General features: G+C 42.5%; 2 protein-coding genes and 6 long non-coding RNA genes across 16 annotated transcripts in view; 2 read left to right on the top strand and 6 right to left on the bottom strand.

Annotated features, from left to right (window-relative positions):
* Positions 1-125,287, bottom strand: part of CNTLN (centlein) — a 351,601-nt gene extending 226,314 nt beyond the window's left edge. The window contains exons 1-8 of one of the 3 annotated variants that reach the window (XM_053300359.1): positions 124,939-125,287; positions 97,044-97,132; positions 73,152-73,236; positions 40,881-41,015; positions 40,098-40,277; positions 30,592-30,725; positions 16,336-16,498; positions 4,391-4,579 (exon numbers count right to left, since the gene is read on the bottom strand). In XM_053300359.1, coding sequence (XP_053156334.1) covers positions 4,391-4,579; positions 16,336-16,498; positions 30,592-30,725; positions 40,098-40,277; positions 40,881-41,015; positions 73,152-73,236; positions 97,044-97,132; positions 124,939-125,043 — 1,080 coding nt within the window. In that variant the 5' untranslated portion in view covers positions 125,044-125,287. Of the gene's footprint in view, positions 1-4,390; positions 4,580-16,335; positions 16,499-30,591; positions 30,726-40,097; positions 40,278-40,880; positions 41,016-47,682; positions 47,779-73,151; positions 73,237-97,043; positions 97,133-113,467; positions 113,489-124,938 lie in introns of those variants that run through there. The other 2 variants (XM_053300360.1, XM_053300361.1) reach the window with 2 other exon arrangements.
* A 31,874-nt stretch (positions 125,288-157,161) lies between these two features.
* LOC128346680 (uncharacterized) lies at positions 157,162-160,816 on the bottom strand. Its single transcript, XR_008317123.1, has 2 exons — positions 160,676-160,816; positions 157,162-159,371 (listed from the first exon to the last, which is right to left on the bottom strand). It is a non-coding gene; the product is annotated as an uncharacterized LOC128346680 (long non-coding RNA).
* A 36,853-nt stretch (positions 160,817-197,669) lies between these two features.
* BNC2 (basonuclin 2) lies at positions 197,670-782,216 on the top strand. Of its 6 annotated transcripts, XR_008316774.1 has the most exons (8): positions 371,132-371,487; positions 372,195-372,395; positions 573,176-573,278; positions 614,170-614,405; positions 746,666-748,632; positions 764,435-764,478; positions 777,368-777,398; positions 779,735-779,866. XR_008316774.1 is itself a non-coding variant. In XM_053298993.1 (7 exons), the coding sequence occupies exons 1-7, from the start codon at positions 371,311-371,313 to the stop codon at positions 779,744-779,746; spliced, it is 2,889 nt and encodes a 962-aa protein (XP_053154968.1). In that variant the 5' UTR covers positions 371,130-371,310; the 3' UTR covers positions 779,747-779,861. The 6 variants fall into 6 exon arrangements, 5 of the variants coding, with proteins under 5 accessions (XP_053154967.1, XP_053154968.1, XP_053154970.1 ...); XM_053298993.1 differs by lacking the exons at positions 764,435-764,478; positions 777,368-777,398 and adding an exon at positions 758,291-758,483 and having other exon boundaries at positions 371,130-371,487; positions 779,735-779,861; XM_053298995.1 differs by lacking the exon at positions 777,368-777,398 and having other exon boundaries at positions 779,735-779,849.
* LOC128346092 (uncharacterized) lies at positions 687,530-701,909 on the bottom strand. The gene is made up of 4 exons (XR_008316775.1): positions 701,731-701,909; positions 700,691-700,861; positions 689,398-689,545; positions 687,530-687,642 (listed from the first exon to the last, which is right to left on the bottom strand). It is a non-coding gene; the product is annotated as an uncharacterized LOC128346092 (long non-coding RNA).
* Positions 782,217-807,745: 25,529 nt separating the features above from the next.
* LOC128348077 (uncharacterized) lies at positions 807,746-828,838 on the bottom strand. The gene is made up of 4 exons (XR_008317910.1): positions 828,698-828,838; positions 814,336-814,478; positions 812,145-812,337; positions 807,746-810,144 (listed from the first exon to the last, which is right to left on the bottom strand). It is a non-coding gene; the product is annotated as an uncharacterized LOC128348077 (long non-coding RNA).
* Positions 828,839-860,109: 31,271 nt separating this feature from the next.
* LOC128348078 (uncharacterized) lies at positions 860,110-903,242 on the bottom strand. The gene is made up of 3 exons (XR_008317911.1): positions 903,175-903,242; positions 899,064-899,109; positions 860,110-860,205 (listed from the first exon to the last, which is right to left on the bottom strand). It is a non-coding gene; the product is annotated as an uncharacterized LOC128348078 (long non-coding RNA).
* Positions 903,243-934,184: 30,942 nt separating this feature from the next.
* Positions 934,185-999,890, bottom strand: LOC128341988 (uncharacterized). 2 transcript variants are annotated; one of them, XR_008314706.1, is made up of 4 exons: positions 999,770-999,890; positions 936,554-936,772; positions 935,763-935,927; positions 934,185-934,590 (listed from the first exon to the last, which is right to left on the bottom strand). It is a non-coding gene; the product is annotated as an uncharacterized LOC128341988 (long non-coding RNA). The 2 variants fall into 2 exon arrangements; XR_008314707.1 differs by lacking the exon at positions 935,763-935,927 and having other exon boundaries at positions 934,185-934,594.
* A 24,716-nt stretch (positions 999,891-1,024,606) lies between these two features.
* On the top strand, positions 1,024,607-1,039,307 carry LOC128347347 (uncharacterized). The gene is made up of 3 exons (XR_008317519.1): positions 1,024,607-1,024,701; positions 1,038,306-1,038,424; positions 1,038,965-1,039,307. It is a non-coding gene; the product is annotated as an uncharacterized LOC128347347 (long non-coding RNA).
* The last annotated feature ends 55,695 nt before the right edge of the window (positions 1,039,308-1,095,002 follow it).

Here is a 1,095,002-nt window from a genome sequence, read left to right as displayed (position 1 = left end):
TTCTTTAGAGCAAGTAGGTAACTAGACTCACTGGCAAACATCCTGACTGAATTTACTTGATGATATCCAGTTGAAGTGAAAAGGACAAGTTAGGCATGCCTTACCTGACCTTTTCATTTCAATGGGGCTTCCTTGAGTAAATTTAGTCAGAATGTCAGCCACTGTTCAAGTTGCTCTGTGGCAGAACATGCACAGGATGAGTAAACAGGAGAGTAATGTTTTTAAAAATGTCACTGTTTTTCAAGTGTTTGGATTCTTTGTGTATAACTTTTCCTCATAATGAATCCCTATAAGGATTCATTGCACACCTTCATTTCTCTGTCATTCAACAGTACCAACTGTTAACTGCCATGTGTCAACTACAATTCACACACACACACACACAGTCAGTTTATTTTTTAGGAATTGTTGAAGTGTTTAGATTCTTTGGTGTCTTCATTACACACCTTTGTTTACTCTGTTCATTTTTACCCTACTGCTTTGCGGGTGGGGGTGGGGAATTAATGGCATCCCATGTGCCAACTACCCCCCCCCCAACCTGCAAGCCACTGGGTACTCGGTTTATATTTTAAGAATTTTTGAGGTGTTTAGACTCTGTGGTGTGTAACGAATCCTCAGAGGGATTCATTATGGGAAAGGTTATTAGACCTTTCTAATGATGAGGATGAGAGATAACAAATTGAAGCTGAATCCAAGCAAGACGGAGGTGCTCATTGTGGGGGATCGAAATTTAAGGGATGAGTTAGATCTCCTTGTGCTGAATGGGGTTACACTCCCCAAGAAGGAACAGCTTGGGAGTGTTCTTGGATCCAGGCCTCAACCTGGTATCTCAGGTGGAGGCTATGGCCAGGAGCGCTTACTATCAACTGCATCTGATTTGACAGCTGCATCCATTCCTTGAAGAGAACGATCTCAAAACAGTGGTGCATCAGCTGGTAACCTCCAGGCTCGACTACTGAAATACACTCTACATGGGGCTGCCTTTGTACGTAGTTCAGAAACTTCATTTAGTTAAAAATGTAGCAGCCAGACTGGTCTCTGGGGTAACCCAGAGATACCATATTATGACTGTCTTAAAACAGTCGTACTGGCTGCCGATATGTTTCCGGGCGAAATGCAAAGTGCTGGTTATTACCTTTAAACCACTGAACAGCTTGGGTCCGGGCTACCTTAGAAAGCTCCTTCTTCGGTATGTTCCCCATCGCTTGTTGAGGTCATCTGGAGAGGTCCATCTCCAGTTACCACCTGTACGTCTGGTGGTGACTCGGAACCGGCTCTTTTCTGTAGCTGCTCCTGGCCTATGGAATGCGCTCCCGGCAGATATCCACAGTTTAGGCTCACTGTCAGCCTTTAAGAGAGCCCTAAAAACTTACTTATTTGGCCTGGCCTTCCAAGGTTTGTAAATTGTTTTTAAAGTATTTTAATTAGTTTTAAATGTTTTTAATTGTTTTTGTTTTTAAATTGTTTTTAGCACTGTATTTTAAATGGTGTGTGTTTTTATGTCTTTTTAAATTTGTTGTACACTGCTCAGAGTCTTTGGATGGGGCGGTTTATAAATGTAATAAATAAATAAACAAACAAACAAACACTTGGGGGGGAAATCCTAGAACATAAACTGGGTAGTACCCCACTGCCTTGGGGGTGTAGTTGGCACATGGCAGTTGACAGTTGACACTGTCCAATGACAGTCAAAATGAACCGAAGAAATGAAGGTGTGCAAAGAATCCTCACAGGGATTCATTATGAGGAAAAGCTATTATACACCAAAGAATCCAAATACTTGAAAAATAGTGACTGCACATTTTGTTCCATAACTCCACTTCTACAAGGGCTAGAGCCATTTCTGGAAGGGCAGTATAGAAATTGAATAAATTGATGATGATGATGATGATGATGATGATAATGTAGCCCGATGCCTTCCATAACTTTCCCCAGCAGGCAGATACCTGTATAATGGCTAGCCCAATCCATATAACTTTCATTGACTGCAACTGATTTTTTTATTTTGGTTTTGCTGGAGAAGGTTGGGGTTCATATAATAATATAATGCAAAAGTTTTGTTTGGTTGTATCTACAATTACTGTTCAACCACTTCTAGCTCTCTGAACACACTCTCAGCACACTCTCTGCTCAGGCATCCACAAATGCTTTTCACAGAATTCCTGTGATAAGCACACTACATTTTCCTGATCTTCATTGCATCATACTGAATGCCTAGGAAATCCTGGAGCAAGACCCAATAACTGCTTTAATAGTAGAGGTATTTGTGTGGATTTTTCAGGCACTAGTATATTAAGCCGCATATTGTCTTTGTAATATTTTATTTTATTTTATTGTCAGGGATGTAGAAGGGACTACCAAAACGAAATGAGGAAAAACAACTCTTTCACAAATACATGCAAGTTACAACACAGATGCTTATGCAGAGGGAAAAACATATATTGATTGCCCAAAAACATTACTCTGAGTATTATTATTTGAATCATCAGCAGACTTCTCATTTGCATTTCTCAAAGGAAATAAATACGTAAATAATTCTCATTTCATGTATTCACAGACTGCTTGGTAAATTTCAATATTCAATTATTTTGTATGGGAAAGTTGTAACAGGAAGAGTACAGGCAAGGAATCTTAGTCGATTAATCAGTAAACTTAAATCAATTAAATTGGCATGCATTCCATATGAAAAACTGATAGTACTGAAGAAAAACAACCCTGTTTTTTTCAGAATATTAAAAACCCATCACTATGTGAAAAACAACAGGAACACACCCACTGAAGCAGGATAAAGATTCTTTTGGCATGGCAAGTCTGCTTATCCTCCAGTACTAAGACGGGAAGAATGGCAGGAACCTCAGCCAACACGGGTGGTGTAAGACAGCCATGCTGAAGCAGCAGTGGTGGCGGAGGCACCTCTGTTCTCTTTGTCTGGGAAATCATTGTGCTGACCCTCATCATGACGACGATAAAGGAAGGAGAGTACTGATGCTGGTTCCGCATCATCTTATGTGGCAACTGCCATCTTAAAAGGATCATCCTCTCCTTTCTGAGAGACAAGAGGAAATGTCTCTGTCACAACGCTGCTGCTGTCCATGATTGGTATATAGATACTTAAAATAAAAACAAAAGGATCTGCTACCCCAATTAATTGTTGTTGTGATGAGGAGGATTTGAGGGAGGACTAGGCCTCAATTAGAACAACTACTGGGAGGGCGGGCCTTTCCTAATAAGGGGAAATGCCCAGGAAAATCAAAACAGGACCAACCCAGAGGACTGGGCAGGAACTACTCTCATAGCCACGAATAGAAGAAGAGAAAGCTGTTTGTTTGTTCTGTGTCCCAAGAGTGCCCTGAGGAAGCAGCTGGCTGGGAAGCTGCTGGGGAAATGGAAGGCCACAGCCTGGAGGCTGGAGACAGCAGTAAGATCCCTGCCTGTGGGTAATAAGATAGGGACCAGTTCAGTTAGATGTGTGGAGGAAGTTATTTTCCTTTATGGTATTGCTTGAATCTGAGTTGCCTGGTTAATGAAAACTTTCTCTCTTACAATCTGCTTCATGAAGAGACGATTGTTCTTATTGCATACTCTTGTTTTTCTTTTAACCTAATAATAAACCCTTGTTAGTGAAGTGTGCTACTCTTCATTTTGGGTCTTTCTTCATCACATGTCTTTAGAGGCTTCCAAATGCTCAGCCCTTCTTGGGAGGGTTTTGCCACTTTACCCCCCACCCCAAATAATCTTACATGGAGAGTAGGTTTTCCAACATCAAAATAAAGTGGATGGTGACAGCCTTCTGTGAATCCCTTATAGTCAAGGATTCACCCAAGTGAAATGCCCACTCTGGTAGGAACTTTGACAATTGGGGACACTTTAATTGTTTAAAAAGTTTTTTATTAAGTGACTTGATTAATCAAATACATGTTGCAGCCCTGTGAACTGAAATTGCTCTTCTATTGGAATATAAAATTTCCTGGCCAATATAACAATTTCTGAGAAATCAAGTTACAGAAAGAACAATAAATGAGATGAGATATAATTTTTAAAGTCAGCTTCAAGAAAGCTTCCATTGCCAGATGTTTACTTGCAAAATGGTAACATGCCAAGGTTTTTACTGGTCTTAATAATCTTACTTGGGCAGTAGATTAATTTAAAGTTAATATAGTGTTTGGCAACTTAAACTTTGTTAGGCAACTGAGCCATTTTTGGAAGGGCAGTATAGAAATCGAATAAATAATGAATTATTATTATTATTATTATTATTATTATTATTATTATTATTATTATTAACAAAAACAACAACTTGGGAAGGACTCGATGTCTGGATAAAACAAACCAGTCAATAACACCTGTCTGACTGTGTAAACAAGAAATAATAACTTAAACTTTCTCTCACCTGTTTCCTTTTTGGATGAGTTCCTTGAGGTGAAGGCACTGAACAGAGAGCCTGCTGAAGTTGCTCTTCCAGCTGCTTTATTTGTTGTTCTTTTTCAAGCAGCTGATTCTTGAGAGAAACCTGACTTTGCCGGAGTTGATTCTCACTTGCTTTGAGGTTCTCAAAAAATATAGTCAACTCATTGTACACCTATTTTAAACAAACACACAGGTTTAAGAAAAATTATCACTATATAGCGCATCAACAAAATCATAGTAAGTAGGGTTTAAATCATGTTCAGCATGTCAAAATGCTGATCCCCTTTAGAACTCTTCAAAAGAGAGGTCTAAGCAGTGCCTAGAACCTTTCCCCTGTATGCCTCCATTTAAAAGTACAGAAAGCCTGTCCCAGTTAGAATATCGCACCCTGATGAAATTCCTACTGCCCACAAATAAGATTCCAGACCAAAATATAATGGCTGAAGGGGAAAACGTGATGTGATGTGGGAAACCACATTTTGTTTATTCATGTATTTGCCTTATTCACAAATAAAATGAGGGGCAGGAGCCTAAATTTTCAAGCAAATACTAAATCCAAATGAAAATACCTGAATTCTCCTCTACCCTCAGACACATTTCTCCCAGCATGATATACTTCATGATGGAAGTAAAGTGCCAGCAATGATGGAGTACAGGAAGGTAAAATGGGGCTTGGTTCACCTCCTCAGCTGTGTGCTTTTTTTAAAAAAAGACAATCTCACCTCATTGCCTGCTTTATATGTGAACAAGGCAGACATTTTATTGATTGATTGATTGATTGATTGATTGTTGCATTTATATACCGCCTTTCGTTAAAAGACAACCCCAAGGCGGTTTGATGCAAATACATGCAAATACAACATATTTGCATGTCTCCCCCCATGTCTAGTTTGGTCATAAACACTTGCACATATGGGTACAGTGTGACAAACTTGCTAAGGATGGAGAGTATTTGTGCATATAAACATTTATTTATTAATTCCTGAATTATAGAAATATATTCAAGTTTCTCAGGTTATTCATTGGGGAAAACATTCAAGTTCCTCAACTTGTTCTCAGTTCAGTTTTGATTATTATGCAACTGAACTGGCTTTTCCAGGTCATTTCATGCACTATATTGTGATCTTTTATTTATTTATTTATTACATTTACTAGTATTTTTAAGCCCGTTTTAATAACGGGCGCTAGCTGTCTTTTCCCCCTTTAAGCTTTCTTCTTATCTTTTGCCCTTTTTTTGTGTGTGTGTCCCTGTCTCTCTTCCTTTCTTTTCTTTCCTTCCTTTTCTTGCTTTCCTTTTCCTTTTTTAAAAAAATATGTTTTATTCTCTACGTTATCTTTTTCTCTCTTCTTTCTATTATGGGCATGTTTGTTGGGGGTTTGTGTGTGTGTGTGTTTTCCTTTTTCTCTTTTTCTATATCCCCCCCCACCTTTTTTCTTCACTTTTACCTCTCTTCTTTTTCCTTCCTCTTTGTTTATTTTGTTCTTTTCTTTCCTATCTCTCTCTTCTCTCTTTTTCCTTCTTTATCTCTTTTCTTTTCTCTATTGTTCTGTCTCCCTCCCGCATTCCTTGTTTTGTCTTTTGCTGTCTGTTTTTCTTGTTGTCTCTCTCTCTGTGTGTCTCTCTCTCTTTTTCTCTCTGTCTTTGTTTTCCTCCACCCTGTTCTAATTTCCCCTTCTCTCTGTGGTTTTTCCCCCCTCTGGGGGATGTTGTTTGGGGGGGGTGCTTGTGTGCGACACAGAATGGCTCTGGGCTCTCCAGAATGGCGACCCCCCCCCCCACATGATTAAGGGCCAAATCGGCCCATGTAAATGCCGCTGCGGCCACCGCCGCCGCCCACCCACCCTCCCAACTGCCGAGTCCTCCTCACCCCCGTGTCCTCATCCCCGGCCCGAGTCAGTCGGGCGATGAAAGTCCTTAATTTGATAGGGAGAGAGGAGCTCGCAAGCAGAGCTCCTCTCTCTGCAAAGACTCTTCCTGAACTGGCGCTTTGGACGCAAAGGACGCAATAGGCGTCCTTTGCGCCCAAAGCGCCAGTTCGGGCAGAGCCTTTGCACAGAGAGGAGCTCTGTTTGCGAGCTCTTCTCTCCCTATCAAATTAAGGACTTTCATCGCCCGACTGACTCGGGCTGGGGTATGGAGGACTCGGCAGTTGGGAGGGCGAGCGGGTGGTCGTCGTCGTCGGCGACCACAGCAGCAATTTCGCCCATGGGGCTGGGAGAGGAGGACTCGGGCAGCTGGGAGGGTGGGCGGGTTAAGGGCAATTTCGCCCTGGTTTTCCATCTTTCTGATGTGCCGCCTCTTCACTCTCGGCGGCTGTCCTGGAGCCGCTGCCGCCTCTGTCTCTCTGCGTCCGCCGCAGCCGCTTGGCAGCTCAGCGGCACGGTAAGGCAATGCCGCCCGCGAGTGTTTTGGTGCCGCCGCCGCCTCTGCCTTCCAGTTTCCCCGCCGGCGCTTCTCCGGCTTCTTCAGGGCGGCCGCTTGTGGCCGTCCAAGATGTCCGCCGGGTGCTGGCGGTCGTGTCTCCCTTGCCCTGTTCTGGGCCTGCGCTTCGCGCAGGCGCAGAACAGGGCAGGGAGGCACGAACACGCGCTTGGTGGCCGTCCACGGACGGACACCAAGAGTTTTATTAGAGAGGATATACCACCCCCATACAAAAAGGTCCATAGGTAGTTCACAATATAAAACCATTAAAACATTAACATAATTATAACAATTTAAAATGCAATAAAAACTCTAAAACCGAAGTTTTAAAACTATAAACTAAAAGCCTGACTAAATAGGTTTGTTTTTAGGTCCTTCTTAAAAATATTCAGAGAAGGAGAAACTCTAATTTCATTAGGAAGTGCACTCCTGTGTCCTGGGGCAACTCTAGAAAAGGCCCGGTTTCAAGTTGCCGCCAACCGAGTTGGTGGCGACTGCAACCGGACCTCCCCAGATGATCTTAACAGGTGGGGAGGTTGATGAAGAAGGCACTCTCTTAAATACCTTGAACCCAAGCTGAGGTATTTAGAACATCTTCCATTGTTAATTACATAATTATGTAATTATTAAATACATACAAGTTGAGATGATCAGTATCCTACAAGACATCAACATAATGGGAAAGGAAGATATTGGGAAGGGGGGATATTTCAGTGATCCAGCAATGTGAATGACTATACATTCTGAGGATATAACAAGTTTATGTCCTCCAAATAACAGAAACCAGATAACAGACTTTACATTCCTCAACAAATAACAAGTAGTTCTAATCTGCCTACATTTCTTTCACTATCCCTACAGTTGGACCAAACTGGTCCAAATTGGTTAGATAGTTCACACATTAGCCCACCTGTGCCTCAAACATTCACGAGTCCACCGTCTTTAACTGGGGTGGATGACATCAAAACAAACTACACCTTTGAGGTGTCCCTTTGTGTCACTCACTACAACTGCACCAAATCTGGTTCAAATCAGTCAGGCAGTTCACAAGTTATCCCACTTGCACCTAAACTATTCACATGCCCACCATCATGTATCAGGGTGGATGACATCATTACAAACTATGCCTTTGAAGCATTCCTATGTGTCCCTACAACTTTAGCAAATCTGGTTCAAATTGGTTGGGCAGTTCACAAATTAGACCACTTGCACCTCAGACATTTACATGTCTGCCATCTTGAATCTAGGTGGATGACATCATCAAAAAACTATGCCACTGAGGTGTCCCTACAACTGTACCCAGTTCGGTTCATACTGATCCAGGCATTGGGAGGTTGATGAGGGGGACACATACATGGATACACAGACGGACACAGACACACAACACATACAGAAAGCTGAGTGATCTCATAAGCTTGCTTTCCTTAAGGAAAGTAGGCAAAAAATGCACTGGTCCAAGCAACTGCTTTTGTTACATTAGTGTGCTGGCTGCAAGAACTAGATAAGGACTTGTCAGCTATTCCATAGGCAAATTCACAAAGGAATAACATTCTGCTTTTCCAAACAACATGGAGACTATCAGCATGTACGTCCTATGATATACTGTCCCTTACAGCAAGATCAATCAACTCTGTTCATGGTCGGATAGCCCACATACTCAGTACATCAGGTCATGAGAATGACAGATTCAAAATTCAACACACCAGCATACCATTTTGGAACTAATGCTCCTTGCATAGGCATTGCAGCTTGCTAGGAAACAGTATCGTATTTTAAAAGCCATTACAAGCTAACTCAAGAGCAATGAGAACTGAGGCATATGGAATGAATAAATAAATATTACACTGACAAACCAAGAAAGGAAACAATTTATTATTATTTTATTTTCTATGTATGCCACTTTGATTTTTTCTTTTGTTCTCAAAAGCAGTATATAAATAAAAGTAATAATGATTGGCAGACTGATGTGTCCATTTTTTTGAAAACCTTTGTTGAAAAGCAGTATATAAATATTTGTCATATTCATATTGCTGGTTACTTCAGAGTGTGGTGCTGAAGGTTTCAATCCCCACCTCAAATCCATTAAAAATTCCCTAACTTTAAAAACCTGAATATTTCAGGAAGAAAGATTCTAGTCTCTTTATCTCAGCACCTTATGAAACATTTGCTCCGCAAAACAGAAAAAATTTGCTCTTTCTTGAAAAATGCACTTGAAAATGGTTGTGAATGATGCCTTCTCCCCCACCACACACACTATTTGGCTTAACTCTTGATGTGGAAATTTGCTGCTGCATTTGTTGCTCAGGCCACATTTGCACGTAACAGGAAACCGGAGATAAAGGGGGCAGAGGTTGGAATTCCATTACATCCAAATGCATGCAACCACAGTTTCATGTGACCTGAGGTTTACCTCATCAAACTCCAAATTGCACCTTCAGTTTGTAGTGAGTTTCACCACCATAACCTGAGGTTTTTTGGTGGCAGCAGTATGTCCAAATGCAGACAGCACCATAGCCATGGTTTTGTTTGCTTTTTCGAGCCACAATCATAGAGATGGCAGCACAGACCTGCACAAGCACTTGCCCCATCTCTCCTGTCTTCAATCCAACAAAGCAGTTGCCCGTCAACAGGGATGCCACCACATCCCATCCCAAGTTTCAAAGCCTGTCAAATGGGCCATTTGACAGAGGCATGCCCTCGTCCCACTCTGCCCCTTGCCCCTCCCCTGGCAATCAGGGGAGAAAGGAGATGAGATGGCAAGACAGGCACTAAATGCTTTGCTCTCTGAAGATGAAGCGACAAAGATGTATGTTCACAGGCACATTCCTTCAAGTTGGCAACACAGGCAGGGCAACCCTATTTAAACATAGGAATTGAAGCATATGGCAGGGTGGCAATACACAGGGTTGAGCTTCAAAGGCAGCCCCAGCCAGGAATTCTTGAATGGCTACGGTCTATTTTTTGTAAAATGATGCCGGAGAAGGGGGACCCAGCCCCTTCCTTTTGGGGGTACCTACGCATCCCCTACGCATCTCCATTACTCATGAGAAGGGCCAGGCAGAAGAATCAGCACTGCCCCAGTGAAAGGAGCAATTTGACATAAGTGATGATGACATATGCTGATCCTGAGTGGACCACTCACTCATCAAAGTGTAAGGCCATGGGGATACCCCTTCACAACTCATGAAAATAACCATCTGTGAGGACAGGGGTGTTGGGCAGAACCTCTAATAATTGTGACGACAATCCCTGTCTCCCGACTGCTCTCTCATTAGAATGTCAGGCCATGGGGGCCGGATGGCAGATGCCACCCAGGTTGCTCTATACAAGCAAGCCACAGGGATGGTTACCCTGGCAAAAGCTCTCCCTGTCTTCACAACTGCCACAAAGAAGCTGTCAAAATGTGCCCTCTGCCAGCCCATCCACCCATATGAACAAGTCCATCTTTAATTTTGCCTGGAACGATGACCCCACTCTCCTGGGGTCGCTGGAAATAGGGTCTCCCCTCTCCCGCAATTCCCCAGTGGCAGATCTACATGCAGCAAAAACTCAGGAATCTCATTTTTGATTGAGAGTAAAGATTTGTCCCCAGTCCTGGTGTTTCCTCGGCCTGCACACCCGGCTACACCTAGACACATGGAGTGTCAAAATCTCATTTGGGTGTGTGAAAAATGTCCCTGCAGAGGAGTGGGTAGCTGTGCAAAAGTTCTATCATTAACCAGAAAGAATGGGGGGCCCACACAAGCAAGGGCCCCTTTGTTGGGTTAGCTCAATTCATGAGTGTGCAGTCTCCAGTAGACTGGCCCTCTCATGAGAGCGCTAATCGCCTAGTGGCAAGCCGCCATGGGGGCAGGAGTGTGGTTTGATCTCCATGGACTGCTTTGCCTGGGTGAGCCTTCGCAAGAGCATCCTTGGTCACAGCAGGCCAGACCCCAGGATCCTTTGCCCTCCCTCATCTACATATCTTTTCCTAGAATGATATCATATTCCCTTTCCTGAGTAACAGGAAAATAGTGCCCCACAAGATCCAACCCCCCACCCCAGAAACTGTGCTTGTGCAAGACAGTTTTGTTTCAGGGCTCTTATGAGGGCAGCGGTGCAATCGCTGTCAGAAGAAGGGCTTGCATGGCATGGCATGGCATGGCATGGCATGGCATGGCATGACCTTTAAAGGGATTTAAATGCCCTCTGCCTGACAAGGGCAGGCGGACCATTCCAAAAAGGCACGATTATGCTCGGCATGCCCCCTTCAGGATCGTAGCCAATGGATGCCATTCTTGACATGAGCACTACAGAGCTTGCTGGGATGTGGCCTCGGCAGACCAGGAAGAGGAAGGGGCTATCCTGCCCTAAAAATGTAGGTTGACAGATTGCAGTTGGACCAATGTCTGCAATGCAATTCAGTTAGAAAAATTAACTGTGGGTTCGTGTTCCATCCTGGTCCCACATCTTTCAATCAGAAGTGCTACCTCGTATTTGTTTTGCTCTTGAATGTAATCAGTAGATGCATCATTACTCTATCCATTATCACCACCAAGTCCAATAGGCAAAACAAATGGTTCTGGCTATAGAATCTTTTTCATTTCTAGAAATTCTATTAATATATTATTTTTAGGTTTGAAATATGTTCTTCTCAAGTGTTTGGCAGAAATTAAAAGCTTGATCCAACTCCCTGAAATTCCTACAACTTCTGACCCCAGTTTTGTCTGAAGTGTGAGCAATTGGTTTTCAAACCGGACAACTTCCTAAGGCTGAACATGCCTCCAGAATCCAGTGCAGATTATCTGAAGACCCAGTGGGGAGAATGCAAGAATGCAAATCTACTGCATGGTGTTGGATGGCACATTATCTCAGAAGCCCATTCGTAGGATGTTGTGGATAGGGACCCAGTGGATCAGGCAGAAATGCATCAGGAGCCTCTGTAGCAAGTTAACTGTGGATGAATTGTGGACCTGCTGACTTTCTGGTTGTACCTTTACTATAGTATGTAGAAATCTGAGGAAACACTGTACTTTATAGGATGCATGAGGCAGAAATTCAGCATCTGAAACTTTAGCAAGTGACTGGGGGAAGCTGCACCTGAGGGATTTCTGCATGTATGCATTCCTCCCCACCTAAGGTAGAGTTGAAAAACCAAGGCAAAGTGTGGGTGCATGGAACCTAATTTATAAACCCAGCATAATATGAGACTGTATAACGCCTTTGCTTACATGGCACAGAAAACAACATAACCACCTTAAATTGCAATCTCTGTTATTTTAGCACATGTTAAAATTGTTAGCACCTTAATTCTCATCCTAAACTGAAATTCTGTATGCATTTTAATGCCCCTGTTTTCTGAAAAGGCTTTATATTATGTCAGTTGTATGGGAGTGTATGTCAAAATTTGAGCTCTCTAATTTTAAGTACTTTAGGATGCTTAAGCCACTACACCTATACTACCTTGTTAAACATGCATAAGATTATGTTCTGCAGCTTAACACAAGTTTAGCAGGAGGTTGTTTGTCAAAATTAAACTAGACCAAAATGGACAAACTGAACTCACCTGTTAGAAAATGGAAAACTCTACCAGCATTAGTACAGCAATTTCTATAACTATGGAATGTTGTTCACTAAGAAATAAACACAGTTCCTACTTCATTCACACTGAACACCTACTTCATGTATTCCTCTGCTCAGAAAAATAAAACTGCAATTTAAAAGATATCAAACTAGTTCAGAGAACTAGTGTCAGATGCATCGCAAATGGCTATCACTGACAATATGCAATAGCAATGTTTAAGAAATAACTAGCAGGGCCGGCGCAGAGCATTTGCACCTCAGGCTGGCCCCTCCACCATTGCTGCCTCCCCACCCACCCGCCAGCCCGCCCAGGTTTCTGGCAAGCCCATTTCTCCCCCTGCCCGCTTCTCTATCCCCACCTCAGCGATTTTTGGCTGGTGAGCCAGCCAGAAAGCTAGCCTGCCACCAGTTCTCACCCGCCAACTGCTGGAAGTGGCCTCCTCCTCCCGCTGGATCCACCGCCACCTCCTGGCCGGGCTGGGCCACTGCTGCCTCCTCCTCCCAGTGACCCGTAGCCACAGCTGCCAGCCAGCATCCCTATTTCCTCCCCGTCCCTGTTACTAGTCCAGCAGCTGAACTCTCACGAGAGCTGCCACGCATGGGATTAGCGACGGGTACGTTTAAGAGAATTATATATAAAGAAGAGTATAAGACATTCCTTCACATTGCTCTTAGGTTGCTAAGCTGGTGCTGTTGTAATAAAGTTGGGACATGTTTTAAACACACTTATTGGTGTCTGTCTCTTTTTCTCCTTGCGTTCTACAAAGTAGCACATTTTAAAAGCTGCCAAGATGACATAGCTCCTAAGCGTACACAGAACCCTTTTCATAAGACCCCATGGTAGGCAAGCTACGAAGAGGCTACCATTTACTGACATATATAGATAACACAGAAAGAAAGACACTGAAGCTATTCCCACGATCACTAGAAACAGGGCTAAGGGAGTCCAACCGGGTTTCCAGTGATTGCCAGAACCACCACGGGCAAGCCCGGTGGTTCCACGGCAGCTAGCCCGCCTAAAAACCCCTCCTGCTAAACAAGGTTAACGGAGTGAGTGCTCCGTTAACCTTGTTCCTTTGATCTTCTGTAAGCCACGGCTGCTCGCTGTGGTGTGCACTCTAAATTTATTACCCTGTTACAATTTGGGACTTCCATGGTTAATAAATCAAAAGTCATTTATGGAAAGCACTGGGAGTGCTGGGAAAGAATCTGGGAAAGAATCTGGGAAAACTATATTTTCCAGATAGCCTTGTGCATCTTCCCAAATCCCCTTCGCTTCTTCCCAGCCAACCCCACTCACCTTCCCAGCTAACCCTGCGGCCTCTGGTTCTGGTGAAAAGCACCCCCACTCATGCCAGATATAGCAGGTACTACACAGGAAGGGCCACAGGGGAAGGACCAGGGGTTGCTACAGATTCATCAGAACTGGATGTTCCAATGCACAGGTCTACTATACTGGCATGACCATACTTGCATAATAAAGGACTTTGAGATGTGTGATGTATGATTATTAATCTCTGACCTGCAGTTTGAATGTGTACAGTCTAGGAACAGATTCAGATCAGCCCACTCACAGTCTGCTTCAGTTCTTATACATACCTGTTGCAAAACTTGTAAGAGCTTATCTATATGTAGCTTCAGAAGGAAAGTTGTCAAAGCTAACAAGTGTTTTTGTAGATCATAATTCTCACAACTATCTCAGGTTGGAAAAACCTATCAGTTCCACACAAATATCCAGTTGGGCTACACAACACCACTTCCCTTTACCCAAAACAAATATTTTAGGTTGGAAGGAAACTGCTTGACATCTATTTTATACTGTACTTATAGCTCTTCTTCTCAAGAAAAGGAATTATTTTCTTAAAATGTACAGCAACTATTTTACTGGTCCCAGACACATGAAGTGCTCCATATCATGCTGGTTTTAATGAGACTCAATAGATTTGTCTTCACCTAAGACTCAAGGTGGTGAATCTTAAATCAATACCAAGGATAATAAGACAAGAAGAGTTTCTCTGTCTCTGGGCTGCCTTATCAGAGCGCTCTGAAATTTACAGTTTAGATGTTTTGTTTCAAAATGCAGCACCTCCCTTCAGTAAGGACTTGGCTATCTAGCTATTTACTAATCAGTTTGATTGAAAATCTCATAAAGAAAATCTGTCTCAGTAGGCTAGAAGTAACACTGTTTGCTCCCGAACAGAAAACTAAGTTTGACTTCTAGAACGTGTTTTGTTCTTTCAGTCAACAGAAATTAGGGACATTAATATTAATAAACAAAGCTTCTTCAGTGGAAGCAAGGCTAGACAATAGGAAAAAGCTGATTATTTAAAGCTTTGCTCAAATGCACTTGTGGTAAGCCTGATGTGAACTTGACCTGCATTCCTAATATCAAACCACATTCACATCCTAAGCTTGATAGGACATCACACTTGTTTACCCTAAACCTAGATGGGAGAACAAGATGGGAGAGCAAAGACAGGAATAAACCCTTCAACTGGATTAAGATCATACATTTTCCAAGGCAGGAGACAAAAGAAAACAAAATCATGAAGTATTAGCAAAAAAGCAATTAGCTTACACAATAATGTGCACTCCGCACCACAGTCCTAAACACATTGGCTGACATTCAGGCTAAGTTACTCAGTAGTGCTACTCAAGAGCTTCTCTAAAGAGCTACTTAATTTCAACAAGACTTCCCTCCAATAATTTAGTCAGGATATCAGCCACTATATGTAGACATATTTCGATACATAATGAGACCATTTCTGGGTTTCAAAAAACGGTTATGACCCAATGATAAAATAAGAAGGACCTGAGCAAAGGTTCATCCTTGGGGTACATAACATATGGCCCGGGAATGCTTGCAGCCTGCCAAGCCATCGTGTGTGGCCCACAAGGACCCCATTGAGTACTGCAACCTGCTTCCCACTGGGGCAAACCAAATCTTTCTGGGAAGACCACAAGCAGGCCATGATGGCAGCATCGTGGGGTGCTCCACTGTTGCCCCACCCAGCAACTGATATTCATTAGCAACCACCTCTGAAAATAGAGGTTTCATAAGGCCATAATGACTAATAACCAGGGATAGACGTGTCCACAACAAATTTGCCTCAACTTCTAGTAAAGACATCTAAGCTAGTGGCCATCCACTTTTTGGCAGTGAAATGCATAAACAGATTATGAACGTTCTTTTGTCTGTCTTCAATCTCTTGCCATTCGATTTCATTGTTGACTCAAAGTTCCCTCTGTTATGAGCAAGAAACCCACTTTCTCCACACCATGAATAATGTTATAAAGCTCTATCATCTAGCTTCATTGTCTTTCTTATAAACTAAGAAATCCAAACACTGCTTAACCTCCCTGTTCATGGGAGGAGAGCTGGTCTTGTGGTAGCAAGCATGACTTGTCCTCTTAGCTAAGCAGGGTCTATCCTGGTTGCATTTGAATGGGAGACTAGATGTGTGAGCACTGTAAGATATTCCCCTCAGGGGATGGAGCCACTCTGGGAAGAGCAAAAGGTTCCAAGTTCCCTCTCTGGCTTCTCCAAGATAGGGCTGAGAGAGATTCCTGTTTGCACTACAACCTTGGAGAAGCCACTGACCGTCTGTGTAGACAATACTGAGTTAGATGGACCCATGGTCTGACTCAGTATATGGCAGTTCCTATATTCCTATTCTGGTTGCCCTTTAGTCAGGCACTCTGAGTATTATGGGAGAGATCTGGCAGCATGTCCTGTCACTGAAAACAAACACGAATTATAAGCCACCAACCCCTCGCTCAAAAAACAGAACAAATGCTCTACTGAACTACTACTTGCCCCCAGCCACCAGCACATTGCATGGCTTACTTATTTTGAAAATTAGTTTCCTACAGAGCATTGTACTTTTATGTAGAAACTATACTTTGAATGTGTGTGCATGTGTGCGTAGAGAAACACTGCATACTTTTTGACAAGATATCGTTTCAGCTGTGTGAGCATCTTCCTGAGTTCTCAGTACTTTTTGCGTCTCCATATTGAGAGCCTGAAGCTGCTGGATCAGCTCTGCCTGCTGTGCTGCATGTTCAGTGTTTTGTTTGTAGAGATTCTGCAGCTCCTGCAACTCCTTCCTGTGCAAAGCAAGCAAGAAATAAAAAACTTGAGCAAAGGAAATACCATGATCATCTCAAAATAAATAGTGGTGTTAGCTTTTTTTAAAAAAAAATTAAATATAAAAGCCTTCTATTTTCATCTATGTTTTCCTCTCAATTTTCCTCCAAGTATCCTAAAGTGAAATGCCAATCTTCATGTTTTTTTAAACTTTAATTCAGTTCAGTGTGTCTAAAAACTGTGTGACAAGTCAAATGTCCTGCAATATTTACTATTTTATTTTGTCTACTCAAGCAATTACTTAATGCCAACAGGCAAAATGTAACAAGTGATACAAGCAGAAGGCGCTCACTGTTGTTACTGATAGCGTTTTTCCCTTCCTGATAAGCTATGGTTCCAGTGAAAATGACTTCAAAGAAAACAGTTTATTGAATTATAGAACACAACTGAAAAATCAAATATCACTTATTTGAAGGATTAGTCAACATAAGAAGAATTGATTTAAAGAGGTGTGAAAAGTATATTTCCCATGAAAACAGGCAATAATACATGTTTAAGCAATTGCGGAAAGGCCAATGAATAGAAAGCTCAAAGGGGTTAATACACTAAGAAATGCCCTCCCAGAACTGCTGCAAGGAAAGGAATTATTTTTCAGATGAGTTGATAAGGGTACAGCCAAAATATTTAGTAAAGGATGCGCGCTGGGAAAGAAAAAAATAAAAATCTTGTGGCACATTAAAGAAAAACATATATCCTTGGGCGTATGTGTGTGTATAATACACACAAAGATATATAGAAAAAGAAACAGTAAACAGATGGGTCAAATGACCATGAAATAAAAAGGTATAGCAGGTTCCTTTTGGTACCTCTTGGGCTCACTTTTTACAATGTTATCTCTAACTCTTACATCTCTTTGCTACTATGGATAACAGCTCATACATCCGATTAGCTGAAATCTGGATCACAAAATTTTATGCCACATTTAATGGGTTACTCTTTAAGATGCCACAAGACTCCTTTGCTCCTTTGCATGCTTGCTTTTCTTTTAAACAACAAATAATCCAAACTTAGTTTTAAATATAGGGGACTTTCCAACTCAACTGGAGAGATCTGTGGATGTAGCTAAAGAGAAGGAAACATTCCCAATATTTGATTGCATACACTTGTGCAGAAATTGGACAGGTTATGACTGGTTTACTTTTTCCTACTGGAAAGGGTGGCTTGTTTCAGCGATACAGGTATATCCTAATTACTGTCTCTTCTGATGTGCTGAGATCTTTGGGGTTTGTGCAACATGGTCTCGCTTGCTCTTCAGACCAAAGCAATTTGATTTCATTGAGTGCTGCCTAGTATCTCCTGGACAGTGTCTCCAAAAGTACAAGCAATACAGGGGAGGATAGGTGAATATTTATAGTTGGTTTAAGGACTTTGGATCCTGCTAACTTTGCACTGTTCTCAGATTTTCCATTAACCTCCTAAGTTAACTGTGTATTGCTACTTCATTGATTTTCTTGTTAAAATATTATTTTAATCATTTCTCACAAACGAAGCATCTGTTCTAGTCCATATAACTCACTCTTCCTGAGGTCAGTATCTGCTCTAAGGTACTACAACAATGTACATTAAATCATTTTCCCAAAGCAGATATCAATGTTAAGTGAAAGAGGAGACCTGGAATGTAATGATGAATGTGTATGATTGCCCTTTCTCCCCATGTCTGTAATTTGCCATGAAGGAGGCATCAAATTGGGGATGGGGTGGGGATTATATGTATGTTATATATATAGCAAGAGCTATAGGTCAGGCAGCTGCTCTGTTCATTCCCACAGCTACTGAAGTCAAAGCCTTCTCCTGCCGAGCAAACATTCATAGAAAGCGTAGTGATTACATTGTAAGAAGAGGTAGAGCAGCCAAGCAGCAGGATACTGCAGTTGATCACAGGATACCTTTCAAAACTAGCAGCTTTAATGGAGCTTCGCAAAGACTAGAAAGGAAGATACCTCAAAGAGCACAATTTCAAACTTCAGATACACATTTATCCACACATCTTGAGGTTAATGCCCTACAAGTCAATGTCTAAATGACAAAGCAGAACAAAGGCCTTGAGCACAGGTGACAGAGTTGCAAGTAGTAGTTAGTTAGTTCGGCTGTAATCTACCTTTGGTACACAACTTTCTAAGTAGTTTGGCACTCATTATTGTAACTGTATACAGGCAGAATAAAATATCTTCCCCCAACATAATGTGAAACAAAAAGAGATCCATTCATCCAAGTTCCAATCATGAAAATGCATAGTTAAGACCTGTTAAAACAGATAACCGCTGTTAACTGGGCAAAAAGGGACCTTGTAAAGTGTTGGCTCTCTTATATTTAGCACAGAGAGAACAAGCATTCATATTCAGCCTAGCCTGAAGTTCCTGCGAATGGCTGCTGGTGGTACCTCCTTTGTGTATTCTTTTAGATAGTGAGCCTCTTAGGGGAAAGGGCTATGAAAACCACTATGTGAACTTTTTTTTTTAATTGAAAAGCAACATCATCATCATCTTTAAGAGAGGCCAGGCAAGGTAACTGTAGACAGTGAGATAATTCTTCCCCTACTATTCTTTGTTTTGGTGTTAAAAAATAAAACTAAGTAAACATGGCTAATTTTGAATTATACCACATACTTTGAGTACAAGATTACCACAACAGAAGTACCTACATTATCAGAGTGAAAACCTTTCATTCTTTTTCCATATCTTGAGGTGAACGCCCAAAGATAATTGACAACAGGTTAGTTATGTCCTAACCTTTACTCATTCTGATCTCATAATGAAGAGATCATGAAGATAATGGTACACCTGTATATTGTTGCCACTCTTTCAGGGCATGCCTACAAGTGATACATGTGGAGCCTACCTACATAAGTGGTTGTAAGACACAATTCATACATTCCTGGTACAATGAGGATACTTTTTCCCACAATGGGATCAGTGTTTCCTCTAAGGTGTTCATGTGTGCACACGCCCACACGTTTTTTGATGTGTACTCAGTTAATTTTAGATCCCACTCAGATTTAATCAGGAAGGTCCCACTCTGAATGCACGTGCACACACACTGCCTTGATACTTCCGCCCAGAACAAAACTCATTCCGCACACAGATGAAAAAAAACTGAGAGAACACTGGATGGGATCCCATGCTGCACCAGTAATGAATGATGGAATCATATTGGAAAGTCAGATCACTCAGGAAGTTCCCATGTCAGCACTACCAGCCTTCAAGGAGTGTGACACCGGATTTCCTGTCATCCAAACATTACCATTATAGTGTACAATCAAGATAGAGAAAAGCACATTATGCCTTGACTTTTGAATCAGGCCTAAGAATGATTGAGGTCCTGCCTGTGCCCCAATCTTGTATACTTTGGCTCTCCCTTCTTTCTCATCAGCAAGTATGATTAGGCCCCTAGAAAATGGAAGGAACAAAATTCGGTTTGAATAAATGAAAGTCAATATTTAACGCAGACTGCAAACTGAAATGCAAAATAGCGAGGAACTAATATCTAATAAGGACAGATAGATTTAAACTCATAAGAGGGGTGAAAAACATAGTGCTGGTGCAGACCTAATCCTGCAAACCTGTCATGCCTCATCACCTTCCAGGCAGGACCAGCCCAGAACTAGCTGAAATTTGCTTGGAGAAGGATCCTGTTGCCAGCCCTAGCACCTCAAGGGAATAAAGGAAAATCAGTGGGTACTAATTAATCACCAATACCACATGGGAAGATGCTCAGATTTGGAGGACCGGACTCACCTTAACTGGTGCCCACCACCCCCTCCAGTGACTCTGCACAATAACATCCAAGTTTTCAGTAGCAGAGGTAGTGGCACACCCGAGCAGAAGCTAAGACCCACGCAATGCCCATCTGGCAACATGAGGTATCCAGTTTCTGAACCATATTCCAGAAGATAAAAACAAAAACAGCACAGGCTCTGGAACAGGTTGCTGCTGATAGTTAAGGAAAGGTGAGGCTGCAGGGCCAGCTATAAAGCTCCACAGTTGGTGTCTAGCAGTTACTCATGCAGCACTTCATCCTGTTTTCAATGACTCCTTAACTCAACCGCTTCCTTGCTGCTATTTAGAAGCCTTATTCTCTAACTTCCTTGACAGCTTCCCAGACTTGCCAGTAAGACAGCACTTTCAGTCAGACAGCAGTGGTGGAAGAAATAGAACAAAACCATGGTTCATATATTATGAGCTAGACTTGGGACATTCGCTCCCCAAACCCACCTCCCATCGGGCATCAAATTCCCCCATCTTGCCTAACTGGCCTTAATATACATCTACACCATTGCTAATTCATCTTATTTATTTGTTGTTTCTCTGTGTAAACCACCCTGAGCCATTTTTGGAAGGGCAGTATAGAAATCGAATATATAAATTATTTATTAATAATAATAATAATTGTTGTTGTTGTTGTTGTTAATTGTTAATTGTTAATGCTAACTAGAGTTATCAACATAGGTAGAGTCTGTAGTGGGTTTGCAAACTGGTTAAGAGGAAACCTTGGTGAACTTAGCCATGACTCACTATTTGCCAGTGTAGCACTGAACTATGGTTAAGGCCAGCAAAGGAAGGGCACTATAAATCTGCATCTGAGGGACAGTGGGGGATGCATTCCAAAGATGGGTTCTCAGTTTGCAAACCACCATACCTGCACTAGATAATAATGGGAAAATGTAGCAGGAAAGGGGCAGAAAATAGGACGATAGCAATAAGGGTTTTTTTTTAAAGACATCAGCATAACTTCCATGGTAGGCAAGCAGGCGACCTAATTTCGATTTTCATACCTGACTGAATGTCAATTCTTGCGCATTTTACTTTTTGCAGCTGAAATGTGGCTCCCCAAAGGCCTACATAAGATAAACAGCAACTGCATTGCTGAACAACAAGCTAGACAGGGCAATCATCAATATTTTGATAATGAAATCTATCATCTTCAGCATTATCTTTGGTGATGCTTTTTAACATTTTTTCATTATTATAGTAATAACCAGTATTGTAGGTCTTCCACCAGCATAGGATTCTGAACTAAAGTGACCTAATATAGATAAAAAGCCATCTTGTGAGGCCACTTGGTTTGAAATGCAGGATATAAAGTTAAGTCTTTTTAATAATAGTCATAAAATAAGTAATAGTAGATGATGTAAAAACAATATTTAGTATTTTATTAATTATTTCAGTGCTACTCCCAAGAGAAGATTCCTTGCCATTTCCTACCCCCACAAGGAATAATATAACATTTTAAACATGTGTGCACTATTGTCATGTCACAAAGGAGGCCAATTCTATGACTACATAAGCGCCTTCGTAACCACATATCACTAAGGCCACTGTGTTGAGGAAACATTGCTTAGAACACAATGCACAATCATTCCAGAGGGTAGCTAGGTAACAGTGTAATCCTATGCATGTTTACCAAGAAGTCGAGTCCCATTGTGTTCATCAGTGGGCTTACACTCACAAAAGTGTACCTAAGATGGTAGTCTTTGTTGCAGGGGAGGGCAGGGGGAGAGAAGGACTCTTGTGGTATCTTTTGTGGACTAGAGCCTACTCCTTAAATATATGACATATGTCCTAAACAGGCTGATTATATATTTTAAAAAAATAATTTTTAAAAACTGGGTACAGAAAAAATATAAGAAGACCAAAAGGCTATGAAATGCAGGATATAAGAATCTGTGACATATTTATGCAAACTTCAGATGTATACAAAATAAGCATGGCCATTTGCAACATCACTTATTTGTTATAACAATCTTCTGAACTTGCTATGCTAATTGAACATAGGAAGCTACTTTATACTGAATCAGATCATTGGTCTACCTAGCTAAGAACTGTCTGACACAGACTGATAGGATCTCTCGTGGATTTCAGACAGGAGTCTTTCCTAGCCCTACTGGGAAATGCCATGGATTGAACCTGGGACCTCCTGAATGCAAAACATGTGCTCTACCGCTGAGCTAAGGCCTCTCCATTTGTTGTGGAAGACAAAACCTTGATCTCAATCGCATCCAGAATCAAATAAACAGAATCAAACTCATTTTTTTAAAACCTGAAGTTCAGCAATTACGTACTAGAGTATGAAATTTAAAATTGAAATTGAAATTCCCTTTAAAATTAAAACCACAGTGACCTTCAGGTCAGCAACAGAGTTCCCAGGCGACTGAAATATTCTCCCATTGGTTTCTGAATTTTGCCACTTTTAGTATCAACAAAACTATTTCACGGTTTTATCAGCACCACCTTATACTAGAAATCCACAGGGTGACAACACGTTCCTACATTCTTACAGCATAACACAGAACCCATTGTTTATAGTCAAGTGCTACAACACAACCTCTTTTGTTTCAGTATATTGGGTAGGAATTCACAACTGAAGGATATATATTAGGCAATCTATAATACCTACCCAATAAAGAGAAGAAACAGATTGACACAGTCAGACCAGTACACATAAATAGCCAATTACAGCACAGGTTTAGAAGTGAAAGTGAGAAAAAGATGACACTTCTTGTTGTCCCCTAAAGCCCCAAGCTGAAACAGTTCCAAGATGTCACCAATTATCTACAGTTCATCCCTGACAATGAGATTTTATGGCTTTTATCGCATATGGCAAGGCCAAGCTTGTGGATGCCATAAGTCCCAGCATTTTCTATATCGCGTGGGCAGTCTGCATCAGTTAAGTTGACAATCACCTGGCCATATGTAATAAAGTGCAGACTCTTTGTTCCAGGAGAAATACTCGCATTGTGATAGAGTTTAGGATTACCCCATCGAAAGCAATAGCCCTGGTTGGTGTCAGTTGGGATTTTTTGAAATTTATCTGCATACCAAAGCCTTTCAGCAGGGATATGGTTGTAGCCACGTGGCGTTACAGCAGCTGTGGCAACAAAGCTGTCCATAACCAGTCATCCAGAAATGAGAAGACACTGATGTTTTGGCAGTGAAGATGGGTGATCACCACAGCCAAGCACTTTGTGAAGACTCTCAGGGCTGTCGAGAGTCTGAAGGGCAAGGCTTTGAATTGAAACCTGTGGGGCCCTACATTGAAATGCAGGAAGATGCAGTGTTGTGGGTGGGTGGAGATGTGGTAATAAGCATCCTTTAGGTCAATTGCTGCAAACCATAACCCAGGAGACAAGAGGAGCACTATTTCCAGAACAGTCACCACGCAGTGTATCTTATAAAGCAGTTCAAGTCTCAAAGGTCCAGGATGGGGCACAAGCCCCCATCCTGTTTCGGAACCACAAAACAGAATAGAAGCCACTGTCCAGGAGAATAGAATACACTGTCACATGTTCTATCACATCCTTTTGTAATAGTTCTTCTATCACCTGTAGGAGTTATGGCGTCACCTGAGTGCATCTGGGTGAGGTAGCAGCCTTTGGACAAATTCAATAGCGTATCCTATCTTGATAATTATTATGACCCAGTGATCGGTGGTTAAGGAGTCTCAAGTTTTCAGACAGGGCTGGAGGCGTGTATTGAGAGTGAGAAGAGATGTCACTGTCACTTGGTGAAGGTGGAGTATTTGGACCTTTGCTATTGTTGAGGCTTTTGAGAAGAGTCGGAGCCAGACTTTCAAAAGGAGCTCTGACGACTAGGCCGAAAGGTAGCCTCATAGGAGTTTGCCTGGGTCACAGGAGCAGGTTGTGGCGGCTGTGGGCAACTCCATCTGCTAATCCTATAGGGTCTGGACTGAGTGGAGGAGAAGCTCATAGAGCAGGCAGTAGTGTGCAACTTATGTACGGGTTCCATAGCATCAACAGTCTTAGTCCCAAAAAGGGCCTCACCTTTGAAAGTAAGGTCTTCAATCTGAGTCCATGCCTCAAATGTCAGACTGGAAGAACAAAGCCAAGCATAGTGACACAATCCCACCAAAGATGCCATTACGTGAGCAGCACAGTCTGCCTGATGGCGTGACGAATGTAGCTGTTTCGCAAGATTCTGTCCTTCCTTTTTCAATGTGTTGGACAGCACCGGGGGCTGCTCTTGCACTTGTGGCCGCGTAGGCTGTGGTGCAGGTAGAGGATCCGAATTGGGAGCTTGAGTGTGAGGGCAGTGGAGCTGCTGGCTTCAGTACCAAGAATTCTTGCGCCAGCCTCAGGGTTGAGGAGGGAGTCAGCGGGGAAGGATGTTCATTGATTTGGTTGAGTGAGGCTGGTATCGTAGAGGCCCAGGCGTCCACGGGCCGCGCCACATCTCAAGGCAGCGATACATTGCCCTCCGTCACAGGGAGAGGCTGTAGGAAGGCCACCGGTTCCATCCCTACCAGCAGCAAGCTCAGTTGGGTTGGTCAGGGGGGTTGTACGAGGCAGGGTTTGGAGAGTGACGGGCTTCACCGACTCTTGTGGCGGGAGTTTTGCGAGTCTGCTTTCTTTTTCTTCTTTTTAAGTGGTGGATCGAAGGGTGCTTTGTGCTTGGGCAGCATGGCCGACGGAACCTTCAGGCAAGGGCGGCCAAGGAAGTTGATGGCACTAAGCCCTCTGGGTGGGATTGTGCCATTTGCGGAGCCTCTTGTGACAGGATTGCCCACGGGACAGGAGAGGTGACCACCACGGTCTCAGTCAGTGCCGGCACCCCCATAAAGGAAGGATCCATATTGGACACAGCCACTTCTGGGGTCGGAGCAGCCTTAATAGGGCAGTGTTCCGAAGCAACCAAAGCTCTCTCACACAGTATAGCTCTGAGGCGGTGGGAGCAGTACTTCCGTGCCCGTTTCCGCAACTGCAGGCAAAAGTTACAAGAGTCTACTTTATGCCCCTCTCCCAGGCACAGAAGACGAGAGTGGCCGTCAGTTGTAGACAATTTAGCTAGGCAGTCCATACAACGCTTAAAAATATGCTTTTTCTTATTTTTCTCCTCCATACACCAAGTGTAAGACGGTTGAACAGTCCAGTGAAGGCTGTGTTGTGAGACCAATATGTAGATATTTGATAAAAAATATAAATGTGGCTGAGGGAAATTCAAAATGAAACTTTTTCTTTTTTTTTGGAGGAGAAAGTAGGTGGGGGGATGAAAAACAAAACACAAACCACACAGAAAAAACTATGGAACCAGAAAGATAAGCTAGAATAAAGGTCATAGCAGGAGGGTGGCATGGCAGCTAATGTTCATAAATTATGGGGCCATGACCAAAGAGCAAAACAGAAACACCACATGACATTCCTTCACATTGTGGATTCTCAAGTGTGCATTCACAGGAACACGTACCCATGGAGCTGAAGGCTTTTACAAAACTCTAGCAGCAGGTACGCAAACACATTCCCATAGAAAGAAAGGCTTTTACAAGTCCATAGTCACAGGGTGGCATGGAGGCACAACGTTGGTAACTAAGCAAGTAAGCAAGCAAATAACAATAACAATTCAGATGTTTTTGTCTCCAAATTTCATACATTCTTTTCTGGGATCCACGTTTCGATGGGTTCAATTTAAAGTAACAAATCATAATTTCTCAATTTTCTGCAACTGTATACTTCCGACGTTGAATTTGTTCTTCCAGTAGCTCTACAATTTCCAGCCTTGGTTGCTCAGCTGAAGATCCTGAGTCCTGTAACCCATTTTTCGACAAGTGCCCTTGTTGACTCGGGCGACGACCGATCCAGTATAGAATTCGTTTTTCTTGTTCTCACCATGGTTATGGGATTAGGCACACTTAGTCTAACTTCTCAGCAGAGGCCTGTCTGGTTTGGGTGGCCCTCCAGCATAGCCCTCTGCATCCTCAAAGCTTGCAAGCCCCTCCACCTCGTCAAGGTAGTGCCCAGAGGAGGGGATACTACTATCCCATCAAATACTACGTTGAATACTACAACGCTTTCTTTAATTTTTCTTTAGTTATCCTAGACCCTTGGACAAGGGCCCAATAATTATTTGGTACTTTAACCAAATCCAGTCAATAACAACAGGAAGACTGTGTGTAAACAGAATAATAATGATAACAAAACAACAACAACATTGACAATAAAATTCAGCCATCCCAGGTCCTTGGGAAGGACTCGATGTCTGTATAAAACAAACCAGTCAATAACACCTGTCTGACTGTGTAAATCAGTGATTCTCAAACTTGGGTCCTCAGGTGTTATTGGACTTCAACTCCCATAATCTCCAACCAAAGGCCACTGAGGCTGGGGATTATGGGAGTTGAAGTCCAATAACACCTGAGGACCCAAGTTTGAGAATCCCTGGTGTAAATAAATAAATAAATAAATAAATAAATAATAAAGCACAGAAGGAGAAACTGCAAGAAACATAGAAACACCAAATAAAGAAGAAACAGTGCAATTCTGGGGGAAATTATGGGACAATCCAATAGATTATAATAAAAAAGCAGGCTGGATGAAAGAGGTCAAAAAATGTAACCAACAATGCAAGATCTAATAATAACACCAGAATTAATAAGTGAAAGAGCAAAGAAAATTAAAAATTGGACTGCACCAGGCGACAATGAACCACAGGGCTTTTGGCTTGAACACTTAACAAGCCTTCATAAACAACTATCAAAACAGTTCAATCACATTTTGCAAGGAGGTGATATTGAACAATGGCTAACAACTGGGAAAACTCATCTCATCATGAAAGAGCCAGCAAAAGGTGCAGTTCCAAGTAATTATAGACCAATAACCTGCCTGCCAACCATGTTCAAATTATTAACTGGAATAATAGCAGATGAAGTGATGCAACACTTATTAACTAACAAACAGCTTCCAGTTGAACAGAAAGGAAATTGCCTGAACACCAGAAACACAAAAGACCAGCTGCAGATTGACTACAAGAAAGCCTTCGACTCATTGCCTCACACATGGACTCTAAAATGTTTAGAAACAACTGGTGTCAGCAAAAACATTCAGATATTTATAAAAAAAGCAATGAGCATGTGGAGTACACAGTAAACAATCAATGGCGAGACACTTGGACAGGTTAGCATTAGAAGAGGCATTTTCCAAGGAGACTCACTATCCCTTCTGTTGTTTGTAATCGCCATGACCCCACTTTCACAAATACTAAACAAAACAGGCCTCGGATACCAAACATCTAAAACATCAAGTCAAATCAACCATCTGCTGTACATGGACGATCTGAAGTTGTATGGAAAGTCTCAGTCAGAAATCGAATTATTGCTAAACACTGTCCCTATATTCAGTAGCGATATAGCAATGGAGTTTGGACTAGACAAGTGTGCTGAATTAATAATGAACAGAGGAAAAATAACAAAAACAGAAGGAATAGAACTGCCCAATGGAAGCAATATCAAGAACCTGGAAGAGAAAAAACATTACAAATACTTGGGCATTCTCCAGGCTGATAATATTGCACACAATGCAGTTAAAAGAAAAATGGGAAGTGAATACATCAGGAGAGTTAGAAAAATCCTCAAGTCCAAACTCAATGGCGGGAACACCATACAAGCCACAAACACCTGAGCTATACAGTGAAGAAGATATTCTTCAAATGGTCAATAACGAGAAACTATTCAACACCAATGAAAGAAAGCAGGCCTACAAGAAAGAACAAGTCAAGAACCGAGCTGAAAAATGGAAAAATAAGCCACTGCATGGTCAATATTTGCACAGTGTAAGTGGAAAATCAAACATTACCAAGACCTGGCAATGGCTTAAGAATGGCAACTAGAAGAAAGAAACAGAGGGTTTAATACTGGCTGCACAAGAACAGGCACTAAATGCAGTAAGAGCAAAAGTAGAAAAATCAATAACAAACAGCAAGTGCCGCCTTTGTAAAGAAGCAGATGAAACAGTGGACCACCTAATCAGCTGTTGTAAAAAGATCGCACAGACTGACTAAAAACAAAGGCATGACAAGGTAGCAGGGATGATACACTGGAACATCTGCAAAAAATACAAGCTACCTGCAGCCAAAAATTGGTGAGACCATAAAATTGAAAAAGGTTGTCGGAAATGAAGATGCAAAAATATTATGGGACTTCCAACTACAAACAGACAAACATCTGCCACACAATACACCAGATATAACTGTAGTTGAGAAGAAAGAAAAACAAGTCAAAATAATCGACATAGCAATACCAGGGGATAGCAGAATAGAAGAAAAAGAAATAGAAAAAATCACCAAATACAAAGATCTACAAATTGAAATTGAAAGGCTGTGACAGAAAAAGACCAAAATAATCTCTGTGGTAATTGGTGCCCTAGGTGCAATTCCAAAACAACTTGAAGAGCATCTCAACACCATAGAGGCCACAGAAGTCACCACCAGCCAATTACAAAAAGCAACTTTACTGGGAACAGCCCATATTCTGTGATGATATCTATAACAACATCAACAACACTGATAATAAAATCCAGCCATCCCAGCTCCTTGGGAAGGACTCGATGTCCGGATAAAACAAATCAGTCAATAACACCTGTCTGACTGTGTAAATAAATAAATAAATAAATGTGTTTGAATCACTGTCTTAATATACTTCAATTTACACTATTCCCACCATTTTTGTCTAGAGCATGCACAAAGCCGGCTGTGGAACCTAGAGAGATAGTGTGCAAAAATTGGAAGGGAGAGTGGGCAGGATATCAGGAAGGGGAGAGAGATCATGAGCACAATACTGGGAGAGGAGGGAAGCCTTGGGGAACCAATAACCACTATCATCATGTGAAGCCAGCATGGTGTAGTGGTTAGAGAGCTGGACTAGACCGGTGAGACCCAAGTTCAAATCCCCATTCAGCCATGATACTTGCTGGGTGACTCTGGGCCAGTCACTTCTCTCTCAGCCTAACCTACTTTACAGGGTTGTAGTGAGGAGAAACTCAAGTATGTAGTACACCGCTCTGGGCTCCTTGGAAGAAGAGCCGAATATAAATGTAATAATAATAATATTAATAATTCATACCTTCCCACCAGATGATCGCTCTGGTTGTCTTCGGCACATGACCTGCACACACACACAACCCACGCTGCTGTAAGCAGCACATATCTCCAGAGGACAGGATGACATGTCCCAGCCTCTGGATATCCCACAATGCACCACAAGACGAGCATGGTGTGCATTGGTAGATACCCTGTTGGACAGATGCTCTAGGCACCCATGTCTGTGTGCCCATCTTAACCTGGCACCCCGGTTAAGCACACACTAATGCCCTTAAGGCTGGGCTTCAGAGTTGGGTTAGGCAGGAAGGCAGCGCTGGATCTGCATGGATCCCGGCACTGCACACGAGCAGCTAGCCTGGGTTTGGCTGCTAGTGAGAACAGTGTGTGTGTGTGTGTGTGTGTGTGTGTGTGTGTGTGTGTGTGTGTGGATGACTCACATTAACTCCACATAGGATTAATTGTGAGAGTCCACTGAATCTCCTGCATTTTACCTCTCTCCATTTTAGACCCTCCAAAGGCTCAGAGTCACTAGGGTGACTGTGGTGGTTATAGTTACAGTGTTGTCCCTTTCCCCCCCGCTGCTAATATGATTACAGTTATTATTTTGCACTGCGGCTGAGAGGGTCCTAACTATTTACATTGCTGTAAGCTTCAGCATACATATAATTGCTACAGCTAATATGTATCTAACAGCCCATATTTCACAAACTTGCTTGTTTCAAGTGGTTTAGCCTAGCCTTGCATTTCCTTCACATTTCATACATGGCATATTAATCCTCATGATTCAACTTAGGTTGGGGGGGGAGGACCCCCTTCAGATAAAGCTGAAATCACAACATTTTAAACCTTTAGCAGCAGACTCCTGCTGACCTGTCAGACTTGACTCTAATTAAAAAGTGAAAGTTAGACTTCAAACTTTTGTCAGTTTCAGGCATTTAGCCTCTCAAATTAATTGCTTATGTTACTAATCATATTGATGTTTTGTGACTTTCAGAACTATCTGACCCAATGCTAATTAAAGATGCTCAGCTTTTAAATAATGTCCGTAATAGAAGCCAAAAGGCACCGAGATAGTCTGCATAAACTGTAGACAGTCTAAACTTTTTCCACAGTGGGCAAAGCAGCCTGGTATTAGGATGAATTGTTCTACAAATCTGAACCATTTGACATTTCCCCACATTTATTATCATGATAATGCTCCCAAATGTCTTATAAAAATGTGGCATACATACCTAACTTTGGCCGCATCCAAATCTTTTTCTGTTAGTTCAGCCTGTTTAACACTTAGCTGGGATACCAAATCGTTGCATCTTCTGTGTAAGACTTCCATTTGACCCCTTGCCTCCGTTAGATCAGCTTCTAAATTCTGGAAAACATATATTTTATACTATAGAAAAAAGTTAAGAAAAAGATGCATCTAATTATAGAGCTATAAATTGGACAAACAGTGGTGTTACAGTTATAAGCACAAACATACGAGATTATTCTAAACACAAGCAAAATGAATCCGTGTCAACCTAAAGTTAAATGTATAAGAAATTTTAGAAAGTAAACTAATATAGTTACAATTAGACAACTTAGTAATATTTATAGCATCCTGTACTAATGGCATGTGATGATTGTGCAATAGAGCTTATTATATCTGGATCTTTGTAATACAGGTAAGAAAAACTGACATTTTTAAAATATATATTTATTCTCTAGTGTCACTTGCAGAACAGACACAAGAAGTATATAATCCATAGAAAAAAGCCTACAATTTTTCAAGGAAACTGTTCATTCACCTTTGTCCGTCTCCAAAATTATTTTGGGACCTGAAAGATGGGGATACTATTAAAAAGGTACAGGAGCCTGAAGAAAATTAATACAAAGGGAAAATAGCAGTAATAAGAGGGCTAGGAAACTGTACTTCCAAAAGGCACAAGAAAGCAAGAGGAAGGCAAGAAAGACTAAGCTTTTGGAGATGGCAAAGATGAATGAATATGATGACAAAGGAAATCACAATGAGCCAAATACATAGAGGGTAGTGTTGAATATTTGTGCAAAGGGTTAAAAAGCGGTCAGCTAATAGATCAGCCCCAGTGTAACATAGAAGTGTTACTCTTTTCACTGTCGGTTGAAGTTCTGGCTACCAATAAACCTTTCTGAAAAGCTGATTAATTCATGGCTAGTCAGCCACTCAATCAGAATGAGACAAATAAAATTATAACTGAAAAAATCCATGTAGATGCCAAAAAAAGAGCTGAAAATTGGAGCATTTTTGTCTAAGACGACAAAAACATGAGCAATGTTGGCTTATGTTGCAAACAGTATGATATTCTGCAATTAAAACAAAATAAAATCCTTGAATAAAATCACATAAGTCTCAGCATATCTTTACCCCAGATGTGATAAAGACCCATGTTTTCTTATCTTCAGAAGTTATTTCCAAAGATGGAGATAAAAGCAGAAGTAGACAAAGTGGTGAAATGCCTTTGTTATTAATTTTACTACTGATCTGATTTTTTGAAATTATTCAGATCTGGTGCCATTTTAATGAACACGAGAATTGTGAGGAACAATGCTGCACTTAAATACAACACAAGAAGAATTAAATACAACACAAGAAGAAGACAATTATGAGACTTTTGATCAGACCAAGTGAGGGAAAGATTAAATCTTACTAATACCATACTAAGAAGGAGATGTCCACAAGAAAACCTTGAAATGAAGCAATAAACATTCTCCTTATATCAGATTAGATAAACAAACATGTATTTGGATGCACCCATGTAGACTGAATTTTATGAGTTGGTGCTGAATGAAATCAAATGCAATGTCAGACAAAAAGAGTTCTGAATGTTTTCCACAGAAAGAAAATTTTTGATTCTGTCAACTTTGGATACCTTCCTATAAGGATAAATAATTGGGATGCTGAAAACAGAGGAGCAGGACTCCTAGGTAAATATGCTCTTATTATTAAAATTTAACTGTACAGGCTAGGTCTTTTTTGACTTTGATTCACCCTTGATAGTCTTTGCCCTTGATTGTCCCTGGAGCTGAGACACTGCAAGAATTACTCCATAAGAATTACAGTCATTCCTCACCAACCAAGAGGGTTCTGTTCCAGGAAAACCTCGCAGTTGGAGAGCCATTAAAATCAATGGCAAAAAGGGAGGTAGAGGGATCGTGGTTGTGAAAAGATGGCAAAATACAGTTAAAAATAGAAAAAACACCCCTCCAAATTGCCATGTCAGTAAGAGGAGTGAAGGAGAACCTCGAAAATCACCCAACCTCCCCAGATCATCCCTAAACCCTGGAAATCGCCGCCTGAGCCCTAGAAATCATGAAAAAACCCCAAATTACCAAGAAATCTCACTCACCAAACCGCAGATACTCGGGTCACAGTTGGCGAGACCTGCCACAATTTCCCAGTCGTGGATACTTTAAAATATTGGGAAACCCACGGTTGACGAGGGATTATTGTACTTGAAAAGCACAGTTTTTGTCATGAGGTGAGGGAGGCTTAAAAGGCCAAGTGGTTAATTCTTAAGGAGAGCAAACATGTTTCAACTTTAGGAACAACTAGATTGTGAGGCTTTTTAGCCCCAAGGCTTCATCTGGAAAGTCCCTGGGGAACTAGAAAGTATCCATGCCCTTCCTTCTTTTAATCTCCCTTTTTTACCACTGGAGCTGTGAATTTTCTATATTCCCAATAACTACATTTGTTGCATTCTGCTCTCAGTCAGTAGAATGCTGTAATGGGCTCTGAAATCAGGGTGTGGCCCTGGGTGTCCAAGAGGGAAAATTTAGGTAAGAAATAGGTAAGTTAGGAAAAGATAAAAGATTAATCCAGACAAGATTTAGAATGAGACTGAAATGGTGCATGATATAAAATGGCAGAAAAGTAGTCCTGTTGACAGTCGAATTGCATACGTAAGCAAAATCACTAAGAGAGATAAGAAGAAACAAGTCAGAAATAGAGATGAAGACACTGTGCAAATGAGACAGAAACAGAAGGTACAGCAGTTAGTACCCCAAAAACAGTAGATCGGTCTAGACATGTGGTAACAAAGATGGTTCCCAACATTCTGAAGAATCAGCAAGAATGAAATAAAGCTGATTTTGACAAAAATGTATTAAGTCAGCAAACTGACAAAGCCTAACAGAGGCAAAAATATATGTATTCAGCAAGCTAGGGTATCAGATTTGGGGAATATAGTGGAAAGGGCGGAAGATGGCCAAAAATCTACCCACAATGCCCAAGTGGGTTGCCCTTTAGATTTGAAGATTAAATAGTTTAAGAAACAAGGAGGAAGAAGGGTTAGCTAGAGATTGATAGTTAGAATGGGATGGTAGTGATTAGAGTTGGAAAGTGTTGGATTTTCATCCTCAACAAGGAGAAGAAGTCTGAAGTCAGCAAAGAGGCAGTGCACTGTCTTGAGAGAAGACAGGTAAGTTACACAAAGCATAAAATGCAGGAATATATGACATCGGAAACCTAGGCATAGAAGTTAAATTTTCACCAATAGAGACTGATTTTATTGTGTTCTGAAAAACATTCTTCTGCTGAAATCTAAACTCTGATCAATAAACATTACAATATTCTGACACATGTTTGCTATCTGGAGCTAATTCTGAATACATATTCAAACACTGTTCACAAATTCTCTCTCTCTCGCTCTCAATGGTGTGGTCTTTGGGGAAATAACCTAGATTTGAAAGAGTGGTGGGAGCTGGGCCTCCTATCCTTCTATACCCCACTGAGGAAAAACTTTTATCCTTTCCAACTGCTCTTAGAGAACTGGTGACCTTGGAGAATACTAAATCAGGGAATCTGTTTGCTCAGGCCTTCCTTAGGTAAGCATTCATTCCTGGATGGAGATCCCAAGTCCTACCTCAGACTCAAAGATGAAGAGAGAGAAGATTTCCTCTTGATTACTATGAATACATGTATCAGTAGTTTGAGAGTGGAATCAATCTGAATCGATTAACTCCTTAGAACTTCTTTAATGAACTTGCTTCCACATAGACAAATTTAAATAACTTTCACAAATAAGCATGTAATAGGCTGACATATTGTGAATATTTTCAGTGATATATATAGTTCAAACAGCTATCTTCTGTTCTGGGAAATATTTCAGTCTTATAAAGTTACAGAAGGTTTCTGACCAAGATCTCTAAACTGTCAAGCTCATACATCAATGTGTGGAGAGTGCTGGAGAAAGCCTTCCAACATGCCATGCAAAAGCAGCAGCTCCTCATCCATTCAAATTTCAAATTGTCATTGCATTATCATGGACCACTGCTAACTCATAACTCAGCAAAGAATCACCATCTAAAGTGGTGACCATTTAGCAGAGGATAGCAATTATCTCTGTTCAAGCCAAAACAATTTCTTCCCAGTGGCTGTTGCTGGTGTTTATCTTGTATTTCTTTTTAGACTGGAAACCCTTTAAGAACAGGAAACCATCTTAATCTTTCTTCTGTGTAAACCACTTTACACAGGAGAAGGAGGAAGGAAGAGCGCCGAGGAGGAAGGCCCAAACGGGCCGAAGAGCTGGTCGAATGGGCTGGTTTGGGCTGCATTGAGGCCGGAGGGAGGGAGAACCTCCACGGACCCACCCCGCCATCTCCAACAACTCCCCCAGAGGGGGTAGGTGCCTTAAAAGAATTTTTTTTTACGAGAAAGAGAGAAAAAGATCGTTAACCCCACCCCCACCCCGCAACCGAAATGAACCGGGGGTGGGGTTCAAGGGGGTGCCGGACCGAACTGGCCCGGTCTGGTTCAAGTCCAAGCCAGCCAGTTCCGTGCACACCTCTATAGGATGCAGATAACTGTTCAAACTGTTCTGCCACTTCTGTGGATAAATGTTTCAAATGAACATTATCATTTTTCAGTAGAATGGAAATATTTGCAGAAATAACAGGGATGTTTTCATACAACCCTAGGCATATCCCCAGAACCTGTTTTCAATTCTATGACTCTAGCCTGGAATATGTGAAACACAAACCACCTTAGATAATGTGCAGATGTCTTTCATTCATAACAGAATAATCGCATCCAGGAATCACACATCTGGGATGACGGGGATGGGTTTCCATGGCAGGAATGGAGCCAACAAACCAATATTATTTCTTGTTTACACAGTCAGACGGGTGTTATTGACTGGTTTGTTTTATCCAGACATCGAGTCCTTCCCAAGGACCTGGGATGGCTGAATTTTATTGTCAATTGTTATAGATATCGTTGCAGAATATAGGCTGTTCCCAGTAAAGCTGCTTTTTCTAATTGGCTGATGGTGATTTCTGTGGCCCCTATGGTGTTGAGGTGCTCTTCAAGGTCTTTTGGAACTGCACCCAGGGCGCCAATTACCACTGGGATTATTTTAGTCTTCTTCTGCCACAGCCTTTCAATTTCAATTTGTAGATCTTTGTATTTGGTGATTTTTTTCTATTTCTTTTTCGTGTATTCTGCTATCCCCTGGTATTGTTATGTCGATTATTTTCACTTGTTTTTCTTTCTTCTCAACTAAAGTTATATCTGGTGTATTGTGTGGCAGATCTTTGTCTGTTTGTAGTCGGAAGTCCCATAATATTTTTACATCTTCATTTTCTTCAACTTTTTCAATGTTATGGTCCCACCCATTTTTGGCTACAGGTAGCTTGTATTTTTTGCAGATGTTCCAGTGTATCATCCCTGCTACTTTGTCATGCCTTTGTTTGTAGTCAGTCTGTGCGAACTTTTAACAACACCTGAATAGGTGGTCCACGGTTTAGCAGTGATTCGATTTCTGACTGGGACTTTCCATACAACTTCAGATCGTCCATGTACAGCAGATGGTTGATTTGACTTGATGTTTTAGATGTTTGGTATCCGAGGCCTGTTTTGTTTAGTATTTGTGTAAGTGGGGTCATGGCGATTACAAACAACAGAGGGGATAGTGAGTCCCCTTGGAATATGCCTCTTCTAATGCTAACCTGTCCAAGTGTCCCGCCATTGATTGTTAACTGTGTACTCCACATGCTCATTGCTTTTTTAAATAAATATCTGAATGTTTTTGCTGACACCAGTTGTTTCTAAACATTTTAGTATCCATGTGTGAGGCAATCAATCAAAGGCTTTCTTGTAGTCAATCCATGCAACACTTAGATTTGTTTTTCTTCTCTTGCAGTTTTCTAAAATCATTTTGTTAATCAGCAGCTGGTCTTATGTGCCTCTGGTGTTCGGGCAATTTCCTTTCTGTTCAACTGGAAGCTGTTTGTTAGTTAATAAGTGTTGCATCACTTCATCTGCTATTATTCCAGTTAATAATTTGAACATGGTTGGCAGGCAGGTTATCAGTCTATAATTACTTGGAACTGCACCTTTTGCTGGGTCTTTCATGATGAGATGAGTTTTCCCAGTTGTTAGCCATTGTTCAATATCACCGCCTTGCAAAATGTGTTTGAACTGTTTTGATAGTTGTTTATGAAGGCTTGTTAAGTGTTTAAGCCAAAAGCCATGCAGTTCATCATCACTTGGTGCAGTCCAATTTTTAATTTTCTTTGCTCTTTCACTTATTAATTCTGGTGTTATTATTAGATCTTGCATTTGTTGGTTACATTTTTGACCTCTTTCATCCAGCCTGCTTTTTTATTATAATCTATTGGATTGTCCCATAATTTCCCCCAGAATTGCACTGTTTCTTCTTTATTTGGTGTTTCTATGTTTCTTGCAGTTTCTCCTTCTATGCTTTGGTAGAAACGTCTCTGATTCGACTGAAATTGGAGATTCTGCCTGTGTTGTGTAGTTCTGGCTTCATATCTGCTAATATTCTTTGACACTGCTGTTATTTGCTGCTTTATTATTTTCAGGACTTCTCTAGTTTTCCTTGAATCTAGGTGGTATTGTTGGATCAGATACTGTTTGGTGTTTTCATTCTTCAGCTTCTTGTCTTTCATATCTTTCAATTTACTAGCATCTGATCTAAGCCTGGAGATTATTTTCTAATCTAATCTTCCATTTAGGTGATGTACTACTTTCTTTTTTTACAGGTCCATTGATCTTATATCCGAGCTCTTGTGTTGTTATTGTTGCTGCACTGTACATTAGTTGGTTTGTTTCTTGCAAATTATTGGTTGTTATTTCTGCAAGTGCAGCACTGACATCTTTTAATAACTGAGCAAGTTGTTTTTGGCAGCTGTTTTTAGAGCTGGAAGTCGAACCCTGGTGGTTGTTTGGTTCATGTGCTCAGTTATTTTTTGCTTTAGTTCTCGTTGCTTTTCTGTTAAACGGCATGTGTTAAACACACATCTGGGATGACTGGGATGGGTTTCCATGGCAGGAATGGAGCCAACAAACTAATATTATTATTATTATTATTATTATTATTATTATTATTATTATTATTAATTCAATTTCTATACCACCCTTCCAAAAATGGCTCAGGGCGGTTTACACAGAGAAATAATAAATAAATAAGATGGATTCTTGTCCCCAAAGGGCTCACAATCTAAAAAGAAACATAAGATAGACACCAGCAACAGTCACTGGAGATATTGTGCTGGGGGTGGATAGGGCCAGTTACTCTCCCCCTGCTAAATAAAGAGAATCACCACGTTAATAGGTGCCTCTTTGTCAAATTAGCAGGGGTCATAATGCTAAAGCATTATGCAATAGTGTGATCTTTTGTTGTATTTGTAAATGTATCTACAAGGCAAACTTAAACAGTTTTATACTTTAACTGCCCCGTTTCCTCCTAAAGGATCCTTTTCTTTCTGACTTAAGCACTGAATCCAACTCAGTAACTTCTCATGACCCCAGGTCCTGAAGCCTCCATTAGACAGCTCAAGGGATGAGTTGAGATGGAAAACTCCAGTAGCACCACATCCTTTCCTTTGCTGCAACTAGAGCAGGAAGCAGATGCAACCAAGGGGAAGCCTCAGTTGCATCTGACCCCAAAGGGGCACCAGGAGGGGGAACCCTGGCTATTTCAGCTCCTTCCCCCACACCCAAGTCCTCGGACTTTTAAGAATCCTCAGATAATTCACCAGGTGAGATGGAGCACCTCAATGCAGCCTATGTCTGCAAAATAGGGCCCAGGCCCTTTAAGCTCACCAGCCCTTTAGAGAGAAGGGCGGGGCAAGGGTCCATTTCCCTAAGATTTAAGATCTTGAGTACAGATCTTTTCTGACATAAGTAGGCTAGAGTAAACTGAGAATGGCGGATTTAGACATCATGACTTATTTCAGTTTACTGTAACCTGCAGCAGAAGTGGGCACTCATGAGGGAATGAAAGGGGGAAGCGTACTCTTGAGGCTCAAAGACATTGCATGGAGCACTAGGAACCATGGTTCGTGTATTGCTTTGGCACCACAGGGAGGAGAGTGGGATCTTTAAAAAGAGAAGAGCAGGTCCTTACCTGCTTCCATGCAGCTTCCTGATGCGGCCATCCCAAGAACCCACACACGGGGTCCATGCATGCATGGGCACCATTTGCGTGGTCAGAATGGTGTTGATGACCACAAAAATGGCACCTATACATGCATGGATGGTATGTGTGTGCCAGTACCACACACGGGTTCTTGGAACGAGGAAGCTGCATGCAGTGATGGAGAACAGGTAAAGGTCTGCTCTCCTCTTTTTTTAAAGGTCCCGCTCCCCACTCCCCTCCCCATGGTGCCAAACCAAAGCACAAACCTCAGTGCACATCTCTATAGAGCACAACTGTATTATTTGTTTACAATTTTTTGTTTGTAAGTTGCCTTGTGAATCCAATGAACCAGAAGGTGGGAGGTAAACACCTTAAATAAACAAAATAGCATTCCCATTCCTTGCCTAGGGCATAGCTACAGGAATTACTTTAACAGTCATTCCTTCTCCACATAGCCCTGGAAATGTAGTTCTATGATGGGGATTAGTGGTTTCTAAGAAACAATTGTAGCCTCTGCAAACTACAATGCCCAGGATCCTTTAGGAGGAAACGGGGCAGTTAAAGTATAAAACTGTTTAAGTTCGCCTTGTAGATACATCTACAAATACAACAAAAGATCACACTATTGTGTAATGATTTAGCACTACACCTTTATGAAAAAAAGCTCAAAATATGTAAGTTGAGACAAGTCTGTATGAAGATAATTCTGGAAAATAAGATAACTATAATAGAATAACTCATCATGAGTAAAGTCCTCTAGAGGAGCATATGAAGCGGATTACAAAGTTTAAGAATTACTATAGCATGCTAAGAATTTTCTTCCTTTCCAGAATAAAATTCTTTAAAGGAAGTCAACACAACAATCCCATGCACCCTTACCTGCCAATAGGTCCCATTGATCTCAGTAGGACACATTTCCAAGTAAACCAGACAATGCTTGTAAAAAGAATATTGCACTAGTTGGATCTCTGGATCATATCCAGCAGGACATAGTCTCATGCACTGAAATTGGGCTGCTAATCTGACTGAGGGGAGAAATCCTGGAGTGACAGGATAATTTTCAACTTTTTTTTTGTTTAAAAACTACATGTTTATATTTGAATGAAATATCTTTTATTATTTAATGATTACATTTTAGGGTGGCTATTTGAAGTCAGTTTCCTGCTTTGCAACATCAATTTTTAAAAAGCTTTGGGTCTTAAGTGAAGGAATGTAAATGAATGTCAGTCCCCATCGGTAGTTATGAATATATAACTTGTTATTTAAAAGAAAATAACATGTAGCATAAAGCCTGTGAGAAGTTGGTTCTGAAATCCTATCTAGAAGCCTGTTCCTTCTCATACCTTTATTTTTCCATCAATGCCAGATTTTTCTATTCTCCATTGTGCCTCCTGCTTCCTCAGTTTCTCCAGGTCATTTAGCAGGTCAGCATAGCGTGTACTTAATCCCTCATTTTCCTCCTCCAGATTTTTTATAACCAGTCTGCTTTGCTCTTCCTTTCTCAGTGCACACTCCTTAGTGTCCTGTAGAACAGTACCACAAGGGCCGATAAACAAAAAAAAAAAAAAAAAGTGAGAACTAATCAGCAAATATAAACTGTGCAGTTTTACCCTCACAGCAGCTTCTTCTATATTTGATGGCCAAGGTCACCTGTGTACTTTTATTGGCCTCTTTCATGCAGGTGGAAGGGTCATATTTTTTAGCTGGATGACAGCTTTGATGAGTACACATTTGCAAAGAGCCCATTAATTGATCAAGCTGCCTTTGATGCTGTCCCCAGCTATTTTTGAGACCCACACAGACATATCCTCCCAGACCTCGGCTTTATCAATTAATAATGCCAGTCCCATCAGAATCTAATTACACGAAGCCACATCTTCACACTCCTACTTTCTTTGCTCCATTTCCATCATTAACTATTTATCTGAAAGTTATAAAGATGGATTCTTCACTTTAAAGAATCTTTCCTTGAGTTTTGCGCGTGAGAGAAAACTGGAAGGTACAGTCTAAGGCCTAAGGCTATATTTCCTCTGAGCTTGTCACTTTCCATGCCACAAAGACTGATGCAGCTCAAAGAGCTACTTCAAAGCTGTGGCCATCTTAGTGCTATGTACAAGTCAATATACCTTAAGTTCCTGGATTTTATCTTTAAATTTCTGTTGCAAGTTGGAGAGTTCATTCTTGAAGACAATATTCTCTTCATCTACAGCAATCTTTCTCTTTACAAGGTTGTTTATCTCTTCTTGTTGCCCAGATGTTCTCTAAAACAGATAAAGCATTTTTTAAAGAGAGATGTACAGAAACAAAGCATTCAAAACAGTTTCAGATTTTCATTTTGCATGTGAGAAATCAATTTGGCAGTCTCACATCATCCTTATCCATTTATTTATTTCTACCTTCAGATCCAATGAGATACCAGTTTGCAGAATCTTGATAAATGCACATATTTTTAAATTATTATTCAAACTTTTTTTTAAATCTAGCATTTAAAAAGTATATAGTAACTTGAAAGTATTGGCAGTACTGGATACAAAGCCCCATAACATTCTAAACTTACATAAATAAGCCAGCTTTCAGTTTTAATTAAGATCAAAGATTGTTGAGACAAATGCCATTTTGGGGAAGGGAAAGGAAATAAAATGCCATTATTTGTATACTAGAACTATAAAAGGCAGTCCAATGAAATCTGTAGTACAAACCTAACACAACATTATGGAAATGCCTTGTGTTAAACTGGGCACCAAATCAAAGATTTCTATATCTAGAAATTTAAAAAATACAGGATCTAGAAAGGAGGGGGGGGATCAGTGAGCCAGGAATAATGACACAGAAAGAGCCAAAACAGTGGATATGGTGGTTGCCCAGGAGATTCCCAGTTTGATTTGGAAGCCTCTATAGTCTCATCCAGGTTGAGGGAAGTCAACAAGAAGCCTTGGAGGCAGGGTTACTCTGCAGTCTAAAGGTAAAGTGTGCTGTCAAGTCAGTTGACTCCTGGCAACCACAGAGCCTGTGGTTGTCTTTGGCAGAATACAGGAGGGTTTACCATTGCCATCTAGAAACCCATTATTGCCCAAGAAACAATCCAACTTGTAGCCCCACAGATCACCACGTGGGGCAGCAGCATGATTCTGTGGGTTTCTGGTTTTAATCCAGGCCAAATATGTGCATTTTGTTTTTGCTATATATTTTTTTTTACTATTTAGTCTAACAAGTCTAATAAGTTTACAGCTTCAAGATTTCAGTTTTCAACATGCATATGACTCTAAAAACCCATACTGTGATCAGAAATTTCTTTAAAACCTTTCTCAAATACAAACATTGCACAAAAGGTGCAACTATTTTCTTATGCCTTGTTAGAAACTTGAAAACATAAACCATTGTCTTGCAAAGTTCACAATACTGGCACGAGTTAGATGTCATGCAGCCTGATCATCTAAATAAGATTAGAACTTAAGAGCATGTTACAGACTCTCAAACCCTTCCCCTTCTACCACTCAGTTTCATGAACTTCTTCCCGATCCCTTTCAGATACATAATTATGGTTATATCCTTTTGATGCAATTATGGAGCCACAGCACTGCATTATAGTTGATGTTAACCAGGCAAGGAGCCTGTTGGGGGGGGAGCACTGGTGACACTCCCAATGCACAACATATTAAGCACAAATTTTGGGAAATTGTTACATTTTGTGGAAAGCTAGATTTAATGTCACAAACCAAAGTACAAATTTAATTTACCTACAATAAACAAAGTCCAAGAGTAAGGAATGTTCAAAAATGCTTTTTAAAACATTTATATCTGAAATCGTAACCATTTCCCACAGTGTGGAATACAGTATTATACAACATGATTTAAATGCATGTACAACTGGAGCAAAAAAGGACAGACTTTTCAAAAATCAGCAGCTACAACTCTCCTGCTAAACAGGGCCCAAAGCAGAGGCTGTTCTTTGCTGTAGAGGATCATTTGGGAACCTGTATATTGCCTATGAGCATCCAATTGATCTTCACTGACCCAACAGATATCAAGGAAAGAGAATATCATCAAGAAATTATTGACAATCAAGCATATTCTTGGAAATGTCAAGGGAACAGATTCTAAATCAAGATGGACATGATATCTGAACTAACCAGTCTTGGCTTATTCTAACCTACTTGCTTCAGAGAACCCAAGATCCAAAACTGAGGGTTGAAGTCAGTTTCAATATCAAGTTCTCGGAAGAAAGTACAGTGGTCCCTCGACTTACGAACTACTCGACATAAGTATTTTTCGAGTTACAAACGGCAGTTTTAGATCCGGTTTTAGATGCGGTTTTTTCGACTTACAAATTTTTAGATGGGGTTTCCTCGACTTACGAATTTTACATGCGGTTTCCTTGACTTGCCTGCCTGTTTACTGCCTGTTTATTCTTGAAAAGAAATGTTCCTGTGCAGTTTGCAAGCCTTACTGGGGGTCTGGGTCTTTTTTCTAGGCTCCGGAACGCATTAATCCATTCCCAATGCATTCCTATGGGAAACCGCTTTTCGACTTACGAACTTTTCGACTTACAAATGTGCATTTGGAACGGATTAATTTCGTAAGTAGAGGGACCACTGTAAATTAGAATAAGCTGAGATTTGTTCATTCAGACATCACGACCAGTCTCGGCTTATCATAACCTAGATATGAAGTAAACGCTTGCACAGGGATGGAAGAGGGGGAACATGCACTCCTAGGGCTGATGGACCCCATGCAGAGCTCAGCTTTAATGGAAGTTCCACATAACATTTGAACCAATCGTAGGTAGTGTCTCACCCTTATCTAATGAATATTATTCAGACTCACTTAAAAAAAATTTTTTTTTACTAACTCAAAAGGGCAACATCACTATTTAATCACAGGAAAACATTTTTGTCAACCATAAATTTTAACCTTCTGTATATTTAATTATTTGAGGCATACCCGTGGCTAATCCTGTGTGAGATTATAAACTCGCGAGAGTTCACAAGCAGAAGCACCTGATTGGGCAGTGGGGATTCCATATGCAGAGAGAGAGGAGGAGCCTGTGAGAGCAGAAGCACCATGGTGAGTGGGTAGTGGGGATTCCATATGCAGCGAGGAGGGAGGAGCCTGTGGCACCATGGTGAATGGGCAGTGGGGATTCCATATGCAGATAGGGAGGAGGAGCATGTGATGGATAAGGTCAGTTGGACTGCGACTGTTACTGGTCGGAAGATGTTATTGATTGTAGAGGAGAGGAATCTATCTATCTCTATAAGGATAGTGGGCAGGGGTCTGCAAAGAGAGGGGTCATGAGGGAGAAAAGATCCCCTTCATGAAAAGAAGACTGTCATTGTGTGATTTAGATTAGGAAACAATGAACAAGATCTGTTAACTCAGGAAGAGAGAAAGAAAGAGAGAGAGAGAGAAGGGAGGGGAAGAAAGAGAGTGGGGAAGAGCAAGTGGAGGAGAGAGAAAGAGAGAAAAAGAAAAGAAGGAAAGAGAAAAAGAAGAAAGGGTGAGGGATGGGCCCAAACCTGTAAGTGACCTGAGGGGAATGAGCAGCCATGGCGGTGCCTACTGGTAGCACGGAAGGGCCCAGTCAATCTCTACTACTGTTTGGGGCTACCGAGGCCATTGGCAGAGGGAGGGAGGGAGGCAGAGGACAGGCCCAGGCCTCTCAGCAGCCTGAGGGAAACGAGTAGCCATGGAGGTGGTGGCAGTGAGGAAGGGCCCGATCAACTGCTGCTGCTGCTCCTGTGGGGAGGAGCAGGAGTGGGACGAGGGTGAGGAGGTCTCTGTGTATAGGAGACTGCAACATGGCCAATAGGCTCCAGCAATGCTACAGCTATGACCAAGAGGGGTGAGAGGGGTGGAATAAAGGAATGGAGGAGTGACCAAGAGGGATGAGGGGGATGGAAGCAATGGGATGAAGGATGATGAGCAGGACTGTGGCTCAGGTGAGGGTGGAGAGATCTCTGAGGTGAGGGGGGCTGTGAGTGAGGGGGGTTCTGGGGTGAGGGGAGCAATCAAGTACTAGCGTGTAGATGCTCTGCATGGGTTAAGCTAGTTTCATTTAAATTCCTGATCATTAGGCACCCCTTTTCTATTCTATTCCTGATCATTAGGCACTCCTCAGACTGTATGTTGTTCTCTCTCTGAACCATTATAGGTCTCTCTGAACAACCTCTCCTCTCTCTTAACACTCCCTCATCCCCCCCCACTCCATAGCACTCTCTCTTTCACTCTCTATACCCCATAGTATCCCCACTGTTCTCATTGTTTTTCCACAACAGGTCTGGGGAGACAGGATACAGATTTATAAAATTAGGCACGGTAGAGAGGAGCTCCAAAAGGATCTCTCCAAACCGGATGAGTGAGCAACAAAATGGCAACTGCAGTTCACTTTACACAAGGGTAAAGTGATGCATATTAGAGCATATTGGGGCAAAAAAATCCAACTTCAGTGACTGACCAGGCGAGAGACCTTGGGGTCATGGTCAACAGCTCGTTGAAAGTGTCGACTTTGGGTACAGCAGCTGTGAACAAAGCAAATTCCATGCTAGGGATCATTAGGAAGGGGACTGAAAATAAGAATGCTAGTATTATAATGCCCTTATTTGGAGTATTCCGTACAGTTCTGGTCACCATATCTTAAGAATGAGATTGTAGAACTGGAAAAGGTGCAGAAGAAGCCAACCAAGATGATAGGGGCTCAGAGCACCTTCCTTATGGAAGAAGGCTATAACATCTGGGGCTCTTTAGTTTGAAAAAGAGGCGACCATGGGGAGACATGATCGAGGTATATAGAATTATGTATGGCGTAGAGAGTGGACAGAGAGAAAAAATTCTCCCTCTCTCACAACACTAAAACCAGAGGCCATCCCATGAAATTGAAGGTCAGGAAATTTAGGACCAACAAAAGGAAGTATTTTTTTCCACACAGCACTTAATCTATGGAATTCTCTGCCATGAAATGTGGTGATGGCTACTAGCTTGGATGCCTTTAAAAGGGGCTTAGACAAATTCATGCAGGACAGGTCTATCAGTGGCTACGTGTCTGGTGTCTATAGGCCACCTTCAGCCACTGAGGCAAGATGCCTCTGAATACAAGTTGCAGGGAAGCAACAGCAGGAGAAAGGGCATGCCCTCACCTCTACCTTGTGGGCTTCCCAGAAGCATCTGGTGGGCCACTTTTTGAGACAGGATTCTGGACTAGACAGGCCTTGGGCCTGATCTAGCAAGGCTGTTCTTATTACAAGAAAAGAAAAACCAGAGTATCCAGTAAGAACAATTGTCTCTTCAAAAAGCAGATTGTAAGAGAGAGAGTTTAACTAACCAGGCAGATGCAAGCAATACAAAAAAAGAAAATAACTTTCCTCACACATCTAACTGCACTGGTCCATATTCTCCTGCTACTCATTGGCAGTGGCCTTCCTGCTGTTTCCAGCCTCCCAGTCCCCCAGCAACTTCTCAGCCTTTCTCAGGGCACTCTTGGAACAGATTAAACAAAGAACAAAGCTTTCTCTTTTTCTCCTGATGGCTTTGTGTGTAGATCCTGTACAGTCCCCTGGATTGGTCCTTCTGTTTGGATTTTCCCAGGCTTTCCCTCTTATTAGGAAAAGCCAACACTCCCAGCAGTTTCTATAAGTGAGGCCTAGTCTGCCCCTAAAGCCTTACTATCACTACATGGTTCCATACAAGGTCACAGATCAGTCTAAATATACAGGCTGCTGACATCCAGACTAATGTGCACTGACACACCAGTGTTTTCTGGCATGCAACGGGAGGAGCACAGGAATTTAGGAACCTACCATCTACCACGTCAGACCATTAGTCCACCTAGCTCAATATTGCCTACACTGGCAGGGTTTCAGGCAGGAATTCTTCTATTATGATTCTCAGGGACACAATTCCAGGAGGAGCAGTATGCTTCAGAAGGAAAGAGAGACTGTCAGATTCTGTGGAGATTTCTTCGATTGTGTGCAGAAAATGCTGGAGCACCAGCACAGCATTAGTCTGGATGACAGCCACTGACTTGATCTGTTATCCCTTTTGCTAGCATGTTTGGTTTTAAAGCTTGTCAACTGCAGGTGCAAGTTCCAATGTATCAAAAACTTTTGAGTAGATGATGTTCCTTATATCTAGGGTATAGTTAAAGTTATTTACTGATGATCCATAGCTAGCAGCTAGCAGTAGCCGTCTAGAATGGTCCATTCATCTGAGGGCTAAATCTTTCTCTAGTTTAAGCATAACTACCTCAAAATCCTCCTAAATTCCTATCTGAGGCAACACTGTCCACAATGTTACTCCCTTTTCTCTCCATGTCCCATATACCCTCTCTTTTCTCTGACTTTTTATTTATAGTCACTATTTTTTCCTTCTGCATTTGTCTTTCAGCATGTCTATCTCTTACTTTCTCTTTTTCTTCATCCAACCGCTTGCTTGCTTGCTTTATTTATTTAAACAAACAAACAAACATATTTTTATACCACCCAAAACGTACATCTCTGGGCGGTTTACAACAAAAACAGAAAAGTTAAAACATTCGTTAAAACAGATGAATGGCAACAAAGAAATTAAAACATTGGTTAAAATAAATGATAGCAAAGTTCAAACATTACAACATTTAAAACCTTAAAACAATATTTTAGAACAATGTTAAAAATATTAAAATGGTATTTAATTAAAAGCCTGGGTGAACAAATGTGTCTTAAAGATTTTTTAAAAAAATTGTCAGAGATGGGGAGGCTCTTATTTCAGCAGAGAGCACGTTCCAAAGCACTGGGGCAGCAACGGAGAAGGCCCATCCCCGAGTAGCCACCAAACGAGCCGATGGCAACTGCAGACGGACCTCTCCTGATGATCTCAATAGGCGGTGGGGTTCATGACGAAGAAGACATTCTCTTAAATACCCAGGGCCCAAGCTTTATAGGTAATAACCAGCACCTTGTATTTTGCCCGGAAACCTATTGGTAGCCAGTGTAGCTCTTTCAATACAGGAGTAATATGGTCTCTCTGAGATGACCCAGAGAGCAACTTGGCTGCCGCATTCTGAACCAACTGTAGTTTCCGGACTATGTACAAAGGCAGCCCCACATAGAGCGCATTACAGTTATCCAATCTGGAGGTTACCAGCATATGTACCACTTTCCTGAGGTTGTTTATCTCAAGAAACGGACACAGCTGGCTTATCAGCCAAAGCTGATAAAAGGCACCTCTGACCACTGCCTCAACCTGGGACACCAGGGAGAGTTTTGTGTCCAGAAGCACCCCCAGACAGCGTATCTGTTCCTTCTGGGGAAGTGTGACCAGAACAGGCAGATCAAAATCATGTCCCGAGTTTCGACCCCACACAATAAGTACCTCCATCTCATCTGGATTCAGTCTGTTTGTTATCCTTCATCCAGCCCATCACTGCCTACAGGCAGACATTTAGGGAGGTTATGCCTTCTTTTGATAAGGTTGACGTGGAGAAACAGATTTGGGTGTCATCAGCCAAGAAAGGCCTGTAGTTGCTCAACTCTGGGGGATCCAAGGCAGGCATCTTTAGAAGTGGTCTAAAAATTGCCTCCTTAATACAAGAAAGCATCAGAGAAGCATTTACAATCTCTATCAGGCCTCCTACAACAACCCCCCTGCCAGATAATATAAGCCATGTCAGGCAAGGGTCAAGAGAACAGGTGGTAAGCCGCACCGCTCCAAGCAGCTTGTCCACATCCTCAGGAGTTACAACCCGAACTGATCCAACCTAACCACACAAGAAGATTTTCTGGACAACTCCACATCAGACACTGAAGTAATTGTGGAGACTGAGTCTAAGTCGGCCCAAATACGAGAGATTTCCCCCCACAAAGAATTCATTAAACACGTTAACAGCGGGTAATCGATGGTTCCAGATTCTGATTTCAAGGAGGAGGGGCACGTACTAGCCCTCTCACAACCCTGAACAACTCCACCCGACACAAACTTGTGGATGCAATATGGGCAGAAAAGAATCTCTTCTTTGCCACACGTATTGCCTGAGCACAGATTTTCAAATGTACTCTATGTTGCAATCTGTCGGATTCAAACCGAGTCTTGCTCCGGTCGTCTACCTTGCTGCTTCAGCCCCCGTAGTTCTTCCATATACCAAGGGGTCAATTTTCAAGCGGATCAGAGAGGATGCTTAGGAGCAATCATGTCTACCGCCCCAGTGAGTTTGCTGTTCCAGTTCTCCACCACAGCATCAACAGGATCGCTGGCAGAGCCAACACTAAATCCCTCCAAGGCTTCTTGGAATCCTATTAGATCCAATAACCTTCTCAGGCAGACCATCCTAATAGGCCCTTCAGCCCTGCAAAGGTGGGAAGTGATTGTGAGTCCAACCTTAAGCAGATGGTGGTCTGTCCATGCCAATGTTGAAATCACAGGACTCCCCACCCACAGAACACCAGCCTGATCAGAGTAAAATACCAAATCAAGCGTGTGACCAGCAATATGCGTCAGTCCTGAGACCACTTGGGATAGGTCTCATGGCCGCTATGAACTCCGGAGCCGCCCTGGACAAATTGGTACCGAAATGAACATTGAAGTCCCTCAGCAACACAAGCCTGGGGGACTCCAACACCAAGTCCGTCAGCTCAGTTATGGACTCTGTTGAGCAGCGGGGCGATCGGTACACCAACAAAAGTCCCAATCTATCCCTGGTCCCCAAACTTAGGTACACACATTCGATATGTCCGGCACCTCAACAGGGATCCTGGTAAAGGAGATGTTATTCTTATAGACCACAGCCACTCCACCTCCCTGCCCACAGTCTCTCACCCGCTTCTCAACAGAGTATCCTGGAGGAAGAAGCTGCGACCAAACCAGGCCACCGGCCTCCCTCAACCAGGTCTCCATAATACAAACCAGGTTGGCTCCTGAATCCAGAATCAAATCATGAATGGTTTCTGATTTGTTCTGGACAGACCTGGCATTACGAAGGAGCAAGGTGAGGTTCCGAGGGTGGTTGGCACTACTCCCCGAGGTCAAAGAGCTGACAGGGCAGCCAGAAGGGGAAACAGCTATTAGATTTCTGATCCCTCTTTCCCTGTAATGACCCACTGATCTGCCAAAGGAACTTCTTCTGTTTCCTCCACCACTGGAATTACCACCCCATAATCAATGGATACGGCCCCTGTTTCCCCATCTTCAGCCAAACCCAGCCACTTTATAAAAGAATCTCACCCAGGTCTCAACTAAAAACAGAAGCGAAACTATTAAATGCCCCCTCACATGCAAGTACTTGGGCCAGAAAGCCTGGCCCTCACCCTCACTGTTCCCCAAAAGGGGCAAGCCTCTTTGGTGTTGCCCCTTCGGTGGTGGGCTCATCACCACTGGCAGCACCCTATATAGCCCTGAGCAGGCAGCTCTAGGCAGATGGAGTCCAGGAAACTGCCAAGTCACCCCCTGGAGCCCCAGTCCTGCAAAGCCTCACCTCAGATAGCAGCCAGTCCTGGGGGGCAAAAGGAGAAGCAAACAGGCAGGCACCCAGTCCCTCACCCTGGGGTCTGCCTAGGAGCAGTTGTTGTCCCTCCTCTTCTCTCTCCTGCAGGCTTCTGCTTCTATTATCTGTTTTGTTGTCCTGCACTCTTCTATCTCTATTGCTCCTCTGAGTCCGGAGGCAACATCACCCAAGGCTTTCACTCTCCCAGCAATTCACAGCAGTAAAAGTTTCCAACACCATCTGGGCTATGACACATGATTGGCTAACTAGTTGAAACGGGCTTGAGAAATTGGCACTACGTCCACTGTGTGCTTCAGAATTCAGGAAAAGGATGCAGATTATGAGGCTATTCACACACGTGTGCAAAACTGGGATAAGGGAGCCAAGCCAAGCTTTGCACACACATGTGAACCGCTGGGATAGGGCCCAATCCTGGTGGCACCATGGTGGCAAACCAGCCTACGGAGCCAACCTTGAAAATGGGATTTGGATAATGAGTGCTCTGCTAACCCCATTTCCTTGATCATGTGTCAGCTGCAGCTACTGGCAGGGAGGGGTGATCCCCATAATGCAGTGTGCACTCATGCGGTGCATTACTGGAGCTCCAGGGGACAGGGCGACACATGACGGTACATCCCGGCACCCTGACCCTCCACTGGTGCTTGTCTGGGTGGGCGATCCACCCACCCAGGGACGGCGGAACGATAGTCTGTGGGGAGGTAAGTGCTTTCAGGCTTCCTCCCTGAAAACCAGGATCATGGGAGTTGTAGTTGAAAAACAGCTGAGGGGCCTAAGTTGAGCAGGCCTGCCTTAGATTTTCCCTAAATACGTGGTATTTGAAGTTCCCCCCGGGGCTGCAAATACATGAGAATGGGGCTGCAATTGGCCAAAGACTATGTCATGAGGTCCTAGACTAGACTCTAGAGATTAGATTAGGTTTTAAAATTACAATCTAAGATTTCATATGTACAACTAACCATTTGAAAATGTATGTATTTATTTAAAATTTATATTCTGCCTTTCTCAAACCAAAATTCAAATCATGGCTATGGCTGGAAAAAAACTGCCAACAATCTTAAGAAGGCACTACAATCAGCCCATAGGCCTCACTTTGTGCGGACCTTCCTAGAGTCACGTTGCATTTCTTACCATTGTTCAAGCACTAGATGATAGTCTTGTAAATGGTTCTCTCCCTGCCCATTTTTACCACTAGCACAAAATAAATCTTGCAGAAAACAAAGTTAATACAACAATTTCCTCTACAAATTGATTTTAATTTAATCACATAATAAAAAAATAATTAATAAATAGGCTAGGTAACAGTCAAGAACAAAATGTATTAATGTTAATTAATGCTCAAAGATAGAGTTATGTTTCTTTCAGCTAGACCTCTTAAAAGGAGTTTTAATATAGATTTGCACAGCAAGCCAAAGATTTTCAAGTGGAGATAATGAGGCAGCTAGTACTGTTTTAACCCCTCTGGAATATAATTGGTTGATAAGGTTTTGAAAGATTACAAGGTCTAGGACAAAAAGATTAGCTTTAGTCTCTTCAGATCAAAACAGAAAGCTAATTAAATAACAGTGCTATACAAGAGAAGGTAAAGGTTTGCTGTTACTTTTACTCATCCTTAATTTCCATCTCCTGAGAAAAACAAGAGTGCATATTTTCTTTACATTGGGTAGAGACTACAACAGAAAAGGAGAAAGACTACTACTGTCATCTGAGTCAACATTAAAGCCACTGGCTGATATCTAGAACAATGAAGCACCAGTGCAAGACCGTTTTAAAAGGCAGCGCTAGTGGGGAAAATGCAGCAGGAGGAATAAGAGCACCCTCCCCCGACCTTAAAGAGATCTCTCCTACCTTCGAACCAACCAAACCGCCGGTCTTTCTGTGCACATCCCTATCAGGAGTCACTGGGCTCCTTCCTTGGCCAGTTCTCCTCCTAGACTGGCCTGTCATCCTCAGCCAGGCCGGCTTTATATAGTTCCTGACACATGAGGCAAGTCTCGCAAGACAGCCTCATCTCGCAAGACTTTGGTCCATGGTCTCACGAGAGTTGCCCTGGTTCTCAGAAGACTACGCCGTTTGGAGCCAACGTAGTCTCGCAGCTAGCAGAGAATCAGGCAGAGTCTTCCCTGGCTGCAGGGAGGAAAGTGTCGCCTCCAGCCGGGCACAGGAGAGGCGGTGCCACCCAGTCAGGTATGGTGAGATTGTCACCCTCTCCCTCCGCGTCCGACGGACTGGCAGCGAACCCCCAACACAGCTTAAAATAAAATAGATTAACTTTACTCTCTTACGTGCCAGGGTGAGTGCACGAACAAGTTGATTTAAAAGGAAAAAAACTCTGAAGAGCCTGATTATGCAAGGAGTTGGTGAATTTTCACCTTGTATGTTTAAAAGACATACTAAAACCGTATATAATAAGAAAACAACCAACTTTAAAGAAACTCTAACCTTTGCACAACAGAAGTAACATAAAAAGAAGTACAGATGTTTAAGTTTACATTACTACAGCAGATGGTTCCTATATACAACCATACCAAGACCGTGACAGCAGAGAGCAGGGAACAGTGATGAAGGTCTAAAGTCAACAGTATTAATTGCAGGAAACTAGATGCTTAAAATAGCCTATCATCATTATTAAACAAAATTTAAGATGGATGCCTTGAGAGTAGAAATATTCCTTACAGGCCACAACAGCTCACAGGATTAAAAAAAATTAAGTTAAATCAGCTTCTTCACAGGAAGAAAAGAACACATTTCATAAAATGTAATGTTGAAACTGAAAAGCCAAAAAATTAACAGCGATGGTCCATTAAAATTAACCACTGGATTATTTATTTATTTATTTATCTATCTATTTATTTATTTATTTATTTGATTTCTATACCACCCTTCCAAAAATGGCTCAGGGCAGTTTACACAGAGAAATAATAAATAAATAAGATGGATCCCTGTCCCCAAAGGGCTCACAATCTAAAAAGAAACATAAGATAGACACACCAGCTACAGTCACTGGAGGTACTGTGCTGGGGGTGGATAGGGCCAGTGACTCTCCCCCTGCTCAATAAAGAGAATCGCCACGTTAAAAGGTGCCTCTTTGCCAAGTTAGCAGGGATTCTTAATGACAGACACAAGGCCAGTTCAGATAATACTTTCAATGCATGATTAGATTCCTCTAACCATGAATAAATGATCATCCAGATGGGAAAACATACATTCTCTACCCTGGATTTAAATACTAGATGTAATATAGGATTTCAAATGTGAGGTGGTCATTATCATGTGATTAGATTATTATCCATATTGCAGTGTGATTCTCCCACCCCAACAAAACCATAGTTTGAATTGTGAGCAGGACGGAGCCCTGGACTAAATCATCCAGTTATGTAGACAGGACTTACTTTTGGCACAATTTTTCTCTCCCTACATGAGGTGGAGAGTTGCGAGAGAGTCCTTTTAATCTCTGCCCCTCTAACTGACAACAGGGGGAACATGCTGCTTACAAGTTTAACCTATTTTCTGGTATAAAACAAAATGTGGAAAACTGTGTGTGAGCGCATGTGTTTGAGTTTCAAATATGAATTTTTATTTTTTTGCTGTGACAGAAAGAAATGGGCAGTCTTACCCACCAAAGAAAAGCCTTAAGGGTCACAAGGACCCCAACACCACATTCTGTTGGTGTACCGCCTACCACACTGCCCAGCTGATTCTCTGCCTGAGCTCATGGAGGTGGTCTCAGATTTGGAGTTGAGGACTCCCAGAATGATACTTTGCATTGTTATTTTGTATTTTCTCTTTTCCATTTTGGTCTATTATGGTTTAATGTGTTGTGCATTTTAATTTCATGTTTTAATGTTGTGTTGTGAGCCATCCAGAGAGCAATTTGTTATGGGGCTGCTAAGAACTATCGTTTGTATTAATTTATTGTTGTTGTTGTTGTTGTTTACACAGTCAGACAGATGTTATTGACGGGTTTGTTTTATCCAGACATCGAGTCCTTCCCAAGGACCTAGGAGGACTGAATTTTATTGTCAATGTTGTTGCTGTTGTTATAGATATCGTCGCAGAATATAGGCTGTTCCCTGTAAAGTTGCTTTTTGTAATTGGCTGATGGTGATTTCTGTGGCACCTATGGTGTTGAGGTGCTCTTCAAGTTGTTTTGGAATTGCACCTATTGTTGTTGTTGTTGTTTATATAGTTAGACAGGTGCTATTGACTGGTTTGTTTTATCCAGACATCGAGTCCTTCCCAAGGACCTGGGATGGCTGAATTTTATTATCAATGTTGTTGCTGTTATTATTATAGATATTGTCACAGAATATAGGCTGTTCCCAGTAAAGTTGCTTTTTGTAATTGGCTGGTGGCGATTTCTGTGGCCTCTATGGTGTTGAGGTGCTCTTCAAGTTGTTTTGGAATTGCACCTAGGGTGCCAATTACTACTTGGATTATTCTGGCCTTCTTCTGCCACAGCCTTTCAATTTCAATTTGTAGATCTTTGTATTTTGTGATTTTTTTCTATTTCTTTTTCTTCTATTCTGCTATCCCCTGGTATTGCTATGTTGATTATTTTAACTTGTTTTTCTTTCTTCTCGACTACAGTTATATCTGGTGTATTGTGTGGCAGATGTTTGTACTACTACTACTACTACTACTACTACTACTACTATTATTATTATTATTATTATAGATAGAAACCTGTATCTAATCTTTGCAAGTAGATTCCAGACCTCATCCAAACTACCAAAACAAAAAAACCCAACCCCAAACTTCACAAAAGTATTCCTTTCCCAGAAAATGCAGGGAAATTCCCATTGAAAAGCTTGGAGAATGAAACCTCATAGAGATAGGAAAGGCTAGAGCAACATAAGAGGTTGTTATGTAGAGGAATGATTGCAAGCTTCAAGCGTGTGTGTGTGTGTGTGTGTGTGTGTGTGTGTACACACACACACACACACACCTGAGGTGCATCCTGAGGCCTCTAAACTTGCCTAATTTGTGTACTTCAAGCTAGCAGGAAGGTAAGCATGTCTCCAGAGAAGAAAAAGAAGCCAAAGCTCTCAGTTCTGCTTTGGAAAAGAACTGCATCTCAACAGCTGATCAATGTGCATGACTCTATCATTTTATGCACTTGTATCTATAAGAAGGTGCTATGCTTTTTATATATTTTTATTTTTTACTTATTAAAACATTTTTATATCGCCCAAAACCTACGTCTCTGGGTGGTTTACAACAGAATAAAAACAAAATAAAACATTTGTTAAGACAAAAATGGGGTGGGTGGGCGACACACACATTACAACAATTAAAAAATTTAAAATAATATTTTAAAACAGCATTAAAACCACGTAAATTACCTTAATTAAAAGCCTGGGTGAAGAGATGTGTTTTTAAAGACTTTTAAAAAGCTGTCAGAGATGGGGAGACTCTTATTTCACTAGGAAGCGCATTCCAAAGCCTCAGGGCAGCAGCGGAGAAGGCCCGTCCCTGAGTGGCCACCAGACGAGCAGGTAGCAGCTGCAGATGGACCTCTCCAGCAGATCTCAGTGGGCGGTGGGGTTCATGCAGAAGAAGGCATTTAATACCCAGGGCCCAAACTGTTTAGGGCTTTATAGGTTATAACCAGCACCTTGTGTTCTGCCCGGAAACATATCGGCAGCCAGTGTAGCTCCTTTAATACAGGAGTTCTATGGTCTCTCCGAGATGACCCAGAGACCAGCCTGGCTGCCGCATTCTGGACCAGCTATAGTTTCCAGACTACGTACAACAGCAGCCCCACATAGAACGCATTACAGTAATCCAGTCTGGAGGTTAGCAGCATATGTACCACTGTTCTGAGGTCTCAAGAAACGGACGCAGCTGGCGATATCAGCTGGAGTTGATAGAAGGCACTTCTGACCACTGCCTCAACTTGGGACACCAGGGAGAGGCTCGGATCCAGAAGCACCCCCAGACTGCGTACCTGTTCCTTATGGGGAAGTGTGACCCCATCCAGAATAGGCCAATCAAAATCATCTCTCGAGTTTCGACCCCGCACAATGAGTACCTCCATCTTAGCCGGATTCATTCTCAGTTTGTTATCCCTCATCCAGCCCATCACCGACTCCAGGCAGGCATTTAGGGAGGTTATGCCCTCTCCCAATGATGCTGACATGGAGAAATAGATTTGGGTGCCATCAGCATACTGGTAGCACCCTGCACCAAATCTCCTAATGATCTCTCCCAGCGGTTTCATGTAGATATTAAACAACACTGGAGACAATATGGAGCCCTGGGGAACACCATACAAGAGTTCAGATTTTGAAGAACAGCAGTCTCCAAGGGACACCATCTGGAACCTGCCTGAGAGGTAGGAGCGGAACCACTGCAAAGCAGTGCCTCCAACTCCCAACCCCCTCAGACGCTCCAGAAGGATAGTATGGTCGATAGTATCGAAAGCCGCCGAGAGGTCCAAAAGGACCAACAGAGTCACACTTCCTCTGTCAATTGCCAATTGGAGATCATCCATCAGGCCGACCAAGGCAGTCTCCACCCCATAGCCAGCCCGAAAACCAGTTTGAAATGGGTCAAGATAATCAGTTTCATCCAAGACTGTCTGGAGCTGGGAGGCCACCACCCTCTCAATTACCTTGCCCAGCCATGGAAGGTTGGAGACAGGCCTGTAGTTGTTCAAGTCCGAGGGATCCAAGGTAGGCTTCTTCAGAAGCGGTCTAATAATCGCCTCCTTAAGACAAGGAGGCATCCTACCTTCCCTCAGAGACGCGTTTATAATCTCTACCAGGCCCTCTACGACAACCCCCCTGCCAGATAATATAAGCCATGTCGGACAAGGGTCAAGAGAACAGGTGGTAGGCCGCACCATTCCAATCAGCTTGTCCACATCCTCAGGAGTAACGAACTGGAACTGATCCAAACTAATTACACAAGAGGAGTCGCTGGACACCTCCACATCAGACACTGAGGTAATTGTGGAGACGGAATCTAAGTCAGCCTGAATACGAGAGATTTTCCCCACAAAGAATTCATTAAACACATCACACCGGGTAATCGATGTTTCCAGATTCTGATTCAAGGGAGGAGGGGCACTCACTAAGCAGGAAATACAACAAAGGAAGCCTGGGAACCATAGAGAGTGGAGTCATAGGCCTGCATCTGTGAAAGGAAAGTACAGTAGGATTCTAAACACAATAAGAAGAATACACTCTACCCACATTGATCTGTCCATCTGAATCTATTTTCCAGTTGGGTATTTAAAAAACCCCACAAATATACTAATCATGTGTTTAAAAGTATCATCTGAACTGGCCCACAGACAAGATAAATGCTTTTTTCAAAAACAAAAACAAAAACCCAAACAAATTTTGGTTATCACTAAATCAATTTCCATTACAAATGTTAATGATGTGCAGTAGGTTCTTTTTTAGAAGATACAGGCAACGTAAGTCATCGTCTTTAAAATTCATCCTCAACATTCAACAGTTAGAAACAAGAAATATGGACAGCAATGGAATCCTAAGTGAGAGAGATACTGTTGCCAGACAGCTTTCCCTCCATCTTGTCAATTTGGCTTTGATCCTGAGCAAGCTGAAGCATAGCTGTTGCATAGACAAGCATTTGGCGCCAGGAAGAAAGTGGAATCCATTTGGACCAAATAAAAGATTTATGCAAACCTGAGATCGTGCAAGCAGCATGGAGATGCGTCCACCCTGAATTTGTAATAACTCATTTTATACGGGGCAAATAGGAGTCTCACAAAACACTGAACAACTGGACATCTGCACCCTAAAAGGCAATCAAGGCAAGCTCCAGAACAGCTGATTAGATCTGGCTTGCTAGTGCCATTTTGTCTTGAACATCCACCTGAATAGCTACTTCGTCACCCATACATCTCCTCCTGCCTCCACAAAGAAATTCCTAATCATCTCCTCCTCTTGAAGTTTCCCAACTTTGCAGCCCCCACAAGGAAACTCCAGAAGGAAAAACTTAGTTTTTATATTTGCAGGAACAGAGAGGTGGCTGAATAGGGTCTTCAGTGGTTAGGAGTAGGATTCCTTACATAACTCCCTGTAATTAGTAGGAAAATTATGTAACACAGTAAAAACTACAAAATAAATTATGAAAATAATTCACACAAATTTATGTAATACAGGTACAGGTACAAAGGTGTATTCACCTTTTACTGGCACAGAATCTGCATGTTTTTAAAAAAGCACAAAGTATACTTTGAGCTCGTTTTGCGGGGAAGAAGCCCAAAAGCACGTACCTCCCCACAGACTATTGTCCTGCTGTCCCTGGGTAAGTGGATCGCCTGCCCAGACGAGCACTGGCTCCTGTCGGTAGTTCCAATGGTCAGGGTGATGGACATGCTGTCCCGTGTTGCCCTGACCCCCGGAGCTCCAATAATGGGGACCCCCCCCTCCAGGTTTTCCAACCGCAGCTGCTGACACATGATCAAATAAACAGGGTTAGGAAAGCATTCACTTGCCTAAACCTGTTTAAAAGGGAGGCTTCGTAGGCAGGTTTGCTGCCATGGGGCGCCAGAATCAGGCCCGATCCCAGCGATTCACATGCATGTGCAAAAAGGTTAGCCCATTTTTGCATGCCCATGTGAATAACCCTTTAGTCTCCTCTATAGCTAGCTCAGTGGTAGAGCATTTACTGTTTGTATTCAGAAGGTCCCACATTCAGCTGCTGCCATCTCCAGGTAGGGCTAAAAAAAGGCTCCTGCCTGAAACCTTGGAGAGCCACTGTCAGTCAGTGTAGACAATACTGAATTAGATGGACTAATGGTGATTCAGTAGAAGACAGCTTCCTACATTCTGACGTTCCTATGTACCTCCCCTGCTCTGCAATCTAAAACATATTTTCTTCTTCTGCAGCAACTCACATTTCTGAGGGCCATAATCCGAAACTAACTTACAGAACTGTTGAACTTAATGTATAGAAATTCTCTACCATGTGATGTGGTGATGCCCATCAGCCTGGATGGCATTAAGTGGGCTTAAACAAAGTCTTGGAGGATAAGTCTATCAGTGGCTACTGGTCTTGATGCCTACAGGCTACCTCCAGGTTGAAAGGGAAGACGTCTCCAAATACCAGTTGCAGGGAAGCAATGGCAGGAAATGGGGCATGCTTTCATCTCTTGGTTGTGGGTTTTCCAGAGGCATCTAGTGGGCTACTGTGGGAAACAGTTGCTGGATGAAACAGGCCTTGGGCCTGATCCAGCAAGGCTCTTCTTATGTTCTTATTAACAAATCCTCAGAATACTAGACCCTTACAGAAAACAATTACCCCCTTTTAAGTATACTGACCTTGTGATGCATATTCATCACCAATAGCTGTTAGTCAAGAATGGTTCACTGACACCGATAGGATCTTGTAGTCACTGGACTGGACTATTCTGCAAGGTACTGTGGCACGTACCACTTTCTCATGAACCGCTTGACCTTTTTGCCTCACTTAGTAAAAAAACAAACTTCTCTCTGTTCTCAGGGAGAACCCTCACACAAGGGACAATTTCATCCATCTAAAGTAGACTCTGGCATAAAACATGAAGGCCACAATAAACTGGTTAATTATTAAGGTGCCACAACTGTTCTTTTTGGTGCAACGAACATGGCTATTTAAAACCAACAAAGAATGAAGTAAACCTAAATCTAGGGTACACTCAATGGGTACCCCCACCTCTGACTAAAGCCTAAGCATCTGAGCCAAGTATTCTTACCTGAAAACCAAAGATCTTTTCTGCTACAGAAGGAAAGGCAATGGGAAGGCCTGAGAAAATGTGCTTCTCTTCACAGAAATACGATTTAAATCAAGGCATTCTAGATTCTAGGAATGTCCCTGAACCACGATTCAAAGCATGGTTCAAGCACTTTTAGTGAAATTAAAAAGGGGACTTTAAGAAAAAGGAGAGCAGGTGCAGGCAGGCTTAAGGGAAAGGAGAGCATGCGTGGACGCCATGTGCGTGCTGATTGAGCTTGGGGCTTTTGGGGACCAGTGCCGCCCGAGCAGAAAGATGGAAAGGGCGGCAAAGATCTCCTTTTTCTTAATGTCCCCTTTTAAATTTAACAAAAGTGCTCAAACTGCATTTCGAACTGGAGTTTGGGCACATCCCTACTAGATTCTGTCTAAGACATTGCTAATTTCCAGCTGTTTTCAGTATACGTGATGCAGATTAGCATTCACTTCAACTATGCCATGACCTCCAGTGAACTGGTTAGCATGTAGTATACACGCCCCCCAAAAATTCAGAGACCACAAAACATACACCGTTTTTCTTTTAACATTTTGACCTGTGCATCTGTAACATAGTTTTACTTGCATCAACATGCCTGCTGATGCAAGATATTCAACAACATTGTTTTCTGTTGGGCGAAGGACAGAATTAATATTAAAATAAAATAATAAAATAAATGAAACAACAATAGCAGCAGAAGCAGCAGCAGTGGGGCCCAAAATAAGTTAATTCCCTGTAGTATGCCTATGAGAGAGGCTGATTAGTGCAACTAGAAGTTAACAAGTCAAAGAAAACAGAGACAGGTTATTCCATCAATCATGTGCTTTTGGACATTCATCTTCATCTGCACAAAAGCTCCTTTCATGCATTAGTGAAGGCAACGGACTGCAAAGGAACATAAACATACCTTAAGAAGTCAGACCATTGGTCTGTCTAGGCCAATGAAACAACCTCAGAACAGTGATACATTTGCTGGTAACCTCCAGACTTGATTACTGCAATGCACTCTATGTGGGGCTGCCTTTGTACCTAGTCCAGAAACTGCAGTTGGTACAGAATGCAGCAGCCATGTTGGTCTCTGGGTCATTGCGAAGAGACCATATTACTCCTATACAAAAAGAGCGACACTGGCTGCCGATAAGTTTCTGGGAAAATACAAAATGCTGGTTATAACCTATAAACCTTAAACCACTTAGGCCCTGGGTATTTAAGAGAACATATTCTTCACCATGAGCCCCACTGAGATCACCCAGAGAGGCTCATCTACCACTAGCCTGTCTGCCCCTGGCTCATCTGCTGGCCATACAGGGACGGGCCTTCTCTCTTCCTGTCCGAGGCTCTGGAATGTGCTCCCTGCTGAAGTAAAAGCCTCCCCAACTCTAACAACTTAGATAGATGGATGGATGGATGGATGGATGGATGGATGGATGGATGGATGGATGGATGGATGATGCTGTCTGGCAGTGACTCCTCAGGATTTCCAGTCCTACCTGGTGAAGTCAAAGATTTAACTTGGGACTTCCTGCAAGCAAAGCATGTGCTCTACAACTGAGCTATAGTTCTTCATGATGGTGGTGGCTGATGAACAACAGGTACTGTACTCTGCCTGTCTATTTCCACTGCTGGCCAAATGTGCATGCATCATTTTTCCTTGCAAAATCAGAGCCAGGTCATATGCAGTTGACAAAACAAATTGCAGACAGAGTTCCACTGCTATACCCTACACTGGATATCATCTCAATTATCATGTTATAGTCCACCAGAATATAGTCAGGTGGAAAGCTAGGTAAGGCAGGTGGAATGGAAAAGCACCTAAGTAGTAGCACCCTCTCCCAATTACTCATTCAATAATTGTTAATGATCTCCTGGTTACAGGAATGATCTGTTTCAGCTGCTAGCCCTTTAGACATTACTATCTTCATGGATGTCTCACTCTTCTATTGGCAACTGGTGGCCACTTAGCACGTAAAGACAACCGTTGTCCCACAGATACCATCAGCCTGTGCCATGCAGACCATTAGCATTGCCCCCAAGAGTGACCAATGAGAAAAGAGAATGAATTTATTTAAATCACCAAGAAAATAAATTTAGATAAATATTTAGAGGCCAATTTTTTATTTATTAATTATTTATGATTGATTGAATTTATATACTACCTAGTATAAAAATCTCTAGGCGGTGTACAAAATTTAGGAGCTTTCATTTAGATACCTCCTAAATGAATGTGCACACCAGTTCAGTGATTGGTAGGTACAGACATATATTTATAATTAATCTGCTGACATCCCAACTAATGAAGAACATGTGATTCGAGGGAATGTGGGGAAGTGTCAGAAGCCCCTGCGCAACTCTCTCATTTCCCCTGTATGCGCACTGTTGCACAAGAACCATTAGAGTTCCAAGAGCTCCCTGCTCTCTAGAAGGGCTCTGCAAGATCAGAAACACATTGCTTCTGATCTTGCAGAGCCCTTCCAGAATGCAAGAAAGTGTTTGGAACACTAATGGTTATTCTGCAACAGCACGCATCTGGGGGAATGGGGGAGTTGCACCTGGGCTTCCGTTGCGCCTTTGCAGCACACACACAATTAGTCAGGATGTCATCCACTGACTGAGCCAACTGAAAGGATCAGGGAGTCACTAGGTATTAAAAAGGAGTAAAAGATCATACAGACAAATCAGGGTCTGACATCTGTGGTGACTTGTTAGTCCCTCACCCCGCATATCCAGCTATACTATCAAGTACAGTAGAACCTCATTATCTGAGGATTCTCATATCTGCGGATGGGAAAAAGACAACCAGCTTGGCAGACACACAGGGAAAAGGGGAAAAAACACATCAACCTCACATATCTGCAGGCTGGAGATGGCCACTCCATGACAGTGGAGATCATTTCTGGCCACCATTTTGTTCGGGGCCACAAAATGGCTCCCGTCTAAAAAAAAACAACAACAACACGGCGATTTTCAGCCAATTTTAGGGCATTCCAGGGACTCAATGCAACTTGGGGAGGAGAAGCAAAGCATGGTAAGAAGCTCCCCCAACCATGTTTCCCCCCAAAAATCAGTCTAATTTAGGTAATTTTGATGCATTTTTGGTTGACCAGGAACCTAACCCAACGAATACATTGACTTTAATGCCTTGATAGTCACAGTTTCCATATCCGTGGTACAACTGCGGAACAGAACACATACAAATACCAAGGTCCTCCTGTACATGATCTGTTGTGCTGTATGATGACATATGAAGATGGTTTTCCCATAGATTTTTCTTGGAAAATGTCTCACTCTTAATGATCGGAATATTCTTAAAATTTATTTAAGAAGAAAGTCATAAATTCAGTTTTAAGAACATTTTAAGTGATTGCATCCTCCAGAAAAGTAGTTGTGTTTGGATCTTTTGCAGCAAACACAGCAGTGCCTAGAATAACACGCACATTTATTCAAGAGTGTATTTATTCTTGTATTCAAGATTAACAAATATGTTCCCTGTACTTCAACCCACTGTCTCCATCCCGCTTTTAGGAACCTCATGTAAAAGGGGAAGAGAGCTGCATGAACTCTCCCTTTGCTAAACTGGGTCCATCCAGGTTTACATTTGAATGGGAGACTATATTTTTATTATTATTATTTCTTGTTTACACAGTCAGACAGGTGTTATTGACTGGTTTGTTTTATCCAGACATCGAGTCCTTCCCAAGGACCTGGGATGCCAGAATTTTATTGTCAATTGTTATAGATATCATCGCAGAATATAGGCTGTTCCCAGTAAAGCTGCTTTTTGTAATTGGCTGATAGTGATTTCTGTGGCCCCTATGGTGTTGAGGTGCTCTTCAAGGTCTTTTGGAACTGCACCCAGGGCGCCAATTACCACTGGGATTATTTTGGTCTTTTTCTGCCACAGCCTTTCAATTTCAATTTGTAGATCTTTGTATTTGGTGATTTTTTTCTATTTCTTTTTCGTCTATTCTGCTATCCCCTGGTATTGCTATGTCGATTATTTTGACTTGTTTTTCTTTCTTCTCAACTGGTTATATCTGGTGTAGTGTGTGGCAGATCTTTGTCTGTTTGTAGTCAGAAGTTCCATAATATTTTTACATCTTCATTTTCTTCAACCTTTTCAATTTTATGGTCCCACCAATCTTTGGCTACAGGTAGCTTGTATTTTTTGCAGATGTTCCAGTGTATCATCCCTGCTACCTTGTCATGCCTTTGTTTGTAATCAGTCTGTGTGATCTTTTTACAACAGCTGATTAGGTGGTCCACTGTTTCATCTGCTTCTTTACAAAGGCGGCACTTGCTGTTTGTGGTGGATTTTTCGACTTTTGCTCTTATTGCATTTGTTCTTAGTGCCTGTTCTTGTGCAGCCAGTATTAAACCCTCTGTTTCTTTCTTCAAGTTGCCATTCTTAAGCCATAGCCCGGTCTTGCTGATGTCTGATTTTCCACTTATATTGTGCAAATATTGACCATGCAGTGGCTTATTTTTCCATTTTTCTGCTCGGTTCTTGACTTGTTCTTTCTTGTAGGCCTGCTTTGTTTCATTGGTGTTGAATAGTTTCTCATTATTGATCATTTGAAGTGCATCTTCTTCACTATCCTTTATATATTCTTCAAGGCCTCTTTTCTCCTCCTCTACTGTTTGATGGACTTGCAGCATTCCTCTTCCACCTGAGCTGCGAGGGAGGTATAGCCTATCGACACCACTGCGGGGGTGCAGAGCATGATTGATGGTCATGATTTTCCTGGTCTTATGATCCAGCATCTGTAGCTCTGCCTGGGTCCAGTCTATTATTCCTGCAGTGTATCTGATAACAGGTATAGCCCAGGTGTTTATGGCTTGAGGATTTTTCTAACTCTCCTGATTTTCTTCCCATTTTTCTTTTAACTTCAATGTGTGCGATGTTATCAGCCTGGACAATGCCCAAGTATTTGTAAGGTTCTTTCTCTTCCAGGTTCTTGATCTTGCTTCCATTGGGCAGTTCTATTCCTTCTGTTTTTCTTATTTTCCCTCTGTTCATTATTAATGCAGCACACTTGTCTAGTCCAAACTCCATTGCTATATCACTACTGAATATACATAGAGTGTTTAGCAGTGATTCGATTTCTGACTGGGACTTTCCATACAACTTCAGATCGTCCATGTACAGCAGATGATTGATTTTACTTGATGTTTTAGATGTTTGGTATCCCAGGCCTGTTTTGTTTAGTATTTGTGAAAGTGGAGTCATGGCGATTACAAACAACAGAGAGGATAGTGAGTCCCCTTGGAAAATGCCTCTTCTAATGCTAACCTGTCCAAGTGTCCCGCCATTGATTGTTAACTGTGTACTCCACATGCTCATTGCTTTTTTAAATAAATATCTGAATGTTTTTGCTGACACCAGTTGTTTCTAAACATTTTAGTATCCATGTGTGAGGCAATGAATCAAAGGCTTTCTTGTAGTCAATCCATGCAACACTTAGATTTGTTTTTCTTCTCTTGCAATTTTCTAAAATCATTTTGTTAATCAGCAGCTGGTCTTTTGTGCCTCTAGTGTCCGGGCAATTTCCTTTCTGTTCAACTGGAAGCTGTTTGTTAGTTAATAAGTGTTGCATTACCTCATCTGCCATTATTCCAGTTAATAATTTGAACATGGTTGGCAGGCAGGTTATCAGTCTATAATTACTTGGAACTGCACCTTTTGCTGGGTCTTTCATGATGAGATGAGTTTTCCCAGTTGTTAGCCATTGTTCAATATCACTTCCTTGCAAAATGTGATTGAACTGTTTTGATAGTTGCTTATGAAGGCTTGTTAGGTGTTTAAGCCAAAAGCCATGCAGTTCATCATCACCTGGAGCAGTCCAATTTTTAATTTTCTTTGCTCTTTCACTTATTAATTCTGGTGTTATTATTAGATCTTGCATTTGTTGGTTACGTTTTTTGACCTCTTTCACCCAGCCTGCTTTTTTATTATAGTCTATTGGATTGTCCCATAATTTCCCCCAGAATTGCACTGTTTCTTCTTTATTTGGTGTTTCTACGTTTCTTGTAGTTTCTCCTTCTGTGCTTTGGTAGAAACGTCTCTGATTCGATTGGAATTGCCTGTGTTGTGTAATTCTGGCTTTGTATCTGCTAATCTTCTTTGTCACTGCTGTTATTTGCTGCTTTATTATTTCCAGGACTTCTCTAATTTTCCTTGAATCTAGGTGGTATTTTTGGATCAGATACTGTTTGGTGTTTTCATTCTTCAGCTTCTTGTCTTTCATATCTTTCAATTCACTAGTATCTGATCTAAGCCTGGCAATTTTATTTTCAAATCTAATCTTCCATTTAGGTGAAGTACTACTTTCTTTTTTTACAGGACCACTGATCTTATATCCGAGCTCTTGTGTTGTTACTGTTGCTGTACTGTACATTAGTTGGTTTGTTTCTTGCAAATTATTGGTTATTTCTGCAAGTTCAGCATTGACATCTTTTTATGCCTGAACAAATTGTTTTTTGGCAACTGTTTTTAGAGTTGGAAGTCGAACCCTGGTGGTTGTTTAGTTCATGTGCTCAGTTATTTTTTGCTTTAGTTCTTGTTGCTTCTCTGTTAAATGGCATTCAGGTTTTTGAGGTGAAGGCAAAGGGGAGGTTGCATGGTTTTGATTTTGAAACAGTTCAGCCACAGTGGCATCCTCAATTTCCAACACCTCCAGCACCTGTAATTCTTCTTCCATATCTTGAGCTTGTGTTGCTCTTTGAAGTTCTTCCAGCTGAACTTCTGTGAATTATGAATATTCTTATTATGAATCTTCTCTGGTCTGCTAGCCTTTGTTCTGTTATTTCTGTAACTGGATGTTTCTCTTTACAAATTAGGTACATTCTTTTTATATAACCTCTTCTAGTTGGCATTTTTTGTATATTTTTCCAGTTAAGCGACGTTTCTTCCAGTAACCTTGCAGTCTCCAGCCCTGGTTGCTCAACTGAAGATCCTGAGTCCTGTAACCCACTTGCCACCAGATTTCCAGGGACTCCAGCACCTGGCACAGTCCTTGTTGACCCAGGCGATGACCGATCCGGAACAGATTTATTAAAGTTACGTCTCACCATATTGTTGATGGGAAAGGCACTCTTTGTCTGGCTCCTCTGGTGAGACCTGTCCAGTATGGTTGGACCTCTGGCATAGCTCTCACCTTCCTCAGAGCACACAAGCCCCACAACCACGCCAAGGTAGTGCCTCACTCGAGGGGTTAATTAACATCATCATCATCATCATCATCATCATCATCATCATCTCCTCTTGTTTACACAGTCAGACAGGTGTTATTGACTGGTTTGTTTTATCCAGACACCGAGTCCTTCCCAAGGACCTGGGATGCCAGAATTTTATTGTCAATGTTGTTGCTGTTGTTATAGATATCGTCGCAGAATATAGGCTCTTTCCAGTAAAGCTGCTTTTTGTAATTGGCTGATGGTGATTTCTGTGGCCCCTATGGTGTTGAGGTGCTCTTCAAGTTGTTTTGGAATTGCACCTAGGGCACCAATTACCACTGGGATTATTTGGGTCTTTTTCTGTCACAGCCTTTCAATTTCAATTTGTAGATCTTTGTATTTGGTGATTTTTTCTATTTCTTTTTCTTCTATTCTGCTATCCCCTGGTATTGTTATGTCGATTATTTTGACTTGTTTTTCTTTCTTCTCAACTACAGTTATAGCTGGTGTATTGTGTGGCAGATGTTTGTCTGTAGTCAGAAGTCCCATAATATTTTTACATCTTCATTTTCTTCAACCTTTTCAATTTTATGGTCCCACCAATTTTTGGCTACAGGTAGCTTGTATTTTTTGCAGATGTTCCAGTGTATCATCCATGCTACCCTGTCATGCCTTTGTTTGTAGTCAGTCTGTTCGATCTTTTTGCAACAGGTGATTAGGTGGTCCACTGTTTCATCTACTTGTTGTTGTTGTTGTTATTGTTGTTGTTGTTATTATTAATTTAATTTCTATACAACCCTTCCAAAAATAGCTCAGGGTGGTTTACACAGAGAAATAACAAACAAATAAGATGGAACCCTGTCCCCAAAGGACTCACAATCTAAAAAACGATAAGATAGACACCAACAACAGTCACTGTACTGAGGTACTGTGCTGGGGGTGGATAGGGCCAGTGACTCTCCCCCTGCTAAATAAAGAAAATCACCATGTTAAAAGGCGCCTCTTTGCTAAGTTAGCAGGGGTGAGTGCTGTAAGATGCTCCATCCTTAGGGGATGGGGCCACTCTGGGAAGAATACCTGCATGTTCAAGTTTCCTCCCTGGCATCTCCAAGATAGTGCTGAGAGAGACTCCTGACTGCAACCTTAAAGCACCTGCTGCCAATCTGTGTAGACAACACTGAGCTAGATGGACCTATAGTCTGACTCAGTATAAGGCAGCTTCTTATAGTCCTAAAACCAAATAGTTCTGATTGGTACCTGAATATTTATCAAAAAAACTCTCTATAACTAAGGACAGTTTCAAAAATCTAAGTAGCTTGAGCCCAGCAGTAGTAATCTCTAATCCAGAAAAGCTTCAAGATGCCAGAATCCTTAGATTTTATTTTAAACCAGGCTATTTTAAAAAGAGAATCTTAATCCTGAAACTTTATTGAAAAATAATTTTTTGTTCAGATTTTTAAAAAACTTATTTGCATCTATCTTGGTGGATAAAACCCAACAAGGTGTGTAGTTCCTATACAACCACCACCTTTTTTGTTCTAGCAGGAACTCTGTGCATTTGAAAGTGGCTTAACATACAGCAATTCAACAGGTGCAGCCACAGCCAATATAAAGATGCAATGATGGAGAGACCTGCACCTGCTACTTTGCGGTCTCTCATGCAGCTTTCAAAGGCACCGCCAATGTAAGAGGGCGCGGAGCACGCACAATGGGCGGTTGCCGGCATCTCAAGCAAACAAATTTTACCCAAAGTGGTCCACGGAGGCACAGAACTCTATCTTTATGACTGTCGTGGATCACTGGCCAGTCAGAAGCCACACACTTTTATGGTTCTGACACTCTGTATCATTACATTCCTCCTCCCATCCCTTTTTATACTTATTGGGCACCAAGCAGAATAAAATTAGTCATGACTAATGCCCATTGAAATCAATGATATTTAAATTAGCCATGACTCACTTGTTCCAGGGATGTTTAGTCACGGCAAATCAGCCTGGATGCTGCTCATGGTTTGTTTTGTGTTTCCTATTTGTAATTACAATTTTAAAACCTGATTTTAAAAAAAATCACTATGCATATAACTTGTAGGGCAAACTAAAAAGGAGATTACAATCTTCTCCATTTTCTTATAACAAAAATGATATAGTTTCTTAATACATACTGGTTTACATGCTGTGCATGGTAATGTGGATGGTTCAACACTGCCTGCATTGCTACAAGAATTTTACACACCAGCCATGGTGTTGCAGAACAACCCTATTCTACTGCAATTTTAAATTGTGAAATTGCAGTTGTGCGGTGCCACATCCATTGTTTCCAATAGACACACCATCATGCAGTGCGATTGCACAATTTTAAGTTCCAGCAGAACAAGCCTGTTCCACAACATTGTGGGCGGTATTTTAGACAATGGCACACACTAAACCAGCTCCACTACCCTGCACAGAATGTGAACCACCAACATTTAAATAATTGTTATTTAAATAATGGAGGACTCTTGCAAAATGATTTCATCATCTCTAGTAACGCTTTTAAAGGGTGGGGGCAGGGGTGCAATTTTTCAAGAAATCACAGTATTTAGAGTTAGACTTTTTAAAAAATTGTTGGAGGTCCTTTAAAAAATATTTGCATATCATCCTCTAATCAATGGTGTTTCGTGTCTTTTCCCAGTGAAGGCCAATTTGGAATGTAGAAGCAGAATTACTGCTACCTTTGGAAAGTAGTTCTCATCCCCTCAGCATCCACTCTGCACATGTGGCCTCTTATTTGCCTCATGTCTCACAAGCCCCTTTAAAGGCAAACACAGTCTCTCCAGGTTGCCAATTTGGAAATCCTAGCAATCCATTCCGTCTTCAGGTGTGCTTTTAATGTTGCTGCTGAGAAAGTATATGATACAAACCAGCTACACCAGTGTTCGCTTCAGCATAGAGGCAGCCATCTTGGCTGGGTCACAAAATTGCTCCATAAAGCTCTCATGCGTTTATACTGCGAACCAACAAAAGCAGAAATAACCACATGCTATTATGCCATGCTAATTATAATATTTTAATTGTGTAATTTTTATAGTTCTGTTTTAATTTTTTCTATGTGAATCACTTTGTTTTTAATGAAAGGCAGTATATAAATTCAACAATTAAATAAATAAATAAATAAAATAATGGAAATTAGCCCATTATAAGCAAATTCAACCTTATAAACAGATTTCACAAAGGCGAAAGTATTGGTATAACTACTATTGTTGTTCCTGTAACCTCCAGTTTCTGTGGATATATTTTTTTTATTTTGAGCAATGGCCAGTGGGTTCAAACTGTCATAATCATTAGAGTGGGAGCCACACCTTTTTAAAGGAAAGGTTTGGTTTCCTCCATATCATGTGGGTGACACAACTGTGGTTCAAGCAGAACTTGTGGGCGGTATGTTAGACAATGGCACACACTAAACCTGACATGAAGAGGCTGCATTTAGCCTCAGATAAAGCCATGGTTTCCCAGCAGCAACTCACACAAGCAGCGACAGAAAGTGTAGTGTAATGACTAGAATATTGGTCTTGGAACAGGGAAACCCCAGTCCAATTTCTGCTCAGCCACAAAGCTCATGAGGTGACCCTTGGCCAGTCACCATCTCCCTGCATAACTTACTCCACAAGGTGGTTGTGAGGATAAAATTAGGGGGACCATTTGCACTGTCCGGAGCAATTTGAGGAGAGGCAGGATTAAAATGTAATTTTTAAAAAGTGACACTTTTCAAACTGAATATATCTCATGAAATTCAGCTGGCTTTTCAAAACTTCTGCTTCCAAAGTGGCTAAGGTTAAGTTATGTATACCCATGACCACTTGTTTTATGCATAACAAATAAAGCACAGTCCTTCTTGTACTGACATGGTTAACAGACAACTAGCTGCATGGCTACCGTAGTAGGAGCTAACCTATATTCTTTGCGGAGGACATTTAAAAAATGTAATGTTTGAAAATATCCTGAGGATTCTCTTTTCGATGATTTGCTAGGCATAGTTTAAGTCTGGAATAAGTGCACGAGAAAATCAAAGTAAGACCAGTTTTCATGATTTTTGAATAGATCCTCTGCTGCATCCAAGTGGCTATATTCAGCATTAACAGTGTTTCTGAAAACTGAATGTCAAGAATAGAGGGGGGGAAAGGGCTTTTAGAAAGACATATATTAGGTTTTAATGTATCATTCACTTCCACTGTGAGTTTAAGTACATACAGATTTGCACAGACCATAATTACTAATTGTTTAAAAATAAATCTAAGGCTGCAGTCCTATGCACTTATTCTTGGAAGTGAACTGAGATTTACTTCTGAAGCAAATCCAAATAAGCAACAAACCAAAAATTGGCCCCAAACAACTATCCCCAATTGCACACTACTAGAAGTAGGCAATTCAAAACCAAGTTGAAGAAGACCACTGCTTTAATATGAGCCAACAGTCAACCAATCCAGACTGAGGGATCAAAGTTAGTAATATCTTTGAGGGATACTTCACATAACAATACAAGTGTACCACAAAACATAGCATGTGAATGAAACACACAATACTTGGAAACACTTTTAACACAGAGATCCACCTGTCAGGGAGATCCAATCTTATCAGCTGTGCACTTGGCAAACTCAGGGCTGTGCTGTGTTGTGTGGAGTGATTTTCAGAAGATACTTAACTGAAAAGTCCAAGTTCATTGGACAGAGTGGACAGAGTGCTGGAGTTGGACCACAGGGACTTGAGCTGAAATCCTCATTCAGCCACACTGCTCACTTCTTGGGCCAGTCAACGTTTCTCAGTCTAACCTACTTCACTTAAAATGTTGTAAAAATAAACTGCAGGTGGAGAGAAAAAACTATATATACTGCCCCAAATTCCTTGGAGTAAGGGTGTGGAGGGGAAGGAATGTAATCTCCTTCCTTCTCTCTTCACTAGCACTGTCACCTCATTTCATTTCAATTGCAACCCTTCCCATCTCTGTTGTAATCTTGATGCATATCGCATATAAGATCATCTGGAGAGGTTCACCTGCGGTTGCCACCAACTCGTTTGGCAGCTACTCGGGGACAGGCCTTCTCCGTTGCTGCCCCTGGACTGTGGAATGTGCTCCCTGTTGAAATAAGAGCCTCCCCATCTCTGGCAACTGAAGATGCATTTATTCACCCAGGCTTTAAATTAGATTTATGGTTTTAAATTTTTAATGTTGGTTTTAAATGATTTTAAGGTTAATGATTTTAATGTTGAAATGATGTTAATTATTTAATTTAGTTTTGATCTTAATTAATTGATTTTAATTGTTTTTGTTTTGATGTAAACCACCCTGAGCCATTTTTGGAAGGATGGTATATAAATCAAATAAATAAAATTTTAAAATGCCACCTCTTCCTTAGGACTGCACATTCCTTGTATTTTATTTTGGTATCTAAAGGTATTAGAGGTGGCCAACTGCATCTGCTTATCCGAAGGAGGAAGGGCATGACAATGGCTAGGAAAGACAACATTGGGAGACTTTCGTGCAGCCAAATTGCAAGACAATTTGAGACAGAAGCTTTTGTGAAGGAAAAAAATAATAATCAAAAGGTAAGCAGGAACTATAGGTGACAGATCACATGGAAGTGCAGACTGTGCCAACTCCTTGTGCAAATTATTAATGGCTCATAATGCAAGGAAAATGGTCTCGATGCACCCTCAATTAAGCTACTGGCCTGCATAGTTATGCTTCGTTTGCATCTATAGTCCTCGTCAGCAATTGTTTGACAGGAGGACACTTTGAAGAGAGGAAGAAGAGTGAAGTTGATTGCCAACAAATCCTGTTGCCACATCTGGCAGTACCTCCACTATCCTCTCTTGCCTCTAGGCTGGTAACTGAGAGGATTAGCTACTGGTACTTGTCAGGGTACAGATTAGGCCCTGGGCTCTTCAGTTCCTGACCCTTACTCTATACACATGGGGAAACAAAATTCAAGCCACATGATTGAAACTAAAATTACAACAACATTCTTTTCAACTGCAATTTAAACATAATACTAACCTGTTCCAATGCTTGTATTTTGCTGTCTTTAACTTGTAAAATTTCTAAAACCTTCCTGTCCTTGAGTTCAGCTTTCTGCTTTTCTCTAAAAAAAACATACAAAAATATATTGACACTTATTAGTCATAATTTGCTGCTAATCATTTGAATTTTTCACGTCCTGATAATGAATGTCATTTTAAAGCATGGGAAATTAAATTATCTGAGGCTGACAGCCCTTGCAGAATTAATCATGGAACATATGGCAAGTGACAGCAAATTTTATCTGCAAACAACTAAGACAACTTTATTCAAAAGGAAGCAGTGCTTGAGATACGAAGATTAGATATATTGCATCTCTGAGCATCTCTCAAATGAAACATTTTTGATGAGCTCTCCCCACTTCTCCCCACCACTGTTGATATCAGAAAAGCCTCAGTTTCATATTGAGGGTATAATAGAGCAGCATATTGAGGAACATTGCAATTTTCCCATTGGTATACTCAAAAGGTATACTGTGTTAAAACTGTCAACAACTGGTGTATTTGGGGCAAAGATGTTCTGTTCCCTAAAGATTTCTCACGTTATATCTTCTCAATCAAGTTCCAGATGTGGCAAAATCCCCAACCTGTGTATCATAACTTCAGCTAGGTTAATAATATAGCAACAGAAAGAGAAAAACAAATGTTCAGCTTCTCAGCAACATTCATCAAATTTGCTGGTGATTTGTTTATTTATTTTTTCAGGGGGAGCAGAGTGGTATTTATTCTGCTCATACAGTTCTTGAACAAATCAGACATCCAATTATACACAGGAGTTTGGATTCAGACACAGGTAATGGTGTGAATATTTGTCACATTTATCATCTGAAAATATGCCAAAGGGTGGTCCATTAACTGCACTAGGCTCCTCTTTTATTTTAGCTAGTCCATTCCTTGGGTCACTTGCATACAGAGAGACTGTTTTTTGTTTGACAGTCACTCTGTGATATCCCAGAAGTTTCTGAGATAATAAGGCTACGCACATGAGCAGCCCCAGATTAGGAAAGCCCAGCCTGGATAGGGCTGCTTGTGTACAGTGCCAGGATTGAGCCCAAACCCGGTGCTGCCTCCCACTCAAGCTCGGGTTTTGTATCTGGGCTTATACCTGAATTAAAGGGCACAAATGCACCCTTCATCCCAGGTACAGGGCTGCAGGCAGCCTGAGCATACACAGAGACAGGTGCCTAGAGCACCCGTCTCACGGCAGTATACCCCAGTGAAACAAAATGTGTCCCGCCCTCTAATGCTGCTTGGAGCACTACATATCATTTGGGAGTGAGAGCCAAACTCAGCATTTCCCAGATTGTCTGAGGGAAGGTAAGTTGGACCCTGCCTCCCCCACTCGCCCACCGCCACCTGTCTGGTCTAGTGAATAGGCTCAACCTATCCATTTCCTGATGACAGGACTATCCTCTTGCTGGGAGAGAAATGGACAATCCCTTACCCTGCAAAGTCAGACCTTCCCTGACCTAGCACAGAAGCAGGAAAGCCTTGATGACTATAGGCCACCTCCAAATTCAGAAGCAGGATAGCAATAACAGGAGAGGAGCCATGACTCATCTCCTGCTTGTTGGTTTCCCAGAGGCATCTGGTGGGCCACTTTCGGAAACAAGGTACTGGACTAGGCAGACCTTGGGCGTCATCCAACAAGACTTTTCTTATGTTGTTATGAGCATGATGTATACCTGAAAGGCACCAGCTGTTGACCAGCTTGGTTGGTAGAATCCAATCCAAGATGAAGAACATAGGAACATAGGAAACTGCCATACAGTATACTGAGTCAGACCATTGGTCCATCTAGCTCAGTATTGTCTTCACAGACTGGCAGTGGCTTCTCCAAGGTTGCAGGCAGGAATCTCTCTCAGCCCTATCTTGGAGAAGCCAGGGAGGGAACTTGAAACCTTCTGCTCTTCCCAGAGCGGCTTCATCCCCTGAGGGGAATATCTTGCAGTGCTCACACATCAAGTCTCCCATTCAAATGCAACCAGGGTAGACCCTGCTTAGCTATGGGGACAAGTCATGCTTGCTACCACAAGACCAGCTCTCCTCTCCTGAGGAGAGGAGAAGTTAGACTTTGCTGTTTTAAATATGAAATTAACTTTACGCAAGGTTACACAACACATAATTTACAAACAATATGCAATAAGTCTTATACAAACACATTTTATGGCCATCCAAAAATTAGCAGTTTTGGTCCACAGAGCTTTTGGAAATTATTGAGACCTTCTTTTATTCCAGGGAAACACGTATGGATCATCCAAACCTTCTACCAGCTTCATGACTTTATGCAGTGGTAAAGCTTGTTTTCCAAAGTAAACAGCAATAACCATGTTTATGCTACATGGTTAGATCTACAGGCAGCAGGAGGAAGTTTTAAAAAGAGACCATTCTACATTAATTGAAAACAAATGAAATGACACTTCTAATCCTGACTTGGTACCTATTTAGTCAATACTAAAGATAACTAGCGACACTATTGAAAAAGCAATATGATAAAAGTACCACCTAAAAAAAGAAGGATCACTTTAGTAAAAAGGACAAAAAAGCACTAGATGAATGCAGGGAGTATCTCGCTCATGGACAAGGGGAAAAAGAGAGAGAGATTTTTAAAAACCCAAAATATATCCAATGCAATCCAATCGCAGAATGTTCTGACTCAAAATGGGCCATTCCCAGAGTTCCGAGCTCGAAACAGAACACCTTTCAAATGAAGGGCCTATTCTGAGCTCTGAACAGAATGACCCCGTTCCGTCAGAACATTTCGAGTGTTCCAGGAGCCATTTTGGACTCCAATATGGTTCTCTTCTGGCCTCTGGGCACACATGGCAGCCATTTGCATAGTGGTGCTGACCACACAAATGGCTGCCACACATGCACAGAGCTCAGAAGAGTGCTATTTTAGAATCCAAAAATGTCATTCAGAATATTTTGAGTGTTCCGAGTTCATTCCATTGGAACAAACAGCTTGACCGTCATTCTGAGGCATTTGCGTTCCGTTCCAAGCTCAGAACAGAGGGCAAAGATCATCTTGTGCACATCCCTACTTCTGAAATGTGCAAGGTGATTCTTCATAAGCAGGCTAATTGAGACAAAAACTTGCATATAGCATGACACAGTTCAGTTCTATTAAGTTACATTTACTTTAATGAGTAAGCTGAGCATATACTTATTTTAGGAACACTTATTTCCTGATTCTGGGGGAGGGGGGACCCCATGGCACTTATTTGCCTCTGGAAAGCAATTGGCACCAATGGGAGCTTCTCCTCCAGTCCCTCCACAGCTGCTATTCACATTAAAAGAACCAAACATGTAATTGCCACATCTTGTAGTAGTTAATCCCATGCTTAAAACCTTGTAGATATGTATATAGAATGAATGATAGTCCAAGATGGACTATCATGTAATTGCCACATCTTGTAGTAGTTAATCCCATGCTTAAAACCTTGTAGATATGTATATAGAATGAATGATAGTCCAAGATGGACTTTTGATCTGGTCTATATTCCTTTTCTCAGGGAGTTCTCCAAACTGCCTCACATGTTAATTTTGAAACTCCCCTAGTATGGATTGGAGCCACAGGGTAACACTGTCACAAATATGTACTCTTCTATTGAACACAGGGGAGTTATATTTGCACAAACCTAACACCTGATTTTTCAAAATATGAATTAATTTTGCAGGTTACAAAGAAAAGACACCTACCACACACTAGCAATGAATGTTCCTCAATCATCACAAGAACTGTATAAATACATAACTACCACCTGAAGTGCTACAATTTTTGCATACAGGAGATGTGAGCAGAAGCCTAAGCATAAATTGAAACCTGGTACAGAATTTTATCACCAGCTCCTCCTGGTGGCACAGGATAACTTCCAATACTCATTACAGGGAAGCTCCCAGAAGAAAAGCTAAGTAATATTGCTGTATGCTTCGAGTTACTAGCATATCAGTGAACCCATTGCTACACTTTAAGTATGATAAACGGGAGGAAAGGGGGTAAGTGAGTTAAGGCTTGCTTATAAAGGTAAACGGCATAGTAGAAAAAATATGGCTGATTCAATTAATATACACTGTACATGCCTACAATACATTAAAAAGTGTTCACCCAAATAAGAGGAAAAAAAATATATTCAGGCACTGTCAAAGAGTTGATGATGATCAATGACTGAGACAAACTCCAGTTTAGCTAATTAGAACCACTGATGAGCAATAATGATGTGAGCTAAGAATATTTGCAGACTTCTTTAGGATGAAAAATGGAGTGAAGAGAGCCTGTCAATTTGTACAAGTTTTAAGCTCCAATCACTTTTCCCACGAGTACCGCCTATTTTAAATGTTTAACAGAGCTGTATTTAACCACATGGATTTTTCACAGTCAGTTTTCACCAGCCACTGAAAGCCAAAAAATCTGAGAAATTATTCTAAATCATTAACAAACAATTTTCTATTGCATATGGCCCACGCTATATATTATACAACATGACAGGATCATATTTTCTGGGATTTGGCCCATTTTTAATGAGTTGTCAAAAATGAAATATTGGAGACGACGAGGAAGCATTTAGCTATGAATGAGGTGTGAAAACAGAGCCTGCAGTTTCTAAAAAACCGCAAGTATTTTCAAAGGGCCACTGCTGAAGTTTATAAAATATTATCTTTCCTATAATAAATATGCAAAGTAGCAGTGTTGAAGAGAAATTATGGAATAAGGATAAATAAAGATCTGTAGTGCCAATCAATTAACTTTTTCATACCATAAAACGACTAGAACTTGACAAAAATTATGCTACATATACACATCAGTGTAGCAAAAGTTTACAGACAGCAGGTTGGATCTTAAGAACAACTTTCACAAATGAAAGTTCAATCATGCAAAGGGGAGATTTTTGTGTGTGTGTGTGTGTGTGTGCGCGCCCCCCATGCGTGCATGATGTAAACATAGGTAAATTAATAATCAAAACATGTTAAATCAGATCAAGTCAATTTAGGGCATTGAAAACATTTTTGGAATTTTTTTTATTTTCTTCCCCTTCAGGAAATGCATGTAACTGCCACTTTCTCTCTATTAAGCTCAGAAAGGCTCACATCCCAGGCACAACCTTCTCAAGAACAGTATCTTATGCCTTCAGAGCATTGTCTTCAGTATTCTGATTTCCCAAATCTAAAGATTTTGTGGGCTTTAAAGTGCCATTTATCAGCTCAGAGAAACGTCAGGAGAAAAATCCAGGAAACAAGCCCTTTCCATCAACAAGTTGCGACTCACTGGATTCTGGACACTGAGTTGGATCTTAAGAACAACATATACAAAGTTTGACTGGTATGGTATCCATTCATTATGTTACCAAATAAGTATTATGACACAATGCATGTTTAAAAATGGAAAGCAAAAGACGTTGTAGTGGAAAATATCGGCCCCCACTTCCAATCACTGGACTCTAAACCTAACAGATAAAAAAACTGGAGAAAAATGCAGGCAGATGTGGGTAATCTCTACTGATCCATGATCAGGTATCTCATGTATTTTACCTAAGGTAAGCAGATACAACTGCTGAGGGAAGTTGCAGAAGCTTTCACATTATTGTAGATTTGGCTTTCTCATAATGTGGATTTATATTTCTATGCAGGAAGTTGTTAATTGTTTTTTCCCCACATGTGAAAACCTATTTTTGCACTCACAGCAGTTCTGAACTACTCCTGGCACTGTCTAACCATTTAAATGAACCTGGAGGAGAAACCCTGCAAGTGTCCTGTAGATATTATCAGAAGTTGCACATTACACACCCAAATGACAGCACAAGTGCCTGCACTCTTCTATGTTTTATTAGATGAACTCTCAAGCTGTAAGCTGAATAGTCCCTATCATATTCGGGCTATTCATTTAACTGAACTTCATAACATGCATTGTGAGCCAAATCCTCTTTTTCGTACATGATGACTGATTTATATGTAGGAGAATACAACATAATTTATATGAACAATACAATATTCTGTCTCTAACCCTGCCTTCGCCCAAGGGGTAAGTAGATGGTAATTATTACTTACTTATACCCCTGATAATTTAGCAAAGAGGCACTTTTTAACATGGTGATTCTCTTTATTTAGCAGGGGGAGAGTAACTGGCACTATTCACCCCCAGCACAGTACCTCTAGTGACTGTTGCTGGTGTCTATCTTATGTTTCTTTTAGATTGTGAGCCCTTTGCGGACAGGGATCCATCTTTATTATTTCTCTGTGTAAACTGCCCTGAGCCATTTTTGGAAGGGTGGTATAGAAATCAAATAAATAATAAATAATATACAAAAATAGATGGCCACAATCATGTGATCCCCTTTAAGGATGCACAAATTCTTATGCATACATGAGGAATTCGTTAATTGCAGAGACAACACTTGCAGTTTCACATGGTTGATGGGCACTCAACCTTGGTATACTTAGGGGGCACCAAAAAAGGGTTAAACCCACATATCCACAGGTCGGGGATGGCCAAAAATATCCTCTGAGGTCATTTCCTGCCACCATTTTAACTTTGGCAGAGATCAGAAGCCATTTTATGGCTCCTTGTAAACAAAAGGCTGCCCCCCACAAACACGATTTTTGGCCAATTATTACTCTTGGGGTGCATTGCTGTGCAGCTGGGGAACCCACAGAGCATGGTAGGCCACTTCCTACCATTTCCACTGGAAATGTGAGGCTTAGGTTCCTGGAGGTTGGAAAAATGCCAAAAAAAGGGGGTTAAATGGCCCTAGAAACGTGCAGACGTTTCTAGGGCCATTTAACCCCTTTTTTTGGCATTTTCCCAACCTCCAGGAACCTAAGCCTCACATTTCCATTGCCCCAATTATTCAGTATTTGCTGTTTCTGGATCTGCAGTAGTAGTGGAGAATGGAACCCCCACGAATAATGAGTTTCTCCTGTATATAGTAAAGCTTTTAACCTTGCCTCTGCAAGTACAAGATTACTGCATGCCATTACAAGAAACTGTTCAAATCTGTCCAGGATCTCAAAAGCAGTGTGTGAATCAACACAAGGAATTTCTGTTGCGGTTCAAAACACTCAGGAGCTGGTGAGAACCCATTATGTGTGCGGAGAAAATCACATTGCCCTCTAGCAATCATTGGTTTCTATGGCTACTGCAGCTGAGGATTATGGGAGTCATAGCCCATCAAAATCTGGAGACCTATGGTTGGCAACCCCTACTCTAGATAAATCAACATTCCTTTAAGTCACAAATTTTTAACAGATTTAATTATTCCTTTAATATATATGAATTATCATTCCTTTAAGCAACAGATTTAAGTGGACAAATATCTATGAACTTGCAGTGTTCTGAAAATGTTTCCTTTTACATGACAGGCCCTCTAGTAATTCTAGCTGCTGAAGCTAACTAGGGACTGGAATGGCTGAGTGTAGAAAAGGAGCATGAAAACCCATATGCTTAATAGGTATTTTTAAAGCATTACATTATTGTATTGCTTCTGATATGTGTATGGTCCATATATACCAAAGTGAGAGAATACACACACCCAACAAAGTTAAGCACGTCTGATTCCCAGTAAAGCAGCAGGGCAATCCCACTGGTGTCAAGAGGCGAGTTAAGCGTTGAGCTTAACTCTATTCTATTAAAATTAATAAGGATATTAAGTTAAAAAACTTAACTTTGGATGACTGCATCTCATATGAGACCCATATACATTATACAATTGCCCTGTTGCTACAATATCAAACCGCAAGGGACTATAAATTGCCACACAGAGAGAAATAAAATGTAAGTTCAAAAACAGGGGATTGGGTCCAAAGGTGCCCTCCAACTACAGAAACGGTCTTCCAGTTTTATTTGGCATTCAAGCACTACACCAAAAGAAAGGGGAAAATAAATCCAAGTTTATTCTGCTTGCACAATCCACTCTTGCGCAGGCTCTTGCACAAGCACTTGCCAAGCAGCACAGCAGTTGTTTTCCTTATGCTCAGAGTTGTTTGGGTCTAATGCCCTCTTAAAAAGCATTTTAAAAAATGAAAAGACTGACTCTGCCAATTCAGTTTTTACATGGTGGGTTTTTAGCGGTGCTGGGCTTTTGGGGGGAGGTAGAGTAGTGTTTTTTAGTTTTGTTTTTGTTTAGTATCTAGAAACTAATTTACAAATGATGGGAATATCATCATTTGCCTGAATGTCAATTATGTTCATAGTAAAATTAACATTTTAGGAATGAGTGATCAAACATTTTTCTCTCACAGTTTCAAATAAAAATTAAATATTTGCTTAGCCAATTATGTCCTTGCTTTGTACTATATATTTCTCTAGATATTGCTTTGTCTGCTACAGAAGCTTAATTCAGGAAAATGAATTGGCTTCTTGGATTTGTAAGCAGAATGACTAAAATCTATTATGATTTTTACAAGCCTGAAAATGGATTACTCCTTATGCATTGCTGAATATTGCAGACGTTATGGTTAAAGTATTAACCTGGACACTTTAAGCGACATATTTTCTTAATTTTGAAAGCATCTTCTCATATAAAATGCACAAGTTTCTTACAGTGCTCAAAATATCAGCACTTCAGAACAGACTGGTTTAACATCTGCACATCACCAGGGTTTCCCCCAAGGATTTTTAAATGATGCCTGCCTGTGCTGAATAAAGTGCTAACTTGCACCTTGCATTTCAAACTGTGTCCTGAGCAGCCATCCAGTTGGTACAACACCAGCTGAATTCCCATAGGCCACTGTTCACTCAGGCTTGACTGCAATTATCATGTCAATATTTTGTGCTCCGATATGCAGATATGCACACATGCAAGCTGCGTAATACTTTCTTCTCCATGGAATGTTGACTTATGTTCAATGTTCTGAGAATTTTTAATGAAACAGGACATTAAACTTTCATCAATTGTAGACAATCTCAATTATTTGACCTTAGAGGCAAAGGTTATACACCTCAACATTGTGTTATTCTATCCAGAGTACTAAGTGATAACTGGGGGATCTAACTAAAAACAAAACAATTATTTTAAAATCTATGCTAATATATAGTCACTATGAAAATATTAATCGTCATTTTATGAAGACATACTTAACATCCTGTAGGACAGCCCTATAGTTTAATTCAGTGATAACCTGGTAGTCAGGTTATATGACAGTGCTGTGTCTTGATTAACTGAAAAAGCAGCTGATAAATGACAAAGTTGCATTGATTGTCCATAGGCAGAATAATCAATGAGCATTGGTAAATGATTTAATACAAACAAGTTCATTTGATATTGCCATCAGAGGATCAGGAATAAATCATTAAGTGTTTAAATTCTGCCATGTCATTATATTGTTCCAGTAAATGGAAGAATATGAAGCAGTCTGTGCAAATAATGTTAACACCCAACCTCAACTAAATAGGAAGACAGAATAGCATTGCTCATTCAGTCTTTGCCAAGCTGAGTCCTACTGTTGTGGACCATGCAAGACATAATCCACCATCCCTAGAGGAAGCTGACACTTAAAATCAATATAAATGCCCGGCTCATGAATTTAAACATGTGGTTTCAAAATTGGCATTAGTCTTTCTCAGACTGGAAACCCAATAGACCAAGTAGTTTAAAAAGAGGTTCTAGTTGGTTAGAATGATCTTTACCCTTGTTTAAGTGTCCCAGATTTCTTGTACAATTTGTTTTAGAGCGCGGAGTAAAAGTTTCACATGTTTAATAAATTGAAATAACTTTTAAAAAAGTAGAAAACCTAGTAATGATACAAATAGCTGCATGAAAACACTTGGCTGCATTCAAATGTTGGCATTAAGGCAGCAGCCTCAGGCCTTGGACTTATGCATTCCTTCCTCCCCATCCCCATTGTACAAGGAAAGGCAATCAAACTTCCAACTGCAGATAGCAGCACACCATAGTTTGCTTTTGCATCCGAACCTGGAAAACTATGACTTGTGGGAATCATGATTTCTCAAACCAGAATCAAACTATGGTTTGGGATCCTGGTTTGCAGGCAAACTATGATTTGTGCAAACCATTGCATTCCAGGTTTAGACACAACAGTAAACTATGGTTTGCTGCTAACCACAATCAGAAGCTTAAAATCCACTCCCCTTGTGTGTGAAGAGGAGGACAAAATGCAAAAGCCAGAGGCGGCTTCTGCTCAAATATCATTCTATAGTTTGGTGTCACATCTGAATGCAGCCAGCATTCCAGTACCTAACTTTCAGTCAAGAATACTTTCCCAAGTATTTGGCCTTTGCAAGTTACGCATTACTACTAATACTACTATTATTGGTATATTGCTTTCCAACAAGAGTCCTCAGTGATTTACACTGAAAAAAGCAGTAGATGGTCAGATGATTTTTAATAGTTTTAATGTTGTTTTAAGTTTTAAATTGTTGTAATTTTTTAACCTTTTTACTTGTTTTTATTCTTTTGTTGTAAACTGCCCAGAGACTTGCATTTGGGGCGCTATAAAATATGTTATAATAAATAATAAATGAGCAATATGGTCAATTGCCCTCCCTTTCCTTAATAAAAAGAGAATGGTCACTTTGGAAGGTGCCTCTTTTGACCAAAATTAAATAATATTTTTGCTTTTCTAGGCAAATATCCATTCTGATTCATCAACACAATGGCCGGGTTCACACATAAAGCACCACCTGAGGTTGCTGTGAGCTGCCGCAGCCCCAGCAATATGAGCAAGCCTTATTTCTAGTCACAGTAACAATATGTCGAGATCAGTGGATTTGTATGACACGAACAATCTTGGCATATCCTTCCCTGTGGCAGGGAACCTGACATCCCACTCCTTGGTGCACAACTAAAGATAACCAGACCCCCCAGGTCATAGGCTGGTATCATACAGATGTATTTTTATTTAGTTCACTCATTTTATATCCTGATGTTAGGGGTCATAGCAGTTTAAGGACTGTTAAATATATGCTAAGAACTGTAAATATAGTTTGACATTCTCACTAAATTTACCAGAGGAAGTCCTACAGAAATTCAGTAGTTCTTTAGAGTAATGTCTGAGTCGTACTTCTAAGTGTGACAAAATGCAGTTCTCCATCTTAACTGAAGATACCCGATACCTCCACTCCACCCTGAGTGCTCTGAATGGGGGACATCCCTGCCTTTTGTTACTGAATGGGTGTAATCTTTCTTTCGTTATCTAAGGGACAGAGCCATCAATGTACAGATCTAAACCCTTTTCCACAATAGGTAATCAGCTCAAACCGGACCCACCTTTAAACATATAGGTTTATGCACATTAAGGAAGAGGAAAAACAGGTTGCTCACCTGTAACTATTGATCTGGTAGAAATCCGTTGACATCCATAAGAACGGGTAATGTGCCTTTACAGGACCCTTGCGGTAGAATGCTGCAGCTTGTCAAGGCGACCGAGCCCCGCCCTCACGCCTTCAGTGTGCTATTTAAAGGCGGACCAGGTGCCTGTTCTTAGTTCTTGGACAACCACCATGGAGAACGATCATTCGGAATCAGGTGAGTTTATCATCGAAGGAGAAAAGCATGCACGTTAAATACGGACATAGCGTAGCACTACTACAGAGGGGTGGTTCGGGAGGGTCTTATGGATGTCAACGGATCTCTACCAGATCAATAGTTACAGGTGAGCAACCTGTTTATCTGGATCGCGATCCATAAGAATGGGTGTTTAGCTAGCTCCCAATGGAGGAGGGTGCTGTAGCTGCTATTGTAACACCTGCTTCAAAACACTTCTCCTAAAGCTCGCCTCAGCAGCAGAGCGCACATCTATGGTGTAATGTTTGACAAAAGGTAACTCAGTGGACCAAGTTGCAGTTTTACAGGTGTCAGTGAAGATTACCCCCAATAGGTGTGCAGCTGAAGAAGAGTAGGCACGAGTAGAGTGGGCCTTAATTGCTTCAGGTGGTTGCACGTTCTGTGACTTGCAGGTCAGCATACAACCAAGCTACAAAAAAGCGCTTGATGGTTCTGAAGTCCTCAGTGTGATCCAGATAATAAAAAAGTGCCCTCCGCACATCCAAGGAGCGCATAGAACTTTCTAAAGGAGTAGATGGATTCCTGAAAAACAGAGAGAACAATGTCCTGGTTGAGGTGGAGGTCGGACACCACCTGCAGTAGAAAGTCTTGGTCCATATGCATTATCACTTTATCCGGATAATTTCTGGTATATGGCAAATCTATCCACAAATCTGTCAATTCACTAACACTTCTAGCTGTAGTTATGGCCAGTAGGAAGGCAATTTTCAAAGTTACTAGCTTGATAGAGGCAGGACCCATAGGTCCAACTGGATCTTCTGTCAAACTTCAAAGGACCAAAGATATGCTACATGGTTAGATGGGTATGTAAATGGGTGGATACAAATTCACATGGCCTTTTAGGAAGGCCTTACTATCTGGGTGTGAAAAGAGAGTCTTTCCATCATAGCCCAGATGTTTTGAAGTTAGCACTGATAGATGCACCTTAAAAGATACATTTGCCAGTCCTTGTGATTTTAAATCAGTCAGGTAGAGGAGTACATCCTTGATTATGGCCTGGGTACCACTGTGTTGCAGGATGATGCCATAAGGCCTAGGAGTCTTTGAATTAGTTGGGTCGTTTGAGATGGATGCTGTTGGAAATGGAGAACTAGATCCCTAATGCACTGGAATCGTTCCCAGGGTAAGTATGCCTTCCTGGTCTCTGTGTCCAGGACTGTTCCAATGTAGTTGTTAACACAAACTGGCTCCTGTTTGGATTTTTTTCAATTGACTTAGATCCCCAAGTCCTGGATGATAGTACGTATTTCATCTGAGAATGTAACTCTTCTCTGTCTTTGGAAGTCAGGAGCCAGTCGTCCAGATATGGATAGACCAATATACCTGGGTCCATGGATAAGCTACCACTGCAGACATAGATTTTGTAAATACTCTGGGGGCAGTGGCCAGCCCGAAGGGTAAGAGTGCATATTGGTACACTTGATTTCCTACTGCAAACCTTAGCTTTTTTCTGTGATGTGCCCTGATGCCAATGTGGAAATACGGGTCTTTGAGATCCAGCGTCACAAGTCAGTTATCTTGGTATAGAAGAGGTAGGCTCTCTTGTAACTCTATAATTCGGAATTTCATCACATGGAATTTGTTCAAGTGGTGTAGATCCATGATAGGTCGAGATATGGATTTCTCATAGGTTGTATGCTGCCATCCCTCTTTGGGATCAGGAAGTAATGGGAGTAAAATCCCTCCCATCTGTGCACCCACTGTACCGGGGCAATGGCCCCTTTGGCTAAAAGCTCCTTCACTTCCTCCAGTAACGCTTGGGAGGGTTGAGTTAACTTCATCCCTGTAAATCTTGGGATTGATCTGAACTCTATGGTGTAGCCTGAAGATATGATCTTGAGGTCTGATGTTATGCGGTGCCATGCAGAGGCATGGTGTGCCAGCTTGATGTTGGATGCCAGCAGGAGAGTAGAGTTTGTGAGACTGGTGTTGTCCTTTACTTGCCAAGATGTTGCGGGCCCCGGTGGTGGGGAAAGGGCCAAGTGTAGTGGTGACAGTGGGTGGATCTGAACCTCAAAGATGATTTTGGGGCTCAGTCTGCTTTGTACATTGGGGTTGATTTGACTTCCACTTACCATGAAAAGGGTGTTTGTGATAACTGCTTCCTAAAGTCACAGCACCCCTGCTGTCTGAATGTGGATTTCTGTTTCGAGTAAGGATGGTATTTGGCACCATAGGAAGAGGGAGACGTTCACGCGGTGAAAATTTTGGTGGTGAATTTAGATTTTTTTTTCATTTTCTCCATTGTGGAGTCAGTGTCCTCACTGAAAAGGCCCTTACCATCAAAAGGTAAGCCCTCAATTCTCTCTTTCATACCGCCCTGCAGATTGGTGGAACGAAGCCAGGCATGCCTCTGCAGGAAGATCACAGCTGCCAAGGAGAGCAATTCAAACTTGGGCAGGTACTTGGCAGTGCTCAGTTGCTGGTGGGTAAGTGCCACTGATGTTTCCATTTGTTGGAATTGCTTTTTAAATTCTTCTGGAGAGAGGACCTCCAGGGCATTTTGTAGAGCTTCCCATAAGCCATGGGTGTATTTTGCAGTGCACGCTGAATAGTTTGCTACCTTAACTGTTAGGCATGAGGTAGAAAAAATCTTTCTCCCCCCCCCCACCGAAATCCATTTTTCTCCCCTCTTTGCAGGCATAGTATGTCTGTGAACAGATTTAACAGACGATGAAGTTGCACAGTCGATGACTAGAGAGTTAGGTGCGGGATGCTTTAGAGTTAGGCGTGGCATCATTGTCCTTCGCCTGGACTTGATACAAACTCTCCAGTCGCTTAGACATGGGGGCTGAAGTGTGTATTACCTCCCATGAACATAGTGCAGTCCGTGAAATGACTGGGAGAATGGGCAGAGCCAGAAACTGAGTTGATTCAGACTTGGTCAAAATTATAGAAAGGATCATCAATAGTGGCTAGCTCAGATTTGAGATTGACACCTAGTGCTTTAGCCACTTCCTCATTCGGGGAGTCGTGGGTAGTTGGAGGCACATCAGCTGGAGGATACACTCTGCTGTCTGGGTCATCTGCATCAGACACAAAGTCAGAAGAGCCATGGTGATCAGAAAGTGAGTGAGACGGAAAAGGTGGTGTGTATGTTTGTGTCTCAATAGTAGTTATCTTCCACCGAGTGGGAGTACTTAGTGTTGGTGTCCCAACCTCTAGGCTTTCTTAAACAGTCTGCACAGCCATATCTTTTAAAACTTTGACAGGGCACCAGGAAGCTGTTTGTGTGGCCACCCAGACAGTTTTAATTGTAGGTTGTGATGGCATGGCTAAATTATCAACTCCATCCAGGGTAAGTACAGTACAGATTGGAATCACTACTGTAGTTAGTGGTAGATATGGTTTAGTTTGTGAAGATTTCCAGGGTTGGTCCTCTTGAAAATTGTAATGGAAACGGGGAGATCTAGTCCCCATAGGTGCCAATGTCAATGTCACCCCTGCAACTGATGAATGTGTGAAGCCACATGTATGCCATAGTGAGCAGTCTGCTAAATGAGCAGCAGCCAGTGTACCCAGTGTCGTAGTACAGTGGATCAAGCACTGCACCGAAACTGATTCTCTAGGAGTTCCCACTTCCAATGACTGTGAAGGAAAACCTTTAAACGTGAATGCTGAGGGAGTGCTGGAGCTGGAATCCAGTATTAAAAGTAAGGTATGGGCAGTGGTAGAATCTAATACGGTGTCTCTGTCCTCATCCTCAACATCGAAAGTTGGTATCTGGGCTTGGTATCAACGAGTCACCAACCTCAACAGCACTGGTGTGTTTAAAGTCAAAAAAGGAACTTGCGTTTTCGGCGTCGATGGAATTTGGGTCAATACCGAAGGGGTCTCCTGACGTCAATCTGTAGGTGCTGACAGAAGCGAAGAGTTTATTGGAGTGGGAGTTGGAGACAGTGTGCTCTCAAGGTTGATAATCTCGGCATCAACACACGGTCGACACTGAGGACTCCCTGAGTATTCTACATCGGTTGTTCCTTTTCCTTTGAGGTTGAAGTTCTCAACGTCGAGCGATGTCTGTCATCAGAGGTCGAGGATTTCGGGTGCAGCGTCTGTAGACTTTATGGAGATGGTGTCCTGTCCCTTGTCAAATCCACTGTTTTAGATTTCTTTGGACTTGGAGAAGAGGAAGGGCCCTCCAATCCCAATTATTTCCGTTTCGACTTCAAATGCTGCAGTTGTCATGCCCTTGAGCTCCGACAGCGAGGAGGAAGGGGAGGCTGGCAGCTTTCCGGCCGAGTCAGGAGTATCTGAGGGGCAGAGCCCGGCTGTCAGTGTTCCTGAGACAGCTGTGATAGATCCAGCTGATGGTTTAGAACAGGCACAGCAGCCTGAGTCAGCAGAAAGTGTGAGAGACCAATTGGAGGGAGAACTAGGCATTGAAACACCATTGACACAACAACAACGCAGGTGTTCTAAACGCAGGACACAATTAGAAGCTGTTCGGAGGAGCAAACGCCTATCGCTGAGGGCTGACAAGCCGTAAATTCCTACCAGCTGGGAGCTCTCGGCTTGCTCCATAAATTACAGCACCAGACTCCTACTCATTGCTGAGATTCAACGCACGTCATTCAGTCGACAGCGTCCAGCCAAGCCGTGAACTTCCCTGGTCGTGAGCCAGACCTTGACAGCAGTGTTGAGAGGGGAGCGGACTGTGAAGAGATCTTTGGGATTCAAAATGATGCCAACGTAGCTCAATGTCAATGGCTGTGGTTTCGTAGGAGGAGGCTTAGATGTCAACAGCGAAGTTTTCAAAGTCGACAGTGAGGTCGCAGGGTGGGCTTCTCCCAATGTCAAAGAACTTAGCACCTCATCATAAATGGCAGCATGAAGCCACAAGGCCCAATTTTTTCTCGTCTACTTTGAGGAAGACAGGCATATCTTGCACGAGGAGACATTGTGCTCTTCTCCCAGGCAGATTAAGCACAGATCATGGAGATCTTTTGGGGGAAGCTTGGCATTACAGCCAGTGCACCTCTTGAAACTCCATTTCTCCTCAGCCATTTTAGAAATATTCTAACTCACAGTCAAAGTCTGTTCCAAATTTGAAAAAGCGCCAGCCAAGTCCAGAAGCCATTCCCAACTCAAAACTGATAAATAGTCCATTATATTTAATTTCACGCATAAACTCAGAAGAAGAACTTTAACCGACGAGGAGCGGCAGCCCGAGGACCGAAAAACAGGTGCCTGGCCCGCCTTTAAATAGCACGCTGAAGGCATGGTGGTGGGGCTCAGTCCCCTCCATGACCTGTGGCATTCTACCACGAGGGTCCTGTGCAGGCGCATTACCCATTCTTATGGATTTTGATCCAAATCATCAAGTTGGAGGGAAAACCTCAACCCTGGATTGGCCTCTCAGCGTTACATCAGAGATGTGTTGGCTCTTTTCACTGGATCCCAGAGCTGTCTATAACTGGAAGAGTGGGGAAGCCTTCCCCTCTTTAATCACTATAAAATAGGGGCCCAGTCGCCCACCATTTGGTAACCAGTACAGTCATGAGTTGCCAACAACCAGGCACCATGTCACCAGCCGCTACTAGTGTCCAGAAAGGGAGAAGCTGCAGAGATCAATACTTTCTCAGCCAAGGACCTGCCTACTGCTAGACTAAGAAAAAACTCAGTGCTAGTTAGTTAATGTTTTTGTATTTTCCTTTGAATTTTTGTGTACCTTTCTTTATTCCCCATTTCCCTTGCTTTCCCCATTTCCTTATTCTGTGCATCCCTTATTTCTTAATAAATTTCATAGAAGTGGCTTCAATCTTAGAAGTGGCTTCAGTCTGGTTTTTTAAAGGTTCTGGAGAGTTACCTGCAAAACCCTTCCCCAATTGCTTTCTAAGGTCACGCACTACTGATGAATTGTTTTTAGATTAATATACTGTTTGTCTACAGCTGAGTTGTGAGGACTTCAGCCGTACAGTGCCTGCAAGTCCCAAGCCAGACAGTTCTAGGTTGCTGAAGCAGTCTAAGCCTGGTCAGTGGCTTTAGACCAGTCTTCAACTGGCGGCAACCTACCTTGAAGCAGCGGCATGCTCCTAAATTGAGCTCAGGGCTATCTCTCTACTGAGGGTAGATCCCAGGCAAGCAGAGAGTAATTTAGTCAAGATACGGTATCAGTCATAGAAATAAACCTAAAATAGCTCTATAGTAATCATCTGCTTCTGAATGACTTTTAGTATAAAGAAACTCTCATATTATCTCCAAAATAGTCTTGGCTTAAGTTCTGGCAGATCTTCAGATTAAGTACCACTTCTGAAGAGCAAGCACCAAAATGCTCTTCCACATCCTTAGCTACATTTGATGCAAAAAGCATCAATTTGGATGCAAAAAGCATCATTTGGATGATAGCAGCAACTATGGTGAGATGTTCATGCTTCTTGCCAGTTGTGGCATCTTACCCCAAGCCAATGTAGAGGTAAGAGAAAGGAAAGTAACACCTGGCAAACAACTTTATTTATTTATTTATTGTTAAATTTATATACTGCCTTTCATTAAAGCAATCCCAAGGCGGCTTACAGCAAAAAAAATTTAACACGATGGTAAAAAAGACACAATTAAAATATTAAGGGGGGGAGATATTAAACAAATCTGATTTAAAAATTTAAAACAAAAAGCATAAAAGTAATAAAGATTAGAAAGAACAGCAGCAGAAAATCAAATAAATGCCTGGGCAAAAAGCCAAGATTTTACATTTTTTCTAAAAGCTATGATGGAAACTGAGGAGCGAATAGCCACCGGGAGAGCATTCCAGAATCTGGGGGCAGCAACAGAGAAGGCCCTGTCCCGCGTGCACGACAACCAAGCCTCCCTCATTGAGGGACTTTAGAACTTGAAACTTTAGAAAGTATCTTCTGGCTGACACACCATGCTACACCACTTCCTCAAAGTAGTCCCCAGGAACACTAATGGCTATAAGTACTGGCCAGCTGGTCATCCAAAGAGAAGCTTCTATTGCTCTATTGCAAACAACTCCAAGCTCGTGTGAAATATTTCCAACAGAATGGACCTCTTATTTATTTAGTTAGTTAGTTAGTTAGTGCAATTATATACCGCCCCATACAAAATGTCCCTGGGCAGTTCACAATATAAACACCATTAAAACATTAACATAGTTAAAACAATTTAAAATACAATAAAAACTATAAAAAAGGAAACTTTAAAACTATAAACAAAAAGCCTGACTAAAGTATTTTTTTAGTTCCTTCTTTAAAACATTCAGAGAAGAGAAACTCTAATTTCATTAGGAAGCAAGTTCCAGAGTTTCGGGGCAACTCTAGAAAAGGCCCAGTTTCGAATCACCACCAACCGAGCTGTTGGCAACCTCAGCCTCATATGGGATCCATACAGAGTCGAAAGGCTTCAGAACTGCCACTGGATCTCAGGTTCACCCTTCCATGTACTGTATATGTACTCCTAGCTGAGGCAGGTACTGTGCTGGCTCTAACTCATTTAAGAGAAGGCCCTCCAACAATGCTGGAGTTAATTTTAAAATCCTAAGTGTTGACTCCCTCCTTCTACAAACATTAACAATATAACTAGAACATCTCCGTGTTCTTACCTGACAAATACAGGTACTCAAAATTACTGATTAAGTATTTATTTGTGCTTAATATTATCAAAAAAAAGTTTCAAAAGGCAAATGTACTAGAAATAGCATACAGTACACCTTTTTAACATAATTCAGAGATCAATAGTATTTAAAATAGTTGGAAAGCACAGTAGCATGGATATACTTTTACAATGGTTTGTTTGAAAATACCTGGAGGCTTTAACATATCCCCAAAGGCTTTTCTCATTTGCACAGTAAAGATATTTTTTGTTTGTACCTGAATATTAAAATGGATAACGTAGTTACAGTCACCAAATAAGAATTGCAATGAATGCTGAAAAGTGAAATATCTTCTGTGTATCTCAGGAATCAACTTAGGAAACTGCCTTACTGGTCCATCTAGGTCACCACTGGAAGTTTAGGATGGTGGGAAGCTGCCTTATCCTGAGCCAGATCATTGGTTAATCCAGGACATCCAGCAGAGCTTCTCCAGGATTTCAGACAGGATTTCAGCCCTATCTGGAGATGCCAGGGACTAGACTTCGGACCTTCTGTATGCAAAGCATGTGCTGAGCTACAGCCCATCCCCACGGGGACAAACAAGAAGGTTTCCTTTTAATTTTGAAATCTTTTGGGTAGCGTAATTCCACTTTGGCAACATTAAAGTATTCTAAAATATAAACGTTTCTTTGCTTTGTTGCTACATACCCACACCAAACCAACACAATGGTAGAGTTCCCCAAAAGGGTTTAACCACCACAGCTTAATTGTGATACTCCATTTTTAGAAGTATTGCAAATAAAAAACTTCTATAACATTAATTAAATAATTTAATTTAATAATATTTGTTTTAAAGTTTGGCTTCCATTCTTTTCCCCTACCACCATTTTCCTTAGAAAATAATTAAACTAACACATTGATACAGATGGAGGACATGATTTTCAATCAATCTTTTGCTACAAGCACAATACAGTCAGGGGTGGTACGAGGTTGCTAAAGGCTCCTGACTCTCCATCCTTGCATTCCACACCAACCATCATGCATGCCCCCTACCCCAGCCTACTTGAAAGGAGAGAGATGGGGTGTGAGAGTGGGCAGCCAATGGCAGCAGGTGGGTGGTAGCAATGGGTCAATTGACAGGCCAGCCACCCCTCCAACCTTCCCCCTTAGAGAATGGGAAGGCGAAAGGATGTGGGGTGGCAGCTGCATTTCTTCCTCTTCCTCACGTTTGATGTATAGGAGGAGGAGCTGACATATCTAGGGATGTGCACAAACCTGTTCGGAAGTCCTTTTACGGGCCTCCAAACAGGTTTGAAAGACCGGCAGTTCATCCAGTTCGAAGGCAGGGGTATACCTTTCCAGGCGGGGGGAGGTGCTCTTACCCCTCCTGCCACGTTTCCTCCTGCCACTAGTGCTGCACTTCAAAAGAGCAACGTACCTCCCTGCTGTCCCATTGCCTCGTCAGACTAGAAGTAACTGGAAGTACCTGGCGCGTGTGCACATCAGCCGCATGCGTGCGCACGTTGTGCTCACCTGTGTGCACATTGGGCGCACACTCGCCCGTGCACACACACCCAACGTGCACATATGCACTGGGTACTTTGGGTCACTTCCAGTCTAACAAGGCAACAGGACGGTAGGGAGGTATGCTGCCGCCCCGCCAAACTCTTTTAAAATGCAGTGCTGGCAAGGGAAACACGGTGAGAGGTCTAAGAGCACCCTTCTCCACCCTTAAAAGTATCACCCTTGAGCCACTCCCCACCAGTTCCGTGCACATCCCTAGCCATGTTGCCATACCTCTGAGAGTCTCTCAGTGACAGCTCATGCTTTTCTCCTTATCAAATTGGCCTTCCTCTCAGAGTCCCTGCCTCTCTGCAAAGGACTCCAGGAGAAAATCCCTTTGCAGTGGGGAAGGCAGAGGGAGCCACTGCCTTCTCCCACCCACCTCTCATATACAAATGATAGCAGGAAAGAATTCTCAGGGGGGTCATTTAACAGATTCTCTTTTGGTCATTAACCATAAATAAAGTAATCTGAATCTTTAATAGATTGGTTTGTCTTAACTGTGGGAAGAGCACTAGTATATAGCCTTGGTTTTAAATTTAGAACACATTTTTAACCACAATGGTTGTTGTTTAAAAAGAAAAAGAGACCATACATTAGTTCACCCTAATCTAAAAGCACAGGCAGATTCCTTGAACTATCTCCTCATGTGTGAGTTAGTGTTACCCTTATAATTCTGGTTGTGCTTGTACAATTATAACAGCAGATAACAATGCTGCAAGTATTTTTATATATCACTAAATTCAATGCAAAATTAAATGTAATAGGGCCAAACTTCACCAAGACACACACATTATTATCAGTTGGTTTTTTTGGAACAGAATATATTAAAATACTAGATAAAGGACTGTCAGAAATGATGGGGAGCAGTTGTTAGGTTTATGTGGCACCTTTCTCCCTCTCTACTTATCTAAGTCTCACCTCCCTCCCTGCATTTGTTTGTGTCTAGAGAAATCTTATTCTTATTCTCTTTTGCACTTGCTTTTCTGGCCCTCCACCTCTCTATCCTTTTTTTCTTTCCTTCCACCCCATCTTTCCCAGCATGTCTTCCTTCCCACCATTCCCTTTCCTTTTGGAACAATTTTTTGTTTTTTGATATTTCCCCCGTTGTGGGCAGCTGTATATATAACCATGGTTTAGACTGTTAGTGGTGGCATTTCTTAGATAGCCAGCAGATGTCACAGAACATGAGTATTCTGAGGAAAGCGGGTAGTGATGTGGAACACAGAAAAGTAGAGTCTTACTGTCTGCTCCCCTTTCCAGAGGCTCAGCATCCAATGAAGAGCGGGGGGGGGGACTTAAAATAAGTACACTGAAAATGTGTACTTGAAGGTAATTAAGCTTCTGGAGTTGATTTTTTTTCTGTGTGGGGCAAAGCATACATCAGATCTGAATTTTCTAAAGCTTTAAATGTAATGGAAGGTGGGGAAAAGGGTATAATGGAAGATGAAGGAAAGTATGGGTTTTGGAGAGTGAACAACCAACCTATGGTACATACTTGAACATTATATTTAACTAGTTAATTTTGGCCCGTTGAACAACGGGCCCTAGTAACGACTCTCCTGTCCCCCCGCTGCCATTCCCCCTCCCTCCCTCATTAAGGGCCAAATCGGCCCAGCCACTTGCCTCCGCAGCTTCCGCCGCCGACCAACCGCCCGCCCACCCAGCTGCCGATACCTCCTTGCTCCCGGAACACGTCCTCCGCTTGATCCGCTGCTCGCTTAACAGAAGGAGAGAGGTGCTCGCATGCAGAGCTCCACTCTCTTTAAAGTCTCTTCCCGAACTGGCGGTTTGCGCGGCAAGGACGCTTTTATTAGAGAGGATATATACCTATTCCTTCAGTCAACAACAACAAATGGGTTTTTTTCTCCGTCAAAAACACTGAAATTTACCCAGACTTACCCATTAAGTCTGCGGCTGACATCCAGAATAATGCTGAATACATCAAATAATATTTCACACACACAAGAGAATGGCAATTTTTGACAATCCCACTTCCCTCTACAGCTCTCTCTGTGCCTCCCAAAAATGTCCCTGAATGCCCTGCAACCCTCAGAGATACATTTTCAGGAGGTACAGATAGCTGCAGAAGGGTATTGCTTCTTACCTTATTAGAAAACAACATCAAGAATTCAGCGGGCAGCCAGAAGGAGCCTTTGGAAATTATTTGGTATCAATTGTAACAATCTCTTTGGTAATGACAAATTATTTTACACATCTTGTTTGGAAGTTTTGACATTGGACTTTCAACAACAAGCTTCTGTTTTCAGAAGGATTTATACCATCATAATCTACATTGTTCCACTTGACAAGGATTAGAATTTGGAACGGAGTGGACTTTTCAATATGTGGACTTTGGACTTTGCAGCACATGTGAACTCAGTACTAAGTGGATTATTTTGGCCTAGTTATTCATAAGAGTTACAACAATTGTATAATATTGCTTGGGCCTATCATAACGGTATATTAAATATGTTTTGAATAAAGCTGGGATCTGTTTATTTAGTATGCATGAGTATTGCCAAACATCACCCTCTCCTGTTGCATGCCACATTTTAGACTCTATGTCAGCATGTATTTCATCACCAAAAAGTAGCACTCGTGACCAATGAAATAAAATGACACTTTGTGGGGGTGGGGGGATAATTTAAAAATGAAAATTTAAACAAAAATATTTTTGCTTAGAAAATTAAAAACATTGACATATATCTTCTGATAATGTCATTGATTATTATAAGAAAGACATAATCAATAAATCTGTTTAATTAAATATGAATTTATTTATTTAACATTTTATATCCCGCTCTTCCTCCAAGGAGCCCAGAGCGGTGTACTACATACTTAAGTTTCTCCTCACAACAACCCTGTGAAGTAGGTTAGGTTGAGAGAGAAGTGACTGGCCCAGAGTCACCCAGCAAGTCTCATGGCTGAATGGGGATTTGGACCTGGGTTTTCCCGGTCCTAGTCCAGCACTCTAACCACTACACCACGCTAGCTCTCAATTCTTATTCAGTTGGGGGATAACCTATTTTTTCTTTACTATATTTTTGTACTCCATTTCTGCACTCTTAGCTACTTTGGGTAGTCATCTACCTAGAATATACCTTTAATCACACCTACCTGCCTGGGATGGTGCTTTAAAAATCAGTTGCCCCATCTGTGAAAGAGAAAGCTAGAAAAGAAAATGATTCATTGAGAAATAATCTCTTTTAAACAAAAAACAAAAAACCCTCATACTCACCTTTCCACAACCAAGCTGACAACTTGTGCAAGATCTGGGTTTGCCACCTGAAGTCGTTTCCACAAAGACCACACAAATTCTTTATCAGCCTTAAAACAAAACAGAAAAGAAAGAACAGCAATAAGTATTAGTCATGGAAAATAAGGATGTGCATGAACCAACATGCACAGACGAGGTCCAAATTGGTTCAGTGCTGCGTGGAGGGGAGCGGGATCTTTTTTTAAAAAAAGAGAGCAGGTTCTTACCTTCTCTCCACTGCGGTATACAGCTTCCTCCTGTGGCAGCACTTGAACCAAGAACCTGTGCGCGGTGCCAACACACATGGCATCCATGCATGTGCAGGCGCCATTTGCATGGTCAGCATGGTGTTGCTAACCATGCACATGGAATCCACACATGCGCAGACACCATGTGCATGCTGGCACCTCCCATGAGTTCTTGGGCCAAGCACCTCCGCAGCAGGAAGCTGCATGCAGTGGTGGAGAGAAGGTAAGGACCTACTCTCCTTTAAAATAAAAAAAATCCTGCTCCTGTGGCTCCAAACCAATTCAGAGCTGAACTTCGGTTTGTGCACATCCATAATGGAAAAGCCTTACGGAAATGTCTAATGACTTGGTGGTTCAAAATGCCTCTCCCTCTTCCTCATGGAGAACAATTCAGAGCTTTAGAAGAACATATTTACATGTTCCTGTACTTTTTAAATTTTTGGAAAATGCAGTTTTTTCTATCACAGTACTAGAATGATAAAGGAAGGCACAGTTGGCAGAATTTACCCTTCTATACAATTCAAACAGATAAGAGGACCCAGGATTTGGACACGTCAACTGAATGCCCTTTTTGTTCCCTTACTCCCAAGTTCCTTAGCCTCAAGCTCCCTCAAAATTGCACGCCCCCTAAGGTGCTTTCCCATCCATTGGAGAGGGGGAAACTCAGGCTCTCCGTATGTTTCCCCCCACAGGTGGGAAAGAATTGGAGACAATTTTGAGCAGAAAATGGCAGGAAAGGAAAGGATTGAGCAGAGTGTGCCCCTGCTACTTCTTAGGCTCCCAACTGCAGTTTCCCAAGGCTGATTTCAATTAAAACAAATGGAGAGAGAAAGAAAGATGCACAAATTGTACCATGTCTCATTTGGCTCTAAAGGCCAGTTTGGCCGGTACTTGACTGGTCCCCTTCAACTGCGTGTGGGAGGAGTTACAGTCACAAAGCACCACCACACACACTTAAGTGACAACAAGCCAGGGGTGGGGGGAAAGATGTGGGCGCTCATGCTCCTCCTCCATACGATTAGAGAGGCCTGGTGGAAATATTCCACCAGGAATGATACCAGCCCAAAAATGTCCCATTTCTCAGTCCACTATGCAGTCTTATTTCAAAGAGTCCTTGGGCTCTTTGTCACTTAGGTTCCCTACCTCCATGACCACTTTCCATTCAGCTTTCCAGTCCTCCTCCTCCTACCAGCCCACACACTTCCTTCTGCCTTCCTGTCAGTCAAACTGACGCTTTAATTCCCCAAGAATACACAATAATAACTGCTGAAGAGTTAGATAGCATACTGTGGCTGGGTATTCTACTGTCACAGAAGTTAGAATGTTTGTAATAATTCCACAGCTCAGTCAATGGTTGAAGGGAGGCTCACAAAAAGCCCAGAACCAGCTAAATCTAGCCTAATAGATTAAATGAGGGCTGAAGCTTTCAAATGAATATCCGAACTTCTTTCTAAATATCTAAAATTTATGCTATTAAATATTCTTCACTTTATTCTACATATTTGGTCTGACAGTAGTAGTAACATTAGCTGGCAATTATTACAGCCTTCGGAATAGAAAGTTGTAAGGGCTTTTTATAAAATTTCTTGCACAATTAACAAGCTCTCTGAATGTTTTTGAGAGCCAAATAATTTCTTCTAAAAAGCGACTGCACATCCAGTCTGAAATTGGCACAGCAACCCAACTCTACAGCTGTCAAAGCCTGGGATATATCAATCTTTTTGGTATCCAAGGACTGTTCTGTCTACTCCGCGTATGTTAATGGTGCAGAGAGGTCAGCTGAAGTGTACCTTGAGCAGCTGAGAACTTATATGCACAGGACAGAATACCGATGTCATTTGGACGTTCCCCCAAATTTCCTCATTAAAAATAAAATTACTCACACCACCACTGTATGTCAAAAAAAGAAGCTGCTCACTTTGGGAGTGTGTGTGGAGGCTAGGAAGAGAGATGTATAAAACATAAATATTTAGAGTGCTTTGGGAACTATATTGAAAGTGAGATGCTCTTCCCTGAGCAGCAAAGCATCTGCAATGATTGCAGGTCAGGCCTCAGACTGAAAAAGTGACAGTTATGAAAGAGAGAGACAATGGAATTGTGCTTCAGTCAAGAGTGAAAATAATTATACCTCATCATCGTCATGTTAGCAGACATATGGAAATGCAGAACAACTCAGCCTCTGATCCCTGCTACCACTGAATATGGCTGTGTCATAATAGGAACAGAGCACATTCATACATGTAATATTCAAAAATATACCCCAAAAATGACATATACTATGAAAAGCTAACACATAAACACTTGCTTTAGTTCAGTTCAGTTCAGTAGGGATGTTCCACCCACATCATTTGAACTCCAGCCTTGAAAATTTATCAGCAGATTCTTAGTCTAACATTTCCCACACTTTCAATAGTTGAGGCGCACTTCCTAGAATTAGAGGCACACTTCATTCTTAAAAGTAACAAATATTTAGTTTTCAACGTTTCACTGCAAGAATGGCCCATCCCCAGGTGAGTATGTTTCTGGGTGGACTTCATCTGAGAGCAGGTAATTCCTCTGCACCTGAAGCAGAATTACCTACCAAATGTGAGGAGACAAGGCCAGACAAGTGAATCTGGTAGAGATGAAATAGGAAGCCTCCTCTACTGGTGGGTACTTTGAAGTCACAGGACCCTTTAATTTACTTGTTTTTCAGTGCACGTGACTCTCATTTCATAGCTTCACACATAGTTTGGGAACTACTGATCTAGTCCTGCTCAAATACAAGCAGATGCATGGCTAAATGTGTGCAATGTTCTAAAATGGATTACAGATAAGAAGCATAAAACACTGATTTCTACAAACACAGAATATATACAAAAATTAGTATTTCTCCTTCTAGGAACTACAACAGAAGTGTGAGCCCTTCTTCAATACCCTCACAATCCATTTTCTGGGTGTACTGGCTCAGCCAGATGCCTTCGTTCACATGCAAGGCAGTTAACTGCACACCCCATGCTTATTCCATTGATGATGCCAGAAGTCCGAGGCCAAATAGCCCCACTGCCTCTGGCTCCCCACAGGCCACCTGTTTCCCTGTTTATTTAACTTGCACATGTTTATTTAACTTGCACCTGATAAAGTCTGCCTTCCTACTAAACACCAAAGCCTCACAAGGACAAAGGAATAGAGTAAAGACCTCCAAAACAATTCACTGTCCACGGCATGTTGATGAGACTTGGAGCTAGCCTGGGACCAGAAACCAAACCAAAATTAACTAGAATTTCAAACAAATATGACAGTCTTGGCTGAATTATATCCCAAGAACTCCAGACAAATCAGCCATGTCTGGAACCCCAGGCAATTTGTTGCCTGGCCACAATTTCAGCTCTTCAAGTGGGGAAAGTAGTCATAGAATTCTTAAGACAGGCTGCACAGAACAAAATGTTGGAAGTAGGATAGAAAGGTGGTCTGCCTTGGAATTTGGGCTGACCAATCAAATTTGATTGCAAGTTTCTGCTTCTAAGCTACCGATCCCACAGAGAAATGGGGTGGGCGGGGGAGAGAAAAGCAGCTCAGAATAATCTCCACTGGATAGGGAGTGTTAGAAGTGAAAATTCTACAGCACTGACTCTTAGCACTGCAATAACCTCTTCTGGCCACTAGAGGCATGATTAGTTAAGTTAATAAGCCTATCTCATCAGTTAGAATAAAGTAGAACTAGAGAAGTGCAAGCCAGCTCAAGGTCCAGTCGACTCACACTCGAACTGGCCCGGCTCAAGGGCTTGCCCTCTAGCAGGACTGGGCTCAGTTCAGCACAAGGTCGTGCTGAACCCAGGCTGGACCGGGGCCGATTCAGGTTTGTTTAGGGGGAAAATGGCGGACTTAACCGCCATTGCTGGGCTTTAGGGAGTGCTGTCACAACTCAGCCACGCAAATGGCCAGTGCACATGCGCGACGGTCTCCAAAATGGACACTGCCAGCATAATGACTCCCAGAATAGGCTGAAAATAGCCCGAAACGGGCATTTTGAACTGGGGGGAGGCCAGCAAGGGGAGAGAGAACCTCCGGAGGCCCCCCGCAGCTGCACCCCGAATCCCTGCAATGGCACTCAGTCCACCATTTTATTTTTTAAAATAATTTTGTTTCCCCACCTCACCCAAGCTGGACCAGAACCAGTTTGGACTCCAGCCAGACCAGGTCCAGCTCTAGTGTGCACAGCAGCAGACCAGACCTGGTTCTGGCTAGAGTGCACAGCACCAGACCAGACCCAGTTCTGTTTCTACTCGAACTGAACAGGGTTTTCTGGATTTGTGCATACCTCTAATTAGTATTCTTCAATTGTTGTTAAAGGCTAGTGCCTGTTTGGGTATGCTGTTCTATGTCTCTCTCAATATGTGATGTTTTAGTTTCTTAATGGTGTCTTAATCTTTTTTTTTTTTTTTTAACTCAACCTACTGTCTCCAGATAACTCCTTGGACTAAACATCTTTACCACCAGAGCATACTCTGCTGTGTGAGGACTTTAATGTTTCTCCTCACACCCCTCAACAGGGTTATGGGCCCAGAGCTCTGAGACTGGTGAAGAAAGTAATTAACCTTCATAAGAAAAGAAGATTTTCAGAAAGATGGAGACAGGTCAGAGGATTGAGAAATTATAAATTGCAGATTTTGAACTGTGGTCAAAACGGAGATGCTCCTAAAAGGCCACAGAATCAGCAGGTTCTTACACAAAGAGTGCCTTGTTAGAAAAGTAGAAGGAAGACAAGCCTGGGGCAGTGCAGATGATAAAGCCACTAGGATAATTTGTTTATCAGTGAGTGACTCTATATTGCTGCATTTAAGAAATAAACATACAAAGGATATGTGGGAGACTCTGAAGGAACTGTATGAAAGAAAGTCAACTGTCTCCAAGGTACATCAAGTTATAAAGGTATGTAATAAGAAACTAAAGAAGGAAGAGGATTGTCTAAGCATGTAAATAAGATGTTAGAGACTTCATCACAGCTGCAAGCACATGGAGTAATTCTGCCTGATACGACTCAGATTGGATTGATATTGAACAGTCTTCCTGGGTATTTTGGACCTATTGTAAATGTATTGGAAACCAAAGATGATTTGAATTTGGAGTTTGTAATAAACCACTTGGAAGATTTTAATTTGCTCAGAGGCAATGGACAGCAACTAAGAAAATGCTTTTAAAATTTATCAAAAGAACAAAATGTTTTTTGCCTGTGGGAGTCCTAGACATGAATGAATGGATCCTTATTACAGTCAATGACCCATAACAAAAGCAAGACAATACAACGTGTTTCGCAAAATACAGAAAAGGGGGGAGAAATTAGTGAAACAATCATTCTAATACCATTTACTCAAACAATTTAGATCTAATCTTGACTGCTGCTGCACAAAATTTAGCCACATTCAGTGTTATACATTCACTAAAGTCTGCTAACAGAAAAGAAACATACCCATCCTCAGTTCTACCAGGGATATTCAATAAAAGAGGGGCAATCAGTTCAGAACTTATATCCTTATAGAATAAACAATATAACAAAACATGAGTCACGGTTTCTACACCTTAGCCACAAGGACAAATCTGATTGTTAATAGGAATTTTCTTATACCTGCCCTCTACTACAGCTGATGGTAATGCATTACATTGAGCAAGGGAGAAGGCTTTTCTCTGGGACTTGGTAGCTAAATTGAATGAATATCATGCAGGTTTTATATAATTTGTAAAACTACCTAAGAAGTTACCTGCAGAAATTTGTGCAAGGTCACTCTGTTTTTCAACATCTGCTATACACTGCTTAATAAACCTCTTAGCATTATCAGGACCCAAAGATCTTAACAGCTGCGCTGAGAGACCATACTTGCCTAGCATATCATGAATGTGATTTCCCCAAGTAGATTAAAAACTATCTTCCAGCACGAGGGAAGCCAGACCTTTAGCAAAAAACACAATTTTACACCAGAAATTAAATATTTACCTCTAGGCCTTGGCCTCTACTCTTATTAGGCCAGACTCAAGTCGCAAAATTACATTTGATGCACAGAGAATAAGGAATGCACAAACTTAGATTGAACCAGCTCCATTAACTTGAATGACTGTGGACTACAAATGGCAATTTGTAGGAATGCACACAACAGTTGCGCAAGAACTTTGCCTTCATACACCTGGACTGCCGCAGGGATATAATGACCACCTCTGGAGAGGAAAATGGCCGAAGCACATTTAAAAATGGCCAAAGCACGTTTTCGAGAATTAGTGGTAACATAGTCCCAATGTGCCGTTCAAAACCCATTCTTGCTGAACACTATACACAAATATTTATAGATCTGAACTTGCTCAATAATCTCCTCGTTGATCCTTAGGTCTTTTTGCAAACACCATGACCTTAGATTTATGAACATTAATAGTTAGTTGCTCCTCCTCGCAATATTTGAGATAGCTTGCACAAAGCTCTTCCCATGCCAACCACTATTCTAGTTAATATAACTGCGTTGTCTGCATAAAGCAAGACCGCTATAGATTTACACGCTAATTTGAGGGAATGAAAATCACTATTATCCATACATTCCACTAAGGAATTTACGTAAAAGTTGAAAAGGGGTGGTGCCAAAATGCATCCCTGTTTCATCCCCCTCAGTGTCCGAACAGGCTGAGACAGATGACCCAGAGCACTACATCTCACCTTCAGTGAGGTATTTTTGTGCAACATGCAAATAAGATGGAGCAGCCTACAGTCAATAGAGGTTTTAGCAAGTTTATTCCACAATCTCTCTCTGGATATCGAATCAAATGCTGCCTTAAAATCAATAAAGGCAGCATACAACGGAAAATATTTTTCAGCCAAATGCTGCAACACCAAGGCCTGGTCAAGAATCAATCTACCAGCCCTGACCCCCTACCAGCCCTGACCCCCACCTGTTCTTCTCTAAGTATGGACTCCTTGTCCATCCAATCAACAAGCTTAATATACAAATGCCTAGCGTATAGCTTGCTGATAACACTTAGCAAGCTAATTGGTCAATAATTTGAGGGGTCCGAGTGAGAACCCTTTTTATAAATAGGTACGACTATAGCAGTTTTCCACTCCTCCAAGATACAAGCAACCTGATCAATAAAAGTAAATAGCCTAGCAAGTACAGGGGCCCACCATTTGATGTTTGATTTCGGCAATTCAGAAGGGATCTGAGCCAACCCCGAGGCCTTGCCTGCTTTGAGTTATTAAATTACTAGTGTCCTTAATGGAGACTGCCAGCCATGATGGTAAAGGATCCGGCTGGGGCAACATAGATGTCTCTCCAAAGGAAGGCCTCTCATATAGGGCCTGAAAATGGGAAGTCCAAACATCCGCAAAAATAGGACAACCCACACCCTTTCCCCTGCCCTCAGGATGAATCGAAACAATATGCCAAAAGGTAGTATTATCATTGGTTCTAGCAGCAACCCTTAATCTTTCCCATATTACCCTAAGTGCCTCTCTCTTTTTTCTTTTTTTAATTAATGCTTTATATTGGTTTTTTAACTTCAAAATATGGTACGCTGTAATACTACTCTCACTGGATCTAGGCTTATAATTGGTAGTCAGGGCCTTCTTAGCATTATCGCATTCCTGATCAAACCAACTTCTGGTGGGGCCTCTCCTCCCCATAGTTGGAGTCCCAGACATATAAAGGCTATATGTCCTCAGAACAAAGAATTTGCAACTAAAAAGGTGGTGAAACCACATTTCAAGAGTGCTATACAAGAGTGCTATACAAATGTGCTATACAATTTCAGTCCTATACAATGAAAAATGAACCTGATACATAGGTACACATGCTTGCTGGTTTGGTGCTAGTAAATCTGGGGCTACTCTAACGGACAGATAGCTGTCTGGTTCCCTGGCTGGTCAGGATTGGCTGCACAAGGGAAACCGTTCTCCCAACATCCAAGTAATTCTCCTGCTCCAAGAGTAGTTTCCCAGAATAAATCTGGGAGTCCCAAGCATAGGCACACAACTAGGTTCATGCTAGGTGAGAGTAATGAGTGCAAGTAAGAGTGAACGAAAAGTAGCCACAGAGACCCTAAGCTGGATCAGAAAGGTAGCACACAGGAAGAGGTGTTCACTCTTCCCCACATACACGCACACACACACACCATTTCCCCCTGCACCATTTCCCCAATTCTTACACACAAATGTTGTATGTATTCTCATACACTAAAGGGACAACCAACATGTGAAAGAGTTAAGAATCACATTTCTAACTCTGACGCTCAAGTTCAGGCCCAGAAGCTATGCATCTTTCAAACTAGATTCGAATTGGAGAAAAACACTTGCTATGCTAGTATTTTTTAGTGATGCAGCTGGGTATAATTAAAAAAAAATTGAATTAAAATAGGTCTCTACAGTTACTTTGACACTTACTGCCAATTCTAGACCTTTGAAAGTTTAGTTCAACGGTGCTTACTTCCAAGTAAGCATGCAAAGGATTACAGCCTTATTATCTAGGATGACTAGTAGGTGAGATAGCCACCTAATGGCGCAGCGGAGAAATGACTTGATTAGCAAGCCACAGGTTGCCGGTTCGAATCCCTGCTGGTATGTTTCCCAGACTATGGGAAACACCTATATTGGGCAGCAGTGATTTAGGAAGATGCTGAAAGGCATCATCTCATACTGAGTGAGAAATGACAATAGTAAACCCCTCCTGTATTCTACTAAAGACAACCACAAGGCTCTGTGTTCAGCAAGAGTCGATATCAACTCGACAGCACACTTTACCTTTAGTAGGTGAGACTCGGCAAAGTCTTTTTGCACAGATTACACTTATAGGAAAACTCAAGAAATAAAATATATGTAATATAATTTATTAATGTGCTTGCAATCTGGAAGTAAAAGAGCAGTTTGAGATTTGTAAGATTTCAACTTCAAACATTATTCATTTTACTGACTAATTGCCATATAAGGTAACTTTGAATCAAAGTATATTTGAATCTAAGAAAGATCTTCTGTTACTCTTGGGCATGATTGTGAATTATTGATCTGATTACTGAGCATTAGAAATCTGTTGAGAACAAGAAGTTAAAATATTATGATGATTTTCAGCATTTCTGCTAAAAAAAATACCCCCAAAAATCAAAATTTCACTAAACGTATCTGAGTATAAAAAGTAGTGCATTCTGCTAATTTCAGTGGCAGGACTATGCAAAATTTGCTATCTGTATGTCATCAAGAAGTATGACTTTATTTTGCATAAACAAATTCTTCAAAATGTAAAATAGATGAATAGTTCCGTGTTATGAAACTAAGATGAATATCTATTTTTTTCTTCTAATCCAGCAATTGCATTATAAGAATATTTCTTTTTCTGACCTCTCGCAAACCACTTTCCCCACCACCTTCCCCCCTCTCCTGTTTCTGAATGGTAACACCAAGGTCTACATACTGGCTGACATTCTGACTAATGAAGTGAGTGAGTAGGGAGGTACTGCAGGATTGCGCTGCGAGCCCTCGCACAATTCCCCTGGTCCCCCTTGCATGCACACTGTTGCGCAAGAGCCGCTGGACTTCAGAGCACTCCCCATACTCCAAAAATAAGACCAGAAGCACAACACTGAGGCTCTGCAACTTCAGAAACACATAGCTGGGGGTCAGTGACATGCTTCTGATTTTACAGAGCCCTCCGAACTCTAATGGCTCTTGTGCAACAGCACACACCTAGGGGGACTGGAGAGCCTGAGCAGTGGTGGGAGCAGTGCGTCCCTGCAGTCCCTCCTCACATGCATTAGTCAGGATGTTGGCCACAAATAACAGAATCTCCTTTTTATTTACTATAATGTGGATGGTTTGTGCTCTTAACTTGGATTAACTTTTATTCCTAACCTGTTTTTTGGCTTTGCAATGGACTAAAAGCAAAATATACTTAACTACCTTAGGGTGGATGAGACTGCAGCTGCATCAAAGGTATTTATACTTCAAAATTTAATAAATATATCAAACAGGATAATGTTGTGCACTAAGTGATGCAAAGTACATTTAATTTCCTTAAAGAAAATGTTAACAATTTTCTTAAACCCAAAATTATATTTGGGTTTGGTTTTTAGCAGGTAATTATTGCATATATTTGTTTCTCTAACATTTCTAGCCCAGTGCCCCACCACTCCCACCCCAGGAGAACCGGGGGGGGGGGGAAACACATGCAGACACATTTTCTTCTCAATCTCTTCAAAATTTCAGGAAATTTTACATCTCTAATAGCATACCAAAATATAAACTAACTTGTTCCCATTGAATTATGTCAACATACGCATTATAAGCTACCTTGAGAGTGCTTTGGGGGCATAAAGACAGGATGCAAGCTTTAAAATAAATATGTGGATTGTAGCCTTCGTGAGCCACTATTTCAGTGTGCAGAAACAGAGACTGCTGTGAACAAAACATAGCATAGCAAAACTATTAATGCATATTCCCATGGGCTTACACAGTTATTTTCTAGATGTGCAAAATTCAGGGAATCAAGATTTCTGCACTTGATCAGAGAACAGAGTGCATTCTAATGGTCAGAGCATCAGTTTGACCGAAGGGAATCTTTGATTGTTACTTGCTTCTTAATGATGCTCAGCATTTGCATAGTGTTCATCTGCCTGTAAATTTCAAAGCTGTTTTGAAGATAGGAATGTGTGCAAAATCCCATGATACAGATAACATAGCCAAACACATATATTTGGCACATTCTCTTTGAGAATCAATATGGCTAAAGAGAAGATATAGCTGTTATGCATTCTGTAACTGATTGCAATGTAGGAGAATCATTTCTCAGGCAACTGTCATCACTTTCCAGATCATGAAGTAGACAAGCTGTATTAGAAGCTTATATTTTAATCATAGCTTTCATAAAAGAACCATTGATATGCCTCATAGATTACAAACCACCTGAGCAAATAGCATTTGCTCAGGAGAAAAGCTACATCTGCCCAATCCCCTTCTGAAAGTGTAGTTCTTTTCATTTATTTAGAAGTGACAAATGGTGTCCAATAGGTCTTAGGAACATCCACAAAGCATTTGAAATACTTGGAATTTTTTTGTAAGTTTAATAAAGATTATAAGACATACAGAAGGCAGCAATCCCACTGCTCATTTAAAAAAATCTAAAAAGAAAGAAAGAAACACACTTTAAGCTATTCAAAGCCAGTGATGTGGGGCAGAAGGTTTTCTGTGATGAATTTTCCACTACCAAATTTTTCCATGGAAACTTTTCCACTAACGAAATATTTCAGTTCCAAATACTTAAATAATTGTAAGATATTTATATATAGCATGTAAAAGTAACATCATGTACTTTTAAAGGTGTTTTTTTTAAAATAAAAAAAATTAAATATATGATATAGAATTGTTTAATCCAGGCCTATAAATAAGTGTATTAAAGTTTGGTTCAGGCTTCCAAACAGAATGTAAGGCCAGTGGGCCAGAATGAATTGTTCGAATCAAGGATGTGAGGCCCCTTGGCCAAGAGGTAAAAATACCAGAGCCTGACAGGAGATAATGTATGTAGCCAAGGTCCTAAGACAAATTCCTACTCAGCAGAAAAAGAAACATAGCTGACACCAGAAGATACCAATAAGGAGTAAGAAGGGCGGATAGGCCAAACAGTAGCTCATATCCAAGGCTAATTGGCACCACATAAAAACATCTGTTTAATTACAAAGACATGTATTGTAGGATTTACTGATTTGCTTGCTTTTTTAAATCTATATAAACTGGCAACTGCATATGTTGGGTGCAGTGCTTGTCAGACTTTTTGACTTGTGCTGTGCCTTCATGATCATGAATAAAAAGCTTATTTGAGCACACACCCCTCGTTGAATTTGACTAAATTCTGTCAGGCAACAACTATTGCGGGAACCATGTCAAGTCCTCTTTAGTTCAGTAAGACGCCCCATTCTCTATCAAATCTGATGGAAAGATGAAAGCAAGGGACTGAATTAAACAGGAGGGCAAAGTTCCAGAGGATTTCCCCACAACATATATTGGTCAAATAAAATGTCAAATCAAATCTAAAATTATTTATGGTGTCGCAAAAAATTGCATATTAAATTTTTCTGATTAAAAAAACTAATGCAAATGAGAACACACTTCATGGGAAAGTTTTCTGAAAATTTTTCCAATTCAAGTTTCTTAGAAAACCCACAAGTATATTATAACATTTCAAAATGATAGGCATACATCTTAATTTGGGAGAGAAAGGAATTAAGAAAGATATTGCAGGTGTTTGGCCTATTTTGGAACACAACAATGGTATAGAACAAGCAGCTCCAACTTTCAAATAGCTTTGCATAAAAAATCTCAAAGAAACATGAGCACTGAAGAGTTTATAATCTCACTGCTGAGGTGGTCCTTGTTGACATCAATTTTGTATCAAAGTTTCCATATTTTTAAAGCCTGCATTTGCAAACATATAGCTTCAAAGACAAGTAAGGCTCCCAGTGGGTTCAGGCTGGATATTCAGCTGTTTCAGAAAGAAACATGGATGTTCCTTGGGATAGCTGAATATTCATCATTTTACAGAGCCTGAACACAAGGGTCAGTTTGTTCATATTTACTCCATAAGCCTTTTTTTTAAGCTACTGCTGGTGTGCTTTCCTTACTACTCTTTATTGTAAACTCAGAAATTAAGACATCTGGATTGAGAGGAGTCTCAATCCAGCAAGGAAACATGCATACAACACTAGGCTTTCACCTGCACATGTATTGCTAGCTGGATGAAGAACCATGTGCAAAAGTAGATGCTGTGTGCACACCCACAATTCCAACTATAAAATCAGCAATAACATCACTCAGCTAATTGGAAGAGGAATCTGAATTTAGTTCTCCTAAATGTTACTATGTGTGCATATAGATGAACTGAAATTATGAGCTCCATAAATCTCTTTTAACAGTTACCCCATAATAAAATGTACATTTGTCAGTAAGTCAGTGGCTAGGTACGTTTATTTAATGTGGTTAAACCTGGAAGGGTGCAGGACAGGCCTCACTTGAGGAAGTTGCATTAGGGAACTTAGATAACCATTTAGTCCATACAACTCTGATTCCGTAAGTCATATTACATCTCAGTATCACATAAATAATCAAAAACTAATGGGAAACAATAGACATCCTATGGAACTGCTTTCTGTAATCTGCCATTTCAACCAACTTTGATGGTGTGCTTCTGCTGAGCAATATTACACTGAACACATGCAGCAGCTCACTTATGCCTTACTACACTTGAAAGGTCTGAAATTAACAGTACATACACGTAGTGCAGCACTGTCAGGCAAGTTATGTGGCACTATTGCCCAGTGTTATTCGGGTCCCCCATAACTCAGGTGACCCAGTATTCTCCGGCCTCCCACCTAAACCCAAGGACACAGCCTTGCCCTCTTCCTCCTTCAGTTTGGAGGATGAAGCTGCAACCAGTGGTCCCTCTAATTTTTTTCATCTCTGTGCGGAATGAGTTTTGTTCTGGGCAGGAGTATCAAGGCAGTGTGTGTGCACCTGCATTCAGAATGGGGCCTTCCTGATTCAACCTGAAAGGGACAAAAAATGAACTGAGTGGACATCCAAAAACTTGTGAGCGTGCGCACGTCTTAGAGGGAACAGTGAATGCAACCACATCAGCCCAATCATTAGTTGCACAATTATGCCAGTATGAGCACCTGCATAACCAAACATGGGCCCTTTAAATCTCTCCAGCACTCAAAGAAAAGTGGGGCAAGGACCCACTTCCCTTTCAAGAGGGCTCAGTCTGCAGCAGACTATGCTGAAGCAACATTGTTCTTGTGTAAACCTGACTCTATGGCTTTGACTCGCTGACCTTTGCTCCCCCACAGACCGGTCCCTCTAGCTTTGACTCACTGACCTTAGCTAGTGTCTACTATTCCTCTGTAGACTTGACTCCCCATCTCTGCACCCTGGCTTGCTGATCTTGACATAAACTCAGTTCTCTGTGGACTTAACCCTTTGGCCGTGACCTCTGCTTGTAGACCAAGCCTCGCTCCCTCAGGAGAGTTCTTGTGCTGAGACTGGCACAACTCATCCCTGTGGGTCACAATAGTTACAACTGACATTCCTAGCTCGAACTGATCTATTCCATGCCACTGCAGCAATGCAACCCAACCTCTTTGCTAAATGGACTTCAAAAACAGGCAAACACTGTATTTGACATTGAGTTCTCTATGGCTGATTTGCTTGCCTTGCAGCCTCAGACCCCCAAGCTTGTGCACATGCACGCACAAACAAAATTCTTTCTTTCCTTTCTTATCTGTTTCTCGAGAATCCATCTTTCCTACTGGCACATCTGATGTTTAAATAGCTGGATGGTTATGGAAAATTCCTGCAACAACATCGTAGCTTTACAAACATCACCCTTCTGTTATAATCACACACATAGTGTCAGTTCAGACCTGTTACGTATGCTATGTGCTTGCATGCTTCCTCTTCCATTGAGGCACTCCGATTTCATTCTCTCACTGCTAAGTCAAACTGTGGTTTGCCATTTCACTCACTGAGAGACTATGGTTTGAGGTAAATCAAAAGTGAAAGGCAAAATTGTAACATGCAAGGGGAGGTAAATAAAAATATATTTTTTAATTTAAAGTGGCTAAAAAAAAATTGAAATCTAGGTCAGAACTTTACAAAAGCTTTGAAACTAAAGGCGCTCCTTGGTCCATGGCCCATCATGGAGGAATCTGCCCTTTGCCTTCATCAAAAGTGGTAACAGCATGCCCCTTTTGCCCCTCCTTTTTTATTTCCAGAATGGATAGGCATACAGTGATAAAATCTGGCACACATGAAGTCCACATTGGAAGGAATCTGTGTAATTTTTTTCAAAGCGATGGGTCAATCCCCTAATTTCTGTGAATTTTTGAAAATTGATCTGAAGCCCCACCTTGGACCATAATTCCAACCCGATGTAAAGAGAAAAGGACATTCCTTTGATTTTATACCAATTTTTTCCTTCTCCATTGCAAGGAAAATACAATGTAATGTAAAAAATACCTTTTAAAAGGTATTAAAAGAACTTCACACCTTTTAATCCCTTAATGGCTAGAAGGGAAAGTGAGAAATTCTTTCTAACCACAAAAACAGAATTTTCACTTTTACTTGGTGTTTCTGCAATGGGGAAGACAACAAATTAATATCAAAGGATATTAATTCCACATGGGGGTGGAATATAGGGATGTGTAAAGCGGCTCAAAATCAAGCCAGTTTGCACTTGAGCCGGCTCCGCTCAGAGGCTCACCCTCGAGCTAAACAAGTTGGGAGGCAAAGTCTGACAGTAAGTCTAGCCAAGCCCTGCCTCACGAGCCTGCTTGACGGTATACTCGTAAAATCACCCTTTATAAGTATGGGGGGGCACGAGAGAAAAGTTCTTTCTTTGTGTTTACCTTTAAAAATTACAGGATGACGGTGTTGGAAGAGATGGAAGTGGAGGTGGGCCATTTGGGGCCTCTCTGTGTGTGTGCACATAGAGGCCCAAAATGGGCCGCAGCCAGCCAGGGCTGTCATTTGGGAGGCAGGCATGAGGGTGAAAGGAGTCCCCACCACCACCACAGTCACCATCCCTGAGATGGCTGCTTCCACCCTTCCGCCTGCCTCCCAAGTGACAGACCCAGGAAGCTGTGGGCCACTGCAGGCCTCTCTGCATGCACAGAGGCCCAAAATGGGCCACAGCAGGCCCAGGCTGTCATTTGGGAGGCAGACACAAGGGTGGAAGGAGCCGTCACAGCTGCCGACATCATTGCCTCTGCGACCACTGATGTTGCCATCCCGCCACATAGTGGCGTTTTTAAAAGGTAAACCCAAAGAAAGAGATTTTCCCTTGCCCCACCACCACCGCCGCCGCAGCCCTTTACTTATAAAAGGAATCCTTGGCAGATACCTCTTTACAAGTACAGCCATCAAGCCCCTCGAGCCAGCTCAACAGCAGAACCAGACCCAGGCAACTTGAATCCGGTCTGGATTCAAGCCAAACCAGGCCAGTCGATTCCACACACATCCCTAGTGGAACGATGGACCTAGAGAGGGATTCACATCCAAAATGTTTTGTAAAGCTCTGGCTTGAAAAAAGAGTTTTAGCCCCTTTTCTACTTTTCCCCCCAAATCAGAGGACTTACCCATAGTACTCACATTCTACTACTACTACTCACATTCATCTGTTTTGGCTATCCCAAGAAACTCAAGTTCTGACAGTACATAGTTAAATATCTCTGATTTAGACACTACATATTTAAACAGAATGATTTAGAATTTCTGATTTGGAATGTGGATCTGGTTACATTCCAATTATCTTTTTAACTAGGCCCTCAAAGTTCTAGGGTTAAAACATATCTCATGTTCACCTCCTCCAGCTGCACAAGTATATCTTGTGACACTATACACCCTAATTTTAGGGTGATGTATGACACTACACAGCCTAATTTTAGGGTTCATTTGTATCAGCAGTTGACTGCTAGAAGTGTCTTTATTGCATTGGAAATATATATCCTGGCTTTCCATTTCTTGAAAAAATGTCCAAGATCACTAACAAGAAAAATAAACACATAATCACAAATAAAATTAAGAAAACATAGACAAAAGCAATAGATGGAATCGACTGAACTAAAAGAGCTAGGCAGAATATTCAAGAACAGGCCAGGCTTTAAAAGGCAGCGCTAACACTTCAAGTTGAGCCTCAAAACAGAGTGGTAGCCAGCTAAGTTAATTTTTTTTTTTAAGGCTATATGCTCCAAGAACACAGCATACCAGCTGAATATTCCAAACACCGCCCCATTTAAAAGCACATTATAGTAATCTAAACTTGACAAAAATAAGGCATATGTGACCATGACCAGGCCCACCTAGAACAACCACTGGGAACACCCCCATACTCTAGCTAATGCTTTCTGTGCTCAGGGTAGGCTCCCCATTCTACATTTCACACCATGAACCAGTACTAGGGCAAGATCAGAACAGATGTGGAACTTTAAAGGTAATGCTGCTGAAATGCAAAAAGAGTCAGGTTTTTGTTTTGTTCAACAGCTTACTGCTCAGAAGCTGTTGAACAAAAACAAAAAACACTGACTTTTGCTGACCAGCACCACACATCTTCCAAATTTATTTCCTACAAATTATATTCAATGGCAAAACATGAATTGGACACCAGGCCATTGAGAAGCTGTGATGGTGCTTCTGCCTTTGAGCAAGATGATATCTGTTTTTGATTGAACATCTTAAATCCATTCCTTTGAGCATGAAAATAAAATGTTAAATAGTTTAACATGACTTTCATAATCATGCATCACATATTTGACGCCCATTCTCTCCCTCTCCCTCTCCCTCTCCCACACACACACACACACAACTGTATGGTCTGAATTTTATTTAGCAAGAGTAAATTATCACACTGCAGTAGTTCAAAGCATCACAGATACTTTATTTAAAAGACTGCAAAACCATTCTCAAGTTCATGGTAAATACAAAAACAAATGTGTTGTTGCATTCAAAACTATATTCAGACAACAATAGGTTATTTCCACCTTAACCAGCAGCAAAGTACTTCACTTTTGTATGGCTTATGCTTCAGGTGAGATTGAACCACAACTGTTTATCTTTGCCTCCATACTGAAAAGACAAGTAACAGCTATCCTATATTCACCTGCATTGAACAGGAACATTGAGGATGCTCCCAGGACAAAGGTTAGTTACACATTATTATAGGACAGTCTATGCTGCCTCTTTCAAACATTTCAGGGGAAACTTTTGTTTTTATCTTGTTGGAAACTGCCCAGAGACATATGTTTTAGGTGGTATAAAAATATGTTAGTTAATTAGTTAATTAAACAAACAAACAAAACAAACAGCAGATAACGTCCGTATGTGGCTGATTGGTACAAAATCTGGAGTTAGGGGTCCATCCCACTGTTGCTCTGGGAGTAAATCAACTGCATAGGTTGTAGTGTGATGTCAGCCATAGAGGAGTAGAGTGCCCTTTTCAAATGGAATATCCTCCATTTGGGTTTCTTACTCAATCGTAAGAGGTGTGGAATAGTCACTACTAGCTTTTAAGCATGAAGTAAGGGAAGGAAGTGCAGTGGCTTATTCTCTATTAAAATGTCAACACATACATGACAGAATAAGTAAAATATTGTACTGCTGAAGTTAATGTGAGAATAGATATTATTGTTTGAAAGCATAGTTACAAATACACTCTTAAGCAATGGGTGCTTCTGCAATGTCACAATTGTGTTCATTCTTCCTAATATTGTTTTCTGTAATGTCTAAATGTATCTTCCTGTCCTCACCATACACAGGAATTGATAATATAGCACATATCACCTAAAAGGTCACATTAGGAAAGTCAAATCCATTCTGGAAATGTATTTAAAACTACCATAACAGTGCTCCTAATAAAACAATTAGAAAAACAAACACATGCAAAAGGATGCCAAACTAAATTTGGTCCAAATCGGATAGGCAGTTCACGTTAGCCCACTTTTGCCTCAAATATTCATGTGCCTGCCATCTTGAATTGGGCTGAATGACATCATCACAAACTATGTGTTTCAGTGCCCTCAACTCCTGCCTGTAGGCTTCCAGTGGCATCCATCTTATTTATTATTTCTCTTTGTAAACCACCCTGAGCCATTTTTGGAAGGGCGGTATAGAAATCGAATTAATAACAATAATGTAATAATAATAATCTGGTGGGCCACTGTATGAAACAGGATGCTGGACTAAATGGTCCTTGGACCTGATCCAGCAGGGCTGTTCTTATGTTCCCTACAAGTGCACAAAATTTGATCCAAATCGGTTCCCACTTGCACCTTAAACTGTTCACATATCTGCCATCTTAGATCGGGGTGGAGGACATCATAAACTATACCACTGAAGTGTCCCTACAGCTGTAGCAAAGTTTGTTCAAATCAGTTAGGCAGTCCACTTGCACCTCAAACATGTATGTGTCCACCATCTTGTAGCAGGGTAGATGACATTACAAACCGCACCACTGAAGTGTCCCTATGTATCATTCACTAGAACAGTACCAAATTTGGTTCAATTTGGTCTCACAGTCCACAAGTTAGTCCACTTGTGCCTCAAATGTTCACACATCTGCCATCTTGAATTGGGGTGGATGACATCATCACAAACTAAGCCATTGAGGTGTCCCGAGGTGTCCCTATAGCTGTAGCAAATTTGATTCAAATCAGTTAGGCGGTTCACAAGTTAGCCCACTTGTGCCTCAAACATTTATGTGTCCACCATCCTGAATTGGGGTGGATGACATCATGAACTACGCTGCTGTGGTGTCCCTATGTTTCCCTACAACTGTAACTGATTTGGTTCATATTGGTCCAGGCATTGAGATATTGGTGGGGGGACACAAACACACAAATACACAAACACACAGAATGCCAGATGATCTCATAAGCCTATTGAAAAGTAGGCTAAAAAAAATGTTTTAAAAAGAGAGAGAGAATAGTGCATGTCTGCTCTTTGACATCTGTGGCTACTTTTAAAAAACTACTAAAGACCTTTTTATTTGTTCAGGCTTTTACCCCTTAGGAGCTGCCAGGTCTCTCAGCTCTTCTGTTTCTGTTGTCTTTTTTATGGTGGTGGTAATTTTTTTGGAGGTTTTATTGGTTTTTATGGTTTTTATTTTTCACTGATTTTAAGGATTTAAATGTGATTTTTATGGAGTTTTATTGTATTTTGGTTTCTGTAAACCGCCTTGGGATGCTTTATGAAAGGTGGCTTACAAAAGCCAAAATACAATTCCATAAAAATCGCGTTTAAAACCTTAAAATCAGTAAAACAGTAAAAACTGCCTAGGGGTTCCTTATAAAAGGTGGTATAAAAATCAAATCAAATCAAATCAATAAACCAAACTAATTTGCAAACCAAATATAAAATCAAAGTAAGCAAAGGCATGGAGGAATCTAAGGAGCAAATGGCCAAAATATTTTTTTTTTAATGTTACATTAAATACACCAGAAGCATATGAACACGTGAGGCTGCCCAATACTAGACCAGACACTGCTCTATCTAGTAAAGTATTGTTTCTGCCTCCTGGCAGCAGCTCTCCAGGGTTTCAGGAAGAGGTATTTCTCAGACTTGCTACCCAATATCCTTTAAGTGGAGATTTGGGGGATTGGAATTGGGCCTTTCCACATACAAAGCACGTATTCTGTCCCTGAGCTGTGGCCACTCACCACTATGCTTCTGTTCCAGTGAACCAGACAGAAAGGTATCGCTGTATGGAAAGAGCAGCAGGGCAACTGAAGAGAAGCTAAACTGGGTTTGTAAATAGCACTTGAATAAGAATCTTCTCCAGAAAGGGCCAGCCCTAGCATTTGGGGAGTCCCCCAGCCAAGTGAGGATCCCTGGATTTATCTTGAGCCACACAGGCTGCTCATTCGTCAGGTCAAGTGACCAGTCCATGTGGATGAACAGCAATGATTAGCCCATTGCTCGTTTGGGGATACAGTAGAAGAAAGTTCTCAGTCTGTTATGAGTGCAAAACTCTAACACCTCAGAGATGAAAATATGCGGCAGTTAATTTCAAAATCCAATCTGAGACTATTTCTTTTTGGAAATGAATGCTGAGGCAGACAATTTGTATTCAAGAGAGGGAGTGCTGCTTATGAGACAAGCTGTTTCTTGGGGGCTGAGGTGCAATGAACAAAGGAGACCATATTTGGGGCTGCAGAATGTGCAAACCCATTAGGGAGCAGGGTGCAATATTGCATATTACATCTTTACACCACTCTGAAGTACTTCAGGGATGTAATACAAGGGCGGGGAATAATTGGCACTGCTATATCCTGTCACTGTTTATGTGCCCCCCCCCCCGCAAGAAATGGTGCCTAGGTAACCTCCTAGGTCTGCGCAGTGGATGAACCAGCCCTGTCTCCATAGAGTCAAGTAGGAAACATTTCCAAACTGGAAAAGAGTTGGTTCTTCTAGGTTCTTCAGAAGGTATGTGAGAGGGGCAGGTTGGCAAGCACATATGTGAGCTAGTGACTCTTATGGACTTATATACTAGACTGAGCTAAATGAATTCTTTGTATTAGTCTCTCCTGAAGATGCTGAAAGAGATTCCCACACACCTGAAGCACTGGTTTTGGGGGTTGCATTTGATGAACTGTGTCAAATGAAGGTGACGAAGGATGCAATATTAGAACTAACTGAAAATTAAAAGCAAGTCACCAGGGCTGAATGGCATTCACTCAAGAGTTCCAAAAGAGCTCAAATGTGAAATTGCTGATCCTTTAACAAAAATATGCAACTTATCACTAAAATAAATCTCCTTAGCAAAGGATTGGAAGGTAGCCAATGCAGCATCAATTTTTTAAAAAGGATCGAGGGGGGATCTACATAATTACAGACCAGTCAGCCTAACATCTGTCCCAGATAAATTCGTGGAAAACAGGAGTTCCCTAAGGATCTGTATTGGGACTGGTGCTATTTAACTTATTCATAAATGATCTAGAGCCAGGGGAGAACAGTAAGCTAACCAGGTTTGCAGATGACACCAATTATTAAGCATGGTGCAATACCAGCAGATACAGGAGAGCTCCAAAAGACCTCTGAAAACCATTTGAATGCCCACCCAAATGGCAGATCAGACTGAAAATTAGTGCAAAATAACACACATTGCCAACCCCCAATCCTAGCTTCACATACAGTATACACTGACTGGATCTAAACTGGCTGGAGATACCCAGGAGAGAGATATTAGGGTCAGAGTAGAAAACTTGCTGAAAAGGGCACATTCAGGGTCAGGAATTCTTAGGAAGGGGATTCCAAATAAAACAAGAAAAACAATGTCATTAAAAATGATACTGAAGCATTGTTCATGAGAATATTGTATAAAGTTTTGGTGAATCTGCCTCTAAACAAATATCAGACAGCTAGAAAAATTACAGAAAAGGGCAACTAGAATAACTGGATGGTTGGAGCATTTTCCATATGGAAAAAAGCTTTAAGCTAATATATTCTTCTATATGAACAAACCTAATGTTAAGGTTCTAGTTGAGGGCAGAGAGAAGATACCTAAGGTGGGGAACAGGATCAATCCTAATGGGTATGAACACTGTGGAGAGAGTGAACATAGAAATTTCCTCTTGCACTACTAGGATGGGATAATTCCACTAAAGTGATTAATAGTTGGGTCAGGTCAGAGAAGAGGCCTGATTTCACACAATGCATAATTAACTTAAGGAATTCATTGCCACAAGATGTTGTAACAGCTACCAACGTATCTAGCTTTTTAAAAAGAATTAGACATATTTGCAGAAGACAGATCACTAGCTATTCACTACGTCTGGCAAACTGGTCAATTGACTAATCAAAGCATTGTCAGCTGATTTGTTAATATTGTCAAATAATCCAAGAAGCAAAGAATGTCACTGTGTAGGTGAGAGGTTACCTTTTTTAATGTTATTATGGAGTTATTTGTTAGCAAGGGCAGGAATTAAGGCTGCTTACCATCCCCTAGCCTTGCAGAATCCCTAGGGGGGAAATCTAGCAGTATACCAACGTTTATCCTACTGGCTACATGCTATAACTGCAGGCATCTCCAAACAGGAATGTAAGCAGCAACCAGTAGCAAAGTCACTACTACAGAGTTGGACTAGAGCGACAAACAAGCTAAATATCCAGTAAGAACTGAAACTGGCAACACCACTAGCTAGGATTCTTTATAGTGGCCATAGACCATAATTAAAAATTGCACACAAAATTAAAAGTTCAGTTAGAAAGGGCATAACTCCTCTACCTTGATGGAACCTTTTGTTTATGGGAAGAAAAGGGCACACTGCTGTTGATTCGCTGTTACATCAAAATTCTGAATTTCTCCATTGATTTTTATGGTCACCTTTCACTTTTATCCCAGGAAACATTTAAAAGTGGCTCCTTCAATTGCTACCATGAAATGGTCAATATGTACATTAGGACCCTCTCTTTTGTATGTTTCTGTTTCTGTGCCTAATACTGCCAGTGACTCCATTTTGTTTGCTGCAGGAACCGAAATGTACTCCCTTCAGATGATCAACTGCCTGTTCTGTAAAGGCTGACTTATCCTTGGAGTTCCAAGATAAAAACCAAAGAGAAGCACTTTGAATCATTCACATTCATAGAAACTTTACTTAACTTTACTTGTTAAATGGTATAATCATTTACTTAGTTTCACAAGTAACATTAGTATCAAACCTGTTGATAGCTAAAAGTATCTCTTAATCATACAAAGTTGATGCTTTAAATATTTGATCATTATTATTACTTGATCAATATATTGACAAAATGTTTTTGACTGGTCAAATGCCGAGCCCTGTTATAAGTCACAATATCTCAGAACAAAACCTCTGCACTCAGAGGCAGTTTACCTCTTCATACCAGATGCTAGAAAGAAATGGTAGTCACCACCAGTGATCCCTCTAACAGGGATTCCCAGATGTTGTTGACTACAACTCCCAGAATCCCCAGCTGCAATGGCTTTTGCTTGGGGATTATGGGAGTTGTAGTCAACAACATCTGGGAATCCCTACTAAATGGAACACTGGTCACCACCATGCCTTGTTTGTGAGCTTCCCAGATGTATCCAGTTGGTCACTGAGGGAGCAGTAAATCTAGCAAGGGAATTCAGATACCCTTACAGTATTAAACTGACAGACCTAGCAATATTGCACATTACTGGTGTACAGTATCACACATTTTTAGCTGCACAGTGCACATTAAATGTTAAAATAAACAAAATGTAAAGTGTAAAACACAACATGCATATATCATACAGGCATACTAGTCAGAGTGTTAACATTGGCCACAGCTATCTGTGCACACTTGGATACATGTGTCACAATATATCAGTACTGATCAAGGTATATACTTGTATCGTGTATATACTTGGTAGTATACACAACTGTGTAGTCAGCCCTCGGCTATGAAATTAACTTGTATTGTTAACTTGTTAACTTCTGGATTGTCTTGGACATGTCACCATCTCTCAGTCTAACTGTACAAAGACTGCAAAGATAAAACAACCTTCATACAGGGCTGCCACTTTACAATGTAAGTATTTTTGCATACCTTCTAAACCCTAAATAGATTTTAAAACAAACACACACTGTCGGCTTAATCCCCTGCCATATTAGGTGGAGCAGATGACAGGAACCCCCACCTTCCCCAACATTCAGGAGTTTAAAAAACAGGGTGCAGGCTACAAGTTGGCAACCATAAAATCTACATATAATTTATTTGAGAAAATTTGGAGTTTCTTGGTGGAATGCACTTGTGACAATTATAAAGGTTCCTAATCATGTACACAGAGGAGCATTTAACTTTTTAGTTACCCTGTCATATTTACACTCAGGATTATTGAAGAGGGTAGAGAAATTAGTTAAGGACTTAAGGACAGCCTTGCTGAATCAGGCCCAAGGTCCATCTAGTCTAGGGTTGCTCAACTTTGGCCCTCCTGCAGATGTTGGCCTACACTTCCCATCCCCAGCTATTGACTGCTGTGACTGCTATTGACTGCTGTGAGGGATTATGGGAGCTGTAGTGTAAACACAGCTGGAGAGCCAAAATTGAGCAGCCCTGATCTAGTCCAGCATTCTGTTTCCCACAGTGGCCCACCAGATTGCCTCTGAGAAGCCCACAGGCAAGACTTGAAGGCATGCCCTCTCTTCTGCTATTGCTGCCCTGCAGCTGGTATTCAGAGGCATAGCCTGGAGGTATCCCATAGTCATGAAGACTAGTAGCCATTGATAGACCTGCCTTCCATGAATTTGTCTAAACTCCCTCAAAAGCCATCCAAGGCCATCTCCACATCCTGGGGCAGAGAATTCCATCAATTAATTACATGCTGTGTGAAAAAGTACTTCCTTTTGTTGATCCTAAATTTCCTGGCCGTCAGTTTCAAAGGATGTGCTTTGTTCTGGTGGTCCATGGTGGTGAACAGCCAGGTTCTTGTGTAGTGAGAGAGGGAGAAAAAAATTCTTTCTATCTACTATCCCCACACCATGCACAATTTTATAGACCTCTATCACAGTGTTTATCAACCGCCGGTCCATGGACCAGTGCCGGTCCGTGACTTGTTGGGTACCAGTCCATGAGAGTACCGGTCCGTCACACAAAGAGGGGTGGGACCTGGCATCTATGTAGCCTGGGCGAACTCTCCGGAGCTCATTTCTAGGCAGGCAGCCCTCGCTGCTGGATAACATTCATTTAGCTTCCTCGAATGAACATTATCCAGCAATGAGGGTTGCCTGGAAATGATCTCTGGAGAGCTTCCGGTGGTGGCCCCTACCAGCCCAAAATTGTTTGGGGGGGCCTGGGGTTGGGGTGAGATCCTTTTCTAAATGCTGGTCCGGGAAATTGTGCATGAAGAATGTACCAGGTCCATGACTCCAAAAACGTTGAGAAACACTGCTCTATCATATCTCCCCTCAGTTGCCTTGTTTTCTAAATTAAAAAGCCCCAGATAATGTAGTCTTGCCTCATAAGGAAGATGAGATGCTGTAGGCCGCTGATAATCTTGGTTGCCCTTTGTGCACCTTTTCCAGTTCTATAATGCCCTTTATGAGATCCATAACCAGAACTGTACACAGTCCTCCAAATGTGGTCACAGCATAAATTTGTATAAGGGCACTATAATAGTAGCAGTTTTATTTTCAATTTCCTTCCTAATGATCCCAAACATGGAATTTGCCTATTTTCACAGCTGCCACATACTGTGTTGACACTTTCAATGAGCTGTCCACCAAGATCTCAAAATCGGGCAGTAACCAACAGCTCAGTCTCCCTATGCAAAGTTGGGGTAACTTTATACTTACTTACATTGAACCACATTTGCCATTTTATTGCCCACTCACCCAGTTTAGAGAGATCCCTTTGGATCTCCTCACAATCCTTTCTGGATTTCACTATCTTGTATAGTTTAGCGTCATCTTCAAATTTGGCCAACTAACGACTTTCCTCAACTTCTAGATCATTTATGAATAAATTAAAAAGCAAGGTCCCAGTACAGATCCCTAAGGGGGCCCACTTCTTGTTTCCTTTCATTGTGAAAACTGTCCATTTATTCCCACCCTCTGTTTCCTGTCCTTCAACCAGTTACCAATCCAGAACTGAACCTGTCTCCTTATTCCATGACTGCTAGGTTTACTCAAGAGCTTTTGATGAGGGACTTTGTCAGAAGTTTTTTGCAAGTCCAAGTATATGGTGTCAACTGGATCACCTTTATCCACATGCCAGTTGACACCCTCAAAGAACTTCAAGAGGTTAGTAAGGTAAGTCTTCCCCTTGCAGAAATTATGATGGTTCTACTTCAGCCAGACGCTCTACCTCTGGACTTCGGCCAGCCCCTGGGGTCCCCCAAATCCTCTTTAGTCTGTCCTGGGTGGTGTGGTCACCCGGCAGAGCATGATGATGCTTAAATTGCAGGGGAGGGCGGCCTCTAAAGGCCTTTAGGTCCAGGCTACAAAATTACCTAGGTGCACCTCTAATTTCAGCAAGCGATTCTTCTGTGTTTAACAATTTTATCCTTAAGTATGCTTTCCATGAACTTCCAGTACAGACATTAATCTAGGCATGTAATTTTAAGATATCCCCCTGCATCCTTTTTTGAAAACTGGTGTTACGTTGGCTATTTTCCAATCCTCTGGTACAGAGCTCAATTCTAGGGACAAGTTACATATTTTTGCTAAGAGATGAGCAATTTCATAACTGAGTTCTTTTAGAACTCTTGGAAAGAACTCTGGCCCTGGAGATTTGTTAATTTTTCAAGACAGTTTATAACACCATCTCTTGTCATCTCTATTTGACTCAGTTCTTTGGCCTCCATCTTTGATAAGTTCAGTTCAGGAAAAGGTCCTGTGTTTATGTTTGCCAGGTGTCAAAGCTGCAATCTTAAATATACTTATTTGGGACTTTCTCAAACGGCACTTTCCTGTTTGTATAGTGTGTGGTTTGGTTTACTTGGTACAGTTATCTAGGGCTATTGGACCTGCAGACACTTTTTCTGTGGTGAATCCTCTCTGCTAGGATCTGGATGGTGCAGGTTACTTTATTGGCAGCCCTGCCTTTAGGAAGGAACACAGTCAGAGATTTTTCAGTTCTATTATTCTGTTTACTCGGAGCCAACCCAAAGTTGAAGAAGAGAATTGTAATCAGGCATATGCTTCACAAGAAGGCACCCATTTTACAGTATCTGGATCTCCTTGCAGTTTCTTAGGATGCAGCACAGCAGTCCGATGCAGAGTCTTGTTAAAGTAAGTCTCATTGCACGAGAGTGGGACTTAACTCCACGCAAGCATGCATAGGATGGGCTGTAAGTTGAAAGACTGGCATCCAGCCAGTTCCCTACATGCTTACTCAGAAATAAATCTCACCGAGCTCATCAGGGCTTATTCCCCAGTAGATATGCTATGGCAATTTTGAGATGGGCTCTGGAAAGCGGCATGTTAGTGAAAACGAGAGAGAAAAACAGGCAAGGAAAGAAGGAGCTTCCCCACCCCTTCCCCCAAGAGCACCCAGCTCTAGTTGTAGGGCTGCTTTAGGTTGCAGCCAGGTGTGAAGGTCCTTTCCCCTGCGGCGTCCCGTCTCCAGGGATCCATCTCTGTCCCTTGCCCGCTCTGGTACCGACCTGACACTGGCTCAGCTCCTCAGTCAGGCTCCTGACTTCTTCCTCGAGCACCAAGACCCGGGATGCTGCTGCAGAAGCCGGATCCTTGCGTTTGGAAGAAGCCATGTTAAATTTAACCACGCTGAGCTGCTATGAGGGATACTTTTCACTCATACTTACTTACTTGGGGGGTGGGTGGGGGGTTAAAGGAAGAGCAATATGACAGGGAATGGGCGGCGGGAGGAACTAACTATGAAGAGGAGACATTTACAGACCGCCCACACCCGACTAGTGCGCCATTGGAAAATTAAAACGCGCCTGTGAACCAATGAGACGACAGCTTCATTGAATCCCGCCTCCTTTTCCTACCCTCCCCCCAACTTTTTTTTTTGTGTAACTTCAGTAAGAGCATGCGGGCGGCGTTAGGAACCAAAAGAAAAAGGACGCAACCGTTGCCAGTTTAACGGACAAGAGACCGAAAACGGAAGGAGAAACAGAAGGGAAGGTGTTTTGTTGCTGTTGTTTTCTAAGCCCCAAGGCTTCCAATATTCGTTTGGCGCATGCGCTTGCTTTTCGCGCTTGAAACTAGTGCTTTCCCGCGTTCCTCTTTCCCTTTTAAAAGGAGATGAGCGACCTGGCCTGGAAAGGAGCGCGGCCGCTTGCCAAACCCTTTGTCCAGCGGTGTTTGATTTAGTTCCTTTTGCGTATGAAGCAGCACTGAGTGCAAAATCCTAAAGCAGTCCTGTTGTGTGGGCCAGTCACTTCTCTCTCAGCCTAACCTACTTCACAGGGTTGTTGTGAGGAGAAACTCAAGTATGTAGTACACCGCTCTGGGCTCCTTGGAGGAAGAGCGGGATATAAAATGTAAAAATCAATCAAGCAATCAATCCCTTGCTAGGAGTAAGTGCAGTAAAATGGAGTGGGACTTACTTGCAGATGCAGTACTTTGCCTGTACAACTAGTTGCTTATCCACAAGGAAGCTGTACTGGATGTTCTAACTCTGCACACCTTCCTAAAGCAATTGCCCCTGTTGGAGCCAGTAGGATTCCAAAGGGGTTTGGAGGGTTTTGGGGTTGGTTCTGCAGATTCTGTCGATACTCTTAGGCAGTAGTTGCCGGGGGTAGCAAGAGGCATCTTTAAAAATAAATCAGCAGCTGCTTATCAGCATTAAGACAGCAGCTGCAAGCTGCTTCAAGCAGCAGCACTCCACCCGGCCTCCCATGTGGGGTGGTGGCATGGCCTCTTGGTGTGTGGAGCAGGGGTAGAGCCACCATTGGCAACAGGGTTCAGGCCATCAGACCTCATGGCCCTGACACACACCCTGCATCTGACATCAGCCGGGGGTGTGGTTTAGCTCTTGAATGGGGCTTTGAGGTCCATTTGGGAGCTAAATCACGCCCCCGCATCTGATGTCAGATGCAGGGGATATGGTTAAACACTTCCTGCCTCTGAAGTCAGACAGGAGGCGGGGCAAGGGGTGTCGCAGCAGCGGCTGAACATGGGCTGCTACTGGCCTCCATCCGCCACCAGTGTGGAGGCTCCATGCACAATCAGAGGCCTGGGCCATGCTGTTTCTGGCCCACGTGATGCTAGGCAGAACACTGCTGTAGCTTGCAGGTATTGCTGTAACGCTGGTAAGCAGCAGCTGGTTTATTTTTAAAGGTGTCTCCCACCCACACTGCTGCTACTGCCCTGGTGGATACCTGGAACTGAACTTACCAGGGCAGTAGATATGATTGTGTCTTCTCCAAGCCGCTTCAAAATTAGCTCCACGGTATACGGAAGAACTATGGGAACTGAAGTGGCAAGGTAGACAACCGGAGCACAAATGGAGGAGGACTCATCTTGAATTCAATAAGACACAGCATAGAACCCATTTGAAGGCCTATGCTGTGACAATGCGTGCAGCAAGGAAGAGATTTTATTCTGCACATATTGCGTCTGCAAGTTCTCATCCAGCAAAACTGTTCCGGATTGTTAGAGGGACGGGGGTTAATTCAAGCTCCTTATGTTTCAAATATGTTTCCAGAAACAATGTCTCACTGTGTAGAGTTGCCACGTCTACCGAAATTCCAGGTTTCAACTGGATTTTAAGCATCTCACCCAGCTTGCTTAGCCCACCGAGATTCCCCCAGATTTCAGATTTCATTTTTTTTTTTAAAAAAAACCTAAGCTCTAGCCCTTGTAGAAGCGGAGTTATGGAGCAAAATGTGCAGTCATTAGTCTGCTCAAAAATTACTTTCCAGCCAATTTACATAATATGCAAATTAGGCACCCAGATTTGGAAATACAGAATATGGCAACCCTATCACTGTGACACATTTAATGAGTTCTTTGCAGACAAAATCTCTTGCATTTGGGCTGATCTGGACTCCATTATTTCTGCAGGACTAGTTAGGGAGATGTCCAGCAATCCGTCTTGCAAGATTAGATTGGACCAGTTTCAGTTTGTGACTCCTGAGGATGTGGATAAGCTGCTTGGAGCAGCACAGCCTACCACCTGTTGTTTATATCCTTGCCCAACATGGCAGATTTCATCTTGCAGGGAGGTTGTTAGAGCTGGCGTAGTTGATATCATTAATACTTCACTGAGGCAGGGCAGGAATCCACCTTGTTTGAAGGAGGCGATGGTTAGACCCCTTCTTAAAAATCCCACTCTGGACCCCCAGTGATGGCTAATTATAGGCCAGTCTCCAACTTCACATGATTGGGAAGATGATAGAGAGGGTGGTGGCTGACCAGTTCCAAACAGACTTGGAGGAAACTGATTATCTAGACCAGTTTCAAACTGGCTTTAGGGCAGGCTATGGGATTGAGACTGCCTTAGTTGGCCTGATAGGTGACCTTTACCAGGGAATTAACAGAGGGAGTGTGACTCTGCTAGTTCTTTTTGATCTCTCAGCAGTTTTTGATACCATCAACCATGGTATCCTTCTGGATTGCCTGAGGGATTTGGGGATAGGAGGTACTGTTTTAGATTGGTTCCGCTCCTATGTCTTGGGTAGATTTCAGATGGTGATGTTTGGTGATAGTTGCTCTTCAAAACGGGAACTGCTATTTGGAGTCGCTCAGGGCTCCATTCTGTTACCAATGCTTTTTAACATCTACATGAAACTGTTACATGGAGCGGCTGGGTAAGGTCATCAGGGGATTTGGTGCTGGATGTTATCAATATGCTGATGATGCCCAAATCTATTTCTCCTTGTCATCAATATCAGGAAATGGCATTAGCCCCTCTTAAATGCCTGCCTATAGGCAGTAATGGGCTGGATGAAGGATAATCAATTGGAGTTGAATCCAAGCAAGATGGAGGTGCTCATTGTTGGAGGCCATAATCTGAAAGATGGGATAGAACTTCCTGTCCTGCACAGGGTTACACTCCCCCAGAAAGAACAGGTACATAGCTTGGGAGTGCTCTTGGACCCAGGTCTAGGACTTTGCACTGTCTCTTGTCTCAAAGACATTGGAGGACAGACTAGTGAGTCAGAGGGCTAGAGGGTCAAGACATTGGTTATTCCTTCTCTACTGCTCTGACACTATCCCTTTGGAATGTAGATTGCTAATCTTAGGGAATTCCTTCCTTCCAGCCACTTCCTCTCTCCCTTCTCGTCCTGTTCCTACTACCTTGCAACATGCAAGCAAGCTCCTCTCCCTGCACCATGTGTGCAGAGATGCAGAATCCATCTGCATCCAGCTAGCTAGCTAGCTAGATTAGAGATCCTAACTCCTCACTTTCCTGTCTAGAATGTTCTCTAATAAATGCCATATATAGATTTGAAACTATGAACTGGCTCCAAGATACTTTACTCTCAGCATACACGCATGCCTAACTAAATCCACTGTGTTGTGCCTCTGTGCACTCTGCTATAATGAAAAAGGGGTTTGTCTACCAGAGAGAATTCCCAACAGGTTTCACCCTGGTGCCTCAGGTTGAGGCTAAGGCCAGGAGTGCTTTTTACCAGCTGCAATTGATTCGACAATTCCACCTGTTCCTTGAGGAGAATGACCTGAAAACTGGTACATCAACTGGTAACCTCCGGATTGGACTACTGCAATGATCTCTATGTAGGGCTGCCTTTGTACTAGTTTAGGGACCTTTTGTGTTATTTGCCATCTGCTCCTCACTTCTTTTTTTCACATCCTTTATTGTCTGCTTACATTTAATTTGCCAGTGTTCACATTTCTCATTTTGGCTACACTGTACAGTACTACCATTTGCTAAAGGAAACTTTCCTGCCTTTTATCGCTTTTTTGGCTCTACTCATCAGCCATGCTAGCATCCTAGACCTTGATGGCACCTTTCCTGCTTTGTATTATACATTCTAGCTGAGCATCTGTTGGTGTGGTTTTAAATAACCTGAAGACATTCTGGAGTTCTGATACTCTTGACCTTCCCTTTCAGCTTCCTCAAATGTGTCTATGCTGGACTTACTTGACAATTTGTAACTATGCAATAAACTAGATAGCTTCCATTCCCCTGCTAGCTTCCTGCTTTCATAACTAATTTGTTTGTTTTGGATTGTTGTTTTTAATATAAGGCTTGTATACCTAGAAAACTAAATCTTAAGATGTAATTGTTTAATAGACCGAAATATTTTAGAGGCCAGGGTAGTACCCTATCCTCCTTGCTTGTTGCTAAACTGGCATAAGTGTTACTTGCCTGGTTAATTCCTGTTTCCCTCAATGCTTTGTTCCAGGGGCTAGGATACTTTGTCACTGGGATTTCCTTGAGTTCCTCATTGAACTGGTTCTCTCACAAACTAGCTCTAAACTGATACCCCCTGGTTTGCACCCCACCATTTCCTTTCCTTACGTATTCAAAATCAAGTGCCTTGTTTAACAGAAGAGGATGTTACTCAACAACTGACCTGTACCAAACTGTGAGTGGTAATTTAATGGAGATTAGGGTGGTGTCAACCCTTGGGAATGGTTAATTTCTTACTGAAGTAGACAATTTGATTAAAAGAGGATTAGGACAATCTCAGTTGAGGAAAGAAAGAGGGGGTGGGAAATGATACAGCAACCAAAAGTCCAAGATGGGGAGAGGGAGGAAAAATTTCCAAGTTGGTTGAATAATTGTTGATACATGATTTATTCAATATTGCTTAACATGTTTCACACATCAAATGCTCTTTTTCAGAGGCAATTGTATGTTCTAATATCTTTCTTGGGATGATTATATCCCACATTAGCAGGAATATCTATCAGTTATTCTGCACCCTTGGGAATTTTTCTCGCCTCTCTTTTGTCTTGACAATCTCAGCCAGTCCCCAGGGAATGCAAGGGCCAGACTTACTTTTGGCTTGCTTGAAATGATCACTTTTCCTAAACTATTGTGCCATTGCACACAAAGCATATCAAGAAATTGTAAAGGCTTCCCCCATTATAGCAGATGGTGATAGTTCAGGGGTAGGGATGTGCACAGAAAGTTCAGGGGTAGGGATGTGCACAGAACCGGTTCAGAGGCCCTTTATAGGCCGCTGAACCAGTTCGAAGGTGGTGAGGGTCTCCCTTTAAGAGCGAGGGGAGGGTGCACTTACCCCTCCCACCGCTTTTCCCCCACCGGTGTCAGTTTTTTAAAAAGCCCATTGGGGCGGCAGCACCCGCCGGTGACTTCCGGTCATATTCAGAAGATGGCAATGGGGCAGCAGGAAGGTACGCTGCTGCCCTGATGGGCTTTTCAAAAAACTGATGCTGGTGGGGGGAAAGTGGTGGGAGGGGTAAGTGCACCTTTCCCCCACTCTTAAAGGGCGTCCCCCGCCGCCTTCGAGCCACCCTGCCGCGGTTCCGTGCACATCCCTATTCAGGGGCACCATTCTCCCCAGACCTTAGGGTGGAATTCTGGTCCCCCACAGCCTTTAGCAGCCCCTGGGTGCCCAAAATCATGCTCCCCACCTCCTCCGGCTCACGCTGCCACTGCTGTGTTGGCAGCCAAGCTTGACTGTTTTCAATGCTGGCCAGTGAATGAGTGTGCTGTGGCCAGCCTGTAAAAACCGTTGGCTGCCCGATCTCCTCCCTTCAGGGATGGGGTGGGGCGGGTAGGACCAGGCCAGGTGACAGGATGAACAACTCAGTGAGGCCTGCTACACTGAGGAAATGCTGCCACATGGCTTGAGCAGACATAGGCTGCGGAGTGGGAAGAGAAGGAATCGGGGGGGGGGGGAGAAGCACAGTGACAGTGGCTACAGCAGGAAGGCTGCACAATCTACACACACACACAGTCACACAGAGCCAAGATCAGCAACTGTGCATGAGTTCAAACAATGGAGTTTCCTCCTTGCCAAGCAAGTGGGAAGCCAGCGTGCAGCTCCTTTGTCAAAACCTCAAGCAAGCAAGGGGGAGGCGAAGGAGATTGAGCTGTTGACACAGCAGCCCCCTCCCCGCCCGCCTGCCTGCTTGCCTTTCTGGCTTCAAGGACGATGTCCTGGCTCACACCTCTTCCTATCAGCTCTCTCCATCCCACCCTCATTGAGGGTTATGTGTTTCCCTGTTGGGGCTCGGGACAGGATTGGGAGAAGATTTGCTGCTTCCCACCGGCACTGCTGGCGTGTTTCTCCCCTCCAGCCAAGTGCAAAAGAAGAGTTTATTCACTATGTTTCTCCCCTGTCCTCCGCCTTTTCTGGGGCTGGCACACTCCAGACAGAGTGAGTGGAGGCATGGGAGGAAGAGGAAAGAGTGGCAGGACTGTCAGTGCACAATGTGGTATGTGCAGGTCAGTGGGAAGTATCTTATTCATTTCTTCTAAAAATACCACACACACACACACACACACACACACACACACACACACACAAATATTTCCAGCTTTCCCTGAGCTGAAAAAATGGCCCCTTTCCCTGGTGTAAAAAATAGTGCATTCAGCTAATATGAGACAAGGAATGTCTTTGGAGTATATGTAGGAATGTATATGTCAAGGATGCTTATCTTGTAAAAGGGGGCCCTGTTAGCCCATTAGGTCCAGGCTCCAAAATTACCTAGCTGTGCCTCTGATTATGTTTTTATAGGTTATATAGGTTTCTTGTGTTCGAGACTGATTTATTAGATTGATAGTTTCAGATTGATGGTGGATGAATGGTGATGGGTTTAATTCTGATGTACTGGTCAATGACCATAATAAAGATCTGAATCCTAAACCTATGCTCTAGTAAAGTAAACTTTTAAATTGGACTAAGATCTAAACCTACAACTTTAGGTAACTGCACTCTAAGCATAAACTAACCTTGATCTGAAGGCTAAGCCTACACTTGATTGATAACCGGACTTTTCCATGGCCTAAGCCCACACTGTGATCCTTCTCAATTTAGAACTAGTTTTACCCATCTTCGAGCTTGCCTTTAGGCTGCAGCTAATCAAGCCTTAGCTGTTAAGCAGAGCAAAATTCTGTGCCCTTCTACAGAATGACCCTGCTTAGAGTCAGCTCTAGATACACTATGGCCTTGCTTTGCCCTTGTTTCAGCCACAGTTAATAATAATAAAATAAATGGTAGTACTTTGCTTTTCCTTCCACAGGTGCTTAACTCACCTGACTACTTCCCTTTTCCTTCAGCACTTTTTCATTGGGCTCCCTCATGCTCATAGGGCTGTACCTCCAGTCCATGTTTTATGGGCCACCCACCCAGCCGAAATATTAAAAAGAGTGCTCTTGTGTGCCGGGGAAGGCAACCAAATTCCAGACACACACCCGCCACAAGTGCTGTTGTGATTTTTATGACCCTTCATGAAATTTAATTGCACGCCCTTGGCATATGCCAGAATTCAGAAAACGAAGTTAAATTTAGACAAGACTACTATTATGTTTGATAATAGGAGGCTGTTTTCGTAATGGCTACAACCCTAAATACATATTCATAAAGCTCCACAGGCATATGGATGTTTCAAGTTACAGCCTCGAACCTTGGCAGGGCTTTGCATCCCTAAACTATTCTGCAAGTCTTAATCCAGCATACAGTTTTGAAGACTGCAAAGTCTGCATAACATTCAGTGGTTATTGTCATATATTTCAGACTTCAGAGTAAGAAGAAATGGTTACAAATGAAACTCTCATAGAATGGTCAATAAACCACAGAAGGCAGCTGAAGTGGGAAGGGAGAGGAAGATAAGTTGTTAATAGTCACTTCTGGATCAAAGTCTGACGACACCTCCCCACCCCACATACTTGTCATTAATACAGAGCCTGGAGGGAGCGAGTCAGCTGGAGATAATTAAATGGAGGAAACAAATATCAGAACTGGACTGTCCTGGCAAAAGTATTGTGTTTAAATGAACCGAGGGAACAAGCAGGACAGAGTTTGGGATGTCTCATTTGTTTGCTTTGTTTAAAAAGTTAAACTGCAAAGAGGGTGAGGTTTGACCCTGCACAGGATGTGTAGGCTGTCACACACACACACACACACACACACACACACACACACACACACACACACACACGGCTAAAACTACCTGCTAAGAAAGGGGAAATGGAACAAATTACACTGAAGCTCTCAGAGGGAGAGAAAAGTACATGGCCACCCCAAAGAACAATGTTCTTTGTAACCTTAGGCGTGTACTTGGGACAGCTAAGTCCATGACCACCCAGGATTCATGCATTGTTCGAAGGACATCCATGAGATCCTCCCTGCCCTTGGGGATGGCAGCTGAGAATGTACACCCACATGCATCACACCCTTATGATCCCTTTCTGGGATGGGGGCTAAGCATTAATTCACAACCTACAGAGATGCACATTCTCCCAAGATACTATTCCTAAAGTATGAAGTCTATAGTTTAGGTCTAGAATGTCCAACATCTGTATTTTGGGGGGCCACATTATTTTCTAGAGAGCAGTACATTTGGCCATACAAACCAACCTTCTCAAGAATTCCATAATAAAGTTGGTCCCATTTAGCAAATGAGGACCTTCCAGTTTTGGCGCTCAGGGCTAAAGCTAAACATGACACAGGCCAGGTATCCCCCACCTGTGGTACTCCAGGTGATGCTGAACTACAACCCCCATCATCCCCAGCCACAATAAATTGTATCTGGGGATAATGGGAGCTGTAGTACAGCAACATCTGGAGTGCCACTGGTTTGGAACCCCTGTCATAGGAGATCTCTGATCAGACTCTTCCACTTTTATCCTCTTAACTCATTAACTATCCTGCGCAGCTCCACTGAAGATCAAGAAAATAGTGCTGGTTGGTTAACTCTTTCCTCCTGTGCTGTTTTTCCTGTCTAAATGCCCAACTACAACGCTGGTGTGGTAGCTCCATGGGGGAAGAACACCTCCTTCCAAGCACTACTTGCTCATTCATTCTATAAAACAGAAACCTAGAGCTGCTAATCTGTACAAAAAAAACCCCAGGGACAGTACACCCTCATCCTGGATCTCCCAATCACATTTTAGTTCAGCCCTTGGACACTACATAGCATACCAGTACATACATTTGCATATTGCATACATAAACAAAGGCCAAGATGATACATTGTGTGGAATACATTTATTTCTTAAAGCCTGGACAAACTTTATATCATGCCTTGATTAACATTTTGTATAGCTACCAGGGGCCTAACATCATTTTTGGGAGCACGTTTGGTCTTTGGGCTAACAGTTGTTAATCCCTGGTTTAGATTATATTCAGACCTACAGAAGTACATCCTGATGCACTGAACATTCAATGAAGAAGACTGTCATAGCAAGCCATTCTTGAAATGGGTTGCCAGAGGAAGGAGATACATGGGACTACATGCCTCCAAACTGGGGGTCACGCCTCCAAACTGAAACTAATATTAAAAAGGAGGGAAAGGAGGCACACAAAACATGCTTCCTTGCTCTTTCCCTGTTTCTGTCATTGCACCTGAAGCACTCATAGTGAGTTCTGAGAATGTAATGTAATGTAGAATGCATTACAGGCCCACAAAAACAATCATAGGTGAGATTCACAGGTTCCACATTATAAGAAAAGTATGGGAAAACCATAGATACTGCTTTGAAGAAGTGGAGCTAGATTTGGCCAATAGGCTAACAATTAACTCTACCTGGTTTAAGACATTTACCCTTTTTGCAGAATAGTTGAAGTTTATCCAACTCCCCCTCGAAAGAATCCTGTTTTCTCTAAATTGTATTTTAAGTTGTAGATGTAATTTTTCTCTCAATAAATTACAGATAGCAAGGTTTTTCTACCAAGGTTCTTTACTGAATTTATCTGTAAAACCACATTATTCACAGGGGTTCTGTTCTTCACCTACTACTGCGAGTAACAGAACCAGGAGTAACAAGGCATTATTCCTATGGGAAACGGGGGGGGGGGTTTAGTTTCTACGATGGAGGGAAAGTGCTTAAAACTTGGGGGGGGACTCATGAAATTCTGTACTGTACCGTGCGCCGTGGGGTCAGCATGTGCCCAGGATGCATCCAGGAATACCCCCCAAGCTGTGAAATGCCTCCCCAAACCTTAAACAATCATGGGAAAGATGAGGGTTTTTTTCAAGAAATTAGAAGAAATGAGCCACAAAATGGCTCCAATGGACAAAACAGCATCCGGAAGTGACCTCCGTGGTCACTTACAATCCTTTAGGAACTGCAGATACATGGCTTTTAACCCTTTTGGATCCACGGATACTGAAAACAGGTATCAGACTCCCCATGAATAATGAGGTTCTCCTTTACTGATCATCTCTCTAGATAGATAGATAGATAGATAGATAGATAGATAGATAGATAGATAGATAGATAGATAGATATGCTTCTACACATGTAAATCCTTCCAATACTTAATTGCATCTCTTTTAATTAAATCTGGCCATTTTAAAGCAGTCTCAGAAGAGCCAACAAGATGCTATTTTTGTTTTGCTGCCATTGTGCTACTAGTAGCTAAGAGTTACTGAGAAGCTACTTTATATTGCTGTTTCTCAGCTGCTAACACAGTTCCCCAAAGCAGTGTTTGCTATAAATTCCCACCTCTGGGGAATATACAAGAGATACTGTACATTGCATTCCAGGGTGGTACTGCACAGTCAGCCCAACTTGAACTCTATGTGAAGCCCGAACTCCATCATCACAGTGGGACTTACATGACTCAGTCCAGCAAGGTAGGGCTAGTTTTTATTGGCAGGAGTCTAAAGCAGAAATGTTTCAACTTTCCTGTCCTACTGTGGCTGAATTTAGATAGAGTTAACAAAGTGTGAGCCATATAACTGTTGATTCAAGTGTTTAAGCTACACTGGCCTGCTTCTAAATACATTATGTGTAATATATGTACTTATTGGGGTGTTAACACTTCAAAAGAAATACTTAAACTTCAATCACACAAGAGCACATGTAAACAACTTTACACACAGCACTTCCATAGAAAGCAATGGCATTTATTAATGAGTGTAGGTGTGTGTATGAAGTGGCCTTATGGCATGCTCAATCCCGAAAATATGGGAGTCAGTCCAAAGATCTGTGGGCGCTTCAGTGCACCCATAGAGATCCCATGTTGTTATGTCAAGGATACCATAGTTTTCAATGAGGCTGCTGCTGATAAGCCATTTGTCTCAAAATAATCATATGAATTTCAACAGAACTGCAAAATAAGTTATTGGTGATTGTAGACTATGGATATTGGTAGAGATTTGGTGAAAAAGTCAAAGATGAAGTTGCGACTTGAGATCCTACAAGCTGAATAGGCTTCTGCAAATTCTAAAATAATTGTTATTATTATTATTATTAATTCAGTTTCTATACCGCCCTTCCAAAAATGGCTCAGGATGGTTAATATGTCTAGTGTTTCAGGTTTTGAACTTTATTGTATTTTTAGCAGTAAATATTCTATGATGGCATGTTTGTAGGATCATATATAACAACCACTGAACATGACAATACATACATCATTTTGTTGGGGTTTTTTTTAATGGCAGAAGTAACTAGCTATGTTGTATGAGGAGGAAAGTGCACTGATACAGTTGTTTGACTGATGATAAAGTCAAACATAAAGTATGCCATTATACACAAGTATAAAGTATGCCATTATACACTGCAAGTAAGTAACAAATAACTCCTTTATTAATATTTTTGCAAACTAAATTCCATTATCACAGACATTCTAGTGGCCCGGGGAAATGGTCTTTTCTCAGAAACATTTGAACCTTGCTTTTTTTTTTCTTTTCTCCAGGAAAGGACATTGCATAGGAGTTTCCCTGGCTTTGTAAGCCTTCTCTCCCTTCCAGGAGGCTGAAGACTACCATTCTTTTGGGACTATGGGACCAGGGCTCACTAAATTAGAGGCAGTTTATATGGGCAACAAAATCAAGAGATTCTCCCACCCCACAAAAGCTTCCCACCCCACAAAAGTTCACATGTGAGGGAGAAGGTTTTGCTTCTTTTAAAAAATGTCTAATGAATAAGGCTGCAATTATGTGCAAATTTGGTTGGGAGTCAGGCCCACTGAACTCAATGGAACTCAGTGGGAACTCACATGCTTTGGACTGGACTGCCTGTCTCTGTGTTGAATTTTTTCCTTGCCTGTGACACTGTACCCAAGACAAAATAACACAGATGAAAAAGGAATTCTCCTGTTCATTCTAATTGATTACTGAGTGGCAAAACTTGCATTTTCCAGGGCAGGTTGTCAAAATAGTGGATAATTCACAATTAAGCATTCAATTTATAATTAATGTGCAACTTTAACCTTGAGCAGTGTGTCACTGTCAGCCTACATGCTCTCACTAGAATTCTGCATTGGCAATTAGATTTTCTTGGGCGGTCATAACATCATTGGTTTTTTATTTTTCTTTAACGTAACTCAAAATTTAGTTAACAGTGCTGAATTAAGAAACACGCAGCATGATTCTAAGCACGTTTGCACAGAAATAAGTTCTAATAAACCCTTTGAATAAACTCCCAATTAAGTAAGGATGCATAGGATTGTAGCAAGGGACCAATGCTCCAATATGTTTTATACAGTACCTAAGGTATAATGGCTTTTGTTCCAAATTAAAATTGGAGGCATATTTCATTCACAATATATCGTTCCTGAAACAATAGACAGGCAACCTCCTTGAAACTGCAGACAGTTGTTAATGTTGCCTCCCTTTACTCATTCCAGGAGTTGGAGCTATGCTTTCTGGGAAATAGTGGTGCTATCTTCTGGCATTCTCTACATCTGTCAGATGTCGCATGGAGTGCACCTAGTGCATCTTTACTTTTTTCCAGTAGAGGCCGGTGAGGCCAGTTGGGGTGGGGGTGGGGGGGAGTAAGGGTTGTGGGATATAACCTGCTGTGCTGACCATGCAAATGGCCACCACACATGCTCAGAGACCAGCAAAATGGTGGGTGGGGCAACTTCCCCACAGGATTCTGGGTCAGCTGCCACTGGTTCCCTAAGGATGCCGGGTGCTGGCGGCAGGTAAGTTTGGCTTTTTAAAAAGTTATATGTGGTTGCCCTCACTGCCCTCCCTGGAGCTGGCCTCACCAACTGCTACTGCTTTCCTCGAGATGGTGCCATCTTGTGCTGCAAGGGGTCTTCTCACTTCAAGGGGCTTAGAATGATGGGTGCATCAAAGACGACAGCTTAATTTTTCAAGGCCACTCTAACAGCGCCTTAGTGTGCTCTGCCTACAGTTTAAGAATCACCTCCTCAGCCATTTACTGTAAAATGACAGAATTGGATGTACAGGTCATCAGAAAGCCACAGGGTTGTACTACTATATCTCCAGCCCAGGCACGCTACACAAACCACTGGATTTAATGCAACGAATAGTGCTCCAGCATATAGCTCAAATGCAAATGCTTGTATTTGACAGGGATGTCAAGGCTGGCCGTTTTTAGCAGGAGCTGCTATTGATAGGCCCATGTTCAGGTGGCCCCCTCTGAACCAGATCCCATCCTCTGTTTAGGACTCTACTTTCCCTTGTTAATGCTGAAACCTATTTAGATACCTCATGAAATAATTAGAACAGGCCTGCACAACTTGTGATCTACCCAGCTAAGCATTAGTGTTGTGACCTGCTGGGAGCTTGCTACCCTCCTGGCTTTACTGATTGCCTGAGATTACAAAGCCTCTGTGTGTGTGTGTGTGTGTGTGTGTGTGTGTGTGTGTGTGTGTGTGTGAGAGAGAGAGAGAGAGAGAGAGAGAGAGACCACAATATGTGATAGGACCTATCTGGGGAGCACAAATCACGCAGACCTGGACTTCTCAGAGCCCACACCTGTAAAGTTGAAGGTAGAATGAGGCAAAGGAGAAGCAAGGCAAAAGTGATATGTAGCCAACAAGAGCATATCTCCTAGTAGTTTCCCCCTTGGACCAGGGCTGAGTCCTGTTGCAGTCTGAATACTTGCTTGACTTCTTATATGCTCCAGCTGCCCTGTTTACCAGAGATAATCCCTGTTTTCTGGTATCTATCCCTGAAAAATTACTGACCCTGTTTTGCCTTTTGGGGAAACACTGAGTGACTTTTTAATTCATTTTCAGTTGCATTCATGTGCAATAGAGTCCTTCAGATTTCAGGCCCCTCCCCACAATCTCTATAAGTTATATCCCCCCATTCCCTAGATGTGTCTTGCCACAGGGCGCCTTCGTGTTACTACATGCTCATGGAAGCAAACACACACACACACAGAGAAAACAATGTGCTGCCTTCCTTCCATTATTTATTTATTTATTCATTCATTCATTCATTCAGTTTTTATACCGCCCTTCCAAAATTGGCTGAGGGCGGTTTTGCATAGGCTTTACTTCCCATAAGCATTCCCATAATCATCCAGAAAGTAAAATGTAATTGCATTGCAACAATTCTGTATGAAGAACAAGCTGATCCACTACCATATCCTGCACAGGGAGAGGGTCCGTTGTCTGAGAAAACACTCAGGAGGAGACATCAGGCATAGTCAATGGAGCAGGAGGTCAAAGGCTGGGAGTCAATACACCTCAGTTCTCAGGAGCAAGCAAAGAGCATAGTGAGGGGAAGTGGAGGATCAGAAGTCTATATGAAGCAGTACACAGGAACAACTGAAGAGTGTAGGGGACGCCAAAGATCAGCAACCAGGAACCAAGACAATCTAGGTACAACAGACAGGGAGCCATTACAATGATGTTGCTTCAGCAACTGCCTAGTGCAGACTGAACTCTTAAATAGCCCTGCTGCTGGGTATAGTACTAAGCGCTACCCAGTGGTGGAACTATCTTCTTGAAATCCAGATAATTTTTTAGTACTATAGAGAGGTTAATCATTCTTCAACTGTTTACTCCGTTTCTTATTTATGAGACTATGCACACTCTCTTGTGAATAAGCCCACATGATCTCAGTTGGCTTTTTTCCTAGTAAATATCGGATCAGGCAGGGTATGGGGGTGGGAACTGAGGAGACATATTACTTGCAATCAGAGGTTTGGGCAGGCCAGGCCTAGACAAAAAGCCTATTCCTATGAAGAAATAAATCAGGCTAAAATGTTAACCATGCTTGAGGATATTTATGTGAACTTATGTCTCTATATTTTTAATGGCGTGTCTAGATCTAGTAAGGTCTTGTGGTATATCAGAAGAAGAATTGGCAGCTTTCTGAACCATGATCAAGCAGCATTCAAGCTCAAGCAGCTTTCTTGACAAGCAGCTTTCTGGACAATTATCTGCTGACCCAGGCTCTCCTCTAGGTGTTTTGTGTGTGTGTGTGTGTGTGTGAGAGAGAGAGAGAGAGAGAGAGAGGGAGGGAGGGAGGGAGGGAGTGCTCATGCAGCAAAGTCTCAGGCTTGTAATTTGAAAAACAGAGGTGTCTGCTTCTGTGATATGCTCTTTCAAGAACTGGCAGTCACAGAGTCCCTTAGTTGCTTCTGGTACTTTCAGTGTACATGCAGGAGAACCCAACAGGGTATGTGTGAGCCCAGCCTGATGGCAGCGGTTGAAGAGGAATGGCTTCAAAAGCAGAAAGGGCGCCAGAGCTGAGAACTGAGAACAGAGAGAGAGAGAGAGAGTGTTAGCCACTTCAGGAACTTTTGTTGAAAAGCAGTATATTAATATTTGTTGTATTCGTATTTGTATAACGCATGATTCCTAACAGGAGCAGGGCCCTAGGAGGTATGGGGCGAGGAGTTGGTCTGGGTGTTAGCCAGCCCCAGATGAGGCAACTACTTTGGAAGACACCTCCCCCAGATGAGGAGGAAAAGCTCTTAAGGGAGGATGAAGAGACGAGAAGGAGAGAGCAGCACACTTCATATTGAAGGTGGCGGTGAGCCAAAATCTCCATTCTAATTGGATCCCCAGTCTTCAGGGTAGAACCCATTGGAGGCGAGCCTCCTGGTAATCAGTGTCCCTGCTACGCCATGCCTGGGAAGAGGAACAGAAGGTGACCACTTCCCTGATTGCTAAGAGCCTCGCTGCTGTTAAGCAAGGGTGAAAGGGATCATCTCGCTGTCAAGAAGGACAGTGAGAATAGCTGCCAAGCCCAAAGTACCCTTAATAAAGGAGATGGTTTGGGTGCAGATCCAGCTGTCTTTGTGTTCTGTTCTTAATCTGGTTGATTGTTCCATGTTCATCAGAGGTCCTCCGAGCCCATTTGACATGGCATGACATCCTGCGTGGCCATGTGACATCACAGTGTGATATCTGATTGGCAAAAAAGAGGAGCAGGCCTTATGATGATCAAGGACACTGAGATCTCAGAGTCAGTGGAAACCATTGCTGATGATGAGATTTACACAGATGGAGTTGGTCTCCAGAGTGCAGAGAAGAACTGGCACTAGTATACCCTTCAGCACTTCAGCAATGAAAACAGGAGCCCCCCTATTCAGACATTATGTTGTATGAGTGTTCACTTTAAAAGTTCATTTTACAAACTTTTAAAATTAACCTGGGAGTTATTCGCACATGGCTTCATGCTGTGGGATAAATGTTGAGCCACTCTGAATTACACTCGTGGCATTGAGGGAAGCAGCCCCTCCCCTCTGCTTTCGGTTTTTTTTTCCAAATTCACATCAGTTATGCCTCTGTATTTTCCTTCTAACCAGTTGGGGGAGGGAGGGAGGTTACTAAGGAGCTATATCTACATTTCTAAAGATAGTATCCTTCTTATCATGCTAATGATTATTCACACGTGGATAAATGTGTTGGAACCTCTCCACAAAAAAAGAACCCACAATTGTCTCTGAAATAACTTGAAACTGACAAACATAGTTGGCACCCATCATTGTTTATTACGCATTTAACAAAAATCAGACTTTGCTTTAGAATTCTGATGCAACAGAATATTTCAAATAATAACACAAATGAAAATGGCATGGACAAAAATGATGGGACCCTTAACCTAATATTTTGTTGCACAACCTTTAGAGGCAATCACTGCAAACAAGCAATTCCTGTAGCTCTCGGTGAGACTTCTGCACCTGTCAACAGGTAGTTTGGCCCACTCTTCCTGTGCAAACTGCTCCAGCTGTGTCAGGTTGGAAGGGTGCCTTCTCCAGACTACGTGTTTCAGTTCTTTCCATAGATGTTCGATAGGATTCAAATCAGGGCTCATAGAAGGCCGCTTCAGAATAGTCCAGTGTTTGTTCTTAGCCATTCTTGGGTGCTTTGAGCAGTGTGTTTTGGGTCATGATCCTGTTGGAGGATCCATGACCTGTGACTGAGACAGAGCTGTCTGACACTGGGCAGTACGTTTCACCCCAGAATGTCTTGATAGTCTTGAGATTTCATTGTTCCCTGCACAGACTCAAGGCACCCCATGCCAGATGCAGCAAAGCAGCCCCAAAACATAACCGAGCCTCCTCCATGTTTCACAGTAGGTATGGTGTTCTTTTCTTTGAAAGCTTCATTTTTTCGTCTGTGGACATAGAGCTGACGTGACTTGCCAAAAAGCTCCAGTTTTGTCTCATCTGTCCAAAGGACATTCTCCCAGAAGCATTGTGGCTTGTCAATATGCATTTTAGCAAATTCCAGTCTGGCTTTTTTAATGACAAAACTGGAGCTTTTTGGCATGGGGTGCCCCTGGTAAATAGAGACAGTTTGGGGCATGCACTAGATTTCAGGAACAGGGAACAGTGTCTAAAGCATTTGTCACATGTATATAATTAATATGCATACATGCATACTGCCATGTCTGGCTATCAAAATTAGGTAGCCTAAATATAAGCAACTTAAACAAAGTGATCTAACGAAACTAAAGGAAACAAATCAATCCTCTACTAATATCAGATTTATAAAAATGATGCTTGAGCACTGGATAGTATTAATCTTCAAATTAAACCAAAACAGCCATTAAAGCAAAGCAGTATAAAACCACAGAGCTCAGTTAAGAAGTGAGCTATCCAACTCACTTTTGGGGGGATGTGTTGGATATTGGGTGTTGGATATTGGGTCAGAGCTTGATTTCCAGTTGGAAATCCAGCATACATACATACATACAGTTAATAAAATCAGATTGTTCCCATAGTGATCAATGGGAAATTCAAAAAATATATAAGTTGAAAACAGCTGTGCATGAAAATTTGAAATTTGGCATAATTGTTGTCCTGGATGAGAGGACTCTGTATATTTAATTTGAAGCAGATTGGTCAATGCAAAGATTTTTAATTAATTTTTGAAAAACCATTTTAAAATCTCAACAAATTGCTATGAGGCTTGCTTCATGGCAGAAAATCACACACAAACACACACAAACTGCATGGAACTCGCCCCCCACCCCTGGATCATCATTCCAATCCCCTGTGAAGAAATATGACATTTGCCTTCTTCAAAAAGGGAAGAGCTCTTTGAAATTGGGTGCAGATGTATAACAGGATCACAAGACTCTGTGGTAAGTTTGAAATGGATGGGTCACTTCACTGATTTTTAATGAATGCGGGGGGGGGGGAATTAAAGCTTTTAAAAAATCCTGTAAGTGGCTTGTTTCAGTGAAGAAAGTTACCAAAACATCTGGAAATGATGGCTGGGATGGGGCTTGAGATCCAGATGTTGTTATAAAGTTCTGCTTTGAAACAAGCCGGTTTTAGCCATTTTTAGACATTTCAAAAAAAATCATTAAAAATCACAGGATTGTCTAATTTGATTCAAATTCGCTACACAGTGTCTTGCCATCCTGTACTTCACCTGTGCCCAGTTTCAAAGCCCAGACATTTATTTTTCATGATTTTTTTCCCCCATGTCCCCTTTGACTTCTATGGGGGGAAATCCAGTTTCTGGGGTGGGTGGGTTCAAAATGGCTCTTTCCACCATTTTGTACTTCTGACATTCCAACATGAATTCTGACATGAATTCAAGCAATTCTGATATGATATTGGGGACTTGATATCAGATCAGAATTGGGCGGATTTTTTTAACTGATGTCAGTGATATCGGATCAATTCCAACATCACCAGCCTGACTTTGCACAGGCCTATTTGCTGGTTATTAATGAATACAATATCAGTTATGCTCATGCAAGATGATTAAGAAGTCAGAAATGCTGCATTTATTAAAACAACATAATTAAGAAAATCTGCTTATGATATCTATAAAACTGCAGGCCAGTGCACACATGAGATTAAATCCCATTGAATGTACTGGGACTTACCCGGTGAAAAGAGCATAGGTTCAGTCTGAATGGCTGCAGTTTTATACATATTATTTGGGAGTAGGTACTTTTGAAATCTATGGGACTTACTTCTGAAGAAACATAGGATCATGATATAAAAACATAATGACTAAAACTAATTAAATTAAATAATTCAAGGAATGAAGAGACCACAGGAAATGAAATGTTAAAGAGAATAAAAAGCAGGATGATTATGTTATTAAAAAAGCATAAAGTCAACATTCCTATTGTCTAACAAATATAAGTAGCATGGCACATGTTTGCTTAATTCTGACTGTCAGATTCTTCCTGCTGAAAGTAATAACTGGCCATGGTTTTTTGCACCCTTACCTTGGCATGCTATTAAAAGGCAAGTGGTTTTATATGAAAATCATAAGCCTTGTTAAGCCACAGGAATCCAGTTGCATCAATTTAATGCTATTAATCAATTAACAGTGATTAATTCTGAGGGCTGGTTCACACAATCAACAGCAGTGTCTGTTAACTGGGAATCTGGCATTCTTGGTGGGCAGGCACTCCCATGCAGCATGTCGTGTTTGCTGCAAAAAAACTTTTCGATCCTGGGTTGGCAGCACACCAATTGACAATTAACCAGGATTAACAAGCTGAGTTCAGATCTAAAATTAACTATCCCAGTTAAATATTCAGTTGGTTGGCACGCTGCCAACTGGGGATCAAGAGTTTTTGCAGCAGCCCGCGTGACACACTCCGTGGGAATGCCTGCTCATCAAGAATTTCATATTCCCTGTTAATGCATATTGCTGTGATCGGGGACACAGGGGACACTATATCAGGGGACACTATTTCCCTGTTACTCAGGAAATGGAAGGGAACATGAAGACTTCCTAGGAGGGAATATGTATTTGAGGGAGGGCAAAGGATTCTGGTGAGTCTGTCCTGCTGGGACTTAGGATGCTATTGCAAGGGATCACCCCTTCAAAGTAGTCCATGCATTGCAGACCAAACTGCACTCCTGCTCTGCTGGCAACTTGCTCCCTGTGGGCTATCCCTCTCATGAGAGGACCCTGCTACTGGGGAGGAGCATGCGGCAGAAACTCCTAGGTCTCCCATGGGGGCACGGTCATGAGTTGAGCTAACTCAGCAATGGGGGCCTGGCTTGTATGGGTCCCCCAACTCTCCGTGGTAAAAGATAGAACAGAAGCATTGCAACCCTTCCCTGTGAAGGCTTGCATGCACCCAAAGGAGATTTTGGCAGTCCATGTGTCAGAGCCTGGCCGCACGCACAGATGTGGGGGGCGGGGAGACTCCAGGTGCAGGGACGGATCTTTAAACCCATTCAAAATTCCTGGATTTGTTCTGGCATTGCACCATATATACTTAATCCCCCCCCCCCAGACTGAGTTGCTTTTGCTTACTCCTTGATCTGACCAATTGCCGAGTCTGAGTCTCTCCCTGGACAGGGTTGCGCTGCCCCTGAGGAAGGTGGTCTGCTACTTGAGTGTCCTTTTGGACTTGTGGCTTCTGCTTGAACAGCAGGTGGAGGCTGTGGCCAGAGGTGCCTTTGTTCAGCTTCAGCTGGTCCGCCAGTTGCAGCTCTATCTTGACTGGCAGGTCCTGGCAACGGTAACTCATGCCCTCGTCATCTCTCGTTTGGATTACTGTAATGCGCTCTACCTGGGGTTGCCTCTGAAGACGACCCAGAAGCTTCAGTTTGTCCAGAATGCAGCAGACCACCTGCTTATGGGTGCTAGGAGATATGATAGTGTGACACCTCTCTTGCAATCGCTGCACTGGTTACCTATTTGCTTCTGGGTCCAATTCAAAGTGCTGGTTCTTACCTTTAAAACCCTTCAGGGCATAGCACCTGTTTACCTTCAGGATCAGCTCTCCTGGCCAGTCCTGTCCCAACCTGTGAGATCTTCTCAGGTTGCCCTCCTTTTGGTCTCTGGTCTCAGAAAGGTCCATTGTACTAGGGCCCGTGGAAGCGCTTTCTCTGTTGCTGCCCCTTTACTTTGGAATTCTCTCCCCACCCCCTGCCCCCCGCCCCCGATTTGTCTGCCTCCTCCCTTTCAGCCTTTAAAACCTGATTGAAGACATTTCTTTTCCACCATGCATTTGCCCTTTAAATCATTTTAAAAAATAATAATTCTTGGATGCTGTTCTTTTTTTTTATACACTGCCCTCAAGTCTGTGGAATGGGCGGTATATTCAGTCTTTTAATAAGTAAATAAATATATATAGAGATTTGCTGGTGTGAGGAATCATGGGAGAAGAGAGCCCTAGTTTCCAGCAGCTGCAGGAGAACGTGGTTGCCGTTTCGGGACACAAGCAGGGGTACACATGCCCACATGGGTGGACAGGCTGGCAGGGGGCATGTTTTGACAGCTACATGGTGGCAGCTGCCAGGACTGGGAAAACAGTTGCTGGTGTACCCATCCCCACAGCTTTCCTCCAGACAGCAACCTGGCTCAATAAGGAGCACCAATGGCCTCACGCTCTCATGAGAGAGCAGTCCGTTGGAGATGGGGTTGTTTTGTCATCACACATTATTAGAGATTTTTCTGGGCAATTCTCTTCCCTCCCCCCTGACGGTTCTTCTCATGAGTTGTGAGGGAATGTCCCCATGGCCAAGCACTCTCTTGAACGAGTTGAGTCTGTTGCGGATCATCATCCATTGTCATCACATATGTTGAATCACTCCTTAGACTAGAGCACTGCTGACCCTGGCAACTGGCCCTTCTCATGAGTAAACCTAGGAACTGAAAACCCCCAAGGGGAAGGGGCTGGTGCTCCCCCGCCTTTCTGTGAAAAAAATAGAACTTGCCTGCTCCAGAATCCCTGGTTGGGGCTGCCTTTTAAACCTGACCCCAGGCACACACACCCTGTCTTTTGTTCCCCCCATAAGAACAGCCCTGCTGGATCAGGCCCATCTAGTCCAGCATCCTGTTTCACACAGTGGCCCACCAGATGCTGCTGGAAGCCACAGGCAGGAGTTGAGGGCATGCCCTCTCTCCTGCTGTTACTCCCCCGCAACTGGTACTCAGAGGCATCCTGCCTTTGAGGATGGAGATGGCCCACAGCTCTCCGACTAGTAGCCATTGATAGACCTCTCCTCCATAAAGTTATCCAAATCCTTCTTAAAGCCATCCAGGTTGCTGGCTGTCACCACATCTTGTGGCAGGGAATTCCACAAGTGGCCTATGCGTTATGTGAAAAAGCACCTTCCGGTGCTGTGATGGGGTGCCCTGTTGATGTTACTACCTGGAGTGTTTCTGCTTGGGAAACATACATCATTGTCACTTCATTCTTGGGGAGCAAAGCACTTAGTGCCTGTCTTGTCATCCTGTCCCCTTTCCCTCCTGCTTTCAAGGTGGGTGGAACAAGAGACAGAACGGGAAGTGGGCATGCCCCTGTGTGACTGTACTGCTTGACAGGCTGACAAACTTGGGATGGGACGTGGCTGCATCCCTGTTGCCTGGCAACTCCATAGCTGGATAGATGACAGACAGGGAGGGGCTGCTGCTTAGAGAGGCAGAGGAGCGCCGCAGCCATGGAGCAGCCACGTTCCCGAGCAAGTCTGCATTGTTGTCTCTATGACTGTGGTTTGAAATCAGCACAAAACCACGGTTACAGCAGCATCTGGGATTGGATGTAATGTTCAGCGGCTAAACCAGAGGTCTCCGTGGCAAACCATTGTGCAAACTGAAGGTTCAAATTGGAGTTTGGCAAGGCAAATCGAAGATCGCTTTGCGGCTCAAAACCATGCTTACATGACACAATGGAATTCCAGTCTTTGCCCCCTTTAACTCTGGTTCTGTGCTACATCTGAATTCAGCCACTGATCTGGGAAATATCCTCTGACATTGAGATTCTCGGTCATTGTTCAGTGGAGAAGAACATGTACTTCTCTTCTTCCTTCACGTGTTCCAGGGTAAAGCTCTCACACTGAAAACAGATACCGGGGCTGAGTCCTGGCACAAATTAAACCCTGATTGATACCCACAAGATGATTTGACTGTTCTTGACCTGTTACACCATTTATGTAACAGCTGTAAAGTAATGCTGTAACTAAAATGCCATCATTCCACTTCTCAATGGAATGCATTTTGTTTGGACAGCCAAGGGGCAGACTGAACAAGAGGGACAAAATGTACTCACACATATCGCTTTTGTAACGGACATTTTATTTTGCATATTCTATTACTAGCATGCAATTTCAAATAAGAGCTAACTAGGCCTTAATTCTTTAACTAGCAGCACTGAAGACATAAATGCTCTTGTCTTTTTTGTTCTCTGTTAAACTAGGAAACTATCTAGCCCAATGCTGTGAAATAATTATACTAATTTTACGTAATGCAAATAAATGCATTTGTAGATTATTCATTAACTTGCCATTTATTGTCAAATGCTCCTCAAGACCAGAGAAGACAATTTAGTATTGAATTGTGTCAAGCCTTTTCCCTCCATAGAGAAGTATTAGGCAGGTATAAATTGTGGAAGTTCAAAAGTTGCAACCATCTGCAACTCCCCGTGAAACTGCTGGAAGTTGTCAATAGTCAGTAATTTTGAAAGCCAAGCTGCTAATGTTGGTGGTTCAGTGGAGACCCTGAGGTGATTGTGTGCAGATGGAACTTTGATGGAGTAATGGTGTCTGGGTTTATCTGAGGGTTTAGGATGGAGGTCTTTCCTATTTATTCCTAAAGGTACTGTTTTGCTTTCTGTCCAGTGCACACCCAAGTATTCATGTTTACTTTGAACTGAAGTAAAAATGTTTCAGCAGAACATTCCCCAAAATACTTAGCAAGTCAGCCAAAAACCATGCAGACGCCTTGTGACTGCAGAGTGGAGCATAACCCCTCCAGATGGAAAACCTCAGACATTTCATATATGCAGTGATTTGGGCACACATTCACACAATGACCTTTTCAGAAAATTGCTGCTAAACTAACAAGTGGTAGGGGTTTCCATCTTACCAGAACAATGGATTAAGAGTCAATATTGGAGAGTTTTCTGGAGCTAGGATGGTAAAATACATCATAAGTAGTACTTATATTTTGTAAGATTATCTCCCTCCCTCATTAGAAAGTTCAATCTTTTCTTATTTTGCCCATGATAGAAAGTGGTGGGTGGCTATCCAAATCTATATACAAACTTTTCTTTTTAGAAAGTTATTTCTTTAGACATTTACCAAAAGAGTAAAGATAAAGTGTGCTATCGAGTTGATGATGACTCCTGGCGACCACAGAGCCCTGTGATTGTCTTTGGTAGAATACAGGAGGGGTTTACCATTGCCATCTCCCGTGTAGCATGAGTTGATGCCTTTCAGCATCTTCCTATATCTCTACTGCCTGATATAGGTGTTTCCCATAGTCTGGGAAACATAGCAGTGGGGATTCGAACCGGCAACCTTTGGCTTGCTAGTCAAGTCATTTCTCTGCTGCACCATTAAAATATGTAAATTTTAAAAGTTGTTCCTGATCTAAATGTTACAAGTTAACCCATCCTAAATCCTGCCTTTCCTAATATCATATGGTGGTAAAACTGGGCAGAACCAAGTTTAGGACCAAAGTCCAAGTATTGCTTTGAAAAGTCTAGAATACCGTATTTTATGGACTATAAGACGCACCTTAATTTTAATCCAGTTTTTCAGAGTTTTAACATATTAAACTGTTAAAACATATAAGACGCTCCTGAATTTTGGCGGATATTTTTCGAGGAAAAAAGTGAGTCTTATAGTCCATAAAATACGGTAATTGTTATATACAGTAAGGTTCTCTGATCAGAAATCACACCTATTGATTCTGCATCAAACAGAAATGCTTCAATTTTCATAGCATGAGCATGTGCATAATGTAATCATTTTGGGGCAACTTGTGATATTACCATGGAATGTAAGAGCCAGAAGAGCATAGCAGTATATGTTTGGGGGGAAAGTGTTCTTCTAGTGTTTTCACTCATCTTTCCAAGGGAGTAGGAAGGCCTCTGTATATGCTGAGTCACTTATGTATGTATGTATTTTTAACATATTTTTAACTTACATATCCCAAAGCCAAGTGTGTGTATTGAAAACAAGTCCTGGGATTGAGGCTTGGTCCAGCCGCCTAATGGCACAGGCAGCAAGGGAGAAACATGCCTAGGGAGCAGGAGGTTGCTGGTTTGAATCCCTGCTGGTATGTTTCCCAGACTATGGGAAACACCTATATCGGATAGCAGCAATATAGGAAGATGCTCAAAGGCATCATCTCATACTGCGTGGGAGATGACAATGGTAAACCCCTCCTATATTCTACCAAGAAAACCACATGGTTCTGTGGTCACCAGGAGTCGACACCGACTCAATGGCACAACTTTACTTTACTTGTAAACAGTCTTAGGCCTATCATATAGGAAGTACTTGCAACCTAAATTGAAAATATCCACTTGTAAAACTCAGCAAAGAAAGCAAATGTACCAGCTTATGTGACTTTAAAAAAAAGTGGCCCAGAGATTACTGTGTCTGCAGAACTCAAAGGGCAACACATTTCTCTGCCCATAACATCTGCAACTGGAATGCAGCTTGAGTGCAGCCTCGCGGAAGTACCGTTTGCAGAGCCTGTTGTGTAACTACTGTGGAGAATGCAGGATTAAATGCTTTCCCTTCCCCAATGGGTAAACAGCAACACCCTGGACAAGCATGCTAGGGCACAGGGACCAATCACATGCCACAGCTGCAGTTTCTAACTCTGCACCAGCCAAGGATGGAAAAAGCCCTCTGCAACAGCAGGAAGGTCTTGCCCGGCTATATCCATTCTTGATTCATTTTATCTCACAATTATCAAACAGATTTTAGTTGATACTCAGCATGACTTTTCATGCCAGTGCTATTTTTTGCACGAGGCTACTGGTATCCTGTATGAATTTTTCAAATGTGGTTCAACATTCTAATGGCCATATTTTTTCCTCCATACCATCCACCCCATTTGTCCACTAAAACAACTGCTCATTTACAGAGCTCTTCCCTCTCAGAGAAACAAATGGGAAGCGACCCATATTTCTTGTATTTGTTTAAAGAATATGCTTCTGGAGTGCTCTTTACCATTTGTTGCAAAATAAGCGCACTGCACGTAGTTTATATAATCACTTTCTCCAACTCGCTCACATTCCAGGAGGCAGAAATGAAAACACTGAAGCATGCCTGAAAGAAAGAGTAACTGCAGCATTGGAAGGTCTTGTTTATCAAAGCTAATCCCCTGCATTTCGTTGGAAATGAAATGAAATTCTATACCAATATCCTTCTCGTAATCACTTTGCAAATCACTTCCAGTGTTAGATATTGTGTCCCTGTAGAATGATGCTGTTTTCTTCTGTATATAAAGAACATGGCAACAAAACTTCTTGAACTTTTCGCGCACTGGTTTGAAACATACAAATTATATCGAGCTCCCACTAAAATGTAATTCTTGAGATAGCACCATGGCATGCACCTTGCCTAGAAATGATTTATAGCTACAATGTCAGCATTAGCTTACTTGAATGCCAGTTCAATTTAAATCAGTGAGACTTATTCCTATATATAATAAATAAATAAGTGAGTGTATTCAAAAAACAGTGGCTGACATCCAGCCTAATGAAGCACCAGTGCTATGGGGAAAGCACCGGTGCTTTTGAAGATTGCAATTAACTTAGCTCCCCTGCATATGCAACAAGAGGGGGGCAAATTTTGACAACCTCCCCTTCTCCTGGAAGCACTCTCTATCACCCATAAATATATCCCTGATGGCTACGCAGTGCTCAGGGACACACTGCACAGTGCTCAGGGAAAGGTCATCCAAGCAAGACGGAGGTGCTCATTGTGGGGGCTCAGAATCTGAGGGGTGAGTTAGATCTTCCTGTGCTGGATGGGGTTACACTCCCCCAGAAGGAGCAGGTGCGCAGCTTGGGAGTACTCCTGGACCCAGGCCTCACCCTGGTATCTCAGGTGGAGGCCATGGCCAGGAGTGCTTTCTATCAGCTTCGGCTGATTCGACAGCTGCGCCCATTCCTTGAAGAGGATGACCTCAAAACAGTGGTGCATCAGCTGGTAACCTCCCGGCTTGACTATTGCAATGCGGTCTACGTGGGGCTATCTTTGTACATAGTCCGTAAACTTCAGTTAGTTCAGAATGCGGCAGCCAGATTGGTCTCTGGAGCAACCCAGAGAGACCATATGATGCCTGTCTTGAAACAATTACACTGGCTGCCGATATGTTTCCGGGCAAAATACAAAGTGCTGGTTATTACCTTTAAAGCCCTGAACGGCTTGGGTCCGAGATATCTTAGAGAGTGCCTTCTTTTACATGATCCCCACCTCATGTTAAGGTCATCTGAGGAGGTCCGTCTCCAGTTAACACCGGTTTGTTTGGTGGCAACTCAGAGGCGGGCCTTCTCTGTAGCTGCTCCCGGGCTGTGGAATGCATTCCCAACAGAAATTCATAATCTTACTGGCCTTCAAGAGAGCCCTAAAACCCCATCTGTTTGGCCTGGCCTTTCAGGGTTTTTAATTAGTTTTAATTGTTTTAATGCCAACCTGATTTTCAGAGTTTTAATTGTTATGCTAGTTTAATTGTTTTTTAAGATATTTTTTAATTGGTGTTAATATTTATATCTCTGTTTTAATTGTTATTGGTTTTAATGGTTTCTGTTTTTAATTGTAAACCGCCCTGAGGCTTTTTGGAAGGCAATTTTTTCGAAGAAAAATTGAATAAATAAATAAATAAATAGGGAGATTTGGCTTGAGGTGTCACCAATATGCCGATGACACTCAGTTGTAACTCTCCTTTTCATCAGATGCAGGTGAAGCAGTGACTGTCTTGAATCAGTGCCTGGATGCAGTAATGGTGAACAGAAGTTCTGTTGGTTGGTTGTTCCTCTGCCTGGGTGAATGATGCTCAGCCCATTCTAGATGGGGTTGCATTCCCCCTGAAGGACCAGGTTGGCAGTTTGGGGGTACTCATTGATACAGCATTGTCACTAGAGGTTCAAGTGGTCTCTGTGGCTTGGAGCGCCTTTTATCAGCTTTGGCTGATATGCCAGCTGTGACCTTACCTGGACTGAGATAGCTTGGCCACAGTTACTAATGCCTTGGTAATACTTCACGTAGATTACTGCAATGTGTTGTTCATGGGGCTGCCTTTGAAAATGGTCTGGAAATGCAGCTGGGACAAAATAGGGCTGCAAGATTATTAATTGGGACAGGACGTTTTGATCATATCATGCCAGGGGTTTGTCAGCTGTACTGGCTCCCAGTCCATTTCCAGGCCCAATTCAAAGTGTTGTTTTTAACTTTTAAAGGCCTAAATGGCTTGGTTACCTGAGAGAGCACTTTGCCCCATGTGTCTCTCCCCAAACCTTAAGATATTCTTTGGAGGCCCTCCTCCAGATTCCCCTGCCAAAGGAGTTGAGGTGGGTGGCTACCAGTGGTTGCACACCTTTTTGGTGGTTGCACACCTTCTATAAGAATTGCCTCCTCAGTGAGATTCACCTGGCTGTGTCACTTTGTGGTTTTTTGGATGCCAGGTAAAGACCTTTTTGTTCACCCAGGCCTTTTAAATTTTGGTTTTTCAGATTTAATCTGATCTTTAACTAATTTAAAATGAGTTTTTAAGCTGTTTTGTATTGTATTTTGTATTTTCTTTTCTTCTTTTTTGTCAGTTATGCTTTAATGTGTTATGTGTTTTTATTGTATGTTTTAATCCTCTGTTGTGAGCCACCCAGAGAACAATTTGTTATGGAGTGGCTAACAAATAAACTTTATTATTATTTCTTGTTTACACAGTCAGATGGGTGTTATTGACTGGTTTGTTTTATCCAGACATCGAGTCCTTCCCAAGGACCTGGGATGCCAGAATTTTATTGTCAATTGTTCTAGATATCGTCGCAGAATATATACTGTTCCAAGTGAAGCTGCTTTTTGTAATTGGCTGATGGTGATTTCTGTGACCCCTATGGTGTTGAGGTGCTCTTCAAGGTCTTTTGGGACTGCACCCAGGGCACCAATTACCACTGGGATTATTTTGGTCTTTTTCTGCCACAGCCTTTCAATTTCAATTTGTAGATCTTAGTATTTTGTGATTTTTTCTATTTCTTTTTCTTCTATTCTGTTATCCCCTGGTATTGCTATGTCGATTATTTTGACTTGTTTTTCTTTCTTCTTGACTACAGTTATATCTGTTGTGTTGTGTGGCAGATCTTTGTCTGTTTGTAGTCGGAAGTCCCATAATATTTTCACATCTTCATTTTCTGCCACTTTTTCAATTTGATGGTCCCACCAATTTTTGGCTACAGGTAGCTTGTATTTTTTGCAGATGTTCCAGTGTATCATCCCTGCTACCTTGTCATGCCTTTGTTTGTAGTCAGCCTGTGCGATCTTTTTACAACAGCTCATTAGGTGGTCCACTGTTTCATCTGCTTCTTTACAAAGGCGGCACTTGCTGTTTATGGTGGATTTTTCGACTTTTGCTCGTATTGCATTTGTTCTTAGTGCCTGTTCTTGCGCAGCCAGTATTAAACCCTCTGTTTCTTTCTTCAAGTTGCCATTCTTAAGCCATAGCCAGGTCTTGGTGATGTCTGATTTTCCACTTATATTGTGCAAATATTGACCATGCAGGGGCTTATTTCTCCATTTTTCTGCTCGGTTCTTGACTTGTTCTTTCTTGTAGGCCTGCTTTGTTTCATTGGTGTTGAATAGTTTCGCGTTATTGACCATTTGAAGTGCATCTTCTTCACTGTCCTTGATATATTCTTCAAGGCCTCTTTTCTCCTCCTCTGCTGTTTGATGGACTTGCAGCATTCCTCTTCCACCTGAGCTGCGAGGGAGGTATAGCCTATCAACATCACTGCGGGGGTGCAGAGCATGATTGATAGTCATGATTTTCCTGGTCTTACGATCTAGCGTCTCTAGCTCTGCCTGAGTCCAGTCTATTATTCCTGCAGTGTATCTGATAACAGGTATAGCCCAGGTGTTGATGGCTTGTATGGTGTTCCCGTCATTGAGTTTGGACTTGAGGATTTTTCTAACTCTCCTGATGTATTTGCTTCCCATTTTTCTTTTAACTTCAGTGTGTGCAATGTTATCAGCCTGGAGAATGCCCAAGTATTTGTAATGTTCTTTCTCTTCCAGGTTCTTGATCTTGCTTCCATTGGGCAGTTCTATTCCTTCTGTTTTTCTTATTCTCCCTATATTCATTATTAATGCAGCACACTTGTCTAGTCCAAACTCCATTGCTATATCGCTACTGAATATACGGATAGTGTTTAGCAGTGATTCGATTTCTGACTGGGACTTTCCATACAACTTCAGATCGTCCATGTACAGCAGATGGTTGATTTGACTTGATGTTTTAGATGTTTGGTATCCGAGGCCTGTTTTGTTTAGTATTTGTTAAAGTGGGGTCATGGCGATTACAAACAACAGAGGGGATAGTGAGTCCCCTTGGAAAATGCCTCTTCTAATGCTAACCTGTCCAAGTGTCTCGCCATTGATTGTTAACTGAGTGCTCCACATGCTCATTGCTTTTTAAATAAATAACTGAATATTTTTGCTGACACCAGTTGTTTCTAAACATTTTAGTATCCATGTGTGAGGCAATGAATCAAAGGCTTTCTTGTAGTCAATCCATGCAACACTTTGGTTTTTCTTCTCTTGCAATTTTCTAAAATCATTTTGTCAATCAGCAGCTGGTCTTTTGTGCCTCTGGTGTTCGGGCAATTTCCTTTCTGTTCAACTGGAAGCTTTTTGTTATTTAATAAGTGTTGCATCACTTCATCTGCTATTATTCCAGTTAATAATTTGAACATGGTTGGCAGGCAGGTTATTGGTCTATAATTACTTGGAACTGCACCTTTTGCTGGGTATTATTATTATTATTATTATTATTATTACTATTAGAGTGCTAGAAGCAGTCTTCTAAAAGCAATCTGTGCCACTCAAAAACAAAATGTCCTTGAGGGCTGCTCAGCCCTGAGGGGCATATTTTAGAGTGGCACAGAATGTTTCTGGGGGAGGGAAAGTAGTCAAAATTTCCTTCCCTCTGGGCAAGCACTGGTGGAGTGTTAGTCTGGAAATCTTCAGAAGCACTGGTGCTACACAGGTGTCCTTTACCCTAATGTTTTGTTAGGACGTTGGCCAATGTGTTGTAATGTTTAGCATGACCTGGGTTCAAATTCCTATTAAGCGACAAAGCTGATTGGCTGGCCTTGGTCCAGACAGTGTATCTCTCAACCTAGCCTACCTCACAAAGCTGCAATGAGGAACAAATGATGTCATCTCATACAAGCCACCCTGAGGTCTTTAGCAGAATGATGGGACACAAATGTAACAAATCAGTAAATACTGGAACACAGGTTACTCAGATTGTTTCATTATATAAAATTGAAACCATCAATCAGCTAACCAGTTTGACTAACTGCAGACTTAACATGCAAATTGTTAATCAGTGCTGATCTCTGCAAAAAGGTTTCACTGTAGATGGCATTGTTATAAACAGTTTATGTACGTCACTGGGTGGCATTTTAGTTGATTTTCCAAAGAATTAACTCTTCGTTGTATCCAAAAACTGATATTATCTTTAAATACAAAAAGTACTCTACCGTCGAAATGTTCTGATGTTTTTATAAACTGTTCCCAGTGTAATTAATCAGTGCTGCCAACATAATACTGTTCCTGAACCTGTCATCTCTGCTAGTATGACACTGCTCCCACAATGCTGGAGGTGGGAGGTTAGTCATCACTTCTCAAAGATATTCCATTCTGAAGAACAAAAGTGTATTTATTTATATAGCAGAAACCAAGCCAAAACAAAGCAAAAGTACACAGTCCCAGACCAATCAGCAAAAAAGAAAAGGGGCGGGGGGTGGGAAGCTGAACAATAATGGTTCATTGTCAGGCCACACACAGAGTACAGCCCTGTTTTTCTCATCTGAAAGGTTTGTGCATTGGAAAGAAGATAAACAAGAAGGAGATAAAATGAAGATTCAGGATATTTTCAGAAGTCACTTGACTATTGCTCTGGTTCTCACCTGCAATCTCTGATGATGCTGTTGCTTCATAGTGCAAGCTACTTACTTCAAAGTCATCCCGGAGCAGATATGTGTCCTTCAACAAAGATGTGATATATGTTGATAATGGCAATGTTATGCCTTAAAGCAATAAATTGTAGCTGGGAGTGATGAGAGTTGTAGTTCAGCAGCATCTAGAGGAACCCTGATTGGGAACCAGAGCCTTAAACCCACGAGATAATGGCAGGGTTGAACTTTCTGGTTCTTGCCTCTTATTAAAATTTCTTAAAGAAGAAGAAGAAGTGCTAATTGTAAAATGGTCAGCATACAACCAATCTTGGGTTACGGCAACATTACTGAAAACACAACTGTTTTAAGGGAAAGTGGGCTTTTCTGGTTTAGTGCACAACAGTTGCAAGTAGGCTCTTCCATTATCCCCATTCAGAATTACAGTTTAATTCTAACTGTTTGCTCAGAAGTTCTATTAATTGTCCCTCTCCCACTGATGGGACTGGGTTCAGTGTGATGGAAGGATGTGGGAAACTTTGGCCCCAGATGCATTATGGTTCTTGAATTCTGCTCCATGGCTCCAGCTAGGACACTTCAAGGTTCACAGGGTTATCTGGGGCTGGGAGGGCAAACAGCCAGCCAAATCCAGCTTTCCGCAGCCTGAGGTTGATTTTAAGTGAAATAAATAAAGTAGACCTCCTTCCCCATCATCTCCCTAAGGCAGTGGTGGGCAAACCTGTCTCTCCAGTTGTTGAATGATAACTCCAGCTGAAGGACCAAGTTTGTTCACCCCTGCCCTAGGCAGAGCCAGCTCTTCACTGACTTCAGGGATCCCAGCAGGAAGGAGGACTGTGCATGGGAGGGAGAAAAGATCCACATGACAAGCCCCTGATCAGAAACTCTATGGTAAGGCCTAAGCAATGAGGGATCATTGCAGAACATCCAGAATTTAAATGGAGGTGGGCATTTATTTACAGCAATTAAACCATATTAACTATTCATAAAATAAGATTTAATTGCATAAAACTAACATGTAAAGCAAAGGCCTAATGCTCGTTGACTTATTCTACCACATTTGCACTCAACCAGAACACTGGTGAAGGTGAATGAGGGCTGATCTGGCTGTTACTCAGGAATTCCAGGCTTGGATTTCCACAAGCTTTTCCTGTGGCATCAAAAGCAGCTGGAACACACGTGATCCAAATTGGGGCTCTAGCAGGAGGAAGGAGAGTTTAAACCCTTTGCTCTCTCACTGTGTCTCAGTCTGCATCACACCCAAGCTGTTCTTTGCACTCACACGTTTTCCTTAATGGGACAAATAACAATTTCAGAGGGAAAATTAGGTCAGAACTTGGGGGTGGGGGCAAAGGGTTAACCCCCTCATTCCCTGGCCCTGATCTAAATCAGGCCTCCTGGACATCAAGTACAGCTGTGTATAAGGCATGTGTATCTAGTGGCACTCAGGAAATGTGTCCACTTCTGGAAAATGCTGGTCTACTAGGAAAATACTGTAGAAACTGAGATGTTTGCAAAATCTTGCACATCATGACATCCAATCTATATTCAGTAATAGAAATAAATAAGCTTGTCACCACCTGTCACAGTTGCATAGCCAAATTGTACAACCAACTCAGGCTTAGTGTACCTTCCTAGTAATCACTTCTCTTATAAGGCAGTTCATGGGTGGTGGCACTGTTTCTTCAAAAGTATCCCTCCTTTCAAGCAGAGAGCACCTTTTCCAAAAGGACACCATATTCATTCCACACCGACAGTTTTTTCATACCAAGTTCCCATTCAAAGTGCTCTTTAGCTTGTCATCCTCTCAAAGGGAAAATCTGTGTGATGGCACATGTTTGCTCTGTGTGTCCATTTTTGACACACGGATTTATATGTACATTTGTTATTTGTTCAAATAAAAGCTTCATCAGATGTGAAATGCAGTAGGGGAGATCTAGGGAAAGAAAGAGAACACTGAAATGACAGTAAATCTTCTTAGAGCACAAAATGAAAACTATATTGCACGTCATACAAAGAGGAAGGTGAATGTAAAAGCTTTAAATCTGTCAATACTTGATTGTGAGTTGCATTCGCAGAGAATTAAGAGTTCATATAGTAAATGCCAATTAAAACAAAACTATGTTATGCTGAAGTGCAAAAACTTCATTTTAAAATGGACAGCTCAATCCTATGCATGTCCGCTCAGAAATAAGTGACACTGAGCTCAGTGAGGATTACTGTCAGGTAAGTGTTAATACGATTGCAGCCTTTATTGATTAAATGGGCAGGCAGAAAGGGGTTCAACCTAGAGTCAGTTGGATGGGGCCCAGTGATCCATACCAATGGCTTGGAACCAGGATATCTTAAGAACCACTTCTGCGATAAGAACTTGCCTGTCAGGAGTTCTAACATCCAATGCCTGCTGAGGCTAACCCCACCGCTGACTTGGACCCAAAGCAGTTCCCACAACAATGTCCAGCTCACCACAAAAACAGCTCTTGGAGCCGCTGGAAATAGCACTGAATCCACAGCAGATGCCCAGCAGAGCACATGAGACAAGCCAAACTGCTTGCCATATTGCAGATGGGATTGATTCAGTTGATCGTATGAGGAGCAGATTGGGGCAAGCTTGGGCAGAAACACAGGGTAGGGAACAGAAACCTAGAGGAGCAACCAAATGATGGACGCTCCAATGAAGGAGGAGGGAAAAGATGACAAAAAACCTGCTTCCCTCTATTATTGAGACCTGGGCGGTAGACAGGTGGGAGAAAAGGGAAGAGAAGAAGGGGTTGCTCACCCCACAAGCCTTGACCTAACCCAAATGTTAGTTTGTCAACAGGGCGCCCCCATGACCCATGTCCTTCAGAGGCTCAATTGGCAGTGACGCTGGACAGGCCTTGTTGGTATTGGCCCTAAGACTGCAGAACTCGCTCTCCCCAAGTTCATGTAGCCCCCCTCATTGCCCACTTTTGTGAAGATTGCAATTCCCTCAATAAACTGACTGGATTTTATGTTCTCCTGACTTCTGTGGCATCCGGGGGGGGGGCGGTATTCACAATCTAGTTTGTATCCTTGTTTTCCTGCTCTTGACTGTTTTAACTCTACTAGTATGCCAGTTGGAGCATTTTTCATGGGGAAAATGGCATGTAAATGAGACAAGCAAATAAATAAAATACTTGGAAGTGATTTAAAACCAACTGCCTCAGCCCTCCTTATATTTATTCAGAATCAGAAGGAACACTTTCTGTGCATACATACTGCTTTTAAATGAAGAAAAGTTATTTTGATTGGCTTAAGAGGAACTGAAAAGAAAAAATAATAATAATGCCACCTATCCTTCCTACAGACTGCCCCTTATCATTTATTCTTTATTCTTTTTCTTCTCAGGAAAGCAGGTCCCTTTTGCTGCAGCGACATAGTCATTTACAGTACTTAACAGAGCCAGCAGGGGTCACTATGTGATGAACTAAATCCAGAAAGGCCTTGGCCCTCGTATGCCAGGGAAACAAGCCCGAAACTGCAGCAGTGTGTGGTGGATGCCCGTTTTTCTCTGTAGTTAGCAGCTGTTGTCTTTAATGAATGCCTCCTGCTTAAGACAACTGTGCATTCATTCCTAGACCATGTTTCTCTTATTGCCTGCAGAAACTCTGTAATGATTGTTAGTGGAGGTTACTCTAATGAGGGAACGTTAATAATGTAACATTAGATCATTTAAATGAGTGTGTTGATTTTCTTCCAGTGCTGTGCAACATGGAGTCTTGGGTAGCCTCCTGCTGAGGAGTGAACTGTGGAGTCATTTGATTATTTCATGGAACTCACTCACCAGCCCTCCTGCTTCCCCAGCCCTGAGCAGATTCTGAGGAACAGATAAATGACTGGGCGCGCACACCTTGCTGCTGGGGAAAATGGAGAGAGGAGTGGGAACAGCCACTGAATGACGCCTCAACAGAGTGATAAAACTGCCACCACCCTTGGTAATACAAGGGGTCCTGGTAGAGATAATTAAAAGTCTGAAGAGGAAACTGTCATGTTGATGAGGCGAAAGAAAAAGAAGGAGCACCTGGGGACAGAGATCAAATAAAAGAAAACAATATTTTACCCTAATCCATTAAAATCAACAATTAAAAACCAATACATTCTTCCCTGTAGAGAAATAACTCAGACATAGTTTACTTAGGCATGCAATACACATTGTGCTTATATAGCACCTTTCCAGTGGGGCTGCCAAGGTGTTTTACAGATACTAATGGTACTGCCCAATCAATCCATTTTAAGTCAAAGGGAGAAGCAAGATGAAGGACCTCAAACAAACATGAAGAATTTTCAGTGTTGCTGATATTCTAGCATAGAAACTGCAGCTAGGAGCCAGATTTCTGATGCCTTGAATCAAACTAGCTGTCTTATAGATACGAAAGTTGATTCCCATGATTAGCTGTATAAAAAAGTACTTATATATCAAGTTGGTAGCAAGAGATCTTTTCAGGGCACTTGAGAAGTGATCATTACTTGTAATTCCAGAACTAAGCAGAATATATCTACAATATTTGAGGGATTGCCCTTTAGTGGTGAAATTCTGGAGAATGGACACACTCGGGGGAAACTCACACTCAAAACCTCCATATAAAAACAATGGTTTTTCTACTATGTTTTCTCCCACACACACAGATGCATCAATATTTTTCATAGTGTAACCCCTACCCACAGCAATTAAATAAATCAGATGTTCAAAAGTGGCATTTATAGTATTGAAACTCTGAATCAGAGGTGCACCCAGGCAGTGTTCCCTCTAACAGGGATTCCCAGATGTTGTTAGACAACAACTCCCAGCATCCCCAGCTGCAATAGTCTTTGCTTGGGGATTATGGGAGTTGTAGTCAACAGCATCTGGGAAGCCCTGTTGGGGGGAACACTGCACCCAGGTAATTTTGGAGCCGGGACCTAAAGGCCTTTTACCACCCCCGCCTGCCGCCGCCAGGTTAACTGCAATGCAGTATTTTTTACACTAGAATAAGCTCAGGGAAAGTTGAAGACCATTTTGTTTACAGAATAAATTCGGAATAAGTTACTTCCTTATTAGTGGATGCACCTCGCTCAGTCTCACTGTTACTTGTTGCTGTTCAGACTGGACTGGTCTGTTGTTGGTTTTCTGTTGGTCTGGTTGTGTGTGTGCATGATGGCAGGCAAAGGAAGTGCATGCTGGCTGGCTCGCTGTAGGCGCTTGCCTCGCACTAATGTTCGCCACTCATGCCTGTAGTCACTGCTTGGCAGGGCTCTCTCTCTCTCTCTCTCTCTCTCTCTCTCTGCCTTAGTCTCTCTCAGGCTGCGTCTCATGCTGACAGAGCAGTCAGGCAGCGCAGGCCAGCCACAGCTAGCCCTCAGCGCCCTCCACGCAACAGGATATTGGGCGTGTGGGCTGGTTGAGCAGGCCGCAAGCCTGCATGATCAGTGGGCAGGTGAGCTGGCAGCGCAGCCACCACCTGCAGGATACTGCGGGGGGGGGGGGACCGGACTTCAGACTGGAAGTCCAATCCAAAGTGCGCCACTGCTCTGAATACAAGTTACAGGGGAGCAACAGCAGGAGAGAGGGCATGCCTACGGGGCTTCCCAGAGGCAAACAGGAAGCTGGGCTATATGTTCTAAGAGCCCGATTCATTTTGTAACTTATTCCTGACAGGGAGGGCAAAATGGGCAGTAATGAAACACACACACACACAATTTATGATTAGTCCTTGCCTTTCTCTTTGGATAGTTGGAATTCTAGTCCATAGGACCAGACTACAAAAACTCCAGAACAACCTTCTCAAGGCTTGGTCTGAAGGTACCTAATGCAGCACCCCTTCTGAGGATGAATAGGTCTGAGACCAGCCAGTGTGGGGGGTGGGAAGCCAACTGGGAGCCCTGCGGGTGCCATCTTCAGTGCCACAGAAGAATGTACTATATAAGGAAAAGAAATTTCTGCAACAGCAAATAAGGAAATGAACTGCAGCCATGAGGATATAGCCCTTTGGTAATTCACAATAATGGTTGTTAATGTGATATTGGAGAGCAATAAATGTATGTGTGTGTATAATGTTAAGGATTAATCTCTATGGCTGGGATCCAAAAGGGAGTCTGCACATTCCGAGTTGAGGCAGCCCACTTTCCATTCTGGCTGTGCCCTCTTGAGTCTCTCAAGAGGGTTCCTAAGGAGAATGGCCAATCCCAACTGCCAGAAGATCAAGAGACTTCAGGGGGCGGAAGGGGGCGGGGCTGAAATTCCCAGAGCATGCACCATATGAATCTCATTGAATATCTGTCTATATTATTTTTATCTCATTTGTTCTAGAGTAAGAAAACATATGAAGCACAAAAACATACGTCATTCTAAGCAGGCCTGCTCAACTTAGGCCTCCTAGCTGTTTTTGGACTACCGCTCCCATAATCCCCAGCCATCATGGCCAATAGCCAGGGATTATGGGAGTTGTAGGCCAACATCTGCAGAAGGGCCAAAGTTGAGCAGCCCTTCTCTATAGTCTGCTATCACGAAGTGCTGAATGGTCCAGTGTGACATTATTACTCTACAGGGAAAGTCCTTACAAATACCCGAAGACTGTAAAACAAACTGTCATCACCCACAGGCATCCTCCAAGACCAGGCAGAATGCATCACTTTCCCAATACTAGTTAAGCCCCACACACCATGATAGTATCTTCTACCAATTTGTTTGCCTGAATTGTCCAGTTCTACATGAGTTATTGCAGATACCATAGGCTGCTTGCCTGTTACTTTCTGAATTGCTCATACTTTTATCCCCCCGTGCAATCAATTAGCAATAAGATTCTTAATTAGTCTGGCCCACCTGGCTACTTTGCTCCTAATAAATCAATTAATTCAATTCACATGGAGAGCTTTGTATTTAGTACGACAGCTCAGTCATTACTGGTCATCATTGGGTGTGACTGCTGTGCATGTTATATAAAAATTTGATATCCAAGCTGAATTTGTATTCTCTCTTGTTGTGGAGTCTCTCAAGTAAGCCGGGAGTGTGACTAGTAATGTTAATGCAGGTAGAGATTTAGCAAGAAGACCCAGCAGAGCAAAGAGGGAAGCTGAGATGTAAACAGGCTACTGAGCCAACCTACATACACTTCATCTATATTTGAATAGGAGGAAAAACATTCATTTTAAACCTAAATGTCCTGCCGTCCCACAGGATCTTGGCACTGCTGCTCAATTTACAATAAATTCTGAATCTGTGAAATATTGGCTGACAAATAAGAGAAATAGTACCATCTGACTGAAAGTTCGGATATTGGTTCCCTATCCACAGAGTGATATAAAAGTTCCTCCCAGTTATAAATGACTAGTGCAATAGTGGCCAATGTAAGGCTCTTCCGATTCCCATCACCCATAGCTGCAATTTATTGCTATTAATGTTGTTGTTGCTTTTAATTGATGATGGGACCTGTAGTCCAACAATAGCTGGAAAGCCGCTGGTAAGCCATTCCTGATCTAACAGAACCATAAGCTGTTTTTCTTTTAGCCGCCACACACAACCTACCACAGGGTTGTTACTTTCCATATTCTTTGAGATCACCCAGTCCTCCAGATACGAGTCCTGTGGCTGAAACTCTTCAGCCTTCTTGCAGGCGCTCTATAAAATTATCACCCAGAAGTAAGACCTTCAAAGGTGTGGAGCACTTGCACTAAAACGGTGTAAGGTCATCCGTTGGGGGATGAGGAATAAATGTGCTTCCTCTACTTCTATCTTTAGACAGATGACAAATATGTATTTGTTCTAGAAGCTTTTACTTCTGATGTATATGTATAGATCTTCGTGTGTTTCATTAACTGCTTTCATAAACCGTTGTTGTTTTAACTGAATTTTACCAGTATTATATACCAGTATTTACTGGCATCTTTGTGTAAGCCACTTTATTATCTTAATATTAAAAGCAGGTATAGACAGACAGAAAGCTTTTCCAGACATTTATCATGTGTTTTTAAAGCTCCTGCAGTACTTACTGATGGACTCTCACACAGGCACCAAACTCCTCTCCAGGCTTCTGCAGAATCCCATTCTTCTTCCTTGCGAGTTTTGGAAAGGTGGCCAGATGCTGAGCATGACCTTCCTGCTATTTTCACAGCACCACCTTCTGGCCAGCACTTTCCTGTCTCTTTTAGTGACTCGCAAGAAGAGAGAAAGGGATTCTCTACAGAAGCCCACGCAAGTGTCCACCAGTTAGAACTGTGAGAGAGTCCACCAGTAAGTACTGTGGGAGCTTTAACAATGTGATAAACAAATGTCTAAAGAAGGAAGGAAAGAAGGAACGAAGTCTTTTCCAAGGCTGCTCAAAAGATAGCAATACATTATCACTGATATGAAATACACATGAAGACTCACTTCTTGATTTCCGTACAAAAGCAACCACAAGCAACAATTTTTACCACACCTTGATTAAAATGTGAAAGAGATACTGGAGCCAGAAAAGGTTGCTACAGGTGGATTGGGTATGTGGCTTTCCAGATGGCTGTTGCTGCCAGTATAAAGAAATAGAGCGGTTCAGATTATCAGTCCCCAACACCTGCAATTAGGAAGGTGTCGTGCCAAGAACATGCCCATTATGATGTCCTCTGTGGACATCCTGATGCCCTTCCAGCATATCTTTTTTTTAAACGTGTGTGTGGGGGGGCGTTCATCTGAAAGGCCCCGCTACATGGAAGTTGCTACATGGAAATATGCAGAGGGACCGTGCAGATGAACAGTTTCCCCCCATGCAATAAAGGGATGCACTGGGAGGTTGCTGGGACATCTGTGGAGGATGGCTGAAAAGGCATACTCACTCTTAGCAGGACCTCTTGCCCTTCTTTTGTGCTGGGGACTGTATTGTCTGAACCAGCTCATTTATGTTTTTGAGTGCAAAGGATATTTCTTTGACCATCCAGGATGCAATGTAATTCCAATGTTTACAACGTTGGTTTACAACCTACATTTAGGGACAGTGCATATGACTAGCATTATGTCTGAAATATTAGTTAGTTGATTCACATTGCAGCTGGCCATATTCTGTGAAGAGGTCATGTGATTATGCTACTGTGCACCCAGCTTTAACATTCAGCATACATCTGAATCTGAAACACCATTATAGAGTTTGAAAGGTTAGTTGCCTGTGATGTATAAGGTGTGGTGTTGAGTGTTGACTGCAAGTGCATGCTAAAGCTACTGTATGGTTTCTTCTGTAAATAACTACAGTTCTAGATACATCACAGTCTCACCAAAGCTACTTCTCAGTAGGGATGTGCACAAAGCGTTTCATGCATGGCTGGGGGTATGGAGGTGGAGAGTGGTCACTTTAACTGGAGGAAGAGAGGTCCCACCTGCCTCTCCTCCGCCTCCCCAGCGTGGCACTGTTTGTATTAAGCAGCCAGGCTGTCTGTTTGAAAAAGCCACACTGCTCCAGCTGCATCAGTTCCCTGTTCTCAGCAGCTTTTGGGCAGTGTCAGGAAGGAAATGGCATCTGAGCATGTGCAGGTAGATGCCATCGTCAGTTAATACAAACAGCACTGCACTGGGATGGCAGCAGGCAGCAGAGGAGCAACAGAGGGCCAGGTGAGGCCTACCTTCCTCCAGTAAAAGTGACCACCTCACCCCCGCCGAAACAATTCGGCTGGGGCATCTTGAAGCATTTCAGTGCCTTGAAATAGAGGCACATCCCTACTCCTCAGTACTTCAGCTTGGTTGTGTTAATTGGCCAAATCCTCTACTAAATTGTTCCTCTCTTTAATATACCTTCTTAAGTTAGAATGCATGAGACTGTTTCTGGAGCAGTGAATCAGAAAACAGAAGGCTAGTCTCTTTGATGCTGGGCTGGAAGAAGAAATAAGGAGTTAACATTGGTGTTCACCAGAGACTAGGATGTAGCTATGGTTTAAAGTAGTACTCTAGGGAAAGATTCTCCAGAGAACCCGAAGAAACATGAGAAAATGCTTCCTGACAGCTAGTTGGACTTTCCATTAGGGCTAAAGCCAAGATAGTTCAATATCATTTAATCATATCAAGCCAAACAAAATTGTGTTATTTTGAGCTACCAAGGGACTCTTCTACGAGGGAAACGCAAAGGAAGATTGTTTCAATTATTTCCTATTTGTTCTATATTCAGAATCACATAATGTATAATTACATGATCATATATAGCAATAGCAATAGCACTTACATTTATATACCGCTCTATAGCCGGAGCTCTCTAAGCGGTTTACAATGATTTAGCATATTGCCCCCAACATTCTGGGTACTCATATATAGCATTATTTATTATATTAATTATTCTTATGATACACCATCCTTGTCCATGGCATTGTACAAAAAATGAGAAGACCAGTCTCTGCCATGAGGAGCTTCCAATCTAGATAGTGACGCAAGGGAAACAAGAGAGAGGATAAGGCTGCAGGGAGGACATGGGACTGTAGGTCAGTGCTAGAGCATCCAGTTCCAGTACTGAGCTGGATGGACCAATAGTCTGACTTGGTATGAGGCAACTTCCTGTGTCCTTTCGAGGAAGGTGCTGTAGCTCAGCAGTAGTGTATCTGTTTTGCATGCAGAAGGTCCCAGGTTCAATCCCTGGCTGGGAAAGACTTCTGCCTGAATCCTTGGAGAGCCACTTGCAGTCAGTGTAGACAATACTAAGCTGGATAGAGCAGCCATGGTCTGACTCAGTGTAAAGCAGCTTCTATGTTCCTGTGCAGATGATAAGGAGGAAACTGGAGGCAGGGCAAGTAGCGGAAGAATGTGCAATTGTTTGTTACATGTACTTATGCTTATTTACTGTTTATTATTATAGCAATAGCAATAGCACTTACATTTATATACCGCTTTATAGCCAGAGCTCTCTAAGTGGTTTACAATGATTTAGCATATTGCCCCCAACATTCTGGGTACTCATTTTACCGACCTCAGAAGGATGGAAGGCTGAGTCAACCTTGAGCCCCTGGTCAGGATCGAACTTGTAACCTTCTGGTTACAGGGCAGCAGTTTTACCACTGCACCACCAGGGGCTCCTTATAGATATAGATATCAGATTATAGATTATAGATATTTAGTACCTAAATATACCTGCTACTGCAATGGAAGTATTCCTCCCTCCTCAGCTCCAGTCAGTCTGTTGCATTTATAGATAAATCCATCCCATACCACCACTTCTAGATATCTTGACATCAGGCATAACACACATCAAATTAAATACAGACTGAAAACCAATAGGGGCCAGCATTTCCTTCCCCTAAGTTGTACCATACCTTGGTAGTGGTTCTAATATTTTTATGTTCTCATGAGCATCTCTTCTTACTTTCCCCACCACACCCCATGGCACTATTTTTGGCTTCTAAAAGTGGTGAAGCTAGAGGCCCATGTCGTCTGGAAACACCGGTTGCTGTAGCACATTTAAAGCTACTGTACGTGAGTGTGTACCTGATTGAATGGCTGGATGGATACCAGTGGGAGTTCTGAGTTTCCAAACAGAAAGAAAGAGGGGAAATCAGTAACAGACTTCATCACACAACAGGGCTGTCCACACAATTGAAAACAGCTTGTCCTATCCAGCTTTGGGAGCTGTGCATGCTCCCAATTTTCAGTCTTGTAAGAGCAAACAACTACGTCGGAGGAGGGGAGACGGATTGTGTGTGAGAGAATTGCTGGGTAGAGTGACACTGTCCTGCCTACATCTTGTACACCACATTTTAATAAAGTAGGAGAAAAAGCCATTCTACCCAGATCCTCTCTCACACATGATAACTCCTGCTTGTTGTTTGCTCACAGATGATTGAAAATTGGGAGTGCACACAATTCTCAAAGCTGGGTAGGATACTTGTCCTACCCAGTTTTCCATCATGTGAACTGCTTTAATACAAAGCTGGGGTATAAACCAATTACTAATCCTGACCTGCTCAGAGATTTCTAAAAGGAAGAGTGAGCTATAAGCAAAGATGCATACATAACCAAATAGCCTTATTCTCAGTCATGTGGTTCCATTTCTCTTTTTTGATGCTGATCTGGCTTGATTTGATACCCTACGATGATTATATGTAGGCCAAATATTTTCTTAGGAGGAGAGAGAACTAAACAAGCTGGATTTATTGTAAATTTTTCATGTTCAGTGATAGGTTACATTTCATTAGAGAGTTTGCCATGTTTTTTTGAAGCGATCGAAGGTAAACTAAAAACTTAATAGTGTTTGAATCATCTGAGAACACTCTTTGGTCTGTGAATGTTAAGGTATGCCTGTGATTTATCTTTTATGATTAAATGTGCTTTAAGATTACTCTCTTTAGGAAAGAAGGAAGGAAGAAAAACAGCATCAACAAAAGGGAGTATTGCATATGTATAGGTTTCATTTCTTATTATAACACTTGTTAGTGTAAAAAAAGCTCATTCAGTCGCACAGCCTACAACAAGACATATGCCATCATCACCTGCCCATAATGGCCTTCTACTGTGTATGGATGTTGAGTCCATACATAAGAGAATAAATGGACATACATGAACATTAACATTACCTAGAAAATAGTGAGGAAAACGTTCAGTCTGTCTCTCACCATATGTCCTCAGGAGAGAAGAGCTGGTCTTGTGGTAGCAAGCATGACATGTCCCCATAGCTAAGCAGGGTCTGCCCTAGTTGCATCTGAATGGGAGACTTGATGTGTGAGCACTGCGAGAGATTCCCCTCAGGGGATGAAGCTGCTCTGGGAAGAGCAGAAGGTTTCAAGTTCCCTCCCTGGCATCTCCAAGATAGGGCTGAGAGAGATTCCTGCCTGCAACCTTGGAGAAGCTGCTGCCAGTCTGTGAAGACAATACTGAGCTAGATAGACCAATGGTCTGACTCAGTATGTGGTAGTTTCCTGTGTTCCTTTCCTATGCCCTTAAATAGCAAGAGCTCAGATCATGGTTAGAACATGAAATTGCTGAGCTTGATGCAATGATGATGGTTGCTGACCTAATACTGTATCATGTGACTGAGTCAGGTGGTCAGCTAACCCACAAATGCGATCCTATCAAGATTCTATCATGATGCTATCATGATGACCACACCCAAAACTTTCCCATCATGATGCTATCAAGCATCATGTGGGAAAGTTTTGGGTGTGGTCACAAGACAGAGCTTGATAAGTGAAATCAAAATGAACAAAAATGCTGTTGATTGTGCCAAAGAAGAGTTCCATCTCTAGCTTTTAGTTAAGCAAAGTGGGGGTATCTAGTAGGGTAGCCATTGAACTAGCTAGACCCCCATTCTGAGCCCCTAAAAAGCAGGGTTGTCAAGTCAGGTGAGGCTTTAACAAGGGAATCCCCTGGGTAAGCATTACACTGAAATGCAATTTGTCTGTCAGAACTGGCAAGTCTAATGGCCCTCCTGTCAGGTTAGGAGACTAGGCCTAGAGCTACCCCCTTCTTTACACCCACATGTATTGAGCAACTAGGCCATGGTGGGCGGGCGGGCGGGCGGGCGGGCCGGGGAGGAGGTGGTTAGAATTAGGCAAACTATATACAGACCAGCAATTATCAAACAAAAGGGTGGTTTATTGAACAAAGGGATAAGGGCCTGGATTTAAATGGCATGAGGGGAGAAAGAGAGGTTAACAACACCACTCAACCAAACCACAAGATTGTAAAAGAGACCTTGGGTTAGGGCGGTATAAAAATGTGCTAAATAAATAAAAGCACTGAAGACATTCACACAATCAAAAACTGTGTTCTACCCAGGTTTGGGAGCTGTGTGTGCTCTCAATTTTTGGTTGTGCAAGATAGGAGAAAAACCTGGGTAGAAGTGATTGTGTGGAAGCAAGGGTAGCTTTTTCTTCTGGAAAAGCTACCCTACCTGGGTAGCTTTTCCTCCTACCTTGCTTCCACACATCCAAAAATTGGGAGCACACACCACTCCCAAACCCAGGTAGAACACAGTTTTTGATTGTGTGAATGACCTCATTAACTAACCTAACCTTCCAACTTCTTATCTTACTCCAGGAGTAGAAATCACTGATTCTTGAGTATCCAACTCTCTCTAGGCAGACTGATGGGGCCCAGCTGTGGTGTTTTTGGTTAATCTGTTCCTTGATCCAGACCAGCTTTTGAATGGGGCTTTAGTTACTTGTATTCCAGTCATGGAGCAGAGGTGGGGCTAACAGCCCACAGCAAGAGTATGGAAAAGCAGTCTGCACTTGCCTCTCTGTATATAATATATATTTCATTAAACTATTAATTATTATAATAGTTTCATTAAAATATTAATATTCCTGATCCTACTCCACTACCTTGTCCTTGCATGCCACAACTCTTTTCCCTTGGATTCTACACCAACCAATCCCTGCAAAGCTGGGCAAGGCATCCAAGGATTTGCTTGCAACTTATGTTAAATGAACTGAAAAACATAGGAACCAGAGCCCCACACTCAGTGAGTGCTCTGTTACAACAAGTGGACAGGCTGCTGTTAGCCGACAGAGACAGCCTGTAGCAGTTTAGTCTGCACTGAATGACAGGTTGCTGCGTTTAAAAAAGTGGACCAGAGTCAATAGTTATATGAGGCCAGGTGGGACTTCCTTAGGAGTGATTGTCTCCATTTTGAGATACAAGAATGATACACGGTCTATACACAACTGCACTGAATCACTTTCTAAATTATGCCACTGAGGAAGGCTGAGCCTCCCAAACGCATCTGGTGTAGTTATAAGAAGTATTGGATACATATCTTCAGAGCAGCTATTGTTTTCATATGGATTTTGTCCCATTATAAAACGTCATTGGAAACACCTCCCAGCATTCATTGGCGTTTTCTAATGGAAGCTTTAGACATGTCTATACAACTGGAGTAAAGTCCATCTGTGGATTTCGATTGCATGGACTGGGGCACACCCAAAACTATAATCTTCGAACATTTTTTAGAGACTTTGTGTATTTATGTATGCTTTTAATGTATTTTTTAATGTGTGAACTTTAAGTAGGACTTTTAGTAGCTGGGAACAGTATTTTGATATTAATGAAGTGATATTTTTAACATATTTGATTAATTTAGATATCTTATGATCAAAGCTATTTATGTATTAAAATTTTGACTTGGGGTTCTTCTTCTTTGCATTCTTTTCTTTGTGAACTTCCCAAAACATTTCATTTCTTCATAGTCTGCACTGAATGACAGGTTGCTCAGATTGAGGAAGTGGACCAGAGTCAATAGTTATATAAGGCCTGGTGGGTCTTCCTTGACTCCATAGTCTTTTGATGCCACTGGACTGCAGTATGTCTGCAACGTGGTGCTTCATAACAGCTGAGATTCCTTCTATCTGCAAGCTGCCCCAGTGGTGCAGGGAAGAAGTGCCAGAGCCCTACTGTCCTACAGTGGGATCCAGTACTTCTGCAAATGGAAGAAGTTCCATTTGTCCAAGGGGGTATAATTTCCCCTTCCCCTGCAGGGGCATATCTAGGGTGGGGCAGGCAGGGCATGTACCCCGGGTGCCACTTGAAGGGGTGTGTGTGCAATTTTTTAAATTAAAAAATTTAAAAAATGGCCACTGAAAACAAAATGGCCACTGCACATGCTCAAATGGCCTCTGCAAGGCCCTAGGCCAGGGATGGGGAACCTTGGCACTCCAGCTGTTTTTGGACTACAACTCCCATAATCCCCAGCCACAGAGGCCAATAGCTAGAGATTATGGGAATTGTAGGCCAACATCTGCAGGAGTGCCAAGGTTCCCCATCCCTGCCCTAGGCCATGCCAGGCCTCACAGAGGCCATTTGAGCATGCGCGGTGGCCATTTTGTTTTTGGTGGCCATTTTTTACAAAAAAAAAAAAATTAAAAAATGGCCACCACACATGCTCAAATGGTCCCTGTGAAGCCAGGCCTTGCAGAGGCCATTTGAGCATGCACGATAGCCTCCAAAATGGCCACCACACCGATCTTTGCAGGCTCAAACAGGCCTGAAAATCAGCCCGAGACGGCCTCTGGTGGTGAATTAAGAGGCCAGCGGGGGGAGGGGGAACCTTTGCAGACACATACACACATGGTCTTTAGGAAGCCCCCCAAAGGGTCTACAGGTAAGAATTTTTTTTTAATTTAATATAATATGAGTCATCACTGTACACATATTCAGTTTGGCACTATGTACAGAGAATCAGGGCTTCTGAATACTGAGCTGAATGGTGAGTTTGTCTTTGAATCAGTGTGAAATCCTTAGTATTAAGGCCCTCTGGGAGTTTCTTGCTCTCTTTCTCTCATTTTAACTGTCATTCTAAAATACTAGAATATATTCCAAGCAGTGACACAGTTTACTATCCTTATATCCTTTAATTATTTTCAGAGTATCTGGGAAAAGCCAAATTCTCCATTTATTTTTAAAACTTATGTAATAGTGATGCTACAATGCATAGTAGAGAATTAGACAGTCATAGGAACATAGGAAACTGCCATATACTAAGTCAGACCATTGGTCTATCTAGCTCAGTATTGTCTTCACAGACTGGCAGCGGCTTCTCCAAGGTTGCAGGCAGGAATCTCTCTCAGCCACATCTTGGAGAAGCCAGGGAGGGAACTTGAAACCTTCTGCTCTTCCCACCTCCACATAGTATTTGGGTATTTCATGAGCCCCAGCATACTGAAATTTGTAGTTTTCCAGCATTTTTTGGTCTGGCTACGTCCACTGCTAAATAGTTTTTGAAATATTAAAAGACTAACGAGCTTGACTTGTATTTTTCAGCTGATGTTATGGTAAAGTTATCTGAAAGATGGGTGTCAGATGTTTGGACAGGGGGCTCAATTTCAGTGCTTGCCCTAGGTGCTATTTTCCCTAGATACGCCTTTGTCCCCTGCAACCCCCTGTGCATCCTGGAAAAATATCCCTGAGGATTGAAGGACCCGCTGCTCCTCTCAGGAGGAGATTTTCAGGGAATAGGGTGCAGCAGAGGGAAGGTGCAGCAGCGGGAAGCAGATCCACAAAAATTGCCCCTTCCCCCTTGTGTTAATTAAATCTTCCATTTGCAGAAGTATTCGTTGGGGTCCATTTCAGAGTCTCTGGTTGGAGGCCCCTGGCACCATATAATTAATTTGATGCTGTTATTGATGAATGAATCAATCAACTTGAATGGGCTGGTTCACACATGCATGTCCATCACTAGGTTTCCATCACTTGATTACTCTATATTGGATGACTTGAAGCTGTTAACTTACAAATCTGTGTCTGTAGTATTTGGGATGGTGATGCTGCTGTAGGTTGCACTCATGTGTCAAGCAGGTTTGAATTGTTGCAATCGCATTATTTTATTCATTCATTCATTCATTCATTCATTCATTCATTCGATTTCTATACCACCTTTCCAAAAATGGCTAAGGGTGGTTTACACAGAGAAATAACAAATAAATAAGATGGATCCCTGTCCCCAAAGGGCTCACAAAGGGCATAGCACGTGGATCCAGCTACCAGCTTCAGAGCTGAGTAAGAGTGAAGTTTTCTCTTTTCCTTGAGTGTAAAATTCATCTGAATTATGTCTTTAAAATATTTTGTTAATGGGTTGGACATTTCAAAGGAAGTAAATCCTATCCTCTTCTTAAAGTGATATGTGGATGCATAAACAAGATGTTGACCCATCTTACACCCTTTAGATATATTGCTTAATACCCAACTTGTCAGCCAACAAATCACATTGTGGGAACTCTGCTTTTTCAAGCACACTCCCAAACTTTTATATGTACATAAAGTCAAAATACAGAGTGTCCAAAACAAACCCGCTGTAGACCAAGACTAAGAATTGTATGTTAATTTACTCATAGCTATTTCCTTCCTTCGCCACTGCATTAGTTGAGTGGTGATACTTCCAGTCATTTTGTAGCGGGTTGCGATGGGAAGCTACTCAGATTTTTAGACCTTGCAAGTGTAAGAAAATAACACTACTTTATATACTAGCTGATTTTGTTCTTTCTTGCGCTGTTTTTTGTGTAGCTTGAAAGTATTTTCCAGGATTCCTGTCTATTGTCTTTACCATTTTAATATTTTAAAATATTATTTTAAAATATTATTGCATTTTACTGAAGAAGAGGATTGGGGTTGGAGGAAAAAAGGGAAAGAATAGGTGAGGGAAGCTAATTTGTAAGTGAGTACAATATGTAAATTTTACTGATTACATGGTATGGAAGGTGGGAGTCTAAATGTACACTTTTAATGCTTTTTGAATAAATTTGTAAGAGCTTAAACTCTTCTAAACTGAAAGATCTTTGTTCCTAGAGTTACTTATGCCTTAATAATGGATTTTCACTGGTTAGATGTCACAACTATATTATACATTATAGAACTGAAAGGAACATTTTAATGGACCATTCTCTGCGAAGTCCCGGGAATGGCAGCTGACATCCTGAGCAAGGAAGCACTGGTTCAGTGAGCACTTCTCAGCCTGGTGGTGCACCAGGGAAGGGTCAATTTTTTATGACCTCCTTCCCCAGGAAGTGTTTCACATGGGGCTTTTAAAGCCCTTTAACTCGCATCTCCTCTGGAATGTAGGGGGTGCGTTCACATTTTGGCCAGATTTATACTGAAGTCCCTGCGAGTTATCAGGGAGCAGTTCACACACAATTCAGGTTTTTCACAGCATGTTAGAATGTAGCCCAGTTTATATCTGGGGTAAAAAGAACCCACTAGTTGTTTTGGGTTTTGGGACAATTTCGTTCACATTAAACTTGCCTCCCAGTAAATTCGCGATAAAGCCTGCTGTGTGTAAAAGTCCCAGGAAGCCCTCTGTGCCGCCCAAAGACATGTCCAGAGGGATTCCTGGGGAAAGGGAGATATCAAAAATTGCCCCCTCACCAGTGCAGTCAGTCTGAAACTGCTGTTATCCTCTTGCTGTACCAGTGCTTCCTTGCTCTATATGTCAGCCAGTATCCTAAAGCCCTGTCATCGATGAGTCCTGTATTATTATTATTATTTCTTGTTTACACACAGTCAGACAGGTGTTATTGACTGGTTTGTTTTATCCAGACATTGAGTCCTTCCCAAGGACCTGGGATGCCAGAATTTTATTGTCAATTGTTATAGATATTGTTGCAGAATATAGGCTGTTCCCAGTAATACTGCTTTTTGTAATTGGCTGATGGTGATTTCTGTGGCCCCTATGGTGTTGAGGTGCTCTTCAAGGTCTTTTGGGACTGCACCCAGGGCGCCAATTACCACTGGGATTATTTTGGTCTTTTTCTGCCACAGCTAAACCTTGCTCATCACCATGCAAGAGGCACAGGTTTTTTTCACGCTCCTGGTTCGACCAGGAGTGCTGAACAGCAAAAAAGGAGCTTATTTTAGCCTTTAAATCTCATGTCGAGGGTCTTTTTAGACCTGGTCCCCAGGTCCTCTCCTCAATGAAGCAATCTTATAAAAAGTTGCTAAAGTCAAAGAGACTACAACATACACAACTGCAGTAGTCTGAATTGATTGCTGCGGCTAATTTGAAAACCCAGTCTAGATTTTGGCGCCTGGTGACGACACCGCAGGTAAGATCCTCGGTGGTCTCCTCTCCCCTCATTCCGCATGAGGTTTGGGAGCACCATTTCTACTCCTTATATAGGTGGGTCGGTTCTTCTAACTATAGTTTGGATGTAGATATTTCTTCCCTCCCCAGCTGGCCCCCTGTAACTTGTGCAGAAATGGAAGAGCTGATAAAATCAGTCAAACCTGCTAAAGCCACGGGCAGCGATTGTATTAAGATTGAGATCATACATCAAAACCTGAATTGGTGGGTGCCTGTCCTGGCCTCCCTGTTCACATACATAGATAGAACCGCTGAAGTCCCCTCAGATTGGGGTGTAACGATAATAGTTCCTATCTATAAAAAAGGGTGTTGAACTGATCCATCAAACTATCGACCTATAAGTTTATTAAGTATTATTTCAAAATTATATGCCAGACACCTTTTGGCTAAGCTTACCAACTGGGTGGAAGCCCATAATGTTCTCGCCCCTGAACAGGCGGGCTTCCGCCAAGGGAGCAAGCATTTATACTACAGCACTTAGTAGAGAAATACTCTAGTAAGCCAGGCTCTGCTCTGTACATGACTTTTATAGATCTGAAAGCCCCTTTCGATTCGATCTCCAGAGAAAGACTATGGGCAAAGCTGCATGAGTTATCTTTGGATAAGCGCTCATTAGTGTTGATTTACAAGCTCCATGAGAACACCCGCCTAAGAATCCGCCTGAGCGCACAGGGCCAAGTCTCGGCGGAAATTCCCACTTCCAGAGGGGTAAGGAAGGGCTGTATTTTGGCCCCCATTCTATTTAATATATATATCAACTCTATTATTTCTATCATGAGTGTCCCTTCGATCCACCCCCCCAAACTGGCCCATAAACATCTTGCCATTTTGCTGTATGCCGATGATGGTCCTTATGTCCCTGGCACCGGTAGGATTGAGATAGGCCCTTTCATTGCTCAGCTCCTACTGTGCTGAAGAGCTTATCGAAGTAAATTATCAAAAAACTAAAGTGTTAGTTTTTGCCAAGCGCCCCAAACGCCACACATGGTGAATGAATGGCCTTTACTTGGAACAAGTTAAAATCTTTAAGTACCAGGGCGTCAGGGGCATATCTAGGGTAGGGCAGGCAGGGCACATGCCCCGGGCACCACTTGAAGGGGTGCGCCATTTTTGAAAATTTAAATTTTTTAAAAAATGGCCACCAAAAACAAAATAGCCACCGTGCATGCTCAAATGGCCTCTGCGAGGCCCTAGGCCACGCCAGGACTCGCACAGGCCATTTGAGCATGTGTGGCAGCCATCTTGTTTTCAGCGGCCACTTTTTTTAAAAAAGTTATTTTTAAAAATGTCCACCGCACATGCTCAAATGGTCCCTGTGAGGCCCTAGAGGCCAATGGGGGGAGAGGGAACCTTTGCAGACCCCCTCACGGCCCTTAGGAAGCCCCCCAAAGGGGCTACAGGTTAAAAAAAAATTAAAATTTTTTAATATAATATAAGTCACTGTACACATATTCAGATTGGCACTATGTACAGAGAATCAGGGCTTGTGAATACTGAGCTGAAGCTTATGAGCTAGGATTGTATTCATTTGCTCTTCTTTTGCTTCTTGTGATAAATGAGTTAAATGTGATGTCTTAATAATATGGCTATTAATGGTGAGTTTGTCTTTGAATCAGTATGAAATCCTTAGTATTAAGCCCCACTGGGAGTTTCTTGCTCTCTTTCTCTCATTTTAACTGTCTTTCTGAAATACTAGAATATATTCCAAGCAGTGACACAGTTTCCTCTGCATATCCTTTAATTATTTTCAGAGTATCTGGGAAAAGTCAAATTCTCCATTTATTTTTAAAACTTATGTAATAGTGATTCTACAATGCATAGTACAGAATTAGACAGGCACTTCTGTTTAGTTTTCCAAGTACACCTCCACATAGTATTTGGATATTTCATAAGCCCAAGCATACTGAAATGTGTCATTTTCCAGCATTTTTTGGTCTGGCTACATCCACTGCTAAATAGTTTTTGAAATATTAAAAGATTAACGAACTTGACTTGTATTTTTGAGCTGATATTATGGTAAAGTTATCTGAAAGATGGGTGTCAGATGTTTGGACAGGGGGCGCAATTTCAGTGCTTACCCTAGGCTCTATTTTCCCTAGATACGCCTCTGCTGGGCGTGGTTTTCTACTCCTCGCGCCAGCGCCAGGCACATTTAAATTATATTGTGCAGAACGCCCAAGTAGATCACCTTAGATCTTTTTATTTTAGCCCACCTAATTAGATCTTTTTATTTTACAAATGGGGCTTTTTGTATTCCAGCCTCTCTTAAACTATTTCTTGCCAAGGTCTACCCTTTATTATTATATGGAGCTCAGTTGGGCCCTTTTGGCAATTTCGTCACACTGGAAGCTATTCAAACAAAGTTTATTAGATCTATATTGCAGCTTCCCAGATGTGTTCCTAATGTCGTCATTAGGCGCGAGGTGGGCCTTGGCTCCTTGGAAGTGGAGTATTGGAAATGCATTTTTGCATTTTGGTTAAAATTAGTCTTTTCTCAATCTGGACTTGCCCCCTTGGTATTAACTGACAATTTCGATTCTACCTGGAAGCGTCTTGTTAAAACAAAATCCCAATTTTACGGGCTTTTACTGGATATGCTTATTAGTTTGGGTTATGATTGTGCTAGGAAGTCTATTAAACAACGTATTTCTGACATTGATCTACAGTTAGAAGTTGCCAAAATCCCAAAAGGTGTTTACCTTGGAGATCAGCTTTTTAACACAAAACCCGCTGCATACTTAAATAATATTTCTTTTTCCAAGTTCAGGTGGGTGCTATCTTTAGCTCGATTAAATGCGCTCCCTACAGCGGTGCTCCAAGGGAGGTTTAGGGGGGTTCCTTATGCATCCCGACTTTGCCCTTGCAGGTCAGGTGATATCGAGACTACTGAACATGCTATTTTACATTGTGACCTCTACAAGAATGATCGATCAACACTTATCTTGCCGTATCTTGTGATGTTTCCTGGTTATCCAGATGAGTCTCTCTTAACAATTTTATTGTCAAATTTTAATCATAAATATACCAACACAGTGGCTAAGTTTTGTTATATTTTATGCAAATTACGTTCTGTTGTGTTTGATAATGTTTCTGGTCAATGACCGAAATAAAGTATGTTCTGTTCTGTTTCTGCCACAGCCTTTCAATTTCAATGTGTAGATCTTTGTATTTGGTGATTTTTTCTATTTCTTTTTCTTCTATTCTGCTATTCCCTGGTATTGCTATGTCGATTATTTTGACTTGTTTTTCTTTCTTCTCAACTACAGTTATATCTGGTGTATTGTGTGGCAGATGTTTGTCTGTTTGTAGTCGGAAGTCCCATAATATTTTTGCATCTTCATTGTCTTCAACTTTTTCAATTTTATGGTCCCACCAATTTTTGGCTACAGGTAGCTTGTGTTTTTTGCAGATGTTCCAGTGTATCATCCCTGCTACTTTGTCATGCCTTTGTTTGTAGTCAGTCTGTGTGATCTTTTTACAACAGCTGATTAGGTGGTGCACTGTTTCTTCTGCTTCTTTACAAAGGCGGCACTTGCTGTTTGTTGTGGATTTTTCTACTTTTCTACTTTTTCTACTTTTGACTTTTGCTCATATTGCATTTGTTCTTAGTGCCTGTTCTTGTGCAGCCAGTATTAAACCCTCTGTTTCTTTCTTCAAGTTGCCATTCTTAAGCCATTGCCAGGTCTTGGTGATGTCTGATTTTCCACTTATATTGTGCAAATATTGACCATGCAGTGGCTTATTTTTCCATTTTTCTGCTCGGTTCTTCACTTGTTCTTTCTTGTAGGCCTGCTTTGTTTCATTGGTGTTGAATAGTTTCGCATTATTGACCATTTGAAGTACATCTTCTTCACGGTCCTTTATATATTCTTCAAGGCCTCTTTTCTCCTCCTCGACTGTTTGATGGACTTGCAGCATTCCTCTTCTACCTGAGCTGCAAGGGAGGTATAGCCTATCTACATCACTGCGGGGGTGGAGAGCATGATTGATGGTCATGATTTTCCTGGTCTTACGATCTAGCGTCTCTAGCTCTGCCTGGGTCCAGTCTATTATTCCTGCAGTGTATCTGATAACAGGTATAGCCCAGGTGTTGATGGCTTGTATGGTGTTCCCGCCATTGAGTTTGGACTTGAGGATTTTTCTAACTCTCCTGATGTATTCACTTCCAATTTTTCTTTTAACTTCAGTGTGTGCTAAGTTATCAGCCTGGAGAATGCCCAAGTATTTGTAATGTTCTTTCTCTTCCAGGTTCTTGATCTTGCTTCCATTGGGCAGTTCTATTCCTTCTGTACCGCCCTTCCAAAAATGGCTCAGGGCAGTTTACACAGAGATTTATATTACCTTTTAAAAACATAGTATATTCAGCTCAATATCTTTCAATGGATTTCGATTAATTTAACCAGTGAATACATATACCAATTTGAGTCCAGAGCATGGCTCAACACATTCTGGAAAATCTCTAAATTATAAGGTAAATTGCAGGACTAGGAAGCTATTCACACAACCATGCGAAAGCGGGATAATGTAGCCCCGCCTACTTCTGTGCGACCGTAAGAACAACCGGTGGTTGTTTGGCTGCTAGCCTGCCTAAAATCTTCTCCCCTTAACCCAGGTTAGCGGAACAAGCATTCCTCTAACCCGGGTTTTTGGGTCGTGAGACACGTGACTCATGAGGTGACTCACGAGGAGACCCCCGGCTGGGAGACTCCATCAAGCCACCTGGCCTCAGAGGTCTCTCCAGCATGCTCCACACACTTGCATGTGACATGCTGGGACTTCTGGGGGACAGGCAGACCCCAATCCCTACCACCCCTACTGGCTCCGTGATGGAGCTGGTAGTCATGGGCAAGCGATCTGCTCATGCTGGGAGTGTGGGCTATGCCCACTCTCCCTGCACTAATCCTCCCGGCTCTTCAGACTTATCATGTGAAACGCCTCTAGGACTGTGATGTTGCTTTGGTGTTGAAAAAGGTCTCAGTCAGAGAAGTGTCAAGGGCCCAGGCTTCCCTTCTCAAGCACAAAGCATGCTTGGGTCCACAGACTCAGGCACAGCTAGGCTAGAACAAAGAAACTGCATGGCCTGGGAAGGCATCAGGAAGGGAAGGCTGTGTCAAAGTGGTCCCTTGTATTTCTTTAAAACAGGATGGCATCAGCACAGAGATTTTTAGGGAGGAAGGGAGTAGCGAGCAAGCGGAAGTCCAGAAGTCTCTGGCCTCTACTAACAATCTTTTACTCAGCAAATAAGGATTGGGGAGCATTTTACATGGCAAGTCCCAGACCCATAAAGGGACAGGGGTATTGCAGGACAAGAAAGAATCCTTTACCCTATGCCCTGAAAGAACTCATTTTCCCTCATACTGTCCTAAAGAGGATGGCTGAGGTGTTACAGGCCCTTGAGGGGTGACCCAGAACAACCATGGCCTCTTGGGAATATTGGTTCTCTTAAAGGAACGGGGCTGTACATTTAGAATACAGATCATGTTGGGACATCAATGAGACTAATCAAACCCACTAAAACCCACTTTAAAAGTCAGGCTAGCTTGACATGTCAGTTTAACAAAGTATCCTGTGAACTGATAATAACCCTTTTATTTATACGATACTGTCCAAAGTATTACTTTGCTGTAATACTTTGGACATTTGGTACTAACTATTTGGGCTCATTATATGTTTGCCTATTTATATGTTGACTATTGATAGGTTAAAGGAGCCCCTTCTTTTGAACTCTGGAAGAGACACACACAAATATTTCAGAATCCATCCCATTGTATATTGCCATTCTGCAAATCTGTCCTGTCCGCAGAGATTTGATGATGCTTTGTGCTTCCCACTTCCCTGAGCAGCAAGCATTCCAGGGTAGCCTTTTACAAGTCTGTTTCCTTGTGAGAAGAGAGAATCCTGGCTTAAGGTACTTTTTGTAGTAAATTTTTATTTACAAATGTAAAATGGACCTTCTAAGCAAGCTTTTCTAGGAAGCTCCAAATGCAGACCATTTTATTTCCTTCTGTCCACATTCAAAGTGCAGAAATTTTACCTTTTTGTTTCTAGGCCAAATTCTATGGCTCATAATAGCCACTAGCCATCAAAAGCCAACGCCAGGTTGTTAAACAATAAATACATATCAGGAGTGAGAGAAGGTCATTTGGCATAATCAAGGGGCATGTTTACAACAGTAATAATGGAATCATAATGCAGTGTGAAGAATGCTGTTCCATTCTCCGTCTGTAACTGGTGTCAGGAAAACCTTGTAAGATCGCTCATGCCTTGCTCCCAATATTGTTTGTTTAGTTTGGAATTTTTGTACAATATCATCTCAAACTGTTGTGATGCCTTCTCAGATCCTGATGATTAAGCTCTTATCAGTATTGTGGTAAAGGCAGGATGATCTAGTGCTCTAAAGGCACTCAGAGGCTTGGTTAGGCTTGACTAAAATAATGTGAGGGTGAAACTGGCTCATGGTCTATGATTCAATGGCCTTGCATTATGATTATGGGATTTGTGTTGGTTTTCACAGTGCTGTTCCAGTTGAATAGAATTATTCTTTGGAGTTTTTGAAAGCTCTATCCAGTGTACTGCTTTTTATAACAGTTTTTCTCAACAAATGTTTCATGAAACTAGACATGCTGGGTCAGATTTCTGTCTGCTTCCTCTACATTAATGTGGCATGTTTTGGTGTTGGGCGGAAAGGAGGAGTAAAAGTCACATTTGAACTAGTTTTCCATAGCCAGAACTCAACCTGATTGCAAAAAATAAAACATAAAACAAATTGCAGGATAGGTATAATAGTTGTGATATCCAAAACATTTACTGATATTTTAAAATGTATTAATAAATTCTCACCTATCACTTGGGAAAAGTACAGTAATCACTTTTTGCCTTCAAAGAATGCTGTGAAGTGAGCCACTAAAAGAATGCAGCTATGCTTCCAACTTCCTTACAAAAATGTGACTTGGCCTATTTTTCAGCCATTCTTTAAACCTTCCCAAAAAATAAACCCAAAACCAACCAACCCCCTGCTCAAAATCTACCCTATATGATCAACTACAGAATTAAACAGGAAATACCAGTATGTTATGGGAGGCACCATCAATGGAGTTTGGAGCGGTGTTTTTTCCTACATCATAAAAACCACAGTGCTGAATCCGTTCAGTATATGAAGCACAATCCAAAGGAAGTGAGACATATTCAGTTCAAATAAAAGTTGGGTAGAAGCATAAGGTTTTGTGGCTAATGTCTATTCATTTTAGTGTGTGTTTCCTCATTACACAAAACTCATCCTTAGTTTATTTTTTTTAAGAATTGGTTTAAAAAACCCAGCAACATGCAGCTTGAAAAAGAGTCGCATGTAATTGGAAAGCTCACACATCTCAATGTACATTTTAGCTGGCCCAATAAAACTACTGGGTCAATTCACATGACTAAACAAACCATTGTTTCTTTAGTATAATACATGAGCTGAGCCCACACACTCCTTCATCTCCTTCCCCTTACCTCTGTACTCCAGCATAGTATTATTTTCCAGAACCAGCACAGAACCACAACATTTACATCCTAGCTTGTTAAACCACAACTCTGTGACTTGTGTGAAGCCTGAATTGTAGTTTAACCCTGGCTTACATGCCAAGATATGAAACTATAGTTTGAAGAATGGTTTCACATTATGGCTTGTAAGCCAGAGTTAAATCACAGTTCTCATCTTATCATGTGATGCAGATGGCCAGTGGAACCCTAAGTATTCCAGGGTTATTAGACATGGAGGGAAACCCTCACCACATTCAGCATTTGCTTCTGCAGTCAAAAACTGAAAGTAGAGGTCAAACACTGAAAGTAGAGATGCTAGGGGCGTAACTATAATAGGGCAAGGGGAGACAGTTGTCTGGGGGCCCACTGCCTTGGGCCCCCCCCAGAGGCAAGTCACATGACTGACTCCCCCAGCCACGCACCTGCCCGGGCTTCCTTCAGTTGTATTCATCCTCCGAAATTGTTCTGAGTGTTAAGACCTGGAGCTACCAGAACAGCATGTCTTTCTCTAGTACCATTCTTTACTTCATGAGCTGAGCTTCGGGGGGGGCGGGGGGGGGGGGCGGGTGCATTTTCAAATCTTGTTTCTGGGCCCACGCCAACCTTGCTACGCCCCTGAGAGGTTCCCAGGAGAATGACGAGCTAGTGCATTGGTGGTGGGTGGGAGTGTGGTTAATGGGCACAGTGTCACTGTACCCCTCAAGCATTTGCTGCCCCACAGAGCATATCGCCTGAAGAGGCTTGTGGGGCATTTAGATGTTCTTTAGCTCTTTCTCTGGATGTTATCCTTTCCCACACACAATACTAGTTCCTTCATACTCATTCGCACTCTGTATTCCTTATAATCCTGCTGAAGGTCGTAACTGGGAAGGGAAAAGCTGCACATGGCAAGTGGGAGAAATGGATGAAACAAGTAGGCAACAGTGTTCCCATGCAGGATTCCCACACTCATGCAGTGCCCTTGCTCCAGTCTCAGTCACCCTGCTCTCCACTGGGGGAGAGAATGCAGTGACTAAGACTATATCTTCCCTTCACTTTTGGTGAATTGCAATGGAGCCCTTCAAGTTGTTTGCTGCTTCTCAGCTCCTTGTGACCAGGCATTAGTCCTGAAAAACAAAATGGTTCATGACTGGCCAGCAGAGGCAGACTCCAGACACATCCTACCAGCATTTGGGGGCTTCCACCAAATCCTGTGCCACTCAGACTAATTTTCCTGGATTGCAAATTATGTCCTGGAAACAGAGGTTTAGATGGGTGCTATGGATTCCAGAGTTATTCCAAAATGTCTGTAGAAAGGTAAATAGGAACTTGACAAGGGTGGCCCTTCCATGAGGCAGGATGAGGTGGTAGCCTCAGGCACAGGTGCAAAGAGGAGTGTAGGGAATGGCAAGATCTCCCCACCATGGACACCACCCATTGGCCTCCTTTCCACTTGCTGCCATTACACTTCCTTGCCCCAATGCTGTTCATTTCCCCCTCTGTGCCTGTCATGAACCCCAGACCTGACCCTCTAGCACTTGGATTAGGCACCAAAGATTTTCTGGACGAGGCAGGGCTCAAGGGGATTACACCTGAATTGGACACTGCACATGAGGAAGTGGGGCTTGAGGGGTTTCTGCCGTCACCACCCTGTACTGCTCAATCCCTCCAACACCCCTGTACTGTTCAATCCCCCCTCTGTTCTCAGGCCCAGGAAAAAGCAGAGGTGCCTCCAACCTCACCAATGGCAACCCAGTTCTGTCATAACCAGCATCTGGGAAATAAGACACAGGGCCTCCAAGACCTGAAGCACTCCGGGCCTGGGCCGGGCCTGGCTCCTTTGTTATGTCTTCAGTTTGCTTCTGTCTCCTGCTGAAGCAACTCTGTTGTGGATGTGTTCTGGTTGTACCGGGTTCTTTTCTCTTGTGAGTTCCTGGTTTCTGACTTCCTGCTTCTCTTGACTCTGGCTTAGCTCCAGGGGCGTAGCAAGGGGAGAGGGGGCCCGTGTTCATCCCTCTCTCTGGTGGCCCCCCAGAGTGAGGGAGATAATGAAGAAAATAGGGAGGGATTGAGCTGGAGGGCCCTCAGGAGCTGGGGGCCCGTGTTCTTTGAACCCTTTCACTCAATTATAGCTACGCCCCTGCTTAGCTCACTCCTGTTGGATTGACTACCTGGCTCTTGACCACCTGCTTGTTAGTGACTCTGAACTAGCTTGTCCCTGATGGTTGCTTCCTGACTCTTCAGACTCTTGCCCCCTGCCCCACCCAGACACAACAGTGCCCCATGGGGGCACACCTCTACCTCCTGTCATGAGCGAGTTCCTAGCTCAGCGGGGTGGACTGAGTGAGAAGGGGAAGAGATTCACCTCAGTGGCATAGTCTGCTTGCGTGTCTCTGCCACTACCTCAGCAGCATGGCTTGAAAATGCTGAGCATGTGCCCATATATGAGAGGGGGTCATCGTGTCCTTTGTCTCAGATAGCGAGCTGTTTTGGACCACCCCTGAGACTTGAGGTGGCCATGTTTCCCTTTGGAAGGCAATTAATAACCTACCATTCTGACATTAGGTTCCCATTGGCTCACCTGTTTACAGATGATGGATCCCTGACTTGCGCCTAGGAGGCTAGCTCTACCAGCGTAGCACTATTTTTTGTCTTTCTTTTTAATGCTTTGTGGGTTTTTTAATTCATGTTTTTTATTGCTGTTGTTAGTTGCCTTGACAGTTCTGTTTTAAGATGGAACAGCAAGATATGGATATTTTAATGAAGAAATCAAAGGCAAGAGTCTCTCAATACCCCTTTAACTATAAGGGCAACTTACTAAAAAGCAACAACTTCCTATAAGGTCTTTCTTTGTGTTCTAATACTTAAACAGTGCCTGAATTAATGCAGCTTTTAATCCGCCAGGTGCTACAGTAATCAGTTAGTATCCAGATAAGTTTAATGGCATTTATGTCGACTGTGACTGATCCCAGCTTACTTTTTTTATTTTTTAATCTAGAATAAAATCTCATTTTAACAACATTTCATAAACGGGCAAACACAATGACTAATGCATACACACTCCTACAGCTCTTTAATTAGCTCTCACATATACTTGTCTCAACAGTGTCTGTAGGTGGGAAATGTAAGCAGTTCAATATGAATGTATTCTATTCTTGGTTCAGCAGCACGACAATATGCTCGTGTAGCAGAGGAAAAAAATGCCAATTTTGAAGCATGCTGTTTTATGTTGTTTTATATATCTTGTATTCATGTTCCTGAAAAGCGCCAAGAGCAACATTCTGTAGGGACATTCTACATCCTGCACAAAGATAGCTGTATGTAGCCAACTCAGAGGTTCCCAACCTCTTGAGATGTTGCTGAACTACAACTCACATCATTCCCAGCTACATTTTCTTGTGGCCAAGGATTATGGGAATTGTAGTTCAACAACATCTGCAGGACCACAGGTTGGGAACCTCTGTGCTGACAAGAGTTTAAAATGTGTGTGCAGTGCTTGCATGTACATAATTGAATATTAACAACAGTATGCATTGTTGCATGCATTAGTAACTGTTTGAGGAGGGAAAGGTTGAGCAAAGGTGCAGCAGCAGAATATAGCTTATGAAAAACAAATGTCAGTGCTGGGCAGTTAATGAAGACAGACTCTCAGAAAGACCTACTACTGATCCCTGAAACCACTTCTGTGCCCATTGCCCTTGTGTGGTGGTGGTGGCAAAACCACTCTCTCAGGACCCACAGGTAGGAGAGCATTTGTCAAGGGCCCTCTGAAGTCTGGAGCCAGCCCTGTATCAGTGGCATTTGCACACATGCATGGACTGCTAAATGGCCGTCATTTGGTGGTACTTGCTGCAGTGTTTGTTGGAAGTAATTGGAACTGAAATCCCACTTTTCCTTATCCATGCATCTTGTCAGAATTGTGAGAACCTAGTTATTTTTATTTTAAAATACAGGGGCATGAGTCAAAGTCCCACTGAAATAAATGGGACTTTAAAAATGCTTACTCTTAGGTGGAATGTGTCTTTTTGTTGAGATGCCTGTCTAGATATGTTTTCAATTATATCTATATCTATCTAGATAGATATATTCAAGTATATAATAGTAGCAATACAATACCTGGAAAACAACAATGGGAAATAGTTTAAAGTCTGGGAACCTGGCATTTCCCCAAAGGGTCAGTAAGTGGCACTCTGTTTTGGCCAACATCTGCCAGCATCTGCAGCGGAACAGTCTCTCTAGGACCCAGTGGCAGAGTGCAGACCTGGAGTAGAGAGACTGATGCTGCAGGTAGCAAGTAATGAACTAAATGAATTGTTCACACACCATGGCTCCCCTGTCTACCAGCCTTTGTTCTGCACAAAGTTTAACTCTTTAATTCTTACTGAAGCCAAGCAGAGTCAGTGCATGTAGGAAAGCAAGAGTGAATTTATGTGCAGTGGCTGTTGACAAAGCATTTTCTGTGGATTCCTCCCAATCTGGGCTCTACCCCAGCTGGACTGCTATCACAGTATTGCCAGCCTGAGTCTCTACAAATTAATGTGCCTGCCCCAACTGAAAGTTTCTTTTCAGATTAAAAGATGGCTGGTTTTTATTTGATTTCAGCATTACATAAATTTTGGATCTCTGCAATTCAAAAGAACCAGCATTCATGTTGCAGCTGAAATTAACCCTTCCACACATTCATCTTCCACTCTAAATTGCAGTTTCTACTTTCAGAGCTTAAGGATATTCCACACTTGACTGGATCCTCTCCAAATGATATCTTGCAAGTTGAAGTAATGCATTATGAGATGAGAAGCACCATTAATTGTTGATGCTCCTTTTTCTTACTACAGTAAAAACATTCTTTATTTTGGTATATAAAATACAATAAACACATATATTTTAAAACAAGCTACAATAATACAATTTTCCCTTCACCCACCCCATCCCAAATCTTTTCATTTTTATCCTTATCATTACCTATAAGCCCACCTATCCTGTACTCTTACTAAAGGGAACATTAAATTTAGGACATTTGGGATAAACATCAATGAAGCAACAAAATACTCAAACTAAAATGCAATAGAAGAGTAGAAAGAAAAACAAACACACAAAACAAAAACAGCTCCACCGAACATGAGATCAGTCATGGGAAGTTGTCTTCGCAAACAAAAGGTATCATTAATTTCCAAGTAACTAAAAGGAGCTGAATCTCTTCTAAATGTTTGTTTATCCCCCACCCCCGACAACCTCACATAAAAGAGCTTTGACGGCCAAGTCAATTAAATCTTGTGTTTGCTGTTCAGCGGCTGAACTTGAACTTGTATTTCAGCACAACAATAACAACTGTGCAGCTGCAATTGATGCATGCAGAAATTCTGAGATTTGTTTAGATGTGGTGTGTATCCTAAACATTTGTGTTCATGGTGTAAGAATTCCGACAAAGGTATTTTGTACCTATTTATTACCATGCAAATCTGTGCCAACAGTTCATTCTGGAAGGGTGAGATCACCCTCCAACTCCAGGGGAGATTAAGAAAGGCTACATTTCCTGAACTGGAATATCAATCAAATTGAGCTAACCCTAATTCTGCTCTTCAGCTGCCAAAAATAAGCAACTGAAGGACAAATTATACACTACTAAGCCTGTGGGTGGCATCACAATCCACTCTGACCCTGACTCTGGAAGCATGCATGTGCCCTACTTTGGTGTCGTGAAGGAGATGCCAAAATTGGGCTTGTCGTATGAACTCACTAATTGCAGCATATCCCAACTGTGTCTTACTTCAAATCTTCGTTGCAAATGTTGGGTTCCATTCTGCAAGTAGGACAGCATATGCTGATTAGCGACTCGTTAGTATGACAGACCCAATTTCAGCATGTTCTTCCTGACACTGGTAGTAGGACGTGCACAGGTTTCTAGGCTTTGATGGCTCTGCCAAATTTCAGATTTGGTTTAATGTGTGGCACTGCCCTGTAATTAAAGTCGATATGCTAGCTTGACTTTTACTATTTAAATAGTAGCTGTTGGGGGAAGGGGGCAATTGGATTCCTGGCATAGGTGGACAGGGGCTTTAGCCCTTTGTCCCTGCTATGGTCCCATACTGGACTGGGCCTCCCATGGATGCTATTTGTTCCAGGGGAAAAAACTCCTATTAGCACCAATAGGGACATTGCTTGTAATGCAAACATGTACATTCAAGTCAGATTTGGCGCATAGTGAACTAAAGTGTTAAACTCTCCCCATTCTCTACACTATGGCCCTGATCCTAATCACACACACACCAGCTGCTATTTAAGTTGTAAAAATCAAGATTTAAGCCCTGATCAAGGGCTTAACGTAATGTGTCAATTAACCCAGAATTTATACATAGAATATTTGTCTCTTAAAGAAAAGGAATCTTCTGATGCACAGCAGCATTAAATATTTAAGGTTCTTTTTATACTGAAGTTCATGTCCAAATGTCCAGGTATCTTTATTATGTCACTTAAAGCTCATGCTAATGTGTGAGCAATAATATTGTTCAAAACTCTGTGTGGATCTACATTTTCTTTGCAAACTGAAACCAAACTAGAAGTCTAACAGAAATGAAGGCTGGGGTGGGATGGGGTGGAAATAAGTAACCTGGATCCATTACATAATGTTTAAGTATTATTAAATTATTTCTTGATAAACAGGCTTTCTAGCCCACTTTCAAGCCAAAAGGTCTGACAAGGCAGTTTACAATGAAAATATACTCTTCACACAACAAGTAAGACCAACAAATACAGCGAAAGGAAAGCCAAAACTGCAACCTAAAACTGCTAATAAAATTTAAGATAGCAGCAATATTACAATATTAGGTCATAAAACATAGAGGAGGACCAGCTATATATAAGTTAATAATGAAATAACAAGGCTTATAGATTATTTATAGATTATAGATTTATTTATAGATTACTTCTCATGACATAACAAGGTTTACAGATTTCTTAACATAGACCAATGATGGGGTCTGATGGCCAGGGATGGCCCTTTCATGAGGGAAGATGAGGCAGTTGCCTCAGGTGAGAGATTATTGGGGCACAATTAGGGTGGCAAGATGGCTCTCACTCTTTCCATCAGAGCAGTTCTGTGGGGCCAATCTGACCCTTGCAAACTTTGCAAGGAGTGAAGAGGAGGCTGTGAGCCACCTTCTCTCCTCCCTACTCCCTGCATTTTCAAAGCTTGCAAAGATGTGCTTTGATGGGCCAAGGCAGCATTAGAGATCTTGCCTCAGGCACCACAATATTTTGGGTCATCCTTGCTGATGGACCTCCATGGAGAGGGCATTCCACAGTTCCAGTGCTACCACCATGAAGACACTGAAGCCATTCACATGATCCATGCTGGGGCGGGGAGGGTGGCGGGGGAAGGCAGAGTTTCACCTACATGTCACTGTGTGTTCAGATGATCTGCGCTGATCTGTACAGCATGAATCATTTGACGCTGGGACCCATTTTCCAAGCCTCTGGGAATCCCTCAACGCACCATGTGATGAGTGTGGTGCATTGCACAGTGGATTGGGGGATACCCCTGTGAGATGGGTGCTCTAGGGTGCAAGGAACCCAAGCACACACATGGTCCCAGTACCAGAGTTAAGCGCATGCTTGCACCCTTAACCTCGGCTAAAGACCTAGATTCAAAATGGGGTTAGGTGGGTGGGCAGCGCTGGGATCTGCGTGGATCCCAGCACTGCACACAAGCAGCTTAACCCAGGCTCAGTTGCTCTTTGTTTATTATCATGTTTATTATCATGCCAATGGAACTTGAGACTGGCAGGGCAGTGAGCAGGACCTGGGAGGCAAATCTGTGATTCATGCAGGCACAAACCATTATCCAGATCCCCAGCAGTCTGCAATATTTTAATCCTGGGATCCTGGGAGGAATAACTTAGCAGACACAGCGCACAGTGTCGGACTTGAATCCATAGAGCCTAGCAAACAAACTACAGTTCAGACTCAGCCAAGCACTGAATTTAAATAATTAGCATTATTTAGTTCATTGGCAACACAGTATATGAGGCAGAGTGTCCAAGAAAGACCTGTGGCATAGAATTATTTAGCTTCTTAAAGATGGACTAGTGGAGGTATCAACAAACAGCACTTTTACTCCACCCCCAACTTCAAAACATTCAAAGTATCTTTGAATGGGTGTTAAAGCAGAATGTGTATATTTGCTGGTCCAGATAATTTCAGAATCTAGGAAATTTGCCAAAGAAACTTATGTTGGGGATATGAAGGATTTCTCTGTAATATACTTGACTGGAGTGCTTGTGTTCAGGTGTACTTTATATGGCTAGCCCATTTCTTACTTCGAACTGTTAAAGGAATTGGTACTGCTTTTACCACAGGACAGGGTGCGGTCTTTTATAGCTCTAGGCTGTGACATCCAGTATCAGTCTCTTAAAAGGAATCTTATGTGTTGCACAATAAATACAACTGAACATACACTTGCTGTGGAAAGTCCTGGAATTAAAGTTGAATTGAAAGGTTAAAAGACATCTGCCCTGAGGAGAGATGAATATGGGATCATGAGTGTACAAAACCACTAGGGGGCTTCATGGACACAATATTTTGGTGAGACCTTGGCATGGTTTGTGAGGTTTCAAAGGGGAAATGAAGCCAAAAAAGAAAAAAGGAAAGGAAAGGAAAGGGGGAAAAAAAAGAGGCTTGTATGCATGAATAAGAAGGTGAAATGCCACCTAAGAAAGTCACCAGCTTTTCTCATTGTTCTGCTTCTTCTCTGGAAAGCACATCAGATGCTAATTTGCATCTGTTCCATATCATAGAGGATATATATATATCCTTTCCCATTATAACAAATTGTAATTTGTATCTCAGTTCACAACTTCCTTTTACATCTGTCCAATAAGAGAGCCCATTTGATATTATTGCCTAATGAATGGACTGCTTCCATGTGGACTTTTCAAGAAAGAAGTTCTGTTGAAGTTAAAGCCTAATAAAAGTAAAGTGTGCCACTGAGTCGGTGTCGACTCCTGGCGACCACAGAGCCCTGTGGTTTTCCTTGGTAGAATACAGGAGCGGTTTACCATTGCCTCCTCCTGTGCAGTATGAGATTATGCCTTTCAGCATCTTCCTATATTGCTGCTGCTCAATATAGGTGTTTCTCATAGTCTGGAAAACATATCAGTGGGGATTCGAACCCACAACCTTTGGCTTGCTAGTCAAGTAATTTCCTGCTATGCCATTAGGTGGCTTAAAGCCTAATAGGCCCATATATATTAAGCAGCCATGTTTGGTAAGAATGTAATTCTATTGATAGTTTCTTCACAGATTGGCTCAGAGGTGACTAACAATGCAAAGCCTTAAGAGCTAGTTTACGCATTCAACAGACTCAAGTAGTATTTCCCCCCTTCTATCTGCAAAAGGTACGTATGTGTTGAACATCTCAGTATTCTTCTGTACAAAATCCCAGCTTTCTGTATATAGAAAACTAGGAGTTCAGGAAGGACATTCTTTTGTCAGTTTTTTCACCGGGCACTTTTTTCATTGGCTGGGGCAGTTTGCAACCTGAAGTAGATGAATCCAGGAAAAGTGTTATCACTTGAATTTGTTACATGAATATACTGGCCCCTAAGGCTGTTTCTATGAATTTGACTCTGTAGGTTGCACCTTTGATATGCAAGATATATTAGAACAACATGAACCCTGACCAGTGTCCACTTGTATTGCAAAGGAGTAAAATACTGGTCAGATACGTTGTCAACACAGTGGGAACACACAGGAGAGGTGCCAGCACGTGGATGCCTTGCATTCATGTCTAAACAGGAACCATATGTCGTGCTCTCATTCCTCCCACTTACACAACAATTAAAGATCTGCAGCTGTGGCCTAAAGGTGAATTCACATATTCAGTTTGCTGACATCAAAGCGGTGCCACAGCTAGTAATTCAAGCCACTGTGTGTGGTGTCCTGGGTAAAGCATTGGCCTTGATCCAGGTAGTCCCAGTTTCGCATCTCCCCTCTGCCATGAAGTGCCCACTAGGTGACCCTGGACCAGTCATCTCCTCTCTGTGTCACCTGTCTTGCAAAGCTGTGGTGAAGACTGAGTGGTGCAACCCTATGTGCGCCATGGAGCTCCTTGGAGGTAGGGTGGGGTAGGAATACAGTAAATGAATAAATGAGCACATTTGTGCTCAGAACACGCTTGCAGTTCTGTATGATGGTAATTCTCACCCTTTGTGATCCTTCAGAATCTCCTTCTGGGTTGTTTGTTCTTTGGATGAATTACCTCCAAAGTAGAAAGCTGCTTGAAATGTTTCCAAATTAAAATGTTCCTTCTGTAACCCAAAGAATGGATATTATTCTGGGTGAAGAGAAGAGGGAAATTCACGTATGCTCTGAGTCACTGAGACATACCGTATGTGCACCAAGAAATGTGCTACTATTGATTAATAGTGAAATTAATATTAATCACTATTAATAGTGATAATAGTGAAACAGCATACACAAACCTAGCACAGAATAGTCTTCATGCTACCTGTTCTGGGCAGTTGCATCAGAGTACGGAAGGAGTTGTGTTTTTAGTGTCACAGGCCAGACAAAACTTAAGAATAATTACTATATTATTTATTTATTTGTTTGTTTGCTTGCTTGTTTGTTTATTTGATTTCTATACTATAGGGGTATGCTTTTAAAGGCCCAAATAACACTTTCGCTTGATTCTGCAAAGTGCTTTGCTGGTTTCATGCTTTATCAGGTCCATGCCATCTGAGGCACTGAAATGCCTTTAGAAGCCAGCACTAAGCAGACACTGAAGTGTCATAAGAACAGCCCTGCTGAACCAGGCCCAAAGCCTATCTAGTCCAGCATCCTATTTCACACAGTGGCCCTCCAGATGCCTCTGGGAAGCATGTTTGTTTTTGAAACTCTGTCCCCCAATCTAGAGGAAAAGCAAAAAGAAGAATCCTTTTATTGAGAAGAAAAATGGGATGTTTTCTTGGATATAAGTTGGTACTCAACTAACAGCTGGCTGTAAAACTCATAGAGAGAGATCAGAACTGACATGCTGCCCCCCCCCCCCCCCGCAATGCATTTAAAAGGCAATGTGAAGGAAAAACAACAACGCGGGTCATCATTTTAACCTCCTGATCCTAAAACACAATATAGTCAGGAGTAAATCCAGCATTTGATCTTAATCTGGATGGTTATTCATAAGGGCTGCCCACCCCACAGTATGCTTGGTAGTAGTGAGCCACAGAGATCTCAATCTTGCAATGGCCTGTCATTGAAATACAAATGGAAGTGCAACTCTTCAGCAAACCTCCAGAGATATGCAAGTTGTGACCTTTTGGGATTTTGCTTATTCTTCTCCTAGACTTTTTAATATGTTTATAAAAAGCACTCAATACACTGTGTGGTGGAAGAAGTTACAAAAGTACATCAAGTTTGATTTCTATGTTTGCCGTTTCTACAATTCATGTCCCACTTTTACTTAAAGTATTTGCCAAATATTTTCTGAATATTTCAACAGTAAGAGTTATGGAGTTCACAACCCAAACAAATAATTTAACACCTGTTTCAGTCTTGTATTTATTAGCATTTGTACCTCTGTCCCCTTCCTGCAAGAAGCTCAGAGCAGCTTTTTCTCCTCACAACCCTGTGAAGTAAGCTAAGAGACAGTGACCTGATACGTGTGATGGAGAGCAGCTCCACACATGCCCGTTGTCATATCGCTGTGCTGGTGAGCTGATTTATGCCCCTGACCCATACCTAGCCTCCCTCCCTAGTATCTCAGTTTTGCCTGCCCAATCAGGCATGAACATACAGTGTGAGTGAAAGTGAAAAGCAGGATGGAAGAGGTCCTTGAGACCATCAGTAGCCACCAACGAACCATGGTTTAACTTGCAAAACAAAAGGGATTTCACAGTGCCTTTTTCACACCCCCATCTTTATCTTACCATGCACTCCTCTTAGATGATTTCCTCTTAAAAGGCAACCACTGGTACATCATGGATATATTATAATGTTAGCTGCTAAGTTCTCCTTGTGCTTATCCATTGATTGCAGCATTATTATTTAATGTACAATAATAAAGTTCATGTGGTTTACACAGTGAAAGGAATTACTGCAGAGTGGTGAGTGAGGGTCTTGATAGTTTCAACCAAGGGAATTCCGTAGGGTAACAGGAGAAGCATGCTGTGAGGGGAAAGGGCTAGAATCCTTCCCACCCTCTGTCCCAATCCATGAATGTTGTGGCTCTTTAATTTTCTAACTTTTCTTTATAATTAGAACTGCAATTAATCAACTAAAACACATTGGCAGGGCCAAATTTTAATTGATAAAGAGGTACATTTTATTGGTGGGACTGAGAATAAGGGGCATTGTTTATTTTTGAAGCCATTTCGACTCTGATGTTCCTCCTTATGGGAAATTATATGACAAATACATTATATTAAATAGTATTTCCTTCTCAGAATGGATTGTTGCTTTTGCTTAATAGTTAAGTTCCCTTGCACTTCGTTTCATTATCTGCAAAAGGCATCTACACAGAGGTTTAGATGATAGATAAATTTAGTTCAATGTAATTAAATTTAGTTCAATGTAATTAATTAGCACACGTTGATTAATCAGCTAAGCATTCTTTAAGCGAAGGGCAAACTTAAATATATAATGGGCAAGATCCAACCAAAGTTATGCATCTTTAAGATCCATGAATTCAAATGAAAGAATCAAAGGTAGCAGCAGGAGCCCGAGACTACAATTTATTGAAAGGAAGTTCTGTGGAGTTCAATGGGACACACACTTGAGCAAATGTGCATAGGATCGCAACCTGAAGGCTGTGAACTTAGTGGGACTTACTCCGGAGTAGACATGTCTAGGATTGCTCTGCATCACATGTGTAGAACGGCACACTCCGACCAGAATTAATATAGCAGGATGTTCTCGCTCCTTTCTAACTATAATGGCCAAAGAGCCGTTTCTGAAGGGAGAGACCGAGAAGAGAAAGAGTTCAAAATGCAGACTGCCTCAAAGAGACGACCAACAAGGAAGACGGGGGAAACAGAGCAACAAGAAGACCTATGCTGCTGCTGCTGCTGCTGCTGCTGCTACGCGAAATCTCAGCTACACTGAGGAAGACAGATAGAACTTTCGTCCCATAAAGTCCGGCGGGACAGAGGATTCTGCGGCAGCAGCGTGTGTGCGTTTGCGTGCGCGCACTTCGGGAAGAGCGCGGGGAGATTTTTAGGTTGGGCTTGTTTGTTTTTTGCACCAGCCTTCAAAGTCCGCTCAGTCAGGCGGCCTCGTTCCGTGGGTGCGTCGTCGCGTGGGGACGGCGGCAGCCTCCTCGAGCGGGCGTGTCGTCTCCTCGCGCCTCGCCGAGTCGCCTGGAGCGTTTCTCCGCGCCTGGAGGGCAGAGTCACATCGCCCACAGATGTGACTCTTGCCTTTCCGCCAACAAGCGCGACGGCTCAGCCCTCCTCTCCGTGACATACACAACAACCCTTCACAACAACACACAAAACAGAATAAAACCCCACACTTGGGCGGTAAAGCCACACAAACCGAGGCAACAGGACCGGTGGGGGGCGGCGGCGGCAAGAGCCGGAAACCGGGACCACAAGGAGGGAGGGAGAGAGCGAGCGAGCGTGGGGGGAACCCCGGGAGCTGCCCAAGTTCTCTCTCTCGGAAAAGGCGCCGTCCCCCAGACTTTCTCCCTTCCACGGCGGGTTCCGTGCCCCCTCCCTTTCCCGGCTTCTCTCTAGCGGCGCCTGGACGCCTTGAACTGATAAGGAAGAGGAGAAGCCGCCGCCGCAGCAGGACAGCGTGTGCAGCCGCTCCGAGAAGGAACCGGCCCGGGAGGAGGGGTGCGGTGCGGTGCGGTGGTTGGGCTGGAGAGACTCAGACTGAGAAGCGTTCCCTGGCCGGAGCGGCGGCGTTGCAATTGCTCCCAATAATAAAGTTCCCTCCGTCTGTGTTTGGGCGGGTTTTTTGACAGCTGGGCGCAGGCGGCCTCTCTTGGATCTCCCGGGTTTGCCCAAGAAAAAGTTTCCCATTTCTACTCCCCACCTCCTCTCCCTCTTCCCCAAGACCAATAACAAGCAGCTCTGAGGTACAGTAGCGGAGGGAGGGAAAAGGGGGGAGAGCAGGAGCAGGCAGGAGGAGGAGGAAAGGGAAGCACCATCGTGTTGTTTCAGTTTTGGGACAAGCTCCCCCCCCTTCCCTTTCACCCAACCTGTGGAAGGAGCAGCTTCAAATTTCTCGCCTCTTGACCCCAGCAAACCTTCTGCCCCCGCCTCGCCGCTGAAGTTTGGGGTGTGAAGACCTGAGAGACTCTATTTTTTTTTTTTTTTGCGAATCACCTGGAGAGTTGCTGAGATCTTGAAAAGAGCAAAACTTGCGGGCGGGGTGGGGGGGCAGGCGGCGAAAGTTGCAGCGGGGGGGTGGAAAGAGAAGCAAGAGGAAGGAAAGGCCGGTGCAGGCGCTGCCGCTGCGAGGAGTTCCAGAGCCAGGGGGTGCACTTGACAAGCAGCATGCAGAGATGGTAAGAAGTTTTCCAACATCCTTTATTTCCTTACCAAGAAAAGCGGGGGGGGGGGGGGGGTAGGGTTTTTTTTTTTTTTTTTTTTTTTAAAGTGTGCCGTAATGCAAACAGCCCTGCCTGGAAGCGTGTTTCTAAAACCTTGGAAACAAACAAACAGTTGGGCAAAAACTCATCTGCTGCATGGACCCGGGGGGCGGCGGAGGAGGGAGGGAAGTGTCAGGATTTAAAAGTTGGCCCAAAGTTATTGTTTCTCCCCCCGCCCTTATGGGGAGGGAGGGTGGAAGAAAATGGAATGATAGCTTGATCTTTTTTTCTTTTCCTTTTTTTTTTTAAAAAAAAAGATTGCATCAAAGGTGAGGGGAAGATCTGTAAAACAAGCGGGAGGGACAAATGAATGAGATTTTTTTTTTGGCGCGGGGGGAGGAGTGATCACGTTGGAAAAGACAAAACAAAAAACAACTACCCTCTCCGCCGGGATTGAAAGGGTTGCACAAGTAGAGAGGTCATCTTTGATAGTATATCAATAGGCTATGCAATCGAGGCGGGAGGGAGGTGATGTGTGTGTGTACGATTTGCAGCGCCTCAGGCTCAGAGACCAGAAGTGTAAAGCCGCCGTACGCTAGCAACTTTTTGGCCATGTGCTTTTTGCAGTTTGCACCTCTCCAGGCTGCGATTGTTAGGGAAAACTTGACCGGGGAATGCTCGTGCTTTGTGCGGGCAAGAGAGAATGCAGAACACAGACCGTGTTTAAGAGTAGGGGCTAAAGGTTGCCAACCTCAGCACACTTACTCGGAAGTAAGCTCAATCAAAACCAGGAAATATAATGTAGGCTGGGAAGAATAAATGCAATTCAGGAGCGGTGTGTTGTCTGTGTGCATGTAAAAATTCAATGGTAAGGAGGTCAGATGCTGTGTCCAGGAATTTGCAAAATGCTTATATCATTTGAGGGGCCCCCTTTTGTTTTCCTTGAAGGCTGTGCAAGTTAAAATAAGCCAAGGAGACTTGGATCTCGCCTTGCTCAAGCCCTTTTGCTTGGGCTGTGTGATGTCGACAGTTATTTAATAACAGACACGTTCTAAGAAGTAGGGCGACATCTATTTATTAACTTCTTCTTGCAATTCAGAAGATCCAACTGGCTCAGCTAATGAAGGAAATAAGGTTTTGGCCATCTTTAGTATAGGGATGAGTGTGGACGGATTCTTCCTGGACCACTGTCTCTTGCATTTTAAAAGTCTAACTTTAACCCATGCGTGCTGCTATTGTCAGCCCCCCTTGGGGATTGGATGCTCTAGGTTCTCTTGTGTGTCATTAGAATGTATTTAGTGAAAACAGAGAAGGGAGATAGTGTTTTTCTCTCTCTCGCTCTCTCTCTCCCTTCCATAGAGTGACATGTCTTGTTCCAGTGATCAAAGCCACTATTGGAGTGTAGGAGATGTGACTGTCAAATGCAGGCATCAGTAAAGAGGGGAGGTGGGTGGGTAAAAGAGAGAAGGCATCATGAGCTTAGGATTGTGGTTACAGTAACACTGACAGAAATTAAAGTGGTTTTGAAAGCAGTCTGCAATTTATGATGCTTCTCATTTACCCTAGAGTCAAGCTCTTGTAAAATTGATGCACAAAGGACATCATGCAATAATCTAAGCAGACCTAGGATTAAAGTGTCTTAAATTGTGTGTGTGTGTCTCCCTGACTGTTGAAATGCCTTGAGCTTGAAGCTTTAAAGTCACAACAAAACATTATAGATCTTTTCTAAAATCTTGCACATGTTTTCTTTACATGGCAAATGAAATATTATGAGACAGGCATAAATATCTTTACATGGCAAATGAAATATTATGAGGCATTCATTTTCTTTATCACCCCTATTAAAAAAATTTCACGTACCATCTGTATCCTTGCTTATCTTGCATGGTCAGTAATTACTCTTGAAAATGAGATATATTTTTTGCCATTTACAAATGGGGGGGGAGAGCATTTTAATAATTAAGTTCATTCACCCAGTAATATTTAATAAGCTTGCCTGATCAGCAGATCTTCTGAAGAATATCAAGTCCCCGCAAGAAAGCATGGAATATCATGTGTTCTTAAAATTTTCAGAAGGCTTCACTCCGAAACTTATATAAGGGCTTGTGTTCATCGGTAACGAGTATGACTTTTCTTTTAAATTCTCCCAAGTATTAGCTTCTGACTTTATATGTGTGCTTATAAAGGTTCTTATATTTTGTGAAGTTTTAAATGCAAGTGGCAACAAAATACTTTGTAAATTGTGGCCCAGAGACTGGGCAGTGAGCATGAATGACAATTTAGTGTTACTTCACTGTAAGATTAGCTTGATCCGGTTCTTGATCTACAGCACTAAAAATGTAGCAAAGATCATCTAAAAATATTTTAGAAAATACTTTAAAAATATTTATGTAGCAGGCGCACATGTTTATTTCCATTGCCCCAAATGTTTTCCATCCTTCTAAGTATAAGGGGGTCAGGGTCTTCATGTATATGACAGACTGGTGGATGCAGTACATGAAACAAAGCAGTAAAGGAGTGGACAGAAGAAGACTTGACTCTTGCTATATGTCTTTTGCGAGTGTTAACAGTTTGCATTTTCAAGTGAGTTTTTTTTCTTTTTTAGTTCAATGCTTTTACATAACATTTTGTCCTAATCTTGTTTGCTGTCAGAGATGTTTCATGGTTGTGCAATTGCTGTAGTCCAAGAATGCCAATTTGCATTCCAGGAGTGTCATTTGATTACTTTTATCTGCACAGCTCCAAGACTGGGCCAGACCTCTCATTTCATCTTGCCATGTCACGAGTCAGTGCTGTGTCGTCTTTTTCAGAAATCTGCCTGATTTAAACAAGGGCAGGGGGAGAGAGAGAGAGAACTGAACAGAAAAGCACTTTTCATGTTTCAGCTGCGGTCCCCCTGCTAAACTTGTCAGCAGCAGGATATGATTCACTTGGGGCCCAGAAGAATAGTACAGAGATGAGGGGTTAGGCGGTTCAATAAGCTCATGGACAGGTAGTATGTGACATCCCAAGGGAGCTGAAGTTAATGAAGAACAGGTCTGCTTAGTTCTTCACACTCTGACCTGGTGCTGTCCCCACAGTTTTCTCATTTGATCTTTCCCAGCAAATTGATCTTTCCTTGTATTTTCTCTCTCTCTTTTTGGCTTCCATACATTAGTTCTTATGAAACAGAAATTAGCAGAGCAACTTTAGTTTGATAATACAGCTGCTCAGAAAAGAACTGGACATGAGCCCCTCTCCAAAAGAGGGACAAGGAAGGGTATTTTTGCTGTCGTTTGTACTGACTGCTTTTAATTTAAAGACACCCCGAAGTGGTAGAGTTTGAAAGTTTTTGTTTTTGTCATTTAAAGAAAATCTTCCTGGATGGTCTCTGCCTTACTGTATTAAACATATACCCATTTTTTAAAAAGCAAAAAACTAACAGCTCAGCAGTGTGCAGCAGAGGTTTCCTTTGGTATTTCACAGCTGAACTTGCTTGTTAGAAATGATTTGCTGATCTATAATGAGCCTTTTACAGTTCTAGTAAGACATGCTAAATATCAATTGCACATGCCAGATACATTATTTATAGCCTGCTAAATAATTGTAATTCCATTGTATCCAGTGCTGGAATACATATGAGATTAAACAAGAAAAAAGTCATTATGATACTCTGTGTAAATATTGTTTTAGTAAAAACAGAATGAAAAAATTACTAGAAGCAGTTCCGGTCTCCTATTAAAAAAAAGAAAAAGAGAAGAGGTTTAAAAGCCTCCTTTCTGGGCATTTAAAACAAAACAAAACACCAAATTACTCTTGTGTGTGTGTTTTTATGTTTCCTGCTTTAGTGCATACATATCGTCTTGAACACATTTAGTTACAAATATGAGTCCAACTTGATTTCAGCTGAACTTATTTCCAGGTCAAGTATGCTGTAGCATGACAGCTTTCATTCTTCAAAAGTAGACTGTTTTATTTTTCCAGTGTGTACATGACTTACACTTCAAACCAGCCTAAGGTGTCCAGCTAGGATTTTGTGCATCAAATGTAAATTGAAAGTGCTTAAGTGAGTTTTAAAAAGTACAATAAGTAATATTTTCCTTTTATACATTATAGCAGATGTTCCCACTTATCACCCATATCTCCTTTAAGCTTTGGCACTGAAAATGTTGCTGAGTTAAAATCAAGAACACTTAGTATGTAGGGGAAATAGTGCCTCATTTCTTTCTCCCCCTCCGTGTATGTTTATAAAATACATTTTCTCTCTCTGTGACGTGTGTGTGTGTGTGTATCTTTACATATATTTGTAACATCATGTAAAAGATGGGTAAACTCTTCTGAAGTAATATCATTATTTTATTTATTCTAAAGGAGTTTTGTTTCTTTTTTTCTTTTTTAAAAAAGTTATGATCTACAATAGTTTTACTAATGAACTAAATGTTACTATCAGTTCTTATTTACTGGGTGATTGTATGGTGTGTGTGTGCAAAACATTTGACTGCAGTAACAGCATTTGGTTTTGATTTTCAAAGTACTAAGTTGGGGTGTATGATTTTTAAACTTTAAAAGTTTTTAAAACTTTTTCATTCATATATTGCACAGTCAGGCACATTTGAAACTTTACTTTTATGATACAGTATGATTTAATAAAAATTATCTTATATTCAAGACTGTGTATGTTTATTCGTAAACAAGTCCCCTGTGTTCAGGTAGGTTTATTCTCAGGTAACTGTGTATAGGATCGAAGTCGTCATAACAAATTTTCATTCTTGAAAGTAAAGAGAAAGTGCCACCCTTTAAATATACGATCTTTTCAGCATTATTTATTTAGAGCATGGGCAGACGAAAAAGTTACATGGAAAAAATTAATGCAATTTTAAAGAAATAGGACATGTTAATCAAGACCCATTCAAAACAATGGAATGGAATTAATCACACTTCTATTTCAAAGTGGCTAACAAGTTTGTGTGTAAGTCTATTGATAAGTCTTACTGAGTGTAATATGACTTAACTCGCAGTTAAGTGTACATTGACTGCAGACTTCATTGCAACGAACTTGTATGGAATTATGCCTATGAGTGCCTTCCATTTGTCCAAATCCTAATCGTCGTTTCTCTTTGTATTGTGTGTCAGTACAGCTCCATAGTTCAGGTCCCCAAGTGTTCATAACATTTACATTCAGACATCTTATTAACATAATAACTACTTAATAGCTTTATACTTTTAAAAGTATCATTTTACATGGGCACATGTTGCATGTTCAAATGAAATAATCCAGCATGATTCTCTCTGATTGATTGATAAAGTGCCGTCAAGTTGGTGTTGACTCTTAGCGACCACATAGATAGATTCTCTCCAGGATGATCTGTCTTCAACTTGGCCTTTAAGGTCTCTCAGGGGTGCATTCATTGCTGTCGTAATCAAGTCCATCCATCTTGCTGCTGGTCTCCCTCTTCTTCTCTTTCCTTTGACTTTTTCCAGCATTATGGACTTCTCAAGGGAGCTGGGTCTTCACATAATGTGTCCCAAGCATGATAGTTTGAGCCTGGTTGTTTGTGCCTCAAGTGAAAATTCTGGATTGATTTGTTCTAGGATCCATTTGTTTCTTTTTCCTGGCTGTCCATGGTATCCTCAAAGGTCTTCGTCAGCACCAAAGTTCAAAAGCATCTTCTTCAAAGTCCAGCTCTCGCATCCATAGAGTGTCACGGGAAAAACCATTGTCTGAACGATTCTAATCTTTGTAGGTATAGACATGTAATGGCATCTAAATATCCTTTCCAAGGCCTTCATTGCAACCCTACCAAGTGCTAGTTTGTGGCCTATTTCTTGACTGCTGGATCCTTTACTACTTTTCTTGACTGCTGGATCTCTCTTATAGGGGCGGTCTATAAGAGTTTGCCCAGGGTGGCAAACTTTTGTCCGGGCTGTTGCACTTCAGAGTGTAGGTTGGGACTCACATTACCAAATGCTTCTCTAGCTGAAAAAAATCCATACACATGGAAAACTAATATTCTAGTTAAGCCTTCTCATCCTGACATATTAAGGCTGGTCTTATAAGCAGCCTAACCCAGGCTAGGGCAGCCCAGCCTGATTGAGCTGCCTGTGTGGAGCGCCGGGATTGTTCCCGATTCTGGCTCTGCTGCCCAGCCTAACCCTACTCTGAAGCCTGGCTTTTAGCAAGCATACCCTTACCGGCTGCCGGGATTGTGTGTTTGCTTGGGCTGCTTGCAGCCTGAGTAGACACAGATTTGGGCACCTAGACTAGCACCTGTATGATGGAGCAATTCCCCAGTGCACTTCATATGATGGGGCAATTCCCCAATGCAAATCACGCTGTGCATTGTGGGATTCCCGGAGGCCGAGGTGGCCTCTGGAAAGCTGCACGGCTTCCAGGAGCACCTCTCGTGTGCAGCCGAGCTGCCCAGCAAGCAGGTGGCAGGGAGGTCACAGAAATTGTCTGGGGAAAGGTACGTTTAGTGCAGACCCCAGCCTCTGGTCTGTGAGTAGGCTCATTCATTTTCTATGTGCAAGATTTTGTTGTATGGAGGAGCTGTCTATCATGTGACTGGACATGACTAATCTACCATCTGAAGTACTACTACTATCATGAATATTTAATTACTGCTTATTAACAAAAGTTCTCAGTGGTTTACATAGAAAAATAAAGAAGTAAATAAATAAGATGGTTCTCCGTCTCAGAAAGGCTCACAATTAAAAACAACAAAAACCCACAAAGTGTATGCCAGCAACAGCCACTGATGAGATGCTGTGCAGGAGGTGTCTAGGGTCAGTTGCTTTCCTCCTTCTAAATATAAGAGAATCACTACTTTAAAAGGTGCCTCATTGCTCAGTTAGCAGAGGTTACTACAGTTTGACCATAGATGTACCATCTTAGTGAGAACTAGGCCCAGTTGTCATGGTGGTGGTAGCCTTTATTTGATATATATTAGACCTTCTAGGGCATTGAAGGTTTAGAAACTTGCTCTCTCTTTTTAGTCCACATAGTACAGTTCTGCTACATTGTAAATACATGCTTTACTCTTGATCAATAACTATGTGAAGCATAGTTTTCCTGTTTTCAGGAAAGTGCTCTTTCCCATTTTTCAGGAGCTTTCCCCTTCTATTTTTTCTTTGCCTGTCTTATAATGAACAGATGAGTGAGCCTTATAATGAGCAAGACCATGTGTCCATCCTTTTCTCCATTCCTGCTACCTGAGGGTCAAGCTACACCTTATATTAAATGCATAATTTGGCCCTATGTTATTTGTTGTTGTTATATAGCTGCTGTGGGAGGGGAAGGGAATCAGGATCAGACCCACAGAACGCTCTCCCTTACGTTATGGTCCTGATGTAATTTGTGCCGCTGAAGCTACTGTTAGTCTCAGGAGGGAAGCTTCCATTGGTGCCAAAGGAAGCTTTCTTTCTGGGGCTAATAGCAGCTTCAGGGGCACAATATTAATTGAGACCTCGGCATTGTATGTATGTATGTATTGAAACTATATATTGCCTAAGATTGAAATCTCTGGGCGGTGTACAGAATTACAACATAGTACAAAATATAACACATTTAAAATTCATAAAAAGATTTTAAAAAATCATCATAATAGATAAAAACACATTAAAATTTAAAAATTTTGGTCTCAGTTGAAGGCCTGGGAAACCTCTTCAGGCCTGGGACCTCTTCAGGGTCCTCCTAAAACAATCAGAGAAAGAGATGCTCTAATTTCAGCAACACAGGAAAAGGTTAAATACCCCCAGGGCCTGATCACATTCCCAATCCTGATTAGGCCCTGCAATGTCTGGTATTTAACCAAACTGGCTGTTTAATGTGAGATGTAGTTTGTCTCTGAGATTTCTTCTTAACTACAAATGCAAAGGATTGGACTGTGACTGTCACTGACCCCCGCCCCCAGTGTTTGAAGGATCTACATTAGACATGCTCAGGGGCCTGTCCATATTTTGTAGAAATGTTGGCATGTTTTGTCCCTTTTAGAAGCAAACCGTCCCCATGCTACTTCGCAGTTCCGTTGAGAAATCACCTACATTTCAAACACAGCTTGCCATGCCTTGTGAGAGGCTCTTGTTCAGGAAATGCAACTCCAGATTCATTTGGTTGGAATGAGCTTAGTTGTGTGGTCCTTTGGATGCTGATTTGTGTGTCTGCTGTTTCAGCAGATATTCTGTACTCATTCATTTGATCCAGTGCTGCTACTTCACACTGGTGCTCCATTGCACACATAGAACTCTTTGCTGTTCACCCCCCTGCACTGGCAGCTCTGCTCATGTAGAGCTGATCTCTTTTGTTGACATACACATTGCACTGGAGTTCCATATATACATTGAAGTAAGCACAGAGTTCTGGCATTTGCTTAAAAGTATGTTTTAAACTTCTGCAATATAGGTGTATTTATGTTACTGGTGTGATATCAAAGTTGGTGTTGTTTAGGATTGCAGGCTTCAGTGAATGTAGTCATGGAGAGCTGGTCTTGTGGTAATGAGCAGGAATTATCTCCCTTGCTAAGCAGAGTCCACCCTGGTTTGCATTTGAATAGACTACATGTTAGCACTGTAAGATATTTCCCTTAGGGGATGGGACAGCTCTGGGAAGAGAATCTGCATGCTTTCATGCAGAAGGGTCCAAGTTCTCTCCCTGGTATCTCCAAGATAGGGCTGAGGGAGACTCCTGCCTGCAACCTTGGAGAAGCCGCTGCCAGTTTGGATAGACAAAACTGAGCTAGATGGACCAATGGTCTGACTTGGTATAAGACAGCTTCCTATGTTGCTATGTTTCTATGAGAGCAGGTTCCACTGGAATGAATAGGATTTCCTTCAATACATGTGTTTAGGACCAGATTGTTAACGTTTAGAATTAAAGATGAAAGCTGCAATCTTGTGCATACTGACCTGAGAGTAAGTCTCATTTAATCTATTGGGACTTATGTCTGAGTAAACACGCTTGAGTCTGTGCTTCACAGTTAATATTGTCAGGTTACCTTTTTGTATTGTTGTTTTGCTGTTCTACCTCCTGACTGCAGTGGGTTTGCATTTAATTTAAAATAAAGGTTAGATTATACAAATAGCTAACTGTCAGATAACACTAGTGAAATTGGTAGAATTGTAATCATTTTTTCAAAAATACAATATTATTTGATACAGCAAAAGATCTCAAGCAGAAAGTGTAACCTTTTAAGGCTGAAAACGGTTATTTTTTTCTTTTTTAGTCATAATGGACAGAGTAATAAAGTCTAGGTATTTTTCTGCAACACAATACAATTGTTTGCTTTTCAGGCACTGTACTACATTTATGCCAATGAAGTTGATGCTTCTTGGAAGATGGAATACAGATAAAGTGCTGTAAGTGTTATGAATTGAGCTTGGTTGTAAAACAAACACATAGAGGTTAACACCAATTTCTCTATCAGTTGGAATATTACTGAATGACAGTGTTGCAGCTCTGTTGTAATTATCAGGCAGGCCTTATTGTCTTGAAACTTGTGATTCATGTGTCTTTTTAATAGCTGCTTTTTAAATGTCCAGTACAAAGATGTAACAGCACACAGAAAACATTTTTCTCTTTTTGTGACCTTACATTTGCCAAAGTGCCCCATGCTGGAATTCCTTTTCAGTATCTTTTTTTCTTCCAGAGCCAGACATGTACCCAGACACAAAAGCCTCTGTGTATAGCAAGCTGTTTTAAATATTGTGACTTGCTGATGTGCTGTCCTTTCTCTGCTTGAGCCAAAGATCTCTGCTCAGTGTCTGTAGATTACCAAGCCCCTTCTTCATTGTACCTCTTGTCAGCTATTCCTATTCATTTAACCTTTCATTAGTGTCTGTGCAGCTTCACTGTCTGGAAAGGCAAGGCAGAACCTAAAGGCCTACTGTCACAGTTATTAGATTTCTCCGTTACATCCCAGCAACCATAATGGAGTAAGAGTCAACACTATTGTCATGCATGCTGCTGTCCTGGGGTGCAACTCTTCTGTGCATGTCAAGGACATGTGCCACATGTTGATAATGCATCCCAGGGATAAATGCACAACATGAGGGGTAGACCAAGGCTAGCCGTAATGAGCTTTGTGGGAGTTACTGTGAAGACAAACAGTTGGGAAAGAATTCTGCTTAAGGAGCCAAAAGAGATGGACTCAAATTACGTGTTGCCAGGGTTTGCCTGTGAGGTACTTGTCAATCATGTTACTTTCATTTTAAGTTTCTGTTACAAGAACAAAACAAAAATTAAATGCTATCTGCAACTGGCAAAAGTATTGACTTAAAAAAACCAACAACAACTTGGCTAAGATGGAATATATTTCATGTAATCCTCTAAAATGTGCCTTGTCAAGGGTCAAAAATGATGAACTTTGTATTAAAAAATTGACAGCACTGCTGATATGATCAGCTCTAAGCAATGAAATCCAGTATTGCTCTTTGGAAATGAAGGGTAGTATTTATTTGCTATTGGAAGCCATTTGCGGGTGGGGGATTCATTTGACCCAGAGCCATTTGAGGTGCTCCCAAATTACCATCCAGAAACATAGAGGAGGCACGTCTAAGGCTGTGTTTCCTCTAACAGGGATTTCCAGATGTTGTTGAGTACAACTCCCATAATTCCCAGCCAAAGGCCATTGCAGCTGGGGATGCTGGGAGTCATAGTGTACTACATCTGGGAATCCCTGTTAGAGGGAACACTGGTCTAAAGCAGGGGTGTCAAACTGTGGCCCTCTAGCTGCTGTTGGCCTACAACTCCCATCATCCCCAGTCACAGTGGCTAGTAGCCAGAGATGATGGGAGTTGTATGCCAATAGCAGCTGGAGGGCCACAGTTTGACACCCCTGCTTTAGACACTTCTCTATGTTTCTGGATAGTAATTTGAGAACACCTCAAATGGGTCTGGATCAAATTAAACTTTAGTGCAAAAAGGTTACACTACAGACTTTCCTAGAGCATCCAGAAGGTCCTAAATTCACTTTCTGGCACCTCCAGGGAGATGCCAGAACTAACAGATGATAAAGCTTGTCCCCTGCTAACGGACTAAAGAGGCACCTTTTAAAAGTGTTGATTCTCTTTATTTAGCAGGGTGAGAGCAACTGGCCCTATCTATCCCCAGCACAGCATCCCTCCAGTGGCTGTTGCTGTGGTCTGTCTTATTTCTTTTTAGATCGTAAGCCCTTTGGGGAACAGGGAACCATTTTAGTTATTTATTTATATTTATGTAAATTACTTTGGGAACTTTTGATGAAAAGCGGTATATAAATATTTGCCGTATTTGTATTCCAAAATGACCCTGGTTTGAAACCCTGGAGAGCTGCTGCCAGTGTAGCAATGATGACCAGTGGTCTGACTGAGCTGGATGGACCAGTGGCCTGACTAGGAATGCAGCAGGTTCCTATGTTGCAAACCCAGGCCCAAATAAAGACAGGACATGCGTAGTTGGAAAAACTTGGGCCACTTTATTGAATATTTACAAAACCTGCAACGAGGAATCTTAATTAAAAGTGCGGGTATCCCCTATGTGGGTCAATCACATAAGAAGTATGCTCACAGGAGGGCGAAGGACCAGGCTTTGATTTGGCTTGGTACCCAGTCCAAACCTCTTTTCTACCATGAGGTTACCCCCTTCGAGGAGATGCATAGCAGCCCACCTCAACCCAGGTCACAAGGCACTGAGCGGTGTTCGCTGGCATGCCAGCCTCAGAGTCGCGAGTCCATCAAGCCTGCCTCATATTCCCACTCACCATAACGGCCCTCCAGCCCAACACCAATGTAAATTAACTTACCTTGACCCACACTCATCTGCAAAGTGACCAATTATCCCCAGGGACTGCCTTAATGAAATCAGTGAGAAGTAGGTGAAAAAGGGCCCCAACATTAACCAATCAGTTGAGACCCAAAAAATTCCTACTTGGTCCCAATGGCGACCGGAATATCCTGCACTGAGTCCAGGGGCAGGCGGGTGGGTGCCTGCTCATAGAGTAACTGAAAGACAGGGCAAAGGAGTCAACTGCTTATGCAGCTGCTCCTTGCACATGATAGGTCTGCCGGTGTCATATGCTGGGGGACTAAAATGGCAGCCCACGTGCCCATCTCTTGGATGGGTCCGCAACTCTGCCCCCAGCTTATCCCATATTCCTGCTAACGTAGTGTAAGGGGTGGGAAGCGGCTTTCCAAGGAAGAAAATGAGTTGTATTCTAATGATGCAGATCTGAAAGTGAAAGCTGTAACATATTTATTAACGAGAGAAGAGCGGGTCTTGTGGTAGCAAGTATGACTTGTCCCCTTAGCTAAGCAGGGTCCAGCCTGGTTGCATATGAATGGGAGACTAGAAGTGTGAACACTGTAAGATATTCCCCTCAGGGGATGGAGCCTCTCTGGGAAGAGCATCTATGTTCCACGTTCTCTCCCTGGTTTCTCCGAGATAGGGCTGAGGGAGACTCCTGCCTGCAACCTTGGAGAAGCTGCTGCCAGTCTGTGAAGACAATACTGAGCTAGATAGACCAATTGTCTGATTCGGTATATAGCAGTTTCCTATGTTCCTATGTTGTGCCTTCATTTCCATTAACTAAGACTTACTATGGGGGATAGGGTGTCCAGATGCAGTGAGGAGAATATGAGTCTGGCTGGTTCTGATCAAGAGTCTTTTTAACCCAGCATCCTGTTTTCAGACTGACCAACCAGATGCTTCCAGGAAGCTCATAAGCAGAACATAAAGACAACAGTTCTACCCTCATCATCTGAGACACATACACATGACACATGGTTCGTACAATACTCAAAATCAGGGTAGAGGCTGAACTACCCACATTTGCATGATTATGTGATTTCACAAAAATTCCTGCACCTCAGGTTGCTCAAAGCAGGGTAACTCAGCTTTCCTACCCTGCTTTTAACTAAGGTAGGAGGAGAGGAGAACTTTTCTATCTTGATTCTCTGGCTGTGTGAACCTACTTGCTTCTTCTGCCCAGCTACTGGGACCTAGCAGGCCCTCCCTTGCGTGGAAACAATAGAGAGCCATGGCTACAGGGGCTGCCATCCATGAACGTGTCAGTCTGCAAATCGTACTCTATGATCCTGAAGTTGGAGCTGCTTCAGCAGAACTGGGTCCACCTGCTCCTTCATGGTCAATCAGAGGGCAGCTGCTGATGTCATGAAGCTTTCCATTCTGTTGGCAGTGCAAAGCATGCTGAGAAGGCATGGAAGTCCTTGGAGAAATTTCCATGGAAGGGCAGGACTTGCAGCTCCAGATTTCAACAATGGATGCCACACCTGGCTTAATGGTTTGTTTTCTGGGTTTGCTGACCCAAACTGAGATACTGGTCATGTGCTGCTAATGGGGTAGGAGCTCTCTAACCCATCCCCAAATGAAAATTGAGATTCCACTGAGCTGTCATGTCTATCACTGTTGATAGACCTGTCCAGCATGAGGTTATCTAATCTCATTTTAAAGCCATCTAAACCAGTGGTCATTATCACCAAGCCTGTGATAATCTCCACATCATGTCCCAATGAATTCAGTGTTCCTAATGTCAGTTTTGTGAGAAGGAGTACTCTGTCCTGTATCTTCTGTTGTCAAACAGTACATTGTATCCTAAGTAGTGTGAAACAGTAGTGGCTCATCCTAATGAGCTGGAAGTGGGGTGAGCTCATTGTGGGATGGGAGAGAGAGGTGCAACCAGAGACAGCTGCACCTTGTTTGGTGCCATCTCCCCAGTTCATAGGATGAGCCACTAGTGGTGCAAACACAGCTGGAACAAAAGTCAACACATGTCACGATCTATAGAATCAAAAAGGGGGGAAAAAAAGGTCCACTAAAGAACAAATGCTAATACTTTTAATATCTTATGTAAAAATAGAAACAAATATAATATTTGTAAACCAGTGTCGTGCAAAATAAACTGCGCAGTGAAAAAAAAACCCGACTTGTTCTGTGCAACAACACAACAGGATCAGTGCAAGCAATATCCCATGCCCTCTTCTCTTTAGGACACCTCCCTGAGCATCCCCCAAAAAACAGATCTGGGGGTTGGGGTATGCACATCCTTCCAAAGCTCTGTTCCAGGAATTTCCTCTTTGTTCTGTAGCTTTCTTGTGTTTCATCCTTTTCTGTTCCTGAGGCTCAGGGAGATACCCTAGGAAGGAGAGTGGAGAAAAATACTTGCACTGATGTGCTCTTACTGCGTAGAATAGTTCAATGATTGGTTCTTATTTACAAGAGTATTTGCTCTTGTACTACCTAGGATACAACCTATCTTCATTGTCTGTTCCTAGGTTCTATTATGATAGAGGGAGGGGAAAATTTTTATCTGCTTTTGTCACACCATTAATAACTTGGTAAACCTCTGTTATGTTCCATCTTCTTCATCTTGGGGATGTGATAAAGATTAGATGATTCCCTAAACTAGATGATTTGTAGCTTTTCAGTATTTTGCAGCTTTTCAATATTTTTCTTCTTGACATCAAGCAATATCCAGACTACTTAGGCATGATTAAGCACAATGAAAACAATGGCTGACATCCTGACTAACTTAACTCAAGATAGTCCCATTGAAATTAAAAAGACATGTTAGGCTTGCCTAACATATCCTTTTAATTTCAATGGAACTTCCTTAAGCAAATTTTGTCAGGATGTCAGCCAATGAGACAAGTTATATTTGAATGATTAGGCCTTAATGAAGGCCTCATTGATGACCTTCACCAGGGAATTCAGAAGGGACTGGGAGTGTGATGGTTCTTCTGGATTTATAGATCGCCTGAGGGATTTGGGGATAGAAGGCACTGTCTTGCCTGTCTTGATCTCTGCTCCTATCTCTAGGATAGCTTTCAGATGGTGGTGCTTGGGTGCTGTTTAACATCTTTGTGAAACCTCTGGGTGAGGTCATCAGGTGATTTGGCACTGGGTGTTATCAGTATGCTGATGATACCCAAATCTATTGCCATGTCATCATTAACAGAAAATGATCATCATTATTAGCCACAATAAATTGTGGCAAGGAATTATGGGTGTTGTTAAAAAACAGCTAGAGGACCAAGTTTGCCCACCCTTGCCCTAAATGTCTGTTCATAGGCAGTAACGGACTGGATAAGGAATACTAAATTGAAGCTGAATCCAAACAAGACAGAGGTGCTCATTGTGTGGGGTAGTAATCCGGAAGACGAGATATAATGTCCTGTTCTGGGGTTACACTCCTTCAGAAAGAATGGCGTGCAGAAAGAAAGAAGTGCAGGTTGGGACTGCTCCTGGATCCTGGTATCACCTTGGTGTCTCAGGTTGAGTCTATGGCCAAGAGTACTTTTTTATAAAGTTTCAGTTGATAGGACGGCTTTACCCATTCCTTGAAGAAAATGACCTCAAAAGAGTGGTGCATCAGGAGGTATCCTCTGGGCTGGACTATTGCAATGCTCTCTATGTAGGGCTACCTTTGTACAGTACATAGTCTGAAAACTTCAATTAGTCCAAAATATGCCAGCCAGATTAGTTTCCTAGGTAACTCAGAGATACCATATTATGCCTGTTCTTAAACACACTGACTGTTAGTATGTTTTCATACAAAACATGAAGTGTCGGTTATCACCTTTAAAGCCCTGAGTGGCATAGGCCTGGGTTACCTGAGAGAGTTTCTTTCTGTGCAAGATCCCCACTGCTCATTAGGATCTTCAGGAGGCCTCCATCTTCGGGTACTACCAGTTCATCTGATGAACACTTGGGATCAGGCTTTCTCAGTAGTAGCCCCCCTGGGTTCTGGAATGTGCTCCCTGTGGGTATTATTTATTTATCATATTTTTATACTGCCTGATATGTTCATCTCTAGGTAGTGTATAAAATTTAAAACAATATAAAAAAGTAAAAACATTAAAATTCCACAGCGCACACACAAAATTTCATAAAACAAATTATTAAAACAAATTATTAAAATTAATTCCAGTTAAAAGCCTGCAAGAACATGTGTGTCTTGAGGGTGTGTCTTGTGGGTCTTCCTGGAAACAAACAGAGAAGGAGATGCTCTTATTTCAACGGGGAGCATATTCCAAAGCCCAGGGGCAGCCACAAAGAAAACCTGATCCTGAGTCGCCACCAGATGAGCCAGCGGCAACCGTAATTAGACCTCTCCAGAAGATTGTAATAGATTCATGGTTCATGACAAAGAAGGTGATCTCTCAATTGCCCCGGGGCCCAAGCCGTTAAAGGGCCTTATAGATAATAACCAGCACTTTGTATTCCCTCAGAAACATATTGGCAGCCAGTGCAGTTCTTTTAGAATCTATCTTTTGTGGCCCCTTCGAGTTGTCCTAGAGACCAATCTGGTTCTGCATTCTGTACCAATTGTGGTTTCCGTAATACATACAAAGGTAGCCCCACATAGAGTGCAACACAGTAGTCAAGCCTGGAGATTACCAGCATATGTAAAGAGCCCCTGGTGGCGCAGTGGTAAAACTGCCGCCCTGTAACCAGAAGGTTACAAGTTCGATCCTGACCAGGGGCTCAAGGTTGACTCAGCCTTCCATCCTTCCGAGGTCGGTAAAATGAGTACCCAGAATGTTGGGGGCAATATGCTAAATCATTGTAAACCGCTTAGAGAGCTCCGGCTATAAAGCGGTATATAAATGTAAGTGCTATTGCTATTGCTATATGTACCACTGTTTTAAGGTCATTTACCTCCAGAAATGGGTGTAGCTGATGTATCAGCAAAAGCTGATAAAAAGTGCTCCTGGCCGCTGCCTCAATCTGAGAAACCAGGGAGAGTTTGGGATCCAGGAGCACTCCCAAGATACGTACCTGCTCTTTCAGGGGGAGTGTAACTCCATCCAGAACCAGTAGATCTAAACTATCTCTTGGGTCCCAACCTCCCACAGTCAGTACTTATCATCCTTGGAGGCCTTCAAGAGAGCCCTAAAGACCCATCTATTCAGCCTGGCTTTTAACAATATTTAAATGGTTTTAATGGTTTTTAAATGAGTTTTGTGTTAATATTTTAACTGGTTCTGTTTATTGTGAATTGTCCTGAGCTGTTTTGGATGGGTGGTATATTAAAGAAAGGAAGGAAGTTGCCCATCATTTTTCCTAAAGGATAATCTGAATAACATGTTTATTCAGAAGTGAGTCCCACTGAGTTCATATTTATATATTTACTTCTGAGTAAATATGTTTAGGAATTGCATTGCATAACACTAAAGTATCCTCTAGCAAAATGGATATACGGCAGTGAGAACTCAGTGGAATGTAATTCCTAGCAAGTATTTATTTATTTATTATTCACATTTCTGTACCACCCTTCGTCCTGAGACTCCAGGGTATATTAAAACATATTAAAGACTACAGTTTCAAAAATTCAGTTGTAAACATCCTCAGAATAAAACAGATAAAGTTACAGTCAACAAAAAGGAGGGCTATTCATTGGCCAGAGGCAAGGATAAAAAGAACAATCTTCAATCTCTTCAGGAAGTTTGGCAGTGAGTGAGCCATGCAGATCTCAACATTGTTCCACAGCCTGAGGGCAATTACAGAGAAGGTCCTGTCCTGTGTGCTCAACAAACAGGCTCCAGCAGGTGTCAGCATGTGGCGCAGAGCCCTCCCAGTTAACCGAGTCGTGAGTAGATTCAGCTTGAGAACAGGTGGTCCTAAAGGTGTCAAGGCCCAAGTCATTTAGGGCTTTAAAGGTAATAACCAGCACATTGAATTATACCCAGAAACAGATTGGCAGCCAGTGCAGTTATTATTATTATTATTACATTTATATCCCGCTCTTCCTCCAAGGAATCCAGAGCAGTGTACTACATACTTCAGTTTCTCCTCACAACAACCCTTTGAAGTAGGTTAGGCTGAGAGAGAAGTGACTGGCCCAGAGTCACCCAGCTAGTCTCCTGGCTGAATGGGGGATTTGAACTCGGTTGGGAGCTTCAGAAATCCATCTGGCTGCTGCATTCTGCATCATCCATATTTCCAAAGATTTTTCAAGGTGAGCCCCATGGAGAACACACTGCAATTATCCAAATGCGGTTGACAGATGCATGGAACTGTCCTTATTTATTTATTTATTTATTTATTTATTTATTTATTTATTTATTTACCTACCTACCTACCTACCTACTTACTTGCTTACTTGCATTTGTACACTGCCCCAACCTTTTGTTTTTGGGCGGTTAACAATAGTATAAAACAAGTTAAAATATGTACAGAAATTTAAAACAATTTAACAATTTAAAAATCAACCATGAATTAAAACCTTAAAATTTAAAGAACAGAAAAAGCTTGGGTGAAGAGGTGGGTTTTCAAATGCTTTCTAAAAATTGTCAGAGACGGGGAGGATCGTATCTCAGCAGGGAGTGCATTCCATAGTCTCAGGGCAGCAACCGAGAAAGCCCGTCCCCGTGTGGCCACCAGACGAGCTGGTGGCAACTGGAGATGGACCTCTCTGGACGACCTCAATGGGCAGTGGGGAACATAATGAAGAAGACGCTCTCTTAGATACCCAGGGCCTAAGCCATTTAGGGCTTTATAAGTTATGATGAGCACTTTGTATTTTGCCCGGAAACCTATTGGCATCCAGTGTAACTCTATCAACAAAGGAGTGATGTGGTCTCTCCGAGATGACCCAGAGACCAACCTGGCCGCCGCGTTCTGTGCCAACTGAAGCTTCTGGACTACGTACAAAGGCAGCCCCACATAGAGCGCATTGCAGAAGTCAAGTCTGGAGGTTACCAACATATGTACCACTGTTTTGAGATCATTCATCTCAAGAAATGGATGCAGCTGGTGTATCAGCTGAAGCTGATAGAAAGCACCCCTGGCCACCGCCTCATCCTGAGAAACCAGGGAGAGGTGTGGATCCAGAAGTACGCCCGGACTGCGAACCTGTTCCTGTTCCTGCGAACCTGTTCCTGAACCTGACCCCATACAAAACGGGGAGATCAAAATCGTCTCTAGAGTTCTGACTTCGCACAATAAGTACCTCCGTCTTATCTGGATTCAGTTTCAGTTTATTCTCCTTCATCCAGCCCATTACTGCTTCCAGGCAAGCATTTAGGGAAGTTATGCCATCTCCTGAAGAAGTTGACATGGAGAAGTAGATCTGGGTGTCATCAGCATACTTATAACACCCCGCTCCAAATCCCCTGATGATCTCTCACAGTGGTTTCATGTAGATGCTAAAGAGCATTGGAGAAAGTACAGAGCCTTGAGGGACACCATACTTAAGCTCAGATTTTGAAGAGCAACAGTCTTCAATCGACACCATCTGGAATCTGTGTGAGAGGTAGGAGCGGAACCACTGTAAAACAGTGTCGCCCACCCCCAACACCCTCAGACGTTCCAGAAGGATACTATGGTCTATAGTATCGAAAGCCGCCGAGAGATCCAAAAGGACCAACAGAGTCACACTTCCTCTGTCAATTGCCAATTGGAGATCATCCATCAGGCCGACCAAGGCAGTTTCCACCCCATAGCCCGCCCAAAAACCAGTTTGAAATGGGTCTAGATAATCAGTTTCCTCCAAGACCGCCTGGATGGTAGGCATGGGTGATAGAGGTAAGATCAGGCTTCTTGAGGAAGGGGCGTAGATCCTTCAATGGTGCACCCATTGAACCGCCTGGCTACTGCTGCCACCTGATCCAGGAGGACCCCAAGCTGTGAAACTGCAATCCTCTTCAGAACAGGCTGAAACTCCTCACTTCTATCATCACCTCCAACTTGCCATGATAAAGCTTCAGCTTGTTAACCCACGTACATCCCATCACGGCTTCCAATGCATATTGAGATGCATTGAACATAGAGTTGCTAAAAGTTTGGAGTGAAAGAGTAGGACAGAAGTTAGAGTGAAGACAGATGTAATTAAAAAGAGCTCACAGCATGCAGGGTGAATCTGCCTTTGCTACTGAAATGACAGATGTATACACCAGTGAGTTGAAATTGGCTCATCTATCAGTCTTGCTTCAGGCTTTAGGCAGGCTATCCACCTTTATAATAATATTTAATATTTTTAAAAACACTGCATGGAATTTAATACACTTACCCATTCCTTCATTGCCTTAATTTAAAAAAAGGAAACTGAAAAGGTGTGAAGCTGCTTCAGGGATGTGGGGATGGGACTTTAGTTACCCCGCTCCTCATGATGTCACTAATCGGTGTCAAGCACAGTCAACTTCAGATTCAAACTAACAGAACTACTTTTTCAAAGCTGTATCCTGGAGAATAACAGGTGCATTTGGACTGTTGGCAGTGAAAGCCTAGCAGAAAAATGTGAGAAGTACCCTGCTGGATCAGGCCAAAGGCTTATCTAATCAAGCATCCAGTTTCCCACAGTGGCCAACCAGATGACTCTGGGAACACAAGAACATAGGAAGCTGCCATATACTGAGTCAGACCTATCTAGCTCAGTATTGTCTTCACAGACGCAACGGCTTCTCCAAGTTTGCAGTGCAGGCAGGAATCTCTCTCAGCCCTATCTTGGAGAAGCCAGAGAGGGAACTTGAAACCTTCTGCTCTTCCCAGAGCAACTCCATCCCCTGAGGGGAATATCTTACAGTGCTCAGATATGGTCTCCCATTCAAATGCAACCAGGGTGGACCCAGTTTAGCTAGAGGGACAAATCATGCTTGCTACCACAAGACCAGCTCTCTTCTCTAAAGAGAAGCACAAGCAGGGGATGAAGGCCCTGCAATTCTGGACCTCTCTCCTGCAACTGGTATTCAGAGGAATACTGTCTCTGAACCTAATGATGTTTAAACATCATTAGTCATTAATAGACTTGTCCCCCCAAAATTTGACTATTTCCCCATTAAAGCCATTTAGGCTAGTGACCATCACCAAATTTTTGTGACAGTAAATTCCACAGAATAATTATACACTGTGTGAAGAAGTGTGTCCTTTTGTCTTTTCCAAATCTGCTAATCAGTTTCATTCGATGATTCCTGTTTCTAGTGTGTTCAAGGAAAAACTTCTTCACTTTCTCCACTTCATGTATATCTTAAAGTCTCAGTTATGCCACTGCTTTTAACATGGTGATTTTCTTTATTTACGGATGGGGAGTAACTAGCCCTATCTACCCCCAGCACAGTAACTCCAGTGACTGTTGCTGGTGTCTATCTTAGAAACATAAGATTGTGAGCCCTTTGGGCACAGGGATCCATCTTATTTATTTATTATTTCTCTGTGTAAACTGCCCTGAGCCACTTTTGGAAGGGCGGTATAGAATCGAATGAATAAATAAATAATACATAAATATATATGGAAATGTATGTTTAATAAATTGACAGTAACAAAAAATGTAGCTTTCCTTCAGAATTGTTCAAAGAGGCTCACAATTCAACAACCACAAAGCAACAGTACAGATGAAGCAAGCTTCTTTAATCTTTACATAAAGACATTGGATGATATCCAGACTAATGCTGCACTAGCACAACAAATAAAATTGCATACATTCAAGAAGGTCATGCAGTTGTGTGGATGCTTAAAGTTGTGCAATCCCTTGCGCTCTTGGACTGTGTAAGCATTGTGTTTGCAAAAGGATAACAAAACAGGGATTGACATCTGTTAGTATTGCATTAGTGCAACAAGAGAAGTTGTACACACTTAAGAGGTTTGCAGAATTAAGCAAAGTTGTGCTGTTCCACATTGTTGTGCTAACAACCACCTACTCTGGGACATAGACATGGTTGTGCTATAAGGTTGGACAGCAGACACATTGTGCAACTTATCAACATCTTTCACTCTTATAAAGACTAGCCTAGAACAGACGTTCCTTTGTTTGCACATTGTCCTTGTGCTATGTCTTCAAGCTAGTACATCAGCAGTACATGAGCACAACATGAGTCTGGATGTTGCGTGCTTCATTTCCCAAGTCCACCTTGTTATCCTAGCACAACAATAATTTGGAATGCAGGTTCCAGACTTAGCAGACATAGCTTTTGAAGCATCCTTGCACTAGGAAGAATATGATTGCACTAGTGCAGCGTTAGTCTTGATGTCGGCCATGATTAACAGCTCAATAAACATCTCAGACTCATTTATTTAAAGACAAAATAATATCCAAGTTCAGATGTGATGGAGACCTAGTGGCTGAGCCACACTGGCAGTTCTTTGAGCGGGTGTGGGAGCCCAATTTCTGGTTTTGGGGAGGCTATGCTGACATTGGACGTGGTAGGCTTTGTTGGCATATTCTACCTGCTCACAGTTCTGAACTGACATCTGTAACCTAGATTTGTTGGCATACCCTGTGCTTGATTGGAACAGCTAGTAGGGTATAGTGCTCCAGCACTGATGGGTTTGGACAATACACTACTACTACTTCTACAGATATTTATATACTGCTTTTCAAAAGTTCCCAAAGCTGTTTATATAGATATAAATAAAAAAAATAAAATGGCTCCCTGTCCCCAAACAGCTCACAATCTAAAAAAGAAACAAGATAGACACCAGCAACAGCCTGGAGGGATGCTGTGCTGGGGCTGGATAGGGCCAGTTGCTCTCCCCCTGCTAAATAAAGATTTGCTACTTTTAAAAGGTGCCTCTTTGCTCAGTTAGCAGGGAACACCTAATGTTGAGATAGCCTCCATGACACTGGAAGTGATGCTCCCACAAGCACTCTGGGAACTGGTGGTTTGGCCAAGACATCATTCTCCATGATGTCTAAACCTGCCCATAGTATCTAGATCTGGGTGACTGCAGAAGTAAGTTATCAGATGGACTTGCTAAGCTTGCTGTGACCCAGTGGGGGCTGTTAAATTCTGATCAGCATTTTTCAGACACAAGATGGAATAATTGTATAGAAGTTGCTGATATTGCTTCATACTGAATGCTGGCAAAGAAGAATATAATTGAGCACTTTATGATGTAAATAGGATTTGTTAGCAAGGTGCATACCCTGACAGATAGGGATGGCTAGAATAAAGTTCACAGTTAAAAACCTTGTTTTTGTCCTATTTCAGTTGTCATAAATAGCTGTACCTTTATGAACAGAAGTGTTGTTGTGTTGTTTTTGTCTCTTTTTAAATAGAAGAATGAAAAGTACAGCAAGCAATGTTCTATGCCTTAGAATGTAAAAAGGCAAATTGGCAAGCAAAACACAATTGGTCTTGCCCGAGGCTGTTGGGGTAACTACACACAAAGAAAGCTCTACTGTTTTTTGTTGGGTCTTCTTAAGCCCATCTTTTGGTTATTCATGCATAAAAATGAGAGTCAGTTTTGCTACAATAATTATTAAATCGCAATTTGTTCAAAATTGCATTGGGTAATCCCATTATAAAAGTGTGAATAGTAAAACAAATAAAAAAGAAAAACTCCAGACATGAGTGAGAACAAGCATAACAATGTAAACATTGTATTAAACATTTTATCATCACTAGATTGAGATGAGTTTTGATGAATTCAGATGTTACTCCTCAATTTCCAGTTCAAAGATGAAAGTGCCGCTTAGGGACTAAACAATTTTGTTGAATGTGGAAATTTGTGAATGATGTGCTTGGCATAAGGAGTTGCTGCTTCTTGTTTTGTTATGTTTTGCTATTTGAATGTGTAGCTTAGCCTGGTCTGTTCTTTTTGGGGTGGGGGGGAGAATATTGAAATTGAATTATAAGAACTGAAGCAATAAGTGACAGTACAGCTAATTTGAATAGCTTCCTTGTTTAATTTAGAGAAATGTTTTGCTTCTCTGGAAGCTCACACTTTCTTATTCATGTTAAAACAAGTCTATACTTATTGTTGTTTAGCTAATTACTTTTGTAGTTCTATCGATAGACTCTTATTGGCTTCACCACACTGAATATTCAAGGCATTGTGCCATCTTTATTCAACAGAAGTTTTATTATTTATCTTGGTACAAATGCATTGAATTTGTATTGCATGCACAGACTTTAAAAACCTATCAATATTGCAGATATTTACGTGGAGATCAGTAATAACTAATTTAATATACTAATCCCCAATAATTGCCCTGGTGATTATTCCTAATATCATTTTGCACTGATGATTATCTTTGTACATCCAGAGTTTAATGAAATGCTTACAAATTTAGAAAGAAATGTATGTATAAATGTATGTGTGAACGTTCCTTTATCTAAAATAGTACTAAGTCGGAAGAAGTGTGAAGAACAGGATCTCTCAACCTCTGAAACCAAGCATAAGCTGGGTGAGTGGCATATATGAAGTGCTGTAATTATTACTATCCTGTCCCATGGTTACTGATGTGAAAACTCAAACACTAGTCTCCCATATGGTAATAATATCTCCAGAGACTTGAGAAAGGGTTGATATACTTCAGCTGACATCATCTGGAGAGAGAATTACAATGGTTGAATGGACACGTTAGTTGTCCACTTACACCTGCATGAGGGAAATTCTATTATTCTCAGGGTGGATTCAGATGACCAGTTTTTCCACTGTGTGATCACTTTTTATGATCACTTTGTGGTGGGATCCTTGGGACTTCAAGTTGCCTGGATGTGCCCAACATGTGATCCAAGGTGTATATCATGATGGGAGTGGAGTTGATTGTATGCTGAACTGAGAAACTTAAAACAACCTGGCTCCTTGTCAATATTATCTCACAGGAAATTGTCATCTCTGTAACGGAAGCTACTTGGGAAGCTTTCTCAATTAATGATGAACAAGGATTAATAAAAGTTTAGGGTTAGTTCGCACACTGACTTAATGACTGGTGGCTGAAAGTATAAATGGATGCCATATGTTTGAGATGAAGTATATTGCAGTTCTATCTGTGGTATTAGACTTGTGATGATTCATTTATGCATGCATGTCATTGCTTGATGTTGCAATAACATTGTGATATTCTGGCCAGGAAGAATGAAAGCTGTAGTGCAAGTCTATAATTTAAACAAATAAATAGCTTGGCCATGCAATAGGTTATATTTGATTAGACACTACTATGGCATGATTATATTTCACCCAAGAGCCACTTACCATGATACATTTTGCACTGTGCTTCCAGTGCAAATTTAGAAAACAGTGGATACTGTGCCAGCAATGAAGGATGTGCAAACATATTTTTGCCCTGATTCAGTGAAGGGGCATATGTAGGCTTTCATACAGTATCACTAGTTGTGCAAGAAGCTACATGTGCAAATTAGTGTTGTGGACAGGGATTCTCCTTGATTTAGGTGTTGGGGCTGCATGTGTGCATAGCTCTATCTGAAAACTGATGACAGTCTGCAGTTCAGGAAGGGAAGTGAATATATGTGTAGGGGAAAGCATATTTAGTCTCTCCTGGCGAACAGCTGCGTAGTACTAAAGCCAATGGTTTGCTAGGGCTGTGTGTATGCACTATTGGCTGCTGAGTGCATGTTCAGTTGGCTCAGGGCTGATTGTGACTTTCTCCTTAAAATGCTAGCAATGGTCTTCAGAGAAAAAGATCATTTTGGGGTGTGTGTGTGTGTGTGTCTTTCTGGCACTCTGGCAATAAGAGACTGTAATTAACATTTTAAAATCATTTAATATTATTTATTGTGCATTTAAATGGTGTGGTAATGTTCCAGTCTTTCTTTTACAAAATTCCTAGGTATTATTTCCCCCACAAAAGTAATGGATTGGACTGTTGTAAATGCATAGGAATTTGATTTTTTTTTAAAGTAGCATAGATTTAGACTGTTGTAATAAACCACTAGTCACCTTCAGTGGCGCAGCAGGGAAATGCTTGACGGTTGCAAGCATTTGCAAGCAGAAGGTTGCCATTTCAAATCCCTGCTGCTGCTATATCGGGCAGCAGCGATATAGGAAGATGCTGAAAGGCATCATCTCATTCTGTGCGGGAGGAGGCAATGGTAAGAAAACCACAGGGCTCTGTGGGTGCCAGGAGTCAAAATCAACTTGACGGCACACTTTACCTTTACTTTAATAAACCACTAGCTTTGCCTTTGTTACAGTGTAATACAAAAATACCAGAAGATTTAAGGGGGGGGGGGGGGAAGTCTAGAACATAATCCAAGAATTCTACTGGGTCTGGAATTAGAATATATTTTCCCTCTCTCTTGTGGGAGGGACTGTTTATGCCAATTCTTTTTTTGCTAAAATTCTGGTATTAAACTGAAGAAAAACTGTCCTGAAATAATATCTGTGAAAGTCAGCGCATAACCATTGGGGAAACCAAATATTATGCCAACTCATTTCCTACCCTAGGGATAACTTCTTGGTAACTTGATCTCAAGGGCAGTAAATAAACCAGTGCAAAATGAACTTACTTTTTGAGAACCATGATGGACATCTTGTTTCCGCATTCTTCATGTACTTATGGTGCTATGGAGCCTCTTTTCTCAGCATTCTCGCACAGCATAAAGTGTTCTTGGCACTGTTGAATATTTAATATGTCATTTCATTCTGATACAACTAAACCCCTTTAGACATCTTTGCAATCAAGGCTATTATTGTAAATGTGAACTCTGTTAATAGACAGGAGCAATAGCAAAAGCAGCACAATCTAACTAACAATCCTCTACCTTTTATATCATTCCAGGAAATGAAGCTGGTTGTTCACATATCTAGCTTGCTAGTCTAGTTAGCCTAGTGGACTGCACTCAAGCAAGGTTTCAACAGAGACTTGTTGCTATTAAATGTAAATGTAAATTGTGACATATTTATTTAATTGATTTTAACTATAGATTTACCTTTATTTCATGATGGTTCTCAAGGCAGTGTGCATGGGATTCCTGGTGGTCTTCCATCTAGACAGCTACCAAACCCATATTGGCTCAGCTCCTTGCAAGGTAGCTTTGTATGCCTTCAGACCAGATCCAGATTACTTTGAAGTAGTTTATGGGCTGTTCTTATGGTGTGCTGGTCACATGGTTAGTGGCTATGTAAATTGGACTCTTAATTAGAGTGGTGCCAAAACTTGCTTCAAGGACTTTGTGGTGAAAGTGTGGCAGGGATTCTGGGGGTCAGGAATGGTTAAGGAAACAATCATCTTCCTGGCTCACCTGTTTTGCTGCCACCATCATTAGTTTCATAGTTCGGACAACCGTGACTATGGAACTTGGGGGAACCCCTGTGGCTGGTAGCTGCAATCTGCCCCCGCCTAGAGTGCAGGCAGGACTCACTCTTATTGGAAAAAAGAAATGAAAGGTTGTGCCATCAAGTCCATGTCGACTCCTGGCGACCACAGAGCCATGTGGTTTTCTTGGCAGAATACAGGAGTGGTTTACCATTGCCATCTCTTGCGCAGTATGAGACCTCCTATATTGCTGCTGCTCGATTTAGGAGTTTCCTATATTGTAGGAAACACACCAGCGGGGATTCGAACCAACAGCCTCCTGCTTTCTAGGCAGGTTGCTTCCCTGCTGAGCCATTAGGTGGCCACTCTTATTGACCTTACTTTAAAACAAAAGCAAAAAAACACACACACAGAATCACCATAAAGCCATTCAAACTAAGGCTAATTCTTCTTGCTCAAGTTCTAGGGCCTGTTTGGGGGCGGGGGTAGTGGTGGTGGTGGAGGCTGTTGCCAGCCACTGGGACTCCATCACTGTTGGCAATATGTTTTCTGTCCCCTTTCCCCCTTTTTGACTCCTAACATTTCCAAAATGCCACCCCAACTTCATAGCATGTGAAAAGGGTGTCAGAGTAGGGTGGGGAAGATGCATTTCTGTCCAGCCCAATAATCTTAATATGATAGTTATAAAATGTTGGGAATAAGAGTTTTTGTTCAAGTTCCTGTATCCCCCCCCCTTCCAGCCAATAATACTAAAAGCTACATTCAGCTGAAATATAATTTGGTGCTAAGGACCCATTCCTCAATTTATACAAAAAATTCTCTTTGATTGAAAGTTCCTTGCCATAAATAACACAATCTTAAAAGAGAAAATTATGTCCTTTCACCTAAGGAAAAGAAACTGCTCAAAGTTATTTTTTTTCTCTGTAATCTGTCATGTAGCTTGTATTTACTGCTGTAGGGAAATATTTTTCTTTCTCAAGCCTTTAAAGAGATATTTAAACATAATATGCTCATACCTTTAAAATCATTTGGTGGGATAAAAAAAAGTCACCCTTTTAAAACTTTGTATATTTTTATAACACAGTATACCTTGTCTTTGAACGTTCCATTTAAAGTCTTCTGTCATATACTGCCAAAAAACGTTGTTCAGAACTCTGTGTGTTGAAACATGCATGCCTGTCCCACTGTCATAAGTAATTATATCTCTTGTGTACTTGCTTCTAGTAATTGGAAAGTTCGACCTACCGCAGGATACGTTTTAGCATTTGATTGTATCTTGAGGACATGTTACAGAAATCAAGTTTTCCACCATGCAGCAACTTGAAATTGTAAACAGATATTATTTTAAGTGCATCATCCTGTGAATGTTGCTCAACCATTCTCTCTCACTGTGTTTTCCATGAAACTCCAGGGAAGCTTCTTAAAATATGTTTGTATTTGCATTTAGCACCAATTAAACCTACATCCCCCTCACGCCACTACTGAGGTATTTGATCTTGTATATTTGAAATATACAAGCCACCTAATGGTGCAGCGGGGAAATGACTTGGTTAGCAAGCCAGAGGTTGCCGGTTCGTGCTGGTATGTTTTCCAGACTATGGGAAACACCTATATCAGGCAGCAGTGATTTAGGAAGATGCTGAAAGGCATCATCTCATACTGCGTGGGAGATGGCAATGGTAAACTCCTTCTGTATTCTACCCAAAACAACCACAGGGCTGTGAGATTGCCAGGAGTCGACATCGACTCGACGGCACACTTTACCTTTATATTTTGAAATATATCTTTATTGTCATATTATTGCCAGCTTTTAGCTTGTTGGTCAACAAATTGACATGCAGTGTCTAGCTGTGATTAATAAGTGAAGGATGGGGGGGAGGATAAAAGGAGTATTCCTAAAGTTGCCTTAATTGGTCACCCTAACTGATGCTTCCCATTCACATGATGCTTCCAAGTGGGTACGCATTAAAGACTTCGTGTGTTTGTTCTCTCATAATGTAGCTGGGGGAAAACCAAAAATCATTCCTAATATCATTCCAAAAATCATTCCAAACCATAATGTAGCTGGGGAAAAACCAAAAACCATTCCTAACTTAGTGCCTTTTCTCCATTTTAAATTGGTTCCCTTTCTGATTTCTTCCCTGTAACATTGCATGGATATTGCTTGCATGGGTATGCATTATTCTTGAACCTTTTAGAGAGGGAAAGCCATGAGGAACAGCAAAATGACAGAAGATGAAAAGTTAAGCAGGCTCCCTCCCCTCTATTTCTTATCCTATCTATGTTTCTCATTCCCGAATTAGCCTGGGTGGGCTGAGGTCAACAACAAAAGCTGGGGATTTTCATTTTAAAAATGAGGTTGGGGCTCAAATTCAACAAATATGCATGTAGAGAATTGCCAAAGAAGTCTAACATATACTTCAGAAGAAGAAACTCTAAAAAAATGTGGAAGTTGATGAAAAGAAATCTGAAAGGCGAAGTCAGGAGGATCAAAATATTCCAGAGCACATATAGATTATTTCAAATAATAGAAGCTCAACTAGAATTTATAACAAAAATAGGGAAAGGTCCAAGTCCAGGGGGATGCTAGGGAGGTGGCTAACAAGTAGAGACAAGCAAGCTATATAAGGCAAACAGACTTCCTGTGGAAAGTGAAAGTCCTGGCCAAAGGAGGAGAAGAAAATGAAACATAAACTCTGACTAATGACATGTAAGGAGATTCTGGGGCAAGTCACATGACTTTCCTGGGCAAGCTGGGAAGCCACGGGGCGAAGGCTGAACTTAAACTTCCTTTCCCCCAGATGACCAAACGATCATTTTCAGCATGCCTCTTGCGCACCTTCATAGACAGCCCTGTACTGCGAATCACGGAACAGGGCAGAGGGACCTGGGGCTGGAACTTGTTGTTCCAAGCATCCCTCAATGCAACACAAGGCATGCGTATTGCATTGGGGATTTCCCCCACGAGTCGGGTGCTCTATGCACCCATCTCTGCTGCGACTCCTTGGATTGCATGCAGCCTGAAGAATCACATGATACATGGTATCTGGGGTAAGGGTGCAAGAGTCTAAAAGCAAGGGGTTAGGCGGATGGAGAGCAGAGGAATCCTCAAGGATCCCTCTGCTTCTCACGACCAGCCTAACCCTGCTTGGAGCAGCCCAGGGAGAATTAGGTTGGTTGTGAGAACAGCCTCAATAAGGGATGTGAAATAAGAATTTGACAAGCATATGGCTAAAAACATCATGTTTGTATCTTCACACAATCACAGCATTCCTGGTTAAAGAGTTAACCAAGATAGCTAAGCCCTACAGAGCTCATTGTGGGAGCCCAGAATTTCTGGAAAGTCCTGGTCAAACCTCTGGATTAACCTACATTTAACCAGAATAGATAATGAGGCTATTCATACAGTTAGGGAGCTCCTAAGGGAACCTCACCCAGTTTTCCTCCATTGTGAAAACCACCGGGGCTCCATTGTGAAAACCACCGGTGGCTAGCCTGCCAAAGTAGTCCTACCCTTAAACTAGGTTAGTGGAGATCATGAGTCACCATGGTGCAGCTCCGCAGCTCAGCAACTCACAAGGAGACCCCCAACCGGGAGTCTACAACAAGCCTCCTGGCATCGGGGGGCTCCCCAGAATGCCCCGCATGTGTGGACAGCCAATCTGGCTGCCCAGCGACGGCTCAGCGGTCGTCTTCAGGGAGAGGTAATTTAACCCACTCTCCCTGCAAGGGAGAGCACAAAGCTCTTCTTACTGATCATGAGAAGAGGTTCAATCAATCCTGGTTATCTATTCCAGTTAAATGAGGGTTAATCCAGAGGTTTGGCCAGGATTTTCCAGAAATTTTCCAGAAATTCTGGTCTCCCACAATAAGCTCTGTAGGGCTTAGCTATCCTGGTTAACTCTTTAACCAGGATTACTGTGACTGTGTGAACAAAGTGAAGGAGAATAATAAAAAATTTAAACATATCAGAAGCAGGAAAACTTATAGGGAGGTAGTTAGACCATAAGATGACAAGGGAGTGAAATGGGGGAAACAGAGATTGCAGAGAAGCTGAATGAATGAATTCAGGCTTTTAATTAGATTTTTAGTTTTTAATGTTGGGTTTTAAATTATTTAAATGATTTTTAAATTTGTTTAATTTGTATTGTTTTTTGTACACCACCAAGAGACACAGATTTTGGGTGGTGTATAAATGTGTTAAACAAGCAAACATCCATGGCTGAACTAAACTTCTTGGAGAGGGAGTTTGAAAAATTGTATCAAATAGAGGTGACATGAGACAAAGCTATGAGGTGTATTGAAAAATAAACAAATTAATAAATATCTGAGGCTAGATTGTATCCACCCAACTTAAATAGTTCTCAAATAATTCCAATGTGACATCACTGATCTTCTAGCAGAAATGTGCGAATTGTCCCCAAAACAAGTTTCTGTGCCAGACAACTGAAAAGCAGCCAATGTAACACCAATTTTCAGAAAGAGGTCCAGGAGGATCCAGAGAATTACAGACCAGTTAGCTTCACATCTGTCTTGGGTAAATTGATGGAAAAGATATTTAAAGGTAACATTATTAAACATATAGAACAACAAGTATTGCTGAAGCAGAAGGTAAAGTCTGCAAAGGTAAGTCTTATGTCATTAACTTTTAGTTATTTTAGAGTTCTTTGAGACTGCCAACAGGCAGATAGATAGAAGTGATCCAATTGATGTGGAATGCTTGAACTTTCAACAAGCTTTTGACAAAGTCCCTTATCAAGGGCTCTTGAGTAAATTTAGCAGTCTGGGATAAGTGGACAGGTTCATGCAATTTTAAATTGTTTTATTCATGGTTGTTTTAATAGTTAGTTTTATTGTGTTTTATTGTATTTATGGTTTTTGAACCACCTAGAGCCTTTGGAGAGGCGGCATATAAATTAAATAAATAAATAACAACAACAACTAGCTGACCGGGCGCATAGCATCTGCGCCCCTAGTTCTCCCTGACTATTCCCCCCCCTTAGCCCCTTCTCCCCGGGCGTCTCTGACGCCTACCCGGCCCGCTTCTCCCCCCCTCCCCACTTGTGGTTTCTGGCTGGGTTGCCGGCCCATTTGCTCCTGCCGCTGCTGCCTCCTGACCCTGGTGGCTGCACAGGGCCCGCCGCCGCCTCCGGGCCCGCCGCCGCCTCCAGTCCCGCCGCTGGCCTGCTGCCCGCCGCCATTTCCCCCTGCAGCAGCTTAACGGCCTCCTGAGTCCTGGTGTGCGTGAGCCTCTGCCACCCAGCCAATCCGCTGGGTGCTGGGACGCTTCCCACGCATCAGGACGGGCACGTCTACGAGGATTAAATATATAGATAAATATATAGATTCTTCTTCTTCTTCTTCTTCTTCGTAGCTTATTATTACGGTTACTTGCCTGCCTGTTGTGAAAGTTACAGATGCCATGCTGCATCTAGGCAGGCTGTTAGGCAGTGCTGGGAAGAAGTCCGCTGTTGTGGTGCATGTTGGCACCAACGATGTTGGGAAATGCAGGTGGGAGGTACTAGAAGCCAAATTTAGGCTGCTAGGTAGCATACTGAAGTCCAGGAACCCCAGGGTAGCGTTCTCTGAAGTGCTAACTGTTCCATGCTCAGGGTCAGTGAGAGGCAGAGCTGAGGGGTCTCAATGCGTGGATGAGACAGTGGTGCCGGGAGGAGGGGTTTATATTTGTTAGGCACTGGGATATATTTTGGGGAAAGCAAAGCTTGTACAAAAGGGACAAGCTCCACTTGAACCAAGATGGAACCAGACTGCTGGTGCTTAAAATCAAGAAGATCGCAGAACAGCTTTTAAAATGATGCCCGAGGGACTGCTGGCAGAAACTGTGTGGCATCTGCTTCGGCCAGCAAAATCCCCTATGGTGTGAGGGTGAATATGTTTTGGATAAACCAGAAGGGGACAGAGTAGAGCCAAGAATTGAGCAGAAGGAAACACAGGACAGCTTGCCAAATAGGTCATATGATGGTAAGGGAGATAGCACATGCCAATACCAGGAGGTTTTTCACACATGGTTTTATGCCTCAGGGTTTCTGAAGAGCGAATCTGCTTTGCAGCAGATTCGCAAGATGTTTACTTTGGAGAATTAGTTTGACAGTTCACATAGCTGTCGGCTCTTCAACGCATCTACCTGGTCCGGGTTTTCCCTCCAACACAGAGGAAGAGGCGAAAGAGCTTTTAAAAAAATAGTTTAACAGCTAAGAGTGCAAGAACGAATTGTCAAACAGCTAGATCAAACAGCAGGATGCTTAACCCTTGCCTTTCAGAGTGACTGCCTTCATCACATAATGTTTACCTCCTCACCTCCACACACCCTAATGGAATCAGCCTAGATAACAAAGGTTCAGGTTACATCCATTCTGCATATCTAAAGTCTATGTAAAACATAGCAAGACACACATTTTGCAGTCTGTTCTTGTGTTTAACTCAGGAATTTCTTTCTCCCCCTCCCCCAGCAATTTCTCCCTCACCCTCCCTCAACCTACACCAACACTTACAACAACACCCCCCACAGCGCTTGTAATTGCAAATCACTGAGAGCAGACCATACCCAAAACAGCTATCAAACTCCCCTTCATTGAGTTTTGTAAAAAATCCCATTTACTGGCATGACCACCCCAAACATAACAGAGAAAACTGCGGGGCATAACACAAGCCCTGGGTTAATTTTTCAAAAGCCTCTGAAACTAGAGGATTTTTTAAAAAACGGACATACTTCGGGCTAAGCCAGAATTTGCAGCCTCCATTCACAGAAAATTAAAGTCTTGTCTGTCCTGGTCCCTGATAGCCTGCAGGGAGGTTGGGTTAAATCCAGTGAATATGTGGACTAGCACACTCTAATCAGGAGTGGATTCGCAATAAAAGCCCTGTGTGAAAGGCCTCCAGGTGAGGGACTCGGCGTATAGGTGTCTGTATGCCAATGCCAGAAGCCTCTGAGCCAAGATGGGTGAACTGGAGTACTTGGTTACTAATGAAAACATAGATATAGTGGTTGTAACAGAAACCTGGTGGAACGGTGAGAACCAGTGGGACACGATTATTCCTGGATATAAACTCTATAGAAGGGATAGGAAGGGGAGTATTGGGGGAGAAGTGGCACTGTATATCAAAGAAGGGATAGAGTCCAATAAGCTAGAAAACCTAGGTGGAACAGGGTCCTCCACAGAATCATTATGGGTAACATTACGAGGACTGAAAGGAAATGTGTTACTAGGAACGTGCTATCACCCTCTGGATCAAACTGCTGAGAGTGACCTGGAGTTGGAGAAACAAATAAGAGAGGCATCAAAGAGAGACAGGGTAGTAATAATGGGTGACTTCAACTACTCACACATAGAATGGGTAAATTCACATTCAGGTAATGACAGAGAGACCAAATTTCTAGAAGTGCTAAATGTTTGTGCCTTAGAACAGTTAGTTGCGGAACCAACCAAAGAGATGGCGACCTTGGATTTAATCCGGAGTGGTGCCCAGGACCTGGTGCGAGATGTCAGAGTTGCAGAACCATTGGGTAGCAGTGACCATAGTGTGATCCAATTCAGCATATATGCGAGTGGAGAATTGTCAAGGAACAGAAGAGGAAACTTCTCAAAAATGAGGGGACTGTTAAGAAGGAAGTTGAAAGGGAAAGTCAGGAGGGTCAAATCACTCCAGAAAGCATGGAACTTATTTAAAACCACAATACTAGAAGCACAGTCGGAATGTATACCAAGAATGAGGAAAGGTAGCACCAAGTTTAGGAGGACGCCAGCATGGCTAACAAGTAGAGTCAGGGAAGCAATAAAAGGGAAGAAGACTTCCTTCAGAAAATAGAAGTCCTGCCCAAATGAAGAGAACAGAAAGGAATATAAACTCTGGCAAAAGAAATGCAAGGACACAATACCGGATGCAAAGAGAGAGTCTCAGGAGCATATAGCTAGAAGTGTCAAGGGGAATAACAAAAACTTCTTTAAATATACCAGAAATAGAAAACCTGCCAGGGAGGCAGTTGGCCCCTTAGATGATGAGGGTGTGAAAGGGATTATTGAGGAGGATGAGATTGCAGAGAACCTGATTGAATTCTTTGCATCTGTCTAAACAGTGGATAATACTGACTATACACCCTCTCCAGAATTGAGCTTTTCTGGTTTAGCAGCTGAAGAACTGGGTGAATTTGAGGAAGGGAAGGGAAGATGTTCTAAACTGTCTTGAAAAGCTAAAAATTAACAAATCGCCAGGGCCAGATGGCATCCACCCAAGAGTTCTGAAGGAACTCAAATGTGAAATTGCCGATCTCCTCGCAAAAATATGTAACTTGTCCCTACAATCAGGCTCTGTACCAGAGGACTGGAAAGTAGAAAATGTGACCCCGATTTTCAATAGCAATAGCAATAGCAATAGCACTTACATTTATATACCGCTCTATAGCCGAAGCTCTCTAAGCGGTTTACAATGATTTAGCATATTGCCCCCAACATTCTGGGTACTCATTTTACCGACCTCGGAAGGATGGAAGGCTGAGTCAAACTTGAGCCCCTGGTCAGGATCGAACTTGTAACCTTCTGGTTACAGGGCGGCAGTTTTACCACTGTGCCACCAGGGGCCCCTGGTGGAGCCCCATTTCAAGAATGGATCCAGGGGGGATCCGGGAAATTACAGGCCGGTCAGCTTAACTTCGGTGCTGGGTAAATTGATGGAAAGCATGCTTAAGGACAAAATTGTTAAACATGTAGAGGAAAAGGCCTTGTTGAAGGAGAACCAGCATGGCTTCTGCAAGGGAAAGTCTTGCCTCACTAACCTTTTGGAGTTCTTTGAGCGTGTCAACAGGCATGTGGATAAAGGTGATCAGGCATGTGGATAAAGGTGACATTGTATACTTGGACTTCCAAAAAGCTTTTGATTATGTCTCCCACCAAAGGCTCTTGAGTAAACTTAGCAGTCATGGGATAAGGGAATAGGTTCATGTGTGGATCGGTAACTGGTTGTAGGACAGGAAACCGAGAGTAGGAATAATGGACAGTTTTCACAATGGAGGTAGGTAGGAAGTGGAGTCCCCCAGGGATCAGTATTGGGACCAGTGCTCTTTTTTTGTTCATAAGTCTTAAATTTTAAAATTTTAATGTGTTTTTATCTTTTTTATTTTTATGTATTTAAATGTTTTATATTTTATATTATGTTTTAATTCTGTAAACCTCCTAGAGTTTTCGATATTAGGCAGCATATAAATAAAATAAATAACTGATCTAGAATTTGGGGTGACCAGCGAAGTGGCCAAATTTGCTGATGACCCTAAACTATTTAGGGTAGTGAAATCCACAACAGATTGTGAGGAGCTCCAAAAAGATCTCTCCAAACTGGGGGAGTGGGCGACAAAATGGCAAATGTGGTTCAGTGTAAGCAAGTGTAAAGTGATGCACATTGGGGCAAAAAGACCCAACTTCACATATACGCTGATGGGATCTGAGTTGTCGGTGACTGATCTGGAGAGAGATCTTGGGGTCGTGGTGGACAGCTCATTGAAAGTGTTGACTCAGTGTGTGGCAGCTGTGAAAAAGGTTAATTCCATGGTAGGAATCATTAGTAAGTGGGGTTGTAAATAAAAATAGTAATATTATAATACCCTTATACAAATTTATAGTGAGGCCTCATCTTGAGTACTGCGTACAGCTTTGGTCAGTGTATCTTAAGAAGGACATTGTACAACTGGAAAAAGTGCAGAAGAGAACAGGGCAACCAAAATTATCAGGGGTCTGGAGCACCTTCCTTATGAGGCTAAGATACAGCATCTGGGGCTCTTTACCTTGGAAAAGAGGAGACTAAGTGGAGACATGATCGAAGTGTATAAAATTATGCATGGAGTTTTTCTCCCTCTCTCACAACACTAGAATCAGGGGTCACCCCATGAAACTGAAGGTTGGGAAGTTTAGGATGAACAAAATGAAGTACTTTTTCACACAGCACATAATTAATCTATGGAATTCTTTGCCATGGGATGTGGTGATGACTAGGGATGTGCAAAAAATTTCGGGCACAGAACGATCTGTTCCCGAAACGAACAATTTCGGGTGATTTGGGGCCGAACCGAATCACCCCCGATGTCCCCCGATATTTTTCGGGCATGAGCCGAATCACCCGAATTTTGGACCCAAAAATTCGGGTGATTCGGTTCATGGTTGATTTTTGGTGATTTTTTGAAGTTTTAGTGACTTTGGGGCAGTTCGGGGGCATAGCATGGGATCTGGGCAAAAGGAGTGGGGTGGGGTGGTAGTGCCTAATGGGTGCAGGCTACCACCCCAATTTCAGGGGGATTGGGCAAAGGGCTGATTTTTGGTAAATTTTTGAAATTTTCATGTCTTTGGGGCAGATTGGGGCAGAAAGTGGGGCCTGGGGCAGAATAGTGGGGTGGGGTGGTAGTGCCTAATGGGTGGAGGCTACCACCCCAATTTCAGGGGGTTTGGACAAAGGGGTGATTTTTTGAGAATTTTTGAAGTTTTAGTGACTTTGGGGCAGTTTGGGGGCAGAAAGTGGATCTGCCCCAAAAGAGTGGGGTGGGGTGGTAGTGCCTAATGGGTTGAGGCTACCACCCCAATTTCAGGGGGATTGGGCAGAGGGCTGATTTTTTGGGAATATTTGAAGTTTGGGTGTCTTTGGGGCAGATTGGGGGCAGAAAGTGGATCTGCCCCAAAGGAGTGGGGTGGGCTGGTAGATAGTGCCTAATGGGTGGAGGCTACCACCCATCCCCAATTTAAGAGTGATTGGGCAGAGGGGTGAATTTTGGTGAATTTATTTTTATGAGGTTTGTCTTCATAAGGTGAAGTGTGCTAAATTGATTACTTCCTCATATTATTCATAGTAAAGGAAAGTGTGAAAAAGTGAAAGTGGGGTCATGAGAGTTGTTTAATTGAAAAAAATCTCATTTGCTATGATAGAATGAGAATTCACACCTCAGAAAAAAATTCTCAAAAAATCACCCCTTTGTCCAAACCCCCTGAAATTGGGGTGGTAGCCTCCACCCATTAGGCACTACCACCCCACCCCACTATTCTGCCCCAGGCCCCACTTTCTGCCCCAACCTGCCCCAAAGACATGAAAATTTCAAAAATTCGCCAAAAATCAGGACTTTGCCCATTCCCCCTGAAATTGGGGTGGTAGACTCTACCCATTTGGCACTACCACCCCACCCCAAAATTTTGCCGCTGGGCCCCTTTTTACCCCCCCAAATCGATTCAGATTCGGATTAAATCCGAATCCGAACCGAATCAAGGGTGATTCGGGTGACCCAGATTCGAGCACAAAACAGAACGGGGTGATTCGGTTCGGGTCCGAGCCGAATCACCCGAAAACCTGAATTGCACACCCCTAGTGATGACCACTAGCTTGGATGACTTTAAAAGGGGCCTATACACATTCATTGAGGACAGTTCTATCAGTGTCTACTAGTCTGGTGGCTGTGGGCCATCTCCAGCCTCAGAGGCATGATGCCTCTCAATACCAGTTGCAGGGGAGTAGCAGCAGGAGAGAGGGCATGCACATACCTCCTGCCTTTGGGCTTTTTGGAGACATCTGGTGGGCCACTGTGTGAAACAGGATGCTGGACTAGATGGGCCTTGTGCCTGATCCAGCAGGGCTGTTCTTTTGTTCTTAATAATTAATAAATAATGTATGGATTGATAACTGGTTAAAGGACATGAAGCAGAAGTTAGGAAGTGATGGACAATTTTCAGAATTTTAAAAGCTATCATCACATCCAAGAAGTGTGGTCCCCTAGGGAGCAATATTAAAATAGGTGCTTTCTAATTTATTTATAAATGATCTAGAAGTCGTGATAAGCAACAAGATGGCCACATTTGCAGATGACACCAGAAATCAAAAACAGATTGTGAGTCTCTCCAAAGGATCTCTGCAAAAGGATCTTTCCAAACAGAAGATTTTTCACATTACCTCTGGCTGCTGCTCAGAAGGGCTGTGGGGAAAGGCAGGAAATCGCCAGCCTTCCCTGACAGATAAGCAGCAGCTGTCTTTCCCTCTGCCACACTGCCCGCCCACACAAGTGGTGGTACGGTGGAGGCCAGAGATGGGAGCGGGAGGACTTCCCCATCCTGCATCGCCAAGTGCCGTGCACCATGGCCTCTCCTTCCCCTTGGCTTGCCGCTGGAAATGGTGGCGGGCTAGGAGAGAAGCCTGATTTACCCAGGGCGATCATGCACATGATCACCTACTGAGGTTAAATGACCCACAGCTTTGTTTAACTTGGGTAAAACCCTGAGTTAAATAACAGGGCTACCACATTCAGGAACAGCTGGGTGTGGAGAGTTATTCCAATCAACTCATATCATGTGAATAGCTTTAATGAGCAGACAACAAAATTACAAATGTGGTTCAGTATAAATAAGTGGTGCACTTTGGGGCAAGAAAAACCCAGCTTTGCATAAAGAAACTGAAACTTAAGCCAGATAAGATGGAAGTGTTTTGAGCTGGTAACACTGATTATCTAAGTAGTGAGGTAAATATGATCTTAGTTGTGGTCACACTCCTTCTGAGATACAACATTCTAAACTTTGGGGTACTCCTGAACCTGATCTTGTCCTTGGGGGCATAGATAGTCTCCAACAGGTGGTGTGTAGGAGTGCCTTTTACCAGCCATGGCTGTATGCCAGCTGGTAAAACCTTACTTGAGAAAAGTCTGTACTTGGAAAAATTTGTTCTGACTTCAGTTACTCATGCACTGGTGGCATTCAGATTGGATTACCACAATGCAGTCTACCTGGGGCTGCCCTTGAAGACAGTTTGGAAGCTTCAGCTGGTACAGAATGCTGCTGAAAACTATGCTTATTGATGTTAGTCACGTCACAAATATTGCACCCATCTTGCAGCTTTACTGGTTACCAGTTTGCTTCTGGGCTAGATTTGAAGTGCTGTTCTTGACCTTTAAAAATCTACATGTCTTGGAGCCAGAATATTTGTCAAACTGCATCCACCTGCCAGGGTGATCCATTCTACATTGCAGTCTCTGCTCACAATCCTGCCATTGACTGAGATCCAGTTGTCAGGGACCATAGACAGTGCCTCTTTTGTTGTGGCCCCTTGGCTTTGGAATGCCCAACTGGACAAGCTTTGCCATGCTTCCTCCTTCAGGGATTTTAAGAAGCACTTAAAGCCCCATCTTATTAGAGAGGCCTATTAGTGTTTACTCTGTCTTTATCTAATGGATTTTTAATTTCTAAATCTGGTTTTAATTGGGTTTTGTTTGTAATTGAAATTTATACATTTTATTTTTAAAATTAGTTTTATTGTCTTATGTGATCCACCCTGAGCATTGCTACACTGGAGAGGTGGGATATACATATTTTCAATAAATAAATACGCTGGTACACACTGGGGTCTGACCTGTGAATGATTAAGCAGACAAGGGATCGTGAGGTTGTGGCAGACAGCTGAATTTTGGTGAAAATGACTGATGTTTTCTGTCAGGCCTGTCCAGGAAGAGTGACTTTAAGGGGCAAGTCAAAAGTTAAATTAAGGTTTTTCTGCCCCATTAAAGTCTATGTGTAGCAAGTGCTGGTGGAGTTGTGCATAGTGTGACCAATCTAACAATGAAGATAGAATGATGACACATTTGCCAGTCCTCTGGAGCATCATACTGGTGTACACATTATTCTGTCTGAGTACTACCCCTTCTTGTTTCCCACAGTCCTCTGCAATCAGTAAGGGAAGCCAACTAGTAGACAGATGGGGAAAGCCAAGTGTGTAGTTAGAGCACTATGAAAGAAAATGGTGGCTGTTCGTGTGGTGTATGGAATGCATTTGAAAATGTATGAAACAGGCCTTTTTACTATTTTTGGCCTGTGTACAGACAAAAACATACAGGCTATATTAGCGTAAAGGGCTTAGCAGAAAGGCTTACTTCTGAGTAAGGCTGCCCAGATTTGCAGCATCCCTTTTCTTCTCCTCCCTTAACCCTCTCTTCATCAATAAACTATCTGACAAAGAGTGTTTCCCTCAGGCTTCAAAACTGCCTCAGTGTCCTGCTGCCCATCCATGTGACTTGCGTGATAAGAAGATGCCATTAACATCTATGGGCTGGGCCACAACACCTACTTTATAGAAAACACTGAGGTAATCTCAGTGAAATTTAGAGTCGGGTCACGATCAGTGAGACCTGGTTTGTGAAGCTAAGCGACGATCAGGGCAGGAGCCCTGGGCAGCCGGATTGGCCGCCCACATGATTGCCAGCTCCAAGACGGAGCTGGCGGGAGCTGGGGAGTTTGGGGGCCATGCGGCCCCAGGAAGCTCCAGTATGCCTTGCTTGAGTGCGCAGGGCATACTGGGGAGACCGCTGGAGCCTCCCCTCCGGGGGTCTACTCACGAGTAGCCGCGGCGCGGAGCCACTCCGCGACTACTCAAGATTGGGAAGCCCAGGTTAGCAGAGTGCTCGCTCCCCTAACGCGGGCTTAGGGGAGGGCTACAAAAGCGGGTGACCCGCTTTGACTCAACCGGGCTTGGCTGCGAGCCCAGTGAGTCTCACGATCAGTCGAAAGCGGGCTAAGCACCCTTAGCCTGCTTTTCACTGATCGTCAGAATAGCTCCTTAGTCTATTTAGTGCCTGTTTACAAAACCCTATTCAGACATCTCTCCTTACTCCTAAACCTCTGTTTTCACAATGGAAATTTCCATAGGACAGTGATGTTCATTATTTTTCCAACGGGGACCAGTTTGGTAAAAAGAACAACTCTAGAATGTGAGAGCTATTTTGCCCTATGCTGATCTCCATGCAGTGTTGTGCTTTCCCCAGTGCTGGTGGTGGCAGAGGGCTTTAAGAGAAACAGAGCCCTGTCAAGCCCCAGAGCCATCTTGGAAGCCTTACACGGAGCAATTTAAAGTGTACTCCTTCCCAGGGCTGCTCCCTAGTGCTCTATGGGGAAAGTAAATCCGAGCATGCTATGTGCACCTTTGAGATACTGGAGCATATCACAGTATGACTGTAAGATTCTAATATAGTGTAGAATATATTAAAGTAAGGTAAAGTGTACCGTCAAGTTGATTTCAATTCCTGGCGCCCACAGAGCCCTCTGTTGGGTTTTTTTTTTGGTAGAATACAGGAGGGGTTTACCATTGCCTACTCTTGCGCAGTATGAGTTGATACCTTTTGGCATCTTCCTATTTTGCTGCTGCCTGATATAGTACCAGCGGGGATTTGAACTGGCAACCTTCTGCTTATTAGTCAAGCATTTCTCCACTGCGCCACTCAACGGTTTAATGTTGTGAGCTGACCCAAGCAGTAGTGTACTGGAGGGGCAGGGTATAAATACAGTGGTCCCTCGACTTACGAACTACTCGACATAAGTATTTTTCGAGTTACAAACGGCAGTTTTAGATCCGGTTTTAGATGCGGTTTTTTCGACTTACAAATTTTTAGATGGGGTTTCCTCGACTTACGATTTTTAGATGGGGTTTCCTTGACTTGCCTGCCTGTTTACTGCCTGTTTATTCTTGAAAAGAAATGTTCCTGTGCAGTTTGCAAGCCTTACTGGGAGTCTGGGTCTTTTTTCTAGGCTCCGGAACGCATTAATCCGTTCCCAATGCATTCCTATGGGAAACCGCTTTTCGACTTACAAACTTTTCGACTTACAAATGTGCATTCGGAACGGATTAATTTCGTAAGTAGAGGGACCACTGTATTGTAATTAAATGAATAAATATATAATATATAAAAATATAATGCATTTCAGTGTTGCAATTCAAATTTTACATAGGGAAGGGGACTGGATTGCTAACATTGTAACAATAAATTTCCCTTTCACAAACCACAGAACTTTGATGATAAAAAACCCTTCCAGAGTTAAGACTATCTCATTTTGGTTCAAGCTCCACAAAGCTAGTAAATTGGAGCCTAGCTGATTATTTATTTTATTTTAATTTAATTTTATTTTATTTTATATCCCGCTCTTCCTCCAAGGAGCCCAGAGCAGTATACTACATACTTAGGTTTCTCCTCACAACAACCTGGTGAAGTAGGTTAGGCTGAAAGAGCAGTGACTAGCCCAGAGTCACCCAGCAAGTATCATGGCTGAATGGGGATTTGAACTCAGGTCTCCCCGGTCCTAGTCCAGCACTCTAACCACTACACCACACTGGCTTAACAGATGAGGTGTCCCTATATGTCCCTAAACCTGTTCCGAACTTGGTACAAATTGGTTAGGTGGTCCACAGGTTAGCCCACTTGCACCTCAAATGTTCATGCATCCACCATCTTGAATCAGGATGGATGGCATCTTTACAAACTATGCCCTTGAGCCGTCCCTATGTGTCCCTACATCTATAGCTAATTTGGTTCAAATCGGTTAGGCGGTTCACAAGTTAGCCCACTTGCACCTCAAACATTTAGGCATCTGTCATCTTGAGTGGAGGTGGATGACGTCATCACAAACTACACTGTTGTGTCCCTACAACTTTACCCAATTTGGTTCATATTGGTCCAGGCACTGTGAAGTTGGTAGGGTGCACAGTGCATTGTGGGGATCCCCTTGGCACTGACCGGGAGCCTGCTCCTGTGTCAGTGCCGTATTGGAGCAGCTGGAACTCGCACACGAGCAATTAACCTGACTTAAGGGCATGCTCAGGTCCTTTAGCTTGGCTAACCAGCGCGCTCTATAGGCGGGTCTGCCTCCGTGGCAACACTGGGATCTGCAAGGATCCCAGCAGTTCTCATGGGCAGCCAAGCACAGGCTTGGCTGTCTTAACCTGGTCTTGGCTGCTTGTGAGAACAGCCTCCTTGTGTGATAAAATCCCCCCCCCCCCGTATTGTCCCCCTCTGTTGTTGAACAGAATTTTTGGAATACAAATTTGACTTTGCTATACTACATAGTAAGCAAACCTGTTTGTCAGTGCCAATTTAAATGTGAAATATGAAACTCCTACTTTTTAATTATAAAGCCAAAACTGTTCTGTGCCTCTGTAAATATTTTTTCTGGGCTAATTTTTCCTTTGTGATGATGGCTGTCTTAGATAACCATTTGGCATTGTGTTCTGAAAACAACATGACTTATAAAAGTCTCACACTTCTGTATGGGACATCTTCAAAATTAATGCTTAAAATATTTTTTAATCCTAAAATGCTTGACAGCAAAGTCTGTTTGGCAAGTAGTTCCAGTGTTTTGTCAGGTTCCTTTTTAAATCTTCAGCCTCTCTTCTCCACAATAGGTATATTTTCAGAGGGCCTGGCAGAGAGGGAGAACGGGTCACAATGACCAAGGAAAGCATACTTCTCTCCCACATTCCACTTAGTGCATTTCAATTTAAAATCCATTTATACATAGTCATATGACTATACTGCTCATTAGGTATTTAGGTAACTTGAGAACTTCAGTGTTTTTCCAAAGTTGTGTGTTTGGGGCCTTTAAAAAAGCTTTGTGTTTAGAAAGCAAAGTGTGCGTGAGAAAGCAAAAAGAAAATTGGGAGGGAGAGTAAAACTTTCTAATCATATTTTCTTTCAAGTCTAATTTTCTAGTATTTTATTGTAGGCTGTATTTTTCTTGTTAACAAAATATGATGTGTGCTGCAATGATGACTTCAAAATAATTACTAAAAACAACTGAAACCAGTGATCCAATATACTTTTTAACAAAGTGTTTAAAAGTAAGTTTGTGCAGATGAACAAACTACTCTTGGATAGTTTGATCATCTGACAAGTGGTAAGGAGAATTTTATCATGCATGTGTTATTTTAGCATAATTTTTGCAAATATGAGGATTTGTGTGGTTTAGATTAATCTTAACTCTAGTCTTATGGGAGTTCACTGAGTATTCTTTACTGAAGTGAACATTTATTGAAGCCAGCAAATATTCATTCATTCATTCATTCATTCATTCATTCAGTTGTTTAATTTCTATACTGCTTTTCATTAAAATACTCCCAAAGTGGTTTACAGCATAACTTCCCTAAATGCCTGCTTAGAGGCAGTAATGGGCTGGATGAGAGATAACAAACTGAGGCTGAATCCAAACAAGACAGAGGTACTCACTGTAGCGAGCCACAATTCAGGAGATGGAATAGGTCTACTGGTTCTAGATGGGGTTACACTCTCCCAGAAGGAACAGGTTTGCAGTTTGGGAGAACTCCTGGACCCAACTGTGATATCTCAGGTGGAGATGGTGGCCAGGAGTGTTTTTTATCAGCTTTGGCTGATATGCTAGCTATACCCTTTACTGGAAGAGCATGACCTTAAAACAGTGGTGCTCATGGTGGTCACCTGAAGGCGTGACTACTGCAGTCCACTACTGGGCTGCCTTTGTATGTAGTCCAGAAACTGCTATTGGTGCAGAATGCTGCCACCAGGTTAGTCTCTGGGTTGTCCTGAAGAAACCATATCACTCCTGTTTTGAAAGAACTACAGTGGCTGCCAGTGGGTTTCTGGGCAAAATACAAAGTGCTGGCTATCACTTATAAAGCCCATAGCAGCTTGGGCCCAAGGTATTTAAGAGAATACCTCCTTCGTTATGAACCCTGCCACCTATTAAAATCATTGGAGATGGGGAGGTTCATCTGAGGGTGCCACTGGCTTGTCTGGTGGCAACTCTCTGTAGTTGGCTGTGGAATGCATTTCCTGCTGAGATTAGAGCTGCACCATCTCTGATGGCTAATAGGAAACAACTGAAGAGATTTCTCTTCAGCCAAGCTTTTTAGTTGAAGTTTTTAGCTGATTTTTATTTATTGTGTTAACTGTTAATTTTATCTGTGTTTTAATAGTATTAACTTTTTGTTAGTTTTTGTTGCTGTAAACCACCTAGAGACCTCGGAGGTATATAAATATATAAAATAAATAAATAAAACAATGCACAATTAAAGAATAAATTAAAAGTATAAATATAAAATATAAATATAATACATGTACGTCTCTATTTAAAAGTTTGAAAACCTATATAAAACAAAATAGTAACACACAAAGCAGCAACAGCAGCAAACTGTTCTCTCATAGAAAAGCCTGGATGAAGAGCCACGTTTTTACTTCTTCTCTAAAAACTGTGTTGGAGACTGAGGAGTGATTTGAAATGTGATTCACAGGACATTCCTGGCACCTTTAAAATTTAGAAGAGCAGGTACATACTACCTCCTCTTCCTGTATTGGCGGTGCTCCCCCTCAGTGATCTTCATGCACCGGTGGCACTCTTCCCTACCTGCCCTCATGCAACGCTGGCATGCACATGGCCTTTGTGCATGCAACCATGTCACCATGGTTGCTGAACACAGAACTGGCCACTGTGCATGTGTGGACACCATATGTTTGCCTGTATCATGCTTGGGCACCTTGGAGAGAGTGCCACCACAGCCCAAAGATAGCGGGGAGGGGGGGAGGGGAGCACCACTGATACAGGAAGTGGTGGTGAGTGACAGAGGAGCAGGTATGTACCTGTTCGCCACCATTTCAAAGATACCAGGGATGTGCTGCAGATCACATTTTGAATGGTGATTCGTGCATGTCCCTAGCGGATGCCAGCTGGGAAAGCATTCCAAAGCCTGGGGTCAGTGACTGAGAATGCCCTGTCCGGTGTGCTGGGCAGCCGAGCATCCCCCTCCATTAGCGTGTAGAACCTACCCCCTCCAATGATCTTCTCCCATATTTTGGGGAAAGGCTGCTAGAATGGGCTGTTAGGACAATTTTCTGGTCCTGCTCTAATATTGCCATTCCTTTCCAAACAGTTTTTCTACAAACATTTAAAGAAAAACAAATCTAGCCTTCAACTATTATCTGAATCATAAAATTCACACCCTGAATGCCCCAAAGTCTCCCATATTTTTGCAGGTTTCTATCATACCTTCTGATTACTGTAATAGTTGTACCTGCCGATTAATCATCTGTCATATATGCTGATATGTTTCCTGTTAGTTGTAGCAAGTAACACAAAGTGACACATTTTCTCTCTCTTTTCTCTCTCTCATCATCCTCTCCACTCTGCTTCTTTGAGCCAATGGGAAAGATAGAGGTTTTTTAGCCTGGTCTTTTTAACCTTACTGATTTTTATTAGCCTACTTTCCAGTAGGCTTATGAGATCACCTGGCATTTCGTATGTCCGTGTGCCTGTGTGTGTGCGTGCCCCCCATCAACTTCACAATACCTGGACAGATATGAACCAAATTGGGTACAGTTGTAGGGACACATAGGGATACCTCAATGGCATAGTTTGGGATGATGTCATCCACCCCAATTCAAGATGGTGGAAACATCAAGATTTGAGATGTAAGTGGGCTAACATGTGAACTGCCTAACCGATTTGAACCAAGTTTGCTACAGCTGTAGGGACACATAGGGATGCCTTAATAGCATAGTTTGTGATGATGTCATCTACCCCGATCCAAAATGGTGGATGTGTGAACATTTGAGGAGCAGGTGCGCTAATTTGTAGATTGGCTAAATGATTCGAACCAGATTTGGTACAGTTATAGGGGGTGGCACGCAGGGACTCCTCAATGACATAGTTTGTGATGATGTCATCCACCCCAATTCAAGATGACGGGAATGTAAATATCTAAGGTGCAAGTCGGCTAACTTGTAAACCACCTTATTGATTTGAACCAAATTTGCTACAGCTGTCGGGACACATATGGATGCCCCAATGGTGTAGTTTGTGATGATGTCATCTACCCGGATCCAAGTTGGTGGACGTGTGAACTATTGAGGTGCAAGTGCACAAACATGCACTATCTAACTAATTTGAACCAAATTTGGTACAGTTGTAGTGAGTGACACACAGGAACACCTCAATGGTGTAGTTTGTAATTATGTCATCCTCCCTGATCCAAGATGGTGGATGCGTGAACATTTGAGGCACAAGAGGTCTAACTTGTGGACCTCAATTTGAACCAAATTTAGTCCAGTTATGGGAAAGTAGGCAGATTAATTCTTACTAGAACAAGTTCTTCTATATTGTATATTATTCTATATTGTAAGGTTGTTCACACAACTTTTTTCTGGGTGGGGGGATGGCAGGATAGCACCAACCTCCCCCCCTGACTATCCAGGGATAATCTGAGCCACAGGGCTCACATGCCCACACTGTGGGTGTTGCAGAAAGGCCAGGGAAAATGCATCCTGGCCTCCAGATATCACACAATGCACTGCATGACAAGTGTGGTGCATTGAGGGATTTCCCCTCAAGCTGGGTGCTCCTCCCCTCAAGTTGATTGAAGCCCGAGCACACATACAACCCTGGACCTGGGTAAAAGGATCTTAAAACTCTTAAAATCCTGGGCTATCTAGGGAGGCAGCGTTGGTATCGCTTCCCAGGTACAGCTGCCCAAGCCTGGGTAGGGCTGCTCTTGTGAACAGCCTTTGCATCTATTTTGTAAACTGCCCTGAGCAGTAGCACCGAAGGGGCAGGGTATAAATATTTTTACTACTACTACTACTAAATAAATAAATTGTAATAACATAAAGGGCTTGATGGGTGGCCAGGCATAGACTGGAGATGGCTGTGGTTAAATTGTGACTGGTAGGGCAGTCAGCAGGGTGAGTAGTTTGAGCTGGAAGTCATATAATTGCCAGCTACTAAAATTCAGTTCAAAACTGTGGTATTCATAGACACATGGATATTGATAGGCAGACAGAGCGGGGGGCGGAATTTACTCTGTTCTAGGATTTGTGTGTTTAGATCACAGCTCTTGTCAATGGTCAACTCAGTGCAATTATGTTCATAGCATTCTCAAAGTGCTATGCTCTTTTCAGAGCAAAAGCTGTAATCCATGGGGTAGGCAGCTTGTGGCTCTCCAGATATTGCTGAACTCCAGCTCCTCTTATGCCCAGCGGTAATAAATTGTAATTGGGGGTGATGGGAGTTGTTCAGCAACAGGTGGCACCAGCCAGTCCTTGGTAGAGCATGTATGTTTCTAAAGAATTCAAGCGCTGTTTTCTTTTTTTGTTTTGATTGTACTTTGAATTGTGCGTTCGCCCCATTACTCTGCTGGGTAAACCACTCTGCAAACATTTTGCTGAAAAGTGGTATATAAATATATTCTAAACTAAATTAAATTTGGTGAGTTTTTGTTCAAGACATTATGGTAATTTTCAGGACTACCCCCCCAAAAGTGGACCGTCATTGACATGAACAGATGCATGCACAGGGACCAGGATAATGCCCATTTTACCAACTCTTTGGCAACACTGGTCATGTGGTAGGCATCAGGAGGAAATAGTGTGTTGGCTGATCAATGTGTGAGTGTCCTTGTTACATGTCCCATTTTTTAATGACTCAGTTCTAATGGATGATGAAGCATATGGTACAATCCTCTTATTGGACTGTTCTACCTTGGGGTTCTCTCTCATTGGACTGTTCTACCATACGTCTAAATGGGAGAATGTCTTGAAAACATCTCCACATCCAGAGCTCCCTGGAAGTGGAAATCTAACTCAGAATGGAGAAGATTTCTAGCCTATCATGTTAGCTGTTAACAAGCAATTTCATACATGCATGCATTCTTAAGTATTACAACGGTGTGAGAAAAGATTGTATCTTATATTTCCCAGCACATTTGAATCCATTCATATACAATCTTGGAATGGCACTATGAATTCTACATCATATTGACCTTGTTTCAACTGTTCTGACTTGAGATTACATGTGTATGTTTGAATATGCATTGTTAGGAGAATAGGATGCAATCCTGGACATATATAATGCTATACTAGCAGTTGGAGAAGTACTTGGAGCTGTGACCTAAATTTCTCTTTGTCTCTCAAAGTATAATTTTGTGAAAATAAAATCAAACCTCTAACTTCTGTGAAAGTTACAAAATAAGTAATTGGAAAGCAACATACAGTAACTGAAAAGACTGTTTTAGGTAGTAGAAATGTATTTTTTTGATTCCTGTAGAAAACTGAAATAAATCTTTTTTGTCACATATGATATTGTTCCTTCAGAATTGTGCTTTATTTGCAATTCAAATTTGGGAAATGCAAGGAAAGACTTCTAATATATTTTTATTTGTTTTTAATTGCTTCTTAATTTGTAGTATTGTTTTAGATTTCATTTTTAATGTTTAATGTTTTTCTCGATTGTAGAATGCCCTGAGAGCATTGTCAGCTGGGTGGCATACTCCACAAACAAATAACAAACGAAACTTCTTCCATTTAAAAGTGTGTCTTCCCAAGATATTCCTAGAATAATATCTCAGTACCTTGAAATGGTTTCCATTTTTGGATTGTGACATTTTGGTATCTTGTTCTAGACCAGGTTGAGGTAGGAACCTGGGAGGGACATAGATCTTGGAAAGCTTTGCGGAAAAATGGGTAAGGACCACAGTTAGCTTCAAGTAGGAATCCACAGAAGCTGAGTATAGCAATGTAAGAGCAGATTGATGGCTTTTATCGCTGCTGCCCAGGCAAAGTGGATTGGCCCTAATCCATCCTTAGGGGAGGGTTTGTTTCTTAAAGGGTCTTGCCTGATTTTTTCAGTGCTGTCTCTGATGGTGCGGGGGAGGGGGGCTCTAATAGGACCCGCAGGTCCTCAGGGACAGTGTTCCCTCTAATTTTTTTTTCATTTGTGTGCAGATTAAGTTTTATTTTGGGGGTCAGTGTTAAGGCAGTGTGTGCTCATGTGCATTCAGAGTGGGGCCTTCCTGTTTCAACCTTAGTGGGATCTAAAATTAATTGAGCAGACATTAAAAAAAACTTGTGTGCATGCGCACATGTCCACGCCTTAGAGGGAACACTGCTCAGGGGACTTCTCAGAGTCAGAGGATAAAGGCAAGGCTGTGTCCTCTTGTGTTGGCTTGAGTTCCCTTCTGCTTCTGGTGTGGGAGTCCTGTGGCATGGGGTTACCCAGGGTCATAGAGTCATCCCAATACTCCCCATACTCATAAGGAAATGTCCACCTTATTTGTGGGGTCCTGGATCCAGGGTCATGACATGTGCTTGGGACAGTACTATCCTTTATTGTCACAGGTCCAATTCATAACCTTGCTAGACCCGTGATAATTTTGCATGGTAGGACTCTGGGCATGACCAATTCCAAATGTGTGGAATTTCTCCTCTGCTATGAAGGTAATATTGTGACTAGGGCACTCTTTTTGATGGGCAGTAATTGAGGAAATTAGGCAAATGTGTGGAATTTCCATATCACATGTGATGCTATTTTAATGGTTGGGAGAGGGGAGCATGCCTGGCTGTCCACTATAGAGAGACTTGCCATCCTAGTAACTAAGGGCATATAAATCACAACATATTGTTCCTTCTTATGCACCTTCTGGCTGTCATATTAATTTTTTTCAATAGCAACATTCCACAACCAGGACACCTTGTTTTTATGCCATATTTTTCCTTTTTGCTGTGTCCTTCCTTATAACATTTAAACATTAAGTGAATAAAAATATATTTTCTCATAATTTCTGTGCAGTCTATTGCTTACTTTCTTGTTGCTCCTCTCTGTTGAAGCTGCTGTACAATATCCTGTGGGCATATGGTATCCAGAGCTGAATGAATCATATGTTGCTTATTGTATTTTATTCATAGGTCCTTTTGCATGACCAAAGATGAGATATACCAAGACAGCAACAGGAAATGTAACACAAGTAGCTCAAGGAAACCATATTAATTTTGTATTTATAAAAAGGAAATACTCATGTAAATTGAATGGAATAGAAGATCCAACATGTAATGAATGGAAAGAAGGAAAGGCTTAGTCAAGGCTCCATTTTTTGGATATATCTTTGGAGGAATACTTTGAAAACTGAAGAACAGATTTAATAGACAAATGTTTCCATTAAAAAAATATTAAAAAGTGAAGATTGAAAGTCTGAATATTCCAGCAAGATCTCTGAGATGCAGAAACATCTAAGGGAATTCATATTACTCAGTCCTGACTAGATCCATTAACACACCAGCTAAAACAAGGGTCTCCCACATTATTTTACCTATTTGTGCATTGGGGTAAAATAGATCCCTAGCATTGTGCTATGTACTCAGAGAAACATTGTACTTTTCTATGGACCCCAGTCAGTGAGGGCCAGGCTACATCATATGAGGGAGAAGAGTAGTAGTGTTCTCAGCTACAGGGCTTTTACTTTTCTCCATGAATGAATAGCAGTCATTCACTTGATGCAATTTGAATTTGGGGCTAAATGTTTTCCCTGCCAATAGAAACCACAATTATTAAGAATCCAGCATTCTCCTAAGTCAGGGATGGGCAAACCTATTGTGGCTGGGGATGATGGAAGTTCTAGTTCAACAACAACTGGAAGGCAAAATTTGCCCATCCCTGTCCTAAGTGCATAGACTTGTCCTGAGTCCTGTTTTTTGGTCATAGAACAGTATGATGGAGCCTTAGAAATTGGCCCAGAGAGTGGCCGGAACATATATGATGTGGTACCATTGCTAAGCTGACCCAGCTGTATAAGCTGCTGGGATGGAGACCACCTAGAAGCCTTGCGGAAGTTCATCTGAGTAAGTAGAGGGATATAAGTGTGATAAATAATAAAATTACAGAGATAAATAGAGGAAGGCAATCCTTGCTTTGCTTAGATAATGAAGAAGAAATGTGGTGTTGAGTTAATTTTAAATGTTGCTTCTCAACTAATTGTGGGTCATAGTTGTGAGGAAAGAAATTAGCAAATAAGCCCATACATCAGGTTCATCAAAGAAATGACATAAAAAATAAAAAATTCAGAAGCACTTTGTGGTTGGTCTTGATATCTAAGAGATCTTGGAAGAGCTTTGATTGCAGCAGCATTATTGCAGCACTCTTCACTTGCTCATCCTTTCTGAGCCTTCAGCGCCAAGTGCTCAAATAGCTGAAGCTGACGTTTCTTACCAGTTGATAACCTATTGATAATCCCTTGGGTCAGGATTGCTTGGAAAGGAATAACCATAAGTGAGTGGTTGCATTGCTACAAAATCCCTCCATCTTAAAGCTGATATTATAAACCATTTTTAATTGATTTCTTGATCTATACAATGAGAGGCCAGTTCTGACAGTTATATATAAATTTATTTACTATCCCACTGTGGCTAACAGTATCTAAAATGATCAATACAATATTCAATAAATATGCAGCTAATTGAAATAAAGCAATAATAATAATAAAATTCTAATAGTAAAAATCTATTACATCATCCAACATTGTCAGTCAATAAACAATCTCAATGCAATCTGGAAAGGCTAAGTTAACTATCTAAAGGCTTGCCGGCGGGGGTGGGTGTGGGTATTTTCTGACCTCCTAAAAGCTGGTACTGAATGGCCTATTGAACCTCTCTAAAGTTCTCTAAGAGAATGGTTCATAATTTAGATCTAGCACCCAAAAAGGTCTGTCCCTTGTACTAGTCAATCAGACATCAAACAATGCCAGCATTCTGAGTGAGGTGTCTGATGAACTTAGCAGATGGGATACTCATGATAGAGGTATTGGTGTTCAGTACAACAGCTATATTGGGATTGGGGATACAACCTGTTCTGGATGGGGTGCACTCCCTCTGAAGGACCAGGTGCACAGCTTGGAACTACTCTTGGACCAGCCCTGTTCCTTGAAAATCAGGTAGCGACTGTGGCCAGGAGTGCCTGTGCACAAGGTTCAATAAATTTTGACTCAGTTCTCCAGCCATCTATCTATATAATTTTTTCTCTTAGCCAGACAGCCGGATGTGTGGGGATGTGTGGTCGAATGCGTGGCAGACCAGAAGCGGAAGGGTGGGTGGTGAGGCAGCGGCAGCCTCCACGATGGGGGGAGGTGGCAGTGGTAGGCCTGGATGCGATGGGGAGGTGGGGAGGGTGCTGGCAGTGATGGGGAGGCAGCGGTGGCCGCGATGGGGAGGTGGCGGCTGTGGGCCTGGGTGCGCTGGCGAGGCGATGGCAGCGGTGGTGGCAGCGGCAGGCCCGCCTGCGGTGGCAAGTTTGGGGCCCAGCCACGGTGGTGGGGTGAGGAGGCGGCTGGGCCACCAGGAAGAGGAGACGGCCCAGGAGGGGACGGACCGGCTTTAAAGCCGGCAGTAAGCCACGGGCGGGGAGCAGGGGAGCACTGGGAACAATGGGAAAGGATTGGAGTGGAAAGGGCAGGAGAGAAAGCCCCGGAACAGGTGGTGGGAGCCGGTGGCACTGGCAGTGGGGAGAAATAATGGCGGTTGGCTGACCCCAACTAGCGCACAGATGCTCTGTGCAGGCTCAGCTAGTATAAAATGTTTTACTTGTCAAATTGTTCCTCGAGCTATGTTGGTACATTACTCATCAGGATTATTTTCATTTGTCAGGCATCATATTTCATCCTAAGCCCTGCCTATGTATAGCTTTGGATAGTGTAGCAGCTATGGCCCTTCCTTGAAAAAACATATCTGGCTATAGACACTCATGCCTTGGCCTTGATCTCGGTTAGATTATTGCAATGCGATCTGTATGGGGCTAGAGTTTTGGTGGAGCCTTCCGGACCAGAGCATATTATTCCAATACTATTTGAATTAAACTGGTTCCCCATCTGTTTTAGGATTTGGTTAAAGGTGCTTTAAAACCTTATTTCTTGGACCTTGAATTCTCAAAGTATATAGTACAGTAGAACCTCATTAATCACAGGTCCGGCACTCGTGGTTTTGCATATCCACGATTGGGTAATTGGCACTTGACCTCAGTATATGCGTGGAAAAACCAGGAAAAAAGGGTTAAGTCCACATATACGCCGACTGGAGGCAGCCAGAATGACTGTGGAGATAATACCCACAGAACATTCTGTGTTCCGGAGAAATCAGGAGCCATTTTATGGCTCATTTTCACAAAGAAAGCATCAAAAAAATAGTAATTTCACCAAGAAAAATGGATTTTGGTGCTTTTGGGGTTGTATTGCTGGAACACGAGAGACCTGTGGAGCACGGTAGGGCATTTTACAGCTATATTTAAGGCCGTGTTCAGCATTTTTAAAAGCACTTAGGAACCTAACCCCCAAATTTCCATTGCCCAATGCCTAGGTATTCATGATTTTGGTATGCATTCACTAGCTGAGAATGAGATTTCGGTATTCCATTCACTAGGTGAGAATGGAACCCCCACGAATACCGAGGTCCTCCTGTAGTAACTTCAGTCTTAGAGTGTACTTCATTTTGCAATCTAAAATGTGGTTTCTTCCAACACAGCAGTGATGCCATTGTACCATTAGGAGTTGTCTTGCAGTATTTGCCTTCATTAAGCCTCTTTACACGTGGGTGATCCTTATTAAGTATTCAAAAACTGATTATAAATTATAGTAAATAAAAACTAAAAACAATCAAACAAACCTCCAGCTTTTGTAGCATCTGGTCCTGCTACAGCTTTTGTAGCATCTTGTCAAAAAGGAAGCATTTCTCCTTAGTCAAGACATAGGCTCACAGTGATTCAGATTATAATGGATTGTGATTAAGATTCCCAATGTATACATGGAAGGAGTGAAAGATCAATTCTCCAGAACTAAGAAGAAGTTGAGCAAGACAAAGTTACTATATGTGCTTCAGCTTACTACTGTCATATTTGTATAAATTTTCATTTTTCAAGAGCTTCATTAGTAAAAATGTGTCAAGGAGCATAGTGTATAACCACATAATCAGAAGATATGTAGTATGCTCCACATTCATATGTTGCTCCATTAAAGGAGAGCTGTACTGTGCAATGTACCTTAATGCTTCTTTCCATTTTCCCACAAATGCCTGCCAGACTTGTAACATTGCAGTGCAAATTCAGTTAGGGATAAATAGGTTTGGGAACTATGACTGGCATTGCCTGCTCTGGAGTGAAGAAAAGATTCCAGAAGCATGATAGATGGTGAAATGAAGCCCTTCCCCAGTGTGAAATGAAGTCCGTGCCTAATTTGGAGATAACAAAACATCTGGTTTTTCAAGTGATCAAACTTGCTATGCAGTGCTGCAAAAGACCACAATACGTCTTGTTCATATATAGTATTTGGAGAGTTTAAGTCCCAGCTGTGTTCATATTGTTAAATGATGAGACAAAAATGAGAGAAATAATAATAGGTATGTAGAAATTGTAAAAAGAAGAAAATAATATGGAAACCTACTCATCTGAAATTTAATAGTGAATTATTTGAAATGTAAATAATCCCTAAGAATTAAACAAAGCCTATGATTTTATAGCAACTTGGAGGAAGACCAGGGAAGTGGATTGTTAAATATGATCACTTGCCTTATGACTGTTTTAGGAAAAGGGGGAAACATTTAATTTATCTAGACTGCTTAAAAACCAAAGCATAGATTGTACTGGAAGTAGTCATTCAGAGGTTTCCTTTCTTTGCTGCTGACCCAGGAGTCTCATCCAGTAAGTGATCTGTTATTTTACTCCAGAAACAAGGCTCTCGTGACTGGCGGTGATGGGAGTTGTATCTAACAGTAGCTGGGGACTCAGGTTTAAGAACCCCTGCTCTGACTTATTTCATAGTGGTCTATTAGGGTGAGTTGTTTCAGCATTCAGCTATCCGGATTGGCTACTAATCTGTCCACATTTCGAGCAGCATTGGTTTTTTGCTTGGAAAGAAAACGGTATACTTATGCCAACATTTCCTGTAAAAAGTAAGCAAGGAACTATCTTTGCCAGAAGGTAATCCCAATTGCTATTTATCATATAATTTGGAAAAAGAACTTACTGTTTTTGTTAAACAGCATTAGTACTGTCATATAATTTGTTCCACAAAAGAAGTATGTGTTCAGCTGACTGCTGAAACCACTCACTCTGTCAGACCACTATAAAATAATTCAGGGCAGGGGTTCTTAAACGTGGTTCATTAGCTGTTGTTAGACTACAACTCCCATCAACCCCAGCCACAAGGGCCTTGTTTCTGAAGTAAAACAACAGATAACTCCTGGGTCAGCAGCAAAGAAAGGAAACCTCCGAATGACTACTTTCAGTACAATCCATGCTTTGGTTTTTAAGCAGTCGAGATAAATTAAATGCTTCCTCCTTTTCCTAAATTATTCCTGTTAATACTTCTTTGGCCTTTTACAAGAGTTGGTGTCCGGAAAGAAAGAGATTTCTCTTAGTTGTTTGTTAGGGGATTTAAAATGACAGGGATTAATACTTTAATATTGGGTTATACCTTCTGTGCTATTGAATGTTCTTCCTGAAAATGATGCAGTTATTCTCATTGGCCTTATTATAAGTTGACCATTTTGCGTATTGCTACCACGTGACATATACTTCACTTCTTCTTCTGAGATTAATTTAAATGTGTATTTGCTACATCATCAGCCACTTTAGTGGTATGTAATTTGCTTGTGGAATGTGATGTGGTTTGTTGATTTTCTTACCATTAAATAAAGTTGAACCAGATGAAGTTGTGGTTTTCCGTAATCATTAAAATTGGGAAAAAAACCTTGTGGAAAGAAAGAGATTTCTCTCCCTGGTAAGATGGGGTGGAAAGCAGGTAAACTGCTATGATGGGGTGGAAAGCAAAACAGCTGCCAGTGCTGAGTGACAGGGAGGGAAGTTCTGTGCCCTTCCTAGCAGGCATCTAGTGAAGACACTGAGACAGGGAGTCAGTTTGCATTGCAGCACTGTGCAGACCTGCTGCTGGCCAGCTGTGCCCTGTTTGAGTGGAGGCTGATGATGTCATTGCCCCGTACAAGACAGTACTGGTCATTTTACCAGCAAGACACCTGCACAGTTGCTATTCGGTTGTGGCAGCTGGTTGCTGCCCTTCCTTACTAGAAGGAACCTTCTAAAATCTAAACTGTTTATCTGTTCCAATATAAAACTTGGGTTTTGATCTCTCTCATAGGTAGATTATGATGATGATTCTACTTTTCACCAAAAAAGTTATCGGAAAAGCTTACTACTACTACTACTACTACTAACAGGGCTCACAATCTAAAAGAAATACAACAGTTACCAGCAATAGCCACTGGAGGAATGCTGCACTGAGCTGAATAGGGCCAGTTACTCCCCGCATTGCTAAAAATGATAGCCACCACTTTGAAAGATTCCTCTTTGTGCAGTTAGTGGGGGATGGCACTGGATTTCCCCCTCCACCGCTGTAATCGTTATAAAAATGCTGTACTGCATATGACTTTCACAGTTATGTCAAAGCACTTTGCATGTTGGAAGTCTTTTCTGTTCTACTATTCAACTTGAAATTGCATTCATGTATTGCATGTACAATCTCTATACCTATTTTTCTCTGAATTTGTGCAGATTCCTAGCCTTAGTAATAAGCTACAGAGGCAATAGTCAATCTACCTACATTTCATAAATGTTACTGAAGACCAGAAAATGGATCAGAGAACCTAACATCCCCGTGTTAATTAACCTGATTGCGTGTCTTGTTAGACCTGTGACCATGTCTTGTTACCCCTATAAGACTGACACAGCCAGCCACCAGCTGTGTGTGACAACCTCCAAACCTCTTGTTTTCGCTTCATGCTTGGAAGTATAAAAGGAAGGGTGGGATTGTCCAGCACCTGTCAAGCCATAATACTTGGCCACATTAAGCATGGTGGGCCTGGTATCTGCGACCAGGAAACCTTTAGCTCAGTCTTAATACACCTCCCACACCATATTTCCTTAAATATATTTTTCTTAATGACATTTAAATACATTAAAGGAAGATTCATGTTTTTTCCAGCTAGTACTTTTTAAGAATAAGAGTGAATTTTTGTAAAATAACATTTAATAAAAGATCATTTGAAAGGAGCAGACCAGCCATCCAGAGAATGTATGTTTTTCTCTCTCTGATTCTAACGTGTTACATTGGCACAACTTTTAAAATTAGTATTTCATCTCCCCTTGAATTGGCCAAATAAAATAAGGTTTCTTTCAAGTGTACAGAGGGAGACGGCGGGCAAAGTTGTTCTGTGTGTGTGTGTGCGTACGCGTGCGCACATGTGCACGTGCATATGTACACATGCATATGAGCTGGTAGGAATTGGTTCTGTGGATACAGAATGCTTTAGAAACACACTGGCCCAAAAAAACTTCAGGAAGCAAATATCATGAACCTTTCTTTCTCCCCCTACCTCCCCTTCCCCTGAAGTTCATATTTCAGTTTGCTCCCAAAAGCTCACAAGTCTTTGCCAGATGGAAATTCACAGAGGCTGCAGCAGTCCCATAGAGGCCTCTCAGAGGAGGGACAGACATGAAACAATCAAGCCCAGTCCTCTCTGCTCTCAGCCTGCCAGGCTGCACAGGTCCACAGGGTGACTCTTGCCTGGCCCTTGACTCCATTTCACTGCCTCCTTTTCCTTTCCCTCCCTCGATCCCAACTCTCTGGAGTCAACCGTGAGGCCATCCAGTCATACGTTGTCCATCAGATGTGTTTACTTTTTCCGTGACAGCCGACACATCTGGAGCACATATTCAGGTTATTCCAGTGCCACTAGACACATTCCACAAGATCATTTCAGCGGTTGTTATGGCGATCTTCTTCCCTCCAGTGATTTTCAAGTTGCATGACAGAAATAGTTTGAGCTAACTGGGGGGACAAAAGTCAACGGGATCGGGAGGGGCTTCTTTCACAGAATGAACTAATTAGTGACCCTGTTCTCTTCACAGGGCAATGAGCATATGGTTTAATAAAGTGAGTCTATGACATTTTGCCCCCCCCCCCTTTTTTTTTTGTCTGTCGTGAAAGCTGTCAGTGGCTGAAAACTTTCCTGTTTTTACTGGTGGGACTCTAGTCTGCTGTCTTTCAACAGAGTTTACTTCACATGTAGAAAATGTTTGCTCCTGAGAGTTTCACTTCAGAACTTTTCCTTGACTAAAGACTACTTAAATGCAGCAGGTCATTCAGTTTAAAGAAACAGTGCTCATTTCACACAAGTTCTGTCATTGGCAGCTTCAGCTTGAACTTTTTTCAGAAGTCTGAGGAATAACTTGTGTCCATACATTGAATTGCTTACATGATGTTAGCCTTGTTGGAGGGAAATAGATGGAATGATTTTATCAAAGTAGATTACAGTCTTGAATCAAACCCCATCCTCTTGTTGAATCTAGTTTGTGCAATATATAAACATTGAAGTTGTATTTTATACTTCTTTGGGTGACGAGGGAGTTATACAAATATTTGCATTTGTAGTGTCTTGGAATCATATATATTTTATGCCTGTTACAGTTACTCTCTCTATTTACATATGCAGTTTTATTGCGGATTAAGAGAGAATGCTGGCTGCTAGATTTTAAATATATTGGATTAATAGAGAAATGCCAGTTTTCTTTGATCTAGTTTTTCTAAAGTTTGCAGAGAGACAGTTTACATCATAGTGGCAGATCTTTTCTTGCATTTCAAAAATTGGTATATTTTGAGGATATCAAATCTCTGTCATTATTGATAAATCTTATGCCAAATGTTTTTATAATTGGTTTAGTGAACAGAAATTCACTGAGGGAGCTCATAGAAGAAAATCTGTATTTATGGTGTGTGCTTTGCTGTTTGGAGAGTAATCCTTAACTATACTTGCTGGCTTGAAGCCTATGTTAAATTTTATTAGCAGTATTCATGATAACTATTGTGCTGAGAGCTAGTTTAGAGGAAAGATTGGTCTACAACAGAACATGATAATCCCAGGCACCAGGGAGCCATGGTGCCTAGAAATATAACTGTGGCACCTAGACTAGGATATTAATAAGTAGTTGTTTAATAAAATATTTATTTGTCCCAGGCAGCCTTGTTTCTGTTTGAAATATATTACTTGTAAAGGGGATAAAGGGTCCATTTCCTCCCTCCCCTATACAAGGGTCTGTCACTAAATCAGGTAAATTTGTCAAGTGTTCATTTTCCAGCTCCCACATTTTTGGGATCTAAAGAAAATTTGTCAAGGCCTGGTCTACAAACCATGAAGAATACCAAATTTTATTATCTCAGTGTGAAGCATGATGTTGCTCCAGGGTGTGAGAGGAGCTTGTGAAAGGTGGAGGGGGCGGGGAGAAATGGAACAGCCCTCTCTTGGTGAAACTGCCAAGCTTAGATCAGCAACATAATGTATGGGCACTTCCCGAGTTACAAACATCCAACTTAGAAACCCTAACCCTTAAGCATACTCCCAATTTACAAACTCCAACCTATACATACAAACAATTAGTCATTCTTGGGAACTGTATGCTTTCTGAGTTATGAACATCCAACATATGAATGAACATTTGGAGCACAACCTTTTTGTAAATTGGGAACTTCCTGTAGTCTTGTCTGTGGGTGGGATTGGATTTTCTCTTTCCACAGGGAGTAGTGGATGTGTTTGCGGTTGCAGTATGTTATATTATAGCCAGTATAAGAAATGTGTAGGCATCCTTGGAAGCAACAGTAAGCATCCCCATTTGTGTCCATGGGCATATATATTCATGCCTCATTGACCTAACTAAACGATTCTTCACATGGACACAGATGTGCCCTCTCCTCCACTTCCATGAGTTGTATGTAACTGGAGTTGGCTTGGGATCACTAGTTTAGTTTAGTTTAATTTAGTTTATACACTGTTGTTCAGCTTTTGGTCCTAGGAGTAGAAATAGCACCAAGAATATTTTTGTTAACTGGAATTGCATTCTGATATGTAAAGTAAAGGTAAAGTGTACCATCAAATCGATTTTGACTTCTGGTGCCCACAGATCCCTGTGGTTTTCTTTTGGTAGAATACAGGAGGGGTTTACCATTGCCCTCTCCCGTGCAGTATGAGTTGATGCCTTTCAGCATCTTCCTATATCACTGCTGCCCGATATAGTACCAGTGGGGATTTGTACTGGCAACCTTCTGCTTGTTAGTACAGGTATTTTTATGCCTCACTCCTCCGGTATACTACTGCTTGGGGCGGCTAACAATAAAAACAATGCACTATAAAACAATATAAAACCAATAAAATAGAAACAAACTAAAACCCAGTGGAGTTGAATAGATATAGAGGATATTCTCACGATCACCAGAAAGCGGGCTAAGGGAGCGTAACCCTCTTTCCAGTCATCATGGGAACCACTGGGCTCGCAGGCGAGCCCAGTGGTTCTAAAGTCGGTAACCTGCTAAAGCACCCCTCCTGTTAAACTAGGTTAGCGGAGCGAGCACTCTGCTAACCCTGTTTATTTGATCGTGTATTGCTGCGGTGCGGTTCCGTGCCTCAGCAGCACATAAGGAGACACACAAGTTCAGAGTTAGGGTATCCAGAATGGAGCAATAGAGTCAAGACAGGTTGATTTTATTAAAGAACAGAAATTTACAAGATAAAAGCGCTAACTGGCTCTCTTCCAGAGGGCGAATGACAGAGATCCTGTTTCCAGTACTGAATTCCAATGGATAGAAACTTGAGAGGATCCTAGCATAGAGGGATGAGGGAGATAAATGAGGAATGATAGACAGAGTAAAAGGGATAGATTTTTAGATATACCTATCGCCAGGAATTGACACCGACTTGATGGCACACTTTACCTTTAGGCTGGTTTGTAAAGCTGGAGAGTGAGGATGATGAGATTGTCCTTTTCTGGGTAGAAGGAGGTGAGAAGACTGTTCTAGAGGGTTATGGCGAGGACTGAGGGCTGAGCAGGTTTAGGACACGTGTGAAACCCACGCCAGCCTATTTCGGAGGAACTTCAGTGATATGAGTTGCAGGGAATGGGCCAAGTTAGCAAGGCCTCTGGAACCTGCTAATCCTAGGGTGCATGAGGGAGTTCATGGGGTTTAGGAGAGCACGTGTGAACACAGAGCTTACCTATTCTAAACTTGCTGGTAGTAAGTAGCCATCATGACTAGTAGCCATTGGTAGACCCAGCCTTCATGATTTTGTCTAATTTTCTTTTAAAACCGTTTTAGGCTAATAGCCTAAAACCACATTGTGGCAGTGAATTCCATATATTAATTATGCACTATGCAAAGTACTGCTTTCTTTCATTCTAAATCTCCCGCCCATCAGTTTCATTGGATGACCTTGGATTTTAGAGTTATGGAAAAGGGAGAAAAAATTATTTCTGTCCATTCACTCCACTAGGGATGTGCACGAACTGCAGTTCGAACCGCAGTTTTAGTACTTTGGGGGAAATTTGTTTGGAAACTTTAAGAAAAAGGAGAGCAGGTCCTTACTGGTTTTCCGCCGCCCCATTCAGCTTCCTGCTGGGGGGTGACATCCCAATAAACCCCCATGCAGCACCAACACTCATATGATGACTGTGTATGTGCAGGCTCCATGTGCGTGGTCAGCATGGTGTTGCTGACCACGCAGATGGTACCCACGCATGCATGGAAGCCATGTGCCGCTTGGTGACTCAATGGGATGTGCGCCACCCCAGCAGGAAGCTGAATGGGGCGGTGGGGAACTGGTAAGGACCTGCTCTCCTGTTTCTTAAAGTTTCCAAACAAATTTCCCCCAAAGTGTTCAAACTACCATTTGAACCATGAACATGCATACTTGTACAAACTTCTGTCATGTAGTTCCTGTCAAATATTTATTTATTTTATTTATTTACCATATTTTTAATATAATTTGATTATTATTTAATTATACATACTTTGACATGAACTAATTTTTTAATATCTGTGGGTTTGTGCACAAGCATCCTATTTTGGTGACTATGAAAGCAGCAATGTACTCAGTTTCAAATGTTGGCTTTTTGGATTTTTCGAAGGTTACTTACTGGCAACAAAATACATTGGAATCTGGTAGAATTGTTATAAAACCATGGGTTGTGTGTTAGTTCTTGCTTTTTTCTTTCTTTTTCCCTTTCTCATTTCAATTCTTGCTCAATTGTGTTTTTTCTCCATTCATACACGTTCCACTTGCATGGATACAGTTGGGACTGGTCACCAAGTCTGTCTGAAATACCTTGCCCTTGGGAGGCTTAGAGGGACACCAAAAGGTCACATTATTAGACCTGATTTTATTTCACAGAGGTCTGCTTGTCACTGTCTCCCTATGTTCCTGCTAGTTACACATTATTAACTGTAGTGAATTTTAAGGCCCAGGCAAGATGCTTAAGTGCAATACACACCAGCTGAATACCAAGTCAAAAATGCTGAGAATCGTTTTAAAATTATGTTTCCCTTACAAGATGTAATGTTGCTTCAATTAATCCCAATGAAACCGAAGTATTGTAATCAGCATTGTACTATTTATATCTAAATCTAATTGGAAGTAATGAATTGGTACTTATTCTGAACTGAAGGATAATATCAGTAGAGTGAAATATTGTTACTATGATGTATTTTATTTAACCTTTCCCCCCAGTCTGAATGAATCGGATCAAACCATGTAATATTAACAGTGTTTTGTTGTGATCTTCCATTTAAGCCATGCCTTTTCTGTTTTTCGTTATAGTACATGGTTTTGAAATGTTTGTACAATATAATGTTATTCTTGTTATTAGCTGAAGAATAAAAATGATTGATTGATTGATTGATTGATTGATTGCATTTCTATACCACCTAGTATAGAAATCTCTGGGCGGTGTTATTCCATCTTCAAATTATGAAAGTGGAATAATTACATAGGTCACATCTGTCCACAGAAACGTGACGTAAACTTTTGACTTGAAGGGGGCTTCAATGTACATAACTATGCACAGGATATTGCCTTAGATCTATCAAAGCAATCAGCCTTCATTCCAGAGGTGGCACCATTGTAAACCTTTGCTACACTGCTGCCACTGGGATCATGATCTAGATTTTGGTGTCTCTTTTTTTTACAGAGGTCACAAAGAGCACAACCCAGCACATGTTAGGTGCATCAGAAGGCCTAGCTAGATGAGCTGTTGTGAGGTCTGTCATTGGATCCCCCATCTATTTAAAATGGTAGCAAACAGCAGCTGCTGTGGATTTGGATCAGGACCAGTTCACTGTGGGGAAAGGTTTTTTCATTGTTTTGCCCAGTACTATTTTCCCAGTTAAAATGGTGCCTCCACAGCTGCAGTTTGTCCCATTAGGAGTCAAATAGGTTTGTACAATTTTCATCAGGAAAACAGTGCCAGGGAAATGATTAAACAACCCCACCACTGCAGTCTTGATCTTTATTCCCCTTCTCATTGGCTGCTGTTTGCTAAAGTTTAAAGAGTTGAGAGAGATCCAATCATGGATCTCCAGTGTCTCATCAAATTTGTTCCTAAGTACCATAAATGGAACTTAAGAATTTCATGTCATTGATTTTCTGTAGGATGTGCAGCACAATCCTATATATCTTTATTTGCAAGTAAATTCTACTGCATTCATTTATTTATCCAAATAAATAAATAAATAAATAAATCCAACCTAAGTGTGCATAGGATTATTGCCTTAGATGCATCCACTATTCACTAGATTGTATCTGTTGTCATCATAGCAGGCAACCCCATTTTGTCCTGGGAGTTCTCCACATAGCAGCTTTTACCAAGAGTTTTTTGTGAGGCTTTACTGTGAACTTGAAGTTATCCCCAAAACCCGGCGCAAAAAGTGGATCCTTAAATCCTGCATATAAACCGGGCTACATTTTAATGTGCAGTGAAAAACACAAATTGTGTGTGAAGTGCTCCCTGATAGCTTGCAGGGACTTTGCGGGTAAATCTGGCCAAAATGTGAATGCACCCCCTCCATTCTGGAGGAGATGTGGACTAAAAGTCAGGTGTGGGAAACTTCCTGATGCAAAGCAATCGTTTTTACCAAGACAATGGATAATACTTGGTTGCACACAATATGTGCTGTAATTGTGTTATACTGGTGGATTGTGCACTATATCTAAATAAATAGGAGTCTTGGAATGTAGTGATAAGCCAGTGAAATATTAGTTTCCTGGTTGTGAGATGCTATGTGTAGAAGATGATTCTTTCTTTTTCTTTTTTGTTATAGTCTGACAGGAGAGGAAGCTTTTAAAACCTTCTAGTCACTTAGAGAGAAGCTATACAATGCTAAGTTTGGTATTGCTGGCGGATCATATCCATCAATGAAATGGCAAGTCTCAGCATTATGAAAGAAATCCTGGGGGCAGGAGAAGAGGGTTGCTCAGTCCAGTTTACATTTGTCACTGGTGACTTGCTTTTAAAAAATGTATCAACCGTGTATGGCGGTAAGTAAGTTCCAGCTGCAGGGGATTACTGCTCTGAGTGGGTCCAGGAAGCCTGGAATGCATTCAGTTCCATCAGGGGATTTGTGTCCCTCGTCATTAGCCTTAACATGACTAAAGCACTGAAGATTAAGAACAGACCAGTGTCACCTGCTCTGAACTTTAGAAAACGCTCCAAAACAATTATAATGAAAAAGAAAGACGAGAACTCTGTGTTGCCGAGAGTTACAAAGAAAGAGTTGGGTTTGGGGAGGATCGAAAAGCTTCATCTGTTTCGCTTGGTACACAGAAGAGGAGTTCTCTGTATTCAAATGCTATCCACAAATCAGTTAAGCCGCAGGAACCCTCTTAGATCAGATTGCATTCAGTGGGACTGATACAAGCTAAACCAGAGTACTCCATCTCAATCAGTTTCGTAGAGTGTGCTGAATAAAGTGATGGTGGGCAAATCATTTCTCCTGCTGATTGAATATGTCTGTGGAATTGAATATGTCTGAGTGCCTCCTCCTCCTCAGTCCCAGAACTAATTTTGAACTAGAGTGCATGGAACATGCATGTGATAATGAATGCTTTAGAGCTATGCAGTGCTCATTTCTCTTAGCAGTTGAATAATAATAGTCTGAAAATGCAGGTGTCAGCTCAGGCATCACCTATGAGTCTCTCCGTGGGTCTCATCTTTTAAGAGGTGTGTGTGTGTTTCACTGGCAGAGCATGTGTTTTGCATGTTGATCCCTAGCATGTCCGGTTAAAGGATCTCATGTAGCAGAGCTGGGAGAAACTTGTCCCCTTAGCTAAGCAGGGTCCACCCTGGTCACATATGAATGGGAGACTTGATGTGTGAGCAATGTAAGATATTCCCCTTAGGGGATGGAGCCGCTTTGGGAAGAGCAGAAGGTTCCAAGTTCCCTCCCTGGCTTCTCCAAGATAGGGCTGAGAGAGATTCCTGCCTGCAACCTTGGAGAAGCCACTGCCAGTCTGTGAAGACAATACTGAGCTAGATGGACCAATGGTCTGACTCAGTGTATGGCAGCTTCCTATGTTCCTATGCATTGCCAGAAAACTAGGAGAACAAGAGACACAGGGCCTGTTCTTATGACTGGTGCAATTGTAGTTAAAGGGCTAACCACAATCACTGAGCCAGGCACCACAGAGCATGATGTGAAGACCTACTACCACAGAGCATGATGTGAAGACCTATGCATTGTAGTCCCATCTTAACGGTTAACTAGGAAACTATGACCGGCAATTACAATCTGATTGTAGTTAAAATGAAAGTTAGCCATGGCGGTAGGACTATGATTGCCAGTAATGTGCGGATTTTCATGACAGTCTGCAGGAGCGTGCCTGGCTTGGTGATCGTAGTGAACCCTTTAACTCCAATTGCTCTGGCCATAAGAACAGACCCACAGGTTCGGACCAGTGGTCCAGAATAAGGCAGCTTCTCTCTCTCGCTATCACTCTCGCTCTTGCTCTCTCTAACACTTTAGAAACTTCTGTTGAAAAGCGGTGTATACATATTTGCTGTATTTGTATTCTCAGGGTCAAACTACACATTACACAGATTACGTGCTTTTTTCTTTGCTGACTAGCAGATGGCCATGGGACCACTGTGCAGAGGAGGGGGACTTTAACCTTCTGCCTTGCCACAGTCATGATTCAGGGGGAGCTGGAGCAAATGGAAGCCATAGGGGACCCAGTCCAGATTGAGACTGTGGTGGGGGGCAAGGGTTAAAACACCTGTTCCTCCGCATCAAAGTCCTGATCCAGATGCCCTCCCTGATCACACTGCTATTTAACAAGGAAAAACTACATGTGTCAGGACCAGTGTCATGTTCAATATAAAGTGTAGTTTGGCCCACAGCCTTAGCTCCCATCTGCAATATGGGACTCATACTACTGGCCCTACTTACAGGCCAGTCGTAATGAGATGTGTGTGAACGGCTCTGAACACTCTTAAGCGCTACATAATTTTAAGTGTATGTGTTCAGTATATCAGAATTAGGGCAGTCAGTACCACAAAGGTATACTTTTTCTTGGGATTTTGAATTCAGCTTACATGCCAGCAAGCAGTTTAGTGGCAGGAAGGCTTTCTGCATAGTGCAGTAATGAACTGGTAAACTAGAAGCATCTGTAAAAATTTAGAGGGAATATCAGCTTTCTCAAAGCTCCAGCCGAAGACTAATGAGGTGCAAATGATAGCGCCACACAACCCTTCTCCACCCCAACTGTGGAATGAGATATTGCAGCACAAATACAGGACTGAGACACGGGTTACAGGACTCAAGCATACCAAGACAAGTTTTTTGTCCTTTTGGATTGCTGTCAAATTGTGGAGGTGGGCCAACCCGCACTGTATTTCCCTTTCCCTACAGAAAATCTAGGTTTTCAGTGACTTTGAAAGAATCTGTGCTTAATTTTTGTTGTTGTTGCATAGTCCTTGTAATAAATAGTAGGAAAGTCTTGTTTGTTTACATATTTTGGAGAGGCTTCTATTTTGTTTTGTTTTTAATTTCAGGGTGGGAGAGGGTGAAGAAATTTGATTTGTTTGGAAGAACATCACATCTGGGGTGTGTGAGCTGCTGTCTCTAAACAACAGATGGCAGGTTTAGGCTGGCAGCTAAGCCTTCCTTAGCCTGGCCAATCAATATTTTTTTGTCTTTCTCTATTATCCATAAATGAGGCTAAACTACTGTGGGAAATCTGAAGAATGGTTTTGTTCCCCCAAACAGCAACACATGGAAACCCTCCCATTGAGGCCTGCTTTGGAATGTTAGTTCCCTGCTTCCTTGGTGTTTATAGGCAATATTGCTTGTACCTGGCAACACCTGAAGCCTTTATTGCCAGGCTCATCCCGCTTACTAAGTATGTGTTTAGGGGCAGAGGTGTGGTGCCTTAATGTGGCTGATTCTTGTCATAACAGGTATGGCATTAGCCCTGCTGATCAGTGACTAGAAGTGACAGCACATTGTTTGATGTGCCTCAAGGGCACTCAGTCATCACTCCTACACAGCACAAATGCACACTGGAAGGCATTGTTTGGGGCAGTGTGCCAAAGTACAATACTGTCAAAAGAACTGGAGAAGATAAGGAAGTTTTTTATTTTGTTATTTTCCCTTAGCTAGTGAAAACAAAAAGTCAATGCAACACAAGGCCAAAGTAGCATCCTGTACAATGAGCACCTCTCAGATGTTTTGGCCTCTCTCTCTATTGGAATGCAGGAATGGATTTTGTGATAGGGTTGGTGTTGATAACACCTCTGCCAGTGATTGGCTAAACTGTCTTACTTCTCCAGAGAGGGCTGGAGCATGTAACTGCTTTGGCTGGAGCTGCTTTGATAGAGATCTTTTTATCCTAAGGTTTTCCTGGCTGCCACTGGCTGCTTTGATCATCAAGAGGGGCAGGGCAGGAAGAAAGCCTTGGGGAAGGAGTGGGAGCAAAATAGGAACCTAGGAAAAGAGGAGGGTAAGGCCTGAATCAGCAATCTGCCAGGAAAAGCTGGGTATGTGTGTATACCTGGGTGCTACACACAAAGAAAGTGTCAAAGAGGGAATGGTTCACAGGACTGCAAAGATGACTGCTAGAATGTAATGTCTGGGAAGAAAAACACAGAGTTAATACCTCTGAATACCAGATGCAGCGGGGCGATATGCCTTTGCCTCCTGCTTGGGTGCTTCCCAAAGGTATCTAGTTGGCCACTGTGGGAAATAGCATGCTGGACTAGATAGGTTTCTTCTTATGAAGGACTGGTCCGCATTACCAGCAACAGAGGTAAGGAAGGCTTAGGTTTCCATACTAATTGGAAAGAAGAAGACAAATCTTTGGCTTCTAATTTATAAGATTGGCTGGCTTGTCTTAAACAGTCAATTTAGCAGCAGTTGCATAGTGGCTTGAGCTGCTATACCTAAAGTGTTTGCCAAGAGACAAGCCAAGCCTCTCTGCACTACTTGCCACATACAAATCCTTTGCAACCTTGGATCCAAAGATCCGCCTCCACTGTGCATATGGAAATATTAATCAATCTTATATTGAGTCAGACCGATTCATCTCGCCAGGTCAGTATGAGTGACAGCAGCTTTCTAGGGTTCCAAATAGGGTCTTTCCCAGCCCTCCCTGGAGATGGCAAGAACCTTCTGCATGCAAACCATGTGCTGAGCTATGCCCCCATCTCTTGTTGCATCAGGGTCCGCTCCTTGCGCGCACAGCTGTACTGTGCTGTGGGAGGGGAGCAGCAGGACTGTGGTTCAAGTATCATGCTGCTGCATGGAGACAAGTTGTGCTCTTGTGCCTGTGCTGGGAGCCTACTGCCTGATTCTCTGTTCTGTGGCTCCCAGGATAGACTGGACCTCTGTTGATAGGCTGGTTTTCATACCGCTTCTCTGTAAATTGTGGACTCAAGGTGATGTCAGCCTCTGTCCTTCTAATTCCCTTTCCTGCATGTTAAAGAAAATAGAAACTAGCTTAAAAAACAAAACAAAAAACACTATCATTGTTTCCCTATTGCTGTAGTTTCTCCCTTTTCAAAATGCCCATACTTGAACATGCAAAACCTGAAGGTAAAAACATTACTGTTAAGGAGTTATAGAGTCAAAACAGTTGTGCGTATTAAATTTTACTGCAGGCTTTTAACATGTTTTACCTGAAATTGAGTGTGTGACGGGTTGTTAGTGTTCATATCTTTTCAGTGGAGAAAAAAACAAGTATAAAATATTGCACTGCATAAGATTATTTTTGTTTCTGATACTTGTGTGTTCTGTTATTGTATGTTTTTATGTTGAGAGAGTTTTTATTACATATATACTTTTAAAACATCTATTTTTGTAGCAGGTTTCTGTAATATCAATCACCCTTTAAACTAGCCTTGAGCACTTTCCTTGTAAAGTCCTTAATGGACTGCCTTTTAAGGTTTCAGTATGAAAGGTCTTTGGAAGACCTCTACTGTGTATATGGGTGGTTAGGAATTTGCCAGTATTTTGATATTAGAGTGGTGACAATATAGTTCAAGTGTTTAATCTTGAGCAACCAGTAATACAAAATATGCTTTAATAAGATGTTGTTTGTTTTAAAGCAAGAGGAGGAAAGTTTTAATTGACCTGTTCAGTACTGATGTGGATCAGTCCAGTGGTGAGCAATTTAAACTTGTTAAAAAACATGTGTGCCTGACTATGGGTTCTAACCAAAGTGCTTTGCTATAGATTTCCAAGCTGACTTTGGCACTGTTCAGTACAAGAACCCCACCCCCACCCCGTTGGAAAGTGAATATTTAATGTTGACTTAAGTATTGAAAACACTGGAAGCGTTCTTTTGCTAGTAAGCATCACTTTTCATATATCCTCCATTTCCCCTTTGCTTTGCATGTCATTTCAAGGGGGAGAGGAGTACTATCATTCACAAATTATCCATTAATACAATTATTGTTGAAGTCTGATCAATTTAGAGTAAAAATTAGTTTTTTCTCTCTCACAGTTTATGAAGATTAGAATCATCATTCCACAAGTAAGGACATATGCACAATATCCCTTAATGTGGATTTATTACCATAAACTTTTTTAAAAAAAAATTGTCGATAAAGACTGGAGCATTATACTAACCTTATGATCTATAATAATTTGGATTTTTTCAGAATGAAGTAAAGCGCAACACACACACCCCATCCCCTCATCAACAACTTTTTGATGTTGATTTGTGGATGAAAGGATTATATGTCAAAATATGTGTAACCCTTACAGTGTTCTGATCGCGTGGCTTTGCTCCTAAAGCAGGCTCAGAACTTCCGGAATATTCCTTCTGGCTTGACCATCTACTGCCCCTGGACTTGCTACCACTGCTATATTAAGGATTTTAATATGTAAACATGCAAAGCTGTACTCTGAATATGCAGAAATGACAACACCCTTTATAGGCACAGCTCTGTATCGCTTACTAATGTAGTAGTATTGTTTATTTCGGCCCAAGGCCAGCATAACCTTACTAATGGTTACTACTATGTTAGGATAAGTGCTGTAAATCAAAGGTACACAAGCATATTGGTTGAATTGCAATGGCTTGCACTACTGTAATTCTGAGTTTTAGCACTAACACATTTATTGTGACATAAGTTTCCATGGATTAGAGCTCCCTTCATCAAATATACAATGTGGACACCTACATAGATAGGGGTGTGGGTGTGCTCTGCACACCATTAAGAGGCACTGTAGTGGATTGTGGGTAGTGGAAAATTCCTTTCCTGACTCAGGCCAGGTTAATGGATAATCTCCCTGACCGGTCTAAACCAGTTCTGCAGCACATGGAAGACTTTAATGCTGAGTTATCCCTGTCCAGTGCTTTGAGATGCAGACTGGCTAGTTTAAGACTCTGTAACTTTCAAGACTCGAAAGTTAAGAAAAAGTTTCTGGGAAAACCCAGAAGCTCTGGTAGGTTGCTGCTGCCACGAAGCACTCAAAGACTTGCCTAGAACTGGACAATTAGATTGAGTGCTTTGATCCAAGGTCCCTCTATAGCTGGGTACTGGGCAAATGCAAAAATCTGCTCCCCCTTTTTGCTAACAGGCAAGACTAAAGAAAAAAAAACCCTTTCCCTCCCGTGTGTTTTGCCTGCATGTGGAGCTAATTGTTAATTTGGCCAAGCTCTCATTGAGATGCGCATTGCACCATAGAAATTCCCCTCCTCCTGGGTCAATAAACACCTTTGGAGGCTTGAAAAAGGTAAACAACAAAGAAAAAAACTTTTATCCAATTACTACAGACTAGTTGTGTCTGAGGTTTTTAGAAACCCCAAAATACTTAGTTTGGTTACAAGAATACTTCAAAAGAATCCCGAATGATATTGGGGCATCATACTTTAAAATTTAGTTACTTACTTGCAAATAACAGATATTTAGGAAATGCAAAGCACACACCAAAGAAACAGAAATTCTAACACAAATTCTTATTAATACACTTTCTCCTGCCCTAAACTTCAAAAGCCACTAGCCTTGGCCTCCTTTATCCTTGAACTTGCCAAGCTCCTGATGAGAATCAGCCTCCTGCAATCCTGTCTTATAAGGATCTACAGCCATCCTGTTGCAGCAAAACTCAATTGCCGCATGTTCTCCTTGCTCTTCCAGCACAGCACTTCCTTTCTTGTCCCCAGAATTCCCAGCAAGAGCTCTCTAGGTCACATCCACCAGTGTACTGATTGGTTGTGCCCTGGAGTTCACCAGCCTGTCAGTCAAGCGAAGGGTTCACTTCCTGTTTAGAGGGAGGGGAGGCTGGTCACTACAGGAACTATGAGATATCATATGAGATAACTCTCAGGCCATTGGTTACTACATTATCTCCTGAATTCCCAGCATGTGAAGAATAGCTTCATCTGTTTGGCTTTGAGTTGATCTTTGTTTCAGAAGGGGAAAGTGATTTTTAAGATGACATTCAAAAAGCCCTAATCAAAATCAACAAAATATTAAAAAGCAGTACATAACCAGCATTTCCTAACCATTGTTCAGATCCACAGTATGGAGATATTATGCTTAAGTTAGCTGGAGCAATGACTCCAGTTGAGTGATTAGGCTCAACAACTTTCATTTTGGGCAAAATGTATGCAACTTTACTACTATTTATTAGGTAATTAAGTGGAAGAGGGAGAGAAGCAATATAGTTTTTTAAAAAACCACAAATATTGTAAATAACTCTTCCAGCTGACCAGATAAAGCTGTCTAAATTCAATAAACACGCAGAAACATTTGTGCTACAACTTTGTTTAAGTTTTCAGATGTTCAACTCAGCAGTGTAGCGGGCTTGCCAGTGGCCCAGAGGCAGGCTGCTGCTGACTTCCCTCCACCACTGCTTGCTGGCCATGCCGATGAAGACGCATGCCGATGAAGAGAGCATGGCCAGCACTGGCCAGTGGGATGTGCAGCCCTTTAGTCTTTTTCAGTTGGCTTATGCTTTGTTTCCTGGCTGGGTGTTCTTTCTCTCCATCTCTCTGAGTGAGGAACAGAAAGAAACTACTCAGCCGATGAAAAATGTGCTCACTGGCTGGAAGGGATCAATGGAACACACCTACCGGCTTTGTTTGCCAGTTGGGTGCTCTCTCTCCCTTCCTTTGAGCTGGAGAGGTGCTTGCTAGCTGGGAGTGGGTGAGGGTCTACATGTCTTGTTCCCAGCTAACAAGTGTTTCATTTTCCAGCTGGGTGCAGGAGGGGTGCTGTGGTGGTCTGCCAGACCCTGGTGGCCCAGGGACATTTGTCCTCCACTCCTACAATGGTTGCTATGTCCCTGGCTCTGCTAAATTCTCTTCTCTAAGTCACAGGCATATAGCTTAATCCAGTGGATCTCTTGATATCAGAGCAACTATGAGAGAAGTTACAAGAGTGTCAGCCAGTCCAAATAGGATAAAGAAGGGCAGAACCTCCCTTCTCTGAGTGCCCCTACTTGCAGAGGTTAGGTGTGTGGTGACTGAGGAGTGGGTGTCGTCAGTAGTTTTAAAATGGTTTAGAACCTATTGTTATAATCAATTGATCGATCGCTCATGGTTGTCTGACTTTGTCCCCCTGACCTGTTTACTTGGCACCAGGTGAAAACCGTTGTCTTCACCCATGTCTTTTAAGAGCAGCAATTCTGTTTTAATCCTGACAGTTCTACTGCTTTTAGTTTTAATTCTATAGGAGGAGGTGGTTTTTTTGTCATTTGTTGTATTTTTTTCCTGTTTCTTAGTTTTGTAAGCTGCCTTGAAGAGTATTAAACGAAGGGGCAGGACACAAATCCTTAAATGAGCCTACACAGGCCCTTCAAGCCTTGCTCTGTGGCCCACCTTTGATTTTAAATTGCTTGGTAGGGACCAGAGATATGTCTTTTTATATTTTATATAAAATATTATATTTTATATTTAATCGTGTCAGCTTATCTTTGGAATTCCCTCCCTGGGGATATCAGTCTAGGCCTTTCTCTTTCTGCTTAATTTGTTTAAAAAATGTTTTAATTACAAAAAACCTGGAAGCAAATTTCCCCTAAGAACATAAGAACAGCACTGCTGGATCAGGCCCAAGGCCCATCTAGTTCAGCATCCTGTTTTGTACCCACCAGACGCCCCTGGGAAGCCCACAGGAAAAAGCTGAGGGCATGTCCTTTCTTCTGCTGTTAGTCCTCTGCAACTGGTGTTTAGAGGCATCCTGCCTCTGAGACTGGAGGTGGCCTATCGCCCTGGAGCATGAAGGCTGTCATTCCTGGATCCCAGGCATAACCTTAGCATGAAATGCTTATAACAGGTAGTAAATAAAATACCTTTATGAGCCAGTGTGGTGTAGTGGTTAGAGTGCTGGACTAGGACCGGGGAGACCCGAGTTCAAATCCCCATTCAGCCATGAGACTTGCTGGGTGACTCTGGGCCAGTCACTTCTCTCTCAGCCTAACCTACTTCACAGGGTTGTTGTGAGGAGAAACTCAAGTATGTAGTACACCGCTCTGGGCTCCTTGGAGGAAGAGCAGGATATAAATGTAATACATACATACATACATACATAAAATATTGTGGGCAACATCAGGAGGTTAGCGTTGCAGACAGCTGCCAGGGACCCAGGGCCTTCTGTTGATCCCTGAGACTACATCTGTAGCCATGGCTTCCATTTAGTAGTGGTAGAGTGCTTTTCTCAGGGTGCGCTCTGGTATGAGGGGACCCTTGAAAGGAAGTTTTCAGAGGGCCCTCTGAATGTTGCAAAGTTCTGAACCAGGCCTGAGCTTTACTTTTCCTCAGGGTGTTTATTGATTTTTAGCTAGATTTCTCATTGACTATTGTTTTCCTGTTTTTATTCTCTATTTTTAACGATATGACTTGATTCATTTTATTTATCTGATTGTGCTAGTTGCCCTGGAATGACATGTCCTCCAGGGTGAGATATAACTATTTTAAATCAATGAATGCATCAATAAAAATAAATAATAAATAATGCCAGCAAGGAGCATCTAAACTATTGTGCCATATTGCATGCCCTAAACAAATTCATGAACAGTGACTGTAATATCCTGACACCCTGATTTGTGCTGGCATATCTGTCTGCAATGCCAGTGTAATGTCATGTTCTCTGAAGTTGCATTGATTTGGCAGTCAGTATATTTTATCCTAAATGCTTATTTGCCAGGCAGCAAGAATTGGAACCAGGCCGCCATAAGGGAATGCTTATTTTGCAACATAAACTGACTGATTGTAGGTGTGGTAAGAGCTGGTAAGAGGGACACAGGAAAGCTACTAGGAATTGCATAAGTGATTGGTTCTCTCTACATTTCTGTCAATGTATGGACCACTTTACAGAATAAGCAAAGAGACAAGTCCCTGCTCCAAGAAGCTTGCACTCTAATAGAGGAAGAGACAGCAGAAGGAGGGCTGGAAGCGAGAAGGAAGGAAGAACAAGGGATAAATATCAGTTGCCTAACATAGTTGCCCGGTGGGGGTGAGATGAGGCGGGCAGCAGAGCTGTGCCCGAGAGGAAGAGGAAGTGGCAGCGGCAGGTCCAGGCTGGCCATGGTGAGGCGACGGCTGGGCTGCCAGGAAGAGGTGGAGGGTGGTGGAGGCCCAGAGGGGGTGAGAGGAGGCAGGCAGCGGAGCCTGGGCAGGCGCCGGAGCCACACTGCACCCAGCAGGCGGGGAAGGAAAGCGTGTTAGCAGCGCAGACCTGGGCAGAAGGTTGGGGGGAGGACACAGGAGAGACTGGGGCAGAAGGTGGGAGGAAGGAGGAACCTCCGGCCCCAAAGAGCGCACAGATGCTCTGTGCAGGGTCGGCTAGTCTGTCATAAAAGGAAAGGGTAAACATGCTAAATGCAGCCTTCCAGGGTGACAGTAGCAAGCTAGCATCTTGTGAATGATATTTCTGGATTAGCAAACCAGAAGTTGGGGTTCTCAAGCCACAAAAGCTGTATTGTATGTTTACATGCTCATTCTTCTAGATGAGGAATGTGTGGTCTGAATAGGGAAGGAGAAGCATGAATCACTTCTTTTGCTTGGGGAGATGTGATTAAGTTACTGGTGGCTTGTAACGATTGGGAGGGTAGTACCTGTCCAAGGGCACCTTCCCAGATGGTGGTGGTGGTGGTGGGCTTCCAACTGTTATTACAGTAATGTATGAGGACGCCTCAGAGAAACACCTCTTCCACTGCTGCAGTAACATAGGAAGTCCTCTGTACCCCTCATGTGCTCAGTATCACAGCATATAAATTGATTTATCTCCAGCCTTTGCTCTCCACTTTGAAAAAAACCTGGTGAATCACATTGACACACAGTAACTAACACCAGGGGCTTGTTCTCACAACCTGTTAACTACGATCACCGCCAAGCTAGGTGTGCTCCTGTGGAGCGTGACTGAGAACCAACCTTTACCAGCAAATGTAGTTCTGCTAAGACCATCATCCAAGTTAACTGTGGTGGTGGGACTATGATTCCCACTAAAGCATGGTTCTTATATCATGCTCTGCAGGAGTGTGCCCTGCTTGGTGATTGTAGTTAATCCTTTAAATATGATTGTACAGGTCATGAGAATAACAGGATATCTAAGGTCCCCAAAATAGATCTATCCTTCAGCCACCAACAAAGTTCTCTCATTGAGGAATCTCTCATAAACATTCCAGAAATCACAGTTTGGAAACCATTAAGATAGAAGCTACCTGTGAAGCCACTCCATAGAACATCTATATTTAGCTCAATCAACAGTCACACAATGAAGCTCTTCCCACTATCAAGTGGGAAGGGCTACCCTCTTTTGTGGGGAGGAAGCCCGAAAGTGCTTACCTCTCTGCAGATGATCCTCCTTTGGTCTCTGGGCAAGTGGAGACAAGCAGTGGCTTGTCTCCAGTGCTCCCGTACTCGGCTGTGGCTTGCCCAGCAGATCTGGGGGTCAGACATAGGGGTGCCCCAGCCCCCAGAGCCCCAGTAATACACCGCATGGGTGTCCTGTGCATTTCTGGGATCCCCTCCCCCCCGAGTATGCGTGCCTCAAATTAGCAAGGTTAATGGAGTACTTGGTCTGTTAACCTCATTTAAGGGGGTTACTACATAGGCAGGCTTGCCTCTGTGGAGCCATCGAGCGTGCCCTCGAGTCCGCTGGTTCTCACGAGCGAGCGAAACTGGGCTGCGCTCCCTTCGCCCAGTTTTGCTTGCTTGTGAGAATAGCTTCACTGTGTTATGAAACTGAATCAAGCAACATGAATAAAATTTGGCAAAAGTGAACAGAATTATGCCCAGGGGTGTGGATCCACTCATAATGTGTGATGCAATGATTAGGTTTTACTGTGGAAAGCTCTTGCAGCCAGTAGAATTGCTTCAGAAGGCAAAACCACAGTCACTTGCATCACCAAGCTGATCACATTGTCCGCCTTGGCACATAATGCCAAATGTGGGTTTGCGAACCTAAGTTTAATCCTTGGACCCTGGGATTGTCCTGCTTCCAATTCCAATTGATGTTCCTATTCGAGTTGGGCAGCGTCCAGTTTCAGAGCAGATGAACCCCTCCCTCTTCCTGGTCCGAAAATGCCGCATCCCAGCCAGCTCTGTAGTACAGTTGTCCCTCGCCAGCTGTGAGGGTTTTGTTCCTGGAAAACCTTGCAATTGGTCAATTCACGGTTGTCAAGGCATTAAAACTCAAGGATTTAGGGGAATTGCAGTTGTGAAAAGACTGAAAAAACAGTTAAAAATAAAAAACACCGGCCCTGACCCCCGGAAGTCATCCCCTGACTGTTATAGCCTGCATCCCAGTCCCAAAGAGGGCTGATAAGACATAAGGCCATGGTATCTGTGGACAGAATTAGGCAGGGCAGCCAAGATGGTGGGCAGTTTTTCTGGCCAATCAGAACCTGTCTAGTTACAGGTCTTTTTCAAGGTGGTCTTAAGGACCCCGCTAACCTTTTCCACTCCTCTGAGGTCTAAACGACATGTATAACTGTTGGTGGATACCCAGGGATGAACACAGCTGCTGCAGGGTTTCTGAAATGAAGGCACTTCCCCTGAAGACAGGTAGCAAGGAGTTCCATAGCAGCAAAATATTTCCTGGCTGCTGTGTTCCTCCTAGTGGAACAACATTCTACCCATCCGTTCATAGCTTCTACAGCGACAAGTAAATACCTGTAGTTTTTAGGCAGAAGGTCTATGAAATCAATAAACCATGTGTCAAAGATGGTGGAGGTGTGTTGTCCCTGCAGGGGTGGCATGGTGCCCTTCCTTTGTCTCATAGAGGCACACGGAATGCAGCCTTCCACTACCATTGAACTTTATGAGAGTATTGTGTCTTCTTTCTACCTTTGAATCCAGATTATACATGGCTGCCGCAAAAAGAACTAAGCCAATGTTTGGCTAGAGTGAACAAGCCTCATTCTCATTGCTAGCTCATGTTGTGAGCCAAGCCTGATTCGTACTCTGTATACAGAGTGCGAATCAGGCTTGGCTCACAACATGACCCCCAGAAATGACCCCTGACCCCTGGAAAATTGCCCCTAAACCTCTGGAAATCACCCCGACCCTCAGAAATGACCTCTTGACCCCTGAAATTGCCCAACCCCTCCAATTTCCAAAAACTCTTGCCGAACTACGGATTCTCAGGTCACCCTTGGTGAGACCTGCCACAATTTCCCGGTCATGGGTACGCAAATCCGTGATTGGAAAACTCACGGTTTGCGACGGACAACTGTACTCGCATTGCCAGACTGTGGGCAAGGTGCCAGCATGTCAGCGTAGTGGCGGCCATTGGCCACAATCTTCAAAGGGGTGTGCCCAGTGTGATCGTGGTTTTTTGGCATGGACTGCCCAGGCTCGGCAGGGAAAAGGCATATTTTATTTTATTTAACATATTTTAATGTTAAATAAATAGAATGTCTCTGGGTGGTTTACAGTTACCATATAAATTCTTTCCCGCACAACACTTGTGCTGCCACCCTTGCAAAGAGCCCTGCTGCCAAACAGTCTTGCACAAACATGATTACTGGTAATGGGGGGATGAAGAGGAGCATTATTTTCCTGTTACTTTGGGAAGATATCATGATGACTTCTTAGGAGGGAATATTTATATGAGGGCAGGCAAAGGATTCTGGGGGCTGGTTCACTGTGACAAAGGATGCTCTTGGGATGGCAGACCTGGTCAAAGCAGTCCAAGAACACCAACACACTCCTGCCTTCATGTCGAGTTGCTGCCTGAGGTTTAGCCCTCTCATTAGAGGAGCAGTCCATTGGGAAGGGCCAGAGGCTCCATGAGCTTCAGGTCTCTTGTGGACTGTGTCCTCATGAGTTAGGCCTTGCAACAAATAGGGGCCCCCGCTCATGTGGTACCTTGGCATATTTGTTTAAAAATAGAACTCATGCTCCTTGCCTACCCCTCTACACGTATCCTCTACAGACTCCCACGAAGTCCGGGCTACTCCGTGTGTCCACCCATTTCCCCGTGGGCTCAGTCTGACAAGATCAGGGATGGCTCCTAGTACACATTACACAGTAGTACTCCTAGTACAACTCCCGGTCTGGAACTGGCATTGCAGTGTATGCAGATCAGCTGCCATGGAGAATCACGGGTGAGGGGAACTCCTGTTTTCAGCAATCCCTGCCCTGAAAAGTGTCCGTTCTGGGGAAAAATCAACATACATATGTGCCAAAGGATGAACAGACTGCTGGAGTGAGCACTTTAAACTCCTGCTGTCTGCCAGTTGCTGCAAGCTGGAATGGTGTTGGTGTGATACCCTTTCCCGGGGCTTGTATGGATCTAGCAACAGGGCTGGGCAGAGAAAGCCCTCTAGCCCGCATGTGCATCTCTATGGCCTGCAGTTCTCATGACAGAGCGGTCCTTGAGAGAAGGGGCATTGTGTGCTTGCACAGAGTGTGTGCTTGTACCCAAGGGAAAGGGGCTGGGCTCCCCTTCCCCTACTAATTTGTACAAAAAATAGAGCAGAGCCACAAGAATTCCAGGGGCTGGCTTGCAACCTGGGCCCTGGGTATCACTCCTCCCAAAGATGTGTTATCTTTGTTAGGAAGCAGTCGGGTTGCCTGGTTCATGGTGCAACCGGGACTCCATCTGCTTGTGCTGCAAATACTCCTTTATCACTTGATTTGTGGAGATCTCTCCACAAAGTGCCTGTCTTGTCATCCTATCCCCTTTTTCTGCAGATTGCCTAATGGGGGAACATAGGACACATTGTAAAGTTTGTAGCCCCCAATGCGGCTTTCCCCTTTGACATGTTTTGAAGCCTGGCAATGAGGCATCCCTGTTGCCAGGCAATGGCTGGAGGAGGGCGGAGACAGTGGGGGGAAGTGCTCAGAGAGCTGGCCAGTGTGACACGCGGCAGGCATAGAGCTGGCGCGTTTCTGGGCTGCTCTGAGCCACCTTCCCTGTCGTCTTGGCAGCAGCCACAGCACAAAACCCAGGTTACAGCAGTGGCAGAATTTGGACGACACAATGCTGCCTTCAAGCCTCAGGCTGGAGCAGCAAAACTCACTACACACCCCATTTCCCTGTTCGTGTACAGTGCCGGCTGCTTCAGTGCACTTGTGCGGGGCATTTTGGGAGTTCTGATGTGTCTTGTCCCCCAACCCTCCGCACTGCTGGTGGCTGCCAGCAATTGTCTGGGCGGGTGATCCACCCACCCAGGGAGTAACGAGGGATCATCTGTGGGGAGGTAAGTGTCAGCAGCCTTCCTCCCCGCACTCCCTCGAGCCCTTTCTCACTCATTGTGAGAAAGGGCTCAATGCTTTGTTAGAGGGTGAAGCCAAAGCTGAAGGATACATTTATTTTGCCAGCCCAGCCCACTGCTTAGAGCAGGAAACCATTACGGCATCCCTGACGCATGGCTGTCTAGCTTCTGTTTGAGACCATCTTTATTTCTGAAGCTATTTTGGCTCCGGTATTCTACACAATAGGGAAGACTACAGTCCGGATTATTAAACTGCTGAAAAAGTGGTAGCTTTTGTTTGTTAATTATGATGTATTTCTTTTCACGTCCCACGAAAGACTATTATATTAAACTTTTGATAACGTGGAGTTTTAAATTGAATCTGATCTACTGATTAATCAGTCAAAGCTCTAACTGATGTATAGTGCTAATCGGTAAGACTTCCATTCCTGTCTCATCCACCTCTCTACGAATACTTCATTAGGCTGCTTTTTGAATGGGGCAGAGGTAAATATGTTGACCTCTGCCCTACATTGATGAATTTTCTTTTGTCATATTACCTTAAAAAGTTCTCATTGAGCTTTGTCCATAAAAGTGCATTTTGGGTTGGTTAGTTTTTGCTTGCTGATCATTCCTCTAAAATAAAACTCTTATTTGCTCCCCTAAAATATTGACACTTGGAGGCCTTGAAAGGTCTGTGAAATGTGTGCATGGCCAAATACATATGAAGTGCTTTATTCCCTAATAAAGATATAGAAACAGATATGAAATGCAACACACACAAAAAGTGCCATGTGATGCATTTTGTTTCCTTTGAGAGAGTAATGTACAGTGAATACTATTATCCCTCTGAGTGCCTTAGGATTGTAAGGTTATATGCAATAGAAAGGCACTTGTATGTCCCTGTAGCCACGTGTGGTTCATCATGGTGATTCACTAAGAGTGTGCAGAGAGTTATACATGAAGCAGCTTTCAGAGTCACTCTGGATATGAGGCTTTATATTCTGTGCTTATGTTAGTAATGATGGTGAGCTAGTTTAACTGTTTGGGTTCCTAAACTATTTCAAGTGTGCCTGATTTGCTGTATATGTGTGTTGAGTAAGGGGTTAAAAAGCAGAGAGTCTGAACTCTTGTTTCTTAGGGTTGATTTGGACACAGCAATAACATGGAGGTTATAGTTGTCCATGTTCCAGGAAATTGAAGCAAGCCATGGAGTCCTGTGTCTTTTCTTGCTCAGCTCATCAACAGTTCTTGTCCTGTGAGTTTCTTGCACAGCAGCAGTTTAGGAAAGAAGGGATAGATAAAACATAGACACAAACTTGGAGTTTTACTCCATTAATTTCTCTCCCACAGAATGGTGCCTCTTGTTTACCTTCCCTATCCTGAAACACATTTTTCCTGTAATTCAGGGGGTATAATGTTAAAATCCCTTTTTTGGTCAGTGTAAATTTGTGTACAAGTTGCCATTTTGCAACTGCCCTCACTTCCCCAAGCTGCTGTCTCATGCTGATATATCCCAAGACACTTGCAAAAGAACAGATGTGACTCCCAGAAGCCTTAGGTTTGCCCACCCCTGTGTTAGAGATCTGTGTAACTTCCCCCGAATTATGTTTTTAAATAAACAGCAGCTGCTGCAGGTTGCAGTCAGGAATGGAGGAAGGATAAGTAGGAAGGGAATTCCTCTTTTCTTGGGCAATTTTCTGCTCAAAAATCACTCTCTCAAACTGCTTTTCTCTCTGTAGTGGAAAAGATGTGGGAATGCTGTATCTTTTCTCCTTCAGGAGAGAGCAGCTTCAGGGGGATTTTGAGAGGAAAGAAGGAAAACACTCCTGTCTTTTGTCTCCTTTACTGCCCATAGTCTGCTCCTCATTGCAGCCTCCTTCAAATGCTTTTCATTTTAAAAAAAGTTCCCCCCACCCACCCAAGAAAGTTTGCATCGAACTCCATGTAATGTGTAGTTTGACCTTCCAAAGAAAGAAATACAGGGGACCAGAAGTGATTGTGTGTAGCCCAGTGTGTCATTCCCTTGTTCATTGTCTAGAAAGTATAGCCAGGAGACTTGGGGCAATGCGAAGGCAAGGAGAGAAGCTCGACAGGTTGTTTCTGAATGTCCAGGTTGCTGACTTTAGGAGATTTTATTAATTTAGCTGGCAAGCACATTTTTATATCTTCCCATATACAGATCTCTGGGCGGTTTACAAAAGATTAGAACATAAAATCAGTTAAAACTGTTTAAAAATGAATGACAGTCAAACTTTAAAACTTATGAACTAAATACTCCTAATATAGAAAGCTTATTATAGACATCTTGATGCCAAAGGTGACTTCTGCCTTATGGAAGGGCTGGTTTGCCCCTTTGGCTAGAACAATGCACAGGCAAGTGATGCGAATTCAATGCACTTCCTCAAGAGATTGTCCAAACCGGCACAAATGCATGCATGAGAATTACTGTAGGAACTACTTGTTGTAGCACATTGTGAATACACATTTGTGGAACAGTGCTAGTGACTATCTTCCTTCTTTTTGTGCTTGACATTCACCCTGTTACTGCAGTTAAAATCTGGTGTCCAGTAAAGAACTACAGCAAATGATCTGGCTGATTAGTATGTATCAAAATTTGAAATCCAGCTGACATCCCTTAGCTCTTTAATCTTCTTTCCTCTTAGTTTCTTTTATGTACCCTACAGGTTCTAATTGGATCCTCTGCCATCTGATACTTATTTGTGGACCTAGTGCTTCCTGTCCTGAGATCCCCATGGTCTTCCCCTCTTTTTCTAGCTCTGCATCCCTTGTAGTCCTTTCCCTCTCAGGTCTCCTGTCTAGTTCACACACTCATCCAGCTGTCAACCTTTCTTGCATGGTGGAGGAACTGACACGTATATGTGGGGTGGGTGGCGCTATCACCAGCCAGTCTGCAAAATCTGAAGTCTGCAAGATCAGGGTATGTTAACTATAGACTCCACTTTTATAGACTCCACAAAACTATAGAATCTATAGTCCTGAAATAGACTATAAAACTGAAAAGAGATATAAAAATGAGAAGACTACTAGCTGCCCATTCCATAGAACAAATTACAGAGCAAATTTCTAGAGTATTTTCAAGATTCTATTGATTTATTTAATTGTCTTTGGGAATGACAAATTGAGGGTTATTTTCTCTTGGGTAATTATTGTTTGTTAGTCAATTTCAATGTAAAATTGTTTCTTTTTATGCTATGACAGTAATTAATTTCCAACACTTTCCTCTAAAATATAGTGTTTTATGCATATTATATTTGAAGTGTTCTTTACAATTGTGTACAGAGAGTACTAGTTTTAAGCTTAGTTAAGCTATATTATGAATATTATATAGAATATAACATATTCTCCTTTTTATAAGCAGCAATATTCCTTTTATATTGTTTTCCATGCACATTATTGAAATAGTGAATAGTTCTGCACCTTTCAATAATTTTATGCAGGTTTAAAAGCTAATAATTTAGCATCATAAGGTACCTGATCATTTAATAGTTTCTTTTTGTGTTACAAGAAGAAGTTCTAGAAACCAAATAATACATTTTCATAGCATTCTTCAGAATCATCCTAGGGTCTTAGCCCACCTACTACAGTCATCTTAGTCTTGCCATTATATAACAAATTCAGATTAGCCTAATTCAGATGTTACTGTTAAAATTGTACTACATCACAGTATCTAAAATGGGACCAGAAGTCCTTCACTGGACCTGTCACTCATGGTTGCAGCCTATTGCTCATGGATACGGAGGCATTCCTCTGAAGAGCGCGCATGCATACACACATACACCCCCCCACACACACCCCTAATCAAAACAAACATTTACAAGAAATAAATATTGGTAGGCTTCTTGACACAGGCTCATGGCTATTCTATCATGACTTTTCCAAACTGACTTAATGGGGTGAAATTATGTGCATTCACTGGACTTGACTGTGAGTCCAACAGGTAAGTTAGGAATGTGAGAAGATAGGATAAGCATAGTTTTATGGCTAAAAGATGAAGCTATGAATCAGAACTCCCCTGGTTTGAATTGAACCTCTGCTGTGGGCTTTCAAGCTGGTCACTCCCCTCTCAGTCTCAGCTCCCCAACTGGAATATGGGAATGATAAGACCATCTTATTTATTTATTCTTTATTTTTCTATGTAAACTGCTTTGGAAACTTTGTTGAAAAGCGGTATATAAGAAGTAGTAGTAGTAGTAGTAGTAAAGACTTATTTATTTTACAGGGTTGTTGTAAGGATTACAGCAAGATAGTACATGTGAAGGTCTTTGACTACTCACATGCTATACAGATGCTAAGTATTGCTATTAAGTTTTATTAAGATAAGGCATGGGGTTCATCTCTATAAATGAAGGAGTGTCTGCTGATCTGTGGTCTGAACCCCTCCTCCTAATTCTTTCCTGCTTTCATCCTGGGTTAAGGGCATATTCTTGGGCCTTCTGTATTTATTCCTGCTGAATAAATTCCAGCTATACCATGTTTTCTTCATGTGCTACGGAGATGACACATAGCACAGAGCAGCATGATGTCTCTCAGCTGCATTTCTGGAAACTACTGTGGAGGTTCAACCACATGGTAAGGTGTATGCAAATTATTACTGCTCAGCCTAACCTACTTCACAGGGTTGTTGTGAGGAGAAACTTAAGTATGTACTACACCTCTCTGGGCTCCTTGGAGGAAGAGCGGGATATAAAATGTAAAATAAATAATAATAATAATAATAAAATTATTACTGCTCACCACATGGGCACTTTTTTTTCATACCACCACATGGAAAGTTTTTTTTGGGGGGGGAGGGTGACCTCAGTCAGGAAATGTAACATTTGAAACCACTTCTTAGAAGTTAGACACACCTTTCCAGAGGAATACTTTAAAATTAAGATGGTTCTAGCAGCAATTAATGACTCCTTTCCCTTTCTCTAGTGTCCTTTGTTCAGAGGGAACAATAGGTGAAATAAGCCATCTTCTTAAGAGCATGCATCACTTTACAGCTGCAGGCATCTCTGAGATGGAACAATGTGGCTGACTGAGAGGATTCAGCCTTGCATTACACAATATCCCAGAAGAGAGATGAAGAAAGGGCCCAAGACCTTAATGGAAGAAAATTTAAAAGAAGTTGGTATTTTGTTTGGAACTGGTATTTTGACTGCCCATTTTGAGCCAGGGCAGAGCCTTGATCTCTTAATCATGGTAAAGAAATCAATAGCATCTTTGTGGGCTTACATGGCTCCTTCCTGCTTTCTCTTTCCCATGTCAACATAGTGTAAGGCTAACATCTGCACTAACATCATTAGTGCTCAGTGTTTGCAAACTAGCTTCAGATTCTGGTCAGATCCTGCAAACTCTGATGTAAAGCTATCCTTGGTAAGCAGCACGAGCATTGATATAGACATAGAGGCTATTCACACGATGGAGGAAAACTGGGCTAAAACTGGTTTTCCTCCATCGTGAGAACCACCAGGCTTGCCCGTGAGCCTAGTGGTTCAATGGCGACTAGCCCGCCAAAGTAACCCTACCCTTAAATGAGGTTAGCGAAGTGAGCGCTCCACTAACCCCATTTTTAAAAAATTGTGAGTCGCTGCAGTGTAACTCTGCACTGCAGCAACTAACAAGGAGACCCCCAACTGGGAGGCAACAACAAGCCTCCTGGCATCGGGGGGTCTTCCCAGAATGCCACACACACTTGCACGGGGCATCTTGGGACTTCCCGTGGCCCCCTGTCCCGCGATGGAGCTGGTAATCGTGTAGGCGGGCTAGTTGCTCGTGTGCGGGGAGAGTGGGCTTGATCCACTCTCCCTGCCAAACCCCTCCCGACTCTACACATCAATTGTGTGTTAGAGCCTCATAATGTTACATTATGGTAAATACTGAAAATAGAAGCAAAGGAGGTGGTTAGAAGAGATGACCAGAGGAGGGAGGAAGCACACAAGGCTGTTGGGCACTCCTGATGTCTTAACCACAGTGAGATTGGGAAACATTGCGACTCTGCCAGGACAATGTAATGCCTTATGGGTGAATGATGCAATGTGGTGTAAATGGAGGGAAAAAATGACTCTATTCAAACACAGATAAGTAACTCTTTGGCAGTATGTTATTTTGTTGGTACTGTAATAATTCAGGTGTTATTTCAGTTAGCAGAGCCTTCTGTTTCTTCCCATTTCTAGCACTTTTCATTTTCCATCCTGCCATACAGGCTGTTTTTGCCTTTTGGTGTGATAAGAAGGGTAAGTTTGCACCCTGTATATGTGATGGCTGTTCTGTGTGTTGGCATTTATCTTCGCTCGTGAGGTTAGATGAGATTAACCCTCAAGTGGCATTTAGCTTTTCTCACTCATGAAGAAAAATGCTGTAATACAGGCCAGACATAAAGTTGTCTGTTTGCATTAGGGACTATGCCTTTTAAAGCATTGGTATCACTTTAGATTTCCTTTTGGGATGTGCACCAGGAAAAAAAAAAAAGGAAGAGAGGCAAGAGAGAAACAAGGGCAGTAAAAGTTAGTCAATCTCGCCCAATCCCAGCCATTACCTTGGATCAAGTTTTTCACTTAGTCTTGGTATTGAATACAGTTTTCCTCCTTGTGTTGAAGAATGGTGGTTTGAACATTATTAAAATTGGGGGAGAAGGGATATTGTTTGGTTATGACAAGTAGGCAGCTGTTAAAATTAATTGCCTTATCAGATGTTTTGGTATTCTATGAGATACTCATCTGACATTGTATCAGTGTTTTTACTTTTACTTTATCAGAAACCCTTCTGCCTCATCTTGAGAAGATCTCCACTTTTGCCAGTATAATACATTGGGAATATCTAAATCTTGTGATACACCAATGTGAGTGAGGACACCAGCCTTATATGGCTCCCTATGCTTGACTATGGCCTTATTCATACAGTCATTTGAATCTAGGTTTAATGTGGGTTATGAACATTAGTGTGATAGTATGAACGTACGCCAAGGTGGTTTATGGTTCAAGATGAATCTGAGATTCACATAATCTCGCTTTTGTCAGTAACCCACATTAAAACTATATTTATTGTGTAAACCAGGCCTACTTATTAATTGGAGTTCCAAATTAGCAACAAAAGCAACTGTTTTTATCTTGATGTAATCCAGGTTTATCAAAACTGTGCCAAGTTACCATAGATAGCAAATAGTCCGGAAGTCTGTGAAAAGACATTGTCCATTGCAAGATTATTTTTTTAATATGATGGAAAGTGAAGATGTGTGTACCAGTTCGGTTTCGGCAGCAGTGCCTTTAGATATGCAGGATTTTGGAACTGGTTACATAGCAGAATTTTAGATGGTGAAGACAACTTGACTTTTAATCCCTCTTTTCACAGGCACATCTCCTTTGAAAGGAGTAAAGTACAGATGGGTAGTGGTTTCTCAGCAAATCCCTTCCCAAGGTTACAGAAGAGTGTTCATACACATATTTTTGGACTCAAAATAAATCTTAATTGTATTTTTCCCCTCTCAGTGCCCCTCATTCTGGATTATGATTAACTTGATCTGTCTTGTGAGAATGCTCTTAAGATACACCTTTAGGAGTTTTCTCTTTTTCTTTTTAATTTTTAATCTGGTTAGAGATAATAGCATTTCTTTATTTTTTTTTTACAATATAGTTCCCTCTAACTCATTTTGAAGTACCTATTCAAATTTTGGTAGCCTAGTACAGGGATTCTCAACGTGTGGGTCCCCAGATGTAATTGGACTTCAACTCCCATAATTCCCAACCAAAGGCCACTGGGGCTGGGGATTATGGGAGCTGAAGTCCAATAACATCTGGGGACCCACACCTTGAGAAACCCTGGTCTAGAATATGGACTGGATATACAAATAAAATGTAAACCAATGAGGCCCAGGTTTAATCTGATCGAAGTTGAATCTTTAATACTTGTTTTATATTTTCTATTTGGTGTATTTTATTCTTTACTTTTACTTTGTAGATAGTTGGGCAAAATAATTTGGTACCAATGTAGTAATGGCTGAATTTCATGTATGTAAGTTGAAAGCCCAGAAATGTGCTCTTTCTCTTTCTGCACCTTTTCTTTCTTTTTAAATTTGTAATTAATAAAATTTAATTATTTTAAAAAATAGCATATAGACCACATTCAGTTTTGAGTTGACAAACACGGAGGCCTTAACTGTAGTAATCTTATAAATGTATGCCATTCAGTCACAGTTTTGGCTTGCATGCCTAAATAAACCTGTTTCAATATGATCTGTACATCGAATATGTTACCCAGGGCTGCATGAGGGGAAGAATAGAATTGGGTATATTGTAAGTTGTTGCAGGATTGTATTCTATTTGGACAGTCATTAAGAGTTTGGTGTTTGCATGGTTAAACTGAATATACTTAAGGGCAATAACATTTTTGGCTTGTTGACAATCGTATTCAGTAGTTCTCAGGGGAAGGTTTCTCTACAATCTCTTTAGAGCAGGAGTTGGTAAGATAGGCTTTAAGCTGCAAACCATATAATTTTTATATTATAAAATATATAGCAGAAAAAAAGATTGCTGTAGTACAGGTTCTGAATTTCCTGGGCAAAATTTAGCTGTTGCCATATAGGAAGTATCACTGAGCATAATTATATGCACTACGCTCTCTGCTTTCAGTCATACTTCTGTTCAAATAGGTGAATAGGCTGACTTACTATCAACAATACTTGAAAATAGCATCAATATTTTCAATAATTGCAGACTGCATTTGGTATTGTTCACAGCAATAGTGTAGATGCATAATTATTGTAAATGATTCATGTCTCTCTCTTATTATTGGCACAGAATGATCTTGTTTCTTTAAATTGGCAATCTTCAATGTTGGTGTTTCTTTCCTGCAAAGTTATTAGCAAACTACTTGCAGCAGGTAAAAGATGGCTTAGTTTCTCGACAGCCTGAATTCACCATGCTGTTCGCCACCTGGAGTAGCTGCACAGGATAGTGATTGACATCCAAAGCATCAGTGCTATGGGAGATGATCAGGTGCTTCTGAAGAGCTCAGATATCTCAGCTCCACTACTCATGCAGTGATCAGCAGAGCAACTTTCAACAACCTCTCCTTTCCTCAGCAGCATTCTGTGCCACTCAAAAATGTGTTCCTGAGGGGCTGAACAGCTTTCAGGGACATATTTTTGAGTGGCACAGACTGCTTCTGGAGAAAGGGGAGATTTTCAGATTTGCCCTGCCCATCACTGCATGAGCAGTGGAGCTGAGCTAGTTGTTGTTGTTGTTGTTGTTATTTCGATTTCTATGCCTCCCTTCCAAAAATGGCTCAGGGCGGTTAGTTGAACTCTTCAGAAGCACTGACACTTTGTTAGCCTGGATGTCAGCCAGGACTCTGTAAGCCTGTGAAAATATTCAGCTCCAAATCCCACTGCTTGCCTGCATGCAGTACTGTGCTGTTTCCCATACCAGTCAAGCCCCTTAAAGAGAAATGGAGTCCCGCCAGCCCTGGTAACATCTGAGAAGGCATGCGAGCAGATCTGGGAAGTGGAGTCCTTTTCAGCACTTTCCCCATAGATCTGGGAAGTGGAGTCACTATACAGTGCTGGAAAGGACTCCCCTTCCCAACATTCCCAATGTGCCTTCTTAGACATCGCTGGAACTCTCCAGGGCTCGATTTCTTGTTAAGGGTATTTACTGGTGTGAGGAATAGCTCAGCACTGCAAGCAGGTGAGCGGTGGAAATGGCTGCCTCCATGCAGTGCCAGCAAGACTGCAGATTCTTCAGCTTCAGCTCTTTGGAGCCAAATATATACACAGGTCTAGTGCTTTGTAGATCTGTTGGCAGTAGAAATGAAAGATTTATTTGCCACTGGCCCTACACCAGCACCACCTTTTTAATATGGTTAATTCTGCAACTGATTGGCTTTAGAGTGAATTTTTGTTCACCTGTATCATAGTAGCTTCCCTCCCCCACATTTCATCTTCCAAGGTTCTCTATGAACTTGAGACACTCTCAGTAGGATTCTTAAGAGTTCAGCTGGATTTTAGACTTTGTAAAGGTGGCATGGAAATGGGGTTGGATTCATCTTTTTATATTTGAATAATTCACAGGTAGAGAAAACAGATCACACTCCAAAATTATATTGTGTGGACAATGGCTGTCCAATCAAGCATAAGCTGTTGCTTTCCCTAGTTCCTTTCAATTTATTTTATCTTTTATCCCACCTTTCCTTCAAGGAACCGAGGAAGTACATGACTGTCTCATTTTATCTTCATAAACATTAAGTTAGTGTAATCTGAGACAGGCTTTGAACCCCAATCTCTCCAGTCTTAGTTGATTGCTCTAACCACAATACAATAATGGCTGCTATGATTTTAATTCCCATTCATTAAGAATAATTGGAATCTGATGAGGTCATTGGCCATGGCTTATTCATGGCATCCAAGGCTCTTTCCCTCTTCTTCTTAGTTTGGGCTATCACTACATTCCTCTATTCCTCCAGACAAAATGGCAGTATGAGGGAGGTTTGAATGATTTTCATTCCTATTGCAATCTTCTTTCATTATTTTGGCTTTATAGAAAGCACATAGAATCTATTGTTCATCATGGCTCTTTCAGACTGTAGTGGGCCAATTGCCCCAGCAGCCACCTTGCTTATGATGCACGATTTAAATTGAGCTTTTATTCTGCTGTAGTTACAATACATGGTTATAGACAAAGCTGGGTACTGACTCTTTATTGCTTTTCTGAAAGCATAAAGTCCCCCCCCCGCCCCCGCACCAGTGTTTGACATGCTTCTTACATGTCACTCCTGTATATCACAGAGGATTGGGGGTCATCTTATAAGCTGCACAGTTTGTTCACATGGGATGTTGGGAAGGCCTGCTGGACTTCACCATTGCTGTGCAGATATCAAGAACATGCTCTAGAACAGTATTCTTCACTATTTTTCAAGTGGGGGCCACTTTGGCAAAAAACCTTCAATGTGAGAGCCATTTCCCACCAAGCTATCAGCTTGGTACTGTGCTTTTCCTAGTATCAAGTGAGGAAGGTGGCCCCTTTAACGAGAGAGAGAGAGAGAGAGAGAGAGAGAGAGAGAGAGAGAGAGAGAGAGAGAGCTGTCAAACCCCAGCACCATCTTGGAGAGTGCACAGGGGGTGCTGGAAAGTGTAGTTCTCCCCAGAGCCTTTTCTATAGAGTTCTATGGAGAAAGTGCTGAGAAGGACTGTGTTTCCTAGCATCCAGCATCTTCCAAGATAGCACTAGGGATTGAAAGACCTTGTTTTCCTTAATGAAGAACACTGCCCTAGAAAATACCCCAAATTGTTCCATGGCTGTGCATTGCAGGGGAACATTAGCAGAGGTGAGCAAGCTGCATTTTAAGAATTCTTGTCTGCCATTATAGGCAACGATGAAACTGGAAGATTCCCTAGAACATGGTTTGAAGACTGTGTCAGGAGAACAAAATATGGAATCATTGGGGGGACATACCAAAGAATGATCCTGTCTGGAACACCTCCACCTCCATTTTTATTTTCCTTTTATGCCAGTTGATTGATACCTGTCCCAAAGCTTTGCTTTTTTGGCTGTTAGCTTTAAAATCATTAATACTTTGTTGCCCTAGTTTTATCCAGACTCTCCTGATTTGGTATATGGAAATGCATTTTGCACGGATATGACTGAAAGAAAAAACCCATTCTGGTTTGAAAGGATTGCTTTTTATTACAGTTTTTAAGATTTAAGCATTAAAACACATGAGGAATCCATGCTGTACTGACGTACAAAAGAGAAATTCCTAATAGCATAACACTCCCAAAGTCTGCAAAATTTTCTTTCTGTTTCATGTATTGCTAGTGATAATGTCCTAGTCAAGTTCACCAGAAAATACTTCAGATCATTTCTGCAGGAAATTACCTACCTTTTACAAGTATTGTCGGAAGACTTGACGCATATCCTGCCACTGGAAGTATGGTTATATCTTGTAAATATGTAATTTAAAAAGCACAGAACCAGAACCACTGTGAATAAACTCAACCACAACCAGTATTTTAAAAAAACGGGGAGCATTACTAAATGTATTACATTAAATATATTCTGCCATTTTCTTATGAATGTAAGAGAGGTATCTCGCTTCTGTAACTAGCACTTTGTGCCAGTGTGTGTGTACAGTGAAATAAATTTAACATAAGAAGATGCCCTATACCATTGGGTCCATCTACCTCAGTATTGTCTGCACTGACTGACAGCAAGATTTCCAGGGCTTTGGGTAAGAGTCTTTCCCAGCCCTACCTGGAGATGCCAGGGATTTGAACTTTGGACCTTCTACATGCAAAGCAGATGCTCTACCACAGAGCTATGATCCGATCCCCAAAGATGGCGTACGTGGGTGTCCCACTCAGACCACATCAAGACAGGCTTAATTTCAACAAGGTGACTCTATCATGTGACCTTAGACTAGGCCTCCTCAATTTAGGCCCCTCATCTGTTTTTGAACTACAACTCCCATAATCCCCAGCCACAGTGGCCAATAGCCAGGGGTGATGGGAATTGTAGGCGGGGGGGGGGGAAGTTGAGCATCCCTGCCTTAGACCATGCACTGGGACTCTTGTGGAGTTAACGCCTAGAATTTGAATGCATTGTATAGAAGTGCATGTGTTATGTACCATGCTAGTGACACACCATCTAACTGAGTGGATACTGCTAGTAAACACACAACCCATGTTAGCCACATGGGCAGAATAAACACATAACCAGTAGCAGTGTGGGAGCTGTGAACCTGAGGCCTTTTGGACAAGGAACCATATTTTCACTTTATTTGCTACATAAACTGTTTTGAGACTCATTGTTGCTGAAAAGTGACTTAAACCATATTAGTAATAATAAGTACAGAGGTAACAGCAACTACACTGCCCCAGGTAGCTTATAAATGGCGCCCATGCTATCCATGGCCTGCTGTGCCACAAAATAAGGTTTTAAGATGAAGCGCAATGACTAGTTTGGGTTGCTTTTGCTTTGTGTGAGTGTTGCAACTTACCTGTGATGTTTATGATGGTCCACCATAGTGAATCACTACCCCACCATCAGGAACAGTTATTACTGCCAAGTGCAGTGCAACAAAACCAATGAAGTATGAAAGACAGAAGCCTTATTCAGAAATTGATGCAATTCTAATGAGCGAGCAAAACTGGGCTAAGGGCGCCCAGCCCAGTTTTGCTTGCTCATGAGAAACACCAGGCGCGAAGGTGAGCCGGGTGGCTCCATGGCAGCAAGTCCGCCTAAATACCCTCCCCCTTAAATGCGGTCAATGGAGCGAGTGCTCTGTTAACTTCATTTTCATGATCATGTGTCAGCCGTGGCTGCTTGCAGTCGCATTGGGCACACATGGGGAGAGGGGAGGGGGGATCCCAGGAATGCACCACACACTCACATGGTGCCTTACTGGTGCTCCGGGGGCGGGGTGCCACATGGCCAACTCCTGGAGCAGCTGAGTGAGCCCCAGCCTGGTGCAGGAGCACCAGAGTGAAGCAGATGCTTGTCTGAGTGGCCGATCTACTTGTCCAGGGTAGGGGTGATTGATCATCTGAAGGGTCAAGCCCACTTTCCCTGCAGAATCCCTTTTAGCTCCACACAATGATTGTGTGTAGAGCCTTATTGTGCATACTAGTGTCTATACATATACATTGTTTTTATGCAAATGACTGTATATATTATCCTTTTAAAGGCAGAGGTGCTCTTACCCCTGGACTTCCAGGCTGAAGTCAAGGGCTTCCACACTCCCTGAGGTCCCCCAAATCCTCTTTAGAGATAGAGGAAGGAGTGGGGAAAGAAACGTGGGATGGAAATATGTTAAATTACATGTTTAAATGTTTCTGCTAATGCATATTTGCATATCTGTTTCATATTTTTAGATTCTTATGAATTCAGTTGCTGTTTGTGCCCTCAAGAACCCATGTGTTAAAAATACTGTGAGGCTATTCCCACTATCAGGAGAGATCGGGCTAGGGGAGCCTAGCCTGATTTCTCCTGACCGTGGGAACCACCGGGGTTGCAGGCGAGCCTGGTGACCTCCAGGCGGTTAACCCGCCAAATTAACCCTCCCCTTAAACCAGGTTCATGGAGCGAGCGCGCCGCAAACCTGGTTTTAAAAATCGTGAGTAGCTGTGCCGTGGCTCTGCGCCGTGGCTACTCACGAGTAGACCCCTGGTGGGAGGCTGAAAAGCAGCTTCCCGGCTCGGGGGTCTCCCCATTATGCCCTGCATGCTCAAGCAGGGCATACTGGAGCTTCTGGGGGCCACACAGCCCCCAAACTCCCCAGCCCCCACCGGCTCCGTCACGGAGCCGGCAGTCGTGTGGGCAACTGATCTGGCTGCCCAGGGCTCCCGCCCTGCTCGTCTGCTTAGCCCACTCTTCCCGCTTAGCTTCACAAACTGGGTCTCACTGATCATGAGACCTGGCTCTGGGTGTGTGTATTGGGGGTGATGCTTAACTTGAAGCAGGGAGGGCGGGGGGCTCCAAAGGCCTTTAGGTCTAGGCTCCAAAATTACCTAGGTGCACCTCTGTTCAAAGGTGAACCTTTAAGGATCTTTTTGGCACAAGTCTACAGTTTGATATGTGACAATAAATTCTTTCTGTGATATGGAGAATATACTGGCTGGATAGCATAGACGTTTCTATTTATTTTGTAGGAAACCATCAAGCTGAAACTTGTATCAAGTGGGTTCATTTTAATAGATGCTACTCATAAACATTCCATATACTTTAGTATTAAAATTATTATCTTTTCTGATGTGCAAAGTGCTTTACAGTCTTTGTTTCTCAAAAACCTTGTGAAGGAGTTCATTGGTGCCTCCACTTTACTGATGGGGAGCAGAAACCAATAAAGTACGGTTTTGTGGTTGAATTTTAATCCAGATCCATGGCTAAATATTATGCCACATTATTTCTTAACATAACATGTTGGTAGATATATGTAGCTTTGAGTTCTAATCAAAGAAAACTGCCCAGGGTTCTTTCTGTAATGTACTTCGGAAGACCTGAATTTTTTAAAAATATTGATTCAGCAATACAAAATAGATGCACACCACTTTTAAACCACATAAAAATATCCCCCGGAACAGTAAAATCAGGTTGATAGGTAGAAAGAAATGCTGCACTTCATTGCATATGCTAATATTTGAAAAGCTGCTTTTTCCTCATGAGGACAATATCCATTTTCCTTTGATAACCTTAGCATGCCCAAGCCAAACAAGAGTGTTTCTTTGTATCACAAAGTGGTTTGTATAGTAAAACCTCTATGATTTCTCTAAAGTTTGGGTAAGATCAAGAAGGCTGTTTTCTTTATTTGCAGGTTTTTAAAGTATCAGTTATGATACTGATTATAGTCATCAGATCAAAGTAGTATTCCATATTTAGCTAGAATGCCTGCTAGTTTTTTCTGACCCCCTTAACATTTCTAGAAGAGATAAACAGGATTAAACTGTCAATAAACAAGATTAAAAAAAATACTTGAATATTTTAAACTTTCAAACCTATTGGATCAGGAAGGAGGAAAGTTTATGATTTGTGGGGATTCACTCTTTTCCCAGTTTCATGAAGGAGTTAAAAGAATTTCCTTGTTTTTTCCAGTCTTTAATTTAGGCTCATTGTTATACAAAAACTGTTATCCTGGGTAAAGCCGCACCTTGAGCACTGATGTAAACTGAGTTTTTCAAAGTACATTAAAATTTGCCATACTCTTCCCTTGACGATTGGGAGATTTGCATCTGGTAGCGATTCACTCAGCTGAATGGAAGATCGCTCTCCTTAGAGTGCTGATAAGCGGACACATGACATTTGCAAAGAGCAGTTTGCCCACTCGAGTGCCAGGGCAAACTGGAAGAAATTCTGTGCTTCCAATTTCATCAGAAACGTAGGGAATATTGCAAATGACACTACCAAATCAACTGTAAATAGATGATAATTTGATTGACATCTGGAAAGCTGTCACAGGCTGAGCAGCCCATAACAGGAACATTTACCGAGTGCAAAGGCAGCTTTCAAGTAAATCACTTTTTGTCCAGTGGGGCCCAGCCAGATTATAATTGCATGTCCTTCCCTTCATTGCAAATTCCCCATTACCGTTACCAGCAGTGTCTCATTTATAGGAAGGTTGTCTTCCAAATATTCACAGAGCCTCATGGTTAACTCGTCACCTCCCTCTTTGCAGTCGCTCATTGTGTAGGATTATCACACTTTTACTTCCCTGCATTTTAATAAATCTCATTAACTCTTGCCACTTTTTGCAGTACGCAGGTTCTTGATTAGCTAGCTATTCTTGGTACAGTGTGGCAAAAGAGGCCCTCCTCTAAAATAGTGTACACAAAATGTCATTAAAACAAAAAGTCCATAGACATTTCAGTGACTTTAAATGAAAAATATCCCCAAGACCATACCGGACAAAAATATGGGCAATCTGTGGAATAGTTAGGGTGCCATGTGCATTTTCTAGAATATTAAAGTGGGAAGGGGAAACACCAAAGAGGAGACATTGCTGATGGACTGGTTAGGTTTAAGTCTTGGAGAAGGAAACTTGCTTCTTTGACTTCAGAAAGTTAATTATCTTTTAAATATGAGCACCAACAGTTTGAAAGCTAACTGTTATAGAAACAAATTAGAGGATGACATAGTTGAAATGTCCTTTTGGCAACTGGAGATGGGCTTTACAACCCAGTTATATGGTATACCTGTAGTATTACTGTGTGCGTGTGAGAACATACTTGTGCAAATGGTGTTATCAGGAATCAGTGTTGTAGACTTTCAAGAATGGAAGAACTGATTTTTCCAACTTGTCTTCTGAAATGCTGTGCTTATTTGGTAAATGATGCTTGGTGTCACATATTAAAGTCATACCATTTAAATATTTGCAATCTATTTTCTATTTTTTTGTTTCTTCCTTGCAGAGTAGATCAGTGGAATGATAACTATAGGTAAGACCAAAATGAGCACAAAGGTAAGATAGATAGAGGTTGTTTCTGCTGATACCAATAATGAGAACCCAGCTGAAAAATACCTTGATGTTTGAAGCTATTTTTTCGCTGAGCTAAAAACCTGAATTACAGATAACTGGAAATAGGGATAAGGCTAGTAAATATTCTCTTTTTCCCATATAGTTTTTTTTTTTAAATTTTGTGCTTTGCAAACTAGCATGAAACCATTTCTTCCTGTACACATGGCTTAGCTCATTGTAGCCTCAGTGAAAAAGCACATAGTCCCAACTCCCACTAATTGTACTGAGACTGCCTGCGTAGCAAGTGTCGGATGATTTGATAGGAGTGACATGCAACTAAATGGAATAAGAAAAGACATAGCAATGGACTGTTAGTCCATTAGTTTGCTCCAGCAGCTTGTTTTACTAAGGAGCTCTCTAATGGGTTCTCGGCAATAATTACTATCTCTCTTTCTCATGCTATTCAACATGACAGGCATTTGCTGTAGTCGCAGCTAATATATTTGCACTCTAAAGGCTTCGATGTTGAGTTGAGTAGGTTTGGCTAAGAAATGAATTATTGGCTTTAGGGTTGTTGTTTTTAAAGGGAGGAGTTGTCTAATGAGGAGGACTATCATTTTGTTTAGCATATTAAATATTTGTGAGCAAAGTTGAATGGATATTGCATTATGCACTGCTGGTGATGGCCATACATTTCAGGCATGTAATGAGTTTAACACAGTTGCAAATTGAGGGGAAAAAGTTTTTATGGAGGATATTTTTCTCCCCATAATGGTAAATACAGAGAAATAAAAATTAAACTTCCTTTGTAAACTTTCTGAGGAGTTTTTCGTGTGTGTGTGTGCGCATGCACATGTGCACATTTGCCTGGCCTCCGCCCCCCCCTTTATTAATTGCAGCTCTATTTTAAAAGCAGTCCTTTTAGGTGGCATGAGCAAACAAATTCTATAGCATTCATTCACTTTAATACCTAAATATTGAACTACTGTATAATTCACCCCTTGGTTGTTTTGTCAATGCTTTAGTTAGAGTTGACTCGCATGAGTGTGTGTGTGGGTATAGGTGTGTCTGTGTGTATTTATAAATATATACCTAACAAAAGCACCTTTTTTACATCAACCTAGACTTAGTGAGTATGTGCAAATACTTCATTACACTCAGATTCTGATTTGCCTCACCATCAAAAAATGCTTCCAAAAGATTGCTTGTAGTGACAAGAAAATGGGGCTTTGGTATCTCCTGAAACATTCTGATATCTGCTTATCCTTTATCCAATAATTTGGACTAACTAAAATTGGGACAGTTTGGTGATAAGCCTGAAAGGTGGGCCTGCTCATCAGTTTTCATTTGTTGGTGAAATATTCATTCTTAATCAACATTTTAACATTTGATCATAAAATAGGACTTGTTTGGTCATAGGCCTTCAGTTTGGGCTCAGATTTAGGTCTGGATGGAATTGTATGTGAATTTGAGCCAGTCACTGTATCTCCGCAAACTGTTGTCACAGGGTTGTTCTGAGGATAAACTGGAGGATAATTCCATGAATGCCACCATAGTTATTTGGAAGAAGAGTATGATTCATGTAATACATGAAAATTTCCTTCCTGAAGGTAGAAAATGAATGGTAAACATTGGGTATATGGCTGTAAATGAAGAGGTGATGATGGGCAAACATCTTAGTTTCAATCTGGATTAAGGCCAGCTATTATGCGTAGAAAGGAGAGTGTTCAGAAAAATAATCCTTTTTCTTTGCCACCCCTAATCTGTGCACTCTCCAGCCTCCATGCTTGTTAGGTGCTGTTGTTCCAGTGGTAGCTCACTTTCTCTCTTCCCATCTTATCCTGCTCAGAAGTAGCAGGAGTGGAGCAGGGACCTCTTGCCTCCAGAGCATTTGTAGTATGTTGTTATTACAGACACCAGGATCCCTGGAACATGAAGTTTTCCCAAGAGTAGAGATACATGCTAGAGCACTGGAAGGGAAGGGAATAAGTGGGGAGGAAGGGGCAGAGGTGGGGGAGAGAGAGAGAATGCATTGTTCCTGTTATAGCAGCAGTAGCCAGGTAAGTAGGTTGGTGTGAAGAGTTGTTCAGCCTAAATCAAAATTTGTCTCAAAGAAGAATTTGGGAATCCCAATAATTATATTGTATTGAAGACAAGCATGCATTCATTCATCTATGCATTCATTTAAAAGATGTATATGCTACCATTCTTCATAAATGGTGGCTTACAGAATTCATGGGGGGGGGAGAGTAAAAAACAGCCTCTAAAATTGTAGAAATTCTAAATAAGGCAAGCCTTAAAATAGGGCAGTCACGGAGAAATGTATAGAGTTAGGGGAAGGCCTGCAGGGATGAAAAGTCTTCAACTTCCATTTAAAATTAAATAGGGAGGAGGTGAGCCTAACATAATAACAGCTGTGCTAGATCAGGCCCAAGGCCTATCTAGTCCAGCATCCTGTTTCACACAGTTGCCCACCAGAAGCCACTGGAAGCCTACAGGCAGGAGTTGAGGGCATGCCTTCTCTCCTGTTGTTACTCCCCTGCCTCTGAGGTTGGAGGTGGCCTATAGCCCTCACATAGTAGTCGTTGATAGACCTCTCCTCCATGAAGTTATCCAAACCCCTCTTAAAGCCATCCAGGTTGTTGGCTGTCACTACATCTTGGCTCAATGGACAGGACATTCCAGAGAGTTGGAGCTTCCACTGAGAAGGCTCATCTATGTGCTGCCAACACATGGTGACAGAATGCATAAGAGAGCCTCCCTACATGATCTCATGGGCTGGAAAGAACTATGTGGGAGTAAACAGTTCTTCAGGTATCTTGGCCACTCAAACCATTAAGGACTTTAAAGGTAAATACTGCCCTTTTTGAATTGCGTCCATAAAAACACTAGCAATCTGTGTAGTTGGTGCAGCAACACTGTTATAAAAGCCAAGTGTCTGACCCTTGCTGGTGCATTTCACACAAGTTATAATTTCTGGAGGGTCTTCAGGGGTAGCTTCATGCACAGCATATTACCATAGTCTGTGAAGTGACAACAGCATGGATCACTGTGACAAAGTCAGCTTGGCCCAGGAATGAATGTAGTTGGTGCAAAAAACAAAGCTGGGCAAACTTACCCCTGGCTACCATCACTACTTGGGAATCCAAGAGCAAGGCTGGATCCAGCGGTGCACCCAAGCTATGAACCTGCTCTTTCAGAGGGAGTGCAACCCTGTCCTGCAGAGACTGATGACACACTCTCCAGCCCACAAATCATCTAACCAGGAGAACCTCTGTTTTCTCCAGGTTTAGTTTCACCTTGTTAACCTTTAGTTTCATCTCACTGTCTGCTGAAGAGCCTATGACAGTCCTGAATCAGGACAGTCCGGAATGACGGTCCTCATCCAATTCAAAACCACTTCCAGACACTGATTCAAGACTCTCATAGCCTCTTCAGCAGGCAGTGAGATGTAAAGCTGGGTGTAATCTGCATACTGATGACACCCCACCCCACACCCACAGACAATCTCTGCAGGCAGTTTCACGTAGATGTTAAAAAGCTTGGGGGACAAGGTACAACCTATGGGACACCATAAGCTGGGTATCATCTTCAAACTGATGACACTCCACCCCAAACCCATGGATAGTCTCTGCAAATGGTTTTACGTAGTTGTTAAAAAGCTTGGGGTACAGGGTAAAATCTTATAGGACACCATATGCCAAAGGCCAAGGTGTCAAGCAGAAGTCTAAGTCCACCATCTGGAACCTCCCAGACAAGAAGAAATGGAACCACTGCAGAACAGTACCCACTATTTCCATCTGTGTCAGGTGATCCAGAAGGATATCATGGTCAGTGTTATTGAAAGCTGCTTTATGAATTACTGAAGTTTGGAATCCAATCCATTAAACTACTAACTTTGGTGACATTGCTAGAGAGGGTTGTTGGAAGCGATTTCTCCTATGCAATCTGCATTCTTCTTAAATTTGGGGACTGCCACAGCTATAGCGTTTCTGTGCAGAATAAATCTTAATTGATTTCTTCAATGACTTTGCATGTGTTGACCTAGAGCTGTGAATTGTTGTCCAGATTACTGGTTGATGTGCCTTAGTGTGACCTATATTTGGACATTTCCACCCAGCTTGTTTGCATAGCAGACAAGTTCATTTAAATACCTGATTACCTACTGGAAAATCTCATTCATATGACTAGAAATACAGTAACTGGATGCGTGAGTCCACTCTTGGATATTTTTATTTGTTCTCATCTTAAATACTGTGAATTTATCAAGCAATGTAGATATATGATCTCTGTAAGTAAACAGATTGTCCTTTTCATCTATACATTTGCAGTAGCATTCAAGTGGTCTAAAGGGAAGTTTGGCCAAATGCAACCAAATGATAAGAAGCATATACTGTACTCTCTTATTGTACTGATAACCTTTGCAAGTGGGTTAGCTGTTGGCATCGGACTTTCTTTGGAGGTTGCTGTATTGTCTCTACAAGTCTATAACAAGTATAGAAGGAAGATTTTGTTGTAGAAGGATCTGAGCTACAACTTTAAACTAGAATTAAAAAATAAGTGTAATTAGAGCTGTCATCTTTTAATTAATTGTTTTCCTTCTGTTTGCATTTTTTACAATTCTTCTAATCCTTCCTTCACAGGTAAAACTTATAGGTAGAAATGTTTATGGTGCAGATCTTTGTATGCACTGTGATGATTACATTGGTTTTACATTTTTATAATAATTAGATGGCTTATTTATTTCTATCATCCTGACTGGACAGCATGTCTGCAATAATTTTTGAACCTCCCAATTGTTATGTGATGCCAAGAATGTATTTGTTCTCTTCAAAGAGGAATTATTGTTTCTCATAGGTCAAACGTATATTACAATATAATATAATATTACATTGTAATATTACAAAATAGTAGAGTACCTCCAACTGAGGAAGAACTGGGCTAGAAGAAAGCTTTTTGTGCCTGGTTATTAAAGTCTGACAGACAACCTAAATGTACATATCATAGGGGTGTCTATCCCCCGCTCCCTTTTTCAAATACTTGGTATCTATATAGAACAGCATTTTAGTATTCTTAGACCTATTCCTCACCTTCTTTCTCATGTCTGGAAGGCCAGACAACGAGTTGTGTTCCTCCCTCGAGTTGTATGGTTGGGAGCCATTTGGTAGATGAGGCTTTACCCGAAGCAGTGTTCAGTCGCTGCAGTATTGGATGAGAGCAGTTCTAGCTGCTGAAGTTCTCCTCTTTGCCACACAGCTATTAAAGACAACAACATCTGTCTCCAGAGATTGGCAACTTTTGACAAAAGACAGGCTAAAAACACATATGAATACCCAAAGTCACCATACTGTGTTTCACACAGGAAACAAATAGGTTGCAGAGAAGAGTTTGGTTAGGCCTATCTCTGACCTGCTTGATTTCCAGGGGAATGCCCTCCATTATGGGCTTTGTTGCCCATCCTGCCAACAAAGAAAAATAAAATAAATGCAATTAAAGAGTCTTGTGTTAACAGTCACTGCACTAACCAAGGGTTTAGTTTTCTCCTCTGCTAGCCTCTCAGACTCCAGCAGGGAGGGAAAGGAGATTAAAGAGTACAGTAATTACACTAAGCAGTCATTTTGTTCTTGCATTTCAGTTTTGTCTCACACCTGGTCTGCATGCGCAGGAATATTAGGTGGTGGAATCCAGAGGTGGCTGGGTGGACTGTGCCACTTTAGACTGCAGTGGTGTGAGCCACACCTCTGTCCTTCTCTCAGGCCTATTCCACACATACAAGAAACTGAGGTACTAGAATCCTGAGGTGACTGAGTGGACTGTACAACTTCACACTACAGGGATGCAAGTCACATTTTTAATGTTTCCCTACAAACTACTTACAAGTTTAAAACAACAACTATAGCAGAGAAAGGTTCTTGCCCAGCCCAGCTCCTGCTCTTACTAGTTGTCTACTTATAGAGTGAAGAAGCCACAGTCTCCCTTGCTCCGGATGAAGGAAATTGTGAATACTTTCCAGAATTTGTTTTTTACATAGGGATCATTAAAAATGTTATCGCCATCTGCAGCTTGAATTGGTACAATCCAAGTTGTAACAGATGTGTGCAATTTTATCTTCAAAGGGTCTAGCAAATATGTTGCAGCATGATTTGGAGGGTTTTTGCATATCTCCAAGTGAAATAATAGATACATAAGGAGCTGCCTCATCCTGAGACTGACCATTGGTCTATCTAGCTCCGTATTCTCTGCTCTGACTGGCAGCAGCTCTGCAGGGTTTCAGATGGATATTTCTGAAGCCTACTTGGAGATGCCAGGGATTGAACCTAGGGCCTTCTGCACAGAAAGCAGATGCTACAGTCCCTTTCCAGTAAGTTCTGCACCACTCAACCCTGCTGGACAATAGCACAAGGGTGGCACTGAAGAATGATTTGCCACCATTCCTGCCACAGAGTAGGAATGATAAGGTGTTCTTACTTGTGTTCGTTCATATGTGCAACAGATTTATGCCACGTGTTTTAGCCATTTCCAAGCTTTGTTCACTCTCTGTAATTCCATGGCAAACCAAGGGACTGAATGGACTCCATATTCAGGGGAAGATGCTAAGGAATGATTGTGTTGATTGTGCTTTAGTAACCTCCATGTCCTACAGAGCTACTAGGGCTCTGACAGGAGCATCGGCTAAGCCAGCTGGAAACCTCCTGACAATTAAGATTCCCTCGGTCTTGGAAGTGGGCTACTCAAATAAGCTCACCACCCCTGCAGAGTCACCACCAGTCTAAAGCTCCCTGGGAAATGGTCTGACCATAATGGTCTTGACCCTAAAGTGGATAAGAAGAACTCCCACACTACTACTACTACTACTACAACAAATATTTATGTACCGTTTTTCAACAGAAGTTTGCAAAGTGGCTTACACAGAAAAATAATAACTAAAAATGGCTCACTGTCCCCAAAGGGCTCACAATCTAAAAAGAAACATAAAATATGTTTTTATATTATTGCCTTTTTATTGTATGTTTTAACTTTTGTAAACCGCCGTGGGGTTGTTTTTTAACGAAAAGCGGTATAAAAATGCAAAAATAAATAAATAAAGTAGACACTCGCAATAGTCACTGGAGGGATGCTGTGCTGGGGTGGATAGGGCCAGTTGCTTTCCCCCTGTTAAATATAAGAAAATCACCACTTTAAAAGGTGCCTATTTGCTCAATTAGCATCTAGGCCACCAGTGTCCTGCTCAGTTGAAAACACAAAATCAAGACGCCAAATGCCAAATGTGTCTTGACATTTTGGGACAGCTCTATGGTTATGGCTAAGGATATGCAAACCAGCTTGAGGTCGAGCCAGTTTGATGTCAAGCTGGTTCAGTTAGATGGTCCGGGGTTGAACCAAACCACCCCCTGTTCGGTACGACCCCGGACCAAACACCCCCCGACTGTTCGGGGGTTCACAGACTTTTTTTTGTTTATTTTTAAAAAATGTCACTTATCCTCCCCCCAGGGGAGTTGTTGGAGGCGGCAGGGGGGTCCCTGGAAGTTCCCCCTCCCTCCGCTGGCCTTCCTTGCAGCCCAAACTGGCTCTTTGGCTGGCTCTTCGGCCCGTTCAGGCCTTCCTCCTCTGGCACGGTGTCCATTTGGGAGGCCGCCGCACCTGTGCAATTGGCCTCTGCATGGCCTGGGTCTGCGGACCCCCCCTGCCACCTCCAACAACTCCCCTGGGGGGTAAGTGACATTTTTTTAAAAAAATGTCCACGGAACCACCACCCCCCACTTGGAGGGGAGGGGTTTGAGGACTGCCGGACCAAACTGGCCCAGGCTGGTTAGAGTCCGGTGCGGACTTAAACCGAACCGGGCCAGCCGGTTCCATGCACATTCCTAGTTATGGCAACCATGAAGTCCTGCTAAACTGTGATGAGCCCTAACTCAATTTAAACCCCTTTCTTGGGTTACTAAAAACACTGGTGCTAGAAATAGATCAAATAACAGCTGCTTTTTGTATCTTCAAAGTGGATTCTCAGACCTAGGAGTAAGCTCTATTGAAATTAATAGGATTTTCTTGTGGGTAGGCCTACACTGGTCTTGTGGTAGCAAGCATGACTTGTCCCCATAGCTAAGCAGGGTCTGCCCTGGTTGCATATGAATGGGAGACTTGATGTGTGAGCACTGCAAGATATTCCCCTCGGGGGATGAAGCCGCTCTGGGAAGAGCAGAAGGTTTCAAGTTCCCTCCCTGGCTTCTCCAAGATAGAGCTGAGAGATATTCCTGACTGCATCTTTGGAGAAGCCGCTGCCAGTCTGTGAAGACAATACTGAGCTAGATAGACCAGTGGCCTGACTCAGTATATAGCAGTTTCCTATGTTCCTATAGAATCATGCTCGTGCTTCTTTGGCCCAGCATGTAATAATCATTTTGCGATTTAGTATAACGAACACTGTACTGTTTTATAGTTTTGTTATGATGTTGTTATGTACTGATATTTTATGTAAACAGCTTTGGAGAGCTGCCCAAATTATTAAAAAAAACTACAAAAACTTCTTAAATATATAAAGAAGGCATAGTTCTTAATTAGTCTGCTGTAATTTTTTCTACTGTCAAACGACAGACAGGCCTAAATACTATTCCTTCTCCTAGACACATCTGTTTTCTTCTTTTTAATTACATCCAGCCTGAGGAAAGGGTTCTGTGTAACTCAAAAGATCACATGCCACATTATGAACTTTCATCCTGATAAAGGTATTATTTTACTACCCTTGTACCTTTTTGCTGTTCTTCAAACATGTAATCTTACATGTTTCACTTTTGTACTTGCCATAGGTATTTACCACTTAACCACCCATTTCAGCATATTGCGGATAGAGTGGTAAAATAATGGATTGTTCATTCAGAGCAGCAGTTTAGGGTTGCTATTCTGTGTTTAGGACTGCATACCTATGGTACTATTGTCTATGCTGTGAATGGAGAAAGAAATGATACATAGCGGCATGGATTATTTCAGAAATGTACCATAGAGAAGTTTGCCTATCAAGATGAATGCTGGGCAACATTTCTTTACAAGTCAAGTCTCAGAGATGCTTTAAACTCATGATTTGGTAGATACGAAATGGGGTGGAGGAAGAAAGATGTGTCCAGTGATGCGGCCAAATGTATGCTGAAGATGCATGCAGCCGAATAATAGAGCACACCTTGACTGCAGTCCTACCATGTTTAAAATTTGAGTTACTACTGTTGATTTCTGTGTGCAGATATATTTTTGAAATGGGGAAGTATTCAAAAATGTAAAAAAAGTGTCCATTTGCAGCCTAAAGCAATACATTAAGGAAAGCAACTTGTCATTTGTTTCTGCAGATTGTATTAACTGGTCCTTAGGACAGTATATGAGGATTTCCATATAGGAAAATGTACTGTGGTCTGATATGAATACAGACCCCAGTGTGGGTAAAGCCTCAGCCTTTAATGCCACCTCCGGTCTTGCAGTCCCTGCTATAGTTTTAAAAGCGTTCTATTCAGGGCATGAGGATACTTCTTGAAATAGTATCTAAGTTCATCATTCAAATTCTTTCTGCCCCTGTTCCTCAAGGAGCCTATTGAATAGGTCTCAGAGCCTCTGAGAAGGACTGTGAGTTGAGCTCAGGTATGTTAATAGAGGTCTCAAACGTCTCTTCCTCTTGATGTCCGTGATCCCTCATAAGATGATGCCTGTTTTTTGATAGATGGGCAGACTTAATCTAGCCCTTTTTGTAGTATTCTTGCAGGATCTCTTGTCTCAAATATAGCCTTGAGAAGCCATAGGAACATAGGAAGCTGCCATATGAGAGCCAGCGTGGTGTAGTGGTTAGAGTGCTGGACTAGGACCGGGGAGACCTGAGTTCAAATCCCCATTCAGCCATGAAACTAGCTGGTTGACTCTGGGCCAGTCACTTCTCTCTCAGCCTAACCTACTTCACAGGGTTGTTGTGAAAGAGAAACTCAAGTATGTAGTACACCGCTCTGGGCTCCTTGGAGGAAGAGCGGGATATAAATATAATAATAATAATAATAATTATTATTATTTCAGCTGTCCCAGGTCCTTGGGAAGGACTCGATGTCTGGATAAAACAAACCAGTCAATAACACCTGTCTGACTGTGTAAATAGCTAAATAACTAAATAAATAACTAAATAAAATAATATACTGAGTCAGACCATTGGTCTATCAAGCTCAGTATTGTCTACACAAACTGTCACCAGCTTCTCCAAGGTTGCAGGCAGGAATGTCTCTCAGCCCTATCTTGGAGAAGCCAGGGAGGGATCTTGAAACCTTCTGCGCTTCCAAGAGTGTCTCCTTCCCCTGAGGGGAATCTCTTACAGTGCTCACATGTGGTCTCCCATTCAAATGCAACCAGGGTGGACCCTGCTTAGCTGATGGGACAAGTCATGTTTGCTACCACAAGACCAGCTCTCCTCTTGAAAGCCCTTCAAGACTTGCTTCCTTGAGGCAGATGCAAGGACTTCTCTGCTTTCTAAAGCACTCTCCAAAGCACCCTTGCATGCAGAAACCCCAGAATGCACAAGAACATTAAGCTTTCAGCAACAAAGCTTCTGATGAAGAAAGCGATGTTATCAGAACAGCTTGTCATGGCAAATGTTAAAAGAGAGGTGGTGAGATTATTTCCCCCATAAAATAGAAGGTTGCTAACATTGTGGAGAATTGCTGTGGCTACTAACGTAAATGGCAAAGAGCTGTACCTTGAAGGAATGACCTGGACGGAAAGAAGCCTTTTAAAGCACAGGTAATGGAATATCTGTAGGAGTCCAATCCTATTTTCCTCACCTCCTCAAAAAGATATGGTGCTTATGGAACTGAAAAGATTAACATCCTTCTAAACATCCTGGCTGTTTTCAAAGACTCGCACTCTTCATTCACCACCAATTCATTTCCATAGAGAAACCTGTGATGTGATATCAGGGATAGTAGGTCTTGAAACAGGAACTGTGTTATATGAAGCTGGGATCTAACCTAGGGGTGGGCTGCTTTCAGTCTTACATGGTCTATTCTTCTTCCTGTGATCCGCCAGTGTGCTAATCTGCAAAGCAACAGTGCATATTGAGGACCTCTTGACAATTAAAGCATAACTGATCCTGAGCTCCAGCAACAATTAGGGGATACACTGGAAATTGGCTGGAGGCCAACCATGGCCTACCTTCTGCTACCCCTAGCCTAGTGAGCTATCTGGGTCTGTTTGTGTTCATGTCCCAAAGCCCTGTTTAGTCATGTAAGGGATAAGGGTTATGTTTTGCACCCTTAGTTTTTGCAATGATGAAGGAAGAATAGAGCTGTTATGGCCACGCCTTGTCTAGTCTAGTCTAGTCTAGTCTAGTCTATTTATATCCTATTCTGCTCAGGCCACTGTACATGGGTTACCCCTTTTTAGACAGTAGCCCTAATCACATACTGAGGCTGTTCACATAAGCAGCCCTCTCCAGGCTTGGGCAGCCTTACCTGGGTGACATTTTAAAGTACTTAGATGAATAATTGGACACATGATTAGAACCATGTCCAGCAGAGTGATTCCTGGGAACCTGGTGGGGTGCACACACCTGTGTAGTGTGTCATGGTAATCCATAAAAAATTCGGCTATCTTGGTTTGGTTCTGTGCCAATTTGGCATTTATCCAGGACTAATGGTCTTGGATTTTATTTTGAACTATGTCTGTTGACCCCGGGGGATTGCTGGTTTGGTGTGGTGCTTACCAGAGATTGAGGAAAACTTCCAGGTTCACACAACACACTACTCGAGAGTGCATGCACTGCCGAGATCTCAGGTATTCCTTTACCAAACACTGTTATAATTGTATGAACTGGCCTTTCAAATCTTGGTAACACCTAAAGTTTGAGTATATCTGGGGTATGCATGACAAACGTGAGCATGTATTGAAACTACCTGTAAAGAAGCTTTTTATGCAACATATATTCCAATTTTAAATTAATTGACTTACAGTCTAGAAATACATTTCTAGTACCAAACGTTAACCATGGGGCTTCTCATTCCATTTCTAGAATGGTTAGAATGGTTGGACTAGGTGATTACCTAGTCTCGTTAATAGATACCAGCTGCTGTTTTATTTATTTATTTATTTATTTATTTATTTATTTATTTATTTATGCGATTTTTATACTGCCCTTCCAAAAATGGCTCAGGGTGGTTTACACAGATAAATAATAAATAAATAAGATGGCTCCTGTCCCCAAAGGGCTTACAATCTAAAAAGAAACATCGGATATACACCAGCTACAGTTACTGGAGGTACTGTGCTGGGGGCGGATAGGGCCAGTTACTCTCCCCCTGCTAAATAAAGAGAATCACCACGTTAAAAGGTGCCTCTTTGCCAAGTTACCAGGGGTTATGCCAATTCATATATGCCAATTCAGAAATGCATAGCATTTATAAGTGTCACCTAACTTTCCAATTAAACCAGATTTATGGATACTTTGCATTGTTGAAGCAGTTCAAAACAGCTGGAGCAGGCTGGAGATTCTGGCACACAATGTTTACGTCTCTTGCTTGTCACCTTTGCTCTGCAGCATTTGATGATGAGTTCTGGTTACCTCTGTAATCTCTCCATGCTGTGTTCAGTTCAGTTCTGAGTGCATTTAACATCCACTAAACACCTTTCAAAACATTATCAGGGGAAATAATGTTGGAATATTATTTTATCTGGATTTGTGTGTGTGCGGTATCTTGGATTAGTTTCACCAAGAAATTTGATGTCATAGGAACATAGGAACATAAGAAGCTGCCACATACTGAGTCATACCATTGGTCTATCTAGCTTAGTATTGTCTTCACAGACTGGCAGCGGCTTCTCCAAGGTTGCAGTCAGGAATCTCTCTCAGCCCTATCTTGGAGAAGCCAGAGAGGGAACTTGAAACTTTCTGCTCTTCCCAGAGCAGCTTCATCACCTGAGGGGAATATCTTATAGTGCTCACACTTCTAGTCTCCCATTCATGTGCAACCAGGGTGGACTCTGCTTAGCTAAGGGGACAAGTCATGCTAGCTACCACAAGACCAGCTCTCCTCTCCTCTGCCGTATACTTCAACAGTGAGTTAGGAGTGTTACATTTATATTGATCATAATGAAATTAATCCTGTTATGTTGATGTCCAATCTTAACAAAACATCTGTACATTCCACATACCCACGCACTCTAAGAAACCCTCTTCATAAACCTTTTTAAAGTTTCATCTGCAATAACAGACTTATGGAAATCTTGGATATTTATGGAAATTTTGCACAAGCTATGCAGCACAAAACTTGGCTCACTTGCATAAATGATCTTGAGCTTGTTAATGTGTTCTCAGCATATCAGGCACACACTAAGCAATACTCACATGTATTTATCACATGTGACATGTGCAGTTCATTTGATTTTTCCTTCACAGAAAGTTGGGGAGTCATGATATGTGATGTGGTCCTGATACCCATGGGTTATCAGCAGCATTGCTCAGTCCTGTGAATGGAAAAGGTACTTGTGTTATACATGTCTCATCAATTGCACATAAGCAGGCATCACATCCTCATTCATTCAGCTCCACCTTTACCCCTTTTATTGGCCTTTTGGTTGCAAATACAACCAAATAGCATTCAGATATCAAAACAATAAAATTAATGTATTAGAACAATAAAAATCTATGTAAAGTATAATGAAATATCAATTATAGTAGTAAAGCATACAAATAGTTAACACATTAGAAAAAAATTGAATCCACACATCAGCCTTCATGTGCAACCACTTACCTTTCTTTATATAGAGAAATACACACATCTACATGTAGGTGCATGCACACTTTGATATTTACATTCATTTCTCTACCTGACCAGACTATGGGTGACTTCACATGACTGCCTCCATACATTGAAGCCAGCTCTTTCTTTGTTGGTACAGAAAGTAAGATTGTGAAAACAGTAGATTAAAGAATACTAACGAGTATCTTATCAGGGTTATGAAAATTTGATTATATAGCCTTAGAAGCTCATGCATATATTTTCTTGAGTAATAATTGTGTATTTATTTACTTGAAAGTGTTCCAGGCATTTCATGTAGTTTCTGTAATTCTTACAACAATCCACTAAGGTAGGTGAGCATTATTTTCATAGTGCAGATCTGGGGATCTGAGTGTGGCTAGTCCAAGGCCACCTAGTGAGTTTGCAGTTCAACTGAGATTTGAAGAACTGGAGAAAATCCACGAATTGGCAGTTCATAGAGTATAGATTCATGAGAGCCTACAAAATGACTTCCTGCATGATCCAACTGTATGTATAGGTTGACAGTTATTTGTGCACCCAAAATTATATTATATGATATATCATAAAATGGATATTGTGTAGACAATTTAATAAATGTTGGCTAGAATAAACATACTATACAGTACTGTGAATAAACATATTATACTGCCCTATTGTTTGGAGTTTGAGAATTTGATGGGTTTGGTTGAAGGACTACTTTGTGGGAAAGGAGAGGTTTGGAAATTATGTCTGTTTTGTGTTTAATTTGTATGGTAAGTGAAGTACGAGATTTATGGTGTCCAGTGTGCAGAATGTTTTATTTACTCTTCAAAAGATTATGGTAACATGCAACATCTGAATTTGATATTTTGAAACCAAGTTCAGGAAATGCAGCATAGCTGCATAAGAATCATCCCCTTTAATTATGCCTTATATTGGCTTTATTTACTGGTTATAAAATTAAATCATTACAGTATTTATTACTCTTATCATTGGTTGACATTAGATTCCATAAATCTTCTGTACTATGTGCTCACAGCTCATGCAGTAGAGCACTATTTTGCTCCTCCTACTGCTCCTTCTCTGGTCCTATGTTACACTTGTTGCAGAACAATGCTAATAATAATGCTTCTACCAGCTGACCTTAGTTCCAAGGAAGAGAACTGGTCTTGTGGTAGCAAGCATGAATTGTCCCCTTTGCTAAGCAGGGTCCACCTTGGTTACATTTGAATGGGAGACTACCTGTGTGCACTGTAAGAAATTACCCTTAGGGGATGGGCCACTCTGAGAAGATAATTTGCATGCTGAAGGTTCCAAGTTCCCTCCCTGGCATCTCCAAAATAGGGCTGAGAGAGACTCCTGCCTGCAACCTTGGAGAAGCCACTGCCGGTCTGTCAATGTGTGGGTCCCCAGATGTAATTGGACTTCAACTCCCATAATTTCCAACCAAAGGCCACTGGGGCTGGGGGTTATGGGAGTTGAAGTCCAATAACATCTGGAGACCCACACGTTGAGAAACCCTGGTGTAGACAATACTGAACTAGATGACCAATGGTCTGACTCGGTATATGGCAGCTGCCTATGTGCCTAAGCATAAATTGTCCCCTTTGCTATGTAGAGTCTATCCTGGTTTGCATTTGAATGAGAGAATACTGTAAGAGCACTGTAACATATTCACCTTAGGGGATGGGGCCAATCTGGGAAGAACATCTGTATGCTTGCATACATAAGGTTCCAAGTTCACTCCGTGGCATCTCCAAGATAGGGCTGAGAGAGACTCCTACTTGTAACCTTGGAGAAACTGCTGTCAGTCTGTGTAGACCAGGGATTCTCAACGTTAGGTCCTCAGATGTTATTGGACTTCAACTCCCATAATCCCCAGCCCCAGTGGCTTTGGTTGGGGATAACGGGAGTTGAAGTCTAATAACATCTGGGGACCCAATGTTGAGAACCCCTGGTGTCAACAACACTTAGCTAGATGGACCAATGGTCTGACTTGCTGTAAGGCAGCTTTCTATGTTTCTATGGATGTGCCCACCCCTCCCTTTGCTCTGAGTGAGAATAATAGTGATGTGCAGGGAAGGGGATAGATTGTGACCCATGTTCTTGCATATCTTGTGCTAATAGTTTCTGAAGCCATTTTTCTGTTCTTCCTCAACTGAGCTTTGGGGTTGCTGAATATGCAATTTAAAATTCCCCATATATTTAGTTGCGTTGCATGGGAGGATGTGGAGCTTAAACATTCTTGATCCTTAAGAATTATTCAGATTTCTAAAAATTGCTAATATTGCATTTGTTACCTTTGTGAGGCTGAAATATCTCCTGCAGTAATAACATTCATATGTGGTAACAAGAAAATCTGGCTTTTTTTTTTTAATGTCACATGAAAATGGTCTGACAATAGTAAGATATTAGTAGAATGAGTCATACAGTGTACATATCCCTGTTTATAACACATTCCAATTACAGGCTAAGGAGGTAAGATAAAAAGCATTGCAAATTTACAAATGGATGAAAAAGCAAACTATATCCATCTCACTGCTTGATGTCCTACTTGTGAACAATATGTGCTTCATATTTTGAAAATATTATGCAAATTATGGTTAACATGAAACTTCTGAAAAAGTACATTGGTCTCTTTTCCAGAAGTACGTGCTGAAAGTGACGGAAATCATGGAACACCCCATTTTTGCTATCTTAGAGTGTGTACTTGTACAGGGGTTTGTGTGGGTGGTGTCGTGGTTCTATGTGTGTCTTTTGCAAAGTATGCAAGTGTGCATTTGTAAATGTACCGTAAAACCTGTCTTAAGTGATGACCCAAGGGCCTAGTTGTAGTAGTCTTTTTAATTAAAGGTCAAACAAAATTATGCTGGAAACCATAGGGAAACTTTAAAGTGATTTCTTAAGACAGGGGCTTCCTATTAGATTTTGTTCACTGAATAAATCTGAATACTTTGTCTGTGAATCCCACCCTGCCAAGAGTGTGATTCCTCACTCATTTTTATGGTTTGACTGGAAATGGCAGAACATCTGTGGACTGTTGAGGTTTGAACCATTGTACCAAGGAAAGTATGTTTTTGAGAAGCTAGTAATGAGGTTATAATTAGGCTTGGTTTAATCCACCCCCTCCCCATTTACTTTCCATCAAAAATGTTGGGTTGGACTAGACAAAGCATTTCACAAACTTATTTTGACATGTTTGAATTGTTTTGTTGTTAAAGAGTCTTAAAATGTTGATGCTCCAAAGTCATAGTAATAGCTCAGCTTGGAAACTGCTGACTAGGGATAGGATACAAGGCATGAGGCTGAGAAAGGAATTTTGAAAGGGTACCTTTCTGATTATGGCAGATCCCTAAATGTTTAAAGCATTTACAAATACACTTTGTAGTACAGAAAATGAAAAAACGTGTTGGTAATTATCACTATCTGACCCTTCCCTTTAGTCTGTCCTTGGTGGTGTGGTCACCGTGCCATGCTACTGCCCTGTGCTGCAGCTGAGCGTGACATCTGCTTTAGAGACAGAAGGGGGAGTGGGGAAAGAAATATGTGGGGTGGGAATATGTTAAGTTGCATGTTGAAATGTTTCTGCACATGAATTGAATGAATGAATGAAATCAAATGAATGAATGAATGAATGAATGAATGAATATTTGCATAAATATATCTGTTTTATATTCTTATGTTCTTGTGTCCTCAAGAACCCACGCGTTAAAAATACTGCATGTGTCATGGTGTGTGTGTGTAGGGGGATGATGCTTAACTTGAAAGGGGGTGGGGGCTACAGTGGAGGAGGAGCTCCACAGGCCTTTAGGTCCAAAATTATAGGTGAACCTCTGGGCTATTTGTATGAAGGCTTGTGAGCGTGTTATGGTAAAATATTTTTATGAGCTCAAAGGCGTGGTGGTTTCCACTTAAAGGTTTCGCTCCGCTATAGTGATGTGACCAGTAGTTGAAGAGGAAATGGGTAGATAATGGAAAGGATTGAGAGCCTGTCAGATCTAGATTATGCTCAGTATGCTGCAGAGTTGAGTCCGAGTCAGATCGGAGAGCTGCTGTAGCATATAGGAAGTTTCCCTTGCCATGGTGGACTATCATACTATTTCTTGCCCTTTAAAAATCTTCTTACCTCCTTCCATCACGAGATAGGGAAGCCATCTTCCAGTTGAAGTGTAACCTTCTCATTGATCTTCATGGTGTGAAAACTGCAGCAGTGCAACTCTTACTTGTGCTTAATAGGTAGCCTCAGACGTTCTGGTCCATTTTTTAGCTCCTTCCTATGACAGCACTGCCCAGTGTCAGAAAGGGACACACTCCCCCTCATACCTTGCTTTTTACTCAAAGGTTATCACACAGCTCCCAAACTTCAGTAGGACATGTCGCCTACCCTGTGAATGACTGTGTGAACCAGCCTCCTATACAAAACCAGGTTCAAAGCCTGCAGTTCTGTGGTTCAAAAAAAAATCAAAATTCTTGTATCACAGCTTGGTATTGTGGAGGGCAGGAGGAATATGCCAGGTACGCACAATTGTTCAGGCATATACATAATCCCACAAACTATGGTTGGCAGGATTATCTGCATTGGGCCAGTGTGTGTCTATGTGTATGTTTCCATGTGCACATGTCTGTGCTGGCATTTGGAAGTGTTGGATATTAATTTGGTTAAAGGAATAGTCATAATGTCTGTATATTTTGTTTTTTTACATACATGCTTGCCTGCATTTTCCTATCCCTAACTCTAGGTAGAGATGAATATTTTCTTTCCCAAGGTAGCTTTTTTCTCTGCTCTTTGCAGTGGTTCCTAGAAACTTCTTTCAGAAAACCTTCCTAGGTATCTTGCTATGATAAAGATGTATGTTTTACTAAGTATTGGTCTATGACTGCAATAAAGGATGACTGACTGACTATGATAAAAAATGGTAACTAGCAACTCACACGAGAGAGAGAGAGAGAGAGAGAGAGAGAGAGAGATTAAATTCTTCCCCCGCCTCTGCCCCATCAGTCCTTGTGGTCATCTCACAGGTTCAACTTCTGACATGGATATGTAGTTTCACTAGAGCAGACAATAATTCCAAATCCATCATCTGATTCTGTGAATTTTACAGTTGGGGAATTTTACCGCTGGGGAAAAATAATTATTGGTAGTTAGATGCACAAATTCTTGCACACGTTAGGGAATTTAAGGATAGGGGTGTACTTTGCATCACAATTCATTGAAAGCAACATCCTTATTGCCAATGCATATATAACTTATGTGCACAGTTCTTAAAAACACAAATAGTTTGGAATTTCCATGGCTATCCAATGCCGTGGGACAGAAAAGTAGGGGGGAAAGAACTAGTTTCACACATCCCTACTTGAAATTGCTCCCAAATGAAAAATATGGATAAAACAGAGTGAGTAAATCACATGACTGTTACTAGGGTGGGAAGAAGGCAGGGTCGAACTTACTTTCGGCCCAGATGATCAGTCGTCTTCTGTGTGCTGCGTGGCTTGCGTGCCCACACGATCCTCTCTGCTCTGAGAAACGTGGATCTCTGAAGGCCGGGAAAATGAAGCCCAGCCTCCAGATATCCTTAAAGGAACCACTTGAGTAGCACGGTGCACTGCAGGATTTCCCCTTAAGCCAGGCATTCTAGGCGCCCGGCTCTGTGTCTGCTCGGGCAACCTGCAGCCCGAACACACACACAACCCTGGACCTGGGTAAAAGGGCATGCTCGTGCCCTTTTATCCAGGTAAAAACCTGGGGGAAATTCCTGGACTAGCTAGGGAAGCAGCTTCACATGAGCAGCCCTACCCAGGTAGGACTGTCCAAGCCTGGGTAGGGCTACTTGTGTGAACAGCCTCATTGTGTTTTACCAGAGACAGATACATATAAACAGAGGCCATTGGAACACAGTATAATTACAGCACATGTCTGGGATTTACCTGTTTTAAATAACTCATGCACTCAGTCTTTGGATCTCTCTTTATATATCTATACTTACTGCACGGTAGATTCGCCATTACTATAATGTATTGTTAAGATATGCTTAATACAATAACTATCTGGACCTTTTGTAAAGTTCTTTTAGCACTTTACGTTTGACTTAGCCGACTCCTGTAGTGGTGAGAAGTTATTTTGCAGTAGCTGGATATTTTATCTTTATTAGGGTACAAAGGAAAGAAAAGCAAGGCTAAAAAATAGTTGTTGAGAGCCTTTATGGCATTCAGATGAAAGAGAGGCATATCAGTAGCTAGGTTGTGATATAAGCCCAGATATCTGGATACAGGTTCTGTTGAAATGGTGGGACATGTTTAGGATTGAGGTGCTGGTGTTTGGATTAATTTATGGGATTGTGTAGAGTAATCAGTGGTTTCTGGAATGATTGTGGATGGAAACTCATTGTTCCTTACTGCTGTCAGCAGAGAATTTACATTCTTTTAGGAATAAATCTTTGATTGGATTTTGTTTTGTTTATTCACAGCAAAGTTTTTGCTCGTTGATGGCATGACATGTATTGTCCTTTTCTGCTGTCAGCAATTAAGAGAAGGCCTCAACAGAGTTTTTAAAAAAGCCTTGTGACATAGAGAACATTTGCCTGAAATGTTCCCATGTGAGCCACAGTCTTGGCTAAACTCTGAAAGGGAGGAGGGAAAGTGAATAAGGCTTTTGTTGAAGAGTGACAGGCAGGGGCAGCGCTGGCTAAGTTTAACTTAAATCCTTTCGTTGATATTGGAAAGTCATAAGCCTGCAGATGACATTGCCACATTCAACACGCTGTGTGATCTGGGACTTTGTTGCTTGTATCACTGTGTGGGTCTGTGTACAGTGTAAACATTTTATGAACTGCAGTTTCTGATCCATCAGTCTGTCTGGGCAAGAATGTCCCTTGATACTAAAAAGAACAGCAATCAGGACAGAATTGGTCAATGCGGCATGTCTAATGGTGGGAAGATATTTGAAGGACTCACTATAGACACAATAGACTCTCTAAATAGCCTCTTTGCACCCTGAGTCTTATTGCAAACAGGTTCATTAAGGAGAGACATTCTGACACACAGCATCACAGTAATGAAAGTAGCTCTGTTTTTCTAATATTGTATCTTGCCACTTCAGTTATGCTGCCGGTACAAGATTTCCCCTGTGTTGCTGTATATTTCTACAGAAAAAGAATCAGTCTTCATAGAATATACAATTATTTTGTACGGGAATATATAACTCACACCTAAGATACAGCCTTTTCCTGTTTATGTGCACTAGTGCAAAAATAATTGGCATGCCCATCTTCCAGACTAAAAGAGCAACCAAAAATGGGGAAAAGAAAAAAAGCCTCACATCTTCTATGTGGAAAGATTAAAACAAACTGGAAGATAGCAGAGAAAAATAAATGCTGTTAAAATAAAGTCTTCTGATAACCTGTATAGGACTATAAAGAAAGCCTCCATGTAATCTTGTAAATAGTTGTGCTGGTAATATACTCTGCGACTGAGATCCAAACAACCCCATGTGCGACTGAAAAGTTCTTCTGCTCATGGAGGGAGGGTTCATGATCTTCATTCAGTCTGCAGCACATCAAGCCATATTGAATTCCAGTCTGGATGGCCTCATGACCATTGGGAGTAACTTTTCAGAAGCTGCAGTTAGAGATGCTAGAGGGACAACTACAAAAGCCCCAGTGTGATCCATGGCCCTCTGAGTTCAGGTCTATAATTATGATGAACAGAGGTGGTATATGTATTTTTGGGTGGGTGGGTTTATGACTGAAATAGTGTTCAATGCCCTTGTCAGATTATCCATCCCAGGAGCTAAAGAGAAGGAATGCATCCATGTTAGTTCTCCTGGTCTTCTTAGTGTCTTTTGATACCATCAGCTATGGTGTCCTTTTTTGATTACCTTATGGATATGGAGTTTGGAGGCATGGCTACCTTGCAAAGTAATTTTCAAACTGTGTACCTGTGGCACTACGTTTTGACACTCTGGCCTTTGGCCTATGGTGTCCCTCAGGGTTCAGTTTTATTCCCCATCCACATGAAATTTCTCAGGAATATCACCTGAGGTTATGGAATTTTTTACCAATGTATTTCTTTTCATTTGTCATCTCAGACTAGGGAGGCTGTGAAATTGCCTGAGGTCACCGATGGGCTACATGAGGGCAAACAAACTGAAATTAAATTTAGACAAGATGAAGGTGCTCCGTCCACTCCTTCCATCTATCCAAGACTCTGACCCTAATCCAACCCCCCCCCGACCACTTCCATCCAACACCCCTCTGATCACTTCTGTCCATCCAACACCTTCACCCTAATCCACCACACCCTTCGACTGCTTCCACCCAACACCCTGACTCTGGCCTGCAACACTGAACCCTAACTACTTGGAGCCAGTTTGAGGTGAATTGAGCTGGACTGAGGCAGTCTTAGGGGCTTTGACCTAGATTGGGTTGGTTTACCAACACAGCATTCTGTAGTTACTTTGCAAAATGCCCCTCTGGACTCCCTTATCAGCCAGTGGGGCTATCCCCCTTTCCTTGCTGCCTATGTAGAAATGCTAACTGCCCTTGGCCTAGCCAGTTCCCTAGCTTCCTCCTTCCACCTGAGCTCAGGTGGGCCTCATTAACCCTGACACCTCCACAAGCTCTCCATAGTCCTGTGGCCAGACTGCATCTCTTTGGCTGCAGGGGGTGGTCTGAGATCTCTGACAGCTACAGGAAGCAGTGCACCCTGGTGTCACAGGGCTTACAGTGGAATGTAAAATCTTATATAAATAAATAGGTGGAGAGATAAATGCTCTTTATAGACATTATTTCTTAGCACCAATTCCTATGTAGAAAATCTGGTTAATAGACATTCTTTTCTTTGGGAAACTTCTTATGGAGACAAAAAGCATGAGCTGGCCTAAACACTCATCTCTATTCAGAAGCTCAGTGTAGTTTAGAATCTACACATACCAGGTCCCAAACAAAAAACAACATATAATACTAAAGTCATCAACCATAATATCTGAACACAAAATTTATGTAAATAGACAGTATTAACATATATAGCCTGATTGTCCTTGTTTTATTTTTCTGTAGTCCATTTTTTAATTGAAAATGACCCAGTCCAAATTTGTTTGAACTCATATTGATCTTCATAATACTGACAGTTCCATTTATGTGGTTTAGAAGCTCTTCTATAACATGGAGGAATATTTGTGCATTTGTTGTCCACGATAGGAATGAGACTGCATCTGATAAGCAGATACCTTTTAGTTGCTTTTTGCAGATTTACTTTTGTGGAAAGACATTTAGCCTGTAATAGAAAAGGACTATGGTGCATGTGATCCGCCAGAAATGTTTGCCTGATTGTTTCCCATGGTTTTTCAAAAAAGATAGATGTTCTGAGGAAAGGTGTTCACTTGAATTGGTGAAGGCTTATGGTGGTTACAGATTATTATTTTGCTAAATATTGCCATCTGAGGAGTGGTATAATTCTCCTTATGGGTTGACAGGATGGTGTAGATGATCAAACTGCCTTGAAGTAATTTGGTCACCTATGTTGACTCTTAGATTATCCTGAACCAGCATACAAAAGAAGATAAACAGCAGGGTGTGGAATTTAGATCTCTAAACAGAAGGCAAGCTGAAGAGAGGGGCAGGTTTGGTTGGCATATACCCTTACTAGGAGATTTTCTCCCTTCCCATTGTGGGGCTCCATGACAAAAAGCCGCTGCCTGTGCGATCAGACCTGCCTGTGCGATCAGACTCTACTGCACCTCATCATCATTAGTGTTGTTCTAGAATGGTTGTCTCTTAATTTTCCAAATGGTACACTTTTGTACTGTAACATTTCAGAAGTAATTATTTTCTGTTTTGCAAAATCATACACCTTTTCTTGAGCAACCATCTCTAACACCTGTCATGTTCTGAAGGCATGTGAAAATGAAGAATGGAGAAAAATTGTTTGTGGATGCCTGCAACAGCTTAAAGTACAGCAAGAGCATAGAAATGCCTTGTTGCATTTGGTAGGTTTAACAGAAGTTTCTCTCTTTTTGTCTGAGGTCATCTAATTGCAGTGTTGGTGGTAACCTCAGAGTGCTATTTCCTCCCACTTATTTACTTTTGCCTCAGTTCATGGATTGATGGTTTCAAAGACTTTTACGTGAGACATAACCATTGAGTTCACAGAAACTGATTTTTAATAGGGTTGAACTAAATTCAATGGTAAACCCATATCTGAGAACACGAGTTGCTGCTAAATAGCACCATGGTGGGTAGGAGAAAGAGAATAATAGAACTGGAAGGGATTTTGGTGGTTCTCTAGTCTTCCCTCTTGCTTGGTACAGAAATCTGTTATAGAATGCATCCCTATAAATGACTATCCAGCAATGCAGGGACTTTAGGAAATTTCTCCTCCTGGCTAGCCTAAAACTGCTCAGTTTGGGTGTATGTTTGGGTATTTCTTCCTCCACCCCACACTTGTACCTAGAAAGCCCCCTTCTTCCCAGCCACATTTCCTTGCAACATGAAAGGTAGCTTTTCTCTGGATATGGTGGTGACAAAAAGGATTGCATGGTGAAAGTGTAGGGGAGAGAAGACATAAGCCCCTTCCATCTGTTGCTTCTTTATGGCAGGCTGAACCCTTGCTCTGCTCCCGTGCAGTGATTTGATTACTGAGATTTTCCTGAGTTGCCTAGTTTCCTTTTCAGGTTCTTAGGAGCTTCATTACAATGAAAGCAGAGTTCTGCCCCAAATTATTTGATAAATAGTACTACTGTTATCATTAAAATGTTGTGTACCTTTAAAAAGTCTTTTTTGCACCAATCTTTGGTGGCATCATCCTCTTTCAATGACTTCCTTTATAGCTTCCAATAATCGGGCTGATGGAGTCTATAATCTTCTAGGGCTTGCTTTCTTCATCATTCTATTGATTCTGGACAAACGCTTCACAGCTACTGCCAGACGGGCCCTGTTCCAACTGAAATATCGATTGTGACAGATAATAGGAAGTTCCACACAGTTGTTCCTTGTATTTTAGTTTTTATTACTTTGAACTCACCTGATGTCCTATAAGGTATGTCTGTAGAGGCCAATATTTCACTTGATTTGTTGAACTAAATACTGCAAGTAGTTTGTGTCACTGTACCAAATGTCCTGTCTGGATTAGCTTTATACTTCTGAGTGTACTGTTCCTGGTTGAACTTAAAAGAGGGAAACAGCCCTTCAGTTTGGATAAGTCCAAGTCCTGGTTCTCTCAGAGGTAGTAAAGCCATGTCCAGGCTGGGCTGTACTACTTCTGACTGCATTACGAGGTTCATGTGATTGAATGCTGCTCTATACAAGCTTCTAAACATAGTAAATGGGATGTGAAGAGAAGGTTGGCATATAATCGCCTGTGGAAAGGGAATTTTTTGAATAGAATAGCATTCAGCGATGCGTGTCGCCATCTATAGTCCCAAGTGCTGCAGTCCAGAGATGGGTTTCCTTCCTCAGTAAGAACTAGTCCCAGAAGGGAATAAATATTAGAGCCAAGGAGAGTGAGAATAAGGCTTAAGTAATGGAACGGTAATTGTATCTCTCTGTTTCTCTGTGTCTCTTAAGCCCTATTCAAGTATTCTAAAACTAGTTACACCGTATCAAGGTGGAGGAGAAATGGAAGAGGTTCTAGTCTAACCTCCTAGAATGAGGTTCTAGTCTAACCCTTTAGAATGACCAGGGTTCTAAATTGCATGGACAAAGTCTCCTTGACATCAGCACTGCCCTCAGACAAGCAGTTAACCTAGAGACACCTAAAAAGTGCATTGGCACAAGGGTAGAACCAAATGGCATACTTCTCTTCTCTTCTCTGTTGCCCTCCCTGTACTAGTTAGGGGCCATGTGGGCTTTGACCTTCCTAGCTAAACATTTCCTCTACTTTATATAGTCAGCACGGGGAACATGTGGGCCAAGTGTTGCATTGTTTCTTAACATTTCCTTATGGTAATAAATAATTGTATTTGTTTATATATGGCAGTTACTCTTTTCCCCCCCGCAGGGAGCTTGCAACAGTATGCACACGTTCCTCCTTCCCATTTTACCCAGATATACCCTTAAATGCTGAGCAATAAAGAGGAAATCTAGTTATTAAAAATGAAGGGGGTCCACACATTTTGGCTGGTCTTAGTAAGCAAGCCAAAATTTATAGGAACCTGCCCCTCAGTAAGTACTAGGCCCAGTGCAACCCTTTGTATAAAGTAAGTCCCGTTGTGTTTAGTGGGACTTATTCCTAAGGAAGGACTGGGCCCCTCTTCCCCTCACAGAGACTTTAGAACCCATCAACGTTGTTCTGAGTAGGAGGAACAGAACACCAAGAAGGAGAAACCAGTGAGGCAAAAACAAACAAAACAAAAACCCATACCTTTCGAATTGTTTGTTACGATTGGTTTTTTGTTTTTTTTGGCCATTCTAGGAGATTTGTCAGCGGAGGAAGGGGGTAAAAATAAATAAAATGTGTGCAATCCTGTGCGCACTACCTGGGAGTCAATTTTATCCAGCTCTGACTTATTTCTGAGTAGACATGCACTGGTTAGGAGTGTTGCTCCTCAGTGGGGACAATACCCTAATAGTATGTATTTACCTTCCAGTTGCATAAAGGACTTGTGCAGTCTCTCTGAGGTGCTTCTCTTCCCATTACAAGTTGTCCCAATAAGTTCAATTCTGCCTTCAGCCTTGATAAGGCCTTAAGCTTTGTGTCTGTTGGAGAAGCAAAAGGCCTGTCCAGTTATCATTTGTTGGTTACCATTTTATTTTGTGAAATGCACGTAGGCTCCCTGGCAGGTGCAGGAGTCCTCTATGTTCAGTGCTTCAAAACTGGGTAGTTAAGCTAAGTTGAAAGAAATTAACCTCAATTAAAGGGAATATTGATTGATTGTTACAGAGATAAATATGATGTATTTCCTATGAAAATCAAGCACATTAAAATAACATTAAAGTTGTGACAAAATGTGCTCAAAGGCAGAAAGTTTATAGGAAAGGGGAGATGTACAATCCTCTAAAAAGAGAGAGAGAGAGAGAGAGAGAGAGAGAGTATACACACACACACACACACACACACACACATACACACACACACAAACATCCTGGCTGTAATAAAGTTGGGTATGGAATTAGTTAAAACGTAGTGTCTAGATATTAGGATTTTATCCCTTGGGCGTGTTTTTATATTGATGTATTGTGCTAGAGCTACTCAGTACTCATTAAGAAAGTTGAGGTGAGAAAATATCGTCTTCAGCTGTGAATTCATCTTACTTCCGCATTATCCACTGCTGTATATGTAGTTGCCTTCAAAGACATTAGGAAGAATCTACTGGGAACTTGTGCAAAAGTCCAGCTCAGTTGCATGGGAGTTGTACAAGAACAAAGATGTGATACACAGTAAAACATGTGATACACAGTAAAACATCTTGGTGTGGAGACTGTATAAAAGGTTTTCTTAGCCCTAATAGATAGGGTTGCAGATAGCAGTTATATGAAACAGGAGATTAACTCTAGTGCGGATGTATGTCATGTAATAAACACTGCATCCAGACTAGCTGATTAATGGCTATCACTATTGAATCCGATGAGATGAGTTAGTCATGACTGACAAGTCCCATTCATTTCAATGGGACTTAGTTATGACCAGCTTAGCCTGGATGACAACCATTGTTATCAACATAGTAGGTGTTCTGTTATGGAAACAACAACAACAAGCAGCAACTTCACTGGGAACAGCCTATATATTGCGACCATATCTATAATAACAACAACAATATTGATAATAAAATTCAGCCATCCCAAGTTCTTGGGAAGGACTCGATATCTGAATAAAACAAACCAGTCAATAACACCTGTCTAACTGTGTAAAGAAGAAATAGTAGTAGTAGTAGTAGTAGTAGTAAATTAAATACTTTCTCTAGCTCATCCTGGGTAGACGATTTTCATAGCGCAAACTATGATGTGGGCAGTGCAGGTACACTTGCTATGCTGCGGGCTCACAGGGAAACACTGGAGGTCTTCTGAACCCACAATCTGGAAGTCCTAGTTAGATTGGAGACATGTCACTTGACCATCTGCAACATTTTCCCGATATAACCAGTGCTTCTGGAATGTGGGAATGCTACTGGTAGTATTTGTGCTCTTGCATGGAAGCACAAGCCCACTGGTGCTTCACTGTGAACCTGAAACAGGTGGATTGGCATTGCCCATGTTATGCATTCCTGGATATCAGCTGGTATGCTTATGTAGAGGTGGAATGAAGTGAAGTCAGGTGGTTTTCTTGAGAATTGGTTTTGTTTGCTTTTTTAAACTCTGTAAACTTGTTACCTTTCATTAAAATTTTGTAAGAAATGACAAAGCATGATGGGGATTGCAGTGAGTGAAGCTCAGCATTGAAAAAAGAGGACACCAACCAGTCTTGTTAAACATCTGGTATGCTGGATAAATGAGTGAGCTTCCCCCCCCCCCGCCTTTAACATGCCAACATGCTCACTTTAAACCTGTATGTTTAAGTGAGAGAGAGAGAGAGAGAGAGAGAGAGAGAGAGAGAGATTGAACAAAAGTTAGACCTGCAACAAAAACTTACTCGAACTGACAGCTGTGCACAGAAAGAAAGTAGGATGTCTTCCCCTGGAAACCATTTTCCCCTTGGAAACGTGTTCGTTTGTAACTTCAGTTTCATGTTACACTATTTTTGTCTTTGAACTGTAAAGTTTTTACTTCAGTTCTAATTTGCATAAGCCATTCTATAAAGATTCTTAACAGTTTGTAGTATGCATTGTCCTAATATAGTTTCCCCACATGTTGTGACAAAACATCCTATTTACTGGAACTTGATTACTTTCTGGGTTACCTGGAGTTGGGAATCTGCCAATAATTATTTACCTGCTTTATGGCATAGTCATCTTATTGGGAAGAGGTGGGTGCAGTTGGCAGGTAAGAAGCTAACCTTTCCCCACCACATCAAAGTATAGAATACCTCATTTCCTAGAAGAATGAAATATATCTATATTTATTCTAAACTACAGGGCTTCCTGTTTTAGCCTATTCCTTAACCTGTTCTTTTGTAAAGTTTTCTAGCAAATTGCATCTGTAGTAAGACTCTAGAGCCAAGGATTCATTTCCTGTCAACACAATCACAAATGCTTTTAATCCTCTGTTTAGAGCTAAGTGGGAAAGTGCTGATTCTATTGGAAAATCATGTTTAAACATCTGGGAGGTCATGTCTTAGAACAGGGGTAGGCAACCTTGACTCTCCAACTGTTGCAGAACTGCAGCTAACATTATCCCCAACTGCAATAAGTTGCAACTGGGGATTATGGGGACTGTAGTTCAGCAGCAACTGGAGAACCAAGGTTGCCTACCCTTGTTTCAAAGAGAATAAGCACAGACCTGAGCACAAATGAACTTCAGTATACATACTTGTTTATGGTTATGTAGCATTTTTATGTTTACAGTTTGGATTCAGATTTTGTGACTACCGTCTTGATGCTTTTGACACATTCTATTCTGCCCCATTAGTAAAGTTGAAACAAAACTTACCTGGACATATCCAAACATCAGAAGAGCTTATGTTAGTCACATTAGAGTTGTTGTTTACTTTTACAGAAATCTTAAGAAGTGGATTAATATATTGAACACAATATCTGAATCTGTAATGAGGAAAACTCAGCATTCTATCACACGTTAGTGCAGGGCTGCACAACTTTTGTTCTCCAGCTGTTGTTGGATTACAGCTCCCATCACCCATAACCACAGTGGCCAGTAGGAATTATAGGAGTTGTAGTCCCAACATCTGCTTTAGTGTGGCCAAATAACGGCACCCAGAAAGAGGTTATGCAGTTAGGAGGAGGCCTGATGCCCAGGGGCCAGGGCCACTAAAATGAGAATCTCATTTTGGTAGAATGTAACCCTTAATAGACACCAAGGTTGTTCTCACAACAGATGCAGGAGTGGGGAAGGCAGGGTTGGACTTTCCTTCCCCCCAGGCATGCAAGGAGCTCTTCTTTGTGTAGGCGTTGTTGCGTGCCCACACGATACACACTGCTCCAGCAGCGTGGATTGCTGGAGGCCAGAAAAATGAATCCTGGCCTCCAGGACTCCCATAAAGCACTGTGTGATGAGTGCACTGCATTTGCGGATTCCCCTGTGAGTCGGGCACTCTAGGTGTCTGACTCTGTGTGCGCTCAGGCTGTGTGCAGCTTGAGCACACACATGATCCTGAATCTGAGATTGAGAGTACGCTTGTGCCCTTTAACTTTGGTTAAGGGCCAGGGTTAAAGTTGGGCTAGTGGGGGCAGAAACGCCGGAATCAGGAGTGATCCAGTCATGCCACACAAGCAGTCCAACCCAGGCTGGTTTGCTCTAGCCTGTGTTGGGCTGCTCATATTAATAGCCTCAATATGTAATCATTTGCTCTGCTCCTAATGGCCTCTAGCTGGATAAAGAGTTTTTGTTTGGATAACTTGTTGGATAAAGAGTTTTTCCTCCTTTTTATTTATTTTATTTATTTATTTTTGCATTTTTATATCGCCTTTCATTAAAAAATAACCCCAAGGCGGTTTACAAAAGTTAAAAACATAAAATAAAAACACAATAAAAACATCATGCTAAAAGTATAAAAACATATAAAAACAGGCATAAAACAATACAACAGATAAAAACACCCACAGCAGCAGTAAAAACGATTATGTAAAAGCCTGGGTAAAAAGCCAAGTCTTTACAAGCTTTCTAAAAGCCGTGATGGAGTCTGAGGAACGAATGGCCACTGGGAGAGCATTCCAGAGTCTGGGGGCAGCAACAGAGAAGGCCCTGTCCCGAGTGCACGACAGCCAGGCCTCTCTCATTGTCGGCACCCGGAGCAGGCCCCCCTCAGATGTTCTCGTCAAGCGGGCAGCAACCCTTGGGAGCAGGCGGTCCCTCAAATACCCCGGGCCCAAACCGTTTAGGGCTTTAAAGGTCAAAACAGCACCTTGAATTGGACCCGGAAACAAACCGGTAGCCAGTGTAGCTCTTTCAAAATGGGGGTGATATGTTCCCAACGGGCAGCTCTGGATAAAACCCTCGCTGCTGCATTTTGCACTAGCTGCAGTTTCCGGATATTCTTCAAGGGCAGCCCCACATAGAGCGCGTTACAGTAATCCAGCCGCGACGTGACTAAGGCGTGGATAACCGTGGCCAGATCTGCCTTCTCGAGAAAGGGACGCAGCTGGCGCACCAGCCGAAGCCGTGCAAAGGCACCCCTGGCCACCGCCTCCACCTGAGCTTCCAAAAGCAGAGCCGGGTCCAGTAGTACCCCCAAGCTGCGTACTTGCTCCTTCAAGGGGAGTGCAACCCCATCCAGAACCGGTAAAATCTCCTCATCCCGATTGGCTCTCCTACTGACCAACAGTACCTCCGTCTTATCCGGATTCAATTTCAGTTTGTTAGCCCACATCCAACCCATCACGGCCTCCAGCCCCCGATTCATGACATCCACCGCCTCCCTAGGATCAGATGACAAGGAGAGATAGAGCTGAGTGTCACCCGCATATTGCTGACAACTCAGTCCAAATCCCTGGATGACCTCTCCCAGCAGCTTCATGTAGATGTTAAACAGCATGGGGGACAAGACCGAACCCTGAAGGACCCCACAGACAAACGGCCACGGGGCCGAGCAGTAGTCCCCCAGCACCACCTTCTGGACCCTCCCCTCAAGAAAGGAACGGAACCACTGCAACGCAGTGCCTCCGATTCCCATACTCGAGAGGTGGCCCAGAAGGATACCATAGTCGATGGTATCGAACGCCGCCGAGAGGTCCAGCAGAACCAACAGGGATGCACTCCCCCTGTCTAGTTCCCGGCGTAGGTCATCCACTAGAGCGACCAAGGCAGTCTCAGTCCCGTACCCGGGGCGGAAGCCAGATTGAAAAGGGTCCAGATAATCCGTATCATCCAGGACCCTCTGCAGCTGGGACGCCACCACACGCTCCATCACCTTGCCCAAAAAGGGGAGGTTAGACACAGCTCTATAGTTGTCCAGGTTGGAGGGATCAAGGGAGGGCTTTTTTAATAGAGGTCTTACCACTGCCTCCTTGAGGCACGATGGCATCCTGCCCTCCCTTAATGAAGCATTAACGATCACCTCCAACCATCTGCCTGTCCCCTCCCTGGCAGCTTTTATTAGCCAAGAAGGGCAAGGGTCAAGAGCGCACGAAGTCGCCCGCACACTGCCCAGGATCTTGTCCACATCCTCAGGCCGCACCAACTGAAAAGAATCCAACACAACGGGACCAGATGGTACAAAAGGCACGTCTGCCGGATCTGCCAGAACTCTGGAGTCCAGGTCAGCACAGATGCAAGCGACTTTATCTGCAAAGCAACAGGCAAACCGATCACAAAGAGCTGTAGATGACTCCTCCCCCATTGTCCGGGGGAACGTGTGGAGCAAGGTTTTCACCACACGAAACAGCTCTGTTTGCCTGCACTGAGCAGACGCAATGGAGGCAGAGAAAAAGCATTTCTTCGCCGCCCCCACCGCCACGGCATAGTCCCTAAAATGGGCTCTAGCCCGTGTTCGATCGGATTCATGACGACCTTCCTCCAGCATCGTTCTAGCCGTCGTCCGAGTTGCTTCATCGCCCTAAGCTCCGAGGAAAACCAAGGAGCAGAACGGGCTCCACCAAGCCGCAGAGGGCGTTTGGGGGCAACCGTGTCAACAGCCCGGGCCGTCTCTCCATTCCAGAGATCAACCAAGGCCTCGACAGGGTCACCAGCTCTGGACACTGGAAACTCCCCGAGGGCCGTCTGAAATCCAAGCGGATCCATAATCCTCCGGGGGCGGACCATCTTAATCGGCCCACCACCCCTGCAGAGGGCAGACGGAGCAGTCAAGCTAAACCCCACCAGATGATGATCTGTCCATGACAAGGGAGTGGTCTCAAATTCCTCCACCTCCAGATCATTTATTTCCTGGTCGGCAAAAACCAGATCCAGAGTGTGTCCCACCATGTGGGTAGGGCCCGATACCAACTGAGACAGGCCCATGGTTGCCATGGAGGCCATGAAATCCTGAGCCGCACCCACTAGGGGGGCCTCGGCGTGGACATTGAAATCCCCGAAAACAATAAGCCTGGGGGAACCCAAAGCCACCTCCGAGACCACCCCCGCCAGCTCAGGTAGGGAGACTGAAGTGCAGCGGGGTGGTCGGTACACCAACAGAATCCCCAGCCTATCTCGGAGGCCCACCCTCAAGGACAAACACTCGAAATTCTGAGATTGCCTGACCGGGCACCTGGAAACGGGGAGGGTCTCTCGAAAGATGACTGCAACGCCTCCTCCCCGGCCCTCGAGGCGGGGCTGCTGCACGATCTGGAAACCTGGAGGACAAAGCTGAGAGAGACCAACCCCGCCCAGCGCATCCAACCAGGTCTCCGTCACGCATACCAGGTCAGCACGCTCATCCACAATCAAATCATGGATGAGAGATGTTTTTGCGTTGACTGACCTGGCATTCACCAGCAGCACCCTAATCCTCGAAGGAGTGTTCACAGAGCTCCCTAGGGTCAGAGGGTTGGGAGAAGGGCCGGAAAAAGGAACAGGCCTCAATTGCCTGGACCGTTTTCCCCTGTAACGGCCTGCCCAACTCCCACCGCCATACCTCTCTCTGCCCGCTACCCGTGATATTGCTGCCCCCACTCCAGACCCACTTTTTTGCTCTCCCAGACACATCTCCCCAGACTAACCCACCACGGCCACTTGGCTTAATTTAAAAAACAAACAAAAAACCCAGAACCAGGCTTCCGTTTTTGTTCCAGCATAATTGTTAAGAACAGTCAAGAGTGCTCTCTTGACTTAACTTATCAATTCAAGGAATTCATAGAACAGGGGCACATTGTAAAGTGTTCTTAGTGGCTGTCCCATAACTGCGCAACCCATTTCTCCTGGAGATGCAATTGCACTCAGATCCAAGCCAAATAATTTTGTGATAGTGCTATAAGACAGCCTTGTTCAAGCTTTTAATGGCTAAATCAAAATTGATATTGAGTTAATTCTTATGTTTTTATGTTGTGATTAGCACTTTATTTCTTTGGGATTAAAAAAAAAGGTGTGTGTGGGTTTTTTTTTTAGTATCGACCAGAGTCTACTAGCCCTCAGTATGTTAGAAGTCAGAAAGTGTAAAACTGTCTTCGCAGTGCTCATGAAAGAGCACTGTGTGCATTTTGAAGCATCTTGCATCAAAGATTGGGTAGAAGTTTACCTTTCATTTGGCAGTCATGGCCAACTGTGCTTCAATACAAGGATAAACAGGAGCCAGCGTGGTGTATTGGTTAGAGTGCTAGACTAGGACCAGGGAGACCCGAGTTCAAATCCCCATTCAGCCATGAAACTAGCTGGGTGACTCTGGGCCAGTCACTTCTCTCTCAGCCTAACCTACTCCACAGGGTTGTTGTGAAGAGACACTCAAGTATGCAGTACACCGCTCTGGGCTCCTTGGAGGAAGAGCGGGATATAAAATGTTAATAATAATAATAATAATAATAATAATAATAAAAGAATGCAATACTGTGTACACTGTATTATATGTACAGCTCCATGTGTCTTGGTGTAGTTTGGTAGCTACTCTGTTTAGTTAGGGAGTGGTAAGCCACATGAGATGGAAGAGCAGGAAGGAGTGCTGGCTTTATTTTATGCGATTGTTTCTCATGCTTTGAGAAAAGTTTGACTTTGGTATATAGGTGCACAGGATTCCCCCCCCAACCCCCCGGATTAAAACTAGAGGCACATTTCAGTGTTTCTCTTAAACACTCTTGCATTCAAAATATATTTGAATATTTTTTCTGACTCTATCTATCTATCTATCTATCTATCTATCTATCTATCTATCTATCTATCTATCTAAAAATCAGCAAGTGGCCACCTTTCTGCCTTTTGCCCTTCCTTTCTGCTCTCTGCCTTTCTCCTTGTTTTTTGCCCTTCTTGTTTTGCTTTATGCCCCTGCCCAACCTTTCTGTTTTCTACCTTTTGCCTTGTTTTTCTGCTCTTTCTGTTTTCTTCAATGCTGGGAGGCTTGGGTAAATATCCAAGCCTGCTGCTGTGGAGGAAAGGGAGGTTTTTGCCTTGGGGACCAGGTTCTCCCTCCCCCCACCCCACCCCCCGGCTCCAATACCCACCAGCTGCTACTGTGCCTTATGATGATGTCACTGCCCGTATATTGACAGAGGGAGTGGGGAACTTGTGGTACACATGCTACAGATTGGCCACCAATGTCATAGCTTTTTGCACTTCTTTAAATAGTTAAATCATGTGTATGATATACCTTTACCGCCTGGGCTTACTACCACTAAATGTTTGCCCTTACTGCATGCTTTTAAAAATATTGGTAATGTTTTTAAAACTTTAGATTGGTAATGTTTAAGAGGTCAAGTGCGTTCATAAGTTATTAATGAAGATAAAGATGACAAAACATTTCCCTGTTCTGATAGGTAGACATTTTGGAAAAGTTGTTTCTTGTATGTAAATCTTTCTTGTCTTTATTCTCTTTTTGGAGAAAGAAAAATCTATGGGAGTTTTAACTGCAATATAAATGTCATGGACAATCATAACAAGTATGCAAAAACATTTAAAAATATTTGCAATGTATGGAACAGAACAGAACATACTTTATTTCGGTCATTGACCAGAAACATTATCACACACAACAGAACGTAATTTGCATAAAATATAACAAAACTTAGCCACTGTGTTGGTGTATTTATGATTAAAATTTGACAATAAAAATTTTAAGAGTGACTCATCTGGATAACCAGGAAACATCATATTCAGCCTTGAATATATCATGCACTCCTAATGTGGGATCTAGCAAAATAAGAAGTAATTTTTTTAAAAATTATGAAGGTTTCTGAACAAAATTACATTTGTATAGGAGGAAAGAGAGTGTGTGCAAGGTTAACTTTTATTAGGAACCCATACTGAGCCATATTTTTAATGCCAATGTCATTCTTTGTAACTTAAGTAATGAAACTGCTTCATATTAGGCTTAGGTTTCTCCTTTCCTCTCTTCATTGTCATTAGCTTTCCATCAGAGATGCTTTCCATTTGTCTCATGCACTGATCCACGACTCCCATCTTCTCTTGAAGAATCTGGAACTGTGCTCTTGGTAGCAGCTTGGTCAGCCCATCTGCTATCATGTTGTGAGTTACTTCAGCTTAACTAACCCACTCCCTTGTGCCTCTGAACATAGTGGTGTTTTGTTTCTATGTGCTCGGTTTGAGACATAGTCTTTTCCATTAGAGAGATTTAGATGCACCCTTGGCTGTCATCAAACATCTCAGTTGGCTTTGGCTCATCATTTCCAAAGTCTAACAGTAGCTTGTGTAGCCGTGTGGCTTCTTTACATTCTTGGCCAATTGATATGTTTTCCACTTCTGTGGATGAAAGCAACAATTGACTGCTTCTGGATCGTCCAACTGATGGCTCCATTTCCTTAGAAAAACAGGTGTCCACTTGGGGATTTGTGATCAGTTCTGTCTTCAGTCCAATCTACGTCCATTTCTCCAGACAATATTAATTAGCCGTGCTTTCCTTACCTGTGCACTTCCACTGGAGCTGGTAGATAAAAAATGCCTGCAAGCATTCTGATAGGGTTATGGGTCCAGAGAACCCAGAGAAAGTACCCAAAGGCAAACAAAGCCTGGGGAAAGGAGACAAAGACAAAGAGGCACAGTAATTAAGTGGAAAGCCAGCTTGATTGGAAAAGACTTCCAGAGAAAAGGTAGGGTATGTTTTCGCCATGGAGACAACGACACAGGGACAGCCAGTGATCCGAGACTGGATCGATTTAATTATGAAATGTAATTCAGGATGGAGCTCTTTCTCATGGCTCAGGGACTGGAAAGTGTCATGCAAGAGGACAGACCTGACGCAGCTGGAGAACAAGCAGTGTGGTATGCTAAAGGTAGAAAAATCTATGGACTCATTTGCTTGCATGTGAGTGACTCAATCATTGTGCATTGAGAAGACCAGGATAGCTGAGGAAGTCTTGGGAAACTTTGAAATGCCTGTATGCTAGAAAGACAACTAATACTAGCTTTGATCTGTTTGTCAGACTGTGTAATATGAAACACAGAGAAGGACAGAATGTAACTGAGCATATTAATAATATCCTAGACATTGCAAGTGGATTTGTACAAGAAAGCATAAGACTCCCAGATAAAGCAATTGTTGGATTTATTTTGAATAGGCTGCCAGAAAGATTTCAAGTGATACATTTTGTTTTGGAATCAAGATAGAAGATAGATTAGGGATTTGTTATTCCTAGACTTCAGGATTTTGATATGAGATGAGATACAGCCTTTAATGAAGTCTTTGGTGAAGTGTTTCAAACCAAATAAAAGAGCAAGGTGTATAGAAAGCCAGGCATTTTCAAATGAATCATCCTCAGAACAAAGACTGGCCAAGCTAGAGCTGCTGAAAGAAATTCCAAAAGGGATGACTCATCATCCAGAATCTCTCCAAATGCAAAAAACAGGGGTAACACAGATTCAAGGAAAAGGGGTATGGAATAAACTGGAAATTTTTGGAATTCCTGAACCTTCTGAAAGTGATGTTGAAAGTAATTGCAAAAATGACTATGGGAATCTAGTTATTGATAGTGGTGCAACTGCAAATCTGATTTAAGACAAGGAATTGTTTAGTGAATTTTACTTGAATTATAAAGCCCCAATAAGCCTGGCACATAGCGAAAGATCATTGCAGAGGGGAAGCAAAAATCAGATGCAAGCTGCCAAAGGGAAGGAGCATAACCTTGAGAACTGAGGAGGTTCCTTATGTCCCTGCACTTGAAAGCAGTTTAATTTCAATCAAAGATATGACATGCAGAGGCTATGAAGTCAAATTCAAGATTGATCAGTGTTGCATCAGAGACAAACAGGAATGTTTAATGAGAGGTTCTTCAAGAGAAAATGGATTGTTTGGGATTGATTGCATTAATGGGAAAGCCAATGTTGGGAAAGGATGTTTGCATATACTATGTGAAAATTTGTGGCACAGAAGATTCAGACACAGATAACTTAAAGTAATTTCTCAACTTGAGAAGGGGGATTTAGCAAGAGGCTTGAAAGTTCAGCCCTGCAAATATAATTACTCATGATGTGTGTGCTAAAAAGCAAAGTAATCAATAAAACTTTGACCAGAAAACAGTGGAAGAGTTGTTTTTGCCTCCTCGAGTTGATTCATAATGTCTTCTGTAGACCAGTGCTAGTTGAATCATCAGGAGGAATCAGCTATTTCTTAATTCTTATTTATGATAACTCCAGATACACTTTTACTTATATGCTAAAAGGGAAAAGTCAAGTTCTTGACTTCTCCTAGTCTAAGGAGTATGTTGCAATAGTTCTAGGAGACTATTATGTTCTCCTAGTCTAAGGAGTATGTTGCAATAGTGAGCAACAACATTGGCAGAAAACCTCAAAGACTAAGAACTGGTAATGGGGGTGAGTTTACATCGAAGGAAATGGCGAATTATCTAAAGGCCATTATCTAATTAGCTAAATGGTCAATTATCAAATTATCTAATTGTCTAAAGCAGGCATGCTCAACTTCAGCCCTCCTGCAGATGTTGGCCTACAATTCCCATGATCCCTGACTAGTGGCCACTGTAGCTGGGGATTATGGGAGCTGTAGTCCAAAAACAGCCGTGGGGTCTAAGTTGAGCAGGCCTGGTCTAAAGGAACAAGGCATTGAACATGAATGAACAGTGCCGTACACCTTACAACAGAATGGCATCTCAGAAAGAATCATTCCATTGTAGAGATGACAAGGTGCATGTTGCAGTTTGCAAGATTGGCAAGCAAATTTTGGGGAGAAGCAATCATGACTGCCAATTACCCACAGAACAGATTGTCAGACAGACAGATGTGACACTTTTTGAATTATGGTATGGGATCAAACCAACTTAGGACATAGAGTGTTTGGATCAAAAAGTGTATACATACGTTCCTAAAGAGAAAAGAAATAAACTAAACTGCAGATGTGAAGAAGGGATACTCTCTGGATATACACTAGGAGCAAAAGGATACAAGTTCTTTGATGTGGACTCTAGAACAGTGAGAATATGCAGTGTAGAATACTTTGATGAAAGAGAAAAATCAATCTCAAGTGAAGAAATTGGACCACAGATTCAAATGGAAAAAGAACCAAGAGAAGAAGAAATCCCCATAAGCCTGGAGTTAACCAGCAAACCAGAACCAAAAGGAAAAGCAGAAGTTTAGCCAGAAGTGAGACATAAAGACCCAATAAGGGGGTTCCACCCAGGAGACTCTGCCAGAAAGAAAGAGACCCAGAAACCCTGCACACGATGAGACAGTGAAAGACTGCCAACACGTGAAGCTAAAAATTGAAGAAAAGCTGCAGAAGAGGAGATCGACTTTCTACACAAAAATAAAACTTGGACACTTGTGGAACTACCCACTGTATGAAAGTCAGTAGGATGCAAATAGGTCTTCCAAATACAATGCAGAAGGAGACATCGAGCACTACAAAGCCAGATTAGTAGCCAAGGGATACTCTCAAAAGTATCATGAAAACGTTTTGATGAGACATTTTCACCTGTCATGAAGCATAGTTCAAACAATTATTAGCATAGCAGCAGCAAGAAAGATGCAAGTTGATCACCTAGATGTGAAACAGTCTATGTGAAAAATTCTCTGCATAGAGAAATAGAGGAAGACGTCTACATGGAGCAGCCACCAAGTTTTGAAGAACCTGGAAAAGAGAAGCTTTAATGCGCCAGAAAAGCATCTGTGGAGCAATCTGCTAGATCATGGGATGAAAAGCTGAGCCAGATGTTACTCATGGAGGGGTTCACGCAAGGAAAGGTTGACCCTTGCCTATAGTCAAGATTCAAAAATGACCGATGGCTTTATATTTTGACTTAGGTTGATGACCTGATTATTTGCCAGACAACAGCCTATACAGAAGAGCAATCAGGAAACTTCTGTACATAGCAGCAGTCACAAGGCCAGACAGAGCTACAGCTGCGATAGATAAAGAGATCTCCCCAGTCTCCTCCAAGCTCTCTAACTAAGGATGTGTAAATTGGCTTGACTTTGAGTTGGTTCACCATCAAGCTGACCCAGTCCGAGGCCTTCCCCTCAAGCCAGACTGGGTCCAGTTTGGCCTGAGGTCAGGCTGGGGCCGGACTGTTGTTGTTTTTTAAATGGTGGACTTACTGTCTCCGAGGCCTCGGGGTGTCCTGCTGTGGCTGTAGGGATCCTTCGGTGTTCCGTCCTTCCCTTTCTCCCACAGGCTATTCTGGCTCTCTCTGAACTTGCAGTGGCCATTTTGGATGCTGTCGTGTATGTGCATAAGCCATTTACGTGGCCAGGGCCCTTCTCACTATTTCCAGCCGTCTCTCCTCAAAGGCCTCAGTATTATTGGTACTCACAAGCAGGCTATAAATGGATAAACATATGTAGTTTGTCATACTGGATTAACCTGGCTTTTTAGTGATACTGATGAAGCATTTATTTATTTTTATTCAATTTCTATACTACTTTTCATTAAAATAATCTCAAAGCAGTTTATAATATCATTAAAACAATGCACAATTAAAATACAAAATGTATAAATAAAAAACAATCTCTATTTGTTTTCTAAAAACTGTGATGGAGGCTGAGGAGTGGATACCAGCCAGGATACCATTCCAAAGCCTGGGGGCAATGACTGAGAAGACCCTGTCCCGTGTGCTTGAAAGCCGAGCCTCCCTCGCCATCAGCACATGGAGCAGAGCCCCTTCCATTGATCTTGACAATTGGGCAGAAACCCTTTGGAGCAGGTGGTCCTTCAGGTATCCAGGGCCCAAACCTTTAAGGGCGATAAAGATGAAAACCAACACCTTGAATTGAACCTGGAACCAATTGGTAGCCAGTGTAGCTCTTTCAGAATAGGTGTGATATGATCCTAATAGGCAAATCAGACAAAATCCTAGCTGCTGCATTTTGCATTAGCTGCAGTTTCTGAATATTCTTCAAGGGCAGCCCCACATAGAGCATGCTACAGTAATCCAGTAGTGATGTGACTAGGGCATGGGTAACTGTGGCCAGATATGCCTTCTTGAGAATTGCATATTATCCTTAATATACAATTCTTCAGATAAAGAGTGAACCATTTTTGACTCTTCAGTGAAAAGTTAGTGTAGAATAGATTGGTGCTTTTCCATTGCTCTTTAATTGGTACTTTTCCATTGCTCTTTAATTCCTCCTGGATGTTCCTCTGCGACCATAGTGGATTCATCCTTGCCCAGCAGTTGAGAAAGGTTCGGAATGCTTGAAGGGGACATTTAAACTCTCTTCAATGACTTTTTTCTACTTAGGTGGTAATAGGTGTGCAAAGTACCAAAGGCAACACCTTTCACATCCTTGTCCTTTATAAAAGTTATTTAATCCCTGCTTTAGTGATTGGAGTCTAATACTGTACTGCAAAAATGTACTACTGGCATTCATGTGAAAGTATCATATGACCTGCTAAGCAGGCAATGCAAATGTATCTTGTTCTTAGAACTGTAAATGTCCTTTGTATCATCAACAGGAAAGGGAGGTAGCAAAGACAGTGACTGATATCCAAACCAATGAAGCATTGGTGTGGCACCAGTGGTTCTGAAGAGTTCCAAAGTAATGCTGCACCAGTGCTTACATGGGGTTTATGTGTGAGAGAGAGAAGGAGATTTTTGATGACCTTCCCTTGCCCTGGAAGCACCCTGTGTCACCTGAAAATATGTCCCTGTGAGCTGCACAATTTCCGGGGATGTATTTTTGGGTAGTACAGAGTGTTTCTGGGAGAAGGGATTGTTGTTGTTGAAACCACCCCCCCCCCACTGCTTCATGAGCGGTGGAGCTGCATTAGCTGGATGCTTCAGAAGCACCCGTATTCCATTATTCTGAATGTTGGCCAGTGTTGCTTCCTAATCAGTGTGGTTATACATAACCCTTCTTTCCTTTGAAAAGGAAAGAAGCCCATCAACCTATGTGATGGCCCAGAAGAGGCAATACTAGCTTTACTGTTCATACAGCCTTCATCTAAGAAACAGCACTGAGTGTTTTTCCGTCATGAGTCGGAATAAGCAGAGGCTCCAGGCCAACATCTGAGGCATCATTATATAAGATAAATGGCTTGTTGACATCAGGACTTTGCAGTTTAGGCTTGGCACTCAGTTTGGCTTTCAAGTTCTCAAATGTACCCTCGTGCTCAGGTTTCTGATAGACAGGATTAGACACTGTCTTTTTAAAGAGGGCCCATTAAGGCCACTATGAAAGTGGTGGAAGTAGACATGAATTGGCCATAATAGTCATGTCGTAGTCATTATCTCACTTATTTTGTCTTGGCCATGGCAATCTCCCAACATACCTGGCTTTTTTCCACCACTGGCTTCACAAACCATTGCCTATGAAGCCTCTCAATTTTATATAAAGCCCAGTGGCATTTTCAGAAACAAACTCTATTTCCTGGATAGTCTGTAGTAGAGTCTTTTGTGATTAATATGGTCTTCCCAAGATGTGCTGCATCTACTGTATTTGTGCAGCAGCAAAGGCTCAGACAAAGATGAGTTCCTCTAGCTGTCTGAAAGTGGCACGATAAACAGGAAAAAGGATCTTTTTCTTTCAATCTGTCAATAGATAGGTATTTCATTGAGGTGCTGTAACTGGTCTTGTCTTAATGGCCTTGAGTGCCAAATCATGTCGGTACTGATTTGTATGACATCCAGTTGTCAAGACTTTTAGGTTTTCTGATCTAGGCACTGGAGTTATTTGGACAGGTTTGGCTCCTACCCACTAGTTTCCTTTGCTTGCTCTCAAGGTAAGAAGCAAACAGTACATGGGAACATTTGTTGTGGGGGAAGCAAAGCTTTCCCCTTACCCCTCATATTGAGGGAACAAAGGTGTAGCACCATGCATTTTGTACTACAGAGTGCACAGAGATTGCATTGGGGGTTCTACATAATACAGTAATAACTGTACATGCCCTCCTTCCTGTCACCATCTCATCTATGGCAATTCTTTTGTGGAGATAATTCTTGCCTATCATTGTACTGAATATTGCTGAGATAATCTCTGTTAAGCACTGAGTAAACAGAGAGAAAAAGAATCCTCTAAATAGTGATGCACATGCTATATAGCAGTAGGTGGGCAGGAGAGGAGCTGCACATTGACAGGGAGCCTTCAGTATCTTGTGGGGGAGATTTTGTGCGCAGCTGAGCCAGTGTGGAACAGAGTATGATTTTTCCTTCTCTACCCTTGCTTCAAAAGACCTTCGTCCCACACCCATCAGCACAGCACCCCAAAATACACTAGAAGCAAGACATGGGAGAAAGGGCCACGACTTTACTGATAAATTCAAATTAGATTTTCCTGCTGGAAAAAAATCCAGCCCCAGGCAATGCAGGACTAACCTATGCCAAGGTTGGACAATGTAGCCTTTCCCCAGCCATATGAGCAACACACCCTGGCTCAGAACCTGGCACCAGATCAGTGCTGACGCCTGTCCCTCATGGCCAACCCAAAGGGTCAGGGCCGTTTTGTGGACTTCATGCCCCCAAGCCGCACAGCCTTTGAAGTTGTGAAGTCTTCGAAGCAAGTGAGAGTGTGAAATGTAGCCCCTGGGCCCTGAAGGGCAGATTGCAGTGGAACAGGGTGTGATTTTTCCTTCTACACTTACTTCAAAAGACCTTTCTGTGTGTAGGATTATGTTTCTGAGGGCTACAGTGAGTGGAGAGAAGTCAGAATCACTTCCCATGTAACTCTGCTGCACAAGAAGGCTATGCCGCAGGGATGCTGAAAGCATCACCTGGGTCACTAAGTATTATCATTACTATTAATCTAGCCTTCCTACTGCAGAGGACAAATGCTAAGAATATAAAAACTGATTGTCAGTTTAGTGAAAGGTCAGCTTCCATATCCTGAGCTGGGAACTTTTTTTTAAGGAGTCTAACTCAAGAAGCGACAGGATTGCTATCTGGAAGGGTGAGGGGCAAGTTAACTCCATGGCCATAGAGGAGCCTCCCATGTAGCACATTGAAGATACTGCTTAATTCAACCCTATTTTATGGCACCTGTATTCCCTCTTTGATTGCCAGGTGCCCTTTATATAACTTCCCTTTATTATCTGTAGTGAATTGTGTAGGTAGGAGTGATCAGATGGATAGAAAACAGTTGGTTAGTATGTTCGTAACCATGATGGATTGGCTTTTATCATCCCAGTTAAGTCTCTCCCCCCCCCCCCCGCTGTTCTTTTGTCTATAGAGCCAAGTTTACCAAAAAAGCAAACCAAACGAGGGAAGGTGGAGCAACTCCTTTTATTTCATCCATTTGACGCCTGTAACAAATAGTTTTTACTGTGCCAACAAAAAAAAAGCATATGTATTATATATTATGCCAGTATCAAAAAGCGAAGCCAAATTGTGACATTGACAAAGATTTACCAACCCAGCAAGTGTGGAAGTGTTCTGTGGGCTAACGGTTTTAATGGGTTTATTTTAGACAGTACTTCAGTTGTGAAAGTGTCAGTTAATAATTTACCCATCCCAAGAGACTGTGGAAGCAATCACACTCTGTAGTAAGGTACTTTTGGGCCTGTCGCTTTGCTGTAGCTCATCTTGGCTATAGCAATGCACCATTGGATGTGACATCAGCACTGTGTCTGCACTTTGACAAATGAAGTCTTGTAAGAGCTAAATAAGGCATGGGAAGTTTTAGAATGAGCAAATAGCTCTTCAGCTGATTTCTGCAGTAATGGATTACTGTAAATGTCCATCTGCCACACAACCAAAGAACACCATTTTAAAACTGATCCTGCTCTTTCCAATTCCTCCATCTCCCTCCTTACTTTAAAAACAAACAAACAAAAAATGCCTTAATGAATTTGAGAATAATCTCATTCTGGAAGATTCCTTTTTGCTAGAATGCAGGGAAGGTTAGAAATGTTTCCTGATACTAGACATATAGGTATGCATCTAAGGTGATGCATTGCACAATTGGGCAAGAAGTGAAATTCACTGCCAGAAATGCAAATGTTAACATAAAAAACCCCTCTCAAATATAGTACTTACGCCATCACCTTTCACCATTCAATTTGTTCTGTTGTAGCTGTTAACACAAAAATGCTGTAGAATGAGCACCATTTATGTGAATTTTATTCTCCAATTTCCTGATTTAATCTTACTATCTTCTTGGCATGGTGAGTTTTTGCAATTTGTTTTCCTCGGTATGAAGGGCTGGTTTTCCTATGAAATAATCACTTTGAGTACAGTGTTGTGTTAAAACATTGCAGCATTATAGAGATTTACGGTTATTTAATAATGATTTATTATAGTAATTTATTCTGCCATCTGTGGCAGTCCTTTTCCCGCAGAATTTGTGAATAGAATTTATATTGAAATTTGCTAGAAGAATGCATTTAAAATTCTAATGAAACATACATTAAAATTCAGCTAGAAACCTAGGTAGCACTGTGGGAAAAGAGGTTACGTATAGTTCTGCGTTTACAAAGAGGCTTGCCTCCCTTTGGCTGCAGGATCAGTAGGAGTTGGCGTCGCTACACTAATTGCGCAACAGAGGAAAGTGTAGCAATTGCATTTGCTCTCTGAAAAGCCAGCACTAAGGGCCATTATGTGGTAGTGAATCTCTTTTATAACTGCTTCCCTTGTAAACACAAATAATTATTATTCAGGTTTAACTAAGGCTTTATTCAGAAGCAACTCTATTTTTCTCCTTCTCCTTTCCCTCCTTTCTCTTTCTGATTCCATCACACACATTATCTACAGGATCCCTAATCGGACAAACATCCAAACAACAAAACACAAAAGATTACCAGATAGAATACAACATCTCTCCCCTTTATAACAACCAGAACTGAATTGATTTAAAATTTAGTGACAAAGTCCTGAAGTCTTTTAGGTGGTCTCCTGTCACACACACTTTTCCTAAATCTTGGGGTCTCTGGCACAGGAGCTGTTTGTGATTTTAACTCTGGTCCTGAGGATTGTCCATCACTTTTATCAACCTCATCTCTGAGGTCAAAACTGAAGGCAGGATCAAAGTCCTCTCCAGTTCCTCTCTCGAGACCAGACTCCCTTCCCTCTTGTCTCATAGCAAGCATGCTGGAAAGTCTTGAAATGTTCCATTTCTTTTCATCTTCCAATAGGACAGAATCTCCTAGGATTTTGATTATTTGCTTAGGTCCAGAATATCAGGTACATCCCTTTCTCACTCTGTAAGGCAGCCATACTCAAAGAAAGTTTGTTTGCTGTTTCGCACCATTTCTGATCCACATACAATTCATATTTTTGTTGCTTCTCCCTTACCCAATCATGAGTCTTGGCATTCTGCAGGGTGAGATGGCATGGAAAGCCCTATCAGTTGCTGCCATTGGATAAATTTGGTAGCTTTGCGTCCTTTCAGCAGTTCAAATGGTGATTTTCCTGTAGTAGAATGAGTAGTTGGATAAGCAAATAGAATTTCACCAATTGCCTCCTTCCAGGGTAGTTGTTGCATAGCAGCCAGTTGTAAACTTTCCTTCACTAATCTGCTCATTCTTTCTATTAAGCCATTTCCTAGAGGCTGGAACAAGGAAATTATCGTGTTTTATCTCATGATTATGCAAGTATTGCTCCATTTCACATGAGTTAAGCTGTGTCCCATTGCCAGTCACTAGTTCTTTAGGAAGACCTTCTCTTGCAATAACTGCAGCATGAACTGGATCACCTTGTAATGTTGTCAGCAAATGAAACTTCTGGCCACCTGGAATAGTAATCTACCATCACTATAACAAATCATTGTTTTGTGGGTTGGTTATCAAAAGGCCCCATTATATCCAGAGCAATTTTTCCTAAGGACTATTGGGATACTCTACTGGAGTCAAGGAGATGGGAAAAATCTGTGATTTGTCAGATAAAGCACGAGCCATGCAGTACCTGATTACATTTTCAATGTCTTTGCTCATATCTGACCACCAGAAACTTTATCTGATTCACCTTTTAGTCATGCTCATGCCTTCATGGGCAAGTTTGACCATTTTTGCTTGTAAGAAGGTTGGCACCACCAAACAATCAGTTCTTGGCACCAGCTCATTAAGGAGAGATAGCTCACTCGCTACATGCATGTATGGTTGAAGATGTTCAGATACCTTTTTTTTGCATGGCCATCCATTAATTATGCAAAGTTTAAGTTTAGTAAGTGCTTGATCAGCGCTGATGGCCACTTTCTATTCAGAAGACGTGATCACTCCATGAGTGGATGAAGCTATTTGCGAAATTTACTACTCCTTCATTATTGTCTCCTCTTGGCTTGGAAGTGGAAGTGGAGATAAAGAATCTGCAATTGTTTTCATAACACCTGGAAGATATTCCATGTGGAAATTAACGTCCATAAGTCTTGTGATGCATTTGGCTATTCTTGGGGTTGCTCAACACGATCCCTGAGTAGTGAATAAAGCAGATAGTGGGGTTTATGGTCTGACTGTAAAGTGAATTTTATGCCCCACAAGTAAGTCCCGAAGTGCCTCATGGCCTAGAAATATGCTAGAGCTTCTTATTCAATGACATAATACATTTTCTCTGATGCATTAAACACTCTGGAAACAAAGGCATCTGTAACATCCGTGTTCCCTTTTTTCTGGGTCAAGACAGCACCCAAACCATATTCAGAAGCATTAGTGGTTACAATAGTGTGCCTGTTGGTGTCAAAAGAAGTAAGAGCATGGCTTTCAGCAATCACCGATTTGCTAGTCTGAAAACTAGCCTTGCAGGATGCGTGCCAATTAAATGTTACATTCTTTTAGAGGATGCAGTGGAGCAACTTTTGAGGCTAATTGTCAAAACAATTTAGTGTAATAGAGAGTCCTAAAATGATCGAAGTGCATACTTGTTGTATGGCTCTGGTGCTTCCCAAATAGCTTTCACCAAGTCTGTTTTGGGATGTATGCCACTCTGAGATATTGTGTGACTCAAGTATGTCGTAGAGTGTGTGCAAAATTGACATTTCTCTGCATAGTAAGTCCATGTAGCTGGAGTTTTCTAAAGACTTCTGTCAGTTTAGCATCATGCTTCTCAATAGTTTTGCCATACACTAAAATGTCATCCTGAAAGCAAGTGATGCCATCCGTAATCCCCAAAAGTTGCATGCATCATTCTTAGGAATACTGTGATGCTAATCCAAAGGGCAGTATTTTGAATTGAAAATAGCGATGTGCAGAACTGATTTGACTGGTTCAAGCACGAACTGGTCCAGCTCCCCAAAAGTTTAACTTGACAATGTGGAGAAGCAGGCTCTGATTCTGTCACAATTTAAACATTGTCAGGGAGTGGTTCATGTGCCTCATATATTGAATCAGTAATAGTGGACAGCAGAATTGCAAACCTTAACCTCTTTTCTTGCATTTGTTGCAAGTAACCCTCTGTGCAGAACAGTGAGCAAAATTGGCTTTGTGAGCAGATTCTCCACATCGGTAGCATTGGTAGCTCTTCCTTTCCTGTGGTGCCACGTTCTAGGGCAGTGCCATATGAAAAGATTAGGTTTAGAAGGATTTAGACTGAACAGCCTTGATTTCAGGAGGTTGGTTTTGGGGTACCAGAGAGCGATTTGGCACAGTGAAGAGCATTTTCCATCTTCCTAGCCATCTCCATAACTTTATCCAGGGTAAGTTTCCCTTCCAGTAGCAGTATATTTATGCAGTTTGGAGCAATTTGTTTTCATAACAATCCGATCTCTGATCATTTTGTCAGTAAGCCTGGCAAACTCAGAGGTTATATTTCAGGCACACAACGCTGTGACATACTGAGTAGATTCACCTGGCAGTTGGAATTTCACCAGGCTGTACACTAGTTTCATGGCCTGGGATAGGGACTAATTCCAGATGTACACTAGTTGGATTGCAGTTGTTTAATTAGGGTGAGGCGATCAGGTCCTGGATGCAGCCTGGAGAGGGACACAAAATGGACAAAAAAGCATGCATTCAACCTTAGATAGCTGGGACACACCAAGATAGCATCAACCAGAACTTTTCCTGCACTTCTGAATAGTAGTCTTTCTGAGGAGCAGCAGCAGCATGGAATTTCAGAAACAGAACCCTTAAAGGTCCACAACTTTTCTTAAATTGTCTCAATGCCATTCCCCCCCCCCCCCAGGGGGAGGTATCACTAAGAGAATGCCCTAGGCATAGAAATAAATGGTTATGGCCTCTTACATCTTGGATAGCAATAGAACTCTTTTCAAAAAACTGTTATTTTCAGAAATATATATGACTTCAAAGAAAGTCAGTGTGGTTTAGATGTGGCCTCAGGTAAAGGGTTTGTTGACATAGCCTTTGAGGATACTTTGGGTCTAGAGCACACGCAGCTGTGGGTTACGTGTACTTGCTGTCCCATATTAATGTGGCCAGGATATGAAACCAAAATGTGCCCACAATGCTGTGTAACACTCCAGCTTCACCCCAGGTAATATTTGGAACTACTTTCCCAAGTATTTTGCTGAACTGCAGTGTATTTCTAGACACTCCCATTTTGATTTTACTCTTTTTTTAAATAATAAAAGCTTGGGAATATGAAAAGCAAGTTAGAATGTCTTCAGAAAAGTAGTTGCAACTTGCAAAACACATTTTAAGCATTGTTTTTCCTCCCTCTCCCACAGTAATTCATGCACACTTTTTAATGGCTATTTCCACATTGTTATTAACAAAGATAACGTAATATGTCAAACTACAGTGTATTGTGAGTGATTGCATGCAGTTCCCGTGGCTTGATGTTTTATGTGGAAACTCTGAGCAGATGCAGTGAACAATCACAGCACTACCTGATTTAAACAGTTTTAATAGATGTCCAAGCTTTTTGGAATGAAGGTTTTAAATCCATAATTCAATTCAACCCTGATCAATGTTTGAATTATTGGTGTGTGTGTGTGTGCGCGCGCTAGGGGCACCTTTAATGAAATTTACTAATGGCATTGTAGGGAAATGACTTGACATTCATATCCCGCTGGTATGTTTCCCAGACTATGGGAAACACCTATATCAGGCAGCAGCGATATAGGCAGATGCTGAAAGGCATCTGCTCATACTGTGTGGGAGATGGCAATGGTAAACCCCTCCTGTATTCTACCAAAGACAACCACAGGACTCTGTGGTCTCCAGGAGTCGGCACTCACTCAAGTTTTGTTTTCTGATTCTGGATTTTTTTTGAAGCCCCAGCATCAATAATCTTCTTTCCCTTTGTTCTTTCTCTGCTTGTGAGGTCCAGAAAGAGAAATGCGGCCCCAGTGCAGGACCTATAAAGAATCCTCCAGTGGAAGAGTCTCTCTCTCTCTCTCTCTCTCTCTCTCTCTCTCTCTCTCTCGGGTGACACAGGAAGGTAGTGGTGATCAATAGATTATTTCCTGCATTAATCAAGCTCCTTGTAACAAGTGAAATTTCCACACCACTCTTTCTCCTTCATATGCCAGAGATGCCATTCTCATGAGTCTTGTTCTGGTCAGGAACATATCCTCATGTTCCTGAAATGAATTTTCAGGAATGTATTACTTGTTTTCCTGTCTCAGCCAGTTGGTTAAAAAAAAAAAAATCCTGCCTTTGGCGGGACAGAACGTGGGTGATTTTGGATAGACAGTCTGAGTAAACAAAGTAATGTAGAGCTGGAAACCAGAATGCCCTCTTCTTCCAGGCACATAGCCACAAAGAGACATAATGGAAAAATCCAGGTAAGGGCACCATGGGGGCTCTGCAACAGAGAGAGGGGAACCAAATCATGGTCCACTGATAGACTTCTAAAACAGTAGAAGATCTGGTCTCCCTATCATTTGAGCACTGAACTTGATAATCAACAATATTATTTAGGGTATTTTGGGATATAAATCAGGTGTCCAAACTGGAATTGGCTTTTTAAAAAAAGGAAATGTGGAGATTTGCAAAGAGAAAATGCCATTTTTAGTTACATATATTGCATATATGTGCTAATCCCACTGAAAGAGGAAATTCCATTAAAAACGCTTGAGTACAAGTGTTTTAGAGATTTTCTCCGTATAGCACTATAAGAATATGTATTATGGCTCCTCCTTTTGAAGTGTTCAGTTTTTGTTATCTGTCATTTGAATCTACAAAATTAAATATCCACATGGATATTTAAATTTAAAAATTTAAAAAATCTATATTGAACCTTGCCCAAGTTATGACCATATTAATGGCAAAATGTCAATTATCCATTTTGCACTAGAGTAACTTTTTAAAAAGTTAGTAATTTAGGATATCAGTTTGTAGGTATTCAAAAGTTTATTGACTTGTATTGCACTTCTGAGCACCTGATAAATTATTTAATTGTCTGATGGATATGTGGCTAGCTAACTATAGGTCATGAATTATGTGCTGTTCTTCTAATATGCTGTAGGGATACCTGTTTATAAAGTATTTAGCATTGGTTTTATAGTGCACTGGTTGACCACAAGAGACCACGAAGTACAAAGATCAATCCTATCTTGGTCCACATTATTAATGCTGTTTGAAGGTCTGTGATGTGTTTCAAGGCACGTTTGGATGTCACAAAATCAAATGCAATTGGGACCCCGTTTTGCTTATTTTGTGAAAGGTGAAATTAACTGTCCCCCAACAACTTTAGGAGAACTGCATGATCAGGTGTTGGCTATTTATGCAGGAAAAATCAGGAGCCATCTTCCACATCCAACATCCTGGTTTATTATTATTATTTTTAGTTAAGCAGCCACTGATGTTATATGTTATAAATTCACCAAATGGATCCTGAAACTGGACCACTTTTTATAACACACTGAAATATCTTTAGATGACTGACCTTTAATGAAAGCACTTTTTACCAGTGTATGCCAGTATGACTGTCCAATTGCCATGCATATCTTAGGAATTACCACAGCTGCTGATAAATGTGTTTGTCCAAGTCCCAAAGTAGCTTTAGAGGCTGATGCAAGTAGTCAGGTGATGGAACTCAGGATGGAGGTCTTGGGGAAAGAGGACATTGTTCTGGGGAAGAGGGAAATGCTCCCATAGAAGGAACGCGATGATGAGCCCATATCCTCTTGCACAGGGGATACTCCTCTGGAGGGTAGGGGCCTCCTAGTAGTGGGCAATTCGATCATTGGGGGTATAGAGAGATGGGTCTATGACCTGTAGACATGCCTGTCTGGTGCGAAAGTTTGTGGACATTATGCAGCGCCTGTATAGGCTGTTAGACAGTGCTGGCTAGAAATTCTCTGTCATGGTGCATTTTGGCACCAGTGATGTTGAGAAATGTAGTCGGGAGGTCCTGGAAGCAAAATGTAGGCTGCTAGTAGCATATTGAAGTCCAGGACACTAAGGTAGCATTCTCAGGAATACTACCTGTTCTTTGCACAGGGCCAGCAAGACAGGAGGAGTCTCAATGCATGGATGAGATGGTGGTGCTAACAGGAAGGGTTTAGGTTTGTTAGGCACTGGGATACATTTTGGGACAAGACGATCCTGTACAAAAGGGACAGACTCCATTTGATGGAACCAGACAGCTGGTGCTTAAAAATAAAAAAAGATTGCACAACAGCTTTTAAAATGATGTCTGGGGGATAGCTGACAGGAGCTGGGCAGTTTCTCTTTGACAAATACCATCCCTTAAGGTGTGAGAGTGTAAATGCTTCAGATAAATCAGAAGGGGACAGAGTAAAACCAGGTAAAGATCAGATGTACTAGCTGATCAAAGAGATCAAATGGCCATAAGAAAGATAGCACACACCAGGTAAGAGACTTGGTGTATACATGTTTATATGCCAATGCCAGAAGCCTCCAAGTCAATATGGGCAAGCTGGAGTGCTTGGTTCTAATGAAAACATAGATATAGTGGGTGTAACAGAAACATGGTGGAATGGTGAGAACAAATGGGGCACTGTTATTGCTGGTTATAAACTTCCTAGAAAGGACAGGGAGGGATGACTTGGGGGTGGAGTAGCACTCTATGTTAAACGGATAGAATCTAACAAGCTAGAAAACCTAGGAAAACCAGAGTCTTGTGGGTGACAATATAAGGCCTGAAAGGAAATGTGCTACTAGGGACGTGCTGTCACCCTCCTGATTAAAATGCTGACATTTTCTGGGTGTGACTGGGAGTTGCAGAACGAAATCAGGGAGGCATCAAAGAAAGAGCTGTAATAATGGGTAACTTCAGTCATCCATTGGGTAAATTCACATTCAGTTGGGTAAATTCACATTCAAGTATTGACAAAGACACCAGATTTCTAGATACGTGGAATGACTGTGCCCTAGAACAGTTGGTCATGGAACCAACCAGAGAGATGGTGACCTTGGACTTAATCCTGAGTGGTGCACAGGACCTGGTGTGAGATGTTATTGTCATGGAACCTTTAGGGAACAGTGACCACAGTGTGATCAAATTCAGCATACATGCAAGGAGAGAATTGCCAAGGACGTCTAACACAGACACTTTGAACTTTAGAAGAGCAAACGTCTCTAAATTGAGGAGTATGGTGAAAAGAAAACTGAAATGGAAAATCAAGAGAGTCACTTTACTCCAGGATGCATGGAGTTTATTTAAAACCACAATAATAGAAGCCCAGTTAGAATGTATACCAAAAAGATGGAAAGTTCAGAAGGATGCCAGTATGGCTGACAAATAAAATTAAGGAAGCTATGAATTTCATTGATTGATTGATTGATTGATTGATTTGATATACCGCCCTCCCAAAAATTGCTCAGGGCAGTTTACACAGAGAAATAATAAATAAAAATAACATGGAACCCTGTCCACAAAGGGCTAGCAATCTAAAAAGAAATATAAGATAGACACCAGCAACAGACACTGGAGGTACTGTGCTGGAGGTGGATAGAGCCAGTTACTCTCCCCCTGCTAAATAAAGAGAATCACCACGTTAAAAGGTGCCTCTTTGCCCAGTTAGCAGGGGTAACTGATAAGTAGAAGACTTCCTTCAGAAATTGGAAGGCCTGCCCAAATGAAGAAAACTGAAAGGAACACAAGCTTTGCAAAAGAAGTGCAAGGAGACAACAAGGGAGGTGAAAAGAGAGTTTGAGGAACATTTAGCTAAAATCATAAGGAAGAATAACAGAAACTTCTTTAAATACATCAGAAGCAGGAAACCTGACATGGAGGCTGTTGGTCTGCTAGATGATGAGGGAGTGAAAGGGATTATTAAGGTGGATATGAAGATTGCAGAGAAACTAAACATGTTCTTTGCATCTGTCTTCACAAAAGAGGATACTGAGCATATACCTATGCCTGAACCAAGCTTCTCAGGGACAGAGGTTAAAGAACTGAGTCAGATAGTGTTGACGAGAGATGATGTTCTAAACTGCCTGGAAGAAATTAAAAATTAACAAATTGGCAGGGCCATCCATCCAAGAGTCCTTAAAAGACTAAAGCGTGAAATTGCCAACCTCCTTGCAAAAACATGTAACTTATCCCTACAATCAAACTCTTTACCAGAGGACTGGAAAGTAGCCAATGTAATACTGGTTTTCAAAAAGGGATCCAGGGGGAATTCAGGAAATTGCAGACCAGTTAACTTAACGCCTGTTCTGGGAAAATTTGTTAAGCTTATAAAATTGTTAAGCTTACAGAAGACCAGATGCTGCTGAGGGAGAACCAGCATGGCTTCTGAAAAGGTAAATCTTGCTTCACCAACCACCAGCTTTAAACAAAGTTCCTCATCAAAGACTCCTGAGAAAACTTAGCAGTCATGGGACAGGGGGTCAGTTTCATTGTGGATTGCTAACTGGTTGAAAGACAGGAAACAGAGGGTAGGTATAATGAAGAGTTTTCACAATGGAGGGAGGTATGAAGTGGGGTCTCCCAGAGAATTGTGCTGGAACCAATGCTTTTGAATTTACTCATAAATGATCTAGAAGTAGGGGTAATCAACTTCATATATACACTCTTGGAGTCTGAGCTGTCAGTGACTGACCAGGAGATAGATCTTGTGGTCATAGTGGACAGTTGGTTGAGACTTTTGACTCATTATGCGGCAGCTCTGAAAAGGCCTATTCCATGCTTGGAATCATTAGGAAGGGGACTGATGGCAGTTAATCAATAATCTATCTATTAATATTATGCAGGTGGCCTTTGTTACCCACGGGGGTTCTGTTCCCACCCATTTCCATGGATAACGAAACTTCAAATTAAAAGACTTTGTCATTTGCAATTGGGGGGTTAGGTTCTTGCCGGGCAAAAAAAGCAATAAAAGGGCTGAAATTAGAAAAATAATGTATCGTGCCATGCTCTGCAGGTCTCCAGCTATCTAGCTATGCCCCTCAAAACCCACAATTCTGTCATTTTATCACAAAAAAAGTAAACCTTTTTTAAAAAAAGCTTTTAAAAAGAGAGAATGGTGGTCAGAAATGACCTCGGAGGTTATTTCTGGCTTTTTGTACCTACATATAACAAGGTTGGGTCTCTATAGCCCAATCGTGGAAATTCAGAACCGCAGATGCTGGGACTGTGGATGACGAGGGCCACCTGTAATGCCCTTATACAAATCCATGGTGCAGCTACATTTAGAGTACTGTGTACAGTTCTGGTCACCATTCCTCCAAAAGGACATTATAGAACTGGAGAGCAGTCCATAGAGGACAACCAAGATGATAATTGGCCTAGAACATGCGGTAAGGCTACAACACCTGGGGCTTTTTAGTTTAGAAAGAGGGGTGACAGGATAAAGGTCTATAAACTGAGGGGTGACAGGATAGAGGTTATAAAATTCTGCATGATGTGCAGGTTAAGAAAATTTTCTCCCTCTCGTATAACACTAGAACCAGGAGTCATCCCATGAACTGATTGCCAAGAAATCTAGGACCGACAAAAGAAAGTACTTTTTCACAGAACGCACAATTAACATATAGAATTCTCTGCCACAAGATGTGGTGACAGCCACCAGCCAGCTCTTTAAGAAGAGCTTAGATAAATTCATGAAAGACAAGTCAATCAATGGCTGTTAGTCTGAGAGCTATAGGCCACCTCCAGTCTAAGTGGCGAGATGCCTCTAAATCCCAGTTGCAGGAGAGCAACAGCAGGAAAGAGGGCATGCCATCAGCTGTTGCCTGTGGGTTTCCCAGAGGCATCTGGTGGGCCACTGTGTGAAACAGGATACTGGACTAGATAGGCCTTGGGCCTGATCCAGCAGTTCTATTCTTACGAACTCATCAGTGGGGTGTGTGTGTGTGTGTGTGTGTGTAGAGAGAGAGAGAGAGAGCGAGAGAGAAAGCTCAATTTCTGCTAATGCAGCTTTTAGTAATTGCCCATAGAGCTGAGAGGACACTAGGCAGTTCAATCAGTTCTGTATTCTATGAATGAGTTAGTAATTATGAAAGTGTACTCAATTTACTCTGACATTTGCAAATTAAATGCATTTTTCAGTTCTTGAAACATGCATGTCTTGTAGCACAATCTAGAAGTTTGGTTTCATTACATAGTCTTATAACATTTTCAAAAGCATGTTGTTAGATGATATAGAATCCCCCCCCGAATATATTTAAATCCTAATTTTATCCTCAGAGTGATAGTGGGAACTGTTTTGAGAAATAAATTATTGTACATTTCACACTTGCCCTCCACTTACTGGTGAACCTATGGAAGGAGGCAACAGGATTATGGCCATTGATGCCCATTCACCCCAAACCTCCATATGTTCAGTGATAGGTGTGAAAGGAGATTTTGCACCTCCTTTGCAGGTCCTCCTGTGCAGCAAGCGGAAGGTCCTTCTGCTGAACATGTGGCGGTGAGGGGAGGGGGGCAGGGCCAGTGACTGCAATCCTGCTGCTTCTTGTACATATTCAGTTAACGTGTGGAGGGAAGATGTGAAAAAGACCTTTATGTATTATTGTAGAAGCTTGTTTTCAAAAGGAATGTTGATCCAATGCAGCGAGGAAGGTTGCTGTAAAAGAGCAAATATTCTTCATAATTGAGAAAGAAAAGGTCTAGGACATAAAGCCAGGGGTTACTCCTCCATGAAGCAAAATGAAGCAATTGCTTCAGCAGGCGGTGCCTTTGGGGAACCTTTTCTGCTGCAGCAGAATCTTGCCCTGGCAGAAGCCTGCCACCTCATCTCTAGCAGCCCTGCCTCCCAAGCGATGCCTTCTCCCTTCTCTTTACAAGCCTCGGTATCTGCTGTGTGTCCCATGAGAGGCAGCATGGAGTTTGCCTTCAGCAGTGGTAGCAACTGCCTGAGCATTCTCTGTTTGCCAACTTAGCAATGCAGTGGATAGGAGATGCTCTCTGTTTCTCCCCCCCCCCCCGCACTATAGTGTGAAAGATGGGGTGTGCCTGTAGGAGGCTTCACGGACTGACTTACTTATTATAAATGTACTAAATAAAATAAATAAATGGGCTTAGGGCTGTCCTTAGGGCATGGCAAGCAGGTTAATGGGAAGTTAATCTGCTTAATTTAAAGTTAACTGGAAAATAACTTGAAGGTCTTGTGGTAGCAAGCATGACTTGTCCCCTTAGCTAAGCAGGGTCCACCCTGGTTGCATATGAATGGGAGACTTGATGTGTGAGCACTGGAAGATATTCCCCTCAGGGGATGAAGCCACTCTGAGAAGAGCAGAAGGTTTCAAGTTCCCTCTCTGGCTTCTCCAAGATAGGGCTGAGAGAGATTCCTGCCTGCAACCTTGGAGAAGCCGCTGCCAGTCTGTGAAGACAATACTGAGCTAGATGGACCTATGGTCTGACTCAGTATATGGCAGCTTCCTATGTTCCTATGAAGTTAAATGAAGGAGGGCTCCGCACTGGCTGATTTGCCCCAGGCCCTCTGCCAGGGGCAAATCTGTTTAAGGACAGCCCTGGGAGCTTGACTTTGGCAATGGTGGAAGCTGCCTAGGCTCTCTCTTCCTGTTTACTTCCCTCTCATTCACTAGTAGTGGTGGAAGCTGCCTGGGCTCTCTCTGAGGGAGGTGGAGCCAGCACTGATGCTGCCTCATCCCCTTAACGGCTCCACCCCTGCCATCCATTCCCAGGTGCCATCCACTTAATCATTGCCCCAGCTCCTGAAGCTGGCCGTGAAGCTGGAAGTGGGTGGCACCTGAGAATGGGTAGCAGAGGCGAGGCGGTGGGGCAGTGTCAGCACTGGCTGGAATCCCCCCACCTTCCAGTATAGGACTGCCAATGGGAGCAGTGGGGCTCATTGCTGTTTTGCCTCTAGTGGCAAATAATGACAAGCTGGCACTGCAAAAATGATCACTGAACAGATCTATGATCATTTTTTTGAAGCACCTTAACATTTTTTTGGTTAAGCACCATACATTCACTGGATACCGCAAGCCCATAGTTGTTTAGTGTCCCTGGACATGCAATTAAATAAAGAAACAAACAAACAATAAAGTTATTCTGTTAGGATATTATGTATTGTGCACACTTATCTAGTATATTTTCATTACATATATTTATGCACCACTTGCCTAAATGTTGGAGTGGGTGAACTTTAACAGGTATAGTTTCCCCAGCATTGTTGTACTTGGCTAGGGCTGCCACCTGTTTATACTACTTATTATATTTGAGGAACACTGTTCATAATAAGTAGTGTAATAAGTTTTATCTATTATGTCCATATTTTTTCATTGTCACAAGTCGTGTTTTGTTCTCGAGAACTAAATCCCAATGGAAAATGGAAAATTCATCAAAAATGGCGATTTGGAGGTTGAATTACCCACTTGAACTGCAGTAATTGCTATGTCCTTTGTTGATATAATATAGCCACTTGTATAACCTGTGACTAGATGCTACTGACTTTACCTTGACCACAATAAGTCTTTTGGTATTCTTTGTCTTTTTCCCAGCTGGTACTGTGCATAATCTGATAGAGGTGTTGTGGCAATCCTGCTTTACTAGAAATTTAAACCACTTTAAAGGTTATGTCTAGCTCTTCTTCCTTGAAAGTGTGAGAAATAAATTATGTGCTGAGGATCAGTAATGGAAAATCTTCAGTGTCCAGAGGTCTTTTGATAAAAGAAGTTAAACAGTGTCAGTAGCGGCCAGTCTGGGTGGGATGGGGGTGGGGCGGAAAATGAGCTGAAGGTGTAGCTCATCCTCTCTCTCCTCCCTGACTGCCTACCCCTTCTCCCCCATTGCAATAGTCCCAAGCATGCAGGCTGGTCATTCACTTGATTCCCCAGCCTGGGCAAATGACAAGCCTGGTGGTTCTCATTGTATAAGAGAAGGCAAGGGAGAGCGAGGCAGCCAAAACAGGAAGAGGAGAGTGGAAATGAGCTGGACTTTTGGCTCGTTTTCTGCTCCCCCTGCACCACCCATACTGTGATGAACAAGCCTGCTCACAACAATACAGGCATATAAATGATTTAGGTCTGTAGTGTAGACATGTTATCTAGCAAGCAAGCAAGCACAGGAGCCCACTTCAGGTTGTAGGTTGGAAAAGAGATGGAGGAGAGCACACACATTTCAGTCTTGTTTAAAATCGTCCTTGAGAAGGTATTGTAAATAGCTTTGGGAATATTTCCTTGGGAAGTGGGATAATTCTGTAATCCTCCTTTCTTACTTAGCATCACATGGCTATGCAGCTATATTTGAAACATGCGCATAAAATAGATTAGATTAGATTAGATTGTATTCAAAGTAGCATCCACTCATTCATTGGAGTTCCAGACCACTTCCACCTGATTGCAGCTTCCTGTGCTTTCCCAAAAATTCCACTCTTGAGGGTTAGAGGTTACTAGAGCAATATAGGATGAGACATGGGGGGTTGCAGCCAGATGGGGGAAATTTGGGAAATTGAGGGGGATGTCTTGCATGAATATTTAGTGCCTTTTTGCTTGTACTGGACATCTTAGATACAACCTGCAAATCTACTTTTATTTCCCCCCCCCGGATCTATGAACTATCCCTCTAAGTTTTTTAGTGTGGTATATAATGTTCTCTCTCCCTATTATCCTCACAATCACCCTGTAAGGTAGGGTAGGCTGAGACATGGTGATTGGCCCAAGTTCATCCAATGAGTTTCATGACTGCATAGGGACTTGATCCTGGATTTCTCAAGTCCCAAGTTCCCAACACTCAAACCACTACATCACACTGACTCTTGCTAGGTTTTGGTTTGATCGTTCTTTCTCTATTGTGTCTTCTAGAGGAAAGAACTTAACTAATTGTTCCATATTTTGATGTTGACATTGATTATTTTTGTTTGTTTATTTTGGAAAAGATATTCTACGCTACTTTTCCAAAGGTCTCAAAAAGTCATACATAAAATAGAAAATACAATCGAACTTAACAACACAGTGGCGGCATTTGCATGTAATGGGGAACCAGAGTTGAAGGAATCAGAGTTTGTCAAATCTGTACGTCTGAATGTGTTAAACCCTGGTCCTGTCTGAAAAGCGTTCTGAGGTTTCCCTTGCCATACTCCAATTTGAAAACTTGGTTTGTAGCGGGTTTCACTGCTCATACCTGAAGATTCCAGCCACTTGCTGTATGTCTGAATGCAGAACTGCAGGCTGTGCTGGCTGAAACCAGAGTTGAAGGAGGAAGCTCCTTCCCTCTCTCTGGCTGTGATTGGCTGTTGGGGCTGTCCTTCCTGCCAAAAAGAAGCTCACACAGCCAGTCCCCCTCCTCTCTGCAGACTCCCTGACTGCAGTTTGGCTCCTGTCTGTTTCATCTGAATGCAGACAGGTAAGCACGTGGTGGGAGGGGGAAGTAGAACCACGAGTGCATTGGACCCTCGGTTGCGTGTTACATGTGAATGAGTTGAGTAAATCATATAACAGTATCTAAAACAGCCAGTAAGCAGCCAGTGAGCACTCATGATAAGCCATCCTTAAGGACTGAAATAAAAAGCCCTTACAGAATATGGGCAAAGAGCACCTTGGTGCAGAGTATTTTTGTAAGGTTTCTGGCCATCACTGTCCTAATCAGGAGTAAAGGGGCACAATTTCCTGAATGTAGCTGGCAAATGGACAGATACTGTGAGAGGTAGTCCTGCAGGTATTTGAGCACCAGGCCATATGTGGCTTTGAGGGGCAAACCTGGCACATGAATTTGGCCTGGAAGCCCAAAGTCAGCCACACTCAAGTTTTATACAGGTACATCTTCCAGTGTCTATGAAAAGGAAGACACACTCTTTGCATCAGCTGAAATTTCCAAATCAATGACAGCCCCACATAACGTATGTAATAGGAGTCATGCCTGGGAGCTTCAAAAACATGGACCAGTATGGTAAGGTCAGTTTTGTCCAGAAAGGAATAGAGCCTTTGCAACTAATGTAGTTAGTAAAAAGAGCCTCAAGCCATGACCTCCCACTAGAAGCACCCCAGGGCTCCTCATATTCTCATACAGGGAACTGGTTATGCCATTTATCATAGGCATAATGATCCCCTTCAGACTTCAAGCATTGCCTGCCAGCATCTTGTCTCGATTCAACTTTAATCTTTTCACTCTCATCTAGTTTCCAGTTTCTGGTTCAAATGTAAGTGTGTGTGTGTGTGTGTGTATTTATAATAGTTTTCTTCCTCTGTTTATAAAATGTCATAACAGTTCACATAATAGAACAATAGAAACAGTGATCAATATAAATAACCAAGTTACATGAAATAATCAAAGATGGAGACTCCAGTACCTGATAGACACTCAAACCTGAATGGTTTGTCAATTACATATAGAGTTGGGTATCATGTTATTTAAAATCTAGTATACTAAACTAGGTGAGATGGCTTCTTCACCACTTTTTACATCGAAATGGACAAAAGGAATGGAATAACTGAAGAGCCATTGTTCCTGCACCCTATTGGAACATTGTTCCAATAGGGTGCAGGAGAAAGACGTCTGCGGGGAGACATGATAGAGGTCTATAAAATCATGCATAGCATGGAGAAAGTGGAGAGAGAGAGATTCTTTTCCCTCTCACACAACACTAGAACCAGGGGTCACTCCATGAAATTGATTGCCAGGAGGTCTAGGACCAACAAACGGAAGTACTTTTTCACACAACGTGTGATCCACTTGTGGAACTCTCTGCCACAGGATGTGGTGACAGCCAACAACCTGGATGGCTTTAAGAGGGGTTTGGATGACTTCATAGAGGAGAGGTCTATCAATGGCTACTAGTCAGAGGGCTGTGGGCCACCTCCAGCCTCAAGGGCAGGGTGCCTCTGAGTACCAGTTGCAGGGGAGTAATGGCAGGAGAGAGGGCACGCCCTCAACTCCTGTCTGTGGCTTCCAGCGGCATCTGGTGGGCCACTGTGTGAAACAGGATGCTGGAATAGATGGGCCGTGGGCCTGATCCAGCAGGCCTGTTCTTATGTTATGTTCTAAAGGTGTGAAATCTACTGATTTCAGCAAAAAAACAAAAACCAAGCAAGTACTCTTCTGGTCAGTCTTGAAGGACGATAAATCACCAGGTCTACAGCTGTCTTCTCCATTCCGTAGGATGGCCAGAAACCAAGGGTCAAGGAATGAGTGGGTGCACTCATTTAAAATATGCAAGAGCCAACCCTCCAATGTGATATTAACAGTCTTGGCTAGATATTCACAGTGTGTTTGACCTCCACTGGCAGTGTTTTATGGTCTAATATGATACAGGATCATTTTTCATATGGTGGCTTTTACTAACCCAAGAACCCTGTCAGCATCTTCAGAGCTTGGCAAATCACATTGATCCAAGGAACTGCAATGGGTGTAAAAACAATTCTAATATAGGCTCCATATGAAATGTTCCATCCAAGTCAGACTGAATTTGATCAGCTCTCAAGAAAAAAATTGTGCACAACTATACATGAAGCTACAGATGTTTAATCTTCCAGTGGCCTAGCAATGGGCTCCATGGTGTTCTTACTCAGGTTTGCTATGAGTTTTTCAACAATGTTGCTCAACCATGTCCCTACCTCTCATATCCTGCATCTGCTCAGTGAAACAAGGAGTGCATGCCCAGTGAATCTAGGAAGATTAGGCTTGGGGATGGTGGTGGAGCTTGGTAAATCTGCATCAACCTCTTATCCCACACCTTCATCAGGGTGTCTATACTCTGCCATATCTTCCTCTAGTCTAGGATTTTAGAATCTCATAAGATATCTGGTCTTGGGGAGGACCATACTAAGAGGCCTGTGGTCTTAGCATGGAGAGGAGGTAAGCTCCACCCAAAGTAGTGATACAGGTAGAGATGATGATCACCAGACCACTAAAATCCTACCCTTTGCAAAACAAAAAAAGTCAAACCATTTGTAATTTAATATGAGTTGGACCAGTACAGCTGAGGACAGCCCATAGCTGCTGTGGAGACCATAGAGCCTTTTGTTCACCTGACAAGATGGACTTGACATGAATGCTAAAAGCCTGGCATTATTAAATTTGGAGTCCCCAACTCCATATTCAAATTTATCTGTGCCAACTTTTATTTGTGAAACTGGGTAGCTAGGCAAGAAGATCACAATCTGTTCCTGATATCCAGCACAGTCAGCATAATCAAAGTCATGTACTAGCCTATGTCCAGACTACGGCCAGCATAATGCTCTTTTGCCACAATGACCTTGCACAAATAAAAGAAATCTGCTCCAGACAAGTTTTTACACTAGTGCAACATGTGCAACATGTTGAGCAACATCAACAAAATATTTCACAACAAGTTGCACTGTGTTGTGCAACCTTGCATGTGTCGCATGGTTACACAGCATTGCAGAGCACTGTAACGTTGCGCAGCTGTGCAAATTTCTTAAGTGCATGCAACTTCTTGTGTTGTGTTAATAGAACACTATTCTGAATGTCAGTGACTTTCTGCAGTGATTGCGTGTGCAATGACCAAATATCCAGCTGGAATAAGCTGTGACAGCCCTGGTCGATTTGCTTCATCCAGCTGGGTTTTGGTAATGCATGCCCTGGTCTACTTTTTCATCCACTAAGATCATGCAGTAGGCTCACTAACTTGCATTAATCATAATCAAAGTAGCTTTGGGGGAAATGAGAAATATAGAGTCCACATTCTGTACTCCGCATAGGATAGAGACTAGATGGCCCTGTCAGAAAGCTCTCAGGCCTGTATGAATCCAGGCAACATAGTGCCAGGTCAGCAGAGTGGTGAGTCCTCTTCTCTACTCAGCCCTAATGTACCTACAAATTTGCCTTACACTGAGTCAGACCACTGGTCCATCTTCTTTCCTGAATTTGAAGCATCCCTCTAGGGTTTCAGACAAAGATCTTTCCCAGCTCTGCTTGGAGATACCAGAGATTGAAGCTTGCATTTTCTGTACGCACAGCATGGCAGTACTCAGGTATGGAAACACAGAAGGATGGGAGTTGAGCTTGAATTTCCTTCCTCATTGATATAACCATCTCACAGCAAGTACTAGTAAAACTGAGGTTCAAGTACCAATATAGGTGCTACATTTTTTTTGTTTCTCCACACAATGAAATGTGCTTTCTTTGGCTGCAGGTTTTTTTTAGCAAGGGGAAAAACACTGGCTGGTATCCTGACTCCTGAAGCACATGTGTAAACAGAACTGTGCAATGTATTTCCTCTCTTCCACATTATGTCTGCAGCATGGATAGAGTGGGGATGTTTCTCAATTTTCAAAACATTACACAGGTAGAGGGAATGGGGGAGATGTGTGCAAACCCCAGTTGCATCTTTGCTGTCCTCTTTATGTGTGTACTTTGATAGTCAGGATGTCAGCCACTAAAATTAGTTAAGATGCTAAGCTCAGAGGAGATCATTTGCAAGGAACTTTAAAATCTGTAGGGCTGCCAAATGTCATTTTAGAGAGAAAATGGTATGGTTTTTAACCAATTAGCTAACTGATTAAATATTACAATATCATTACCTGTGTGAAATATTCAGGATTCTTAAAAATAATAACTTTTTGTTATGAATTAATGTAGAAAAATCTTTTCTTAAGTGACATTTTCAACAAGAAACAAATGTAAAATGAATACATAAATAAAGAGATCATGTCCAGTTTTGAGCCACATCTCTCTCTTTAAGACTAAGGGCCTAAGGAAGGCTTAGGGAGAACTGGGTCATGGTTAAATATATGAAGCATAAAGGGATCCTAAACAAGCATGGAAAGCATCAGGTTTGATCATGCCTATGGAGAGCCAAGTATGAAGGGCCAATTATTTTAGGAGAACCAACTGCCATATATGAATATACCAGTTTTGTAGTTGGCATGGGTCACACTTCTGAATCAAGAAAACTACAACTTTATTCATACACTTGTTTAAAGGAAGCTACTCATTGGAATGCTTTTTCAAGCTACATTTAATAAATGGATTTTCTATCAGCTATTTCAATTAATGCTCTCAGTGCCCTCCCTATAGGTAATCACCTGGGGATTTCCCAGATGGCATATTTACTTAGAAGTTACATGGGAGTAGTGGGTGTGCATTCGCACATCGGAGAGATTTCCCTCAAAGTCCCTGCAAGATATCGGGGAGCACTCCATACACAATTCAGGTTTTCCCCTGTGCATTGGAGCTTAGCTCAGATTATCTCTGTGTTTAAAAGTTACACTTCCTATGATGGCTTTTTGGGATACTTTGAAGTGGCCTGACTTTTCTTCTGAGATGTATGGAGGGGCTATAGTGATTTTATTATTTTCATTAAAAAAAATTTGGTGGAACACCCAGCAAAACCACCATTTTTGCCAAGCTGGTGGTCTTCCACAAGACTACCATCTTTGCTGAGTTGCTGGTCTTCCACAAGACCACTGGCCACCAGGGAAAAATAAAATAAAATAGAAAGACAAAAGGATCAGGTCACCCGCCTGCTTCTGTACTTCTCCGCCTGGTGGGCCAGGAGGGCAAGTGGGGAGGGATGGAGGGAGTCTGTCAGCTGGGTGATCTTGCGGAAGACCCCCTAAAAAGAAGTAATAGTAGTAATTATATATATATATTTATATATATATATATATATATATATACACACTGACATGAAAGTTTTTAGAAACACACACCATGCATGCACAGTAGGGGGAAAAAGGAGGTGCAGCATCCCACCTACTCTAGAAAGCCATTGGCCAGAGAAAGATCTGGGAGCAAGCAGAATGAACGGACCATATGAAAAATTTGAAAGGAATGGAGGGGACACTGCATCCAAGGAGCCCTATGCAAACACTCCCAGAACTGGTATTATTTCAGGATGCGGCTAATGTTTAGTTGCATAATCCCGTAATGAAGCCATTATGAGATGCCCCTGTTAGGACAACAGGGGCTGATTTGGGAAGGCCCCTGTTGATTCCTCTTAAAACTGCTTAATGAACTGATCGATAATACTGGGGTACATTTCTGTTCATGAATAATACGAAACATTGACAAATGGTCTTAGCTAAGATTTTTAGAAATCTTTCCTTCCATGAGAGAAATGAATATATATTAATTTAATATTTGTCTTGCTGTAAAGAGTTGAGCACTCTCATTTGCGTAGTTGGCATACATATCACATTTTATCCTTCCAACAGTCATGTGAAGTGGAATAGACTGAGAGAATGTAATTGGCCCAAGGGAACCTTCAAGCTTCATGACCCAGTGTGGATGAATACATGGTTGTTTTTTTATGGGGTGAAGTTACGGGCAAACTACATGTTACAAGCAAATATGTGTAACAAAGTCCTAAATGGTTGCTTTTGTGAAAAGGAGAGTGGCTTTAGTAGGCTGCCATTTTGAGCAGAAATGCAGCAGGGTGTGTATACATTCTCAGTCCTTTACTTGCCAGCTGCTTTTCCCCTGTGGGTTTCCAAATACATATTTACGGATGCAAACATGTCTGGATCATTGATCGTAAAGAAGGGCTGGGTAAGGAAGATGTTTTCAGTAGGAGGCATGTATAGCAGAAAAACAGCTGATGGCAAAGAGTTTGACACCTCTGTAGCATCTTTCCTCTCTTTACAAAGAGCAGCTATCAAAGGATTATTACACATACTTGCATATAACAATTAGTATTAGTATGCTCTTTATCACCAGTATCAAGCAGCAGCAGTATAGGAAGATGCTGAAAGGCATTATCTCATACTGCGCGGAAGGTGACAATGGTAAACCCCTCCTGTATTCTACCAAAGACAACCACAGGGCTCTGTGGTCTCCACTCTCCAGGAGTCGACGGCAAATCGACGGCAACTTTACATTTATGCTCTTTATAGGTGTGATGGAGACACAGCACTCTCAACTCCTCCACAGCTAGCACATTCAATCCCTTTCTTCCTCTTCTTGCCTTTTCAGAGTTAACCATAGTGCAGCATTTACACCAGCACTTGTGTTAATGCTAACCCTTATATGTTGCAGATCAGAGTTCTAATCAAACATTGGTAAGGAAGGAGATTGAGAACATTATGTCTACACTGGGTCATGTATTGATCTTGTATTTGGAGGCTAGAGAGTTTTTGGTATTATTCGTTGAACCACTGATAGGTTTTATACTTTTAGCAACAGTTTATCCTTTATGTTTGAATTCATACAGTTTATCCTTTGTTTGAATTATATTACAATCATTTGTAATTATTTCCTTGTGATTGTAATCATACATAAATACAATTCTCTATGGCAGCACCTTAATTGACTTGGTGTGGCTACTCTCTGCATGATCTAGCTGAACCACATGGCAAGCGACTTTGAAAAGTTATGGCCCTTATAAGGTGCTCCGCCATGCAAAGCTGTTTTAACAGAGGCCTTTGTGTGAAAGCTTAAGCATTTGAATCAACCCTTAGCTAGCTATTAGAATCTTAAGTGATTCCAAAACTATGGATACACATTTCCAAATCATTAGGATTTGGACATAAGGGTTTTAAAATGTGTTATTCGAAATTGATTTTTTAAATACTGTTTTTTAGTTATGAGTCAGTATCTTCCTACTTGCTAAAATGCAGGCGGAAGAAATGCTTTATAAGTTTCACAGAAAAGAAGCAAGCTGCCAATATACTTTTTTTTTTCTTGTAATATGTGGAAAGTTAGCAGTATTATCTGTTTGGCATAAGGTTTCCTGTATGGATTCTTCCACTTTTTTTTCACTTAAGACATCTGTTAACATTTCATAGTCTAACAGATGTTGCAGAGCAATTCCTTTACTTACATTCTTGGAGGGGAAATGCTGTTTGCTCTATTGAAACGCCACATCTGAACTGAACTATTGTCATTGCACCATTTTTGTGTATTTTTCGTATATTTTATCCCTTGTCTTAGTAAGGCTACATGGTCCCATATTTAGCTGTAGCCCATTAAAAACATTAGCATGGCTCTTCATGGAATCTATGGACAGAGGCAGCTTGAAAGGGGCAGACCTGAATACGGACTTCGTTCTTTATAATCTAGCAGAAAAATGTTCTGATGAATTCAGTTTAGTCCAGGTCTATCTCCCAACAAATGTTATCCTTGGAATGGACAAGGGCCCTCTGAAATCAGCTGTGAATCTGATGCTACCCCACACTAGAATCAATCTATAATAAGTAATAAAGGCCCAAAAGACACAGGCTGACACCTAGTCTAACAAAGCATCAGTGCTACCGGGCATGCACTGGTGTAGCACCATTGCTTCTGAAAAGTTTCAGACTAACACTGCACCAGTGCTTTTGCGGGGAGGCAGCAATTTTCAATTAACTCTTCTTTTGCTGGAAGTGCTCTATGCCCCGCAAAAATATGTCTCTGAAAGCTGTGCAACCCTCAGGGGCATCTTTTTGGATGGCACAGATCACTTCTGAGGTTGTCAAAATTTGCCTCCCCTACTGCACTGTATGACCAGTGGAGCAGAGTTAGTTGAACTCCTCAGATGCACTGGTGTTTCTCTTGTAGCACTGGTGTCTTTTTAGCACGGATGTCAGCCACTCTCCATGGCTTCTACTACAATCGAGCTGTTGGGCTGGGACACTCCCAGTTGATAATACATGACAGTGAAGGCTAACTATCTGCACACCACAAGTAGCAAGCTGAAAAAAAACAAAACTGTGTCCTTGTCCACATGAGAGTCCTGAGAAAAAGCCTTAATGTGTTCAGATGGGTAGCGTGTTGGACATGGGTCTAGGAATCTGGTTCAGCAAAGCATTTTTTTTAGTTACATTTTTGTAATGTGAAAGCATGGTTTATAACATATGAGTAAATGATACTGTGGCTTGCAGAGCTGTTTCAAGAATGAAAAGGAACATTTGTTTCAGTAGGGAAGACTAGGCCATTCTACTCTCAAAGATAGGGAAGATAGTAGACTATATCCTACTATCAAAGCAAAGGCTAAAGCTAAAGTATGGCTTATAAGGTACTATAGTTAAGCAGAATCACTGGCTAATAGAATTAGCCAGTATGACTGGCAGCAGTATGATTGGCAGCAGCTCTGAGGTAACACTATTTATCCTACTCAGACCATGCCTGGGCCTACGCAGACCATGCCTGGATAAATAAAACTATTTATCCTACTCAGCCATGCCTGATAAATATTTATTGGGTCCTTAGATAAAGCCTATCTATTATATGGACACATTCATGTCCATATTATTCAGCGTGAGAAATTAATATTGTTCTGCATTTGCTAAGATGTTTCTCTTGTGCTGAACTGGTTCCAGACTCAAATTCAGAAAATTCTCTAAAACGTTATCTAAGCTTGCCTGTTTGAAGATAAGGAAGGGCTGATTGTCATGAGATGTGGAGGACCTTTTTCATTATTTTGGCAAGAACAGGGACAGTTTTGTCCTAACAGGCCATTAGATGAATACCAGAGTGTGTCACATGAAAAACCACTGATCTTTAACCCAGCAATCTATGTAACCAAGCCTAGAAAATGAATAGTGAATAAGGGAAGAGCAAAGGCCAGTTTACTGTCATTACAGATTATAGAATCTGTTAACAGCTACAGCAAACTGAACTCTGGGAATTACAGGTACTGTACAGTAAGTCAATGGAGCATACGGAATACTTAACAAACTTGTATATGGTTGGAAAGGTATACTGGACTTATGAGCACCATCCCTGCCAATTAATGGAAGCATTTTTAACAAGAAAATAAAGCATTTTGTAAGCATAGAGTTATTCTTGCTTGCTGCCTAAAATCCCCCTCCCTCAATCTAAAATTTGTTAAAGTGTGTGAAGTGGAAGGCTTGCACCTTTCTCCATTCTTTTCCATGGGTGATACTCCTGATTGTCACAGTAAATCCTCCTTTCCCCAATCTAAGGCTGGTGGATGAGATGAGGACTCTGATATATTTGATCACATTCAGCCTGACAATCTCTTGTTTTCACATTTATACTCCTGATTGCAAGTCCTGGTTGAAGTGGGGTACTATTCACTATTTTGAGGGTCTATAATTGGTTTTGACCAATTAAAAGGTCTGTAATTGGTTTTGACTATAGATTCCTGCCCAAATGACCAGTTTTAGACCTTTCTACTAAATAGAGTGCTGAACTGTGTGTATATACAGTTTTGACTTTCTGCTATGGAAGACCCCAAACATTGTGATACCCCCATGAGCGAGTGAATAAGAAGCTCAAGCACTCTACACACACACACACACACACACACACACACACACACACACACACGATACTTAAAGGTGTGAAAGCATCCAAATTTTTCTGACCTGCTGTTTCAAGCAAAACAAAGCCTTTGTTCAGGAATGCTTATTTAAAAAGCATTGTCTGACATAGTAGGGTCACTGCTGTATCTTTCCCCCTCTGGAGTGCTGCACAGGACACTGCTCCATGTATGGTTAATTTAAGCATTTAAAGTAGAGCTTCTAGATGTTAGGCAAACAAATATTGTAAAGATCAGTAACATTTTAAAATGATCAGTTGTGGGAATTAATGCTTACAGGAAAAGAAGATTCTTTCTTAGGCCTCTGGTTGAATTGCATTGTCTCCCCACAGTCTTGTTAGCTCATGCTAACTGAAATGCAAATTTTTCAACTAATTGGACCTCATTGAATGTACATGTACAGTACATAGTTATATGCATGTAGGCTTGAAAAAGAATTCTTCTGTAATTATTTTCTTGATTAATATCTAAAATGTGTAACACAAACCTCTTTAAAGCTTTACATATTATTGAACTTTAAATACAGTACATGTTGCCTATATTAACATGTATGTGTCAATCAATAAAATAAAGTAGCTCAAGCAATTTTTTAAATAAATAAATAAATTTTGAATAATGAATTATAGTGTACTAATTGAATGAACACATTTTTAAAAATACTGCAGTTAGATATTAGAAAAACATTTTGGAACATTTGCATGCCAAATGGCAAATTGTGATGATACTCTGAATTTTTAAACATAAGAACAACACTAAAGGAAATTTACTTTTAAATATAATTGATCCTAGGAATTATTATACATAGATTTGTGCAGAGTTGGGAGAATTGTTGCTGAATGAATTGAAAATTATTGGGGAAATTACCAAGTAGTACCGCAGAAGATTAATCTATCCAAAGGTCTAGGTTTGTCTTTCATTGACCATCAGTTCCATCGTACGAACCGAAAAACATGGTTAAATTTCTTGATAAATAGCTTTATCAACTATAGTAAAATAATTAGTATGATAGAACTTGTTTTTAGCAATTTCAGAAAGCTAACCTGAAATCTGTTTTTAATATATGACATACCAAACTTCATTACATTGTGCTAAGTAGTGGATCCATTGTCAATGCTGCCTGTAGCGTAAGTGTCATAAAAATGCTCCTTTGGTAAACTTGTGAGACACAGCACCTAGGATTATTGAGATAGTTTTTTAAAAAGTAACAACAATTTGTCTGCAACAAGTGGAAATAATTAATTTCACAGGGAAATATTAGCATCAGAGATTTAACTTTGAGAATATTATTTGAAAACAAAGGAATGTGTCAGTTATGGGTCTTATTTCAAAAGATTAAGGGCCACTGAAATGTTATAACACTTCTGTACAGAATGTACTTACATGCGGAAATTAGCATGGACTCCATATGTGAATCATCATCTAGGTATTTTATTGCCTATATGGACAGTGAGAAGCCACAATTATCTGTGGCTTCCCAGGTTTGTACACCACATGTATATGCAGATAAATGCACCCTCATATAGTTAAATCATCTGACGATCCACATGGAAGTTGAATACTAAACACTTTCCTCACTGATTTAAAAAATATATATATATATCTGAAACATCTCTACGGCAAGGTGCCAGAGTTTTAGCATGGGACTCTTGGTGCGCTGTTTTTTGTTATTACTGCAGGGGTTGCTGTTATCCCTTAAGTGACTGGTATCTTGGGCACCATTCTGCAAAGACATCTGGCATGTGTTTCGTTACTTCTAAAATACCTAGCAGAACGATTATTGTTCTAATAGGCGTATGCCATTAAATGTACTTAGTGGTGAGGAAGGCTGCAATATTCTGTTCTGTTGGTTTCCTCTTTATGATCTTAGCAATCACTTCCCTCCTTCTGTAGTGTATTCCTGTTGTATTCTATGGTCAATACATGCTAGACTTCTTCTGATGCCATATTCTGCAGCTGTTGAGCATCCCCCCCTCCCCCCTATTTTAGGTAGGTAGAATTTTGGCTGCTGGCTGGGAAGACCAGATTTGGATGTATTAGCTAGTCAGCCTAATAATCCTGTACAGACTGTATTGATTTTCTAGGAGGGAGTTTATGAACTAAATAAACTTGGAGTTGGTGTCTTAATAAACTGCTTCTCTCAGACTGTCACATTTAGTTACAGAGCTGTGCAGTTTAGGGGGGAAAAAGGCTAATTCTGTTACAGATTGTTCACAGCAGGGCCTCCAAATTAGCCCTTTGTTTTGTAATGCCACCTTGCTTGGGCTCGCTTTGAGCACATTTCTCAGTTTTACCCTAATGAGTTGCAACACTGATAATGTGGCTGATGATCTTTCATTGATTTCACTATCACTTGCTTGTCTGGTAATTGATCCGTTGCTGAGCCTCTAGTTAATTATATCGGCTTTGACATGGCCCGGTCCACTGGGAATTTCAAGTCTTGCAGAATAACAGTTTTAATAAAAGAGTCTATTACTGCAGGTGCTTGCTGCTGCATGCCAGTTGATTTTGTGTGCGTGGGTTTTCCCCCCCTCTCCCCCCTCCTTCCCGGGGAGTGGAGAGGACTGCAGGACAGGGAGGAAAAAGGAGAGAAGAGGTGGGGAGAGAGAGCGCAAGAGATGCAGAGAGGAGCAGAGAGGAACAGAGAGGAAGGAGCTGGCTATTGACATTGTCCTTAAGCCTCCCACAAATAACAGCCATTAGTGGGAAGGTCAGGAGCTGAGCAGGCAGCTTGACTAAGGCACTGAGTACCACTTCAGAAAGCAAGAGGCTAGCAAATTTTAGAGGGAGTTTAAGTAGGTAATAGCTAGCTGTAAAGGTACAGCCACTGTTGGCACAATTGACTCATAGGGTTTTTTTTTTCCCACCCCCCCCTCGTTCCATGCAACAAGAATATTTTTATTGACCACAGGTGGACTTAATGTATTTTAAGGCAACAGTTCTTTGGGCTCTTGTTTTTGTTTCTCAGATATTGAATTTGCAGCTTTTGAGACTTTTTTGTGCTTAATGGTGGTGAATTGGAGGGAAGTTTAACAGAAAAGCTTTCAGGAGATGCAGGATCTAAAGGGGAAGACACATTTGTGTCAACATAGTGTACGCTTTCTCATCTGTTCTCATTGCACATTAATGACACGAGGCTACTATTGAAGCTTTCTTGTGATTCTTTTGTTGTTTTGTGAGAGAGTAAGGTTTATTGTTGTTCTTCAGTTAAGGAAAAGCTCTGAGAGTGGTACATTTGTCCTCTAAATTTGTAGATTTTATTAGAAGATGAATGTTCCTTACACTTTAAGTTGAGAAAAGCTAGCTTTCTTTTTCTTTTAAACTGACTTGCTTTTATGAGAGGGCATGAATTTTGTTTTACATTTTTGAAGTTACAGTGTTTATGTAATCCATGTAGGTGTTCTCTCCTTCTTGCCCCTCCCTCTAGCTTTTTCTCATAGGACAGCAAAGTACGTAACAGAACTGGGCAAATACAAAGTACATTATTCTAAATAGGAACTGATTTTAAAAGTTGTTGATGATAGCAATGGCTTCTGGTTTCTCATGATGTCTAGTAAATATTAACAGTTTTAATTCTGGAGATCTCAAAAGAAAAATGCTGTCCTTTTTGCTGACTGGAACTATCGGGATTTTTTCTTCTTCCTTCAATTCATCGCCCCCTCCCACCTTTGTGATTTGAAAGGTTATTGTATATTCTTCATCTAGGAACTTTAAATAAAAGTCAAAAAGATCTGGTTTTGATCTTTATGGAAAAGGGGGAAGACACTTCTCTTTCCTCCGACTTATGCTCCTTGAGGCATTTTAGGCAATTAACAAGGAAAAACAAAGATGTGAGAGATGAAACATGCATGCAGTTTTTTCCTAGTTTTATTTTAAAAAGAAGTTGGAGATCATCGTATTTCCTTCCACCCCCTTCTTTTTTGGTAAGAGCTTTATTGTTTTAAAATTTGGGATGGGACGGTTGCAAAGTAATTTCAGAGAAACAGTATCTTTTTTCTTTTTTTTAATAAAAGCAGGCCAACTTTTGTGTGCTTTTCTTGCATGCCTATTGTCTCTGTGGGTGAACAATTGGTTGTCCCTCTCTTCTCCTCTCCCCTTTCTGTTAGGAGGTTTACAGTCTGTGTTTAATAGGCAAGTGTCAGCAATTACATGCTGTTCTTGACAGCATTGCTGAAGTAAAACAGGGAAAGGACCACAGCTTGTTCTTCTGAATTCACTGTGATCGGCATTCTACTTAGAGTGTGCATGTGTATCAGTGTATCTTAAGACTGAGAGGGGGCTAGTGGAGGATGTCATTTGGTGACTGGCAGTGGAACAGTGCAGTTGACTCTCTTTTGCTCTGCTATCCAATGACATCCAGTGGCTGAGAGTATGAAGCTGATGGTTGGGTCTCTTCAGTGCTGCATGCACACCTGACAGGCAGCTGTTAAACCAAGCAAAGGCGAGCTTGGGGAGTCACAGTGTATGCATAAATGATAGGGGTATCTTTGCAGAAGGTGCGAAAGAAGCTCTGGCCCCCTCCCTAAAGCCCCCCTTCCCAAATGAAACGCACAGTGCAGCTAGCTTAACTACACTACACTTCTGCTACTGGCTGCCAAGAGGCTCAAAAAAATCCACCTTCACTTTTCAGTCAGAAGAGGCAGAAGTGGATGTGAGAGACAGAGACACTCAGAGACACACACAGCGAAAGAGGGCAAGAGACTTGACTTTAAGAGACTCCTGCACTGACAACTCCATGCAGTTCGGAACAAGAACAGCAACAACCGAATCTGGTTTCATGGGGACATGGCAGAACGCCGACACTAACCTCCTATTCAGAATGTCCCAGCAGGTATGTTACTTGTCTTTCAATGCCACACGTTGAAGTCTGTGTCTGTCTCTTTTATTTTGTGTTTTACTTGTTTCTGTCTGCATTTCACTTTTGTTTAATTTTAATGCTGTATACAGTTTCTGAAGTGTCATAACTAAGTCACTGGAATGTTCATGCTTACTTTGCTGCATCTCTAAGGACTCCTTTTAAAAAAAGAAAAAAAAGAAAAACATAATAAAACTTGATATTGTTTTAAAATAAGTCCTTTTTTTATTTAAAGTTTTCCAGACAGATCATTTACTTCTGGTAAGATTTGTTGCCTTTGTTTGCTTTGTTTTCTTTCCTTTTCCCTTCCCAATCCTTTCTCCCTCCCTTTTAAAAGAAAAAAGTCTCTTACTGTCCCAGCAAAAAAGTCCTTTCTTTCTCCCCACCCCCTGAATATGTAAGCCCCCATATCAAAACTGATACTAAACTTAGGGGGGCTCCCTCAGAGCAGCCTAATTGAGTTCAGGTGGCAGACAACAGCGTTATGCAGACCTAAGGAGGGCGAAAGAGCAGTTGTGTTAGAATTGCTGCCAGTGTAGAGCTGAGGGTCGTTTAGATGAGACAGTTTCAGTTGCTGCTCGCTCGCTCGCTCGCTCTCTCTCTCTCTCTCTCTCTCTCTCTCACTCACACACACACACACACACAGACAGTTTCTGCAGAGCTGTGTCTTGGCATCCTCCCCAGAGCAGTTCCTTCACCGGGGGCCGCGTTTAAGGCAGCCTGGTATGGCGGTTCTGACGGGAAAGCTAAAATGTTACTGCAAGGCCAGTAATAACTGATAATTAATCACAGGGGCTGCTGGTGTCTCTGTACCACGCACTTGGTGATACACACCCAGCATGCTGTGGCTACTCTTTCACAACTGTTTGGCTCTTCTGCATGAAATCCTCCCCCCCCCCACCCCACACACACAGTTGAAAAAAAGAAACAACTTTCAACCTGGACTGGACTCAAGGAGGGGAGGGAAGTTTAAAACAAGAGATTAGTTCTTTTCAAAAGGGTATTGCATAGGCTAGGGTTCCCTTGTGTTGGGAAAAAAAGGGGGGTTTGCCTCATGAAAAGTCTCTTTGCATTCCCTACACCAAAAAGTGAAAGCATCAAAAAGTTGTGAGATGTTGTACTGATCAGCAAGCCTCTTTCTTTTTAAGGCTAACAATTTTTATGAATGAATTCCATTGACATAAAAGTGTTCATATTTATCACACAGTTATAGCAGAGAATATATAACTTGCTCTCAGTAACTTAATGAAAAGAGCAGTTAATGTACAATCTTAAGGAAATAATATATACAGAGAAACAACCCCCTTCACAAGTTGTTGATGTAGTTTATTACATACAATCGTGTACCAGACAGAGCTGAAACAGCGTGGCTCTCTGCATAAGGATGCCTGCATTCAAATAAGGTATATTTAGATCTATCCTGTAGAGGGACCCTGATTACAGCTGATACCAGCTTACTGTACAGAAATATAACCAACATAAGTCAAATAAGCAACTCCTTATATATGGTTCCTTTTTCTTTAAAAAAAGAACACATCCCAGTTGAAAAGAGCATTTCTAATGTTTTGTGCTGGACAAAGATATGTTTGATTCTGTGTTATATTTCCTGCATTTAGGTGTTTTTATATTCATTTTACAGTGAGAGAATGAAAATGACCCTATTTTACTTGTCATTTAATATATGTTTATACTCTCATTTGTACTGAGATTAAATGCTTGGAATAAAATACTCTTTTCCTGCTGTGGCAACAAAAGAGTTAACAGCCAGACCTTGATAACGATCAATTGATAAATTGCTGTTAAACCACATCCATAGTATTAGATTGCCTATCTGAGTGTTCGACTTTTCAAAGCAGAGTGAGACATTCATAGGGCAGAAGAAACTTAAGAGAAGTACCTCTTGATGCAAAGAGTATGGAAAACAATAGTTGTTGAGCAACTGCTAGTGCATCTATAACTCAGCTGTTATTTTTCTGTTGTTAATTTTGCAAATGCATGAGGATCTTAAACTTGTTTTTCTTTTCCTCATTACTGGACACATATGGTCATGTTTATTTTCTGAGTCTGTGTTGGGAAAATAATAATACGTGTAGCGTATGGCTAAATGCATGGCAGATGCTGTATCAGTGCAGATCACTCCACTGGAATACCCACACAGACACAGTAGCATTGTAAAGGTGGTAATGATGAACATATTTATTTTGAGAGCGCGTCCTTTGCCTTCATGTCCATGGCGATTAGAATGTTGCTTTCTGCCTAAAACATTTTGCTACACTTAGAGTTTTCCCTCTCCCTCTCTCTCTCTCTCTCTCTCTCTCTGGGTGTGTGTGTGTAAGTGTGTGTGTAAGTGTGAGGGTGTGTGTGTGTTTATAAAGGGGTAAGCTGATTCACTTACGGAGGCTAATAGTTTTAACTTTTTTAAAAATTTGCAAATTCTGTCTTGAGATATGTTCCTTATGCAGCCTGCAAATAACTACAGTTTGCTAGTACACCTGAATATATGCTTGCAAATACAGCTTTCAGATTCCCCCCCCCACACTTTTAAAAGCACTTTAATAGCATGTCATTTTCTTTATTGTTTATTATCATGATGGTTTTAGGATTTCTTGTTCAACTATATAATTATTTATTTGTTTGTTTATTATTCCTGTATTTAAAGATAACTTTTAGTTCTTATTCAAAAGCAGAGATAGTACAGAAGATTTATATATTAGGAGCAAACTTTGGCATGGTTTTTTTAAAAAAATGTTTAGTGAGATCTTTGGGATAGCTTGAAATAATTCTTCAAAATAATGAAATACATGTAATAAAGTATTAGTCTTCCTATGCCATAAAATATTTGATGCTTTAGGTGAGGGTGAAATGGTAATTTTAATTTCAGGCGGATTTCTGATATAGTGACGGAAAGCCACATAGCTGCATGGAGAGCACTTATTTTATATTAAGTCTTTTCAGAGGGTGTAATGGAGAATATAATGGTATAAATACCGCAGAGAATGTAGGCAAGTTTTTATATACCATCAGGTAACCTACATATCTCTGCTGACTTGTATAATATGAACATATTTATCTTTCTTATTAGAAGAAAATTAAGCATAGTATCCAATGTGGGTTCAGGTTAAAGAAGAACAACCAGTGAGATTCCCAATTACCTGTTTGGAAAAGTGTAAAATATGGCCTTTTAACATTATATCAGTTCTACACGTTACTTTTAAAAATCAAAACAAAATTTGTTTGTGAATCTTTTGAAAGAAGCCATTCCTACTTTGTGTTCAGAAATAATTGTTGATAACCTCAAAGAGCATAAATTTCAACTTTGTAAGGATAGTTCTTCTTTGGGTCACTTTGATCAGTGACTGGTCGAGAAAGAACAGAAACACTCTGGTTCTATTTCTTACTCATCTGATAGTGTCCAGAGTAAAGTCCAGGGGTGTGTGTGTGTGTGTGTGTGTGTATACACATGCACAGAATGCTCATTTCAGTTTAAAATGGGGTGGTTTAGACTAGAAAAGAGAGCCTATTTTGATTGATTAAATAAAAATAGAAGGCTCTTTTATTGTGTTCTGCTCTCGTAGATGTTTTGTGCATTTGTCAGAATAAGAAATGTCATTTTCCGTCTTCCAGTTTACCTTAAGGGCTGTGATGTTCTAAAATACTTTTAAGCAATGAGACCATAACAGCAAAATAGCAGTAACCCACAATGACACAAAATGCCAGAGGTGAGCAAATACATGTGTGTCTCTCCTGTTTCAAATATAAAGTAAAGATTTCTCTTGTACTCTCTTCACTTTGGGCAGTGAAGAGAGTACAGTATTATGAGGATTACCCATACATCTGTGACCCATTATACAGTAATTTAAGATTCACCCAGTGATGTAACAGAATTAACGACATAATTTCATTGTGTAACTATCTTATTAAAGGACAACTGTCTGACATTCTCATACACTTGCATTCTCATACATTCTCATTTAGCTTCCTGCAAATATTATTATTAGTGACAATTTTCCTTTTGTACATTAGATTCTCTCATTAGTACGATGTCTTAGTTATCACTAGAGAAATCATTTCCTAGATAGGTGAAGACCAAGCCGAGGAAACTAAAAATCAAATCAATGAATTTACTTTAATATGGATGCATCTGTCCATCAGAAAGAATGAGGGGGTGGTGGTGGGGGAATTATTATTATTATGCTGCCTTATGTGGCTCTAATAAAATGCTGGCTGTTCCAGAAAAAGAGTTCTTGTTGAATTTTTGTGAAATACATTCATATAAAATGATGGTAGAAATGACTTGATTAAAAATCAAGTTTAAAACAAAACATTCTAATTGCACTAGTGTATGCCATTTAATTCCGCTGTACAGAAAAGGACAATACTTCGTTTATTGAATTGGTAGTTAAAATCAGAAATGTGGCTATGTAGATCTATAGATCGCATGCATTGAGGGTATAAAGGCTGGGTTAAGATTTCTGGTTTGCCTGGTTCAAAAGCTAGAGCCTTATCACATATAAAAGTTGGTTTTTTAAAATTTCCTCCAAACAGCACATAACTTCTTGGCTTTTTTGCTTTTTACAAAATAGTAATACAGTGCAACAAATGACAGTGTGACAATACATTTTACATTTCGAATACAGGTTTACTATCAAAATGCCTTTTGTAAGATACATCTTAACAATAGAAGCCCATAAAAAGATGTGAATAGTGCCTTTTTATTGCTAGTTACCAGCAATTGAATCATTTGATATTTTATTTTTTATCATACAATACGAAGGTCATTTTGCCATATTTTTTACTTTTGTTTAAAAGTATCTGTCATAATATCCACTGTTTCAGGTAACTGGGAAATTATATATATACATGCCATATAGTTCATTCATAAAACATTTCATGCTGGCTTTAGACGTTCATTGATTAAAAAGTTATCCTAAGGAGTTTAGCAAGGAGTTTACATGCTTAGTCTTATAGAGAAAGCGGGGTCTGATGCCATAGGATGTATTATTACTTGGGCATATGTACTTTGCAATCTGTACTAGGCAGTGGCATTTACTGGGCATAGAGTACTCTTCTTCATCTTCAGAAAAGTATAGGAATAAAATGTCAACATAATTTATTTCCCTGTTTTAGAGTAATTAGAGTAATTTAGATGTACTGTCATATATCCAGATTTTTAACTTGTCTTGCATGCATGCAGAAATCAATTTGTATATGTAAACATATGGCATGTAGGTTTACACCGTGTGTGTGTGTGTGTATGTGTATGTGTATGTGTATGCATGCACTGGAGACACCCTATCATAATATATTACTTGAAGGTAAGTCCAGTTGTTTTACTTGGGACTGCAAGAAGTTGCTTTGGAAAGATTGCTTGTCTAATACTTGCCTATATACTTACACCCCATATGTTTGTTTACATAAATCATATACACATATTGATTTCATAAGACCATCTTTCTAAGTAATGTATTTTGAATGGGACTGTGTGATATATAGAGGTGAGAGAGTGTGTTTAAGTCAGAGACAAAAAGCATGAATGCATTTTATGTATGTATAAGCCAAAACTAATTATTTTCCTCAAATGATAGTGTGTGATGTTTTCTCCTCTAACTTCAAAGCGACTTTGCACACTGGCAGTATGTAAAGCCACACAGACATCTGCTGTGATGACGTAAGGAAGGTACTAAATGATGAATAACAAAATCAGAGTTGAGGTGTCATGCAAATTGTAATTGCTGCATTTAAAATGCATTTAATCTTGTATGTCTGTATATTTTGTTCCGATTAACATGGTTACCTCACAGGGCACATTATGAGAGGTAACAGCAGCCTAGTCTCCTGCTTCAAGGATGGTTTGCCTTGACTCTTCACCCTAACTAATTAGATGCTGATGCTGAGTAAGGCATCTCTGAGATGTTGGGGCAAAAGTGAGTTGGTCACAGCTGAGGCAAGATTGCAGGGACTGTGGTGATAGTGAAAGAATTCACATTCGCCAGGTCATTGTGACACAGTGAGTGATTGCAAAGGAACACTCTGTTTACTGATACAGAGTTGGCGTCATGAGTTAAAAACAAGAGAGCCTTATTGAATTTTCTTCCTTCTACCAATAATACTCAGTGTCAGTGCTGAGACTTTCTATAACAGTCCAACTGGTTCTTGTAGACCAGTAGAACTTTGCAGCTTAGATTTTCAGAACCCAGGGTCTAGGAAATTGGGTTTTTTTGTGGTGGGTGGTGTTTTACGTATGGCTGAGAAAAAGAGGGTTGCAAGTATAGACTCAGGACTGATCCCCCCCCCGCCCCCATTACATTCAAACTTTAGTGGCAAAGCAATAATGCTGCAATTCATAAGGTAATAATTTCAGAATATTTAATTTACATTAGCTATTTTACAAGTCCTGTGAGTTAGTATAGGGGCACTATAGAATTCTTATTTAAAGTTTGAAGTTCCTCGGTAGAAAGTAAACTCCTAGTGTATTTTTTAAAAATGATCATAATGAAGGTTAGATCTTATTCAAACCTATGGTTGAAAAAATGCATTTAAAAAGTTAAAATAATTATAAAGGAGACTATAAGGGCAAACAGGATTCAGAATTGCTTTAATTAGTGGAAGATTTATGTTTCTCCCAGTGTGATGGAGATCATAATGAAAAACTGCTGTATTTCTGCCTTCTGCTGCTGCTTATGTGAGAAATGGTACATCTACTACACTTACAGGGCACTATTGAATGGGAATTGGCATGCAGTATATCAGATCTTTATCATATGATTCATATAGTGAATAGATAGGGCCATCTTAATAAACTACGTAATGCTTACAGTATGAGAAGTAAAAGATTGGTACAAGGGGCACTGTTGTTTTTGTTTAAAAGCAGAAACTCCTCTTAATTAGAATGTAAATTTAACATGGTTTATCTTACCTGTCTTGTGCCTATGCTTTTGTGTTTCTGTATAGAAGAATACGTGTGGATGTTCAACTTAATTTTGTATGATGCTGTTTATGACTAGTGTCCCAAGATTTAGCCATGCAATGGATTGACCAAGAAATTGTTTTTAAATTATTTGCATGATCAATACTCTACTAGTATTTTCACTACAAATCCTGGTGTGTTTTCATGTATCCCAGTTTATAGCAGTGGAAATCACTAACCTTCAGTGATTAATTTTAGATATTTTTGATCTGTTATGTAGGCCTGCCAGTTATGACAGCAAGGAAGTTATCAGTAGATTATGTTCTTTTTGTTTACTAGGTTTATGCATATGTTATATACTAAAACAATGTAGTAGGGTTTTTTTAAAAGTAGTTCTATGTAACCCTATTTACACTGAGCCCGAGTAACCTATATTACATATTGTTACCATTGTTTTTGTTCAAATTACCATTTAAAAATAAAATTGAACTCATAGGTATATACATGTGCACAACCCTAAATCTTTTGAAATTTATTTTGATGAGTCTTTTTTCTATGGAATGCAGTTCATACTAACATACACCAGTTTAATGCTGCTGGCTGACTTGTCAACAAGTCCCATTAAATTAAGTGGGACTAACTTCTGCATAAACATACATACATACAATCAGGCAGAAATCAATGGAATTTTAGTGCATTTAGTGCAGTCCCAAATGACATTAAATGGCCCGTATGGCGCTTTTGTGCTGTTTGTGTTACAAGTGTATATTCTTAACTTGGACAGAATATGGAAGATAAATAAAATGTATATTGTAGGCATTGTAGACTTTGCAGTTGCATTATGGACCAATTATAGCACTTTCAGCCTTTAATGTGGATTGTCTATTTTAGCACCAATACCAATAGAAGGTCTATGTCAGTCTGCCATTCAATAGGAGAATCAGGAAGATATCCAAGATTCCAGTTTCTCTTAGTTATTCCGTGTATAGTGTGCATGATACGGGTAGTTGAGCCCTGCAGGAGGTAAAGCAAAATGCCGTCTGTTCATGAGATCAACTCACTTTGTCAATTATGGTGTTTTTTCCAGTGCCTCAAAAGTAGAATATAAAAAAATGTATATTCCTTTAAAATAAATAAATAAATAAATAAAACATTCTAGTGCAACCCTAAGTATTTAGTATACGACCACAATTCTTCATTTTGTTGTAGTAATCCTAATCAGTTTTAGTTTCTGTGGGTCTTTTTAAAAATCATAACTTTTCCTAATTCTTCCCTTCTGCTGTAATGGAGGGAAGATTCAAGAGTATTCCCTTTTCTGCTTGTGTTTGCCCATGCGGCTCTGGTTTGGTGGAAACAAGTGCGCATGCTATTTTGTCCTGTGATTTTTATAGGGAGGCACGATTAAGATTAGCGTCTTCTTTGCTGCAAAACCTTCTGGGCCATTCAGACTATTTTTATTTAAATTTTTTACTTTTAAATTCCGACTGTGAGGTTATTAATAAAATGGCTAGATTCTGCTATATTATTTGTAAAACTCATTCAGAATTACTGTAATATTTTACTTGTCTGCTGGTCTGTGACTGTAATAAAGTTTTGAATCTAATTCTTAGAGCTCCAATCAAATTTTGAAAGATTTTCTTCCTGTAACATTGTGGTCCATTTGTGTATTTTAAATGAGATAATGTTGAGTGCTCTCTTAACAAAAACAAAAATAGTGCTTCACACAAGTTTCATTATTATGTGAAGCCAGGTGAGTGTCATTTCTGATTTTCTCCAACAGGTAAATGTCAAGAGATGAGGAGAACATTTGGGATGATGGATGAAATGGTAATTTGGATATTTACCAATGGAGATCTACCTTTGTCTTGTGTACTTGTAGAGTTATTCATGTTGAGGTGTTGACATGCAGAAAGTCTGTTTGCCTTGTGCATATGCCTGTAAGGAAAGGCATGATAAAAAATATGTGACCAGATGCCTTGGCTTATCATGGTACAGTGTTGAAAGGCTGCTCAATTTTGTGGTGTATAAGGAGGAACAGGGTACAGTAAGCAATTAAATGTTTTCTCACTCTTGCTGTTTTCTTCCTGGTCTTCTCATATTCATCGTATTTGTTTTCCAGACCAATAAAAATTTCAGTCAAAACATTTATATTTCCAGTATTCTAGTGACAAAAGAAATAACACGTAGTAAAATACAAAGAAAAAAATTGTGTGAAGGAAGGCATATAAAGATGGCTTTTGTTTTTCACGCAAATAATTCCTTACAGACAAGACGTGTTGAATGGGCATCAAGTATTGTAGCCTGGCCTCTTTAAATCTAAAATTTGTGATTGAATTCTAATGTCCCAGCTCAAAATGCAATTGTTCATGAATATGTCTCATTTAATGGGACACAAGGATGTCGGCTTTCAATTAAAAAAACAACACTTTGGTATAAGAAGTCTTGAGAAAGAGCTGTAAAATAAGGGTGGGTGGGGGGGAGTCCTAGAGTTGGGAAATGGGGCTTGTATTAATATTGGCCACTTTTATTTCAACACTGACTTATTTCAGTGTCAGAGTTAAACATGTGGTTTAAATTGCTCCCATTGAAATCAATGGGACTCACAGCCAAAACTTACATCTATTTACTTAGAAGCAAGTTCCAGTGTGTTCAGAATAACTTGTTTCCTAGTAAACATACTTCCTTGTAAATGTGCTTAGGTATGAAGCCTTGAAAGTGATTTATTTTGGTTTGATTTAGATTGGACCTTTCCCATAGGTTTTTTTAAAGGAAACATTGGAAGTTAGTCAACTTCATTAAGGTAGCTTTTAGTGGCTATTTGCTCCCAAGACAATTGATCCAAGACTTACATTTGCCAAGAGCATCTGAACTAGCTGTCTAGAGGGGAAAAAATATCACATGCTAATGAAGACTACACGTGGAAAAAAATAATTACTTCCAGCTGGCTTTATGCAATAACAAAACTAATATTAAATTGAGAAGCTTAATTAGCATGGATTTAATTATATTATTTTTGCATTTGAAGTGAACATTATAATTCTGTTTTAAAAATCTAGATCTAAATATTTGTAAATGCATGAAGGTGGCTGATTTTGTGATAATCAAGCATGGATATGGAAAAGCCCCACCAATACTTCCACCCTGCCCGAATACCCAACAGCACTTGACATTGCCAACATGCCTGCTGCAGCTGGTGGCATATGACTGTCATTTTGCAGGCAGGATATACGGAGAGATTTTACACAATGGAGGCATTCATGAAAGTATTCCTCATCTGGGATTCCTGCAAACCCTCATTTTATTGACCCTGTCAGGATTTAACTGGTACACTGTCCGATTCGGTGCTGCTTTATCTATATTAGTTTCCTCTCTTTTAAATTAGAAACCACCAAGAGGCTGGGGATGTGGGGCGGGGGTCACAAGGAAGCAAGAAGGAAAAGTAGTCTCAGCACTCAGGATCAGAGTTTTGCACCTAGAGAGATTTGCATTCCACTTGCTGCCTGGCAATGCATACAGTTGATGGCATGTTATGTTGTTCTGATGCATGTGATGCACCGGAACATTGTTGGACTATATATATTTTGCAACAAGATTTAGGCACCATAACTGTAATCTTGGTTCTGTTGCAGTAAATAGCAAAACCTCTGCTCCCAACTGTGTATTTTGCATTGTGTGAATAGACCTTTTTCTGACTTTGGGTGCAGTCTGGTCAAAGTTAAGCATTGTTACGTCACATAGATTTCTATGGGGAAATGAAATTAAGTAGATGGAATGAGAAGGGGAGCTGCTACCACTCTGTGTCTTGTTACCCCCTTCTTTCTTGAAACATTGTTGTGATGTCATCAAACTGTGCCTTATCTTTCTACTGTGGCTGACAGTCAATTGTGTGATGTAGGGACAGGACAATGCACACTGTGATGTCATGTTTATTTACTTGTTATGAAGAAGAGGGTACAAAGAGACATAAATCTGCAGCAGCTCTGGGTCTCTTATAACACCTAGTTAAGCTCTTAAGCACACACTTAAGTCTATCCTGTTGAAAATATCTTAGGTCCCATTATTTAGGTTTCCAGTTGTGCTTTAAGCCAGAAACTACTCACAGTTGATCAGTAGGTCCCATTGAGATCTGTAGTACTTTCAGCCAAACAAATACATGGAGTTTTGCACTCACTATTCTAAGTATTAATTGTATAAGATAATGTTTTATTCACCTAAATTAAACATTTAGAGCGCATTGGAGAAAGAGGAAATATAATGTGTCCAGATCATACCTGTAATATTAATTGGTCTTGAACACATAGTTATGTCCTTTATAAAATATCCATTCCATTTTTGTTTACTGAGTAATAAAAAACCCCTGACAATCAAATTGTACAACAAAAATCCAGACACCACTGGTGATTTCTGAGAGTGTGGTTGGCAAAGAGCGTTCTCCAGACTTCTGGTTTTATGAAAGTGGGAAGCTTTGCAAACAGCACCATTTTCTTTAAGAACACTTACCATTTTTAAAAGTCAACAGATCTACCAGCTGCTTATTAATGGTTTGCATTTGGTCCAGAGAGTGTGTAGCTAAGCAACCTATGAAGAGCTTAGTATAGGATGCATTAAAACTCGCGACTTTATATATTCTTTCTCATTGTCTCATATTACAGATTCTGATACTAGCTTTCCAACCACAATATTAACATGCCAGGCCAACATTAAGAGCCCTTTGTATGCATGTGTTTGGTGGAACTTATGTCTAAACAACAAACTGCCACACCAATGTCACCAGTGGAATAGTGGATGTCTGTTAGGATGTGAACCTATTTTGTGCTCATCCATTTATTTGAACAGGGCTTTCATAGACATCATCAATGAATTGTCCCCTTCAGAAACATGCCTGTGTTTTACAGTGAAACGTTTCTCTTATGTCATCCTACGATTCTTACTGCCATGGTTGTATTTTTCAAGTTAAATAATTTTGAACAAAGAACAAAACTAATTAGAAGACATTTAGAGATATTTCACACAAGCTTGCTGGGGAGAGAGGGTGGGATGCGGGGAAGGCAGGAGCTTCCTCAGCGGACGATCAGCTGCTCTCCACACCTCTGCCACACCACACACCCATATGAGCAGTTGTGAAGTGGAGGGAGAAACTGGGATCGGGAGAACGTACCCCCTCCCGCATACCAGGGTGCCCCAGGGCACAAGAGCGGTGACAGCTTTCATTAGAATAGCCTTTCCTTCCTCTGGGCTCGCTGCTGGAAATGGCAGGCGGGGCGGGGGGCGATTGCCCAGCTGATTGCTGGCTGAGGTTAGATGAACCACAGGTTCGCTGGGTTTAGAAGTGAGGCATAGTCAGGGTTACTGCCGGGAGCGACCTTGCTCCCAGCACTTCACATGAGCAGCCTAATCTCTCTCTTTTTATTTTTAAGGTACTAATGTGAGAAACTTTATTGTTTTTTAAAAGTGTGTGTGTGTGTGTGTGTGTGTGTGTGTGTGTGAGAGAGAGAGAGTGTCACAGTCCAGACATATAATAGTAAGAAACAAACAATTCAGTTCCTTCTCTCTCTCTCTCTCTCTCTCTCTCTCTCAACACACACACACACACACACACAGACAGAATTTTACACCCACCCCATAGTATAATTCTTCTGAAAAAGTGCTGAATCAGTCCTTTAAAGCCCTTTTTGACCTTTTATTTCCATAGAAAGATAAAGAGCAATTAGGTACAACACTTTGACTTGGTAGAAGACATGTAAAATGCATCTATTACCCACCACCTTGACACCTGTTCCATCCTTGGGATCCCCTCCATCATCCCTGAGAATTGAGGAGCAGTGTCAATGCTGAGTCCAGACTGAACTTGACAGCAAAGTGCCCACCTGGGCATCGGGGTTCTCCTTCCCAATAAGCCTACACCAAAGGAGGAGGAAGGTCATTGTTTTGCTTTGGGTCATTGTCCAGGGACTGGTGAGCTCCAAGAGGAGATCGGGCTTTCAGGTCCTTTATAAACACCTCAGTTGTATCCAGACTTTTGCTGGTGCACTACATTGGGAACTCATCCTAGAGCTCGCTCCCAAGACCAGCTGCTGCTTTGGCCTTGACTCACATCTCTCACTTTGCTCTCCGTGTGCCCTATCCTGCCTTCTGTTCCAGCCTCTGCTCTGGCCCTGTTTTTGAAGCCAGCTTTCCATGGACCTGGAGCAGTGGGCATGGACAGAAACAAGGATAATTCTGGTATGGCAATTTTACTCCTGCTGCTTTGCTCATGATTTTTGATATTTTCTTTACAGCATTTGAAGTATCCAAGCTCCTTTAGCTCCCTCACTGCAAAGGTAACATTAAAAGAGGCCCTAAAGTTTTTTGTTTTTGTTTTTGGAGTGGCAGTGTTTTTGTAGTTGTACCAGTGAAGGCATATCATATATAATATATCATTTTGCATTGTCTTAGAAAATACATGTTAGTCATAACTTCCTTATTCCATTTTTAATTTTTAAAAAAATCTTTTGCTTTCAAGGGGACATGACTGCAATTCTTTTGAATAGGGCCCATGTGTATTGAAGAAATGCTAGTTTTGTTTTTAGCTGGAAACAGTAATTGGATGTCATTGTGTTCATTCACATACATTTAGAAAGATTCCTTTTGTATACCCTGTTCAGCCTTATTCTGATTCTGCAAATGAATTGTAATGTGTGTAAATAGCATAAGTAACCTCTTTAAAACATGTTCAGTTTTGGTGATCCACAAAGTGAGGTGTGGCAGGCAGACGTCTTTCCATCAGTCTTACAATACAGATAGGGACAAGCATCCCCTGTTGTCTCTAGCTACTAGTGAAATGCAGCACTTTGTTGCTAGCAGTGATCTCTGGATCACCTTCATGATACCTTTTAATATAATGCATGCTCATGTCAATTATGGTTGTGTCAGTTATGGACAATTCAAAGATGAATATTTTGGCGTGAAATTTTTGCAATATTCAGCAGCATCTGAAATTCTTTTCATTTGTTACTTTTATTTCTTGCCTTTTCCACCACAAATTTTAGTAGTATTTAGATACAGAAATTTGAGCCTAACAGCCTATAATATGCAGTTTTATAAATTCACAAACTGTGAAAAGAAAACCATGTAAAATGTTACATTAGGGAAGAAGGAGATGTGGTACAGGCAGATGCCAGCTGGAATCTGATATATGTATGTGATCTCTTCTGTGGCACCATTTTATTGATGAGATGGGAATGTAGCTAAACAGTAGCTACAGCTGTTACATTAAATAAGAATCCATACAAACTCCAGCTGTGAACTTATGGATTCACAATGTAGGAAAAGCCTTGCATAGGCACATTGTGAAATTTTCTTGACATACTTACCCACTTGCTAGTGAAACTGGGCACACCATTCTGCCTCATAGATAATGCTTGAAAGTAAGTCTTGTTGATTTCAGTGGTCATTCAAATAAGGTCCTACTTACACATGCACACTGTACATACAGTATTGTTTTCTGTGGGATTTTGTTTGCCCACGAATATGGCCATAATGAGTCCCATGATTGTGGCCGTTGAATAAATATAGCTGCAACTGCCCAAATAGCTGCCCATTTTCTCTGTGAACTGCCCAGTTCACCCTTGTCTATGACTATCATGGATATTTACCATTTCTTCTCATGGAGAAAATAAGAAGAGGAGTTTGATTGTCAGAATGAGCCTTGAATGGCCTTCATGTTTAAAATGAGGTAATTCTTTTATATCTGTAAACAACACTGTGATGATTAGCACTTCCATTTCTTCATCTTGAACAGGTTTCACTTAGATGCAACTTTTTAATTTACCTTCAGAAATTTCCTAAAAAGCAATAACATTTTGGGCCGTGGACACTTGAGACACTTGCTTACGTCTATAACGCTTTCCAGAAGGATTTGCTATGAAGTCATTGTGAGCAGATATTTGGAGGAGCTGGGAGAGCATTGGACATGAAGTTCTGCCAACCAAGAACATTTGTTTCCAGTAGACATTCCTAATTTTGGGCCAAATCTCTTTTGGTCCAAAATGAGTCGCTGTGTAGTGACTGCTGGTGCACATACTAATAGTTGTCAGTGTCACACATGCAGAGAGTTGCATGTGGGTCCATGGCTAATATGAAACAGAGTGTGTTGCCTTCTGCCACAGTGATCCAAGTGCTTGAAAGAGCTCTACCCACAGCAGTGTGCTAAAAATCAGTTCTGTGCATGCAGTTGACCGTCACACAAACACTTTCATGCATAGCACCAGCTGCTAAAACTCAGCATGAGCAGCCGTTGCCGTTTTGGAGACAGTTGAGAAACTGGCCCTTAGCTGAGGCAGAAGTAGAATTTTGGTGTTTTGCATGTTATGTTAGAAGAGCCTTACAGAGAAATTGTCTATTCATAATTGAATTCCCCAGGCAAATCAGATATCAATATTTTTCAGCCAAATAGGTAATTAATTAGTTTGTGCCTTAAATTGATGATGGTCGTCCTGTCCTTGAGTTTGTTTCCGTAGCGACAAAGAAGGAAATTCCTTATTAAAATTATCTGTATGTGACATGAGTGGTGAGTGGGATAAAGTATTGGCAATTGTCAAGGAAGGATGGCAGTGTGGGGTGGAGTAAAGCTGGGCAGTGTCAGGTTTTCCTTGGGATGCAAAAAGTTTCTTTTGGTTTGTTTCCAAAACTTGGAAAGAAGGAGAAGAGACCAAAGATTAACAGTTTGTTTTACAGACCAGTCAGGTATTTCAAATCAAGTGACTGGTGCTGCTTGTAACGAAGCATCTGTAAAGTGTGTCAGGATGACGCTGGTATGCCTTGTTAAAAAAAAAAAGTTCAATGTCAACACAGCTGCAACCTACCACTTTTTGAAACCTTTCACCTGGGAGTTAGATAAAATATCTTGAATTTGGGCAAGGGGCTGAGAACAAGCGCAAGGGAAGTGCTGTTTGAAATGCTATTAATTCTCACAAAATAACATTCGTATGCTTTGCCTGACTAGATAAATCTACAACATGGGCTCCCCCCACCCCTCGTTTCATGTGCCAGGCTGTTTTTTTCATTATCGTTTCCTTGTCTGCCGTGTTTATCTTCTCTGAAAATGCTGAAATGTAAGCTATTGCAGCTCTGGGTGGGTGGCAGAGACATTCACAATGCATTCTGAAAAGAAACAGGATGAGCATTTTATTTAGACTGTGAAAACTTAATGCAGCTGCATAAAAGTGAAAAGCATTTTTAAATCACTTTCCATTCTAAATAACCTTGGGGCTTTTGAGTTGGATACTTCCAGATTGACACATTTCAGAGAGGATGGAATGACAGTGGCATTCAGCACGTCCATAATGTTACACAGAACCCTCTTCACTTTTTATGAACTCCAAAAGCGTGCTCATCCTTAACAAAATGTCAAGTTAAAACATGTCACTTTGCTGTTACTTGCTTGCCTTTAATCAAACAACTACTCTTAATGGGCTGTTTTACTGTAGGCAGTTGTAAAAGAAGCTTCCCAGTAGTGCTTCTTGCCCATTACTACTGTCATCCCAAATTTTCATCCCTAGTTAGCCCTAGCACTGCAAAAAAAGAAATAGGCTTGAGAATGAGGAGGCTGAAAGAACAATTAGGCAGCTTCCCCAGATTTTTATTTTATAGGTGCATTTAAATCTTGCTGCTACTGGTGAATAACTCAGTTTTCACCACTCTATAGGCTACATGCTCTTCAACAGACAAGATAATCTGTCATGCAGGATTACATTATAATGCCATTTTTGTTTTTGTGCTTTTGACACATGGACACTATAAAAACCAAAGCTAATACTTAATTTGGTTGTATGTCCAACAATCACAAATATTTCCTAATCCCTGGACTATATCTAGCGGGATAATAGCAATAGCAATAGCACTTACATTTATATACCGCTCTATAGCTGGAGCTCTCTAAGCGGTTTACAATGATTTAGCATATTGCCCCCAACATTCTGGGTACTCATATAGTGGTTCATGTAGAACTCATGTAGAGGTTACAAATATCCTGTGTAAGAGTATGTCTCTTCAGTATAGTGAACAGGAGTTTTGTTTTTCTGAGGGACTCAAGTAACCCTTCCACTTTACCAGGCCATGTGTCAAGTTAATAACCTTTCCCTTAACAATGCCAAGCAAATCTTAGGTGGAGCTTGGCTAAGCAGCCAGCTCATCAGAGGTCACCATAAAGCTGTTAGTTAGATGACAGTGTGCTTTGTTTGCTGAGGATGCTTTGGGAATTCTAGCTTAAGTGGGCTGATATAAATGCATTTTCATAATATATGTATTGACTTAAAGGATGTAAAAATGCCAGTCCAGAACCCCTCTCGGTTAAATTTTTGGGCATTGCTTGTGAAGCATTGTTTGTGTGTTTAGTAGCCTGCTGCTACAGGGATGATCAGAGGTTGCATGCCTGTTTTGTGTAGTCTTGTTTGGAGTACAAAGTCAGAAATGAGTTGCATTTTTACACCCTTTAATTGCCCTTTCTGGCTACTGGCCCTGTTTTAAACTTCCAGCAAATATGAGAGATCTTATTTAGAAGCGCTTCACACAAGGAAGTTATACATCTGTCTGTTGCTCCTGGGTAATAGAAACACTTACTTAATAAAAGGATGTGTTTAAAAGTACATAGAGAATTTGAGCTGTACTTCAAATTCAAATTCTGTGCTTATAAATCCTGCTAAGGAGCGAAATCCACAAAAGAAACTATACATTTCCTTGTACTACGATAAAGTAGAAAGAGTAACTTGAATGGCTCATCTGTTTTCATTCAGGTTTCTTTTTTCATGCATTCTACATTTTGTGCAATGTAACTATTTAATGTAACTTTTAGTGAAACTTCACAAGGTCATCCTTAGATCTGTAGGCACATGTGGCAGAAGAATAGCTCTTTGGTGCTTATTTTAGACAGAAGCAATTTTGTCTGAAGCAGCTTCATTTGCAGTTTTAATATGACCCTTATATGTTCAGACACTTTGTATGAAGCTGTTTTGTTTTGTTTCGTTTCGTTTTTGCATGTTCAGAACTAGTAGTCTTGGTGATGGAGATGGGATAAAACCATCACTTCGGACAAGTTTTTCCCTTGGGAGCACATCAAAGGAAGTCCTTGCCCAATTAGCCCTATCTCAAAGCACACATGTTTGGAACTTTCACTTGGTCATGGTGAACATGGAATAGAAAAGGTAGTAATAACATATGGGGGCATGTGCATGTATAGGTGGCGTTGACATCTGGCATGCACATAGACTAACTATGTGAATGGCGAAAAATACTGTGTATATGTAAGAGGATCCTACAACCCTCAGGGACATATTTGTGGGAGACACAGTTGGCTGCAGAGGGAAGGGGACATTAGTTAACATAGCTTCTCTCCTGTTGAACATGCATTATTATTATTATTATTATTTTTTAAACTTGTGAGACAGTCTAGATCAGGGTTTCTCAGTGTGTGGGTCCCTAGATGTTATTGGACTCCCATCATCCCCAGCCCCAGTGGCCTTTGGTTGGGAATTATGGGAGTTGAAGTCCAATTACATCTGGGGACCCACACGTTGAGAATCCCTGGTCTAGATGACAGCTGGTATGCACATGTAAGGATATACCAATTTCATAATCTTAATATTTGACCCCAGTTCCTACTGTACTCAATAAGAGCTCTAATTACCTTCATTTACATTCCCTCTTTAACAAATATTTTTCACCTCTTCTCCTGCCCTCTCTCACACACGCAAACTCCTCATATATTAGGCATATTTTGTTGCTAATGAAGGACTTTAAACAGAATAAGAGAAATTCCTGTCCATCAAAGGTTTCTAACACGGAAGAGGGAAATAAAAACTTTGTGCTTCTTGACTCTTGTGTCAAGATTCTATCACATTACAATAGTTCTATGTTGTGTGCATTTGTTCACGTGAGAAATAAAAATTACATATTCACACAAAGACAAGCAAATCAAGCTTGAATTCTGCATGCATAGATCTATCTTTCTGGCTGTACTGAAGAGTTAATGAAAGTCTCATAGCCTAATAATATGTGCTGGAATGCTGGCTTTTATTATGAGGCAAATTTCATGTGCCATATCTTTACAGTAATATGAAATATATACAATTTTCAGACATGTCTACTAGTGAATGTGCTTTGGGCTACCTATGTACAAATTTCAACTTTTCAGAGTGGCCTGGAAGTACCTTAACAATAAAAGAGTACACTTTGAGTCTCCAGATTTGAGGAATAGGTATACAAGCCTATTGTATCAAGTATCAAAATTTTCTAGTAATCAGTGTTCTTTGGGCCATATATGTATCGCATTTCAGAGTTCTAGGTCACTGAAGAACACCTTAACAGTTTTGATAGCACCGTGAGGCAGAGATTCAGAGAGACACAAATGAGTATGTGTGTGTGTGTGCACACTCTGACTCACAGTGTTAAGAATACATAGTTTGCGTATGTTTTTTTAAAGATGTGTACTTACTTAAAATAACAAGACTAACACTATGATTGCCTGACCACTTTAAAGCGGTATATAAATGCTAAGTATTATTAAATATTTGCCTGCTCTATAAACACAAGATTTCTTTTTAATAGAGGCAAATTTCTCTTTAATTAGGTCAGTGCAATCTAATACAAGAGCAAAGAAAGGAATTGGAAGTTAACTTGACCTCACAGCAGCTGAATTGAGCTAATTCTATTGATCTCTAAGGCAACCTCCACACACCCCTGACACACAGATGTGCATGCGCGCGCACACCACACACACACACACACACACACACACAACATATTAAAACAAGCAGCAGAAGAAAGGAGTCAAGACAAAACATAAGGATTTGATCATATTATATATGAATACATTGTATATATCTATATGTAAAGTGATCAGGCTTAACTAGCATCTCTTAGTCTTTCTCCTTCCCTTTTTGCCGCACAGCTGTCACTTGTGCAGCAAAACGACTTGCGGGGTGGGGGTGGGTGGGGAGGAAGGAGCCCTGCTAAAATCGTGTCACGTAGCACTAATTCATCTGCTCTCATTAGAGTGAGCGAGGGACAGCAGTGATGGCCAAGAGCTGCACTCCACACATGACACACGAACAGTTTGGGGAATAGAAAATTGCTTTCTCAGGAAGCCCAGCCAATTAAGGACTTGACCATATTGAATGTCAAGTGTTAATTTAGGTTTTTCTTCATTTTCCCAGTAGTAATGCGGGTCCTGTGATGAGCAAATACATGTCAAGTAAAAGTTGATTGCATGAAGGACCCAGGTATTATATGTCACTGACAAGTCACAAATGTACTCTAGTCTTTTAACCCCTTAGGTGAGTCTGGGCTCCGTGTGCGGGGAGGAGAGGAAGAGGGATTAACTGTACTATAACGATAAGAATAGATAGCTTACATTAGGGAGAAGGCTGAGAGGTGGACAGGAATAGTAATTTGTGTAAGAGGCCAGTACAGTCTTCTTAGGCAGTACACAAACATGGCACTAGTGGTTTTGGATTAGGGTTTAAATTCTACCCCCCAAGATCACAAGATATTAAAAAACCTCACAAATATCTATTTAGTATCATATACTTCTCACTTTATAAGGCTCTATTTTTAAAGGGTCTTGTAAGAATCCAAATGTGCTGCCCTGTGCCAGGAAATATAGATCTCCCATCTCATCACCCCTCCCTTTTTAAAATAGCCAAGTAAAATATGTTTACTGGGAAGTATGTTTAAGTGTTTTGAATTGAATTTTCCTCTCATTATGTGCCCTTAAGATCACAACCTAAGGAAAATAGAGAACTTTATCCTCTTTTTCTGCCTCCTCCCTCTCCAAAAGAACTTCCCCTGCCCTGCATTTATTAGCAGGCTATTACATTGTCAAAGGGCCACCCTCTTTGGCCTTTTGTGCAGTACCTGCCTGCAATGGAAAAGGAGCCTCTTTCAGTTTGCCGGAAGAGTGGTAGCATTTTCTACTTTTTTATTAGATGGGGGATACTTTGGAAATCATCTATAGCATCTAATTTCCATTCATCAGCATATTATTTACATATGAATGTTGTGAAAATAAGAGAGTGTCTGTTTCTGTTGCAAGTGCATAATTGATGTGCACACAATATTTCCACAATGGACTAGGCGTTTGCTGCATGGTACCCTATAAAACACAGTCAAGTGGAGCTTGGCAAACCTGAGATCATTGAGAAAGTTGTCATCAACACATCTTGATTTCATTTTTAAACAATAGTTCAATTTCTGGATTTTGGAACAGGAAATTCATTGACACTGTCTCTTTGCTTAAAGAAAAAGAAAAAGGAACCCCATCTTTCACTAAAATTGGAATCTATATATGTTTTTTCTGAACCTATACATGCTGAATCTGCATGCATTTATTTTTTTGCATTAGAAACCAAGCATCCAAAAGTACAAGTTTTTTTTACTTAGAGGCAAAAAAATAAAGATAAACATATTCTTATTGCACCTTTAGTATGGCTCTCCAGTTCAGAAGAATTCAGGATAGGAAAATTTATATATTGTCACTTTTTCCAGCTGAAAGATTTTCCTCTGGGTAAGTAAAGGATTTCATATTATAGGAACAAAAATGAACAGGGAACATGTAGGAGAGCGCAACTTATATTTGTGATGTCAATCATACTTTCTGGGAGGGAGAAATAATTTCGGCAGAAGAAAAGTGCTTTCTGACTAGTTCCTCCCCCCTTTTAAAGAAAACAAATGAAATGAGCTGCTGTGTAACTAACAGCAACTAGCTTCACATTAAGTAACAATTGGGGAACAATTCCAAGGATCTTATCATAACTCAGAATGTGGGTACATATTTACCATATTTACGTAGGTTTTCCTATTTCATTTCAGTTTGTTCATGTGAGGGATTCCTTCTCTGTTCTCTCTGTGAGCCTAAATATCCAGAATCATAGCTGGCAGTTCTGAAACCACTTTACTGAATTAATGTCAATGGACCTACCTGTGAGTCAGTGATGTTAGAATGATGGCTTTCCTTTGTAATTTCCTGTTTCAGTAAAAACTGTCTGTAAAAATTTTCTTGTTCATTGGAATATGAAAATGTTATCACTCATTTGGTAGTGTATAGATTTTTTTCCCAGGGTCTCATTCTTTAATTCTGACATTCCAGGTCCTGTCATAAGAGCAAGAGCTTTGTTAATTCATCTGGCATGCAGAACAGCAGTTTTAATTAGAGTTAAGGCCTTAGCAGCTTTGCCTCAGTTAAGTTGTGTTGAGGGACCTCACTAAGTTTCCTTAAACTGAAAGTGGTTGATGGCACCTTTTGGTTGCTGATTCAAGGTTTTCCTCCTCTTACGGTGCCACTTTTGACTGATGGTACCTAATGCAATCAGCCACTGCCAGGGAACAGCCCTTCATTTGGCTGTTCTTCTTTTTTATAATCCTCTAAAAGCCGCCCCTCCCCCAAACAGGACAGGCTTATCCCCCCTCCCCCCCCCCGCTGAAGCTTCACTTCCCAATGTTTAAGCAGAAGATGTCTCCCTTTGCACGTGTTTTTGATAAATTTAAGAAGTCAAATAGCTGACACAGATGGATAATCCAAGTGTATAGGGTGAAGAGTTATAAATTAACACATTATTCCCTCTTAATGTGAAATACTTGAGAATGCATTTTCTCAGTCCCCTGACATCTACCCAGTGAGGGCTCGCATTGTACTTTTCAAGTGGCATTGATTTGTTAAAGCGCTGAATTAGCATCTCAGGCCAGCTGCCTGTTCCACTGTTGTGGCGTTGGGCTCATTCTCTCTCTTTGCCTTGCTTCCTGCTGCCTTGGCCACACACAGGGCTTCAGCCAGCTTACCCCAGCTTTCTCCCTCTGTTTCTTTCTTCCTTTTTTCTTTCTTTTGCCACTGAAGAAGATTACATTCTCACCATATCCAGGAATGAGCAAAGGAACACAGCTCATGTTACATGAAGCCCATCGTCCATGACCAGGCTATGGCTATGCCTTAGCATAGCATGCTTCTTGGAAATGAGTGAGTTACAATGTGCCCAAGTGAAGTTACGCATTGTCTTTTCTCTTTCTTTTGCAACGTGCCGATGCCTTTTTCTGTGCTGTGGCAGAAACAAATGGGAAAGAGTTAAAAAGCAGAATAAACGCACATGCAAGTCAGAAAAGATGTGGCAGTGGGAGATGTCTGAGAACTTGAATTTCAAAGTTGCCAGCTCTTACATGGAGCTAATCATTCCTGTTTGTACAAAGGTCCAGGAATACATTGGGCTTGTGCCATTTTAATGAAATGTGCCGTTTAGTCACAGGCTTGGACACTGGTGGATTCTGAAGGTTGAGTTGTTTTGCTTTAAAAAAAAAAAAAAGGCCTTCCCTTTGGTCCTCCTGCCTCAAATGTTTCCACAATAGTTTCATTCTTGATCTTTTTCATAGTGGGTAATGACAGATTATGAAGCATTGCCATAATTGACTAAATTACATTACCAATATATGTGTTCCAGTAATGAAGATTATGCACATGAAATTAACATTACATTTCATTTAAAACTACTAATAAAATGCTGACATTTTTATTTGTGGATTCTTGGCATTGTAACTCGCAAAATTTCTGAAAGCCTGCAAAGGGGCTATGTAGTAAATTAGGACTTAGTACTGTGATGACATACTGTCTCTGTCAAAGCTAAGCTCTCTTTTTGGCGATTTGTTTTACCCTTTTCAGGGCACAAAGTTTAACTATAATTTGTGTGGGGGCACCAAAAGGTATACAGTGGAAATGTACAGATTTGAAAGTGTATGAGAAGGTAAACCTCCAGTTTCCAAATTTTGACACCAGTTCATTTTGGGTGTGTGTACACAAACCTTTTATACTCCTGTTTCAGCATTCTGAGTGCTAAACCAGAAATGAAGGATAAGTTCCTCAATCCAAGAGATGGTATGGTATGTAACCTATACCCAAATCCCTCTTGGGGAGGTGCACACTGACACACTGATCATAATTACTGATGATCTCCATCAGAGCCCCTGGTGGCGCAGTGGTAAAACTGCCGCCCTGTAACCAGAAGGTTACAAGTTCAATCCTGACCAGGGGCTCAAGGTTGACTCAGCCTTCCATCCTTCCGAGGGCGGTAAAACGAGTACCCAGAATGTTGGGGGCAATATGCTAAATCATTGTAAACCGCTTAGAGAGCTCCGGCTATAAAGCGGTATATAAATGTAAGTGCTATTGCTATTGCTATTGCTAATTACAATAATCGGTAATACAGGGAGGGGACCATGGCTTCTGTAGTCCCTTAGACAAACTGCACCATTTGTCCCTTAGACAAATTGCATCATATTTTTACATAAGTAATTCTTATTTGGATATCAGTCCCGAATTAGCTTAATGTTTTTGATGAATTTTAGCTTGTTAATATCAAGGTGCCTACCATCCAGATAGATAGGATGCCTTGCTTCCTGTTACTCCAAGTGCTGGTGATTGGCACAGAACCTGAGGTCTGAATTAGGCCTTCAGCAGCAAGCACAAGCCTCAAATCAGGGATGCTTAATTCTTGCCACTTTATTAACTCCGCCTACCCAGCATAATTTATTCTGAGGGGGGGAAAGGGGGTTTCTATTGGAATAAAATAAACAGCTCTGTATATAAGGCTGATTATTGCTAGGTGCTAGCTTACCTGTACATTTGTCACAATAATGGAAATCATGTGCACTGACCTGAGGTATATCCAGCCAGAGACAGTTACTGGCCTGAGGTATACTCTACCAGAGATGGTGATTAATATTTGCATGCTAAAGCACATGGGAGGAAATTCAGTGTCAGTACACTAGGGATACTTTGGTAAATAATTGCTGGGAGGAGAGTGTGTGGAATTAGTGTGGTCTGGTTGAGGTGAAGGGATTAAACAACTTTGTCTCTTAACTGTGGCTTAATGAGCTAATTGAGACTAACACTGAGACCAACAGAACTGAAACTTGGAGAAGACAGTGCATGTTTTTACACAAATAGGTTTTTTTTTTCGTGCTCTGCGAGCACAGCTCCTGTATTATGCCATTTACACTGAAAGATGAACCAAACATACCTACTTTTGCTTAACAGCCATGAGATATCATCTTGAGGCACCCTGTATGCAGTTTTGCAGATTTAGAGGTCATTCACACAATCAGTCTTTATTAGTACAGCCAATGGCCAGAATTACAAAAATAAAATAATTTAGAATTAACAACTTCATTCTGAATAACACCACAAATATAACAGAATTTAGCAACGTTGAGTAAGTACTCCTCTTTACAATCCTTTAAAATTAAATTTAAATAATCCATTTCAGTTAATCCTGGAAACAGGATAAGTTGAGGTGAAATGTATTTCTTCCTGTCACTGTAAAATTGGCAATACAAAAGGACATGAGCCGTCGTCTCGACTTCTGTCCACACAATCAAAAACTATGTTCTACCCGGGTTTGCGAGCTGTGTGTGTTCTCAATATTTGGTTGTGCAGAAGGAAGGTAGGAGGAAAATATGGGTAGAAGTGATTGTGTGAAACCAAGATGGAAGGAAAATCTACCCAGGTTTTCGTCCTACCTTGCTTCCACACAATCACTTCTACCCAGAGTTTCCTCTTACCTTGCTTCCACACAACTGAAAACTGGGAGTACACACAGCTCCCAAACCCGGGTAGAACACAGTTTTTTATTATGTGAATGACCTCTAGATGTAAAACAAACAAAGAAATGTATATTGACTATTGGATGCTCATTTAATTGTGCAAGTGATATGTTTACCATGGGGGATTGTGGGTAGTGAGGTTAACATGGATGTTCTTGGGTTCACCTGGAAATGGCTGAGACATGGTTTGTGGACTGTTTTGAAGATAAACTGCTTGAGAATGTTTGGAAAGGAAGCAGATGGTTGTACAAGGTGCAAAGAGGCAAAAGCCACCAACTCTCAGGAAGAATTGATAGGAATTTTCTAATTGTAATCCCTCTGTGACCTCCACTCTCCTCAAAATTTCCTGAGAAATCCCTCCAAATGCCAATGCCCTCAACTACTACAGAGGTAAAAACATAGAAAGACTGGGTATTTAGCTATTATGCTCTGAAAGGAAGAAGCAACAAAATTTCCTAGCCAAAGCAAGTGGCACAGAAAGAAAAGAGTGCAGGAAGCAGTGGGCAAGGGAAGAGAAACTTAACCAGGACTAGTGGCAGATGAAGAGGTGACTAAGAAAGGTAGATGAAGCTGAAACAAATCTTCTTACTTTAACACTTGTAGAGCAAGAAAGTTCCCACACTGTTACTTAAGTAGGACCATGCCCCTTGATAAGCTTTTGCTTTTTAGCCCATCTTGGCCCCCAAATATGGGAAATAGGAAATTTTGGGATCTCAACTACCTGCTTTGTTCCTCAGAGTAGGCAGGAGAGAGGTTTCTTTCATCCAGATCACCTTCTGTTCTGGACACTCGCCGCGCAAGCTGGGGGGCAGTGTTCCCTGTAAGAAGGAATCCCAGAGGTTGTTGCCTACAACTCTCACAATCCTCAGCTGCAGTGGCCTTTGGGGATTATGGGAGTTGTAGTCAACAACATCTGGGAATCACTCTTACAGGGAACACTGGCTTGTTGGGGGGGCGGTGTTTGCTGTCCACTACCTGCTACTCTATACCATCTCATCTCTCTTCATTGGTCTCACTCATACTCTCCCCTTTAACCCCATCCTGCCTCCCATTTCTGGTTCCATTCTCTTCATTTTCCCTTTGTCATGTTTCCTCCCATCTGCTTTAGGCTGAATTGTTGATTGACAGTGTGCATCTGTGATCCTGCAGCAGCTCTGTTGAGGCTTCCTGCTCTGCCCCCATCTTGTTGTTGTTAGTTGATTTCATACCCTTCAGTTTTGTCAAGCTCGGCACCCAGTGTTATATTTAAAGGGGCAAAGTTCGAGCACTGGGTAGTGTTGGGATCCCAGCAGGAAAACAAGTTCTGGTAAGATCTTTCTTCCTACTTTCCTTTCACTATAATTAAATTGATAATTACCATCCGCACAAGTTAGCCCACTTCAGCCTTAAACGTTCACACGTCTACCATCTTGAATTGGGGTGGATAACATCATTACAAACCATGAACATGAGGCATCCTTATATGTCCCTACACCTGTAGCATTTGGTTCAAATCAATTAAATCTTGCGCCTCAAACATTCATGTCTTGAATGGGGTGGAAAGCATCATCACAAACTATGCTGTTGAGGTGTTTCTGTGTGTCACTCACTACAACTGTACCAAATTTGGTTATAATCGGTCAGGCAGCCCACAGGTTAGTCCACTTGCGCCTTAAATGTTTATGCATCTGCCATATTGAATTGTGGTGGATGACATCATCACAAATTACGCCATTGCAGTGTTCTTATGTGTCACTACAACTCTACGAAATTTGGTTCAAATCAATTAGACGGTCTACAAGTTAGCCCACTTGCGCCTCAAACATTCACACATCCGCCATCTTGCGCCAGGATGGATGACATCATTACAAACTATGCCATTGATGGGTCCCTATGTGTTCCTACACCTGTAGCAAATTTTGTTCAAATCAGTTTGACAGTTCATAAGTTAGCCCAGTTACTCCTCAAGCGTTCATATGTATGTTGTATTGAATTGGGATGGATGACATCATCACAAACTGTGCTGTTGAGGTGTCCCTATGTGTCCCTACAATAGTACTCTATTTGGTTCATATTGGTCCAGCCATTGTGAAGTTGATAGCAGGGGACACACACGTGTACACACATAATGCTGGGTGATCTCATAAGCTTACTTTCGGTAAGGAAACTAGGCTAAAATGGATAAAGCTTTGACTTCAGTATTCTCCATAGTATCCCTCAAGCTTAATGAGGCCAATTGCCCGGTAGTGTTTAATGCTCCCCAGCCCCCTAGTAATTTTCTGTAAATTGCACTGTATATTTTCAAAAGCATTGCCTTCATTTTGTACCCCGATTGCATTGAATAGGAAATGGAAACTGACCAGCACCTGCTTCTCAGTAATTTTTGAATGTTAAAAAAAAGAGAGAGACAGTACTGACCCTATTATCTTTGCTGATGTTTTATTCCTGTAATAGCAAAAAGAAATAATTAATTATTTTTATGAATTACTTTTATTTCATAAATATTTATGAAATATTTAATACTTAAATATTTTTATTTTTAATTATTTATTATTGTTATATTTTTTATAAATTATAAATACTTAAATATTTTTATAATATATATAATTTTATATATTTTGGGGGGTATATATTGAGTACACCAGGTTAGTAAGGTATTAAATTCTTCAGTGCAATAATTTAGAAAGCCTGCTGCAAATCTTGTATCCAATATTCTTGATTACATGCTCTGTACATACTAGGGATGTGCACAAATTATTTTTTCCGATTTGATTTGTGCCTGAATTGAATCATTCCTGATTTGTTTTGTGTCCAAATCTGTCCCCCAGAATCGAAAATCAATCACAAAATTAAAACCAACAAATTTTAAAAGGCTGAGAAAGCTTGGTTGAAAAGATGGGTTTTCAGATGTTTTTAAAAAATTGCCAGATTTGCGGATTTGAAGTTGCTCTAACATGGATCCCCAGCTTTCATTTTTAAAAAAGAGCTAAGCTCTGGCTCTTGTAGAACTGGCGTTATGGAGCAAAATGTGCGGTCACTATTTTTCAAGTGTTTGGATTCTTTGGTATATAATAACTTTTCCTCATAATGAATCTCTATGAGGATTCATTGCACACCTTCATTTCTTCTGTTCATTTTGACTGTCATTGGACAGTGTCAACTGCATGCCCCCCACACGCACACACTGGGGTACTTAGTTTATATTTTTAGGAATTTTTGAAGTGTTTAAATTCTTTGGTGTCTTCTTTACACACCTTTATTTCTTCTGTTCATTTTCACCCCACTGCTTTGCGGATAGGGGTGAGGAATTAGTGGCATCCTGTGTGCCAACTACCCCCCCAACCCACAAGCCACTAGGTACTCAGTTTATATTTTAGGAATTTTTTAGATGTTTAGATTATTCAGTGTGTGATGAATCCTCATTGGAATTCATTATGAGGAAAGGTTATTAGACACCAATGAGTCTAAACACTTGAAAAAATTCCTAGAATAAAAACTGAGTGGTACCCCACCAGTGTTCTCTCTAATTTTTTTCATCTGTGTGCAGAATGAGATTTGTTCTGGGCGGGAGTATCAAGGCAGTGTATGCACACATGGATTCAGAATGGGGCCTTCCCAATTCAACCTGAGCGGGATCTAAAATTAACTGAGCGAACATCAACAAACTTGTGAGCGGAGGCACGTGCGCACTCCTTAGAGGGAACACTGTACCCACTGCCTTGTGGGTAGGAGGGGCGTGTATTTGGCACATGGCAGTTGACAGTTTGCACTGTCCAAAGACAGTCCAAATGAATAGAAGAAATGAAGGTATTATACACCAAAGAATCCAAACACTTGAAAAACAGTGACCACACATTTTGCTCCATAACTCCACTTCTACAAGGGCTAGAGCTTAGCTTTTTTTAAAAAAAAATGAAAGCTGGGAATCTGGGGAAAATGTTAGGAGGAATCTGAATCTCAAAGTGATTTGAATAGAATCTGGCACAATTCTATTTGGTCCCAAATCTAGCCAATGGACCACAGGGGCTATTTGTTCTGTCTCCAAATCGCCCGAATCAGGTCGATTTGGATACAAATCAATTTGTACCTGAATTGATTGGCACATCCCTAGTACATACACATTCTTCTGCTCTCATAGCAGTTTCAAGTGAATGACTTGGGTAATAAAGCTCCCTCCAACCGAACTGATTGGCTTAGATTTAGAGCAGCACCACGTCACACTGGTGCAAGGTAGTTTTTCTGCTCTCCCCTTCTACAGAAAACACTCCTGAATTGTCAAAAGGGCCCTCAAAAATACTGGGGTAACCCCTTGAAGCAGCTGTGGATGTGATTGTAGCTTGGTGGAGGGAGGGTGAAATATACCCTGCATCCATGTAGAAGTACCTGTGTGTGTGTGTGTCCAAACCTTTGTCTACATAGTAGCATGAAGCCTCTTTCTCTGTGAGATCATTTTGATCTGTTTTTAGATTTTTCTGGGTGACAGTGACCTCAGATGGTTATTTAAGGTTAGGAGAACCAAAGGAGGAAACCAAGAGAACACGAATTAGACACATTGGCCATTCATTTATCTTTCCTCAAGGTTCTGCAGCTGTCTCTTTTGGCACTCAGCCCTGCCTGAACTGTCTCCGAGATCTGACTATGAAGGAGTCCATATTGCTTTGGAAGAGGGGCGCAACAGCCCCCAGATGTGAGCACTTTGTTGGTTCCACAGTATAATGAAAATAAGTATTGAAGAATACAAATTCATGCATTGTTGAAGTAGTTTATGTAGACATTTGAATACTGTTCTTTTTTTTCCTTTTTTTTTGTTTTTTTGTATTAGCCTCAGGTAATTTCTTTGAGCCTGTTTAAAGCACAGTTGTTGTGTTACAGTGAATTCTGGGATATTTGTATATGTTACATTACTACTATTAACAATATTTATTATATGCCACTTTTCAACAAAAGGTTTTGAAAGAGGTTTAGACAGCAAAACGTATGAGAAAATGGTGTCCTCTGCCAAAAATGTTCATAATCTCATCTCTTCTCTCTCTCTCTCTCTCTCTCTCTCACACACACACACACACACACACACACACACCTTTGGCAACAGCCATTGGAGAGATGCTATGCTGGGCTGATATTATACCCCACAAGTTCATGGTTGAGCAGAAAAGAGAGGTCATTTTCAGCCTTTCTCCTAGATGTCCCCCATCCATGAAGAGGTGCACTTTGCACATGGAAAAGGTTACTATACTGGTTTGGGAGAATAAGGATTTTCACTCTATAGTCAGTGGCACCATTCCTGCTAAATTTGGCCACACGTAAGCTTTATTGAAATCAAGAAATTAAGACAGTGACAAATAACCCGTTCAATTGATTTTAATGGGAATTAAGTGAGACTAACTTTAGCTGGATTGGAACCAATGTGTGTTATCCATTGGTGGTGGTGGGGGAGGGTAGGCTAAATGAATAGCAAATCTAAATCTGTCTGTCTGTCTAGATATATTTGAAAGTATATCATTTTCTCTGAAGATTGTGTTAGTTAAACACTCACAGAAGTGTTTGTGGTGCTCAAGGCAGAGTGATAGCCAATAGACGTAATAAGTGGAATTAGAGTAGATATTGAAATAAAAGATTGTCATGTGATAAATTTGCTTCTCAGTGAACAATGCAAATTGGCCTTGAGTTTGACTTCTCCATAATCTTCAGAATAACTAAAATATATTGGAACACTAAGCTCACCAAAGGTCTGTCATAGTGTTAAATCTTGTCCTCAACACTTAGTGCTTTCTTGGCATCTTCTCATATTATTTCATCATGTCCAAGAGGTCAAGGGGAGATAAGTCTAGCATAGACTTGATATGGTAAAATCAATTCATCCTGAAAAGCTGGTTCATGTTAAAATAATCAAAGTCAATCAGTGAGAGTGGCTATTAAACAAACCCCTTTGTGAATCCTTTGTGTCATAGATCTTCATTGTACCAAGTGTAGGTAAAACAGAACTTCTGCTTTCTTCTTCACTTTCTTGCCAGAAGGTCTGATTGCTGTTCATAAGCTTTCTTCTAGGAACGGAGCTCATGCTAGTGAAGTGATGGCAGCATGGAAAGGCGAGTGGGGTTCTTCTGCAAAGAACTTGCTCCTACTAGCCAGTTGGAGTTGTAGCATACTGGGCACTTTACTTCCCCCAAGTGTCTCTAGTGTCTTGTTGAATACATGGAGAAAAATCAATAAAAGCTATTATGGCACTCCTTAAAATCCTTTACCAGTCTTTTTTTTTTCTTGTGGAATTGCTGCCGGTACTTCCACAGGTAGCATTTTGTGGTTGGTTGGTCCTCTGAGTGAGGGTCTATGACTACACTTACTGCTGCTAGTCCAAAACAGGGATGATAGATATCAGAGTTAATAACTCTTTAATGAAGTGGTTCCTGTTTTGCACCCTCACTTCAAGCTACTTTGCCTAATGGGAATAATGCCCTTTATGCTCTTTGGAAAGTCTCTTAAATTGCATAAGAGAAATGTGTATGTTATCACTTCAACAAGCTGATACCTAATAGTTTTTATAATTAGGACAGACTACCCGTCTTTCTGTATCTTCATTTGCAAATTTCAGGTTGCTCTAAGAAACCAAATACTTATAACAAGTTCTTGATTCTCAGTGTGTCTGCATGATCTCCAACTATGAAATCAGGACAAAGATAGTTATATCAATATCATTAAGGTATTTAAAAGGCTCGTATAGATGGGAATAGGGACCAGTCTAAAAAAATACTTGGATTTCAGCAAGTGTTGGCAGGACAGATCTGTTACCCAGTGTAATAGATGCAAGTATCATGTGATAACTTGCTTGCCTAAAGTAATTTTTTAAAAAATCACTGAGCCAGAGACAGACAACAAGAGCAAACTATGTTACATTCAGTGCTTGATATCTATCAATCGGATTAATTGCATATCCTGATCTCATGGATTTTTTAAAAAAATAAGCACAATAGATTATATAGTAAAATGCATTTTCATAATATCTTTTCTTGCAATATTGTTTTAGCTGTTTCTAGTACTTCGCGTAAGTGATTTTTTTTGGGGGGGGCGCGGTTCTTCATAGCTCTTGTAGTGTCCAGTCACTATTACTTTTATTTTACATATGAGAAATGGAAGCTGGGCGTGCTAGAAATTATAGGATTACTGCAAGTTGGAAGTCCATCTTAAATCCAGATCTAGCTTCAATTTTACATCTACTGAACTTTGATGGCTGTCCAAAGAATAAGGGACATTTACATTATATCTAGTTACAAAATAATGTAGAAAAAAGAACTCATGTGGTATATGTGTTTACTTGTGGACATATAACTGTTTAGTGCTCTAATGAACATTTAAAACAAAGCAAAAGTTTGAAATGTATTGGAAAAAATAATTTTAGCACTGAAGGAGGTGGTGGGATCAAGGCAGCAAGCATTTAGGTATTTCTGTCAAAGTTTGTCTGTTTAATATTTACAGAGAAAGGATACTTTGGGAGTTCATAACAAAAGGAAAGTAAGTGTGTGTGTGTGTGTGTGTGTGTGTATGTGTGTGTGTTGGGGACTTTGGATATTACAGTAAGTGAATAGGTACAAAATTGCTTACTTCCTGGTGCTAGTACTACATTTCCTTTCTGTCTTAGAATAATACTGACATACTGCCCAAAAAGGTTAAGAGACCTTCACTTTCCCAGCAGTGTTTCCCAACATTCATGAAGAAAGCCTCTCTAGTCCCCTTTAAAAACTACAAATTAATTATAGAAATAATAACAATAAAAAGAAAAATCTTGCCAGAATACAAATGCAGTGTCAGCTTTGGTAACTAGCCCCACAAGCACAATTTTGCCAATAATCACAGCTTAGTTCCCACAAAAGTTCATTAAAAGTGGGGTGGGAGGAAGATTGATGATAGAAGAACAGTAAAGAATTTCAGGGTTAAATGCAGAGAGTGCAGTTCAGTGCACAAGTAGATGTGTTTAAAAATCACTGAAATCAGTGGGACATGAGTGTGCTTAACTGTCTGCTGGGTTGCGGCCATAATATTTAATAATGACAGCAATCGTAAGAAAGCCAAAGCCCTCTGGCAGCTGATGGAAGTGACTGCCGAGACAAGAGCAGCAATCCAACCAGCCGGTCTTGCCTGCCGAGTGCCGTGACTCTGCAGAACGCCAGAAGGTGACATATGTCTACAAATCTGCCCTAGAGTGTAGAGGCTGGGCAGGGGCCGTGGAGAAGAGCAGGGTGTTGCTGGCCAAAGTTGAGGAAGCAGAGGTGGCCCCTCTCTGCTCTGTGTGTGGGTCTGTGTACTCCTTTCCCGTCAGAGCTGGGCTCGCCTGGCCAAAAAAGCGGTTCCTTGGCAGAGCTTAATGGCAGGATGATGTAGTCTGTTGTGACTAGTGCATTCCTTTCAGGTTAAACTAGGGAAATGGCATTGTGTTAAAATTCCAAGTCGCATGAATGTTTTATTGCCACAAGTGCATTCAGGTCTCAAGGGGAGTGTGTGTGTTCGGGTGGGGGGGGGACACGGGAGGCAGGGAGTGTGACTTAGAGACTCAGGAACTATCAGAAGAACACTTCCCTCGGAAAATGTTATCCAGTGGTGTGTGAAGCTGACTGGCTGCGATAGTCACTTAGAAGGGTTTCGCTTTTCCCCTGACTGTGGCTGTTTAAAATCTCTCAGTCCAGACAATTAACAGCTGAAGAAAATATGACAAGACACACGCAGAGAGGTTGGGAGAGAAGGAATGCGCCAGATGAGAGCTGAATTGCCTTCTTGTATATAAACTGGCAGATCTCCTCTCCCCGTCACCCTCCCTACTTGCTATAACCCATTCCCAGAGCTGCCCCCCACCCCCACCCCCCGTCTGCTGAAGGCCAGGAGTGATCTGTTAACTGTACACCACTGACTGGGAGGCCAGAGCCGCTCATGGTACTGTGTGTTACCATTACTACTCCCTCATTCCTTTTTACATTTTTTAAACATTTCTTTGTAATAAAGGTTTAGGAGGATTTGATTTTTAGACGGCAAATAGAGCAGAGTAAATTTTGTGCTGCACAACTTTAAAAATTAAAAAAGACAGGTGGTTCTTGTGCCATCTCGTTTGTGCCAGTAATGATTTCAAGCAGAAATTTAAACAGTGGTAGTTAATACTAAAGTAACACAGGAGCTGAAATAATAGCTATGCCTGCAGAACATTTTTAACAAAACATTATAACATTAGTTTCTTTTATTACATTAAAGTAATGCTTGCTGTATAATTTGGCTGTGATCCTTGATCCTTGATTATTAGATGTCTCTGGCATGGTGCAATGCGTGTTAATTGTGCTTGCCTTCTGCTTGTGGCATACTCTGGTAGACCACGGGCTTAAATTTATTTATTTATTTATTTATTTATTTATTTATTTATTTAATCAATCACTCTAGGGTGATAAATCAAGTGTTCTTGCGAGCAGAAGATGCTATTTTCATGCTGGACTAGATGACCTTAGGTACATTCTAGTGTTGCAATTTTCCAGTCGCATTTATTTACAATGTGCTGTTGTACTCTTTGCAAATTGAATGGAAAATGGGGTGCAAGTAAATAAATAAGAACAGTATTCTAAGATGAAATGTTTGCTGTGGGTTTATACCTTCCCCAGCCCCCATCCAGAGTGACTTCGCATATTCGTGTGAAAGCAGTCTCTATTTACTCTAGGCTAACAACTGGATTCCTAAGTCCACTTAAATTAAGGCTACTTGATCCACTTTACTCAGAAAGCAAGCTGTTTGTGTGATGAGGAATGTGTGTGCTCTGCATAAGGCTTAAATTTAACTTCATTTAAGCCAAAGCTCAGATCTAGAATCTCTTCATTGGTCAGCCCCAGAATGCCAAAACTGAAAGACTCTACCATGGGCATTTCCTTCTATAGAAGGAAAGTCTTCCAGATTTTAATCAAACCTTCTCAAGATACCAAAATCCCCATTCTACAAGGATATAGGGTAATATGGAATTTTTTCTACCTGTTCTGCAGGTTACATGTGATTGTCCCTTCCCAGGCTTCATTCATTGAGAAACCAATGAATGAAGCATTCTGGTTTGGAGTCCATGCACAGTATGTGTAAGAAAATTGTTTCCCCCCTGTATATATGTAGGCTAGTTGGACAATTGAGTGTCTCTGAGTAGATCTGCCCTGTGCTTTTGTCAATGAAAGGTGGGGCGACACTTCCTAGACCAGACTGAAACCACAACACCTCTGTTATTTGTTTTTTTCTTAAGCCCTACCATTGTATGGACAAATGTACATGTACTCATCCACATGTACACAAATGTGTTCTCTTTATTCAGCTGGTACATGAATAAGATCAAGATCTTGCATTTATTGTGTGTGCTAGAGGATCTGCATTGCAATATCATATGTTTATCCAAATCCAGCTTGGCTAGACATCCATATTAGATAATTGAAAATAATGCAATGCACATAGATGACATCTACATTTGGAAATGTTTATTTTATTTGTATCCATCTACTTCCTATATATCCCACTTTCCTTCAAGGAACTCAAGGCAATGTTTACTGAGGAGGTCTCCCATCCAGGCACTGACCAGATCCAGACCTGCTTAGCTTCTGAAAGTTGGCTGCATCATGGGCCATCAAATCTTTACACTGCATTGCTTTCAATTAGATGTGCATTCAGGTGCACATTCCCATTCTAGTGCTACTAGCCATGCATAACTATCCACATATAGAGGTGGATCAGAGTATGTGGCCGAAGAGCAGTTTAATTTTCCTTGCATGAATGAAGAATAAGTACCCTTGACAAATGTAGACTTCCTGTCAATACAGGCTGTTGCAAAGTCTGGAAGTAAGGAATGGAAGCAATGTTGCCTGAGATAAAAAAGTTAATTGTTCTTAAATGTTTTAAATATCAAGACTAAGGTAAATTGCTCCATCCCATTTTAGAGTATTTTGGGTTGTTTTTTTAAACGTACTGATTGTACATCTGTGCATATTATTATTTACACAGACTACATGGTGTGCCTATACTTAATGTTCTGTGTCATTTCCACTTAACTCTTAAAACCTTTATAAGGAAAATGATTAATGTGTGCATAAGGATAGAGTTTATATGTGATTTGCTTTTTGAGATCCACACAAATGCATGTGATCCGTGAATTGTCCATTAAGTAGTAAGGCATATTTTTTTAAAAAGGAAGTTACTAGTCATGGATTCAAACAGAATGATTCACATTTTTTGTGTGATTTCTTTATTTTGCCCATATAAGAGGAGTGATTTTGTCATAAACATAACTTTAATCTGATTAGTGCCCCTTTTTATGATGGTTTGGTAGTGTGTGTGTTTTAAACAGTTATATTGACAAGGTTTATGGAGGGTCGTAAACTCAACAGTCAGTCAGTTCTATTGCAAAATAATGATTTATGTCCAGATTCAGCCCAGATTCAGCCCAGATTTCAGAAACTCTCATTAGTACCACATAGATTGTAAGGGTTACCCATTTTGAGCTATGTTTCTACAGCCCCAAACTATTTTTGATGAAACATAATGTACAAATTAATTTCTGATAGGTTGCAAATAAGACATTTATATCAATGGTTTCCAAAGAAAAGTGGCAAATGATATATTCACATTATTTTTGCATGTTTTAATTACCATTTTAAAAATAATTTGTAAATGGCTTATAATGAATTGTAATGCTTTATTGAAATCTAAAGAAAATGTGAAATAAAGGACACTTTGCTCACATGACATTTTGGAAGCAACTGACCTTCCTTGTTCTGCACAATTAAATGCATTTCAGAGTAAGACAAGGCATGAAGATTTCGCTGTGAAAACATTTATAAACTGTCTTTCTCATAGCTCAACATAGTTAACAAAACTAGAAAATACTCCACAATTAAAGCAATAAACTGTCCTCTTAAAACTCTTAAACTAAAAGAGATGTAAGTTTTGGGCGGTATAAAAATATGTTAAATAAATAAATAAATAAATAAATAAATAAATAAATAAATAAATAACACAAGATCAGTTCCAGATCTCTGCTTAACCTTAAAGATCATTGGATGACTTTGGGCTGGTCATTCTCTACATCCTATTCCACCTCACATGGTTGTTATCAGTGTTCTCTAATTTTTTTCCATCTGTGCACAGAATGGGTTTTGTTCTGGGTGGCAGTATCAAGGCAGTGTATGTGCATGTGCATTCAGAGTTGAACTTTCCTGATTCAACCTGAGCGGGATCTGAAAATAACTGAGTGGATATAAAAAAATTTTTTTTAAAAAGGGTGAGCATGTGCACATGCACATGCCTTAGAGGGAACACGGTGTTATTATTATTATGATAAAACAAGGATACACATACACCTAGTGTACGCTGCCCTGAGCTTTTTAGAAGAATGCTAGGCTGGAGGAAACACACACACACACACACACACACACACACACACACACACACACACGTAAGAACAGCCTGGCTGGATCAGTCCCAAGGCCCATCTAGTCCAGCATCCTGTTTCACACAGTGGCCCACCAGATGTCACTGGAAGCCTACAGGCAGGAGTTGAGGGCATGCCCTCTCTCTTGCTGTTACTTCCCTGCAACTGGTACTCAGAGGCATCCTGCCTTTGAGGCTGGAGGTAGCCTATAGCCCTCCGACTAGTAGCCGTTGATAGACCTCTCCTCCATGAAATTATTCAAATCCCTCTTCAAGCCATCCAGGTTGTTGGCTGTCACTATATCTTGTGTTATGTGAGAGGGAGAAGAATTTCTCTCTATCCACTTTCTCCACACCATGCATGATTTTATAGACCTTTATCATGTCTACCTGCAGTCATCTTTTTTCTAAACTAAAAAGCCCCAGGTGTTGTAGCTTTGCTTCATAAGAAAGGTGCTCTAGGCCCCTGATCATCTTGGTTGTCCTCTTCTGCACCTTTTCCAGTTCTACAATGTGCTTTTTTAGATGTGGTGACCAGAATTGTACGTAGTACTCCAAGTGTGGCTGCACCATCGTTTTGTATAAGGGTATTATAATATTAGCAGTTTTATTTCCAGTCCCCTTCCTAATCACCCCTAGCATGGAATTGGCCTTTTTCACAGTTGCCACACATTGAGTTGACACTTTCAATGAGCTGTCCACCACCACCCCAAGGTCTTTCTCCTGGTCAGTCAATGACAGCTCAGATCCCATAAACATATACTTGAGGTTGGGGTTTTACGTCCCAATGTGCATCACTTTACACTTGCTAATATTGAACCGCATTTGCCATTTTGTCACCCAGTCCCTCAGTTTGGAGAGATCCTTTTGGAGCTCCTCACAATTTGTTTTGGATTTCACTACCCAAAAGAATTTGGTATCATCTGCAAATTTGGCCGCCTCGCTGTTTACCCCTACTTCTAGATCATTTATGAATAAATTAAAAAGCACCCGTCCCAGTACAAACCCTTGGGGGACCCCACTTATCTCTCTCTCTCTCTCTCTCTCTCTCTCTCTCTCTCTCTCTCTCTCTCTCTCTCTCTCTCACACACACACACACACACACACACACACACACACACACACACACACACACACCTTTTGATCAGTATTGGCAGAAAGGTTACCTGATAGCCAACTTGCCTATCACTCCTTCTCTTCCTCTCCAAAATGAAGATGTATTGGGTAGGTTCAGACTATTTTCTCATAACTGCCAACATGTCCCTATTTTCCCATTCAGGTCAATGGGAAAATAGAGACATGATGGCAGATATGCATTCTAATGTCATACTGTGATGATGAAGCCCAGTGGACCTGGCCAGTGCAATGTGTCGTGGACACCTGGAGCCTTGCTAGATGCCTCAGTGTATTGGGGAGGCTGTTCTGGCACCCTCTTCTGAGTTCATCGTCCTTGCACAGCCATCACCTCCATTTAATAGCTCGATGCACCTCTGTCTGTAATGCCCTCTTCCTACCCAATCCTCTAATCCCAGGTGGACTGTAGCTGAAAGCTTCTCTCTCTTTGCTTTCCTGATTTCCTGGTGGTCTGTGACCAGGAGCCCCCTGAACTCCACTGCCCCAACCGGTTCGATGATGGAGCTGGTAACCGATCTGGTCAAGCCTGCTCGTCCCGCGAACCCCCTTTTGGCTCTACACATGTATTGTGTGTAGAGCCTTTATGGTTTGCTGCTAATTGCATCTGGAAACTTCTATATAATTAATTCCTGTAGACGGACCAGGGGAATGCATGGGGATGTGGCAAGCTACACCCCTGCTGAAGCTGTGATCAGTGGCGGAGCCAGAGGGGATGATACGCACAAGAGTGGGAGGGAGAAGCGCACGGCAGGAGGTGGTTGGTGAAACTCTACAGGGGTCGCGGCTAAGGGAGAACGTGGCTGAGGGAGGAAGGTGACAGTTGACCAGCTGAGGGACGACAAGCAGTGAGGACAAGCTGAGGAGGAGGGTGGAGGGCTGGGATGCAGGAGGGACAGAGGAGGACGTGCGTTGGCTGAAACCTGGAGGAGGATAGAGGGCTGGAACGGAGAAGTGATGGAGGATGGGCTGTGGGCCAAGCCCTGCCGCCCTTTGGAGGGCCAGGACGGAGAAGGACATGGGGCAGGAGAGACTGGGGCAGAAGGTGGTGGGAGGGCAGGAGGCCAGGATGGAGGACGACATGGGGCAGGAGAGACTGGGGCAGAAGGTGGGAGGAAGGGCGGGAGAGACTATGCCTGAAGGTGTGGGGAGTGTATTGTTGCACAGAAGCTCTGGGTGGGGTCAGCTGATTTAATTGAATGCATGATTTCAAGAGAGCCCTAAAAATCTATTTGTTTGGCCTGGCTTTCCAAGAGTTTTAAATTGTTTTTACATCTTTTAATTGGTTTTAAATGGTTCTGAATTGTTATAAAATTGTTTTTATATTGTTTAAAGCAGTGCGTTTTTAAAATTGTGTTTGTTTTTTTGTGTTTTAAACTTGTGTTCCGCCCAGAGCTTTTGGATGAGGTGGTCTAGAAATGTACAAATAAATAAATAAATTTAGGGAGGATGCAGTGTGGAAGCCTGAGGCTGATGCTTACGTCTGCCTAAATATCATCTTAATTTAAGGCCCACTATACATTATAGAAAATAAATTGTTTGGCCCTTTTGTGTGTTTTCTCTCTCTCTCTCATTTAAACCAACAGCTGCAGGAGCCATGCTGCACAGAGAGAGAGAGAGAGAGAGAGAGAGAGAGAGAGAGAGAGAGAGAGAGAGAGAGTGTGTGTGTGATTAACCCTTTCTACTTGTTCCACTTGTGGCAGCAAACATGAATTGTCCCCTTTGCTAAGCAAGGTCCACCCTGGTTGCATTTGAATAAGAGGCTACATGTGAACATTGTAAGATATTCTCCTTAGGGAAGAGCAACTGCATGCTTTCATGCAGAAGGTTCCAAGTTGGCTCCCTGGCATCTCCAAGATAGGGCTGAGAGAGAGACTCCTGCCTGTAACCTTGGAGAAGCTGCTAACAGCCTGTGTAGACAGTACTGAGCTAGATGGACCAATGTTCAGACTTGGTATATGCCTATGTTCCTAGAGCTTGCCAAATAGTAAGTAGAGCTTAATATCTGGCTTTGGTGAGAAGCCATTCTTGGTGACAGTAGCAGCTTCTCAACCCAGGGCAAATGGCATCTTGTGGGGTGTGTGTGTGTGATTAGGATCATGGTACAAATGGAAATGGATATCTTAGAGAGCGCCTTCTTTTACATGATCCCCACCGCACATTAAGGTCATCTGAGGAGGTCCGTCTCCAGTTACCACCTTTTCGTTTGGTGGCGACTCAGAGGCGGGCCTTCTCTGTAGCTGCTCCCGGGCTGTGGAATGCACTCCCAGCAGAAATTCGTAATCTTAATTCCTTACTGACCTTCAAGAGAGCCCTTAAAACCCATCTGTTTGGCCTGGCCCTTCAGGGTTTTTAATTAGTTTTAATTGTTTTAATGTTAACCTGGTTTTCAGGGTTTTAATTGTTCTGATAGTTTAATTGTTTTTTAAAGATGTTTTTAAATTGGTGTTCATATTTGTATTTCTGTTTTAATTGTTTTTAAGGATTTCTGTTTTTAATTGTAAACTGCCCTGAGCCATTTCGGAAGGGCGGTATAAAAATCGAATAAATAAATAAATAAAAGATTTTTACTTCTGTGCCCCATAGTCTCAGTCTTGACCATGTCCTTCTATCACTGCTGTTTTAAATGGAAAAAGAATTTAAACATTTAATATAACATGTAGTTTTACTGTCATGATTTATTTTGAAGTTAATTGTTCCTCATTCAAAAATACAGGTGGCTACCAGTCATGGCACCTGTGGTTTAGCAGTTGGGTAATTGACAGTAAAGAGTCAATGGTTTATATTACAGATGGCTGGCAATAGAGACCCAGTTTTTTAATCCATGGTTTTAAAAATAGGCAAAATTTGCCTGTCCATGATTCCTGGGTAACTGGAAATGACTTCCCATGTCATTTCCAGCCACCTCAAACATTTGGAGGATTTGCTGGATTTTTTTTCTGGGGGCGGGGGGGCTTTCCGGAGAGCTGGAGGCCTGGAGAGCAAGGAACTATGCTTTATTCCCTTTATTTTGGCTTTTTGGGGACATTTTTTAAGCTCAAGGAACCTAACTCCCAATTCTCATTGACTCAAAGTTTCATTATTTGCCGTTTCTCTGTTCATGCCTACAGTTGAGAACGGAACCACGAATAACAAAGGTTCCCTGTACTGTGAATGTAAGAATTGTCCTAAGTTTTACTTAAGAGATCAAGTATATATTTTAAACTCAAATTTGAAACATATGTGTTTTTACTTTTGCACTTAATGTGCATATTTGGTATCTCCAAATACACCAGGTTTGTTTAGAGGAAACTCGAAGAATGGTTGAAGCATACCTTTTGTCTTTCACTAGAGTTCAGTTAAAAATAAAAAAAGAAAAGCATTGCTACTAGATTTGTAACCTGATCCTGTGCATGTTTACCTGGAAGTAGTCCTACTGTTTTAAATGGGGATTTCTCTATGTAATACTTGCAGAGACAGCTGCTGTGTAGTCCAGTCCTGGGCAATTTAAGTTAGAAGTTTTCCTTCTGCTTTAAATGGGGCTTACTCCCAACTAAGTAAACTAAGAATTGCAGCTTTGCATCCTGATTCTATGCATTTTCACCCAAAAGTAGTCACACAGTTTTAAATGGGCTTTCCTTCCAAGCAAATGTATATCTGGTGTATTTTACTTACAGCATGGCTTAGTTTACATGTATGTATGTAGAGGAAGCATCAGGGGTTGACAGTGGCTGCCTGCCTAGGGCCCTCTGCTGGTCCTGAGACTAGCTCTGTGCTCATAACCATTGTGCGGTGGTGGCTGTTTGAGGATCCACCCAGGTGGATGGGGCCAGTGGAGGACAGTTTGCTGAAGGCCCCACTGGAGCTGCCCTTGGGTATATGTTGACTTCCATGTGTAAACAGGGACTTGAAAATCAGGTGGAAAGTGTCCTAGGTTGGAAACTGGGATGTTTGGACTCATCTACAGTCAATGATTCCTGAGTGACCCTGAGAATGTTAATGGACTATTTTACAAACTTCTTTTAGGATTAATGACACAAAAATTGTAAAACACTTTTGCACTCAAAACGTTGCTACTGAAGTTAATACTAGTTTAATTATTAAAATCTTTTTTAAAAAATAACTTGATGAACTGTTTTGTTGCAGTGGTATTTGAGAAGTTTATTTCCATGTGTAAAGGGGGAAGTTCAAAAGTTCATTTGAACAGACTCCTTTCCCGACTGGCAGAGGTGTTCTTTGAGTATACATTTACATCACCATCGTCTGTAGCACAGTGAAGGAGGATTAATCACATGAATAAAAATTTGAAACTGCAGAGCTGAAAATTAGTCATGGTATAGTACTTCAGATATGGCATTTAAATAAAATGATTATGAATCATAGCTCTCATTTGATAACCTATATTTAGAGCTAAAGATAAAATAAGTTCACTCATATTGACATCTAAATACATATACATACGTACAGACATTATCTGAAAAATCACATATCGTGATAAAGATTAGCATATTGTGTCCCTGTTCAAACATTTTTTAAACTGTGTCCCAAATTGTTTCAAGATTCTCGGTGGTTCTAAATAATTTTTTTCAAGCGCATCCTTGCCATAAAGATATCTCAACAAAATTTCTACTCTTGATAGTGATTTTAATAAATTAATCCATAACTGGATTGTGATTTAATGGCTGCTAATAGTGTCCAACTGACTTGAATTCTCTCTCTCTCTCTCCCTCCCTCCCTCCCATTAAGACATTTTGCTAGTCTTATCAAAACACACATGGCTTCCCTTGGAATTGCTCAAACTTTACTGCTGAGGCAGAACTTCCAAATTCACTTAGATTTTTGCTTTATGCAAAATCTTTTTGCTACCCAGGGATGTTTGATTGCCTTCCCCCACCTTCCACCACCAGATTTTGTTAGTTTTATTGGACACCTTGACTTCTCTCAGAATTGCTCAGATGCTTTGCCTGAGGAAAAACTTCCAATTGTCTTCAGAATTCGCTGTAGTCAAAATTTTGATGGTAACTCTAAGTTTGAATGACTTACTGGCTTCAGTTCTTACCTGTGTATCTCATCTCTTGTCAATTTGTCATGCATTCAAATTCTTCTGTTTAAGTACCTTGCTGAATCAGACCTTTAGCTGTATTGGTGGCAAGTCTTGCTTGAGACATGGAAGAATTCTTTGGGTGTTAGGCTGCTGCATTTATTTCTATGGATCTGGAATCAGAAAGATGCTGATTTTGCTGATACACATGTTGAATGCTCCTGCAGGTCAACCGTGCAAGTATCTGGAATCTATTCCAGCAATTTATATCCATAGCAAGGATAATGTAGGGATAATGGTGCGAGGAGGGGGGCAGCCTGCCAACAGCCTGTTTCCACCCCTGCACTGTGTCACTAGACTGTGTCAAATCCAGCCATCCGGAGACAGGCAACTGGATGGCTCAAGGATCATGATGGCAGGTGGGTCATGCTACGGCAGTGGGACACTGATGCCTAGAGGGCTGCCTACCACCTTGGCCACTGATCATCATGGACTCTGCCTGCCCTTGCAGCCTCACCAGCCATCCAGTCACCCACCCACCACTGCCAGCCTGCCTCCCTTTGCTGACTGTGATGCCGTTTAAAGATGCCACTGCGCTGGCACAATGATATCATTAGACCACATTGTGGCGGGCAAAGGAGAGCAGGATGGGCAGCTGGGGGGCATGTGAATGGGACAAGATGGGCAGTTGCAAGGGCCACCCCAAATCTCACTCGGGTCACCCTCAACATTGCTACACTACTGATCTACAGAATCTGAAGAGCCAGAACTCTGTTGTGAACACATCAATCAGGCATCTTGTGGCATCTGAAAGAGTAACAAATTTATTTTAGCATGAGCTTTTATGTGCTAGAGTTTGCTTCATCAGATGCACCGGGGCCTAGTCCACAAAGGTGTCTGCTAGAACTGTTAGATTTCAAGGTGCCACAAGATTCTTCATTGCTTTTCGTGCAATGAATTAACATGAAGTTGTTACCATTAGTGTAGCATGCAGATCCAGCTTGTGGGGCTGAACTGAAAGAGGCAGGGCACTTTTCACCAATTTTTTTTGTGTGTGTGTTAGCTTCCCTTTTAGTAATTTTTAGGAGTGTGTGTGAACACAGAAGCAAAGTGTTCATCCAGAGTTGAGCCAACAAGCATTGTGGTCACTCCTGAATTATGTTTGTGATGTTATCATGTAGCTAAGTCTGTTTAGTGATCAGATTGGTTAACCAATAAGAGGGAGGGCAGGAACCAGTGCCTAAACTCTGAATTGGCTATGTGAACTGACTGGCTATGTGGTATTATCATAGTCATGACATCATCAGACTGGAAGAACCTCATTTTTAAAAAAATGGTGTTTGAGTGACTATCCATTAGACAGCAAAGAAAGGAACAAAGATAGCTTTTCAAGCAAAGACTTGATGTTTGACTGGATCTGTAAGGGATGCTGTAGCAGTTTCACATGCTGAAGAGGGGGCTGGAGCAGAATACCTCCAAGGTCCCTTCCAGTTCTGAAACTGTATGATTTGATGTGGATTTCTGGGGACATTTCAGGTGTTCTGAAAGATCTACTTTCGTATGTGCATACCCGCACTCATCACAACCCTGTGAAAAGCGAACCCCCGTCCCATTTATCCAGAGGACTGAAATCTGACATCCCACTTCAGAGCACTCTATACTGAGACACAATCTCTGCAGATCCTATAGTATTGTTCTTACACTTCTTTAAACAAAAATTATCCCAAAGGGGTTTAATAGTAAAAGGAATAAGAAAATGTGTGTTTGTGTGTCCACATAGTTGCTGTGGTGATATATCATTATAAAGTATAAAGTATATCATTATATACTTTTGCAGCCAAATTTGTGGTTGCTGTGGAAAAGCCAACGGTTCCCAACCACTTTTGTGCCTTCACCAGATATTTCAGACCCTTTCCCACTGGAGGTTAGGCACCTCACTTATGCAGCTTTTGTAATGATACTGAGCTATTGCCTTTCTTCCGGTTTCCTCCAATTTACCCTGCTTTGTCTTCAACGAAAACTGCTTTATTTCTACGTTAGTATAAAATTATGTTCATGTTCTTAGATCAAAAGTGGATTGTATTCTCTAGTTACTTAGTATAAACTCTGTTTCCATAAAAGATAATCGGTACTATTTCTGAAAGAAAGGAAGATGAGACTTAAAAACAATTGCAAAACCGTATCACTTTCACACTTCACTTGTGACTTGCCAACAGACACTGTTGGTGTATGTCTTTGAAAGAGATCTTCCATCTCTTTCAAAGCTTAAACAAAACATGAGATAAACCTGGGAAATGAACTGCATCCTGCCTGTCATATTAGTCAACGAATGTGCTCTCTGCAAATTATGACTGCTTTTCAGTTGCTGGATAAAATAATGGCAGGTAATCCTATATAAATTTCCATTATCATCACCCTCAACCTGTTAATAGAACAAACCCCTTTTGATCAAATAGAACTTTTCCAAGACAACCTTTTGCTGCATTACATACCCTCTGTTTTTGCGTAGCTTGCTTTCTTGAATAGTACACTTCACTTTCTATTTTGCATTGAGTAGTAAAATAATTAATTTGCTCTGTTTTTTTTAAATCCAGTCTTTCATGGTGGAAAAATATAGATTTGCCAAGTGCAATTGCATTTTTGACGTAAGCAGTATGTCTGCCAAAAACCCTTGAGCACCTTTGTTTAATTGAGCTTGAGCTCCTTGATGTGCATGTGGTAATTGGGTGGTTTCTCTAGGCTTTTGATCTTTAAGTGGCAGAAGACCTGAAGCAGTCCATTTGTGGATCTTATGGTGTTAGGCAGATGAAGTGTGTGTGTGTGTGTGTGTGTGTGTGTGTGTGTGTTCTGAGCTGTCTTAGTGCACCCAGTGTTACACTTACCTAGTTTCCTTCCCTCCTTTCCATGTAATTGCAAAGAAGTTTTGAGAGACTATATTATTTCAAGAGGGGTTTTTTTAGAGAGCCAAACTTATCTGCATTCTAACTGAGCTCTTACATGCATTGACCTGGAGATCTTTTTCTCGGTCAAATTGTTGGCTCTGATCCTACAGGAGAAAATACACACTCAAAGCGGGAACTGTGCATTTATTTCCCCACCCAAAATCCCAGCCCTACAATTGGGACTGTACAAGAGCAGTCCTTGGGCAGTTGTTCAATAAAACTTATCTATTCAAGGAGAGGACAGAGGCAGGGAAGGACTGAGTCCAACTCTCTGCTCCTTATCCCTCACCAGGACAGATTGTTAACAGTATTGAACATTTTTATCTGTATGTGTGGTTTGATTCTGGGTTGGGCTTTCAGCCTGGGGGAAAGCATGCATAATCTCCTGTTGTGTATGCACTTTGTACTATTATATTAGGGAATGTGTGTCTTTGAGCAAGGTCTCACTTGGTCTTCTAAGGACAAATTACATGTCATGCTGCCGATCCATGATGTGGCTTCTGACAACAACCTCAGGGGAGCGCTGAACTGGTCCTAGGGAGAAATGCTTAACGCTTCCCTCCTACATAATTGTTCCAGGAATTTTGACAAGGAGCGACTACACTGAGAGCGGTGGCTGATCTAACTAGAGTCACCACCGTGCTCATAGCATGGCTCACCCTGGGATGCTGGAAGGTGGCCGTCCTCCCTCTCCAAGCTCCTACAGTCGCTGCACTGCTGCTCATGTGGGTGCTTGGTGTGGTGGAGAGGAGGGCAGCAGCTGCTGGTCTGAAAATTCCTGCCTTCCCTGCAGTGTGCCCAGCAGTGGCCATGAGGTTGAGTGAAAAACCTTTAGGTAGGAGGAGGGAGAAGCAATTGTGTGGAATCAAGGTAGGAGGAAAAGCTAGGTAGCATTTTCTCCTACTTTGATTCCATATAATCACTTCTCCTTCCTCCTATCTAGTAGTTTGCACCCACACAACTGAAAACTAGGAGCACACAGTTTCCGCTTGTGTGACTGAGCTCAGTATGTGGTTCTGCTCTGCAATGTACTGCACCTTCAGAAAAGGTGTTTGCTGCACTGTGTGGTGGACTGCTATCCATCACTGCTAGTGCTGTTCTTTGGGCTGATTTCAATCCAATGAGCCTTCAGGCAGATTTTTCTTATCAGTCAGTTGGTAGATGTCTGGTGCTGAAATCTATCTGGTGGAAGACGTTTGAACTGTTTTAGGGAGCAGACAACCAGCAGTTCTCATTTTTAGCTTTTCCACTCAACATGTACATTTATTCTGCATTCTTTGCTCATTCTTTTGCACTAAAGAGCATTACTCCAGTGTTTCTTCCCTGACTGAGTCAGTGGTGAACTCAATAAATAAATGAAATTATGAGATCTGCCATATTTGTTCTTAGCCCTAGAATTGTATGGCCTTAAAGCTCTCTTGTCACAAAACTGCATGGCCATTGCTTTTTGGTTCCTAAGGGTGAGGATGCGGGAGAGGAAAGGCCTTTTTGCTTCTTGTAGGGTTTTTTTTAGTGCTGATTATACACAAAACAAATTGTAAATACTGCTTTCACACACTGTAGTTATTCCTTTGAGACACATAGAGCACGGTAGCTGTACTCTCAACTCTGCTTTGCTCAAGGGATTGTACAGGGACACTTGAAAAGCCCTTGTTACTCATTTCTGCAGCTTTGACAGAATAGGAATTTAGCACTGTATCAGAGAAATGTCATCCAGCTATTAAAGCTTGAACCCTTAAAAAAAATTAGTAGCAGTCAGCACACATCAAAACAGTCTCCAGCTACACATTTGCATGACACAAAGTTCAAATGTGTGGATTTTTAGAGAACGCTGTGAATGTGACAGAAGAGCAGAATAAAATTTAAGCAGCCAGATGCAAATTGTAAGAACTTAGTGGATCAGGCTGAAGGCCTATCTAGTTCAGCATACATTGGCCCACCAGATCCCTCTGAAAAGCCCACAGGCAAGAGGAGGGCACACAGTTTATCTTGCTGTTGCTCTTCTGCAACTTAAATTTAGAGAAATCTTGCCTCTGAGGCTGGAAGTGGCCTATAGCCAACAGACTAGTTGTCATTGATAGACCTGATAGTAGACCTGATAGTAGTGATTAATAGAATATGATATATAATTTTTCGATTGGATAATTATAATTTTTAATTCACAATATCCTTTTGTCTGGGATACAGATTGGATATCAAAGTATTTTCCCCATTTATTTTGTTTTTTATATGAGCATGATTATCTTTTTATAAATAAGGAGAACTTGTGACTCTGAGGCTGTGTTAGTTGTCTGGTGTGAGCAGAATAGCATACACTACTAGGTTACTTTTAAGTATCAAAAAGCCAGATTAAATTAATTAGAAGCCATTAATTGAAGCCAATTTTGGAAAGTTCTGAAAGCATTTCAGAATGCATGGGAAGTTTTGAATGTTACAAATGATGTTATTTGAATTAGTTAACCAGACAGGTAGGGGAACACAAAGCTAACAAGTTGTTCTAGTAAGAACTAATCAGCCTACTTTCCTTTCACTATCTCTACATCTGGACTAAATTTGGTACAAATCGAGGTCCACAAGTTAGATCTCTTGTGCTTCAAATGTTCATGTGTATGCCATCTTGGATCGGGGTGTATGTCATTATTACAAACTGCATAATTGAGGTGTCCCTTTGTGTCACTCACTATAGCTGTTCCAAATTTGGTTCAAATCGGTTAGACAGTCCTCAAGTTAGTGCACTCGCACCTCAAAGATTTATGCATCTGCCATCTTGGACTGGGATGGGTGACATCATCACAAACTAATCATTGGGGTATTCCTATGTGTCCATTCAGCTGTAGCAAATTTGGTTTAAATTGGTTAGACTGTCCACAACTTAGTGTACTTGTGCCTCAAAAGTTTACATATCAGCCATCTTGAATTCGGGAGGGTGTCATCATCCCAATCTTTGCTGTTGAGGTGTCCCTATGTGTCCCTACAGCTGTAGCAAATTTGATTTAAATCAGTTAAGCGGTTCACAAACTAGCTCACTTGTGCCTCAAAAGTTTGTGTCCACCATCTTGAATTGGAGTGGATGACATCATCACACATCATACCATTTGGGCATCCCTATGTGTCTCTAAAGCTGTAGCAAATCTGGTTCAGATTGGCTAGGCGGTTCACAAGTTAGTCCACTTTCGCCTCAAAACTTTACATGTCCACTGTTTGGATTGGGGTGGATGGCATCATCACAACTGAAGCCGTTAAGGTGTCCCTATGTGTCCCTACAACTGCACCCTGCTTGGTTCATATTGGTCCAGGCATTGTGAAGTTGATAGAGGGGACACATGGAAGAACACACGCACAGAATGCCAGGTGATCTCATAAGCCTACTGGAAAGTAGGCTAAAAAATGTTATGACAGCACAAGTTCATGTTCACATTTGCATGCAACATGGCACTGATTTGGTGGATACCATCAAACACATTCTCCCCCAACCCTCTGAGAATTTTGGTCCCATTTGGAAAGTCTGTTAGAGCCACAGGCATCAAGAGGCCAAAACCTAGGGGTTTAAATCCCCAGGACTGCAGACAGAGGGAAAGCCTGTGGAGCAATTCCACACTTAAATTTTAGGGAATGGGGCTGTATCTCAGTGGCAGAAAATCTGCTTTGCATGCAGAGGGTTCCAGGTTCAATCTCAGTATCTCCAGGTAGGGCTGGAAAAGACTTTTGCCTGAAGCCTTGTAGTACTCTGCCAGTCGGTGTAGACAGTACTGAGCTAGGTGGACCAATGACCTTACTCTGTATAAAGCAGCCTCCTATACAGGTGGCCCTCATTCTTCGTGGGGGGAGCAGGGAGTCTGTTCCCACTAATTAGTGTAATATGGAAACTGTGAATAAAGAAACCAGGGAATCCAGGGGTTTCTTTACTTTGAAGAAAAAAAAAACACCTACTGAAGAAAACAGGGAGGAAGCAGAAATAAAGGTAGAAAAACATAGTGCCTTTTTTCCCTAGGTGTCCAGGAATGCCCCCCAAATCCTCTTATTTTTCATTTAATCTTTTTAAACAAAAAAGAGCCACAAAATGGTGCTGTGCTTCAAAATGGTGGCTGGGAATGACATCAGAAGTCATTTCCAGCCAGTCAGATAAAGAAACTGGGTCTCTAAGACCCATCTGCAGATACATGAAACTGCCATCTGCAAAACCACATACAACAAGGGTCTCCTGTACTGTATTCCTATGAGCCACCACTGAACATTAAATAAAAATGTTAGTAATGGGCAACTTGTGAGTTTGATCCTCACATTACAGTCACCATGCACACCATACACACTTTTCTGGAGTCCATGTTTGTTCCAGAATTCTAGCCAGAGCCAGTCCTGGTCTCACTCCCCAGAGAAGCAGATGTGGCTTGCTGAGGTGACATGCTCAGGACATACATGCTGAGTGTTTTTCCTTTTAGCAGCTGCCTTTGCAGAAACCTCATCTTGCCTCTTCAGCTTTCCCAGATTTATAAAACGGCTTAAAGGAAAATTGATGTGGGTGGGCATGTTGAATTTTGGAGACTTTAGGAAATTTGGGAGTGGGTTCTTTGCTCTATTTTATGCATCCAATACAATGCTTGCTACTGTAAAGTGTGTACAGAAAGGTTGCTGTTGTTTCCCTCTTCGTTCTATGACATGTTCTAAAGCACTACCAAAGAATATGGGTGCACATCATTTCTGTTAGATTGAATAATTTGTTGTAGTTCTAGACAGACAAGTGATGAAGCGTTTTCTTGGCAGCTGCCACGATAGACATTCTCAAATATTTGTCCTCATGGAGAGATGCTCTTGGTGTATCCCTGTAGACTGCTGGGCACACCCCTGTGGTGTATGACATGAGAACCTGTACTGTACTGGCAACTGTAGTCCCACCACCACAGTTAAATAGGATTAAACTACGATTGGCAGCTCCGATCTAATCATAGACTATAATCATGCCGATCACAGTTGAATCCTAATTAACCATGGCAGCAGGACTATGATTGCTGGTACAGCACTGGTTCTCACATTGTACACCGCGGGAGTACACCTGGCTCAGCTATCATAGTTAACCCTTTGACTATGATCATGCAGTTTGAAGAACAAGCCCAGAGACTCTTTTGGTTTAACAACAAAGCAGACTCCCATGAAAATACAAGTGCCAGTTTCTGAATACAGATTCCCTAGGTCAGTATAATATTTGATAAGACAGGCAGAATATCTAGGGTGCCATTTTGAAGTACTTGGATGCTCCTGAATTTGAACTGCCTGAGCACTCTTGATTTCAAGACTGCTGTCTTGCATTTGAGCTGTCTTGAAGCCTAACTTTTCACATCTTGAATGTTTGATTGCCTCTTCTGTACTGCTTTTCTGTCTGCCTCTCTCCTCTCTGTAGTTAAGGCCCAAATTATTTCTTGATTCACAGGAAATTGTTTGGGCCTTAACTACAAAGAGGAGAGACTGCTTCACTACTCCAGTAAGCTAAATGTGGATATATATTCTTACTAAGTTTGTTTTTACTTTGGGAGGCAAGCTGCTTCCTAAAGAACAGCAAGCGTGACTTCAAAAGCGGCTAGGTAACTTGTTTTCCTGTTTCACCCTAATATGACTCCTTCCCTTGGATCTCCCCAGGCTCGGACTGGCCCACAGGGCAACAGGGCATATTCCTGGTGCGCTCCACCTGCAGGGTGCCCCTGCGCCCCACCGCACTCAGCAGCAGTGAATACTCCCACCCTTAAGTACTCATTCTGCTCAAAATCCTGCGCCCTCCCCACATACATTGCACTGCCCTCTCAGTGCCCCCAGTCCGGCCCTGGATCTCCCAGTGCATTTTGTCTTGATGTGTGTCTAGCAGACTTCAAGTTCTCTAGGGATTAGATTGTTGTAATATATGCCTTGCAGAGTCATTGTTTAATAAATAAGGCCTTCCTCGTGGCAGCTGCTTATATTTGAAAGCTTCTACAGCCAGAATCATTTGTTGCTTTCTTGACTCAGAGAATATCGACTTCCTTTCCATTTCACAATTTTCCAGAAGTTGCCCTTTCTAATGCAGTTTCATTCTTACAAGCAAGGCTCGCATCACTGCATATTATAGGGAGAGGGATAATTACTTGATAAACACCTATCCCCTTAGCCTCTGGAATGCTTCCTAGATGTGAATAGGGGCTGCTGTTTTTCTGTTCAGATCACTCTTGCCTTTTAAACCAAAGTCTTGCTCTGAGGACTCTATTCCAGAATGCAGAAACAACTCATGCTTACTACCTGTGATTGCTGCTGAAAAGCCCTTCTCTGTAGCAATAGTCCATGTGTTAGTGACAATCATTTTAATGTCTCCTATTGTTGATCTAAACATACGTAATATTTGCATGCTAGTGCTATATAGCCCTGGGATAGCTCTAGTGCATCTGATGCACAAAAGCATGTTGGTTAGGCCCAAAGCACACTTTAAAATAATGTTACTTCCTGACTGCCAGCATGGAGAAGCAGTTTTCAGAAGCAACCATGGGCTGTATACATACATGCAGCCCAAAATTCTGCATTTATTACAGCTTTCAAACAGATATTTGCAGAGTTGACGGGTGCACTCGCAGGCGATACTTCCAGCCGAGAATGGGGGAAGGGGCAGCAGGGAGGTACGCTGCCGCCCCATGAATTTTGCTAAAAATGGAGCGCTGGTGGTGGAAAAGCAGCAGGAGGGGGTAAGTGCACCCTCCCCCACCCTTAAAGAGACACCCCCCTGGCGTCGAATCGCACCTCTGCGGTTCCATGCACATCACTACTTTTTAAAAGTTGTCAGAGATGGGGAAGCTCTTATTTCAGCAGGGAGTGCATTCCAAAGCTCTGGGGCAACAGCAGAGAAGGCCCGTCCTCGGGTAGCCACCAAACAAGCCACTGGCAACTGTAAATGGTCCTCTCCTGATGATCTCAATGGGTGGTGGGGATCATAATGAAGAAGACGTTCTCTTAAATATCCAGGGCCCAAGCCATTTAGGGCTTTATAGGTTATAAAAAGCTCCTTGTATTTTGCCCAGAAACTTATCGGCAGCCAGTGTAGATCTTTCAAGACAGAAGTAATATGGTCTCTCCAAGATGACCCAGAGACCAACCTGGCTGCCGCATTTTGAACCAGCTGTAGTTTCCAGACTATACACAAAGGCAGCCCCACATAGAGTGTGTTACAGCAATCCAGTCTGGAGGTTATCACCATATATATCACTGTCCTGAGGTTGTTTATCTCAAGAAACGTACGCAGCTGGCACATCAGCCGAAGCTGATAGAAGGCACTTCTGGCCACCGCCTCAACCTGGGACACCAGTGAGAGGCTCGGATCCAGAAGCATCCTCAGACTGCATACCTGTTCCTTCTGGGGAAGTGTGACCCCATCCAGAACAGGCAGATCAATCTCATCTCCCGAGTTTCAACCCTGCACAATGAGTACCTCCATCTTATCTGGATTCATTCTCAGTTTGTTATCCCTCATCCAGCCCATTACCTTCTCCAGACAGGCATTTAGGGAGGTTATGCCCCCTCCTGATGATGTTGACATGGAGAAGTAGATTTGGGTGTCATCAGCATAGTGATAGCACCCTGCACCAAATCTCCTGATGATCTCTCCTGGCTGTTTCATGTAGATGTTAAACAACATCGGAGACAATACGGAGCCCTGAGGGACACCATAGGAAAGTTCAGATTTTGAAGAGTCTTTTGATAGTCTTTTGTTAGTTAGTTATAAGTTTATTCGGTCATTGACCAGCAAACATTTACAATAAACCAGTACATATTTTACAAATAATATAACAAAACTTGGCCATAACAGAAATACTATCAGTGTCCTCATTAATTAAAAGATAATTTAAATAAAATTCATCAGACCGGCCAGGCAAATTGTCTAACATAGGAGATAAAAGTCTTAAACGGGGTTCCCTATAAAAATCACAATAAAGAATAACATGCGAGGTGGATTCTATAACCCCTTTGCCACATGGGCAAAGACGTAAAAATAGTGGAACTCCCTTGAACCTGCCATCCAATACTGCTGTAGGAAGAACATTTAAATGTGCTAAAATGAGGGCTCATCTAAATTTAGGGACAAGTACCACATCAAAATATTTAGCTGGCTTAAGATTAATAGCTTGACTCCCTAAGTATGAACCCTGCTTGAGCCATGCACCTTCTTGTTGAACTTCTATATCCAGGACACATTGCTTAACTAACTTCCTGGCTTGCTCAATTCCTACAGTTTGCAAATCCTCTATGGAGAGGCCAAAAGAGGAAAATTTGCTCAACACAGCTCGTTTCCATCTCGAATTAAAACCATCATTCATAGCCAAAGAGGCTAAACCTGCCTGTCCAAAACTCAATTTTAACCAAAATCGAAAAATACAGCACCAGTATAAGGATTCCACCCTAATAAGACCAACTTCTCTTCTGATGACAGCATTCAGAACACAACATGGAACCTGCAAAATGGATCTAATAAACTTAGTCTGGATAGCCTCCAGTAAGGCAAAATTACTTGCAGGTCCCAGTTGGGCTCCATATAAGAGCAAAGGCAGTACTTTAGCTGTATAAAGTCTTTTGACTTTTGCCAGTCTCCAAGGCACACCATATCGAACCTGCCTGAGAGGTAGGAGCAGAACCACTGCAAAGCAGTGCCTCCCACTCCCAACCCCCTCAGACACTCCAGAAGAATATTATGGTCGATAGTGTTGAAAGCTGCCGAGACGTCCAAAAGGACCAACAGTCACACTTCCTCTTTCAATTCCCAATTGGAGATCATCCATCAGGCCGACCAAGGCACCCCATAGCCAGCCCGAAAGCCAGTTTGAAATGGGTCTAGATAATAAATTTCTTCCAAAAGAAAGTCTGGAGCTGGGAGGCCACCACCATCTCAATTACCTTGCCCAGCCACGGAAGGTTGGAGACAGGCCTGTAGTTCAACTCTGAGGGATCCAAGGTAGGCTTCTTCAAAAGCGGTCTGATAATTGCCTCCTTAAGACAAGGAGGCATCCTGCCTTCCTTCAGAGATGCATATATAATCTCTACCAGGCCTTTTACAACAGCCCCCCTGCCAGATAGTATAAGCCATGTCGGGCAAGGGTCAAGAAAACAGGTGGTAGGTTGCACCGTTCCAATCAGCTCGTCCACATCCTCGGGAGTCACAAACTGGAACTAATCCAACTTAACCACACAAGGGGAGTCGCTAGACACTTCCACATCAGACACTGAAGTAATTGTGGAGACGGAATCTACGTCGGCCTGAATACGAGAGTCCCAACAAAGAATTCATTAAACACGTCACAACGGGTAATAGATGGTTCCAGATTCTGATTCAAGGGAGGAGGGGCAAATACTAGCCCTCTAAACAGCTCTGCTGGACGTGACTTGCCGATGCAATACGGGCAGAAAAGAATCACTTCTTTGCCACATGTATTGCCTGAGCATAGCTCTTCATATGTGCTCTATGTTGTAATCTGTCAGATTTGAGTCCAATCTTTCTCCACTTGCGCTCCAGTCGTCTACCTCGCCGCTTAAGCCTCCGTAGTTCTTCCATATACCAAGGGGCCAATTTTGAGCAGGTTGGAGAGGACGCTTAGGAGTGATCATGTCTACTGCCCCGGTGTGTTTGCTGTTCCAGTTTTCCACCAGGGCATCGACAGGACCGCCCGCAGAGCCAACACTAAATAACTCCAAGGCTTCTTGAAATCCTTTTGGATCAAATAACCTTCTTGGGCGGACCATCCTAATAGGTTCCTCACCCATGTGAAGGTGGGAAGTGACTGTAAGTCCAGAAGGTGGTCCGTCCATGACAACAGGGAGATCACAGGAGTCCGCACCCACTGAACACCACCCTGATCAGAGTGAAAGACCAAATCAAGCGTGTGACCTGAAATGTGCCTCGGTCCTGAGACCACTTGTGATAGGCCCATAGTTGTCATGGCTGCTATGAACTCCTGAGCTGCCTCAGACAATTTGGTCCCAAAATGAACATTGAAGTCCCCCAGCACCACAAGCCTGGGGGACTCCAACACCAAGCTTGAGACCAAGTCCGTCAGCTCAGTTAGGGACTCTGTTGAGCAGTGGGGCGATCAGTACACCAACAGAAGTCCCAGTCTATCCCTGGTCCCCAAACTTAAGTACACACATTTGATATGGTCCAACACCTCAACAAGGATCCTGGACAGGGAAATATTATAGAACACAGCCACTCCACCTCCCCGACCACGGACCCTCAACCACTCCTCAACTGAGTACCCTGGAGGGAGAAGCTGGAACCAAACTGGGCTACCAGCCTCCCCCAACCAGATCTCTGTAATACATACCAGGTCAGCGCCTTCATCCAGAATCAAATCTGAAGCTATGTATACATAAGATACTTTAAATTCCCATCTTAAAAGTGTAATGTGTACTGCAACAAATATATATGAAACATATGTGTCGTAAAGATGCACCCATCAGTGAGCTGTGATTTGCTGTAGGCCCCTGTTGAACATTCAGTTTGTACAAAAAAGTTGGTTTGTATCTATGTAATGTGTAAAAAAATGTATTAGGATATTTCTGTGTGTGAGTGTGTACACAAACACACACAGAGATCTCTAGAACTGTTGATTTCATGACGCTGTAAAGAAAACACACTATACACTGGAATCTTGTATGATCTGTTGTCACATGATTGAAACAATAGAGAAGCCATTAAACATGTAATGTTGTGCCTAGTTCATATATGTTTGTTCACCAGCTATTCAGTCGCATGCAAAAAGAAAAAAGAAAAAAGGCATTGAAATGTTGCATTAGCAGTGGGAATGGTAGACTGGAAAATGTAGGGAAGGCACCATGGTTATTTTTAGCACCAAAGTCTGTTTATAAAACATGTTTCTCTTTCTTACACATTGTATGTTGCTTGCATTTAGATTTCATTTGCTTGTTGAGGGTAATAGTTTTGCATACTAGTTAAACCTGATAAGTCCCACCTTTTAAGTGTTTGGGTGCTGGGAATAAAGTGATGATCCAGCTGTCTGATAGCTTGTCTAAAATACATTGTAATGTTTCTACATAAAGAAATCAACTTCCTGTGATTGCTTTTCTCTCTCCCCCCCCCCCGATATACTGGGGTACAAGTATAAATAACTATAAAGTTTAAATGAGAGATGTTTCCTGTAATTACTGAACAATTCTGGCTACTCAGTAGTCTTTGCTGTAATTAATTGTTTGGGAAATATACTGTTACTGATATAACAGAACCAGCTACTGTTAAGTTTGCTAGCTCATTCAACAACCAGTGTTATTTCCTTTCTGAGGTGGTGGTGGGGACACAGGAACAAGTGTTGCTAAGGATTCCTAAACCTATTATCTTATGATTTTTGTGAGAATACAAGCAAAGCTGCCTGCTAAAAGCAATAGTAGTGTAAACTCTTGTAAAAAGATGTTTTATATACAAAATTGGTGGTCAAGAAAGCAACACTTCTGTTTACTCTAGAAGTCTGAGGGGAAGACGCTTTTCTCTCTTTAACTAGCAAAACAAATATAACTGATTTTAGGCAGGTAGGACTCATTCTTCATATCTCTTCTCCCAGAAACATGATTGGAAGGGGAAAGCCACCCCTCCTTTCCCAGAAATAGCAAGTGGCCTTGTGATCAAACACTGATAATGTAATGCAATTGGACATTGTTCTCTAGGGGTCAGTAGCATTATATTCAGGACAACTTGCTACCTCTCTTCCTCTCTACTCACCCCAATTTTAAAGATTAAAAAATTGTTCAGAATATTACTGCATAGCTACTCTGGTGTCTTTCATTTTAATTCTGTTTATTGACTAAACCACTATGTTTCCCTGCCGAAAGTACCAGGCAGTCTATGCTCAAATGATTTTGATTTTCTAGCATTGGTCCTGGAGTTTATTTGGAAGAGGGGAGAAAAACCCATACATACTATTTGCAGCTTTAACAAGTGATTTCATTTTTTTAAAGTAACCAAGAAATAGAGTATATCTGAAGATCATTAAATTAAAAAAAGACAGGAGGAGGGCAATAAATGTAGTAGTCATTGTACCAGTGCGGTGCGTGTATGACACATGGTTTTTGTCTTTTCATCTTCCACAAGAGCCAGAAAGTTTCCTGCCGCTCTCTTTTCAGCTATTGACAAATGATTGCCAGATGTGAGATCTTTGCAGTGCTCTTTCCCCTCAGCAAACCTGCAGTGATGGGATATTTGATTCTCCCTTGCCCATTTCATCTCCTTTCCACATCTGCCAGGGACACACAGGCAATACATCCCTACATGAGAGTTTAAAGTTTACTCAAGCTCCTTCTCTATTTCCCGCCCCCATGTTCCCGCCATCAAACAGATAAAGCATTTCTGAGAGACAACAGACTGAAGTCTATAATGACTCTCCATAAATCTCCAGAGGTCTTAAGAATACAACGTTTTAATTATTTGCATCTAGGTAACACTGCAAGTTTTATTTATTTTGCCCCCCCCCCCTTGTTGAGGAAAGTATGATGTAACTTGGTTAGTTCCTGTGGCTGTCAGGCTTGCAGGAGCACCCCAGGCTCTTGAAAATGTAACATCTTTTTGTGGGATCTTCTGGTAAAGTGATTGTAATAAATGACTAAATTCTAAAAGAACACTATCAACACCAGCCATTCAGAAATAGATATTACAACTTTTAAAGGGGTGGGGGGAATAAAGATTTCAACAGCTTTGGAAAGACATTCCTTTCCCCCTACATAACGTATTTTAAGTGATTTGAAAAAGAGATTTGAAATAAGGAGTAACTGTTTCCTAAAGTAGCTTACAATAACAATAAGAAATGGCCTACCTACACAGAATCAGAAGCAAATAAAGACTCTTTTGAGGGTGGGTGATTTATACTGATGTGTCTGTCCCCCTGAAATCCCCCTTAACATACTTTTATTTAAAATTACATTCTTCCTCTCAGCCTGTTCAGTAGGGTGGTCTTTATTTTTATAATGAAGTTCTGGCTAGCTGAACCACCGCTTGTTCACTAGCCAAGTTTAGCATTTTAAAAAGAATTATTAGAACATCTGCCATATGCACTCAGAATAGCTGATGGGCTTGTCCTCAGGAATGTACAGCTTTCTTGTTTTTATTTGAGTGCAGATCTGTTGCCCTGTTTCTTTTCGTGTGGCCACAGATAGAACACAGACACTAATGCACCATAAGTCTCTTATGTACCTTGAAGACAGAAGCTCATAACTTCATTGTAAAGTTTCCCCCCACATAATTTTACATAAAATGTGTCTGTACACAGAATAGACTATGCAGCAAAACCCAAAATGCAAGAAAATGAGAGAAACAGTAAAAGTAGAACAAAGCACTCTTGTCATGGTCTTTGAGACTGTATATAATACAGGTCCTATCATTAGACAACATGAGGCAGCTACTTCAGGCAGCAGATGCTGGGCGCTATTAAAGGAAGCAAATTGTCAATTATTTAATTTATTGTTGTTTTTACTGTTGGGAGGCGAAAGCGCTATTGTCACCTCAGACACCCTGGCCCCTGACTGCATATGAGGAATCCAAAAACACACATGCAATTGTTCTTGTCACAACTTCCACTCCTTGTTCAATAGGCTGATCATAGCCCCATTCAGACATGATTTTAAAGAGGCTGTACCGCCTAATGGTGCAGCGGGGAAATGAGTTTATTAGCAAGCCAGAGGTTGCTGGTTTGAATCCCCACTGGTATGTTTTCCAGACTATGGGAATCACCTATATTGGGCAGCAGCAATATAGGAAGATGCTAAAAGCCATAATCTCATACTGTGCGGGAGGAGGCAATGGTAAACTTCTCCTGTCTTCTACCAAAGACAACCACAGGGCTCTGTGGTCGCCAGGAGTCAACACCAACGCGACAGCACACTTTACCTTTACATAAGTACAAACCTCCCAAAGCACACCAGAAGCCCCACCCTCACTCGTTCACCTCCCTCCCCACGCTGCTCATGATTACAACATTCTTTCGAAGAGAGGAACGCAGTGTTCAGCGGGTTTGCAGCATCCGTCTCTTCAGATGAACACTGAAATTGTGAGCAGCGAGAAAGTGAGTGAGTGACACAGTGGGATAGGACTTGTGGCTCATGTCAGGAGGCTTGATTCCTTTGTACAACCTCTTGAGATCATATCTGAATAGGACTAGGGAGAGGGTAAAAACAGGACATCTTTAACTCTATTTAATACACAGAACTCATGGTTTGGTTATTCAGTGTAGCCCTGTTTGGGCTCTGTAGAAAGTGGTATATGCAATGTCCCTGAGATTGTGCTTGGAAGCCCTGCCCCCTGCTCTCCACATTTACGGCATTTTGTCTGAAGAGACAATGCTGTACTTGTGTCCCAGCATTATCATCATGGGTGGGATCTCTTCACTAGTACAAAGTTTGTCTCTTCTCTGTAAGCTTGGAGAGCAGGGAGTGGGTTTTCAGAGCATGTCACCATGGCAGGGGGTGGGGGAGTTTTAAGCCTGCTCCCGTGGGTGCTGTATACAAGTGCAGCACCCCCACTTTCCATAATGCCTGAACAGGGCTTGTCTGTAAAATAATAAACTGTTGAAAAAGTTCACACAAAATTGAAAAGCTCACATATAAGTTGCACAACATTAAAAACATCACGTGTGCAAGTGGGAAACTGGAACAGTAAGTGGAACAGAGAGGGCATTTCTTTTCAAAACACTGAAACTGCTGTAAGAGAAGTTACTATATTTGAAGGTCAACATCAGCTGTTTCTCTGCTTTCCCCCAAAACGCAACTCCTGTCACAAGAGGCAAGCTCCTTCAAATTCAAAACACTTAACATAATATGCCCTCAATAAAGCAATTGCGAGTTTCTCATGCTTTCCTGCACCTCTCACCATTGTTACTCAGGGAGGTAGAGAGAGGTGCTAAGCAATGGAGGTGTCATCCAGCGCTAGCACCTAGGGAACGTCCTTCAGAGGACAACTTGTCACTAGCCGTCAAAGAAGCGAGTGGCTTTGTGGTCTCTGAACATCTGGCAGCACTGCACAGGAAGCTGAGGGGGTGTCATTAATTGTGATGAAATAATTTAAACCATCAGGAATAAATGAGGCTGTTAAGCTAAGTTCAGATTCCATTTGCCACGCACATGTGTCTAGCAGCCTGTGTGCATTTTTTTAAAAAAATGAATTATATTAGCTTGTGAGCAGAAGTGAAACAGATACAGTAATGGAACACATTTATGGTGCGGTAACTTCTTGTAGAACTGTGCTTCAGATATGAGGCTGTGAAATATCAGTGTATTGAAAAGTTGGATGTTTTTTGCCCTAAAATGTTTTGCATAAAATTGGACCTGAAGTGGGGGTGATGTAGCTATAGTGTCTGGTCTGTTCTTTGGGAAAGAGAGAGTGAAAAATCTTGCATCCTTTTTTCGGTTGGGCTGCTACTCATAAGGATTTAGTGTGTTCACTTCCCGCATTGCATAGGCTACATGTATGTTTTTCACTGTGTGTGCATGTGCAGGGATATATGCCTGACAGCAGTGACATGGGGCATGTGCATATGGCAATGTATCTAGCCACCTCAAACATGAATGTATACTATGTGTATATGCGGAGTACCCTATTAAACCCATAATATAGGAAACATTTCTCAGTATAATGCGTGTGTGTGTGTGTGTGTGTGTGTATGTAACTAGATAAGCCAGTCACAATAGCAGTTTTAGAACTTAAAATCTAAAATAGCTGAGACTATAGTTTTGGGGCAACCATGAAGAATGCATCTTTTTGTTATCTGAACATAGTGCCCCCAGATTAATCAAGAGGGCAATGCGTATTAATTTTAGCAGTTTTCATTGATTATATAAGAAGAGCTATTGTCTCTTTTAGTGTCTCATGTTTGTTTAGGGCTATGGCTTGTAAATAACCACTCACCTGTTTGCCTGCGCCAAGAACTGCCTCTATTGGACTAGGCCCAGAAGCCTCTGTAAACTAGAAGGTAGTTGTTTCTCTTTCCTTTCAGGCCACCAGTGTGCCATAAATGGTGAATATAGGCAGGCTGGCCAATAGACATTTTTTTAAGGTCTAGTAGATAGAATAATTTCCATGGATAGAGGCCAAGTACGCTCGATGCCAGATGCTGGCACAAAGAAGAGGTGGAGGCCATCACCTTCATGTGCTGCTTGTCAGCACCCAGAGGCAACTGACCGGTCACTGGCGAATGCTAGGCTGATCCAGAAAGGTAGTTCTTAGTAGTCCTTTTGGACTTAGGGCCAAACTAGACGTGGTGGGGGCAGGACTTGCATGCATTAAAGTGTACGTTTTCCTGTTCACATTTAATGCAGGCGCAGCATGGAAGGATCCATTTTGCACATTAAACAGAGCAAGTGGGTCCCCAGAGCTAATCCCATGTCCTGCCTTTCTCTGCTGTATTCCACTGTTTTGAACAGAAACCCAGTTTATTTCTTTTATCCAAGCTGCAATGAGAGAGAGAAAATTAGTGAAGTGATGGAGACCAGCAAAGTGAGAGGGAAGAGAGCAGGATTTTGCTTTCCTCATCTTCATGGTCTGATTCATGTAAAACAATGGATTTCTGCACCCCTGCTTTATATGAGAATGGGGCAGAGATGTGAATTAATATGTGTGACTGCCCATCACATCTAATTTGTTCTTTTCTTACAAGAGTTGGATAATGTTACTGTGTGTGAAATTTGTGCTTTCGATTGATTATGTAAAGAGAATGAATCATTGTCAAGAAGAGGTTTTCATCTCAGTTGACTGATTAGTTCCCATTTAGGGAAAATGAAGAGAAAAGAATAGACTGGAAGACCCAGGTTTCTATCCTTGCTCAGCTATACAGCAAATCATAACTTCTTGTGTTTATTTACTTTGCTGGGATGTTGTGAGGAGAGAAGATTGGATAGAAAGTTTAAAATAGTTTGTACGCTAGACACTACAGTAGAAATAGTAAATAAAGTTTAAAATTGCAACTGTGTCACAAAGGATTTTAAATGCTAAAAAATAAGTGGACGCCTCTTAGAAATGCTGTTTTGTACCTGGCATCACAGAGACAGCAATAATTTATGGATAAAAAGAGGTTGGAAACTTGGTTAAAGACCTTGTGCTGCTTTTACTTTGACTATAATTTCATATGTCAGTGTTGGTTTTATCAAGTGTCTTGATAGTGGTCTTGAAAGGTTTGAGTTTTTTGTACCCACTGTTAAAGACTTGCTGATACCTCACAAAAGAAAAAAGATTGCTGGGGAAATGTCCCTTGTTCTTCCCGTTGATTAAGAATTGCTCAGTAGGAGGAAAAGAAAGTGACCAGGGCTATGTATCTTCAGATGGGCACACCTGTCAGTCTGGGGATCTGGGCAGCCAACCTCGCTTCAAAATGCAGCTTGTAGTATAGCTTGATCATGGTGGATTAAAGTAAGAGAATTGCTGGTGGTCAGAGAGCACAGCACTTAAACTATTACCATTTGGTGGTCATCCTGCTATGAGAACTGCTGTAATAGAGCAGTATTTCCCAACCTTTTTAGTTATGAGGCACCCTTGAATTAAAAGGGGGTGGCACAATACTCCCCAACACCGACACGTTTTTATTCCTTTCTTTCTTGGCATTCCCTTAGGTGCCAGGAGGGAGATGTCCTTCCCAGTGTATTATGGGGTAAGCCAGTTCCAAAAGTGAGGGATTTAAAGCCCCCATTTTTGGAGCTGACTCAGAGAAAGTCAGCATACAGCTTGGGCATTGCTGTAGTATACCTAACAGCCTAAGTTAGGTGTCAGGACGTTTAAAAGAAAAGAAAAGACAGAGCTAAACCAATGTGTTTTAACAGCACCGGTAGTTTAACCTTCCATTCTCAGCATCACTCCCCTATCTACAGATATAACAATAATAATACTGGATCTACCTAACAGGAATATTGTGAAGCTTACAAGGCGATGTACCTAAAATGCTTTGAATACACTTAAGTGCTAAATGCTAAGTTAATTATAGTAACCAAAGAAAATATTAATAGTAATAACTGGTAGTTGGCAAAGTCCTAAATAAGCGTATTAAAATGTCCAAATACTAGAAACTACCCAAACATCTGCATATGGGGTGGTATAGAAATGTGCCAATTTTTTTTTTTGAAAAAAATCAGCACTTTATCAACCTTCTTTGTTATGTAGTACAATAGAACACATGTTAGCACGTGCAATTTGGCTTGAACAACTTCCTTGACTCTTCTATCTGATTCTTCCATTTAACTGGTCTGTATACAGCAGAGGTAGGCAACCTGAGGCTCTCCCGGTGTTGTTGGACTTCATCATCCATCAACTGCAAGAAATTGGGTGGATTTGGTTCAAATAGAGTTGATGGGAGTTGTAATCCAACAACACTGGAAGTGGGCCTCCCTGGCATCGAGCTTGAAGCTGTTCTGCCCACGAATGCTTTGCCCCAGTTATCCCCCATGGATTCATGGCCAGATTAGATTTCTGTTTACAAACGTTATATCTGTTATCGGTATATCTGTTTATGTATATACTCCCTCACCCCCAGAGAAAAATTCCCATGGATGTCCATGGTCCTGCCTGCTCCTTTTGCTGCCTTTCCCTCCTGGCTGATGATGAACAACTAGATACTAGAGATAGAGACTTCTAAGGTATGCATGCCAGTACAGATGTTACCTTTTTGGTGCTAGGAGGTGGAACAGAGGATCAAGTCTACTTCATACATGCATATGTACACCACTTGATAGCTTGTAATTCAGACATAGTTTCAGCACAGAAAATGGTAAAACTGTTCCTGGATCAAGCTACTTCAGACTGCAGGGACTGAATGCTCCCCCTTGTTACAAAAGAAACAAACACCTCCCTGCATCAAACTAGATACCAGGGAGAAGATTCTAGCCTAACCTTCTCCATGACATATTAGCTTTGTATGTAGGGAGGCTTTTCTTTCTGTGATAAAGCATTCAGCCAAGTGGTTGGCGCGTGTGCACACGCACACACACAAAATCTGAAGTGGCACAGTCCAGCTCTTAAGGTGTTTGTGTGAACAAAACCTTAATTACTTAGCACTCCATCAGTTGCAGCTGGAAATTTCTTTGATTTATTTGTTTAAGAAATTTGTTAGCTGCCCTTCAGCATATAGCTCCTAGGGTTATTTATACTTTAAAATCAAACAATGTCCGTTAAAAAAAATTGGTACAATGAAAGAAGCAATGATAAAGTCATGAAGCAGCTGCAGGGTCAGTAATATCTAGCACAGTCATACAAATTAGTGAAGGACCAACAGCTCCTGTCTAGACTTAGAATTGATTAGAACAGTGATACTTAATGTGGGGTCCATAATATGTTGCTGAACTACAACTCCCAGTCCCCCCAGCAAAGTGGCTGGGGATGCAGGGAGTTGTAGTTTAGCAACATATGCTGAACCCTACGTTAAGAACCATTAGTTTAGAGGTTATCCAATTTATTCACTGAAAAATCTGGGTGAAATTGACTAATTTACAAGGAACTCTAAGACTCAGAAAATTTCCCTTCCTCTCCCCAAAATACTCTCCCTGCCGGAGCTCCAACCTTGTACAACTTCTTTCCTCCTTACCCTTTACTGATTGGTACCACAGGGTAAGCAGAAGCATCATCTTTCCTGCCCCTGTAGTGCAAAAAGATGCACCAAATATGTTTGTTTCCTCCTGTATTCTACCAAAGAAAGCCACATGGCTCTGTGGTCTAGGCTTGAGCCTGAAACCTTTCGGAGGCCATTAGAGAGGCCTCCAAAACGTTTCGGCTACCGGGGCCATTTCAGCATTCCGGAGACGGCGGGGGAATTCGCTTAAGGGTGGGGGAGGGTGCACTCACATGTGCCCATTGCATGTGTGCCGCAGGTGCGTGCACGTGACGGGCACATGTGAGCCCAGTACTTCCGGCCAATGAGGGCAACAGGGTGGCAGGGAGGAACACTGCCTCCCCGAGGGGCTTTAAAACAACGGAGCACTGGCAGGGGGCATGAGGCAGGAGGAGTGAGTGCACCCTCTCTTGCCCTTAAGGGAACACCCCCGCCGCCTCTGGAACAGTTCTGGGTACATCCCTAGTGTAGTCACCAGGAGTCGACACCAACTCAGTGGCACAGCTTTACCTTTAAAGAGGAAGAAGCAATGCCTGATGGGACTAGTAGTCTTTTCCTTCTTCTTTTATTTTTACTAGTCTCCTGCATTGCAGCAGCCCTGAGGAAAGACTGCTGTTCCTATCAGCCACTGTAAGCTTTAGTGCCAGCAGGAAGTTAAGTTCTTTGGGGGGACCCTCTCCTGTGATATCCTTTTCCATATTTGGAGCGAGGAAGAAACACTGATGCTCACCCTGGGGGTAGTAAGTAAAGGTAGGGGAAAAGGAATACTCCCTTTACTTCCCAGCCGTTTACTTGGGGAGTGGGAATGGGATAGACAGACAAATGTTGCTGAACTGAGAAGAATTTTGAGACTGGGAAGGGGTAATCTCTCCTTTCAGTTGATCCTCTCTAGCCCCCTCCCCTCCCCTCCCCCCAATTAGTTTCTGGCACCAAACTGCAAGAATTTTGCTTACATGATTAATAAAACCAGTATATTTTTTGCATTGTTTATATTATGTTTTTCCAACATCACTAATAAAAACAACATAAAAATAGTGAACCTCCAGTTTGCCATTCTTGGGCAAGGTCTTCAAGCCTGTAATGAATGGTGACTCAGCTTCTTGTTTTCCTGGATGAAACTGATTATTTTTATTCCTATCAAACTGATTTTCTGAACCAGTTTTGGAGCTGAAACCATTTTGGAGACTCTAGTGGATAGAGTAGTGGATAGGGCTGTACAGGGGAAATTTATCCTGTTGGTTCAGGGGCTTTCACTATGATTGACCATGATATCCTTCTGGAAGACTTTGTGGGGATGGGGGCACTGCTTTGAAGTAGTTCTGCTCATTTCTGCGTGGTGGATTCTAAAAGTGGGTGCGGTGGGGGGGGGGGCGGCTGCTGCTTGAAGCCTTGGCCTATGGCTTCCTACAGGGTTTTGTCTTTCTCCCGCATGCTGTTCAAGATCAACAGGAACCTGCTGGAGGACGTCATCTGGGGGTTTTGTGCTAAGTGTCAGTATGAGACTTTACCAGCTAGTCTCTTCCGTTTCAGAATGAGAGATTGATTGCTGCCTCCCGCTCCTCCTGCCCGGTCAGAGTATCAGCTTTGCTGTGCTCTGCTCTTGTTCAGCTGCCTTCCTTGAAGCTGTGGCCTTCCTTTTCTGATTGCCTGATTAGCTGCATCTGCAGGCATTAATTACCATCAGTCATGTCTCAGAGTCTCTGGGTTTCTGGGGCTTATAAGGAAGGAGGCACTCCAGAGGCTGCCCTTTGGTGTCGAACTGAGGGCTGGGGTGGAGTATATTATTTTACAGCTGTTTTAGAAGCTGAAGCTGTTGCTTAGATAGTTTCTGTTGTCTGTGTCTTGGGTGAAACTAGTCTACAATGTGTCCAGGTTTTTCTGGAAATGGGGAAATGGGGTGAATCCATTGATTATGGGGCGGCTGTTCCAGTGGTGGTGGGGAGTAGAAGTAATGTTGGCAAGTCAGCAGACCACTGGAAAGGGGAAGGGAAATCAATAATCTAACAGCTTTCTCCCCTGCTTGCTGCCCTGCCAGCTCTTTGACCTTGGAGAGCAATGCCAACTAGCTACAGAGCCTCACCTTACTCTTTTGTAATGCCAGCTCAGTCCAGAATAAATCAGAAATCATCCATGATCTGATTTTGGCTGAAGGGGCCGACCTGGCATGTATCACAGAGACATGGCTGGGTGAGGCTGGTGGCCCAGTCTCGTCCCGCTTCTCCCTCCAGGGTACTCTGTTGAGGAGCAGGTGTGGGGATGTGGGCAGGGAGGTGGAGGGGAAGTGGTCTAAAAGAATAACATCTCCCTTACCAGGATTCCTATTGAAGCATCTGACCATGCTGAATGTATGTAATTGATTTTGGGGACCAGGGATAGACTGGGACTTCTGTTGGTGTACCGATCACCATGCTGCCCAACAGAGTCCCTAACTGAGTTGACAGACTTGATCTTGGACTTGGTGTTGGAGTCACCCAGGCTTATGGTGCTGGGGTCACTTTGGGACCAATTTGTCCGTGGCAGTTCAGGAGTTCATAGAGAACTCTGACGATGATGGGCCTATTCTAAGTGGACCGACACACATTGCTGGTCACACGCTTGATCTGGTCTTTCACTCTGATCAGGGTGGTGTTCTCTGGGTGGGGACTCCTGTGATTTTCCCCTTGTCATGGACAGACTACCATCTGGTTAAGGTTGGACTCACAATCTTGCCCCACCTCTGCAGGGGTGAGGGGCCTATTAGGATGATCCACCCAAGGAGGTTATGGATCCAATAGGATTCCAAGGAGCATTGGAAGGATTTAGTGTTGGCTCTGCAGGTGAACCTGTTGATGCCCTTTTGGAGAACTGGAACAACAAACTCACCAGGACAGTAGACATGATCATACCTTGGCATCCTCTCCGACCTGCTTCAAAACTGGTCCTGTGATTTATGGAAGAACTACGGGAGCTGAAGCAACAAGGTAGACAACTGGAGTGCAAATGGAGAAAGACTTGACTAGAATCCGACAGATTACAACATAGAGCACATCTGAAGATCTGTGCTCAGGCAATACATGCGGCAAAGAAGTGATTTTTTTTGTGTGTATTGCATCTGCAAGCTCATATCCAGCAGAGTGATTCAGAGTTGTGAGAGGACTAGTACATGCCCCTCCTCCCTTGACTCAGAATTTGGAACCATCAGTTACCTGCTGTGACATTTTAAATGAGTTTTTGTGTGCCCTGAATCTCTTGTATTCAGGGCAACTTAGACCTAGACCCCATAATTACTTCAGTGTCTGATGCGGTGGTGTCCAGCAACTCCTCTTATGTGGTTAGGTTGAATGAGTTTCGGTTTGTGACTCCTGAGGATGTGGACAAGCTGCCTGAAACAGTGCAGCCTAGAACCTGTTCTCTTGACCCTTGTCCAACATGGCTTATATTATCTGTCAGAGGGATTGTTGTAGAGTGCCTGGTTGATATTATAAATGCTTATCTGGCGAAGGGCAGGATGCTTTCTAGGGATGTGCACTGAACCGGCTGCCCCGGTTCAGTTCGAGGCCAGACCGGCCTCGAACCCAACCAGGCCAGTTCAGTCCGGCACCCCGTCTACCCCCCCCCGCCGGGTTCGGTTCGGGGAATTCGCGATCCTTAGATTTTTTTTTTAAAAAAATATTTTTTACTTGTTACTCTCCTTGGGAGAGTTCTTAGAAGTGGCAAGGGGGAGGGGTTCCAGAAGTTCCTCCTCCCCTCACCAGCCTTCTAAATCACTCCTTCGCCCATCTCCAGCATGGCCACCAGGCTGCCGGGTGAAGGCCAAAAACCAGCTGAAGAGCACCTGGACCAGGCAAGGGGGTGATTTAGAAGGCCAGCGGGGGGAGGGGGAACCTCCGTGGACCCACCACCTCCAGGAACTCCCCTGAGGGGAGTAACAGGTTAAAATATTTTTTAATTTAAGGATCACGAACCCCTTGAACTTTGGGGTGTGTGTGTTTTGGTTAGCCCCCAACCCGTTGAACCCCCAAACTGGTTCGCACATCCCTAATGCTTCCCTAACTTAAGGAAGCAATCATTAGACCTCTTCTGAAGAAGCATACATTGGATCGCTCAGAGTTAAGCAACTATAGGCCTGTCTCCAACCTTCCATGGCTGGGCAAGGTAATTGAGAGGGTGGTGGCCTTCTAGCTCCACACAGTTTTGGAGGAAACTGATTATCTAGACCCATTTCAAACTGGCTTTTGGGTGGGCTATGGAGTGGAGACTGCCTTGTTCAACCTGATAGATGATCTCCAATTAGGAATTGACAGAGGGAGTGTGACTCTGTTGGTCTTTTTGGATCTCTTGGTGGCTTTCGATTCTACTGACCATACTATCCTTCTGGAGCATCTGAGAGTATTGGGGGTGGGAGGCAATGATTTTGCTCCTATCATTTGGGTAGATTCTAGATGATGCCACTTGGAGACTGTTGCTCTTCAAAATGTGAACTTTTATATGGTGTCCCTCAGGACACCATACTGTCTCCAGTGTTTTTCAACATTGATATGAAACCATTGGGAGAGATCTTCAAGAGATTTGGTGCAGGGTATTCAGTATGCAGATGACACCCAAATATTTTTCTCCATGCCAACATCCTCATTAGGTTAGGGCATGACCTCCCTAAATGCCTGTCTGGTGGCAGTGATGGGCTGGATAAGGAATGAGACTGAATCCAGATAAGATGGAGGTACTTATTGTGCAGGGTCAGAACTAGGGAAATAATTTTGATCTGCAGGTTCTGGATGGGGTCACACTTCCCCAGGAACAGGTAAACAGTCTGGGAGTGCTTCTGGGTCCAAACCTTTCCCTGGTGTCCCAGGTTGATTCAGTGGCCAGAAGTGCTTTCTGTCAGCTTTGCTGATACATGAGCTGCATCTGTTTCTTGAGATAAACAACCTCAGAACAGTGGTACATATGCTGGTAATCTCCAGACCTGACTACTGCAATGCGCTTTATGAAGGGCTGCCTTTATACGTAGTCCAGAAACTGCAGCCAGTTTGGTCTCTGGGTAATCTCAGAGAGACCATATTAGTCCTATTCTAAAAGCACTACACTGGCTGCCAGTTTCCAGACAAAATTCAAGGTGCTGGTTATAACCTATAAAGCCCTAAACATCTTAGGCCCTGGGTATTTAAGAAAACATCTTCTTCACTATGAGCTCCACCACCCTTTGAGATCATCTGTAGAAGTTAGTCTGCAGTTGCCACCAGTTTGTTTGATGGCTACACTGGGACGGCCCTTCTCTGTTATTGCCCTGAGACTCTGAAATGCTCTCCCTCTTGAAGTAAGACACTCCCCTCTGTTTTAGGAAGTCCTTAAAGACTTATTTTTTCACCCAACCTTTTTAACTTGATAGTGGTTTTAAATTGTTTCAAAGTTTTTATTTTTGTCTTAATTTGTTTTGTTGTAAACCATCCAGAGATGGACATTTGGGGCAGTCCTACAAATTTGATAGATAGATAGAACCATGTTACCTGCATTCTATCTATCTTCAGCTGGAAAAGCAGCCAAGGTTCTGAATCTGTGCCTGGAGGCAGTGAAGGCCTGGATGTGGGCTAACAAACTGAAATTAAATCTGACTAAGATAGAGACTCTCCTGGACAGGAAAACTAGTGATTCAACAATGGTCCAGCAACCATTCTAGATGTGGTTGTACTTGCCTTGAAGCACCAGATTGGAAGCTTGGGAGTTCTCCAGGACCTGACATCATACCTAGATGCCCAGGAATCTGCCATACTCAGACCTCGCCATGTCTGAAGTTGGTTTGATAGGGCTAGAGGTAATCAGTTTCATCCAGGAAAATGTGAAGCTGAGTCACCATTACAGGCTTGAAGATGTTTCTCAAGAATGGCATACTGGGAACTGCCTATACCCTTCAGAAACTTTAGCTGCTCAAGAATGCAGCAGCAAGCCTCCTGACTAATATGAAACTCTGGGATTAAATAGTATGTGTTTTGCTCCAGCTGTGCTGGTTACTAATTTCTGGGTGTGATTCCGAGTGCTGACTTTGACCTTTAAATGGTTTGAGGCCAGGGTTCTTGAAGGACCACTTCCTCCCTTATAAATCTTCCTGCCTTGTAAAAACTTGTAGAGAGACCCTCTTATGTGCTTCTCCTGGTTTCTGAGAGAAGGCCTTTTTGATGGTGGCTCCCAACCTCTGGAACACCTTCCCCCCAGAAGATCCTGCTGGCTTGTTAAGAGCTTTTTGTTTCAGCTGGGGTTCCTTCGCTATCTTCATTTGTAGATGGCGTGCTTCTGTAAATTGGCTTCAATCTGGTCTGATTTTTTGTTTTTTTAATATGTTCTGGATGCGGTTGCACTCCCCCAGAAAGAACAGGTTCATAGCTTGGGAGTGCTCTTGGACCTGGGTCTCACGCTGGTGCCTCAGGTTGAAGCTGTGGCCAGGAGCGTTTTTTACTAGTTGTGATTCATTCAACAACTCTGCCTGTTCCTTGAGGAGAATAACCTGAAAACAATGGTACATCAGCTGGTAACCTCCAGGTTGGACTACTGGAGGTGTAAATTTTTATTTTATTATTTTAATTGCTTTGTTAAGTGTGTTTATTTTAATGTAAACCTCCCTGAGCCACTTTAGGAAGGGTGGCATATAGAATGAATGAATGAATAAATAAATAAAAATATGTTTTCATATTGTGATTTTAATTTTCTGCAAGCTGAATTTGACAAGTGAGGTGGGATATAATTTTTTAAAATGAATAAATAAAACTTCTATAGAATATGTTGGAAGACCTGGGGAAATAAATACTTTGCCTGGTGCCAAAAAAACAATAGAGCTGGCAGGAGGGAAGATTATCTGAGGAGGGTGTTATATATCCCTGTTCAGCCCCTGCTTAATTTCTGATGGTGGAGGGACCCAGAGGAGAGCCTGGGATAAGGAATGAAGAGGTCAGGAAGGTTGATCTGAAAGATAAACAGACTTCACTGGGAAATGTGTTTACTTTGAGGTGATGTAAGATGATATGAAAGCTCTGTTCTACTGTTTTATCTGTTGTGACTGTTTTACACATTCACACATCATATAATTTTGCAGTGATCTAGTGGTGAACATGCACATGTGAATCAATGTTGTTTGTTAGTATAAGGTCACCTTTTATGTTGTTTGTGGTTTAAGAATCTTACTACTTCTTTTTGTTGAAACATTTGCTTTGAAAAGCTAGCAAATCAAGTGGAGTACTCATGGAAGAGAATACTTTCACTCCTGCGTACTTTCCCCTCATTTCTTGATGTATTTCTGAAAGACTTGGCATTGCATTTGCACATTTGAGAGTCAAGTGGTTTGGTGCTGACAAAGATAGCTAATTCTAAATTTAGTCATTTCAGATTCTTCTTTGCTTTCCCTGTTTTTGTTTTTTGTTTTTAACAAGGTTGCACTTTCTAAACTCAAGGGTGGTTTTTTTAAGGTTTTCATGGATTTTCTAAGCCTAATCCGTGTGCCTCCTAGGCTGTTGTTTTGTTACCTCTCATCTCCTGCAAGACATCATCAACAATAGTTGTGTAAGTGCTTCTGGAAGCTGTGGTGCTTCTGCTTCACATCACAGCCACCACAAATTGTATTCATAGAAGTTCTGTGTTCCCCAGGCTGGTATGTTCAGGCTAGTGTGAACAGAGAGAAGTTTCTAAAGAATGCTTCTCTCTGTGTGTAGATTTTACATTAGTCCAACAGAAGGGCTAAACTCTTGCAGTTTTAAACGGCATTAGAAATGTGGCAGGCAGGACATCCTTTCCAACTGCAGGGCAAACAGTTATTCTTGCCGGGTTTAACTGGGTCATTTAAGTGCAAAAGTAATTGTTAATATAGGAAGGCAATCATAGTCATATTAAAATATACATGGACTAGCTCCAGCTAAATACACATAATCATAGCCACCCCTGTAAGTAAGAATGGGTTTAAAATGGCTGAACATTAAGAAGTCTCCATGTGACTGTAGTAACAGATACAACAGCTGCTACAGCCACCTGCAAAGTGTTACTTTCAGCCTCAGTCTGTGATTGTCCTGTTTCTATCTTGAACGTTGGTGGGTACAAGAAACATCTGGGAGAGAGGATGTTTGAAAATGACTGGCAGGGAAAATTAAGCATTCCTTCCTTGATGCATATTGTCCCTTCCCTAACACTCTCTGAAAATCAGGGCTTCATCACGTATGGATGCAGTGTAATAGTTAGTGTTTCATAGACTTCTGTGTGAACTTGGGCTTTGAGAGCCAATGGGATCCAGTGTCTAAACAAGGTACTGGGATTTAGTAGCATCTTTGCCATGGAATAACTGCATGGAATGAATAACTGAGGGGAAGGTATTGTACTCAAGCTCATTTACCTTTCTGTAAAATGGGAATATTTATATGGGTGTTATGAGATCAGTCAACATGATGTTTATAAACAACAATTCAAATGAGGATGAGTACATACACAATTGATATTAAGTCAACATTACAAATAAGGATGAGTATATAAACAATTAACATGTTCCCATGGATTAATTTAAGCTAAGTGCTGAGGAATGGAGTTGAGGTACAGAGAAATACCATGAACCAAACCCAGGTTACTTTGTGTATCAAAGTCAAATGAATGCTTTATAGCATCCATGCCTCTTTTATTTATATAATTAATTCCTGTAGAGGGGATGTGTGGGGATGTGGCAAGCTCCGCCCCCACTGCAGTCGTGACAAATGGTGGGCCCAGAGGGGGCGACATGTGCAAAGGTGAGAGGAAGGGGCGTGCACCAGGAGGTGGTTGGGATGGCGCACACCAGGACGTGGTTGGGGCACCGGGGCTTCGCCTTCTCCTGAGGACGACAGGTGGTGGGCAAAGCCCTGTCGCCCCAAGGAGGAGGACGGCGAGGCAGAGGGAGGCGGCAGTGCGGCCCTGAGGAGGAGGGTGAGAGGACGACAGGCGGCAGGAGGAAGACAGGCGGTGGGACGGCCTGGCCCTGACACACACACACACACACCCGGGGTGAGGTGGCAGTGGCATGGAGGGGGGACAGTTGGGCCCAACTAGAGGAGCAGATGCTGTGTGCCCGGGCCCACTTGTTTTGTTTTATTGTTTGATTTCTATACCACTTTTCATTAAAAGAATCTCAAAGCAGTTTACAATATAATTGAAACAATGCAAAATTAAAATACAAAAAGTAATTAAAAAGTAGTAAATATAAATATCTCTATTTAAAAGTTTGAAAACCTATATAAAACAGTAATACACAAAACATAAAGCAGCAGTAGTAAAAACTATACTCTCCTTTAAAAGCCTGGGTGAAGAACCACGTCTTTACTTGTTTTCTAAAAACAGTGATGGAGGCTGAGGAGTGGATGCCAGCCAGGAGAGCATTTATCTGAAAATACATATGGCTGAATTGTTTAGCCCATGAAGATGCTACAGCTAAAACATTGTAGTGATGGAAAGTTGTTCTTAGTACTTACTGTCATCAATGAGGGCAATTTTATTTGGCAGTTTTGCCTCATGAGTAATGATTTTTTTTTTAACACTGGCTTCTGGTGAGGGGAAAAATAGGTGGATTGCCTTCAAGTTAGTAAAAACATTTTACTAAACAAAATCCCTTGACTATTTTTATTTACCAGTTAACAGATTTTTGTTGCACTGAAAATTATAAACATATTAACACATAAAATGTTAAGGAAAAAACCTGAAGTAATCCATTTAAATATAAGCAACCTTGAGATACTTAAGATTTAATGAAATTTGTTACACCATGCTACCTGGTGTTGTCTTCAGGCTATGTAGTGGCATGTTTCGGTGTCCCAAATGAATAGAAGAGAAAAATAAACCCCACCCATATAATGTAATGAATTGGAATTCTTACACAAACCAAGGAGGCTTCCTTTGATGTTCAAAGGGATTATTGTTAGAGCTACCCATCATCAGAATCATTGACTAGTACACTTAAAAAAAAATCCTTTTCAATGTTGTGTAAATTGGCAACTGCATTGTCATTTGACTGGAAAGCAGCATCGGAGAAATGGAAAATGTTATTCACATAAGTAGCTGGATTGGTTTTGTATCTTTGCTGTTGATATAACTGCCATTAGAATTATGAGTACACCATGTAGCGACAGCTATGGAATATTTGTCTAGGCTTATCCTGAAGAATTTAGTATGTACTGTTATCCAGTGGCACATGCCAATGGTCAGCATTGGGTTTTTAACAAATAAAAAAACAAACCGTTGAAGAGGGCAATGAAATGGGACCACCCACAGTCTGCATACTACGGGTTTCTGCATGCAATACTCAAGGGACTTCTCAGATATGCAGTAATTTTTTGAAAATTAAAACCACCACTATCTAACAAGTCTTGAGCACGCTCATTGTTCTCCAGGAGCCATGGATGGCCATGAACTTATCCTTGTGGGGAGGGAATTTATCAGGATTCAAGGAAAAGTACTTTATTTATTACCACCCCCAAGGACTCTTTCAGTGGCAGAGGAGGCACAGCCTCTAATTGCTTAAAGGAGGAGTTCTCAAGCTTGAGTCCCTAGAAGTTCTTGAACTACAACTCCCATAATCCCCAGCCTAAGTGGACAAAGACGTTTTTGGTTTGGGATGATGGGATTTGTAGTCAAATAACATCTGGGGACCCAAACGTGAGAATCCCTGTCTTAAAGTATTCTGGATTGGGCCGGGGGAAATAAAGTTTGGGGGATGTGTGCCAATTTCCCTTCAACTGTTCTGTCAAGCAAAGAGAGGGGAAAATAAATTTTTCTCCATCACTCAACTAGCCTTCTTCAGTGTTCTGCAACTGGGTACAGTGTATTCAGGTATAGGGGTCACAGGAGTCTGCTGGCTAGCCATGTTCCTGCCACTGGTGCATTCTGTGCCAGCCCTCTGCTCTCTGCATGTTCAGTGCTCACCGTCAGAGGCAAGTCCTGAACCAAACAAGAGTTTCTCCCCATTATTTGGAATGCTGGTTTCCAAGCATTCCAAATCACAGGGAGGAAATCTCTACTGATTCAGTGCTACCTTCTTCAAACAAGTGTTGAATCCAGGGACAGCAGGGTGCATGGAGTGTATTGGCACTGAGGGCATGGCTAACTAGCATGCCCCCATTCTCTCACACCTGATGGAATGGTACCGCAGTTGTGCTGTCGCACAAGACTAGGTTCAGGACTAGATGAGTAGGACTACTAGATGAGTAGGACTACTAGATGAGTAGGACTACTCATCTAGCACTGGAGTGCAGCAGTCTTCGTTATTATGCTGTGGTGTGTATGGGGTAATTTCCATCCCTCATGTTTTCTTGTTTTCTCCCCCCACCATCAAATGATCCACATGTGCACCAGTGAAGACATGAGTCTGTCCCCTCACAGAATTGCTAGTCTGGCAGTAGTGGAGAGGAACCATTGTAAAGTTGAAAGGGTAGAAGATTAATAGGCTGTATTTTGTGAACATGTGAGCTCTCACCTTAGAAAGAGCTTTCTGGCCAAATGCCTTTTCCTCTAGGAACTTCAGTGGGGAAAGCTACCAGCAAGGCTATCTCAGGGTTGATTGCCTTTGTGACATCAACAGTGAAAAGACCAATCCCCTCCATCCACTGCTAATTCTGACTAGCTGATCATACTGAAGGCAGATGTCAAAAAGTTGAAGGACTTGAAAAGAGTCTAAAGAAGGCAGTGGGCAAGGTAGGGAAGAAGGCCTACGGCAGGAGGTGTGGAGAATGCAAGGTCAAGGGAACTTGGGAAGAAGCAGAGGGAAATCATGGAGAAAAGGATGGAGAAGTGTGAAGGAAGGGGAAAGATGTGGCAACAACATACAGAGGCAAAGGAGACCAAGGGATAGAACAAGCAGAAACTTTAGAGAGGTGTTTGGAGAAAGTACAGACCAAAGAAAAGAAAGGAAGGATAAAGGCAGCTGGAAGTAGTAAAAGACTTGCTCATCTATTCAGCTATAGATCAAAAGCAGTAGTTTTGTATACATTCCCACCATCTGGTGATATATCACTTGGCAAATTATTGTGAATATATAAGCAATGCACATCCCGTAAGCTACTTTGCAATCAGTTTCAACATATACAATTGTATAGTTGGGTCATTCTGGAAAAGCACTTTGAAAATCTGGATTGTGCTCTATTTCCCACTTTGGCATCAAGTAGCACAGGACCCATGTAATTCAATGACAAGCTGTTGGTGTCATTGCAAGTGCTTGTAGTCTTGCTCCTGATTGGAAAAAGTGGGTATATATGCTACCACGAAAAAGGCATCTTTTGCTTGACTCTCTGCTTTAAAACTGGCTAACATATGTAGACTTAAGAATCAACATGATTTAAAAAATTAGTTTTGTTATTAAAAAATGGCTTCTGTGATTTTCTAAAATGAGTAGCTGTTCAGTCATCATCCTAACAATACTGATATTGTACCTTATTGCATATTAGATTTTTTGTGTGTCTTCTGAGTGATCATGAACGGATGAAAGCAAGTTATCCTTGAATGATCTTTCCAACATTTCCTTAATAAAAGGAACCATAGAATTGGACCACATCACAATAAGATAAAAATACTTTTAAAATGCAATGTATGGGGTGTATTATTGTTGTTGTTGTTGTTGTGGAAAGTATATCATCATAACTAGATTTTTCACAGTCCGTGCAGACACATTTGAGTTAGGAGGCTAAATATTATTCTGTTATTATGAAAATAGAAATAGATCAATTGGAAGTAACATTTGTAGTTGAGAGCTGTTGTTCTTTTGCACTTAAAACATTTAACAAATGCAGGAAATAATTTTTAGTTTCATCGAGATTCCACTCTTTAAAAAATAACTCAGAATGAAAACATCATTCATAGTCTGAGCTTTACCACTTTTTAAATTCACCATCCTCATAACCTCTCCTGTATCTCTTTTTACCCTTCCTCATACAGCTTACTACATAATACTACATAATATGATCAGTGTTGGCCATTCAGCAAAGTCCTTTACATGTCTAAGATGCTGTGCACACATCTCTCCGCCCCCGCCCCCTCCTTATTTCCAGTTCAGCAGCTAGTCCCTTCTCTATATATCAAGCAGCAAACAGTATTTTAAATTCGCAGGTGCAGTTAAATGCATTTTGGTGCTTTAGGGCAAGGGCATAGGGAGTTACATTACAAAAGACATGAGATATCTAGATGCAAAGTGGCTAGGCTGTTGCTTGTGATTGCCCCAAGTTGTTCACTTTTTTCTCACCCAAGAGATCCAATTCTTGTCCACCTCACACAGGATTCAGCAGCACATTTTGCTGTTCTGTTATCCTTGTACACAAGATCCCTCCTGAATCAGATAAAATATCCTTTTTTATCTTCTTTCCAAGAGGGGCCAGACAGATGCCTCTCAAAAGTCCGCAATCTGGACCTAAAGGTAACAAAGAACCCTGCTGTTTGCCCCCACATCTCTTATTTGGATTTTCTGCTTAGATATGATGGCTAATTGTGTGTGCCTGCACCCTATGAACTTGTCTAAGCCTTTGCAAAGCCATCTAAGCTAGTCACCCTTACCACATCTAGTGGCAGTTAATTCCACAAGATCTAGCTTTTGACCTTTTTTAAAGGACATTTCGGAAGCTAGTGGTTACCTTGAGCAACTGATAAAGGCTTGGGCCCTTGAATTAGGGCTCCAACAGATTGTTGAAGTTGCAAGCAGTGAAAATATTTGTGACAAAGAATTGTAAGACATTAATTAATAGTTAATTATTTCTTGTTGTCATGCAACGGCAGGATGCAAATAGTGTGCTTGAATCATCTGAGGACAGTCCTACTGCCATTTCTTGAAAAAGCTATGGTAACTGTTGGGAGAAACAACAGCTTGCCAATCTTCTGAACGTGGAAGGCATATGATGATAGTTTAAATTTTCCCTGATGCCTGCTTTGAAGGCTGTGGCATGTAGGTATTTCATGTGAAGAAGAGGGGCGAGGCACGTTAGAAATGTTTTGTGGTTATCTTACTTATTTAATTGGTACTATGGCCAAAAATTTACAAGGTAACAGTCTTAGAACGGGCAGATGAAACAAGATCAAAGTTGAAAAGCTGAGTGCCCTGAGGTAAGGTACATCTAAATTCTTTAATGTATGCACTCGCGTAACTGGAGAAATGTCTTCAATTCTTGGTTAGTACCACACACTTCCCACTTCATCCCTCATAGTGAGAAACTCTAACATCAACCGCCAGGTCCAGCTCAAACTATTTTGTGCCCTAAGCAAAAGTTAATTCTCTTCTTCCCATCTTGTTGATTGCAATGTGTTTTCTCTTCATGGGTTTTCCCACTTTTCCCCATTTCCCCCCCAAAATGGCAACCCATTTTTCCTGTTTCATATAATGGAGTGAAGTGAAGGGACTTTGGGAATTGTGTGGAATTGTGTGTGTGGGGGGGGGGGGGATGGACTTCAACCGAAAAACACTGGGAGAGTGATAATTGACCCACATGCCTCAATCATATAGTCCTGAGAGCCTGAGGTGGAGCTATGTGTTCTTGCTATATATTTTTCCTGATTAGCCTAAAATTCTGGAACCCCAGACAACCACCTGTACTATCTAACCCTGTTAGTGTGTTCTGAACAGCAAAGCTGTCCTTGGGATTTTCAGGAGGATATATTCAGAAGCACTATGTATTTTCAGAAGCACCTTTGCCCCATAGCCTACCCCACTTGGAGCATGGATTGTAATAGCTTTTCAGTTAGGTACACTAACAGAGATCAATAGAAACTGTATTATTATATACCTTATGACCTAAAATGTGCAATGTGGTTTTTGAGTGGCTGACTTACTGTAAGTCTGTTCACATCCAAATGTGTTAGTGCTGTGACTAATGCTATCTCCTCCAACACAGACAGAGAATTTTTTCCTCTTGTACAGTTGTGTGGCTCTGGAGAAATAAAAAACAATAGCAGAAGCCACAGACTAAATTTATTCACATCCAGATCGAATGGTTGTCATTTCCCTCCCTTTTTTCATTCACTTAGTTACTTTGTGAATTATCAACTCATTTCTGCCTGAAATGCTCTAGAGCATATTATTAAAGTCTACATCGTATCAAAATCAGATTGCGGGGGAGATGCACGAACAGTACGCCAAGAGAAATATCAGTAGTGCTTCAACTTACATTTCACCTTGACAGGAGCCCTGCCCGGTTTCCAGTCAAATGTAGTGTACCCCAAACTGCTCTTTATGTCAGTTGTCAGATGGCAATAGGATCAAGACAGATACCATGGCCCAGTGGTAGAACACAGTGTTTGTTTATATTCATAAGATCCTGGGTTCAATCCCCAGTTCAACCATGGTTCCAGGTAGCATGATTCGGAAAGAAAGTGAGCTAGATGGACAATGGTCTGGCTCAACAAGGTAGCTTCATAGCAGCAGGATAAGGGGACATCTGCAACCCTGAAAAAAGATGCTCACAATGTATCAAAGGTGCCTTGTGGACAAAACAAGTTTCCCCTCCTATTCTACCAGGCAGTGTAAGACATTTCATTATCCTGCCACCCATCCATTACACAACCTGGTGTCATTGAGACTTATTTATTTTTGTATGCCACCAAATCATAACATAATTTTCTTGATGTTGGAACCTTGTGGAATTCATAGCTGGCCACAACACTTGATTTGCTCAACTTCCATGAGAGAGTTAACACTTTTCAACAACTCTAATATAAAATTATAGAATACAGTATATCTTTTGTCTTTCGCCATTGTTGCTTTCACATTTTCTCTGCTAATACTATATTTATAATACTCTTTTATCGTTGTATGGGCTGGTTTTGGCACTACGTTCTTTTCAGTATTTTGATAAACTATGAGGCAGGCCAGAGAATTTGGCTTTAAAAAAGCCAAACTGGCAACCTGGTACCTGGGTGCTTGGGTGGCCCTGTGGAGGCTGGAGAAGGGTGTGGAATTCTCCTCTGAGGCTTTCATTCCCTTTGGGAGGCAGTGGGGCTGAGAAGTCTTTAAGACAGGCTGGTCAGATCCCAGTGGGGTTGAGAGGGCAAGGCAGGGAGAGCTGCAGGAATCTTGGGAGACAGCTAGGTTGGGTGTGGCAGGAAACAGGAAGCAAGGTCAGGATGGGGGCAAGGCTGGAAGTAGGCTTTGTCAGCTCTGTGCTGGGGTATTTAAAGACAAGGCAGCTGATGAATAGGGGCTGCTTCTGAGTATGGGAGCCAGGATTCTCCAGGAGCGGGAACTGGCTGAATGAAGCAAGGAGGGCTCAGGTGACAAGCTAACCTCCTCCCCTGATTGTTCCGAGGCTGACCTTTTTGGAGTTACTCCAATCATTCTGGAGTTTCAGAAGGGCTAGGAGCCTACCTCGTCCCCTGGGAGTCTGACAAACTATTAAAGTTATTAATTATATCATAGTTACCTGAACTCGGTTCTGATAATTGTGATACCTTTTATGTTGTGAAAATGCTAAACACTTTGTTGAAGTTTTGAAATTGATTATCAATTATTCCTAAAGAACCAACAATTCGTAGCTAGGTTTTTACTCCCTTCATGCATAAGCAAACAAGATAGCAGGGATCACATCACTAGGGATATGAAGTTTTCAAGTATAGTCAATAACTGCAGGTCAATCTGAAGTCTTTTAGACATCCTTTCATTAAGGATAAATACATTTCCACACTTCCAGACCCTGAGGATATTGAAGGCAGGACATTTTTTCTCTTCAGTGTGGGAACTTACTTAGGACTCATTCTCACAATGGCCATGCGTTCTACTTCTGGTTAGAAAACAAAGCCATCTAAAGATATGATTCCTTGAGGCTGTTCTCATGCTCAGCCTAACCTGGGCTAGGAACACCCAGCCTGGGTTAGGCTGCATGTGAGAACTGTGGGGATCAGGCCCAATCCTAGAGAGCCAGCACCCCCTAGCCCGGCTTTTAAGCCAGGGTGTTAGCCAAGGTTAAGGGAACGAGTGCTCTCTTACCCCCCGGCTACCTACTCGTGTGTGAGCACAGGCTACTTTTAGCCTGGCTGCACACAGAGATGGGTGCTTAGAGTGACAGTGTCTTTCAGCCATTAGGAATGTGCAAACAGGTTTGACCCTGTGGGCGGGGGAGGGGGAACCTTTGCAGACCCCCCTCCGTGGCCGAGAGGAAGCCCCCTGGAGGGGCTAAAGGTAAAAAAAGGATTTTTTTTAAAATAAAAAAAAAATCATGACCCCCCCCCCAGACCGGACTGAGGGGTTCGGAGGGGTGCTGGACCAAACTGGTCCGGTCAGGTTCGAGTACGATCCAGATTCGAACTGCACCGGGCCAGCGGGTTCTGTGCACATCCTTAGCAGCTATGTGCTGCAATGTAGGCTTCAAGATGGACGGGACAACAGTGTTCCTCTAACGGATTCCCAGATGCTGTTGACTACAGCTTCCATAATCCCCAAGCAAAGGCTATTGCAGCTGGGATGCTGGGAGTTGTAGTCAACAACATTTAGGAATCCCTGTTAGAGGTAACACTGAACAACAAGCCCCGGCCTCAGATCAACCCTGCACTGCACAGAGCAGAGCTGATCGTGTGCGAGCATGGAGCATGCTCCCACCTAGTAATGAAGGATCATATTTGGGGAGACAAGGTTTGGGAAGCCTTCCCCTGCTCACACCTGGTAGGTTGTGTGAATGGCCTCCTTATATAGCAACAAAGTAGCTTAACATGAACAAAGCTCATCAGTATTTGGAAACATCACACATCATTGTTGATGAGCATTCATTCATTCATTCATTCATCCATTCATTGTAGTGGTTAGGGTGCTGGACTAGGACCGGGGAGACCTGAGTTCAAATCTACATTCAGCCATGATACTAGCTGGGTGACTCTGGGCCAGTCACTTCCCTCTCAGCCTAACCTACTTCACAGGGTTGTTGTGAGGAGAAACATAAGAATGTAGTACACCATTCTGGGCTCCTTGGAGGAAGAGCGGGATATAAATGGAAAAATAAAATAAAATAAAATTGATTTCTATACCACCCTTCCAAAAATGGCTCAGGGAGATTTACACAGAGAAATAATAAATAAATAAGATGGATCCCTGTCCCCAAAGGGCTTACAATCTAAAAAGGAACACAAGATAGACACCAGCAACAGTCACTGGAGATGCTGTGCTGGCGGTGGATAGGGCCAGTTACTCTCCCCCTGCTAAATAAAGAGAATCACCACGTTAAAAAGGGCTTCTTTGCCAAGTTAGCAGGGGCAAAGATGATGATGATGACGACGACGAAACACTTCTTACCTTCACTTGCCTGTTCTTCTTGTTGCTTTTAAGTGGTTTAACCTAGAAATACAAAGTAAAGGTAAAGTGTGCCGTCGAGCCAGTGTTTTCCTGGCGACCACAGAGCCCTGTGGTTGTCTTTGGTAGAATACAAAGTGTCACCTTAAGTAGGGCAGTGGGGAAATGCTTGGCTAACAAGCAGAAGGTAGCCGGTTCGAATCTCCACTGCTACTATATCGGGCAGCAGCGATATAGAAAGATGCTCAAAGGCATAATTTCACACTGCGTGGGAAATGGCAATGATAAACTCCTCCTGTATTCTACCAAAGACCACAGGACTCTGTGGTGCCAGGAGTCAAACTCGAAAGGCACACTTTATCTTCAAATACAAAGTAGTTTTGACTATTGCATACTGCAAGTAAGAGCAAGTTCTTTTGCCATCAGATTTGGTATATGGAGGAAGGAACAATTTTGTCTCCACCGCAAATTCACCCGTGAACGGAAAAGCAAATTTTAATCTGCTGTGAAAGCTTTAGATGAGTAAGCTGCTTGTTAAGTCAGTGACAGCTTCCAATCCTACTTCCCACCCATGTAAATGAATAGCATTTAGTTTGTTCAGTGCATAAAGCAGGAATCTGATGGTAGTGGCGGCCGTGAGAAAAATGAATAGTTGTTGCACTTGTTTGAATCCCCACAGAAATTATAATATAGCTTTCATAGTAAAGCTAAGAATTAGCTTAAGAATTTAATATTTAGTTCACTGCTCAAGAAAAATTGATCAAAAGGGCATTTTACAAACTTTTATTACCCCATTGTATCACCTCTGCTCCTGGAATAGAGTCATCTAAAAACAAAATTACTTGTTATGCAAATTTGTATGAGAGCAAGAGGAAAAGAAGCATTTTTCAACAAACATTTTGCCATTTATTTTTGCTATTTGATAGAGGTTTACATAGGTAAATGTTGAGAAGAAAGGGTGGATAGGATTAACAAAATAATTAAAGGATTAGGTTTTAAATCCTCTCTGAGTTAAAACAACAACACAACATAAGTAAATTATGTGCAGCGTAAAAGATGTAGGTTTCAGTTTTAATACTATTCTGTATTCATATTCACATGTTAAGATATATGAACTCTAAACTCATGCATATTATCAATCCCAAAATATATTTTAATGTGCATGTTAGAAATAACTAAATAATAATAAATAATACTGTAATTACTGTAACTTATTTATTACCACCTGCATTAAAATAAAATTCATGTCAGGATGAATACATGCTCAAATTTCATTAGTAGGATAAGTTTTTGTTTTCTTTTTCCATTGGCTGGATTGAGCAGACGTTTGGGGGGGGGGGAATGCTTTCCAAGTCAGAGTTAACTTATCCTACATTGTGGGCTTGTTCATGGTTTGTAAAGAATCCAAAGGAATTTGTAATGGGCTGTGAACAATGGATTGCAGTAGGGGGTAAAAACAACAAAAGGAGATGGAAAGAAAATTGCCTAATTAGACCCAGCACTACTTCTGGAAACATTAAAAAAGGATCAGAAGAGATCTCAAGGAACAGAGGGGAATGAAATAGTCTGTTGTTCATGCCTCCTTCCCAAATCTAACAGAAAATGCGAAACCTTAAGTGGATTCAGTAATATCACATCAACAAAGAATTCAAATAATGTATGTTTTAATATGATACAGGTAATAAAATTATATAATTGAAAATTATCTTAACTACAATAAGATATAATTGATCAAAATTAGTAAAAATATGTCCATGCATCACAACAAGATTCATAAAGAATAATCAATGAATTCACATAAAAGTGATCACTATATGTCTAACTGAAAAAATTAGATTTGATGGTTCATTGCCAGAGTATCTTGCTGTTTGTAGACGGGAGAGGTATATGATTGTAGTGTCACACTTTAATTGAAAAGCTATTGCCAGTTCAGTCCCCCTGAGAGCACTATTGACTACTAGTGGAAGTGAAAATTTTCCTATTAATTGCCACTGAAGAAGACTGATTTTAGTCGAAACGCGTTTGGCATAAGTACAAGACTGACAAGATGGATATCCCATTTTTCAATTAAAACATGACACAATAATCATGACATAGCTACAAGATCAACAAGATGGATATCAAATTTTAAATTAAGATGCAACATTTTATTCTTTTAGCATGTCCCATTCTTCTTTGATTTATGACTCGTTATGTACTTGAAACTTCTTTCAGACAGCACAAGAACTAATTCTGGGGGTGGAGTTTTGCTTCTTTTAGAAAGAACATCATCTGAGTGGCAGGTTCTAACTAAAGAGTTTGAAGTTATTGGCAGACAGCCAGGAGGGTTGTGGAGGTAAGCATAGGACATGGTCACCTGTTGTGAAGTTGATGCCTCCCCCCCCCCTTGTGCCTTCTCAGGTAGAATAAGAGTACTATACCAGACCCACAGTACCTCTGTACCTCATACTGCAGATATGCTTGACTCTACATATACCTGCAGAGAACAAGGATAGGAGAATAAATAACTTCTGGCTAGTAAAGAGGGGGGAAAGGAATGAAGGTCATGTGTACTTTTGGGGAATTTTTTTCCAGGAGGGTGCAATATAGTTGATTTTTCCATAATTGAGAGATATAGCAGGCTATCATCTTGGTTCTTTCAATACATTCACTAGATTGTTTGACTTATGGCAGAAGGAAACTGACTGCTGGTATAGGTACTGCTGAAGTTTGTGTATGAAAGTGATTGCTACTTAATTGGTATTTGTGGAAGCACATTGTGGATTGCACATTAGGGATTAACACCATCTATGCATGAGATGCCACTGACAAAAGGAGATCAGTAACACCTGCAAATATAATGTACAGCTGTTAGTCCTGGGCAACATCCAGACTAGCTAGTCATGACCAAGAACCATTGAAATGACTAACGTTAACCTCATTACTTTCAATGGGACTTAGTCCAGAATCAGATGTTGCTTCCTGCATTTTTAACAGTAAACAAATTATATTGATTTTAAGACTTAATTGTGGCATCAATTAACTGTGGCATGTAAAGGTGTTCCTTTAAAGAAGTGGAAACCAATGCTGTGATTCTAACCACAATTACTTGGAAATAGGTTTACTACAATAAATACCAGAAGACACCTTTATGTGTGTAAAAGATTGGCATTCCAATATGACATTTTCTCTGCCCAAACCCCAGGTACAATGAGTTGCTAGTGTTGGTTTTTCATAAAGGGTTTTCACCCCCTTCATGTTCAGGATGAATATGCTGGTTCTAGAGCCAAATACTTTGATTAGAAGCAAGATAACGCAATGCAGTTGAATAAAGAAACAAAACAACCCTGTTTAAAAAGGTGCCTGCTTAAGAAAAATAATTTCTATAATAATGGGCAGCTTCATTCTGTTATTTATTTATTTTATCATCATTAAGGTACATAGTGGAAGAAACAAGTTCTACCAGCCCTTGATTACAAAATGTAAAACTATTCTGACACTTCACCCAAACAGCCATAGCTGACTTTTGCAAAAAGCTAAGTTTGACTCTGTTTATATTAAGAGACATCAGGGTTGACTAAAATTTCTGGGGTAACAAACTGAGACTGAATCCAAATAAGATGGTGGGGGTTATTGTGTGGGGTTGGAACTCGGGAGACAATTTTGATCTGCTAGTTCTGGATGGGGTCACTCCCCCAGAAAGAACAGGTACCAGGTCTGGGAGTAGTTCTGGATCTAAACCTCTCTCTGATGTGTCAGGTTGAGGCAGTGACAGAGGTACTTTCTATCAGTTTTGGCTAATACACCAGGTGTGTCTGTTTCTTGAGAGAAACAACCTCTAAACAGTAGTACATATGCTGGTAGCCTCCAGATTTGACTACTGCAGTGCACTTTATGTGGGGCTGTCTTTGTATATAGACCATAAACTGCAATTGGTACAAAATGTGGCAGCTAGGTTGGTCTCCTGGTCATCCTGAAGATACCATATTGCTCCTATATTAAAATAACTACACAGACTACCAATATGTTTCCAGGCAAAATACAAGGTGCTGGCTATAACCTATAAAGCCCTAAAAAGCCTAGGCCAGGAATATTTAAGAGAATGTTATCTTCACTATGAGCCCCATTGCCCGTTGAGATCATCTGGAGAGGTCCATCTACGGTTGCGACCAACTTGTCTGATGGCCACTCAGGGATTGGCCTTCTCTGTTATGGCCCGAGAATGTGCTCCCTGCTGAAACAAGAGCCTCCCCATTTCTGACAGCTCTTTAAAAAGTATTTAAAGACACATTTATTCACCCAAGCCGTTAACTGAAATTGTGGTTTAAACTCTTTTAATGTTTTAATTCTTTATTCTTATCTTATTTCTTAAACTGTTTTATTGTTTTAATTCTTGTTTGTTTTATGTTGTTTTGAACAGCCCAGAGACATAAGTTTGTGGTGGTGTACAAATAAAACAAACAAACAAACAAATCATAAGAAGAAATATAAATAGTGTTATGAACTGGTGATGCCAGCCACGGATCTTGGATCCAAGATGGAGAAGCCATGTAGTATATGTTTTCTTCCAAAAGAAAATACCATTCCACACTTTGCATTCAAAATTTATTGATGATTTTATGCAAATAACATAGCACAGCAGTTGTAGACTTTGTAAAGCTAGCTTTGTTTTAATAATTGCCAGTATGAAGGTCAGGCAACATGTGACTTTATGTTCCTTTCAGGACACACACACACACACACACACACACACACACACAATATAAGCTTGTCCTGATACATGTGGAAGTATTCAGGTGAAATCTGGAAAGCTTCCCATTCTTGGACAAATGTTGATGCACTTGATGAAAATCATGCTTTTAAAGATTTGGTTATGGGAAACTGTGAAACATCTAACTTGACAAATCCTGAAATCTGCCTCAGCAGCAAGTTCCTTTTCTATCTTTGTTTTGTTTCATCATTTCTACATTTGCCTCTTTAAGTACCTAAGCACCAAATATAGGAAATATTCAAGACAAACTGACTCCTGAATGGGGCGCAACCTTAAACTCCGTGTTATGTAAAAGATATCACTCTGTTTATTAGGGGATCACGTTTCTAATAGTTTATTTCGCATAATATGTATAGGACCTGAGGAAGAACCTTTAAGGTAGGAGTTCATAAATAATGGAAGCAAAAAACTATATATACAGCAAGAAGCCAGGACTGCAGTTCTGATGACAATCTGTCAGTGCCTTAGAGCTTTTGTCTTTGCTACAGCTCACTGAATGCTTTATTTTTGTTATAATTACAGTATCTTGCCTGCACTTTGTCCCTCTGATCCTTTGTTAAAGCCCAGATCACTGTGTGCAGACTGTGCTTGTAGGTGTGATTTATTGAGTGACAAGTAGCTGTAGGGTAGAATACACGCCTCTGTACCTGAGTAAAGTATTAGACATCACAGAGCTGTGGGGTGGGGAGATGAGCAGAAAAGGCAAAGAGCAGTAACACAGCAGCTCCTGGATACAGATCAGACAAGAGGTTCTGCCACAAATCACCTAGAAACATGTCAGACGCTGCATGTTTGTTGTTTTACACTGAGGGCACAGCCGTAGTCCAAAAGTATTGATTCTTTTCTTTGTACAGAGACAGAAACTGTCAGCTCTTGCAGGCTGACCTTGGTACAGCTCAGACAACTATTCCCCACCCTGCCTAGCAGATGAACCCCACAGGAAAAGTCCAGAGAAGATATGCCAATGTCCGCTTCACACAAACAGAGAGAGACCCAAGCCTCCTGGAGCAACCCCCTTCTTCCCCCCTGGGGGAATCCTCACTAGTAGCTCTGCACTGTGTTCTGTATGTTAGAGAATTCAATTTCCCCCCCTATGCCGGGAAAATTCAGGGAAAATTCAAGAGAAATAATCATTCAAGAATTCAAGATTACTTGAACAAAACAGAAATAAATACTGGGGAATATCCCTCACTTCATTTTGACAAAGAATTTAAAAAATTGCATTCTGCTCTCCCCATGGCTCCCTTTTAGGTGACTGGCAAGAAGAAATGGGAAACAGGCCCACTTGTGCTAATCAGAATCAGGAATATTTCAGTAGGATTGCAATTATTTGTGGTGTTCTAATAAAATGTGCACATAAAAACATGACCAAATTTCTGGGAATATTTGTGTTAAGTTCTGACCTTTCAGATGCCTTTTTTAATAGTACACAGTGGTGTGTATGGGTTCATCATGGTGCATTTGCTCGCTTCAGTTTCCCAACTCTTTTATTTTTAAAGTTATAGATTGCAGTGAAAAGTTTAAATAAGCATGGTCCAGTCAGGTGGCTAATTTTTAAGGAAGGATGTTTGACTCCTTTTTGATAAGTCAAGAGAGCCTAGATTTGGGAATATTGGGAATATTCATGACTTTGACCCTTCTGCTTGGACTACAATTCTTCATTAGTATTGCCCACTACGGCTGGGGATGATGGGATTTGTAGTTAACAACAATTGAGGCCTCTATTTTAGGGTGTGTGTGGGGTAGGGGGTTAGTATTCTTGTTTTTGTTATGTATATAATTAATATATAATTATTCTTCAAGGAACATACATTTTTTCGCAAACTCTCTGGTTTTATTCACTGAGAGATTATACCTAAAATGAAACAATATAGTTAACCATATGTACCCATGCTAAAACTGCAAATTCCTTTGCTTTATTTTATTTTTTATTTATTTAACACATTTGTATACTACCCAAAACACAAGTCTCTGGGTGGTTTACAACAAAACAATAAAAACAACAGATAAAAAGATTAAAACATTACAACAATTAAAATTTAAAACATTAAAACTGTTAAAAACACAATTAAAACCATATCTAATTAAAAGCCTGGGTGAACAATGCATCTTGACTGTCTTTTTTAAAGTTGTAAGAGATGGGGAGGCTCTTTTTAAAAGTAGGATGTGTGTTCCAAAGCCTCGGGGCAGCAATGGAGAAGGCCCGTCCCTGAGTAGCCACCAGATGAGCCAGTGGCAACTGCAAACAAACCTCTCCAGATGATCTCAATGGGCGGTGTGGTTCATAGGAAGGTGTTCTCCTAAATACCAAGGGCCCAAGCTGTTTAGGGCTTTATAACCAAAACCTTGTATTTTGCCCAGGAACTTATCGACAACCAGTGTAGATCTTTTAAGATAGGAATGATATGGTCTCTTCGAGATGACCCAGAGACCAACCTAGCTGCTGCATTCTGGACCAACAGCAGTTTTCGGACTACATACAAAGGCAGCTCCACATAGAGCGCATTGCAGTAATCAGGTCTAGAGGTGACCAGCAGATGTACTATTGTTCTGAGGTCATTTATCTCAAGAAATGAATGCAGCTGGCATATTAGCCGAAGTGAATAAAAGGCACCTCTGGCCACTGCCTCAACCTGGGACTCCAGGGAGAGGTTTGTGTCCTGAAGCACCCCCAGATTTCGTACTTCTTCCTTCTGGAGAATTGTGACCCCACCCAGAACTGGCAGATCAAAATCATTTCCCACGTTCCGACCCCGCACAATAAGTACCTCAGTCTTATCTGGACTCAGTCTCAGCTTGTTACCTCTTATCCAGCCCATCATTGCCTCCAGCAGGCATTTAGGGAGGTTATGCCTTCTACTGATGATGTTGACATGGAGAAAAAGATTGGGGTTTCATCAGCATACTGATAACACCCTGCACCAAATCTCCTGATGATCTCCCCCTGCGGTTTCATGTAGATGTTAAACAACATCGGAGACAATACATTGTTAAATGTGTGAGGGACACCATACCGAAGTTCAGTTTTTGAAGAATAGTCCCCAAGGGACACCATCTGGAATCTGCCCGAGAGGTAAGAGTGGAACCACTGCAAAGCAGTGCCTCCCACCCCCAACCCCCTCGGACGTTACAGAAGGATACTATGGTCGATAATATCAAAAGCTGCCAAGAGGTCCAAAAGGACCAACAGAGTCTATCCTCCTCTATCAATTCCCCTTTTAAAAAGGGGAATTTACTGATGCCATTTACTGATGCCATGAGAACATTACTTTAATAGCGATAAGCTATATAAAAGAAAAAGACATAAGAAAAAATTAATTGGGGGGTTGCAATATATAATTTGAATGTATCCTTTATGTGTGCTGAGAATCTTCCTCCCCCACCCCCTAAAAAGGATCTGGTGCTGATGTGTTTGGCTGACTACACTTACAAGGCCTCTGCCTTATCTTGTGTAATATCAGGCTTTAGATGTGTATCATGGTTACTCATCATAATGTAAAAAAGCTGAAACTAATGGAAAGAGAGGAGAATGGAAAAGAGAGGAGAATGGAAAGAGAGGAGAAACAATTATGTGCAAAATACAAGTGGAGGTAAAAAGGGAAGGTAGCACAGACTACTGTTGTAGCTGGAAGCCTGCAGCAATATTTTTGAAAATGCAGGTGGCACGTTCAGAATAGTCACATGGAAACTGTAACCATAAAGGAGAACCCTTCTTATCAACACTGCTTTCAGACTCATCAGACCAGGTTGCTCACATTTCTCATTTCATTCTGTTCACTTTTTGCTTGTCATTCAAGCAATTTTCATGTATCCAAACTCAGCCAACTTTCTTTTCATTTTCTCTTATGTATTTGTAGTTATTTCCTTATTTCCTCTTCTTGTCCACTGAGCTTATCCTTCTGTGCTGAATTAAACTGTATAAATCCATCCCCAAATTATGATTTACTTTATTCATAGGACTTTTAAAAATACATCATATTATGAAGCCAGATGGTAGATGTGGAGGTGTCCAGGATGAATAATATATGCATTTGTTAGGACCAACTAAGATGACACAAAATGTCATTTTCATTGCTCCTAATATAGGTATTACCAGACTGTAATGTTTCCTAATGGGCTAACACATGTACCTAGAATTTCAATATATGCATTGTACTGCTCAGCTGAGGATACTTGATGCAGTTATATATTTTTGTATGAGACAAGTGGGTGATTTTAGTTAGCAGTCCTACCTACAGTGGGAGAGAATTCTGAATTCTTGTGGTTCTCACCTGTTATCTTTTCTCACTAGGTCGTCTACTCAGATGGCAATGTGTCATGGGCACTGCCATCTTGCTTTTTAATGTGTGGCCAGTGCAATATGCAAGCTCAGCCTCATCAAAATGGATGGGAACCATGTGACTCCTGGTCATCATTATGGGAAATCTGTTTATATCTGTACATTGTAATTGCCAGCCATATTTAAACAAAGCAGCTTTTATAGGGCACTCAGTGGTTGCCATCTTTGCAGTGGCTGCATTTGCAAAAAATGCCACTAGTATGCATGTCAGTGAACATGTGGCATTGCAGCAACACAATGTATGGTAGATTAGGCTGACTTTCTAGGGGTTGTGCATGGTGGGATTTGTGTAAAGACTCAAGTACTGACTGGATTTCTGCCAGAATAGATTTAAAAAATGATCAGAAAGCCTCTTTCAGTAAAGCCCTTCTCTGTTGCTCTTTCACTGGAGCACCATGGTTTACTTGTGGGGGAAATGGCAATCTGTTCCCCTTTCATTACTGCATGATGGTCTCTTCTGGAAATGCCAGTTGGGTTTTGCCTTGTTAGTCTCTTGTTTGATTTCATAGACAAGGTTATGAATCACTATCTAATGTGCAGGTCTTTTGAAATCACACCCAAGGTTTATTGTCAGTAACAGGCTAGTGGCCTTATGTGGACTTTCCATGAATAAAACGGATTGATGAGCCATTTTATGGCATTGCAAGCTTGTATTATAAATACATCATCCTTTTCAGTAATTCAGTGTGAAGAACAATCTAATGAACTACCAGACATGATATTTCATATAAGTTGGAAATGCTGTTTAGCTGACTGGTTCAATACAATAAATTATAAAATTTCTAATGTTTTCTCCCTACTTTTAGTAATACTTTGGAAATCCAAAATACCATGAATCAAAGCTGGAATAACAATAAAACTCAGTCAGTAGTATAAATCCTCTAGGCTTCAAAATTGAATAAACCCAGTCTGATTTTGGTTTTGGGCATTAAAGGACCTTGTACATTGTGCCATTTCTTTGCATAAAATGTAGGGCTGTGAAAGCTATGTTTCTTCTTATTCTAAGGAAACTTAGGAAGTTTCAATAAGGGAAAAGGAAAAAAATAAGTGAAAAAAGCAAGCATATCAATATATAAAGCAAGATAATTTGTTTCTCACTTCTAGTAGATGGCTTATTCTCCTATCTACTTAGGGGGAAATGTGTTCTCTATTGCACATCAGTAAATCAGTGTGGATTCATATGAAAACCTATGTGCATTTTAACTAAAGATTAAGAATGAAACACCCACTGCAAATCTAATTGTATTTAGAATGTTATGTCTATAAATTTCTACAAGTTAACTTCCAAATAAACATGTTTAGGATGGTAGCCATGTAGCATTATCCTATGCTTGTTTACTCAGAATTAAGTGTGACTGACTTCCATGGTACTTATTCCTAAGTAAATGTGAGAGAGGGCACTGCTGAGTGCGTCTAATTTTGTGTTTGTATCCAATGATTGTATTACTTTTCATTCCATCACCAAAACTGTGAAAGCAACTTTTGTACAGATAGTTCAGGAAAGAATGATTCCCTGCTCCACTCCACTGCTTCCTCTCATGGGGAAATTTCTTCACATTTCTCATTTTACGAGCCTGTTCTCACAACCATAGACTCCTGTGTCGCAGAATGTTAACCCAGGAATCTCTGATCATTTGGGTCAAAGCGGGGAGTCCTGATGCAGCAGTTCCAAACCTGCTACCCATATTAAAAGTGAGGTAGGACAAAAACTGGTGCAGTGCATTGTGGGATACTGGAGGACCCAGCTTAGGTTTTCTTCCCTCCTGTAGCGCACAGCAGCCCAATCATGTGGGAAAACAAAATTGGGGGGGGGTCATCTGGGAGGCATGACGTATGGGCATGCCTCCCCTATTTTTACTTTTGAATCCTAGGGAAGAGAAAGGCTAGGATCCAAGAAAGGCTTGTGCATATGTGAGAAAGAACTACAAGTGCAGCTGGAGTTTTACTTGAATTTCCCCCCCAGCCATTCTCCATTGCCAAACAGCTTTGCAAACTGATTGCTCTTTAAAAAGTGAGAGTAAAACTGTGAGGCGGGCAGTGTGGAGAGCCTAACTGGGCTCTGCGGGGAGAGCGGGCTTAGCTTAGACGAGCAGGGAGCCATCACGGAACCAGTAGAGTTGGTGGGGATCGGGGGTTGCCTGGGGAGGACCCCCAAGGCTAGGAGGGGCTTGTTTTAGCCTCCTGGTGGAGAGGGTCTCCTCGTGAGTAGCCACCTCGCAGAGCCACACCACGGCATCTCACGATCGGGTAAACGGGGTTAGCGGAGTACGTGTTCCATTAACCTCATTTATGGTGAGGGGTATTTTTGGAGGCTTGCTGCCGGGAGCCACATGGCTCCCGTGGCAGCATACGACCCGGAGAAACCGGGCTAGGTTCCCTTAGCCCAATTTCTCCTGCTTGTGGGAATAGCCTCTCTGTCAGTGCAGACCATTCGAAGGGGGTTCTGTTCCAAGCTCAGAATACTCAGAACGGCCCATTTTGATCGCGGAATGTTCCAACTGCAGGACATCCCTACTAATTTGTTTGAATGTTATGACTCACAAAAGCTTTGTGAATAGTTTTCCTTGGATTAAGGAAAATCTAAAATAATCCTATCAGGTTGGCATCATGGCTTCAGGATTTGGCTTATTGAACAAAGATCCGTCTTTAAGTACAGCTGTATACACCCCCGGTCCCTGCTTGAGAAAGAAGAACTTATAAATATCTGGATATGAACTTGGCCTAAACTACTAAATTGAATTGTATGTATGTATACACACACACACACACACGCCTAGAGTGGGAAAACAACTGAGAAGGGAGACTCTTACCAAGCCAGGGCACTGTGACACAGAGTGGAGTTCAGATGTCTTCATTCCCTGCTGGCAGGGATGGGTTCACCTCTCAGGAGCTCCTGGCACCAGAAAGTGTCCCCTCCCCCAGCTTGCTGAGTCCACCAATCACCACCACCCAAGTTAAATAGTTCTAGAATTTTTTCTGAAAGCCATTGCTTTTAAGATTTGGGAATAGCTTTTCTATTTGTATACTATAATGTTTTCAAATTTAGTTTGAAGAAACAATATTCTGTTCTGTTCTGTAAGATGCAAAGTATGCACTTGAGCTGATGAGAATATTTTATTACTGCAGGTCAAACATAAAAAGCCTCTGCTAGACAGATTGGGGGTACAGTGCAGAAAACATCTTTAATTAGTCTTTATAGAGTTTATACAAGTGGATTGTTTTTACGTAGAATGTGCAAAGATTCCAGTGACAGTCATGCTCCATGGAGGCCTTATTTTACCTACACACAGCACATCTCAGATTTTCATATTATTTAATGAAGCATCCCCATTAATACCCTGTGTGTTTTCCATTAAAAATGGCTGCAAAGTAAAATCCCTTGTTACAACAAATCAACACGGAGAATATTGTGCAACTTTTCAGAGATTATATGACTTTGAATATCATGATGTGTTTTCCTTTCTTCTCTTTTACTTGTAATATATGAAGAATTCACACATAGGCAGGCCTTGAGGGAATGGATTTCTGGTACTAACAGTTGAAATTTGGTTATTGAAGCTTCTTTATAGCTCTTGGTTAATCAAAATCTGCCCACTAATGTCAGTGCTTCATTTGGTCTGTTCATGAGTGGAGTCAAAACTTCAAGATTTGGTCCCATGTCTAGAAAACCCGCATTTAATAAACAAGCAAGCAAGCAAGCAAGCAGTTCCTAATCCTGTCAGTAGCCAAGAATCCTTCAGAATAGAAGGGATAGGGGCCCAATTTTTTTTAGAATACTATAAACATCAAGTTCAAAATCACCCTTAGATACTCTATTCTTCTGTAGAAACATCATTCATCTCTTGTATGTTTTATGCTTTAAAAAAAATTGAACTACATGGAATTTATACCAAAAGTATCAAGGCAGAGAAGCAGGCCCAGAAGTATTACATGATACTATTAGAACCTCATCTACATAAAGTTATTGTAAAATCCTTGGTGTAGAGTGCTTAGGTTACTGAGTACTGGCTGTTATAGTGCTGGTAATAGCTTGTTTAATGCATAGAGAGGGTTTCAAATGTGATAACTTACTAGCACTGATTAAGGAAATTAGATCAGCAAAAGCATTTTAGCCCTCTAAATAGGCAGGATAAACAGCAACATTTGTACATGTTGATAAACATCAGCATTGCACAAGACTGGGTTTAAGTGGTGGGGGGGAACCTTCAGTCCCTCCACTGGCTAACTTGGTCAGTAGGAGGTATCCTAAATTGCCTTGTTCTCTCTTTGCAAAATGCTGTGGGGAATGGAAAGACAGTTTCAACAGTTGTTTAAAAGTCCAAGATGGAGATTGTGGGGACATTGGGAAAAGGGCACTTTCTCATTCCTCTTATTTTTCTCTCCTTAATCTGCCATACAGTCTCAAATGAAAATACTATTGCTTTTTATACAGTTATTCTAATAAGAACTAATCAGCCTACTTTCCTTTCACCGTCTCTACATCTGGACTAAATTTGGTGAAAATCGAGGTCCACAAGTTAGATCTTTTGCGCCTCAAAAGTTTATGCATCCGCAATCTTGGATTGGGATGGGTGACATCATCACAAACTACACCATTGGGGCATCCCTATGTGTCCATTCAGCTGTAGCAAATTTGGTTCTAATTGGTTAGACTGTCCACAAGTTAGTGCACTTGCACCTCCAAAGTTTACTTATCCACCATCTTGAAATGAGGTGGATGACATTGTCACAATCTTTGCCATTGAGGTGTCCCTTGTGTCCCTACAGCTGCCGCAATTTTGGTTTAGATCGGTTAAGCGGTTCACAAGTTAACCCACTTGTGCCTCAAAGGTTTAGGTGTCCGCCATCTTGAATTGGCATGGATGACTTCATCACAAGCTATGCCATTGAAGGGTCTGTGTGTGTCACTCACTGCAACGGTACCCAATCTGGTTCAAATAGGTTAGGCAGTCCACAAATTAATCTTGTGCCTCAGATGTTCATGCGGCTGCCATCTTGAACTGGAATAGATGATATCATCACACACCATGCCATTTGGGCATCCCTATGTGTACCTAAATCTGTAGTAAACTTGGTTAAAATTGGTTAGGCAGTTCACAAGTTAGCCCACTTGCGCCCTGAAAGTTTATGCATCCACCATCTTGGATCGGTGTGGAGGACATCATCACAAACTATGCCATTGAGGTGTCCCTATGTGTCACTCACTACAACTTTACCTAATTTGGTTTAAATTGGTTAGATAGTCCACAGATTAGCCCTCTTGCACCTCAAATGTTCATGCGGCTGCCATCTTGAATTGAATTGTGCCTCAAAGGTGTATGCATCTGCCATCTTGGATCAGGGTGGATTACATAATCACAAACTACACTATTGAGGTGTCCCTATGTTTCCCCACAGCTGTACCCAATTTGGTTCATCTTGGTCCAGGAGTTGTAAAGTTGATTGTTGGGGCTAAAAGTAGGCTAAAAAGCATATACACTTCATAATTTCCCAGCTACATTTTAAAAAGACATGATTCTTTATAAATCTGAGAGGTCCTGCTTGCAAACTGGGCAGGTCTGCTAACCTTTTGCCTGAACTTGGTGTGGTTCCTGATAGATAGATAGATAGATGGGTCTGTCATAACTCTCTTCTCGTCACCTTCGTCTCTGGAATCAGCATACTATTTTTTCAATGTTTTACAAAGTCAACAAGAAAAGTACTGCTGTTTTTCTCATGCTGACAAAGATTGTATTCAGTTGTTTTTCCTTCTGTGGCATACAGAAACTACCCATAATCCTCTCATGTGTATGTAGTGTGCAGTGTTGATGTTATCCTGTGCCCTTCTCTGTATTACAGATGCTGCCAGAAAACTGCATGGGATTTTAGTATTGGAAAGGGACCCAGTGGGTTTCACCATGTCTACAAAATACCATATAGAGGCTGTTCTCATGCGCAGCCAAGACGCATGATGCAGCCAAGCCCCAGTCTTGGCTGCACGTGAGAAGCAGCGGGAGGTAAGCAGCTGCCAGTACCACCACGGCAGCAAACCCGCCTGCAGAGCCCACCTCTAAAATGGAGATAAGAGAGCAAGCTCTCTCTTAGTCTAGTTTTTTTGCTCTTCTGTCAGTGACAGCTGCTTGCAGCCAGCGCTGTAGCAGTGGTGAGTGTCCGCCTGTCTCTGTGGAGATCCCCACAATGCACCGCATGCTTCCATGGTGCATTATGGGATGTCTGAGGGCCTGAATGACACATCCTGGTCCCCAAACCTCTGCGCTGCCAGAGGCAGCTGGTGAGCGTCTGGTCACATGATTGCGGACTAGGTGATTGTCTGCGAGAAAGGTATGTTTTTTCAGCCTTCCCTGTATTGTTTGGTTGTTGACACTAGCATAGGAAGGAACAAAATGATTAATTTGACCCCATGTGATCAGAGTGTCATGCGTTACTGAAAGAATATGGCACCTAATGATTGGGATGTGGATGTTCATTGGCTACCCTGCTGTCACAGTAACATGTTATTAGGATCTTAAAAGAATGCTCTGTTGGATCCATGGAAGAGACTGTCCAAGTAAAAGAATGTAAGGTTGTAGTTATGGTATTAAGTACTATGAGACTTTTAAAAAACCTGTTATAGACTTAATGATACACCTGGTTTGACGGTAGCAATGACAGAATAACTCAAAAAACTAAGTCTTGTTAACCCTATGAGGTTAGAACCATTATGCCAACAGGCAATGAAAGCAAAACTATAGAAGTTGTTACAGTGCTTACCTTTGGGAAATGTTACATTAAGAAGCTATTCTCACAAACGGCTGAAATCGGGCTAGGGGATCCTAGCCCGATTTTAGCATACCATGAGAACCACCGGGCTTGCTTGTCTCAAAGCGGGTCACCCACTTCAGATGCCCTCCCCTTAGCTCAGGTTAGCGGAGAGAGCGCTCTGCTAACCCAGGGTTTTTTTGTTGTGTGTTGCCACAGTGCAACATGAATAAAGCCCCACCAGGCTCAGGGGTCACTCCAGGATTCCCTGTGCGCTCTCACATGGCCCCCGATCCCCACAGCCACCAATCCCCACAGCCCCTGCTGGCTCCGTGATGGAGCCGGCAGTTGTGTGGGTGGCCAATCCGGCCACCCAGAGTTGCCTGGGGATCATCTGCGAGCAGAGTGGGCTAAGTCCCGCTCTCCTTGCTAACTCCCTCCGGTGAGTCTAACCAATCATGAGACTCGCCACTATGTCTTAAAGGTGGTGAGCATATTTATGTCTACTTTAAAAGTGCCCTAACATAGCTTCCTTTTGTGTTGTTTCTTGTTTATGGAAGAATGGTGTCGTGTCCCCTCCCCCCCCCAATAAATGGTTATGATATATTTTAAATTTAGAGTTTGTATATTTGACTCTAAGCATGTGAAGTACTTCTGTTTATTGAGAGTGTCGGATTTGAAATGTAAATCTCATTGACCATACTTAAGTATTGTTCACTCATTTGTTAATTACAGGGGGGCTGGTCATGCCCTCAAGATTAATCAGATAGTCTTTCAAATTGAGACTTTTTATCACAGCCTTGTTTTCACAATGTTTTCTGTCATCATGTATTTTAATGAGGACCAAATTCCTTATAGTAGTAATGGTCAGGACTATTTTATGACATACTTGAAAACTACAAAGGAGTCACCGCGCACGAGTAATTGAAGCATAATTTGATACACATGACTTTAAGGTTTGGCCATAAATGTAATCATCATCATTATCATCATCATCAACAACAACAACAACAACAACAACAATAATAATAATAATGGGAAGGACTCGATGTCTGGATAAAACCAACCAGTCAATAACACCTGTCTGACTGTGTAAATAAATAAATAATAATAAAAAATATAATCAGAAAAGTTCTCAAAGCATTTACTGTTACTTTTATTTAATTTAAAATCCTTGTTTATTTCTGAAAAACAATTTGCAGGTCAGTTGTAATGAATCAGGGAAATTTCTTTCCTTCAAATACAATAAAGTTTAAACCATTATAAAACTACAGGATAAGATTAGAACTGCAATCTGGGGGGGAAAAAGTTGGGATCTGCTATCTCATATAGCAATTTGTTACATCACAGTTTTAAGCACACAATAGCCTTCAGTCTAAAAGAAAACTTCTACAAAGTTCTTTTTGTCTATTTCTTTATCTCTCTGTCTGTCATATTTATAAGTCGCCTCTCTGTCCAAAGGCACACAATGTGATTTAAACGCATAGATGATTTATAATCCTGCAAAGGTTAAGAAGAGTTTATGGTTCAGATATCAGATAGTGGAAGCATGGGCAACTTAATGCTGATTATATAAATTATTGGTGGACATGTCTCAAACCCAGAGACTATGGACTGAAGGAACTAGACTAATAAAAAAGGAAAACTGGTTATGATTTACTTCCTAAGGCCATTAGTAGTATTTCTTAGATATGTCCAAAATTGTGCCCTGTACATTCATTAAGGGGCAACACTGAAGTATAGTGATGGAGGAGTGCTGTGAAGTGCACCCTTATTTCTTCTATGAAGATAGCAGCAAGGAGGAAAACATCTTCTGCATTTGAAACTAACTAAAAGTGTTGACAGATTTCACATGCTATAACAGTAGTTTCAAACTCTGTGCATTGCAAGTCACATGAAGTTTCAAAGCAGGAGAGGATCCTGCAGGAGCAGACATATCCAGGAACATTGTCTTCCCAATATCAGATGATGATTGTTGCAGCTCCCCAAACGGCTATGCTGATCATGGGCACTGCACAGAAACAAGGGAGATATGAGAACCGCTGGCTGCAGCAACTGTCCCCCTCTGGCTGACTATTTGTAGGAGGGAGCTTAAGATGCCTAGCTCTAATCCTTTTCTAATGTGTGAGTTCAATTAAATTAGTACATCAGTCCATAGTATCTAATACACACAGCTGTGGGTAAAGGTTTCTTTGTATTTGCCTGTCAGAGAGGTGGCCGGTATTGGCTGGTTAAAGGTAGATTAGATAGATAGATAGATAGATAGATAGATAGATAGATAGATAGATAGATAGATAGATAGATATAAACATGTTTATAATTTATCCCTACAATTGGGCTCTGTATCAGAGGACTGGAAAGTAGCCAATGTAACACCGATTTTCAAAAAGGGAATCGGGAGGATCTGGGAAATTACAAGCTGCTTAGCTTAACATCTGTTCTGGGCAAATAGATGGAAAAGATTCTCAAAGATAAAGTTGTTAAGCATATAGAAGAACAGGCCCTGCTTAAGGAGAACCAGCATGGCTTGTGCAAAGCTAAATCTTGCCTCACCAAACTTTTGGAATTTTTTGAGAGTGTCAACAGGTGTATGGATACAGATGATCTAGTTGACATAGTATACTTGGACTTTCAATAAGCTTTTGACAAAGTTCCCCATCAAAGACTCTTGAGAAAACTTAGCAGTCATGGGATAAGGGGAGAGGTTAATGTGTAGATTAGTAATTGGTTGAAGGACAGGAAACAGATGGTAGAAATAAATAAACAATTCTCTAAATGGAGGGAATAACAATAATAATAATTAATAAACTTTGTTAGCCACCCCATAACAAATTGTTCTATGGGCGGCTTACAACATACATTAAAACATGAGATAAAAACACAGAATACATTTAAATCATAACAGACCAAAAAAAGCGGGGGGAGGGATACAAAATACAATACAATACAATATTTAAAATACATTTTTAAAAAATCTGGTATCTAAAAGAACAAAGTGAGGTTCCCCAGGTGAACCTCACTGGGGAGTCTATTCCACAAATGGGGTGCAACTACCAAAAAGGCCCTCTCCCTAGTAGCCACCTTCCTCACCTCGTTTGGCAGGGGCTCCTCTAGGAGGGCCTCCAAAGAAGATTTTAAGGTCCGGGTTGGGACATATGGGGCAAAGTGCTCTCTCAGGTAATCCGGACCCAAGCCATTTAGGGCTTTAAAGATTAAAACCAGCACCTTGAATTGGGCCTAGAAATGGATTGGGAGCCAGTGCAGTTGATGAAGAACTAGTGTCATAGGCTCGAAACATCCAGTCTCTATTAATAATCTTGCAGTTAATAATCCTGTTTTGTACCACCTTCCGTTTCTGGACCATTTTCAAAGGCAGCCCCATGTAGAATTAATTGCAGTAATCCAAGCAAGAGGTTACCATGGCATGAGTAACTCTGGCCAAGCTATCGTTGTCCAGGTAGGGTCACAGTTGGCATATTAGTCGAAGGCACTTTGAGCCACAGAGGGCACTTGAACCTCTTGTGACAGTGCTGGATTGATGAGCACCCCCAAGCTGTGAACCTGGTCCTTCAGGGGGAGTGCAACCTCATCTAGAACAGGCTGAACATCATTCACCTGGGCAGAGGAACCACCGACCAACAGTACTTCTGTCTTGTCTAGACTGAATCTCAGCTTATTCACCCTCATCCAGCCCATCACTGCATCCAAGCACTGATTAAGGCAGTCACCGCTGCAACTGCATTTGATGAAAAAGAGAGATATAACTTGACTGTCATCTGCATATTTATGACACCTAAGGCCATATCTCCAGATGACCTCTCCCAGTGGTTTCATGTAGATGTTAAACAGTATTGGGGAATGAATGGAACCCTGCAGGACCCTATAGCATAACTGCCAAGGGGTTGAGCAGTAATCCCACACACTATCACCTTTTAGGAACGGGCCTCAAGGTAGAAATGGAATCACTCCAAAGAGTGCCTCCCACATCCAACTCGGCCAGCCTATCCAAAATGATACCATGGTCAATGATATTGAAAGCCATTGAGAGATCCAAGAGAATTAACAGGGTTGCACTCCTCCGTCTCTCTCTTTCCTTAGGTCATACCACAGGGCGTCCAAGGCAGATTCTGTTCCAAACCTGGGTCTGAAGCCTGATTGAAAATGATCTAGATAGTCCATGTCCTCCAAGATTGTCTGTAGCTGGTCAGTCACTACATGCACAAGCAGCATGCACAATGTAGTATTCCATTCCTGGAATGGAATATTGGCCACAGGCCTCTAGTTGTTTACATCCTCTGGGTCCAGCTAGATTTCTTTAGGACGAATAATAGCTTACTTCATTGGAGCTGGGACCGCTCCCTTTCTCAATGAGGCGTTTAGAACCTGCTGGACGCAGCTACAGTTTTCCTCCCTACTAGATTTAATAAGCCATGAAGAGCAAGGGCCAAGCATGCATGTGGCTGGGAAGTAAGAAGTAGGGTCTCCCAGGGATCTACTGGGACCAATGCTTTTAAATGTATTCATAAATGATCTAGAAATTGGGGTAAGCAGCGAGGTGGCCAAATTGCAGATGACATAAAACTATTTAGGGTAGTGAAATCCAAAAGAAGATAGTGGGGAACTCCAAAAGGATCTTTCCAAACTGGGGGAGTGGGCAACAAAATGGCAGATGTGGTTCAGTGTTAGCAAGTGTAAAGTGATGCATATTGGGACAAACCCCCCTAACTTAACATATATGTTGATGGGGTCTGAGCTTTCGGTGACTGACCAGGAGAGGGATCTTTGGGTCGTGGTGGACAGCTCGTTGAAATCTCTGTCAGCTCAATATGTGGCAGCTGTGTAAAAGATCAATTCCATGCTTGGAATCATTAGGAAGGTGACTGGAAATAAAACTGTTAATATTATAATGCCCTTATCCAAAACTGTGGTGCAGCCACATTTGGAGTACTGTGACAGTTCTGGTCACCATACCTTGAAAAGGACATTATAGAACTGGAGAAGGCACAGAAGAGGGCAACCAAGATGATCAGGGGCCTAGAGCACATTCCTTATGAGGTGAGGCTATAACAGTTGGGGCTTTTTAGTTTAGAAAAAAAGATTACTGAGGGGAGGTCATATGACAGCGGTCTATAAAATCATGCATGGTGGTGATAAAATTGATAGAGATAAACCTTTCCTCCCTCTCTCATAACACTAGAACCAGGGGTCATCCAATGAAACTGATTGCCAAGAAATTTCAGACCAACTAAAGGAAGTACTTTTTCACACAACACATAATTAACCTATGGTATACTTTGCCACAAGTTGGGGTGATAACCAACAGCCTGGATGGCTGTAACAAGGGTTTAGATAAATTCATGGAGGACAGATCTATCAACAGCTACTAATCTGAGGTCTATAGGCCACCTTCAACCTTAGTGGCAAGATTCCTCTAAATACCAATTGCAGGGGAGCAACAGTAGGAGAAAGGGCATGCCCTCAGCTCTTGCCTGTGGGCTTCCCAGAGGCATCAGGGAAGGGTACTTAAGAGAGCTCCTTCCTTGTCATGAATCCTGTCACCTATTAAGATAATCTGGAGAGGTCCGGTTATGGTTGCCGCTGGCTCGTTTGGTGGCCACTTGGGACTGGGCCTTCTCTGTGGCTGCCCTGGAGCTCTGGAACACACTCCCTGTTGAAATAAGAGCGTTTCCTTCTGTGTTTGCTTTTAAGAAGACCCTCAGGACGTACCTGTTTTCCCAGGCTTTTAACTGAAAATTAAATGTTTATTTTGTTTTATCTTGTTTTAATAAATTTTAACTTTGCTATATGCTTTTCACATTTGTTATGTTTTAACTTTGTACACCGCCTAGAGATGTCTATATCAAGTGGTATAGAAATATGATAGATAGATAGATAGATAGATAGATAGATAGATAGATAGATCTGGTGGGCCATTGTGTGAAATAGGATGCTGGACTAAAGGTGAAACTCGGAAAATTAGAATATCGTGCAAAAGTCCATTAATTTCAGTAATGCAAATTAAAAGGTGAAACTGATATATGAGACAGACGCATTACATGCAAAGCGAGATAAGTCAAGCCTTAACTTGTTATAATTGTGATGATCATGGCGTACAGCTCATGAAAACCCCAAATCCACAATCCCAGAAAATTAGAATAAATAGGCCCTGGGCTGCTGCAGCAGGACTGTTCTTATGTTCTTAGAGTAAGTTGCAAAGGAACCCAAGTTGAAAAAGGCTGAGAGGCATTGCTCTAGAAGTAATTAAATGCCATGAATTAAAACAATTTCACTCTAGGGTCTAAATGTGAGAGTTTCCCGCTGTTCTTTCTTTACAGCCAAGCAGGATATAATATAGATGCAAACAAATATGAGGTTATGCCAGGCCAGCAAAGAGTAAAATTTCATCAAGAAAGCATAACGTAGTTTTAGGCATATCAAAGGAAATGGCATTCTGAGAGTAAATTCTAACTCAGAGTTCCTATATTAGAGGCTGCAGAATCATAGTTACTGTTCTTTGAGTGCACAAGCAAACTTTTTTCTACGCTTCCAGAGATTGTTGCAAGCAGGTTTGTCATGGAGTTAACCAGTTTTATCAACAAGGAACTGACTCCACCCTTATCAATGGAACAATTTCCTTTGAAGATTGAATATTTCCTTGTGGTAAACTATATTCTATTTAACATTGTAACAACTTCAAATTTCAAACATGGATGGTATAAACAAAATTAGGCTATGTTCAGTTATGAACCCAGGCCTAAAGAATGACAGGACATGGGTAGTTGGAAAAAATGAGGGCCACTTTATTGAATAATTACAAAAACCTGCATTGGGGAATCTAATTAAAGTGTGGGTATCCCCCAGGTGGGTCAATCTCATAGAAGGTATGCCCACAAGCAGTTGAAGGACCAGGCTTTGATTCAACTCGGTACCCAGTCCGAACCTCTTCTCGATCGCAAGGTTGCCCCAACGAGGGGATGCACCTCAACCCAGGTCGCGAGGCACTGAGTGGCGTTCACAGGCATGCATCCAAGTGGGAGTAGATCCAGCCCAAGAGTCACGAGATCACCAAGCCTTCCTCCATATTCCCACACACCATAACGGCCCTCCAGCCCAACACCAACGCAAATTGACCTACCCCAACCCACACTCACCTGCAAAGTGACCAAATAACCCTAGTGAGTACCTCAACTAAATCAATGAGAAGTAGGAGAAAAACGGCCTTGACTTTAGCCAGTCAGCTGAGACCGCAAAAACTCCTACTTGGCCCCAGTGGCGACTGGAATATCGCTCACTGAGACTAGGGACAGGTGAGAGGGTACCTGCCCACAGAGCAACTGAAAGGATAGAGCGATGAAGCCAGCTGTTTATGCAGCTGCTCCACGCACTTGATTGTTATGCTGGCGTCATGTGCCAGGGGACCAAAATGGTGGCTTTCATGCCCGTCTCTCGGGTTGGGCCCACAACTCTGCCCCCCACTCGCTCCTTATCGCCACTAATGTGGTGAAAGGGGTGGGGAGTGGCTTTCCTATAGAAAAGCTCATAGAGAGTTTAAAAAGAAAGTAAAGAGATGGTAACAATGATACATGCACTTTCATGAATGAAAGACAGCATAGTCAGGCAGGTATCATCCTTTTGCCCTCTGCAGGATTTAGAGTTTTGAAGATATCTTCAAAATTAATACTAGACTGGACCTATTAATAATATTGATCCTCTGGGCAGGTATGGAATCTGAATGTCTTTTAAACTTTTGTATTGGGAATTACACTATATTCTACTTAGAGTTTATTCCATTAGTTCATTTTAAGCAGGAAAAAAACATATACCACTGATGATGGCACTGCCTTAAAAGCCTATTGGCTTTAACAATTACCACTGCTCCTTGCCAAACATTGGTGATTTAGCACTTAATAAAATACGAGCAACAACAGATTTATCACTTGCTCTCGGAGACCACTGTTAACCAATACATCAAAAGCAAAAGTCATTAGCATTTTTGTAGCATGAAAGACTTAACATTACCTCATGTGTTTTGTTAACAACTGAAGAGTGTGCAAAATTAGAACAAGTCAAAATCCAGGGCAATTAAAGCCCCAGATTTGGAACATAATTTGGAGTAATTTTCCAACTATCTCAATTTGCACCAATGTCAGAGAATGTTCATATTCATGTCATTAGAAAGTAGTACTTCGTTTTGCTTAGAGGCTTGTAGCTCAAAATCACTCCGACAAGTATTGTGAAAGCTTGTTTTTTAAAACTTCTAATCTGTCTTTGTGCCTTAACGCAATGTGGTTGTGATGTACAGACAGCATATTTCCATATGAAGTGGGTCCAGGAAGGATCCAAAAAGCTCTTTTAGGGGCATCCATGGGGCATCTTTTTGTATAGACAGTGATATGTTTACATGTGTTTTTTTTAAACAGAATCCTCACATACCATATATTTTTGAAACTGAAAGATATTTCAATGTGGTTTGTCATGCAGCAATGAATGAATGAATGAATGAATGAATGAATTTTATTACAGTCAGTGACCAACAATCAAAAAATAAAATGGAAAATAAAATTAGAGTAAAATAAAATTAAAAACAGGACTGGGTGATACCATGCAGAATAGATGTGTGTGATGCTACCCAACAAAGGAAATTTAAACCTCTTGGAGCGTGTGGAATGTGTTGCACAATTCTTTGGATCACAATTCTTTTGGCTGAATATATACCAGGCCTTTGTAGTGTTAGTAATGTAGCCGAGGTTCAAATAGATTGGTTATACTTGCCCTAACCTGGAACTTAGAGAAACATGGAAAAGGCAGAGTATTTAGTTTTGTATTGTCTCCAGATAAATAAGAGCTACAATACTTGAATTATAAGATCAGATGGTATCTTTTACTGGACCAAATTCTATTGGTGTAAAAGTTTGCAAAACTACCAAGTTAACACAGAAATGATTGACATCCAGACTAAATTACTAATGAGTAGTCCTATTGAAATTAATGAGACTGCTCATTATTATCTTAGTCTGGATGTTAGCCATTGATGAGACAGATTAAATAATACTAGAACATACAAGATGGCAAATTTTCAACTGTTTAGAGAGATGAATAAATAAGATAGCTAGATCGATGGATAGACAGACAGATAGATAGATAGATAAAATGGCCTGTGTACAGTACTGCATCCCAGGGCTGTCAAGGGTATATTTCATTTTAACTCCTGGATGTTTCTTGCAAAAGTGTTATACCTATATTTTTATTTTGGAAAAGGCTGAGTGGCTCAGAAGGGGAGTGGTTGTAAAGCTTGTGAGCTATTCTGTCTTCACCATAATACTTTTATAGGTGAATTAACTTGAGATTGTAAGGATGCATTTGTTTCTCCCATGTTATTACTGGGACCTTTGTTGAAGTTTGTTCTTTTTAAAAAAGATACGTCAATATTTGTCCTGACCTGCAAGTGAGATACCATGAAGTCTGACTGGGTGCCTGACAAGCAGCAAGGAAGGTCAGAGATGTAGAACCATGGACAGCTCCAAATGAGAAACTTGTTCTGATGAGGGCTAGAGGTTAGTCAAGGCCTTAAATCCTTCTAGGCTCCACTACTCTTCCAGAACACCATCTCCCCTGGAGTTTTACACTCCTCTGCTTTGTCACACCCCTCCTGGCTTGTTGCTGGTGTGGACTTGAGAAAGCATGAGGATCTTTGTGTCAGAGGGACTGGCCTTAGAGGGTGCTGCTTCTGGAGCCTCTGGTTTTGGGGTCTTCTAGCTGGCAGGCCAGGTGTTGGAACTGGGACTGGGTTCAGGGCTAGACCTTCCACCCCGACTCCCCTCTCATTAGACTTGGATCCAAGCTACTGCTCCGGATGGGGTCATGCCAACATTTTTAGATTTCTCATATCATTAATTGATTGCTGTTACTAATGATGCTATTTATTTATTTATTTAATTAAGAGTAAATAAATAAATAAATAAATTGTAAACCGCCCAGAGACATAAGTTTTGGGTGGTATAAAAATTTTTTAATAAAACATTTTTATACCACCCAAAACTTATGTCTCTGGGCGGTTTACAACAGAATAAAAACAAAGTAAAACATTTGTTAAGACAAAAATGAGGGCGGAGGGACACAGACATTACAACAATTTAAAAACTTTAAAATAATATTTTAAAACAGCATTAAAACCTTTAAAACAACATTAATTAAAAGCCTGGGTGAAGAGATGTGTTTTTAAAGACTTTTAAAAAGCTGTCAGAGACGGGGAGGCTCTTATTTAACAAGAGAGCACATTCCAAAGCCTTGGGGCAGCAGCGGAGAAGGCCCGTCCCTGAGTGGCCACCAGACGAGGTGGTGGCAGCTGCAGACAGACCTCTCCAGCAGATCTCAGTGGGTGATGGGGTTCATGCCGAAGAAGGCGTTCCCAGGGCCCAAGCTGTTTAGGGCTTTATAGGTTATGACCAGCACCTTGTATTTTGCCTGGAAACATATCAGCAGCCAGTGTAGCACCTTCAATACAGGAGTTATCTGGTCTCTCCGAGATGACCCAGAGACCAGCCTGGCTGCCGCATCCTGGACCAGCTGTAGTTTCTGGACTACGTACAAGGGTAGCCCCACATAGAGCGCATTACAGAAATCCAGTCTGGAGGTTACCAGCAGATGTACCACTGTTTTGAGGTCATTCACCTCAAGAAACGGACGCAGCTGTCGTATCAGCCGAAGTTGATAGAAGGCACTTCTGGCCACCGCCTCAACCTGGGACACCAGGGAGAGGCTCGGATCCAGAAGCACACTTAGACTAAGTGTACCTGTTCCTTCTGGGGAAGTGTGACCCCATCCAGGACAGGCCGATCAAAATCATCTCTTGAGTTCCGACCCCGGACAGTTAGTACCTCCGTCTTAGCCAGATTCAGTCTCAGTTTGTTATCCCTCATCCAGCCTATCACCGACTCCAGGCAGGCATTTAGGGAGGTTATGCCCTCTCCCGATGATGCTGACATGGAGAAATAGATTTGGGTGTCATCAGCATACTGATAGCAGCCTGCACCAAATCTCCTGATGGTCTCTCCCAGCGGTTTCATGTAGATATTAAACAACATTGGAGACAATATGGAGCCCTGGGGAACACCATACAAAAGTTCAGATTTTGAAGAACAGCAGTCTCCAAGGGACACCATCTGGAACCTGCCTGAGAGGTAGGAGCGGAACCACTGCAAAGCAGTGCCTCCAACTCCCAACCCCCTCAGAGATTCCAGAAGGATATTATGGTCGATAGTGTTGAAAGCTGCCGAGACGTCCAAAAGGACCAACAGAGTCACACTTCCTCTATCAATTCCCAATTGGAGATCATCCATCAGGCCGACCAAAGCAATCTATACCCCATAGCCAGCCCGAAAGCCAGTTTGAAATGGGTCAAGATAATCAGTTTCATCCAAGACTGTCTGGAGCTGGGATGCCACCACCCTCTCAATTACCTTGCCCAGCCACAGAAGGTTGGAGACAGGCCTGTAGTTGTTCAAGTCCGAGGGATCCAAGGTAGGCTTCTTCAGAAGCGGTCTAATAATTGCCTCCTTAAGACAAGGAGGCATCCTACCTTCCCTCAAAGACGCATTTGTAATCTCTACCAGGCCTTCTATAACAACCCCCCTGCCAGATAATATAAACCATGTCGGACAAGAGTCAAGAGAACAGGTGGTAGGCCACACCATTCCAATTAGCTTGTCTACAACCTCAGGAGTCACAGACTGGAACTGATCCAACCTAATCACACAAGAGGAGTCGCTGGACACCTCCACATCAGACACTGAGGTGATTGTGGAGACGGAGTCTAAGTCGGCCCAAATATGAGAGATTTCCCCCACAAAGAATTCATTAAACACATCACAGCGGGTAATCAATGGTTCCAGATTCTGATTCAAGGGAGGAGGGGCACTCACTAGCCCTCTCACAACCCTGAACAACTCCGCTGGATGTGAATTTGCGGATGCAATATGGGCAGAAAAGAATAGCTTCTTTGCCGCACGTATGGCCTGAGCATAGTTCTTCAAATGAGCTCTGTGTTGCAATCTGTCGGATTCAAGCCGAGCCTTTCTCCACTTGCGTTCCAGTCATCTACCTCGCCACTTAAGCCCCCATAGTTCTTCCGTATACCAAGGGGCCAATTTTGAAGCAGTTCAGAGAGGACGCTTAGGAGCAATCATGTCTACTGCCCCAGTGAGTTTGCTGTTCCAATTCTCCACCAGGGCATCAACAGGCTCACCAGCAGAGCCAACACTAAATCCCTCCAAGGCTTCTTGAAATCCTATTGGATCCAATAACCTTCTAGGGCAGATCATCCTAATAGGACCCTCGCCCTTGTGAAGGTGAGAAGTGATCGTGAGTCTGACCTTAACCAGATGGTGGTCCGTCCATGACAATGGGGAAATCACAGGATTCCCCACCCACAGAAGAATGTTAATTCTTTCAGTGGTAATGTTGTTACCAGATTTGCTCAGATGCATGATTGTTGCCAGGCTTTGACTATGCTTTTGGTTTAAGTGGGGGAATTAGATTGATTTAGGTGCTAATATAGTGAACGTTCATATAGCGATGTTGTTTTGTAAGGTAGCTGAAAAGTTGGTTGTGGGGAAAGGTGGGGTCAGAGTTAGAGTACTCATAGGGGAGTAATGGAGGCAACTTTCCATGAAAAACAAGAATGAAGTTTATTAAGGAACAGAAGTATACCAAATTAAAGCTGTTGCTGGCAACTTCTCGGTCAGGAGTGGCTGACTACAAGATACTAGACCTCAAGCAGAGCATTTAGTTTCTAACTAATGCAATCTAGAGAAGATCCTAGCATGGCGGCAGGGGGAGATATTGGGTGATAGAGTGAACAAAATAGTGTCACGATCAGTATACCTATCCCACGTTTCTGGACAGCTGGTAAATGTGGATTGCAAGGTGGTTGTGTCTTTCAAACGTGGATTGCAAGGTGGTTGTGTTCTTCTGTGGTGGAAGGAGGTGGATAACCTGTTATAGAAAGGATGAGGACATGAGTATAAAACTCATGCTGACTCAAAAAAGCCTCAGCAATGGAAGTTGTAGGAAGGGGTTGAGTCAGCAAGGTTTCTGATGCAATGGAAAGGAAGCTTGAACTTACAGTAGGCTACCAGTCCCACAACAGTCAGCCAGAGTCTGCTAAAATCTGAGAAGACCAAGGGAGTTAGGGAAAGCACACATGAATACACAAGGATTACACATATAAACAGATAGGATTTGAGAGAAAGCGTACATGCATCAAGTATAAACTGGCAGGATTTGCACATACACTGGGGAGAAAAGCAGGTCCCTTCTTTGAGAGGTATTCTGCCTTAGTAAGGGTCAGATACATATCCTTGCTGGGAACGACACTTAATGACTTAAGAACAAAGGCTTGATTTGTTTGGAGCTCCCAATGCTCTTTCTTTCTGTGCAGGTGTTCAGAAGGACAAAAGAGAAGGAAGCTTTCTTGATTTAAGTGCTTTTACTACGGATGGACAGTGACTCTCAGACAACTCAAAAGGGTGGTGTTTTTTACTCTTGTGAAAGGGAGGTGCCTGAACTTAAAACCCCACCCCCACCCCCCAACAGCTCTCGCTGTGCTAAATTTCAAACAATTCCTTTTAGCTGGGAAGCAGAGTCAGAACTGGTATGCTTATCGATCTGTGTCAGCCTTTGGTCTTGTGGTACAGCTGACCATGCCTTCAGGCTGTTACTATGCTGGTGTGGTTCTTCCTGATCCATTCCAATCCTTTTGTTGAATCTAAGGCACCAGGAATGCCAAATCAGTCATAAGGATTTCATCCCCGTATCTGGGAGCCTGATCATGGATACTGTACAATGAGGTGGTTGTAAGGAGAGAAAAATATGGGACTTAAGCTGTTCACCCAGCAACTTATCTGCAGATGCAGTGGTATTTTGCTTTATACTTTGACAATTGGTAGAGGTGATACAAAGTGTGTTTGAAAGCCATAAGTGGATAGTAAGAAATATGTTCATCCAACCAGGCATCCATATATTAGGTGTGCTCCTCTCCTGGACTCAATCATCCTGATTGTTTCTTACAGATGTTTTAGGAGGTTGTTGTCCCCTACCTGCTCCAGATCTAAACCTATCTTCTTGCTGAGTGCGCTTTTTGGTGAGGGGGCACAGATGAATTTCCAAGCAGCTCTTCCCATGGCTGATACTGAGAACCTCCATTCCCAGCTGGATTCTACATATGGCATTACGAGAACACATGTGCCAACAGAAGGAGCCAAGAGAAAACACCAAGAAAACAGACAAGTTTTCCTCTCCAAATACTTATAAAGTTTGTAATTACCAAGCTGATTCTTTTTTGCACTGGAAAGAGTTGGCCAATCACTAATTAATATTTTATTCTCACCATTATTTATTAATATGTAAAGAAACTAATGGGAACAATAAAATATACCTGTTAGCAGTGCCACTCAGCAATTGTCATTTTATGTACCTTGAAATCATTAATGAATTCTGTGTGTGCACATGTGCAGACAACAACCAGTCAAGCTAGTGATCTTCTGTTCTGCTTTTGACATTTATAATTAGTAGCAGAGCACTGAAATTAAAGGGGGAGGGGGAGGAAATAATCAAATCTTGTTCCAGTAAGCAGCAGGTTGACAACACTGTTATAATTAGAGGACTGTCAGCATTTCTTTTATAAACAGAGTGGTGGCAGTTTTGTTTAGAACTATACTGAGAAAATGTCCATATTTGAAACGAGTTAAGAATAAACAAAATGGTTCGCCTTCTAAGTAAAACAAAATGACATAGATGTCTCTCTTTTGATATTTGGTTTACAAAATACCTTCTACTGCTTATGGCATTTTATATGGGAAAATGCCACAACTCTAAACATACTTTTTGAGAAGTCTCAATGAGTTGGGTAGGACTTGCTTCTAGGTAAACAGGATTGGGCTATTAATATTTTTTTTAATCTTAAAAAGTGCTTCCTTTGGATGATTCAGACAGTAGGCCAAACCATGGTATGACAGAGAAGAACTGTGGGGTTGCACCTTTGTTTCCTTCTTATGCTCCACTGTTCATTCACTCTCTCTAATCCTAGTTTATGAGAAACCACAGTTTGCCACTTCATCTATACCTGAAAATTTCAGTTTGCGCTTCCCTGCAAACCAGGTTCACAGTGCTTGATCCTGATTTGTGATCTGGTTTACAAGGCAGATGCAAGCCATGCAGTTTGAACAAAATAGCAAACTATAATTTGACTTACACTTAACATGATACTGCTAATATTATAATGCCCTTATACAAAACTATAGTGTGGCCACACTTGGAGTACTCCGTACAATTCTGGTTACCACATCTAAAGAAGGACATTGTAGAACTAGAAACAGTACAGAAGAGGGCAACCAAGATAATCAGGGGCCTAGAGCACCTTTCTTATGAGGCAAAGCTACAACACCTGGGGCTTTTTAGTTTAGAAAAAAGACAACTATGGGGAGACATGATAGAGATCTAAAAAACCATGCATGGTGTGGAGAAAGTGGATCAAGAGATTTTTTTTCTCCATCTCACATAACACTAGAATCAGGGGTCATCCTATGAAATTGATTGCCATGAAATTTAGGACCAACAAACGGAAGTACTTTTGCACACAACACATAATTAACCTATGGAATTCTCTGCCACAAGATGTGGTGACAGCCAACAAGCTGGATGGCTTTAAGAAGGGTTTGGATAACTTCATGGATATAGGTCTATCAACAGCTACTAGTCTGAGGGCTGTAGGCCACTTCCAGCCTCTGAATACCAGTTGTAGGGGAGTAACAGCCGGAGAGAGGTCATGCCCTCAGCTCCTGCCTGTAGCCTTGGGCCTGATCCAGCAGGGCTGTTCTTATGTTGAGCCATTTTTGGAAAGGCGGTATATAAATCAAATAAATACATAAATAAAGAACTAACAACACAATGTGTCTGCTAAAAAAGCTAATGAGCCCCTGGTGGCGCGGTATATCAATCAAATAAATACATAAATAAAGAACTAACAACACAATGTGTCTGCTAAAAAAGCTAATGAGCCCCTGGTGGCACAGTGGTAAAACTGCTGCCCTGTAACCAGAAGGTTGCAAGTTTGATCCTGACCAAGGGCTCAAGGTTGACTCAGCCTTCCATCCTTCCGAGGTCGGTAAAATGAGTGCCCAGAATGTTGGGGGGCAATATGCTAAATCATTGTAAACCGCTTAGAGAGCTTCCAGCTATAGAGCGGTATATAAATGTAAGTGCTATTGCTATTGCTAATGCAATCTCAGGGGTGCTAGCAGAAATATGGCATCCAGATCACAAGAAGTAATCTCATGTAAACTGTTCAAGTAAACTGTTCCATTGAGCAGACCTCACTTATAATAATGTATCCAGTTTGGGGCCATGCAATTTAAGAGGTACTTTGATAAACTGGAACATGTTCAAGGTAGGGCAACAAAGATAGTGAGGGTCTGGAAGCCAAGTTCTGTGTGAGAAACAGTTGAAGGAACAGGGTGTGTTTATCCCAGAGAAGAAAAGGCTAAGTGAGTATATGATAGCCATCTTCCAATTCTGAAAGGTTATCATATTGAAGAAGTAGTATATTTATTCTCTGTTGCTCCTGAGAGCAGGACTAGAACCAATAGCTTGAAATTACAAGTAAGCAGATTTAGGGTGGGGCAAACCTAAACCTTCATGGAGGAGAGGTCTATCAATGGCTACTAATCGGAGGGCTATAGGCCACCTCCAGCTTCAAAGGCAGGATGCCTCTGAGTACCAGTTGCAGGGGAGTAGCAGTAGGAGAGAGGGCATGCCCTCAGCTCTTGCCTGTAGGCTTCCCAGAGGCATCTGGCGGGCCACTGTGTGAAACAGGATGCTGGACTAGATGGGCCTTGGGCCTGATCCAGCAGGGCTGTTCTTAAACCTGTGAAATATCAGGGGCTTATACTACATTTAAAAAAAAATGGAACAGAGGAGCTGCTTATTGATGGCAGCGGTGGTGGCAGTGTATATTGTTGGCTTTGAAGAGAACACTGAATAATCTTCTTGATTTGGGTGGGGGAAGGGCAGCAGTGCTTGAAGCGCTGCTGCTTTCCCAGGTAGCTCCTGCTCACTGCCATTTTTCTCTGGGATGTATCAGGGAATTATGCAATATTGCTACATTTATTTATTTATCTACTTTAAAAATTTTTTATTTATACCAAACCTCCATCTCTGGGTGGTTTACAATGAAACAGAACAAATTAAAACAGAAACTAAAGCCTTAAAACAATTTAAAACCACAATAAAGTTAAAAAGCTTGGGTGGAAAAAAAATAAATTTTATTGTTAGAGATGGGGAGGCTCTTATTTAAGCAGGGAGCCCATTGTAGAGTCTCGGGGCAGCAACAGAGAAGGCCCGTCCCTGTGTAACCACAAGACGAGCTGGTGACAACTATTGTTTCTATTAATAATGATAGATGAGCCTCTCTGGATTATCTCAGTGGTTGATGGGTGAAGAAGTGAAGATATCCTCTTAAATACCCAGGGCCTAAACTGTTCAGGGCTTAACTAGCACCTTGTATTTTGCCCGGAAACCTATTGGTAGCCAATGTAGTTATTTTAATATAAGAGTAATATGGCCTCTTCAAGATGTCCTGGAGATCAACCTGGCTGCTGCATTCTGTATCAACTGCAGTTTTTGGACTACATACAAAGTCAGCCCTGCATAGAGCACATTGCAGTAATCAAATCTGAAGGTTACCAGCATATGTATTACTCTTCTGAGCTCGTTTATCTCAAGAAACAGACGCAGCTGGCGTATTGGCTGAAACTGATAGAAATTACCTCTGGCCTCTGCCTGAACCTGAGACATCAGGGAGAGGTTTGGGTCCAAAAGCATTCCCAGACTGTATCTGTTCATTCTGGAGAAGTGTGATCCTGTCCAGAACTGGCATATCAAAATTGTCTCCCAAGTTCTGACCCCTCACGATAAGTACCTCCATCTTATTTGGATTCAGTCTCAGTTCGTTATCCCTCATCTAGCCCATCACTGGCTTCAAGCAAGCATTTAGGAAGGTTATGCCTTCTCCTCATGATGTCGACATGGAGAAATAGATTTGGGTGTCATCAGCATACTGATAACACCCTGTACCAAACCTACTGACGATCTTTCCCAGCAGTTTCATGTAGATATTAAAAAGCATTGAAGACAATATGGAGCCCTGGGGAATGCCATACAAAAGTTCACATTTTGAAAAACGTTCCAAGTGACACCATCTGGGATCTGCCCAAGAAGTAGGAGTGGAACCACTGCAAAGCAGTGCCTCCCACTCCCAACCTTCTCAGATGGTCCAGAAGGACACTATGGTCAATAGTATCGAAAGCTCCCAAGAGATCCAAAAGGATCAACAGAGCCACACTCTGTCTGACTATTCCCTGTTGGAGATCATCCAACAGGCCTACCAAGGCAGTCTGTACCCAATAGTTCACCTGAAAATCAGTTTGAAATGGGTCTAGATTATCCGTTTCCTCCAAAGAGTGCCTGGAGGTGGAAGATCACCACCCTCTCAATTACCTTCCCCAGCCAGTGTAGGTTGGAGGCAGGCCTATAGTTGCTTAACCCTGAGGGATCCAATGCAGACTAGACAAGGGTCAAGAGAACAGGTGATAGGCTGCACCAATCCAAGCAGCTTATCCACACCATCAGGAGTCACAAACTGAAACTGATCCAGCCTAACAACATAAGAATTGCTGGATAATGCGGGCGGTGGGGGAGGGGAAGGAAGATGGCATCAGTATAACAGCAGTGTCCTGCTGTAGCTATTTTAGCCATTTTAAAATTCTTTTCTCCAGACCTTTTTATTGCGTAGATTAAAAGAAAATTTAAAACTGCAAATAAAGAACAGACGTTTCGACGTACAAATGTCAACCTCAGTGTTCCATATCTCACTGTTTAGAAATCCACACTCTTAGATACCAAGTACTCTCCCATAAATCTAATCAGGCACCTGATTCACACATGAAGAAGGGAGAGAAGAGGGGAAGACAGAAATTGATGGTTCACAGCTATGCCTGCTTGACACTAACTCTAACAGAAAAATGAAAGAAGGGAGGGTGTAAACTCAATTACTGCTTACCCTTTTATAGCCTATATACTTTAAGATTTCTTTCAGTTCTTTCTTACCATTAACCCCAGGCTGTAACTTGTCTAAATACAATGTTTCCCTTATTTTTCTTTTGAGAGTACACTGTTCAAACTCTAAGATGCTTACTTTAAGAGGCATTGTTCCATTTTTAAATTGCTTACTGCTTATGATGTTGCTAGTTGAGCAGTTGATGAACACCTCCACATTAGACTCTGCGATAATTGTGGGTTATAAATCTTAGTTGGCCAAAATATGAGAGATTTTATCCACACACAAAAATTAAAAACAACACAATGACAAAAAATCATTAGAACTCATTAAAAACTATGGTTTCAAATTCTGATTCCAGGGAGGAGGTGAATGTACATAGGGACATAGGAAGCTGCCATATACTGAGTAAGACCATTGGTCCATCTAGCTAAGTATTGTCTTCACAGACCGGCAGTGGCTTCTCGAAGGTTGCAGGCAGGATTCTCTCTCAGCCCTATCTTGGAGAAGCCAGGGAGGGAACTTGGAGCCTAGATGCTCTTCTCAGAGCAGCTCCATCCCCGAAGGGGAATATCTTATAGTGCTCACACATCAAGTCTCCCATTCATATGCAACTAGGACGGACCCTGCTTAGCTAAGGGGACAAGTCATGCTTGCTACCACAAGACCAGCTCTCCTCCCTAGCCCACTCACAACCCTAAACAACTCCGCTGTATGTGAGCTTATTGGTGCAATATGGGCAGAAAAAAATAGCTTCTTTGCCACACGTATTGCCTGAGCATAGGTCTTCAAATGCCTATGTCTTTTTCTACTTGCACTGCAGTCATGTACCTTGACACTTGAGCTCCTGTAGTTCTTCTGTATGATTGATTGATTAAGTGCTGTCAAGTCGGTGCCGACTTTAGCGACCACATAGATTGATTCAGTTCCCCAGGATGATCTGTCTGTATACCAAGGTGCAAATTTTGGAGCGAGTCAGAGAGAACGCTTAGGAGAGATCATGTTTTTTGCCCTGTTGAGTTTGCTGTTCCAGTTCTCCACCAAGGCATCAACAGAATCTCTGGTAGAGCCAATGCTAAATCCTTCCAAGGCTTTTTGGAATCCTTTTTGATTCAATAACCTTCTTGGGTGTACCATCCTAATAGGCCCCTCACTCCTGTGGAGGTAGTACATAGAGTCATTCCCTGGTGCATTGGGCAATGGGGGATTGGCTGCCATGAATTGCCCACTATGAAAGCAGCAGTGTTTCAAGTACTGCTGCCATTGCTCACAGAGCAGAGGCATGGGGCTTATATATCTTGTAAAAGGAAGAGTATAGGCTATTACGTTTGGTAAGCTGTCCCTACCTCGCTTTTTAAAAACCCATTAAATTTAATATCCCTCTCCAAAATTGATGAAACTCCTCCCCCTGTTTGTGGGCGAGAGAGTAAGAGGGCAGAAGTAAGTATTATTATTTTTTTAATGGCTTATTTAAAGAGAGAGGCTCCTGACAAATTTCAGGAGATTTGAAATTCATTATTGGAACTGTATGCATTGTAAAATATACTTTTGTAGAAATCAGTGGTCAGAGGTATTCTGTTATCAGAATGATCTTTTTTTGCTTTTGGTTTGTTCTTTTTGTTTATTTTGTTTGTTTGTTTACCTAAAAGGGGAGAGGGTTTTGAGTATTTATATATTGCATAAAGTTGACAGAGAGAAATATTGTACTATGCTGAAAGATGTAATTTTAATCAGTTATGTGTCTATATCTTAATGTATGCTTGTTAAAATTGTTTATCCTGTTTGAAAATTTATTTTAAAAATATCTTTGGCATAGGAAATTACATATTATTACACATTTATACTGAATTTACTAGACTAGCCCCCCTACCTCCTGTTCTTTGGTGTTAGAAATGGGGGGGGCATCTTAAATTTGGAGTCCTGTTTATTTTGGGGCAAATGCAGGTGTAACCTGTACTTAACTTCCATTTTTAAGAGGGCCATCTTAAATTCAGAATTGTCCTACATTCGGGTAAATATGGATAATTTTTGTTACCCATGATTTTTGAAAATTATAGTAAAAAATCACAGAGATACTGTATCTTGAAAATGCACATTATACAAATTGTATATATAAAATATTAAGTTATACTGCCTGCATTTTTGTGACAGGCTGATTAATTTTACATGGAAGAAAGTTGAATTTTAAAATGTTACAGCTCACAATTATGTTCACAATGAGTCTCTTTTGAATGGAGGTAGTATTGTAGACTACTTTGAAGAGATCATGATCACTTTGTTTGCAGACAGCCTCTTCCTCCCCATCCCCTGTTAGGAAACTCTGGCTTCTCCCAGGCATGCAGCAAAGCATAAATGGTCCTTGGTGCTGTGGAGGAAGCTAGCCTCTGCTTGAATCAATGGCGGCCTGTGAACACGCCACCTGGGCGGGGGGGGGGGTAGCAGGAGGCACCTTTAAGAGTAAATGAATTTGATGCTTACCTCAGCTCCCACCGCACCTGAACGCTGTTCAGTGAAGCAGCATGCCACCCAGCAGTGGCGGGAGTGGAGCTAAGCACCAAATTCATTTACTCTTAAAGGTGCCTCCTGCTGCCCCCCCCCAAGGCGCGTTCATGGGCCGCCACTGGCTTGAATCAAGCAGCAGTGTCATGCAAGTAAGCTAGACCAGAGGCAAAGCTGCCTGGAAAATGGGGATGTACCCCTCCAAATCATATGTGTCTTCATGTGAAGCAAATAAATGCTAAACACCTTATGAGGCTGGAGTAGAATCTGATCTATTCAAACACCTTGGAATGCAGTCCAGGATAGGATCCCAAACCAGTTTTGCAGACAGAATATAATTGAACTATTTTGTTTGGGTCTTCCTCTGAGAGATTACAGCTGCACCCACACTCTTGTCCAAGACCAGTTCATTAGACCACCTTTTTTGACTTAAGTTTTTCCTGCCTTTAGGATTTTGTACTTGGCAGAAGACTATAAAAGGTTCTGTCTCTCTCAACCATGTATGCACCTTCTGTTCCTTGGCAGAAGATTTCTGAGAGATAACAAAGCCTGTTACTACTGCAGGAGTTTGGCGTTGTGAGCTGCCAGTTACTGCTCCAGAGAAACACATCTAGCCGGGCATGTGCTTTGAACGTATCCTTCCCAATTCCCTCCTGAAGTGGCAGCTCTGGGCTAATGGACACTAGATTGCAAGAGCCACACTCGTCAAGCTGAAATCATTAAAGCTTTGAGTGCTTCTTGTGTGGGAAAGTTGCTGTACTCCGCAGGACTTTCTCAGCACATTGTGTGTTGGACTTGCATGAGAAGCTTCTTGTGTGACTAACTGAGAGACCCTTCAACAAAACTCCTAGATACTGGGTATTGAGACTGGGTCATTCTCTGAGTAGGCTTGTTGCAGGTTACACCTAACTGACTGAGATCCTAGTGTTGTCTCCATTTGCTAGACTCTTGGCCCATGCAGAGCCACAGGACTTGGTTGCACTCAGGCACTCTGCTGCCTATATCTTCTCTGGGTGTGGAAAGTCCTGTTGCTAATTGTGGGCTGCGCAGGACAGGGGAGTAGCTAGAGGAGAGGGGGCCCGTGTTCATCCCTCTCTCTGGTGGCCCCTCAGAGTGAGGGAGACAATGGAGAAAATAGGGATGGATGGAGCTGGAGGGCCCTCAGCACCTGGGGGCCCGTGTTCTTTGAACCCTTTTGCTCAATTATAGCTACACCCCTGGTGCAGGGTCACAGAAACCTGTGAAATCCAGCTGCCTCTCCTTGCATTCCTTGGCATAACCGTTGTTAGGAACCCTAAATCTCCCAAGGGGTGGGAAGTCCTCCCTTTTGGTGTCACACATGAAACTGCAGATATGGACAAGTATGCTTTCTATTCCCTTTCTTCTCTCTATCTTGTTTTCCTTTTTCTCCCCTCCCCCCTGTGCCCACATTCTAGTGCAAGCTGGTAGGCTGGTGGAGCCTTCACCCTCCCTCCCTAACTCCCTGTTTAGCAGGGAGCTATGTTCACTCCTTGAGCAGGCTAAGGTTGGCAAATACAACTGTAGTGTGCTTCTGTTATATAAATAAAGCTTTTTTCTTGTTTCAAAAACACTTAGTCTCTCACTCCAGTGCTCCTCTGGGGTATCCTAACATTGACATTTGCCTGTATCCAGACTGCGATTCTTTTGTTATACATGCTTGCAAGTTTGGTTTTTGAGCTAATTCCCCCAAGTCAGTTAAAAGCATCGATACACATGTGCAGTAGTTTACATGTATCTGAAGCAAGTGTGGTAACAACTTTATCAGGGCCTCTTGGGATGAAACAGAACAAATTCCTTCTAGAAGATGCAGATAATTTAAATATAGTAAAATCTCTATGTACGGACTTCAGATTTTACAGACAGTGTCTGGGCTGGTCTCAGGTGGACAGAGACTGGACCTGCTGGGCAGGGGATGGAAGACGAGGGTCATTTCCCGATGGCAGAAAGGATGAGTATGTTGTTTTGCTGTGGAAGTGACGGGGGATTGGAATGGAACAGACTGGAGCTGGTGGGCAGAAGAAGGACGAGAAAGTTTGTTCCCTGATGGTGGTGGCAAAGATAAGCATTGGGCAGAGGAAATACTGCATGCAGCAGGCAGGCAGAGAGACAGAGCCAGCCAGGCAGTCCCATGGTTGCCAGACAGCAGCCACTGGCCCAGGCAGTCTCCTCCTTCCTCCACAACTCATCTGCCCCTAGGGCTTCCAAAGAGTGCACAAGAAGTGCACAATGCACCTCTTCCAACTGCTCATCTATCTCCTTAGGGAGCGCCCAGTCACTCAAAAATGATAATAAAATGAGTTACCAGTAAAATCTCACTATCACCTAAAATGGGCAGCCCTTCCTTCTCATAGCCTTTAAAATCAAAGTTTTACTGTAGAAGGGTTTTGAATAGTGGGGCAGTCTAAAACATCTTTGGTCCTCCAGCTGTTTTTGGACTACAACTCCCATCACCCCATCCAAAGTTGCTGATATTGAGGCAGTCTAGATCACTGAGGGTGAGCCAAAGGGTTTAGCTTCATACCTTGGTGAGCCATTACAGAACTATTGATTCAGCATACCTAACTTTGTTTTGGATTGTGGCCGGGATCTTGACACTCAAATCCATCACTGAAGTGAGTAAAGGGGGTGGGGGAACCCCATCACTTCCTGTTTTAAAACTGAAATAGTAATGATGGCTTATTCTAATGGAAAAAGATCTAAATTAGTATAGATAAACTTGATGAAATAATGCATAACTAGGATATGTTGTTGCACTCTCATTCTGAATTAGAGATGCCTGCCCAGGATGGATCATGGTATTGCTTCTGGTCCAAGACAGTGGTCATTTCTATTGTACCTATTGTTAAAGGCGAGTGTTTTCAACTTGTTAATTTAAAATGAAAGTTCTGTTGATAGATAAAAAAATATCTCCACTGATACTTTGCATATATTACTTGTTAAAACACATTCCGATTGCCCCTCACCCCTGTTAACTAGCACATGGGAAGCAAAATAACTCAGTCATGCTTAAAACAATTCAAGAGTTCCTGCTTTTGAAGACAACTCCTGTGTGGAAAACTGTGAAACATTTAGTAGCTGCCTACAGCTGCTTTCCAGAGAACAGTGTACTGATTGATTGATTGATTGATTGATTGATTAAGTGCTGTCAAGTTAGTGTCGACCCTTAGCGACCACATAGATAGATTCTCTCCAGGATGATCTTTCTTCAGCTTGGCCTTTTAAGGTCTCTCAGTGGTGCATTCATTGCTTTTGTGATCTAGTCCATCCACCTTACTGCTGGTTGTCCTCTTCTTCTCTTTAGTTCAACTTTTCCAGGCATTATGTACTTCTCAGGGGAGCTGGTTTTTTGCATAATGTAGCCAAAGTATGATAGTTTGAGCCTGGTCATTTGTGCCTTGAGAGAAAATTCTGGATTGATTTGTTCTATGATCCATTTGTTTGTTTTCCTGGCTGTCCATGGTATCCTCAAAAATCTTCTCCAGCACCAAAGTGCAAAAGCATCAATATTTCTTCTATCTTACTTCTTCAAAGTCTAGTTTTTGCATCCATAGAGTGTCACGGGGAAAACAGTTGTCTGAACGATTCTAATCTTTGTAGGTGTAGACACATCACAGCATCTAAATATCCTTTCCAAGGCCTTCATTGCAACCCTACCAAGTGCTATACTGTGGCGTATTTCTTGACTGCTGCATCTTTTACTGTTAACAGTCGATCCTAAAAGGCAGAAGCTATCCACCACTTCAGTGTCTTCATTATCAATTCTGAGGCTGGTTGCTGTACCCGTTTTCATTAGTTTAGTCTTCTTTACATTTAATTTTAGTCTCATTTTTTCACGGTGCTCTTTGACTTTCATTAGTAGAGCTTGCAGATCATCCACATTCTCGGCTTTCAGAGTGGTGTCATCCGTGTAGCGCAGGTTTTTGATGTTTCTTCCTCCAACTTTAAAACCACGCTCATCTTCTTCTAATCCAGCTTCTCTCAGTATATGTTCAGCATATAAATTGAAGATACAGTGGTCCCTCTACTTACGAAATTAATCCGTTCCGAATGCACATTTGTAAGTCGAAAAATTCGTAAGTCGAAAAGCGGTTTCCCATAGGAATGCATTGGGAACGGATTAATGCGTTCCGGAGCCTAGAAAAAAGACCCAGACCCCCAGTAAGGCTTGTAAACTGCACAGGAACATTTCTTTTCAAGAATAAACAGGCAGTAAACAGGCAGGCAAGTCAAGGAAACCGCATGTAAAATGTGTAAGTCGAGGAAACCCCATCTAAAAATTTGTAAGTCGAGGAAACCCCATCTAAAAATTTGTAAGTCGAAAAAACCGCATCTAAAACCGGATCTAAAACTGCCGTTTGTAACTCGAAAAATACTTATGTCAAGTAGTTTGTAAGTCGAGGGACCACTGTATAAGGAGAAAGTATACAGCCTTGTATTACTCCTTTGCCAATCTGGAACTAGTCTGTTTCACCATGTTCCGTCTGGGCTGTGGCTTCCTGTCTTGTGGATAGGTTTCTCATGAGAACAATGAGATGTTTTGGGACACCCATTTTCCTAAGGATATTCCACAACTTGACATGGTTGATGCAATCAATCACTTTTCTGTAGTCAATAAAGAGCCTCTGGATGGGGCGCTTTATAAATGTAATAAATAAATAAAGCACATATTGACTTCTTTCTGGTATTCTTTGGCTTTCTCAATTATCCAGCAGGCATCAGCAATGATGTCTCTTGTTCCTCCACCTTTTCTGAAACCAGCTTGAACACCTGGCATTTCCCTTTCCACATAGGGCTTTAATCTGCGTTGGATGATCCTGAGCATTATTTTGCTAGCATGTGAAATTAAGGATCTTGTGCGATGGTTTGTGCAATCTGTTAAGTCTCCTTTCTTTGGTATGGGTATGTAGACTGACCTCTTCCAGTTTGTTGGCCACAAAATCTATTGTTCTCCAAATTTGCTGGCATAGTTTGGTTAGAGCCATGACTCATTCTTCTGTTGCCTGCCATATTTCTGTAGCTATTCTATCAATTCCCGTAGCCTTCCGACTTGGTAATGACCGGAGTGCTGATCTAACTTCATCTTCCCATACTAGAGGTTCTTGCAAGTAGAGAATATCTTCTTGGAGTATCTTGGCTGTTGACATCCCTGCTGTACAGATTTTCAGTATACTCCTTCCAGCTCTGTTTGATCTTCTCTGAATCAGTTCCTATCTGTCCTTTGGTATCCCTTAACGTACCAGTTTGTGGTTAGAACTTCTCTCTGAGTTCAGAGATCTTTTGGAAAACTTGCCTTGTTTTTCCGTGTCCACCCTTCCCCCTCAACCCAGCAGTAATTATGGTGGCCGCCAGGAGCTGAGGCAGCATGAGGTTGCTGAGTGAGCGGCTGCTCGCTGCTTGCATCGCTACCACGGAGCCACTGCTGCCACCACTGCAGGGCCCCTCCCAGCACGAGGCCTGGGGCAACCGCACTGGCCGCCCTTCCCTAAGGATGGGCCTGATGATGAAAGTTGGGTGGAAAGTTGGGTGTACACCATCTACAGTGTAAGGAAGGACTCTTAACTATATATTGTGAGTTGCCTTGGGAATTTTTTGCTTTCAGCTGAAGGACAGGATATTAATAGTAAGTGAAATTACTAAATTTCACTCAGTAATGAAACAGATAGGCTTCCTTACAGGGTGGCCTCTCCTGAGAAGTGGAAATGTTTCCCAGCATTTGTTGGGTAGATTTCGCATGTGCTTAGCAGCTGTATGGCAAGCAAAAGTTTCTCAGGTGAAACTTTGGCCATTGCTACAAGTGCACTGTGCAACTCAGTAAAAAAGTCATCTATTGGTTTTCTGCTTGCCATGAAGCCAAGAAATCACAAGAGGCCTGCAAGTGAAAAAACATGTACATATGTAGAGAAATGTGAAAATTTAGCTGTGACCTATTGTGCTCAAGTCTTCTCGTCTTCTTGTAAAATACATAGCAAGTCCAAACAATACATAGTCCAATACATAGTCCAAACAATACAAGTCCAAACAATACATATACATAGAATGCTATAAATAGCTTATTGTTTGCTCTGCTAGCAGTATTAAAAATTAGATTTGCTCATTTTCTTATTGAGAGCACTTCTGTAAGTTTATGACATTCTACACATAGGAAACTGCCATATACTGAGTCAGACCATTGGTTAGTTAGACTGTTGGTCTATCTAGCTCAGTATTGTCTTCACAGACTGGCAGCGGCTTCTCCAAGGTTGCAGGCAGGAGTCTCTCTCAGCCCTATCTTGAAGAAGCCAGAGAGGGAACTTGGAACCTAGATGCTCTTCCCAGAGCGGCTTCATCCCCTGAGGGGAATATCTTGCAGTGCTCACACATCAAGTCTCCCATTCATATGCAACCAGGGCAGACCCTGCTTAGCTGTGGGGACAAGTCATGTTTGCTACCACAAGACCAGCTCTCCTCTCCGAATAGATGAACATACTCTATAATATGATATGTTATTCACACAAGAATCTTCTAGTTCCTCATTTCGCATTCTCCTAGCATGTATTATGTATACTTACATATATTAAGGAGGAGTATTTCTGTGTAATATGTAATTGTTGGCAATTTTATAACATAGTGATGAACATATTTTGCAGGCAGTCACAAGGATATAGTCATAGAACAGGTATTACTGATGTTAGCTGTGTCTGACATTGTAATTTCCATGGCATTTCCGTTTTGTTTGTTTTGTTTTCAAGGAATTAATGCAGAAGAGTTTCTGTTTTTGCTGCCTTTTTGCCCTTTAAATTGCCTGAGATTGTGTCACTGTGGGTTTAGAAAGAGAAATTGAAAGAAGGCATGATATCCCTCCGCTCCACCGCAGTTAACCTAGAAGCGCTAGAAAGACTGCTCTTAGCTTTTTGCATATACAAAATTAGTTTGATTGGCTTCTGTAAACATGTTATATCTACTGTGTGTTGTTGTTTTTTAATCATTATTACTGAGCTATAGAATTCTGCTTAAATGAGAATGTTAGCTTTGCTCAGACGTAGAAAGTACAAGGAGTGATCCATTATAGTTCTTTATAATCTCTTCACATCCTATTTGTTTTGTAGTATATTTGGCATAAAAAACGATATTCACTGATTGCGTAGGTGTTTAATGGGGTGATCTGCATAATGGAGAAATAAGTAAGCAATTTGTGGGTATTGCACCCAATGCTTGTACCACACCAGACTTTGCAAGGGCTGGTGCTAAAAGCCCAGTGTTTGGCATGTGGTGCACCTTAAGTTCCTGAAGACACCCATCACCGTGCAGGGCAGTCTCGAACTATTTGAGGACTGTCCTGATTGGAGTGCTGCAGGTCACAATCTCTCTCTCTCTCTCAACATTGGCTGGCATCCTGGCTAAATTTACTCAATTAAATCCCATTGAAATTAAAAGGACCAGTTAGGCATGGCTAACTTCCTCAAGTAAATTTTGTCAGAATATTAGCCACTAAAAGGGTTACTGACAACCATGATGAAAATATAAATCTAATTAAAAACCACAAAAACAGAAAACCAACCTGGTTCAAAAAACCAAGAAAACAGCAGCAGTATCAAATTAGCAGAAACAAATTCAGTTTCCTCAGTAGATCACCCAGATTAAAACAGCTTCCAATCAGCACCATTTTGACTTGTCTTCTCTTCTGACTTAAGAAGATATTAAATGGATCTTCTGAGGCAAGACGATCCGTAGCCTAGGCACTCCACCCTGTCACAAAACACCTTAGACATTGATGGAGGTCATAGATGCTATAGCTTAATTCTCTGACTGTGTATGGGCTACATGTGATCAGAGCGTTTGTTTGTTTGTTTGATGTGTCCCAGCTGCCTCCACAAACATTGCAGCAAGTCCTGGGGTTCACTTATTGGATCACATGCTCTATCTTTTAGCACCTCTCAAAATATTATTCCCTTCCACAATTTCTTAGGCTTCTTTTTCACTCGGGCTGGCTCTGCTATCGATTCGTGACCACCTTCTTCCTAGCTAGCTGGAACTTAAGAGCCATCAAGATTCTCTATGCTGTTTATAGACTCTGAAGGGAGGGATGGCACAGGATTGGTCAGCAGTCCTCCAACCAAAATCAGTGTTAAGTAGTTGGAAGCAGAAAAGAGAGTCCTGACATTACATTAGTTAACCAGTCACTATATTTTCTAATGCCCTACATGTATTGCATAGTTATATGCAAATGTATACAGTATAGCTATCCGCCACATATAGATGTGGATGTTTTGTCTGTAAAATATATATTCTACCCTTTTAATACCCTATCAAAGATATGTCTGTTTAGAAGCAAATCTTGTTTATTTCAGTAGAACTCTGCTTCGAAGTAGTGTGTCCAGGACTGCAGAATGTAATAGCAGAGGATAGTACAAACAGAGAGCATGTAGATTAGTACACTTTCACTTTAAATTTCCTCCTGTGTACTCACATTTGACAAAGAACTCCTTATCATTTTGTTGAGACCCAGTTTCCTGAATCAGCGGATTTTCCCCCCTTGAAATTTCTTAAAACTCAAAGCCCTGTCAAAACAAAGATGGCTGGCAAATCCTAGGGACAGAGCAGAGAGAGACAGACAGAGACAAAGAAGCCCCTGAGAAGGCAGACGGACTTATATTGCTTGTGGTTTTTCAGTACAGCTGGTTTCAGATGTGTCGGCCTTGTACTGCACTGGTTCCACTGCCAAAGCAAGACTGTCACAGCTGGTAGTACTTACTGTACTTGCGGGAAAGTATGTGATTCATTAGTTGGAACCGTATGTTTTTCACCAGTTCTGGTCATGTTTTTGTTAGGATGTGGTAAAAGCATAAGCAGGGGGTGAGGGGACAATGGAAATATGTGACTTGTTAAAGGTTGGCCTCAACCAGTTATTAGCTAAATTGTATACCATAAAAAGTCCACCATAGCTCATAAGACAAATGACTTAATTCTTGAATTTTCAGCAGAGGTCATTTAGTCATAAGTAGTAAAGATTATCAACATAACTCCCCCCCCCATCCTTTTTCCCCTTTCTAAAACCAAAAATGAATCTGGGGACAAGTTAAACAAGGGGGGGGGAACCATGTGACAAATTAGCCTAAGAATTTTGAAACACACTGTCTATTATGTGACTGATGAAATTAACGTTGAGTGATACCTATAAGAAAGTTGGGTAATAATATTTTAGAGAAGGAAGATGACATTGAATTATTTTTGTCCAAAATGTTGCTTAGTTTAGTTTATTAAAATATGTCTATCTTGCCTTCCTGTCCAGATATGAGGGATCCTCAAGGCATCTCGTAAGACAAACTAATGCTTTGAAAAATCTCTCTTACTCATGTGCCAGCAATGCTTAACCTTTGGAGAAATTTCAGATGTTATTTGGGAGATGATGTCAAGGATGCACAGGATAATAAGTACAGTATTAATACTGCCATTCTCAATTTGTCCAAGGCTGTTGGGCAGTTATGGAAGCCTAACTTTATGCTTTAAATCACTGCCACTCACTTTGAAAATGACCACTAACATATGTAATACTTAAGTTAGACAAATTGCATTTCTCAGGATTACCCTGGAGAGGTCTATACGTCATGGTGGATCGCTCCCCAAAAGAACGTGCAATGGCTGTCTAGAAACATGCAACTGGTTTTAACATTATCAGCAATACTTCATTCATTTGTATTTATTTTGTTGCCTAAATGCTAATGCTAAAGAGCAATTGCATTTAAAACTTTAATTGCTGTGTGCTGTTCCTAAATACCTTTTAAAAAGGCTGGTGTGGAATCATGCCTTTAGTGTTGTATTCAAGTATGGGAAGTATGTACTTTTCAAACCTCCAAGAGTTAAATGCATAAAAGAGCTGAGTCTCAAAACAAAACAAAACAAAAACCATAACTAAAATACCCCCCCCCCCTTTATCTATTAGGATGTGGCACTGAATACTTCATCACATATTCTGGCCAATGTGGTTGAGATTTGTCATCCCGATAATTAAAAAGCAACACCCAGAATTGAGAAATGTGGGGATAGTAGTGGCCTGAAGGATTATTATTTTAAATAGAGATGCCTTGTATAGGCATCCTGTCTTTGTTCCCTCATCAGCCCTGTCTCTTATCCTCTTACCCCATCACTGTTGCTACATGACTTAAGGTCTGAAATAATGAGGAATGTCTCCATGATCAAAAGTCACTCCCAGACTCCTGGTTTCCACAGAACAGAAGCCCTGGTGTGTATGCTTGGAAGGTAACACAACAGTTAGTTGTACTGTTTCTGAAGGAGAGCTGGTCTTGTGGTAGCAAGTATGACTTGTCCCCTTAGCTAAGCAGGGTCTTAGCTAAGATGACATTTGAATGGGAGACCAGAACTAGGTGGCCAGATTTGGCTTTAAAAAAGCCAAATTCTGGCTTACGGCCCATTTGACCCACGGGTATACCCCTTAGGTTCTGGCAACTCTGGACCAGAAGTGTGAGCACTGTAAGAAATTCCCCTCAGGGGATGGAGCCACTCTGGGAATTGCATCTAGGTTTCAAGTTCCCTCCCTGGCTTCTCCAAGATAGGGCTGAGAGAGACTCCTATCTGCAACCTTGGAGAAGCCACTGCCAGTCTGTGAAGACAATACTGAGCTAGATAGACCAACAGTCTAACTCAGTATATGGCCGCTTCCTATATACCTTTGTTATGCTTTTTCAGCCCAGCCCTAAATATATTTACTTGGAAGTAAGCTCCATTTATTTCAGTGGAGCTTGTCCTCAGTAACTGTGTTTAGGATTACAACTGTTGTGTTTTCTTTCTTTCTTTCTTTTCCTATTGTTAATGGGTTTTTAGCCCTTCTCTCCTAAGGTTTTTGTTTTGATTTTTAATTTAGCCATGCTATGCCTCTACAGTATTTGTTAAGTAAAGAGCTTTATTTTGTAATTAACTGTATGTTTCCGCTTCTGCAGATTAATTGATACGTTCTCCCCTTTTCAGAGTTAACTGTTTGGGAATGCTCTGTTTAGATATTTCTAAGTTTCATGCAAACACACAAAGGTTGCTGGGTGTCCATAGCTATTTTTTAGTAAGTACATCTGGTACTAAGCAGACCATTATATCCGTTACATTTTTGAAGTCATTGTTGAGGGCCATCACTAGTGCCTCATCCATTAGAAGATGATGTAATCCCCATGACGCTGATCTCCCACATACAGCTTTAACCAATAATGATTCCAGTTGGCAGTGGTGGAAGGTGGCTGAGCATTCAGGTGTGATGCATTCTCAACTGTATTTTTAAGTAGTTAACACTGGAAGTTCCCCACCTAGACCTAACAAGCAGCCTCACCTGCGTTCCAGCCCTGTCTCTGCTTTTTATAACTTTCACACAGGAATAGTTTCGGGGGTGTGGGGGACAAGAGGAAGTTTTACTGTATGAATTTGTGTTGTTGAAAGGGAGTGAGAAAGGATAGAACAAGGGGAAAGCCTGAGCACAAAAACACTGTTAATTTTTATCAATACAGCAATCCATGACCAAAATAAGCCATATGAAATACACTTTTGTGGTTTCAGATGGCTATATGTTTAAAGTATGAGGTTTTAGGTTTCCTTTTGCATTTTCTTTTTTATCATGAGGAGGAGGGAAATATAAGAAAAGAAGAAGCGCAAGGAAAGCTGAAAAAGAACAGAAGTTTATGTTGGAAGAAATGGTGGTTAATTATCATTGGCTCCTATTCATATTCAGTGGGTGTAGATGTAGGAGTAATCAATGCAGGTGGCCTTGCCCAGCTGAGAGTTTTGTTCTGTCCCGAAGAAAATAAAGGAAACAGAGATTGAATTACAACTATGTCAGGGCTAAACAGATTTTGTTTCCTTGGATTAGCTCTGGTTTGGGGACAGAAATCTGATGTTAATTTTGGCCAAATGAGAGTACACTATCATATATTTTGTTACAGTTTGAGGGGATTAATATGCTGAAAGGTTGGTCCTTGAAAAAGCTGAAATCCATTGTATTGAAATACAGAATAAAGTGCAGGAGCATGCTTCATTATTATTCCTAATTATATATTGCATTTTAAAATAACATGCATATTTAGAATGAATATCTTGACTGGACCAATTGGCTTTCTGGCTGTTGTGCAACTTTTAAGGATGTACACTTTTTTTGAGCAGCTAGCAATGGAAATGAGGTAAATAGGGAAATTGCTTTAGGAGATTTTTCTAGAGATGAGAGAGAGAGAGAGGTCTTAAAAACAAACAAACAAATTCAACCAGTAACTGAATATATATACACGCTTCAAGAACACTGGGGGAAAAAAAAGAAAAGTAGTGTTTGCATACATAGAAGAAACATTGAAATAAGCACTGATAAACTCTTCCTGTGTTTTTAAAAATGTGTTTCTGGTGCTATTGAAATAACTAAGCCTAAGTAAAAGATTATGATTTAAGATAACGGAAGAAGCAACAATAAAAGACAACCACAAGCTATTAAAAGTATTTACTAAGGTGGTAAGAAGCAGTAGCTGTTAACTTTGAATGGAATTAAGCGTACTGAAGGGTTTGTTTACAAGGAGAGGATTAGAAGCTAATTGGTATGTTTTGCTTCTTGGCATAGTAGACTGAGTGGTAGTTAAAAGACAAAGAAAACTACTTTAGCGCTAAGTTTGTTTGGCTGTTTCACAGTTGCCTGTCTTGTTAAAGCAAAGAATTTTAAAAATTGAATAACATACTTTTAAAAACTGTTCAGTTTAAGAAGAGTTAAGGGATGTTAATTTTTCCTTGTGTATGGAAATTGCAAGTTAAGGTAGTCACCTTAACTTCTGTGCCATATAAGCTGTAAGGATATAAGGACATACATATAAGCTGTAAGGATTTTGTAAAATCTTGTATATTATATTGTCTTTACAAATTAACTTCCATGCACCCACACTTTCCTTTGCTTTTTCAACTCAACAATGGGTTAGAGAGCGATTCTTTCTGGCAGAAATCAAATTAAATAGGTGCAGCTTCTCTAGTGAATTGTTAGGTATGGACCTGATGAATAGCTGCCTGGTGCATTCTGACATTTTGCACAGTGTCCCGCAAATTGTCTGTCCATACTCCTCTTGTATTCTACCAAAGATGACCACAGGGCTCCGTGGTCTCAAGGAGTCGACACCGACTTTACCTTATATACTTTACCTTTAGAGTGTGGTAACACCATGCAGTAAATATGCTTTCTCACAGTACCCAGCCATAGTTCTCAGGTAAGCTACACTGGCTTCTAAAGGGAGTTATAGACCTGGGTTATTGTACAGGTTGACCCTAATAGTTTGAACTTCAACAAAAAGTGGTATCAGCAGCTGGAAGAGCTGGATGAAATCTTAGATTCCTTTTAAGAATGCAATGTTCATCCACTCCACCACCTGTTAAGATCATCTGGGGAGGATGGTTGCAGTTGCCACCAGCTCAGTTGGTGGCGACTCAGAACTGGGCCTTTTCTAGAGTTGCCCCATGCTTCCAAACGAAATTAGAGTTTCCCCTTCTCTGAATGTTTTTAAGAAGGACCTAAAGACATACTTGTTTAGTCAGGCTTTTAGTTTATAGTTTTAAAGCTTGGGTTTTAGAGTTTTAGTTGTATTTTAAATAGTTTTAATCATGTTAAAGTTTTAATTGGTTTTATATTGTGAATTGCCCAGGGACTTCTTTGTATGGGGCGGTATACAAATGTCATAAAATAGATAAATGTTATATTTCTAGTATCTCTGCAAATGGAATATACCATGGCCATTGCAATTTATTTTGCTTTTTAAATGTCCAGATACTAGATACCTGAATTTGATATATCCTCCATCAGGGATATATTCTGGAGGCTACTCTCTTTGACAGACAGGAAGTGTACCTTGTGACAAAAACTGATCCCCTCAAAATCAGGTTCCATAATAAAGTTGATGCCAGCTAATAGTAAGGACTTCAATGTCATGATGATGCATGGGCACATGCACTCAGGAATGGTCAAATAATTGTGTTGTATACTCATTAGTCAGATCTTGTTTATTTCAGAATTGCTTAGTTGTAACAACTTTGTCTGGTTCTGCCACTTTACAATTTGATAGGACCATTAATGGCAAGAATACATTGCTTTGGGATCTTGCTTTTGGGATGCAGTTTGTGGACTGCCAGTTGTCCTTCCCTATTTTGGATATTGATAGTTACAAGTTCTAAGTGTTCTGCCCCCGCCCCCTTCACTGAGCAATTGCCAATGTGGCAGCTGAATATTAGGGCTGTGCAAAGATTCAGCTCGAAGCATCAAAGCCAAATCACTACACATCTCCCCAGGCCCCCTGGGGTGGTGGCAGCTCCCAGCGCTCACCTCCATGCAGAGTGCTATTCTCAACTGTGGAGAGGGCTGTTTAAGGGATTTGGAGTCCCAGGAAGTCCCAGTGACACCTTAGAAGGCACAAAGCAGGGCATGTGGGGAACTCATATAGAAATAACACTAGTCCTTCCCAGCACTTACAGAGCCACTTACCTGCAGGACCAGGGAATGTGTAGATGATTCAGCTGCAGTGCTTCAAAGCTGAATCTTTACATGGCGCAGTGGGGAAATGCTAGATTAAAAAGCAGAAGGTTGCCGGTTCAAATCCCCGCTGGTACTATATTGGGCAGCAGCGATATAAGAAGATGCTGAAAGGTATCATCTCATACTGTGTGGGAGGAGGCAATGGTAAACCCCTCCTGTGTTCTACCAAAAGAAAACCACAGGTCTCTGTGGCCGCTAGGAGTTGAATTTGATTTGATGACACACTTTACTTTTACTTTACTTTTACTTTACTTTTACTTTACTTTTACTTTACTTTTACTTTACTTTTACTTTACTTTTACTTTACTTTTACTTTACTCAATATGCATGACAGCTTATTTAATATATTGGTGCACTTCTTTTCCTTTTCATGGTTTATTGACTATCTATGCTAGTGATTTTCACAGTTTTTCAAGCGGAGATCACTTTGACAAAAAGTTTCAGTGTGAGAGCCATGTTCCACTGTGCTGATCTTTGTGCTACACTGTGCTTTCCCCAGTGCTGGGTGGGATATTTAAAAGAAATGGAGTTCTTTCGGAACCCAGAAACACCTGGGAAGTTTAGTTCTTTGCAGTGGGGAAATCTCTCTATGGGGAAAGCACTGGAAAGGACTACACTTAAAAGTATTCCCTGCTCACCTTCCAAGATGGCACTAGAGCTCAAAAGGGCTCTGGGCAAAGTCTAGCACTGTGCAGTGGCAACAGTCATATAGTGCCAGAGAGCTATGTAGAGTGTTCAGCTTTCGCCAAAGCGTCACATGAGCCTAAGCAAGAATGAGTTAGGGAGCCACATCTATAGTCACTGGGAGCTGCCACTGGATCCTGACACTTATAGTGAAGAGGACTGATCTATGGACAGACAGACCTGTCCAAAACGTATAGAGTGTAGGAATATATTTCAATGTTGCCTGCAACTTTGATGGGTAAATAAATAACTGTTTGACATCAGGAGCTGTATCTGCAGCTAGCAGATCATTGGTACAATTTATCTGGGGTTTTATATCTTTAAAAATGATAACATTATGAATCTGATTTTTAGGGTTATAAGCTGGGTTTGTAAAACTTTGCTCTTGGATGAAACATGACACAAAGAAATATCTGCGTTGAGGCTAATGGGTTTTTGGCTCAGTCTTTTAAACATATCCTTTAATCTTTTTTTATTTTATTTTAATTCAATAAATGGGTGGAAAAATATAAAATGAATGTTACCATTTCATTATCCTTTCCCTCCTTTTTTCAAATGAAATTTCCCAAAAAGAAAAAAGAAAAGAAAAAACTGGTTTCAATTTAAAGCATGAATCTGGCAAGTTGTCAGTCCATTGTGTGGCTTGCATGCTTTTGAGTTCAGATAGATAGATAGATGATAATTGTTGATCCTCAAAAATGATGGTTAAAAATAATTTGGACTTGTTATTAAGAAGATCATGGCCTGATTCTAGTTATGGACGCAGAACAATGTTTCTATAGTAAAAAGCATTGAACTGGCACTGGATTTTGTAAAAGCCAAAGGCTTTTCTTTAGCCTCTGAGGCTGAGAGATAGGTTGTTTGCATGTCATTCCTTTATATTTCTGGAGTGCTCAAATACTAAACTTTAGAAAGGTCTCTGTGCTGATAGCATCATGTAAAAGCCATTATAAAATATTAAGCTGGCGGGCATTTGGTCTCAAATGTGTTGTGCTCAGGTGCGGAGCCAGCCGAGCGGCAGCCTGTGTCCAGCCCCGCTCGGCAGCCCCTTCCAATATGCCCGTGTGCGTGAGGTCACACGCACGGGGCGTGGCTTGGGCTCCATAGGAGCCCAGAGCGAACTCCCTCCTCCCGTGCCCGGGCCGCTGAGAGCCCAGGCAAACTCTCTGCCAAGTATTTCAGGCAGCTCTGACTGCCCTATAGAACGTGTTCCCCTTCCTCTCCCTCTCTGGAGGAAGAGAAAGGGGAAAATGTCCTATTAGGCAGCCGGCTCTGCCTGAAATGATGCGCTGAGAGCTCGTTCAGGCTCTCAGCAGCCCAGGCCATGTCCCCTTGTCATGTGATTTTGTCATGTGCAAGGGGGTGTGGCCTGGTCTGCCAAGAGCTCTCGGCGCATCATTTCAGGCAGGGTCAGCTGCTTAATAGGACTTTCCCCCCTTTCTCTTCCTCCTGAGTGGGAGAGGAAGGGAAAAACGTTCTATTGGGCAGACGGAGCTGCCTGAAGTAATTGGTGAAGTGTTTGCCAGGGCTCTCGGCAGCCCCAGCATGGGAGGGGGGAGTTCGCTCTGGGCTCCTATGGAGCCCGAGCCACACAGGGTGGGGCTTTCTCAGTGGCTTTTCACCATTGGCAGCCTGGGTTCTTTGAACCCTTTCACCCAATGGTGGCACCGCCCCTGGTTGTGCTACTGCAAGACTATGGTGTTAGCTAGTTGCTCTAAGCCTGGAGTTTCCTTTCCAGTCCAACGTTGTGCAACCTGTGGCACGCCTCATGTTTTTCAGGGGACTTTTGTGCAAGATCACAGTGTCAAGCATCCTTGTGACATTGAGCAGCGATGTGCTCGTGCATTAGCGCAACTTCATTAGTCTGGATGTCAGCCAGTATCCCGTCGGTGCTTATTAAATAATTAAGTCAATTCCGTTTTCTCAGCAAAATTGAGGTGTTTCACTTCTGCCCACCTTTGTCCCTGCTTTTCAAGATTCAGTCATTGTAACCACTGAAGTATGTGGGTGAGTGAGGAGAATCCTCTTTGAGTAAGTGCTGTTCTGATTGGTCCAGAGACTTGAGCTCTTGGAATGGCCACAGGCATTAACAAGTGGAGGTAAGCACTCCTTAGGCTTTTGAGACACAATTAAATACAGAGAAGAGTGCTGTGCCTAATTGTGCAGCAGTTTAAAAAAAATATTCTGCAAGTGTATAATACTAAATATCTATTAATAAAATAATAACGGATCTATAGAAAAAAGCAAAGGAAATCATGATTGTTTACAATATTCAAAGATTGCATTTTTAACCTTCACAGAATAATTCTTCAGGCCCTAATTTAAAGACAATAGTAGTTCACCACCCAGTTCACATGAAATGGATTAGTGGCATGGTGTTGCTATGTGACAATAGCTGTATTTCTTTTGACTTGCACTTTTTTCCTTAAACCTCAACGGAGATGTATACAGGTGCTCCTCATTATCCACGGTCCTGGTACCCACAGTTTCGCGTATAAATGGTCAGGCAATATAGACCAGATCTCGTTATCTGTGCTTTAAAAAATAGGCAAAATGCACATATCCATGGCTCCTGGATGGCTGGAAATGACTTCAGATGTCATTTCCAGCAACCATTTTGCAGCACAGAGCCATTTTGTGGCTCTTAAAAAAATTCTAAAAATTTGGAGGGGTTGGGCGGAGGGGGGGCTTTTTTGGAGAGCTGGGTGCCTGGAGAGCAAGATACTGTGCTTTATTGTCTTTATTTCTGCTTCTTTGGACCTTTTTTAGGCTCAAAAGGACCTAAGCCCCCAATTCCCACAGACTCAAGGTATTGTTACTCTCAGTTTCCCTATCTGTGTGTGTTTGGCTGGACTGGAACCCCTGTGAATAACGAGGGCCACCTGTATTCCAGAAGCAAAGGGAAAACAGGACATGGTTAGGGCACTGCTGCAGGGAGTGGATTAGCCTTGGTGGTGTTTAGCACCTGATCTTAAAAGGCTGGCTAAGTACTTCTCTACTGGAGTGATATAATATAAAACCGCTCAATGGTGAGGGTTCCAATTGAAGATATTTCCTCATGGCATTTAATAGGTGCCTGTGACAGTCACACAATTGCACTGAACACAGCAACTGCAGTAGCAGGAGATACACTATCTGCAAGAAGGATTCTCTTTTCATCAAGACTAAACATTGCAACTCCAAAAGTGTGATATCTGCATACTGTACCAAGGCATTTTTGCAGGAAGACATTTGGGTTGCCCACCCTCCAAAAACTGATCATCTGGAAAGGCCCCTTTGGTTACTTTGATCTGTAATAATATTCTATTTGATTTTGCTTGAAAATCTACTTTTGATTGATTGATGGGAGGAGAGCTGGTCTTGTGTTAGCAAGCATGACTTGTCCCCTTTGCTAAGCAGGGTCCACCCTGGTTTGCATTTGAATGGGAGACTATGTATGAGCACTGTAAGATATTCCCCTTAGGGGATGGGGCCATTCTGGCAAGAGCATCTGCAGCCTTGCATTCAGAAGGTTCCAAGTTCCCTCCTTGGCATCTCCAAAATAGGGCTGAGATAAACTCCTGCCTGCAACCTTGGAGAAGTCACTGCTAGTCTGTGTAGATAATATGGAGTTCAATGGACCAATCGTCTGAATCAGTATATGGCAGCTTCCTATGTTCCTATGATGTGTATATTTTTAAAATGCATTAAAGGATAATAGCAAGACAAGAATGTCCAATTGTATGGGCTACTTGAATTACTTAAGAAATTATTAGATTATTTTGTTAAAATATCTGCTTCTTTGTCATGATATTGTTCTGGGTATTGTTAAAAAAAAAGGGCAATCTGCAAAAACTGCCCCATAAATCTATCATTTCTCCTTTGAAGAAGAAAAAAGCTCTTTCCTCCTGATTTCTTACCTACTGGCACATTTCAGATGGTGTTTGGGGAGAGAGAAGATCATTTGCATTCTCTCCTTTGGAGGGTGAAGGCGGATGAGCCTGGTGTTTGGCTGTCCACCATCTGTGTAAGGAATTCACAGTCCCAGACAAAAGAAATTGGCAAAGTCTTCTTTCTGTCTGTTCTCCAGAGCCTCCAGATAGCCATAAAACACCTGGACAAAATCAGCAGGTGATGGCAAGGGAAAGAGAATGATCAGTCACAGGCATTGTTGAATCCTTTGAACATTACTTATAGCCTGGACACTGCTGTCACCAGGCACAGTTTGATCTTGGGTGAGGTTTCCCCCCCGCTTCTGGAAGTGCTTTATTCCTTGACCATGTGACAACAGAAGGAGATAGACATAATGCCGAGAGGTAATGCATAGTTTAATTTTCCCTATGTTGTAACAGTTATCCCTCCTGGTAATTTTAGCGTTTCTACCTCTGTTTGTACTTAACGAATGTAGCAGACAGCAAAAGCCTTATCAAGTTGCTGCAAAAATAGCTTTGTCATATTTTTTCCATGTTTACATTAAAAGATGGTGCTCTGTCTTTCAGTGTGGCTGTTCTTCTTAATTACTAAGGTTGTAATTGGCCACGGAAATATTTATTCTTTTTAAGCTTTCCAGCAAAACTGTTCTTAAAATACTTTAAATAGCGAAAGGAATGGTGGAGCCAGCAAGTGCATCTTACGCTACTGCAGTTGCTGTCCCCAAGAGGCTTACAACCTAAAAAGAAACACAAGGAGGCTATTCACACGATGGGATGAAATCGGGCTAGCGGAGGCTAGCCCGATTTTGTCCCATCGTGTGAACCACCAGGCTCGGCTGCGAGCCCGGTGGTTCCTAAGCGGGTGACCTGCCTAACTACCCCTGCTCTTAAACCAGGTTTGCGGAGCGAGCACTCTGTGAACCTGGTTTTAAAAATCACGGGTAGACACGACGCAGCTCTGCGCTGTGGCTACTCACGAGGAGAGCCCTGGAGGGGAGGCAAAAAGCTGCCTCCTGGCTCGTGCAGGGCATGCTGGAGCTTCTGGAAGCCGATTGGCCCCCGCTCTCCCGCTGGCTCCGTCACGGAGCCAGCAATGGTGTGGGCGGCCAATCCAGCTGCCCAGGACTCCCACCCTGCTCTTGTGCAGGGAGAGCGGGCTTAGCCCGCTCTCCCCGCTTAGCTCCCCAAACCAGGTCTCACTGATCGTGAGACCCGGCTCAAGGTTAGACTTACCATGCCCAAATCCGTTTTCATCTGGATTTTAAACATCTCACCCAGATTGCTTAGTCCAGATTTGCCTGAATTTCAGCTTGCATTTAAAAAAAAAAAAAAAAAAGCTAAGCTCTAGCCCTTGTAGAAGCGGAGTTATGGAGCAAAACATACAGTCACTATTCTGCTCAACCACTGGACTTGGATTAAAAGAGGTAGCACAGGAAGCTTGTTGGGAGGATTTCACTTTCACAAGTATAGTATGAGGAGTGTTGCCTTTATTTTTTATCAGAATGGATCACTATCAGATAATTTGCTTTTGATGTAAATCACTCCCTGCCTACCAGGCCATGCATTGTAATGTTTAAGGACTTTCTTGGATTTACGTTCAATGCGTGCCTACATAGAAGTAAGCACCCTTGGTTTCAATCAGATCTTCTCTCATATAAGTGTTTACAGAATTGCAGTCTTAAATTAAAAAAAAACTGTGTTTCTGTTGTTGTTGTTCTATTGCTGTTAATATGTCAAGGAAAATGGTCAGGCAAAGATATCTTCCCCAACTATTGTTGGTAGATATTCAGAGCAAACAGAGGTCAAGTGAAAAGTGTAGCTGCTAATTTGCTTATGCAAAATTATTTTCAAGCCAATCTACATAATATGCAAATTAGGCACCTGGATTTGGAAAGCCAGAGTATGGCAACCCTACACAAGATGGACACCAGCGACTGCTGCTGGAGGGATGCTGAGTTGGAGTTGAATAGGTTTAGTTTTTTTCACCCTGAAAAATAGTGTGGGGTTTTTTGCACCCTAAACCCTATTTTAAAGTGTGTCTCTTTGACCAGGTAGCAGGGGTTTAAAATATACACTTAATTTTGTATTTCACCAATGACTTATCCTTCCCACCACCACCAGTTATCCCATCCACTATCCCCTGCCAAGTGTTTCTTTCTTAGAATTCACTTCTGATATCTGGTTATGATTTTTATATGACAAGCTAATAAATACAGTGTGATTCTCAGATGAAACCCTGGCTTTATTATTTCATTGCAGTGTTCATGCCTTGCAAGCATCTGCCAGTCTGTGCATTTATTTATGCAAAGATTTAAGGCAGTTAATACTGATTTTCAATTGAAGAACTCTGTTAGCATAGTTTGTTAAGGGATATGTGTAGTTGCATGAGGTAAAAATATACAGGTACAAATAGATATACCTTTTTCAGAGGAACACTGGAAAAGTTAGCATTTTAAAGTACTGATGCAGTCTGCCACCGATAGATCTGCCGCACCTAAATGGTTATATTTTTGATTCAGTTGTTGGGTTGCTGGATTCCTCAATATATCAGCTCTCTCTTGAATCCCCCCCACCAAGACTGTCTAAAGTGGGGGCTAGGGTGGGGATACCGGTAGTTACCCAAGGCCCTGGGCTTATACAGGCCCTACACCACAGCAGAGCAATAGGGACTCATCCATCATGGCCAGAACAATTCTAATTCATAATGAGATACCCCGCAAGCAGTGTCATCCTGGACCCTGCATTACGTAGAGGCAGCCTTCTCTTTCCTTCCATTCTCTGAATGTTTTTTCTTCTGCTTTTCATTGTGAATACAGCAATAGAATTAAGTTGTACTGTACTTCAGTTTGTTAATGTAGGGGGTGAGATATGCTGTGTACTGTTTTGCTTTCAAGAAAAATGGAAGGGAAGCTGATGCTTTGTGTCGTGATGTTTTGCCGGAGGAGGTTGGCTTGTGGGTTTATCTTTCAGCATTTGCAGTATTTTACAGGTGAGGCTAGAGGAAGAAAGACCTAGTCTGCCCCACAACTTGCTTTCTCCACCCCACAGCTTCACACCTCAATTGATGGGGGTGTTTAATGCATTATTAATTCTTCTCCTGGGTTCTCTTTCTCTTTGAGGCCTCTCTTGACATGGCCTGAGATATCTGGAGGAGGAAAGATGGTCTTGTAGTAAAGGTAAAGTTGTGTTGTTGAGTTGTTGTCGACTCGTGGCGACCACAGAGCCATGTGGTTTTCTTTCTATTGGTAGAATACAGGAGGGGCTTACCATTGCCCTCTCCTGCACAATATGAAATGATGCCTTTCAGCACCTTCCTAAATCGTTGCTGCCCAATATAGGTGTTTCCCATAGTCTGGAAAACATAGTCTAGGTGTTTCCCATAGTCTGGGAAACATACCAGTGGGGATTCAAACCGGCAACCTCTTGCTCCCTAGGCAAGTTACTTCCCTGGTGCGCCATTAGGTGGCTTGGTCTTGTGGTAGCAAGCATGAATTGTCCCTTGGCTAAGCAGGCTCTGCCCTGATTGCATTTGAATGGGAGACTACATATGAGCACTGTAAAATATTCCTCTTTGGGCATGGGCTGCTCTGGGAAGAGCTTCTGCATGCTTGCATGCAGAAGGTTCCAAGTTCCCTCCCTGGAAGCATCTCCAAGACAGGGCTGAGAGAGACTCCTGCTTGCAACCTTGGAGAAGCTGCTGCCGGTCTGTGTAGATAATACTGAGCTAGATGGACCAGTGGTCTGACTCAGTATATATGGCAGTTTCCTATGTTCTTATCCTCTTGGCTCTCTCTGGAGTGCCTTTAAAGGCCTAGCTGCATGATTGACAGAGTCTCTGTTCCTCTCCATTTCCCATGAGGCATTCAGAATTCTTCCCTGAAAAGATGGCTTTTTTTGTTTATTTGTTTTGTGTTGTGATTGGCTTGTCATGTTTTTATGTATTTTTATTGGAAGTTTTTTAGTGTTCTGTGAACTGCCCAGAGAACAATTTGTTATGGGACGGCTAACGAATAAAGTCTATCTATCTATCTATCTGTTCCCTTTTTGATCCCACAAGCATCTCTGACAGGCATTCTGAGGTGGTGAACAAGGCAAGGGGAATGGCATGAATTAGTAGCAGCAGAAACGATGCAAGTAAATACTCAGAGATACGGTCAGAAATACTCAAATGATCCTCCGAGATCCTGTAATCACAGCACTGCTTGGGTTTCTCTGATACTTACAGTATATCCATCTTGAACAACTTGTGATCCACTAAATGGAATGCAACTCATCAACCGCATATGGAGGCCTTCAAGAGCTTTGTAAACCTGTTTCTGCTGCCTATTTGGGAATGCAAAACTGGGCTTTGTTTTCAAACACCTGGAAAGCCACAATTCATGGCAGTGAATTATGTTTTGCTTGGTTGGTCACAAATTATACAGCTGGTATATGTTTTGATTACTTCAGTAACTTTGACTGTTAATCTTATTCTGAAATTTATTTAAATGGCATATTATCAACAGAAGTGGAAAGTTGTACAGATTATATAGTTTAAAATAATCCCATGGTAACTGAACAGTAGTGTTTCCTTGCTGTAACTTTAAAAGTGGCTGATCTGTGGCTTGAGGCAGTAATAGATTTGATGGTCAAAAAACCTGCCAGTTTAAGACTGTAATTAAGGCTGTTTCAATCTGGCTCAAGCTCCACGAAGCTGGGAAATTGGAACCTAAGGCTGATGCCTTGACAGATGTGCCCCATGGTTAGTAATGATGTTGTTGCAATGTCACAAATTGTGCTCTCTTCCAACTTGCCCTCCATGCACCCACACCTTTCTTTGGTCTGAGGCCCAAAACAAGATGGTGGGGGGGGCGGCGGAATGCCTGGCACATGGCCCGTGTTATGTTGCTCCTGTACTGCCTGTACTACATCTGTGCCTTCCTGCAGGGTTTTTCAAACTTGGGTTGAAGATGTTGTTCAACTCCCATCATTCCCAGCCATTGTGGATGGGGGTGATGGGAGTTGGAACCCAACAACCTCTGGCAACCCAAGTTTGAAAACTCCTGCCTTACTGTAGTGCTACAGGAAAACCCATTATGTTGCATTCCCAGATCCAGAGCAAAACAACGCTTGAACTGTCACATCATGCAGCAGGAGAGTTCCTAGGGCCTGGCAGTGTGGCTAGCTCTTGGAATTCTAGGGCAAGCATCCCTGCCTGCGGTACCATGTGACCCCATTCAGCTGCTGAAGCAGCATCCTCCTTCTCCCCCTCCCCCTCTAGTGCACCATGAACTGACTGAGGTTTTAAAAACAGAACTGGAAGGGCCATAGACTATAGAAGACATTAGTGACACAGGCATATTTTATAGTCTGTGGGACTATAGACGATGTTACCATTTTTAGCATCTTCTGTGTCTATACTCCCTGACAGAAGAAAAGCAAGCCAGTGATAAATTATCAGATGATCCTCTTTCTCCATGAGCTTGAGACAAGCTCAGGATGGTGCTGTCATCCAGTTTTTACTAGAGTACACCATAAAACCTCCTTTCTGTTGAGGATGAGGATGGGTGCTAGAAGAGGGCCCCCTCCCAATTGCTGAACCCATCCTGCAAGCTAAGGATGTAAACAACAAACAGGTCAATTCACTGGAGAATCCTACTAGCAATACTTAAGCTTCATAAGGCAGTATACGGTAGGAGCAGGGCAACCTGGGAGAACTTTGCTGGTGCCAGGAACTGCGTCCTCTCCATCTTGATTTGGGCCTCAAAGACCAAGAAAAAGTGTGGGTGCATGGAGGGCAAGTTGGAAACGAGCACAATTTGTAACATTGCAGAACTTCATGACTGATCACATGGCACATTACTGATCATGTGGCACATTAGTCTTAAGTTCCGATTTCCAATTTGTGTCGTTCGTGTTGTATGACTTTGTGGAGCTTGAGTAAGACTGAGATATAGTCTAAACTCTGGTCTTAAACCAGCAGATTTTTTTTTGACCATCCAATTTCCTTGGTTTGTGAAAAGTAAATTTATGTTTGTGTCCCTATGCTTGATGGTGGAAGTGTTTTTGTTTCCCTCTGGTGTGTCCTTATGTTATATATGTGTGTGCATATATTTCCGTGTGTGTGCTCATGAGCTTGTGTTGCACATCCATGTCTTTGTGTTTCTTTGTGGATACGTGTGTGTGTGTTGGTGTGTAGTTGTGCTTGTTTTCATGTGTACATGTTTCTGTACTGCTGTGAGTGTTTTTATGCATCAGTTTGCATACCTGTGCTTATGAGTGTGCATGTCTTTTTATCATGTGAGTGTGTTTGTGTTGTGCGAGTGTGGGTTTGTGTGTGTGGCATGCATTTGTCTGTGTGGCTGTGCATGTGAAGGATGTTGCATATGTTTCTGTGTTGCATCTGTGTGTGTTTGTGCATTGTGTCTTTGTGGTTGTGCATTTATGTATTCCAACTGTGTTTGTGTTTCATTTATGTGTTCTTGCATTTATGTTTCATGCATCTTTGTGTCATATGCATGCATTTGTGTATGCATGTATTCGTGTATTTGCGTCATATGCATGCATGGTGTGCATGTGTTGCATCTGTGTGTTTGTGTGTTGTGCCTGTGTTTGTGTGCATTTTTGTGTGGCATCTACACATTTTTGTGTGTGCATTGTGTCTGTTTTCTTATGTTTGGGTGTTATGTCTGCATCTGTGTGTTTATGTGTTGTGCTTGCGTTTCTGTGTTGGGTTGCATCTGTACGTTTGTGTGTGTTTCTGCATTTATGTTGCATGAGTGTGTTTGCATATTTGTGTCACATTTATGTATTTGTGTCATGTGTTTCTGTGCTGGTGTATTTGTGCATTGCTTCTGTCTTTGTGTGTTTGTGTGTTACATCTCTGTGTTTGTGTGTTGCTTCTGTTTGCATGTGTTTCTGCAGTTATGTTGTCATCATGTATTTGTGTTGCGTGTGTGCATTTGTGTTGTGGGTGGGTGTTTGTGCCATATGTGTTTGATCTGTGTTTGTGCGCTTTGTTGTGTCTGTATTTGTGTGTGTTTCTGAATGTATGTTGCAGTTGTGTTTGCATATTTGTGTTACATGTGTGCCTGTGTGTCTTTGTGTCATGTGCAGGTGTCTGTGTCGTGTTCGTACATTGGTGTGTTGCATGCTTGTGAGTAGGCAGTGAATAGGTAAAATGGAGTTGAGATAACACCAGTTTTTTAAAATAAAATAGAGGTAGGTAAAGTAGCCCTGCCCATTGAAGCCAATGGGATCATCTTACCACAGATGTCAAGTACAGTTCTCCTGTCGGCATTCTGACAATGGGGGGTTGGCACCAGGACCCTGTCAGCTGAGAAACATGTGAGGTAATTCTGTAGAAATGTGAAAGAGTCACTGTCTGCCTGATAGATAAGAGGGGGGGGCGGGGAATAAAAGGACGCTGCAGTCACGGGCAGGCTTACTCATAAATAATCCCAACAAGGCTTCTTCCCCACACTGCTCTTAACTACCCACCTGGCTTTCCCAATATGTCTCTCGCCCCCCACCCCTTCCCTGAGAGTTCACATTCCATCACTATCAGAATAGGCATTGCACCTGCAATAGAATCCAATGGCTGGCTCTCTCTGTCAGTCTCAGACTACTGGCAAAATGTGTCAGCGTTCCAGATTCATTATCAAAACAGTCACACTCTGTATAACTTTGCCAGCACTTACTTCCCATAAGCTTTAAGGGGCAAGTTTTCCATTTAGTTGCTCAAAACTAAACCAAACCACTCCTAAACATGCCTGATAGAGTACAGTGGTCCCTCTACTTACGAAATTAATCCGTTCCGAATGCACATTTGTAAGTCGAAAAATTCGTAAGTCGAAAAGCGGTTTCCCATAGGAATGCATTGGGAACGGATTAATGCGTTCCGGAGCCTAGAAAAAAGACCCAGACCCCCAGTAAGGCTTGTAAACTGCACAGGAACATTTCTTTTCAAGAATAAACAGGCAGTAAACAGGCAGGCAAGTCAAGGAAACCGCATGTAAAATGTGTAAGTCGAGGAAACCCCATCTAAAAATTTGTAAGTCGAGGAAACCCCATCTAAAAATTTGTAAGTCGAAAAAACCGCATCTAAAACCGGATCTAAAACTGCCGTTTGTAACTCGAAAAATACTTATGTCAAGTAGTTTGTAAGTCGAGGGACCACTGTACACCTGTTATTTTCATCAAAATTTGAAACAATTATATGATACACCTGGATAATGTTTGGATAATAGGGAGTCAATTTGTCAGTCTTCAATACTTTTAAACTGATTGTAGGTGTGGCAAGTTTTATCAGATCTCCTTGAAATTAGGTACATTTGTAGATCTCATCAAGTAGATCACACATGCCAGGTTTCAGGTTATTAGCTCAATACTTGTCCTATTTATAAGCAACTCCCACCCCCTATTTTTATTTTTTGGTGCTCACTTTAAGTAAAGGGGCACTCCTGTGCCCCTTTAATGAGTAAATGTAACCAGGAAGAGGTTTTTGATGGTCAAGAAGTGAATCCTGGGGAAGAATGGAACGTAATGGTATTGGCAAGTCAAGAAGCAGGTTCTGGTGGGTAAAGGGGAAGGGCCTACTCAATCGGGCTGTAATGCCAGTAGAAAAATACCTGGTTTATTCCACAAGAATATCTGGATCTCAAATGTGAGGCAAAAATCTGGAATGAGCAGAGGGGTAGCTGGGGAAAATGGCGCCCAGGGCAAGCTCTGCCCCTGAAATTGCGCCCTCCCCCGCCCGCCCCCCACATACCTGCGCCCTGGCCGGAGTGAGCGCGGCAGTGGCAGACCACGCGGTGGGCGGCGGCGGATCGTCATCGTGTGCCCCTGGGATCATGGCTTGTGGCGGCGTGGCAGTGGCAGTGGCGGCGGCGGGCGGCAGCGGATCATCATCGTGTGCCCCTGGGAATGGATCATGGCTTGTGGTGGATCACGCAGCGGTGGCGGGCGGCGGCGGGAGTGAGCGCGGCGGTGGCGGACGGCAGTGGATCGCCGAGTGCAGCAGAGCGACGCCGAGGCTTGCCGTCTTGCCCGGCGTCTGTGCAGTTGGGAAGTGACGCCGGGCCAGACGGCAAGCCTCGGAGTTGCTCTGCTGCACTCGGCGATCCGCCGCTGCCCGCCACTGCTGCCGCCGCCCACCACCGCTGTGCGATCCGCCGCCCGCCGCCGCCACGTGATCCGCCAGAAGCCATGATCCATTCCCAGGGGCACACGATGACGAGCCGCCGCTGCCCGCCACCACCGTGCAATCCAGGGGGGATCGGGGGGGTCGTGGCACTCTTGGCGCCCCCCCACATGACCCACCAAAGTGGCGCCCAGGGCACGTGCCCTGCCTGCCCCCCCCTATTGTTACGCCCCTGGGAATGAGCAGGTAAAGTACATGATGCCCCCCCTACTGAACAGAATCTGATTTCTTTTTTCAGTTGAAATGAATGGATGCTGTGTTCAGATGGCTATGTTTTAGGTAAGATGATAATGAAGAGACAAAAGTCCCACGGTGCTGTAAACAGGTTTATTTGAGCTCTACGTGTGTTGGCCGAAGCCTTCTTCAGGGGCAAAATATTATCCAAATGTAATCCTGTTACAAAAACACTTTTTCAAAAACAGGTACAGTAACAATATCTTAGCTTTAGCTACTATAAGATATTGCTACCTTGCGGGCGGAGCCACCATTGGGTGGATGGGTTGAAAGAACCCAGTCTGCCACTAATCAGGGGCCGCGAGCGCAGCCCTAGACATGCCCCCCATGTCTGACATCAGACACGGAGGGTGTTATTTCTGTCCCAAATGGGGCTGCGCAGCCCTGTTTGGAACCAAAATCGGCCCGCACTGCATTGGCAGCACAGCTGGAGTGACTCTCCCTGCCTTAAGGAGCTCTCCCTGCTCCTGGTCTCACTGCCAATGCAGGTGGACCAATCGATCTCCCTCCCAAATGGGGCTGCGCGGCCCCGTTTGGGAGGGAGATCGGCGCACACTGTATTGGCCAGAAAAGCTCTCCCTGCCTTTAAGGTAGGGAGAGTTGCTCTGGTCCGCACTGCTCAATGCAGCATGGGCCAATCTCCTTTCCAAATGGGGCCACGTGCCTCAGAGAGCCCAGGAACATTTCCCCCCCTTGTCCAGTTATAGCTACACCCTTGGGGACTGCCTAGATATTTCAGCTAGTGCAGAATGTAGCATGATTGAGAACCTGTGTTTTTGCCAATAATACACAAACCGTGTATACAATTTTAATTGACTTGTCACTTGTTTCTGGACCCAATTCCAGGGCTGGTTTTAATCCTTAAAACCCAAACTGGTACCAACATATCTAAAGGACCACCTCCTTCCATATGAACCTAACTATGATTAAGGTTGATCCTTTGTGATCTGCCCTCAGCTGAAGTGCAGTGAGTCCTGGTGTCAGCTTTGAATCACCTGGATTCTCTCCCCAGGAAATTCAGCTGACCTCTTTCCTCTGCCTGCCTGTTATTTCAGTGGGCACTTGCTTAGAGCATTGCTTTAATTTTGTCTTCTCCCTTCTGTATTGTTGCTGATGTAATGCTGCTGTTGTTTATACTGTTAGTTTTTATTTTGTTTTATTGTTAACTCTTTTATTATGGTTGTTAGCTGCCCTGGTTATCTCATTTTTTTGGACAGAATGGTGAGGTACACAAATAGTTGAATAAATGAATAAATTCACATAGGAAGAACCAGCCCAGAAAATTACAGCAGACTTCTCTTCTGTAAACCTCATTGTAGGGAAGAAAAGCATGAAGAGTAGCCCAAGGTAACTGAAACAGAAATATATTTAACTGATATGCATATTTGTTTCACTTTTCAAAAATCATTTTTATTCTTGTTAATTGATAGATTAAATGTATTGTTGCATTTGGAACATAGTTTGATTTTAGCGAAAAGAACTGCTATTGCAGACAGCATTTGAAAAGACAGATTTAGGGTTTTTTAACCTATGGACAAGACTTAATATACATAGCCATGGGATACACTAGTTATTTGTTTAATTAAGAAAAGCTTGTTTTCCAATAGTATCCATCTTGTAAAAGAGTTGTGTATTCTTCAGCATCTGAGTTTAATGTTTATTTTTAAGTATAGTAAACACTGGATTTTAAAAAAAAAAAAAAATCTTGGACATTATGGTGTGAAGGAGGGAAAGGAATAATTGGAGATGTTTATCATTTTACATTCATTCTGCAACTGGAAATTGCACTTCTGCATGTCCTGCCCATCTCTACTGGAAACATCTTGATTGAATGCAACAAGAAAATATAATAGCTGAAGAGCAGGCTGGCTTTAGAGCAACTTTTTAGAGCTACGCATAACTTAGCTTTTTAGCAACCAAAGCTAAGTTATGCATTATCTTGCTGGAAAATATACTGCAAACTAAAGTCATCCTTTACACAGTTTTTGTTGGTTTTTTAAATCAGTTTTTGACTTTATTTCAAGAGATCAATCATGGAAGAAGTTTGAGATGACCTCAGTTGATAGCTGATTGTTCTTTTTGATTTATAGGCTTTATGATCATACCTACTTATGGGTTAGATGTAACTATCAAGGACAACTATCAGGTCCAGGACCCACCCTGAAAGGAGTAAGACAAGGATGTGTATTAGTTCCATTGCTATTTAGATTTTATAAAAAAATTCAATGATTGATTGTCTTCCCAATCTGTATTTTTATCCCCAAAGTTGGCAAATACATTCTTGTCTGTATTACTATATGCTGATGATGCTCTAGTTATGTCCCAAACACCGATCAGACTGAGAATGCTACTTGCTTCTTATCGCAGTAACAAACATCGAATATCAATTATCAAAAAGAGATCAACCAGATATATGTGGCGAATTGATGGGAATAATATAGAGGGGTTATTTAGGGATTATTTTTCATACTTCTCGATCCTGGAAGTTACAGAGTAAATATATTATTGGAAATGCACAAAGTAATACAATCACCATACTTAGACTCTCCCCACCACCCCACCATGTTAATCGAGAACATTATATTCCATCAACCATTAAGGTTTTCTTTTTCTTTTTCTTTTTAACAAAATATGTATCTCAGTTGTTGTTTGGAGCGCAGCTTTGTGTTTATCGCAGTTATAGCTGCCATGAAGTAGTTCAATCTAAATTTCTGAGGGTGATTTTTTTTCGAGTGCAGTGTTGTCTCTAATGCATCTTTATGCTTAGAATCAAGTTTAATTTCAAATGAAGTTCAAGCTTGGCTTAAACTCACCTTTTGTCCAGTTGGTTTGGCCCCATTAGAATTGATAGATCCATTCCAGTCTTTCTGGAGGAAGTCGTTTCAGGAAGTGGCTTCTCTTCCCAATAATTTCCTTGGGATATCAGAAAGTATATGAGACATCAAGTTGCAAATGGATTTGAGTTTGGTCCTAATGCATAATACTTTTGAGAGTTCAATGCATAGGTTTGTTGTGCCAGGGGCATGTTCACAACAAGGTTTACTCCAGCTAGATCTCTTTCTAATCTTATTGTTATAAACCATTGGAGAGCATTTACATTGGTCCGCTATAATGTGCTGCCCTCAGCTTTGCTTGAGGAAAAATATCAGAATGTCCCTTATAGTTAGCGTACTTGTCCCTATGATTCAGATATGATGGAAACAGTACTTTTTGTATTTTTCTTATTGAGATATTCATCCTATTTTTTATGCCTATATAACTAAATTTCTGGATAGAACAAATGAGTTTTACTTTGATCTTTTTTTATCAGATTGGGACTCTTTCATTTCTGATAAACTTGCTAAATTCATGTCTGCTGCTATTACCATCTGTTGCAATATGATTAAAGTGGGTACTATTTAAATTGCTGTTTATGTACTATATATGTTTTTCTTTGTATTTTATTCATGTTTCTTTGCTGGTCTATTGGCTGTAATATGGATGGATTTATGGATTTCATGTCCTACCATTCTGGATTGATTATGTTGATCCTTCTTTACTGTTGACCTGTGCCACAGGCCACTTCTCTGTTGTTTAATGTTGTCCAAATTAGGGGGTTTCCCTTATAAAACAATCAAACTTTACTGTTCATTGACTGACAAATCTTGTCAAATCAGAAGACAAATCAAATGTCCATACATAGAAAGTGTACTTTGTACATGGACAGGCTGCTTGATGCATCCCACTAGAACACTGTGTGGAAAAAAGATATTCTAAATTCAGAGATGTTCTTCTACTTACACAGAGTTGTGAACAAATGGAAGCATGAGAATTGTATAGAATCTGCCTGTTATGGCTCTGCATGAACTCTTGTGTGGGCATTGCGGAACAGTGATGTTTTCTTTCTTTGGATCCAAACTATGGTCTTGGGAGTGAGGCAAGAATGAATATGCAGAGGTGAAAACAAGGCAAAGCACGGTGATGGGGGTAGTGGTAGGGCGGACCAAATGAGGCAATGCTGGTTTGTGGCAGGGATCAAAGGGATCGGCAGTGACAGAATACTTCTGTTGCTCAGAGAAAAGGATAAGCCTGATCTGGATGTTTTTATAGGTCTCAGGCCTTTTCACGTTATCTGCTCTGGCCTTGTGCTATCCTAGAGGCGGCTTTGCTGTCTGATTTGTTACCCTCCTTTGGCCAGAATTTGGCGGAGCACAAATTCTGCCTGACATTCTTCAGAAGGAAGGTTCAGAGCTTGCTACCCGAAATCCTCCCCCACTAATGTGAAAGTGAGTATGGTTTTCCCTTTTGGGGAAAAAACTCTGCGAGAAGAGCTAATGCAGACATTACACTTTCCACAAATATATGAACAGACATGGTAATTGAGGTGGATCATTGCCACATGTTCTTTATTCTTAATGATACACCATTGCTAAGGAAGGGTTCTAAGGATTTTTCTTCTTTCTCTTTTAGATAGTCTATAATGCATATGTTCTCTAGGCTTTTTCGTCATCTTTGCCCTTTTCCAAAACGGCATCCATGGACTCATTGCATAGTCAGACAAAAGGGACGCCAGTACTTTGAGATGACCATAGATACCTGAAATCCTAGTTTTAACTTTGTTTGCTAAACAGAACACATCCCATGTGTTTGTCATGCAGATGATCATAATGCCACTAGAGAACAATGGTACTCTAAATGGTCACTATATTCATCATGTGCATATCTGAGTGGAAAGCAGGAGACTCATCATGTCTCCTGTATGTGATATGACTTATAAGCAAATACAAACATCATATGAAAAGACAAAATACCATTTCCATTAGTTCATGGGTTATTAAAATAAGAATGTTTATGTGAAGAAGTTCACATTTAATGTTACCATAGGCTTGTATATGCACTTACACATTGTCAAGATCGACCAGTCATGTTCGTAGTAAACTTAATTTAGCAAAAGTTAATTAGTCACATTTCACTGCAACATAAGAATTGTCCTGAAACAGATTATCTTGTGGCTAAAACTATATCATGTTGCTTAATAATTTACCCAAACTGAATTGTATTTCCCTGCCTAAAGTCTAAAATAAAATTTGTGGGCAGGGCAGAAAAAAAACAAAACTGCTTTTTGTTTAAGCTACTGGAGAGACATCAGATTTATTACACTAAAATGCCCTGAAATTGTTCTGCTTTCTCTTTTGTCCTATGTTTGCTGTGTATAAGTAATTTATAGCTTGGACATTTTAACTCATGCTCTGATCATAAACACATTTCCTTGGAAGGAGGTCCTGTTGATTTCAATTTAAATTACTTCCAAGCAAGTGGCTTAAGATCACAGCCTAAGTCACAAAGGGGCACCGCCTGCCAGAATGGTCTCCTGTGCAAGTCTGATTGAAATGTATGAGAGGTGTGCATGAGCACACTGTTCCATTTAAGTAGGGCTTGGGCAGGAGAACTATCCAGTGAATTACCCATGGGGTTTAACTAAATCACTGTTTTGGAGTTCAAGGAATAAATGTTTGGTTAAGACATAGTGCCAATTCATAGTTTAGTGTTATATGAATGAGCCTTGAGCTTGGATACTCACTCTTCTTCCCTCCTCCTGCATCATCCCTGACTTGCTTTTCTGTGGCAAACTATAGTTTGATTGAAAAACAAAGTTGGACGTCATTATCAAGCTGTAGTTTTGAATTCTGGTTTGCACAAACCATGCTTGGTTCAGATGTTACGGCAAACTATGGTTTGCAACAAAACACAAAGAGACTATTCTTACGGTGGGGGGAAACCAGGCTAAGGGAGCCCAGCCCAGTTTTCCCCCATCGTGAGAACCACCAGGCAAGCCCGGTGATTCAACGGCAGCTAGCCCTCCAAAGTAGTCCTCCCCTACTTTGAGATTAGCAGAGCGAGCGCTCCACGAACCCTGTTTTCTCAATCATGAGACACCGCACCGCAGCGACTCACAAGGAGACTGCATTGAGGGTCTCCCCAGAATGCTCACGCAGGGCCTTCTGGGATTTCTGGCGGCCAGGTGGTCCCCAATCTCTGCTGCCCCTTCTGGCTCCATGACGGAGCCGGTAATCGTGTGGACAACCAATCCAAGCCCAGGGAGGGTGGAATGCTCATGTGCTGGGAGAGCGGGTCAAGCCCGCTCTCCCCGCACAAGCCCTGCAGGCTTTCCACACTGCTCATGTGGAGAGCCTCAAAGTGTGGGAGGGAAAAGAAAGAGAGGAGGGCATGTATGACCCCAAAGCTGCTTCATGTAGTAGCTGAACTAAGCCTCTCATCAAGTTGTGGACAGATGTTAAACCAACTCTATATCCTGCGAAAAAAGAATCAAAACAAGAACTTGCTGACATGAGTTTGTTTATCTTGGCTTTGAAAATTTCTCAATCTTCCCCATCTATATCACCTAATCTTCAAATTCTATATAACTGTCATGTGTATATATAGGTTTTCCAAGTATGAGCAAATATATTATGGTCACATTATGTGATTGTTGAAATATATGGCCAAAGAGCTGTTAATCTGGGTCACAAGATCTTTTTAAACAAAAGAAAAATTACATGGAACTTTGAATAATGTCTTTTAATTAAATATTGAAAAGCTGATTCCTTTCTATACATAGCAGGAAAGGGATTCTGCATAAATAGGTGGCTAAACTTTGCTGACTGTATTGCTAGGTGTCTGCAGTACCTATTTTGTGCTGAAGCAGCAAATTGAGTCACCAACCAGTGTGTTCTCTAATTTTTTTTCGTCTGTGTGCGGAATGAGTTTTGTTCTGGGTGGAAGTATCAAGGCAGCGTGCGCGCACATGCATTCAGAGTGGGGTCTTCCTGATTCAACCTGAGTGGGATCTAAAATTGAGCAGACAACAAAAAACTTGTGAGTGCAGGCATGTGCACACACCTTAGAGGGAACACTGCCACCAACTCCTGTGTGTGTTGTGAAGGCTTAATGGTTGTCCTGAAAATCAAATCTGAAATACTTTGGTTTATCTATAAACCTTTGCCAGCTATAGTTTATCTTTTCTTAATAAATAATACAGTATTATTATGGATGGGGTGCTAAAAAGGTCCATGTGTGCACCCAAATGCTTATTTACATACTGTGGGGCTTGAAGCATTTCCCATTCTATCACTCCAGAGACATCCTTAACTGTCATCACAGGCATTGGGGAGGCTAAGATAGGAAGGGAGTGGAAGGCATGCGAGATGCACAGAAACAGCCTGGCTTGGGTCTCACCTGCCATTGTTGTTATGAATGAGTTTGGCATCATGGTTAAAAACAGGCGGAAAACATAAAATAGAAAGATGCAGTTTAAAGATCAGTGAAGAAAACTCCTCGCTAGCTTAACAGCAGCCTCTATATGCCTGCATACACAGGAAGGCCTTCCACTTCATCTGGAAAATATTTGGAGGCTCTGCTAAATCTATAGGAGAAGTAAATAGTTATGTGGTAGCCTCTGATGATATCTCTGTGCCTGCTCTTGTTGTTAGCATTTGGTACGTAGATGGCTTTGTTAAAAGTGCTTTCCCACACCTGTTTTAGGAATATAGGAAGCTCCCTTATACCAAGTCAGACCATTGGTCCATCTAGCTCAGTATTACCTGAGCAGACTGGCAGCGGCTTCAAGGTTGCTGGCAGGAGTCTCTTTCAGCCCTATCTGGAGATGCCAGTGAGGGAACTAGGAGCCTCCTGCATGCAAGCATGCAGGTGTTCTTCCCAGAGCGGCTCCATCCTCTAAGGGGAATATCTTCTCGTGCTCACATGTAGTCTCCCATTCAAATGCAAACAGGGCAGATCCTGCTTAGCAAAGTGGATGATTCATTGTGATATCACAAGATCAGCTCTCGCTCCTCATGGAGGGAGAGTTGGTCTTTTGTATATTAAAGCAGCTGCATGAGTAGCTATTTTAAATTATCTACACAAAGGCAGGTCTAGGTGGCATGCTTGTTGTGTACATTTAGACAATTTCAGTCATGCCAGTGTAATGCATATTTTCCCCCACATTGACCTAAGCCATGTGGTGTGCCAGTCATGCAAGCTACTTGCCAGATAGACCTGCATTCATGTGTTTGTGTTTCAGACAACTGTTGCAGTGTTACAGAGGCATGGTCATCTATAATATAGGAATGAAGAATAAAAGTAGGCTATTTTCCCCTCAAAAACATCATGTTCTTTGATTCATAACATCTAGGCTGTTCCAATTCTTTTCAAAGTTGGTGCACAAGTAATAGTTGATAAACACTTTCAGGGGTTCAGGTTTTGTAAAGATTTGTTGAAAAAGGAGCAAGATGTAAGAGTTGAAATGTTCTCTCATTGTTGGTATTTGGGAAATCAATAAATTGTCATACTCATCTTTTCTTTTTTCTTCTCTTTTTTTTCTTTTGTTCTATTGCTTTTGGAAAATTCAGTTTAAATTAGTGCCTTCTACACATTATAAAAAAGTTTTGGAAGTATTTTTGCAGTTATTATCTTTGAAAGTTTTTATGTTAAAGTCTGATTGGCACACATTGTTCTACATGCAAAGTATCAACACTCACCATTCTTTTGCCCAGAAGAAACATGGTTACTCGGTTTCCCCTGAAGTACTGTTTTATTATGGACGTTGTCAGGTGCAGATTATTCAACTCCATATTATTTGTTCAACAAGTAAGGTCCCACTGAGCCAGGAATGCTGTTCACATGATAACATAGTTTACAATCAGGGAGGTACAAGCAGAGAATAATTCTGGTAGTGCTAGAGATAGTAATGTTGCTCATACTGGCTGTAATCCAGACTAACAATGCATGCATGGAAGAAGGTTTTGTACATGCACCAGGAAAGGAGTGATTCCACTCCCCCCACATCTGCAGCCCTCTGTTCCTCCTGAAAATATGTGCCCAAGGTTTGCAGAATATGTCTGATATACAACAAGCTACTCTACTTCTCAACAAATCTGTTTTTCACCTGGTTCATCTTGATTTCAGTGCCAATATATATGCTACCAGCCCTGGTCCAGACAGTCAAAGATTCTTGGTTAAGCTATCATCTAGGGAGACTGGTGAATAGGCATAGGGTACAGGAAGGGTGTCAATTCCTTTTCTTCAACACTCTTCTCCAAATTATCTGGTTATTGAAACTTCTCTGAATAAAGGTCATCAGAAATATCACTTGGCTTCCACTGAGAAGAAAGTGAGGGTGGGATATTATGGGCAAGAAGTACTACTCCACTATGGCTTTCTTTCTGCACATCTCTCACTGCTAAGTGGCATGTCTGACATACTTGGTGGGGAGCTTTTTATAACTAGGGGTGGGGGAACAAGTTTTCAAGAAAACTTTGGGAAATTCTTCTAAAGTGAAATCTAGGAAGTCTTCTACTAGGAAGTCCTATTTCAACAAGTTGACATACTTATTTCATTTAACTTGTCCTATTGTTTCAGTCTGTTCCACCTTAAGTGGCACAGCGAGGTAATGCTTGACTAACAAGCAGAAGGTTGCCAGTTCGAATCCCCGCTGGTACTATATTGGGCAGCAGCGATTTAGGAAGATGCTGAAAGGCATCATCTCAAACTGTGCAGGAGGAGGCAATGGTAAACCCCTCCTGTATTCTACCAAAGAAAACCACGGGGCTCTGTAGGCGCCAAGAGTTGTCACCGACTCAACAACACAACTTTTACCTTTACCTTTTATTGTTTCAGTCACTTTCTAAGCTTAGTGAAATTGCTGTTGGGCTGTATTTGTGTGCTGAAAGTCTTGTTAACTTCCCTCTGCATGTCCCTTGGTGCTAATTTCTGCTTTGCACTCTCCCTTTGGGCATCATTTTTCTCATGTATTTGTAAAATATTATTTCATGGGCTTAACTTAAAACCTTATTAAAGGCACCTGTAGTTTCTTGGGGCTGATTCTTATTCATCTAATTCAACAGGTAGGAGAGCCTGACTTGTCCCCTTAGCTAAGCAGTGTCTACTCTGGTTGCATATGGGTGGGAGACTTGATGTGTGAGCACTGTAAGATATTCCCCTTAGGGGATGGAGCCACTCTGGGAAGAGCATCTAGGTTCCAAGTTCCCTCCCTCGTATCTCCAAGATAGGGCTGAGAGAGATTCATCCTGCCTGCAACTTTGGAGAAGCAGCTGCCAGTCGGGGTAGATAATACTGAGCTAGATGGACCTATGGTCTGACTCAGTATATGGCAGTTCCCTATGTTCCTGTGTTCCTAACACCCATTTGAACCTATGGCTATCTGTGACCTCATTTTTTAATGTTTCAACCAGGAGCATAGCTAAAATTGAACAGGGGGGAGGGGTGGACAAATTAAACAGCTACAATTGAATGGGAAGTGGTCTCAGTCCTTAAATGGGGGGTGGTAGATGTCCTCCTAAGGGAGGGGGTGTCACCTTCTGAGTGACATCACTTTCATTCTCTCTCTTGCACCTCTCTGAAGAAGAAGATGTGGGAAGCAGAGGCCCATCTTGATTTTTCATCCCAGGGCCCAGTTCAACCTTGCTGTGCCCCTGGTTTCAACATATTATTTTTAGTATCTATTGCTTCTGCCAGGAAGGCTCTTTGATACAAAAACAAATACGATGGATATTTATATACAGCTTTTCATCAAATGTTCCCAAAGTGGTTTAGGTAGATATAAAAATAAATAAATAAAATGGCTCCCCGACCCCAACAGACTCACAATCTGAAAAAGAAACAAGACAGACACCAGCAACAGCCACTGGAGGGATGCTGTGCTGGGGCCGGATAGAGCCAGTTGCTCTCCGCCTGCTAAATAATGGGAAACATTAGGGAAAGGTGGTTTTGTAGTTTGACATTTTATTTATGTCTAAATTTGTCTTGGAATTTCATCTCCATTAGGAAGTGGATCTTCCAGACCCTAACTGTGAGGGGAAGCATACTCTTTACAGCCATGGTGTTTGGAAGACTTTGGGCTTTTACCTTCACTGGAGAGGGATGCAAATGTATTTCGTACTTACAGTTGGGCTATTGGGTCTCATCCCAAAGCTTATCTCATTGGATTGCCTCTAACATCAATCTATGCTACAAAGTAGTGAAATAGTAAAGCTGTTCTCACACGCAGCCTAACTCAGGCTCGGCCAGCCTAGTCTGGGATAGACTGTGTGTGTGAAGCGCTGGGATCCATGCAGATCCCAACACTTGCGCCCAGTCAAACTACCTTTTTAATTAACCTATTGAATTCTCTGCCACAGGATGCGGTGATGGCCACTAGCTTGGATGGCTTTAAAAGGGGCTTAGACAAATTCATGGAGGTCTATTAGTGGCTCCTAGTCTGGTGGCTATAGGCCACCTTCAGCCTCAGAGGCAAGATGCCTCTAAATACCAGTAGCAGGGGACCAACAGCAGGAAAGAGGGCAAGCCCTCATCCCCTGCTGTGGACTTCTTGGAAAAATGAAAAAGGAACCATGCAAAATGTAGAAACAAAGGGGCCATGAAAAAGTTGCCAATAATTGCAAAAACACAAACTGTGCTACATCTAAAGATCTAAGGATCTATGTGGAGGGAATAAGCAAAACACATATATCTGTTTTATCTATAACTGAAGATGCTATATTAATGGTCTAGAATGAATAGATAACAATAACAATTATCCTCAATAAATTGGACAAAAGTCATTGTTAAGGGTAAATGCAAATTCAAACCCAAACATATATGTTTTAGAAAAAACAGCATGAACATATGAAAAAATGTTGTTCTTGTCCATATTGAGAATGAATCTGTATCGAAAATGAATGAATAAAAAGTTTTGCAATGGTGAAAAATCCTTAAATGAGTAACAATGACACTGATCTTGCAGGTAGTATCTGCACATGGATATGTAAAAAATATAGCATCCCAGTGAATTGGACAGAAACTTCTTCTGTGTATAAGAATAAAGTCTTGCCAAGATGAAAAGAGTTCTTATAGGCTAGCCCGGGGTTCTTGAGCCCATTTCGGATAGTCCTTCCTCAGAGAACTGAAACATTCACTTTTCCTCCTCCCTGAGCTCAAAAAACAACAATAGCTCAACAACCAAATCTTTATGGAGGCAGCCTTTCCTCCTATACCTTGTTGGTATAGGAAAGGCTCTGGACTTCTTGGAGGCATCTGGTGGGCCACTGTATAAAACAGAACGCTGGATTAGATAGACCTTATCCAGCGGGGCTGTGCTTATCGTATGTGTGCTAAAGCTACTTACAGCTTAAGTGCTCTCAGAGCCTAGACTGTTCGTCTCTCCGGGGTATCCCCCACTGCACTGAGTTCATTGTGCTGTGCATTGTGGGATACTTGGAGGCTGTGAGAGATGTGGATTGTGTGGGAGCAGAGTCTGTGCTTCCCACTGATGTGGGATGATCATCTGGGGGGAAGGTACATTTTGCACAGCCTCCCCCCCCATTCGCCGTGGTGGTCATGTGAATACCCTTAGTATTTCTTCATGCAATTAGAGAACAGACCATTAGGGTAATTCCCCTGTTTTCTGTAGTGGGGTTTCTCTCCCATAACTCTGTAATGCAGCCACTTGGACCAACATATCAACCTTTATCAAGCACTACATCTTTGATGTCAAAGCATGAGCCAGTGCAGCTTTTGGCACATTGCTCAGGGTATATCAGCTTGTCAAACTCCTGCATATGTACCTGCACCCATGCCACAAAGAAGAAAACTGGATTGCTTATCTGCAACGGATGTTATTGGGTGCTTGTGCAGTCACATGATTCACCTACCTTATCCACTGCAGTTGTCTCTTCTGCTTCTTCTTTGATATGATGTTTTCTCAGTGGACATGAGGGACAGAGAGGGGAGAAACTTGTCCTACCCCTCAAGTCATGTGTAGCAACAACAAGCCTTCCTTCCTGAGGGTTGAGGCATGAGCCTCCTGGCTAGAGCTCTGAAATGTCCCTGGAGTTGGCTTGCAACAGGCACTGTGCCCATATGTATGACTGTACAGACTACCACTTGAAGAACATCCGTTGCACATAAGTAACCTGCTTTTCCTTAATAGTAGACTCTACAGAGGAAAAAGCAAGTTTGCTTTTTTATGTGTGTACAGTATTACATTATAAAACAGCTTCTTAATTTCAGGAAACAGCCTAATGAATATGAACACTTTGAAAATGGGTTGCATATTCCATTAATTGTTTATTTGCAAAGGAAAAGAGCTAGTCAGGCAGAGATATTATTTGGTTTCTGGCAAATGCTTTACCAAACTATCTCCAGATGTGGCGGGGAGGTGGGGAATGAAGAAACAGGATCCACATTTTTATTATTACATTGAAATGTTTTGCAGCACATTCACATTTCATAATCTGCATTTGGATGCTGGTTTTGTTTTGTCTTTTGTGCTTGTACACTTGCACTTCGTTTTCTCTCCTCCTATATCTGTCAGATGAAAGATTGTATTGTAAACAGCTTTCAGCAACATCTTCCATTGACATCAGCATAATCTAATTGTAAGAAAAGAACTTGATGGTGGTAGTGTCATCTGTGATGAGTGATTAAAAGTTCTGCTTCCCACTGTCCAAATGTCTTACCCATGATTTTTCTTTTTAAAAATCACTTTGCAAAAGCAAGTTACACATTTGGATTCTGGGAGGATATACCCAAAACAATGGTTTAGTTTTGACCTTAAAAAGAGAGAGAGAGACTAGATCGTGCCTGAATTTCCTCTATTTATTACTCTGCTGAGCATGTAATAAATGTAGTTCTGGAACTGTTATCTTGTTTTGGGATGATCTTGTTCCAAGCTGTTATGATTGCATTCTAAAAATGTAACAGATTTTAAAAAACCAAACAAACCCAGAGTCTGCACTTGTTATTAGGAGAGTCTGTGTTTTTTAACAAAACGAGTAGAAGTTCAACCTTTTCTGGTTAGCCATTTATTTTACTAAGGACCTTGACTGCTTTGTAAGTAAATCTCAGTTCTTCCCACTCTGTCTAAAGCAAAATTATTCTGAGCTTCTGTAGGCAACTGGTCTCTGAGTGATAACAAACTTTGGAGTTTTGGAGATGCATTTGGGGTGGAAGTATATATGGCTGTTAAAATGGCAAGTGAACTGTGGTTCATGTTACAGTTTCCCCCCCAGATTATTCAAGATTTTTGAGCATTACAAAAAAACCTGTCTCGTCTCACAGGAAAAACTGTCCAATAAGCCTCACCCTTCATCTGAGGGTCATAGAGGAAACCTTGGCTAGACATTATGGTGACTAATTTAAACTATCTGGCAAGACGATTGATAGCGCCCTTCCTTTGTGTTGTGACAAATACATTTTGACTGCAGTTTATTAACATAATCCAACACAACCACAGACATATTGTAAGCATTATAGCATAGAATTAGAGACATTTTTTTGCACATCGTAGTCTTTGTTCTCTCGTTGTTTCTTTCTCTCTCTCTCTCCCCCTGACAAGGATCTGGATAATTGCCTCAACAAATGAACCGCTGTGTTCAGTCTGTTTCTATAATTTCTTAAATTGTTTTTCATTGTAAAACTAAGCAAGCTTTTACTAAATATAAAAGAACAGCAGTATAATTACAGGAACAGTATATTATTAAAAAGTGTGACAGAAATGGCACTTAAACTGACAGCTACTTTCTCTCTGCGTCTATGCAACAAATTAAATATCTCTCTGAGAGCATTAGTGAGTAACAGTGTCTTTTACATAGCAATCCAATCTACCTAATCTAATTTTATCTATTCTTACTTTCTCACAAGAATGAAAAGAATGTGGTCCCCTATCCTTTAAGACAGGGACTGACTTTCAGCTGCCTGGTTTGACAATACTGAATAGGATATGGCAATATGATGTAGCAGTTTGGATTTTTTTGGCCTGTTAACAAGGGGTGGCCTAATGTAAACCAATTCTGCTGACACTGTGGGACTTTGTGGGCACCCTTTATATCAGCATGCAAACTTGCTCACCATGTGTCTGTTCAGGTGTTAAACTTGCCTGTTCTTAGGGTGCTTTCACATGTGAGGTTTGAAACTCCCTTGAAGCCCTTCTCACATTACTGATGTTGACATCTCATTTTATTGTTGCTCATGTGTGACAGATAAAATTGAGGGGAAAGCATTTGTAGTGAAAATGAGCATTCTGAACAATGTAGATTTGGTCACTAACAACACAGTTGCTTCTAGTGGTGTGTGTGTGAATGTGTGCACAGAAACCCTTAGCAATGCTGTCTCCGTCATTTTCTGGTGTGGGAGAGACCATGGCCCAGGAAGAGACAGTTAATATATATTACTAAAATAGTATATAATCTATATAATGAATTCTCTTAGCCAGTGCATGTCCAGGATTTGGCAGCGGAACTCTCGCGACATGCTGCGAGAGTTCCGGCGGAGTGAGGAGGAAAGGGGCAAGAAAGTGCCGGTGGGCGGCGGGCGGGGGGGGAGAGAAAGGCGGCGGGCAGGTGGGTGGGTGAGAGAAAGGTGGCGGCGGGCGGGCGAGAGAAAAGTGGCGGTGGGTGGGAGGAGTGGGGGGGGAAGCCGGGGCAGGCGGGTGAAAAAAACGGCGGCGGTGGGGCCCTTCTTGGCTGCCCACCGAGGCTTTGTGTGGGGGGAGGAACGGGAGGGGAGGAGGGCTGGAGAGCCTGCGGCTGGAGGGAAGGGGAAGAGAGGAGAAACCGGGGCAGGAGGAAGAGGGAGGGGGAAACAGCCTGCCCCAAAGCTACGCACGGATGCTCTGTGCGGGGTCGGCTAGTATCCATTAATATATAATGGTCATAAATGGTTCAGGGTTCATTTTTACTAGGTTTTGCACAGATAACAGGGCAGTAGAGAGTAAAGTATGGGTACCCCCCCCCCGCCCCGCTGTTTGAACTGTGTTGCATAAATTGGGTCAAACAACCTAAGAGTTCCCCCCTTTGGAACATACCGCTGGGGAACTAGGGGAGTGAGTGTATGTGGAGGAAAAACCTTGGTGGTCTGGAAATGGCTCATAGGCATTAAGTCACTTACTGCTGTTCCCGGACAAACGAGAACTCTTCTAGCATACTACATTGCCTATAAACATTGCCAAGTACAATTTATGGAGTGCATCCTAATGTTCAGTGAATTGCCAAGCATGCGTTTACTGAACATGTGTTCCTCTTGCACTAAGCAGATAATTTTTTGGACTGTAAGAAATGGTTATGTAACAAGTTTAAATAATTTTGATTTAAAAAATAGATTAAAACTACTTTACTACATACATAGAAAACGAAGAACCAAACCAATACAATTTTCTGAAACTGATTCTGTCCCCTACCCCACAACCTTAAACTGCCTGTAGATTTCTTTTTAACAGCCTTCTTTAGCTGCCATGTCCATTGCTGACTATGTATTGCTGTATTTACTTCTGCCCTCTCCAGATTTATATTCACTGCTTTAATAAAGATTTTTTTCAGTATCTAAACAGATTATTTTCCTCTCAGAGGTGTTTAAAAGATCAACTTTGGCAAGCTTACCCTAAAATATACACAGTAACTTCCAGGAACCGGGCTAGCATAGCACTGAACCAAGTATTTATTTAGGCCTGCTTAATCGCAGTTTAGTTCTACCTGGGACATACTAAACAAATGGAATTACATACTTAGTTTAGGCAGCGCATCATTTTGATTAGTAACATTTTGGTTAGTATTTTATGAAACGCAGAGTGGCTTTTATGGGATTTTCCCATTAATCCTCACAACATTCCTATGAGGTAGGTTAGGCAGAGAGAGAGGCCCAGTGCCTCTTTGCAGACTTCATTGCTGTTAGTAGAGATTTGAACATCAGTTTCTTCAGAATTCAGGAATTTATGCACTATAACGCACTGACTGTCAAGGCAGTAGTTTTCTTAAGAACTGGAGAAAAGAAAACAATACTCACTGAATAGCTTGATACTGTAAAGATGACAAGATTCAAACTGGTCTGTTCTAATAGTAGCTGAGCATTATAGGGGTGTGCATTTCGGGTTTTGTTTTGTTTTGTTTTCGGCCAAATCTGAAGCCCCCGCCCCCACCATTTGGATAGAGTCTGAAATGAAGCCCCCCCAAACCCCAAATTTTCGGTTTCGGAGCCGACTTGCTCCAAAGCCAAATTACAGGCTGCCAATCTCCCCGCCGCTTCCCCCCTCCCTTCCGCCCTAGTCCGTTCCCCACTCTCTGTTCTCCTTCCCCAGTCCATTCTCCTGTCCGTTCTCTCCCCGGCACTGGACTCCCTCCTTCCCTCCCTGCCATTTTCGCCCACCCAACTCGTCTGCCAGGGCCCACCACTGCCACCTCCTCACCCCGCCATCCGCCAAACACCCATGATGGCTGTGTGTCCCCCTTGGGACAATTGTGCCCGCCACTGCTGCTGCCACTGCCACCCACACTAAAGAGCTCTTGGGCCAGCAAGCCAAGCTCCTTGTCCCTGCCTCTCCGGAAACTCCCTGCTGCATCCGGTCAATCTGCTTGCTTTTGCCTGCCAATCTGCAGGCCTGAAGGGTGGGAAATTCAAACTGAAGTCAGAAGAAGAACTAAAGGGAGACTCTTGAGAGACTGCTAGCAATACAGGTCTGAATTTTTTTTCCTGAGAAACTAAGCTTCGTTTCCAAAATGGAGTTGTTTCGATTGGGCTACAAATATCTTCATTGTGGCATTTTTCATTTTTGGTAGGTGTACAAAATGTCCCAAAGTGTCATTTTTGGACACAAAACATTTTGTAGCCGAATCGAAATACACATCCCTAGAGCATTATATATAACCAGATGTTAAGGTCATTCACACAACTGTAATGGGCAGGGCTGAGAAGGCAGGAGGGAGGCAGAACACAAAACTACCTTCTTTTACACGTTGCTCGCCGCTCTGTGATCGCTTGCACCACGCACCCACATGACTGGTGTTCAAGCAATCCATGAGTGACAAGGGTGTGGGGGGAAAGCAGTCTGCAACCTTCTGCATCCCACAGTGCACAGTGCTCGTGTGTTGCATTGGGGAATTTCCCTGCTGCTGGGCACTCCTGCCATCCGGCTCTATGGGCGCTTGGGCTGCAGGCAGCCTGGGCATCCACGCAACCAGGAGAGGTGGGTTAGAAGGGCCCACATGCCCTTCTATCTCACTTTTAGCCCAGGTTAAAAAGAAAAGGGCTACCCAGTTGCAGAGCACTAGGATTGGGACAATCCCGGTTCTCCACTTGACCAGCCCTACCCGGTTAGGACTGTGCAAGCCCGGGGAGGGCTTGTCATGTGAACTAAGCTGATACTACTCCAACCCACTTGTTTCTCAAAACTACCTGAATGCAATCAGGAGATGCATATTGCATTTCAGTTGTGGCAGAACGTTACAGAAAAATCATTCCTTTCTTGTCAAATTTATTATAGGAGGTTACCTTGATGGTTCAAATGTACTGATTCAGATAACTCGCATTAGTGAACCCATACTAATCCCCCTATTGTCTGCACAGCAAATGAGAAGAATTGTGAAAGCACTGTGCCTGGTCCCATCTACACAGAGGACACAATAATTTAATGACTGAATCTGTTGCCATGTTAAGAACATCACCACTCAGTGGTTAATTGGGAATTGGGAACTGATATAGCAGCTTTGGCAACTGTGGTGTTCTAACTCGTTTTTCTGCTAAAGAGGGCACTCCCAGTTAAACCTGGGGGTCTTAACTGATCATAGGGAAGAGGCACTGTCTTATGACCAATTCGATAATGAGCACTTTCACACAAACTCAAGTCTACTGCTGGGTGCACTGCAGGGAAGACAGGAACTTGCCTGCCTTCCCCAGCAGATGAGCAGTGGCTGCCCTCCCCTCCATTGCACCACGCACCCACACAAACAGTCATGTGGTGACTGCAGGAGTTGGGAGTGGGAGAACCTTCCCCCTCCCACACCCCAAGGTGCCCAGGGCATGAACGCAATGGATGCTCTCATTAGAGCCACTACTGCACTTGGCACAGACACCCTCCCACACACATACACACACTGCCAGAAATGGCAGCGGGCTGGCGGGGGGAGCCGTTTAACCTGGTGGTGATCGCCCAGATGATTGCTGGACGAGGTTAAGCAATTGCTGGACCATAGGTTCACTCAACCTCGGCTAAACACCGGGGGGCGGGGTGGTGGCTTGGCACAGGGGCAGCGCCAGGATCGGGCTCGATCCTGGTGCTTCACACACGCAGCTTAGTCCAGCCTCATGATGCTGAATGAATCATTGTCTAGTTTGTCATTTACGTTAAAGTAAAAATATCGTCCCCATGGGCATCTGATCTGGATCAGAACTGTTGTGTGGAGGTAGGCATTTAACTCTTTATTTCTTTTCCATTTTCCTGCTGATCGTCTCTAACTGCTCTGGGTTGAAGAGTGCCATTTGTTTCAGTGGCTCCTTGGGAGCCCATAGCAGCTTCAGGTGGAGGCAGCTTTTGGTGGGGAAACAATGCATAGGTAAAGAGCTGAACATGTATATGAACATATGAAGCCGCATTCTGCATTGACTAAATGCCATCTCCCAGGTTTCAGGCAGGAATCTTTCCCAGATCTTCCTGGAATGCCATGGATTGAACCTAGGGCCTTCTATAGTATATGCAGAGTATGTGCTCTAACTCTTAGCAATGGCCCCACCCTTAAACACCCTCTTCTTCTGAGCCATCCTGGACTAGCGATCTGGACTAGCCCTTGCTAAGTAAATCCCAGACTAGATGATTATGTCACATATAGTTTTAATGACATGATGATAATCTTAGAGCCATTTAATACAAGATAATATTTTTTTTTATACAGCCACAATTTTCAAACGTGTAATCTTGGCAAGATAAACACTCTTCACAGATGAAGGTGTTTACCATTTTGTAATGGTAAACTATTAAAGAAACTGAAACATTTTTAAAAAATCCTCTGATGAACAGTGTTGATCTACAATGGCCAAAAATGATTTGCCGAAAATTGGCATTTATGTACTAAAGCAGATGTTGGGGAGTAAAGTTAGTCTAGATGCAGTAATACTGCTTCTCCCCTTTTTAATTGAAAAGTATTTGAATTTTTAAAAAGGGTTCTTATTTTTTTAAAAAACTGCACTGAATACAAATCATGTCATGCAATTTTGCCAAAATAAACTTGGCACCTCAAGCTTTCTTCCTCATTTTTTTAGGTGTTGGCATGTACTGAATATTAATGGAGCACCACTTCCAATTGCTGGCATAATATTTTCTTCCTAGAAACACTAGTTGTTTTTTAACTAAAAGAAACAAGTGTGCAGTTCAGAGTCTTCAATTACATTAGAACATAAGTAATTTTTTAAAAACACATTTTTTTCTGGCAAGTTTGTGTTGTGAATTTGTAAATGGTTATTAAATTATGACTAATCCCTGACACTACAAATCATTTTCCTCTTGACTTGCAAGTGAATCTGTTTTCTTTCTTTTCTTCATTATGCATCTTGTATTACCAAATACACTGTCAACAATGTGTCAGTGTAATATTCAATTTTACTCAAGTTATAATGAGAATCATTTTGTATGGAGTGCAACACATGTGCTCTCAAATTCAAATATTCAAATAGATTTATGATTTGAAAACCATGCTATTTAAAAATATTTATACTATTAATCAGCAATCTGTATGACTCTGCAGGTTTGCCTACTTGTGAAAACAGAATTCCCAACATACTGGGAGGGGAGAGAACATAGCTCTGTGGTAAATACATACTTTGATTACAAGAGACCACAGGTTCAGTATCTAGCTTCTCCACTTAAAGAATCTCATGTAGCAGGGCAGTAGCAAGCATAGAGAACAGCCCGAGGGCTGGTGCTCTGTGTGTGTGTGTGTGTGTGTGTGTGTGTGTGTGTGTGTGTTCGTGTGCTGATGTTAGGAGAACACGCTTTGTGTTAGGATATCTGTCACTATGTGGAGAGCAAGATAATGTCTAGTTTTGTCCTATACAGCTTCAAAAGCTTTCAGACTTTGGTATGTCTAGGAGCATGGGGGCTGCCCAGGCCTCCAGCAGGACAGTGGCTGCAGGTGAGGGGCACAATATGATACCTAGAGTATCGATTGACTACAATCTCAAGTAATATTTTCTGTGAGTAGGCATATGAAGAGCCCCCTGAGAAACGGGGAACTTTTCTTGCTTCTGTCAAAATTCATGCTGGCCTGTGTGTAATTGGCATGATCCATGTGTTCAGAGTCCATAAATGGACATAACATTGAGCAGGTCAAGGTTTTTAAGTATTTAGGGGTTGTATTTCATTCCAGTGGATCCCGGAAAGCTCATCTTAGCTTTGTTTCTCACAATGTCCAGCAGACGGCAAATGTGATGAAATCTTTTTACTTCTCGAGAGGCGTTCTTTTTGTCCCAGCGGCTGTCAAATTATTGAAGGCTAAAATATACCCCCAAATTCTTTATGGCGCACAAATTGGGCCTTTTGATAACTTTACAATCTTAGAAGCAGTCCAAACTCAATTCTTAAGGGCCATCCTTCAGGCCCCCAGAGGCACAGCTAACGGGGCTCTCCGTAGAGAGGTTGGGGTTACCACCTTGAAAATGAAAATCTGGCTTTGCATAATCAAATTCTGGCTGCATTTGGTTTTCTTCCTAGTTGGTTTAGCGCCTTTAGTGTTAACTGACAGCTTTACATCTAAATGGGAAATTGCTCTAAAAACAAAATTACATCAACTGGGCACGTCCCAAGAAGACCTTATAGCGAGGGGTTTAGATCAGGCGATATGGTTTGTTAGGCAACGACTATTGGATATAGATCTTCAGGAGGAGTGTGCTTGGCTACCAAGGAGAATCTATATAGGTTCTCAAAATTTCAGCCACAAACCAGCTGAATACTTAGATCACATGTTTTTACCCAAGTTTAGGAGAGCATTGACCCTTGCTCATTTGAACGCCCTTCCCTCCGCACTCCTAGACGGGAAATATAAACGAGTCCCATACGCACTGTGTCATTGCCCTTGTGGCTCAGGGGTTATAGAGTCAGTTCTTCGTGTTATTCTGTATTGTCAATTTTATAGGGATGCTCATAGTAAGTTTATTGCTCCTCTCTTAAAGAACAATCCTGGTCATACAGATCAATTTTACTTGGATGTTTTATTGTCAAATTTTAAACTTGTTACTTCTATAAACGTGGCCAAGTTCTGTTTTGTTGCATCCAAACTTCGTAGAGCTTGTATTAGCAATCTGAATATTTTGTAAATTATAATTGTATTACTTTAAATGTTAAGCTGGTCTAAGGACCCTAATAAATTTACTACTACTACTACTACTACTACTACTACATGTGTTCAGACATACACAGACTCTTTGGACATGATAAAATGTTGTGTGTCCAGTAGTTTTTTTTAATAGTTACTTGTACTTGCATCTTGAAAAATAAAGATGGAACAATAGCATTAGAAATAACCCTAAAACAACTTAGGTGTGTGATGGTAGACTGCAGCCTATAGAGAAGTCCTTTTTTCAGAGATTAAACTGAGTGTTCTGCTCATGATTCTATTAGCAACAGTAGGATTATTTTTCTCTGGCTGGTTTACACCTGGGTTTAGGGTGTATGTAGTACATGTGGCAATGAGCCGGAGTGGCCCTCAGGCCTACATCCCCACCCCACCCCCAGAGCATAAATGTCTGTGTGAGTAAGCCTTACTCACATAACTTGGCTACTTATTCTGGAAGATTAGCATGAGAAAATCAGTAGATTGTTTCTGTTTGCTATCTATCTCTGTTTGCTTGTGTGCTTGCAAGATAGAAGAAGTAGTTTGGAATTTAGAGAGGAGTAGGACCTACAAGTATGTGGCTGCAATACAATGACCAAAAAGGCCCTGTCTTTATTACTGCTTAGCACCTATGAGTGTCCTCATGGCTTCATTTTGCACCAGTTGAACCTTTCTGAACTTTTTGCTGAGCAAAAGGGCACCTTTTCAAACGTAGTGGTGGTGATTATGTTCTATTTACCAGGATAAAAGCAACTGCCCCATCCAACCCCAGCAAAGCATCCCTCCAGAGGTTGTTGCTTGTTTCTAACTTGTAGTTATTTTTTAATTGTGAGCCAACTGAGGGCATTGACAACCCCTCCCCCCGTAAATTGCTTTGAGAACTTTTCTTGAAAAGCGGTATAGAAATATTTGTAGTGCTAGTTTTAGTTGGTTGAGAACCCTACCTGATACACTTGAAGAACAGCCTTTCCTTTTCTGTGGACAGACATCAGACTTAGGTCCTCCATTCTTTGACGTGGAAATAATCTGAGAGAATGAATAAATTTACTCCTGTGTGTGCTCAGGTGTCAAACAGATGTATGCAGTAGGAAACCTAAAGTACAAAACTGAAATTGTGTTTTCTAGTATAGTAGTATTGTTATTCCACATGCTACCCAGTGTTAAATTTACATTTGTTTGACATTACGTATGCTTGCATAAGAGAATTGGGACCAGTTTACATATTGAAGGCTGGATTTTTTTTTACTCATATGAATAGACTGTTCAATCAAGCAGCTTGACACATGGTGGTTGGATCTTTAAAGACCAACTGTAAGCTATAAGAATGTAAAAAGAGCCCTACTCGATCAGATCAAAGTTCTAAGAAGTCCAGTTTCCTATTTCCCACAGTGGTCAACTAGATGCCTCTGGGAAGTTCAGAAGCAGGGCATGAACACAATCATTCTCTTCCAGTTGCTCACTAGCAATTGACAAGTAACCATTTAGGGACTTGTTCTTCAGATCTAATTCTCATGGAAAGCATCATTTATTTATTTAAAATATTTATACTCCACCCCTCCAGTACAGTACTGCTTGGGGTGGCTCACAACGTCAATGAAGCAAATTATCACCACATTTATGGCAGTTAATTCCATAAATTGATTATAATTTATAAATTAATTTATAAATTAATTAAGAATAATTTCTTTTGTCTGTCCTGAATCTTCTTTTGATCAGTTTCATTGGATGATCCTGAGTTCCAGTCAGGGGCGTAACAAGGCTGGAGTGGGCCCAGAGACAAAATTTTAAAATGGGCCCCTTGCTGATACATACACACAAGGAGGGAGGCAGGGAGGGAGGGTCGAGAGACAGAGAGAGAGATACTAGCCAGGTTGAAGGAAGAAATACGAAGGAAGGATCATAATGAAGGAAGCTCTGCAGGTGTTGGGGAGTCATGTGACTTGCCTCTGGGGGGGGCCTCGAGGCGTGGGGGCCCCCAGGCAGCTGCCTCCCTTTGCCTAATAGTAGTTACGCCCCTGGTTCCGGTATTATGCAAGAGAGGAAAAAGCTCTGTCCGCTTTCTCTATACCATTAATTATTTTATAAATCTCTGTCATGTTCTTCCCCCTTAAATGCCTTTTTCCTAAATGAAAAAGCCTCAAACTTCTTAGCCTTTCCATATGAGAAAATACTCCACCTGAACATTTTTGTTACACAGCAACTTCTGTGATCAAATTTTCTGGGCTGGTTACATGTTCATCACTTGATGATCAAGTATTAACCCTATTCAGACATTATGCTGTATGAGTTTAGAGACAGATGGCTGTATACTCATCGTACATGTTTTTCTGTGAATGACTGTACCTGCGTTCATTTTAAAAATGAACCTTGGTACAGGCCCTTGAAATGCATAATATAGATAGGAAGTGCACTGCTGTATATGTTTCAGCATAATGAGGCTGTTCTCACAAGCAGCCATAAGCTCGGAATGAAACCCAAAATGCGCAGCACCCCATTCCATCGATCCATTCCGAGCACCATTTTGGATTCCATGTTGGCGTTCTTCTGGCCTTTGCATATGCGTGGCGGCCATTTGCATGGTAGTGCTGACCACGCAAAATGGCAGTTGCGCGTGCACAGAGGACAGAAGAGTGCCATTCTGGATTCCAAAATGGCGCTCAGAGCAAATGTTTTCAAGTTCCCTCCCTGGCTTTTTCAAGATAGGGCTGAGAGAGATTCCTGCCTGCAACCTTGGAGAAGCTGCTGCCTGTCTGTGTAGACAATACTGAGCTAGATAGGCCAATGGTCTGATTCAGTATATGGCAGCTTCCTATGTTCCTATTCTACCTTGGAATGGGTCAGAATTTTCCAAGCTCTGAACAGGCCCCCCTTTTAAACGGTGTTCTGTTTCGTGCTCAGAACCCTTGAAACAGCCCGTTGAGGCGGAATGCTCTGACCCGCAAAATGTTTTGCACATCGCTTCCTGAAAGCAAGTGATGCCATCCCTAGTCCCCAAAATTGCATGCATTATTCTTCAGAAACCTTCTTCAGAGATTTGATAAGCCGGACAAGTCCTATGTATATACAAGAGCAGTGACAATGAGGCTACATCAGTAGCAATACCTATTCCTGCCAGATCAATCTTTGCTGCTCCTAAACAGATGAGAGGACGTTGGTATTTTTGAATCAAGTTCGGTGCCATTTGACCCAGAGTTCATTGTTATAAATTATGGAAGAGCTCACTCTTTTCTGGGAAGTTTTTGTAACTGCTAGGATCACATGTGAGAGGTCTAGCAGTCTATAATAGTCTCTGCTCCACTTATTACTATAGAGAAGCTATGATGACAAAAATGTGCAAGCAACTTGACAGCTTTCCTCCACAAACACATAAATAAACAACAGTTTGATTATAAGGAAGCTTGGTTGTTGAACCAGATGAATAATTGACCCAGAATCCACTCACAGCCACAGTGCCTGCGATGCAGTAACATCTTTGGCACAAGTTGCTCTTTCACACTCCATTACAACTCTTTATGTTATTATTTACTTGTATTAAATTCAATAGAATGTCCTCCTGGATGCGAATTTTATGTGGAAGAGGAGTTGTAAATTGCTGGGAGATTAGTACTGGGAAATAGAGCAGAATCTTATACATTACACATCAGTTTTGTCTTTCTCTGTCCTGAATTCTCTGAAAGATATTGTTTGGCTTTACCCTCCCATGCATATATTTTTTCCTATTTCTAGAATTGGTGACTCAGAGACGTTTTCCTTGATGAATGCCAAACTTGTGCAACTGTATGTAAGCATGTGTGCATGCGCACGTGCGCATGCACACACACACACACACACACACACACACACACACACACACACACGGAAAACCCATCAAAGATACAAAACTATTCTGTATGATAATGCAATAAAAGTGTCTCATTAAATTTCAAGCAACAGAGCTCTTCATCAGTGAAAAAATCTAGTGTACTCACTAGGAGGTTATCATTCACTATTAAGAACATAAGAACAAACCTGATGGATCAGGCCCAAGGCCTATCTAGTCCAGCATTCTGTTTCACACAGTGGCCCATCAGATGCCTCTGAGAAGCCTGCAGGCAAGAGGTGAGGGCACACCCACTTTCCTGCTATTGCTCCCCTGTAACTGGTATTTAGTTGAGGACTGGTATTGCTCAATTATAACCTGTAAATTATATTGCCAAAAGGAATTTTAAAAATTGCATCTTTTTTGTGGGCAGGAGGCGGGAACTCTACTAAGACAGGTTGCTTACCTGTAACTTATGATCTGGAGGTGATCCGTTGTCAGTCATGAGAAATGAGTTACTGCGCCTGCGCAGGGACCTCTCGGATGGATTAACTAGCTCCTTTTTGGCGCCCCTCCCTGCCGTGCACATGCTTCGTGCCTTGCTTTTCTTAGCAGTTGGGCGCCATTTTGTCTCAGTTTCTTGGAGATCCGTCTGATGATAGACGACCCACACAGTGTGGGATTCATTGATCAAGTAGGTAAGTCAGTCTTGTCCTGAAAATTCTGCAGCTGGGAGGTACCGGTGGGTTTCATGACTGTCAACGTATCATCTCCAGATCATAAGTTACAGGTAAGTAACCTGTCTTTTTGGAAGTTATCATCCGTTGTCATCATGAAAAATGGGTGACAAGCTAGCTTTTTTTCTTTAGCGGAGGTTGCAGCCATTTTACCTACTATTAGAGGACCGTCTTGAGTATCTCTCTACCAAAGTTGGCCTCTGCAGCCAATTCTTAATGCTTAATGAAAGGTAAGTGCATCGACCACGTGGCCCCAGTCACATACTGTATGCCAGATAAATGAGCCACGGAAGTAGCATATGCCCTCTTGGAGTGTGCTCTAATCAATTTGGGAGGTTGTTGATTCTGTAACTTGTATGTTAAGAAAATGAGCTCCACCAACCAGTGAGAAAGTCTCTGTCTAGAGACAGACAGACCCTTATTCTTGCCCTTGAATAAGACGAAGAGCATCTTGGTCCGTCTAATACTCTCCGTACTTTTCAGACAGTAGAGCAGACATATCCTCACATTGAGAGAGTGCAGGGCTTTGTCCAAATGAGAGTCTGGATTTTGAAAGGAGGAGGGAAGGACGATGTTTTGATTTAAATCAAACTCCATTACCACCTTCGGTTAGAAGGCTGGGTCAGTACGCATTACAACTTTATTAGGATAGAATTGCGTATATGGGTCCGCCCGCAAGGTAGTTAATTCGCTTACTTGCCAGGCGGTAGTAATAGTGATTAAAAAAACTGTTTTGAGTGTCAGGTTGCATAGGTTTGCTTCAGAAAGAGGCTCAAAGGGGGCTTCCATCAGGGAGGCCAAGACCAGGGATAGGCTCCATTGTTCAGTTGGGGCTTGGCTCAGGGGGTACAGATTAACGCCCCGCAAGAACATTTTGCACATGGGGTGCGAGAAAACAGAATGGCCTTGCCAGCCAGCATGTTTCGATTAAAAAACAGCCAGGTATATTCGGAGGGACACATTAGCTAAGCCCATTTCCTTGAAACTGGTGAGATATAACAGGACCTGAGTGGCAGAAGCCTTGAGTGGACGAAACCCATGGTGTTTTGCATAAAAAGCAAAGTGCTTCCATTTACTTGCATAACTCCTTTGAGTGGAAGCTCTTTGAGAGTTCAGAAGGATACTTTTCAATAGCTGACCTTCAAGGCCGTAAGTTGTAAGGTCCGCAGAGATGGATGTAAGATCCCTCCCTCCAATCTCTTGAGAAGAGATAGAGGTCCAGCGGAAGGTGGCAATAGTTGTTCCATGTCAGTCTGAGTAGCAATGCAAACCAAGGTTGGCGAGGCCACCATGGTGCCACCAAGATTGCTCACGCATTGTTGTGTATCAGTTTGCCGATCACCCTGTTGATCAAGGGTTGAGGAGGAAACATGTAAAGAAGGGTCCTTCCCCAGTGACGTTGGAAGGCATCTCTCAGGGAGCCACATCCAACACCCATTCTAGAATAGTATTGCAGAAATTTCCTGTTGGTAGCTGAAGCAACATCTACTTGTGGAACTCCCCATTTTTGTGTCAGTTGGTCTAGGCATGACTGCTTCAATTCCCATTCATGATGTTGCTGGTTCGCGAAAGTTCTGCGGAGGTTGTCCGCCAAGACGTTTTGTAGCCCCTTGATGTGGAGAGCAATTACGAAGATTTTCCTGGATATTCACCATGTCTATAATTCGGTGCTCAGAGCACACAGGGAACGTGACACCGCGCACAGCATCGGAGCAGGGATATCGAAAGGGGACTCCGCTCAGAAGGTTCTCTATCTTCTTCCACCATGCTAGGGATTTTAGTACCTACAAAGGGATGTCCAGGAGCATCATCTGACTGTTGCCGTTTGGTCGGAAGGTTCCCAGGTACCACAGTTGAAGAGGTTGCATCTGTAAGCGGGTGTGGAGAACAGTGGATTTTCATGAAGCCATCAGGCCCAGCAGTCTCTGAATACTTTTGGCTTGTTGCTGAGTGTAATCTTCAAGATGGCCTATAAGGGCACTGATCTGATGGTACCTGTCTAGAGGTAAATAGGCCCGTTTTGTCCAAGTATCCAACAGGGTCCTTATAAAATCTATCAATCTGAACGGTTGAAGCTTGGACTTGGTCACATTGACTTGGATCCCAAGTCTTGCAGGAGTTGTAGTGTGAATTGGATCTGAAATTCCAATTTGGATCTGTCGCTATACACCAAGAGCCAATCATCGAGCTATGGTAAAACGGTGACTCCTCGCATTATTAAATAAGTGATGATCACCAAAATACACTTGGTGAAGACCCTGGGTGCTGTAGATAAGCCGAAGGGCGGTACTCTGTATTGGAATGCTAGATTTCCTATTGCAAACCTTACAAACTTGCAATGGTTGTCCTGGATCTCAATATGAAAATACGAGTCCTTGAGATCTAACATGGCAAGCCACTCTTTCTTGGCTAGGAGCGGAAGAATTCCCTAGGGATGTGCACGATATTTATCGGCGCCGGCGGGGGTAGGGCTTTAAGGGCGGGGGAGAGTGTACTCACCCCCCCCCGCCGCGTTTCCCCCGCCGGCGCTCTCCGAATTTGAAGCCCCTCGGGGCGGCAGCGTTCCTCCTTGCCGCCCCGTTTGCCCCCTCGGCCGGAAGTGGCCGGAAGTTCCAAGCGCGCGTGCGCCCGTCGTGCGCGCGCACACGCGCTCGGAACTTCCGGCCACTTCCGGTCGAGGGGGCAAACGGGGCGGCAAGGAGGAACACTGCCGCCCCGAGGGGCTTCAAATTCGGAGAGCGCCGGCGGGGGAAACGCGGCGGGGGGGGTGAGTACACTCTCCCCCGCCCTTAAAGCCCTACCCCCGCCGGCGCCGAATCACCGAATCTGCCCCGACACCCGAAACGTTTCGGCGGCCTTTTCAATGGCTGCCGAAACGTTTCGGGCACAAGCCTAGAATTCCCTGCAACGTTGTCATACGGAATTTTTGTGTATCTACATATTGATTGAGGCTGCAGAGGTCTATAATAGCTCTGATTTCCTCTGTCCTTCTTGGGGACGAGGAAATAGTGAGAGTAAAAACGTCTCAGTTGGTCTGTCCACTGCAGACCCCTGCACCTTTTCCCAACAGGGCATGCACTTCTTGTCACAGGGCCGGGGCCGGAGGGGTGGATTTGATGCCCTGGAAACTTGGAAAAGTTATGAACTTGATTGCGTAGCCATAGTTGATAATTCGTAAGATCCATTGGTCGGATGTTAACTGGTGCCATTCCAAGGCATGACTGGCCAGTCTGATGATGTTGTGTGGCAAATGAGTTGGTATTGAAGGCATGCCATAGACGGTCAGTGCACTGGTGCTGGAGGCTTCGGCCGGCGATGATGGTGTAAGCGGTGGACAGTCTTCTAGATCAAAGATACTGCTTCGTGCTGTCTTTGCAAGAACGAGGACCTTGGTTTGGTTTCGTTGGGCATAACCCTTTTTATGATAGGGTTTAAAAGGCCTTCTATAGTTCTTCTGGTCCTAATATTTAAAACTGGAATGTTGGCGGTTGTAGGATCTGTAACGGGAGAGGCTTGGATGACATGGCTGTAGCAGAGAAGCTCTTAGCCGTAAATTTAGACATTTAAAGTGTTTCCATGGTTGAATCTGTGGATTCGCTAAAAAGACCTTTTCCATCGAATGGAAGGTGTTCAATTCGATCCTTCATGTCAGGATTTAGGGTTGTAGATCGTAGCCAAGCATGGCGTCTAAGTGAAACCACAGTCATCATTGTTCTAGACTCAGCCTCAGCCAAGTGCTTATCGGTGCTCAATTGTTGTCTGGTGAGGTCACTACATTTATTAAGCATGTTGTCAAATCTCTTGACAAGGTCCTCTGAATTCAATGTGATAAGTTCGTTGCAGAACGAGACCCAAAGGCAATAGTTATAGCGGGCCATGCGGACCACATAATTTGCAATGCAAATCGAAAGGCTGACTGTGGAATAGGTATATCATCCAAAGACATCAAGTTTTCTGCCCTCCTTGTTGGAGAGGGTAGTTTGGCGTTGGCTGGGTTTAGAAGATGCGCAGTCTGTTACTAAGGAATTTGGGACAGGATGTTTTAATAAATAGAGATTGTCTTCCTGTTGTATGCGATAGAGGGTTTTCAAACGTTTCAGCGTAGGAGTCGATGTTTGCAAAACATCCCAGGAGGTTTTAGCCACTTTGGGAATAACAGGCAGCATCAGCAAAGCAATTGGTTGTGTGGATTGCATGGCTGTCATCATTTTATAGACGGGGTCTATAAGAATCAAGTCCAAAGTGAGAAAGAATGAAGAATAGTCGAGTCACAGTCCAAAAGTAAACACTAGAAATCAGTCCAAAGTAACATTTCTTTTCTATAACTGAGGAGTAATGAACCAGAGGTCTCAACGCATCAGCGGTCAAAAGAAACTGAGACAAAATGGCAAGAAAAGCAAGGCATGGAACACGTGCACAACAGGGAAAAGTGCCAAAGAGGAACTAGTTAATCCATCCAAGAGGTCCCTACGAAGGCGCAGTAACCCATTTTTCATGATGACAATGGATCACTTCCAGATCTTTTGCTTATGAGTTGGTGCAGCCCTATTTCTCACTATTGCAGTGGCACCCATATTCAATCACACTTACCAACGTTATGCAATTTGCTAAAAGGTGTGTGTGGGGAAAGCTTGAGACACGATTGTGGAGTAAGTACTGTGGAGTAAGTGTAGATGGCTTCCACATGGAGATACATAGTTCTTTATTGTTGTCGCAAGTGGGTTACCATATTCAGATATCACGAAGTGTTAGTGCTACTTTGTCAAGCAAGACAATGAAGTTCCTGGCTTCCCCGCCAAGGAACACTTAGCTCTATTGAGCCAAGTGCTCCTTGGGGGAAAGTCAGAAGCTTCATTGTTGTAGGTACTAGATCTTTTTTCATTGAATTCTGTGACTATAGTGGACATTTTAAAGTGTTGAGGCCCCAATCATCTCTAGGTGCAAGCAACTATTGCCCCCCCCCCCATCTCCTCAATGCAGCAGCCTCTGTGGGCAGAAAAGTGCTCAAACAAAATATAGTTTGTCAATGTAGATATTATTCCAAACTACAGTTAGTATAAGTTTGCAAACCATACTTCAAACCATTTTTAAAATTATTTCACCAGCTGATTGCAAACCATAAGTCAATCTGAGTCAGACCCTCTCTAAACCTTGTATGTACTGTTGTTCATAATATCCCCTGTTAGAGTGTTGCAGCTTGAAACATGCTGGGATTTGGTAAAAATTAACCCCCACTTACTGCTCATCTTGTCTTATAATTTGAACATATGCACTTGTGTACTGACATCACTTCTACCTCTAAGACGTGCACAGGCTCACAAGTTTTTGGATGTCCACTCAGTGAATTTTAGATCCTGCTCAGGTTGAATCAAGAATGCCCCACTCTGAATGCACGTGCTCACACACTGCTTTGATAACTGCCGCCCAGATCAAAACTCATTCTGCACAGAGATGAAAAACATTAGAGGGACCACTGACCGATATGCTTTTAGATATCAGCAATGGTTTTTTAAAAAAATCAATTCCATATAATAATATCCCCCCCCCCACATCTGCGTCAAAAGGATAGGACTCCGGATAGAGACTGGCAAACCTGCATGCCTGCATATGCAGAGTAGCGTGCAGAGCTCTATAGGCCCCTATACACTTTAGGTGCCAAAAGGGCTCTTTCCTCCCCTACCAGAGGGCCACCTCTCTGCTAGTCATGCAACATCAAGGCCAGGCCAGGGCATCCATTCCAAGGCATACTCTTCCACGTCAGTCCTAGAGACATCCATATGCTAGTTCTCACCCATAGGCTACTCCCAGAAAAAGCAGAGCTCTGTGCAGGGGCCTAGGAGAAAATCAGCTTGTAGATGCTTGTAGGGTGTGCATAAAAAGGTGGGAGACAGACAGAGGCATGGAGACCTTCTGGTTTAGACCTTCAGGCTAGTGAACCCTCAATGTCTTGGGCTACATTGGATAGTTGAAATATTAAAAATAAAATCCTTTATCTTGTGAAAAGTAACATGAGAAGCAAACATGAATGCAAACACGTTGGGCTGTAAGAAGCCAAGAGGAGAAAAAGATTGGCATCTTTTTACCAGCTCACCTTCCCATCTTTGTATTGCAATCATTAATTCTGAACCAATGTGGTACATTTATTCTGAAAAATAGTTAAGAATAAAAAGGGCAGGCTGATAAAGTTCAGGTTGTAGCCAGCTAACTTACACTTAGTATATGTTTGTGTTTATAAGCACAGTTAAAGGACACATTCCAAAGAAATAATGTGTTCCTTTTAGAATTGCTGTAAATTTTCATGATTTCCCCCCCCAGAAACATTTCTATTGTAACCTACATCAAAAGGGCAGCTATGGTTCTTGTCTGACTATACATATGCATTATATATATATATATATTTTTAAAAGTGAGTCTACTGTAATTACCAGTTTGCAGAGCAAATTCCTGCAGGGTTTGTACTCTCCCCATTAGTAAAAGAGATAAGTTGAAATGTATTAAAATTTCACTGTACAACTGGGAGTTTTTGTTCACAGTAAATGTGTTAATGTTTCTTCATTGCTTGACTGTTTGTGTTTAAATTTAGGCAGCATGCCCAACAGGGACAAAATTATAGGATAAAGCTATGTATAAAAGAAAATCCTTTAGAGAAAACCAATAAGGGTTATTTTTAATAAGCAGTTACACATAATAACACTCTGCCCTGACCACAGAGTAAAGTTTTCACAGTCTCTTCCAGAATTACAGGAACCTCTCTCTCTTTGGTGCCAACATCTAAAGATAGAGGCAATGCCAACACATAGGGGCTATTTGCTTGTGCAGTGAAAATCGGGCTACTAGGGAAGCCCAGCATGGTTTCGCTGCGCATGAGAACTGCTGGGAGCCATGCGGCTCCCGGTGGGGACAGGCCCACCTAAATACCCTCCCCCTTAAATAAAGTTAACAGAGTGAGTGCTCCATTAACCCCTGTTTCCTGATCATGTGTCTGCCATGGCTGCTTGGAGCCACAGCGGGCACACAGTGGGGGGAGGCAGGATCCCAGAAATGCACCTCATACTCACCGTTTACTCGCACTCTAATTTCTGGTGCTCTGGGGGGTGGGGTGCCTCATGGCGGTGCTTCCCTTTGCCCGACCCCCAGAGTGCCTGAGTGAGCCGCAGCCAAGTGTGGGAGCGCCACAGCAAAGCCATCGCTCATCTGGGTGGTGATCCGCCCACCCAGGGAGAAGGCGCTGATCTTCTGCAGGGAGGTAAGCACGTTCAGACTTCCTCCCCACAAAACAAGTAGCCCCTCCCACTTGATTGTGGGAAGAGCTTCAGTGTCTACCTTGGTAGCAAGAAATTTTATTGTTGGACTTTATTGTACTCTGCCAACATACTAAGAAAACACTTAGAAATAATGTATTAATTTAAAATTGTAATCATCAAGTGATGAATTTTAATAATTATCCACCAGAAATGATGGATAAGTCTATCAATTTAAATAAGTACTTATTTTGTACTGAATGTGGATTTAAGGCATTTTTCATCTTCTTCATAGCTCAAGGTATTGTTTGGGAGTGGTTTGTTTTTTAAGTGTTGAGGAGCAACATTTTACAGATGCTAACGTTTGTAATTAGTTCAGACAGAATATGGTGAAACAGACTGCTTCCAGATCGGCAAAGGAGTAATACAAGGCTGTATACTTTCTCCTTATTTCTTCAATGTATATGCTGGACATATACTGAGAGAAGCTGGAATGGAAGAAGATGAGCGTGGTTTTAAAGTTGGATGAAGAAACATCAATAACATGCGCTACACTGATGACACCACTGGGCTGACGACACCACTGACGTAGCTGAGAATGCAGATGATCTGCAAGCTCTAGCAATGAAAGTCAAGGAGCAAAGTGAAAAAATTGGACTATGACTTAATGTCAAGAAGACTAGACTAATGACAACAGGCACAACAACCAGCCTCAGAATTGACAATGAAGACACTGAAGTGGTAGATAGCTTCTGCCTTTTAGGATCATCTGTTAACAGTAAAGGATGCAGCAGTCAAGAAATACGTTGCAGAATAGCACTAGGTAGGGTTGCAATGAAGGTCTTGGAAAGGATATTTAGATGCCGTGATGTGTCTATACCTACAAAGATAAGAACCGTTCAGACAATGGTTTTTCCCGTGACACTCTATGGATGCGAAAGCTGGACTTTGAAGAAGCAAGATAGAAAAAGCTTTGACGCTTTTGAACTTTGGTGCTGGAGAAGACTTTTGAGGATACCATGGACAGCCAGGAAAAAGAAACAAATGGATCACAGAACAAATCAATCCAGAATTTTCACTTGAGGCACAAATGACCAGGCTTAAACTATCATAGTCCGGACATATCATGCGAAAACCCAGCTCTCTTGAGAAGTCCATAATGCTGGGAAAAGTTGAAGGAAATAGAAGAAGAGGAAGACCAGCAGCAAGATGGATGGACTCGATTATGGCAGCAATGAATGCACCACTGAGAAACCTTAAAGGCCAAGTTGAAGACAGATCATCCTGGAGAGAATCTATCTGTGGTCGCTAAGAGTCAATACCAACTTGACGGCACTTAATCCATCAATCAATCAATGTTTATAATTCAGACTCCTTCATCCCACCTCTTTAAGGTGTCTTTTATCGATTTAATTATATTGTGTGAATTGATTGGTTGAGCTTGTGTGAGTAGACAAATTATCCTGGACATTCTGACAGTTCAGAGAACAAGACTTTCAGAAAAATAAATATGCCACAATCAAGGATAAATTGTAAGTTTGTCTGGAATTAAACTCTCATATAGATTCCAAGAACTGCTAAGAGGTGGGAAACCTGAGGGCCTTGGGGACTATAGACAGGTTAACTGAAGGAAAATAACAGTATGGGAGACTGAAAACCAGGAATTTTAAGAAAGAGTTGGTAGGTAGAAGACACAGTTAAACAAGTGGTGTTTTCCCCACCACTTATCCTTACCAAGAAAAGGTTCATTTGTGTTAGGCTGTTGCTGAAAGTAATCAGAAAGAAGAGTGCTTCACAAATTCAGAAGAGAGGGGAGCAGCAGGAAAACAGCCACAGGATCCACTGAAAAATGAATTTATTTATTTTTTAAGTACACTGGATAAATCAATAAATCAATATTTTTTTCTGTGATACCCGGGAAAGGTTCTCCCCTTGCTTCCTCATTGTCATTAAATATGGCAGTACTAGGAGTCAAAACCAGTGGGATAAAGTAACAGGGACTCAGTTTCATATATCGATCTGAACTAACCAGTCAGTTGTTTTGCTCCTGTCTTCCAGTTATTTAAAATTTTACTTACTGTACAAACATTTCAGCACTCTCAGCATGTAGTGAGCAACACTTAGAGTCAAAAATCCTGCGATTCTGTATTTTCAGTCTGACTGGAATATGATGAGCTGCTGAATAGTCTGTGTCGGGTTCAAGGTTCTGTGCCACTGTGGTTCTCCATTTGAAACTGGAGACTAAGGGCTGGTTCACACAATACATCAAACTGGCCTAATATCACCTGCCACACAATTAAGGACTTGAGCATGCATATCCCCTCCACCTTTTGACACATTGTTTTGGTTTTCATAATTGTGAGAGGGGCTTTTTAAATCCATACTTCAAATTAAATATTACATTGCAGTTGCATTTAAATCATGTGCGACGGAGCAGTTTGAATGATTATTATGTAAAGTGGAAGGAAGGGGAGTACTACATGAGCACTCACATCCCTCATGTGTACTGGATAGGGACTCCTCAGCTATTCTCCTCATCTTAACTAGACCATAAAGATGGAAGGGGAGTTGACCAGTCCTCTCCAATGAGTCATTGGTTGAGGTAGGGTTTGAGCCCATCTCTTCAAGGTCCAAGTCCCTCGACCTTCATGTGCCACACTAGCTAAGAGCTGCTTCACGTTTTATTCAATAATTAGGTTTGCAACAGTACTGGTGTTTCTCGTGTGTGTTTCCCGTACTAACCATGTAAAGTGCCATTTTGATTGTTTATGAATTTCTATTCCATCCTGTTTTCAGGGTGGTTTACACAAAGACATAATAAAATCACAATATCATAAAATACAAAGCCCAATCAAAACAGTAATCAAATAGAGAGTTTCTAAACATGTAGTGGCCGTGGGAGAGGAAGCTTTGGCTAGCCTAATTACTTTGCTGCCAGATAAAGTGTGGAGCATCTATAACGTGTTAATTTTGGCAGAGCAAAGAGTGTTGTTTTTGAAAGTCTGCAAATCCTCAGTTAGTTAACATTACTAGAGAGCCCTAAGTTTATGTTTCATAGCATTTAAAAAACAAAAACCCCTTTCCTTTCTTTCAGTAAGAGTTTGCTGAATCATTGCATGTTATCTCCCTCAAAACATTCCTCAGAAATAACAACATGGCTTTTAAAAGAGGAGAGAAAAAACCTTTATATGACTACAGGACTTCCTAGTACAGAAAAAGGATTTCATGTGCCATTTTATCTTTCTCCTTTTTTTATTCCCCAGTGCCATTTTCATTCTCTAGCCCTCCCCAAAGAACAGTTGTGAGTGGTTTTGTAAAACATTTCTGTGCAACATGTTTTTCCTAACTGAAGAACCTTTGTTATCTCAACAACAATCTTATGTCTTGTTAGTATTCTCCCCATCATATCATATTAGCAACTGTTTTCATGAATGCCACAGAGAAATATAATGATATTAGCACCTTTCAAATTGTATTAGTGAAAATAAATACAAGTAGGAAACAATATTAATACAGTATGATGTAAAACTGCTGATATAATGCTAAGGTGCACTGAACCAGTCAGAAGGAATATCTGACTGATACTGGGGTGTGAGAGATGTAGAAGGACTCCGGAGCATTCAGCAACTTTGAAATGCAAAGTGAAGAATCACATTGTTTTCCTTTGGGAGTCACCATTATCAGGATGGCACTTTGTAAAATGGCTGCCTGCCAAATATGGTGATTTTGTTTAAAACTTGGAAGTTAACTTGTCCAAATTTCAGAGTGAAGCTGTTCAGAGCTCTGTACAATTTGAACAGTATTTGAATATCCCGAATTCCATCAAAGGGTATTAGCTTGTTTTCTAACCATAACATGGATCATTGGTACTAGTGATGAGCAATAGTGATGGATGGAACACACACACACAAACTGTCCAGTTTGGAATGGGTCTGCTTGAATTAGATTAATTTGACATGTCACTCCTGGAAATCCAAAGATACGCCCATTGAGAATCAGCAAGGTCTCTAAGCTGCATTATGTTCCTAGTGATGTCATCCAAAGTAGTCCCCCCAGCCACCACTACACCTCTGCTGCAAGGCATTCCCACTCTGTCTTTCCCCAAAATAACTGAAGGTGAGGTGGCATCAGGGATGACCTTTAAGAACCACAAGGCATCTGGATGAGACCTGGATGGTTTTTTGAGTGTTTATAGCAGCATCTAGGCATGCCACAGAACATGGAGAACAATCATGTTGGAGATCATTGTTATGCATGCTCACAACGATGTCGGGAAACAATGGAATGATGATTCTAAACATGCTGGCATGCTGCTGTGTACAACATGTTCTCATGTTTGGTTACAATCCAGAGACCAACACAGAAATTAGTTCTGAAGCAATTAAAAGAAGTAATATGCTGTTATTAATATTTGTAAATCAGTTCAATATTTACACTAATATTTGTAAATCATTTTAAACAAATTATGCACATTTATTCATAATGCATGCGTGCGTGTATGCGCACCCACACCCAATTTTCTTAAAATGTTGATATTCACAAAGATAGAAACAAGTCAAGCAGAAGAAAAACCCTCACAAGGTTTTATAGTCCACAAAACTGGTAAAGCAGATCCTCAGGTTTGTCTACAGTTTTCTGACCACAGTTGCCTGAGAGTTTTCTGGACTATGAGATTTGCGCCAGTTAAAGTGTTGTAGTGCAACAGTATGAGGCAGCGGCTTGAAACCACGTGTACAGCATTTCTTGATGTGTTTTTCAATGCCATTCCATTGGGATGGAATGCCATTCCAATTGCCCATCACTGCAGCGGGTTTTATGGCCAGGAGGTGTCCATATTCCACCTGAATCTCATTCACTCAGCTCTCCTCCATTTTCGGCAGAGGAGGATGACATAAGGAAGGTGTTTTTAAAAAAAATCTCTAGGTGGTTTTGCACAAACTGCCACTAGGGGGAGCACCATGGTGCAAACAATTTCTTGATTGCTTCTGGTGCAAGAACCTGAACAAATATTTTTTTGAAAATCCATATACTGAAAGGGGCTTTAGATATCAACAAATCCTTGAACTGTGGAATGAGCCCTCCAAACCGCATGGCATTGAGAATAGTTTGCAGGCTTGCTGGTAAATGTTCACTGGGCTTCCTTGCAGTAAACAAGGAAATAAAAGTCTGTTGCCCTGCAATAAACAAATGGGATTGCACAGAAGTAAATAATTCATTTCAGTGGGCTTCCTCTTAAGTAAGTGACTGTTCTCTCTCCCTGCCTTGGACTGCTAAATTGCCTTATAGTAAATCAGTGGGATTACACAGTTGCTTGTTCGGGTTCCGCAAGCAAGAGCACTGGGAAATGAAACAGGGCGGGGATATATATATATCACATGCCCTTACATATCTACAGAACCTCCATCTGCCGAATGATCCAGCCAATCCACAGCACCAAAAAAAAAAAAAAAAAGAAAGTAAGGAGGAAACATGAACATGTCTGAAAAATAAGTCTGGGGGGAAAAAGCAAATGTGATCAAAATCAAAAGCAGATGAGAATCGGATTGCACCTTTGTGTAAAGACCTGGGCACAATTAAAAAAAAAAAAACAATCATGCATGGGACGGAAAGGAGCTGTAAAAATGAACAAGTGGTTGCACAGCAATTTGAACTGTCCACACCACATCCCACTGCAACACATAAACTATGGGGAAAGTCTCCTACAATGGAAAAATACAGCTACTTTCCTGCAATGCATTTGCAGCATTGTAGGGCTGCAATGCATCAATAAAATCTGAAACAAGGCATCAGAAATATGAACAGCACCCTGCTTGACAACACAATGACCGTAATGTCACAACATGGGCAATATGGAGGGGCACTTAGTGGACACTTTGCAAATCTGTTGCAGCATGTAATCTGAAAAATGCCCAAAAATGCTGAATGAATGCTTGTTGAGAGTAGAAAGCTGCCACTCTCTTCTCCTTTCAGCTACTCAGTCCTTGCCTTTTCTCAGTTCTCTTCCTCTCAATCACCTCATAAACCCTTCTACCTCCAAATCTATTTTTCTTTCACAATCTTGTTTTTCCTTTCTTCTCATCACAGAGTTCCTGCATTCACATGATATGCTCAATACTTGTACAATCTAGCCCTAATCAGATATTATGCTGTACAAGTGTACAGATGTCTGTACATTCATATATGTTTTTGTGTGAATGACTGTACCTGCATTCATTTTAAATACCTGTATCCTGCATTATAAGAGGCCTGTACCCAGGTTCTTTTTTTAAAATTAATGCAAGTATGGTCATTTGCACAAAATATGTACACATATGTAGACAACCGAATGCAAGTACAACATAAAACCTGAACACAGCTAATATCTCCTCAGAATTCTCTCTCAAAGACTCTTCCCAATGGCAGCCCCTCCGGTCAAAAAATATAACTCAGTCACCATACAAAAGAAACTCATGCACACAAAGTTACACATGCCTATTGCAACAGTTTCTGCAAACCCTCCCTGACATACTTCCAGGGAGTTGGGGATGAGAGTGAAAAATATCTATCTATCTATCTATCTATCTATCTATCTATCTCATTTTATTTTATTTTCTCCCCCACCTTTTGTTCTAAGACCTCAGGGCAGTTAACAGCAAAATACATAAAAACAATAATGAAATTTCAATAAAAATAGAACAAATACAACTAAAATTAAGAGAGCAGGGACAACACATTGGCCGAAAGCATGAATAAAAAGAGCAGTCTTCACTTTCCTCCTAAAGGCTGGGAGAGAGGGAGCCATGTGGATCTCAGCTAAGAGGCAACAACTGAGGCCCTGGTCTGCATGGTCAACCAATGGGTCTCAGCAGGTGTCAGCACACGGAACAGAGCCCTCACAGCCGATCTAGTCAGGTGGGGAGATTCAGCTAGGAGCAGGCGGTATCTGGGCGCAGACAGTATCTGGTCCCAAGCCATTTAGGGCTTTAAAGGTAATAACCTTTTTGTTATTGGCCCAGATGGGTGTGTGGGTTTGATTCTAAATTAATTTTTGGTGACTTAAGAAATCCAGTGAGTAGCATAAGTGTGCATGTGCATATCCAAACTTACACAAATTGTGTTTGGACTCTGCAGCATCTATGATTGGCATAAACTTGGCAGCATCTCTGACTGGTATAAAGGATCTAGGGATCTGTGAAAACCTGGAAAGGCTAACCGATGTCTTGTGAATGGAATTCAGCTCAAGAAGCAATTTTATCTGACCCTCATGCCCTGGCCCTACCAACACTGATGAATGGATCCTTCGTAACATACTCAAGGCTATACATTGCTGCTGGAGAACCTGTCATTCCTGCTGGGAATGTCATTCAGGAACCTGCTGGGAATGTCATTCAAGGACTTGGGCCAGGGTTAGGTACCAGATCAGGCAGATTAGAAGCAATGATTTCCTCACACTGGAGAGCTGGCCTAAAGGCAGGCGTTATATGGGGACCATCATTAGCTTGTGTGGGTCAGCTGATGATAGTCATGCTAGGAGTCAGGAAACCATACTGAGACGGCTTCAGCTGTGAGAGATCAAACTAGCTTTGTAGTCTGGAGAGTGCCCTTCATTGATAGAGACTAATCTCACTGGCATGTTCAGGGACTAGAGCACTGGTGGCACAGGAAGGCACCAGGGGCTACTGCATTCACTGGTGTGAGACATCCTAGTGTCCTATACATAGGGGCTTGATAGATGAACTCTGAGTGGGAACCAAGATAAAAGCCTAAAGATAATTTCTTGGCAGACACATGATATAGCTAGTGCATTGTGTGGAGTGAGGGAGGTTGAAAACTGTCTTTTTTTAGAACATTGAAGGTGGCTTGAAAGATTGATTGGTGCTCATGGTATGTATCCTCGTTCTGCATTTATCTCTCAGCCAGTTCAAATGATACTCCGACCAACCTATCTTGATCACATGGGAGAGGATCATGGGTGTGTCCATGTCTCTCGCCCCATAAGTGTGTTGTCCCACCCCTAATTATGTGACAGTGCAATTCGTCTGAACCTCTTCTCAGTGTATGGATTAAGTACTACTTGTAGTATTGTCAGGTCTTAAACTTTTTTTGAAATTTTTTTTCTCCTACAAAAATATACCTCTTTTGTATGCTTTAACAAGCAGCTTAATCAGCAAAGGAAGAAGAAGGGGGAAATCACTTTTTGGAATGTTTGAAAACCTACGTAAGGGGAAACAAGCTGATAGATTCCATACATTTGTCAAACCAGAAGTGAAGTAGGAAAGCAGAAATTCTGGAAAGAATATGAAAACATGAGCAATAGTTGTAAAAGAAATGTAATAATTATTCCATTACGTGACCCTAGATACAATGAAATCTTTGTGGATTCCAAAACTGCTGTGATGGCTGGCACTGTTGACATTCAATACGAGAAACTGAAGCATCCCATCGATTGGTTTTTGGCTTTAAAAAAAAAAGTACCACTACTATTCTGTTGTTTGCAAGGACTGGTGGTGTATAATGTTCTTCCTTAGCGCAGAACAGTCATTAAAGTGAGTGGTCCTGGCATGAGCTGGAAGTAGCATGCATTTTGTGTCCTGTCAAGCTGCCCATGTCAGGTGGAGAATATTATCTCCTGACATTCTCAAACCAACTTTATATGTTAATGGAGTTCTAGTTTTCTATGAAGGGAATTTTAGCATGTAGTGGCTCCAACCAGTCCTACATAGGCAGGCCTCCTTCACCACAAAGAATCAGTCACCATATTAACAGCAGAGCCATTCCACTCTGTGTGCTGAGCAACAGCTTGATGTTCTTAGCAATGGAGCTTTTTGTAAAACATGAGCCACACAAGATATTCGAACTGCATACAGTGAGCGGATGAGCAGCAAAAGGGCCTCTTTTAAAGCGGATTGTTTTTTCATAGTCTGGTGTACGCCTGTGGCTTTGCCCTATTCTGCTGTGTGGCCACTGTGGATTTGCAACCATGCTTCTGCTCCTTTCAGATAGAGAAGAACAACAGCCCAAGACAAGATGGCAGCTGTTCTCCCCACCACAAACTTTACCAACCTCCCTTTCCCCTGGATTTGCTCACTTGCTTGTTCCCTGGCTCCTTTACTGCCATTCCCTTAGGACTGGGTCATCCCCTGCTCCCCCAGATCTAATTTTTTCTATAGACGGTTTATCTAAAGAAGATTTATTGTTTCTATGTGTTGAAGAGCTTCCTGAAGTTAGGCTAGTGGGTTGGAATAGATGACCTTCTGGTGACCTCCAGTTATAGGATTCCATTATTATTGCTATTGCTTTTCAATCACTTAATATCAAGCTCAGTTCATCAGTTCCTCCTTCCCCACACTACGGTACAAACAACAGTAATTTCATCAACTGCAGTATCAGCTCATCAATTCTTCTCCCTGTCACCACTAGCATTTTAATCAATTAATACAGGATTGATTCATCCATTCCCTTGCCACCACACCCCCGCTGTCCCCATTATTTAAAGGATACCATTACCACTAATGCTAACATATTGTAATATGATATCAGACAGCGTTTTTATACCCCTGAATTGGACCCGAAGGCAGAAGTAAGAGGAAGTAGCTAGGAAGCACTGCTGAAAATATTGGTGTGTAATTAAATCATAGGGCTTGTTTTAGGATGCTTTCTTCTCTTTAAGCATGACTTTCGTGGAAATAGGATTTTAAAGGGAAAGTGAACCTGTCAAGTAGCTTGCATAGGGATAGATTTGGATGGAATTATGCCTTTTCCATTGATACTGTAAGGGTTCCTTGGAGACGTTTATAATCTTAGTGGAAATGCAAGAAATGCTATGTCAGTTCTGCGTCTAGAGAATGTATTTGATGTTCCGTCTATTTGTGGATTATTTACATGGCAGAACATTATGTATCTCTGGGGCCCTGGCTTACTGCACACTGAAGGCACCTTTACATTCTACTTGTAATATCTCTATACATTTCTGCTGTAATATCTCCTTGGGTGGTGGTAGTGTTTGGTTTCTGTCTCTTCCAGACTGAGTCAGCATAAGAGATTTTGCCTTTTACTCTGAGCAAATGCAGACTGGTTATACAGGTGGAATTTATATCTGTAGTAAATTTCATTACTGTGAATCTAGGCAATAATAACTAATCTTTACATTTGTTTGACAGTTATCTTCTAACATTTTTCATAATAAGAATTCACAATGCTTCTACACGCGTCCCATGTCTAATCCTTTAAACAGTGATCCAAAGGGGTATTTTAGGTGCACTCATGGGCAATATGTACTCTCCGTAGGCTTTTTCATCCTTTAAAACAAAAAGCTGATTACATGTATATTTTTATATTCAGTGGGCTTTTCATAGTTACTTTGAACTTCCCCTTGGTTTGCCATGTGATATTGGAGTCACTCTCCTTGGGCTCACAGCCACATGGATCCTGGCTTTTTTGGATCCTGGCTTTGGTATTTGAAGAGGAAATGTGATGTGGCAATTGGAAGCATTAGAGAGTCAGGGTGATGTAGCAGTAGAGTCCGAAAGTAGGCGTCGGAAGACCAAGGTTCAAATCCTGCCAATTAACTGGATGACCTTATTTGAGTCACCAGCTCTTAGAAGAATCTTCTTCAGAGGGTTGAGATGAATGATAAAAGGGGAAAAGATGCCTATCTATGTTGCTTCCTTGGAGGAAGGGTGGGATACAAATATATGTAGTCTGGAACTGCAGCTTGGACTCCTTCCAATATTCTACATCACTTGTAAAAACTATAATTTTCAAATCAAGCTTAGTGAATGTTATGAGACCAACAATAGTTCTTGGCTTTTATTATTGTTTGGGTGGCTTCACACAGAAAGGTACATGCTCCTGTTACTGCCATCTTTTCAGTGTTGTCTGGACCAATGCTTTGGGGGACCAACGTTCTCCACACAATTTCAAATTGTGGTTACAGATGTTGAATGACAGAAGAGATCCAGCACTGGAGAGTATGAACAACACGGAAGAGGTGGCAGTACCCAAAGTGTGCCCTTGTTAGGAACCAGCAATTTTTCCCTATGGACTTGCTGCCATTACATTTAAAGGAGCCCTCTTTCTTAGAAGTGAAATTTTGTTTCAAACCAAACACGTTTGCTTCCTTTTTTCTTAGTTAAAGATATGGTTAAATTAAATATTGCACTGAAACACAAAAACAAGTTTGAAATTTTGATTTTCACTTTTCCCTTCAATTGAACTTTACCAGACTACTGGCTGATATACAGGCTCCTTCTGCTGTGCTAAATATAGCCTCTCGGCTGCCTAGCTTTTATTCGCCTTCTTGTAAGCAAAGTGATATCTCTAGAGTATATGCAATCTTCCGTGCCACCAATTATTACTGTTTTCTAGTTAGTAATATTGCTTATTTCCATTCATTTCATTCAAAGGCACAGGGACCTCAGAAACTGTGCCGTTGAACTATGTTTACTAAAGATGGTGTTCCATCAAGTTGGTTATTATGAAACTGTACTAGCTGACCCCTCACAGAGCATCTATGCAGTTGTGCAGTGAGCCTGTGGTATCCCCCCCAAGCTCCCTCACCCCCCCATGGCTCCCTCGCTCGCTCTCCCCCGCGGCTCCCTCGATCGTTCTCCCCCCCCGCGGCTCCCTCGCTCACTCTCTCCCCCCCGTGGCTCCCTCGCTCACTCTCTCCCCTCCACGGCTCCCTCGCTCCCTCTCTCCCCATCGCGGCTCCCTCGCTCACTCTCTCCCCTCCGTGGCTCCCTCACTCTCTCTCCCCCCCCATGGCTCCCTTGCTCCCTCTCCCCCCCCCACGGCTCCCTCGCTCGCTCCCCCCCCCCACTCCCTGCTTCACGACTCCAGCTGGCAAGTTCCTTGGCTTTCCGAAGCAGCTGCCCACACTCCTCTCCAGCTACTGCCTTCTCACTTTCTGAACCCTCGCAGGCTGTCAGCCAGTTGCTTCCCCCCTGTCAGCCAATTGCCTCCTTTCTGCCACATCACCACGCATCACTCTGCCCCCCACAACTCTCTCACTTGCGTTCTCCCCCCCACAACTCTCTCATTCGCCTGTGTCTACCTGTTGTTGTCCAACTGTCCTTCAGTCTCCATTTCTCTACCAGCTGTTGCGGCAGGAGGGCACTAACAACAGCCTCCCTGCCGTCCAACTGCTTTCCGCAGTGCCCTTGTGCTGGCTTTAAGCTCCTTGGCGTGTTTTGAGGCGGAGAACTGCCAGCCGTCCCCTTCCACCAAATTCTCTGGTGCCTTATGTAGCGCCACCACAAACTCCTTCTGTCCCCATTCCCTGAACTCACTGCTTCACGACCCCAGCTGGCAAGCTCCCTCTTGACGGTGGGTGTGCCAGGTGGGCAGTAACAACGGCCTCCCTGCCAGCCCTCCACTTTCCGCAGCGCCTTCGTGCAGCCGACCCCAGCCGGCAAACTTGCCCTCCCACCCCTTGTCAGCCAATCGCCTCTTTTCCTCCCCCCAGTCTGTCAGCCAATCGCCTCCTTTCTACCACGTCCCCACGCATGGCCCGTCTTAGAGGAATAAGTATATAGACAGATAGATACTTCTCAGAGAAGGGGGCCAAATAGTCATGAACTGAGAGTAATGATACATCAATCCAGGATATGATCTGAGAGAACATGACATGATACCACCTTGTTTAGGCTAAGCAGGTCTTGGTCTTGCCTGGAAACTCCATGACATCCATCTTGAGGAACACGATAAAACAAAAGTAGAACATAAATGTAGTAATGAAATTTTTTTAAAGTCACCTATTCTTACCAACCAAACATTGATTGAGTAGGCTAGCTTTACGTGACTTAAAATAGGGTGTGTTTGCCATGCTAAGAATGGTAAGGTTATGTTTAGTGGACTATATTTGTTAGATATGATTACTATTACAGTTTGTCATACAAACCTATATCTATCTACATAATAAAACAGATATAATATAATATAATATAATATAATATAATATAATATAATATAATATGTATTGACATATATATGTAAGCTTGTTGTTTTAAGCTTGCTTAGCAAATATAACTGAAATCAGTGGGACTGCCCAACTTAGTAAATATGTTTAGGCTTGGGGTGCAAATATATTATAGATTTACTTGTACTAATTTTATTTTTCTAAAATGAAATTCAGTTAAACATGTTTTCAAATCTGAAGTCTTGTAAAGATTTTTAAATCTTTAAAGATTTGCCTGAGTGCAAAAAATAAAGAAAAAAGATTTCCCCCAGCTAATACTTTTAAAAGTAGCTAAATGAATAATTTTGAATTCAGACAATAAAACACAATCCTGGACTAGAAAACTGTATTTCAGCATGACTCTAATTTTTACATGCAACCTAGTGACCTTTTCTTGAACAAGGAAATGGTAGGTCAAGATTTATGAAAAATCTCCTCAGCCCTTAATATAGATGTTCTAGCAGTACTTATAACTTTAATGGGTATGATTGTTGCACCAATTTATAAGAGAAACAACAGCAAACTGTGAAATATATATGCTAAAGAATTTGAAACAGAGCATCTGTAAACACAAGGAGCACCACTTCGTAATGCTTTCTGCCTTTTTGCAGAACAATTAATTAATGACTTCATTAATTAATGAATAAATTAAAGAAAGACACCATTACTGACTAGGGGAGACCTGATATATTACTGAGTCAATAAACTATTGAACACAGAGAAGGACCTTTTGGTAGATTTTTTTCCCTCCTCATCTTGTAACCCACAATCACATATATTATTCTTGCCTAATCAGCAGTTTTGTGGGTACTCTTATATTTCATATTTCTAATTCCTTTAATCACTGGTAGGTACAACAATGTTTTACAACCTTGCTAATGAAGAGTTGGTCGGTTGATGTTGGTTGGAACACACGTAAATGTCAGATGTAATACAGCAAAAGGATTTTTTCTCCCATCCAGCAGTGTTTTCTGGAGGCTAATATAAAGCAGCAGCTGGAGTGAGGAAGGCATAAGGCAAGTAAAAAAGATACCTTCATCAGAATTCATGTAGAAAAAAGCAGCCAGTTTTTATTAGAATCTAGAGAACAGAAGTAGTAATAGCAAAGCATGGTGGAATTCAAATGGCACAAAAGGATTCAGCCACCCCTTCCCTGTGAGGAGAAGAATATTCTGCTCACACACATCATTAATTCCTGGGCCTTTAATTCTTTTCTATAAACATTGTTATCCCATGCATGCTTACTTGGAAGGATGCCTTTCCAAATCCAGTGGGACTTACTCCCAAATATTGCACGCATGTATACAATTGCAGCCAAAATAACTGATTGACATTGTGGTAGTTTCTATAATGCAAAGATGTGTAATTGTATAAATCCATTACAGCGTTCAGGAAATTCTGATGTTCTTGCAATTGCAGGTACCACTATCTTCCCTGCTCCCCCAGCTGACCCTCAAGTAATCACTGGTTGCATCTAAATTGGTAGAGTGATCATTTCCTGGCATCTCCAAGTAGTTACAGTACATTGTTAATGTGTGAATGATGAATATAATTTCCTCCATTTTAAAAAATATGTGTGCAAATTAAGCCTAAATGCATGCCATAAATTTAGTAGTAGTAGTTTGAGGAGCACAGGTCATCTTTAGCACTATTTAAAAACTGAGGTCTTGCCCTCTCCTTAAAAAAAAAAAAAATTCGATCATTATTTATGTATTTGCCTTATAGTTTAAAGAAATTATCCATCTTTCCCCCCAAAGTCATCTTTCTATTCATGCCATTTGCGTTTAAATTTTACCTCCTTAGATTTCTTTTTATAAAGGGGCGCGCCAGGGGCTTATGTTTTTAAAGGGAAACGTCTAAGTTGTCAAAAAATGAGCACTTGTGCCTAGTCAAAGGGAAAGGAGTGATGGAGGTAAATGAAAGTTGCTACAGGTCTCTTGAGTCAATTCCTTTCTGTATCTCCATCATTGTATTGGTGCTTTGGGAACACACTGAGCCAGTGACTTTGTCCTGATGCTTTACTGAATTAAACCTTTTATAAGTCTCTGAAAGAAAAGCATGAGAACTTTTTTTTTAATGGAATGAGGAGCAGTGGGTGGGGGGCAGGGAGAAGGGTCGTTTGCTTTGCTCTGCATTTATGTATATTGGAGTATATGCTACATTCTTAGTTATAACTAAATTGACATGCTGCAATGTGAAGACATAACTAACATTAACAAAAGTTGCCTTCAGGCATTGGAAAGGTAAACCAGGAAATTTGTGCAACACATACATAATCCTCTACCTTTAAAAGCCAAGTGGAGATGTTGGTCTGCTTTGTTTAAATGCATTTATTCATTTTCATGGGATGATGATGGTGATGATTAGTTAATGCACCTTATAATTGGAATTGCTCTGTGACAATAATTTATTTTTTATGACAGGCCCCTTTCCCTGAAATTAAAACAAAAAAGCAAGTCTTTTCGTATCGCATTTGTTTTAACTGGTGTTGTGTTTGCAATGGGGAAAAGAAGACAACAACTATTCTGCAAGCAAATATTAAAAAGCAAAGAAAAAAATAATGTTTCTTATTAATATCTTTGTATGGCTACGATCCAAAGGGATAAGCATGAAATTCTGCATATGCAATAGGGCTTTTCAGCCCCACCTCCCACCACACAGCGTTTTCTTGCCCCTTGGAAGCATGCTCTCGAAGGTCAGGGTATCCTCGAGAGCAGCATTTGATGTGGTGTAAGAGGCTTCAGCCAGCAGAGAATTCCCTGTTCCTCTGTGTACAGAAGTGCTTTACATGCACAGGCCAGGGTCTTCTTGGGATCCCAGTATGATTCTATAATGAGATAAGAAGCTGAGAGTGTGAATAATGACCATGGAAATTCCCAGTTCAAATTTTACCTAAGCTTTGAATTAGGCAAGTCACTATTTTCTCAACCTCTACCTGGCATCTGCAATAAGGGTGTGACCTGCCCTACAGGGCTGTTGTAAAGACTGCTGAGCAAATATATTTAAAACGCTTAGAACAATCTAGGAAGTTATAGAAATGCTCAGTATTATTATGTATCCTCTGAGATGCTTAAAGAAATTGGTTTCCTTTTTCTTTTTCTAGGCAATACGCTGCACATTGGTAAATTGCACATGTGAATGTTTCCAGCCAGGGAAGATAAATCTGAGAACCTGTGATCAGTGTAAACATGGCTGGGTGGCACATGGTAAGAATTACCTTCCTTTCTTTTCTCCCTCTTAAGTTCACCTCCATGTGTGTCTCACACCCATAGATCTGTATCATTTCATACAACATCAGCAAGAGTACATCATTGTGTGAGTATATCACAGCATGTGCATGCTTGTTTGTGCTCTGTAAAGGACGGGAAAGGGGGGGTTCTGTTGTTCCAGCGCAGGTGACATCACGTTAGTGGAAATGACGAGCACTGTGTGGTATATACTTCATATAATGGCCTCTACAAAATTACTCAGAACTCCTAGCAGATGTACAAGACGTTTATGTTTAGGGTCAGCCCAAGACATTTTGGTATCAGAGGCAGAATAACTGCCCTTCTCCCCCACAGTGTACACATGTTTTCCCATACAATAGGTCATGTGCAAAACTGATATGCTGTTTGTTGCTTTGCCAAAGCACACTATTACAATATTATTTAAGGGCACATACACAAGATCACTTGTAAACAGATGGCCCATTCAGGATAATTCCTTACTTAGACAGATGCTGGGAGAGGAGAGAGTAAGGTCCCTACTACATATTTAGTCCCCAGTACATATAGTGGCTGTATGTGCTAGGCCTGCATGTGTAGTTCAGATCTCTGTAATTACTTTCCTGATAAGGACTCTCTTGTAACCAGCATAAGTAGTAAATAAAGTCTACATGGTTGCTTTGTTGTGTCATTGGAAAAATAAGTTAAATAGCTGCTGATTTGCTACCCTTTAATGGTGCTTACTTACACAGATGCCTAAGGCAGCACCTCTTACATATACTGGAGAACCTTGTTATTCACAGAACCGCTTTTCGAGTATCCATGGGGTGTCTAATAGACACCCGTTTCCAATATCAGTGGATACAATAGAGTTAAAACCCACGTATCAGCAGTTCCTAGAGGGCTGGAAGTGACCATGGTGGTCACTTCATCCTCCATTTTATCTCAAGGAGCCATTTTATGGCTCACCTTGTAAAAATCAGACCTTCCTCCATGACCTTTTGTGGTTTTCTGAGGCATTTCTTCCTTTGTGGGGCATTCCTGGGCATGTGGGGGACTCGCAGGGGACTTACTGTATACCACAGTAAGTTCTGGGCCATCTGGGAGCCGTTTTTGAGTATTTGGGGGCTGCTTTTTTAAAATGTTTCCCTCCATCCTGGAACCTAACCCTCTTTCCCCATAGCGGTAATGCCTTGTTACTTGTGGTAGTAGGCGAGGAACGGAGGTTCTCTTGTATACAGCCTGTTTACAGTACAGTATAACTATCTATACACTGCAGTGTCTGTGAGTGTGTGTACATACGTCTAGTCCAGTCTATTCATAGCAGAGGTGCTGTGGAGCTCACCTTGCACATAAGAAGCAGCCAATAAGTAACAGTTTGATGGGAATTCAAACATACTAGAGTCTGTCTTTCAGAGCCTGGATAGCAGAATGAAGGTGGTATATTCTGCATTGGTTGAGTGAAAGCCTTGGTGGTGGTTCACCCTTATAAGAGGTGGCACAGTGACCTAGCTAAGCTATAACTCAAATGGAAAACTCAGGGCACAAGCTAGAAGGTATGTTTGGCTTGAATCTCTACAACTAATTTGTGTGTGTTGGGTGTGTGTGTGTGTGTGTGTGTGTGTGTGTGTATGTATAGGTATTTCCCCCACCGTTGGTAACAAATAATCCTATACAGGTGGCCCTCGTTATTCACAGAGGTTCTGTTTTACAATAGTGGATAACGAAACCATGAATAATAAAGCCTTAAGTCAATTGGTATTTGAGGGCGGGGGGATTAGGTTCCGGAGCCAAGGAAAATGAATTAAAAATCACCTAAAAGACAGGGTAGGAACATAGCATGAACATGGGAAGCTGCCATATACCAGGTCAGACCATGGATCCATCTAGCTCATTATTGTCTTCACAGACTGGCAGTGGCTTCTCCAAGGTTGCAGACAGGAATCTCTCTCAGCCCTATCTTGGAGATGCCAGGGAGTGAACTTTGAACCTTCTGCTCTTTCCAAGCGGCTCCATATTACAAGGGGAACATCTTACAATGCTCACACATGTAGTTTCCCATTTATATGCAACCAAGGTAGACCCTGCTTAGCAAAGGGGACAAGTCATGCTTGCTACCACAAGACAAGCTCTCCTCCTCTCCAGGGTAAAAGCAGAAATAAGGATGGAACACAGCATTGTGCCTTGGCCACCTCAGATCTCCCACACTCTAGATCCTCCAGCAGGGTCCCCCTCACCCCGCTCCTCCAGTAATATGCAAGTTTCCTCTTCCCACAGTTGAAATTCAGCACTTAGCAGCACAAGCCCTAGGCCTGTCTGGTTGCTAGGCTGGTCAAAGAGGCAGCACAAAATTAAATCAGTTTCAAGTAAACACACACAGAAGAGTGTGTGAGAATCAAGGAGTGAGAGGAGAATCAATTTTCGATGTATAATTAAAATCAATTTTTATTTTTTAATTCATATTGAATTTTAATTGCAATTTAAATTAAATAATACCGTACTGTAATTATTAAAATTAATATTTAATTTGATATTTTTATGTTTAAAAATTCATCAAAATTAAACTTATAGAAGTGATAATTGGCATCTTACAAGGGCAGCACAATGCTGCAAGAGGCTCCAGAAAATGTCTCCAGGAAGCTCCACAGGAATGGGTCAAAAAAGGCTCTTGGGGCTTCCTAAGGATACCTGGTGCTGCCAGATGCTACCGGAAATGGCTTTTAGAAGCACAAAAGACTCTAAATATTGATTGTATACCACCCTGAGCCGTTTTGGAAGGGCAGTATACAAATCAAATAAATAAATAAATACATACATACATACATAATATGAAGACCAAAGCACCCCACCATCCTCCTCCAAATGCCTCTCACAACCAAGGAGCACATGCTGCAAGAGCACAACCATATAAGGGCAGAATTGCACTGCCAAAAACCGCAGATACATGAAACTGCGTACCGTGGATAACAAGGTCGGGTGTATATTGCCCTACCGTGGATGTGCAAAGCCGCGAGTGCCAGAACCGTGGATAACAAGGGCCGCCTGTAGATAATTCTTATGGAAATGTGGATGTAATGGTCTAGCAGTGTGATTTGTATGTGTGCTTTGTTCTTAGCAGTTCTTGTACATTACTTGAATCTCCAAACTGAAATGTTTCCTAAGCTTATGGAGCCAATTATAGGGTGATGGTGGGGAATTAAACAAACAAGTCCCTTTGATTTCAATGGGGAAAATTTAACATATATCCTCTGTTGATTTTAGTTTGCACTTTGGTAATTTGCCTTTCCTTCAAAAACCTCATGGTGGCATACATACAATTTTTCTCATTTTATCCTCACAATATTCCTGTGTGGTGAGTTAGACTGAGAAGGAATGAATACTCAAGGTCACTCCACAAGATTTATGGCTGGACCAGGATTTCAACTTGCAGCTCTCCAGTCCAAATCTAACATTACTCCACACACACCCTTGAAATCAATGGGATTAAGCTTGTGGGGTGACCTTGGGTATTCTCTCTGCTTAAATTTGGATGGTCCGTGCCCACTATGTCTTGAGTGTATGTTCTCTTCTCAGGTTCACACTACTGTATATGTGATGGCAGCTGTCCCATTTATATGTAAACTAGTATTTTTAAGCCCGTTAAAATAACGGGCACTAGTTGGGTTCATGAAACCGGGGGGGCCACCTACTGTTGGCTGCAGCAGCAGCAGCAGCAGAGCCCCACCGGAGGGAGGCAGCGGCGGCCACCGCGAAGAAGCCCCTTGAGGGCTGCCCCCGGAGGAGGAGGAGTGAGGAGGAGGAGCGGGGCAGGCGCGCGCAGGCCCACTTCCCCGGGGACGGCAGCGATGGCCATGCGCCCAGAGCAGCAGCAGCAACCACGGCTCGCCCTGCTGAGCTGCTGCCTGCGCCTCCCTCCCTGGGCTGGGCGTGAGGAGGAGCTGCTGCTGCTGCCAGGGGCGGGCAGGCGGGCGGGCGGAGGTCTTCTTCTCTGGGAGCCGCCAGTCCCTGCTTCTGCCTGCCGGCGGCTCCTCCCAGGGGGATGACGCCGCCGTCCTGGGAACCATCCGAGGGCCGGCTGCTGCCGAGCAGGAGGAGGAGGAGGCGGCTCCGCGCAAGACCCCCCCCCCCGCCCGTCCGGCTGCCGTTGCTGCTCCTCTGGAGCCGACCCCACCCTGCCAACATGGCTTTGCAGCCTCCAGCCAGCCGGACCACCCAAGGGACAGTTGCCGCCCCTGTTATTTTCAGCAGATGGGCCAGACCCACTGCCTCCGCCGCCTCTCCTATCCCTGCGGCCGGGCTAGACCAGCCACCGCCACTGCCTCTGCCCTCCCAGTGGCCACCTCTGGCCTTTCCGCGGCCGGGCGAACAACCGGCCAACATGGCCGCCTGGTGCCGGCGGCCGTATCTTCCTCGGATGTTCTGGGCAAGTGCTCCGCGCATGCCCAGAACAGCCGAGGAAGACACGGGTGCAGAGACACGGGCGCACACACAGGCTCTTTATTATAGAGGACTAGGTGTGAAGGTCCCACTGAAAAGACATAAGTGGAGGGTGCTGAACCCTGCCATTGCCTAAGGTTTTTTTTTGCTCTGCAGCTCTCCCTCTAGCTGCTTTTCTCCCAGCTTGACTCCTGTGAACAGACAAAGAAGCCTTATACTGAGTCAGACCATTGATTCATCTAGCTCAAGCTTGTCTGCACTGACTAGCAGCACTTTCCAGGATTCCAGCCTTCTGAGCCCTACCTAGAGATGCCAGAGATAAAATTTGGGACCTTATGGATGCAAAGCACAGGATGTGCTCTACCGCTGAGTATGGCCCCGCCCCTAATATTAGTATCAGAGGCAAGCTAGGATAACATTGTCTGGAGGAACCAACTACAGAGGAAAGATGGGCTGTGGGGCACGTGCAGCCCTTCTGCTTGCATGTCCCTTTTGTTCTTTCCATCACATTTTACTTATAAGTAAGGGGAAGAACCTGTAGTGTTCTTCCACTACCATGTGGGCTCAATTGCTGCTTATATAAATACATAAATAAATATTATGAGTATTCAGCCAGGTCGGGGGAAGGGGAGCTGAGGTTATTGATAAGTCATACAAAAAGAAAAATATGTAGGTCCTGATTTGAGAAAAAAATGTATGCAAAACATTTTTAATTTTCCCCTTTAAGCCCCTTAACGTCCTTTCTGAAACAGTTTTGTGTTTGTTTATTTCTAGTTCTCTTATGGGTCCAAGTCAGGTAACGATACAGCTCTTTAACACAAACATATATTTAGGAATATGGCAAAGACACAAAACCAAAAACGCAATCGGACTCTCTGATATTAGCTTAATTCTGGTCACCAACATTTAATCTACACAGAAAAGCATTTTCAGGAATGTTTCAGGTTTAGAACTGTACATACACCAAAGACACAATCACTCATTGTGTACCATGAATACATTGCGGTACTATGTCCTCATTGCTGTCAAAGTAAGGCTGGTTGCCAGGTCATATGCTCTTGCTTGTTATTAATTATGTGCCATATAATATTCACCAGCCCTAACAAGTTATATCACTGATAGAAATAGCTCAGTCAGATTTTTTTTTTAAACTCAGAAGTGTGTGAAATTTGAAAGCTATACAACCATTGCTCTTGGCACAGTGCATGAAAACGACTGGGACCTTGTGCTTCTCCCCTCATCCAAACTGCCAGCTGCTCTGTGGGCATCTGCCAAAGGACACTCATTGCTGAGGGGCTGTTTGCAGGATGTCCAAGGAAAAGCTATGTTACTTTGCTCTTTCCCCCCTTTCGCTCTAAACATAATAAATATTAGTGAACGTTTTCTGGAGTGTGAGGGATAAGGTAGGCCATAAACACCGATGATTCATGCTAACTTAACATGAGGAACAAGCAAGACCAGGATGGGTGGTTTGAGCACTGGGCAATCCCTTCAAGTGGTGCAGTTAAGGGTGCAACTTATAACACAATGGCTACAGGCACTATAAATCCTCATTTGTGTGCAAATAAATGTAGTGTGTGTGTGTGTGTGTGTGTGTGTGTGTGTGTGTGTGTGTGTGCGCGCGCGCACGCGCAAACCCCAAGAAAGGAGAGAGCTGTTTCTGAAATGTGCATGGCTGACTTTACAAGCAGTGAAAGTCATGAATTTATGCAAGAGTGCAGTTTTTCTTCTGTGTAGTGGAAAATCTGAAGCATTTTCCAGTCCACAAAAGAGAACAGGCAGTCTTCCCTTTGTCACTTCTGCCACCACAGCATTGCAAAAATATGGGTCTTCCTCTCTTTCCCCTCAGTGGAAATTCTAGCTCATGCCCTTCGCTCATCTCTCACCTTGAGTACAACATCATTCACCTCTCTGGTCTTCTGTTGTCTCACCTCAGTACCTTGGCCTCCATCCAGAAGAAATCTGGACCAAGCTTTCACTTCTTTCAACTGTCTTAGCACATCACACCACCTGCTTAAATCCTTACACTGGCTACCTTTCCATTCTCAAAATCCGGCACAAGCTCCTGAAGGTTCTCTTCACTTCCATAGCCTTGTTCCTCCCTGTGACTCTGCTCTCATTTCCCATTACTCTTCTGCTCCCTCAGATGCTTGAATCTTTCTCCCTTGCTGCCCTCTATGCCTGGAAGATGCTTCCAGATCACCTGTGTGATGCCAGCTGTCTTACTGCCTTCAGATCCTCAAAACCAACAACTCAGCCTAAGTGCATGAACATTACATTAAGTAATCACATATTCTTCTTCTACTTACTTCCCTTCCCTTCCTCTCGGGGCAGGGGCATGTCTTCTCGCGCATCGATGGTGCTATATAAACTTTCGTCGTCATCATCATCTTACATGAGTTAGTAACTCCAATGTTAGCATGGCAAAAAAACTCACATGAACAATTTTTTCACAAAATTCTGCATCCAATGTATTGCACCCCCAGGCCCCAATGAAGACAGAATACACTTAGTTGGAGTAAACAAGGGCCACTTTTATTATTGTACAGAGGTAACGACACTTGCAACGGGGTCCCAATTAACCAGAGTGTGGGTACTCCTCTCACATGGTGGCCCTTCCTAGTGAAGGGCACCCCACACCAGGGCAAAGGGCTGGATCCTGATTTGATCCGGCTCCAAGTCCTGACCTCCTCTCACCGCGGGGCTCCACCCAGATGAGGGATGTGTGGTCCGACACCCCCCCCCCCCAACCAAGCCGTCGGAGCTCTGAGCCAGTGAGTCACGCCTACCCCCCGAGTGGGGGACATTTCAACCTTACGGGCCATCGAAGCCCTGAAAGGTTGTTCCTTGACCCCCCTCACCGAACTGGCCCTCCAGCCAAACACTGATCCCTGAATCTACCTGCCCAACACGCACACTCTCATGCAAAGTGACCAATCGATTCCCGGTGCCTACCTGCCACCCAGTGTCCCTAGGTAATGTTGGCTGCCAGTGGACCAGCTCCTAAGCCTCAGTGAGAAGTAGGCGAAAAAAGGCCGTGCCCCAGCCAATCTGGCACGACCCCAAAAATTCCTACTTGGCCCCCGCAGGCGACCAGCTATCCCTCACTGAGTACCGTGAGGGTGGGTGGGTGTCCGGCAGCAGAGAGACTGTCAATGAGGAAGCTGCTGGGCTAGCTCCTTCCCCCAGCCCCCTCTCCTCATTGGCCAGGCCCTGGCCACGTGGAGGGGGCCAAGATGGTGCTGCCGTGCCTGCCTCTCAGGCCAGGCACACAATCCCGCCCCCACCCCGCCTCTCGGGGGCGGAGACGGGAAGTGGCATTGCACCCCAGGCCCCAATGGAGACAGGACGCACTTGGAGTAAATAAGGGCCACTTTTATTATTTACAGGGGTAACAACACTTGCAATGGGGTCCCAATTAACCAGAGTGAGGGTATTCATCTCGCGTGGTGGCCCTTCCTAGTGAAGGGCACCCCACACCAGGGTGAAGGGCCGAGTCCTGAATTGGTCAGGCTCCAATTCCTGACCTCCTCTCACCATGGGGCTTCACCCCGCCAAGGGGGGTGGTGGTCTGACATGCCCGCAAACCAAGCCGTCGAAGCTCTGAGCCGGTGAGTTGCGCCCACCCCCCGAGTGGGGGCCGTTCCCAACCTTACGGGCCATCGAAGCCCTGAAAGGCTTTTCCTTGACCCCACCCCCACCCAAATGGCCTTCCAGACAAACACCGATCCCTGAATCTACCTACCCAACACCCACACTCTCCTACCACAGAAGTGGGGCAAACCTCTGTTTAGCCCCACTTTCCCCACCCCTCTAGTACCCCTTGAAGACCACGTTGCAAGTCCTGGAGCAACACCTTGTTCCCCCGGTCGGAGAGATGCACTCCGTCCCCTCTGTACAGGGTCGCATCTTGCACTCGTATGTCAGGGTACTGTATTATTGTCCCCCCTAAGGCGGTGATCACTCTCCCAACTGCCTTATTTACTTTCTTACGTGCCCTATTGAAGCACAGGGGGGTCCCCTGGCCCCTCCAGCATGTCGTTGGGAGCAGGTTGGACCAGACCAACCACATCTCGGGCCGTTGGGCCGCCAGGCCCCGAAAATCCTTGTTTGCCTGCAGACTCAGGGCCCTGCCTTGTAACAAACCCAAGTTGTTGCCTCCCAGGTGAACGACCAAGATGTGTGGTGCCTCCTTTGCGGCAATGTACTCATCTAGAAGCGGAAGGAAAAGGTTCCACAGCATTCCTTGGCGCCCCATCCATTCCACTTCCGCCACTCCTGCCAGGCTCAACTGGGTACTCAAGCTGGTTTGCTGAGCTCACTTTCTGGCCCCAAACATATAGCTGTGCCCATAGATGAGTATCCGCAAAGGAAAAGGAGGCGCCAGACCATCTGCAAGACAAAATTTGGTGTTACTTCTGCAGGCCATTACTGTGGCAGCGGTTGTATGTAGCCGCGAAATACTGAGTCTGCAGACGAATGCCACCTCCTAAGTCCCGGATGCGGTTTTTGGGCAGCCCTGCCACCGCCGCTGAAGATGCTGCCCCTATCCGGATGGAGTGGGAGCCATAAACCCGCAGGTCTAGACCTGCCCTCCTCAAAGCCTCCCTAAGCAGCACCCAGAACTGAAAGCGTGTCAAGGGCATGGCGTCCGCATGACATAACAGCTGGCCTTCTCCCTCCCCAGGCACAGCCATGTAAGCCTTCATGGCCCACACCAGGCAAAGGCCCTCATCAGACCCCTCTGCCAGGGTGATGGTGGCTCCCCTGCCCTTCTGGTCGGTCTTAGCCCACCTCAGGCGCAACACCACCTTGTCCCTCTCCAACTGGGCATCCTTGCACTGCAGGGCCCGCGCCGACATATCAGACATGGAGGAGGCGACCAGTTCACGTTTTCACAGCACACCGAAGAAGGCCACAAGGCAGAAAGCCCTAAGCAGCTGTACCTCAAGCCTGGCCCCGGACAGCTGCGAAGCGCTCGGCTTCCCCCGACGAAGCGCCACTGGTGCCTTCCTGCTGTGAAGCACTCAGCTTCCCCCAACGCCAGCAGGCCACGAGGAAAGGCCCCACTGGAGATCGGCCTGTGCATGTGGCCGATCGCTTCTCTTCTCCGCTGCGCTGGCAGGCCGTGAGGAAAGCAGGCCGGGAAACAAAATAGGATGGGGGGCCACTCACAATCGGCCTGCGGACGTGGCCGATCATGGCCACCCCCAGGAGCTAGAGGTACCCACTCGCGATCAGCCTGTGCCTGTGGCTGATCATGGCCGCCGCTCCCGCTGTCGACCGGCCAAGGAAGAGCCCCGTTTGCGACTGGCCTGCATGTGGCCGATCGCTTCTCACTTCCTCCCTGGCCGACCATCCCCAGGAGTGAACAGTGATCGCTCCTTCTCCCTTGCCCGGCAGCAGAGAGACTGCCAATGAGGAGGCTGCCGGGCTAGCTCCTTCCCCTGGCTTCCTCGCCTAATTGGCCAGGCCCTGGCCACGTGGAGGGGGCCAAGATGGTGCTGCCGTGCCTGCCTCTCAGGCCGGGTGCACAACCCCACCCACCGCTCGGGTGCGGAGGCAGGAAGCGGCATTATCGAAGCCCTATTCACACATTATGTTCAACACATGTAGAAGTATAAAGTATACACAGGTACAGTTATTCATATCTTACATGAGTTAGTAACTCCAATGTTAGCATGGCTAAAAAACTTGCATGAACAATTTTTTCACAAAATTCTGCATTCAATGTATTATCGGAAGCCCTATTCACACATTATGTTCAACACACGTATAAGTATAAAGGATACACAGGTACAGTTATTCATATGTTGTGCTGAATGCAGGTGCAGCAGTGCACTTCCTATCTGATCCATGCATTTGAGGTTCACTTTTTAAATGAACGCAGGTACAGTCATTCATGTATGAGTATGAGTATACAGATTAGGGGTGTGCATGGAACCGTTCTGGGTGGTTCATATTCAAACTGAACCGCTAGTCTGTGAATTAGAACCAGTTGGCAGTTTGGTTTATGCAGTTGAACCACTTCGGCCCGGTTTGGGTGGCTATGCTTGTAAAGGGGTATCTGGTTGCAAAGGGGATACCTAACACTAAAGGGGTTGCAAGGGTGGGTGGGGGAGAGGGCACCTTACCACCAACGGCCTGGCAGCAGCTCCTCAGCAGCAACAGCTTCTGGTGCTCCCCCCCACCCAGCAATATGGGTTGGCGGGGCCCCAGGTCCAGCCTCCGTGTATGCAGAGGATTCCCTTACTTATTCCCCTTTACAAACATAGCCGCACAGATCAGTCGAACCAGGCTGAATTGGTTCGATCCGAACCAGGCACTGCCAAACCCGGTTTGGTTGAGACTTGGACCAACTCTCTTTGGGGATGGGGGCGGATTAAATCAGTTCTGTGCAGCCCTAATACAGATATCTCTACACTTAAGGAACATGATGTCTGAACACAGCTTGAATGAGAAACCTAGAGCCACCTAAAGCTCAGCTGATGTGGTCTATTGGAAAGCATGTTTGGTTCTGATAGGGATGGTGTTGTGAACTATACCTTGTTTTGCACTCTGTACGTGCTCAGAGGGAAAGAGGGAAAGTCACCTTATACACAAACTGAATTGGTTCTTGGAGATGGTGACCATGTAGGATCTGGGCGCACAAATAGAGATAGAGAGAGACACACTCAGAAAGTTCAATGGGCTTTATTATAAAAAGTCTGAGTTTTGATTTGTGTGTAATAGCCTCATAAGCATGAATACTGCTGCCTCCTCGCTAATTATTTTAGTAGTACTTTTAGTACCTTGATCTATGCTGAGGAGGACTTTTAAAAATTTATTTGGTGTTATCGTTTGTAATAAAAGTTTGATTGTCTGCTCTTTTACATTTGTTTTAACCTCATGCTGGTCGCTGACTGAAATAAAGAGATTGATTGATTGATAAAAAGTTGCTCATCAGGATAAAATAATCCACATTAAGAACATGTTTCTGATTCAAAGTGTAGTGTAATGTGCCTAACTAACATGTGTGTGCAATCAGTAATTACAGCAATCTAACAAATCCCAAATAAAACATTTAGAGAGAAGCAGAGAAAGAAGAAGGAGAAAGGAGGGAGGGGGCTTAGGAAGGGGGTAGCAGTGATTAGTAGGAAGGAGGGAAGAGGGATCCAAGGCTTGTGAAGGCAGCATATTACCAGGATCAGAGGCTTGAGAACGGTGGATCTTTCAGCTGAAGGAGAGAGGCTGTAGCTGGGAACAGCAACTTGGGAGCGGTGGTCTGGCTTCTGGTGGTCAAGCAGACAGTTTGCTCAGAGTGAGGCAGAGAGTGAAGGTACCATGGCTGGGGAAGTCTTGACCTCTCATTGCACAGTGGAAGTCACAGACAGTTCCTGTCCATGGACAGAGTTCCTGCTTGTTGCCCCACGGCTTAGCAGCAAACCCTTGGATTGCTCATGAGCAGATCTTGCTTGTAGGCACAAGACTGCCAGCCCTCTGTCCAGTAAGCCTCATTCTTTATAGTTGTATTTTCCTTTGATCTTTCATAGAGTCTATTCAAATCTCCTCATCTTTTCCTGGGTCCCCAATAGGGTGACAATTCTGTTACCTTCTGGATAATGTCTTTTAATTATTCAGGATATTAGCCCAGTCCAGGGAGATCTTAATCTCATCTTCTGTTAGCTGCTATCCTGAGGAGGGGACATTGCCCAAGGCAAATCTGCATCTCTGAGCTGCAAATGGGCATCTTCTCTTGTCCCAGATTTGCTAGCCTGATCCCAAAAAGTGTTAAAGTGTTAGTAAAGTAAGAATTAAAGTCTATAGGTGTTTTCTTTTGTGTGCATTTACCTATGTTGAATTTCTATAGAGAGCAATTGAGCATAGCAGAACAATCATTGACAAGGATTAACAATGACTTCTTGCAACAGGAAAGACGAGATCAGCCCCTGGCCTCTTCCGCAGACATTATCTGATAGTGAGTTACATTTCAGCATATTGATTAGCTCAGGCCTAGCCCTTGTGTTTCTGTGAGTGCCCATTTCACAGTACAATGCTGGATTGCCTCTTCCTTCACAGAACAGTTCATGAGGTCTGGGTGTCAGTTCACCCCAAGTTCAGGCATTTAATTGAACTCTTATAAAATGGAATCAGACACAGGCCTGGGTTCCATATAATTCTGGGTTGGTGGCTCTGGGTTTAATGTTGGGGGGGAGTCCCCAACAATGGCTTGGGTTCAGATCCTCACTCAACTTACTGGGTAACTCTCTGCCTAATGCATGTCAAAAGTTTGATGGGGGAGGGGGAAGGAAACAATTTAAATTGTCCTAAGAACATGGGAGGAAGAATAAATAAAAATGCAATAAATAATCAGTATCTAGCCTTTGACAGTTCTTGTGGGTAGGATAAGAGTCATTGTTCAGTCTGAATTTAATTTCCATTGACTAGGTTTCCCCTTGCTATGCATTCAACTGTCTTGTTTTTCAATTAAACTGGACCTTACTTCATAGTGTACTGAATCTGAGATGACACTATTTTACCAATAAGCTTTTCTGAGCCATATGAGCGAGTATATGCAGTGGAAAGGGACCTGTCGTGGCTTAAGGTACCCTTCTAGTCGTTTTGAGGTAGGGTATTCCTTTCCTCTCATAACAACTGGTCTTAATACATTCCATAATTTCAGTATTTAAATTTCCTTTTCAGGAGATGGGTGTATGTTTATGATCAACAAAAATTTACATTTGAAAACTGTATCCTGCCAACATGAGTAAATTCCTTAGCCCTTTTTGAATAAATCCAATCACTGTGTTTACATTTTGTGGCAAAGCAAGGCTGGTGATATATACAGATATATTTTGCTCAGACACATTCCAAGCATATGTGTATAAATTAGTACCTTCAGACTGTGGCAAGCCCACTTGAGTTGTTTAGCTTAGCTACTTTCCAAAATCTTTAGAGGGGTGTTCCTTGAAGACTGATTAATGCTTTGCAATATAGAACCACCTGGGTTTTTAAATCAGTCACAGAACACTACAGGTTACTATTCGAAAACCTGAACTCTTTAAATGCTTTTGCTCTATACAAGTAGAAACTGCTTCTTGAACAGATATACAGGTGAAACTCGGAAAATTAGAATATCGTGCAAAAGTCCATTAATTTCAGTAATGCAAATTAAAAGGTGAAACTGATATATGAGACAGACGCATTACATGCAAAGCGAGATAAGTCAAGCCTTAATTTGTTATAATTGTGATGATCATGGCGTACAGCTCATGAAAACCCCAAATCCACAATCTCAGAATATTAGAATATTACATGGAACCAAGAAGACAAGGATTGAAGAATAGAACAATATCGGACCTCTGAAAAGTATAAGCATGCATATGTATTCAGTACTTGGTTTGGGCCCCTTTTGCAGCAATTACTGCCTCAGTGCGGCATGGCATGGATGCTATCAGCCTGTGGCACTGATGAGGTATTATGGAAGACCAGGATGCTTCATTAGCGGCCTTCAGCTCTTCTGCATTGTTTGGTCTCATGTCTCTCATCCTCCTCTTGGCAATGATTCTCTATGGGGACAGGTCAGGTGAGTTTGCTGGCCAATCAAGCACAGTACACTGTATACTTTTCAGAGGTCCGATATTGTTCTATTCTACAATCCTTGTCTTCTTGGTTCCATGTAATATTCTAATTTTCTGGCATTGTGGATTTGGGGTTTTCATGAGCTGTACGCCATGATCATCACAATTATAACAAATTAAGGCTTGACTTATCTCGCTTTGCATGTAATGCGTCTGTCTCATATATCAGTTTCACCTTTTAATTTGCATTACTGAAATTAATGGACTTTTGCACGATATTCTAATTTTCCGAGTTTCACCTGTAGTACTTCTTATTGAAGTAAGGTGGTCCCCCCACCTTCCTAAGTGTTTATTAATAAGATAGTGTTATGCCAATTGTACGCTTTAAATAAAGGCTATAATTTTAAATCAATAAAGCTGGTGTTCATATATGATCTGTCATATCACTCTATGATAATATCACAACCACTTGCATTATGAATGTTCCTGTTCGAGCTACACACACACACCTACACACACACACACACACACACACACACACACACACGTTCGCGCACACACCGCAACAATGTAATGCTGTCTTCTAAAAGTGGGAGAGGCTGCACTTTCCCCAGGAAGTGAGCCCAAATGCTTCACTTGCAGTAATGGCTCTAAACGTGTTCACAGTGATGTTCATTCACAGATGACCAGAATAGTTAATCAAATGTTAAACATAAATGTACATTCACATTCTAGCCTCTGATCAAATTTTAAATGGATATCTTGCTCGTCTTATGCCACAGCACAGTTGTTTACAAATGCACAGCAATGCATAGAAGTGCCACAAGAGGAGCTAAAGGTATTCTCAACACCATTTTTGAAAACTTCCTTAGAGCACAGTTCATACTTGCTGTGTGTTCTTACACAACCAAAATATATGTATATATATCTGGCACCACCTCCACCACAAGACAGATTAAAAAAAGAAGCCCTGTTCAGATATTGAATTTGTGCACACAACCATTTTCGGTGGGTGGGGAGGGTGCAGGGTGAAGGCAAGAAAGAGCTTACCTTTCCCCCCAGATAATTGGTCCCCTTCTGTGTGACGTGCGGCTTGTGCACCCGCACAATCTGCACTGCTACAAGCAGTGCAGATCTCTGGAAGCTGAGAAAATGAGTCCCGGATGCCAGAAATCCCAAGATGCACTGCATGACCAGCGCGGTGCATTGAGGGATTCCCCCTCAAGCCGGGTACTCAAAGGCCTGGCTCTGTCTGTGCGCAGCTTGAGCATACACACAATCGTAGACCTGGATTAGAGGGCCAGGTTAAGGGCCGGGTTAAAAACCTGGGCTTCTCAGGGAGGCAGCACTGGGATCGGCCTCAATCCTGGTGGTCCACACAAGCAGCTCAACCCAGGTTGGACTGTCGTAGCCTACCTGCGCTCAGATGTTTATACGTATGCACAGGTTTTTGTGTGAATAACTACCTGTGTTCATTTTAAAGTGAACCTGAGTATATGCCTCCTCAAATGCAGGATACAGATAGGAAGTACAGGTGAACCTCAATCTATGCTGGGGCATATATTCTGTGTGGAAGCCACAGATATGGAAACTGTGAGTATCGAGTTAAAGGAACCTATGGGATCGCAGGAGTTAGGTTCCTGTTCAGCCGAAAATTGACCGAATTTCACAGGGTGGGGGGCGGCTACTTACTTTTCTCTGCTGCTCCCTCTGAGTTGTGCAGTGGCCGAAAATCAGTGGGTTCCCCCCCCCCGCCTGTTTTTTTAAAAAGACAGGAGCTATTTTGTGGCTTCATGAAAGAAAATGGTGGCCAGGAATGACCTCCGTGGTCATTTCTGGCCACCTCCAACCCACGGATATGCGAGCTCTGCATGTTTTGGTTTGGTTTGGTTTGGTTTGGTTTGGTTTGGTTTGGTTTGGTTTGGTTTTTTACGCGTATGCCGAGGTCTGGTGTCTTTTTCCCGACCATGGATATGCAAATCTGCGGATATGGAATCCACAGAAAATGACGTCCATCTGTATACTGTTGTACCTGCATTCAACAAAAGCTTGTAAATGATAGTACCTATGTGCAGATCTGTGCCTGTATGCACAGATTGTTCAATTGTTGAACATAATGTGTGAATATGACTCGACTGTTTTCAGAGCAAGTGGATGTAAAGAAGAGGAAAGGAGAGGATGGAGTATGACCTGGTGGAAAGAGCCAAGGGCAATGCACAGCTCAAGGAAAAATAGGCAACAGGCTCTTTGACCGTCACTAACAGTGCAGAAATAGTCTTTGCTTTATTGTTTGGATTTAGAGATGACAGGTTTGGAACTTTATCTCCTGGCCCACTTGGGATTGGACATGGAGGTGCTTGCTTTTGGGAAGCATGTGTTCATGTCTTCCATGATGATCTGTTTTGAGGAGAACCATATGATTCACTAAGAACGACAGACCCATCTCAGATAATTGCCTGTGTAATATTTTAGAGACTTGTGACTGCTGAAGCAGAGGATGCACAACCAAGATGAAGCTTTATCAATTGAGACTGTTTTACACACACAGACACACACACACGTTTTTCACACCTAAGCTGTAGTCTACCCTTCTGACTTGAAGCGGGAGGGGAATCCCAAGAAGCAAGGTTGAGTTCTCTTCAGAAGTGGCAAATGTAGGATGTCAGTATAAGAACAGCTTCATCAAAGGGTTCCTTTTGTGGCAGGATACATGTTTCTGTTGGCATAAATTCAGTTTGTTGAGTTTTGACCCTGCACCTTTGCGCTATAGTGGTAATCCTACCATCACTGTTTTTTAATGCTCAAGCCAACAATTGCATAGTGGCCTGTGCTTAGCACTGCTGCTCTTAAAAAGGAATTGGTTATTTCTTGTGTGAATCTTTGGTGTTTAAGGGATTTAAAGAACTAGAATGTTTTAATTTGCTTCCAGCAGAAACTTGGCATATGTTTTTTCAGCTTGGAGGAAGATTTGTTTATTTTTAAAATGGTTTAAATTGGCTAAACCATTTCCTAGGTCTGGAGTTGTTGAACAGACAACTCTTAAAAAAAAAGATTTTGACACATGTTACAGGATAAAAAATTTCTTTACAGTTCTAACATTGGCATTTTATACGTGTTTTTATTTAATTCAGATCAGTGCTACTGAGTATGGAAAAGAAATGAAAGACTTTAGAAAGACTTTTCTGAACAAAAAATTGCACCCAGTTTTTTGAAAGTGGAAGGAAGTTCACATAAGAATAATTCTCTATCCCCTATTCTCCATATCATCTCCCAAAAAGCCTCTCTTGAGGCTCCAAGGGACTTCTGGAAGGTTATGGATTGCATTTGATGAGCTATAGTTCCACTCAGCAAAGGTTCCTCCATCTGATATTTTGGATTTCCTACCTCAGCACAGCATATCCAATCCCATTGCTGTCTAGGGGGTCTCCTGACCCATTAGAGAGACATTTTGGGAGGGAACAGGGAACAGTTGTGGAGAGGAGGGACAGGGAAGTTCCTTTGCATGCACTTCCTTCCTTTCACAAAGGTTTGCATGCAACCCATAGTTTTTTGTGTCACATGAAAAAGAAAATGGATATTGTCCAACTAAAGTTAAGCCCTTACAGACTATTGTTTCAGTGGAGGAGACTACACAGAAGTTGGACTTAAAAGTGTTTGACTTTAGCTGAATTGTTCATTATGTCCATGTGGTACACCTAACTTGGATGCAAAATGCCAAACCTCTTCTCACAATCTGGGATAAGGGCTCCAGGGCGGTCTGCGGGAAGAGCAGGTTACACTTCCCCTCCCCACAGATGAGCAGTGCTGCCTCTGTGGTGGGCAGATCGCCTGAGATGAGCACCGGCTCCTGCCGGTAGCTCTGGGGGTCGGGGTGCCGGGACGTTCTGCCCGCCTCCCAGGGCTCCAATAATGCACTGTGCAAATGTATTATGAGTGTGTGGTGCACTATTGGGATCCCCCCAGGCCCACTGAGCCTGCCAGCCGTGGCTGCAAACAGCCGCGGCTGACAGACAATTGCCAAAACAGGGTCAGGAGAGTGTCTCTGACACTCTCACACACAAAACAGGGTCTCTCCTAACCTTGTTTTGAGGGGTGGATTCACAGGTGGGATTGTAAGGGGATAGCACATGCCAACACCAAGTTAGGGACCTGGCAGTGCCAGGTAAATTGATGGAAAGCATATTTAAGGACAAAATTGATAAGCATATAGAAGAACAGGCCTTGCTGAAGGAGAACCAACACAGCTTCTGCAAGGGAAAGTCTTGCCTCACTAACCTTTTGGAGTTCTTTGAGAGTGTCAACAGACATGTGGATAAAGGTGATCTGGTTGACACAGTATACTCAGACTTCCAAAAAGGTTTTGATAAAGTTCCCCACCAAAGGCTCTTGAGTAAACTTACCAGTCATGGAACAAAGAAACAGGTTCATGTGTGGATCAGTAATTGGTTGAAGGACAGGAAACCAAGAGTAGGAATAAATGGACAGATTTCACAATGGAGGTAGGTAGGAAGTGGGGTCCCCCAGGAATTGGTACTGGGACTGGTGCTCTTTAACTTGTTCATAAACAATCTAGAAGTTGGAGTGACCAGCGAAGTGGTCAGATTTGCAGATGACACTAAACTATTTAGGGTAGTGAAATCGACAATGGATTATGATGGAACTCCAAAAAGATCTCTCCCAACTGGGGGACTGGGCAACAAAATGGCAAATACAGTTCAATGTAAGCGAGTGTAAATGATGAACATTAGGGCAAAAACCCCCACCAACTTCACATATACACTGATGGGATCTTGGCTGTCGGTGACTGACCAGGAGAGAGATCTTGGGGTCGTGGTGGACAGCTCATTGAAAGTGTCGTTTCAGTGCGTGGCAGCTGTGAAAAAAGCTAACTCCATGCTAGGAATCATTATGAAGGGGATTGAAAATAAAAATGATACTATTTTAATGCCCTTACAGATCGATGGTGTGGCCACATCTGGAGTACTGCGTACAGCTTTGGTCACCGTATCTTAAAAAGGATATTGTAGAACTGGAAAAGGTGCAGAAGAGGGCAAACGCAATGATCAGGCGCCTGGAGCACCTTCCTTATGAAGCATAAGGGGGCGGGGAGGGCGAGTGAGAGCCTGGCGGGGAGGTGGGGAGGGTGAGCGAGTGCCTGGCGAGGGGGCAGGAGGGCGAGCAAGAGTGTGGCGGGAGGCAGTGGGGCAAGTGAGAGCCTGGCTGTGGGGCAGAGCATTGTGGGGGGTGGCAAGAGTTGTGGGGGCAGCGAGAGTGAGCGAGAGAGTTGTGAGGTGTGGCGAGAGCAAGCGAGAGTTGTGGGTGGCGAGAGCGAACGAGAAAGTTGTGGGGGGGATGCCACAGGCTCAGTGCACGACTGCACAGATGCTCTGTGCAGGGTCAGCTAGTTAATTTATATTTATGAAGTATTTAATTCAAGCTGTTTCATAAGCTCTGTTTCCCTCTCTAGGCCCCTGTCCAAGTGAGTTCCAGTTTATTTATTTATTTATTTATTTATTTATTTTTACATTTCTATACCGCCTTTCATAAAAGAAAACCCCAAGGCGGTTTACAAAAATTAAAACATACAATAAAAAGCAGTAAAAACATCAAGCTAAAAACAAACATAAAAACAAGACAACAGATAAAAACACACAAAAGCAGCAGTAAAAAACGATTATGTAAAAGCCTGGGTAAAAAGCCAAGTCTTTAAAAGCTTTCTAAAAGCTGTGATGGAGTCCGAGGAACGAATGGCCACTGGGAGAGCATTCCAGAGTCTAGGAGCAGCAACAGAGAAGGCCCTGTCCCGAGTGCACGACAGCCGGGCCTCCCTCACTGTCGGCACCCGGAGCAGGGCCCCCTCAGATGTCCTTGTCAAGCAGGCAGCAACCCTTGGGAGCAGGCAGTCCCTCAAATACCCCAGGCCCAAACCGTTTAGGGCCTTAAAGGTCAAAACCAGCACCTTGAATTGGACCCGGAAACAAACCGGCAACCAGTGCAGCTCTTTCAAAATGGGGGTGATATGTTCCCAACGGGCAGCTCCGGATAAAACCCTCGCTGCCGCGAGGGCAGAGTCTTTGTACCTGGTGTTGGATTCTTGGGACAGAGTGACAATTCTGTTGGTTTACTGCCCACCCCACTGCCCAGCTGTCTCCCTGCCTAGCTCATGGAGATGGTCTTTGGATTTGGTGTTGACTCCCAGAAAAATTGTTCTGGCTGACTTCAACATCTTTGCTGAGGCTGCCTTCTCTGGTGCGGTTCGGGAATTTTTTACCTCCATGACAACCATCGGGCTGTTCCAACATATTGTCGACCCAACACATTAATTGGTCTGGTTTTTTCAACTGGATAGGAGAAGGAGGATTTGAAAATGGGAGATATGTCATCCATGCCTTTGTCATGGTCAGATCACTTTATTCTGAGGTTTAGAGTCTTCGTGGCTACACCACTCTGCAAGGGTGGGAGACCTATTAAAATGGTCTGCCCCCAGAGATTGATGGACTCCAGTGGATCCCTGAGGGCTCTGGGGGATTTTCCAGCTGGTATGGCAGGCGCTTCGGTCGAGAGGCGCTCCTCTCTATTGTCATGGAGAGATAGCTCGTACTGAGTTGACGTGATTGCTCCCAAGTGCCCTCTCCCGCAAAGGAGAGCCCGTGCGGCATCTTGGTATACACCTGACCTGTGGGTGATGAAGCAAACTGGGAGATGGCTGAAGCATAAGTGCAGGAAAATTCAGGGTGAGTCTGAGCGAACACAGGTTAGAGCTCACAATCAAGCTTATTCTGTAGCAGTGATGGAACAGGTCCACGCCCCCCCCCCCGGTCTACCATTGCATCCTCTCAATGTCATCCAGTGGGGCTCAAGTAGTGCAGGGCCTCTTGAAATCTGGCCCCGTAGCATGCTGGGATGCATTTACACAGCACCTTGAAGGTAAAGTGTGAAGCTCTGCCTGGGTGAATGATGTTCAGCCTGTACTAGATGGGGTTGCATTCCCCCGAAGGTCCACATTCACAATTTGGGGGTGCTCATTGATCCTGTACTGTCGCTAGAGGCTCAAATGGCCTCTGTGGCTTGGCGCGCCTTTTATCAGCTTCGACTGATACGCCAGTGTGACTGTACCTGGATGGAGATAGCTTGGCCACAATTCTTTATGCTTTAGTAATGTCTTGCGTAGATTATTGATATGCATTGTACATGAGGCTGCCTCTGAAAACAGTCCGTAAACTGCAGGTGGTACAGAATTATTAACTGGGACTGGACATTTTGATCATACAGGTGAAACTCGGAAAATTAGAATATCGTGCAAAAGTCCATTAATTTCAGTAATGCAAATTAAAAGGTGAAACTGATATATGAGACAGACGCATTACATGCAAAGCGAGATAAGTCAAGCCTTAGTTTGTTATAATTGTGATGATCATGGCGTACAGCTCATGAAAACCCCAAATCCACAATCTCAGAATATTAGAATATTACATGGAACCAAGAAGACAAGGATTGAAGAATAGAACAATATCGGACCTCTGAAAAGTATAAGCATGCATATGTATTCAGTACTTGGTTTGGGCCCCTTTTGCAGCAATTACTGCCTCAATGCGGCGTGGCATGGATGCTATCAGCCTGTGGCACTGATGAGGTGTTATGGAAGACCAGGATGCTTCATTAGCGGCCTTCAGCTCTTCTGCATTGTTTGGTCTCATGTCTCTCATCCTCCTCTTGGCAATGCCCCATAGATTCTCTATGGGGTCAGGTCAGGCGAGTTTGCTGGCCAATCAAGCACAGTACACTGTATACTTTTCAGAGGTCCAATATTGTTCTATTCTTTAATCCTTGTCTTCTTGGTTCCATGTAATATTCTAATATTCTGAGATTGTGGATTTGGGGTTTTCATGAGCTGTACGCCATGATCATCACAATTATAACAAATTAAGGCTTGACTTATCTCGCTTTGCATGTAATGCGTCTGTCTCATATATCAGTTTCACCTTTTAATTTGCATTACTGAAATTAATGGACTTTTGCACGATATTCTAATTTTCCGAGTTTCACCTGTATTATACCAGTGTTTCAGCAGCTGCACTGGCTCAATGTCAATTTCCAGGCCCAATTTAAAGTGCTGGTTTTAACCTTTAAAGCCCTAAATGTCTTGGGACAGGGTTACCTGAGAGAGAGCCTTGCTGCACATGTCCCAACCTGGACCTTAAGATACATTTCAGAGGACCTACTCCAAGTGCTCCTGCTGAAAGGGGTTAGGTGGATGGCTACTAGGGATAGGGCCTTTTCGGTGGGTGCACCCTGTGGAATAGTCTGTGAGGTTCGCCTGGCTTCATCATTTTGTTGTTTTAGACGCCAGGTAAAGACCTTTTTGTTCACTTGGGCCTTTTAAATTTTGATTTTTTAATTTGATTTTTAAAACTGGCTTTAAAAAGGTTTTTAAATGGTTTTGTATTCTTTTTTGTGTGTATTTATTTATTTATTTTTAGTGTGTTGTGATTTCATGTGCTATGTGTTTGTTTGTTTTTAATGCTGTGTTATTAGTTGCCCAGAGAACAGTTTGTTATGGGGCGGCTAACAAATAAAGTTGTTTGTTGTTATTCATAAGGGTTGTTGATAACTATAATCAGGGCTGAGGAAATCCACTAGTCTACTAGTCTGTGATGAATGAAAAAATCCTGATGGATAATGTACCAACACAGATCGAGGTCAGGAACCCTCTCCCTGCTGGCCCTGCTTCTTTTTAGTCTCCTTAAAGTGGCAACACTCAAGGCATCCTCAATGAATGAGAGCTGAAATAGCCATGATTAGCAACTACTTCAGCTAACGGAACACATGGAGGAAGCATAGCAATAGCAGCAGGAGCTGGAGGAAACTCCCTGCTTTACAGGAGGAAGCACAGCTCCTTGTTCTCTGAGTTCTTGCATTGTTTTTGTGCTGGCTCTGGCAGGCAGCAGTATGTTTTGTCTTGGGCAGAAGTGCCCCCACCCTTTTTTTTTTTTTGCAGTGCGGGGTGCTGACTAGTAAAAATATTTGTCCGGCTGGTGAACTGAGGCAATATTTCTTCACCCCTGACTATAACCATGTTTCTGAGCATTTAATCTAATAACAAATTAGCTCTTAGCTATGTTGGGGTTTCCCCTTTTATTATACTGAAGAGGTTGTGATAGATGCTACCTATAGATTTTTTTAAAAAATCTGGTCACTGTACTTTTAAAAAAATCCGGTTACTGTTCTGCTACTTTTCCAAGCTGTGCACTGATGTTTTGTATGTTGCATGTAAACTCCAGTTTCTGGAATGATGTAATAAAAGAGATTTTTTTTCAATGAGATCATAATCGAAGACCATTGCAGCTTCTGATTGAAAAGTATTTCATTCACTGAGTACTAATGCAAGTTATGGTCTCTTGTAGTAGGAGTGGTGCTCCAGCTGCCAATCTTTTTGAAATGTGTTTCTGTGTACATTAACTTGCTGAAAATTAGACCAAAATTACTGCAGTAAGCCCACCAGTTGCAATTGCTTTATTATAAGCTTGCATGTATGTCATAACTGTGATACTTTAATCATGTCAAATAGTTGAATGTTCTTTTCTATATGGTAACTTGCAAAAATGCCAGGTAGGGATTTAGGTGTGGTGGGCCGGAAGATGGACAAGTTATGCTTCGGATGTTATCAGAGTGCTCAGAGAATAGCAGCTTTACACGTTGCGTGGCAAACATGTTTACTGTGTGTACACTTGTTTTCCTGCATCATGCTTGCAAATCATGGACAATATACATTTTTGTCATGCATCTTTAATCACACAATCGAGTCTTGTGACTTGATCACCAAATCACACACAAAGGTGTTTAAGGATGCATGCACTTCATCCACACATAAGCAGAAACCATGTTGTTTGCATAAAATGTAGAGCTGAGAGGAAACACGAGTCTCTTTCACCGCCTGTTTTCTATGCAGGAAGGAGGTCTGCATGGCTCTTCAAGAATTCCATGTCCTTCAGCCCTTCCTTATTATCAGATCCAACATTAATTAGTGGAAAATTTTAATCAATTACAGCCACATCTAAAAGGGATATGGTATTCCTATTTTCTATACCATTTAAAAAATTTGTAAGAGACTTGAAAGGGTTTTTTTTTTAAGAGAGAAATTCCATTTTCCATTTCTATTAATAATCTACATGCATAACCAATTATTATTAAAGTTTCTTTCACATTTGCAGCTTTATGTATGTGCATCCAGAAATGGAGCACTTGTGTAAGATGTGGTTTGCTTCCATATTAAAATGATAAGCCCGTAAAGGAGGGAAAAATTCAGTATTTTTATTTACCGAACACTTTAAGGCTGTAATGTATGAACGGGTGTGTCGTAAATGGTTTTTAAATGGTCAGACAGGATTATTTTGTTTTTATTCCCTTATAAATGGACTGTTGAGTTCTGCCTTTTGATTGAAAAGCGCCAGACATGATCCTTAAGGCTTGATCCCCAATGTAAGTCACACACTTTGACTTGCTGTGTTCAGTTTTAACACCCTGTTATGAAAACTGGATTTGAGACTTTGAAAGACACAGAGTCTCAGAGCGGTTGTACCTCACAGCTGAATTATACAATTGAAATAGTCTGTGCTGCAAAGGGTTAGAGCAAGAATCTCAGTTATCACTCTATAGACAAGTTGTGACAACAGCATAATGAGCTTTGAAAATCTTTGGGTTTTGGACAGAGATAGCACCTTATTTGCCTCTAAGAACACCTTATGCTTCTGCGCATGAAGTGCTGCGACATTATCTTTTTATTGTATTTTATTACATCATAAAGTTTTATATCTTGCTAATGATCCTACAGGAGGCTTAATTGTTTTTAGGAACATCTTAATTAAGCTAGGTTCACCAGGTTAAACAGAATACAAATTGAAAGTGTTTTAAGTGAAACAAACTCTACCACTATATTGAAATATAACACTATCAAATTAAAACAAGAGTATTTGATTACAAGGATAAAAATGTCATATTCCTTTCAAATGTTATATTGGCCTGGGTCACTTTTCATTCTGTTTTGTGAATCTGAAAAAGACTGGGTGGGAGCGAAGAGTGTTTTCTGTACCAACTAAGAATTTTTCTTTGGCTATATTGATATTATTTTTACTAGGGAATTTACCCCAGACTAGCTGTGCAGACCCCCTCAGGTTTCTTAATTATTCTACTCCCATTTGAATTTCAGAAATAGGAAATGTATTCTGGATTGTACCCTTAACAATGCTAAAGATTTCTCTAATTACAGTCTAATTGACTGCAGTCAAATTTGCTGGAGTATATTTAATCTGGAGCTGAAGTGTGAAACGGTCACAGTAGATGAACTTTATGACAATCAGGCACAAGTGTCCTGTTTAGTTGCAGGGCACAAAGGAAGGGTGATTAAAAAGGATAATCATGACCACGGATCGTCATATCTTATGGACTTTATAACAGCATGGCTAGTGTCAGTTATGCGGGGGTGCTTTGTAAATCTACCTTAATTAACTTATATTCCTCTAATTACAATGCTTGAAATCACTATTGATTTATTCAGCAGTGCGCACTTGATATTTCATCAAGCAGCAAGTATGCCACAAACTCAGGCTGCATGAACAAAGGCAATCAACGTTAGTTACTTCTATAGGGGCAATGCAGGAGCTCATGACTTACTTTTGGGCTACTTGGGTATGCTTTTCTTCACAGCAATACATTCCCTATAAGGAAGAATAATGTGCTTGGGACAATATTCTAGAGTTCTCCTCTGCTTAGCTTGGTAGAGAGGAAATTGATTTCTGAGGCACCACAGGGAGGGTAGCTCTGCTTTGGTAACATTCACATGAACGAACAACTGAGGAAAACAGCAAAGGCTGTTTGATGTTTTTTTAGTGCAGAGTACAAAGATAATGTCATCACTCTGTGCTTGCATTCACTGAGCAGGTAGAAATCTCTAGGATTTATACTGAGCCATTCCCACTGCTGTCGCTGCTAGAAGAGTTCCAGCAAGATATAGTGGTTAGAGTGTTTGACTACGACCCAAGAGACCCAGGTTCAAATCCCCATTCATCCTTGAAGCTCACTGGCTGACCTTGGACCAGTTGCTATTTCTCAGTCTAACTTACTTCATAGAGTTGTTGGGGAGAGAAAATGGAGGTGAGAACAATAGTATATGCTGCATTTAGCTCATGCATGAGCTTTCAGTGCTGGTGTGGGCAATGGTGTCACACAGTGGTGTTGGGAGGGGATATGTGGCTACTGGGTGAGATAATCCTGCTCAGGGGATGGCCAGAACATGACCCTGGCCATGTCTCCTGTCCCTGGAGACAGAACCGAGGAAATCCCGACCCGATCAATCCCATCCTCAGCCCTTCTCTGAAGCACCAAGATCCCCAGATTGACCAGCCTCTCTTGTGTTCCAACACCTCCCCAGGAAAACATTTGCAGTTCCTGGGCAGCAGCAGGAAAAGGGGAGGGGGAATATTGTCTAGCAGCATCTGTGCTCCAGGAATGCTGGGTGGAGTGGGGAAGATAGAGAGCATGCCCCCTTGTTCCCCTGAAGGAGGATCCTCCCTGCCACACATGCGGCAGTGGGGACAGCAGCTGAGCAGCAGGAGCAGGGCAGCCTACCTTGGGCTGCTCCCTCAGGGAGATTGCTGCTGGTGTCATGTGTTCAGCAGGGAGAAAAGAAGCATGGGGACTGCTGCCGGGTGCCCATCATGGCAAGTGTGGTCGTCCGAATGGCAGCTATGCCCTTGATGCCACCACATCTCCCTATCCATTTTTTCCACCCTGAGGTGCAGATTTTACACAGGTGGTTTCATGGTACATGGAAAGCTATGGCCTAGGACTAGTTAGGCAAACCCCCTCATTGTCTTTTTCTAGTAGGTAGAAAGGCTGTGTATTAATTAATTATTTAGATTTATTAATTAAAATCTATCTTCTGTTCTGCCAAAGAGTTGGGAACAATGTATGGAAATTTTTTTAAAAGAAGGAATGAGTTGGAAATAATATTAATGGGGGACAAACATTTCTGTTGCACATAATTTATAGCAGGGAATGAAAAATAAATGTTTAACATTTATTATTTATTTAACAAAAGATAAATGTTTATCCTTGTACTGAAACTAAATACACCTTTGAGTGTTGGACATGGAAAAATTGCAGTGGGGGAAGTTGCTGCTCCTTTCCATCCATATGTTCCTAATGAAGAAAACAATTATCAAGTTTAACTGTATTTCTCAAGGACTGAGCAGGGATTATGACAAATTCTTTTATTGAAAATTGGCTAAGCTTTGTCTTTTTGAGTAGGACAAATGTTCAGGCCTTCTGGAATATTTACAGTTCAGGAATTAAAGTGTGTTTGATCTTCCTGGTATCTTTGGATTATCTTCCATTTTGTATAAACATTTGGATATATTCTGACCAGTTTCTCAGCCTAAATAATGCATTTTGATTAAACAGACTATTGCCTATGAAAAGTTCAGTATTTTAAGATGTCACAACAGTTCCTGTGGTCTTGTGCACATGAAATCCAAGTAAGGAATCCTTCTCTTTCCCAATAATTCTGGGAAATATTATGTTCCCAAAAATATACCTATATAAACAGTGACCAAAAAATGACTTTTTCATATTTTAAAGATTTTAAAATTCCTTGTTTGAATATACCAAATATTTAAAGTTGTTTCTCTTGATTGTTTTGCAAGCAGATTTTAGTTCTCCCCACCCTTCAATACTCACGTTTTCCACAATCCATTTTTAAAAAAGGGAGAAAAACATGAAAAAAATGTAAAAGAAAACACCTGTTTAGCTTGGAGGAATTGGCGAAGGAGGCTGTTTTCCCAACAGGCCAAAAGCGACCATCACAGGGCCCCTTAAAAAAATTCAAGATTTTCTTTTTTGGTTATTTCATGCAAGCATTGGCAGAAACTCTGACAAGCAGTTCTTCATATTTTATTATGTTCTTGTCTGGCAGAATCTCTCTCAGGCAAAAACCTTGTCAGCGGAAAACCTGTCATAGGATCAGAGGAGACAAAAACAGGTGTCACACAGGCAGTCAAAACTGAAAAGAAAAAAAGATTAGGCTAAAGAGAAAGAGGCAGACAATTACATTAATGCCATTGCTTTTATCTTATAGATGTGTGTTATTATCTCGGGGTGCTGAGTGCGCAATTGCCTCAAAGAAAAGTAGACAGGAGACAAGGGGAAACTTGATAGTTATTAACTGAAGAGGCAGTGTGTCAAAGCTGGATGAGGTTCAAAGTTTTGCAGAGGAATAAAAAAAAATTGCAGACAGCAAGCATCACATGTGAACAAACTGTGGTTCTGCTTTTGGCTACATAAACCCAGTAGTGGTCTACATTTTTCTTCTTGGAATCGGATCACAGAGATTGAAATTAATGAAGATTTCATCAACAGTTTTTTAAATAACCCTTTTATTCTATGTAAATTCAGGAGCGCTGGGAGTGGGGTTCTTTTTAGCATGATTAGAACAAGTGTCTGGAGCATGAAGTACAGAAACAGCCATTTGTCAGTTTTTCTGTGTCTGAAACACACATGATTAATGCGCTTATAATTTTTTTAAAAGCTATTAAAATTGCTTTTGCTATTAACATTTGCACATGCAAGCTGAAAACTGGGAGGACACATGAGTTCCTCTTTTGGAGCCTAAATGAATTCAGTTAACTTGGGTTATTTTTAAATATAATACAAAGTTATGACAAAATAAGCTTGTTTTTTCTCTGTCTGAAAAGTCTGAGCTAATTCTTTGGTTCTGTAAGTTTTTAAGGACTCTCGCCTAAGTTTTAAACTGGAGGAAAGGAAAGAGGAAAAACTGAAATACTTAAAGGATGCAGTTCCATATCTGCCACTCTGACTCTTTCAAGACTTTTCAATCTAAAGTATTTGAACTCCAATTCTTGACTGTTTGAAGGGTGGGCGGAGATAATTCCCTGCTTCCAAGAACATTTTTGTCTTTCTTCAGATAATAGTATATTAACCCATCACTGGGTAGCATTTCTCTTTCCTGTTAAGGATGGAAACTGGCCATTTTGAAGGCACAAACTAGCATCTAATAGCAAGCATTTAAAGGTGAGGGGGGGTGTCCAACAATGATGGACCTAGGTGAGACATCCTCTGAGTGCTAGACTTTCCCAAGACTATGGGTTAGTACTTAAACACAGTTTGTACCATTTGAAGAATTCTTGATATGATTTTCAAAATTAAATTGAATATAAATATGCTCCCTGCTCCAATAAAATAATATTCAGAGGTGTCATTTCATTTTTCAATAAGAGAGAGCGAAGAATAGGGATGGGGGGACATTATGGCAAAGGAACAAAAAGCAAAATAAAAACACAACAGCGCAGTACTTTAAAGGCATTATTTGTGGTAATGCTAAAAGAAGTATTAAAAATACAGATTAAATATCTCCCCCCAACTTATTTTTTAAAAGCTAAGGAATGTATCAGGACCTATTTAGTTGTTTATAACAATAATTACTTCCTGTGTAAAAAGAGTGAATTATTGTTGAATAGAGGAATTCCTGAGGATAATCACATGTGTCTTAAAGCACAAACCATACTCTGACATTATAAATCTGGTGCCCGCTAATGGGAAATTAAGGTTTTGACATAATATTCTTTAGTTTATTAGGTGCTGTTCAGAGAGTGTTAGACTACCATCTCAAATTCAAAACTGAATTGCAAATAAGATCTATACTATTGTAATGTATAATTCTGTTGAGTGTGTCTTATGCTGGTTGTATGCAGTAATGGGTTTCCACCAGGTAGGGATGTACACAAAGTGTGTTGTGCACTTCCAGGAGTGCGGAGAGCACCCTCTTTAACAGGAGGAAGGGAGATCTTGTTGGAGCTAGGACCTTGGCAGCATCAGCTCTCAGCAGCAATGTCTCATAGTGACCACTAGGGGCTTTTAGGGTCATGGATAAAAGTGCTGAACCAAGAATCCTCTTGGTTCTTCCATTGTTAGTCTCCATTTTGTCTCTCCAGAGAAGGCTGTTTGTTTTGATCTCTCTCTTCAGCCATGAGCTGCAGCTGAAATTAAACTGCAGGCTTTTTCACATTTGTTTGTGAAATTTCTTTATTTATATATATATAAAGGATATATCCTTATATAAGGATATATAAGGATATCCTTATATATAAGGATATATCCTATATATATATATGAATGATTTATTTAAAGAAATTTCTTTTCTTTAAATAAATCCTTGTAGTTCTTCAATACGAAATAACTGTCTCAAGACAGTTTGCTTTGCTACTTTCTCACCAAACTGGTTTTGCTTTGCTATTTGGGGACTGAACTGCCATTCTTCCCCTACAGATCTTACCTGCCCCCCGGTTGCTCCGCTGCTGGTCCGCCGCCCCAGCACGATGCTGTTCCTGTTAAGCAGCCTGTCACACTGCCCAGCTGTGTCTTGCTTGAGAACAGGAAGTTCCCTGTTCCCAGCAGCCTGCGGGTGGCATCAAGAAAGAAATGGCGTCTGAGCATATGCGGATGCCATCTTTTGTCCACTTATTCCACTCAAGATGGAATAAGAATCAGTGTTGCCAGGTTGTGTGGGTTGTGGGAGATTGCAAAACCTAGTACTCTGACAGACCCTACCATTTCCAGGCTTTCCCAGCAGTGGCCATGAGAAGAGCCCAGAGCAATGTCTGCTTTGCTGCTTTGCTCTCAGTGCTCTCCTGCTTCAGTTCTGGGATGCCACTGAAGCCCCCCAGGCCATCTACATTTGCTCCTTTGGTCTTTTCCCCTCTCTCCAGGTATTTTCCATCATCCTTTTTCCAGCCTACCTCTATCTCTCTCTTACTATAAGAGAGAAATTAGGCAGAGAAAGCTCTTTCCTGATTCTGCTTTTGTTTTCCTCTCTAGCTCACTTCAGACAGTACACTCACCAAACAGTAACCTACCAAATTCAGCTCAGGGCCTCTTCAGGTATGCATCCTGGGCGACTGCCCAGCTTACCCACCCAACCCTTCAACCAAGTTTATCATGCATACATCAATTGCTACAATTTTATGGCATTATTTTATCAGATTGTATTTGCCTGTAGTATAACAGCTCTATTACAAGGTAGGCTAGTGTTTGCTTGCTACATAATTGGACATATGTTCCTCTGAGGTAGAGTTTTCATGGCACCCTGAACTCCCCCAGTGCACATAGCTATGGCAGCGATTTTGGGTCAGCAGAAGGTCTTGCATGGCTACATCTAAGCCTAACTGGCAGAGGAATAGATGAAATAAGAATCTAGCTTTACACTTTCTGGCACTTGATAAATTGAGCAAACCGCTTACCATTATTTTAATGCACAGTGTGTATTTAATTTCCTTTGAATTGAAGAGAGTCTCAAAACCCCAATAAAATATAAATCGAAAAGCAAAGCAACTCTTTCCCCTTTCCGTTGAAAAAGAAATGCAGTGTTAAAACTGGTATGCTATGCTATACTATAGTTTAGTAGTCCAAAGCTGCCAAGTTAGCTTTGGCATAGTATATTGAATACACATTGTAGGCTAATCTGCAAGCTTGAATTTTACTCCAAAGGGCTCCTTTATGGAATGAATCATCATATGCAAAGTTTCTATACAATCTTTGGGAATTTTCTCATTATCTTTATCAATATTGCTTGGCAGAGACACATGAATGTTACTTATTCAAAGGGACATTAAAACCCAGTTCCCATTTGTATGTTCCTGCTTTATTCAAAAGTTCCATAAATATACACTAATTCCATATTTTGGTAGTTAATTATAAAGTAGACTTTAAAATATATTTAAAATTTTTGTATTTAAGACTACTTCAATCAGCTATTTCCAACAGCAACTTCCTGCAATTCTCTGTTATTTAATATAATAAAAGAAAATGTGTAAGATCCTTCACCACTCCCCCTTTATGCTGTTTTACTACTAGTACTACTATTACAAATATTTATATACCGCTCCTCAACAAAATTCTCAAAGCAGTTTACATAGAAAGATAAATAATACATAAATAGGATGGTGCCCTGTCCCCATAGGGCTCACAATCTAAAAAGAAACATAAGGTAGACACCAGCAATAGACACTGGAGAATGCTGTGCTGGGGTTTACTTGTTGATGTTTTATTATTTTGGCACCATCTGTGATCATGAAGGTGTCAAGGTTCAGTATTCACAACAGTAATTCACACATGCACTAAATAAAGGGTTCAGTAAGTCACCTAATGGCACAGCGGAGAAATTACCTGATTAGCAAGCCAGAAGTTTCTGGTTTGAATCCCTACTGTTATGTTTTCCACACTATGGGAAACTCCTATATCAGGCAGCAGCAATATAGGAAGATGCTGAAAGGCATCATCTCATATCACGTGGGAGATGGCAATGGTAAACCCCTCCTGTATTCTGCCAAAGACAACCATAGGGCTCCATGGTCACCAGGAGTTGACACTGACTCGACAGCACACTTTACCTTTATTCACATATGCACTAAATAAGTCGCCTAGGCTGCCTAGAGGACTGAAATGCTGCAGTTTCCAGATAATAGAAGTACTCAGGCAGGTATTCTTTGCAAAGCTTTAACAGATTCCACAAGGCTCAACCTGCTAAACTGCCCTTTAGAAAACCAATACTGAAAGGAGCCTTACATTCAAATACAAGCTCTCTCTTATTATTTGTAACTCTATCTGGGTCATACTCTTACCAAGTTTCCTACTGGGTATCTGGATATCATGACAGTAAGGCCATGTTATAGCGCAGTTTGGTTTTGTAGACAATGAAAAATAATAAGAATTGTGCACAGGGGACATTTTTTCATATGCACAGAGGGGAGGGGCATTTTTCAACCATTTATTTATTTAACATATTTATATACCACCAAAAACCTATGTGTCTGGGCGCTTTACAATAAAAACAATACAAATTAAAACAAAATTATAACATTTCAACTATTTAAAATTTAACACAATGTTAAAAGCTATTTAAAACTATTAAAAACTCTAAATCTAGTTAAAGGTCTGGGTGAAAAAAAATGTGTCTTAATTGCCTTTTTAAAAGTTGTCAGAGATAGGGAAGCTTATATTCCAAAAGGGAACACAGTCCAAAGCCTTGGGGCAGCAATGGCGAAGGCCCATCCCTGAGTAGCCACCTGATAAGCTGGTGGCAACTGCAGACAAACTTCTACATATGATCTCAGTGGGCAGTGGGGCTCATGGAGAAGAAGACGTTATCTTAAATACCCAGGGAGGAAGCTGTTCAGAACTTCATAGGTTATAACCAGTACCTTGTATTTTGCTCAGAAACGTATCAGTAACCCGCGTAGCTCTTTCAAAACATGAGTAATATGGTCTTTCCAAGATGACCCAGAGACCAACCTGGCTGCCGCATGTACAAATGCAGTTTCTGGGCTATGTACAAAGGCAACCCCACATAGAGCGCATTGCAGTAGTCAAGTCTGGAGGTTACCAGCATATGTGCCACTGTTCTGACATCATTTATCTCAAGAAACAGTCATAGCTGGCATATCAGCCAAAGCTGATAGAAAGCATCTCTGGCCACTGCCTCAGCCTGGGACAGCAGAGAGAGGTTTGGATCCAGAAGCACTCCCAGACTGCGTACCTGTTCCTTTTGGGAAGTGTGACCCCATCCAGAACCAGCAGATCAAAATAGTCTCCTGAGATCAAACCCCACACAATAAGTACCTCCATCCTATCTGGATTCTATCTCGGTTTGTTATCCCTCATCCAGCCCAGGCAGGCATTTAGGGAGGTTATGCCCTCTCCTGATGATGTTGTCATGGAGAAATAAATTTGGGTATCAGCATACTGATAACACCCTGCACCAAATCTTTCCCAGAGGTTTCATGTAGATGTTAAACAACATTGGAGACAATATGGAGCCCTGAGGGACACCATGTGATTTTGAAGAGCAACAGTTTGCCAGCAACGCCATCTGGAATCTGCCCAAGAGGTAGGAGCAGAACCACTGCAAAACAGTGTTTCCCATCCCCAACCCCCTCAGATGCTCCAGAAGGATACTATGGTCAATAGTATCGAAAGTTGCCGAGAGATCCAAAAGGACCAACAGAGTTGCACTCCCTCTGTCAATTTCCAATTGGAGATCATCCATTAGGATGACCAAAGCAGTCTCAACCCATAGCCTGCCCAAAGCCAGTTTGAAATGAGTCCCCCCTTTCATATACAGCTGACTGTTCTTTCCAAAAATATGTCCTTGCAGCCCTCAATAACATATATACATATATTAAAATATGTTATTGCAGCCCTCAATAACATATTACCAGAAAGCACAGGCAGCTGCAAAGAAAAGGGGGATCACAAAAAATCACCTCTCTCCTCCATGTGCGTGGGGATGGTCTCCTGTGCATAACCCTTAGATTCGATATAGGTCAGTATTTCTCTCCTAGTCTGAACATTGTGGGCATTGCTGAAGCAAGTTTTAAAAAGAATCTGAAGGAAAGGTGTTTATCACCATCTTTTCCTCTAAAAATAATAAAACCACACAAATACATCCACAGTTATTTATATACAGGGCCAAAAATTCAAATACTGTTCTAAGAAAACAGATTCATGCTGAGAAAGCATACATTCTATACGGAAAACAAAGTATAAAAATAAAGAATATTGATTATAAATGTATTTATTTCATCTCAGCATGTTTAGTGATTTATTCTGCACTAAAAACAAAGTAAGAAAATAAAGAATATTGATTATAAATGTATTTATTTCACCTCAACATGTTTAGTGATTTATTCTTTCATCTCAAACATACCTAAGTAAACTAGATGGGGCTTACTTCCATGTAAACATGATTAGGATCTGGTTGATATTTGTTCACATAGAATGTAACTGTTTTCTTCCAAGGAATGGCAGAATGGATTATGATGTGAAGTAGATAAGTATAGCTAGCAGTCCACTAGAAGGAAGAGATAGATAGTCAAGCAAAGCACAGAACACATAGCAATGCAAAGTGAAGTTATGAGAACTCCATGTTCTGTTCAAGAAAACTCAGAGGTCAAATGAAAAAAGCGCACCTCTTTACCTTTACAACAAATAGTACTTTTAAATTATTAGCAACTGCATGTGCTCAAGACAATGGCTTCATGTCCTGTGTGAAAGATACAGAGGGTCTCCTGGGTATACCAGGCCGAAGCATTAAAATTGGCTCTGAAACATTTCCAAAGGAAAATATGATACTACTTTTGGCATCTTCCCAGAAAAATGTCTGAAATAAATTCTCTCATATATCTGCATTTTCAAACTGAAAAATTAGAGATACTGTGCCACATTTTGATAGACTGCTATATATTAGTTTTCCTTACCCCACCCCACTCCATGAGCAAATCAATAACTCTTTGTAGAAAATCAGATTTAATTGATATTAGCAAATCTTTCTGTCTTGTTCCATGTACAGTATTTTAAGAGTTTAAGTAGTTAGTTCCATTTAGTAATATATTTTTTGTAATCTTATGCCTGCCTATATTATAATTATGAACTTTACTGAAGTTCATATTTGCTTGTCCAGAATAACTGACTGCCATTAGAATAATTTGTAATCTTGCATTAATTAATGAGTTCCAGGGTACAGGCAGAGGAAAGGTGAGGAGCAACTCCTCACTTAAATGGCAGGGGGGGGGGCGGCAAAAGGAAAGGCAGTTTGATGCAGTGGGAGAAAAATATGTTTTGGGATTGAAAATATGGATTAGATTTTGCCAGAAGTGAGTTCAGTAAAATGAGAAGGGAATTCCTCAAATTAGGGAGGATCTGCACCCCTGCTGAGTTCTGGCTCAGATTTTAATCTGGGCTGAAGATGAATTCCTCCCAAATGCTCACTTACTTTGTCACACATTTGGACTTAAGTGATGGCCTTGAAGAAAAGAAGGGGAAGTGGCTGTCAGACTTCCTCCTTTGTTTGATGGACAGCAGCGGCAGTCAGTCAGGATGGAGAGGGGGGAGCTTTCTTCCCTCAACTCCAGTCCCAGGGAAGGCTGTCTCCATTACTGAATTCAGATCTAATGGAGGCAGCTTCAAACTGGAGGCTGGGGCAGTGAACCTCACATCAAACTGAGGGTTCATAGTGGAATCTGGTGAGTGAACCCTCTGAGTTAAGAAACTGTGGTTTCCTGCCTTCAAACATTGGGGTTTGGGGGCCTTTGGCTACTTTGCCTCCAGTTCCCCATTATGTCCTATTCTGGCCAGTGAGATAACCTCTGCCTCCTAAAACTCTGGTTCCATGTTACATTAAAATGCTGCAAGAGAGAGTCTTCCACCCCAGTCACTGCCATTTACAGTAGCTACTCCATAAGGGGATTTGGGGACATAGGGGGAAGCTATGATGATAAAATTTAAAAGAGACAAAGACAAGATAGACTATTTTGAGAAGGAAAGAAAACATGGAAGGGAGAATGGGAAGGGAAGACCTAATATGTGGCTAGGAGCTAAAGAAATGAGGAAAGCTTGAAACTCATGTGCTGTTGCTGCTGCAGGACTCAAGTCCTTAGTTTTTTATGGGATGCAACTTTCCTGTACCTTGTATATAGTGCATGGCACACTCATGTTGTGGGGAGCACACATGAATACATGTACTAAGGAAAACATATGGATGGCTTAAAAAGTGATTGTTGCACCAAGGAATTTGAATATTTTTTCCAGCCTTCAGTGAGGGGTGGTGAAGAGAATCTAAGGGTCACATGTCAGCCTCATGTGCTATCAAATTGCACTATAGCACAACTTGAGAACCAGGAGAGGCTCCCTTCAGAAGGCAGGCGCAGTATTCCCCTGGAAGTTCCCCTGTGTACGCTGCAGTTCAATAATATGGACATCTGCGTGCCACATGCCTCCACGTTATCTTCAGTGGGGACTGAGGAGTACATGGTCACAACAGCATTGGTAGCTCATCAGATGGGTTGGATTCTGCATTCATTGCCACTTTCAATCCCTTTCACCTTTGCCAGTCCTAGCGAGGAAAGCTGGCATGGCAGGAAGAATTCGATATGAAAATTAGAAGAATGGACTTCAAACTATGGTGTGCTTCTGTTTGTATCTGTGTGTAGTGGTTCACAGGCGAATGAATGGACCTCCTTCTAGCTTTTATACAATATATACTTATTGATTCTGAATCTTGTTTAGCTTTCTGTAAGTAGTACACCTCAACAACAACAACAAAAAATATTTATATACTGCTTTTCAACAAAAGTTTCCAAAGCAGTTTACATAGAAAAAAAATAAAGTAAAGTAAAATAAAATGGCTCCCTGTCCCCAAAGGGCTCACAATCCAAAAAGAAACATAAGATAAGACACCAGCAACAGTCACTGGAGGTACTGTGCTGGGAGTGGATAGAGCCAGTTGCTCTCCCCCTGCTAAATAAAGAGAATCGCCACATTAAAAAGGTGCCTCTGTCTAGTTAGCAGGGGCCTCCTTATCTTTCTGTACACAGTCATGTGCCTGTGTAATGTCTGAACTGGCTGTTAGCAACAGTTAAGGAGTTCTGCTTAAAAAGCCAGATTTTGCATCCCCCTCTCTTATATCCACAGACAGTTTCAGTTTTCTTTGGCTTGGAAATGCAGACAAAAGTTGAATCGTTAATGTTACGTCAAGTCATGCTTTCCCATTCTAAATAGCTCCTGTTGTTTGACAAAAACGATTATAAATCCTTTTTGATATCCACTATGTGGGCATAAGCACATGATCACATACGCCAAACATAAACAGCTCTAAAAGTTCATAGCTTTCTCAACTAGGCCCAATATCCCTAAAGGACCATTACCTTCCTTAAAGTCACACCTCAAGCTTTATGGTTATACAAGAACAATATTTTTTGATTAAATAAGTGTTCTGGGTACAAATAGACATGCAGTGGTGTTAAAATGATTTTTCAACATCGAAGCCTAAACATTTTCTATCACTGATGTTCTATAACTCCTCGTCATGGTTAGAAAATTAGCAACATGCTGCAGACAGACTACCCACCCCCAGCCCCCTCCACAGCATAAACTGTCCTATGCCTTCTGTGGTTTACTTTAGCCGGTATAGCACTGTGCCTGCATTTTTGCTAACCATGATAAACACTAACTAAGATTGCTTTTGTAACCAGAGTTTGAAGCCATGATTTGAAGAAGATTTGCGAACTGTGGGGATTAAAAAGGAATCTGATTAGCATTAACTTTCATTAGCGAATACAGACATATTGCTACACTATGGTTTAAGCAAATTATAAAAGTGAGGGGGGATTCATTGCAGAGCCCAATAACACTTTCATTTAGGTATTTTGTTGTCAAGATTTATGAATGTGTGTAGTTAATGCAGTTTGATATATCTATATATTGTAGCAATGCTACCTCTGTTGTTTTTATTGAAAAGATGTCACTCCCCCTGCCCCTTAGGAATGGGTTGACTTGTAATTTTAAATAAATAATTTTGCATATATTTGGCAGAATACTACCTATCATATTTCTGAATTGTGGATGCTCTGCAAAGAGGCAGAGGACTTCAATCCCCAAGCTTGCCAATCCCTTATCTTTTGTGAACTTTAAATTAATTTTTAAAAACCTATTTATTCAAGGTTGACTAAACTGCTAGAATAGGAAAGATCAGACAAATCAGTAGCAAGAAATGAACTATGAGGAAACCAGAATTCTTTGACAAAATATCCCTTGGGGCAAGTGTGCTGAATGAAGCCAGCAGGGAAACGATAAGGGCATTTTACGCTGTGAATGTAAGAAAGCAATTTATCAAGAGTACATGAACTCTCCAGTGACCATAAGCAAAGAAGATACCAAAATACAGGAGGAGAAAGAGGACCTCCTACAACATTATTTGAAAGGCTGACAAAATTCCATTAAAGTTTATGCAGGCACAGTAGTGCCTGTATAGTTAGTTAGTGAAGTGTAAAAACTGTATACCACCATTATACACCATGAACATTATATTATGTAGGTCATAAAATCCAAACCATGTGCCTAATCCATCTGAACTTTACTAGACAGCAACTAGGTGACATGCGCCACCAGCTCTTCAAATTTCATAAAGATCAGATGAGAAATAAACAAAATGCAAAGTTTGAAAATTGACCCCAAGAAGTTGATTGCACTTAAATAAGGACCAAGGATAACTTAATTTTTCTCTTCTTTTTTTCACTTGTCCTTTCCAATTCAAAAATTCAGGCCCATAATAGAATGTGTTCAATGAGTATTTCTCAAGTAATCAGCCTTTTAAATCCCTGTTATAAGAGGATAATCAACAGAGGGCACACATCACAGAACATGTTAAATGGCCTGATTGACTCTTCCCAGTAGCAGTCTTTACCCTCAATAAAGAGAGCTCTCTGCCTTTATCCTTAGCTGTGTAGACTAATGGAATCACCATTCCAAATTGAGCTGTGTGTTTAATTTGACCCCCAGTCAGAGCAGAGATTGTTGGGGTGCTAAGTCTCTTTTGTATTGGCTCGTGTCCCTGGACTTCTGGGCTGAAGTCCAGGGCCTCCACACCCCCTGGGGGCCTCCAAATCTCCTTAGTCTGTCCTGGGTCCTGAGGGAAGCAGGGACAGAAATATGTGGGATGGGAATATATTAAGTTGCATGTTGGAATATTTCTGCTAATGCATATTTGCACAAACATACCTGTTTTATAGTCTTACATTCTTGTGAGTTCAGCTGTTTGTGCCCTCTAGAACCCATATGCTAAAAATACTGCATGTGTCACAGTGTGGGTGTGGGTGTGGGTCTCCAAAGCAGGCGGGGCTCCAAAGGCTTTTAGGTCCAAGCTCCAAAATTACTTAGGTGCACCTCTGCTCCAGTGTACAAGCTACTGTTAATAAGAGGGGGAAAGCAATGGAAAGATCCCTGGAAAAACAGGGAGAATAATGGAAACACCTTTTTAAAATGAGGGAGGAATATAATGGAAGAGAGATTCTTGAAAGATCTTTTTAAAAGGGGGATGGTGGGAAACCAATGGAAAGATCCTTTTACAAACTGGGGCAGGGAGTAATGGAATAATCCATGTTTTGTTCTGTTTTGTTTTGTATTGTCATTACGAAGTCAAAGATAACCCCACCTCTCCCTTTCCCAGGGCACACAGTTCTCATATATTCCTGACATTATCCACAGCATCCCACACAATTAGGACCTATTAGTGATGTACAGCATTAGGCTCTGGTCACTTCATGTAGCATGTGCTGGTTTTACTTGTATCCTTCTGTCCCTGTACCCCAGCTTCTACCCTGTCAAGATTCCCTTTGGTTATGGTAGATCATGCTAGATTTAGGGCCATTTCTCTTAAGATGAAAATTCTTTAGTAAATGAAGTGAAGTCTGGCTATTATGGGAGTGTATTCGCATGACAAAGAGTGGAAGCAATAGTCATGGTGGTATCATGGTGGAGAGTTTCTGGAGGGAAAGGGAAAGCAGGTGGACATGACTGTGGAAACTGTCATTGTATGGTATGTGTAAAGCAGGGTGAGTTTGTATATGTGCATGGAAAATTTTCTTTCATTCTTTTAGTACGAATTGTCTTACTGTATTTTAAGTTGACTCTTTAAAAAATTATGTTTATCAGTAGTACATTTTATTATACTTGGCTTCTCAATGAATACGGCTATTTTATAGTGTCTTTCCCCTGAACTACCTCTTTTAATAATAGAAGTATTTCCCATAAAATTGCTTTAAAATAGGTAATGTTAAATTCAGTTTGAGACATATTAGTATCTAGCAGCTATTTCATGGTGAAACAGTATTACATAGTATAAGTTTTATATGCCATGCCTTGAGACTAATTACCATGTCCTTCCAAAAAAAAAAAAAGTAAACTAAACCTAGACGTATTGTGTAGGAATCCAGAAAACCAAATATAATTTTAGATTTATCTTCTCATCTTTCAACTCTCTCTCTTGTTCTCAGCTTTGGACAAGCTTAGCACCCAGCATCTGTACCATCCAACTCAAGTGGAGATTGTACAATCCAATGTTGTGTTTGACATCAGCAGCCTGATGCTCTATGGTACCCAGGCTGTGCCAGTGAGGCTGAAGATATTGCTAGATCGTCTCTTCAGTGTATTGAAGCAAGAAGAAGTGCTACACATCTTGCATGGTTTGGGGTGGACACTTCGGGACTATGTTCGGGGCTACATCCTTCAGGTAGGAACTGGCCTAGTGCAGAATTAGTTGAATGCTCTTGACCCCAGGTCCAAAAAGTATGTCCTCTTTCTGATAATGTGAGATGGATTGAATATGTCGCGTATAACCAAGGTGCTACTAAAATTTTGATCAGTGCTATGAAAAAGTGGCCTTAGCTATAACACTGTGTGTGTATCTTCACAGTATGGCAGGGATGGGTTGGGGAATTATATGGTTTACAGCCATTTGATAGACTCGCTAGGTTGTCAGCATTCCTATATCAGTCAAGTAAATCTTCTTGCCTTAGAGAGAGATTTGAAATCAGATATAAAAGAATGAGAAAAATTGAGAAAGCACAACATAAATTTTGTTTAATTTGCAAGTCCATTTATGAAAACTTTAAAAATGTCACTTCTGAGGATAGGAGTGAAAGGCCACCTTATAAGGGAGAGGAAGAATATAGATTTTAAAAACACAATAAGGGTATTCACATGTGCAGACTAATCCAGGCTGGGGAAGCCCAGCCTGGTTTAGGCTGGCTGTGTGATGCACTGGGAGTGAGGTTGCTCCTGGTGCTGCATCCACGCCCAGCTCTACTTTCAAACCCGGCGTTTAGCCTGTAGTTCATATGACCTTGGCCAGCGATCATCTGGGTGATCGCTGCCATGTTAAACCGTTTACCCCCAGCCCACCACAATTTCCAGCAGCTTGCTGGGGGAGGAAGGAGCTGCTGTTCCAGCACACCTTGATATGCGGAAGAGGTGGAAGTCGTCCTGCTCCCAGCATCTCCCTTTGCAGCACCTCTGCTCATGTGGGCATGTGGCGCAGTGGAGGGGATGACAGCAGCTGCTTGTCTGCCAGGGAAGGCAGGTGAGCTCCCGCCTTCCCCGCAGCTCGCGTACTCGCCCTCCCTGGCAAGGTTGTGCACATGACCTCAATGACTGACATCCTAACTGACAATGTGGAGAGATATCATGCAAAGTGCCTATGCATCATTTAGTAATTCAGAGTTCAACTGCATGGATAGGGAGGTGGTTTTCACCAATCTGTCTTTCCCCCAGAAGTACACTTTAGCTCAGAGCTGCTCAACTTCAGCCCTCCTGCAGATATTGGCCCACAATTCCCATAATCTCTAGCTATTGGCCACTCTGGCTAGGGATTATGGGAGTTCAAAAACAGCTGGGGGGCCTAAGTTGAGCAGGACTGCCTTAGCAGCAGCCCACAAGAATACATTAGGGTGTTAAAGAGCACTTCTGGGGGGAAGGAGAGGTGAGTGAAATTTACCCATTGCCTGCAGTGCAGGCCTCTGGATTACTAAACGCTAAGGAGGTGTGTTGCATGCAGTATCTCTGCATGGCTAGTGAGGATGTCAGGCAGTGTGTTTATCAACTGTAGTTTGGCATCTGCAAGATGTATGAAAGTAATGACCAAAATTGCATGCTATTCATACATACAGGTATTTGTGCCCTGGCTCTTGGGTTTAATCTCATTGTGGTTATCTCCTATTTAAGAAAATAAGTCTGTTCTTACAGTGATATGAAAACTACAGACTTTATTTACAGATTCTTTCTCTCTCTTTCTCACTCACTCATTCACAGACAGAGAGTGGGGAGATACCACATTAAAAGGAATGGTTAAGACAAGATTTCAAGTCTTACCTCTGTACTTCGTAATCTAAATTGCAAAACACCAGCATTTCCACATTTTAAGTTTCTTTATACACACACACACACACACACACACACACACACACACACACACACCATTAGAGGAAGTGACTAAAGCAGAATAAGCAAATTTACATAGTTGACATGACTTTCTATGTTTGAACTCTCAATCAGAGCTGCTTCCAATGCATTCAACTGGTGGGTGGTTTTTTTGACATTAAAAAGGAATACTGCATGGCAGAAGGAGGTTTCCCTCTGAACATTGCTAGCAGGGCTGCCAGCTAAACATACAGCTTTGTGTTCACAGTCCTTGCAGTTCACACCCAAAATCACTTTAAGAACTTTAATTTAAAAAATTATAATGGTTGGATTGTATAAAAGTGAATGCAAACCATGTAACATTTCACGGCTGAAAATAAGAACACTCTTACGGGTTTGTATTATCTGTGTTCTGCCACTGAGGACCAGTGCCTGGAGCATCTGTGTGTTGACCCTCTGTAGCAAAGTTTGTTAAGTAGTGTTAACAAACAAGCTATAGTTACAACTATATTCTACTCTACAGCTAGATCTAAACTGAACATCTTATTAACCATTCTTAATAAGAATGTTGCTGGGTTGTTGTTGTTTTTTTTAAAGGAAACTGTTACAGTCTGTTTACTCTTTAGATCAGCATTTAGGGATAAATGGAAGAAGCAATGCACTGGGGTCCCCCCCCCGCTCCCCCATGAGCATGACTTCACATACCTGTGCAATAGCTACCTGAAGATCCAGGGGATGCATTGGCTACTTGAATATCCAGGGGAGGGAACACAACATTTGTGCAAATGGGAATGTTTTTAATTAGCATCTCTCCAAAAGGAAAAACAGTGGTGGTGTTTACCGGGGCAAAAAACAAAAAAATCCTCCTTCCATGCGAAGGTCCACTGGAAGCCCTCACAGCTGCTATGATGGTTGCGGGGATGAAACATATTGTTTAAAAGCATTGGTCCTGACTGCTCCATTCTACATCCTTTTGATCTGTGAAAAAAGCACATCAGGCTGTACTTCATTACACAAAATCTTTAGTATTTCATGTTGGATTTCTACCATAGTCATTATGACCTGTTCTGAGCTCTGAAACGTTGCCAGCTTACATGCTCCAAGGCTGCAGTCTTAAGCACACTTGGAAATAAGTTCTGTTGAAATCAGTAGAATATAATTCCAAACGAATGTCTTTAAGATCATGGTGTTAGCATCATAGCAAGGACCAAAGGTTGGATTTGTTCTAATAGTCTTGTCCTTTCCCTTTAACTCCTATTCTTATTTCAAATACTATCTCAGCCTTTGAAAAGCTGAAACTGTTGTATAAAGCCTTATAAACATATTGGGAGGGGCAGTTGCTGAAATTTTATTAAATTTAAGGATTTAAAGAGTTACAGGTGCCTCAATTTAAAATTTTAATCCCATGTAAAGATTGTCACACACACACACACACACACACACACACACACACACTCTGAAAACATGAATACTTCACATATGCTTTAGATTCAGGAATATGTCTTGTGCTCACAGATGTACATTTCTTTTTTAAATGTTGCCATGTGTGCATATGCATTAAAGTACAAATTCCTGGGATCTGAATAATATTGTTTAAAAGGTGAGTAAAAACAAACTAGTATTGTATCCTGATAAGTTGACTGGGTTCTTACAGTGATCTTAGAAATGTGTTTGTTTTCAAGCGTGCAGTCAAAATCAAGGGGGGAAATATTTCAAGTCTGAATCTGGATTCTTTAACTATTCTTATGGCAAAAAGAGTTTCCCTTTAGTAACCAAATGTTGCAGAAACGGGCCAGTGTTTGTTTTTTAAAATTATTTTTTGAAGTGATTGTATTCTAGCAGGAATGACTTGCAACTTAACTCATTTCAGAGATATAACCATGTTAGTCTGCTGAAACAAAAACAAGAGAGACTTATGGCACCTTAAAGACTAACACATCTATTGTATCAGAAGCTTGCATGGGCCAGAGCCTACCCATATAGCTAATGAATTGTGCTGTGGATCATGAAAGCTTTTGTTGCAATAAATTAATTGGTTGTCATACAAAGCAAAGATGTACTGAGTGCAACTAATTGCACTGGTATAATGGGGAAGCAGCAATTTTTATCACCCTCTTGTTCCCAGGAAGCCCTCTGTGCCAAGTGAAAATATGTCCCTGGGGGTTGAGCAACTCTCTGGGACATATTTTCAGGTGGCATGGAGGGCTCCCTGGAAAACTGTCAAAAACTGTTTCTTCTCCACTGCACCAGTACGTTGGGAAGTGCTATTAGGCTTCTCTCTCGTTGCACCACTGTATCATTGCTCTGTGTGACAGCCACTGTCTTTAAGGTGATAGACTCTTTTTGTTTTTTCAGTAGATATCATTTAGAGGTTACAGCAGTGGTGAGGAAACCACTTTCCCCCAAGTTCATTCTACAATGCTGCTGTAACTTTTAAAGGCCTTCCACTATGTGTGTGGGAGCAATCCCATGCGTCGTTGATGAATTCAATTAATTAGATTGTAGCCTTCTAGGCATCAGCATGGCATTGTGCTCCTTACTGAATATTGTCTCAGTTAAAGACAAATAATTATCAAGGCAAGTTAGAACAACCATTAGAAGTCTTGCCACATATTGACTTAGCAATGGGCTGCTGGGCAAATTCATTCATTCATTCATTCGATTTCTATACTGCCCTTCCAAAAATGGTTCAGGGTGTTTTACACGGAGAAATAACAAATAATAAATAAGACGGATCCCTGTCCCCGAAGGGCTCACAATCTAAAAAGAAACAGAGGATAGACACCAGCAACAGTCACTGGAGGTACTGTGCTGGGGGTGGATACGGCCAGTTACTCTCCCCCTGCTAAATAAAGAGAATCACCACGTTAAAAGGTGCCTCTTTGCCAAGTTAGCATGGGAGTGCTAATGATGGGATATGGTGACCTAGGCAAGCATAGTTATTACTTGGGTTCTTTTAATGTTATGCACATGTAACTTGGGAAAGAGAGTATTACTGGTAGAGGCATGTGGAAATGTGTGGAATAAATATACTGCGTAAAATGTGAAAGAATAAAGTAAACCTTTTACTAGCTAACATTTAAGTTCGGCTGTTCTCATAATAAATACAATGTGTGTTGTAGAGGGAGATGATGTAAATAAAGGTATTATATCATCCCACAATATTATAGCAAAATAGATTTCTGTCCATTATGAAGAGTGCTTTTAACTGTACACTTGCATTTCCATGAAGCTCATATTTCTGTAAATCTAAGAAAGTGGAAAACATGAATCAGCATTTCTTGAGAAGAGCCCTGCCAGATCAGCCAAGTGTCCATCTTGTCCAGAATCCTCTTCTTAACTGTGGTCAATGAGAGGCTTCCACAAAGCTCACTGGTATTCAGAGGCATACTGAACATGGCCTTTGAACATGGAGGTTCCTTTCAGCTTGCATAGCTGATAGCTATTGATAGACCTATCCTCCATTTTATATATAGATGTAGATATAATCATATTAAAAATGTATACAATACAAATATGCATTGGACATGTTCTTATTAGGAACACTTATGAGGAACACCCTGCTGGTGACCTGTCTAGGTTTGTACTGAGTCCAGTCTTATATGGTCTACTTCCCCCCCCCCCCCACGTGGCACATAGATGTGTTTTTACAAAGCAAGAGTGCACACTCAGAATCTCTTGACACTTAAGGCATACCTAATCTATCTTATCTCAAGTATGTCTTTTGCTCAAGACCGTAAGAAATGCCTTGTTGTATCTGATCAATTAATCCATATTTTCCAACATTCTTTACAAGAATCACATCAGCCAGCTGGCACTCAGTCAACTAGAAATAGATTGATGATCTGCCATCTACTTTCTGCCCACCTTTCTCCAAAATTTTACTGGTAGGAACAGGCAACTTTGTGCATACTGAGGCTATGGACACGAGCAGCCTCACCCAGGCTTTCTCCGGGAAGCCCTACCTGGGTAGGGCTGCTTGTGTGCAGTGCTCGGATCAAGGCCGATCCTGGCGCTTCCTCCCCCACAAGCCCAATTTCCATACTGGGGCTTTTATCTAGGTTAAAGGGCACGGGTGCACACCCCTTTACTCAGGTATGGGGCTGTGTGATTGCTCAGGCTGCAGCCAGAGTATACACAATTGGGCACCGAGAGCACCTGACTCCTGGAACAATCCCGTAATGCACTCGCTTATCGCCATGGTGCATTGTGGGATTCCTGGAAGTCAGGACAAGGGGTCCCTGCCTTGAGAGATTGATGCTGCTCTGTGGGCATGTGGCAGCATGGCAGCAGAAACATCAACTGTTGTCTGGGGGCAAAGATAGGTCCATCCCTGTCTTTCCCCCACCCTCCCTCCCTTCCTCTAGTTTGACCGTGTGAATAGATTTACTGTTTTTTCCAGTATCCACGAAACATTGCTTTTATGTAATATTGAGGTGGAAGGGATGGAATGCTAAAGAAACTATAGTTGGCAACAGGGTATGTGAATTTATATCTATGGGTGCAAATTCATACCTCTTGGCCACATGCTGATGCACAAATTCATGTAAAAGATTGCAGTTTCAGCAACATAATCCAGGGTGGAATCCATAGTGAAGACTGGTGCAATCTCTAGACCAGTCACTTCATCATCAATTCCAATCTATCCTGTAGGCCGCTATTCTTCTTTTTTTTAGTAAAGTGTACCTAATCGAGTTTCCTTTTGCATGTAGAAAGTGTACCCTCGCATAGCAGAAAACAGCAACAGCAGGGCACAGACGCTATTAATACCTATTACTGAACGTCTTTCCAGGATAAGCCAAAACCATGTATGTTTCCTTTTAAAAGTTGAATTGCTTTACTTAAAGCACTTTACGTGCCAAGACTTGAGTTCATTGGTCTGTGTTTATCCTGCAGCAGCTGATGAAAAATCAGAAACGCATAAAACATATCAAGAAATATGTTAGCATTCTTCCCTTTGCTACTCTAGGTGTGATTGAGGCCATCAAGGGTTACAAGATAAACATAACTGTAAATTTAAGCAAGCAAAAGGGCAGTTGACTTCAAACATTTTAATAATATATTCAGCATAAGGATTTCTGTTTATAAATAATAAATAAATAATAATTTATTTATTTATAAATAAATTAATAGGACACGTTCTTTATGATTAACTTGTTCTGTTAATTTCAGTACGACTTCTGTTGAGTAATTGATCAGGATGTCAGCCTTTAATTCTAGCTTGCTGTTAGCCTTGGAGAATCATCTGTTTTTGTGAGCATGCTTAGTAAAATCACTATGAGATAAGATTTGTAGTGAATGTCACTAGAAGGGGTGCTGATCCATTTGTACCCTTGTCCTCTGTTAGCTGGCTTGGCTGATAAGGACTGCTATAGGCTGTACTGATTGTCTAGTTTCCCATGGTGAGCATTGTCATTTTGCAGAGAGAGGTAAATGGTTCCTTTCCAACATTCCCAGTTGGATTCTACAAGCAACATCCAGAAGCACCCGTGATGGAAACTTGCCACTTGGACATGCCTTAAGGAAATAAGACTTCTTTAATATGGATGGGAGAAGGAGCTTAAGCCAATGTGCATGTTTCATGTAAGCTAAGCTGCCTTCACATTCAAGCATGGCCATAAGAAATCCACTACAGCCACAGAGGTGAAAGGTCATTCTCTTCAATTATATATTAGTTCTGGGTGTTTTAACTAATGTAATGCAACACCAAGATCTTTCCAGAGCATGACAACTAAATGGACTTGGGCTTTTCCTCAACTTGGATGCCTACTTATCTGAATTCTTGAAAATAGGAAAGAGTTTAGATTAGTAGTATGTTAATAGTGCTGGCTTTAGGCAGTCAGGAAGCCTAGGACCACAGAGACTTTTAAAAAAAAATCCATGAAGGGCCTCAGAGAATCAGACTTGCCATCTATCTAGCATCCATTGATTTAGTGCTTTTTCTTCAAGTCTAAGGGATCTCATAGGGGGGCGGGTGAACCTTTCCCTTGCAGCACTTATCTTTCAGTGAGGTGCTAGTGCCTGTCCTAAGCAATAACAAGGAATAACAGTGAAGTGTGAATGACTCTTATTAGAAGGGGTAAATGTCATTAGCACTTATTGTTGCCTTGAAGGCAGCCAAAAATACAGTGCTGAGGGTAGCGAGAAATGAAACTCTGGCTTTTAACACTGAATGCATCTAAAATCTGAAAGGTCAGATATAAGTTTTTCTTTTATAAAAAGAAGGAAACTCCTCCAGTTGCAACAAATTTTTCAACAAAAACATCTGTTTGTTTCTCTGATATTCTGATACGTGGCTCATCTATCCCAACACCTATAAAATATTTCCCAGTACTTAATAATATGATGTTAAAATCCTCAGATAATGAACATTTGCAGAGTGTTGCGGTAACTGATGCAGATTTAAACAAAAACAGATACACCCTGAAGTATCATTGCTACACAGGGTAATATTTTGGGAATAAAATCAGTTTTAAATTATCAAATTACAAGGTTGCCCCCTCCCAATTTTAAAACAAGAAGAAATTGAATGTGCTATAGAACCTTAATGTTTCTGCAGGAAGGTTGTGTGGTGTGTGTGTGTGTGTGTGTGTGTGTGTGTGTGTGTGTGTGTGTGAAGCTCCAGTGAAATTTGATCTGTTTAGCAGGAAATCTCTTTTTTGCAAATAAAATATTAAGGCAGCAACTGTGCAGGATCATGGTTTGGTAATCATGAGAGAGACAGGGCAGCATCACGCAACAACTCAGACGTTATATAGATCATCCCCAGTGAGACTTCTTAATTCTTGCCAGGGATTGCTCCATGTTTCAGAGTGGGTAAAATGCCTATTTTCAAGAGCAAATATTCATTTAAAAACATTCAAAGCTTTATATTTATTATTTATATCAAATTGGCTGTTATGGATGAATTAAAATTAATTCTGTTCCCTGATGGGAGGCAACTGGCCAGAAAGGTAGCCATCTTCTCTTGTAACAAAAGAAAAACTACAAAAGGGCTACCATGTTGGGAACAGTAACGTACAGTAATCTCTCCTTCCTTGTATTTCTGACTTCAGGAGAACCCGTGTCTCTTCTTATGATAAGACATAATAAGTAACCACAACTTATGTTTGTAAAACATACTGATTTCTTCCACTTTTTCTTGAACGTACCCAAGAGCAGACCTATGAGTCTTGCTGTAAATCTTGCCCTCAACCTCAATTAAATTAAAAATGATGCCTTTGTTTTGGGATAAAGTAGAATGAATTTAAATTTTACATTTAATTTTAAATTATTTAAATTTAAATTTTTCCCATTCCTTACTAGATACAAGACTGAAATGTAGCTCATAAGCATGAGACTGATATTTCTTATCAAAACTTTAAAAATGTAGCTTGTGCAGCCCAGTCCAGGACTAGTCTATCCATGAGGCAGACTGAGTTGGTTGCCTTGGGAGGCACATTAGTGAGAGGCAGAAGTTGCTGTTTGCCTCTCTTGGCCTCTGCCATGTGCTGTCCTGTCTCCTCCTCCTATTCCCGTGCTCCATTGATTTAAAAAGAAGAGGGGTTGGTGGGCTAGAGTGCCTCTCTGGAGGTGCCTTAGCCCGTCACTTTTCTCTTCCACAGCTCCTCACCTTCTCCATTCCATGTTTCCTTTTAAAATTTAGGAAGCTTGGCAGATGGAGAGGGAGCAGTTGTGTGGCGTTGCTGTATAAGGAAGGGTAACTTTGCCGTGTGGTTCCAGGCAATGGGGCGTTGGGAGCACTTGGAGCACTCCTCCTCAGGTGTGGGCCAAACTTGGACTGGGCTTGATTCAATCCTATCCAGCTTTATTCAGAAAATCCGATATATCTCATCCCATTTCATTGCATTTATTTATTTTTAGATTTATGTACAGCCTTTTGTCCAAAGACCCCAAAACAACCACCAGCAGCAGCAACATCAAAAAGACAGTTCAAGAATGACTTCTACTGGATGTTTTAGAACGGAGGCACCAATGTAAGAACAAACAAAAAATTTCCCTGGGCCCGTGTCACCCTCTTTTGCTGCCTGCTGTGCTATGTAGGATTACTATCTGCATTCTGAGCCTTACACAGCTCATCCAGGAACTGAATATTTGTAGACAAAGGATGCAGTCTAATAATTTTTTGAATAAAAAAACTCTATCCCTCACATGATATGATATGATATGTTTCCCAGACTATGTACAGCGCTATATGAGGCATCATCTCATACTGCGCTGGAAGAGGCCATAGTAAATCCCTCCTGTATTCTACCAAAGAAAACCACAGGGCTCTGTGGGTGCTAAGAGTTAAAATTGACTTGACGGCACACTTTCTTTACAGATACTACACAGAAACCATGCAGCTTTCTGGATTTAACCCATTTAACCCTATATTTTTAGCTCAATATTTTAATGTGTCTTTTTAATAATCTTGTTTTTAAATTCTATTGTGAGCCGCCTTGGGATTTTCTAAATAAATTTAACAATAAATAAAATAAAATTAGCTGCAAGTTTTTTCTTTGAGAACTTTGGTGGAAAAGCGATATAGAAATATCCATAGTAGTAGGACTAGTAGGTTCCACGCCATGCGTATTAAATTGGTATTGTGAGAATACAGTGAAGTCCATCCACAAGCATGAGGGGAGCTTTCTAATGTGAATAAGGATGTGAAGACTCAGATACCTTCTTTTAAGGCTACAGTTCTGTGCTTCTAATGGAGTTTATTTGTTTATACTGCCTTTTGTCCAAAGACCCCAAGGCTGTGCACAGCTATAATAAGCATCATAAAAAGTGTTAATGTGTCCACTCCCGAGGTCTCAAGAGTTACAGATGATGCTGTTCTGGCTCTTATAACTGTTGCTCCTTGATTTTTGTCTGTCTCTCTATCTATTACATTTCTCTACCCCGCCCCACAAATGGGTGTCTTGTGGCAGTTTACATAAAAGCAAACATAATAAAACCACAGTTAAAACCAAACATTGAAAACAGTCAAAAATAGTTTAAAGTAAGAGCAACAACAGTGAAACCAATTTACAGCTAACCAAAGGCTTGATTGAATAAACACATCTTAAGAGCTCTTCTAAAGGCTGCAAGAGATGGTGACACTCTTAGAGCAACAGGGAGTTCATTCCAAAGCCTCCAGGCACCTATAGAAAACACCTGGCCATTTGCTGGTCAATGACGGAATAAACTTATATCACACCTGGCCATGAGTTGCCATTAGAAAGGCTGGTGGCAACCACAGGCAGACCTCTCCAAAAGGTCTTACTAAGTGGTGGGGAATCTTGTTGATCATAAGGAAGAGGTTTTTCCATCTGGAAGTGTGCTAGCATATAGCAAATAGAGCCAGGTAGCACACCAGATGTTTTTGTCCCTGGAAAGCAGAGCCTCTTCTCACCTTGACAGCTGGGCAGCTTATAGCTCCTTACTGTTCTAGGTGGTAGGCATGGCTTATTAAGGCTCTGCGGGGATGATGATTAAAAATGTCAGTTCCTGAGGCCTCAGGTGCTATAACACAAGTATGTATAAGATTGCAGCCTCTGTGTGTGTGTGTGTATGCGCGCGCGCGCACACACACACACACACAGTGGGGGGGGCTGCTGGTCTTAAGGTTTGTTACAATATTAGGTGCACCATGCAAATACAGTTCAGACAAATTGACTGGCATATGTCATAAGGCAACAGATACCAGGGTAGTATGTTTGAGTTGCTACAAACTTGTGCAACTTTTTCCTAAGCCAAAATAGACAGCTAGGAATGGACAGCAGGAATATGTTAGGATTCTCCCAAAGTTCAAAAGTTGCTTAATCAAAGTTGCTTTGCTAGAACTTTTACCGAATGGTTCACTTCTAAAAGTAAAGGTGTCAAAGATCAATCATGAGTTGAAGCCACACCCTCTGGTAGGGATGTGCATGGGTCCAGACCGGTCCAGACCGGCACGGGTGTGTGTGTCTACCTTTAAGGGCGGGGGGGGGGTAGAACTTACCCCTCCCGCCACTCTTCCCCCTCCGGCGCTGCGTTTAAAATTGAAGTTTTCGGGGTGGCAGCGTTCCTCCCTGCTGCCCCTGCCCCCATCGTTGCCTGGAAGAAGCTGTAATAGAAGCACGCGTGCGCGCGCTGGCGACAAGCATGCGCACGCCACGCGCATGCGTGCTTCTATTACAGCTTCTTCCAGGCAACGATGGGGGCAGGGGCAGCAGGGAGGAACGCTGCCACCCCGAAAACTTCAATTTTAAACACAGCGCCGGAGGGGGAAGAGCGGTGGGAGGCGTAAGTTCTACTCCCCCGCCCTTAAAGGTAGACCCCCCCCCTCGGCGTCGGACCGCCGGACCGGTCCGTTTCCGAACCAGTTCGGAGGCCTCCAACATGGTCTCCAAACCGGTTCGTGCACATCCCTTCCCTCTGACCTGGAATCTCTTCCTAGTATTCACAGACCTGAGTGTGTAGGCAGTGGGAAGGTGAAGACATGATGCATATGTTCTTATGGACTATTTTTATTATTTCTAAATGCCTTCAGAGACTAAGGTGGAGACCAAGGTCCAATTAAGTCTTTCCTCTACTTTCCCATGTTTGTTTCCTTCAGGCATCTAAGAATAAAAAATAGGGTATTTTAATTTTGTGATGGAAAGGACTGCTTTGTGAAAACAGATATATTTCCTTAATCCGCCCCGCCTTTCAATGTGTGAATGCTTGCATTTTCTTTTAATCTGTTCTCTGCCATTTCCTTGTCATCTGCTGCTGTGTCAGCACATTCCCCTCCTTTCTCAAGTGATCCCTTCCTCCTCCTTCCTCAACTGATTCCAGCCAGTCAAGAAACAATGAACATGATTACATCAGAGCACTGCACAACAATCAGATTTTGGCTATGAACTGATGGTCCTGAGGCAAACCTAGTTAGAGGGCAGTGCTTTCTGATTGAATCATATGAGTGAGCCTAGCAGGAATCATGCTGTAAAAATGATATCACTAAGGGCAAACAAAATCTGTTTAAGGTAATGCTCCTGAATTGGCAGACTTCTCGTTGACCGCAGTGAAAATACATCGACAGGGAGGATGGCTTTTGATGGTGACGAAAGTATTCATACTGTAGAAATCTATCCCTTATTTCTGGCTCAGCCCTAAGGAAAATAATAGCAGGGCCACTAAGGATACCAGCACTTTACATAGCTGCTACTGCTGTGTTCTAAAGGAGTGCAGCCCACACGCTCGTGGGTAGGTGTGGATTACTTTCACTGCTCTCCCTAACAGTGCCACTGGAAACAAGGATTCCCAGATGCTGTTGAATACAACCTCCATAATTCCCAGCCAAAGGCCATTGCAGCTGGGGATGATGGAAGTTGTAGTCAACAACATCCTGGAATCTTTGTTACTGGGATCTCTGCTGCCCTTCCTCCTGGAAGCACTCCCTGTGACCTGGAAGTAGGTCCCTGAGGGTTGCACAGCCCATCTACTTCTAAGTTGCAGGAGGTACTTCTGGGCGGAGGGAGATTGGCATAAATTTCCTACACGTGCAAATAGCAGAACTGTAGTCATCATCTGCAGTGTGGCAGCACCAGTGCTTCTCCCAGAGCACTGGTGCTTCCATGGATGCCAGCCCTTAAGTTTTAAGGGAAAGTGAGAGATAAAATCATTCAATCAATTAATAAAAAAGAAGATACAGTTTTTTACCACTTTAAAGATCAACAGCTTGTAATTAATACAGAATGCATTCTATGTATTGATACCATTGTGAGTCTCTCTCTCTCACACACACACCCCAAAACCCGAAGAGAAGCCAACAAACTTCCCTGTGCTTTCCTGTAAATATCACTCTCACTTTAGCAGTATATCAAAACCAGTTCAGCCCCATGTTTAAAAACTCCAGCGATGTACCCTATGTTAGACCCTAGCTTTATATTTGTATCTCTTATATGGAGAGTAGGGAGGGTTAAGGCCAAGTCAGTAACTATTCCTGAGCCGTCACTGCATCTTTAGGCAATGAGTATCTTCCGTCCTATTCCTTCCAAACCTCCCTGGAGCACAGTTCTGTTACTTAAGCAGCCTCCCGCTTAATGCTTCATACTTCTGCCTGAAGTATTGCGCCAATTTAATAACAAGCTACTCAGATGAATTTATGCTCTCTTCCAAATGTCTCTGGAAATATTTTACTATAATAATAACCTCTGTGAAAAAAGGAACAGAGATTTGCAAAGCTCTTCTCAAGCTGTACAGATACATGAGCAACCAGGCTAATGTGAACACAAGACAGTCGAAGGATCAGATACAGGCAGAGAGGAAGCCCTTTAAAATGTTATGTTTCCACCAAACCTTGGCACAATTTAAAAACCAGCCTTCCTTCCTAGTATCCTGGCTTTTATTGCTATTGGCAATGTGTAGTTTTTGTCACTCAAGAATTCATAATGAATCCTTTTTTAAAAAAAATGAGCATTTCATTTTGTTTGTAGAAAACAAGAGATTTCCACTTAGAGCAGTTTATTTACATGGGTTGACAACAGAGCTCTGGTGTGTGTGGTTTGAGGGTGGGGGTGGGGGTAAACACTGGCCATTTTTTTTTTGTGTATAGTCCTTTGAGAATTAATTCTTACCAGATTACACTGTAAATAAAGTTAGCTGTCATAAAATAAACACAGCCATGGTGCAGGCCATATGTTTTGTAATTGTTTTGTGGCTTCTTCTTTTGTTTGTTTGTTTGTTCTTGCTGAATGGAAACATTCTGATAGTTCTGCAGTGCAGAACTATGTATATGAAGTATATATACATTGAAGAAGTAGATTAAACTTTAAAAATCTATTGGCTAGACATATGAATGGGGTTAACTGTGGTTTGTTTGTTTTGTTATCCTTCCAAACACACGCAGAAACATTCAACTTCTTCAGAAAGTGAGATTTTCTGGAGTTTGTAATCACTACTGTTGCGTGTCCAATGTTAAAGTAACATTCCTAGGCAGGCAAGGCTAGTGCAGCCATACACCAAATGGGTGTTTGAAGCATTTCTCCCCACCCCCAAGGTTGGAACACAGCAGCAAATGAAGACAACTTCTAACATTCCCCTGGGAGCTTTAAAGACATGGCTTTTAGTTCAGATCTCCTCAAGAATGGAGTGTGCCAGTCCACAAATTAGCTGCATTTACCCTGAAGTCGCTGCGGGTTGTCAGGGACCAGTACAGACAGGACTGAATCATGGCTGTGCATTCTGGCATAGCCTGAATTATGTCCGGCTTTTAAAAATCCTCTATTTTCAGAAGCTTTCTTAAAAAACCCTGAGGCTTCTGTTATGCCCCGAAGTTTCTCTGTGATGTGTGGAGGGGCTATTGCCGATAATTCGGCTTTTTTCCAACTCTTTCTTTTCGTTTTGTTTCATTTTGTTTCATTTGCTGGGTGGATTTCCGTAACACCAGGTGTCAGCAAAAGAGAGTTTGACAAACAATCTCTCTCTCTCTCTCTCTCTCTCTCTCTCTCTCTCTCTCTCTCTCTTCCTCATATTACACACACACACCATAAATGTGGGAAGTGTGGGGAGGGAGAAGAAATCACACACACAAAACACATAGATGTTTGTTTGACTTTCCTTTCCACTTGAATAGCTTGCTAACTCCCAGTTCCTGCTCTGTCCTTAGTTCAACTGTACTCAGTTGTTGAGCGGGGGAGGAGCTCAAGACGAGGAGGACCAACAACTGCTGCTGCTTGAGAAAGACACGGCTGCTTTAAGCCTTTCCTGACTCTGACTTTTGTCAGCTCTGACTGACAAAAGGGAAATTAGGAGTCATAGAGAACCTGCTTGGGGGGACTGCAGCTCACACTCCTGGCTATGAAACTGGAGAGAGTGCAAGGACTGGCCTTAGGGGGCCCTCGGACGCTGTGGGCCCGGAGACATTTGTCTCCCTTTGTCTTATTAACGGTATGCCCCTTGTTTTGCTACCTACCCAACTTCTTTCTCTCTCTAATGATTTCTTCTTTTCTTCCCATCTCCTAAACCCCAATGGACCCTCTACCAGAGCTGCTTTCCCTCCTTGCCTTGCAACTTGCAGTCAGCGATTTCACAAACCACTGACTGAGAAGCCTGAGGGGATGGTGGGCCCCGCCCCCTGCATCTGATGTCAGACGTCTAGGGGGCGATGCTCAGGGGCACACTTATCAAAAAATATTAGGGCATGTGGGGCTGTTTTGGCCAAGGATGCCACAACCCCTTGAGCCAGCACTGCACAACCCCGGAAGCTGAATGCAGCTTTGAACAGACCGTGTAATACCTGCTCTGCATGCAGTATTCCCAATCCAATGGGGATGCATAAATTGAAGCTTACTGGGTCAAATTGCTATTGCCCAGGAGAAAGAAGCATTTACAAAAGTTAGTAATACTGTATAAACGTTTTTGTGACCATTTTTTAAAAACAAGTCACTGAAAACTACCTTCTATTTCTGTTGCAAATATTCTGGTTAAATGTTTCCATCCAGATATTTGGAGCTGAAGTAATCTCTGGGGCAAAAAGAAACTCTGGGGCATGAGTGCTGATGAATACAATACAGTTTTTAAAGAAACATTTATATCACATGACTTACAGCATTTGAGTTATAAGTGCTCAAATTAGCATTTCTGATGTGTCTAACTTTTTATAATATCCTGTGTGCTTAGTATTGGGCCTTTAGTTTCAGAAGGAATCGGGCATGCTTCACCCAAAATTAAGCCATTTTAAATCCAATTTATTTCAATTTAAGAGTTAAGCACATGCTTACTATGTTTACCTGAATCCAAGACTAGTTTTTTCCCCAAGTTCCTTGATGTTAGAAATCAGAGTCCTCTTAAATTCTTCATCCTTTCAGATACAGTATAACCTGTATTTAACCTGTATTTTAAAAGGAGGTCGTCTTAAATGTAAAGTCGCACTGAAATCAATGAGAAATTCAGATGTAGGAACTCCTTCCTAGGAACTTTTTCGCCAACTCCTCTTTGAAGACCTTTCATTGCTATGCCAAGACCTGTCCTTTTGGCAGGCATTTGATCTGCTGACATGAAAAGTATCTTTGCTATATTGTATTTGCCTTGGGGTATTTATAATTGTTTTGTTGTGTGCCACCATGAGCATTTTAACAGAAAAACAGGGTAGAAACATTTTAATAAAAGTACAAATATTTAACTTTGGTTGACATACCAAATTTAAGCATCAGCCCATCCTCATTTCTAGCACAGTAATTAATACTAGCTGAATCTGCACAAAGCATCTGTGTGCTAGGACTTTGTTGCTCTCCTTACCCTTCGCCACAGCCCCTGCTTTATTGCTCAGTGTCGGCCACCCACTCTTAGCTGCCCCCCTCCCCACCAATTGCTTGCTTACTCGCCCCCTCCCTGCTGCTCACCCACTCCCTGATGCTCACTCGCTTGCCCCTCCCCACCACTTGCTCACCCACTTCGCACTGCTTGCTTGCTCGCCGCTCACTCACTCATTTGGCTCACACCCTCCCTGCTGCTCACTCTCTCACCCCCTCCCTGCTGCTTGTTCACTCACTCACCCCCTACCCTACGTTGTAGGGGGAAAGGGACTTTTCTTATACAGGCATCCTGCCCTCAGGGAAGGGTTAGAGACTTATCCATGCTGGAAACAACCCTTAATGACTCAAAGACAAAAGGGCAGTCCACACAATCATACACTGGGTAAGAGACAAGGGGACAGGGAGCTTTATTATCTGTCAAGTCCCAACTGGGTAGGATGATTTTTACAGCTACCTCATTCAGAACCCGGGGACAGCGTCTGTGTAGGACATGCAAGTCCTACAGATTGTCAAGTTCTCTGAATCCTACCTTGTTTTTATCTCATATGATTGCAAAATGGGATTGTGCCCAGCTGCCAAAACTGGTTAGGACTTGTCTCCTGCCCAGTTTATGGTCATGTGAACTGCCCTTGGCTCTATCCAGGTGTTCCGATGGATAAAGGACAAGCATGTAGCCCTATTTTGTGGACTCTTTTGTTGCCAACCAACAGTGATTTCCATCCATTACTCAGGAAAGTGATGGCTTTGACTCTCATAAAAGGGAAATGTCTGTTCTTGAATCTTCTCTCAACAACTCCCACTGTGCCATTTTCAGAAAACTCCAAGCCGAAAAGCTGAGTCAGAACTCATATGCTTATCAATTTATATGAGTTTTCAGCCTTATTATGCAGCCGGCCGTACCTCCAGGTTGCTGTTTTGTGGGTCTTCCTGACCCATTTGGATCCTTTTGTTATATCTAAATCAATGCCAAATCAATGATACTGACTGCATATACACAATAGGGGTGTCATGGAGGAAAAAAAATGGGGTTCAGGTTAGTCTGCCTGTAACAGATCAAAGAGAGACAGGCTGCATAGTAGTTTTGTTATTTATGCTGCTGCTGCTGCTGCTTAGTTCTTCAGTTTTACTTTGAAAGACCTACAGTTGTGTTTATGATATTATTATTTATGCAGCACCATCCAGGGACATAGTTCATTTCATAAGCAAAACAGAGAGGTCTCTGCCTCTAAAACCCACAATCATGACAGCAGGGAAAACAGAAGGAAAAGAGTTAAAAACATGACTGTTATCTATTCTTTAGCTTTTATTTCCCCCTCTTCATGGAAGAAGGCACTGTCATTTTAAATAGTATGGGCCAAAAGAATAATCTTTCGTTATCAGTGTAGATTGTGGGGAAAACTGACACACTTTGTTCTTCTGCTGGGACAGGATTCTACTCATAAACTTCCAGTTTATCAGAGCAAATACAGTCATTAATGTGACCATACTTATGCTGTTCAGACAGATCTGAATAGCATTTGGCCGTCTCCATCAAATATAGAAATGGGTAGAATTTTTTTTGCTAGCCTCCTATCAAATGAGTGCTGTTTGTTAACAGATTTGACAAATCAGCTTTCACACTGATGGCAAAATATGTGAAGAAATTGTCCTACCCACAGAAGCTTATTATTCCTTACATTAAAATAAAACTTTTCAGAAGTCATTCTATTTTTTGCTTTATTGTGATTTTCTCCTCATTTATTTTTGTCAGAGCCAGATCCATTCAGCATCTGTTCTCCTATGAAAAGCCCTCAGGAAAAATTAAGACGCTCTTCTTGCCAATTCATCATTATTATTAAGAACTGTAATTCACCTCATGGTTATCTTGGCCCTTCTTCGGTTCTTATCTCAGCCTTCGTGATGACATTGCCTTCTTGAGTGAAGCGTCGCTCCAGCCTCGTCTCATCTCTCCCCCCTTAATTTGTAGCGATGCACTGCAAGTTTGGTGACAGGCAGTTGTTCGTGCTTGAATAACCCGCGATTTGAATTCTACAGTTTGTGGCATCCATGTAATGCTTAGCAGTAGGTACAGCTGTTAACTATTCGCTTATAAATAATCTTTTTCCCCTCTCAACCTGTCTCCCAGGTAGTGTACCTGTCACCATTAATAACTCATCGGTTGCTCCCCTGCGATTTGGCCCATCACTTGTCATTCACACTAGAGCAATGCTCTGGCCTGCTACTGAAGCTCACACAAGCTCCATCAGCTATTCACTCATCACAGCAGCTGTATTGTTTCAAGTTCTTGACTTACAGGAAATTACATTGATGCATTTCACAGCTAGGTACCGAGCTTGTACCCTCATCCCTCTGCATGGGAATGCAAACAAAACCAAATATTTGCAAAGTTTGTCCTTTTTTCTTTTTTAAAAGAAAGGCCATATTGATCACCAGGTAAGCAATACGCTTCATGGAGTTCTTTCTGGTGTTTACTATATTGATTTCAGTGATGTTACTCCAGTGGTTTGTATTGCCCATAATGTAGCATAATTAAGTTTTAGTAATACTGTATGATATACCACATTGATTGTGATGCTCTGCTGATTGCCCAGTGGGGAGGGAAAAGGAAAGTTTGTCTCACCTTCTAAAGAGCTTTGATTATGGCATTTACCATCACCTTCTTCTAGAAGAAGAAATACTGCTATTGTGACTATGTTGCAAAGTTGTGAATTGGTATAAGGGGGATGTCCTGTAGTAATGCATAGGAAGCAGCTGCATTTGTGCATAGCTGTTCTCATAAGAACAGTACCTAAGGATTTTCTCCAAAGTTCTCCATTGAATAGACATTGAGACACAAAAGCCTTTTGCTTTTGAAGATAATTAACTGTGTATGCCAATTATTATTACTCAGTAAAGCACCATGAACATTAACATGCTGTGTAAATAATAATGATTTTTTAAAAAGAATTCACAATAAAAGCATGAAGTCATTCAAAATCTGTCTCAGCTGTATAGGAAAAGAAATAGTGGCTGATGTCCAGAGCAATGGAGCACTTGTGGAATGAGCAAATTTGCACTAGCACAAGAAGTTAGCTTAGATGCGCTAAAAATTACTCGCACAAGAGCTCTATTGAATGTTTACAGTAGTGCTACACTAGTCTGGAGTGCAAGCTCTATTCTTAATGCAAGTAGGTAGTGCAATAGTTTTGCACAATCCCAACATCTTTCCATTGTTCTGGATGTCATCTAATATTCTCCACCCTCAGCAATGTTGGAGGTATGCTAAGAGGATGATGGGAGCGGGATGGAGTGTGCATGTTTGTCTAACATGTATACTAATCCTCTGCTGTTATTAGATTTTGTTAGGCAAGGAGGGTGCAGTTTTCAGTGACCTCCCCTTCCCTCTGCAGTTACATGTGACTCCTGAAACTATGTGCCTGAAGATTGGGAAGATCAGGGAAGGGACCAAAAACCCCACCAGGCATTCGAAAACCCTGGCACGTTGGCCTGGGAAGGTGGGGGTGGGGGTGTCATTGGGAAGTCAGCTCTTGGTTTAGGTTTGCTAAATACAGCAATGATATCATGTTAGAAAATATGATGAAAGAGACCAAGTTAAAAGCCATATTGCTGGACTGAGGGGCAGAGGCTTCTAGGGAATAAATGGCATGTTCAACTGGAAGTATGTTACATGGAAATGGCATGTTACAACTTGCAATTTGTACTCCTCAACACAGGAAGGGATTCAGGCCAGGTTTCAGAGAGCAGGAATTTCATCCCATCAAAATACTCATAGCAATGTTAATGCATTCACCACAGCAGTGCCTGCCTAAGATTAGCACGTCTCCAAATGCCATGTGGCTTCAACCTCATTCCATTCCTACAACATTGTTATTATTATAAAATAACTTTCCTTGAGTAGGTAATTTAAACTCCCATTTTAGAAACAGTTTCGACCAAGGCAATGATAGCCAAATACACTCAGAAGTAAATCCCACTGTGTTCAATCGGGCTTATGCCCAGGAAAGCCTACAGTGGAGTTCAGCCTGGACGCACAGTTTAAAGAAAAGAATATGACTGTCAGTCTTCAGCTTCACTTCTTAGAATGGCGTATGGTGTCCTGATAAGTCCCTGATAGTTTGCAAATCTCAGTACTAAATTTGGAAATCATTCATTTCTATGATTTACACTGCTTTATGCCAAGGGATGGTGTATATAGAGTCCTTTGAGTGATAATACTTCACTAGGTTAGGAAGCAAAGGTCCATTCAGCTGATGATCCTCCCCTTTTGGGAGTTGGCTGGCCATGATATTATTTTCCCTCTATGAAGACTACCTACAGAAGTATAAATGTGAAAGAAAAGGCATGTCATATTGCAAACTCAACATGGCTTTTGAAGGAAAGATCCACAAGCAGGAAGGACTGTCTACTTCCCTACTTGCAAAATTAATGTGGACTGTACATTAATATGGAATTGTAACATAATATATCCATCCATGGTTATTCTGTTGAGGAAGAACATTAGTCCAAAATGTTTCTTTATCATGCAAGACTTCAGTGGCATATAGACATTTTGCTGTCTGTTCTGTACAGGAAGACCTGTCTGGTTCTGAAAATACACATATGGAAGTTTCTGGAAGTCATTAAATCAGCCCATGCCATTATCTCTGTGACTGAACATGGATGATGGGAAACTCATGGTGGCATTTTCTTGTTTGTTAAATAAAAGCTTCTTTTATTCTAATTAATAATTAAGCATTTTAGGGCTTTATTATAAATTTATGTGTTCTCCAGAGCAACTCTCACTTGCTGTCTTTTATCACTATTTCTCTTCTGCTAGTGTGTGTATTATAATGTCATTTTGATTGCTATTCACTCGCTTCACTTCGCCTTGTCGGTTTGTGGCCCTTTCACCCAAACAAGATGACACTGTAATGCAAAAGGGATCCCAGCAGCACAAGGAGAGCATACAGATAAATTGAAGTTACATTTGCTTATATTTTATGAGCACTACTGAAATCGACCACACTCCATTATTTATCTGGTTTTCTGCAAGTATTCCTGCAGTAATATTCTTTGCATTTCTTTGCGTATATAGCTGTTTCCATATAACTTCGGGTTCAGTCCTGAGATTTGGAGAGGTTCAATCCTAAATGTTTGAAACCATTCTTTTTTCTTTTCTTTTCTTTTTTTTTGCGGATCTACATATCTGCACAGTCTCCAGCATTTAAGAATTTCCTGCACACACCTGGACTACATTTATTTATATCAATGACATTTGAAAAGAATCCTTAGACAAATCTCTGTTCTTTGCCCTAGGTCCGTCCCCGTCCCCCCCGCCCACCAGGCAACAGACATCTCTTTGGTCTCGCTCAGCAAAGTAACAACTGGCCCGACATAGTAGGGTTAATAGACAGCTAGTCTGGTTTAGTCTTTTGGCATTTTCCAGCTGCTCTTCAAGAGAATATAAAGTGCTTTGGGAGCAGATCCAAACCAGTGGATGTTTAAGAGACCAGTGGGAGGGGGGAAGTTAGCTGAAGAGCCACATTCTTGTGTGACTTGGTTACGTTTTGTTGCACAGAAAAAAACTGTTGTACTATACAGTTTTAAACACACACACACATACAGACTTTCAAAGACCAAATGACCTCCAGGCCTGTTGGCTCCTAAAGTACAGTTTATCAAGTCTCCTCCGCCTTTCCCCCTGTAAAAATCCAGAGTGAAGTGTGAAAAGCATCAGAAAGTCTCTCTTGTTGCCAGTGCAGCCTTTTAGTCGCTTGCCAGCACCTTCATCTCTTCATATGTTTCTAGCTAAGGTCTAACATGGAACAAAAACCCGACAGCAATAGAGACCAGATGCTGGTATTTCTTCTCTGTCACTTGGCTGCTGAGCAGATGGAATTTATATCAATCGGGCATGCTTGGAGGAAGAGGCCGTGGCAGCCAACATGTGGAACTGGGGCTGAGTGACATTTTTGCTAATGTTTTGTCCTTGTAGAACATTATGCTTCCTCTTTGCTTATGAGCTGTGGTTTTCCTGACTCAAACAAGGTTCCAAGCCCAGCTGGAATGGCTGTCCCCCCTCCCTTCCTCAAGGAGTGCTGGGAGCGATGGAGGAGTAAAGGGGCCCTGAACAATGGAGCTCTTTATTAACATACCTGACATCTGCATGCAATGCACCCAAATCATTTTAGCCAAGCACTAGGAATTCAACGGGCATTACCAGTCACTTTGTGTCCATTTCTGTATGCTTCTTTGATTTATACAATGAACAAATGCCTCTGGCCAAAGGCTATTTTTAGTTTTGTTATTTTATTGGTCAGGAGCCTTTCCCCCCCAGACGGTATTGTCACAGATTGTCTCAGAACAAGGGTATTAAAAGGAAAAGGGGGGTTCGAGAGAAAATAGTTTTTACTGTCTCTTGTCACCTTATTTAACAGAAAGAAAAAAAGCCAGCAACAAATACTCCAGAAAGCTTTGCAAATGGCAAACAAACATTTAACTATCTTTCAAGAACATATTTAAAACTGAGGTTGAGAACTGAAGGTTTCATTGTGTGGAATGTGTGGCCAGTGGAGTTAAAGAGACTGATACTACTATCACTTCTACACCTAAAAGGATAAACTGCATTAGAATGAATGAATAAATAAATAAGGAAATAAACAGGGCAAGAAGTGTGCAAAAGGGTCATTGAAGACTGACTTCTACTGAATGTTCTAGAATGGGAGCAGTAACATAAGACCAACCAGGATTTTTCCTTGGGCCAATGTCACCTTCCATAGCTGCCTGCTGTGTCAAAGTGGGTAATCATCTTCATTCTAAGCCTTACACTGCTTATCAAATGATGGAATATTTGAGACAAAGGGTTGGCAAAAAGTACTCCGTCCAACCCACACATGATATGGTATGATATGATATGATATGATACAGAGACTGCACAGAAACGGTGCAACTTTCTGAAATTCACCCATTAGCTACATTTTTCTCTTTGAACTGAAATTGGCCCTATATTACTGCTATACATGTCTGCCTTCTGGCAAGCTCCATGCCATGTGTGTTCAAGTATTAAATTGGTGTTGTGAGAATATAGTGAGGTCCAGAAGCATGAGGGGGAACTCTCTAATGTGAATAAAGATATGAAGACTCACAACTTTTATTTTAAGGCTAAAGTTCCATAGTTCTGATTGAGTTTATCAGTAGTAGTTATATACCACTTTTCAACAAAAACTGTTCTCAAAGCAGTTTCTGTAGAAAAATAAATAAGATGCCTCCATGTCTCCAAAGGGTTCAGAATCAACCAATCAATACTTTGTTATGGTCTTTTACTAGCTAAAACTACGATACGGTACATCACAACTAAGAAGGATACAGAACCAGTCTCGGCATAGCAGAAATCATTCAAAGTTACCAGCAGCCTTATAGTCCAAACTTAATTGAAGATAGCTTGTGTTGAGCACTACATGCAGCGGCACAAAATCTGGCAATAGTAAATGTAATGGTTCTGATCTGAAAGAAGGAGAGTGTTGTACAATTCCCCAGACATACCTGGTAAGGTCAATTAAAAAGGGAGAATAAAAGTATTGTGGATATTTCAATAGAAAGTACAGTACCAAAGGACGTGGACCACTGTCTCAACTTGGCCTGGTCCACATGGACATGGACTTCCTATATATGGGATTTTATGAAATCTACCCTCAAGCACTGTTGAGGGGAAGCTCACAATCTAAAAAGAAACATAAGGCAGATACTAGCAACAGCCACTGGAGGGATGCTGTGCTGGGGATGGATAGGGCCAGTTGCTTTCCCCCTGCTAAATATATAAAAGAATCAACAGATTAAAGGTTTCCTGTTTGCTCTGTTAGCAGGAGATAATTTATATTTTATTTATTTCTGTTTACATTTATATACTGCCTTTCATCCAAAGACCCCAAGGCAGTTTACAACTGTAACATACATCAAGAAAGAAAGAAAGAAAGTTATTAAAATGTCCACTTCACTGGCCTCAGGTATTACATATGCTGCTGTTCTGGCACATCCAACTGCTGCTCTATCTTTGGTCAATCTATGGTGACCAAAGGGGTGAAAACTGGGCAGTCTGCAGCTACTGGCTCTTTCTGATGGCAGGGATGGCATATTAAGGCGCTGAGTCAAGGACAGCGAAAACATATTCTCCAGATGGTTCCAGGATAATTCATGCGGCCTTGGCCTTTGTCTTCCCTCGTGATGACCTTTGGCAGATCGTTCTAGGTAGTAGCTCCCTCTCAGGATCACTAAGGCTAGGGGAGCAAGTGAAATTAAGCAGTGCATATTCGTCTATAAGACTTGTATGCGTTCACTGTAATGAGAAGGTACAGTACTGAAGTGGTTTAAAAAGCTTGCAGGGAGTTTTGTATTGTCTTTTTAAATATAAAAGGATGTCCAATGGTATCTTACTTGCAGTCTGAAATGGTACAGTCCACCCCAGCATTCTCTCACCTCCTTCTGCTGCATTTGTTGTTCCATATGTAAACTTACACATAACCCTATGCAAAGTAGATGTAAGTTCAGCCTTTTAGGTCCCATTTCTTCCTGTTTTTTCTCTTCTCCAATGACAAGTGCATATAAATACTAAGATATTAAAAATAGTATTTTAGTAATATAATGGTTTCTGAATTGTTCTCTTTCCCCATTTGTGCTGCTATGCGTATATCTACTTTATAACACAGTAAGGCTCAGCAGCCTAACCCAGGCTAGGGCAGTCCAGCCTGGGTTAGGCTGTACAAATCCCGGCACTGCCTGCCTGCCTAACCCCACTTTGAATCCCAGCCTTTAGCCAAGGTTAAGGGCGCCAGCACACACAACAATGGGCGCCTAGAGCACCTGTGTCACAGAGGTATCCCCCAATGCACCACACATTGTGAGGATATCTGGAAGCTGGGTTACATCATCCCGGTCTCCTTAGATCTGTCTTGCATACAGAAGCGCTGGTTGTGTGGGTGCGCAGCCCACGTGCTGAAGACAAGAAGAGCAATCATCTGGGGGGCAAGGTTTGTACTGAAAGGTTGAACTCTACATTCCCCCTCACCCTCCCTCCCGCCACAGTATTGGTCATGAGAATTACCTTAGTGTGAAAGATTAATCTATAAATATATTATCTTGGTGCAGATGTGATGGCTGTCTTAACTATGTGATTTAACAGATGTGATGATGAGGCAGGAGCAGACTGTGGGATCATGCATTGCGTCCATGTTCTGAAGTAAATATTCCCCCACAACCTTAACCACAGTTCAGCATTACAGTAGCAATGATGTTAACCATAGTTAAGGTCAACCAGGATTACATCTCAAGCAGGATTGGAAATCAGCTTTTAATTCCGCTTTAACCTTGGTTGATAATTGTGCCAGTGTAACATTTAACTGTGTAGTCAAGGTAGATGTGGCAGTGGGGGAGGGGATTTGTGCAGGGGCTAAAGGAAGTGCAAGCAGTCTGTAGCCTGTGCCTGATCCAGAAACCCTTCATTATATTTGCACAAGTGTTTTGTAGGAATAGCACAATCAGAAGAAGTTAGTTGGGTTTTGACTGGAAGAGGGACTTTTCAACTCAGATATGAAATGTCCTCCTCAGAGAATTTTCCCTGATGCCAGCTTTGATGTCTTTTGACCCCAGGTGAAGATTTTTATTCGCCCAGGCATTTTGGCATGTTTTACAACTGATTTTTGTGTTGATTTAACTTTTTTTCCTGGATTTTATTGGTTTTATAGCTGCTGCTCCATTTTTATCCAACACTGTACACTGCTCAGATAGTTTTGTACTGAAAGGTGGACTATTCATTGACTAAACAAACATCAAATAATAAATACTAGTCAGTAGACCTAGGAATTGATTGTGTGTGAAATTCTTTCGTGATGATGTTGTTGTTCAGTAATTCCTTTACATCTATTTGAGACATAAAATATAATATTATTTAAATATATTTTTAAATACTATTCTAGGATTTTCATGCTTCCAATGTTCAGGTCACAATGCAATGCTAAGTTGGTATGACTGACTTTGGGATCCTTTAAACTTTGCTTAACTCTGCATTAGCAGAACCCTTGGCCACTCAGTCATATAATATATGCTAGTAATGGTAACAGAGTAAATATATGTAATATATGCTAGTAATGGTAACGGTAGTGGAGTAGATATACTTTTGTAGTAGTTGGATATGCTGAGTACTGTGAGCAGTGGTGCTCTTTGGACTGGACTTCCAGGCAGAGGTCCAGTCCCCCACAGGCGGGGGGGGGGCTCCAAATACTGAGCATGCAAAATGTGGTGTGTCTCTGCAAGTCAGTGGGAAGTATTCAGAATCTGTTCTAAAAATAAAAAGAGTTTCCAGCTTCCCATGAGCATGTTCTGGTGTAAAAAAAATAGTGCATTGCAGCTTATCTGGTGGCGGGTGGGGTGGGGGTGTACCAAAAGGCCTTTAGGTCCAGGCTCCAAAATTACCTAGGTACACCTCTGACTGTGAGCATGCATTGTAGTAGCTGCAGGTCCATATCACAGAAAAGACAGCTCTTGTCATCTATTATCTGCCCTCAATTTGTATTATTTTAATCAAATTTGAAAGGACTGAGGGCAAACTATGGGGGGTGAGTAATTAGGAGAAAACCACCAGTTCCCAGCAAGTGCATACTCCTGATACTTCTGCATCTTCCATGCCATTTAAACATGCCAGTGTCAGGCTGACAATGTTGTGTCTCCTCCGCCACTCAATATTCACTTTAATGTTTGGAGTTTGGTGGAGATGTTGTCAGCCCAACATTGGCAGGTTTGGACACTGATCACAGATCTTCAACATCATGTCTAGTCTGGCCCTTTGTAAATAAAAAAGTCAAGACAGACTTGGGGGTATAACTACAACTTACTAAGTAGTTATTTACACACACACACACACACATACACAGAGACAGCCTTGGAAGATTGCAGTTTCAAGTGAAAGAGTGGAACTTTTTGGACCAAAAAAGCAGCTTTGGGAGGAGATTTATTTTTTAAAAAATACAGAAAGGCACCTGTCCTGGAATTAGTTAAGCAACCCTTTTCTCTACTTCTTAAAAATCCCCTCTTCCAAAGTTTCTAATTGCCCCATTAGGGGAAAATGTACAGGTAAATGGCAGAGAAGGATTAACACACACCCCAACACCATGGTCCAAATCGAAATGATTTCCCCCACCCCCAATACAGCTGCTTAAAAAAAGAAAGATATGGGAGATGCAACTCATTTGCCTAATTTGTCCCTTAAGGTGCTCACGGTGCTCTTTGTTTTATTTCCTTGTCTATGAAAGAAACTACTGCCATTTTGACTAGGATTTAAAAATCTGCTTGGCTGTGAACTCACAGCAAACTGCAGAATCTGGCATCAAAGAATGCAGCAGATTACAGAGAATCCTGATAACCTCAGCATTAGTCTGTCTTGTTTTTATAAAATTAAATATGCCAAGTTCTGGTCTGCATGTTAGTGAAGTGAACCCAGAAAACGTGTTGGCAGTTTCTACTATAAATGTAGAAAAAGGAGTAGGGCCAAGTGGCGTATATTCACTCAACATAACCACAAATTCTTCCCAGTGGTTTCCCACACCACTTTTCCACGAGCTTCAGAGCTAGTTTTCCAGTGTCTGACAGAAATTTTAAGACAGAATATTCCAATTTGTTTTTATACCTTCCAGAACATGAACTTTGCAACTGTACAAACTTTCTAAAGCATGTAAATTACGCACATGTATGCATAGTTTTCCTATTTCTATAATTTGTCTAATTGCAGGATTTAGTTTCTCAATGGAGAATTTGGGATCTTTAGTGCAGAATTCAGGACCATTTGTGTGATTAGTTTATCTTGTATAATTGAGCCTGTACATTTCAATATTCAGAATGCTTTGAGGACACAAGCCACATTGACATCAATGAAATTTTCAAGACCCAGAGAACTTAGAAAACTAGGTTCCCTATGTGTTTACATATTTTTTTCATAAGTTTTATGAAGGAAGGATCTTGAAGGGTAACAAGCATGGTTTATCTTGACTTCATCTGATATTTCCTGCCATCTTCTCTCTAAAAAACCACACTTAATTGCTTCCTTAAAATATAAATCTCAGGCAAGTGTTTCGAAGAGCATTTTTCTCACTGAGAGCAGAATTCTAGTTAATAGCTCTGGTCTACCTTTCCTGCAATTAAGAGGTGTGGAATAAAGCTTCCTTTGGGGGAAATGCTTGAAATTTGGTGTGACATCTAATAGATTTCAATGTGGGACTTGACCACAAGGATTACGTTTTAGAGAAGAATCAGGTGCATTTTACATCTCCTCCCTTGCCATTTACAGATGTAAACAACTGATATGTGCCATTCCTGTAGACTTACCTACAAAAGGTGGGGGTGGGGGGATCAGAGATGAGCAGAACCTCCCAATTTCAATCCATTATTCTCCCACCATTACTACACTTTGATTCCTCTCTACTTATCTTCTAAGAAGAACTAAATTTTTCAAGAACTTCATAACAGATGAAGTACAGGAGTCCTTATACTAATAATAATTTTAGACAACAAAATGTCCCTGCCAAAACTGAAGAATTATTTTAAATAATTCCCATTTCCCAAACTAAAGGATTATTTTTAATTGTGTGTGTGTGTTTGTTTGTGGGGGTTTGCAAGGAGAAAAAAAATTAAAATAATTCTTACTCTCACAAATGTAAGAAATGGGGAAATAAAAATGTTGAAATCTGAGGTAAAATCCCTATTTGGGGTGACTCTTAGGGAATTTAAAAAGTGTGTCCTTTGTTTTTTCTTTAAAACTTTTTTCTTAATTTTTTAAAATTATATTTTCTTGCAAAAAATATGTCATTTACATTTTCTTTTTTAAAAATTCACAGATGCACAATTGTACACCTGTGTGATAAAAAATGTGAAACAACAGATTAACAAATTTTAAACTGTTTAATTTCTTTTTATCTCATGAGATTGTTTTAACTTTTTATTCTGTGAAATTGTTTTGACTGTTTTGGCTTTGTTTTATATTTGTTGTGTTTTACATTGTGTACATGGCTTAGAGATGCACATATCACTATATACAGCTGATTAAATAAATAAAGGAAGGAAGCAATCCCATGTAGCTCTCCACAAGTTTTGTTTTAAACTAATCTAGGTTATTTTTTAACTCCTGACTGCCACACAGAATCCCCCTCTCCCCTTTTCTTCATACATTCTGGAAATACCTTCTACCTTCAGTAGAACCATGGATTTCTTTGTGAATTGTTTCTACTCTAGCAAACATATTTAATAAAGCGACACTCCAAAATCCAGGGAAGAAACTGAAACTGTGGGGTTAGTTCATATGCATTTCTAGGGGAAAAGGTGGGATAAATATTATTTGGTTGGTTGAGGCAAATTGATTCAGCTCCATGATGGTATGATATCTAGGCATTCAAAAATAAATAAATAAAATAAAATAAATAAATAAAGCAAGCAAGCATGCAAGCAGCCTCTTTAAAACTGTGCCATATCTACATTAGGTGCTCATTCAAGCTGCTCGAATATCTACATTATATTCTACATTAGCTGCTCATTCGACATAAAAGTGAGCTTTACAGCCTCCACTGCAATTAGTTTGGTTGCAATACTCATATGATGTTTGCCCATGTCAGAGCAATGTGATTGCAAGATCTGAATGATATCAGAACAAATATCAGTTATTGGCTGCCGCATGCCAAATTGGTCCTCTGTCATTTCTAGAAAACCAGCCCAGTCACAGTTGTAGCCACATCCAAAGCTTTTCACCAAATGAAACAGAGTCCCTAGTTTTTCCTCCTGTCTCTAAAGTATCAGTGCTGCTGATTCCTGTTAGTAGACACTATAAGTCCTGTTCTGACAGTACATTCGGGAGAGAAAGTTCTCTCTTGGGAAAGGCTCAAGCTTGCTTCCACCCCAACCTCCCTTATTATGTAGAGAAAGTATTGGGTAAACAAGGTAGATGTGTAATATTTGTGCCTGTTGAATTATATCTTACAATCCTGTAAAACAGAGAGAAATTACCATATAGGGGTATGTAAACCTCCATTTCACAATCCAGCTGAGCTCACCTCCCCCAGCATTAGCGACATACATATGCACTGTCTCTTGGTACAAGTGTACATAAACTTAATAAATCTGAATCTTATCTGAAACTGCAGCATTCAGTGCGATCTGAGGGAACGCTTGTCAGTCCAAATAGCCTGCAAAATCTCAGATAGGTTTGGAACGGCAGCTCCCAAATTTTCCAGTCATGACATGGTAGGGTGATTTACTCTCCCTTGTGTTCCTCACTGTGCTTCATTTCCAGTGTGTCACTTCTCCTTTGCTTCAGTTGTGTCAAGATGACACTGACCAAATTGAAGCACTGTAACTTGATCTAGTGCACATTAATAGCAAGTCTCATCAAAACACACACACTGCAATATTTGTCTGTTGTTTGGAACTGCAGTTTCCCAGCTGATTAAGTCCTTTCTGAATCTGCCTCTGATAAAAAGTTAACTTTACATGGTCAGTTTAGATGCTGTAATTTCCAGATTACAATGAATGATCAACATCCTGACTAAAGCTGCATGTGTGCAGCAAAAGGTCCGCAGTGATAGTGGGTGCTTTGATGTGGGTGGCAGTTTTCACCAATCATCCCCTTCTTCCAGAAGCGTTCTGATTAACATGCAGTTTTATTCCTGGCGGTTGTACAACCCTCAATTGGACATTGCTTTGAGCACTTCAGGGGAAGGAGATCAGCAAAAACCTTCCCTCCTGCTCATGCTTCAGAAGTGGGGATGCTACTGCTGCAGCCATATACTCTTTCCCTACACACATGCAGCTTTAATTAGGATTTTGGCTAGTGATTCCTATTAGTGGATATTTATGGAAATATAGGTTCTGTTCAGATGGTACTTTCCAGGGGAAAATCTCAGCACAGGAAGCATCTTGTGCTGCCCTCTGCCTTGCCACCCTTTCTGCATGGAAAAAGAAATGTGCTGCAAAAGTTGATACATGCATTCATTGAGCTTCTATTTCTAAATGCACACTTAAAGCCATAACATTTAAGCTGCTTCACATTTCCTGGTTTAAGGTTCAACAGTAGATTAAAACATCACCTACTGTAATGGCAAAAGGAAACTCTTGTATGTGGATGTGCATTAAGAGTACTTATGGGCATGGTGCTAACATGAGTAAGACATTACTTGAAAGAAGATAGTGCCTAACTTTGTAGAAATACATTTGGACCTTGGGGGCCTATCCATGCTTTAGAAACCCAGCCCAAAACAAAAAGAAGAAGTCTACAGGGACAGGCATGTTCAGAATGCTCCATGGAGCAGCTGATTTTCCCTTTCAAGAACAGAAATGGGTTGTGTTTAGTGTCCTTCCATTGAATGCTTTTAGACACTAGAGATGTTGGGAAGAAGGCACAAGATGGCAGAATTTCTCTACCCTCATGTCTCCTGCTCAGGATGTTACTGAATTCCTCTCTTGCCAAAATTCATGGTGGAAAGCATGGTTACAGACTAATCTGAGGTGGCATGTTATGCCCCTCATGTGCCCCTTTGGGGACCTTTTTAGATTAGGGTTATAAAGCAGGCAGTTTCCCAGAAACTCACAACCACTGGCTTAAAATCCAAATAAAAATATATTTTAATGAATACAGACTTGGATACACAGAACATGCAAAGTGGGTAAGTATTTGGGCCCTAATACTTGACTTCTGCTATACTGGTTCTTTAAATGTGTATGCTATACTGAGGAGTGGGGGAAAGGAGATGTTAACGGAGTTGGGTGAAGCCTGGATCTGAGTGGAATCGGGTACAGAGAGAGGGTAGGGTTGGAGAAATGATTTGGAAGGTGAGCCCAAATAAATAAGGATGGAGAAAGTGGATTTGAGCCAATCCGAGGGGAAGTAGAAGATGGATCCAACTGAGTTTGAGTACAAAACTTTGCTTGGGTCAGTTAGGAGGACCGCAGGGAGAGCAGAGGAAAGGGGGAAAGAAGATCCAAGCAAGTTTGGGAAAGGAGAATAGCGTGAGTTGGTCCAGAGAAACAGAGAAGGAAGCAGAAGACAGCACATGACAAATCCAAAGAAATTTGGGAGAGGAAAGTAGATTGAGGTGGTCCTGAAGACCAGAAAGAAGTGGGTGGTTTTAACACCTGGATACAAAAATATGTACATGCTGACAAATGAAGTCATGGATGCCTGGTTCGGGGTTTCAGGAAGAATGCTTTGGGGCCATTCTGGGGTGTTGGGAGCCTTTTACAGACTTCTGTGAGGGTAGGATGCAACAGCTCTGCTTCCTTCCTTTCTTGAATTCCTAAGCTGCCCTTAGCTTCAGTGTTGAACACTGTCCCTTTCCCTGGACTTTCTCAAACACAAGTCAAGCCAGACTAAGCACTTCTATATGGGATTGGGTGAGGAACATGTACAGACAGTCCCATTTCTGAACCCTGTAAAAAGACCCCTCCTGCTCCAATCAGAATGTATTTTAGAAGATGCTGAGGTGTCTGTGGATTCTAATCCATCCATCTATCTAGCCCTGTCTCCTGTACATCGTTCATAATAGTCAAGAAAAGCTGTTAGCCTGGGAGGACAAGGCACTAGAGTTGCCTCAGCCACCACCAATACCTTCAGTGTTATACCTGAGAGTTCCTTATTCTCAGCCTGCTGAGCTTGGGGGCAACTACATCCAGAGGCGGATTTAGCCACAGACCTTGCAGATGAGGTTCATGGCCTCCTTCCTTCTGGGGGGCCTCCAAATTATCTGGGGGGGAGCTTCCCCAGAGCCCCACCGCTGCCCCGTGGCGCTGCTGCTCCACACCCACCACTGTTCCCCTCTTCACCGTGGGGTGGGTGGGGTGAGATGAGCAGAGCAGACCACCACTCCCATGGTGGTGGCATCGGTGGTGGGCACAGAAGCTGATGGGCCTCCTTGCTGATGGGCCAGCCGAGAATGAACAGATCTCGTCAGAATGGCAAAGGCATAAAAGTTTAAGAAGCAGAACCTGAGGAATATGTTGTGGAAAATGTCCTGGACAGGCGTGTAGTTAATGGCAAGGCTGAGTACATGCTGAAATGGAAAGGATCTACTGATGCTGATAATACATGAATACCCTGAATCCCAAATCCCAATATGCGAATACCCTCCCTGAATGCTAAAGCTCAAGAGGACAAGCAGATCTCTCTTACATAAGCCACCCCTCTCAACTTACCAAAAATACAAAAGCACAAAACAATCCATCTCGGGGAAAGCTGGAGGTGAGGGAGAAAGAGGCATGGGAACAGGTAGTTAAAACTTCAAAACTGCTTATGAAGCTGGCTGAGGAGGCCCACCAGCCGCCATGCCCACCACCACCACAGGGGGTGGCCTGCTCCGCTTGTCTCACCACCACCCCCAGCAGTGAAGAGGGGAATAGCGGCAGACACAGGGAAGCAGCAGCACAGCAGCAGTGGAGCTCTGGGGAGGCCCCCCAGATCATATGGAGGGCCCCCAAGAGGAAGGAGCAGCCGCAGGCGAGGTACCATCATTTACAAAACAAAATAGGGGGGATCGTAGTGGGAGGGAAGCCTCTGAAGCCCTTCGGGTCCAGGAACCAAAATTTCCTAGGTGCGCCACAGTCTACACCAGGCACTGACCAGACAGATGAGGAGAGGGTGCTGTGCAGTGTTCCCTCTAATGTGTGCTCACGCTCACACATTTTTTGATGTCCGCTCATTTAATTTTAGATCCCGCTCAGGTTGAATCAGGAAGGTCCCACTCTGAATACATGTGCGCACACCCTGCCTTGATACTGCCGCCCAGAACAAAATTCATTCCACACACAGATGAAAAAAATTAGAGAGAACACTGGTGCTGTAGTATAAGAGATATGTTGTGGCAGAAACCGTTGTAGCAATTTCTCTCCTGAGCTCACACGGTAGGGTCGTGGCTTGCCTTATGCAGGTCTGTGGATTCATGATCCAAGGCTGGTTGTGGAGAACCCGCTGTAGCCTCTGAGGAGTGAGTGTTGCAAGCTCAGAGGCCCTCTGCCTTTTGCTGTCAGGGGATCCAGTTCCTCCTGCTGTTGGGAAACTAGCCACAGGAATATGGTTATATCACTACATTTTTATGTTTAGTTGTGTTTAAATTTGCAGGCCACTTTTTGTCCCAAAGCTTGTGTGTATATCTTGATGAAACCATCATGGATGCCCATTTGAATGATGTAACAATCATGGATGCCCATCACGCCCCTAATATCAGGGAACCTTCTGAACTAGTATGTGAACCCTAATATGTGTACTGATAATTTCATTTCTATACATGTAGTCCTGTGAAACCGTTTTTTAAAAATGCACTTTTGCTATTCACGCGACTGGGCAGGTGGGGGAGGCAGTGCTGTCCTTATCTTCCCCCCAAATGAGCGAACAATCCCTGCTGGGAGCGCTGATCAAGCTCCCACACAACTTGATCTCCAGAGGCCGGGACGATGTGTCCTGGCATCTGGATATCCCACAATGCTCCACACACTGAGCGTGGTGCATTGGGAAATTCCCATGGGAGATGGGCACCCTCGACGCTCGTCTCCATGTCACACAATCCCAGAGCCTGGGTTAACAGCATGAAGGTGCAGTTAACCCAGGCTAAAAGCTGGGCTAGGTGGTGCTGCCCCACCAGGATCGGGCCCAATCCCAGCAGTTCTCACACGCAGCCTAACCCAGCTTGGTTTTATGTGAGAACAGCCTCTTTGAATTGTTTATAATGTGGAGAATATATATATGATAATAAAAAGCACGAATTGTGTGGGGTTGCGAGGGGGGGGGAGAAGAGTGAGACTGACTAGACCAGAAGATGGTTGCAATTTGGTCCAGTTAATTTCTCCACTCATTTTTATTTGAATAAAAATAGCTCCCTGGGATGCAGGAGCTACAGGGGAATAGGGGAAACAGTGACAGGACAAGCCTCACAGTGTGGCTTCTCCACTTCCCACCTCACATCTCTACTTCCTACATCTCATACAGTAGTAGTTGTCAAGCTACTAATGTTGAATCAGGGCGAGTGCCACAGGTCATTCCTATTGTTGTACAAGAAGAAGAAGAAACAATCTGTATGCAGCCAGAATGGTTAATTTGTACATATTTAAAGTGGCTTAGGACTGAGAGAAACACACACAAAAACTCTTGTGTTTACAAGGCTACTCTGAAAAAACAAAAGGGCAAGAGGTACTTATGAACAGTGGCAGAGCACAAACTGACTGTGTTGCTTTTGAAAATCTTTCAGGTTTCCCCCTCTTCTGAATCACTTACAGTCTCTTTCTTAAGGTCACCACAGTTAGTGATCTTTGGCAGGAGACTTCTTCCATTTTTGGTAGTGGCAGGACATATTACTTTCTGGACGTATTTTCTTCATCAGCCATTATCTCCCAAACCTGTTTCATGTTATCATTGTCAGATTTCTTGTTTCAGTTTCTCAGAAAAAAATACAGTATCTTTTAAAAAAGAAGAAGCAGCCAGGCATGGAATTGGGAGTCATATGGTTATGATTTTAGAATGTCAAGGCTGGGTGTTTTTTTGTGTTTTTTTATTATTATTATAGTGTTTAGAAAAAAACCCTGCACCTTTTACTTTGGGCAGCAAACTTGCTGCAGAGACATCAAAGGGAATGAGCACTGGATCAAGGTGATTTTTTTCCTCTCCGCCACATCATTGCCAGCTGTAGTGTTTATGATTAGAGGCAGACGTTCCAGACACCTCTGAGTCCTCGGTAAGAATCAGATCTTTAACAGGATCCATCCCAACTGAGTGACACTAAACAGACAGCCAGAGGAGAGTTGGTGGGGTAGAGCAGAAGGGGGTGGTGGGTGGGGGTCCTCTGGCGCTCCATGAACTCAGACGCCAGGCTCTATAACAAACTTCTCCTAATGCCAGTTTTTATGTTGCCCAGAGGCCCTGTCTTTTGGCTTTCAGGGCTGCTTTCATTAGCACAGGGGATGCATACAGCCCAGCAACTGCTGTCATTGATTCTCTTGCAAGGAGTGGGCCATTTGTGCAGCATTCAGGTCACAGCCCGCTCAGCTTTGAAGCTGCTCCACTTCACACTCCTGTCAGCTGCATCCTGCCAGCTTCCAGAGGCTGACACAATTCCCTTCTTCAATCTGATTCTTTGCTCTCTGCAGCCAACTATACTGAATTCCTCTTGGAGGATCCCAGTGGTCAAAATATTAACACTTGTTTACTGGTCCTGTTGACATAAGAATTCTGCAAATGGCAAATCATACTGATAGCAGTGCTCCATTACAAACACTTCCCCTCCTTTTCCCTTCAGTCTTCTCTCTGTGCTGTTGGGATTATTTAACTGCATCAGTGCTCAGTTGCTTTGGGCTGGAGACAGACGATTTTAAAGAGAATTGAAGGTGGAGGCATCCTTCCTCACAGTGTGCGCATTTGTTTCTTTTGCCCCACCAGCACCTATGGTCAAATTAAGTTCTCCATGTTTTCAGAGCACCAGTGAACAGAGACAATAGTGGCATGAGTAATATACTGTCAGCAATGCTGGTCACATAAAACGATTCTCTAAAAGAACTATGGATGGTCTCCTCCCCTGACAACCAGAAAACAAAATGTACAATCACCCCACCTATGTATACGTTAGAAGGGAAGGACTGATTGCACACAGTTTGCTTCTGAAACCACACCATTTGCTATGGTACATAACTTTACTTATTACATTTACAATAAGAGTGAGTTGGATCCTAAGTGTCACATGTGGAAAGAAGCTTCTCTACTCTCCCCACATCAGTCTCCTGAGCCCACCTGAAAAACTTATTGTGAGGCTTATACTTTGTGCTGGTCTGTGACTGTAATAAAGATTTGTTGTTGTTGTTGTTGTTGTTGTTGTTGTTGTTGTTGTTGTTGTGAGGCTCAGGGGCCCCTGGGAATGGGGTGGGACACAGGAGCTACAGGGGAATAGGGGGAATTGCTCAAAACCAGACAGAAGTATCTTGTGTTAATGGAGCTCCACTCACAGAAGATGCCTCTGCCTGATTTGGAGTGATTCTTCTTTCTACTTACAGATCTCCTTGCTTCACCCCATTCCCAATGGTCCCCAAACCCTTAAAAGAGGCATTTTGCAGTGCCTGGGGCTGCTGTGCTGTGGGGAAGAGATTGCAAGTACGTTGCTTTGCAGGAAAGGTTCCTGCACACAGATCCAACCCAACACATCAGCCTGGCTCCAAAATAGATACTGATTTATAATTTGGATCCTAACTACATTTCATGGAAACAAGTTACACCAAAATTAATTGGACTTATTTCCAAGTAGATGTGTTCAAATCACAGCTGAAATATAATTTGAATTCAAGAGTGGAAGACCAAGGTGCTGTGCACAATATAGAAAAATATATTTAACGTATATTTGTTAGATTAAAATGTTCGTAGTTAAGACAAAATGAAAAACTCTCATTGATCTGAACTGCATAATAAGTGGACATTATAATGGCATGTTTCCACATTGAATTCCATTAATTTCTTTTGATTCCCTCTATATCATAAGACAACTTATGGGGTCAGCTCCAACTTATAGGGTCAAGCCTATGAGAGCGCCTTTTTCCGACCACCACTCCTTCCAACCACACATCTGTTTATCAGACAGGACAATACAAAACAAAAGCCAACTCCTGGTCTTTCAGAACCTTTCTTCGGTTCAGAACAAAAACGGGAATGTCACAGAGGGTAATAGCCCTCTTCACCCCACAAATGGCAGGCCCACAGTCCTGCCTCCAATGATGCTTGAAGCCTGAGAGCTAAAGCTCTGTGATCTTTTGGAAGGAGTGTACGAGGACAGCCAAGGTAGACACCACTGTGAGAAGAGATTGTTTATCTTGTACCCTTAATTGGGAGCTAGGAGACTCTTTTCAAACAGAGTCTAAAAAGAAAGGGAAGCATATGCAGCTCCCAATTCTAACTCCATGTTCTCCCCCAGCCTACTATCTGGATTAATCTGTGGTCTGCTGCTGCTGCTTGTGCTCCTCCTGATCTGTGCTGTTGCATTGTACAGATGTGCTATGCAGAAGTTAGAACAGAGAACTGAACAGCCTCTGGCTGAGGCAAATGAGTATTGTGAACATTCTGCACAAGCTCAGCTAGCTTGCGTCAGCTGCTGCTCTTGTGTCAGCAAGATGAAGCTATTTGTGTGTGCGACCTGAGCCACTCCCTCCCTCGGGGGCTTGGCATGCTTTTCTTTCAGGACTCTTACCACTAGCAGGTCTAAAAACAAGGGACCTAAATTAGAGGTTGCAGCTTTGCTTAGATTGAAATCTTTTTAATTAATGAAAAAGAGCACCCAAAACGTATTCTGTGCTTCAGGGCAATAGTTTTAAGTGAAGTGCTTGCTCCTCATGGTCTTTGCATCCCAGTTATTCTGCTCTGTTAAAAATCTGTTTTTGCAGTATTCATAATGCTAAACAAGTGGCTTTTTAATATGTCTGACAGCTTAATTTTTAAAATAATTAACATGTTGCACATTGTAATAACATCTTTATTTCCTAGCTGCCTCTAAAACAAAAAACACCCCTTTAGATTTAATACAATATACAGGATTTTTGCTCCCGCCCAGACCATCTTTCCTTCAAACCACAACTTAATGTCATCAAAGAAACATGAAATACATTAATCAATAGATTTTAATAAATCACAGTGTAACCCTTAAAATACATTTGAGCTATTATTCTTGGTTTTAATTTTTCAAGCTCAATGGGATAGAAATTAATTGTGAATTTGAAATTTTTTAATTTTCAAGTTTGCTGGGATAGAAATTAGGCCTGTGCCAAGGCGTGAATTCAAAATTTCAGAACGGAATAATTTTCTCCTTGCCCTGTGTGAAAGCGGCCACTCCCCCTGCATGTGGTATAGTAGTTAGAGTGCCGGACTACGACCAGGGAGACCCGAGTTCAAATCCCCATTCAGCCATGATACTTGCTGGGTGACTCTGAGCCAGTCACTTCTCTCTCAGCCTAACCTACTTCACAGGGTTGTTGTGAGCAGAAACTTAAGTATGTAGTACACTGCTCTGGGCTCCTTGGAGGAAGAGCAGGATATAAAATGTAAAAAATAAATACTTTCACAAAGATTGGTCCATGTACAGTACTGGGGAGGGCCCTTCAAGGAAAACAAAGCTGCAGGAAGTCCCAGTGATATCCTAAAAGCTGTGCTGGGAAATGTAGCCCTTTCCAGAAAGTGCTGGGAAGGACTACATTTCCCAGTGTTCCTTGCACACCTTCCCATGAAGGTTCCACAACATCACTGGGGCTTCCCGAAGCTTTGCTTCCCTCTAAGGACCCTCCCCAGGGCTATGCACGGCATAGGGCAAGCAGCTGCCTTCACATGCGGTCAAGGTGTGGTGTAAATTATTCGGCTTCGAAACTTCAAAGCCGAATGCTTGCACAGGCATAGTAGAAATATGTTGGGAAACATCACTTTGACTATGAATATTTATATTTTATTACCCCTGGCAATGGCTCTTTATACACCATTTAACCCCTGCTGTTTTCACCTTCCTGAATGTGAAGTCAAATCAGCCAGGTGTCAAATAGTGAATGGCATAATGTCAGGATACATGGCATGCATACATAATGTCAGGATCCAGGGGTCAAATAGTGAAGGGCATAATGTTAGTACATGGCAAATGAGATTTGACTATGGAGTGGCATCTCTGAGACTCCATGAGGTCCATTGAGAAAGAGGGCCTAGATTTGACAGTGGAAGATCCACCAAATCAGGGATCACACAATTAACAGAATAGTATTTGTCTATGAAGTTAGTGTAGCAAGTGAAGTCAGTTGAAAAAGAAAACAAGAAAAGGAGGGGGACAAAAAAGAGTGACATGTTTATAGAGATCACTGAACAAATCTTTGAAAATGGGAGACATTTTCAGTGCTACTGAGAGTGTGAAAAACTGAGTAGTTTCTGCTCAGCCCTGTTGGTGTGTGTGTGTGTGGAGAGAGGTGTCTATAGGTGGCTATAACTTTTCCAGTAATGATCTGAGAACATTTGCCAAGCATAAGATCACATTTCCTAGTACTTCAGTTGCCATGCTTTCCACATGAGAGTTCCAGTTATCACACAGTAGCCCGTTTGTTTGAAACATCCATAATATAATTTTCTAACTGATAGTCTTTTCATCATATCCAAACAGTAACTGTCAAAAAAAAAAGCATGGCTACCACAGCTTAACTTCCTCATGGTGGATTGTGTAAATCCATTGCTTTACAAGTGAAAGAATAAAATGATATTTTTTACTTCACACACTTCTACTGCTGAGAGAGAGCAGAAACTTCCAGGTTCCACCAAGCTCTTCCTTTAGGCCTTGTGTATATCCAGTGGCTGGCATCGAAAGGATGCAAATCAGAACAAGAAAGTTTCACATTCTCTGAAACTAACACAACAAACCTAACTAACCAGGGTTGTAGCTAAAACTGAGCAGATGGGTTCAAAGAACCTGGGGTCCCCAGCTCCACACCCCTATTTTTTTCATTATCTCCCTCACTCTGAGGGGCCGCCGGAGAGTGGAGTGAACATGGGCCCCCTTTCCTGTAGTTATGCTCCTGTAACTAACAAAACTATCACACAACCTTCTGAACAATGACCTTGATCCAAATGGACATTTTACTTACTTACTTACTTACTTACTTACTTACTTACTTACTTACTTACACTCACTCACTCACTCACCTATCTATCTATCTATCTATCTATCTATCTATCTATCTATCTATCTATCTATCTATCTAATGTGATATTCTCCAATATAACTTGTACTTCTGTCCTCAAAACAGCAGTTTACTCCAACAGTAAAGTATTCTGTACTGCTGTCCACACTCCAGTCTGTCTATCTATCTATCTATCGCCTGACTCCAGAGGCTCCAGGTAGATCTCTGCCCGCTAGGGTAGCTGCAGTGATCTCATCTGACACTGATCTGACAATCAGGTGCTGAGGACAGGCATAATATGAGAAGGCAAAGTTTCACAGCTGAGCAGTCAGACAAGCAAAGCACTGAACTGAGTGCTGCTTCAGGCCCCTTTGTCTTTCTCCTCCCTACCTGCTGACTCCCACTTCTGGCAACACCACCGTCTTCTCTAGCTGGGAAAAGTGAACAAGGTAGTTGCCACAGCTAGTTGCCAAAGTCAGGAGGAGAGTATGAGCTTGGAGGCACTTTGTTAACTTTACCAAGGCAGAGGAAAACTTAGGCAGCCATAGTGGGTGAGTGAGGGAATCAGTTAGCATGGAGGGGCAAAGGCTTAAAGCAAAACAGTTACAAAGGTGGACAGTTATAATACATCTTTCTTCAGCTTGAATTTGCTGTATGAAATTTGCATTTGCTGAGGTTTCTGCTGGAGTAAACTACTGCAGTATCAGAATGTAAGCACAAATTCATCTCCAGTGAGGATGTTTCACTTTCTGCAGAAGTAAACATTCCTTTGAGGTAATGCTCTCATGCATGGCCTGCTTTGGCTCATCTGATCACACAAGGTCTCTCTGACCTTGGCATCCTTATGCGGTTCATCCTTTCTCACATGGATGAACTGTTCCTAACAAAGTTCTGCCCAAGTACTAGGGTACAAGCAGGACTTAAATTCATTTTACATCGGACAAGGTATGCTTAAATTTATTTGACCTACTCACTGATGGCAACCATTCCAGGGAACATCTAAATCAGAATTCCTCTAACATCCCTCCACCACAAGTATGTCCATTTTTGCTACATATGATAGTGTAATTATGCAGCATTGATACCATCTGTTACTGTGCATAACTTAATTTCTTTTGTGGGTGGGTACGTTTCTCTAACTGTGGCTTGTTGCAGTAATTTGTGAGGAAATTGAATGCATGTGGGTCACAATATATTTCTACTTCCCATATTTCAGTACAGAGGGAGGCAAAATGTGATGCAGATACCATACTTAAGGTTGCAGCAAGTTCACAAAAATACGCTAAATATGAGAACATTCCCCTCCCTTTGCTTATTCTGAATTCTATTGCAGATGATGTATCTCTTCTGTGTGTGGTCCTGTCTCTTTTCTTTTTTTTCCTTTTTGGAAGGTGTAGGCATAATTGGACAAGGTGTTTTGGAGATACAAGAGTTTGGAAAACAGTACTGTGGGTTTTTTCGTCTCTCTCCCATCACTTGATTAATCACCTAAACTTCTTTCTTTTGGAACAGCATCTCCTAACTACTTGGCAAAGAAATTAAAAATCTATTTTATTAATCTTTCTTAGATGAGGGAACTGAATGCCTTTGAAGATTTTGGAGAAGATTCAGTACCTAATTTTGGCATTTCCTACCATGGACTTTTGAACTTTTAAGCAGTTCTAGCTGATAAAATGTGATTTTCAAATCTGTCACTATCCTCCAAGCCATATAGTTGGTGGCTGTTTTAACAATCTAAAATATGAAGAAACCGGCAACATGCCTCGTGTCTGTTCAGGTCACCTGTCCCTCATTTCCTTGGCCTTTTTTTCTTTCATTGCACTTGCCAAAAAAAAATTCCATTCTTTTTGGAAATATGAGGATTTTAGATTAGGGGAAGGGAAGAATAACTTATGCAAGCTGTGCAAGTAGAGCTTGTGTAGTGACCAGAACTCTGAGCTTGGACAGGAAAACTGGTCTCACTGAGTACATCTTGGAAAATACTCTCTCGCTCTCGCTCTCCCTCTCCATTTAAATTATCACACAAGGTCAGAGTGAATATAATTGTCAGGAGAATATTAAAGCACTTTGAACAGTGCTGTTGAAATTATTAAATGCTACTGAAAATATGATCAGCTTACTATATATATTGGGTTAAGAAGTGGAAGCATAACAATAGCCTTAGCATCAATGTATTGTTCCTGATATCTTAATCCTAGTTGAGGGATCAAATCACATGATTGCACACACCTTCCAGCCCCTCTCTTCTCTGGCCCAAATCCCAGGGTTAACACCATGGTTAACAAAAAATCAAGATGCATTCTAAACCAGGATTTGAAAACTCTGATTAGCACTAATCATTGAGACTGATGCTGACATAAGCCTTAACAATGGTAACATCCCAGAATGGAGCTGGGCTTCAGGGAATCCTTAATCATGGCAAAATATTTGGTAGAATTACATCTGCACCCTCCCCCACTCCCCCCTTCCTGAGTTAACAGTTCTTGTTCATCTTGTTTCCTCATCTAATTCACACAACGGCAGCCTCCTTCTCCTGAAGGGACTCTTCTCCCTCACGACCCCTCTCTTCACAGACCCCTGCCCACTATCTATATCTATAGATATAGATATAGATATAGATATATAGTTTCCTCTCCTCTACAATAAAGAACATTTTCTCACCAGTAACAGTTGTATTCCAACTGACCTTAACAATCACGGGCTCCTCCTCCCTATCTGCATATGGAATCCCCACTGCCCTATCACCACAGTGCTTCTGCTTGCGAACTCTCACAAGAACTGCCACACATGGGATTAGCCACGGGTACGCCTTTGAGAATTATATAGATAGGTTTTTAAACTTTTTAATAGAGATATATTTTATCTTTATATTTAAAATTTGTAATTTTAATCTGTATTTTAATTGTGCATTGTTTTAATTATACTATAATGGCTTTGTGATTATTTTAATGAAATGTGGTATAGAAATTAAACAATAAGTAAAATAAATCAATAAGTCGGGGATTTGCTTATTTCTAAACCATTCACTTTTTTTGATAGCAACAGTTTGGAAAATCCCATGCCAAGCTGAAGTAGGGAGAGACTGACCATCACTACTAGTGAGCAAGAACCTGGTAGGTTTTTTAAAAAGAGAGTTGTGAAGTGTTCCCTTGCTCTCTTCTTATTACATCTCATACTGCTGCTCAATTTAGAACTTTAAATGGAAAATGAACAGAGTTGCCAACTTCCAAAAAGCTTTCCTTATCAAAGACTACTGAGGAAACTTAGCAGTCAAGGGATAAGGGGACAAGTATATGTGTGAATTCCTAACTGGTTGAAAGACAGGAAACAGAGGGTAGGGATAAATAGAGAGTTTTCACAATGGAGGGAAGTAAGAAGTGGGGTCCCCCAGGGATCTGTACTGGGACCGGTGCTTTTTAAATTATTCATAAATGATCTAGCAGTAGGGGTAAACAGCAAGGTGGCCAAATTTGCAGATAGTGAAATCCAAAATGGATTGTGAGGAGTTCCAAAAGGATCTCGAATCAATATTAAAATAGATTTTAATAAATAAAATCAAATAAATAAGTAAATAAATCTCTTCAAACTGGGTGAGTGGGCGACAAAATGACAAATGTGATTCAGTGTTGGCAAGTGTAAAGTGATGCACATTGGGACGAATAACCCCAACTTCAAGTATACGCTGATGGGATCTGAGCTGTCAGTGACTGACCAGGAGAGAGGGATCTTGGGGTCGTAGTGGACAGCTCGTTGAAAGTGTCGACTCGATGTGCGGCAGCTGTGAAAAAGGCCAATTCCATGCTAGGGATCGTTAGGAAGGGGGTTGAAAATAAAATGGCTAATATTATAATACCCTTATACAAAACTATGGTGCAGCCACACCTGGAGTACTGCATACAATTCTGGTCACCACATCTAAAAAAGGACATTGTAGAACTGGAAAAAGTGCAAAAGAGAGCAACCAAGATGATCAGGCACCTTTCATGTGAGGCAAGGCTATAACACCTGGGGCTATTTAGTTTAGAAAAAAGACGACTGCAGGGAAACATGATAGAGGTCTATAAAATTATGCATGAGATGGAGAAAGTGGCTAGAGAGAAATTCTTCTCCCTCTCATATAACACTAGAACCAGGGGTCATCCCATGAAATTGATTGCCAGGAAATCTAGGACCAACAAACGGAAATACTTTTTCACACAATTCATAATCCACTTGTGGAATTCTCTGCCACAAGATGTGGTGACAGCCAACAAGCTGGATGGCTTTAAGAAGGGTTTGGATAACTTCATGGAGGAGAAGTCTGTAATCGGCTACTAGTTGGAGGGCTAAAGGCCACATCCAGCCTCAAAGGCAGGATGCCTCTGAGTACCAGTTTCAGGGGAGTAACAGCAGGAGAGAGGGCTTGCCCTCAACTCCTGCCTGTAGGCTTCCAGCTGCAACTGGTGGACCACTGTATGAAACAGGATGCTGGACTAGATGGGGCTTGGGCCTGATCCAGCAGGGCTGTTCTTATGTTCTTAACAGAATAAATAAAGGACTACAACTTTTACAGTGACAATTTTAAGAACTCAGGATTCCTGGGGTTAATGTTTATGTTAGAAGTGGGGGAAAACCAACCCTCCAAACAAAGTGCATTCCAGTATACAGTGTTGATGATTAACTGATAAGGAAAAGCCTGGCACCAGCAACAGAACCATCAGACTATTGAGTTGGAAAAACCAGGGCTCTGGAGAAGTGGAACTGCCTTCTGATTTATAGAATGTTACAGGGCTCTGTGGTCGTCAGGAGTCAACACCGATTCAACAGTACACTTTACTTAACCTTTACTTGTCTTTTACTCTTTGAATCACTGAATTCAAAAAACTACAATATATGATGGAATGGGGCATAGAGAGAGCAAAGAGGCAAAATAAAAATTGTTCATTTTGCAGCCTGGATATGAATATTGGCACCTCCAACCAATTATTGTGGAAAGGGCGAATTTGCCATATATGCTTATGTATCATCAGCCAAGGACTGAATATGCATTTGAGATAGAAATTACTTAGGAATCAGCATCACATTTACTAATCCAGTGGAAATTCTGTTTTCTCCCTATCTCATTGTCTCGCTATCTCATTACACTCATGTGCACATCCCAAACTTAGCATTATTAGAGGCACAGCCAGTCTGCTAATGAAGCTGGCTAACTCAGGCAGTGGATTGGTGGAGGTGGCAGATTGTTCACCATCCCTACAAACCTTACCAAGAAGCACACGGGGCTTTTGAAGCTCTTAGCTCGCATCTCCTCCAGAACAGAGGGGGTGCATTCATATATTGGCTAGATTTACCCCAAAGTCCCTACGGGTTATCGGGGAGCAGTTCATACACAATTTGGGTTTTTCACTGCACGTTAGAGTGTAGCCCGATTTATATCTGGGGTAAACAAATCCACTATTTGTGGCTGTTTTGGGAGGCAATTTCAAGTTCACAGTAAAGCCTCCCCATAAACTCGCAGTAAAACCTGCTGTGTGTAAAAGTCCCATGAGCTTTTTCATACCGGGCTTTTATTTCACTTCTGCTTGGATGGAAGGTGTGCATTCACATATTGGCCAGATTTACCCTGAAGTCCCTGTGAGCTATTGGGGAGCACTTAATACACAATTCAGGTTTATCATTGCACATTAGAGTGTAGCCTGATTTATATCCAGGGTTAAACAAATCCACTTTTTGCATTTTTTTTGGCGGCGGGGGGTGGGGGGACTTTGAACTCACTAAAGCCTCATAGTAACGTCTGCTGTCTGAAAATGCTCCAGTAGCATGCCAACTGCCACTGCTATCTGCTCGCATCTCTGGAATTTTCAAAGGTCAGAGGATAAGGGATGGAAGGTCATGTTAGGAGCAGTGTTCCCTCTAAGAGGTGCGCACATGCGCCTGCTCACAAGCTTTTGATGTACACGCAGTTAATTTTAGATCCCACTCAGGTTGAATCAGGAAGGCTCCACTCTGAATGCATGTGCACACACACTGCCTTGATACTGCCGCCCAGAACAAAACTCATTCCACACACAGGTGTAAAAAATTAGAGGGACCACTGGTTAGGAGGCGAGTAGAATATACTGGAGCAGAATATCTCCAGTCTAGCCCAGCACTCTACTCATTCCCTCCATACTTCCTTCTATCCCTTTGTCCTACAGCCTTTAAAATACCAATGGAAGGAAAGGAGCAAAAGGAAGAGAGTGGCAATAGTTTCAGCACCAGCATACTGGGAAACAGGGTGACACATAAGGGGCTGTAGGGAGAAGAGCACTTTGTGTGTTGCCAGGTAGGAAAAAGAGGGGAGGAGTCAGTTGGGGTGAGGAGGGGAGGAATTAGGGTGGGTGGGGAATGGTGTGCTCTGCATCCCTCTGGGAGAGCACAAGGCTGGTGTGGCAGTGGCTTACTGCACCCAAGGCTGACCGTAGCAGGGTGCGGGGCCTCCTTAATATTTCATGTCATTACAGAATCATACTGATTGATGATATATTGTATAAATAGTGTGAGTTAATGAATGAAGTTTTTGGACATGTCCAACCAGCTTGGACATATAGTGCATTTGTGTGTGGCGGCGGGGGAATAAAAATAAAAGCACAACACATGCTTCACAGTTCTCACTTCTGGATTGCAAACCAACTTGAGCATAGAGCAATAGAGCATTTATGAATATTTAATATATTATTTGTTTGTTCCAGACGTTTTTGTAATTTTCTGCCATGAAACAAGCCACTTATAGGACTTGGATGGTTAAAAAAATTTAAAAACCAACTATTTGTCCAATCCACTTTGTATAGTTTTTATCTGGCTTCTATGCTCCACTCTCCTTCTGGATGGGAAAGGGTCTAGCCAAGGCTTTTCTATGCTCTTTGCCTCCTCTTTGTAGCCTGTTTGTTATCCTGGGCTGAGCTCATTCTAATTGTGCTTTGATATCCTGAACTTGGCCAAACTGCTTGATTGGTGGGGGTGAGAGCAGCACCCATTGGGCTTCTGATCACTTGGCCCTTATTAGAGTGGGCAGCAACCAGAGGCGCAACATCAGGCTGGCTGTCAAAGGCGGCTGGTCTTTGGTGGTGGCCTTCTGGAGTGGGACTGAGGGCTGGGGCCAACCTATTGTTTTGGACCACTGGAAGGAAGATTCCTGCTCATTTCATTGTTGCCTAGTATTTAGTTAGGCCTGATACAGGTATGTGTTTTGGGTTGAACAGAAATGGGGTGGTGGGGAAAGTCCCTGGGGCAGCTATACCAGTGGTGGTGGGGAACTGATAAAGATATGGCATTGGTAGGCCAGCAGGCCGTTACAGGGGAAGAGAATCCAGAAATTTAATTGCTGTTTCCCCTTTCAGCAAGCCTACCCCCTCTTTGATTTTTGAGAGCAATGCCATGCACCCACAGAACCTCACCTTATTACTTTGTAATGCCAGGTTGGTTCAAAATAAATCTGAGGTTGTCCATGACTTGATTATGGATGAAGGAGCTGACCTGGTCTGTATTACGGAAGCCTGGTTGGGAGAGGCTAGTGGTCCAGTTTGGCCTCAGCTTCTCCCAGAGGGTTACTCCATGGTAGAGCAGGTAGAGCATGATAGAGCAGGTTGGTGGGAAGGTGGGGCGACTGTGTTCTACAAGAATACAATCTCCCTTACCAGGATCCCTGTCAGGGATTTGGCCCATACTGAATGTGTGTACCTAAGCCTAGGGACTAAGGATAGACTGGGACTTCTGCTGATGTGCCAATCAGCCCGCTGCCCTGTGGAATCCCTAATAGAGCTGATGGACCTGGTTGCTGAATTGGCATTGGAGTGACCCAGGTTGTTGTTCGTGGGGGACTTTAATGTTCATTTTGGGACTGGATTGTCAGGGGTGGCTGAAGAGTTCATAGCAGCCATGATGACTGTGGGTCTATCCCAATTGATCTCTGGTCCGACACATGATGCTGGTCACACACTTGATTTGGTCTTTTGCTCTGATCAGGGTGATGTTCCATGGGTGGGGACTCCTGTAATCTCCCCATTGCCATGGATGGATCACCATCTGGTTAAGGTAGAACTTACAGCCACGACCCACCTCTGCAGAGGTGAAGGACCTATTAGATTGGTCTGCCTGAGGAGGTTATTGGATCCAATAGGATTCCAAGAAACCTTGAAAGGGTTTAGGGTTGGATCTGCTAATGATTCTGTCAATGTTCTTCTACAAAGATGGAATAATGAACTCACAAGAGCAGTAGACACAATAGCTACTAAGCGTCCTCTCCGGCTTGCTTTAAAGACAGCCCCATGGAATTCGTATGTTACAGGAGCTGAAGCGGTGAGGTAGACGATTAGAGCGCAAATGGAGGAAGACTTGGCGCAAGTCTAATCAGGCACAACTTCTGCAAATTCACATCTAGCTGAGTTGTAAGGGGTTGTGAGGGGGCTAGTATGTACCCCTCCCCCTTGAATTTAAACTTGGGTCCACCAGTCACTCCTGACGTTTTAAATGATTTTTTAACAGATAAAATCACTCATATTTGAGCCAAGCTAGATTCCACAGTTACTGCAGAGTCTACTGTGGAGGTGTCCAGTAACTCTTCTTATGGGATTAGATTGGATCATTTTCAGTTTGTGACTCCTGAGGAAGTGAATAAACTGCTTCGGACTGTGCGTCCTACAACCTGTTGTCTTGACCCATGCCCAACTTGGCTTATCTGATGTATATTATAAATGCTTCTCTGCGGGAGGGCAGGATGCCTCCTTGTTTTAAGGAGGCTATTATTAGACCACTTTTGAAGAACGCTACACTGGATCCCTCAGAGTTAGCTAATTACAGACCTGTTTCTAATGTTCCATGGTTGGTCAATGTGGTTAAGCAGGTGGTGGCCTCTCAGCTCCAGGCAGTTTTGGATGATGCAGATTATCTTGACCCATTTCAAACTGGTTTACATATGGGCTATAGAGGTTGAGACTGCCTTGGTCAGCCTGATGGATGATCTCCAATTGGCTCTCGACAAAGGGAATGTGACTCTGCTGATCCTTTTGGATCTCTTTGCGGCTTTCAGTACCATCCACCATGATATCCTTCTGGATCACCTGAGGGACGTGAGATTGGGTGGCACTGTTTTACAGTGGTTCCGCTCCTACCTCTCTGGTAGATTCCAGATGGTGTCGCTTGGACTGTTAAGTAAGAACTCAAGTATGGAGTTCTACAAGGCTCTATACTATCTCCAGTGCTCTTTAACATCTATATGAAATCGCTAGGAGAGATCATCAGGAGGTTTGGTGCTAGGTGTTATCAATATGCTGACACCCAGATTTACTTATCCATGCTGACCTCATCAGGAAATGGCATATGTTCTCTAAATGCCTGCCTGGAGGCAGTAATGGGCTGGATGAGGGATAACAAACTGAAGTTGAATCCAAAAAAGATAGAGATACTGACTGTGCGGGGCCTGGACCCGAGAGATGGTTTGGATCTGCGTGTTCTGGATGGGGTTACACTCCCCCTGAAATATCAGGTATGTAGTTTTGAAGTGCTCCTGGACCCAAAGCTTTCCTTGGTTTCTCAGGTTGAGGTGGTGGCCAGGAGCGCTTTTATCAACTTCGGCCGATACGTCAGCTACATCCATTTCTAGAGATGAATGACTTTAAAGCAGTGGTGCATATGCTGGTAACCTCGAGACTTGACTACTGTAATGCGCTCTACATAGGACTGCCTTTGTACACAGTCCATAAACTACAATTGGTACAGAATGCAGCAGCCAGATTGGTCTCTGGGACAACACAAAGGGACCACATAACACCAGTTTTAAAAGAACTGCATTGGCTGCCAATATGCTTCCGGGTGAAATACAAAGTGCTGGTTATTACCTATAAAGCCCTTAATGACTTGGCTCCAGGCTATTTAAGAGAGTGCCTCCTTTGTCATGAACCCTGCCACCTGTTACGATCTTCTGGAGAGGTTTGGTTACAGTTGCCACTGACTCACTTGATTGCGACACAGGATTGGGCTTTTTGCGTGGCTGCCCCAGTGCTTTGGCATATGCTAGGGATGTGCACAGATCATTTTTTTTCATTTTGATTTGTACCCAAATTGAATCACCCCTGATTTGTTTTGGATGCAAATCTGCCCCCCCCCCATCACCCCAGATTCAATTTGTTCCCAAATTTTCCAAATCTGATTTGGGGCTAAAAAGGGGTCCCAGGGGCAAAAGTGTGGGGTGGGTGGTATTGCCCCATGGGTGGAAGCTACCACCCAAATGTCAAAGAAATTGGGCGAAGGGGTGATTTTAAAAGAATTTTTGAGTGCATCTTTAAGCTTTTCCCCCCATAGGGAATAATTGGGAATTTCAGCAGCCCCATAACTCCACTTGGGGGGCACCAGGGTGGCCCAGAGTGGGGTGTGGTAGTATACATAGGGTGTCAACCACCCCCAAAGCCACAAGCCCATGGGGCACTGGGTTTTATTTTTTTTCTGAAGTGTTCTTCTGAAAGTAGATTCTCTGGTAGGAAATGAGAGTGGATTCAATGACAGACATTGAAGCCTTCCTAATCTGCCCTACATCTGTGCCCAATATCAAAGTCCAATGGCAAATATTCTAAAATATTCGAGGTGGGTGGGGATAACCACAACAAGGAAATCACATTATACCTCCATTACTAGGTTTGAGAACTATCAGCAGGCACAGGCAGGGCAGGGCAGAGGTGAGCATGGGCAGAGGTGAGCAGAGGTGAGCAGAGGTGCATGGGCAGAGGTGAGCATGGGCAGCCAGCGCTGGCCACTCTGCTTCCTTTGTTCCATGGGGCTAGGAGGAGCCTGGATGGATGGCTCCTTCTTCCTTTCTGCTTTGTCAACGAGCAGGGGGAACTGAAGAGATGTGGGGAGCGTGGGATTAGTTTGGGTGTATAATCTTGGGTTTGAAAGTAATGAGTCATTCTTGGTAGGCTATGTGTATCCCCCTGGAGGTACATTTGAATCAAATCTGGCCCACCACCCAGTTGAGTTTGATACCTCTGCTTTAATCAGTCTCCTCCCTTCTTTCTCACTTACCAGGCTACTCCTCCTCAGCAGGTGGGAGGGAGAGTCTCTTCATGCTGTTTGCAGTGGTTAACTGGCTGTTATGTAGCCTACCAGTCACAAGCAGTGGAAATGTAGTTTTCCTAGGGGCTACAGACAATGCAGTCATCACACAGAACATTTTTTATTCTAAGGGCTTCTTGTGTCTGACATGCTACATAGACTTCTGACCAGAGTAGTCTTTTGTATCTCTCAAGAAGCACTCATTTCTGACTGCAAAAATAAAAAATCCCAAATCAAAAGTGAAAGTTTCACAAATCATGTGGTTACCATGTACACTTTACCAATTCCGCTCATGCATATCATTGGCAAACCATGCAAAAACCTCCTAGTCTAGCGATAACCAGTGTCCTGTTCTTCAGATGTTCTCTTGCACCTTTCTCCACACCTTCTCCCATGTTTTATGTGCAGCGGCCTATTAATAGGCATAGTCTATTATAAGTAGTTGGGACCAGGATGCTGAGGTCCAGGATGCTGAGAATGTGGATTTGCAGAGCAAGTTAACAGACTCAGATCAGAAGATAGAGACTGGCTTCTTCCAGAGTCATACTAAATAGCTCTAGCCTTGGGTTATGGCCAGCCTTACAGTAGAGTAGCACTGATGAAACTTTTATTTGTTAAAATCAATAATATGCTTCTTTGGTCCATCTTTCCTTGTTTCTCCAACTTTTTTCTGAATGACAATCTAGAATATAATCATCTTACTTATAAGGATACATAATGGTTTTATAGACTGCTAGAAAAACTCCATATGCCATTGTAGGTCATAGCAGAGTGGCTGGTGTGATTTATTAAATAATGGTACTTAAAATATTTATAAGAGCATTATTGATTAGATGTGTGTATTTATTTATAATGTACTGGTGCTGAAAAGCAGTAATCAATCAACTATCTTCAAAATGTACTGATGACAAGGGGGGGATATTCCTACTAGTAGCAAGGCAAATCTAAATGGCATGTGTTTACTTCAGTGATTACTAAAAAGAGTGGGGAAAGCATGCTCTGCAGAGTTTTGCAGTTTCTTTCAGATATTATCACATATCCTGAAAGTGCTGTCTGTATAATAGCCAACAACATGCATTGCTATGATGATTAACAGAAGAAGTATAGAGTTACAAAGACACATTTACTGGGCCAGCAACTAGATCTTGAGAATGTGCGAGTGTGTACAGGGGCGTATCTAGGGTGGGGGCAGGCAGAGCACGTGCCTCGGGTGCCACTTGAAGGGGGGCGCCATTTCTTAAAATTAATTTTTTTTAAAGGCTGCCAAAAACAAAATGGCTACCGTGCATGCTCAAATGGCATCTGCAAGGCCCTAGGCCATGCCAAACCTCACAGAGGCCATTGGAGCATGCATGTTGGCCATTTTGTTTTCAGCAGACTTTAAAAAAAAACAACAACCCACTATTTTAAAAAATGGCCACCGCACGTGCTCAAATGGTCCCTGCAAGGCCCTAGGCCACCATGCCAATCTTTGCAGGCTGAACAGGCCCGAAAATCAGCTCGGGACGGGCTGCAGCGGTGAATTAAGAGGCCAGTGGTGGGAGGGGGAATGGTAAGTTTGTCTTTGAATCAGTGTGAAATCTTTAGTATTAAGGCCCACTGGGAGTTTCTTGTTCTCTTTCTCTCTTTAACTATCTTTCTGAAATACTAGAATATAGTCCAAGCAGTGACACAGTTTACTCTACATATCCTTTAATTATTTTCAGAGTATCTGGGAAAAGTCAAATTCTCCATTTATTTGTAAAACTTATGTAATAGTGATGCTACAATGCATAGTAGAGAATTAGGTAGGCACTTCTGTTTAGTTTTCCAAGTACACCTCCATATAATATTTGGGTATTTCATGAGCCCCAGCATACTGAAATTTGTAGTTTTCCAGCATTTTTTGGTCTGGCTACATCCACTGCTAAATAGTTTTTGAAATATTAAAAGATTAACGAGCTTGACTTGTATTTTTGAGCTGACATTATGGTAAAGTTATCTGAAATATGGTTGTCAGATGTTTGGACAGGGGGCACAATTTCAGTGCTTGCCCTAGGCTCTGTTTTCCCTAGATACTCCTCTTAGTGTGTAGTAAGAAAAACATTTTAGATGGGTAGGTATTCTACAATTTCAGTGACTACAACCTGGCAAAGAGTTAAGCAGACTTAATTTGAATTGCTGACACGTACTGTGGGCTTGCTAATGAGGGCAGAGCAAGAGGTCCATCGTCGCAAGAATCCATCTAAAAGTGCACAAGGCTTGATTTCCAGCCTCAGCCAGAGGGAAGGGGAAGCGATTTAGGTGTATCAGCCATTTTTGATACACACTGAGGTATCTACTGCAAAACATTATCCCTGTGGTAAGCAATGCTCCTCCTAGTAGCCATAAAGTTTGCAAGCTCTTACTTCACAGCAAGTATCCCCAGCCCAGCCCCAGTCAGTAGAAATGTGGAGACACAGTGTGGTGCTATGCAGACAGTAGTTTCAAACATCTCCACTGTCACAGGGACTCCCCTATCATTCATGGATGCTACCTTGATTCCTTTAGTGGTAGGGCAGGATACAAAATGTTGCCATGCATTTAACCCTGCTGTTTAAAATTGCTCTGATTAGGATTAGAATAATAAAAATGGTGGTGAGGGAAAGCACTTGTTTTATTGTTCAGAGGTACAAAGAAATTCACCACAAGGCAGGACGTTCGAGCAGAGGAAACTGAGTATATTAAATCCTAACTTAGGCCTGCTTCACACATGTGAACACTTTAGCTACTTAAAAGTTAGCCACATGGAGATACTTCTGTGGTGTAAGCCATTTGGGTAAAGCAAATCTTTACATGATTCTGGCCATTTTTTACCATGCTAACACAATCTCTTCTCTTTTTGCAATTTATGTTGGCAGGGTGAAAACCTGCTAGAACCAAGTAGTGAGCTGCTTCACATAAAATACAATTACACAAAGTTGTATAAGTGCTCACCCAGTTCTGTTTGCACATGCATTTTGGCTCTTAATAATGGGAAAGAGAATTGGCCTCCAGAATTGCTGGGAGATCCCATTGTTGTAGTAATCTAGAAAAATATGACTGTCACATAAGAGATTGTTGCTATTCTGAGAGAGAACAATAAGAAATTATTTAGACAACAAGTGGAGTAGTAGGGGAAGTGCTTCACACTCCTTCAGCCCTCACATGTGCTGTAGTGCCTGGAACAGAGACTCAAACTACACTCAAGACGGTTTGAATGAGACAAAATCAGGCATAGTAATTCAGATGTAATTTTTACACCCAAAGTAACTACTTGCAGATTTTTAAGAAAATCATATAGTTTTTATTCTTTCTCCTCCCTGGGCTACTTCAGTGGGTAAAGGAAGGCTGAGCCTCCCTACACACCTGACCTGAAGCAATCATGGGAGGAATGGATTTGGGCTCAAAGACAGCCTGCTAAAGACACTGTTGCTGCTGAACCCATTCCTCCTCTCTTGTGGTTGCTTCAAATAGGTAAATGGAGGTTTCAGACTCATGACCATCTATAGGGTGGGCAAGGAGACACACACACACACACACCCAGATTTATGACTAGATGAATGTGAAACAGTTTACATATTTTATGTATATGTTTGTATGGATATATATTTGTTGTCCTTCCCCGGGGGTGGGGGTCGGGGGGAATCCTGCAGACACCAAGGCTCAGCCTCCCTTCATCCCCAAGGATATTGTTTGGGGGTGAATGGAATTGCTGCTCCTTGTGCGTTAGCCAAGCTCATTTCTCTTAAATAAACAATTAGCGCTCCTGTTCCTTAGGCAGGGCTAGTGGCTGCATGCTGTCCCAGATATGTCTTGGCAGCAAAGGGAAGGGTGCATGCCACATCCAAGGCCAGATCTCTGGGGTGTGTGTGTGTGTGTGCTTAACTTTTCTTTTTTTTAAAAAGAGAGAGAAAGAGCTGTGGGGGACCCAATCTGGATTGGGTCGAAGGGTGAAATTGAACTTATTTTTACTGTGGTGGCATCAACACTCCGCCCCACTCCATCTGCCTATAGAAGCTTTTTTCCTAAGGCAAATAGCAGCCATGGGGTGGGCAATTCAGATGAGGGCAAAAGGTTAAATCCCCCTCCCCTCACTTCACAGTCCTCATTGAGTCTCTCTGTGGCTTCAGTTTAGTAGAGAAAGGTTAAGCACATCCACTCTGATTACATGCTTAATCCAATGTACAGCATCATCATATCCTTTATATTACTCTAAAAGACCAGAAAAGGAAACATGGCATACAGCAACGTTCATTTTGATCCTCAGTCTTCTGGTTAGACTATTTCTCAAGTTGATGGAAACTGTGTTTCCGTACTGCTGAAACAAATGATGTTACACTGAACAGTTCAATGTCTGAAGGTTTCAAAATCTTTCCAGCATTGAAACAAAAGGTTTCCAAATGTCAGAGAAAAGGGTTCTCCTTGCCATTTGCTTGACATGCTTCTTTTCTACCTGTAATTTCCCTGCCTCACGTTCAAACACATGACCTCACTACCCCCACCATCAACCCCTGCTGTCTCAAGTGTTTTAAAGTCCAGAAGAAATGTTTCAACCTCACCTGCAGACCTTTGTGCATATTAGGTCTTCATATTTCGTTATTGCCTGGATGTAAGGTTGCAAGGAACCAGCTGGTTAAGTCCAGGATGTGGTATAAAACTCAGATTCACTACTAAAAGGAAGGTTTCCTTGCTTTTGTGAGATCATCCATATCCTCATTAGGGAGCAAGAAACAAGAACCAAATATGTGAGAAATAAATGAGATCACCACAGTGCAATTTATTTCTTTATAGTACTTTTCCAAATATGATGAAGGAGCACAAAATGATAGTAGCAGACTATACAAACGGACAGTTTTAAAAAGAAATCTTTTTTAATACAAAAGTCTTGGCTTTTGCAGTGCTGGTGGGTTGTGGGTGGGGAGTGGGGGTCCCCCCCCCTTTGAATGGGATTTTATCATTCAGACAAAATAATAAAGTAGTAATATTGCATTGCTAAAACAGATTAGAATAAAGATTTAATGTTCTACACTGAGTGAAGCATCTGATGCCTGCCATGCAGGCTGCAATAAAATGGAAACAAATGAGCCAGCTCAAGTTATGGCTCTCCATGGTTTTTAGGTCTCATACATTTTTATAAAACATACAGAAAAATCTCTGAATTGCTATATTGGGTTTTTATAAAGGAAGAAATGGCCTTTCCGATATGTAATGTGAAAAAATAATATGAAAACTGAGTGTGTTGTTCAAGTTACAGTATGTCAGATTTGAAGATACTGGGCAAAGTCGAGCCACACAATTTCAGAGAGTGCTCCAAAAATGGAAATGTTACTTTTGTCCGTGTGGCTGGAGTTTAAGAATGCTCCTAGCAGAGTTGCTGTTTCAAAAACTTCTTATAAATGCAGCTCTTTCCTTTTAATCTTAGGTTGCCAACTTCTCTGTTTTTTAAATGTATGAGGGTGGCAAGGCTTAAACCTGTTGGCTGATACAGTTGCCTCAAAATGAGCAATTCTTTCTGCATGGTTAAGGTTTTCTCAGACTACATTTATTTATTTGTGCACTTCTATATCCCACCCCTCCGGTTCATAACAAAAGCTCAGGATGGCAGAGCTGACTGCCACTTCGCACAAGCGGTGTGGGAACCAGGTAACACCAGTGGCTTTGAGGTGGTCAAAGGTGGCATGATCTCCCTCAGAGGTCCTTACCAGGATATTGTTTTGTTTGCCCAGATCTTTTAGGTCTGTTTTTAATGGTGTTTTACCATCAAATGATTATTTGATTTGCTTTTGTTAACTTACTATCTCTTATTGTATTTATTTATTTTATATACACTGCTCTGGGAGCGTTGCTGGGCACTTTTCAGATTACCCGCTCAACAACGGCAAAATACTTCAGTTCAGGCAAATCACACCCAAAGCGTAAATAGCAAAGCGCCCAGGAGGGGGAGCAGTCTTGCAAAAACTAACCAGAAAATACAGCAAGCTTTTTATCCCGGATATACAATGTTATAGCAATAAATCACAGCGATTAAATCCGAAACAAGGCATCGGGAATGTGCACGGCACCCTGCTGTCAGTGTAGGGACTGTGGTGTCACAACAGAGGAAGTGTGGAAGCACACTTCAGGGATATGTCGTGACCCCGTTGCAGGGTCTAATCTGGAAAGCGCCCTGTTGAGGAATGCTGAAGCATGTCAATACAGTTAGATTTTCTGGTGGCAGTCATACTATCGGAGCAACAAATGAAGTGGGCCTAAATATACCCTTTGCGATCTCCTCTTAAAGCTATATAGTCACAATATGAAAAATGACAGCACATGGTGGATTTGCTGTTGTTACCACCATGTTTGCCTTGGGATAACTGTGCCTGTCTGCTCTAAAAGGTTGTCTGAGAGCCAGCATGGTGTCATGGTTAGAGTGCTGGACTAGAACCTGGGAGACCTGAGTTCAAATTCCCATTCAGCCATGATACTTGCTGGGTGACTCTGGGTCAGTCACTTTTCTCTCAGCCTAACCTACTTCACGGGGTTGTTGTGAGGAAAGCGGGATATAAAATTTAAAAATAATAATAATAATAATAATAATAATAATAATAATAATAATAATAATAATACCAGTCAATAACACCTGTCTGACTGTGTAAACAAGAATAAATAATAAATAAAACAGAGAGTAATAAGGTATTGCCACAGCTTCTAATGATTCATCAGCAGCACTTGGAATTAATAGTGCAATATTATTAAAAATGTTACAATGCTAGGTTGTATGTATGTCTAGAGTTACCTTTTTGTTAAAAAGAGGTCTTTTAAAATGTATCAGCCTTGGAGCACAGAAGTAGAAACTTATGCAGCACAAAGCCTGTGTCTTAAGGGAAATCCTAATACTTTGAGGGATTATTTGACCACAATCAACTCAAAAAAGATAGGAAAGGTTTTGGTGAGGAGGAAGCAGATGGCAACCCTTTCCACAAATATTATCAATTTAAAAAGTTACCTTCACTGACTTTTAGTCATAGAACAATAAAATATACAAATGGGCATATTTTATTACAATTCCAAAATAATATAATGTAAACCTTGGATGGATATAGTCTTCTTGATGCAAGAGTATGTTAGATTTTCGTATGACTTATCAAGGTAAATGGAGGATAAGCATCAAATTCCTTGAATGTCCCCTTCAGAAGCATGCTGGAGTACATGTTACAGTAGCAACAGAATTCCCATCTCATATACAGGCCTCTTTCAGCCCCAAAGTGCCCTTGATGTTCAAATATAGGGATGTGCATGGACTGTGGTTCATATACCGGTTTGAATACGAACCAAAGTGCACAGAAGTGAGGGATAAAACCCAGCTCTCTTCCCCACCTTACCTCACCATGCTTTGCTGCTTTAAGCCGTTTTCTGCCTGCCTAGCTCATTCCCAGCATCAGACCTAAATTAAAGGAAGGCTGCTTTAAAACCATGGCTGATTTCATTCCCTTCCCTGCACTCTCCTTTTGGTCAAAAGTAGACCCTGACACATACACACACTTCTTTAATAAGTGAATAGGATGAGCATGTGTTCAACAAACACATGGCTGCCCTGATTTTTGCCTCAGAGCAGGCTGGCAAGGAAAAGGGAAAAAGAGGTCATGTCTCTCCTTTTGCTGCTTCCAGGCTTTTAAAGACACAGGAATGATGTGCAGGCTGACCTCTGATAATTGTAATCAAGAATCCTATGGAATTCCTTGTTTGGCTAAACAGTCATTATCTCAAGATAATGATCTTGGGATAATTGTGAAAACAAATAGGATATTGGTATGGTTGGGCATAAAGTTTTTATGATGATGCTCAAAAGGTTGATAATTATATTTAGAGAGTTATTACTGAGATTACAATAGTGTCACAGAGTTTCTGGGTTGGGCTAGGGAGGAAAATCAATTCCATTGTTCTTTACATGAGTGTCACTTGAAAGAAGCACCAGGGGCTTCTGCTACTGAATCAATGAAGTTCCTTTTATTTGTTACAAGCACACGAGAGTTGCCTATGGCAAGTCCTTGGCACAGTTGTAAACAACCAGGTGAACTTTCCAAGCTCTCCCCACTTGTCACTATACAACAGCTAAAATACTTATCAGTCTCTGGAGGAAACAAAACAGGCTCCCTTCAATCTTGCTGAAGTCTCTGTTCCTGAGTAATAAAAAGCTGGGGTTTTGAAGTTAGACTCCTGGGACAAAGGCTCAAGGATTGTCACAGCTCTTATGCCAGTATATTCCACAATGCAAATCCTCCAAAACCAAAGAACTCCGTATTTTTTCCTTTTCCTCTAGCTGATTCAGCCCCCTTAGCTTTTATCCAATGCAACTGAGGAGTCCTACTTCTGTTGACTGAGAAGGCTTGAGTATGCTTGAGCATGCGCAGATGCCATTTGCATGCTGAGGTCATGTGGGGCTTTGGGGCGGCGGAGAGCAGGTGCTTACTTTTCCTTAACGTTACCTTCCTATATATATAGAAACACTCTTCGAACCGTGGTTCGGGCACATCCCCAGTCATCACAGTCAACAGCGAACCAGTAAATATGATAATGTGTGCCATACAGCAGGAGTATCGCATCTGCATCCATGGCATATGTAACATTTTTGCCTTCATTTAGAAGCAGTGTATGCTTTGTTTCCCTTACAGGCAACTATGTTTGCTTCAGCACATTCTCCCTGAACTGTTGTTCAAAAGAAAGCATATGCCAGCTAGCTGTGTTTTGGAACACATGATTATTTTATTGGGGTGTACGCTAATTAATCCTGAAATCAGATCCTGTGTGACACTCAAAGTTGTGTTGAGTAGCACAGAGTTTAAATATTTTAGCTTTACAACTCTGTTATGCTGGCAGCAAACAATAGTGTCTCAGTGAAGTCAGCATATGAACGCTGCTTGTGATGACATCTGGAAGGCTTGTTTTATCTATAAGCACAGTTGTAGACAAATGAAAGCAGACAGATGTAAGGCTGGTGTGGCATCTTTGCCTCAAGCACTCTCTGGCTGTACATTTTCCAGTGTGTCAAGTACAGGGAGCTATTTTTTTTCCTTTTTTTGGTGGAATAAAAACATCCTGTCACATCTGTACACCAACTACTGTGCTGCCTTCTCGGAGCTCTGAGGTATGAAACAGCAGCTATTGTTCAAATTTTAACACAGGGCCAAATTTCAGAAGATGAATTGCTAGTTGTATTCAGCTTCAGGACCACGGAACGAGGAATGGTTGGAAGAGCACACCAATGTGTACTACTACTACTTCTATGAATATTTATATACCACTCTTCAACCAAAGTTCTCAAAGACGTTTACATAGAAAAATAAATAATACATAAATAAGATGGTCCCCTGTCCCCAAAGAGCTCACAATCAAAACATAGGGCAGATACCAGCAACAGCCACTGGAGGGATGCTGTGCTGAGGTCAGATAGGTCCAGTTGCTCTCCCCCTGCTTAATATAAGATAATCACCACTTTGAAAGATGCCCCTTTGCTCAATACTGTTTATCCTGCCCATGTTGATAAAAACATTGGTAAGAGAAAGGTACCTGATTAGTCATCTTATATACCTGCCCATACCTCTGTCAGTCTGTCTGTCCACCTTCTACTGAATTGCTTTGCTAGTGTGTGTGAGAAAAAAACTGACAAGGAGACAATGATTTATTGTTGTTGTTTGTTTGTTTGTTTGTTTGTTTGTTTGTTTATCGAGTTTGTATGCTGCCCCAAACTTCCATCTCTGGGTGGCTAACAGCAACATAAAAAAGTTAAAACAAAGAAATAAAAATCTTACAACAGTATAAAACCACAATTAAATTAAAAGGCTTGGGTGAAAATGTAGGTCTTTAAAGGTTTTTAAAAAGTTGTCAGAGAGGCTCTCATCTTGACAGGTTTTTTAAAAGGTTTTTTAGTTATGGGGAGGCTCTCATCTCGACAGGGAGTGCATTCCAGATTCCATGATCCAGGATGATAGATTGTGTTTGGAGAATCTTCAACCTTCCACCTAGGAAAAAATGTAGTCTTTTGTAGCAACTGTATAGATGGATATCACTGCTTTAAGGGGAACCAGCAGTGTCTGTGTGACATCAGGAGACATTACATCAATCTCCATTTTAATGTCAGACTTATTTGTATACCTAGCAATCAAGGACCAAATATAACTATGTTTAACAGGTCTGGAAACAAATGGTTAAGAAAGAATGTGAGCATACAGATCTCAGCAACAACAGCACTTGCCCATTCACTCTGCTACAGCCCACCTTTGATACCATACTTCTATTAACATTTGGGGCACACATTTTGCTAGTTTAAATCTGAAGATGTCATGTACATCTTTCATGTGTGACTCTTTTTTACAAATGGTATGTTGGTATGGTGGATGGTATGTTGGACCTGGGAGACCTGGTTTCAAATTCTAGCTCAACTGGGAATTCAGAGCTGTCTTGAAAAAGCACAGTGCATGTGGGCTGTGGGAGTATATATCTCAGAATGCATTCCTACAACAAAGTATCTGTATATTTACAATGGTAGTAGATCAGGAAGAAGGTTAGGATAGGCCTTGATAAATTTTCTTTGGAGTCAGCCCAAAAATTTAGGAGCCAGACAAAGGACATTTTTCCAGACTAAGGAACATATATTGTTCACGCACTCCAAGGGTGATATATAAATGGTATAGAAGGTCTATGCTAGAAGTTTGAATATGTTTTCCCTGGATGACCTTGTTACTACTGTATCTCTTTGTTTCAGTTCCTCATCTGTATGCAAAGTGATGAGTAATGCCTTATTTATTTTACTTTGGTTTTATTTATGCATCACCTTTCTTCCATCATAAACTGAAGACAGTTCGCATCCAAGCTACCTATCCATCTATCACATGAGGTTGAGGGGTGAAAATAAACCACATGAAGGTTGAAAAGCACTTTTCAGTTAAAAGTGCTATTGAAATTAATTATTATTGTCTGGTTGTGATACAAATAGTTATGATGTTTCAGCTAAGTTAAGATTACTGAAATGCCAAACCACTTTTGAATGATAAAGCTGTGGGAAAGTTTCTGTTGTGTTCTGAACTTTAAGTGAGTTAGGGCACTGAATGTATACCTCTGGAATTTCCAATAGGGTTAGAGTAGGGGTCGCCAATTGCTGTATTCTCAAAGTCTGCTCCATTCTTCAGAGAGCAGTGTGGAGGGTGATCAGAAGTATATTTTGGTGGACCAACTTCCTCACAAGCTCTATAGTAAATCTAGTGCCTTCTAAGAGGGAGGGATTCATACTGTAGGTATGGAACATGTGTTCAGGCATAGTTGGAACGTTACATTGAAAATGCAGAGATAAAACGCTTTGGAAGCTGGGTGCAGCCCAAGAGCTTTTATTGTAATTCTTAAAGTTTATCCTGCTCTAAAAGGATAGCAAGTTAAAAATGCTTTGCAGAAGGGAAAGAATAATCTTAAGCCTTTCTTGGATGAAGAAAACAATAAAAGATAACATGTAGGAACAGACTGCAAGTGGTACTAATTGGTGAGGAAATTTCTGTTAATTTCAGACTGTTCTTTGATTTTGATTTTTAAGTATTGTATCTGATTTCCTTCTCTGAACAGTAACTAGCTATTTTGCAGCACAGCATGTGACTGCTTTGGAAGCATCAGTGGAAGAGCTGGTGAAACTTGCAAGGGTTTTTAGTAACAGAGAATCATTATGCTATTAACCTGGGAAATGTGCCCTTGTCCATTTCCTGTTGTGTCCCCACTGCACTACCATCAATCCATATAGAGTGCTTGGTATTCAGAGCCCATGGGCTCCAGATAAGTGCCTTTGTGTATATGAAATGGCACTTTTTTGTTTTACATGCTGTTATCATGGGCCAGAGGAAGTGAGTGTGTAATCGCATCTGTACAGCAAATAACCATTTGTACCTGCAAGGAGCAAATGGGCGCACTCAGATGGATAGATCAGGCTTTAATAGCACTTGAGTGAGTTCATAGACGGACGTAGATGTACCTGTTACACCAGAGACCCAAAGCCCTTGTACCTTTGCATGACTTTTCACTTAAAAACTACTGTTTGTGGTTCAGTGACTCCATCACTCTATTTGTGTTCCTTTGCTCCGCAGAGTTTCTGTGTCTAAAATTTTAATGCTGTAATGTTGACCCCCTTGGTAATGTTCCTGTATTGGAAAGCACATTAGCCTTAACTTGAAAGATGTAGTTTAACATCCAGCAGTAAATATTTTACCTTGTTCCTTTTGATACGACCTTTTCTGTAGCTTGGTTTGAAAATGCTGAAATCAGACCAGAAGTAACAAATCCCATAAACTTCGTATAGGGTTAATGGGACTATTGCAATCACGACTCATTTGTGTTTCAATTATGCTTGCTCATTTTTAACCAAGGAAATGTGGGAGGAACCTCCGAAACAACAAATGTAGCCCACATAGGAAGCTGCCTAATACCAAGTCTGACCAGTGGTCCATCTAGCTCAGTATTGTCTACTCTACACAGACTGGCAGTAGTTTCTCCAAGCTTGAAGGCAGGAGTCTCTCTCAGCCCTGTATTGGAGATGCCAGGGAGGGAACCTGGAACCTTCTGCACGCAAGCATGGAGGTGCTTCCCAGAGCGGCCCCAAAGGATGCAGCATCTTACAGTGCACACATGTAGTCTTCCATTCAAATGCAAACCAGGGTGGACCTTGCTTTGCAGAGGCAACAATTCATGCTTACTACCACAAGACCAGTTCTCCTCCTCTATCTTGGAGATGCCAGGGAGGGAACTTGGAACTTTCTTCATGCAAGCGTACAGATGCTCTTCCCAGAGTGGCCCCATCCCCTAAGGGGTAATATTTTACAGTGCTCAGGTAGTCTTCCATTCAAATCTAACCCTGCTTAGCAAAGGGGACAATTCATGCTTGCTAACACTAAACCAGCTCTCCTCCATAATATACATGTATTTATATTAATATAAACTAATATAAATCAAAATCTCAAAATGATTTAATATAAATCTGCTTGAAACTCATTTTCACCATTTTTTGAATGGCTAAATCCTTATGTTGTTTATGTGAGAAAAAACACCATCTGTGTATAAGGCAGTTTACAGAAGCAGAAAAATATGGGGTCATTTCCATTGGTCAGTGATAGAGCAGGATAATCATTGTTCAGTGCAATGTTCATTTAACTGTGTAGGAAAGGATATGGATCAGATGCAACAAAATGAACACAGAATAAGTGCAAAATTAATGTAAGATTTTTTTTTTCTACATTCCCCTAAAGAACCAGCAGAACTCATTGCACAGAATGAATGAACCATTTAAATTGATTTTAAAAAGGACTAGACAAATGTTAGAGGGCTGTTAGTAGGGCCCGAGTCGTGTGGGAACTGTGACTTCATTATTTGGTGTGTCCCAATACAAAAACAGTGTCCATCGTGCTCCTTGATCTGAATGTCTTTAAAATATATTGAATTTAAAATACATGTATATTGTCTGGGCAATGCATAGTTAATGTTTTTATTATTTTTATTTTTATTATATTTTAACCACTCTTCAGCAAAAAAAAAAGTTCTAAAAGCAGTTGACATAGCAAAAGGAATAAGAAAATGGTTTTATGTTGTCTGTTTATGTACATTCCCAGCCTTCAACATTTCACCAGTGAAAATAGGGACAGGCCTGGGAATGTGTGGTGGGCCAAGTGACCTGAGCAATGTGGTATACAGTGTATAGGGAGTGTGACCAAGCAACCTGGAAGGTTTGGCATATAATTCTGACTGAACCTAACCATGCTCCTTTGTAACTCAAATTCAGAATAAGATAAAAATCATCCATGACTTGATCATGGATGAAGAAGCCGACCTGTCTTGTATACCAGAGACATGGCTGAGGGAGGCTAGTGGTCCTGTGTGGGCCCAACTTCTTCCCCCAGGGTACTCTGTTGCTGAGCAGGTATGGGGAAGTGGTGGCGGGGTGGAGTTGCTGTGGTCCATAAGAATAACTTCTCTCTTACCAGGATCCCTGTGAGTTAATTTGCTTTCATTGAGTCTGTGTACCTTAGGTTGGCGACTTGGTATAGAATGGTGATTCTGTTGGTGTACCATCCACCCTGCTGCCTAACAGATTCCCTATCTGAACTGACCGAGCTAATCACTGAGTTGGTGTGGAGTCGCCCAGACTTTTGGTGATGGGTGATTTCAATGTCCATTTTGGGACTGGCTTGTCTGGTGCTGCTCAGGAGTTCATAGCGGCCATGACAACTATAGGCCTATCCCAGTTAGTCCTAGGACCTACACATGTTGCTGTTCACACGCTGGATTTGGTCTTTTGCCTGTATTGGGGGGGATGTTCTGTGGGGTCTCCTGTAGTTTCCCCATTTAATAGATGGGCCATTTCCTGCTTAAGGTTGGTTTCACAGTCACGTCTGACTCCTGCAGGGGCGGTGGGCCTATTAGAATATTATTATTATTATTACTAGCCTACCCGCATAGAGCATCTGTGCTCACTTTGGGGCCAGCTGTTCCCTCCTGCCCCATTTTCTCTTGCCCTTCCTTCCCCTCCTTCCTGCTCCACTCTCTCTGCCCCGCACTCTCTTGCCCTCCTGCCCCCTGCCCCCTCCCTTCCCTCCTGCCCCACACTTTCTTGCCCTCCTTCCTGCCCCACACTCTTGCCCTCCCTCCCCCTCCATTATCTTTTGCCCTCTCTCCTCTTCCCTCCTGCCCCATTCTCTCCTGCCCTCCCTTCTGCCCCCTCTCTTATGCACCCTCCCCTACCCTCCTGCCTCACACTCTCTTGCCCCCTCCCCCTCCTGCCCCACACTCTTGCCCTCCCTCCCCCCACCCCCTCCCTCCTGCTCCCCTCTCTTTTGCCCCCTGGCTCCCTTCCCGCCCTTTCCCCCCTCCCTCCTGCCCCTCTCCCCTTCCCTCCTGCTCCCCTCTCTCATGCCCCTTCCCCCTCCTGCCCCACACTCTCTTGCCCTCCCTCCCCCTGCCCCATCCCTCCTGCTCCCCCTCTCTTGTCCTCCCTCCCCTCCGTTCCTCTCCCCCCCCCCCCGCACTGTGCATCTTACCTCAGCAGGTGGCAAACAGGGAACTTCCTCCTGGGCGGTGAAGTCCCACCGTCCATTTCCCTCCCACCCTGGCCTCCAACGAGAGCTGGGGCTTCATGCTGTTGCCTGTTTCCCACTCACCCATCTTTCTGGCACGTCCTCTGGCCATCCTGCCGCCGCCTCCCACTCCCAGAAGCCAGGCCAGGCTGGGCCGCCGCCTCCTCCTTGTCCTTACCCGGCGGTCCTTACTCCTTGTCCTCCCGGCGGCCAGCCGAGCCCGCCTCTTCAGGCTGTTTTGCAACCTGCTGCTTCCGCCTGCTGCCATTTTTTCTTGCCCGCAACTCTCACCCTTCGGCGGCAGAACTCTCACGTGTCGCGAGAATTCTGCCGCCAAATCCTGAGCACGCATGCTGCCTTAGAGAATTAAATATATAGATTATGATTATGATTAACATTTATATCCCACTCTTCCTCCAAGGAGCCCAGAGCAGTGTACTACATACTTAAGTTTCTCCTCACAACAACCCCGTGAAGTAGGTTAGGCTGAGAGAGAAGTGACTGGCCCAGAGTCACCCAGCAAGTATTATGGCTGAATGGGGATTTGAACTCAGGTCTCCCCGGTCCTAGTCTGGCATTCTAACCACTATACCACGCTAGCTCTTGCCCAGTAGTCTGCCCAAGAAGGCTATTGAATCCAGTAGGATTACAAAGGACCTTGGAGGGTTTTGGAGTTGGTTATACTGGTGATACTGTCTATGCCCTGGTGGATACCTAGAAGAGCGAACTTACCAGGGTAGTAGACACAATCACTCCTAAGAGTCCTCTCCAACCTGCTTCATATTAGCTCCAAGGTATACAGAAGAACTATGGGAGCTGAAGCGGCAAGGTAGATGTCTGGAGTGCAAATGGAGGAGGACATCTTGAATTTGTGTATAATCCCTTTTATTCTGTGTGTATTGCGCCTGCAAGTTCTCATCCAGCAAAGCTATTCTGGATTGTCAGGGGTTTAACTTAAGTGCCTTCTGTTTCAAATCTGTTTCTGGAAATGACGTCTCACTGTGACGTATTCAATTAGCTCTTTGCAGATAAAATCCCTCATATTTGGGCTGATCTGGACTGCAATATTTTTGTAGGGCTAGTTAGGGAGGTGTCCAGAAATCCCTCTTGCAAGATTAGATTGTGACTCCTGAGGATGTGGACAAACTGCTTTGGCAAGGTTCTTTGAATCCTTGCCAAACATGACTGATTTCATCTAGCAAGGAGGCTGTTGGAGCTGACCTAGCTGATAGCATTAAAACCTCACTGAGAGAGGGTAGGATGCCACCTTATTTGAAGGAGGTGGTGGTTGGACCCCTTCGTAAGAAGCCCACTCTGGATCCCCAGAGTTATCCACTCGAGATAACTACAGTCCAGTCTCCAACCTCCCATGGCTGGGTCAGATGATTAAGAGGATGGTGGCTGATAGCTCCAAGTGGTCTTGAAGGAAACTGATTATCTAGACCCATTTCAAATTGGTTTTAGGGTGGGCTGTGGGATTGAGATGGCCTTGGTCAGCCTGATGGATGACCTTCACCAGGGAACTGACAGGGGGAGTGTGACTGCTGGTTCTTCTGGATCTCTCAGTGGTTTTAGATACTATCTGCCATGGTATCCTTCTAGAGTGCCTGAGGGATTTGGGAATAAGGAGACACTGCTTTACAGTGGTTCCTCTCCTATGTCTTGGGTAGATTTCAGATAGTGGAACTTAGTGACAGTTGCTCTTCAAAACAGAAGCTACTATATGGAGTCCCTCAGGGCTCCATTCTGTCACCAGTGCTACATGAAACCGCTGGGTGAGGTCATCAGGGGATTTGGTGCTGGGTGTTATCAATATGCTGATGACACCGAAATCTATTTCTCCTTGTCATCAATATCAGGAAATGGTATTATCCCCTTAAATTCTTGCCTACGTGTAGTAATGGGCTGGATGAGGGATAATAAACTCAAGCTGAATCCAAGCAAGATGGAGTTGTTTATTGTGGAGTGTGGGGGAGTTTATAATCTGCAAGACAGGATAGAACTCTATTCTGATGAGATTACTCTCCGAGAAAGAACAGGTTCGAAGCTTGGGAGTGCTCTTGGACCTTGGTTTTCACCCTGGTGCTCAGATTGAGGCTGTGGCCAGGAGAAGTTTTTACCAGCTGCAATTGATTCAACAACTCCACCCATTCCTCGAGGAGAACGGCCTGCAAATAGTGGTACACGAGCTGGTAACCTCCAGATTGGGACTACTGCAATGCGCTCTATGTAGGGCTGCCTTTGTATAGGTGGACTTCCTTATCCCCGGGTTCGTTATCCGCGATTTCATGTATCTGTGGTCGGGAAAATGACACTTGAACTCAGCATGCGCAGGGGGGATGGGACACATCGACCTCGCGTACATGTGGGTCAGGGTGGCTGGAAATGACTGTGGAGGTCATTTTCCGCTGCCATTTTAGGAACCAGAGCTACAAAATGAGTCCCGTTCAAAAAAAACCCATGTAATTTTTAGCTGAGGGAACAGCATGACTCGGGGAGAGCAGCAGAGCAAGGTAATAAGCTACCCCCCATGAAAACTGACCATTTTTCAGCCGGTTTAGGGCACAGTGCAAAGGAGGGAGCAGCAGACACTAGTAAGGAGTCCCCCCCACCCGCGGAAATCGGCTGTTTTTTGGCCAAAAATGGCTGACCAGGAACCTAACCCTCACAATCCTATAGGGATCAATACTTGGATGTTTGAGGTTTCCATATCCACGGTATAGCCACGGAACCCCCACAAATATCAAGGTCCACCTGTATGTAGTTTGGAAACTTCAGTTAGTTCAAAATGCAGCAGCCAGATTGGTCTCTGCGGTATCCTGGAGAGAACACATTATGCCTGTTCTTAAACAGTTGCACAGGCTGCTGATAAGTTTTTAGGAAAGTTCAAATTGCTGGTTATTACCTTTAAAGCCCTGAATGGCTTAGGTCAGGTAAGATCCCCACCACTTATTAAGATCATCAGGAGGGGTCCGTCTTCGGGTGCGACTGGTTCATCTGTTGGTGACCTGGAATCAGGCTTTCTCAGTTGTCACCTCTAGGTTGTGAAACGTTCTCCCCGTGGATATGAGAGGATTATCTTCCTTCAGGAGAGCCTTAAAGACCCATCTTTTTAGCATGGCTTTTAATGATATCTAGTTTTAATTTTAATCTGGTTATTGTGTTTTTTTTATGTTAATGTAAACTGCCCTGAGCCACTTTAGGAAGGGTTAATTAATGAATGAGTATGAACGCATTAATAACTTTTCTATTATAGTGTGGCATGTTTGTATTTTCCAGTACCTCTGCTGTCACTGACATTATGCTAGTGGTGCCTTTGCTCTCCTCAGTGCAAGACATTAATGTGTTGGAATACTGAGCGCATTTATTTCATTTTAATCAGACACAACCATGCACAGTATGTCAGTGCAGTTTGCAGCCCTTCAAGTACTTAATTTATATCTTGCACTTCCTTGTTAATAAGCATCTGTACATTAAATGATCTATCTACATTGAACATCCCTTTAATCTCATAATATTCACTAAAAGATGTTCTTAGGCTGAACAATTTGTGTGTAAGGAAGAATTTCGCTGAAGAATACACTCTGCAGTTAAATAACCTGCCATTTAAAAGGAGACTAAAATAAAATATTGCTGCCTCTGAATCTCATGTTGTCAGACCCATCTTCTTTTGTAGGATAAATTCGTTTGAAGTCCTTTTCTCTATATGAAAAATACTAATGATGGTCCACATGTTCTGCAGTGTTACGTAGGCAGTTCCCAGCTGCCCACACTACTGAGAGCTTCTCATGAAGCTCAAGTACATACTTTGGAAATAATGTAAGTACCACTTCCAGAGTGCAGGTGTACTAGTTTAAGTATTTGCACACTTGCACAATACTGCTGATGCTTTATTAGGAGCCTGCAGCAGCGCAGACATCTGGGAAACACCAGCATTAAACTGCTGGATATGTGAGCCGATGTCAACAATAGCCACATTTGTCAATCTATTCTATAGTAGAGGCCTCCACTTTTTATCTTTTATCAGCATGTCCTTTTTCAACATGTATAATATGACTAGTTTGTTCTTCGGATTGCTTCACATGATACAAGGCAGTTCCCTATAGCAATTTTCAGGAAGATGGCATGTACATTTTTATCTGTAATGATTGTACATGTGGAAGATTTGCTGCCATCTGCAGGGAAAATCACCTGTTGTGTACACATGAAACATTAATTGCCCAATTGCATTTCCCTAGCCTTAATGTTTGGGGAGGGGCCATAATTCCATGATAGGACACATACTTTGCATGTAGGAGATTCCAAGATCAATCTCTGGGATCTCCGTGTGGATCTGGGGAAGACTCTTATCTGAAACCCTAGAAGATTATTGACATCATAGGCAATATTGAGACCCTGATTGCTTCAATTTGTTGAAAGGGATGCTTATGGCATGGTTAGACCTTGGATGAAACAGCCTTTTGACCCTTTCAGGGTTTTAAAAGAGAATATGAAGCTGCCTTGTACTGAGTGATCGTCATAACCCAATTGTCTACCTTGACTGACAGTGATTCTCAAGATCTTCGGGCAGAGACCCTTCCCAGCCCTGCGAACTGTGAATCTTTTAATTGGAAATGCTGCGTACAGAACCTGGAACCTTATGCCTACTCTACCAAAGCTCTGCCTCTGAGTTGTGGCTTCTCCCATGGTCTGAAGGCTGGTAGGCCCTTATAAGAATATTGAAAAGAGCATGGGTGTAATCTTTGTGATCAGACACTTAGGCCTCCTTCAGATGTTGTTAAGAACCGCAAGTTCAATGAACCCACGGCTCTCTTGTCCATCCCCCGACGTGCTCGCAGATTAGCCAGAGCTGCAGTCTCAGAGCCTGCAAGGGGGCAGAAACTGGCTGCACAAGCGTCCTAGGACCCGGGAAGGAAAGCTATGCCAGCCTATATTTTGAGCAGTGGCAGGAGCTTCCTCTCTTAACTCCAGTTTGGGCGAGTTGCCCTAACCAGATGACATGTTTCAGCCTCCAGACCCTCCGTTTGGTAAGTGGGCCTTACTTACAACCAAGAGTTCACTCATAGGCTGGGAGTGGAAATCAGAGCCATGGTTGGGTCCCAGAACCGCAGCTCTGACTGTTCAGACATCATGGTGATAACCTGAGGTGAGTTTGCCTCAGGTTTCCCATGACATCCAAAGGCAGCCTTCTCCCTCTGCTGTGTAGTTGGCAAATCTGAATACAAGTATTGTCCTTCACTTTTCATCATTTTTGGGTGTGCTGTAGGTGTTTCTGTAGATGTGGTGTCCCCCTTTTAGGAAGAACTATAGATGAGAGAATTACAAGATTAAACAAAAAACTTTTTTTTAAATATAGAAATTATTTTTAAATATATTTCTCCAGTAAATAATATAGTGCAGTAGCTAGGCTTGTGATCTGCAGAGTTTCCAGTTTAAATTTCCCTTAGTTATGAAGTCATTTGGGTGGCTATAGACAAGCCAGTATCTCTCACAGCTCCTGCAACAACATGAAGATAATACCATGAAGATGGTTGTAAGTTAATGTACATGGAATGTTTTAAGCTCTGAAGAAAAGTGATATATAAATGCAAAACGTTGTTATCTCAAGAAATAACACAGATATAGAAAGAACATTAGAGTAAAGACAATACTAGGAGAATAAGAGAAATTCATTTCTGACAGATGTTGAGTTCGTATTATTTTAACCTGCATATCAGAATTTGAACTTGATCAAATTAACCTTAAACTCAATCTAGCTTTCTTCAGTGGTTTACTTTTTGTGGATGTTTGTTAGCCACACTGAATGGATGAATGGGCACACTTGGGAACCTAGGATGTGTTGACTCTTTTAAGTTTCTTTAATTGATTTCATATAATACATTTGGCAGAAGAGGTACAGGAGAGCCTTATTAATTACGGACTCACTATCCACGGTTTTGTATATCCATGGTTGGGTAATGGACACCCAACCTTGGTATGCATGAAAAAAGGTTTTAAAAGGGTTAAATCCATGTATCCATGAGTTGGGGGTGGCTGGAACTGACCTCAAAGCCCTTTTCCGACCGCCATTTTGAGATCGGGAGCCATTTTATGGCTCATTTTGAGAAGAAAAAAATACTGGGGGGGACCCCACGATTTATGGCCAAGTTTTTAATCTTGGTGAGCATTGCTAGGTTGCTGGGGACACACGAAGCATGGTAGGCCACTCCTCCCACCTTTCTGGGGCTTTTACCATGTTTTCCAGACATTTTTACAACCTATGGTCACTTAACCCCCGAATTTCCATAGCCCCAATGACTCAGTGTTCATGTTTTCTGTATCCACGGTAGTAGCAGAGAACAGAACCCTCATGAATACTGAGGTTCTAGCACAGGGTTTCTTAACCTTGGGCCCCCAGATGTTGTTGGACTACAACTTCCAGAATCCCCAGCCACAAAGGCCATGTCTGGAGTTGTAGTCCAACACATCTGGGGGCCCAAGGTTAAGAAACCCTGTTCTAGCACATTAATAATAATGCCAGTAAGAAAATGGAGTGTAATGATATCAGGGATTGCTATCTTAAATATGCTGGGCATATTCACTTTTAATTCATTATTGTTATATGTTGTATTTTCTGTCAAGTTTTCTAACATTTCTAACATTGTATTTTCTGTCAGGTTTTCTAACAAGATGCTGCATTTTTCACATTTGTGATGCTATTCAGTATTAGTTTGTATCCTTTATGACAGAAAGTGCTTTTAAGAACTTTAAAAGTGTAAAAGCATTTTGAAAATGAAGATCTCTCCAAGGTTCAATCAACATGTCCATAAAAACCATAAGATCCTGATGTCTTGGGACTGTATTGCTCCAGAATGGAAGTGGAGGAAGCTGTATGTTTGATTGTTCCTTCACATCAAAAACATTTTGCCATGTAAAGCAAGCATATAAAGGGAAGAGAGGGTCTTAGCCTAGACTTCTCCCAGACATACTAGTTATTAAATATATTAAATATATTTTAATGAAGGGAGCCCTTCAGTCCATAACTCCTAGAGAAGTAAGATTTTATTTGAAACAGTCAAAGGTATGATTCCTGCCCCTCTGGCATCCTGAAAGGGCATCATGCCTGTGTACAGATAAGCAATAAGCTCCTTAGCGCTCTGTGAAGAGCGTAATCCAAAGCTCAATTTATATTGGGGTTCCCATTCTTTGCTATGAAAAGAGGTCTTCCAAATATACATGGAGCTTCTCTGTCACATATATGATGGAGCCTTACTTTGAGATGAAGTCTGAGCAACGCATGATATATTTGATGAAGGTCTGAATTCCTCTTGCTGTACTTCCTTGTCAAATCCAAGCTCAAATGATGAAGGTAATCCTAGCCAACCAACACTGGTCTCTGTTGTGTGATCTGACCAAGCAAGCTAATAAAAAGTAAAGGCTGTAAATGATTTATGGTCTCTGTATAATTGCAGTCAGCTTTTTCATTTCAGCAGTGTCCACATTTTCTCTTAACCATTCAAAAATAAAAGGAATGGTTTCAATCTTCCAGTATCTAACCCATACATAGAATATATTCCACAGGAAATTGTGGGCAAGTGGGTCCAATTTATAGAAAGTGCTGCAGATTGGGGCAAAAATCCACACACACACACACACACACACACACACACACACACACACACTGCATTTGCATCTGCATTCAAGAAAAATGACCTTTAAGCAGTGTTGCATATATTGGTAACCTCCAGGCTTGACTCTTGCAATGCACTCTATGTTTGGCTGCCTTTGTATGTCGTCTGGAAACTATAATTGGTGCAGAATGTGGCAGCCAAGTTGGTCTCTGGGGCAACCTAAAGATTCCTTACTAGCCTACCCGCACAGAGCATCTGTACTCTATTTGGGGCTGGCTGTTCCCCCCTCACTCCTGCCCCACTCTCTTGCCCCCTCCCCTCCCTCCTGCCCCCTCCCCCTCCCTCTCCCTCCAGCCCCACTCTCTCTTGCCCCCCCTCCCTCCTGCCCTATCCTGCACTCTCTCTTTTTCCCCACTCACCCCCTTTGTAGTCCCTCCGCTGCTTCCCCACCATTTTCACCGGCCTGGCATGCCACCTCCTGCCCCCGACGGCCAGGCCGGGCTTCGCTGCCACTGTCGCCACCTCCCCTTTGCCTAGTACTGCCGGGACGGCCATCCCACCAATGCCTCCCGTGGGCAGGCCGGGCTTTGCTGCTTCTGCTGCCGCCTCCCCCTTACCTGGGACGGCTGTCCCAGCCATCCCCCCACTGCCTCCCGCTGGCAGACCAGGCTTTGCTGCCGCCTTCCCCTTACCTGGGACGGCCAGGACAGCCGTCACACCACTGCCTCCTGCGGACAGGCCGGGCCTTGCTGCTGCTGCCGCCTCCTCCTCCTCCTTCCCCCCCCACTGCCGCCTCCCCCCAACTTACCCAGGATGGCCTAACCAGGCCAGGTTGTCCCGCCGCCGCCTCCCAGCGGCCGCCATTTTTTCTTTCCCCCAACTCTCACCCAATGCTAGGAACTCTCGCGAGAGTTCTGCCACCAAATCCAGGAGGACACACACCAGCTAAGAGAATTAATATAATAGATTATTCCTATTCTAAACAAACTTCACGGGCTACCAATATGTTTCCGGGCAAGAAAGAAAGTGTTGGTATGAAGGTGAGAAACAGGCCTGTTTCTTCCAGCTTTTAGTTAAAATTTTCTATAAGGCTATTTTCATGAGCAGCCTAACCCAGGCTAGGACAGCCCAATCTGGGTTAGGCTGCTCATGTGGAGTGCCGGAATCGAGGCTGATCCAGGTGCTGCCACCTCGCCTAACCTACTTTTAAGCCTGGCCTTTAGCAGTGTTAAGAATGTAAGTATGCCCTTAACCCCGGCTCCAGGGTCATGTGTATGCTCAGACTGCACACAGCTGGAGCATACACAGAGTTGGGCGCCTAGAGAGTCTGACTCCTGGAGGAATTCCCCAATGCACCACACTTGTCACGCAGTGTATTGTGGGATTCCAGGAGGCTGGGACAATGAGTCCCAACCTACAGAGATCTGTGCAAGCTGCACTTCACACGGAATATGACCGGTCATCTGCGGGGAAGATAAATTTGAACTTTCCTCTCCCCTGCACCTTCCCCACCAGCTCACTTGGTCTTGTGCATGACCTCTATATATTATTTTAATTGTTTTAATGGTTTTAATTGTTTTTCTCTGTTCTAATTGTTGGTTATTTTTATTAGGTTTTATTAGGCATTTTATAAATTCAATAAATAAATAAGTAAATAGACAAACAATCCTGATCCTACACATGTTTACTTAGACCATGATGCTCAATGGAGCACAACCAAGTAGCTGAATTCCAAGTGTGTTTGTTCAGAAGTGAGTCCCACTGTTCTCAGTGGAGCTTAGTCCCAGAAAAGTGTGCATAAGACTACAGCTTTAGAGTGCATCAGCAGTGAAAAAGGCAAATTCTACGCTAGGGATAATGAAGAGAGGAATTGAAAATAAAACAGCTGGTATCATAATGCCTTTATAGGACTCTACATTGTGGTCACAATGGGAATACTTTGCACTGTTCAGATTGCTCTGTCTTAAAATGGATACTGTAGAGCTGGAAAAGGTGCAGAAAAGAGTAACCAAGATGGTCAAGAGAGTAGAAAACCTTCCTTATGAGAAAAGCATTTTAGTACTTCTTCACATGATATGTACTTAGTTTATGGAATTTGTTCCCTCAGGATGTAGTGGCAGCTACTGACTTAGATGTCCTTAAAATGGGATTAAACAGCTTCATGCTGGATGGTTCTGTCAGCGACTATTAGTCATGATAGTTAAATTGTAATCTCCCTGTCTAAAGGTGGCATGCCTCTGAATAAATGCCGGTTTGGGGGAGTCAAACAGAAGGGGTTGGTGGTGTTGTCTTCATGCCCTGCTAGTGGATTTCCCAGAGGCATCTGGTTGGCCACTGGGGGAATAGACCTTTGGTTTGATCCAGCAGGAATCTCCCCATGTTCTTACCATGTTCCCTTTAGCATTATGCACTCTTATTTTGTATGCCCAATATTTTGCCTGAAGTGCGCAGAGGAACTAGGATTAATGTCTAATGTTTGATTTATTAATTTATAGAGAATTAGATCTACAAATGTTTGCTGTGTTTTTAATTTGTGAAGTAGAGAGAATAACAGCATCTTTTAATTACGCATTTTGCAAAATGCCATTCTGAACAGGATGGAGGAAAATTAAAATTGTGGATCAAATGGTAGATCTGAGCAGAGGCTGTAGTGAGCTGTAGTGTAATGCTAATGGTTTTGCATCTTCCTGGCATTATGTCAATAATAGCTCTAATCACATTAAGTAGAGAGGCCATTAGCTTATTCTCTTCAGTAGCATGCTCCATAGCAACATATTGTTCATCTTGAAATAACTGTTGTTGTGCTTTTCCCCCAGAAGAATTTTCATGTCTGACCTAAGGAGGAGATCAAAAGTGTGGCATTCTACACTCGCTTTGGTCATTTAAAAAAATGAAACCCTTTCTCCTTATTTAACCTCATTTGGTTTTTACCTGATTGACAGTCTGCTAAATATTGTCCAGTATGCTAACATCATTAAAGAGCCCTTCTTGGAGACGAATTTGGTACTTTAAAATGTTGAGCACTGCTTCAATTAGGAATTCGACATCTGATGTAACTTGTAAAGGCTCCAATATTTCTTCTGTTTGTTTTGAAGAAATCTGTGTCATAAGGATTATCTTGATAGATCAGATGAAATGTCCATCCAGTGCAGCATTAGGCCTCCCACAGTGGCCAAACAGATCCCACTTGGCAGTTCACAAACAGAGCATGGTATGAATGACCTTCCCCAGTTGGGGAGGAGAGCTGCTCTTGTGGTAGCAAGCATGACTTGTCCCCTTAACTAAGCAGGGTCCGCCCTGGTTGCATATGAATGGGAGACTTGATGTGTGAGCACTTTAAGATACTCCCCTTAGGGGATGAGGCCACTCTGGGAAGAGCATCTAGGTTCCAAGTTCCCTCTCTGGCATCTCCAAGATTTGGCTGAGAGAGGTTCCTGTCTGCAACCCTGGAAAAGCCACTGCCAGTCTGTGTAGACAATACCGAGCTAGATGGACCCATGGTCTGACTCCGTATATGGCAGTTCCCTATGTTCCTATGTCCCAAACGTGTGGTAATTAAAGGTACAGGCAAAGCTCATTACTCACAGAGGTTCCATTGCTTACCTACTACAGCGAATAACGAAACCACGAGTAACAAGGCATTATGCCTATGGGGGAAGAGGGGCTAGGTTCCTGGGTTGAATAAAAAGGGCAAAGAACATTTTTTAAAAGAGGTTAAAAATGGGCAAAACCCCCCCCCCACCTGTATCTTGCTCTGTGGGGTCTCCTTGTGCCCTCCTTGTGCCCAGCAATGCCCCCCCACCAGCAGCAACATGCCCCACAATGCCATGAACTACCATGGGAAAATCTGTTTTAAAAACAGAAATGATCCACAAAATAGCTCCTGCTTACATGATGCTTAGAAATGCCTACAAAATGGCAGCAGGAAGTGAGCTTGTAGTCACTTCCGGCTCTCTAGGGACTGCAGATACATGGGTTTTAACCCTTTAGTATCCACAGATAATAAAATTGGGTGTTAATTAGACACCCGTGGATACGCGGAAATGTGGATGGTGAATCTACGAATAGCAAGGTTTCCCTGTATACTGCCTGTGAAAATGTTAGTTCAGTTTTAAACTATCATTACCATTGATAGACCTACCTACAATGAAGTGTCTGCTGTCTTAACACTTTTACACTAGTACCTGTCATGTAGTGGTGAATTTCATGCATGAACTTTGCATTGCATGAAGAAATACTTCCTTTTGTTTAGCCTAAACCTGCTGCGAATCAGTTTCATTGACTGGCCCCTGTTGTCTATTATTTTGAAAATGTTATTTATTTTTTTCATAAAAAATGGGGCCATAGCTCAGTGGTAGAACATCTGTTTTGCATGGAGAAGGTCTCAGGTTTAGTCCCTGGCATCTCCAGGCAGGGCTGGGAAAGGTTTCTGCCTGAAAGCTTAGAAGGTCACCGCTAGTATAGGCAACACTGAGCTAGATGGACCAATGGTTTGACTGAGTAGAAGGCAGCTTCCTATATTCTTCTGTAATATTCAGTGAACAATATGGTGGAAATGTCTTTCTTTCTTTCTTTCTTTCTTTCTTTCTTTCTTTCTTTCTTTCTTTCTTTCTTTCTTTCTTTCTTTCTTGCCGTACCCCACAGAACAATTTTAATGATATCAGGGAAGCCTCCAAGATGGTGCCAGCCATTCCATGCTATGGAAGTTTTCCCTGCCTCCTTGATGCATCAGCCCTGGGGAAACCAGCCATGCAGACAGTCTAGCCTGGACAGGTTCTTTCAATCATCCCAGTCATGTTGACTAGAAAGAGTCTGGTACTGGGTGAAGCAGGTGTGCTTGTGTTTTATGGGAACTTGGTGCATTGTTGCAGCTTTGGGTTCTGTATATAAAAGGTGTGTGGATAGATCCTAAATTCCTACTTCTGTTTACTCTCAGCTAGAACTCTGCAAAATATTAGAGTAACCAGTCTTCTAGAAACACAGACCGCCATTGAACTGTAGAAACATTCTTGCAAATGTATTGACAAAGCATTCACCACTCAAGCTAATACTCCCATTTGATGCTCATTTTTGTGTCCTTTCACTGGCTTTGTTAAAAAAAAAAATCTGCTGCCTTGTGAACAGTATATAGCTATAATATGGATAGGTTTGAAATAGTTCAAAGTAGCAAGAATCAGGGTGGCATACTGCTGTAGGCAAGCCACACCTGGTACATAGTTTCCAGGCATTCTCATTAGTCTGTTATGCTCCTGGGAAGTAAGCAGACTTGTTTAGCCATGTCCGTTGAAATTTACATTAAGGGGGTGGGATCCTTTGGGTGTGTAGGCCTCGGAGCAAGCACATGGGTCGGCAACTCCAGAGATTACCTTTGGGCCATGATCCCACATATATCACACACCTGAGCATTCCCTTTGATTGCAAAGCAGTTACTGACACGAGAGGATTTTACACACATTTATAGAGTGTAAAATTAAAATTACTTCCAAAAAAGGGCAAATTTTTACATAAGTTATGTTGTCCCAAGAATGACTGTACTGTACCAAGGATGGGTTGTACACTAAATATTAATTTTGGGTTTTTAAAAATAAATCCAAAATGTTGGGCAGTAAAATAACATTATATATATATTTTATTTTATTTTACATTTTATATCCCACTCTTCCTCCAAGGAGCCCAAAGCGGTGTACTACATACTTAAGTTTCTCCAAGTCCTCACAACAACCCTGTGAAGTAGGTTAGAGCTGAGAGAGAAGTGACTGGCCCAGAGTCACCCAGCACATATTTGGCTGAATAGGGATTTGAACTTGGGTCTCCCCGGTTCTAGTCCAGCACTCTAACCACTACACCACGCTGGCTTATAGCATTTGAGTTCAACCCCAATAAGTTATAAGGTGTGGGGGAGGCGGTGTTGAAGCCAGTTTTATTTCATAAGATTGCTTAATATTTATTTTTAAAGCCCTCATAAATACAAAGTACCTTGATGTGAATTAGGCTATTAAAAATCGTTTTAACCTTGTGTGCAAATAGGGTGCAAATGTTGTCACCCATAGGACTGATATTTTTTTCACAGCACAGAAAACAGTTAGAAATATATACAGATTATATGTGGACTTGAATGTCTCAAACATTAGTCCCCAGTGCCACATGGCAAATGCTGAAGGAAGTTTCAAAAGCATTCTGTGAAAGGATGTGATGGTCTGCTGTTCAGATAAAAAAAGTCAGAAATCCCATGGGCACATGCAAGCCTTTGAGCACAACTAATATTTCTTTAGTACATAATTAGAAAGAAACCATAAACACAATCAGCTTAGGCAGCATTGTATGGTTTCTTGATCAGCCATGAATGTTGCATTATTGGGGTGTGGGAAGAAGATTCAAGATTCTGTTTCAACAAAAAGATAAGAGCTGGGAAATCTAGGATAAATCTGCCTCAGACTTTATATATAAACTCATGTGGAATACAAGCAAACACTAGTGAATAGATTCGCAATAGATGAGCTTATTTCCAGCTGTGTGGCAGGTAGAAGACATTGTTATGGCCTGAATACGCTTACATCTGAATAAATTCCCAGGGAAGCGGAGAACCACTGACAGGGTAGGTATGTAAAACCATGTAACTGACATCAAGGGCTGTTGCACTTTTGTAGCCTCATTGAATCATTGGAGCGCACAGTCCCAAGTGAGAGGAAATGTCACCAGCATCTGCATTCCTGACAAGGAGTTATAACTTGAGATTAAAGGGACACACTTACATACTCCTGTTTAGCCCTATGTCACTGAGCTTTAACACAGCTTTTGAAAAGTATATTTTCATAGATGTGAAATGAAAGCTTGTTCACACACACCCCTGTACATGCAGATGGATAGATTGATTGTGAATTCACAATCTTTGGAGCAAGGACAGTCAGTCATGTGCTCTCAAGTAGAATTCATCATATGGAGTATTATCAAGTAAAGCTACATTAACAAGTAAAGTTAAGTAATAATATCCCTTTACAATGCCTTTTTTTTAACCTTGCACATTTGCTGTATTTTAAAGATAGTGTGTATGTGTGTACTGTTTATACCTGTAAGGAACTGTCTTCAACAAAAAGAGGCATTTTTATTGTCATATTTTAGATATGTCAGTGGATATTTTCAGTAAATGAAGGTCAGATACATATGACAAAAAGGCATTATGAACGTAAAGCCCTGTTCAGCCATTCTGTAAACAGAGCACACCAGCAAGCTCCACCCCTGTGCCGATATGTTCCTTAATGACACCACACTCTTTCCATGTACACAGTGTCATCTGCAGAGGCAGATGCTGTATGTGTGGAGTGGAGTGATATCAATAACATTATTTGAGCCAGATTTATCAGATCATACATTTGATATAAATGCATTAAAATATTCAGAAGTGAAATGTCAGCTCTTGGTACCATTTACAAAAATGATTAGCTTGCCTAAATCTTGTAAAATCAATTGAAATGTTTAACTTTGTGCTAAAGTTCCACTTCTTTACAGGACTGTGAGCTGCCTGCAAGTGCTTTCTTCCATGTATGAATAGATTCCAGAGCAGTTATTTCTAAGATTGCAGAAGCTGTGGTTATGGAGATGGTTACTGGCTCCGTCCTGTACATGGGCAGGGCTGGCTCTAGGGGTGGTGAGCCAGGCAGTTGCCCAGGGTGCCTACCTGAAGGGGGTGAGCTGAGCTTGGTGTTTATTGAGTAAACAGTCTGCAGCAAGTTGGGGGTGGGGGGCAGTGCCTTTTATTCAAAGTTCTAGAAGTTGTTTGGGTACTTGTTACAGAAACGGACAGTTACCATGTGTGGCAAACACAGATTTGGCCCACATGTATGAATGAATCCTTAGGTGTAACTTGACCTTATCTGGATTGCACCAACTGGTTTAAACTAGTTGCACATGTACTCTTATACATACATGCATTTTTTTTCTTTTACTGCTGAACCTGATCCAGGGGTGCAGACAGAGGAAAGCCTTGAGGAGCAATTCCTCACTTAATATATTTTTTTGCAGGGGATAGACTTTTGAAGGGAGAAAAGATATGTTTTGGGGATTGAAGATATTGGTTATTAAGTTTGTGGAGGGGAGTTCAGTAAAATGAAGACCTTCTCAAATGCTTAGCGTGTGGAACTGTACCTCTCACCTGATCTAACAAAATATTGTTGCAAATGTCTGATTCTAGCTTCAGGTAAGAAAATTTAGATTAATCTGTGTGTCTTCCATTGGTTAGGCTAATATCCACTGAGAGGTTACAGTGTTGGCTTTTTGTGGTTTTCTGACAGCATCAGTACCTTGAAGTGCAAATGTAGCTTTATAGAAATCTTCCCTCATTGCCCTATGCTAACATAAAGTGCTTTGAAATGTATGGTATTCTGTTGTTCTGGCATTTTTTAATGCCAGAACTAGCAGAGCTTAGTGAATGAGCTTGAATAGTTCATCAAAACTTGATAGTTTTGCCAAATCTGTGTCTCTCCCTGATAATATCTGGCAATATGGGTGGGGAAATAGGGGCATAAGTGAATTAAGTTTTTCCTCTAAGTTCAGAGGAAAAACTTAATTCACTTATGTCCATTTCCAATAAAACTATTGCATGTTTCAAGTTCCTGCTTGCTAGAACAACTCCTGGAGGAAAACGTCCCAGTGATTCTCTCTTCTTTTAAAAACTTCTTGGTTTTCTTCTTCTTCAGTATTCTCCTAATGCTTTTTTAGGTCTTGATCCTTTCTTTTGGAGAGCGTATGGAAAGTTGAAAGGAAAGCAGGCAATGCTTACTTGAATTTGAAAGTATGTAGTCAATGTGATCACATGGAACAGTTTAAAAGCTTTGTATGAGAAAGAGATAACTCTGATTTATTCTTATGAATTCAACAGATTGTTTTTTGTGGCAATGAGTTCAGTGGTGAGAATGTAATATTTTAAATATAGCTTAAGAAATCAAAAGTAGTTGATAGTGGCTGACATCCCCATTTACAGTGTGGGGGCAATGCGTGCAAAGCACCTCCTCAGCATTTAATAATCCAGAGTCATGCTGCATGCATGTTAAATAGAAGCACTATTTAACATGAAAATATGTGCCCGAGGGCTGCATGACCCTCAGGGACATACTGTCATGTGACAGAGGGAGGAGAGACAGGAGAGACGCCTGCATGTGCAGTCTGCCACTGGGTTTCAAAATGTGCAGGCACATTGCATTCAGTGTCTCCACATAGTTAGTGGGGGATATTGGCACTAGCAGCAGACTCAATACCTGGCATTGTATGGGGGGAACCTCACCTTGACTCAAGCATACCAGGTAGATTCTGACAAAAGTTTGTGCTCTGTATACCAGCCAGATTAAGGTCTACCTATTCTGTGCATGTGCAGACATTGCATAGCAATTCTAAGAGCATAAATGAATTTCCTTTTTGTGGCTGATGGACCTTGGTTCTGTTGGTTATACTTCATTTAGAGAGGAAGGAAGAAATATGTGTCTTGGATATGTGTTTTTGTTAAATAAATGCTAGCCTATTTACTCTAATAATAAACTGTAAATAATCTAAAGCAGCATGATAATAATGTAGTATTTCTGAATCTAGCAAGCAGTGCTACTGCCCTGAGGTCTGCCACTTCCTCCCTATGTATGTATGTATTACATTTTTATACCGCCCCATCCAACGGCTCTGGGCAGTGCACAACAAGTTAAAAACAAAAACAAATACCATTTAAAACAAACTGCTTAAAACAATATAAAAACAAATTTAAAACAATTCAGAACCATTGTTTCTGAACATTGTCAGAACCAATTCAGAAACATGAAATTGATTGCCAGGAAATCTAGGACCAACAAACGGAAGTACTTTTTCACACAACGCATAATCAACTTGTGGAATTTCCTGCCACAAGATGTGGTGACAGCCAACAACCTGGATGGCTTTAAGAAGAGTTCGGATAACTTCATGGAGGAGAGGTCTATCAACGACTACTATGTGAGGGCTATAGGCCACCTCCAGCCTCAAAGGCAGGATGCCTCTTAGTACCAGTTGCAGGGGAGTAACAGCAGGAGAGAGGGCATGCCTTCTCCTGCCTGTGGCTTCCAGCAGCATCTGGTGGGCCACTGCGAAACAGAATGCTGGACTAGATGGGCCTTGGGCCTGATTCAGCAGGGCTGTTCTTATGTTCATTTAAAATCAATTTAAAATATTTAAGAGAAAATGATGTATCCATATGACCAGAAGACTGAAAAGGCTGTTATTTATTTATTATTTTTATTTAACATATTTTTATACCGCCCAAAACTTACATCTCTGGGCGGTTGACAACAAAATAATACCTAGCCCTCTCTGTGCTGTGGTATACTTGCCTCCTCTGCTCCCATTACTTTTCACTCAAACCCAAATGGTATTTTCTTATTTTGCTAACATCTAAAGGAATTTGCTGTTGCATCTTCGAGTATCAATAGGAATTGCGTTCACTGGGGGGAAGGCTTTAAATCACTGTTGGCCAATCTTATAGAAAAGTATACTTTTTAAGCCAAGTCATTTTATGTTATTAAAACATAAAGAGAGAGTGTGTCATTTTATGTCATTTTACACTAGTGGATGCCTACAGCCTCTTGTGCCTTGTAGCCTATTGAACTGGAGAATATACAGCAGTGTTGGCAGTGGAGTGATACCACTGTAGGTCTGTCTGTATGCTATGCACAGGCCCTCTTGCTCCTGTCAAGGTTTGTCAAAAGCCTCTCTGGGCTTCTGCCACCTGTGGCACTACCTGTGCTGCAGGACAATAAAAGATCACCCCCTGCTTTGAAGAAATAAGCAGCCGTCATTTCAGCTGGGCTCCGAGTCTTCACTTTTGCACATGCTCTGACCTGTCTTTGTGACAGTGTCAATTCAGTGTCTTCAGACCAGCATCCTGTGTCGGGGAAACAAAAATCATAATCTTGCCAGGCTTACCTTTATTGCTTGCTGCTGCTTACAACCATTGCTGCCTACTATGTCATTGTTGCTATGTTCGTGCTCCTGTGTTATTATTTCAGTGCACACAGGCTTTCTTTGATGTTATTCATATGCTGTAATTTGTTTTGATTAATGGATTTTTCTAAGGTGTGGTCCCTTGTCTTCATCCTGTGTTGATTAAGACCACCGGGTATCAGGTCATCTCAACTATTTAATTTCACCAACTTGAATTAATTACAATGCAGTAGGTTAAAAACATGCCATAAACAAACCCAATCATTGATTCCATAGCAACAGGAGTGTTGCTGTTTTAAAGTGACTCAGCAATTTACAGGACTTCCCCCCCCCCATTGGTAAAATAATAATAATAATAATTGCTGAACTTCATGCAGGTGTACGTTATATTAAAATCATACCTCCATATAAAGTGAATTATAAATATCTTTTAAAGGTCTGTCAAAAGACAACAGTATATGGACAATATGTTTTGTGACATTCAGTGAAGTATTGGCACCTGTATCCTGACCTTGCATATTTAGGACAACTATTCTGACCATCTTCATTTAGCAGTTTGCGTTTTATTGAGTGGCATTTTGATACTAAAAGTCATTTGTATGTTCCTTTCTAATTTGTGACTTTAAGTCAGATTACAGGACTAGCCTCAGGACAGAACAAATTGTTTTAAGTTTAAACCTCAGAACAGAACAAATTGCTCTGGCTGAACACTTGTGCTTAATTTGCTTGTGGGGTCCATAGAATCAGGTCTTAGTTGTTAATTGCCTTGTGGTATGACACAATTATGTATATTATAATGAGTCTGGGATTGCAATTATGAATGTGAGCTAGCCAACACTCTTCATAGGCAGATCAATGGCTGGTAGTAGTAGGCCAGAGCATGTTTGTGATTGCGGTGTTAATAGCCCTAAAATACCACAAATGGGGGAAGCCATAAAAGTGTGGTGGTGCTTGAAGTTTAGACCACATCTGCCCCCCCCCCCACAAAAAAGTGTGGTAGAACAGCATGTACCCACAACTACCTGATAGGAGGGATTCATGTGAGAGTGTAAAGTGACTCATCCCCTGCGCCTGCTCCTCAGCCAGGTTTGTGTGTGTCTGTGTGAGTCTATGTGTGTGTGTGTGTGTGTGTGTGTGAGAGAGAGAGAGAGAGAGAGAGAGGTGTCAATGAAAAGAAATGGCAATCTTCAGTCTTCTCGCCCTGGAGGTGTTACTCACTCACTCCTGCTAGGCACCCAAAGTCACCGTGCTGTTTTTCTGCAGGGGGAAACACCCTAACTGTGATGGCCTACATCTTTAACTGCCAAAGGCCTTTGTAGAAGTCCTAGTTGTTGGCTCTATAGATCTTGCTGCCATTATATTAAAGCTTGGGGGCTACAGTATTATTTGATTCACTTGAAACCTCCCCCCACCCACCGCCGCACCCTCTGCTACTCTTTCACAGTTCTTGCCACAGGGTGACATAACCAGTGCCACATGTCTATGCCAAAAAAACACTAACCGCATATTCATCTGTAGGCCATATAGGACTAGTACTTTTGGCCTCAAATATTCAAACTCCATGAAGAATCTTCGGAGCAATTGCCTTAACAGTTGCCCATGGATTAATATCTTCAGTACTTTTTTATTTAGCCAACACCAATTATGAGCCAACCCACAGCCGAACTCTCCTATTAACCCAAGGCCTCCAACTAATCCTACCACTAATAACCACCTGGTGATTATTAATTACCCTAATAAACATAGCCCTCCCACCAACAATTAACCTGTTAGCGGAACTTACAGTCATTACATCCCTCTTCAATTGATCACCACTCACCATTATTATAATGGGCATTGATGCCCTTACCACAGCTACCTACTCTCTGTTTTTACCCAGTGAGGTAAAATGTCAACACTTACCCATCTAACACATCCAACACCCCATTCCCCAAGAACGTCTCCTACTAACAATACACAATCTTCCAATAATGTATATTAATTTCTGAGTCCGAACTAATTTTTGGCTAACATTGGTTAGTATAGTTTAAATTAAAACATTAGATTGTGATTCTAAAAATAGAAGTTCACCCCTTCTTACAAACCAAGAAGTGTTTTGAACATAATGAACGGAGAAGACCTGTTTGTTCACCCAGGCCTTTTAAATTTTGATTTTCCGTTCTGATTTTATTTTTAACTAATTTTTAAAACAGTTTTTAAAATCCTTTGTATTGTATTTTGTCCCTTTTTGTAAGTTATGATTTAATGTGTTATGTGTTTTTATTGTAATCTTGTGTTATGAGCTGCCCAGAGAAAAATTTGTTATGGGCAGCTAACAAATAAAGTAATAAATAATAATAATAATAATAATAATAATAATAATAATAATAATAATAATAAATAATAATATAATTAATAATCCAAACTCAAATGGCGGGGAAAGTCCAAACTCAATGGCAGGAACACCATACATGCCATAAACACCTGGGCTATACCTGTTATCAGATACACTGCAGGAATAATAGACTGGACCCAGGCAGAGCTAGAGACGCTAGATCGTAAGACCAGGAAAATCATGACCATCAATCATGCTCTGCACCCCCGCAGTGATGTAGATAGGATATACCTCCCTCGCAGCTCAGGTGGAGGAGGAATGCTGCAAGTCCATCAAACAGTAGAGAAGGAGAAAAGAGGCCTTGCAGAATATATCAAGGACAGTAAAGAAGATGCACTTAAAATGGTCAATAATGAGAAACTATTCAACACCAATGAAACAAAGCAGGCCTACAAGAAAGAACAAGTCAAGAACCGAGGAGAAAAATGGAAAAATAAGCCCCTGCATGGTCAATATTTGCACAAAATAAGTGGGAAATCAGACATCAGCAAGACCTGGCAATGGCTTAAGAATGGCAACTTGAAGAAAGAAACAGAGGGTTTAATACTGGCTGCACAAGAACAGGCACTAAGAACAAATGCAATAAGAGCAAAAGTCGAAAAGTCCACAACAAACAGCAAGTGCCGCCTTTGTAAAGAAGCAGATGAAACAGTGGACCACCTAATCAGCTGTTGTAAAAAGATTGCACGGACTGACTACAAACAATGACAAAGTAGCAGGGATGATACACTGGAACATCTGCAAAAAATACAAGCTACCTGTAGCCAAAAATTCGTGGGACCATAAAATTGAAAAAGTTGTCGAAAACGAAGATGTAAAAATATTATGGGACTTCCAACTACAAACAGACAAACATCTGCCACACAATACACCAGATATCACTGTAGTCGAGAAGAAAGAAAAACAAGTTAAAATAATCGACATAGCAATACCAGGGGATAGCAGAATAGAAGAAAAAGAAATAGAAAAAAATCACCAAATACAAAGATCTACAAATTGAAATTGAAAGGCTGTGGCAGAAAAAGACCAAAATAATCCCAGTGGTAATTGGCACCCTAGGAGCAATTCCAAAAGACCTTGAAGAGCACCTCAACACCATAGGGGCCACAGAAATCACCATCAACCAATTACAAAAAGCAGCTTTACTGGGAACAGCCTATATTCTGCGACAATATCTATAATAACGGCAACAATGTTGACAATAAAATTCAGCCCTCCCAGGTCCTTGGGAAGGACTCGATGTCTGGATAAAACAAACCAGTCAATAACACCTGTCTGACTGTGTAAATAAATAAATAAATAAATAATTCCCTGTGATTGAATCCCCCAGACCCCTCACTTTCAGTAGCTTAATCCATTGGAGCCAAAATTACTGGTGCAAGTGCAAGTGAAAGAACATGCATAACTTCCAAAAACACACTGCCACAATGATGGTATTTTTAATTCTCCTCCTCCCAATTATAACAACAATAAACTCTGCACCACAAAACCACAATTGAAACATGAATCACATAAAAATGAACCTCAAACTATCATGCATCATTAATCTAGCCCCACTGCTAATCTTAAACAACTATGGAATTGAAGCCACAATCTCCAGTTTCAACTGAATAGCCATTACAAACTTTAACATCAACTTTAGCTATATAATAGACCTATATCCCCTCTCATTTACCCCAATTGCCCTATACATTACCTGATCTATCCTAGAATTTGCTGCATGGTACCTCCATACAGACCTGAAAATTAATAGGTTTTTCAAGTATCTTCTTTTCTTCCTACTAGCAATACTCACACTAGTAAATCAGGTGAAAGGGGGTTAGAATCATGTCATTTCTCCTAATTGGGTGATGATTCTCCTGCACAGACACAAATTCTTCTGCACTACAAGCATTTATTTACAACCGAATTGGTGATGTCTAATCATAACAATTTCATGATTAGCCATACACACATCCACTTGAGAAATCCATGAACCCCTCTCAGAACCAAATACACTTCAAATTCTCCCACTCTTAGGACTGCTTTTAGCAGCAATAGGAAAATCAGCCCAATTCACCCTCCATCCATGACTTCCTGCTGCCACAGACGGACCAACCTCAGTATCTGCCCTAAAAAACTACCATAGTAGTAGCTGACATTTTCTTACTAATCCAACTACACCCGATTCTAGAAACAAATACAAAAATCTTGTCACTGTTCCTTTCCCTCAGGGCAGTCACAATTCTATTCACTGCCATCTGCACACTTACCCCAAATGATATTTTAAAAATCATTGCCTTTTCAACATCAAGTCAGTTAGGACTAATAATAGTAACAATCAGACTAAACCAACCTCAACTAGCTTTTCCACAATTCAGCTCACACCTTCATCAAAGCAATGCTCTTTCTCTTCTCTGGCTCAATCATTCACAGCTTAATAGATGAACAAGACATCTGAAAAATAGAATCAAAGACAACCCTTCCAATCACCACAGCTTGCTTAACCATTGGCAACTTTGCCATAATGGAAGCTCCCTTTTTAGCTGGATATTATTCAAACTATACAGTTATTGAAACAATAAACAACTCCCATTTAAATGCCTGAGTCCTCTCACTCACACCAGTCGCAACCACCTTAACAGCCATTTACGCTATACATATTATTTTCTTTGTCCAAATGGGTTCTGTACACTACACAACTCTTGCCCCAAATGAAAACTGTCCAACCTTAATTAACCCCATTCTTCAGCTAGGAACAGGAAACATTGTACCAGGCTTTTTAATTACCTTAACAATCCAACCAATTAAAGCCATAGTAATAACCATATCCCCCATAATAAAATTATCCACAATAATAGTTACAATCCTAAGCTTAATATTTTCCTTAGAACTGGCAATTAAAACAGCTCTACTATTAACTATATAACTTTTCATATCAACTTGGATTTTTCAACATGCTCATCCATTGAAACCATCCAAAATTTACAGTACTCTTAACTGGACAAACTCTATCAACCCACCTAAACGATCTACTATGATATGAAAAAAATGGCCCAAAAGTTATCTCCACACTAAACACCACAACAATGGCTGATCAAACCTAGGGATGTGCACGGAACTGTTCGGCACTCCATTCTAGGAGCGCCAAACCAGTTTCGGCAACCAGCATTCGAACTGGTTCGGAGAAGGTGGGGGGTTGTTTTAAGGGGCAGGAAAGGCACTGCCTACCTGCCAGCCCCCGGCCCACTGCTTTCCGCCCGCCGGCGCTCTTCCAAAAAGCAGGCACGCAGGGCTGCAGTGTGCCTCCTTGAAGCCATGATTAGCATCACCATGCAAATGGCTGACACACATGAGGGGGAAAGCGGCAGGGCGGGGGCTGGCAGGTAAACAGCACCTTCCCTGCCCCTTAAAGTGACCCCCACCCTCCCAGGAGTGCACGGAAGCAGTTCAGTGCACATCCCTAATATGGATATGAATACAAAGAATATTTATACACCACTTTTCAACAAAAGTTTTCCAAAGCAGTTTACATAGATAGAAAAAGATCAATAAAAATGGCTCCCTGTCCCCAAAGGGCTCACAATCTAAAAAAAGAAAAAAAAGACAGACACCAGCAACAGCCACTGGAAGGATGCTGTGCTGGGGATGGATAGGGCCAGTTGCTCTCCTCCTGCTAAATAAAGAGAATTGCCACTTTTAAAAGGTGCTTCTGCTCAATTAAATTTGCTCAATAAAACAACATATGTTATTATTCTTAGACTATTAACCAAGCTGAATAGCACAAAAGCCACTGTTATTCAATTATAAAAACCAATGGCAACCAATACACAAAAAATGCACCAGATCTTTAAACTCATTAACAATTCTTTACTGGTCTATGACCGAAATAAATATATATTATTATCATTAACAATTCTTTCATTGATCTTCTTCCCTATCAAACATCTCTTCATGATGAAACTTCGAGTCCCTGCTAGGAATGTGCCCAATTGTGCAAATCCTAACCAGACTGTTCCTAACTATGAACTATAGAGCTGACACCACCTCCACATTTTCATTGTCACCCATATCTGCTGAGATGTCCAACACAGTTGACTCATCTGAAATATTCATGCCAATGGCACCTCCATCTTCTTTATCTGCCCACATCATACGAGGACTTTACTATGGCTCCAATATTGATATAGAGACCTTAAACTCAGGAGTAATTCTTCTACTCCTAGTCATGGCCACAGCCTTCATAGGATATGCCCTACCTGAGGCCAAATATCTTTTTGAGATGAAACTGTCATTACAAACCTTCTTCAGTTGTCACTGGCTAGTGAAATGAATCTGAGGCGGATTTTCAGTTGATAAGGCAACTTTGACCCAATTGTTTGCCTTCCACTTCCTGCTCCCATTTGCAGTCCTGGCCACAGCTGTTCTACACCTTCTTTTCCTCCATGAAATGGTGCCAGACCACCCAACTGTCCTAAACTCAAACCCCAACAAAATCTTGTTCCACCCATTTCTTCTTTAAAGACCTCCTAGGAGCAATAATTATCCTAATATTTCTACTTCTACTAGCCCCATTCTTCCCAAATCTTTTCAGAGACCCAGAAAACTTTTCACTAGCAAACCTCTTCATCACACCTCTGCACATTAAGCCCTACATAATGTAAACCGCCCTGAGCCTTTTGGAAGGGCAGTATAAAAGTTTTAAAAATACATACATACATACATACATACCAACAGAAATCCCAATCTATCTTTGGTCCCTAGACTTAGGAACACACATTCAATATAGGTCAACTCCCTGACAGGGACCCTGGTAAGGGAGATAGTATTCTCCTATCTACTAATATTTACTTAAGACATCAAAAGGTAGACAACTAGCCCCATCACCAATCCCCTAAACTAGTATTTTCAATAAACTACCTTTTGCCGCATTCCATCACCTAAATTCCTTAGCCATGCACCTCATCCCGGGCTTTTTTTTGCCCCCTTCCATCATCTAAATTCCTCAGCCAGCCACGGAAGCACTGGCCATCACAGTTACATTTAAATATTGAAACATAGCCAGTATGTAAGGGTAGTGTGAGCAAGTCATTAAGGCTCTACACACGATCAGTCCGAAAGGAGTGAAGCAGGGAGAGTGGGCTTGACCCGATCTCCCCACAGATGGTCACTCACTCATCTTCGGGCATGTGGATCGGCTACCCAGACAAGCAGTGGCTTGGCTCTGGCACCCCTGTGCCCAGCCACGGCTCACCCGGCAAATCCAGGGGTTGTGTGAAGGGAAGCGCCGCTGCACCCTGCCCTCCGGATCCCCAGTAATGCACCGCACAAGTGCACAGAGCATTACTGGGATCCTCTCTTCCCCCTCCTAAAGTATGTCGGCAAGCAACCATGGCAGACACATGACCAGGAAAACAGGGTTAACGGAGTGCTTACTCTGTTAACCTCATTTAAGGGGGATGGTATTTAGGCGGGCTTGCCACCGAGCCACCGCTGGGAGCCACATGGCTCCCATTGCTGCACACAAGCAGCAGAAACCGGGCTGGGCTCCCTTAGCCCGGTTTCTGCTGCTCGTGAGGATCACCTCCTAGTCTCTCAGCTGGTCTCTTGTCACTCTGTGCCCCTTAGAAGAGTAACAGAATACAAATGTAACCAATGTAATATAATAATAACATAGGAAACTGCCATATACTGAGTCAGACCATTGGTCTGTCTAGCTCAGTATGTATGTATTTGTTTATTTCGGCCCAAGGCCAGCATATCTAGCTCAGTATTATCTTCACAGACTGGCAGCGGCTTCTCCAAGGTTGCAGGCAGGAATCTCTCTCAGCCCTATCTTGGAGAAGCCAGGGAGGGAACTTGGAACCTTCTGCTCTTCCCAGAGCGGCTTCATTCCCTGAGGGGAATCTCTTACACAGCGCTCACACATCAAGTCTCCCATTCAGATGCAACCAGGGCAGACCCTGCTTAGCTATGGGGACAAGTCATGCTTGCTACCACAAGACCAGCTCTCACAATGTCAGCTATTGTGATGGATGTGGTATATGTGGAGGAATATATATTTCAAATATCCCATGGATCCTCACAAACAGAGCGGGGATTGTTACCAGAATAATTTCCACATTCACTGCTTTATTTTCCCCATAGCTGAAAGAGGCATCCATTCGCTAATTATGTCGCTGGAAACAAAACAATTTAAAAAATCAAAGTCCTTGTCCATATGGGGTCCCAGCCATTGAAAAGCAAGCTGCTCCAATCTACAGAGATCCTTCCTGGGTTCTGTTTCTTAGTCATGCCTAGAATGTGATGGAATATTAGGAGAGTGGGATAGGATATTGCAAGTTGACTTTTATGTAGATGGATAATTGAAATATAACCAATATATAAACCCATTACTATTCTATAAATAATATGATTAAGAAGTGTGTATGAGTATGGATAAACATTGGGAACAAATGTAATTAGGTTTTGCTTCCTAACAACTTGACTGCAAACAAGCTGCATGTAAAATGATTACAAGATAGTGATTCTTGACACACCAATTCCAGACACTGCCAAGACCTATTAAAAGCCTGACTTGATATATGTTTACTCAGAAGTAAATCCTGCTGTGTTCAGTGGGACTTACTTTCAGGTAAGTTCGCATAGGATAGTGGCCTTAAGCCTTTTTGGCATTTCACTCCTAAAATAAAAATCAAGTAAACCTCTCTGGTATTGATTGTTTAAAATTGAAACACAGCAATAAAATGCTTTATCAGCTGTTATTGGCCCAAGGACATGTGCCATTCTGGATTCTAGTGATGTACCAGACACAATTTTAAAGAGGTACCTTTCAAACTCCATGTTGGTGAAATAGGGTTTCCAGCTTTTGGGCAAAATGTAATGAAAATAAGCTATTTTACTCAATTCTCAGTGAGATTCTTCAAAGGATGGTCCTTTGTTAAGATGTTTTATCTTCTAACACAAGCACAGTGCAATTTGTCTGCTCCTCACAAACCGCACACACACAACTATGCTCACAATTCACATTTACTGCTTTTCTTAACTAGAAAACATTTGTTCATACACTTCCATTTACTTTTTACATACCTGGTTACAATTCAAAACTGGAAAAGATGTTTTCAGTAAAATACTGAAAAGCAAAACACAGTAGAAAGGACTAATTCTACGTTATAAAATTATTATTAAGCTGTGGTTTCCCTCTGTGCAGTCTAAGGGAGAGGGAAAGAGAAAGAGAACCAGTTTTCTGCTAATCTAGTTTTAATAGATTAGGTAAACATTAAAGTAACAGAGACATACCCAGTCCTTAATAAAAACATCTTTGTGGCAGTAAGCTCAATTGACTCCATTGTGACTTATTTCCACATATTGTGTGTAGTATTGGAATGATAAGGAAATTCTTAGGAATTGTTTGTACAGAATAAATGTTCAGTTGATTAATCATGCCCTGCAGACTTGATTCTCCTATATTGTTTACTCTGTATACCTATAAGCATCTCACCTATGGGCATTTGGCAGGCCTCTGTTAGAAATAACATGCTGCTGGACTAGTGGACATTGGTTGTCCACTACAACAAATCAGCAGTGCAAGTCTTATGTTCCTATGGCTTTCCAAAAAGGGATGTACTTCACATACCTATTGCAATGAGAGCAATGAAGAGACCAGACAACCAAGCTATGGATAAAGGGCTCAGGTAAAACCTAGCTAGGACTTTATTAAATAACGGTCAACTAGCATACAACACAGGCATCTGAGAAACAAGAGGCCGCTGTAAGGCAGTCAGATCAAAACCCCCTAAACCCATTAAGCACAGGGGTCAAAACCCTCCCCAGACAGTGCCCGCAGCTGCACAGCCAAGGATGGTAGGTCCTCAAAGGGGAAATAAGGGTTTGAACAAAGCCCACTCCAACACAGGATGAGGTGGTATAACACAGGTCAAGGTGATATAAAAACCAGGTAAACCTGTAGTCTGCCAGCAGAGGCCATATAGAACAACTGCCAGCACCCTGCTGAGTGAATTCCCGGCCTAACACTTAACATGAAAACTGTCCTCCAGCTCCCACGACCCAAACAGAAGCTAATTAGAATAAAGAATGTCACTTAATGCTCAATAGCCGGTCAGAGTGAGATGCAACATTCCCCATGAGAAGCAACCCCAGGAACAGGAAGAGAAGGGGGTGGGTGGATCGGTGCATTCACAAACTCCCAAACATAATGTGGAGCCCACCAATGATCAGGTGATCAATATCCCAATTTCCCACCTCTCACAGAAGCTTACTAGAGGTGAGGTTAACTCTTAAAGTTGGCTCTCCATTGTCCAGTGCAAATCCCCCCTCATTGTATTCATGATAAGAGGGTGTAGTATCCTTAAGAAGGTGCCTGACTTCTGACTTTCTTGTAAGGATATATATTCATTGCCTTCCCTAGGGAACAAAGCTATTCATGGCTGTTACATTTTCACAGGGCCGTGTGCACCCAGTATCAAGCTAATTTGGGAAATAGTCTGAAGGGGGCCTCTGGAAATGTCTGCTTGCTTTTGTAATTCTTTTTAGCGTCTTAAAAACAAACACATAAAATGTTAATCAGAAGCACTATTAAGTACCAAACAAGAGTGTATGGAAATATTATACAATATTAATTTCACTGTTAAACTTGAGATACAGGTAACGCCAAAAACCTGGGGCAAAACTGAAATAAATAAGTAAGTAAGTAAATAATCATTAATCTTCATTTATTTGATAACAAGAATTATTTCTGAAAATCTGTTTTGAAATAAGTTTCTTCCCCCCGCTCCCTTTGTATGCATCCTTGCCTCTTATGAGACATCACATTCACCTTGGAAATGACAAGCCATGCTATGAATAATTTTGCAAGTCTATAGTCAAAACATTTTTTCCATTCATTCATTGCATTTTTATACTGCCCAAATCAACTGATCAACTATCTCTTGGTAGTTCACAATAAATAAAATCTATAATTAACCAACAGTTTAAAATAGTTTAAAGCAAAAACAATTAGATGAAACCCCCAAAGACCTGAATAAAAAAGATGCCGTTTTAAGGCCTTCTTAAATGCAAACAATGATGTTACCTCATGCATCTTGGGAGGCAGTGCATTCTTAAGTCCACGGGGCAGCTACAAAGAAGGTCTGACGCTGCGTTCCTGCTAAATGAGTTGACGGCAACTGGAAGCAGACCTCCCCAAATGATCTTAGTAACAGTGGGGTTTATACAGAAGAAGGCGCTCTCTTCAGTTTTCACAAATATCTTTGTGGAAAACTAGTTGTATTTTGTCCAACAGCTTAAACTTAGGGTGCCCTTTTGAGCTGCCGAAGCCAATGAAGCATTCTACATGCAGTTGTAAGGCAATGCCACAATGCTCTCTGTTGCCAGAATGACTACATATTCTTTACTTACTAAGTATTTATCCTTTATTCCAACACATGGTTCTTTCTGAACCACCTCTTGTATGTTTAAGATGTGTATGTTCTCATATTCTGTGCTTGTACACATATTCCAAACTCTGCTTGAGCCAAGTAGTTGGTGGTTAATACTGGAGGCAACGCAGCAGCTGAAACCAATATGGCCAGTGCTTTCCTGGTTAGACCTGTGAGCATGCATGACTTTTGCTTTATAGGGGACAATGCTTTATAGGGGCTGGAATAATATAGCACATGAGCACATGTGTTTCTTTCCTGATCTGTTTTCCCATAGCTCCATCCTTTGGCCAGAGGTAGGTGATGGTATACAAGCTGAATCTCAGCCTGTTATCCTTCAGGTCTGAGTTCAGGTCCGATGCTGTCTTAAATCATGATACCATGCCAAGTATAATTTTTAATTGTGCTTCTTCCACCTTTTCTACTGTAGGGGTTAGCATAGTAATATGAAACGCCTGCAATATAAGCCACACAGAAGGAAAGGCTCAAACTATACACTATGGTGGCAATCCAGATTGCTTCAGTGTGTGTGTAGAGCAAACTTGGTACATAGATCTGCATTCAGTGGCTGACCTCCCTCAGGCTCCTGGCATTTTTCTCCCAGCTAGACTCATATTGGTTATCAGAGCCCCCTGGCGGTGGGGAGCTGTTTTGGCCGTGGACTTGGGGGAGGTAAGCTAGGCCCTCCACTCACCTGCATGCCCCTTTAAAATTGGGACCCCGCGTCCACATTTTATAATTGATTGGTGCAGACCAAGATTTAAGCAAGCAGATCTCCCACTGTCACAGTAGTTTGAGGATAGGAGTGCATGGTCATCATGTAATCCTTTTTATTACTGTTGAATGTGACAATATTATGCTACCCAACTTCCACCACAGAATATCTTCATGCAACTATTGCTAATGATCAGGCTCATTAACAGAGTACACATTTTGAATTCAAAATTACTTTCCTGCTTACCTCGACCTTTACCACCTGCTGGGTTGTCCATGCAAAGTGTCATTCAGCTTTTGAATCGGCTATAGATCAAAGAAGCCTTCCTGCACTGAGACGTAAAATATTCCTGGCGAAACTAAATAAAGTGCACCATTTCCACAAGTCTTAATGAGACTTGTGCAAAAAAGTTCATTTTCTCTGGAGAGTTAATGAAGGAAGTAGATTAAATAAGACTTTTATTAATTGGGTTTGGGGGATGCACAAACAAATCCAACAGTTGTTGCCTGGTTTACCTTAGGTCACATTCCCAAGTTAGTTTTCAAACACTTTCCTTTAAAGTTGCCATTAGCTTTAGGCTTTCCCAGTTAGAACCACAGCCTTTCCCTACATTTGGCATGCTACTTTGCTGTTTTCAGGTTTCTTCACCAAACTAAGGAACATTTGTTGCATCACACTGAATCTCATTCTACTCTGGAATTTTGTTTCCCAAATGATGCCTTCCTTCCACAATAAAAAAAAACCAGCTTTCCATGCTGTTTTTTATTGTGCTACTATAACTAAGGAATATTTTAAAACTTGCAATTATAGCAACTAATCAATCCTGCTAATCTTCCTTGAAGTGGCTCAACAAAATGAATGGTCCTCAAATGACCACAGCAGACAGAAGATTATAGAAAGGTGCAAATAAATTTATCCAGCAAAACGCTAACATGTTTCAGAGCATTTGTGGTCCACAATACCTCGGGCTTTGTTTCTCCACTCCTACAGTATACAAGCCAGGAATAATTCAGTGTAGCCGACTCACTGGTTAATATTGGGTTTTGTTATGCACTCTTGCCAGGTTCTAATCCTTACTTTCACTTGACATGACACAGCCCGCTTGTCCAACGCAACACTGGTCTCCATCATGCAGTTTTACTCTGTTATTAGAAAAGGTCAAAGGCCAGAGAAACTCCAGATAGAAAGGAGAGTGTTAACAACTTAGAAATACAGTCTACTGCGTTTTACCATCCTAAGATTGTTTGAGGCTTACGTTTACCCACTTGCTGTCCTAAAGGCAGAATGCAACATGTTTATATTTATTTTTCCTTAACAAATGATGGAGGAAAAGATATTTCAGCAGCATTATTTTTTTTCTCCATAATAGTGTGCTGGGTTTGCATTGAGTCAACGTGCTATAAGTACAAAGATCAGACTTCATGAGATGAAGGTCCCTGAGGCAGTGCTTACTTAAAAATAACGTAATTTAGTTATAAATAATATTAAACTGCCTTGAGATTGTTTTAATGAAAGGCAGTATAGAAATTTAACAACAATAAAAAGTGATCAGGATGTTCAGCTTTCTCTATCAGAGTTGGCTTTTAATTCCACCCCTGGTGTTTTATTGCCGCTCATTCTTCCCATCTATCCTGAAGCAGTGATGAGGTATTATATGTATGCGTGCATGCAGCCTGGTCTAGGTGGTTCTTTTAGAACTTCTCAGGTTACCTACTCTCTCAAAAAGATATAGGTCAGAACTTAGATGAAACAAAGCACATGTCACAGTAACATAGGCGGAAACATCTCTGCTGTGCAGTTTCATGACTTGGACTAACAAACCCTTACCATTCCTAACTGTAACACAAAAAACTTTGAACAGATTTGAAGAGAGCAATGCTATTATCTATAACAACTTTTAAGAATTTAATAAGGCCATACACACAAGCAAAAATGCTGGCGGGGCGAAGGAGCCTGTCCTCCAGCATCCCTCAGTGCACTGTGCCCGGGGCTTTTACCGCCCGGCTCTGTCTGTGGACAGGATGCCTGAATCACACACACACACACGACCCCACACCCTTAAACCCTGAGGTAAATTCCAAGTCTGGGCCTGGCTGCTCATGTAAACAGCCTCAAAGTATTTTCTAATATCACACCGCTTAGTTCTCTCTCCTTGTTCTTAGTGCATTTATCTTTTTTTCTGTGGGTTAGATGTTAACAAAATGCTTAGAAGTGTGTATAGGTTAATCATAGTCTCAGGCAGAATGTTATGCATATAGGAGCATATGCTGTTACTGCGCATGTGTAAATGTTTTATATATTCAGAAGGCAAACCCTGATGTATGTTGTGATGTACTCAAAAGAAGAACTGAATTTTATTAGAAACTTGGCAATTTAGAAGATGTACAATGGGATCGAGTGGCAAATGAGATCCCTGGGCAGAACAATAGCTACTGGCCAATCACCTGCAAACCTTCCTAAACAAAGATGGGTGAGCTGCTCTTTGCTATGCTCTGCAACAGAGTTGATTGAAATAGCCATTGTTATGTTTTTGTTTTTATTCCATGTTCCAGCTGGTAAAACGGTGTGTGGCCAAATTAATCTAATTAGTTATAAAATGGCCCTCCCTGCTGCCATTTGGTGAATGGATAAACTGACTGGTGAATGGATGAACCCCAAACTGAAAATACTCTAGTGCTCCTTAGCTAAAAGAAATGTCATCATGGTTGTGGTGTTGTGAAGACATCTTTGCTCTTGATGACACCTGTTATGTAGACGGGAAAGGACTATAATCTCTGTGACTGGCAGTCTGTCACCTACTGTTATATCTCCTAGAGCATTTATGTAAGCAAGAGTGGCAGGTTTCAGCACATTCCTATTAGCCACTTCACATTCTGAACTTTCTTTAGATGGCTTCCCCCTCCGAGAGCTATCTAGCATTTATCTGTTAAGCAGATGGCATTAGCGTAGTGGTGTGTGGCACTTGAAGATGACAGCAGTTTCCTTTTCTCCTTAGAGAAATCTAGCTAAACTGCTCACAGCATAAACATGCCAGCAATCAGAGTCTGATCTGGACAGTTGGGATTTTTCTTAACATGCAAATCTTTGGCCTGGACAAGAAACTGATGTTAGAGTCTGTATCGAGCCAAGCCTGGCAAGTCTTCTACAGCTCCATGTTTTCTGGTGCTTTCCGAGTGTCCTTTGCTATTTAAAATCCCTGGGAAATTCTGAGCAATGCGCAAATCACCATTAACTCAATAAGCATTGGGGCTGTTCACACATGCCGGCAAAACTGGGCTAAGGAAGCCCAGTCTGGTTTTGCCTGCACATGAGAACCACCAGAAGCCGTGCAGCTCCCAGCAGCAGCATGGCAGCAAACCCTGTAGGGAGCCTCAGCTGTTAGCCAGGGTTAAGGGCGTGAGCACGCTCCCATCCCTGGCTAACTGATTGTGTGTTTGTGCTGCACGGCTCCAAGCAGCACCTACACAAAAGTAGCCTCCCGGCCTGTATCAGGAAGCTCGCCATAATGCACCACACACCCGCACGGTACAATATGGAAGTTCCCCAAACTTCCAGCTGCCAGTAGCAGCTGGTGAACATCTGAGCAAGCGATCTGCTTGCCCAGCCAGAAGACAAGTATTGTCCGCGGGAGACGTACACATGGAGACTTCCTCCCCTGCAGCATGGAGCCTTTTCTCCATGATCATTAGAAAGGGTTCATTGTGTTTAATGGTTACTTACTACTACTAATTCTCTGACAACATAATCCTAAACGTGTTTACTTGGTCCCGATAAGTTTAATGGAACGTGTTTCCTAGCAAGTCCAACCTTAATTACATGATTACTTCGCTTGGGGTTCTAAATAGCACAACTTTGTAGGGACTTCTCCCAAATCCTTTCCCATTGGTGGTCATTGGTGGTGTTGCTTAGGAGGTAGGGCAAATGTTTGGGCTGAGTTCATAAATATTCATTATACTTTTTAAGCATTTTATTCAGATAGTTTGCCTTGTCACTTTTGCACTACCTTACTTCCTGCCATAACTTAGTCCTTGTGTTTCTAAATTGGAACAATTAGCAGAAGCCATCTGCAAATGTCCATATTGTATCACCATGTACTGCTTAATTCATAAAAGGAGAGGAGGTGGGGACTAATCCCTGCATGAAATCCATGCTGTCTCAGTTTGGAAGAACTGCCCTTGATCATCATATTGTGAAGAGGATGAGTGCATGGACTCAGTCATGATGAAAGCATCCACGGCTTAGTGATGTCTTCTTCATCAGCTATTCTAGAGGAGCCGGGAACTGGCCGAACCTGAAGCACAGACACAAAGTACTGCTTTGTTATCCAGCCCTTAATGAGCCTTCTAGTATTTTATTACTAGGCCTGGCCAGTACAGAATGTTTATACTGTATGGAGGTTGCACATTTCTGTGCCCTTCTGTGCCTAAAAGAGAGCTCTGAAGCACCCTGGGGTCTCTTATTGGGAATGTTTCCATCCTCAGACCCAGAGGTTTCTGACTCCTTTGAGTTCCTTCTTGATATTGCTGGTCCCTGGCTTCAGAATAGTCTGCAGTGATTGCTGCAGTATATCTGCTCCCCATATCAGTTTGTTTAGCCATCAACTCATCAGCAGCTGAGCCGAGATCAGTTAGCATCTATGGCTCACTCCATCACCATTCATCATTGGTGCAGATGCTGGTGCTGCTTCGACCCTTTGCAGGCAACCATAGTATGAGCTGTAAAAGGAGAGTAACATTCAGGAAAAGATGTGGGGGTAGAGGGGAAAGTAGCTGGAAATGGCTCTTTTCCACAAGGTATCCATACAAATGCATTAACGTCTTGCTTCAGATGTTCTGGAGCTGAGCCCAGGCACTGAAAACTGAACATTCCTGTGCTGAACCATGGAGAGCCTTCATTCAAACCATTATAATATGATAGAGGCTGCTGCCAGACATTAATAATAGCATTACTACTGCAACAGCTTTTTTATCCCTTTCTTATTTGTCTCTACCACTTCTGGAACCTCCTACCAAATCCTGCCTCTCAGTACAGAAATTAAAATATGAAATATGGTTTGCAGGGTGGGTGTTCGGGTGGGTGTGTTTTCTTTTGGTTCATCAGACTTAGGGCGGGGGTGGGGGTGGGGGAAATCCAAGTATTGCTCTTGCAGTTTTCCCTTTCAGGAAAAAAACAGAAGTGGTATTTAAGTGATGATACCAAGTAATTTGTTCATTCTTCTGTCAGTGTAATTTACAAGGCAACGACAGATAAACATAGCTATACAAGATTCATTTACGGTGACACAATGGCAGATACACAGAGCAGAACCCTGCCTATGAGATAAAGTGGACTGAGTGACTTATGCAGTAATTAGGGGATAATTGTCATTAACCTCGCAAACAGTAGTTTACCCATATTGTTTAAAAGGCTCCAGGATGCATAATGACAAGGTAATCTGTCAAAGCGCTAGGGGGAAATATTAATAAGATTTGTGCAGGCCTGGATAGAAAATATGCAGAAAGCGGCCACATTAAGCTAATTGGTGGATGAATATACACTTGTAAAAGTGCTTCTAATGGCACGTTTGCTGCTCTCCAAATGACTACTGTTAATGTGGAGAAGTGGGCTGCCTAGAAAGTCAGGACTGCTGGGACAAGAGGGTATTAAGTCATGCAGGCACAGTTATTATTACCTTGCACGCCACAACATATTTTTATCCACTCTTCTTTTGCATTTCAAGGTCTGTGATACGAACAGATAGATAACTCACTAATCTCTGTCTTTTTTTCCTGCATCACCTTTGCCCCCACCACTGTCCTTTGGCTGCACATGTTCATCCCTAGCATAAAGTTTTTCATTTCCTGGCAAGTTGTGTGTGTGTGCATGCAAGTTGCATAAAGATTCAAAAACAAAACAAAAAGGGAAGCCTCATTAGCATCTTGAATCTGTTGCCAGCAATAATGCATCGCTCCCGAAAGAATCTTAAAGACAGAAATCAATCTCTGTGTTCTGCTGCCACCCATATACCAGTCCTAGTAAACAAGTGTATTTCTCAAGCTAGCCTGAATGGGCCAACAGATAGAATGTTGGACTTATGACTGGGATCCCTCAGTTGTGGGCCCTTTGGTGGCCTGTTCAGCTGTTAATGATTACTCTCAGTTCTCTTTCATGCCTCTGTATGGCTGCGCACCTGCAAATCCATATGTGCAAGCCTGAATATAAGGTTTTAGAACTTGGACAGAAGGTAAAGTGTTTTTGTCCCATTGGCATGACAAGGGTATGTGTCAGAAAGCAAGGTGTGCATCTGCCCATTTAGTTATTTCCTGACTTTGGTAAACAGAGCAGAAGGTTCTTCAGCCTGCGGATGCTTTATGTAGAGTTGCTTGGCAGAAGTCCCTTCCGTTTTAGATTAGTTAGCATTCTTGTTACAACTGCCAATGCACTCTTTCTTCCCTGCTCCCTTTGTCCTTCTTAGCCCTAAAGTGGACTCCAGCATCTGCTCTAGATGCTGCCAAGGAAAACGGCATAGATAGCAGAACTTATGCTACTCTGAAGTGCTTGCCACCCCCTGAGCAGTTAATTTCAAAAGTGAAAGCCAAGATAATCCACAGCTCCCAAAAGTCCAAGGGCAAGAAGGACTCAGCCTCGGATGTGTCCTCTGCTTCCATAACGCCATAGCACATACTCCCTAATTTCCTAAGATGGGTCCCCACCTGCCTCTACCAATCATCCACTGTGACTCAGGAGGAGCAGGACACATTCTCTCCATGACCCCATCCCTAAAATTCTGGGGGAAAGTCTCCAGTATAAAGTATGAGCCTTCTATCTTGGATTGGGAAGCCCAGAAAACTATCTTGAGTAATGGGTTAAACTATACATGTTTCATTATCATATTCTGTCTTTGTGATTCTTAAAAAGAAAAAGAAAAAGTAATAGTAGCCATGGACACCAATCTGGATCATCCATGACATGGGGTGAAGGTGAGTTTAATCCTTTCATCCACATCATTTCTCCAGTAAAAATTCTTCTCCTTGAACATGCTGTTTGTTCGAAGAGTTAAATTGCTATTCGGATCCATATGCTTTTCCTCCTGTGGTAAATAGCACCTTCAGGAGGTCAACTTCCATCAGGAAAATCACATGAGGGGAAAGGATTAAGCCCATTCTCCTCCCAGTGCTCTGATATTGATCTAGATCAGGTCTGCACAACTTCAGCCCTCCATCTGTTGTTGGACTATAACTCCCATCATCTCCAGCCACAGTAACCAACAGAGAAGGATGCTAAGAGTGTAGTGCATCAATAACTGGAGGGTTGAAGTTATGCAGTCCTGATCTAGCCTCTGCTCACAGCTGGTTGGTTTTTTTTTTAAGGTGACAAAAATGGAAATGAGACAACACATTTAGCACCATATCGAGTTTGACCTTTAGCCAGCCCTCTGAACTGAACCTTAAAGGTTCCTTCCAGCCAAGGAATCATCCAGTGGGGATGACTGCAATGCCCCAGTTCCTCTGTTGTGTTCATAACAGAACATGGTGGGGTCAACTCTGAGGCAGCTATTCCAGTGGTGGTGGGGAATTGACAGAGAAATGGCGCTGGTAGGTCAGTGGGCCATTACAGGGGAAGGGGATTCAGAAATTTAATTGCAGTTTCCCCTTCCAGCAGGCCTACCACCTCTTTGACCTTGGAGAACAGTGCCAACAAGCCACAGAACCTCACCTTATTACTCTGTAATGCCAGGTCAGTCCAAAATAAGTCTGAGATCATCCATGACTTGATTATGAAGGAGCCAACCTGGTATGCATTATGGAGACCTGGTTGGGAGAGGCTTATGTTCCAGTTTGGGCCCAGCTTCTCCCGGTCGTGGAGCAGGTGAGGAGAGGTTGTGGGCAGGGAGGTGTGGTGGCTGTGGTCTATAAGAATAACATCTCCCTTACCAGGATTCCTGTCATGGAACTGCCCTATATTGAATGTGTATACCGAAGCCTAAGGACCAAGGATAGACTGGGACTTTTGTTGGTGTACCAATCACCCTGCTGCCCCACAGAGTCCCTAACTGAGCTGATGGATCTGTTTGTGGAGCTGGCATTGGAGTTGCCCAGGTTGGTGGTGGTTGGAAACTTCAATGTTCATCTCAGGACAGTGTTGTCAGGAGTGGCTCAGGAATTAATAGCAGCCATGACAACTATGGGCATATTCCAAGTGTTCTCTGGACCGACACGTGACGCTGGTCACATGCTCTATTTGGTCTTTTGCTCTGATCTGGGTGGAGAACTCCTGTCATCTCCCCATTGTCATGGATGGACCACCTTCTGGTTAAGATAGGACTTGGAACCACAACCCACATCTGTAGAGGTGAAGGACCTATAAGTTGGTCCACTCAAGAAGGTTATTGGATCCAATAGGATTCCAAGAAGCATTGGAAGGGTTTAGAATTGGCTGTGCTTGTGATTCTGTCAATGCTCTGGTGAAAACATGGAATAATGAACTCACTAGAGTAGTAGACACAATCGCTCCTAAGTATCCTCTCTGACATGCTTCAAAGTCAGCCCCATGGTATTTGGAAGAACTATGGGAGCTGAAGTGGCGAGGTAGATGACTAGAGCGCAAGTGGAGGAAGACTCGGTGCAAATCCAACGGATCACAACACGTAGCACATTTGAAAATCTATGCTCTGGCAATGTGGGTGGCAGAGCAGTGATTCATTTCTGCCCGCATTTCTTTGGCAAAACCACATCCAGCGGTGTTGTCTAGGGTTGTGAAGGGACTAGTATATGCCACCTCCTTCTTGAATTTGAACTTGGAACCATCAGTCACTCACTGTGATGTCTTCAATGTGGTTTTTGGTGTGTGTTTTGCAGATATCTCTCATATTTGGGCCAAACTGGATTCCACACTTACTGCAGAGTCTATTGTGGAGGTGTCCAGCAACTCCTCTTATAGGATTAGATTGGATCACTTTCATTTTGTGACTCCTGAGGATCTGGACAAACTGCTTTGGACTGTGCATCCTACAGCCTGTTTTATTGACCCTTACCCAACTTGGATTATCTCATCTGGTAATTGTATTATCAGAGAGGATCTGGTAAATATCATAAATGCTTCTCTGAGGGAGGGCAGGATGCCACCTTGTCTTAAGGAGGCTATTATTAAATCTCATTTGAAGGAACCTGCATTTGATCCCTTAGAGTTAATTAATTACAGACCCATTGCCCATCTACAATGGGATGGGAAATCCCATCTACCATGGGATGGGCAAGGTGATTGAGTGAGTGGTGGCCTCTCAGCTTCAGGCAGTTTTGGATGATACAGATTATCTAGACCCATTTCAAAAAAGCTTTCAAGTTTGCTGTGGGGTTGAGACTACCTTGGTCAGCCTGATCATTGATCCCCAATTGGCTATTGATGTAGTGAGTGTGACTCTGCTGGTCCTTTTGGATCTCTCTGCGGCTTTCAATATCATCGACCATGGTATCCTTCTGGATTGCCTAAGGAAGGTGGGACTGGGTGACACTGTTTTGCAGTGGTTCCAATCCTACCTCTCTGTTAGATTCCAGATGGTGTTACTTGGAGACTGCTGTTCTGCAAAGAGAGAACTAAAATATGGAGTTCCACAAGGCTCCATACTGTCTCAAGTGCTCTTTAACATCTATATGAAATTGCTGAGAGAGATCATCAGGAGGTTTGGTGCAGAGTGTTATCATTATGCTGATGACACCCAGATCTATTTCTCCATATCAACCTCATCAGGAAATGGCACAACTTCCCTAAATATCTGCCTGGAGGCGGTAATGAGCTGGATGAGGGGTAAGAAACTGAAGTTGAATCCAAATAAGATGTAAGTACTAACTGTGGGGGTTGGAACTCAAGAGATAGGTTAGATCTGCCTGTTCTGGATGGGGTTGCATTCCCCCTGAAATATCAGGTACACAGCTTGGGAGTGTTCCTGGATCCCAAACTCTCTCTGGTTTCTCAGGTTGAGGCTGTGGCTAGGAGCACATTTTATCAGCTTTGGCTGATACATCAGCTATGCCCATTTCTGGAGGTAAATGACCTTAAAACAATGGTGCATATGTTGGTAATCTCTAGGCTGGACTACTGTTATATGCTCTACTAGGGACTGCCTTTGTATGTAGTCCAGAAACTACAATTGGTACAGAATGCGGCAGTCAGACTGGTTTCTGGGACAACCCAAAGAGACCGTATAACACTGATTTTAAAAGAACTGCACTGGCTGTCAATATGTTTCCGAGCGAAATTGCTGGGTATTACCTATAAATCCTTCAGTGGCTTGGTTCCAGGGTACTTAAGAGAGCACCTTCTCTGTCATGAATCCTTTTGCCTATTAAGATCATCTGGAGAGGTCCAGTTATGGTTGCTGCCAGTTCATTTGGTGACTCGAGACTGGGCCTTCTCTGTGGCTGCCCTGGGGCTTTGGAATATGCTCCCTGTTGAAATAAGAGCATCTCCTCTGTTTGCTTTTAGGAAGACCTCAAGACGCACCTGTTTTTCTTTGGGCTTTAACTGAAATTAATTTTAAACTGTTTTATTTGTGCTTACCTCATGAGATCGTTTTAACTTTTTATTCTGTGAAATTGTTTTAACTGTTTTTACTCTGTTTTATATTTGTTGTGTTTTAAATGTGTACACTGCCTATAAATGCACATATCAGGTGGTATATAAATGAAACAAAAATACACACAAATAAACAACATAAACTCCCAGTTGACAATGTATAGTCCAGGCTGCATATCCACTTTGCCATGTCTCTCCAAGTGCATAGTTTGTGAGTCAGGCTGTGCTTCCTACTGCTTCTTGAGCCCAGCATTTATTCTGGCATTTGCAACCATCCAAATCCTCTAAAACCCATCATATCATTTTTAGTCTGCAGTATTGAGAGTAAAAAATGGAAAGTTGCCCATAAATTTTTGAAGATGGAAAAGAATCCAGGTTTTGATTAGATGAACCAGAAACTATTTGGATGCACCTATTGTATTGCTGTTGTTATCATTGTTTATTGACTGCATTTCAATTTTAAAACTTTACCAATGCTACATGTGCTATGTAGCATTTTACATAGCAGAAGGAATGAAAAAATGGTCCCCTTGCAGTCTAAAAATAAATAGGGAAGGAGAAGCATCAGTAACAGCCGCTCAAGGAATGCTATGCTGGGGCTGAATAGGGACAGTTGCTCTGCCCCTGCTAAATATTAGCGCCACCACTTAAAAAGTTGCAGATAGTAAAGGAACCCCAGAACTTTGCACAGTTAGTAAAGGAACCTCAGACAATGCTTTGAGGAAATGAGAACCACCCAGACTGATCACTTGACTGGGGTTCCTCCTGCAGATTCTCCCTTCTTATATAGACCTTCCACTGATAATTTGAATTCTCACAACAGGGTGGCCAAATGTCCTCTTTTATAATGGGCATTCCTTTCCCCCCAGTTCTGTCCAGTATTTGGGGACGTATCTGGAGCAATTAAAAAAAAAAAACACCCAAGATTGTCTCAAATCAGCCTGCTTGCTGCAGCTCTTCTGAGCAACTTTTCTCCTTCCCCTGCCTCACCGGCTTTCTAGCCTCATCCAGTCGGAAGCCATACAGGCGGTTCTTCCACCTCTGGGAGCCCACATGATGCTGGCTGCTGCTAGTCGATGCAAAAGCAGCCAGCAGGAGAGAAGGCAAGGCAGCACACATTTTTCTGAGGGACACAGTGGCAAGTCAAGTCTGTGAGAGGACTACTCAGGGGCATAGCTATAATTGGGCGAACGGGTTCAAAGAACCCGAGCCGTGCCCAATCAGGAGCTGCCATTAGCGCCCCTGACATGCCCCCCGCATCTGACGTCAGACGCGGGGGCGGGAGTTTAGCTCCCGAGCAGAGGCCGCACGGCCCCTTTGAGAGCTAAACAAAGGCTGGCGCTGCGTTTGCAGCACCAGCCAGGAGCAGCTCTTCCCTGCAAAGGCAGGGAAGAGTTGCTCCTGGCTGGTGCTGCAAACGCAGCGCCAGCCTAACTAGCTCCTGAAGGGGCCGCCTGGCTGCAGGGAAGTGCTGCAGGGAAGAGCCGCTCCTGGGCTGCGCTACAAACACAGCACCAGCCTTTGTTTAACTGCCGAAGGGACCACATGGCCCCTTTGGCAGTTAAGCTGCTTCTCCCGAATGGAGCCTCAAGGCTCCGTTCGGGAGCCAGACCACACACCCCGCATCTGACGTCAGATGTGGAGGTGTGGCTATCCCCTGCGTCTGACGTCAGACGCAGGGGGCAGGGCTATCGGGGCGCCCGCCGCGGCTGTACACGGGCCGCCAGCAGGCTAGCTACGCCCCTGGGACTACTGCACTATCCGTCCCCACATTCAGCACTCAAGTGGGCCTGGCTGCAGCTGGCCCTGAGGCGAGAAGCTGATGCTGCACATGAGAGTAGCAGGGAAGAGAATCAGGGACAACCTGGGCCTCTGGAGCTTGGCTTCTCTCCGCCCAGCCAAAACAGCATACACACACACACACACACCTGGGGAGATGCCACGTGCCCTGTGTGAGTGGGACTAGGAGTCTGGGACTCTGTGTGTGTGTGTGTGTGTGTGTGTGTGTGTGTGTGTGTGTGTGCGTGTGCGTGTGTGCGCGGGTGGGGGGGTGCACTGACTGGATTGAGGCACTGAGAGGGAGAAGCAGAAGGGGAAAAACATTTAAGAGAGTGGGAATAAATATTTTGGGAGAAATGGAGGAGAGAAAAAGGGGGGAAATGTGGCACATGTAGGTGCAGCGAGAGAAAGGGAAAAGGGAAGGTGTGTGGAAAAATTATTTTGGGAGAAATGGAGGACAGAGATGTGGAAAATGTAGATGCAGTAAAAGGTGGGAGAGATGGGGGAAGGGGAAGGATGAGGCATATTTGTATTTTTAAAAAATTCAGGAGAGCAGGGAAGTGAGTGAGGTAAAAGAATTAAGCGTGAAAGAAAGAAACAGGGGTCTTGGGAACCTAGAGGCTAGGAAAAAGACTAAGCAGACACAGAGGTCACCTGGTGACAGGCTTCTCCTCTGTGGTGAGTTCTATTTATTTTTAAAAGATCTTATTTCTAAATTTATGTCAATACATATAAGTTAAATTTTGCAAATTTTATGCAAATTAGTGTCCTCTTTTCCTCAGCTTTCATCCTCTTTCTTGTCAATTTCTTTCTTTTCTTTCTTTCTTTCTTTTTTCATTGTCTATTTTGATGATACATGTCCTCTATTTGGGTGATATGAACCTGGCCACTACAGTATAGTGGCCTCACAAAGATTGTAAAGAACCTAACCTTTGTTCTAGCTACATCCAAGATAAAGGAAGCAATCTGCAGCCTTCTAAAAGGAATTTGGCTTGATTAGGATCACATTCTTGCTGATTTCCCCCTACCCATGGACTTAAATATATGGTGGAGGGGGAAACCTTCAGGAAATTTGGTAAGAACTAGAAACGTTATTTTAAAAAATGGGATAGTCCTGAAGGAAAGTGTGCTACCTTCGTAGAACTTGGCATGATTAAATGAAAGAAGATCTATTAGAGCTGTAAAACTGTAGCTATCTATCATAATTGTAAAAATAAAAATGCATACACAATGCTGCTATTTTAAAAAGTAACTTATTTTATGCATAATGCAGTCTTATCAGGTCCATAATCAAGAGTGTGACATAACAAAGTGAATATTTTATCACAAGTCAAAGAATTATGTTTTTAAAATCAAAAGAAACATTTAAAACATGCTTTAGAATCCTAATAAAGTTACATGAGCTACAGAGGTGAATAGTGTTTTTGTCAAAGCAAATCCTAATTGAATAAATTAGGATTATTTTGCATTGATTCTCACAGGGAGCTCCATATGCATCCTTGCTTACTAATTTACTGCTGTTGGCAGGAGTTTTCCTTCCCTTCTCCAACTGAGCAAAAAGCTCTATGTATGTGTGTTACCATGTTATTTCTGGAAAGCTGAGTTTTTTAAAGACATGCTGCTAAGCTGTTCATTGAATGCTAATATGGGAACAGGTGATACATAAAAGTCTTCTCTTGCCTTTATTCAACATGGGGACTTTCTGCAATCACCTTGTGGTGGAGTTTTACCTGAATCCTGATCCCATAAATAGACTGATGCACATTTTGAATGCAGCTAACATTAGTCTTAATTTGTGAGAATTGTCCAGCACCAATTAACCTGCAGTTATCATGCTTGTTAATGAGACTGCTCTGGGGTGTTAGCTAAGCACCCCTGTCTTAACTTTTGGGCTTATGTGGGGAATCAGCAAATCTAGAGCAAGCAGTTAATAACAGAATAAATTTGTGCAAAGCTCCAGTCTTGGAAATTACTGACAGAAATTTGAAGTCTAATATAATCAGGTTTATTTGGGGTTTTAGGGGTACAGAAAGGAGATCTTGATTAAGAAGCAACACAATATTAACTAATAAAATTAACAAAACTAATAACACCAATAATACTAAATTGAAGTTCACAAAGAGGCATTTTAGCTTGAGGCCCAAATTACAATCCACTCAAGGCTTACTAAACAGGCCTTTAGAGAACAGCTTTAGACTTAAAAGAAAGCAAAGAGGGAGCAAAAGAGCTTGGAGCAGAGGTTCGTTAGTATACTTGGATCATTTCTGATGGTGTGTTGGACTCTTTTTGCTCAGCTAGTGCTGAGGAACTTCTCTCTCCAGGAACAAATAGGAAAACAGGATGCGGGTGTGGGGACCCATGTGCCACTCGCAGGTCTGGAAGCCATGGAAGTCTAAAGGTGGTCAGATCCCAAGAGACCAGTTCCCTAATGCAGACAAGTGTGCTGAACAGATTGGGCCTGGAGACAGGGCTGACGAGAGGGGGAGGGGAGCTGGTACAAATTACCTGGCGGTCTGGAAGGGGGCCTGGGGTGTGCATATGTTGCTGATTTGCACTCACTCCTTGGGCACCCTGCCTATGCCCAAGACTGAGGAAGACTGACTGCAGCTGGCACTTGCCAGGCCAGTCCACCGCCAGTGCTGTGCTGCCAAGTGAGTGAGACTTACAGCGGGTGGCAGCGACCACAGGCTCGCACCCTCCCGCCTGCTCAACATCATCATCATCATCTGAGCCTGAGTCTTTCCCCCACCTGCCTGCGCATGCGCCATGCAAGAGAAAGGCATGGTGTGAAGGAGCTAAGGTGCCGGCGGGAAAATTTCTTCTTCTTCTTCTTCTTCTTCTTCTAGCGCTCACTTTATAAGAAAAATTAAGTGGGTGCTGGGAAATAACAAGGTTTTTTTTACTCAAATAGCCAGGTGAGTCAGTCAGCCCTGAGGGGGAAAAGGGGGGGGGCACCCACTTGGCACACTGGCCTGCTCTCTCTTCTCACCGTTTTCCCTATTTTAGGATCCCCCCACACTCCAAACATCATATAAAAGAAAGGGAAATAGGCAGAAAAACAAGAAGGGTGAAAAGGACAGCAGGAGTGTGAAGCGGGGGAATTAAGAGGCAAGTGGAGAAGGAGAAAGCCAAGCTGAAGCATTTGGCATTACTGGAAAACTCCTAATGAAATGCTCTTCAGCCTGTAGCTAAATAACAGTGGTCATCATTCCAATAAAATAAAATAATAAGCCTTCCACTGTTACCACTTGGCAAAAGCTTATGCTGAGCTGCATTACATATGTGTTACAAACAAGTTTAACAGATACAGTTTTTACCAGGATGGAGATGCTGGGCCAGTTGAATTTCTGCAACTTGTGCAAGCTGTTACCAGTACAGTGCCTCCATCAGGGCAAAAAGAGCTGGCAAATGACTTATTTAAAAATGATATTCTGCCTCTGAACAGGATTGTAAGTGACAAAGATTTCTAACTAAATGGGATTATTCAATCATCACAGTTTACTTTCTTTAATTTGTTACCAAGGAGCTTTTATAATTACTAAGCCTTGTTTCAGTATTATATAGAATTTCAGCAGAAATTGCCTGTGATCTAACTGTATTTTCTCTTAGTTTTCAAATAAACAAGATTACATGTCAGAATTATAAAAATGTGAAAATTTAACATTTTTGTGAAAAACAAAAAGCAGTTGCATTTTGCGAGTAGTTAATTTTAAATATGTTGCATTATATGAGTGTTGCAATCTGCGAAAAGTTGCAATTTGCAAGGTTGCATTTTGCAACCTCACAAATTTCAACACATTGCCACACATCGCAAATTCCAACACAATACAACACATTGCAGTTGTATTTACTGTAATGTGAATTATAATAATGTGATATATTACATATTATTTTGATTTAAGTTTTTTTATATGTTGTTTAAGAATAAATATTTTCTTTGCCTATTCCATGTTTCATTTGTATAGCAGACAGGGTGTATGTGTATATTTTTATATACCATTATCTAAGGCATACCCATCGCTAATCCCATGCATGGCAGCTCTCGCGAGAGTTCGCAAGTAGCTGCCTGGATAGCAACAGGGACGGGGGGAAATGGTGGTGGCTGCCTGCCGATAGGGTGGTGAATGGCAGTGGATGGCCAAAGCAAACGACGGTGAGGGTGGATGGGAGGGAAGAAGGCAGCGGCGACAGGCAGGGGAAGACAGCCGGTGGGGTAGGCGAGGGAAGAAGATAACTGGCGAACAAGATGGCTGGCGGGGGGGAGAAGGTGGCTGGCAGGGGGGCAAACAAGACGGCTGGCGGGGGGGAAGAAAGCGGCAGTGGGAGTGGGGGGAGAAAGCTGCAGCAGGCGAACTAGAGGCGCAGATACTCTGTGCCTGGCCCAGCTAGTGTGTGTGTGTGTGTGTGTGTGTGTGTGTGTGTGTGTGTGTGTGTGTGTAACACATTAATACACATCCCATGTAAAGATTTTTAGCTGCTCTGCCCTTGCTGGGGGGCCCAAAACTTTTTTCCCAATGGGGCCCAAAAACAGCTCGCAGCGGCCCTGCCTGGAGACAGGGCCAACCTGGAGGTGGAAAGCGAGATGGGCACAAGGGCCAAGGCACAGCCAGATGGAACAACTGGTGTCCAGAGGCATGTACAAGCAACAGGTGAATCCAGACACACTGCTTTAATATGTCCGTGATATAAATAGGCAGAGGTCTGCTTTGGGGCCAAATGCTGACCACACCTCAGTGGTGAGGGTGACCTCCGTGGTGGATAAAAGAATACATTTTGTCCTGTTCAATTCTAGGTGGGTGCGCTCCAGAACACAATGAATTGAAAAGGTTTAGACAACCTTAATGTAAAAACTTTGAATAGGTGGACTCAGAGCTTATCTGGTGGCAGGAAGACCTTTGGGGAAAAGATAACTGATAATAACACATTCCCCATATTTCATGCCAGCCATTAACTCTTTGGGTCAGAGAGATGAGCCTGTTGCAGTCTTATCAGTTCCTTCCTGGGAAGGTGATTAGCTCAGAAGGTTAATCTTTTGTGCCAACATAGTGGGGAGTTCTTGGCTACTCCTTTTAGAGGAATAACTTCTCGTTAACTTCCTGTCTACTTCAGCAACTTTATCTGAGCTTGGAGAGCACAAGGAATAGTCCTCTTTCAGTTGCGGGTTAGGCTTGACCTTCCCCATGCTACCTGCTAAGTGACTTACCCTCGTGAGTTAGCCCATGAAAGCAAATGGTGTGCAAGTATGGAGACTTCAAGCCTGTAATTCCAAATCACACACACACACACACACACACACACACACACATGCTGCTGGGAGCCCCCAAACACGCTAGTCTCTTAATATGCTTATTGAACTAGTGTCCAGTAAACTGACTGTCATGGGCAAATGCAATTTGAATTCTTAGATATTTACTTGCACTTAGAGGCTATTCACATGCGCGTGCAAAACCAGGTGAAGGGAGCCAAGTCTGGTTTTGCATGCGCGTGTATGCCGCCGGGATTGGGCTGATCACGGTAGCACCACAGCAGCAAACCTGCATATGAAGCCTTCCTTTACAATGAGGTTAAGAGAGTGAGCACTCCGTTAACCTCGTTTTTATGATCGTCTGTCAGCAGCTGCAGCTAACAGATGTGGGGAGGGGAGGGGGCATCTCCATCAGTGTTCCCTCTCGAACAGAGATTCCCAGATGTTATTGACTACAACTCCAAGAATCCCCAGCTGAAATGGCTTTTGCTTGGGGATTGTGGGAGTTGTAGTCATCAATATCTGGGAACCCCTGTTAGAGGAAACATTGATCTCCATAATGCACTGTGCATTATAATAATGCAAGTCTGGCACCCCGACCTTCGGAGCTACTGGTAACAGAAGGAAGGCAGAATGATCATCTGCGGGGAGGTAAGCTCTTTAGAGCTTCCTCCCTGCAAACCCTGTATCCCTTTCTCTTTGCTTGTGAGAAAGGGCTCTTAGTCTTTTTATGGCTGGTCAACTGGCCATAACAATTTTGATTTGTTGGAGAGCTGGTCTTGTGGTAGCAAGCATGACCTGTCCCCTTAGCTAAGCAAGGTCTGCCCTGGTTGCATATGAATGGGAGACTAGAAGTGTGAGCACTGTAAGATACTCCCCTTAGGGGATGGAGCCACTCTGGGAAGAGCAGAAGGTTCCAAGTTCCCTCCCTGGCAGCATCTCCAAGATAGGGCTGAGAGAGATTCCTGCCGGCAACCTTGGAGAAGCTGATGCCAATCTGTGAAGACAATACTGAGCAAGATAGACCAATGGTCTGTCTCAGTATATGGCAGCTTCCTATGTTCCTGTCATTTGATTTGACTCTTACTCTTTTACTTTTAGTGGATCTACATCAAAACTAACCTAATGTTCTCCTCACACATAGTTTATTTATTTATTTTATTTATTAAAACATTTTTATACCGCCCAAAACTTACGCCTCTGGGCGGTTTACAACAGGATAAAAACAAAGTAAAACATTTGTTAAGACAAAAATGGGGGGGGGACACACACATTACAACAATTTTAAAATTTTAAAATAATATTTTAAAACAGCATTAAAACAACATTAATTAAAAGCCTGGGTGAAGAAATGTGTTTTTAAAGACTTTTTAAAAGCTGTCAGAGATGGGGAGGCTCTTATTTCACTAGGGAGCTCATTCCAAAGCCTCGGGGCAGCAGCGGAGAAGGCCCGTCCCTGAGTGGCTGGTGGCAGCTGCAGACGGACCTCTCCAGCAGGTCCACCACGAGCCGGTGGCAGCTGCAGACGGACCTCTCCAGCAGATCTCAGTGGGCGGTGGGGTTCATGCAGAAGAAGGCGTTCCCTTAAATACCCAGGGCCCAAACTGTTTAGGGCAGGGATTCTCAAACTTGGGTCCTCAGATGTTATTGGACTTCAACTCCCATAATCCTCAGCCTCAGTGGCCTTTGGTTGGGGATTATGGGAGTTGAAGTCCAATAACACCTGAGGACCCAAGTTTGAGAATCACTGGTTTAGGGCTTTATAGGTTATAACCAGCACATTGTGTTTTGCCCGGAAACATATCGGCAGCCAGTGTAGCTCCTTCAATACAGGAGTTATATGGTCTCTCCGAGATGACCCAGAGACCAGCCTGGCTGCCGCATTCTGGACCAGCTGTAGTTTCTGGACTACGTACAAGGGCAGCCCCACATAGAGCGCATTACAGTAATCCAGTCTGGAGGTTACCAGCAGATGTACCACTGTTTTGAGGTCGTTCACCTCAAGAAACGGACGCAGCTGGCGTATCAGTTGAAGCTGATAGAAGGCACTTCTGGCCACCGCCTCAATCTGGGACACCAGGGAGAGGCTTGGATCCAGAAACACCCCTAGACTGCATACCTGTTCCGTCTGGGGAAGTGTGACCCCATCCAGAACAGGCCGATCAAAATCATCTCTCGAGTTCCGACCCTGGACAATGAGTACCTCCGTGTTAGCCGGATTCGGCCTCTGGCTGAATAGCAACATAGACAATGGCAGGAGGACAGTAGCACACGTAGTAGAGATAATTGAATAGCCTAGTAGGGATGTGAACAAATCAATTTTTTTAATTTGATTTGTGCCCAAAACAAATCATCCCTGATTTGTTTTGTGTCCAAATCTACCCCCCCCCAAATCAGCCCAGATATGATTTGATTTGATTTGGATTCATATTGATTCGGACCACTTAACAAGGTTCTAAGGGTACCAAATTTGGGTGGTAGGTAGGTCCCCATGGGTACCACCTAAAGTTCAAGGCAGTGGGACACTTGGTTGATATTTAATGGATTGTTTTAGTTTTTACTGATTTTGAACATTTCTGCCATAGGAAACAATTGGGATTCAGCGTCGCCATATCCTAGCCCTAGCACAGATCTCCAGCTTTCTTTCTTTTTTTTAAAAGCTGAGCTCTAGCCTTTGTAGAAGTGGAGTTATGGAGCAAAATGTGCAGTCATTTTTCAAGTGTTCAGATTCTTTAGTGTATAATAACTTTTCCTTATAATGAATCCCTATGAGGATTCATTGCACACCTTCATTTCTTCTGTTCATTTTGACTGTCAATGGACAGTGCCATCTGTCAACTGCCATGTGCCAACTACACCCCACCACCCACCTGCAAGGCAGTGGGTACTCATTTTAATTTTTAGGAATATTATTATTTCTTGTTTACACAGTCAGACAGGTGTTATTGACTGGTTTGTTTTATCCAGACATCGAGTCCTTCCCAAGGACCTGGGATGACTGAATTTTATTGTCAATTGTTATAGATATCGTCGCAGAATATAGGCTGTTCCCAGTAAAGCTGCTTTTTGTAATTGGCTAGTGGTGATTTCTGTGGCCCCTATGGTGTTGAGGTGCTCTTCAAGATCTTTTGGAACTGCACCCAGGGCGCCATTTACCACTGGGATTATTTGGGTCTTTTTCTGCCACAGCCTTTCAATTTAAATTTGTAGATCTTTGTATTTGGTGATTTTTTCTATTCCTTTTTCTTCTATTCTGCTATCCCCTGGTATTGCTATGTCGATTATTTTAACTTGTTTTTCTTTCTTCTCGATTAGAGTTATATCTGGTGTATTGTGTGGCAGATGTTTGTCTGTTTGTAGTCGGAAGTCCCATAATATTTTTACATCTTCATTTTCTTCAACTTTTTCAATTTGATGGTCCCACCAATTTTTGGCTTCAGGTAGCTTGTATTTTTTGCAGATGTTCCAGTGTATCATCCCTGCTACCTTGTCATGCCTTTGTTTGTAGTCAATCTGTGGGGTCTTTTTACAACAGCTGATTAGGTGGTCCACGGTTTCATCTGCTTCTTTACAAAGGCGGCACTCGCTGTTTGTGGTGGATTTTTCTACTTTTGCTCTTGTTGCATTTGTTCTTAGTGCCTGTTCTTGCACAGCCAGTATTAAACCCTCTGTTTCTTTCTTCAAGTAGCCATTTTTAAACCATTGCCAGGTCTTGGTGATGTCTGATTTTCCACTTATATTGTGCAAATATTGACCATGCAGGGGCTTATGTCTCCATTTTTCTGCTCGGTTCTTGACTTGTTCTTTCTTATAGGCCTGCTTTCTTTCATTGGTGTTGAATAGTTTCACAATATTGACCATTTGAAGTGCATCTTCTTCACTGTCCTTGATATATTCTTCAAGGCCTCTTTTCTCCTTCTCTACTGTTTGATGGACTTGTAGCATTCCTCTTCCACCTGAGCTGCGAGGGAGGTATAGCCTATCAACATCACTGCGGGGGTGCAGAGCATGATTGATGGTCATTATTTTCCTGGTCTTACGATCTAGCGTCTCTAGCTCTGCCTGGGTCCAGCTTATTATTCCTGCAGTGTATCTGCTAACAGGTATAGCCCAGGTGTTTATGGCTTGTATGGTGTTCCCGCCATTGAGTTTGGACTTGAGGATTTTTCTAACTCTCCTGATGTATTCACTTCCAATTTTTCTTTTAACTTCAGTGTGTGTGATGTTATCGGCCTGGAGAATGCCCAAGTATTTGTAATGTTCTTTCTCTTCCAGGTTCTTGATATTGCTTCCATTGGGCAGTTCTATTCCTTCTGTTTTTCTTATTTTCCCTCTGTTCATTATTAATGCAGCACACTTGTCTAGTCCAAACTCCATTGCTATATCGCTACTGAATATACGGACAGTGTTTAGCAGTGATTTGATTTCTGACTGGGACTTTCCATACAACTTCAGATCGTCCATGTACAGCAGATGGTTGATTTTACTTGATGTTTTAGATGTTTGGTATCCGAGGCCTGTTTTGTTTAGTATTTGTGAAAGTGGGGTCATGGCGATTACAAACAACAGAGAGGATAGTGAGTCCCCTTGGAATATGCCTCTTCTAATGCTAACCTGTCCAAGTGTCTCGCCATTGATTGTTAACTGTTTACTCCACATGCTCATTGCTTTTTTAAATAAATATCTGAATGTTTTTGCTGACACCAGTTGTTTCTAAACATTTTAGTATCCATGTGTGAGGCAACGAATCGAAGGCTTTCTTGTAGTCAATCTATGCAACACTTAGATTGGTTTTTCTTATCTTGCAATTTTCTAAAATCATTTTGTCAATCAGCAGCTGGTCTTTTGTGCTTCTGGTGTTCGAGCAATTTCCTTTCTGTTCAACTGGAAGCTTTTTGTTAGTTAATAAGTGTTGCATCACTTCATCTGCAATTATTCCAGTTAATAATTTGAACATGGTTGGCAGACAGGTTTATAATTACTTGGAACTGCACCTTTTGCTGGGTCTTTCATGATGAGATGAGTTTTCCCAGTTGTTAGCCATTGTTCAATATCACCTCCTTGCAAAATGTGATTGAACTGTTTTGATAGTTGTTTATGAAGGCTTGTTAGGTGTTTAAGCCAAAAGCCATGCAGTTCATCGTTGCCTGGCGCAGTCCAATTTTTAATTTTCTTTGCTCTTTCACTTATTAATTCTGGTGTTATTATTAGATCTTGCATTTGTTGGTTACATTTTTCGACCTCTTTCACCCAGCCTGCTTTTTTATTATAATCTATTGGATTGTCCCATAATTTCCCCCAGAATTGCACTGTTTCGTCTTTATTTGGTGTTTCTAGGTTTCTTGCAGTTTCTCCTTCTATGCTTTGGTAGAAACGTCTCTGATTTGACTGGAATTGGAGATTCTGCCTGTGTTGTGTAGTTCTGGCTTCATATCTGCTAATCTTCTTTGTCACTGCTGTTATTTGCTGCTTTATTATTTCCAGGACTTCTCTAATTTTCCTTGAATCTAGGTGGTATTTTTGGATCAGATTCTGTTTGGTGTTTTCATTCTTCAGCTTCTTGTCTTTCATATCTTTCAATTTACTAGCATCTGATCTAAGCCTGGAGATTTTATTTTCTAATCTAATCTTCCATTTAGGTGATGTACTACTTTCTTTTTTTACAGGTCCATTGATCTTATATCCGAGCTCTTGTGTTGTTATTGTTGCTGCACTGTACATTAGTTGGTTTGTTTCTTGCAAATTATTTGTTGTTATTTCTGCAAGTGCAGCATTTGACATCTTTTAATACCTGAGCAAGTTGTTTTTTGGCAACATGTGCTCAGTTATTTTTTGCTTTAGTTCTTGTTGCTTTTCTGTTAAATGGCATTCGGGTTTTTGAGGTGAAGGCAAAGGGCAGGTTACCTGGTTTTGATTTTGAAACAGTTCAGCAACAGTGGCATCCTCTATTTCCAACACATCCTCCACCTGTGCCTGAGCAACTGCTTCAGTTGGTGGTAATTCTTCTTCCATATCTTGAGCCTGTGTTGCTCTTTGCAGCTCTTCCAGCTCAACTTCTGTGAATACTTTATTTCTTATTATGAATCTTCTCTGGTCTGCTAGCCTTTGTTCTGTTATTTCTGTGTCTGGATGCTTCTCTTTCCAAGTTTGGTACATTCTTTTTAAATAACCTCTTCTAGTTGGACTAGACTTGTAATAGCAGATCATTATTTCCTTGTTGGCATTTTTCATATATATTTTTCGGTTAAGCGACGTTTCTTCCAGTAACTTTGCTGTCTTCAGCCCTGGTTGCTCAACTGAAGATCCTGAGTCCTGTTGCCCACTTGCCACCAGATGTCCAGGGACTACAGCACCTGGCGCGGTCCTTGTTAACCCGGGAGACGACCAATCCGGTATAGATTTATTAAAGTTACATCTCACCATATTGTTGATGGGAGAGGCACTCTTTGTCTGGCTCCTCTGGTGAGACCTGTCCATTATGGTTGGACCTCTGGCATAGCTCTCACCTTCCTCAGAGCACGCAAGCCCCACAACCACGCCAAGGTAGTGCCTCACTGGGGGATGATGATGATAATGATGATGATTACATTTTATATCCCACTCTTCCTCTAAGGAGCCCAGAGCGGTGTACTACATACTTAAGTTTCTCTTCACAACAACCCTGTGAAGTAGGTTAGGCTGAGAGAGAAGTGACTGGCCCAGAGTCACCCAGCAAGTATCATGGCTGAATGGGGATTTGAACTCGGGTCTCCCCGGTCCTTGTCCAGCACTCTAACCACTACACCACGCTGGCTTTGAAATGTTTCGATTCTTTGGTGTCTAATAACTTTTCCTCATAATGAATCCCTATGAGGATTCGTTTGCTAGTTACAAATGAATGGGAGACTAGAAGTGTGAGGACTGTAAGATATTACCCTCAGTGGATGGAGCCGCTCTGGGAAGAGCATCAGAAGGTTCCAAGTTCCCTCCCTGGCCTCCATGATAGGGCTGAGAGAAATTCCTGCCTGCAACCTTGGAGAAGCCACTGCCAGTCTGTGAAGACAATACTGAGCTAGATAGACCAATGGTCTGACTCAGTATATGGTAGCTTTCTATGTTCCACTGTCCAAAATACAGTCAAAATAAATAGAAGAAATGAAGGTGTGTAATGAATCCTCATAGGGATTCATTGAGGGACATTTATTATACACCAAAGAATCCAAACACTTGAAAAATAGTAACCACACATTTTGTTCCATAACTCCACTTCTACAAGGGCTAGAGCTTAGCGTTTTTTTAAAAAAATGAAGCTGGGAGTCTGGGGAAATGAATAGGAGTGATCCAAATCTCAAACCGATTTGAATCGAATCGGGCACAATTCTATTTGGATCCGAATCTATCCAATGGACCACAGGGGTGATTTGTTTTGTCTCCACCCAAATCAAATAGATTCAGATACAAATCAGTTTGTACCAAAATCAATTGCACATCCCTATAGCCTAGTTCAGACAACCCTCCTTTGTAGTATGCGGTAGTGATGGAGTGTTTCATGATCCAGTGGGTATCGAGTGCAGGCACTGATTGTATGCACCGGTGCCTCCATATGCAGCCCATAGTGTGCTGGTTATTGATCCAGGTGCTTGAGTAAGTCTGTGATTCTGTCTCCGAAGGATGCCATGGATGCATCACACCTGTGCTAACTTGGCAAAGAGGCCTTTTAACGTGGTGATTCTCTTTATTTAGCAGAGGGAGAGTAACTAGCCTTATCCACCCCCAGCACAGTACCTCCAGTGACTATTGCTGATGCCTCTTATGTTTCTTTTGAGATTGTGAGCCCTTTGGGGACAGGGATCCATCTTATTTATTTATTATTCCTCTGTGTAAACCACCCTGAGCCATTTTTGGAAGGGCAGTATAGAAACTGAATGATGATGATGATATTGCTTTGTGAAGCCAGGATATTTTACACAAATTCTGCACTAATTTTGAGGATGCAATCTATTCTGTTGTTTCTGTGGGTGGCTATGTGTGAATTTGTCCATCCATCATTAACTCATTGTCAGAAGCATTATATTTTCTGTTGAAGTTATAGAAGTAACTTGGGTGAAGGTGGTTTCTGCATAGACACCTACTACTAAGACAATTAGGACATGCTTTAAATAACTGATATAGTACTTCAGTAAGAATTAAGGGAGCACATTTCTGCATTTCCCAGTTGCTTTGCATGCTGCTAGTTGGTTCCTTATGGGGTGTGGTGGTGGGGCGCGGGACACAAAGTAAAACCTGCCTCTTGAAATTCCTGCAGACCTGCACTGCCCAACTTATTCCCATTGTTGTCTTGTATTTTCCAACTTTCCTCTCTGTGCCAGAACTTCATTTAATCAAGAGAGACACGTTCATTTCACTTTGTGCATTTTCATATAATTTGTTGCAAATGCTTCACCTCATTATACCACAGTCCTTCAGGACCAAGCATTCAGAATGTTGTAAAGATAGTAATTATTATGGAGATTTAAGGTAGACTGGAGCTTATGGAACATGGAAGATTCATATCAGAATGAGAATTACTGAAGACCTCTAGAGAAAATCCATAGTTTGAATGCAGTGGTATTAATTGGGGATCTGGTAGATTGTGCATTTTCAAATCAGAACATGACAAGTGCTTAAGTACTTTGTTAGATGGGGGTCTCTGCTGCTGGAGGTGCTGTTTTAAGAAGGAGATTTCAAACAAAAATCCTAGAGATCTGTGGTTATTAAAGCCCTTTTTTAATTCTACACACACACACATACACACACACTTTATTTTCTCATCATCTTTGTTAAATTCTACAGCCCCAATTATTCATTCCCTCAATCAGGTTAATGGTTACTGTGAATTGCTTCAGACACTCAGTGGTTGGCGATTCCTCTCATGTTTAGGAACTGGGCCTAAGGCTTTGACTTCATTCTCTGCTGCTGCCATTCTGAAATGGCAGGAACAGGATGAGTCACTCTGTGTGTGTGTGTGTGTGTGTGTGTGTGTGTTTATTTTCATTCAGGAAAGATGAAGACTTAATATATATCAATATTATTCCCAGTTTCATGGAAATTCTGGCACAATTGAACCCATCTGTGGACTGGATTCCATAGGTCAGCTGATGTGCAACTGACTCATGCCATTATTCAAGCTATAAAACTTACTTGCTTGCTCTGATATACAGCCATTGTTAAATCTGCCCAAAGAGTTTTCCTGCTGTGGACACAGTGTGGCAGAATCAATGGCTCTTATAAGTCACTAGCCATTTTCTAGTCCTGGTCCTTGTAATCTCCAAAAAACAGCTATTGTGCTCTGATGTACCCATATGATATGGTCATTCTTTCCCAAATTTAAAAGGTATGATCTAAAGACCTAAATCCAGAACAACAGGTTAATATTTTTATTGACTGTAAATAGATGCTCTTGAAAAATAGAGGTATTCAGTTCTAGATTTAGAGCACAGAAATTATGCAAAGCTTTATTATAGAGAAAGTAAATTTATATTTAGGGTCTGTAATTGAAAGTGGATCTTTTACAAACATATTACAAATGCATACTGACAACATTTTTACAACTTTAAATAGAAAATTATGAGTGGAAAGATATAGCAAACATGCTTATTTCGCTAAATATTGGAACATGTTACCCTTATATGTTACGCATCTTCTCATCATCACATTTCTTTTACCTGATTGATTTGTACAAAGTCACACATACAAACTTGCTTAATTAAATAAATGCTGCTCAAATGATTTTAAGTACTTCTCAGAAATGATCACAACAGTAATAGAAAATATTCCATAAGTACTTCCCAGAATTATAATTTTTTAAAGGATAAACGGTTTTTTGTTTTAACCTTTTTATTAATTTCAGCCTCTGTATAATTATCTTTCACTCAACATACAGACATGGATGCATGTATGCATACATTTACCTTCAGTTAGCTATGCCAAGAAGTAAATTAGAGAGATAAAAATAGACCTGCAAATAGAGATAGATCTATAGTAATTATCAGTTGGCTAAGAGTAGTGTAGTTTATAGAATATTTTCAATTCTTCATTAAGAAAAAAAAATCAAATCTACAATTATTTTAGAACAGACATTCAGGGTTGAAGATGTTGCTTGGAAAATGTGCTGGTCTCTTAAATAAGTTGTAAAAGCTTTCGTGTTATATCAAAAAGTTGATTTATGAAGCAGAAACCCTCAGGAAATCATATTTCCCAGTTTCTCATCCTTGTCCACAGGACAACCCCACTCTCCCAATTAAATTTCTGAAAATTGCACTGAATCTTGGTGTAAGAGGTCTTACTTTCTAACCCTATTTGTATTGTCTGGTGATGATCAACTTGGGCTCATCACCTGTTCTTAGATGACCCACGTGTTAGGACAAAATGTATCCTCACACATCTTGGCATATCTCATTCTAACCTATAGGTCAGCAAAAATCAGAAGATGAATGCAGGATGATTAACTTTGACACTGTCTCACTGACCTAATAATAAATATACTATTGGTGTGGATCCAGAAATATTTGTCTGTACAGCTATGTACAGGGGAAAATGTGTGTTTAAACTGAGGGAAAGAATCATTTAAGGTTATAAATCTTGTACTGTTGGAAGTTAATCGTACATGGCTTAGAGATTTTCAAAGAGTCCTCCTCTTCTGAAAGCAGAAGGGAACCACCAGTATTTAGAAATCAAGACCAAAGAAACAGAAGCATTCATTTAACACTGCAGACATATGGCACGCTGGTCTTACGGACTTTTTCAGAGCTGACATTCCCTGACTTTCTTATGTGCATTGTCACCAGAGAATTGTTTTATTAAGTAATGAATTAATGGAAATAATATGAATTGGAACCTTTTGTAATGAAAATTGTAAATGTTGATAAAATTTAATGGCATCAGGGGGAAGATCATGGGTGAAAGAAGAAACCAGTTACATGTCAGAAGCGATGTGAACCTCAAGCCAAGTATTACAATACACCAAGGAATACAAAGCTAGTTTATACCATAGTCCAAAGGGATGTTTGTCTTTGTTTCTTATAACTTTTTAATCTTAAAATTATATTCCTATTCCCCCTTATCTAGTTCTGAATTATAACACATTGCCAGTTTTTATACAGCTAATGCTATGTGAATATTGAGCTCTGATTATAACACCACATTTTTGCTGTACCATACAAAATATACCAAGTCTAGTAGTAAAAAAAAGATTCAACCAGTGAAGAACCAAAACAACAAAAAGTAGTTTCCTCATTTACAGATTTAAAAATTAAGATCATCTTCATTTCTAATATATATCGGAAGCTCTAATACATCTGATACATTTTTTTTAACAAACAATATTCCGTGTTTTATTTGGACAAGCCTTTTAAAAAAACCATATAGCATGAACCACATGCCAAAATATTTTTAAACAACTGGCGGGTATTTACTGAAGCTTGCACATTTATTCTCAATTAACCTTTAGCATATTATGATTCCTTTGAAACAGGTGCAGCAGGTTATGGCAAATAGAATAGATGTTTAAGAACTAGAGTAAACTTAGAATTGTTGCCCAGCTGAACATATATCCATATATGTTATGGATATACACATTAATTATATATAGAACCAGAACACAGCCAGATATAAATTCAGCTGTCAATGTGTAGCCGACATGGGGAGTAAATGTTGCAATCCTATGCACATTTATTTGTTTGTTTGTTTAGCATATTTACATTCTGCCTAAAAGCTGCATCTCTGGGTGGTATACAACAAAAACAATAAAAACTAAACATAATTTAAAATGATTACAACAGTAAAATAATTTAAAACCCAACATTAAAAACTAGTAAAACTATAATTCTAATTAAAAGTCTAAGTGAACAAATGTGTCTTAACTGCCTTTTTAAAAGATGCCAGAGATGGGGAGGCTCTTATTTCAATAGGGAGCGCATTCCAAAGCCCTGGCGCAGCAACAGAGAAGACTGGTCCCCAAGTAGCCACTAGATGAGCTGATGGCAACCACAGATGAACCTTTCCAGATGATCTCAGCAGGCGATGGGGCTGATAGCAAAGAAGACATTTTCTTAAATACTCAGGGCCTAAGCTTTTTAGGGCTTTATAGATAATAACCAGCACCTTTTATTTTTGCCTGGAAACTTATTGGCAGCCAGTGTTGCTCTTTTAGCACAGGAGTAATATGGTCTCTCCGAGATGTCCCAGAGACCAACCTGACTGCTGCATTCTGTACTAATTGAAGTTTCTGGACTACGTACAAAGGCAGTCCCACATAGAGTGCATTGCAGTAGTCCAGTCTGGAAGTTACAAGCATATGTAGCACCATTCTGAGGTCATTCACCTCAAAAAACAGATGCTGCTGGGATATCAGACAAAGCTGATAGAAAGCACCTCTGGCCACCACCACAATCTGGGACACAAGGGAGAGGTACGGATCCAGAAGCACTCCCAGACTGCGTACCTGTTCCTTTTGGGAGAATGTGACCCCACCCAGAACCGGCAGATCAAAATTGTCTACCGAGTTATGACCCTGCCCTATAAGTACCTGAGATTGAACTCAGTGGGACTTATTTAGTAGGCATACATAGGACAGGACTGCACAACCATGGCTTGCCCAAGATGCCTGGTGAATTCTTATAGAAAGAAGTAGCCAGAAGACTCCTGTGCACTATCAAACTCAAAGGGCTCATTCATTCTGAGCCTGGCTTGTGTTGAAAAATAGTTTTTCCCCTGACTCTGGGAATCAGAAGTTAGGGGTGTGCATGGAACTGGACCCTAACCAGGCCGGGCCAGTTCGGTCTGGCACCTCTCACCCCCCTCCCCGGTCCAGTCCGAGGGTGGGGGTTCACAAACTTTTTTAAAAATTAAAAATGTAAACTTACTCCCTCTGAGGGTGTTCTCTGAGGCAGTGGCGGGGTCCGCGTAGGTTCCCCCCTCCACTGCTAGCCTCCTTTTGGTCCAAAACCGGCCTATTCGGCTGTTGAAGAAGAGCCCAATGTCAATTAGCCCAATTAACTATTCACTGCATTGTTTGTCCACTACTGGAGTTTTCAGTGAGATGTTCAAAGACTAATAACCAAAATAAAACAAAACCCATATTTTTTAGATAGAAAAGCACATAGCTGATCCTTGATTCAAACACTTGGCTTCAAAGACAAACACACTCCCCCCCAAAACCCTCTAAAAGTATGTAAAATTGACACACTCTCCAACCACTTACATAGGAGAAATTTTAAACTTTGGTATGTCTCCCATTATTGCACCAGGCTTCACTAGATTTTCACATCTGATAATACTTCTTACCTACATATTGTATTCCAAATTTCAGGACAATTCAGTAAATAGGGGAGGAATTCTGAGTGCTAAAATGCGAAAAATGTCAGGCAAATGTACATAGGAAAAGAGCCCCTTTGTGGTCTCACCTTAAATACAGAGGCACTACTGCAGAATTTCATTGAAGTATGAAGGCTGATTCCAGCAATCCCCCCCCCCCGCGCGCTCCATGAGGGAATATCTCTGGGGCAACACACATGAAAAACATTACAAAGGAATGCAGATGTGGGTTTTACATTCTGGCTTAGAGTTCTTCACATGTATGCCTTCAGAAAAGGTTGGGGCATGGTTGGATGTGGGTGAGGGGAGACATGAGGTCAGCATAAACCCTGGAATAAACAAACACCTTTTTAATACTGTTACTTGTACGTAAATTGATTTCAACAGAACTTCCTTCCAAATACATTTTCTTACAACAACCCCAAACATGCCTGTCCCAGACAGGATTTTAAATCTTTTTGTCATGCCATGAAATATGTAGAGTATAATAATGTTCCATCCAGTCCAGAGTTCTCTTTCCAAACCTAAGCCAGCCTCTAGGAAGTTTACAAAAGAGGGATGGGAGCAACAGCTCTGCATCTGGGCTGTGCAAACACTCAGCTTTTTAAGAGTTCTGTTATATTTCCCAGCACTCCCTGAGCACCTTGCTGTGCACCTTTATCACTTGGGCTTTCCGCAGCTCTGAATTCCCCAGTGCTGTGCACAGGCCCACTTTGTGCAAGTGTAAGCAGTGGGAGGAGCTGCCTCCCCCTGGCACCAGGAACAATGTACAGATTATTAGACTCCAATGCTTCAGAGCCAAATCTTTGCACAGCCCTATTATACTGCCTCAGGAAGTCCCATCTGAGATCATAACTGGCAGCTGTGGACAGGCCTGAATGGGCATCTGCTGGACTTTTTCCGAGCCGGGGGTGGGGGGCAAAGGCAGCAATCCCATACCCACTTACCTGAAAATAAGCCCCAGTGAATTCAATGGGGCTGATTCTATCCTGGGGAACGACAACTGTCACCCACTCCCCGATGCCCATGTAGATCTGTCTTCTATAACCTGGTCATAGGCAGCTTTTACGAAAAAGCCACCAAAGCTACTGCACACCACCAAATTTTGTGGTAGCAAGTTCACACTGTAAGTGACTGATGCACTATGTGGACATGTACTTCCTTTTGTTACTTGAGGAATCAGAAAATGTCTTCATATTTATGCACTGATCATTCTACTTCTACTAATTCCTATTTGTTTGTGGGAGCAGGGGTTGTATGTTTGCTAGAGAGTAAAAGTTGTGAATCTGTGTTTTTTTTAAAGCTCTGCTTAGAGAGAAAGAAAAGAGAAATAAGCTTGAACTTGAGGGGCATCTCTGCAAAAGCCATTAAGCCATTCAGTTCTTGGTGCTCAGGGAAAGGCTTGCTAGTGAATTTCAGAGGAGGCAACATGGATGGCATTAGTCTAACTAGAAATGTTGCCAGTGAAATGATGTATTTATTATGTAAACATCCTAATTTTTTTAGCAGTACATGCAGCAGTGGATAGCCTGACATTACAGTGCAGAATTTTTAAGTCCTACCTCGAGGCAAATCTCATACTTACTAGCAAAAATGAAAGTGTGAAATGCTTTTTAATGTATATTTAACAACAGATAGTCTGATGATTACTGATGTGTATTCTCTCTGGACTTCTGCCTTGCTATCAGAAGACAGTGTTCAGAGACAACATTTGTACACATTTATGCTATCTATAACTATCACATGTTTACTTTAAACAATATTTGCAACTGTCATTTATTAAAAAATGGCAGAAAGCCATATTATTCTAAGTCTAAACAAACTCAGATTACAGAATAACAGTCAATTGCCTATAACACAGCGGTTCCATTAATCAAAACAGTGGGTTATGTTAAGTCTTTTGATGTGAGTTAGTATTAATTTCAGTTTTAAATATTGCTCTAGAAAAAAGAGAAGTAAAATAAAGTATATCTTAATATTTTATGTAGCTTTTTTAATTTCCACCTCAGTCAGTTCCGATTTCTAAGAGTGCATTTTATTTTATTTAAAAAAAACAAATCTTTATAGTTTCATTCAATTGGATTTATCTAAGTAATACATCCTACTAAATTTATTTATTTAAATATGTCCTGTAGAGGCACCCTGTAATAAGGATTAAGGTGCTGTCTTCTGCATTGGCAGTGTGGTTCTCAGCAAGAATTCATGTCTCATTCTAATGAATGTTAAGCAGCTGCACAGTACATAGATCTGTGTTGGTAAAGTGAAGGTATTTTAGATCACAAAGCCCCAACAGTCTACGTTTTGGCTTGCTTTGACATTATTAAACTGATCTGTTTCTTTGACTCTAATTACTGCATTTGCATGGCAGCAAACTTTGCTTTGTGAGTTGACTTCTATCAGTACAGTGTGTGCATGTAGTTTTCTGAGCTTAGCATTTGATGAGCAGTCAGCACAGCGCTTTCAATCGAAGTCAATAATTATGCAGAATCAATAAGGTTTTCTTCTTTTGTGTTTGTCTTTGTTGTTTCTTTGATATGGCCTCTAGGATGCTGCAGGCAAAGTGCTGGACCGCTGGGCCATCATGTCCAGGGAAGAAGAGATTATTACCCTTCAGCAGTTTCTGAGGTTTGGAGAAACCAAATCCATTGTGGAGCTGATGGCAATTCAAGAAAAAGAAGGGCAGGCTGTGGCTGTGCCATCTTCAAAGATGGACTCAGATATAAGGACTTTTATTGAAAGCAATAATCGAACAAGGAGTCCAAGTCTCCTCGCTCACCTGGAGAACAGCAACCCTTCCAGCATTCATCATTTTGAAAACATCCCCAACAGCCTAGCATTCCTGCTTCCATTTCAGTACATAAATCCAGTGTCTGCTCCACTGCTGGGCTTGCCTCCAAATGGTCTCCTGCTGGAACAGCCAACACTGAGACTGCGTGAACCAAGTCTTTCGACACAGAATGAATATAATGAAAGTAGCGAATCTGAAGTTTCCCCAGCTCCTTTCAAGAATGAGCAGACAGCAAGCAGGAATGCCTTGACCAGCATCACAAATGTGGAGCCCAAATCTGAGCCAGCTTCTGTGTCCCCAGTTCAGACATCTACCCCTGTCAATGATTTAGCCAAACCTGAACATCCCAAAAGCTCTTTCAGAATGCATAGAATTAGGAGGATGGGATCAGCATCACGGAAAGGAAGAGTTTTCTGCAATGCATGTGGCAAAACCTTTTATGACAAAGGTACTCTCAAAATCCACTACAATGCAGTCCATCTTAAGATAAAGCATAGGTGTACTATTGAAGGTTGTAACATGGTCTTCAGTTCTCTTAGAAGTCGTAACCGTCATAGTGCTAATCCCAATCCCCGACTTCATATGCCCATGCTAAGGAACAATCGAGACAAGGATCTGATCCGTGCTACTTCTGGTGCTGCCACCCCTGTTATAGCAAGTACAAAGTCCAACCTAACGTTAACAAGTCCCGGTCGACCTCCAATGGGTTTTACCACTCCCCCACTAGATCCTGTGCTACAAAATCCTCTACCTAGCCAACTTGTATTCCCAGCTTTAAAGACTGTCCAACCTGTTCCTCCTTTTTACAGAAGCTTGCTTGCACCTAGTGAGATGGTGAGTCCACCAACTTCATTACCTACCAGTCCTTTAATGCCAGCAGCTGGTACAGTAGACCAGCCTCCCGCTCCACCTTCAGAATCAACAGTACCTGCAGTGATGATGCCCACCCATGAGGCAAATGCTGATCTTGCCCCAAAGAAAAAACCAAGAAAGTCAAGCATGCCTGTGAAAATAGAGAAGGAAATTATTGACACCGCTGATGAGTTTGATGATGATGAAGATGACGAGGTTAATGACAACAGAAGTGTGGTTAATGATGGTGGCCATGACAATCACTGCCATTCTCAGGAAGAAATGAGCCCAGGATTGTCTGTGAAAGACTTCTCAAAAAATGGGAGAAACAGGTGCATATCTAGGACAGAGCTAAGAAGAACAGATAGCATGACATCAGAAGAGCACGAGAGAGACTATGAAAATGAATCAGAATCATCCGAACCAAAATTGTGTGAGGAGTCCATGGAAGGGGATGAACACATGATGCATGAAAGACACAACAAATCTTTAATGAATCACCACAGGCCAGATGAGAACCACAGTGAAGCTTCCCACCAGGATGAAGTTAAGATCAAGGAAGAATTTACAGATCCTACGTATGAGATGTTTTACATGAGCCAATATGGACTTTACAATGGAGGTAGTGCCAGTATGGCTGCACTCCATGAAAGCTTCACTTCAACCTTCAACTATAACAGTCCCCAGAAATTCTCCCCAGAGAGTGATTTGTGCTCAAGCCCAGACCCCAAGATCTGCTATGTGTGCAAGAAGAGTTTCAAAAGTTCCTACAGTGTGAAGCTCCACTATAGAAATGTTCATTTAAAAGAGATGCATGTCTGCACAGTGGCTGGCTGCAACGCTGCCTTCCCCTCACGTAGAAGCAGAGACAGGTCAGTAAATACTGTGTTTATTAACTGGTGTTCTAAAACTTTGGTGTTAAGTTATCTGAGCAAGTCAAATTTAGGTTTTATGTAGAATAGCACAAGGTACGCACATGCATGGCATCCATATTCCCATTATATGAAAAGTTGTTCATTAGTTTCATTAGTTTAGTTTTTCATTGTTTCCAGATATCTAGAATACTATACAAGCATTGCCTTATGTAATGGTAATGGATATCTTGGTAATAGATTCCATTAGTACATCTGAGGGTTTTCTATGTGCTTGCAGAACATAAAATGGAACCTTCATTAAATTTCTCTATATCTAGATTCCCAAATGTACATAGGACTCCCTTCTTCAAATGAATATGTAAATTTTTAGATAACCCATACACATACATGAGAACAATGTTGTCATGTAAAATATAGATATAGAATATATAAAGTGGATAAAAATGATGAGTTTTAAAACATTTTTAAATAAGATTTTTATTTAAATCATTGTATTTGGTTTTTAAAACACGTAAATGCAATACTAAGTTATTTTAAAATTAACATGGTTAAAATTAAATCTCATCATACACTCTCTTATTAATGAATTAATGGCTCTCTCTCACATATTGAATTACATACCAATCAGACATGCAGGGGTGTAGCTATAACTGAGAGGAAGGGTTCAAATAACCCGGGGGGCCCAGATCCGGAGGGCACCCAAATGCAGCCCTGCCCTATTTTCTTGATTATCTCCCTCACTCTGAGGAGCCACTAGGCAGAGGAGTGAACACTGGCCCCTCTCCTCTAGCTACGCCCCTGCAGACATGGGCATTCATTTCCGTTTAGTTTCATGAAAAATTCTCTAGTATGCCCAGCACTGCCCACTAACTACCAGCTCTTGCTTCTGGACATTTCTGGGCTTTTAGTTTCTGTTTATAAGCAGACAAAAGTCACATGTGCAAAGACAGATTGGATAGTAGGACTCTTTTGTGGTGAGCCTGGGCCAAGGCAGATCCATTACATACAAAACCAAGTATTATGTACTATTTCCTAAATTAGTTGAAATCAAGATATCTTAAAAAAGGACAAGAATACTCTCCAAGACATTATAAATGCTTTACTGAGTTGTAAATTTACATGTTTTAGTAATCAGGTTTTCACCAGTGCTTAAGAAATATGTGAAGAACTATCAGTCGGAAAGTTGATTTATCAAAGTCATTCATTTTGTGATTTAAATCAATGATTTAAATTCTATCATGATTCTGTTAAATCAATGATTTAAATTCCCTTGATTTAAATCAGTGATTTAAATTCCCTTGATTTAAATCAATACACCCTGAGGATATCTAAACGTTCCATATGGGTTCTGTTACATTCAGTTTCTTCTTTACTCATTTTCCAAGTTAAGAAAAGCTCTTATTTAAATTTATGGAAAATTGTATGTTAACCCCCACTTACCAATTTCAAATACATGTTAGAACAGATGGTGACCACTGATACTGTTTTGAACTGTTTAATGTAGGGACTGTTAAGGATCCTCTTATGACTTGAAATGCATGATAGTATTGGTGAAATGCACCATTAGAGCCCTGGACAAGCCCAGCTGAGATGAACACAGGGAAGTACAGCAGCAGTGCTTGGTGGATAGTTATACATGAAGCTGTTTTTTGTTCTTTGCATGTGCTCTTCCCATTTGCTAAGATGAGCTTTGTGCACACAGATAAAGGGAGATGAAGCTTCCACATATTTTTTAAATTAATAATGGCCTCTTCTGCCGGGCACTCAGATGATATCACACAGCAGTTATGCTACATCAGTTCTGAAATAGTTTAGTTTAAACAGAAGCAGCTGGCCCTAAACATTTTCATTGTTTTTAAAAGCGTCCTTTTTTTAAAAATTCCAAAAGGAAAATGTAATGTAGATGGAATTTGCCAAGGTGGGTCAGTGGCAGGCTAACACATTTATTCCATATTTGTGAATTCTTTTATTTTAATCAACATATCTTTTTCCCCATTGATAACATTTAAAATAATTTGCAAGTTTGGGACCATGTTAGGAGAAAAGAGATATCGATTCAGTGCTACTGTTGGGCTTAATCCCTTGACTCCCACCATTACACAGTAAAATTCAAAAGAAGGAAAGGCAGCCACTCTGTCACACAGAATTGGGCTGCAACCAGTTCCTAGAGCATTCTCAGTTGAAATGACCCCAGTGAGCCTCACAGTGTCTGTTCTTAATTGGCAGGGGTGTTAAAGAGATTTTAGTAAACCACTCAAAATGGGGGACAAATCATGTAGTTCAACCTGAATCTGACCCACAGCCCCGTTATACTTAGGACTGCAATTCTATGCATACTTACCTGGAAGTAAATCCTATTGAACTCAATGGGACTTACTTCTAAGTAGACATGCATGGGATTGAACTGTAGAGCATTTTTGCACATTACATTTTTAATGTAAACCACAGACTGTACAAAATACAAAGTATGAATATTACAAAGAGGAGTTTGAAAACATGTTATCATAGAGGGACTTTTGTAAGGAAGATGAGTGTACACTTAGGAACATAGGAAGCTGCCATATATTGAGTCAGACCATAGGTCCATCTAGCTCAGTATTGTTTACACAGACTGACAGTGGCTTCTCCGAGGTTGTGGGCAGGAATCTCTCTCAGTCCTAACTTGGAGATGCCAGGGAGGGAACTTGGAGCCTTCTGCTCTTCCCAGAGTGGCTCCATCTCCTAAGGGGACTATCTTACAATGCTCACACAACAAGTCTCCCATTCATATGCAACCAGGGTGGACCCTGCTTAGCTAAAGGGACAAGTCATGCTTGCTACCACAAGACCAGCTCTCCTCTCTTATGTCAAACTTGGTTTGTTTCTATCTCTTAATGTGTGAAAGGACCCTTAGCTTTAAGCTCATAGCATGATCCTAACCGTGGCCAAGATCCAAAGAACTGTAGACCTAGTTTCTTAAACAACAAATCTCCATTGGAGGATATTGCATGGGCAATCTATTAGTGAAACTGAGTAGAATTACAAAATTACAGTTTCTGATATGCCATGGGGATCTGCTGTTCAAATAACACAATCAAAATTTCACCTAGTGCAAGCACATGAGCCTAAGCTCTTCTGTGGATCCTGGTGCACATTTACTTGTAAGAAAGCTGCTATGAATTCTGTGAAACTTGTTATTAGGCAAATAAGCATGCTTAAGTTAATGCTGCAGTCCTGATTTCACTGAGGGCAGAGGGATTAACTTGATTTAAATACTCCTTTGGTTTATCTGGGTTGCCAATCTTATTGTTTGAGCAATGTAAACCTGCTGTCTAGTAATCTGCCTTCTGAAGGTCTGTTAATCTCATTTTGGCTCAATGTTTCTGGAAAGGTTCATGTGGGCAAGTCACACTACCGCACTGGGCTTGGAGTCAGATTCTGTGCACATAAAGGTTTCCTGCTCAAGTCAGGAAAAAAGGGGGCAAAAGCTATGATATGTTTGTTGAAGCATATTATCAAAAAGGAGAACTTACTGGTCCAATTTGTTGTGTGTTTATTGCAGAATATTTATCCTCCCAAATCTTTGGAGGATATATTTTAATTGGAAAACAAAATTGGATGAACATGATATAATATTATCATAATATTCATAAACTGACAGTAACATATTTATGATATTGTCCAAAAATAGAAGCAACAAGAATTCATTAACGGAATTTTAGCTAGTGTATTGATAACTACTATTATCAGTAGATAATACTGTACCACTTTTCAACAAAGGTTCTCAAAGCAGTTTACACAGATAAATAAATATATGAGAAAGGTGGTTCTCTGACCCCAAAGGGCTCACAATTTAAAGAGAAACACAAGTAGGCACTAGCAACAACCACTGAAGGGATGCTGTGCTGGGCTTAATATGGCCAGTTGCTTTCCCCCTGCTCAATATAAGGAAATTACCACTTTAAAAGGTGCCAGTAACAAAGCAAAACAACACATTTGAGGTACATTGGCTTCTTAAACATTATTTATATCTAGGTATCATTCTAAAATGGAACATAGCTTATTTTCTCAGCCCCAGTAAAGTACAAAGGGAGTTTGTCTTCTTAATTCTTTCCCTTAGTAGAAAATAATGGAACAAGTAAACTGCAATTCCACTTCTGCAGGAGTCTGTGAACTCCAGAAATGAAAGCCCCAGAAATGAATTCATGGGGTGCATTGGAAGGTCTGAAACAGTATTTAGGTTTTTGAAATGCACCCTAGAAATATTAGCTTTGCATGGTGCTCCAGATTTCTGTTGTCTGCTCTGTGACCACAGAATCTTTGCAGGTGGTTTTGTGAAACTTCTAGTAACTTTTGTAAACTCTTGAGCAGGAAGTAACAAGAGATCATAATTTCTACCCAGCCTGTTAGTTATCTAGTGCTGAGCTTGGCTGGGAGGACAACTATGACAGGAAAATGAGTATGAGGAAAGAAAGGTGTGAAAGAATTAGGCATTGGCTTGCAGCTGCTTGCAAAGTCAAATGTTTTGGAAGTATTCACATACTAGTGAATACATTTGAGATTCTGTCCTAAATGTTATGTTAGTCGTTTATATTGACATTATGCCAGTCGCTATTTCTGGATGGTAGTGTAAACCTTCAAGGTAAAATCATAGGCTGATAGGCTTTTTCTGTAATGTAAAGGTTTTTAGTTGACCTTCTGTAGAGATTGTTTCATACATGAAATCTTACAAAGGAATACCATTAGATGTACAGTATAATCCTTCAGGTAGCAAAGAAGACCTTGAAGATATAAACTAATGTATAGTGCCTTATTGACTTTCCTGCCAAATAAGTTGAGGACTAATATGGAGAGAAGTACTTATTTAAGTCACCTTAATGGGCTGTTAACTTTAGAACCCAATTATAGCAATTTCAGCACTAATTGCTGTACCAAAAATGTGAAACATCCAACCTAGTGTGCACAGGAAGGATGTCACATTTTAACACCATATTTAAGACATCATTTGATTGAGCACCGCTTTTGAAATAATAATGAGTATTCTTTTAGCTACCAAGTAAATACATAGGTTTTTGAAGGGTCATATAAACTATTTTATTGCAACACTTGTCATGTTGCAAGAAAATGAAATAGAAGTTCTTTTTATGGCTTTTTAAAGGATTGTTGAAAAATTAAATATTTTGATAATATAAGAGAGACTTCATTTTTATATATTGATGAATACAGGAACAACCGATTCATTTGGAATTGTACATTCAAATTCCCATTAGTCTAGATATGGGACCTTTCCACATACTTTGATATCTCTCTTAACAGTCCTTGTGAAGAATTATATTGCTTGAGTCATAGAGGCAAGGAAACCCTTTGCCAGCAATGTATGGAATGGAATGGAATGGATTCTTCCCAAAACTATACTATCTATACCTTGATCATGAATAAATAATTTCCATGGACTCTTCCATTCCTGCAATATATTTGTTTGCCTTCCCAGTCTTCCTTTTTAGATTTTTCTGTATTTTTCTGGTATCAAAAGGTAGCAAAAACCTATGTTGGGAATTAGCAGCAGCTAATTCAGTCAACTGAAGACCACAGATCAAACCTAGGAAAAATGAAAGGAGAGAAGTAGGATAACCTTTCTTGGCCCTTAGAAGTGTGTTTATTGAAGATCACAGAACAAGTAGCTGAAATGGGGAGGAGATGCAGTTCGATAGGTGAGAGAGAAGCGAAGATAGCCTTCCTATCTTTTGTCTTTAAGATGGCACAACATTTAAAATTATATCTGTAATTACTTATCTTGCACACTGGCTATTCATATGTCCCAGCTCCCCATACAGATCAGGAGATCTTGTCCATGTCACCACAGACTGGTTTTTAAAAGTCCAGCCTTGTTATCAGTCAAGCACTATGAATTCTGTTATCTTAGAAGACCTTGATAATTTAAAGAAGCCCCACACAATTCATGACTCACTAAGCTATACACAGCTCAGCAAGCACATATGGCAACCTACAAGGGGCACAATAAATGTTGTTCAGCTGCCTGCCTAGAACTTCAGGTTGTCAAGGATCTGGAGGGCCACATGGCTAATGGACTGCATTTGGCTTGATGGGTGACAAGTTATTCAAGGCTTCTTCAAAACAAACAGCACCAAGACCTTTAAAATTGAATGGTCTTGGTATCAAGAGGCTGACCCTAAGACATCCTTAATCAGTCTGTGGTGGCATAGATAGAATCACTCAATCCATATGGTGAACCAAAGCTTTCACAGGCATGTTTCAAGGTGAAAGAAACTTACTCTCTCCTTTTTTTTATCAGTCTAAGACATGCTAATAAGTTAATATCCATTTTCTGTCACTATCAGCAATTGGCAATGTAAATCTCTCTTGTTACTTTGGGCTCGATTAGGGCACTACATACATGTTACTTCCCTTTTCATTTCCTAAATTTATGTAAAATAGATGCACTTTCAGCATAACTGTTAACTGCTCTAAGTTACAAAGAAAGGAACTTGATGCTTTTCCTTCCTCTGAGTAAAGGATGCTAATTGTTAAAGTTTGTCTTTAAATTTTCGCAGAACGAAAAGCATGTGTGTTTGTCTGCAAGGTGGGAAAGGTGATTCAGCCCCATGAATAAATTTAAAAACAAAATAATATTTGCTCAAGGTGACTTATAAATAAATATGAGGCAACTATTGGTGCCAAGTGTGATTCTGCCATTAGGTTTCTAGTTAAATCAGTCCAGATTTAAACTTGTAAACTCCTTGATTTGTATAGAGAAAGACATCTGTATTTGGTTTATTAAAACCTGCTGATGTTTCCAGAACTAAATTTGTGTGTAGACAGGCCTCTGGGTAGTTATATCAAGAAAGCGGAAACATATACTACTTGCTCATCTAGTTACCTGACTTCCAGCCCTGTACAGGTGTGCTTGAATAAATTAACATCAAATACCTTTGATGAGCCACTGCATACATTATCAACAAAGGTGAAGATGTGAAAACATGCTACCTGCCTCCTGTTATCACCTCTTCAGCACAACAGCAACCATCTTCCCCCCACTTTCCAAACATCCCGCTATGTTTGGAAACTTGCAAAGCTAACTTTTTTAGACTGTTTTTTCAAGAAATGTACGCGATTTTGGGAGCCCACAGCTGCAAGACAGAAGTTACTTCACACTTGTTAATGGTACCTTTTGGCATATGTGTAATTAGCTATGACTTAACATTCTGTAGATAGAAGTATATAGTATTTAAAGTCTTTAGCTCTTTGGGTAATAATTTAATCAAACAAATAAAAAAGTAAGTACTATGTTTCCTTCTTTAAAAATCCAGCTCTAGAGACACTTTCTCTGGTGCTTTCATTAACAGCCATTAAACTAGTTATCAGACACTGCTTTGCAAACCTAGAAACCAATTTCTTGCCTTGGCAAAGCAATTATACAATAGCCAATATCTTCTTTTTCTTTAATAATAATTTTACTCCACCCTCAGCTAATTTTGTTACTATCTTCAGGAACAATGCAGAAGTAAGTTCACCTGTAATATTCTGGCCCCACATTTTTTAGCCCTGCTGATTTTGTTTTTAAATTAGTGTTGGTTTGAAAGTGGTTAGGGATTCCACTTTCCTAACATTCTTGGGAAAATGGGATGTTGTGTTAGACTCTCAAAAGTACCAGGGGCAGGAGCTAGAGTAACTTAGTATGACAAACTAGCGCCATTGAAATAAATGATACAAGTCAGTAATTGCTAACTTAAGTCCTAATACTATCAGTGGGATTTTGCCATGGATAATGCACTCTGGATCCTACCCCAGAACTTTACAGTGTCTGGCAAAAGATAAATGGACCATACAGCTCTTTATACAGCTCTTTACCCAATGACTTTGGCAAATGCTTCTTCCTATTTGACAAAGGAGAATTTTGTTGAACAAGATCACTTCTAAATCTGCTGTTGTCACCCTTGAAAGCTCTCTTGCTCACATAGTAACCCATTTGCAAACAATTTTCGAGTAACATTCTTGTTTGTAACCAACACCATTAACTGTATTTAAAAGTGTCCGATAAGATATAAAACACTATCACTTTAAACCCAACTGATAGTCTTCGGGGGGGGGGGCAGAATCAGAGCTTTTAAGTTGTCCAAAATCAATTGTCTTCACAAAGGTATGCAGGGAAATAATGAACTTGATAGAAGAGCTGATTGTTCAGTACTTGTTTTCAGTGTTAGAATAGTATCTAAATTCACAACTAGATGTGATTTAACCGTAACCAGGCAATTTTAAAACAATGCAACCCTGTCAAATAAATTGATATTGCAGGAAAGTTAAACTAAAGCATGGAGTTAATTGCTTTTCTAAGAGTTGCAGGTACCTTTCTTGAGACATAATGAAGACCATACATGCTGATGTAGAAGAAAGAAAGAAATGGGTGTTTCAAAGGAAAAAAAGAGAAGTTTTTGCTAGGTCTAAATATATGCTATCCCATAAAGATTGGGACAGTCAGCAAAGATAAGAGACAGATTAAAAGCTCTTGTTAAGCAAAGCCAGGCATGAAGGAAATCTTTACCAGAATTCATATGTTTCATGCTCATTATTACAGATGAGAATTATCTGTATGACTGAACCATATGGCCATTATGTAATTTTTCCAGAAGTAGCTCTCAAGAAGTGCCATCTTTTTGATTTTGAGCTCTGCAGTTGCATCAGTCCTATTTCCCCCCAGAAAATTAGCAGTTTAAGACCAGCTATGTCAGCTATTAGAAACTCAATATTTAGCTGGCAAGTCACAATTTAGTGGAGTTAGCATCCTTTTAGGGCAGGATTATTGAATAGAACCATAATATCTCTAGAACGAGTCTGTAGTAAGAGTAGAGGATAGGCTGTTGACATATCAATGATGTTACACAGGGGTTCCCAACAGGAGTTACTATTACCCATAGGGGTACTTGAAGGACTCCCAGGGGGTACTCAGAGCCCTCCTGGATCCCCATGTTGCAGCTGTGCTATTTGTTCCCCATCTGAGGATTGCCAGCTTGAAACCAGTATGTCCTCAGCAATGTGTCTGCTGCAGAAGAGGAGGGAGGAGCGTGGTGACCCTCCTCCTCTGCTCCGGATTGACTGGTTACATGAAGCTCAGTATACCCCTACAGCTTCCGAAAATTAGCACTGAGTACTCCCATTGAAATTGGAAGAGAGCCGGTGAGGTGTAGTGGTAAGAGTGCCGGACTAGGACCAGGGAGACCCGAGTTCAAATCCCCATTTAGACATGATACTTTCTGGGTGACTCTGGGCCAGTCACTTCTCTCTCAGCCTAACCTACTTCACAGGGTTGATGTGAGGAGAAACTTAAGTATGTAGTACACCGGTCTGGGCTCCTTGGAGGAAGAGCAGGATAGAAAATGAAATAAATAAATGGGAGAAGTCTACTTGTCCCATTGATTTCAATAAGACTGCTTATAAGTACTTTAGTGGAGATGTAAACCAGTGATTGGAGTAGTCTGTCTCTTAACTGTAATATTTTAATTTGTGTGTGTATACACACATATACTAAATGGGGTACCTGAGCTGAAGGTTTGCAATAGAAGGAGTGCACTTGTTAAAAGGTTGGGAACCCCTGACGTAATAAAATCCTGGTACTCACTGAGTGTAAAGTTCTAGCTCCTATGGTTACAGCTCCTCTCAGTTTGTGTTTAGCAAAAAGGTGCAATCAAAACCTTGGATGCCCTGCAGAACAAAGACAGTTTTGTAGTGATGACTGTGTCCCAGGAAAGCCTAACTCAAGAGAAGGAGGAGGCAGTCTGCCTATTGGAACATGGAGACTCAACGTGTGGTCTTCCTTTTCTCCTGAAGTAGGCCACAAAGATCTGCCAGTTCAGGTTAGTTAGCTCTGTGTAGTGTTGTAACTTCTCTTCCCCATTCCTTTTGAAACCCATGCCCTTACCCCTTTGATAAAATAAACCACCTTTTGATTTTGTAACTGTGGGTCTGTGTTTGGTGTGTCTAATCCCAAGCTCCCCATAGCCCAGATGTTTAAGGAATGCTGTTGTAAAAAGGGGGTGGCCCTAGGGCTAGCCATCCTACCCCTGTAAGGAGGGCTCTTACAGGTGGGCGTTCTCCATAAGGTTGGAAGCCAACTCCTTTTCTCTGGAAACAGAAACTTACAGATAAACACTCTTAGTTACCAACTTCTATTTTCAATAGCAGAAGTTTGCTATTAAAGAAAACTAAGCATTATTTTAAAAGCCCCTGTTTTATTATGAAGTAATTTAACTATTTTAATTTACATTAACAAATTATACATTAACCAATTAAGATCATTTGTGAGGAGAGGCAAACAAAATTTTAAAACAACTTTCTGTTTTCAAAAACTAGTAGTGTCATAAAAACTTAGTCCCTAGACTTTATTGCAAATATACATGTAATTCTGCAAAGGAGGAAGGATGGAGGACAGGTTGAGATTCACTGAGGGGAAATGTTGCATTAAGTCGCTTGGATTCATAATCTTTCCAAATGTTAACCTCCATGTCAAATGCATGCCAATTTAAAATAAGAATAACAAATTCATGATAAAAATAATAATAATAATAATATCAAAATATGGGTAGCCTTAACTTCAATACTTTATCAAGCTTGTTACTTTATTATCTTCTCTCCAGTTCAGTACTTTTATCTCATTTACTTTATTTGCTGTGTAAAATCCTTGAGACAATTTTGGTAGGAAATATAAAAACACATTTAATTTCTGTCCTTTGCACCTTAATATTGTTAATATTGACAGCATCTGGTCGTATTTTATAACATAGAGAATAAGGGAAATTATCACATCTTCGTCTAGATCAGTTATCTAGGCCCTTGATATATGACAAAGATCCCATAGCTATCACACAATGAGGTATCAAAATTTCATGAGAAAAGGAGTCAGGTGTTAGGAAAGAGGACAGCATCTCCTCACTGGGGAGCCTCTGAGGTCTGAAAGACAGATATGGAAGCCACACTAATTCTACAGCCTTTTTAGCCTATTCCGTCACAAAGGGGGCACAGCTGGGTCACTCGGCTCACTAGTAATTGTGTTTTACAGACTTCTAAAGCAATTGGCTCAGTCAGTCCCAATTCAATAAAAGTGGAGAGCGAGAGCACTTTTGTTCTATTTTTTTACTTGAAATTATTTCATTCAGCAGTCTGTCTTTTTTATTACCAGGACTTGACATTAGCACTCCAAGCTATATTAGCATCCATTTCAGCAGTTCAGTAATGGTATTAAAAAAACACTTAACTTCAACGGTGAATGGTTGTATGACAGTGCCATAAAAATCCACATTAAAAAAAACTTATGTATTTGTCCCTGCAATTCTCCCCCCCCCCCACTTGTTTAACTGCTTCAAAACTGTGCTGTCATTTACAAAGGCTTTTGCCCTAAGGGAAGCCTGAGACGGTGTTATGAAGGTACCCCTCACTCCCCCACCACCAAAAGCCAAGAATGGGGGAGAAATCAGAGCACTTTAAAAGGGGGGGGGGAAGAGCCCCAATATGTGCTGTTTAGGAACTAGAGAAAGAGAACTCTCCATTTGCCATGTTTGTTCCAAAGCACAGTGATGTCAGTTGCCTTTTGGGTTCAATCGTAATTAAAAAGGAAGCCAACCAAGAAAGGACTAATAAACACAAAATACTTGAGGTAAAAGTCTTTGGCACCTTGAGCTTTTGTGGGACTTATTTTGAACCCATCGCTCTCTTCATACTTGGAAAGAGACCTTAAGTACCTTGGCAATGCATGGTGCTCATAAATGACAACATTAGGTTCTAAATTTTGATTAAACATTCTGTAATTAATCAGTGGTAGATACGAAGCAGTTGTTGGGGTCCAGAGCTGCAAAATGCTTGAGACATAAAACATTACAAAGTAATTAGAGTGTGCTCTTTCACAAGAGAAAGGATTGCCTTCAATAAAGAGGTAAATGATAGCATCATGTTTATTGTGGACGTAGGCAGCCAGTGCAATATGATAAACTGCAGGAGAAACACATATCAGTAATCATCTGCATTATTAGTGTCATTAATCATAATTCTAAAAATATGACAGCAGCCGCCAACTTTTGACCAATTTTCCTTCTGCCTGTTGGCCGTTATAACTTCACTAATAGACTGCAGAGCTCCTGTGTGTGTGGCAGTTTTGCATTGAGAATGGAAGGTTAATTATATTTCAGCTGCTGATTCCTTCTCTCCTTGGAAAAGCCTTAGCACTTTGACAATCCCAGGAGCTCACGGCTGTTAAACCAGTAAAACTACTTTATTGAAATTTTCTTTGTTGGTCAGGAGTGAGTAGATGTTTCAAATGAGATATAAGCGCCAGGCTGGGACAGTTGCTAACAGTTCTTGCTCCAAAGTAATCCTTGGAAGGCAAGCTGAATTCATACTTCTCTCTTTGCTTGGTCCCAGTGGACAGGTAAAAAAAATACTCTCGGAATTTAATAACCAATAGCAATAGTAGGTATGGAACAATTTCATAGGATTCTAGCACTGAAGGCTGGAGCTGATATAGATAAATTGCTGGTGCTAATCAGCAGTTGAAGCATAGCTAGACAATTAATAAAATATATGAGGAAAAACGATGTGAACAAGTCTGTGAGTGTGTGTGCTTATGTATGTGAGTAGGAGAGACAGACAGACATATATATTCAACATAGCATTGTACATTATGGGCAGATTCCAGACTAAATTAGTCATAACTAAGTCCCATTGAGACAGATGGGACTTAGTTATGACTAGCTTGTCTTATCGATTTCAGCAGTGCTTTCTACCAAAGAAATGAACTAATTAAAAAACAAACAAGGGATTGAATAAATTGTGACTTATAATCTTGAGAATTAGATCCGAGGTTTTGCCCCATCACGATTACATAAATTGGTAGTTATACTCTTTGACAACATGACTTTGATTCAAGAACTTTAATTCAAATCTCTTCTTTAATATTAAAGCTACTCAAAATGTAGGGCAAAATCATGATCCTCAACTAATAAATAGCCAATAGTGAAATACAAATTAATTCATATTAGAATGACAGTTTCAAGAGCATTCCCCAATGCCTTAATTTCAACACTAATCTAAAGGGTTTATTTCTAACCAGATACGTTACTTGCCAAACATAACAGTTCATATTTTTGTATCACCTCAAAAGCTTTTTAGTGGAACCAGTTTACACATTTAGATATGTCTTGTGAACAGTCAAGTGGATGCATGCACATGTCAATTAGCCCTCATTCAACAGCTTCCTTTTAGAGTTCTACATCTATCCATACTTGTGATTCAAAGTGCCTTCCATTATAAAATCTCTGTCAACCAGTTAGACATCATAAATATATATAAAGTTAGAAGTTTATATCTATGCTGACATCCCAAACTAGCGCTGCTTTACTAGTTCAGTGAACAAAGTTGCATGCACACAATATGTTTGCTTAGCTGCATGGATGCTCATAGTTGCACAGTCATTTGCACTTTCGTTGTGCTTGCTCAAGCACTGCGCTTGCACAAGGTTAGCAGAACAGAAGCTGACATCCAGACTAGCACAATGAGAGAAGTTGCACAAAGTTGTAGTGCTCCACAGTGTTGTACAACCACTAGTGGGAGACTAGTGAGACATATACAAGGTTGTATATGTCACACTGCTGCTTAGAGTAATTTATTGGAACTAGCTAGCGCCACATGTTTGTACAAATGCAGCATTAGTCTGGATGTCAGCCAGTGTCACTAGGTAGTGCAGATGCACCTTGTTTTTGTGCCAGTGTGCAGATACGCAAAGGGACTTACACCACACTGATCCAAAGTATCCATCCAGCATCCAGCATGATAACTACTACTGTTGAGCCTCTTGTATTGCTGTGGCTGTACAGATGCTGTCAGCACTGACTCATTCCATGCCACAACACTTCTTAGAAAGGATTTTTTGAGCCTTCTGCTTTCATGCTGCCACTTTGGAAGGGGAGAAAGGGTACGTTCAGGCATGACTTGGGATTTGCACTAGGCCACAAGTTCTTTGGGGGCAACATGCCAGTGGCAAAGCCAGTACAACATCATCACAAAGCTTGTTATGCCACTGTGCAGGTGAGTGGGCCAAATTAAATATTTAGGATTTGGAGATTTAGGCTTTGAAATTATAGAGCACAGTTACAGAGACTCCTGAACCGTACTGGATGCTACTTGAATGTTCTGGTAAGAAAAAGAAGCATAACGCTGGGATCAAACATTTCATTTTTAAAATCACTTTCATTTCAAAATACCTTTCAAGCAATAAATCCCAGCAAATTGGTATTCATTAGGAAGGAATTTTGTCTTTCATGGATGGCCTACACAAGGCCCATAAAAACCACTGAGGCTGTGTTCCACAGGTATGTCTGAAGTATACTGGCTCTTGTGTGCGGATAGGCTAAAAATATCCTAGATAGTGGTGAGGACCTGAACGTTCCAATCTACCAGGTCTATGAAGATGGCCTAATTAAGTCACAAGATTTTGTCCCCTATTATACATCAATAATGTTTGAGAAATATCCTTAGCTGTTTTTCACAAGTCTTGGTTAGTCTTTTTGTTTAAATTTGCTTGGCCAGTTTTGAACATTAAACCAGAGTCCTGACTCCATCCCCCACCCCACCTAATGAGATGGTTTGCATCCAGGCAGCTGGTAAAGTGTGAGGTTGAAGTGTTGCAATACGACTTACACCATTCCTGAGTAACTCTGGCAACTACACCAGTGGTTATGCTTCTCATTTGTAATGTCTTTTGATCTTTAATGAACAACAATAGTAATCTATTAAGAGTGTGCCTTGACCTTGATGCTTTTGAGTACATGCAGCTGTTGGAAAAATGTAATTCTGTTCACACCGTAAGAGCCATCTCACTTAACACCTCAACAGGTATGTACTGAATTACCAAGTATTTCAAGAGTGCAGAACTCTCAGGTTTTATTTTTACAAAGAACTGCATGAGCAGAAGACACAACAGACAGATAATCCTATGCTAAAATCAGAGGATCCATTCGCTCAGGTGGACTGAGCACAGCCTGCCCAAATGCCTTATCGATATTAATGTTTGTGCACATTTTGCAGTGATAAGAAATTGTCTCCTTTTACTCCAGTGCTGCGTTTTGTATGCAAACAGCTTGGTCGCCGCGCCAACAACCCAATAATTCTCCCTAACATCTTCCGAGTTACAACATTTATAAAGTTGCAAAGTGGAGTAAACAAACCATCTGTTTGGCTTTACCATATATGTCATGCTCTCTTATTAGCATATTACGATTCATTTAGTAAACAAATTTGGTGATTTTGTTCATGTCAGAGAGAGCTTGAAGATGATTAACATTCCTGGGACAGGCACATTAATACATTGCTTCCTCTGCAAAGTTAAGTGGCTTCTCAGGAGAATCACCCCTTGTTGACAAGATGAGACTGTCAATTTTGTTTGCCTGCCACATTAGGGGCCGTAAGGGGATGGTAGGCTCCGAGAATGAGGAGCAGCGTAGGCAGCATCATTCACTGCGAATTGAGAAAAGAAGTCTAATTCTGATAAATGGTCGACCCCAATACATCCTACCTGTTATTACAACAGACGTGCTGTATCTGTGCAGTAAATTAGTTAAACCCCTAAAGAGTTTGGTGAGAGCTTATCTTCAAGTGAATAATTTGAGTGGAGAGGGAGCTGTCTTCGTGACCAGTGTGAATGATTTGTTTCATATTGAAAGGGATTGTAATGACTGGGTTCCACGTCTTTAATTTGCAAGAATTTGCTTGTCCTTTATTTCCTGCATTTAATAAGCACTTCTTTACTTTTTTTTAATAGGTGCTGAACTGTATTTTACCTTTTGGATTTTCTTCCTATAAAAGGTTAATATTTTCTCAGATTCTATGCAATTCATAAAAGCTTCAGAAACTAATGTTGCTGTAGTAAAATTTTCCGCATTTCACTGGGCAGCATAGTACTCTGCAGCCACTGTTCTGAAATGTTAGCAATGAAAGAAACTCCTATTAAGCGTCATGGAAAAATCAGATGCTGTGCACAGCAAAAGAAGAAGATATACATATTGTTCAGATGTTTAGGAGACTGGCTTGGATGGCTTTTTTCAATGCAGAAAAAAGACAGGATAAAAAAAGCAACTGTGGCACTGGGAAAAGAAGGCTAGGAAATGAGAAAAATAATGTATTTACCAGTTTCAGAGTAAAATTAGCCCACACAGCTTACCTTCTCATTATGCCTTCAAAGAAAATGAGGGGAAAGCAATGGTTACTTTTATATCTGCATGATTATATTTAAACAGATCGGATGGCATCCAGACTAAGTTAATCATCTTCATGGCCATAGTCATAAGGGAGTTGTGGTGGTCCCTCCAGGTCCTTTTCTCCGTTTTCAGCATTCATGCAAAATAATGTACATCTCTAGCCCTCCTTGTAGAAATATAAGGAACAGCATGTAGGCAGTATTCCACCCAACTGCTCACTAAAAAGTAAACATGCTCCAATCTTCTAGTGTACTTTCCAAAGACTGTAATGGAAAGGTAGTGGGGGGTAACTGATAAGCATCGGGGCCTTATTAATGACATGTTATAGAATGTAATGTTATTAATGTTGAATTGAATGTATTGCATAACTTTAAATATAATAGGTTACTTGTGCTTGCTGTTCTGCAGGGATTCACCACTCCCTTAAATCCCATTCTACAAAATGCACAGCAGTAGGCCTTGCTCTCTGAAACATAGGTGTTTCCTGCTCACTGCTGTGCACACCAAAGTACCATTGAGCTGAATGGGTTTTATTTATTGTAACTGCACAGAGGATCCTAGTCTTGGCTTATGCATCTTCCCTCTGGCTAAGTTTTGCTTTGTTTCAGATCAAAGTAAGCACACAAGCAGAAACAATGCAAAGAAAAAAATTACTACATGTTTTCTTTTTCTTGGGTCGGGGGAGGAATGCCATTGTTTTTATACAAAGGTTTAGACAGACCCATAAACTGCTTCCAGTAATTCTTAGACTGAACTTCATCCCTGTGGAACTCAACTCTCATTCATTTGCAACAAAGAGAATGGCATATTTTGGAAGCGAAGAAAGGTCGTATTAGCACAGTGCTGCCCTCAGCTATAGATATATACCTAGAAAAGGCAAACCTATTCTCTAAAGCAAGGATTCTCAATGTTGGGTCCCCAGATGTTATTGAACTTCAACTCCCATAATCTCCAACCAAAGGCCACTGGGGCTGGGGATTATGGGAGTTGAAGTCTAATAACATCTAGGGACCCAACATTGAGAATCCCTGCTCTAAAGGACTTTAACAATATATATGGAGTAATAGTGCCCCATAAATTGACAAAGATTTGGGAGAGGACTCTGTTGAGATGTTCTCACAGCATATTTGCTTATGTTGTACCTGTTATAATAAAATCCATCACTGTTTCTTTCTCTGGAGACAATCTACATTTTGACTCAATGAAGAAAGGCTTCAAGTGTTACAATAAATGTGAGTGCATTGCCTTGCACAGTCTCTGTTCACATTTCTGTTAGGGAAGTGCACGGAATACTTTGACAACATCCCAGGGGGCAGGGAATGGTGCCTTTAAAAGGAGACAGGCAGGTCTTACCTGCCCCTCCATCACAGCACTCTCCTAAGCAAAACTGCTCTGTGAAAGTGACAGCCCTTGCACTGGCTCCTTTAAAGCGCTGTGGCAATGGGATGCTGCTCCCAGCTTCCCTCACGTGGCGTTGGCATGCAAATGGTGTTGATGCACAAGGGATGCTGGGAGCAGCAACCTCTCGCTGCGGTGCAGTGCTTTAAAGGAGCCAGCAATACAGGCTGCCGCTTTCATGGAGCAATTTTGCTTAGAAGAACGCCACAATGCGGTGGGGCGGCGGAGGCTTGAGGGAGGGGCAGGTAAGACCTGCCTGCCTCCTTTTAAAGGCACCCCTCACCATGCGCCAAAACGTTTTGGCTGCAGGGAGCCAAATTGTTCCAGTGCCTCTTCATAGAGGCGCCGAAACGATTTGGGCTCATCCCTAATTTCTGTATGATCACATTTTCATACTTCCGGCTTTAAAAGGGACTTAGACAAATTCATGGAGGACAGGTCTATCAGTGGCTACTAGTCTTGATGACAGGCAGGATGCCTCTGAATACCAATTGCAGGGGAACAACAGCAGGAGATAGGGCTTGCGTTCTCCTCTTGCCTGTGGGCTTCCCAGAGGCATCTGATGGGCCACTGTGGGAAACAGGGTTCTGGACTAGATGGACCTTTGACCTTTGTTACTAAGAACAGCAGGGCTGTTCTTCGTAACATGTAACCCCTTAGCGATTGAGATCTCCAATCTCCCTTGGTTGGGCAAGGTGATTGAGAGGGTGGTGGCCGACCAGCTCCAGGCAGTCTTGGAGAAAACTGATTATCTAGACCCATTTCAAACTGGCTTTAGAGCTGGCTATGGGGTTAAGACAGCCTTGGTCGGCCTGATGGATGACCTTTACCAGGGAATCAACAGAGGGAGTGTGATTCTGCTGGTTCTTCTAGATCTCTTGGCGGCGTTCGATACCATTGACCATGGTATCCTTCTGGATCGCCTGGGGGAGTTGGGGATAGGGGGCACTGCCTTGCAGTGGTTCCATTCCTATGTCTCGGGTAGATTCCAGATAGTGGAGCTTGGTGACAGTTGCTCCTCCAACAGGAGTGTTATATGGAGTCCCTAAGGGCTCCATTCTGTCACCAATGCTTTTTAACATCTACATGAAACGGCTGGGTGAGGTCATCAGGAGGTTTGGTGCTGGGTGTTATCAGTATGCTGATGACACCCAAATCTACTTCTCCTTTTCATCTTCAGGAAATGGCACTCATTCTCTAAACGCCTGCCTACAGGGAGAACAAATTGAAGCTGAATCCAAGCAAGACAGAGGTGCTCGTTGTGGGGGTTTAGAATCTGAGGGGTGAGTTAGATCTTCCTGTGCTGGATGGGGTTACACTCCCCCAGAAGGAGCAGGTGCACAGCTTGAGAGTACTCACCCTGGTATCTCAGGTGGAGGCCATGGCCAGGAGTGCTTTCTATCAGCTTCGGCTGATTCGACAGCTGCGCCCATTCCTTGAAGAGGATGACCTCAAAACAGTGGTGCATCAGCTAGTAACCTCTGGGCTTGACTATTGCAATGCACTCTACATGGGGCTGCCTTTGTACGTAGTCCTGAAACTTCAGTTAGTTCAGAATGCGGCAGCCAGATTGGTCTTTGGGGCAACCCGGAGAGACCATATTATGCCTGTTTTGAAATGGTTACACTGGCTGCCGATATGTTTCCGGGCAAAATACAAAGTGCTGGTTATTACCTTTAAAGTCCTGAACGGCTTGGGTCCGAGATATCTTAGAGAGTGCCTTCTTTTACATTATCCCCACCACACATTAAGGTCATCTGAGGCAGTCTGTCTCCAGTTACCACCAATTCGTTTGGCGGTGACTCAGAGGCGGGCCTTCTCTGTAGCTGCTCCTGGGCTGTGGAATGCACTCCCAGCAGAAATTCGCAATCTTAATTCTTTACTGACCTTCGAGAGAGCCCTTAAAACCCATCTGTTTGGCCTGGCCTTTCAGGGTTTTTAATTAGTTTTAATTGTTTTAATGCTAACCTGGTTTTCAGGGTTTTAATTGTTCTGATAGTTTAATTGTTTGATAGTTTAATTGTTTTTAAAGATGTTTTTAATTGGTGTTCATATTTATATTTCTTTTTTAATTGTTGTTGGTTTTAATGGTTTCTGTTTTTTAATTGTAAACCGCCCTGAGCCATTTCAGAAGGGCAGTATAAAAATCAAAGAAAGAAAGAAAGAAAGAAAGACCTTTCCCATAGTGAGATGTGTGTGATCCATGTTTGCATACTGATCCCATCTCACTGGAAATAGGATGACTTAGTTCCCTTTTCAGACATTATGTTAATAAGCAAGCTAATTGTGTATAACATTACAATGCTTCAGAAAAAAACCCATCTGGTGCTTCTCTAGGAAGTGATGTAGACATGTTGAATTTCTGTTTAGATGTTTACTGTAGTAGGTGGCGTTTGTGGGAACCCCTTAGCCTTGTAGAGATACATCAGGCAAAAATTCATCAGATATATATCCAGCAAGTGATTGTGCAAGATGTACTTGTTGAATTTCTACCTGGATGCATCCCTTCCCAGCTAAGTGTTAAGCTGAAAGGCCAAGGCAAACTTTGGATACATGGAGCCTAATATGTAAAGCCACCAAAATATACAAGACTGTACTGACATTACGGCTTACATGGTGTGGCAATTAAGGTGAAAAGGTGAACATATTCGCTTACAATTCCTACACATTTTAGAACATGAGTAAAAACTACAAGCACCTTAACTCTCATCTTAAATTAAAGTAGTTCTGAAATTTGAGAGAGAGTGAGAGGGAGGGAGGGAGGGAGGGGAAGAAAGAGAGAGGGGAAGAGTGAGTGGAAGAGAAAGAAAGAGAGAAAAAGAAGAGAGGGGAAGAAAGAAAGAAGGGCGAGGGACGGGCCCGAGCCTGTCAGTGGCCTGAGGGAAATGCGCGGTCATGAAGGCAACAGCAAGGGAGAGCCTAGTCAACCGCTACTGCTGTTTGGGGCTACCAAGGCCATTGGCAGAGGGAGGCAGGCAGGTAAGGGATGGGCCCGGGCCTGTCAGCGGCCTGAGGGGAACAAGCAGCAATGGAAGTGGTGGCAGCAAGGAGCGGGGGCTCAGTCGACCGCTGCTGCTGCTCCTGTGGGGAGGAGCAAGAGTGAGGCTTGAGTGAGGGTGGGGAGGTCTCTGGGGATAGGGGGCTGCAGCTTGGCCAATAGGTGCCAGCAACACTACAGCCGTGACCAAGAGGGGTGAGGGGGATAGAGTAAAGGGATGGAGGAGGGACCAAGTTTGGTGATGGGGGTGGAAGCAACTGGATGGAGAAGCAGGAGTGCAACTCAGGTGAGGGTGGAGATATCTCTGAGGTGAGGGAGGCTGTGGCATGTGGTGAGGGGAGCAATCAAGTGCTAGCGCTCAGATGCTCTGCACAGGTTAAGCTAATATAAAATATATTTCCATTGTTTCCCATTTTAACTGGGCTATTTCCATTACTCCCCCTCTTATTAAAGGTAAAACTAGGAGGGAGAGTGGTATATAAACATTTGTAGGAGGAGGAGTTACTCTGGCATAAATAAACATGCAGAATAACTAAGAGTAGAAAATACTCTCAAGTAAACATGTACTGTTAGACAGCTGTTGCAGACACAAAAGGGGCTCAGCAAGGTAGCAATCTCTGCTCTGAATTAGGGTCAAGTTAGACTTGCATGTCAGCTTGCTATGGTGGTTGTCTACTCCACTAAAGAGAAAGGGAAGTGGCAACCATCTTTATTGAGAAAGAAGATTGTACTGGGAGGAGTCAGTCAGGCCATTTGACATGTCCTGTGATGTCTGCCCTCATCTGATTACCCTCTTATAATGGGGATTTCAAAGGCTAATCACTCAAGAAATACTCAATGGGCTTCTTTTTTAAAGAAAACGGTATCCCAGTTAGGGATGTGCCCGACCCGCAGTTTGACGTGCAGTTCGAGCACTTTTAGGGAAATTAGGACGGGAACTTTAAGGAAAAGGAGAGCTGGTGCTTACCTGCTATCCGCCACCCCTTCTAGGTTCCTGCTGGAATGGTGCACATCCCCAAAAGCCCCATGCGCCATCAGCATGTACATGGCATCCGCACATGCGCAGGTACCATTTGTGTGATGGTGTTTCTGACCACGCAAATGGCACCTGCGCATGCACAAATGCCACATGTGTGCTAATGGTGCACAGGGCTTGGGGGGGGGGGTGCACTGCCCCAGCAGGAAACTTGAAGGGGCAGCAGAGAGCAGGTAAGCACCTGCTCCTTCCCCAAAGTTCTCTTCCTAATTTCCCTAAAAGTGTTTGAACCAGGGTTCAGGCACATCTCTAATAGAGAAGTGGCGGTGCTTTTCTCCTAGCTGATGAGTTCTAAACTTCAGATTTGATGGAGGGCTTGGATTTTATGGCCAACAGGGCTGTAATTTTTATACCACATCTTAGCTATATAGCTATACATTGAGCTTGTAGTGTGTGTTTGTGATGATGAATGCTGACAATCTCAGATAAATTATGTGAATGTCTAAGAGCTACACCAGTGAAAGCTGACAACCAAAAAGGTGGTGGGCAGGGGAATGCATATCAATTTTTGGACATTCACAAAATGCATCAAGAATTGTCATTATCTATATATGAATGTCAGCATTTGCCCAGTTTGGGGCATTCACTGTAACATGTAGATTAAGAGATCTGATAATGTGAATTACTTAGGATCATTGTGTCTCAGTGGTAGAGCACCTGGTTTGTAATCAAGGCCTCTGTTTCAATCCCTGGCATCTCCAGAAACAACTTTGAAATATCTCTATCTGAAACCCAGGAGAGCTGTTGCCAGTCAATATACACCGTATTGACCTAGGTGGACTAATGGTTGGAATCACTATAAGACAGGTTCATGGTAGGAAAATATTGGGAAGTTGTAGTTAACAGGTTCCCTAGAAGTCATACAATGGACTGAGAGTACATTGACACTAAACACAGAGACAAGTTTCATTGCCAGGGCTTAGTCCAAGAAAGCCTTGGAACCGCCACTTTGTGAAGGAGCTAGCAATCCTCTATTAGAGATTCACCTTTCACAGACCTAGAGTTTCCAATCTTCTTTCAGAAGAAGTTAAGCTAGCTTACATCTATATTATACACATGGTCTCCTAGAATACTTTGACTTTGGCTGACAAGGCACACCAACACGAGAGAACATGCAATTAGGCATTAGACAAGGCACACCAACACAAGAGAACATACCATTAGGTGAGATAGGCTGGACGGTGTTGCAAGAAAAAGAGCTGTTAGGTGGACTCCATGTTAGCTCAATTTCAGTACTTCTCCATGCACTTTGGTACCCTGTTCTAAATATTTATGGCAAAATCTCTTCCTTTGATAGCATCCTATTGCCTACAATACCATATACCAGCAAATCTTAGAGTCAGAGCACTAGGCTGAGTTTTGGATTTGGTACTGTCATGATATGCAAATTGTTTCACCAGTCTGTTTCACCAGATTTGTATTTTGTAATAGTCAGTTAAAGCTATCATTAATTTAAATAATAGATTGGTACTATGACTTATATTGCAAGCTTTGAAGTTGTTTTAAAAAACAAAGATAACGGACATTGTACTTTATGCCTTACTTGGTGTTCTGTAGCTCGAAAGCACTGAACTGCCAACCAGTTATGCTTCTCCGACATTGGAACCAGCCAATTCAGTTGTTCCTAATATCTCCTGTTCATAACTTGCATAACAAGATCAAATGTTTGTGCTAAAGGATGGGGATTTGCAGAACTGGCCTATTACGGAAAGGTTCTCTTTAAAATGAAAGAGACATGCTGCCAGTTGTGCAACTATTGTGCAATGCAAGCATGCTTGTGGAAATTAATCTGGAACACAAGCTCCAGACTTAGCGCAAGTAGCTAGTGCAACAGCCTTCCACAAGTGCTGTGTTAGTCAGGATGTCAGCTGATAAGTGTATTCACATGGTCAAACTACGAGTTGAAAGGGTGGGCGGACAGAAAGGCAGCGATAGACTTACCTTCCCTCCAGACCGTTGGTGTTCTCATCAGTGTGCCACCACACGGCCACATGACCTGCCCTGATATGTGCAGCATGGATCTCTGGAGGCCAGGACTCATTGTCTCAGCCTCCAGGAATCGCAACATGCACTGCGCCACAAGCCTGGTGCATTGGGAGATTTGCTCAGAGCTGGGTGCTCTAGATGCTGGGCTGTCCTAGCCTAGATTTGGCTGCTTGTGTGCATAGCCTTATTGTCTTGTTAAAAGCCATGAATTTTATCCATCTCCTTCAAGGCAGGAGATTTTCTATTGTATTCCAAAGACCTTCTTTTTCACACTTAAAAGCCGTTACTAAATTTAAAAGATCAGTCAATCTACAGCCAACAGGAAATTAGATCAGTCATTTTTTAACTTAGTTTCACTCAATAAATATGTAACCAATTATTAGAATAAATAACTATTGTAGGGAAAATTGCTGAACAATACCCATACCAAAGTTAAAACTCTGTAAAAGACAGACAGTACTCAATGGTATGTCTTAGGTTGTTTAGGTAGGGTTTTTTTAAAAAACCAAAACTGATTGCTAGGGCATTGTTTGTCAGCCAGTAGTGAAATGAGGCAATAGAAGGTATGGTAGTAGTTATAAGGATGTTCTCACTATTCAGCTGTATTTAAAATACCAAAATAAAAATATTGTTCCATGTAACAGCTTTTGTCAGCATTGCCAATTCAGGTGTTGCCAGCCTGAAATAAATATATCTAGCATTTATATAGTGCAAAGCTTAAACTATACATTAGGGAAATAGTAAATTCATGTGGGAAGCATTAAACCTTTGCTTTTTGAACCACAAGAGTATATTCCTATCCCCATTATCACTTACTGTATATTCTGCAGTGTAGATTAGTTTTAAAAACCAATTAGTTCACAATCCACACAAGGCATACCTTAAGCCTGCCCGACACACTGTTTGGATTGTGGCCATTCAGTTTAAGTTGTGAAATAACCTTCCGTTGAGAACTTGCCCAGATTCTTCTACCCATTTTATGAAAAGCATTATGTAAGAAGCACATTAATTACATGGAAAGCCGGACGCACTTTGCCAGTACTTCCTTAATGTTTTCTTTTTCAAATATTACAGTAACATACTACAACAAAGAGAGCTTTTAAAAAATAAATTTAAACAAGTTGCCTTTAAGACTCATCTGCCAATTTAATCAACGGAGACTGCAATTCTGATTGATTGATTAAGTGCCATCAAATTGGTGTTGACTCTTAGGGACCACATAGATAGATTATCTCCAGGATGATCTGTCTTCAGCTTGGCCTTTAAGGTCTCTCAGTGGTGGCCTAGCTTACATGGGAGTAAATTCCACTGAACACAGCAGAGAGGGGTGTTGGTTCCAAGTAAACAAATGTGAGATTGCTCTTTGAAGCATTAGTTGATTGGCATACCTTTTTAAAAGGCCTGTTTTTTCGAAATATATGTATGTACTCCTCTCTTGCAATTTAGTGTCAGACTTTCAAGTGTGTCTCAAATGCTGCTTGCTTTATTCCAGGCATAGCAGAAGAGATTAAAGAAAAGGAGTTATTGGGGCAAGTTTATTTGGGTGAGGTTGTTGTATGCATTGTATGTGGTGGGGGTGGGAGGGATAAAGGATATATGGGGAGAGGGGGGCCGTGTTCACCCCTCTCTCCAGCGGCACCTCGGAGTGAGGGAGATAATGAAGAAAATAGGGATGGATGGATCTGGGGAGCCCTGGTTCTTTGAACCCATCAGCTCAATTATAGCTACTCCTCTGTGGGAAGAGCAGAATTTTGGGTCATGTCTAAGGATTTATCAGTGTGAGGTTGAAACTGGTATAATGGAAAAACAGGAGCTTAGGACAAGGATATTGAAAGTGGCAACATCTAATAGCAAACCCCTTCCCAATAACTCCATGTCCCATATTAATTAACTGTTACTGCAGTAAGTCTGTAAAAATAGAAGCAGAGATTTTGTTGTTTTTCACTGAAGCCTTAGAATGAATTTTAAAACTCTGCTGTTGTCTAGGAGTGTATTTTCTCTATGCCCAAAGAGGAAAGGGAAAAAAGTAGAGTTGCCACCCAAATTTACTTAAAATGACATTCAACTAGGAGGTGGTGGGGTGCTTCTCATAAAGGAAACCATCAGAAGATTTTTGAAGGAAGTTTTGATAAGATTAATGATAGTTCTCATGGGGATTGTCATTCATCCCTAGGTTTTCAAATTTTGCTTAAAACAGCATTCAAAATGAATTTGGAGGTCTCTCCCCAGGTGGGACCTTTATAAGAAGCCAAAACAGTTTCAGTAAAACTAGCAAAATTATTCAGATAGCATACAAAAATAAGCATACAAATCTCTGTTCCATTTTAGAGCTGAAACAGATATGACATGGGCCACAGGTAAAACCTTTCCCCACATAAGCATCCCACAGATGCCCTGTCACACTATAATGTAATGCCTTTGTGTGTAGCATTAGCATGACAGTAGTGCACCATCCAGGGCACCCATTGATTATAGCATGTTACTACTACATATGCCACTGCAGGTGCAACGTGCATATAGTCATGGTGGGGCATACACAGAACATTTAAATGGGTAAGCACTTCAACAGTGGCCCACATCACACCTGTTTTTGCCTTTATACAGATTCATTGTCTGCTTCCAACTCACTCATAGTTATCGGAATAGCTTTCTACATTTGAATAAAGCATTCCTAATCCTAATAGATTGTTAAACTCTATGATTTTGAAATTAATCTGAAAGTGTAAAAACTATAGTATTCAAATGAATACCTCCTCCGCCCCGCCCCGAATACGTCTGCTTAGATTTTCATTTGAATGTGATCTTGAGGAGGATTCTTCAACATGAGTGATATAGATTAAGAAATGAATGTAACAGAATCAATTCTTTTGGACTGTGGTTGCATAATGGAAATCGACTGCTATGAATGAACCCATGTTCAAAAGTTATGAACAGCAGAGCTAATGCACTGCAATGAGTTCATCTTTATTATTGCATTACACCTGAATCAATTGATAAAGCAAGTTTTTTTTAAAGCTAGGAATGGCACTTAATTGAATAAAAGTCAATGTAATTATATTAGGAGAAGCCAATGGTACTGCTGACAGCGGAAAAGGGACCTTGCCTGTGAGAGTGCCAGAACTTGTCCGCACATTTCTGCACATCGTTTGCCTGACAGATATTAAGGACTGGTACATAGTTTAATTAGATTACCAATAGCAACTGCTATAAATGATAAGTGAATGGGTATGGCATCACTTTCTATTGATAGCTAAAATCGGCTGCATCTTTTAACAGGTCATCATCAGGAAAGTAACTTCCACTTGGAAGGGAGGGATGGTGTTTCCATTAATATGATATTAATATTTCCTTGTTTCTTGTCTTCACTAAATATGATATTATTTGCTCTATACATCTAGCAATTAGTTTTTCACAGTAGCAAAACAAAGAAATAGAACATCTGAAACTGAATGCACATACTTTTATTCACAAAAATAATTTGCAATACTTTAGTGGGGCATGGGAGAAGTTGACAAATGTGGAAACTAAGCAAAAGGTGGTGGCCACTTAAATGCTATTTCATAGAGTCAGTGTGGACAGTCAGTTACTCCAGTGGTAACCAAGGTCCAAAATCTCACTTAACTTAAGGTCCAAAACCTCACTAAACTTCCTATGGCCCAAAGTCACTGGGCCATAGTCTAGCCAGCTCCTAAATTGCCTCACAGAGCTGCTGTGAGTGGGGTTGCTGGCTTGCAGCCCAGAGAATGTTCACGTAGCTTTATATTCTCCCATGAAGCAGCAGAGGAGGCAGCCATGGAGGCTATTCTCACGACCAGCAAAAATCGGGCTAGGAGAGCCGCTTGAGCAGCCCTCCCCTTAGCCCAGGTTAGCGAAGCGAGCGTTCCCCTAACCGGGGTTAACGGATCGTGTGCTCGTGTGGCTCCGCGCTGCAGCAACTCACAAGGAGACCCCCGACCAGGGGGCTAAAAAGCAGCCTCCCAGCTCAGGGGTCTCTCCAGCATGCCCTGCATGCTTCTCTCCCCACGAACCCTCTCGAGGCGGGTCTCACTAATTGTGAGACCCGCCTCAAAGTCTTTCCCAGTCTCATTGCCCACCCTCTAAGGGTACAGCCTACATTGATTGCTGCTTATCACAGGAGGCAAGGGTACATGGGAGGACTGGGGAAGAATGGATCAGTAGAAACTGCAGCTGCCCTTTTGCTGTTGAAGTCTACATGCATGTTATCTGGCTTGCAGTCTCATAACGAACTAAATGCTGTTCTGAGAGTCTCAGAGAGAAGATGGGGAGGATACAAACATCTCTGAAATTATCTTTCTGTGTAGTGCCTATCTGTATGTATCTAGCAGCTCACCACCACGAGGTCTTGCAATGGCAAATTGATGGATCGGCATAGCAAGCTACTGCCCACAAATACCTTATACACAGAGCAGCTGCTATGCTATGTTAAAGTTGCTGCCACGGGTTCTCTGCTTGTTTGCACAATACACTTAGGGAAGTGCATTTCCTAGATAAAGCTTCATGGTATCATCTGTTGCATCACGAAACTAAACGGTAACATGACACTTGTGCAATATCTGGTATTACAACTGCAGCTTAACGTGCAGGCATTTACAGTTAAGTGTTGCTTATACTTTGATTTCAACATTCTCTTTGAGTTCATTTGCAATTTTGACAATGGGCAAGAAATAATTTTGCCTAAGCTGCTGTAAGGCCTCCTTCTGTTTATTTATCATTCTTGTATGTGAACACTGCATGCATCTGCACAGGACAAATCTGTGGGTGATGTGAATTTGCCTTCGTCTGATTTGATTTATGGTTTTAGATTGTGCGGTTGGTCCGGTAACCATCAGGACAACAGTGTAAGTGAGATGATGGGTGACAGAAAATGATCTCATGGCTGAAGCATTTTTAGCTGTATTTTATTGTTTTAAGATACTCTTTTCTTTTTTTTAAGCCAGATGTGACTGGATTGGAATGTGAATTTGTTCTTTCTTTTTCTCTCTGTCTCTTTCTCTCTATCTCTTTCTTTCTTTCTCTCTCTCTCTCTGTATCTCTCTTTCTTTTGTGATCTCAATTTAGCAAAAGATTAGAAAGCTGATCTTATCACAAGGTAAGCTCAGCCTTCATAAGTGCAGTGTGCGGGATATGTATAACACATCTCTATACTTTCAGAAAAGCAATAGGACAACAATTGCTGTGAAAGGACTGTTGTCCCCTTGGGAATCAATGAACACTATGCCTTCAGTTTTCTCCCTACAGACGTATCTCTCAGTAGCTATTCCATTTGGGACCCAATTCTATTTGGGTCCCAATATTACCTTTCCTCAATTATCATTCAATTATTTAACTAGGAAAAGCTGCCTGCCTTCCATCAAAGAAAAATAGGTTGATATTCTAGTTTGTTATATTTAATAAGGTAAATTAGATATGACAAGGTAGGATGGATCATGTAATCAATATGGAAAACTAACTGTAATAATCTACATTTTTCCCCAATATGAAGCACACTGCTGTATTTGGGAACCCAGCTGGTTGAGAGATATGCTCTTGGCAAATATGTTATTTGAACCATCAACATTCAAGTACAATAAAGGAGACTAATTTTATCACTGTAAGTTTCCTATACTGAGTCACCCCAATCCAGCAAGGGGTATCCATGTGCAGAAGTAATTGGTTTTGCTGGGTCCAGAACTGCACACACAGATTAGATCCAGATGTGCATCTGTCTTGCAATTCACATTTGAACGTCAAGCATCCCATGTAGCACCCATTAGAACTACAAGAGACAGATGAGGACATGCATTGCCAACCATATTGCAGTGTGGTTGGAAATGTACATCCTAACCAATATCTTGGGCCAGAACATGTTGTAGTGTAGAACTATGTCTGGATTGAGAATTGAATGATTCTTTTAAAAGCTAAGAATTCCCTCCCCTTTATTAAAATGCCTTTACCAATGGTTTTCCACAAGGCAGCTGTGTATCTGCTTTATGAAAATGTGCAACTGAGTTATCATACATGGCTCATACCTATGCTGTGGCTCTACACCAGAGGTGAGCTTTAGGATCCATCGTGATCATTTTTGTGCTTGTGTCCATTACATCTACAAGCTGGATGATCCCACATCCCACTTTCCATGGTTTGCAGGATTCTAAGTATTCTGCAATCCTTCCAGTTGTTTTCTGCAGGATTATAGCTGAGTTAGGAATATATGTAGTTATAGCAATAAAAAGCAATCATTTACAGTGAGGAATGTCTTGAGCCTCATGCTCTCTGTTGCACATATGAAATTTTGTTTTGCAGACAATGGCAGATAAAGTCAATCTATGGCTTTAAAGTGATAAGTGTTTTAGTAATTCAAACCTAAGGCTTTTTAATTCTGTTTGAATGGGTTATTTTCATTCATTGTATTATTATTCTACTTGGTTTCTTGTTGCCCTTCCCAATCCTACAAGATGCGTAGGAGGGAAGCATTTAATTTAAGTAAGCAAAATAAGGCAACTGAAGCCATTGAGGTCTGTGCCACTAGGACTTGGCTCAGTCTTAAGCAGTGTTCATCGCTCATTGGTCCCTTCCTACTTTTGAGAAACATCTCAAAATATAGACAAATCGGCCACTTTTCAGTAGTGACTCAACATGGATTATGTTTTTCCATGACTGCTAAGGTCCCATACTTGGTTTGTGATTCTGAAAATCCAGCAAAACCGCTTAAGCACATGCATGACAGTTTTAAGCCACCGCCAATATTTAAGCCACCCGTTTGAAATCTATGTTAGCCCTACCCAAGACCTGCTATTAAACCTGTCAGGCTCAAAGGCCTCTTCTGTTTCCATTCAATTATCTCATTGTTTCATTCAATTTAAAACTGGACTTGCCCTGAAATAATCTATGTGAGTGTTCTCTTGTTACTGGTAAGAGAGTAAACCAGACTACATTCTTAAAGTCTGTTCTGGTTACTCTTTGGTGTCCATTGGTTTCTACAATGGTCTCTACAATTATGGTCCCAGACTATAACAGTGTGATCCAGCGGCTACAATGTCGTACATTCAGAGTGTTCCATTGATTTTCTCCCTTCTGCCTAGTACTTATGAAACAGTCAGCTTTTGCAAAAAGCAGCCGTAATCTATTGTTTTTAAAAATACAGTATTTTTGGTTAGCCTGATATATGTTATGTATCCCAAAACACGAGGACTGTAGGTACTTGCCACAATAAGGAGAATTATTTAAATAAATGATGTGAGTTAGTTTGGATTTGTGGGGTGGGGACATTTTGTTTTGCATTTGTAGGAACTTCATTGTCTGTATAGTAATTATTGGATTTTTTTCAAGAAACAGGCAATGATTATTCATTGATAAATTAATTTCATTTGTAAATGTTGTACTATCAATGTAATCAGCAATACTGTATGTCTCTTCTCCACGTCCCCTTCCCTCTTTCCTTCCCAGACACAGTGCTAACATAAACCTGCACCGTAAACTCTTGACCAAAGAACTGGATGACATGGGACTGGATACTTCTCAGCCCTCACTTAGCAAGGACCTCCGTGATGAATTTTTGATGAAGATCTATGGTGCCCCACATCAGATGGGGCTTGACATAAGAGAAGACACATCCTCCCCAGCAGGTACTGAGGATTCCCATCTGAATGGGTACGGAAGGGGTATGTCAGAAGAATACATGGTGCTAGACCTGAGCACCACCTCCAGCATCCAGTCTAGCAGTAGCATCCATTCCTCAAGAGAATCTGATGCAGGGAGTGATGAGGGGATTCTCCTTGATGATGTTGATGGGGCAAGTGACAGTGGAGAATCATCACACAAAGCTGATGCCCCAGCCTTAGGAGTTGGCATGGCTGCTGAAGTTCCAGGATCCCTCCTGCTTAACAGTGTTTCCATGAACAACGGGGGGATCATGTGTAACATTTGCCACAAAATGTACAGCAACAAGGGGACTCTCAGGGTGCATTACAAGACTGTGCACTTACGAGAAATGCACAAGTGCAAAATCCCTGGGTGCAACATGATGTTTTCTTCTGTCCGCAGCCGGAATCGACACAGTCAGAACCCTAATCTGCATAAAAACATTCCCTTCACTTCACTAGATTAGTTCAAAGATGGACACAGTAAATGCCAGCTCTCACAGAGGGCCTTACTTCTTTGAACTGCCATTTACAGACTATTATATAAATATATAAAAATATAAATATAAATATATATCTTTTTTCCCCTTTTTTAACAAGACAGAAAAAGACCAGGTGCTTTTTTTTTTCCTTTTTCTATTTTTTCTTTTTCTTTTTTTCTTGTTCATTTTTTGTTTTGTGTTGGTTGGGGTAGTATCTTTAACCTGGGAGAAAAATTTCCACTGCTAAAAAAACAAAAACAAAAAAACAAAAACAAACTTGCATTTTAAAGCCCCACTTTTGTTATAAAATACGTGGTCATCTCCAAAGAGAGACTGTCCTTCTACTCATGACTGTTGTCTGCAACCTTAGAAAAGGAAAGGGGAAAAAATGGAAAAACCCGAGGAAACAAAGCACTCCGGAGGGAGAAAAAAAACAGAGGGAGAGAACAACTTCAGTTGTCTTCGTGTATTTTAAATCTTTGAGAGAACCGTCAACTACGCATGGCTGTTACCCTTGTATATATTGAGCCTTGAAGGGCCCATGATGTAAAACAATTGTATTGATGGTGGTTTAACTTTTTTGTTTTGGGGTTTTTTTACATTTACATTTACATCCAGCTGTTAGATATGCGGGGGGAAATAGTTTGCTGGCTAGCTCTATTCATTTATATTAGCTTCAATGCACATTTTTTTTTAAAAAAAGAAAGAAAACACAAGGTCTTGTTTTTTAACTACCTGCTAGAGATGCTTAATGAGGAGGTGCTGGCATGCTTTAGAGCACCTGATCTGATACAGTTTTGGGGTTTTTTTAATGGGTTTTTTGTTGGTCTTATTACTAGTACATAAATCCAGTCATGCACTTTTTTCTTACACAATGTGGGGATGTGTAATAATATCCATGCCCTTTTTTTCCCTTAAAAGTATTGCCATACTTTCAGTGTCTTATTAATTAAGAAAAACACACTTTGTTAGAAGTGGTCTGGTCAGTATGGGGGCGAGAATATTGAACAAAAAATGTTAGTGTTAACACAACACTGCCAACTTTGCACAAGTGTTCAGTAACCAAAATATAATCTGCTAGCATAGCCACAGGCCAAGATCCTAGGAATTTGGGAGCAAGGAAAGAATATAAAGAAATATTTCTCTCTCAATATTATCTAGATCTGAATTACAGGATTACATGGTACAGGACAATGGAGGCATTTCTGCGAAATGGTGGGTTTTCAGGAAAGAAGTACCAGAGGTTTTAACTAAATATTACAGGGGACACAGGACTGTTGCTGACCTTTCCCCCACACAAGGCATCTTCCTGGTAACATTGGGGAAAGCAACACATGATATGATTTCGTAACATTCAACATTTCCCCTCCAATTCATTGGCTGCCACTTACAGAAAGGGTGGAAATGTTGAACCTAACAACATAGCATGTGTATCCCCCCCGCCCCGCAAAGATCACAGAGGAGAGACATTGCAGAAGGGTTGGCAGAAGCCACACTTCCTTCCTAATGTTTAGTTAGTACCTCAGTTACTTAAGGGCTGGGCACAAATCTCCAGAAATGAATTTTTGTGTTCTCTACTGAAGACTTGAGCTGTCGTTGCATTAAAAGAAAAACAGTTCCAACCTCTGCAAAGTTGTCTGTTGTGCACTAAAAAGTGCTATAGTATGATTAAGGCATGTTTTTATAGAAGCAATCAAAAGCCATTAATGGCACAAGCACTTAAAGCTTGGAAAATATGTGCTGTTCATTTTATTGGGTAACTTCCCCTTTGGAGGAATCAGAAGCTGGTGTTGGGAGGGTGGGGGGGAGACCCAAAACAAAGCTTAATGTTTTAGTGTTTTGTGTTTTCCCAACATGATTTGTCAGAGAAGAATTATGGTAGAGTTAGGAAAGAGCATATCAGAGGCAAATGATTGAGGAAGACAGGGAGAAGCTGCTTTCCAAAACTTATTTTTGTTTCTGTTGTTTACACATGTCTGAGCATGGCAAACCACACTGGCAGCCTATGTTACCACAGCATACTGACTGAATGATGATATTTACTTAAGCTCAACCTACAGCCAAAACCATTAGAGTGTGTGTCATATAACAGATCTTATTAAAAAAAATAAAGATACACAAGGAATATTTCCGCATACAGTGTAATGCTAACTCAAAGAGAATGTTTTTCTTTCCTAGAACAGTTCTCTTGTAACTGCGAAACTAGAAATGCTTGGCTGTTTTCAGCTTCCTAGTTGAATCTGTTGTGTAATTTCAACCACTGTAATTTCAAATTGACATCAACCATGGAGTCTCTTAATTTTATAAGAGGAAGCTATTCCAAATAAAGAGAGTCCTTCCTCTTGATTGGACAAATTGGCTCCAACCTAGCTATAGTTAATTATTACTTAAGCCCCACTGGAAACAATGGAATATGTTAGCTGCAACTAACTTGAATGCATCGCTTTCAATGGGACTTAGTCACAATTAACATTAACTTACTAGGGGACATAGTATGATACAGGTGTTTTGTTTTTTGCTAATACAAAATAAAAACACTAATTGCAGTATCTCCGTGTGTGTGAAAAATCTTTACAGGATTCATAAATATGTTTACATCAAAACCTCCACCATTTTTGCCAACTTAATTTTTTTATTTGTGCTTTTGTCTTTTTTCCAAAGTCTTAATTACTTTTGTTTATACAATTGAATGGAGAGAAGCTTTGTTTTGTTTTATGCTGTGTATGTATGGTATGCTTGTGAAAGGGAACATAGAACAGTAAAGGTGTGTTCTTCCCAAACATATGAACCTTTGTAGTGTTATCTGTACTGCACTGTCTCTTCAAAACCCCCAAGCTATTAGGAACCAAGCAAGAAGAAATATTTGAAAAGGCAAAACAATCCTTTAAAAATTGCTAAATGATATCTAAGGAGCAAAAAACACTGTTTTTGAAGTATGTATGGTATAAATAAATATCATTTTTAATGAAAAACATATTTGAGGTATATAAATAATTCTTTCCTGAATAAATCACTGTTCTGCATTCTCATTTTACTCTTGTTTCTGGTAAAGGTCAAATGGCTTTGGTAAACTAGATTGGAAACTTAAACATCATCAAGTAGGCCTTATTCAGCAAATGAGTTGCACAGGCAACATCTGTTTGTTACAAAAAATGCAACATGATGGTAGATAATTGTAATGAATCAGAGAAAAACAGACACATGGTTTAGGCATTAACATTCTTTCATACCTCCCAACATTTGAGTGTGTGGGAGAAATAGAGGTGGGGGGGGCAGCAATGATTCGTAGATTGTGTGCTGTGATACACTAGTGTGCCACTGGAGAAGCTGTACTTTAGAAAATGAAGTTATCATGATGGATACATTCACCAGTCTAGACATTGTTGAAGCATGGAATCTCCATGCAGCATTTGTCCCACACTCTCCTCTAAAATATGGACAAAAACATCCCAGGGATTAAAAAAGCACTGGGCTTTGGCATAGCTATTTCTACAGCAGGCAAGCACCTGAAAATCCCAGAAGCATCACAGAAAATATGATCCCATCCTTGAACTTTGACATGACTAGGCAAAGTGAAAGCTAGGATTCCAGAACACAATGTTAACTGGGCTATTCCACAATTGAGAATGCCCACCCATTATTCTAGGATATATATAATGTACATATGTACTTCTGTGTGTGCGTGTATCCATAATGTACATATGTATGTAGAAGAGTGAATTGTGCCTAGAATTTTAATCCAGAAAATAGTTGTGGTATCAATAGTTTGGGAAGCACTGCATTGTCAGAAAAAAGATACAAGCCCCCCCCTGGGAAACATACTACTACCACTTTAGACTGTAGATGTTCAAAAGCACATTAGTTCCTTTGAAGACTTGCTCTCCAGTGCTGAAGAAAAGGGGAAACGCCACACATTGATGGGACAATGCTGCAGGGAGAGGAGATAAATGTGCTGGTGTTTCTACCTTCTTCCAGTAAAGCATTCTTCCTCTAATGTAGCTTTTGAAAGGCCAAGAAAGCAAAAAATAAAATAAAAATTAATGTCCACAGATTGGCATAGGCCTGGGTAGAGTTGTGTCACTCATCTCTAGAAATCTTAGAGGCACTATCCAACAAGGTTCACATACATTCTCAATTGCCACCACAATGGACTTGCATTACAATCAACATCTGCAATGGACCTGCTAGCTTGGGGAAACATCACAAGCTCACTGCAACAGAAGTGCTACTTTAAGAATCAGTGTTTGAAGTCACGGCATCAAAAACAACTCTGCATTTGTTGCATGAAAAATGATCTGTCTGGAAAGGCCATGTGGTAGTTAATCTCTCATGAAGGCTTTCTTCCACGTCTCCACTGCCAGTAGGCAACACAGGTCAGTAGAAATCCTCAATGAATGCAAAAATTCTCTGTAATCGTTCCATGACACTGATAGCAGAAAAGAAGACATTATCTAATGACCCAAACGTGATAAAGAAATTATTCACTTCACATGAGCAAAGTGGCACAATTTCTAGTGTGAATTGCTAGGTGATCGCATTAGCTTCTAGGTTGCTTCCTTGACATGGCTATGGGGATCTACTGGGTTGTTGTGTGCTAAGAATTTAGAGCAGGGGTAGGCAACTTACGGCACACATGCCAAAAGTGGTACGCAAAATGATTCTTGAGCGGCACTCATACTGCTAAGGTGATGGCCACAGCCTGCCTCTAGTTAATGTGTCACAGCTTGCTGTAGCAGGCAGCAGACATCCAGGACTGGCAGCAGCATTCCCACCCCATGCCTGTGCTGGCTGGTTGGCACTCTCACTTGAACTTTCACATGCTTAAAAAAAATGTGTGTGTGTGTGAGAGAGAGAGAGAGAGAGAGAACCAACCAGCTGGCATAGTCCGAGAGATTGCTGCCGCTGCTCCTGGATGTCCTCTGCCTGCTAAAGGAAGAAGTGACACGCTGGCTGGCCGGGGGGGACAGCCAGCCTTCCTCATGCACATAGCCTCTCTCTCCTCCAGCAGCTAACTTCTGTGCTTTGTCTGCTCCCAAAATGGAGAAGCACACAGGAGGGGAAAGCACTTAAGAGCTGAGTATTCTGCTTTGTAAACCACTTCCCCTGAAGAAGAGTCTTTACTCGAAACATGCCAGGATCTACTCTTTAATGAACTCCCACAGTGGAGAAGACAAAGCGCTCAAATGTGCTGAACGATCGAGAGGCAGACCAGCTGGTGAGTCCAGCAGCTGGAGCATGGGGTGGGACGTCACAGCTTAGCTGATGCAGGGGTTGGGGCAGAGCTAGCAAGACCCGGGGGCGGGGGGGAGCAGCTTCAGTTTAAGCAGTACCCATCCTCAAACAGCTCCTGAAGACTTGACACGTCACTTCTGAAAGGTTGCCAGCCCTGTTTTAGAGCATACGAATTGGCCCTGTAACAGGCATACTGTACATTGCAGAGAGGCTAAAATCACCTTTTCATGCATAAAGATAGGTTTTCTTGGCCACGGATTGACTTGGGTAAAGAACTTTGGAAACCTGCATCACTGTTGGCTTTGGAAGAAATAATTCTGCATGCAAATCAGTGTTCTCTCTAATTTTTTACACCTGTGTGTGGAATGAGTTTTGTTCTGGGCGGCAGTATCAAGGCAGTGTGTGCCCACCTGCATTCAGAGTGGGGCCTTCCTGATTCAACCTGAGCGGGATCTTAAATTGACTGAGCAGACATCAAAATGTTTGAGCGTGTGCACCTTAGAGGGAACAGTGATGCTAATATTCCTTGAACCATTTTTGGTGCATGTATATGTGTGACAATGTGCTTTTTTCTTTTCTTTTCTGAAAGCGTGTGATAACAGGTATATGGTATTCCTTTTTGAAGCTCTATAACTGGACGATTTCGAGGAGAGTCAGAGTGGTCTATCTAATATGTGATTTTATTGAACATAGATTCATGGTCAATAAAGTATACACAGTCCCACACTGGTTTCCACAGAAAATGTAAACACAGAAGCAAGAGCTAATGTTAATTGGGTGTTACACACACTCTGTTTTTAGCCCTGAGCTTTACACTAGAAATAGCTCCAGTGGGCTGTCTGTGAAATAAGGATGTTAAAAATATTACCTGCTATATAATGTATGATCAGATTTTTATTCATTATTACACATTACTGTTTTATTATTATGTGAAATTAACTTGATCTGAGTTTTTAGTAGATTTTGGCATGTTCAGCTAGTCTTGTGAATACTTCAGCCTGTGGGCTTATTGTAGCTCACGACATTCTGATATTTAAATACCCACTTTTCAGATATTTTGCAAGATACTCATAGTCATGATCAGAACACACATTGAACTATTTCTTGGTTCAGCATGCTGAAATCTCTGAAAAATGCAACCCATTTAAAAGAACTGATTCAGTCCCCTGGCCCATTCCTTTGCTGCACAACAATGCCCCTTTCCAGCAAGGAATCTGGAGGTGGCTTTTGTATATATTTTTATACTGGCTGCTTAGATGCAGGAGCGTATTGGATTGCAATGTACATTCAGACATAAGGAATCCATTGAGGCCCGCATTCACAGCACAATGTAGATGGGGCCATGCATTTTCTTACACTTTACAATGTGAATGAGAATGCACATCTCCAGGTATTGTCTACATACTTTCATTGTCTTCAGCGGCACAAAGATCATTGCAGATGAATGTATCTAGGTGTGTGGGGGGGAGGTTAAATGTTTTAAGACAGGATGTGCTAACCCACTGCACCTCTACAGCTTCATAAAAATGACAATGCACTAGTGTGGAAGGCAAATATGCAAACATTATGGTTGGGGTGTCTGTGCCTTTAAATCACAGTTGTCAATTTTGTTTCCACAGGATGACTAAAAATACAGCCTTCCCATCAACCTTCACCCTCTGAAGCGGGGGGTCAGAATGCAAAATACAGGCATCAATTAACCTGCAGCAAGCACAGCAGTGACATTGCGGTAACAGACTTGCATGCAATACAAGTGTTCAGTCATCAAATAATAATTTAATTGGAAAAAAGTAGAACGCACAAGTTCCCAAGCTGTATTTAGCACATTTATTTCCATGTGGGAAAGACAAAATGCATTTTTTCCAGGACTGATCACACAATTGCTTCCTTGACAATATCATATATGTCACAGAGAAAATAAGTAAATTTTACTCTTGCTTTCATTTAAAGCTGAAATTAATATATTCTCAAAAATTATCTCCAAAATGCTCCTCTATAAATTCACCTGATATTCTTTGAGGATTCAAGCAGTCATAGAATATTTGATTTTGGTATTTGGCATCCAATGACATTTCGGGTAAATATTTGAACTTATTGAAAAGGTGCAGTATGCAATGGTGTTTAGGATTCAACAGCTGATTGCTTATGAGATTTTATATTTGACATTCTCTCAAAGAGAGAGATGCTAATAAGCCTAAAGCATTCTAATTTGAGGTAATTCAAAATTTTAATTTCAAATATGCAATTTCAAATTCAAAATTTTGGCACACATTTTTTAATTTAGCAAAAATGTTGTTTTATTGCTGAGTTCTCTCTTGTTTAGAATTAGTATTGATTAGTTCTCAGCTTGTGCACCATACTAAGGTTAGAACTTTTCTCTCCCTCTACACAGCTTCAGCTATGAAGACTACTACCACCACTTTTATATATATAAGGTAGAGGAAGGGCCATAGCTTAGTGGTTTAGTGCTTCATACTTTAAATGAAAGCATAGGTCTCAGGTTCATTCCCTGGTATCTCCAGTGAAAAGATCTCAGCTTGGAGGCACTAGAGAAGAGCTCTGCCGAAGACTCTGGAGAGATCCTGCCAGCCATAGTGGGCAGTAACTGGGAAAGATGGACCAGTGGTTTGACAGGCTCACCCAAAAGAAATGCTGCCAGCAAAATGAGGATAACATAAAACTGAAATATGATGCTAATAATACTGTAAAAGTACACAGAAATATTTTAATCCAATATAATAATTGCAGCCTTTCTTTAACCTATGGCTACAGAGAGGAAGGTGGGTTACATTACCTTTCAGGGTGCATGTGTTCTGCTGAACCTCACAAATACAGCAAACTGCATCTTTAGGCAGGGTTATGTGTATGCCCTATGTGATTAGCCTAACTCTGAAATACAGACCTTCTTCTTGGGATGACTCAGTTTTTTTATTTTTATTTGCGGTGGTGGTTTTTTTGCTTTACCTTAACTCAGATGTTTTCAGCCTTGGGTCCACAGATGCTGCACTACAACCCATCATCCTCAGGCTTGGCATAGTTGGAGTTGTTGTCCAAGAACACCTGGAGACCTAAGATTGAGAACTCCTGCCTTAACTAAAAGAAGCTCAATGAACTTCTTTAACATTTCCACTTGGCTAATAATGTCCTGAATTTACAAAATAAAAATTGTAAAGTATGTTTTTATGTCCCTCCTGAGTTTTTCTGCTGATTGTTTTTAAACTGAAAAGAAAACATTACCGCCATTGCTTGCATCCCATCTTTTATGTTTTACCTAAACAGAAATGTTTTTCAATAAAAAAATAATAGGTTAGCAGATCTAAAGCAGCAGCTGGACTCTTCCAGTGGAAGACGGTAAGTGGCAAACACCTAATCAGTTCTTTTTTGTTTCTGCATGTCACCCCTCTGTGTATAGAAGCATAGCAAAATGGTGGCCGTGATGCTACCATACTAGATGAAGGCCAGCCTAGTCCATGATTTTGTCATAATCACTTTCTTTTTCACAGAAGAATAATTTGTTCATGAATATGTTTTTCATTCTACACATTATGCTACTATGCACCTACAGCTCCACTGTTTTTCTTTTGAACTTTATTCAGTATTACTGTTGAATGCCCTAAATGCCTTTGGCCCAACATACCTAAGAGACCTATTCACTGCCTCCCTACATCCCCTGATGTTCTCTAAATTGCCAAGAGTGCTACTTTAATACTTTGGATGTGTTATGTCCAAAAAGCAAGGATTTGAACAGAGGTATTCTTGGTGGCTGTTGCAACACAATGGTACTCCTTTCCTTTTGGAAACACGTCCAATCCTGGCACCTTTCAGAAGCACTGAAAGACCTTTCCCTTTGAGCTGGTTTTGGGTGGATGGCATTCAGCCATTAGGTTGAGGGGAGAGAAAGGCTTTGTAATATTTGACTAGTTAAAAGAATTCTAACTCAAGTTTAGTGACATTTTTTATATTTGCTGTCTAGTGTTATGGTTACTTGCCTAAAGTCTTTGCGAACAGTATGTTATACATACAAATGACATATACTACAGAACGGAGGGATTTTCCAGCATGCAGAGATATGTCCTTCCCTTCCCCTAAACAGGAGGCTTTGAGAACATCAATGACGTGTTGGAGGAGAGGCGTCTGAAATAGTTCACCTATCTCCCTCCTCCAGAACACACACTACTGTGTGATTCTGTCAAAGTTGGCATGGTTTAAGAATACTACAAAAGCACTCCCACTTGCTTAGTCTCCACCCCGCAATACAGCACCTTTTGGTACATACAGCATTCATGCAAAAGGGCAATTCTTGTGTGGATCATCACCCCTGAACTGCGATGCTACGCCATTACGGTGCCCTTGATTTTGATTCAATCCACTATCTCAAATACATTTGGCAGTCTTTACTAGGCAAAGTAAATGAAAAGAAGATTCCTTCCTAATTGCACCCAAGGTGGTAATTAAGAAGTCTTCAAAACTGTATTCACATCTTTTGGTATTAGAACTGAGGAGTGGGGAAATTCCTTGACGTGGAAGGGTTAAGCAAAAGCAATTTTGAGAAGTCTGCTGATCCTTGTCAGCATGATAGTTCATTATGAAGAAGCCGTATTGTTTTTAAATCCTGACGTACTAAAGTTGTCATAAAACATTTTTTTCATTTCTCTCTTCTAATGTGCTATAATAAATTCATGTGACCTTTACTGTAAAAAAAATAAATACTTCTAGTTTTTTTATATATAAGAGATCAAGCCAAGGCTCAACTTGTAACAAATAGCGGGCCATTACCAAGCAGGAAAAAGCCAAAGTGAGTAGCAAGAAGCTTCAGTTCAATTTTGCCTCATATCTTTCTAATAACTTGCTTGTCACTTTATTACCTTCCACTAATGTGAACTCTGCTGACAAAACTGTCACACTAACAGCAGTCAACACCCTCTCTTCCTCCGCCCCATCTCTCCCGGCTAGTTATTGCGTTGGCCCTGAAGGGACACAAACTAATAGTTTCCTTTCAAGTTCAGCACTTGGACATCAACTATAAAAGGATGCGTAATTGCCTGCTTATCCCTTGTGAAGGGGAAATTGCGTACAAGAACAGGGCCTTCCCTCACAGGTTCCCTGAAGTGCGCGCGCGTGTGTGTGTGTGTGTGTGTGTGTGTGTGTGTGTGTGTGTTCACACATCTGGAGTGAGTGAAAGGAGGCCCCATCTGGAGTTCTTCAATTTGTCTTTGGGAAGCCCAAGGCTGCCACTGGCTGCTCGATCCCACTATCAGGCAGACAGTAACAAGATGACTTCTTAACAAAAGGTCAGCTGAGAAATGCTGTCGGTGATGGCACTTTTGCCTGCTTATGTAGAAACTAATTGCTTTATGGAGGCATTAAGCCACAGTGCGTTTGTGGGAGATCCACACGCAGGTTTTGCTGCTGGCCTTGCTGCTTAAGGAAGAGGGGGAAAGGGCATGTGATGGGTGTATGGCCATTGCTCTGTTTTGCTAGTCAGGGCAAAGTCTTCTCTAAGTAGACTTCTAATCATCCTGCCTCAGTCATGTGGATTTCATGTTGCTGACTGCGGCCTGTAGGGCCAAAGAATGCACTACTAAGCACAGCTTCACCAAGGGAATTGAGAAGCTTGCTCTGATTATTGTGACAGTGGTAGCTTCATGAATACTGTATGTACCCTAAACAAGCCTTTTCCATTAGTCTTTTTTTTAAAAATTAAAAGTCCTGTTGTTAATTTGACATTTCATTCTTTCTGTTTTCTGTCTTGCAGCATGTCTTTTCACATCAAGTGCATGCATGGTGGCTGTAAATTGCATGTTACCCAGATTTTGCCCAATGCCCCTTCTAATTCGGGTAAGCGGTCTTGCATTAAAGAAGTTCTATGTGAGAGATTAATCACTCATTAGGCTTTCTGTTCTGTGGTGTTTTAAATTTTGGAAAAGTTATATAAAAGTCTTTTGTGAGCACCTTAGTAGTGGGCTCCCTTGTGGACATATGTGTCACAGTTGTTGAATGTTGTACACAGCACAACTGGGGTGTGATACTTCAGCTTACAAAAGGTAACATCATAGCGCTTCAAGGGCCCTTTCTAAAGCTCAGGTTGAACATGAACTTTGTAACCTGGCATCAGATCCGTCTTCCCAAAACGATAGCTCCGTGCCATGTGAGGCCATGAAGGCCATCCCATATCTCCAGAAAGCACACAAATGTCATAATAATGGTTTACTTTATCTTTACTGAAAATGCTGTTAAATACAAGGGCCTTTCACATGATTATATGGGGGTGGTTAGGGTGGGGACTGAAGGACTCAAACCCTGTTTCCCACAGATGAATAGACCCTCTGCTTGGGTCTGCAAACTTAGCACAGCAGCCACAGTCTCCATGGCTGAAAATGGCGGGGCGGGGGTGTGTGTCTTTGTATTCTGTATTTTCTTACTACCACCACCACTTTTTTGGTCTATTATGATTTAATTTGCTGTATGTTTTTATCTCATGTTTTAATGTTGTGTTGTCAGCCACCCAGAGAAACAATATGTTCTATGCTAACAAAGTTGTTTATTATTATTATTAGTATTAGTAGTAGTAGTAGTAGTAGTAGTAATTCATCTTCCATCTATAAAAGGGAGGGAAACCCAGAGCTGCTCTGAGGAAAAACAAGATAAGGATTGTATAGCTCTTTAACTGTACAAAGTGCATAGTGGCTCTGAGGGCAAGTGCACACGTACATGCCCATCACTAAATGGCTACAGTATCAGATGATTATTTGAGTGTGTGAATCAGCCCTAAACTATTGTGATAACATATTGCAGTATGCACATGTGACGAATGATTCATATGGCCGGCATGCTATGAGCAAAGGTCCGTTAAAGGTAAACCTTGACCATGTACATAGTGGTCCAGTTACTATACCTCTGTTTTTTTAATTTGACATACTACTTTGCTTTGTTTCTTGCAGAATCAATCATTCATATACAAAACTTAGGAGGGGTCGATTTTAATTAGGTGTCTCTCCAACACTTCATGACTGGTTCTGAGCTAGAAATGTCATGAACCCACATTTCAATACTAAAAAAACTAACTAACCAAAACCAAAAACACTCTAGGTTCTGTAAATATTTGCAGAACTTTCTCCACTGAAGAACTTTGTAGGAATATGGCTTTGGTTGTGTGTCAAGGAAGTAGAGTTATTTCCCCCACTGAGCCAAAGCCCAACCCTCTCCCCTCCCCACTGTTACAAACGGACAACACCAATGTCCAGTTTTGGTGGGTCCCCAGGAAAAGCTCTCCATGATGCTCCCCATACCATACAGCCCGCCCACCCCATCACTTATCCCCCAGATCCCAGCCTGCCTGGTCCCATCTCCCATCCCAGCAAACTTACCAATGGGCATATTAGTGGTGTTCTTCAGCACTAATTAAGGCAGTAGCATCATTTTAGAATCCCAGATATCCCAGCCACCTGACATATTTCAGCAGGGCTGGACATTTGGAAATTCTAGAATGGTGACAGCACAGGCAGTGGTACTGAAGAAGAAGCCTCTGCCACCGTTACTGCTGCCACAACTCAAAAAGCTCATCTTCGTTGGATTCTAGTAAGCTTATTGGACATTGGCAGCAGTGGCAACACTGCTATAGATGGCAGTGCCATTTAGAATTTTGAGACACTCCAGTTCCTGCTGTGTACCTGAGAATTCAGAATACCTGGGAATTCTAAAGTGGGGCTGCCACTCCAGCTGTGAACTACAGTACTAAAGGAGGATCAGCTGCTGCCAGTAAATAAGTTTATCAGGGCTGGGGAAAGGGAGAAACTGCCTACCCCATGCCCATGCCAACGCCTACCCCATGCCCATGCTACTGCTCCAGCCATGAGTAATCATGCTAATCAAGGAGGCAGCAGCAAATGCTCTTCCTGTAGCATGATTACTCATGGCTGGAGCAGTAGAATGGGCACTGGGTAGACAGGTCTCGGGGGTTAGCTGTAGGTCCTCTGATGGGCATGGGCCCTGGTCAGTGTGTGTTGGCTAATCCTTGACACCTGCCAGCATACCTTTTGTCCAGAATATCTAAGGTACTGCAGTCAGTGAGGTTCCCCTTGTAATGTTTTGCCAAATCACTTCTAATTGTCTTCCTAATGGGGAGAATGCAGGTGGACATACATAGCCCACCTGCTGCCTACTATATCAGCTGTGGTAAAAGTGTTCGAGGTGTGGATGATGAGAGGGTGCAAAGAGAGAAAGGCTTATCTTAGCCAGGAGGAGGGGGAAGGTGGTTGGTTTAAAACAGGGCAGCTGAAACTTTGATTGAAAATAGGTGTCTGTTGGCTCAGGAAGAATGGAAAGACAATATTATCTTCCCCTCCACACCAGTCTCCATTTACCTGGAAGAACACTGGTGTTAGTTATGCTCACAGGTGCGAGATGTCCTTGTTACTTGCTAACAAAAAGATTGAAGAAAAGGCAGCCACTTTCAGTTTGCTTCCAGATGTCCATCAAAACTGCAGCTGCAAAAGTTTCTTACAACTTGAGAGAGAAATTTAAAAGACAAGATTGTAGACAAGGCTGTTTAGATGGTTGGAGCTGGCACACTCTCTCTCCGTTTTGCTTTTTTTAGCATGCCACCTATGGGTGGTATCTGACCCATTTCAGGCCGCAGTGCAGCTCAAATCAAATTGTGTGTACGACTAGTGCCCTCAGTGGAAGCACACATCCCCATCTGAATCAAATGATACATCCAGCTAGTTTCAATGTGGAGTAAGACAATCTCTGTTCAGTCATCTACCCATCATCCTCTGATATTTAATGTCATAGTTAATGTAGTTCTGCATGGAAATAATAATACGTATGATCTTTTCACTTGTCATAACATATTTATAATTGACACACATTCCTCTGAAACAGGTCTTTTAAAGGGTTTTTTTTAAATAGTGGGAGCTGCAAAATTAGCAGGCACCCATAAAGATGGCTTCAGACATAGCCTGAGAGCAAGCCAGTATGCACACCCTGAAAACTTGCTCTGTTCCTTTGCTCATTGTAAGTTGACAATATGACAGTAGATTAAGCGCCTCTAATTTAATAAAGCTGCTCCTGCGATGATATTGCTCTATCAACACTGTGAGAATATGTTTAAAGGGGGGGAAGCGGGGGAGGGAATATTCAATGAAGTAATACTGGGGAAAAAATATTTCGATTGATCTTTCATGAGGCACAGTTATTTCTAGTCACCTGACTCATGCACGCCCAATCATTATCCATATTCATCAGAGACAGTATAATGAACAAAGGTATTGATTAGCTGGGGCAGCTGGAGAGATTTCCCAACAGTGCTAGCTCACACTGATAGGTCTCCAATGGGAATACACACAAGTGTAGCGCGGTAACATAACTTATCGTGTTCTAGGTCCTTCAATTGATTTTTGTTTCAGCCGACGAAAAAAAATAGACAGTGGCTCTCCCTTGACCTTTAGCTATAACCTCTCTTAAAAGAAGAAAAGGAAATGACAGAGTGAATAAACATTATCCTTACATGTGCAACTTCAATGTCAGTGCCTCAACCTGCACAGCTGCAAGAGAGCATTCAGCTCGTGTGACTTGCAGACCAAAGTGCAGAGGACTGAGCAACAGGCACAAATTAACTCCTGGCCTTGGAAGACTTGAGCTACAGAGCGGCATTAGAGCTCATCTTTTGCTCTCTAGGTGTCATTTTGGTGTCAGACAAGTGAGGCAGAACAGAAGATAGCTGCAGCCAAGGCAAAGCATTCTTACAAACAGAGAGCAACAGAAGGCTTAGTAATATTTAGTAAAATTGTCACTGTCACAGCTGAGTGACTCAGAGACAGATGCACAGAGGGGTGACTCTCAGTACTCATGAACAAAGGCTAGCCACATTGCTCACTGGCCCTGAATTCTGGGTAACTGTCACTCTGATATATGGCCCTGAGGCCACAATCACCATGTGATCTAAATCTTGGGAGTAGGGCATCCTCCACTTTTCTCTTCGGTGGGTACAAACATCTGTAGAAGTTGCCTACACCACTTTCTAAACCACCAAACTTCTAGTTTCCTTTTCAGTGCAAGAATTCTAAGGGTCACTTCTAATTTTACACTCTGTCTTCGCATCTTACTACCTGAGAACAAAATGTATATGCCTTGTGTTGAGCTTCCATGCTATGGCCATGCCCATAGAGCCAGCATGGTGTAGTGGTTAGAGTGCTGGACTAGGACTGGGGAGACCCGAGTTCAAATCCCCATTCAGCCATGACACTAGCTGGGCCAGTCACGTCTGACTCTGGGCCAGTCAATTCTCTCTCAGCCTAACCTACTTCACAGGGTTGTTGTGAGGAGAAACTTAAGTATGTAGTACACCACTCTGGGCTCCTTAGAGGAAGAGCAGGATATAAAATAATAATAATAATAATAACAACAACAACAACAACAACTGCCATATCCATCATGGTTTTTAGCCTTGTCTAAATCTGCTGTTGTTATCACTCTGGAATGGTTATTCCCTAATTGTTTATTTTTATTGTTTTGCGAGTCACTGCTTTGTGCATTTTTTAAATAGAAAAGCATTCTAGCAATTTTCTAAAGAAATGAATAAAAACATTGTTCTTTTCTCTTCACCAAGCAATTGCTAAGTAAGCAGTTCTCAGCACTCAAAAGATCCACCAAGCAAGCGGTTCAAGTTGCATATACATAGCATTTTTCAGATTTTCAGTGACAGAGCAGAGCTGCTCCTCTGTTGAGGAGTGAGGTAGGTGGGACCTGAATTCTGCCTACTCCCTATCACTAGCACTAATAATCTTACTGTTTAGTGATACTCCCTATCACTAGCACTAATAATCTTACACACACATATGCACAGCCTTTCCTAGAAACACAGTCCACTGCTGAATGAGAACCCTCCTGTAAAAAACCCCATTCATTTTAGGGACCAGGGTGGATACAACTAGCAGTGTTGTAACATTTAAGATTATTTGTTTTATAATGTAGTCAACTATATATGGTGTAAAAGGTGCCTTGACACAATATCAGTACTCTTCCTAAAAGTAGCCAAGAAGCTTCAAATATGGTACAGTATCACATTATTGGCATGTATTCCAAGCAACTGAATGTTGAAAATGGCAGGGCTCTGCTTATTATCGATGTGCAAATTGATTCGAGCTTGGAACAGGCTGTTTTGAGCTTGAAACAAAACACCCTAATCAGCCTGTTTCAAGCTCGAAAAACAACAACCCCATTTTGAGTGTTTTAAGTGCCATTTTGAGGCCTATGTTTTTCTGGGGCGAGTTGGTCTACCAATTGGGGTCAGTGGGTAAATCAGTCCTCTGGGGCTGGCCGGAGCACTAAGTCTGGGGCAGCGGGACTTACACACACACACACACACACACACACACACACACACACACACACACCGGGTAGACCAGCCCTCTGCCCCAGACTTAGTGTATTGGCCCACCTTGGAGGACTGGTCTGCCAGATAGACCAGTCCTCCAAGGCAGGCTAATGCACTAAGTCCAAGGCAGAGGGCTAGTCTACCTGCTGACCCCAATCGGTAAACCGGTTCTCCCTGAAAAAATAATGCTGTAGTCTACCCATTTGGTAGACCAGACCTCCATCCCAGACTTATTGCATTGGCCCACCTCAGAGGACTTGGTCTACCCACCAACCCCAATTGGAAGACCAGCTCTCTCCGGAAAAACAGGCCTCAAAATGCACTCAAAACACTCAAACATTTTGAGTGTTTTGAGATTGACTCGTCAAAACAGCCACCTTTGGCCACTGTTTTGACAAATCAATTCAAGGATTTCGCAATTCGGTTTGACCTTGACACAAATCACAAAATCTGTTTTGTGCACATCCCTACCGCTTATATGCAGCTGAAGCTATTTGAAATGATTAGGCCATTCCCAAATGTTCCAGCCCGATTCTTATGAAGGCTTAACTGGAAGTAAGGCCCACTAAGATCAAAAGGACTTATTCACTACTATATGTACTAAAGGGACGGCAGCCCTATTTAATTATATAAAACATAGGAAGCTGCCTTTTATTTAGCTTGGTATTGCCTACACTGGCTGGCAGTGGCTCATCAGAATTTCAGGAAGGCCCCTTTCCCTGCCTGATTCGGATTGAACCTGGGATGTGCTGCCTGCAAAGCATGGGTACTAGCCCTTTCTTGGTTCTTATCTATGTCAGTCTAACTACAATTTTAGACTCTGCTTTTATAAAATTCTCACACTGTGCCAATACCAGTTTCATAGACTCACAGCTGCAAAGTTATTTTATTCTATTCACGTCAAAAACACTTCTGCCTTCTACCCTTTGGTCATGAAACCCAATTCTTTTACAATTATATTAACATAAGAATGGAAGACTTGCAGGAGGGGAGGATGTATGTGCATGTTTGCTGAGACGAATGTGCATTTTTCACGGAATTCAATGGAACTTACCCCCAGTAAATGTACATGGGATTGAAGCCCTGGAGTTTGTGACATTACTTATCCAAAATCACATTCTGAAAATGCTCGGGGGTGAGAGATGTAAGCAGTCACAAAATAGGAACATAGGAAGCTGCCATATACTGCCAGACCATTGGTCCATCTAGCTCAGTATTATCTACACAGACTGGCAGTGGCTTTTCCAAGGTTGCATGCAGGAATCTCTCTCAGCCCTATCTTGGAGATGCCAGGGAGGGAACTGGGAACCTTCTGCTCTTCCCAGAGCAGCTCCACCCCATGAAGGGAATATCTCACAGTGCTCACACATGTAGTCTCCCATTCATATGCAACCAGGGCAGACCCTGCTTAGGTAAGGGACGGGTCATGCTTGCTACCACAAGACTAGCTCTCCTCCTCCATAAAATGCCCCATGCTACATATTTACCATGGTCAGACAACTTCAGAGAAGATTCTGGAAGCTTTATAGAATGTACTGTATATTTCATGTTCACACAACTGACCAACACATAACATTGAATAAAGTGAAGTGCTCAGTAAAAGAGATAATGTGGTGAAAAATGTGGTGAAGGCCCTTGGTCTGGTGGGGGCATCAACAGTTATGACAAGCAACCTTTTAAATGTAGAAATTATGGGGGGAGTTCCTACCTGAGACCCTACGTCATTTTTAGGGAAACAGAAAATGATGTCTCAGTTGCCTCTTCAGGCAGGGGTAGAGCCACCATTGAGTGGACGGGTTCAAAGAACCCAGCTGCAAGCCACAGAAGGGCCAGGCAAACCCTCTGGAGTTCATTCCCAGGCGGGGTGCATTTATTATTGTTGTTGTTATTGTTTACACAGTCAGACAGGTGTTACTGACTGGTTTGTTTTATCCAGACATCGAGTCCTTCCCAAGGAACTGGGATGCCAGAATTTTATTGTCAATGTTGTTGCTGTTGTTATAGATATTGTCCAGAATATAGGCTGTTCCCAGTAAAGCTGCTTTTTGTAATTGGCTGATGGTGATTTCTGTGGCCCCTATGGTGTTGAGGTGCTCTTCAAGGTCTTTTGGAACTGCACCCAGGGCGCCAATTACCACTGGGATTATTTTGGTCTTTTTCTGCCACAGCCTTTCAATTTCAATTTGTAGATCTTTGTATTTGGTGATTTTTTCTATTTCTTTTTCTTCTATTCTGCTATCCCCTGGTATTGCTATGTCGATTATTTTAACTTGTTTTTCTTTCTTCTCGACTACAGTGATATCTGGTGTATTGTGTGGCAGATGTTTGTCTGTTTGTAGTCAGAAGTCCCATAATATTTTTACATCTTCATTTTCTTAAACTTTTTCAATTTGATGGTCCCACCCATTTTTAGCTACAGGTAGCTTGTATTTTTTGCAGATGTTCCAGTGTATCATCCCTGCTACCTTGTCATGCCTTTGTTTGTAGTCAGTCTGTTTAATCTTTTTACAACAGCTGATTAGGTGGTCCACTGTTTCATCTGCTTCTTTACAAAGGCTGTTTGTTGTGGATTTTTTGACTTTGGCTCTTATTGCATTTGTTCTTAGTGCCTGTTCTTGTGCAGCCAGTATTAAAGCCTCAGTTTCTTTCTTCAAGTTGCCATTCTTAAGCCATTGCCAGGTCTTGGTGATGTCTGATTTTCCACTTATATTGTGCAAATATTGACCATGCAGGGGCTTATTTCTCCATTTTTCTGCTCAGTTCTTGACTTGTTCCTTCTTGTAGGCCTGCTTTCTTTCATTGGTGTTGAATAGTGTCTCGTTATTGACCATTTTAAGTGCATCTTCTTCACTGTCCTTGATATATTCTTCAAGGCCTCTTTTCTCCTCCTCGACTGTTTGATGGACTTGCAGCATTCCTCTTCCACCTGAGCTGCGAGGGAGGTATAGCCTATCTACATCACTGCGGGGGTGGAGAGCATGATTGATGGTCATGATTTTCCTGGTCTTACAATCTAGTGTCTCTAGCTCTGCCTGGGTCCAGTCTATTATTCCTGCAGTGTATCTGATAACCAGCCCTGGTGTTTATGGCTTGTATGGTGTTCCCACCATTGAGTTTGGACTTGAGGATTTTTCTAACTCTCCTGATGTATTCACTTCCAATTTTTCTTTTAACTTCAGTGTGTGCGATGTTATCGGCCTGGAGAATGCCCAAGTATTTGTAATGTTCTTTCTCTTCCAGGTTCTTGATGTTTCTTCCATTGGGCAGTTCTATTCCTTCTGTTTTTGTTATTTCCTCTCTGTTCAGTATTAATGCAGCACACTTGTCTAGTCCAAACTCCATTGCTATATCGCTACTGAATATACGGACAGTGTTTAGCAGTGATTTGATTTCTGACTGGGACTTTCCATACAACTTCAGATCATCCATGTACAGCAGATGGTTGATTTTACGTGATGTTTTAGATGTTTGGTATCTGAGACCTGTTTTCTTTAGTATTTGTGAAAGTGGGGTCATGGCGATTACAAACAACAGAGGGGATAGTGAGTCCCCTTGGAAAATGCCTCTTCTAATGCTAACCTGTCCAAGTGTCTCGCCATTGATTGTTAACTGTGTACTCCACATGCTCATTCCTTTTTAAAATAAATATCTGAATGTTTTTGCTGACACCAGTTGTTTCTAAACATTTTAGTATCCATGTATGAGGCAATGAATTGAAGGCTTTCTTGTAGGCAATCCATGCAACACTTAGATTTGTTTTTCTTCTCTTACAATTTTCTAAAATCATTTTGTCAATCAGCAGCTGGACTTTTGTGCCTCTGTTGTTGTTGTTGTTGTTGTTTCAATTTCTATACTTCCCCTCCAAAAATGGCTCAGGGTGGTTTACACAGAGAAATAACAAATAAAGAAGATGGATCCCTGTCCCCAAAGGGCTCACAATCCAAAAAGAAACATAAGATACACACCAGCAACAGTCACTGGAGGTACTGTGCTGGGAATGGATTGGGGCAGTTACCCTCCCCCGCTAAATAAAGAGACTCACCATGTTCAAAAGTGCCTCTTTGCCAAGTTAGCAGTGGGATGCCAAGTTAGCGGCGGGGGGAGATTTATTCGCCTTCCTCTCCTTTGCTGGAGGAAGAGGAAGGGAATTAAAAGCACCCAGCCAGCCAACTGTGGCCTTGAATGAACACTGGAGGGCTTGCACAGGCCCACCAGAGACCAGGCCACACCCCTTTTGCACATGGCATCACACACACATGGGTTTGGCCATCTCCGGAGTGCCTACATGAGCCCTCTAGAGCTCATTTCCAGCCAGCGTTTGCTGAGTGGGTGCATTTATTTTATTTTCTCTCCCTCCAGCAAGGGAAAGAAAGGGAAATAAATGCACCTAGCCAACCAATATGGGCATGGCTGAGAATGCACTCTGGAGGGCTTGCGTGGGCTCTCCAGATCACTGGTGCACATGGCGTATGCATGGCAGGGCTGCAGGAGTCGGAGCAGAACATGTGCCTCTGTTCTCTGGCTCTGCCACTGCCTTCTGGATTTGATAGAATCTTGATATGACTCAGTAGCAGACAACTCTTAAACACAGGAAGCAGCCAAGATCAATTTGTTATGAATCTATGACTAAAATTCTTCTCTATGCATCTGTCTGCACTGAAAAATGTGGGAAACCAATAAAATCTGCACTGATTAACACTGAGTGAGAGGTAATGCAGTGTATCGCTGCAATCCCTGGTTCAATTCTCTATCCTTTACACATAGAAATAAATAAATAATAAAAACAATGGCACATATTTTCTAAAAAAAAAACCCAACAGAAAGTAGCCAAGGCAACCCTTGAAAGGTAAGAAGAATATGTCCACCTTCTCGTTCCCCTTTGCACATGCCCTATTGCCGGATTTCCCAACTGTGGGTTCCCCAGTGTTAGGGATATGGATGAACGGAGTTGTAGTCCAGCAACGTCTGGGGACCCAAGCTTGGGATGGAACACCTTCCCTGGTGCATTAATAGGGCCCTCTTTGTTCTGTTATATTGTATTTTATTACATTACAATAAACAGTTCAGACTTCAACTGCATTTCAGATGTTAAGGCTTGTGTTCTAAGCCATTAACTCCAGCGTATTTTAATCCATAATTGTGGAAGATTTATTTAATTTAAGGTTTTTTAAATTTATCTTTTGATTGGGATTGTAATGTATTTTCTGCTCTCCACACCAAGATCTGTCAATTTTTACTGCAACTTTTAATTGTGTTCTCATAGTCCAAGTGCCAGCAGTTTTCCAAAGCTGGCTTGCTCACAAGAATGCCTTTTGCTTATTCAGGCTGACAAGGAAGGGAAAGAGATCTGTCAGCCCCTGGCCAAGCTGCCCTTTAATGGTGATGGTGGTCTTATAGGCTGTATCCTGAGGGAAAGAACTGGTGACTTTTCTGAAGAGTGAGTGCCACTCTTGCTGAGAGATAACCTTTCGTGCCCCATTCTTTCCTATGCTCAAGAAGCCAGAGCTAGTGGAGAAAACCTCCCATAGACATAAATAAGAGCCACAGAAGGCCCAGGGAGAGCTCCTCAACACCAACACCAACACCAACACCACCAACACCCTGTAACCACCTTTGTGGGAAAGGGATCCAGGTTAAAAGAGAGGCCAAGTAGATATCCCCCACCCCACCCACCATGCTCAACAACACTGGAGGAATCACTTCCCAGAAAAGGATGTGGAAATAAGCCTGAATCCATATGCGAGGACTTCTGGCACACATAATAGTAATTACTCCAACTTCTGGGGGACATTTCACAAATTACACAGTGCCAGCCGCTGGGTTTGCCACCAAGCGAACACACCAGCAGAGAGCATCAGCCACTCCTGACTCTCTAACAAATCTACCTGTAAAGTGCACATGTTTTAAAATACCTGTTTGTCATATCCACACTTCGACTTTTTAGGTGTACTGTTAAAAAAAACCTTCCGTATCCTCCTAATGTGTGAAGAAGTCCTAAGAGCCCAGTCGTTGAGGGACGTGGGAGTAATTCTGCCACCACAACACTGTAGGGCAGGTATCAATAGAGAACACCTCCAGGACCCTTCCCTTCCTCTCAGACTCTCGTTTTGATGTTACTGCGGTATGGCATACCCAGGGCTTAGAAGAAAAAAGGATCCTGAGAGAGGAGTGTCTTTGGCCCCCCATATGGTCGGTTTATCGGGGGGGGGGTTGGACACAACACAAGAAATACATCCTCATTGCCTCTCTCAGAACTGTCTTTCTTGCTATTCTTTTAACCTGTTCTAGTTAATCAATCAACTTCCTTCCTAAAATGCACAGAACTGGACACAGTATTGCAAACGAGGTCCGACCAGCACAGAACAGAGTGAAATTATTACTTACTAGCTGGGGCGAGTGCAGAACATCTGCGCTTCTGGCCGGCCAGCCACCCACATGCTGCTGCCTTTTTCTTTCTCCCTCTTCCCCGCCTGCCTGCCCCGCTCTGCTTTCTGGCCGGTCAGCTGGCCCACTTCTTTTCCCCGCTGCCGCTTTCTGGCCAGCCCGCTGGCCCACTTCTTCTCCCCCCCGCCCCTCCTCCGCCTAGCCAGCCGCCTCTGCTTTCTGTCTGGCTGGCCCACTTCTTCTTTCCCCATCTGCTCCCCCCACTTTGGCTGGCTGGCCGGCTTCTTCTCCGCTTCCCCCCGCTGCCATTTTCTGGCCAGGCAGCTGGCCACTGCTGCCATTTTCTTCCCTCCCACCCATCCCGTGGCTATCCAGAAGCTCTCTGAATTCTTGTGGGAGCTGCCACGCATGGTATTAGCCACGAGTATGCCTTAGGGTATTGAGTATATAGATTGTATTCTGGACGCTACAACTCTGTTAATTCAGACCAAAATGTATTTGTTTTTTAGCAGCCACACTGTCATGGAAGGAGCACCATGTTGTGGACTCGGAACAAGCTCGAATCAGAGCCTGTTCAGAACCAAACCAGCAAGATGAAGTTCAACAGAGACAACTATAAAGTCCTGCATTTGGTTGAGAAAAAGCTGATACACAAGGATAGGATAGGGGAGACTTGGCTTCTCAGCAGTCCACATGGAAAGGATCTAGTTGGCTCATGTTTGAGTTGAAGATGAGCTGTGTCATGCAGCTGCTAAAAAAAAACACACCACTTTGGTCTGAATTAACAGAGGTGTAGCATCCAGAATACAAGTAATAATTCCACTCTGTTCTCTGCTGGTCATACTGTGTCCAGTTCTGTGCATTTTAGGGAGGAAGTTGATTGATTAACTAGAACAGGTTAAAAGAACAGCAAGAAAGACAGTGAGGGGCCTAGGAACCAAGTCCCATGAGGAATGGTTAATGGAGCTGGCTATGTTTAGCATGGAGAAGAAAAAACTAAGGGGGGATTTGACAGCTTTCTTCAAATATCTGAAGGACGCTCACCTTTTATTTATAAGTCCATTCTTTTTCTGGACGTTTGAGCTCTTTTTTTTTTTGACTTCCAGTAGGTGTCATTAGTGGGACCTTACGGTCCTGGTACACCATTATCTTTTAGAAGAAGAAGAAGAAGAAGAAGAAGAAGAAGAAGAAGAAGAAGAAGAAGAAGAAGAAGAAGAAGAAGAAGACGCTCACCTAAAGGAGCAGACTTGTTCTCTGTTACTTCTGAGGGCAGAACTAGAACCAATGGATTGAAATTACAAGAAAGCAGATCTAGTTTAGATATCAGGAAACATTCCTAATGCTAAGAACTTGACAGTGGAGCAGTCTGCCCCATGCAGTGGTGGGTTCTCTTTCTCTAGAGGTTTTACAATAGAGGTTGGATGGCCATCTGTCAGGGAGGCACAGTGTTGGGACTAGGAAACCTTCAAGATCCCTTCCAACTCTAACTCCTCAAATAGAAGGTGACCAAGAATTCGGATATTGCCTTTGAAGCACAGCACTCATGCTGCTGCAATGGCACAAAGGTAATAATATTAGAAGGGGCCCTAAGTTATGCTGGTGTCCAAGGGCCACAACTGATAGCAGTGGCTGTGCTCTTAGTAAGACTAAACCACTGATTATGCAATCAATGTAATGAAAATGTTAAAAGTGACAGGGCTGAGAGCACTTCATCAGTGGGCTAGCATGGGACCAATGGAACATGGAACATCACTTTGTAGCTTGAGGGTGTTTGCGCATGAGAAAGCAAGAGAGAGAGCTTTGAAAAGCTGACCATTCTTTGGAATAGCTCCGTTTCTGTGTGCATGATCAAAAGTAACACAGTGAGCATCCTTCCCTCGTAACTTTTAATAAGATTCTGCGCATGATAGCCATAGCAGGGAGCTTAACACAGCCACTTGGTTCCAGAGAGCTGCATGCAGCATGCTCAGTGGCAGGTACTACCAAGAAGGGCAGCTGTGGCATAGTATGTATTGTTACACTGCAGAGTTAAGAGGGGAATCCAGGACTTCCAAGTGGCGGGGGGGTGGGGGTGGGGGGTCACTTCAGATGATGAGCTGTCAAAGGGATAAGTAAACCTTTTTAAGAGCAGAGAGTTGTTGTGAACTGCTTACTTATACAGAGCCTGCATGCCAGAGGAAACTGTTTTAGACCTACTAAATGCTGGGGGTAAAACTTCCATTTGCATTAGTAAAGCATGGAATTCTTTACCTCTCAGAGGAGAACATTTTTTTAAATTGCTATGAATGCTACAATGATTCAAGCCAGCCTATCACATTAATACACGGATCTAAGCCAATGTTGTATTACTACAGTGCAGAGAGGATTCACTTTTTAAAAGACAGCTTGAGACCGATTGCTTTTTGGAGACTTCTGTCTGTTTGTACAGTGACAGCTAGAGACAAATAATAGTTGTTCATACTATATCTGGCTGTAGTTGCTCTAGAAGTACCTAAAGTTGCTAAAGAAGGATAGGATAGGGCTGCCTCAGTCGTTAGGATGCCCTAATTAGGATGGGGCTGGGCTTGACTCTGTCCTTCTTTCCCCCCATACATCTTGTGATCTCTCCTTCTCCCTCGGAGTTGTGCAAATACTGCCATATCCCATTGCTAAGGTTGCAATTTCCCCCCTTGACAAGGCCCCTGTGCCTGCCTTTAGCAGCTACTATGAAAGGGAGAAATTCAACAGATGCAGCTCTCCAAGCATGATGAATATCTGCCTATCATGGCAGTCATCAAATGCACAGGAGCACCTTTCAGGGGGAAAGATGGCAAACCACAAGCTGCACGCTGACCTGGCCGGTCATTTTGGTATTGACAGGATAAAGCAAGTTGTATTAATAAAGGGCTTAAGGATTAAAGGGCAAGGAGCTGTTTGTTGGAAGGGAGATAGAGAAGTGAGGAGGCAGCACTATGTCAGTAGTGATCAACTGCAAACTATATGAAGGAGGTGTATGTGGACAAATGACTAATAGATTCAGTCAAATCAGTAGTCACTCCCCCGCTGAATATTTACTTAGGATCTCTAACAGGGATCATCGTAGGGCTCTTTCAGCGGCTAGACTTAATGCCCTTCATACGGCGGTACTGGAAGGACGCTTCGGGAAGGTGCCCTATGATCAAAGATTATGCCCCTGTCAGAACGGTGAAGTGGAGACCACTGAGCATCTGATGCTGAAGTGCAGATTTTATACTGAATTAAGGGGAAAGCTTCTTACCCCACTACTAACTTATTATCTATATATATATTTCTCCTGGGTGTGCCCAGGAGAAATGCGTCCCGGCAGCCCAGCTGATTGGCTGGGCTGTGGGGGCGCCTGATTGGTCCTGGCGCACCCAGGAGAACGGCGGCGTCCATGGCCGGGGAGCCAGGCGGGCCCGGCCGTGGAGGCGAGGCGGCAGGCCTGGCCAGGCCCGGCAGCGGGCCCGGCCGCGGCGGCGGGCCCGGCCGCAGCAGCACTCTCGGGCCCGGCGGCGGCGGCACTCTCGGGCCCGGCCGCGGAGGTAAGGCGGCGGGCCCGGCCGCAGCGCAGGCGGCAGTGGGCCCGGCCGCACTAGAGGCACAGATGCTCTGTGCCTGGGCCCACTAGTAGCTCTAATTGCCCTTCTGGTGGGGACAAGGTCCTTTTTCTGCTTACTGCTAAGTCAGAGTACTCTTACAGGAGGGTAGCAAAAAAAAATTTCATAGCAAGAAAGATTCGGTTTAGAGTAATTGAGGCACGAGATGCCAGGCTGTGCACTTCAGATTAACCGGTTTCATTTGAATGGAAATAGTTATGTATACGGTATTTGAAGGTATTAATGTTTTATGTATTTTATCCATTTTATTGTTGTTGTTGTTGTTGTTTCCCTTCTTTTCCTTGTATTTATGCTGGCCTTGGGCCGAAATAAACAAATACATACATAATAGATTCAGTCAAGAAATTGCCGACAAAACCACAAGTCCTCATGGGTCTCCACTTGTGAATCAATTCATGCCACATAGTCCTAGAACTTCTCCAGAAATAGCGAAGTCTCCCTTGACAATGTTGAGTAAAATTGAACTATTTAATATCCTGATAATCAATTATCCTGCAATTCATTCTTAATTTGGACCATCCTCTAGATTTTCAGTGGATAACTAATCTGTCACTCTAATGTAGGAGGAGGGGTTGGGTTAATGCTGCCACTCTTTCATTCACAAACAACCCTCCTAGATTAATTCCCCACTTTCCTGTTTCCTGGAAATAATCCTGAAAATAAAAAGATCTCATGTCCTAGTGGCACACACAGCCAACAAGAATCATGTAAGAAGCTCAGAGGTTTTGGCTTATTAGCTTGACAATGCTTCAGTAACGATTTCACTAATGCTTTAACTTCACATGACTGAACAGGGTTTTCCCTCAGATGACTGGACAAATGAGAGCAGCTAACCAACAAGGTTCACCAGAGTGCAATGTTGCTTTCCCCACACCCCATGCACAATGGTGCATCCCATCAGGTGAGGAGGGGAAGGGAGGGGAGGAAAAAAAGAATGTAGAGTTGTACAGCAGCTTCATAATGACTTCATGCAGAGCGAAGTTAAAGGAAAGCTGCTTCTTTTAAGTGTGTGTATGTGTCTACATTAGTCACTATTATCTCCCAGGGGTCTGGGAGATAATACCTTCTGCTTCCAGGTACAATGGCCTGTAACATCATTATGTCCACTGGATTTACTCTAAAACTGCACTACTTTAAATTATCACATATCCTAAAGAACAAAGCCCTAAGAGAATACATGAAAGACCCAGAGAGAAAATACATGGTCCAGCTCCAATACGGAAATAAATCCCAGGATTATCCTATTTATGCCCCAAACCCCGGCTTTCATCATACGCCAGGCTACTGTACACACATGTCTTCTTACCTTCTCAGTGGTCAGTGTTTATTAATTTAAAAAAATAAAAAATAAAAAACCTTTATTTTTCTTGTACCCTCAATGATTATTTTACTTTTACCAGCTTAGCCAGCACTGCCGGCAAAAAGCAGGAGCAATAAATCTTAGTCAAGGCATCTCAGTGTGGGGTGAATAAGCAGCGCTGACGCTGATTCCTTAAAAAAACTCATTTCTTGTAACGTGAGCCCTGCTGAGGATGGTCATGTCAACTTATTAGACTTTTTACTTGGCCGTATCGATTCTGTTCTACACTGATGCGGGCCATAATGCTGGCTAATGTTATTGACGAGCCATCAGTCTTGCAGAGAAGTGTGGGGCTTGCAGCTCTTTCTGAACCACAAAAACCTATCCGTGGACAATGATGGAGGGAAGGAGAAAAATGCAAGCCCAGCACTCAGGCTGGCTTCATTCAGCCTATGATACATTAATGAAAGACGTACACTCGGTGGGAAGAGACAGATGTGGCTCTCTGGCAGACATTTATTTATAAAATAATTATGAATGCACAGCAGAGTCATGGATTTTCATTACTGCGAGCATCCAACACCCTTTCTTTGTTCGTATGTTGCTCTAAATGAAATTCTGGGATGGTCAAAGGATGCTCAAGACAGATTCCCTGTCTCCCCTGCCCCACCTTTTGTGTTAACTCTGAAGGTCAGGCACAGAGTAGAGTTTGTCTAAAGTCTGCAAGGTTTTTATCTGGAAGATGCACTTTAATCAGACCCACAGGACCAGCCTCTTTACAAGTGTCACAGAATACAGTCTCCCAAAGGCTGGAACTTACAAGAACGATGGGCAAGCAGTCCTGACAGCCAGCGAGTGTGTATGACCACATTTTTTTTTTTGCCTTATGACATGCTAAACTAAAGTTCAAGCTATCTTGATCTCCCTTATAGTTCTCTCTCCCTCCCACACACACATATAGTTTGAACACTAGTCCGCCTTTTTCATTCTACAGTTGCAAAAAATAGAGCCTATTCCCATGAGCAGCCTAACCCAGGCAAGGGCAGCCTCACCTGGGTTGGGCTGCTTGTGTGCAGTACCGATCCCAGCACTGCCCTCCCACCAAACTTGACTTCTTACCACAGCCCTTACGCAGGATTAAGGGTACGGGCACACCCTTAACCCCAGGGCCAGGGTTGTGTGTGATCGCCCAGCTGAGGGAGGATCCTTCAGTGCACCGTGTGCTTCTGTCATGGTGCGTTGAGGGATGCCAGAGGACCTCCTCCTTCAGCACCCTGCTTTGCCACTGGCTGCAGCGTTGTTCATGTGCTGCAATGAATGGCAAAGTGAATGGGGGAGAGAGATCGTGTAAGGGGCCTTCCCCCCATGCCCCCCCCTCCCGTGCCCCATGCCCCAAGCCACACCCTTGCGTCTGATGTCAGTTGCAGGGGGCATGGCCACTGCCCGGGAGAAGGTCAATTCGGGTCACACCATTCAGTCAGGAGTGTGGGCAACTATTGTTCTGATGCACACTTAGAAAGAGTTCATGGCAACTGCTGCTTTGTGTCCAGCTCTAGAAGGGCTTTGATTTCTTCCATCAGAGCAGTGGAGACGGGATAGGACTCTCACTTCAGTGGCAGCATTTCAGCCCCTGCTTCAAGTTAATCAATTTCTCTGCTCTAGACCATCGCCAGCATGTTTCAAGGTTGATTCAAGTCACCAGTGTTAAATATCAAAGCAAGGCCTTGCACTTTTATCTTTTCCAATGTCAACCTTGCAGTAAGGCCCTCCTGTTCTGCAGTCTGAGAAAATTGCTGTTCATCAACTTTGCAAGTAAGTGGGACTCTAGAAACAAAATATTGATATATAAAAGTTCTTAATGTGCTGTCAAATGCTGGTGTAATAGCATGATCAAATAATAGAAAACTAGGCAGCATTATGCCAATAAACAAAACCTGTGGAAGAAAGGGAATGAGCCAGGGTTGAGAGGGACCCAGAGTTGCCCCAGAACTCTGGTCACCAGTCACAGAGTAGATTTATGACCACCACCCATGGTTTCCCTGAGGACATCTCTGACATCTCCTACTCTTAACTTTCCTGCATATTAATCAATGAATTCCATAGAACATCAACTTCTATGGGAAGAAATAAAGCGCTGCACATTGGGGCACTGTTTTACGGGGGGGGGGGAAGCTATCTTCTGCCTTTTGTACTGGGTAGTCAAGCCCTCGCTGAACTGGGGCTGCATTGTGCCTCTATGCACTATACAGAACACAAAGATATACTGCATCCCACAGGATTCCTTGTTATATACAGGCCTCTTCCTCATCCCCTTCCCTCAGGCATAGCTACAATTAAACAAAGGAAGAGGAGACAAATGTCCCTGGACCCGGGGGGGGGGGGTGCTCAGGCTGGGTGACAGCTTACTCATTGCTCTCCCACTCCTGACTCTCTGGAGAAGAAGAGAGGGAGCGGAGGGGAGGGGCCCCTCATTTTGGCTAAGGGCCCACTTCATTCCTGCCCTCCTGCCCATACATTAATAGTTTTTGTTCATCTCCGTGCATTAATAGTTCTTTAATTCTACGGAATCTTTGGGCATCCTGCTAGTTTCTTAATACCGCTAGATTCTTCAAACAGATAACAGTGAGCCTGATGCATGACTATTTATTCAAACCTAATGTGCTGCCAAGATATTGCTATAAACACACTTCTAGCAGAGGTTTTTGTGGCACTCCAGAATCCTACTCAATTTGATAGGCATATTCACACAGAGTCATGCTAACGCTGCAAACAAGCCCTCACTTACACCTCTCACATCAGGTCTTGTTACAGAGAGGAATCTTTTGCTGACACAGGTCAGGATCTTTTGCTGATGCTACTCAGAACAGCAATTTTAAGTTGGCTGTTCTGTCGGCCAGGCAAGAGAAGTCAAAGATACGTCAGGATGAGGATGACGTGATAATATAATATTCTCTTTGTTTGATAACAAGGCAGACATTTTTATGGCCTACTTTGGTGTTCAGTATGTTGCTGCAGAAAAAAATGCTTCAGGGCATTTTCTCTAAAAAGTATATCAATGCTATTTTAATTTGCAGTCCGCATTTCTTCTTCTTTTTAAATGAGGCATAGGACAATAAGGAGGAACATATTTCTTTTGAGGGTTAAACTCAACATCAACATGCAATATGGTGAGGATTATATAGGACTCACTCAATACTAGTAGCACACAATTGTGTCAACTTATATTGATCTTTAGGGAAGATGCTTCAATATTCACAGCTTTTAATTTTCTTGCCTTCTTTTCTCATTAAACAAGTCTTAGAATTATATGGCACTTTTGCTAGCTCAGTGAAGCGAGAAAATCAAATCGGGCACACGGAATTGGTCTGAGAAATATTCAGATTGCATTGTCATAATTTGAGAAGATACAGTAGGCGGGTTTGGCACAAGCTTGTGAATTATTGCTGGATAAGAAAAGATGCAAACTGAAGGTACTAGGGAGGGCTGTGTTGACAAAGCGTCTCCTCTGGACACTTGAGGTATCTTTCAAAGGCCTCTGCCTGCTATTTCACACAGCCTTTATCCCCAGTTCACACACACTAGGCTGGACTGCAGCATATTAACCCCTTTTTCTCTCAGGGGCCATGTTCATGGCAGAAGGAGCTGACATGTGACTGAAAGAGAAGACTAACCCAACATGTTTCTCATACCTTTTTGCTGTTTAAAACACTGAGAGCTTTTTTGGGTTGAAAATTAGTATATTGATAACAAGGGCTGGCATTCCCTGCAGTGCTCTAATAATGGAAGAAACCCTGCAGCAGGGATGCAAAATGCTTAGAAACTACCTGGATATCTGCTTTCCTCCGCAGCCCAGCAGCAACGGAAGGTGTGGAGGGATGTCAGTGATTTTCACTGCTTTCTTGTCCCTCCTCAAAGGACTACTCAGTTGCAGAAATGTATCCTTGTTGCAATAAGATGGTAATAATAGTAAAAACAGCTCTCTTCATCCTCTGGGGAATGTTTTGAACCGAACAAAACCTTCAGAATTTCAAATTTGAGAACTCTTAATATAAAATTTGTAGATTTTATGTTTAAATCAAATTCAAAGGGCCAAGTCCATCAGTTAATTGCAGCGCTCACTGATTTTGACAGTTTAGGATCTGGATACTTTTAGCAAGCTCAAGTGAGAACTTCACATTTGAAATTAGCAGGAATATCACACACCACACACATTAGTGTATATTAAAAGCATTGTTCCCTCTAAGAGGGATTCCCAGACGTTGTTGACTACAACTCCCAGAATCCCAAGCTGCAGTGGCTTTTGCTTGGGGATTATGGGAGTTGTAGTTAACAACATCTAGGAATCCCTCTTAGAGGGAACATACCGATAAACTACTACTAGTAGTAGTAGTACTACTACTAGTAATCGTGACAAGCATTGTTACATAGTAAAAGGGGGAGAAGATGATTTCCAGTCCCAAAAGGGCTCGCAATCTAAAAAGAATCACAAGGGAGACACTAGCAATAGCCAGTGGGAGAGACATGACTACATGCTCTTATGCATACAGATAGTTGCCCTCCCCCTGCTAAATATGAGAGCCACCACTTTGAAGGGTGTCTCTTTGCCCAGTTAGTATTCATTCATTCATTTGATTTCTATACTGCCCTTCCAAAAATGTCCCAGGGCGGTTTACACAGAGAAATAATAAAGAAATAAGATGGATCCCTGTCCCCAAAGGGCTCACAATCTAAAAAGAAACACAATTTAGACACCAGCAACAGTCACTGGAGGTACTGTGCTGGGGGTGGATAGGGCCAGTTACTCTCCCCTGCTAAATAAAGAGAATCACCATGTTAAAAGGTGCTTCTTTGCCAATTTAGCAGGGGTTTGGATAATTAGCCATTTTCACCAGGCCCACAGACAGGGGATACAGCTGATATTGGGTGAGGTTCATAGTTTCAGTGGGGCTGTCACTTGGTTAGGGATTGCACACTCTAGGGTGTGGTTAAGGTAAATTCCTTCTCAGGGCTAGAACATTTATGTTGGCAGCTCTGGTAACCACGGTTCTTTTCCCCACCTGCCGTAGCAAGCAGGCCCCAACATTACTAGTACTTTATATGAGGAAACATGCATTAATGATTCTAGAACATTCTTCTTGTACAAATAGAAGCCAAGACATTGAATTTATAGGCAACTGGCGCACAAAATTAGCTTATCCTGCTTCAGTGCAGAAAGTAGCTATATCCTATAGCCTGCTGGGAAAAGCAGATGAGCTTTTATATCTATCACTTAATTTTTTTGCCATCTAGCCTAGTCTGGAATGCAGAGAAAACACATGCAGAGATCACCATCTACTCACATTTTTACATGAACCGTTGGAAAGTACAAACCATATATAGAAGGTTTTTATGTGGCTAATCACATGTTTTGCCATGTGGCAGGATTCCAGTATTATGTTATACACAGCAAATGTTTCAAGTGCCCTGGGACCACTTAACACATTCTTCTGCAGGGCTGTATACACTCATGCACCTTGTTGCATTTGAAAATCATAGAGTTATCTCTTATGTTTTAGTAGTGACTCTCTTTATTGAGCAGGGAGAGAGCAACTGACCTTGTCCATCCCCAGCACAGCATCCTTCCAGTGACTGTTGCTGGTGTCTATCTTACGTTTAATCTTTTGTTTTTGAGCCCTTTGGGGACAGGGAGCCATTTTAGCCATTTTATTTATTCATTCATTTACTTTATTTCTATGTAAACCGCTTTGGGAAACTTTTGTAGAAGTTTTAGTACATATTCGTATGTACATGAGCTGCCAAGCTGCAAGTTGGGAAGCTGCCATTGGTGATAGCAGCAATGATATATGCTGCAAAATTACTCGATTAATGTTAGGTGGCCTTTTAATACAGGCAGAAAACACAGCATATTAATATCTGAAATGGTGTGTTGCCAAAGATGGCTAGAGTGCATTGTCTTTTACAGAAATTTATCATATATTACTTTGTTTCTGTCACAGAAAATTACTAAATACATACCTGAAATATAGTAGTAGTAGTAGTAGTAGTAGTAGTAGCAGCAGCAGCAGCGCGAAGATTTTGCATTTCTGAACTGGCCTCTATACAATATAAGGCATCTTCAGCATTCTAGCAGAGGCGGATTTTTCATCATCCATATTTGTCTACCCCCAAACAAGAAACCCTCTGATTACCAGTATTTATTTAGCAAATACACAAATTGCACAATGCAGTTGTACGATGGCAATTATTTCCACATCATGCAACAACATTTGTGCAAGTTCATGTGCTTGTGCAAGTTTGTGCATTTCCGCAAAAGTACTTTTTCACAACTGCATACATAAACATCGTTCCATATATCAGCCACTCACTAGTAGGGCCTGAGACTGACAAACCTTTTAATATAATTGAAAGGGGTATGAAGCTCTGTTGCCAGATTTGGCTGTTTTAAAGCCAAATTTTGGGTTACGGCTCATTTGACTCACGAGTATACCCCTGAGGTTCTGGCCACCTAAATAAAAAGTGAAACAGGTTGGGGTTTTTTAAGTGCTACAAACAAAGACCTGGAAAACCTATGATTAGGGGCAATACTGGGATGACTGTAGACACCATAGGGAACAAGGAACTTTCACCCTAACTTCTGTTCTCTTCAAAAGAACAACTGTCAATCTCCAAACAAGGAGTTACTTGTATAAACTTTATAGCATGCCTTCTTGGCACACCTGTTCCTGTTAGCTGTGTGGATTTGTATGAAACTAGCATGTGTTGAGTCACCTTAAGTGGCGCAGCGGGGAAATGCTTGACTAACAAGCAGAAAGTTGCTGGTTTGAATCCCCTCTAGTATGTTTATCAGACTATGGGGAAAACCTATATCGGGCAGCAGCAATATAGGAAGATGCTGAAAGGCGTAGGAACATAGGAAACTGCCATATACTGAGTCAGACCATTGGTCTATCTAGCTCAGTATTGTCTTCACAGACTGGCAGCGGCTTCTCCAAGGCTGCAGGCAGGAATCTCTCTCAGCCCTATCTTGGAGAAGCCAGGGAGGGAACTTGAAACTTTCTGCTCTTCCTAGAGTGGCTTCATCCCCTGAGGAGAATATCTTGCAGTGCTCACACATCAAGTCTCCCATTCATATGCAGACCCTGCTTAGCTATGGGGACAAGTCATGCTTGCTACCACAAGTATCTCATACTGTGTGGGAGGAGGCAATGGTAAACTCCTCCTGTATTCTACCAAAAGAAAACCACAAGGCCAGGAGTTGAAATTGACTTAACGGCACACTTTACTTAGAATGGGTTGAAGCATAATATTGTTCTGGTCTGAGGGTATCATGAGTGCTAAAATGGTGCACCTGATTTCTAAAAAATAGAGTTGCCTGGATGTAGCACTGAGAAAAAGGAGTGTGTATATTTGTGTTTAAGATAGCTTTGAACAAGTTCAGAGAGATTTTCTCAAGGAGAAGAGCACATCTGGCTTGAGGTGAAAAGAGATGTTGGTGTCATCTGCACAGAAAGGAAAAAGGGGAGCAAGAAGAAAGATCATTCTCTTCAAATGTTTTCCCTCTTCTTTTTTCTTAATAAAAAGGAAAAGAGCAGCAAAACCCAAAATGTCACACAGGATGTGAAAGCAAATTTTAAAAAGGAGAAGAAATAAACAAAGAACTCCTGTAATGTTTTAGGAGGGCTTATTAGAGTGAAAATGAAGTGTCACGCTGAGATCTGCTTCAGAAATGATATCTTCTATTCAAAAGAGCCATCACCTAGTAAACCCGTTTTAACAACTCCCTTCAGATGAAATATAAAAAATTAAAGACATTTACAGCCCAGCTTAGTAGCAGATGTAGTCCTATTGTTAGGGTTTAGATCAAAAGGTGAGGTAGCTCCCTCCCTCCCCTGCCCCCACAAGAAGGAGTTATGGAGCTTTTGAGTAACTCTCACCAGAAAGAAAAAAAATCTTGGATGTCATACAAAACGTGAGGTTTGCTTTTTCTTTGAATATTCTTTCCCATCCTCAGATTGGCTTGGTTCCCCACCCGATTTACTTCAAAAAGGAGGGGGGAATTCAATTTTGTTCCTGAATGCTTTTCACATTTTGTAATCCTCCTTTGGTCCCATGCAAGGCTATAAAATAAACACCAAAGCTTTGCTAAATGAGGGACAGGGAAAAAATGGTGCTAGTACAACAGTATTGTCAAAGTTTTAAAATGATGAATTGAAACTGGTCTTTAAAATGAGGAGGATAAAAATAAATTAGATGGTTCTGAACATTTATGTTGACTGCAGGCATGTTTTCTATTGCCATATGTGTTAGAAACTTGCTTTTTAAAACTGAATGGTGAAACTCTGTTGTAACACAACTCTGCCTTTTTATAGTCTGTAAAGTGGTTAGTTTAAAGATATAAAATTTACCCCCAAAAGTGGTAATAAAAAGACATTTCTGGGCTCATTTGTTTTCAACACTAAACTTTAATTACCGCACTAATGGTATAATCCTAAACATGGTTATATTGGAAATGAGTTTCAATGAGAACTCCAAGAGAGGATGCTTATGCTAAGCTGCCTGCACTGACACCCTAGTGGTCCCCTTTCCTGTCTTCCTCCCCTCCCTGCTGTAAAAAGGGACTTCAGTTTCGGGATGTGTACAAAGCATTTCAGTGCCTCTAATTTGAGGTGCAGAAACGCTTCGAGATGCCCCATCTATTGTTTTGGCGGGCGGCAACTTGGTCCTTTAAAAGGAGGAAGGCAGGCCTTACCTGCCCCTCTGTCACTCCTCTGCCACCCCACCGCGGTGCTGTCAATACAGCCACACTCTGTTCTGAAAAGCCACGCCACACAGCTTCTTCCTGCTCAGGAATGTGCAGCCACACAGTGGGGCTTTTCAGAACAGACAGCGCGGTTGTTTAATACTGATAGTGCCACGATGGGGCAGCAGTGCTAGGGTTGCCAACTGTCCCGGACTGTGTGGGATGTCTCGCATTCCTGGGGAGAAATTATCATCCCGATCGGGACTCATTTTCTCCCGCTTTTTGCCTCATTTGGAGGAAGGCGGGGCCGAGGAAGGCAGTCTTTCACTGCCTTCTCTCCTGACTGCATCCCTCCCTCCCACTGTCCCTCCGTCAACTCAGTGACAGTCTCACTCACTCACACTGGTGAGTGCTGCTTCGCTTTTTCAGCCTTCTTCAGTTGTGCGCCCGTCCCTCCCACTGAGCCCCTGTCTCAGCAGTGGGCTGCAACCACAGGCAGCCATTCACATTTGTATGGGAGACAGGAGAGCTCTCGCCTCCGCCCTGCGCTGCCGCCACTCAGTGGTGGCTTTCATAGAAAAGAAGAAAACAGACAAGCCTCACCCCTAGTAGGCCATGCCTCTGGCTCCCCTCGGGCCCCCATCCCGATTTCAGCCAAAGCAATGTTGGCAACCCTAATCGGGGCAGTGGAGGAGCAACAGAAGGGCAGGTAAGACTTGCCTTCCTCCTTTTAAAGCACCTGCTCACCACCACACAGACACACCTGGGATGTGCACAAAACACTTTGTGCCCATTGCTACGCTAGTTCCCCCCACCCACCCAGGAATAAAGGTATGAAAAGGAATGCTTATTGACTTTTTGTTCTCCATATCCAAAAGAGCTGATTAGCTGCTTACAGTGCCGTGCACCAAATTTCATGCGCCCTGACAAAATCATGCATATTTCACCAACAAGAGGACTTCTCCAATATCAAAGCATTGATTGATTGGCTGAGAAAATGTGTAAGCCACCCTTCAGTGCAAGGCTTCCAGGGAGGCATACATATATTAAAGTAATTTTTTAAAATCCAAAACCATACTATGGATTCAGTGGAAAAAATAGCAGAGAACTACAGCCACACAATCAGTAAAACCAAACAGAACAGAAGACATTCGCTTAAGAACAGCTGCACTGTGTGCTGGAATGCCTTTGCCTGTCACTAAAAAGACATCAAAGCTGGTGCCAGGCAAGCTTCTCTGGAAAAGGCATCCATATGTGGGCTGCAGCTGAGAAAGCCGTCTCATCGGTCTCTCTCCACCAAACATTAGATGGGAAGCCAACAGTGATGCACACAAGACTTGGACAGGTGTTCCATCAGGTACTGAGATTCTAAGCCATTGAGGGCTTTAATGGGCCTAGCACTAGCATTTTGAATTGCACCTGAACGTGAACCAGCAGCCGAACCGTGCAGACAGGTAAGCAGGAAGTCAATATTTACTTAATTGTAAAGCTATTGTAAAAACCAATAAAACTTTAAAATGCAAAAAAAGAATATAAACCAGCAGCCAATGTCACTGTTTGAGCACTGGTAAAATGTCCTCTGTTACTGGTTCCAGTTAAAATCTAGCAGCAGCTTTTGTACTAACTGAAGTTTCCAAGATGTTTTCAAAGGTAGCCCCATGTATAACATAAGCTGTATAATCTCGATATTACCAGACTATGAATAACTGTGGCCAGGCTATCTCTGTACAGGAGGAGTTGCAGCAGGCACACCAGGCTTAGCTGAGGAAAGTGTTGTATGCCACGGATGCCACTTGGGCTCCACCAGTGACAGTGCTGGATCTATCAACAGCCCCAGACTGTGAAGCTGGTCCTTTAGGGAGAGAGCAACTTGATCCAAAACAGGTTGAACACCCCTCTCTGGTCAGATGATTGACCTGACCTCTATCTTATATGAATTGAGCTTCACTTCATTGATTCTCATCCAGTCCATTACTGATTTCAGCACTGAGGCTGCATTCCCATGTAACGCAAAACTGGAGGTAAACAGGACACAGAATGGAACTCCGTTACACCCGAATGCATGCAATCGCGGTTTCAAGGCAAAAGCAATCTGCAGTTTGCCTCGCCAAACTCCAATTTCCAAACCTTCAGTTTGCAGTAAGTTTCACCGCTCCAACCTGAGGTTTGACAGTGGCAGCGTTACATCCAAATGCAGATGCCGCCATAACCACAGTTTTGTTCACTTTCTGGAACCATAATCATAGAGAGGGTGGCCTAGATCCATCCAGGAATGTGGTAGTTCTATGCATGCCACGGCTCTTGATGGCCAGCTCTCAACGAAAGCAACATGCCTCTGCCATCCTCCTTTCTCTTCCTGACTCTGCCTGGGAACAGTGACATCATGGCCCTTCATTCGGATAATTTAAAGGTTTCTGGGTTTCCTGACTTTCTACCACCCCCACAAATACAGGAGAGAAAGATGGGGACAGTGACAAGTGAGGAGGCAGTCCCAACTGCCACTGCACATTTTGCACCATTTAACCCATACTGGTGGCTCTTTGCAGAAACACTAGTGTGCACAATGCATTGCTACTCACTAACAAAGCACTGCATCCCAACAAGGTCCACTCTGTACCCCTCTGAAGTTCAATGGGGCTTCTGTCCTTTACACAACAATGCCCATTACCAGGCAACTTGTGCTCCCGTCACGCACGCTCCCAATATAGGCAGGATAGGAAAGGTGGAACCTGCACAAAAGATGTGCACCTGCTGCAATTCCCATTGTCGGGGTCCATGTTCCCTCTAAGGTGTGCGCATATATGTACACTCACGTGTTTTTTGATGTCTTCTCAATTAGTTTTAGATCCCACTCAGTTTGAATTAGCCAGGCCCCACTATAAATGCACATGTGCGCACACTGCCTGGATACTGCCATACAAAACAAAATTCATTCTGTGCACCGATGAAAACAAAATTAGAGGGAGCACTGGGTGGCATCCAGGGCAGATGAAAGATGGTGGCCATGGCGCTCCAATGCACCCACAGCAAGGGCACTCTTTTCTGGATGCTGCATGGAAGATTTTGTTGGTGCTAAAAGCAGGAAGCACAGCTTGGCATTGCTGTGCTCTCCCTGCAGCATTAGTTATGTGCTGTCAAGTGGCCTCCTGGTTTGTGCAAGACAGCTGATTCCTGTGACCTGCTGCCGTGAGGGGTGCACACTGAACCTTCTAGACCCTCTCATGGGTAGATTCTACATCTGGGAGTAACTGGGTAGGAAGACCATGATGGGGGAGGGGACTCCATCACCCTGCTGCCACACTTCCCATTTTCCTAGCTATGCAGGTGCCTCACAATGTGGAGAAGGTTACTTATTAACTTTAGCACCAACAGGGATGTTCAGAAGAGGGGCTTGGTATGCAAGAGGAATCTTGTCCTGCTTCAAGAATAGGGCACAGATGTAGAGCCAGGGAGCCTTCAAAGCTACCCTTTGGCATGCTCCCACCCTCCGTCTTGTTCCTCTCTATGAGGACTCGATGAATCTGTCATCAGTGCCCATTCTAGTTGTCGTTAGCGGTATATATCAGCCGGAATGAGCCGAGAGCGATCAACATGCCCCTTGAGGATCGTGGCCAATGGTGGCCACCTGGACGACATGCTGATGCCCTGCCTTCAGTCTGGCAATGTGGAAGCCGGAAGGCATGCAACTACCTGGGATATGGAGGGAGGGACGCACAACTCTGAAACCGGAGGCTGCTGAACCGCGGTTGGACGAATGTCTGCGATGCAATTCACGCTTTGAAAGATTACCCACAGATTCATCGACCTCCAGTTTTGCATTATGTGCTAATGCAGACTGATAATTGACTCACTTTGCACCAGGAAGGATACTAGGGAGCGTCCTGTCTGAAGTAAGCTTTGCCTCAATATCAAGGCCTTGGTATGCTGCTCGTTATTCCTTCTCATTGTTTGTTTGGTTGACTTGACAGTTGACTTGTCACTGATCCTGGCTTACTGCTTGATCCTGGATCCTATTTCCTGGCTTTGACTCCTATTCCTACTTCATTCTTGATTGTTCACCTAATTCAGTTTTGACTGAGCCCTGCACCCTCCAGAGATAGATGTCTACCACCCAGTCCTGACAGCCCCCAGTCCCTAACTGAAACAGCCTATCCAGATACTACCCATTACTATAGTTAATAATAGTTATCAAAAGCTTCAGAGAGGTCTAGAAGAATGCCAGGGTTGTACTCTCCTGACCTTGGGACGGACAAAAGGAAGTACTTTTTTTCACACAGCACATAGCTAGCTAACTTATGGAATTCTCTGCCACGGGATGTGGTGCTGGATGGCTTTAAAGGGGGCTTAGACAAAGTCATGGAGGACAGGCTTATCAATGGCTTCTAGTCAGGTGGCTATAGGACAATTCCAGACTCAGAGGCAAGATGCTGCTAAATACCAGTTGCAGGGGAGCAACAGCAGGAGAGGGGGCAAGACCTCAACCCCTGCCTGTGAGCTTTTCGGAGACATCTGGTGGGCCACTGTGTGAAACAGGATGCCGGAGTAGAATGGCTGTTCTTATGACCTTCTTCCACCAGGGCATGTCCTTCTCCTACCAGGAAAATGAAGACTGTTTCCATATTAAAATTAGATCTGAACCAGACTGAAATGAATCCATATAATCAGTTTAATGAAAAATTGACTAAAGTTGAGCAGCAACCACCCGCTTGAGCACCTTGTCCATGAAAGCTATCATTGCAACCAAATGACAGACTTAAACTAACTCATTTAAGACAGTTGAGACCACCACCCCTTGCAAAGAAGGATGCATTGCTTCCTGAATCCAGCTTATCACTCCCCTGCTCTTAGATGTTATAAGCCATTAGGGGCTAAGTTTGAAAAAACAAGGGGTCATTTGCATTCCACCTTATTCACATCCTCAGGTCACAACAACTGAAATTAATTCATCAGAATAGGACCAGACAGAGTAATGAACACATCTGTTAACAGGACTGCAGAACTGTTCACATCCAGGTCAAGGTTGATGTAAGCAACTTTGTTCTCAAAATGCTTGGCAAAAATTCCGCATAGGCTCCTAAGAGTTCTGATACATCCCCATGGGTTCTGAACTTCAAGCTGGAGAAGGCCCCAAACCACTTGGAAGAACTCCACTATATAGCACTTTGAAGATTCAGTGGTGGTGGCAAACAATTTTTGTCCAGATGCCGAGCCCCCACCATTCACCAAGCCAGCCCGGTGGGTGGTAGTGTCCAAGGCGAGGTGCGCAGGTCCACACTGGAGGAAGGTGGTGCGGTGGCAGCAGCCAGCAGGGCGAAGCAGACAGGCATGCCAGCTGGCAACCATAGATGAAGCCATGGAGTGGTGGGGTAGAGGCTGATGGTGGCCAATGGTTTCAATCAGCTGGCAATGGTCCTAGGATTGGTGGGGGTGGGGGAGTTGGGAGGGGAGTAAGGCCGGGAACTGCGGCTGGAAAAAAGCTGAGTAATAAACATAGCGAGGGACAGGAGGGTATGGCATCAGGATGTCTGGCCTGTGAGGTTTTACTAGTTGCTTTCCCGCCAGCTCCCAGGAGCACCCCATCCCCCATCTTATGTTTGAGTCTCCATCCCCACCTATGTTTGGAAATCTCACTCTTGACATGCTCAGAAGCTTCACAGCATTTTGAGCTCTCTGTTTGTGGCACATGGGGATAGGTCACTTAGTTGACAGTGGGCCAGTCACCTCTAGATTTGGCTACTAACAAGCAAATTGGAAAGGGAACAAATGCACACCCTCCCTAACTGGGATACCCTAAATAGACCACAGAAGTTAGCTAAAGCAGGTTAACTTCCAGCCAAGGCCACTCTGTGCTCAGAGTGAACTGCCTTAGCCCCTCCCCTCCTTTCACAAAGGGTAGCAGCAAGTTAATACACCAATTAAATCAGTAGGAAGAACACAGACAAGGCTCCCCCCTCACAGAAGAAGTTGAGTCAGCGATAAGGACCTCAAGATGCACCCATTAAAAGTACTGATTGGATTATTGGACCCTTCTCACGTCTGTGCACTCTATTTTCATGACAATCAGCCTTGGCATGCCTCGGCAATTCCCACATTGTTGCACCCAGGAAGAGCGATCAGCAGCAATCTAATCCTAGCCAGTTCCACACAACACACCTATTCAGCATAGAAGGGCAACAGGAATGTGGCCCCAGGATATGTTTTGGGGTATATAAAGTCCCAATTTCATGATCCAGTGTGCTCCTTGCGTACCTTTTACTTTGGAGTCACCAGCTGCTTGGGCAATTTACTGTTCATACCACGCAAGACTGTGTTCAGTACTTCATGCGACTCTCCAGATCAGCTTTCTTGCCTAGCCTGATCTGACCAGTCTTCCTCGCAAACATAAGAAGCTGGCTCCACGGAGGAAGCACCCTCATGGATTCACCTCTATCAACTAATCCCTCCACCTTCTCGCCCGTCTCTGACCACGCTGTCCCTGAGGAACAAGGTCCTTCAGTTGTTCCAAAAGCCTTGACGTCTCTTTGTCCAGATCAGGTAATATGAATGTTTGCTCCTCACTGGGCCCATCTCTATCCCTATTCCTTTTTCCTATATCCAGCTGCCTCCCTCTAAAAAGCCTCTTTTTCCTGCCCACCTGGGACAAGAATTCTTGCCTACCTGGGAATTTAGACAATCAGGACTTTAAGCTAAAACACCTCTTTGCAGTTGAACGTATCTTTAGTAGTAATATTGCTTTAACCACACATTTCCTTCTGCTGTACCCTTCCTTCCAATAAAATTTTTCTTTTGATTTTGAAACTTAAATCTTGCCTCAGTCCAGTCATTTCCTGGGTCCACAACTTTGCACAAGTTTAATCTGATGTGGAACGATTCCTTTCTGAGCTACTTTCCCCATGCAAGCCTGAATGCAAATTTAGGGGTGTTCACCAATCACCTCAGGGCAGTTCCATTAACAGAGGTGTTATTTAAGGAGGGCTTGGCCAAGGATAAGGGCAGGCAGTACCAGAGAGAGGCTGGGTCCCTCGGAGAGGGGCCAGCCTCAGAGAGGAGCTACCACAGGGAGGAGGGAAAGGAGGAAATGAACTGCCTCCCCTGCCAGTGAGGTCATTCCAGGAAGCTCTCCGTGCAACCACACAGACTAGATCGGTCTGCATCACCACAATTTTTCTCCACTATCATCATTGTTGCATATTACCTTGGATAATGAGCTTATGTTTGACCAAATTCACTATGAATCTTCCAGTTTCTAGATATCTCTCTAGATGCTTCACTGCTCTGAGCTATCTATCTATCTATCTATCTATCTATCTATCTATCTATCTATCTATCTATCTATCTATCTATCTTTCAAATTTGTAGACTGCCCCAAACTTCAGTCTCTGGGCAATTCACAACAATATAAAACAAATTAAAAATGAAACCCTTAAAAACAATTTAAAACTACAATTCAATTTAAAAGCTTGGGTGAAAAAATAGTCTTTTACAACTTTTTAAAAGTTGCCAGAGATGGGGAGGCCAGAGAAGGCCCATCTCTGTGTAGACACCAGACAAGCTGGTGGCAACTGCAGAAGAACCTGTCCAAATTATCTCAGTGGGCAGTGGGGCTCATAGCAAAGAAGATGTTCTATTAAATACCTAGGGCCTAAATTATGGGCTTTATAGGTTATATCCAGCACCTTGAATTTGCCTGGAAACTTATTGAGAGCCAGTGTTGCTCTTTTAGTATAGGAATGGTATGGTTTCTCCAAGATGACCCGGAGACCAACCTGGCTGCCGCATTCTGTACCAACTGCTGCTTCCGAACTTGGTACATAGGTAGCCCCACATAGAGCTCATTGCAGCAGACAAATCTGGAGGTTACCAGCATATGTACAACTGTTCTGAGATTGTTTTTCCTTGAGAAATGGACACAGCTGGCGCATCAACCGAAGCTGATAGAAAGCACCTCTGGCCACCTCTTGGACACTTCTAGCAAAGGGGATCAAGCAGGCTGTGTTCAGTGGGAGACTGTGCTTAGGAGTGTTCATGCCAATCTCCCAAGTTATCTCTATATCGCATGGCGCAATAAGGGCTTTGAAAGGAGTGCCAGTCATGCCTATTACAAAGTCCTTAAGGGTGATCAGATATCTATTTGGATACATTGGCCTCTGAGGACACAAGATACTAATAGGTCCAAGCCTCCTGCAGAGCAGAATGGTTAATGCAAGTCTAAACTTGGTGATGATCTGAACATGGCAAGGTTAGCAAGATCGCCATCCTTTTGCACCAGATTCCAAGTGTGACCTCCCAGATATGTTGGGCTAATGCTATGTTTGAAGAACCCATGGTTGTCATGGCAGCCATTAAGTCCTGTGCCGTAGCTGATTAGGCAACCTTGGAATAGATGCTGAAGTCCCATAGAACTGCAAGCCAGGGAGTCTGAGCATGATGTTTAAGATCACCCCTGTCAGCTCAAGCAGGAAGACTGCTAGGGAGTGAAGTGGTTAATACTTAAGTAATAGTTGTTGTTTGGTTAAACTGTAAACAGCCCTGAGATTTGATATAGGGTGGAATATAAATAAACAAATACAATACAATACAATACAATACAGACTCCTCAGTGACCCAGTTGCCCAGCACTAGGTACAACCAGTCAAAGCCCAGGCTTGCTTGGACAGGAACTCTGGAGGAGAAGATATTCCTAGACCACAGCAACCCCCTTCTCTGGAATTTAGGTGTATATTGGTGCTTTTTACAGGAGACAATTTTGATTACTTATAAGTTAACTGGAAGGTATGTTTTAAAATATTCATTATTTTAAACACAAAATGTATTCATGTATTATTTCTGCATTTAGCAGAAAAGTACTACTTCTTAAGTCTTGTGCAACACCTTCAGCACACTTAGATACAGTCTAAAGTAAAATATTTTACTTTGTCCTTAAAAGCACATTCAAAGGCTGAGATGAAGCAGACTTTACGTGTGAACACTGTGCTTTGTTAACCTACAACTGTGCATGTTGCAGCTACTTTGTGGAGTAGCTACCACAAGGAGGCGATTTCGAAGCTTCACTGTAGCAGTTGATGAACAAATCAGAGAGTTCTTTCAACCTTTTCTCTTATGTTGACTTCTCAGATTGGTTGCTTCCTTCTAAATCTTGACGTTTGCAGCTGATGTGCAGAATTCAGCCTGTCCAAGAGTGTCTTCCCCACAAACATTAATTAAGAATAATTAAAAACATGGAAGAAAATGACTAACAGGTTGTAAATACAACAACATGGGCTCACTAAAAATGAGTCATGCCAGACTAATCCAATATCCTTTTTGAGAAGATGAACTGGTTTTGCAGACAAGGGAAATGCAGTCAGTCAATCTAGTCTATTTGGTTTTCAGCAAAGCATTTGATACAGTACCACATGGGAAATTACTACTTAAATTGGAAAAGATGGGAATGCGGATATGGTAAGATGGTTAAGGAAGTGGTTAAAGGTATAAAATGGTCATGCTAAAAAGGAAGCTTCTTTAAGTTGGAAAAGTAAGCAGTAGAGCTTCTTAAATACAATTTTTTCTACCTAGGACTGAGCTGAAACTACCTATATAGTTTCACTTTCACTTTCACTTTTGAGGGGGGGATTCTATTTCTCGGTATGTTTTTGACAGCCCACCAATTTTTTTCTCAGTTTGGTGCCTTTTTCCATTGCTTATCTTTTCTCTCCTTTAGTAGTTAATTTTCTATAAGGGTTGCAAGGAGGAGAAACAGGGATAGCTAGTGGTTAAAGGAGAGATAAGAGAAACAGATATACGTAAGGCATCTTTAAGCTCTTGCATCCCCATTGGTTTGCCATTTATCTCCTCCAGCTTTCTCCATCTATCACTAGGGAGATTCCGAATTCTTAGTAGTCAGAGGATGACTTTTATGTGGCTACTTCTAACATTATTAAGAAGCCTGTGCCTCGGCCATGCAAAATCCAAATAACTGGCATTGTAGCGCTAGTGCCATGTGGAGGCAGGCAGACTCTCACAGCATGGACATCTCTGCACAGTACTGCCACATCCAGTGGGGAGGGGGCTCCTATATTATTATTATTATTAATAATAATTCAATTTCTATACCGCCCTTCCAAAAATGGCTCAGGGTGGTTTACACAGAGAAATAATAAATAAATAAAATACCCAAAGACTTCTTGGAGAAAGTGCTCAGAGGAACTACCCCTCCCATTTCTCCCTGTGCATGCCACCCACCCCATGTGCCATCCCAGCTGCAACTGAAACAAAACTGGGTTTGACTTCTCACAACAGAGTCCCCCCCACACACAGGAGGCAAGCAGTCACCTCTATGCAGCACTGGCACAACAGTGCAGTTTATTCAGATTTGAAACAGCTGAAGCAGTTATTAATAAAATGTGTGGCCATGCTAGGCCAGGATCCACAGGACTGTGCAAAATATTCTGCTTTTCAGGGGGCCCTTCCTGCTGTAGCATCTTGCATCCATGAAAATCTACTTGTGAAAGTTTGGGGACCCTCTCAAATGTAATTTGATTTGGTATAATGCAAAGGTGTTGTAGCGCCTGCTAGAGGAGGAGGGGGGAGTTCACTGGGGTGAATCCTTGACTATAAGAGATTCACAGCAGGCTGCCACCACCACTTTATTTTAATGTGGGACAAACCACTCTCTCCATATAAGATTCCTGGTGGGATAAAGAGGCAAAACCCTCCCAGGAAAGGGCTGTGCATTCCTAGGCCTCCATTAGCATCTCTGTGAGACTAAGGCAGACCCAAAAGGAAGAGTAGCACACTTCAGCAACAAGGATTTATTATTATATTTTTTAAAACAAGGAGTACAGTAAGAACAATTGTCTTTTCATAAAGTAGATTGTAAGAGATTGTTTTCATTAACCTGGCAACTCAGATTCAAGCAATAGCATAAAGGAAAAGATCTTCCCTCACTCTGAATTGAACTGGTCCCTAATTTATTATTCACAGGCACGGGTCTTCCTGCTGTCTCCAGCCTGTGGCCTCCCATTTCCTCAGGGCACTCTTGGGACAAAACCCCCCCAAACACCTAAGAAAAAGCTTTCTCTTCTTCAGCAGGTGTCTATGTGTGTAGTTCCCGCCCAGTCCTCGGGATTGGTTCTTTTGTTTTGATTGTCCCAGGCTTTTTCCCAATAGGAAAGGCCCACCCTCGCAGCAGTTGCTCTCAGTGAGGCCTAGTCCTCCCTCAAATCCTTCCCATCACTACAAAGGGGCTGCAGCTGGAAGGGGAAAGTGACGCTTCATGTGCATGGCATGCAGAAGCACATGAGACTCTAGTTCCTGGGTACTTCTTGCACAGCTGCTTGTGAGTAGTGCTTCATGTCCAGGACTTTGGGGAAATGAAGAAGACATAGCAAAACACTTTAAATCTTTCCATATTGTTCAACTGGGGGCGGGGGGGGAACCATGAACATGAACCATGAACATTTCAACACAAAATTTGAAACTTATGAAAATTTGATAAATGGGAGCTCTTTCCATTCTACTTCATGGATGTATGTACATTTTGATAGCCCTTTCTCCTGGGCTATAAACCTATAAAATATATAGCCCTTTGTCTTGAGATCCAAAGGCAGTGAACAACAAATTAAAAAAACACAGTAATAAAATTTCAGTAAAACTTACGCAAAATAAAATAGACTAGCCGACCCCACACAGAGCATCTGTGCGCTCTTTGGAGCCGGTGGTTACCTCTTCCCCCCGACCTTCTGCCCCAGTCTCCACTTCCAAGCCCAGCCGCCTCTCCTCTCCACCGCCACTTCTGCCCCCCCCCAACTTTCTCTCCCGGCCAGCCGCTGTCTCTGGCCTCTGTGGCCAGGCCTGCCGCTGCCGCGGCGACCCATCTTCCTGGGTGCGCCTTAGCCAATCAGGCCCATCTGCCACCCAGCCAATCAGCTGGGTGCTGGGACACACATTCTAGGGATGTGCACGGTCCGGAGCAGTCCGGACCGGCACCGAAGGGGGGGCCTTACTTTTAGGGCAGGGAGGGCTTACTTACCCCTCCCGCCTCTTTGCCCCGTCCAGCGCCCGTATTTAATAGACTAACGGGGCGCTGGAAACCAGCCGCCCCCGCCCCCGCCCCCCCGCCGCGAGCAGATTTCTCCAAGAGGTACCCATACCCCTGCCGCCGCCGTAGCCCGCCCGCCAGCCAGCCCTTCCTCCCTCCCTCCCAGCTGCCCACCCGCCCAGTCCTCACCAGAATGCTTTGTTAAAAAACGAGAGGAGCTCTCAGACAGAGCTCCTCTCGTTATGAAGGCCTGCTGCAGAATGAAGGCGCTTTGCGCGCGCCGCAAAGGACGCCGATCGCCGGAGGCCCGGTCTACCCGGCCGGGAAAAGGCCGGGTAGACTGGGCCTCCGGCGATCGGTGTCCTTTGCGGTGCGTGCATGCGCGCGCGCGCAAAGCACCTTCATTCTGCAGCAGGCCTTCATAACGAGAGGAGCTCTGTCCGAGAGCTCCTCTCGTTTTTTAACAAAGCATTCCGGTGAGGACTCGGGCGGGCGGGCGGGCAGCTGGGAGGGAGGGAGGAAGGGCTGGCTGGCTGGCGGGCGGGCTACGGCAGCGGCAGGGGTATGGGTACTTCTTGGAGAAATCTGCTTGCGGCGGGGTGGGGCGGGGGCGGCTGGTTTCCAGCGCCCCGTTAGTCCATTAAATACGGGCGCTGGAGGGGGTAAAGAGGCGGGAGGGGTAAGCAAGCCCTCCCGCCCTTAAAGCAATACCCCCCACCCAGACCCAAACCAGCAAGCGCCGAACCGGTCCGGCAGTTCGGCCATTCTTTAGAATGGCCGCCGGACCGGTTCGGACTCACTCCTAACACATTCCATGGCACACGCAGGAGAACTAATATAATCCTCTATAATAAAAGGCTTGGTGTCCGTCCGTGGACAACCAAGCGTGTGTCCGTGCCTCCCCAAGAAGACAAGGATTGAAGAATAGAACAATATCGGACCTCTGAAAAGTATAAGCATGCATATGTATTCAGTACTTGGTTTGGGCCCCTTTTGCAGCAATTACTGCCTCAATGCGGCGTGGCATGGATGCCATCAGCCTGTGGCACTGATGAGGTATTATGGAAGACCAGGATGCTTCATTAGCGGCCTTCAGCTCTTCTGCATTGTTTGGTCTCATGTCTCTCATCCTTCTCTCGGCAATGCCCCATAGATTCTCTATGGGGTCAGGTCAGGCGAGTTTGCTGGCCAATCAAGCAAAGTACACTGTATACTTTTCAGAGGTCCGATGTTGTTCTATTCTTCAATCCTTGTCTTCTTGGTTCCATGTAATATTCTAATTTTCTGAGACTGTGGATTTGGGGTTTTCATGAGCTGTACGCCATGATCATCACAATTATAACAAATTAAGGCTTGACTTATCTCGCTTTGCATGTAATGCGTCTGTCTCATATATCAGTTTCACCTTTTAATTTGCATTACTGAAATTAATGGACTTTTGCACGATATTCTAATTTTCCGAGTTTCACCTGTAGACGGGGGTACATAGGAATATAGGAACATAGGAAGCTGCCATATACTGAGTCAGACCATTGGTCTATCTAGCTCAGTATTGTCTTCACAGACTGGCAGCGGCTTCTCCAAGGTTGCAGGCAGGAATCTCTCTCAGACCTATCTTGGAGATGCCAGGGAGGGAACTTGGAACCTTCTGCTCTTCCCTAAAGGGAATCTCTTACAGGGCTCACACATCAAGTCTCCCATTTATATGCAACCAGGGCAGACCCTTCTTGGCTAAGGGGACAAGTCGTGCTTGCTACCACAAGACCAGCTCTCCTCTCTTAAGAGGAGAGGTACATTGTGGGAGGCCAGGATTTAGGAAGTGGTTTATATATGCCTGTTCTGGATGGGATTACACTGCCCCTAAAAGACCAGGTACGTAGTTTGGAAGTACTTCTGGACCAGGGCTGCTCAACTTTGGCCCTCCTACAGATGTTGGCCTACATCTCCCATAATCCCTGGCTATTGGCCACTGTGGCTGGGAGCCGTAGTCCAAAAACAGCTGGGGGTCCTAAGTTGAGCAGGCCTGTTCTGGACCAAACCTCCCCCTGATATATCTGGCTGAGGCAGTAGCCAGGAGTGCTTTTTTATCAGCTTTGGCTGAGAGGACAGCTACATTCATTTTTTGCATATGGTGGTAATATCCAGGCTTGACTACTGCAATGTGCTTTGTGTTGGCTGCCTTTGTACATAGTTTGGAAACTGCAACTGATGCAGAATGCGGCAGCCAGGTTGGCCTCCAGGGCTAACCGTAGAGACCACATTATTCCTATTTTAAAAGAACTACACTAGCTGTCAATTAATTTACGGGTAAAATACAAAGTGCTGGTTAATACCTATAAAGCGCTGAACAGCTTGGGCCTAGGGTATTTAAGAGAGTGCCTTCTTCTTCATCAACCCCACCGCCTAGTAAGATAATTGGGGGAGGTCCGGTTGCAGTTACAACCGGGCCTTCTCTAGGGTTGTCCCAGGACTCTGGAACACACTCCCAAATGAAATCAGAATCTCCCCATCTCTGGTTGTTTTTAAATGACTTTTGAAAACAAACCTGTTTTGTCAGATGTTTTAAAGTTTTATTTATGGTAATTTTAATTAGTTTTATATGATTTTTAGGTTTTAGTTGCAGTTTGGTTAGATTGTAAACTGCCCTGAGATTTTATATAGTGAGGTATATAAATACGACAAACAAACAGACAAACAATGTGGACGATGCAAGTCATTTAATGGTGCTAGAGAAAGACATGCTGTTCTGGTAGCTCCAGGTCTTAACACTCACATCCATTTCAGAGGATGAATACAACTGAAGGAAGCCTGGATGGGTGTGCAGCTGGGGGAGTCATTCACGTGGCCCAAGGCACTCATGAGAGGCCCAAGGCAGTGGGTCCCCAGTCAACTGTCTCCCCTTGCCCTATTATAGTTACGCCCCTGGCCCAAATCTCCTCCGGATGATCTCCTCCAGTGGTTTCATGCATTCATTTAAACCTTTTTTCGGTCAATGACCAGAAACAAAAAAGAAGTGGTTTCATGTAGATATTAAACAACAAGGGTCATTCCACAGGCCAACAGCCATGAGGTCAAAGAGTAATTCCCCAATCACACCTTCTGGACCCAACCCTCCAAGTAGAACTGGATGCAGTCCAAGTTGACCCACCCAGCCCCAACTTGGTCACATGGACCAAAACAATACCATGATCGATGATATCAAAAACCTCTGAGAAGTCTAGAAGAACCAGCAGGAATGCACTCCCAGTCCCTAATTTTCAGTGTAGATCATCTGTCAAGATGACCCAGGCAGTTTCAAATGATGGAAGGGGTGATGATGATGAGAAGAGCCTCCAATGGAAAACATATGGTTCAGGCAGGTTCTTGTGGTAGCAAACGGTTCTTCGGGTACCAAGGTCCTAAGCGATGTGAAGGTTATGACTGGCACTTTCAACTGTGCCTGGAAATGGTCTCCCAGCCAGTGCAGCTCCTTAAGTACGACAAGATGCATTTCTTTTAGCTGGTCCCAGTTACTAACATCAAAGCTGCATTTTGCGTTTACTGAAGTTTCTAAGTAGTCATAGAAGACAGTCCCACATACAACATTTTGCAGTAGTCTAAATGGGTGATATTTTCATATCATAGAGTAGTCATATTAGGAAATTGGAGGAGATATTCCCTTTGTACAGACAGCTTGTAGCCCTGGATTTACATTTTCCCTTGTACTACGCAGCTCTGCTTGCTTATTGGAAACTGAAAAGTTTTCTTGTGAAAGCCTAAACTGACATACGTGCCTATATTTAAAAGAAAATTGAAAATCTTGAAAGCAAATTGTGGCGGGGGGGAGGGGATGCTTTAATCACAGTGCAACATTTGGGAAGTGGGCACAGCTCAGGGGAAATAAGTACTGGAGCGTGGAATCCTGGAGAGGCTACAGAACGTAAATGGGTTTGGGATATTCCCTCCATGTACAGAAGTAGCAATAACTGTGGTGACAGGACATTTGTATCCACACATCACATTTGATGAAAATATTTCACCTGGGAAGCCTGCCTTTTATCACCTCATTTGGGCTCTTTTGTTTTACTGCTTCGCTACTCTGGTTTGCTAGTGAAGTTCACCCGAATCACAGCTGGAAGGAGTTGCTTCACTCCAGGTTAAAGAAGGTCAGAATATAAATTGATGCCAATACATAAGCTATAGGAGAAACATGCATTATATGATTAAATCCCATACATCACGGAAGAAGGTAAATACCTTGCATGGGGGAATTGGACTCATTCACAGAGAGCTAGATCCATCAACTTCTAAATCAGGTACATCAGCCAGTGAATAAAAAGTGTCACCTTTGAATTAGATGGCATTAAATGCATCACCTATTGAGTCAAAGGCATCACTATTGAATCAAATGCAGCATGTCATCCAGTAAATCATGCAAATATTACTCACACCGTGCAATGAACAGAAGCATCATCAATAAGTTAAATAAGTGACGTGCCAAAGGCTGCCACATCATTCAAACTATTACTTTTGAGGGTCAAATTCAATGTGTCAGCCACTAGCCTTGGTAGATCAGCTTTTTCTTTTCTCCTATGTGAAGTGAAAGCTGCATTGCACTACCAGGGCTTATTGTGCATATAAACTTATTTTTGCCTAACGGATGAATAGAGTTTGCAAAAAAAAAAAAATTAGAAATGCCTTCATGCTGCCATTTTGGATTATGATTTCATGCTGCTATTTTGGATTATGGAAAATGGCAAAGTTGCTCTAAATATTGCTCGCCCCACCCCCAAAGTATTTGTCATGTTAATTGGCATAGACATGGACACAGTTTACCAGGAACTTGAAATAAATGCAGATCACACCAAGAGAACTTGGTAGTTACATTATGTAGGAAGCAAAGGACTATAAGAGCTTTTTTGCCTAAAGTGGCATAGATTAAGCATTAGGATTGTCCCAAAAAGTAAAAAATTGCAAGGTTTCTTCAAAATAAATATGTTTTGGAAGAGCAAGCGAGCCTATTTTAAAGTGAAATTTCACATGCAAGTTCCTGAAACAATTTGCACCCTGAAACTAAAAGTTTGCATAGTTGTTTCCAATGGCAGAACGACATGCCTGCAATATCAACCAAGCCTCACAGTTGGTAACATTTGCAAGCATAGCAATCTGAATGCTTCATCTGAATGCTTCATCACGTTCTGAGTATTAATTTTCCACTGCAGAAATGATTGCACCATTTGTGATATTTGTAAACTTCTCAAGTATGGCTATGATTTATTTATAATTTTGAATGTAGGGATCAATACTTAGTTATAGGTTCGAGTGACCATATCCTATAGACAAAACTCTGGCAAAATCTACCTCCTTTATAGTGATCTCCTGATTTACATCTCATGGTCTTCTCAGCAATTCTTTACCAACAAGACAATACATTCCCCAATTCTCATTCATGAACTATGGCATAAAACTTAGAACATGTGGTACAAGGTCTTGATTGCTGAACCGTCTGTAGCTGTAGGAATACTAGAATTTGTAATTCCAACTTTGTCCAGCAGGGCTGTCTGTTGCTCTGTTTGAAACACGGGCACTTTCTCCCAGAAGAACGAAGCACAAAATAAGTATTTTTATATAACTGGAAAACTTTTTCACTCTACTATTTCTAATTGAAGCCAAAAGAATGAAGACAACAGGAAAACAGAAAAGAAGCAAAGATGAGTGTAGGTTCAGCGTGGTCTAGGCCACAGTTTCTCAACCACCGTTCCCTGGACCGCTGCCGGTCTGCGAAGGGTTGAGTGCTGGTCCCTGACTGGGAGTCAAACCCGCCCCCGCCCCCCCCAAACAACTGCAATCAAGGCACTCACTTCCTCAATTTTGCACATGGCAACAAAGAGGAAGAGGAGGAGTATCACGGAGGCACGGTACCCTGCTTCCACCTTGCCTCCTCATGCTGCTGAGATCTCCCTACAGCTATCTTATTCCCTGTCTTTACAGCTTCAAACTGTATGTGGTGCGGGGACATGGAAGAAAAGATATGGCAGTGGGCGCCACTTGAAGGGCTGCTGGTTCTTGCATGCTCTTTGTCTGCAGCCAAAGACTGATTGATTGATTGAAACCCAGCTGCCTAGTGCGGTCAAGCCGCCTTGAGAGGGAATGCTGTTTCCCTCTTGCATCGGTGGGGTGTTGTGGTCCCTCGGCCCCCTGCAACCCCCTGGTCTGCACCGCTGGTGGAAGATGGAGGTCCCTTTTGTGACCATGCCAGGGGGTGGAATCTCTGGCCGGGATCATGCTGTGGTGAGGGCTAAGTGGCAGAGGGAGGGAGGAGGGCCACCTTGGCTCAGGCTTTGCAGAAAGGGAGTGCAGGTGGACCTTCCGCAGGGGAGGGGGAGCAAGCACGCGTACCAAGGAGGGCTAAGTGGCAGAGGGAGGTGGCGTGGTGCAGGGGAGAGGCAAGATACCATTTTGTGCGTTCATGCAAAAGGGTCATTGGATGAATGGCACTGGAATGCAGTGATCCTGAGGATCTGATGCCCAGCGTGGTTCATGTCCGATCCCAACCGATTTAAAACCAGCTGCCTGTTGCGGCCAAGGCACCTTGAGAGGAAATGCTGTTTTCCTCTTGCATTGGTGGGGCATTGTGGTCCCTCAGCCCCCTATAACCCTCTGGTCTGCACCGCCGGTGGAAGACGGTGGTCTCCTTTATGACCTTGCCAGGTGGGGAGGGGTACAGCCTCTGGCCGAGATCATGCCACGGTGAGAGCTAAGTGGTGGAGGGAGGGAGGAGGGCTGCCTTGGTTCGCCTTGCAGCTATGCACGGTCAGCATGTGGGACCACGTGAGCTGCATGGCCCCAAAGGCAGGCTGGTGTGATTGGCGCATGCAGGGGAGTTGGGAGGGGGGCGCAAAGGCACGCGCTGTGAGAGAGGATGGGGGAACACCTGCTACACTCTGGTGTGCAAGCACAGCGGCGGCAGCTCTTGGACACAGGCGACCTTCCAAGTGCGGTCTGGTGCACCATTGCCTTGCCCACCCTGAACAGTGCCTTGTCTCCCCAGCGAGGAAGACGAGGCATCCACCACTACAACACCCCGTGCCCCTGCCATCTCAGAATCGCCCCCTTCCCTTTAATGCCAGGTCACCATAGCTCTTCTTCACATTTTATTTCACCGTTTTAAAAAACCCATTCCCAGCGCCTGCCATGTAACCGTTTTTAAGGAGTTTTGGAGGAGCTGCATGGGTTTCATTAGGTCCGCTTCACAAAGTGCACATCTAAGAGCAGGATCCAGATCAAGCCAGGTGATCATGACCAAGCAGCACTGACACAAATGAGAGATGACTAAATTAATTTCAGTGGGTGGTCCTGACTAATGTCGTCTTGATCCGGCCCTGAGACTACACAACTCCTGCTAAAACTCCACCTCCATCATGAGGGTTAAACTGTAGACTTTGGCTCTACTGACAACTTGCCCAGCTCTCCTCTCCTCACCTCTTTTTTGCTTTGCTTGACATCCAGCCTGATGAAGAGTTTTGGGGAATTCAAAAGCTTCCTTGTGTGTTGTTTTTGTTGGCCCCATGCAGCTTTTGAATTTTTCTAATGGCCCAACATCCCCTCTCCATTGAATAATCACAAGCACCCCCACCCCGCACATACTGAAGACATACTGGAAACATATTTGTTCACCCAGGCTTTTAGATTCAGGAGTTCTCGACCTTGGGTCCCCAAATGTTGGTAGACTTTAACTCTCATAATCCCCAGCCGTAATGGCCAAATGCCATTGTGGTTGGGGGTTATGGGAATTTAAATGCACCAACATCTGGGGAGCCAAGGTTGAGAACCCTTAATATTCCATGTTTGCAAAAGATTCCCAATTTAATTATTTTAATGCTTATATTATTTTAATTATAAACTTCCCAGAGATGCAAGTTTTGGGCAGTATAGAAGTCTGTTAAAGAGATAGATAGATAGATAGATAGATAGATAGATAGATAAACTTAAACTTAAACTTGAAACCCCTTTACTAACTGCTGGTCCGGGAAACTGCGCATGAAGAATGTAGCGGTCCCTGAAACTCTGCATGAAGAATTTAGTGGTCCTTTACTCCAAAAAGGTTGAGAAACACTGGTCTAGGCCAATCAAAACTACACATACCCCATGTAGCTCATGAGAATATGAAATCTATTAGTAAGGAAGAATAATTGCTGAATGATTTTGTGGTCCAAACTCCTATTGATCTTTTGGCCACAGTAAAAATAAATGGAAGGAAAAAATAAATGGAGTGGGGGAGAGAGTTAGGTGGAAGAAAGCCAAATCTCTCTCTCTCTCTCTCTCTCTCTCTCTCTCACACACACACACACACACAGAGCAATTCAGCTACAATCCTTCACACATACATAAGACCCATGAACTCAGGAGGACATACCTCCAAGCAGATATGCAGAGGATTACACTGCTGATCTGAGTGTCAAACTTAACATGATCTGCAGTGGACACCCCTGTGCAACAAGCCTTTCTCCTTCTTGGAGATATCTATGCCACATCATTACCAGAGTGTTCTCTAATTTGAACACTGCTCAGACTATAGTCAGTAATGCAATTCTCCAGTCGAAGTAAGTAGGAGGAAAACCTGCACTGCATGTATCATGTCTTTGATGCCTGGCGAAAGCTCTTCTACACACACACACACACACACACACACACACACACACACACACACTATAGAGAAACAAACACAAACCCCAGGCAGTGAAGTCCTTAATGAGAATGGCCTGAGCTTCCCCATCCATTGTCATCCTTGTGACAATCATTGTAAAGAGGTATTGAAAACAAGACATCCGAATTTCAAAGCCCAGTCGGCCGTAACAGACAGAAGTTGTACGCTGTACTCCTTAACCTTTGAAATATTCTGTATTTTTGAGTGGCTGGCTGTTCCACCTTTTCTCTTTCCTCCCCCCACCCCAGGTTCCCAAGGCTGTAAAAATGGAAAAGAACAGGAATCAGTCAGCCAGTCAATCCAATTACAGTGTATAGAGACTACTGCTGTCTTTCACGGAGGGCATGAGTGAGGAAGAGAAAAGCCTCATTTGTGCGACAAAGGTTACAGTGGGGAGAAAGTGACAAACACAACAAGAATCCTTTCCTTTGCCAATGGCTGGAATGCAAATGCGGAAGAGTTAAACCATTTTGTCATGATCTCTTTTGGCCTTATCTAGATCTAAACAATGCAGATCTTTCATGCACTCATTTGTGCACTCATTTTTTTGTAAACAAAAAATGGTATCTGAGATGAATGGCTATATGTTCATCGATTCCAAGATCTTCTTCAAATGCTCTTGTTCCATGCCCAAAATTGCCAGGCTACTCGTGATGATGTAGCCTTGTACGTTGTGTCAGTTCTGGACCAATTCATGATGTGTAAGCTCGTCCTATCACTATTAGTCGGAAAATTACCTTCTGGGCTCTGTAAATGATAGTAGGTACCGTTTGCCCTCTTTCCGTATATGGTTGTTTTGTCTAGCTATTATTTTGTGGAGATAATTTCCCATGGGCAGTCTGTTCATGAGGCCAAGTGAGGCAGTTGCCTCAGGAGGCAGATTGTGGGAGCACCAGCCGGGCGGCAAGATACATCCTGCCACCGCCATCAGAGCAGCTCTTTGGGACCAAGTTGACTCTTGTAAGCCTTGCAAAGCTTGCAAGAAGAATGAGGAGAGGATAAGAAGCTGCTGGCAACCTTCGTTCTGCCTTGCCTACCCCCCCCCTCCCTCTGCCGGTGCTGCTTGCAAAGCTTGGCTTTGAAAGTAGACTCCACCCCACCCCTCAATGGTTTGCATGGGGCAAACCAGTGTTTGGCACCTTACCCCTCAGGCACTGCAATTTATTACTGATTGCCATAAGGGGAGTCTGCATGTCAGGAGGTGAGCTGGCATCTATAGTAGGGATGTGCGTTTCGTTTCGGATACAAAACGTTTTGTGCAAAAAACAGGCCGTTTCGGCTGTTTTTTAGCCAAAACATAGGAAACATAGGAAACATAGGAAACTGCCATATACTGAGTCAGACCATTGGTCTACCTAGCTCAGTACTGTCTTCACAGACTGGCAGAGGCTTCTCCAAGGTTGCAGGCAGGAATCTCTCTCAGCCCTATCTTGGAGAAGCCAGGGAGGGAACTTGAAACCTTCTGCTCTTCCCAGAGCAGCTTCATCTCTTGAGGGGAATATCTTGCAGTGCTCACCCATCAAGTCTCCCATTCAGATGCAACCAGGGCAGACCCTGTTTAGCTATGGGGACAAGTCATGCTTGCTACCACAAGACCAGCTCCCATAAAACACCCAATGCTCAAAACAGAAAACTTTGTGGCCAAAACAAAACGTCCCTGTTTCGGATACAAAATCTTTTGTTGTTTTGGCTGTTTTGGAACTCCATTTTGCAATCGCAAAAAGTCTTTCTCCTTCAGTCTCCATTTTGAGTTTTGACATCTGTTTGAATTTCCAGACCTTCCAGCCCACAGACTGGCCAGCGAAAGCATGGGCTGATCTGCTGGCAATTGCCTCCTTATCCCTTTTAAGCAAATTTAAGGATAAATTTTACCCTCATTGGCTAGTGGGGCAGTATGCATTTACTCTCATTGCCCAGTCGGGCAGTGTTCCTTTCATTGTTGTTGTTTCACACTGTTGTGTGTAGATCAATTGCATTTTGGGCGGGAGGGATGTGGATGTGTATGACCTTTGGAAATCTGCCTGATTTTTTCCAAAGCTCTGCTGTTGTTAATGTGTGATGTTGATGTTATTTGGGGTGGATTTGGGGCAGAAAGGGGGCTTTGGGGGCAGAAGAGTGGTTCAGGTGGTAGTGCCCCAATGGGTGCCTGCTGCCACCCAGATTCCAAAGGAATTGGGGAAAGGGCTGATTTTTTAAAGAATTTCTGAAGTTGACATGTCTTTGGGGCAGATTTGGGGCAGAAAGGGGGCCTGAGGGGCAAAACAGTGGGTTGGGTGGCAGTGCTCCAAGGGGTGCCTGCCACTTGCCCTATGCCAAAGGAATAGGGCAAAGGGCTGATTTCTTAGGAATTGTTGAAGTTTATGCTTCTTTAAGGTCCCCCCCCGAGGGAATAAAGGAGGTTTCAGCAGACCCATAACTCCACCTGGGAGGCACTGGGGTAGCCAGGAGCGAGTGGTGGTGTAGTGCACACAGGGTGCCAACCACCTCCATGGGTTGCTAACCCATGGGGTGCTGGGTTATGTTGTTTCTGAGGTGTTCTGAGTATAGATTCTCTGGTATCATATGAGATTTTCAATGACAAACCATGAATCTACTCTCATATGCTACCAGAGAATCTGAATCTACACTCAAACATCTCAGAAACAACCGAACCCAGTACCCCATGGGTTAGCAACCCATGGGGGTGGTTGGCACCCTATGCGCTCTTCACCACCACTCGCTCTGGGCCACCTTGGTGCCCCCCAAGTGCAGTTATGGGGCAGGAATTTAGGAGGTCCATCATTCCCTATGGGGAAGACTTTTACAGACGTGCAAACTCCATTAAATCTTTAAAAATCAGCCCTCTGCCCAATTCCTTTGAAATAATTCTGGCAGCTTCCTTGCCCCCCCCACTGGGCACTACCATCCACCCTACTCTGCTTTGGGCCACCCCTTTCCCCCCAACATGAAGCTATACTTTTGCTGAAACCTTCCCTATGGGAAAAATCCTATACTTAAAAAATTCACCAAAAATCAGCCCTTTGCCCAATTCCTCTGAAATTTGGGTGGTAGTTTCCACCCATTGGGCACTACCACCCCCACCCACTAGTTTTCCCCTGGGGCCATTTTTCAAAATCCAAAACGTTTTGGATTTGGATTTTGCAATTTCGAACAAAGAACAAAATTGGGGTGTTTCGGATTGGCTGATTTCGAAAAAAGAACAAAACGGCGGTGTTTCAGATTCGGGCCAAAAACAAAACAGAAAAAAATAGAAAACGCACAACCCTAATCTATAGAGGGTGTATTTGATTCTGAAGCAAGCTCTACAGAACAGAATTATGTGGTATAGACACATATCGTGGTATAGACTGCAAGTTCTTGTACTATGTATTTATTTCAGCATGTAGGTTACACTGGGTGTTGAGGAGAGAAGTCTTTGATTATTATTATTTTTAAATCCCATTTTTAGTACAGTACTAATAGCAACAGTTGTTCTTTATGGAACTTCCCGGAGGCGAGTTTGACCTGATGTTTCTGCTCCAGTCCCTATTATACATTCCAAAACGAATCTTGGTATGCCTTTGTTTTTTCATTTCCCATTTATCACTCCGATAGAAGAAATGTTAGAATCAGATAGAAATGTTAGACGTTCATATCAAGCAGTAGTGACTGAACCTCTGAAAAGAATGCATCTCATACCCTGGGCTGCATTCGTATAACATCTTTCATTCCTTTACATAATTCTGCATTTACTTCTCCAGGATATTCTTGTGGATTCTGGTTTTGGGAGAAAGGGTCCAATATGCATGTGGCTTCTGGGACAGGCTTGCCAGCTGCACATGTGTGTGGATACTTCTCACAAAGCCATATTTCACATCAAATAATAGAATAACTTCAGATATAAGAGTGCAATGAGAAAAAAAGATTGTATTTATCTACAAAAAGCATGTCACATTTCAGTTTGGATTTGGAACACATGCGAGTGGTGGCTTAGATATCCCACCAATTGGAGAATGAAGGGAGAAAAAGATGAAGTCATTTCTGAGAATAAATCTCACACATATATATGCTTGCACAGTGCAGCTGGCTATAGGCTGTATGAAGGCTCTGTGATAATCGGCCAACAGATCTTTTTACTCCGAGCCCCTTTCCTCATTTGATCAGGTGCTGATACGATTGATAGAAAAGGGGCAATCTTGCTCACAGTTCTTGTACTTAGCGATGGCCTAAAAAGAAACTAAAGCATTAAGATCCAAGGGCTTCCTCTTCACTATCTCCAAGCGCTCCCCAGAGAAGGGCTGCTGGAATCTAAGAGTCCTAGTCTCAATACTTTACCGTCTTTGATGCCTCTAAATGGGATCAGCCATCACTTCTGATTAGTACAAGCAGCTTTTCTTGCAATGACGTTACACAATGTGCAACCTTCTGATTACTTACAGTCATAAGACTGGTCTTGTGGAAATAGTCCTGCGTCCCACTCTGTGCTGGGAGGCAGGGAAGCATTTAGGTCCATAAAAGCTAATGCAAGGGTTTGAAGCCTCAAGTGGGCACGGAATGGAATGTGGCTTGTCTCTGGAGGTCAAGATGTCTCTCTACCATCATCCTCTCTAAGTTATGAGTGTGGGTGTTTCACCTGAGTTACTCTTCCATCTGTTCCACTGAAATGGGCATGGAACACCCAAGTTCTTAGTTCTGTTAAAGCAGCTGTCCCTGGTGTCCTAAAAATCCTCAGCCTGTTCAAATCGGCCCAGCTCCTTGCACAGGTCTATGGTGAGCTCCAGGAAGGCCTGTCATTGTTGTGTATGTGTATGTATGCAATTAGAGAGAGATGACATGTCTCATATTGATAATAAAATTTGTATACCTTCCATGTAGTAGACTCCTATTCATTTTTACTTGTAAGCAACTCCCACTGTGTCCCATGGGGCCTTCTCCCACGAAAGTGAATATAGGATTGTGCAGTTAATGCTGGGCTGCACAACTTTTCCATTCCAGCTGTTGTAGGACTGCAACTCCATCATTCCCAGCCATAGTGGCCAATAATCAGGGTTGATGGGAGTTGTAGTTCAGCAATAGCTGGAGGGCTGAAGTTGTGTGCAGCTCTTGGTTAATGAATTAATATGCACACCTACGAGCTGCCTCATAGAGCCTGTATTTTTCTTCTTTCTCCAGTCTTTGGTATGGGATTGTGGTACAGCTCATTTTCCAAAGTCCATAGGAGTATAAGGCTGTAGACTAGAGCAAGAATCAAAAATGTGGCTCTCCCATTTGATTTTTAAGCCTTCTGCCAAACCGAGATTTGATTGTCTCTCTGACATTTGTTGTGGGTGTTTGCATCACTTTTCCCCTGACAAACAGTATTTTAAAAATAGATTCTTTTTTGAGAAAACATATATGGGGCCTGATAGTAACCCCAGGATTTGTCTGGCAATATTGGAAGCCTCACATTTCTTCTTTGATGGACCTCTGGGGCATTGTACAAGACTTCTGAAATACCTGAAATGTCATGCTAAGGTAGGCCTATCTTGAGAGTCTGTTATACAGTAGAATGCAAGAGGCTTAAGCCCCTTAACAGGCATCCAGCCTGATACTATGCGTGCACATTGCCAGCTTGAGCACAAACTTTATATGTAGCTAGAAGCGTTCAGCTTAGAGTCTAGTTGTGATATGCAGATGTGAGGTTTGCACTTGTGCAACTCCTACAAGATGGGAAATATGCCAGTCTTCTTCACTGTTCAGTGCTAATGAATCTAATAACCAGTCCTTGTGGAGTGTAGTCCACTTGTTTTTATGCAGGTTTCTTGCACTGCAGATGCCTAATGTAAGCGGTGAGGGCAATCCAGTCTCTTCCTGCATCCTTCCCTTCCCACATGCTGCTCCATATGCAGAATTCTCTCCTGAAAACCACTTGCTCTCACCAGCTCCTCTTCTTCATACAGAGCTGCACACATGTTGTTGCATGCCAGAGCTAAGAGCAGATTGTCCCTGTTATATAAAAATCCTAACTATTCATGTACATATTGTTTACACAAATGTAAGGGCTGATTCGCACAATCTAGATTTGCTGTTCAGTGTGCAAATGGTGTGTTGGATCTTCCTATTGTGACACAGCACTCATGGAATCCCTTCATTGCATAAACCAAATGTAATACACACTGGATTTCTATACGTGTGGCCCTCATTTACCCATGGTCCCTACACCCGTGGTTTCATGTACCTGCAGTTGGGTGATGGATACCTGACCTCATTGTACACACTTCAAAAAATAGTAGGAACTCACCTGTCCATGGTGTCTTGGTGGCTGGAAATGATCTCCAAGGTCTTTTCTGGCCACCGTTTTGTTGAAAGGAGCCATTTTGTGGCTCTTTCTTAAAAAAAAATAAATCCCTATATTTTTGTTGAAAATCACTGAAATTGGGGGCTTGCGGGGGGCACTGCTGGACAGCTGGAGACCCGCAGACCACAGTACGGCACTTTACTTCTGTTGTTTTCTGCCTTTTAAAGCTATTTTTTACCCTCCAGGAATCTAACACCCCAATTCCTATTGCCTCAAGGTCTTTTATCTGTGGTTCCGTGATCCATGGTTGTAGCCGAGAATAGAACCCCCACAGATAACAAGGACTACCTGCATTCCGTAGGATGCCTTGTGTGTGGATGGGTGGGTTGTGTTGTGAACCGGTGCTTAGGTGGTCTAACTAATAGTACTGTGAGTAAACCAAGTGTGAAAGTAAAGTTTAGCCCATCCTGGGATTACTCAGTTGTGTGTATGTTTGTGCTTGATCTGAAAGCAAGCAAGCATATGAAAGAATATGTATAAAGAGCCAGTCACCTCACTGACTGCATGTGAAACCTTGGTCATAAATGTTTAAATAGCAACGTGGTGCAGTCCCTTCAGCAAAAACCAATGCATTAGCACAGAAGAGAATGACTTTAAAGAGAGGTGCAGTAATTCTTGCCTCTCATTTTTATCTCCTCCCATGATTGCAATAAACCTCAACCCCTTTCTACCTCCTCCTCCTCCTCCTCCTCCTCCTCCTCCTCCTTCTTCTTCGTGTGCACGGACCAGTCCAGGGCCAAACAAAAGCCCTCTGGACCGGTCCGGAATTTGGCCTGTCTGGCGGTTTGGCAGGGGCGGGGAGTAGTACTCCCCCCCCCGCCACTCTTCCCCCTCCGGCGCTGGACTTTCCAAAAACGTTCTTGGGGTGGCAGAGTTCCTCCCTGCCACCCATGCCCCCGTCGTTGTCTTCAAAGAGTTAACAAATAGAAAAAGCTGGTGCCACGCATGTGCCCTTCACGGCGCGCACGCTTGTCTTTGCTGCTGGCGCGCGCACTCCACATACTTCATTGTGACATATGTGGCGCACGAGCCGCTGGTGGCAACGGGCACGCATGCGCCACAAAGGGCGCATGCGTGGTGCCATCTTTTTCTACTTGTTAACTCTTTGAAGACAACGACGGGGACAGGGGCGGCAGGGAGGAACTCTGCCGCCCCATGAACATTTTTGGAAAGTCCAGCGCCGGAGGAGGAAGAGTGGCGGGGGGGAAGTACTACCCCCCCTTAAAGACACACTCCCCCCCAGTGCCGGACCATGCCTCCGTGGTTCCGTGCACATCCCTACTTCTCCTTCTCCTTCTCCTCCTTCTCCTTCTTTTAAATCAGAATCCGTTCTTTGGTGGGAAGGAAGGGAAAGAAAAGGGAACGGAAACTGCCCCCCTTGTGAGTGTTGCAAAAGGAACAAGAAAAAATTTGCAATATGCTATCATTCCCACCCACCCCTCTGACTCAGTGTCAAAATTATGCTCAGGGCAGGCTACTAATTCCACGTACTGCAAAATAGTACCACACAGATGCAACAGGATCATCTGGGAGATATATCATCACCTTTAAAGCTTTATGCTGTTTATGCTGAAAGGATTGGCTTGGCTATATTCTTCTTCTTTTATTTTTTACATTTCTTTGCCACCCATCATGAATGACCCCAGGGTGGTGTACAGCATCTGAAATAACAATAACATCAGTTTAAAGCAATAATAAAAATTCTTAATTTAAACAAAAACAAAACAGTAATCACAAACACATCAAAAAGCCTTTTAGCTTTTTAGCTTTTAAACTTTTTAGCTTTTTAGCTTTTTAACTTTTTAAACTTTTTATTGTTTATTATTTGTTTTAAATTGTTTTTAGTATTTGTTTGTTGTGAACTGCCCTGAGACCTTGGGTTAGGGCGGTATAAAAATATGCTATATAAATAATAATAATAATAATAATAATAATAATAATAATAATAATAAATAAATAAAATAGTGCAGAACAGGACCCTCATACTTCCTTGGCAAAAGCCCAAATAAATAAGGTGGTCTTCAACTGCTTCTGGCATACTGGGAGCAGCTAATACTTGGAGAGAGAGTCCCATAGTTTGGGGGCTATCACAGAGAAGGCCCTTCCCTGTATGTAAGACAATTGAGCTTGCAGGTGGAAGAGGGCCCTTCTGGAAGGTCTCAGCAGATGAGTAGATTCACTCGGAAGAAGGTGGTCCTTCAACCCACCAGAGCCCAAAGTGCTTAGGGCTGCCAGCCATATAAATCTTTCCACCTAGTAAGATCATCTGGTGAGACCCTTCCTCACATCCCACTTCCAGAGAAATGGCTGGCATGGACATGTGATAGAGCCTTTTCTGTCATGACCTCCCGGATATGGAATTCCCTGCCTTAGGAAACCCATCTGGCCTCCCTACTGGTATTCCGCAACAGTTTGGTTTGTCTGCTGCTTGACTGGCTGCTTTATTTGCTGTTCCATAGATGGTTTTAAATGATTATTGGTTGTTTATGTTTTAAAATGGGTGAATCATACTAATGGTTGACATGATGTGCAGCAGGACAGAGCAATTGTGTACTGTATCACCCACAAGGCAGCCCCGAGGGCTGTGCAAGCAGCATGGGTGCAGGTTCTCCCATTTGTGGCAATGGGAGAAACTGTGGCAGCACTGCTTGTGCAATCACATGCTCTCTACAGTATTGGGGCTGCCTTACCAATTCTCAGCAGCCCCAAGACCGTGTGCGGTGGCTTTGTATCACTGCACATCATGTCAGGCACTCTGACTAAACAACTTAAAAAGGCATATTAAGTGCTTTGAGCACTTCCATCTGGAAGTGGAAAGGTGGAACATAAATGATCAGATAAAATGAACGAAGACTTCTGTAATAAAGGAAGGTGTAATAAAGGTGTCCGGCCAGGTCCCCTCGCATGAAGCTTGAAGAGAAAGGCGGGGTGGTTCATGCCTCAGAGCAAACAAAATTGGAGTAGGTTGAGTACCACCCTGGTCCTCCTCCTTTTTAGGCTTGTTGGTCCTGGTGCCCACCTCTCCCCGGAGGCTCAGGACACTACCACACAGAACAGCCCTCTCATCCCAGGACATCCCCTTTATATGCCGCTTCACAAGCCTCCCACCTCCCACCCACTAGGGTTGGGCCAATGACCTCGTTTATTCTCTATAAAGAGCTGTTCTTTACAGCTGTGGCTGGGCTGTTCCCACTGTCTCCCTCCTCCCTCTCAGAGCCCCTCCTCTCTGGAAGTGCATCATCATCATGGTGCACCTCATCAGCAGCTGGCCTTTGGAGCTGCTCTGCCTGTGATGTCTCCATGGCCAGAGCCCTCAACTGGCTTGGCCCGCTCCTAGCCATTGGGGCTTGGCTTCTGCCGGTCTGTCTGCCCCCTGCTTCTTCTCCCTAGCTGCTTCCCTCTCCTACCTCTGCTGAGGACTCAGCGAGGTCTGTCCTGGGAGGTAAGGATGGTGGGCGGTTGCACTGGACAGAAGGATACAACAGAAACAATTCCAGACTGATCCCTATGGAGAGTGATTGGTAAAATGTGGGATGAGATCAGAAGGGTTGTTAACTTTGAGGGTCCATTTGCACTTCAAACACAAAGACATTGTTCCAGCAACAATTTCATAAGTCAAGTATTTCATTCTGTTGTGGACACACTGGGACAAACAGGAGTAGTTTTACACTAGAGAACTGTAGTGCAGCAGTTTGAGGGGATAAGTGTGATGCCTCCGACTTTGCTTTGTGCAGAAGTGCTTTGTTGCTGTAGGAAAGTGATGTTTGAGGAGTATGTGATGGTGTGAGTGCACTCACAGGATTCTGCTGCTCAAAGTTCAAGTTCTCACTGCTCAGATAGAATGCTCTTGCTCAGGAGTTGTGCTTCCCCTGCCCGAAAAAAAAGGCTATTGTCAAGGAGAGAAAAAGCTGAAAGTTATTAGTGCTCCAGGATTCAATGCACTGCCAAATACCAAAAATCTGGCTCCACTTTGGATTTTAGCACCCCTAAAAAGTTTGATTTGGGGATGGGAGGGATTTGGCTCTGATTAATACACCCACATTCCAGCACACATACAGCCATTGTATTAAAAAAAATTGTTTCCAGCATTGGTTGTGATTATGTGAACTTTGCCTTTTTGAACCATGTCCACATAGATTCATAAAAGCCCAGGTCTGCAGCTGCCCTGATGAGGCCAAAATGAGCAAGTGAGTTTGGGCAGAACTGCACTGCGATTGCTGAGGAATTTATTTAGCTCTGCTGGGATCCCTGTTCTGCGAATGGAGAGGCTAAGTGCTGTGAAACCCGTTTGCTGCTTTGCCCTGACGTTATATATATATATATTAAAAAATGAAGGAAGGGGGGAGAAAACACCCAGCTGTGCATTGACACAAAAAGAAGCGGAAAAGCCAGGAAGAGATCAAGTTCCTGTGTTTTCTTTTTAAAGTGTAAACTAATGGAATCCAATAGAACTGCTGAAAACTTGTCATCCTTCCTATCAGAGCAAGCCTTTGAATAAGCTAAACCATTAATCAGTACAGCCTAAGACCCAAATGACTATGTGTAGAAGTGTTAGGCCAGATAAATCCTTGAAGGTTTCAAAGATTTGAAGAGCATTGGCACTTTTCTGTGTAGTGTCTGCCCTTTGTCCTTTCCTCCATGATGTCATTATTGAAGTTTTACACTCACTATGCATGGTGTAAGTTGACATTGACAGTTTCAACACTTTCGCACCGACTCTGGAGGATTGTTCGCTTTGAAGCTATTTGGCCTTGAGCAGTGAATTCTTTTCTTGAGCTCACACTGGCTCCTAATATAGCCGAGAAGGTTTGTGTGAGTACAGCCCCAGCTCCAGTTGTGATAGGAGGCGGTTTTCTAAGTTGGAACTCAGACCTGAAGGTGAGGAATGGATGGGATACGATCCTGTTTCTTATGGACAACAAAGTTAGTGTGCTTGTGTTCCCTTGGGACTGTGCAGTGGGCTTTTCTTTGAAGGTTATGGTTAAAACAACCTCCACAGGAGAGGTCTCTTTGTAATTAGAACAGCCGCTCATAGGAAGAATGCAAAGAAGGCTGTAAGAATATATGTGCATCTATGCTAAAATCTGTTTGTTATTAGGCTTGGGGGAGGGGATCCAGAAGGGGTTTGAGACATGGCTCAGATGAATTTAATTAAAATACTTTCTGCAAATAAAAAAAGAATACTCTGGGGCAGGTCACTTACAGCCCAGTCCTGTGCATGTTTACTTGAAAGCAATTACCAATTAATTCAATGGGACTTATTCCCAGGTTAGTGTGCATGGGACGTAAAGCCAGCCATTGAGCCCTTTGCTTTCCACACAGCTTTGCAAAGGTTCCTCTCTTTTCCCCAGATGTGAAATGGAGGGCATTTATGTTACTTTTTCCAGCATGAAAACTGATCCTCTGACTCTAGAATGTGTGGAATGGTGGCATGGCTGTTTCCCCATCTCCAATTCTACCTAAAGGAATTGGATAGTTGGCCTTTTGAAAGTGGAGAAGTATGGGAAGCAAGACAATGCTTAGCTGGCAGCCAGAGCAGATGTGGAGGAACAGTGAAAGGTCGCTTCACACAGGAAGTTTTCCCATGCAGCCAAGTGCATGCATGCCGGGAGGGATTTTTGCTGCTTTCCCTTGCCTCCATGAAGTGCTCTTTACCCTCCAGAAATATGTCCTGAGGGTTACACAGCCCTCGGGACATATTCCAAAAGGCAAAGAGCACTTACAGAGGCAGGGAAGAACAGCAAAAATCGCTTCCTCTGTGCATGCACTCTGCTGTTAGGGATCACACTGGCTGAGTTAACAGCAGTCTCTCCTTGTGAGTATCCAGTTCCTGCTATGTTTCTGAGAGCTGCTCTGTTGTCAGTCACTATCTTTGAATCTAGATCCTTAACAATACTGATGGAACTTGGGCTAGTTTGTTTTTTTAAAAAATTATTTTGGTGCTTCCCTATAACAAGGAATATCCCATATTCCCAAATTTATTTGATCATGAAGAAAATATGAGAAAGGATAATCTTTCTGGCTAGCAGTGAGTGGTAGGCTTGAATTAAAGTGTGTACGAGAAATTGTTTTTTGTCCTTGCTTTCTTCGGGATCCTAAAAAATGCTCCTGTGTTTTGTAGTGCAAACATATTCAGATTTAATTAACTGGTCACAAACCAGCCAGCTTTGGTTTTAATTGCCTTGCAGCCCATCCAACCCACGGTCACTCAGAAGTAAGTTCAACTGTGATCAATGAATCTTCCTTCAAAGAAAGTTTTGCATAGATTGTAACCTAAATAGCTTCAATGCTGATTTTCACAAATTGGGCATATGAAGCTATTAATTTGTTTTTAAAATGATTCTCCAGACTCTGTTCTAATTTTACCCCACTGTACTTTAGGAGAAACTAAACATAAACAAGCTTTCAATCAGGATAAAATGCTACTGGTTCAAAAATGAACAGATTTTGAACCAGTGGCATTTTATCTATTTTGTAAACCTGGTGTACCTTCTTCAGAGCCTAGGGAATGCCTAGGAATCATATTCAGACTTCCATCCATCTATTTACTGCCAGTATACATCTGTCTTAGTGGATGAAGGCAGGAACAAGTGGAATTTTATAGTTCCAAGAATGCAGGACTTCTTCAAAAATAAATTGATTACCTGAGCTGATTATTATTTCATTAAATTCCAACTTTTGTACAGGATTAAATGGAATAAAACCCAATGCCAAAACATACTTCAGGGCAGAACCTCAGTAGATGTCAGTCAGTGTAACTCCAAAAATCAATAAAGCAGGCCTGCTTTGCACTAGCTAAAGATACTCTTGTCTCTATATGCAGTACATCTATATAATATTTCAGCATCGCCATGAATTGCCCCTTCTATAGCTAGGCACATTTGTAACACTGTTAGCGCAAATGTACCCACTCATTGCTTCCGGCTATCTTTCTAGCACATCATCTGTTATGTAAAGAAATCATTATGAGTGGGGGGGGGGGAATCTCCTTGTTGCTTAAAGCCTTAGGGGTCCATCAGAAGAATTCCTTTGAGGCTCCAAATCATGATTTTCTTTTTGAGAAGTTAGTATTTCAATGCCAAAGCACTTCTTATATTTTGAAGCTGCTCGCTTCTAAGACACAACTGTGTTCTCTACCTTGGATTTCTTTTTTCCTTAAGACAGAAAACCAATTGCATTTCTGCCCTGTAAAGAAACGTGCACTTCTAGCAAGTTATGGCAATGAACTCTCTGACAAGGATTTGCAGGCCTGATTGGCAACTGTGGGTACAAATGCTCAGTTGCTGTAAGTTAGCTTAGCTTCTAGGTGTGGAAACTGTACTCTCTAACTAGAGCAATAGTGACTGTGTACTATTAAACACACTACTGTGGACTCCAGCCTTGGTTGCTGATAGCTCTCAACAGAGACACTCTTAACCCTGGATTTTGGGCCCTGGGGGGCTCCAAATCTTCTTTAGCATGTCCTGGGTGGTGTGGTTTGTGCCCTCAAGAACCTACATGTTAAAAAATGATGCTTAACTTGCAGCGGGGATGGGGGTGGGTGGGCTCCAAAGGCCTTTAGGTCCAGGCTCCAAAATGACCTAGGTGCACTTCTGCCCCTGGGGGCCCCCAAATCCTCTTTAGTCTGTCCTGGGTCATGTGGTTTGTGCCCTTAAGAACCTATGTGATTTAAAAAAATGATGCTTAGCTTGCAGCAGAGGGGCCTCCAAAGGCCTTTCAGTCCAGACTCCAAAATTACCTAGGTGCACTTCTGGCTCTCAATTCACTTACAGGCCCAAAGCTTGCCTGAAACAGTCTTTATGAGCTGAGAAGGTGGCATATTTTAGATGGAAGAGGGTCCTGCAAGCAATGAGTGGGGTGGGCGGAGGCCTCTTGCCTGCAGGGGACAGCTTTATTTCTGATGGGAGGGGCACCTGCAAAAGAGGCTTCACGGGCAGACCTCAAAGCATCACCAGAATTCAAAGCACCAAAAGGCATATTTGGGAGAAGACATTGCATTGTATATCCCAGACCCAAGCTGCAAAGATTTTAAGAGCCAACACTACCATGAATTAGCCTAGAAATAGATTGGTAACCAATGAAACTCTTGTGCTACTCGTGCATATACTCTGTGCAGCAAGCATCGTCACATGCTAAACTTCCCTAATCTGGGCTAGCTGATGTTTCCACAACGTCTTTAAGGGCAGGCACCTATAAAAGCACATTACTGTAACCAACATGAGTGATAACCAGGCTATGCACAATAGCTGTGAGATACTAGGCTTGTTCTCATAACCATTTGGGGATGAGTTGCAGGGTTGGAGAGTTCCTACTCCATTAGCAGCACATGGCCAGAACCTCCGTTTGGATCAGCAAACATAGGCAACACACGATTTTGCCAGGTGCAGTATCCATTGTTGAAATTGTGAGTTGCAAGCTCTGCCCCTCCATGGAAAGTCCTTCAAGGCTTTGCATGCCTTCCCAGCATGCTTTGTGCTGCCAGCAGACTGGGAAACTCTCCTTATAACAGCAGCTGCCCTCCCATTGGCCACAAAGGAGCAGGAGTGGACCCAGCCCTGCCAAAGCTGCTCCCGCTTCAGGATCATAGAGTGTGATTTGGAGAGTGACACATCCATGGATGGCAGCCCCCATAGCCACAGCTCTCTACATGTAAGGGATGGCCGGCTGGGTCCTGGTGGCTGGGTAAAAGAGGTGAGCGGGTTCACATGGCCAAAGGAGCTCTCCTTTTCTCCAGCCTCAGTTAATAGCAGTAAGGAAAGCTGGGTTACTCAGCTTTGAGTTACCTAGGCTGGAGGGATTTTTGTGAGTTCACATGATCCTGAAAATGTCTGCATCCTACTCTGATTTTGATGTTTGCGTGAACCAGTCTGTTGTCGAGCTTGTCCTTTTTAGTCCCAAAGAATACCTTCATTCATTTATGTGATCCGCTTCAGCCAGCTTCTCTATCCCATCTGCCTCTTACTCGCATCTGGAGGCATTCAACAACCTATTTCTCTTGTAATATGCTCATTCTGGGCACTGGGTCAAAATAAGACACCACGCATAGCGCCATGTGGTAGAATTTGCAAATGCCCAAACTGTCATGGGATGGTTACAATTGCTAAGCCAAAAACAAAACAAAACACAATTAAGCCTGCTCAGTTCAAGAACAGCTTTGCTGTTGACTTTTATGGAAACTGAATAAAACTGATATAGGTTTTTTTCCTGATGCCAAAGTGAAACTGTCTGAATGATAGCATTACTTAAGTCACCCTTTTGGTTTGTCCTAAGGGCTTAAATAATCATTGGGTCCTCAGCTTTGCCTGATTTCTTATGTGAAGTTTGCATTAATAAGCTATTCTTAGGTGAATGATGTCTGGATCAGTGCAAGTCTAGGTTGTGTGGTCATTAGCAGAATACAATGCCATCAGATCACCCCTAGAAATCTAGTCAACTACCGATCTTAAACTCTCATTGAGAATAGCCAGAGGGTTTCCAAGTAAGACATTCATATCCTCTGTGGTAAGGAAGAGAAGTTTAAATCTCTTCATTTGGAGATTGTTCTAGTAATTCGGGTGTCTGGGACTGCATGTTCCCAATTTTACATTGCTAGCTTATGGGAAAACATCATAACCACTTTACTCTCCTGTGAGTGTGTTGCAGTCCAGCCAGGGCTCTGACTGTCTCTAGTTTCGGTGGACAGTTCCAGCTTTCTAGTACATTATACTACATGACACTGCCCCTACACCTGTCTTTTAAGCATTTCTTTAAAACAAAATGTAGTGTATACATACATGTGCTCTAGAGCAGTTACTCTTAAGAGCATCCCCACGACCTACAGAAATCTCAGGCAGCATTTTGTAAGCTGTCTCCTTCATCTCCCCATCCTCAGACTTCATACGTATTACAATCCTGCACACATGATCTACTTTTGTGGCTGGTGAAAGCACAATGAGCTGGTTCATGCCACAGATGATGGATCAACTGCAGTTTTGCAACCTCCAGCTTCTGGACAGAGTAACCACCCCACTCTTCCTAGTCTGCTCAGGCTGCATCCCACAAGCTTTGTCCCCCACCTGTCGCCAGGCTGTGGGCACATCAGTAAAGCAGCAACTATTGGCTATCGTGTCAGAGGAGCATGTGCAGTGTGAGAGGAGAGCTGGTCTTGTGGTAGCAAGCATGGCTTGTCCCCTTAGCTAAGCAGGGTCTGCCCTGGTCCCATATGAATGGGAGACTAGAAGTGTGAGCGCTATAGAATATTCCCCTCAGGGGATGGAGCCACTCTGGGAATTGCATCTAGGTTCCAAGTTCCCTCCCTGGCTGGCATCTCCAAGACAGGACTGAGAGAGATTCCTGCCTGCAACATTGGAGAAGCCATTGTCAATCTGTTAAGACAATACTGAGCTAGATAGACCAATGCTCTGACTCAGTATATGGCAGCTTCCTATGTTCCTATCTTCCTATGCCTTATCAGCATTGATCACCCGCCTTTGGCAGGGCAAAGATATTTTAACCCTTTCCTCATACCACTTGCGGCACTGCCTTTGCAAGAACTCCCAAGCTACACAGTCATGCACAGGCACAATTACTGATACCCCAGGATGGTAAGGGGCACTTCTAGATGGCAATGGGGTCTTGGGAGAGAGACGTAGAATAGCAACTGAGCGGTTCAGGTGAGCAGGTGGTGGGTTGGTGGCTGGGTGGGTGGGAAAAGAGATGGTCCACCAGAATAACCTGATGCCATGTTGTATCTGCGCAGCTGCTCCCCGAGCCTAGAGTGGATCTAATGCAAATTAACTGCAGCTGGTGTTTCTGGGAGCTGTTATCAGCCCAGAAAGGCAGCACCTGGCAACGCCATGTGACCGCCACCTTTGGTCAGGAGGAGTGACCTGCATTTTATCCATCCAAACTTACAAGAGGGGGATTTATGCATATAGTTTACAATTGCTGCATTTTAAAAGGGCAGTCGTGGAGGCTCCCCTGGTAGGTACTACAGTGTAAACCCATACCCCGCCATTAGATGGGAGCCTACAAGCAGCGTGGACTCTCCCTAGGGGGAATCTGCTTGCCACATTGGAATTAAACAACCAGAAAAAACTGACTTTTCACTTCTAGCTGTGAAAACTGTCTTTCCCAGACAGTTTGGTTCAGCTCAGCCATCACATGGAAACTGAAAACCCTTCCCTTGGAATCCTGCCATCATCTCCAGAGGGTTGCCCACCCAAACCACATCACCCAGGGACAGCTCATTCTAGGGGTGTGTGAGCCAGCTCAATTCGAACTGCAGTTCGATACAAACTGGCCTGATTCAGGCGGTCTTAGTTCGAACCGGACCAGCTCCCAGTTCTAAGAACCGGTTCGTGGACCGGTTCAGGTATACTTGTAAAAGGGAACCCAGTGAGTATTCCCCTTTACAAGCAAAGGGAGAATTCCCTAACATGAGATGAGGGGGTCGGCAAGCGAAAGTAACTTTTATTTTAAGCCCACAGTAGCGGTGGTGGAGAGTCTCCAGAGGCAGTGGTGGCATTATCAGGAACTCCTCCAAGTCCCCCACCAGCAGCTGCAGCCCGGTTTGGGCCTCCGTGCAAGCACAGAGGCCATTTTCATGACCTCCGCACATGCTCAGGGGCAATTTGCATCTCCATTCAGGCTTCTGCACATGCTGTGGGATGGGGTGTCCACTCCCAGCTATGCTCCCAGGTGTTATGTCACCCAAATTCAGGAGGAATGATGCCAGCTGGTCATAGTGAGGCATGTTCCTTGGCACCACTCCTGTCATTTTGTTGTGAGTGATCACCTTCTTGAATTTGTTCTTCAGAAATGGCAGCCTTTCTTTGCACTGTGCCAAATGCTTTGGAAGCCCCTCTGTGCAATCTGCCTAGAGATCCAGTTGAAGGTGGTCTCGTGCCTGAACTGCTGCTGCAATTGTGACTGGACAATCCATGGACCAAAGGTCCACGGACACCATCTCTGCCTCCATCCACAACTTTTCACAAACTTTCCTGCTTCCATCCCCAGTCTGGCAGTCTTCCATGGTGGTGCTGGTGCCACTCATGGATGGAGAAGCCATCATGGAACACTGAGATTGCATGGCTGGTGGCAATTTTTCAAGTAGACAGTTAGAGGAACAGGGCATGTGGTGCTACCCTGGTCTCTTCACATGAGGGAAAAGGCGGAGGGTGGGAGCATCTACCTCATGCATGCAAAGCCAGCAGTGTGCAGAAGGGGTGTGGTCAAAGCAAGCAACGTGGAATACAGGTGGGACACAGGTCTGGATGCAAACCTCCCACATGAAAATAAAGCCATGCGCAAGCCCTCATTCTTAAGATGGAAGGATGGGGGGAATGAGGGCGATTGAGATGTATGTGGTCAGAAATGCATCCCTTTATTTGTGTTACTGGGGCTTAATGTGTTTGTGCACAAAGCACTGCAGTGACTAATCGCTGGAGACTTCTCCTGCTATCTCCGTTTTGTCCTCTTATACTTTTTATGTTCAGGAGCTCGTGAAGTCCAAAACATGCAGGGGAAAGTGGGCTTGCTCCAATGTGCTCTGTCCCTTTAAATGCAAGAATTGTTTGTATAATGAAAAAATATGTTGCAGCCCCATCCTAAATAGGTTTATTCAGAAATAAGGTCCAAAGTATTTAAAGGGACTTAACTTTTAAAAGAAGTAGAGCCTTGTGATTTGTTATATGAAGCTGGAAAGGTTGTGGACTGATCTGTCATTCTCAGCAACTCCATTGCCACTCAGCAATCAGCATGAATTTCTCTGTTAATGGGATGTATTTGGTCTGGCACACATGTTTCTTCCTGTGGTTTTTCACCATAAACACACATAATTCACCAGGAGCAGATGTGTAACCCAACGAGGGTACACAGTGAAATTCAGTAGGAGTATTTGGCCATGAGTATCTCTCCTGGCAATAGAAACAAAGCTTTCACACTTAAACCACCAGCACTTTGTCAAATGAGAATGATGCTTAATTCTCTTCTGTTTCTGACAAGGCATGCCTAGGTTCTAAGACTGCCATAATTTTCTTATCACTTAAAAAAAACCAAACCTGAGATGCAAATTGCTTTCAGAGCACAGTGGGCTACCTGAAAATTTCCAGAGTTCAGAGGTGCCTAAGGGAAGTGATGTAGTACAGAAAGTTAATGCCACTGTTAATATGGAGAAACTACTCTCTCCCTTTCTCTGACATATTCTTGTGGGATCATCTTGATATATGGGCACGTGTGCTCAAAATGTCAGCCATTAGTTTCAGCCTCCCCAGAACACTCCTTTTCCATTCCGAAGGTACATGTCAGAGTCTTGGAAGAGGCGAGATCCAAATTATACAGCCGTCAGGGTTTGTCATTTGGAGCAGGACTCAAGGAATCAGTCATGTTAATTCCCCTTTACCCCCTTAACACTAATGAGAAGTGTTGGGCTCTTGCTGTGTTGCTGGTCTCTGGTGCATCAAGCAGCTGTGGGACAGAAAGAGGCATCGTATTAAGCCAGTCCTCTTGCCTTCAGTGCTGCTCCATGCAAACGTTTGGAAAGAAAGCAAGGATTAAAATCAGAACAACAAATCGAGGTCTTCTTTGTGTAATGAGGATATCAATCAGTAGCATGCCTGTGCAGCCAGGACTGAGGGCAGACACTGACAGCGCCCCATGGCTTGCAACTTCAAACACTGGTGTATTTCAGCAGTCACAATGACATGTGACTAACAGACAGCAGGTGATTTCATAGCAGTTGTACAATAGGAAGTGGCATGTAATAACAGGATTTAAAGTGAAGTAGTAAGAGGCTCTAACTAGGCATGTGGCTGCTAGTTCAGAAGTAGGATTGTTCAGCAGCGTATCAGGCCGCTTCTGCTCCAGTCATTTTCCAGCACAATCAGAGCAGGTGCAGACAACATGGAAACTGTGGAACCACTGGTTCCCAGAGCTTGGCAGCAAGCTCAACTACTGGGGGTGGTGGGGGCAATATGCTGACATTGGTTGTGTCATCTGAACCCACCCATGTCAGCATATTCTGCCTGACTTGCATCCATACCCCACATCAGTCACCAAGATTTGAAGCTGGTTACAGATAATAGGCCAGGAACCACGAGTTGGGCAGTAGGAACAAAGATTGTGTGGATCTGCATAATCAATACTATACTATACTGTCCATTAAAGTGAAGATCACAAATCCTAGTGTAAAGTAGGTGTTATAGAACTGGATCTTCTTAAAGAATCTTCACTGCTCCTCAAATTTCCATTATCGTTTACAAATATTATAGACACTCTTCTCACCTATTCCACATTCTCCAATGAGGTGAAAATTATGAACTGTTAAGTTCATAAAATAAAGACACTATGCAGGTACATTATGGAAATATATGTTCTATGGAGTTAAATAGGTCTAGGGATGATGAGTGAGGCAATAATAGTAAACTCATGGGCATAGTGACCATTGGACAAACAGGGACAAATGTCCCAGGGCCCAGAGGCTGCCTGCTTGCCCAGAGGCAGGCTGCCCCACTGCTGGCACCCCTGCCCTGCGCCTCCATTTCTTAACTGTTGGCATCTGAGGGGTAGGGGGGTGAGCTGAGCAGGCCCAGTCATCTCCTGTGGTGGCAGCAGTGGGTACTGTGGCCCCCTGGCAGGCCTCTCTGGCCAGCTGAACTGCGCAACTGCACAGTTCGAATATGGACGTCGCATGCCTGTGGTGTCACGGGCATGCGGTGTCCGTATTCAAAGTGCACAGGTGCACAGTTTGGCTGGCCAGAGAGGCCCGCCAGGCGGCCACAGTGCCTGCTGCCACCGCCGCTCGGCTCACCCCCCACCGGAGTCCAACAGTTAAGTAGCGGTGACAGGGAGATGCTGATGGGCAGGGATGCTGGCAGGGAGATCTGGGTTGCCCCGCCCCTTGAGGCTGATGTCATATGCAAGGGGCGTGGCTTAGGGTGCTGGGGAGTGTGTGTGTGCATGATGGGGGGGGCCCTAAACAGACCTTGTCCCCTGCCCCCAGGGGTCACCTCTCGCTATGCCCCTGAGTAAACTGCAGCCAAATTGAAGCCAGGGTTGAGGTGGATGGTTGGAATTAGCTGAGTGTTTGGCAGTTAATTTAATTTTGTGTCAAGATGTTTATTCAGACTCTCAGAAGAGTGTCTGAAGTTGGTTGGGCATGGAAGATTGGGGACAGTTAGTACCTTTGGATGACAAGTGTACACTTCTGGGAGTTGGGGCCATGAGTGGTGGTAGTTTTGCTTTCCTTGCCTGTAGGTTTAGAATTAAATTTTATGTCTTACTTATATAACACATTGATTATATTTCTTACAAAGTGATGGTTGATATATCTATAATGCTATGAGAAGAATGGCTTATTTTAATGTCAAGAAAACCTGTATGATAAAGTAGATTGAATGTTGTCTTTGAACATTGTCGGCCAATTCCAATTTCTCCTCGCCTATGGAATCATTGAATAATTCTGGCTTATTGATGAAATCACTGAATTTGGAATCACTGAATGACCTGAGGTATGGTTCTCTCTAAGCCACAATTCACCATCTATAAAAGCATGGGAATAAGAGAGCTCCAGCCTCATGGAGTTTTTGTGAGGGAAAACAAAATGTTAAAGGACTTTATGTATTAAAGTGCTAGAGGAGTGTTTAATGATAAGTTGTGGAATTGTCGTACTTGTAGCTAGAACAGTATTAAATGTCTGAAGCAAGTTCATATGTATGTACCAGGCTGATGTGAAAAATGAAATAATGACTCCCAAAGATTGGTAGATGTTTATAGTGCCAAATTCCTGAGGCTGTCTTAATCACAGACCTATTTGCAGATATTTTGCTGAGAGAAGGGCAGGGGAAATAAGGATTTCCTGATGCTTTATCTTATTTGAAACATCTCCAAATCCACATTAGGAAAGTTCAGCCATCAGTAAAGTAATAAAACATGCAGCGGTAGGCTGCACCCATCCTTGTAACAACTACAGCTCACATTATTTTGATCAGCCAATACTATTTATACAGTGTGTAACACAGGGAAAGAGGAGTGTCATTCATTGCCACTAACCTGGTGCTGGAGACAACCTTAGAATCCCACACTGGCACAATTTAAAGTCCAATCCTATCAGCTGCTATGCTGATGCAGTGGCTTCTGTAGTCAGCCTGTACATTGGAAAACAGATTTCAATAATCACAATAATAGCATTTATTAATAGCATTTAGCATTTTTAGCACCTTTTCAGAGTGTTCAAAGCACATTGTCTCCATGTGAATATGAATACGAGAAATATTTTATACCACATTTGAACAAAAGTTCCCAAAGTGATTTACAAAGATGTAAGTAGATAGATAGACAGACAGACAGACAGATAGATAAAATGGCTCCCTGTCCCCAAAAAGCTCACAATCTAAAAAATAAACATAAGATAGACACCAGCAGCGACCACTGGAGGGTTGCTGTGCTCGGGATGAATAGGGCCAGTTGCTCTCCTCCTGATAAATAAAGAGAACCAGCAGTTTTAAAAGGTGCTTCTTTGCTCTGTTAGCAGGCAATAAGCAGTAGTCCCTAAAGCGGGTCTGCAAAGTGGTCCAATACAATTAAATATTTATTTATATCTTTATATTGTAAATGGTTGCAGCTGAGAGCCAAACTAAATGTGACAAGGTTTGTTGTTGCCTGTCCTCACACAGTAAGTAAGTAAGTAAGTAAATAAGTAAGTGTGTGTGTGTGTGTGTGTTCCAGTTTTTGCAACAAAAAGTGTTAGTAGGTGAAGAGAGCTGAGCCTTTATCCCTGCATATTCCAGCACTACAGGAACCTTTCACCAATTCCAGTTCTGATATTGGAATTGATCCAGACTCCGGGGAAAGTGCCTGAAGTGACCGAGCACAATAAGGTGAGGGCAGCACAGCTCACGTGTGCACACTTTCTGTGACAATTACAGTGGGGATGATGTGCGAATAAATCTGTCGCAGATGCTGTAGCAGTTCCCTGCACTGAGCAGTTCCCCCTAGGGATGATTTAAAACGGTCCAGCGGGGTGGCAGTGTACCTCCTTGCCGCCCCGGTGCCTCCTCAGACCCGAAGTGACCAGAAGGTGCAGCTGCACATGTGCACAGCACAATGTGCACACTTGCAGCAGCAACTTCCAGTCACTTCCGGTCCAAGGAGGCACCAGGGAGGCAAGGAGGTACGCTGCTGCCCTGCTGAACTGTTTTAAAAGGCAGCACCAGCGGGGGAAATGCGGTGGGAGGGGTAAGAGCACCCTCCCCCATTCTTAAAGAGATCTGCCCCCACCTTGAACCAGAAGGTGCCAGTTCAGTGCATACCACTAGTTCCCCCTGCACTGAGCAGGGGGGTTGGAATCATGTTCCATGATTCTAAAGACTTGTGGCTGTCTGGTCACTTCTAGTTTGGCCCCGAGAGATAGTGGTTTGCCGAAGGCCACCTTGTGATCTTGTGACGGAAGTGAGATTTGAAGCAGACACTGCCATACACCTCCTCTCAAGAATTATGCATACACTATTTGTGTGAAGACCTTTTGAAACCTGAGGCAGAAAAATCCATCGTCACTTCCTTGATATGTATATAGTGTTTTTTTAAAAGCCCTGATAGTATGATGCCCTGTAAAGTAAAGTAAAGTTGTGCCCTCGAGTCAGTGTCGACTCCTGGAGACCACAGAGCCATGTGGTTTTCTTTGGTAGAATACAGGAGGGGTTTACCATTGCCATCTCCTGCGCAGTATGAGATGATTCCTTTCAATATGAAATGATGCCTTTCAGCATCTTCCTATATTGCTGCTGCCCAATATAGGTGTTTCCCATAGTCTGGGAAAACATACCAGTGGGGATTGCTCCCTAGGCAAGTTATTTCCCACTGTGCCATTAGGTGGCTTATGATGCCCTGTAGTGCTAGCCAAAACCTATGCTTTAACATGGCCTTTACACTGTGCTTCATGTTAAATCCAGTCTCAAAACATGAACTGTTCTTCTGGTTGTTTAGAGACATTTATTCCCAGCTCTGTCTGAAGATAGTTTCTTCCTGTTTGGAAGAAAAAGCCATTTCATCAAGTATCCTTCCTTCCTGTGTCATAATCATTGTCTTATAATTTGTGAGTAGAACACAGAACTTAACTATTTAACTTAACTTAAATTCTGGATTGATTTGTTCTATGATCCATTTGTTTGTTTTCCTGGCTGTCCATGGTATCCTCCAAAGTCTTCTCCAGCACCAAAGTTCAAGAGCTTCAATACTTTTTCTATCTTGCTTCTTCAGAGTCCAGCTTTTGCACCCATAGAGTGTCACGGGAAACACCACTCTCTGAACGATTCTAATCTTTGTAGGTATAGACATGTCACGGCATTCAAATATCCTTTCCAAGGTCTTCATTGCAACCCTACCAAGTGCTAGTCCTAAAAGGCAGATCCTAAAAGGCAGAAGCTATCCACCACTTCAATGTCTTCATTATCAGTTCTGAGGCTGGTTGCTGTACCCGTTGTCATTAGTTTAGTCTTCTTTACACTTAGTTGTAGTCCCATTTTTCCCCTGTGCTCCTTGACTTTCATTGCTAGAGCTTGCAGATCATCCTGATTCTCAGCTATCAGAGTGCTGTCATCAGCGTAGTGCAGATTATTGATGTTTCTTCCTCCAACTTTAAAACCATGCTCATCTTCTTCCAATCCAGCTTCTCTCAGTATATGTTCAGCATTCAAGTTGAATAAATACGGATATCTATCTATCTATCTATCTATCTATCTATCTATCTATCTATCTATCTATCTATCTATCTCAGGGCTGTACAATGTTGGATCAGGAATGTTGGAAATGGCCCTATATGAGCCATTTCGGAAGAGGTTGTAGAGGTTCCCGATCTGAACTTGGGATCAATTTTGGTTTGAACTTCTCTGACCCCATTTGGTGGGAATTGGAGCATTCCAAAGCTCCAAATGGCGGCAGGAGTCCACTTCCTGCCCCCATGATCGCAGCTGGCAACAACACCATCTTCTGCCCATGCATTTATCTTCTCTTTTTAAAAAGGTGTTTAGCCCACGGTAACTCACATTTTAATAAAAGTGGCTGATATCTGGGTCCCTTTAATATTCTCTGATGTCACATCACTTCCCCTTAGATTATCTGGTGTTACATTACTTTTCTTCTGGGTTTCACAATGAGTATTTTCCACTAACTTAAAAAAATTAATTTAAACAGCAAAGGTTGGCAGGGGGAAAATCCCAATCCTGACATTCTGAAAGATCCAAAGGACCCTGAACCATATGTGGGATCAGGTCAAGTTGAGTCGGACCCGTTGCTGACATTTGCAGATGTGCACAGCACTAATAAATAGATAGATATAGATTCAATATATATTGGGAGGGGATGCTATGTGTTTATTTCTTGGAGTTTATTAGACCGCCACAATCTGGAAGGGTCGTGTGGAGGTGCTGTTTATATGAAATAGAACTTCCACATTGATAATTTATTTATGAGTCACCTGAATCCTATGATGATGATGATGCATTAAAAATGTGTGACTAGAAATACAGGACATTTCTTGAAATCAGCAGTGCCCTCCATGGATATATTAGCCACACAGAGATGCTGTTTGGCACCTCCTCGCAGTTCCAACATGGTGACAGAGCTGGTGGCTGTGTGCACACTCCATGTTGTAGCTGCTGCATGTATGAGCGAGGCCTGAATGTAAAACAAAACCAAACCAGGTGAAAACTCTTAATGATTAAGCACAAGGATACTTATGGCTGTCTCGCTCTCTGTTAATCATCAGTTCCAGATTTTTCAGATGGAGCACAAGGCAATAATAGCGTATCACTCTGAGATTCCAACACATGCAAGAATGCATGGGACAGAATCTTTTTGTTCTTGTATGAAAGAGCTCTCTTCTCACAATGCCCACTAGTGGCTACTCTAGAGTGGCTATTGCTAAGTCAACCATTTCAGCAGTTTTTAACTTGCTCCCATACAGGGAGCCACCATTGTACTCCACCACTGTGCACAAACATGCACAATAGCCTCTTTGTTGGAAGAAACCTGCACAGTGCCAGAAGACACAATTCTTGAACACAGGAGTGTGAAGTTGCAGTCCCAGCACACTTACCTAGGTCTATGGATTTCCGTGTGAATTACTTCCAGGTAACATTCATAGGACCAGGCTATATGACAATGTCCCCTGGAAGCCCTTGTAAGTAAGTAAGTAAGTAAATTTATTACGGTCCTTAGACCAGCTTAAACCCTTGTGTTTCCATGTCCTCAGCCATAAGACGACTGATGGATCAACAGGGAAAGGAGGGAGAATGAGCAGGTGGTGTATCAGCTGCCAGGATCAGAAAGGAAGAAGAATGACTGCCATGATCTGCCGCCATTAGAGAGACAGAGGGAGGTGTGGGGATGCTGCTGCAGACTCCTAGGCAACGATGCTACTGCTGCCAACACATGGGGAGGAAATCACCATCCCCGCAGTGTTCCCCATTCAGCACAATGCAGTGATAGCAGCATCCCTGCACCTCCCTCCGTTTCCAAAGCAGCTGTGAATCATGTCAGCCACTGAAATTTGTGTATATGACTGTTTCTTGTAGAGGGGTGTTCTTAGTTGTAATCGCAGTAATTGCTGAGGAGGAAATCAATTTGCAGTGCAGAAGCAGGTTTGGTTACAGTGGAAAAGCCTGGAGCATGTGTTTATGGGGGGCAGTGTGTGTGTGTGTGTGTGTGTGTGTGTGTGTGTGTGTGTGTGTGTGTGTGTGATCTGTCTATGAGGCTTCTCTGTATGGGAGCTTTCCTGGACAGCAAGCTTTACTGTGGGTTTACTGCGAGACTTTACTGCGTTCGAATTTGCCCTAACCCCGCCAAAGTTGCAAAAAGTGGATTTTTAATCCCCAGACATAAATCGGGCTAGACTCTAATGTAAATGAAAAACCCAAATTGTGCGTGAAGTGCTCCCCAATATCTCCCATGGACTTCGGCATGTATCCAGCTGATGTATGAACACACACCCTCCATTCCGGTGGAGAAGCGAGCTAAAAGCCCCATCTGGGAATGCTCTGGGTATTGCAAAGGTTTATAGGTAAGTGATTTGGGCTTTGATATATGAGAATTGCATCTGACCACCTCTGCAGGATGCTTCACATATGTATGCATATCATTTCCTTGCTCTACACTTCCTTACTCTATAGTTGATGGTAGCAGAATGTTTGAACTGGCTCCATTGAAAATGCTGCATTGTCACTGATGTGAGAAGATATTTAAGTTCTGTCTGTGATGTTAGAGCTGTGGTGTGCAAGCCAGCTCTCAGTGTGGGTGGGTCTCATAGGAGTGGAGCCTAGCTTGAACAATGGAGCATCAACTCTTTAGCAGATTTGTAGTTCAAGCAGCTACCATTGAAGGATGAATTATTCCATATTAAAATAGCAGGGCCACCCACTAGCAGTTTAATTGTATGGCTGGATGCAATGAGGTGGATTATTGCGATGTCTTGGAGGTCTTCCAGAGGGCAGTAAGTACAGGATTTTGAAAGCTTCCACACAAGTTTATAAACACTGTATTGCTTGCTCATGTACACACACTCTGGTGGGTTTCCATGTTCCTTCCTAGCTTAACTCTCTGGCCACATTCTGAGTACAGACTGCACCATTTTCATAGGGACACATGCCAGCCAGTGCTTTTGAACCTATCCCTTTTCATTACTACTAAGCCAGAGTTTTTCATTGTAATGCCCTGGGGGCCAGTGGCAGCAAACATCAAACCTAAGTGTGGCCCCCTGACTAATTGTTTATTTGGGCCTACATGAAGCTTCAGCCAAATCTGAATTCTTTGCAAAGTCCCCTGGCACCACGCAGAGGTGTGCTTTGCCCTGTGCCAGGGGAACTGCTTTAAGGAAAGGAAAGCCCTCTTGAGCTGTTGCACCATCTTGGAAAGGCATGCACAGAGTGTTGGGAAGTGCAACCTTTCCCTGTGTGTCCTCCTAGAGCTCTTAAGAAACTGTGCCATCCATCTCTCTTAAAGGGCCCTCCCAGCACTGAGCACAGGACTATGTGGAGTTCAGTATGGGGCAGGTACACAGGCTCTAGCCAGCAGATGGTACTGTGAAAATGATGCAAAGTCTGTGCTCAGCATGTGGTCAGAGAGTTAAATAGTGGTAGAGAGGAGCACAAAGCCTACAGAGTGTGTGTAGGGTGGTGTTAGAACCTTGTGTGGAACCTTAAATATTTCCCACTCATGGCTGCTGTCTGGAAACTCAGGTACTGATGTTAGAAGGAGAAAATGTCAGATATCAGAGGCAATCACAATGAGTGACCATGAGGACTACAAAATTAACAATGGGGATGGAATAGATGTAAAGCAGATGTGTGTTAATAGGACATGTTTGAGATCATGCTTGAGATGTAAACTGCAGGCATTAGTATGTAATAGATATACTGGCATTAGCCAGTGTCTGCCACCAATAAGCAGGTTTGAACAGGATGGAGTTGAAAGAAGAGTGAAGAAGATGAGACAGAAGTTCAGTGATTTAGGAGGGGAGGAAAAGAATTTAGCTTGAATATCAACTATACTGAAAACGAGCTGAGAATCACATATTTCTCACAACAAAGCAAACAAGGCAACCAGCAGAGTCCTATAGGGAAAATGACATCACTGCACATTTTTAGGGATAATCATTTAACTGGATTAGCCCCAAAGTGCTGTGTCTAAAATCAGCATCCCTGTCTCTTTATGTACTCCAGATGAAACACATTAGCAGAAATATGGCAAGGGACATTCACGATGCACTGTTCTACACTCTCAGCATTTTTTGCAAATCTGCAATTAGTCTAAAGGGCCTGGGTAAATTAGGCCTCTTGATAAATGAAGCACCTAGACAGGTCTCAGATTTATTGGATCGAGCTGTCCTGCTGTCCAGAGCCTGTCGGCTACATTGCAGCGCAAAGAGGGTACAGTGGGAAAGATGGTGAAGCCAACAGAACTGTGAAGTGCTGAGCAAATGGTGAAAAATCCAGAGTGGAGCTGGGCCTGCTGATTGCTTAGTCTTTAAAATGTCTGCCAAGAATGCTAGTGGTGTACTGGAGAACATTTGCCATAATATGGGTCTTGTGTGACTCTGTTGTTCACGTATGTGCTGCGTACAACATAGACACACTTCCACAGATGCTCACATATGGGCTGACATTCAGATTTAACATTTGCATCATGTCCACATGCCATATACAAACACACACATTTTATGTTTATACTGTAAGAACACTAAATGTCCATCATGGTGGCATTTGTATGTGTCTGAAGGCAGGGTTCATATATTATGAGGACTCCAAGCAGGCAGTTGATGTACAGCACTCTGCGCAAATGGAACCTGTTTCATCATCTGCAGGAACTCTGTCAGTCAGGACCAAACCACCCCAAGCCAAAAGGAGGCTCTTATCATACTAGTGTCCCTGAGGGTAATATTTTTTCCTACCATAGTAGTGAATAGCAACATTTCATGTGCACAGGAGAACGTAAAAGGGTATACTTGGAGGCTTCGATTAAAGACAGGCTGAACCTGGTCCTTGCCCTCAGTGACCCCAGCTATTGAGAAGCAAGCTGGCTCCTATATGCATGACTGCATCATAGGTTCTGTCTCTTGGTCACACTAGTCCAGACCACTAGTTCACTAAAGTGTGACAAAATGTTGGGCAAGTGGGATAGAATGTTGGAAACCGGTCATGTCGATATATTGATTACTGTGATATGGTTCTTTTGAACATTGTTCCCTACCAGGGGCATGACAAGGTTGGAGTGGGCCCTGGGACAAAAAATGAAGATGGGTCTTTGCCCCCCTTCTTCTTCAGAGCAGTGGGAGGAGGAGATCAAAGAGTAAGCTGTCACCCAGCCAGTGGAGGGGCCCGCTCCCTCAGGGACATTTGTCCTCCCTTGTTCAATGGTAACTACAGTCCTGTGCCATACTCCTATTAAAAGGCTAACTTTATTTTATTGTAGCACCAAAGATTGTATGTGTGTGTGTGTGCATGTGTGCGCACTTGTGCACTTTCATTTGTATAGTTTCATCCTTGGCATGATGGAAAACTTCTCAAGTCATGAGGTTTGAGGTGAATTCTCACTGAATTTACCCCAGGATGTGAGACCAGATATGCTGGTCTTGTGGTAGCAAGCATGACTTGTCCCCTTAGCTAAGCAGGGTTCACCCTGGTTGCATATGAATAGGAGACCAGAAGTGTGAGCACTGTAAGATATTCCCCACAGGGGATGAAGCCGCTCTGGGAAGAGCAGAAGGTTTCAAGTTCCCTCCCTGGCTTCTCCAAGATAGGGCTGAGAGAGATTCCTGCCTGCAACCCTGGAGAAGCCACTGCCAGTCTGTGTAGACAATAATGAGCTAGATGGACCTATGGTCTGACTCAGTATATTTATTTATTTATTTATTTTTGCATTTTTATACCGCCTTTCGTTAAAATATAGCCCCAAGGCGGTTTACAAAAGTTAAAAACATACAATAAAAACACAATAAAAACAACATGCTAAGAGTATAAAAACATATAAAAACAGGCATAAAACAATACAACAAATAAAAACACCCAGAAGCAGCAGTAAAAACGATTATGTAAAAGCCTGGGTAAAAAGCCAAGTCTTTACAAGCTTTCTAAAAGCCATGATGGAGTCCGAGGAACGAATGGCCACTGGGAGAGCATTCCAGAGTCTGGGGGCAGCAACAGAGAAGGCCCTGTCCCGAGTGCACGACAGCCGGGCCTCTCTCATTGTCGGCACCCGGAGCAGGGCCCCCTCAGATGTCCTCGTCAAGCAGGCAGCAACCCTTGGGAGCAGGCGGTCCCTCAAATACCCTCAAATATATGGCAGCTTCCTATGTTCCTATGATTGTAACAGAGCACTTCCCACCCTTACTGAATGGCAAGGAAAAGATTCTGGACTGAATCTTGAATTTGGAGAAAGAAAATCCAGTATACCAGTACTAATGATAATGAACCAGCCCTTTGGCCTCACAGGAGCAAAAGGGATGACCACCACTATTTTCATTGTCTGACATCTTTCCAGAGCTTGCTTGTCCCACCAAGGCTTGGATGGTAGGAATAACCCCAAGAGGTCAATTTAGAAGACTGGACAGTATTTATGTAACTGCTCTGATGCAACCAAGTGTTTGCACCTCTGCAACTAGGATTGGTCTGGAGCCCCAATTCTTCAGTGGGGTGGGGAACATTCCTCATTCTCAGTGTTAAGGTGTGCCCTTGTAAGAAATGTTATAAAGCCTAATTTTCAGTTTCACAGCATTGCTGTCTTGTAAGCAGCTTTCAATCATTTAATTATATGCCCCTTTAAAATAAATTTTACTTAATATTAGCTTCATAGTCCACAGAACTCTCTCTCTCTCTCTCTCTCTCTCTCTCTCTCTCTCTCTCTCTCTCTCTCTCTCTCTGTTTGTGTGTTGCTGTTGCCTTGGGGAGATTGTGAGGGGAAAAGGTAAGGAGCACTGATAGCTGTCTTGCTTATTCTGATTTACATCTTGAGTTCATCTTCAGCATTTTCCAACTAAAACGTGGTGACACCTGCCAACTTTTCTGGTAGTGGTGGTGCTGAACTCAGCTGAACAAGCCAGCCAGGATTTTCCAGCAGATGTTCAGATATGGCTGCTCGCTCTTTCTCTTTGTATTCATGTTTTTTTAAAAAACCCAAAAGGACTTGCAAACCACCTAATCATTTATTTATTTATTTATTAGAATATGTATATAGCACTTCAACAAAAAGTTCACAAAACAGTTTAGATTGCAGAGACATGAAGAAAATGGTACCCTGTCCAAAGGGACTCAAAATTCTAAAGTAAAGCAAAGCAGAGATAAGAAAGACACAAGGGAGATATCCACAACCACTGGAAAAGTTGCTATGTTGGAATGAATTGATACAGCTGTTCTCCCTCTGCTAACTATAGGGGAACCATCACTTGAAATGTGCCTCTTTGCACATTTAGTAGGGGTTTAGCAGAAATTTAGCATCTTTTGTCCTTTTCCAGTTAACTTCTGCCTGAAATTGCAAGCTCTGCTTTTCCTGTAGCGAGGGCTGGATTAAGCTCGTGCGGGGCCTGTGGCATATGTTATAAAGGCGCCCTAAATTTAAAAATGCACATAAATATTAAAACATAAGCCGCGCACACGCTCCGGATGAGAGCCCCGAGAGGATCCTGGAAGAGGTGGAGCCATCAGGCAAAGATCCTTGGTGCTATGTGGCCGCTTGGGGTGGGGGTGGGGGTGAGGGGATGTTCCAGCCCTGGAGTTGCACACCCCTTGTCGCAGGCTCACCGTGGTGGTGCACCCTCCAGCGGCATAACAGCACACGCCACAGCGGCTTGGGAGCATGGGAAATAGCACAAAGGACACCACACCTGCACACAACACAGCAAGGAGCCCACCAACACACGCCTGCACACACGCAGAACCCACAACACGTACCATGCAGCATGCAGCTCCCCCGACATATAAACAACAGTGTTGCCAGATCATGAGAATATGGTGAAATGCCGATTTCACCAGACAGCTTGCAAACATTTAGTGTGGGACCCTCAAAAATGTGGGGCCCATAGCATATGCTACTTTTGCTACTAGGTTAATCCAGCACTGCCTGTAGCAATCAATCAGCCAAGGTAAAATTTGAACCCAGATCTCGGTGCCATTGCTGCGACAATAGACTGAAAATATCAAAGTCCCTCTGTTTTAATGGGACAGGGGGAACACACTCTTTAAAAAATAATGTTTGTCCTCCTTTGTCTCTCCAGAGATAATTCTGGGGGTGGGGGACCATATGGATTTTGTTGCAGATGGTACCTCCAGCCAGTCATGAAGGAATTCCACTTGAAGAGTCTGACACAACAAAATGGAAACTCTAAAAGAAGCATTGGCAGAGCCTTGCTTCCTATTTCTGAATCCGTTGTCCCAGTGTGATCTTTCACAGAGACTTTCCATGCTTACCAGGGACCAAATCCAACTTTGAGATGTGTGCCACACATCTAATTATGCTGCAGTTTGATCCTTCTGCTTTCCAAGGTCTTCTAAATTATGGAATTAAAATAGTTTTAGTTGGGGCAGGGGAGAAGCATTAGTGACACAGGGAGAGTTAAGAATTTAAAATGTTCCTTCTCATATAGTTAAAAAAAAATCTCTTTGAATATCATCAAAGAGGTTTCACAATTTTTATTCCTTTTTAAAGTTGTTTTTTTAAATGATTAGACTTTTAAATATAAAAGACGACACCTCATCATATACATTTGAGCCTTCCTTCCTTCCTTCCTTCCTTCCTTCCTTCCTTCCACACAGACACACACACAGCCATCCATCTGTCCATCCATCTGTCCATCCGTCTCTCCTCTGCTCATTCACTGGTTCAATGGACTTCTCTTTGTTAACGTCAAGCACATCTGCCAAAATGCCAGCTCTGTGCTAAGCTTCAAAGTGGGAAGCCGAACACTGAAAACCTGGCACTGGACTCATGCTCAGGCCTCCTACATACTGTCACTAAAAAAACAGAGAGGAATCAGCACTTTCCCAACCACTTGCCCTTTCCAACAGCAACAAATTCCCTGACATTAGTCTTCTAGCACTATTACAAAGCCAGGGGAAAACCACAAAGTGGAGCTGAGTGCTCTGGTGGCTCCCACACTTGAAAACGGATAGGAAGTGTGTGTGGGTAATGTCTGGGGGAGTTTGGGTGTACGTCACTGAAATGCAGCACATATGAGTGCTTGTGTATATATTTATGCTGTTGACATTACCATCTGAAAGTAATTAACATTGCCGTGGTATGAGAAGTATTCCCTAGGCTGGGAATGCTCCTAATGATGCAACATTAATTACTTTCAAATGGTAAATGATGGCCACCGGATATATGTAGTACTGTGCATGCATATAATGGACCCTGTCCAGTATGTTTACATATGTATCAAATAAGTCCATGAATATATCTGTATTCGCCTAGCCTGTGTATATGGCTCTATCCAAGTTTGGCAGAGTTCCTTTTTGATACATTTGGAAGCATTTTCCAAAATTAGGCTTTCACAGTTACCCAAAATTCTGGGATTTGAACACCTTGACAAGTTTATGTTTTCCCAGCTGCGCAATTTAGGACCTCAGTCACATGACCACCACTGGCAAGGTATTGCATATGCCCATCAATATCACACAAGCATTATGCAAAATAACTTTTTGCATACTACAGGGATGATTCAAATAAAACCTTTGGAGTGCATGTACAGGGGCCATTCAGATGAAAGGCCTCTCTCATACACACAATAGTGGGATGTAGCAGGAGGGTGTTGGGAGGTCCACAGAGGATGACACAACTGGCATGCTCTTGGCCCATCCCCTTCCTAATTGCGTAATTGGTAAGGTATGGTCTTTTGGGGGGATTTCTGAGGTCAGCATATGTGATTGACAATCACAGATACCTCAGCTTGTGGTTCTGGTGGGCACCATGGTGGCTCTCATTCTGGAAGTGATTGTGTGACTTACCTCTTAGAGGGCAGATAATAATTGGACATTAAGTATGAGTTATTATACCAAAAGTAAAATGCTGTATATGGCATGGGTTCTTCACCTGGGGTCCACGAACCTCTCCCACCCTGGGGATCCATGGAATAGGCCCAAGTGGTCCACGGAAAATCTTTGTTGCACTGATTTAGATTTGCTTATTGATAAGCCAGAATAAAGTTCACATAACGTTTTTTCCTCTAGTTTTTCTCTAGTACTTATTTTTCTCTAGTTTTTTACTGGAGCCTTATGAAAATGTGTCATATTATAATAATAATATTATTATCATTATCATTATCATTACATTTATATCTCGCTCTTCCTCCAAGGAGCCCAGAGCAGTGTACTACATACTTAGGTTTCTCTTTCACAACAACCCTGTGAAGTAGGCTAGGCTGAGAGAGAAGTGACTGGCCCAGAGTCACCCAGCTAGTATTATGGCTGAATGGGGATTTGCACTCGGGTCTCCCCGGTCCTAGTCCAGCACTCTAATCACTACACCACACTGTCTCTCATATATATTGAGTAAGTCTCCATGGGTGATATTTGAGACTCTGGGGGGCTCTATAGCTGCAGAGAGGTTAAGAACCCTGGCAAATGGATTCAGGGACAGATAATCTGCTTGGCTCTCCATGGGATGGGAGCCTTCAAAGGTGCCTTGCTTCCCAAAGCCACAATTTGTGAAAGTGTTTGTGAGCTTCTTAGTCTTGGTTACCCCATTTGGGTTATTTTGTGTTTTCACAAAATTAGAGGCACTTGCTAGAGATTGAAAGGAAAAAAACACACTAGTCAACTCCAGCCTTAGAGATTTGGCTTCTCGTGTTAAAAACAGACATGATACAGCACATGATTCATCACACCTTTCAAGCAGCCATTTTTAATCATGAAAAACTGAGAAGTTTTTGTTCAGATGATATTAACAGAAGTGGGAAAGGGCCCTTAAGAAAGAATCAGATGCTCTCCAGCTTTCCTCTTTCCGTCAGGCTTCTGTGCAGCTGGGATGCAAGCAAGGGGGCTGGGATTTCCATGTGAACCAGTAGGGAATAGGCAGAGTCCGGAAAGGCTCTCGTGGGAGTTGATTGTACCCCCAGAGTTATTTCCCCCTCTGCTGATCCAGCCCAGAAAATCCTGCTGATAGTCTTCTGTGTAAGAAAACAGAACAGAGCTACACACGACCTTGGCAAACACACATTTCCAAGTTTGAGAATGAAGGCAGCAGCAGAGGGGACTTGAAAGCAGGAGTGCTCCAAGGCATTTTGCTGCCTGAGGCAAGGGACAGTATGACAAGCGGAGCCCTATCTGTGGCTGGGTACTTAGCATGCTCAGGCCATGCTGCGGAGATGGTGGCACATGAGCACTCCCAGACTACGCCACCAAGTCAGGCCGTGGCAGCAGGGGTGTTCCTAGCTTGTGTCAGGGCAGTGGGGGGAAGGGAAAAAAAAGAGCTGTTCCCCAGTGGGGTGAGAAGGAGAAAATGCAAAGCATGCCCCAGTGGGGTGGAAAAGGTGGCATGGGTGACAGAGAGGCCTGGAGAGTGGTGCCTGGGGGCATGGAGCGGGGCAGCACTTGCTGCCTCCTACGCCCTTCCTCACTCTCATGCCTGAGGTAACCGCCTCGTGCTGCTTCACGGAAGGGACATCCCTGCTTGAAAGGAAGAATCAGCTGCCAGTGGCTTCAGCCCCCCAGAAGCCTGCAAGAGAGAAAAGGAGGAGGAGGAACATCTGCTCCCAGGCAGATCCCAGGGTGAAGGGAAAGATACTCAACTTTTCCCTTGCCAGTGTGTTCTTTATTATATCTATGTAAACCACTTTGTGAAGTTTTGTTGAAAAGTGGTATATACATACTCGTTGTATTCATTCCTTGATCCAGGCCAGCTCTTGGATGGGGCTTTCGTTACTTGTATTCCAGTCCTGGTGTAGAGGTGGGGCTAACAAGCAGCCAGCAGCAAGAGCACGGAAAAGCAGTCTGCACTTGCCTCTCTGTACATATTATTTATCTCATTCAACTATTACTATTCCTGATTCCACTCCACTGCCTTCTCCTTGCATACCACAATTCTTTCCCTTGGATTCTACAAGCTGTTTTCTCCATAGCTGAGGCTTACTGGTTTCTGAGGGGGAACTGATCAAGACTAATGGCATGGTGGTCATGTTCAGGGAGGAATCAGAGGGTGGGAAAAGGGAAGCACCCCCACTCACCATTTCCCCCTTCAAGTGCCCTATCCCCATCTTTGCCTAATGAGGAAATGGCAGGGTTTGAAGTCCTATGTTTGCTTTGTAATTTGTGTCTCCACCGCTCAGTCCCACTGAGCAAACGCTGCTCACACAGCAGCCAAATCCTATAGGTAACAAGCTGTTGCCTTACCCCCATTGATTCTAGTATGTCTTGAACACATGTACAAATGATAAATGAGAGTGTTTAGAATGATTTCCAGAATGCCATGGGTGTGTGGCATTTTATTTAGTATATTTACTAGCTGCCATGATGAGGATTACTCAGAGTAGTCTCATTCAAATTAAAAGGGAATACTCTGAGTAATTTTCCTCGGTCAGCTACTCAAATAGTGGGGGACAGCTCTTTCTCCCAAATACCTCAATCCACAATCTGACTCCCTTTTTGCCACTAATTGATTCAGTTGCATAAAGTTTCCCAAGCCTTATCATGAAAAGGAGGGGGGGAAGCCACTGATTCTGAACTGTTCATTCATTCATTCATTCATTCATTCATTTCTATACCGTCCTTCCAAAAATGGCTCAGGGCGGTTCCCTGTTTGAACCCTGTTCAAACCAAAACAGCATCTTCATGCCCCACTTGTCACTTTTTGCATGTGCGCGCTGCTCTGATTTCAACCGTATTGCGTTTCTGGGCAGGTAAGCCCTGTAGAAAGCAGTTCCTGTGGTGATTTCTGCTGCTTTGGCAATGTTGTACAATATGGCTGCTAAAGATCACAGAACACTATGTCAATGGAAGGAAACTTTGTACCAGCGTTGTCCTATCACATGGAGATGAAAACACATTCCTTCATCTTTGTGCTGTAATAGCAGGGGCGTTCTGTAGAACATTTAAAGAGCAATTCAGCACCATGCTGCCTGTCTGCTGTGCCGGTGCTCACCTTCTTCTAAGAGTGGCGGGGGGAGAACCTGACATCTGAGCCTGTCACAATCACTGAGAAAAAGCACTCATATCCCTCTTATTCCACTTCAAGCCTTTACAAGCTGGCTGGCTGCGCTCCGTTTAGATGCCAACAGCAGCAAAGACTTTATAACTCCCTAACAATATGCTGCCCATTTTGAAGTACTGGGAAACATGACTGAACAGGGAATATCGGCGGCTGTTAAAATGTGCTTCAAAGTTAGTTAATTTGTTGTACCACTATAATGGCACTTTAATAAAAGCAATTTTGTACCTTAATAGTCATACAATCAACTGTTATTTATTTGTGCGCGTCAATGTGCAGGGGCTCAAACTTCCAGGTGTGTCCCAGATTTTCAGTCATTCTAGTGATCCGTGGGGATGAAGCTGCTTCAGAGAACCTCAATAAGGCTTATTAAACAAGTGCCATTTTGCCTAGTCACAATCCGACTGTGTGCGGCCTGTAGGAAGCTCTTGGCACACAAACATGGCACTCTGATTTATTTGCGTATTACATTTAATTGTTTCCTTCTTGTTGAAGCCTTAACATGCCAGGCCTGTAAATATAACCCGGCCCTTCCATATGGCACTCTGGTTTTCCATTTTCAGATGCAATCGCCCTGGAATAATGAGTGTGGTATAACTCAATTTGAGTTCTGCTGCTGGGGACTTTATTACATAATGCTTTCTAATTGACCCTCGTAGTTTAATAAGACAGAACATTTCACCAGAACATTGACAAAAGTTATTAATTTTCACTTCAGCAGAGACCAGTGTCCCAATTAAATCCCATGATGATGCCTGACTGACTCACTGACCTCATTATGGCTAATGCTTATTAGTCCTGCCGAGAGGATAACATCACACACTGTTAAAATGGCTAAATGAGCACATACAACGATTCAGCGTGATTATAATTTACATACATGACTAATTTTACTTCACTGGTCCTTGCCGGGTGAAGTTAATGCTGTAAACCCATGTCACACAACAAGATAGTTGATGAGAATACTGAAGATGTTAAACGAGACTGAGTGCCAATTTTAATATAGTGGTTGCCACATGGGGGCCACCAGATACATTTCCACATGGCAGGGTTTCCATGTGCGGGCTGTAATGTATGAAAAATGCTTACCATGTTGAAGTGGACAGTTCATGTAAAGAATCTCCATGATAGTGCGGAGAATGTTTTCAGTTAAATGGTATCATTATAGAGAACAACTGTGTTGTTGTATGTGTCTTCAAATTAGGATTATGATTGTGAAGGTTTCGTCTTAAACATGTAGGTTATGGGTTGGAGACAATCAAAGGGCAGTTAAAGCTGCACATTCCTGATCACAGGGAGGATCTCTCCCTGGGTACAGTGTTTGTCTCTGAACAGAAAAGTTGTATCCAATGAGAGTAGTGGGGGTGGGTGGGTGGGTTAGGGTCTGCCAGTGTGGGGAGCTGGGTTTGCATTTTTGATCACAGGTAGGATCTTCTGGAGCACTCCTGTTGGTCTTGTAACCGTGCATACACTGTTTATGTAACATCTGGAGAGGGCTTAAGTGTGCCAAAGTTCTACTGAAATCAGTAGCACTTAAACGCACTGCTAAGCCCCCACTTCACATTGATTTTGTTGGAGCTAGGACCTTGGCAGCATCAGCTCTCAGCAGCAATGTCTCATAATGACCACTGGGGTGTGTGAGTTAGGGTCATGGATAAAAGTGCTGAACTCCTCCCCTCTTTGTTCTTCCAGTGTTAGTCTCCATTTTGTTTCTCCAAAGATAGTTGTTTTTTTGGTCTCTCTCTTCAGTCATGAGCTATAGCGAAATTAAGCTGCAGGCTTTTTCACATATGTTTGTAACCTTTTCTTTAAACAAATCCATGTAGTTCTTCAGTACTAAAGAACTGTCTCAAGACCTCTTGCTTTGTTGCTTTCTCACCAAACTGGTTTTACTTTATTTGGGGACTAAACTGCTATTCTTCCCCTACAGATTTCACTAGAACTAAGATCTGACTCACATGGTGTGTGTGTGTGAGTGGGGAGTCTAAAAAAGAAGCCATCAATTGGCTGAAGCAGCTTTTGACAGAACAATCAGCTGAAGGCAATGCCTACTTACTCGCCCACTGAGAATTTTGAGATTCTTAATGCAGTACAGATGGGGCCATAGCTCAGTGACAGAGCATCTGCTTTGCATGCAGAAAGTTCCAGGTTCAATCCCTGGCATCTCCAGATAGGCAGGGCCGGCGCTACCACTAGGCCAACTAGGCAGCCGCCTAGGGCGCAGACCTCAGATGGGCACAGAGTGTATCAAATCAATCAAAATGATTTGTGTGCCAAAACATTTTATTTTGTATTTGAGAAAGATAATCAAAAATTGATGTATTACTTATTCTTGCAATTTAAAATAAATTTAGCAGTTTCAAGTTTTGTGCTTTTCATTTTTTCTACAAAACATCTGTTTTTGAAAATTGAAGCTGAAATTTTTTGGGGTGTGTGGGGGTGCAAGTACTTAGCCTCGCCTAGGGCGCAAAATAGTCCGGCACCGGCCCTACAGATAGGACTTGGAAAACCTGCTGCTTGAAACCTTGGAAAGTTGCTGCCAATCAGTGTAGACAGTAGTGAGCTAGATGGACCAATGGCTTGGCTCAGTAGAAGGCAGCTTCCTAAGTTCTAGTCCCAGAGAGGAACAAGGAAACCATAGAACAGCAATGACTTCCTTTTTCCTTTCTGCTGCTGCAAAAAGAATCCCTGCACTGCTGGAAGGTGAGTGAGAATTGGTAATGGGCCGGTTGAAACAGAGAAATAAGTTTTGGGCGGTATAAAAATGTGTAAAATAAAATAAAAATAATAAATAAATATGGGCCCAGCATCCATGAAGAAAGAGAGGGTATGCTGAGAGTGTACCTGTTGCAACATCCTCTGCAGACTTCCTGACACCCTCCTGGTGCATCTCTTGATCGTATGTGAGGCTGTTCATCAGAATGATGAACAAGTATCTGCTAATCAACAAATATTATTTGTTAATTTATAATATTTAATAATAGTATTTAAAATATTGAGATAATTTAATATTTGTGAAGTATTCGTAGCAAAGGTTTAGGGGCCAAACAGCCCCCACAAATGATAAAGGGATGCATGTGGGGTGTCTGTGGAGGATGTCCCATGGACACACTTTTGGCATGCCCCCTTTCTGCACGTGTGCTGGGCTGGTATCTGTTGAAATGGTCCAGTGACAGCCTAGAGAACAGCCTGGAGTGTGGCTTCCTGACTGTCAGGACCGACAGCTGCTACAGCCTGCAAGAGGCTTCAGACCATGATGGGGCACTTCTTAGGCCTCTTGTACAAACTAGGCCAGTGCGCTACACTTTCTCTGCATTATTTCTCTTGGAGTGCTTTCTTCTAATGTTTGATTTTTCTTCTTTATGGCAACACTATACTCTTCTGTTTTTGTTGTCTTAACCATTCTTAATGGACCTTACCTAGCTGACATCGTATTAATTAGGCTCTCTCCCTGCACTCTTTCAGAATGAGAAAAATACTTAAGCTCAAACTCTTTATTAACAACTCCAGTAACTGCATATTGAAAATGTCACCTCTACTGAGAGCACCCTTCAAAAAGGTCAGCCAGAACAGACATATTTTTATATGCTTCTAAACAATGAATGTTGGAGGTAAGGGAGGAAAAAGGAGCAAATTTTTATGGCACACTTGAGGTTTTCTACGTTTTCATTATGTTTTGTATGCATACACTCATGATATGGGAAAGGTAATACTAGAGATATGCAAATCAATTTGCGTTGCATCGATTAGAATTCAAATTGGGCCAATTCCAGTGATTTGAACATGAATTGAATCACCCTTAGAATAAGGGGCCAGATTCAAGTTTGAATCAAATCAAGCCTGATTCGAGCTTGAATTGATTAGAGTGATTCAAGAGCCTTTCTGGTGGGTTTTCTCTCCTTGCTGATTGGTATGCTGGCACTAGCTTCCAATTAGCTTGAGATCTCCTTGCTTCTTGGATGGCTTGTTATCATACAAATCAAGTATTGTCATGGGCAACTGTCCCCCCATTGGCTGGGTGGAGGGAGGAAGGAGGGGAGACAAAAAAAGGAGGGAATTTCAAAATATTTTCAAAGGGCGTGGGGAGGGGAGGCAGAGAGAGCACTTAGTGTGCCCTTGAAGTAAGTATATCAGGAGAGGGACAAAGGAAGATATGATTGTGTGGTTTTCCTTTCTCAGCACTGAGTATAATATGCTGTGCTATTGCTACTATATTGTTAACTATCTGGTTTTGCTGGATCTCAAGTTGACAAAGTCAGAACTTGGGTGCCTGACTGCTTTCCTTGAGCTGTGGTTTGGCCTGTTTGTCAAATGGTGTTGTGGTGAAAAATGGACAGTGGCAGCTCAGCTCTCTCTCTCTCTCTCACTCTCTGTAATATTTCTTGGTGATTGCTGTTATGAGCTCCATGTCTGGCCTTGAGACTAACTTATGTTTCACTCACTGCTCTGCTCTGGTCTGCAATTTGCATTCTGTATTGCAAAGTATATTCAGTCAAAATGTGACTGAAGACGTTCTAGTTGAGCTTGTGGCTATGCTTGCTTGCTGCTAAGGGTGTTGCTGTGGCAGCTATTGCAATGCTGAAGTAAGGTGTCATAACTGTCTGTGAGAGAGCAACTTGTGCCAATTATGTTACTGACGTGCAGGCACTGTAACTGGTAGTGGATTCTGGGTCAGTGATTCTTCTTTTGGCCATTTTTGGACTGTGTGTTTGGCGAATGTGGTGTTCTGTGTTGAAAGGGACTGTGTGCATCTGTTCTGCAGTGTTTTTCAAGGCAGGGTTGCAAAATGTGTGCACTCTCCTTGTTTTGGCCATAGGGAACAATGGGGAATTCAAAACACACCATTATTTCCCATAGGTTGGTCCTAGGGACTCCAAAGTAGGTTGGGTGGTATGGCATGGTGGGTGTTACCTACCACCCTACCCACAAACAAAATGGGCAAGCGGGCAAATTTTTAATTTTTTTGTAACCCCTTCACCTGCTTCCTTTTATTGTTGGGGTTTCATCCTTCTAGAGTTGTACTTTGGGGTTATTATAATTCTATAATAATTTTATGGATTAAAATTTATATGTTGCTTTGTGTGCCATTTATGGCTGAGAAATGCAGCTATCATGACTAATATGTATATTTAGTGGAACACATGCTTGTGTGGGCTGAGTTTAGCTTTATTCTTTCGCTCTAATGAAGAGGTTCCTAACCTGCAGTCCTCCAGATGTTACTGAACTACAATTTATTATGGTTGGGGATGGTGGGAGTTGTAGTTCAGCAACATCTGGAGGTTGAGAACCCCTGCTCTAATGTAAGCCATAGCCATATTTTTAGTTTCCATGCTTGCCAGTCATATGGCTGAAAATGAACACCTTAATGCCCATAATGAACACCTATGCCTCCTATATGAGTTGCTCTCCATGTCTTGTAATATTATTTTGCAGAGCTTAGAAAGTGTTCTTATCTTCAATTTGCAAAAAAGGATTGAGGCACACATATGTGCCAAGAATCACTAAATGTACATGGCTGTAAGCGTGAAAATTGGCCATAAGGTTGATAACAGAACCTACAAAGTTAAAGGTGCCCATGGGTATTCATTAAGTTGCTGGAAAACTCTTGATCTAAAATGTAATCACCCTTTTTAGATCTCATGTTCTATTTAAAATGTTAAACCCTGCTTGTCTACAACACACACAGATGCAGATGATGTAATATGATGCTTTGTGATGTAAAAGAAGTCTAGACATTGCATCTAATCACACCACACTATGTATAAACGTCTTCTCAACAGACACCTAGGTGCTGAAAAATAGGTATTTAAAGGTTGTAGAGGTCTTCTAGTAAGATATGGTAGGTCACTATTTTAAAATAATTATTGAAGGTCTTGGGAAGGAGCCTTTTGAACTTTGGGACAGAAGTGAGAAGTTCTATTTGAAACCCAAGCTGTGTGCTCTGGGGTTGTTTTTGGTATCAGCATCATTGCTAAACTCATCTTCCTTCTTTAGCTACTTACTGTGTGCTACTTTTGAAAACCAGCACTTCAGCCCAACACACATTTTTACACTGCCTTACATATTATTAAAGCTGAAAATGAAGTAATAGCTTTATTTCTATTATTGGAAGAAAGTTCCACTGGAACTAACAGCACTTATATCCTAGTAATATGTTTCAGAATGAAGTGTTTGTCCTACTAAATAAAATAAGTTACTTCTTACACAGTCATTTCAGGGGCACTGACATGGCAGCTGAGGGAAAAATAATTATACACCTCTCCTCACACACTCTGTGTCCCAATCTAGACCGTCTGTGTGTGTGTGTGTGCACACACACACAGTTTTTTCTTACATAAGAGGAGCTTCCTGATTCAAGTCTGTCTGTTAATTATGTATAATAGGGAGTGTATAATTTGGCCATCATTTTTGATGGATTAGAGCTAATTGGTGTTAAATCAGTTGGCTTTGCATGTGAACATGGAAATAAACTTGTACTGAAATTAGAATGTGAACTTGAGAAACTGGTGTGAACTTGGAGCAGAAGAGTGTTGGTGGTGTTTGGTGACTCTCTGCTATGGAGGCAGCTGTATGCCGACCACACCTTTTAGCTTATGAAGTGTGCTGTCTCTCTGGTATATGGATCCAGCGGACCAACTGGTTGCTTAGACTTATCAAGTCCACTGATCATTATCCTTTCTTGCTCATTTACATAGGAAGAATGACATTGACATGCACAGATGTGTAAGTTTCACATTTGACTATGAGGCTCTGGAAAGGAAGGTGAAGGACCCTGTAGCTCATGTGATATTTCTAGCCAATCTTTCTGTAAACAGTAGAGGACTACAGTACAAAGACTGAGAAGAATATTTAGGTGAATGACTGATTATGCAGGTGGTGCCAAGAAATTTGGTTTCTGGGATCATGGTCCAATGAAAGACTACAGGTAGGAGATGGACTACACCTTCGGAGGCCTTGGAAAAATGTGTTTGTCAGAAGCCTGACAAACCTGATCAAGAGGGTTTTATACTAAATCCTGTGGTGGATGGAAACAAAAGTCCACCAAATTAATAACAAAGATAACTACTAAAGTCTACTAAAGACAGAGGCAGAGGGAAGACTGTAACAGGAGCAGAAAACCTGCCAGGGAGTTGGTTGGACCCTTAGATGATGGGCGTGTGAAATGGATTGTTAAGGAGGCTAAAGAGATTGCAGAGGAGCTGAATGAGTTCTTTGCATCTGTCAGGCTTTGTACCAGGGGACTGGAAAGTAGTTAATGTAACCCCAATTTTCAAAAAGGGATCTAGGAGGGATCCAGGAAATTACAGGCTAGTTAGCTTAATTTGGTGCCAGGTAAATTTATGAAAAACATACTTAAGGACATAAAGAAACAGAAAAAGATGATTGCAGTCAAACATATACCTTGGATTTCAAGGAAGCTGTTTTTAATAAGCTCAGAGATGGAGTAGGTTGGACTATGACCTGATAAACTAGCAAGTTCAAGGAGTTCAAGGTGGATGGGTGTTTCTGAAGGAAAAGTTACTAAAGGCTCAGTCACAAACAATTCCAGTGAGAAAGAAAAAATAGAAACATATATTTTTTTAAACCCCAGTGTGGCTGCACAGAAAACTTAGTGAGGAGTAGCTGCACAAAAAGTTTATTACTTTATAAGGACATTTATAAGAAATGAAAGCAAGGACAAATCACCAAAGATGAATACAGATTAGTAACCCAGACTTGTAGGGACACTGTCAGAAAGCTAAAGGTCAGAATGAGTTAAAGCTGGCAAGGGAGGCTAGGATCAACAAAAAAGGACTTTTCAGGTATGTGTGAAGTAAGAGGTGGAAGAAGAATTCAGTAGGCCTACTGCTCAGTAAAAATGATGAAATGTAAAAGGATAAAAAAGAGAAGAAAAATTGTCAACTCGTGTGTGTGTGTGTCTTCTCCTAAAATAGGAACTATGTGAAACATCACAAAAGTAGTATGGATGCTGAGGGGTCAGGATTGTAGTTCAGGATTGATAAGGAGCTGGTCAAGATACACCTATCTACCTTAAATCAAGTCTTCAGAGTCTGATAATCCTAGGGTACTAAAATAACTTGCTGATCTTAGAACCTCTATCTTTTGAGAAATCCTGGCGGATAGATGAGGTGTCACAGGACTGGGGATGGACTAATGTTGGCCCAAACTTCCAAAAGCGGAGAAAGAAAGATTCAGGAAAATATAGACTGGTGTGTCTGACTTTGATGCCTGGAAGATACAAAAACACATTCTACAGCAGTCACTCTGTAAGCATCTTGATAATAATGCAGTGATTAATAGAAACCAGCATGAATTTGTCAAGAATAAATCCTACCATACTAATGTTGTTGTTGTTTTTAATTGGGATACTAGTTTTGTGGATTGTGCAAATGCTGTCAACATAACTTATCCTGATTTCAGTGTAGCATTGGATAAGGTTTCCCATGATATTTTGGAAAGCAAATTGGTCAAAAGCAGACTAGATGATACTACCATTAAAAGGTTTCACAACTGTTTGGAAACAACCATGCCAGTTTCACAACTGTATCAGCTCCTCATCAAACAGGAGGGAAGTTTTGAGTGGGATGCCAAAGGCCTTAATCCTGGGCCTAGTATTCAACTTTTTAAAAATCAGTAACTTAGATGAAGGAGTAGAAGTAGTAGAAAGTGGAAGATGCAGTTGACAAAAAACTGGAAGGGATAGCTAATACTTCAGAATACAGGAGTAAAACTCTACTGCTCTTCATGCAATGAATAGTGAATAGAATACATGAAGAGTGGCCGTTTGGATGAACTGCCCTCCCCATGATAAAACCATTTGCCTGGAAAATCTCAGGATACCTGGGAAATGATATCAAGATGGGTACAGGCTCATGTCCTGCACTCTTGTCATGTTCCTCTTTATAATTGCTTTGGACTGGTTTGCAAGGTAGGGGGAAGTACAGGTAAATCCCGTTATCCTCGGGGGTTCAGTTCTGTAGGGGAACCACAGATAACAGAACTGCAGATAATGGGGTATTAAAGCCAATGGGATTGGGAGGGTTAGGTTCCGGAAGCTGAAATATGGAATATGGGTGAAAAAAGGGGAGGCAAAAAAGTGTGAAAAAGTGCCCTACCATGCTCGGTCCAAGAATCGCGCCCCCCCCCCAGTCCCAGATTCCTCATTTCCCCACAAAAAATTATGATTTTTTTTTTAAAAAAACAAATAGCAATAGCAATAGCACTTACATTTATATACCGCTCTATATTTATATACCGCTCTATAGCTGGAAGCTCTCTAAGCGGTTTACAATGATTTAGCATATTGCCCCCCAACATTCTGGGTACTCATTTTACCGACCTCGGAAGGATGGAAGGCTGAGTCAACCTTGAGCCCCTTGATCAGGATCGAACTTGCAACCTTCTGGTTACAGGGCGGCAGTTTTACCACTGCGCCACCAGGGGCTCAAATAAGCCACAAAATGGCTCCTCCTTACAAAATGGCAGTTGGAAATGACCTCTGAGGTCATTTCCAGCCACCTAGGAACCACAGATACAGGGGGTTTTAAGCCTTTTCTACCTGCAGAAATAGATGTCCATTAAGGGTGTCAATTAAATACCCATGGATACGTGGAAGTGTGAATAGCAATACCGCATATAGCGAAGTCCACCTGTATTGTCTGAAGTGGCCCAGTGGCCCTTCCTATTCTCTTCCTGTGATGTCTAGGGTAACACAATGAGCCATGTTATGTCATTGTGGTGTGTGATTGTCTGCCATCTATAGCCAATGATATGAGGTGGTGGTTAGGAGACATATGTCATTGATCAGGGCCAGCTCTAGCTTTCAGGGGGTCCTTGGCAAACTGCCCTACATGGGCCCCCTTCTACCTGGATGAGCCCGCCGCCCCAGGTTCATAGTTGGACTTATCTTGGTGGATGGGGTGGGGTGGGAGAGAAGAGGCAACAATTGAATGGCTCTTTTGGTCTTCTAGATTAGCAGTGGGCATTCTGAGGGCTCTGGGCCCTTGGCCGCTATCCTGTAATATCAGCTCTTGACCCTGGACTTTTGTTAATGTCACGTCATGCATTCTGTTATATTCTGGTATTGTCACACAACCAGAAAAAGGGAGAAAGACAAACACAGGTTCCATGGTTTTTTGCAGATGTACACTAGATTTTATAAAATCTGGTTCCCCCTAAAATCAGCTGGCCTGAGGAGGTGACTGAAAGTTCTGAATGTTCTTCCAGTCTTTTAATTTGCTTCTACCACAAATTTACCTCTTGATTACTGTACTGAGGTTGAGCGGAATCACAGCTGCAGTGAAGATTTTTGCCCATTTTAATGCTATTGGTCCCATGCTGGATCTATCTAAATAGCAAGTAGGCACTGATGATGCACTTCTGACAAGATTGTAATGATAATGAAATAGGAATCATAAGCTTCATACTTATATACTTTTCAAACTTGGAAAATTACTGCATGTGCCTGCAGATCAGGAAAAGGTTCCCCACCAATACATGGAGTAACAAAAAATTAAAAATATATATATTCTACTATAATTTTTAAAAATTACATTTCATCTTTGTGATTTAATAAAGCAGTATAAAAATTCATAGAATGGAACACACACACACACACACACACACACACACATTTCCCTTGCCCTGAGGGACAATGTGGGGCTTATTTAACAATCATTGACAATGGAATAGTACAGGTTAGGCTGGACTGTGAAAATTAGAGTATCTGAAATGCAAGGGAATGCAGGTAGACAGGATGTAATCACCCATGCTGGAAGTTTGCCAGGGCATAGGGTTAAAAATACCTATTCTTGAAAAATGTATCAGGAGGGGTTTTTTTTAATGAACACAAGTGATTCAGGACCCCAGTTTCACATCTTGTTGAGAAAGTGTCACACTTCCTCTTAACATCATTCCAAGGCCCTGGTTCAGGACTGAGTCAGAGGGAATAGTGCCATCTACAGTACTGAATTGCTGGTACTTTCTGACAAAAACGATGTGCAAAATTAAAAAAAATGCAACACACACATCGGATGCACGGACAGAAGACAAGAAAAATGTAAAGATACTAATATAGTGCGGACAGGAAGGAAATATAAATGAAAACTGTATACAGTATAGGAAATAAGACAATTAAGGGTAAAGAATCAAAAGATTTCCACCTAGGTTAAATTTGTTCAAGGCCTTAATATAAGAAATATGAGGTCAGTGAAAGTGGTAACAGGACTTCTAAGAGATGCTCAGGGTAATTTATTGACCAAAGAAGGCTGGAAAAAAATTACATACATCTTTGACTTTCTTGTTCACAAAAGATCTGAGATAAAACTCGAAAGCAGACATAAATTTCCCAAGAGTGGGGGGAAAGTTATTGAAGGAAATCAAGATCATGTCAGATCAGGTTCTCAAGAAATTAGAACCTCTGAAGACTGACAAATCTTCACAGTTAGATTAGGTCAGTCACAAACATGTGAGTGAAGCAGAAATGGAATGAGGGCAATTCTTAACAGATGGCCAGCATGATCCACTCTGTCATTCATTTTATGAGCCCCTATGATATTCCTGCACTGGGAATGCAGATGAAATGGGGACTGGGAATTGGAGGGCTCTCACATTTGAGATGGAGTTGGGTCCCTGGAGCCACAGGAGTAAATGTGTAGATGGGTTACTGCTACCAATCTGGCACACAGGGCAGTGTGGACTTTGCCAGGTTTCATAGATAAAACTGAAACTGGTTTTTGCATTTTCATGGGCCTGTAAAATGAAAGAAAAAGATGCATTATTTTGAATGTGTTTTGAGTGTTAAAATTTATTATTATTATTATTATTATTATTATTATTATTATTATTATTATTTTATTAAATTTATACCCCGCCCAAACTTACGTCTCTGGGCCACTTTTTTGCTCCCTTAATTGCTCTTTTGAGAGACCTGCACTCACATTCTTTCTCAGCAAAAATTAGCTGGGAACTGGTTTAGATAATACTTAATCTGCTGGTCCGAATCCATAGGATAAGGATGTGCATGCACCATGAGTATGCACCACTGAAAAACCTTCAGTGTGAGCGTAATTTCTCTTGGTGCTGTGCTGCAATTTTCCCAGAGCCAGCTGGGGCTTTTATGAGGAGAGGAGAGCTGGTCTTGTGGTAGCAAGCATGACTTGTCACCTTAGCTAAGCAGGGTCTGCCCTGGTTGCATATGAAAGGGAGACTAGAAGTGTGAGCTCTGTAAGATACTCCCCTCAGGGGATTCAGGGGATGGAGCCGCTCTGGGGAGAGCAGAAGGTTTCAAGTTTCCTCTCTGGCATTTCCAAGATAGGGCTGGGAGAGATTCCTGCCTGAAACCTTGGAGAAGCCACTGCCAGTCTGTGTAGTCAGTACTGAGCTAGAAAGACCAATGGTCTGACTCAGTATATGGCAGCTTCCTATGTTCCTATGAGTAACAGAGCCAATTTGAGCTTCTGTGACATCTGGAAAGCGTAGTATTTGCTGTGCTTTCCCCACCAAGCGCCACTCGAAAAGTGCTGGGAAGGACCACACTTCCCAGCATTCCTTGCACACCTTCCAAGATAACACTAAGGTTTGAGAGGACCTGTGTGGAGTACTGTATTCAAAGCTCTGCACAGGCCTAAGCAATAACCAGGGAGCCATGTTTCGGGTCACTGGCAGGCGCCACTAGCTCCTGGGCCTTGCAGTGAAGAACACTGATTATAAATCACATTTTAAATAATTAATAAAGAATATTAATTTGATTAATAACTATGTTCCTGCTTCATAGGGATATCCCCCTCTCCCAAAGCCAGGGCCAGCTGATTGGGTCCATCTACTTGCCAAACACGAAATACCATTTAGCTTCAGTGGTGCAAGTTAGTGTTTCAGTCACAGAAGCTGAAATTGACTATTAGGATTGGCTGTAAAAGTGCCATATAAACAATTAATTATGAATGAACATTATGCCACAGAAGCCATAGAATTCTGTGATTGCTTTGTAATTAATTTGATACTTGCTGGGGGGGGCGGATTGAACTCCCCACAAACAACCATTTTTATTTTTATTTTTGGCCTAAGAAGACATTTAAAAAATCTCTGGCTCCATTACCAGACTTTAGATTCAGTTAACTTGCAATTGGGTTGAAAATCTCCCACACTTAAAAGAAAATTAAAAATAGAGGAGGGTTTTTTGTTTTTTTTTAAAGAGAGATTAAATTGCTGACAAAAAACGGGACATGTTTTGTTTTAGAACCGCTGCTGACTGTTAACAATGTAAACATGGCTTTGGTTTCACCTAATTTGGATTTCATTGCTTCATTAATGATGCTTATATAATATGGCCACAAAAAGAAGCTGTAAAGCTGTTAATGTTTTCATTCCTTCCAAGGGCTGAATATCATGTGATCTGGGAGATCCATGAACATGAAACTCCAGCAGTATAAAAAAAAGGGGAATATCAGGAAGGCATATGTTGATTCAGATTAGGATCACAGCTCAGCTGAAGGGATGGTTAACCCTTTCTCTTTCTGATAAAATCACACCCAATATCTTGAGTGTGACAAGATCATCACAATAGCTTGAGGGCCATTATCAGTGAGGGAGGGTTAAAAAAAACCACCACCCTCCTGCAGTACCCACAGGGGCCAAGCGGGGGAGCAATCCTCCTGCATTAAGTGCCACAGTACCAATGGGATTCCTCCCTCTGCACATTGCTGAGATTTTTCTTTTTTCTTTTAGAGGAAGATCCTAGTCATGGAGCTTCCATGTCTCATTCTACCTTGGCCTCTAGTCAGGGGAGTAGTAAACCCATGGTGGACTGTGTTCCCTCCATCATCCCGTTGCCACTTGTTTGTGGGGGCAGGCACTAGCCCCTCACACCATCCCCACCTTGCTGCGTAGTGCAGCCTCCATCCTCCTTGCCACTGCTGCCATTACACTCCCCACTTTTTCAGGGAGAGCAGGGGGTGCCATGCGTCCTTGCTAACACAAGAGAGATGCATCCCATTCCTTCACTTGCCACTCCAAGAACCTGCCCAGAGTTGCCAGCAGACTCTTGGAGCAGTGAGTGAGGGGAGTGAAGGGACAGAGGTGCAGCTAGGTAATTTTGGGCTTTGGGCCTAATCTGTTTATGCACCTCACCCCCACACAAAATAAGCATCCTTTCTCTGTGTGTGTATATATATATATGTATATGTATATATATATATATAACCACAAACCCACAAGTCTGGGCCAGAGTTCATTTGGGGATAAGAGGAATACACAACCCTGAAAATGAACCGCACTGCCTATTGAGATCATCTGGAGATGTTTGTCTGCTGTTGCCATTGGCTCGTCTGGTGGCTACTCAGGGATGGGCCTTCTCCGTTGGTTCCCCGAGGCTTTGGAACGCACTCCCTAGTGAAATAAGAGCTTCTCCATCTCTGACAACTTTAAAAAAGTCTTTAATGACACATCTGTTCACCCAGGCTTTTAACTGATATTGTTTTGATTGTTTTAGTGTTGTTTTTAGAATATTGTTTTAAAAGTTTAAACTGTGTTTTAAATTTCTTGCTTTTAAATTTTCTGTTTTTGTTTTTAATTACTGTTTTACTTTTTAATCTTTGTAAAACACCCAGAGACGTAAGTTTTGGGCGGTATAAAAATATGTTAAATAAATAATAAATAAATTAATTTTAAAAAACCCCACCCATTTGTTTGTTTATTTGTATGTAACAGTTAGTTCCACTTTCACCAGATGTGAAGAACTCTTTGGACAGAGAACACTCTTTCCGGCAGCTTTAGTGCAGTAGGGAAAAATTCATGAAAAATCTCAGGATTGATCAGTTTCCTTGAAATAAAAATAGTCCTGCCATCTCGGACTACTACATTTGCGCCGAATTTCAGAACTCTAGGCCAAAGTATTGTGGAAACAGAAAAAGGACCCTCTTTTCCCTCAAGGAAAATCATGGGGCCCTCTAAGAGAGTGGGCACACTGACCTAGGCCCCCAGGTCCATGCTTAACAGCTCCCCTGTGAAGGGATGACATGCATGGCACCCCACCACTTGCTTCAGAACAGCAGGGAGTGCAGATTAAGAAGGAGGTGGCAGTGGCAACAGGCGGAGGAAGGAAGTGGTCGCAGCGACGGTAGTAGCAGGAAGTGGTGGCAGCCAAGGAAGTGGTGGCAGAAAGAAGGAAGTGGTGACTGCGAAAGGAAGAGGAGGAAGGAGGAAGTGGAGTAGGCGGCAGCAGATTGCGGGGACCTGATGGCTCCTGGGGGCATGGTAGCTTGTGTTCACAGGACAAGTGTGAACACTGGTGGCTGTGCCCCTGCCTCTAGTGAAGAAGCCCAATGCTGCAGTATGAGAAAAAGACACTAACATGCAGGATAAAAACTGCTTTTAATATTGTATCACATGGTAGGGCACAGGACTGGAGTGAGGCCATAGCTCAGTGATAAAACACAGGCATGCAAAAGGTCACAGTTCAATCCCCAGGACCTGCAGGTAGGAAAGACCATTCTTGATACCCTTCTGAGTCACTGCCAATCAATGCATGGGCAGGGGCTTGATGATGGTAAAGATTTACTTTCCTCTGCAGGGACTATAGGGCCATAGCCCTGCACACCAAAATTGCTGGTTTGCGATCTGTCTTTAATTGCATGGCTGGATTTTTCTGAACTCACACACAATGCCCTGCCCACCTGGCCTGACTGAACCCCTGTCCATCTGTGATTTAACCTTGGCTTTTCATAATAGCTATATTGGCATCGCTGTTGCTAGCCTTGACCTCGCCTAGGCACATCTTTCCAAATGTATGGGAAACAGATTAGTCATTCTGATTGGGTGTATTCCTGGTGCCACAAGATTGCTGGTAGGATTGCAAAGGATTGGGCTATACCACTGGGTATTTACTGCCTCTGGGCATGCACAGATTCTCTCAGAATAGACAAAGTTCTATCAACCAATGGGCATGGAAGGTACTTTCTTTTAAGCAGCAAATACCTGGAGCCAAGGATAGCAAGGTCAAACCTCCTCCCACAGATAAGAAACCTAGAGTTATTCAGAGTCAGTCATACTAGAACCTACAAATTGCCTGTATTGCCCCTGCTTTCCCCTTTGTTTTAGGAGAAATGCCTAGAGAACCCCTGAAAGGAACTTAATATCCAGTAGCCCCACCATGGTGCCAAACCTTTTGTTTAAGACTATCCTTTATATTCAGGATAATGCCCCCAGACCACTGTGTTGCTACAACACACCCACTTGCCGCTTTTCCCTTGGGGTACCCGTATGTTTTTGAACCAGCACACACAGAGCCGGGTCTCACAATCAGTGAGACCCGGTTCTGGAGAGTGCGCGGGGAGGGTGGGCTAAGCCCACTCTCCCCGCACACGAACATGGAGGAAGCCCTGGGCAGCCACACTGGCCGCCCACACATGATGGAGCCAACGGGGGCTGGGGGGAGTGGGGGCCAATTGGTATGCTGGCGAGACCCCTGGAGCCGGGAGTCGGCTTTTCGCCTCCCCTCTGGGGGTCTCCTCGTGAGTAACCTCACCGTGGAGCCGTGCTGCAGCTACTCACGATTTTAAAAACCGGGTTTGCGGAGTGCTCGCTCCGCAAACCTGATTTTAGGGGAGTGGTACTTGAGCGGGTTACCTGCTCTAGAACGACCGGGCTCACAGCTGAGCCTAGTGGTTCACACGACTGCAGAAAATCGGGCTAGCAGAGGCTAGCCCAATTTTCTGCAATCGTGTGAATAGCCTCATAGTTTGTTGTTTTGCTGTTGCCACCATCCCAAAGGCATCTCACTCTGTCCATGCACATAGAGAACTGGTCTTTTGCATGGGACATTTTGGTTTTGCTCTTCCCTTTCCCCCTGGGAGAGCCTTTGGTGTGCCTCCCTAAAGCAGCAAGAGCTCAGCCTTCAGTAAAGGTAAAGGTAAAGTGTTCCATCAAGTCGACTTTGACTCCTGGTGCCCACAGAGCCCTGTGATTTTCTATGGTAGAATACAGGAGGGGTTTACCATTGCCTCCTCCCATGCAGTACCAGATGATGCTTTTCAGCATCTTCCTATATTGCTGCTGCCCAATATAGTACCAGCGGGGATTCTGCATGTTAGTCAAGCATGTTATTCAACCTTCTGCATGTTAGTCAAGCATTTCCCCTCTGCGTAGGCACATTGATTTGCGCCCTGGCCTGGAGTCTATCTCTACCTCAGCAATCTGTAACTAAAGGACTACACCTCCGTCCTTTTTAGGAAGGAAGCCTGCATCTGTGATCCTAGAAACCTGATCCTTGACCTAGGAGATAGAGCCAATAGCTAAAGATCTGTGTCTCTGTCCTTGCTCTCTTTCTTATCCATTACCCCCAACTCTATCTCCTGGCCTTCAGGGCTAACTCTTGAACGTGTATTGGAAGCAACTCAGAACCATTAACCTCTTAAGTGAAGATCATTGAGATCATTGCCAGCAACAATTCTGAAGCACTAAGCATCACTTGTACTTCACAAATTTCTGTTCTTCAATAAAACTCAGCTTGGCTTTTATGCAACCTGTCTGTTCTCTATTGTGTCTTTCTGACAGTCCTAATATTAGGGTATCCTACCTACAGTCATTTTTCCTGGTATCGTGGTTGATAATTTTGCTCTATGCCAGTTTGCACCAAAAATGAGTTAATTTCCCACATTAAGCCAAAAACATAGTCATGGAGGGTGGTAACTACCATATTTCAGAGAAAACCTGGTTAACACACATCAAAACAGCAGTTTGATCATGTCACTGATCCAGCTATGAACTAAAGGTTTTCTGTACATCTACTAACATGGCTATACCATCCCAAGAGGACCATGTGAATCAGCTCCTATTCAGACATGCATTAAAGCAGACAATGCTACAGGTGTTGTATAATTTCCTATGGACAGCGGATGTCTACAGCTGTACTGCATACAGTACTTGGTTCTATGGTACGAGCAGTAGAATGCCTTACATTTGGATACCTAGCCATCTATATGATTCAATTTTTTTAATTTTTAAAAAATATTAATGTGTTTTTATCTATTTTAACTTCTTATGTATTTTAAATGTTTTATATTTTATATTATGTTTTAATTCTGTAAGCCACCTAGAGATTTCAATATTAGGCGGTACAGAAATTCAATAAATAAACAAACGCTGAATGCAAAAAACAAACAAAAAAGAAATCTTTTCTTGAAAGTTAGAGGAAATACTCTTGATAACTGGATTGTACAAATGGGCTGAACTGCTGAATTTCACTTTGGAAATAGGCTAGCAAAATTGGGATCATCCCCCACCCCACGGTTTCTACCAAAGTTTGATGGAACTGTTTCCAGAATTGCTTTTCTAGTCTCTGACATGGAAGGATGCAGAACAGCCTAGGCTTCTGTGCATATCTAGAGAGGACAAATAAGACCCCCACCATGGATGAATTTTGTCATGATGTTGTCAATTTGCAACATCATGATTCTCAATTGAAGGTTCAGGAAGCCTCTATGCATGCATGGCAAGGCCTACTGAAACCCAGAAGCTTCCAAAACCTCTTCAGTTGAGTTCCTTGACAAATCTGCCAAGAGAGACTGAGAATCTGTTGTCAATCCCAATTTTGACCAGAATTTTTGGTCAAAATCTACTTGCTTCATCTTCACTGTATGCCCATTGGAAGCTGCCATAAACTGAGTACGCCATTGGTCCATCTAGTCCAGTAGTATTGTCTTCTCTGACTAACACAGCTCTCCAGGATCTCAGGCAGAGGTCTCTCTCATAACCTATTACCTGATCTTTTTATTTCTAGCACATGCTATTACCTGATCTTTCATATACTCTTTTACCTTGCAGGGGGGACTGGAAATTGAAGCTGGAACATTCTGCAAATTTATTATTTATTCACCCAGTCAGACAGGTGTTATTGACTGGTTTGTTTTATCCAGACATCGAGTCCTTCCCAAGGACCTGGGATGGCTGAATTTTATTCTCAATGTTGTTGCTGTTGTTATAGATATCGTCACAGAATATAGGCTGTTCCTAGTAAAGTTGCTTGATTGATGGTCATTATTTTCCTGGTCTTACGATCTAGTGTCTCTAGCTCAGCCTGGGTCCAGTCTATTATTCCTGCAGTGTATCTGATAACAGGTATAGCCCAGGTGTTTATGGCTTGTATGGTGTTCCCACCATTGAGTTTGGACTTGAGGATTTTTCTAACTCTCCTGATGTGTTCACTTCCAATTTTTCTTTTAACTTCAGTGTGTGTGATGTTATCAGCCTGGAGAATGCCCAAGTAGTCAAGTCAAGTCAAGTCAAGTTTTATTTACGGTCCTAGACCAAACAATCCATGCATACAAATAGCAGAACAATTTATAAAAACTCTATAGGTTCTCATTATACATCTTAAAAGCAATATAACAAAATTTAGCTACAGAGTTAAAATTAAAAACATTTTCATCAGAGAGTAAAAATTTAACAATTTGTTCAGCAGATCGGTCTGTCTGTTTACAGACCAGAGGTAGAATTAAGTGCTCCCTTGATTGCCTATGTATTTTACAGGATAATAGAATATGCTCAATAGATTCTATTTCCCCACTGCCGCATCTGCAGAAGCGTTCTTCCAGGGGAACACCATTGTATCTCCCGGCTAATAGTGCAGAGGGAAAAGAATTTGTTCTTGCCCTTGTAAATGCCCACCGGAATTTGCTGAGTGTAATATGGGACAAATAATTTGCTGGTGAAAGATCCCATCTAGTTCTTACTCCTTTATAGAATTCTGTCAAAGAGGCCCAGTTATTTTGCAATTCAATATCTGTCAAACGCTGTTTTACTATTCTTTTAGCATTTCCCAAGTCTAACTCCAACAGTTGTTCAGGGTCTATTCCTAGAGCAGCAAGCTTTTTACTAACTACAGTGCGCCACTGCGGTTGTGGGTTTAACGATAGAAACTGAGGAATTAGGCCCACCGGGCGTAGGTGGACTCTCAACCAAAAGTAAATGATTAATAGCCAGGCACGAGATTCGATCTTTATGAGGCCGGCCTCCATACGCAGTATTACATTTGCGGTGCATCTTGTTGTCCCAAAGATAGCTCTCAAGAAACCGGATTGAATTCTTTCAAGCATATCAAAGTTCGCATAAGGTCCCAATTGGATCCCGTACAACAGCTGAGGGATAACCTTTGCTAAATATAGTTTTAAAGCCGCAGGAATAAAACCTGCTCCCTGCGTTCTGAAAAATCTGTTAATTGCCACCACACTGCGTTTTGCTGAGTCAGCTACCATTCTCATATGTGCCGCTTTCCCAGCATTTTGTTGAAAAACCACCCCAAGATATTTTATTTGATTGACCTGTTTTAATTTATGTCCATCCAAGGTCCATGTAAATTTCCTTGGTTTATTTTTAAAGCACATAATTTTAGATTTGTTATAATTGATCTTCAAGTGTTCCTCTTGGCAATATGATCTTAGAACGTCTAAAGCTCTTTTGAGCCCGACCCTGGTTTGAGATAAAATAACCGCGTCATCCGCGTACATCAGGATCGGGATCTTTTTGTTGGCTAATTTAGGTGCATGGATATCAACATTTTGCAGCCGTTTAATCAGATTGTTAATGTAAAGATTGAATAAATAAGGGGCCAACACACACCCTTGCCGCACACCTTTCTCTGTTGGAATTGAATTGGTGAAATTGCCGGCAGTGTCTAAACGTACTCTTAAAGAGGAGTTCTCATGGAGCTTGATGAGCAATAATAAAAGCCTTTGATCTATAGATGTACTAGCCAATTTAGTCCATAGTAAACTCCTTGAAATTGAGTCAAAGGCCATTTTAAGATCCACGAAAGCGGCGGACAGTGGTCTTTTATGGACCCTAACTTGTTTGTCCACAAGTTGTTGTAAAATTAAGCAATGGTCCATAACCGATCTATTCGGTCTAAAACCTGCTTGCTCATCATGGATTATATGCTCCTGCTCCATCCAAGAGCAAAGTTTTACACACAGATGTTTGGCGTACAATTTACTTATTATATTCAAAAGGCTAATTGGCCTGTAATTAAAGGGATCCTCCCTATTGCCTCTTTTATAGATCGGGACCACCATGGCTGAGCCCCACTGCTGAGGGAATTGTGCAGTTTGATCTATATAGGTGAACAAAAGAGCCAATGCTGGAGCCCACCAGTCTATATGAGCCTTTAATAGTTCTGGAGGGATGTAATCGTTCCCGGGTGCTTTTCCACCCTTCAGTTGCATAATTAGTTGTTCCACCATAGGTGGAGACCGTAGGCCAGGAAGGTAAAGTATCTATATGTAGGTCAATCTGGGGTTTAAATGTGTGGTTGCTATAAAGTTCCCGAAAGTGTGATTCCCATAATTCAGGGGCAATTGGACAGGCCTGTTCTGAGTTTACCTTGTTTTGGGATAATGAAATCAGCCTCCAAAAATGTGTTAAATCGTTTTTCCTGGCTGCTTCTATCAGAGATAACCATTCCTTTTGAGTTGCAGTCATCTTCTTAGTTCTAAGAAGAGCTTTATACTCCTTTTTCTTTTTAGACAGTTCTAATTGTGTATGTGTAGATGGAATGCCCAAGTATTTGTAAGGTTCTTTCTCTTCCAGGTTCTTGATCTTGCTTCCATTGGGCAGTTCTATTCCTTCTGTTTTTCTTATTTTCCCTCTGTTCATTATTAATGCAGCACACTTGTCTAGTCCAAACTCCATTGCTATATCGCTACTGAATATACGGACAGTGTTTACCAGTGATTTGATTTCTGACTGGGACTTTCCATACAACTTCAGATTGTCCATGTACAGCAGATGGTTGATTTTACTTGATGTTTTAGATGTTTGGTATCTGAGGCCTGTTTTGTTTAGTATTTGTGAAATTTGAATCATGGCAATTACAAACAACAGAAGGGATAGTGAGTCCCCTTGGAAAATACCTCTTCTAATGCTAACCTGTCCAAGTGTCTCACCATTGATTGTTAACTGCGTTCTCCACATGCTCGTTGCTTTTTAAAATAAATATCTGAATGTTTTTGCTGACACCAGTTGTTTCTAAATATTTCTTGTTTACACAGTCAGACAGGTGTTATTGACTGGTTTGTTTTATCCAGACATCGAGTCCTTCCCAAGGACCTTGGATGGCTGAATTTTATTGTCAATTGTTATAGATATCGTCACAAAATATAGGCTGTTCCCAGTAAAGCTGCTTTTTGTAATTGGCTGATGGTGATTTCTGTGGCCCCTATGGTGTTGAGGTGCTCTTCAAGGTCTTTTGGAACTGCACCCAGGGCGCCAATTACCACTGGGATTATTTTGGTCTTTTTCTGCCACAGCCTTTAATTTCAATTTGTAGATCTTTGTATTTGGTGATTTTTTCTATTTCTTTTTCTTCTATTCTGCTATCCCCTGGTATTATTATTATTATTTTATTGCATCTATATCCCGCTCTTCCTCCAAGGAGCCCAGAGCGGTGTACTACATACTTGAGTTTCTCTTTCACAACAACCCTGTGAAGTAGGTTAGTCTGAGAGAGAAGTGACTGGCCCAGAGTCACCCAGCTAGTATCATGGCTGAATGGGGATTTGAACTCGGGTCTCCCTGGTCCTAGTCCAGCACTCAAACTACTACACCACGCTGGCTCCCTATACATAATAAAGTATGTGATCTGCCTCCCCCAGCTGCAGGTGATGTGAACTTTACCATAGTCTAGATTCCCTAACTAAAATTTACAGGTAAGTTTATTCACTTTAGCAACACCCTTAGGATAGCTTATAATCACCTCCATTTTTTTTCTTGTAATCCCAACCAACTCTGTGAGATAAATTGAGCTAATAGAGGGTGACTGCCCAAGGCTTCCCAATGAGTTTCATGACAGAGCAGGGTTAAACCCAACAGAATGCACATCTGTCATTCACATGTGTTAACTGAGAGAAAGACCGGTGTGAAAACAGAGGAACCTGTGGTGTAGCTAAAATTGAATAAGGTGTGTGTGTGATGTCTCAGGGCCTCTGAGGGAGAGGGGACCCACCAACTGAGCAACAGCTTGCTCTACACTCCCAACCCCTGCCCCAGGTCTCTCTGAAAAAGAAGGTGGGGAGGAGCAGGAGCCCATCTCCACTTTCTGCCCCTAGGCCCACCCCAACTTTGCTAAGACTCTGAGAGTGCTTGTGGGACTGCGTAAAGTGTAAAGCTGCTCTAATTAACAGCTTTTTTTTCAGTGCCAGGACTCCATCCTGAAACATATGATGTCACAGGACAAAGGCAATCTGTCTTATTATGTGTAGCATGTCTCCTCCTTACTGCATGTTTAAGGGAAATAAATGTTCTAGCTCTCTGCTGAATACAGAGACTTTACCTGGATCAAGCTTCCCTGTCACAAATGGTTTCTTCCTTTGTCAGCCCTACAAAGGAACACAGAAGGCATTGCTTTAATCCACAATCACTGGTGTGGTCCCCACCCCCCTACCCCCAGTGGAGAGGCTTTTCTGTTTCTCAGGAGTTCATAAGAGTCTTTTCTCAGGGCTTTTGGCCCCCACCCCACCCTGCTGCCACACCCAGTCTTCCAGCAAATACTACCAGTTAAAGAGATGCCGCCAATTCCACTCTGGTAAGATGCTTGTTGTCAAAGAGAAGCCAATCACAATAATGTCAATAATAATGCCAATATTTTACCTAGATATCAGACAGATCCCAAAGAGATGTCAATAATTCCACCTGGGCAATATGCTGATAAATGTTTTTACCTCAAAATCAGTCCAATATATGCTTTGGATAAAACCTGGGGCAAAGAGGCACCTCAGCAACAGAACACCTGCAGCATGGATGTAAGGTATGAAAACAGTGGGATCCAAGGTGCCACGGCATTATATCATCAAAGCACTGCAGAGTAGTGTGGACTGGCAGCCTCCTAGAAACAAAGCTATAACGGAAAGGAATGGGGGAGTCTTAAACTGAGAAGGGAGAGCAATTGACTCATGCTAATGGATACATATGCAATATTAAATGAAATTGAACTGCACCTTCTTTGCAAGGTGGCACATAGGGGTGAAGCGTCTGTGTACCATGGGATCCATTTCAAGAATGGTGTGGGAGAGGGCAGAAATCCGCTGCACCATTCCAGTTCTGCCTAATGGTGGTTGAGCTCCTAATTCACGGAGCACTGTGTAAAATATTTACCTATGCCTCTTTAGCAAGGCTCCTTGTGAGACTTCAAGGGAGTACATAGCCAAAGGGAGTTCCTTTATACCAATTAAATGGAAGCGTATTAGAAGGAGAGCAATTTAGCACACTCGCTCCTTGCAGTAAGCTCTGTGCTTAAACACCTCAATGGGGCTCTTTTTAATGAAGAATCAACTGGCCTCCCATGCACCTGAGGAGGATTGCTGGGCCTAGAGTCCTGAATTTCCCTCAAAGGAAGGAAATAGGTGTGCAGCAAAGTGTCCAGCTGTATGATATATTTGGGTTATGCTCAGGCTGAACTGTAGTGGGAAAGAGAATGGGCGGACACGTGTGGATAAATATTTTTTCCTCTGAGCTGGTAATGGGTGTTCGCCATCTTGACACAAATGGAGGCTTATCAAAAGCTTGGCTGTGTATGAAGTATTCTCTCTCCCCCTTCTTGTGTTCTTTCTCATATTCACTTTTTATTCCAAATCCTTTCCCAAACACAGCCTTGTAGTTAGATCTCCTTTGTTTTTCTATGGCTTTCTACAGCAGCTTACACAAAACCATTGTTCTCCTCCCTGTAACCAAATCCAGATATTGGCCTCCTCTGTTCCGTGATCTTCCTTTTGCGTCTGATATATTACTTCTGAATGCTGTTAATGTAGGACAGAGAACAGATGAGAACTATTTCTCAAACAAATCTATGTTCTCTTTTGTGACTCTTTTGTTTGATTTACAGATAGGCATTTCAGTTATCATTCTTAATGCTGATTTACTGAATCTATTTTTTTTAAGTATGCATCTAAGGTTTTTCAACTATCTACGTGAGAATAGAAAGTGTAAACAGCAAGTGAGGACAAGTGTGTAAAGTGGATAATACACAGATATCCTGTGTGATCAGTCACAAAACACATACTGCTGTACACATGGGGTGTTGTGATTGCACTTCCTGGTCTCATCCCCACACTGCACCAGCCCTCCATGTGTCGGAGATCCTAGCTGCTCAGGAACCTACACATGTACATCCCAATTTTTGTAAAATCTGTCTGCGTGATTGGTACCTTTGGGGGGGGAAAGGGGTACAGATCCCATGTCCAGGCCCCTGCGCAGCAAAGAGTCAAACCATTAACATTTTGGTTTAGGTTTTGGTACAGGTTCATCAGCATTTTAAAACTTTCTGGTTCAGTTCTAGTTCACACACTAACTTTAAAAAGTCATATTGTAACCCGTTCAGAAACTTTGATCCAGTTTTGAACCGGCGTAGATACATTTCAAGCAGTATAATATAGAACTCTTGTGCTTATAACACAGCTTAGGGGTGTGCACAAAATGGATTTTGCATTCTGTTTCAAGCTCAAAATGAAATGCAGATGGCCGAAACGTTCTGTCAAAACAACCGGTCCAACTGGTTGTTTTGATGGAACAAACTCAAAATGTTTTTGAGTTTTTTGGCCATAGGGAACAATGGGGAAACTCAAAACATACCGTTTTGAGTTGCTCCTAGGGTAGCTCCTAGGGACATCAAAGCGGGTTGAGTGGTAGTGCATGATGGGTGCTACCTATCTTCCAACCCTCAAAAGGAATGGGAAAGCAGACAATTTCTAACAAAATGTTAATCTTTTCCCCAAACCCCCATAGGATCCTTAAAGGTTAAAATTTGTTTAAAATCTCCTGCTTGCCTATTTCTTTTGTGGGTTGGGTGGTAGGTAGCACTCACCATGCCCACTTTGGTGTTCCTAGGAGCTATCCATGGGGAACAATGGAATGTTTTGAGTTTTCCCATTGTTCCCTATGGCTGGGGAAAGCTGCACTCACAGAGTGCACTGCACACAAGTTTTGCATGGCAATTAGCAATGGAGGATACCTGAAGGTGCCTGAGGGAATCTTATATTCGAGGGCAGCAGCAGGAGTAGCTGGTGGAAGCGGGTGTTCTCTACCACCTAGAATGGCTGCTTGTTCAAAGTGATCATCTTGGCAATTGCGTGGGTGATGAGATGAGGCTTTGCGTGATAAGACCGGTTGCCCACCAACTACACCCACCACACAGGCAACTTCCACTGCTTGGGAGCAGAAGTAGATGTCTTGCCACTAATCAAGGGTACACCAGGCCTATTGTGCCAGCAGGAGGAGCCCCTGCCCCCGGATGCTGTAATTGCATGTGCTTCAGCATCTCCGACATCCCAAGACACTTAGCGTCCTTCGCCTTACTGACCTGAGACCTGCAGTGGGTGCAGACAGCATAGGTTGAGTCATCAGGGCAGAGCTCAAAGTGGTTCCACATCATGCTGCTTTCTCAGCCAGCCTGGCCCCATTTTATTGGGGTTTCAGGTTCCTTCTGGGGGCTGCCACCACCACTGCCCTCAGTCTGGGGCTGAGAAGGTCCAGGAAGTGGAATGAGTTCTGTCTGCTCAGTCCCAGCCCAGGGGGTCACATGCCAAAAGGGAGTGGGGAGGATGATGATACTGATCTGGCTGGGCTAGCAGCCAACACAATCCACTCCGCTGCTAAAGGAAGAGCTTCTTCTCTGATAGGGGAGGACCTCTCCTCTAATTCTAGCTCAGCTACCAAAGACAAGCCTGTGTGCAGGCACAGCAGTGTGGACTACTCAGGAAGTAGGTCCCTCTTGCCATCGCCCTCCACAACCAGCATCACCCTCTCTCTGACTACCAGCCTTTCACTCTCTTGGATATCTTGGTTTTTTAAAAAAAGTTCAAGCCGTAACTCTTATGTGGTGTGCGGGGGAGAAGAAGCACCTTTGAGGCAGGTTCAGGGTTGGTCTATTTATGCTGTTTGTGCCACAGACAGCACTGTGCTATAGTAGTGCACACACAGAAGTGCACATACAAAAGCTAGAAAAATTAAATCCCCCCAAATAAAGAAGTAGATTTTATTTGGGGCTGAGTAGGTTTGGAGGGGAGCAAGCAACCATGGGGTAAGTCGAAGGGAAGGGAAGGGGGATTACTGTGGCCTCTCCTAACCCACTCATCCTGTCCTACAGTCCTACCTATTACCTAATCCCTTTCCCAAACTAGTCCCTATTTAAGGAACTCTAACCTGACCGGGGGAGAGATGGAGTGGAATTACTTTCTGGCCTCTTCCGCTGGAGTCTGGCCAGGTGGTGCTCTCAGAAGCACTCTAGCACACTGGGACTCAGCAGCTGGGGCGGGTGGGTGCCAGGTGGGCACCTACCCACCCCAAAAATTAAAAAAGAAAAAGCTGGTGGGGGAGAACCAAAAACCACCAGGGAAACAGAGAGAACCTAGCAGGCTGGGCACCAGACAGAAGTAACAGAACACACCAACCTATAAAGACAAAAAGTGTTTGAAGTCCAATCCAGGCACACAACAGCAGCAAAGGTACGCTGGGGCTGCAAAAAACAAAACAAAACAAAAAACAGTCAGCACAGGACCCCAATTATGAAAGCCACCAGGGTCTGCCTACAACAAGAAGAAAATCCACAGAAGAAGAAGAAATTCACAGCAAAGCCACTGGAGCTGCTGGTACAATTTTTAAAAAGAAGTTGGGGGGGGGGAGCAGTTGGCTGGCACTGCGAAAAAGAAAAAAGAGAAACAGAAGCCAGCACTGTAGACACTCTGTCTATATTTCTCTCCACTGGGCCAGGCAGGCCAGGCCACCACCACCAATCTGCTCTGCTCTGCTCTCTGCTGCAGTCAATCTCTGATTCTTCCTCTGATGTATCCTCTTCAAGAGAGGCACACTAAACGGCTCTCTCTGCCTCCCAGTCCCCTTAAATATATTTTGAAACTCCCTCCTTTGGTTCCCCCACTTCTCCCCTGCAAGCCAATGGCTGCATGGTTGCCCATGACAACACTTGATTTGTATGATAACAAGCCCACCAAGAAGCAAGGAGATTGTATGCCAATTGAAGATTGGTGCCAGAAAACCAATCAATAAGGGAGAAACAGGTGTCCAAAATGACGTTCGGAACATAAAATGTTCTGATCTAAATAGTTGTTCTGCTCCGAACGTGAAACAGGCCCTTTATTTAAAGGGTGCTCTGTTTTGAGCTGGAAACATTCAAAACAGCGTTTCACCAACGAAATGTCCTGCCCATCCCTAACGCAGCTTTATAAAAGGACTACAATGATAGCTATTTCATTGTATTTGCTATTTTCTTTCTTTAAAACCTATTTTGGTTTTGTATCCAAAAGTGCTTTGTACAAGCAGAGAGCACTTCCGCTCATGCAAGTCTCCCTCTCCCCAATATGCATTGATGCTTCCCTGTTTACACTGAACAGGATGTAAAACAGGGAAATCACCCTATTTCGGATGAATAGTAGAATGGCATCAAGCAAGAACGAAGTGCCAAGGAAACATGATGAGACTCCAACCTGAGTTGTTTCACACAGAGGCCTTCTTTCTGGACAAAGCCTGTGAGTGGGCAAGCTTTTGCTGGGGCATCAAGAGTCCTAGGCCTTGCCTAGCATTTGTCCGTCCTTCCTTCTCAGATAGATCTTGGGGCAGTTCCGGAGGGGGGGCATGGATTTATTTCAGTGAAAATATGTCCAGGATGAGAATGTTAATGTCAAAAAATATTATGATTTGTTTCAAACATCTAACATGTGGGCTGCAGCTTGCCCACCCAGAAAATGCACTTTGCCCTTTCTGGCCTCACCCTCAATTATTTTTCTGGTGTTGTCACTAGACAGATCACTGGGAAATATAATTTCTCCACATACAGTTGGAGCAGAGGGGAGCCCACCACAGCTCAAACAAACCAACAAACAAACCACATAGCCTAGTGCTTAGACTGCTGAACTAGGACTGGGAAGACCCGAGTTCGAATCCCCAGTCAACCATGAAACTCACTGGGTGACTCTGGGCCAGTCACGTATCTCTCAGCCTAACCTACTGATGTGGATGGGGCTTGTTCCTGGGTCCGCTTAACCAATCAGCCAGACACAAGGATTGGGAACTATTAATTGAGGTTTTATTGCTTCTGCAGATAGCAATAGTTAATCAGTAGGCTCATGCTCTCAAACCGATTACAGTTTGGTTACAGGTGCGCCTTACATTTATACAAACAATCTAAATAGTGCTGACACCCTAGACACAGTATGGTGGTCTAAGTATTTAGTACGCATGTGAATGCCTGATTCATTGTTCATCGGATGATTACTCCTTATTTGGTTAGATCCTGTTTTCTAGCCTGGGAAGCTTAGTTAATCATGAGAGGCAGTGATGTCCCTGAGTTTGGGCTAGGTTACTTTAAGCTAGAATGAGGTTTTCTAGGCAAAACTGGAGTTTCTTTGGCTTTCTAGACACATCACTACCTCACAGGGTTGTTGTGAGGATAAAAATAACCATGTACACTGCTTTGAGTTCCTCAGAGGAAGAGTGGGGTATACGTGTAAAAAAATAAAATAAAAATAAACCAGTTACCATGCTGTAGCTGGCCTAGTGACAAAGTACGTGTGTGAAGAGGCTCTGCGGGGATCAGCCAGGAGCTCATGCCCATCTCTCCCATGAGCATGCATGCACTGTTGCGCTACAGGACAAAGACTTCTGAGCACTGGAAACACTCTGCAGGTTCGGAAACGTGTAACTGAGGATCATACATCATGCTTACTTGCCCCATTTCCTGAACTTTTGAGCATTAGCACTGTAGTTCAGTGCTGGAGGAGAGTTGGAACTTTCATTCTCACCTGCATGAGAATGGGTGGTACTTCTATTGTAACTAACAAATGGATTGATCTTCTGCATTCTATGAAAAGGAGAGGGAGGGAGGGAGGGAGAAGGAAGGAAGGCTCCCTGAAAACAGTAGACAAACATCTAAATTGCATCAACTCACACAGTTATTTGGGATTCCCTTCCCTTTATAAATCAATCCTCATTCCTCAGTCTTTGTGAAGCAAAAGAAATTTACTCCATCCTAATATTTGGGTGAGATGTTTTTCAAACATCACGATAAATATTTAATTTGACTATCCAAATAGACCCGCAGTTCTAGCGCTCTTGGACACTTCCACACTCTCCACTTAAAAGCTACGAAGGCTACCACAGACTCTCGAAGGGCATGTGCTCATCTTACAGGGAGGAAAACAACAACACAGAAACCAGCAATGCAGCCTTCCACTTTGTCTCATCAGGTAGAAAAAGATTCTCAACAGAGAAAAAATGAAAGCACAGCTTATAAAGGAAGAAAATGCAGCTACTCTGGTGTTTCCATCTGGGGAACATCCTTGGGGTGTTTAGAGTAGTACCTAGAAGGGATAAAAGCAAATAAACATGATTGGTATGGTTTCATCATCAGCTCTGCCCCCCCCCCCCGCCCTGCTATTGACACTTAGCTTCTAAACACAGCCGTAGGAAGCTATAGATTTAATGCTTCTCACACTGAATGGGGAAGACGAAGGAAAAAAGAGGGAGGGGGCCTGCCTCTCCTCTGGTCCCAGCATTTGAGGTAATGGCCCCTCTGTAGCCACCCAGTAGCTGGATTCAGCAGATGTGAACCTAGATTCGACAAGCCCCTGTCAGGAAAGGATATACTGTAAACCTGAAGTGGCCAACCTGAAACTCTCCAGCTGTTGTTGGACTACAAGTGCCATCATCCCAAGCTGCAATTGCTGATACAGACTAAGGCGAAAACAAACAAACAAAAAACTACTATGCTTAGTCTTAAGAGACCACGACAGGAGGATTGAAATTTTGAGTGTACTCTCTCTCTCTCTCTCTCTCTCTCTCTCTCCCCCCGCCCTCTCCCCCTGGGGACTGTTTTACTTGAAAACTCCCTACTGCAAAGCTGTGATTGGCTGCTTTGCTCTGATATCATGTGCCATTAAAAACATTATAGGGCCAGAACATCTCAATAAAACCTGAATCAAGGCATCAGAAATATGCACGGCACACTGGTGACAGTGCAGCGAGTGTGATGTCACAACATGAGAAATGCTGAGAGGCGCTTAACGGACACGTTGCGAAACTGTGGCAGCATGGAATCTTGAAAATGCCCATTTGACACTCTTGGAATTATTAAATATTTCCAACACCATCTCATCTTTTTCTATGCAAAATGGGGTGGAGTCATGGAACTCTGGGGAAGCATACAGCTGCCCTTTCTCCTAGTACTCCTAGAAATGAGCAAAAGGCTCATTTCAACTTTTGGCGTGAAAGCAGCTGAGATGCTGCTGCACACACAGGTAGAGCAACCCAGGCTCTCCAAAGGAGCTGACTTTATGCAAAACCGGCGATTGCAGTCAAAACACTTACAGCAATCAATTGAAGTTGTTGGTAAAGTTTTTTTCCATGTCCCATAAATTATTGAACAGTTAATTTCGTCTTTGTGCCTCCAAGACATTCTAGCTTAAGGGATGACAGCTTTATCCATTAAAGCAAGCGTGGTGACAGCAGTTCAGTGAGTGCCGAGAGAGCTGCAAGCAAAGGAGGGCCCATTCACAACTGCATTACCACTGAGAAATGCTGGGACGCATCAACATCTTAATCAATATGCAAGAGTCAATTACTGGGAAGCACAAGCTTAAGCAGGGTCTGATTATTAGGTTCACATTCAGGCAGCCAAATGGGTTTAATCAATATGGACCTAAATATCAAGAAGTTTACACATAGCTGCCACCTCCTGATCATTTCACAGTATCTGTCTATTTATCCTACTTGTAATAATGTTGCATTTATCTTCTACCTCCAGGGTACTGCAATGGGCATTCATTTGGTCCCACCATATGCAATTTGTTTCATGGAAAACTCGAACAAGACATTCTTTAAAAAGCCACTCACAAACCACTTAATTGGTGGCCTTATTTTGATGACATCTTTGTACTCTGGACAGATGGTAAGGAAAGTTTAGAGGCATACAGAAACTACATTAACTACATCCCACAATCAAGTTTATTCCAACAGAATTATGGATAATCATCATATCTCTTTCTTGGATGTTCTGCTCACCATTGAGAGCAGCAGTCACTGATATTTACAATGGACCCACTGATATCCTCTGAACTGGACATCCTACCATTCAAAACATCCTAAGAAAAACATCCTAAATAGCTTAGCTGTGAGGATTAACATCATCTACAACAATAAAGATAATTGTTTTAAAAGAACCAATGGACTAAATGTACTGTATATCCTACAAGAGGATATCCCCCAAACACTATCAACTACAACAGACATCAAACAGCTGTATTACCCAGAGGTACCATTATCCATAACAATGATACATCTACTAAAAAATCACCCCACATCCCATTTATGGTTGATTTCCATCCAGTGGTCCCTGACTATCATCTGGCAATCAGAGAAAGCTATGCAGTACTAGCCAATTCAGAATGTCGATCTAAAGCTATCAGTCAATCACCAGTAACAGCATTTGCCATGTTACTAGTGAGAGCAGTGCTTAAACCACCATCAATAACTGAGGATCACATAGCTGTGTTTTCAAATGCTGCATCGCTTATCTTAAAGAGATGGTCACCTTCAGGAGCACTTTGACTGGCAGAACTTATTCTCCAACAAAACATCAGCTGCAGAACCTAAAATGCTTTTTACATCATTGAATGTTAATACCCAGAATGCCATATCCATATTGTTGATCTGCATATTTGCTTTAGAAACCACTCATCTTCAAAATTATCACAAAAATTGGAACAACCAATCACTGAGCATTTTAATTCAGATAATCACCGCCTCCCTTATTTGCCCTTTATTGCCATAGAAATAGCATCTGATTTTTTTTAAGTGGAAACATAACATTTCTGGAGATATAGATTAGATACATCAACACCACATGACCTAAACCTGGAGGATAACACATAAGGGAGCTCTTCTCATGATCACTGAGAAGAGCTCTGGGGCAGTCTGTGGGGAGAGTGGGTTACACTTACCCTCCCTGAAGACAATCGTCTATATTTCCTTGGGCGGGCACATTGCTCACCAGACAACCAGCAGCTGCTTCCTGCAACTCCAGGGGTCGGGGTGCAGGGAAGCGCCATCGTGCGTCACTCCGCCACCCCCCAAACTCCCATAATGCACCTCATGAGTGTGCAGTGCATTATTGGGATTCCCTCTCCCCTGCTTGACACACGATCAAATGCATGAGGTTAAAGGAGTGTTCGCTCCCCTTACCTCATTTAGAAGCAAGGCTACTTAGGCGGGCTTGCCTCCGTGTAGCTGCCAGGATTGGGCCTGATCCCCGTGGTTCACATGTGTGTGCAAAACCGGGCTGCCTCCCTTAGCCTGGTTTTGCACACATGTGTGAATAGCCTCGAAAGCTGCTATAACTGTCAGTTGAGCCCAGTACCTGCCATTCTTGTCAGAACTAGGCGAAGCAGAAGCCAAAATGGTTTGTTTTTTTTTTAAAAAATGTTTTAAAAATTGCCTCCATTCTTCTAGGATCTAGACTGTGCGTGTCTGAATACCATGTCAATGGTTTACGGTTCTAATACAGGTGCAGCCCTGAACATTCTATCACTCTTAAAATCTATAGTATCTATCCAACTACCCACCCACCCCTCTGTTAAGCACCCCCCCCCGTGCAATGTATTGATTTTCTTTTCAGTTTCCCTCACAAAACTGTTGCAAAATTCCCACTATCTCCACCACCTGTGAAAGAAGCAACAAAAATTGTCGGGGTTGGGGTTGGGGGGTTGGACCAGGACTACCCTAATCTGATTTGAAAACAAGTTTTAGAGATTTGGAAAGAAGAAACAAGACAGCCTGTTTAAGTTGTACATATCTAGAAGAGGAGGTAGCTGAGTGCAGAATCACATTTTGCAGATGAAAATACTACTACTGCTATGCTGCTGCTGCTATTACTACTATTACTACTACTGCTACTACTACTACTACTACTAAGAATACTTATATACTACTTCTCAACAAAAGTTCTCAAAGCGGCTTACATAGAAAACTACTTTCATGCCATGGATTACTGCCAAACCGCCAAATCAACTATTACAGATTGCTAAAGACTGAATTTCACCTGCTGTACGCTGTGCATTGCATAGTGGCTTAGTGCTGTGCACCCACTGACATGCAGGCAGGTGACCTAGAGACCATGCCTTCACCCACTCCCTTGGAGATATAATTCCTAGACACTCTGGGGAGGGTGCCAAATCCTGCAGAACCACTCTAGCATCTCACATAACAAAAATCAACAAAGCTTCCCCAGGAAGCCAAAATAGAAACAAAATAGAGACAATGATTTACCAGGTGAGTAGGGACTGTGAACTGTGGAAGCCACCTAATGGTGCAGCGGGGAGGTAACCTGCCTAGAGAGCAGGAGGCTGTTGGTTCGAATCTCCACAGGTGTGTTTCCCCAGAATATGGGAAACTCCTATATCGGGCAGCAGCGATATAGGAAGGTGCTGTAAGGCATAATCCCATACTGCGCGGGAGATGGCACTGGTAAACCCCTCATGTATTCCACCAAAGACAACCACAAGGCTCTGTGGTCACCAGGTGTTGACACCAACTCGACGGCACCAACCAACCAACCAGGGGCTGTGGATCCTAGATGGTAGGGACTGTGGATTCCAGAGGGTACGGACGGTGGATCCTAGGAAATGCTGTCCTATCCGATGGTCAGCAAGCCTTATCTCTGAGAGTTAGGCATAGAATTAAAAGCACTATCTGCTGGATATGTGTACTGTATTGAACTGGGTTCACCAAGAGCATCTTGAGCTTCTGAGCTGGACTTTAGTAAAGGACATGAATGTAGGAGAAACTACTAGGTGGGGTAAGGGGGCATCCTGCTAAGCTGAGCAAACAAATTGGCCCCAGCCACTGCCACAAGTCTCTCTCCAACCTTTATTATTATTATTATCAGAAACACGGAGGGCTGGTAAGGGGGAGAGTGCGAAAAAATGGTCTGTGTAACAGGATAGTGAAAGAATGACATATTTGTCTGTAAAGTATAAATATGAACAGCTATGGAGATCTGGTGCTGCAGCGCTGCTAGGTTTTAACTCCAGCAACATTCATCTATTGCCAGGAAACACTAGATTTAGTACCTGAGGGATTGCAGTCTCAAATACCTTCTGCATTTCTTTTTTAATATGCTGCCAAGAATTTAAATTGGTAAAAGCTGGGGACTGACAAGAAAAGAAAAAAACTTGATCCCCAAGAGCTTTTCTGGCACTGGTTTATCAGGGAATATGGTACCGTTATTTTTATTATATTTGTTATTTTTTTGGTGGTGGTCAGGGAGCTCATTTATAACCCAGTGACTTCTACTCCCAAATGTATTTTTTTTTAAAGTTAAACAAACAAATCGTTTGATTATCTTGGTGGCGCTAGGAGCTGTCATTCATTTTATATGCAATATGCCTTCTTGGACTGAACTCATTTTAACATATTTTTGGAAAGTTCAGGAGCAGGCAACAGAAAAGACTGGCTGCTAGGTACATGTTCAGCCCAAACCACCCCCATCCAACCATCCATCTGGAACCTCTCTAGCAGAAAAAAGGAGGGCTCACACTGGAGCATTATGGGGAATCAGTTGGCTTGCGGCTTCATCCTAAACACATTGGCCTGCACTCAAAGAGCCATGGACTACTTCCATGTGCCCCAAAGGGCTTTGAACTTTTATTTCTCAAACATCAACTCCACGAGCTGCAAAAAGGCAATGGTACTACAGAGCACAAGCCACCTAATGGTGCAGCAGGGAAGTAACTTGCCTCAGGAGCAAGAGGCTGGTGGTTTGAATCCTCGCTGGTATGTTTCCCAGACTATGGGAAACACCTATATCGGGCAACAGCCATATAGGAAGATGCTGAAAGGCATCATCTCATACTGCATGGGAGATGGCAATGCTAAACCCCTCCTGTATTCTTCCCAAGACAACCACATGGCTTTGTGATTGCCAGGAGTCAACACCGACTCGACGGCACAACTTTACATTTACCAGAGGACTAGAAAGTAACTAATGTAACGCTGATTTTCAAAAAAGGGATCCAGGGGGGATCTGGGAAAATACAGGCCCGTTAGCTTAACTTCATTGTTGGATAAATGGATGGAAAGCATACATAAGGACAACATTGTCAAACACATAGAAGCATGGCTTCTGCAAGGGCAAGTCTTGCCTCACTAACCTTTTGGAGTTCTTTGAGAGTGTCAACGGGCATGTGGGCAAAGGTGATCTGGTTGACATCGTATACTTGGACTTCCAAAAAGCTTTTGACAAAGTTTAGCAGTCATGGGATAAGGGGACAGGTTCATGTATGAATTGGTGGTAACTGGTTGAAGGACAGGAAACAGAGGATAGGGATAAATGGACAGTTTCCACAATGGAGGGAATACTGGACCAGTGCTCTTTAACTTGTTCATAAATGATCTAGACGTTGGGGTAACCAGCAAGGTGGCCAAATTTGCAGATGACACCAAACTAGTCATGGCAGTGAAGTCCAAAGCAGATTGTGAAGTGCTCCAAAAGGATCTCTCCAAACTGGGGGAGTGGGCAATAAAATGGCAAATGCAGTTCTGTGTAAGCAAGTGTTAAGTGATGCATATTGTAAGTGTAAAGTGATGCATATACAGCACTGGTCGCTCTGGTAGATGACCTTTTTCGGGACCTTGACGAGGGTAGTGTCCCTCTCTTGGTCCTTTTAGATCTCTCAGCGGCTTTTGACACTATCGATCATGCTATCCTTCTTGACCACCTGCGTGGGTTAGGTATCAGGGGCACTGTCTTACAGTGGTTCCGTTCTTACCTTAGCAGGTGTGTCCAGTCGGTATGCATTGAGGACAGGTGCTCTGACCCATGGCCACTCCTTTATGGAGTTCCCCAGGGTTCAGTTCTTGCCCCTGTTCTCTTTAACATCTATATGGAGCCGCTGGGTCAGGTCATTTCCTAGTTTGGAGTGAGATTTCTTCAATACGCTGATGATACTCAGCTGTATATTGCCATCCCAGACCATTCTGGGGATGCTGTTTCTGTGCTTACTCGATGCCTGGAAGCTGTTAAGGTCTGGATGTATCAAAATAAGCTCAGACTGAATCCCACTAAGACTGAACTACTTTTACTCAGCCCTTGTACCGGCCAGCAGCTGGATGTGAACCTTGTTCTAGATGGGGTGGCGCTGCCCTCAAAGGAGCTTGGTCGTGATTTGGGGGTCCTTTTGGACTCACGCCTCCTGCTTGAACAGCAGGTAGAGGCTGTGGCCAGAAGTGCTTTTGCCCAGTTTCATCTGATTCGCCAATTACGCCCTTACCTTGATCGGCAGGCATTAATGACAGTGACCCATGCCCTTGTTATCTCCCACTTAGATTATTGTAACGCTCTCTATCTAGGGCTACCTTTGAGGATGTTCGGGAAGCTACAATGGGTCCAGAATGCAGCAGCTCACCTACTCATGAGTGCCAGAAAATATGACAGGGTAACACCTCTCCTGCAGTCATTGCACTGGTTGCCTATTCACTTCCAAGTTCAATTTAAGGTCCTGGTTTTGACCTTCAAAGCCTTGCGGGGTTTGGCACCTGTCTACCTACAGACCCACCACTCCCAGCCAGTTACATCCTGTCCAGCCAGATCTTCTCAGATGGCCCTTCTGTTGGTCCCTGACTTCTGAGAGGTTCGGGGTGCTAGGACCCATGAAAGGGCCTTTTCGGTTGCTGCCCCACTTCTCTGGAATTCCCTTCCCCTTCAGATTCATTTAGCTTCTTCCTTATTGATTTTTAAATCTCTGTTGAAGACTTTTCTTTTTCGCCAGGGTTTTGCCCTGTAGTTTACCTATTTGGGTTTTTTTTTCTTTTTTTGTTAGTTACTTTAGTTTTTACTTTAGAATGCAATTTTAATGCTGTTTTGCTTTGCATGTTTTTGTACACCACCCAGAGTCTTCGGAGTGGGCGGTATATTAAATGTTTCAAACAAACAAACAAACAACCCAACCCCCCCCAACTTCACATATACACTGATGGGATCTGAGCTGTCAGTGACTGACTAGTTCCCAGTATTCCAGGTGTGGCTGCACTATAGATTTGTATAAGATTATTATGATATAAGCAATTCTGTTTTCAATCCCTAGGATGGAATTTGTCTATTCCACAGCTGCCGTACACTAGGTCAACATTTTCATTGAGCACCACAACCCCAAGGTATTTTTCCTGGTCTGACATGGGCAGCTCAGACCACATCAATGTATATGTGAAGTGGGGATTTTATTTACCTTTTTGTCTCAGTATGCATCACTTTACACTGCAGTTGCCATTTTGTTGTCCATTCACCTAGTTTGGTAAGATCCTTTTTGAGCTCCTTGCAATCCATTTTGAATTTTAATTGCCCTGAATAGTTTGGTATCATCAGCAAACTTAGCCACCTTGTTGCTTGCTCTAACTCCCAATCATTTATGAACAAGTGAAAAAGCACTGGTCCCAATACAGATCCTTGCGGGACCCCATTTCTTACTTCCTTTCATGTATCTCTTTTCAAACTGCTCTCACAACTAGCATAACCCTGCCTGGACTCTCCCAGGTGATAGGGGCAGCCTCAGTGCCTCAGTGAGAAGTGGTGGGATCCTTGTGGATCCCTCCACTCCCCACCCGCCAACGCCCTTAACAAACCCAGCCCCTTAACGAATCCTAACCCCCTTAATCCGGCTACCAGGTATTGTGCCACTGCGTGCAGCCCAAGGAGTCACAGAGATGAGTATATAGAAGACTCATCTGAGGGGGGAATCCCCAGTGCAATGCACATGCTGTGCATTTACTGAGGGGTGCCTAGAGACCTGAACAAGTTCCAGCTCCAGATCCCTACACCCTGCTCTGTGCTTCACGGAGCTGCACGGAGCAGGGCTGCCTGTGTGGGCATGCAGGAGGTTCGCCAAAGAGGACCTGCTTGGTCGTGTGTGGGGAAGGGAAGGTGAAAGCAGCCTTCCACCCGGGCCCTCCCTGCCCACACAGTGCAATTGTGTGAATTGCCCCTCAGTGTTATATTGGCTACCTTTCAATCCTCCGGCATAAAGCCTGATTTTAGGGACAAAGTGTATATTTTGCTAGAAGATCAGCAATTTCACATTTGAGTTATTTAAGAACTCAAAGGAGTTATTTGAGAACTGCAGCCTGTATGAAATGATTTATTATTTTTATTTTTATTTTTCAGAATCATTGTCTCTTGCCATTTCTATTTGGTTCCATTCTTCAGACTCCTCACCCCACTCCAGAAAGTCAGTTCAGCTATGGGTATCCGCCCTACTTCTTCTATAGTGCAAAGAATTAAGTCCGCTTCTCTTCATGTTATGCACCTTCCTTAAGCATCCCTTTCACTCTGTTATCACATAACTATCCAATTACTTCCCAGGCAGGTTTCTGGTTTCTGGTGTATTTAAAAACATTTTAATTGTTCATGTTGATGTTTTTAGCCAAATGTTTCTCAGATTAGTTTTTTGCATCTCTTATTGTAACCTTGCATTTCTTTTGTCAAAGGTTGTGTTCTTTTTTTGTTTTGTTGTTGTTCTCATTTGGGCAGGCCTTCTGTTTTCTGAAGGAAGTCTTTTTGTCATGTATAGCTTTCTTGACTTCATGCTGGCACCCTCTTTGACTTGGTGCTTAACTTCTTTGTGGTGTATATTCTAACTGAGCTTCTATTATTGTGGTTAGAAACAAATGGATCATAGAACAAATCAATCCAGAATTTTCACTCGAGGCACAAATGACCAGGCTCAAACTCTCATACTTCAGAGACATTATGCGAAAACCCAGCTCCCTTGAGAAGTCCAGAATACTGGGGAAAGTTGAAGGAAAGAGAAGACGAGGACGACCAGCAGCAAGGTGGATGGACTCGATTATCTATCTATCTATCTATTACATTTATATCCCGCTCTTCCTCCAAGGAGCCCAGAGCGGTGTACTACATACTTGAGTTTCTCCTCACAACAACCCTGTGAAGTAGGTTAGGCTGAGAGAGAAGTGACTGGCCCAGAGTCACCCAGCTAGTTTCATGGCTGAATGGGGATTTGAACTCGGGTCTCCCCGGTCCTAGTCCAGCACTCTAACCACTACACTACGCTGGCTCTATGTAGTCGCTAAGAGACGACACTTAATCAATCAATCAATCAATCAATCAATCAATCAATCAAAATAACCTCCATGAATTTTGAAAACCCTCTTGCTTTCCCTTTCAGTTTCCTTTTTACCAGTCCACTCATTTTTTAGAATTTCCTCTTTTGAAATCAAATGTGTTAGTGCTGGATTTCCTTGGCAATTTTTCACTTGGATATGTATTGAATTTGATAGCACTGTGAACACTTGTGAACACTGTTCCCTATCAGTTGAACATTTATATCTTGCACCAGGGTCCTGGGTGCCCCTTAGAATTAAGCCCAAGGTTGTTGCTCCCTGGTTGGTTCCCAGAAACAACTGTTTTAAGGCACAGTCATTTAGGGCAGAGATTCTCAACGTGGGTTCCCAGATATTATTGGACTTCAACTCCCATAATCCCCAACCAAATGCCACTGTGGCTGGGGATCATGGGAGTTGAAGTCCAGTAACATCTGGGGAATCACCGTTGAGAATCTTTGATTTAGGGTATCTAGAAATTTGGTTTCTTTGTGATGACTTGAACATGAATTTACTGTATTTACCTGAATCCAAGACTAGGCTTTCCCCAAGTTTTTTGATATTATAATTCAGGAGGTCATCTTAAATTCAGAGTCCTGTTCCTTTTGAGTAAATGGAGGTATGCTCTGTACTTAACCTCTACTTTTAAAGAGGGCTGGCTTAAATTCAGAATTGTCTTCTATTTGGGTAAATATGGTACCAAATCGAGGTGAGGGTAGATGCCTCCTTGACCTTTTTCTCCCATTCATCATCATCTTCCACATTTTGATCCGGAGGGCGATAGCAAGTTCATAGTAAAAGATCACATTTAGGCACCCACAAGGATTCTGTGGTAAAGTTCAGTCCTCCTAAATGTTCTAGTGTATTGAAGTCTGACTAGGAGAGGGATCTAGGGGTCATGGTGGACAGCTCGTTGAAAGTATCTACTCAATGTGCCACAGCTGTGAAAAAGGCCAATTCCATGCTAGGGATCATTAGGAAGGGGATTGAAAATAAAACGGATAATATTATAATGCCCTTATACAAAACTATGGTGCGGCTACACCTGGAGTACTGTGTACAATTCTGGCTACCACATCTTAAAAAGGACATTGTAGAACTGGAAAAGGTGCAGAAGAGGGCAACCAAGATGATCGGGGCCTAGAGCACCTTCCTTATGAGGCAAGGCTGCAGCACCTGGGGCTTTTTAATTTAGGAAAAAGACGACTGCAAGGAGACATGATAGAGGTCTATTAAATCATGCATGGTGTAGAGAAAGTGGATAGAGAGAAATTCTAACACTAGAACCAGGGGTCAGCCCATGAAATGGATTGCCAGGAAATCCAGAACCAACAAACGGAAGTACTTTTTCATACAAGACATAATCAACTTGTGGAATTCTCTGCCACGAGATGTGGTGACAGCCAACAACCCGGATGGCTTTAAGAGGGGTTTGGATAACTTCATGGAGGAGAGGTCGATCATTGGCTACTAGTTGGAGGGCTAAAGGCCACCTCCAGCTTCAAAGGCAGGATGCCTCTGAGTACCAGTTGCAGGGGAGTAACAGCGGCAGAGAGGGCATGCCCTCAACTCCTGCCTGTGGCTTCCAGTGGCATCTGGTGGGTCACTGTGCAAAATAGGATGCTGGATTAGATGGGCCTCCTTGGGCCTGATCCAGCAGGGCTGTTCTTATGTTCTAAGCCCTCTTTAACATACAGAGCTACACAAACCTCATGAACCCCGCCTTATCTTTTCCATAGAGTTTAATTGTATCCTACTGGTTCTCTCCCTTCCACTAAGTTTCCATTATACTTTTTCCACTATAGCTTTCTCATTTGCAGCCTAGCATTTTAGCTCCTCCATCTTGTCTCAGAGACTTCGTGTGTGTGTGTGTGTGTATAAAAATTTGGTCCTTTTCAAAATGTTGTTGACATGACATATGAGCCCCTGGTGGTGCAGTGGTAAAACTGCCGCCCTGTAACCAGAAGGTTACAAGTTCGATCTTGACCAGGGGCTCAAGGTTGACTCAGCCTTCCATCCTTCCGAGGTCGGTAAAATGAGTACCCAGAATGTTGGGGGCAATATGCTAAATCATTGTAAACCGCTTAGAGAGCTTCGGCTATAGAGCGGTATATAAATGTAAGTGCTATTGCTATTGCTATGTGTCTTCCCCTCTCAGCTTTTTGGTCTGTTTGTCTGGCTGCCATATCCTACTGTATGCTCAGTTTTTGGTGTCGCAGTTCTTTTATATATATTAGAAGGAAACAAAGCTTGCATTCTGCACTCATGGATGTATAGATATATGTTCCTGGCTTCAACTAGAAGTGCCCCCTCCTACCAAACAAAGCTTAAAGAGGCAGTGGAACTTGCAAAGCCAACATTTTGTTCCACACACAACTTTGGCTTGATCTATGCTCAAACACTATTATGAAGTTAAAAAAATTATCTTCCAAGATGTAAGTGATGGGCTTGTCCACTAAGCAGTATGCCTTGGGCTATATTTGTGCTAATATCAGCTTTGTACCCTAACTATTTGGAATGGTGCACTTTGAATCCACCATTTTGAGGCAGAATGTGGGGAAATGTTGTTATATGCCCCAGCCAACAGGTGGCACTAGCACTTTGTGGGAATTAAAACTAACTAGAGAGAGAGTTCCTGCTGTTGTTCATTAGTTACCCTAATGGCTGCTGTTCTCCCATGACACCAGGCATGTAGCTGGGTGAGTGTGGGCTCATGTTTGTCCCTCTTCCTGGCGACCCCTTGTGCATACCACCCACACCACTTCATGTGATGTCACATGTAGTGGGCGTGACCAGCACCTGAAAGGGCCTACATGGCCCTAATGAGTTCATTTCCCAGCCAACACAGTGGGTTGGGTCCTACAGTGGGGTCCCACAGTGGGTTGGGTCCCAGCCAACACAGTTTTCTTCATTCTCTCCATTACTCCAGGCTCAAAGAAAACACCCAGGCCACTTTTTTGTCAGCTGGGAAATGAACTCAGTTGGGCAGGGCTGGCCCTTCCAGGTGCTGGCCATGACCCCTGAGTGTGGCGTCACATGCAGGGGCATGGCCAGCACCCAGAGTAGGGCTGGCCCTGCCCTCCTGAGTTAATTTCCCAGCTGGCTTCCTTGCTGGCTGGGTGTTTTCTTCGTCCTCTCCCTTGCTCAGAGCAAAAAGAAAATAGGGAGGGGTGAGAAAGGCAGCGCTCAGGAACTGGGTGGCTCAGGTTCTTTGAACCAATCTGCCCAATTAGAACTCCATCCCTGCATGACACAGAGATGTACAAATATTCTTTTTAGATTTTTCTAATACCTGGGGTGTCTTTATATATATATATATATATATATAGAGAGAGAGAGAGAGAGAGAGAGAGAGAGAGAGAGAGAGAGAGAGAGAGAGAATATAGTGGTTTTGGTTTGTTTTCCTTCTCCAACTACCAGTTGCTCCAGTGGGAAGCAAGGGCCCAGCCCTCATAGTGGAAGAGGGATCTGTGGCTCAGTCAATGGGTCAGTGCACTGCCTTAGGATCCATTCCCCAACCCCCAATCTTTGTTTAGCATTGTTTTGTCTCTGAAGCAACCCTTAAGGAAAGGGTTTACTAGTTACCCCAGCCCCCAAGGCTGCATATTCCCTGGTGGCAGCAGGAAATCCGCATATTTCCAGCAGTGGCTAGAGATTGTGAGGGGAATTATGGAGAAGGCCTGCCATTTTGACACTCCCTCAATATTTTCTTGCAAGGTAGTCAGTCTCTCCTATAAGTAAGGCCCTCTCCTACTCTGCCCTCCTCCATTAGGGCTCCCAACATGTCTGCTCATGGAGGACCTATTTTACTAACATAAGGGAAAATATACAATTTCTTCTCCTGGGGTTTAGTGTAATCTGGCATTTTTGTTGCCACAACAAAAGGACTACGAGGAAGAAAATATCTAAGGTGCACAAGGTATCAGTTTAGTTGTGCAATGTGTTCCGATTAAAAATCTTAATCAGGGAAACTGTAGAGATCAGACACTCTCTTTCCTAAAAGAACCGCTGCAAAATCATCCATCCATCCATTCATCTAATTTATACCGCCTCATATGTGTATCTCTATGCGGTGTACACAATTTAGAACTTAACAAATCAGAGTAAAAACAAAATTTCACAGAATAAAAACAGTTAAAACAATAGATACCACCAAAAAGAGAGAAAGGAACAGTATTTTTCTCATGAAAATCATGATTTTTTGTGTATACAGAATGCCTCTAATTCCTGAGAACCACAGAGAATTTGGTAAATGATAGCCTTGACCTTGTAAACTGATCCATGCAGTAGGCAAGAGACCCTTTTCCCCATGTGGAGAGCTCTATTCATTCAAACACAATTTGCCTTAGGTACAGAGGACAGCATTGTAGGTAACCACTTAGGAAGCAGGAAACTTAGTAGAGGGCCACAAAGTGTGTTTGCCAATTTCCCTTTAGTTTGTCATACAAATTCATGGAATTCTGGTTGGAGCATCATGGCAATAGGTCCCACAGACTAGAAAACATTTTTTTTAACCAGAATTTGATAACTGATGAAAATGCTCAAATGTATATATTTGAGTGGTATTCCAACTTTTAAAATGATGTAGCAAGCAATGAAGTCAACAGGTTGAGATTTAGAGCAGCTTCACATAATTCCAGAAGGGGGCAGGAGAAAGCATGAGTGGCTTTGTGTTTCCTCTTGCTTGTACTACAGAGTTCAAAGTCGAACATCACTCCTCTCCCCCCATGAAGGGATGTGTGAATTCCAGATACAGAACATGCTTCTGTATCACACAACATGTTAGTCTATTCTTTGGCTGAAAAAGGAAGCATGAAAAAAAGCAATCCAAAGTCACTCTTCCACTCCCCAAACCTGTGTGTTTCAAGCAAATCTACCTTTATTTCAGGCTGCAAAAACAGGAATGGGAGGGGCATAGCTCAACGGTAGAGTACATGCTTTGCATTCAGACAGATGGTGTCTCCTTCATCTCAAGTTGAAAGGATCTCAGATAGCAGGCTGGGAAGGACCTTGGAGAATCAATGGCTCACATATGCTCAGCAAAATGTGAGCGGCTGGAGCACTGCCCATGACTCTGCATGTGTGGAAACAGCACCAACAGCAGGGGCGGAGCCATGATTGTGCGAACAGGTTTGAAGAAACTGGGCTGCTGCGCTTCAGGGGCCACACCTTGCACCCCGGTCACACCCCTGCATCTGACGTCAGATGCAGGGGTGTTATTTCTCTTGCAAATGGGGCAGCCCAGCCCAGTTTATGAGCAAAATCCGGTCAGCGCCACGTTCACAGCACGGCTGAAGCCTTTTAAAGGCAGCGAGAGTTGCTCCCGGCCATGCTGTGAATGCGACGTTGGCCGGATTTTGCTCATAAACAGGGCTTTATGCTCATTTTGCTCAGCCCCATTTTCATTTCATTTTGCTCATTATGCGCATTTTGCTCAAAATTTTCAAAATGAAATGAAAATGCGCAGCCCCATTTTCAAGCAAAACCAGTTCCACATTTGCAGCATGGCCAGGAGCATTGCGAACAGGCTGCGAATGCGACACTGGCTGGACTTAGTTTGCAAATAGGGCTGCTATGCCCCCTGCATCTGATGTCAAAAGCAGGGGGAGTGGCTTAAACATGCATCCTGCATCTGATCTGATGTCAAACGCTTACATCTGAAGCAGGGGGCAGGGCTCGGGCCATGGCAGCGGGATGAACCCGGGCCGCCACTGGTCTCCCTCTGCCCCTGACCAACAGTGTTGTCAATAGGGCTTTTCTATTCTGACTTAAAGTAGCACAGATACAATTGTGCAACATGACACCCATTATTTCCAGTAGGCATTGTGTTGCACAACTGTGTTTGCACAAGTCTGAGCAGAACAGCCCTGTTCTATCACACACACACACACAGAGTAATGCAGGTGGTTTCCAACTGTCTGCGTTTTTCTGTATGGTATGTGAGCTGTTGTCCAGCAGAATCAACTGTATTGGACCAGATGGTCTGATTCAGTATAAGGCAGCTTCATATGTTCATAAGGCCCATGCTTATGAATTTTTGCACTGAGACAGCTGTTCTGTATCAGTGCAGGTAATCAATTCAACTCCCCAGCCCTGGGAATTTTCCCCACCCTGACCCAACATCAGCCAGTGAGCCCCTTCCCCTGCATAGCAGAACTATGCCACACAAATGTTTTTTCCAAGGCAGGACAGGAAGTGGGGGAAACAGATCAGACCCCTTCTTCAGCACCATATGGACAGTTCTGCACCACATTCCCTTTTAGTAAAGAATATATATATATATATATATATATATATATATATATATATATATATATATATGAGTTAAGAGGCTTTTATGGAGCTGTGTTGTGTGCTGTGTGAGCTCCTCTGGCACGACACAGTTCTGAAATAAGGGTCATTCATTATATTCTTCAGGCTATGAAGTGGGGGAATAAGGAACAACTCTTGAAGTTTAGGGAAATAACTTCAAATTAGAGACATCTGGCAATGCTAGCTAAACCTTCCAAATTAAAGGTTGCTTGAAAGACAGACCTTGGATTTGAATTTTATAGTGTAGGAGGTTTGGGTTTTGTTTTTATACTGCTTTGGCAAAGGGTGTTCGAAGGAGGTGAAAAAGACACAGACATGCACACATGCATGCACTAGTGTTTAGAAAACAATTCCAGCACCAGTGCCATATGCCTTTAGCTTCTAGACTCATTTCCAGCCAAACACAACAATTTAGCAGGGCGCTCTCTCTCTCTCTCTCTCTCATTTCATAGGTTGGAAGGGTGGGTTTCATTTCCTTCCTATGGGAATTTTTATTAGTTAGTTTTTTTAAAAAACTAGGTTGCTTTCCTTCAGTTGCTTTACTGCCTTGTATCTATCTACCCTCAAGGAGTTTAAAGCCTCAAGTAAGTATTATTAGATTTTTTTAAAGTGTCTTCTCTGATTTTTCTGTGTGGGTGAGGGAAAAGAGTAAAGATGAATGTTTCAGCGTATGTTCACATTCTTCTTCTGTGTGCATGATTTTTGACAGAGGCATGTGGTAGATATGGATAACCCTTTACCAAGGGATAATTTGCTTCAGGTGTTTGTAAACATTTAGTAAGTCAGCCACCAGTACTATCTGGCCAAGCAGTGAGGATGATTATTACCACACACGAGGAAAAATGTGTGGTAAATTCTGTATCCATCCATATTAAGTGTGCCATTCACAGGATCTGTGTGCAGATCTGTGTGCAGCAATAAATTAAATTTTAAAAACCCAATATGTGGGTAGGACCTTCTGATATGTATGAGGGAAAGCATGCATGTGTGACTGTCCTTATATGAATGTTTGCGGGGGTGGGGGCAGGAACCAAATAGGAATCTCTGTGCCCACAAAATCATGTGGGAATAATGTGGGAGTCTCCTTTTGCAATATGCATTTCCAGATCAAAGTTCATGTGAGGCTGCTTTCTAAAATAATCCGCCACCCAGCTAAGCTAAATCAATCTGATTTAAGCAAATGTAAACTTTCCGACAGTGTAGGATTACACTGGTTTAACTCTAAATGCATTGGCTTAGCGGAGTTGTGAGCTGGGATGTGGTTCAACTGGGGTGTCAGGGCCAGATTAAAAGACAAGGAGGCCCTTTATTCAACCACATCCTGAGCTCCACACATGTTGTGTCTATGAACAGTGTCTCCCCTGCTGTCAGCTTTCACACAGGGGCAGACCCAGACAAATACGGATGCATAGAGCCATCCTCCATCTTGCTCTGGTCAGCATTTTTAAGCATTTTTCAGTACGGCAGTATCAACATGTAATGTTTAAAACAGCACCTAATCTGAAGTGCTTGGTGTTCTTCTCAGTATTCCTTATACCAGGTGTGCAAAATAGGCCAGTATTTTTATCTCCATATTACAGATCGGGAGAGATGGGGCTGAGAAATGGGATGTTTAAGGGCTCCTAAAGAATTTATAGCTGAAATTAAATTTGTACCAGGGACTTCTGAGACCAGCTTTGCCACTGCTAATGCAGCTCTCCAAGAAGTCCACTTCTCATGTTACCAGTATCCTAAATTTTTCTTAAGTCTGTAACTGGCCCAGCTGCGCATATTTGGCATGTCACACTGGTGTTCTCAACCAGCTAGTAAATGCTGTTCTGGATGTAGGGAAGGTTGCTTTAACTGCTTGGTCAGGCAACCTCCTACTGTCATTTAGATTCTTGGTGACCACTTCCTTCCACTGTGGTGGTGGGCTCATTAGAATGGTCTGCCTCCATAGGCTGATGGAATCTGAAGGGTTCCTGAGAGCCTCCAAGAGTAAGGCAGGTATGGCAAGCACTCCTGTCAAAGGCTAGTCACTCTGTGCAATATGGAATACTCAAGTGGGTGAAACAATTGATCCTAAGCATCTTTCACCTCAGAGCAGAATCCAATCAATCCCTTTGAATACCAGGCAGCTGGGGACAATGAAACTGGTGAGGATGTTACCACACTTGCTCAGGCATGTGTCAACTCTCACAGTCTGTAACTATGCTTTTACTCAAGCAGAGGGAATTAGTGCTGAAACCAGTTTGCAAGTGTGACACAAAGGATTGCAGTATAGACATACAAAACTATTGGCATTAGCATACCCCTAGAGGAGTAATGGACTCAGAGATAGGGTTGCGCGTTTTGTTTTTTCTCTGTTTCAATTTGTACCAAATCCAAATAACCCCATTTTGTATTTTGTCCAAAATTAAGCCTTCCAAATCAGCCCAGTTTTGTTTTGTATCCGAATTAATCTGAATTAATTCAGATTTTAAAATGGGTCACATGGTCAAAAGAGTAGATGGGGGTTATAGTGCCCAATGAGTGGAAGCTACCACAAAAATTTCAAAGGAATTGGGCAAGCTGCTGATTTTTGGTGAATTTTTTGCGCATCTTTCAGATTTTCCTCATAGGGTATGACAGAGGTTTCAGGAAAAGTATAGCTTCATGTGGGGGGTGGGGTGGTGGTGGCCCAGAGTGGAATGTGGTTGGTGGTAGTACCCAGTTGGTACAAGGAAGCTACCACGATTTTTTCAGAGGAATTTGGCAAAGGGCTGATTTTTAAAGAATTAATGAAGTTACGCGTCTTTCATATTTTCCTCGTAGGGTATAATGGAGGTTTCTTCAGTCCCATAACTCCACTTGAGGGGCACTGGGGTGGCCCAGAGCAAGTGGCGGTGTAGTGCACATAGGGTACCACCCACCCACATGGGTTGCCAACCCATGAAGTACAGGGTTTTGTTGTTCTAGAGGTGTTCTGAGAGTAGATTCTCTAGTAGCATATGAGAGTGGATTCATGGTTTTTCATTAAAAATCTCATTTGCTACCAGAGAATCTAAACTCAACACCTCAGAAACAACAAAACCAAGTACCCCAATGGGTTAGCAATCCAGGGGGGTGGTTGGCACCCTCTGTGCACTACACCACCACTCACTTCGGGCCATCCCAGTGCCCCCCCCCAGGTGGAGTTATGGGGCTGCTGAAACCTCCATTATTCCCTATAGGGGAAAATCTTAAAGATGCATAAACCTCAAAAATTCCTAAGAAATCAGCCCTTTGCCCTATTTGGAATCTGAGTGCACCACCCTTGGGGCACTGCCACCCATCCCACTCTTTTGCCCCTGAAGCCCCACATAAACAAGTTGAAAGAGTGAAGAGAATGATGAACAACAACACTTAATTTTTTGGCACAGTTATTTGAGAATTTTGCAGCGGGCGTGAGCCTGTCCCTGTGGCACTAGCACAGCAGCACAACCCATTTTTGGATTCAAGCAATCTTTCAATAAAAACACTCCCTCCCCATGGAACAGTGACCACAGGTCATCTGAGATAGCAAGATAGACCAATGAACTGCCTTGGTACTATGGAACAGCTTCAAATGTTCATTTAACTGAAGTGGAGTGAGCCGTAGCCCAAGCAACGTAGCCCACTGTTCAGAATTGTTGAGATTTATTATCACTTCATTTAAGAAAGTACACAGCCATGGATCATGGTTACAAAAAAAGAGAGAAGCAACTAAGATTCCTGGGGATGTCAATAGATTGACAGGAGTATTCCCCACCCCCTCCTTTTGTCTCCTGTAGTCCCATGTGGATGACCAGTCCCTGCAATGGCAAAAGTTGTGAACCACTGGCTTAGACATCATGTCCCACCAAATTACATTGTGGCCTAAATTACATCAGACTGCTCAACTTGGGCAATAAAACTTAGACACCACTATAACTCATAAAAATCAGAAGAAAAACGAAATAGCTCTTCAAAAGACCCCTGAATACATCAAGAGATTCTTTCTAAACCTTTGGAAAGAAAAACCTGTGTAATTTCAGAACTTTCCTAACCAGCTTCTCAGTGGCTTTTAGCAAGAGCTTTGGAATTGCATCGAGCTCCCAAAGATATTTGGGTATTTCTGTCTCAAAATGCTGTCTTCCAAATCCCTTTGCAAGGTCAGTTTGCATTTCAGTCACACTGAATACAACACATACTTAACTAAACCATTCATGCTCCACAGCTTTTTGCATATCTTATCTTCTGCTAATCACTCAGTGCCTCAGCTGGAGTGGAGAGAATCAGAGAAGTCCATTTCAATTGCAATGCTTTCCCGAAGAACAAAACATTCTGTCCAAAACACAGTCATTTCGATTTGGAAACAAAAATCTCTGTTTTTTAATTCTTGATTTTGTTTTGGTTACAAAACCTCCAAAATTGCCATTTTTGGGCACAAAACATTTTGTACCCGAATCGAAATCCACAAGCCTACTCAGAGACTAGGCCCATGAAAACAGAAATGAAGTTTACTGAAATAACAGAAGCATGAAGCAAAATGGCAATCACTGCCAAGAATATAAACCAATTCATTTGGGGGGGGGGGGGGGGCGGGGGAATGGGACACAAAGAACTCCAATTTAATCAAACGAAAAGGGAGAGGGCAGTTATGTGGGCAAAGAGCAGGAATGGGGGGCAGAGAGAAAGAGAGAAAAGGACACAAATCAAATGTTGAAAAGAAAAGACTTCTGTATACTGTCTGTTGTTTTCATGTGGAATGCTGCCGAGGAGTGCTCTCCACCTGTGGGGAGGAGAGCGAGGTTCTCTCTCTTCCCAGTGGAAAGCAAGGATAGGTAGTGCGGTGCAGATGTAGCACTCAATGGCAGCAGCTCTATGCAAGCTTGGGGAGTACTGAGATGCCCAGGCAGCCAGGCAAGCACACTTTGGGAGGAACGCATCCTCAAAAGGATTCTCTTTGGGTTTTCTGCTCAGGGAGTCCTGGACCTTTCAGTCAATCAAAACACAAGATAAATCTTGTGGAAGCCCAAGCTGCTTTGCATATTTCTTAAATAAAATAAATTGCCCTGAACCATAAACAAACCAGCCTACATTTGGAAGCACAGATATGAGTTATGATCATGTTGCCAGATACAGGATATTTTAAAGAAGATCCATTGCAACAATGTAGGTAGACTCTTCCTGTTCTAAACCCCTTAATCACATAATTGCAAAGAACTCCAGCTTGTTCAAGGCCTACCGCTGTAGCATATTGGTTAGTCCAGTACTGAATTATGGATTGGAATCTTTGTGCACTATGTAGTTTTGCCATGATTGTTTTTGAAGCTTGCACATTATAGATTTCCCTTTTAATCTCAAAAGCAAAAGGAAAAAGACCGCTAGAGAGAACACTTGATTTGTTTTGAAATGCTTGCTGTTCACATGCTCCTTAGGCTTATGGTGAAAGGTGATGAGACTGCATACCTTATTAACTTCATAAGAAGTGTACATTTTCATTCTTCATCAGTTCTGCCTAACTAGTTTCTGTCTATATTTCAATTCTTTTACTCAATAAAGAAGGTAAAGAAACTACATGAGCATCACTGTGACTAATTGCATTTATTAGATACATTGGTCCAAACACAGTACAATCTCATTTTGGTAAAAACAAAAAACCATAGAGGGTGGAGAATACCAAAATATGGGAGATGATGGTGCATGTGGCGCGCGCGCGTCAGCATCAGAAACAAGCGCGTGCACCGCGCAGGGCGCATACGCGCCGCTAGCTCTAGTCTCTTTTAAGCCTTAAGGAACAACGACGGGGGCAGGGGTGGCAGGGAGGAACTCTGCCGCCCCAAGAAGATGTTTAAAAGGACCAGCGCCGGAGGGGGAAGAGCGGCGGGTGTGTGTGTAAGTACTACCACCACCCCACTTAAAGTAACAGTCCCCCCCATGCCAGACCGGGGGGGACTCCGGACCATGCACACCCCTATAGCTTAGTAGGGCTGTCTCACTCTGAGAGCCAATGAAAGCACAGGCTCCTCTTTTGCCTTTCTCCTTCTCCTTGCAGATCCTACTACCAGCAGTGGGGAAAATGCCCTCTCTGGGAAAGAGAGAAAGAGACCTTTAATCCTCACCTGAACCTGGCTGAAAACAATGGCCTTTTTACCTAATGGGTTTAACGTCCAAGCATGATCAATCTGAATGATCTCACCAACAAACTGTGAAGAAACAGCATCTATTATATGTGATTTATCCTTTTGCATGTTATACAATAAAAATCATTTGATCTTCTTGGATATTATCTTGTTTGTGTAATACTGCATGAAATCATCTGATGTTCAGAACATCTCCTATAAGGGGATTATAGTGAGAACACATCTCCCCACAGAGAGTAGATGCATCCCCCTCCTTTTCACAGGACCCCCTGATACCTATGAAGAAGCAGCAGCGGTGAATCACATTCTTGCTACCAAATGTCCAAATATCTAAAGCCTAGGGCTCAGGGTCAGAGACATGTTTCCAATCTTACATAATGTTTCTGGAGTGTGAGTACTCAGAAGTATCAGCTCTCTGGTGCAACAGCATCCACATGAGAGAATTTGGGGAGTTGTATGGGGGCTCCTAGTGAAAATTTGCAGAGCTTCCTAATGCGCACCCCTTCAGTAGTCAGGATATCAGCCATTATATGTAGGTTGGCTTTGGGTGGCTGGCTGGGATCAAGTACTCAGGATAGGTCTCTCATCTTTAAGCTGTTTCACTGAGTTTTCTAACCTAATGCAGCTTGTCCTAAGTATTTAGATGTGGCAGACTAGATATGCAAATAGATTAATTAAATATAATTTCTATAGAAGCTGCATATATAGTGCTTATAATTCTTATCTTTCTTGTCGGAACCGCCCCCCCCCCAGCAATCTTTCATAGGAACATAAGAAGCTGCCATATACTGAGTCAGACCATTGGTCTATCGAGCTCAGTATTGTCTTCACAGACTGGCAGAGGCTTCTCCAAGGTTGCAGACAGGAATCTCTCTCGGCCCTATCTTGGAGATGCTGCAAGGGAGGGACCTTGGAACCTTCTGCTCTTCCCAAAGTGGCTCCATCCCCTGAGGAGAATATCTTAAAGTGCTCTCACTTCTAGTCTCCCATTCAAATGCAACCAGGGTGGACCAGGGGCGTAACTACCATTAGGCAGGGGGAGGCAGTCGTCTCGGGGCCCCACTGCCTTGAGGGGCCCCCCAGAGACACCTCACATGACTCCCCATTGCCCCCTGCCCAGCCCCAAGACCCTTCAGCCACTTGCCCTGTTTGCCCTCTCTCCTGCTTGTCGTCCTGGTCGGCAATCAAAGCAGCAGGCCAGCTGCTTTTCTCCCCGCCTCTCAGCTGATCGGCGGGTGGGCGGGGCTTCCAGGGAGGCCTCCGTGTAGGCCTCAGTGAAGCCTGAATTCGAGTAGGCTGGCAAGCCCCAGGAAGAAGGCTGGCAGTCAGAGTGGCCACTACAGCTCTCTGCAGCAGACCCTCTTCCCAGGCCAGACAGCTCAGCCTTTGCCAGGTAGAATAAGCATTCCTTTTTGTGGTTACACCCCCCACCCCCTATATAGGGATCTGCTTGCCATAGGGCTTTGATGGGGGGGGGGAGGAGACTGAGAAGTCTCTGAATATTTAATTTAAAACTGATTGGAAAATTTGCTGGCTTAAAAAAAAACCTCTAAAAAGTCCTATAAGTGGCTTGTTTCATGGCAGGAAATTACAAAAACTTCTGGAACAAATTTATGTATTAATTAATTAATTAATTAATTAATTAACACACTTATGTTCAAGTTGTTTTGCAACCCAGGTCTGAGTGAGAACTGAGACATGAGTGACAACTGTGACGCATGTGTTGTGCTTTTATATTTTTTCCCCTTAGGGTAAATCTGGCCAACATGTGAATGCAGCACCTCCATTCCAGAGGAGATGTGTGTTAAAGGGCTTTAAAAGCCTCTTGTGAAAAACCTCCTGGAATCAAACTTTACTGAATTGGATCAGAATTCTGAGAAAACAAACATAGGCTCACCCTGCATGGTTGAAAGTCTCCTTTGCTAATCTGCAGCAAGGGGCCCATTTTAATAATTAGTGTTTCTAGTGTCTTCTCATTTGCTCAGTTTTGAACATCTGTTTTTTGTATGTTTTGAATGAGGACAGAAATGTGAGAATAAAAATCCCCTGCTAACTGGGCAAAGAGGCACCTTTTTCTCTTTGTAAACCGCCCTGAGCCATTTTTGGAAGGGCGGTATAGAAATCGAATTATTATTATTATTATTGTTAAATTTCTCGGCGGGGGGGCCCCATTTAAGAATCTTGTCTCAGGGCCCACTCCAACCTAGTTACGCCCCTGGGGTGGACCCTGCTTAGCTAGGGGGACAATTCATGCTTGCTACCACAAGACCAGCTCTCCTCTCTTTCCTATTATTAGTGCAGTTTCACAAACACTGAAACGGAAGTTTAGAATCAATTGATCCAGAATTCAACTTTTCCATGGTGAATCAAGCTATGGATTCTCATTTGAACCCAGTGCTTTGTCCATTATGTTATCCAATGAGCTACACTAAGTCTTAACATGCCTTTTTGAATAAAGCCTGTAAATCCCCTTTTTATTATGGTACTTTCATCCACTATGTGTGTGTTCATATGACAACAATAGTTTGATGCCTATGCAGAAAAATTTATCCCTTTATTAAACTCCAAGGGAAAACACTACATTTTTCATCAGGGATTATTTTGGTTGGTGACATTTGGAGACTTCTGTCACTTTCTTCTCGCTGTCTTGATTTGTGCATGCAGAAGCCAGTGACAGAACTATCCCATCAGCTCTGCCTCTGTGGAAGACCACGGGGAAAATATCTTCCATTTGTTTTGTTGCATATATAATGGCTGAAATACTGTGTAGTGTTCCAACTGCCTTGTAACGGAACGTGCATGCAATTGCACAGGAGCGCTCTTGCACAAAATGTAAGAATTTCACAAAAACAGTTGCACAATGGCCAGCCATTGGAAATAATGGCCACCAATCACACAACTGTGTTTGTGTAATTTTTGCATTTTGCACATGGATGCTCATGCACAACTGTGCACACGTTCCATTACAAGACAGATCACACAGTATATCAGCCGTGTGTGTGTGTGTATACACACACACACACACAGGTCAAAGTAACCAATAAATTAAAGGAGGATTAAAAGAGAAAGCAGAAAAGCATGTCAAGGCACTCTTTTTCTTTTTCTTTTTAAATCATAAAGCCTTGGGGGATCATTGTACTTACTTAGCAGTTTTTAAGCACCTTCCATCAAAGGATCTCCAAGTGCTTTGCAAACATTAATTAAACCTCACTGTATTCACTCACAGGAGGTAAGGATTATTAATCCCAGTTTACATCTGGATCAACTGAAGTACTAGGACTTTAACAGGTATATTATGCTTGCAGGTAAAGCAATGAGTAGTACCCCTTTGCCTTAGCAATTACAGCTAGTTCAAATTTCCTAGTAGGCAGGAGTAGGTGAAGGTGCAAATCTTGTAAAAGAAAAAGAAAAATCTTTATGGGGGGAAATTGAACTTACTTTCAAATTAAAGACTGTGATTGTTTTGCTGTCTTTCTTTCTCTTTTCAAGCATGACAGAGGTGTCACCCCAGGGGAAAATAAGACAACAACATCCTTAGAGATGTCATTTATATAGAGCTTGCTGTACAAGTTCAATTTCTGTACCAGCAGCTACAAAAATAGGGTGGGATGTAAGAGTTTGAAGCAGGGTGGCGGTGGGGGCAGGGAGTGACACAGGATGCACCAGAGAAAGAGGAAGAGAAAGTTCTTTCTGGAAAGGAACAGATGGGTTGAGATGGCTGGGTGAGGAAGAAAAAGGAAGATGATGAGGCAAGACAAAAGTAAATCACTAAGGATCAAAATTCTACTCTAAGCTCTTTTTTAGTTGCAACTATTTTCCATTTTGCTGACATCTAAGGATCATTCTAAATATTAGGAAAAATTGCAGAAAGGTCCTTTGAAATGTTTGGCCCAAAGAAACATATTGCTTCAATCAAGTCCCCTTTATATCTCCTTAGCCCAGGCCTCATTCTCAGACCTCTCTTTAACTTCCCCCTTTGATATTCTGTTGAGGAGCAATAGGGGAAACTCCATAATGAATCCTGTCTGCAGGGGTAGCTTCTATGGGGCTGACCTGTAGGCCACCTGTAGGCTACACCTGACCTGTGTAGGCTACCTCCAGACAGCTTGCTGTAGGCCACCTCCAGCCTTGGGGCTGGGGTGCCTCTGGGTACCAGTTGCGGGGGAGTAACAGCAGGAGAGAGGGCATGCCCTGAACTCCTGCCTGTGGCTTCCAGCGGCAACTGGTGCGCCACTGTGCAAAATGGGATGCTGGACTAGATGGGCCTTGGGCCTGATCCAGCAGAGCTGTTCTTATGTTCTTATGACCTGAAGGATGCCAGAAGGGACAATTTTTGCTATTTCTGCTGTTACTGCAGCACTCTGCTGGGGAAAGCTGAATCTGGAAGAATTATCCATGCTCTTAAAGGTACAGAACAGAGCCCTCTCAAGACAATAAGATGGTTTATTAATATAGTGCCTTGTGTGCACATCATTCTATTCTGGAAAGTAAAATGAGGAAAAATTCCTCCTACCTCAGGAAGTTTATAATGGAATTTCAATAGAGCTAGAAGCAAAGGGGTGGTGGCACTGTTTCCTCTAAGGTGTGCATGTGCACATGGACACAGAAACTTTCAGGGCCCTACACAGCAGCTTCTGGTGGGCATGAAGTCTCTGCTGTGCCCACCACTACTGCCCAACTGCCCAGAACCCCATTTCCCTCCCCCCCAGCCGGGAAGCATTGCTGCGCGTTCCCCCTCTCCACGGCCGGGCTGCCGTCATGCCGCCTCCTCCTCCTCCTGCACACCGGTCGGACCCCCTTTTCCTTCACTTCCAGCTAGGGATGTGCCCGAAGACTCTTCGGCACCGGCGGGGGTAGCACTTTAAGGGCGGGGGAGAGTGTACTCACCCCCCTCCATGTTACCCCCGCTGGCGCTCTTCAAAGTCCAAGCCCCTCGAGGCGGCAGCATTCCTCCCTGCCGCCCCATTCCCCCAGTCGGCCAGAAGTGGCTGAAAGTTGCGAGCATGCGTGTGCACGGCGTGCGTGCGCACGGCGGGCGCACGTGTGCTCGCAACTTCCGGCCACTTCCGGCCGACGGGGAGAACGGGGCGGCAGGGAGGAACTCTGCCACCCCGAGGGGCTTGGACTTTGAAGAGCGCCGGCGGGGGAAACGCGGAGGGGGAGGTGAGTACACTCTCCCCTGCCCTTAAAGTGCTACCCCCGCCGGTGCCGAAGCACCGAATCCCGCCCCAGTGCCAAAACATTCCGGAGGCCTTTACAATGGCCTCCGAAACGTTTCCGGCACATCCCTACTTCCAGCTGCAGGATGGAGCAGCCAGAGGAAGATGGGAGGCGGCAGCTCCCCCCACCCAGAGGCTCCCTCAGCAGCCTAGAGAGACTGGAGCTGGAGTTTATTATTTTTTGATAGTGCTGAGAATGCCTTGGTAGGCCAAATTCTATGTTAAGGCAGGGGTTCCCAACGGGGGGGTACTTGAAGGGTTTCCAGAGGGTACTCCATCCTAGCCCAACTGTCTCCCCCATGCTGCATGGGCGGGGGGGGGATGGGAGGCAGAGGTGGGGGTGGGGGTGGCTCCCCCCTGTGGCTGCAGAGGAGGAAAGGAGGGAGGAGGATGGGAGGCAGCGTCCCCCTTCTGGAGAGCTGGAGATTGTGGGGAGGGGAGGAGGGAAGACAGCAGTGGCTCCCCGCCACCAGCAGAGGGGAAAAGCTTAAAAAAAATTGTGCACCGCAAAAAAGTCATTAACTCATATGTGAGTGTGTGTGAGAGAGTGCGAGTTATGTGAGCACACTGACTTGATGCTGCCGCCCAGGACAAAATTCTTTCCACTCACTGATCACAGAAATTAGAGGGGACACTGCGGGGGGGGGGAGATATGGGAAGATGACAGAGGCAAAGGTAACAGAGGAAGATGACGCACAAAGGCTGTTGCATATTCTTTGGCTCAGTGGGAGAAATGGGCCTTAACAGGGGAGTTATGGGCTCACGGTATTCTGCTTACATCCCCTGTTCTGAGAAGATCTGAATGCAAATGCAGAGGATACAGGATATTTGTGTGTGGCGGGAGAGGGGAATCAAATAGTCTTAACTCCTTTCCTTTAATGTTCCTGTCCTTGTCTTTGACTTTGACATGTCTGGACAATACATCAGGTTGCTCTATGCCATTCCATCGACTCCTAATCCCTCCCCCTCCCTTTCACTCAATCACGTGCCTGGACCAGTGGCCATGGACTCATATATCCTCTTTTCCTCTTCAGCATCTTCTTCTTCTTGCTCGCTCCCTGGCAATTAAAGAAAGTACAAATCTAAGCCCAAACCAATCAATGTTTACGGATTTGTAATAAGTTTCTTTCCTCCTTATTTATTTATTTCCTCCTCAGTCACTAAAGAAGCGGCAGCAACTTGCAAGGAACAGCTCTTGCCAGAGGGTGAATCATAGCTATATTGATTTGATTATGTAAAAGCTCAGAGGAACCTCAAGCCAGATACAGAAATATCTCATAGTCCAAACCCTGGGGGACACACACTAGTAAAAAAGCAATCTTTATATTGTTCCTGATAAAAGCATCATTAGTTTCCTCACAGCAAAACCATTTCTCTGCTGATACAGTGTATGGTTTTCTTTCTCTCTAGAATCCACTCAGACATAATTAACACTCAGTTACTAGACTTGGGCCTCCCTCTGGAGTGTGCCGTTTGGAGGACTCTGAGCAGAGCGGGTGGGGGGAGAAAGTGAGTGCCGCGGAGTCTATCAAACAGTTGCCTTATAGGGGGATCTTACTTTACAGTGATGATGGTGCGTGTCAGACCCTGAGCTGTGGCACCCTCTTCTGGGCCCTCAGCTCTTTCAGGTTTCTGAGTGAGCCATAAAGCAATCAATCTCTCTCCCTCTCTGTTCCTTTCCCTCCCTCTAGCACTTTAAACTTTTCTTTTTCTTTGTGTAATTCTATTCCAGGCGCAGCACCACAACAAAGACACGAAATCACACATCCACAGACACACAGACCTGCAAAGGCAGACATGCTCCCAGCTTGTCATAACAAAGCGAAGGGGAACGGTTTACTCTTTTGATGAGCTATCCCTCACAAACATCGCCAGCTAACCAGACAAGAGCTCTCTATTGCTGTTGTTAGTGGAAGGGTGAGACAGAGTGAGGTTGGGATATTTTTTAAGTTAAGAAGTCTCTCCCCCCCGCTCCGAAAAACCACACACAGTCATATTTGTGCTTCTGTTTCCTCGCTACGTGATTAATACCTGGCCAAAAGTGATCAGCATGGGCTAACTTGTTAACTTCACACAGGGAAAGTCTGTACATTCATGAGGTGAATTTTTTTTCCCTTCAGTGTGCACACCAAAAAGGAAAATATGATCCTTTCGTCCGGAGGCCTCTCCTGTGTGGATATGACTTCATGATGTAGAAAGAGCTGATTGTAAGCACGTTTACTTCACTTGCCTTATGTTCCTCATTTAATTCCTCTTGGCCCAGTCGAAGGAAGGGACAGATTGATTTTTAATATCTCAGCTTCGAGGTTGTGCAGGATACTTTTGTGGGGAGAGATGGTGTCTATGGGGTCCAAAACATTGCCCTGATAATTGCAAGGTATTCAGCCATGACTGTAAAAAGAATATGCTTTCAGAGGATGGGCCTACTCAGGACTTTTAGGATACATCAAGGACTGCTCCAACCACAGAGGCAAACTTGGCAACCTCCTGGGGTACCAAGATTATAGGTCTGCCTCAGCTATGCAAATAACTTGGACTGAGAGAACTACTGCCAGCACTTTTGGAGGAGGTGCACCACGGCAGCTTAGCAGTTCACCCACTGGGAAATATTCCCTGCATCTCAGGGGATATGATAACAACAACAACCACAACCAACCAATCTTATTTGTCAGCCACCCCATAAAAAATTGTTCTCTGGGCGGCTCACCACACAGCATTAAAACATGAAATAAAAACACATAACACATTAAATCAAAAGAGACCAAAGGTGGGGTGGGGGGGAGATAATACCAAAAAAATCCCAAACCGACCAACATAGCAATTTTAAAACTCTTTTAAAATAAGTTAAAAATCAAATTTGAAAATCAAAATTTAAAAGGCCTGAGTGAACAAAAAGGTCTTTACCTGGTGTCTATAATAAAAAAGAACAAAGTCAGGCGAACCTCAGTGGGGAGGTTATTCCATAAATTGGGTGCAACCACCAAAAAGGCTCTCTCTTTAGTAGCTACGCTCCTCACCTTGTTTGGCAAGGGTACTCGGAGGAGGGCCTCTGAAAAAGATCTTAAGGTCCAGGTTGGGTCATATGGGGTCAGGCACTTTCTGAGATAACCATCATTCACCCAGGCAGAGGAACCACCGACCAGCAATACTTCTGTCTGGTCTCAGCTTGTTCACCTTCATCCAGTCCATTAATGCATCCAGGCACTGATTCAAGACTGTCACCGCCTCACCTGTGTCTGATGAAAAAGAGAGATACAACTGAGAGTTATCTGCATACTAATGACACCTAAGGCCAAATCTCTGGATGACCTCTCCCAGCAATTTCATGTAGATGGAGGGGAAATCATGAAACCCTGCAGAACCCCAAAGCATAACTGCCAAGGGGTTAATCAGTAACCCCCCAGCACTTTTGGAAATTGAACTCGAGGTAGGAATGGAAGCACCTCCATGCAGTGCCTCCCAAACTTAACTCGGCCAGCCTATCCAAAACGATACCATGATTAATGGTATCAAAAGCTGCTGAGAGAAGCAAGAGAATAAAAAATGTGTACTTCCCCTGTCTCTCTCTCTCTACATAGTTCATTCCACAGGGTGACCAAAGCAGTTGCTTTTCCAAGCCTGAAGTCTGATTGAAATGGATCTAGATAGTCTGTTTCCTCCAAAAGTGTCTGGAGCTGGTCAGCCATTACACACTCAAGCACCTTTCCCAGGAAGGGAATATTGGTCACAGGCCTGCAGTTGTTTACATCCTCTGGGTCCAGACCAGTGTTCCCTCTAACAGGGATTCCCAGATGATGTTGACTACAACTCCCAGAATCCCCAAGCAAAAGCCATTGCAGCTGGGGATTCTGGGAGTTGTAGTCAACAACATCTGGGAATCCCTATCAGAGGGAACACTGGTCCAGACTGGGTTTCTTTAGAAGTGGTTGAATAATAGCTTCCTTCAATGGAGCTGGGACCATTCTCTCTATCAATGAGGTGTTTAGAACCTACTGGACCTATCTAAAAATTACCTCCCTGTTAGATTTAATAAGCCATGAAGGGCAAGGGTCAAGTATACATGTGGTCACCTGAACTTGACTAAACACCTTGTCCACATCCTCAGGGACCAATAATTGAAACTCCTCCAGCGAAACTTGACCAGGTGTTACTCTGGACACCTCTCCCAATGATGTGAGCGACTTTACCCTCAAAGTGCTGTGCAAATGTTACAGCATGCTACTGAGGGTTCCATCCACTACATCTTGCCCAGGGCCAGATTTCAAAAGATCCCACAGCACTGGGGAAAGCCACACTGGACAACAGTGAGAGGATGCAATGGTGGACCAAAAAAAAAAAAAAATTCTTCTCTTTCATCACTCCACAGAATAGGCTCAACAACGAGCTCTAGCCTGTGTTTGCTCAGACTCACCCCAAGGTTTCTTCCACTTATGTTCCAGTTGTCTCCCAGCTTGCTTCATTGCCCTCAGCTTAGATGTATACCATGGCACCACACGGGCTCTGATTTGTGGGGGAGGGCACTTGGGAGTGATCGTGTCAACCAAGCCTGATCCATCTCTCCATTCCAGAGAGCAACTAGAGCTTCGACAAGAGCGCCTGCCATACCATCTGGAAAATCCCCCAGAGCCCTCAGGAATCAGGGCTCTGGGGGCAGACCATTTTTATAGGTCCCCCACCCTTGCAGAGAGTTGTAGCCACTAAGACTCTAAACCTCAGAAGGATGTGATCTGACCATGCCAAGGGCATAGATGACATAGCTCCCACTCTCAAATCACCATCTTCCTGTCCACTCAAAAAACCAGATACAGAGTATGCCCCAATTCATGTACTGGGCCAACAACATGTTGGGACAGCCCCACAGTTGTCATGGCAGCCACGAAGTCCTGAGCTGCCCCAGTCAAGGCAGCCTCAGCATGGATGTTGAAATCACCCAGAACAATCATTCTGGGAGTCCTCAACACTAAATCTGAGACTATCTCCGTGAGCTCAGGCAGGGACACAGCTGGGCAATGGGGCGAGTGGTACACCAATAGGATCCCCACTCTGTCCCAAGAGCCCAACACCAGGTACAAACACTTTCCAGCACTCACTTGGAAAGGGGGCCTAGAAAGGAAAATAGAGCTTTTACAAAGTATAGGGACTCCTCCTCCACCCCATCCCTCCAGCCTATGCTGCTGCTACACTAGCACTAAATGCCCAGATGGACACAGCTGGGAAAGACTAATCTCTCCCAGCTCCCCCCGCCCCCGGTTTCCGTAATGCAAACCAGGTCAGCCCCTTCCACCACAATTATATCATGGATGATAGAGATTTTATTATGGACCGACTTGGCATTAAACAGTAGTGCCAGAAGGCCAAAGGACAAGCTGGCAAAGCAGCCAGGAACCTTCCCATTATGGTAACAGCCAGAAGAATGGACAGGAATAAGATGTTGAACCACTCTTCCCCTCTTCTGATATAAATCCGATGATCATGTTGATATTCATTGGTAAACTGGAGCATAGACGAAGTTGTAAAGTGGAAGAATTAAAAAAGAGATAGAAATTTAAAATGAAAATGAGAAAATACTATCCTGGTCAGCTCTAAATGGGGGATAAAAGTAGTAAAGGATGAGGATGCACAGTTTTAATTCACCCAGAAGAAATCAGCACCAGATCTGTGAATATGCTTTTAAGGGTTGAAATTGAAACACATCCTGGCTTAAACAAAAATGTAATTTTCCAAATATAGGCTGATCCATAATCTCAGCATGTCAGGGTTTACAAGACCATATCAGTACCCTTTGGAAAGGTCAATTCATTGTGACTTTACTCCATAACCATCACATTTAGAAAAAGCTGGCAAATGAGATAGACTCTGGGCAGCTTATAAAGTATTATCAATAGTGTAGGAGTCAACAGAGCCACCTAATGTTCTAGTGGGGAAATGTCTTGATTAGCAAGCCAGAGGTTGCCAGTTTGAATCCCTGCTGGTATGCTTCCCAGACTATGGGAAGCCCCTATATCGGGCAGCAGCGATATAGGAAGATGCTGAAAGGCATCATCTCATACTGCGTGGGAGATGGCAATGGAAAACCCCTCCTGTATTCTACCAAAGACAACCACAGGGCTCTGTGGTCACCAAGAGTTGACATAGATTTGATGGCACACTTTACTTTACTTTAGGAGTCAACAGAGTGAAATTAAGCCCAGTTCAGTAATTATGCTATACGATGTACAGATGTCTGCACACTCATAGATCTGTTTGTACAAGCAACTGTACCTGCAAACATTTTAAAAGTGAAACTAGATACAGGCCCATCAAATGCATGTTACAAATAGGAAGTGTGCTGCTGTAGCTGTGTTCAACAGAATGTGTGAATAACTGTACCTTTGTACAGATCTGTACCTGTGTACACTGTACACTGTGCACTTGTTGTAGGAGTGCTGAACATCACGTGTGAATGGGCCTACAGTCTTCACAGAAATTATGGATTTTGAAGGACTGGAGAAAGAGAGAGGGAGAAAGACTCTGTGAATCTCATTTCAGATTAAGGCCTTCTTCATACGTTCTGTTTTCCCTGCCCTGGGCAGTTTTGCATGAGGCAAGATGAGGTAGTTGCCTTAGGTGACAGATTATTGAGATGCCAGCATGGTGGTAAGAGCTCCCTCTGCTGCTGCCAGCAGAGCAGCTCTTTGGGGTTCATCTGATTCTGGCAAGCTTTACAAGGAGCGCCTCTCCTCACATTCCTTGCAAAGCTTACAAGAAGCACAAGGAGCGAAGAGGAGAATACTAGCAACTTTCCCTCTTAGTCCTCTTTCGCAGAAACAGCACAAAGACACAGAAAACATACAGACATGCAGTATAGAGACCCTTCTCATGCACACACAGAGACTCACTGCCTCATTTATACACACAGATAGGGAAGGGGACTCATGAGTGTATAAGAGGAAGGGAAAAACTACCTACCATGGCAGGAAAGGGAGGGATAAAATTAGGGACAGACAGCAGCCCCACCTCCGCCAGTTTCATCTGCTAGCTTCCCCCCCAAACCCACTGCTCACCATCTCCACTCTAATTACAGGTAGAGGGAATGCAAGTTTGTAACACAATTTGCCATCTTAAGGAGCCTTAAGTACCCAGAATTTCTTTTATTCTTACTGGTTATTAAATTAATAATAATAATAATAATAATAATAATAATAGAAGAAAGAAACTGAGGTTTAATACTGGCTGCACAAGAACAGGCACTAAGAACAAATACAAAAAGAGCAAAAGTAGAAAAATCAACAACAAACAGCAAGTGCCGCCTTTGTAAAGAAGCAGATGAAACAGTGGACCACCTCATCAGCTGTTGTAAAAAGATCGCACAGACTGACTACAAACAAAGGCATGACAAGGTAGCAGGGATGATACACTGGAACATCTGCAAAAGATACAAGCTACATGTAGCCAAAAATGGGTGGGACCATCAAATTGAAAAAGTTGAAGAAAATGAAGATGTAAAAATATTATGGGACTTCCGACTACAAACAGACAAACATCTGCCACACAATACACCAGATATAACTGTAGTCAAGAAAAAAGAAAAACAAGTTAAACTAATCAACATAGCAATACCAGGGGATAGCAGAATAGAAGAAAAAGAATTAGAAAAAATCACAAAATACAAAGATCTTCCAATTGAAACTGAAAGGCTGTGGCAGAAAAAGACCAAAATAATCCCAGTGGTAATTGGCACCCTAGGTGCAATTCCAAAACAACTTGAAGAGCACCTCAACACCATAGGGGTCACAGAAATCACCACCAGCCAATTACAAAAAGCAACTTCACTGGGAACAGCCTATATTCTGCGACGATATCTATAACAACAGCAACAACATTGATAATAAAATTCAGCCTTCCCCGGTCCTTGGGAAGGACTCGATGTCTGGATAAAACAAACCAGTCAATAACACCTGTCTGACTGTGTAAACAAGAAATAATAATAATAAATACATTATGGTTATTGTTTCTTATATTCATAGCACATTCTTTCATGAAAGGATAATTAGGATAACATACGTGGGGAGTTATCCCACTCTACTACTAAACCAGTCAATAACAGCTGTCTGACTGTGTAAACAAGAAATAATAATTTGATTTCTATACCGCCCTTCCAAAAATGGCTCAGGGCAGTTTACACAAGGAAACAACAAACAAATATGATGGAACCCTGTCCCCAAAGGGCTCACAATCTAAAAAGAAACATAAGATAGACACCAGCAACAGTCACTGGAGGTACGGTGCTGTGGTGAATAGGGCCAGTTATTCTTCCTCTGCTAAATAAAGAGAATCACCATGTTAAGAGGTGCCTCTTTGCCAAGTTAGCAGGAGTTTGCAACTGGCTCTAATCCTAACCCCTCCCTCCCCCCCACCCCTCCCCTCCAGACACAAATGCACACACCAACTTTGTGAGAGGCTGAAGCTGCATTCACATGTAACATGGAGCCAGAGTTGCAGGGACCAGAGCTTTCCCTTCCGTTACATCAGAATGCGTGCAACTCCAGTCCTGTCTGGAAATCCAGCCAAGGTTGTGTTCCACAAACTCCAATGTGATCCCTTGGTTTGTAGTGAGTTTTGCTGCTCATCATCGGGGTTCCACTAGCAGAGTGTGTCATCCAAATACAGCACTGGAGGCTGCATTACTTCAACCGGAGTTGAGGGAGGAAGCTCCTCCTTCACTCCGGCCATAATTGGCTGTGTGGGCTGCCCTTCAAATAATAAGGAAGCTCACACACCCAGTTCCTCTCTGCAGTCTCCCTGAGAGTGGGGTGGTGGTGGAGGAGCGGAACCGTGGGTTCTGAATTATTTGCGAATGCAGATCAAGAATCATCCCAATCCAATGCATGTTACACAAGGGTAAGTCCAGTCATTGGGATTACTTCCATATATGTATGCATAGGATTGCAGCCTTTCCCTCTCCCAAGGCAGCATTGGACAGAGCAGCTGCTCTAAAACAAGATTCATTGTAGGCATTTATGGAAGATGTCCTACAATAAAACAAAACTGCAGGTCCTAATTGGCTTTTGAACACATAATTAGCCAATCAGAGAGTAAGGCTTTGCAAAAGAGCCTTAGGGGGAAAGTAAAGTTTGGTGGGTTTTGTTTTTGTTTTACTGGAGAGGTGCCAGTCATAGGAAAGAGGGCAGAGAAAGCGGTCTCCTGCAGTCTGATGGAAAGCACTGAAAATGTCTGGTGCTTTAGCAAAGCAAGGGTAGAGGATGGGAGAGACTTGGATGGTGGGAGAGCAATGCCCCACACTTCCCCTAGTGAGGAGCCTGCCCTGCCGCTTTGCTTTTCAAAGGATCAATGTTTTTAAAAAACCCAAGGGCCCATGGGAAAGCTCCTGTAGTGGCAGAGGGCCAACGCTTGTCACCCCCTGTACCCAGAGGCGTAACTAGGGAAAATAGTGCCTAGGGCAAGCACTGAAATTGCACCCCTGTCCAAACAGGGATGATGGGACTTGTAGTCAACAATATCTGGAAATCCCTGTTAAAAGGAACACTGTACCATCTAGACATGGTTGTTGATCAAAACCTGAAAACATGAGCTATCTCTGTAAAAGACTTAGAACAACAGTCAGGAGTTATGCGAGGATTCCAAGTGTCATTTTCTCTGTCTCATCTCATTCTTTTTAAAAAACATGACTTTGTCCTAGAGGATCACCTGCCCAAATAGCCACTAGCAAAATAGGGGAAGAAGAAGGGGGGGGCGGTCTATAAACCAGTGAATGATTCCTGCCAGCCTTTGTCTTATGATGACTGTTGGCTCATGATGGGGTATATGTGCATTCACCACACTAGTGCTTACTTTGACAGAAGGAGGGAGGAGGATACATTAGTTTGCCACACTAGACAGAGGAATTTGCAACAGGAGCAGACAGCCAAGTTCTGCCAGGGCTAAAACCAGCCCCCGCCAGACTAAGAAATCACTGTAATTTGCCCCTTCCTGTCACAAGCAGTGTGCTGTTCTTTTATTATTGACTCTAACTCTCAAATATCCCAGTCATGGATGGAAAATTCAGGGTCAATTTACAAGAGACATATTTTCTACATGGAAGTTTCTTCTGTGCAGGTGCTGTGCAGAAACCCATGTGTAGTGATCAATACATATGTAACTATTCCGCCAGGGCCATAGCAAGGTTGGAATGGGCCAAGATGAGATTTTAAAATGGGCCCCCAGCCCCTCAAAGTCCAGGTCCTCCACACACCCCAGGCCCCCAAGGATTTACGTCTGATATTTCAAAATAGGTATGCTGCCTGGGAATACATTTCACTGATTACACACACACTTCACAGTATATAGTGATATACATTGAGTACCTTATATTTGTGCTACTTTTAATGCCTAGAACACACTAGCAATGCTAATTATTAAAATGGCCCCCTTGCTGCAGATTAGCAAAGGAGACTTTCAGCCATGCAGGGTGAGCCTATGTTTGTTTTTTCAGAATTCTGAACAAATTCAGTAAAGTTTGATTCCAGGAGGTTTTTCACACGAGGCTTTTAAAGCCCTTTAACACACATCTCCTCTGGAATGGAGGTGCTGCATTCACATGTTGGCCAGATGCATCCTGAAGTCCCTGCAAGTTATTGGAGAGCAGTTCACACACAAGAAAAATAAAATAAAATAAAAGCACAACACATGCTTCACAGTTCTCACTCAGACCTTCTGGGTTGCAAAACAACTTGAACATAAGTACATTTATGAATGAATGAATGAATGAATGGATGGATGGATGAAAATAAATAAATAAATAAAATAAAATAAAATAAAATAAAATAAAATAAAATAAAATATACTCATTCCAGAAGTTTTTTGTAATTTTCTGCCATGAAACAAGCCACTTATAGGCCTTTTTAGATTATTTTTGTTTTTAAAACCAGCAAATTTTTCAGTCTGTTTTAAATTAAATATTCAGAGACTTCTCAGTCTCCCCCCCATATCAAAGCCCTATGGCAAGCAGATCCCTATATATTGTGTGTGTGTGTGGGGGGGTGCAACCACAAAAAGGAATTCACAGCCTACCTGGCAAAAGCTGTGCTGACTGGTCTGGGCAGAGGGTCTGCTGCAGAACTCTGCCTGCCTCCTCCTTCCTGGCTTGCTTGGCCTGCCAAGTTCAGGCTTCAGGGAGGCCTACTCGAGGCCTCTCTGGAAGCCCCACCCACCTGCAGATCAGCTGAGAGGAGGGGAGAGAAAGCTCTGCAATTTGCAGGCCACTCTCATTCTAGGCCTTGTTGCCGATCCAAGGCCAGAGCTGGAGGCAAGTGGCTGAGGGGCCCTGGGACTGGGCAGGTGGGCAGTGGGGTGGGTGGGTGGCAGGAACTGGTGTGGCACCCCCTCCTCAGTGGCCCTAGGGCATGTGCCCTGCCTGCCCCCCCCCAGTTCCGCCTATGCCTGTACCCCTCATGCCTGTACTGAAGCGACCACTTCACTCTGCTGCATAGAAGGTCTGTACTGAAAAAAATCCAGGTATACCCTTTGGTAATTAAGTAACCTTAAGTAATCTTTGGATACTAGATTTTGTGAGTGTGATCCAAAGGCTTTACTACATGGAGATATGTCTGCTTGTGCAGTAGACATTGCTCACTCCCCCCATCTGCAACCCTGCACACCCCTGAAAAGTGGCTCTCAGCAGCCTTCCAAGAAAGCAGGTCTGCTAACAGGAAATGTCAGTGACACCCGCTCCCATCACAAACAAGCAGAGGTGCAGCAGCATCAATGCAACAGCATCTTTGGATCTAAGCCACTATACCAAGTATAAATGCTGGCTACTCCTCATCCCCTTTCCTACGAACATACCACAAATAGCCAGATTCTGAATTAGTATGATATTTCTTCAAGAAAACAGAGACATTCAGAAAAGTTCTTACAATTAGTATCTGCAAATATCCTTTAAACTTTTCTGTATATTTAGCTTCAAATTATAATTAGCTTGCTTAGTTAAGGCACAGATTTTGAGTATGAAAGACAGAAAGAAAGCCTCCAAGTAATCAGGGGTTCTTTTGTCATCTCTGTTTTAATCTTGGGATAAATACCCCTGTAAGTGCCAGTTAGGAGTATTGTGAGTAGGAAGGGCAGAGTTCACAATTTACAATGAATGCATAGTGATCTGTGTGGCTACAATATCTTGGGAATTCCCTTCATAGGTTGACTTTTGCTTTACTGATATGTGGCCTAGGAGACGCCCCAGATGAGTGGCTCCAGAAGTTATAACAATGCTGGGAGTGGGTAGTAGAATGTTCTGACAGGAGCCAGCCCCCAAAAGCTTCAGGGCAAGGTGCTAGACCTGGACCTAACCCTGGACAGATGAGCCATCTACCATGGAATATTCCACTTCCGGGAGAGGAAGAAGAGCTGAGCAGGAGGCAGCAAGAGGATGAGAAGCACTTCATCCTAGAAGTTGGCATAAGCCAGAATCTCCACTCTAACCGGTGCCTTGGTCCCAGCAGGAGATCCCTAGGATAGAGATAGCTGGTTAAAAAAAAACTGGCGGGGAGGGGGGGCGGTGTTCAGAAGCAAAGGAAATCCAGGGTACCGAAGATCCAGTCCTGAAGGAAGGAAGGAACCTTTGTGGGAGTTAAGCGGGAGTGTCGTCTTGGACAGCCAGCCGGGTACCAGGGAGATGAACTGAACCACCCCCTACCTTGCTGTAAAGAACTCAATCAAAGGAGCTTGAGTCGCTTGCCACTTTGTAGCCATTGTTTCCGTTCCTTTCCCCCTGGCATTGCTCCTATGTTGCCTGCTGGTCCCTTAAGCCCACTTGACGTTCCTTTTCCCCCTGAGGGGCTGTGTGACAACACATGGTGCTTAGGATGCTGTCTAATATTTACTTAATACCAATAGTCTTCTAGGAACTATTTGGAACACAGATGTGGATTCGTCCTCCTTGCCAGAGGACGTATGGCTGCAGGTAAGATGAACAAGTACAGGTGGAGGAACTGGACAGAGCTTGATAGACTGTGAATTATGACCCCAAATTAACGGAAACAACCTCAGAAACCTTATCCATGCATACAAATTCTAAATATCACGACAACATATTTAATCATTTCTGTCATAATGCCAAAGCATGTCGTAGGATTAGTTGTATTTCAAAAGCTTTTTTCTCCCACATCCGCTGAGACATTTTTATGTAGCAAATTATGAACTTTCCCCCTTTGGTTGTGATTCACTGTTAATCATACGAGGCTGTTTAAGTGACTACATTTCTTCTGTCATTTCGCAGAAATGGCCACATAGCCAGATGGAGTATTTTGGGTTGTTTGTAAGGAGTGTAAAGCTCAAAGCTGATCCAGCTGTTCACAGTTGTCCTTGTTGCTTCTGCCGGAATCTGATGTATTTCTGATGTAATATCAGAAGGGGAACTCCTGGATTTCACCCATGTGAAGATATGTGTGGTCATCTTGATGAGCCTTCGAGTCCTGTTCCCACAATGAACATGACATTGGAAGCGGATGTTTAGAAGCACAGACTGAAAGTTTGATGTATCTGAATCTCTAACTCACAGACACCCTATCCACATAACATGTTACCTTTAACACTCATACAATCTGTGTACAGTGGACACAGGTACAGATTAGTGTTCCCTCTAAGTTGTGTGCATGTGTGCACATTCACAAGCTTAAAAAAAAAAATCTGCTCAGTTAATTTTAGATCTCACTCGGGTTGAAGCAGGAAGGTCCCACTCTGAATGCACTTGCGCACACACTGCCTTGATACTGTGACCCAGAACAACACTCATTCCACACAGAGATGAAAACAAATAGAGGAAACACTGGTACAGATCTGTACACAGATACATTCAGTGGCAGAGCCAGCGGAACACCGGCCTGTGTCCTTTCCCGCTGGCGGCCCCACCAGTGACGCTCCATGCATGTGATTGCCAGCCAGCAAGAGCTGCCTAGAAATGAGATCAGGAGAGCCTCTTGGGGCTCTCCGGAGCCCAGACACGCCCATGTCATATAATGTGCAAGGGGGCATGCCTGGGCTTCAGAGAACCCCAAGCAAGCTCTCCTAATCTCATGCCTGGATGCATGTGTTTTCCTTCCTCTCTCTCACTGGAGGGAAATAAATGCTGCCAGCCAGCAAGCTCTGGTTGGAAATGAGACTGGGAGAGCTCACTTGGTGTTTTCCAGAACCTAGGCACATGTGGGCGTGCCCGGGCTCCAGAAAGCCCTGAGTGAGCAATCCCAATCTCATTTCCTGACAGTGCTTGCTGGCTGGCAGCATTTATTTCCCTTCCTCTCCTCCCCCCGCACCTGGAAATGAGATTGGGAGGACTAGGGCAGGCCCTCTGGCGATTGGGCCATGCCCCCTCTGCGTGTAACCTCATGTGCCATAGGGATTCTGGCAGCCCTTTTCATTGGCTGCCCATGTTCTGTTGCTCAATAGTGGCTCCGCCCCGGATACATTCATTAACGTTATGTTAAATGCAGGTATAGCAGTACACTTTCTATTTGTATCCTGCATTTTTAAGGGGCCTGTACCCAGGTTAACTTTCAAAATGAACATGCATACAGTCTGTCACACACAAATCATGTGCTTGTGTACAGACTTCTGAATGCAGGTACTGTGTAAAATCTGAATAGGGGTAGAGTTGACACAAAGCGAACATCCCATTTTGACTCAACGATCTATCAGTTTAGACCTCATGACTGTATATGTGGGAGAGCCAATGTGGAATAGTTTCTAGTGGTTTGGGGTTGGACTAGGGTAACCTGGATTCAAATCAATGTCTAATTATGAAGCTCAGTGGGTGACAATGAGGACAGTCACCTCCTCTTGGCTTAACTTGTCTCACAGTGTTGTTGTAATAGTAGAGTGGGATAACTCCCCACGTATGTTATCCTAATTATCCTTTCATGAAAGAATGCGCTATGAATATAAGAAACAATAACGATAATGTATTTATTATTATTATTTCTTGTTTACACAGTCAGACAGGTGTTATTGACTGGTTTGTTTTATCCAGACATCGAGTCCTTCCCAAGGACCGGGGATGGCTGAATTTTATTATCAATGTTGTTGCTGTTGTTACAGATATCGTCGCAGAATATAGGCTGTTCCCAGTGAAGTTGCTTTTTGTAATTGGCTGATGGTTATTTCTGTGGCCCCTATGGTGTTGAGGTGCTCTTCAGGGTCTTTTGGGACTGCACCCAGGGCGCCAATTACCACTGGGATTATTTTAGTCTTTTTCTGTCACAGCCTTTCAATTTCAATTTGTAGATCTTTGTATTTTGTGATATTTTCTATTTCTTTTTCTTCTATTCTGCTATCCCCTGGTATTGCTATGTCGATTATTTTAACTTGTTTTTCTTTCTTCTTGACTACAGTGATATCTGGTGTATTGTGTGGCAGATGTTTGTCTGTTTGTAGTCGGAAGTCCCATAATATTTTTACATCTTCATTTTCTTCAACTTTTTCAATTTGATGGTCCCACCCATTTTTGGCTACAGGTAGCTTGTGTTTTTTGCAGATGTTCCAGTGTATCATCCCTGCTACCTTGTCATGCCTTTGTTTGTAGTCAGTCTGTGCGATCTTTTTACAACAGCTGATTAGGTGGTCCACTGTTTCATCTGCTTCTTTACAAAGGCGGCACTTGCTGTTTGTTGTGGATTTTTTGACTTTGGCTCTTATTGCATTTGTTCTTAGTGCTTGTTCTTGTGCAGCCAGTATTAAACCCTCTGTTTCTTTCTTCAAGTTGCCATTCTTAAGCCATTGCCAGGTCTTGGTGATGTCTGATTTTCCACTTATATTATGCAAATATTGACCATGCAGGGGCTTCTTTTTCCATTTTTCTGCTCGGTTCTTGACTTGTTCTTTCTTGTAGGCCTGCTTGGTTTCATTGTTGTTGAATAGTTTCGCATTATTGACCATTTGAAGTGCATCTTCTTCACTGTCCTTGGTATATTCTTCAAGGTCTCTTTTCTCCTCCTCTACTGTTTGATAGACTTGCAGCATTCCTCTTCCACCTCAGCTGCGTGGGAGGTAGAGCCTATCTACATCACTGCGGGGGTGCAGAGCATGATTGATGGTCATTATTTTCCTGGTCTTACAATCTAGTGTCTCTAGCTCTGCCTGGGTCCAGTCCATTATTCCTGTAATGTATCTGATAACAGGTATAGCACAGGTGTTGATGGCTTGTATGGTGTTCCCGTCATTGAGTTTGGACTTGAGGATTTTTCTAACTCTCCTGATGTATTCACTTCCAATTTTTCTTTTAACTTCAGTGTGTGCGATGTTATCAGCCTGGAGAATGCCCAAGTATTTGTAATGTTCTTTTTTCCCCAGGTTCTTGATCTTACTTCCATTTGGCAGTTCTATTCCTTCTGTTTTTCTTATTTTTTTCTCTGTAGCACACTTGTCTAGTCCAAACTCCATTGCTATATCGCTACTGAATATACGGACAGTGCTTAGCAGTGATTCGATTTCTGACTGGGACTTTCCATAAACTTCAGATCGTCTATGTACAGCAGATGGTTGATTTTACTTGATGTTTTAGATGTTTGGTATCCGAGGCCTGTTTTTTTTAGTATTTGTGAAAGTGGGGTCATGGCGATTACAAACAACAGAGGGGATAGTGAGTCCCCTTGGAAAATACCTCTTCTAACGCTAACTTGTCCAAGTGTCTCGTCATTGATTGTTAACTGTGTACTCCACATGCTCATTGGTTTTTTAAAATAAATATCTGAATGTTTTTACTGACACCAGTTGTTTCTAAACATTTTAGTATCCATGTGTGAGGCGATGAATCGAAGGCTTTCTTGTAGTCAATCCATGCAACACTTAGATTGGTTTTTCTTCTCTTGCAATTTTCTAAAATCATTTTGTCAATCAGCAGCTGGTCTTTTGTGCCTCCGGTGTTCGGGCAATTTCCTTTCTGTTCAATTGGAAGCTGTTTGTTAGTTAATAAGTGTTGCATCACTTCATCTGCTATTATTCCAGTTAATAATTTGAACATGGTTGGTAGGCAGGTTATCGGTCTATAATTACTTGGAACTGCACCTTTTGCTGGCTCTTTCATGATGAGATGAGTTTTCCCAGTTGTTAGCCATTGTTCAATATCACCTCCTTGCAAAATGTGATTTAACTGTTTTGATAGTTGTTTATGAAGGCTTGTTAGGTGTTTAAGCCAAAAGCCATGCAGTTCATCGTCGCCTGGCACAGTCCAATTTTTAATTTTCTTTGTTCTTTCACTTATTAAGTCTGGTGTTATTATTAGATCTTGCATTTGTTGGTTACATTTTTCAACCTCTTTCATCCAGCCTGCTTTTTTATTATAATCTATTGGATTGTCCCATAATTTCCCCCAGAATTGCACTGTTTCATCTTTATTTGGTATTATTTATTTATTTATTTATTTTATTTTTATACTTATGTTATTATTTCTCTGTGTAAACTGCCCTGAGCCATTTTTGGAAGGGTAGTATAGAAATCAAATAAATAAATAAATAAATAATGAGATGCTGATTTCATTTATTATCATATCTTTGTTTTTCAGTGTATACCCCATATTTCACTAGTTACCCCAAGTAATAATTGTTTGTTGCAACGTACATCATTTTGCATTCGATTTCCGTCTGTCATGTTATTGTCTGTTTTAAGGAAGTGCAAGATATAGATCTACACACACACACACATTTAAAATCTTCTGAATAGAATCACTAGAATGACTATCAACATACTGTTTTCTCAAGTTTTTGAGTATACATATAGAATTCAAAAAATCATTCTTAGAGCACCCTTTTCTTGCATTCAACATTTTTCAGCTCATTGGCTTAAGAATGTGTAGGAATTAATAACCTTTGAAAATTTGCTCTGGCTGGCAGCTTTAATAGACCTGTCTTGCTGATCCCCAGTTTCCACCCCCTCAAAACTAAAACAAACCCAAACTATAAATCAAGAGCACTGACATGAAGTCCAGTTGCACTTCACAGAGCTACAGTTTTATGGGCAGAACGTGGTCAAGATAATTTCTAGAACAAATTATTGCATTTTATTTAGTGTGATCCCATTTATAAACTTTAAGGAACCAGAAACATGACAAGAAACAAGGAATCGCATGCTGCTTAACTATGGGACCTTTCCCCCATCCCACTCCAAGTTTTCCTAATATAAAGTGCACAACGAGCCTGAAACCTGTTTGCTTAAAGAACTCTCTGATGCACATTTTGTGAAGCTATAGCATTTATTAGTGTGATCTTTAACAGAGTTGTTTTATTATTGGCATACCATTTCTGCCCAACAAACCTGGAAGTCAATATTAAGTGGTTTCAGGTCAGAGTTAGCAATAGGTATTTGGCCTATTGCTATTTGGCCTAAGATGTAGCCTAAAATGTGAATGAATGAATGAATGTGTATGTGTATCTATCTATCTCTCCTCATAATAAATATTCTGTTTTTATGGCTGTGTTGGAAAGAAAGAAAGAAAGAAAGAAAGAAAGAAAGAAAGAAAGAAAGAAAGAAAGAAAGAAAGAAAGAAAGAAGTCTTTACTTAGAAAACAGTAGCAGAAGTTTTGAAATCACATTTGCTCATTAAAAGATCTGAAAATCACTCCACAGAATCTGTTACTCTCATCAGCATTATACTAAAGTGCTCTTGCGTACAGCCTGTTGCACATGAAAGATGGCTATTTGAGTCCCAGCACAGTTGGATTCCGCTGTTTCAGACAGCAGGGCTGCATGGATTTAAGAGCACTTTCTACTTGAGGAAGTGAAAGCCCCGAGGAAGGAGAGGTTGGAGAAGCATGCCAATGATGCCTTGTATTGACGGACAATTTGATTGAGAATCTTAGACTGGCTATCCCAACTATACAGGTCAATAGAGTTTACAACTAATCAAACAAAGTCAGAATCTGAAATATCCCCCCAGTCACAACAGGGGCCCTGCTGTTGCAGCTCGTATGACAGCAGTGGATGCTTACCATCTATTACAATTGTGTGCAAATTTTTCAGTGTACATGCTAACATTATTTGCACATTTGAATGGAAAAATACACTCTCTCTCTCTCTCTCTCTCTCTCACACACACACACACACACACATCCCACTTTTTCTTTCTTTCTTGTAACTTGTATTAGTCCAATGTTAAAATATATTTTCTAGGAACAAGTCAGGAGGCAGAAGTACAGCCATTACATTTAGCTAAGTAAATTACACATTATTAAGATAAGCATTCTGGCAGTGATGCATAAGTGATGCCCCCTTGCTGTTGTATCCAGTCATTATTGCTATACATCTTTCCACCTGCTCTGGGAAGCCCATGAACAATCAGAAGAATGCCTGGTAGGAAATATTCCCCGATTCAGAATTAACTCATGGCATTGATTTAGAATTTTAATTTGTTTTTTAAATATAATGTTGAGCCTTTAAAATGCATAACTTTACATAAGTATTATAGAGCTGCAGGAATTCTCTTCAGGAAAGGTAAGTGGCTTTTTCAACATGCTATCGTTATAAAACCTGAAAACTGTCATAAATGTGAGACACAGGATATTTGGCAAATATATCATAGGAAAATTGGCATGAAAAATGTACCTTGTGTGGGGCATAGTCTGAACAAATTTCAAAACATTATCCTGAGTTTGGGCTGTTTAAAGAATTAAAACACCACAACTTCAGCGTTCATACTGTTTGGAACTCCCCTGTTAAATGAGCAAAGAGACACCTTTAAAACTGTGATTATCTTATATTTAGTAGGGAGAACTAAACTGGCCCTATCCAACCCCAGCACAGCATCCCCCCAGTGGCTGTTGCTGGTGTCTACCTTATGTTTCTTTTTAGATTGTGAGCCCCTTTGGGGACAAATAACCATCTTAACTATTTACTTTATTTTTCTATATAAACTACTTTGAAAACTTCTGTTGAAAAGCAGTATATAATTAGTAGTAGTAGTATAATTAGTAGTAATAGTAGTAGTAGTAGTTGTTGTTGTTCTACCAACCCAGAAAAAAATCTTAAATTTCTCTTCTTGGCCATTTAGATCATTTCAAATATTAGATCATTTCACAGATATTGCAAGGATGTACACTGAGCTTGTTTAGTGAAAATCTATTATGCATTCTTAAAGTTATGAGATTTCAGATTTCCCATTTTAAATCAGTTAATCCACTCAGGGAAGTATTGCATCTCGTATCTGTGTGGCAGATTGATGCCTCCCTGGTGTAACCGGCTTCCCATAACAAAAATGGCCATCAGCAAAGTAAGAAGGCTGCAGTAGTGAGCATCTGTGGAAGTGGGAAAAGATGCTGCTTGTAACATGCTACTCTGTGTGTGTGTTGTTTGCACAAGATGTGTTGCTCTGTGTGTGTTTACACATGGCACACTACTGCAGCTGTGTGCACATGATATGCTGCCGTGACTGTAAGCATGTGATGTCCTGTGTTTGCCCATGGCATGATCATACATATTGCTGCATATATTTGCATGGGATGTGCTGCTGCTGTGTGAGTGCATGCAGCATGCTCCTGCATGTTTTGTGTGTCAAGCCATGCTGCAACATGTTGCTACTTTTATTTATTTTTTCTACTATTTATTAGCTATGATTCAGCCAAAACTCTCACAATGGCAAACAATAAAATCCAGTTAAAAGTAAAGGTGACAATAAAATACACCCAATAAAAAAACAACAGAGCAAGGAAGGAAGATAAAGAAATTCCAGCATAAAAGACAAACTGTCCACAAATGGCTTCTGAATGTTTTTGCACCTATGGACCTCCCAGATGCTCAAAAACCTCCCATGGACCCCCAACCCATTTATATAATATATCTGCATAAAGATGCAGAGAAATTAGAGGGAGGAAATAGGCACTCAGGATAGTTATTCTCAAAAACTGTAATCTGACTCACCAGGAAGCAAATTAAATTCAGCGTAGCAAAGAATTTCCATGGACCACCTAGACCTACTCCATGGACCCTAGGTTAAAAGGAAAAAAACCTGGTCTAAAAGGTCTGGGCTGGGCTAATAAACAGGGTTTCCACTTGGTTTCATGCCACCTGGAAATCTGTTTAGGAACAAAACTCCAAAGATAGGGTACAACTGGAAAGGCCTGGCTCCAGTCACCACCAGATGGCGGAGAACTTGGAGTAGGGCCTCATAAGATAATTTTAAAATCTGACAAGTGCATGTGGGAGAGGCAATCTTTTAGGTATCTGTTCCAAGGTTATTTAGGACTTTACAAGTTAACTAGTTGTTCTAGAAAAAACTAAACAGCCTACTTGCTTTTCCCTGTCTCTACAACTGGACTAAATTGGGTTCAAATCAAGGTCCATAAGTTAGCTCTCTTGTGCCTCAAATGTTAGTGTCCACCATCTTGGAGCGGGGTGGATGACATCATTACAAAATACATCATTGAGGTGTCCGTGTTTGTCACTCACTACAATTGTACTAAATTTGGTTCAGATCCGTTAGACAGTCCACAAATTAGTGCACTTGTGCCTCAAATGTTCACACGAACACCATCTTGGATCAGGGTGGTCATCACAAACTACACCATTGGAGCATCCCTATGTATCCATACAGTTGTAGCCAATTTGGTTCAAATTGGTTAGACTGTCCACAAGTTAATGCACTTGTGCCTCAAAAGTTCACATGTCCACTATTATGAACTGGATTGGATGACATAGTCACAATCTATGCCATTGAGGTGTACCTTTGTGTCCCTACAGCTGTAGCAAATTTGGTTCAAATCGGTTAAGCGGTTCACAAGTTAGTCCACATGCACCTCCAAAGTGTATACGTCCGCCATCTTGAATCGGTGTGGATGACATTCTCACAGACTATGCCATTGAGGTGTCCTTGTGTGTCACTCACTGCAACTGTACCCAATTTGGTTCAAATTGGTTAGACTGTCCACAAGTTAGTGCATTTGTCCCTCAAAGGTTTACATGTCCACCATCTTGAATTGGGTTGGATGACATCGTCACAATCTACGCCATTGAGGTGTACCTTTGTGTCTGTACAGCTGTAGCAAATTTGGTTCAAATCGATTAAGCGGTTCACAAGTAAGCCCACTTGCACCTCCAAAGTGTACATCATCACAAACTATGCCATTGAGGTTTCCCGGTGTGTCACTCACTGCAACTGTAGCTAATTTGGTTTAAATTGGTTAGACGGTCCACAAATTAGCCCACTTGCACCTCAGATGTTCATGCAGCCACCATTTTGAACTGGAGTGGAGGACATAATCACAAACTATGCCGTTGAGGTATCCCTATGTGTCTCTACAACTGAATCTGATTTTGTTCATATTGGTCCAGGCATTGCAAAGTTGATAGGGGGGATCCACGGGTAGACCTACGGACACACACACAGAAAGCTCTCATAAGCCTACTGGAAAGTAAGCTAAAAACAGCACTAAATAAGGAAAAAATAGCGCTAAGTTAGGGGAAATGTTAACAGATGACAAAGGCAAGGTGGAACTACTCAATTCCTATTTTGCTTCCCTCTTATCTCAAAAGTAAAACAGTATGCAACCTCACTAAACATGTGAATGGTGTGGGCCTGGGATTGCGGTTCAAGATTGATAAGGAATTGGTCAGGAATCTATCTGCCTTAAATGAGTTCAGGTCTTAATGGCCAGATTAATTACATTCTCATGTACTAAAAGAACTTGCTGTTGTGCTCTCAGAATCTCTGTCTGTCATCTCTGTCATCAAAAATCCTGGAGAATGGATGAGATTCTATAAGACCCAAGATGGGCTAATGTTGTCCTGTTTTAAAAAGAGCAAAAAGGTGGATCTAAGAAACTAGAGCAGTCAATCTGATACTGATACCAGGGAAGATACAGGAGCAGATGATAAAGCAGTCAGTCTGCACACATCTTGATAGCAATGCATTGATTAGTAGAAGCCAGCATGAATTTCTCAAGAATTAATTCTCTCAGATTAATCATCCCTCTTTTTAAAAATTGGGTTATTATCTTAGTAGATTTTGGGATTGCTGTGGATGTAATATATCTTGATTTCATCAAAACATTTGATAAAATTCACCATGATATTTTGGTTAACAAACTGGACAATGGTAGGTCAGATGATAATATCATCAGATGGATTTAGACCTGGTTGGAAAATAGTACTCCAAGAGTGTACATCAGTGGATCTTCATCCAGCTGGAAGGGCCTAGTAAGAGGATTCTTAGATGAAGGGGTGAAGAGAATCCTCATCTAATTCTTAGCTGACACGTAATTGGGAGGGATGGCTCATAGGACTGTGCATCGAATTGGAACAATAATTAGATCCAATTTGATACAGTCCCTATCAGCAGCATTTACATCATATCATCTTCGAAGCAGAATCACAAATATTGGCACTGTCCGATGAAATATTTCACACATAGTCTCAGATGACCAGGTGGCTGTTTACGTTCTTTTCTCTGTTGCTGATGTTGCTTGTCACTGAATCTGGTGATGTGCCATATATGGAAAATGCTGAGGGGGAGAAAGAGAGCAGTGATGTGACTGATATCTCTTCTGCAATGCCTCAGGTTTGCAGCTGCTCAAAGCATGCTGCAATTCGTTCATCTCCCTTCCAATCACAGTACTTGCAGGGAGGGATGCAGATTTGTATATTACAAGGTGTTCGAGCAAAAACTCCACCCTTCTTGTGCACTACTCTTAGAGGAAAGTATTGGGAAAGTGCTTTGCTGCAGAGAGAGAAAGACAGAGAGAAAAGAGAGTCTGTGATTTGATTTATTGATTCTAGTCTTTCTGATCAGCCTGCACTTCAGGGGACAAAAATCATCCCGTAGGGGCTGGCCTCTAAACATCTAAGTAAAACAAGGATCCAAGCATCTAAGCAAAGCAGAAGTGTGATGTGCGGGGTAGAAAGATTTGCCTGCTTCTCAGAAACGCTGGCACTTCAAGCTCTAAGAGGGATCCACCATCAAATACAAAAAGGTCTACTATGCCTGAAAGTTTTACCTGATTCTGACTTGCAACAATATTTTTCGTTGATTTCCCATTATTATTATTATTATTATTATTATTATTATTATTATTATTATTATTATTATTATCATTTATATCCCGCTCTTCCTCCAAGGAGCCCAGAGTGGTGTACTACATACTTAAGTTTCTCTTTCACAACAACCCTGTGAAGTAGGTTAGGCTGAGAGAGAAGTGACTGGCCCAGAGTCACCCAGCTAGTATTATGGCTGAATGGGGATTTGAACTCGGGTCTCCCTGGTCCTAGTCCAGTACTCTAACCACTACACCATGCTGGCTCACTTACACCACGCTGGCTCCTTATGTATGTCCTACATAAGGACATACTCCCTGTATGTCCTACAGGCCATTATGTCCTATGGAATGATGCATCAACCCGATAACTATGCATGAAACAGTTTGATCTGGGTCAGTACAATTATTGGATGCACAATTCAATAATCATTTGCATCAAATCAGATCAGATCCAAAAGTTTCACTCGTGCATAGACCTAACAGCTATCCCCTTAGAAGAAAATTGTAAAATGAACTTGATAAAATGGAAAACTGAGCTGAAAGTAACAAAACAAAATTCAGAAGAGACAAAGTTCTGCCTTAGGCATGGAGCCCTTTCTCATGATCATGGAGAAAGGGCTCCAATCTGCAGGGGAAGAAGCCTTGAAACGCTGGCCTACCCGGCAGACAATTGAGGGCTTCTTCGTGGTCGAGCAGATTGTATCTTCCCAGCCCCTGGAACACCGCGCAAGACTGTGGTGCATTATAGGGATCCTTCTGGCACTGACTACCCATGTGTAGGTGCTGCACAGAGCTGCACAGCACTGACACACAATCAGCTAGCCCAGTTTTGAGGTTCCATCAGACCCAAAACCTGGACTAAGTGGTGGGCTCTCTAAGTGGGTTTGCCGCCGTGCTGCTGCCAGAAACTGCATGGCTCTTGGCAGTTCACATTTGCCAGCAAAACCGGACTGGGCTTCCTTAGCCCAGTTTTGCCTGCACATGTGAATAGCCCCATGCTCAAACAAATGCACAGTTATCGGATGGGGGATACTTGGCTTGGCAGTAGTACATCTGAAAAAAAATTTCAGGATTGCAGTCAATCACAACTAAGCATGAGTCAGCAGAGTTATATAGCTGGAAGGGGGAGAAAAGGCTTGCTTTATCTATCTATCTATCTGTCTATCTATCTATTTTTCAGATTTGTAGATCGCCCCATACTTCCGTTCCTGGTCATTTTACGGGGTGGGGGGGAGACGAGATTAAAAATGAAAACCTTAAAACAATTTGAAACCACAGTCAAGTTAAAAAGCTTAGGTGAAAAAATAAGTCATTAGAGACATTTTTAAAGTTGTTAGAGAAGGGAGTGCATTCCCGAGTCTCAGGGCAGCAACAGAGAAGGCAAGCTGGTGGCAACTGCAGATGAACCTCTCCGGATGATCTCAATGGGCGGTGGGACTCATAGTGAAGAAGAAGTTCTCCTGAGTTCCAACTCGGCACAGTAAGTACCTCTGACATATGGATTCAGTCTCAATTTGCTATCCATAATCCAGTCTATCTCTGCCTCCAGGCAGACATTGGACGGGGGGGGGGGAGTTATGCCTTCTCCTGATGATGCTGACATGGAGAAATAGATTTGGGTGTCATCAGCATACTGATAACACCCTACACTAAACCTCCTGATGACCTCTCCCAGTGGTTTCATGTGGATGTTAAAAAGCATTGGAGACAGTATAGAATCCTGGGGGACACCCAGGGGCGTAACTATAGGGGGAGCAGGGGGGCACGTGTCCCAGGCACCACCCCGGCGGGTCACGTGGTGGGCGCCAAAAAGAGGCTTCCCCCCTGCACCCCCCTGGATCGCCCGCCGAGTGTGGCGGCAGGCCAGGCGGCGGCACGGCGGGTCGCCCGCGGCGTTGGCATGGCCTGTAGCGGGCCGAGCGGCGGCGCGACGGATCGCCTGCCGAGGACTACTGCAGAGCGGCGCCGGACCAGCAGGCAGGCTCGGCGCCGCTCTGCAGTAGTCCTCGGTGAGATCCGCCGCGCCGCCGCTCAGCCCACTACAGGCCATGCCAACGCCGTGGGTGACCCGCTGCGCCACCGCTCGGCCCACTACAGGCCATCGCCAACGCCGCGGGTGACCCGCCGCGCTGCCGCTCGGCCCACTACAGGCCATCGCCAACGCCGCCGCCAAATCGCCGCCAACGCCGGCGATCTGCCACCTGGGGGGCGCTGCGCCGCCGCCAGGTATGTGGGGGCCGAGGGGGCAGCGGGGGGGCGCCATTTCAGGGCCGGCCAGCCCTGGGCGCCCTTTCCCCCCGATACGCCACTGGGGACACCATATAAAACTTCAGCTTTTAAAGAGCAACAGTCTCCAAGCAATACCACCTGAATCTGTCCAAGAGGTAGGAGCAGAGCCACTGCAAAGCAGTGCCCCCCACGCCCAATCCCCTCAGTCACTCCAGAAGGATATTATGGCTGATAGCATCAAAAGCCGTCAAAAGATCCAAAAGGATCAACAGAGTCAAACTCCCTCTGTCAATTCCTAATTGGAGATTATCCATTAGGCCGACCAAAGCAGTCTCCACCTCATAGCCTGTCTGAAAGCCATTTTGAAATGGGTCTACATAATCAGTTTCCTCCAAGACTGCCTGGATCTGGGAGGCCACCACCCTCAATTACCTTGCCCAGCCACAGAAGCTTGGAGACAGGCCTATAGTTGCTTAACTCTGAGGGATCCAATGCAGGCTTCTTCAGAAGAGGTCTAATAATTGCCTCATTCAGATAAGGGGGCATCCTGATTTCCCTCTGAGAGGCATTTATAATATCTACCAAGCCCTCTACAACAACCCTCCTGCTTGATACTATAAGCCATGTCGGACAAGGGTCAAGAGAATGGGTTGTAGGCCACATCACTCCAAGTAGTTTGTCCACATCCTCAGGAGTCACAAACTGAAACTGATCCAGCCTCACCATATAAGAGGAACCATCAGACACTGTAGTAATTGCAGGGTCTGAGTCTGCCTAAATATGAGATATTTCATCCACAAAGAACTCATTAAAAATGCCACAGCAGGTTTTTAAGCTCGTAGCTTAATTTTCAAGTCACGAAAAGCAAAAAATTCCACTTCATTCCACTCTAGTCAGACCTCATGTGGAGTATTGTGTCCAGTTCTGGGCATTGCGCTTTAAGAAGGATATAGACAAATTGGAATAGATTCAAGAAGAGTAACGAACATGGTCAGGGATCTGGAAAACAAGCCCTATGGGAACAGATTGAAGGAACTCGTATGTTTTGTCTGAAGAAGAGAAGACTGAAGGGCAGATGATAGTGCTCTTCAATCATCCAAAAAGCTGTCACATGGAGAAGAGCAATGACTTCTTTGCCGTCTCAGAGGACAGGACTAGATATAAGAGGTGGTAGGTAGCTTTATTTTTCAGTTGAGCATCAGAAAAAACATCTTGATGGTAAGATCAGCTGGAAAATGAAGCCAATTACCTGATGGCCTACAAGTCCTTCCAACTTGATGATCCCATGGGTGGGATCACACGATTGCTGCCAAGTTAGTAAGCTGAGAACCTCTGGGAATTTGAGAAGGGCACACTCCTGATGGGCATGTCATCTGAACCTGACAACCACCGTATCCTGCATGGTCTTACTGACTTCAGCCTAAGATTCTCTTAAAATCTATGTAGTAAATCTTAGGTGAATCTTGGGCTAAAGTTGGTCATTTGGTGTGGGAATCAGTGGATGGCAGGTGCAGTTGACGTGTCCTCCAGCCGTGTGTGCTTCCTGAGAACCAGAGGATCCTGGTTTACTGACCTGGCAGCGATTGTGTGAAACCACCCTCTGAACCGTGCTCAGAAACAGACTGGGAGCTGTTTAAAAATTGTTAGTCCTCAGAATCTGATTTTTAAGGTTCCAGGAAGCACATACTGAAGCTATTCTCATGCATAATGGGAACTGGGCTAAGGGAGCCCAGACAGTGTCCCACTGTGTGTGAGAACTGCCGGGAACCACGCGGCTCTTGGCGGCGGCATGGAGGCAAATCCTCTTGGGTAGCCCGCCACTTAACCCAGGTTTCAGGTTAACTGCTCGTGTGTCACCACAGTGCAGCTCTGTGCTACAGTGGCTCATGAATAGCCTCTGACCAGGAGACTACAACAAGCCTCCCAGTGTTAGGGGGCTCCTCAGGATGCCCCACACAGTCACCCAGGTCATTCTGGGACTTCCAGGGGCTGGGAGGCCCCCAAACCCCGCTGCCCCAACCAGCTCCATGAAAATTGTCTGGTAGCCAATCTGGCCACCCAGGAAGGGCTTCCTGCTCATGTGGAGAGCCTTACTGTGTGTATACAAAGGGACTCTGCCTTAAGCTTTAGATCCTTTGGGTGGAGGAGCTTCCCTTGCAAAGCCCCATTACTTGCCTCTAAGGCTCAGGAACTTCCCTGAGCAGTGCCTTGTGCCATTACCTCAGGAACAACACAATTCCTTGATACCTTAAAACACATCTGCTGCAGGTGGGTTTTATACATTTGCTTCTGGTGTCCAGAACTTGGCTGACAAGAAGATAAAAGAGGTCATTCACACAATCAAAAACTGTGTTCTACCCAGGTTTGGGAGCTGTGTGTGCTCCCAGTTTTGGTATTTATGGAAGCAAGGTAAGAAGAAAACATGGATAGAAGTGATTGTGTGGAAGCAAGGTAGGAGGAAAAGCTACTCAGGTTTTCCTCCTACCTTGCTTTCACACAATCACTTCTACCCAGGTTTTCCTATTATTTTGCTTTCACACAAACAAAAATTGGGTTCCACATAGCTCCAAAACCTGGGTTGAAGACAGTTTTTTATTGTGTAAATGACCTTGAAGTGTTGAGGGGATAATCAAGAGCACACTGTAAAATGGAGGTGCTCTTCAACCATAGTGATAGTGAAAATCAAACTAAAATGACTTTTTCATCTTAGCTTTAATCCAGGCCAAGCTTCAGGAAATTAGGTTTGAGCATACACTTCTGTCATTTCCGAAATTAAGCACTGTGAGTAGGTGTGGACCTGTATTCCCTGTAACAGGGATTCCCAGATGTTAGTGACTACAGCTCCCATGATACCCAGCCAAAGGTCATTGCAGCTGAGGATGTTGGGAGTTGTAGTCTACATTTGGGAATTCCTCTTACAGGGAACACTGGTGTGGAGCACACAAGTGTGCAAATCATCCATTTTCCTTCTGGATAGGAGCAGAGAGAGCCAAGATGCAGAAGGTTAAACTCAGATTAAGATATGCATTAGTCTTGACATTGCAAACCCAACTAAAGACCTCAGATTAACCAGGAGAAAAACTCTCATCCTCTTTCCCAACTTCCATATTAGAATTCCTTTGAAGAATAAGATGAAATATTCCTCTAGCCAGCACACTGTCTCCAGAAGGCTAGCTAGATACCTCAAAAACTCAGAAGGCCCCAATGTAGACAGTCATATCCGTTTGTCCCAACATGTGATAATCAGAGAACATGGATGTTCTATTTTGTGCTATTACAGCTAATAACCACTGGTCAAGTTAGGCTCCACACAGACTAAAGAGAGGCTAGTTTCCCACTGAAACATGAGCACAAAAAAGGGCAAATATTTCCATGATTATGACGCTAGAAGTGCAAACATAGGTTATTATTTGCCACCATGGCATCCAAAATGTTGCTATCTGAATTACTTAGAGCGCTGTTTACCACAACACAAACATTATCTCCGTTTTGTAGCTGTTACACACCAAGTCGTTGTCCATGTGTGAGAGGAATGGAACTGAGAGGAGAAGGAACAATCTGCTCAAAGAATCTCCAATTATTTTGCACCAAAATTAACTGAAGAATGAAGGAGTCATCTGTTTTCCTCTCTCTGTTCCATATACCTCCCAGTGATACTGTTCAGGGATTTTTTTACTTAGTACCACTTGTGGGTTCGGATTTCAATTGCATTTTTCCCAAACTGTAGGGAGAGTGTTGTTTCTGTCCAAAGGACTAGTGTTAAAGATTCCGAATGATGATATTAGAACTCTGTCTTGCAAAGCAACATCTCTAATGAAATGCAGCCAGAGACATTAGAAATGAACAAGAGATAAGAGAGGAATTTGGCTATAACTCTTTCTAGAGGATTATGTTTAAGAACCCTTGGAAAAGACACTTACATTTATGGTTACATTTATGGTTCAGCAAAGAAATAAGATCTCTTCCAAACTGCTGAAGGTACAAAACCTTGTATTAAATCCAATAAAGTTACATATGGGAGACATATGACCATGCCACAATTGGTCAGCTGCAAGGTGTGCAAAGAATCCAGTTCTTTTCCTCCTTGTGCATGAAATATGAAGCCTGCTGAGCAAGCCACAACTTCAAAATAGGGACACGTGTCTCCAGCTTGTGCAAAACTCTCAAAATGTTCTTTTGAATGGTCATTTGCACATGGGATTTTAACAGCATCTGACTATGGAGACTTTGTCCCTGCAAATGCTAGATTATAGCTTTGTGTCTGCCAGACTGAACATTGGTGTGTGTGTGTGTGTGTGTGTGTGTGTGTGTGTGTGTGTGTGTTAATTAGCTGATAACTGCAACTGCTGGCATATTTTGGCAGTTTCACTGCCAGTGGCTTCACTGGATGGTAAGTGTTCAGCAAGTGTGTAAGAGCCGTGCCAGTGTGGCACTAGGGACCTCAGCAGTGTGCTGACATTATACAAGAAACCAGGAAGTTGTGCCAGCTGTGAGTTGTGGTTCAGCGATGCTATGCCATCCCCACAGAAGGTCAGAATCAGACCAATGCCAGTAGGACTCCTTTAAATGAAACGGAGTCCTATTAAGATGGCTCCAGTGCCATCTTGGAAGGTCCCTAAAGAGCTGAAGTCCTTCCCAACACTTTCCCCATAGAGTTCTAAAAAGAAAGTGCTGGGGAACTTCCCATCACTCTATGCACATCTCCCAAGAGGGTGCTGGGACTCAAAGCAGGACTCAGTTAAATGGACCTCAATGTTGGATAAGTTCAGCACTGCATGGAGGTCTCATAAAGCAGCTCTCACACTGAAGCCCCCCCACCCCAAAATAGTGAAGACCATGGAGCTAGTGCACACATAAAGAGCTATAAACATATTACTGTTTATCTAAGTATCTAATATTTATTCATTTCTTTGCAATTTTATGTTCTTGGTGTTTATTAACAAGATCTTATTCACTTCTTGTTTAAGTAATCCTGTGTGTTTTTCTCTGGAGGAATTCTAACCAATCTGATCTTGCCCCATGTTAATGCATTTGTCCTAAGGATTTGCATGGGCTGATTTTTTGCAGTTGGGTCCAAATTTGGACTGAGCCATGAGTCCGCAAACTGGTTCAGTTGTACCGACCAGCCCGTCTGATCCAGCCAACCGAACCAGCTTGAACCGGCTCAGCAGTTCGAAGAGCTATTCCTGTCAAGGGAAATTCTGCAAGGATTACACTTTACAAGCAAAGGATCTTGTGAATCTTTGCTTGCAGACAACCTAAGGGTTTTTTAAAAAATAAATAAATCCTGACTTTAAAAGGTTTCTAAAGGGCAGCCTGGGGGGTGGTGTGGCGAGAGGGTATCTTTAAAGGTAGATGTAAGTTGATGTTCTGGAACCACATCAGTGCCACGCAGACAGACTGCTGGGAGGAGCACTGGATCAGTGTCAGGGGGGCTTTGAGGAGTGGCGGCAGCTGCCAGCAGACCACTAAGCACTACTTTTAAAGGTGCCTTCTTGCCGCTGCCCCCCTCCCAGCCACCCTTTAGAAGCCAGGATTCCTTTTTGCTTGTCCTCACTGGGTTCCCCTTTACAAGCATAGCCCCTCAGATCTCTGAACCGGTCTGCCGTGAACCAGTCCAGATTTGTTTCAATCTTGGACTGAATCGCCTTTCCTGAAGGCCAGTCCGGTTCGCAATTGAACCATTGAACCAGCCTAGTTCGTAGCAGAGCGGTTCGGGGTCAAACCGTTCATGCAAACTGCTAATTTGTCCTCAAAACCAAGTGTATGCAACTCTCTAGGGGAGTGGTGGTTAGAGACTGAAAACCGACAGTGTTTCATGTGGATCCCCTCTGATATCTCTCACTTGAAGCAGTCACCTCCTCTCATAGTACATAAGAGATTCTTTAACTCATTAGGTGGTGGTACCTGCTGACTGTCATCCTGACTAAGGAAGCACCAGCACTTCTCACAAAGTGCTGGTGCTTCTGCGCTGCAGACGAACACAGCTCCAGTGTTCACAGAGGGAGGGTGATTTTTGCCAATATTCCCTGCCCCTGAAAATATTCCCTGTGACTTGGAAAGAGGTCCCTCTGGAGGCAGGGAAATAGGCAAAAATTCTCCCCCCTGTGCATGCACACATTGCATTCCTCCAAAACACAGCATCAGTGCCCGCACAGCACCAGTGCTTTGTTGGAAGTGCTGGTGTTTCCTTAGCCAGTGTGTCAGCCACTGGTGTGTGTGTGTGAGAGAGAGATATCTAATTGGGTTTACTTGGTAACCCCATGGAAATCCCCTGTGTTGCCAGGGCAAGGAAGGAAGACTGCAAAGGAACTCAAAGACATTGCACAATATCTGCCAGGGTTCCACTGTGTGGTCTTTGGCAGGCTGCCATTTCCGAGCTTTATTCATCTAGTTTAAAATACAGGCAATAATGATGAACTTTTTGTTATTTCATGAAACAATGATGTACATCACATGGTTGCTCTGCTTCACAGTGCAAGCCCACAGCACCAACTTACCAACACAACGTGGTGGTGGCAGGGGTGCACCTAGGTGATTTCTGCGCCCGGACCAGCCCTTCTGTAAGCCCCCCCCGTGAAGCCCCCCCACCAAGAGGCCCCCAAAACCTTTTGGGGGCATTCTGCAGTGAAGGTATGGGGGATTTTTTAAATCAAAGCTGCCGCGCAGTTGACGTCCTCCTCTCCCCCTCGTCTCCTCCCCCCCAGTGACATCACAGGCTTGTGACGATCTTCCTCTGAACTGTGCAGGCACACCTCGCAGTTCACTACAGCTGCTGGGCCAAGAGGGCGGGCCCAGTGGTCCCTCCCCACCGCCGCCGGGCGAGGGGAGAAGAGGAGGTTGACTGCTTGGCTAAAACCACCCCGGCCGGCAGCCACCCCTGGGCTGCTCAGTGGCTTTGATTTATATATTTTCAAAAGAAACACATAGGTTCGCCGTGGCGGGCAGGTGCAGGGTGGCTGTAGGAGGCCCCTCAGACATGTGGAGGCTCCCCAGACCTTGGAGGCCATGGACTGGAGCCCCAAGGTCTGAGGGCTAGAGCTCCTCTGGGTGGTGGTGATTATGATGAACATTTATACAGTACACCACTTTTCAAAACAACAAAAAGGGTCAATGTGATTTACACAGCAAAGGAAATGAAATAATGCCCCCTGTCCCAAAGAGGCTTACAGTCTAAAAACAAAAAAGATACAAGGGAGACACCAGCAAGCAGCCACTGAAAAAGACACCATGCTAGGATGAACAGGGGCAATTCATAGAAGTGGTCAGTGGGCTCTTTCTATGTGCAGACAATTTAGTGAGTGAGTGAGTAAGGGAGGCCATTTCCTGAGGCAAGGTAAGGCAGTTGCCTTGGGTGGCCAATTATTAGGGTGCTAGAAGGGCAGCAAGATGATGTCATTGGAGCAGCTGTTTGGGACCAATCTGAGCCCATGCCAACTTTGCAAGGAGTGCCTCTCTTCACACAAGCACAAGGAGAGAAAAGGAAGCTCCTGGCAACCTCTCCTCATCCCTGCACCCCTGGGGCACCTTCAAAGCCTGCAAGGGTCAGTGTAAAAGGGGGCAGGCCCCCATCAGGAATGTGGAGTAAGACAGTATTTTGCACCTTGCCTCAGGCACGGCAATACCTTGGGCCCTCCCTGGGTGGGTATTGTTCATTGGACTGTTTAGTTAGAAAATAGGAGAGTGCCTAGAACCAGCGAAACAAACGGAATCAGCGGAAAAGAGGTTGGGGCCTCTTTTATAGGAGTCTGTTGACTACTGTATCTGAATGATTGCCTTGTGGACAGCTGTAGTACTTGGACGACGACAACAACAACAATGCTATTTATTTAGCTGTCCAAAATTAGGCCTTTGAATTGTAGCATGTCGTGTCAGTAGGTTAAGTTTGTTCTTTGCTCTGCAGTGGAGACTTGGCACCATTTTGACTGAGCTATGCAAAGCCATTCGGCCGGCGGGGTGGTGGTGTGGTTACTTCCTTTTTTGGAAGGCATACAGGACAGCAGTATTTTATTCTTTCCAGTACGCTTTTCTGTATGCAATTCCCTTCACTTCCTTTTCATGAAGGATGCTAGTCCAAGGGCCAAATATTGACCTACATCACAGGGGACTCTAGCTACAAGATGAAATAGGACAGTGCAGAGGAAATAAATCCTCCTCACCAGACGTCATTAGTTGTAGGGCATATGCCAATGCACACAGCTATCCTTCTTGGGATGGCCTCTGCTGGAGGTGGTCCCTCCTTCTGGTGAAAAGGCTACCATTTTTTACATCAATATGAAAGTGTAGTAAGGAAATCAGGCAATCCATTCTCTGTGCGCAGAAAGCTGACACTGGCCAAACAAACAAAACAAACAAACAACTCTACCATAAGGCAGTCATGCTCCCCCCCCCCGCTAATACTGTAACTCAGGAGTCACCCAATGAAATCAATTGGTGGTAGAGTTAGGTCAGACAAAATACAGCTCTCACTTGAACTTCCCTAATTAGCTCTTCATTACCACAAGATGTGGCAATGACCACTAGCTTAGATGGCTTTTTTTTTTTAAAGGGTTAGTGAAACTCATGAAATATAAATGGCCATAGTAGCTAAAAGAAACATTCAGAGGTGGTAGGTCTCCAGAGCAGGTGCCTCCCACAACATGGGGCCATTGGAGTTCCTAAGCTTCCCAAAAGCTAGTAAGAGAATGCTAGAGTAGACAGACCTTTGGTCTAAGCAGTGCTGCCCATTTGTTCTTAACCTGTGATATACATGTCAGGAAAAACATAGGAAAACAATAAAAGATGTTAAGGTGGTACACATGACCAAATAAGCAGCCAGGGCAGAAGGCTCAAGGCTGTATCCCTGCACATAAGTTATTTTGGTCTTTTTGCCCAGCTGCTCGCCTGACACATGATTGGTGCTATGGGGAGCAGCAGAGCTGGGAGCCGGAGGAGGAAGGAAGTCCTCCAGTATCCCTCAATGCACCATGCCAGGGGCACAGTGCATTGAGGGATCCTCCCTTATACGGATGCCTTTGCCGCCCAGGTCTGTGTGTGCACAGCATGCCTGCAGCCCATGCACACACACAACCCCGAACCTGGGGTTAAGGGAGGGTTCACACCCTTAAACCTAGGTTAAAGCCTGTGGTAAATTCCCAGGCTTGGGGCCAAGGCAGCACTGGGATCGGAATCGATTCCGGCAGTGCACACGGGCAGCCAAGCCCATGCTGGGCTGCCCACGCCTGGGCTTGGCTGCCCATCTGACTAGCTTGATTGCCTGATCATGCCTCCCCCACCTAACCATGTGTTACTGAAAATAAGCTAGTACTCGGTGGGGTGGGGGGAAATACAACATTAAAACTATCACAGAGGGGCATGAGGAAATACTATCATGTGCAAAAGTCTGTATTATCTGTTCTAAAAAAAGGAGAAGAAATGGAACAAGGGTGCTCTTTTCCAAAATATTGGAAAAGATCCAATATACAATTAAACCCTTGACTTGTGACTTAGTGCAGCTTTATTCTTTACAGGGCAGTTTCCCACAGCAAACATGTAAAGTGGGAAGCATTATAGAAGGATTGAGTGGCATGTAGCTCCATAACAAGAGTGTACATTTGTTGTTCACACCTTGTAGGTTTTCTGTGGGATACACTAATGTACCCATGGCAAATACAGTTGTGAAATGTGGAGCTGCACACAAGTTATACATAGCCAGCTAGTTCTGTGGTTTCCAAGGACGAGTCAAAGCATAAAGCAATATCCTTTGGCCTATATAGGTGCCAGAGACCACTGACAAAATGTGGACCTACTGATGACTAGCAAGCCTGTGCCCAGGGCAAACAAATGAATTTAAAAAAATAAAGCAACACTTGAAAAAAATCAACCAAGTGCAGTTGATGTGGGAATACATACCCAAGGTCAAATATTGGAAGGGACAGAACAAGAACTCGGGAGTTCCACAATTCCAGTTGTGCTTGTATTTTTCTGAATGCCATGGCTTTGATATGGATTTTTTTCTATGCCAAAATTTGTGCTAAAGGTCAGAGAAGGCTATGGGACTGTATTTAATATCTACTTCTTGTCTACTGAGAAAACACATTCTCTCAAAGCTTATTAAAACCTGGAATCTGCCATGTTTGTCCTGGGTTATAGACTTTCCTGGGAAATTTTACTTACCTTGCCTATTAAAAATGTGACCTAAACAGAATAAATCTATTGAAAATAACATCTTTTCAGAGTCATCTAGAGAATCAAAACACATTTATATTTGATATCTGTTCATTCTTGCTCCAGAAGCCGTTTAAACCCAGTGACACATTTCCCATTTCCCCAAGGGCTAGTGACTAACAGCAAATATTTTCTACTAGAACTGAGAATGCCCTTTTTTGTCAGATCTTGTCATATGTTAAATGATCTTTTGCCATTGTACTGGTGATATATCCCCTTTTCATCTATCAGCATTGATCTATACGATCTGTTTCTTGACCTTCTAATTGATCTCAGCATGTTATCTGTTGCACACCCTCCCAATGTTTCACAGACAAAAACAGAGATGCTCTCATAGACTTCTGCTACTCAGAAGAGCCCTATTCTCACTGCCCTCCTTACATATTGCTGACAGCTTTTTACATCTACCATATACTGTATGCATGCACCATGTCACAGGCTGTCTGGCAGGACTTCTGTTCGGAAGCATTGTGGGGAGAAGAGCTGGTCTTGTGGTAGCAAGCATGAATTGTCCCCTTGGCTAAGCAGAGTCTGCCCTGGATTGTATTTGGATGGGAGACTACATGTGAATACTGTAAGATATTCCCCTTAGGGATTGGGGCTGCTCTCAGAAAAGCACCTGCATGCTTGCATGCAGAAGGCTCCAAGTTCCCTCCCTGGCATCTCCAGATAGGGGGGCTGAGAGAGACTCCTGCCTGCAACCTTGGGGAAGCCGCTGCCAATCTGTGTAGGCAATATTGAACTAGAATAGACCAATGGTCTGACTCAATATAAGACAGTTCCCTATGTTCCTATGTTACTAATTAGTAAAATGATCATAATGTAGGAAAGGTTGTGCTGTCAAGTCCGTGTCGACTCCTGGTGACCCCAGAGCCATGTGGGTTTCTTGGTAGAATACAGGAGTGGTTTACCGTTGCCTTCTTCCATGCAATATGAGATGATGACTTTCAGCATCTTCCTATATTGCTGCTGCCCAATATAGGAATTTCCCATATTCTGGGAAGCACACCAGTGGGGATTTGAACCAACAGCCTTCTGCTCTCTGGGCAGGTGATCATAGCAGGCTCCTTAAAAAAAAAAAATTAAGAATGTTTGCTACAATGGTCAATATCACAATGTATATGATCATTCTTAAAACCAAATAATCCAGACACATTCAACATCTGGCCATTCCTTGATTGATGCTTGTTAAGGAGATAGAGGGAACACTGCACTGGCACTGGTATTTTGAAAACTAAGAAAGAAGTCCACAGCTGGGGATCTAATTACATAATTCAAAAGCAAAAAGAGTGCGATTAAGCAAGACAAAGTGTTCCTATATGGCATGTATGTGCACTAGATAGTTCCTTGGAGTCCATTCTTGTGCATTCACATGCATGTGGACTAGACTCAAGATGCATCTGCCTTCATCTCAGAGATTTAACATCTAGAAATTGAGGCATGAGGTAGGGGGTGGACCTCAAGAATAGCTACTCCAGTGCATGTCTACTACACTTTTGAATTATATTGAAATGAATGTCTGAAAAGGCAAAAACTGGATCAGTATTTACAAGGAACAGAGGACAAACGGGGCCATCATTGGAAAATAGGGACAATTGGAATATATGCTGTTAGCACTGTTCCACATCAAATGGCTTCCAAATAATTATTATGGCCATTAGACAAAAACAAAATGTGTGCGTGCGTGTGCATATACACACACACGGAACAATTTTGCTTTTCAATGGATTTTCTCCAAGCTGCCCATTAGGTTTTCCCCCATTCAATTTAATATAAAGCTGCAAGATTACTGGTTTTCCAAACTGAGCTATATCACAATCACATCTGATTCCCCCCCACCTGTTTAAAAATCTAATAACAACTGCAGTATACAATAGGGAAGTTTAACTCTGTGGGTTCTATTCAGCTCCAGTGCAGTGCAGAAATGTGTACAAAACTAGTTTTGTCGGTTCGGTTCGAATCCAAAATGGATTTGAACCAACCTGGCCCAGCTCGGTTTTGGTCGCTGTCTACAGGACTTGTAAGTAGTAACTGACTCCCTTCCCACCTGTTCTATCCTTAGGGAAGTTCCCATGCCCCTTTATGGATAAAGGGAAATCCACACTGGATTCCCCTTTACCAGTAGAGCTCCAAGCCGGTTTGAACGGGGCTGGGTTCAGTTCAAACTCAGACCAGCACAGGCTGGTCCGGTTTGACCCTGAACCTGTTGAGCTGAGCCGGTTTGACGTCGAACCCATTTCGAACTGAGCCAGCTTGCAAACCTGTAGCACAGTGTCCCTCCAGTGGCTGTTGCTGGTGTCTACCTTGCATTTCATTTTGGACTGTGAGCCCTTTGAGGACCGGGAACTATCTTAGGACTTTTCCATATGTAGATTTACTGTGTCTTTTTAAAAAATCCCTTGTCTTAATTAAGGACAGGCCTTAAGGACAAGTGCCAGGCCTCTGATGCATTCACTTCTGAAGAACCCTTGCAAAGGGAGCAGAGACACCTTTTTAAAGTGGTGATTGTCTTATATTAGCAGGGGGAGAGCAACTGGCCCAATTCACCCCCAGCACAGCATTTTACCAGTGGCTGTTGATAGTTTTTACCTTATGTTACTCTTAGATTGTGAGTCCTCTTGGGATAGGGAACAATCTTATTTATTATTTATTTATATTCTATGTAAGCTGCTTTGAGAACTTTTGTTGATAAGCAGTATATAAATATTTGTAGTAGCAGTAGTGTATCCTTAACTAAGACAAGAGCTTTTAAATAGACACAGTAAATCAATGTGTGGGAAAGCCCTTCTTTTTCTGCATAAACCACTTTCAGAATTTTTTTCTAATTGAAAAGCAGTATATAAATCTTGATGATGATGGTAACTGAGCCCAGCATCTGATCTCTTATCACCACTTAGATTTCCAGAAGTCACACTTAGCAATTGCTTCTAACCATCCCTAAATAAAACTGCAGATATTATCTCACACTCCATGGCTCTTTTGTTTACATAGACTGAGATATTACAATGCACGAAGCAGAGGGAGATTCCCAGAGCATGTGATGTTTTCTCCCTGTCTCTCAAGATTTTACTGTGAGAGCAGCCTCACATAGCCTTGTCAATTTTGGCAGAAAACTTCTTACCTGTCCTGAGTGAGTACTGTGACAGGCAAAACCTCTAGACAGAGGCAGGAGGTGGTGACAATAGAAATGGCCAAAAAAAAAAAAAAAAACCTCTCCAAAGGAGGGAAACATGATTCTTGGTAAAACAATATACAGTCTGCCATTGCTGTTCTCTCTGATGAAACCCTGGTTTATTTTCAGAACACATACCCCCCATTTGCACATAACGTGGAGCCATGGGTCTAATGGACCTGTGGTCCCCCCCCCCACACACACACACTTGCTCTCTTGTCTGAATTTGGACATAATGGAGAGCAGGAAGCCTGCAGTCAGCAAGACGGCAGAGAGGATGAGGAACAGGCTGTGCGAGCTTCCTTCTTTTATGAAGGACAGCCTGCACAGCTGATGACAGCCAGAGAGAGGGAGGAGCTTCCTCCCTCAACACGGGTTTGAGGAATGTTTCAGATGTTATGCAGGCTGCATTAAACCTTGGTTTGGGGCAGCAAAACTCACTACAATCTGAGGGTTCAGATTGTTGTTATAAAAACAAAACTTCAGGCCGGTCACCTCATGGAACCAGCGTTTCCTGCATTCAGAAACAGGTTTGGAAACCTCTGGCCCCTGAATCTCCAGTTCTGCATTGCATGTGAATGCAGCCATGGACGCCTAGCAAAATCAAAGGTTTCATAAGAAACAAGCTTTCAAAATGTCAAAATAAATATGTTTCAAAAGAAATAAGCTTTTCGAAACAAAACAATTTTGTTTCAAAATTATAAATAAAAACTATTATTTAGGTTAATAAGTAGGGCCATTTATATGATCACAACACAGTGGGGACATTGTAAATGCCACTCCACTCCTCCTCCTCCTCCTCTGTAGTTGAAAATCTAATTCATGTTGCTCTTACGCAGCCATGCTGTGGCCCAGACCTAAAGGCAAAGACAGATTAGGCTAGGCAATATCTGTACCTGAAAAGTAGTAAGTGCTACTTCTCCTTCCATTGCAGCATTGTCACTAGAGAAGCTGCGATTGCTGAATTTTCCTCTAAGCACAGCTGTAAAAATAACTGGCAATTATTTTCACCCAGACCTTCAGCAAAAGACTGGAGGTCTCTGTGAGTTTTCCAGTTTATAGCCAGCTACTACATCCTCAAAGTGTCTGCTTATGAAGTGAAGTACAAGTGAAAAGAGGAATATGCTTAGCCCCCTCTCCACTTCTCACAGCATGGCATGTGGTCATACAGACAAAATTACAACTCGGCCAAAAATTTCACTCTGTAGGATGAAAATGTGAGAGGGTCCTGACCTGTTATTCTTCACCCTTTTCTTTTGCTTAGTTCCATATATACTTTGTATTCCCTAAAAATATTTAAAGCTTTTACAAATACTCTGCTTAAACCTCCAGAACAGCATAAAACACTGAGTCAGATGTCATCATCCCAGATCCCAAGACAAAGGCTTTTTTGTAAAAAGGCAGAGCTCAAGTGGATGACGGTTAAGCATCCTGCACTCAAAATTGTTCCGTCGATGCCATGAACATCTGCATTCTCAAGGAGAGCAGCTGATTGTGGTGCAGGGTTTAAGTTATCTGATAATACAGTTCTTTGAAACATGGTTGGCGGTCTCTCTCTCTCTCTCCCCCCATCTTGTCACATAGGGCAAAAAACCAGACGGTCCTTGTGTGCTGTTCACTTGACAGCATTCCCTAACAAACCCACTATATAAAGCCTTGCTGAATGAGGGTCTGTGCTTGTGAGGGAAACTTAATTGGATTTCTTTATGACTTGCAACAATCCCATGGAAAATTATATAAGAATAGTAGGATTCAATCTTGGCGTGCGCTTAAATTATGTTTTTTCAAGAACATAAAAAAGAATTCTCTATCTTTTTCCCTTTTTAAAAAAAGTGGGTCTGAAATGAAAATAGCAGTTTCGAACCACGTGGCCCAGCATCATCCGTAACGGCACAGACAATGTACATGTGTCATTGTCCCAACTCAGTGTAACATAAATGCACAAATTATAAGCCATTCACTGTGAATTCCAAAGCCTTTCAAGGCCTCTGGGCCTGACATTGTGAGGGAATAATGCTGTCTTTCATGCTATCCCCATCTTCTGAGTCAAAGTGTATGCTTCGTGCATTAAAGAAAAGAAAAATAAAATATTGCTCCATCTCGTTATCAGATCTACCTTTATGAATAATGACGAGCCTGAGCATTGCGGTATTGCGGTCTTGTGTACAAGTTTGTGCCTTTGTTATTCCATATAGTTTCACAATGAAGAAGAGACAAATATATCAAAGACTTTCTGTGAGCGCGGGGATGTTTCCCTCTTAGGGCGACCAGAAATAAAGGAGGTCAGGGCTCCTGTACTTTTAAGAAGTTGTACAGAAGAGAGATTTCAGCAGGTGCTGCTTTTCTCACCTCTGCATGGCAAGCTGTATCTTCCAACATTTCCTCTGATGTAATTTATTTAAATTTAAAATTAATTATAAATGGATGTATTTAATTATATGTATACCCTGCTCTAGTCTTCTACCAAAGAGCTCAGAAAAAATTGCAGGCTGTGAGGTAGAATATCACTCAGGTACTGTACAGGACACGACAATATAACTTTCTACATCTGTTGGGAGTGTACTCCTGATGGATGTAAAAAGGCTTAGGAAAGAAAACCAGAAGGATGACACAAACAGAAAGAGTTCTGGCAGAATGCAGGCGGGAAAGATAAGTGTCAGCTTCAAGAGCCTAACTTAGAGGGCTACACCCAGAACAAGACCAGAGGGTGAGTCCACTTTCCTGTAGGAAAGGTTCCCAGACCCAACATGGCCTGAGGGCACTCTGTTTAGGAGTCTTTCCAAAGATCTCACAAATCTAAAGAGCCCAGCTTCAGGTTGGTGGAAGGCTAAACAGACTCGATGTAAGTTTCTCTCTCCCAGAACAAAAATATTGTGGGCCAAACGAGATGTGATGTTAATCACATGATTAACTCTGGCATGAATAAATAATATGTGCAGGTGGGCAATCCAGATCAAGACTGTGAGTGGAAAGTAGCTACTTCCCTGCCGTAATTCCAGACCAGAGCAGGTCCCCAATATTTATTTATTTTATTAAAAGTTTCAATATACCACCCAATCCACAGACTCAGGGCAGTGTACAAACAAGAACAGCATCCGTGATTTTTTAAAAAAAAAAATTAAAGGGCAAATGCCTGGCAGAAAAGAAATGTCTTCAATAAGGTTTTAAAAGCTGAAAAGGAGGAGATAGACCAAATCGCGTTGGGGGGGGGGATTCCAAAGTGAAGGGGCAGCAACAGAGAAAGCCATTCCATGGGCCCTAATACTATCGACCTCTCTGAGACCAGGGACCAAAAGAAGGGCAACCTGAGAAGATCTTACAGGACGGGACAGTACTGGCTGGGAGAGGCAGTCCTGAAGGTAAGCAGGTGCTAAGCCCTGAAGGGTTTCAAAGGTGAGAACCAGCACTTTGAAATGGACCTGGAAGCAAATAGGTAACCAGTACAGTGACCACAAGAGAGGTGTCACACTATCATATCTCCTAGCGCCCATAAGCAGGCAGGCCGCCGCATTCAGGACCAACTGAAGCTTCCGGGTCAGTAGCTATATGTGCTATTTAAACAAGAAAATGAGTTCCCATTGAAACCACATGAGCTTTCCCCCTTGTATTACACACGAGGAGAGGGTGGATCTGGATTGAAAGTGTTGGGAGAGTAAGGTTAAAGCACCTTGCTTCCCACCACAGTCCCAATCCTGATCCGACCTCCAGATATGCTGTTTACAGAGTGAAAAGCAAGCTCACTAGTACTAATGACAAATCTAGCATCTTATCATATTGCCTTATACAAACTGGGTTAGTGTCCTGCTACTCTATTAACAAGAGGTAACCCAGACTGACTTCGCTTCAACAGCAGAACAGAAGCATGTGCCTCCAGAGGCCAGACCATTCTTTGACTCATATTCATCATGTACAACTTTCTTTGCTTTAGCCTTTGCTCAGGTGGTTTTATACCCATGTGCCAATCATAGTGCAAATGACAGTATAAATGAGTTCTATGATGTTTTTCTGAGCAGTTTAAATATGACTGATATTATATGTATATTGATAGGTTTTCATCTTACTGTCTAGAGATGAAACTGTATCCAAGCTTACTGTGTGTTGCATGCATCAGACCTATTAATGCTGAGGAATAAAGACTTCTCCTTTACTTTCAGTTTGTCTTTTAATACAAGCAGTAGTTTGACTGAGGTGTAAATGCTGTGATGAGTAACATTGTGTTTGATACATACCCTCTTCAAATCCATCTCTTCCTGTCAAGGACATCCTCAGAAATAATCCTTGGGGCTTGTAAAGACTAGTGGCTGCTGGTGAATTTTAGAGTTTGTGGGGTTGTAGTTGGGGTGTGTGTGTTATGTGTGTTTGCATGCATATTGTGCACCATTTCAGGACATTTTGTGCATTTTTTCATATGCTTGTGAATGTTTTTGACACTCCCCTATCCACCCAGTGAATAATCACAGCCATCCCCAGCCAACTTCAGGGGTCATAGTTACCAAATCTCTAGCTATATTACCCTTACCTCGGACTTTGGACACAGGAAGTACCTCCGTACATATGCAAAATGCAATTCCCTCACTACTGAATAACCACACTAGACGTACCCCCCATCAGTGTAGAAAGATTGGACTGAAGTGTGCCTCCTACTTCTTATATTGTCTCTCATGTTTTTAATATGTAGCAGCCTAGAATTGTGCGGAACACCCCCCACCCCCCCATATAAATCTATCCAATTTTGGTGGCAAGAAAATACAAGCCAAGTTAATCGAACCTGAACCAGGCAAAAATTCTAAACTATGGCTGCATTCTCACGTAATGCGGAACTGCAGGTCCAATGGACCCACAGTTCCGCACCCCTCCCCCCACTCCTGTCCAAATTCTGATGTATTGGTGAGCTCCCTCTCTGCAGCCAGGGACACTGAGGAGAGGAGGGGGAACTGGTGCTAGGGCTTCCTGCTTGACTGAAGGACAGCCCTGGTAGCCAATAGCAGCCAGAGCAAGGAAAGAGCTTCCTCCCTGCAAAGTAATCAGACTTAACACTGTCACCATAGAATAGGAGGTCCAGGAGGTAAACCTCACTACAAACTGAAGGTGCAAATTACTCTCCAGGAAGGGAAACTGTGGGTCCATTTTCTGCCGTAACTGCAGTTGCCCACATTCGGATGTTCAGAAATTTAAACCGGAGGCCCCTTCACCTCCAGTTTCATGTTATGTGTGAATGCGGCCATTATCCCATGGATTCTTCCTGTATTCTGGAGGTTAATGAGCACCACAGTTCCTGGGCCTGGGCCTCCTCCTCTCCTTGTGACTGGCTGGCTAGGTGCCCAAGCTCAGTCCATCCCTCCCTTAATTGGACTGACAGGCTCAGCAGCCAGAGAAATGCAGGCTGATATTCAGCAACAGAATTTCCCTGGCTGATGAGTCTATAAGACAGGTTGAGGAAGGAGTGGGCTGAGCCTGAGCACCTAGTCAGCCAATCACCAGGAGAGGAGGAAAGAGGGATGCTGCCTAACACCCCCTCCCCCCTGTAGAGCAGGGATTCTCAATGTTGGGTTTCCAGATGTTATTGGACTTCAGCTCCCATAATTCCAAACCCCTGTGGCCTTTGGTTGGGGATTATGGGAGTTAAAGTCCAATAACATCTGGGGACCCAACGTTGAGAATCCCTGCTGTAGAGGACTTGTCAGCTTGAATCCCAGATGAGTTCTGGGATCAGGAGCCCAGCACACCAGTAAGTAGGGGAGGAGGAGAGTGAAAAGTGTGCTGGCACCCCATCAATGCACCCCTTCCTCAGTGGCCCTGGGACAGCCCTTGGTCTGCTGTGACTATGTCCCTGCCCCAGCCCTCACTTCAGGGTCATAGGTACCACCAAAACACAGAGTAGCATCCCTATGCTGCTGCCCTAATGAATAGAGCAATATGTTCTGTTCCCAGCTTATTGTCCAGATCTTTTAAGATTTCAACAAGCCAATCAGAAGCATCATCTTTAGAACAGAACAAGCAGCATTCATCTAAATGGTGAGCTGTTGGCTCAGGCCCTTCTCCAGAAAAGTACAGAGAGTCCAGGACTGGTGACTATCCTCTCCTAGGTTTGGTCTCTGAGATCAATATTAGAGCTCCTGAATTTCCATTCATAAAGGGTTTTTCTAGTAAACTTAAAATTTGGAGGGGAAGCATCCCCCTGCCCCTCTTGCAGACTCTCAGTGCTTCCTCTGCCCAGCCCTACCTACGTGCTGCCCACGTGTGTTACTGCATTAAGAGGACAGCCTGCATCCTACCTGTTCTTTTTCATTATTAATATTGTGATTAAAACTAAGCATGTATGAGTAATGGTCTATACCTTGTAACTAGATGGATCTAACTTGTATAAATCACATTTACAAATTAAATATACTCTAGAAAGGATTTCTTTAACATCTAAGCTTAGATACCAGAGGCGTAACTAGGGAAAATAGCGCCTAGGGCAAGCACTGAGATTGCGCCCCTGTCCAAACAGGAATGATGGGACTTGTAGTCAACAATATCTGGAAATCCCTGTTAAAAGGAACACTGTACCATCTAGACATGGTTGTTGATCAAAACCTGAAAACATGAGCTATCTCTGTAAAAGACTTAGAACAACAGTCAGGAGTTATGTGAGGATTCCAAGTGTCATTTTCTCTGTCTCATCTCATGCTTTTTAAAAAACATGACTTTGTCCTAGAGGATCACCTGCCCAAATAGCCACTAGCAAAATAGGGGAAGAAGAAGGTGGTGGGGTGTGTGTGTGTGTGTCTATAAACCAGTGAATGATTCCTGCCAGCCTTTGTCTTATGATGACTGTTGGCTCATGATGGGGTATAAGTGCATTCACCACACCAGTGCTTACTTTGACACCAAGAGGGAGGAGGATACATTAGTTTGCCACACTAGACAGAGGCATTTGCAACAGGAGCAGACAGCCAAGTTCTGCCAGGGCTAAAACCAGCCCCTGCCAGACTAAGAAATCATTGTAATTTGCCCCTTCCTGTCACAAGCAGTGTGCTGTTCTTTTATTATTGACTCTAACTCTCAAATATCCCGGTCATGGATGGAAAATTCAGGGTCAATTTACAAGAGACACATTTTCTACATGGAAGTTTCTTCTGTGCAGGTGCTGTGCAGAAACCCATGTGTAGTGATCAATACATATGTAACTATTCCGCCAGGGGCATAGCAAGGTTGGAATGGGCCAAGATGAGATTTTAAAATGGGCCCCCAGCCCTTCAAAGCCCAGGGCCTCCACACACCCCAGGCCCCCAAGGATTTAAGTCTGATATTTCAAAATAAGTATGCTGCCTGGAAATACATTTCACTGAATACACACATGCACGCTTCACAATATATAGTGATATACATTGAGTACTATATTTGTGCTACTTTTAATGCCTAGAACACACTAGCAATGCTAATTATTAAAATGGCCCCCTCGCTGCAGATTAGCAAAGGAGACTTTCAACCATGCAGGGTGAGCCTATGTTTGTTTTCTCAGAATTCTGAACAAATTCAGTAAAGTTTTATTCCAGGAGGTTTTTCACATGAGGCTTTTAAAGCGCTTTAACACACATCTCCTCTGGAATGGAGGTGCTGCATTCACATGTTGGCCAGATTTACCCTGAAGTCCCTGCAAGTTATTGGAGAGCAGTTCACACACAAGAAAAATAAGATAAAATAAAAGCACAACACATGCTTCACAGTTCTCACTCAGACCTTCTGGGTTGCAAAACAACTTGAACATAAGTGCACTTATAAATGAATGAATGAATGAATGAAAGAATGAATGAATAAATAAATATTTGTTCCAGAAGTTTTTGTAATTTTCTGACATGAAACAAGCCACTTATAGGCCTTAGATAGTTTTTATTTTTAAAGCTAGCACATTTTTCAGTCTGTTTTAAATTAAATATTCAGAGTCTTCTCAGTCTCACCCCACCACCCATATCAAAGCCCTATGGCAAGCAGATCCCTATATATGGGGGTAACCACAAAAAGGAATTCACAGCCTACCTTGCAAAAGCTGTGCTGGATGGTCTGGTCTGCTGCAGGGAGCTCTTCCAGCCTCCTTCCTGGCTTGCTGGGGCCTGCCGAGTTCAGGCTTCAGGGAGGCCTACTCGGAGGCCTCTCTGGAAGCCCCGCCCACCCGCCCATCAGCTGAGAGGCGGGGAGAGAAGAGCTGCTCTGCAGTTTGCAGGCTGCTCCGATCCTTGGGCTCGCCGATCCTAGGCCGGAGCTGGAGGCAAGTGGCTGAGGGGCCCTGGGGCTGGGCAGGTGGGCAATGGGGTGGGGGTGGCAGGAACTGGCATGGCACCCCCACATCAGTGGCGCCTAGGGCACGTGCCCTGCCTGCCCCTCCCAGTTCCGCCTATGTTAGATACAAGTTATACACATGCACTCATAGCTGAAGTGTGCGGCGCCTGATAACAAGGCTCCTATAGGTCAAATCCCCCTAATAGTTAAAACAGATTTCATGTCCACCAGTAAACAAGCCTCCTGTTCTCCTCCCCTTCTCCTTTTCCACCAGCAGCACAAAGGAAAGGGCTAAATTAAACAGCATCCTAAGGGCATTCTGTCACATGGATTATTCCACTGGTGGGGCAATTGTGCAATTTAGAAAGAAAGAAGGAAAAGGGATCACAACTGTGCCAGCTTAGAATAGAATTTAGGGTTCAATATTGACAAAATGGGGAAAACAGGAATGAGGAAATTTGGCCCTCTTCACCCAGGGGCACAGGGCATAATCCCCCCACACACACACCCCATGGGCACAGCTGCATACAAGAAGGGCTCAATTTAGGTCTGGATAGTGATATAGAGGGCACGTACAGTTCTACTGCTCCAGGGCTGACCTGGCATATTGCCTGGGTGCCCTCTGAGAAGGAGCAAGAGAGGAATCCTCTGGGTACAAATGCTGTGCTCATGTGGAGAAGGACTGGACCTGAGTTCTTGGTTTACAGTTCTGGAAAATCTAGTCTTTGTTGTTTTAGAAAATTCAAGAAATCCCTTTGCTCTTTTTGTGTGTAGCTGTGGCTTAACCTACAGCCTCTGCTATCGTGGAGTCATGTCAGTATGGTGCCAGAAATGTACTGAAGTTAGTCACGTCTCACCAGTTATAGTCCTTTTCAAATGTTACTGGGGTAAATGAACGTGTGTGGAAGGCGAGCAACACTTGCCATGGCTGGCTCCTTCTCTGGCCCATCTGCATTCATCCCCTGATAACGGAGCTAAAAGGCATCTTTTAAAAGTGGTAATTCTCTTTATTTAGCAGTGGGAGAACAACTGGCCCTATCCATCCCCACACACAACACACACACACACACACACACACACACACACACACACACACACACCAGTGTCTGTTGCTGGTGTCTATCTTATGTTTCTTTTTTAGATTGTAAGCCCTTTGGAGACAGGAAGCCTATTTATTTATTTATTTATATCTATGTAAACCACTTTAGGAACCTTTGTTGAAAAGCAGGATATAAATAGTCATCACATTCGTATCATCATATTCCTTTGGATGCGTGAAGAGAGCTCACACTTGCATAGCTGTAAGCAGGGGGCTCTCTACACACCACTGAGAACCCTGAAGATGTACATGGAGGAGCTCTCTTTATATGTTCCAATGAATGTACACAGGTCAGAAAAGAAGCCTCATAGATCGGGGAGGAGCCCATGATGTAACTCCACCCCCCATGTGTTCATTTAACCTTGATAAGATCTGAAAATGGCTTGTGTTATCTGTTAAACCTTGGCTGTTGAATTCAGGCTTCACTGAAGTGTTGGTAACTTAACTGGTTTATTTATATACGTATGTCACACAAGTGATTTTTGGCCCGTTAAATAACGGGCGCTAGTAAGCGCTCCGGGGCCCCCGCCGCCATTCCCCCTCCTGCCGCCAGCCTCCATGCCGCGGCCGGTCTCCCCGGCCGGGCAAGGGCCCCAAAGTCTCCCCCCTGCCCGGCTTCGGCGGCGCCGCCAGGCTTCAGTCATGGCTCCGCCGCCGCCTTGGCCGTGCCACGTCTTCTGGCCGAGGCGGCGGCTCTGCCACCGCCTCAGCCAGCTTCCCCTGCCGCCTCTTCCCCCTGCCCGGCTTCGCGGCGGCTGCTTCTCCTCGGCCGCCGCTTCTCCTCCCGGCCATCATGGCCGCCTGGTCGCCGCGGTCATGTCTCCCTCAGCACGTTCTGGGCATGCACTCTGCGCATGCCCAGAACGGCCAAGGGAAGCACGGACACACGCCTGGGTGTACACGGACGGACACCAAGGCTTTTATTAGGGAAGATACAGCTCTCTAGTAGATCTCCTAATCCAAGCCTGCAGTAGGGTTTCTCGGTGGGCACCTTCAGACATAGTGTGAAACCTCAGGTAGATGAATCTGTGGTTAATCTGTGAAGCTGGAATCATCCTGCAGATGATTGTCTAGCCCCGATTTTGCTACCTCTGGGTTCTGGGCAGAGGAACCCTTCCCTCTTCTTGGTCTACTTAGGCTGCATCCCAGCAAGCTCGGCACCACTCTCGTTGCCAGACTGTGGGCATTCCGTCAGGATGTAGAGTCGCAACCATTGGCCATGATCTTCAAGGGGGCATGCCCAGGGCAATCGGACCTTTTTGGCATCAAAAAGGCATTTAAACCCTTCCCTCACACCACTTGCACCACTGCCCTTGTAAGAGTCCCATGGCCAAACAGTCTCACACAAGCACAACTACTGGTACCAGGGGGATGGAGAAGGGCACTAGTGTTCTGTTACTCTGGGAAACGATCATGATGACTTTCTAGGAGGGAATGTGTATATGAGAGCAGGCAAAGGATCCTGGGGTTTGGTCCACTGTGACAAAGGATGCTCTTGGACTTGTAGACCCAATCCCAGCAGTTCAGGAAGCCGCAACACACTACTGCCCCCACACCAGTTTGCTGGGGACAAGCACTCTCATGAGAGGGTCAGTCCACTGGGGAGAACCAGAAGCACCATGAGCTTCGGGTCTCCATTGGACTGCACTCACACGAGGAAGGCCATCCAACTATAGGGGGCCACGCTAATGTAAGGCTCCCAGTATCTTTGGTTTATAGAACTTACTTCATACCTTCCAAACGCCACTTGACCCTTCCAGACTCCAAGCAGGTCAGTCCGCTCCATGTGTCTGAGCAGTTTCAGGTGGTCAAAGCTGGGACAGACCAGGGATTGATCCCATGTCCACAGCCAGACAGGCCAGGCTGGGACCAACGATGCAGCGTATATAAATCGGATGCCATGGGGCATCCCAGGGCAGAGCACCTGCAGATTTCTGTGATCCCTGGCACTGTTTGGGGCAAAAAGAAAGGTGGCTATATGGGGCAAAACAACAACAACAACACCCTGGATGTGTGTTGCAGGGAGACCAGACTGTCAGAGGGAGCACTTGGACTCCTGCTTCGTGGCAGTCACCGGGACCAGGAAAGGTGTTCCTGGGGACCCTTGCATGGATCTAGCAATCTGGCTGGGTGGAATAGCCCTCTAGCCTACATACATGTTTCATGAGAGAGTAATGCTTGGGAGAAGAGAATGTACTGAGCTCCTCCCTGTTTCTCTTTGAAAGTTTCCACTCACGAGTTATGGCCAAGACTGCATGTTGAACCCAAGGGGAAGGGGCTGATCCCCCATTCCCCTACAAACTAGTAAAAAAAGAAAATAGAACAGAACCACTGAAGCAATCTAGGAGCTTTCCTTTAACCCAAACTTCAGCTTATGCCGATCATTTTGTATTCTCCTTTACATAAGGACAGTCCTGCTGGATAAGGCCCAAGGGCTATCTTGTCCAGCATCCTGTTTCACACAGTGGCACACCAGATGCCTCTGGGAAGCCCACAGGCAAGAGCTAAGGGCATGCCCTCTCTCCTAATGTTACTCCCCTGCAACTGGTATTTAGAGACATCTTGCCTCTTAGGCTGGAGGTGGCCTGTAGCCCTCAGACTAGTTGCCATTGTTCTCCATGAATTTATCTAAAACCCTCTTAAAGTCATCCAGGCTGTTGGCTGTCACCATATCTTGTGGCAGAGAATTCCATAGGTTAATTATGCATTCTGTGACAAAATACTTCCTTTTGTTGGTCCTAAATTTCTTGGCAATCAGTTTCATGGGATGTCCCCTGGTTCTAGTATTATGAGAGGGGGAGAAAAATTTCTATCAATTTTCTCCGTGCCATGCATGATTTTATAGACCTCTATCATTTCTCCCCTCAAGTCCCAGGTGTTGTAATCTTGACTCATAAGGAAGGTGCTCTAAGCCCCTGATCATCTTGGTTGCCCTCTTCTGCACCTTCTCCAACTCTACAATGTCCTTCTTTAGGTATAGTGACCAGAACTGTACACAGTACTCCAAGTTTGACCACACCATAGTTTTGTATACAGGCATTATTAGCACTTTTATTTTCAATCCCCTTCCTAAGCATGGAATTGGCCTTTTTCACAGCTGCTACACATTGGACCGGGTCTCACGATCAGTGAGACCCGGTTTAGTTTGGTGAGCGGGAAGAGCAGGCTAAGCCCGCTCTCCCCGCTCATGAGCGGGCAGGGAGCCCTGGGCAGCCGGATCGGCTGCCCACACGATGGCTGGCACCGTGACGGAGCCGGCGGGGGTTGGGGGAGCAGGGGCTGCGTGGCCCCCACAAGCCCCAGTATGCCCTACGTGAGCGTGCATGGCATACTGGGGAGACCCCTGAGCCAGGAGGCGGCTTTTCGCCTCCCAGCCGGGGGTCTACTTGTGAGTAGGTGTGGTGTGAAGCCGCACCGTGGCTACTCACGAGCCTAAAAAGCAGGTTTGCTGGAGCACTCGCTCCGCAAACCTGCTTTTTAGCAGGAGTTCTCGAGCAGGTTACCCGCTCAAGAACTACCGGGCTCGGCTGCGAGCCTGGTGGTTCTTACGACCAACCAAAATCGGGCTAGGCTCTCCTAGCCCGATTTTTGTTGGTCATGAGAATCGCCCCATTGTGTTGACACTTTCAATGAGCTATCTACCATGACCCTGATATCTCTCTCCTGGTCAGTTATGGATTAATGGGCTGGAAAAGGATGGGGGGAACTAGGGCTTGACCTAGCATGATGGAACTGTAAGAAATCCTTGTACTGGATTTAAGTTCCAGCTGTGCAACATACACACTGACCCACTGTGATAGGATAAAGCAATATGGAACTGAAGTGCTATGAAGAACGAGACATAGATAGGGAAAAACCATCATGATCTAAAATTATATTATACAAACCTGCTCAAGCAGTGAAGTCAACCTCAGAGCCTCTACTCAGGGTCCCTCTGCCATCTGAAGTGTGTTGTGTGGGCATGAGGAACAGGACCTCCTCTGTGGTGGTACCAAGATTGGTGGAGCCAGTGGACTTTCCAACTTAGGTCCATTGGCTTCATCTCTGCTCACTTTCCAGCAGGCTGGGGGGGAATTCACTTTCCTCCCTCCCTCTCTCTTTTTTGGTTGCTGCGTGTTCATACTAATGTGCTGATGCCGTTTTAAAATTTTGATTCCTGATGTTTTTAAATTGTTGTCTATCGTTGTGTTAAATGTTTAATATAGTATTGTGATATTGATTTATATTCTGTGAGCCCTTTTTTAGTATTTTCCCAAAGCAGAAAACAGTATAAAAATACTCTTAAATAAATAAATAGAATAAATATAAAAGTGGTCTGGCATAATTCATCTGTTTACTGTCTTGCTTTCATAGGAAAGACCCATACATAATGAAAATGCCCTCTGGAGCAAATTAGCAAGGGACTCTGAAAAGTGAGCAGGATAGATCGTGTTAAACATGGTCCACTGCTGATGACATCTGGATTAATATTATTAATTCCTCCAGATTGCATATGGTCTGCTATAATTTGGAATAATCATAGAATATTATCCTCTCTAATATGGACTAATGCATTGGTACAGCAACTGCACATTTTATTTTATTTTATTAAAAAAGGATTGCAATTTTACCTGTTTGTTATCCTTGTTTGGGGCTCAATATTGACCAAAATGTGGAAGCTAGGAGTGAAGAAATTTCCCTTCTCCTTCCAGGTACAAAGGGAATCCACCCCTCTCCAAAATGCACAGCTTGCAAATGGAAAGCGATTGGCAAAGGGCTCAAAAGAGCTCTCCTTTCTCCCTGACCCTGGCCTGTGCCAGAACCTCCCACTGAGTAATAATTGGTGTGCGGCAGTGTTTAATGATTGGTGTGTGGTGATTGTTGTGCACGTACCTAGTTGCATCTATGGGCTGTGCCCACAGCAAGATATACATATCCAAATTTATTTGTTGCAGTTTTGATATTACCCTTACATGGATTCCCTTTTTTCTTGAATACATATTATAACAGGTAGATGCACAGTAAATCTGTGATACTAGAATCTTCAGGCACAATAAGAATGGAGAGCCTTGTGTAAGATTCACACTTTAGACAGGAAGGCTGTTTGAAAGTGTGAACGGGGAAGTCCTTAAGGAGCTGTATGGTGGAGGTCAGGAGTTGAGGTCCATAAGTATCCTCTTCTCCAGGCCTAGAACCTTTCATGGGCCTTGACTGCACAGTGTCGTGGCTGACATATTTTGGACTTATTTTTTAGCACAGCTATAGTGTGACAAGAAATTCTCTGATGTCTATAGAAGAAATGAAGCTGCAGTCCTCCCCCCGCCCCCCACAAATACAATTATTTTACATCTTGGAACCACCACAACCCCTGGAAAATATCAACATCTTGACAATTTCTTCCACTTAACTGGTAAGAGTGCATCAGTTTCTTCTACTCAGCTAATCAGCAATTAAGTGTCTCCCAACCAGAGCACAAGATCTCTTAATTTCATTTTGCTGAACTAATTGCATACAATTATGTCAATCCCTAAATTCATACTACCCTGTGATGTATCTGAGCTTGCAGTTTCAGAATTATAAACTATAAAACAGCATGTAGCATTATTTACTGACTGTCATTTATCACAATCTGTATTTTACTGATACCTATTTAACTAATATTTTCATTCATTAATAAGTAAAACACACATTAGCATTAAAAATGGTAATATCAACAAGGCAATAGGTTTTTTACATTAGGTTTTTTTTTACTTCTGACATTATAGTTTATATCAATAAGTACTCGTGTGTTTAATACCTGTTTAGTCAGGCTTTTAGTTTATAGTTTTATGTTTTAGAGGTTTTATCTGTATTTTACAATGTTTTAATTGTGTTAAAACAATTTTTAAAATTCATTTTTTAAATTTTGATGTGTTATTAATGTGTTTTTATCTATTATGATTTTATCTTTTTATGAATTTTAAATGTGCTATGTTTTGTGTTTTTAATTCTGTACACCGCCTAGAGATTTTTATACTAGGTGGTATATACTGTATGTTCAATAAATAAATAATAAATAAAAGTTTTAATTGCGGTGTTTTTACATTGTGAACCATCTAAGGACTTGCATATGAGGCGGTATAAAATGTGTTAATTAAATAAATAAACAAACATATATATGAAGACAGATGATTCACTGAGATTACACTCCTAAATTCTAACCATCTCCAAGACAAGCCAGGAAGACTCAGAGGCTGTTTTCATGAGCAGCCAAGATCAGGTTAGGGCAGCTAAGGCTTCACTGCCTGTGAGAATTGCCAGGAGCTGCATTGCTCCCAGCGGTACTTCAGCGGCAAACCTGCCTAGAGAGCCCGCTAGTTAGAGAGCCGCGCCCAGGTTAAGGGTGCGAGAGCACGCTTAACCTGGGCTGACTGCTCATGTGTCATCACTGGCTGCTCCCAGCCGGCGCTGACACAGGAGTGGATTCCCAACCATCGCTGTATGGATCCCCACAGTGCACTGCACACTTGCATGATGCATTGTGGGATTTCTGGGGGCCAGGATGATACGTCCCGATCCCCATATCTCTGTGCTGCCTAGGGCAGCAGCAACTCATCTGGGTGCATAGTCCATGCGTCCAGCAACTCTTCTGGATCATCTGCAGGGAAGATAAGCTGCTGCAACCTTCTCTACTGGCCGCCCTCAAGCCCACTCACAGGCTTGTGAGAAAGGGCTCACAATCCAAGTTATTTATTTAGGCTTATCTACCAGTACAAAATAGGAAATGTGATCCTGAATGATTAATCCAGAAGAACAAATCCCCCAAATTCTGAGAAGGGAGTGCCAATCGTTTGGACAATGGATTTCCCCGTGACACTCTATGTATGCAAAAGCTGGACTGGATAGAATAAGTATTGACACTTTTGAAATTTGGTACTGAAGAAGACTTTTGAGGATACCATGGACAGCCAGGAAAACAAATAAATGGATCATAGAACAAATCAATCCAGAATTTTCACTTGAAGCACAAATGACCAGGCTCAAACTCTCATACTTCAGACACATTATGTGAAAACCTAGCTCCCTTGAGAAGTCTGTAATGCTGGGAAAAGTTGAAGAAAAGAGAAGAAGAGGACTACCAGCAGCAAAGTGGATGGACTCAATTACGACAGCAATGAATGCATCACTGAGAGACTTTAAAGGCCAAGTTGAAGACAGATCATCCTGGAGATAATCTATCTACGTGGTTGCTAAGAGTCAACACCGACCTGACGGCATTTAATCAATCATTCCAATCAATTGCAGCTAATCTTTTCTGGATCGGAGCTATGGCAAACACATCCCTGAGAGCCAGGATTGGCTGCAGTTCTGTATGCATGTTTACCAATACCTGAATGCCCTTCAGACATTACAGAAAAGATGCTGGTGGTCACTATGGAAATGCAGAGAGTGAGACCTATCCTTTGTTGTGGTAAGATATGTTGTTTCACATTGTACATTGACTTGAGCAGCGGTGGAGATTGCATATGCTATATACTAATCAACTAGCACTTTCCTGTTGCAGATATGAAATATGAGGGCTTGAAATACTTTCCTCTGGTCCAGCTATTTCTTTGTATTTTTTTCCCTGTTGATGGAGAATTATTCCTTACTGGCGCGACAATGGTGAATAGAAGTATGAATCAACCTTCCTGTCCAATAAAGCTTTATCTTTGAGGAGAAAGCTCTTTATCATTAGCTCTTAATCATGTTTTTCTCTTTCTTGTAGTCTTGATGCTATTAGAGTAATGGGTAGCAATTGTGTGTTATTTACTCTTTTGGGTTGCTGTGCTGCTAAGTACTGTGTTACATTATCACATAATTTGTCTCCATTAAAATAACAGGTGGCAACTGTACATCTTTTGCTATGGGTGGCCATTACTGAGGTAATTTCTCTTCATTTATTGTTTTCCCACCCTCTCCCTAACTCTTGGTGAAATCCAACATCTTATAAGCATTTGAGTAATGGACTTTTCAATCCCAGATTCACTGAATGACCTTGCTCACATGACATTCTTGCAGCACTTCATTGTGCCTTTCATTAAAATGAAGATAATAATACTGTACTTACTTGACTCTCATCTAGATCTTAAACACATTTACTTAGACCAAAATCTCTTCATTTAAATGAAGCTCCCTTCCAAGCGTGTTTAAGAGCATAACTGCACAGGATTTGGAGAACCCAAAAATAGCTTTTTCGTTCACTTCTGTTCCTAGTTAATAATGTATTTGCTATAAGTTTATTTAATTTTACACTACCCATAATATAAAGAATACTAGTTATTATTCTCTCACTGTTTATTAGAAGTGCCAGACTTCAGAGAACTGTAAACATGATGGCTGACATCCAGTCTAAAGCTGCACTAATGCAATGACACCCTTGTTACACCCTTGTAAGAATGTAATATCACGGAGCAGATGCTCAGACTTGCTCATTCTGTTGCACTCTTGGTCTGCTTATGCAAGAGTTACACTTTATAGCAAGGATAGTAGATAGTTTTGCATCATTTCCTGCAATATCTACGGACTGAGAAAGAGGTTCCACAATAGGAGGCATGTCACAATTTGCACAACAAGCACACTCTGAATGGGCATCTGGAAGAGGGGGAGAAGGGGGCACTTCTCTCCCCTCCAGATTGAGCCAGTCCAATTGAATTCAATGAGACTTACTCCCAGGTAAGAGGGTATGGGGTTGCAGCCTTACACACACACACACACACACACACACACACACACAGCCATTCTGCATGCACCCATAACACTCTGATGTAGGGGTGTGCCCAAAACAGATTTTGTGTTTCATTTCAAACTCAAAACAAAACACAAAATACTCGAAATGTTTAGTCAAAACAGCGGCCAAACTAGCTGTTTTGGTGAAACAACCTGAAAATGCTTCAAGTGTTTTAGTCATAGGGAACAATGGAGAGCTCGAAATACTCCATTGTTCTCCATGGACACCAAAGTGGGTTGGGTGGTATGGCATGATGGGTGCTACCTGCCACCCAGCCCACCAAAGAAATGGGCAAGTGGGCAATTTGAAAACAATTTAATGTTCCCCCCAAAAAATCTAGTAGGGTCCTACGGGTTTGGGGGGGAAGGTTAAAAAAATTAAAAATTGTCCACTTTCCCATTTATTTTGTGGGTTGAGTGGCAGGTAACACCCATCATGCCATACCACCCAACCCACTTTGGTGTCCTAGGAGCTAACCATGGGAAACAATGGGGTGTTTCAAGTTCCCCATTGTTCCCTATCGCCGGAACAAGCAGATTGCACAATTTTGCAACCTTGTCTTAAAAACACTGCAGAATCACACAGTAAAAGAAAATCTGCCCCTCTCGACAAGGAACACACACTTCAAACACAGTCCAAAAATGGCCAAAAAAGGAATCACTGACCCCGAATCCACAGCAAGCCACATTGCCTACGCTGCAGTAACATCATTAGCACAAGTTGCTCTCTCATACGTATACAATTATGACTCCTCACATTACTACTAGGCATTGCAACAGCTGCCCCAGTAGCATCCTTAGCAGCAAGCATAGCCATAAGTTCAACTAGAGCATCTTCAGCCACATTTTGACTGTGTACACCTTGCAATGAAGATTGCAGAGCAGATCAGAGCAGTGAGTGAATCACAAGTTAGTCTCAAGGCCAGACATGGAGCCTATAACAGCAATCACCAAAAAATATTACGGGGGGGGGGGAGAAAGGGAGCTGTCACTGACCATTTCTAGCCACAACAGTAGCTCACAAACAAAACAAAACAACCTCAAGGCGGACAGGCACCCAAGTCCTGCTTTTGTCAATCTGAGAGCAAGCAAAACAAGATAGTTATAGCAGCAATAGTAGAGCATATTATACTCAGGAATGAGAAAAGAAAACCACAAAGACAAACCTTCCTTCCATCCTGCCTGCCTGCCATAGAGACAGGAGGACAGAGTAGTCATGGCCTGGTGTAGACAATACTGAGCTAGATGAACCAGTAGTCTGACAAGAAGATACAAAAAGCTGACTCTTACCATGAGAAGAATTCTTCTTTCCTCTCTTTTCAAATGTGTATAAATCCCATGCCACAACACCCTGCCTGCCCGCCCATGGATAACACCATGGCCTCAGATTGGTGCTGGGCCCTGGAAAGCCATCCCTCCACCTGGTGATCCAGGCCACCAAAGCTCATCTACCATGTGGTTAGGGTCCAACACCTCATCATGCAGCACAGCCCACCTTTGCTTTGCTACATGGGAAGGGCTGGCCACACCATCAGCAGCAGATGTCCCATCTCTCTCTCCTGCCCCACCAGTGCACCATGAGGAACAGGGAAGCAGCATGCAGCCCACTGCCACAGATCCACAGTGAAGTGCATGCTGGTGTCCAGCAGCCCCAACATGGCCTCCCTGCATGCCTGGTACAGGGAGGGCACCACTCGCTTGCTGAAGCTGGTGCATGAGGGGATATTATAGTGGGGGCAATCAGTTGGAGCAGCCAGTGGAAGCTGGTGTACTCCACCATCTGGAATGGTTGGTCATCCAAAGCGATCATCTCAGCAATGGTCCGGGTGATGAGATGAGGTTCTGGGCAAACAGACCGCTTGTCACAGACTGCACCCACCACGCAAGCAACATCCCCTGCTTGGGAGTAGGAGCAGGTGCATTGTTACTGCTCAAAGACACACCAGGCCTATTGCTGCCAGCAAGAGTAGGGGGACCGTTGGGTGATGCCATCACAGGTGCTGCAGCATTCCTTCCCCCTGCTGATCTGTTTCCTGCAGTGGATGCAGGCAGCATGGTTTGGGTCACCAAGAAGGAGCAAAAAGTGATCCCACACCATGCTGCTATTGGTCCGGGACAATTTTGGTGGTGGTACTAGGGCTGCTGGTTCCTTCTGGGGCCACCACCAGATCCCTTGCTGCCTCTAATCAAGGGTACACTAGGCCTATTGCTGCCAGAAGGAGCAGGGGCCACCAGGTGATGGGTCACAGGTTGCTGCATTGTCTCTGACATCAAAAGACACTTGAGGTCCTTCTTCCTGCTGATCTAGCAGGAAGATTTAGTGGATGCTGATCATCCACTAGATGAGGATCATCTAATCATTTTGATTTCAAATAGGACAGCAGAATGTCATATATGGAGTTACCCCAATTTTTAAGAATTTAAAGACAACCAATCATTTCATGGGCAAGGGAGTTTTAAAAATGAGATTCTTGTGAACTGATTTGCAAAGCCTTATTTTGAAGCAAGTGTACAAAAATAGACTTTTGGTGGGGGAGCATGTTACAAGCAAAAGGCAAAATAAAATAAAATAGTAAGGTTTAAAAGGGGAAACATGTTAAGAGAACCATTTTCTCATATTTTGCTATTTAAGCCATTTTGAGAACTCTGTTGCTAAAAAAGAAGCATATAAATATTTTTAATAAGGGCGGGGCAGGGGGAGAAAGAAACCCACACACAGAGACCAGATTAGAGTTATAAGCAGTGTATCTTCAGGAACAAACACAAAAACTGATCCATGTTTTTGGAGCGGAATAAAAATATGTTAAATAAAATAAATAAATTTTATCAGAGCACCCCCCACCCCACATTGTTTTCAAAGCTTTTAATACTTTTTCACTAATTTCCTCACAAGAAGGTATACTGTGGGGATGGGGAGGGTTCTACTTACAAGTTTGCACTAGGACAGTTTTGGTATACTTTGAAAAAAAAATTAAACTTAATACTCACCCTCTCACACATGCACAATGGGACTTCTCTCATATGTACAACACACACACAAAGTTCAGGGGCGGGAGAGTAACACGGCAGCTTGACCAAGGGGAACAAATCATGCACAAACCAAACAAACAGCAAAGGGTTGGTTTTTACAAAATGTTTTACTTTCCTCCTTGGAGGGAGTCCAACAGCCAACTTTCTCAGCTCTGCAGTTACATACATATTCCAAGTGGGGGATGAGGACAAGTCTCCAGGAGAACCAATAGGGCTGGGGTAAAAGTTAACCCTTTTTTAACTCACTGGTACTGCTGATGTCCAAGAGACTCAACATCAATTCACAGGGGGTGCAACTGAACCCTTGCACCCCACCCCCTGGATCCACCCCTGGGCCACACCAAAAATAGTAAAGAGAGAAGCCTAACAATCTGGGGCTGAATGAATACTTTATTTATCAGAATGGTGGGGTGTGTGTGTTCAAGTTTCAATGTGTGTATTTTCAATGGCAGTTCTGTATTTTCAATGCGGGGATTGTAAATGGAGGAGCAATGTTTCCTTTGAGAACTAGAACTCTGAGAGAACATTTCTTCAAAACAGGAGAGTATATAGAACAAATGCTCTTGAAGAAGCCACAGTTTTATTTGTTTCAATACATTCTCACATTGCTCCAGCCTAAAGTTCCTATTTCTCTTTCCCACTATTTGGGGGTTGACATGGCATCAGAATGGCATGGGCAAGTCTCCTTGGGCACACCATGGTACCCCAGCAAAACTTCAGGAAGGTGCTGTTTGATAATATGTGAGCCTATTTGGACCAAAGTATTTCCAATTCAGAATCAAAATACTTCAACAAAGTACAAGCAATGGAAAGAGCTAGTCAAAAATAATGGTTATGTGCTACTACTGTCAAGAGGAACTAATTTGTTTCTCCCTCCTCCTTCCAACAACCCCACAGTGATAATGATGGTCTTAAAATAAGAAACCCTAAGATACAAATCAGCTTGTTATCTGAACACTATATTATTGACTAGGTCCAAAGACAAGATGGTTAATTTAGCTTATGCATCCATTGTTAACACTCCGTCTGCTGCTGAAAATGCATCTGCTCCCAAGGTGAATGTTTGACTGACTAGATCTTAAATACCTTCACATGTCTTTGTTTGTGTCCTTATTTAGTAGAATTTTTCACCGTTTAGCATTAAACTCATGAAGCAAAGTAGAGAAGTACAATTACAGTTATCTGAAATGGTCTTCCATGCCATTTGGATAATCAGATGTCCAAAAGAATGGCACTGCTATTTACATAATTATAGTAACATATTGTTATATGGAAAATATATCAAAAGTGGCATATTCAGGTCCAAACTACTTAGAGACAATGAATGCCACTGACTTGTATTTCTATCCCACATTTCCCCAGAATGAGTAGCTGAGGGCGGGGGGGATGATTGCATGATATCATACCACTAGCTCTTTACATAAATTTATTTGTTTGACCATAACAATACTAAACTATCAATAAAAAATAAAATCCTAATCAATAAGACTTGCATAGGTACATCATATATTGATTTGTTCAGCTATAGGTCAGTACAACAACCACAATTTGATATACTGAATGTCAGCTTATATAGTCATTGATCGTGAAGAGAATCCAGCACTACTTCAAAGCTCCGTTTCGCAGATAAGCCACAATGGCAGCCTTAGATCTCTAGTAGGATGTATCCAAGAGAAGCAGCACAATTAAATCTTTTTTAAAAAGATTAAAACAAGTCATCTAATAGCTAGCATGACTTGTCCCCTTAGCTAAGCAGGGTCTGTCCTGGTTGCATATGAACGGGAGACTAGAAGTGTGAGCACTGTAAGATATTCCCCTTAGAGGATGGAACCGCTCTGGAAAGAGCAGAAGGTTCCAAGGTCCCTCCCTGGCATCTCCAAGATAGGGCTGAGAGAGATTCCTGCCTGCAACCTTGAAGAAGCCGCTGCCAGTCTGTGTAGACAATACTGAGCTAGATGGACCAGTGGTCTGACTCAGTATATGGCAGCTTCCTATGTTCTTATGCCATCATCTTCAGGCCTATGAATAGCAAATGGTTAATTTGTCTACATTCCTCTTCATTGAATATGCCCTCCCCCCGCAAAAAAAGACTGAAGTAAAAAGAGTGTGCTTTGCTTTCACAGTCAGGATGGTTGGTGGGTATTTGACCTTTGCCTTGTGTGACTTGTTGATGGGGAAAAATCAAGGAAGCATAAGGGGTGTATTTATGTCACCTATTTATGTAAACAGGTTGGAGTAAAATGTTATGGTGAATAAGGTATGAAATACAAATGCATTGGAGGCAGATTTGATAAGCCCTCTAACGGATTCAAATGTTATAAAGTTAACTGGTAGTACTACACCAGAATTGGGCGAGTATTTCTTTGGTTTTATGCCCCCGTAATTCTATTCATTCCAAAAGGATTGGTTATGATTTCCACTGACTGCAGCAAGAAGAAAACAAGAGTTACTTTCTGGAAACAGGAAGTAAATATATACTGATTAGAACAATATAATCAGCAGGAATAAAAAGCAAGCCGTTTGACTCGTGTCTTATTGTTTGCTTCTTAATTTCAACAGAAAAAGCAACATATGTTTTCCTGCATAGGAGGAGACATAAACAAGTTGTTCTAGTAAGAACTAATCAGCCTACTTTCCTTTCACTGTCTCTACAACTGGACTAAATTTGGTTCAGATAGAGGTCCACAAGTTAGATCTCTTGTGCCTCAAAAATTTAGGCATCCACCATCCTGGACTGGGGAGGCATTCGTCGTCATCATCGTATTCATGTTTGTGTGTCTCTCTGTGTGTGTGTCCATCCCTGTGTGTGTCTCCACCATCAACTTCGCAATGCCTGGATCAATATGAATGAACCAAATCGGGTACAGTTGTAGGGACACTTCAGTGGTGTAGTTTGTGATGATGTAATCTGTTAAAAACCGCCCATTTCTTTTGTTGGTTGGGTGGTAGGTAGCACCCATCATGCCCTACTCCCAACCCAATTTGGCATCTTGTGCTGGAGCAAGAGAAAGGTGGAGTTCCACCAGGTTGGAACATCCTAAGGGATCAGTTGTCTAGGTAGACTAAGCTCAAGCTACTTCTCCTTGAGCATCCGTCCACACTTTCTACTCCAGTGTAAGTAAGCTGCTATCTTGTGGCACTTCTCCAGAAGAGCAGCTATGTCAGCAGCAGACTGGTGCCCAGCGCCTACAGCAGGGATGTCTCACTTGGCTGCATCACATGGGGGAAAAATTGGTGTCTTGAGTCCCTCATTGTTCCCTGTGGCTGAATCACTTGAATCGATGAAGTTGATTCGTCAAAACAGCCGGCTTTGGCTGCTGTTTTGATGAACCATTGAGGATTTTGCTATTCATTTCAAGCTCAAAACAAATAACCAAATCCGTTTCGTGCACACCCCTAATGTGTTTAGCCAGCAGAGACTGAAAGGGAACATGATAGCACTCTTCAAATACCAGAAAGGCTATCCATAGAAAAGGGCACAGACTTGTTTGCCAATCTCCAAACTAATGCTGCACTAGTGCAAACATGTTTGTGCTTCAACAACAAGGTGAAGTGTCTCCTGTTGTAAAATATCTTTGTCACTTGTTTTGCAGGAAACCTTTACAGAAGAGTTCAACTTCAAACATCCCCATGACTTCATGCATCTATGCTACTGTCTTGCACTAATGCAACTTCATTGTGCACGTGCAGAATTAGTCTGGTTGTCAGCCATTCTCTGCTGTCCAAGAGGAAAGGACTCAATCTAATGAGCTTAAATTACAGGAGGGATATTTCAGCTGGACATGAGCAGAACCTTCTTAACAGGAAGAGTGGCTCAACAAGGGAACCAATTACCTAGGGCTGTGGTTCCCAACCAGCGTTCCTGCAGATGTGGATGAACAATAAATATAGCTGGGGGTGATGGGAGGTAGTTTAGCAACATCTGAAGGAACTCTGGTTGGGTGTTGGCTGTCCCAGACTGGAGGTCTTCTCCTAGAGGTTAAGGATGAACTAGTTAAGATGATCTAGGTCAGATTTTCCTGCACTGAGTGGGGGGTTGGTCCTCTCTCTCCAACTCTGTGATCCTGTGCAATAATTTTACTGCTTGGAATTAATTTTTAGGAAAAGGAATTGAAAGTTCTGGATAGAAAGTACACCTGCATACTCACTAATGGCCTAATAGCAAGGCTTGCTGCACTACGATGGGGTTTATCCATCATAGTGCCAGGGTACCATTGCAAAATAGGATTAGAAGTGGCCCAGCAGTGACCTCACATGAGTGGTAGCAGCAGATGCAAATGTAACCCCTCTTACTCAAGAAATGGGGATTTGGGGTTCAAGTCTTTATATTTTCTAAGACAGTGAGCCAGGTCTCACAATCAGTGAGACTCGGTTTCAAGTGCTCAGCGGGGAGAGCGGGCTAAGCTCGCTCTCCCCACACACGAGCAGGGCGGGAGCCCTGGGTGGCCTGATTGGCTGCCTACACGATTGCCGGCTCCGTGACAGAGCCATTGGGGGCTGGGGGGAGTGGGGGCCAATTGGCCCCTGGAAGCTCCAGCATGCCCTGTGCGAGTGCACAGGGCATGCTGGCGAGACCCTGGAGCTGGGAGGCGGCTTTTCACCTCTCCTCCGGGAGGTTTCCTCATGAGTAGCCGTGGCGCAGAGCCACACCACGGCTACTCACAATTTAAAAAACCAGGTTTGTGGAGCGCTCACTCCGCAAACCCGGTTTTAGGGGTGGGTGGGCTACTTGAGCCCAGTGGTTCTCACAATTGCAGAAAATCGGGCTAGTGGAGGCTAGCCTGATTTTCTGCAATCGTGTGAATAGCCTTATTGAATTTCTACCAGAGGCTGCAAGAAAGAAAAATTCTAATGCCAAACTCAAGGATTTATAAGCATTTAAGCACACATAAAGGTAAGCTTAAGATACCTGTTTACAAAATGGTACAAATCACAAAACATACATACAATGTTATCATAGGGCTATTCTATGATAGCTGCCCTTCCACAAAGTAGCCTGTGGCGTGATAAATAAAACCAAATCAAACACGAACTCCTAGTCTCTTTCTTTTAAGAAAACTGTCCCACTAGCACTTTTGCACAGTTCATACCACTCCTATGAGAGGTCTTGTGGGTGCTCAGCTGAAATGTAGAAGACAGATGTGCAAGGAGCTGGTTGGGCTTGTCCAGAGTCTCAAACTAGTGCACAACCTGATTGAAGGGGAACTACAATAAAGAAGCAAGTTCATAAAACAGAGGGTTTCCAAATCTTTTCTCCCCCTCAGTTCAGGAGCTTTCTGCTTCTGCTGAGCTTGAAACCTCCAGAAGATCCCAAAGACGTTCTCATTAAACTTTTACATTGCTGCACAAATGCAAATAACTATTACAATACGCATTTGACATAATTATTAATTTCTTTTAGCAATATTGTGCTACAGCAACATCTACTTTCCAACCAACTTGCTTACTTTCAGAGTCTGACTAATATTATCCTACATAAAACCATTTCCCCTTCTCTTTCTGAAAGGAAAGGCCCTCTCCCTTTTACCTGCAATAAAGAAGCAAGTTCATAAAACAGAGGGTTTCCAAATCTTTTCTCCCCCTCAGTTCAGGAGCTTTCTGCTTCTGCTGGGCTTGAAACCTCCAGAAGATTCCAAGGACCTTCTAAGCATGCTCCACTACCAATTAAGAAAGGGGAGGGGAGATCACTACACCCTTTAGTTGCCAATTCAGGGAGCCTATATAGTTAATCCACTCCATAAGCTACCAATAATACTAGTAGTAATGGTAGAGGTTACACAGAAGCACAAGTGTTTAGGGCTAGATATGGAACAATTCAACTGGGTATTCAACTGGTACTGGATAGGGTTGCACTCCCCTTGAAAGATCAGATGTGCAGCTTGGGGATAATACTGGACTGGGCTCTGTTTCTGGATGCTCAAGTGGAGGCAGTGGCCAGGGGTGCCTTTGCACAGCTTCGGCTAGTGCGCCAGCTGCGTCTCTTTCTCAGGAAGGCAGATCTGACCACAGTTATCCACACCCTAGTCATGTCATGGCTGGATTACTGTAACACGCTCTACATGAGGCTGCCCTTGAAGAGTACTCAAGAACTGTAGCTAGTGCAAAATGTGGCAGCTAGGATTTTATTCGGAGCTGCCCACTGGGACCATTTTTCACCCATTTTGAAAGAGCTATATTGGCTGCCAATTTGTTTCAAGATCCAATTCAAGGTGCTGTTTTTGACCTTTAATGCCCTTAACAATTTGGATATCTGAGGGACCTGAATATCTGAGGGACCCCCTACTCCCAAGGGTTTCTGCCCACTTGATAAGGCTCTGCTGCACGTGCTGATGATGAGGGAGGCTTGGCTTCTTGTACAGAGGACAGGGCCTTCTCAGCTATTGCCCCCAGGCTCCCCTGGTGGACATCAGATCCTGAGTCTCCATCAGAGTTTTTAGAAAGCAAGTGAAATCTTGGCTTTTTACTCAGGCTTTTATATGAGTGATCGGGAGGCTGAGGCGCCTCTTCCTCCTGATCCTGGAAATGCCACCATCATGGAAGCGGTATTCACCTCTTCAAACAAACCCTGCTGGAACTGTGAGCAGCATGCTGCCAGCAGTGAGTGATGGGGACAGGGTAAGACTTCTGCACCCACTTTGGACGGAAGTCCAAAGAGCATTCCCACCTTCTTGGTAATGTCTAGTACATTAGTGATGACAACATGCTTTGCTAATGTCTGCCACTTGCAAACAACAGCATGAGGTAGGCATTGAGAATGCCCCTGTGAAACCCCTTCCAACTCTATGATTCTACCAAATGTCACATCATGATTGATACCTGTTACTGTTTTGATCTATATTTTGGTCTAATTGGTTTTTTTGGCAGGGTGTCTGCTGAACCAAACATGACAGCCTTGCAAGAACTGAAACTCACCACATACACATGTTACATACTAGATAGAACTTCAAAAGAACAATGCTCTTTGAGAGGGATCACGAGGTGAGTTTCCCCCCTTTTTCCCTTTCCTGTTTAAGCTGGGAGATATGCAAAATACATCACTTTTCATCAGTTGATATCAGCCAGATGGGCCTTTTAGGGCCATTGTGTATTTTCATTCTCCAGATCTCCAATCTGCAGGGGAATTGTTTAATGTCTCACATTCACTGTTTAAGAAGAACTGATTACGTAAGCCTTTGATACAACAGGAACAAGCTGACTATAAATTAGTACCTGCCTAGAAAGGACGTATCCATGACTGGCTGGAATAGAAAATTTCACATGCTCTAATTGGACATTGGCAGGACACTAGAGCTGGCTACAAAGTCAACACAATGGTTTGAGCCTCCGGTTATTAGTAATTTTAGATTAGGGTAGGAACTTGAAGCCTGTTAGAATGACTTTACAATGTAACAAGTAAGGAGGTCTCATAGATGCTGGAAATAGCAAGCGGGGGAAACTTGTGTGGTTTTTTGCCATGAACTCTGAGCAAACTATAATGCATGGTAAATTGAACTTCTAATATTTTATACCGTAATTTAAGTAAGCTGTGCAATTTATTTTTATTTGTAATACCAGTCTGGAAAATAGTAATATTGGACGTGAAATGTTTTCTCTTATATTGACTAGTGCCTTTGACTATTTGTTCCTGTCTGATTCCTTATAATAAATAAGTACTTCTTGTTATGACTGCCTCTGCTTTGGATAATTTATGTAATATACCTTTCTATGGTACCTACAGTTTCAGCCCCAGCTGTTAGAAGAGATGTAAATTCATGACTGAAAACTGGAAGAGGCTAGACTGCCTGATAATCCAGGCTAGGTGGCTTGGCAGAATGTGAATATTTTTTATTCATGTTTAGTACATACCTCCAGTTACATGAATACTAAGGGTTCTATGAAGTGGAGCATGATGCTGTGTAAACTGGGAATCGGATTAGTGGAATACAATCAGGAGTAAATCAGAAATAATCAATTTCTTATACCAAGAATATGCTATGTAAAGTGGGATCATTAGTCACCCAAAGTATGTCTTCTGGGGTGTAATGGTGATAAAGTGGAATAACTAAGTTGCTATAGCTTCCTCTACAATACATCATACCTCCCATTTTTAATCCTGGGGATCTCTGATTGTCCCCACAAAAGTTCATCCATCCATCCATTCATTTGATTTTTATACCGCCCTTCCAAAAATGACTCAGGGCTGTTTACATAGATAAATAATAAATTAATATGATGGCTCCCTGTCCCCAAAGGGCTCACAATCTAAAAAGAAACATAAGATAGACACCAGCAACAGTCACTGTACTGTGCTGGAGGTGGATAGGGCCAGTTACTCTCCCCCTGCTAAATAAAGAGAATCACCACATTAAAAGGTGCCTCTTTGCCAAGTTATCAGGGGATAAACAAGTTAAACACAACCTCCCGGGGGGAACCATTTCTGAAGTTACTGGTCCTAAATGAAGCATAAAATTAAAAGAAAGGAAGGATTGTGCCATCGAGTCAGTTTCAGCTCCTGGTGACCACAGAGCCATGTGGTTTTCTTGGTAGACTACAGGAGTGGTCTGAGATGATGCCTTTGCCATTATCACGGAATAATCCAGCACCTTCCTAGATTGTTGCTGCCTGATATAGGTGACTATAAATATATATTTACTAGGCACAGTCTGGAAAACACACCGGTGGGGATTCAAACTAACAGCCTCTTGCTCCCTAGGCAAGCTGCTTACCATAATGAAAAGCATCATCACAACTGACATATACAACAGAACCCAAGTGTGGAGGGAGGCCAGTGGTGGCCCGGGCTCAGCCCGCCATCACCCCCCCTAGCCCCGCCCCCTGTGTCAGTTTCTGACATCAGATGCAGGGAGCGGTTAGCCGCACCCCCAGCATCTGACATCAGACGTGGGGGGGCAGGCATGATTTTAGCTCCCAAACGGGGTTGTGCAGACCGGTTTGGGAGCTAAATCCAGCCAGCACTGCATTAGCAGTGTGGCGAGGAGCCACTCCAGCCACGCTGTGAATGCAGCCCTGGCCAATTTAGCTCCCAAATGGAGCCATGTGGTCCCATTTGGGACCTAAATCACGCCCCCCGTCTGATATCAGATGCAGGGGATATGTCTGGGGTGTGAGGCACAGCCCCTGAGGGGTGGCGGCCTGGGTTCTTTGAACCCGTTTTCTCAATGGGGACTCCTCCCCTGCCAGAACCCCTCCTGTCTGGATCATATTGTTGTTCAAATTTGCCTTAGCTCCAAATCAATGCAACCGCATGCAAATAGCAAATGGTTTTAACATTTACCCAGACCATTCAGTTGAATAAGGCTTCAAGATAATTGTTTTGCTGCTATGTGCACTGACAGATGATTCCAGAGCCATAGCCCATGGACAGGACATCTTGGAATCTAATGCAACTTTCGGGGAAGCCAGTTGAGAGTTCTCCTTAATATGGGCTCTCTTTGGATGAAATTACATATGTGAATTATTTGAATGTTACAATGTGAAAATAGAGCTTCATGTTGCGCAGCTGCACGTTAGGTTGAATCTCATTTAAAGATGTGGAATATACACACACACACACCATACAGACATGGATAAGCCATGTCCTGCAGTGGTAGCTATTACAGAGGCTGTGGTGCAGCAAGAGGCATTCCCCCTCTTTATTATTTGCTTAATTATAAGAAGTGGGAGGGCTTTATCACGAAGTAGACTGGAAGCAGCAGTCTTCCTAGGGCAAACCAATAGCCACTGAGGCTGTTCTCACATGTACCCTAACCAGGCTAGGGAAGCTCAGCCTGGGTTAAACTGCACATGAGAACCGCCAGGATCAGACCCAATTCCAGCAGGGCAGTGCCCACTAGTCCAGCTTTTCAACTGGACTAGGTGTTAGTCTAGAGCAGGGATTCTCAAACTTGGGTCCTCAGGTGTTATTGGACTTCAACTCCCATAATCCCCAGCCTCAGTGGCCTTTGGTTGGGGATTATGGGAGTTGAAGTCCAATAACACCTGAGGACCCAAGTTTGAGAATCACTGGTCTAGAGCAAGCCCTTAAGCCAGCCTCAGTGATCGTGTGCTCACTGGGACTGCATTCAGCCCCAGAGGACATAGAGACGGATGCCTAGAGTGCCTATCTACTGGGGGGAATCCCCAAATGCACCATACACCTATACATATATTGGTGCATTATAGGATCCCCAGAGGCCAGGACACGTCATCCCAGCCTCTGGAACTCCGCACTCCCTGGCACAGCGCTACTTGTCTGGGAGCATGGTCTGCACTCCCAACAACATTCTAGGAATCATTGGCGGCGGGGGGGGGGGGTAGTTTTCCTAAAATTTGTGTCAATAGCCCCAATGTGTCCATCAACATAGGCACTCCTGAGCAATAATTATATGTAAACATGGAGAGGGGGGTGTTCCTCCTCTGCCCTCTTTAAATGGCACTTCTGGAGGCTTATGTCCAAAGACATCCTTCCTTTCTGTTGCACACATTCCAGAGACCATCCCTGGCATTCAAAACAAGTCAAACTCTTGGGACCAACCATATCTGCAAGTGCGTTAGGCACTTACATACTGCCGCATGTAATATTCTGAGCTGGAATCAATTAATTGATGGCAGCAGCAATGCCAAGCTCTACTAGCTGAATATCTGTTCCAGTGATTTTGTGTGCTGTAAATTAGTACATCTCAGTTGCTTAATTATATCTCACACTTGCTTATTAGATGCCACTGGGGTATGTTGGCTCCATAATGAAAAGAAAAAAAAGAGAAGCTTGCCATTTCAGGTGGTCCCTTTTATTGAGCTAAGAATAGATGACAAGTAGCTGAGAATCAAGCTACTTATGAAAGAGGGACTTTATCAGGGTTCATGTGTGTGTGAGTGTGCGCATGCATGGACAATCTGTTTAACACATATATTTACATCTACATATATAGGGGGATGGTTCAGAATCTGATTCATGTCTCTCAATTAAATAAAGAGAGGCAGAGATTAAAGTAACAGTGTAGAGAGATACAGAAAGATGGGCCTGGAACCGATCACACATCCTACCCTATCAGCTTTATCATCCTCAAACCTGGGAGCTGATGCCAGAGTAATGATTAGTGGTATGTGTGATGTATATTTTTTATGCCATCTCTTTGATAAGAGTTACAAACATGCACTTTTGCCCCATCTATCACTCATATTTATTTCATTATGAACCAGGTAGATTCTGGAGTCCCAATATTAGCATTTATCCAGGCATAACAACAGTAATTCAGCACAGTTGATCCATCTTAGGATCAGCCCTTGAATAACTTCAAGTATCTCATTGGGTCTCCTGTCTAACACAGGGCCATGAAGATCTGTGGTTTTCTCAGTAAAATCTAAGCAATGAACCTGTAAAAACTTCATTATTGCTCCCCAAGAAATGACACAGGACAGCTCATACATAGACTGACATCCTGATTAACAAAGTTTTTGAAAACTTCAACTTACTCTGCTCCACTGCTGGGAGCTGATGACTTCCCTTTCCCCAGGAAGCAGTTTGTGCCACCTGGAGGAGGAGGAGGAGGAGGGCTCACATTCTAAAACATGTCAACTCCTGAAGCAAGGCAGCCTTGCGTTACCCTAGAATGACCATGAAATTATGCTGTACAACAGACACAAAAGAAATTATGTTGTACAGAATTAGAATAACCTCTGAAGGATTCGATACAGCTCAATCCTTCATATACCTGCACATGCATTACACCCCTACCTCATTTCCCATCTCTCTATCCACAAAACCCGCATGCCAGCATTGTCTGAGGGTCATTGTACAATTGCTCTCTAGATTACATCTTTGGAGCTAAAATGCATGTCCTTGTATTAAACAGTTCAGCTTTAAATAATCTCTGTGTTGCTTATGTTTCCTCTGGAGTTAAATATGAGGATGAATAAAATATTATTTCTCCCCTCCTGATACTTTGGAAATAATACATGACCAGTTTGGGTGGATCTGTCATTGTCCTCTGTTTTAAATGTGTAACTCACTAGGGAAACTTCCTGCATACTTTTCAATTACTTGAATCCCCTACCAATACTACATTTCCCAATCCCAGCTGATGCTGGAAGGAGAAATTCATCCTCTTTGCACTTGACAGCTACTGTGGTATTGCGGGCAAGGGAAAGCAGGAATGCACAATGACCTCTCTCTGTATCCTCACATTGAATCAGAGAAGGATCTTCTCTCACTTTTCGAGCCATTCCCCAAGCAGTTCACTGTTGTTTTTATAACAGTTGTGAACCTGCTGTACATTCACCATGGTAAATCCCGCCCCCTTTCACCTGCTATCCTGGAACTGGCTGCTGCCACTGTGAGAGTATAGAGAATGTAAAGACATTTCACAGAGATGTCTTTCTTTCTCTGTGTTATGGTTACGTCTGGAGAGCAATGGTTTAAAATGGTGGGTCATTTATTTGCTTGCTTATTTATTTATCTGCTTGATTAATGGGTTGATCTCATTCATATCCCACCTTTCAATCCAGAAGGATTCCCCTAGATGGCTTACATACAGTACAAGAACATTGCCGTTCCTTCTGCCCCCTGCACCATGTGGCATTTTTCTAAAGTACCATATCCTCCACCAGGACTGCAGGCCTTTTTATTGGCCAAGGCCAGGGAAGAGCTGCTGTGCAGCAGCTGGTAGCCTTGAAGATGCCAAGGTGTTGGTAGTAGGTGTGCCTGTGACATTAAAGGAATGTTGGATATATGACTTTTAGGACAAGGAATGGGGGGAACAATGGAAACATGACCAGTGATTCCGGCCTGAGTTCAGCATTGGCCAAATTAGAGCATAATGCGGAACCAGAGTTAAATGGGACAGAGGTTGGAACTCTGTTACATCCAAATAGGTGCAATTGTGGTTTTGTGGTGAAAGCCAGCATGGTGTAGTGGTTAGGGTGCTGGACTAGGACCGGGGAGACCCAAGTTCAAATCCCCATTCAGCCATGATACTAGCTGGGTGACTCTGAGCCAGTCACTTCTCTCTCAGCCTAGTCTGCTTCACAGGGTTGCTGTGAAAGAGAAACTTACGTATGTAGTACACCGCTCTGGGCCCCTTGGAGGAAGAGCGGGATATAAATGTAATAATAATAATAATAATAATAATCTGAATCTTTGGTTTACAGTAAGGTTTGCCGCTGAGACCAGAGGTTTGGCTGCCGCATTATGTCAGAATGTGGACAGCACCATAACCGTGGTTCTGTGACGTTTTTGAAACTGCAATCATAGAGATGGTGGTACAGATCTGCCCAGGATCGCACCCACTCCATGCCTGTGGCACTCCTTCCGACTGCTTCTCTGAGCACCAGCCTCACCCCTCCTGTCTCTGATACAGCTATGCAGTTGCCTGGCAACAGGGATGTAGCCACGTCGCATCCCAAACTTGTCAGCCTGTCAAGTGGCAAAGTAGCACAGAGGCACTCCATATCCCCACTCTGTCTCTTGCTTCCTCTTCTGGGAAAGCAGTGGGGAAAGGGGACGGACGACAGGACAGGCAGTAAGTGCTTCGTCCCCCAAGAATAAAGTGACAATCATGTATGTTCACAAGCACAAACACTCCACGTGGAAACATAAGCAGGGCACCTCATTACAGCAATGGGATGAGAACATTTGGTGTGGGGGGGGGGTCCCAGGGTCAAGTTTAAAAGGCAGCCCCAACCAGGGATTATTGGACAGCCAATTTCTATTTTTTTCATGGATAAGTTGGGGAAGGGCCCCCCAGCTCCTCCCCCTTTGGGGGCATTTGCAATCCCTAGGCTTACTCATAAGGGCTAGGAATCAGAGCATTGCCAACACTGAGAGGGAAGATTCCTCATATGTGATAATACAGGTGAAACTCGGAAAATTAGAATATCGTGCAAAAGTCCATTAATTTCAGTAATGCAAATTAAAAGGTGAAACTGATATATGAGACAGACGCATTACATGCAAAGCGAGATAAGTCAAACCTTAATTTGTTATAATTGTGATGATCATGGCGTACAGCTCATGAAAACCCCAAATCCACAATCCCAGAAAATTAGAATATTACATGGAACCAATAAGACAAGGATTGAAGAATACAATATCGGACCTCTGAAAAGTATACAGTGTACTGTGCTTGATTGGCCAGCAAACTCGCCTGACCTGACCCCATAGAGAATCTATGGGATATTGCCAAGAGAAGGATGAGAGACATGAGACCAAACAATGCAGAATTGCTGAAGGCCGCTAATGAAGCATCCTGGTCTTCCATAATACCTCATCAGTGCCACAGGCTGATAGCATCCATGCCACGCCGCATTGAGGCAGTAATTGCTGCAAAAGGGGCCCAAACCAAGTACTGAATACATATGCATGCTTATACTTTTCAGAGGTCCGATATTGTTCTATTCTTCAATCCTTGTCATATTGGTTCCATGTAATATTCTAATTTTCTGAGATTGTGGATTTGGGGTTTTCATGAGCTGTACGCCATGATCATCACAATTATAACAAATTAAGGCTTGACTTATCTCGCTTTGCATGTAATGCGTCTGTCTCATATATCAGTTTCACCTTTTAATTTGCATTACTGAAATTAATGGACTTTTGCACGATATTCTAATTTTCCGAGTTTCACCTGTAGTGGCTGCTGATCCTGAGTGGACTGTAAGGCCATGGGTACACCCCCTCACAACCCATGAGATGAACCATCTGTTGAGACCGGGCAGAATCTCTAATAATGAGTGATGACAAAACAACCCTTTCTCCCATGTATGGCTTTCTCACAAGAGTGTCAGGTCATGGGGGCTCTATATCAAGCCAGGTTGCTCTGTGCAGGAAAGTCGTGGGGAAGGGTACCCCAACAATTGCTCTCCCTATGTTGGTGACTGCCACCAAGTAGCTGTCAAAGCATGCCTCCTGCCAGCCCATCCGCCCATGTGGACATGGGCGCCCTTGCTTGTTCCCCGAAATAGTGACCCCACTTTCCTGGGGTTGCTGGAAATTGGGTCTCCCTTTTCCCACAATTCCCCATGGCAGCAGATCTGCAAACAGTGCAATGATGCCCCACACCCGGGAATTGTGAAAGGGAATAAATATCTGTCCCCACACACAGTGTTGCCCCTGTTCCCATACACAGCTAGGCTCCGACACATGGACCATCACAATCTCCTTTGGGTCCATGCAAGGCTTCCCATGGGAGGAGAGGGTTGTAGTGCAAAGTTCTCTTTTTAACCAGAGACAGCGGGGGCCCCTTTGTTGGGTTTGCTCAACTCATGAGTATGCAGTCTGATGGAAGACTTAGGGTGCTCATCCCAATGGTCATCCCCAAAGACTGGCCCTCTCATGAGAGTGCTAATCTACCGGCAGCAAGCTGTCAATGGAGCAGGAGTGTGGTTTGGTCTGCATGGACTGCTTTACTGGGTTTATCCCTCACACGAGCATCCTAGATAATGGCAGGACAGACCCCCTCACCCAGGATCCTTTGCCCTCCCTCATATACATATCCTCTCTTGGGAAGTCATCTTGTTCCCTTCCCTTTCCTGAGTAACAGGGAATTGTGTCCCCCAAGATGCTCCCCCCAAATCATGCTTGTGCTGGAAAATTTGGTTGCGGGGCTCTTAGGAGGTGTGTGATGCAATCACTGTCTGAAGGAGAGCTGGCATGGTACAGCTTTTAAAGGGATTTAAATGCCCTTTCCATGCCAAGGGTGGGTGGACCATTCCGAAAAAGCACAGTCATGCTTGACAAACATCCTTCAAGATCATGGCCAATTGCAGCTGCTCTAGTGATGTGCTGATGCCTTGCCCACAGTCTGGCTATGGAGCTTGCTGGGATACGGCCTTGGCAGCCAAGAGCAGAGAGGGGCCATCCTGCCCTGAAACTGGAAACTGCCAAATCATGGTTGGATGCCTGCAATTCAATTTATGGTTTAAAATTGAAACCATGGGTTCGTCAACTTCTGGTCAACTTCTAGGGAAACAGTGATGAAGGGTGTTTTGTTTTGCTAATATGTCAACTTACTTCAAGTTGGCATCCACTCAAAGTATAGGAAAACACCCCTTTTTAACCCATGTGCTGACAGCTGGATACAAACCAAATCCATAACACATGGGGTGGGGTGTGTGCCTAGGAGACTCTGATAGGAAGTGGGGTTGGTTACCTGCCATGTTAGTTCAATATGGCAGCCACTCAAAGAATAGACAACTCCCCTTTGTGTTCTGTCAGTGCAATACAGACCAAAGTCACAGCATATGGGAGGGGTCCTAGCTAAGAATCACCATGCTAGAAGCAGCAGAAAGTAGGCTTCATTAGTTGCATTCAGAACTACTTATTTAAGAGTGTGTGACATGTTTTATAGCAGCTTCCTTCACAAACACAATGTAATCTTATATAAAGTAAGAGTTTATTCCAAAACAACTCCAATTTCTCTTCCTTTCCCTCCCTTTTCCTTTCTCATTCCACCCACCCCCACTCGCTACAAAACCCCACTTGGGACAAACTTCTAAAAAACAAAATATAAAAGATACTGGACAGAACACATCCATCAGCTTTACCAGAACTGAATTGATTTAAAAATCAGTGACAAAGTCTTGAAGTCTTTTAGGTGGTCTCCTGTTACACACACTTCTAATTCCTGGTTTCTCTGGCACAGGAGCTGTTAGTGATGTCCTTTCTTGTAAAGGAGGATTTTACATTACTTTCATCAGCCTCCTCTGTGAGGAGGGAAGCTGGAGGCAAGATCAAAATCCCCTCTAGTTCCTCTCTCTAGACCACATTCCCTCCCCTCTTTTCTCAATGTATACATGCTGGAAAGTCTCAAACTGCTCCATTTCTTTCCATCATCCAATATGACAGAATCTCCTCAGATTTCAATTATTTGTTTTGGTCCAAAATACTTGGAACATCCTTTTATAAGACAGCCATACACGATCAAAGTCCCTCACTTGAAATGTTCACTGTTGCGCACTCCATTTCTAATGCACATTTTAAAAATCTTTGTTGAATCTATTGCTTGTTGCCATTGTGTAAGTTTGGTGGTTGCTTTGTGTCCTCTCAGCAGTTCAGAAGGTTATTTTCCTGTAGTGGAGTGAGGAGTAGTTTGATAAGCAAATAGAGTTTCACGGATTGCCTCTTTCTAGGATTGTTGTTGTGTAGCAGCCAGTTGTAAACTTTCTTTCACTAATCTGTTCATTCTTTCCAAGCCGTTCCCTTGAGGATGGTACAAGGAAATAGTCTTGTGTTTTATCCCATGGTTATGCAAATATCGTTTAGTTTAAAATGAGGTAAACTGTGTCCCATTGTCAGCCACTAGTTCTTTTTAGAAAGACCTTCTCTCACAAAAACTGCAGTCATGAACTGGATCACCATGTGTGTAGTAATGTTGTCAGCAAATGAAACTTCTGGACACCTGGAATAGTAACCCACCATCATTATAACAAATCTTTGGTTTGGGGTTGGCTACCAAAATCCCATTATATCCAGAGTAGGGATGTGCGAAACGTTTCGGGTACAGAACAATCTGTACCCAAAACAGCTGATTTCGGGTGATTCATTCCCGAAACGAATCATGCTCCTAGCCCCCCGAAATGTTTTGGAGCCGAAACAAATCACCCCTGTTTCAGCTCCAAATTATCTTTTGTTTCGGCCCTCCATTTTGTGGCCAATAAAGTGTTTCTTCTTCCCCCTCCATTTTGAGCAATGACGTCTATTTGAATTTCCCGTCTTTTTGCCTCCCATTGACTTCAATGCAAAAAGGTCAGATCTGACGTCTGCTTGAATTTCGGGTCCCAAGGCCAAAAGAGTGGGGTGGGGTGGTAGTGCCTAATGGGTGGAGGCTACCCGGAGAGACCATATTATGCCTGTTTTGAAACAGCTGCACTGGCTGCCGATATGTTTCTGAGCAAAATACAAAGTGCTGGTTATTACCTTTAAAGCCCTGAACGGCTTAGGTCCGGGTTACCTTAGAGAGCGCCTTCTTTGGTCTGATCCCCACCGCATGCTAAGATGATCTGAGGAGGTCCAGCTCCAGTTGCCACCAGCTTGTCTGGTGGCAACCCAGAGGCAGGCCTTCTCTGTAGCCGCTCCTGGACTGTGGAATGCTCTCCCTGCAGACATCCATAATTTGAATTCTTTATTGGAATTTAAGAGAGCCCTAAAGACCTACCTGTTCAGCCTGGCCTCTTAAATTGTTTTAAAGGGTCTTTGATGTTTGTGAACCGCCCTGAGCTATTTTGTAAGAGTGGTCTAAAAATCGAACAAACAAACAAATAAATAATACCACCCAAATTGCAGAGGGATTAGGCAAAGGGCTGATTTTTGGTGAATTGTTGATGTTTTAGTGTCTTTGGGGCAGATTTGGGGCATAAAGTGGGATCTGGAGTGGAAGAGTGAGGTGGGGTGGTAGTGCCTATGGGTGGAGGCTACCACCCAATTTGCAGAGGGATTGGGCAAAGGGCTGGATTTTGGTGAATTGTTGGCGTTTACGCGTCTTTAAGGTTTTCCCCCATAAGTTACAGGGTTCTGTTGTTTCTGAGGTGTTCTGAGTGTAGATTCTCTGTTAGCAAATGAGATTTTCAATACAAACCATGAATCCACTCTCATTTGCTATCAGATAATCCACACTCAGAACACCTCAGAAACAACAGAACCCAGTACCCCATGGATTAGAAACTCATGGGAGTGGTTGGCACCCTATGTGCACTACACCACCACTCACTCTGGGCCACTCCAGCACCCCCCAAGTGCAGTTATGGGGCTGCTGAAACCTCCATTATACCTTATGAGGAAAAACCTTAAAGACGCGTAAACTTCAACAAATCACTAAAAATCAGCCCTCTGCCCAAATACTTTGAAAAAATTCTGGTAGCTTCCTTACCCCCCTTGGGTACTACCACCAACCCCACACTGCTCTAGGCCACCCCTTCCCCCCAACATGAAGCGATACACCTCCATTATACCTTATGGGGGAAACCTTAAAGACATGTAAACTTCAACAATTCACCAAAAATCAGCCCTTTGCCCAATCCCTCTGCAATTTGGGTGGTAGCCTCCACCCATTAGTCACTACCACCCCACCCCACTCTTTGGGCCCTGGGACCCATTTTCTTGATCCAAATCAATTCAGATTTGGATTCGGATTAATTCGGATCTGAATCAAATCTGGGTTGATTTGGATGGGTCAGATTCGGACCCAAAAATGAGCTGGGGGTGTTTCGATTCTGATCTGAATCAAAACACCGAAAATCTGAATTACACACCCCTAGTGACCAGTTCTTTTATACGGTGACCATGTATAGTCTGGGTGCAAAGGAAGAAAGAAGATTAAAAACGCTCCTAAATGATTCAATGGGCTTTATTGAATATAAAGGAATAACAGCATCAATCTAATCTGAGCAGAAAACAGATCAATCAGTATTTCAATCATAGCTAGCAACAACATTAACCCAGTGTTCCTAACTGTCATATCTGTGTGTATTAAATCTTCCTAGAGCCTAATATAATTCAGATATAGATGGAAAGGCAGGGAGGTAAGGAAGGTTGAGGAATGGCATGGTTTGGGAGATCAGAAATTAGTAGAGGGAAGAGGGAGGAGAAGAAGGGAGAGGAAGGATGTAGGGATCCAAGGCTTGTGAAAGCAGCATATTACCAGGGTCAGAGGTTTGACAGCGGTGAGGCTTCAGCTGCAGAGGAGATGCTGGAGCTGTAGAACAGGAGCTTGGGAGCGATGCAAGCTTCTAGCAGTCAAGCAGGCTGGTGGCAGTTTTCTCAGAGTGAGGTGGAGAGTGAGAGCACCATGGCTGGGGAAGTCTTGACTTCTCACTGCGCAGCAGAAGTCACAGACAGTTCCTGCCCATGGAAAGAGTTCCTGCCTGTTGCCCCATGGCTTTAGCAGCAAACTCTGGGATGGCTCTTGAGCAAGTATTGCTTGTTAAGCAAAGATTTCTAGCTCTCTGTCCACTAAGTCTCATTCTTAAAGTTGTATCTTCCTTTGATCTCCAAAGAGTCTATTCAAAATGTCCTCATCCTTCCTGGGTCCCAAAAAGGTGACAATTTGCTGTTACCCTCTGGATAATGTCTTTTAATTATTCAGGATATTAGCTCAGTCCAGGGAGATCTGAATCCCATCTTTGGTTAGCTGCTATCTTGGGGAGGGGACATTCTATTTTGCCCAAAGCAAATCTGCATCTCTGAGCTGCAAATTAGCATCTTCTCTTGTCCCAGATTTCTGATGCCTGGTCCCAGAAGGTGTTAAAAGGTGTTAATAAAAGAAGAATTAAATCTATAGATGTTTTCTTTGTGTGCATCTACCTAGAGTGGAATTTCTATAGACAGCAATTGGGTATCCCCCTTTGGGCACAGCAGAGCAATCATTGACAAGGATTAACATAGACTTCTTGCAGGAGGAAATGGAGCTCAGCTCCTCACCACAGACATTATCAGATAGTAAGTTAAATTTTAGTATTTGGATAGCCTCAGCCTGGCCTTTATGTTTCTTTTGAGTATCCATTTCACAATACAATGCTGGATTGCCTCTTCCTTCTCAGAGCAGTTAGCAGAGGCAGTCATGAGACCTGGGTTTCAGTTCACCTTGAGTTCAGGCATTAATTGATTCATTAATAAAATTGAATCAGACACAGACCTAGGTTCCATATAATTCTGGGTTGGTAGCTCTGGGTTGAATGTTGGGGCCAGGGTGTCCCCAACAAGACAGTGAAGCAATATAGCCTTCTGCTTTGCTGGAGAAAAATCAGGGGTCAGTATAGAGCAGACACAGGTAATTGTAGAAATAGAATTTCCACTGTGTCCAGGGAAAAGCTGATTCTCCTGGGGTGGACAAGGGAAAAGATGAAGGAATCTGAGCCATGCTGCAGTGGACATCCAGGGTACAACAGGCTCCAGGATTGATAAGGAAAAAATACTTTCAGGGGTTGTGCAGGTCGGGAAGCTGGAGAAATGATCATCAGCAGCAATAGTAGAAAGCAGCAGTTCAGGAATGTAGACCCAGCAATGCAAAGCAATGAAGGTGCAGGGACATTCACAAGCTTTGCAGGCTCACACGCTTAGTTGGTTCAAAATCTCATTGCCAAATGTTTTATCTCTGCTTCCCTCGCAAACACAAAGTAATCTTATATAGATTTAACTAAGGGTTTATTCAGAAATAACTCCATTTTCTCCTTCTCCTTTTCCTCCCTTTTCCTTTCTGACTCCACCCCTCACATTCTCTATAGGATCCCCCTTGGGACAAACTTCTAAACAAGAAAACTTAAAAGATACTGGATATAATACAATATAACATGTATTTAAAAATTAATTGCACACATTCCTAAAATAGTACACATTTTGTCATTACTAAGGGTGACAGATGTAATATGTATAGAGCATTGAGACCACTGAAGTCGGTTCAAACATACCTTTTTCTCTCCAGAATCAGGCAAGCTCTAAAAAAAATATTTTAAAAATCTTTAGTTTTTCAGCAGAAACCAGTTGTGGAGAGTGGTGATTGGTTAATGCATGTGACATTATGACTCCACTTCTTCTCTCTTTCCCCCATCATGACATTTCTGCAGTGCTTTAAAAATGTTTCTTTCTTTTTTAAAAAAGGTAGTGTATAAGATGACATATAAACACATGAGATGCTTTTTTAAAAATGCAGGCAGTCCAGCTGAAACATATGGGAGAGACAACATTGATAGCTAAACCAGTGCTCAGTTCACTGGCATACATGCCCATCATGCAAATTGTGAAGTTGGCTGGAACCCATTGCTGAAGAATTCACTCTGAGTTCTCTTTTTATATTACATTTGACTTCACCTTAATACAACTTGAATTTTATAATATGGCCATAGCTATTCTGAGGGTGGAGACATTCCATGGGCCAGTGGAGTTACAGTATCAGACCACCACACATTGTCCTTGCTAGCTTGTAGATTCAGCTCAGAATGCCACTGGCCCCCAAGGAAACAAAATAAATGGGCAGGAAACCTACTTCAGATGTACTGTGCCGTGCTATGTCTGTAAGTGAAAGGAAACTTATTGCTCACAGATGTACTTCAGCAAACTTGGGGATGAAGCCATGAAGGGCCCCTTAGTATTTTCTTTGGCCTCTGAACAAACTGTTGACATCATTTTAGTATTCACCATTCATCTACTGCTGTTCAGGGCTTAAGACTGTGCAAATGCTGCACTTCAGAGCCTGGGGAAGGTCTGGTCAATAGCTTGGGGGATTTTTCTGGGAACTTGTGTATCTTTTTCCTGTACCTTTGGAAAGAACTACCAATTCCCAACTAAAAGTGGTATTCACTACTCGCAAGTCTCTTTTAAATCCAAGTGGAGCAGGCCAGTTCTATGAACCTGCCATGCCAAATGGATTCTATGCCCTGCAAAAGGTGATCACAACCCTAAGCACCCCTACCAAGAAAGCAGAAGGCATATAAATAGCCATAGAAAGAAACATAAAGGTAGCAACACAGACAGTCATTCCCACAGCAACCCTAGAACTTCTGTATCCACCCACCAGTCACCATTCCCACAGCAATCCTAGAAATTCTGTGTCCAAATTCTGTCACCACTGGCATAATTGTCTTCCACCCACCAGTCACAGTTATGCTCCCATATTAACCATGCAAGGAAGACACCAATCAACACACAATGGCATCAAGGGTGCCAAAATGATTTCACTCTATCCCATACACAGCCTCCCTTGGTGGATGTTATTGATTCCTGCTGGTGCACCATGACTGGCTAAACTATGAATCAGAATTCTAACTTCCAACATGCCTTGGAGGGAGAGAAGCTGGGAATAGCCGTTGTGTTGGGCTTGACTCAATGGGACTCAAATGGAAATGTTTAAAGTTATATTTTCCAAGTATAATATTACACTGTTGTTGAGGGCAAGACAATCCCCAAGCAGGCACAGGATTCTTCTAGTTCTTCCTCACCACATCTGTGGCTCTGCTCAGTTTCTCTCTTCCACTGGCACAGTTGTCTTCCACTGGCATAGTGTTATTCTTTGCTGGCATAAGGAGATTTAGTGGCATTCCTATCAGCTCCAGAAGATGTAATTTGAGGAGATGATCATGCTGTGGGCACAACAACTCCCAAAACAGGAGAGCAACATTTGCAAGGCAAGGACTAAAAAATATATCATTTAGAACCAGGAGACTGCCCAGAGGGAAAGGAGGACAAGGCTCCATTTCAGCAGGTGCATCCTCTCTTACCCATGCATCATATGTTGAACCTGCAGTGCCAAAATCCCTTCTTCTGCACAACTGTTAAAGATGCAAGAACCTGTCCATTTCATCTGGTCATTCTATATCAATCACCTGACAATTTGCATAGCACAGGGGAAGCCTTGAATGTGCTGTGAGATGAAATCCCCAGTTCAAATGTCACCAACAAACTCATTAGACAACCTTAGGCAGCTTCCCTTTCTCTTAGATTCAGTTTGATTAAAAACACACATAAACACACTGGCTGACATACAGACTAACAAAGCACAAGAGATAGGTGAGAAGCATTGGTGCAACTAGCTCTTATGGGGAGGTGAAATTTGATGATCTCCCCTTCCCCTAGAAGCACTCTGTGCCACACAAAAATATGTCCCTGAGGTCTGTACAACCCTCACTGGCATATTTTGGGGTGGCACAGAGCACTTCCAGGGAAAGGGGAGGTTGTCAGAATTTGCCCCTCCATGTGCGATTGCCATTGCTTTGTTAGTCAAACCCATCAGCAGCACTGGCACTTCTTATTTAGCACCCACACTTTGTAAGTCTGGATATTGGCCAGTATCAGTATAATACAGGCCTGCTCAACTTAGGCCCTCCAGCTGTTTTTGGACTACAATTTCCAGAATCCACAGCCACACTGGCCAATAGCCAGGGATTATGGGAGTTGTGGGCCAACATCTGCAGGAGGGCCGAAGTTGAGCAGGCCTGGTATAATAGAACTGACCTGCCTTACTGGGAGATTACTGATGTGAAATGCTGCATAAACCTGAAATGTGCTGCACAAGGCATTGGCTGACATACAGACGAACAAAACACTGTTGCAGTGATGCTGCATACATGCTATGGGGAAAGAGCAACTTTTGTCAAGCTCACCTTCATACTGAAGCCAACAATGACTCCCCAAAATATGTCCCTGAGGGTCACACAGCCCTGAGGGACATATTTTCAATAAGTGCAGTGGACTTCAGAGGTAAATTGAGATTAACAAAAATCACCTCTCTCCCCTAGGACCAGCACAGCATTAGCAGCCTGACCCTGCATTAGCCTGGGTGTCAGCCATTAAGTAGTATTGTTGTGAATACAATCTGGAGAACCATACTGCAGATGACAGGTGAGGATCAGTACAAAGTGCCGTCTATTTGGTAACACAGGATTTACTGGTTTACATACACTGTGCAGAGGAGTGTATGCATATGTATATGTGCTTACTCAATGGACACATGTCACAAAGGACAACTAGGGGTGTGCAATTCAGATTTTCTGTGTTTCAATTTGTAGCCGAATCAAAACAGCCCCGATTCGATTCGGATCCAAATCTAAGCCATCCGAATCACCCCAGATTCAATTCGGATCTGAATCGCAGCTGCTCCTAATTGAATTGATTTGGGTTTCAGATCTGTCCTATTAAATCCCCCAATTCCCAGCTTTCATTTTTTTAAAAATCCCTCTGCAATTTGGGTGGTAGCCTCCACCCATTAGGCATTACCACCTCACCCCACTCTTCCATCCCAGATCCCACTTTATGCCCCAAATCTGCCCCAAAGATACTAAATCTTCAACAATTCACCAAAAACCAGCCCTTTGCCCAATTCCTCTACAATTTGGGTGGTAGCCTCTACCCATTAGGCACTTAACTTAAACTGAGTAGTACCCCACTGCCTTGTGGGTGGGAGTGGGGTGTAGTTGGCACATGGCAGTTGACAACTGGCAACATTGAAAAGACAGTCAAAATGAATAGAAGAAATGAAGGTGTGTAATGAATCCTCATAAGGATTCATTAAGTGAAAGTTATTATACACCAAAGAATCTGAACACTTGAAAAATAGTGACCACACATTTTGCTCCATAACTCCACTTCTATAAGGGCTAGAGCTTAGCTTTTTTAAAAAAAATGAAATCTGGGAATCTGGGGGAATTAATAGGACAGATCCGAAACCCTAATCAATTCAAATTGAATCAGCCCGATTCGATTTGTACCCAAATCTAGCCAATGGACCATTCGTTTTGTCTCCGAATCACCCGAATCAGCTAGATTTGGGTACAAATTGATTTGTATCCGAATCAATTTGCACATCCCTACAACTGAGTAGTTTACCCAAAGAACAATCACACACCATGATAATTCAAAGTAGTCCTGACTGACTGCGTGTCTGTAATTCTATTCACTGATATTCTGCCTTTCTATGAAAATTACCAGGATAGTTTACAACACACACACACACACACACCCCGCAATAAAAACCTAAAAATATTCAGCATACCGATTCAACTGTTTTAAAACAGCAAGATAGAAGCAGCAAATATTTAAAAACTCATCACTAGAAAAGAGGGGAGAATTTTCTAGCTCCTTGCACTGGCAGATATTGCTCCACCCTAGTGAATCCTGGCTACGTGACGGTGGTAGCACTGAAGGGTGAATGCTGGTCTGTTCAGAGTATTAATCTTTTGCACTAACCCTGGGGCAATATTTTGTCCCTCTAAACTCTCCAGCCATCATTCCAAGAAGGTGCCTCTTTTACCCTGATTCTACTAGCCCCCTCTCTACTAATAAGCGAATGGTGTGTGTTTGCCTTAATTACAGTAACATGTTGTCCTTTTCATTTATGTCAGCGCAATCCACTTTTGACATTGTGTCATAAAAGTTTATGTGCTGGGTTCTCTCGGCTCCTTACTAATATCCCTGCCATTCTCCCCAGCTATCCGAAATCAATACCATTGCTCCTTTCTTGGTTTAAAAAAAAAAATGGAGCAATGAGCAGGGTCCAAATGTGCACGCTGACAATTTGTAGCAATTAGATGCAGAGCTAACAAATTACTGTCCCAGGGGGAATAAAGCCCGGCCACAAGAATCACCATTGTCATATGTTGGGAGACTTGGGAACGAGGGACTCTTACCCTTAAAGCACGAGTTCAGTCTGTATCTTTCTGTCTTTGGACAGCGACACAGGAAAACAGAGAAAGCAGGACAGAGAAGCATGTAAATTAGGAAGCCCTGGCGATCAATTTTTACTTGCAGCTGGTGGATTGTAATCAATGTTAATTAACCAGGCTCCTTTTTCAGAACCAGCCAGATCAGGAGAGCAACTGCATATATTCTTGCCTATGACAAGAGACTACTCTACTAGTTTTCAGGAAGGGGGAGAGTGATGAGTCTGTGGGCAGCAAGAGAATACAAGATTTAAGAGGGAGAGAGATGGAAAATGGAGGTTTCCTTGAGCACTTTGCAGTGGGGGTAGTTTCAGAATTATGCCATGAAGAAGCTAGCTAGAAAAGAGAGAAAATTCCTGGCTCAGATTTATTCCATGAAGCAGTTGCCTATAGTAGCAAATGCCCCAGACTTCAGTGGGGCTTCAGTGTCAGTTACCATGCACAGAACTGCATCCTTAGTCATTTTGTTAGTTTTCTTTCTGGGAATTAAAAAAAAAAATACCAATTTTGCTCTTATGAGGAAAGACGCATGAGGAAAGCTTCCTGGTTATAATGGAGAGCAGGGAGACCAAAGACAGAATTGAATATAACTGAACTGTTTTCTTCCCCGTTACCCCAGTTATTTCCTCCAGATGACCGGGGAGTTCTTGCCTTCCAGAGCTCTCCAGTGACTGTCCTTCTGCAAACACTAAACTCGTTTTAAAAATTCACAAGACAGAAAAGGGAAGACAAAAGACTGCTCAGCAGGCAAGAGTGGCTTGCTAATGAGGCAAGGTGAGGTGATGACCTCACCTGGTGCCTGTGCTGCAGAGCAAGGAGTACAGACATTCTGCCCCACCTGCTCCGCCCACAAGGGGGCACCTCACCTGCCTGCATGCCACCATCACATTCCCCCTTCTCCCAGCTCCTTACTTCAGCAGCCACAAAGTGAGTGGTGCTTTTAGCACAGAGCAGTGGCTTGGCTTCTGTCTCGCCTTTCTGTTAGCTGGATGGCTCCCTATTTCCTCCATGCCTCTTGTGTATGGGGGGAAGGGAGAGCCAGTTAGCTAGGGAAGCAAGGAGGGAGAAGCTAAACTGCCACTCCATGCTAAAAGTGCCTCCCATGCGGTGGCCACTGAGGTAAATAGCCAGGAGAAGGGAAAGCAACACCCGAGGATGAGGGAGGTGGGCTTGGGCCTGCCAGACCAGCTCCACTTCCCTTTTAAAATCCCATCCCCAGTACACCCGAAGCTAAGCAGTTAGCAGAAGGGCAAGTCTGAGGGAGGCAGAGCTCGCCCAGTTGGCCCAGACCCTTGACACTGCCATCTGGCCAGGGGGCATGGCCAACATAAACAATGTCACTGGTGGCAGCGTTTCACCACCTCAGGCAGCAGCCCTGCTCAAACCAGCACTGACAGAGGCAGAAGCAGAGCCACCATTGCGTGGGGAGGTTCAAAGAACTCGGGCTGCCATGCCCAGGGGCCATGCCTGGTGCCCCAGCCACACCCGCTATGTCTGATGTCAGAGGCAGGGGGCATAGCCAGCATCTTGTAGTGGTTAGAGTGCTGGACTAGGACCGGGGAGACCCGAGTTCAAATCCCCATTCAGCCATGAAACTAGCTGGGTGACTCTGGGCCAGTCACTTCTTTCTCAGCCGAACCCTACTTCACAGGGTTGTTGTGAAAGAGAAACTCAAGTATGTAGTACAGCGCTCTGGGCTCCTTGGAGGAAGAGTGGGATGTAAATGTAATAATAATAATAATAATAATAATAATAATAATAATAATAGCCACATTCGCAAACGCGCCCGCCCCCCGTTTGCAAGTCAACTCTGGCCAGCGCCACATTTGCAGCCAGGCTCCACTTTTGAGAAATGGAGCCAGCTCTGGGTTCCCCGCCTGGCCAGGAACACAAATCTCTTTGCTTTTGAAAGCAGGGACAGGCACTCCTGGCTACACTGCAAATACGGTGCTGGCCGAAGTTTACATGCAAACGGGGCACACAGCCCTGTTTGCAAACGTGACTAAGCCCCCTACGTCTGACCCCTGCAGGTGTGTCTGACATCAGGCCAGGGGAGGTGGCTATGACATCATGGCTAGGGAGGTGGAGGCCACCAGCAGCGGGCTGGACAGGGGTCGCCGGCATTCTTGCTACGCCACTGATCAGAGGGATTCATACACCCTCGTATATGCACATCTCCCTTCTCTACTGATGGTTGCATTTGGTCTCCCCGGGACCTTTTATGCCCAGACCATCAGAATTGGGACTGGAATGAACTGGATGGAACAGCAGCAAGCATATTTTCTTTTCATGCCTAGAAAAAGCACTTCATTGGATAGCTGAGCATAATACGTGGCTGTTATTTACACCGGACCTTTTTGGGTGGGGATTTTCCAAATTCTTGCACATACCCACTGCAAACCTCCTTGAGTGAGCATGGACAGAGCAACCCGCTTCTACTGAGAGACTTTGTGGAAATCTACAGAGAAAGCAGGGGCCAGGTGGAGCAATTCCACTTTCAAGAGCATCATGGACTCTCTATTTTTATAACCCTCGTCTTGAGCCTAGCAATTTTATCTTCATGGCAGATGCTTGTCAATGACTACTGATACTGAACACATACTATTTACTTTCATGCATATTTCTTTGTTTAAAGTATTATTCCTTTCCACCTATTTCTTGATAATGTTGTTGTTGTAGCCTTTGTTAGTTACCAGTCTTTGCTTACACTGAAATCTGAAGGCATGTAGAATACCCAAGTCTAAGAGCAATGAATGAATCACTTATTTATATACCACCCTACCACAACAATCCTGTAAGGTAGGTTAGAATGAGAGACATTGACTGACCTAAGGTTACTCAATGAGCTTCATAACTGAATGATTATTTGGATCTAGGTCTCCCAAGTCTTAGTTCAACACTCTAACCACTACCCCACACTGTCTGTTCCATTCCAGTTGCCTTCCACAATTAGCCTGCTCTCTTACATCAACCCTAAGGTGTCAATAATAATTTATTTTGACCTTTAAAATATTCTACTGAGTCAGGCCAATTGTCTACGGACAGAACTGACCGCAGTTTCTGTAATAGAAACCACCGCCCAGAGACACAAGTTTGGGCGGGGTATAAATTTGATAAATAAATAAATAAATAGTATTATCATTGTTATTAATAAACATGTTTATTGGGGGATTTTATATAATGCAATCTTACATATCTCCATTAAACTGGAGCTTACTCCCTTGTAAGTGTGCGTATAGAATTGCAGGCTCTGTTATCAAAATGCTGCTTGAAAAGTCACACGTGTACTCTAGCCCAGTAGGCTTTTTCTCAAAGTGGTCAGGCAGTCATATGCTTCTAGAAAGCCCCAAAGAAATGCAGCAAGGAAATCCCAGAAACAGTTCCCACCCAGCACCAACAAATTACCATTCCAGTATAGACTGCCCTTGAACATGGAGGTTCTACATGACAGCCAAACTGCCTGTGAATATGGAGGCTCCATTTCCTAAGTATGGTCAAGTGACGTTTCCATATTCACAGGCAGTTTGGCTCTGATGTAGAACCTCCAGCCTCAGAGGCACGATGCCTCTCAATACCACTTTGCAGGGGAGCAACAGCAGGAGAGAGAGCATGCCCTCACCTCTTGCTTGTGGGTTCCCCAGAGGCATCTGGTGGGCCACCATGTGAAACAGGATGCTGGACTGGATGGGCCTTGGGCCTGATCCAGCAGGGCTGTTCTTATGTTATTATGTGACCTTCATGTTCCAGTCTCTGCAGGAGTGATGGTATCTTGGTGCTGGATAGAACTGGGTTTTCTTGCTGCACTTCTTTGGAACTTCCTAGCAGAGGCGTAACCGGGGAGGGCAGGCAGGGCACGTGCCCTAGGCGCCAGTTGCAGAGGGGCGCCAAGTGCCCGCCATGCCCCACCCCACCCCAGCCATGCCCCACCCCACCCCAACCACCTCCGTTGATTAAAAAAAAATTTTTTTTAATCCCCCCCGCCTTCTCTGAGTCCCGGACGGGGTACATGCCCCCCAGGAGCCTCCATAAGCACTTACTTTTGCATTAATTTCAGGGAGCGTTTGCTGCCGGAAAGCATCTATTCCTCTTTCTCACCCTCCCAGAGAGGAAGAGAAAGAGAAAATACACACTTTCAGTCAGCAAGCCTGCCCTGAAATGAGACTGAAGAGCTCGCTCTGGCAATTTCTACCTCGAGGCCACACCCCCTTTGCATATGATATCATCATGTGACATATCACATGTAAAGGGGGTGTGGCCTAGAGCTCTAAAGAGTCCTGATACGTTCTGTATATAGAAAGCTATTTCTATGGCTTTGTTTGAAGATCCTTTGGTGACTTTCAGGTCAGTGTAACTCAAACTTATGCATGTTTCCCTGAGAATAAATTGCACTGACTACAATATAACTTACTCTGCAGCATGTATGGGATATCTGGCCTTGTATTTCTTGTCCTTTGTATTATGTAGAATAAGATTCCTTAATGTGCACAATATGGAAGCTAAAAACAATTTTCTGATCTATGGGCACAATGTTTGCAGAAGAATCTAGTTCTTAGGTAGTTGGGAGGTCCTAGTGCAAATTTGCCATGAGTGATTTCTTTGATTTTGAAAGAGATTTCTTATTAAGATGAAGAATTCTGCAAAATATGTTTTCTACTTTGAACTATTCATCTGGGTCAATTTTCACTCTGACAATCTTATATGTTCCTATTTTTCACTTGAGTTTTTCTATGTATTAGTATTAATAAAATTTTGTATTAGTATTAGTAATACTAATGTATTAGTAATACTAATGTATTAGTATTAACAAAAAATTTGTATGTTTGATAAACCATAGAAGAGAGTCACTATCCAGAAAACTCATCAAATATGTTTTATATGTATGTATATGATAGTTTTCATGGTTATTTTAATTTGATCTTTTAATATGTTTTTAAAGCTGTAAACTGCCTAGAGACTTTGGTAGTGGGTGGTATAAAAATATGTTAAATAAAATTTTAAAAGTATGGTTATTATTTGTATTTGGAGTCACTTGAACCATTAATGGCACAGTGGGGAAGCAACTAGAGAGCAGGAGGCTGTTGGTTTGACTCCCCACTGATGTGTTTCCCAGGATATGGGAAACTCTTATATCGGGCAGCAGTGATATAGAAAGGTGCTGAAACACTGCACAGGAGATGGCAATGGTGAACGCCTCCTGTGTATTCTACCAAAGACAACCACGTGGCTCTGTGGTTGCCAGGAGTCAACAACACCGACTCAATGGCACAAACTTAACCTTTATGTTACAATACGTTTGCATCCTGGTTTTTGGTTGAGGTTCCAGTTTGTTGTTTACTTCTGGTCTTTTTGGGGACTCCAAAAAGTTTCTATTAGCTTCTATTCTTGGAGATATTTTGGACACCCGATTTGAGGGCAACTGTGTGAAAACAGCTCTTCAATCCAGGGTGTGTTCTTTAAGTTATTTGGTGAATGGATCATGTTGGCTCACTGTAACTAGTTGATTCTAGTTAGGAGGATAGGTGTGAGCGGGCTGGGAATGTCTTATGTAAGGAACAGCTCCTTTTGTGAGGATCTAAGATCTCATGCGTGATCATAAAACTGCTCAGGATTACCCAGTTAAATTTCAGGCCTTACCTATGCAAAATGGAAATTGCATTAAATTCTATTTAACTTGGTTCTAAGTCAGATTCATTATAAGGAAGGTGTTGTGGCACATAACCATTTGATATTCATGCAGTAATGAAGAGTGAAAATAATTGGCTGTATAAGTAGCGTTTGTCAGGTGTACAACTGACTTGTCCTAAGTCATGAGAATGCAGACTAAGCAGTCCCCTGGCCTGAGATTTTCCAGCATGTGATGGCTGCTAGTGAGGGATCATTTTAGATTTAAAGACAGCACCTGTTATTTTTCTGTTCTTTTCATTCTCTTCAACATTTATTCTCAACCCAAGGGAATTAGGCAAAGACCAAACAAAGCCCATAGTAGAAATGTGTTTATTATTAATAAAATTGCCATCTCTGGCAATTTTTTAAAAACACCTGAAAACCCATCTTTTCACCCAAGCTTTCCCAGCTTTTAAAAATTGTCTGTCTTTAATATACAGATACAGCCTTCTTCAGAAAGCTGGAATCACACCTATCAGCTATTCAGAGAGGTACTGGAGACTGGATGTGGTCCTTACACTCGCTGATCAGCATGTTCATTGCATTCCAAATCCAGCATTGTGTATTAGCAACCCTCCTGCCGCCCCCACCCCCAGTGCTATCTGCCTTGATAGTGGTTAGAGTGCTGGACTAGGACCAGGGAGACCCGAGTTCAAATCCCCATCCAGCCATGAGACTTGCTGGGTGACTGTGGGCCAGTCACTTCTCTCTTAGCCTAACCTACTTCACAGGGTTGTTGTGAGGAGAAACTTAAGTATGTACACTGTTCTGGGCTCCTTGGAGGAAGAACGGGATATAAAAAATGTGAATGTTACTGTTTGCTGGCAGATAGCAGCTGGGGGGTGGGGGCGGCAGGAGGGTTGCTAATACACAATGCTGGATTTGGAATGCAATGAACATGCTGATCAGAGAGTGTAAGGACTACATCCAGTCTCCAGTACCTCTCTGAATAGCTGATAGGTGTGATTCCTGCTTTCTGAAGAAGGCTGTATCTGTGCTGCTTCAGCAATTTGCATCAGTGAAAGCAAGTAAGGTGCAGTTATAATTTTCAGGTAGAGCCATAATTTTTAAATTAAAAGATTAATAAGCTTGACTTTTACTTTTTGAGCTGATATTATGGTGAAGTTATCTGAAAGATGGGTGCCAGATATTTGGGGGGGGGGGGCGCAATTTCAGTGCTTGCCCTAGGCACTGTTTTCCCTAGATACGCCTCTGCTTCCTAGTATGGGGTCCTTGGTTGCAATCCTATACATGTTCACTCAGAAGTAAGCCCCAGAGAAATGAAGAGGTTCCCCCCCCACCCAGTGAGTTGTTCTATGCTTGGCTGAGGGGGCAGGCAGAAGGAAAGAGAGAGAGCCCACATTCTTGCCAAGTATCTCTGCTGGTCCTGATTCCTATGTGTGTGTACCAGTACTCAGAAGTCAGCTCCAGTGAAATTCATGGACTTACTCCTCAGTAATTTATTACAAGTTTTGTCGAGGGGCTTTTCCTCCCTCCCCACTTTGGAGAGAGTGAGGGAAAGGGGGCAGAGGGAGAAAACAAAAGCCTGTACAAGGAAAATGGGGGGAGAGGAATGTTTAACTATAAAAGTGCATTGGTCATAGACTCTCTTTATCAAGCACCCGTGTTCAGTTCAGAACCACTTGCCAGGACTTGTCCCACCCAACTTTGCCTTCAGAATTCTCAGTGGGCAGAATTACTTATCTGTCTCTTAGTTATCTTCCCTGTTTATCGGGGGGATTTTGAACAATAATTCATGTGAACCAGGTCACCAACACTTTGACTGTGCACCATAACAGGGAGGGACCAAACCAGGGGCAGATTAACATTTTGCCATCCTAAAAAAACACACACAAAAACCTCCGGGGATGGGGGGAGGGGAAAGTTCCCCCTTTTACTTTAGTAGTTCCAGCGGGGGGGGGGGGGGGCAACCGGGTTAGGGAAAAGTTCCCTCTTTTGCCCCCTAAAGATCGCTGGCAGCGGGATGGGGTGTGGCAGTGGCGGCTGGCTGAAGCTGTAGGGAGAGGAGGGGAGAGTCACAGTGCCCCCCTTTTTACCTCTAAGCCCGCTGTGCTGGTGGCAGTGGTGAGCTCTTCCTCTTCCCAATTCCCCTCCTGCTAGGTGACTGAATGGCCACTGGGCTCTGCTATTTGCAGCCCGTTTCCAGCTTCCCTTCCACATGGAAGGAAAGCCAGAAAGTATCTCCAAGCAGCAGACCTGGTTTTGTTCCAATATTACTCCTATTGGAAGCAGAAGGATTTCCGATAGGATAGCAGGGGTTTTGGTCAGAATTCTGACTATCAGGGCTCCCTGCTATCAAAAATCCTTCTGATAATGCCAGATAGTGGGCATATCAATCCAATATTCCTATAGGACTGATACAATTGCACAGCTCTAGTAGTGAGCCTGAACACTTTCATCCTATCTTAGAATATATTAACTCCTAATAAGCTGTACTAGGTTATCATGTTGTGACATATCACGTGGTTTTGCTAGTTTAATATGGAAGGTTCCGGGGAGGGGCACAGATAATATCTGCTATCTTAATTTATGATTTTTTTTTCTCAGCATGCACATCCTGGCATTGTAATGAATATAAACTCACAAGGTCCAAATCTCTTGGAGCTTTATAGCATATGCTGCATCTTCAGCACACACAAGGCCAACATCAATATGGTTCTGGATCATTATGGTGTTGCTTATCAAGAGATCAACCATCAAGAAATCAACCATAGAAGACTCCAAGCAGCCTGAGATTTTTAAAATGGGTTTCTCCTTATTTCTTCTCATCACTGTCTTCAGTTGGAGGAGAACAGGGAATCCTGTCGAAACAAAATAATAAAACAATAAATAATAAAATAATAAAATAGCCCCGATGCATACGAGTCCATCTCAACATAAAACTCAGAACAAAAACCATGATGACATGGATGCCCTCTTTCAGCTCAGAACATGAAAGCTTTGAAGTTCTGGCTTGGATTTACCCATGAAAAGCTCCTGTTTTCCAAACCCATTTCTATTTCCATGATGCTGGCAAAAGAAAGCAAACAGCATATTCCCTTTGGCCCAATTTGCACTTCTGACAAGCCATACACAGATTGGAGACCCCGTCCTCTGCTTCTCTGCTGCAAAGCGGAGGGTAGGAAGTGTACAATTTGCACTGTGGGAGCAGGAGACAGGGTGCATATGTCCCACCCTCCCACAAGCCCTTCTCCAAATGTTCCTGTCCAGCAATCACACATCTGGGAACCACAGATGAGGAGAAGGTATCTAGGGAAACTGCAGGAGAAAAGCACACACACACCACCTATTGCCCATTTCCTGCAACTGGTACCACCAGCACCCTTCACCTTTTAGCATCCAAGTGGCAGCTGAGGTTCCTGGGTCCATGTTTGCCACAGAAAGTGAAGGAACCCCTTCAGGCTGCCTAGACCAGGGCTGCAAAACTTTGGCCCCAAGCTGTTGTTGGACTACAACTCCCATCATCCCCGGCCACAGTGGTTGATAGTTAGATGGGAACTGTAGTCCAACAACAGCTGGCGAGCGCAAGTTGTGCAGCTCTGGCCTAGACTATAGCCTTTTTGGTGTCAGTGTGCTTAGCCCTATTGGATGGATGACATACATTCTCCCAGTGCCCCTTCCTTTTATACACTCAATACCACACACATTTTACGTAACTGAGAGATTTATGCACACTTTCTCCCCCACTTCTAGATCCCGATCTGTCCATCATCCTTTTGCTGCTATGGCAAACGACTTCTTGCACTTAAGAGCCCACCACCACTATCACCTCCTTAGCCTGACTATGCTGTGTGGAGGCAGTCTAATAATGACAGGAGCTCTTCTTCTCAGGGCAAGAGGCAGCCTCTCTTTCTCTATAGGAGAAGCAGGGGCTCTGTTGGCTGTAGAGGGATGTGAGAATAAGCCTTGCTTCCAACCCAGCAGCCCTAGAAAGCAAACTGGTTGCATAACCACAGAGCCGCAGAAAGCAGACCAGGAACTGGCATTCGCTTCTGGGCTGGTGACTAAAAAGCTCTTGACTCTAGCATAAATTTCATTTTTAGGAAGCAAGAAGCATCTGATTATTTTTAATTACATTCCAGTCACTTTTGCCAAATACTCTGGTTTATAAGGCGAGCTCTGCAAAAGCCAAAATGCCAGCTAGAAATTGGATACAGCAAAAGTTCATGGTAACTCAGTCCCCTCAATGGACTGGGATGTTAATTGCAGCTTTTGTAAGCTGCATGGGTTTGAATGGGTTTTAATTGTGGCTTAATTCATGCTGGATTGTGCCCAGGATCTCTACAACATCTCAAGTTTGCCTCCAGCAGCCATTAGCTGTTGGTGAGGAGTTCGCCATTGAATGACCTCACTCCCAGAAATCTGTTTGTAATGAGTAATAATAACAATGAAGATGTCATCAAGCTGTAAAATCCTCTGGAGAACTGGAATCTGTTCTCGGCTCATAGTGTATATAAACAGTCCAAATATATGTGGTGTTACAAGATTGTTGTGTTCTGCCTGTGAAAATGTGGCAGGATAAGCTTTTTTTCCCCTGTTGGACACACACACACACACTCACTCTCTCTCTCTCTCTCACACACACACACACACACACATTCTCTCTCTCTCTCTCTTTCTCTCTCTCTCTCTCTATATATATATGAATGAATGAATTCAAAGGTCTGTTTTCCCCATTACCCTGTTGAACTAGGGACAAAAAACTGGCAAAACAGGTAGCGTGACATAATAGAACTCAGAACATTTAAGAGAGAATGTATTTGGCACAACAGCTGTTTGTTAAGACTGATACATGTGCAGCAGAAACCATGGAGAGACCTGTGATGCCTGCCCCTGCCATCTTATAGACTAAAACTGTAAACATACATCACTGCCATTCCACACCCATACAGCTACATCCACGATGGAAGTATCCATATTTTATCTGATGGAGGCAATTTTGATCCGGGCTATATTGTATGTGTGCATGAGCATTTATGACATGAGCTTAAGACTGATAGGTGCTTCTATCTCTTATATGATAAAAAGCGCTCATTTTATATGCTCAGCAGTTTTCAAAATATCATTCCCCTAGCCTTGCCAACTGACCAGAAACAAAATAGCCTAGCTAGTCTTTGTGGCTTTCAGATCGGCTGTCAGAAATGCAAGGGGAAAGGCTGGGTCCCCCACCCCCAACTAGTTTTTCTTCTTGTTGTTGTTTTTGTTTAAGATGCACGCCTTCACTTAATTCATTTGTACTGGGCTTCACCCCAAACCTACCCAGGCCAGCCCTGCCCAGACATTCAAGATTCTTTTCCAGTGATGGCAACCTTCTTCCTTCTTCCCTTCCTTAAGAGTTGCCATATTCAAGCTTCCGAAATCCGAGTGACCTAATTTGCATAATATGCAAATTACGTGACAACAAATTTGCATTTTATTTGCTTATTTGACAGATTTATATACGTTCCCCTCCTTCTCTGCCCTTCCATGTGGCTAGATCCAGAGTAAAATCTGGGCAATCCGGGCAGTCCATTTTAAATCTGTGTAAATCCAGTTGGAATTTAGCAGCCAGGTGGAGGAGCCAAATTCCAGGGGCTACCCTAAGTTCCAAGGGACATGGCAATCCTACCTTCCTTCTACCCTTAGATAAGCACTCACTCACACAATTACCAAGACTGATAAATACAAAAAAATAAGGGAAGGAGATAAGTGAGTCAAAATCCTAGCATCTTACTCAAGTATACTAGAAATAGCCAACCCCGCACAGAGCATCTGTGCGCTCTTTTGGGCCGGCTGTTCCCCCCTCACCCTCCCTCCTGCCCCAGTCTTTCTTGCCCTCCCCTGCTTCTGTTCCTCCCCTCCCTCCCCACCACCACTTGCACAGAGCATCTCCAAGCGGGCGGCCAAAAAGGGCCCTGCCGCCGCCATTCCTCCTCCCTGGCGGCAAACAGGAAAGCCCTGCCACCCGTTTCCCTTCCACTCCAGCCTCCAACGGGCGCCACACATTCAGCCCCACTCACCTACCCCCAATCCCTCCCCTTCAGCTTCTGCTCCAGTCTCCGGTCCAGACACCCGCCCGCTTCTCTCCCCCCAGGCCACTCCCCGCCCACGGTTTCTGCCATCTCCTGACGCCCAGCTCCTCACTGCGGCTGCCCACCACCGCCTCGCCTGGGCCTGCCGACGCCTCCACGCCTCCTCCTCACAGCAGCCATCGCCAGCCGCTGCTGCCACCGCCTCCTCCCCACTTCCACCGGGACCGCCTCCTCCGCCTCCCCAACACGGCCAGGCCTGCCGCCCTCGCCTCGCCTGCCTCTCCTTGCTGCCATTAGCCTTCAGTCCAGCGAACATCAGCCAACCAGCACCTAGCCAATCAAGTGCCTCCTTCGCCGGCACACATAGCCTTGCCACATCTCCACGCATGACTGGTGGCCGGCTAAGCGTATTAAATATATAGATGATATCTAGTTCACAACTCAGTCTCATAGTTATTACATTATAGGAGTCCTCTACTTTTAGAAGTCATACAGTTTCACTAGATGCTGGCGGGAAATGCAGTCAACCCGTTCCCTTCTATACAGCTCTTTAAGGTACAAGAGCCTTCTCAGACCTGGTCTACACAAGCAGCAGAAAGAGGTAGTAGACTCCGGATAAAGTAGAGTAGTCTGTACCATGTCAAACTTCAGGGTTGTGAGTCACATTTTTAATGCTCCCTCACATAAACAATTCATTGCAGTTTAAAGCTATAATGTGCCAGGAAGAAATGTTCTGGCCCAGTCCACTCCCTCCTCTACGTTTTTCTAATTTCAGAAAGTTTCTGGATTTGGGTTTAAAAAACAAACAAACAAACAAACATGGTTAACATTCAAAAATGTGATCTCCCTCTGCAATCTCTATAATCATTCTACTAATTCAAGACATTACCACCCAATTCTGCCATCTCATTCTGACCTCAGGTTCTGAACCTGACAAGTTCATTTACAGCCCACAAAAATGAGACCCCAAATGAAATTTCACTGTGTGAGAGATTTTCACTCTTGTTTGTAGCTAGGGGGGTAGGCCCATTGTCCTTTTTTTAAAAAAGAAAAGAAAAAGAAAATCAGGATATTTTCTCCCAATGTGTTCCCACTTGATAGGAAGGTAGGAAGATATTTTTGCTACACAGAAACACAGAAAATGTCTACTGTGAGGAGACAGAGCAAGTAGCAGCTGAACCGCAGCCATAAGCGCATTGCATTGAGGATGTTCACTAAGATGTGTCAGCTTGATTTGAATCACTCGCTAAAGTGCAGCCTCGCCAAAGCCAAGAGAACCTACGTTTCTTCAATAAAAGGGAATCCCAAAGCATAAATAAAAGATTTCACCTGTGAAGAGTGATTTATTATCTCTCACTCATGAGAGAGATAGATGTGATTTTCCCTGTGGTGGCTGCTGCTCTTAGTTTTAAAGTAAAAACAACACAACAAACAATCAGTTCACGGCAAGGAGGGCAAACTTAAGATCTGGTGAAATGCTACCTTCACCAAAGTAACTTAGAGCATAGCAGGACTGGTCTTATCATTAGGCAAGTGCAGCATAGATCTTTGCCTTTGGCTGATTAAGGGTCTCCCACCTACAGAAATTCAACAGTGAAGCTTTTCTCTTTATCTCCATGTCAGGAAAAGTGGTGAGTTGAGTTTCTCTCTATCATGTTGCTTGTAGTGTAAAGCTAGATGATACATCTGTTGTACAACTGAGGCTTGCATGCTTGAGTTTTCAAACGTAAACAGCAGCAGCAGGGGCTCAGTCACAATTGGGACAGTAAGGGCAAAGGGTTAAAGTCGATCTCCTGCACTTCATGGTCCCACTCTGGATTGGGATCCACACATGGCAGCTATTTACATTTGAAAAATCAAGCACGCAGGCTCCTTTTACATAATAGTGGCACTTAGATTGCCTGAAAAGCAACATGATAAAGAGAAATTCAACAGGCACAAGTTTGCTCTCATTTGCCAAATGTGATTGGCTGTGATTTTATTTACTGAGGTCCATATCACTTTATGTCACCATATCCGATACAGTATTGTGATGTCGACCCGTTCCCTTTCTGATTCCTGATTGCTCATGAATCATCGAGTTGGAGAGAGTTTTGCAGGCCATTTAGTTCAGCCTTCTACTCAGCATAGGAATCCAGAGCTTACAGCAGTCCCCAACAGATCACTATCTAGCCTCTGGCTGAACCTCCCCCCCCCCCGCCTGAAGGAAATCCCACCTCCCTAATTAATTAGCTAATTCAGGAACAGGAAAAAATAGCATCCAGGGGTTACAACAGCACTGAACAAAACGGGGAGAGGGACTGAATATTTGCATCATTGCAATCTTTTTTGGGTGTGTGTGTGGCTGAAACCCCAGAACTGAAACTGGCAAATATTTGGTGTAGCCTTATACAGAATAGGTCTACCTGTCATCTTGGGGAATTTCCCTTTTAAAATTCAGCATAGTGTTTACTTTTAGAAAGAGTCCTGTGGCACCTTAAAAGCTAGCACAGGTATTCTAATATACCCGTTTGTGAACTAATCCAGGTCACTGAGTAATAATTCAGAGGCTTATACAATGGGCTGGATGGGAATGTTTGCATATGAGGAGCCGAAAGCTATTGTTGCTGGATCTTTTTTCAGAGGAGTGATGCTCCTTGCATCCCTCCTCTCTCAATTCCTGCTGTGTTCGAGCGGCGGCAGCAGGAGGTACAAATACAGCCTTAGTGTTAGGTAAATGTTCATGAAGCATAATCAATAAGGCTGAGATTTCTTTAAACCTACTATTAAACCAAGGAACTTGATTGAAGAAGTTCCCTGTAACTTGGGATTCAGCTGCTCTCTGACAAATGGCCCTTTTTTAATGATACCTGACTCTCAACTAGGTCCCTGTGATTGAACAAACACTCAGTACACAGTGATTTTTTCAGCCGTGTTCATCACCTCACAGGACGCCAAGTGGTTCCCTGTGACAAGTGCAAACCTTGCTACCTGATGATTGCATTCGTTCTGAGTTTACTGACAAGAAAACAATCACACACAAAATGCAGAACACGCCCCACAAGTCTCATCCGCATAGCAAAGGTAGGAGTGGAGAAAAGACTGATAAAGGAGCTGAGAAACTACTCAAAAATATAACCGTGATTACAAGGGGGTCAAACTACGAAACAGCCAATCAGCACTCGCCAAAGAGCACTTCTCATTCAACAAGGGGGGAATTAAGCAAGCCTTGAGCTGGGCACTTAAATATACAAGAATTCTACTTTGGAGGATGTTAGGCAGCACATAAGAATGGCTTATAGTCTGTCTAACCCAGTATGTCATCTCTATTAGTAGCCACTGGTCAGAGGTGCACCTAGGTAATTTTGGAGCCTGGACCTAACACCACCTCAGACAGACTAAAGAGGATTGGAGGGGGGGGGCAGGGGCTGTGAAGGCCCTGGACTTTGGCCTGGAAGTCCAGAGGTAAGAGAGCCTCTGCCACTGATAACTGATACAAATAAATAATACCAACATGAGCTAGTTTCGAGGGGTGTACCTCTGCTTATTTAATCCCATGTTCCAGCAGCCTACGGTTTAGGAACAACAGCATTGTCGAGATGCAACTGCTGATGAACACATAGGAGTTGTGACTAATCAACAGGGTGGAAATAAGGGGTTCTCATTACCATAGGTGGGTGAGTGGGTGGGTGCTGTATGTGCTAGTATGATCTGGTATTCTGTCCAATGTGATACAGCCATGTTTTAAAATACAAACGATCAGGATGGCCCTTTCATGAGGCATGGTGAAGCAATTGCCTCAGGTGGCACATTACTGGGACACCAGCTAGGCAGCAAAATGCTCCCTGCCACCACCATCAGGGCAGCTCTTGGGAACTAATCTGACCCTTCCATGCCTTGCAAGGAGCACCTCTCTTCATATTCATTGCAAAGCTCGCAAGAAGCATGAGGAGATAAGAGGCTGCTGGCAGCCTTCCCTCCTTCCTGCCGTCCATACTACCATCAAAGCTTGCAAGGGTTGGTTTTGAAAGGAGGCTGGGCCCCATCATGGTGGGACATGGGCTAAGGCAGCATTTGGTGCCTTGCCTCAAGTGCCCCATTATCTCGGGCCAGCCCTGCAAAAGATACTGAACAATGTGCAACTCAAGGACTTGATTATAAGTCTGCAATTGCTTGTGATAGCAGCTGGCAGCCTGACTACATTACTCAATGGAAGTCCCATTGAAATTAATTGGACACTTTAGTCACGACTAACTTGTCCTCTCCCTTTCAATGGGACTTTCAATGGGCTCAAACTGTTGGCCACTGAAAGCTTTGTCCTAGAGAGCTCTGATGGAAACTTGAAGCTTTGTCAAGCAAAGTCCCTGGTTAGAATCTCATCGATACCAGGAACTCACTCAGTGGCCTTAGGCAAAACGTTTCCTTTCAGCTTCAGCCCCGTGGCCCATCTGCTATATGCTAACACTCACTTACCCTATAGGGCCATTGTAAGAATTACAACAAGAGCATACATGTGAAACACTCTGAACACTTGTATGTGCTATATCGAATGATACTGCTATCAGGTTTAATTCTTGACTATATAGATATAATAAAATTGGAACACAGCCTTTTTGTGTAATAATGCCACAGCTTCAGTTTCTGGCACCTCCAGCTAACTTTATAGTAGGGGAATTGGAGGGTGAGGGAACGCTGCCTGCCAGTAAGGCTATGCACACCACCACCCAGGCAGGAGAGTGGGCGGTCGGGGAGGGGGAAGGCAGGGTCAAATTCATGTTCCTCCCAGAAGATCAAGAGTATTCTGCCGGGAGTGCGGCTCGTGTTCCCAGATGATCCATACTGCTCCAAGCAGCACGGATCTCCGGAAGCTGGGGTGATGTGTCCCAGCCTCCAGATATCCCACAATGCACCACATGCCAAGCGTGGTGCATTGGGGGATATCCCCATGAGTCGGGAACTCCAACACTTAACTCTGTGTGTGTTCAAAATGCAAGAGCACACACATGATCCTGTGCCCTTAACCTTGGCTAAAAGGCGGGGTGCAAAGTGTCAGTAGAGAGTTGAAACCTTGTATTATCACATCCAATTTACTTCCCCCTAATCACCTTATTCAAACCAAGAAAGCAGAGCTTGTTCCCTCTGCCAAAGCCAGATTTATTCTCGGCCTGCTTTGTTGTCCCTGCACTATTACCCAGTATTACATAAAGCACAACTGATTCATAGATGGATGTGCGCATTCTGGGCAATGCAGGTGGGGTATGGGTGAGGGCATAAAAATAATTTTAGTGGCTTTTACCTGTATAGGGATTTTTAAAATGTTGTATTTTATTATGTGTTTAAAGTTGTTTGTGCGCTACCTTGAGGGCATTTATAAGGTGGCATATGCATTGAACAATATATAAAACATGTATAAATAGGCTCATTGAATTAGTTGTTCTGATAACCACTCAGTGGGCTACAGCCATGGGCAGGGCGGGGAGATTCCAGGCAGCCTCCCTGAAGTTCGGCTTCCTTTAAAAAAGAAAAAAGAAAAAAGTAAGCCTCTAACTCATTTACTTGAGGACAGATAAGGGAAAAGATGCAGGCAGTATTCTATCCAATCGCTCCCTAAAAGTAACACAATTATGTCACTTTAAATATATTAGGCTACTTGTACTTATGTTCTGGCTATTTTGCAATGATTCCCTGCCTCCGGAGACCTCTTACTACAAAATATCGGACTACGGGCCAGTAGCAAGCTAGCCAAAAATATATGAGCTCCAGATGAATAATCACATGGAGGCCTGACACAGAGTGGGGGCGGTGGCGGGGGGGGGGACTTCCTCCTGCCTTTCTCCATCCAAAATGGTCTTTATCCTGTTGTCAAGCAAGTTCATAGGATGACACAAAGTTCTTGTATTTTGAGATGGAGTTAATACTTTCTCTCTAGAGACCACGTTGCATTTTCATAAATCTGCACCATCTCACCCTTCACTATATGACTAGCTGAACCACATTCTTCCCCAACTGTAAGGTGTCCGAGTCATTTCCTTTGTATCGTCATTTGATTATTTTAAGCCCAGAACATTTCTGTCAGGGGAAAAAGCAAAGCAAGAATGTTGCTAAAATTCTGATATCACTATTCTGTTTTGTTAACTATGACAATTAGGGTTCAGGGTGACCAGCACGTCACATAGTTGCTTTGTGGAGGGGCATACTATAGAATATGTTAACTTTAACTGACCTTTGTTGTTCAATGATTTTCATGATCTGTACGGATTGTTATTCAAGGAATGGACTGGATTTCATGGATGATCATCTTAACACTTCTAGAAACTTTAAAAAAGCATTTCCGAAACAAGGCAACAAGCAAACATTAGCCTAAGAGGAAGCAAACAAGACTGTGTTACGTAAGTACATCACATAACATTTAATGCAAGTGGGATTTCCAAACGCGACTCTGCAATGCAGAACGTTTGTGGCTAAAGCTATATGTACCAGTCCATGCAGTATCCACAAGAGCATGCTGGCAGGTCCTGACATAATTTGTAGCTTCACCGCCACACTGTCCACGAGCACAGAGTCTGACGAGAGAAATATTGTACTCAAGCAAATATTCTTCCTGCGGTTGAGAAACCTGGGTAAAGTGGTCCCCCCAAAGCCCACTTACTACAATAATAGGTCAGGCAGAAACTGAACAGGAGCAGAACTTCACTCTGTGGTGGCTCAAAAGAACTGGTGTGTGTGTGTGTGTGTGTGTGTGTGTGTGTGTGTGTGTGTGTGTGCATTTATGGGTAGACAAGCTGTGTCCACAGGTTATCTTTCAGAAACAGAAGTTGGGTGCAGGGGGCAAACTACTTCCTTGGGGCGCTTTCCCCCCTCTGGAGTGCCCTTGACTTCACTTATCATGCCTACAAGAAACCTTCATTCCCTCCTCCATTGACTTCCAGACAGAAATCAATGCAAGGACTTTCTTGGTCCTCAGCCTGAATGGAGGAAGGAGGAAGGATCACCAGTCACCAAGTTCAAACTTCCTAGATTTGTGTCCTTTGTTTCATGGCAGTTCCTTGCTTGCCAAGGCAGAACAAAGAAGATGGGGTCTGTGTCACCTGGTTGCCTCACACACATCCTCTCCCAAAACAACAAAAGTTCGGGGAAGTTTTGAGTTGGACCCGAACATGTTTGTGAACCATTCTCACCCCACATATTTGACTTACCCTCTAATTGGGGTAATTGTCTCCTGCTTTGCCTGTTGCTCAGGGGTCCCTTCTTTCCCTCATCCTTCAGAGATGCCACCTCACATTTGTTTGTTCTTCAATGTAATTGAAAGATATGTCATTTCTATATCCTGTGGTATTGAGTTCCACGGGTCAGTTGACAAAATACATTGTTATAACTATTAAATCTTTTCCATTTGCAGACATGCTATTAATATATGGGTTTGGAGAATCCTCTTAAATACCTGGGAGAAATTAAAGATTCACCTCTCTGTAATTCCTCCAACTACTGATATCATTTTTGGCTGAGGGGCAAGCAATTAGTGTCAAAATGAACAACTTTCCAGGTCTGAAAGGGCCTCTAGATTCCCATACAGGTTCTTTTGAGGACCACACTGATATATATTTTATTACATTTCTAGTAGAGGAAAATGTAGACAGTAGGATTGAACTGAATGTTTTCCGGGTTTGCTTTTCAGTTCAAAGTGATTTAGAGGGGGCCAAATCCCCCCTACATCTGACTAATTCTACATTTTTTCTACTGCTTTGCTGTCACATTCCTCTCCTTTGTTGCTTGTGGACATCCCCACTCCCCCAGCCCCACTCAGCTTCATTTTTCCAAGAGATCCATGCCCATCAGGAATCAATTATTTCTGTTCTGATGAACATATATGAGAAATATCTCCAACCATTTGACTCAGGCCTACTGTTCAGGCTCAGGCAAACCCAGCCGTAACACGGTGGTGTTCAATTTGCATGACACCACATTCCACAGAGGGAACAGCAATTTATAAAATTCCCATTGACCTCAGTGGTGGCACCTGTAGCACTGCTGGAGATAACATCATTTCCGGAGACATCTTAGAATTGTGTTGCACCTTTATGAACAGAATTCTTGGGGGTTGACCCAGTAGATTTCAGGTGTTTTATTATTCCTATGGTGAAAAAGCACAACTTTTGAACCCAATTAACTCTAACACATGTAATTGTGTGTGCTTGACTTCAAACTCTGTGGAACAATAAGCCAAACTTTGAGCATCCTGGAGACAGATTCAGCTGCCTTCATGTTGTTTGGGTACCATGATATATGTCACCATTTACTACATTGGCTCCTCAGATGTGATTTTGGCACTATGTCCACCATTGGAGTGAAATCAATATTTTCCTAAACCACTTCCTTTATCAACAGAAAGGACAGGATCGATCGTCATTCTTTTCACCTTAGATTTTTATTGAAGATGAATTTTCTCATCAATAAGAGCCATCCAGCATAGCTTACACTCCCAGCATTCTTCCTGCCTCCCTTTCTTTTTCTCTCTTCTGGCCCCAAATGTCCCTCAAATCTCCCATCATGCAAAGGTTAGAGGTGCCTGGTTTATCAAGAGTACAGCTCAGTTATATTGACAAAAAGAGAGGGAGATAAACTGGCAATATAGAAAGCTCCCCGGCCCGGGCCTCATGAACAGTGCTTGTGGTTAAAGCAAAGGGCTTTAAGATGTGACCCATCAGACTTTGTACACACAGCAATAATGGAGAATGTGATAAACTGTCACCAGAAGATGGTCTCAATTCCCTGGGTCTTAATGGTGGGATAACACAATAGGGTCAGACTAAAAAGGTTTCCTTATGAAAATTTTATCAGCAACTTTGGTAAATTGCTGTGGGAAAGGTGCTCGGCTCTCAAGCCAACCTGGAACCTGTTTTTACAAGGTACAGCTAGTAGGCATTGCATCACCCCCACAAGATATTAAGGGCACTCAAATTGAATTAACACCAAATCAGACCGGTGCACTTAACAATACAAATGCACTTAAGGGATGCCTCAGAATGATTTGTGACTAAAGAAAGCAAAGAAGAAAACAGCCTTCAAGACCACAGGGGTGGTGTTGTGTGTCATATACAGGAAAAGCCATAAGTAGAACTTAGAATACCGGAAAACCATGAACTTCAGGGGCTCTCAAATACCTTAGCCCCAGCCATCAAGTAGATGGCCTATTTTGTGGTATGCAGAAAACAATTGATAAATAAATTACAGCCAATTTTCTTAGTGGTACAGTCTCCATTACCTCTGACAGCAGCAAACTGCCTTGCTAAAATGATAAGAGGCGAATAATAGTGTATCAAGTAGCAGCCAAGGAAATTCTTTCCGAGTTTCCTTTGCAATAGCAATGACACAAAGATCATTCACAAAAGGGAATGGGGTGAGCTGTGGCATTTGAAGGAGGGAGACAGGAAGCCTCCTGCTAGAGAAGCCAAACGATTACTGGACTAAGGACTATTAATTCCCTCTTCTCTGCTTTGTAAAAGTGAACTCAGATTCATGGAATCTTCTTACTGCTAAGCACAGTTTCTGTGCTTAGCATTAGTCAAGATATCTCAAGATCAGTTCAACTCTTTTCTGGCAAATGAAATTACTTAAAGGGGGTGGAGGGAATAGCCACCTGCAATTTCTGTCCCCCCGCCTTTCACAACTATAGGATCCTAGAAATGCATACATAAAAGTCTCAGCAGAGATTCTTATTAAAATTCTACCATGATAGTTGTCTCTGGTAGCCAGTCAGAGCTTCAGTAGATAGAATGCCTGGGTTGGGCTCGAAGCTAAAGTTCCAGCTCAGATGTGAAAATGCAGCTTGTACCTTTACTACATGCCACCTAATGGTGCAGCGGGGAAGTAACTTGCCTAGGGAGCAAGAGATTGCTGGTTCAATTCTCTGCTGGTATAACACCTATATTGGGCAGCAGCGATATAGGAAGATGCTGAAAGGCTTCATCTCATACTGCACGGGAGATGGCAGTGGTAAACCCCTCCTGTATTCTACCAAAGAATTCCACATGGCTCTGTGGTCTCCAGAAGTCGAACCCGACTTGATGGCACAACTTTACTTTACCTTTACTACATCATCTCATACTGCATGGGAGATAGTAAACCCCTCCTGTATTCTACCAAAGACAACCACAGGGCTCTGTGGTCGCCAAGAGTCGACACAGACATATCTCTGATTCAAGTTGCCCCCTAGTGACTGAAGAAAAGGAAAAGGACAAAGAAAAGAAAAAGAAAATATAGCAGCCAGTTTGAGCCAACAACCTGGATGGCTTTAAGAGGGATTTGGATGACTTCATGGAGGAGAGGTCTATCAATGGCTACTACTCAGAGGGCTGTGGGCCACCTCCAGCCTCAAAGGCAGGATGCCTCTGAGTACCAGTTGCAGGGGAGTAATGGCAGGTGAGAGGGCATGCCCTCAACTCCTGTCTGTGGCTTCCAGCGGCATCTGGTGGGCCACTGTGCGAAACAGGATGCTGGACTAGATGGGCTTTGGGCCTGATCCAGCAGGGCTGTTCTTATGTTTCTTATGTTTTTTTGATACAGAAGACTGGTTTCTGGTTCAGATCTGTACACAATTCTTGTAACCTCTCTGTCTCCAGTCATTACTAAAAGGTAAAGTGTGCCGTTAAGTTGCTGTCTACTCCTGTGGTTGTATTTGGTAGAATACAGGAGGGGTTTACCATTGCCTCCTCCTGTGCAGTATGAGATGATACCTTTCAGCATCTTCCTATATCGCTGCTGCCCAATATAGATACCAGCAGGGATTTGAACTGGCAACTTCATGCTTGCTAGGCAAGTCATTTCCCACTGCACTGTTAGGTGGCACCCAGTTACTACTACAATGGGATATATTCTAAGGGAAGGACTGAATATAGCACTTCAGCATATGACTCATTGCCTTGATCCTCACCACCTTTTGCTCCATCCACTGACTCCTCTCTTCATCCTCTGCCACTTCAAAGAAAAACATATTAATCCACTTTCTTGTAGCAGGGTCAAGTTAGGTTTCCTAGTTTTAAAGTAAGGGTTGGGTTTTCAAAAGGTGGTCATAAGATTACTATTAAAAATATAAGGGTTGGGTTTTTAAAATAGCTATTTAAAACTGTTTTCAGGTTACACTGGCTGGAGAGCTTTAGGGTTTGATTTAAGTCCCTGCTACACAGAGATCTTGGAGATACGCCACAACTGGATTCCTATGCCTAAGTAAGGTCAGGAAGATCACTATTCTAACATTACCGTGGTGTATCCTCGTGCTGGTGCTGAGATACCAGTGCAGGGGCCAAAAATGGTGAGGCACTGGAGTTATGTTGAAAAGGAGATGGCTGAGTCTAAACTACCTCAGATTCTGCTCTCTGCCCCATGCCACCCATGTTTGATTCTTCAACAACATACAGCCAATACTGGCAAACAACCAATACTGATGTCACACTTTGGGCAGACTCACACTTAATGTGGGACAGAGGTTCTCCCGACCTCCCTAAGCCTGATGAGCATGTACTGCCCCGTCCCCTCCCCACATGACTGCCTCTTTCCTTTGTAGGTTAGGATATGCTGAGATTGGTGGGTTTGGACGTTGCAACCAATCTCAGCATATCCTAACTTACTTGCTCCACCAAGAAATTTGAACCTGAGGTCTGAAGTTAATTTCAGATCTTGGGTTCCCTACAGCAAGTAGGTTAGCATATGCCGAGATCAGTGGGTTCAGATATCACAAAAGAGCTAGGTGTATCCTCATCTTCAAAGAGAGCAGGCACTTACACAGGGAGGGGATGGGAGGGCACCTGCTCCCAGGGCCGAAGAAGGTTGCATGACCTTCAGGTTCCAGGTTAAATATGAACCCGCCCTTTGTTATGCATGCTGCCTTGTGAAGGTTACAAACAATATTGTCATTGACATCCTGGAAAACACCTTTAATCATTAACATATCCTTTGGTGGGTTTTTTCCTTTTGATTCCTAAGGTTTTTCCTTTTGATTCCTTTGATTCCCATACAGTATATGGTATTCCAGAACCCTCACTGTTTTTGTGATCTGCCAAGTCAGCAAATAGTCTGGAGTCTATTGACCTGGATTCTTATCTTATGCAATTACTAAAAGGTGGTTTAGGATTTCCCTACGGGTAGCTTAAAATACACACAGTTCTCTATCCATATCCCAAGCCATATTTAGCAAACAAACATGTCTTCCTTAATGTAGTTTGCCACTAACTGGGTTACTTACTCTGACATCCTTATTCAGACAAGCTGTTATTGACTTAAATGGGAATCTGTCTTAATAAAAAGTTGCCTGGAGAAATCCAAACTGCACTCTGTACAACTATACAACAAGTATACAACTTGTATAGTACTATACAAATGTTGTATTATATTTGATCTCAGTGATTTCTCTACTTTCTTGCTCTTCCATTTGATTTGTATTAGATTTATTTTTTAATTTAATTTTGGAATGAAACGTGCAGCAGAGGTGATATTTAAGGCCTGCAGGAGAGCCTTAAAGGCCATCTTTTTAATGACATCTAGTTTTAATTTTTATATTAATCTGCATTTAAATGTTTTTTTAAAAAATTAATTGTTATGTATTTTTTATTTTTGTGTAAACCACCCTGAGCCACTTTAGGAAGGCATCATATAAATTGAACAAACAAACAAACAAAATTGATAATAAGCATATAAACTATTGTTAGTGGAAATAATTAAACTAAGTTGTTTGCTTATAACACAACTTCACACAACAGTGGAATATTGTGTAATGAAATCAAAGTTCTGCCTCTGCCTTAAATATGGGACCATGGTGATCGTCACTATTTTTCAGGCGGGACTTGGAGCCACTTTGGCAAAAAGCCTTCAGTGTGAGAACTACTTTCCACTGTGGTGAGCGACAAACAGTACCGTACTTTTATTAGTGCTGGGAGGGCCCTCTCTTAAGAGCTCTAGACGGAAAGCACTGGGAAGGGCTACACTGCTATATACTCTGGGCACACTTCAAAGACGGTGCAGAGGCTCAAGAGGGCCCCTTAAATCTCCCTGAAAGGAGCCCCATGGGCACTGGGAACAGGGCAGCACTGCACAACAAGAATGGTCATCTCCTGATAGGGACGTGACTGTGCATAGTGCCCAGCTTTGGCCAAAGCTTATTGGGCCCAAAAAACAATTATTCGGGGAGTCACACTTCAGATTGATGCTGGCCCCTGGACCTTATAATGAAGAACACTGTCTTAGGACATATCGACACAACACATTTTTATTGATTTTATTCCATTTTAACTGTCATTGGTTCCCCCAAAGAAACACGGGAACTGTAGTTCGGTAATGCGATGAAACTTCTCTATTCGAGAACTCTTAGAAGCTCTTCTCACGATCCGTGAGAAGAGCTTCGGTCAGGCTTGCGGGGAGAGTGGACTCGGCGTGCTCTCCCCGCAGATGAGCAGCTGCTCTTAGCTGGGCGCCTGGATCAGCCTCCCACATGGCTGCCGCCTCCTCTATAGAGCCAGCAAGGGCTGCGGGGATCGGGGGCTGCGCGGCCCCTGGGAGTCCCAGGATCCTGGAGAGAGCCCCCAAGCCCCTGAAGCTGCTTGCATTATCCCGATGGGGGTCTCCTCATGTGTTACTGTTGCAGCATCACACGAGCAAACCACTGGGAATCTACATACTTGGCTCCTGACATTCTGGGTTGGAGTGAATTTTCTCTAGTTCTAGGGTTTACCACTACTAGCAGTAGTAGTAGAAATACAAATCTTAGTAGTAAGAGTTCTAGAGTTTAATTCTCCTGTAGTTGTTTTTGCTGGCTCTTCCTTAGAATTCGCCTACAATGATCTCTCTCTCTCTCTCTCTCTCTCTCTCTCTCTCTCTCTCACACACACACACACACACACACACACACACACACACACACACAGAACAAGGAGTTTCATTTCAGGAGGGAGACAAGGAAGAGTCCCTATACATTGTCTGTTAACTTGTGGGCTGTCTTCATTGGGAAGTAATACATCTGAACATAAGAACAGCCCTGCTGGATCAGGCCCAAGGCCCATTTAGTCCAGCATCCTGTTTCACACAGTGGCCCACCTGATGCCACTGGGAAGCCCACAGGTAGGAGCTGAGGGCATGCCCTCTCTCCTGCTGTTACTCCCCTGCAACTGGTATCCAGAGGCATCCTGCCTCTGAGGCTGGAGGTGGCCTATAACCCTTAGACTAGTAGTCATTGATAGACCTCTCCTCCATGAAGTTATCCAAATCTCTCTTAAAGCCATCCAGGTTGTTGGCTGTGATCACATCTTGTGGCAGAGAATTCCATAAGTTGATTATGCACTGTGTGCAAAAGTACTTCCTTTTGTTGGTCCTAAAATTCTTTGCCAGAAATTTCATGGGATGATCCCTGGTTCTAGTGTTGTGAGAGAGGGAGAAGAATTTCCCTCTATCCACTTTCTCCACACCATGCATGATTTTATAGACCTCTATCATGTCTCCCCGCAGTCATCTTTTTTCTAAACTAAAAAAGCCCCAGGTGTTGTAGCCTTGCCTCATAAGAAAGGTGCTCTAGGCCCTTGATCGTCTTGGTTGCCTTCTCCTGCACCTTTCCCAGTCCTACAACGTCCTTTTATAGATGTGGTGACCAGAACTGTACACAGTACTCCAAGTGTGATCGCACCATAGTTTTGTATAAGGGCATTATAATATTAGCATTTTTACTTTCAATCCTCTTCCCCAAGATCCCTCTTCTGGTCAGTAACTGATAGTTCAGATCCCATCAGTGTTTATGTGAAGTTGGTTTTTTTTGCCCCAATATGCATCACTTTACACTTCCCAACTTTGAACCGCATTTGCCATTTTGTCGCCCACTCACCCAGTTTGGAGAGATCCTTTTGGAGCTCTTCACAATCTGTTTTGGATTTCACTACCCTAAATAGTTTGGTCTCACCCGCAAATTTGGCCACCTCGCTTCTTACCCCAGCATCTAGATCCATTTATGAACAAGTTAAAGAGCACTGGTCCCAGTACAGATCCCTGGAAGACCCCACTTCTTACTTCCCTCCATTGCGAGAACTCTCCATTTATACCTACCATCTGTTTCCTGTCCTTCAACCAGTTACAAATCCACACATGTACTTGTCCCCTTATCCTATGATTCTAAGTTTTCTCAAGAGTCTTTGATGAGGAACTTTGTTGAAAGCTTTTTGGAAATCCAGGTGTACTATGTCAACTGGATTACCTTTATTCACACACCTGTTGACACCCTCAAAGAACTTCAAAAGGTTTGTGAGGCAAGATTTACATTTGCAGAAGCCATGCTGATTCTCCCCCAGCAGGGCCTGTTCTTCTGTGTTCTTCAATTTTATTCTTGAGGATGCTTTCTATCAATTTGTGTGGAACAGGCGTTAAGCTAACTGGCCTGTAATTTCCCAGATCGCCCCTGGATCCCTTTTTGAAAACTGCTGTTACATTTGATACTTTACAGTCCTCCAGTACAGAGGGGTGTGTGTGGGTGTGGGTGTGTGTGTGTGTATTCTTTAAGGACTCTTGGATGGATGTCATCTGGCCCTGGTGATTTGCTAGTTTTTAATTTTTTCAGACAGTTTAGAACATCATCTCTTTTGTCAGCTCTATCTGAGTCCGTTCCTTAGCCTCTCTCTCTGAGAAGTCCAGTTCAGGAACAGGGGTATGCTCAGTATCCTATGCTGTGAAGACAGATGCAAAGAACTCATTTAATTTCTCTGCATAACCTTCTTAATAATCATAGGAACATAGGAAGCTACTATACACTGAGTCAGACCATTGGTCTATCTAGCTCAGTATTGTCTACACAGACTGGCAGCGGCTTCTCCAAGGCTGCAGGCAGGAATACCTCTCAGCCCTATCTTGGAGATGCCAGGGAGGGAACCTGGAACCTTCTTATGCTCTTCCCAGAGCGGCTCCTTCCCCTGAGGGGAATATCTTACAGTGCTCACACTTCTAGTCTCCCTTTCATATGCAACCAGAGTGGACCCTGCTTAGCTAAGGGGACAAGTCATGCTTGCTACCACAAGACCAGCTCTCCTCTCACTCCCTTTCACTCCTCATTGTCTAACGGTCCAACTGCCTCCCTGGTAGGTTTCCTCTTTGCCTCCCTTATTGTCACCTTGCATTTCTTTTTCCAAAGCTTGTGTTCCTTTCTGTTCACTTCATTTGGGCAGGTCTTCCAATTTCTGAAGGAAATCTTCTTCCCTTTTATAGCTTCCTTGACTTTACCTGTTAGCCATGCTGGCATCCTCCAGGCAATATTTGTTTGTTTGTTTGTTTGTTTGTTTGTTTGATTTCTATACCACCCTTTCATAAATGGCACAGGGAGGTTTACATTAAAATAAAAACAATTAAAATCAATTAACAGTTAAAATCAAAAACTATAAAAACATATAAAAACAATTAACAATTAAAACATTTAAAACAGTTTTAAAACCCTGGAAAGCCAGGCTAAACATTTACAGTTTAAAAGCAGTTTTAAAACCCTGGAATGCCAGGCCAAATAGATAGGTCTTAGGGCTTTGACAAAACCAGGTTAGAGGAAAGCTCGATTTTCAGATGTGAAACGAAAATTCTATTTGACATTCCTGCATGCTATTTATGTCCTATATCATTGGCTTACATGATGTGCAGTGTTACAGAGACATAACGCTCCAGGGCTGCTGTGGACTTGTCAAACAGCCCCAATGCTGCTCAGAAACAGCAGCTGCACAAGCAGTGCTAATGCAGTTTCCCCCTTTGCAATGAATGGGGACAAGTACAGGAGTGCTGCTACTTGTGCATCTGCTGCTTCTGAACAGTTTCCAGGCCCCCTTGCATGTCTTTAGCAGCCACAGGGTGGAGTGTTGCATCTGCAGTGATGCTGTGCATCATATAAGCCAATGTTCTCAGTGCTGGGTAGAAGGCCAGGAATGGGGGTGGGGGATGGAGTGTATAATCTGATTAATGTAGATTTTATGTTTTTATTTTTGATCCATTCTTGCCCAAAGCAATGTTAGGATCACAGATGAAAATTTCCTCTGTATGTGGGAATAGGTGCAGAAGAGGGCAACCAAAATGATCAGGGGAGTGGAGCCTTCCTTTTGAGGCAAGGCTACAGCATCTGGGGCTTTTTAGAGGTGACTATGGGGAGGCATGATAGAGGTGTATTAAATTATGCATGGAGTAGAGAGAGTAGAAAGAGAGAATGTTTTCTCCCTCTCTCACAACACTAGAACCAGGGGTCATCCCATGAAACTGATTGCCAAGAAATTTAGGACTGACCAAAGAAAGTACATTTTCACACAGCACATAATTAATCTTTGGAATTCTCTGCTACAGGATGTAGTGATGGCCATTAGTTTGTATAGCTTTAAAAGGGGCTTAGAGAAATTCATGGAGGACAGGTCTATCAATGGCTACTAGTGTGGTGGCTAGAGGCCACCTCCAGCCTCAGAGGCAAGATGCCTCCAAATACCAACTGCAGGGAACCAACATCAGGAGAGAGGGCATACCTTCACCTCTTGCCTGTGGCCTTCTCAGAGGCATCTGGTCGGCCACTGGATGCTGGACTGGCCTTGGGCCTGATCCAACAGGGCTATTCTTATGTTATTATTTTATCCATAGTTTTTCACACGTATGTCAACCGTTGATCTTACAGACAATGATTCCTCCAATTCAGCTCTAGCCAAATTTTTTACATGCCACTAGTGGCCACCAGCGAAGATGCACATCCTGATCCCTGTCAGAAACATCCATTTACCTTCATGGGAATGATGTACATCTGCATCATCCAAATCATTAATCATTACTCTTAAAACAGAGTAAGAAGCAATACACTTTACAGAGGAGATATGTAAACAATGCACAAATTCAAAAATAATGATTTGGGGAGAACTGAAGATCAGTGCAAATAGTTGGTGATTTCCATATAGATCCTCAAGGATATTATAGCAGATGGGATTGCAAAACCTGGTTTCTTCCATGCCATTGCAAAGAAGTGTCCAACCCTTTCCAGTCATCCCAAGTACACTTAGAGAGTGGTAGGGGAAATGCTTTGTGAAAGTGTCAAATCAGAAAGAGACCGTTGTCTAGAGGAGATGTGGACACATCTCTGGCCTGCTGAATAGATTTTGTCCCACTGTATAGAATAGGGAAGCCTCAAAAAATGAAAAACATAAAATGCACACCAAAGGAAAAACACTGACTTGTCAATGAGTCAGGGCTGAATCTGCATTCCTTTTGTCACAATTTCTCCTGGGAGTCATAGATTCCGGGATGTGCATGTTTTTAATGACTCTGGGAAGTTGGGGAACATGTTCCTAAGCGGATGAATCATTCAAGAGAAATGCTTTTGCATCATCAGATTAGATCGTGGTCAATGGAACCACACAGTGAGACTGATTTCTTGAGAACTCAGTTAAGACATCCATCTACAGAGAAACAAGGGAAGATAACATGTGAAACTCAGAGAGACAGAATACCTTATGCTACCAACTGGACAATGTGCTGGTCTCAGACCAAGGAGAGCTTAGCTTAGCTTAGCTAGTCACAGATGCATTGCTCAGGCTCTGGAAGATGATGATGATGATGATGATGATGTTGATTTTACATTTATATTCCGCTTTTCCTCCAAGGAGCCCAGAGCGGTGTACTGCATACTTAAATTTCTCCTCACAACAACCCTGTGAAGTAGGTTAGGCTGAGAGAGAAGTGACTGGCCCAGAGTCACCCAGCTAGTATCATGGCTGAATGGGGATTTGAACTCGGGTCTCCCCAGTCCTAGTCCAGCACTCTAGCCACTGCACCACGCTGGCTCTCTCTCTCTCTCTCTCTCTCTCTCTCTCTCTCTCTCTCTCTCTCTCTCGATCTCTCTCTCAGGTTCAGTTCCTGTGAAATTACCTACACACAGGCCTGTGGTGAGGAATAAAGAAGGGAATGTTTAATAATAACTCTATCTACATAGGAAGTAATAATGTTCATATTACCTCTCACCCAAAAGTTACTGCAAACAAACTTATCCATTGTAGTTTTTTATTCACTCTCTTCGGTAGCACCTAGAACAACCTGAGAGGCTTGCATTGAACTAGTCCCCAGGGATTAAAAAGGTATCACGTTGCTTTGGCTTTTTCTTCGACTGGATTTGTTTCTGTCTTTGACATTTCTAGTGCATACTCTTCCCTCCCAACACAATTTCTTTTTTTATCTCAGCCTTCAATAATCAGATGCTTTCTTTAAAAGGTTTTATTTATGCTGAAAGAACCACAAAAAAAAAAAAAAAATCAAACTACACTTGCATTGCACTTGAGTGTAAAACTGTTCTTGTCTGCTCTGAAATGTGATGTTGGGAATCTCAGAAACACCCACATTTGTTCAACTCCATGTACAATTAAGACACTTTCTTAAGCGCCATATTTGGAAGTAAGTTTCTCTGGAAAATCAATAGAACTTGAGACTCCCTTTGCATGCACCTTCATCAGCATGGGTACCGCTTCTCAGGAGGTCCATAATTTGCACAGAATGCAAACACAAAGTCTCAATGAGCCAATAGACTGAAACTCTACTCAAGGGTATGGTATGTGCACAGCAAGCTTAGGAGCAACCACACAGGTGGTGACCCCCATGCTGGTAAAGGTGTCTAGCAATGGAGTCATGTCCATATAATGAGCACATCCAGTAAAAGGTAGATGTTCTCACATTCCACTTTTTAAATGGGGCTTAATGGCCCCCACCTTGCTTTGTATTGCACTCTTGAGAAGCAAAACCACCCAGGTTCCTAGGATGCTCTCATCTTCCATAGGGAGAAAAATAGATGCCTACAGTAATGAGAATTAATAGAGCTTAAGCACCAGTAGGATGCATCCAAAGGTTTCCTTCCTCTGAAGGAAGCTCCTTGCCTTAGAAGAAGGCAACCATTCGGGTGCAAACCCACTAAACTTGGTGAGATCTGCTGCTATAGGTGTAAACGTTTCATTCCTGTAGAAGCCCAGGACTTTGTATAGATACACTGTGATATAATCAATGTTTCTTAGATTGGTTGTGTCAGATACCCAGAAGGCTAAGCCAAGGAAAAGAGAGGGAGTAGGATAACATGGGGGTTGCACAGCTGCAGGCTGTAACATCCCTGTGAAAAACATATCAGCCCACATCCCACACAACATCCCACACAAGGTTTCCATATCCACTTACAGTGGGGTGGGCATTTAAATCAAAACCCATGTAGTTGTGCAAGAGTGCTCTTGTACCAATGCTGAACATTGTGCAAGTGCAGTTGTGCAACACAACAACCATTCCCTATGGTTGTAGTGTTGCACAACTGCGCTTACACAATTTTCTTCCATTGCACAAGAGCACTCTTGTGCTACTACAACAATGTTGTTTTAACTGCCAGCAGCAGTGCAGGCAGTGTGGAAACCGCCTGCAGGACACTGCACAGTATGTGGGCTAACAACTAGAGCACACAGCCCCCAGAGATTAGGCAATGGGGAGGTCTGTTGAAACACTGTACCCCTAAACACACATTACGTTCAGCTGTGGTAAATGAGTGTACACTGTACACAAGTACAGATCTGAACACAGGTACAGTCGTTCACACAAAAACTTATACAAATGTACAGGCATCTGTACACTTATACAACGTAATGTCTGAAGAGGGCTTCTCTCTTGAACCAGTCAAGAAATATACATTGGGAGGGATCAGCGACAGGAGAGTGCCTCCACTGACGTCTTTAGAGCCTCAACAGGGTGCTCTGCTTGCCATTTTGAGAACCATTAGGCTTCCGTGCTTCATTCTAAGTGTCTCTGAAAGACAACAAGCTGCATTCTGCCTTCAGGGAGCTAAAGGCAGAAAGGGAGCTTGTGGGGGAAAAAATCCTTTTTACTGCTAGCAAAGAAGTGTCTCTTGCTCCACTTAGCATAACTAGGCCATCAGTGGACACTCTTCCATGACTGGTCTCTTACGTTTTCCGGGATGAAACTCCATTCAACACATCCACAGTTCTGTTAAGAGACTGGGGCAAAATTCCTGTCTGAGTCCCCACGTCCATATTACTCTTAGCATTTGGAACCCCCCTCTTTGGCGCCTTCTTCATACCATTACTATAAAGCACAGCATGAGTGACAAAACCCCTTCAGGCATTCAGCTGAAATGTGGAGGGAGCAAATGTGCCAGCTAGCCATGCCCTTGGGCATCTGTGCATTCAGTGCTTCTCTATAAAAGCAAATGCTGAAACACTCAGAGGCTCGCTCCTCAGCATCAGTGCATCAGCAGAGGACATGGCTAGCTGGTGCTCCCCTGCTCTGTGTTCACTGGCTGCAAGGTGGGGGTGAACAACCGAAGAGGATTCAAGTGTCTCACCTTCATCATATAGAAAGCTACCACTCCATGACAAGCCATCAGCATAATCAGGTGGCACTGGCATGGAAACTCTCCATGCCAATGGAAGAATCACACGATGACACATGGCATGGGGAAAGCATGATATGGAGGTAGCTTCAAATGCTGCACATAATAAAGGTAATATGTAGCTTAGACCTCAGCTATAAGAAAATGTCATCTTTAGCTCAGTACAAAACAGTGGCCTAAGGTCTTTCCCAGTAGACTGGCCCTCATGAGAGGGTTAATCCCAGGACAGCAAGCCAGCACAGGGGCAGGAGTGTGGTTTGGTCTCCATGGACTGCTTTGCTGGGGTGAGCCATTTCAAGAGCATCCTTTGTCACAATGGGCCAGACCCAAGGATCCTTTCCCCTCCCTTATGTACATATCCCCTACTAGGAAGTCATAATGTTCCCTTCCTGGAGTAACAGGAAAATAGTGCCCCTCAGCATCCCCCCAACACCAGAAACTGTGCTTGTGCAAGACTGTTTTGTTGCAGGGCTCTTATGAGGGTGGCAGCGCAATCGCCACCAGATGAAGGGCTAGCATTGCATTTAAAGTGATTTAAATATTCTTCCCCTGCTGAGGGCAGGCGGACCATTCCAAAAAGGCACAATCACACTCAGCACACCCCCTTGAAGATTGTGGCCAATGGCTGCCACCCTGCAGACATTCAGACAGTCTGGTGATCTGAGCACTATGAAGCTTGCTGGGATGTGGACTCGGTGGACCAGGAAAAGGGGGGGCTCCCCTGCCCTGAAAACAATGGTTGCCGGGCTGCGGTTGGAAGAATGTCTGCAATGTGATACATGGTTAGAAAAATTAACCATGGGTTTGGCAACCCCCAGTTTCAATACACAAAAAGGAACGCGGGACGACCCAGGCAATTATAGACTGATAAGTTTGCTCAGCGTAATAAGTAAATTGTATGCAAAGCACTTATGTATCAAGCTGTGTGAGTGGATGGATCAGGAGGGCATTATAGAACTGGAACAGGCAGGGTTTACTGCTGGTAGGTCAGTAATGGATCACTGCATCGTATTACAACACTTAATAGAAAGATACGTGCATAAGAGGAAAACACCCCTCTATGCAGCCTTCATCGACTTCCGAATGGCTTTTGACTCTGTATCTAGAGGAATTCTCTGGGCCAAGTTATCTAAAACTTCAATTGACAAAAGACTATTGTTACTAATGTACAAACTATATGAGATCTCAACCCTCTGTATAATTCTACAGGTCAACTTTCAAGGAAGATACCCATAAATAGGGGAGTTAGACAGGGTTGCATCTTAGCTCCCTTCTTATTCAACTTTTATGTGAACAGTTTAATCTAGCAGCTGCAAGGTTCGGACATACATGCACCTAAACTGGCAGACAAACATCTCCCTATACTCATGTATGCCGATGATGCTGTAATTCTATCACAAACTAGAATAGGTTTAAAAAGAGCTTTGGGTGTTTTAGTAAGCCATTGCAAGAAGGAACAATTAGTAATAAATTATTCTAAGACAAAAATTCTTCGCTTTAGTTCTAAACATCAGAATTTTAACTGGTCAATTGAAGATCACAATGTAGACCAAGTAAAGCAAATCAAATACCTTGGGATGGTGTTTCAATTCAATGGCTATATAACGGGCCATATTAGATCGGTAGTTGATACGGCCAAACACAGTATTATAGCCATTCTGAAATTCTTCTGGTCCCAAGGAGGGAACTACATTCCTGCTGCCATTAAACTTTATAAGGCCAAAGTAATTCCCCAACTCCTTTACGGGACACAATTGGGACCGTACACCAACTTTAAAGGTTTGGAAAAAATTCAAACCAGTTTTTAAAGAACTATATTTGGTGTACCCAACTGCGTTTCCAATTCGGTGATACGAATGGAGGCGGGCATACTGAAACTGGAAACCAGGGCTTGGCTCCTAAGGATATTTTATTGGCTTAAACTTCAGCTGCATCCGTTAGGGCTAATTCCAAAGCTTCTTGCGGCTGAGCCTTGGGCATCTTGGTCTAACAAAATGATAGATAAACTTTGCCAATGCGGCCTATCACCCACTCTATTATTAGAGAGCGGTGAGAACACAGCCCGCAGTCTAGTATGACAGAGATTGGTCGATATAGACATCCAGGAAGAGAAGTCTTGTTTACCATATTTTATAAACAAGTATATGCTAAGACGGATCTTGTTCCAGCAACGTATTTATTTACGATCAATTTGAGTAAATTTAGATGGGCCTTCTCCAGGGCTAGGTTCAATGCTTTCCCATCCGCAATGCTGTATGGGAAGTATTTGAAGCTATTATATGAAGAACGGAAATGCCCCTGTGGAGAGGCGATTGAAACCATGGCCCACATACTTTTGAAGTGCTCAATATATCAAAACTTGAGATCTCAATTAATCAGCCCACTGTTAAATGATATGAGGGAACAACCTGAGGATCTTGTTGTTGCATATTTATTAGCAGATAATGATTCAACTATTTCATATGTTGTGGCTAAATTCTGTTATGTGGTCACCAGATTAAGAACTTCAAAAGAATAGAATGCAACTTTGGGTTCCTTACTGTTAATTTTAAATTATGCCTATACACTTACGCCTTACCAATGCCGTTATTTTATTTCTACGTGTAATTATTACTAATCAAAAGCTGCTAGCCATTTATGTGTAACTGACTTTCTATTAATATTTTTCCTTTTAATTATATAAAGATTTTTATTTCTTTTTTGGTCAAAGACCGTAAATAAAGTATGATTATGTCTGCAATGTGATTCATGGTTAGAAAAATTAACCATGGGTTTGGCAACCCCCGGTTTCCCATTAACGTGCAAATGCGACCCTTGTCGTTTGTAGCAACAGAGCATATGCACAGGGGGAAGGGCAACAATTTCCACTTATTCCCCCTACCACTGTTAGTGCTCCATCTGCCTGTTTTCCTTCTTTAATTTGCTTTTTCAATCTCGGCCTTCCTCTTGTCTTCCCTCCTGCCAATTTGCATTCATTTATATTTCACACTAGCTTGTCATTTCTTAGAATCTGCCTTGTGATATTTGATTGCCTCTTCTTCACGCTTTATATCAGTCCTCGAGCATCCCTAGTCCAAGGAAAGGGACAGAGCTCAATGGGAGAGCACATGCTTTGAATGCAGAAGATCTCAGCTTCCATCCCTGGCATCTCCAGGTAGGGCTGGGAAAGAGCCATGTCTATAACTCTGGGGAGCTGCTGTCAACCAGTGCAGACAGTACTGACCTAGGTGGACAAATAGTCTGGTTCAGTGGGGTCATCATAACCCTATTCAGTATTTCTTCATGTTTTCCTTTATATACTGTTTGTTCACTTGCATATTCTCTTCCAATATTATGTTTTAAGTGCTTCTGTTTTCCTTTTATTTATGATCCATGGCCAAATTACAAGTTCTGTTAAATGCATATTCTTGGCTCGATGTATTTATTTTTCCTAACATAGCCACATGGGGCATGGTCAGGGTGGGACTGCAGCACTGGACACCTCAGTGAATGTTTAATAAGGACTGGTTGCAGACTTCTAGTCAATGGAAGTGTAACATGGACATGAGAACACTTATGCATGTGGTTTGGTCTTCTCCTATAATTGTTCCATTTTGGCTTAAAATTCATAAGATTGTAAACATGACTTAACAGCAATCTTTGTTGGTTAAAGAAGTTTGTGTTATCAGTGGAGCTATTCAGACAATTGGCAAAAATCGGGCTAGGAGAGCCTAACCCAATTTTTGCCGATCATAAGAACCACTGGGCTCACAGCCAAGTCCGGTGGTTCTAGAGTGGGTAACCCGCTCGAGAACCCCTGCCTTAAAACCAGGTTTGCGGAGTGAGCGTTCTGCAAACCTGGTTTTAATTATCGTGAGTAGCCGCGGTGTGCCTTTGCGCCATGCCTACTCATGAGTAGACCCCTGGAGGGGAGGCGAAAAGCTGCCTCCCAGCTCTGGGGGTCTCCCCAGTATGCCCTGTGCACTCGTGCAGGGCATACTGGGGATTCCGGGGGCCACGCGGCCCCTGAGCTCCCCAGCCCCCACTACTCCATCTCGGAGCCGGCAATTGATCCGGCCACCCAGGACTCCCTTCTTGCTCACTGCCCCAAACCGGGTCTCACAGATCGTGAGACCTGGTCCAGTATGTTATATTATTTTGGGTTATATTCCTAGAACATGGAATTTATCTTTACACCAAGAACTATGGATTCTTCCAGCAAAAAGGATTATTATGCCATGCTGAAAGGACAAATCTACCCCAATTCACAACTTTGGATAACTGATATATGTTCCCTGTCTGTATTTGATTGGGTTTCATTCAGGCAAAGTGGTAAAAGAGATGTGGTAAAAGTGGTAAAAGGGCAAAGTGGAAAAAGTGGTAAAAGAGAGCCAGCGTGGTGTAGTGGTTAGACTGCTGGACTAGGACCGAGGAGACCCGAGTTCAAATCCCCATTCAGCCATGAAATTAGCTGGGTGACTCTGGGCCAGTCACTTCTCTCTCAGCATAACCTACTTCACAGAGTTGTTGTGAGGAGAAACTTAAGTATGTAGTACATCGCTCTGGGCTCCTTGGAGGAAGAGCAGGATATAAATGTAATAATAATAATAATAATAATAATAATAATAATAATAATAAAGGATATGAAAGTCAAGAAGCTGAAGAATGAAAACACCAAACAGTATCTGATCCAAAAATACCACCTAGATTCAAGGAAAATTAGAGAAGTCCTGGAAATAATAAAGCAGCAAATAACAGCAGTGTCAAAGAAGATTAGCAGATACAAAGCCAGAATTACACAACACAGGCAGAATCTCCAATTCCAGTCAAATCAGAGACATTTCTACCAAAGCACAGAAGGAGAAACTGCAAGAAACATAGAAACATCAAATAAAGAAGAAACAGTGCAATTCTGGCGGAAATTATGGGACAATCCAATAGATTATAATAAAAAAGCAGGCTGGATGAAAGAGATCAAAAAATGTAACCAACAAATGCAAGATCTAATAATAACACCAGAATTAATAAGTGAAAGAGCAAAGAAAATTAAAAATTGGACTGCACCAGGTGACGATGAACTACATGGCTTTTGGCTTAAACACCTAACAAGCCTTCATAAATGACTATCAAAACAGTTCAATCACATTTTGCAAGGAGGTGATATTGAACAATGGCTAACAAATGGGAAAACACATCTCATAATGAAAGACCAAGCAAAAGGTGCACTTCCAAATAATAATAGACCAATAATCTGCCTGCCAACCATGTTCAAATTATTAACTGGAATAATAGCAGATGAAGTAATGCAACACTTATTAACTAACTAACAACTTCCAGTTGAACAGAAAGGAAATTGCCCGAACACCAGAGGCACAAAAGACCAGCTGCTGATTGACAAAATGATTTTAGAAAATTGCAAGAGAAGAAAAACCAATCTAAGTGTTGCATGGATTGACTACAAGAAAGCCTTCGACTCATTGCCTCACACATGGATACTAAAATGTTTAGAAACAACTGGTGTCAGCAAAAACATTCAGATATTTATTTAAAAAAGCAATGAGCATGTGGAGTACACAGTTAACAATCAATGGCGAGACACTTGGACAGGTTAGCATTAGAAGAGCTCACTATCCCCTCTGTTGTTTGTAATCGCCATGACTCCACTTTCACAAATACTAAACAAAACAGGCCTCGGATACCAAACATCTAAAACATCAAGTAAAATCAACCATCTGCTGTACATGGACGATCTGAAGTTGTATGGAAAGTCCCAGTTAGAAATCGAATCACTGCTAAACACTGTCCGTATATTCAGTAGCGATATAGCAGTGGAGTTTGGACTAGACAAGTGTGCTACATTAATAATGAACAGAGGGGAATTAAGAAAAACAGAAGGAATAGAACAGCCCAATGGAAGCAAGATCAAGAACCTGGAAGAGAAAGAACCTTACAAATACTTGGGCATTCTCCAGGCGGATAACATCGCACACACTGAAGTTAAAAGAAAAATTGGAAGTGAATACATCAGGAGAGTTAGAAAAATCCTAAAGTAAACTCAATGGCGGGAACATCATACAAGCCATAAACACCTGGGCTATACCTGTTATCAGATACACTGCAGGAATAATAGACTGGACCCAGGCAGAGCTAGAGATGCTAGATCGTACGACCAGGAAAATCATGACCATCAATCATGCTCTGCACCCCCGCAGTGATGTAGATAGGCTCTACCTCCCTCGCAGCTCAGGTGGAAGAGGAATGTTGCAAGTCCATCAAACAGTAGAGGAGGAGGAAAGAGGCCTTGCAGAATATATCAAGAACAGTGAAGAAGATGCACTTGAAATGGTCAATAACGAGAAACTATACAACACCAATGAAACAAAGCAGGCCTACAAGAAAGAACAAGTCAAGAACCGAGCAGAAAAATGGAAAAAGAAGCCCCTGCATGGTCAATATTTGCACAATATAAGTGGAAAATCAGACATCACCAAGACCTGGCAATGGCTTAAGAATGGCAACTTGAAGAAAGAAGCAGAGGGTTTAATACTGGCTGCACAAGAACAGGCACTAAGAACAAATGCAATAAGAGCAAAAGTAGAAAAGTCAACAACAAACAGCAAGTGCCACCTTTGTAAAGAAGCAGATGAAACAGTGGACCACCTCATCAGCTGTTGTAAAAAGATCGCACAGACTGACTACAAACAAAGGCATGACAAGGTAGCAGGGATGATACACTGGAACATCTGCAAAAAATACAAGCTACCTGTAGCCAAAAATGGGTGGGACCATAAAATTGAAAAAGTTGTCGAAAATGAAGATGCAAAAATATTATGGGACTTCCAACTACAAACAGAAAAACATCTGCCACACAGTACACCAGATATAATTGTAGTCAAGAAGAAAGAAAAACAAGTTAAAATAATCAACATAGCAATACCAGGGGATAGCAGAATAGAAGAAAAAGCAACAGAAAAAATCACCAAATACAAAGATCTACAAATTGAAATTGAAAGGCTGTGGCAGAAAAAGACCACAATAATCCCAGTGGTAATTGGCGCCCTAGGTGCAATTCCAAAACAACTTGAAGAGCACCTCAACACCATAGGGGCCACAGAAATCACCATCAGCCAATTACAAAAAGCAGCTTTTCTGGGAACAGCCTATATTCTGCAACGATATGTATAATAACAGCAACAATATTGATAATAAAATTCAGCCATCCCAGGTCCTTGGGAAGGACCCGATGTCTGGATAAAACCAACCAATCAATAATACCTGTCTGATGGTGTAAATAAATAAATAAATAAATAAATAAAGATGAGTTTTCAGAGATTTGGCCCAACTTTAATAACTATTCATGCTCTGAAAAAAATATTTTTAGAAGTAGGTAGTTTTTAAAACTATAATATTCATACATGGAAGCTCTACAAACAATCTGTATGTAGAGCCTAACCGCGCTCTGAGGGTAGAGCTGGCTTAGCCCGCTCTCTCCACAGGTGAGCAGGGGGCTCGCCCTAGGTGGCTGGATTGGCCGCCCACACGACTACCAGCTCCATCACGGAGCTGGTAAGGGCTGTGGGGATCAGGGGGCTGCCTGGCCCCCAGAAGTCCCAGGACACCCCGCGTAAGTGTGTGAGGCATTCTGGGGAGACCCCCGAGGCCAGGAGGCTTGTTTGGAGCCTCCCGGTTGGAGTTCTCCTCATGAGTTGCCATGGCACATTGCTCCACTAACCTTGTTTAAGCAGGGGGAATTAAGCGGGCTCTCGAGCATTCATGCGAATAGCCTCATGTCATTTCCTTTTTAAAAAAATTCTTTATTATCTATTATTATGTTATGTTATTTCCCCCCCACCCCAGTTGAAGTGTATTAAAGGAAAAAAGAGAACAATTTAGAAGGGTTGGGGAGGAGGGCTTTAACCCTTTCCTCAGCACAACTGCAGCCTAGATTGGAGGGCCCGATCGCTGTCCTGAGAGAGAAGCTCCCATTGGTGTCAGAGCGCGGTTAGAAATTCTCTTTCAGGGAAAATAGCAACTGTTGGGGTTCTTGTCTGTTTGGGACCATGATGAGGCAAAGTGTTAAAGCCCCCTCTTCTCGTGTCATAGTCACAGTCCTGATCAGGTCTGCAGCTGCTATTTACATTGCGGTGGATGAGGTGAGCATTCAGAAGCACACTATGCATTTGCTGGACTTTATGCTGCACATCCATATAAGGCTGTGGGGGAAAACCTCAGCTTTGTTTTTCCAAACCTGTGGATAGGGAAGTTTTTTATTATCCACATATTACTGTTCACTCCTCTTTGAATTAACATCTGTCTTCAGCCCAAATCACAGAGGTATGGGGAAAGATATTTCCAAATACCCAGGAAAAAGGTGATATATAAACCCACTGAGACCACATAATAGGGCTATGATTCCACAAAACGTTCAGTGAATGTTCACATTGACTATATTCTAGTAGCCAATTATAGGTTATTAGAAGGCACTCTGTCCCCCCGCCCCACCGAACAGTAAATATGTATATGTTGTACTTCTGTTTTGAAAACACAAACATGAGAATCATACTTCCTACTTCTCAGAAGAGTGAGAATTTCAAGAGGGTACTCAGGTTTTGGTTGCCTTTGAAAGAGAGAGCACTGGAGAATTATGGCATTTTTGTAATAATTGATTTATATACAATAAATCCAATATACAAATAGAGCACTGAATGAAGGTAGTAATGGCCGGTAGTAACAAACTGAGGGTGGTGGTGGAAAGTGAGCCCCAGCTGCTTGGGTATTGGTGGCTGCTCTTTCAATGCCAGGGACATTAACTTTCTTTTGTCAAATCTCAGTACCTTATCAGATATAGCTTTAGGGCAAACCCATAACAATAGATGAAAAAACTCTCTGAGTAAACAACAAAACCAAAACATACAAAAGGGTACATCCAAAAAAGAGACAGAAAATGAATGGAAAATCAGGAATTGATTAAATCACTTCCTAAATAGGCCAAAATGTACATAATTTACCAGCAGCTTTAGACCATTAATTCTGTTATCAAATAAATTAATAAAGGACTACCATTTGGCACAAAATGCTTTGGCTGGGCCAGTGTTTTTGAAAGCCTAATTTTGTGGGTGAGTTTTTCCATAGTGGCTAAATCATACATATGTAAGCAAAGTCTTGATATTTTCAATATTAGATTTCTAGTTCATGAGTAATTTATTACTCTGAGGTATAATCCTAAATACATGGACTAAGAATAGGAAATTATTCTAGTTGAGGCTTACTTCTGAAATGAGTAAATATGTATAGGATTGGGTTGTAAGAATTTGAACATGTTTACATGCAATACCCTCAACTGATTTCATTAGCAGTTGCTTGAATTGAAGTATGTTGAAATCAAGGCCCCAAGTCGCATCTTTAGAATTCTTAGTTTGGGTCCAAAATTACTGCTCCATTCATGGTGAACAGAAGGAAAGTTGCAATCACACAAGAACGCCTTCTGCTCACACAATTCTCATGGAAATAGCTACTGCGAATTGAGCAGTATATCTGGACACCCCCACCCAGCCATTATTCATTGAAACACTTTCTACTTTACAACACAGTGATGTTCCTGTCAAGAAGAAACCAGTTCCTCAAGTCTGTTTATGTATTCATCGCCTTTCCAACAAATTCTCAAGGCAACTTTCAAAAACATCCCATAGATAAAACCTGCAGTTGCATAACATAAACCCAAACCTAAAATCACAACTAAGAGGAGCAAACCGATAAAAGCAGCACTCAAAGTATGATTAAAAGCCAGAACAAATTAAAAGACACCACATGCATCAACTGAGAAATGCTTTTAAGACTAAAAAGGCCTTCGTCCTCAGCAAAACACAGCAAGCAGCTGGAGACTGGCAGACCTCCCGGTTGTAGGGGGTCACTAAATTGGGTTCCTCCCATTAAGCATTTTCATAACTCCACTTCTTCATCTGAAATACCGAGTGCTGCCCCACACTGGAGTGGTGTAGAAAATGGGTGAAGTGTTCCCTAAATACCCATGAACCTGTCATTAAAAGAGTCATGAGCCTTCTAGTTGGGGGATTACATGTTCCCTTAATGCTACAGGATGTATCACTTGCAGAAAATTTTGCCACAGCAAGCTAAGAAAACAACAAAAAATATGTATTAAATAACTGCACAGATTCAAATGCCATATTTCATCCTGATTTTTATTCTTCTGTGGTTTCTCACCATGGTCAGTCATGTCATGCCGTTAAAATGAACCCCCTCAGTAAATGACTGGGAGATGAAAAAACAACAATCCAGCACCACACCGCTTGGAAAAGGTAACCAAATTCCTCCTTCTGACAGGCTGTAAACAATGTAGTAGACGACATTGTTTTTCTTTCCACTGCTCTGCCAAGTGAAAGAGGAAGCCCGAGATTAGAAGAAAATATTTAAATCAAAAAACCAAATCCTCAAGTGAAAGTTGGTTGAGTCCCTCCTCCGAGTTCACTTTGGAAAGCAGATGTGTTCTTAAGAGAAAGATATATAATTGCTGAGTGAGGGGGAAAATCCATTGGGAAGAAAGACAAAGGTCAAGGACTAGGTTTTGAGCTGACATTGCTCTGTTGTCTCCACCAAGCAGATTCTCTCAGCCAGTGATACTTCAGGAAAACAAAAACAAACCTGTCATGAATACCTCGTCCCATGTAGTGTGACTGATATTTTTTAAAATGCAAAGTATTGAGTCTGAATTTTCTAAGGGGGCCATTCCTCCTGAATTTTCTTATTATTAAGTGACTCAAACTCAGATCTTTTGTGAGGAAGGAGTGGGACAAAATGAAACACCTGCAACTTCAAATTTATGATTGTAGGATGTTAAAGCCCAATGGATTTAATGCCTAGAATGGGGCCATGACAAGTTTGAGAGGCTTGGAAGATGAGGAGTCAACTTCCTCTCTGCGACTTGGGGAATGATTCTTTCCGCCTTAGCTCAACCCAAGTGGTAACATTATTTGCATCCCCCACCAACTTTGGCTGTTCTTCATTCTAATCTTATTTCCATGGGAAGTAACTGTTCACAGATTCTTTTGCAACTTGTTCAACCATAGCTGAGGTGCATATTCTTGATTCAAACTGGAGGCAGTCTTTGATCAAACTGGAGGCAGTCTTTGATCATACACCCTAAAGGATGTAAGCATTGTTGTGTACTGACTCTTTAAGAGCCAATCCCAAAACACCTCAGGACGAGAGAGGTGAGAGAGGTGCGGCAACAGTTTCAGTTTTGCAGCAGACGCCTATGTGTGAATGATTGCGCCTGTATGGTTTCCTAAGTCTGAACTGTTCTAGGACTGAGTGGACTAAAACCAGAGACAGCCTGCAGATAACTTATGCTCTTTCTCCCTCACCTAGTACATTCTATGCACTGGACTTTTCTGGTGAGTTGTTAGCGTAAAAGCCTTTATCCAAACATTATGTTGTACAAGTGATAGATAGATATACTTTATTACTGTCATTGACCATGTTGTACAAGCGTACAGATGTTTGCACACTCATACATTTGTATGAACGACTGATCCTTTACAACCTGGTTGCAGCTCATGGATTCACTGTGATCACACTTGCAGCAGTGCCCCGTTCAGATGAATGGTGCCATAAACATGATCGCTGGCAAGAGTGGGTGGTTGACAGCAGGGCAGCAAACTCTCTCCCCACTTTTGCCTGCTGTAACGGTGAGTGCCTGGGGAGGTCATAACGTACGAAGAGGTTTATTGTGCGCTGCTGTACATATGTTCAACATAACATGTGAAAAGCTGTACCTTTGTACAGTATAATGAGTGTGAGCATAATGTGTGAATAGGGCTAAAGAGATGAGTTATTCGAAGACGTCTGCTGGGTTCTGCTGTTTCCACATATCCAATAATGACGACTTGCCGTCACTGGAGCCCATCCAATGTGTTTCTGAACAAGTCATTGTGCTGGGAATATTTCCTCTAAAAGCCAAACTGCAGTACATGCTGTGATGAATGTGTTCTGTGTTCATTTTAAAAGTGAACCTGGATACAGGCCTTTCAAATGCATGGTACAGATAGGAAGTTTCCTTCTCTACCTGCGTTCAACATGACATGTGAATGACTGCACCTATGTACCCTGTACACTCATTGCATGAGTGTAGAACATAACGTGTGAATGGGCCTACTGTAACCATGGAGAGTGAGGGTGGACCTTCTGAAAATGTTAGTGTGGCTTCAGAGTGCACTGTTGGAGAAGCTGCATGCAAGTACAGCATCTTTACTATTGCTAGGTTCTGCGCAGCTGTGATTAAAATCCGTTGGCTGATGACCTCTTGCTCGTGCCTAGTGCCCAAGTTTATGGACTAATTCCAGCATACCCTTTGCTTGCTGCCTCAGAGTGCTTCCTGGAAGCCCTGAGCTCCTACAGTTCTATAGTCCCAAAGCTTCTTGGTTTTTTACTTTGCCTTAAATTGATGAAACTCTTACTCTGCCTATAGTTGCCCTTGTATGGTTTTATATGTATTTTAATGCCTCCACACCTTTCATATAACTTTTTAATGCATTATTCTTGTTTTTATTTTATGCCTTTATGATGCTTTTATGAAATATTTGTAACAATTTTTAAACCATTATTAACTACTGTCAACTGCAGTCTTCAAATCTTGGCCAATAAGAGCCATTTAGTTTGCGGTCTTGCTTTTGTTTTAGACTGCCATAGTTTTATTTTAATTTTTTACTTCTATTTCTTTATAGTCTTTTATCATATGCTTGTATTGTGTTATTCATCCCAAGGCTTTTAAGATCTACTTTTACTTTTAATATGTAATATGTAATCACTCCTTATACTTTGTGCTGGTCTATGACCGTAATAAACATTGATTTGATTTTGATTTTATAACACCTGAGCAGGGCTGTTGTCATATCCAGTGCAGAAACATGGTGAAATTAGCCACATCTAGATGGGAAAATGAAGGCCAGGGTGGTGAATCAAGGAGATTCAGCAAGACCAGCCTATTCTGTGGGTGGGTGGGTGTTATTTTGGGCCCTCAGGATGCTTTATTTCATTTCATTCATTATATTTGTACACCACCCTAAATTTTCATCTCTGGGCGGTTTACAGCAACATAAGCAAATTAAATTATGAGAGAAATTAAAACCTTAAAACTATTTAAAACCAGAAAACCAATTAAAAATTTGGGTAAATAAATGTGTCTTTGAGACTTTTTAAAAAAGTTGACAGAGATCGGTAGGTTCTTATTGGTAACCAGTGTAGTTCTTTTAATCTAGGAATAGTATGGTCTCTCCAAGATGACCCAGAGACCAACCTGGCTGCCGCATTCTGTACCAACTGCAGTTTCTGGACTACATACAAAGGCAGCCCCACACCAAGCATGTTGCAGTAGTCAACTGCAAGTCTGGAGGTTACCAGCCTATGTACCATTTTTATGAGGTCATTCATCTTAAGAAAAGGACACGGCTGGTGTATCAGTCAAAGCTGATAGAAAGCACCTCTGGCCACTGCCTCAACTTGAGACACCATGGAGAAGTTTGGATCCAGAAGCACTCCCAGACTGCATATCTGTTCCTTCTGGGGAATACAAATATAAATACCAATACAACGAATATTTATATTCTGGGGAAGTGTGACCCCATCCAGAACCAGCAGATCAAAATTGTCTCCTGAGTTCCAACCGCGCACAATAGGTACCTCCATCTTATTTGGATTCAATATCCGTTTGTTATCCCTCATCCAGCCCATCGCTGCCTCCAAGCAGGCATTTAGGGAGGTTATGCTTTCTCCTCATGATGTTGACATGGAGAAATAGATTTGGGTGTCATCAGCAAACTGATAACACCCTGCACCAAATCTCCTGATGATGTCTCCCAGCCGTTTCATGTAGACGTTAAAAAGCACTATTTAATTAAAGTTCTTGTCCATGGCATACAGTTTGGAAACACCTGGCTTAACTATTACTCCGTTTTGTTAGATCAGCAATCTAAGAACATGGACAGCCATTTCTGATGTATGTTGTTTCTCTCACACATGACCCAGACACTACACCTCTGCCCTTACGCTGAATTGCTCCCAGTACTTTCACTCATGGATTAGAAAGCTCAGTTCTAAAGCTTCCTTGACCTGCTGGTCACTGCTCTACCTTATGAGAATCAATAGAGTACATCCAGCTTTCATTGAAGATAGGTGAAAATGAGAGGAAAGGTTGTTGGTTTTTAAGTGCTCACTGCTGCCATTAAATTAATACAAGGTTTGTATCCAGTGAACAGATGGAATATAAGGATCTGTTTCCTATCCGTCAAATACTGAGATGAAGTTCATTCACCCCTCTGAAAAATGATCCTGTTGGATAATTTTTCTTTAAAAATATATTAATAACTGATAGGTTTGCTGTGGTTTCTTAATGAGTAAAGATACTCTTTATCAACATAAGATGTTTCTGAGAAACTGTGGGCAATATGTGGTGAGAATAGATTTTATCCTCTTATGTGGTAACACTATGTCAAGGAGAGGTTTTTTCCTCTTCCAATGCATAGCGAGCAGAATTTTTTCAAAGTGTTTGTTAGGATAAGCAGGGTCCTAGAATGACAGCTCTTAGGTTGGTGGTAAACCAGCAAATGTTTTGCCATGTGGCTCAAAAACAATTTTGAGGTGTTCTACACAATCATATCTGACCTATTCCCTTTCTGAATGTCAGTGCACAGCTACTGCAGCACAGCAAAATATGAATAAAGTTAATGTCTGTTTAGACCATTTTACTCTGTATTAAATGTTGACTTAATACTGTCAATATTATAATTTTATTATGTTCTGAACTTGTGTTTTAAATTGTTTCCCTGTATAACAAAATGTCACAAATAACAAATGTGGAATAGATGGTGTGATGAGGATCTTAGAGTGGAGGGGGTCAAATGGGCATTAGCTATTTGGAGATAGCTAATCTATCTTCAGGGAGAGGAGAGCTGGTCTTGTGGTAGCAAACATGACTTGTCCCCTTAGCTAAACAGGATCCGCCCTGGTTGCATATGAATGGGAGCCTAGAAGTGTGAGCACTGTAAGATATTCTCCTCAGGGGGTGGAGTCCACTCTGGGAAGAGCAGAAGGTTTCAAGTTCCCTCCCTGGCTTATTCAAGATAGGGCTGAGAGAAATTCCTGCCTGCAACCTTGGAGAAGCCGCTGCCAGTCTGTGAAGACAATACTGAGCTAGATAGACCAATGGTCTGACTCAGTAGTATATGGCAGCTTCCTATGTTCCGATGTACCCTCTGCCTCTCCAGGTTCTTCTTTTCTTTGGGTCCTTGCTGCCGCCACTACCTCCTCAGTACCAGCCTGAAGACCCCAGTAAGGACAGCTCAGGGCTTGCGCTTTAGGAATCAGTGGCCTCTGACCCTTTGATGGTTGACTGATTAACACAGGCCTGGAGTCTGTGGGTCTCCCACTTACAACCCCAACCAAAAGGGCTGAAAGAAAGGCCAGCACTTATAGGATCTGGCAAACTAGAGCTGATGGACTGAAGAAAAAAAACCTGACTGCTCTTGTCAAGTTTTTGCAGGTGACAGGAAGAGGGAATTCAGCACAGCTACCAGCATTGGTAGTACCTAGTAATGAAAAGGCTGAGATAGACTGTGCCCTTGCACTACCAGTCGCTACTGCCGCTATGTCCATGAGTCTAAGAGGAGGCATCCTTTTCAACATCAATTTTCCAAGTCATTACCAACAAATTACTAAGAACATAATCTAACAGTGAGCAGCATCCAGACTAATGTTGCCTTCCTCTTTCATTAGAACTTTGCCCATATGCAACTGTTTTTGCTAAACCCCTCCTTCCCGCTGCAGGCTCCGAAATATGTTCCTGAGGGTTCCCCAGTCTGGGGCACAGTGTGTGGTGAGGCAGCAGAGGGAAGGGGTGCTTGGCAAAAATTGCACCACACAGACAACTTCCTATCTAACACAAGAGTTAGGGTTAGCCAGAAACACTGCCCAATGTTTAAGATTAGCCTGTAATTTCGCTTTTAAAAGAGAGATTTGGAGTGAAGGACGAAAATCTGAAGGAGAACCTGCCTCTCTGTTACCCAGAGAGAAGATTACACTTTACTTATGAGGTGTTCCTGCTATCAGTAAGGATCTGTGTTTTAAATGACACATTGACAGAGAGACCTGGGGTTCCATTCAGCTTTTGAGGACAGAAGAGATTGCATTGGGAGTGGGGAGCAAAATTCAAAGCCAGATCCAATGGTTTGCTCCTGGATATAAAGGTAAAGGTAAAGTGTGCCATTGAGTCGATTTCAACTCCTGACGCCCACAGAGCCCTGTGGTTGTCTTTGGTAGAATACAAGAGGGGTTTACCGTTGCCTCCTCCCATGCAGTATGAGATGATGCCTTTCAGCATCTTCCTATATCGCTGCTGCCAGATATAGCACCAGCGGGGATTCGAACCGGCAACCTTCTGCTTGTTAGTCAAGCATTTCCCCGCTGCGCCACTTAAGATAAAGCTCTTGGATATAGTCAACAGTAAATTGCAAAGAGCAATGTTTATTAAGAGCATGTTTTTACTCCTCATGCTACCCAGATAAGATATGTGCTCTCGAGATATAACATGGGGCATTGCTGTGACTTCCTTCCCCCAGAAAGTTAGCTCCTCATCAAAGTCCCCCTGAACATGCATGGATTCCATAACAGATACAGCCAAAGGCATTTGAGCTGGGGCTGTGCACGAAGCATTTTGTGCAGCCACTGGAGTGGGGTGGGGTGGGGAGAGAGTGGTAGCTTCAAAAGGAGTCTTACCTGCTCTTCCACTGCCCCCGCCACCCCACTGCAGTGCTGTAGGTTCTAGAAAGCCGCGCTGCACCGCACAGCTGTTGTGCTGCTCTCAGCAGCCTGTGCATTGCATCAGCACACACATGGCCTTTTGCATGGTCAGCATAGTGTTGCCACACATGCGTGGCAGCCATGTGAGTGCCAATGCCACACGTGGGTTGCTTGGAGCAGCAACCGCAGCCGTGTGGCGTGGATTTTTAGAACCAACAACACTGTGGTAGAGCAGCAGGTAAGACCTGCGTGCCTCCTTTTAAAGCTACCGCTCACCCCTTGCTGAAATGATTTGGCTGCGGCAGCATGCATTATTTCGGTGCCTTTGTAATGAGGCACCGAAACTATTCGGGCACATCCCTAATTAGAGCTCTTCAAACCTATCTTTATTTGGGGTAGTTATGAATGGCAGCCATAGGCAAAACTGGGGGGGCAGCCAGTGTTATGTTGCTCCCCACCCCATCCCAAATTCATGGATTTTAAAAAAATTATTATTATTTAACCTGTAGCCCCTTTGGGGGGCTTCCTAAAGGCCGCGGTGGGGGGGAGTCTGCAAAGGTTCCCCCTCCCCCCCCACCGGCCTCTTAGATCACTGCCACAGCACATCCCGGGCTGATTTCCAGGCCTGTTTAGGCCTACAAAGATCAGTGTGGCGGCCATTTTGGAGATTGCCACACATGTTCAAAAGGCCTCTGCGAGGCCTGGCAAGGCATAGGACCTCACAGTGACCATTTGAGCATGTGTGGTGCTATTTAAAAAAAAAAAAATTAAAAGGCTGCTGAAAACAAAAATGGCCACCGCACATGCTCAAATGGCCTCTGCAAAGTCTAAATTTTTCCCTGATCTAGGGAGTCAGAAGAATGCAAAGTCTTTGGCAAGGGACCCGAGTATTTAAAAAACAGATATAAATGGCACAAAAGTAAGTGGACAAAACATCCCTTAAAAAGACAACATTGGTTTAATACCTTGTAAGCTGGCAAAACTGAAGGAGGGGGGGAGAGGCAAAGAATAAAATGGAAATATTATCTCACATGCTGTTTAATTCTCTATACAGAGCTCTAACGTGTGTGGTGCATTTTTTTTAAAACTGTTGTAAGAATTCACACTCAGAAATGTTGCATTTGCAATGTATTGCCATCCCTGTGTTGTGCAGTCTTACCATACTGAGAAATGGCTAGTCTTTTAAAATAAGTGCTTCATGTGCTGCAAATCATTTCCTTCAATTTAGCTGAGTTGTACTTGGGTTTTTATTGCCTGTGCGCATCCCAAGTAGATTTGCTCAAGTTTCCTTGCCTTCTAAAAAAAGTTATATTTCAGAATGTCTTTTTAAAATAATCAGTGCAACTTCCTTTTTACTTTGAACACAATTGTTTTTAAAAGACACATTGAATAGGCATGCTGTGATTCCAATTGACTAGTGCATTTGATAACCTTGACGTAAAGTTTACTGTCCAGTCTGCCTGTTGCCTGCCTCTGTATTGAACAAGGGAGGTGTAACTTATCCAAGACACCATATTTGTGTGCCTACTTGGTTCATTTATGGCAGAGCTCACTTTTGAAAGGGTTGTAATGCTATGAAGGTGGCTGGTGTCCTCCATCCAATACACACTATCACAGGCTATATGCTCTTACTACCTTAGTATCTGTCACAGCGACAGATAGGAAATGGAATATGTGTGCAATAGAATTGGGTTTTTTGTTTTGTTTTTACCTTTATACCCTGGAACCTGAGAGGATGGGGCAGAGGCAACCTTTTACCAAATCTTTGCAGTGTGGCAGAGACAGAAAATTGGTAGATTATTGTTATAAATTCTTTCTCTCTCACACACACATACCATTTTTCTGATTCGAATATCACACTGTTTTGCTGTTCTGTGGCTAGTTGCAACTTCCACCTTCTTCCTGATCAGGCTGCTGGATCCAAGCCTACTGTAAGCTGCTGGATAATTTCAGATTGTTGGGGGCCCCTAGGATTTCCCATTGCAACTATCTCCCTTTAAGGCAAAGGCTGTTTGGACAGAAAAAAAACCCATCCCTGAATTTCTTGGAAGCAGCTACCTGTAGTGAGGTGTGCTGAGGTGGCAGAGCATTTGCTAAAGAGAGCTTTCACTGCTTAGCTCTGTGGAGGCATGCCCAGCACATGGATGTGCTGCGTTTCCTTGGGAAGGCGACTGGCATATATGTGCCGCATGTGTGGTTGTATGTGTGTGTGTGTATGCATGTGTGTGTTGCTTACAACCTGTTTCTCCTGCAAGTGTCTGAACTTGTATTTTTGAGCTGATATTATGGTATAGTTATTTGAAAGATGGGTGTCAGATGTTTGGACAGGGGCGCAATTTCAGTGCTTGCCCTAGGCACTATTTTCCCTAGATACGCCCCTGATGGCAGCTCATCCTGCAATTTTTTGCTTGTGCTGACAGTGGTGCATTACAGGTGAAACTTGAAAAATTAGAATATCGTGCAAAAGTTCATTAATTTCAGTAATGCAAATTAAAAGATGAAACTGATATATGAGATAGACGCATTACATGCAAAGCGAGATAAGTCAAGCCTTAATTTGTTATAATTGTGATGATCATGGCATACAGCTCATGAGAACCCCAAATCCACAATCCCAGAAAATTAGAATATTGTGAAAAGGTTCAACAGTCTAGGCTCCAGGTGTCCCACTCCAATCAGCTAATCAATCCATAACACCTGCAAAGGGTTCCTGAGCCTTTAAAAGGCCTCTCAGTCTGGTTCATTAGGAATCACAATCATGGGAAAGACTGCTGACTTGACAGTTGTGCAGAAAACCATCATTGACACCCTCCATAAGGAGGGAAAGCCTCAAAAGGTAATTGCAAAAGAAGTTGGATGTTCCCAAAGTGCTGTATCAAAGCACATTAATAGAATGTTATGTGGAAGGGGAAAGTGTGGAAGAAAAAGGTGCACAAGCAGCAGGGATGACCGCAGCCTGGAGAGGATTGTCAGGAAAAGGCCATTCAAAAGTGTTGGGGACTTTCACAAGGAGTGGACTGAGGCTGGAGTTAGTGCATCAAGAGCCACCACACACAGACGGATCCTGGACATGGGCTTCAAATGTTGTATTCCTCTTGTCAAGCCGCTCCTGAACAACAAACAACGTCAGAAGCATCTTACCTGGGCTCAAGAAAAAAAGAACTGGTCTGTTGCTCAGTGGTCCAAAGTCCTCTTTTCTGATGAGAGCAACTTTTGCATCTCATTTGGAAACCAAGGACCCAGAGTCTGGAAGAAGAATGGAGAGGCACACAATGCAAGATGCTTGAAGTCCAGTGTGAAGTTTCCACAGTCTGTGTTGATTTGGGGAGCCATGTCATCTGCTGGTGTTGGTCCACTGTGCTTCATTAAGTCCAGGGTCAACGCAGCCGTCTATCAGGAGATTTTGGAGCACTTCATGCTTCCTTCCGCAGACGAGCTGTATGGGGATGCTGACTTCATTTTCCAGCAGGACTTGGCATCTGCCCACACTGCCAAAAGTACCAAAACCTGGTTCAATGACCATGGGATTACTGTGCTTGATTGGCCAGCAAACCCGCCTGACCTGAACCCCATAGAGAATCTATGGGGCATTGCCAAGAGAAGGATGAGAGACATGAGACCAAACAATGCAGAAGAGCTTAAGGCCGCTATTGAAGCATCCTGGTCTTCCATAACACCTCAGCAGTGCCACAGGCTGATAGCATCCATGCCACGCCGCATTGAGGCAGTAATTGCTGCAAAAGGGGCCCAAACCAAGTACTGAATACATATGCATGCTTATACTTTTCAGAGGTCTGATATTGTTCTATTCTACAATCCTTGTCTTCTTGGTTCCATGTAATATTCTAATTTTCTGGGATTGTGGATTTGGGGTTTTCATGAGCTGTACGCCATGATCATCACAATTATAACAAATTAAGGCTTGACTTATCTCGCTTTGCATGTAATGCGTCTGTCTCATATATCAGTTTCACCTTTTAATTTGCATTACTGAAATTAATGGACTTTTGCACGATATTCTAATTTTTCGAGTTTCACCTGTACTTCACGGTCCCTCTCCTCGAATCTCTAGTGCCTTGATTCTACATGGACCTTCTGTAATCTCCCAGAGGGTGTGTGGTCTTGCCCTTGCCCTTTCTGACCCTCAGTGAATGGTCAATTGCCTGCTGCAGCAGATAGCCAGCATCCTCCCTCTCTCCCTCATTTGGCCATACCACCACTCTTCTAAAGACGGAGTGTGCAGATATCCATGTTGGATATCTGTATGAATGACTGCATATGCTTTCATTTTAAAAGTCAACCTGGTTGGAGGCACCCATCAAACACAGGGTACAGAGAGGAAGGCATTGGACAGAATGTATGTATGTGTGCAGATCTGAACATGTGTACACTGTGCCTTGATTTTATGTGTGTTTAGAACATAATGTGTGATCGGAATCTGTGGACACCAGTGCCATTATCCATCACAAAAATAACAAGTTTTGATTTTGCATGTACCTTTATCTGCATACAGTATATCATAGAACCATTTTCTTTTTAAGGAATGTGTAATGGAATTGCTGAAGAGACTCCAGCTAAGTGCCTTGAAAACTTTGAAAATGATGTTTTTATTCCGGCTGCACCATGCAGCATCCTAGATGAATCATTTAATTTTGAAACTTTATTTTCCCTGTCTGTCCTATAGGAACATTCATATGTTCCTGTCTCAAAGGAAAGTTTTGATGCTGTATTAATGGAGCTAAATTTCTTTAACATGTTTGGTGAGCAGTTCAAAAATGAAAATTAAACAGTGAATACTACCAATTGGAAGTGGATCAATTTGGATTCAACCTGTAAATCTCATTTTTAAATCCTCAAATAAATGACGGCTCTCTTATTCAGAGGTGAATATGCTAGCTGAGAAGGAATGTAGCAGAAAATGCCATTCTGAGCACATTCTTTATGAACTTTCTGCCCCTGGTGCATTCTGACACATTACAGTGCAGCAAGTGCTAAGTACTACCACCAAAGAACAGGGGGAAAGGCAGCGTGATAATCAACTCATTCACTATTCCACAGAGTATAGACTGGATACACAAAGGCTCGCTATAATGATTGCTCCACCAGTGCCGCTTTATTTGTAGAGATCAGCAACAGCTCGCTAAAGTCTCTATAAAACAGAGCCTGAATGTTGTGTGAAAACAAGCAGCAGGGAATCCGGAATGGTTTGCACACTACAAGCCGGATGGCATCTTCTGACCTCACACAGGGCAGCATTGCTATTGCTTGGGTGATTCGCAGGAGAAATCAATTGAACGCTCTAATGATGGCTTCAGAAGGGAATGAAAGGGAATGAGCTGGAGACCACGGAGGTGGTAACAGGCACAGCAGTTGAAAGATGCAAAAGGAATGCAAGAAATGGTTTGTTGACTTTGGCTTTGCCACCTGTATCATGGGAGACATTTGGACACCCCAGGGTATTTGATGACACAATTGAAGTGATGAAACCCAGCTAGGATTCCATTTGGCTCACCCAGGGTCTCCAGTCAGGAGATCCAGAAGTAGCTATATGGGATCAGAGAGTTGTGCTTCAACATCCTCCGTGACAGAGGTTCCCAATCCTGAGTCCTCAAATATTGTTGAACTACAACTCCCATCATCCCCAGCCACAATGGCTGAAGTATTTAAGGATCCCATGCTTTATTCCAACCTTTTCTTGGCATTACCAAATTCTGTTGTGCAAATTGGAAAGAACATGTTTATACTAATCTCGGCTAACTGGGATAAGGCACCTTTTAAAGTGGTGGCTCTCTTCTATTTAGCAGGGGAGAGCAACTGGCTGTCACTAGTATCTACATTGTGTAGGGCAGGGCTGCTCAACTTTGGCCCTCCTGCAGATGTTGGCCTACAAATTCCATAATCCCTGGCTATTGGCCAGTGTGGCTGGGGATTATGGGATTTGTAGTCCAAAAACAGCTGGGGGGCCAAGGTTGAGCAGGCCTGGAGAAGGGTTTTTTGTTTGTAGATTGTAAGCCCCTTTGAGACAGGGAACCATCTTCTTATTTTTATCCCTTTCCCTATGTAAATTGCTTTGAGAAGTTTTTCATTGAAAAACAGTTTATACATTAATTAAAAATATATTTAAAAGCTTGGAGTTTAGAAAGCCTTTCCCCTCCCTGCCTCTCATGACAGGGGATATACATGGAGGACAACTTACACTGTGTATCAGAAAGTACCGATTGTTTCACCTTGTCCCAGCTGTGCAAAGAACCTTTCTGAAGGGTGATTTCCAGCTTATATGGCATTAGACCTCTGAAGAGCAATCAATCTGGAATCAATTCAGGAACTTGCAGATACAAGTTATCTGTTCTTGTTTATTCACAATGATGAGAAGGGTTTAATTAATATAATACATATTGGTCAATGCTTTGCATTTAAACCCTACCTTTCCCCCATTGGTCAATCAATAAGTATTTTAATCTTTCTCCCCTTTTAAACATGTTTTAAAGTCTCGCAGAACAAGAGTAGCAGATTTCACAATCATTAATTGCTATTATCAGCCTTTTCATTTCCCAAACATCAGCAGTTTCTATAAATTCCACTTTTATCCCTGTGCTAAATTACCTTATTCTTTTACATTACTTAGCTCTGTAGGCACTTGCTAACAAATGAGGAAAGATTCCATTAAGCCAACAGTGGCAACTGACCTTAAAACACACACACACCCCTGCTCTTAAACTTTGAGTTCAACAATGAGAGAAGTTCATAGAATCATAGTAAAAGAGTTTGAGGGTGCCGGGTAGGCCATGTAGTCAAATCCCCTGCCCAGTGCAAACAGTTCCTAGTTTTAAGCTTTTAAAATATATTTTAATTTGAAACTTTAAAAAAAAAATATGGTTTAGTCAGGTATTTAAACTTAACTTGTTTAACTTCATTAGTCTTATTTCACATTGTATCCAGGGGTGTAGCTATAATTGAGCGGATGGGTTCAAAGAACCCAGGCGCCCCCAGCTCCTGAGAGCACCCCAGCTCCACCCCTCCTATCTTTCTCATTATCTCCCTCATTCTGAGGGGCCATCGGGGAGAGGAGTGAACACGGGCCTCCTCTCCCCTAGTATCTATTTTATTAATGGTGTGAGCCACCCTGAGCAGTAGTGTACTGGAGGGGCAGGGTATAAATATTTTAAGTAAACCCAAACAGGTGGCTGTGTCCAGGGAAATCTCAGCCCCCCACCCCGCAGGTAAATGGTTCTATTCTTGAGTTGCTCTAGCCATTAAGAGATTTCTCCTAATCTTCACCTGAAATCTGTTCTTCTGTAACTTCAGCACATAAATGCTAGTCTTGCTCTTGGCGCTAGCAGTGAACGAGTCTTTGCCTTCATCTATGTGACAGCCCTTCACATGTCTGAAGAGGGGCATCATTGCCCCCCTCAGTCTTCTCTTGTTCAGGCCAGGCATATCTAGTTCCTTCACCCTTTCCTCCTAGGACTTGTTTTCCAAACCTTTAACCATCTTTGTTGCCCTCTAAATCCATCCCAGTTCTTCTACACTTAAAAAAAAAAAAAAGCAGTGTCCAGAACTTAACATGATAGCAAGCTGCGTAGCAGTCCAGGACAGGCTGCTGCTGTGTTCTCCACCACTGCCCTCCCCCCATCATCATGCCGACACAGGGGGTGCTGGACAGGTAGTGCTGGACAGGAGCATGTGGAGGTCCCCTCACCCTCTCCTGCCTGTGCACTTGCTTTGCCGGACAAGGGGCCTACCGCACATTCCTTCCCAGTGCTGGCCTTGCCCCCTGCATCTTTGTGATGATGCAGGGGGACGGGCATGGCTGGCCCACAGTAGCGCACCTGGCCTCTGTGCTGGGGTGGGTCAAGGGAGTGCGGCGGCAAAGAACACCCTGGGAGGGCAAGGGTTACAATGGCAATCCCCCCGGGCCTCCTTGGTCCAGATATATTTGTTATCATTCTTGTTCCATTGTCCCTACATCTGGGCACAATACCCCACAATACCCTGAGTAGTTTAGGATAAAGTGAAATCATTCTTTTTCTGGACTTAGAAACTATGGTTCTGTTGACACAAATTGTGATGATGAATAAGCTATGGAAACCTCATTACCTTCTCTCTCAGCCTAACCTACTTCACAGGGCTGTTGTGAAAGAGAAACTCAAGGATGTAGTAGACCGCTCTGGGCTCCTTGGAGGAAGAGTGGGGATATAAATGTAATAATAATAATAATAATAATAATAATAATAATAATAATAATAATAATAATAATAATAAAGAGCACCTCAACACCATAGGGGCCACAGAAATCACCATCAGCCAATTACAAAAAGCAGCTTTACTGGGAACAGCCTATATTCTGCGACGATATCTATAACCATTGACAATAAAATTCTGGCATCCCAGGTCCTTGGGAAGGACTCGATGTCTGGATAAAACAAACCAGTCAATAACACCTGTCTGACTGTGTAAACAAGAAACAACAACACTTTAACTTGTGTTTGAAACTGTGAATAGAGCAGAATACAGTGGCCACTTGATCCTCAATACCTACTCTGCCCTCTCTCTCTGCCTTGAGCCTGGGGCAATACTGTGACTTTCAATAGTGTATTGCCACAGCAGTAAGTAAGCCAATTATTTGATAGGGAAGAAACTTTTAGAAATGGGCGGAACTAGTCACTTCTTAGATTTGTATGTTGATATGCTAATACTGAGTGAGTTTCAGCGAAGTGACATTTTAATTTAAATGAAAGTTAAAACCTTGGGAAGAGTGCAAACAATGGCCAATATCCAGACATACCTTGTACCAACATACCTTGTACCAACATTCAGGGTTGTCTGTCCTCCAGTCCCCAGGGTCAAGTTTCAGCAGTTAGATGTAGAGAAAAGGGGGGAAATAACCAGAAATAATATCCTATCTCGCATCACAGAAAAACCTGGTGCATTGGCATAGGCTTAGTCTGGATGTCAGCCAGTGGAAATAAATGTGTCATCTCTCAATTCCTTGTGCCCTGTTGTGATCTCCAGTATTAACTATTAATATAAGCCACTTTGGAAGGCTATCCAAGCTGAAGAGTGGTATATTAATATATATACACCAAATATTAATTAAAATAATGATCAAGAACAGCCCCTTCACATTTGTAAAGCAGACTTCTAACGGGGACAAATATAGATGGATTGCTTACAGCTTGAAAGACCACGAGCAGAGGCTGGACAGCTATCTGTTGGGGATACTCTAGCTCTTAATTTCCTGCATCAAGCAGAAGGTTGGAAGGGATGGCTACAAGACCGCTCCAACTTTATGAAGAATGCCCCTCTGCTTAAAACCACAGTCAACTCACCATGGTGGAGACAACCCAGTCAAGAAAGGCTTCTTGGAATCAGAGGCCTTTTAGACTGTTTTGAAATTTGGAATGCCTTTCAGTGACCAGGATTAACTGGCTCAATGGGGTTGCCCTTCACTTTCATTTTATTTTTTTGCCTTTCTTGTTTCTTTACAATACTGCTCTATTAGCACAAACACTTCTGCTTTTGGAATTCTGCTGCGTGTTTTACAGAAATACAAAATGCCTTACAAACAAACAAAAAATTAAAAGTGGAAAGACAACAGTTTAATATAAACTCGCTGGGCCAGGTGCAGAGCACCTGCGCTTCTAGTTTCCCCCGCCCGTCCGCCACTGCCAATTTCTTTCCCAGTCCGCCTACCACCATTGCCATTTTCTCTCCCACCCGCCTCTGCTGTCATTTTGTCCTCCCAACTCCCACTGTTTTGTCCCCCTTGCTGCCATTTTGCCCCCGCCACCATTTTGTTTCCCGCCTCACCTCCAGCGCTGCCGCTTTCCTCTTCCCCTGCCAGCAGCTTGCTCACGAACTCTCACAAGAGCTGCCATGCATGGGATTACAGGCGAGTACACCTAAGAGAAATATAGATAGATAGATGGATAGATAGATAGATATTCTACTTTCATGTGAATGGTTTGTTTTTGCTTTTAAGTATTGTAAACTTACTTTGAGTCCTCAGGGTGGTGCAGATGAGTGAATGTTCAGTTCAGCACAGAAAAGATGGCTTCTCTGTCAGATGAGAAAGAGAAAGGAAGAGAGCAGGTAGACACAGAATGAAAAATAGAAGTGGAATCAGTGGGCCACAAATGGAAGAATGGAAGATTTTCTGAAATTTCCACCCTCAGGTTCCTAAAGGAAATGGCCCATTTTCTAATTTTCACAAAAGAACAGGCACCCTAACCTTGTATGTAGCCCTTTGACCTTGCACAGCTCTTTTACCTAGGGGTTGTTTGTGACATCACTGTCTCCAAATTGGACTTAAAGCATCTATCTCTTTTGATGTATAAAAATGACTAGCAGCTTCTCAAAAGAAATAAGTTTGTATTCTAATAGTTCACATGTTGAACTGTAACTACTTGGTGAACTTTATACGAGAGGTTCTTCCAGACTCAGACAGTAGGCGAAGCCATTTCAGTTATTAAAAAGAATCTTCTTTTTCTTCTTCTTTTTCTGGAAGGTCCAGCACCAAAAGGAGAAACTCCTCCCCTTTCAAATTATGTATCTTTATAGCACAATTCTTTCTGGCTAGGAGGAAAACTTCAGACACTTTTTCAAATAACCCCAACTGTTTAATCTGTACCCTTCAGGGAGTCCTGCTGTGTGTGTACGTGAGTGAGAAACACTTTGGTTGAAATACGAACTATCTTTGGACTTGGCTTGGCCCTCTCTAAAAGTAGCAAGAGACGACGACTCATTTCCATTATAGAGAGTGGCATTACATGGCTCATGAACCTTTATTCTTCCTTAGCTTGGACAGGAACTTCTGCTCACTGGGGACTGTCGGAGGAAAATGCACACAAATTCCTTTTGCAAAAATTAGATCAGCTAACTTGGCTATTTAACTTTACTTACGTAGCAAAGTGGCAGCTTTTGATCTTAATTTATAGCAAACAGATCTGCCTGGGCTTTTCTTGAGAGGTCTTATTCATCACCTCCTTTTAAAATTTACTCTTAGTGACAATCTAAAACCAGATCAGTCAGGGTGTTCTCCCTTAGGTTTTAAGTAATTTGTTTGGAATCCCAACAAATCTAATATCCCAATAGTAATGTTCATTGATCTCACTATGTTTCCCAGTGTGGTGACTAACCAATCAGTCAAGTATACAAGCACAATCCCCAAATTGCCTAAATACTCAGAAAATACTATGGTAGAATCAATGCTGCTAGGGGAAAATCTTTTACTCCAGGTGAAGCTATGCATGATACAAATCAGATTAAGCATTTCCAGGTTTCTTAACTTTTCCCTAGATGCTGGGAATTATTTGCCTTGCCTGATATATTTAAAGATGATTACTGTCTATTAGGGGTGTGTACGGAACTGCTCTGGGTGGTTTGGTTTGAGTCTGAACCGGACTTGAACTGAACCGCCCAGTTCTGTTGAATGGGCCAGCAGTTCAGTTCATGTCTAGAACCAGAGTCGAACCAGGCCCACACTGGCTCAGATGATGCGGGGGAAGGCTGGTGGGGCCCAGCAGAGCCAGCCACTCGCCCGCTGCTGCCCCTGAGGACCTGCACTGCTGCAGGTAAGGTAACCTCCTGTCCTCCCCCCATCCAGCCTTTTTAACCCCTGTAGGGTTCCTCCGTGGTGCTTGTAAAGGGGAATCCTTACCAAGTTCTCCTTTACAAGCACTAGAACCAGTCAAAACCATTTTGGAGGGTTGGGCCAGTTCAAGCTCAGACCACTGGAACCGGGTCAGTTCGACTCAAACCAGTTTGTACATCCCTACTGTCTATGAGTTTGCTTATCCTCTCTTTAAAAAAAATGCAATGGGATGTTGCTATTGTGTTAGTTACATCACTGGAGTGCAAAATCAACATCTTATCAAGAGCACCCTGAAAGGTTGGAAAAGTCTAACCAATATGCTATGGGAGAGGCTGAAGCATGCCCTGAAAAATGCAATGGCAGATGCCACTGGTGGATGCCATGTAGGATACGTCTGCCATTTTACACCCCTTTTTGCTGAGATTACTGTTGTAAGAGATTACTGTTGCTCATTGTTCTGGGAGCTCTTGGAGAAAATACAAATCTTTTTTTTACTATGGAGTGCTTCCAGTTTTAATTCAGAAAATACAGTGCCCAATATAAAAAGTTTAGAAAACACTGCAATAAAGTCTGGTATTCTTCCCACCCATTACTGTCTCTCTCCATCATTTTTGCATAGGAGAAAACCTGTAGACCTTAAAAAATATTGCTTCTCTCCTTGATGTCTGCCAGGATGTCTGCAAGTATGTATGGATCTCCCATGTGCTTTGCCCTTTCCCACTCAATTTAGGGCATCAAGCTTCTGTTAGTGTCAGGTGACCAACACCTCTGGAACACAAAGAGCTTATTCACATGACCACATTTCTCATCATGGCACTGTGAAAATTGCAACCCAAACCAAATACATATTGTATAAACAAGTATATAATTCTTAATACATTTCAAGCTGCATGACCCTCAGACACAAATGAATGGGTGTTAAGAAGCACTTCCAAGGAAAGTAGAGACTGGTGAAAATCATCCCACCCCCACCTGCATTATGGAACTCTACAGTACTAAAAACTGTAGTGGTGCTTTGTACACAGTGCCTCCACATGGTTATTGAGAATGTCAGTCACTATTTTTAAAAATCCTGAAGAAGGGTTTTAAGGGCTCAAAAATATAGGCTTTAAAGGGGGAGGGGTATTTGTGCTCCAATTTTCAGCCGTTCCCTCTTCATGCTGCAGTTCCCCACATCACCTGCCATCCCATTCCACAGGGTCCCCATTTCCCAGGAGCAGATTTTCAGGGCACTGCAGAAGAAAAAGGGAGGCAGGAAAGGTCCATTCTATGAATTTAACTCTGTTTTTATGGAACAGAAACAATAAAGTCATAACAATTGTATCTGCTTTCATGTGCAGAGGTTTATTGTCCAATTATACTGCCTTTTAAGTTGTGTCATGAGTAGGTACAACCATCTTCATCTGTGTGCAATTGCAATCACAATTTAGCTATCACAGACACTAACCTCAAAGGAATGCAGTGCCTATTAGGGGTGTGCATGAATCAGATTCTGCAATTGGATTTGAGATTGAATCGAATAGCAGAATCATCAAATTGATTAATTGAAAACAGTTGGCTTGGCCGGCTGTCTCAACGAATCACCCCAATCGATTCAGGTGATGAGCACCATTTTGAGCCCATTTTGCTTGAAAAATGGGCCTCACAACGGTGCTTCTTTCTGGGGAGAGCTGGTCTACAAATTGGGGCTCTGCCGGATTTAGTGCATCAGCCCACCTCAGAGGAGTGGTCTATTGGGTAAATCAGTCCTTCAAGGCAGGCAGACGTGCTAATTTTGGAGTGGAAGGCTGGTCTACTTGCTGATCCCAGTTGGTAGACCAGCTCTCCCTCGAAAAACGGGCCTCAAAATGGTGCCATTTTTCTGGGGAGAGCTGGTCTACTAATTGGAGTCGGCAGGTAGACCAGCGCTCTCTTCTGGACTTAGTGTATCTGCCCACCTCAGAGGACTGTTCTCCCTGGGGTGGGGGGAAATCACAGTTTTGGGGCTTGTTTCCCCAACAAAATGGACCTCAAAATGGTGCTCGAATCACATGAATAAATTTGGGTTGAATCAGGGATGATTCTCTTAGACCCCGAATAGGGCCCTCTATTTTGAGGGTGATTCAATTAGAGGTCAAATCAGCAAATTGCCCCCAATTCGACCTGAATCAATTTGAGGTCAAATCAAATTGCACATTCCTAGTGCCTATGATTTGGAAACAAATTCTGAAGTACTTCTGAAAACTACCTCTTGAGCTTGTTTTATGATCTTGACAAGGGTAGGATTTATAATCCTACAACCTAATCCTATGCATATGTACTTAGAAATAAATAGGGCTTATATCCTAGGAAGTATGCTTTGTTTTGCACCCTTAGCACTTGGAAGTAAATACTATTGAAATACATGGGACTTACTTCTAAATAAATATGGATAGGAGCAGCGTGTTTACTCAACTGTAGATGTTCACAGGGGCTGCCAGATCATTCTCTAACAGGACCTCAACTAATCTTTAAAGCTAGATCAGAGGTTCTCAACCTTTGTCCATTGTGGCAGGGTAAGATGGGATATTTTATACAAAATCTAGTTACCCAGGATTGACAATATCTAAGCTAGATGGTAGAAACAAACTTTGGCCATGAACATTTGTTGAGATTAAGTGGTTCATACCATTATAATGAAAACAATTTGTACCCTTGTTTTGTTCTTGCTTGATATGCAAACCAATCTGCAATGGATGAAATTGATTTTCTGGAAATACCCTCAGGTAGGGCTGAAAATGCCTCCCTGCCATTTCCTTCTTGCAACATACAGTGTTTGAAAATGTATCTGCAGAGAGATATGGATGGCTGTAGCTCTGTTGAAAGTGCACTAAATTATAAACCCAGGGTTTTCTCTGAATAGGTTGTGTCGACTCTTGGTGACCACAGAGCCATGTGGTTCTTCTTTGGTAGAATACAGGAGGGGTTTACCATTGCCATCTCCCGCGTAGTGTGAGATGATGCCTTTCACATCTTCCTATATCGCTGCTGCCCGATATAGGTGTTTCCCATAGTCTGGGAAACATCCCTTCCTGCCATTTCCCATAGTCTGGGAAACATACCAGCGAGGATTTGAACTGGCAACCTCTTGTTCCCTAGGCAAGTTACTTCCCTGCTGCGCCATTAGGTGGCTATTGCCTCTGCATAATGTACATGAAATGACCCTGAGACACCTGTAATGAGGGAGCAGAATGCACCAGTGTTTGGGTTAGCAATGATTTTTGTGTGCCTTTGAATATAATAGGAAGTTGCTGTTTATTCCACAATATGGTGCCCCTGTTTGTACAGTCTTTTAATTGTGGCATGTGCTCAATCCGCAACTGAGTACATCAAAACATACTTCAATCAATCAATCACAAAGTCTACTTATTCTGTATCCATGATTGCAATATATGTGATGCTTTTGTAACCCTTCTCACACATAGTCAAATTATTTCAAAATTTTTATTATTTGTCTTAACCAAATGTAAATGGTTTTTTTGGGCTGAAGCTGACGAACAACTTTATTTCCTGTTAGAAAAACAAGATGAAAAGCTGCAGGCATGTCCTAAGGCACCCTTACAAAGAACGACAGGAACTCATTCCTGTGTTCCCTCAGGCTTCTAAATTTCGTATGCACTTCTGCAACTTTATTTATTAACGTGGAAAACACACCCATTGAGCCTCAGATGAACTAGCAAACATGAAAAATGAACTCGACCTACAAATTCTACCAGTATCTTAGAAGACTCACGATCACAGAGAGCCGCCTAGGGAAGGGTGAGCGGGGAGAGCGGGCTTAGCCTGCTCTCCCCACACATGAGCAGCAGTCTGCTCTGGGCGGCCACAGCGGCCGCCCACACAACTGCCAGCTCAGTCACATAGCCAGCAGGCGCTGGGGAGTTCGGGGGCTGCGCAGCCCCCGGAAGCTCCCGTATTCCCTGTGCGAGCACACAAGGCATACTGGAGAGACCCCCGAGCCAGGAGGCTGCTTTTCAGCCTCCCGGCTGGGGATCTAATCATGAGTAGCTGCGGCACGGAGCCGCACTGTGGCTACTCACAATTTTTAAAACCAGGTTTGCAGAGTGCTCGCTCCACAAACCCGGTTTAAGGGGCAGGCTAACGAAGCGGGCTAGCCACTTGTAAGCCACCGGGCTTGCCTGTGAGCCCAGTGGTTTACACGAGCAGCAAAAATCGGACTAGGCTCTCCTAGCCCGATTTTTGCTGCTCGTGGGTAATCGCTCCAACAGAGATTTCCTTGCAATTTTAGTTCCAGAAGTAGTAAATATCTACTACTTCAAATCAGATAGGGTTCAGAGTTAAACTAATATGGTTGTTAGACAATGTGAACATAGTGAGGCTCTCCACACAAGCAGTGTGGAGAGCCGGATAGGGTTAGGCAAGGAGAGCCGGCCAAGCCCACTCTCCTTGCACAGAAACACCCACGGAGCCCTGGGTGGCCGGATCGGCCACCCACACGATTACAGGCTCCGACACAGAGCTGGTAGGGCCTGCAGGGACTGGATGCCGCCCGGCCACCAGAAGTCCCAGGATGCCCCCCCGTGCGAGTGCGTGGGACATCCTGGGGAGACCCCCAAGACCAGGAAGCTTCTTTTAGCCTCCTGGCAGGGGTCTCCTCACAAGTTGCCATGGCGTGGAGCTGCGGCATGGCGACTCACAATTGCCAAAATGGGCTTAGCGGAGCACTCGCTCATTTAAGGGGAGGAACTTAAGCGGGCTAACTGCCGGGAGCTTCACAGCTCCTGGTGGGTTCCCACAACTGCAGCAAAGTGGGCTGGGCTCCCTTAGCCCGCTTTCCTGCAGTCGTGAGAATAGCCTCGATAAATACACTGGTAAAGAAAGAGTAGGAACATAGGAAACTGCCATATACTGAGTCAGACCATTGGTCTATCGAGCTCAGTATTGTCTTCACAGACTGGCAGCAGCTTCTCCAGGGTTGCAGGCAGGAATCTCTCTCAGCCCTATCTTGGAGAAGCCAGGGAGGGAACTTGAAACCTTCTGCTCTTCCCAGAGCGGCTTCATCCCCTGAGGGGAATATATTGTAGTGCTCACACATCAAGTCTCCCATTCATATGCAACCAGGGCAGACCCTGCTTAGCTATGGGGACAGGTCATGCTTGCTACCAGAAGACCAGTTCTCCTCTCCTAAAGTAAAAGTAAAATATGAGTGAATAAACTGTAGTGAAAATCCACTAGAACCAAAGATGTTTCTTGGCTATTTGTCACTGGAAGGCATCTCTAAATCTGTTTTATGCATTTTTTACATGTAACACATTTTTGGATGATGGCAGCTACATTGCTATCACAATGCAAAAGAATATCCTGCAACACCATTCTTGCCAAAAAGGACTGGACAGGTATTTTCATCCACGTTATAACTCATTGTCACAAAGGCTTATACTGAGTGCATGGATCTCCTTAATGGCTACAGTATGTGGTTCAGCTGACATATAAGGATCAGCTGTGCAAGCTGATCCATTGCAATAAAACAGGGGTATACAAGAATGGACCATCAAGAAACAAAAAGAGTTCCTTTCCTTCGGATATTTAAGGGTCTGAATAGTGAAGTGCTCCAAGTCTTCTCCCCCCGCCTCAACATTCTAGAGACCTGCTAATTATAAATAAAATTGATTACAGGTTTGAAAAAACAATGTGCTGGAATTACAAGAAGGCACCAAAACCTTCAGAAGACAAATCTAGGAGCTTGACCTAGGGCAGGGTTTTACACTTGCATGAAAACAACCAAGGAAACTAGTAAGGCACTTAAAGTTTATATAAGCAAGCCTGGCCCAAGTTTTTTCAGAGTGATCCTCTTGAGGATACTTTCTAAAGCTCCTAACACCAGGAGTAACCTGTGCCCAGCAGTTAGCTGCTAACCCTGGAGGATCGGAAGAGGCCTTATAAGCAGAACTGTGTGACCGCCAACTATATTAGCCATTGTCTATAGGAATGAACAGGACAATGTGGTAGGAGAATGTTTTTCATTCTGCACGACAAAGAGAATACATGAGTGTTATTAGCAAATCTAACATGTTACTCTCTTCTGTGTGCAGTGTATTTAAAATCTATAACCCAGTTTTCTCTTCAGTCCCAAAGTGACGAACAACATCTTAAGAACAATGGCCGACATTCTGCACAGCATAACACCAGCACTAGGGACCTGCTGGGGCTGCTGCACATGTGGCAAGCAGCCCCAATGGTGTTGTGCAAGAGGGCACTTGCATAACGACTTAAAACAGCATCCGCACAGTTGCACAGCATTACTTCCTTAATGGAAGTAGTGCCACACAACTGCATGGATGCTGCTTTAAGTCATTGTGAAACAGCGTCAGGGGCTGCCTGTTATGTGCACGGTAGCCAGGTGGGTTCCCTAAGATCGACGTTCCCCTCCATGGAATGTTGGTCAATAAAATAAATGCAATGAAAGCACAATTAATACCAGAAAGACTACACTAACAAACCCTCCAGACTTTAAAATAAATAAATCCCGTCCTAAAGTCTTCACCAATCATCTGAAAGATGAGAGAGGGAGGACAGCGTGAATCTTCTAGAATAGCATGATCCAAAGCCTGGGTGTGGCTACTGATATGATGGCCCTGTTTCGTGTGCTCATCAACCAGTCTATGGAAGTCATTGGCCCACAGAGAAGAGCCTCTATAGAATACTGTATCTTAACAGGCAGCTAGTTTTGTATGGAAGCAGAGTGTACCTAAGTCACCCAGGGCTCAAAACTATGTAGGACTTTAAAAATAACACTGAGCACTTGAAATTGCACCTTGAAGCAAACAGGAAGGCAGTGTAAATGAAGCAAAATACCAGAATATTCTTTCCCATGTGGCCTCACTCCGACATCACTCTAGTTGCAGAATTTTGAACCAGTTGCCTCTTCCAAATGCTTTTCAAGGGCAGTCCCACTTAGGGTGCATTACAGTAATTAAGCTGGTGTGTGACAAGATGCAAGCGATTGTTGGCAAACTGCCTTCTTCAGGAAGGATCGCAGTTGTGCATGCTAGGGTTGCCAACTGTCCTGAATTAAGAGGGATGTCCTTCATTTCAGGGAGGAAATGTTCGTCCCATTCAGCATTTTGGTGGCTGGGGGCGTGCAGAGGCAGGCTGCCAACCAGCATGAGCTCCATAGAGCTCTTTACTTGCTGGCTTTCAGCCTGCAAGCTGCTGCTGCTGCTGCTCTAACTTGTGCTGAGCTGCTCCTGAGGCTCATCCGTCAATCAGCTATGAGGAGGGTGGGCGGGGCTTGCACAGGAGCCTGCCAGGAAGGCTTAGCTGCCCAGTCTTCTCCAAACGCCTGCAGAGGAAGGTAGCAGTTTCTTCCTGTTCTCTTTTCCCCGACCTCAGTTGTGCACACACACAACGGCACTCATCTAAGTTAAGGTTCAGAGGTTGTCTGGGCTGGCCGGGGTGGTGGTGGTAGGAATTCGAAAGGGAGGCATGTGTGGAAAGGTAAAAGGCAAGCAGGGGAGGAAGGAGGAAAGAAAGCAGGCGTATGTTCTCCATGTGGATTTTTCCCACTCTCTCGCTCCCCGCTTCTGTCTTTTCAGTAGTGGAGCGAACCAAAACTGCTATGCTACTCTTGTTGTAGTGCTTTAAAAGAATTAGCAATGACCATTTTTAGTGTGTGTAGCTTTTGAATGGCCGAGCGCTCTCTCTGGCTCCTGTACTGAATTTAAATTTGCCAGAGTTCTTCTTCTCGGTCACTTCAACAACCTCCATTCAGGGAATGGAGGCAATGGGGGTGGGGGGAGGGGAGACTTTTAAAGTTATTTCTTTCCCCTGGTTCTTTTGTGCCCAAAAAGGCATTGCAGTTGTTTAATTTGTGTAAACAAATTGTCCAGATTTAACTTTTTGTCACATTCAATGTATTTTTATGTGTGCTGTTTGTAGTGACTGTAGGGCAGATTTTCACAATACTGAGGCTCTACACACGATCCATGTGTAGAGCCTGGCTTAGCCCACTCTCCCTGCAGACACTCATTGCTGGGTGGCTGAATCAGCTGCACACATGACTACCGGCTCCATCATAGAGCCGGTAGGGGCTGCAGGGATCAGAGGCCGCCTGGCCCCCAGAGTTCACAGGATCCTGTCACAGTAGAACCCAGGACGAGGAGGCTTGTTTGAGCCTCCTGGCGGGGGTCTCCCTGGATTAGCATAGCACTTGTTCCTCTAACCTGGATTAAGGGGAGGGCTACCTTAGCGGGCTAGCCACCAGAGAACCACTGGGCTCGCCTGCCTCACTATCAAATAAACCTGCCTGCCTCACTATCAAATAGCCTCACTATCACATAAACAAAAGAAGTTTTTTTAAAATCCACAAAACAATAATCTTCTGCCCATTTACACAGTGAGATTAGAGTTGGTGAGCGTTATGCCCCCCACCACCACCTTCCTTCTTTCCCTCCAGTCCCAGGACTTCTTACTTGCTGCCTGTGCTGGACTCTAAAGTAGAGATCAAACGGATGGTTGGCAGTTTGCTGAGCTGTTCTTCCTCCTAGCTCTGCTTGGGGATGGATGAAGGCCCAAAGCTAGAACAGCCTGGTGGGGAAGAGCTTTGTCAGGGCCCAGTCAAGAGAGAGAGAGGGATGAATGGAGACTCTTGAGGAGAGCCTGGGAATCTATGGGAACCAGGGCCGGGGAATCGACATGGGCTAATGTACCATGAGGGCCACTGTACCATGAGGGGAACACTGAAACTTAACTGCAGAATATCATGCTTAAGGAGTTATGCACACTTATTTCTATTTACAGGCGTCCAGATACTGTGGAATTTACTAGAATCAAACAAAAGCAATGTTAGAGCACATGGAACAAGCAGCATTCTAACACAGCTGCTGGCCTGGGCCCTCCTCCAGATGATAGATTCTAAGCCCGGGACCTGGATTTTCATCCTGGAAATCTGCTACTATTCTCTTTGATAGAATGGTCTCGGATACCTCTTTCTGGTTTCCTTGCAGATTAGTGGGGGCTAGAATGAAAATATTTCATTAAATGCAGAGTTCCTATGGGGGCAATTTCCTCTCCTCCACTGTACTCAGCTCTTAGTCAGATAGAGCATGTGGGACTACATTTCCCACCATGCTCCCCTCAAAAATTTAAGTGAGGAATTGCTTCTCCAGCTTCCTCAATCTGCACTCCTGGTCTCAAGTTGTTAGCCTACATCCATTGCCTCTCTGGGATCATAGTGAGGTAGGTCAGCGTCTCACCTGCATATTGATGACACCACAGCTAAATCTCCTGACAACCTTTCCCAGAGCTTTCATGCAGATGTTAAAGAATATGAGGAATTGAATAGAACCTTGAAGGACACCCAAAGCTATAAGGCACGAGGCTAAGCAAAAATCACAGAGACACTTTCGGGACCTGACCTTCCTGGTAAGACCAGAACTAGGACAACACAGTGCTCCCAACCTCATTCTGGAGAGTCAGTCCAAAAGGATATTGTAATTAATGGTATCAAAAACTGCTGAGAAATCCAGGAGGACCAACAAGAATGAACTCCTCCTGTTTAGTTTTTGGCATAGTGTCAAGCAGGACAACTAAGTCATTTCAGTCCCACAGTCTGGCTGACAGCCAGACTGAAATGGATCTGAATAATCTGTTTCATCCAAAATCTTCTGAAGCTGAGTCACACCACAAATTCAATCACATTGCCCCATAATGGGATATTAGAACCTGTCCATTGAACCTGAACTGGGGTCCAGGGAGGACTTCTTTCATGGTGGTCAAACCACCTCTTCTTTCCTTCACACATTCACTATCTTCTCCATCCATCCGTCCCTTCTCTTGCAGTTTTTATTAACCAGTGAAGGCAAGGATTGCCTAGGTAGTCAACCTCACGCTTCTGAGAATCTTGTCCACATCAGGCTGCACAAGCTGAAACTTATCTTTACAACAGGACAAGCAGGTGCTTCTGCCTCTGGCACATCCATTGTGACTGCAATAAACCTGGAGTCAAAGTCAAAATGGATGCGGTTATCACTAAAATGTTGCGCAATTGATCACAGCAAGCCTCCAAGGGCTCCTCCTCCCCAATTCCCAGGAGTATGTAACAAATTCTGCACAACCGCTCCAATGATCTACCTGAGTGGACACAATGGTGATGGAGAAGTGCATTTTCTTTGCTGCCTTTGCCACTCCAGAGTAGGACCTAAACTGGCTCTGGGCCAGTTTTTGTCATAAATCTATCTTTATTGTCTCCCAAGCTGTTGCTCCTGCTGATTCATCATTCCATGAAAAATCAAGGTGCTGATCAGGCTCCATTCAGTGGGAAAGGATCCTTGAGCAACTGTGTCAACCACCTGAGCCATTTTATTGTTTTAGAATTTGACAAGAGCTTTGACAGATGATAAACCTTGCAACAGGAAACTTCCTGAGAGCTGCCTGGAAACCAATCAGATCTGTCTCTGAGGGTAGACCATCCTAATAGGTTCCCCATTCCTACAGAGGTCAAAAGCCTAGGTGAATATAAACCCTATGAGGTCGTGATCTCTTATGGCAATGGGTGTTGTTGAGAGGAACCCAGAAATCCACTTTTTCAGCCCATGAAAGTAACGTTTTTTGCATTATGAGAAAGTGACTTCTAACAGATGAATATGGCAAAATTCTAATGGCATCTGACCCCACAGAAAGCACAAAACACCTTCAAGATTGTTTCCAGCAAATTTAGGATGCCAAGAAACAGGCACTGTTATGCATGTGTGGTGGTTCTGATATCATTTGAGAGAAATGAATGAATGCCTGGATTAATTTCTGGATTTGCAGAAATTAATAAAATGACAAAAACAATATTAAAAAATCTGACTACTCATGATGTTTGGCACAGATTTATGGGACACTTTGCATAAAGGCCTAGTTTGCCATCCTCTGACAGCTCCAAGAGCTATAATTGCAACTAATGGGGAAAGTCCATTGTAGCATTGTATCAACGTGCGATTTAAATGCCCATGGGACCTTTTACTAATAGATAAATTCACACATAAATTTAATGTGATATAAACATATAATTGTGAGGGAAACATCAGTATTTTTTTTCTGGAATGTGTGGACTACTCATCTCAGTCTTGAGCCAAGAAACATAAAATAGTGGTTGATTTACTGGTTTATGTAAATGACTGTTTAATTTTTTTGACACTCTAATATATCTGTGTAACATTTGTGTTTTGTTTTCCCTTTCTTTTTGGGTATTTTACTTTCACCTAGATTGAAAGCATTCATAAGAATTTCAGAATATAAAAAGAACCCTGCTGGATCAGGCCAAAGGCCTATCTCAAAGACAAAATGCCACACACTAATCCTAAACATCTGTGCTTGCGCATCTGTTTGCAATGTTACTATAATGCCATGTCATGATAGCTCATAAATCCCAATTACATATATGTTTGTGCATCAAATCTTAGTAGTGAGTTTACATACTCATTTTGCATAGTGCTTTCTATTCACATAGTTAGAATGCTCAGAAATCCTAGTGTTGTCATTTGCATAAAAGTACTCACCTGTTAAGAGGTATATATGTAATAAATTAAAATAATGAAATGACAGCTAAATTCATGGGTTTACTATGTTAGGGTGCATATGTAGCTATAATTCTTTATTTCCCCCTGCTAAGTGAGCAAAGAGGCACCTTTTGAAGTGGTGATTCTCTTCTATTTAGCAGTAGGAGGGCAACTGTCACTATTTGACCCTGCCACAACATCCCTCCAGCAACTATATAGTTTTTTCTTAGCAACAGCCAGTACTAGGAGAAACAGAGAAGAAACCTTTTGCACAAAACTTTGCCTTAAATAATCTAGAGAAAACATACCATTAAAAAGGGATTGTGGGTTTTGGGTTTTTTAAAACTGCTGGTTCATTTGAAAATGAATACAATTGTTATTGCGCAATGTACTTTTGTAAATTCAGAATATAAAAAATACTTGCAATTTACAAAGTTCTACAGAATGGTTTTTGAGTACATTTCTTGGAAATTTGCATGATTTTGCTTTAAATGGCACATGTATTACATATGCAAATTTTATCTTCTAGGGCAAAAGAACAAAGACAAATGTTAGTAGTTAGGACCCTTGGAATCAAACACTGCTCTTATCAAAGCAAGAGAAATTACAAATTCCATAAAGCACAATGTTATTTTTCTAATGTATCCCTGATCCATAATGAGAAGCAATCTAACATATAGATTTTGCATTCAATATCCCTGTCAAAAACTACATCACACATCAAATGTTAATGGCGCTGGGGAGTTGGGGTGATTAATACCATAACAAATGGTATATATTGCAAATTTTCTTTTGTTCTTTACTCACAATGACGCATACAGCTAAGATTTAACCTTTAAGGGTTAAAGAGTTTAATCAATGTCAATGTCTGATCTTCTGAAGGCGATAAAGAACAGTCTGTCTAGCGATACCCAACAGAACATCACTTTGTCAAGCCACAAAGCGCCCAAAAGCTTGTCAAGTAAGTTACCAGAAACCTCTTTGTGGTTAGAACTCAGCTCCTTCCTGCTTGACCTATTATTTGATATTTGACCACTTGGTTGCAAGACACTTGCTCTTTCCAGCTGAAATGTCACTGGGGCATCTTGTCAGCTCCCCGACATCTCGGCCTGACATACAATTTTACTTTTGTGTGCTACAAGGCAGAAAATGCAGGGCAATGGCCTTGCTTTAAATTCTGTCAGCATCAAAGATGGGCGTCACTCTTGGGTCCTACCAACAACAACAACAAAAGGAGCCTATTCTGAAGGTCAAAACAGCCATTACTTTAAAGGCTTGCAGCTCAAACTACATTTATTACCTGCAACACTGGTTTGGGAACTGCCCTTATAAAAGTACATAAACATATCATCTAAAAATCCTCCCTGCACAATTGCTTCTACTTTCTTATCAAACACAGACTTGATAAAAAGGATGAGTTTGCGGTGCCTGTAGGGACCGGATTCCTCACTTAACTTAACTTGTTCAAATGGGCAAGTGGTATCATATAGCTTTACAAGGAGCAACCTGACCTTCTCACATTGACCAGGAGTGACATTATTGTGCAGGAGGAGAAGCAGTCACATCATTTCTGTTTTGCACAACCTGCTTAAAGTTTGCAACTAAATGCTTGTCTTCAGTTGAGCTGACAAGAGAGAAGAGGGGGCTCAGTGAACCATGGCAGGGCT

This window comes from Hemicordylus capensis, chromosome 2 (assembly GCF_027244095.1).
Source record: "Hemicordylus capensis ecotype Gifberg chromosome 2, rHemCap1.1.pri, whole genome shotgun sequence".
Taxonomy (NCBI): Eukaryota; Metazoa; Chordata; class Lepidosauria; order Squamata; family Cordylidae; genus Hemicordylus; species Hemicordylus capensis.
Note: the sequence above shows the minus strand (reverse complement) of the source record. Positions and strands in the feature narration are given on the sequence as shown.

What these genes read in the sequence shown, in the direction of transcription:
- BNC2 (XM_053298991.1), top strand. Translation starts at nt 371,311, where the DNA reads ATGGAAAAGGGGGAAGACACTTCTCTTTCCTCCGACTTATGCTCCTTG. An exon ending in TTCCACCCCCTTCTTTTTTG is followed by an intron (nt 371,488 to 372,194) that starts GTAAGAGCTTTA and finishes TTCACTTTTCAG; the next exon opens with TCAGAAGAGGCAGAAGTGGA. An exon ending in ACATGGCTGGGTGGCACATG is followed by an intron (nt 573,279 to 614,169) that starts GTAAGAATTACC and finishes TCTTGTTCTCAG; the next exon opens with CTTTGGACAAGCTTAGCACC.